Below are 1,136,059 nucleotides of genomic sequence, written 5' to 3'. Positions count from 1 at the left end.
GGGTACCAGAGAACTATGTGGCAGATGTTCCTTGGTCTTGTACACAATTGACTTTTTTATAATGCACCACAAACCCTTACAGTAGATGCAGCGGCTGCCATGATATTTTTTCTTTACGTTCATTTATATTACATACACGACCATGTTCTTAAATAAAAACCAGCATATAGTGACTGACCTAACCCGACCTAACCCTTCGCATTTTTAAATTTTAATTTTTGCTGGCAGCGAAGGATTTGTACCCGACTCCAATATATTTATGTTAGTTTTGAACGTTTAAAATATTATGTTAAATGTTAAATTCGGTTAGGTCAAGTTATGATAGGTTAGGTCAGGTTATGATAGGTTAGGTCAGGTTAGGTTGGGTTAGGTCAGTCATAATAATTATGCTTGTTTTTATTTATAAAAATTGTTGTAAATATAATATAAATGTACGTAAACAACAACCAACATGGCGACTACCGCCATCAATGGTCAGGTTTTATAATGTAAACAATAAATAGTATTTACTCCGAAACTGTAAGGAATTTGGTATGTGCACCTTTGCTTTAAAAATAGAGTAATATTTTTGCACTTAATGAAAGTTGTTTCAGATTTGTATCTTAATCTTTACGGAAAAGGTGCCAATCTTAATAAATACCGAACATATTTTAGTGAGAATCCCCTAGTACTAAGTTGGGTTTATAAACTACGCAAGAAATGCCAGATGCTAAAGTTATATAATTTTATTGGTAAACTACCCAAAAGGCAAAAACACAATGCAAGTATTGGCCAACTTTCAACTCCTTGTATTTCTGCTTGAATTTCTGTGTTTCGTATTTGAAGTAAAGTATTCCAAAATTTCTCAAAAATGCAAAAGTTGTGAGCATAGAGTGCCTAAATGGCTTTATTTGAAGGTACCTTTTTACTTTTTAAAATTTGTAGTTACAGAAAATAACACTTTCAAAAACCAATTATTGAAAATTGTTTTTTTTTCGGTAAATATAAAATATCAAAAGCATGCGGTAGATTGTTTCCAATATTATATACACCCCCTTGTGCGACTGACTGACTGACTGATCTATACAAATTCTAACCCACTGCCAGCCGTGCTAGAAACTCAAAAATTTCACAGGCGGTAGCTCTCTTCCCGCAACCGATAAGGAAAATTCCGAAAAGTTGATATTTTTCATTTCGAAACAAAAAAAAAAAAAAAAAAAAAACCTGCCAAAAAATTATGATGCCAGGCCATAATAGCGTTGTTGTACACGTGACAACATGAATCGAGCCAATGTTTATTTGCAAGCCATGGCCATAGACAAAATAACACGCAAATACTGGACAAGCTTTGCTCTCTTCATTGATCCATGTATTTTTTTTTGTTACCGAATCTAACATAAATGTTTCTATGATGTTTAAGTTGCTACTGAAATTGTGTATGTATTTAGCCCCCAACGAGCGATAGAGAGTTCATTTTATAGAATTTCATGTCGTAAAATTCATAGGCCTAACACCTTGGATTTTGACTATTATAAACAACCGTAATTTTGTTGCATTAAGGCCGCTGCACATGACAAAATGTTTTTTACAAGCTTTAGTATTGGATAGTTTACAATTTTCAAGTTTCCAAGCTGACATACTTTCTATGCTACAAGTTTTCGCTGCACATGATACTGGCTACTTTGATGGTTGTGGTCTGAGCATTTTCAAAACAATGAGTTATCAAAACGATTCTTTTCAAAGCTGCAATATGAAAATTTTTATTGTGGTAATTACTACTTTTTACCACATACAAACAAAGAACTTCCATGTAAAAATGTATTATTGTTGTTAATTGGTCTTTCGTCCACTTCTTTCCTTCCATATTTATGTTTCTCAATCTTGCGCGCCAAATTCTAATGTTGTTTTGATTCATTCTGATTGGCCGCTGCTTAAATATTGTAGTGAAACTCGTATGAAAAATAGGACACTGAGATTAGGCTAAACCAGTAGCCGATCTCTCAGGGCTGCTCGTAGCCAGCAAGTTTTTAAGTGAGAAAACTTATAGCAAGCCAGGATAACATATTTTGTACAATATTATAAGAAAAATTGTGTCATGTGCAGCGGGCTTTAGTTGGAGTTGCATCAATTACTGTGTAGTTTATAAACCTAGCCTAACTGATGTTAGGTTAGATACATTAATAGAAATACTGTTAAATTATTAGAGAACTTAAGTTAAGCATTAGCGCTATTTTAAATGAATACACCTAACATAACCTTCAACACTACTTTTGAGAATTTTTTTCCATAGCTTTCCTAACCTCGCCAACTTTTAAACAATTTAATGCTATGAATGTAACTAACAACTATTACAAGGGTAAACAACTACGTATAAACATACTTAATATATGGCAATGAACTTTCACAAAATTATCATTAAACATGTAAGATGTAAGAAAATGCAAGTTACTTTTTTTACATAGTATCATTTAAGTAGGCCTTCATGCTTAAATAAATTTAAAAAAAACTGCAATAACCCACTCTCATTAACCACATACATGTCTATATAAAAATTTTATTAATAAAATCATTTCATTTGATTCCCTAACAAAAAGTTTTAATGATTTCAGTATTTAATTCTCTTAATTTAATGTTACTACTAATGTACAAAAAATTATGTTAAAACAGTAAACTAATTGTTAACGAATTGAAGCAGGCCTATTGTAATAGGTACCCTTTCATGGGGGTTAAGTTTGTAACACCTTTGGCCAGGCCGATGTGTTAGTGCCGTGATAAGTAACGGTTTATCGTTATAACTATCATAAGGAAGGATAAATCTAAATCATATTAATTTAACTATCATGTGTAGAATTAAGATGCCCATAGCCGGGCCATTCAACACAAAAAAGCCGTAACCTGCATTATTTTTAAACATAACTTCTATAACCGTACCCAAAATTATTTTTAACAAAACTTCTATTGCCTTAACCTGCATTATTTTTAAACACACTATCAATAATTAGTTTCACGAAATAAATTAATTCGTAAAGGTTTCTAAAAGAGAAAAAAAATGAAGGCCTAAAACGTATGGTTTACTCATTTTTAGTGTAAACCAGTGATGCCAGGTCGTAATGTTACAAATTCCCGCATCTGATGACAAAAATTCCCTTATTTCCCTCATTGGAGTGTGAAAATTCCCTCTAAAATCCCTCTCACAAGCGTTTTATGTTTTAGTGCTAAAATTATGTACCGGTATCGCCGGACACTGGTATAACACAAATAATTGTTATTAAATAACTGTTAATATTATTTACAAGCTATAAATTCACCTTTTTCGTACATAAAAATAAACATTCACGTAATTTACATGAATAAGCTGAAGAAATAAACATGAAGATTAAATATTCAGTTAATTAACATGAGGATCACAAGAAATAAAACATGAAAGTCACAATTAACAGTATGTTTCCTGTTTCCGAAATATTTATATGTCAGAAGTTCCTGGAGGAGACTCCTCGTCATTGTCATACAATTGTTTTGTGTTGTGAAGTTTGAGGTGTTCGTGCTTCACTTGAAAAGAATTGCAGTTGATGCCTTTACTTTGAAAACACGAACGCACGATTGCCACGGCATTCAAAGTGCTGTCACTAAGTCTGTTCCTTTTCTTAGTTTTAGTGTCGTTCACAATGCTGAATATTCTTTCAGCTTCAGCATTTGAGTGTGGAAATGTTAATGCCAATTTCGCAACATAACCAAGGTTAGGAAATATTTTCCGATTATTGAAGTCTGTTGTTTCAGCAATTTTGCACCACATTGTATCTACCGGCATTGTTAGCAATTCTGTTTTTTTCTTTGTCACTAAAAGAATGAGGTAGTTGTTGCCATTCTACGTTTAAAGCAGTCAAATCAACTGAAGTTTTGTATAATTCTGCAAGATTTACGATATTTGGTACAAGATCCCTCCCACTATAATGTAAAGCTACATTGGGATCAATAAATGCCAGTTCCTTAAAAATTGGTTTATCCAAAGGTAGGCACTTTTGCATTTCTTGAGCAGCTTCGGAGTAGAAATCAAGGCACCTTTTCCTAAAATCTTCAACTAAATTTGGTGGAAATGTTTTTAGTAAATTTTCACATTCAGGACCCAAATAAACTGAATTTAATTGCACAAAATTTGATGGATTTTTGCAGTTAGTTTTGACAACATCTTTAATTGCCTCCTTCTTCATAAAATTTTGACAAATTTGCTTTAGAATTTTTTATGATTCTTCTGACAGTTTGTGTACAATAATATTTCTGGACTGAAAGATGGCATTGAAAGTAGGGATGGGAAAGTCGATCCGTCGATTCTTCGATACCCCGATTTTTTGATACATAATCGATAATCGAGGATCGGCGAAAATCACCGATTATTAAAATTCTGCAGGATGTAGACGTAAAGTGCTGCCTAGCAGCGGTTCATCGCTGTCGTTGCAGTAATTTTAGTCAGTTTTACAACTAAATAAATAACCATAAACGATATAATAAATAATAAATGAAATATAACATAGCTTACCACAGCTCAGTTGCCACAATCCCGTAAGCGGGAACGGAGGTTGGCGATTTCGTACTGTGCATTTAGGGTTATTTATTTATTAACGCAGTGTTATCGTATAAAGAAATTGTAGCCCAACTTTTACTTGCTGAATACACCCACATTGGTAGCCATGTGCACAAAATTTCAAGATTCTACTGAGAAGTGTGCCACGTTTTCTACGTTTCTAGTATATTTATTCACTTGCGTTGTTGCATATTTATTTTCGTCAATGATTTTTTTTGTTAACCAGCATTTGTCTATACATGAACTTTCACAGGTTTGCCAACTTCCGGTACAGATCTTATTCTCAATTACTTAACGATAAAATGCAAGAATAATGTGGCCATAGCCCGTAACATTTTACGAGTTACGTATTTTCCGTAATTTATTTAATAACAGTAAACATTAAATCACCAGTTAATTACGCAACTTAAACATAAAATTTCAATGGACGTTTTTGAAACACGTTTTCATTCCAGTAAGTTACCAGTACGGCAACTGTAGAAATTTTCTTACATGCTTTTGTTTCCAGTGATGCTTCTTTGTTTGAATGTTGGGTAATGTTAGCGCAATACGAATAGTAAAATAACATTTTTATTTACGTGATGTCTAGTGAAGTGTGGAAATACTTTGTCATCGACCGACAAAATTCTGGCTACGCAATATGTCAAATCTGTAAATGTACAATCTCACGTGGCGGTAAATCTAAAACTACAACAAACATGAAAAAACATCTCGAAAACAAGCATGGGAGTTACGTTCATGAGACGAAGAAACAAAGGCTACATTCATCGGAATTGAGCGAGATTGAAGAAAATGAAATAGATGATAGTTCAGCACAAAATTGTTCTTCAGAGACAACCTTGCCATTGTCATCAAATTCAGATGTTAGGCCTACTGCTACTGATTCATCGAGAGGCAGCGGTTCAGTGTCCCCGAGGCATGCTGAGAAAGTTGGCCAAACGAATATTTCATCAAGAACACCAAACCAGTATAGGCTAACTCCTAAAAGTCAATACCAGCCTACATTACAATCATTTATTGATAAAACTGCACAATTCAAGTCCACTGATCCTCGTGCAAAATCAATAACTCAGCACAAAGGTAGAATGATGTGCTTAGACAATCGTCCTTTTAGCATGGTTGAAGACAGAGGATTCACAGAATTTGTCAAATTCCTTGAGCCTAGGTATGTTTTGCCCAGCAGAAAACATTTTTCAAATACTGTTGTACCACACATGTACCAAGAATGTAGGGAAAATGTGAACAAAAAGTTGGACGAAGCTGAACATGTGAGTCTTACAACAGATATGTGGACTTCAACAGCCAATGACGATTATCTTGGTCTAACTGTGCATTTTGTTGATTCCAATTTTGTCTTGCAACACCTCAACATTGGGGTTATTCCCTTTCCTGAATTATCTCACACAGGGAACAATTTGTGCAATTTTATCACAGAAACACTTGAAGAATGGAAGCTGCAATCTAAAGTTGTTGCCATTGTAAGAGACAATGCCAGGAACATAACTGCTGGCCTAGAATCATCCGAATATGAACATCTGCCATGCCTAGCACATACCCTGCAGCTTGTTGTAAAGGAAGGGCTACTGAACAACAAGAATGTAAATAATCTGATTGCCAACGGTCGTCGCATAGTTGGCCATTTCAAACATTCTTGTAAGGCGACAAAAGAGTTAAAGAAGGCTCAAGCCACGCTGAAAATGAAAAAACATAAACTTATCCAGGATGAACCAACGCGTTGGAATTCATCTCTCCATATGCTACAGCGCTTACTTGAGCAAAAACAGTCTGTTTCTTTAGCATCAGCAACTCTGCAGTTACCTGTGACTTTTTCATCAGCAGAATGGAACCTGATGACAAATGTAGTAAACCTTTTAAGTATTTTCAACCATGCAACATTGGCTGTAAGTACTCAGTGTGTGACAGCCTCAGAAGTCATACCTATAATCAACAGTTCTACTGAAGAGCTAAGGAAACCAGCACCTACTGGATCAGGTGTACAGGGCATCAAAAATGATATGCTTGCTGCCATAACTTTGAAGTATTCTGATGTTGAAGAGAATATGTTGTACGCAGTTGCAACATTACTGGACCCACGATTTAAACACCATGTTTTTGTGCAGGACGGTAATGTCACAAAAGCGAAAGTTTTTTTGATTGAAGAAGCAAGAAAAACTATCTGTTTGAAACAACCTGAAACTGAGGTAAGTTAGGTGCTAATTTCCTTGTAATTCATTAAGTGTATTCTTATTTGTCTACTTCTGCTGTTTTATGTTGACACATTTGTTTGTTCATTTTTAATTTTTAATTTTGAAAATTTTGTTGCTTTTCTCTCAGTCTGTGCCGCAAACATCCAGCCAAGCAATGGAAAGCCATGGTATGTGGACATTTTACTCAAACATAATGAAGACTGCCCCAAGTGTAAGCCACATCGCATCAGTTGAAGATGAGATTAATGTTTACTTGGAAGAACCTATTCAAAATTCAAGTACCAACGTTTTCCAGTATTGGAAAGAAAATACCAAGTACCCATGTTTAAAAAAACTGTCAAAGAAATTTCTTTGCATTCCACCTTCAACTGTACATTCCGAGCGATTATTCAGCACTGCAGGACTGATTGTTGATCAGAAACGGAACCGTTTAGATCCTGAACGAGTCAAAATGTTGGTTTTTTTAAATAAGAATTTGTGATCTAATAAGAATTTAGGATCTAATAAGACTTTGTGATCTAATAAGATGCTTTGCCAGTTTTCATTTATTATTTTAAGAACTTTCAATTTTATTTTGTCAAAAGTGTTGTTTTTATGATATTTCACTATGTTGTCATTTATTTCAAAGGTATAAAGATTGAATTTGGTAGTTTCTGGTTTTTTACAATATTTTTAATAATCACAACTTTTTGTGGCTATTTAAAGTTTGATTGATAAATGTTAATGATTGTACATTTAGTAATTAATATACTATTTATTAAATTGTATTCCAATGAAATTGTTAGTATTTTGATGACTTTACGACAATTCACTTTTTATTAGTACTACTGACCTATTACTAAATTACGTATTCTCTTTTCAAAATTACATATTCAACTGGATTAAACATAATCCACATAAAAAATAATGCTTGCCCTACACATTACACATTACAGAATAGTAATTTCAATTTCTTTATTTCAAGTAATGTAAAGTTTTGTTTTATGTGTTAAATTTAATAGTATTTATTTATTATTTTGAAAAATGCTTTTTTAGTGTATTCAATAAGTATGTTTACTGATTCCATTGTAACTTATACTTCAATCCCGAAAATGAGAATCTATAACTTAACCTAATTGATTGGAATCGATAATCGATAAGAATCGATGATCGCAACAAGACTCGATAATCGGTATCGAATCGAAAATTTTGAAAATTTCCCATCCCTAATTGAAAGTATTAAAGAAGTTCAATGAATACTTGAGGAACAATAAATTAGCCTTGGTCATGCCATTCTGCAAGTGGGTAAGAATGAATTCAGCACTCTTGAGTTTGTCTTCAACTACTGCCAGCAAGAAGAAATGCTCGAGTGCTGGCCATATTTCCAGAACTCTACATATACACTGATGCATCGCTAGCCACCGAGTGTTTGAGGGCTTCAGTACTTTCAACCGTTCAGCATGAAAGAATTCTTGGATATCAATCAACTGTTTACATCTTTTGGCACTGCCCGAGATGTAGTTGTATATTGCCCGAAGTAACTCTTCTGCAGATCCAGACAACTTCTCACAAGCTTTGCTTGCAACCAAAGCTGCTGAGTGGCAAATGCATGGAAGCAAAACAACATTTGGGGCATCGTCACGCAAGTGTGAGAAAAATGAGTTTCTCGCTCCCACCATTACTGAGGCACCATCAGATGCTACACCAACAATGTTCTCAACTGGGATTTCTTTGTCTTGTAAAGATTTTTTAAAAGCTCCGTAAAGTGAAGCGGCAGAGCAACTTGATGCATCAAGAGGTATTAATTCAAGAAGTTCAGTTCTTACAGTGTTTTGTACAGGGCAAACGTAACGCACTAATACGCACATAAATTTGGTGACTGAAATGTCAGTACTTTCATCTACAAGTACAGAAAAAGGAACATTTTTTATATAGTTTATGGTCTCTGCATTTTCCACAGTTGCAAGTACATTCTTAACAATTGATGTACATTTTGTTCGTTTCATTGTTACCTGTTGAGCTATTTTAGAATCTTCAAAAATTTCAGTACACAATGGCACTAAGTGATCAGCTATACTCAGTCCTACGTTGTTTTCTGCAAAAAATGCAGCAAGTTTAATTTCAGCAGCCTTTACCTTGTTTTCAAGTGTTGGTTCTTTTTTCTGTACCAGTGAAACAATTGATGGTACTAATTTTATAGCTCTCATGTTACTTATGTGTTTGTTGGTTTTAGCATGTTTTTGAAGTTCGCTTTTGCCACACACCAAAGTAGAATTACAAACTTTACACTTACACTTCTTTGAATTGTTAGGTACTGGAATCAACCAAGACTTGAACTCTGGATCTTCTAACCAAGCATTGAAGAACACCTTTTGTTCCCTTTTGGATTTCTTGTTATTGCTTGTTTCACCATCGGCACTTCGTTTTTCTGTAGTAGTTGCAACCGAACTCGCCATTTTAAAACAAACTTAATCCGTAAATTAAAAAATACACTATATATCCACGATCCACCATGATCATAGATATTCACCATTAGGGATGCAAACGATACATCGATGTTTTCAAAACATCGATGTATCGTTCATGAAACATCGATGTTAGCATCGATGTTTTGAAGAGCGATATATCGCCGATGCATCGACGAAAAAGTCCAAAAACATCGACATCGTTCATCATTAAAATTACCCTAGTTATTTTATAATATTTTGGCTATCATTTCATGAATATTTATTGAATATATAAAAAAAAATTATGATACGACATTTAGTTTTTAAGATACAATTTTTTTAACTGTCTATACTTACTATAAAAACCCACATTTTAAGTAGGTATCAAAAATGTTGTAAATACTGAACTATTTGGTTGATTTCAGTATCAATTTTTTCCCAGTATTTTAAGATGTGTAAAATCATTTGGAAAAAAATAAATACTGTTAAAAAAATTTGTTTACTTAAGTATTTTCTTTTAAATTTTGAAAAAATATAGGGGAAAAGCAGCGAGACTGGACAATTTCATAGCTTGTTGTACATACAAGCTATTGATTGATACCGATACGATCTCGCTAGCTCTATCGAGAAAATTAATGTTACATTTTAAACCTGCTATTCCCTATTTTTTTTTAATTAAAAATAAATTGTGTAAAAAAAAGCATATTTATTTTAAAGAAGTATTTTTTTTACTACAGTTATAATAACTAAACATTGGCAACTTTTGACCTTTCTTTTTTTATTTTTTATTTATTTATTTATAAGCCTCCATTTCTCCAGGCAGCCTGAAGGGGAGTTGTCAATACAAAACACATAGGACACTCACATACAGAACTCAAATTCAGTACAGCGGATATTTTGTCATGGTGCTACCAGCAAATCATATACAGTAGCAATTATTATACAGTTTTGATACATTAAATTATATAACATATATTTGGTCAGTAAACATGGTCAGTAAATTACAATAGCTACAATTAGGAAATTCGCTTCCAATGTATACTAAAATTTATAACATTTCATAAAAAAATTGGTTGTCTGTAAAGTCGGTTTACGAACGATAGTTTAACGTGAAGTCATAACAAAAAACATTGATGAAATTATTGCATACTTTTATGAATAAAATTGAATAATTTTTATTGAATTATCACTAAAGAAGGAGTGAAATGAAATGTACAATTTAATTGATGAATTTGCTTTTATTTGCACTCATTAATTCAAATATGTTTATTACTTTAACGAAGAGATTATTTAACTATAACTTTTATACAAGTTTGCTATTTAACTTCTTCCAATCTGTGTTATTCTGTTAAGGATAGGAAGATGATAGGAAAAGTAGGAAACGAATGGGAGTGTTTCAAGATTAATGTGCCTCGAAAAAGTCAAATCGATGGTTTTTCCAATCGAGTGGAAGAGAGATAGATGCGGCGCAAGCGTACAATTAGCGTAACGGGGCACAGCGTAACGGGACACAGCGTAACGGGACACAGCGTAACAGGACAATGTGCGTAACGGAAGACTTTTTCGTGCGTGCAGCCGGCGTTCATCGATTTATTAGACGTCACGTCAAAAAATAGTTATTTTTAAAATGATTTTAGACTTCTTAAAATACTGGAAAAAAATGATAAGGATACCAACCAAAATGGTTTAGCATATGCAACATTTATTTATACTTAAAAATATAAGTTTTATAAGTATCGAAGATTAAAAAAAAAGTTTCTTGAAAACTAAATGTATCGCAATGGTTTTTGGATAGTAGATCTCTCATGATCTGTACTATTTACAATATATTCATGAAATGATAAATAAAAACAAAAAAACAAGGGTAATTTTATTTTAAGTAAGCCTGTGTCTTAAGGCTGCAGTCTGCCCGGGCACACACACGGTGCGCAGAGCTTCAGGAAAAACGTGATTTGAAAACTACTCAAGATATCCGAGTGGGGTCTGTTTACGAAAAGCATTTAAGTGTTCGCTGAATGCCGAAATGTACTTTTGAATTCGGATTAAGTTTTTAAACTGTGTTTTTAGTAGAGTGAAAATGGCTTGTTTTCGGAGTAATTTTTAGGCATAAAACAACCGATACAGAATCTTGAAACCATTTAAGGGCAGTGCAGTACACCTTTATCTTCATTTCTCGGCCATATAATGTCACGGTCACCGCTCATATGCACTGGGAGAAGACTGCGCGCCAGTCCAGAGGAGACACCGCGCTAGAAGCACCAGCGAGCGTCGCGCTTATCATCCCGCCTCACTAACACACATAAACCCCGAACATACGGCCAGCTTTACATACATTTAAATTACGGACATGCCCTTTTCCACGAAAAAAAAAAAACTATACATTTACATTTAAAATTTTGATTAAAATTTTAATCAACACTGAAGTAATTTTCTAGATAAATATCTACATACGAAATGTTAAAAATGTGTGTTGTGAATCATTGTGTTTGCTATTGTTTCTGCTTTTGAAAGTAAAATTCTTGTATAGTTTGGACCAATGCATACATCGCTTGTGGCATTACTTCCACATAACCAGCTGTCCCCCCGGTGACGTCACACACTACCAACCAATGGCGCGCGAGCAACCGGTGCGCCCCTTTCATTCATTTCATTTCGTTCGTGGATACTCGGCCGACGATACGTGGAGTCGCGTTCGCGCGTATTTCGGGTTGTGCAGTGCTACTGGATATTGCTCTCTTCATGATTTGTGTACTTTTGGATAAGTAGGTAAGTAAAGTATTATGTTTATAAATTATAATACAATCATTAGTCTTAATTAAATTTATTTGAAACGCACACAGTCATCGAGTATTTTGATGATATGCATACTATAGTTTATTATACATGTTATTTAAATGATTCATGCAAAACCAGGAAATTTAATATAATACAATTATTTAGACTATGTCATTTCAGTTTAGCGCTGTTTGTTATGGAAAAAAACGGAAGATTGCAAAATAAGAAAAAAAAAACTTTAAAAACACACAATTGCACAGATAACAAGCCTAGATCAGCCGATGTCGAACAATTTGACCTAACAATGAACCTTAATAGGTATTTTAAACATAATACCTGTTTATTTTCATTGTTGTGTTAGTATGTTTGCTGCGTTGCCAATGCTGTTGACTGTCTGCTTTTCCTGATATTGTTGAAACTGTCCCATCATTATTAGGCCACTGTTCGTCTGTGTTTTTTTTGTGACTAAATTTCTTCCATGGAATTCTTGTGTTGTCTGATATTTTAATTTTGAATGTGTTCGTCGATTCTGTCGTCGTTGTGTTGACACATTCCTCACATCCTTGGCGGATGTTCGCCTGTAAACACAGTTCAAAAATGTTATAAGTAACGCAGTTAATAGGCATGACGACTTGAGCTGTTTTTTCAACTAAACAAGAGCTTGTTACCCTTTATTCTGGTAATCAATGTGCGTTCATTAACATTTTTAACGCGTTAGCTGTTAAAGATTAACTTATACAGCTGATAAGAGGAAGGGTGTAGAAATGCAAGGTAGGAAATTCTTATAGCTTATCCACCAGTATTACTTGTCGACACCAGTAATACTTCGGTTGCTTTTTTCATTCTGCCTTTATCTCTCCCATAAAAATTAGATACTGGCGCAAGTGAGACTTGGAATGTTAAAAAGTATGGGATGGGAATACAGGGGTGGACAGAAGGCATCATGTTTGGGGAAAAAGTGGCGTAATTATTTTTTTACTCTGTGAAGTGACTTTGTTTGTCATCTCATGGGAAAAGATAATTGCTTGAGCTGTCAAAATAAACATCGCCGGCGGCAGTAAAAACAAAAAGTGGTGTACATCTGGTCGATCGCTGTGTATATCTACTCGAAAAAACATGTCATAGCATTTCAGGATAACTAGAGTCCTAATGTCTTACGTTTACAGCCATATGTTTTCTACCTGATACATACAATTTTGCTTTTATCAGTTTGCTGACAGTTGTAAAATGTTTTTACTCTCTTCTCGGTAAAATTAAGTAAGCCGGTATTAATGTGGTTGTTAACAAGTCCAAACATCCACGATAGGCCACAGCGCAGAGGGCAGGCAGGGATTGGCGAGGAGAGGAGGGCCAGCAAACATTCCATGTTGACATGCTGCGGCCGGAGGTTATTTTGGTCGTTGCATTAAAAATATTTATTATTTAATGGCACTTAATTTATTAAGTTCAAATATACAAAAATCATACCAGATAGATATATAGGGTTCAAAAAGTAAAATAATAGTTTTCTTCGCCTGGAAGAAAAAAAAAAGGGGGGGGGGGGGGGGGTTATAAATGCCACCTCCGAGTTTTCGAAAGTAGCGATTTTACGAACGCAATACGTGGAAACTTGTGCATACTAGTATAATTAAGGAAAAAAAGTTTTAATGTTTTGAATTTCACTAATAAAAAGTTTAGCTTTATTAAATTTAATATGAATATATTGTATTTATAGGTTACAGGTTAATGTTGGAGGGAATGTAATCTTTATTTTTATTTATTTATTATATTGTTGTCTTTAAATCATCTTAAAACATGATTTTTTAATTTTTAAATATTAAATTTTATAAAAATATTCATTTATTAAGTACATATATGTATGCCCCGATTTATCTTACCTACTTGAATTGAAAACAAAAACCAATATTATATAAAATTTTAGTCACTACTTGTTAAAAAATGCTTTTTAAATAACTTAGTATTTTTAATGCTTTTTCCGTGTAAAATATGTGCCAACACTGTTTACACTTTAAGAAATATAAAAAAAGTATTATCTCGTTTTTTTACAACTTATTACCATTATGTACATTACTTATATTTAGAGACATCTGTATTTCGCGAATACATTTCCTGTCAACATATTTCACAAAACACTGTATCTCTTTCTCAGAGTTGTGACAAATTGTGGGCGCGCAGTAGAACGGTACCCACATTCTCAGTGACCCCGTCAAGTGGAGGAGAACATCCCTCACCGACCACAGCCAATAACTATACTAAAAAGCTACAGTATGTTGTGAAATACCTTGACGCGAAATGTATTCGCGAAATACAAGTGTCCCTACGTATATTATATAACCAAAATTTTACAATTGCTTGTTTGTTTCATTACAGATTACAATGCCTCCAAACAAATTAAAAAGTAAGATTTGGCTCTATTTTACCAAAACTGGTGACAAAGAAGCTGTGTGCAAAATATGTAATAAGAAACTAAAAACTTCAGGCAATACGACAAATCTTCGTGGTCATTTAGAAAAAGTACATTCGGAACTGCAATTGCAAGATACAGAACCACCTAACAAGAAGTCAAGAGGTAATACCATTACTGGTTATTTAGAAGTAGCTGCCTCAACATCTGGTACCAGTGACTTACGGAATGATAATCCTACAGCAACATCAAACAACGATGTAAATGTCTGCTCTTTGACAAAATCGTGCAGCACAGATGATGATATTCCAGTACCAGTGTCACTTTCACAAGAAAAAACAGTTGCCAGTACATCGTCAAGCATTCTGGTTCGTGGTTCTAATAAAACTACGCAGCCAACTGTTGATGATTTCATAAACAACATAAAAAGCATAACAGCACAGGATGGGGAAAAATCAAAGAAAATCACTGAAGCCATCGTGAATTTTGTAATCATGGATAACAAACCATTTTCTACTGTAGAAGGTAAAGGTTTTTTACAATTAATGAAAGAGGTGTGTCCATTGTACAAGGTACCATGTCGAGAAACAATAAAAAACCGGATTGACGAAAAGTATGAAGCGATGAGTGATCTTTTTAAAACATACATAAAGAATGCTGATAACTATTGCATTACTTATGACATTTGGACTGAAACAATGCAAACTAAATCATTTGTGGGTATCACTATTCACTTTCTGGACAAGTCTCAACTACTCAGTGGGACATTAGGTGTTTTTGAGTTGACAGAACACCATACATCGCTGTACATCACTGAAAAACTGACAGATATTTTTTCTGAGTGGAATATTTCAATTGAAAAAGTTTCAGCTGTCATTACAGATAATGACAGCACTGTTATGAAGGTCAATCGTGACATGTTTGGTGAAAAAAAAATTATTCCTTGCTTTGCCCATACAATTAACTTGGTCGTAACTAAATCCATTGATGATGCTAATAACTGTACTGAATTGATAAGTAAGGTTCGAGATATAGTCAAATACATTAAAAAGAGTGTCAATGCAAGTGACGAATTACGGAAAAGACAGATGGAAACGGGATCAAAAGGTCAAGTTAAAAAAATGATACTTGATGTTCGCACTAGATGGAATTCATGTTTGTATATGCTAGAAAGATTCTTGGAGTTAGTGTCAATTGTAGGAGCGATACTTTTAACTAGACCTGAGGCTCCCCCAATGGTTTCTAGCAGCGAGTTAGAGTGTGTCAAAGAAATGGTCGGATTGCTACGACCATTTGAAAAAGTAACAAAAGAAATTTCAGGAGACAGTTACGTTACTGTAAGCAAAGTAATCCCGTTAATCAGCTGTGTCCGGGATGCAGTCGAAAATATGAAACCTAGGAATGAAATCATTGTACAATTTAAAAACGAAATAAAAAAACAGCTGGCTAGAAGGTTTGATAACATAGAACATTCCGCCATTCTGGCAATTTCAACAACTCTTGACCCAAGATTTAAGTTCATGCACTTCAAAGATCCCGTCGCTAAATCAAAAGTAATTAGTTACTTAAATAAATATGTAAGGGAATCGAACGTACCTACCACCCAGAAAGACACATCTGATGAGTCGGAACAAGATGATTCGGAAGAATTTGACATCTGGAAATACCATAAGCAGTTGACACATAAAAACATGAAAAATAAGGCATCAACATCTGCTGGAACTATCAACGAAACAGAGGTTCAGACGTACCTGTCGTCTCCTGTTACACATATGAAAAGAGACGCTATTGAAATCTGGCAGGACATTAAGTCTATTTTCCCAAAACTTTCAAATATTGCAATGTTATACCTCCCCATCGTCGCCACATCTGTGCCAAGCGAGCGCTTGTTCTCGGAGGCTGGTGCAACCATCACCCAGGAAAGAAATAGACTTCTAGGGCCTAATTTATCTAAACTACTGTTCCTAAATTCTATTTCAAAATTTTTGATTTTAAGAAATAAATAGTTCGGTAATAAAAATAATTTTCATTTAAAGATTTGTTGTATTTAGTTTCTTAATCTGATGATGTAAGATAGCTAGATACATTGTGTTTAAAAATATCTCTGATCACACTACTTACATTACTGCATTAGCTATCATAAAGTTATAGGTATGTACTACCTACTTATTGTAATCCTGTGGTGCCATAGACTCTGGACTTAAAATGAATATATATATTTTTATAGTTAAATGGCTATCTTTATTTAATGAGTTGTAATAATTTACATATTTTTTAATGAGTTTCGTATCAGACATTGGTATGTGTAGGAAGTTTTTGTTAAGGTTAGTAAGTAGCCTTGTATCTAGATGTTTACAGAAGTTTCATGTATTTTCTATGTTATATTTTAGTTTAAGTTTTACCATTTGTTATTGTATATTTATTCTTATAATATTTTATTTAATATAATATGTGTGAGAATTGTAAAATTTAATTATTTATGCGTAATGCGCAAGGAACTCCTGAACTATTTTTTTTTGTGTGTACACGGGAAGTGCATATTTTTTAAAGACTTTAAAATTTAATTACCTAACGGCCATGGTTGTTGAGGTACATTTTGTTTTAGATTGGTATTTGTTTTAATATAAAAAGGTTTTTATTGAAACTATTTTCTGAAAACTCATTTTATGATATTAATGCTTTTCTTTTGCTTTTTTTTAAAGAAAGATGGGCACATTTATATTTTATATTAATGTTGCTAGATAATTTTCACAGCTATTTTTACATAACTTAACCCTGACCTTGACTGTAACCCTTATATATTTTTGTGATGCTTCTGTAAAATTTTTATCAGAGAATTGTCACTTCCATTATTTTAGTAAATGTAAATATTATATTTCTTTGTATGATTTTTTTTTTGTCATTTTTACCGTGTTGTTTTTTTCATTAGGGATTAAAAATGAAGTGAAAATACTTAAGTATTTAAATTATGCCATGTTATGCGTATTGCCTCCTTCCTTAATGTTTACCTTTATTTCTACTAATGTTGCGAAGTTGTAGTCATTTAAATTTGTCCACAACTCTTTGAAGTTTACTGAGAGCTGGTCCAGTAGTTCATGCGGATTTTTAAGTTTTTGGTAGCAGACTTTGCTTTTAATACATGTTTTCGTTCTGCATGAGACACGACTATAAATGGGCTGTGGATATTGTGGTCAGGAACTATAATTTAAATCATTTTGGCATCTTTTTCCCGATATTTAAAAACATCGGTTAAAACATCGATGTATCGGCTGGTCAGAACGATGTTTTTTGACATCGATGCTTTTTCGTTTGAACATCGATGTTCGTGATATCGATGTTTTTAAGAGCGATGTTGCATCCCTATTCACCATTCACATATAACAAGTATAATATTAATAAATATAAATAAAACTCTCTTACCGAAAATTCCCTCCAAACACATTAAAAAGCGCGAAAATTCCCTTTTCCCTCCAGCTTAAATTTTTTGTTGAAAATTCCCGCAAAACGGGAAAATTCCCGCGACCTGGCAACACTGCTGTAAACGAGTTAAAAGATTATTTCATTATTAAATTTGTTTTTTTTCTTCTTCCAAATAAAATGAAAGTATTCAAACGAAACGAGCATCCAATCTAAAAAAAACAATATTTATAAAACAGACCTATATTCGAATAAACACATGTTAAGTACAACAAGAATTGTATAAAATTAAATTAACGAATGGTAGATCATAATAAGCATTAACACAGCACATCTATAAAAAAAATTTACTTATTAAAAGATAACAATATATTTGCCTAAGAAAGTAATAAATTTACACAGTAACTTACCTTGATAGTCTCAACTTCGCCAATATGGAGTATTTAAGCTCTGGCCAGAAAAAAATAAAGGAACATGGAAACGGAAACAAAAAAGTTCATTAATTTTAAGCTCACCATTCATGTACAAGCGACAATCGCAAGGGACCTCAATGTCCACAGCGCCAGGTCGATCGGCAGCAGCTAAAAACAAGGTTTGGTTATTAAGTACAACAATAAAGCTGGTCTCCGGTTAGCTACCTGAAAAGTCTTAAAGAAAATTATTAAACATACCCACAGGCACAAACCTCAATACCAAAACTAAATAACTTCACCAATAATCTCATCAATCAAATTTAAATTATTCTGACGGTATGACCACTGACGCCTGGTTCAAGAATGACTCCGACCTGAAATCGATGACTTACACACCCTTGAGCAACATGCTGCCAACATTTTCGAAACAACAAAAGCCAATAGATGCCCAACATCCACCTCCTGTGGACACACCTTGTGGGACTCTAACCCAACAACAACAAAAAAAAAATTCTCAGCGGCAGGATTGGTTCGACCAATCATCCCCGTGGTGCCAATTCCTGGCCCACCACTTCTACCCCTCCGTGCCTCTGACATTGGTAGCCACTGCTACTTCAAAAGGACACAACATTCCCCAGGCTCATTCCTCATTTGCTAAGGGTCGCCTACCCTGCGAACCCAGTCACAACCAGGGCCTCATGCCCTCACGCTACAGCCCATTCCTCCAGGGTCTGTATTACATAACTCCATAACTTCCTACAATGGCATCATCATCAAATAAATTTTGTTAACAAATAACCACTTAATCGAACCAGGGCCATAGCCAAAATCAACAAAAATTATGTCTATTACTTTTAACCATTATTTACTATTTAGCTTGCTCTCTTAGAAAAAAACAAACTCCTGAATAACAATCATAAAATTAGACTCCCAAAAAAAAAATACTTTTCTTTATTCGCTTAAAATCTGCCTGTTATTAATAACCCATGGAAGCTGAAATAAAAATTGTATTAAACATCCTAAACCAAAATAAAAAAAAAACATAACGAACATGAAAAAAAAAATAAAAATACTTTCACCTTAACATCGGCTATGCTGTAGGCAGCAATCAGCTGGTTGTTCTCGTCTGGTGGAAACAGCAACACCTCGAAACAACAGCTACTGGTGGTGCCATCAGGTTCACTCTGATGTGCCGCCAGCAACACCATGCTCAGTCTTCTTAGTCACGAAGTCAGTCACAGGTCACCACTGAACTGAGTACTGTAACACTACTTTCACAAAACCGATAAGAATCAAGCACAAACAAAACAACTCAATAAAAAAAAGTTTTCTCTGTATCACAAAGCTAAATACAAATTTTTGTGTAATTAAAATAAAATTGTAAATAAATAAAAAATACTTTATTACTTGTGTCAACAAATGTATAAGGGACACTGTACAAAAAAAAATAATTAAATTTTAATTATTATGAGAGAACAAATTAGAACATTGCATTCCAAGTAGGATAAACAAAATAAAATTCAAAAATGCTCTATCATAACTGTCACAACTCATTCTATTATTTTACTTTATTACTTAAAATACTTTACTCAAAAAAAAATTTAAAAAAATTAACTCACTTCCATTATCATTAACACAATAAACTTTCTCATAAATTAATTCAATAAAATTCAATTAAATACTTAGGCAGGTACACTAACTCACTTATGTTTCTCATTTCCGTCCTTCCTAAATTTAACACAATTCCTTAACTTAACCCAGGGAATTTACCTCCAGGACAACCAAAAATTTCAATGTAGTGCCTATCTACTATAGGCCCACTACACAGGGGACTCTAACCCCACCAAAAAAATTCCTTGAAGTGGTATCCATATCCCATACGGGATAGCCACTTCGGTACTACACTGGGGAACTCCTGCCCCAAACTACTAACAACTCAGGGTTCTCCCGATCCTTAATCCAGTAGCCAGCCCATCTCCTATGGGTCTGCGCTACAGTCCCTACTCTCCCAGGGACACCTCAAATTGTCCCAGCTCAGCTCCACTAGCTGGACAATAACAACAACTTCACCTCAAAGACAACATAAATTATACCTTACTATTTCCCCTGGAGTTCATTCCCTTAACATACACAAATAAACAAACCTCACACTTTTCTTATAGCTAATCCATTCTACTGTGTACCTCCTACAATTCAAAACGCAAAGTTAAAAATAAAATTTATTATTATCAAAACAAAAATAATTATAATGAAAAATAAATAAATTCTATTAAAATTATTACTCTCAACATCACTAAATTAACTTATAAAAAAATAGACGGTGTAGTCAATAACTAGAGCTGGGCCGATGCTGATCCCCGATCGTAATAATCGGCCGATTTTGTTAATTTTGCCGATCATAATGATCGGCAAAACGTAGCCGATTATTTGAGCCGATCGTTGGTCTCCTAATGCAAACTTATAACATTGAATAATTACCTATACCTAACAACTTTCCATGTTTGTTTACAGTACTTTTCGGGAAGAAAATTTGATTACTCATCGAGAAATGATAGGATTTAATAATTTAAAACTAACCACACACGAAAAAAAAATATACCAATAAAGTAAACAAATACCGTAAGTTTTATAAACATTGAACAGTTACATACCTAAGTATCAATTTCCACGTATATTTACGGTACTTTCGGTAAAATAATTTTCCATTATACTATTTGTAAAGTTATTTATCATTTACGAACCGAAAACTATGTATTTGTTTACCATTTACGGTTAATATTACCGGAATGGCGAGTGGCGACTGTTGTTTAGGTTGGTTATATGACGCCAGAGATTAGAGTGACGCGCGTCGCGCGACGGAATTCGTAGGATTAATGGCGCTAGTAGTCTCGTGGTTAGTAAACAACTACTCTTCGGGAATTCATCTATTTAGTTTTTGTGACGCGCTAATACGGGAATCGGATAATCCGGGACGATTTAAAAGTGCAGAAAAAAAAGAGAAGCTAAAATTGTCAGCGCTTAAAATTAACGTCACGCTGGCCGGCGGCCGGCAAACACTGCAAGCCATCGCGTGGGCCGCTAAACTCTGCAACGCTGTTTGTACCGACCCTTTGTGTCGCCCCCCCCCCCCCCCCCCCCCCCCTTTTCAGCTGTCACATTTGTCACTCTTTAAACTTGAGGGGGATGTCCTGACTTCTGCTTCCCGTCTCCCGTTTGTTTGAATGTTGTTTGACGGGCTGGTAAATTACTTTCTGCCCGCCAACGCACGGCAGGCGCCTGGCGAGTGACGTGTCTGGCTGGCATTCGGCTGGTCGAAGGGGAGGAGGGGGGTGGGGAGCTACCCAAAATTTATGTGTACAAGGTCAGCACGATCTTATCTTTCTCTCTTCGGCTGTTGTAAATGACCGTGAACTAATGGCTAGGCAATGCCGTAATTTTTTAAGCCGAGACAACAATTCGAAGGCGGCCCTTACCGTTAACCGATTATCCGGGTTTATTTATTTATTTATTTTTACAGAATTTCAATTATCCGGGCATCGGCGGGTCCCAATGAACACGAATAATGGGGAGTACTATTTTTATCCATCTGCTGCCAAGGCGCTGTAAGCCTCAGGAGATGTTACGTCACATGACCTTGGCCTTAACCCAGCTGCACGCTGGTGTCTGAGAAGCTTGACAAGACCTTCCGGGCTTACCTGTATAATCGCTAGTCCGTGAAATTTATTATGTCGTGATTTTTAAGTAATCATGTCAATGAAAAGTAGTTTTGTCTGGGAATATTTCACCGTTTATAGTGATCCGTCAAAAGCAACGTGTAATCAGAGGTACTTGAAAGGCTCTAATCGGCTCAGAAGATCGGCAAGATCGGCAGCAGATGATCGGCATCGGCATGATCGGCAAAATAGGTGATCGGCCCAGCTCTATCAATAACGCACATAAACCAAATCATTAAAAAAAAAATGACTGTGAAACTCTTATCTGTGTCCTTGGAAGACCAGCCGGCCGGTAAACACCGGGCCGGAATGAGTCGTGCCGCGCCGTGCCGAGCCGTGTCGCGCCAGGCCGTCCGCCGCTCAAGGTCAGCGCACAGCTGAGCGTCGCGCCCGTCACACATAGCACGCAATGTCTGCTTGACTACGCAACGCTCCCATCGTTGGTAGCAAGCCAGATCCACGACACATGACTTTCCTCGCCCGCAACAAGCACTGTCTACAAAATTACTTAACACAAGTATAAACATCGTTCCTAAACCAAAACTCCACACAAACTCTTAGTTTCTTAACCAAAATTTAATTATGATAATAAACAAAATTAATTAAATAACCATTAAACCGGAATTAAAATTTATGTAACTAAAACTTAATAAAACTTGATAGGTGACCTGATAAAAAAAAAACTCATGACTGACTGACTGACTTAACTATACTAAACCAAAAACTTTTTATTCATTAAATTTAAACAAAACAATCATAACGTTAAAACTAAAAATACGTGGACCAGCAAAACGCAACACATTTGCTGCTTGCTTCCACACGACCCTGCTCTGGAATAAAACATGATTAAATTTGAAAGAAAAAGAGAAGAAGAAAAAAATAAAGCACAAACAACCCTACAAGAGACTACCTGAAGCCTCACACCACTTGTGACGGGACTCCGCCAGACATCCCACGTACTCCTATACATAAAACAATAAATAAGCTATAACATTGGGGGTTGATTAAGATGGTAGAGATACTGTACCCGAGACCAAGTCGTCTCCCTATACAGGGAGTGTAGGGTAAGATTTATGCACTGAAAAGAAACATTTTTAATCATTCAAGCACAGATTTTATTTACTAAGCCACATACTAGGAACACAATAAACAAACTCTGGATAATGTTTAACCAATAAATTAATAACAAATAAATTAACAATTAGATTTATTAATAAAAAAACAATACGTTAAATTACTCCAGTGTACTCACTAAGCACGCTTTACTACATAACATGGCTGCCCTCTAGCCATTAGCACCCACTCAGATTAGTTGTGCTACAACCCGGCCCATAACTACTCGCAACAAACAGGTACCGCCTGTTTACCTTTAACTACATTACCAAAAACAAAGAATAAAAGATAAGACTAAAAGCTAAGTTACTTTAAACTACAACATTGAATTTAGAAGCGGGACGGAGACCGCCCGGGAAAAGATTGTGGCGGACGAGCCATGGCTAACCACTTACCCTCTGCCTTGAGACGGAGAAAAGTTGTTTCAAACCGACGTGGACCCGGCTTCCAGAGAGGTCCCCAGGCAAAAAGCCTAGGTCCCTCCCTGGAAGGAGGTTTTAACCACAAAACTAGGCCACTCCGAAAAACAGCAGCAGCGCAAACAAAACGCCGGGAGAGGTGCCCGACCCCCTCCACAAGAAAAAAACAAAAGAGCCACGTTCTAGTCCCTGGCTGTGCAAGCCTACCTCCCCACTTCCCCTCTCCACTCGCGCTGCTCGATTGTTTCTGCCCACGTTTCCAAACTCGGACGCAATATGGCAACATTAATCAGGACACAGTCCTCGAAACGAGTACACAAAAGCCTCGCGTGGCAGAACTAACAAAACTGCAAACAAGAAACTAGCGCAGCGCAGCAGGTTTTTTGAAACAACGTGGTGCAATCTCTCGGCGAGCCCTGGCCAGCGGCCCGCGAGAATCAGCAAACCACGCAGCCTCGAAAAAGCCCGCGGTGCCTGCAAACTACCATCGCAGCAACTTATATTCCGCTACCCGTGTGTCTAAATCAACCGGTCGAGCCTGGAAACGTGTACGTACACTAACACGTTAACCAGACGAGATACAAAAGTAAAGTAAATTTAAGAAAAAAAAGGAAAGAAATTTTCAGACCGTGACATTACCCCGACTACAAGGGCTTGTGCGCCACAAGCCATAAAAATTCCTAACAATGAATAAAACCAAGGGGCAAAGAATAATAAGTTATCTGCCTACTTGAGCAAGAGAGCGCACGAAGGTTGGGTTTTATCACAACAATTAAATTCAAACTATAAACTGAAAAAGTTAAACCAATACAGGATACAATTTTAGTAAAAAGCCCAGGAAACAATTCTTTCCTGTTAGAATCGATGGTGGCTTGCACATCGTAAGACTACTCGTATGACATACAACTAGGAGAGGCGTGAACCGTGGACAGATCAGCCCTAGATGAAGCTGGGAAGAAGAGTCCTTGAAGTGTGATCTGCAGCTCACACCCAGGATCCATCATTCAGAGCAGTTCTGCCCTCAGCTCGCCTTCCTCGCAGCATGTCATCGGGGATGTCTCCCCAGCGAAACTGAGCAAACATTTCAACACCATTATCAGATTCTCACCAAAGAACATACACTACACTTTCAAGCCTATTTCAACAACAAGTTAATTAGGAGGGGGGGGGGGGGGGGGGCGGGGGTTCATTTTTAACGTCATATCAAAATATTATGTTAATACAAGGTCGATAACAATTAACCAAAAAAAAAAATTAAATTATTCCATTAAGTAAAACTGTGAAGTGACCCTATTAAATAATTATCAAACAATGTCAAATATTTTAACTTTACATGAAAAACTATTGAGTAATACAGGTAATTTTTATCTCACATCTCCTCTTTATCACACCAATGAGCAGTAAGACAAACCAAGGATGAGTCCAGGGTTATGTTATTCTCCAACAACATCAACAACAACAACAACAACAAAGATGATCATAAATACGTCAAGAAAATGAAAACAAATACAGCTAAATTAAAATGGGAGCTTGGCCTCCAAGAGAAAAGGAATGGATTATGCAGGTAAGGAATACAAAGGATAAACATCAGGAAAGGAACCTGAAATGTCCATAGGGTTAGGTGAAGTCCAAGATCTTCAAAACACGCCTCTGCAGCTACTAGCTACAGAACAGAAAAAAAAATAGCATTGTCACTGGTTGGCCGAGAGTAACTAATTTCTTCGTTCGGCACAAGTCGATGAAAGCGAGCCCCATGCTGATCAGTTTCTTCATTCTTTTAAGACAGAGAGTTCACATACACACAGAAATTGATTTGGGGGGGGGGGGGGGGGGGCGGCTCTTCCACAGTATAACTCCTCATGAGTTATAAGCCGCCCACCACACAACAGGGGAGGAAACAGTAGTCCATCTCCCACACATGTTCAATGACTGCACAACACATGGTCCTCAGTCAGGAGGACATACATGACAAAGGAAAGTTCTTCACGTAGCTTACGTAATCGTTGAAGTCTCTGGATGTGGTACATCGAAGCACTATCTCTTCTTCATGAAAGAATAAGAAAACGCAAACATTTGTTGCTAACAACTCTGCCTCACTTGAGTCTGTGGAAAATAAATTACACTGTCTTTAGAGGCACAAGGGCACACAGGTTTGGACAGGGGAGGGAATAGACCAGGAACATGGTATCCCTACCCAGGTTAAGTCAATGTCGAGCGTAAACAAATAATAAAAAAAATTAACCTTAGGTTAATAATTGCTTGGACCCCTAGATTAATCCTCGATTGTTGTTTTTATTCTTTAAACAAAAAGGAAAACCTCTGAACTGAACGGTTAATTACAAAAAAATTATAAATCCTAACCACAAAAGTGTTTAACAACAATGTGCCCTTAATGGGGTGAACAAATCAAACATAAACAACAGTTCTGTTAATTAATCACACAGGGTGAGGTAAACATGAAATTCCTCACCTGACTCACTAACCAACTTAGATTTTAATTGACAATTCCAGAAAATTTCTCACGTAAATTAAAGGCTTCACTGGTAGACGCAACAACAGTCTGTACAGGAGGTGAAATTTCCTCAGTTTTTCGTAATTTCCACTTGAGTGACAACCATTTCCATAGCAGACACTTTGCAAATGCTTTAACAAACAGCTTACAACTTCCACCGGGTCTCGCAACTGTAATTCTTCGGGCCTCGCAAAGAAACGTGAAACGACCAAATTCAAGTGAGGAATAACAGAAGGCCAATCCTCGTCTAAACAATCTTCTAATGAAGGAAAAACTGTGTGTGAAGAAGCTGTTAAAGGTAAAATCTTTAATTTTTTTAATTTAGTCCAGGCAGCTGGAATCACATGAATCACTTGAAATTTAGCTTTAGAAAGAAAATCACATGGATAAAGTTCATTAATTTTAAGCTCATCATTCATGTACAAGCGACAATCGCAAGGGACCTCAATGTCCACAGCGCCAGGTCGATCGGCAGCAGCTAAAAACAAGGTTTGGTTATTAAGTACAACAATAAAGCTGGTCTCAGGTTAGCTACCTGAAAAGTCTTAAAGAAAATTACTAAACATACCCACAGGCACAAACCTCAATACCAAAACTAAATAACTTCACCAATAATCTCATCAATCAAATTTAAATTATTCTGACGGTCTGACCTCTGACGCCTGGTTCAAGAATGACTCCGACCTGAAATCGATGACTTACACACGCTTGAGCAACATGCTGCCAACATTTTCGAAACAACAAAAGCCAATAGATGCCCAACATCCACCTCCTGTGGACACACCTTGTGGGACTCTAACCCAACAACAACAAAAAAAAAATTCTCAGCGGCAGGATTGGTTCGACCAATCATCCCCGTGGTGCCAATTCCTGGCCCACCACTTCTACCCCTCCGTGCCTCTGACATTGGTAGCCACTGCTACTTCAAATGGCCACAACATTCCCCAGGCTCATTCCTCATTTGCTAAGGGTCGCCTACCCTGCGAACCCAGTCACAACCAGGGCCTCATGCCCTCACGCTACAGCCTATTCCTCCAGGGTCTGTATTACATTACTCCATAACTTCCTACAATGGCATCATCATCAAATAAATTTTGTTAACAAATAACCACTTAATCGAACCAGGGCCATAGCCAAAATCAACAAAAATTATGTCTATTACTTTTAACCATTATTTACTATTTAGCTTGCTCTCTTAGAAAAAAATAAACTACTGAATCAACAATCATAAAATTAGATTGCCCAAAAAAAATACTTTTCTTTATTCGCTTAAAATCTGCCTGTTATTAATAACCCATGGAAGCTGAAATAAAAATTGTATTAAACATCCTAAACCAAAATAAAAAAAAACATAACGAACATGAAAAAAAAAATAAAAATACTTTCACCTTAACATCGGCTATGCTGTAGGCAGCAATCAGCTGGTTGTTCTCGTCTGGTGGAAACAGCAACACCTCGAAACAACAGCTACTGGTGGTGCCATCAGGTTCACTCTGATGTGCCGCCAGCAACACCATGCTCAGTCTTCTTAGTCACGAAGTCAGTCACAGGTCACCACTGAACTGAGTACTGTAACACTACTTTCACAAAACCGATAAGAATCAAGCACAAACAAAACAACTCAATAAAAAAAAGTTTTCTCTGTATCACAAAGCTAAAATACAAATTTTTGTGTAATTAAAATAAAATTGTAAATAAATAAAAAATACTTTATTACTTGTGTCAATAAATGTATAAGGGACACTGTACAAAAAAAAATAATTAAATTTTATTTATGTTGAGAGAACAAATTAGAACATTGCATTCCAAGTAGGATAAACAAAATAAAATTCAAAAATGCTCTATCATAACTGTCACAACTCATTCTATTATTTAACTTTATTACTTAAAATACTTTACTCAAAAAAAAATTTAAAAAAATTAACTCACTTCCATTATCATTAACACAATAAACTTTCTCATAAATTAATTCAATAAAATTCAATTAAATACTTAGGCAGGTACACTAACTCACTTATGTTTCTCATTTCCGTCCTTCCTAAATTTAACACAATTCCTTAACTTAACCCAGGGAATTTACCACCAGGACAACCAAAAATTTCAATGTAGTGCCTATCTACTATAGGCCCACTACACAGGGGACTCTAACCCCACCATAAAATTCCTTGAAGTGGTATCCATATCCCATACGGGATAGCCACTTCGGTACTACACTGGGGAACTCCTGCCCCAAACTACTAACAACTCAGGGTTCTCCCGACCCTTAATCCAGTAGCCAGCCCATCTCCTATGGGTCTGCGCTACAGTCCCTACTCTCCCAGGGACACCTCAAATTGTCCCAGCTCAGCTCCACTGGCTGGACAATAACAACAACTTCACCTCAAAGACAACATAAATTATACCTTACTGTTCCCCTGGAGTTCATTCCCTTAACATACACAAATAAACAAACCTCACACTTTTCTTATAGCTAATCCATTCTACTGTGTACCTCCTACAATTCAAAACGCAAAGTTAAAAATAAAATTTATTATTATCAAAACAAAAATAATTATAATGAAAAATAAATAAATTCTATTAAAATTATTACTCTCAACATCACTAAATTAACTTATAAAAAAATAGACGGTGTAGTCAATAACGCACATAAACCAAATCATTAAAAAAAAATGACTGTGAAACTCTTATCTGTGTCCTTGGAAGACCAGCCGGCCGGTAAACACCGGGCCGGAATGAGTCGTGCCGCGCCGTGCCGAGCCGTGTCGCGCCAGGCCGTCCGCCGCTCAAGGTCAGCGCACAGCTGAGCGTCGCGCCCGTCACACATAGCACGCAATGTCTGCTTGACTACGCAACGCTCCCGTCGTTGGTAGCAAGCCAGATCCACGACACATGACTTTCCTCGCCCGCAACAAGCACTGTCTACAACATTACTTAACACAAGTTCGACATCGTTCCTAAACCAAAACTCCACACAAACTCTTAGTTTCTTAACCAAAATTTAATTATGATAATAAACAAAAACAATTAAATAACCATTAAACCAGAATTAAAATTTATGTAACTAAAACTTAATAAAACTCGATAGGTGACCTGATAAAAAAAAACTCATGACTGACTGACTGACTGATTGACTTAACTATACTAAACCAAAAACTTTTTATTCATTAAATTTAAACAAAACAATCGTAACGTTAAAACTAAAAATACGTGGACCAGCAAAACGCAACACATTTGCTGCTTGCTTCCACACGACCCTGCTCTGGAATAAAACATGATTAAATTTGAAAGAAAAAGAGAAGAAAAAAAATAAAGCACAAACAACCCTACTCGACTACCTGAAGCCTCACACCACTTGTGACGGCACTCCGCCAGACATCCCACGTACTCCTATACATAAAACAATAAATAAGCTATAACATTGGGGGTTGATTAAGATGGTAGAGATACTGTACCCGAGACCAAGTCGTCTCCCTATACAGGGAGTGTAGGGTAAGATTTATGCACTGAAAAGAAACATTTTTAATCATTCAAGCACAGATTTTATTTACTAAGCCACATACTAGGAACACAATAAACAAACTCTGGATAATGTTTAACCAATAAATTAATAACAAATAAATTAACAATTAGATTTATTAATAAAAAAAACAATACGTTAAATTACTCCAGTGTACTCACTAAGCACGCTTTACTTCATAACATGGCTGCCCTCTAGCCATTAGCACCCACTCAGATTAGTTGTGCTACAACCCGGCCCATAACTACTCGCAACAACCAGGTACCGCGTCTGTTTACCTTTAACTACATTACCAAAAACAAAGAATAAAAGATAAGACTAAAAGCTAAGTTACTTTAAACTACAACATTGAATTTAGAAGCGGGACGGAGACCGCCCGGGAAAAGATTGTGGCGGACGAGCCATGGCTACCCACTTACCCTCTGCCTTGAGACGGAGAAAAGTTGCTTCAAACCGACGTGGACCCGGCTTCCAGAGAGGTCCCCAGGCAAAAAGCCTAGGTCCCTCCCTGGAAGGAGGTTTTAACTACAAAACTAGGCCACTCCGAAAAACAGCAGCAGCGCAAACAAAACGCCGGGAGAGGTGCCCGACCCCCTCCACAAGAAAAAAACAAAAGAGCCACGTTCTAGTCCCTGGCTGTGCAAGCCTACCTCCCCACTTCCCCTCTCCACACGCGCTGCTCGATTGTTTCTGCCCACGTTTCCAAACTCGGACGCAATATGGCAACACTAATCAGGACAGAGTCCTCGAAACGAGTACACAAAAGCCTCGCGTGGCAGAACTAACAAAACTGCAAACAAGAAACTAGCGCAGCGCAGCAGGTTTTTTGAAACAACGTGGTGCAATCTCTCGGCGAGCCCTGGCCAGCGGCCCGCGAGAATCAGCAAACCACGCAGCCTCGAAAAAGCCCGCGGTGCCTGCAAACTACCATCGCAGCAACCTATATTCCGCTACCCTTGTGTAAATCAACCGGCCGAGCCTGGAAACGTGCACGTACACCAACACGTTAACCAGAAAAGATACAAAAGAAAAATAAATTTTAGAAAAAAAAGTAAAGAAATTTTCAGACTGTGACAATATATACATAGGCATAGATACAACTGACAAATATCAAATATTATAAGAGTGTAGAAATTAAAATTGCGGAATTTAACACAATGGCTGGATCACAGATACATGTTACAAAACTGCACATTGGCCTTAAGCAAAAAAAAATAAAAAATACGAAGTATAATGTGGCTCTGCCATTAATGTAAAAGGACCAAAACAAAAACACAATAGTTCACAAATCTGTCACTCACAACGTGTGACCTACCCAAGTAATTCATAAATATTATAAATAAAAGACATAACATCTAATTGCAAAAAAACTGCCATCACTGCGAAGATGAGAAGAAGACAAAGATTATACCTAAATCAGTATCATTAATTATACCAAACTTGGCACAATGTGGATATAAACACCCAGGTCGTACATCTCGAGTAGCATAACTCAAGAAAGTGTTCTCGGTGTCTTATTCAACAAACAATAATTTTGTTAAAACATAATTCAATCGAAATAAAACACATACATGTTTGTTTTGTTTACATTTTCGGCTCCCTTATTTTGAAATTTCTTGTATGTCTTGGGTCAAGTAGTTCATACACGAAACAGTCATTGTAGTACTTGGACATTTTGGGCTCTATTTTGTGCTGCCAGAATACATGATCGACAACAATTTTTTCAGTTAGCATACCTTTTGGAGTCTAAAACACAAAAATACAGAATTTGCGCCCTGTCACGTGAAGTTGTGTTTGTACCTGGTACATATAATTGTGGTCGGACTTCAGGATCATTTTCCCATTAAGCACAGTGCAGAAAGATACTTTCTTTTCCTGCACTGCTTGTTCCGGAGTTAAATTACGAGCACCGAAAGGTCATTTGATCTCTACTATACCATCTTCACCAAGCAAACCATCTGGTGAAGCACCAATGAACAGTAGCGTTTCATCAACCCAGAATCCAGTTTGCTGTACACGATCACCTAGAAGTAGTTCCAGTTCTTGTATTGCGATTCTCTCCTTTTCTATTCCATCATAGTTGCATGAGTCCCTGAGATGTCTGAATACAGTAACGAATGAACGGTCTTACTTCTTGCAGTACTGTCTCTCATCTTACAGATTTTTCCAGCGGAAGAAGCTGTGATCCTTTTTTGGCGTTCTTTCTGCCACAAATACGACTGTGATTGTAGTACAGTGTATTCACACAGTTTCATACGCTCTCCTTCGGACAATTTTAGAGACTGCAAAAATGAAATATTTTTGTCTTCCAGTTCTTTGTCGGACATATCTGGTGCTGTGGCAGCTAGTGAGCCATAATCTTCATCTCGGCCACTCGTTCAAAAATTTGAGCTTTCTTTTCCTTTCTGGCTTCTTGAGGGCATGCTTCTTCTTTATTGCTAAAAATTTTTTTGTGTATTCTCCAGGACTTCTCTGGGTGAGACTTTTATGAGTATACCGGTGTAATTCTTTCGTGTTCAGCAAAGTAACAGCACCATAACAGGGCGATGTGTATGAACCTCGCTTTGAAAAATGTATCCTCTTGCCTCCAGTAAACTTTGCGAGCACAGAATTAAAAACTTCTGCAGGATTATTTGAAACATTTTGTATAAGTGAACTGGCATGGTGACACAGGATATTTACAGCAAACATAAGCTCATTAAACATTCCACATTCTACTAAAAGAGGGATTAGGTTACTTTCACCTTCCTTAGCAACACCATCACAAAAGAAACCACGGCTCGCACAATGTTCGTGACTACCAAATATATGGTATGGTCCATTCAAGATGTCCTTCAATTCTTCAATTTTCAGAACCTCTGGACCTGGTTGTTTGTGCCGATATTCAATGGCTTTTTGGACAGCTGTGCGCAATCTTAATAATTTTTTCTGACTTCATTCCTCAAAGCTACAGTTCCACATTTTGAATTTGTTACTATCCCTTGTAAACGACTGCTGTAATTTCGTAACAAGTGGTTTTTGCATTCAATTTTCTGAATTGGTGTAAGTGGGCCATATGGCATGGCATCCATCAGCTTTCTATGGACACTGCTGTCCCCATGCCTATAAGTCGTTCATAGCTGCAACAAAAATAATTTCCAACATCATTACCTTCAGCATCACAAACGTCACACATACGCATTGTGTTTAAATGTATATATATATGAATGTATGTAAATACACACACACATACACTTAATAACACGCACTGAAATATTAAGATATTCAACCCATTAGAATATATCCCACGAACGAGTGCACTTATTTGACAGTTCTAAAGTTGTGTTTTTACATATGTTTCCATGGCTACACAGGTATTCAGTTCCAAGAAATATCTAGAAGCGGCAGTGAGTCCGTGAACTGATGAAGAGGAGACTGTATGAGTAGGTACATCCACAATGTTCTCTACTGTTTCACAATCATTAGTTATGGCAGTCAAGTCCACTATGCTGATATCCAGGAATTGATGGTTTTGGGTCCACGCATATGTTACCAGACTTCTGTTACTGTTTTATTAGAAACCGGTTTGAGAAGGGCAAAGTGCAGCGAGAATTAGGAGACTCGTAATGGTAATGCCCCTCGTCTTCCAGGAACTGAATACCCGTGTTGTCATGGAAATATGTGTAAACAAACAACTTTCTGGGTTGTATGAAGAATGCACTCATTCGTGGGATAGACTCTACCATGTTTTCACTGGAAAAACTGTTGTTTTCCTAATAATGACAGAAAAAAGTACAAAACAACACTCCCTGTTACAGGTTGAGCTATTACTGAAATTTTGCTGTATCATCAGTTCTATTACTGTATCTGTCCTAAAAAAAATATGCTTGGGATGTGTACAAATAACATTTATTAAATAGCAAACACTTCACATTATCATAGTCTTTCGTTTTGGTGTTGTATAAGCTACCACTATTTATCTCTACTGGCAACAATATAATAAATTTCGTCGAATATTACGAAACTTCTCTTTCTAACAAATATCTTCTCATAAGACACTGTGTGTGATAGAGGAAAGCCGACGTCCACTGTTCAGCTGGTTGTAATGAGAGCTGTTATAGATTTGAATGTTGGCCAAGGCAAGCATGTAAATTTGTGATGTCTGATGTGACAACCAACACCTTAACTTAACAACATTACAAACGACAACTTACAAGGTGGCATAATACTTTAAAAATGGTTTTGGGGGGGGGGGGGGTTATGTTAAATTTATTGTCGTAAAGCATCTTTACCATATACATATATTTGTGGACGAATTTTACCATTTTGTAATATTCCCTAAGCATTTAGTACCATGAGTAGGGAGTAAACTGTAGGAGTTTCTCTTACAATTGCAAAAATTTATTGTAACGTAAGTTGGTCGCAACTAGTAAATCAGATGGCCCTTCCGTACACTATTTGAACGTACACAAGAGTAAGAACTTTTTTTATAATGATTGCACCTGCGATGTAATATTTACCACCTTTCAATTAGTTATTTAACTCAACTGATGCAATTGGTAGTTTTCCACCATTTCCCGAAGAAACAGTACCAACAAAATAAATAAGAGAAATAAGGAGCAATCAGTGAATACTAGCCGAATACGAATTATACTGTGCATATGATGCAAACACGTACGTTTACGCTTACCCATAACAACGAGACAACCATTTATACTTACGTGAGATTATGCATTTCTATGCTGGCACGAAACCCCTCTAGTATGATGTCGGACTCCATGCTGGTGAAAGACTTTGTCCAGTTTTTATAACAGGTATGGTGTGGAACTTGACGTCCCTCGGCTTCAGGTCCCCGTTTTCCCGTTGAAATAAATGTCCTGTTATGCCCGTACTGCCCTCGTCGGAGAGGTGTGGGTCCAGGCCAACGTGGCCGGGACCGGGAAAGGCGGGACCTGGAGGGAGAGTGAAGTGATTGCGAGGAATGTTGGTAGGTTGTCGCAAGCAGAACACGGCATTAACGAATTTCACGAGCCGTCTTTTATTAACGCTTATATAGTCCTGCCGCAGCCTGGCGGAACCGTCGCGGAACAAGTGCCCTACCACGGCGACACGGACTCCCTGATGACGGGGCGGTTCTCAAATACGTTTCGGCGCGAATCGTAAAGTTTATTAATGCTAGGCTGACCCAGTGAGAAAGGGCCCGAAGACGGAACGCTGTACATACGCGGCCCGTTACGTAATGTTCCGTGGACGGCGAAAAGTTCAGAGACTCGTAGCACCACGTTCGCGTTGTAGAAACTGCCCGCTAGACACGTCTCCCGATGACTCGTAAGTTAACAATGCTAAGCTGATTCGCGGTGGCAGCTCAGCTGCCGTGACCGACTGCGGACTGAGCGAACGTTCAATCCCGAGCGCAACGTGCGCGGCTCGCGGAGCAACGAACACGTCTGTCTCCGCTCGAGACCAGGACGCGACTGCCTCTCCCCGCTCGCCCGCGGGCCGGCGCCCGCGGGTGGCGGGGAGGGAGGGGAAAATCGGCCGGCGTGGGAGAGAGCTCCGTCCCGCGGCGCGCCAGGCTGCAATTACATACTACGGCGAAACACTTCAGAAAAAGTTATTGAATTATTTACAAAGACATACACGAGACATTAATTACACAGCGAACTTGCACAATGAATAATAAATAAAATAAGTTAATTACACACATTCAAATCCCTTAATCGTTTACAAATATATACACACTGAAATAAAAGATAAAGTCACATAGAAAAAACACTCGTTGGCATGCTAGGGCGCACGCGGGTGCGTCCCTGGCCGTCGCACACACTGGGGTTCACTGGGGGGGAAAATAGGCCCCCTCAGGCCCGCGTCGGTGGCCAGGTACGGCCTCTGTATCTGGGAGGGTACGACGACTGTCGTCAAACTGTTTATCCTTTCTCATAGTAATAACTACAGAAATAACAATATTTATTTCGTACACCAAGGTACAGTATTTTCTTCGTGTGAACCCCAACAATACAAGCCTGGAAAAAATGGACAAATACAGCAGTTATTTAAGACATATTTAATATCCGACATTTTTCATATAAATGATAGATGCGAAATTATTATGTAGACCTATAACACGAGTTGAATAATACACATTTTTCTATATAGTAATGTGTTTAATTTGTACTGTTAGCACAGTAACAACCGAGTTAAAATGTATAGTGATGAGTTCATGATAGTATTTTCTCTAAAAACTTACCACGCCAGACGGGGCATTATAGTTGGTATGGTAAGACCGCTTGCTCCAAGCACCATCAACAATAACTGTGATGGTTGGTATTCCTTCTTGATTTACTTTGCCAGCTGCTATAGCTGCAGCTACTTCTTCTTCACCTGCCTTCTTCATTGCTTGCATGGCAGTATTTTCGTACGCTTGGCCAACTGTTTCGTGTTTATTGGTGAATGTTTGTCGTGACATTGATGGCATATTTAACACTGAAGCTATTTCTTGAAGCTGCATCAAACCACCTCCAGTGCTGACTACAGCAGACACAGAATAAATGTTTACATCTATTTCATTAGGGTCACATGTCGATATTTTCATTTTCTTCCAACACATCTCACATTGGAATGTGAAAACAGACTTGAACCCTTTCCTTTTCTCGTAAATTGGGACCATATTTACAAACGAGCAATCAAATGGTGCATGTAAACCACTTTCCTTGATACACCGGAAAATGTAACCCACGTCTGCAATGCGTCTGCCTTGAATTTCAATGGGAGTGAACTTGGACTTAATATTCTCACTTTCTCCCTTTTTTCCACAAGACTTTTCAGTAATATGTGAATCTTCAAGATCGTTGCACCTGAAACAAAAGTAAACAGACTACTTATTCCCTATTATATTTTAAAACTCAATGCGTCAAACAACAGTTCATCCTAATGCTCTAAAAAATATTGGTTGTCTGTAAAGTCGGTTTACGGACGATAGTTTAACGTGACAATGTCATAACAAAACATTGATGAAATGATTGCATACTTTATGAATAAAATTGAATCATTTTTATTTTAATAAATTAAGAATAGGTACCTAAATAATTCAAACTATACTAGTAATCAGATTTTAAAAATGCAAGAATAATTAACCTTTATTGCCGAAATTGTTGTTGTTGTAATAAGCAATGAAAACCACATTAACTTTTCACTTCACTTTATAAACAGTCGAGTGGAAGAGAGATAGATGCGGCGCAAGCGTACAATGAGCGTAATGGGACACAGCGTAACGGAAAAATGTGCGGAACGGGACAATTTTTCGTGCGTGCAGCCGAAGTTCATCGATTTATTAAAAATTTTCACGTAAATAAAATGTAGATATAATAACTACACCGTAATAAAAGAGTGTAAGAGAGTATATTCAATTTCCCCTGCAAGGAATTTCTTCTTACGTCATTGCATATAGCAGCCACCCCTTTCCTCACGCCATAAAAGGCATTAATCTTTCATAGATGAGTACAAAATCTTAATATGTAAAATTTAGAGCTACAGTGTTTGATAATTATTACGATGAAGTGGAACAATAAATTAAAATATAGAGTTAAAACTCAGTAACATAGATCAAGACTACATCAATCTGTGGCCTATTTAACAGTTTGCTACAGATTTCATTTGGATAACAATTCAGTTTGTTAGTGACTTAGAAGAACCATTAATGCATCAACATATATATTACATGTGGTTAGCAGAGTTTATTATAAACTTTTTAGGCCATTAGAACATTATATATTACAGTAAAATTTAAATTATTATTAATAAGTTACATTTTGTAACCTTCAAAATATTTTAATTATTTACGATACCCTTTCATTTAACATACAAGTTTATAATTCCTATGAATGTAGTAGCCAATAATTTAAAAAAAAGTGTTTCAAAAATGACAAGAAAGTGTTAATATTTGCTTGTGGTGGAATGGTACAAATACCTAAAAACAGAAATACAGGATGGCTTTCTAAAGTGTTCGCTTTCTGAACGGACCATACTCCCACCACATTTCAGTAAAGAAGCCAGAACCGAGTTCATTAGGAAATTGCAGTAACATTTACATAGTGCCCTTGATAAAATGACACTGTTTGAAATTTAGTTATTAGTAAAATTTCACTAACTAACCTAGTTTCGAATTTTCATGAAGTGTCTGTCATTTTATCAGTAGAGTTAATTGCTTAATAATGACACATGACAATTAAAAGTTACCCATTGTTTATTTTATGTACTAACTAATTTTTATTCCACATAGAATGATGTAACTAAATAATAATTTCGGGGAAATTGAAAGAGTTATATCATTAATTATCCTCTCATAATGATCGCCACACATGTTCTTTATGCTGGAAAAATAAAGATCCTAAACCAACAATAAAAATGCAAATACAGTCAACTCTCGATAACTCAGTTTAAAGATGTTGATTGGGAAGGGGGTTGGGGAGGGGGGGGGGGGGTGTTTCCGAGTTACGGTTTGTCTGGTTACCTAGGCGATAATTATAGGCATTTAAAACAACTGCACATTTGTATTTCCAAACGCTGCAATGACATAACAACACTGCGTGGAAACTGTGTATATACGTTTAAAAATATGTGTGTTGAATGTCAATTATCTTTTCGGAATCCTAACTCGTATCCATGGATGTTTGTGAATGTGTCACCTTGCCTTCCCGTTCCACTACGCTGGTACTGTGTGAGCTTGTGTGCGGGAAAGACGGCAAGATGACGCCGCTGATAGTTGCTATGAAAAAACTTCATACCCCCCGCCATAACCCTTAAAATTGCTTTTGGCTGACACGTATCTGCTGCCTACCTTTCCCACACAGCTGGCCGCCCGCCGCAGAATGAAGAACATAGAATAAAGAGTATTTGATGAAGAACAATCAAACAGCTTTATGTGTTCCATGTTGCAAGGCATGTTAGAAAGCATGGGCGCAAATCTGTAGGATTTCCAGGGGGGGCCCGTGAATTCTGAAGTTTAAGAATTTTGCGCTCGAGGTCAACCGAAACAAGTCTTCTCTGGATGATAAGCTCGTATGTTATACACTTTATTTTTACGTAAGTGATATTAACAATAAAGCAGAGCAACATATGTTTTAGTAATTATTAATTAATGACTATAAGAAATGATCTCTCAAACATGTTTGAATAATTTGCTAACCTAAATACATAAAATATCCATGAAAAAATCTATTAAAATAATATACGTGAATATAACGCTGTCCGTCCGTCTGTCTGTCCGTCTGCCACCAGGCTGTATCTCATGAACTGTGATAGTTAGACACAAATACTAAAAACATAGTAAAATAAATATTTAAGGAGGCTCCCATGCAACCAACGTGATTTTTTTGTTCGTTTTTGCTCGATATTGAAAACGGCAACAGGTAGACGCTTGAAATATTCACAGAATATTTAGTTATATATTCACTTTAAAATAAAGGATTAAATTAAAATAAAACAAACATTTAAGGGGGCTCCCATACAACAAACGTGAAAACAGAATAAAATTTCACAAATGATGTATTTCTGTTGCCGCTATAACAAAAAATTCTAAAACAGAATAAAATAAATATTCAAGTGGGCCTCCCAATCCCATACAACAGACATGATTTTTTTTTGCAGTTTTTATAGATAATGGTACGGAACCCTTCGTGCGCGATTTCGACTCGCACTTTGTCGGGTTTTTTATGCCACTTCACATAATTACTGCGATTCAAATGCTGTTCGTGAAATTCTTTGTTCACAGTTTTTGATGCGCCCTAAAAACCCAAAGCTCCAAAGCTAATAAACGGATAAACATCAAATGAACGAACGAATCATATTAAAACCCTTGAAGACTATTTTATTTAGTAAAGGCATCAACCAGGTAAAAAAGAAAAAAAAACTTAATGACAAATGAAAAATCTCGGAGATATAACTATGAAATTTATCCTACAGCTAATTGAACCACATACATTTCTCGGCTTATTTTTAGTATAATCAGTATTTTGGCAGTGAATATTATTTAGTTAAAATATACCACTTGATTAGTTATTAAAGAGACGCGTTTGCTTCCTTATTAACTTAAATACGGATGTGTAACGTTTAAATACTTCTTTCTCAATCTTACTTCTGTTTACTCGTGAAGTGTTACAGTTATCAAATAACAAATGTTATAAAGTGATTATCGGCCATGAATTGTGAAAATTATCGTTTGATAATAAAAGGGGAGTGATTTTAAATTCCATATTGACGAGGAAAAAAATTATTCCCTGTATATTCACATGTAACGTACAGAGCAGCTAGCCTTACAGAATGGAGATGAGCTAAAAAAATTCCAGAAAATGGTATATAAGTTTCAGTTCGTAAATAAACTAAATTCTGCTTTAATTACTTTTAAAGTATTAAGTTGTTTATTTACTGGAAAAAATAACGTTACATAATCACTTAAATAAAATATATTACCTAAATAATAGTCACTACTTATAAAACAATCAAGCTTACCAGGTGAGAATCAGATTCTGCTTTCCGTTTCTTCCGCATCACTATGTTGATGTTTGCCAAGAAAGCAGAAGACTGGCGCACACGAGAGCAAAACCACTTTAAAAACAGACTACCTGAAACCTTTAATACTGTCGTTTCAGAGGACAAGGTAGTGTGGGTAACAATGGGGAGGAAATGCTAACGGAACCCTACCCTAGCTTCGTCCTTTGGAATGAACGGTTTCTAGGAATTAAGGGTTTCAAAGTTCTCACTGGAAAACTCCATACCATGGCTTTCGCAGAAGGGGTAGGGGAAAATAACTACGGAACTCGAAGGTAGGAATGTAAAGCATGTCAAAGTGTCTGTCGTCGTTGTAAATAATAATCTGATATATATGTTGTGTACACCATTAACTTTAAAATCACGAAGTGGGCCCCCCCAAGGAGGGGCCCATTAATTCCAGGGGGGGCCCGGGCCCCCCTGGCCCCCCCGGGATCTACGCCCATGTTAGAAAGGGAAGGAAATAACAAAGCATGTTGCGCATGACCGAACGTGACGATGTGATGCCGGATCAACAAACATACTACAAATTTTATTTTTTCCAGTCAAATTCACTGAGGAATTGTCTTCCTAGATGCGCATATGACATGATGAACAAATCAAACTGGACGAGTGTGCTGCGTAGCATGGTCGTAACACTTTGCGGGTACTTTTTAAATTACAGTGAATGTGTTAGTTTTCCGTTCATGTAAAAATAAACACGTGTGCACTACATCTGATCACGACCATCTTCAAAATGTGTTAGTTTTATCAATCAGTGTTTTTTTTTTTTTATTGAAATCTAGGCACAAATCCTGCATTGCAGTGCGGGTATCGCAGCTGCATGTTGCCACTGGCTTGTCTTATTCGTTTTATGTCAGACATTGGTATTTTGAGGTACTGTACTCGGATGACAGCTTTGCCACAAAAGTTTTTAAATTAAAATTTTAAACTTTAATTTATCAGCAGCAGTCATAATAACGCCTCATTACGAAACCTGAATGTTCCTAACATGTAAATTTTTCGGTACGTAGCAGGAAGTTCAACAAGTGTTTACAATAAGTCACGCCCAAACACATGCGTGCGCTTGGCGAGAGAGAAACATCCTAGCTTGCGGCAGGCTGTTATCATCGCTGATAATCTCTCCGCCAGAGGGCCTACGATGTAAAATTTCAGCCGGCCTGAATCATCTTTGTCTTCAAAGGCTTGTGCTGTTCCAATTTAAACATACTGTATTTCGTTTGTACAAATTGTTAAAACGAACTTTGCAATTCTGGTGCCTTGTAACTTCAAGAAATTATATAAAATCTTGCAATATTATGTGGTTCGTTGAACCATTTTTTTTCTTTGGTTGTAAAAGAATGTCCGAATCATGTCCGAATTATCAGATGTTCGGTACATCGAAGTCGAGTTACCCAAAGTTATATATATATGTGTGTGTGTGTAATAAATTAATAAAAAAATATAATTACTAACTCTTCAGGTTGAACATACCATCTGCTACAGCCTGGTGTCTCTTGAGAAAATGCAGTACTGAATTCCTTGTTTGATGATGGTTTCCTTCGTATGTTTTCAGCACTCCTGTAAGAGACGACACACTCATTTTACATTGTTGTTGTTCCTGTATATGACATAATCTCATAACACAAGTAAGACGTGAATACTGAATCTCATTTCAGTTTCTTGCATACAGAGTTCGAAGTAAAAATAAAAGGATAGTCTAATAAATTACAATTTGGAAAACTAAAATGATACAAAAAAAACTAGCAACTGATACGAACCTTTGCCCTTTCATAAAGCAGACCGAAGCTTTAATTATTAGCTAAATTCACTGAACACATAAATATTATTAGGAGAAAAATATAAATAACTTACTGAATGTGGGGAGGAATTTATATACAGATAATTTTTATACCACAATCAATGCAATTTATAATGCTTTCACAAAACCACTTACTGCTACACAACACTTTGTTGCACAAAACGTTTCGTTTACCGCATTTTCCTACACAAATATTGTTTTCGTTCCTATTAGGCCTTACTCTGGTTAAAAACACGAGATTTTCTATCTACATTAACGTACCCTCCCAGATGCAGAGGCCATACCTGGCCACCGACGTGGGCCTGAGGGAGTCTGTTTCCCGAGTGAACCATCAGTGTAGTGCGTCGGCCAGGGACGCACTCGCGTGCGCCCTAGCATGCCAGTGGCTTCTTTTGTGCAATAGATGATTCTGTGTTTGTATATTTTTCCCAAATGGTCACGGGCATCAACAAGTATGTAAACAATGTAATCGTAATTTATTAATTCTGTAAATTTGGTTTTGATTAATGTTTTGTTTAGTTGTGTAAATATTCTGTGATTTTCTCAAGTGTTCGCCGTGCTAGTATGAAATTGCAGCCTGGCGCGCCGCGGGGCGGGACCTCTCCCACGCCGGCCGATTTCTCCTCCCCTCCCCCGCTGCCCGCGGGCTACGGCCCGCTGGCGGGCGGGGATGGGCAGTCGTGTTGAGGGCTCGAGCAGAGACAGATGTGTACGCCTCTCCGCGCTGCTCGCGAGGCACGTACCCCGAGCTCGTGGCCAGTCGTACGTTAAGTTCACAGATTGTCGCGGCAGCCGAGCTGCCTCCGCGAGTCGTTCATCTGAGTTTACGAGTTTTTCGAGTTACTTTACCAGTCGAGAAATCCAGAACGCGAACGCGCACTTACGGGTCACTGAACCTTCGTCATCTTTACGAAACATTACGTAAAGGGCCGCGCACATGTTGCGCTTCTTCGTGGAGTAACCTTAATCGGGATCAGTATTACGTAGGACAATTCCCAAGCTGTGTTGGGACGTGTTAACGGACAGTACGGTCTTGCGGGAGTCCTGGTCGCCGCGGGAAGGGCGCTTGTTTCGCGACGGTTCCCCCAGGCTGTGGCAGGTTCTAAAACATCAATAAACGAGGCTCGTGAAATCGTCAACGCCGAGTTATCCTTGGAACAGCCTACCACTATCCCTCCTCACCTAACTCTCCCTCCAGGTCCCGTATTACCCGGTCCCGGCCACGTTGGCCTGGACCCACACCTCACCGACGAGAGCAGTACGGGCTTAACAGGACAGTCACATAAACGGGGAATCAGGGACCTAAAGCCGAGGGATGTCATTTGGCACCCAACTAGTGTGGCCTTAAGCACACGCAAATGCATGCAAGCACACGCAAGCGCACAGGTGCAGGACAGGACGGTAGCAGGTGCAGCCGCGCGGCGTGGGAGCGGCGCGAACTCGAGCCGTCGCGCCAGTGGGAGATAACGTGGCGCGGGAACGGCGCGAACACGAGATGTTTCGGCGAGAGATAGCTAGATGTGGGAGCGACAGAAATTCAATATGGCGGCGCAGCGGGATCTCCGACTGAAGATAACACGCCGGGAAGGATCGGATTGTATTACTGGGGGAGATTGCGATTACATCCCGGATCAGTAGCACCAGAGGACAGGATGGCGTGGAAGCAGGCAGGACAAGAGAGGGAAGATCTAATCAGCTTCGAAACAGACATGCATGAGGAAGGAGACTCCGCGAAAATGGACGTAAAACGCGTAGTATGCGGGCCCGGCGGCGCGGCCGGGGGCGCGAACGGCGCGGAGAGCACAAGTGCCGAATGTAAACGGGAACAGAGCGAAAGGCCCGCGGACGTGGAGGGGCCGGTAGTGCGGTACGTGAATACGCAGTTCGAGTTGCCAGTGTTTGCAGGGAGAGACAACGAGGACCCGCGGGAGTTTTTGCAGAAGTGCGAGCACCTCCTAAAACTTTACGAAGTGCGATGGGTGGAGTGGGCGTCACGAGTGGCGGGACAGCTCCGCGGCGAGGCAAGAAACTGGTGGTCAATGGCTGGGAGTTTTGATACCGAGTGGGGACATTTTGTACACCAAGTCGAGACTAGGTTCGATAACGATCAGGCGTGTGCGATGTGTCTGCGGATATTTTATTGCCGCAACCAGGAGGAGGACGAGAGTGCGGAACAGTTCATTTACGAGAAGATGCGCATGTTCCGCCGATTGGGGACGAGTGGTGACGTGAGTGCGGCATTACCAACCATCGTTGAACAATTACTACCAGAGTTCCGCCCCTTCATGAGTACAGCCGCCGGACGGGACACAGATTATTTCGTGGCCCTCGCTCGCGTGATTGAGCGCGACATGTCGCAGTGGAGGACGGCACTTAGGGGCGCGAGGGTTCCCCGGGCCCGCTCCGGACCGCGGGGGGTAACCGTCACAGAGGTCACGGACAATGACATGGCCATGGTGAGCTACGCCGACGGCGCAGGACCGCGGAAGACAACAGACTGTGGTGGCACCAGGGGACGCCCAGAGATAGCTGTAACAGGAGGAGGACGTCACGAGCAGACAGGAACGCAGGAGAGGGACGAGCGTCCGCCGCGATGCCGGTTTTGCCCGGAGGTGTACCATTGGCTTCGCCTGTGCCCCACCAGAGCCGCGTGGGAGGAGGCGCGCGAAGGCAACACGTCGCAGGCGGTAAATGCGGGATCGGGGGCGGAGGGACAACTGGGTGCCGCTCCCCGACCCGCCAGCCACCGGCAGACCCAGTAACCAGCAGGACCCGTCGACCACCGCCAGTGCCTATCACACCAACATTGTGTCCGTCGCCGGGAAGCAAAGGGCAACAGAACAGCTCCCCGTCAGCTGTTCCCATGCCGGGACAACCTCAGGGACAGCTGGATGCCGTCTCAACCACCACGGCCCTGAAGCCGATTTTACCAGGGCCGGGCCAGCCGCCTCGTCGACATGCCATTGGCGAGGTGGGCAACCGGAGGGTCAGCATAGGCATCCCGCCAGTAGTTCCCGTGCTGGGACAACCCCAGGGACAACTGGATGCCGCCATGACCACAGCGGCCCCACCGGAGGTTTTTCCGGGGCCGGACCAGCCGCCTCGTCGACCTGCCGTCGACAAGGTGGACTACCGTCACATCAACAAGTCAACGCCAGGATGAGCCGTGGACCTCGCCGCGAGTTCCCCATGCCCGGATGGCCAGGAGGCCGGGGGCGGTGGGGGACAGACGGCGGCACAGCTGGGGCAGGTCAGACCCGAGGAGCAGGTGCTGCTGCGAATTCCCGTTCACGCTAACGGACGGGAGATGCTAGCCCTGGTGGACACCGCCGCCAGCCGATCCTACATCGCGGCCCACCTGGTGAGAGCGGAGGCGGTGACCCCGCGGAGGGAGCTGGTGCAGCTCGCCACCAGGGACGCCCATCGTCGCAGCAGGGGGCAACACTCAGGTAACATTGAGCATCGTTGGTCACGTTAGCCACATCGAGGCCTGGGTGGTCCCCGAGCCCCGCGGGGAGCTGATCCTGGGAGTCCCGTGGCTGTACGAGGTCGATGCCACCGTGGAAGTATGAGCTGGGCGGATGCACTTCGGTGCCCAGGGGTGCTGGACGGTGTACGGTGTGCACCAGGTTCCCCCCAGTTCCCCTTAGTCAGTCATCCGCCTGGAGGATCTTCAGCACGGTGTCCCCGAGGAGTACGTCGACGTCATCAACAATGTCCTCGCCTCCCAGGCATAGGTATTTGCCGCCGCGGACTGGCTACGACAGGCGAACGTGACTGAGCACCGGATACCGATGGTACCGTACCGCCCCCCCCCCCCCCCTTTGAGAAGGTATACGGATTTGGCATCCGAGAACGAGGGGCCATACAGACTCAAATTGATGAGATGTTACATAACGGGGTGGTTGAACACAGCACCTCCCCGTACAACTCGCGGGTGGTGCTGGCCACCAAGAAAGACAGAAGTTTACGCTTTTGCGTGAACTTCAAGTCGGTAATCAAACCGACCATTCCCGCCCCGCCCCCGCAGATGTACATCACGGACGCTCTAGCCGGACTGGGGGACGCGACTATCTTCACGACACTCGACTTGAAATCGGGCTACTGGCAGGTGCCGGTATGCCTGGAAGACCGCCCTAAGACGGCATTTACAGCACCAGACGGCCAGCGATACCAGTTCTGCGCCATGCTGTTTGATCTCATGGACGCCCCTGTCACGTTCCAGGCCCTGATGGTACGTGTTCTGGATGGGTACATTGGCGAATTCGCCAGTGCCTATCTGGACGACGTTATCATCTGGTCCAGGACGTGGGAGGAGCACGCGCACCATCTGGCACTGGTGCTAGAACGTATGGCCAGACACGGACTGACATGTGCCCCAAAGAAATGTCATATTGGGGCTACTGAGATCGAGTTCCTGGGACCCATTGTGACGGCGGAGGGGGGCCGCCCCCGACCTGAGCAGTTGGAGCTGATCGAGGGAAAGGGGGCACCGAAGACCAGGAAGCAGCTCCAGAAGCTGCTGGGGCTGCTCATCTGGCTGCGGTCCTTTGTCCCTGACTTCGCCACGGTGACGGCCCCGATGACGGACCTACTGTTGCTAAAGACTAAGTTCCGGTGGACTCCCGCCGCAGACGAGGCCTTGCGACAGGTGAAGCACCGGTTCAGGAACTGTCACACGATCTCACGCCTGGTGCCCAGCTGCCCCATCTTCATTCAGATGAACGCGAGTCAGGAGGGGATGGGTGCGGTACTGTACCAGATGGATGACCGGGGCGTGAGGCGCGTGATCGAGTACGCCAGCGCCAAGTTTGGGCCGGCTGAGCGGAGGTATCATGTGAATGAGCAGGAGTGCCTTGCGGTGGTCTGGGCCCTGCAGAGGTAACGTCACCACGTCGAGGGACGCTCATTCACGCTGAGAACTGACAGCCAATGCCTCCGCTGGTTAGAATCCGCTCAGGGCCGGAAGTCTAAGTTCACTCGGTGGGCCATGCTGATCCAGGAATTCTCGTTCATGGTCGAACACATTCCTGGACGTGAAAATCAGCTGGCCGACGAGTTGTCCCGGAATCCGGATCCTGAGAATGAGTTCCGCGACGACCAGGGCTGGGAGGAAGTGCTCCTTTCTGAGCGTGAACGCGGGGTAGAGGACTCGGTGCCGCGACCATGTGCGTTGTACGCGCTGACAAGCTCCACTGCCCCTGCGCCTGACGCGCGACCAGAAACGATGACTGAACTGCTCACGTGGGTCCACGCTGCGCAGCTCCGGGACCCCGACACCCAAACTCGACTGACAGAGTGCGGGGAAGGGGTGGTACCGGGCGGCCGAAGTCTGAACGGGGTGCTCCAGACCAGGGGGGCTCACAGGACGAGCAGGTGGCAGACCCACGTGCCGCCCGAGGCTAGGCGCTGGGTCATGGGCTACCTGCATGACCACCCCCTGGCGGGACACCCGGGTGCGGAGCAGACGCTGCATGAGGTCAGACGGACGTTCCACTGGCCTGGCGACGCGGCAGAAGTGAGACGCTACGCGCGGGCCTGCCTGCGTTGCCAGGAGTGGAAGTCCAGGTGACCCGATGGCAGGGAGCAACAGATCCCACGTCGGCCCCGGGATCCCTTCCACACTGTGGTGGTGGATATTATGGGGCCGTATCCTCGCACGTCCCATGGTCGGTGTTTCATTGTCGTGGTCACGGACATCTTCACAACCGCTGGGCGGAGGCGTTCACAGTACCAAACGTGAAGGCCGGCACCGTGATTGCCTTGCTCGAGCGCGAGTTCTTCCCGCGATATGGGTACCCCGCGGTCCTGCTGACGGACAATGGGGTGCAGTTAACGGGGAGAAGCTGGCGAATGTTCTGCGCGGGATGGAGGGTGGAGCATCACACGACCCCCACCTACCATCTTCGCGCGAATCCGACTGAGAGGCGGAATCAGGACATTAAAACTCAGCTGCACATCCGGTTGGACGAAGACCAAACCAAGTGGGAACTGCACCTGCCGACGCTGCTGTTTTGCCTCCGCCGTCGGACGAATGTGGTCACGGGCCATTCCCCCGCTGAACTGGTGCAGGGCCGAAACCTCGCTCTGCCCGGGGAAGAGCGCACACACCCCGACTCGCACGACATGACCGCGGACGATCGGCGCGAAGACGCCCGACGTCGCCAAGCTGACTACCTGGCCCTGCGCATGCCGCAGACCACCAGCCCCTAGGACGATTGGAGCCTGGCCAGCAGGTGTTTGTCAAGTGTCACCACCTGACGTCTGGCGAGAGGGGCTTTTGCACCAGTCTGGCTCCTAAGTGGTCAGGACCGCAGGAGGTGGTGGACAGACTAGGTACCACCTTGTACCTCGTGCGTCGCGCCGACGGACGGACGACTAAAGTACACAGAGACGACATCCGACTGATCGACGATCCGCACGACGAGGACGACCACAACGACAGCGGACCAGTGGTTGGTGATGGAGCCGATGATGACGTCACCGAAGGAGTACTGGCCGACCTCGGTGACCCCGTGGTGATGCCACCGGAGTTGAATCAGGGACGTCGATGGGGACACGCTCACCCCAGGTCATAGTGGGTGGTAAGCAGGGACGTTGACGAGGACGACGACACACGGGACGGAACGCACGGGGGCGACCACGACGGTAGTGGACCAATGACCCAGGATAGGGCCAATGACAACGTCGCCGTAGGAGTACTGGTAGACCTCGGTGACCCCGTGGTGATGCCACCGGAGTTGAATCAGGGACATCGAAAGGGACACGCCCACCCCAGGTCACAGCGGGTGGTAAGCAGGGACGTTGACGAGGACGACGACACACGGGACGGGACGCACGGGGGCGGCCACGACGGTAGTGGACCAATGACCCAGGATAGGGCCAATGACAACGTCGCCGTAGGAGTACTGGTCGACCTCGGTGGCCCCGTGGTGATGCCACCAGAGTTGAAGCAGGGACGTCGAAGGGGCCACGCCCACCCCAGGTCACAGCAGGTGGTAAGCAGGGATGTTGACAAGGAGGACGACACACGGGACAGGACGCACGGGGGCGGCCACGACGGTAGTGGACCAATGACCCAGGATAGGGCCAATGACAACGTCGCCGTAGGAGTACTGGTCGACCTCGGTGACCCCGTGGTGATGCCACCGGAGTTGAATCAGGGACATCGACTGGGACACGCCTACCCCAGGCCACAGACGGTGGTAGGCAGGAACATTGACGGAGAAAATGACACCTGGGGCACGACGCACGAAGAAGCCCGCACGACGACACCGACGCAGTCCCCTACGAGGGTACATCAAGGGGGAGACTGCGGTTTTCGGCTGGCAAGAGGGGGTGGGGCAAGGACGCCCGTCAGGAGGGGCGGAAGGGGCCCGAGTGTCGCGAGCGTGGCAGAGCTGGAGCGCTTTGTGGACCGGGTGCTTCCACCCGATGACGTCAGCGCCTACGCCAACGATAATGACAGACCGCTCATCGAGGACGTGACGCATGACGACACTGCTCAGGGCGACTTGGTCGACCTGAGTGAACCAGTGGTGACGTTGCCGGAGCCTGTCCAGAGATGTGGACGGAGATGCGGCCACTCCTGGGAACGGCGGGTGACGAGGACGGACGTGAGCAAGGACGTGACAGATGGGGTTACGGTCCGGCTCCTCAGTGGGGAGGGTGATGTCGACAGGGCCCAGCAGGTGGTCCTGGACTTGCCTTCCGGGGAGCCGATGACAACCGCTCAAGCAGGGTGGGTACCGGCGTTGCGCCGGTCCACGAGTGAGAAAACGGCCCCTCACTACCTCCGTGACTACGAGTGGGGGGGGGGGGGTCAGTACAAGCCCCGAGACGTACGACAGATGGCCGTGGGGGAGCTATGCTGCAGCGTGATGCAGCTCCTGCCCCAGTTTGCACGACCCATACGAAATGACGTGATGGACTCCGACGACCAGACACGTGGCCGGACGCGGATTCAGCTGCTGGTCTAGGTCGGCGTCGGGGGCCAGGACAGCCTCGGGAGAGGGGGGGCATATGAGGACAGTCGTCATACCCTTCCAGATGCAGAGGCCGTACCTGGCCACCGACGTGGGCCTGAGGGAGTCTGTTTCCCCAGTGAACCATCAGTGTAGTGCGTCGGCCAGGGACGCACCCGCGTGCGCCCTAACATGCCAGTGGCTTCTTTTGTGCAATAGATAATTCTGTTTTTGTATATTTTTCCCAAATGGTCACGGGCCTCAACAAGTATGTAAACAATGTAATCGAAATTTATTTATTCTGTAAATTTGCTTTTGATTAATGTTTCGTTTAGTTGTGTAAATATTCTGTGATTTTCTCAAGTGTTCGCCGTGCTAGTATGTAATTGCAGCCTGGTGCGCCGCGGGGCAGGACCTCTCCCACTCCGGCAAATTTCTCCTCCCCTCCCCCGCAGCCCGCGGGCTCTGTCCCGCTGGCGGGCGGGGAAGGGCAGTCGTGTTGAGGGCTCGAGCAGAGACAGACGTGTACGCCGCTCCGCACTGCTCGCGAGGCGTGTACCCCGAGCTCGTGGCCAGTCGTACGTTAAGTTCACGGATTGTCGCGACAGCCGAGCTGCCTCCGCGAGTCGTTCATCTAACTGAGTTTACGAGTTTTTCGAGTTACATTACCAGTCGAGAGTTCCAGAACGCAAACGCGCACTTACGGGTCACTGAACCTTCGTCCTCTTTATGAAACGTTACATAATGGGCCGCGCACATGTTGCGCTTTTTCATGGAATAACCTTAATCGGGATCAGTATTACGTGGGACAATCCCCAAGCTGTGTCGGGATGTGTTAATGGACAGTACGGTCTTGCGGGAGACCGGGTCGCCGCGGGAAGGGCGCTTGTTCCGCGACGGTTCAGCCAGGTTGCGGCAGTTCTAAAACGTCAATAAACGAGGCTCGTGAAATCGTCAACGCCGAGTTATCCTTGGAACAGCCTACCACTATCCCTCCTCACCTAACTCTCCCTCCAGGTCCCGCATTACCCGGTCCCGGCCACGTTGGCCTGGACCCACACCTCACCGACGAGAGCAGTACGGGCTTAACAGGACAATTACGTAAACGGGGAATCAGGGACCTAAAGCCGAGGGACGCCAGTACATTATGAAGTGACATTTTAAAAATCTGTGAATAAACAACAAACAAATAGTCCGAAATATAATATTTTGTTACGTTCTTCGTGTTTTTATTTCTAAATACAGAAGAAACTGTAATTTCGGCATACAAATAAACGATATTAACCAAAACATACAAAACAATTAAACGGTCACAACATTTTTTGTAAATAAAAATGCTTTATTGGTTAACATGAATTTTTTAATTTGTGTTAATACATACTTTAAAAATGTTCTCACCGTCGTCTGTAATGTTGCGCAAACTGTGGGCACTCCCTTTTCTTTCTATGGGCACTTAAGCGAAGCTTACTTTTATTACCCATTTCTTCCGTACAACTTTATCTCAATGTTTAGAACTTGTGGATTTTGTAGAAGCAGAATAAGTTGGCAACAGTGAACAGCGCGACCATCGCCGAGAGCGGACGTAACAGTTCCAGCGGTTGCTGCTGTGAGGCGCCACCAGATGGAGGGAACAAGACTCGTAAAAAATACTTTTCGAAAATAAAGAATTACGGACGTAAAATTGCATTGAATTAAAAAAATTTTTTGGTTTAAAATTAATAAAAATTAATAATTTAGAACAATATATTGCTGAATTGTACGTAATTTCTCAACGAGCGTGTATTTTCTTACATACCTACCTAAATGTTGTATTGCAGGTTTTAATTGGATAAAATTCGTTTAAAATTCAGCGATCAGGCTTTTTTTACTTTGATTAATATAGAGCTCTAGATAATATTTTATTAGACAATTTAAAAATGACATTTTTGTATAATTTTTATTTTGTGTTTTATATCCTTTATTTATTCATAATGTTATTTTAATTTTTTTTTCCTAAAACTATGCATTGTTTTAACTACTGCTGTACACACAAACCTCTGTAATTACATTATAAAGTTGGAAAAACAATCCGCAAAGGATTATGATGAGTAGTTCAGATTTTATTCTTGATTTTCGATTCCAGTCATTCCCATGTTATTTTGCCTTTCCATTCCCCTTAAGCAGCCGGGCTAAGCCCTGCACCGTAAAAGGACGCGGGGGTAGTTAAGAAAAAGGGATTAGGACGAAGAGTTAATAGTTACCAGAATGATCAGTTCAGTGAAGACAAAAATGTAGCTCCGCGTGGAACACTAGGTCCACCCCGGTTCGTGAGCCGCGCGGTATTAGCGTTTGGCCCTGCCGCGAGGGAGGGGGTGAACGCTCTCTCGCGCCAAGGTTCCTAAAGTGCCGTTATTCGAAAAATATGAAACATGTGTAAGTTATGATTGTACACAAATTCTATTAATAATTAGTTATAGGCAAATTAGGCGACAGAAGGCCTATAATAATTATGCTGATAAATTTATGTAAAATCATGTTTGAAAATCCAAAGTCACGCTAGAGACTGTTCGTCACTTGTTGACTACTCTAGTGATTGCTTATCAGTGGCGAGGCGTGAGGTTTACATGAGGGAAAGCAACAACTCCGTTCACCCAAAAACACTTTGTGGGGGGGGGGGGGAGGGGGTCCGGGGTACCTCCCCCGGGAAAATATGGATTTAAAGGTACAAAAGGGTGATATTTAAGTAGTTTTCTTAACTGAACATTGACTATTCCACAGGTAGAAAAATTGACATTTTTTTTAAATTATAAACTATTTTTGAAAAATAATGTTTGGCATACATTATTCTGATAATAAAATATCTACTCTACATTATTTATATACTAAGTGGGAGTGTAGTATGATCGATATATGGTACAAAATATATAAACAGACAACACATGGCAAAGTAAGTAGGTACTTAAAATAAAGAGCAGAAGCTCATAAATATGTACTAGAATAGTAAAAATTAAATGTTGGTATTTTTTGTACCAACACAAAATAAACTATCTTCATACGTGATCATAAACTCTGTTAACTGGTACGTGGTTATTCACAGTCACTCCAGCGAGATTGCAACTCTCGAGCTAGGATCCCGTATCCGCCACCCGCGGGATGCGGTCGGTAGCAGTTGGCACTGCTAGGCCGCCTCCCGTACGCCCACAAATCCCCCACGCACTGACATCCTTTGGTTACCCAATAGGGCGCAGGGAACTGCCAGCCAACAGCCCGCGAGATAGATGCGCGCGCCCTGAGAGACGACCGCCGACTGAAACGCCACCTCTCCACCTGCCCTGCCGAACTTTAGCGGACATAGCCGAAGCATCGGCGGAAGAATTACACCGTCTGCTTCGGCCATGTTCGCTTGAGTTCGGCAAGAAAGCGCTACCTTCGTAGCTTCTACCACGTGTTTTTACAGCCAATCCCCTCCTCGAATCTTTGTACCATGTGTAATACCCCAAGTGTCTTAAAGAATAATTAAATAATAAGGTTAAAAGATTTGGAAGCTTTGATTACTGGGGCCCTCAATTAATAACCATAAAAGTCAACAACAGAGGCGACACTAGGAGTAAACAAAGAAAATTTAGAGACTCCCTACGAATACTTGGGAGTAAAAGGATCGTTATTATATATTAAATAAATAAAAACAACTGTTACGTCTATAGACTTCCTTATTTTATTAATCATTGTTCTTTTTTTTTTATAGATTGACTTTTCCTTAGTTACATCGGTTTTTTATTGATAAGTGATCTTATTTAAATCCCTCACAATTACACTGACTATATTATATATATATTTTTTGAACTTATTGATTATTGGGCCGGCCCTGAATGCTTAACAAAAATTACAATATTTAAAAACAGGAATGAAATCAACATTGGTAACTTTCAGAGTTGTACATATAGTCCTTCCAAAACATAATATAAATTTCTTCACCTCGAACTGCTTTTTACTGTCCGCTGTCTTAACTGGGTTACACTATTTCTGAGTTCGTGAATAAAAAGATAGAATTATGCGGGTATCACCCGGGGCTGTAGGTAGACGGTGATCGAGGTAGTAGGCCTAATGATGTTGGATTCTGCGCAGGAACCGACTCCAGAGGTTCTGGCAGAGGATTTTGGTTGCCCCAAACTTGGAACCCTGTCTGAAACAGAAGTTCAATTTCCAAAGAATTAGACCTGTTTCCAGACAGTATACATAAATGGCGCAAAAGGCCAATAGCGGGAAATTAAAGGGGGGGAATGACGTCAAGACTTACCAAAACAGGGTGTTGGTCCTGGCGCTCAGGAGAGGGCGTCTCGTCTCCGCAAACTCGTACTACGATTCGCGGTAGCCACGGAAGTCATCATGATTAATTAGAAAATAATTTATATAAAAATACTAAGTTTCTCTACTTTCAAATAAACTACTGACTGGTTAATAATTTTAGCTAGGGACTCCATCCCTCTAGTCTGAGAAGACTACATAATATACGATGTCGATGATTCGCCGAAGATCGCAGATACAAACGGTACCAGTCAGTCAGGAGGCGCGCACCGAAGTAAGTCCAGAGCGGGATATCACCAGAATATCATAAGCGCGGGGTCTCTAGAGAATGGGAGGGGGGGTTAGGCTCTGAGCCGAAAATTACCGAGTCCACCCGAAGGTGTCCGGCATAAAAAAATTAGATCTTACTGGAGTGACTGCGCGACTGAGGCGCTATCTTTTGGTGGCGAGCAGAAGTACTAATAAATCGACTTGTGGCCGACGAGTGTGTCAAGCTAGGGGGTTAATGGAGTAACCAGTGGTGCCACCTAGCGGCCTGAGACATAAGGAGGGGAAAGGTTGTCGTTACCTCCGCGCGAGCGCGGTAGTGTCGGCGCTGCCGACGCCTCACAAGTGGCATTAGTTACCACAGCCGTCGCTAGGTGTCGCTAAAGTCCAGAATCGTAACTGCGGCTGTCAAGCCTGAGATGGCCTTGACTTCGGTTAACGTACCCGTGCGGTCGTTGCTCCTAGCCACACTTCTGAGAAGAAAGTGGTGGGTGAGCAGGAGGAGGAGGGTGGCTTCAAAAAATGCATGGTCTGTGGGACACAAGGCCCACGGGATCCTCCTGTCGTGTCTTGCTGCTAGTGAACCTTATACCGATTCGTGACAGAGTTAGCAGGGCTCAGCACTGCTTCACAAGCTGCTGTAGGCAAAAGGTAGTCACGCGAAAAAATAAAGTTACCGGCCCCGACGTGCCTGGAGGCGGGAGAAATATTAGCCAGAATGCTAGCCTAGCATGAGGCTGGGAAAGAGAATCAGCTCGCCTCTGAGAACAGAGGCTGAGGGCCTGGCCGTAAAGAAAATAAGATAAGAGGAAAAAAAATTATTTCCAAAAATATTTAATATTACAAAATTTTAAATAAAACGTGCCTATATCCCTAATACACGGCACACATGCCACCCCCCTTCCGAAAGGAAACTACTGCGGAGCCTTCCTGCTGAAAGTGGTCCTACCAGCGCTTCTAAACCTAGCAACGCTTCTAAAACAGCATGTTTTGTGTGTCGACGAGTTCTTTTCTTATAGCGCACAGCGCACAGTATTAGGTCCCAAGAAATATAATGTAAAAAATACGTACACCTAACTGCACGAGCCAAAGTAAAATACTATTCTGAATAAAATATTTATTTAAAAAATACATTGTCTGCATTCTGCCTGGGCAAGCACTGCTTGCCTTGCTTGCCCTGACGAGACGCCACTGTTGCTTATGCGTAAAAACGTGGAGGCCTAATTTGGTAGACATAACTCTACACTTGATTGATGCAATCATTTCATCAATGTTTTGTTACGACGTTGTCACGTTAAACTATCGTCCGTAAACCGACTTTACAGACAACTAATTTTTAAAATGTATTTTTGTTTTATTTGTTTAAAGATATGTAGGCTAATTATAGTTATAACATATATTTATATGAAGCTTAAAAGAGGTGAACTGCAAAATACATTAACGAACTTGTGCTCCAATGAATTAAAACGGTTCGCCGTCACCGCCGCCAGGCGCGGTAACAGGGAGAGTCAAGTGTGACATAATGGGGAGGACCTACTACAAATGGGCATTGGACAGTCGCGGAGAACTAGCGACTGTGTGTTTCCGCGAGCCTCGTAAGTGGTCGGGCAGTATATAAGTGATAACAACATGCAATAAATGTTAGCGAAAGTTGTGAATTTCAAATGCACAATTCGAAAGTGCTTGGTGGTGAGCCAGTAAGACGAACTCGATGCGAACGAGAGCGCGCGCGCCCAACAAGTGAGTTTACGAGCCTGGCCAGCCTTGAAGTTATTGGTGGGTGGATCGCAAAAAATTCCGTTTTGTAGAACCGGTGTTTGCAGCTACATCTTCAATATGCAAGTAAGTCATAGTATGGGGTACGAGGTGCTTCTGGGAAAACTATGGAGCGGTGAGTGTGGGTGGAGAGAGGGAAATGGTAAACAGTGATCCACTTAGTGTGGGGAGGGGGGTTGGGATCAGTGTTATTGATATGGCATGTGAGTAGTATAGAAAAGGGGCTACTGGGACAGGGTTCAGGGTGAGGAGCCGAGAAACAGACCGCCATCTTGGATTGTGATGTTACGGCGTCCATATTGGATGACCTTGACCTTCAACATTTCTAAAAATTCGTAAAAATTCGCCAAAAATTCCAGTTATTTGGAAAAAAATTCCCTCAAAATTTTTTTAATAATTTGAAATTAAAATAATAATAATATTTTTGAGACAAAATTCCCGTTTCGAAGGAAAAATTTCCCGTTTGTAGTCCATTAAAATACCAGCAGCTAGAAATGTCCATATATAGGCTTAATCATTCATTTCTAGTCTCCGATAAGCCTCTGACGTCATCATGGATTATGACGTCACCGGTGAAGTTTCCGTTACGGCCGCCATCTTGTAAATCTATATTTATTAACAGATTTCAATGAAAAAATTTCTAAAAAAAAAAAAATCAATTAATACAATTTTAATAAACTTTTTAAAAAACAAATATTGGAATTTCTGTTAGGTTGCCATCTTGAAAATCCGTAATTTTTAAGTTAGAAAAATGGGAAAAATTTTTAAATGTATAAAAATTTAAATAAATCAAATTTAATAATAAAAATTTAATAAAAAATTATTTAAAAATTATTATTGTACACTTATGCCATGGAGCTCGGAGTCCTCGGTTCAAACCCGACAAGGTCAAAAATAAAAAAAATGGTGACAGGTTCTTCCTCCACAGAAGCTATTGACAGACTGACCTCCCACCACTTATGTCAATGTATATATATCGTCAGCGAGTATGACATGTCCGCCATCTTGGAAATATTTATTTATCATCCGATTTTGAAGAAAAAAATTTAAAAAAATAATTTTTAATAAAAATCTAAAAAAAAAAAAACATTGCACATATCGTTACGACCACCATATCAAATTCTAGAAATTTAGCTTTTTTCGTAATGCCCAGCATCTCGGATGACTATGACATCGATACACTTTGTTTCATATGCCATATTGGATTATAGAATGTTGGACTTTTTGTTACGGCCAACATCTTGAAAAACTGCAATTTTTATGCTATATAATTGGAAAAAAATAATAAAAATTATAATAAAAATTTATTAATAAAATTTTAATAAAGTCATATTTAAAAAATACACTTATGCCTTGCAGTCCTCGGTTGAAAACTGGTAAGACCAAAAATAAAAAAATTGTCGACAGATACTTCCTCCATGGTAGCTGCAGGCAGACTAACCTCCCACCACCAATACAAAGGTATCCATCGTCAGCTGGTATGACGTCATGTCCGCCATCTTGTCTACGTTCGCTGGAAGCCACAATTTGGTTTTCATCTGCTAGAGTGATCTGACGCCTTGTTAATGTGGAGCCAGCTAGTTCCTAAAATCAAATTATCTAATTTATTTAGTAATTTCCTCAATTATAGCCGAACTCTCCCAGTATCAAGTATGGGGTTACGATACTTGAGTGTAAAAGTCAAGGTACGGTGTTTCGAAGGTACGTTAAATAATAATATCGTAACTTTAGACCTAGGAATAAAGTGTAATCAAAATCCAAATGTACTGTCTATATTCATGTGTAGTGCGTGTTGTGACGGTGACAATACACTTTGACAAAGAAAAAACAACACTTAACATGAATATTAACTTAAAATAACTTATTCTAAGCTACGGATGGAATTTGATATGACTATCGACTTGACACCGCCGTCGGTGCTCCCTCTGAGAGCACAGGCCGTTATGTGTCCTCAACACCTGATCAGTGCTGTGCCACGAACACGCCCGTGCGTGCAACATAGTGCAGTGTCCCGAAAGGCGTGACGTCAGTCACGGCCTCCTACGTGTGCAAAGCGCCCGGCCGGGTGTGGCACTGCGCAACTAGGTAGTCTGTGTACATACTTTTTATAAAACAAGAAAAAACTAAAACTTTTAAAACAGCTAATAATTATTGTTAATTAACTAATCATTTTGTAAACCAATATCGTTCACAGAACTGGCCGGAATCATCTTCCTGCGCTCCGCAGTTTCCCGCGGAATTTTCCCCCTCCCTGGCCCGATGGCCAGGGAGGTTAGTCAGTAGCGATCTAGCTCTCACCTGGGCCGGCAGCCCCGCGCACGGGGAGCCTTCATCTTTCGCGCCATCTCCACGTTCACAGCATCTTTAAATCTTTTCAACAGCCCCCCGGTCGGCCCAAACCGGCCGTACGACGTTTCGTGCGGTCTTTCGTTAAAATGTGTGACTCGCCATCGAGTCTTTTCCAGTGCTACGTAAGTGTAATTGTTTAGGCAGCCCGTCGTGGCGCCTGCGCCTCACGCCATTAAAAAAAACCCTCTGGGACTTAGATCATAGCCCACGCGGGGCGGCACTGTGCCGAATGCGAAACAGAACTTAATAATGATTCATCACCTGGGACGTGCAACGGTCGCAGACGAGATATCCCGCCGGATTCCGCCGCGCCCGTCCCCAGCATAATGTGGCCCTCGCCACCACGCGGAGTAGCCGCCTTTGTGTGACCACCTGAGTGGGACACTTGAATTTCACCCCGAACTCGGGACTAGCCCTTAGTGACTCTAGTGTAATATTTCTTTGTTAAGTGTACTTGTATACCCAGCCGTTAGTGTACCCCGTGTTACGTCCCGCACAAACAACCACTTGTGCAGAAACGGGCTTGCCGCTCACCCGAGCCTTCGTCTCCGTAACTCGCCGGGTTACCTACCTCTCTTAAAGTACTAGCCGCCGGGCTACCGAGCGACCGTAAAGAGTACCGCCAGTTAGGGTGGTGTAGGCTGAGTGGATGTCGACGATGATGCGGCCAGTCGCGTGAGAGTGCAATATGTGACGTAGAGAAGTGTAACGTGTGCGACGTAATAAATCTGGTAAACGTACGTGTGTGTTTTCTCTAATACGGCGTCCTGGGAGGCCATAACAGCGCAGGGAGCCCTTTGCCGACGCGTCCCTGCCTGCAGCCACGAGGCCAGGAACCCCGCCCTTGAGATCAAAATTCCTTAAAACCTTTTTAATTAACGTAACTTCAAAACGGGCAGCGGGGACGGCGTCAAACTTTAAGCATCAAGCAATTCTATTAACACTTGAGTGAGTGTTTTCATTATCAAATGTTAAATATTTAAGTGTAGGTAATTTAAAGTATTTCGTACAATTAAAGTCACACATAAAAATGAAAGGTAAAATTAGTAAGTTATCAATTTTTAACTAAAATCAGTCCTGTAGAGCGTGGACCACTAGGTACGTTCAAGCAGTACTTGTCAGCAAAAGATTATAACACATTATTACACTACCAAATTCCATCTATACTGAGTTATACTATCATGATCGGGATCGCGATTCCGATATTTGATTCTAAATCTAAAGATGAACAAGTTAAGAATGTTTTCTTTACAGAGGATATTCGTTAGAATACTAAAGAGTCTAGATCGGTCAAACAATGTTCGTTTCGCTTAAACATAAATTAGTTCAGGGACTTCTATACAGTGAGTCTTCGGTTGATGGGGTAAGGAACCAAACCTTGACGCAGGATACCCACGAGACGTGTAGGCTCTCGGAGACTCCTTGGTTCTACACGTTGTGGCCGGCAGGGCCACATTTTTACTTGTAATTTATTTTTGTTGCTGGTCTCTAGTTTTATATGGTTTTTTATTTCACGTATTTTTACGCCTTTTTTAATTAATGTTAATTTATCTGTAAATTTTTTTAATTATATTTGTTTCTGTTAATTAGTTATATGCCGTTTGGTAGCTATCGATTATGAGTTTAAGAACATCGATTTGTGTTTCACGTAAATACCACTTGGCGAGCGCCCGGCGGTTGGCGGATGACGTCAGACATTCGGCTTGCCGGGAAGAAAAAATCAGCTGGGCCGGAGAGAGTGTGGCGAGCGACCGTCGAAGAGAGAGCCATGTGACGGCGCGGACTGGTGTGCCGGACGGCAACGGGCGACGAAGAGTATTGGGGTGGAGGCTCCATGCTGGGTGACAGGGCAATGGTTTGCCCTGTGATACTGGACTTATCAAGGTAAAGAGAGGCCGCAATTTTGATTTTTACCCTCGTGGTGCTGCACTGGTTTTTGGCAAACCTAGTGAACTGTGTATTTTCCCATACTAAATTTTATTTGGACGGAACTTTTATTGGCCAGTTTGGTGAAGAGGCCCATTTGTTTCACACGTTGTTCCAGTGTGGGATTTTTTAAAAAAGGTCGCCCGTTTGCCTGTAGTTGCAATAAAAGTATAAGTTTGGAAGAAACGAACATTTTGCAATTTGTTTTTGAGACTTTGTCATCGGAATTTGCATACGTAAAGTTGGCATTTAGCTAATATATCAGCTTGTGCAGTATTATTAAATGTATGCGATCGGTATTGGACTACATGCGCAGCCTGATGTTGGTTGGTGCGGCCATTCTACGTTTTTATAAAATCATTGGCAAGTTAATAAAGAAGTAAGACTTTGTTTGAAGTATATGATAAATACTTCTGTGGTAACATAGTTATGTTACGTGAAGAGTTTTTGCTACATTTCCCTTAAAAAAAAAAATAAGATAATTTTTTTTTGGTCATCGTTCACGCCTTTGTGAATTCGTACCTATGGCCCGGCGTGGCATTAGACTCTGGAGTTGGTGAGGAAGGTCAGGAAGCCAGCGCACGCCTAGGATATTAACTTTGTTTTTTTGGCAAGTCTTTAGCAACGAACATCTGAAGAAAGACTAAACCGTTGATTGAGAGTTTAAGAACTTTATTTAAATAAATTTTTTGTACTTCAGTTTTATTATTGTAGAATTTTTTATATATTTATATTGATTGTCTTGTTTGATTTTTGGTATTAGGGCAGTCAGTATATTTTGATATTTTATAGTGGCCACGCCTCACGCCCTTATATATTTTTATACTTGTTGTTATCAGTATTTATATTTTTACGATTTTTTAAAGGTTATTGTTAGTATCGCAAATGGGGATAAGATGCTGCCATTATTAACGTCAGCTTTTGTAACTAAGCTTGTATGGTTATGTATAGTAAAAATTATTTTTGCAAATTTCTATTTTTTAATAACATACGTCCAAAGTCTTGCCTCTTGTTTGTTTAATGGTTACTCTGCTATTATATCCTTTGAATTTTTTGGCCTGACCCCTGGGCAGTGGTGTGGGGAATTTATATTGTTTAGCTTTTTATGCCTGGTTTTAATATTTATTTTTTCCCTTCGCGCCCAGAGTGAGTCGGGGACGCAACCCCTCTTCCAATTAAGTAGGAAGAAGGGTTACAACCTGCGCCACTCTGCTAGGCAGAGACTTTGGATTTTTGCGATTTTGCTGACTTTTTTGATTTTTTTAATAATGGCAGTTTCTTGGATTTATAAACTTCCCAAAGAACAGGTTTACGCTAATTTGCAAGCTGCGGGAGCAGGATCAGCACCAGGAATTTTAGTGGTCTTTTAGATTTCCAGTGATGGTTTTGATTTTTTTCCTGTGAGGTTATAGTTTTTATAGTTCTTTGCTTTAGTTTGCAACCTTTAGTTATTGATAATTTTGAGAGAGAAGGTTTTGTCTAATACGTTTCGGTCTTGACTTTGGAGCTTGTTTGTTTTGTTTTGGCATACTTAGATCCCGTTTGTTCGGTTTGTTGAGTTTAGTTTGTCTTTTCCGTTACTTGTTGGAAAATCCTTCTCTTGTTTTTTTTTTTTTTTTTGAGCGTTGAAATTTTGACTGAGGCTTTGGAGGCAAGTTTTCCTTGTTGCAGGTTTGTTTGTTTGAGTTTGGGCTGGTTTGTTGGATTAGAAGTTTTTGAGAATACTTTGTCTCCAAGTCCAAGGTTTTTTTTTGACGTTTTAGTTTTTTAAGGTTGCTGTTTAAATTTTTTTTTGTTCAAGGCGGAGGTTGTGGCCGGCAGGGCCACATTTTTACTTGTAATTTATTTTTGTTGCTGGTCTCTAGTTTTATATGGTTTTTTATTTCACGTATTTTTACGCCTTTTTTAATTAATGTTAATTTATCTGTAAATTTTTTTAATTATATTTGTTTCTGTTAATTAGTTATATGCCGTTTGGTAGCTATCGATTATGAGTTTAAGAACATCGATTTGTGTTTCACGTAAATACCACTTGGCGAGCGCCCGGCGGTTGGCGGATGACGTCAGACATTCGGCTTGCCGGGAAGAAAAAATCAGCTGGGCCGGAGAGAGTGTGGCGAGCGACCGTCGAAGAGAGAGCCATGTGACGGCGCGGACTGGTGTGCCGGACGGCAACGGGCGACGAAGAGTATTGGGGTGGAGGCTCCACGCTGGGTGACAGGGCAATGGTTTGCCCTGTGATACTGGACTTATCAAGGTAAAGAGAGGCCGCAATTTTGATTTTTACCCTCGTGGTGCTGCACTGGTTTTTGGCAAACCTAGTGAACTGTGTATTTTCCCATACTAAATTTTATTTGGACGGAACTTTTATTGGCCAGTTTGGTGAAGAGGCCCATTTGTTTCACACGTTGTTCCAGTGTGGGATTTTTTAAAAAAGGTCGCCCGTTTGCCTGTAGTTGCAATAAAAGTATAAGTTTGGAAGAAACGAACATTTTGCAATTTGTTTTTGAGACTTTGTCATCGGAATTTGCATACGTAAAGTTGGCATTTAGCTAATATATCAGCTTGTGCAGTATTATTAAATGTATGAGATCGGTATTGGACTACATGCGCAGCCTGATGTTGGTTGGTGCGGCCATTCTACGTTTTTATAAAATCATTGGCAAGTTAATAAAGAAGTAAGACTTTGTTTGAAGTATATGATAAATACTTCTGTGGTAACATAGTTATGTTACGTGAAGAGTTTTTGCTACATTTCCCTTAAAAAAAAAATAAGATAATTTTTTTTTGGTCATCGTTCACGCCTTTGTGAATTCGTACCTATGGCCCGGCGTGGCATTAGACTCTGGAGTTGGTGAGGAAGGTCAGGAAGCCAGCGCACGCCTAGGATATTAACTTTGTTTTTTTGGCAAGTCTTTAGCAACGAACATCTGAAGAAAGACTAAACCGTTGATTGAGAGTTTAAGAACTTTATTTAAATAAATTTTTTGTACTTCAGTTTTATTATTGTAGAATTTTTTATATATTTATATTGATTGTCTTGTTTGATTTTTGGTATTAGGGCAGTCAGTATATTTTGATATTTTATAGTGGCCACGCCTCACGCCCTTATATATTTTTATACTTGTTGTTATCAGTATTTATATTTTTACGATTTTTTAAAGGTTATTGTTAGTATCGCAAATGGGGATAAGATGCTGCCATTATTAACGTCAGCTTTTGTAACTAAGCTTGTATGGTTATGTATAGTAAAAATTATTTTTGCAAATTTCTATTTTTTAATAACATACGTCCAAAGTCTTGCCTCTTGTTTGTTTAATGGTTACTCTGCTATTATATCCTTTGAATTTTTTGGCCTGACCCCTGGGCAGTGGTGTGGGGAATTTATATTGTTTAGCTTTTTATGCCTGGTTTTAATATTTATTTTTTCCCTTCGCGCCCAGAGTGAGTCGGGGACGCAACCCCTCTTCCAATTAAGTAGGAAGAAGGGTTACAACGTCAATGATTGCGGTAGTTGTGTTGCTCCTCCGTCCACTAGCGTGCGGCAGAAATACGAGCCGTTAACACCTCCGTCCTTCCGGATATGGGCTGCGACAGGACTGGACTGCGCGACGTTCATCCTTCCCGGGCTCAAAGTGTGACTTCTCATTTCTACAGGATTCTTCTTTCTTCGTATTACAAACGGTATTCAATCTTCGTAGTAGTCATAGCATAGCAAATGCATTAGGCGTTCTCTTGAATACTGATTTAGGACGATTTCTCTTCTTAGAAAGAATTATTTAAAATCTTTACCTCTGAGTATAATCTTCCGTAGCTTAAAATCGTTATATTCACCCAAACTCAGCTAATTTTTGCAGTAGTGGTTATTTCCAATCCTCCAATAAATGTATTAAATAATAAATCAATTACAAATGCGTTGCGTTTTGCTGCTGTCACGATCAAGACTCCATTCGTTCTAGAAGAATATTTTTCCGTCACTAATAAACGATTTTCTTTAGTTTATTTTTAAAACAACAGATAGTAAAATTACTAACATTTCTGACGTGTTCATCATTAAATTAATAATTAATTCAAAATACTACTGCTATGCTAACATTGACAAAATTTTAAAATAAAATATACATAGAGTAATACATAGACAAACGATAACAAAAGAAATCTACAGTCTAGCTGGTTAATAGAGTCCAAATAAACATAAGAAATGAAATATAAATAAACTAAATAAATATCATAGAAAATAAAATATTTACTTTCTAAAAAGCGTAAATATTGCCTTTATATTAGTTTAATTTTTACCCACTAGAGTGCAGTAATCATTTATTATTACTGTGACACCCGTCATCTTGTCATTTGGGCACCATCTTGGACATTCGTAATTATGTAGCTAGAAAATCGGGAAAAATTCCAAAAATCATTAAATAAATTTACAAACAATATACTGATTGATCCTGTCAGTTCATGACCTTGGTTCGATACTTGATCGAATAAATATATTTTTATTTATGTAAAAATAAACATTTCAATAAAACATGTTTAAAATTCTTAAAGAGGCTTAAAATCATCTACTACCTTCAACCTATAAGCCATCAAGACCACCATCATGGAAATTCCTAATGATTAACGTAGAATTACATGCAAATGTTCAAAATTCATTTAAAAAATTTGCAAACAATATACTGATTAATAAGATCATTTAGATCCTAAGTATGATCTGGATGATGCAAAAAAATTAACATAACAAAAATTTAACATAATAGTGACAGTTTCGAGAAATATAACATTACAAGTACTTTCAAGAATAAATTTTATTACTTAATTTCTATTCTACTACAGGATCACCAGCAAAGGTTAGCAAACTTACAAACATTTAGGTCCGAATAGGCGTGAAATGACTAATTCTTAGCTCCGATCGGTTTGTACTAGACAGAGACCAGCCAGAACCTTTACTGACATAGTCCTTCTCTTCTTGACAGAGTTTCTGGACACCGTGTTTAACAGTTTGCTTCAAATCGTTAGAACTGTAAAATACTGCAGCACATGTCTTGAATGCACACTTCTTCACTTTGTCATCGAACGGATACGGCTTTCCATATACTATATACAGTCCAACAACAAGTTATATTTTAATGGACCTTTTGTTGCTACATCATCAGTAAGCTGATTGATTATGTCCTGTCTGATATCATCAAGAAAAGTACAAACGTCCTTCGACTCACCTAACATATTTAGATAATAGTAGTCTTTCAATGTTCCACGAAATGCAGACTGTGCCAAATAGAAGCCATTATTATTCACCTGTATTGCACCGAACACAGTCTTTGGTTTAGTTTCATGTCCAGGCGTCATAGCAATCCGTTGCTGCACATTTATTTTTGCTTGTATGCTCACGAGTCTCCAATCTAAACCGAGGAGTCTAACATTCTACAGGTAGTTCAACAGTTAGCACACGGACTTCACCTTTACAGTTTTTCGCATGTCGGCGTAAATTATCAATTCGAGTAAACCATTTATAACACTCATCACAGCGAAACTTCATGCGGAAAGGATTCTTCGTACATTTACTCCTCTCATGTCTCCGTACATCATGTGCAAATGCAAACGTCATATCGCAGTAGACACAAGGATGCCTAGTTGAAGACGAACCCGAACCAGATATCGATGTAACTGTTGTTGTACCATTTCCAGGCGTACTCTTATGCACATCAATCATTCGCTGTTGCACCGAAACCTTTACTTTCTGCCGCACTGCAGGGCGTTTGCATGTCTCCAAGTGATGCTTCAGATTAGCATTTCTTATAAATTGCTTGCGACACTTAATACAGCCAAACATTTTACTATAAAGGTTATTTGTACATTCTCTCTTCTCGTGTCGACGAGCATTGCTGATGTTTGAGAAAATCTTGTCGCAGTAACGACATCGATGTTCGTTAGTTGTTGACGATTCGCCATCCATTGAAGTCTCCATCGAGGGCGAAACTGCATTAGTCGTGTTTTCCTCTACAGCAAGCACTACCAACATTAAAGTCTCTCCTGCTGGTGGTACCACGACTGTTGAAGTCTCTTCCAGTGTTGACGCGTTGTCGTTGCCAACGGGATCTGCTCCATCATCGTCGTCGTTACAGACGTCAGGGTTCCCGTAGACGATGGTAGAACCACCATCGAGTTATACGTTAAAGACGGTAAATATGCCATGGAGTTCTCAAGAGCAGGTAATTACACGACTTATGCACCAGATGAAACAATCTAGGTGATCCTTACACCGTCGACGACAGTAACAAACTGAGCGACCTGCTCTCTAGGACTCGCTTATATACATGTACCCGATGGAATAATATGCTAGGCAAATCAAGATCAATTTACTATAATACACGAGTCAAAACAACATTAAAAATAAAAGCCCATATGATCGAAAAAATTCGATGCAGTGTGATACGTTCTAGTCTCATTAATTTGATCTCACCCATGTACGCTAGGCTCCAAAAGCTACAATTCGCGCCATCAGGTCCATCATGTGCTCCATCAGGTCCAAAACTTCCATTCTCTCCAACACATAATGTTATCGCAATTGACACGCCTTGTACGCACAATACACGCAATGTACACCCAGGAAACGGAATAAATACACAGTACACACATGAAACGGAACGAACACGCAATGTTCACGCAATTGACACTTAATGTACGCGCAATACACGGAATGAACACACAGTACAAACAGGAAACGGAATGAACACACAGTACACACAATAAATGGAACGAACACTCAATGTTCACGCAATTGACGCGCAATTCACGTAACGCACACGCAAAGTTACGCAGTGTACACGCAATGACTACGCAATGGGCACGTAGGTCAAGCATTTAATGAAATGGAAGCAAATTTGGACGAAAATTCTACATTACGGAAGCGCATTTAAGGAAAAGTAGGTGCATTCTCACTTACATTCAACTCGGTAGGATGCGATCGTCAATGTTAATTTAGGATATAATGTCTCCAACAGTCTATGAATCCAACAGTTTTTTGTTCCAAAAGTCATTGGCTCCAATAGTCATTGGCTCCATTACCCTTTGAATCCAACAGTCTTTTGGCTCCAACAGACATTTGCTTCAACAGTATTGGGCTTCATCAATCAATGACGTCAAAAGTATTTGACTCCTAATATAGTCTTTGACCTAGTGCTATTTGACTACAAGACAAGGAGTCTACGAAGATACGAGACTATAGGACTGCACGTCTACATGAGTACTTGACTACGCAGCTACAAGTCTAAAAGGCTCCAATTGCTGCATCTGTCTTCGGCGGAATTTTCTCTTTTGCTCCAACTGCTCCAGCAGCTTTATGTTATAAGTTTACAAGGCTACTTTGTTTCGTAACTACAAGTTTACTCGGCTCCAAGGCTTCCAGACTACGCGACTACGACTCATAAGGTTACGAGACTACGAGTCTACAAGGTAACGCGATTACGAGCCAAGAAGTTACGAACCTCCGCGAATACACGTCTACAAGGTTACGAGACTGCGAGGCTACAGAACTACGATGCTTCCAGAAAATAAGGTTATGTGAGTGCGTGGCTACAGGACTACGAGTCATCTAGGACATAAAGTTACAAGGCTACGAGACTACTTGGCTCTAACTGACTACAATAGCACCATTCAGTGGTGAGAGTTAGTTTATCTCTTGCAAAATAATCTGTTGTAATTAGTCCCGATTCTTGTGAACAGATGATGCCACGTGCTGCTTGTGGGTAAATAATAATTATTTTTTTATGTGGGATGTGGGATGCTCACTAACGATCACAAAAGAAGGAAGGCTTCGATAAGCACCAAGGAGAATGAAGTTTGTCCATCCTGTAATTTGGTTTCTATTCCATCTGATAAAAATATTGCAAGTACTGATTAAGTAGCAGAAATTGACTAATTAAATGTAACCTTGAATAAAATTACATGACTCATTAGGTAAACAAGCCTTCATGGAGAGATCAGTATCTCAGAAATAATCAGGAGCACACGGAGAAAAGCATCATAATATTGCTGCGATTTACCGCGGGTTCATAAAGGATAGCCCAATTAAAGATTTTATTACACAACACAGTTTTATTGATGGTCACTACTTATGTCACTTACAATCTATCTTATAAAATGGCAAATAATTAATTACACGTAAAAAAAGGTCTATTTCCCAGTCACTCGTTCCACACACCTCGCTGGGCCGCACCTCTGGTGCAACTCTCACCGCAGCACACCTCGTGGGTCTCCACCGCGGGACTCCGTCGCCACACTACGCCGCAGCCGACGCACTTCCCCTTAGCCGAGGATCCGCTCGACTCCTCGCTCGCAACTTCGCTCTGGACTCCGCCGTGCCCGCGACTCTATCGCCCGGAAAATCCGCCGCGGGAAAACTCCCGACTCCACTGAACTCACTCACTCCCTGCCCTGGAACCTTCATCCAAGGACTTCGCCACTCTGCAGCACCCGCGGCACTATCGCCCGGAAACTCTGCCGTGGGAGAGCTCCCAACTGAACACTCCGAACTCCACTGACTCCACTCCCTGACGTCCTCGGGCATATATATAGGCCCCGGCGCAATTCCAGAACTCACGAGAGCAGCCGGGGCCAGTGGCGTCATCGCGAGCCTACCCGATGGCAGAAATCACTCGAAAACACGTGTCGGCGGCTCGTGTAACTCCGCAGCTGGCAGGTTTCTGATGTCAAACTAACGGTTCCGCACGGGGGAAATGGAGGGCTGGAGGGAGATAAAGTGGCGACCCAAGTGCGCACAGCACATCTCATGTTACGGCGGCATGTGATGCAGCCCAGCTAGCTCTGCACCTACGTGTGACGTGGCCTTGCTAACATTCGTAACAATATTGACAAGAATAATAAGGAGCATACAGAGAAAACCGTCACACATTTTCTTTGATGTCAAAAAAATTACAGGAAAAAGATCATTAAAAATTATAAAATAAAATAATAATAATAAAAACTGATTAAAAATTTAAAAAAATTATGGTTTGTGCTAGAACTCGATCGTTGTTCAACAATGAGAAGTTCACAAGCTGACAGAAGCTGACCACTGAATGGTGCTATTGTAGTCAGTGCCAAGTATTCTCGTAGCCACGAAAATTTGTGTCCTAGATGCCTCGGATTCCTGTAGCTACGCAATCACGTAACCTTGTTTTATGGAATCTTCTTAGTCCTGCAGCCTCGCAGTCACGTACCTTGTAGACGTGTAATCGCGAAGATTCGTAACCTCATGGCTCGTAATCGCCTTACCTTGTAGACTCGTTGGAGCAAAAGAGAAAATTCCACCGAAGACAGATGCAGCAATTGGAGCCTTTTAGACTTGTAGCTGCGTAGTCAAGTACTCATGTAGACGTGCAGTCCTGTAGTCTCGTATCTTCGTAGACTTCTTGTCTTGTAGTCAAATAGCACTAGGTCAAAGACTATATTAGGAGTCAAATACTTTTGACATTATTTATTGTTGAAGTCAAAGACTGTTGAAGCAAATGACTGTTGGAGCCAATGACTTTTGGAACAAGAAACTGTTGGATTCATAGACTGTTGGAGACATTATATCCTAAATTAACATTGATGATCGCTTCCTACCGAGTTGAACGTATGTGAGAATGCACCTACTTTTCCTTAAATGCGCTTCTGTAATGTAGAATTTTCGTCCAAATGTGCTTCCATTTCATTAAATACTTGACCTACGTGCCCATTGCGTAGTCATTGCGTGTACACTGCGTAACTTTGCGTGTGCGTTACGTGAATTGCGCGTCAATTGCGTGAACATTGAGTGTTCGTTCCGTTTACTGTGTGTACTGTGTGTTCATTCCGTTTCATGTTTGTACTGTGTGTTCATTCAGTGTATTGCGCGTACATTGCGTGTCAATCACATAAACATTGCGTGTTCGTTCCGTTTCCTGTGTGTACTGTGTATTTATTCCGTTTCCTGTGTGTACATTAGGTGTATTGTGCGTACAAGGCGTGTCAATTGCGACAACATTACGTGTTGGAGAGATAGGTGTTTTGGACCTGATGGAGCACATGATGCTGATGGGTAATTGGAGCATTGGAGCCAAATGTATATTGACCTGATGGCTCGAATTGTAGCTATTGGAGCCAAGCGTACATGGGTGAGATCAAATTAATGAGACTAGAACGTATCACACCGCATCGAATTTTTTCGATCATATGGGCTTTTTTTTTAATGTTGTTTTGACTCGTGTATTATAGTAAATTGATCTTGATTTTCCTAGCATATTATTCCATCGGGTACATGTATATAAGCGAGTCCTAGACAGCAGGTCGCTCAGTTTGTTACTGTCGTCGACGGTGTAAGGATCACCTAGATTGTTTCATCAGGTGCATAAGTCATGTAATTACCTGCTCTTGAGAACTCGATGGCATCTTAACCGTCTTTAATGTATAACTCGATGATGGTTGTACCATCGTCTACGGGAACCCTGACGTCTGTAACGACGACGATGATGGAGCAGATCCCGTTGGCAACGACAACGCGTCAACACTGGAGGAGACTTCAACAGTCGTGGTACCACCAGCAGGAGAGACTTTAATGTTGGTAGTGCTTTCTGTAGAGTAAACCACGACTAATGCTGTTTCGCCCTCGATGGAGACTTCAATGGATGGCGAATCGTCAACAACTAACGAACATCGATGTCGTTACTGCGACAAGATTTTCTCAAACATCAGCAATGCTCGTCGATACGAGAAGAGAGAATGTACAAATAACCTTTATAGTAAAATGTTTGGTTGTATTAAGCGTCGCAAGCAATTTATAAGAAATGCTAATTTGAAGCATCACTTGGAGACATGCAAATGTCCTGCAGTGCGCCAGAAAGTAAAGGTTTCGGTGCAACAGCGAATGATTGATGTGCATAAGAGTACGCCTGGAAATGGTACAACCACAGTTACATCGACATCTGGTTCTGGTTCGTCTTCAACTAGGCATCCTTGTGTCTACTGCGATATGACGTTTGCATTTGCTCATGATGTACGGAGACATGAGAGGAGTAAATGTACGAAGAATCCTTCTCGCATGAAGTTTCGCTGTGATGAGTGTTATAAATGGTTTACTCGAATTGATAATTTACGCCGACATGCGAAAAACTGTAAATTTGAATTCCGTGTGCTAACTATTGAACTACCTGTAGAAAGTTGGACTCCTCGGTTTAGATTGGAGACTCGTGAGCGTACAAGCAAAAATAAAGTGCAGCAATGGATTGCTATGATGCCTGGACATGAAACTAAACCCAAGACTGTGTTCGTTGCATTACAGGTGAATAATAATGGCTTCTATTTGGTACAGTCTGCATTTCGTAGAACATTGAAAGACTACTATTATCTAAATACGTTAAGTGAGTCGAAGGACGTTTGTACTTTTCTTGATGATATCAGACAGGACATAATCAATCAGCTTACTGATGATGTAGCAACAAACGGTCCATTAAAATATAACTTGTTGTTGGACTGTATATAGTATATGGAAAGCCGTATCCGTTCGATGACAAAGTGAAGAAGTGTGCATTCAAGACATGTGCTGCAGTATTTTTCAGTTCTAACGATGTGAAGCAAACTGTTAAACATAGTGTCTAGAAACTCTGTCAAGAAGAGGACTATATCAGTAAAGGTTCTGGCTGGTCTCTGTCTAGTACAAACCGATCGGAGCTAAGAATTAGTCATTTCACGCCTATTCGGACCTAAATGTTTGTAAGTTTGCTTACCTTAGCTGGTGATGCTGTAATATAATAGAAATTAAGTAAAAAAAATTTTTTTTGAAAGAACTTGTAATGTTTTATTTCTTGAAACTGTCACTATTATGTTAAATTTTTTTGCATCAGCCAGATTATACTAAGGACCTAATTTGATCTTATTAATCAGTATATTGTTTGCAAATTTATTAAATGAATTTTGAACATTTTCATGTAATTGTACGTTAATTATTACGAATTTCCATGATGGTGGTCTTGATGGCTCATAGGATTATGGTAGTAGATGATTTTAATCCTCTTTAAGAATTTTAAACATGATTTATTGAAATATATTTTTTTACATAAATAAAAATTTATTTAGTCGTTTAAGTGTCGAACCAAGGACATGAACTGACAGTATCAATCAGTATATTGTTTTTAAATTTATTTAATGATATTTTGAATTTTTCATGAATTTCTAGCTAATTAATTACGAATGTCCAACATGGTGCCCAAATGACAAGATGGCGGATGTCACAGTAAAAATAAATTTTTACTGCACTCTAGCGGGTAAGAATTAAACTAACATGGCTTCAGAGCACTCTATCAGATGAAAACAAGATGGTGGCCTCCAGCGAATGTAGACAAGATGGCGGACATGGAGTCCTACCAGCTGATGATTTATACCTTGGTATTGGTGGTGGGAGCTTAGTCTGCCTGCGGCTACCATGGAGGAAGTATCTGTCAACGATTTTTAAAATTTTTGGTCTTAACAGGTTTGAACGGTGGACTGCAAGGAATAAGTGTATTTTTTAAATATTACTTTATTAAAATTTGACAGTAAATTTTTATAATTTTTAATTTTTTTTTCAAACTTATAGCTTAAAATCTGCAATTTTTCAAGATGGTGGCCATATCACAAAGTGCTACATTCTAGAATCCAATATGGCGGATGTAACATTAAGTGTAACGATGATGTCATAGTCATTTAAGATGCCGGGCATTACGAAAAATGCCAAATTTCTAGAATTTAATTTGGTGGTCGTAACGATATTTGCAACGGATTTTAAAGACTTTTTGTATAAAATTAATTTTTTTATAAATTTTAATTTTTTTCGTGAAATCGGATAATAAATTAATATTTCCAACAATGCGGACATTATGTCATACTCGCTGACGATATATATATATATATATATATATATATATATTCCTTGACATAAGTGGTGGGATGTCAGTCTGTCAGGAAAGACCTGTCGCTATTTTTTTTTTACCTCGTCGGGTTTGAACCGAGGACTCCATGCTCCTATGCGTAAGTGTACATTAAAATTTTTTTAAATATTTTTTAATTAAATTTTTATTATTAAATTCATTTATTAAATTATTTTATAAATTTATAATTTTCTCCCGATTTTCTAACATAAAAATTACGGATTTTCAAGATGGCAGCCGTAACGGTAATTGCTTAATTTGTTTTTCAAATATTTTTTATTAAAATTTTATTAATTGATTTTTTTTAACAATTTTAGAATTTTTTTGATAAAATCCGATAATAGATAAAGATTTTAAGATGGCGGCCGTTACGGAAATTGCAACGGTGACGTCATAATCCATGATGACATCAGAGGCTTATCGGAGGCTGTAGACATGGATGCGTAAGCCTACATATGGACATTTCTAGCCACTTGCATTTTTGTGGATTAAAAACAGGAAATTTTCTCTCGAAACGGGAATTTTTCTCTCAGAAAGAAATTTTTTTTATTTTTCAAATTTTTTGTGATTTTTGACGTGACGTCTAAGAAATCGATGACCGCCGGCTGCACGCACGAAAAAGTCTCCCGTAACGCACATTGTCCAGTTTTCTGTGTCCCGTTACGCTCATTTTATACTGCTCTTTGCTAACCTGAACCTCCTAGGATTGCGACCGAGCCGTGGCGTAGTTCTGTTTTCGTACATTTCAATGTAACATTTTCATTGCTCTTTGCTAACACGTTCCTCCTAGCATTGCTGCAGAGCCCGTGGCGCAAATGTATTATTTTTGACTGAATTTTGGTGTTGGGTAAGCTATTTTCCTTCACATCATCCTTGAAACAATCCCATTCGTTTCCTACTTTTCCTATCATCGTCCTATTCTTAACAGAATAACACAGATTGGAAGAAGTTAAGTAGCAAACATGTAAAAAAGTTATAGTTCTAATAATCTCTTCGTTAAAGTAATAAACATATTTGAATTAATGAGTGGAAATAAAAGTAAATTTATCAATTAAACTGTAGATCTCATTTCACTCTTTCTTTTTATCCATACAAAAAAGTGATAATTCAATAAAAATGATTTTATTTTATTCATAAAATTATGCAATCATTTCATCAATGTTTTGTTATGACATTGTCACGTTAAACTATCGTCCGTAAACGGACTTTACAGACAACCAATTTTTTTTGGTGGAATGTTTTTCTAAAAAACTGGAATTTTGCCGAATATTGAGGAATTTTGGGCAATTTTTGGCTAATTTGAAGGTCAAGGTAAAAGTTCAAGGTCAGGGTCATCCTAGATGGCCGCCGTGACGTCACAATCCAAGATGGCGGTCGGCTCCTCGGCTCCTCACCCTGAACCTTGTCCCAGTAGCTCCTTTCTTATACCAGTGGCGTAGCCAGGATTTGTGTATGGGGGTGTTAAGAAGCATGCGCCCCCCCCCCCCCCCTGCAAAAAAGCCGGGTGGTCCGGGGGTCCTCCCCCGGGAAAATTTGGATTTTAAGGTGTAAAATAGTGCTGTTTTAGCAGTTTTCGGTACTTAAATTTAAATATTGTAATGAGAATTTTTTAAATTTTAATATGAAATTTGTTTGAGTAATGAATAAGAAATTAATTAAAGATTTGGTGCTAAGGGGGGGTTTGAACCCCTAAAACCCTCCTCTGGCTAAGCCCCTGTTTTATACTACTCATGTGGTTATTAAAACGAGACGCCAGCAGGTAGCCACCATCTTGATGTTGACTGCTGAAGGTTGCCATCTAGTTGCGTCCATACCTTTTTATTTCCGAAGGCAGGTTTAGTGTATAAAAAGCCAAGTGGCAGCTGGGATTTGAACTGGGGGACGTGAGTACGTCAAGGTTGGAAATCAGAGACCTTAGCCACTATTCTACTTTTTTATTTTTATTTTTATAAAAGATGGGTGGCACACAGGCAAGTCTTGACATTCACCAGTGTGCCAATCATTTCCCCCCCCCCCCTCCCCTCCCCCCCCCCCCCCTCCCCCCCCCCCCCCTTAACGTTGCATTGGTATGTCACCCCGAGTGATTGGGTAATTGTAGTTGTGATTGTTTGTGTATTAAGACAACACAAATGACATCCATGTCTTACCCGGGATTCGAACCCAGAGCCCCCGCACATTAGCCAGGTGCGTTATCAACTGCGCCACGGAGGCCGACCACTACGAGGTCAGTTGAAGAGTAAAAAAAGAAATAAGGAATATGATTACAGTACTTAAAAAAAGCTGGCTATGTTTAAATTCAAATAAATAAATAAATGCTGCCATACTGTTCCCAGGAAGCGCCACATACTGTCGTCGCCATATTTAATTCCACCTCTTGTGTACAGGGAGCGCCACATACACTCGGCGCCATCATTGATACCAACTCTCGCACACAGAGTGCCACAGTCAAAAACAGAGTGTGCCATCTAGTGTTCGTCTGCTGGGACACCATGCACAGTGCGCACAAGCTATCACCTTATAGTACTAATTAAGAGAGATTTAAATAATAAATCATTGCTATATCCACGTAAAATAGCAAAGTTACGCTTAAAATGTATATTAGACCATCTCCAAAGGCTGTCATGTTATAGTTCTATTTCAGAGAGAATTAAAAAATAATTCATAGTTATGCTTTAGTGGTAGTCATTAATGTGTGATGTATGTATTAAGTAATAAAAAAAGAAATAAGTGTAGCTCATCTTCTGTTATACGATAATAAAAATATATACGTAACCATGAATGCATATAGACATAGTGAAAAAAAAGCTCCATATGTAGGACTTCTATATTAATAGTTCGAACACCTCTTGTACGCCATGTAGGAAAGACTCTCCGGAGTGTAAGCCGCCCACTCGGCGGTGTGTTATGTAATAAAATAAAATGTAGAATAAAGACATATTAAAACAGGACCGCTATAGTAATAGTCCCAACGCCTCTGTACGCCGTCTGGAGTGTACGCTACACACATCTCCCTTGCCGCGTGTTGACAGTGCAGCTAGAAGGGAAAAGTGACTGCAGCCGGTGCCTGTGAAATCTGCTTACAACGCCGAGCCGTGTGTTATTTTACGTACGCTTCCAGTAGTGTCACAGAACTCGCCTAAGCGTGGAACACATTTTTAAAAAATTTAAAGCTCAGTGATAGGGGCCTACATGAAGTTAATCAATCGCCGAATGCATGAGCTCAGTATGTACACTACGGCTGTGACAAAATAATACTATGCTTTAATACGTACCATAAATCACGTTTAAAAATCTTACAGTTATAAATAGGCATTAATAAATTAATAAAAACTTAACATGTAAAACATAATAACATAATCAAAATGCTATAGCGGTGTATGCGACAGATACCATACATACCCATCACGAACACAATACAGTGGAATGCAGAGAACAAAATTACATTTTACTCGCCAATCACAGATAATAAAACCCCAGCAGTGAAAACTCTCATGAAATAATAGAACACGAATCCTCTCGATAAAAGACTAGCTTATTGATACAGCATGATGCACAGAGTAAAATTCAAAACAACAATAAGAGAAGTAGAGAAAAATCCTTCACAATATAGGCTTACATCCCTACATTTAAATAGAAATAAATAACCCAACATTACAAAAAACAAAGGTGGAAACAAAAGACCGTCACCACCGTGATAAATCAACCATAATGCGTTTTAATATACAGTTAATGAAAAAGAATGCAAACCTAAAAATAAACAAGCAAAACCATTGAGATCAGGTGTCACTGTAAATAATAACACTAAAAACATCCAAGCATAATCGCAAGAGAGTAATAAAATGGCAAATACAGTATCACTTTGAGGAAATAAATAATGCAGACATGTAAGAATGAAAGCTCAATTCCCTTAAAAAAAAAAAAAAAAAAAAAAAAAAAAAAAAAAAAAAAAAAAAAAAAATCATATAAAATTACAACGCTTAACACCTATAACTGAATCGCAATAGAGCTCTGTCACCGAAACTACAGCAAGACAATAAACAAAAACTTATATACATACACATTCAAACCAGTCCTTTAAAAAAATTTATCTACGAGAATAATATCATAAAATTGAAGCATCTCTTAAACATATAAATCTATTACACTCTCATGTCAGCATATACACTGCACCAAATGGCATGGCTCCAGAGATGACAAAAAAACAAATAAATATCGAAACCAAAAAAAAATATTTTTAGCCTCAAAATTAAAATTGTTCTGTAGTGCATAGCGTACACACAACAGGAAGGAACAAACATATTATCAATTCCATGAATATCACATGGAAGACTTGAACCCAACACCTCTCGACAGAGAGGCCAGCACCCCTCCCACCTGCAGTACTCCACTGGAGAAACAAGTTACGTCTCTCTACAAGACTGTTTAATTTAACGAAACCTTTATGCGACACGAAATTACAGGGCTGTTTCAACCTGAAAACAGGATGTACAATATAGTGTAAATGATGTCAAAAAAAGTGCAGAATCTCTCCCGCTAGTAAAGCACACATAAGGTTCTTCTAAATACACCATCAATGAACGTTAATTCATCTCAAATAAAGTGTCGCGAATGCCCACACGAAAACAATAACAGAATCTCCTCATACGAGGAAAATTTCCTCGGTTTTTTGCAACATGATAATTCAACATACATACTAAAAAGTAAAAACAAAACATGTTTCTATTAATTGTTATGCTTCTTCTTTCCACAACAATTAAATGTTTTATATAATCAAAAGTATTGATAAATACATACACCCCTTGACTTACGAATTTATATTTACAAAACGATAATCAAAACAGTAGGCTACATAAAGTAAGTAAAAAAACCACCAATAATGTTATGAAAATTTAAACATTGATTTACACCTTCTAAAAAATGAATAATTGTCATACCAAAAAATTAAAAAAACTAATATATAAACTGTATATAATATGACATATGTAACGAAATATCTGACCATTAGTTAGTTGTGTACCATAAAATTAGGTAAAATATTATAAAATCCTTTTTTTTTTGTTTAAACTAAGTTACTGTCTTCGCCATAATCTTAAACCTAGTCCTTAAAAATCATAAGAGTGATAAACAAGTAATTGTGAGAAAAAAACACGAAGGTGACTCAATTATCACAAAAATATATGATTAATTGATATTCATCGTATTCTACCACACAAGACTTGACAGCATTTTATATTTTAACTGGATATATATTCAAGAAGTGTAACGAACATAAAATCACGTATGACTTTTATGCAAATACTTTACTGTGAAACTTCCTATTTACGTTTACCTGCCAACAACGTAGTTTTACTAAAGTATGGTGTATTTTACATACCTTACAATACCTGAAAAACATGTAAAGTAGTATGTAAATGGGTCTCCTGGCACTGGCACTGGCACGTGAAGCCGGAAGCCGACCGCCATCTTGGATTGTGACGTCACGGCGGCCATCTTGAATGACGTCCTTTGACCTTCAAAATTCGCCAAAATTTCCAGTTTTTTTAAATCCTGTCAAAAAATCTCAAAAAATTTGACAATTCGAAAATTAGGATTTCAAAAAACCTCTAACGTCATTTGGTCTTAGAAAGAACACAAGTTCCTTAAAATGGCTTAAGAGCGCGTGGGAGATAATATTTTCTCGCGCGCGGTCAGTTGAAGTGGTTCATTTTTTCCTCGTAGGATAGCGTTGCGTTCGGCCACTGGCGTATGGAGCGAATCCAAGTGGAGACACCGCGAACTAGTAGGAAAACGGAATGTCACCAAGGGAGGGGGGGGAAGTGAGTTACAAAGAAGAATGAAGGACGGCTGATAGGGGTGGGATGAGTCAACTGTAGCAGCCAACGCAATGGCTTTGTGATGTGCTGAGAAGCACAAGACGACACTGGACTAACACGCCCGTTTCATACATAACCAGGCAGAGCGGATAGAACCTTTTGTTTTTCGTTTAAAGGAACGCCGTTTTTATGCTTAACTGTTTCGGCGTCTGTGGATGTTACTGTGTGATACAATACCACTTCGTTTAAATAAAAACCGTACAACAGTTCTGGTACATAAAATATTACAAAGTAAATTTATCACTCATGTTTATTTTAGATTTTACTGCAAGCGAAACAAAAAAAAAATAGAACTTTCGATACAAGGTTACATTACATACCTAATAGTTTAGTATTGTCATCTGCCTGACAACTTCAGAACGAAACTTCTTATTTATACCTTTTTAATACACTTGACGTTTCTGACTCGTGTTTTGTAACAAATGTACCGTTGATTTGTAGAGAATAAAACACAACATAATTTGTTAATAGTTTGAGAAGATAACAGCATATTAAACTCTGAAAAATCACCGATCTCGGCACTTTACGCATTACAAAATATCAGCTTGACATCAACTTTTTCTGCTCTTATCGCGCGAGGTTGCGTTAATACCAATGGCACGTCCTGATAGGCTGGAACAGTTTTCCGCTCTGTCTGGTCAGCGTTGTCTGGCTGACCCGAATTACTAGGCACTGGCTCAGGCAACTGAAGCTGAACTACTCCAGGAAATATTATTCTAATCAGTTTGCTAGTGTACTATTTTCTACATGAACATTTGCTAATTGTTTCTCCAAATTTCGTTTCGAAGTTTAAAAAAAACATGAAGTCCGTGTAGTCTATGTTTTTGATTGAAAAGTCAAACAAGAATTTGTCCTTTCCCCCCCCCCCCCCCCCCCGCAATGGACCTAGATACTAGTTTCTATATTTTCTCTAAATCCAAATGTCCATTCTTTAATTTGAACTTTAATTTAACTTTGATAAATGTATGTTGTGTATAATTAAGAATACCATTTTTTATCGATCAACATAATATTTGCTCCGTAACCAATTAAGTGAACTTAAAAGTGAATGTTACTGGCATTACAGTATATTACACATAAATTATTATTATTGCAATCACAACTGGTAATCATAATTTAAACAGAACTACTATATCTATTTCACTGTCCGAATTTTGACGTTTAGCTTGTGAGAAAGGTCTCTGTAAACAGGATTGCAAAGATCATATTTTACCAGAAAACTATTGGCCTGCCAGAAACTTTCTAAAAAAGTGAACGTCAAAATTCGTATAAAATGGACTTCATCTCAATGGAAGTTATATCGGTTTTTCGAAATTGAATGACAGTTCACTATATAATTATTGTGTTATGTTGAAATTGAGCCATCATCTCGCTACAGAAAGAAAACTTCTGTCTCTTCACATATAACGTAGTAACGTAGAACATGGTCGTGGTAACTACCCACCTATGTATATACTACCTCTGAAGGTTCAATTACTGAACTCGCATTCGCGTTGGCCTTAGTTTAAATCATTTTCCAGCGAGTCTTGTTATATTTTAAATAGTGTATCTATATTGCGGCAAATTTAAGACTAAATTATATATGTCGTTAAGAGCATCTATGGTGGAAGGCCGCGGCCTAAGGTGTGGGAGGGCTTGCTGCCTGTCGCTCAGTGGCTATTCTGTAATTGAAGCTACGGTATATCTAAATATGAAACAGAGACTATAACAGCTAATGAGCGACAGCCATTAACCCTAGCACACCGCGGCCTTCCAATAAAGATGCCCACGAAAGAGCCCATCAAAATTAATATTGAAACATGTAATAAATTTGGGTCAAAAATTATGTATTACTTTAGAATTTTTTTTCGTTCATGTTACGTAGCGTTTTCTTTCAATTGGCTAGTCATAGGTTCAGCAACTTAACCAAAGTAAGTTTACTCTTGGTTATTGAGCACTATATATTTATATATATACATGTATATATATAATACACACACACATATATATAGAATAGGGCCTACATATAAAGTTGACATATATACACGACTAGTTAAAACATAAGTACAAACTTCGGCAGGCTGTTTCTGGAAAGAATACAAGACGAAAGCCTAATAACCACTTTACTCATAAATCGAGTTACGAACCTCCATAAATGGAATTTTCCATATCTTGAAATTGACATCATCAGTAAGTAAACAGTGGCATATGATTTATTTTTTAGGAAGGAAACTGTACACCTTGCAAACATGCTTTGTAATGCCTGCCCTGGTTTATTTTTTAATTTTTATTAGCTTTTCAGGTGATAATATTTGCTAAAACAGAAATGCCGTTATATTTATTGAAGGATGTTCATTACCAGGGGCGAAGCCAGAAGGGGAGGGGTTAAGGTTTCAACCCCCCCCCCCCTTTAGCACCAAATATTTAATTAAATTTCTTATTCATCACTCAAACAAATTTCATATTGAAAATGAATAAAATTTTACCATTACAATATTTAAATTTAAGTACCGAAAACTGCTAAAATAGCACTACTTTACTCCTTAAAATCCAAATTTTTCCGGGGGAGGACCCACGGGCCCCACCCCTTTAATACAGGGGGGTGGGCATGCTTCATAACACTTCCCATACACAAATCCTGGCTACGCCACTGTTCATTACAACCCACATATCTCGTGGTGAACAATTTGTGTTCTACAAAATCATCAGACGCAGTGCAAAATTATTTAAGAATAGGAAAATTTTATTTTTGGGGGTTCAAATCTCCGAATCCATTTACGAGAAAAAAGTATGGTACACAGGTTTTCGTCTTGTATTTTCGCCAGGAATATTCTGCCAGAATTTGTCAGTATGTTTTAGATACACGTTGTATATAGAATGCATTAGAAAGTTTACACACACACACACACACACACACACACACACACACACATATATATATATATATATATATATATATATATATATATATATATATATAATGGAATACAGGAAAGAAATTGGTTGTCTGTAAAGTCGGTTTACGGACGATAGTTTAATGTGATAACGTCATACAAAACATTGATGAAATGATTGCATAATTTTATGAATAAAATTGAATCATTTTTATTGAATTATCACTATTTTGTATGGATACAAAGGAGTGAAATGTAATCTACAATATAATTGATAAATTTACTTTTATTTGCAGTCATTAATTCAATTATGTTTATTACTTCAACGAAGAGATTATTTTAACTATAACTTTTATACATGTTTGATATTTAACTACTTCCAATCTGTGTTATTCTGTTAAGGATATGACGATGATAGGAAAAGTAGGAAGCGAATGGGAGTGTTTCAAGGATGATGTGAAGGAAAATGGCTTACCCAACACCAAGATGCAGTCAAAAATAATATATTTGCGCCACGGACTCTGCAGCAATGCTAGGAGGAACGGGTTAGCAAAGAGCAATGAAAATGTTACATTGAAATGCATGAAAACAGAATAATTACGCCACGGACTCGGTCGCAATGCTAGGAGGTTCAGGTTAGCAAAGAGCAATATAAAATGAGCGTAACGGGACACAGAGAAACGGGACAATGTGCGTAACGGGACACTTTTTAGTGCGTGCAGCCGGCGTTCATTGTATTATTAGACGTGGTCACGTCAAAAATTTTACACATATAATATATAGAATACATTACTAAATTAAAAAATGTATATAGAATACTTTAGAAAGTTGACATTCCGTGTTCGGCCCTTGCAAGAATCGAAGTTTTACAATTCGCATCCACAAAATAATAAGTAATGTGTGCAGAAAATATAAAAGCTTATGGAGTATATATTAAGTTAACGATATGAAATTAATTTACAGTAGGATAGGTCTTACAGTAAAGCACACAAAAACACGTTTACTATGTACTTCTTGCATCAGAAAATAACTTTGGCGAAACCTGTATTTATTCAAACCTTCTTTTGAAAGTTAGCCTATCTTGTGTACATGCATCGTAGTTAAAACAAATTTTTGTTTGAATTTATACAGTTAAAAATAGTAAAGAACTTATTCACATATCATTATAATTTAGGTAACTATTCTATATGTAAATAAATCATGAACATACCTTACAAATGGCTGGTTTTAAAGCAAGCTTTCTTATAATAGGCCTACTTACACATTTTTATATTGAACCCTACAATACCGCACATAACATATATTTTGGGTTAAAGTTACAAGAACAATGAGATACTTAATTACTAACAATATGTAGGCTACACTGATGCAATTATGATTGCTACAATGAATATTTCAAACAACATAAAAGAAAACATCTGTTGTTTGAGTTAATATGTACACAACTGGCACTTGTCAAAGCTCAACTAACCAAAAAAAATTTCATATATCGTACGCATCTAGGTACATAAATACATAAAGAAGTAGCCGTTTTATTACATTATTCTACTATAACTGGGAAGTTACTCCACCTGGCTCCACTTGCATTCAAACATGCTAAATGTTACTAAGATTACTTTTTTGTGTAACTAGAGAATTTGACTTGAAATAAATTAATGTTGTAGATAAATTCAAACCTATAATGTCGGTTTTTAAATAAATACTATTATCTTCATTTTGAATACAAATAGTGAACGAACGGTGCGCGATTGTTAAAGTCGCTAGTAGCTAAAGTATTGGCGCATACGGAGCTGTATTTGATGTTCTGAAACTTTGTTAGATAGTGTTATAAAGATAAGAATTATTAACGGTTGTACTTAAATTTCATTAAGATCTTCGGTGTATCGAATTGCTTCGAAGCTGTAGGTTCCAACAAGTCTTTGAGCGATAAAATACATAAACTTACAAGTTATTATCCACCAATAAATATTTTAAATTTACTATATAAAGTACGTCAAAATTTATTTTGAAATGAAGCATAATCTTAGTATAAAACCACATATGAAACCACAAATTAACGATTAATTGTTAAAAAAGCTGGAATAGTACTTTAATAGTCATTGCAATTTGTTTTCTATTCATCTGTTCATGCGTATTTATGAAATTTTTAGACACGTGAGATTTTTTACAATGTTCTCCAGTATCAGTCGCGGTGAAAATTACGATTATTGTAATGTACTCGCACAAAACAGAACAAGGGTACAAAAAGTCTTCACCACCAAAAGTAGTACACATTAAATAATTGAAGCTATAGCATCTCGTAAGATTCGTTTACCGTGCCCAAAAGTTTGAAATAGTCCTCACTTACAAATAAGTGTAACTATGTTACACTGCGTACTGATACAAACATTTCGGGACCAATAACATTTTATGATGTAATTATAATATTCTATTAAACTGTACTCCTCCCCCGTGTATCCGGCCTCCAGTTATCCGGAACTACAGTTATGAGGAAAAAATCTGCTGGCCCGTACAACCTCACAACACGATGCCCTCCTCCCTTTTCTTTCTCCCCTCTCCAGATGTAGCAATCCCAAATATGTAATGACCTAAAAGAGTCCTGGATAAATGTTTTAAATTCTTTAAACTAATGATTTTAATAGACGCGATATATAATTGCTTTGCTACGCTTATTTGATAAGTTTCCATTTACGTGTGACATTTTAAGAGTAGTATTGCATAAGGCTGTACGAACGTTCGAAATTTCGAACTCGAACCGAACTTTAAAATAGTTCGGTTCAAGTTCGTGTCAACAAATTTGGGTTCAAATTCGTTTTTTGTGACAACACCAGAACTTGTTAGTTTCCACATTTTAATAATACTAGAACCACGATTTTATGTATGCTCACGGCAAGGGCGCCCATATGGCAGTTTGTAAGGGGTGCCAGACAATAAAATAGTTTGTAAGGGGAGGGGGCAGACCTTCAAAAATTGACAAAAAGTGTCAAAAATTACAATTTGCCAAAAATCCTCAAAAACCCATACATTTTTTCCTCTTCCTGAAAGCTGGGGGAGGGGGCCACGGCCCTACCCTGCCCATGGGTATGGGCGCCCTTGGCTCACGGTTCCAAGGATGGCATTCGTAAAATCGCTGCCTCTGTAAAATCGAAGCTGGCCCATTTCCCCCCCCCCCTCCTCTTTTTCTACCATTTTATTTCTTTAATTTTTCGAACTAAATATATTTGGTATTTTGTCGTTATAAACAACATATCATTAAATATTAACGACTATTACTGCAACGAGGGGGGAAAAAAACCTCCGGCCGCAGCACATAGAGTAAGTAAAGGGAGAGGTGCCACTCTCATAGTAATTATCGTTTGCTTAAATTAGTAAACAAAAACCATTGCGATCATACCATTTCTTTGCAACTTGACAACAAAAAAATTACAGCCAGATACAACCTGAGAAAGGTTTAGTGTGTGATAGGTGGCACCTTTGTAGTCGTCATATTTTATATTGTTTCGATAAAGGCTACTGATATTGTAAAATTGCTTTATGTTAGTCCTTATAATGGGACGTTAAACTATTTCCGAAATAGAAATTTTTTTTTTGATTCAAAGTGGATTCGAACCTTCAATCGTTAGTTTAGAACTATGACGCCTTTACCCACTTTTTTATTATTAATATTTATTTATTATTTATTATTATTATATTTAGTTACATATAATGCACACAAAACCAATGTAAAAATAAAGTCAATAACATGTTTGACAACATACTACATGTTTTTCCTTTTCCTGTGTTCAAAAAAAAAAGATTGTTTAAACAAATTTAAAAACAAATACAACAAAACTTAAATACTTTCAGTCGAAATAAACAATACAAAAATTAAAAAAAAAGTGAATGGCAATTCATCTGAGGTCCGTAGTAATAAGTATAAATATAAAAAGTGAATTAGATCTACAGACACATACAAATACACTTTTAGTTTTCAGATCATTACGTGGCCAAGACAGATTAACTTTGTCCTTTCAAAACGAAAATAAGAATGTTCCAAACCATGTTCCACCGCTCCTGTCGCAGGACTTGCAGGAAGTCTCGCAGAGTCACCGGCCCCGTGACGACCCTCAGGAAACGTACAGCTTGCAGGATGAACCACGCCGACGCTCTTCTCTTCACTGACGGGAACACAAAACACGCACAAGTCGCAGTGTATGAGATGCTCGTCACTGACGTCACCTTGACCATCGTTGATAAGTCGTTGCACTCTTATGCGACACCAGTGCCATATCGGCACCGCATACGTGTAGTTACTTATCCTGTGCAAGGCTGTATCGATACTACCACAGAGCGCGCATGTAGGGTCGTCTGTTAGATGTATCCTGTATTTCCGCATTGCAGTGGCTGTTAGATTATTGTAGAAACTGTATGCTGCCGATCGTAAATCTGAAGAAATATTATTGTCCACAATAATTCTCCAAGTTCGCATCCAATGGATACTTTGCGTGCGAATTACTATGGCTGGTACTGTCTCCCGGGATTGTATGGTTCTGTGAAACAGAATTTTGACTGAGGCAGTTGAGTATTCAGGCATGGCTCGTACGACAGTAGCAAGCGCTTCTTGTGCTCTACGATATATGAACGGCAGTCGCCCTGATTCCGCCCAGACTTTTTTCTGGAGATCCGCGTACATGTCCGTCTGTCGTAATACAGTGGCGATAGCTGTTGCGTGATAAATTGCTTCGCATTTTGCGCCATGATCGATAAGTCCCAGCCCCCCTTGGTTCGTAGGTAGGTAGAGTTGTGGCCGGGCTAATTTAAAGATATGCGATTTCCACAGAAGATGACCGACGTACGATAGAACACGAGCATTATATTCTCTTCGTATAGGAAAAAAATGTGACACATACCTCATCTTTGCCAGTAAAAAAGTATTTACTAGAGATACCCGTTGCAAGATGTTCGTACGTCGATAGCACATGCTGATTTTTCTAGTGCGCAAATTATTTGTGACTACGTCCCAGTTATTTTGCACAGTACGAGCTATATCTGCCTTAAAATACACACCTAGTATTTATATCTTATCCATGGATCTAAAAGGGCGTACATCTTCAAAAATGTCGTCTGTGCCACCCAGCTGCAACACCGCCGTTTTTGTAGCATTTACTCTCAAATTTGATACACGACGGCAAAGTTCTAGATAATTTACAATTGTTTTGATTTCATCTTCTGATCAAATGATACATGTTATATCATCTGCATATGCATTATGTTTAAACGACAAGTGGTTTACAGGAAAGGCTTGCAATTTGTTTTCTAGCATTCGACATAAAGGTTCGATGGCAAATGTAAATAAAACCATTGACAATGGACAACCTTGTCTGACAGAGCTCTCAATCGGTATAGGATGCGTAAGAAAACCATTTACCATCAGCCGAGAGGATATTCCGTTGCATACCATTTTTACCCAAGTTATTGTAGTGTCTGGGAATCCAAAGTGTGTCATTATTTGAAATAAATAATTGTTATCAACCCGGTCGAAAGCCTTCTCCATGCCGATGCTTAACAAGGCAGTTTTATTATGTTCTAAGGAAGAAAGTAGATGCACATCACGCAATGCAAGTACTCCATGTATAATGGATCTTCCTGGAACCGTACACGTCTGTTCAGGCCAATTACATCCCTCAGTCCTAAATTTAAACTTTTGCGCATATCCGGGCTATTATTTTATAGTCCGTACAAAGAATCGTTATTGTCCTATAGTCTGTGGGTTTCACTGCATGTTGCTTTTTCGGAATTAGAACAATGATGCCTTCTTTATGGGACCTGCAGAGCTCTCCTCGTGTAAGAATGTCACGTACAACCTCACAGAAGTCAGGGCCAATATTCTCCCACAGGACCTTGTAGAACTCATAGGGTATCCCATCAATGCCAGGCGACCTTTTTGTTGGCAATTGCTGTATTATTTTATTTATTTCTGCGTCCAATAATGTCGCCTCCATTACTTCCTTAACATCGTCACTGACTTGATTTACACACTCCCGCATCACTTCCGGAATCAAATCTGGTTCTGTCTTCTGTTTCTTGTACAGCTGTGAAAAGTATTGTCTTAGTTCACTCACTATCTCGAATTGATCGTGCAGTGTTATACCATCGTCGTTCATGATCCTGGTAATGGCTTTACGACGTACTTGCTGTAGCTCTTTAATAATGGAAAATAAGCTGATTTTTCATCTTCAAAAAGGCTCTTATTATGTAATAGTATGTGACATTTTTTGAGTGTATAAATCTAACAGTTTTTGTTTGATGGCGCGTATATTGTGCATTACATTTTCCCCTCTGTTTGCGTGTTGCTGTAATTCGTGTAGCATAATTTCGTAAAAGTTGTAAGTCCCCCGTCGTTCCTCTGCCAGTCGATATGCATGTCGTTTGAAAAGCCTCATGATGTTCGGTTTTACACACTTCTCCCACAAAATAGCGACCGAAGGAAACTGTTGTTTACGTCCTCGCCATCGTTGCCATTGTTCTGTGAAGTCAGCTGTCACTTCTGTATCTTGTAGCAGTTCCGTGTTGAGACGCCACGTGCCTCGCCCATAACGTGTAATCTCGGCAAATTTTTTCATATGTGAAAATCACAGCACAATGGTCGCTGATAGCTACCGGTAGTACCTCGTAACGATGCACTTTATTTAAATGTCGTGTTTTGATGTAAAATCGGTCAATCCGTGATCGGGCATGAGTCGTAAAAAACGTAAATTGTCTGTTTATCCTGCCGGCAGTTACATCGCTCATTTCCAGGTGAGTTATCAATGTAGAGAGGGCTGCGTTTGTGGGATACAAGCCACCCTGGTGGTCATCTGCTTGAGTGATGCAATTGAAATCGCCACCAAAAACTACCTGGTTGCAAGCAGTGTTAAAGAAAGGTACCAAATCTACTTCGAAAAAGGTTGTTCGTTCCCGTCTCGACTGAGTTCTGGAGGGCGCATAAATGTTCAGAAGCAGTAAGTCGTGGATACGTCCTGCCATCACGCGGCCTGACGGATGGCAACGGAGGTCTTGAATTTACAGTCCAGCGCGAGTTATTATCGCTGTTCCTCGTCCCCGATCGCCAACATTGGTATACACATTGAAAGATTGGAAGCCGCAAAAATCTTGTGTCACAACTTCTTGTAAAAACGCAATATCGACTGCCTGGGTGCGAAGAAATGCTTCGAGAGCCGATATTCGTGCAGGAACCGAGACCGCACAAATATTTAACGTCACTATGGTGAGAACTGTAATCATTAATAAAGGAAAGATACACTAAACCGCAACCACACGCAAACAATAGCTAGCCTCACAGACTTGAGGAAAGAGTTGTATCGTTTTGTTTACATTAGCAATGCCTGTCAGTTGTGTCAGTCCGCTGGACAATTTACCGTACAATCTTGTCATTGTGAACTACGAATATTTTCAATAACTGATTTGGCAAGTTCTAAGGATTCTCGTCGGTCAGTTTACTCGGGTTGTTCTGATTTGGAGAGCGCCATTGATTTCCTTGCTGGGCTTTTACTTCCGGTACGTCTGTCTCGTTCGTGCGGTCTTTTATCCCGCGCGCTATTATTTGTCACTTTGTGTGTGTCCATGTCTACATTTTCACCTGCCTCCATGTCATCCGCCCACAAACCAGGTTGCGATACGTGTTCCATTTGTGAACCACCCTGTGTGTATTCTAAGTTGTCGTTATGTGTAGAGTGTTGGCCACTTGTTTCTCCCGCCTTCGCCTGACGCGCATCGGTCAAATGCGACTTTAGGTTGACAGCTCGCTCCTCAACTGTTTCCGCAGCCGGCGTCTGCACGGGTGGTTCCCGGTCACGCGAGTGTAACGGAGGAAAATCCTCGTCTCCAGAAGACATGACAGTCACAGTTGCCAGATTATGTGAGCTGTCTTCAGCCGTGTTCGGAGCACCCCACCGGCGCGTGGCACGCGCGTCTCCTTCCTGGAGGCTCGGACAAGCAATGTGCTCGTGCGCAGTGGACTGGCAGTAGCTACATGTGCGCGCCTGTCCCGGGTATATAACTACACCCCGATACCCGTAAACAGTTACATAGGACCGAATGTCTTTTTTAATTTCCATTTTCGTAAGACGAACTCCCATTTTTACTTGATACTTGTATTTTGTGCCCCAAACCTCTTCTTGTAAAGTTACGACACGGCCGTATCCTACTAGTTCTGTGCGAATTTTGTGATTTTCTATTTCTAGAGGCAGGTTGAGGTAGAGGTGGGATGTTACAGCAATGTTCGGTATCTGTTCCAACCTGTTACTGATACAGTAATGTACCTAGTTTCAAGTATCTGATACTTTTGTATCAGAGCATTAGCGGTCCCAGGAAGCGACAAGGTATCAGCATTCTCTTTACAGGATACACATCCTTCGTGCCATCATCACCAGCGTAAAAAGGTATCGGAGTCTCTGATACATTATTTATCATGCCCAGTAATTCTCTACCTCTGTTACTCTCATGCCCGCCTGATACAACCAGTATCAATCAGTTCAACATTCACTGCAGTTCGTCCTTGCCGTGTATTAATTACCACCATGTACATTGTTGCGGGCTATCATGCTTTGTAGTTAGTATCTTTATAGTGAAATAAGGAATGGATAAGTGCAGGAAAAAGACTTCATTTGTGTGGAATTTTTTTACGGAAAATAATGAGTTTGCTAATTATAATTTGTGTAAACAAAAACTGAGTTATAAATCATCATCGACTAATCTGAAGAAACATTTGAAACGTAAACATTCATATAGTATGCTCACTAATGTACGTATCTGATTTTTTTATTTTTAATTTTTGATAAAATTGTAATCTTTTAATGTATGAAAACACTAGTTACTAATTGTTTTCGGAAAAAAAGTCCATATGTTGATTACATCTGTTATTAGTGTCAACTGAGAATTTATTTGCATTTTCATAGCTGTTAGGTGCACAAATATAAATATTATATCTTGTATTAATGTACTTTTTAATATTAAAATTTCATTAGTTTTATTATTGAACGAGACTGTGCACGCACTGCGCACTGAACGTACTTTGATGTGGGACAGTAACCATACGACTCGTAACAATTTCGCTTTGCGCCTCTCCTTCAACGCCTTCCCCTGCGCTTCCTCCCCTAAATTATTTCCCTTCTTTATCCCTTATTTGTCGTTCCTGCTCCCTCCCCTTTCACAAGCTCCGCCCAAGTGACCATCATCTGCGATCGGGTTCTGTGCACATTGGCCCTGGTGTTGTTCCAGGCGAATTCTGAACTGATACTAAAGTACTTGATACTTTTCAAGTGTACTCGTTTGCCGTTCCTGATTCAGGCGCGTATCAGTGCCAAAGTATCAGTTTGATACTTTTCGACCCACCTCTAGGTTGAGGATTCTTGCCATTTTTAAGTTGTCAATGGCGTGTTCAATGGTGACGCTGATCCGTTCTTGATCTGCAATGACGAATGAGGACAGTCCTTTGGTGCGACGCAAAATGGCTTCACATGGTCCAGACGAAACGAATTTCAAAAATATACAGTTTTGGTGACCATCAAGCTGTAACGCCTCGATTTGGTCTTCCGTTACATTCAAAACTGTATCTAACCACTCGTGTATTTCCAGGGCAGATGGCCGTTTAGCAAAAACTATACGCAATGTATTGACTCGAACGTTGGACATATTTAACTTACACTATATGCGACACAATCAAAAACTGGCATCTCACTTCAGAGACGTTACCCCCGTTTGTCACGTGAGTGACCCGCGTCGCGCTCAAAACACGATGTGCCAATTTATCTATAGTAAATTCAAGTGTATGTACTTATATACTATTTATCTGCACTAGTAAAGTCCTAATTAATTATACAGCCAGATTGCAACTGATGATCGTTTAGTAATGAATTTTATTTCTGTTTATTATATTTATTTTCCATTCCATTATTAATTTTTTTTTAATTTTGAACTTCAAAAACTACAGTAGCAGCCCTAGTAGGTAATATGGAGAACGACAGGCCAAAGTGCTCTAATTTTCGTTTTCGGCAAAATGCCACGCAGCATCTATTTTTCAGTGACATTTTAAATTATATACTTTTACTTTCAAATCCCATTATTACCACGAGACAATACAAAGATGGCCGTATGTAATTATAATAACTGGATATGTAATAAACTAAAGAAATCAAAACTTGTGATTTTTTTTTCCGATGTTGGTGAAACATGGTATGATCTCATTTTTAAGGATTCAGTTTGTCCTATCTACTGTCACCAGCGTGTGAACGTGGAATGCGCACTGGCTTCGCCAGCCCGGCACCGCCCGCCCTTTCCCGCGCTATCTTCCCACGCTGCGGCCGGTCTCGGATGCCACAGTCTCTGCGCTGCTGTTATTTGAAATATTCAGATACATGGAAAGTGTTATACACTCGTTTTAAAGATTTTGGAATCAAAAACAAACTAATATCATCAATTTAAAAATAAGTTACATAACTTTTATTTTTCCGCTTTGCAGAAAGAAGCAGGTTTCCTTTGTCACTATTCTTTTTAAAACTCGTCTTATTGCCACCAATTGCAGCGTTTCCCACCTATTTAAATTTAAAAATGTGGCTTCGTGGTAGCGCGATACAACAAAACAAGTAGTGACGATCTCCGACATGTGCGACATCTGTTATGTGTTACTGCAATGAACCTCTGCGTTCGGAGTGCCCGACATCTGTGTGTGGACGCGTGAACTACGATGTGTAAAATTCGTTCTTCGTCTACCGATTACAAAGGTTACGGCGGAACAGATTTTTCAGCTGGTATTGCTTCTAAATGCATCCTGCTGTTTCTAACTCATGCACACATATGTGTTGTATAATATTATTATTTTGTTTCCCATTTCCAATCAAATTATACTAGCATTCGTCTACAAAACTTCGCAGTTTTTAGGAATAATTAGTTAATAAAATAAGACGCATACCGAAATTTCGAGTAATAACATTTTAAGATCCATCCTTACTCTGTAAATAATATTTTACCAAAATCCAATTTATGTCATGGTATTTACAGAATCTGCTCCACCGCAAACGTCGATTTTGCTGCTCGGAACCACATGTATCGCGCACTCTTAAGCATTTATGTTTACAGCATCCGATAAGCCGTTTCTAGGAATTAGGATGCCATGACCGCCATTTTGAATTATGATGTCACCGTTGCAATTTCCGTTACGGTCATCATCTTGAAAATCTTTATTTATTTTTGGATTTTAATGAAAACAATTAAAAAAATACAATTTCAATTTCCGTCATGGCCGCCATCTTAAAAATTCGTAATTTTAATGTAGAAAATCGGGAAAATTTATAAAATTAATAAAAAACAATCGAATTTAATAATAATTTTTTTAAATTAAAAAATTAATAAAAAATGTACACTTATGTCACTAAGCTCTGAGTCGTCGGTTCGAACCCAGAAATTAAAAAAAAAAAAAAAATAGATAGCGACAGGTCTTTCCTCCATGGAAGCTATCGGCAGACTGACCTCCCACCACTGATTGCAAGGTGTATATATATATATCGTCAGCTAGTATGACGTCATGTCCACCATCTTGGAAATCTGTTTATATTTTCTGTTTTTACTGGAAACAATTTTAAACAGAAAATCTTTCAAAAACACCTTTGTACAAATCGTTTCGCCCACCATCTTAATTCTAGAAATTTTGCATGTTTCGTTATGTCCGCCATCTTGAATAACGATGATGTCATCGTTACACTTTACATTACATCTGCAATATTGGATTCTAGAATGTTGCACTTTTCGTTACAGCCACCATATAGAAAAACCGTAATTTTTATGCTAGAAATTTAGAAAAAAATCCAAAAATTATAAGGAAAAAATATTTAAAAAAATATTAAAAATATTTTAAAAACGCACTTACGCCTTGCAGTCCTCGGTTCGAACATGATAAGATCTAAAATAAAAAAAATCGACGGCAAATACTTCCTCCACAGTAGCCGCCGGCAGACTAACCTTCCACCACTAATAAAAAGGTATATATATCACCAGCTAGTATGACGTCACATCCGCCATCATGTTTTCGTCTGTTGGAAGCCACCATCTTGTTTTCGTCTGCTAGAGTGTGCTGACACCATGTAGGTTTAATTCTTACCCGTTAGAGTGCAGTAATCATTTATTATTACTGTGTCACCCACATTCTTGTCATTTGGGCGACATCTTGGAATTGTGTAATTATTTATCTAGAAATTCGGGAAAAATTCCGAAATTCATCAAAATAATTTACAATAATTTAAAAATAGATTCGATTTAGTTCCTGTCTTTGTTCGATACTTGATAGATGCAATAATGTTTAATTTCCTATAAGCCAGTATGACCGCCATCTTGAAAATTTGTCATAATTAACCTAGAAATTTGGGGAAAAGTTCAAAATTCATCAGAAAACAACTCATGAATTTACATATTGACTCGTTACTTGGTTCGATCCCTGGATGATATAAAATTAATTTAATTTAATATATCATCAATTTAGCATAATAATGACCGGTTCGATAAATAAAACACAAATTCTTTTATAAAATAAATTTTATTACATAATTTATATTCTACTACAGGAAGGTTAGCAATCTTATAAACATTTAGGTCTACATAGGTGACAAATTATTAGCTCCAATTGGTTTATACTAGACAGACACCAACCAGAAACTTTACAGACATAGTCTTCCTCTACTTAACAGAGTTTCTGGACACCATATTTAACAGTTTTCTTCACGTCGTCAGAACTGTAAATTACAGCAGCCGATGTCTTGAATGCTTAATTCTTCACTTTGTCATCGAACGGATATGGCTTTCCATGTATGTATACAATCAAGCCATAGGTTATATTTTAAAGGACCATTTGTTACTACATCATCAATAAGCTGATTTATAATATTCCGCATGATATCGCCAAGGAAAGCACAAATGTCTTTGGCTCCAAATGATCCAACAGCTCAAAAACTCCAACAGCTCCAAAGGCTCCAACAGCTCCCAAGCTTTAACAGCTCTAAAGCTCCAACAGTTCCAAATGTTCCAAAGGCTCCAACAGCTCCAATGCTCCAAAGGCTCCAACAGCTCCCAAGCTTTAACAGCTCCAAAGCTCCAACATCTCTAAAGCTCCAACAGCTCCAAAGCTCCAATTTATCCAAGAGCTCCAATGTTCCAAGTGCTCTAATTACTCGAAGTGCTCCATCTGCTGCATTTATATTTGGCTCCATCTGATTTCAATTACTTTTTTTTTATCTTTTAATGGTAATGATATTTACATTGTTAAGTTTAAATTTTTTTAGAATTCAGTTTTCGAGAATTGATAGAATCCAATTTGAAAAAAAAAATGTTCTTCAATTTTATACACATGCATTTAATTTAAGCCATTATTGTATTTAGCCAGCTTCTCTAAGTTATTTAAGTACGAAGAATATTTCTTTGATGCTCGAATAGTCTCCTGCACAAAGCGAAGCATGTAGAAGTCTTACCCTGTAAACCAATATGTTCCCACGAGGTATAATCAATCTCTTCTGCTACATTCATCTTCCTTGCATGTTTATAATAATAGATGCAGTACCCGGCGTTGCCCGGGCTGAACACAGGGTGAAGGGGAACTTTTTCGAAATCAGATGTAGTTAGTAATTGTCTTCATATTTGAATGCCAAGTGTGCAAAATAATTTATATCATTTCAGATCCCGACAGACGTTGTTCTGCCAGTGTATAATTATTTACCTGTATGTATATATATGTATATGTATAAATTGGTGGTCTGTATGTAATCTAGACTCAATAAAGCACTATAGAAAAAGCTGAAAAATAAGAGATTACTAATATTGAAAAGTTACCATTATCTAGCTAATGCTCGAAATGCATTGCAATGCCTCAATCAGTTTTGTTTTGTAATATGTTTGAAGTAGTTACACATACACAAATCATCTATCCATCTCTCTAAACATATATTTATCTCTATCTAAATCTTTATATATCTATGTATCTCTCTATTGCTATTTATCTCTTTATATCTACATATATGCAGATATACATCACACTATCTCAATCTCTTCTATATATAAATCTTTATATAGCTCTATACATCTGTGTATCTCTTTATTTAACCAATATCATTCTCTATACCTCGCTCTATCTCAACTTATTTCTGTCTCTCTCTATCTTACTCTATATATATCACTCTATCTCTGTCTATCTTTATATATAAATAAATTGAGTCATACGTGCGCACTTATACAACAAAAACAGACGAAGTGTTGAACAGGAACTAGCCTGTACATTGTGCCGGAAATTAGGCATTTCGTCACCTTTTTTTAATTTTTTCTATAATTTTAAAAATTTTTGGGGTTTCTTATTTTTTAAATTTATCTGGTTGTTAATGGGGGTGATTTACTTTTGTTAGGCCGGTGTATGCCACGGATTTAAACTTTGTGCCAGTGGACCGAAGCCCCTTCCCAGGGGGCCAATCTGATATTTTGCTGTCTAATGTGGACATGGTCAGCCCGGTTGAAATTTCTCTCGCCTGCAGTCACGTCCCGAGTTTGTAATTTTAATTCCCTGCATGACCAAAACTGCATAGAGCAGCTTTTGGGCTGCAAGCTGCTACTTCTCAGAGAGCTGCTAAGAGTAGTAAGTCTTGTTACGAACGCGTATCCCATGGACGGTTGTTCCCAGCTTCGTTGCGCCTTTTGTTTCCCCCATCCTTCCCCCTTAGCTCTGAGAAATCCAGGAGCAGTGACCTGACATGAACTTAGCCAAGAGACCTAAAGAGACCTACGCGAAACCTAGCGGCAGAAAAAAGCAACTTCACCCATGGTGGCCAGCGAGCTGAGACTACGCTCGTGACACCTGGCGGCGAGTCAGTTCACCGCCTCCGTTAGTTCCCTTTTACGCCGCCAGAGTGCAGCGCCGCTATGGCTTATGGCCCTATGCTTCTTCCTCCCGACCTGTAGAAGTCGATTGTTGTTGCTTCCGGTCCTGCCGGTAGAGACCGCAGCAGTCGCCCTTTGGCGCGAACTACTGAAGTCGTGCGTACAACCACTCGGGCACCTTCGGAAATTTTTGGCCTAGAACCGAACCTCCCCACTCCTTTGACCCGGGGCCTTACTGCCCGATTTAATTAGGAGCTCTATCCGCCATCGTGGCACTCAGTCCTTTGATCGCGGCTACTGACCACGTCTTCTCGACGTCCTCTGCGCTAGGAGGTCTATCGCGGGAATTGCGAATTCGGGTGCAGAAGAGATGTAGTCAGTTGCTCTAAGGGATGTGATCCCATTTGTTCAGTAGTTTGTCAGTAGTAGTAATTAGTTCAAGTCATGTCTCTAATTTTTAAGTTTAAGTATTTTTTTATTTTTTATTTTTTTTAAATTTTTGGCTTCGTTCGCGCATCCGCGTTTTCTCGGTCCGTGACATCCTGATGTCGGCGCGAGATACCTAGTGAGCTCCGAACTCTACACCCTGTTTGGCAGGGTCGAAGTGCTGGAGAGACAAATTGCTCTCAGCTCGTGGTCCTGCACCTCCACTGCGGGTCACTTTAGAAGAGATGTTTCCGCGACCCGACGTTATCTTTTGAAGACCCGGGTGGTAATGTAAAATCAACATCCCCCCCCCCCCACTTTCTAGCTACGAACTACATTAATCGAATGAATAGCCTACCAGCGAACAGTGCTTTCCTCAAGAATTATGTAGAATGAATAAAACTAATCATCGATGTAATAATTGGATGAATCAAATATTGGTGTGATACTTATAAATTTTTGTTTTTGTAATTGTTTGTTGTTAAAGTTGAGTATGTGTTATTATACTAATATCGGGCCGGCCCGTTCTCGAAAAACTTAAGTATATAATTAATATCATTAATTGGGAAACTTATAAATGCCAAATCAAATGGAAAACAGAATTCATTATTTACATTTTTAAATAAAACAGGGAACCTATAGACCAAGCTACTTGTGTAGTGTTAATTTATTTATGATTTACCTTCTTCCCTTAAACGATCCAACAGCACCCAAGTTGCTTGTGTCAGGGAGTTCCAAATTGTCTTGTTCTCCACCTCGTGCCACCTCTTGTTATTAACTTTATTATTCTTATTAAACTTACCCAGCAAGTTTCCAAGGCTCTTTTTAATTGATTTAAAATAATTTTATTTTGAGGCACGAGGGGCGTTACAATTGGTAGCAGAGCGTGGTTTGGTTATAGGCATACCTAAATAAAGTAGGCATACCTAAAATAAAATATAAAAAACAAATTAAAAAAATTAATTAATCTTTTGTGAAACCAATTTTGTATTTTTAACATTGTAAACTGATCGCTGGTACACCCGGTAGTTATATTGCTTTTCTATTTTTAAATTTATTTTGAGTTTTACGTCCCACTGTGATTGTGTTTGCGCGCGGTGAGACACCGGGCGGCCCCGTCGCGTCGGTCCGACGTCCCTCAGGCAGCGTGCCTTATCAGGCGCGCGTGTCATTCTCCCTGTCACCACTTCACCCCTCCCCTTCACGCCTCACCGGCTGGAGGAGACAAGGTCATGTCGTTGCCCCTGTGTCCAGCAGCGAAACAATGCGTTGCAATCTAGTTTGTTCGTCACGGCCGACAGTGCCCTGAGTTTGTCTAAATTCCTCCTTTTATCTGTGTTTTTTTTATAACACATCCGCCTGCAAACCAGGCAATCTTTGTGAAAAACAGATAATAGAATTCCTTTCGGACATCGTGGTATTTTTTGTTTTGTCTTTCGGCGCCTTCCGCGCGCCGACATGTTATCTCTCCACATGACAGGGCCGCCAACCGCGCGGAACTCTTCTCTACTCCACCCACGTACCACGTGTTTTGTAAACAAACTACTCATGCTTTGTATGTCCTAATAATATAATTTTTATGTCACAAAACAAGCACTATAAATAATATATACTACCTTAAATCTAGCAGCCAAGTATTTTCTTAATCTAGGGTTACTAAAATATAACATAATAATTTTATATATACCTTATAATAATATTAACAATACAAATAATATGATAATATAAACCTTTTGTTTTAGCTAATGTTAAGAAACTTCCATTGTTTACTATTTCTACGTATCTTAAAATTAACGATTAAGTATTTTAAGAATACATAAAATAAATCTAAAAAAAGGTCCATTAATTAAGTAACATAAAATAAGAATATGCTCATAAGTAATTTTAACAAGTACTCTAGCCCTATTGCATCATTCACAAGCAACATGAATATACTTCGACGTACCATTTCATTGTGTTAGTACACACATTTATGTGCCTAGCTTTTGTTTAGATTTATTTCGTGATCACCCAACGAGAGGTGCAATCACTCATACCTTTAAGAAAAGGCCTGAATTAAATTGTTAATATACACGGGTTGAATCCCCAATACTTTTTACACTAGTCATGAGGTGAGGAATTTATTGTAAGATAGAGTACTATACCTTTTTTTTAACGTCGAGTTTTCTATGAGCAATTTACCAATTAATCTAAGAAGGCAAGGTAAAGGATAAATAATATTTTTGTAATTATAAATTTTGAGTAAACAATTTATTAACTTTTATAAGTTTTTGGATCGGTGTTAATTTCCTTTATAAGGTGGTGTACAGCTATGTATTTAAAAGATCTAAATTTTTTCATTATATCCATTTTTCATCCAAATTTGTTGATCTTTCGGGTTTCAAACCCGAACTAACTCAGGGGTGAAATTCCCTCGTAGGTCTCTCTGCTTCAGCCTGATGGTCTGATCAACCGTCAGAGCTTGAACATATTGAGCCTATGTGAGTTAATAAATGTAGGTATCCGGGACCGAAGTGTGCTTCGCTTTTTAAGCAAGTATTAAATTCATATATTTCGTCTGATCCATCGTCAGATTGTGCAGAGCTATGACTCAATGCCTTAGACTTCTTATGGACAGCGAAAAAATTATGTACAGGCGTTATATTCCCAAATTTAGTTTGTAAGTTACGGGTTACCATACCCATTTACAGGGGTTACAGTCCCCATTAGGCACTGAGTGCTCAAGGACGCATTTCCCTTGTTTCGGCCTCAGTGCTTTTCGGCCTCCCTCACAGCGCCCATTTTGTGTTCCTACACGATATCCAAAATCTGAGATCAACGGGATGAATTTCATTTCATTAATATAACAACGGCATAAATAGTTGTAAGCTTACATGTACTTTAAGGTTAAACTTTAAATTTAATTTTTTATTTATTAAATGATTTTAAGGATTTATTTTAAATAATTAAAACCAAGTTTAAATGGACTCTATTTAATTATTAATCTTGTCTTGGACTTATAAAGTGTTACAGTCAAAGGTCATGGAATTAATTCTGCTTTATTACAAGTAGTAGGGCAACAGACATATTTTTTTATCTTTTCTTTTAGCTCATTAATAATAATAAAATCAATCATATTAAAATACGTATTCCCCAGAAATTAAGCAGCTACGAGGTGACTAGTCTCATTTTAATATTTAAGGTAATCACCGAGAAGGGTGAAATACTTTCAACCCCCAATGAGAGGTCCACTTAATTAATTTGGGTATGTTTGAGCATCCCGTTTCTAGGCTAGCACAAGCTAGATAGTTTAAGATATTTTAATTTTTAATTTTTACATACATAAGTTCAGTCTTTAACAAGCTACTTGACGTAAATAGTTTTAATGTTTTTTTACTCAGAAATACCTTTCTGATATTTTTTGAATCTTCATGAATCTTGTTCCACGATTTCATATATTTAATTTCTGATTAGGTTCCTTTTTTTTAATAACCATAATTCGTAAAGTAAGCAAGAATAATGTTTGTAGTGTTTTTTGTACTGATTTAGCGTTAATACTTGTACATGTTTATTTCTTTATTTTACCTTGCACGTAAATGTGATGTACAGTGACGTACATAGAGTCTGAGCACTGAAGCTGTCACATCTAGCCATTTTTCTTATTTCTTTTGCATTCTACCCCAAAGTTGTATTTCTTTTACATCGTTATCGATGAGATTGTTTATTTAAGTAAGAGCTACGTGACTTCCAGACGGCAAACTGGTTTCTTTTATGTGTTTTTCTAAAATAGGAGCTAGGTCAAGCTAGCCAACGAGCGGCGCAAAAGTTAGGGTCCTCTGAGCCAAAGAGCCATGACCAGGTCCTCTGAGTGAAAAATCTCATGACCATTTTCGAGTGTTCTTTGGGTTACATTCCCACCACTCATCTTTGGACGGCCTATGTTCAAACACCCTCTCAGGCAGTGCGAAGCCTATCAGCAGTCATGGAAGATCTGACCGCTCCATTATAATTTATCCCTTTTTGATTTATAATTGTTGGTTTATTGCATTTTACATTTCTTTAAATAATTGAAATTTGAGCGCGAAGAGTCGTTAATTTATCGTTTTGTTTGCAGAATACTTTTAAATAATAAATATTAGTTAATAATAATAAACATCAGAGTGGTATGCGCTGAAATTTCTTAATTTATCGAATATTTAATATTTTTAAATTCATTCATTCCTACAGATCGTTGATCTTTTGGGGTTTTCATCCCCAATAATTTAAAATTACGCCAAGGGAAATCCACCCATAGGTCCTGTGTCACTCTGGGACTGAGGATCTGTTTTACCTTCGGGCAAGCAGCAAATTTGACTGTCTTCTCCATCGCCTGACTGTGCAGGGCTGAGTCCCAATGCCTTCGGCTTCTTATGGAAAGACTATTTTCAGGGGTACACAAATACCCACCTTTCATAACTGGCACCCGACGGACCAAGTTCCGGTTCCGGCCCAGTGTTTTCGGGCCGCCTCACAGCGCCCATGTTTAGAGTTTTGTCACGTGACATCATTCCCAACATCTGAGATCAACTTTCCAAATTACATAATTCACCGTTAAGGGTGATTTAGACAATTATAATACACCTTCGATTTGATCAACATAATTTTTTGTAAGTACTAGGATTCAGGCGAACCTGGTTACTCGCCCAACCAAAGAATATCATTGTTGCAGTTATTTTATCCTATCTGCACCGCATCAGAGCGGGGGAGTATGTGCCGGAAATTAGGCATTTCGTCACCTTTTATAATTTTTTCTATAATTTTAAAATTTTTGGGGTTTCTTATTTTTTTAATTTATCTGGTTGTTAATGGGGGTGATTTACTTTTGTTAGGCCGGTGTACGCCACGGATTTAAACTTTGTGCCAGTAGACCGAAGCCCCTTCCCAGGGGGCCAATCTGATATTTTGCTGTCTAATGTGGACATGGTCAGCCCGGTTGAAATTTCTCTCGCCTGCAGTCACGTCCCGAGTTTGTAATTTTAATTCCCTGCATGACCAAAACTGCATAGAGCAGCTTTTGGGCTGCAAGCTGCTACTTCTCAGAGAGCTGCTGAGAGTAGTAAGTCTTGTCACGAACGCGTATCCCTAGGACGGTTGTTCCCAGCTTCGTTGCGCCTTTTGTTTCCCCCACCCTTCCCCCTTAGTTCTGAGAAATCCAGGAGCAGTGACCTGACATGAACTTAGCCAAGAGACCTAAAGAGACCTCCGCGAAACCTAGCGGCAGAAAAAAGCAACTTCACCCATGGTGGCCAGCGAGCTGAGACTACGCTCGTGACACCTGGCGGCGAGTCAGTTCACCGCCTCCGTTAGTTCCCCTTTACGCCGCCAGAGCGCAGCGCCGCTACGCCTTATGGCCCTATGCTTCTTCCTCCCGACCTGTAGAAGTCGATTGTTGTTGCTTCCGGTCCTGCCAGTAGAGACTGCAGCAGTCACCCTTTGGCGCGAACTACTGAAGTCGTGCGTACAACCACTCGGGCACCTTCGGAAATTTTCGGCCTAGAACCGAACCTCCCCACTCCTTTGACCCGGGGCCTCACCGCCCGATTTAATTAGGAGCTCTATCCGCCATCGTGGCACTCAGTCCTTTGATCGCGGCTACTGACCACGTCTTCTCGACGTCCTCTGCGCTAGGAGGTCTATCGCGGGAATTGCGAATTCGGGTGCAGAAGAGATGTAGTCAGTTGCTCTAAGGGATGTGATCCCATTTGTTCAGTAGTTTGTCAGTAGTAGTAATTAGTTCAAGTCATGTCTCTAATTTTTAAGTTTAAGTATTTTTTTATTTTTTATTTTTTTTAAATTTTTGGCTTCGTTCGCGCATCCGCGTTTTCTCGGTCCGTGACATCCTGATGTCGGCGCGAGATACCTACTGAGCTCCGAACTCTACACCCTGTTTGAAAGGGTCGAAGTGCTGGAGAGACAAATTGCTCCCAGCTCGTGGTCCTGCACCTCCACTGCGGGTCACTTTAGAAGAGATGTTTCCGCGACCCGACGTTATCTTTTGAAGACCCGGGTGGTAATGTAAAATCAACATCCCCCCCCCCCCCCCCCACTTTCTAGCTACGAACTACATTAATCGAATGAATAGCCTACCAGCGAACAGTGCTTTCCTCAAGAATTATGTAGAATGAATAAAACTAATCATCGATGTAATAATTGGATGAATCAAATTTTGGTGTGATACTTATAAATTTTTGTTTTTGTAATTGTTTGTTGTTAAAGTTGAGTATGTGTTATTATACTAATATCGGGCCGGCCCGTTCTCGAAAAACTTAAGTATATAATTAATATCATTAATTGGGAAACTTATAAATGCCAAATCAAATGGAAAACAGAATTCATTATTTACATTTTTAAATAAAACAGGGAACCTATAGACCAAGCTACTTGTGTAGTGTTAATTTATTTATGATTTACCTTCTTCCCTTAAACGATCCAACAGCACCCAAGTTGCTTGTGTCAGGGAGTTCCAAATCGTCTTGTTCTCCATCTCGTGCCACCTCTGGTAAATAACTTTATTTTTCTTATTAAACTTACCCAGCAAGTTTCCAAGGCTCTTTTTAATTGATTTAAAATAATTTAATTTTGAGGCACGAGGGGCGTTACAACATGTAGGGGTGATTGAAAAATTATAAAAAATTCAAAATATTTTCAAGGAAAAAAATACGAAATCGCACTCAACCTCTGCGTAGGGAGCCAACCGAGTGAGCCGCGCGGCACTTTATTTTGTGACATTGACTCCCCTCCCGCACCGCAGTGAAGCTTAGGCCAAATGCTGCTGCCTAGCTAGCCGAGCGGGGTGTGGGCGGGGCGCGGGAGCAGAAGCAGGCGGTGGTGGGAACTCGAGCGTTCGACGACGGACAGTTGCTAGTTACTGAATTACAGAGATAGAAAAATTAAAATATGTTGCTCAAATAATGTGGTTAATAAAAAACGCGGTAAAAAGTAGCCTATGATCATCAGGGATAGAAAAATTAAAATATGTTGCTTAAATAATGTGGTTAATAAATAACGCGGTAAAAATTAGCCTATGTTCATCAGGGATAATGTCGGCTTCTAACGAAAAAAGAAGTTTTCAAATAGGTCCAGTAGTTTCGGAGCCTGTTCAATACAAACAAACAAATCTTTTTCCTATTTATAATATTAGTATAGATATTATCATTTCTGATGTCTTTCATTTTAACACCAATCACAAGGTCAGTTTCGTCATCGAGCCAGTGATCATCACAAGCTTGATCAGGATAATTAATTTTATTACAATGTTTTCATCGTTTTGGTCTCAAGACATCACAGTCTTCGATCTTGCATGATTTAGGTGCTTCAGCACAGTCCTCAATCATGTAAGCCTCAGATGTGTCATCACAGTCTTCAATCATGTTAGCTTCAGATTATTCATCACAGTCTTCATCCTTGTCAGCTTTAGCTGTTTCTTCGTCGTTCACATTTTCATGGAGACGACTAGATATTGGCGTAATTATCTTTACATTTCTAATTAGGTTGCTAATTTCTTCGTTAGTTTTAAATTTTAAATTATTATCGTGACAGTAGTACCTGTATGTAAATGGGCATCCTGAAATAGGCGCCAGGTGGTGGAGTGTGATTGTTGACATTGTTCCTCCGACCGCAGATTATTGTGAGGTGTCGGCGTCCATCATCTTTTAATGTGACGTCACGGCGGCCATCTTGGATAACCTTGACCTTGACCATCAAAATTTACCAAATTTTTTCTAAATTTACCCAAAATTCCTAATAATTCGCCAAAATGTCCATTTTATTAGGAAAAAAAATTCCGCCAAAAAAACTCTAAAAATTTGATAATTAAAAAGTTAGGATTTCGAAAAACCTCAAAAGTCTTTTGCCTTAGAAAGAACTGAAAATCCTAAAGGTGGTTTAAAAGTCCTAAGAGCTAGCTGCTCTAAGTCGCCGAGGTCATGACCTTGAAAATCAGGATGCCATGGCAGCCATTTTGAATCATGATGCCACCGTTGCAATTTCCGTTAAGGCTGCCATCTTGAAAATCTTTATTTATTATCCGATTTTAATGAGAAAAAAAATTTAAAAAAAATTAATTAATAAAAATTTTCAAAAATAATTAAAAACAATACATTAACGACATGGAGCTCCGAGTCCTCGGGTCAAACCCGGTGAGGGCAAAAAAAAATGGTGACTGATTCCTCCCTGCTGGTGGCTGCTGGCAGAATGACCACCTCCAATTTTTTCATGGCATATATCATCAGATAATATGATGTCATGTCCACCATATTGAAAATCCGTAATTTTAATGCTCTAGATTCGGGAAAAATTCCAAAATTCATTAAATCAATTTTTAATCAATATTATGATTGATTCAATCGATTCCTGTCCTTCGTTCGATCCCTGGATGATGCAAAACATTTAATTATTTATAAAAAATAATTATTTCATTAAAACACATTCAAAATCGTAAAAGAGGCTTAAAATCATCTATTACCAGCCGCCAGTAAGCCGTTATGTCCACCATCTAGGATATTTTTATTTATTGACTCAAATTAACCCACAAAACCTTGTGTCCTAGATGCCTCGGATTCTTGTAGCTACGCAATCACGTAACCTTGTTTTATGGAATCTTCTTAGTCCTGCAGCCTTGCAGTCACGTAGCCTTGTAGACGTGTAATCGCGAAGATTCGTAACCTCATGGCTCGTAATCGCCTTACCTTGTAGACTCGTAGTCTCGTAACCTTATAAGCCGTTGTCGCGTAGTCTTAATGCCTTGGAGCCGAGTAAACTTGTAGTTACGAAACAAAGTAGCCTTGTAAACTTATAAAATAATGCTGCTGGAGCAGTTGGAGCAAAAGAGAAAATTCCGCCGATGACAGATGCAGCAATTGGAGCCTTTTAGACTTGAAGCTGCGTAGTCAAGTACTCATGTAGACGTGCAGTCCTGTAGTCTCGTATCTTCGTAGACTCCTTGTCTTGTAGTCAAATAGCACTAGGTCAAAGACTATATTAGGAGTCAAATACTTTTGACATCATTGATTGATGAAGTCAAAGACTATTGAAGCAAATGACTGTTGGAGCCAAAAGACTGTTGGATTCAAATGCTAATGGAGCCAATGACTATTGGAGCCAATGACTTTTGGAACAAAGAACTGTTGGATTCATAGACTGTTGGAGACAATATATACTAAATTAACATTGACGATCGCTTCCTACCGAGTTGAATGTATGTGAGAATGCACCTACTTTTCCTTAAATGCTCTTCCGTTATGTAGAATTTTCGTCCAAATGTGCTTCCATTTCATTAAATGCTTGACCTACGTGAACATTGCGTAGTCATTGCGTGTACACTGCGTAACTTTGCGTGTGCGTTACGTGCATTGCGCGTCAATTGCGTGAACATTGCGTGTTCGTTCCGTTTACTGTGTGTACTGTGTGTTCATTCCGTTTCATGTTTGTACTGTGTGTTCATTCCGTGTATTGCGCGTACATTGCGTGTCAATCGTATGAACATTGCGTGTTCGTTCCGTTTCATGTGTGTACTGTGTGTACTGTGTATTCATTCCATTTCCTGTGTGTACTGTGTATTTATTCCGTTTCCTGTGTGTATATTTCGTGTATTGTGCGTACAAGGCGTGTTAATTGCGAGAACATTACGTGTTGGAGAGATAGGAGTTTTGGACCTGATGGAGCACATGATGCTGATGGGTAATTAGAACATTGGAGCCAAATGTATATTGACCTGATGGCGCGAATTGTAGCTTTTGGAGCCTAGCGTACATGGGTGATATCAAATTAATGAGACTAGAACGTATCACACCGCATCGAATTTTTTCGATCATATGGGCTTCTATTTTTAATGTTGTTTTGACTCGTGTATTATAGAAAATTTTTCTTGATTTGCCTAGCATATTATTTCATCGGGTGCATGTATATAAGCGAGTCCAAGACAGCAGGTCACTCAGTTTGTTACTGTCGTCGACGGTGTAAGGATCACCTAGATTGTTTCATCAGGTGAATAAGTCATGTAATTACCTGCTCTTGAGAACTCGATGGCATCTTTACCGCCTTTAACGTATAACTCGATGATGGTTGTACCATCGTCTACGGGAACCCTGACGTCTGTAACGACGACGATGATGGAGCAGATCCCGTTGGCAACGATAACGTGTCAACACTGGAGGAGACTTCAACAGTCGTGGTACCACCAGCAGGAGAGACTTTAATATTGGTAGTGCTTGCTGTAGAGGAAACCACGACTAACGCTGTTTCGCCCTCGATGGAGACTTCAATGGATGGCGAATCGTCAACAACTAACGAACATCGATGTCGTTACTGCGACAAGATTTTCTCAAACATCAGCAATGCTCGTCGACACGAGAAGAGAGAATGTACAAATAACCTTTATCGTAAAATGTTTGGCTGTATTAAGTGTCGCAAGCAATTTATAAAAAATGCTAATTTGAAGCATCACTTGGAGACATGCAAACGTCCTGCAGTGCGGCAGAAAGTAAAGGTTTCGGTGCAACAGCGAATGATTGATGTGCATAAGAGTACGCCTGGAAATGGTACAACCACAGTTACATCGACATCTGGTTCTGGTTCGTTTTCAACTAGGCATCCTTGTGTCTACTGCGATATGACGTTTGCATTTGCTCATGATGTACGGAGACATGAGAGGAGTAAATGTACGAAGAATCCTTCTCGCATGAAGTTTCGCTGTGATGAGTGTTATAAATGGTTTACTCGAATTGATAATTTACGCCGACATGCGAAAAACTGTAAAGGTGAAGTCCGTGTGCTAACTGTTGAACTACCTGTAGAAAGTTAGACTGCTCGGTTTAGATTGGAGACTCGTGAGCGTACAAGCAAAAAAAAAGTGCAGCAATGGATTGCTATGATGCCTGGACATGAAACTAAACCTAAGACTGTGTTCGGTGCATTACAGGTGAATAATAATGGCTTCTATTTGGTACAGTCTGCATTTCGTGGAACATTGAAAGACTTCTATTATCTAAATACGTTAAGTGAGTCGAAGGACGTTTGTACTTTTCTTGATGATATCAGACAGGACATAATCAATCAGCTTACTGATGATGTAGCAACAAACGGTCCATTAAAATATAACTTGTTGTTGGACTGTATATAGTATATGGAAAGCCGTATCCGTTCGATGACAAAGTGAAGAAGTGTGCATTCATGACATCGGCTGCAGTAGTTTACAGTTCTAACCATGTGAAGCAAACTGTTAAACACAGTGTCCAGAAACTCTGTCAAGAAGAGGACTATATCAGTAAAGATTCTGGCTGGTCTCTGTCTAGTACAAACCGATCGGATCTAAGAATTAGTCATTTCACGCCTATTCGGACCTTAATGTTTGTAAGTTTGATAACCTTAGCTGGTGATGCTGTAATATAAAAGAAATTAAGTAATAAATGTTTTTTTAAAGAACTTGTAATGTTTTATTTCTTGAAACTGTCACTATTATGTTAAATTTTTTTGCATCAGCCAGATCATACTAAGGACCTAATTTGATCTTATTAATCAGTATATTGTTTGCAAATTTATTAAATGAATTTTGAACATTTTCATGTAATTGTACGTTAATTATTACGAATTTCCATGATGGTGGTCTTGATGGCTCATAGGATTATGGTAGTAGATGATTTTAATCCTCTTTAAGAATTTTAAACATGATTTATTGAAATATTTATTTTTACATTAATAAAAATTTATTTAGTCGTTTAAGTGTCGAACCAAGAACATGAACTGACTGTATCAATCAGTATATTGTTTGTAAATTTATTTAATGATATTTTGAATTTTTCCCGAATTTCTAGCTAAATAATTACGAATGTCCAACATGGTGCCCAAATGACAAGATGGCGGATGTCACAGTAAAAATAAATTTTTACTGCACTCTAGTGGGTAAGAATTAAACTAACATGGCTTCAGAGCACTCTATCAGATGAAAACAAGATGGTGGCCTCCAGCGAATGTAGACAAGATGGCAGACATGTATTCCTACCAGCTGATGATTTATACCTTGGTATTGGTGGTGGGAGCTTAGTCTGCCTGCGGCTACCATGGAGGAAGTATCTGTCAACGATTTTTTTAATTTTTGGTCTTAACAGGTTTGAACGGTGGACTGCAAGGAATAAGTGTATTTTTTAAATATTACTTTATTAAAATTTGACAGTAAATTTTTATAATGTTTGAATTTTTTTTCAAACTTATAGCTTAAAATCTGCAATTTTTCAAGATGGTGGCCATATCACAAAGTGCTACATTCTAGAATCCAATATGGCGGATGTAACATTAAGTGTAACGATGATGTCATAGTCATTTAAGATGCCGGGCATTATGAAAAATGCCAAATGTCTAGAATTTAATTTTGGTGGTCGTAACGATTTTTGAAACGGATTTTAAAGATTTTTTATAAAAAATTAATTTTTTTATAAATTTTAATTTTTTTCGTAAAATCGGATAATAAATTAATATTTCCAACATGGCGGACATTATGTCATACTCGCTGACGATATATATAAGGTCCCTGATGGTAATATGGCCATGTTGGTAATATGGCCATTTGGCTGCCATTGACGTAGTTCGTGCGGATACCGATAGAATGTGCTGGCATGTTCTTCGGAACACCATTGTCGAGAGCTCACAGATTTGCCGGGTCCGGGCAGCACGCACACCACCAGGGAGGCGCCATTTTCATGGGTTTTTGCTGCGAGCAGAGAACTCTTCTTATTTTACTCCGGTAAGTTTATATTTTGTTTTAATAGTGTACTACTAGATATTGTCAGAAATTTGATGTCTCAGTGCGTAGATTTCTATGCTTATTTAAATGTATTTTAAAAAGATTTATTACCTTCAACCATTTAAAAACTATAATCGACTTTTTGAAATGTCACCCAGGTTGTTGATATGGCCAACCATGTGGCCATATTAGCTGCAGTTGGCCATATTAGCAACCTTTTGTGAATGAAATGGTTTATACATACTGTATGTCCCCTCGTAGGTAAATTGTTATTAGTGTATGTGATTTTATTATTTATTACGAGTTTATTTATTACTGTAATTAATATATACCTTTACAGAGACAAGTAATAAAAATTACAGAAAAATGTGTACCTCACACAGGATACCTACCTAAAATGACAACTTAAAAAAAACTCCTCAGATGCCATCACTGGGTATATTTAAATTGTTTTTGTCTGGTGCATTTTTGCCGGAAAATATTTATTAAAGTGCACAATGGAAAATATATTTTTAAGAATAATATGTAAAAATGTAATGAAGTGAAAATATCATGAAACTTGTTTTGCAGGAAAATATTTATTGAAAGAGCACACTGGATATTATATTTTCAATAATTCTATATAAAAATTAATTAAATTACATAAAAAATATCACGATACATTAATTATAGCGCCAAAAATAATAACTTATAATTAAATTGTAACTAATGTTAATTATTTGTTTTTTGTTTCAGAAATGAATCCCTTCAATCCACAAAAGAAGCGGGGTAGTTGGACACAAGATGGACTCAGCAAGGCAGTAGATGCTGTAAGACTTGGCAACCTATCTGTTAATGCAGCAAGTAAAAGGTATGTCGTGCCTAGGCGAACCCTTCGCCGTTATCTTTCCAATAACCAAGATGTTAAATAAAAATTGGGTTGTAAGGCAACACTCAAAACTGAGGAAGAGAGGGAACTTAGCAGGAGAATAATTCGTCTAGCAGATGTTGGTTATCCACTCACATCAAAGATGCTCAAGTTAAATGTTTTTAAATACTGCCGTGAAAATGGGATAACTCACCGGTTCACTAAAGAAACTGCAGGTCGCTACTGGTTGAATGGCTTTTTGGCCAGAAATCCTGAAATTAGCAAACGAAAAGCTCAAAGGCTAAATCCTGCCCGAGCTCAAAAGCTTAACAAATTCATAGTTGGAGACCATTTTGAAAAATTGCAGAATGTCCTTGCTGAGAACAAGTTTTTAAACTTCCCTGAAAAAATATTCAACATGGATGAGAAGGGTTGTAGGTTACAACTGCACAAAGATCCAGAGGTTTTGGCGAAAAAGGGGTCAAAGCGCGTCCATATTGTTGCAAAGGAACGTGGCGAGAGTGTTACTGTTGTAGCCTGTGGAAATGCTACTGGAAATGTCATTCCCCCAATGATCCTATTCCCTGGATTAAGAAAAAATCCAGCTTGGGAAAAAAATTTACCTACAGGTTCAACAACAATAATGACTCGAAAAGGTAGCATGACAACCGAATCTTTTGTGTCCTTCCTGAATCACTTCTCTAGGTTCAAGCCAAGTGGGCCTTGTCTTCTGATTTTTGATGGGGCTAAGTCACATTTAGACTACAGCATATGTGAAGTTGCAGAACAGAATGAAATTATTTTGTACTGTCTTCCGTCAAACACGACTCATGAGTTACAGCCTTTAGACAAAGGTTGTTTCCAAAGTTTTGAGATTTTTTGGGATCAGCACACACTCCTTTATTTTAATATGCACAAAGAACAGCAAGACATTTCCAAATTGAACTTTGCTGATGTTTTTACACCAACATGGGAAAAGTTAATGACACAAGCAAACATGAAAAGTGGATTTAAGGCTACTGGCATTTTCCCCTTCAATCCGTTCGTGATTCCAGAAGAGGCCTTTGCACCCAGCATAGCTACTGAGCTTCCGCCACCTAACACAAAAATGGCAGACGAAACTGTAACCGCTTATGCGTTGCAGGAACAACATAATGCCAATGACGACCATTCATTGGCAGGTCCGTCTGGTCTACAGACAAATGTTAGCCAGCTTGGTTCTAGACACAGCACCAGTTCATCATCTGATTCAGATATCACAGGAGACTTGGCACAACCTTTAAGTTCTTCAGATTACTCTGATAGTTTGCATATTCCCGAAAGTACTGCAAATCTGTCCAGGCGTGGTTCCATTGGAGAAATGCTACCTACACCAAAGAAAAAACGGAAAACCACACGGGTTATGAAACCTGCTATAAACAACAGGGGTGTTGTACTGAATAAATCTTTATTTGAAGATAACAAGGATGTAAAGTTAGATAGCAGCAAGAACAGTGGAAACAGCAAAAAATATAATACAAAGTCTGTTCGCCAGATGACTGCTTCAAAGAAGTCTGAGAGTTGGTACTGTGCAATTTGTTGCAATGATGAAGTGAAGGATATGAGACTGTGCGGAGTTTGTGAAATATATGTCCATGAAGAATGTGTTGGCCTCACCAAAGATCACAAAGAGTTTTTTATTTGCCCGAAATGTTTATTATAGTGTGAATATTTTGAAAGAGACCAATATGTTCCTTGTTAATTTAATATTTTATCTACAATCTGACTTTCATTATCAAAAAATAATAAAACTGTATTTTATATGTTTTAAAAAATATATTTGCTGTTTATTCTTATGTATGTATAAGTAAATATTATTTAATATTCATCAGAAATACAATTCATTTATGATTTGTGCTAATAAACCTTATTTTTAGCTTCCTATAAATCATTGGCCATATTAACATCACATGCTTTTAATATGGCCCAAATACATGTATTTATTATTTTTCAGTTATTTTATAATGACATGTATTAAAAAATGTTTTGTTAATGGTTTTTGACAAGAAAAACTGTAGATATTATGTCCATCAAACACTTATGGGGATTTCCCGAAAACTAGATAAAATAAAATTAAACAAAGCTTAACATGGCCATATTACCATCAGTGACCTTATATATACCTTGACATAAGTGGTGGGATGTCAGTCTGTCAATATCTTCCATAGAGGAAAGACCTGTCGCTATTTTTTTTACCTCGTCGGGTTTGAACCGAGGACTCCGTGCTCCTATGCGTAAGTGTACATTAAATTTTTTTTTATTTTTATTTTTATAGAAGATGGGTGGCACACAGGCAAGTCTTGACATTCACCAGTGTGCCAATCATCTCCCCCCCCCCCCCCCCCTTAACGTTGCATAGGTATGTCACCCCGAGTGATTGGGTAATTGTAGTTGTGATTGTTTGTGTATTAAGACAACACAAATGACATCCATGTCTTACCCGGGATTCGAACCCAGAGCCCCCGCACCGTAGCCAGGTGCCATATCAACTGCGCCACGGAGGCCGACCACTACGAGGTCAGTTGAAGAGTAAAAAAAGAAAAAGGAATATGATAACAGTACTTAAAAAAAGCTGGCTATGTTTAAATTTAAATAAATAAATAAATGCTGCCATACTGTTCCCAGGAAGCGCCACATACTCTCGTCGCCATATTTAATTCCACCTCTTGTGTACAGGGAGCGCCACATACACTCGGCGCCATCATTGATACCAACTCTCGCACACAGAGCGCCACAGTCAAAAACAGAGTGTGCCATCTAGTGTTCGTCTGCTGGGACACCATGCACAGTGCGCACAAGCTATCACCTTATAGTACTAATTAAGAGAGATTTAAATAATAAATCATTGCTATATCCACGTAAAATAGCAAAGTTATGCTTAAAATGTATAGTAGACTATCTCCAAAGGCTGTCATGTTATAGTTTTATTTCAGAGAGAATTAAAAAGTAATTCATAGTTATGCTTTAGTGGTAGTCTTTAATGTGTGATGTACACCTATCTCTCACTTATCACAGCTTCAGATTATGCGAATTCATTTAGCGCGATTTTAATTTTACTGCCCCAGTCTCAAATAGCACGTCTGTAAACTTCAGTTAGCACGAAATCTCGGCAGGCCAAAAAAAAAAAAGTCGAGCATGACGCCACGAAGTCTGTTTCTACTTCTGTAAACATTTGCTGTGGGATACATTTAGCCAAACAAGGAGGGGGAGGGAATCGCGCGCATGTCTGTCTACTCTATCGGCTGTTGTACAAACATCAGCTGTGGAAAGTTAAATTGCGGCTATGGAGTGTAAAGGACCAAATGTTTTTTACGTCCGCGCGGGGGTGCCGCCATGCCGTACCGTTCGCCTGGCCACAGACCGGGCCGTGAACTCAGTCCAGCCAGTATCAGGGAATTCACTCAAAAATATGCAACGTCTGTCCATTTAGCTGCCAGTAACTGTACGTGCTTGATCACTCATATTGCATCGTGTTCAATTATTTGAGACAAAACTAGAAGTATTACGGCGCGCAGATTGTCATGAAGGCCACGCTTATGTTGGTCGCACTTTAGTTTTAAGCAAGTCAACTGTGCGCACAATCGTACGAAATAAGGACTCTTACCAAAAGTTTATATAAGTCTGATACTGTTGTTTGTACTAGCGGGAATATATTTGACATTAGATACCGGAACAGAAATGAACAGATGATTCACATGGAAAACGTTGTTAAATGAATATTGCAATGAAAAAAATAATCATTGGCCTGACAGGATTGGTGTGAACCAGATGGTGATACGCGAATAAGCACTTTAATTTTTGAAAAATTGAAATGTCATCATCCGGACAGTAATATCGGTTTCACTGTCAGTAAAGGATGGTTTGGAAAGGTACGCGACGTGAGTTGAAGGTCACGCCCAGGTGGGCAAGTCAGCCAGCCGTCTGACGATAAAGTACATAACCACATATCTCCCATTACGCAGTGTCGTATTTGTCATACAAAGTGCGATAAGTGGCATATAAAGATAAATGGTGTGACATATTTATAGTTGAGTGTTATTCAACGAATTTAAATTACGTAAAGTATATTCCCGCACAATTTTGGAACACATTAAATAAATTAGCCTTGCTATTTATGGAAACTAATGCTATAGAATACGCGATTTCGAATAACACGAGCATTTTTAGGAACGAATTAGTCGTGCTAAGTAAGGGATATGTGTATTAAGTAATAAAAAAAGAAATAAGTGTAGCTCATCTTCTGTTATACGATAATAAAAATATATACGTAACCATGAATGCATATAGGCATAGTGAAAAAAAAAGCTCCATATGTAGGACTTCTATATTAATAGTTCGAACACCTCTTGTACGCCATGTAGGAAAGACTCTCCGGAGTGTAAGCCGCTCACTCGGCGGTGTGTTATGTAATAAAATAAAATGTAGAATAAAGAAATATGACATAGCCTATAGTGTTGTATATTACAAGAGGACCGCTATAGTACCTACTACTCCCAACACCTTAGTGTAGGCTCTGTAGTGCAAGCCGCCCACTCATCAGTGTGTTACATTAAGTAATAAAATAAAATGTAGAATAAAGACATATTAAAACAGGACCGCTATAGTAATAGTCCCAACGCCTCTGTACGCCGTCTGGAGTGTACGCTACACACATCTCCCTTGCCGCGTGTTGACAGTGCAGCTAGAAGGGAAAAGTGACTGCAGCCGGTGCCTGTGAAATCTGCTTACAACGCCGAGCCGTGTGTTATTTTACGTACGCTTCCAGTAGTGTCACAGAACTCGCCTAAGCGTGGAACACATTTTTAAAAAATGTACAGCTCAGTGATAGGGGCCTACATGAAGTTAATCAATCGCCGAATGCATGAGCTCAGTATGTACACTACGGCTGTGACAAAATAATACTATGCTTTAATACGTACCATAAATCACGTTTAAAAATCTTACAGTTATAAATAGGCATTAATAAATTAATAAAAACTTAACATGTAAAACATAATAACATAATCAAAATGCTATAGCGGTGTATGCGACAGATACCATACATACCCATCACGAACACAATACAGTGGAATGCAGAGAACAAAATTACATTTTACTCGCCAATCACCGATAATAAAACCCCAGCAGTGAAAACTCTCATGAAATAATAGAACACGAATCCTCTCGAGCAAAGACTAGCTTATTGATACAGCATGATGCAGAGAGTAAAATTCAAAACAACAATAAGAGAAGTAGAGAAAAATCCTTCACAATATAGGCTTACATCCCTACATTTAAATAGAAACAAATAACCCAACATTACAAAAAACAAAGTTGGAAACAAAAGACCATCACAACCGTGAGAAATCAACCATAATGCGTTTTAATATACAGCTAAACGCTAAACACCTTCTATAACTGAATCGCAATAGAGCTCTGTTACCGAAACTACAGCAAGACAATAAACAAAAACTTATATACAGACACATTCAACCCAGTCTTTAAAAAAAAATATCTGCGAGAATAATATCATAAAATTGAAGCATCTCTTAAACATATAAATCTATTACACTCTCATGTCAGCATATACACTGCACCAAATGGCATGGCTCGAGAGATGACAACAAAACAAATAAATATCGAAACCAAAAAAAAATATTTTTAGCCTCAAAATTAAAATTGTTCTGTAGTGCATAGCGTACACACAACAGGAAGGAACAAACATATTATCAATTCCATGAATATCACATGGAAGACTTGAACCCAACACCTCTCGACAGAGAGGCCAGCACCCCTCCCACCTGCAGTACTCCACTGGAGAAACAAGTTACGTCTCTCTACAAGACTGTTTAATTTAACGAAACCTTTATGCGACACGAAATTACAGGGCTGTTTCAACCTGAAAACAGGATGTACAATATAGTGTTAATGATGTCAAAAAAAGTGCAGAATCTCTCCCGCTAGTAAAGCACACATAAGGTTCTTCTAAATACACCATCAATGAACGTTAATTCATCTCAAATAAAGTGTCGCGAATGCCCACACGAAAACAATAACAGAATCTCCTCATACGAGGAAAATTTCCTCGGTTTTTTGCAACATGATAATTCAACATACATACTAAATAGTAAAAACAAAACATGTTTCTATTAATTGTTATGCTTCTTCTTTCCACAACAATTAAATGTTTTATATAATCAAAAGTATTGATAAATATTTACACCCCTTGACTTACGAATTTATATTTACAAAACGATAATCAAAACAGTAGGCTACATAAAGTAAGTAAAAAAACCACCAATAATGTTATGAAAATTTAAACATTGATTTACACCTTCTAAAAAATGAATAATTGTCATACCAAAAAATTAAAAAAACTAATATATAAACTGTATATAATATGACATATGTAACGAAATATCTGACCATTAGTTAGTTGTGTACCATAAAATTAGGTAAAATATTATAAAATCCTTTTTTTTTGTTTAAACTAAGTTACTGTCTTCGCCATAATCTTAAACCTAGTTCTTAAAAATCATAAGAGTGATAAACAAGTAATTGTGAGAAAAAAACACGAAGGTGACTCAATTATCACAAAAATATATGATTAATTGATATTCATCGTATTCTACCACACGAGACTTGACAGCATTTTATATTTTAACTGGATATATATTCAAGAAGTGTAACGAACATAAAATCACGTATGACTTTTATGCAAATACTTTACTGTGAAACTTCCTATTTACGTTTACCTGCCAACAACGTAGTTTTACTAAAGTATGGTGTATTTTACATACCTTACAATACCTGAAAAACATGTAAAGTAGTATGTAAATGGGTCTCCTGGCACTGGCACTGGCACGTGAAGCCGGAAGCCGACCGCCATCTTGGATTGTGACGTCACGGCGGCCATCTTGAATGACGTCCTTTGACCTTCAAAATTCGCCAAAATTTCCAGTTTTTTTTAAATCCTGTCAAAAAATCTCAAAAAATTTGACAATTCGAAAATTAGGATTTCAAAAAACCTCTAACGTCATTTTGTCTTAGAAAGAACACAAGTTCCTTGAAATGGCTTAAGAGCGCGTGGGAGATAATATTTTCTCGCGCGCGGTCAGTTGAAGTGGTTCATTTTTTCCTCGTAGGATAGTGTTGCGTTCGGTCACGGGAGTATGGAGCGAATCCAAGTGGAGAAAGAAGAATGAAGGACGGCTGATAGGGGTGGGATGAGTCAACTGTAGCAGCCAACGCAACGGCTTTGTGATGTGCTGAGAAGCACAAGACTACACTGGACTAACACGCCCGTTTCATACATAACCAGGCAGAGCGGATAGAACCTTTTTTGTTTTTTTTCGTTTAAAGGAACGCCGTTTTTATGCTTAACTGTTTCGGCGTCCGTGGATGTTACTGTGTGATACAACACCACTTCGTTTAAATAAAAACCGTACAACAGTTCTGGTACATAAAATATTACAAAGTAATTTTATCACTCATGTTTATTTTACATTTTACTGCAAGCGAAACAAAAAAAATAGAACTTTCGATACAAGGTTACATTACATACCTAATAGTTTAGTATTGTCATCTGCCTGACAACTTCAGAACGAAACTTCTTATTTATACCTTTTTAATACACTTGACGTTTCTGACTCGTGTTTTGTAACAAATGTACCGTTGATTTGTAGAGAATAAAACACAACATAATTTGTTAATAGTTTGAGAAGATAACAGCATATTAAACTCTGAAAAATCACCTATCTCGGCACTTTACGCATTACAAAATATCAGCTTGACCTCAACTTTTTCTGCTCTTATCGTTCGAGGTTGCGTTAATACCAATGGCACGTCCTGATAGGCTGGAACAGTTTTCCGCTCTGTCTGGTCAGCGTTGTCTGGCTGACCCGAACTACTAGGCACTGGCTCAGGCAACTGAAGCTGAACTACTCCAGGAAATATTATTCTAATCAGTTTGCTAGTGTACTATTTTCTACATGAACATTTGCTAATTGTTTCTCCAAATTTCGTTTCGAAGTTTAAAAAAAACATGAAGTCCGTGTAGTCTACGTTTTTGATTGAAAAGTCAAACAAGAATTTGTCCTTTTTTTCCCCCCGCAATGGACCTAGATACTAGTTTCTATATTTTCTCTAAATCCAAATGTCCATTCTTTAATTTTAACTTTAATTTTACTTTTATAAATGTATGTTGTGTATAATTAAGAATACCTTTTTTTATCGATCAACATAATATTTGCTCCGTAACCAATTAAGTGAACTTAAAAGTGAATGTTACTGGCATTACAGTATATTACACATAAATTATTATTATTGCAATCACAACTGGTAATCATAATTTAAACAGAACTACTATATCTATTTCACTGTCCGAATTTTGACGTTTAGCTTGTGAGAAAGGTCTCTGTAAACAGGATTGCAAAGATCATATTTTACCAGAAAACTATTGGCCTGCCAGAAACTTTCTAAAAAAGTGAACGTCAAAATTCGTATAAAATGGACTTCATCTCAATGGAAGTTATATCGGTTTTTCGAAATTGAATGACAGTTCACTATATAATTATTGTGTTATGTTGAAATTGAGCCAACTTCTCGCTACAGAAAGAAAACGTCTATGTCTTCACATATAACGTAGTAATGTAGAACATGGTCGTGGTAACTACCCACCTATGTATATATACCTCTGAAGGTTCAATTACTGAACTCGCATTCGCGTTGGCCTCATTTTCCAGTGAGTCTTGTTATATTTTAAGTAGTGTTTTCTATATTGCGGAAAATTTAAACTAAATTATATGTGTCGTTAAGAGCGTCTATTGTGGAAGGCCGCGGCCTAAGGTGTGGGAGGGCTTGCTGCCTGTCGCTCAGTGGCTATTCTGTAATTGAAGCTACGGTATATCTAAATATGATACAGAGACTATAACAGCTAATGAGCGACAGCCATTAACCCTAGCACACCGCGGCCTTCCAATAAAGATGCCCACGAAAGAGCCCATCGAAAATTAATATTGAAACATGTAATAAATTTGGGTCAAAAATTATGTATTACTTTAGAATTTTTTTTCGTTCATGTTACGTAGCGTTTTCTTTCAATTGGCTAGTCATAGGTTCAGCAACTTAACCAAAGTAAGTTTACTCTTGGTATTGAGCACTATATATATATATATATACACACATATATATATAGAATACATGTAAAGTTGACATATATACACAACGACTATTTAAAACATACGTAGGGCAAGTGTACCGAATATGAGACCCTTTTTTTAAAATATTTATATTTTGTTATTAAAACCACTATTGGTAGATTTATTTATCTTAAATGATATATTATGTAATGCACTTTTACTTCAAAACAGGATTGAGCACTTGTATTAATACAGAAAATAATTTAACTAAGAAATAAAAAAAAATGCGAAATTTTGTGAAAACAAAAATGTGTTCCTAATATGAGACACCCCCTACATTATGTTACAAATTCCATATTTGATATCATTTAGTCACTTTTTGCACTTTTGTTTGTTACACATAGGACACACAAAACATGGATCAGCTCCGCAATATTCATGAGCGCACCCATAGCACTTGAGGCACTGCCGCCATTTCTCGCCATGTTTGTCCTCTGAGAAAAGGCACCCGCATAACAAACACTCTGCATCCATCACTTTCAGATCCATCACTTTCATTTGAACTGTCATGCAGCGAAATATTTTCGTCACTGGAGTCCTCAGAATCTACTGCGATGAATGATTTGGTAGTAATCCTTAATTTGTCCGTGTTGCGAGATCTGGTTTGTGTAGGTCTAGCTTCGTTTCCTTTCTATTTCCCAAGAACCAATTTCTTACGAGCTTCAGCCTTTTTCTTTCTTGCGACATTTTCATCCAAGCTTGTTTTGTATGGCGATGATGTGATAACATTAGCACTGCCACATCTACTGGATGTTTCTTTTGAAGGAAAATTTGGTAGTGGTGAAATATCCACAGGTCTAATAAAGGGCCTAACTATACTGCTGCAACATGGCTGATCTGTCTGCATCGAAGTTTCTCTTGGGTGGCTCTGGTCTTCTCCACAAATGGCTGTATCTGAATTCTCTTGAGCTCCATTTTCTTCTCTAGTTTCTTGGCCATTTAATTATTTAGAGAAAGCACCAAATTCATAATCACGAAATATGTTTCGGTTAAATGGAAACAGGCCTGTTTTATTAAAAGAATTACCAGATATTTCCATTGTTGCTCTTTGGTATGCAGCACTGAAAAGTTTAGCCACTGAAAAGTTTAGCCACTGTAAAGTTTGTAACCACATGATTTGGGTTTCGGCACAGCCAGTCTTCTACTTCTTGAGCATAATATGTATTGAGAGGGAACATAAAACCTACGTCCAACGGCTGCATCTTATGAGATGAGTGTGGAGGTAAGCAGATGATCGAAACGTGGCTTTCCCTGGCCTTCTCAGCAGGGCCTACATGTCTAACTATGTTCTATCACAAAATTTTAAGATATTTTATATATAATTAAACTTATTAGTTACTGTTCTTACAGCGACAGTATTATTTTAAATCTAAATCACCTAATATGAGACCCTTACTCCTAATATGAGACCCTATCTCAAATTAGGACACGTAAGTGGTCTCATATTAGGCACCTTGTCATGGCCGCTACAAAACACATCAACAAGGCTGAAATTTTAAACTGCCATAGTTCCTTATTTATACACATGGAAGCTTACTTCACTGCTCATAAGAAAGTATGAATGGATAATTAATATAAACGTACCTCTATGTTGATAATAAAGCTGCAAGATGCAACTCACGAAAACTCAAAATGAAGAAAATCGTATAAACTGTTATTCTGGATCTCGCGCGCATCAGATAAATGTCTCACTCTATCCGTGGTCGGGAAATGGAGGCTGCTAGTAGTTCCAAGAGCGATTGATAGGTAGCAGCTCTTACTTGTCAAGATAACCAAGGGTCTCATATTTGGGTCACCTACCCTACAAACTTCGGCAGGCTGTTTCTGGAAAGAATACAAGACGAAAGCCTAATAACCACTTTACTCATAAATCGAGTTACGAAGCTCCAAAAATGGAATTTTCCATATCTTGAAATTAACATCGTCAGTAAGTAAACTGTGGCATATGATTTTTTAGGAAGGAAACTTTACACCTTGCAAACGTGCTTTGTAATGCCTGCCCTGGTTTATTTTTTATTTTTTATTAGCTTTTAAGGTGATAAAATTTGCTAAAACAGAAATGCCGTTATATTCATTGAAGGATGTTCATTACCAGTGGCGTAGCCAGGAGGGGGGGGGGGAAGGTTAAAGGGTTCAACCCCCCCCCCCCCCCCCCCTTTAGCACCAAATATTTAATTAAATTTCTTATTCATCACTCAAACAAATTTCATATTGAAAATTAATAAAAATTTTACCATTACAATATTTAAATTTTAGTACCGAAAACTGCTAAAATAGCACTATTTTACACCTTAAAATCCAAATTTTTCCGGGGAGGACCCCCGTGCCCCACCCATTTAATACAGGGGGGGGGGTGGCGTGCTTCATAACACCCCCCATACACAAATCCTGGCTACGCCACTGTTCATTACAACCCACATATCTCGTGGTGAACAATTTGCGTTCTACAAAATCATCAGACGCAGTGCAAAGTTATTCAAGAATAGGAAAATTTTATTTTTGGGGGTTCAAAACTCTGTATCCATTTACTAGAAAAAAGTATGGTACACAGGTTTTTGTCTTGTATTTTCGCCAGGAATATTCTGCCAGAATTTGTCAGTATGTTTTAGATACACGTTGTATATAGAATGCATTAGAAAGTTTACACACACACACACACGCATATATAAATACTTATATAAATGGAATACAGGAAAAAAATTGGTTGTCTGTAAAGTCGGTTTACGGACGATAGTTTAACGTGATAACGTCATACAAAACATTGATGAAATGATTGCATACTTTACGAATAAAATTGAATAATTTTTATTGAATTATCACTATTTTGTATGGATACAAAGGAGTGAAATGTAATCTACAATATAATTGATAAATTTACTTTTATTTGCAGTCATTAATTCAATTATGTTTATTACTTCAACGAAGAGATTATTTTAACTATAACTTTTATACAAGTTTGATATTTAACTTCTTCCAATCTGTGTTATTCTGTTAAGGATATGACGATGATAGGAAAAGTAGGAAACGAATGGGAGTGTTTCAAGGATGATGTGAAGGAAAATGGCTTACCCAACACCAAGATGCAGTCAAAAATAATATATTTGCGCCACGGACTCTGCTGCAGCAATTCTAGGAGGAACGGGTTAGCAAAGAGCAATGAAAATGTTACATTGAAATGCATGAAAACAGAATAATTACGCCACGGACTCGGTCGCAATGCTAGGAGGTTCAGGTTAGCAAAGAGCAATATAAAATGAGCGTAACGGGACACAGAGAAACGGGACAATGTGCGTAACGGGACACTTTTTAGTGCGTGCAGCCGGCGTTCATTGTATTATTAGACGTGGTCACGTCAAAAATTTTACACATATAATATATAGAATACATTACTAAATTAAAAAATGTATATAGAATACTTTAGAAAGTTGACATTCCGTGTTCGGCCCTTGCAAGAATCGAAGTTTTACAATTCGCATCCACAAAATAATAAGTAATGTGTGCAGAAAATATAAAAGCTTATGGAGTATATATTAAGTTAACGATATGAAATTAATTTACAGTAGGATAGGTCTTACAGTAAAGCACACAAAAACACGTTTACTATGTACTTCTTGCATCAGAAAATAACTTTGGCGAAACCTGTATTTATTCAAACCTTCTTTTGAAAGTTAGCCTATCTTGTGTACATGCATCGTAGTTAAAACAAATTTTTGTTTGAATTTATACAGTTAAAAATAGTAAAGAACTTATTCACATATCATTATAATTTAGGTAACTATTCTATATGTAAATTAATCATGAACATACCTTACAAATGGCTGGTTTTAAAGCAAGCTTTCTTATAATAGGCCTACTTACACATTTTTATATTGAACCCTACAATACCGCACATAACATATATTTTGGGTTAAAGTTACAAGAACAATGAGATACTTAATTACTAACAATATGTAGGCTACACTGATGCAATTATGATTGCTACAATGAATATTTCAAACAACATAAAAGAAAACATCTGTTGTTTGAGTTAATATGTACACAACTGGCACTTGTCAAAGCTCAACTAACCAAAAAAAATTTCATATATCGTACGCATCTAGGTACATAAATACATAAAGAAGTAGCCGTTTTATTACATTATTCTACTATAACTGGGAAGTTACTCCACCTGGCTCCACTTGCATTCAAACATGCTAAATGTTACTAAGATTACTTTTTTGTGTAACTAGAGAATTTGACTTGAAATAAATTAATGTTGTAGATAAATTCAAACCTATAATGTCGGTTTTTAAATAAATACTATTATCTTCATTTTGAATACAAATAGTGAACGAACGGTGCGCGATTGTTAAAGTCACTAGTAGCTAAAGTATTGGCGCATACGGAGCTGTATTTGATGTTCTGAAACTTTGTTAGATAGTGTTATAAAGATAAGTATTAGTAACGGTTGTTCTTAAATTTCATTAAGTTCTTCGGTGTATCGAATTGTTTCGAAGCTGTAGGTTCCAACAAGTCTTTGAGCGATAAAATACATAAACTTAAAAGTTATTTTCCACCAATAAGTATTTTAAATTTACTATATATAATACGTCAAAATTTATTTTGAAATGAAGCATAATCTTAGTATAAAACCACTTATGATACCACAAATTAACGATTAATTGTTAAAAAAAGCTGGAATAGTACTTTAGTAGTCATTGCAATTTGTTTTCTATTCATCTGTTCATGCGTATTTATGAAATTTTTAGACACGTGAGATTTTTTACAATGTTCTCCAGTATCAGTCGCGGTGAAAATTACGATTATTGTAATGTACTCGCACAAAACAGAACAAGGGTACAAAAAGTCTTCACCACAAAAAATAGTACACATTAAATAATTGAAGCTATAGCATCTCGTAAGATTCGTTTACCGTGCCCAAAAAATTTGAAATAGTCCTCACTTACAAATAAGTGTAACTATGTTACACTGCGTACTGATACAAACATTTCGGGACCAATAACATTTTACGATGTAATTATAATATTCTATTAAACTGTACTCCTCCCCCGTGTATCCGGCATCCAGTTATCCGGAACTACAGTTATGAGGAAAAAATCTGCTGGCCCGTACAACCTCACAACACGATGCCCTCCTCCCTTTTCTTTTTCCCCTCTCCAGATGTAGCAATCCCAAATATGTAATGACCTAAAAGAGTCCTGGATAAATGTTTTAAATTCTTTAAACTAATGTTTTTAATAGACGCGATATATAATTGCTATGCTACGCTTGTTTGATAAGTTTCCATTTACGTGTGACATTTGAAGAGTAGTATTGCATAAGGCTGTACGAACGTTCGACATTTCGAACTCGAACCGAACTTTAAAATAGTTCGGTTCAAGTTCGTGTCAACAAATTTGGGTTCAAGTTCGTTTCTGTGACAACACTAGAACTTGTTAGTTTCCACATTTTAATAATACTAGAACCACGATTTTATGTATGCTCACAGCAAGGGCGCCCATATGGCAGTTTGTAAGGGGGGCCAGACTATAAAATAGTTTGTAAGGGGAGGGGGCAGACCTTCAAAAATTGACAAAATGTGTCAAAAATTACAATTTGCCAAAAATCCTCAAAAACCCATACATTTTTTCCTCTTCCTGAAAGCTGGGGGAGGAGGCCACGGCCCTACCCTGCCCATGGGTATGAGCGCCCTTGGCTCACGGTTCCAAGGATAGCATTCGTAAAATCGCTGCCTTTGTAAAATCGAGGCTGGCCCATTTGCCACCCCCCTCTCCTTTTTCTACCATTTTATTTCTTTAACTTTTCGAACTAAATATATTTGGTATTACTTGTGTGTATTTTGTCGTTATAAACAACATATCATTAAATATTAACGACTATTACTGCAACGAGGGGGGAAAAAACCTCCGGCCGCAGCACATAGAGTAAGTAAAGGGAGAGGCGCCACTCCCATAGTAATGATCGTTTGCTTAAATTTGTAAACAAAACCCTTGCGATCATACCATTTCTTTGCAACTTGACAACAAAAAAATTACAGCCAGATACAACCTGAGAAAGGTTTAGTGTGTGATATTTGGCACCTTTGTAGTCGCCATATTTTATATTGTTTCGATAAAGGCTACTGATATTGTAAAATTGCTTTATGTTAGTCCTTATAATGAGACGTTAAACTATTTCCGCAATAGGAATTTTTTTTTGATTCAAAGTGGATTCGAACCCTCAATCGTTAGTTTAGAACTATGACGCCTTTACTCACTTTTTTTATTATTGTTATTTATTTATTATTTATTATTATTACATTTAGTTACATATAATGCACACAAAACCAATGTTAAAAATAAAGTCAATAACATGTTTGACAACATACTACATGCTTTTCCTTTTCCTGTGTTCAAAAAAAAGATTGTTTAAACAAATTTAAAAACAAATACAACAAAACTTAAATACTTTCAGTCAAAATAAACAATACAAATATTAAAAAAATGAATGGCAATTCATCTGTGGTCCGTAGTAAAAAGTATAAATATAAAAAGTGAATTAGATCTACAGACACATACAAATACACTTTTAGTTTTCAGATCATTACGTGGCCAAGACAGATTAACTTTGTCCTTTCAAAACGAAAATAAGAATGTTCCAAACCATGTTTCACCGCTCCTGTCGCAGGACTTGCAGGAAGTCTCGCAGAGTCACCGGCCCCGTGACGACCCTCAGGAAACGTACAGCTTGCAGGATGAACCACGCCGACGCTCTTCTCTTCACTGACGGGAACACAAAACACGCACAAGTCGCAGTGTATGAGACGCTCGTCACTGACGTCACCTTGACCATCGTTGATAAGTCGTCGCACTGTTGTGCGACACCAGTGCCATATCGGCACCGCATACGTGCAGTTACTTATCCTGTGCAAGGCTGTATCAATACTACCACAGAGCGCGCATGTAGGGTCGTCTGTTAGATGTATCCTGTATTTCCGCATTGCAGTGGCTGTTAGATTATTGTAGAAACTGTATGCTGCCGATCGTAAATCTGAAGAAATATTATTGTCCGCAATAATTCTCCAAGTTCGCATCCAATGGATACTTTGCGTGCGAATTACTATGGCTGGTACTGTCTCCCGGGATTGTATGGTTCTGTGATACAGAATTTTGACTGAGGCAATTGAGTCTTCAGGCATGGCTCGTACGACAGTAGCAAGCGCTTCTTGTGCTCTACGATATATGAGCGGCAGTCGCCCTGCTTCCGCCCAGACTTTTTTCTGGAGATCCGCGTACATGTCCGTCTGTCATAATACAGTGGCGATAGCTGTTGCATGATAAATTGCTTCGCATTTTGCGCCATGATCGATAAGTCCCAGCCCCCCTTGGTTCGTAGGTAGGTAGAGTTGTGGCCGGGCTAATTTAAAGATATGCGATTTCCACAGAAGATGACCGACGTACGATAGAACACGAGCATTATATTCTCTTCGTATAGGAAAAAAATGTGACACATACCACATCTTTGCCAGTAAAAAAGTATTTACTAGAGATACCCGTTGCAAGATGTTCGTACGTCGATAGCTCATGCTGATTTTACTAGTGCGCAAATTATTTGTGACTACGTCCCAGTTATGTTGCACAGTACGAGCTATATCTGCCTGAAAATACACACCTAGTATTTTAATCTTATCCATGGATCGAAAAGGGCGTATATCTTCAAAAATGTCGTCTGTGCCACCCAGCTGCAACACCGCCGTTTTTGTAGCATTTACTCTCAAATTTGATACACGACGGCAAAGTTCTAGATAATTTGCAACTGTTTTGATTTCATCTTCTGATCGAATGATGCATGTTATATCGTCTGCATAAACATTAAGTTTAAAGGAAAAATGGTTTACAGGAAAGGCTTGCAATTTGTTTTCTAGCATTCGACATAAAGGTTCGATGGCAACTTTAAATAAAACCATTGACAATGGACAACCTTGTCTGACAGAGCTCTCAATCGATAAAGGATGCGTAAGAAAACCATTTACCATCAGCCGAGAGGATATTCCGGTGCATACCATTTTTACCCAAGTTATTGTAGTGTCTGGGAATCCAAAGTGTGTCATTATTTGAAATAAATAATTGTTATCAACCCGGTCGAAAGCCTTCTCCATGCCGATGCTTAACAAGGCAGTTTTATTATGTTCTAAGGAAGAAAGTAGATGCACATCACGCAATGCAAGTACTCCATGTATAATGGATCTTCCTGGAACCGTACACGTCTGTCCAGGCCAATTACATCCCTCAGTCCTAAATTTAAACGTTTTGCGCATATCCGGGCTATTATTTTATAGTCCGTACAAAGAATCGTTATTGGCCTATAGTCTCTGGGGTTTCACTGCATGTTGCTTTTTCGGAATTAGAACAATGATGCCTTCTTTATGGGACCTGCAGAGCTCTCCTCGTGTAAGAATGTCACGTACAACCTCACAGAAGTCGGGGCCAATAATCTCCCACAGGACCTTGTAGAACTCATAGGGTATCCCATCAATGCCAGGCGACCTTTTTGTTGGCAATTGCTGTATTATTTTATTTATTTCTGCGTCCAATAATGTCGCCTCCATTACTTCCTTAACATCGTCACTGACTTGATTTACACACTCCCGCATCACTTCCGGAATCAAATCTGGTTCTGTCTCCTGTTTCTTGTACAGCTGTGAAAAGTATTGTCTTAGTACACTCACTATCTCGAGCTGGTCGTGCAGTGTTATACCATCGTCGTTCATGATCCTGGTAATGGCTTTACGACGTACTTGCTGTAGCTATTTAATAATGGAAAATAAGCTGATTTTTTCATCGTCAAAAAGGCTCTTATTATGTAATAGTATGTGACATTTTTTGAGTGTATAAATCTAACAGTTTTTGTTTGATGGCGCGTATATTGTGCATTACATTGAAACCCACCTTCTGGTCAAATTGGAAGGGAGGTCCCGTCCCCGACTCACCCTGGGTAACTATCAATACCAAAAACAAAAAAAAGGTAATTCACACAAAGTCGCACCTGGGCGGTCGAGCTAAGAAAAAAGGCGTAAATACTACAAAAATATATAGCAAGAATTTGGCTCATTTCAACAATCAACATTTTATTATTATTTCCATCTTCAAAACATCCAAAATACCTATATAACCTGAAAATACAAATACTATAAAAATACTATAAAAATAAATAAAATTAATTATAAAAGTTCCAAAAAGAGTGCTACTGGGAGCCGGGTTTATTTACGTGCACGATCATTAATATCTGCAGGTCTTGCTTCCAAGAATCAAACAGCTGATGCGCGTGACCTTCAGAAAATACGTAGCATTAGTTCAGTCAAGTGCGCCAGGCAAAAAAAAGTCACTCAATCGCAAAGAGACGGTTGCAGTAAAAATGTTTTTTACTTCAGAAGGCATATCCCGCAGGTAGACGTAATTTAAAAAAAAAATCTCTTCAGGGCATAACATCAAATTCTACACTCCACCTTATCATAGTCCAGCCAAGGAGCATTGATCCATTTTATACAACGGCAAAAGTCTAATCCATATGCTTGCACCGTTATACGCAGTTCATAAAAAAGTTCGCCTCACAAAACTATGCTTCTTTTTAATAATAAATCTTGATCCACAACCCGCTACTGCCAAAGCTAAGTGTCGCCTCTTTACCTTAGCATAGCTTGCGAATATCTTGCCGCTGAATACGCCTCTCGGTAAGGCAAGGCACCATCTCAGCAGGCCCCGGTGAGGACTGGCCGGTGCAGAGTCGAAAAGCCGTGTCTCCTGCCTCGCGACACACGTCCAGTCGCGGCGACTCCCCAAAACCAACAGACCGCGGCGCACAATTCCGTCCGCCTCCGTCGGCACACGACCGCTCATGACGTCATCGATGCATCGCATCCGCGCTCCCAGTAGCCGGCCATGAAAACACAATCGATATGTATATATAGAATAACAATAACACTAGAAAGACACCAAATCAGAATAAAACTATAAAAGAAAAAAGTTACAATAATTAAATAATTATCCAGAATAACACTATAAAAATTTAAGAAACAGAAATCATTTAAAAAAGGAAATAATTCATAAAATCAATAATGAGTAAAATAAATAAATTACATAAATGTGGCCTGGGGGCCACAACATTTGTCCCTCTGTTTGCGTGTTGCTGTAATTCGTGTAGCATGGTTTCGTAAAAGTTGTAAGTCCCACGTCGTTCCTCTGCCAGTCGATATGCATGTCGTATGAAAAGCCTCATGACGTTCGGTTTTACACACTTCTCCCACCAAATAGCGACCGAAGGAAACTGTTGTTTACGTCCTCGCCATCGTTGCCATTGTTCTGTGAAGTCAGCTGTCACTTCTGTATCTTGCAGCAGTTCCGTGTTGAGACGCCACGTGCCTCGCCCATAACGTGTAATCTCGGCAAATTATTTCATATGTGAAAATCACCGCACAATGGTCGCTGATCGCTACCGGTAGTACCTCGTAACGATGCACTTTATTTAAATGTCGTGTTTTGATGTAAAATCGGTCAATCCGTGATCGGGCATGAGTCGTAAAAAACGTAAATTGTCTGTTTATCCTGCCGGCAGTTACATCGCTCATTTCCAGGTGAGTTATCAATGTAGAGAGGGCTGCGTTTGTGGGATACAAGCCACCCTGGTGGTCATCTGCTTGAGTGATGCAATTGAAATCGCCACCAAAAACTACCTGGTTGCAAGCAGTGTTAAAGAAAGGTACCAAATCTACTTCGAAAAAGGTTGTTCGTTCCCGTCTCGACTGAGTTCTGGAGGGCGCATAAATGTTCAGAAGCAGTAAGTCGTGGATACGTCCTGCCATCACGCGGCCTGACGGATGGCAACGGAGGTCTTGAATTTACAGTCCAGCGCGAGTTATTATCGCTGTTCCTCGTCCCCGATCGCCAACATTGGTATACACATTGAAAGATTGGAAGCCGCAAAAATCTTGTGTCACAACTTCTTGTAAAAACGCAATATCGACTGCCTGGGTGCGAAGAAATGCTTCGAGAGCCGATATTCGTGCAGGAACCGAGACCGCACAAATATTTAACGTCACTATGGTGAGGACTGTAATCATTAATAAAGGAAAGATACACTAAACCGCAACCACAGGCAAACAATAGCTAGCCTGACAGACTTGAGTAAAGAGTTGTATCATTTTGTTTACATTCGCAATGCCTGTCAGTTGTGTCAGTCTGCTGGACAATTTACCGTACAATCTTGTCATTGTGAACTACGAATATTTTCAATAACTGATTTGGCAAGTTCTAAGGATTTTCGTCGGTCAGTTTGCTCGGGTTGTTCTGATTTGGAGAGCGCCATTGATTTCCTTACTGGGCTTTTACTTCCGGTACATCTGTCTCGTTCGTGCGGTCTTTTATCCTGCGCGCTATTATTTGTCACTTTGTGTGTGTCCATGTCTACATTTTCACCTGCCACCATGTCATCCGCCCACAAACCAGGTTGCGATATGTGTACCATTTGTGAACCACCCTGTGTGTGTTCTAAGTTGACGTTACGCGTAGAGTGTTGGCCACTTGTTTCTCCCGCCTTCGCCTGATGCGCATCGGTCAAATGCGACTTTAGGTTGACAGCTCGCTCCTCAACTGTTTCCGCAGCCGGCGTCTGCACGGGTGGTTCCCGGTCACGCGAGTGTAACGGAGGAAAATCCTCGTCTCCAGAAGACATGACAGTCGCAGTTGCCCGATTACGTGAACTGTCTTCAGCCGTGTTCGCAGCGCCCCACCGGCGCGTGGCACGCGCGTCTCCTTCCTGGAGGCTCGGACAAGCAATGCGCTCGTGCGCAGTGGACTGGCAGTAGCTACATGTGCGCGGCTGTCCCGGGTATATAACTACACCCCGATACCCGTCAACAGTTACATAGGACCGAATGTCTTTTTTAATTTCCATTTTCGTAAGATGAACTCCCATTTTTACTTGATACTTGTATTTTGTGCCCCAAACCTCGTCTTGTAAAGTTACGACACGGCCGTATCCTACTAGTTCTGTGCGAATTTTGTGATTTTCTATTTCTAGAGGCAGGTTGAGGTAGAGGTGGGTTGTTACAGCAATTTTCGGTATCTGTTCCAACCTGTTACTGATACAGTAATGTACCTAGTTTCAAGTATCTGAGACTTTTGTATCAGAGCATTAGCGGTCCCAGGAAGCGACAAGGTATCAGCATTCTCTTTACAGGATACACATCCTTCATGCCATCATCACCAGCGTAAAAAGGTATCAGTGTCTCTGATATATTATTTATCACGCCCGGTAATTCTCTACCTCTGTTACTCTCATGCCCGCCTGATACAGCCAGTATCAATCAGTTCAACATTCACTGCAGTTCGTCCTTGCCGTGTATTAATTACCACCATGTACATTGTTGCGGGCTGTCATGCTTTGTAGTTAGTATCTTTATAGTGAAATAAGGAATGGATAAGTGCAGGAAAAAGACTTCATTTGTGTGGAATTTTTTACGGAAAATAATGAGTTTGCTAATTATAATTTGTGTAAACAAAAACTGAGTTATAAATCATCATCGACTAATCTGAAGAAACATTTGAAACGTTAACATTGATATAGTATGCTCACTAATGTACGTATCTGATTTTTATTTATTTTTAATTTTTAGTAAAATTGTAATTTTTTAATGTATGAAAACGCTAGTTACTAATTGTTTTCGGAAAAAAAGTCCATATGTTGATTACATCTGTTATTAGTGTCAACTGAGAATTTATTTGCATTTTCATAGCTGTTAGGTGCACAAATATAAATATTATATCTTGTATTAATGTACTTTTTAATATTAAAATTTCATTAGTTTTATTATTGAACGAGACTGTGCACGCACTGCGCACTGAACGTACTTTGATGTGGGACAGTAACCATACGACACGTAACAATTTCGCTTTGCGCCTCTCCTTCAACGCCTTCCCCTGCGCTTCCTCCCCTAAATTATTTCCCTTCTTTATCCCTTATTCGTCGTTCCTGCTCCCTCCCCTTTCACAAGCTCCGCCCAAGTGACCGTCATCTGCGATCGGGTTCTGTGCACATTGGCCCTGGTGTTGTTCCAGGCGAATTCTGAACTGATACTAAAGTACTTGATACTTTTCAAGTGTACTCGTTTGCCGTTCCTGATTCAGGCGCGTATCAGTGCCAAAGTATCAGTTTGATACTTTTCGACCCACCTCTAGGTTGAGGATTCTTGCCATTTTTAAGTTGTCAATGGCGTGTTCAATGGTGACGCTGATCCGTTCTTGATCTGCAATGACGAATGAGGACAGTCCTTTGGTGCGACGCAAAATGGCTTCACATGGTCCAGACGAAACGAATTTCAAAAATATAAAGTTTTGGTGACCATCAAGCTGTAACGCCTCGATTTGGTCTTCCGTTAAATTCAAAACTGTATCTAACCACTCGTGGATTTCAAGGGCAGATGACTGTTTAGCAAAAACTATATGCAACGTATTGACTCGAACGTTGGACATATTTAACTTACACTATATGCGACACAATCAAAAACTGGCGTCTCACTTCAGAGACGTTACCCCGTTTGTCACGTGAGTGACCCGCGCTGCGTTCAAAACACGATGTGCATTCGGCGGCGACCCACATGGAACTTTCATTGACCACCAATTTATCTATAGTAAATTCAAGTGTATGTACTTATATACTATTTTTCTGCACTAGTAAAGTCCAAATTAATTATACAGCCAGATTGCAACTGATGATCGTTTAGTAATGAATTTTATTTCTGTTTATTATATTTATTTTCCATTCCATTATTATTTTTTTTTTAATTTTCAACTTCAAAAACTACAGTAGCAGCCCTAGTAGGCAATATGGAGAACGACAGGCCAAAGTGCTCTAATTTTCGTTTTCGGCAAAATGCCACGCAGCATCTATTTTTCAGTGACATTTTAAATTATATACTTTTACTTTCAAATCCCATTATTACCACGAGACAATACAAAGATGGCCGTATGTAATTATAATAACTGGATATGTAATAAACTAAAGAGATCAAAACTTGTAATTTTTTTTTCCGATGTTGGTGAAACATGGTATGATCTCATTTTTAAGGATTCAGTTTGTCCTATCTACTGTCACCAGCGTGTGAACGTGGAATGCGCACTGGCTTCGCCAGCCCGGCACCGCCCGCCCTTTCCGGCGCTATGTTCCCACGCTGCGGCAGGTCTCGGATGCCACAGTCTCTGCGCTGCTGTTATTTGAAATATTCAGATACATGGAAAGTGTTATACACTCGTTTTAAAGATTTTGGAATCAAAAACAAACTAATATCATCAATTTAAAAATAAGTTACATAACTTTTATTTTTCCGCTTTGCAGAAAGAAGCAGGTTTCCTTTGTCACTATTCTTTTTAAAACTCGTCTTATTGCCACCAATTGCAGCGTTTCCCACCTATTTAAATTTAAAAATGTGGCTTCGTGGTAGCGCGATACAACAAAACAAGTAGTGACGATCTCCGACATGTGCGACATCTGTTATGTGTTACTGCAATGAACCTCTGCGTGCGGAGTGCCCGACATCTGTGTGTGGACGCGTGAACTACAATGTGTAAAATTCGTTCTTCGTCTACCGATTACAAAGGTTACGGCGGAACAGATTTTTCAGCTGGTATTGCTTCTAAATGCATCCTGCTGTTTCTAACTCATGCACACATATGTGTTGTATAATATTATTATATTGTTTCCCATTTCCAATCAAATTATACTAGCATTCGTCTACAAAACTTCGCCGTTTTTAGGAATAATTAGTTAATAAAATAAGACGCATACCGAAATTTCGAGTAATAACATTTTAAGATCCATCCTTACTCTGTAAATAATATTTTACCAAAATCCAATTTATGTCATGGTATTTACAGAATCTGCTCCATCGCAAACGTCGATTTTGCTGCTCGGAACCACATGTATCGCGCACTCTTAAGCATTTATGTTTACAGCATCCGATAAGCCGTTTCTAGGAATTAGGATGCCATGACCGCCATTTTGAATTATGATGTCACCGTTGCAATTTCCGTTACGGTCATCATCTTGAATATCTTTATTTATTTTCGGATTTTAATGAAAACAATTAAAATAATACAATTTCAATTTCCGTCATGGCCGCCATCTTGAAAATTCGTAATTTTAATGTTAGAAAATCGGGAAAATTTATAAAATTAATAAAAAAACAATCGAATTTAATAATAATTTTTTTAAATTAAAAAATTAATAAAAAATATACACTTATGTCACTAAGCTCTGAGTCGTCGGTTCGAACCCAGAAATTAAAAAAAAAAAAAAAATAGATAGCGACAGGTCTTTCCTCCATGGAAGCTATCGGCAGACTGACCTCCCACCACTGATTGCAAGGTATATATATATATATATATATATATATATATATATATATATATATATATCGTCAGCTAGTATGATGTCATGTCCACCATCTTGGAAATCTGTTTATATTTTCTGTTTTTACTGGAAAAAATTTTAAACAGAAAATCTTTCAAAAACACCTTTGTACAAATCGTTTCGCCCACCATCTTAATTCTAGAAATTTTGCATGTTTCGTTATGTCCGCCATCTTGGATAACGATGAAGTCATCGTTACACTTTACATTACATCCGCAATATTGGATTCTAGAATGTTGCACTTTTCGTTACAGCCACCATATAGAAAAACCGTAATTTTTATGCTAGAAATTTAGAAAAAAATTCAAAAATTATAAGGAAAAAATATTTAAAAAAATATTAAAAAAAAAATTTTAAAAACGCACTTACGCCTTGCAGTCCTCGGTTCGAACATGATAAGATCTAAAATAAAAAAAATCGTCGGCAAATACTTCCTCCACGGTAGCCGCCGGCAGACTAACCTTCCACCACTAATACCAAGGTATATATACCACCAGCTAGTATGACGTCACATCCGCCATCATGTTTTCGTCTGTTGGAAGCCACCATCTTGTTTTCGTCTACTAGAGTGTGCTGACACCATGTTAGTTTAATCCTTACCCGTTAGAGTGCAGTAATCATTTATTATTACTGTGTCACCCACCATATTGTCATTTTAAAAATAGATTCGATTTATTTCCTGTCTTTGTTCGATACTTGATCGATGCAATAATGTTTAATTTCCTATAAGCCAGTATGACCGCCATCTTGAAAATTTGTCATAATTAACCTAGAAATTTGGGGAAAAGTTCAAAATTCATCAGAAAACAACTCATGAATTTACATATTGACTCGTTACTTGGTTCGATCCCTGGATGATATAAAATTAATTTAATTTAATATATCATCAATTTAGCATAATAATGACCGGTTCGATAAATAAAACACAAATTCTTTTATAAAATAAATTTTATTACATAATTTATATTCTACTACAGGAAGGTTAGCAATCTTATAAACATTTAGGTCTACATAGGTGACAAATTATTAGCTCCAATTGGTTTATACTAGACAGACACCAACCAGAAACTTTACAGACATAGTCTTCCTCTACTTAACAGAGTTTCTGGACACCATATTTAACAGTTTTCTTCACGTCGTCAGAACTGTAAATTACAGCAGCCGATGTCTTGAATGCTTAATTCTTCACTTTGTCATCGAACGGATATGGCTTTCCATGTATGTATACAATCAAGCCATAGGTTATATTTTAAAGGACCATTTGTTACTAGATCATCAATAAGCTGATTTATAATATTCCGCATGATATCGCCAAGGAAAGCACAAATGTCTTTGGCTCCAAATGATCCAACAGCTCAAAAACTCCAACAGCTCCAAAGGCTCCAACAGCTCCCAAGCTTTAACAGCTCTAAAGCTCCAACAGTTCCAAATGTTCCAAAGGCTCCAACAGCTCCAATGCTCCAAAGGCTCCAACAGCTCCCAAGCTTTAACAGCTCCAAAGCTCCAACATCTCTAAAGCTCCAACAGCTCCAAAGCTCCAATTTATCCAAGAGCTCCAATGTTCCAAGTGCTCTAATTACTCGAAGTGCTCCATCTGCTGCATTTATATTTGGCTCCATCTGATTTCAATTACTTTTTTTTTATCTTTTAATGGTAATGAAATTTACATTTTTAAGTTTAAATTTTTTTAGAATTCAGTTTTCGAGAATTGATAGAATCCAATTTGAAAAAAAAAATGTTCTTCAATTTTATACACATGCATTTAATTTAAGCCATTATTGTATTTAGCCAGCTTCTCTCAGTTATTTAAGTACGAAGAATATTTCTTTGATGCTCGAATAGTCTCCTGCACAAAGCGAAGCATGTATAAGTCTTACCCTGTAAACCAATATGTTAAGATCTTCCCACGAGGTATAATCAATCTCTTCTGCTACATTCATCTTCCTTGCATGTTTATAATAATAGCTGCAGTACCCGGCGTTGCCCGGGTTGAACACAGGGTGAAGGGGACCTTTTTCGAAATCAGATGTAGTTAGTAATTGTCTTCTTATTTGAATGCCAAGTGTGCAAAATAATTTATATCATTTCAGATCCCGACAGACGTTGTTCTGCCAGTGTAGAATTATTTACCTGTAGGTATATATATATGTATATGTATAAATTGGTGGTCTGTATGCAGTGTTGTTAAGTAACGAATTACAAGTAATCGGATTACTTGTAACGATTACTTTTTAAGTAATTTATACTTGTAACGAATTACATTTAAAAAATGTAATTCGTACTTGTAATCGGAATACATATCATAAATTGTGATCGATACATTAAGGTAATCGATACTTTATATTTACTTGCCGTTACTTTTATTCTCGGAACGTATATTGAATACAATTAAGAACAAGATCATACACTTTTGTATTAGTAAAGTTTATAATTTTACACTTGTAGTGCTACGATCGTATGCACAACATCTATGATCAAAAATTTTAAGCCATAGTGACTTGCAGTGTCTCCAACATTACCCTATCCTAAAATCTGCATTTTAAAAATTTTACACATCGCTGACGCCAAGTCTTTTTAGTGTTGGTAAAGATGTTTTTGCCATCAAGAGAGGGAATCTTTTTTTGATGATAACTTTAAAATGCAATTGTTTTGAAAGGTTAATTCCACTACTTGTATGAAGTCTTTTTATGTTATTTAACCAAGTTCGTCCTCAAATATTATTCATTTAATTAAAGATAATAAATTTAATAATTACATGAATTCATTTTTTTTAACAAAACATACATGTATGTACCTATGTTTATTAATGTAACAAAGTGTAAAAAAATTCAATCGCATGTCAGTTTTAAAATGGTAGCGGAAAGTAATTACAATTGTAATTGTAATTTTTCTGATTACTTCTATGAAAAGTAATTTTTACTTGTAATTAGTTACATTATCACCACAGTAATTGTAATTGAGCACAATTACTTTTTCCGAGTACTTTTAACAACACTGTCTGTATGTAATCTAGACTCTATAAAGCACTATAGAAAAGCTGAAAAATAAGAGATTACTAATATTGAAAAGATTCCATTATCTAGCAAATGCTCGGAATGCATTGCAATGCCTCAATCAGTTTTGTTTTGTAATATGTTTGAAGTAGTTACACATACACAAATCATCTATCCATCTCTCTAAACATATATTTATCTCTATCTACATCTTTATATATCTATGTATCTCTCTATCGCTATTTATCTCTTTATATCTACATATATGCAGATATACATCACACTATATCTATCTCTTCTATATATAAATCTCTATATAGCTCTATACATCTATGTATCTCTTTATTTAACCAATTTCATTCTCTATACCTCGCTCTATCTCAACTTATCTCTGTCTCTCTCTATCTTACTCTATATATATATATAGACTATATATATCACTCTATCTCTGTCTATCTTTAATATTTAAATAAATTGAGTCATACGTGCGCACTTATACAACAAAAACAGACGAAGTGTTGAACAGGAATTAGCCTGTACATGTAGGGGTGATTGAAAAATTGTAAAAAAATTCAAAATATTTTCAAGGAAAAAATACGAAATCGCACACAACCGCTGCGTAGGGAGCCGACCGAGTGAGCCGCGCAGCACTTTATTTTGTGACATTGACTCCCCTCCCGCACCGCAGTAAAGCTTAGGCCAAATGCTGCTGCCTAGCTAGCCGAGCGGGGTGTGGGCGGGGCGCGGGAGCAGAAGCAGGCGGTGGTGGGAACGCGAGAGTTCGACGACAGACAGTTGCTAGTTACTGAATTACAAAGATAGAAAAATTAAAATATGTTGCTCAAATAATGTGGTTAATAAATAACGCGGTAAAAAGTAGCCTATGTTCATCAGGGATAATGTCGGCTTCTAACGGAAAAAGAAGTTTTCAAATAGGTCCAGTAGTTTCGGAGCCTGTTCAATACAAACAAACAAATCTTTTTCCTATTTATAATATTAATATAGATATTATCATTTCTGATGTCTTTCATTTTAACACCAATCACAAGGTCAGTTTCGTCATCGAGCCAGTGATCATCACAAGCTTGATCAGGATAATTAATTTTATTACAATTTTTCCATCGTTTTGGTCTCAAGACATCACAGTCTTCGATCTTGCATGATTTAGGTGCTTCAGCACAGTCCTCAATCATGTAAGCCTCAGATGTGTCATCACAGTCTTCAATCATGTTAGCTTCAGATTATTCATCACAGTCTTCATCCTTGTCAGCTTCAGCTGTTTCTTCGTCGTTCACATTTTAATGGAGACGACTAGATATTGGCGTAATTATCTTTACATTTCTAATCAGGTTGCTACTTTCTTCGTTAGTTTTAAATTTTAAATTATTATCGTGACAGTTATCGTACCTGTATGTAAATGGGCATCCTGAAACAGGCGCCAGGCGGTGGAGTGTGATTGTTGACATTGTTCCTCCGAGCGCAGATTATCGTGAGGCAGTGGCGTAGCGTGCCATCTCGGCGCCTGGGGCGGGAGACCTATTTTGCCGCCCCCATTCTATAGGTGCTTGGTTAAAATTAAATTTCACATGCAATGAGGTACCTTATATTGAAGTTAAAATAGGATGAGTGGTTTTACAAGCGGATTCTACGGGCCTTATGAGCAGCGAAGTCAGAAATAACTTTGTCAAAATCAATATTAACAGCCAATTCTTGTTCAATTGACAATATAGCCAAGTTTGATAGTCTAGCGGAGCTCATAGTAGATCTGAAGTAATTTTTTATTAGTTTCAACTTCGATAAACTTCTTTCACAACTTGCAACACTAATCGCCAAAGTCAAATATATACGAATCAAGATGACTATATTTGGAACCGAAATTCCGAGATTCAGTTTTTGAATGAACTGGAGGAGCTCCAGTGGTCCTTTACCACTTATATCTTCCTCTGATTCAGAACAGGCAACAACAACAAACTGCTGAAGACGCTTCCGCTCCATCCGAAACTCGTCCTTGTCGATGTCTTCTAATACATGGGAAAGATCCCCGAACTTGCTGTCCAAAGTTTCGCTGGCATCAAAAATCCGAACTTGTCCGATATTTCTTGAATTTGCTGGAATAGAGTCGTTATTTCTTGAATGATCTTGTCGAATGATGCGATAATCTCTCGACGGATTTCCTGTTTGTGAGACAAAGCTGCATCTTCAGAAGATTCATCGCCATTCATGCGTTTTTTCCTGCGAATTCTTCTCGTTTTGAGTTCGATTCCGAGTTTTTCGCAGAGAGTCTTAGCAAAGTCAATTGCTTCTTGCACGAAACGGTCTCTACTTTCCACTAAGAGGGTTTTCAAAGCGCAGAGTTTCTGAGCACACTTATCCACACTTAGTCCTCGTTGCTGCAGGTAAATCTGTGCGTCATCTACTTCAGATAGCACTGCAGCCCAAAAGCCAAGAAAAGTTAGGAAGTTAAATGACTGCATGGCTGTCAGGAGAAGATTGGCTCCCGATCTTGTTTCGGAAGTTTGAGATGAATCTGTTAATTGTTCTAGTACCTCAAGAACTACCTCAAACTTATTTTTAAGCATCTTGACAGCTACATGTCTAGCGCTCCAGCGCGTTTCAGTGACTCTTTTTACTGCTTGACCTGTGACGGCACCAAAGCGTTCCATCGAACAGTTGATGCGGAAAAGAAGGCAAACAGCTTCTCCAGAGTTCCAAAAAACGTCACGGAATCCACTGATTCAGAAGCAGCGTGTACCCCAGCCAAGTTTAGTGAGTGGTTTGTGTATGCAACGAATATAGCTTTCGGATTCAGTGCTTTAATCCGGGCTTGAACTCCATTGTGGATCCCTGACATTGTGGCAGCATTGTCATAAGACTGTCCTCTCAGATTCTGTATGTCCAGTCCGTCTGATGTTATCTTCACGATTATATCGTTGCTGAGATCTTCTGCATTTTTTCCTTTTGGTTCGAAGAAGTCAATGAAAGATTCTACCACGGCGACTTTTTCTCCTTCGATATGTACGTATCGCAGAACTTGGCTCATTTGGTCATTGTGGGAGATGTCTGGTGTACTGTCGAAGATTACGCAATAATATTTAGCTTCTTGAATACGACGGATGATGGTGGATCGAACTTGCTGTCCCAGTAAGTTTATAAATTCATTCTGGGTTTCTGGAGATAGATACGAAACTGAGACTCTTGCTCCCAGCTTTATCTTTGTCAGGTGTTCCATTAGAAGAGGGTCGTATTTAGCTAGGGGGTGCACTAACTCCAGAAAGTTCCCGCGATTGCCACTATCATCTCCTCGAATGTCTTCTCGATGTCCTCTGAAGGCCAGATTCTGTTTGGCTAAGAACTGGATAATATTCAGCAACCTGTACAGTACATCCCTCCACTTCTTCTCCTCACTTTCGAAAACTTCTTGTTGTTTCTGATCGATGGTTGCTTTACAGTTCAGGCGAACTTCCAACTCCTTCCATTTCAAGAAGCTCTGTTCATGGCCCAGGCTATTTTCATGGTCTCCTATTCTTGTATTTAGCTTCCACCATTTGTTGAATCCTTCATCAGATGTGAAGTTAGAGCCGGAATTGCCAAACAGCTTGCAAGAAAAACAATACAAGGATTGCCCCTTTGACCCCTGGTGCGAAACTATAATTTGTGGATTTTTGGGATTTAAATTAACGGACTAATAAAACTGAAACTGGGATTTTATGTTCAGCGTGTTTCACCCAATCCCTGCCAGACCTAGAAGAAAAAAGGCGTCGACCGTTAGAAAATGACTTAACTGAGAAGGGCTTGTAAACCCATAATTTGTAATTAACTAATTTTTTGGTATATTTATTTGCATGTTAAGGTGTGTCAATTTTTTGCTAGATTTCGCCTATGTTAATTGGTATTTACAGCGGTGATACGCCCGGTGTGTATCTATATTTGTATTTGTATTTGTATTAATATGTTCTTATATATTTTTAATGCCTTTTTGGTAATTATATTTAATTTTCGGAGCTTCGAAGTATATGATCAAATTATAATTTTTTGGGGGAATTGTTAAAGTATTTTTTTAGTATTATTATATAGCTATTTTTTTATAAGTAGTAATAGGGCATGTATTTTATGATGGATGCGCCTATTTGTGATGAAACGATTTTATGATATATATATATTTATTAAATATTGTCATATAAATTTTGCATCTTTTTAACTTGCTGCCTCCTCTCACTGTTCGCAACCTTATTAGTATTTTTTAAGCCTGCTATTAGTTTGGGTTTTAATATTTTTTTGGGTTTACCTGCGCTCGCGGTACGGGGCAATATAGGAGTTTTACTGTGTCCCGGTTTACGGAAGTTGTTTGGTTTGCCCTGGGTTAAGGTCAAACTTTACAGTACAATGCGTAGTACTAAATTCAATGAGTGCGAAAGAGAGGCATCGACACGGGCCGACGCGTGAAACAAAAGATTTTGTATGAGTAATTAACATAATAAGGAGTGCCGCTCAACTCGGCTCGCGCGCGCCGGGCGGCGCGGCGTGATGCGATGTTGCCGTTCGTATGTAAATAAACAAACGTTATAAAGAGCTCTCTCTGTCAGTGATTTCGCAGTTTTTCTTTTAAATAAATATTAAAAAATAGTTGGTGCGCAAAATTTTAGATAAAAATGGAACATAATAGTGTGTCTGACACATGTAATGAATGAATCATAGATCAGATCTCAACCAGCTTCACCGGCGACCCGCCCCCGCGGGCTGCCGCCCGGGGCGGGCCGCCCCCTCCGCCCCACCCACGCTACGCCACTGTCGTGAGGTGTCGGCGTCCATCATCTTTTAATGTGACGTCACGGCGGCCATCTTGGATGGCCTTGACCTTGACCATCAAAATTTGCCAAATTTTTTCTAAATTTACCAAAAATTCCTCATAATTCGCCAAAATCTCCATTTTATTTGGAAAAAAAAAATTCCGCCAAAAAAAACTCTAAAAATTTGATAGTTAAAAAGTTAGGATTTCGAAAAACCTCAAAAGTCTTTTGCTTAGAAATAACTGAAAATCCTAAAAGTGGTTTAAAAGTCCTAAGATCTAGCTGCTCTAAGTCGCCGAGGTCATGACCTTGAAAATCAGGATGCCATGGCAGCCATTTTGAATCATGACGCCACCGTTGCAATTTCCATTACAGCCGCCATCTTGAAAATCTTTATTTATTATCCGATTTTAATGAAAAAAATTTATAAAAAAAATAATTAATAAAAATTTTCAAAAATAATTAAAAACAATACATTAACGACATGGAGCTCCGAGTCCTCGGATCGAACCCGGTGAGGGAAAAAAAAATGGCGACTGTTTCCTCCCTACTGCTGGCTGCTGGCTGACTGACCCCCTCCAATTTTTTCATGGCATATATATCATCAGATAGTATGATGTCATGTCCACCATCTTGAAAATCCGTAATTTTAATGCTCTAGGTTCGGGAAAAATTCCAAAATTCATTAAATCAATTTTTAATCAATATTCTGATTGATTCAATCGTTTCCTGTCCTTCGTTCGATCCCTGGATGATGCAAAACATTTAATTTTATATAAAAAAATAATAATTTTAATAAATCATGTTCAAAATCGTAAAAGAGGCTTAAAATCAACTACTACCAGCCTCCAGTAAGCCGTTATGTCCACCATCTTGGATATTTGTATTTATTGACCCAAAAATTTATAAAAAAATTCAATCATTAATTTACATATTTAATCGATACTTGGTTCGATCCCTGGGCGATACAGAACAACTTTAAATTAAAAAAATACCAGAAAAATGAAATGTTTGAGGAATTAAACACCACATGTTCTTTTAATAAACAAAAAAAAAATATTACATAAATTCTACACTACTACAAGTAAAAAAACACAGACAAAATTACTAAAGTCTTGTTTAACTTAAACAAACTCTGTACAAGATAATTTTCTGTATAGCGGTTAGACCTGTTTTACGAGGTCGATTAGCAAAACACTTAAAGCACATCTTACACACATAAATCTTATGTTGATGTTTTGTAACCTGAGGTCTCACAAGTCGGGAGAAGCTTTTGATGTAGCAATAGTGTGCAGCACCGCTTTCATTTGTCACGGGCAACAAATCGAAATGATTTTTTCTTTTTTGTTTGGTTACCCGAATCGGATACACCTTATTATACTCATTTAGCGCATACACATTAACTGAAACTTCAGGGTTATTTTTCTCAAAAATCTTTATCTGATTTAATGGTGGCGGATGGGTCATGTCAGTTCATCCAACAAAAATTGAAAATGAAACCATTGTTTTTTTTTAAATTTAGATAGAAATTGGTTCATTTGTTTGGTGACATAAGGCCACTTAAAAAACAAAATTTCAGATTTTTATCTCAAATACTTCCTGAGAAATCGAAGGTTTCGTTGTGACCATTTTTGGCCTAAAACAGGTTGTAATGACAGCATAAATTGGTCAGTATCTGTGTTTCCTTGCTTTGTATTTCACTGTAATACCAATATTTCAGAATAAGAACACTTTTCCTTATGTAAAATTCTCTAGAGAATTCAAATTTTGCCACCAAATCGCTATATCTAGAATGGTTTGTAAGTTATAACAGAATTATTAACATGACTGATGTTTCATGTGTCATCTGCATCCTTTATTACAAAATAGACTGTATCTCAAACGTCAGACCTCACAAAAAAAAACTTGGTACTATGTGAAAGAGAAGGAAATTTCCTATAAGATACATTAAAAAAATAGTGGCTTTCTGCTGGCAACATGTAATGTACTCGATAATCGCTTACTAATGTTATATGTACACATAAAAAAATTCCCTACTTACACAAATCTATTGCCAATGAATTAGAATCTACAGACACAATCCTCCAATTTTTGCAATTAGCAAACTGCTTTGCTTTTCTGATAAAGCTGCCATTCTATATCACACTTGCACAAGTCTTCTTTCAAAAAAACTGTAAGTTCTGCCAGAGCTGCTTGTTGATGGTGCCTGCAAGATGCTGAGTATGTGTGCAAAAGGAACCCAGCACACATCGTCTCGAGGTGAAGGCCAGTAAAGGAAGCACTTGGACCGGCAGGGTGCATGAAGGTTACTTGAGCATCTTCTTCTGACCTATCAATGTTGTTTACAACACCAAGGAACTATTTTTTGTCATACACACAAGACACATAGCAACCAGTATACAGTTTTGATATCGTACCACCAGGGTCTTTGCTAGCTGCTGTAGCGAAATTGAAAACTAAGGAATATGCATTATCCTGACTTGTTTTCTTCATTCCTATTTCATACTGGGATAATGGTGAAGCATTGTGAAACCCTCTTGTGCCTGGGATTGTCTTTGCCATAGTATACCGTTGTTGTAGAGTCAAACGAACTTCTTCCACATCATTCTTGTCAATGTAATAAAAGATAATACCTGTTATGTGTTCATTGCAGTAGGTAAACATCTTAGACACTGATGTAATTTGGTCTTGGAATGGTCGTTGAAGACTAGCGTTTGATGTCAGTCGCTTAACAGTTCCCCCAATTCCATCGCAAGATGATTTGCCATGGCTTGTGGCAAAGAATGACCAAGAAGCTGTGAGCTGAAAATCTTGTGTGTGGTGGCACAAATTGAGGATATTCTTGCAGTTCTTGTACTGAGCAGCACAACCATCACTGAAATAATGTATGTGATAATATATATTATATATTTTATAATATTATACATTATATTATATAATATATAATAACATATGTGACTATTTCTGACTGTGTTTTATACACCATGGAAACATCATGATCCAAATCATTTGACAAAAAACAATGACTGCTTGTTTTCAAATTAGCGTTGTCTGAATTTTTGTAGTAAATGACTACTGGATGAACTGTACATTGACTATTGGTCCAATGGTATCCTTAAGCTTCATTTTCGATAATGAAGGACAAATTTTCATTGAAATCTAATAAAGCTATAACTTCTCTTGCACTTATTTTCTCTTTCAGCTGCTTGAGGTAGTCCGATTGTTTCTTTGGGGTATAGGAATGGGGTATGAATGAGTTCCATTTTTTGTACTAAAATTTCCATAAAGTCTTCTACACTAGAGGTAAGGGTTTGTAAAGGACGACTAGAGGTACCCGCCCTCTGACGTCACAGCATCACGTGATACACTTGGAGAGGGGATGAACTGTGGGAAACAAAACAGTTGCTATCTATTGTTGTATATGTGCAACCTACAACGGCGCACCAAATGATGGTTATTCGTTAAATTGTTTAATAATGGTGCAGTATTGTTCTGTTCCTCATTGTAGAAGCTCAAGTTTAACGCCTGGAATAGCATTCCACGCCTTTCCAAAAAATCCAGAACGTATAATATAATAGAAAATAAAAGTTCGCAGGGACGATCGAAAATGTCCAGTCTCAGTGCACATGCGTGTGTGCTCAAAACATTTCGTCGCTGCAGATTATAGAAAAGTAGAATGCGGCGGTAAATTTTTAAAGAAGACTGCAGTGCCTACCGTTTTTACTTTCACGTTTCTTAGGAAATTGAAACCCCCACGCAGAAAGCTTCATTACACATCTAATGTAAGTAGGCCGTAAACATGATTGTGCTCGAATGCCCGAAAACTATTCAATAATGAAAAATATTACCTATTTAAATATTTTTGTACGGGAGATTAAGGAAAGTTAAGCACTATAAATCACGAATTTGAACGGGTAGCATAAACCTAACGGCCGGTACATACTGCTTATTCGTTAATTTAAACAGTTATGTACTAAGACATAAAAAGTTTTAAGAAGTTTACAAATTATTTACATGTTTAATATTTTTTTCAAACATACTATCCATAATCAGCACAAAAACACCATAAATTATTACGATTTACATATCACACACAATTGTACATCAGAAACTATAAATTGATTTTAATTTTTTTCTATTTATAATACAATTATAATATATTATATTGAAACTTGTACCAGTGATTAATTAAACTAACTTTTTCACAATGACATATTTAAAAAATTAAATAATTTAATAGGCTACGTTTTTTAATTAATGTTTGTAAAGTTAGTAAAATTAACATGTTAAAATAATTATTATAAATACATTTACCACAGATCAATAGATAAATACAGCAAACTCATTTTCTTTTAGCATAGGCTAAATGCTAATCAGGTTAGTAGGTCACAACTGAGATCTAACATGAACTCTTATTTTGCCATGTAAACATAACTTGTAATCCAGAGAAACTGGTTTTGAATCCCATTCCAGACATCCCGATTTCAGTCCTCCACGGTGTTCTCAAAACAATACAGCAAGTATTGGATTGGTTCATTTTTATAAGCGATGGCAAATCCCTTTCTCAGTATCCTAGTTCTGTTACTTCCTCGAATAAGCTCACTATCGATAGAGACCGGAAAAATTCGCGAAATCATTTCGCGATAGGCTAAAATACAAATTGTTATACTTCAGTGCTGCCTCTGCTATTGGCTCACAACTCACCTGGATGACGCTGAGTCAATGAAAAACACCCAACCAAAGCTTTATCGAATCACAGGCTGCTACAGGCTCACAAGACAGCAGCCAATGAGTGGGTGACATTTGATCGAGTGTACGCAAAACTATGGAGTTCATCCTGGAGGTCATTGAACCCGCGAATTTTTCCGGTCCCTAAATATTGAAAACATTTTAAGGTAAAGAAAGATTGCATGTCTATGTGTAGGAAGATATCAATAAATCAATGATGAAGTTTTATCAGTTACATTTAGTGCATGCAAATCCTACCACAAATTCTTTAACAAAAAACAGATTTATTGTTTATGGCTCCTTTTTTCCATGTACACTGTTTTTTTGTTCTGGTGACTATATATACAAACACAATATGAACCATTAGTAAAATCAAACACAAATTACTTTTTTAAAACTAAAATTTTTGTAATTTAACAAATTATCACCATTTTTGTTTCACAAAAAATATTAACTTTTTTTGTTACCTGCTTGATCAGTTATCGCTTAAACAACAAGACTAAAAAAATCTGTATGCAGAGCTCATTAAAATATTTTCTACCTAAGAATTTCCTAAGCATTGAAAACAATAAATAGTAGGATTTGCAGTCTAAGGCCTATTCCTTACCTTTGGACCTATCTTTATGCGTTATTATGTAATTGTACTACTGCTTATAAAACATCTGTGTATACTTATACTAGGAGCATGTCCAGCTCATAATATATTTGGACACAGTAGAGGGCAATTTTACGGAATTAACTTCATGGGGCCATAAAATAATATAAATGGCAACAAGAGAAAATAATTACTAAAACATTTTTTTCAAACAATAGTTTGAAAGGATTAGTTACGAATTTTCTTTAACTACAGGCCTTTGTTCCTTGTTTTATTATTTATTCCACTTTGAAAGAAAAAAAAGGGGAGGGGAGCTGACCCTCCCCACTGGATACTCTCATGCACTACACTAAACATTTTGTGTGTCCAGTTATATTGGAAAATATTAAATCATAATAGACTTACCAGCCTTGTTTTGCATTTCACGCTTTCATAAAGAATTTTCTATAACACACACAACTTTTGTCCCTTTCTTTAAATTATTGTGTAGTGATTTTATTATACACTAGCTGCCCGACCCGGCTTCGCACGGCTATACTAATGGAAAAAAATTAAGCCACATCTCCCATTTACAGTAATGGTAAATATAAAAAAAAATTCAGAGAAAATTTATTACAATACTGTATAATGTACCGGAGAGAAAATGAATAGTACCGATGGTTTCCCGACTCATGCACGCATCGTACAACTGATGTACCCGTACTTCGCTAATGCAGTCTACAGGCAGATCACTCTTGCGCCGCTCATTATACATGCCCCTCCTTGTGGGTACGCCACTGCCACGCGATGCCCGTTGCCATGGAGACGCAGAAGGCATGAACAATGCAAAATCCTGTTCTCATGCAGACAAAGTACCCACTGTTGCCTGGTTTTAACCACCCGTGGGATATAATTTTCGGAAAATGTCATCCTGCGTAACATAAGGAACATTACTGTGAAGTTTCAAGTCTGTAAAATATATATACTTGAAAAAAAGGGCAATAAAATACAAATTAAACACAGAGAGAGGGAAAAAACAATAGTTTAGGTTTGCGATTTAAAGTGGTAAAAAGTATTTAAATACTAATTGAACTCTTATGAGGGTACTGATTGCTTCGTTGTTAATATCACACGGGTGGTTTTACTTGTATGGGAAAATTAAGAATGATAAGGCATCTAGTGCGTGGCAACAATGTTAATAGGCAATAGCGCCTGCGGCATTAACACACACTTCGTACGTGTACTGCATGTTGTATCTAACCCCCTCCAACGCATTTGATTCTAAATTGGACTTTTAGTAAGGATCCCTAGTGTTATTGATAATATAATATAGCCTATAGCCTTCCTCGATAAATTACTATCCAACACTGAAAGAATTTTTCAAATCGGACCAGTGGTTCCTGAGATTAGCGCGTTCAAACAAACAAAGTCTTCAGCTTTATAATATTAGTATAGATGTGAGTTTATCTTTAAGGCTACTTTTGTACCTGTAATTTTTTGTTTTATCTTTTTATCTTTACATGCCTGTCTACTTTTGCTTATTTAACCCATTTTTTTTATATGTTCTATACCATTATGTGAAAACATCTATATGGTCAAATGGACTTTAATAAAACAAATCTTTTAAAATAAATGCTTGCAAATATGAGTAGATATTAGAAAATAATTTGCCTGCTCATATATATTAAATAAACTACAATAGCCTGTCAAAGAAATGGCTACACCTATACAATAAAACATTTCACTTTATTTAATATTCACCTTATTTCCCAACTATTCCATATTATGTAATACATTAGACATTTGCACTGAAAAGCGAATGGTTTATTTTAACTTGAAGTTATAGTTGTTAAATCTATGAATACTATTTATTTATTCTATGCAATGTTTTATTTAGTTTAAATTTAGCCTATTTGATAAATAATGCCTTTAAAGTGTGACAAAGTGTTATATTTACAGCATAAACATTCGCCTGTTCAATATAAATGTGTTCTACGAAATTTACAGTATGTATGTATATTGATAATTACCTGTAAAAAATATCAAATATTTAGAAACGAAATTTCTTACTTTCTGGCATGCTAAGAGGATGTTGTAATATTACAAGTAGTACCTATGCTGTTTTATTTGTTCATTAGGTTAGGTATTATAAAATCTGCATACAACTATGAGAATGTTTAGTTAGGTGAAATCATGTGAACGGTTAGGTCAAGTTCGTATAACATTTTAATATGAGGCCGGGAGTTGTCACGCCACTATTAAACCGATTTTGGACGTCGTACTATATACTTTAGAAACACAAAATATATTTAGATCCACATTAGAATAAGTTATATGCAAACGGATTTTCTGGGTTATGCAATGAAGATTAATCTTGTGATAAATACTTTTTAGTTTTGAATCACGTGCTGTCAATCAACACGTAAAAACTGCAACTTTTCTATACAAACCGTAAATAATAATTACGTACCCTGCTTAACACGCACAGTATGCGTGAGTAACTTCAAAACCATTATGTTTCTCCTCTCTACGAAAATAGAGAAACCGGGCATTTTCATTATTTCTTTCACGTGGATAGCAGTCTGCTTTCACAAACACATCTTTCCCACATGTCGCAGTCCACACATCTTTGTAGTATGAAGAAACAAATAAACTAAACCCTTCTTTAGAAAGCCTTAAATCCCCGACAAACCTAAAACCAGAGCTAATATACCAAAGGAATTCAAATTATATAAAGATTTTGTCCACGACAGCTCTCTCAACGTAGCTTCTTCCATGATCAACTGATGTTTGTTTACCAACTGTTTCCCACAGTTGACAGTGGCGCTTCCGCTGGCGGTTACTTGAACTACTTAGCTCCGCCCCATTTCAAGTCGTCCATTGTGTTCGGTCTGTACTGACCCACTGTTGATATTCAATCACATCATCTGGATCAGTCTAAAGTATGATATAGATGCTGCTTTAGAGTACCTATCTGGAGAAGGACATAGCTCACATTGTCTTAGCATACAGGCAGGATTTATAATGTCACATACAAGATACAAAATAAGTGAACTATACTTTTCACCTACACCAAGACAGTGAAGAAGTAATTCAACATCATGGTGTATAGTGCACACACAGACGGAATGGGTTCCAGAACTTCCAGCTAAAACGCACCATTTAGGACGCAACATATAAAACTTTGAAAACCCTACCTTAAAAGAACAATACAGCTCATGCAAGTTGCATAGCAAAAGTATTTTCTGTTTGTAAACATTTTTGGAAATACTAACTTTATCTTTCATTCCTGGCATTTCCCTGGAAAACTCATCATCTTGATAGAAATCTTGAATGACCTGCACAGTTTCTTCAGGTAACTTCTTCCCACCTGTGGGATGAACTAATGCGCAGATTCCTTTTTCCAGTGTAAGTTGTCTTGCTTGTCTTACCATGTACTCAGAAACACCCAATTCTTGTGCTGCCTTCTGTCTGGACCATGATTGAGGGATAAGGATAAGAATTTGTAATTTTCTTTGTCTATTCATTGTGGGCATCTGTTGCTTGATTAAAGTTACCAAACGATACAAATCGGCAGCCTTTTGTTCCACTTCATGCCTCTGTAATTCTGTAATTTCACTAGTTGATGTGGCTGGAAGCTGTACATCTAATACTTTAGATATCTTGTCTGCTACAGCTGATGATATCACTTGTACTTTATGTTTCCCATATTTTTTCTTTTGCATGTTGTGGTACAACATGCAGTTTTATTGGTGAATGTTGCAAATATTCCAAACTTTTGTCAAGTAAGCTACGGGTTTCTTCTTTTGATACTTGAATCTCTAAACCCTCTGCAACGTCACTTTCAGATGATTCTAAAGATACCTGTGCACCTACTTCTTGAATATTATACAACCTATTCCAACATGAGGAGCATAATTTTTTACCAGGAATTAAATTAAGTCCCTTGTCTGCTGCTTTTCTGTAGCACTGTAAAGAGATTGTGCGCAAAGAACGCTGAACTGGAACACTATGCACTTTCATACGATCACAACATGATGTCTGTAACATTTCATACTTCTTAAGGCTCGGTCTCAGTCATGAGACATTGTCCTTGCGGCACTCTGGCCGTTGAGGGGTGGAAAGATGAGCAGAATTCACAACACAATGCCTTACCCCCTCTCTAGACCAGCGAGGGAGGTAGGTTTTCCTTCGCCCCTTGGTTACCCTTCACCCATCGCCTACGCATGGAACCTGTATTTACGGACTGCACCCCTCCCCCTCTCCCTAACTGTAAGTTGTTATCTCACAGGCTACCGGGAGGGAAAATCCTTCCGTCTGGCCTAGGCTCAGTAGCCTCGCATTTCAGACATGTGATTTGTCACGGCCACTATCGGTAACACACCGCGCCAGTCAGAAGGTGTCGTCTGCGTGTCATCTGCTTTGATATTTGTTTGTATCGACCTAGTAACACAGGATTTTGCCCTGGTTTTATAGCTGGTTTGTTTTTACATCTTCGCGCTATGGATAAGTGTATCAGTATAAATAGTCTTCCAATAACATATTGGGAAAAAATAATAAAAAATTAAAAAAGATAGAAATTCATCTTTATTTCAGTAATTATGGTGTTTATAAGATCTTGTTTGGCTAGCCTTGCGCTGCATTCCTACTCCAGACATTACAATCTGTAAGTACCAGGTTTACTTTTACCAATGCCAAACAGCAAATCGACACATAAACACACTGCATTTCTTGAAAACACTGTACCGTTGTCATGTAATTTTCATAACACGTCAAATTCGGCCATTAAAAATACTTAAAGGAAACTACGCAGGCAAGATTTAAATATGCGCTTTTTGATAATTTTCACAATTTTGTTTTCTTTTCATATACTAAATAGGATAAAAACTAAAGGATCATCCATAGATAATAAATGTTTAAATTTTATTTAAAAAAAAAAAACATAATCCCACACCGTTTACTTCCTGAGATATGCGCATACGCATACAAGCTGAGTCTCACAAAAAAAAAAAAAAAAAAAAAAAACTTCCCCAGTCCTCTTGATTAGATGTATGGGAACGTTTTCAGTTTTCTGTATAATTATTTTTAAGACTCAGTAATTTACAATAAAAGAATGTAAACATCAACGCAAGTTAGTCTCCAAATGAAAAAAAGTTGTCCGATTACATGTAAAATGTCAAAGAACCATATTATAAACTCATCCGCTTAAATGTCATGCTGTAAACAAGGGAGCATGAAGATGTTCTGCATTTCATGGAGTAAAGCGGGAGTACAAATTCGATACTTATATATATATATATATATATATATATATATATATATATATATATAAAAGAAATAAAATCGTACAGATTTGGTACTTACTACACCAGAAAGTGAACTATAGTTGTTTCTGTAAGATCTCTTCCCCCGGCAGTAACAGCTACAACTGTGAGTAATGGAATGACATCATGTTCTATGTGACCACGTTTCCTGGCCTCTTCAATTTATTCCTTCACAGCTGTTTTCATTTCAGCTTGCGCAGCCTTCGCCCAATGTTCCTCCAAATTGACATGATATTTTTTAAATGTGTTAGGTGACATTCATGGGATATCCATTTTAGTCATCATTTCTTCTAGCTGAGACTGTCCTCCGCCAGTACTTATTGAGGCTGACACAGCAACAGTGTTTACATCCATGGATGTAGAGCTCCGTTTTATATTCGTCCAAACGGTGGATTTCAAATCGCACAATTGACATTTCAGTACACTTCCCAAATTCAGGCCTTCTCTTTTCTCAGAAATGGGAATCATATTTTTCAATGAACAATGAAAGGGAATGCGATCATCTAAGGTTTTTAACAGTTGGAAAAGGAAGCCGATATGAACAATACGTCTACCTTTAAAGGAATATGCACATTTCTGTGTACTCGTATCAACATCATTGATGTTTCTGGAAAAAACAAATGTCACCATATTCGGACAATGATTAATGCGTACTGTGAAGTGCAATAGAAAACAGTTTATTTATATGGTTGCTATTAAATACCTAAAATAAATATATTAACAATACGCTGGTACAATTTGTAAATCTTCATATAATTCACAAGTTTATGGACAGTTTAACATAACTGAAACCGGAATAGTTTTTTTCCTATGCGTAAAACGGCTAAGTTCCAGTAAAATAATATTTATTTCCTAAGGCAAGTGGACAATGGAAAATAAATTGGTAAGGACTATGAGAGGCTGTTCAAATAGACAACTTTTGTAAGGCATTGCTTAAATTCTAAATTGTGTGTGTCTACCAAAGTATGCACAACACAGTGCAACTAGTTTCCCCTCGTCAATACTAACACAACACAGTTTATAACAGTCGGCGAGTACGTTTAATTTCAGGGACATACAGTCAGGTAGGGACAATTTTCAAATATTGAATTCAAAAGACCTAAACTTATCGTGAACAGCCTACACTGTAAAACAATACATACAGTAAAAAACGTTTTATACTTTTAAAAAAAATTCGAAACTAGCTGGCAAGAACTTTATGGTGACAATACACATTATTTACAATAAATTTTACAAGTAATTTGTGTGTGGTCTACCAGCATAATATATCTTGTCGAATTGTCGAGTGAAAATAATTTTTTTAAATATTTGCCTATAATTTATTTGTAAAATCTCAAAATTCTGTATGTGTAATTTTATACATTTTTTGAAGTAGCTAGTACCGCCATAGATAAGTGTAAATCATCTAATTTATGTAATTACCTTAGTTTGTATTATGGTACTTCTGTTAAAATAAATAGTTTAAGAAATTAAAAAACACGCTTTGATAGAGAAACAGACTAAAAAGTAAAAATAAATACCTAGTTCAAAAAACTACAAATACACGCTTTAATAGAAAATCAAACTAAAATAAAGAGTATAACATTATTTTTAATAAATTTAAATTATGAATAGTGTGACTATCAAAAAACGTTATTTAATTTTAAAAATGCGTGGGGTGCTTTTTAAGATATTTACATAATGACTCTACTTTTACCAATATATGTCAATAAATTATTACAACAATTGACATCAAGCACCTCACGTTTTTTACAATATTTTTTTTTTGTTTATCACACTATTCATAATTTAAATTTATTGAAAATTAATTTCTACTTTTTAGTTTGGTTTTCTATTAGAGCGTGTTTTTTTAGTTTTTTTTTTAATTTTTAGTTTGGTTTTCTATCAAAGCGTGTTTTTTTAGTTTTTAAACTATTATTTATTTTTTACTTTTTAGTTTGGTTTTCTATTAAAGCGTGTTTTTTTAGTTTTTTAACTATTATTTATTTTTACATTTTAGATCAATTTATCATTAATGTGTGGTTTTTAATTTTAAACGATAATTTATTAAGCTCCCTCTGGGAACTTTATTTCATACGAGTATATGGTGCAAGACACTACAGTGTATCCGGGTATAAAAAAATCGCTAATCCTGAAGATCCTGATCAGGATAATGGGTCAAACTGGTACTTTGTATTGAATGAAACTCGGTGTTGCTTTGTCGTCTCGAGCTAAACAGGGCCCGCTCCCGCGCCGACGAAGCTAAAACAATAAAACAAATACCTGGAACGCGGGAAAGACATCATCCACCCGACCGACCACTTCGTGCATCAACATGTATTGTCGGAAGAAAAAAAAAAAAAAAAAAAAGAGTGTCGCAGGTAAGTTGTGGCCACAGCGGGTGGTACCCCACCCCCTAATCACCCCTTGCGAAAGTCCAAGCTCTCGCTCTGCCGGAGCGCGGAGGGGAAGGATATTGCCGGTGATGGGGGAACAGATCTCGGGGTCGCGCATTCTTGAGACAAACGCCGGAACTAAATATAAATATTTGAAATACTGTTTATAAGCAAACTATCAATCGAATGTACACAAATGTATATATATTCAATATCGTCGTAATATTTCCTATAGCTGTATTGTAAAATAAAACCATTTTTTGATAATTAAAAAATGAACAAATATAATATTTTTTAAAACTTATTAAAAACAGTCAAGACACTAACTTTTACTATGCAGCCAATGTCAACAATGTCTACTTTCTGTAGATAATTAATTTGATGATTTAAGATGTTTCTAATCTGTGCTAAGAGTGCAGCAAAATGAACACTTTTTCCCATTGTATATCTGCTATGAGACCGAGCCTTAATATAAAAAAATTCGTGATGAAAACATATGTAGTGAAGATTATGTTTAGAAATGTATGTTCTCAGCACAAGAAGAGTTTGAATATCTTTGGAAAGTGATTCCAATATTTTTTCCCTTTGTTTTAATTGTAGCAGCAAACCACGGTCTGATTACCATTTTTGTGCTGGGTGGATCTTTTAGGTTTCACAAGGTTATTCGAAATGAAAAGAAACAAGGTGTGATTTGTCTGAATATAATTACGTCAAATATATTAAAAGAAAATTTATAACAGATATTAAAAAAATATAAACATACAATCCCATACAGCACAAAATGTTACAGATATGTTTCAGAAATATAACTTTTGAAACATTGTAACATGTTTGAAACATTTCGCAACCTACCTGAAACATCTCGGATATATTTCAGAAACGTCAAATGTCCGCCCTGTGAAATATTTCAATGAAACCTCCCTGCAACATCAAATGGTAATGTTTCTGAAATGTTTCAATGAAACCTCCCTGCAACATCAAATGGTAATGTTTCTGAAATGTTTCCACTAATGTCCCATCAATATTTCTGAAACATTTAACCGAAATATTTCCATAAATGTTCTGAAATACATATAAAATGTATCATGTGACCCAAAATACCTCTGGAAATTAGGATGACTGAGGGTATATTTATAATTTAAAAGAGTATTGCACTTTAACAGATACCATAATGTTACAGCTGCATTGGTCAGCTAGTTGCAGTGAAGTGCAGTGACTGTGTTCCAATTCATCACAGCATTCCCTCGTACACTTCCTCTTGATCACTTTTTGCATAATGCCCCTTGACCACACCCTTAGAAAGTGTTAATCGGTGGATTGATATGATCTTGTTCGTATCTTCTTGTTTTCGTCAAGTTTTGCTTGTCCATAGTAATGTGTCATTTTTTGATTATATAAAAAAATAGATATTGTAATATTATTTTGTTTGAAATTATTTTAAAGATGTGCTCTGGTAGGGCATAGAATGTAAATTTTTGTCGTTTTTAATGTAATGATAATTGATTATATTACTTAATAATTTGGCTTGTACAATAATTAAAAATTTACTTATAATTTCTAATGTAAGATTAAAAAGGCCTGCCGACAAAATCCAACAATTCAGGTAAATTAATGAAACCATATTCTCCACCCTACTGAGCTTAATTTATATATATATATATATATATATATATATATATATATATATATGAACCAAGTTAAAGAAATAATTTAATTAATAAAGACATCAGATGTTTTCCCAGGTCAGCGTACCAGACTTGCCTAACATTAATTTTACAAACTATTTTATTATTCTAAAAACAAATTATGGTTATAAAAGTAAAATTTAAATAAGTCTTCAGTATGCTTGCAAAGTAAATGAAACTTACATGAATGTAATAGGTAGCCCAGCATTGGTGTCCATGGTTCCTGTCCATTGCATTTTATTTTAATGGGGAATTTGAATGTGATATAGTGGCAGGCAGGCATGCATCTACATCAGTACATGGGGAAAAAGGGACAAGCTAATGCACAAAGGTTCCATTATTAAATACAATGACAATGTCATCTTGTAATGAATAAATTAAATTGAGGCTCCCCAAGCTATCTGGATGTGATCTCCTTATGCTCAGCACAGAAAGTATGCTAATATTTACTTAATCCATAACAACCAAACCCCACTTGCATAGGAGACATGATTACTGAGCATTTTAAAATATAATTTTCACAACCCAATGTGTTATGGCCACTTCAAGTTTGTTTTTGAGTATCATAAATGAGCACTTGTCCATCGATGTCTTTATCTGTATTTGAACAATGTCTTGAGAATTTGGGTATGGTTTTCTATTGCATTCCAGATGTTGACATTCTCAAAAATCACGACACTGTAATTGTGTACGGTATCAGTGGTCTAGATAATCATGTGGTATTACATTAACTTAAAATACTTGATACACACAAGAAAAAAAATCACATTCAACCTCAAACAAATGTTATAGAAATAAAATAATAATATACCTATATACAATACACTAACATATTATAATAGAAAATTCCTACTTGTATGTTGCACAGGAAACCGGTATTAACATAATGAACAGCCATGAGACTTGACCTGTGCTCGTATTGTGATGTACTTTTCTCCTTATTTAATGCTATAGTAAGTATATATGGCTGGTGCTTGTTTTTTGGACATTTGCAAGAAAAAAATGTGCGCTTGAAAACCCTCAAAAGACATGTAACAATTTTATGTTATAATTAATGTCTTTTTCTTCTTAAACACACATATACTAATTTACAGAGGGTCTAAATATGAAACAATGCAGTCTTAATACAATTTCATCATATAGCTTTATAATCGACATATTGTTTTCCATTTCACACAAGCTCAACATAAATGAGACTGGACTAGAATCGGCTCTCCTCACTAAACAAAAAACTTGTCTGACCAGCCTAAATGAAGTGAGATGGTGGTGTAGTAGTGGAATATAAATGGGAATGAAAGAAATGTGCAATGAGAAATACTCTTTAACATTGCAATGTCACTTTCCCTAATTGAAAGACTTATTGTATCAGACAAGAGCTCAAATTGATCCAGCTTCCCTAACATTGAGTGGCCAGTGACTTGCTGAAGATACAATAGTGGCAGTCCATAAAAAATCTGGTTTCCTTAATTTTTTCTATAGATAGCATGTTAATCTACCTAAAGTTCGTGTATTAAGCTAGGTTTTATATTTGTATTTTAATACTACCAAATTGACTAAATAGCCTAAGGATAAAAAAACAAATACAATATGGCAATAGTATATAGGGTCTCTAAAATCCAAATTTTCAAAGTAAATACACAAAATAATATTAACACAACAGTACTTCCACACAAACTATATTCAAATGAGATCACAAATTTATTGTAAACAAATAATATAAATAATTTTGTAATATGCAGTACAAAATTTAAAAATAATATGAATGGCGAGTTATACTTTGTACAAAATAGAAGGTAGCTAGTTTGGCCTAACTCGTCAACAATGAAGTCATTAGAGATAGAGAAACTTATTCAAACAGACAATAGGGTTTTGGATTGTAACTTCTATGATCTATGTTATGAAACCAGCCAAGAATGCACCTGAAGTAAGTTAAGAACCATGTATAACCATAATCAGAAAGCCACACCAGGTCAAACCAGGTTCTTTCCATTTGAATACTTAACAATAGAGGCAAAGATGCAAACGGGTATTTTCAATAACAAATAACAACATAGTCTGAGAAGTAGACTTTAATAAAAAAAACTATATATATATAAATAATATATACAATACATGAAACTTTTAACTGACTCTCTATGCAGCGATGTTTTTGGAGATTTTTGCTGGAAAAAAAAGAAGAAAAAACAATTATTTTTAACTTGTTTCAGGTCAATTATGACATGTATGTGAGATTTTTAAACATGTAGACACTAAGTTGTTACATTATTTATTTTTAAATTACCATGCAAACAGAAGAAAAAAGTTTCTGATGCCAATGATAAATTTCAAAACTAAAAGCATCTTAAAATGGACAAATTGGTATTGCAACCTATGCATTTTTTTTTTTTCAAAATTATTAAGCAGGAATACTTCTTCACTGGGAATTTCTTAACATGCTATTTACATTCCTAATAATCAATTTAATGGTGTCTGGTTAATGCAAAGAGGCCCATGACATTGTATAATAACACATTTTAAGCAAAGTTTTAAAAGAAAACTTAAATTTAAATCCTAATGATTTCCTAATAAGTGTCTGTGTGAACAGTGCCTGTGATGTTATATCATTACAATTCAGCCTATGTTTTTGTGCAATAATACTCTAAAATTTCTAGTAATTTTTTGAGCAGATTCTCAATATTATCCTTTGTAGTGCACATTTAATGTTTATTTTCATTATTTAAATTGCTACCACTACATAACTATACACATGTAATCTAATAAATCATCATTTAATGTGTTTCCTTTATTGTCATATAATGGATGGAATTAGGTTTTGTCAAACTCTCCAAATCAAACATACTTGGTTACTACCATAATTTAGCATAAGAAAAACTAATTTAAATAGAAAAACCAATGATGCTTATGCTTAGTACAACACAACTCGAAGACTTGTGCCTTCTCTGCGGTAAAGGACAAGATTTATTTAAATTATTTTGCGCTGCAATTCCAGCCCACCAATAAAATGAAGGCCAGATTGCAGAAATAACTTTGTTAAGCGAAATGGCAATTAATGAAACCGCTGTCTAATTATATGTGTAGGCCTAGTGCATTCACTTACAATAAATTACATTTATGACAAGCCAGATATAATAGCAGGCTTTATTAAATTTCCGTTAATAGTAATACTTAGGCCTACAACATACGATGTAAGTACTACAGAGTGCAGAACATAACATAATAAAAATAATTACTTAACCAGTAGAATTGTAAATTATTTCAAATAAAACACTTCAATATTTATATTAAAATAAACACAACATAATTAATTTATGTGTTGTGCACAGTAAATAAACATTAATTACCCTTAACTACATATTATAGGTTATGAAATATATTTACTTAAGTATATTATAAAAGCCCGAAGGTGATAACTGAATAAAATAAATTGGTTTAATCAAATGCTATTAAAACCAAAATATTTAGGAACCTATAAACCTATATTTGTGTGATTTTTAACTAAAGATAATAAATAACCCATACATTAGCATTCGTGTTCTACAGTCAACGACCATATATAGCTACAGTAAGTAGAAAACTCATTAGATGCTTTCGCAATTTTATTAAATCGCGAATATCCTGTTAATGCATCACATAAATTAAAAAATCAGACTGAAAACAGCGCACATATAAATATGGCACGGGAATGTTAAGCATACCGACAAAAAAAGACATTCCTTAACCTACAGCTTTACACATTTCGAAGACGCATAAAAGAATGTTTCTATACCGGTACTTGCTTAAGTGCAAAAGTAAAAACAAAAAAAAAAGTAAACTAACATGAAATAAATAATGTTAAAACTTACAATTTATTCACCACATATAAAAATCCAAGTACCAAAATACTGCGCCAAAATAAGAAATAATACACAAAGACAAAGATTTCTAAACTTCAGTGCCAACAAGCATGATGGGAAGTTTCAATATAATGTCTCAGATACATTTCAGAATCAACCACAATGTAATATTGCCAAACGAATCTTGCTGAAATGTATCTGAAACTTCACTTATAGACATGAGTACTATGTGTCCAATGAAATGTTTATGAAATATTCCAGAAACATGACAGATGAAATGTAATCTATTCGAAACATAGTAATGTTACTGCAATATCACAGACATGTTACTGAAACATTGTGTGCTGTATGGGATATAAATTAAGTAATAAAAAAGATGTCAGGTATATTCAGAAAAAAATATATATATATCAACCCTACATTCAATTATAAAAAGTTTCATTTACTACAAATACATAAACCAGTAAAAAAAAATACAAATATATCTAAACTATCCCAGTTGAGGTATGTACTTAAGGGGAATGGAAAGGCAAAATAGCATGGGAATGACTGGAATCGAAAATCAAGAATAAAATCTGAACTACTCATCATAATCCTTTGCGGATTGTTTTGCCAACTTTATAATGTAATTACAGAGGTTTGTGTGTACAGCAGTAGTTAAAACAATGCATAGTTTTAGGAAAAAAAATTAAAATAACGTTATGAATAAATAAAGGATATAAAACACAAAATAAAAATTATACAAAAATGTCATTTTTAAATTGTGTAATAAAATATTATCTAGAGCTCTATATTAATCAAAGTAAAAAAAAGCCTGATCGCTGAATTTTAAACGAATTTTATCCAATTAAAACCTGCAATACAACATTTAGGTAGGTATGTAAGAAAATACACGCTCGTTGAGAAATTACGTACAATTCAGCATTATATTGTTCTATATTATTAATTTTTATTAATTTTAAACCAATTTTTTTTTAATTCAATGCAATTTTACGTCCGTAATTCTTTATTTTCGAAAAGTATTTTTACGAGTCTTGTTCCCTCCGTCTGGTGGCGCCTCACAGCAGCAACCGCTGGAACTGTTACGCCCGCGCTCGGCGATGGTCGCGCTGATCCCTGTTGCCAACTTATTCTGCTTCTATAAAATCCACAAGTTCTAAACATTGAGATAAAGTTGTACGGAAGAAATGGGTAAAGGTGGGTTTACGATTGAAAATTAAGAATTAAGACTTAAGACTTAGTCGTGTACTTACCATATGACTCTATGTAAACTAGTGGAATGGTTTATGATTGTCGTGTGTGAATTTTGACGGGTCGTGTGCGAACCATATGATGACTTAAGACTTGACAGAAATGGTTATATTTTATATTTTTCGTTAAGACTTAAGGGAAGCGACCAATCACAACAAACGGAAACCTTTCAACCGGAAGTTTATGTCTTATTATTGGACCGAGCGAGGCAGTATTTTGGGTTAGAATTCGTATATTTGTAATTTTTAAACATCATACATTTCGAAAAATAGATATCCCATTTGTCAATAACCTATTTCAAACCTGCTTCTCCGTTTCGAACAATGGCCGACCATGTGTTTTGTGCTGTGATTGGTTAGAATTAACGACTTCTATGTCAATCATAAACTGGAAAATGTAGTTTTGACTTAATTGTGTGCTCGATGTTAAGTTATAATTCTTAAGGAAATCAATCGTAAACCCAGCTTAATAAAAGTAAGCTTCGCTTGAGTGCCCATAGAAAGAAAAGGAAGTGCCCGCAGTTTGCGCAACATTACAAACGAGGGTGAGTACATTTTTAAAGTATGTATTTACACAAATTAAAAAATTCATTTTAACCAATAAAGCATTTTTACTTACAAAAAATGTTGTGACCCTTTAATTGTTTTGTATGTTTTGGTTACTATCGTTTATTTGTATGCCGCAATTACGTTTCTTCTGTATTTAGAAATAAAAACACGAAGAACGTAACGAAAGATTATAATTCGGCATATTTGTTTGTTGTTTATTCACAGATTTTTTAAAATGTCACTTAAGAATGTACGTTAATGTAGATAGAAAATCTCGTGTTTTTAACCAGAGTAAGGCCTAATACGAACGAAGTCAATATTTGTGTAGGAAAATGCGGAAAACGAAACGTTTTGTGCAACAAAGTGTTGTGTAGCAGTAAGTGGTTTTGTGAAAGCGTTATAAATTGCATTGATTGTGGTATAAAAATTATCTGTATATAAATTCCTCCCCACATTCAGTAAGTTATTTATATTTTTCTCCTAATAATATGTATGTGTTCAGTGAATTAGCTGATAATTAAAGCTTGGTTCTGCTTTATGAAAGGGCAAAGGTTCGTATCACGTTGCTAGTTTTTTTTTTTGTAACATTTTAGTTTTCCAAATTGTAATTTATTAGACTATCCTTTTATTTTTACTTTGAACTCTGTATGCAAGAAACTGAAATGAGAATCAAGTAGTATATAATAGGGGCTCCGGGGACTGGGTTCTGGGTGTGGAGCCGAGAGCCGAGCTACATCTCTGACGTCACGTCCATCTCTGACGTCACGGCGGCCATCTTGGAGGAGTTTAACGGGACACCGCGTAACGGGACACATTGTAACGGGACAAGTATATCACGGCGGCCATTTTGAATACGCCAATTTGGGTGACGTCATTTTATGTTCTCGAACATTCCGACGTTGTGTGTTCCGCCATATTGGATGATAACGTCACCGTTGCAATTTCCGTTACGGTCGCCATATTTAAAATCTTTATTTATTATCCGATTTTAACGAAAAAAAATTTAAAAATTATAAAAAAATTCAAATAATTAAATTTAATAAAGTTTTTATAAAACACAAACATTTACGACACGGAGCTCGGAGTCCGCGGTTCGAACCCGGTGAGGGCAAAAAAATAAAAATGACGACTGATCCTTCCCCCGCGGTGGCTGCTGGCATACTGACTCCCACCACTTTATTTTCAAAGCATATATATCGTCACCTAGTATGACATCATGTCCGCCATCTTGTCTTCGAAGCTGGAAGCCATCATCATTGTATCGTCGGCGAGAGTGCGCTGATGACATGTTAGTTTTATTCTTATCCACTAGAGCGCAGTAATCAATTATTGCTGTGACACCCGCCATCTTGAAATTTGGACGCCATCTTGGAATCGTGTCATTATTTAGCTAGAAATTCGGGAAAAATTCCAAAATTAATTAAATAAATCACTCATTAATTTACATATTGATTCGATCCACTCCTGTCCTCGGTTCGATACCCGATCGATGCAATAATGTTTAATTTTATGTAAAAATAATAATAATTTCAATAAACCATGTTCAAAATTCGTAAAGAGACTTTAAATCCTCTACGACCATCATCCTATCAGACATCAAGACCACCATATTGGAAATGCGTAATTTTAATGCTAGAGATTCGGGAAAAAGTCCAAAATTCATTAAATTAATTTTTAATCTATATACTGATTGATCAGATCGACTTAGGTCCTTGGTTCGATCCATGGCCGATACAAAACAACCTTAATATTTTAAAAAGTACCACTTAAGTGCCAGGTTTGAGAAAATAAAAACACCGCAAGTTCTTTTAAAAAATACTTTTATTACATAAATTCTACAAAACTACAAGTACAAAAAATACACAGACAAATTAACAAAGTTTCGTGGATCTCTCGATTCAAAAAGTTTTCTTACTATACGGACTAAGTCCTTTACATGACTTTAAATGTCTATTCAGTTTATCAGGTCGACATATTGGTACACCACAATTTTCACATAAAGACCAATTATAGACCTCATTAAAAGGACAGTGATACATTTCGTGTCATTGTGCACTTTGAATATTTGCTAATGTTTTGTTACAAAATATACAGCTTGATTCCGATGAATGTACAGCCAGTCTATCACAATTCCTGAGGTGCCGTTTTAATCTTCCATAGAGTATAAACTTGCTTAAACACCTGTTGCACTGAAATTTAATGCGTTCAGAGTTATTACTACAATTGTGTATTACATAATCCTGTAATTTCAAGTTTTTGATCTTCTCACAGTACGTGCAGTCGGGTGATGGAACACCGCTGGATGCTCCTTCCTTCATCAATGCCACTGGAACTGTTGACAACCATTGTAACACTGCTGACATGTTAACTTCTGAAGCCTTTGAGGTCTGATCTGTGGAAGATATTGCACGTGTCGAAATCTCCTGCTGTGCTGAGAGAGCAGGTGTAGCTGTAGACGTCGTTGTCATCGTGCTTTTCACTGATGATGGTAGACCTTCGATCCAGGTTGGTGTATATAGTGGTAATGATGCCATCGAGTTCTCAAGAATAGCTAGATACAGGTCTATTATGTTATACAAGTCTAACTATCCGATCCGTCCATCACCGCAGCCAGAGACGGACTGAAGTCCATATCACCAGGGTCTCACTTATATAGACTCATCAGCCGGTACAACACAAGAGTCATAACAATAACCATGTACATTATACTCGCACTTAACTTTCTCGGAGCATTTTTTATAATGAAGATGTAAGCTATCAAGACGTGAAATTAGTTTTTTGCACTTATTGCACTGAAATTGTATTCTTTTAACATTATTAGAACAACTGCTTCTTTCATGTCTGCGAGCATTTGAGGTGATAGTAAATGATGCGTTATAGTATTTGCACTGACGCAATGTACACTCTTCATTAGTTGAAAAATCCATTGCTGATGATGAAACTTCGGATGATGGTGGTATCACACCTGTTGAAATCTCCTCCAATGTTGACGTCGTCGTTGTTAACGGGATCTGCACCTTCTCCATCGTAGCTGTCGTCAAGGTTCCCGTAGTCGACGGATCAAACTCCATCGAGTTCGACGTTAAAGGCGGTAAAGATGCCATCGAGGTCTCAAGAACAGATAATTGACACGACTTATGCACTAGAAGAAACAAACTAGGCAATCCTTACACCGCCGACGTCAGTAACAAACTGAGCTACCTGCTGTCTAGGACTCGCTTATATACATACACCGTATGAAATAATAATACGCTAGTCAAATCAAGAACCATTTACAATAATACTAGAGTCAAATCTACAAATTAAAAAAGAGGAACATTTGATCGAAAAAAAAAATTCGATATCTCCAATATACGCCCGCTCCAAGAGCTACAATTCGCGTCATCAGATCCATCTACATTTTGCTCCTATGCTTCAATTGACCATTAGCTTCAAGTGCTCCAACAGCTCCATCAGCTCCAACACGTAATGTACGCAATATACGTGCAATACATGCAATTTACGTGCAATAAATGTAATGATCACACAGTACACACAGGAAACGGAACGTACACATAGTACACACAGGAAACGGAACGTACACACAGTACACACAGGAAACGGAACGTACACACAGTACACACAGGAAACGGAACGTACACACAGTACACACAGGAAACGGAATGTATACACACAATACACACAGGAAACGGAACATACACACAGTACACACAGGAAACGAAACGTATACACACAGTACACACAGGAAACGGAACGTACACACAGTACACACAGGAAACAGAACGTACACACAGTTCACACAGCAAACGAAACATACACACAGTACACACAGGAAACGAAACGTATACACACAGTACACACAGGAAACGGAATGATCACACATACAGTAGCAGAAACACATTGGCTTAGTTGGTAATCAGAATACAAGAAATAAAACATTAAATTTTTACTTTCAATATTTAATTACTTCTCAACATTACACAAATACAAGTAAAAGATGCCATTATTGTATGTAGCCAGCTTTCCTTAGTTCTTTGAGTATGAAGGATATTTCTTTGATGCAAGAATAGTTTCCTGCACAAAGCGAGCCATGTAGAATTCTTAGCCGGTCAACCAATATGTTTGGTTCTTTCCATGATGTGTAATCAATCTCTTGTACCACCATCTTACTTGCTTGTTTATTATTAATACTGTTAATATCACAATCGTCCCAGTGATCATAATAAGCATTATCAGATTTATTTATTATAACACGACGTTTCCATCGTTTCGGTCTCAGGACATCGCCACATTCTTCGATCTTGTCAGCTCTAGGTGCTTCATCACAGTCTATGCCTTTTTCAACAGCCTCAGAGTCACTGTAACAATCACTGTAGAAGACATCCACTTCACCCAGATTACCGTATGAATTCGCTATCGATGATGTCGAAGTGTCTTCATCGTCTTCATGCTTCCTTTTAAGGTGTCCATCATTTTTACAAAGAATGGAGGATCTACTGAATATAGGCTTGAATGTATTCTCACTTTTCACGGTGTTGATACTTCCATTAGTTACAGTCTTCCCGAAGCCATTAGCATCCTTCAATTTATGTTCTTTCTCACGGTCGGGTGAGCTAATACCATCACGCTCAGGACAAGGAAAATTATTGTCATAATGCACATCACTCTTCTTTAGTCTAGTGGATCCATCGGTGTCCTCTATGCCGTAAGTAGTCTTGTCTTTACATGTTCTACCATGTCTTTTTAAGCTGTCAATTCGTGTTAACAACCTGCTACAACGATTACAGCTTAACATGTTGCGTAGTGGGTTTCTAGCACAATCATTCTTCTTATAACGTCTTGCATTCCTTCTCATGGCAAAATCCTTGCCACAGTATCACAGCGGCTTCCTTCCGATTCAGCTGCAGATAACAAACCATGATCCATGGTAGCTTCTGTGACTAATGTTAGATACAAACTGTCAGTTTTCTCCAATTGGAACCATTTCTTAAATAGAGTTGTTTAAATATTTCATCAGCGAGAGTTAAGTTATCTAATGCAAAGCAAATTGATGCAAGTAGTTCTGGCTGTCGTCAACAGATGTCGCCACGTGTTGCTTGCAGGTAAATAATATCTATTTCATTAATGTGGGAAGCGGAACGCTCACTATCGATCGCAAAGGAAGGTTGGCTTCGATAGTCTCCAAGGAGAAAAATGTTCGTCCTTCCTGCTAGTGCTTCTCAGATTTCTCACGGTCCGCCATCTTATATTGCGACGTCACGGCGGCCATCTTGGATGGGTGCGACCTTGACATTTGACCGAAACCGCAGGAATGATCGCAAGCACATGGATTAACCATCAAAATATTGATAAGAATAATCAGGAGCACACGGAGAAAACCATCATAATATTGGCAAGAATAATCAGGAGCACACGGAGAAAACCGCCACAAGTTTTCTTTGATATCATAAAAATACAAAAAAAAATTAATAAAAAATTAAAAATAAAAACGAAAAAAATTCAAACATTCTGGCTTGTACTAGAACTCTAACTTTACACATCAATGAGAAGTTCACAATCTAGCAGAATGCTTGAATTTTTTTTCGTTTTTATTTTTAATTTTTTATTAATTTTTTTTTGTATTTTTTTGATATCAAAGAAAACTTGTGGCGGTTTTCTCCGTGTGCTCCTGATTATTCTTGCCAAAATTATGATGGTTTTCTCCGTGTGCTCCTGATTATTCTTATCAATATTTTGATGGTTAATCCATGTGCTTGCGATCATTCCTGCGGTTTCGGTCAAAGGTCAAGGTCACACCCACCCAAGATGGCCGCCGTGACGTCGCAATCCAAGATGGCGGACCGTGAGAAATCTGAGAAACACTAGCAGGAAGGACGAACTTTTTTCTCTTTGGAGACTATCGAAGCCAACCTTCCTTTGCGATCGATAGTGAGCGTTCCGCTTCCCACATTAATGAAATAGATATTATTTACCTGCAAGCAACACGTGGTGACATCTGTTGACGACAGCCAGAACTACTTGCATCAATTTGCTTTGCATAAGATAACTTAACTCTCGCTGATGAAATAGTTAAACAACTCTATTTAAGAAATGGTTCCAATTGGAGAAAACTGACAGTTTGTATCTAACATTAGTCACAGAAGCTACAATGGATCGTGGTTTGTTATCTGCAGCTGAATCGGAAGGAAGCCGCTGTAGATACTGTGGCAAGGATTTTGCCATGAGAAGGAATGCTAGATGTCATGAGAATAATGACTGTGCTAGAAACCCACTACGCAACATATTAAGCTGTAATCGTTGTAGCAGGTTGTTAACACGAATTGACAGCTTAAAAAGACATGGTAGAACATGTAAAGTCAAGACTACTTACGGCATAGAGGACACCGATGGATCTACTAGACTAATGAAGGGAGATCTGCATTACGACAATAATTTTCCTTGTCCTAAGCGTGATGGTATTAGCTCACCCGATCGTGAGGAAGAACATAAATTGAAGGATGCTAATGGCTCCGGGAAGACTGTAACTAATGGAAGTATCAACACCGTGAAATGTGAAAATACATTCAAGCCTATATTCAGTAGATCCTCCATTCTTTGTAAAAATGATGGACTCCTAAAAAAGAAGCATGAAGACGATGAAGACACTTCGACTTCATCGATAGCGAATTCATACGGTAATCTGGGTGAAGTGGATGTCTTCTACAGTGATTGTTACAGTGACTCTGAGGCTGTTGAAAAAGGCATAGACTGTGATGAAGCACCTAGAGCTGACAAGATCGAAGAATGTGGTGATGTCCTGAGACCGAAACGATGGAAACATTGTGTTATAATAAATAAATCTGATAATGCTTATTATGATCACTGGGACGATTGTGATATTAACAGTATTTATAATAAACAAGCAAGTAAGATGGTGGTAGAAGAGATTGATTACACATCATGGAAAGATCCAAACATATTGGTTGACCGGCTAAGACTTCTACATGGCTCGCTTTGTGCAGGAAACTATTCTTGCATCAAAGAAATATCCTTCATACTAAAAGAACTGAGGAAAGCTGGCTACATACAATAATGGCATATTTTACTTGTATTTGTGTAATGTTGAGAAGTAATTAAATATTGAAAGTAAAAATTTAATGTTTTTATTTCTTGTATTCTGATTTCCAACTAAGCCAGTGTGTTTCCGCTACTGTATGTGTGATCATTCCGTTTCCTGTTTGTACTGTGTGTATACGTTTCGTTTCCTGTGTGTACTGTGTGTACATTTCGTTTCGTGTGTGTACTGTGTGTATACGTTTCGTTTCCTGTGTTTTTTTTTGTGTGTACGTTCCGTTTCCTGTGTGTACTGTGTGTATACGTTTCGTTTCCTGTGTGTACTGTGTGTACGTATCGTTTCCTGTGTGTACTGTGTATACATTCCATTTCCTGTGTGTACTGTGTGTATACGTTCCGTTTCCTGTGTGTACTGTGTGTACATTCCGTTTCCTGTGTGTACTATGTGTACGTTCCGTTTCCTGTGTGAACTGTGTGATCATTACATTTATTGCACGTAAATTGCATGTATTGCGCGTACATTGCGTACATTACGTGTTGGAGCTGATGGAGCTGTTGGAGCACTTGAAGCTAATGGTCAATTGAAGCATAGGAGCAAAATGTAGATGGATCTGATGACGCGAATTGTAGCTCTTGGAGCGGGCGTATATTGGAGATATCGAATTTTTTTTTCGATCAAATGATCCTCTTTTTTAATTTGTAGATTTGACTCTAGTATTATTGTAAATGGTTCTTGATTTGACTAGCGTATTATTATTTCATACGGTGTATGTATATAAGCGAGTCCTAGACAGCAGGTCGCTCAGTTTGTTACTGACGTCGGCGGTGTAAGGATCGCCTAATTTGGTTCTTCTGGTGCATAAGTCGTGTCAATTATCTGTTCTTGAGACCTCGATGGCATCTTTACTGTCTTTAACGTCGAACTCGAAAGAGGTTGATCCGTAGACTACGGGAACCTTGACGACAGCTACGATGGAGAAGGTGCAGATCTCGTTAACAACGACGACGTCAACATTGGAGGAGATTTCAACAGGTGTGATACCACCATCATCCGAAGTTTCATCATCAGCAATGGATTCTTCAACTAATGAAGAGCGTACATTGCGTCAGTGCAAATACTATGACGCATCATTTACTATCACCTCAAATGCTCGCAGACATGAAAGAAGCAGTTGTTCTAATAATGTTAAAAGAATACAATTTCAATGCAATAAGTGCAAAAAACTAATTTCACGTCTTGATAGCTTACATCTTCATTATAAAAAATGCTCCGAGAAAGTTAAGTGCGAGTATAATGTACATGGTTATTGTTTTGACTCTTGTGTTGTACCGGCTGATGAGTCTATATAAGTGAGACCCTGGTGATATGGACTTCAGTCCGTCTCTGGCTGCGGTGATGGACGGATCGGATAGTTAGACTTGTATAACATAATAGACCTGTATCTAGCTATTTTTGAGAACTCGATGGCATCATTACTACTATCTACACCAACCTGGATCGAAGGTCTACCAAAATCAGTGCAGAGCACGATTACGACGTCTACAGCTACACCTGCTCTCTCAGCACAGCAGGAGATTTCGACACGTGCAACATCTTCCGCAGAGCAGACCTCAAAGGTTTTAGAAGTTAACATGTCAGCAGTGTTACAATGGTTGTCAACAGTTCCAGTGGCATTGATGAAGGAAGGAGCATCCAGCGGTGTTCCATCACCCGACTGCACGTACTGTGAGAAGATCAAAAACTTGAAATTACAGGATTATGTAATACACAATTGTAGTAATAACTCTGAACGCATTAAATATCAGTGCAACAGGTGTTTAAGCAAGTTTATACTCTATGGAAGATTAAAACGGCACCTCAGGAATTGTGATAGACTGGCTGTACATTCATCGGAATCAAGCTGTATATTTTGTAACAAAACATTAGCAAATATTCAAAGTGCACAACGACACGTAATGTATCACTGTCGTTTTAATGAAGTCGATAATTCGTCTTTGTGTGAAAATTGCGGTGTACCAATATGTCGACCTGATAAACTGAATAGACATTCAAAGTCATGAAAAGGACATAGTCCGTATAGTAAGAAGACTGTTTGAATCGAAAGATCCACGAAACATTGGTAATTTGTCTGTGTATTTTTTTGTACTTGTAGTTTTGTAGAATTTATGTAATAAAGTATTTTTTAAAAGAACTTGCGGTGTTTTTATTTTCTCAAACCTGGCACTTATGTTGTTTCTTTTTTAAAATATTAAGTTTGTTTTGTATCGGCCAGGGATCGAACCAAGGACCTTAGTCGATCTAATCAATCAGTATATAGATTACAAATTTATTTAATGAATTTTGGACTTTTTCCCGAATCTCTAGCATTAAAATTACGCATTTCCAGTATGGTGGTCTTTATGTCTGATAGGATGATGGTCGTAGAGGATTTAGAGTCTCTTTACGAATGTTGAACATGGTTTATTGAAATTGTTATTTTTTTTACATAAAATTAAACATTATTGCATCGATCGGGTATCGAACCGAGGACAGGAGCGGATCGAATCAATATGTAAATTATGAGTGATTTATTTAATGAATTTTGGGATTTTTCCCGAATTTCTAGCTAAATAATGACACGATTCCAAGATGGCGTCTAAATTTCAAGATGGCGGGTGTCACAGCAATAATTGATTACTGCACTCTAGTGGATAAGAATAAAACTAACATGTCATCAGCGCACTCTCGCCGACGATACAATGATGATGGCTTCCAGCTTCGAAGACAAGATGGCGGACATGATGTCATACTAGGTGACGATATATATGCTTTGAAAATAAAGTGGTGGGAGTCAGTATGCCAGCAGCCACCGCGGGGGAAGGATCAGTCGTCATTTTTTTTTTTGCCCTCACCGGGTTCGAACCGCGGACTCCGAGCTCCGTGTCGTAAAAGTTTGTTTTTTAGAAAACTTTATTTAATTTAATTATTTGAATTTTTTTATAATTTTTAAATTTTTTTTCGTTAAAATCGGATAATAAATAAAGATTTTAAATATGGCGACCGTAACGGAAATTGCAACGGTGACGTCATTATCTAATATGGCGGAACACACAACGTCGGAATGTTCGAGAACACAAAATCACGTCATTTAAAATGGCCGATCTAAAATGGCCGCCGTGATATACTTGTCCCGTTACAATGTGTCCCGTTACTCGGTGTACCGTTACGCGGTGTCCCGTTACGTGGTGTCCCGTTACACGGTGTCTCATTACACTCCTCCAAGATGGCCGCCGTGACGTCAGAGATGGACTTGACGTCAGAGATGTGGCTCGGCTCTCGGCTCCACACCCAGAACCCAGTCCCCGGAGCCCCTATTATATACTACTGGTTCAGTATTCACGTCTTACTTGTGTTATGAGATTATGTCATATACAGGAACAACAACAATGTAAAATTTGTGTGTCGTCTCTTACAGGAGTGCTGAAAACGTACGAAGGAAACCATCATCAAAAAAGGAATTCAGTACTGCATTTCCTCAAGAGACACCAGGCTGTAGCAGATGGTATGTTCAACCTGAAGAGTTAGTAATTATATTTTTTTATTAATTAATTATACACACATATATATATAACTTTGGGTAACTCGACCTTCGATGTACCGAACATCTGATAAATCGGACATGATTCGGACATTACTTTTACAACCAAAGAAAAAAAAAATGGTTCAACGAACCACATAATATTGCAAGATTTTATATAATTTCTTGAAGTTACGAGGCACCAGAATTGCAAAGTTCAAGTTAACAATTTGAACAAACGTAATACAGTATGTTTAAATTGGAACAGCACAAGCCTTTGAAGACAAAGATGATTCAGGCCGGCTGAAATTTGACAACGTAGGCCCTCTGGCGGAGAGATTATCAGCGATGATAACAGCCTGCCACAAGCTAGGATATTTCTCTCTCGCCAAGCGCACGCATGAGTTTGGGCGTGACTTATTATAAACACTTGTTGAACTTCCTGCTACGTACCGAAAAATTTACATGTTAGGAACATTCAGGTTTCGTAATGAGTCGTTATTCTGACTGCTGCTGATAAATTAAAGTTTAAAATTTTAATTTAAAAACTTGTGTGGCAAAGCTGTCATCCGAGTACAGTACCTCAAAATACCAATGTCTGACATAAAACGAATAAAGACAAGCCAGTGGCAACATGCAGCTGCGATACCCGCAACGCAATGCAGGATGTGTGCCTAGATTTCAATAAAAAAAAACACACTGATTGATAAAACTAACACATTTTGAAGATGGTCGTGATCAGATGTAGTGCACACGTGTTTATTTTTACATGAATGGAAAACTAACATATTCACTGTAATTTAAAAAGTACCTACCCGCAAAGTGTTGTTGTGCTGCGTCTTTTCATTACGACCATGCTACGCAGCACAATCGTCCAGTTTGATTTGTTCGTCATGTCATATGCGCATCTAGGAAGAGATTCCTCAGTGAATTTGACTGGAAAAGAAAAAATTTGTAGTACGTTTGTTGATCCGGCATCACATCGTCACGTTCGGTCATGCGCAACATGCTTTGTTATTTCCTTCCCTTTCTAACATGCCTTGCAACATTGAACACATAAAGCTGTCTGATTGTTCTTCATCAAATACTCTTTATTCTATGTTCTTCATTCTGCGGCGGGCGGCCAGCTGTGTGGGAAAAGTAGGCAGCAGACACGTGTCAGCCAAAAGGAATTTTAAGGGTGTGTGGAGGGGTGTGTGTGTGTGTGTGGGGGGGGGGGGGTTATGAAGTTTTTTCATAGCAACTATTAGCGGCGTCATCTTGCCGTCTTTCCCGCACACAAGCTCACACAGTACCAGCGTAGTGGAACGGGAAGGCAAGGTGACACATTCACAAACATCCATGGATACGAGTTAGGATTCCGAAAAGATAATTGACATTCAACACACATATTTTTAAACGTATATACACAGTTTCCAAGCAGTGTTGTTATGTCATTGCAGCGTTTGGAAATACAAATGTGCAGTTGTTTTAAATGCCTATAATTATCGCCTAGGTAACCAGACAAACCGTAACTCGGAAACACCCCCCCTCCCCGCCCCCCCTCCCAATCAACACCTTTAAACTGAGTTATCAAGAGTTGACTGTATTTGCATTTTTATTGTTGGTTTAGGATCTTTATTTTTCCAGCATAAAGAACATGTGTGGCGATCATTATGAGAGGATAATTAATGATATAACTCTTTCAATTTCCCCGAAATTATTATTTAGTTACGTCATTCTATGTGGAATAAAAATTAGTTAGTACATAAAATAAACAATTGGTAACTTTTAATTGTCATGTGTCATTATTAAGCAATTAACTCTACTGATAAAATGACAGACACTTCATGAAAATTCGAAACTAGGTTAGTTAGTGAAATTTTACTAATAACTAAATTTCAAACAGTGTCCTTTTATCAAGGGCACTATGTAAATGTTACTGCAATTTCCTAATGAACTCGGTTCTGGCTTCTTTACTGAAATGTGGTGGGAGTATGGTCCGTTCAGAAAGCGAACACTTTAGAAAGCCATCCTGTATTTCTGTTTTTAGGTATTTGTACCATTCCACCACAAGCAAATATTAACACTTCCTTGTCATTTTTTAAACACTTTTTTTTAATTATTGGCTACTACATTCAAAGGAATTATAAACTTGTATGTTAAATGAAAGGGTATCGTAAATAATTAAAATATTTCGAAGGTCACAAAATGTAACTTATTAATAATAATTTAAATTTTACTGTAATATATAATGTTCTAATGGCCTAAAAAGTTTATAATACACTCTGCTAACCACATGTAATATATATGTTGATGCATTAATGGTTCTTCTAAGTCACTAACAAACTTAATTGTTATCCAAATGAAATCTGTAGCAAACTGTTAAATAGGCCACAGATTGATGTAGTCTTGATCTATGTTACTGAGTTTTAACTCTATATGTTAATTTATTGTTCCACTTCATCGTAATAATTATCAAACACTGTAGCTCTAAATTTTACATATTAAGATTTTGTACTCATCTATGAAAGATTAATGCCCTTTATGGCGTGAGGAAAGGGGTGGCTGCTATATGCAATGACGTAAGAAGAAATTACTTGCAGGGGAAATTGAATATACTCTCTTACACTCTTTTATTACGGTGTAGTTAAAATATCTACATTTTTTTGACGTGAAAATGTCTAAAAAAACCATGAACTTCGGCTGCACGCACGAAAAATTGTCCCGTTGCGCACATTGTTCCGTTACGCTGTGTCCCATTACGCTCATTGTACGCTTGCGCCGCATCTATCTCTCTTCCACTTGACTGTTTATAAAGTGAAGTGAAAAGTTTATGTGGTTTTCATTGCTTATTACAACAACAATTTCGGCAATTAAGGGTAATTTTTCTTGCATTTTAAAAATCTGATTACTAGTTTAATTTGAAGTATTTAGGTACCTATTCTTAAATTATTAAAATAAAAATGATTCAATTTTATTCATAAAGTATGCAATCATTTCATCAATGTTTTGTTATGACGTTGTCACGTTAAACTATCGTCCGTAAACCGACTTTACAGACAACCAATATTTTTTAGAGCATTAGGATGAACTGTTGTTGGACGCATTGAGTTTTAAAATATAATAGGGAATAAGTCGTCCGTTTACTTTTGTTTCAGGTGCAACGATCTTGAAGATTCACATATTACTGAAAAGTCTCGTGGGAAAAAAGGGAGAAAGTGGGAATATCAAGTCCAAGTTCACTCCCATTGAAATTCAAGGCAGACGCATTGCAGACGTGGGTTACATTTTCCGGTGTATCAAGGAAAGTGGTTTACATGCACCATTTGATTGCTCGTTTGTAAATATGGTCCCAATTTACGAGAAAAGGAAAGGGTTCAAGTCTGTTTTCACATTCCAATGTGAGATGTGTTGGAAGAAAATGAAAATATCGACATGTGACCCTAATGAAATAGATGTAAACATTTCTTCTGTGTCTGCTGTAGTCAGCACTGGAGGTGGTTTGACGCAGCTTCAAGAAATAGCTTCAGTGTTAAATATGCAATCAATGTCACGACCAACATTCACCAATAAACACGAAACAGTTGGCCAAGCATACGAAAATACTGCCATGCAAGCAATGAAGAAGGCAGGTGAAGAAGAAGCAGCTGCAGCTATAGCAGCTGGCAAAGTAAATCAAGAAGGAATACCAACCATCACAGTTATTGTTGATGGTGCTTGGAGCAAGCGGTCTTACCATACCAACTATAATGCCCCGTCTGGCGTGGTAAGTTTTTAGAGAAAATACTATCATGAACTCATCACTATACATTTTAACTCGGTTGTTACTGTGCTAACAGTACAAATTATACTCATTACTATATCGAATAATGTGTATTATTCAACTCGTGACATAGGTCTACATAATAATTTCGCATCTATCATTTATATGAAAAATGTCGGATATTAAATATGTCTTAAATAACTGCTGTATTTGTCCATTTTTTCCAGGCTTGTATTGTTGGGTTTCACACGAAGAAAATACTGTACCTTGGTGTACGAAATAAATATTGTTATTTCTGTAGTTATTACTATGAGAAAGGAAAAACAGTTCCACACCATACCTGTTATAAAAACTGGACAAAGTCTTCCACCAGCATGGAGTCCGACATCATACTAGAGGGGTTTCGTGCCAGCATAGAAATGCATAATCTCACGTAAGTATAAATGGTTGTCTCGTTGTTATGGGTAAGCGTAAACGTACGTGTTTGCATCATATGCACAATATAATTCGTATTCGGCTAGTATTCACTGATTGCTCCTTATTTCTCTTATTTATTTTGTTGGTACTGTTTCTTCGGGAAATGGTGGAAAAATACCAATTGCATCAGTTGAGTTAAATAACTAATTGAAAGGTGGTAAATATTACATGGCAGGTGCAATCATTATAAAAAAATTTCTTACTCTTGTGTACGTTCAAATAGTGTACGGAAGGGCCATCTGATTTACTAATTGCAACCAACTTACGTTACAAAACATTTTTGCAATTGTAAGAGAAATTCCTACAGTTTACTCTCAACTCATGGTACTAAATTCTTAGGGAATATTACAAAATGCCAAAATTCGTCCACAAATATGATATGTATATGGTAAAGATGCTTTACGACAATAAATTGAACATAAAAGTCCCCCCCCCCCCCCAACCCAAAACCATTTTTAAAGTATTATGCCACCTTGTAAGTTGTCGTTTGTAATGTTGTTAAGTTAAGGTGTTGGTTGTCACATCAGACATCACAAATTTACATGCTTGCCTTGGTCAACATTCAAATCTATAACAGCTCTCATTACAACCAGCTGAACAGTGGAGGTCGGATTTCCTCTATCACACACAGTGTCTTATGAGAAGATATTTTTTAGAAAGAGAAGTTTCGTAATATTCGACGAAATTTATTATATTGTTGCCAGTAGAGATAAATAGTGGTAGCTTATACAACACCAAAACGAAAGACTATGATAATGTGAAGTGTTTGCTATTTAATAAATGTTATTTGTACACATCCCAAGCATATTTTTTTAGGACAGATACAGTAATAGAAATGATGATACAGCAAAATTTCAGTAATAGCTCAACCTGTAACAGGGAGTGTTGTTTTGTACTTTTTTCTGTCATTATTAGGAAAACAACAGTTTTTCCAGTGAAAACATGGTAGAGTCTATCCCACGAATGAGTGCATTCTTCATAAAACTCAGAAAGTTGTTTGTTTACACATATTTCCATGACAACACGGGTATTCAGTTCCTGGAAGACGAGGGGCATTACCATTACGAGTCTCCTAATTTTCGCTGCACTTTGCCCTTCTCAATCCGGTTTCTAATAAAACAGTAACAGAAGTCTGGTAACATATGCGTGGACCCAAAACCATCAATTCCTGGATATCAGCATAGTGGACTTGACTGCCATAACTAATGATTGTGAAACAGTAGAGAACATTGTGGATGTACCTACTCATACAGTCTCCTCTTCATCAGTTCACGGCCTCACTGCCGCTTCTAGATATTTCTTGGAACTGAATACCTGTGTAGCCATGGAAACATATGTAAACACACAACTTTAGAACTGTCAAATAAGTGCACTCGTTCGTGGGATAGATTCTAATGGGTTGAATATCTTGAAATTTCAGTTCGTGTTATTAAGTGTATGTGTGTGTATTTGCATACATTCATATATATATATATACACTTAAACACAATGTGTATGTGTGACGTTTGTGATGCTGAAGGTAATGATTTTGGTATTTATTTTTGTTGCAGCTATGAACGACTTATAGGCATGGGGACAGCAGTGTCCATAGAAAGCTGATGGATGCCATGCCATATGGCCCACTTACACCAATTCAGAAAATTGAATGCAAAAACCACTTGTTACGAAATTACAGCAGTCGTTTACAAGGGATAGTAACAAATTCAAAATGTGGAACTGTAGCTTTGAGGAATGAGGTCAGAAAAAATTATTAAGATTGCGCACAGCTGTCCAAAAAGCCATTGAATATCGGCACAAACAACCAGGTCCAGAGGTTCTGAAAATTGAAGAATTGAAGAAGGACATCTTGAATGGACCATACCATATATTTGGTAGTCACGAACATTGTGCGAGCCGTGGTTACTTTTGTGATGGTGTTGCTAAGGAAGGTGAAAGTAACCTAATCCCTCTTTTAGTAGAATGTGGAATGTTTAATGAGCTTATGTCTGCTGTAAATATCCTGTGTCACTATGCCAGTTCACTTATACAAAATGTTTCAAATAATCCTGCAGAAGTTTTTAATTCTGTGCTCGCAAAGTTTACTGGAGGCAAGAGGATACATTTTTCAAAGAGAGGTTCATACACATCGCGCTGTTATGGTGCTGTTACTTCGCTATACACGAAAGAATTACACCGATATACTCATAAAAGTCTCACCCAGAGAAGTCCTGGAGAATACACAAAAAAATTTTTAGCAATAAAGAAGAAGCATGCCCTCAAGAAGCCAGAAAGGAAAAGGAAGCTCAAATTTGTAACGAGTGGCCGAGATGAAGATTATGGCTCACTAGCTGCCACAGCACCAGATATGTCCGACAAAGAACTGGAAGACAAAAATATTTCATTTTTGCAGTCTCTAAAATTGTCCGAAGGAGAGCGTATAAAACTGTGTGAATACACTGTACTACAATCACAGTCGTATTTGTGGCAGAAAGAACGCCAAAAAAGGATCACAGCTTCTTCCGCTGGAAAAATCTGTAAGATGAGAGACAGTACTGCAAGAAGTAAGACCGTTCATTCGTTACTGTATTCAGACTTCTCAGGGACTCATGAAACTAAGTATGGAATAGAAAAGGAGAGAATCGCAATACAAGAACTGGAACTACTTCTAGGTGATCGTGTACAGCAAACTGGATTCAGGATTGATGAAACGCTACTGTTCATTGGTGCTTCACCAGATGGTTTGCTTGGTGAAGATGGTATAGTAGAGATCAAATGTCCTTTCGGTGCTCGTAATTTAACTCCGGAGCAAGCAGTGCAAGAAAAGAAAGTCTCTTTCTGCACTGTGCATAATGGGCATATTATCCTGAAGTCCGACCACAATTATATGTACCAGGTACAAACACAACTTCACGTGACAGGGCGCAAGTTCTGTATTTTTCTGTTCTGGACTCCAAAAGGTATGCTAACTGAAAAAATTGTTGTCGATCATGTATTCTGGCAGAACAAAATAGAGCCCAAAATGTCCAAGTACTACAATGACTGTTTCGTGTATGAACTACTTGACCCAAGACATACAAGAAATTTCAAAATAAGGGAGCCGAAAATGTAAACAAAACAAACATGTATGTGTTTTATTTCGATTGAATTATGTTTTAACAAAATTATTGTTTGTTGAATAAGACACCGAGAACACTTTCTTGAGTTATGCTACTCGAGATGTACGACCTGGGTGTTTATATCCACATTGTGCCAAGTTTGGTATAATTAATGATACTGATTTAGGTATAATCTTTGTCTTCTTCTCATCTTCGCAGTGATGGCAGTTTTTTTGCAATTAGATGTTATGTCTTTTATTTATAATATTTATGAATTACTTGGGTAGGTCACACGTTGTGAGTGACAGATTTGTGAACTATTGTGTTTTTGTTTTGGTCCTTTTACATTAATGGCAGAGCCACATTATACTTCGTATTTTTTTTTTTTTTGCTTAAGGCCAATGTGCAGTTTTGTAACATGTATCTGTGATCCAGCCATTTTGTTAAATTCCGCAATTTTAATTTCTACACTCTTATAATATTTGATATTTGTCAGTTGTATCTATGCCTATGTATATATATATATATATATTTATTTATTCATACACACGCGTGCGTTTATCTAGTACTGTTGAAAAACACCAATACATCTTCATAACGTTTATCCCGTGCAATAAAAAGGAGCAATGGCAGATTATATTTAATTTCTGGACAGTTCATTCGTTGAACTTTTCACATCACAGATTCACAACATGAGTTAATTCGTAATATTAAATACAGTATTTGTCAGTGTGTGTGTAGATATATGTATATATATATATATATGTCTTCTTCATTTTATGTTACATTTTACCCTCATTTATAATTTGTAAACAATTCATGAATTTAAAATCAGGCAGATATGCTACTTTATACCCAAAATGTTATGTATTTCTTTCCTTGCCTCGTGATTACGAGCGTAGAGCACAGTCCACTCATGACACTTCATGGCTCGTAAACAAAGATAAGAGCAATTTGTCACGGCTTGTGACATGTCCAGACTATTTTACATTTTAACAAGGATAACCTTTGAAAATTTCCGCAGATTTACGTGTCAGTTGTTTATGCGTACGTGGAGGAATGACACTGCATCTTGGTGAATTTTGCGTGCCTGTGCTCTTGTATGTGTAACAGAACACTGCTAACTATGGGAAAATAATTCCGGGCCACCGAATTATAAAACCAGTGGAAACGTAATCCCTCGTTTGCTTATTAAATTTTCAAGCTGTTGTAATCTAAATTAATTTCTCTACAAGACAGTTCAATTTTTTAAAATATTTTATGATTGTTGATTTTGTTTGTTTGTTACCATGAAAGAAAATGTGATATACATTTAACAACCCAAGATTATATAATTTTGAATGTAACTATTGTAATTTGGGTAAATATATATTGTAAGATATTGCTCGCACAAAAATAAGATTTTTGTTTGAAGTGCTATATTCTAGGTAAACTTTTAAAGTGTTCCTACTTACGCAAGGAAGTGTAAAAGCCTTTTTTTGTAGCATGCTGTCAACTGGTCTCTATGTTTCTAATCTCCGCTTTAGCGAGGCTTAACGTAATTATTTTAATCACGATGATGCTATTTGTGTTTGAGAGTTGGTAGTTCTGTTGCCCTAATTTTACTAATGAGCTGGATTAAGACCAGTAAAGTATGTTTCAGCTATTAATTTATTATAAGTGGTAGCGACATGTGGTTCTATACATGCTTTTAAATTTCATTGGCCAAGTTTTGAAATAATCAAGCCTGAATATTCGGCAATGTCGGGCTAAACTTAAGTTGGTATTATGAGTTAAAATTAGAATTTTATTTACTTATAATTTTATATGTTTTAACCAGATGAACATATAAATTGAGACTTTCGAAATTACTTCCTTCAAGGCCAACCAAGAACCTATGAAAAATGAAGAGTCGCCTGCATGCGCCTACCACAGCTGGTTCAACATGTTAATGAATCGGAGAGAAGGTTATTTTATAGATTTTGTGATATGGTCTATCCACCGAATGCAATATAAACATTTCCACGAGTTTTTATTAGGGTTTTTTTAAGCTACAGACTAATACCACATTCACAGGAACTAGAACCGTCGTGCGGCATCGATGATGAGTTAATTGTATTTAGTCCACCTGTTAGCTAGTTTTATAATGCATCTGTCTATATGTCTATATTGACTGTATTGTTTTATATATTGTTACAATGATGCAGTTTTCAATTAAGTGTAGAAACTTTTCTACCATAATGAAACAAAGTAAAATAAAACTTACTTGCTTACGTTAGAAAATGGTTTATTAGGTAGAGGAGAAAGGCAAGTGTACTTATTTTCTCATAATGATGAAAACATGTTACTGAAAACCGTCGTGGAGGCAGTATGGATTTCATGTATATCTTCCTCACGCCATCTTTGTGAACGTGCTAACATAATGTCACAATATAATGCCGCGTTTATCAAACATACCTTTTAGAAGACCACAAAACACTATAGTTATGTTACTATAGTAAAAAGGCAAACACAAGGTTGCAGCAGAGTTTTCCTACATTTAGACAGCGTATGCCGACTTAAAAGGTGTTACGAACATTCGTAGCTGTACATACTATATCTTTACGACATATTTTTTCTAACAACAAATCTTATTTCAGTTGCAAAACTGACCAATCCTGACGTAACTATATCACAATGCTAACGACATAAGTAACAACCCGTTAAATGATGCAACTTTTAAAAACATCGTTTAAAAACTTGACAACTCTTTGTAAATTCCGGGTTATTGCCAAATGTATGTATGTATGTATGTATACATATAGATTTACCGATCCATGTAAAATAACGGCTGAACAGAAAAATATTGTCAAAACATAAATCATTTTTGTCACCTACAGAGCAAGCTATTACAAACGGACGAGATAGCTAGACCAGTGGAATAGGTCTCGGGTACCATCAAACCCTAGGTGCTAGGTGATCTCATATCACGACGTTGTTTTACATTATACTCGTTGAGTATATTTCGCTGTTTTACGTAATGTAGATGGTTCCTTTTCAGGTGATTCCTGTTTTAAAAAGGAATAAGGAACCACAGCAAACTGTTTTTACTAGGAGAAATCCATATTGCTAACTCCAACCACTAACGAACAACAGTTCCTTTGGTTTGCGCACCAGTTATAGAGCTAAAAATAAACGTAAAGTTATTTAAAAATAATAAAGGTTTTGAATCCGAGAATAATTTCGGTTTTAATTAAATTGTTAGTCGTGGAATTACTTTTTATTCAGGTTGTTACCAATTTACTGGGCATCAGCTGGCAACAGTTTACTAGTAAGTTCTAAAGTAGTTGCAAGTTGTAAATTTTATTAAAAGTTCATTTCAAAAGTGTTTACTTTAGTCTTAATGTACCATATGATTCATTGAAGGTTTTCAAAAATTTTACTAAGCATATACATGTTTTGGTTATAAACTATAGTAATTCTTGAACGAGTTTTTGCTTGGTAACGATTTAAACCACGCCTTTTATTTTAGTGAGGAAGCTTCTTGGTGTTTTGAATGTTATGCTTTTCAGGAAATGTTATCTAACGAATCAGAAATAAAATAGAAAATTATGAAAAATGCTGCTTTTGTTCTTTACGTCCCAGCTATATTAGATATAGATAAATTTTTCCTTGGTTATTTGAAGTGTTCTCTTTTACCAGGTCCTGCAACATCCTGACCATAGGAAAATATAATTCACTAGGATATTTTTTCACATGTCAGTTTTTGTAGATTTTCATTAGTTTTTCAGGTTTTTGTGTTGCTCGTGTCTTTGTATAACCTATATGGTTCATGTTTGAGGAGTGTATGCCTATATAGGCCTATTTTGTGTTTGAAAGTTGTGTTGGTATGTTATTTCTACCTCTCAAAGCACCAATATTATTTCTTTCTCCAAAAAATTTGAATTGGTATCCCCTGAAAACTAATAATTACAAGAATTTACATATACCCTACTGCAAATATTATTTTCGACAAATGAAGCACAAAACTTACTTGCTAAGCTTAATTACAACATTCTGTGTGAACATTACAATGAGCTGTATTGTGTTATTACTTGATAATTATGCATTCGAGTATGTGCTTCGGAGGAAGCAACATGGTGTTATTGCGCGATTTTCTTATTTCTGTAAATTGTAATTTTGCGTACATCTGTTAGATACACAACAGCAAATTCAAAATACCAAATACGTCACACTTTCTGTGGACAAAATCTGGTTACGTAACTTTTCTGTAAAATAATCTGCCTATTCGGACACAGCCGTAATAATTGAGCTGCATTTGGGCTAACAGTTTACTTGGTAAAAACATTTCCCTTATTTCTAGTAGGTAACATTTAATATTACGTAATGAATCACGTAACATATCTCGCCCTTTCACTTCGGTAGATACCGACCCGTGATGTACAACGGTCAGTTAGTAGTAGTGCGCGTCACTACCCACATATTCGCTCCAGGGCAAGCAGCGTACTCGTCAGCCTGCCTGCCCCCTGCCCTCATCAACCCGGTCGCGTAGCTGTCCAACCTCCCTTCCCCCACGCGCTCTTTGTTATCGTTTCTCTCTCTCTCTCTCTCTCTCTCTCTCTCTCTCTCTGTCTGCTACACACAAGCGCGTGCGAGAGGTTGCGTTGGCTACCCTGTTACAATGACGTCAGCCCCTAGAAAGCTTCGGTGGATCGTAGCAACTATTTAGTTTCCTAACTCGCCACGCGCTGCCTGCAGCACTCACCGGAGGGGGCTCCTATCGGCGCGCTTTCCATTCCCCTTAATGTCTTGCTCACCTGTGACTTAGACCCACAGTGTAGTCACTAAACGGCACGGGCCGACTCCCGAGGACACAGAACTTTATTTAATGTGTCAGGTACACGAGTGCCGATATCAACCGCGTAACAGACTTGTTCGCTAAATTTAATTCGGACCGCGGCTCACACAGGTGAGCCCGGCCTCCGCTCGGCTTGTAATTCACGGGATTGGCCGCCTCCAATCGCCAACCCAACTGAGACTGGCATTAGGGTATCACGTAGGAAGCAGTGCCTTTCAACCTACGTAGTTTTACAACGTAATGTGCCGTGTAACTTTCTTTGTAAGGTATGTGTAACTTCAATTGTAATGTGTCGTGTCACTCCGTTTGTAATTGCAAACATTCGTACAGTGCAGGCTATGCCTAATCAGTAAGCTGCGCAATTAAAAGACGTCTCAGAAAACCCGTGTACATTATTTGTAGTAAGTACCGCCGAAGATCCTAGTAGACCACGCAAGGGGCGAAACACCCACACCCACATCATGGTTAGAGCAGCTAGCCTGGCGCCCACCCGGAGAAACACCTAAAGCCACATATCTGCTAGGACACACACCCGCTCTCGAGCACGAGACCCCGGGACTCGGCATATGTTAATGTTTGTGGGATTGTTCTGAATATTGCTTGAGCACTTTGTTTCTTACTTAAATTAAGGCTCTATGCCGTGATTAGAATTAAGGGGGATTATTAAACTCTGTGCCCGGAGGGGGTGAACACTCGTGCTCTACGACGCACTTTTCTTATCACATGTTAATTTAAGGGGATGGCTTGATGAGCTTACTCCGTGAATTATGATCGGTTGTTTGCATCAGGTGCAGTTCCGTGACTAAATTTATACACTGGGAGTACTTGCATATCTACTCCGCGTTTGACCCGGGTTGAGTTTGCGAGGGGTGCGTTCCACCAGCGGGAGCCAATACTGGCGGGTCGAGGCCGGGCTTAATGGCCTCCTGTCGGTACGACGTCAGATTTCTGAATTATAATTCCGAATAGATAGAATACAGTGAAATAGGGGCATCATTGAAAGAACAGCACTATTTTAAATCTAATCTAATTATAAATTAGCAAGTCCAGTACTTTTTCTCTAAACTTTGCATAAATAGGATTTTATTGGCCCATTTTCCTTGCATTCTGTTACGTTGTTGATTCACAACTTGTGAAGCTTTCGAAAAAGGTCTTTCTGATGGTACTGTGCTAGCTACCGATATTAAATATTTATAAGCTAGCTTGTATAATTTTGTAAACTGTTGTTTATAATCGGACCATATTTCTAATGTAAGTTCATTAAGCCGGCCAACCGGGGTCCTCGAGTTAACAGACATCAGAAACACTTTCTTCGGACTTGTTTAAGAGTGAGCGACAGGTCGGAGACGGAAGGAGGAAATGACAAAATCGTGGAGGAGCCACGGAGGTCACGGAAAAGCCTAGCAAACAGTTCTAGCATATCCTCATAGAGGGCATTGTCGTAGCTGGGTAGCTGCTGTCAATCAAGCAGGATTAGGTGCCGCCACTGTGTCTAGCTAGAGCGTTTGGGTTGGCTTGGGCCTTTATGAAGAGCAAAACAGGATGGTGAGGAGGATGTTGGGGGAGGGGGGAGGGCGATCTCGTCCTGTGACGTAGCTGGGATGCGTAAGGCCAAATATTGTAATAGGATAATATGGGAAACAGACAAAAGAAATGCGAGACATGTTTTTCAGCGAACCTGGCGGCGTGGACTGAACCTACGCTTTGGAAACGGCGGTAAAAGGCATTGAAGTTTGAAGTGTGTTTGGTGTGATAAGATTATGGTTCTATTTGCGAATAAATGAACTCATTATTATGTGAACAGTAATTCAGAATGGCCGGAAATATTTGTGCGGTGTTTGGCTGCAAAAATTACAACCTATATATAGTTAAGACACTTACTATAGTTTCATGCAAATATATATATTTATTTCAGAATAATGCACTTTTACAAATAATTTAGACTTGTGTATACATTTATAATATTTTTCAACTGTGAAATTGTTTTTGTTATGTTTTCTATTGATATAGTAAATGATGTTAACAAGACATTTTGTATTTTTACATTGACTATCTTCATATGGATAATTTTAATAATAAATATATGTCTGCTTGGAGAGCGATCAATGCCGAGATAAAAAATATAAAACATAAAAATAAAGATACACCTATATCAGTTCAATGCTTTGCAATGATCATGGTGTTGATTTGGATAATGTTTTACAACTGTTAAGTCACAAACAAAAAAATGGTACATCAATTTTTAAATGTATTGAAATAACAGTAAGTGATGTAAACAATGTTTTCTTTAGTTTAAGTAATTCTCGTTCTGAGGATTATTATGGTTCTAATTAAATTATTAGGCAATTGCATGATGTATGACTAGTTCCTGTCACTTTCTAAATTAATTGGTTGTTTCAGGAAGGAGATTATCCAAGTTGTTTAAAGATATCTTTAAATTCTATAGGATGGAACATGGAATTAATGTTATTATCTTATTTAAATGGATGCAAATTTTCAAAATAAAAGATAAAACATTAGGCATATTGGGCCTTAAAAAGATAAGAGTACCACAAGGATTAGTCCTTGGACCATTGTTTTTTTAATCTTCTTTAATGACTTACCTGATTATGTACAAAATGGGAAATGTATTTTATATGTTGTTTACACTACCTTTATAAATAATGATAAATATCCAGATTTTTTTACATCTCACAATTTTACAAGCTTCTGATAAGTTTCATTACTGAGTTAAGATAAATAAGTTAGTTGTTAAACATGATAAAACAATATTTTTTTCTTTAAAAACTTAACAATTAAATACTGTAATGTTTTTTCGTATTTATCTTGAGAGTAATTTAAATTGGAATTCTTACACAAATGTCCTAACAAACGTCTTTCGAAGGTAACCTATTTACTAAGAAAATTAAAATATTGTACAAATCAACAACTAGTAATTAATTCCTACTACGATTCATTTCATACTCATCTCCTTTATGGAATTAGAGTATGGAGTAATTCAGCTGGAGCGTATGGCTTTTTCTATGGCAGTAAAAAGTAATCAAAAGTATGGTAGGAATTTCTGACAGAATGATGTAGAGAGCATTTCATAAATCTTAAGATACTCATGTCGTTACCTTGTATTTTTATTTTACATTGTTTATTGTTTATTAAAAGTAATTTAGCGACATATCTTAAGAAAAAGTGTGCATGATCACAATACTAGAAATAAGAGATTTAATTTATGTTAATTGCAGACTATTATCCAAGACTAAGATGAATTTAAATAACATAGGTGTAAAATTGTTGTAACAGGTTACAGTTAAGTATCTTTTAATAAGTTAAGATGATCTTTGGTACAGTGGTTTAAAACTTATGCATTTTGAAAGTATGTAATTATGAAAATAAAGGTTTGGTATAATTCTGTTATATTGAAATGTGTTTCATTAAAGTACAACAACTGTATTTCAATTTTTGATATTCAATTTGATGTCCTGTGTATTCATCCTGTAAAACCAATCTTAAAAAATATCTGAAAACAAGAGATTATGCCCTAATATATCTTGATGACTAGTAATCCACAATTGAAAAAAAAATTTATAGCACAAATAAATATATAAAAATTGTGTGTGGAGGTTGAATTTTTATTTCTACAATCCCAACTTGCATGCTATTAGTGTTCCTATGGATATGAAGTTCTACATAAATGCTGACCAACCTCGCCCTCTTTAACATGTTCAACTAGTTTGAATCAAGTTAATTGTTGCATGATGACACAGTATTTCTCGTATTGAAAATGTTATTTATTATAAAGAAATTAATTTTGTTCCATATTGTAACTGGAATGCACATTTCTTATATACCAGTGGAAGTAAGTAAATTAAAAAAATTTCAGTACAGCTATTACATATGAGTGTCTGCATAACTAATATTGAAGGAATTCCCAAAATATTAAATGGAAGAAACCTGATATAACATGACATACATATTTATATACTAGACAAAGTCTAGTATTTACATGTCCACCAAGAATTTATTTCCTGTATATCAACTTTACTATATTATGTAGTGTGTGTAAATAGAAATACTTCCAACGGAGATGCACTGGTTGAGTGATAACACTCGCTTCCCAAGGTGACTGGGAATTGATTCCCAGCACAGATATTTAACTAATTGGAAACATGGTGGACGTTTGCATTGCCTGGGGGTTTTACCGGGGCACTCCCATTTTATTCACCATTCTTCAGGCTGGTGGGAACAACAGGTCTATCATTTGGGTACTTACACCTTGTCTCTTGCATGGAAACTAATATCGATTTACATTTTCATTTCCTAACATGAAAAGTACTGCCGTAAAATTAATATATGCTTATAATTAGGTATAAAATTTTGTAATTATTGTAAAGTGAGCCATTTCCCTTGTATACTGGCAAGCTATGCAGAGATCACCTTCAAATTAACTGAACTCAACCTAACCTAACAATATTAAAAACAGCAGTTCCAGAATCACACTGCTTCGATGGAGAATAAAACTTATCCGCTACAGCATCCATAGTGAACAAAAATGTGGCATGCCTTAGACTACACTGGAATTAAGAAGGTTCTTGCTAAGATTGTGACGTGACTCCGTCAGACGTCCCGCGTACACCTATACGCATAACAATAAATAACCTATAACATTTGGGGGGTGGTAGCTGTTGGTAAGCATGGTACTCGAGATCAAGTCTTCTCCCTGTACAGGAAGTGTAGGGTATAATTTATGTACTGAAAATAAAGATGATTAGTTCATTCAAGCACAGATTTTATTCACTAGGATAATAAAAAAAAATAATAATCAAACAAATATTTGATTAACAAATTAATAATAAATCATTTAACAATGGGATGGATTAACGAATAATTAAATACATTAAATACACATTAAAGTGAAGTCAGCCGGCAAACAATTATCTCTACAACATGGCCGTCGTCGCGCCAGCTCCGCCGAGGAACAGAACACTTCCCAGTTACTACTACATACATGCTTATATCCAGACGTCGATTTTTCCCAAAACCAAAAAAAATAAATAATAGAGGTGGAATAATACTACATTATTACTTAAAAGATTAAGACGAAGATCGTCCAAGAAATGATCGTTGCGAACGAGCCATGGCCAACCACTTACCCTACTGACTTGAGGCGAAGCAAAGTTGTTTCAAACCGACGTGGACTCGGCTTCCAGAGAGGTCCCCAGGCAAAAAGCCTCGGCCCCTCCCTGGAAGGAGGTTTTAACTACCAAACTAGGCCATGCCGGAAAAAAAAAAAACACGAACACCGGGGGAAACTTAGCCAGGGGGAACTCGCTGTCCCCCCTCTCCCACAAGGAAAAAAAATGAAAAACAAGTGAAGTAGACTGTTCCTCCCTCCCGCAAGGAGAGAAAAAAAAAAAAAACAAATGAAGACGACAGTTTCTTCTGCGCCGGCGCGAGCGAGCTCTCCCTCCCCCTCCTGCGCTGTTCGATTATTTCTGACTACGTTTCCAAAGTCGGACGCCAGATGGCAGCACTAATCAGGGCAGAGTCCTCGAAACGAGTATACAAAAGCCTCGCGTTGCAGAACACACAGAACGACAAACAAGAGACAAGCGTAGCGCAGCGGGTTTTTCTGGAACGGCGTGTTGCAACCTCTCAGCAGGCCCTGGCCAGCGACCCGCGAGAATTAGCTAACCACGCAGCCTCGCAAAAGCCCGCGGTGCCTGTAAACTAATATCGCAGCAACCTATATTCCCATACCCGCGTGTCGAAATCAACCGGCCGAGCCTGGAAACGTGCACGTACACCAACACGTAAACCTGACGAGAAACACAAGTAAAATAAAATTTAAGAAAAAAAAAGTAATGAAATTTTCAGACCGTGACAATATACTACTGGTAGTAATTTATCTATTGCTAGACCATTTTTAATGTTAATAATAACAATGTGTTAACACTTGCAGCTAGGTTTTGTCATAATTACACTTATCCTTTACCTTTAGTCTGTTTTGTTAAATAGGGTGTCAACATTTTTTGCCAATGACTATTGATGCTCAAAAGTCACTTCATATTTAACTATACAATTATGTATACAAAACTATAATAGTTATCAAAACTAATATTCTTTATTAATGTCTAGATCTTTCTTAAACAAACATGCAATGCTACACTTATAACCCCAGCCCAAAAAACATAACCTAACTCGGTGGTGACAACATAAGAACTTTTAATGATTTTAGTTTCTATGCACTTCTATAGCCTCCCGCTGTCTTCTTTCTAATAATTCTCCCAATTTCAATATCACACTATCATCAAGTCTTCTAAACCTAATATACTATATATATATATATATATATATATATATATATATATATATATATATGTTTTCGGTTTAATTAAGGATTTTTATTTAAAATGCAGTCACATTTTCAGGTGAGAAGTTAATTTCATACATACAATTTACTTCCGTTACTAAAACTAGTTCTTGTTTCCTTAAAAATAAAACAGCTGGAAAACCAATTAGATACTGCCTACTACTTGTTCAGTTATTTTGATAGATTATATTTTGCACATAATTACATATCTATCTTTGACACATACCTTTAAATAAAGCCTGAGAACAGTTCTGTATGAATAATAGCCTTTAAATTTGTTTGAATTTCTAGTTTTGGTAAAAACAGAACTTAATTGTGTAAACATGTTGCCTTAAATATGCACGTAAAATTGAATTACGCGGGGCTTTCTTCGGTCCATGCCGCTAGAATGCGCTGCAGTCTGGTGACTCGCGCTTCGCCAATGCTAATTGGCCTGAGTTTCCCATATTATCCTATTACAATATTTGGTAAGGCGCAAGGAGTGTGCATGCGCGTCCGCTATTTTTGATCGTCAGTTGCTAGCCCGTGCAGTACATGCTCACGCGCATCAAAAAATCTGTCAACTCAACTCGCCATTGTGCCGTTAATTAGTAAATTCGACACGATATATTTTAAATTTTTATTATGATTTTAAATTTTTTTGTGTGGAAATTTTATTTGCTCTACTATAGTGTGATTTTAATTTGTTAGTCTGGTGTACTCCTCTGAGTTAAACTTTGTCTCAGTGCTCTGAAGCCCCTTTCCCATCGGCGTATCGGATATTTTGCTGGCCTAATCCCTGACTGTCAGACAGCTTACCATTTCCCCCGCCTTCAGTCACGCCTCAAGCCTGTAATATTATTTCTCTTCGTGACCCTAACTGCATAGACAAGCCTGTAGCTTGCAGGCGACCAGTTCTCAGAGACGAGCTGAGATTGGCCTTTTTCATCACGTATTAGTGTTATGTTCGCCCCTCTGCAGCCACGACGGGGCGTAGATTCCCAGCAGCGTTGCATTTTACCCTCCCCCCCCCTTCTCAGTTCCAAGTAAGACCAATGACCGGTCGTAACCCCCTGGACAACAGTGACCGTTCTCAAGGTCTCCGCGCAAAAACGAGTGCCCTAAAACTGAGCACAAGCGCTACCTAGCGACCAAGTCGCGAACTTCTCCGCTAGCCTACCCTCTAGGGCGCCAGAGAGCAGCTCCTGCTTTCCCTTGAGTTATATGGACGCCGTGCGCGAGTCTATTGTTTTCAACTCAGACCCCTCCGACAGATTTCTCTACTGTCGCCCAGTGATGCCAACTTCAAAACTACTGCCAGAGTTTTTTTTTTCCGCCCGCATTCGGGCAAGTTCGGAATCTTTCGGCGGCCCAGACCTCCCTCCACCTGCAAGAGCCGGCGGCCACTTTTAATTACGAGATGCGGTTATGCCGAGACAGATCAACTCGCGTCGCGCCTGCAGACAGATCTCCAGCGAGTATCGGCGAATCGGCAGACTTCATCCGACCGCTAACGACTATGTAGTCGCTTTGTATAAGGGATGCTATCCCTCAAGTCAATCATAGTAGATTAGTCTGTCTGCATAGTTTAATTATTTGCCTTCGAAATTTTTTTCTCTTTTAAATGTTATCATGAAGAAATCATCCGCGTCCTGCCGCGCAATTCGCGAGCTCCAGACCCTGGCTGACTCCACGACTGCAGCGTGCCGGGCAACTCCCCTGTTTTGACAGGGTCGATGACAGGGAGAGACTGATTGCTCCCATCTCGTGGCCCCCCCCCCCCCCTTCCTGTTCCATGGGTCACATTAGAAGAAACGTTTCTACTACCCGACGTGATCGTTTGAAGACCCCGGGTGGTAATGTAAATTCAACATTTCCCCCTTACCTAGCTACGAACTATCTTAAGCGGATGACCAACCCACCAGCGACCAGTGTTTTCCTCAAAAACATGTAGAACGAATAGAACTAATTATCAATGTAATCATCGGATCCATCCAATTTTGGGTGTGAAACTCATAATGCAAATGTTTATATTTCAAACTAAGAATGTAAATTGTTTTAAATAATCGCGGGCCGGCCCATTTACGTTTTTTTTTTTTTTTTTTTGTTAATCTTTGAAACTTGTTAAAACCTTTTGTATGTAAAATAATGCAAACAAGATAATTCATCAGGGCAAATAAAACAGGGAAACTATAGATCAAGTTAATCGTGTAGTTTTTATTTATTGATTTTAACGATCCATTAACTTCCTCCTTGCTTGTTACAGGAAGTTCCTAAATTTTGTTTGTTCCCCACCTCGTGTCGCCTCTGGTAAATCAATTTATTTAACTTAACTTTTTTTATCCAGCAAGTTTCCAAGGCTCCTTTTAATTTATTCAAAATAATTCAATTTTGAGGCACGAGGGGTGTTACAACTTGGTAGCAGAGCATGGTTTCCTTGGTCTATAGGCATACCTGAATAATATAAGCATATCTAAACAAAAAAGAAAAGTACAAAAAATTTTTTTTAAAATTAATTTTTGATAATAGCAATTTTGTAATAATATTGTAAACTGATCGCTGGTACACCCCGTAGTTATATTGAGGTAAAATTTTAAAATTTATCTTGAGTTAAATTCCCGTGTGGACTTAGGCTAGCGCGTAGCGCGCGAGATGTCTTTCAGCCAGCCAGCTGTCCCCCCTCCCACCGCGCATCCCCGAACGTGCTGTTGACAAGGCCGTAGACATCCCCTCCTCCCCTGCACCCCGGGCGACCGGCGGTGTTATCATATCTCGTTCGTGTCTGAGGCTCGCGCGGACACACACACACACACCCCTTGTTCCCGCAAGTCCCGGAGGTCGCTTACCTCTGAGAGAGACGCCAACAGACGTACCAACTCATTCGTCTGCCGGCAGCAATAGTTAACTTTTTGTATTCTGGGCACATACTTCCAACCCGTCGGAGCAACTACGATATTATTAAGCTAAGTTAAATTAAGAGTGTCTTGTGTAGAATTTAAGGTACTGTTTCAACCATAGTTTTAAGCCTTTGTTGGTTGACCAATCAACGTAAAGTTTTGTATATATTTTGCTGTCCTCGTAAGACTGGACCAAGGTCCACCTACGAAAGGGACACAATGCTCACGCCGGAGTATCTCCTCCGTGACGAGCTGGAGTACGAACTCCGATTTCGACATCACGTCGCCGGGCATTTACTTCGACATTCACACCATCTCATTTTCCATCTACGACTGTCATGGCGACTGGTACTCACCCGAGCACCAATGTCACCTTCGCCTATCCTACGCATTCGCTCTCAGCTCATCCTGTTTACATGCCCCAACCCATATACCTACCCTCCACCTCACCTGCCATTTTCAACCCCTATCATGAATTCCGGTCAGCCTTCTCATCCCTCCATACATCTCCGGAAGCCCTTCCCACCTCCTCGGCCAGTGGAAGGTCAGTTTCACCACTGATAGCCTTTCCTTCCACCCTGGCAGCTACGCTACCACAACCAGCCCCTGTGCACCCTGGTGGCAGGATAGAATCACAACTTCCTTACCCCAGCCCTTCCACCACATACCTGCCATTGGGCCCGCAGGTATACCAACTTCAAAACCAAACTCAACTTCCACCAGTCACACCTCACGCCTCTAATCTAGCACCGAACCCAGTACCTGTGGTTCCTACCTTCAATCAGACAACTGGAGGTAGTTTTTACGCTAAGATACCAAATCCCGTTGAAAGACTGCTGGCTAATTTTAAGGAAACCACAGGGTTGGAGCCCAGGAGCGTAATCGAGTTCCTAAAGAACTTGTTCAAAATCAAACAAAAGGCAAACCTTCCAGATAGGGAACTCCTAGAAGTTATTTTCCCCTTTACACAACCACCCTTGAGCGAGCGAGTGACGCTCGCCATTGAGCAAAATTATTCTTTTGATCAATTTCACGAAGATATACTAAATTATTTTATTCCAGCCCGTTTGATGACCAACATCAGGTTGGAATGGTACAACAGGCTACAACAAAGAAATGAAGCCTTACCTAATTACATAGCAGACATCAAACTAGCCGCTCAAATTCTTCGGTTGCGAGTGTCTGAGAGTGAGATAGTCTCTAACATACTTGATGGAATTAACCCTCAAGAAAGATCGCGGGCAGTTTTTCAGGCCCGACCACAAAATTTTGCCAAGCTTGATCGCTTGTGCATCTCCAACACAAATGTAGAATACGCAGACCACCAGCGAAATCGAGAAGCTAATGTCTACGCCCACAACAATACCCGAATAACAGAAAATAAACAGCAGTATTATAACAAAAATTCGCAACACAAAAACAGCAATGAACAAGTCGCTAAGCCTCAAAATAAAGATGAACGGATACCTGTCTGCAGGTACTGCAAAAAACCCGGGCACTACATTGAACAGTGTCGCGCAAAAAACTATCGCCCAAACTATCAAAATTCGCGTAATTCAAAAAACGTGTAAATCGCTGGCCAGAAAATTTTTTTTCTGAGCCAGCCACCCAAACAACCATTAGGAATTTTTCCCTTCACCAAGACCCTAATAAAAATTACGAACAAAAAGTTCAACAAAACACCGCTTCCCCACACAGAGGAAAAAACAAAAGAAGAAAACAGAAACAAAGGCAAGCTAAGAAAGACAAAGCCCGCCAAGATAAGCAAACGGAAAACTGTAACACGTCTAGGCCTATGTGCAGACAATGTAATTGTCCGCGAACCACGGACAAAAGAACATGTCATAATATTCTAGCTAATATACCCACAGTTTTGTCCTACGCCAACACAATAATTGGAAAACAAGAAGTTCCAGGCCTAATAGATACTGGATCCGTGCGATCATTCGTGTCAGGCCAGCTATTCAGGAAATTACAACAAGACCGTTTGACTCAGAAGGTAGAGCCAATAAAAATAAAGTGTTTTACAGCTGCTGAACAGCCTTTGAAGGTAAATCGTACTGTTTTTGTTAAAGTAAAAATCGATTTGTTTTCTTGGTCTTTCCCATTCTTAGTAGCAGATGATTTGGCCACAGATTTAATTTTTGGTTCCGATTTTATTGCAAAAACAGGCATGATAATTGATTTGAAAGCACGAAGAGTTCACTTTAAATTTAACAACCAAGTTTTCGTTTCTTTTGTGTCACCTGACGCAAAATGTCAGAGCAAAGTAAATGCCATTCACACAGAGGCTAAAGGTGATAATAACATTTCACTAACCCATATTAACTTTGAACAGAAACAAGAAATAGAGAAGTTATGCAGTAACTTTCCCGACATTTTGAGTGAAAAATTAGGGCGCACCCATCTCACCCAATATGAAATTAAGCTTTTGGACAAAACCCCAGTTAGGTGTCACCCTTACCAATTATTAGGACCTAAAATGCAGATAATGCGGGATCACATACAAAATTTATTGGACAAAGATGTTATCGAACCTTCCACTTCCAGTTTCGCCTCCCCGGCATTTTTAGCACCCAAGGACCAAGGCCAAGGTCACCGCATGGTGGTCGATTTCCGCCGCGTAAATCGGCAAATTGAAGTAGAGATGACGCCATTACCAGACCTAAATTCGGCATGTCACTGGTTTAGTAAAGCCAAATTTTTCAGTGTGTTTGACCTAAATTCGGCCTATCATCAAATACCACTAACACCAGAGTCAAAACACGTCACAAGTTTCTGCGTTCCGTGGAATCTGTATCAATACAAGGTAGTACCCTTTGGCCTAGCCACAGGCGCCCAAGTGTTAACACGCCTTCTAGACCAAATTTTCGGCGACCTGAAATTCAAATTTGTTTTTAATTATCTTGATGATGTCGTTGTTTATTCAGAATCTTTTGAAGAGCATATGGCTCATTTGCAAGAAGTCCTTAAGCGACTACGTAAATCCGGCCTCACTGTTAATACAAAGAAGGTGAAATTTGCAGTGCAGGAAATTTCTTTCCTCGGACACCTGATTTCAAGTCGAGGAGTAACCATTGACCCTAATCGCACACAAGCGATAAAGGATTTCCAACCCCCTAAAGATGCTAAGGGCATTTCCAGGTTTATTGGCATGGCAAATTTTTATGCCAAATTCATACCCAATTTTGCTGAGCATGCAGCACCACTGAATGCTCTACGTAAAAAAAATTCCGTTTTCAATTGGGGTCCAGAACAGGACAAAGCTTTTGATTTTCTAAAACATGCAATAGCTAGCCCTCCAGTACTTAGAATGGCTGATTTCAGTAAACCTTTTATTTTGCAAACCGATGCATCCAGTGTGGCCATTGGGGCCGTGTTGTCACAAGAATTCGATGGCTGCAGGCAACCTATAGCTTTCGCCTCCCGCACCCTAACACACCAGGAGAGGAAAGCCTCCTCGGTATACGAACTTGAGTGCCTTGCCGTAGTTTTCGGCATAGATAAGTTCCGGCCCTATTTGGAACACAAAGAATTCCTACTAGAAACCGACAACCAGGCCCTTGCTTGGCTTCTAGCCCATCCAAAGCAACTAGGTAAATTAGGTCGGTGGATTGTAAAAATTGCTTCTCTCAAATTCAACATCCAACATGTTCGTGGTTCACAGAACATCGTGGCAGATACTCTTTCTCGAATGTTCGAGAATCCTTCCAACTCCGAGATTCAGGAAAACAATCCTATGGCCTGCCACGCATTGCTCACAGATTTTCCGCTAGCCTTTTCGGATTTACGATCCCACCAAAATTCGGACCCGCAACTGTCTGACATAATTGCGCAAATAAACTCAGGTTCACCCCCAAAATACCACAAACTATCTAAGGGAATTCTTTATCGAAGAACTCAGCAATGTAAGAATTTTAAAATAGCCTTACCTCAAAATCTCAGGAACATGATTTTTCAATATTATCACTCATCACCTTTAGGCGCATATTTAGGCATTTTCAAAACTATTGAAAACATCCGCAAGCATTTCATCTGGGACGGAATGCATAAAGACATAACCCAGAGGGTCAAATTATGCAAGTTATGCAATTTGAGCAAACCTGCCCAGAAGACACAATTCGGATTTTTGAGTTCCGATGTGGCCGAAAGGCCCATGCAAAAACTTTTCATAGATTTTGTGGGACCCTTCCCAAGGTCAAAAGACGGAAATTCAATGCTTCTAGTATGCGTAGATGCATTCTCAAAATTTGTGTGGCTAATCCCTGTTAGAAGAGCCACGGCCGAAATCACCATTCGAGCCCTCCAAAATTATATTTTCAAAATATCCGGGGTACCTTCCATTATTGTTTCTGATAATGCCACAAACTTTAAATCGACTCAGTTCAAAAACATGTGTTTTTCGCACGGGATTCAGCATGTGACCACGACTCCCTACTACCCCCAGCCTTCGCATGCTGAGCGTTTCAACCGAAACCTCCGGTCTGCCTTAATAGCATTCCATGCGAACTCGCAGGATAGGTGGGATTCCAATCTCGTGTGGTTGCAAATGGCTTTCAATTCCGCCAGACATGAAAGTCACAAAACAACACCGTTTGAACTCATGTTTACATACCAGCCCAACACCCCACTCTCTAATCAATGGACGTTAAAAGAGTTACTGCCAGACGACCCCAGGAACATTAAGGAAGTCTGGAGTAGAGCTCGTAAAAACCTGAACTTGGCCCATGAGGCAAGCAGGCAAAAATATAACAAAAAATGCTATCCCAATCCCTACAGAGTAGGAGATTTAGTGTTGTGCAGAGCACACACACTCAGCAAGGCGATCGACAAGAGGTCAGCCAAGCTTTCATATCGTTGGAATGGCCCTGGCAGATCCAGCGATACCTCACGCCGGTCACGGTCGCGTTAGCCGACCCCAGCTCCGGCGAATATCGCGTGCGCGCACACATTTCTCAGTTGAAGAAAGTGCACCCCAACATAAATGAGGGCACTCTTCACTGTGTTTCTTTATACAAGGAACAGCGTTCCTACTACGGCATGCCATACTCAACCAACGTGTTGATATAAAAAAACCTAGGTCATAATTATAAGTAATATAAAAAATCCATGGTACTAGTTTATAAGATATTTAAGTTAAGAAGTGTTACACTAAGTTGTCTAGTTTAAAGGGGCGCCCCTAATTCAATAAGTTATCTGTAAGTTTTAGCCTTTAGTTAAACACGTAAGAATTGTTAGCCATTGTAAGTAGTTTACTACAGTAGATCCTGGTACAGGGTAAGTTTCTGGAACCCAGGTTTTTGGTGGCTCAAGTGGGCCACCCTGACTCTGTCTTTCAGGGGGGAAGTATGTGCCGTTAATTAGTAAATTCGACACGATATATTTTAAATTGTTATTATGATTTTAAATTTTTTTGTGTGGAAATTTTATTTGCTCTACTATAGTGTGATTTTAATTTGTTAGTCTGGTGTACTCCTCTGAGTTAAACTTTGTCTCAGTGCTCTGAAGCCCCTTTCCCATCGGCGTATCGGATATTTTGCTGGCCTAATCCCTGACTGTCAGACAGCTTACCATTTCCCCCGCCTTCAGTCACGCCTCAAGCCTGTAATATTATTTCTCTTCTTGACCCTAACTGCATATACAAGCCTGTAGCTTGCAGGCGACCAGTTCTCAGAGACGAGCTGAGATTGGCCTTTTTCATCACGTATTAGTGTTATGTTCGCCCCTCTGCAGCCACGACGGAGCGTAGATTCCCAGCAACGTTGCATTTTACCCTCCCCCCCCCCTTCTCAGTTCCAAGTAAGACCAATGACCAGTCGTAACCCCCTGGACAACAGTGACCGTTCACAAGGTCTCCGCGCAAAAACGAGTGCCCTAAAACTGAGCACAAGCGCTACCTAGCGACCAAGTCGCGAACTTCTCCGCTAGCCTACCCTCTAGGGCGCCAGAGAGCAGCTCCTGCTTTCCCTTGAGTTATATGGACGCCTTGCGCGAGTCGATTGTTTTCAACTCAGACCCCTCCAACAGATTTCTCTACTGTCGCCCAGTGATGCCAACTTCAAAACTACTGCCAGAGTTTTTTTTTTCCGCCCGCATTCGGGCAAGTTCGGAATCTTTCGGCGGCCCAGACCTCCCTCCACCTGTAAGAGCCGGCGGCCACTTTTAATTACGAGACACGGTTTTGCCGAGACAGATCAACTCGCGTCGCGCCTGCAGACAGATCTCCAGCGAGTATCGGCGAATCGGCAGACTTCATCCGACCGCTTACGACTATGTAGTCGCTTTGTATAAGGGATGCTATCCCTCAAGTCAATCATAGTAGATTAGTCTGTCTGCATAGTTTAATTATTTGCCTTCGAAATTTTTTTCTCTTTTAAATGTTATCATGAAGAAATCATCCGCGTCCTGCCGCGCAATTCGCGAGCTCCAGACCCTGGCTGACTCCACGACTGCAGCGTGCCGGGCAACTCCCCTGTTTTGACAGGGTCGATGACAGGGAGAGACTGATTGCTCCCATCTCGTGCCCCCCCCCCCCCTTCCTGTTCCGTGGGTCACATTAGAAGAAACGTTTCTACTACCCGACGTGATCGTTTGAAGACCCCGGGTGGTAATGTAAATTCAACATTTCCCCCTTACCTAGCTACGAACTATCTTAAGCGGATGACCAACCCACCAGCGACCAGTGTTTTCCTCAAAAACATGTAGAACGAATAGAACTAATTATCAATGTAATCATCGGATCCATCCAATTTTGGGTGTGAAACTCATAATGCAAATGTTTATATTTCAAACTAAGAATGTAAATTGTTTTAAATAATCGCGGGCCGGCCCATTTTCGTTTTTTTTTTTTTATTAATCTTTGAAACTTGTTAAAACCTTTTGTATGTAAAATAATGGAAACAAGATAATTCATCAGGGCAAATAAAACAGGGAAACTATAGATCAAGTTAATCGTGTAGTTTTTATTTATTGATTTTAACGATCCATTAACTTCCTCCTTGCTTGTTACAGGAAGTTCCTAAATTTTGTTTGTTCCCCACCTCGTGTCGCCTCTGGTAAATCAATTTATTTAACTTAACTTTTTTTATCCAGCAAGTTTCCAAGGCTCCTTTTAATTAATTCAAAATAATTCAATTTTGTGGTACGAGGGGTGTTACACCATAAATCAAAAACCATTTTGTCAAACGACGTCAAAATTTGTCAGTATAATTGTGAACTGTTTTGCCAACAATAATATCCATTAATCTTCTTAATGCAAATAATTTCATTTAAATATATATAATAAACCTAGGAGGCCTTAAAAAACCTAACCGTGACTTGATGTATTTGATTTTTCATTGCGAAGTATTTTAAATAAAGAAAAGATAATTTTTTCTGCATGCATAGATAATATTGCTAAATTAATAGAAATAAAAATTGTATAAGTTTCAATAACTGTTCCAAAATGCTGCAATTTAAAACAACAATATTGTTGAACACTTCTACAATGATATATGGCAATTCTTCTTGTAAGGGTGCCAATTCATGTTTTTTAACACCATATGTCTTGCTGACTCCTGCAATATGTGATGTCGATGAATCAAGAAAACCAATCCCTGACAAAGAGAACTCTTCTTTTCAGCTTCGTCTTCAGCAAATGGTGCGATATGGTAAATACTGCATCAAAACACAATCATAATAACACGAAATGGTTAATCGGGACATGACTAAGCTTCGAGGCGCGGCTAATTGTACAATATCGACCAACTTAGCAACTTGGTACGCTGTTGATCATATGTAACATTGATAATATTTACTCAGTCACTGAACTGTTCATTAGTGCTAGTACATTCGTTTAGTCACGAACTATTTATTGGTTGCCGCAAAAAAAAATCTGTTCCCACAAAATGTATTTTCCTCAATACAATAACTGTAATGCAAAGGGGCCGATTTATAATTATGCTGCTTTTCAAAAATGTTCTGTGGTTATATCATTTCTTGAAAACTCATGCCAGTTTTGCGCATCTGGCGAGACAGCTACAGGAATACGGAATTGTATGATCGGTGCTATAGGACTTATTATAACAAAGCGTGGGTGAACCGAGCATTCAGACTAAGATTTATAATGCTTTAAACAAATCGGTTGTTCCCGGGTGTAATTATGCCATCAAAAGCTGGCTTCAAGTAAAATCTACTTTACAAAAATTACGGACGCGAGCGTGATAGCAGCGTTTATTAAACATCAGTACGATATTCACCCATATACACTGTCTAAAACTTGGTTCCGATTGAAACAATATTTTTCAGAGCGAAAATTTGTACGAACACAAGTCATAGCCTCGATTGTATACACATGGTTGTTATACGTTCTTTGAATGTTTAATGCAATGGGGAATTTTGATTTAGTGAAGTAATTTGTACATTAGTCATTGCAGTTTTGTACTGTTAGTCGTGTAAAACTCTCCGAAAATCAAATAAATAAGTAAAATATTAAAAACAGAAATATAATTTCCAAATAACAACAAGACCGAGTCAGATGTATTCGAACACAGTCTGAACCAGCAAGGAAAATAAAAATAAATATGGACAATACAACGAAAACATCACAGACAATATATTTAACCTCAAAAAAAAACTAGACAGCACAAGAATTCCGTGAAAGGAACTTAGTCAAAAAATAATGTATTGAACACAGACGAACACAGTGGACATACAGTGAGACAGATTGGATGCAGGCAGACAGAAAAACTGGACAAAACAGCAAACACATAAACACAACGATGAAAAAAAAAATACTATGGACAACACAACGACGACAGTACTAACAAACACATAAGTTTTTCAATGACAGTAGTTGCGACGTTTCGGGAACTGACATCTGTTCCCGCCATCAGGCACAAACAGACTGTTTGTGCCTGATGTCATTGAAACACTTCTGTGTTCGTTAGTGCTGTCGTCATTATGTTGTTCACAGAATATTTTATTTTCATCGTTGTGTTTATGTGTTTGCTGCGTTGTCTAGTTTTTCTGTCTGCTTGCATCCAATCTGTCTCACTGTATGTCCACTGTGTTCGTCTGTGTTTAATACATTTTTTTGACTAAGTTCCTTTCACGGAATTCTTGTGCTGTCTAGTTTTTTTTTGAGGTTAAATATACTGTCTGTGATGTTTTCGTTGTATTGTCCATATTTATTTTTATTTCCCTTGCTGGTTCAGACTGTGTTCGAAAACATCTGACTCGGTGTTGTTTTTCTTTGAAAATTATTTTTTCTGTTTTAAATATTTTATTTATTTGGTTTTCGGAGGTTTTTACATGACTAACAGTTCAAAACATAAATGGCGTATGTCCAAAATAATTCACTTATTCATGGTTGTTAAAGTAGATAGTATTACAACCAGGCACTATAAAACACTCTCATTTGCGCTTATTGTACATTGTAATTTTTATGCTATCGCAATTTTTTTTATTTTGTACATTTTATGCTAATTCTGTTAAATATTTTCGTTTTGGTGCTTACTGTTTATTTGTTATGGGTTATGTTTAGTTAGCAGTGTATAGATTAATATAGAGAAAGTGTTTTGTGGTTCGAATCTTCATAGAGACGCGGTTTCTTTAAAATTAAATAGTGCCTATTTTCTTTAAAATTCCATTAACGTATTTTTAGTAAATAACCAGATATATAAAAAGTTTTAATTGTAATTTTTTGTAATTTAAATTGTTGTAGTGTTATTTGAAAGCAGTGTACTTCACCAGTGTTCAGGCCATATGCACTTATTTCAGATGAAAATCAAGATTTTTTTTTTCCCCCAAATAAATGACAAACTGTCATTGAAATTAATAGTGTAGTTAGGATGATTATACAAAACAATAGAGACTTCATTAACACGTGCATTACAACTATTCCATAATAACAACTTCCGTGACATCACGTGTGTGGTATTAATTTTACGAAAATACAGTAGTACGCATTCAGAAATGTTAATAAATTTAACTAAAATACACGTTGTATACTAAAATAGTTGCAACAAAGTCTTAGCACCGTTGACGAAGTGCCTATTTAGTTACGAGCCGTTTTCTGGGCACAGGAGTTGTACATTTAATTTTAAGTATGTACCTAAGTACTTATTTATGAAACGGCTATGCAAGTAATGATTAGGCCCGTTTGACCGTGACACACAAACATATACGTATCACGAAAAGGGAAACGTAAAACACTCTAAGTTGGTTCTACATTCACACGTAAGTGTACACATATTCGCATCCGCAAGCGTAAGAGAGAGATGGAGAAATGGGCAATGCCGAACTCTTGTGCATGCGTTCTTCCATGCAGCTAATAGCAATGCACTATTTTATCACTACATATGCCATGTACATGTCCATTTTATTATTTTTTTTTTGAATAGTCATGTAAGGGTCCGCGGCGGTCGAGGGGTCAGACCCCTCGCCACCCACCAAAGCGATCTGGGTTCGATCCCAGCGGTCCAGAAGCCCGGAATTTCGCATGTAGGAATCGTTCCGATTTCGTGGTTGGCGGGGTTTCTCGGGGATCTCTCGTTTCCACCGCCCCGCTCATTCAAGCGCTTCGCCATTGCAGGGCTTCATTGCTTTCATCCCTTAGGGCACGCAGATGTTTACAGGCGCCCAATAACAAGTCTGCACTCGGAGTACGATACCCTACCCTTAGGTACCTTCCCCATACGATATTTATGTGTTTGCTAGTTGTTTCCACTTTATTATTTAAGACGTCATTTCTTCTGTCTGGAATACTATCAAAAAAGTCTAGTTTGGTGTACACCTCTCTTTCGGGAATACCAGTTTTGAACGGCCAAAAAAGGCGGGGAAACAACTATGGCTCAAGTGGGGAAAAAAAAAAAAAAAAACAATGTCAATAACCAAACAGAAGTATATATTTGCGGCACACTTTTAACGAATGGAAATATTTAGATTTAGAGCTAGATTAAGCGCGAAATTCCAACAAGTAATGCCTTCGGCATGTCGGTTAATATACATACATCGTGACTTTAAAACTTGTGGATGTAGCAATGATTTAATGAAATGTAGGTTGTTTACCTTGTTTGTTGTGTGCTAATTCACACAATTTTATGTTTTTATACAGTGTGATATATAAAACTTATTTCTTTAAAACCAAAAGTGACATTTCAGTACAGTGATGAATTTACCGTGAAACACAGACAAGCTAATTGTTTAAGTTTTATCAAAACGAAGCCGAATGTGTTGTGTATAAATGCATTGCGAAATGTAAAAATTACAGTAAGTGATTAATCATACAATAGCGTACGTGTGGTACGATATTTGACATGTATTTTTTTAAGTGCCCAGACGTGCGAGAGTAACAAGCACCCAATCAGTTACGTGAATATGAGATGCAGTGATATGCAATACAACCAGTCACGAAATCTATTCGCGAAATTCAGGCGTCTCTAACTATAAGCCGTTAACTAGTTAAATGTATCAAACATAAGTCATCATGCACAATTCAACATAAACTAAACATAAAAACCGATTCATGTTTAAAATTTCACGTTTGAGCTTGGTTACAATGATGTTGCGTGACGTCAGTATTTTTTACGCTTATTGGCGCAAGTTTTGTTATGCTTCCGTGAAATCTGTACACTGTAGAACGAGCTGACGGAGTACCGTGAATGGTCGTCTTGCGTTTACGAGATGCGTTTCCGTTTGATTACGTTTCCGTGTCATTACATAACGGGCTTTAATGATAACAAGGTTTACTGTCACTGGCCATGAAGGCGTACTGAGATAGGGAGGCAGATGTGTGAGATAAACCAAATTGTAAGTGAACAGGGAAAAATACGGTAACGTTAATAAAAATTAATGTTAAAGAATTCAATATGATTACTAATTATCTCTTTGAATATAGAAGCTGTTGATGCAAGTTTCTTCGGCTGGCACAAGGAACTTGAACGACAGCACTGACACACTCTGCACTTCCATGGTTCAGTGGTTAGAAAGAGGCAGGTAACAATACACTGCCCCCTTTCCTGATCTTGAAGAGAGATAAGCGGCTTACCGCAGTCTCGCCAGTCCCCACCACGAGCAGGTAGTACCTGGTTCAGGGAAGTTCCCGCTGCTCAATCCTTAGCAGCACTGTTCAGCGCTCTTCAGCGCGTATTATTTTTAAACGGCTGCGTGTAAAATTCCAAAAACAACGCGAAATTGGACTTTCAACTGACCTTCGATTAGAGTTTCCAGGCAGTGCACAGACATATGTTAGGTATCAAACGATGCAGTATTCTTTCTACTGTATAATAGTTTAACTTCCATTTTTATTCGTCGAATACGAACTTAGGTGGAAATAGTTTCACAGATGTCTGCACTCGCTAGGTGTGAAAAATTGGTAATGTTAGCTGATCATCGTTTGGCTTTCCCAGATATAGCTCTGACATATTTTAGCCTTAACAAATATCCATGGTGCTTTGTCACTATAAGGGCTTCATCCCATCTCTCTACAATATGTTAGTAACTTGTAAGAGGCGATTTCATAAAAGACTGCACTTCTACATTATGCAGAGATTTATAATTTAATAATTTTATGATAGAATTATTGCACCTATTAAAACGAAATTTTATTTTAGTAAACAAGAAGGTTACATGCATACATAGTTAATGCGTCAGACACGAGACTTTTTAAAATTCTGTATAAAACGGCTTTAAATTATTAAAACGTATGGTTTAATATCTCAATTAATATGTTATTAACCATTTAGAAACTACGTACAGACAACAACGGTAGCTAAATAAAACTTTTGACAAAATTTCATTCCAATCTGCAGCAAAAAATTTAACTAACGCTCACTCTTAATTTACAGTTTTGGTGAACTAATTTCTGATGATGATCGCTTCAAATACTGAAATCTTCCGATGTTTTGTCCGAATTATCCCAATCAAATTCAGTTTGATTTTCTTTCACGAGGTCTCTCTTCATTATAACTTTGATTTTTTGAACTGCATTTGCAAAAGCCATCACATCTTCAAAATTTAATTTTTTGAACCAGGGGACCAATAAGGTCGTGATAGCCAAAGATGAAAAGTTACATGTTCGATAATACCCATCTGTTTGCTAATTTCTTTCAATATGAGTTTATGTACTTCCATCACTAATGGTGCTTCAATCACAGGGGATTGCGATTTGAGTTTTGAAATCATGCAGTGCACTTAAGGGATTGCTTTACCACTGATTAACTATTCATCTCCCGATATTTCTTTAGTTGCAGCTTCAAGTGGAAGTAGTATGTTAAGTAGAGATGATGCTATATTTAATTCTACAACAATTAACATTGTAGGTGCTGCTTTATGGCACATCAATATATCACTCACAGCATTTTCAAGCTCCAAAAATCTTTGGATGAAATAATGCTTACTGATCCAACATGTGGGCATGTCTCATATAAAATTTGTTTAAGCGTTTACTGACTTTCTTAAATCATCGTTTGCCACACAGCTTTGTTTAAAGAAAGTAACAATCATCTTTATTTTTGACAATAGGGGAACCTGGGGCAAAATGGGGAAGCGGGGCATAACGGGGTACCACGATTTTATCGTCAATAACGTGCTACCACCTGTTATGTGTAGACAGAACTTAAACTCCAAAGTAAAACACAGCGCCACAGCGTATCCGGAGCCATCTTGTTGTTTGCAGTTCGTTAGAAGTGGCAGTATGCTGTTTCAGACTGTGTGTTTTGCAATGTTTACGTGATATTCCAGCGAAGGTAACTAAATATAGTTAATAATTTAAAATTTATACTTATATTAATTAAAAAGTGCATGTCTTTAGCGAGAATTTATGAATGCCATCTAATGTTTTAGATAAGTACATTTTTAGCTAGAAGGTTGTAACCAAAAATGTTTCTCAAGGGGCAAAACGGGGTACCTACTACCCCATCTTGCCCCATGTTTGTTTAACTAAATACTGAAATGACAATTTGTGATATTCTGCATAGATTATTTATTCTAAAAAATCTACTTATATAAAATTTACAAATCAGTGTCTCTGAAATTCTAAGACATCCTGAAATTTCTCTTCGAAAACCTGAAGCTACATTGGCGGAATGGGCTTCAATAAAGTAGCAGTATCGAAGTTTTTTGATCTCTTAACAGGTTTTTGACTAATATGGCCTCACTGCCGATAAAATTTATAATGTTGATGAGACGGGAATCACTGTTAATCCCAAAGGTCATTCTCGAATTATTTCTCAGAGGGGTAGATGGCAGGTTGGTACTGTGACCAGCTGAAAGAGGGGAAACTGTAACAGCAGAAATTTGTTTTTCGGCTGCTGGTGTTTATATACAACCTAAGCTAATCTTTCCAAGGAAAAGGATGCAACAGGAGTTTCAAACAGGACTACCTCCTGGATCATGGGCTGAGGTTGAAGATAAAGGATGGATCACAAAGGAATCATTTATTTCATGGTTTAATAAAATTTTTATATTTTCTAGAGCATCCAAACAATCACCAGTGCTTCTCTTGCTTGATGGGCATGCATCTCATACTAAAAACCTTCAACTAATTGATACAGCCCGGGAAAATTGTGTTATTTTATTGTGCTTTCCTCCTCACTGTTCCCATAGTCTACAACCACTAGATGTATCATTCATGAAGCCCCTCAGCAAGTATTACGAAGATGAAGTGAGGAAATGGTTGCGTTCTCATCCTGGACGCGTAGTGACGTTATTTCAGCTTGCATCTCTGTTTGGATCAGCTTACTTGCAGGCTGCAAATATGTTGACTGCCATCAATGGTTTTCGGAAGACTGAGATCAGGCCTGTTGATAGGAATGTGTTCACTGAAGTAGATTTTCTTCCTGCAGATCCCACTGACATAGGTTTACTAGCTGATAGTCCTAGCACTGTACCACCTGTGCAAATTCCTCCCACAGATGACCCTCAAGAAGGGTGCTCTAACTCGGCAGATGCAGAACTCCAAACAGCAACTTCAAAGCTCTTGACTGAAACATCCTTTCAAATTAGAGCTACTCTCTTCACTTTCCCAAATTGTTCTCCTGAAAATGTTCTACCTGTCCCCAAAGTAGCACAAGGCGAAAAGAGGAAAACACGTAAAAGGGAAACAACAGCAATTCTTACTGCATCTCCCTAAAAGGCAGAATTACTAGTCATCCATAATAAAAAGACCAAAAAATTGACTCGAACATCACAGAAACAGCTCAATTTAGATGAGCGAAAAAAGAAAAGAAAGAAAAACATAAAGTCTCCTCTCCTCAAGTGCTCAATAAGTGAGAGTGAAGAAAGTCAAGATGACGATGCAGAGTGCCTGTACTGCAATGACTTTTATTCTAAGTCAAATGAAGGATGGATAAGTTGTTCAAGATATTTAAAGTGGGCTCACAATTCGTGTGCTGGTAATGACAGTGATGATGACGAAGTGGTTCACATCTGTGAACCCTGTGCACACGAACTGCCATAAATTTGTCTTTTCATTCAACATAATTGTATGCTCTTATTTAATGCTTAATGTTAACTATATATTAAACTTATTTAACTTATTTAGAAAATTCAAATTATTGGTTTCCAAATTTATTATAACTATACCCCATTTTGCCCCATACAAGGGGCAAAATGGGGCAAAATGCACTTTCTTATTTAAATGATGATTATTAAAACCAATAGTAATTTTTAATTTTCAATTTATGATTTAGTTATTCTTCATAGACTAAAGTATCATTTTTACATCAAATTTATCAATTTGTAACATTTCTAACTCCTTTTATTACCTTCCAACCATTAGGTACCCCATTTTGCCCCAGGTTCCCCTATATTTTCTAATTCAGAAATTTCGATAATCATTTGTGCAACTATCAACAAAGAATGTGCGTTTTTTTCTTCTTTTCAAATTGGATAAACTTCCAATGTCATTGATTCGAACACTGTGCCTAGACAAAATGTGCCGTGATACCCAAAAAGATGCACATCTGCACTTCGGATCATATATCACTAGTTAATGTGAGATATTCAACATTGGAGAGTTTTGATTTCATTAATGTTGACAGGACATCATGCTTGTCGTCAAGCCACCATATAGTAGTATATCTGCTAGGTATGTTATAATGAGGAGCAATAACTTTAAGCAAATTTCTGAAGCCTTTGTTCTCTATCACAAAAAAAATGTCTGGTTGCCCTTACGAAAAATGTACAATAGAGCATTGTTAATTTTTCTTGTCTTCTGACCAGTAACCGAAGTATATATTTAATTTTTTTGAAACTATTCTTTATTGACTGGTGAGCCTTTATAGGCTTTAAAGATAACTTTGCACCGCAATCAATGTCCGTAGTCTGGTCTGCTGGAGGTGTTGGTGCGCCATTTGATGGCTTTGGATTTAGGGTGCTGGTGCAATCAATAATTGCTTCCATCTCTTTTGTTGAAGTACTTGGGCTTGATATATCTGAATCTAACTTTATTTGCACATTATTACTTTTTTTCATTCTATGTCAATATTTTTCTGTACATTCTTTATATTGCAGTCTTTCCAGCCATTCTAATAATGTTTTGGCATCATTTACATTTAGCAGTTTTACTATCAATTTTCTTACAATAATTCCAGACTTTACTTTTTTATTAGGTGGCTGAAACAAAAAAAAAATTACAGTTGGTAATTAATATATTATTTTTTCAAAAGCGAGTCGAGATTTCGATATCAATTTAAAGTCAAAGATATTTGTTCCATCACTACCAATGGATATCACAATGATATATAACAAAATAAGTTAAACATTTTAAAATACATCTCTTGCATTAACTGAATTGTTCCAATAATGATCAAAATAACATACCTAATTAAAGCTATTCTTGTCAAATTTAGACGAAATTAATACAAAAGTATTACCTAACCTGCGAAAAAAAGAATTTCCAATATTATTTATCACAGAACACAATACCCTTACTGTTAAGTCTGTATGTATCACACAATCATGGGCGTATATAAGGGCGGGGGGGGGGGGGGGTCAGGGAGTCCGGACCCCTCCCCACTTTAGCATACGACATAATTCAAATTAGCAGAATATTGATGACGGATAATATAATCTGTGCCACAAAATATGAGCACGCGTCACAACAACGAACAACCTATATATGCTACGTGGACACTGCACCTTGCACATCCCCCCTCCCGACTTCTGCAGACCATTCATACTGCGCATGCGCCGCACCCGCCTCCCGAGCGACGCGCTTACTGCGCATGCGCACAACAGTCGAGTCTCGCGACCTTGATAGAACCACGTGGTTAGAAACGGTCATCAAACCAAGTATCACTTTTGTATTTTTTTTTTTTTGTAAAAAAGGAGAGTGAAATCCCACCTTGAAGAAATAGATGGAGCGGACGCGGGCCCGTCCACAAACATTAACGATGAAGCGAAGAAAGGTAAGTATTACCGTTGTAGCTATGTACTATTTATCTGTAATAAATAACAGTTAACATGTAAGTATATACAGTGCAACATAATTTTTATGTTCCTGGGATTAACGAAATAAGGTAATTAACTTTTTTTTACTTGCGTCTTATTTTTCCCTATAATATTAATACATTATTTTCTCGTTTTATGCGAAAGCATTTCTCGCAAATTACGTCGCAACAGCGCTGCATTTAATACCAAACCACCAGAAAAGTTTATACCAAACATAAACAATAAAAGTTCAAAGTGAATAGTGTTGTGCCGGAAATTAGGCATTTCGTCACCTTTTTTTAATTTTTCTATAATTTTAAAATTTTTTGGGATTTTTTATTTTTTAATTTATCTGGTTGTTAATGGGTGTGATTTACTTTTTGTTAGGCCGGTGTACGCCACGTATTTAAACTTTGTGCCGGTGGACCGAAGCCCCTTCCCAGGGGGCCAATCTGATATTTTGCTGTCTAACGTGGACATGGTCAGCCCGGTTGAAATTTCTCTCGCCTGCAGTCACGTCCCGAGTTTGTAATATTAATTCCCTGCATGACCAAAATCGCATAGAGCAGCTTCTGGCCTGCGAGCTGCTTCTTCTTAGAGGGCTGCTGAGAATAGCAAGTCTCGTCACGAAGCAGTCTCCAGTGGACCGACGTTCTCAAGATAGTGGCATTTTCTGTCCCCCCTTCCTCTCTCTTCACCTCACTTTAGTTCTGAGAAATCAAGCTAGGAGCAGTGACCTGACGGGACGATAGCCTAATTCAAGGACCTTCTCACTGGTCCGACAGAGACATCCCCGACATATAGCGGAGGAAAAAGTAACCGCGGGCCTGGTCGCCAGCGTGCAGAGCTCACACCGCGGGCCTGGTCGCCAGCATGCAGAGCTCACCCTCGTGACACCTGGTGGCAAGTCAGCTCACCGCCTCAGTTAGTTCCCCTTTACGCCGCTAGAGAGCAGCGCCGCGGTGCCATATGGCACTATGCTTTCTTCTCGCGGCCTGTAGAAGTCGATTGTTTGTTGCCTTCTGTTCTGGGCGGTAGAGAGCGCGCATGTCGTGTTCTTGTCACGCCCGCCTCGGACACCTCCGCATGTTTTCGGCCATGAGCCGAACCTTCCCCCTCCTCCCTAGGGCTTTAGCGCCCGATTTAATTAGGAGCTGTGTCCGCCATAGCGGTCACTCAGTCCTCTGACCTCGACTACTGACCACGTCTTCTCGGCGTCCTCTGCGCTAAGAGACTTTTCGCGGGAACGGCGATTTTAGGTTGCATAAAAGATGTAGTCAAGTGGTTAAGGGATGTGATCCCATTTGTACAGTAGCCAGGCAGAGGTAGTTTTTAGAAAAAGTCATGCGTAGTTAATTTTTTTTATTTATATTTAATTCTTTAAATCTGGTTTCCTTAGCGCATCCGCGAATTCTCGGTCTGCGCCATGCTGATGTCGGCGCGAGACACCTCGCGAGCCCTGTTTCCACACCCTGTTTGGTGAGTAATCTTTTTTTCTTATCCCCAAATTCCCATTGTTGGCTTTTCGTACCAACTGTGTATGACTGTCCGGACGCAGGTCTAATTCGTTTTGAATTTGACATGTGTTTCAGACAGGGTCAAAGTTTCCGGGGAGAGAAATTGCTCCCCGCATGATCTTCAGGACCTGCTGCTGATTTCCCCCTTTAGAAGAGTTTTCCTCTCGGTCCGACGTCACCCTGGGAAGACCCGGGTGATATAAGCTATATATATATATATATATATATATATATATATATCGCTTGCATCGAATCAACTAAATTCACTAACAAGATACCAGCGAACAGTGCTTTAAGAAAGTAATCTTCAGGGACATGTAAAATCAAGGAAACTCATGTATATGTAATCGTTGGGAGAATCAAATTTTGGTGCAATTATTTAAATTTTTGTTTATGTAATCATTTATTTGTTAAGTTGTAATATGTATGGTTTTAAATAATCCCGGGGCGCCCCCTTAAATTTGTTACTTACTAAGATCTTTATTGTCATATTGAAATAATGCGAAAACAAAATCTCTTAATAATAAACCAGGAAAACCTATAGACCAAGCTACCGATGTAGTGTATTTATTTATCAAATACCTTCTTCATTTTATCGATCAACGAACTCCCTAAGTTACTAGTGTGCAGGGAGTGTAAATTTTGTCTTGTGCACCACCTCGTGCCCCTTTAATTTTCTTTGTATTTTGCCCAGTAGTTTCCAAGGACTTTTTATTGAAATAAAATTATTTTATTTTGAGGCACGATGGGCGTTACAGTGTGAAGTTAATGTATCAACGTTTCTGTGTTTGGTAAAATGCTACTTTATTCGCTGTTTGTAAAGGCCCTGTCACACTGTCAAATTTTAGCTTCCAACACCTTCCAATATGTTGGTTCCAATATCATTGAGGGTTGTGACGTCACGTAAAAAGTCACTATCGCAGCCATGTTTATTTGAGAGATTGAGTTTCCTTCAAATATTTTACGTATAGGACTGGTTCTAAAATATGTTGGATGTTGGATGGGATCAGCCAATCAGAGTTATCTAAAATAAAGCGGCCGCTTTTGTTTCCGTTTCCGAAGTGTAATAGTTTAAATATCAGCAATGGCGAATATTACATGGGAAAGAAATGCAGTAATTTAACTAATACTATTTTATTTCCTGCTGGAATAATTGATATTGTATATTTTCCTCAAATTGAATCTGAATGTACGGAAGTGCAGGTTAATATATTTGACTTAAATAAGTTACTGTAGTGTTGGAATATTATGGTCCTTAAAACAGAAAACATATTGTATTAAACTTACGATCATTATTTGATTGCTATACCAGTTTTGCTTATGTTCAGGTATTTTTGGTACATTAAATTAAAACAGCAAGCAATGCGTACAAAATGTACCATCAGGAATGAGGTATCAACTAGGATATGCATTTCGGAACTTTTACCTACAAATCAAAATTAATAACATCTGAAATAAATTTTTTAATATTTCAATTCAGAAACTTAATGTAACTAAAATTATTTTGGCTTACCCAATCAATCTTTCTTATAAGTCATTGTTCACCTTATTTCACAATAGCTGCTACTCTGTTAGTATTGTCTGGAATTTTCTGGAATTTAGACTCATAATTTCCTAACAATAGATGGTACTGACCTATGTTAAAGCAGCATCTCTGAGTAAGCAAGTAGCTCTGGTGATTTGCAAGAAAGGCCTAGAAATATTAAAATTCTGCCTATGTATTCAATTATTATTATTTAAGTTTTGAAAGTAATACCATTTTTCGTGAATGTAAATATTTGTGTAGCAGATCCTTGTCAGTAGGCCTATACTTCCAAGGCTGTACGAAACAAGCATACCTGGTCTAATATCTCATTTAAAAAATTATTTTAAAGAGATAATGTGACTGAGGTGACATTAGCTTAAAGGCTCAGGTTGAGGTTTGTAACAGTAAATACACTTAATTCAAAATAAAACAAAATTGTCAATTTCTAAACACAGCAAAAATCAACACGTTCGCTTTAAAGTATAGGAACAATTTTGATGAAATACAAGTGAAAGTGTCCATACAACAGCAGCTAGTTGGGTGAGAAAATAAGCGGGAATGAGAAGGGATATTCCTACTTGCAGATTTACATTTAATTATATGTTTTATTCTTACTAAACATACCTTTAAATATTGTTTTTGAAGAGCACTATAAATTGCACCACAAATTTCAGGTACAAATTTTGAGATGGTGTTGTGTGGAATACTTGTAGAGAACATAAGGGACTTAAATGATTCCCCTGTCGCCAAAAATCTTAATGTAACTGCCACCCACTGCTTTGCTGGCATAGACTGGCGCAAATGAGTATCCATATTTGCAATGCGAGACTCCACAATTGAAAGAAGAAGATCAAAACTTTCAGAATCCATTCTTAAATAGTTCTGAAATGAATCGGCATCTTCGTATCGAAGTTCATGACAAAAAGGGGTAAAACACTTTTGTTTGCCGGGAAAGTAACCACTGTCTCGTCCACCATCTCGTTTCCTTTTCTTAGATTTATCTTCTAGTTTACTGACACTTGCTACAATTGCAATTACAGCTACAGCTTTTCAAACACTTTGATGCTCTTAATGCAGGCATTGCAAACACCTGGAAAACGTAAATTTTAAACTGTGTATGATCACAATATACCTAAATTTGAATTTAACCTACTTAAAAAAGCCCGCGTTCCTAAAGAATGTTTGGTAAAACGAGCTCACTCAAAGTAAATTGATAGTGTGAAATGACTTCAAATATATTTTACAGTGCTCATCAAATAATATTGAATACAATATATTTGAAGACGTATTTTATCCAAAATCATCCTTCAAATTATGTTGTCCAATATATTGGAGAAAATATATTTGACAGTGTGACAGGGCCTTTTAACAACCAACTTTTCTTTTTGTGCCACGGTAAACCATACAGCCATGAACCAAAACTTTGGTGCCGTGATTACAAAATTAAGTTCAGTTTTATACCTCTTTTTTTATTAACTTCAATGTATTATGCATGAAATAAATGGTAAATACGTCTTTAACAAAACAGTGGATTACTGGGCCATTTTTAAAATAATTTTATGCAATTTACCATATTCCTGAAAATAAGCATCTACGTGCATTTTCGGCAATTATTTACATTTGAAATATTATTGAAACGGCAGTTCGCAGCACTGAATTTCCAAACATTTCAATGGAACCACTAACATTTTTACTTCTAGACGTAAACAATCTTTTGAAAGACTTTTTTTTTGTTAAATAGAATTGTTTCCAATAAACATCTGAAATAATAAATTAAGTGTTCAATATGTGATTATACACACACACAAAGTCCCGAAAAAAAAAGAGGGAGAAAATATCAAAATAATAAGTGGACATTTTGGGTAGCTTCAAAATGCAGATCCCTTACTCAAGAACTGGAAATTTCATGCTCAGCTTTTAATAGGCCCAATCATGAAGAATTGGAAGATTGGATGGATTAGTTTTTTTACTGTGTGAATAATTTTTTTTAAATATAAATAACATAAGCATTCCTGACATTTTATTTAGTGTGATATATTTTCTTCTTATTTTTTCTATCATAGTGAGATAATAAAAAAAGGTTTTTTAAAAATTCCCTTTTTTTTTAATTTTTCTGGTTTAACATACTTTTTTCCCGGTCCCTTTAAATATGTAAAAACGAGGTTCTACTGTATCAGTAATGCAGGTAAGAAAACATTGTCTCTGGCTTGCCGGTGCCAAATTTCCAAGTTTGGTAAGATCGGGTTTTGGAGCCTCACAGCCTAGAATTTGTTAATTAATTTTATTTTCAGTAAAGTATTTATTTAATCATTCAAATTAATTTCATAAAAATGACATTAGTTCTATTTATGATTAACATAAACAACAGCCGCTCTCCATCCCACGAACTTCACATGAATGACACTTGTTCAACACGCAAACGTGAAGTGTTCAGGGGCGTAGCCAGGGGGGGGGGGGGGTTAGGGGTTCAACCCCCCCCCCCCTCCCTAGCACCAAATATTTAATTAATTATTATTCATCACTCAAACAAATTTCATATTAAAATTAATAAAATTTTTACCATTACAATATTTAAATTAAGGAACCGAAAACTACTAAAATAGCACTATTTTACACCTTAAAATCCAAATTTTCCCGGAGGAGGACCCCCCCAACCCCCCGCTTTAATACGGGGGGTATGCTTCTTAACACCCCCCATACACAAATCCTGGCTACGCCACTGGAAGTGTTAATCTTTTAGTCAATTTATTTCACTATATATGTACTTACTCAAATATTGAAAATTGATGCATGTCTAATATTTATGTAAACTGCCGTCAGCCGCGGTCTCGTGTTCGAGATAGGGCGCAGGTCCTAGCGGGGTGGCTGGCTTTTTTAGCGTTTTCTGCTCCGGGAGGGCGCCAGGTTAGCTCGGTGTCTAACCGTGTGGTGGTCGTGGGTTCGTTGCCCCAGCGTGGTCCGCTAGAACCGTCGGCGGTGGTGAATTTTGTTTCCTGATTGGGTTGTTTAAGTTAATTGACATACACTGTTTGGTTTTTCTACGGGTCGCACGTCGCGCACGGGGGGTGCGGGGTGGACTTTTTATTGTTCACGATTGACACTGGTTCATTACATTGGGCGCGAGGTTTACTCGGCGGTACATGACTGCCAATGGGGCGTCGGAACACGTAGAAGTTTTGATTACACTATGATTACAATTACACTTGATAAAATGGCACTCTGTGGTGCTTTTAAGTACACGATTATACTGCACACGTTTTTTTTGAGAGGGGCACCTCCGTGCCTCTACGTGTGTTTACTTAAGTCCTCACGCCAGTTGCAGTCGAGGGAGAGCGTTCAATTAGCATCGGCTAATTTCGTAATCTGTAAGTGGCGACGCGCGGGCCCACCTGTGCGGACCGCGGCTCGCTATTAAATTAAAACACGTTTACTCTTGAAGGTAGCCTGTGCCTGTGCACTAGGCGATTAAATAAAGTTCTGGGGTGGCGGGAGACGGCCCGTACCGAATACTGCACGGCCCCACGTAATGCTTTGTGTGGGGCGTGTTAAATTGATGCGGCTGGGTTAGGTCCTACACCGGAAAAAGGACCGGGCGCACACGGGGAGTATTAAAAAGAGGTTTTGGTGGTGACTATAATTACCAGATGGACGTTCGGTGAAACAAAGAGATGCTGGCTCCCCGTGGGACGTGCGTCCGTCCCGGTCCGCGAGTCGCGCTGTACTGACGTGCAGCCCTATCGCGAGGGGAGGGATAAGCTCCCTGTCGCGCCAGAGTCTCTAAAGTTCCGTTATTCGTAAAAATCTATATAATTAACTAATTTTAAGTGGCTCTAAATTCACATAATAAAACATAATGATTAATCTAATATCTATATATGTTATAGAAATGACATTTAATAATTTTGTCTAAAATAAGTTTGAATATTAGAGTCAAGCTGGAGACTGTCTGTTTCTTGAAAACTACTCCAGTGGCGAACGATAATGCTAATTTGGGGGTGGTTTGAATTACGTCACACGTTTCCCCACTGAAATTAGGCTGAAGGCCGCAAGGGTTGCACTCACAGCTGTTTTAGCGGAAAACCACACGTGAGTGAGCCGGGCACTCCTACGTCGCACTTTATTAATTAGGGACTTTTGTTTGTTTTTGATTACGTTATTATTGCGTGGGGAATTTTGTAGGCACGGTGAGTGCATTGCATGCGTAATTAGAAATGGCTCGTTATTCTCTACCTTGGGGCTGCGGTCCGCTCACTTGACTCGGGTGGGCCATGGCTAGGAGCGCTTTCCGTTAGCGGAGCCGAGTACTGGCGGGTGCAGGTCGGGCTTTGGGGTGGCCTTCGGCCGTACGATGTCAAAACAGAGTTGTGTTTTGTGTAATTTAGTTTTTTTTCTTTTTACAGCCAAGGTAGATTTGTCTCCGGATATATCCATGAATTATGATGTTGGGAGATATGTATGTCATCCTCCAAAAAATGATGAGGAAAAACTAAGATCATTAAAAGAACCTTGGATTCCACTGGATACATTCAAGTTTCCAGTCACTGGTAAAAAGAATATGTCCTTTAAACGTCATTGGATTGCCAAATATTCGTGGCTTGTTTATTCAAATGTCATGCAAAATATGTGTTTTACTTGGAAAAATGCAAGGCGGTCGTGGTCACCAAGAACTTGGAGCCTTTGTAAGTAAGCCATTTACTAACTGGAAAAAAGCTTTAGAGAGCTTTGATCACCATGCAGATAAGAAGTATCATAAGTTCGCTATCGAACAAGCAGCAAATTTCATGAAGATTACGGAAGGCAAGGCGCTTGATGTTAGCGAGTGTATTAATGTAGAAAATAACAAGATTGCTGCAGAAAATAGAAAAATATTGAAAGCTATTATAAAACCAATTCTTCTTTGTGGGCGGCAGGAAATGGCGTTAAGAGGGAGTCGAGATTCTGGAGAAATTGGAATAAACGAACCCATGCATAATGACGGAAATTTCCGCGCGCTTCTTCGTTTTCGTGCACTATCTGGCGATGAAGCACTTAAAAATCATTTAATTACGCAAAACCAACACAATAGAGCCATGTATACCTCATCAGTTATACAAAATGAACTGGGGCCTGTTTCATAAAACTCTACTGTGGTAATTACTATTAAAGTATAGTAAATTACCACTGTTTATTACGGCAGTATGTTCCATAAACAAACCATAGTAAAAAGTAACCTACCGCAGTAAATGCTTTATTTCTTCTGTATCTTACAGCAGTAGTATCCCTTGTGTTTCATGAAAAGTACTACATTAATTTTAAGGTAGTAAATTACTGCAATATTTTACCCAACTATGGTTCAGGGTAAATGTGAACATAACAGAAATAAACCATTACAATCAATGTAACTTAATACAATTGTGTGTTCGGCTAATCAATAATGTTTTTTTCAAGTGATTCTGAAAACGATGACGATGTAATTTACAGAAACCGAAGATCTTTTAGGCCAAGAATATATTATGGGATGTTTGAAGGTAGCTATCAATTTAATGAACGATTTAGATTAACTAGCCAACAGTTTCAGTGTTTACTGGATGAAATTGTACCATTTTTGAAGCATGAAATAAAAAGAAACAAAGCTATGACACCTCAACAACAATTACAGTTAAGTTTACACTGGTTAGGAACATGTGCCCAGTACCATGCAATAGAAGATATGCATGGTACATCAAAGGCATCAGTTTGTAGGTCAGTTAAGAAGGTAGTTAATGTAATCAACACTCTACTTCTACGAAGGATGGTGTGTTGGCCTGAAAATTGTGTTAACATAGTACATCAGTGTCATAAATTATCATCAATGCCTCTAGTCTGTGGCGCAGTTGACAGAACACTGATAAAAATTGACGCCCCTACACAGCATGTACCAGCTTTTGTAGACAGGCATGGGGAACATTCAATTAATGTCATGCTTGTCTGTGGTCCTGACCTTAAATTCTACTATTGTAATGCTAATTGGCCTGGCAGTGTCAATGATGCCAGGGTTCTTCGAAATAGTAATTTACATCACAAGATGGAGACAGGTTGGAGACCATACCCAGAGGGTGTATTACTGGGAGATAGTATCTATCCCCTAGAATATTGGCTGATTCCTCCCATTCTAAGGGACCCAGAAAATGAAGCACAACGGCAATTTCTGAGGGCACACAGGAAAACACGACGTGTAATTGAAAATGCCATAGGCATTCTTAAGAAAAAATTTCCATGCCTGAACTATCTTCGAGTAGATCCAATGTTTGTGTGCCAAATTGTTCAGTGCTGTGTAGTTTTGTGTAACATAAGCAAAACAGATGGAGTGCCTTTATTTCAAGAAGATAGTGACAATGAAGTGGAGGACGAAAGGGAAAATGAAATTGAAGATGCTCAAAGACATGAAAAACTGAACTTTTATTATAATAACTTTAACAACATTTAGTGAGATATGCAGAGATTATTATTAACATACGACACCAAATAAATGCCATGTTCATGACTTTTTCAGTCTTTGGAAACTAGCACGATCTCTCCTTCTTCATTTATCGTGAAATTGTCACTAATTACAAACATAGCATGTTATTCTTTTGCACCGCTTGTAGAAGCAAGGGCTTGTGTGAAAACAGATGGAGGCAAACCTAGTTTTTTCTTCTTTTTATAGTAAATCTAACTGCAGCATGTAGTTGCTCATTTGTAAATGCTGAATCTGAAGCCTCATTTTTTCTTCCTTTAAGTGTTAAAGTTCATTGAATTTGCCATCTTTAACCTTCATATGTGAAAGTGGGAATAGGTTAATAGGATCTTATTTTAGTTGGATATCACAATGTTACAGTGTGCAAAATATTAATAGTCAAGTTGGTAAATTGTCATAAACATTAATATAAACGACCCGAATTGATTGTTATTGTTATTATTAATACTTTGCTATATTACTTATTATTTATAACTATTAATATTGGCCTAGGTACCTTTTTAGATTTGGGGCAGTCATAACCATTAAGTGTCCTTTTGGGTGTTTGTGATTCAATTATAGTAGGAGAGATGGTTTTATCAGTCCCAAGGACAATCAATTCCTGCGGATCTTCTTCATTACCAGTGACATGACTTGGATTATGTTCTTGTAAAGAATCAATAACTCCTAAACCATTTATGATACGGGAATCTCTGCCAACAATGTCTTGTACAAGACGATCACATTCGTCAAATTTGCATTCAGTTCCTCCCCCGCTTCCAGTTTGAGACCTATTTTCATCTGAAAAAAGAATGTAGATACAAACGCAGTAATTTCATATTTCTATGACCATTTAAATTTTTTAGTGTAGATAGGTTACACATCACAGTGTACCACAATCTGCCTCGTAGGCCTAAGTGAACACTGATCACAAATAAAAATGCACCTATTAATAATGTTAACGTATACAGTACTTACAATTGTTTTCTTCCTCAGATTTCCCCACACATTATTTCGTACAAACACATAATCATTATCATTTTTGATGAGTCCAATTGACACTGCATAATCTAGTAGTTCTTCCCATTCCAAACAAAATGTCTTTGTTACTTAACACATGTTGTAAAAAGCTAACATGGTTAAGATTTCTTGCATTTCGCGCCATATTTATCAATAGTTTTACTGCAGTAACTTACTGTAGTAGAATAAGTGTGGTAAGTATTTACTGCAGTACGAATATTTTTATGAAACAAAATAACTTACTAACGTATGTTAGCCGAGTTACTACAGTAAAATACTATGGTAGATTACTACTCTTTTATGGAACAGGCCCCTGATTGCAATATGTGGTAATACTATTCAAACGCAAGTGCTTAAAAGGGATCGACAAGCAGGTTTCTTTACTGTATTAGCAGATGAAACTCAGGACATATCACGAAGAGAGCAATTAGCATTGTTTATACGATATGTTGACTGCTCGACTGGAAAATCTGTCATCCGAGAAGATTTTCTAGAATTTATCAATGTAGAATATGTTTCAGCTCAAGCGTTAGCGAAGACTATTATAACGCATCTCTTCAGCTATAATTTGGACATGGATAAATTTATTGGGCAAGGGTTTGATGGTGCTGCAGTGTTAAGTGGTTGCTTACGAGTCGTGAGAACAATTATGGCAGAACAATACCCAAAAGCGCAATTCGTACACTGTGTGGCTCACGTTCTGAATTTGGTTCTAGCGCATTCAAGTAAAGTACCTATGATAAGAAACTGTATCGAACCATAAAAAGTATAGTAAACTTTTTTCGTCAATCGACAGAAAAATATGTGGCTGTTGAGAGATTCGCAGAAATGCTTCCATTAGTACGCACAGCACTTGAAACACTTCAGGATTCTGCTAATAGAAATGTCAGCACTGAAGCATACCAATTGCAAACAGCTATGGAAAACAGCCAATATGTTGTGTCATTAGTTGTACTGAGAAAAGTGTTTTCATATACAGTTAATCTAAATAAGGCAATGCAAAAGATCAATGTCGATTTGACCAATATTTGCAGTTATGTAAAAACAATACAAAATACTTTACAAAATATCCGGAATAAAAACGAGTTCGCGATCCTTTTCGAGCAAGCAAAGAATATCAGTTTAAACGACATAACTGTTCCAAGAACGACTGAAAGGCAAACTCAGCGCAGTAATGTTCCAGGAGAAACTGCTGAGATACTATATTATTGTCGAAATGTAGTTTACCCTTGCATTGACCATGTGATTACAGAACTTGATGCACGCTTTAAACCACATAAAGAAACAATAGAAGGGATTCAATTGCTTCTGCCTGAGAAGATCAATAAGGACTCCAGGATAAGCGAAAGGCTTAAAAAATAGCACTATTATTTTTGGGAGGAACTAAGGCAAATAATTTTTCAAGTGAGTATGAAATATGGCTGAATCATTGGGAACATATGGCCAAAAAACCATCCACCGCACTAGAAAGTCTAAATCAGTGCGAGAATCAATTTTTTCCTACTATAAAAAAGCTGCTCACTTCCAGTGTCCATAGCAACCCCAGAAAGATGTTTTTCAACCCTAAAGAGATTAAAAAAATTACTTGAGAAACAGCATGGGAGATGAACGACTAACTGGGCTTGCGTTGATGAGCGTTCATCGTGACATAGTTTCTGAACTGGATTCAGATGAAATCATAAATATGTTGGCCATAAGATGTACAAGGCTAAATTTAATACTTTGAAGTTTTCAATTTTTTAACCTTTTACCTCTAATTTACTATTTTATTTTGAAAGCTTTTTTTATGCCAAATGTTTTAATGATTGTAATCTTTTTTATGTCAATTATGTTTTATTTTGATCGTGCAATATGGAAATAAATAAAAGCCTAAACATCACAAACAATGATAGAATAAAAATACCTATGTAGTTTAAAAAAAATATTGATATACAATATTATGTTTATGTTATCTTTCTTCTACTTTGTTACTTTTATTATAGTTAAATAAATTCTTTACGGAAATTACAAATTTTATTTTAATGTACTTAAAGTATAACTATTGTTTGTATGTAGCTTAATTGTATGTAGCTGAACTAGTGTTGTGTACCCATTTCATGTTTAAGTAATTATTGCTAAATGACTATGATTTGAGCGTTTAGATTTTTAGCTTTTACCCGCGGAACCGCCCCCCCCCCCCCCCCAAACCATATGAAAGCTATTGCTATGGCTGTGCACACGATGGAAGTTTTCATCCAGGCTCCGGTAAAAGCTTCCAGAAAAACTGCTAGCCAAGCCTCCATTGGAGCTGGTACGGATGTTTCAATGGAAGAAACTATCACACACACCATTACAGCATCTTCAAGAAACAAGTGAACCTTTATAGTGTAAAAAAAAATTTTTGTTCTTACAAAAACCAATATTAACAAGAAAGTATAGAGTCACTCCATCGTTTAAAAGACTTTTACTAGCCCACAGTTTCTGCTTGTTAAGCTTAATCTCTATTTACATTTTCGTATCCTATATTAAAAATTATTTTTGTTTCGATAGTGTTTATTCGTTCAAAAAAACGTTATGAACTTGAACATTGTTTTTGTAATCAGTATAACTAATGACAAATTGATACATCGTAATAGAACAAATCCTTATTAAATATTGGAGAAAAATGAATAATTTCTAGTATAGTGGCTTCTGGTAAATAATTTATATGTTTAACAATACAATATTGATTATTTTGTTTTACAAATGTTTTTTTCAAAATAACAGGTCCAACATTAGTTAGACTTCTTTCCCATTATGATACTGTTTAAAATATGTATGTAGGAAATTTTTGTACCACTTCAATTGAGGTGGTAGCACTGTTACAAAAGAATCAGCTGTTTCATGAAGAATTATTTAGGGCCGGTTTTTATGACCTCCAGCTAAATCATCAGGTTAGCTAGCCTTCAGGTTAGGCTAGCCTCCGGTTAACGAACGAGGGGTGTATTATGACCCATACTTAGCCTGCGGTTGGCTAACCGGAACCTGAAGAAGCGTGTGGTGTAATAATGGGTGTGTTGGTAATGAAATAAACCAGGATTTGGTAACTTTTGTTGCAAGACAGTTTTTTTTCTGGTAGAATGTTAGTCAGCTGTTTGTTTGTGTTGTGATTTGGAATGTTTACAGCTGCAGTAAAGAAATATGCCGCGAACTTTATCTTGCAACAGATATAATTAAATTAACCTAAAACTACTTCGATGTCAAACCTGCTTTGTATTAAACCATAAAATTACAATTTAAGATTCAAAACAGTGTGTTTTCAACTTTACTCTTGTATTGAAACTCATGATTTTGTTAGGTTATATATTAAGCAAAACTAACGAAGTAATTCTATACAAACAAATAAATAGGGATGACATTTTTGCTAGAGAACACTTATTTCTTTCATAAATTTATTTCATAATCAAATAATATAGACGCTGTTTCGAGAAAATACTTGTCGATTTTCATTTCACTGGTGTAGGTTTCATTTTTGTAATAATAGTTTCGTATCACGTATCCAAATTAATCAGATCTTGATGGAATTAGTTTGTGGTATAGGGTGCTTGCTGTTTTAATTTAGTAGATCGAGAGATCCTAGATATATTCACTGGTGAAATAATTATGATTGTAAAATGTATACAAAAGAAATACATTTTTACAAGACCTGACATAATTTTTGGAATCGTGATATGTTAGGTATTTTGAGTTATGTACAGGATTTTTCAACATTCTAAATTAAAACAGCAAGTATAATGTAAAAAACGACCAACATATAACGGGTCATGTCGATAGGATCAAGGGATAAACTTGGATACGGGAAACAGAATAATTCCAGTGCTGTTTTTGTTTTGCACTTGCGTGGCAGGTAGATAATAAGTACCTAAAAGTTTGTAAGATAGGGAAGGGATAATTGGGTAACATTTATTTTCACATTCGATTGTATTCATTGAATTAGAACCACGTCTGAAGTCGTATGAAGGGCATTTCATTCCTGGCATATGTCCACTGTATTACGAATAAAAATTCACAGATACAAATTCCACGAAATACGCATTTTATAGGTAATAATAACCCTCGTTTTGCAATTTTAAAATTCACTTATTTACACATATTCTTAAGCAGGAACATTTTAGTTTATATACATTGCATACGTTTATGTACTTCGTGATCAATTAAAGTCAAATATAATACACGACTTGACGAGAATAGAAAAGCATGACTACACTTTCATGTCATGTAATTTTTAATAAAACTTTGACGAATACGGCGAAGCATTTTATATTTAGTAATAAATTATTCCATCGTATGCTGCAAATATTCAATAGAATTCCTCAAATAGTCATCATCACTATCAACAACTAACCTCGCCTGATTCATCGCCATTTTATTTTCTGTCGCTTAGCCTCCGGTTAAGCAGCTAGCGGCCGGTTCATCCACCCGCTAGGTTAGCCGGGACTTTAACTGGAAGGTTGACGTTAACAGGGAGTCATAAAACCGAAATAAGAGCTAGCCTGCGGTTAAATTTTAGCCGGAACTTTAGCCGGGGGTCATAAAACCGGCCCTTAGTGCACAACTTTGTGGTGTGCGTATTTTGATTTTAGTCTGAAAATTCTGGTAACTGTAAGATAATTTTCATTATACATATGTCCTTACAGGAACATTTCAATATCAGCTTAATTGTACAAATTTTTTTCTACTTTGCTCATAGTAATAGCAAATGTCAATTTAGATGTTAGTTTGGACAACTTTGTCCCGGGTTAAAGTTGCACCATTGAAAAAAAAATTACCTCATCTGTCACTCTTCCTGTTTTAATGTTTCAGAAAACTTTATATTACATTGTAGCCAAACTATGCTAAATATATTTTGCTTGTTTATATGTTTCAGGGATTCATACAGGCAGCACTATGAGAACAGCGAGAAAAGGAAGTAGAAGAAAGATAGGGAGTCGTAGATATCAGGACTACACAGAAGATACTTAACAGAAGAGTTTGGAAGATATTAGGGAAGGTAGACATTCTCAGAGGGCAGCATAGAAGTTTTGGAACATCTCCTGCAGCACAATTAAAAACAAACTGAAAGGTCTGCACACTAAAAAACCAGGTAGGCAGCGAATACTAACCGAAAAAGAGGAAGAAATACTCGTTGAACATACTGCGATTTTAAGTGATTTTGGGTTTCCCATTGCAAAATATGCTCTAAGATGTGTTGTCAAACTTTATTTAGACAAAATGGGTCGAAATGTTTGTGAGTTCCATGACAACCTACCAGGTTATGAATGGGGAAGGCACTTTCTGGAACGTCACCCCGAGTTAACGTGCCGCATATCCTCAAATATTAAGCAAGACCGGTCTGGTATAGATAAGGAGACATTACTTATTTTTTTTTTAAATCTAGAGAAAAGTTCTGAAGGCATTCCACCTGAAAATATGTGGAATTACGACGAAACCAACCTGACTGATGACCCTGGAAGCTGAAAAGTTTTGTCAAGGCATGGAATAAAACATGTTGAGCAAGTAATGAATTCTTCCAAAACATCCACCTCATTTATGTTTTGTGGAAATGCTAAAGGGGAACTTCTGCCCGTCTATGTTGTATACAAGGCAGAAAAGTTATGGGACTAATGGATGGAAGGGAGTCTGAAAGGTGCACGATTTAATAGGTCGAAGAGTGTATGGTTTGACTCGGGATCATTTGAAGACTGGTTTTTCCATCTTGTGCTCCCTAGACTCAAAAGACAAGAAGGAAAAAAGTTACTGATAAGAGTCCACTTAGCATCTCACAGTAACAAGAAAGTCATTTCAGCTTGCCAAGGAAATGACATTGTATTTGTTTGCCTGCCCTCACACTCCACCCATCTGACACAGCCACTTGATGTGGCGTTCTTTCATCCACTGAAGACAGAATGGAGGAAAATTCAACATGAATGGCGTAAAACTCCCAGTGGAGAGTGTTTCAAAACTATACCGAAGGATGTATTCCCTAGATTGCTGAATAAACCTTTGGGAGTCTCTGTTCAAGACAAGGGGAAAAATTTAGTCTCAGGTTTCAAAAGTTGTGGCATTCATCCTCTTGATGCCACCAATGTTTTGAAACGATTGCCAGGTGCTGAAAGTTCTGTGAATGTTGAGATTGTCAGTGAAGCATTCCTTGAAACAGTAATCAGTAAGAGATCAGAGGCCACACTTTGGATTCGAAAGAAGAGAAAACTTGTAAACGTTGAACCTGGTAAAGGAATCACTCCAACAGTCATGGATAACAGTACAAAAGTCGCCTCAGAACCTATACAAAGGAGAAAGAGGGGAAGGCAATTCTACCTCATTTGACGAGGGATCCAGTTTTGACATTTCCGATTCCACAAGTGACGATCTGGAATCTGAGAACCCTAATTCCGATTCTGAGTGCCTCTGTCCACACAAAAATTAATCATGGAAGGAAAAACTAAGTGAGTGTGCCTATGTTGCAGTCACATACAATGGAGAACTCTATCCTGGCAGGATTGTTGGTTTTCCCATAGAAAATGACAGTATAATCAAGATATTTAAGGTGAAATGTATGGAAAAAAATATGAAATTTTGGAAATGGCCAGTCAATGGTAAAGAGGTCATAATGATTTATAATTTGCATGACTTAATAATGAAAATACGTGAGCCTGTGCCAATAAGGAGGGGATATTTTTCTGTCCCTCAACTAAACACTTTTACTTCATTAAGAGTTCTGTCCTCATATTGACTCTGACTACCTATGTAAAAATGTTTATCATATTGACGTCGTCCAGCCGAAGGCCACCCCAAAGCCCGACCTGCACCCGCCAGTATCCGACCCCGCTAATGGAATGCACCCCTAGCCATGGCCCACCCGAGTCAGGCAAGCCTTCGATGCCAAGGTAGAATCAAGGGCCATGTCTAATTAATTAAATACCTCGACCCCAGTTCACTAACAATCAAACATAAATTAATAATAACTCCACTATTAATTAAAATCCCTGCCTAAGAAAAGTGCGACATAGGAGTGCCCGAGTCACTCACGTGTAAACTTACTACTTAACAAGTTTGTGAGTGCCTCCTTTGCGGCCTTCAGCCTTAATAAATTATATTGTTGTGTTAACGTAAATATTACCTACCTGTTTTTTTATGTGTGACTAGCCACTGGAGCATTCAGCAAGTGACGAACAGTCTCTGGTGTGACTCTTAATATTTAAACTTAATTTATGTCAATTTGTTAAACATAATTATTAAATAGTATCTGCCAATCAGAATAAGTATTAATAATTAATGTGTGAATTTAGAGCTCCTCTCAGCTTCTTATTATTGAAATAATTTCCGAATAACGGAACTTTAGCAACTTTGGCACGAGAGAACGCTGAGACCTTCCCTCGCGCCAAGGGCAAACGCCAGTACCGAGAGACTCGCAGACCAGGGCGGACGTGCGTTCAACGGAGAGCCTTTATCCTTTGTCCATACCGAACAGTACTTCTGGTAAATATAGTCATACAACAAAACCTCTTTTCTTCGTTACGTTAACTCCCCTTGCGTCCCCGGTCTTTTTACGTTGTAGGGCCTAACCCAGCCACTTAAATTCTTAACTCCCCGCAAGAGACATTATGCGGGATAGTCCACTTTACGGCACAGGCTGACTCCCGCTAACAGTGAACTTTCATTAACATCGAGTGCATAGACACCGATGACAACCACGAGTGAACTTTGTATCTAATTTAACTGCGGACTGCGATTCCTACAAGTGAATCCGGACACTGCCCAATTAACAATTTTCGGGATTGGCCACCTCCAATCAACCTCGACTGGCATGAGGGTTTAACTAGTGACAGTGCATCAGAGCACTCATATTGAACTGATTGTAACTTTGTAGGGTAATTCTGTGTGCGACGTGCAAATGTAGTGTAAGTGTAATTTGCGACTGTAATAATTCATCTAATAAAATAGCAACACCGCATCCCCCGTGCGCGACGTGCCAACAACCATCTAAATCTCGAGTCCGTGTCTATTATTGAATTCAGCATCCCTACACCAGCTAGGGCCCCCTCCAACCACGAACTCCGCCGACAATCCTAGCGGGCCTTGCAGGGGCAACGCACCCACAAGACCCACATTTGGTTAGCCGCTGAGCGTCCTCCCAGGACATAATTTCAATAAGAGCCAATTTCCCGCTCGTGTTCTACCAAACTGCAAATCTGGCGGATGAACACCAGTTAACCAAAGGATATTAATTAAATAAATATATGCATCAATATTACGGAGACAAGAGAGTTAAACGTAGATTCAAATTTAAATTCTTTAAATTTCTTTTATTTATGTAGAGTTCATGAATAAAGAGACTATAAAGGTTTATAACGCGTGGCGTAAGAGCCTCTTACATCAAACATTTAGATCAGAACTTATAATAATTACATTGAGAGCACGTCGCTCGTAAAAATGAAACTCTTAACAAATTCGTATTAAATAAATGCAGTGATTTAAATAGTTAACCAGATATGTAAAAAATATAAATCATATTTATATTAAGCGAGTACATGTTTCATAATCATGGTGAAGCACCCTAACAGGAACTCATGACAATGAGAAGTACAAAACGATCAAGAGATAGGAACAATAGTTGCACGAACATTGTCTACAATGCTTATAATGTTGACTGATACAATAATTCGTTCTTTGACGTAAATAGTACAAATAGATGTAATAAATAAATATACATTTGTGCAAAGCGCACAAAATAGAGACATGAAAACAGCCACAGGCGAATCAATAGCGCTAGATGGGTTTACAATAAATTTGCAGCATGTTCACAATATTCAAATAATTATGGGACACATGTAAAAAGTTTATAAAACCTAAAAGGTTTATAAAACGTAAAAATACAGACATGACACATCACATGTAAGCAAGGCGAGGCCTTCTTGTGTGATGTGAGGGGAGCACACAGAGAAGCAGAAAGCAAAGTTATAGGCCTAGCAAAGTTACGGGGCGAACAGCTGTATTAAAGCTAACCAGGAGCAAACAAAGATCAAAAGCCCGATACACTAGCACTACAATCAGGAGGCAAAATGCAGTTAGGCTGCTTATGTTAATCCTGTGAAATAAATTACGGCAGGGAAGAGGCTGATAGCAGGTTACGTAGGTGTTGCCAAATAGCGACATGAAGTTAAGGGCAACATCGCCGATACTGACCTAGTGTAATGTAGACGTACAGACCACAGCTGGACGACCAAGCATGACTACAGGTATAGGTGCCCCGCTAGTACCTGAAGAGTAGAGTAGAGTGACCCCCGAGACCCGAGAAACAGGAGCTTAAATAGCCAACACAGATGGTGTTGATGCAGTGGCGGAGGGGAGAAACTAAGGGGAAGGAGAGGAAAGGGGGAAAGCTACTACGACCGGACAGGAGGAGGGGAAGGAAGGGAAGAGGGAGGGATTGCTGGCCCATGCCGACGGCGAAGTGAAGCACATGCTTCAAGCGTGTGTTTGTGTAATTGTGCAACAACGGCTCAGATGTCACCTAGTGCATTCTCATAGCTTTTGTTGCGGTTCTGCCACCACATAGTGTATGTGTAGGGAGTCCAGCATACCCATGCGTACCACCCGAGAAGTCCATGGATGAAAAACCAATTTAATATAAACTGTGTCGTCTACGATTATTCTGCACCATTACGTCCTCCACACGGCCGAGCGGCCTCACAGTTAACTAGGCAGTCTCAGGGTGGATTCCCAGCCACGTACCTGGCGGGGCGCACGAGGGCAGAGAACCCGTGATCCATTACCAACGGCCTAGTGTCCCACTAGCCTGGCACCCCCTGGACAACGGGAGCCCCGCGACGCCCGTAGCTCCCGTCAGGTACTTCCCGGGCCTTCTACAGAGGCCGGGTGACGGCAAATGATGCCCAACATAGGGCATAATAGCAGAGCCAGAAACAATAAAAATTGGATTTAGATCAGACAAAGAGGACGGAAGACGGCTATTTTGGATGCGCGCAGTGGAATTTGGCGCGTAGAGGTGCGGGTGACAAAGGTACTACTCGGAAGAGCGTGGCATCCCCATGCCTCCCCTCCGCTAACTTTAACTTTCACCTCCACTCCCCCCCTCCTGGCCTTCAGCAAGCATCATTGTCCGCGCACCACCCTCACCACCACATCCACCGCTCCCCTCCCATTCACGCACATCTGGCCGCTCGCTAACTCCCGCCCCGCCTCACATCCTCACCCGGGAGCAGGTTGTAAACAGAGCCACGTGCGCACGCAGAGTAAATACCAACACCGAAGCCCCACGCGATGCGATGGTGGACAAGCTCAAGCCAAAGACCTGTAGAGTCTGCTACTGGCCACAGGGCAGAGAACTGCTGATGGGAAAGGCCAATCTGCTGCAGACATGCAAATGTGTGCCAGATAGCAACTCACCAATGATCAAGACCGAAGCACTCCTGGAACAATGGCACAACAGCACGGAGACGCATACACAGGCTAGAACACCATCGGTAAACAATACCCCCTTGCTGGTCCACACCACACCGGCGATCACCACCCATGCCAGCGACTGGAGCTCGCACGCCGACCACGCGGCGCACGCGCCGGAGATGACCAAGGCTAAATGCGTGTAGCCCACCCTGGAAGACCTGGCCCGAGCCCTGTCTCCCAGCAGGTTGACTGCCTGAGTTCGCCGGAGCCCCACATGTGGACCCAAGGGAATTCATGGGGCTGTGTGAAGCACGCCTAGTCGGGTGCTGGACGCACCAGTCCGAATGGACAGAGCGGGTCAGCCAACAGCTGCGAGGGACCACCCGGAGTCAGTGGAGCATGTGGGGCAGGTTCGCAATACCATAGAGCGAATTCGCTAACACGTTCAACCAACGATTTGACACAGGATCACCCCTTGTTGAGTGTTCCGCTCACTTCTATGGGACCCGGCATAAGGACCTCAAGGCAGTCGAGGCGTTCATAACCACAAAATTCAACTGTTCCGCCACATCTCACCCGGCACCGACCTGTCTGGGGCGCTGCCCGTCATCACAGGCTTGGTGAGAGATTAGCTGCAGCCCTTCCTGCGCTGCTGCCACATCGGTTGTGTAGCAGAGTACGTGCAGGAAGCACACGAAACAGAGTGTAACTTTTAGCGGGCCTGCAAGCGCGTCCCGGCCTCCAATGCCCGAGGGAGTGACAGCTTACCGGAAGCCCGGCGGAACACATCACCATGGGACACGTCCTCATACCAACCCAGAGGACCACAAGCCATTGAGGCGCCGCCATCTCGGCGAGCGGAGAGACCGCCGTGGGATGCTGGAGCACGGGAACAAGTCCCCCTGTGTTGATTGGGGTGCCTGTGTGGCGAACGCCACTGGCACAGCGAGTGCCCTTGGGGATTCTGGGCAGAGCAACCAACCACACCTCCGCGTCAAGAGGTGCATGCGAGAACACCTCTGCCGCAATGCCCCAGCCCACCGGTTCCGGGAAAGGGCTCCCGGGGAGACCGGGATTAGGGCACCCTCCCCCACACAGGCCCAAGCCACGCCCTCCCGACCTTGGTAAAGCTGGGCCGCCCGGTAGACAACTTGTTCCGCATTCCTGTGGAGATCGTGGTGAGTACCCAATAGTTAAACAGTTGTGTATCCACAGTGGTAGTACAGGATTTGTGTGAGGAGGTGGTGCTGGGACTCCCCTGGCTAGCCCAGCAAGACACGGTCTTGGAGCTGGGACCTCCCCGCCTCAACCTGTGATGTGCAGAGAGATATGTAGTGTATGCCATAGGACAGATGCCCCTCCACAAGGACACAGTACTGACCCTAGCAGACGTGCACCACGAAATCCCCCCCACCTTCCAGGCTGAGGTAAATAAGGTCCTCGCCACCCGACCCGAGGTGTTTGCTGTAAATGGACCCTTAAGGTGGACCACCGTCGCCGAACACCACATCTCCACTCTGACCAATGACCCAGTGTTTGACCTACCTCGCGGCTACAGTTTCCACGAGCTGCGGACCATCCAGGAGCAGGTGGACGAGATGCTGCACAGTAGGGTCATCAAGCTGTCACACAGCCGGTACAATGCGTGCATTGTACTGGCTACCAAGAAAGATGGGGTTCTGTGTGGACTTCCGTCCATTAAACGCCGTGACTGTCAGCGCCCCATCCCCAGATTAGCTTTGAGGCAGCCATAGCCGGCTTAGAAATGGCCCAGGTCTTCAATACCCTAGACCAAGTTAGGCTACTGGCAGGTGCCCATACGACGCGGGGACCGGGAGAAGACGGCATTCACGGTGCCAGACAGGCGGCGGTTCCAGTTCCGAGCCATGCTATTCGGCCTTAAGTGCGCCCCTTCCACCTTCCAGTGTATGATGACTCGAGTGCTAGAGGGCAACATCGGGCAGTTCGCCCTAGTGTACCTAGACGACATCATAATGTATTCGGAGAACTGAGAGGACAACTGCCGCCATCTGGCCTTGGTTATGGAGCGGTTGGCCACAAACCACCTGAAAGCCAACCCAGCCAAATGCCATCTCGGAGCCACCGAGGTCGACTTCCTGGGCCATGTGTTCAACGGAGGGGAACCGACCCCAACTAGGTCACCTCCAACAGATCGCAATGGCAGAATACCCGCGCACCCGGAAGCAACTTCATCGCTTCATCGGGTTGCTAAACTGACTCATAAATTACATTACAAACTTTTCCCAAGTCATCGCACCCCTGACAGACCTGTTGTCACCCCAAGTACGCTACCACTGGGACATGCCCGCTCAGGCGGTGTTTGAGGCAGTCCAATGCGCATTCCCGCGGTGCCAAACTCTGGTCCGCACTGACCACGAGGGCACACTTATCCTCCAGACGGACGCGAGCGCCTTGGGCACCGGAGATGTGCTGTACCAGGTGGACAACCACAGGGAGCGGCAGGTGGTGGACTACGCCAGTGCAAAGTTCGGCTCAGCAGAGAAGCAGTACCACAGCAACGAGCAGGAGTGCTAGCGGTAGTGTGGGCCGTGAAAAAAAACCGCCCACACTCGGAGGACAGGCATTTCACCCACCACACTTACAACCGCTGCCTCACCTGGCACTACACCATTCAGGGGAGGAAAGGAAGATGATATGTTGGTCGCTGCTCTTGCAGTCATTCGATTTCATGGTAGAGAAATTGCCAGGCGCGGAAAACCAGCTCCTTGACCTGCTCTCGCGCGAGCCAGACAGGAGTCGGGAGGTAATGGACGAAGAGGAGTGAGACGAGATCCTGCCCCCCACCCATGCCAGCAAAACTGCCGACAGGCTCCCTACCTGTACCTGCCTCACGATCGACGTGGATGGGGCCGAAAGCCCGTCCAGCATCGAGGCCGACCTAGAGCGGCATGTTCTCGCGGCCCAGCGCCGATCGCTGGAAGCCGACCATTGCCTCGAGCATGCGCGCGGAGACCATCCCTCCTGGCAGCTCCGAGACGACCGGGTCCTGAATGAGTCACCAGGGGAGACAGATGAGTGGAAGACGTACATCCGGCCCGAGACGCGCGAAACAGTGCTGCGATTTTACCACGACCATGACCTCACTGGACATCCGGGCTCGGACCAAACCCGGAGATCTATCTGTCAGTACTACCATTGGTCAGGGGTTATCCGGGATGTCTGGGTCTAGATCCGGGAGTGTGAGACCTGCCAGCACTGCAAGGCTCGTCGAGGCGACGGCACCCAACAGCAGCAGCCTCGCCTACCATCAGCGCCGTTCCATTCGCTCATGCTGAATATGATTGGGCCGTTCCCCCGCTCGCCGCGGGGTAAGCGCTTCCTGGTGGTAGTGACTGGCATGTTCACACACTAGACTGAAGCCTACTCCAGCAGCAATGCACTGGTGGTCACCATCATCAATGTCCTTGCGTGCGAGTTCCTAACTCGGTTTGGCTACCCGGAGTCCGTCCTGATGGAAAACGGCAGCCGATTCCTAGGGGGCCCAGTGGAGAGAGTGGTGCCAAAAGGCACACATCATCCAACACACTACACCCTCCTACCACCCCAGGGCCAACTCGACCGAGCGCAGGAACCAAGACCTGAAGGTCCAACTGCGGTTGCGCCTAGGGGAGGACCACACACAGTGGGACCGCCACATCGCCGATGCACTGTTCTGCTTCCGACGGCGCATGAATGCGGCCACTGGGATGACTCCTGCTGAAATGACCCAGGGGTGTAACCTGCTGCTACCCATTGAATTGGCAACCCACGGTGTTCCGCACCTGAGAAAACACCAGGTAAAGCGCAACCAATGACGCAACCACGAACACGACGTGGCCTGAGCATGACAAGCATACTAACAAGCACACTACAGCCAGGAGATAACGCCACAGACTGCACGACCACCGGCACAACTGTGGGATGGCGACCAGATAAACGCCCGGATGTACCCCCTGTCGGCAGCGCCGCGCAACTACTGCGCCGGACTCGCCCCCCCTGGGAGGGCCCCTACACCGTGACACGGCGCCTAGGGAGGACGTCATACATGTTGGACCTAGGCAACCTAGGCGTACAGAAAATCCACCGAGACCACCTGCAAGTGGCGGCGATCCCCGGGGAACCATTCCCGACTGAACCCAACCAAATGGGGCCCGGCCGACGGGCCAGAAACTCCTCCCGATGCATGCCTTTACGGATGACTTGAGGACCGCGAGAGACAGCTGAGGACGCCACTCCGGAAGGTCAGGAACACCTCGCTGACTGAGGACTGAAAGCGGACACCCCACATGACCCCTGCGAGGAACCCTGTCCCATAGCAACCCCGCCACAAGAGGAGGCCCCCGAAAGCGAGCCCCCACCCCCGAGGCAAGAGGAGCCTGCGGGGACATACACCACGCCGCACCAGCGGAGAAGAATCCAGCCCCGCCATGCCTGGTGCCAGGTAATGGAGGTCGCGGGGGAAGACTCCGAGGACCCTGCCAGTGCGCAACCTAGTCTGGAGCAAAATCATCACGGACCTGGATGAGGCAGAGGCGGGATCGCCCTTGAGCACGACGAGGGGTGGTTGGGGACATGCAGCCTCCCTCGCCGAGGCCACTTTCCACTTCACTGTCACGTACCCGCAAGAGGAAGGGACCGGCCATCCGCGACGGACATGGCGCAGACCAGCGATGTTGCGGGAGTTCGTCCAACACACCACCCAGGTGCTGGACTCACCCAGCCCGACGCTGATACCCAAGTGGGAATGCCAGCCCTACGGGCGACAATGTTCGACGAGCCCCGAGAGGAATAGCCAGCGAGAGCACCCCCGATGAGCGCGTCAGACTCTGGCCCGCCTGGCCGAGTACATCCTGGGCAGTATCGACGTGCCACCTCCCACTTCATATGCTGCGGCGCCGCCTCCCAACTGCCTCCACAGCATCCGAGGCTATGTCTGCCAGCACCAATGCTTCACACGCCACAGCGCCGCCTCCCGGTCCAGATGCCGCCACAGCGTCCGTGATGGCATCCGCAAGCGCCAGCGCTTCATGCGCCGTGGCGCCGCCTCCCGGCCCAGCTGCCTCCGCAGCGTCCGAGGTGGCATCCGCCAGGGCTAACACTTCAAGCGCCACGGCGCTGGCCCCAGACCAGCTGCCTCCGCAGCGTCCAAGGCGGAATCCGCCCGCATTAAGACACTGCGAGCCATGGGATCGCGCCACGGAGGGTTTCGGCTGTTATAGGGGGTCATCGTGCCATGGGATCGGGCACACGTGGTGGAGATTTGCTTCCACTGGGGGGGGGGTGTTTGATGTCGTCTCTACCATGGCCACTAAGTCTGTGCTCCACACCGCTAGTACCAGATCCCGTTTTCGGAGCACACCCCTAGCCCAGCGAGAATGAGTCAGGCGAGCACATCGGGCGTGACCCTACTAGACTCAAATTTACTTCAGGGCACAACACACTGGGGGCTCGACCCCATAAAACAATTAAGGAACAAGACATTAGGACACAATTATTTATTCACAGGCATTAAACAAGTGCGTCATAGATACTCCGTGCGAGCACCGCACGCACGGAGTAGATAACGAACCTCATTGCCAGTCACCGTGGCCACTGGCCTTAATAAAAGTGCCCGCGACAATGATCGAGACAGATTAGGAGAAATCTAACTAAAACAGTTCACAGTGAGACAATATGTTAATAAATTTACAATCGCCAACTTGATGCCACATTCAAATAATTAAATACTATAAAACAGTTGGCTTAAGCACAGAATTACCAGGTGCTACCTTTTAATTGAGCACCTGGAATGTGTTTTTAGCTTATAATAGAGAAAATTAAGTTGACATAAATTTTTGGCGTCGACTCACGAAGGAGGTGAAAGTTTCCCTCCCTTGTGAGGCGGCCATGCCCGGCAGTCTCCAACCATTCCGCACTGGGTCAAGACGTGTGTCTGTGAGCAGCCTTCAATTTTGTTCCACCGATCGTTCACTCTGCACTTGATTTAATAACCAAACCTTTTTAATTAATTGCTGCTCACACAGACTCGGCGTGTATTTCGCGGACCTGGGCTTATCTCGACCGTTTCCTTGGTGATTGCGAACCGCGTCGCGGACCACGCAATTTACGGCACTGGCCGACTCCAGCCAACTCGTTTTCGTTAAGATCGCCATGCATACGCCTGCCGGCTACAACCTCATGTAAATGTAGACTAGAATTAAGGGTTATGCTCATTGAGCCCTCCTAAGACATTTAACTTTCGGTGCTGGTCGACTCCGGCGAACTAGTTATCATGTCTCCGCGAGACTGCCGCAGCAAATTCACAGTGTTATGTTATTGTCGTGTTTTGTTTTGTAATCAGTGTGTGTTAGTGTAATTGTACAATGGCTCAGATGCTGCCTAGCGCATTATCATAGATTTTGTAGCGGTTCTGCCACCACCTAATGTATGTGTAAGGAGTACAATGTACCCATGCGTACCACCGGAGAAGTCCGTGGATTAAAAGCCAATTTAATATAAACTGTGTCGTCTACGATTATTCCGCACTATTCCGTCCTCCACACGACCGAGCGGCCTCAATGCCAAGTAGGGAGTCTCAGGGTAGATTCCCAGCCGCGAACCTGGTGGGGCGCACGGGGGCAGAGTACCCACGACCCATTACCAACGGCCTAGTGTCCCACTAGCCTGGCCCCCCCCTGAAAACGGCAGCACCGCCTTCTACAGAGGCTGGGTGATGGCAAAACTGACATAACTACTTATCCCCAATACTTTCACCTTTACACCAAAAATGTTTTGGAAAATTTTACTTTAACAATGCAAAAGATCAGAAGCATCAAATTTGAAAAATCGAAAAAAGTGGGTCAAAGTTGGCCCTGTTTACGGTAAAAGTTCTTTTAGTAAATATATTATTCTGTTTTATTTTTTATTTATTAAAACAAGGGTTGGTTTTATTGGTAAGTTATTTTTAGGATAAAGACTGCCAAGTGTATACCTTCATGGCAGGAACACAGAAATGAACTTGCTGAGAAAAAGGTTAAGATTTTCAAATTCAATATTTTGAAATGGGCCAAAATGGGCATGCATCTGTATTTATTTGAAATGCATTTCAATCCCAGAATAGGTACTTTATTACTAATAAATTTGCATATATAACATGTCACTATTTATAATATGATGAAAATCATAAAACTTGTTTGCATTACTTTGTATGAAAATGTATGACGCCACTCCCGCTGCCTGTCTAAGTTTTTTAAGTACCTACTTATTAATTTGAAAAGTGATCTCAGGTATATTAACGGGGGTTCGGCCTCATAGCTGCAGGCAGGAGCGCTTCGCGGTCTGGAAACTACCCGGGCTGTTCAGGCCACCCAGGACGCCTTATAAATAAATGGTAAACTGGTTGACACGACACACACTTTATTAAGAACCGTTACATGTACTGGTCCAAGTACTGGCCGCGTCTGTTGTCTGACCGTCATGGCACGCGAGTCTCTATGCGTAGACGATGCGCGCGACCTGGATAGTTGGCAAAATGGTATGTGCGGACTTATACTGTGGCCATTATCAACGAGAAAGATGCGGCGGATAGTCGCGGAGTTGCAATGCTTCAACAGCTTATGCAGAGATTGACGTTATTATGTATAACAGCATGTACGAATGAATGTTCTAAAGTTACTTGCAATCTAACCTGTTGCAAAGCATAGAAGTCCCGAAAAGTATGTAAGTCCGGTTAGATAAAAACATACACGTTACGGTCACTAATTAAAAAGTTATGACGTGGTTAGATTACATGTAGAAGTTACACATTTAAATTAGATGAAAGTTAGATACGTAGATTAACGAGTAAGAACTCGACACACGTGGCTGGCTAGGAGCCTTCGACGATAACGATTACTTGGCTTTGAAGCCGGAAAACTGTGTAACTTATTTACGCTGTCCTTAAACTCTGGACAGGAAAATTACGTAAAGAGTTGAAAATCTCCCTGTTGGGATTAAATGATTAAGTAACGAGTCGCACGAAATGACGTACAAATTAGTGGGCTCGGCGTAGAGCTGGGAAAAGGATTTGAAGAACTTACACTATTGCTGAGACTTGATGTGGCGCGAAAGTTGAAGGCTCTGCGATTTCGCGAAGCGACCGACCCCTGCGAGCTCCCGACGGTAACTGAGCGCGAGGGTGACCTGCGACCTCGCGCCGAGACACGTGAAGGGCGGAAAAACAGCTCCGATCAGTTTTGGACTTAAATGACATATTTCACAATATATGATTATTAAAACAATTGGACATAATTTCCCTTGAATTAATTATCTTTAAATTTTTATTAACCCATTTGCATCTACAAGCGTACTAGTACGCAGCTGTTTTTCTGGCCGATAACACCATAGGCGTACTGGTACGCAAAATGGCTAATCTGCCCGAAAAACTTGAAAAAATCCCTTTAGAATGAAAATAACCCCACAGAGTAGCTAGTATTGTTATAACAAAGGTATATTATCGTGAAACTTAAACTATTTTTAAAATTTTATTTAAAGAATAAAAATATAATGAAAATAGAAAATAACTTTAATAATAGTAATATATAAAAAAAATTATGGATTCAATGGTATGTCTAACATTAAAGTGAGTGGATGCAAATGGGTTAATTTGGTTGTTTTTGATATAAAAGAATAATTACTGCTTTAGTTTAGCGCATTGCCACACCCGGCCGGGCGCTGTCGTCGCGTTGGTGTTCGTCGCGGTGCTCTTTCACCCACTCGGCGGACATCACGCTCGGGTGTGTTCGATGCACTTAAGAGTAAGTGTTGTGACATAACTGCCTGTGCGAACCAGAGGGAGCACCGGCGGTTGGCGTCCTGTATTTGGATTATGCAGAAACGATATATTTTATACTTGGAAAATTACATAAAACACGATATACAAATAAGTTACAAAATCGATATTTTTCGCACTTTTCATTATTAAGTAAAGTTATGAGAAACCAAAAATTTTCAATTCTTATAGACACACAAAAATATTATAGCATGCATATTAATTTTAATGCTGTTTTCTTAATTATTAAAATCATTCATGTTTAAACCATATAGACATATTTTTATATTATGTGGACTATTACCTTACCTACAACACATCGTGTAATTTTAATTTTATTATAGGCCTACGTCACATTATTTCTCTATATGCACAATGGTCCAGCCACTTGTAAAATTAAAACTCACTTCAAATAATCTTATTTTCATCCAAACAACGAAAGAAAATAGTCGAGCACATGAACAATAAATTACAGATTTTACACTAGGTGACACTACCACTTAATTCTGATTGGATGAAATTTCCATCTTGTACGAAACCTTCCTCAGAAATTCGAACATGGACGATTACAAAAACTTACATGAAAACGGCCAGCGCTCTGCTATTTCTTTTACAGAATCATTCATACCAGTTACTAGCTACCACGGAAGACCTTCCAAGGAAATTCTATCGTTTGATAGGGCCTTTAATCAATATTGAATAACACGATCTTTCGATGTATTGAAAGAAAACTATCGATGCATCGTTTACCATCGAAATTAATCGATGAAACGGATTGATCTGATTCGTTGCCTACGAGATTGGGAAGGCCTTCGCACTTAGACCATACATATTATAGACTGCTGATTCTCCTATCTTTGCCATATACTACGGGCCGAGGCTAACATCTCGATCAGCTGACTGTTGGTATCTAAGCAGAGTTCTCCCATATAACGCAATGTTATCGCGGCATATATTTCATAATATTTTCAGTTTTATTGTTACCAAGAAAGAATACACGACTTATTTACTCATTGTAGTAATTAAATGTCGAATCCGTACACATAATTTCCATGAAATACATCAGATGTGCGCCGTTTATTGAATATTATCGGTCGTGAGACAAATGTTATTGTCGGTAGGTATGTAGTGAAAGAAATGAGTTTGAGAAGCCAATTCAGCTGTTTAAAAACAATTTGCGTGGTTTATTGCATACTATAATTTTCTTTTTGTTTATAGAACAATGTTTATGAGCGAGAATTCATTCTTCATTCAACCATTTTGTTAAAAAAAAAAATTTGAACTCTTGAAGATTGCAGGGTTGTTATAATATCGTTATGATATGTACACAGCCTAATGTTTTAATTTACACGTTTGTAGACCAAATAATATTGACAATGATAACTTTGTTTATTTATTTATTTTATTTGTATTACATTGAGCCTTCTTTTGGTAGAAACCATAAGGCTATGGACCATGTCATTTACATATTTACAGTTTTACATGTACACAGTTTTACATACACATAACTTTGAAGTAAAACAAATAGTAATACAATTTTTCAGATAATCTGAATTACAAATATAACATAATTTATTTTATACATAGGTAGTACTTACCCATAAACATGACATGTCAAGCAATTCCTATATTTTTCTTATAAACAAAATTAAGCAGGATTTAGGGTATTAGGATATTGTTGTTAGTCATTGTAGCTATACAAGGGAGTGTACTGTAACCAGAATGCTTCCCCTCTTTCAGCAGTATACTCCATAAATTCTTTTAAACTGTAAAATGGATTGCATACAAGTATATTTTTTTTATGGAAGCTTTGTATTTGTGTATGTTGCTGATTTCCATTATTTTGTATTGTAAGGTATTAAATATTATTCTACCAATGTGCTCTATTCCGATCTCAAATTGAGTAGTGGTGTGTTGTATGGGTCTCAATTTATTGCAGCCTCGAGTATTATGATGATGGACATCTTTATTTCTTTTAAATTTGGTTTGGTGTCTATAGCAGAAAATTAATGTTCTGTATATGAATTCATTTGTAAATGTTAGTATTCCTAATTTCTTCAATTTTTTTCTGCAACTAGATACATTTTTATCTTTAGTTATTATTCAAATGGCTTTTTTTTGGAGTTTTTGTATATTTCCATTTAGTTTGGCATTTCCCCAGATTTCAATATTGTATTTTTATTTTTTATTTCCAAAATTCGTTAAACAGATTCTTAAAAGAATATAGAACACGTCAATAAAGTCAACAAAAATGAACAATACAAACAATCAAATTAATTAAATCATAATATCACATTAAATTAGTACTAATTAAAACAAAAATATAAATACATCAATATACAAACAAATTATCATAAGTTATTCTAAACATTATTATAATATTCATTTAATGTATAAAATGAATTTTCTAATAAATAGTTTTTGAGTAGAACTTTAAATAGTCTTGGGTTGCAATGGGAGATTGCTTTTAGTTTATGAGGGAGTGCATTGAAAAGTTTTATGCCAGAGTACAGTGCACCTTTTTGATACCTTGATGTATTATTACTTGGCACATGCAAGTCGGATGATTGTATGGAAATATGCATGATACTCAGTTTTAATTGTTTTTAAATCAACTAATTCTACAAGGTACCTCAAGACATAGCAGGCTGAATTTAATTTTTTCGCAATATTAGTTACCTATGTGTTCCGTAAATTTTAATTGCTTATCAATATATACCCCTAAGAATTTTACTGAGTTAACCTGTAAGATATTGTTTCCATTGAATTTTATGTTAAACTTGTTTTCATTTACTTTGGTCCTATTTCTGAATTTAATATAATTAGTTTTAGAGACATTCAATGCAAGTTTGTTGTATGAGAACCAATTTTTCATACGTTCAATGTCTCTGTTGGTCTCCTATACTGATTTTGAAGTTTCCCCAGTGATTATAACTGATGTATCATCTGCAAAAATGATAAGCCGACCTTGGTGCCCTGTGGCACCCCATTTCTGACAATTGACCAATTTGAATATTTCTTACCAATTACATTTTTAATTTCTACCCTCTGTTTCCTTTCCTTCAGATATGATTCCATTAATTTGTGTGTTCTGCCCCTTATGCCATAGTGATATAGTTTATCTAGGAGAATTGCATGATTGACTAAGTCAAAAGCTTTGGATAAATCACAAAAAATTCCTAATGAAAGGTATTATTATCCAGTGCATTTAAGACTTTATTTATGAATTCATTAATAGCTGCTGATGTTGTTTTATTTTTTTGGAAACCATATTGACTTCTATTTAATACTAGCTGACCCGGCGAACTTCGTACCGCCTTAGCGTAGCAATGATGCACTACTTTATTTTGTATAGCTGACCTATCTTAGGTATGAGTACCTATTCAATTTGAATCACTATAACTGAAAAGGACCTTACTAATTTATTTAAATAAAAAACAAAATATATATTGTCAAAATAGTGTTTATTCCATAGGATTCAATAATTCCACTAATGTTTTTACAAATTGCTATTGAACAACTTGGCATTTTTAAGTAAACAATGAGCTCAATACCACGCGCGCTCTATAAATAAACTAATAGTCTCTGTACCCCTCACTGCTTCTCTCTACTCTAATGCTTTTTGATAAACTATAGGTATTTTTAGTTTTATGTTCTGGCGCGTAAATAAATAATGTTGATGGTTTTCCGACACGGGAACAGGCGACATATAATTGGCCATGTGAAAAACATGGATTTTCTAGGTTGATGCCACATACACTTAGCGACTGCCCTTGCGATTTATTTATTGACATTGCAAATGCAAGCCGCACTGGAAACTGTAAACGCTTAAAGCTGAATGTCATAAGGTTACTTTAAAAATATTTATATTGTACAAAGTGTTGGGTTAGTTTGGAAATAATTTTATATTGGTGGTTCAGTATTCTTAAATTTTCTAATTTTCCGTTAAATTTTTTCTTTCATAAGAACCTTCTCGTGACAATAACAAACACAACAAAAAAAGAATTAGTGAAATCGGTTCAGTCATTTACGCGTGATGGCGTGACCAAGGGAAATAGGAATTCATTATTCTTAAATTTTCTAATTTTCCGCACAATTTTCTTAATTTTTTCTTTCATAAGAACCTTCTCCTGACCATAGCAAACACAACAAAAAAAAATTAGTGAAATCGGTCCAGCCGTTCACGCGTGATGCCGTGACCAAGGAAAACAGGTTTCATTTATATATATATATATATATATATATATATATATATATATATATATATATATATATAGGATGTTATGGGTAAAAAAAATGAAATAAGTATTTTATATACAACCCATTCAAATATTTTTGCCATTGTAGGTAGGATACTAATAGGCCTATAGTTTTCTGGATTTGTTGGGTTACCTTTTTTATACAGAGGCAGGACCCTAGTTAATTTTAAACAATCAGGTACCACTCATTCTACCAGTGCTTCCTTAAAGATACCTGTAATTGGTTTCACAATTAGGTGTTTGGACATTTTTATTATTTTGTTTGATAATAAGTTAGGAGGAGTTTTCGAGGGCATAACCTAAGAGCCAAGCCATTGAATGCTAGCTTCTGAGATAATTGTACATTGTATTGGATAAAAAACATACATGTTTATTTGAACTATAATCGTAATAACATCATGGTGTACAAGGTTGTTAATCTAAGAAAAGTTGTGAAGTGACAAACTCCCAATAAGTGAACTTCAACCTGAAATAGCTTTTTACTGAATTATTAAAGTTTGACCTAATTCTTTTACATAAGTAACATGAAATTGCAATATTCTTTGGAATAACAAAATATACAATGACCTATGTACTATTTATTTAGGATTCATCATAACAAAACTTCATTTTGAGTGATAGTAATTACAAATTTTTTATAAATAGTTGACAAGAGTTTTCTCCCTGCATTTTCAGCACAGGTATGTCTTCTACTGTGGCACAACAGAGCCAGCAAATAAACTTTTATAGCAAATATATTTGTGGTCAGTATACCCTGCCAAATGTAAATGTTTGTTATATGGTACAATACTACTTTAGTGCAAAATACATTATTTACTTAGATTATCCATATTTGTTCACCTAATATTTAATGTGACATGCATCCATTTTTGCACTTTACCTAATAAACTCCTATTTACAATTTGGTCTTGTCGTAATTACACAAAATTGTGCACCACTGAAAAAGTAATGTCAATCTTATGCTGTATGACATAATGTATATAAACATGTGGGGAGACATGTTAACACCTTTTATACACCTAAAGAAAAACTAAGTTAGTAAGCAACTGAATGAAAAGCAGAAAAACCCACAACTCAATATACCAAGTTTACTGTTAAATATACAACTATTCAAAATAAAACAGTAAACATTCAGAACAAATTTTTGGCGTGACATTTTCAACTTTTTTCTCGTTGCACTAAGTTTCTGCTTCACAACTTGCATAAAAGCCTGTGCTTTTCTTGGTGATTTTACTATTTCATCACTGTTAGTAAAATCACCAATGTATGCTTTCCTTAACGAACGTGGTTTTTTCTTTGGTGGTTCAGCACTGTCAGTGGATGAACTGCTGTAAACAAATAGTTTCAAAATTAAAATGGATATGTTACATCACCACACTTTTTATTATTAACAACAAAATAGTAAACAGTACTTCTAAATCTTTTAATGCATCAAATCATATGATTGAAAATTATCAATTTTTACACAAACCCTTTTCAACAGTTAACAAAACAAGTAGACATGAAATAAGTGTCCAGTGTAATGCAATAGTTTGTATAAATGATAAAAGGCCTAGTCTTGCATCACCATAACCTGAGTATTAGCATAGCTCATAAAATTATAAAACGATCTTCACATTGACAGGCTCGAAGTGTGCTAGAAGGTGTAGTCATATACAACAGATTTTAGTAAGATTTGGGAGAGAAAAAATTACGCTGGAAATAGTCAAATAGGCCTATATAGTGAAATTTATTTAATACAAACCCCAAAGGACCTCAATGTTCACAGTTTGTAATAATAAGATTTGTATTAACACATATTATAAAAAAAATCTCAGAATTACCTAATTCTGATTATTTGATGTAGGCCAAAAAAACACCACTTACCTTTCTAGGCTATATGACAATAATCATTGTGTCATTATTTCTCTTGTATATATTAAATTTACGCCAAATTTTATTTGGTCATTCCTGCTTTTAATTTATTAAAAACCAACTGTCTCTTAACCGTTTACGACAACATTCACAACTACACTGTGCCATTGTATTATTTCAATACAAATAAACACGACCTTCGTCTTCTCTCATGACTACTACACTCATTACTATCAACGTCTATTCGTTTTTTAACCAATTAGGAACCTGGTATCGTAAAACTGACTAGACCCGATGAAAGTTGTAAACAATAAACAATGCATCCTTGGGATTACTAGATAGTAATAGACGTGGTCGTGTTTAATGTAACTATTAGCGAGTGAAACTATATAACGTTATTACGATTACATAGTAGTAATACTGTCTGCTAATAATTCACATTCGATTTATTAAACATTTAGTAATATAAATATACACAATGCCGAGTGCTGACGTAACTATTAAATACTTAATGGTTTCTTACTAATATAACGTGTCTTAACTCACCTGTGAAATGAAATATTGCTTCCTTTTTTAAATGTCTGCGTACAACCATACGCGACACAAGAAATAACCATTTTAATGGTAAAATAACCACGTTGATACACAATAACCCCATATACCCTGTGTACTCGTCACCAACAGTCAGCTGTTGCTCATCTTGCCCTCACAACAAAACGTTCAATAAGCAGTCTATAACTATCTATGGTCTAAGCCTTCGCATCAATGATTTCAATGTGGAACATTGAATGTAGTTCGCACAATGCCGCTAGAGCGCAGGTGTTTACACTGTAAATTAACACATGGCTTATGACATGAAATGTCGAATTGTTGATGAAAGAACATTTTCCTGGAGTTTATTTGTTAGCAGTGTGTAAGTAAGTTTACTTTACCGATTATAAGCTGCCAGAAAATAATGATTTCGACTATTTTGCATGTACTTTGGTAATATAATATTCTAAAGAGTTCTTTGATATAATGGTGCAAAATGATGAAAACATTGCATTTATAAATGCTGTGCTAGTTCGTTAGGCTATGATTTAATGATTTAATATCCCTGCACACTGTAAAAAGACATACATTTACTTAGGTATTTGTTAATATTTTAAGATGGTGTATTGTTGTGTAGGTACCATTTTGCAAAAGTGATTCCTCACAGGTGACTGGCATTTCATTTCATCAGTTTCCAACAAATTGTGATTTGCGTGACAAATGGCTTAAAGTCATTTCACGACAGGAAAGTCCTGATAGGAGTGATAAATGGCAGCCTTCAGCTAGATCAGTTTTTTTGCAGCAAACATTTTAGTAATGAATGCTTTAGTATTTCTACTAAAAACAAGAGACTACTTCCGAATTCTATCCCTACTATTTTCCCTGGGTATCCATTATACATGGTTTAAAATTAAAAAAACAGGCTCGTAAACTTCCAAAAAAGAGGACACACGATTGTGCATTCCCTCAACAAAGAAGTACTATTACAGAACAGTGCTGTAACTCAGACATTGCAGATAGAGATGCGAATTTAAATGCAAATTCTGTTTCAGTTCAAGTTGATCTAGACAAAATCAAATGTCGATGTTCACATAAAATGGTTGCAAAGAAATATTCGTCACACATCATTGTAAAAAATAATAAAATAATCACCAAATTACAAGCAAAAAATAAGAACTAGGAAGACAGTTAAAAGAAAAAAGAAAGTTTCCCATGCTGAAAATATGTATTCCATTTTAATCGCAGCTAAAAATGCTAATAGTTTGAAGGCGAAATTTATATTGGAGCAACTGCGGATGTTTGGTAAAGGAAAATTGCCATATTCAGAAGAGACATTAAAAATTTCCTCTCTTTGGGAAATGTGTTCACCGAAAGGTTACAACTTCGCAAGGGAAATGAACATATTACACTTGCCATACAAATCCACCATTAAAAAATATGTAGGGAATTGTTCTGGTCAAACAGGAATCACTGATGAAATCATACAGAGACTGATAACAGAATTTGAGGCACTAAGCACAGATCAAGAATGGTTCACTCATTATTGATGAGTATGTCAATTCAGCCCAAGTTGTTATACGATAGGCAGCTTGATCAGTTTCATGGTTGGAACGAATTATCAGACGAGAAAATGGACAATGGTGATAAATTGGCAAATGGACTTCTATGATTCATTTTTAGAGGAATTTCTGCCAAGATACGAATTCCTGTTGCATTTTTCTTTTGCAAGAATTTAGATGGCTCGCAACTGTACACAAAAACTCTGCAAGTAATAAAAGCCATTGAAAAAGTGGGATTTTGCGTGCTGAGAATTGTTACCGTCAGAAGGGGTGACTTCGGTCACAGGGGTGACTATGGTCACATAACCTGAAAAAACCAATAATATGAATTTTTCGCATTACAAAATTTATTTTATGAATTTTTTTTCAATAATCATGTGTGACTATGATACATTAAGGTAAAAAATAATAGTTCTGCAAATACTGAATAATATTTTCCATAAAAAAATTTAAACAATTGTACAATTTTTTATGGTTTTTGCTATGTTGGCTAAACTGCTCTCGTATCATTTATGAAACAACAAGGACGCTGGTTGATGGTATTTTAGCTTTGTTAGCAACAGCATCCTGCACATGTTGGTAAGTTTTCGTTAAAAAGTATTACATTTTAGAGAAACTAAAATTCATTTTATAAAATTTGGTTATTGTCAAGTAATTTTTGGGGTGACATCGGTCACAAACCCACATAACACATCAACGTTGCAGAAAAGTTTCCACAATGTTGCCTTAAAATTTGTCAACGTTGCTACAATGTTGAAGTAATGTTTATGCAACGTTGCATCAACTTTGATGCAACGGCCAGATGTCCGCCCTGTGAAACGTTGTTCATGAAACGTTGTAACAACGTTGAATTGTAAACCACCAAACAACGTCGACATTGCTTAGCAACCCAAGAAAAGTGTTGCAGCAACATTGTGCAGCCAACTTTGCAGCAACGTTGCCCCAGACAACCTTGCAGCAACGTTGCCCAGACAACTTTGCAGCAATGTTGCCCCAGACAACTTTGCAGCAACGTTGCCACAGACAACTTTGCAGCAGTGCTACTCTGACAACTTTGCAGCAAAATTGCCCTAGACAACCTTGCAGCAAAATTGTCCCAGACAACTTTGAAGCAACGTTTCTCTGCCAACTAATCAGCAGCATTGCCAAGTTAGGTAGTCTATCACATAATAAGTTCACTTTTCTGACAGCTCTGAAAACAGTGCCAAACATGTTTTATGTTTGGAATTTAAAACCCTGGTTATTGTTGCCCATATCACATTAATACTGTATTTACTCGCATAATGTCTGCAGTAATTTGGCAACATTTTTTATGAAGAAAATGGGGTGCGGACATTATGAGGTGAAGTCCGAAAATTATTTTTTCTCAAAATTTTACATCATGTTTTTATGTAGAATAAAAATTTTTCTTCTATCATAATTAGTTTATTTGGATTTACCTTGCTGTGATGAGAAAACATTGCGTAAAAACGTTACAATATTATTTTTGATCACCCACACCGGTAACCAACCAGAGTTGGACCAAGCTTACACTGCAGTCGTTGACACCAATGACTGTCTCGTCCGTCAGATATCACACACTTTACTGTCTGGACAGAAAAAAGTGTAATTGGTGCAATGATTGTGACGGCCAAGGCGGCCACTGATGACACGCGGCAGATGTCTGTCTGCATTAGCCAGCGCTGGCGAGCCTCCCTCCCTATGTTTATGGCGACACAATGTTTGGTAGAGCCAGCGGTAAATAAGATGATGGCAAAGATTGCGGAATACAAGCATTGCTATACCTTACAGATATATTTCTTGTACAAAGTAGCAAGAACTCTGGTACGAGCAACAAAAATCTTGTGTCTTCTTACCGTAATTAACAAATGCGTGAATCTCGCTTAATACTATTGCGTTGTACGATAACTCGCCATAGATTTGGCAACAGTGATCAATAAACAAAACAACCAGGATGGTGACGTTCTCAGCACGGAACTAATTTCTTGTTACTTTAATCTGGATTGGACTTTATGTAAATTCAAAAAAAAAAATCCATTTCAAGTATTTAAAAATAAATGTGTGGACTTTATGCAATTAAATACAGTAACTTCACTTTTCTGACAGATCTGAAAGTAGGGTGATATAAGTTTTACATTCGCAATTTAAAAACTTGGTATAGAAAAACATGAATCATGTCGTACCAAAGGACATTTGGAGGTCAATGGTGAAGTTGGATTTAATGAAACACTGATTTAGCGGAAAGATTTTAGAAAACCATGGCATCTCATCAAATCGGGATGCTACTGTACGATGAATTAATTCTCTTTATCTAAGTAAGTAATAGATAATGTAGATAATACACACAAGTTATTAAAAAATAAACTCTGTTGGTAGAAATAAAATATATACTGAAAAATTAAATAGTAGTACATGACAGAATGATCTATTAATAGCTTCACTATTATTACAGTAAAAATATTTTACATGAGTCACACAGAAAACATTAAAATAAACAAACTTTTTTTACTTCCACAAAATTAAGTTTTTTTATTTGTAGTAAGAGGTCAACGTTTGACCCTCGATATATTGAGGCATAATCGACAGACAAGGTTTGCACCATGTTCGCAACATTATCCTCGAAGTTAACAATGTGTCTGTGTTGACTCCGGAGGACCTACAAGTCGAGATCACAAAAGCCAGAGTCGGTCACGCTGAAGATTGGACCGAGTTTTGAGGAGACTCGTTCGCAGCTGGAGACTGGTCTGGTAAGTATTTTGGTTAGGCGTAGTAGCTTTGAATCAAGACATTAGTGTTGCATGAAAGTAGTATAGGATAGTATTTTCTGGGACTGGCTTCTGGCTGTGGATTGTGTGGATTGTGATTGTCTGTCCGCCATCTTGGATTGTGACGTCACGGCGGCCATCTTGGATGACCTTGACCTTGACCTTTGACCTTGTCCTTGACCCCGGCGGCCATTTTGGATCCGCCATCTTGGATCCGCCATTTTGGATGACGTCATTTTGTTTTCTAGAAAATTCCGCCATTTTGTTTTCAGCCATTTTGAATTATGACGTCACCGTTGCAATTTCCGTTACGGCCGCCATCTTTAACTTTTTTATTTATTATCCGATTTTAATGAAAAAATTTTTAAAAATTATAAAAAAATTAAATAATAAAATTTTAATAAAATATTTATAAAAAATCATACTTTTACGACACGGAGTTCGGAGTCCTCGGTTCGAACCCGACGAGTGCAAAAAAATTTAAAAATGGCGACCGTTCCTTCTCTCACAGTGGACGCAGGTAGACTGACCCCCACCACTTTCACCAATGCACATATACCATCAGGTAGTATGACGTCATGTCCGCCATCTTGAAATTTGGACGCCATCTTGAAAATATTTATTTAATTTCCGATTTTAATGAAAAAAATTCCAAAATTCATTAAATAAATTGACAATAAATATAATGTTTGAATATATCGATGTATGTCCTCGGTTCGATTCCCGGCGAGAGTAAACAGTCGATCCTTCCTCCATGAAAGCTACCTAGACTGATCTACCACCAACAATACCAAGGTATATATCATCAACTGGTATGACATCATGCCCGCCATCTTGTCTTCATCCGCTGGAGACCACCATCTTGTTTTCGTCTGCTAGAGTGTACCGATACCATGTAGTATAATTATCTGGTCCCCATACTTTTGTCCTCAACTGTTGACATTAAACATTGACCTTGAAATTTGACCTTGAACTTTGACCTTGACCTTGAAATTTGACCTTAACCTTGAAATTTGACCTTGACCTTGAAATTTGACCTTGACCTTGACCTTGAAATTTGACCTTGACCTTGAAATTTGACCGTGACCTTGAAATTTGACCTTGACCTTGAAATTTGACCGTGACCTTGAAATTTGAACTTGACCTTGAAATTTGACCTTTACCTTGAAATTTGACTTTGACCTTGAAATTTTACTTTGTCCTTGAAATTTGACTTTGTCCCAGTCGACCATCATGGATCCGACATTTTATGTCCAGTACATGCTACCAGGAGCGACCACCTGCTGGAGTACATCATCTTGTGCATGGACTCGTATTATAGAGTACATTTCCATCTGGTTAATTTTATTCTAACCTGCTACATTGCAGTAATCATTTATTACCGAGGTGCCCCCCGCCATCTTGAAATTCGGACGCCATCTTGAAATCATGTAATAATGTAGCTAGAAAAGTGGAAAAAAATCCAAAATTCATCAAAAAAATCACTCATTAACTTACATATCGATTTGATCCGCTCCAGTCCTTGGTTCGACCCTCGATCGTTACAATAATGTTTAATTTTATGAAAAAAATAATAACTTCAATAAACCATGTTCAACATTCTTAAAGAGACTTTAAATCCTCTACTACCATCATCCTATAAGCCATCAAGACCACCATATTGGAAATTCGTAATTGTAATGCTAAAGATTCGGGAAGAAGTTCAATATTCATTAAATAAATTCGTAATCTATATACTGATTGATTAGATCGACTAAGGTCCTTGGTTCGATCCCTGGCCGATACAAAACAACTTTAATTTCAAAAAAGTACCAGAAAAGTGTAAGGTTCGAGAAATAAAACACCGCAAAGTCTTTTACAAACATAATATTTACTACACAATTTCTATCCTACTACAGGATCACTTGCGAAAGACAGCAATCTTATAAACATTTAGCTTTGCATAGACGTGCAACGACTACTTCTTAGCTCCAACAGCTCCAAATGCTCCAACAGCTCCAAATGCCCCAACAGCCTCCAAATGCTCCAACAGCCTCCAAATGGCTCCAACAGCTCCAAATGCTTCAACTACCTTTTCTTTCAACAGCTCCAATGATATTAGGCTACAATGCTACGAGTCTAAGAGACAACGAGGCTACAAGGCTACGAGTCTAAAAGGATCTAGCTGGTTCCGAGTTATACATGGCTGAGAGACTGCATGACTAAAAGACCGCATGGCTACGAAACTACATGTCTATGAAGCTACATGGATACAAGTCTACTCGGCTCCAACACGCAATGTACACACAGTACACACAGGAAAACGAAAAGTACACACAGTAAAACGAAACGTACACACAGGAAAGCGGAACGTACACACAGTACACACAGGAAACGGAACATACACACAGGAAAACGGAATGTACACACAGGAAAACGAAATGTACAAACAGGAAAACGAAAGTACACACAGGAAAACGAAAAGTACACACAGGAAAACGAAATGTACACACGGGAAATCGGAACGTACACACAGTACACACAGGAAACGGAATGTACACACAGGAAAACGGAACATACACACAGTACACACAGGAAAACATAATGTACACACAGGAAAACGTAATGTACACACAGGAAAACGAAAAGTACACACAGGAAAAGAAAAGTACAAACAGGAAAACGAAATGTACAAACAGGAAAACGAAATGTACAAACAGGAAAACGAAATGTACACACAGGAAAACTAAATGTACAAACAGGAAAACGAAATGTACAAACAGGAAAACGAAATGTACAAACAGGAAAACGAAATGTACAAACAGGAAAACGAAATGTACAAACAGGAAAACGAAATGTACACACAGGAAAACGAAATGTACAAACAGGAAAACGAAATGTACAAACATGAAAACTAAATGTACACACAGGAAAACGAAATGTACACACAGGAAATAGGAACGTACGCACAGTACACACAGGAAACGGAATGATCACACATACAGTAGCGGAAACACAGACTTATTTGGAAATCTGGATACAAGAAATAAATCATACTTTTTTAAAATATAAATAATTCATTTTATTTTTCATTATTACACACATGACAGTTAATCAAATGATTATTGTATGTAGCCAGCGTTCCGAAGTTCTTACAGTATGGACGATACATCCTCGATATGCGAGTAGTTCCCTCTACGAACAGATGCCACCATCAGTCTTAGCCGGTCAACCAATATGTTTGGATCTTTCCATGATGTGGAATCAACCTCTTCTGCCACCATCTTCCTTGCTGGTATATTATAAATACTTTTATTATCACAATCATCCCAGTGATCATAATAAGCTTGATCAGATGTATTATAACACGACGTTTCCATCGCTTCGGTCTCAGGACACCAACACATTCTTCGATCTTGTCAGCTTTAGGTTCTGCATCACAGTCTATGTCTTTGTAAACAGCCTCAGAGTCACTGTAGCAATCACCGTAGAAGACATCGTCTTCACCCAGATTACCGTATAAGAACTCGTTATCGTCGATGTCGAAGTGTCTTCATCGCCTGTATGCTTCCTTTTCAGGAGTCCACCATTTATACAAAGTATGGACGATCTACTGAATATAGGCTTGAATGTATTCTCACAGTGTTGATACCTTCATTAGTTTAAGTCTTCCCGATACCATCAGCATCCTTCAATATTTGTTTCTCGTCACGATCGGCGTGCTAAGGCTTCCATCTTTTCTATATTAATAATATTATTTGTCTTAAAATCTCCGCGTCCGTGTCACTATCACATATGTAAATCATCTCCATAGCTACCAGTTATAATACCAGGAGCTACATCAATATCACTCATTTTATGATATCGTCTACACATTTCAGTTGTCAGTGATTAACCACAATCTATGATCTTGTGAGCTCCATTCTCATTTTCTTTAAAAGCCTAAGTGTCCAGTTTTATTATTTAATCTGTCAACCCATCATCACAAACTCAATTAAATCATCTTAGTATATAAAAAAAAACATCAAAGTTCCTTTCATTTAATCTTAGGAACCGCATCATCCTTTCCACCTATAGTGAAGTTTCTTGAGCCCAAGAGTCTTTCATTATATATACCATGCAGTGTTCTTCAAGAGATGTGGTATACTAACAGTTCTACATACAAAACCATCCGATCAATAATTTGTTTACACATAAAAAAAAACCTTCACGCTATTTTTTCGTGTTTTACTAAATTATCTCTTCGTCTAAAATAATTACCACACATAGTAATTTCTACAAAGGACACTTTTTCCAAGTCATTTTAACCATCATCTGTCTGAAAACAACCATGTCCCATCTATATCACAAAGTAAACGAGGGTTAGTGGAGATAGGTCAAACAAGTGCTAGTCACTCATAGGGTAAGAACCATGTGTTCGATACATATCTCAGTCAATGTAGCATCTATGTATTTTTCTTACCTCATGTAGAAAAATATCTTACAATGCATACGAATTTAAACTTATTCACGTGCGACTAGTCAAAAGTACATAAATTCAAGCACGTCAACCTCAAAAAAAAAAATTCTCAAGGATAGAGACAGAGACTACACGATCGAGACACGCCTACCGTCACCCGCAAATGAACATTGACCCCTCGCGCGGGAGTTGCAAGCTAGCAGAATACTGCGACAGTCATATGTTTGCTCAAGACATGCATACATCACGTCGCTAGCCTTCCAACCCATTTCACGTAAAACTCCAGTGAAATCGTAATCCAGCATACGTAAAGTACTTGCTGGAACCACTTCAAAGTATACATCACTGAACCAGAGCAGAAAATTAGCTTACACATGTATAACTCGCTACCAACAAAAAATAAAAATTTGTAGCACATATACGAGAGGAGTCGAACCCTTCATACCATACTCAATACTCCGTTAATTATAAGCGGCAAACTATTTTAAATCAAGACCCCGGCCAGTATATATTATTTTTTCATGTTTTAAAAATTCATGTTAGTAATCAGCAACGAAGGAGTGAGTAACTTGGACGAAGAATCGTTTACCAAGTATCCGGAATCTTACTGATACAACCCATCCAGTGCACCAGCTTACTCCGAAGTGTGCGCAATTGATTAACATTATTCAATTTTTTAATATCACGTCCGCAGTGTACAACAATATATGACAGGTTACGATTTAAGACCATAAATTTCCCACAAGTCTGTTAGTTTTATTTCGGGGAGTAATAAATTATTTCTCAGAAATAATAAATCAAGTTCCTATCAGATTTGCTCTAATGTTACGGTATTACCTGTACCTGCACATTACCAAATCATCTCCCATAAAAAATCTTAAGAATGCAGATGTCATACTCAGACAAAAATAATTTTAACAAAAAAAAAAAACAATCTTCAGCATTATTGATAAAAAATAATACACACAAACAAGACAAAACGGACATTTCAAATCCGACCTAAATTACGTGACACATATAGATTATTGCATTAAGATAAACGATGTAGGTTAGGGAAAAATATGTAAAAAATTCTTTAATTCTATAATTTATTTAAAATTTTACATTTATACACATTAAAATCTGACACTGTATATATTTTTTAAATTTCTCAGTCCATGCGACATTCAATATTATTAAAATAAATTATAATAGTTCGTATTAAGAGTGAAAAAATACAAATAATTCATACAGATCACGATACATCAGATCAGGAGTGTAACACCTTAGAGGGCCAGAAATTATGCTAGAAACCCGTCTTTACAAAATTGATATTTTTTTTTTTTTTTTTTTCAAGTAAAATTTTCGTGTAACCTGTACACCGCACTTCTCACACAGAAATTTTACACGGTCAAGATTTCTTCTGCAGCCATGCCGTTCATGGATGCGTGTACTTCGTACTCGTTCAAAACGTTTACCACAGTAGCGGCACTGATAGAGATACTTATCGCAATTACCATCGCTTCCCCGATGTACTACTTGCAAATGAACTTAGCTTTTACAATACCTAATCAAATTACCTTTGTTTGTGAAATGTACACCACATGGCTCACACGGAAATGTCAAACGATTAACGTTTCTTCTACAGACATGATTTTAATGTCTTCTTGCATGTTGTCGGTATTTAAAACTTTTGCTACAGTACGTACACAGATGTCTCGTCGTTAGACCGTTAGTCACCGACGGCTCGGAAAGTATATTACTTTCAATGTGCACTGCTGTTGTAGGCGACGAAGTCCCGTATGTTGCATGAGCTGGAGATTTCCCAGTCGACATTGACAGATCATCTGTACTGGATGCCAAAGAATCTGAAGTATACACGACTGATGCAGAAGCTGGGAATTGCTCACAAAATGTTTTATTTACGAAATGCGGTGTATTTGCAGGTATCGGAGTCTCCTCTGCGTTCGATAATGAACACATTGAAGTCTCTTGGAGTGAAGAGACAGTAGATACAGCCATACATCGGGATCTCTGGAGATGGTAGCTTCGTTACCATCGGAATCTCTGGAGCTTCCCTCATCGTTGTCATAGGGATCTGCTTCGTCATCATCGCCTCCGTCGTCAGGGACCCCGGTGAAGACGTGAGACCCTCCGTCAAGATCTCTGCAGTCGTTGACCCCGCTACCATTAGGATTTGTACCGATTTCAACGTTGCTACCATTGAGTTCGGATACACATAAATATTCATATACCAGACTTATATACAGCTAAAGACTCGCTTAAATAACAGTGTCCGCTTGTTTAATACACAAGGCAATACATCATCCATTGTTATTACTTTAAAAAAATTAGGAATTTCAAGGAATAAGAATTTAAATTATATATTCAATCAACTAATCACACATCATACATACAAGGTTCATTTAGACCTACAAGAGGAGCAAGAGTCTGTAATCAATGGGACTTTCAGAATCCAAACAAAATTTAAAATACTCAAATGTAAATTTTATTATGTAGGGGAGAGTAGGGTATAACGGGGTACTTAGTATAAATCGCTTAAATTTATTGTTTTAATATTGCGGTATATGTATGAAACCATTAGCATGCGTAGATTATAATGTGAGTTTAATTCTGCAACTAGTACCGTGTCTTCTGAAATATTATTATTGCAGAGATTTTTCATTATTTGAATGTATGCACACTACCCTGTTTTACCCAACTGGTTGGGTAAAACGGGGTACAGAAAGCAGATTTTTAAATGATTAAATATGTGCATTATAAAAAATTCTGAACAACATGTAGTGTGACAAATAAATACAATTGTCAGTAAAAATATGAGAATTAAGAAAAAAAAATTCATTTATAAGCCTTCACCTTACATGTTCCTCTATATTTGCAGTAAAACTTCACAAAAACATTGGATTGCGGAAAATCATAAACATTGTTTGAACAACAATAACACATCACTGTTAGTTTTGAGGAAGTGGTTAGTCTAATAGCATAATCTAATTATGTATAATACAACCTTGCATATGCGGTTAACCCAAATATCTGACAAAACATATGATTGTTTAATTAGCCTAATATGGCTTAGTAGGCCCGTCAGAACACAAAATAAGGCCAGAGTCTATATTCCAAACTGGCAGAAATCACATTCACATGGCCTACAGTCATCTGTGTCTACACCAGCACATCCTTCATGGCTCCAAGAATGACACTTTAAGCATTGCACCCAACTTTCGGCTGATTTTGAAGTGGAGAACTGTTCAGCGCAATACATGCAAGGAACGTCATCATCATCAGACACACGCAAAGTTACTGTTGGTATGGATTTGTTGCTGTCTTCTTTATTCATATGTTTTTTAGAACTGTTTTGAGATTTAGACACACCAGCATTTTTCCTTTTTAAAGATTTTGGTGAAGCTGACTGAATAATAATTAGTTCGTTCTTATATGGCGAGTCGGTCAGCACAGCTGCCTTGCCACGTCGTCGTCCTCTTCCTTCTGCAGGAATTCTTTTGGCATGGGGAATCGGCATCACTGTAGTCGGTGGATTGTGAAGCTACTGTTTGATGAAGCACTTCGATTGTTTTTATAAGATAGGCCTAAACGAGATTCAGTTGGTGAAGATACCAAACCAGATGTCCCAGGAATATTACCAACACTGTCATTTCCACTCGGTTCTGAAGGCCTGGAGTTAGCTCGGTCAGTTGTTGCAGCAGTCAGTGGAATATCACCGACAGTGTCATTTCCACTCGGTTCTGAAGGCCTGGAGTTAGCTCGGTCAGTTGTTGCAGCAGTCAATGGAATATCACCGACAGTGTCATTTACACTCGTTTCTGAAGGCCTGGAGTTAGCTCGGTCAGTAGTTGTCTTTTGGGTGACTGTATAAATGTACTGTAGGTAACTCTGTATAACATTTAGTGTGCATAAAAATACTATTTTTAATTTTAAAAGTCATTTGCACAATTGATCGAAAAGATGGTTAAAACAGGAAACTGATTGGGCAGACGGGGTACTACCCCGTTTTACCCATTACCTGTGTACCCTGTTTTACCCTACATGCAGGTTCTCAAGCAAAAACGAAAACAGAAAATCTTAACACCCGTCAATTTCATCGGTTACTATGGCACAACATAGCAAATATAATACTTTACTTGAATACAACTTACCATAAAATATATCTGCAACCACTGATTAAATATTGTATAGCCAATACACGCTAAACATTTTAGTGAAACATCATAAATTTGTAATTTCCATTATTACGCACGAAAGAATACTGTGCGACACTTCATACTACCTCACTCTAGTGACGACGTGTAGAGGAGTAACTTACCAAACGTACACACAGATAGCAGCACGTGTACGGAAAATAACAGTGGTACCCCGTTCTACCCAACTACCCTGTTTTACCCAACTCTCCCCTACAGCTACACATAACCTCCAACTGACTACAAATTTCTACAACGCATGACTAATTTATTTTATCCGATACCAGGCTAGGTCCAAAGTCAATTATTTTTTGTACCTCTCATCTTCAGTGCAGGGGAGCTTCAGTGCTGATATAGCTACAGCCAAGACATGCTCAGTACCACACATCTTCAAAATCCTAACCCTTCAAAGTCGATCCTTGTTAAGCCTTACGACAAAAGTCTCCGAAACAAGAGACCTACTCTATAATTTTACTAGACATTTTTAAGCTTTTCATAGCACACATCGATAAATATCTTCGTAAATAACCCAAAATATTATTAGACCACTAGCATTTGATTTATGCACATACTGTGGGTCACCAGCGTATTCATCATCACATGACCATTCTACATTAAGCTCCCCACTTACTTACATCAGTCTACTAGGCTCCACGCAGCACACATAAACTAAAAGAAGTCAATTAACAACCTATTATTTATTTACATTCGAATATTTAATAGCATACCGTCGACTAGTAAAATAATCCTGTCAGTGAACATATCAACAAAGTCTACATTTATATAGAACCAGGAATCCATTGAACATTCAGAACCTAGCTACACATACACAGTGCTGGATGCAAGTTAATTCTACACTTATTTATCATCACTGACACTCATATTACATCATAGGCACTTGAGTCAACACTCATTTTCCATCATTAACATACACACAAATGCAAATTAACCACCATCGACACTCAATGCAACCAACCACTTTCCATAATCTAATCTCAATTCGGCACTCATTTTCCAACATCGACACTCAATTCAACACTCACTTTCCATCATCGACACTCAATTCAACACTCACTTTCCATCATCAGCACTCAGTTTCCTTCATCGACACTCAAATTCAACACTCATTTTCCATAGTCGACCACAAATCATCACTCATTTTCCATAGTCGACACTCAATTCGACACTCATTTTCCATAATCGACACTCAATTCAACACTCATTTTCCATAATCGACACTGAATTCAACACTCATTTTCCATAGTCGACACTCAATTCGTCACTCATTTTCCATAATCAACACTCAATTCGACACTCAATTTCCATCATCGTCACCCAATTCGACACTCATTTTCCATCATCGACACTCAATTCAACACTCATTTTCCATCATAGACACTCAATTTGTCACTCAATTTCCATCATCGACACTCAATTCGACACTCATTTTCCATCGATGACACTCAATTCAACACTCATTTTCCGTCATCGATACTTAATTCTACATACTCCTTCCTTCTTCGACACTCATTTTCCATCATCTACATACAGTAAAATGGAAACTTTCCACACACACACACACACACACACACACACACAGATATATATAAATATATTCATACTCAACTCAATTCTTTAAAGTAGCATACACATGAACTTTATTAGGGCATGAATAACGACACATTTTAATAACAATTTTTAAAATTACATTTATATCAAAAATACAAAAGTATATAAATTCATCAGTCAATAAACATTACTAACTTATTATATATATATATCCTGAAATTCTAAGTTCATCAAGAATAGTCCACGTTTCTTTGATAACTGATACAATTTCGTCATCTTGCGAAACAAGTAAAAGTCGCAACCTGTTCACCAACACGTTCGGGTCTTTCAACGATATATAATCAATTTCACTTGATGACACCATCTTCTTCGAATGTTTGCTGAACATATTCTGAAAATCGTTGTAATAATGATTATGATAATTTGTATCATCATCATCATCGATGCTGTACACATCTTTATCAAACACACTGACATCTTCATCTTGCATATCCCAGTATTTCGAATTTTTTGACATTGGAGTGCCATCATTGGCAACAAGCTTGCTTGCTAATTTTCCAAAAAAATATTCCAAAGGCCGTGGAAGTCTACTATAAGACGCCTTGTCACTTTTTCTGGAGATGTTACTTTCATTAACTTCTACCTTACTTATATCTCCAACACCATTTAAGCTATATCCTTTCTCAAGACCTGGAGAGATTTTAACACAATCGCTTTTAAGACTAAGTCGATCAATTTCATTGTAAGACATACTGTCCCCGAGCATATCGTCTCCATCTTCGTACTTTATCTCCTGAACGAGCTTGGCTTTACAAGTTTTATAGTGTCTTTTTAAATTCTCTCTTCGTGTCATCCGCCTACCACACTTGCCACAACTTAGTATTTGACGGAATGGACTTTTAACTCAATCGGTCTTTTCATGTCTACGAGCATTAGGGCCTATAGCTTTTATCAAAGTATTTGCTACAGTATGTACAATGTCCTTCAGATCGAGATCGATATTTGAGTATCGTACCTTCACCAGACTGTATGTACTCCATAATGTTTGAATAGACACTAAAAGTATTATTTAGGTACTTCGTATTTTTATGTATGAACATTCATCAATTATTTACGAAAAAAGATTATTTTTTTTCCTCATTTTGACTAAAAAAACTCATGTTCCACGTAGTTTTACTACCCACCTTCATATTTCCTCATATGTTATGTTGTAAAAGCAACCAGAGTTGGTTGTAGGTTACGGAATGCTCACTCACGATCTCTTGAAAAAGGTGTGCCTCCCTAGATCTCAAGAGGAAGAACATTGACCTTATTTAAAAATTAGTGAATAATATCATGACCTAGCAAGAATCACAAGATAATCTATTCACATATTAGCAACCATCATGTATCACTTGTCTGTATAATCAGTCTCTGTTGTCTGTATAAGTAGACAATGTTTTGTGTGGGATGCGGGATGCTCCCTAACGATCGCAACAGAAGGAGGGCTTCGCTAGAACTCAAGGGGAAGGGAAATCTTCGTGTGTGATAGCTTTTCCCATTTGTTTCAAGGCATAGTAATCGTCTGATTAATGAACTTTGGTTTTTGTGTGATTTCCACCTGTTAAAATTATTTTTTAAGTGTTGATTTGATAATATGACTTCGGAAATTTATACGAAACTCTGAATAAAATTATCCTGTCTTAGACACCAAGGACAATACAGTTTGTCTTTCATGTTAATGCTTCTCAGCTGTCTCAAAGCATATTATTTGTCTGAGTAAAGTTATTATTTTTTTTAATCCACCTGATAACAATATTGTAAGTGCTGATTTATTGACAGAATTTCACTGATTAAATGTAACTCTGAATAGAAATGACATGACTCAGTAAGTAAAAAAATTCTTCATGCAGAGATAGATCTCTCACAAATAATCAGGAGCACTCGGCGAAAAACATCAGATGTCTAGCCAGGAATAATCAGAAACACTTGGAGAAAGCCATCAATATAATATTAAGATTAATCAGAAGCACACGGAGAAAACCACCATAATATTGTCAAAAATAATCGGAAGCTCACGGAGAAAGCCACCATAATATTGTCAAGAATAATCGGAAGCACACGGAGAAAACCATCAGGGAGGATGTCGTTTATAAACATCATAAATTACCAATTTTTTTAAAAAGTCAAAATTTTATCCTGCTTAAGCAAAGAGTTCACAAGCAGACTTGTGCTAGAACTCTCATGTTGCTTAAGCAAAGAGTTCACAAGCGGGCTTGTGCTAGAACTCTCATGTTGCTTAAGCAAAGAGTTCACAAGCGGACTTGTGCTAGAACTCTCATGTTGCTTAAGCAAAGAGTTCACAAGCGGACTTGTGCTAGAACTCTCATGTTGCTTAAGCAAAGAGTTCACAAGCGGACTTGTGCTAGAACTCTCATGTTGCTTAAGCAAAGAGTTCACAAGCGGACTTGTGCTAGAACTCTCATGTTGCTTAAGCAAAGAGTTCACAAGCGGACTTGTGCTAGAACTCTTTGCTTAAGCAGGATAAAATTTTGACTTTTTAAAAAAATTGGTAATTTATGATGGTTATAAACGACATCCTCCCTGATGGTTTTCTCCGTGTGCTTCCGATTATTCTTGACAATATTATGGTGGTTTTCTCCGTGAGCTTCCGATTATTTTTGACAATATTATGGTGGTTTTCTCCGTGTGCTTCTGATTAATCTTGATATTATATTGATGGCTTTCTCCAAGTGTTTCTGATTATTCCTGGCTAGACATCTGATGTTTTTCGCCGAGTGCTCCTGATTATTTGTGAGAGATCTATCTCTGCATGAAGAATTTTTTTACTTACTGAGTCATGTCATTTCTATTCAGAGTTACATTTAATCAGTGAAATTCTGTCAATAAATCAGCACTTACAATATTGTTATCAGGTGGATTAAAAAAAATAATAACTTTACTCAGACAAATAATATGCTTTGAGACAGCTGAGAAGCATTAACATGAAAGACAAACTGTATTGTCCTTGGTGTCTAAGACAGGACAATTTTATTCAGAGTTTCGTATAAATTTCCGAAGTCATATTATCAAATCAACACTTAAAAAATAATTTTAACAGGTGGAAATCACACAAAAACCAAAGTTCATTAATCAGACGATTACTATGCCTTGAAACAAATGGGAAAAGCTATCACACACGAAGATTTCCCTTCCCCTTGAGTTCTAGCGAAGCCCTCCTTCTGTTGCGATCGTTAGGGAGCATCCCGCATCCCACACAAAACATTGTCTACTTATACAGACAACAGAGACTGATTATACAGACAAGTGATACATGATGGTTGCTAATATGTGAATAGATTATCTTGTGATTCTTGCTAGGTCATGATATTATTCACTAATTTTTAAATAAGGTCAATGTTCTTCCTCTTGAGATCTAGGGAGGCACACCTTTTTCAAGAGATCGTGAGTGAGCATTCCGTAACCTACAACCAACTCTGGTTGCTTTTACAACATAACATATGAGGAAATATGAAGGTGGGTAGTAAAACTACGTGGAACATGAGTTTTTTTAGTCAAAATGAGGAAAAAAAATAATCTTTTTTCGTAAATAATTGATGAATGTTCATACATAAAAATACGAAGTACCTAAATAATACTTTTAGTGTCTATTCAAACATTATGGAGTACATACAGTCTGGTGAAGGTACGATACTCAAATATCGATCTCGATCTGAAGGACATTGTACATACTGTAGCAAATACTTTGATAAAAGCTATAGGCCCTAATGCTCGTAGACATGAAAAGACCGATTGAGTTAAAAGTCCATTCCGTCAAATACTAAGTTGTGGCAAGTGTGGTAGGCGGATGACACGAAGAGAGAATTTAAAAAGACACTATAAAACTTGTAAAGCCAAGCTCGTTCAGGAGATAAAGTACGAAGATGGAGACGATATGCTCGGGGACAGTATGTCTTACAATGAAATTGATCGACTTAGTCTTAAAAGCGATTGTGTTAAAATCTCTCCAGGTCTTGAGAAAGGATATAGCTTAAATGGTGTTGGAGATATAAGTAAGGTAGAAGTTAATGAAAGTAACATCTCCAGAAAAAGTGACAAGGCGTCTTATAGTAGACTTCCACAGCCTTTGGAATATTTTTTTGGAAAATTAGCAAGTAAGCTTGTTGCCAATGATGGCACTCCAATGTCAAAAAATTCGAAATACTGGGATATGCAAGATGAAGATGTCAGTGTGTTTGATAAAGATGTGTACAGCATCGATGATGATGATGATACAAATTATCATAATCATTATTACAACGATTTTCAGAATATGTTCAGCAAACATTCGAAGAAGATGGTGTCATCAAGTGAAATTGATTATATATCGTTGAAAGACCCGAACGTGTTGGTGAACAGGTTGCGACTTTTACTTGTTTCGCAAGATGACGAAATTGTACCAGTTATCAAAGAAACGTGGACTATTCTTGATGAACTTAGAATTTCAGGATATATATATATAATAAGTTAGTAATGTTTATTGACTGATGAATTTATATACTTTTGTATTTTTGATATAAATGTAATTTTAAAAATTGTTATTAAAATGTGTCGTTATTCATGCCCTAATAAAGTTCATGTGTATGCTACTTTAAAGAATTGAGTTGAGTATGAATATATTTATATATATCTGTGTGTGTGTGTGTGTGTGTGTGTGTGGAAAGTTTCCATTTTACTGTATGTAGATGATGGAAAATGAGTGTCGAAGAAGGAAGGAGTATGTAGAATTAAGTATCGATGACGGAAAATGAGTGTTGAATTGAGTGTCATCGATGGAAAATGAGTGTCGAATTGAGTGTCGATGATGGAAATTGAGTGACAAATTGAGTGTCTATGATGGAAAATGAGTGTTGAATTGAGTGTCGATGATGGAAAATGAGTGTCGAATTGGGTGACGATGATGGAAATTGAGTGTCGAATTGAGTGTTGATTATGGAAAATGAGTGACGAATTGAGTGTCGACTATGGAAAATGAGTGTTGAATTCAGTGTCGATTATGGAAAATGAGTGTTGAATTGAGTGTCGATTATGGAAAATGAGTGTCGAATTGAGTGTCGACTATGGAAAATGAGTGATGATTTGTGGTCGACTATGGAAAATGAGTGTTGAATTTGAGTGTCGATGAAGGAAACTGAGTGCTGATGATGGAAAGTGAGTGTTGAATTGAGTGTCGATGATGGAAAGTGAGTGTTGAATTGAGTGTCGATGTTGGAAAATGAGTGCCGAATTGAGATTAGATTATGGAAAGTGGTTGGTTGCATTGAGTGTCGATGGTGGTTAATTTGCATTTGTGTGTATGTTAATGATGGAAAATGAGTGTTGACTCAAGTGCCTATGATGTAATATGAGTGTCAGTGATGATAAATAAGTGTAGAATTAACTTGCATCCAGCACTGTGTATGTGTAGCTAGGTTCTGAATGTTCAATGGATTCCTGGTTCTATATAAATGTAGACTTTGTTGATATGTTCACTGACAGGATTATTTTACTAGTCGACGGTATGCTATTAAATATTCGAATGTAAATAAATAATAGGTTGTTAATTGACTTCTTTTAGTTTATGTGTGCTGCGTGGAGCCTAGTAGACTGATGTAAGTAAGTGGGGAGCTTAATGTAGAATGGTCATGTGATGATGAATACGCTGGTGACCCACAGTATGTGCATAAATCAAATGCTAGTGGTCTAATAATATTTTGGGTTATTTACGAAGATATTTATCGATGTGTGCTATGAAAAGCTTAAAAATGTCTAGTAAAATTATAGAGTAGGTCTCTTGTTTCGGAGACTTTTGTCGTAAGGCTTAACAAGGATCGACTTTGAAGGGTTAGGATTTTGAAGATGTGTGGTACTGAGCATGTCTTGGCTGTAGCTATATCAGCACTGAAGCTCCCCTGCACTGAAGATGAGAGGTACAAAAAATAATTGACTTTGGACCTAGCCTGGTATCGGATAAAATAAATTAGTCATGCGTTGTAGAAATTTGTAGTCAGTTGGAGGTTATGTGTAGCTGTACATAATAAAATTTACATTTGAGTATTTTAAATTTTGTTTGGATTCTGAAAGTCCCATTGATTACAGACTCTTGCTCCTCTTGTAGGTCTAAATGAACCTTGTATGTATGATGTGTGATTAGTTGATTGAATATATAATTTAAATTCTTATTCCTTGAAATTCCTAATTTTTTTAAAGTAATAACAATGGATGATGTATTGCCTTGTGTATTAAACAAGCGGACACTGTTATTTAAGCGAGTCTTTAGCTGTATATAAGTCTGGTATATGAATATTTATGTGTATCCGAACTCAATGGTAGCAACGTTGAAATCGGTACAAATCCTAATGGTAGCGGGGTCAACGACTGCAGAGATCTTGACGGAGGGTCTCACGTCTTCACCGGGGTCCCTGACGACGGAGGCGATGATGACGAAGCAGATCCCTATGACAACGATGAGGGAAGCTCCAGAGATTCCGATGGTAACGAAGCTACCATCTCCAGAGATCCCGATGTATGGCTGTATCTACTGTCTCTTCACTCCAAGAGACTTCAATGTGTTCATTATCGAACGCAGAGGAGACTCCGATACCTGCAAATACACCGCATTTCGTAAATAAAACACTTTGTGAGCAATTCCCAGCTTCTGCATCAGTCGTGTATACTTCAGATTCTTTGGCATCCAGTACAGATGATCTGTCAATGTCGACTGGGAAATCTCCAGCTCATGCAACATACGGGACTTCGTCGCCTACAACAGCAGTGCACATTGAAAGTAATATACTTTCCGAGCCGTCGGTGACTAACGGTCTAACGACGAGACATCTGTGTACGTACTGTAGCAAAAGTTTTAAATACCGACAACATGCAAGAAGACATTAAAATCATGTCTGTAGAAGAAACGTTAATCGTTTGACATTTCCGTGTGAGCCATGTGGTGTACATTTCACAAACAAAGGTAATTTGATTAGGTATTGTAAAAGCTAAGTTCATTTGCAAGTAGTACATCGGGGAAGCGATGGTAATTGCGATAAGTATCTCTATCAGTGCCGCTACTGTGGTAAACGTTTTGAACGAGTACGAAGTACACGCATCCATGAACGGCATGGCTGCAGAAGAAATCTTGACCGTGTAAAATTTCTGTGTGAGAAGTGCGGTGTACAGGTTACACGAAAATTTTACTTGAAAAAAAAAAAAAAAAAAAATATCAATTTTGTAAAGACGGGTTTCTAGCATAATTTCTGGCCCTCTAAGGTGTTACACTCCTGATCTGATGTATCGTGATCTGTATGAATTATTTGTATTTTTTCACTCTTAATACGAACTATTATAATTTATTTTAATAATATTGAATGTCGCATGGACTGAGAAATTTAAAAAATATATACAGTGTCAGATTTTAATGTGTATAAATGTAAAATTTTAAATAAATTATAGAATTAAAGAATTTTTTACATATTTTTCCCTAACCTACATCGTTTATCTTAATGCAATAATCTATATGTGTCACGTAATTTAGGTCGGATTTGAAATGTCCGTTTTGTCTTGTTTGTGTGTATTATTTTTTATCAATAATGCTGAAGATTGTTTTTTTTTTGTTAAAATTATTTTTGTCTGAGTATGACATCTGCATTCTTAAGATTTTTTATGGGAGATGATTTGGTAATGTGCAGGTACAGGTAATACCGTAACATTAGAGCAAATCTGATAGGAACTTGATTTATTATTTCTGAGAAATAATTTATTACTCCCCGAAATAAAACTAACAGACTTGTGGGAAATTTATGGTCTTAAATCGTAACCTGTCATATATTGTTGTACACTGCGGACGTGATATTAAAAAATTGAATAATGTTAATCAATTGCGCACACTTCGGAGTAAGCTGGTGCACTGGATGGGTTGTATCAGTAAGATTCCGGATACTTGGTAAACGATTCTTCGTCCAAGTTACTCACTCCTTCGTTGCTGATTACTAACATGAATTTTTAAAACATGAAAAAATAATATATACTGGCCGGGGTCTTGATTTAAAATAGTTTGCCGCTTATAATTAACGGAGTATTGAGTATGGTATGAAGGGTTCGACTCCTGTCGTATATGTGCTACAAATTTTTATTTTTTGTTGGTAGCGAGTTATACATGTGTAAGCTAATTTTCTGCTCTGGTTCAGTGATGTATACTTTGAAGTGGTTCCAGCAAGTACTTTACGTATGCTGGATTACGATTTCACTGGAGTTTTACGTGAAATGGGTTGGAAGGCTAGCGACGTGATGTATGCATGTCTTGAGCAAACATATGACTGTCGCAGTATTCTGCTAGCTTGCAACTCCCGCGCGAGGGGTCAATGTTCATTTGCGGGTGACGGTAGGCGTGTCTCGATCGTGTAGTCTCTGTCTCTATCCTTGAGAATTTTTTTTTTTGAGGTTGACGTGCTTGAATTTATGTACTTTTGACTAGTCGCACGTGAATAAGTTTAAATTCGTATGCATTGTAAGATATTTTTCTACATGAGGTAAGAAAAATACATAGATGCTACATTGACTGAGATATGTATCGAACACATGGTTCTTACCCTATGAGTGACTAGCACTTGTTTGACCTATCTCCACTAACCCTCGTTTACTTTGTGATATAGATGGGACATGGTTGTTTTCAGACAGATGATGGTTAAAATGACTTGGAAAAAGTGTCCTTTGTAGAAATTACTATGTGTGGTAATTATTTTAGACGAAGAGATAATTTAGTAAAACACGAAAAAATAGCGTGAAGGTTTTTTTTTATGTGTAAACAAATTATTGATCGGATGGTTTTGTATGTAGAACTGTTAGTATACCACATCTCTTGAAGAACACTGCATGGTATATATAATGAAAGACTCTTGGGCTCAAGAAACTTCACTATAGGTGGAAAGGATGATGAGGTTCCTAAGATTAAATGAAAGGAACTTTGATGGTTTTTTTTTATAAACTAAGATGATTTAATTGAGTTTGTGATGATGGGTTGACAGATTAAATAATAAAACTGGACACTTAGGCTTTTAAAGAAAATGAGAATGGAGCTCACAAGATCATAGATTGTGGTTAATCACTGACAACTGAAATGTGTAGACGATATCATAAAATGAGTGATATTGATGTAGCTCCTGGTATTATAACTGGTAGCTATGGAGATGATTTACATCTGTGATAGTGACACGGACGCGGAGATTTTAAGACAAATAATATTATTAATATAGAAAAGATGGAAGCCTTAGCACGCCGATCGTGACGAGAAACAAATATTGAAGGATGCTAATGGTATCGGGAAGACTTAAACTAATGAAGGTATCAACACTGTGAGAATACATTCAAGCCTATATTCAGTAGATCGTCCATACTTTGTATAAATGGTGGACTCCTGAAAAGGAAGCATACAGGCGATGAAGACACTTCGACATCGACGATAACGAGTTCTTATACGGTAATCTGGGTGAAGACGATGTCTTCTACGGTGATTGCTACAGTGACTCTGAGGCTGTTTACAAAGACATAGACTGTGATGCAGAACCTAAAGCTGACAAGATCGAAGAATGTGTTGGTGTCCTGAGACCGAAGCGATGGAAACGTCGTGTTATAATACATCTGATCAAGCTTATTATGATCACTGGGATGATTGTGATAATAAAAGTATTTATAATATACCAGCAAGGAAGATGGTGGCAGAAGAGGTTGATTCCACATCATGGAAAGATCCAAACATATTGGTTGACCGGCTAAGACTGATGGTGGCATCTGTTCGTAGAGGGAACTACTCGCATATCGAGGATGTATCGTCCATACTGTAAGAACCTCGGAACGCTGGCTACATACAATAATCATTTGATTAACTGTCATGTGTGTAATAATGAAAAATAAAATGAATTATTTATATTTTAAAAAAGTATGATTTATTTCTTGTATCCAGATTTCCAAATAAGTCTGTGTTTCCGCTACTGTATGTGTGATCATTCCGTTTCCTGTGTGTACTGTGCGTACGTTCCTATTTCCTGTGTGTACATTTCGTTTTCCTGTGTGTACATTTAGTTTTCATGTTTGTACATTTCGTTTTCCTGTTTGTACATTTCGTTTTCCTGTGTGTACATTTCGTTTTCCTGTTTGTACATTTCGTTTTCCTGTTTGTACATTTCGTTTTCCTGTTTGTACATTTCGTTTTCCTGTTTGTACATTTCGTTTTCCTGTTTGTACATTTAGTTTTCCTGTGTGTACATTTCGTTTTCCTGTTTGTACATTTCGTTTTCCTGTTTGTACATTTCGTTTTCCTGTTTGTACTTTTCGTTTTCCTGTGTGTACTTTTCGTTTTCCTGTGTGTACATTACGTTTTCCTGTGTGTACATTATGTTTTCCTGTGTGTACTGTGTGTATGTTCCGTTTTCCTGTGTGTACATTCCGTTTCCTGTGTGTACTGTGTGTACGTTCCGATTTCCCGTGTGTACATTTCGTTTTCCTGTGTGTACTTTTCGTTTTCCTGTGTGTACTTTCGTTTTCCTGTTTGTACATTTCGTTTTCCTGTGTGTACATTCCGTTTTCCTGTGTGTATGTTCCGTTTCCTGTGTGTACTGTGTGTACGTTCCGCTTTCCTGTGTGTACGTTTCGTTTTACTGTGTGTACTTTTCGTTTTCCTGTGTGTACTGTGTGTACATTGCGTGTTGGAGCCGAGTAGACTTGTATCCATGTAGCTTCATAGACATGTAGTTTCGTAGCCATGCGGTCTTTTAGTCATGCAGTCTCTCAGCCATGTATAACTCGGAACCAGCTAGATCCTTTTAGACTCGTAGCCTTGTAGCCTCGTTGTCTCTTAGACTCGTAGCATTGTAGCCTAATATCATTGGAGCTGTTGAAAGAAAAGGTAGTTGAAGCATTTGGAGCTGTTGGAGCCATTTGGAGGCTGTTGGAGCATTTGGAGGCTGTTGGGGCATTTGGAGCTGTTGGAGCATTTGGAGCTGTTGGAGCTAAGAAGTAGTCGTTGCACGTCTATGCAAAGCTAAATGTTTATAAGATTGCTGTCTTTCGCAAGTGATCCTGTAGTAGGATAGAAATTGTGTAGTAAATATTATGTTTGTAAAAGACTTTGTGGTGTTTTATTTCTCGAACCTTACACTTTTCTGGTACTTTTTTGAAATTAAAGTTGTTTTGTATCGGCCAGGGATCGAACCAAGGACCTTAGTTGATCTAATCAATCAGTATATAGATTACGAATTTATTTAATGAATATTGAACTTTTTCCCGAATCTTTAGCATTACAATTACGAATTTCCAATATGGTGGTCTTGATGGCTTATAGGATGATGGTAGTAGAGGATTTAAAGTCTCTTTAAGAATGTTGAACATGGTTTATTGAAGTTATTATTTTTTTCATAAAATTAAACATTATTGTAACGATCGAGGGTCGAACCAAGGACTGGAGCGGATCAAATCGATATGTAAGTTAATGAGTGATTTTTTTGATGAATGTTGGATTTTTTTCCGCTTTTCTAGCTACATTATTACATGATTTCAAGATGGCGTCCGAATTTCAAGATGGCGGGGGGCACCTCGGTAATAAATGATTACTGCAATGTAGCAGGTTAGAATAAAATTAACCAGATGGAAATGTACTCTATAATACGAGTCCATGCACAAGATGATGTACTCCAGCAGGTGGTCGCTCCTGGTAGCATGTACTGAACATAAAATGTCGGATCCATGATGGTCGACTGGGACAAAGTCAAATTTCAAGGACAAAGTAAAATTTCAAGGTCAAAGTCAAATTTCAAGGTAAAGGTCAAATTTCAAGGTCAAGTTCAAATTTCAAGGTCACGGTCAAATTTCAAGGTCAAGGTCAAGGTCAAATTTCAAGGTCAAGGTCAAATTTCAAGGTTAAGGTCAAATTTCAAGGTTAAGGTCAAATTTCAAGGTCAAGGTCAAAGTTCAAGGTCAAATTTCAAGGTCAAAGTCAAATTTCAAGGTAAAGGTCAAAATTCAAGGTCAAGTTCAAATTTCAAGGTCACGGTCAAATTTCAAGGTCAAGGTCAAATTTCAAGGTCACGGTCAAATTTCAAGGTCAAGGTCAAATTTCAAGGTCAAGGTCAAGGTCAAATTTCAAGGTCAAGGTCAAATTTCAAGGTTAAGGTCAAATTTCAAGGTCAAGGTCAAAGTTCAAGGTCAAATTTCAAGGTCAATGTTTAATGTCAACAGTTGAGGACAAAAGTATGGGGACCAGATAATTATACTACATGGTATCGGTACACTCTAGCAGACGAAAACAAGATGGTGGTCTCCAGCGGATGAAGACAAGATGGCGGGCATGATGTCATACCAGTTGATGATATATACCTTGGTATTGTTGGTGGTAGATCAGTCTAGGTAGCTTTCATGGAGGAAGGATCGACTGTTTACTCTCGCCGGGAATCGAACCGAGGACATACATCGATATATTCAAACATTATATTTATTGTCAATTTATTTAATGAATTTTGGAATTTTTTTCATTAAAATCGGAAAATAAATAAATATTTTCAAGATGGCGTCCAAATTTCAAGATGGCGGACATGACGTCATACTACCTGATGGTATATGTGCATTGGTGAAAGTGGTGGGGGTCAGTCTACCTGCGTCCACTGTGAGAGAAGGATCGGTCGCCATTTTTAAATTTTTTTGCACTTGTCGGGTTCGAACCGAGGACTCCGAACTCCGTGTCGTAAAAGTATGATTTTTTATAAATATTTTATTAAAATTTTATTATTTAATTTTTTTATAATTTTTAAAAATTTTTTCATTAAAATCGGATAATAAATAAAAAAGTTAAAGATGGCGGCCGTAACGGAAATTGCAACGGTGACGTCATAATTCAAAATGGCTGAAAACAAAATGGCGGAATTTTCTAGAAAACAAAATGACGTCATCCAAAATGGCGGATCCAAGATGGCGGATCCAAAATGGCCGCCGGGGTCAAGGACAAGGTCAAAGGTCAAGGTCAAGGCTATCCAAGATGGCCGCCGTGACGTCACAATCCAAGATGGCGGACAGACAATCACAATCCACACAATCCACAGCCAGAAGCCAGTCCCAGAAAATACTATCCTATACTACTCATGAAGGCAGTTAAAAAACAAAACCTTTTAATAAGTGTAAGTAAAAGTTTAATTCTGCAATATTTCTACAAAGTATTTTATAGTTTTCAAAGTAGAGTATCAAAATATTATATGCAAGGTATGTTTAAACATTCATTTGGCACAATAATTCATGTCCTGGTAAAATTCATTACAAAGTAGTTCACTTAAGTTCTTATGCTTCTTTTTTCAACACTGGTCAGAAACTGGCAACTTCCTGAAAAAAGAAAATACCTTTCTTAGTAATGCAAAGGCTATATATATATAAAAAATGTAGTGTTTAAACAACACCCATGTTATGCCTACATAAATATGCCGTCGTCCGGGGTCTCGGGCTCGAGTCCCGGTGTGGCTCCTAGTGGGAAAAGGCGGTTCTTGGTCTGTGTTGTCCGGGTGGGCGCCAGACTAGCTCGTTTCTAGTCGTGAATTTGGGGTCGTGGATGTATGTGCCCCTGCGTGGCCCACTAGGGCCGGCGGCGGTGTTGCGTGAGATGATTTTAAATAAGAGACGTGGAGTTGAGGTGGTGGTGTCGTACCTTTTATTCAGAAGAGCGAGTCGTACACAATACAACACTCTACAGAGGTCCCCGGGGGGGTTTTACTTGTTATTCCGTGGCGCCGTATTGTTTGTGTTCCGCGTTACGTGGCCTCGGATGCTGTTATGTCTCAGACGTCTCACTGGGTACGCAGGTAACGTAATTTCGTAACACAAAGGCGGGACACAAAATACACTGAATTAAGGGGGCGCGTACAGGTTACGTGGCACTCGTTACTCGGGTAACGTAAGTTAGCAATACAAAATACGGGATACAAAAATACACTGAATTAAGGGGGTGCGCACAATTTACGTGGCACTCGTTACTCGGGTAACGTAAGTTAGCAATACAAAACACGGGATACAAAAATACACTGGATTAAGGGGGCGCGCACAAGTTACGTGGCACTCGTTACTCGGGTAACGTAAGTTGGACGTACAAAATACGGGATACAAAAATACACTGAATTAAGGGGGCGGGCGATTGGAGACGGCCAATCCCGTATGCAAATGTCTCGGCGCGGGTGTTGTGCCCACTGTGGTGAAACACGCACCGCAATTAAGTTTGTCCAAGTTCCCTTGCGGGTTTGTGGTCAGCGCCGTGCGCGTGACCTTAAATAAAGTTCTGTACGTTGCGGGAGACGGCCCGTGCCGTATGCTGAAGAGCAGCCCCGCTGACCAAGTGTGGTGCGGGGTGTCCTTAAGTTGATGCGGCCGGATTAGGTCCTGGACCGCAAAAAGGGACCGGGTACTCACGGAGAGGTTAAGTAATAAAAGGGGTTTGGTTAATTAGTGACTATATTTACCGGACGTTACTTTCAATGTAGACAAAGGATGTTGCCTCTCCGTGGGACGTAGGTCCGCCCCGGTCCATGAGCTGCGCTGAACTGCCGAACTGGCATGGCGTCCGAGGGAGGCTCGGCCTCTCTCGCGCCAGGCGTGACCTCATTACGCTAGACTTCAAACGGGTGTGTCTGGAAGAGATTTTATTGTCGCTAAAATCCTAATTTAATGTTTCAGGAGGAATGGGTACGGTTCTTCTCTTGTCTACTCAGGTTTCCGCGGCTTTGCCTTTAATTGCTGTTCGGCTCGCCTGACTCGGGTGGGCCATGGCCAGGGTTGTGTTCCGTTAGCGGGAGCGTATACTGGCGGGTGCAGGTCGGGCTCTGGGGTGGTCGTCGGCCAGACGACGTCAAATAAACAAATTAAAGGGAAATCCATCACGGTTTGTGTTGGGTCAACATTTGTAGTGAACATTTCAAAACCCTAATGAGTGCATTTCATAACACCAAAATGTATATATGAAATGCTGGAAGATTGGAAATAAAAACATGTTTAGTCTCTGAATTACCATGATTACATCTGTTAATTACCAAACATTTTAAATAATTATTTTATGACATTTAAAATAAATAAGACAGTGGTAGGAAAAGCCAACCACTCTTTTGTAGTGAGCAAATGATACACACTTATTCACAGTTAAAAAGTTATTTATTCCTTATTGTTGCAAAACACTGCAGTGTTAAACATAATATGTACTTGCTTACAGTGGATTTTTTGCTTTATTAACCCTCTGATGCATTGTGTCATCATTTGGGGACAGATAAAAAAAAGTCCTTGTATGCTTTGCATGAAAGTGCTTTTTCAAATTTAAATGCATGAAAGTCTTGCTTGAGGACGGATATTAGTTCAACAGTTGCAGCATAGATGGCAGCACTAGTTACATCCGCTACAGCATTCACCAATAACCCTGGTTTTTGTTCTCTATGACGCCATGTTGTGCATTATCTTTGTATGTTTGCTACATATGATTGAACAACAAATGTGAAGGTGAGTTAATTCCTATATCAAGTTATGTTTAAAAGAAGTTAGTTAAACTGTGTAAACATAGTTTTTATTAAATAATATACTTTATATAAAGAGGTAAACATGCATCCTCAATTGAGGACAACATGCATAAAATCATTATTACATCTTGTAGTTATTTGTGTTTATTCAACTCACATTGCCCCATTTGTGTTACAGAAAATCATTGTATTTTACATTATTATAAAAATATATTAAAATTAACTTTAATTTATTTCTTATGTAAACCCGTAAACTATTGAAATAACAGAAACGATATTAGTACCAGAAATATTTTCTTTTATAATTATTATTACTGATTTGTATCAGTATTATTGTTTTGGTTACCTATACACTTTTGAAGCAAGTTCAGTTATAACATAATATTTAGTTATATGATTAGCCCTAGCAATTTTTCTTTGCTTTGTTTGCAATATTTGCCTTGAAAACTCACATATAACCTACATTGTTTCTTTTTAGATGGAACCTACTCCTAGCACATCACACAATGTGATATCACGAGCGAGAAGTCAACGTAATTACCGGCTGCTACCATTAAAAGACTGGGAAATTGCTCAGATTTTGGCTGAAGAGTCTGAAGATGATCTTGTTGATGATGATTCCGACAAAGATACTTTATATGTACCTGAAAAACTGTACAACACTATTTCTTCTTCGTCAGAAGATGGCAGTGCTGTGGAAGAAATAGAAGAGAAAATTTGTACAACCAGTTGTGTTACAAGTCAAGAAAGAAAGGTGATATGGTTCAGTGAACGTGATAATGATAAGGCAGATTGTGCAGCAGTATTTACTGGTAATCACAAAGTACTAGTTCATGGCAACACACCACTCGATTTTTTTTACCACTTGTTTCCTCTTGAACTACTTACAGAAATTACATATCAGGCAAATTTGTATGCGTGTCAACAGGGAAAGAATAACCTTTCACTTTCCATTTCAGAACTAAAAGCATTTCTTGGCATTGTTCTTGTTATGACTTACATAAAGTATCCACGGATAAGACAGTATTGGTCTGAGCAAAGTGGACTACAAATGGACTTGATTGCTGACACAATGTCAGTAAATCGTTTCGAGGAAATATGTAGGTATTTGCATTTTACTGATGCAAGTTCCATTCTGCCAGATAATACGGGCAAAGCTATCAGAATTCGTCCCATTTTGAATAAGCTTCATGATACTTTTCATAATGCTGTTGATCCTGAAGAATTCCATGGTGTCGATGAAATTATGATACAATTCAAAGGTCGCTCTTCGCTCAAGCAGTATCTTCCCAAAAACCCAAAAAAATGGGGTTATAAAATGTGGGTTAGAGCTGGGATATCTGGTTATGTTTACTGCTTTGAACTGTATCAAGGAACAAGTTGCATAAATTCTGAGAAATTAGGTTGTGGTGCAGCAGGCGATGTTGTACTAAGGCTCACACATGATCTTCATGGGAAAAACCACAATGTTTATGCTGATAACTAATTCACCAGTTTACACCTTGTACTGAAATTGAAAGAACAAGATATATGGTATGTTGGCACTGTCCGAGCTAACAGGCTGCAAGGAGCTGAAAAGAAACTGAAACCAGTGAAATTATTGCAGAAAGAAGGAAGAGGAAGTGTTTCTATTTGCACATCCAATGAAGGTATCACAGTTACTCGTTGGATTGATAATTCTGCTGTACATGTTGTTTCTTCATTTGCTGGAAAGGAACCAGAAAGCACTGCCCAGTGTTTCAATAGGAAAGAAAAAAGATTTTTTGAAGTTCAGCGTCCATACAGTGTTGAGTGTTACAACAAGCATATGGGTGGTGTCGACCTTATGGACTCTCTTGTAGCATTGTACCGAAATGATGTCAGAAACAGGAGATGGTACATGCGTATATTTTATCACATGTTGAATGTAACTGTGGTAAATGCGTGGATTTTGTGGAAATGGGACCAAAATGAAAGTATAGACCTTCTTGAATTCAAAAGTCGAATAGCTACTGAACTCATTTATAATGGGAAAGCAGAAATGGGGAAAAAGAAGCGGGGGCGTCCATCTGATGAAAGTCAAGAACCGAAGAAAAAGAGATCTAGTCATTCTGTACCAAAATAACTGCGACTTGATGATGGACAGCACTACCCAGAAAAGTCAACTGAAACACATGCAAATCGATGTCGTGACAGCCAGTGCAAGAGCCAGACAAGATTTGTGTGTGGTACTTGCAAGGTTCCAGTTTGTCCCCAATGTATGCAAAGATTTCATAGCAAATAAACAAAAAAAAAATAGACAAAATAATACAGTTTTACCTAGGGTTTCACAGTTGTAAACTTTATAAGCATTGTAATATTATAAATTGTATTTATGTGTTTAAGTGACATTTTGCAAGGTTTAATAATAATACAGGGATAAAAATACTGGTATATATTTGTATAGATAGTGTTTTTTTACGTGGACTTAATGTAAAACCTTATAATAATGTTATTTGTATTTTTTGTCAGTAAAGCATAATGTCCTCAAGTGAGGACACTATAATTTTGGAGGTTTATGTCAGTAATGCACAATGTCCTCAAATGAGGACAGCATAAAATAAGATAAAAAAAAAACGGTAGTTTTAGTTCGGTGCCAGTTTTTTGGAACAAAAAAACTCTTTTAAGATTAGTTTTCAGTAAATTGATTTTTTTACAAGTTGTAAAATTGTATGCATGAGAGGGTTAAAAGTATAGTTCGTTCACCACTGGAAAGACTTTTTGAAATCCAACTTTTGAAAAGAAAACCCTAGCTGTTAGCAGCTTGCATTGTTATGATCATTACTAGAGACAGAGCGGCCAATCACATTTCCTTCAGTACACAAAGTGAAACAGTTCTAAAAACTTTTCAAAAAATATGCTCTCTTATTTGATATGCTGGGTGTACCTATCCCTGTGGCTAGCCTGAACAATTGATAAAGTACAATAGAACCTCATTTGTACGAACCCGGGATCAACGAATTCCCGATTAACGTATTTTTTCTCTTGCACCGTCATTTTCCCTACAGTATTAATGCATTATTTTCCCGTGTTAAACGAAAGTGTTTCCTTCAATTTACGTTGTAACAGTGCTGTATTTAATAGAAAATCGTTAGAAAAGTTGTGATGGAACAATAAAAGTTGAAAGCGAATAGAGTAAACTTTACTTATTATACGTGATTGCATGTTTTGAGGTCATGGCAGGTTCTTTACCCATTGTAAACAAATCTTTGGTGACGTGAACGTGAAAATTAAGTTGATATTTTATCTCTCCCTTTTGAACTTTAATGAATAATGCTTAAAAATTAAGTTGTATAGTGGAGTTTTTAATTAAATAAATATTGTACTACGGTGGTACCACTAAAATAACTTTAAAAGCAACATATAAAATTCTTGTAAATATGGCGACTTCATGCATGTTCGGCAATTTTCGGTTTACCACATAAGAAATATTGCAGAAAGGCGATTGGCAGCACTGAATTTCCAAACATCACATCTGAAAAGTTTTTTTTAACCTTTTATGTTCTGTAGCCGTGTTATTTTAGAACAAATGTTTACTATAAAATTTCTGAAATTAAATCAATATTAACAAGCGATTATACACAAAGTCAGAAATAAGAATTGTGTGATAAAATCTCACCATTAATAGTGGACGTTTTAAAATGCTCAACATTCACATCCTTTCTTCAATAACCAAAATTTTAATCTTCAACTTTAAATAAACATTAATTGTGAATTACTGCAAGTTTGGGTGGATTTATTGTTTTCACCATGTGAGATAATTGTTATAGTAAAAACGTAATCTTCTCTTTTTTATTTGGTGTTGTGTGTATTTGCTTGTTTTCACCATAGTAAGAATAAATAAAATTTCAAACACTTCCCTCCTTTTACATTTCTCCCGATTTTTACTTATTTTTTTCTTGGTCCCTTGAATTAAGTAAAAACGAGGTTCTACTGTAACAAAACAGTAGGGCTGGACTGATACAACTTTTTATCAATTCCATTACTACAGATTCTTATGGGTCAATTCTGGCGATACTATGTGCCGATACCATGAAGGATTAGACACAAGATAATATTTTACTTTAAATTAGGGATCTGCAAATACAGGTTTTTTAACTGAAGCTGAGTTCGAGCAAGTTTTCCAGAAAGCTCACGAGTTTTGAATGGAGCTTATTTTTATACAAAATTTACAATAAATAAAATACAGCATTACTAAACAGTTGTGCTTATTATGGTACAAATAAAAACTCATAAGTTCATTTTTTTTAGCCTTGGATATTTCAAGCTGCAGTTTTTAATTCAAGCTTGACTCGGCTCAAAAATTTGAGTTCTCGCAGATGCCTACTTTAAATTATTTTTTCTGTCATCTATGTCAATATTATTTCTCCTCAGTAAAAAACAGTTCCATGCTTCCTACAGTAACAACGCCAGTCCTATTTTGAGTATAACTCTAATCTAGATACTTCCTTTCAATCATTCACTAGATATTACAGACGGACAGAAACGTTTCACAAAAGCTTTATTTTGTACACTATGCAAGGGATTCTGATTGTCCCCTGGATTGCAATTATTTTCTATTTCAAAATGGCCACCTAAATAACTAACTGTAAAGTTTTAATTATCTACGGAATTCATCGTGGAGCATTTGGTGGCCCTGGAACTCCCTACTGTGACAAGAATATTTTGTGATAGCTTGTGCTGTTGCAGAGTAAAATGGCCATTTCTAGTACAAGCGCAGCTGAAAAGTAAGTTATTCATTCCATATGCTTTGTAAGCTACATTCAGGGTGTCCAGCAAAGGTGTCCTTTAAATTTCCTGTACATTCCCCACATTCCCTGCGTAATCCCAGTACACTGCTTTAATGTGGAACCAATGTTATACTATCCAAGCAGAAGCACTATAATCATAAAATGTCAATTTATCGTCGGGGTAAGTAAATAATAGAACTTGAAAACACATACAGTAAAAGTCTGTCGTAGCGAGTATGGTCTATAACATGAAATCCGCTATAACGATAATTAACATCGGCACCACCATTTTCCCATCGATTGTGTAGGAAAAAGTTCGTAAATAATGAATGCACCGTGGGCTCATCTTCGCTATAGCGATAGCTTATTCAGCTTTTACACCGATTTTTTGCAATTTTTTTGCTTATTTTCACACCCACATTGGCAAGTTTTACCATTTTCAGGTGGTGCTGATGATGATGATAATATATGGGATATAAATACAGTATAATATTACTGTGATGTTCTGACAAGTCTTGTTTTGGCATGCTTCAACCAAGCTTGTATCTGCTCTGACACTTCAGTTTTAGTAGCCCCTGGTACATGTAACCGTACAACATCTGGAAAAAAATAATAAAACCACAATTATTGTTGCATTCAGTAAATTTTGCATAGCAAAAGAAGTGGTACCATCAAATGTCATTGGAACAGACACAGATACATACGATGCCACCACCTCCACAAAAAAAAAAAAAAAGGAAAATATTTTGCATTGCAGTGTTGCAAAAAATGTAATAATTGTTATTATACCATTTTTAAATTATAGTGCTGTAATTTTATTTTTCATGTTGGCAAACGTTTTTATGCGTATCAACTTCTTGTTGCCATCTACCCACTATACTGCAGAAATGTTTAAATACCGTATTTACTCCAACATAAGGCCTTGGCTCACAGTCAACAATATTGTAAAACATAAAAAACATGGGAAAAATTATTTTATAACAATTTTATAAGAAGCTGTTAAGTTACTGATAACTTTCAAAAATTAATAATTTAGTTTAAGTACAATATTTTTAAGAATACCTTGTAAAATTTACTATTGAATTGTTGCACACAAAGATGGTGCAATACTTTTTCAAAAAACATTAATGTAAATAGTCTTATCTTTAACCAAACACTTACGTAGCACAACTTGCGACAGCCTTGAACCCACTCAAGCTGTATTGGGATGCGGCAGAATTTGTCATCAATCTCCTGAGCACTGCGTTGACACATGAAAAAATGCCCTGTCCACCAATACCACTAAGAAACTGTACCTGAAAAAGTTGACAAAGGCATTTAACTCCAAGAATGCTAGTTATTGTGGATACATGCCATTGCAACAAATTGTCTTCCACAGAAAAACAAAAGATAACACACATCATTCTGCAAAAAAAAATTATTTAGAAAGTTACAATAAATCATGACTGACATAAAAATAATTTACACGCAAACCCAAGCACACAGAACCCAAACAAGAGACGTTGTTGTCCTAGAAAAAAAAACATATCATGGAAACCACCCAGGATCCGGACGTACCCAAGGATTTGGATATTCAACTGAAATTCCGCAACATCATTTTCGCGAAAATCGTCACTATCATTGATGGATTACTACACACAAGTACCTAAGTTCAGTACATAGTATCTGTATAGCGCAGTATCTGTTTATAATGAGTCGGAAATTGAAAAAATAAATAAATAAAAAATTATGGTAGTACAATATTATATGTTTTATGTAAAAAGTGTTTTTCATAATCATATTGGTGAGATTACCCACATTTGCAGAAGGTTTGAATCGACAGATACCAATGTCTGAACCAAAAATTTTCAGATGAGACGTCTCAATCTCGAGCTATCTGCATGGCATATTTAATATATATATATATATATATATATATATATATATAGGCTATATATTTTTAATACACATTTGTGCTATTTAATTTGAACATGTTTATGCACAACAAAGCTTTCGCAGGTCCATCACATATAAGTGCATGCAAAGTAACACTAACATGCTTATTAAAATCAATACCATTCTTGAATACAGAAAAAGCTTCATTGACAAACTGCTGCAGAAAAACAGTTGATGATTGTTTTTCATACCCATGTATACACCGACAATAAACACATCGCTGATTGCAGACAATGAACACAGAATAGGCCATAAGCAACTGGTAGAAGATTTTGCTAATGGCAATCCATCAGTATTTACCAATAACTCTAAACTGTCCTTTAAAACATCTAGCCACACATCATGTTCTTGTAGAATTCTTTTGCAAGCTTTTTCTAAGCCAAAATGAAGATAATTCACCTGGAAGCATTTGATTTCTGATAATGATATAGTTCTAGGAGTAAGTAACAGTGTACGAGCATCTTTAGGAATTTCACAACCTGATGTGTGTTTGATAATTATTTTTAATAAAGAAGACAATGCTTTGTGTAGTGTGATCGACAGCCCAAAAAGGTAAATCCTTCCTTAAATCTGAACCAGAAGACTGTTCCTTTGAATTGTTTTCAGCAATACTTTCACAGATACTTTCTATGTCAGAATCTGAATCAAAGTTTGACTGCACATCACTACTGACATTTCCACTTACTCCAGATGGAATAGGCAACCTCACATTATTCAATGAACTGCAAATTTTATTATTTCCTCTGACTTCCACTTTATTATGAACTTGAATTTCAGGTGCTGTTCTCAAAAACGGTACATTATTTTCTGAGTCTAATGCAGTACTTGTATTACTCAGATCATGAAATTCTGAATACAAACTTTAATTGTTTGTTGTGTGATTTACTATTCTTCACAAATGTCTCTTAGATATGGATGAAATGACTTTGCACCTTTTCCTGGGATTCTCATCCATTCTAGAGGGAAAAAAGTAAATAAATACAAGCAACAGAATGGAATTGAATACAAGCTATTAATGTTTTGTGAAAAAACAAGTATTGTATTCTTAGGAAAATCTATTCTTAAATCCTACAGAAGAGTATGCAAATTTTGAATACTGCCCTTTTTACCAAATTTTCAACTTTACATTCACACACATATCCAGTGAAAATCGCCATATGTTAATGAAATACAGTTAAGCACATATATTCAGTAATTACTATCTGTGCAATGCAATATCATGTTAATTTGCATGTGGGTTGGTTTGATTGCCTAAATATGTGTTCCTGAACATCCTGAATAAGATTTTCCTAAGAAATATTTTTTGAAGCATAACAAAAAAAACCATTTGCAGCAGGTACATGGACATGGCCATATGCATAAATATGCATGAAATCTGCTCCAGCTTCAAAAACGGCTTAAAAATATATTCAGGAGGTAGAAAGCTGTAAAAATTTCAAGTTGCAAACTCATCTGGCAGTATAATTTTTTAAGTTTGAAAATCACTAAAAATAAGCAGTATTTACATTTCCACACATATTAGCCTACACGCAGTAATTGTAAGTTCCGACATAGATAAAGGGGTTAAATCATTAAGTAGCACTATTAATTATAAGTAAAAAATTGCAGGGTGGAAACTTACGACCGAACAATTGTAATAATACTCCAACCCTAAACGGGAAATTACAAAATTAGAAATTACTTTTATTTCACCACTATTACAAACCACCCACCTTAGGTTATTTTAATATATACATCATACCTGCTAGTATTGTTTGGTTAAGTATGACTGCATTTAAAATAAGTTGTAGATACCTAACCTAACCAATCCAGCATGCAAGATGCATATTAAAACAACCTAGGGAGGTGTTGATAATACAGGTAAAAAAATTTTGGATATTGAATGTCACACGTCACACCCATGAGCACACATGTTTCTACAGCTCCATCCATCGTACAAAACTTCATACGTTAATTGTTTACATTTGGAAACACAAGTTTTACTGCTTATTCCTTGAAAGTTTCAACCTTTCTTTAAAAATACTTCCAGGTGAGTTCGGAACTTGAAATTTTACAGCTTACTAAGCTGATGCGGATCTATTTCCTGAATATATATTTTAAGCCTTTTGAAGCTGGAGCCGATTTCAAGCATATTTACTGTCATTTGTACAGACTCTCTATATAGACACACTACAGTAACTCAAATCAAATGTTTTCAAAAACGTGGATGAAAAGAAGAGGCCTAATGTCCATTTTTGAGAAAGTAAGAAAATTTTAAAAAAAAAGTTTTTATTATATTAAAGTATATTTATATGGTTAAAATTATATTTGGTGGAATTACTCTGTACAGAACTAGCAAAGCAGCCAGTATCATGTGCCGCGAAATCTTGTAACATTCCCAGTAGCCAGTAGGTACCTATATCGGCTAGTAACCTAACCAAACCAATTAAAATCTAATAAATCTATAGATTGTTTATTAGATTTTAATTGGTTTGGTTAGTTTACGAGCCGATATAGGTACCTAAAGTACATAAACATGTACAAAATATTGTTCCGTGTGCACCGGGTTTTAGTTTACGTTAGGTTAAATAGGGTTTGGTTCCTATATTGGGTTAGCTTAGGTTATCTCAAAAATGCTCGTCCCTACTACCGTAATTCATTAATTAGTTTAACAGTAAGCCAAGCTTTAATTCTATATTACATGAGGGAGAATCGGCGGGCGGAGAGAACAAAAGCATGAACATTCACATTACGAGATAATATCCTCAAAATATTCTTACCTCCATATTTTCAAGAAAATCCGACAATAAAACCACGCGAAATTCCAAAATTTTGAACGAGCATAAAACAACGACAAAAGAAATAAGAGAAATAAACAATCAAACACGGAATTTTGAAGTCAGTTTGCAACTAAAATTACATTTTAGTGTAAAGTTTAATAGTATCAAACTAACATAAAACTTAAATTAAATATTAAAAGTAATTTAAATGATTTAAAAATACTCTTTAAAGAAATAATATATTTATTTCAAACTTTGAAAGACAAACAATGTTATGACATTTTAGTAGATACGCAAAGATGACCACTATCAACGTTGTGACAACGTTATAAATTTGTGTATGTAGATTCGTTACGCGTGGAAACGTTGCAACAACGTTGTGGATTCTTATGTTGCCAACTTCAACAATTCAACATTGGATCAACGTTTCTGCAACCAAGTGTGTTATGTGGGAAGTTGAAATGACCGATGGCACCCCATGTTGCTTTTTCTTGCTTTCTTAATGCAATCCATTCATTATCTTGTATGCTAGTAGACAATTACTTGTTAAATTAATTTATTAATATATGTCATATTAAAAAAAATGTTATGATGAAAATGTTAAAATGAAGCCATGAGTGAAACAGTTCTCTCTTTCTTAAAGGAAACACGTTTCAACTCGTCCAAACCTACAATGCAAAGGAAGAAGAAAATAAATGTTCAAGCTGGAAGAAGCATCACAGCTGATGATTTAACCTCAACTCCAGGCCCATCAATGAGTGCAACAGCAAATAATATGACATCAAATTCAGGTGTCTCTAAGAATGGCATCACAAGAAAAAGAAAAAGACAAAAGGGGCATGGCTCCACTTCAGACAGTGAGGATAGTGGACAAGAAATGTCGCTTCATGATTCAGAACCTGACATGGATTTCGAAGATTTGTTACCGGTAAGTAACAATGATGGTGGAATGGATGAAGTTGTGGCACCCCGAGGAAAGAGTGAGAAGCCTGGTATTGGTAAATATGTCATTGTGCTCTGCATAGGAAAGCGTTCCGAAAAAAACATTTTATTGGGGAAATAGTTGAAGATACTGGATTTGAAACAATGGCTGGTGAGCACAACGTCCAGTTTTTCAAGGGAATACATGAAGTGTTTGTGGTGGATGGCAAGGAACCATCCTTAGTTGAAACAACAGACATTATGAGGGTGCTGTCATCACGAAAACAGCTCAGTTTGTGGAGGATGAAATTGCTAACTTTTCGTTGTAACTAATGTTTCTGTTTTGTGATGTTTGAATTTACTTTTCTATGATGTTATCTGGGTAACTTATCCAACTTACATGAATCATTTGTAATAAGTGAAAAGTTACAATGCATTTAAATGAGATAAAACACTACTATCATGTAATATAATGACAAATAAATGAAAATGGAAACACAAAAAAATTACCAGACTTATTGTAATAGATAAGAGTTAATGACTGAATACTCCCCTGACCGAAAAAAACTGATATTCGAAGGATAAATGCAGGTGTCCGGAGTCACCCCAGTACTGGGGTGACATCGGTCACTTAGTTAACAAAATTTTTTTTTTAAAAAAAATATTCATGCTAAATTTTTTTTTCTTTATTCAGTATGTAGACAAAAGTTACGGGAACACATCGACGAAATGTAACATTATTCTGATCGATAACAAATTGTAGGTAATAGAGAAAGGTACTTTTTTGAGCTAAGTCACCCCATCCGACGGTACTGATAATTCCAAGGTAAATGTGGCAATGTATGAGAAATTATGTGAAGGTCCTGTCACATCAGTGATACATCATCCTACAGACAAGACAAGAAAAATATTCCTAAGCTTTGACCAGAGACACATAATAAAAAATATCAGGACACAGTTTCTGGAGAAGACATTCAGGCTAAATGGGACTCAGATAACAGGAAAGCATGTGCAAACTTTATATAAGTTACAGAAAAACTCTGTGTTTACCCCTGTACGGAATTTGTCTCGGAAGATGGTATATCCTTCAAATTGGGAAAAAAATGAAAGTAAAACGAGCAAAACTGTTATTTTCTGAACCAGTGACTGCTGCACTTGAGACATGCAGCACACTTTCAAGTGAACACTTTCCCGACAAAGACAGTCTACAGGCAACATGTCTTCATGAAAATAGTGAGAAAGTGGTTTGACATTCATGATGTTTGCAACAGAACAAAAGCCTGTAGATCAAGGAATATGGACAAACTGCACTTCTTTTCCATGAGTGATGAACGTCTTCAGTGGCTTACACAAACATTCCTACCTTATGTAGCTGATATTCAACAACTTGGTCGAAACCGAAACGAAACCTTCAGCTCAGAGACCTATGAAGCACTTGTAATCACTACAAAATCAACAGTTGCCTGCATAACATATTTGCTGGACAATGGTTTTCACTATGTCTTAACTAGAAACTTTTCGAGTGACGACATTGAATTGTTCTTCAGTCACCTAGGGCAACTTGGAGGTTTTATTGATGCTATGGATGCTCTGTCATGTCTGCATGCAATACAAACAACCCTACGCACTGCTATTATACGAGCATAAATGTATGCAAATGTGGAGAGTGATTCAAGCTTTTCATCTTCAAAACAATGCCATACAAAGTCCAGCTCTTCCCAGTCGACTGATGTTCTACCAAATTCTGTGCTGGAAATCCTGAATCGTCCATTGAACAGTAAGTATTGATACCCAATTTTAATTATTAGCGAGTAAAGTTGTTTTTCATTTTTACATTTGGCGAAATTTTCTTTGCAGCCTGTCCAGCAACTATGAAAACTGCATCAGTTGCCTTTGTTTTTTGCTATCTCGTAAGAGTTGCCGAGGAGAACACCAACTGCATTCACTGCACGGACTTGCTAGCCACAGTATCCAGTAATTCACCGTTAAATATGCTAATCCATAATCAAGACAGAGGTGGCTTGAGATATGTTAGGCTTCGTTTGTTTCTCTTGTGATGATCATTGTGGAATTTTGTGTAAGTGCATTAAAATTTTTGCCGAGCAAAGGTGTACGAGAATCGCTCACACAATATTGTAAGACAAGATTTATTGAGACTCTTAAGTGTTCGAAATGTGACAATAAGAAACTGTGCTTGTTGTTGTTGACGAAGCTGCTAAATCCATTGTTGAGCAACATTGCGATGAAATGTACAGACAAATACTAACGCGCGAAACAGTTCAACAGTAAACCTTTATGCAGAAAGTTACTGAAACTGTGAATAGTATAGGTAACTATATTTCTCGGGTCTGTGAATATTTTTTGTCGGGTAATTGTAATGTTTTACACTGCAAGAAGGAATTTTCATGGTATTCGTCACATCAACAACAAAAAATTGGTGACTAGAATTTGTAATTTATTATTATGATGCTTATTTTATTATATATTTTATATGTAAATGTAAAAGTACATACACATTTTTTTAATGTAAACATCCAAATAATTTCCGCGCTAGTTTGTTATGTTAAAATTTACAAATTTTGAAGATAACTCCCATATACGACATCATAAATCTACAGCGTAAAACCCTGCCATCTTGCGGCGTTTTTGAAACTACAGTTGTATCGACACTTTTACATGCGAGAACCGCAGCGATGTGTAGGCCTTCCCAATCTCGTAGGCGATGTCTGAAGTAGAGGTGGGTTGTTACAGCAATTTTCGGTATCAGTTAAAACCTGATACTTATACAGTAATGTACTAGTTATAAGTATCTGATACTTTTGTATCAGATAGAGCAGTAGCGGTCCCAGGAAGCAACAAGGTATCAGCATTCTCGTTACCGGTTACACATCCTCCGTGCCGTCATCACCAGCTTAAAAAGGTATCGGTGTCTCTGATACATTATTTATCACGCCCGGTAATTCTCTACCTCTGTTACGCTCATGCCCGCCTAAATACAGCCAGTATCAATCAGTTCAACATTCACTGCAGTTCGTCCTGGCCCTCTATTACCACGTACATTGTTGCGGGCTGTCATGCTCTGTAGTTAGTATCTTTATAGTGAAATAAGGAATGGATAAGTGCAGGAAAAAGACTTCATTTGTGTGGAATTTTTTCACGAAAAATAATAAGTTTGCTAAGTGTTATTTGTGTAAACAAAAACTGAGTTATAATGCAATACTATTTGTGAAATAGTGACTGAACTTGCAAAGTGTTTTTTTTATCGATATTGGCACTGCTATCTGCCTGATGTAACTCAAATGTCTATTGATATAGTATGCTCACTAATTGTGGTGATATTGGTTTTAACCTCTTAGCAACCTCTTTGCATGAACATTGTTTAACCTTCAATATTACCTCTTATTCAAATCTATGTATTAATTCATGTAAATATCTAAGTCATGTTTTGTGCTTAATAAAGCCTTAGTTTCTGAAGATAAGGTTTATTATGTCAATTTATTAAGCACATTCTATCAAGAAACATTTAATACAAACAATGGACAAGTATTTCAAGCCCGAGAGATTTGAAGCAGATCACACAACTGGGAAAAGCTCCTCACAATGGAATCACTGGAAGAAAACATTCGAAGTCTTCACAGCATCAATCAAGGCTTCTGAAGCTGATAAGCTGTTACTACTCTACAATCACGTGAGTCACAGTATATACGAACTTATTAGCTAATGTACTTCTTATGCATCTGCAATCGAAAAGCTAGATTCACTCTTTATTAAACCTAAGAATGAAATATTTTCAAGGCATAAACTAATGAGCCGACACCAGCAACCTGATGAAAGTGTAAATCAATTCTTACAATCTTTGTGTCTCCTTAGCTCTGACTGCGAGTTCAAAGATGTTAAAGCAGCGGCTTATAGGGACGAATACATTAGAGATGCATTTATAAAAGGTCTCTCATCGAACAGTATCCGACAACGTTTGTTAGAAAACGCAACTCTTAGCCTGGATGAAGCATTTGCAAAAGCATGATCATTAGAATCAGCTCATATAATTTCTGAATCCTATATTCCTAGCCAGACACCTTTAGCCTCAACTGAGCCGGTTCAGCAACCAAATTCTCCTGTAACCGTAGCCAGCAGTAGTCAGAAATGTTTCTTCTGTGGGTTCCCTCGTCATCCTCGTTCTTCCTGTCCAGCGCGAGAAGCTACGTGCAAACTCTGAGGTAAGAAAGGCCATTATGCAAAAGTCTGTAGGTAGATTAAGCCCAAAGATCGTACTGCTGCCTTACCTGACTCTCCTCAAGACACAGATGACTTCTCAACTGTTGCTTGCCTTCCTGCTAAGTCTCTGGTTTTCCCTAGTAACCAATCTAATCGTAATCGTAAGACCAAACCAACATCTTCCAAAACATCAGCTGCTTCTCCAACTAGCCTTTCCAAAACCATTGTCAAACTGAAAGTAAATGGTTTTCCAGCTGAAGGGCTAATAGACACGGGGAGTTCTGAGAGTTACATAAATGATGGTTTTGTCTCCAAACATAAATTAAAACAATATCCTACGTCATCTGAAGTAGCTATGGCATCGTCCTCTTTGGCCATGCCTAAAAAAACTTATTGTTCCGTAGATTTACAATTCTCGGACAATATATACAGAAAAACAAAGCTTAACGTTCTAAAAAACTGTTGCGCAGATGTTATATTAGGGCACGATATATTTAAGCAGCATTCCACTCTGTCGATAGTTTTTGGTGGTAATAAACCTGAACTGCAAATCAGTAGCTTAGCATGTGCCAAAGTCGGTCCGGCCACCCTCTTCGAACACTTAACACCAAATTGTAGACCTATCTCGATCAAGTCCAGACGACACTCAAACTAAGACGAAAAATACATTCAATCCCACATAGAAAAACTTCTCTCTGATGGTGTCATTGAAGAAAGCAACTCACCCTGGAGGGCGCAGGTACTAGTCGTGAGTGGAACACATCGAAAACGTATGGTCGTCGACTATTCTCAGACTATAAACCGATACACGGTGTTAGACGCTTACCCAATCCCTTCCATAGAGAAAATAGTTTCCGATGTAGCTAAATATAATATCCACAGCACAATAGATCTCAAGAGCGCATATTATCAAATACCAATAAGGGTTGAAGACAGGCCGTACACCGCCTTCGAAGCAGCAGGAAAACTCTGGCAATTCAAACGTATACCAATGGGCGTCACCAATGGAGTGTCTGCGTTCCAGAGGAAGATGGACGAGATCAAGACCAAAGAAAGACTACAAGGAGTTGACATCTACTTGGACGATGTGACGGTGAGCGGAAAAGACCAATCTGAACACGACTCCAATCTACGAAAATTTTTAGACGTCTGCAAGAAATATAATTTAACCATTAATCAAGAAAAATCCCATTTCAATTTGAAGTCTCTTAAGCTCCTCGGTTATCTCATCGAAAACGATATACTCAAACCAGATCCCGACAGACTTAATCCACTGATTGATTTCCCTATCCCTAGAAACAAAGCATCCTTGCAACGAGCACTAGGGATGTTCGCTTATTATTCTAAATGGATTCCAAAATTTTCAGATAAAATACGTAGATTAGTGAACTGTAAAGTATTTCCTATGGCCCCTGAACTAATCCAAGACTTCAACAATTAACGGAACTGCATAGTTAAATCCTTCGTCGTTAACGTAGAGGAAGACATCCCATTCTGCGTCGAAACAGATGCCTCTGACGTCGCCATCGCCGCCACTCTGACTCAAAACAAGAGACCAGTAGCCTTCTTCTCGAGAACCCTCACTAAGAGCGAACAACACCATTCAGCTGTCGAGAAGGAAGCTTATGCGATCATTGAAGCCCTTCGGAAGTGGAGGCATTACTTGATAGGAAGAAAGTTTCAACTTATAACCGACCAGAAGTCTATTTCTTACATGTTTAACATTCGGCATCCTGGTAAAATCAAGAACGAAAAATTTACAAGATGGCGGTTAGAACTTGCTCCTTACAACTATGACATCATCTACAGACCGGGGAAGGAGAACGTGGCGGCTGACGCTCTCTCTAGGACTTGCGGCTCGCTCCATACCTTCGACAGACTTGTCCACTACCACAAGGCTTTGTGTCACCCAGGGATCACCCGGATGGCTCACTGGGTGAAGAATCAGAACCTTCCCTACTCCATCGACGAGATACGCCGAGTCACATCTTCCTGCAGAACATGCTCCGAAATCAAACCTCGCTTTCACGACAAGCGGAGCACCCTCATCAAGGCCACCACACCCTTCGAACGGCTCAGCGTTGATTTTAAGGGACCATTACCATCCATAACTCCTCGGAAATATCTGTTAACGGTAGTCGACGAGTACTCCAGGTTCTCTTTTGCCATCCCTTGCAACGACCTATCCTCCACAACCGTCATTCAAGCACTAAATCAGATCTTTACACTCTTCGGATATCCTTCATACATTCACACAGACAGAGGCACATCCTTTATATCCAGAGAACTTCAATCATTCCTACATTCCAATGGAGTTGCTACTAGTCGTACTACACCATACAATCCGTGTGGAAATGGCCAAGTAGAACGTTACAATGGGATAATATGGAGAACTGTATCGCTGGCACTGAAAACGAAGGGACTCGTGATAACGCAGTGGGAGAAGGTGTTACCTGAAGCGTTGCACTCCATCCGCACACTGCTCTGTACTGCTACTAACGCTACACCCCACGAATGTATGTTCTACCATAAGAGAAGGGCCAGTTCTGGAGTTACTCTTCCTTCGCGGCTTACTACACCAGGGAAAATTCTAATGAAGAATCACGTCCGTCAGAGTAAACATTACCCCCTGGTGCAAGAAGTAACTCTGCTTGAGGCGAACCCTGACTATGCTCTGGTTCAACTTCCAGATGGTAAGGAGACAACAGTCAACCTCAGGCATCTTGCTCCTGCAGGGGATATTGTCAAAAATGAACCTAACTTAGAAGACGTGAATTTTCCAAACCTCGCTGATGATCCTAATCAACACACTGAAGCATCTGAAGACACCCAGCTGAACCTCACTCCAGAAGATTCACCTGAGAAGAACATGAATGATCAAGACCTACCTCAAGTGAACCCAATTCCGACTCCACCTAGATCTCCTCCCAGACCTCAACCTCCACTCCGGAGATCTTCCCGCACCACTAGACCTTCTGAATATCTCAAGGACTATGTCCTTAAATGAAGAGGGGGCGAATGTGGTGATATTGGTTTTAACCTCTTAGCAACCTCTTTGCATGAACATTGTTTAACCTTCAATATTACCTCTTATTCAAATCTATGTATTAATTCATGTAAATATCTAAGTCATGTTTTGTGCTTAATAAAGCCTTAGTTTCTGAAGATAAGGTTTATTATGTCATTAATGTACCTATCTGTTTTTTATTTTTGATAAAATCGTAAATTTTTAATGTATCAAAATACTAGTTACTAATTGTTTTCAAAAAAAAGAAAGTCCATATGTTGATTACATCTGTTATTAGGGTCAACTGAGAATTTATTTGGATTTTCATAGTTGTTAAGTGCACAAATATAAATATTATATCTTTTATTAATGTACTTTTTAATATTAAAATTTCGTTAGTTTTATTATTGAACGAGACGGTGTTTTAGCTTTGCTCCCTAGATCGTGGAACCACATATCTATCACCTAAGGATGATGGATCTAGAACCAGTGTCCTTGGTCTTGTATCGCTATTAGCGTACTATCTAGAGTCTTCAGTCTTCGCAAGAAGCACGCACTGCGCACTGAGCGTACTTTGAATTAGGACAATAAACAAAACGACTTGTAACAATTTCGCTCTGCGCCTCTCCTTCAATGCCTTCCCCTGCACTTCCTCCCCTACATTCTTTCCCTTATTTATCCCTTATTCGTCGTGCCGCTCCCTCCCCTTTTTACAAGCTCCGCCCAAGTGACCGTCATCTGCGATCGGGTTCTGCGCACATTGGCCGTGGTTAGAGGTGGGTTGTTACAGCAATTTTCGGTATCAGTTCCAACCTGATACTGATACAGTAGTGTACTAGTTATAAGAATCTGATACTTTTGTATCAGATAGAGCAGTAGCGGTCCCAGGAAGCAACAAGGTATCTGCATTCTTGTTACAGGTTACACATCCTCCGTGCCGTCATCACCAGCGTAAAAAGGTATCGGTGTCTCTGATACATTATTTATCACGCCCGGTAATTCTCTACCTCTGTTACGCTCATGCCCGCCTAAATACAGCCAGTATCAATTTGTTCAACATTCACTGCAGTTCGTCCTGGCCCTCTATTACCACGTACATTGTTGCGGGCTTTAATGCTCTGTAGTTAGTATCTTTATAGTGAAATAAGGAATGGATAAGTCAGTGGCGAGGCGTGAGGTTTACATGAGGGAAAGCAACAACTCCGTTCACCCCAAAATACGGTGGTGGGGAGGGGGGGGGTCCGTGGTCCCTCCCCCGGGAAAATATGGATTTAAAGGTACAAAAGGGTGCTATTTAAGTAGTTTTCTTAACTGAACATTGACTATTCCACAGGTAGAAAAATTGACATTTTTTTAAAATTATAAACTATTTTTGAAAAATAATAATGTTTGGCATACATTATTCTGATAATAAAATATCTACTCTACATTATTTATATACTAAGTGGGAGTGTAGTATCATCGATATCTGGTACAAAATATATAAACAGACAACACATGGCAAAGTAAGTAGGTACTTAAAATAAAGAGAAGAAGCTCATAAAAATGTACTAGAAGAGTAAAAATTTAATTTTGGTATTTTTTGTACCAACACAATTTAAACTATCTTCATACGTGATCATAAACTCTGTTAACTGGTACGTGGTTATTCACAGTCACTCCAGCGAGATTGCAACTCTCGAGCTAGGATCCCGTATCCACCACCCGCGGGACGCGGTTGGTAGCAGTTGGCACTGCTAGGCCGCCTCCCGTACGCCCACAAATCCCCCACGCACTGCCAGCCTTTGGTTACCCAATAGGGCGCAGGGAACTCCCAGCCAACAGCCCGCGAGAGAGATGCGCGCGCCCCGAGAGACGACCGCCGACTGAAACGCCACCTCGCCACCTGCCCTGCCGAACTGTAGCGGACATAGCCGAAGCAGTCGGCGGAAGAATTCCACCGTCTGTTTCGGCCATGTTCGCTTGAGTTCGGCAAGAAAGCGCTGCCTTCGTAGCTTCTACCACGTGTTTTTACAGCCAATCCCCTCCTCGAACCTTTGTACCATGCCACCCCCCTTCCGAAAGGAAACTACTGCGGCAGCCTTCCTGCTGAAAGCGGTCCTACCAGCGCTTCTAAACCTAGCAACGCTTCTAAAACAGCATGTTTTGTGTGTCGACGAGTTCTTTTCTTATAGCGCACAGCGCACAGTATTGGGTCCCAAGAAGATTATGTAAAAAAATACATACACATAACTGCACGAGCCAAAGTAAAATACTATTCTGAATAAAATATTTATTTTAAAAAATACATTGTCAGAAACTGCCTGGGCAAGCACTGCTTGCCTTGCTTGCCCTGACGAGACGCCACTGGGATAAGTACAGGAAAAAGACTTCATTTGTGTGGAATTTTTTCACGGAAAATAATGAGTTTGCTAAATGTAATTTGTGTAAACAAAAACTGAGTTATAATGCAATACTATTTGTTAAATAGTGACTGAAGTTGCAAAGTGTTTTTTTTTATCGATATTGGCACTGCTATCTGCCTGATGTAACTCAAATATAAAGATATGATATAGAATGCTCACTATAATGTACCTATCTGTTTTTTTTATTTTTAATTTTTGATAAAATCGTAAATTTTTTATGTATGAAAACACGAGTTACTTATTGTTATCAAAAAAAGAAAGTCCATATGTTGATTACATCTGTTATTAGGGTCAACTGAGAATTTATTTGCATTTTCATAGTTGTTAAGTGCACAAATATAAATATTATATATTTTATTAATGTACTTTTTAATATTAAAATTTCATTATTTTTATTATTGAACGAGACGGTGTTTTAGCTTTGCTCCCTAGATCGTGGATCCACATATCTATCACCTAAGCAGTAGCGGCCGGTATTAAAGAGCACAGGTGCACGTGCACACCCAGTTTTGTACAGAACATTTATTTATTTTGTAGAGTTAAATGTTCCTTTTTATCTACTTTTATCAGTGGCAGCTACAGCTACCAGAGTTACACTCGTCGATTTGTTTGCATCTGACACGGACGTCTGTTTTTATTTTTTCGATTGCGGTGATACGGCAACGCTGTAGTGTTCACAATGGATCTGTGCACGAAACGCGCTGCCTGCATGCCCGCCTCGGTCCTTTTGCGCATGCGCACAAAGGAATTATGTCACCTCCTACGGGACATTTAACACTGGACGAGTGCACGACTCTGGTGTGCTCGTGATTGTCCTGGCGTTTTGTTGCTCATAGATGGAGTTCCAAATATCGGCACGCACAGCAGCACTGATCAGAGAAGTAAGTCATAACTTATGAATCAGCCCGGTAGATGCCAGTATTGTCAACTTCAATACTATCACCCCTAACCAAACAAACTTTTCGTTTTCAGTTTTTTACGCCCAGTAGAAACAAGTAGTTGCGTGTGGTTCAATGCGAGCGTAAATATCTTTAAATAATTAGTGTGCGTGTGCATTTGTAAAATATTTTTATGTGACTTATGCAGGACAACATTTTTCTGAGGTATTTATAAAGTTTCCCTTTGTTGTAAGACTATAACTGTGATAATGTGACTGCGTTATTTGGCACGTACAGCAAACATGTACGATTTTTAAAAATCGCCATAATGAATTCCGTACAAACAATTTTAGCGAACAGAAAACTTACATACGAGGAAAAGTTAACAATTTAAAAGATAGGTCCTGATCAGCCTCATTTAGAAATAACTACGGAAACAAAGTCACAAAAACGTATTTTTAGACGTCAATTTAACAAAAACATTTACACAAAACTTAAGTGGCTATGCGGCTGTGTAAAAACAAATGCTCTGTTTTGTTTTCCGTGCTTGATTTTTAGTGCAGAAGTTAACGTGTGGACAAAGTCAGGTTATAAGGACCCCGTACATTTGGGCGATAAAATTAATAAACATGAAAACTCTCTTGCTCACAAAAATGCCAATATTGAACTTACATTGTTATAGATAGAATAAACATCAGAACACAACTAGACAGTGCTTACAGAGTTACTGCTTTTAGGTGCAACACTTTGATAAGCTTAAGCCCAGCCACAAATTTGAAAAATCAAGAACATCAAACATAATTTTTTTATTATCATGTGAGGCTTGATCAGCAATCTACCATTTTGAATTACAATTTAAAATCTCTTAAAAACAACTAATTAGTCTGCTCAATAAGCTTCGTTGTGTTAATTCGGGCTTCAAATACAGACATGAGTTTGTGTAATAAACGAAATATATCTTTCACGACTCCAAGATAAGCTGTAACTGCTACGGTGCCGCACCAACACAGATAATCTGACACCAAAACAGGATCTAAGAACGCAGTAAGGTAGGACGTCTTTTTTTCTTTTCTTTTCTTTATGAGTGCCTATGTGTTCGCATGTGTGTATGTATGAGTGTGTGAACACCCATAATTTAACATCACCGGCCGCTACTGTACCTAAGGATGATGGATCTAGAACCAGTGTCCTTGGTCTTGTATCGCTATTAGCGTACTAACTAGAGTCTTCAGTCTTCGCAAGAAGCACGCACTGCGCACTGAGCGTACTTTGAAGTAGGACAATAAACAAAACGACTTGTAACAATTTCGCTCTGCGCCTATCCTTCAACGCCTTCCCCTGCACTTCCTCCCCTACATTCTTTCCCTTCTTTATCCCTTATTCGTCGTGCCGCTCCCTCCCCTTTTTACAAGCTCTGCCCAAGTGACCGTCATCTGCGATCGGGTTCTGCACACATTGGCCGTGGTGGTGTTCAAGGCGAATTCTATACTGATACTAAAGTACTTGATACTTGAATAGTGTACTCGTTTGCCATTCCTGATACAGGCGCGTATCAGTGACAAAGTATCAGGTATATACTCTGCGACCCACCTCTAGCCGTGGTGTTGTTCAAGGCGAATTCTACAGTGATACTAAAGTACTTGATATTTGAATAGTGTACTCGTTTGCCGTTCCTGATACAGGCGCGTATCAGTGACAAAGTATCAGGTTGTTACTCTGCGACCCACCTCTAGTCTGAAGTTGGGTTTACGATTGAAAAATAAGAATTAAGACTTAAGACTTAAATGTGTACTTACCATATGACTCTATGTAAACTAGTGGAATGGTTTATGATTGTCGTGTGTGAATTTTGACGGGTCGTGTGCGAACCATATGATGACTTAAGTCTTAAGTCTTTCTGTTAATTAACAGAAATGGTTATATTTTATATTTTTCGTTAAAACTTGGGAAGCGACCAATCACAACAAACCGGAACCTTTCAACCGGAAGTTTATGTCTTATTATTGGACCGAGCGAGGCAGTATTTTGGGTTAGAATTCGTATATTTGTCATTTGTTATCATCATCCATTTCGAAATATATATATCCCATTTGTCAATAACCTATTTCAAACCCGCTTCTCCATTTCGAACAATGGCCGACCATGTGTTTTGTGCTGTGATTGGTTAGAATTAACGACTTCTATGTCAATCATAAACTGGAAAATGTAGTTTAGACTTAAGGCGATTGGTGCACAGTAAAAAACAGTCACAGGCCCGAAAGCAATGAATTTTGTATCATATGATCATTAAAGAGTCTAGATGCCTATGTGGGTGACCGTTACTATGTAGGGAGGTCAGGAGCTTAGTTCCAGCTCGTCAGTGGCGAGATGGCCTTCAAACGGGAAGGGTGTTGCTGGTGGTCGCTCTGCGGCCTGCCATCTAGGAGGAATTAACAGAACCTCGAAGGTTTTATCTCCCTCTCCCTCTAACACACAGCCGATACGGTTCTATCGTGCCCGGAGGAGGGGAAGGTTTAGCAGGTTTTCTCTTGCACTCATCCTTCGCCATGGGGAGGCGGAATGGATTATTTATTTGTTCGCAACTGCGCACGTCATGTGGCTGAGAGCGCACATCTTCTCACTCAACTCACTCATTCTCTCACACTATTTCAATAAATATTTTCAAATCTTCAACATCAATACTTTAAACAATTGCGCTTCCTACGGATTAATTATATTTCATGCACGTGCCCGAATTCAGCTGCAAAAAAATAAAACGGGTAGTCAATTTTTTTTCTTCAAAAACCTTCCGAAACACTGTGTGTTAAAAAACATTCTGAAAGCCCATTTTTCTAGATAAATGGAAATTCTAAATCACCTACGCCACAAGGAAACATTGTGCTTTAATATTATGTAAAGAAAACACCTCATAGTTTTATAGTTATGTAAAGGTGGTGTGATATGTTTTAGATGTCGCACCATCTTATCATCCATGTAGAAGAGTTACCCGAAAAGCTAACAAGACTATTGCCATGAAAATGGAAATATGGTTAAGGAAAAATTTTTCAAATGTTTTTAAACAGTAAACAACATATAAAAAAACTTATAAATGTAAAATTAAAATACAAACAACCCTATAGCAAATTTAATTTCAATATGAAAAAGTCTACTGAAACTAAAACGTTGTGCTGTTGGCCCCGAATTGTGGTAGCCACTGTAATAAACCTCCTTGCTCTATAATATATGGTGTTCACTCTCTAATTATTGATATGTGTTCTCACGGGGTTCTTGGCGCCTACCCTCTTTGCAGTAAATACCAGGAACACTGCTACTGGATGGTCTGCCCAGACTGATAGTCCAGCTCGCACGTCACTGCCCTGTGTTACTGTCCAGAGAGTAATTATAAAAAGGAAATTTAGTAGTGTTGTGTGAATAGTGGACATTTGCATTACTTATTTATAAATGAAATAATAATAACCGAAAAACATATGATTTTAATGGGTTATTGAATATGGGTGTGAAGTTACTATTAACATGTGATTAAGCGAGAACAACCAAGATGTCAAACCTAGGTGTCGTTAATTAGATGCAAATGACTTCACTGGAAACACATTGAATATCATGCCGGGTCTAGCTATACATTGTCGGAGGCTTGAGGCTCTCTTCACAGGACCTCCAGGTGGTCTGCTGCTACACTGGAACACTGGATGCTGTAAGCTGTAATTGGCGAACTACAGAAGCTCTGAGGTAGCCGGGTATCCGCTGAAGACTCGACTTCTCTCTCGTCCTAGAAAGTCTGGTTTAATCTGGATCGGTCTCACCAATCGTCGTGGCCGATCGCAGCTGGCGCTGCCCTCAGATGTCTGGAATCACTACGGGACGAAAATGGGACCGACGCGGAAGTTGGCACTCGACGTCGCCGATACTCCCTGTCTAGGACTTCTTTAGTCCAGATACAATTCTCTCAACTCGTAGAGCGGAGAATTCTAAGTAGTACCCGATCGCGGATGACGCGAATCTTCTATTTCTCGGGCGGCAACCAAGGCTTTGGTTCTCCCCAGCCCGAGAAACGTCTTCCCCGCTGCAAGATGGCGATGGCGTCTCCCTTCTTCCTCCTTATAACTATTTACTTTCAGTCCCTAGCAACCAAGGAGCTATAGCTATCAGCAAACAGAATAAGCTGCATAGTGAAATAAAAACTTGGATGTTAGAGTGTAAGAGTATCGAACTAAGACCAAATGAATAAAGTTTCCAAAGAATAATTCTTAGAAGACCCTGAAGTTAAAAGTGTGTTGTCTATGGCAATAAGATGTGTTATATCTGTTATACCTTGGTTGTCCTCTTTACAATAAAATAGTTAAATACATAATTTTCGCTCATGAAACATACAATTAATGTTACAAGAATAATAAAAATAATAATATATAACTGTAAACAGTTGTACTGGTTACACTACAATAATGTTTACAAGAAACGAAATTGCAATAGCAATACAAACATATCGCAATTTTGTTACATTGTTAACATATATATTATTTTTAATAAAGGCAATAAAAATGGCATACTCAATATTTGGAATACAATAAATACCTTAAGCCCTAGATAATTGCTGCGATATTCAAAATAAATGCTTTTCTTAAATATAGTAATTAAAAAACATCGTAAATAAATTATGAACATACATATTATGGTGAAGGAAAGTGGACACTATCACACTGAAAAATCTTAGAGGGTAGTTTTCCTCATCTTATTTCTTTCTTTGCGTTTTTGGTCTTGTTCGTTAAAATATTTCATGTTCAAATACTTGATACGCATATACGTTCTTGTCCTGACAAAACAGTAAATAACCTCTTCTGGAAATTTATTTTCAGTAGTTCCGCAAATAATTTTAGTCAGTGATTCAAAAATCCGCTCTTTTTTGCACAAATTGTTGCCATGAACATTATCAAAACACATTTCAGCGATTTTTATTAATTCCAAAAATTCATTAGTGGGACATTTTAAGTTACCCTTTGATTGTACATGTATCCAGCTATCATCCTCCGAATTGAAATCCGTAGTGCCAAGGTCAGGATATTTATTTCTGAAACGATGAGCTATGTAGCCAGAAACATATTTCAGCCCTTCAAGAGAAATTTCGTCACTTGAAAGGGACCTGCTTGGCGAGCATGGTTCTCTTTTTCGCCCGTCATAGGGATGACGCGTCATCGGTATGACGCTTCGCTACTAAAAGCGAGCATGGATCTTTTTTTGTCTTCTGGAAGACGCCTTAGCTACGACATGCCCGTCATACGTAAGGCGCAATGGCTTGTCAGTCATAACCCCGTCATACAGCCGACTACGTGTGTAACTTTCATTTAATACTGGGAAATAATTCTTTCAAATGAGTTAAATAATATATTTTCGTGAAATTTAAGGTTTTGCCTTAATTATATTTACTCAGAAATTACGTATGTGAGTTATACGATGTATCTAAAAAAGAGTTATGTTTTTCTCTGTCTGAACAAACATCGAAATAACTTGTTTCACGCCGCATAAATAAATAGTTTCTATGTTTCGTGTGAATAAGACACATTGATTCTTTTTTCTCGTTATTTTTAACTGCACAATACTCAGTTAACCAAAATATATCATACTAAGAATACTGCCAATCTGCCTACTTTTGTCATATCACTTAATAAAAAAATAAAGGTCAGGACAAAATAACGTAATATTTCAACTAGATAGAAGATAATATCACATTAGTTAATTATTCTGTAAAAAAGTTAAGTGTAAAACACCTATAAGCGTGTGGCTTATTAAACTTCTAAAAACAACTCATTTCCCCTTCAGCTTCCATACGTGTAATAAAAAAAAATCACTTGTAAAAATAAAATACATGCATTGATAAGGTTGAAAATACACAAGAATGCCGCTGATAAATACATAGTAGTCTGATGGTTATTTTAAACCATTGTTTTATCGCATTTTAAACACAAAGCATTTCCTCAAAACATTTAGTGACTTTTAGGTTAGGCCTACTCCCCACCCCCGTTGGTGGCTAGGTTTGCTCCTGCTGTATCGCATATTGAAACGTATTTTATTCACCTAAGATTCGCTCAAATACTTTCAGTATGATAAAATGGTAACAATGTAGGAATGTACGAATAATAGTGTTTCACGTAGAGTTGAAAGGTTTCGTGTTTATAGTTCATACAAAAATTGTAATTTGTGAGAGGAGCGGCTTATGTGAAAAGAAAGTAATTAATTCCGTTAAAGGGTATTTTTAGTTCCTATACTCTTCTGGTAGTTATAAAATGCAGACACAATATTGTAAACTACAGTTAACGTAATCAATTATATTCAGGCATTATTAACAACACCGACTTCGTGTTATATTGTTTCAAGCTTGCAATATGCTAAATAAATATTATCAGCGTATTCACCCAATACATATGCTACGGTACAAAATAGTGTGAATAAAAGTTGTAGTGCACTAGAAAATATGCTATAAACAAGTCTAAGGATAATGTAATTAAATATAACAGTAGTAATTTTTGAACAGTGAGACGTATAGCACACCGAGTGGTTTCGGTACCTTCAAATCGGCAAATTAACTTTAACGGTGACGAAAATTACCAAATAATGATTAAATCAGGTCTAGTATTGTCACGTCGCGTCACAAAAGTTGACGCCAACCGCCGGTGCTCCCTCTGGTCCGCAAAGGTCGTTATGCCACAACAACACTTGCTCCTAAGTGCATCGAACACGTCCGAGCGTGATGTCCGCCGAGTGTGTGAAAGTGCGCCGCGACGAACACCAAAGCAACGTCAGCGCCCGGCTGGGTGTGGCAATGCGCCTAATTAATTATATAATTATTTTCTCAAATTAAAACAAATAAATTAATAACAATTTAAAAGAGGGTTCATGTAAGGGAAATTATGTCTAATTGTTTTATAAGCATATATTTTGTAACTTGTCTTTAAGTCCAAAACTGGCCGGGTCGGTTTTCCCGCGTTTCACGTGGTTAGGCGCGAGGCCGTAGGGTGGTCTCGCGCGCAGTTACCGTCTGGAGCTCGAAGGGGTCGGGCGCTCCGCGAATGTCGGGTCATCAACTTTAGCATCTCTTCAACATTTCAGCAATAGTGTAAGTTTTGTAAATCTTTTAATCAGCTCGGCGCCGACCCCAAACCAGTCTCACGATATTTCGTGCGACTCTTAACTTATTAAATTCTTCCCATCAGGGAACTTAATTTCCATACGTAATTCCATGTCCAGTTTAAGGACCGCGTAGTAGTGGTACGCAATTTTCGGCTCATTCGCCAATTAATCGTTATCGTCGTAGATCCTCCGTAATAAGTGTTGAGAATAACACTGACTAACTTTCGTCTCTTAACTATCTCCATTTTGATAGTGCAAAGTGTAATGTGTATTTTAAGTGACTAACTTTCATTTGCAAGGGACTTTTACGTGTACATCTCCAGCTGGCGTGTCCACGTAATTTCTGAGACGTTAATATTTCGTAGCAGGCTATACTGCAAACAACCCTGAACATAGGAACTTTTCTACGTATTTACCAGCCAGCCTAAGTTGTGGCAAAACCAGTTTCGTGTTTATCTGCCAAACCTTTCATAGGGACGAGAATCCACTGTTTCAGCTTGTCGATATAACTTTGCAATCTATCTTGGTCGCGCGAACCGTCACGTATAGAGATACGCGTGTCATAGCGGTCCGACAACGGACGCGGCCAGTATCGGGACGAATGAGTGTATCGATACTGAATAAAGTGCAGTATCCTGTAACTCGTTTACCATTCATTTACAAGGCGTCCTGGGGGGCTTGAACAGCCCAGGTAATTTCCGAACCGAGACGCGCTCCTGCCTGCAGCCACGAGGCCGAACCCCCGTAAAACCCCTGAGATATTTTACAACGTTAATATTTAATTAAAAAACTAAAACAGGCAGCGGGAGAGGCGTCATTTGGCGCGCAACTAGTGTGGCTTTCGAAAAACGAACTTTTAAACATTTTTCAAACTTTATAAAGTTCATCAAAATTAATTCAGCACGAGTGAGTTTAAGGCCGGCAAGTGGCATTCAGTTTTTGTGACATTTTATCATTTCGAGACCATTCAATAAGGAACATTTGTATTTTAAAAATTTTAATTTTATTTTCATTACTCCGACGCGGCAGTCTTACGCCAAGGCGGCAGCGGAAGCCGGCACGCCAGGAATCGGGATACAGCGCCGTGAGATAGCGACGGGAGACGGCGCGGCGAGATAGCGACGGGAGACGGCGCGGCGAGATAGTAATGGGAGACAAGAAGATCGGTTTCGCTGCGACGCGATAACATCGGCACCGCGGGATACGGCCGGGATCGGTTACACGGCGTCTCACCGCGATCGGTTACGACTCGGAACCGCGGGATCGGCGCGCCGCAACCGCGGGACAGCTGCGCGGCGCAGAGTGACGTCACCGAGAGACAGCCGCGCTCAACCGCGCACAGCCGCGCACGCATCACCGGGCTTCCGCGGGACAGGAGGCGTGCAAGCATGGGACACTGACTCGGTGGTGAGGGGAGGCGGTCCTCCCTACCTGCTCGCGCCCTGTCATCGACGTCCTGATCCGTCGACCGGACAGTCTGCCGCGAACGCGTGACAGGTCACACGTCAACATGAACGGAGACGACCTATGGGAGACATGCTTGCGGGCGGTAAAGCACACCGCGGAGACAGACGCCGCGGGACGTCCCGGGGACGAGAGTGACCAACCCGCAAAACAGGCGTCGCATAAACCGAACGTACGAGGGGGCGAGTGCGGGGCCGCGCAGTGCTGCGGACAGTCAGACGAGTTAGCCACTTGCTACCAGTGCGGCACGCTGCGCCACCGAACATGTACAGTCGCGCGAGAATTCCTAGTTTTTCGGGACGGGCTATTCATGTGCCAGGCGTGTGACAGTAAGGCGACCGCGCCGACGCAAGTAGCGGTCATGGCCGGTCCAGCCCGCGCAGGTGCCGAAATTAGGCTTCCCAAGTTCGCCGGGCAGGAACACGAAGACCCACGAACATTCGGCCGTCACTGCCGCGACCTTTTGGCCCGTCACGACGTTCCACTCAACGAGTGAACGAAGCAAGTGAGTGACCAGCTTAGAGGAGCCGCCCGTGACTGGTGGGACATGGTCAGGGAAGGCGAAATGGCATTGGACGACTTCATCTTTCGGCTGGAAAGCCGGTTCGACGACGCGCGGGCAAGGGCGCAGTACCAGTGCTCCCTCTGATGTACCCCGCAAGGTGACGACGAGGACGTCGAGTCATTCATACGAGCCAAAGTTCGACTTCATTGCCGTCTTACCACTGGAAACCTAATCGAGGCTCTTGGACTGGTGGTCGAATTGATGAGGTGGGAGCTACGCCCACATCTGAGGGGCGCCACTGGACGTGACCTGGAGGACTTCGTGCAACTGGCCAAGGAAATTGAGCGGGACGTGCAGCCGCTACCGCAGCCGCTCATCACAAGAGCTCGGCAACAGGGGACCGCGCGACAACAGCACATAGCACCAGAAGACAGGCAGGTGGTGGTGCCTTATAGATGTCCGGCACTTCGGAGCGCTACACTGGCGGGCGAGGTTCGGGGACGCACTCCCCTGACAGCAACAGCACGCCGGCCTGAACGTGTGATTTCACAGAACCGGCATGTAGGACACCGAGCACCACCGCCACCTGTCATGTCAGGCGGTGGTGCCACGCACCACGTGTCGCTGCCCCGCCCTGGGTCGCCGCCACGCCACGCTGACTCGTCAGTGCACTCGGCGACTCCGGCACCACATGCGGGGCGCGACCAAGCACCACCGCCACCTGTCACGTCAGGCGGTGGTGCCACGCACCATGTGTCGCCGCCGTGCCACGCTGACTCGTCAGCACACTTGGCGACTCCGGCACCACCTGCGGGGCGCGACCACGCACCACCGCCACCTGTCACGTCAGGCGGTGGTGCCACGCACCACGTGTCGCTGCCCCGCCCTGGGTCGCCGCCGCGCCACGCTGACTCGTCAGTGCACTCGGCGACTCCGGCACCACCTGCGGGGCGTGACCAAGCACCACCGCCACCTGTCACGTCAGGCGGTGGTGCCACGCACCATGTGTCGCCGCCGTGCTACGCTGACTCGTCAGCACACTTGGCGACTCCGGCACCACCTGCGGGGCGCGACCACGCACCACCGCCACCTGTCACGTCAGGCGGTGGTGCCACGCACCACGTGTCGCCGCCCCACCCCGGGTCGCCGCCGCACCACACTGACACGTCAACGCACTCGGCGACTCCGGCACCACCTGCGGGGCGTGACCAAGCACCACCGCCACCTGTCACGTCAGGCGGTGGTGCCACGCACCATGTGTCGCCGCCGTGCTACGCTGACTCGTCAGCACACTTGGCGACTCCGGCACCACCTGCGGGGCGCGACCACGCACCACCGCCACCTGTCACGTCAGGCGGTGGTGCCACGCACCACGTGTCGCCGCCCCACCCCGGGTCGCCGCCGCACCACACTGACACGTCAACGCACTCGGTGACTTCGCCACCACCTGCGGGGCGCGGCCACGCACCACCGCCACCTGTCACATCAGGCGGTGGTGCCACGCACCACGTGTCGCCGCCCCGCCCCGGGTCGCCGCCGCACCACACTGACTCGTCGGCGCACCCGGCAGCGCGGACGGAAACACCAAACCGGCTGGGACGAGCAGGTGGCAACGCGAGGGGCCTGATCCGTGTGCCGGTCCTGGTCAACGGGCGACCTGTCCACGCCCTGGTGGACACTGTGGCGAGCCACTCCTACATCGCCGCCCACCTGGTACCTGAGGCAGAGCTGGAGCTGGGGGAGGAGGACGTCCTCCTGGCCACTCGTGGGACCCGCACGCTCACGTCTGGGCGCGCTCAGGTAACGATCACCATAAGAGATATGAGCAGTCAGACCACCACTCTGGTGCTACGGGAGTTGAGGGACGACCTCATCCTGGGGCTCCCGTGGCTCGTCCAGGAGGACGCGTCCATCGACGTAAGGGACGGTAAGGTGCACGTGGGACGTGCGAGTCGCAGGACGGTGTACAGCATCAGCGGGGACAGGCCACTCGTGACCGCGCCAGCCATCACCGTGGGGGAATTGCGCAATGAGGTACCTGCAGAACACGTGGACTGGTTCAACGAGGTTCTAGCACAGCATCCCCAGGTGTTCGCGGCCACGGACATGTTACGCCGCACCACGGTGACGCAGCACACGATTCCTACACGTCCTCATGAACCTAAATTTGTAAAACCTTTCAGTTTCGGACCCAAAGAACGTGAGGCCATTCAGGTACAAATAGCAGAAATGCTACGTAACGGGGTAATTGAGCTGAGCGAGTCGCCCTACAACTGTCTAGTGGTGATGGCGAAAAAAAGGGATGGCTCGCTCAGGTTTTGTGTCAACTTCAAACCCATCAATTCCGTCACCATACCAGCACCCCCACCTCTCATTAACATTACGGATGCTCTGGCAGGGCTGGGAGACGCCCGCGTTTTCACCTCACTAGACCTCAAGTCGGGATATTGGCAGGTCCCAGTATGCCCGGAGGACAGACCCAAAACAGCATTCACCGCTCCCGATGGCCGCAGATTTCAGTTCTGCGCCATGCCGTTCGGGCTGATGGACGCCCCCGCGACCTTCCAGACCATGATGGTCCGCGTCGTGGATGGGTTCGTGGGCAAGTTTGCCGCGGCCTACCTGGACGACGTGATTGTCTGGTCGCGGACGTGGGAGGAGCATGCGCAGCACCTTGCCATGGTCCTCAAACGGCTGGCCAGACATGGGCTGACCTGCGCGCCCCACAAATGTCACGTCGGCGCTACGGAACTAGAGTACCTGGGCCACATTGTGAGCGCGGACGGATGCCGACCCCTATCAGCGCAACTCGACCTAATTGAGTCTAAGACCGCACTACGTACTCGCAAACAATTGCAGCAACTCATAGGCCTACTCAATTGGCTGAGGGGCTTCATCCCCCACTTCGCCACTGTCACGGCACCGATGACAGCCCTTCTCTCCCCTAAGAACAGGTTCAGGTGGACAGACGAGGCGGACTGCGCGCTGGCTGACGTGAAGCGCTTGTTCCGGGAGTGCCACACCCTCGCCCGCCTCCGCCCCGAGGAACACGTGTTCCTGCAAACGGACGCTAGTCAGGAGGGGATGGGGGCGGTGCTGTACCAAGTAGGTCCGGAGGGGGAACGGCGCGTAGTGGAATACGCGAGCGCCAAGTTCAGCCCAGCTGCGCGCCGCTATCACGTCAATGAGCAGGAGTGCCTCGCGGTCATGTGGGCGGTATGGCACTACCGACACCACCTGGAGGGTAGGCCATTTACCCTGCGAACTGATAGCCAGTGTCTCAAGTGGCTCGACTCGGCACAGGGCCGGAAGTCGAATTCACGCGGTGGGCCCTGACACTCCAAAACTTTGACTTCCACGTCGAACACGTTCCAGGGTGCGCAAACCAATTGGCTGACGAGCTATCACGACATCCCGATCCTAACACCGAGTATCACGACGAGGGCAGCTGGGAGGAGCTGCTACCGCCCGTAGGACACCCCGTGCACACCCCGGGGACAGGCGAACCCGCAGTTCTGTACGCCACCGCTTCCAACACAGATCCCAACACGTCTCTCCCGGACACGCTCACGGCCCTACATCGTGTCGTGCTGGAGGCGCAACACGACGACGAGTCAGCAAGGGGGTGGGTGGCCAGGTGCGGGGAACAGGTGCAGCCGTACCACAGATGTGTGGACGGGAAGCTGCTGACACGGGTATCAGGGAACATGGAGGCCTGGAGAACGTACGTACCCGCGGCGGCCCGTTCAGCTGTCCTAAACTTCTACCACGATCACGACCTGGCCGGCCACCCGGGCGCGGAGCAAACGCGAGGGGCACTAAGTCGGGAATTCCACTGGTCCGGTGTTGCCAGGGACATCCGCGACTACGTGCGGAGGTGCCAGCTGTGTCAACAGCGCAAGTCGCGGTGAGCCGACGGGGTAGAGCAGCAGCAGCCCCGCAGACCAAATGAACCCTTTCACACACTAGCCTTAGACATCATGGGACCATACCCCCGCACGTCACGCGGGAAAAGATTTTTAGTCGTCATTACCGATCTTTTCACCCGCTGGGTAGAAGCCTTCCCAGTCTCCAACGTCAGGTCGGGCACCATCTTGTCCCTCCTAGAAACGGAGGTTTACCCACGATTCGGCTTCCCGAAGGTACTTCTAACAGACAATGGATGCCAGTTCACCGGGGGGCGCTGGCGAGCCGGATGCCGCCGGTGGGGGATTTTCCACCATACTACTCCTACATACCATCCTCAGGCGAATCCCACCGAGCGGAGGAACCAGGATATAAAGGTTCAGCTCCGCCTCCGCCTCGGGGAGGACCATTCAAAGTGGGACATACACCTGCCCAAATTGCTGTATTGTCTGCGCCGACATACCAATGTGGTCACGGGCCACTCTCCAGCCGAACTACTCCTGGGGCAGAATCTCGCCCTCCCTGGAGAGTGTTGGGTGGCCGCGGCGGCTACCGAGGATCTATGGGGGGAGGAGATCGCAGCCATGAGGGAGCAGGCACACGTAAAACAGACACAGTTCCTGGCTCAAAAGAAACCACAGTCCACCCGCCCTCCGGCTCAGCTTGAACCCGGTCAGTGGGTGTATGTGCGGCAACACCATTTGTCTTCCGGAAAGAATAACTTCTGCACGGGGCTGGCCCCCAAGTGGTCGGAACCCCGCCAAATTCTGTGGCGAACCGGGCCATCGACATACACTGTGCGCACCCCCAGCGGGCGACCAGCCAAAGTGCACCGAGACGACCTGCGTCTCGCAGTAAACCACCCGGCCCCAACAGGGGTGGTACCCCCGAATGATAGGCCACCAGACACACCTCCGAGCCCGACTCCGGGCTCGCCCGAACCAGACGTAGCTAGCCCGCACAGACGCCGCAACGGCTACACAACGTCCACTTTTCCTAACCCGGCCTCCGCAGGGGTGGGACCCCCGAATGATAGGCCACCAGACACACCTCCGAGCCCGACTCCGGGCTCGCCCGAACCGGACGTGGCTAGCCCGCACGGACACCACGATGGCCACGCAACCTCCACTGCACCTACACAAGTGTCAGATGCGGGGAGTTCCGCACCAGGCACTCCAGCCGAGTCCACAAACATCATGGACGCTCCGGTCCCCAACTGCCCCCCACCCAACCTCCTTCCTCTTGCGGCGGACAATATCGTGCCAAGGACCAACCTAGACCCGACCTCTGTGGATGAGGAGGAGACGACTCACCTTGTCTGGCAACCGGACGATGGGGACGCGAACGATGTGGAGGACGAAGTCGACGAGCCCTGGTGGCCGCTGGACGTCAGCTTGAGCGAGTCCACGTTTACCATGTCCATTGAGGAGCCTACGTCAGAGGGGGAGGGAGAGACAGTGCAGAGGCGGTATCCGCAGAGACGGCGGCGGTTAATGACCCGCACGTGCTGCTCACAACCGCAACCGACAGTTGGAGGCTCGACAAGCTCTGGGAAAGGGCGCACAGCTGCTAACAGGATCAGTGATGAGGGGGAGAGCCAGACCATTTTAGATATTAATGTTAGTGAAAACGCCGTCCCTTCCATGCGGGCACGACGCTCTCCGGTCCATCTGCAGGATTACATCACCAGAAACATCCAGAAACAGTGAAATGCAAGTGTCCAGGAGGTGACTAGCGCACACCAGGGAGGGCGACAGGAACAGGCAACACCAATATTACTTCCTATCAGAGTCTCACATCGTGTTCCACAGGTACCCACACACTTAGGGGACTACTTCCTGGGTCAGATCATGGCTGCGAAATCCCGAGGGATGACAGGGCCATCTTTAACTCCGGCAAGGGAGGTCCCACACCCATTTTTCGGCCCGTTAATAGGCTCGCAATCCCATACAAACAAAAGTCCCCAGGGCTCACGATTCACACCCCCCAGATGGGTCATGCCAGAACCACCATTAATTCAATTATAAACGGATTCACTAGGTATGCCACGCCCAGGTTCCCACCTTTCCTGTCCTCCTGAGTGCGTCGAACCGGTGCACCACTTCCATGCGTGTGAGGAGCAGTGTTGTTGAGCATAACGGCCTCTTTGGGGGGGGGGGGGGGGGCTATTGACGCCAACCGCCGGTGCTCCCTCTGGTCCGCAAAGGTCGTTATGCCACAACAACACTTGCTCCTAAGTACATCGAACACGCCCGAGCGTGATGTCCGCCGAGTGTGTGAAAGTGCGCCGCGACGAACACCAAAGCGACGTCAGCGCCCGGCCGGGTGTGGCAATGGGCCTAATTAATTATATAATTATTTTGTCAAATTAAAACAAATAAATTAATAACAATTTAAAAGAGGGTTCATGTAAGGGAAATTATGTCTAATTGTTTTATAAGCATATATTTTGTAACTTGTCTTTAAGTCCAAAACTGGCCGGGTCGGTTTTCCCGCGTTTCGCGTGGTTAGGCGCGAGGCCGTAGGGCGGTCTCGTGCGCAGTTACCGTCTGGAGCTCGAAGGGGTCGGGCGCTCCGCGAACGTCGGGTCATCAACTTTAGCATCTCTTCAACATTTCAGCAATAGTGTAAGTTTTGTAAATCTTTTAATCAGCTCGGCGCCGACCCAAACCCAGTCTCACGATATTTCGTGCGACTCTTAACATATTAAATTCTTCCCATCAGGGAACTTAATTTTCATACATAATTCCATGTCCAGTTTAAGGACCGCGTAGTAGTGGTACGCAATTTTCGGCTCATTCGCCAATTAATCGTTATCGTCGTAGATCCTCTGTAATAAGTGTTGAGAATAACACTGACTAACTTTCGTCTCTTAACTTTCTCCATTTTGATAGTGCAAAGTGTAATGTGTATTTTAAGTGACTAACTTTCATTTGCAAGGGACTTTTACGTGTACGTCTCCAGCTGGCGTGTCCACGTAATTTCTGAGACACCTCGCATCCTCTGCTGGCCTTCCCTTGTCCTCTCCAGATGTATTACTGTATATTAGCTCCATGAGCGCGACCTTGACAGAGCCTCCTCTCTCGTCATCCCTCTACACCCCATTCTTCCCCCTCCCCACCCGCAGGCTGCGGCCAGCCGGCCCGAGCTCCGCCGGACTACCTGGTTCCGACAAGCGCCGCCCTCAGCACCACGTCGCGGGGACATTCTTCCCGGCGGCGAGAGTTTTATACGCAGCACTAGAACTGTCACTCCAGAGGGCGTGTTTTGAGTCGGATCGTATCAAAAACAAAAGGATATGAAAATATATACATAACTCAATAGTGTTCTGCCAATTATGTTTTCATTTTCATTTAAAGTTATTCTTTAAATCGCTCCTGAAGTAGTCCAGCAGTGATCAATGGAAATTGTCAATATTAAACTGTAATTTTGACTATGAAATTTTTTTTTCTTACTTTTATAGGTGGAGAAACCTATTCGTACACTCGTTTCTTGAACTATACTTAAGTTTAACATAATTATGTGTTTTCTAAATAATTCTGGCTTGGAATAAAAATAAATGCATTTAAAATGACATAACTCAGTAAAAAAAAGTTTATTAAAAATATCCTAGGTATATTATGTCTTAAAAAGAAGCATCAAAAATAAATATGTACAGTTAAATTAGTTTTGTCGTAATATTTTCCATGCACCAATCGCCTTAATCGTGTGCTCGATGTTAAGTTATAATTCTTAAGGAAATCAATTGTAAACCCAGCTTGATTCTTCAAATAGAAAACATCAATGTTTTCTATACATCGATGTGTATCGAACATCGTTAGTGTGATACTGCCGTAATTTGAAGGTAAGCCTACGATTCACTCATCTTTCTGGACATACCCGAATACTCACGTTGGCAAGCCTTTCAACAGACGAGAGAGGCATCCGCCCGATCGTGCATTTTCATTTTTTTTTGTTTATAAAACTAATGGTCAATTAGGTTGTGGACGGTTGATTTGGTTAGGATAGCTACATTAAAAATACTGTGAAATCATGTAAACGGTTTCCTAGCGCTGGATAGCTACATATTAAAAAGTTATTTGCTAAGCAACCATAAAATGATTTTACAGTATTTTTAATGTAGCTATATTTACCTAATATAACCAACCATCCACAATGTTTTAAAGTATTTATAATTACTTCTTGCTAATTTTAAGAATGACATAAGTTAAACCCGTCATTTGGAGAAAAATGCACGCGAATTTTTTTCCCCCCCAAATAAATACATCTGTCGTGGTACAGAAAAAAAAGCGAGCATGAACTTCGGAAACATCGGATTTGGCTCTCTCGTCTGTGAAAAGAAGGCTTGCCAACGAGAGTATTAGGGTATGTCCAGAAAGATGAGTGAATCGTAGGCTTCTCTAATTTGAACACGAATGAAACAGCGTAAGGCATTTGAATCTTCAATTGGAGAATTGACTTTGGGGAACATTTTCGCAGACGTAGTTGTTGCTGTATGAGAATGGTATACTGTTGACGTAAAAATGTGAACAATAAAGTGTGGAGTGTCGAAGAAGAAATAATTAATTGTAAAAAAAATTGTTTTCATTCCACAGAGATGCATTTAAGGATATTTGCTCTCAGTTTTTTTACCGTGCTCTGTATTTCGCGTAAGTAAATTAGAGTTTTAATGCTGTCACTTCGCTTGTGAGTTACTCCCGTTTTAGTGCATTTTGTTTAAAACCCATCGTGCAAGTAGGATTATATATGCAATTTAGTACGAAGGTCGGTCTAGTCATCCTTTGAATCATGCCCCACATTGGCACTGTCATCCAATGGCACCTGTTCGGTGGAAACCAGCCTTGAGAACCGGCACGTGTTATTGACAGTTTACTGATCCCATTTCTCGAGTGGAGTAGGTGGAAGTTTGTTCGTTTTCTCTTTGATAAGGCTGATTTACACTCATTATACTAGGCTAGTAGTTTAGTCGATTGGCGAGTGTTTGTTTACACATGGCAAGGAGCGAGTTTAGTAGGTGTTAGTGTTTATAAATAAAAAATACTGTTATCTTATGTTAATTTTAATGAATCTCCTATTAGCAGCCCTGGTAGGCCTAATCCCATGGTCGATTCAATTTTTGCAATTGCAGTGCCCTTGCAAATATGTTTTTATAAAGAACAGAATACACATTTCATAAGCTCTCATTTCAATATAATGGGTGACTAATGTGAGCATGGTTTTGTTACTCAAACGAGCCGTGATGCTGAAGAGAGATGTCTTGAAGAATGATGTAATCCACTAATGAACTCTACTGTAATGTCGTTAATATCTTTCCAGTAAAGGGTGAGTGGCGAGTGACTTAGGGTGGTGAAAGCACTCAACCATCCACTCTTCATTTTACTAGATTAAGCTCATTCACTGTTTTAAACAATAACTCTAATAAACAATCAGTATGTCCACATTCTGGAAGGTGGAAAAATTTGGGCAATATCAGGAAGGTGGAAATGGTCAGAGAAAGTCAGGAAATTTACTTTAAATTCTGGAAGAGTCACGGAAATTCCTAAAATGCTGTCACCCAAACTATGAAATAATTTTTTTTTCCTAGATGGTGTTTTAGTTGTTATTCACATACACTAAAATGGTGTAACAAGGTTCGGTTTGAAAAAAGAAAGTGGAGAGGTAACTACGGTAGCTATGTGGATGGAGGAGGATGGATTATTTTTATTTTTTCCTCCAGATTATTTAAAAATATGTAGGCCTAATGTATTAAAAAAATAGTCAAGATAATTTGAAATTTTGGTAACTGAAAAGTCTGAGATTTTATAGCAAATTTATGTGAACAGTCTTGAGTTTTGTTCACGTTTGACTAGTTTAATAAATAACTCTACCTGATTAAGTTATTGGCCTAGTGTAAACCAGCCTATAGCTCTTACTAATAGACTGAAGGTATGTACTGCTTAAATCATTTAAAAGGAAATATATCCATCTTTGAAAATTAGATGATACAATTGTAAGTTGGATTTTCAAAATTGATAATGTCTATAAGTTTTTTAATATTAATATGGATTATAAACAACCTTTGTAGTTAGAGAAATGGGAATTTTATATAGTAGCTACTTTCCACTAAACTAACCCAAACAATCTTTTAAACAGATTTACAATTATTTTGAATGTCCTGTAGAAAATTACCGGAGATATTTTTATCTTTGATATAAATTCCATTTCTCTCCTTTTCACTCCATTAAGTAGTAAATAAATTTTGAAAAGGGTCTAAAACTTGTCTATTTCTTCTTAATATTTATTATGCCAAATTAATATATTTTTTTAAATGTCTGTTTTGCTTGTAATTGGGCCTCCTGTAGTGATGGTTTCTCTGGCCAGAGCCGCTCAAAGGTATCTTTACTAATAATCGAAAACCCAGAACCTGTGTCAACCTCCATGTCTAGCTTTATTCATCCACATGTACTGTCATTCTTATTGGCGGCTGGCTTTTAGGTGACTGTGACTGGAAATTGAATAGACTATACTCTGACGCTTCTTCAGATGAGTCTCCCTCAACCACAACATTGTAATTGCCACTACTCTGGTTCCTCTTTGGATTCCTACCCATATACCTGCCATGGGTTCTGTGCTTTTTGTTGATACATGCTCTTTCCAGATGGCCCAATTTACCACAGAAATTACACATTGTTTTGCAGTGTTTACAGCTCTCTGGGTTGTGTAAACCATTACAATGCCAACAGGGTTTCTGCTCTTGAGGTGGATTTGACCTGTTCAACGGAAACGCCCTTTCGTGGACGGCCCGACTTTTCGAGATGTTTACTTGATTTACAGTCTCAGCTAACTCACGTACTTCACCTTGTAAATCACTCACATTCCGACTAGCAGTTTCTGCCGCAGTAGCCATGTCAATAGCCGCCTGTAATGTTAACTTGTCTCTGGCTAACATTGCATGTTGCACTGTTTTATCACGTACACCACATACTACACAATCACACAGCATTCTGTTCAAATCTACAAAATTGCAGTGAGCTGATAGCCGTCGCAATTCAGCCATGTAATCAGCTATCGGTTCTCCCTCATGCTGATCGCGTTTGTAAAATTTGTATGTCTCAACAATCTCACTGGGCTTCGGTTCGAAGTGATTATATAATGCCACTAAGATATCCGCTATATCGACCTCGTTTGTTGCCTTCGGAAGTAGTAGTGACGACACCAAGTTGTACAATTCGGCGCCACAAACAGTGAAAAATATTGCCTTCTTTTCTTCCTTATCTGTCACCTTGTTCGCCACAAAGTAATATTGCAGACGTTCAGAGTATGTTTTCCAAGTGTCTCGTCCTGGAACAAACTCCAAATGAAGTGAACATAGCCATTGTAGGTTATGATGCGCCACACCGCATGGCCGTGATGCTAACAACGATATTGCTTGACTTATAAAATCCGTATCCCATCCTCGTCGCCAATGTTAGATAGGTACCACAATGAACACTGGTAACAACATCCTGTTTCATTGAGTTGCCGGCAGCACTTTATTTAACAGCTCTACAACAGCATGTTACACGAGTTCCCGCCATTTCGTAACTAACTGAACATAACAATAACAAAGCATACCAACCTATACTCAGTACATAACAATTAGACTTTTTGTCAATACATCTGCCACCTGTTCATCTGATTTTACATTCATTAACTTCACGTTACCATTCTGAACTTCCTCACGTATAAAATGGTACCTGATGTCTATGTGACTACTTCTTCTGGTCTCACATGTACTTGCCATTTTTATGGCAGATTGACTGTCATCAAATACGACAACAGGAGTACACCTTTGTCACTATTTCCTGGAGTAACTTAAAAAATGTACTTGCACTCCTTAATGCACTGAGATATTGCTACATACTTGGCCTCACTACTGCTTGTACTTACAATACCTTGCTTCTTTGACCTCCACACTATGCACTTGTTGTGGAAGAAAATGGTATAGGCCTACCCAGTAACACTTTTACGATCAGAGATGTCATTACCATAATCTGAATCAACATATGCACTGATCTGACCATTACCCTCATCTGACTTCAAGAATACCAGCCCAAAATGTTGTGTACCAAACTAGTATCTCAGTATGTTTTTCAAGTGCTTCCAAATAATATAATCAAATGTGTTTTGAAACCTTGAAAAGTTCACAACAGCATATCTAATATCTGGTCTAGTGCCCATCATAATATACATCAAGCAACCTAACAGTTAGTTCTTTATATAGAGCCTCACACACCTGACACACTTAATGGACTAAGATTCAACTTAGGCTCCATGGGCACTGAACATGGCTTACAATCCTTCATATTGAACCTGTCAAGCACTTTCTCAATCAGACTGCGCTGGCTTAAGACAAAACCCCCTTTAATCCTGTCAATCTGGATACCCAAGAAAACAATGTGATTATTTTCATGAAATTCCTTAAACCTACTCTTCAATTTTGAGACAATGTTAAACACAACCTCTTCATCCTTATACACAATATATCATCAACATAGATCAGTAAGTATGCTCTCTCATTCAAATAGAGACATGAATCAACACTTGAATGTTTGAACCCAATAGATGAGAGTGCATTATTTAATGATGCATTCCAGAATTTGGGTGCTTCCCTCAAACCATACAAAGCCTTAGATAATTTACATACAACTACATGCTCTTCCTTTTACTCTGAAACACCGAAACTACTAACACCTTTGGGAACATCCATATACACTGGTTCTTTCAATCTCCCATTGAGGAATACTGACTTCACATCCAATTGTTTAATACTCAGGTCCTTTTCCACAGCAACTGCCAATAGAACTTGTATGGTGAACATTCGAGCAACTGGAGCATAAAGATCTTCAGTATCCTCTTGAAAACATCCTCTGGCAACTAATCGCGCTTTCTTCTCCAATTTTCCATTTACAGTTTTCTCAGTGAAGACCCACTTGCTGTCTATAATAATTATCCCCTCTGGCACAGAAACAAGTTCCCAAGTTTTATTTTCATTTAGGACTTCAATTTCTTCCTTTATTGCCTTCACTCACCCATTTTACATCGCTTCTTCAAAGGTCTTGGGATTTGAAGATGAGGGGTACTGCCCAACAGTTAGTGCTTCTATCTGATGGAGTTCATAAGTTTCTTAGCTACTTGAGTTTGTCGTTTAGATCTTATGTCCATCACCAGTTCACTATCTATGGTCTCTTGTTTTTTTCTATCCTTGTTTCCCTCAGGTATTTCAAAGCCAATAAATCTTCAGATCGTAGTTCATCAATTTCTGGAGACATATTTTGTTTAGCGGTCATGTCCTCCCTCTCAACTGTAATCTTACCAGCACTGCTTCTTGTATCTGTAGGTTGGGTGATTTTTTCTTAACATATGAAATTTCTTGACACCGTTATCTTTCTTGTCACAGGATCATATAGTTTGTAATTGATTGATTCTCCATCATGTCCAACAAATATAATTTCCTTGCTTTTTGCTGCCAATTTATCCCTACGTTGTGCTGGTACCAATACTAATGCCTCACTTTCAAAAATTCGAGCATGTTTTAGTGAGGGCCTTTTCCCTGTCTATTTCTCATATGGTGTTTCAGAGGAGCCAGAGGTTGGTGTTCGATTCAGGAGATAAACAGCTGTGTTTACTGCCTCGGTCCATAGGCACTGAGCCACATCCCTGGAGTGCAACATAGATCTTGCACTTTCCATTACAGTTCTGTTCTCTCTTTCGATCCTGCCGTTTTGTTCAGGAGTATACGGGGCAGTTCTTTCAAGCACAATTCCATTTTCTGAGAGATACTCTTGAAACTCTGTGTTGATGAACTCTGTACAGTTATACACTCTCAATCGCTGCACACTATGTCCAAATATGGTGTCACATATTGTAATCACTAGCTTTAATTGGAATAGCACATCATTTTTATGCCTTAAGAATCTTACAAACTCAAAGCTGGAATGGTCATCCTTAAATATTACAAAGTACTTGAAACCACGAATTGAGGGTACAGGCATTGGTCCACATAAATCACAGTGAATCACTTCCCCTGGCTGTGAGGACCTAACCATGTTTCGAGAGAAGGGCAGTTTGTGCTGCTTGCCATATACATCCTTCCCAAACAAAATATTGCTTGCCCTTAAAGCTCACATCATCAACAATCTTAGGAACTTCACTCAAGTACTTAACGTTAATGTGTCCGAGCTGTTCATGCCAAAGTTGAAACTCATTTTTAGTGACATTAATTTCCCTGTGACCTGGCTTCAAGGTCTTAAATTTCATGTTATAAAGGCTATTCTCTCCTCGTACACCAACACCTACAAGTTCACTGTGATTATAAACTTGAACATGCATGCCTGATTTTTCTATTCTCATACCTTTACTTGTGATGACCCCTTCTGACAGTAGGTTTCTTCGTAATTTTGGAACATACAGTATGTACATTGGTAATAGTACCCTTGATCCAAGCATCGTTCACCCATTTTTCAATCCTGACATCTCCCATCCCTTTCACTTCAAGCGTTGCACTATTTCCCAGGCTGACACTATTATTTACATCTACAAAATTTTCCAAAATGTCTCTAATAGCCTAAATGTCATGTGACACAAAGGCCCACTGTCCTTGGTTCAATAAATTTTCTCATCCACTATGCAGGCCTCTTCTTCATTCTCCACTGTAAAGAAGGCACTTTTGTCATTGTATCTATTGGCATTATGAAACTTGTTCTTGTATTGAAAAGGTTCTCTACAGCTGCGGGCCATATGCCCCTCCTTTCCGCAGTTGTAACAGGTGATGCTTCTCCTATTCTTGAATCTTGCCACTGCTAGAGCCGATTCCGAACTCCTCCTGTCTGATACAGTCAGGCTAGCTTCTTCATCAAGAAGCGTGGTGGTAAGGTTATGTATGTGTTGTTTGCTTTTATCTATAGACAGCCAGGCTTGACAAAAATTCCTATATTTTTCCGGGAGTGTACTTAATATTTTCGTCACAATGGCAGTCTCTGACATACTCTCACCAGCCTCTCTGATTTGCTTCGCTAACGTTTCCACCTTAGAAATATAAGTAATTATGGAATCATCTGGTTCGAACCTGAGACAGTGAAATTTCTCCAGTAATGACATTTTACTAAACTTGGACTTTTTTTGGTAAACGGAATTAAGTTTTTCCATAATTTCAAATGATGTAGAGCAATTTTCAATGATGGCTATTTGCTTGAACTCCATTGCAGAAGTCAATACAAACATGGCATTTGCATCTCTTCTTAACCAAGTTTCCTGCTTTTCATCTGCCGGCCTTTTAGACGCCCTATTCACAACGTCAAACAATTCTTTTGCCTTAAGAGCACACACGATTTAGAATTTCCACTGTGAAAAATTATTCCATTCAAACTTCTGAATGTTGCTCGTCTCGACCTTATCTGTCATATTGATAAATTTGAGCGTGCGCTAGGTTCCTCAGCACAACTGTATTCACCTAATACATTTACGTATCTGGGCCCATAACCTGTTAATATTACTAATAATGGTATCCCAGTTAACATAAAAACTCTTTATTCACTATGTTTACAATTCAAACATCTTCTGTTCTCCACTCAACTCTCTCACTCACTTGTCCTCAGGATTGCCAACTCTCACAATAAAATCAAAACCAAAACTTCTCATTTTTATATTTTAATTTTGATTTTAGATTACAGATATCAAATTTTGAGAGTATTCTGGGTTCTGATACCATAACAGTATTGATGATGTCACCAATGTGGTGGCATTCACATCATTACCACTTACATTTGTATAGGACAAGCATGGGAATATGGTTGTTTTGCACAAAATAAGTTTCTTAATGAAACTAACTTTTGGTAATCTTATTTATATAGGCCTTCCTACTACAACCCTGCCAAGTTTAGTGTATTTCGCAATAACACTTTCTGAAATTTAATTGTTAATTTTCAACTATAATTTTATCATTCCGGATATTGTAAGTATACTATAGCTCTACCTATTCTAACATGAAACACGACACAGAAAATATTTAGCGTCCCTTAATGTGTTTTCCTTAGGAAAAAAATTGTGCAAAACAAGCATGTATGTATATATTCGTTGTCTAAAAGGCCCAAGTACAGCACTTGTACCACAGGAACGTACAGGTTGTAATTAACTTCAGCACTGCCTTGTTGACAACTTTATCAATATAGCTACCATATTGAGAGGCAAAGTTGTAATATATTTTTAAGGTAACTGAACTAACCTCACCAAACCTTTCAGTTTCTTGCTTTTTCTTGAATAGCACAGAAATAACCTCAAGTATATAAATTTATAAATTCATATAATGTAAGAAAACTATCTGACCTGAAATAGCAAACTAAATACACCCAACACCCCTCTCATCTAGCACAGCAAACAAAATGCACACAAACCCTTCTAGAAATCATCAAACCTTTAAACAAAGGTTGAAAATAACCACATACCATTATGGCAATAATTCATCTACTATCAATATTACTCTGTCTACATTATATTTACACTGTACTCTTTCTTAAATTAATTAAACATAATGAAACAGAAACTTTCATTTGCGTCAGGACAGGACTACTACACTCATTGCCACACACACTTTGTAAGGGTCAAGTTCATTTAATGCAGTGGTTCCCAACCAGTGGTCCGCGAGAGCTAAAATATGGTCCGTGAAAGATTTTAAACTTTGAATGAACGCGCGTCGGTGAACAAAAGCGAGCGCGGCGCGCAGGCGACCGGGGGAAGGGCAAGCAACTGACTAAACATTATGGCGCAAGCCGGTCAGTCAATCGTACGTTTTCTTTTGTTTTGCTCAGCAGTGTTGTGTTAGTGATTCTGTTTAGCTGTTTAGTGGGTCAACATCTGTAACTCCTCAATATTCTTATGGATATTTTGATAAAATATGAACAGGGTAAGTAGGCTACGCATTTTTCTCTGTTAAAATTTTTTAATAAAAACATGCAATTACAAAACAATGTGGACGTTTGTTTGCGTATGATTCTTGTGTTTGTGTATTACAAATGTTCACAACAGTTGGGTACAGTTAGTTGAAAACCTAATTATATATAAAATAAATCTATATGAAATTAAAAATTAAGATAGTAAAATAACACTGGCCTCCCAAATTAAAAAGTGGAGCCAGTCACAAAAATCCTTAAAAATATGCTATCATAATATTGTTGAATTGTTATTATGCTGTTTTAGGTTTTTCATAATGAAATAAAAACACCGTTAACTCTTTTAATGCCAAAGTCGGATAAATCGCCTTTTCTGTGTCGTGCGAAAAATTGGAGGATCGAAAAATCGGCCTGAATATTTTTTTCTGTCAACGACGCACGCCAATTCATTAAAAAATATATATAACTTTTTCTCGATAACTTTAAAAAAAAAATTCATTATATGTTTTTATTTAATCTTAAAAAATGACAAAGAATAATTTATTTATAAGATGTAAAAAATTTATACTTTCATACTTAAAGGTAAAAAAGTTATTAAAGGTAAAAAGTTACTAAAGGTAAAAAAGTTATTAATATTTAACTCCAGATATGTAATTCATTTAAAAATGACTTGGCACTTTTAGTATAACCGTAATAGAATTAGACAATTTGAGGCTGGCACCAAGAGGGTTAAGGGGAATTTAAGGTACCTACCAAGACCCTTGTTTTTAACGGTTAGACATTATTTTTTAAATTGTGTAGTAAAGATTTAAGTTTGTAAAAAAAATTATAGCGAGGTTAGAATTTTTTGTAAGCCAGTTTATATTTATTTATTTAATGATTTATGTTATAACATAAATCATTAAATAAATAAATATATGAATTATGAAAAAATTTAGCTATATTATTTTTTATTCTTTTACTTGGCATAAAACATAATATAAGCATATCAGTGTAGGTACATTCTATTGCATTTTGGTTTTGTTTTCAGAAAATGTTGCCTAAGAGAAAATATGATAATAGTTACATTAAATTTGGATTTACATCGATAGAAAGTAATGGAGAAATAAAACCACAATATGTTATATGCGCAACTGTTCTCGCAAACGAAGCCTTGAAGCCAGCGAAATTAAAACGTCACCTAGAAACGATTCATCCAAATTTTTCTGACCAACTACCAGAGTTCTTTCAAGGAAAATTGGAGAATTTTAAAAGAATGAAACTCGGGCCTAGTGGTACAAGATATGCATCATCTGAAAAAAATTAGTAGTATCGTTTGAGATATCGAAATTAATAGCACAATCAAAAAAGCCTCACACAATAGGAGAAACTCTTGTGAAACCTTGTTTGATCAAAGCCGTCGAAGAAGTTTTAGGGTTAGAAGCAAAAAAAAAAAATACAAGATATAAATTTGTTGAACAACACGGTGAAATCTAGAATTGAACTCGTGTCAAATGATATCGAGGAGCAACTTGTTTCGAGAATTAAAATGTCGCCATTCTTCGCTTTGCAGTGCGATGAATCCACTGACATTTCTAATTGTGCTCATTTACTTGTTTTTTCCCGCTTTTTAGACGACGACAACATAATCAAAGAAGAACTGTTGTTTTTTCAGGAACTGGAAAGGACATCAAGAGGTATCGACGTTGTGAATATAACTGTATATTTCCCGAAATATGGCATTATGTGGGAAAAGCTAGTCGGTTTCTGTAGGGATGGTGCTCCTGCGATGTTAGGATCACATTCCGGTCTAGCAACATTAATCAAACAGAGGAATCCGTCAACATTAACATCGCATTGTATCCTTCATCGCCAGGCGTTAGCTTTCCAAGACTCTTCCTAAATGCCTTAATGATACAATGAAATTGGCCATAAAAGTAGAAAATGTCATTAAAAGCAGTGCCTTAAATTCATGCCTTTTTAAAAAACTGTGCACTAAAATGGACTTCAACCATGAGAACCTCCTCTTTCACACAGAGGTTCGTTGGTTGTCGGAAGGCAATATGCTGGAAAGATTATACGAGCTGAGAGGAGAGATTGAGTTGTTTCTAGGTGAGAATAAAATGGAAGACTTACTAGTACAGTTTTCTGATTTGACATCCCAGATGCATTTGGCATATCTTGTGGATATTTTTACACACTTAAATAAGTTTAACTTGCCAATGCAAGGTTCAGGAAACAGACAATTAGAAGGCGTTGCAAATATTTTTAATTTTGAAGATAAACTTCGTGCTTTTATTTGCAAACTTAAGTTATGGATTATTCAAGTTGGCGAGGGCAATTATAGTGCGTTTTCAACATTGAAGGCACTCCTTGACGTCAAAAAGTATGTCATGTTTAGAGAAAGCATACAAAAAAACAGCAAATGTCATTTGCAAATGTTGGTTGATGAATTCAACCGTTACTTCCCAGAATATAACAATACAGAAGCTAATGTGGACCAAAAACTGATACGCAACCCTTTGGCACTAACGCTAGAGAAGTTGCAGAAGAAATCCAAGAAGAACTTGTTGAATTACAAAATGACAGGAACTGTAAGAACGCTTTTGAATCTGATTCTTTGGAAACGTTTTGGTATAAGAAAGAAATTTCATATATTAAAATTCGAGAAATTTTTTTGCACTCTCTTATGCTTTACTCAACAACTTATTTATGCGAACAAGGATTTTCTGCATTACTGCTCATTAAAAACAAATCCAGGAATCGACTGAAAGTAAGTGATGATTTGCGTGTAGCTTTGAGTAAAAATATTACCCCAAAAATTCAAGATCTTGTACAGAAGATGCAAGCTCAAAATTCTCATTGATACAAACTGAATTGTGTACTAAAAATATATGTTTTCAATCATAACACTGTTAATAATGTTTATTTTGGTTTTTTAGATTGCTTATGTTAAACCTTTGGATTAACATTGAACGATTAGACTTAAAATTTATTTTTAGATTGATACAGATTATTTATTGACCTTGTGGTCCCTGCTAATAATAATGAAATTAAAGTTGTCCCTGATCAAAAAAAGGTTGGGAACCACTGATTTAATGACACCGGATTCCTATTGGTTGGAAATAAAATGTTGGGGGAATGTATGATGTCATGGAAGTTGCAATGCCAATGATAAAAAACACGATTGCGGGACAGAGGAAAATATAGTAGGTATATAAAATTGGCAACAGTGAAAGAGAAAATAGCACAGTGAAATAAAAAAAAGAATGATCGTTGGGTTTTGGAGTGACTATGGTACGAGGAGTGCATTAATAAGGAAATAAATGTTTTTTTTTTTTAAAAAGTGAATAAATAAGTAGATATTAAGAAATTTATTGGATATGTGTAGGAATTAGTGAAGTAGTCATGTGAGAAGAGCAAGGTCATGTTTATCTAATTTAAATTAATATAATGGTACAGTGTAGAGAGAGAGTGTGTGTGGTTGTGTGATTTTAGTAGTGAACAGGAAAATGACTTCGTATTTGCAATATAGAATTAATTATATGGAGGTATGGCAATTTTTTTGGCGTAAATTTAATATCTACAAGAGAAATATTAATAGTAGAAGATTATTGCCATAAAGCCAAGAAAGGCAATTGGGTTTTTATGGCTTTTAAAAATTTTTGATTTGTAGTTTTTCATGTATTTATTTTGATGTTTTAGGTGATAGGTGAGTTAGGTGTTAGGTTAGTTTGTCAACCGTTCAAGAGAAAATCAAAGCGAACGTTTTGGTGATGATAGGTTATATAATAAAAAAGATGTATACATACGTTTACATCGCGATATGGTAGGGATATTGAGGGAGTCATCAACAAGGCTGTGCTAAAAAATTATGGTTCATATGTTCTCACGGTATAAGTGAGGAAATTTATAGGTTTGTAGCAGGAGAGAGAGTTTAGAAACAGTAATTTTCACGTATTTCATTTAGGTAAATTATAGGTTTAGGTTATTGTATAGTAGACTTAAATCCTACCAGGTCTAGGTTGTTTAGCAATACCGGTATTTCATTTGGTGAAAGTAATACATTTTGCCATAATATTGTTGCTGTATCGTGAAGTAGACTACAGTCCCACCTTGTCTAGTTATTTTGTGATACAGGGATTTATTATTTGAGAGACTGTTGAAAATAATATTTCTGCATCATGTTTTAAGAAAATCTTTTCTTGGTATCGTGATGTAGAATATAGTCCCACCAGGTTGAGTCTATTTTACGATACTAGTATTTTATTCCACATACTTGACCACTTCACCCACAACTTTTATTTTTTAGTATCAAAATAATATTGCTGTATCATGTTTTAAGAAAAATTTTTCTTAGTATCGTTAAGTAGAATATAGTCCCACCTGCAAATTTTATTTTTCAGTATTATGTATTCTAATAAATAGGGAACGCTGTTATATTTCACGATACCGCCATAAGTAATGTAATATTGGTATATTATAGTATACTTTACGATACCGAAAAAGTATAATATTCAAAAAATTAAATGCGTGAAAAATAGTGTTATTATAGTTACCCTGCCCCTGTCCAAAACCCCCTTATTCCCACTCTTGTCCCATAAGAACATAGGAAAGGTAATTAGTTAAGTGACGCCATCTTGGTTATATCATCAGTATTATGGAATCACAAAGCAGACAGCAGACTACTCCCCTTTGTAACATTATCGATTCTCTGTACTCTATACTTCAACAACATAGGACTGTCTTCTCTCAATTAACAACCAATGCAAAACTTAGTGCTGGGTCATTCCATGTCAGTTCAACTACACCATGACACCCACCGTCTCAGATTTTGACGAAACTTGGCATGGTTGTTCTATTCATTGATGTAAGTAACCATACCAATTTGTTTTGCGCTATCTCGAATGGTTTAGATTTTACAGCCCCTTAAAGTTTATGGATTATTGGCATTTTAATCATCTGGCCGCCGTTAACTAGATGTGTTGTCCGATGGAAAAAAATTCATATTTTTTTTATTTACTAACCATTTTGTCTGAAAAAATTTTATGTTTGGATCAATGTAGCAGGAATAATATAAAAAAAGAACAAAACTACTAAGTGTTTATTTGGAACCATAAAAATATCTCAAAGTGTAGTTTTTATGATTATCGAATCAAAATGTAGAGTTTTACGGAAAATGGTAAATCTCATAAAAGGAAAAGGATAATCATGAAATCTCTGTTTTGTTTTTGTTCTAAAAGATATGTTCTACCACATTAAACAGTAAGATCCGTGGTTTTTTTACTCCTTTGATAATTTTCTTCACTTCAAAACACAAAAATGAGTTAATTATTTAATTTTGGTTAAAAAGCTGCTTTGGCCGCTATTTGCCTGCCTGCCTGTGTTTCTGAATTATATACAGATGATTAAAATACCATATTTTCCTTTTGGTATCCCACACACCTTTTTATAAAATTAATTACCTTACTTGCTGCTTCCTGTTTCCCATGCTGTCAAATCCTGCATTCCTGCCATGACATCAACCTGTTCCCTTTACACTCACAAATATGAACAGAACTGACCTCAGTAATGAGATTGCAGTTCAATTTAAATATAATTATTAATTTACACTACATAAAACATTAGTGTGTTTACTTACACATGCAATACTCCTATGTTATTAAGGCTTACAGTTCTTGCAGTTGTAACATTGTTAGGTCATTGTACTTCAAAATTCTTCTAGATTGTCAAATTTTGATTTGATATTTGTCATACATTCTTGTGAAAACTGATAGGTTCTTCCAGTCATTGTTTTTGGCGGTTCCACCATAGCAATAATATGAGGAATGGGCACAGCACATGTATCTTCTTTCTTGGGCCAAAAAAAGGATGGTGATGGTCCGCGGGGATGAAGAAACTGTACCGGGACATCTTTTTGTTCAGCATTTATTTCATTCACCATGCCAAAGTACCAGAAGCTGTTATAAACACAAGCAATAAAACATCCAGGGTACAAATCTTCTAATTTCACGAGATAGTTTTGCTGAATGCTATATAAATTAAAAATAATAGCTGCTTTTTCATCCTTGCTAATTCTTCGAGCCTCAATTGTTTGTGAATCATTTTGTTGCTGAAAGTTGTGAAATGATCTTGTCCCTGGAAGAGTTTGAACATCTTTGAAGCGACTTTCCATAGCAAGACGAGTCAATTTAACTGCTTCTTTAGTAATAAAATGGAAACTGATATTTTCAATTCTGGTCTTGCAGAAGTCAAACAGTTCAGCCACTGTTATAATTTTTTTTTATCAGAGGTCGTTTAAGACTTTCCCTCCGAGCTATGCATTTTACAGTACCCCCTATTTCGTCGCATTCCGTTTTGCCATGGCTGGTCGCAAGAAATGACCACTGAGCTCTCAGTAAAAAATCTCTCTCATGTAGACACAGGTTTACGAAGTTGTATTTATTTTTATATTGTGCTGCACACCCATCACTAAAGTAATGAATCTCTTTAATGTGTGGGTGGTTCTCTTTCAAAAAGGCAGTCCTACTAGTTTTTTGGATTTCGTACACCATACTTACATCATGTTTGAGGTCATCAGATATGATGCAAAAAGGTAGAACAAGCTTTTTGCCAGTTGCATCCTTGCAGTGAATGATTACAGGACGAATAGTGCATGAATCTGTGGTCCAGTGGTAACCTTGGGCTTCCTCTTGTATCGTGAAAGCATAATTTTCACTGAAGTCCATTGAAATTACAGCTACATTGGAATGACTGTTTCCTTTAAAATTTTAAAAGTAGATGCTTGTGATTTGGCAATGTAAGAATGAGGTATTAATTTGTTGAGTTTTTCAACTAATGTTTCTATAAATTCAACAACAGAGCTGGAACATCTTATCATTTCAGTTCGATCTGTGGAAACCCACTGACTGAACTCAATAAATTCTTCATTGTCATATTCTTCAAACTTTGTCTTTAAAAAATGGACAAGGTTATCTTTTGATGAACATTTGTCACAATGCCTTAACATACCTTCTCTTGTTGCTCCTTCACAAACCATGAGCAATATCAGTTCTTTGTAATCTTCCTCTATACCGGCTCCATGAATCAATAAAATAACATTCTGGTGTATTGTGCACACGCATACTAAGTTTGTGCCACTAGAGGCAGCTAAAACGCACCATTTAGGTCTGAAGAAACAGAATTTTGAAAAACCTATTTTCAAATGAGAATGCTCCCATTTAAATCTTGTGTATAGCTCAGAAAGATTACACAAAATCAAACGCTTTCTCTCATAAACCTTTTTTCCTATACTCACGACATTCTTCATCCCTGGCAGAATTCTACAATGTTCATCACTCTGATAAAATTGTTTCACTAAATCAATAGTTTCAAGGCTTAGCTGTTTCCCTTGCTTAGGGTCTGGTTCGCCTAAAAAACCCTTGTCTTTAAACACATGTTGAGCCTTACGAACAGAATAATCAGATGTGTAAAAAGTTTCTTTTATTTTTTTTCTTGACCACAACAGAGAAGCTGGTATTGTCAACATTTGAATGTGTTTTTTTCTTGATGCACCTATAATTTCCTTTTTAATAATGTTCACTAGTTTATCCATGTTTTCACTGTTCTGCAACATACTTTTTTCCAACAAGTTTTTTTCTTCTGGTAGATCAACTTCAAGAACAGTTTCAATTTTTGATTTTACTTTTTCATGAACTTTTTGTAGCTTTTCTTTAGCATAACTTGATTTGCTATGATGACCAAGTGCATGTAATTTCATTGGTGAACATCCAATTTCATGAAAGGAAGAATTTAGCTCGTCAATTACAGTATTTTTTTGAAGTTGGTTTAGTTCATCTCTAAATGTTAGTCCTATATCCTTTGTTTGTCCATTCTCGTGCTCATCATTACTTTCAACCTTGTCAGCTTCTTTATCTTTTAAAAGTTTATTCCTGCAAAACGCACAAAGTTTCTGACCAGGTTTAACCTTGTGCCCTTTTGATAAGATGATTCTACTCTGTTGTACAGTTAAAACACGAAGTGCTTTTTTAATAACAGTTTTATGTCTTTTGAAAGGATTACATCACACCTTTTGTAAAAATTCATACTTCTTTAAAAACACACTTTCATGGTGAAGGCAAACAGTTGTTAACTTGTTGGATTCACATCTTAATGTCAAAAGATTCAAATCTTCTTCAAAAAGTTTTTCAATACCTTGTATAGACTTGACCTTGACATAGTGTAACAGATGGCAATCACTTTCAGTAGTTTCTCCAACACTGCACTTTTCCTCCATTGTTCAACAAAACATAATAAGAATGCACTTTGGTACTCACTTAGTTTAATAAAAACACATAAATACTATCAATAACACTCATTTACTGAAATGCTTAATTGACTGTTATATATAACCACCAATCTTACTTCTTTCATGGCAACTGCCTGTGACGGACTGACATTGAAGCTATATTAAATAATGCTGCTGTGAGGGGAAGGCAGGTTCGAACATGCACAAGGTGACACACAGCCCGCCTTGTTCTCTCTCTATGCACGGATTGTATCAGTTGCTGGCCTTCATGCTTATCTCCTGGGAAGATCTTGCATCTGGATCTGGAAGAGGGCGAGCAGAGAAGACGGGGGAAGGGGTGTGTGAAGTCTGCAGCCAGGCACAAACACAAAAAAATAGGTAAACTACACTGGCAGTTGTTTATGTATTTGCGAGTGGAAAAGGAACAGGATGGTGTCATGGCACGAATGCAGGGCTTTGACAGCGTGGGAAACAGGAAGCAGCAAGTAAAGTAATTTATTTTATAAAAAAGTGTGTGGGATACCAAAAGAAAAATGTGGTATTTTAATCATCTGTATATAATTCAGAAACACAGTCAGGCAAATAGCGGCCAAAGCAGCTTTTTAATCAAAATTAAAGAATTAACTAATTTTTGTGTTTTGAAGTGAAAAAAATTATCAAAGGAGTAAAAAAACCATGAATCTTACCTTTTAATGTGGTAGAACATATCTTTTAGAACAAAAACAAAAGAGAGATTTCATGATTATTCTTTTCCCTTTATGAGATTTACCATTTTCCGTAAAACTCTACATTTTGTTTCGGTAATCATAACAATTACACTTTGAGATTTTTTTATGGTTCCAAATAAACACTTAGTAGTTTTGTTCTTTTTTTATATTATTCCTGCTACATTGATCCAAACATAAACATTTTTTCAGACAAAATGGTTAGTAAATAAAAAAAAATATGAATTTTTTTCCATCGGACAACACATCTAGTTAACGGCGGCCAGATGATTAAAATGCCAATAATCCATAAACTTTAAGGGGCTGTAAAATCTAAACCATTCGAGATAGAGCAAAACAAATTGGTATGGTTTCTTACATCAATGAATAGAACAACCATGCCAAGTTTCGTCAAAATCTGAGACGGTGGATGTCAAAAATAGTTTGTTTTTTTTTGGTTGATTTGGTATGGAATGACCCTGCTATAACTACTTTCTTCATTTACACACAAGACATGTTATAAGAAAACTAAAACTTTAAAAACCATTTGTTTTACTGGTTCAGAAGATGTTTTTACTTCCATATACTCATTATTATCCTCACCTATCAAATGCCATGATTAACATTGCTAATACCCAAACATATTTTTTTCCATTATTTTCCTTTTCTAATACTATTTTTTATTTCACTACAACTTTTCACATAGCCGTTCTTTACCTTCCAAAAATAAACTAATACTAACTGGTATTGCAAGCAAACATTATTTTCTCATCCATTGGAACCAGTATAAATAAATTTTAATTTGATCATCTGACTTTCATTGGCCTACTTCTATGATGTCATACATTTCCCCTACTTCTTTTCCACTGAAGAAGAAACCTCTGTAATCCATGGTGTTGTGTTCTCAACTTGACCCCACATTTCTTATCTTACAAAATTGTGAATTCATACGTCAGGGTTAGTAGAGAGATTTTGGCTTGATTGCTTGCACATCGTCGTACGCATCATGTCACTTGCAGCCTCAGCTCAGCTTACCACAACGTCTGCTCCTATCCGTGACCGAAGTTTAGAAGCGTATCTGCTCGTAATGTGTTAAAACGCAGTGTTATGTTGGTATGGTTATTGTTGTGAGGAGTTTAATTATACAAAGTGCAGCTGTTATAAAATGTTGTTATTGTGTGTATTGTATGTGTGCAAATGCATTGTTTAAAAATAACAGGCAACATTTTTAGTGCACAAATTTGAAGTAAATTAGTTTTGTTTGTTTGAAATGTTTAAAATTATATTTACACATTATGTAATTTCATTCCAGATTCAAATGAAAATGTAAGAATAAAGATTCGTGCCCTTGTAGAAGTTAAGTGTTGTTCCAAAAATGAATGGTTGAAATGCTTAGGAAAGAAATCCAGGTCCTTAAAGAATTTGTTTTTTGCTATAGAAATAACATTTTAGTTTTGGAAATCATGGGAAAAAAAAAAAAAAAAAAAAAAAAAAAAAAAAAAAAAAAAACCCTTGAATCTTAAAGAAAAATAAAATGTAAAATTTATTCATTATCTACAGATACGCATGCACAATATTATTTCAGATAGTTTCTCAAAAAATTCAAATTCAAATAGACATATTAATTGCATTGAAGAGGTGAGCGTGAATTAAATCAATGACCCAATTGAAAGTTGCATGTTTGTCATAATAATTATTAATTTCAAAAAAAATATTTTGCTTCTTCATTAAAACTTTGCATTTTTTTTTCTAGACAGTGAAAAACTAAATATTCAATTATCAAGATACCGTAGATTTCAGTCACAGTCTATTAAGTAATTTGAGAAGAATACCAAAGTGATTTTAATGAAAATTACATACACATCATATAGGATACGTGAATTTTTTAATGAAAGGTGAAATTTATTTCTTAATGCATAAATATGTAGCTACTTAAGTGTTACAAATAAGACGTCTTAATTGTTATAAGTATGATGCGCCAACTTGGTATTTGGTGCCAAAAACATTTTATTAAAAAGTAAAAAAAAAAATTAAAGCATGTCATAAAAAGAAACATAGTTTTTCAATGCATATGTGTCACAGTGACAAACCTAGACTGCACCGTAGCACGTGTAATTGTTTTGCAAAAGATTGTTTAATAACGTAAATCCTTAAGTAGAATATTGTTCATTGTAGCTATATCATAGTGTACAAAGCTTAAATTAAAAACTTTACTTATTGTTTGTCAGACATCTGAAGGTATTTATAAACGTAAACAGAATCAATCTGATTGAGAAAAGTGGTCGGTAAACAGGTGTTCAGCGGCCAGGAGTGGCTGGTCTGCAGAAACCATCACAGCGGATTGTTGAGCTGTCTACATTTTTTTTGTGGGTTCAAGGCATCCTCACAGGTAGCTTAGGTGTCAAGACTTTATAAAACCAAACTCCGAAATTTTACAGACTACTGCCTATTTGCTCGTGGGGTGGAATAAATATGAAGCAGGCTCATGGATTTTAGTTTCAATGTCAAATATGTGTATCTAACTTTTGTGGATTCAGTGATGTGTATTGTAAGTAGGTTTGGGTGTATGAATTATTATTATTATTCAAAACCAACCCTTTAAAAATATTTAAAGGTGGAATTTTGGAAAATGGTATATAGAAGTTTGTATGTTTTTTATGTTTAATTGTTCATATACAAAATTTAAATTTAAACTTCCACATTATTATTTTGGGAGGTGATAATTAACCTTCCCCCCCCCCCCCCCCCTTCCTTCACTGTTAATCAAGGGCTTCCTAAAGTGTGCTCCGTTACGCATCGTAAAGGTTGTTGCTGCTTTTTTGCAGTTTTTAATTTAGAATTAACTGTACATTTCTCTAACAATAAATTCTTTGCTTTCACGTTACACTTACTGTTCTGTATGTTCATTTATTTACCTCTTCCTTTCTAACACCTTGTGTTATTTATTTATAAAATAGCTATTTTTTTAAAAAAAAGATTGCCAAAGTTTATTTTGAATTGCAAATGTTATATTTATAAAACAATAATTATAATTAAATCAAGATGTAATTGTTTGTGGGTTTGAGCTATAAATATATTTTAACAATTTTTTGGGATAAACCTCATATTTGTTTGTATTAGGGCACCACCAAAAAAGACCTTTAGATTAAGGGAGCAACATTTCTAAAAGGTTTGGGAACCTCTGCGACATAGGGTGGAATTTTAAGAAATAATGAAGAGAAAGTTGGTACCTAATTATTGAACAGAAGGGTTTTTAAGTTGAAAAAACTTCTAAAAATGGATTTTTTTTTAACTAGGTACTTATGTACTACCTAGCTTATTATCTCACAAAAGGGCATTCAGCAATTCCCTTTAGGTTGTTACATATTGGTAATGGGTAAGGCAGTGATTTACAGGGAATTGTTGAGTAATCAACATTGTTGATGAGAAAATATTTAAGTGAGACTTATTAAAATCACTATACCATTCAAATGTCAATAATTTTTCTTTAACATACAATTTTCATTGAATTCAGTGACCTTCACAAATATGTTTTTTTCCTCCAAAATTCAATTGGAATAAGACACCATTTTGCGAGAATATGTAAATATTAACAATTAGAGTAATGATATCACAGGCTTACATAACCTCTCTCTCACCTAGATGTTGATAAACCTTCCGTCCTGGTAAAGGGGGGGTGGGGGGGACATCTAATTTGTTCAAGAATTTTTAAACTTTAACAGTGAATACATAGGTATTATTAATGTAACTCAACTAACATAACCAACCTTACACTTTTGGTAGGATCACCTAGAAATGCATATATGTAGCTGATTGGAATGTAAAATACCATAAAAATACACGATACACAAAAAACCCATCTTTTCCATTGTCATTATGAATGGTTAGCATGCCTTACACAGACATTTATATTCGTCCAGAAAATATGTTATGCATCATGATTTTGTAAAAATGTTCTAATAAATATGATATATCACTTAAATTTACACAAACTACTTTGAAAATCATTATAATTTGTAAGATTAACCGCCACGACTACTTTCAAAAGCATAAAATACAAAATTAATTTTCATTTTTCTATGATAATAGGGGCAATGGCGTACACTTAAAGGGAAAAATAATACCACCTACTCACTTTTTGTTTGTTTTTCTTGAAACTGTTACCAATTAATTGATTGATATTATTGTTACGGCCATCGACTTACTCTTATCGGTGTCGACCGTAAAGATGGAAATTAAGGGAATATGTATATGAAAAGGTGATAATGAAATGAATCTTGAAGGATGATGGGGAAAGGGAATGGAAGTGAATCTACCGGGATCGTCTGTGTTCCTGATATCGTGACGGCCCTGTCATTAGTATCAGGTTCTGGGGGCGGTTCCACCACTCGTGTTTTTCCTTAAACAGTCCTTAAGGTAGGGTAACGAGTCCCTATTTGCAAAAAATTTTAAATAAAGAGGTTAAGGGTGAACGTTTCCACAAGAACATGTTTATTTCCGCAGTTTCAACTAACAGTTTATTCAACACATATATCAAGTCTCTACTTTCAGGGTCTTTATAATTACATTTTATAACATTCTATTACTAACACATAATTACTGAACCATAGTCGTGCCTATCAGGGATACTGTCATTAATAAATAAACCGTGCTGTCTGCCATTTCCTAGAGCTTATTCTTAACCTCTTTCGTTATTCATTTGTTACCAACTGTTGCAGACTGATTTCTCCCAAGTTATGTGATGGTTTTAAATTAATTTATTATTCATAATTTCTACCGAGTTATTGTTGAAATGCGTATTCTTAGTTTTTGAAATGAGAGAGAGAGATTTCGAATATTACCAGCTACATGGGCATAAGGCCGTTGTGCTGCTGTCTAGTGTTGAACCATCGTCGCATCGTGGCTGATCACTCACCAATCGTCGTCTCGGCGGCGGAGTAGCGTGGCTTCCAACTGACTCTGTGACTCTCCCTTCTCGAATAAAATCTCCCCGTTTAAGAAGCCCGTCCTGACCCTGTTTGCGTCTGTTGTTAATAACAAAAACAGTTCCGCTTCGGCGCCGCTTCTGACGTCATTACACACTCCCCCTCCTTCCCTGTGCCTATGACCGAGTTTCGCTGCGCTGTGACCAAGGTCGCGCCAGCTGAGCGCGAGTGGCAACCCCCCTGTTTGTTTCCGCGGCCGTGTTATGCTATCTTTAGCAAACATTCCCCCCAACTCCCGCTTCACCTGTTCTTCAATGTTTCCTGCTGCGTTTGTCATTTCCTCATCGTGTCCCGCTGTTCCTGATCGTCTGGCTAGCTATTAAAAAACAAAAAACCTTTCCCTGGTATCCTACAGTATTTTCGGCCATTACATTATTTTCAAATTGTTTTCTTAATAATTTAAGGTATTGGTAAAGGTTACGTGGAACCATGTAAAGTATAGAATTGCTCTGATGTTTGGGGGAATTCCATACACATTTCGGGGTAATGACGTATATGTATGTAGTGAACTAAACTATATTTGACATTGACATCAATGAACTAAAACTAAAAAATGTCACTATCTTTGGCAAAAGTCACAAACAAAGTTCTCAGCTGTATTTGAGGCACTGCAAGCTGCGTGGATCCAACCAAAACAAAAAACACATCTGAACCATAGCTCTCTTGTCATGTCCAAACTCGCCACATATGAGGCAGATGTCATTAGCTGATCCAACAGTCTTCTCTTTTGATACTGTTGTAGAGGTAGCGAAGCTGAAGGATTCGACATCATCAATTTAGTTGTCATCACAAAAGTTCAAATTATCATTTCCATTATATTCATAAGACAAACTGAAAGGAATATTTCTACGGCATCCTTTTTTATTAATCTTCCCAGGATCAACTTTTGGTACAGAAAGGCATTTGGAATTTGTTTTTCTAAATCTGCTTTGTCCTTATGGTTTCATGTCGACACATTTTCCTATCTTTTTAAGACTCTTTTTTTTTCTTGTTTCTTTTTTTTCTCGAGAGCAGCTAACTCTGTAAGGCAATTTTGTTAGGTGTAAGTTAAAAAACTGTAGTGTTGCTTTCTTGGATGTGGTTTAGTTTTTTTAGGTTGTGGAACAGGGTAAAATTTTGAAAAGGTGCATGGTTTAATTTCTCTGTTGCTTGATTTTTACTGGTACTATGCAGAGAAGAACTGGTTTTAGATACATTCTGGTGGGAAGAAGACGGCTGGGGTTCAACATTTGGGTGGTTTTGTTGTACAGACTTTAGTCACCTCTTGAGTGTTTGGTTCCTGTGCAGCTTCTTCATCGATGACCTGTACTAGTTCAGACTCTTTAGGTAACGGTGCAAATTCATCTACTGTTAAATTTTCTGTATCTAGAGAGAAAATTCCTGTATTTTTAAAACCAGAAATAGCCTTTTCCATGCTGGCAGTCCTAATGTAGGCTTTGTTGAACAGAGAAGCAATGTCATAAGGTGGTATTTTTTCAAAGGGGTTGGCTTTCATGTAGGAATCACACTCATGACCAAATACTGCCTTTAAACTACTATAAAAAGTTAGGTCAAGTGGTTGTAAGCTGTGTGAAGTATGCGGAGGTATTGTGACAACCACAACGTGATTTTCTTTGTATTTGTTATAAGCAGCAAGAGTAGTGTGGGTAGTGTGATTGTCCAGTATGAGCAATACAGGAGACTCTTTTGCAGGTTTTGAATAGGAAATAAGATTATCCAACCACACCAGACACAATTCTTCATTGATCCATCCAGTTTTACTACACTGGTATATAGCATCTACGGGTCCATCTGTTTTCAACAGTGGACTCAATCTTTGCATGGGGAAAATAAACATATACTGTATGAAGAACCCAGCAGCACTCATAGCACAGCAGACGGTTATATTTTTTCCTCGCTCCCAACTAGTGGCTGAACTTGTTTTGCCCCCTTAGGAGCAAGGATTTTCCCCAGTTTCTGGACCGTTGAGATACCAGTTTCATCATAGTTGTAGATATGTGATGGTAGAAATATGTGTTATTTCTATAACACATTCAAGAATCTCATAAAAGTTTTACTTCAATCTCATTAAAACCAGAAATTCTGCTTAGGCTGGTAGCCTCTGGTTTCCAAATGCTAACTGTAGGATTTCTTTTAAGGAATCCCTGTAGCCAATCCCATCCAGCCATTTTAGTCTCCATATTAAACTTGTGTTTAATATTGTTCGACTCAACATACATATTCAAATACAAGCCTTCTTAGCTCAATTGCAGAAAGTCCATCAAAAACCTTGGCTAAACACAGTACCTGTTTTATTTCTTCCTCCTGCTCTGAGCTGAAAGTAGGTTTATTCCCTAACTGTGCTGCGCTTGAATTTTTAGTTTTTATTCTGTCCAAGAGAGTCATCACAGGTATACTATACTGCCGAGCGGTTTCTCGAAGCTTCTTCCCATCGTTGGTAACAGCCTTATTTTCTTCCTCCATTGCTGTAGAGGTCCATTGGCCTTTTGCATCAACCGTGGTCTATTTCGCACCATCTGAAAATAACACATATTATAAGCCTTTGGGTTGGATTGCACCTTGGGGTAATGCCGTACACTTTGTACGGCATTGGCCAGAGTCTACTTAAATTCAATATGTCATCATAATAGTCAAACATAAGAAAACAAGTGTTACAATACCTAATTTTAATGTTAAAAATACAAACAAATATTATGATCCAAGTGTTAAAAGGATTGTATATGTTATAGAATCTCACTTACCTCTTAAGTAATCTACAGCAAAAACTAGAAGGAAACCATCAAGAAACAAAAAAATATTGATGGAAACAACAGACTCTATCCATCCCTCAGCTTCCACTGCAGAAGAGTTTAGCACATCTTCCACTAGGTAGCAGCACGAACTGGAGCGCTCTAGTGTCTTTATATACAACTAAAATTGCCTGTACGGCATTACCTCAATGTACGGCAATATACCACTCTCCCCTATAAATTTGACAGTCTAAACTCTAATGGGTCAGGCTCGAACTGTTCATGCGTTCATATTTGAAATGTATCAGTTGTAACTACCCTAGTGAACTAATATATATATATATATATATATATATATATATATATATATATATATATATATGTGTGTGTGTATGTATATATATGTGTGTGTGTGTGTGTGTGTACGTATATACATACTTACATACAAACAAAATTTTAAGCATTTTAAGTCTAATAAACATATAAACTAATTATAATGACAATTAGGGATGGGAAATTTTCAAAATTTTCGATTCGATACCGATTATCGAGTCTTGTTGCGATCATCGATTCTTATCGATTATCGATTCCAATCAATTAGGTTAAGTTATAGATTCTCATTTTCGGGATTGAAGTATAAGTTACAATGGAATCAGTAAACATACTTATTGAATACACTAAAAAAGCATTTTTCAAAATAATAAATAAATACTATTAAATTTAACACATAAAACAAAACTTTACATTACTTGAAATAAAGAAATTGAAATTACTATTCTGTAATGTGTAATGTGTAGGGCAAGCATTATTTTTTATGTGGATTATGTTTAATCCAGTTGAATATGTAATTTTGAAAAGAGAATACGTAATTTAGTAATAGGTCAGTAGTACTAATAAAAAGTGAATTGTCGTAAAGTCATCAAAATACTAACAATTTCATTGGAATACAATTTAATAAATAGTATATTAATTACTAAATGTACAATCATTAACATTTATCAATCAAACTTTAAATAGCCACAAAAAGTTGTGATTATTAAAAATATTGTAAAAAACCAGAAACTACCAAATTCAATCTTTATACCTTTGAAATAAATGACAACATAGTGAAATATCATAAAAACAACACTTTTGACAAAATAAAATTGAAAGTTCTTAAAATAATAAATGAAAACTGGCAAAGCATCTTATTAGATCACAAAGTCTTATTAGATCCTAAATTCTTATTAGATCACAAATTCTTATTTAAAAAAACCAACATTTTGACTCGTTCAGGATCTAAACGGTTCCGTTTCTGATCAACAATCAGTCCTGCAGTGCTGAATAATCGCTCGGAATGTACAGTTGAAGGTGGAATGCAAAGAAATTTCTTTGACAGTTTTTTTAAACATGGGTACTTGGTATTTTCTTTCCAATACTGGAAAACGTTGGTACTTGAATTTTGAATAGGTTCTTCCAAGTAAACATTAATCTCATCTTCAACTGATGCGATGTGGCTTACACTTGGGGCAGTCTTCATTATGTTTGAGTAAAATGTCCACATACCATGGCTTTCCATTGCTTGGCTGGATGTTTGCGGCACAGACTGAGAGAAAAGCAACAAAATTTTCAAAATTAAAAATTAAAAATGAACAAACAAATGTGTCAACATAAAACAGCAGAAGTAGACAAATAAGAATACACTTAATGAATTACAAGGAAATTAGCACCTAACTTACCTCAGTTTCAGGTTGTTTCAAACAGATAGTTTTTCTTGCTTCTTCAATCAAAAAAACTTTCGCTTTTGTGACATTACCGTCCTGCACAAAAACATGGTGTTTAAATCGTGGGTCCAGTAATGTTGCAACTGCGTACAACATATTCTCTTCAACATCAGAATACTTCAAAGTTATGGCAGCAAGCATATCATTTTTGATGCCCTGTACACCTGATCCAGTAGGTGCTGGTTTCCTTAGCTCTTCAGTAGAACTGTTGATTATAGGTATGACTTCTGAGGCTGTCACACACTGAGTACTTACAGCCAATGTTGCATGGTTGAAAATACTTAAAAGGTTTACTATATTTGTCATCAGGTTCCATTCTGCTGATGAAAAAGTCACAGGTAACTGCAGAGTTGCTGATGCTAAAGAAACAGACTGTTTTTGCTCAAGTAAGCGCTGTAGCATATGGAGAGATGAATTCCAACGCGTTGGTTCATCCTGGATAAGTTTATGTTTTTTCATTTTCAGCGTGGCTTGAGCCTTCTTTAACTCTTTTGTCGCCTTACAAGAATGTTTGAAATGGCCAACTATGCGACGACCGTTGGCAATCAGATTATTTACATTCTTGTTGTTCAGTAGCCCTTCCTTTACAACAAGCTGCAGGGTATGTGCTAGGCATGGCAGATGTTCATATTCGGATGATTCTAGGCCAGCAGTTATGTTCCTGGCATTGTCTCTTACAATGGCAACAACTTTAGATTGCAGCTTCCATTCTTCAAGTGTTTCTGTGATAAAATTGCACAAATTGTTCCCTGTGTGAGATAATTCAGGAAAGGGAATAACCCCAATGTTGAGGTGTTGCAAGACAAAATTGGAATCAACAAAATTCACAGTTAGACCAAGATAATCGTCATTGGCTGTTGAAGTCCACATATCTGTTGTAAGACTCACATGTTCAGCTTCGTCCAACTTTTTGTTCACATTTTCCCTACATTCTTGGTACATGTGTGGTACAACAGTATTTGAAAAATGTTTTCTGCTGGGCAAAACATACCTAGGCTCAAGGAATTTGACAAATTCTGTGAATCCTCTGTCTTCAACCATGCTAAAAGGACGATTGTCTAAGCACATCATTCTACCTTTGTGCTGAGTTATTGATTTTGCACGAGGATCAGTGGACTTGAATTGTGCAGTTTTATCAATAAATGATTGTAATGTAGGCTGGTATTGACTTTTAGGAGTTAGCCTATACTGGTTTGGTGTTCTTGATGAAATATTCGTTTGGCCAACTTTCTCAGCATGCCTCGGGGACACTGAACCGCTGCCTCTCGATGAATCAGTAGCAGTAGGCCTAACATCTGAATTTGATGACAATGGCAAGGTTGTCTCTGAAGAACAATTTTGTGCTGAACTATCATCTATTTCATTTTCTTCAATCTCGCTCAATTCCGATGAATGTAGCCTTTGTTTCTTCGTCTCATGAACGTAACTCCCATGCTTGTTTTCGAGATGTTTTTTCATGTTTGTTGTAGTTTTAGATTTACCGCCACGTGAGATTGTACATTTACAGATTTGACATATTGCGTAGCCAGAATTTTGTCGGTCGATGACAAAGTATTTCCACACTTCACTAGACATCACGTAAATAAAAATGTTATTTTACTATTCGTATTGCGCTAACATTACCCAACATTCAAACAAAGAAGCATCACTGGAAACAAAAGCATGTAAGAAAATTTCTACAGTTGCCGTACTGGTAACTTACTGGAATGAAAACGTGTTTCAAAAACGTCCATTGAAATTTTATGTTTAAGTTGCGTAATTAACTGGTGATTTAATGTTTACTGTTATTAAATAAATTACGGAAAATACGTAACTCGTAAAATGTTACGGGCTATGGCCACATTATTCTTGCATTTTATCGTTAAGTAATTGAGAATAAGATCTGTACCGGAAGTTGGCAAACCTGTGAAAGTTCATGTATAGACAAATGCTGGTTAACAAAAAAAATCATTGACGAAAATAAATATGCAACAACGCAAGTGAATAAATATACTAGAAACGTAGAAAACGTGGCACACTTCTCAGTAGAATCTTGAAATTTTGTGCACATGGCTACCAATGTGGGTGTATTCAGCAAGTAAAAGTTGGGCTACAATTTCTTTATACGATAACACTGCGTTAATAAATAAATAACCCTAAATGCACAGTACGAAATCGCCAACCTCCGTTCCCGCTTACGGGATTGTGGCAACTGAGCTGTGGTAAGCTATGTTATATTTCATTTATTATTTATTATATCGTTTATGGTTATTTATTTAGTTGTAAAACTGACTAAAATTACTGCAACGACAGCGATGAACCGCTGCTAGGCAGCACTTTACGTCTACATCCTGCAGAATTTTAATAATCGGTGATTTTCGCCGATCCTCGATTATCGATTATGTATCAAAAAATCGGGGTATCGAAGAATCGACGGATCGACTTTCCCATCCCTAATGACAATGTATAATAAACACACAGAAACGAATAATATTGTGTTAATTTCATTTTTGTTATTTTTACAACCAGTAGGAACATCTTGCAATGTTCATTCAAAATGGTATGACATATCACTTTATTAAATTTAACCAAAACTACCTCATAGACTCGTTTACAGATAAAGAACCATTTGAATATTTCAGTGCTCTTTGGGCAAATAATATAGCATTAATTCTAGATGCAGATAATATTTATGCAGTTTATTTTTACCACTTCCTTTCAATAAGCCATTATGTTCAACAGTTATGTTTTTTTTTTTTCATATGGAAACAAAATACCCAAATGTCACCAACTTCAGCAATTGAAACTAAAAAAAAAATTAAAATAATTTCTCTGTTTCTCTTTATGTATGTTATTTTCCTCAGTTTCTTACTGACCATTTAATTTTTGAGTTAAAATATATCATAAGACTAAACTAGCCTAATTTTTATCCCTGCAACCATTTATTTTTGAAAAAAAAAAATCTTAAGGTTTTTTATTCATGCTCTGATTCTTACCTATATATAGCTCAAGTAGATTCAATGATGCAGTATTTCTCCATAATACCAAACTTAGTATTAGAATGTCAGAAAATGGTTAAAATGACTTAGTAGTTTTTTGTTTGCTAATTATTTATGCCCATCATCTTACTTCTTCTCCTTGATTAACTTAGGAGGTATAATTTCTTATCATGAAATCATTTTATGCCATTTTCATTTTTTTAGGCTTGTTTTACAATGGCACGTAAACGGAGACTGATCATGTAAAATGAGACAACCTGAAACATTTTACGATTGCGCCTGCTGCTTCCACAATGTACAGAAACTAACCAATGGCATCCATCGAGATTGCATTTCAAGATAACAAAATATTAATTTAATAAAAAAAAACATTATGCTTTGAGATTATAGCATGGGCAGAATTTTCATATATAATAAAAATAAACTACAAAGTAATAATAGAACACCAATCTTGTACTTGAAACTATTTTTAATGTGTTTAGAACACTAACAAACATGGCTACCACTGCAGCCAAATACTTGGCTTCTATTGGTTGCACGGAGAAACGTAAACGGGAGAGCTCAGAATTGCAGAGCTAATCCATTCAGGTCCATCTTTGCGTGTTATTGTAGAAATTTTGTTCTGTGAGATCCATCTCCATTTAGGTGATCCGTCTTTATTTCCTTGTAATTATAGAATGGGCCTTACGTGTGATATTTCATAGTTATATAAAGCCTAGTGTTAAGACAGTTAAAAACCTTATTAAAAAAGTATAATCTAAATGCATGAAGTAGTTTTTGCATTATGCTGGTACAAACAGATGGACAGACAGACAAACAGACAAGAATAAAAAAATGATTATGTTGCAATTAATTTAAATATTTCTGATGTCCAGATTTTATATACTTACATAGCACTACAGAAATGTATATTTTTTGTAAGCAGTTACACTTGTAGCTCTGACAATTTTTTTTATATTAGTACAATACATTTTGACACTATTTTGTAGTCTATTTGTTGCCTTTGGTTTTAAGATTTCATTTCGCATTGTGTTTTTAAAGAATATTGTGGATTAAAGTATTTAATGTTGCATACCCTCTGCCTCCTTACATGGTTTAGGCATAATGTTTATGTTTAATGTGAGTTATAGTCATATAAGTTTGTGTTGATAATTAATAGCAGCATTATTATTTATTATGTTAATTTTCCTCATTGTCTTAGAATGCCAGTTTTAACGGTTTGGTTGTATTCATTCATGTGTTTTATTGAGGTGTTTTAGGATTGACGGTTTTGTTAATTTTATGAAAGCAGCTTATGTTTTTTATTTTTTGTTTATTCAGCAGGTGGCCATCTGAATGATATTATTTTGTAGCATTGTATTTTATTTAAATATCACCTTGTTTCTTGTCAATATTATGTTGTAATTTTTTTAGGTTCTGACTTTTTTGGTTATTGTAGCATTATTAGGGTTTATTGTTGTTACCGAATCATAATGAAGTACACAATTATGTCCACTTGCAGCGAAAATCATAGAACTGTTTATGTATTTTACCAAGTTGTAATTGACGGTGAAAACCATGTTTGGAAAGAATTGTGTTATGATTGGTTAGTTTCTTGGGCTCCCAGATTGCTTTCTGCCCGTAGGTTGAAAACTGCCATTTTGTCTGTCAGTCATCACTCTGCCATTGATCCACCAGTTGTGTTGCTCTGTTGCTCACAAATGTAGCAAGTTTGAATGTATTTTGGCCAATACTTTATTGAAATATAAATTCCAAAAACCTTCAGAGTTATTTTTCTTTAGTCAGAAATTCATGCTGCAGTTAAAAATTCCTGACATGCCACTAAGTGTAAACAGATACATTAATTTCTGTTCCACTAGTTGCGCCCGGGGCCCGTACATTGCCTGTACAGTTCCCAGCGCTGACCTGGTCTAGAAATGTTATGGCGTTGAAGCTAATTTTTGCAGTTGATTTTTAGTATTAGATGTACATTACAAACTAGCTGCCCGACCCGGCTTCGCATGGCTATACTAATGAAAAAAAATTAAACCACATCTCCCATTTACAGTAATGGTAAATAAAAACAATTCAGTGAAAATTTATTACAATGCTGTATAATGTACCGGAGAGAAAATGAATAGCACCGATGGTTTCCCGACTCGTGCACGCAACGTACAACTGATGTACTCGTACTTCGCTACGGCAGTCTACAGGCAGATCATTCTTGCGCCGCTCATTATACATGCCCCTCCTTGTGGGTACGCCACTGCCGCGCGATGCCCGTTGCCATGGAGACGCAGAAGGCATGAACAATGCAAAATCCTGTTCTCATGCAGACAAAGTACCCACTGTTGCCTGGTTTTAACCACCCATGGGTTCTAATTTTCAGAAAATGTCATCCTGCGTAACATAAGGTACATTACAGTGAAGTTTCAAGTCTGTAAAATATATATACTTGAAAGAAAGGGCAATTTTTGATATTTAAAGTACCCGCCAAAATTTCAACGGTGATGAGGACTGCACTACCAATGAAATAGTCGTTGCCATAGAGACGAATGAAGCATCAACAAAGCAACAGCCGTTGCCATGGTGATTTCCTACCGAAAACTGGAAATTTTATATATTACGCCCCCGAAACTCTCCTTGGGATCTGATTTCCGCAGAATTCTTTCTTAGCGGATGCCTACGTCATAACATCTACCTGCATGCCAAATTTCATCCCGATCCGTCCAGTGGTTTGGGCTGTGCGTTGATAGATCACTATGTCAGTCAGTCAGTCACCTTTGAGTTATATATATTTAGATTTAGCAAACCCTGTTTTTCCTCTGGTTTAGTTAAGTTTAGTTTAGTTTAGTTTAGTTTAGTTTAGTTTAGTTTAGTTTAGTTTAGTTTAGTATAGTTTAGTTTAGTTTAGTTTAGTTTAGTTTAGTTGATTGACTCTGTTATTTATTTTTGCAAGTGTAGATTTTCTCAAGAAGTGGGCCATGTAGTGTTAAAAAAAATACAGAGCTAATTAAATATGAAATAAAGAAATGTATGTTGTGATGTATCACTGCTGAGAATGTAAGCCAGGTTCCCGGGCGGAGACGTGGATCGCTGAAGGAGCAGCTGTGTTGTGTTGTAGATGGCCTGGAGGAGGATTGCGTAGACTTCCAGGGCCAGTTGGTGGGGCACGGCCTGCTGTACGTGCCGGGCCCCAACGTCTGTTCGTTATGCGTGTGCTACCATAGCGAGCCCATGTGGTGCCAGGCCATCTACTGCGACCCTCCCTACGTGAGAGTCTTGCATCTTGCATCATTCCCTTCTCTCTGCCGACTTGCTTCTCTGCTCATGCTGCCGTGCTCGCTGGCTTCCCACACCCTCTCTCTTGCCACACATCCCGTAGGGCGTGGGACGTGACCGGCACTTTGCATTCGGCATGCCTACAGCCGTACTGAATGCTCACTTGTTGAGGGAGACTGTGTTACACCTGGCGGGCGGCATCAGTTCAGCACATTTATTATTTACAACTCTTGGTGTCGTGCACTGTCACGAGTGTTGTACTTGAAGGAGGTAAAGCATAGGGTTCCCACGGTCACTAACAGTCAGGAATTTTATTAAATGTTTGACTCACTAACTTGACCAAGATTTCAATGATACTTTCAATATTTTAGTGCTTTTACATTATGATAGACTTTTGAGTTTTAAAATCTACTTTATACACATCATACAGATAATACATAGTCAAATATTTAACAAGCAAAAAATAAACAAGCTTTAACAATAAACATAAGAACTCATTTAAGACCTAACACGTATGTTTTTCCTTGGTTAGGGGCTTCGTCAAAATGTCTGGTTATCATTTCATCTGTTGATAAATAATTTACATCAATAGTTTTATTTTAGGCATTTGTTTGGATCTTTGGCTGGTTACATTGTTTTTAGCTAGATGTATTGTCCCTTTCTGGTCACAATACACACTGGATAGCTTTCGTTTTTGTTTGGGTTGGAGTTCACCGCAAAGCTGAGTACAGTGTATTAAGCTTCAACTGTGTTCAAGGCAATCGTTCTTTGATTCTTGCTAGACCAAGAAACCAGACTGCCCATGAACTTAATTCTGCAGCCAGTAATTGAGTGTCTGCTTATTATTGTCACTCCCCTAATCTGTAACTCATGGTTCCCATTGTTTTCAAATACTTATCTCAAATGTCTGGTCTTTTTCAGATATCCTAAGACCCTCTTGACAGCAAGCCAATGGTATTTTTGTGGGTTGTTGGTAAACTGACTCAAGTAATTAACAGTACAAGATGCCTGGGAGAAAAACTTGGGACAGCTACGTGAGGCTGCCAATAGTATGCTGATATGGTACGGTCTCAACATAATTCACACTTTCACTATAATACTCCAATCCATTTTGCGAAGGGTTTATAAGAGGTCCCGGCCTCTATTGTGGTTGAGACAGGGTTGCAGTCCAACATGCCAAACTTATGAAGTATGCTGTGTAAATAGTTCCTGCGTCAAATAGAGTTGTTCTTTTTTTTGTCGTTGTTGATTTTCATGCTTAGGCAATTTTCTATTTGGCTGAGGTCTTTCTTGTGGAAATTCAATTTCCTCTGCACTTTCTTTGAATTTTTATTTGTGAAGAATATAAAATCATAACATAATGGCACACTTTATTAGTGTGTTAAAAGTAGACACAAGGGTCGACTTTGGACTGTCTTAATCCCATCCCTGTGAGGACTTGGTTTAAAAGACTACGTATTCCAGCAATTGCCGCTTTGTTCAAGTCCAAACATGGCTTTTTTTGAGCTGCCAAACCTTGCCAGGAGACATTTTCTCGAGCTCTTCTGGAGGTTGCATGCATATGACTTTATCAAAGTGGCCATGTAAATAAGACATTTTCACATTCATATGTTCTATCTCAAGGTTTTCCTTTACTGCCAGTGCAAAGAGGTATTTTAGTGAAGTGTGTTTAATTAGTGCTGAGAAGGTTTCTTCATAGTTTGTACCAGGCTTCGGGCCACAACATTTGATTACTAGTCTAGCGTTTATGTTCTTTGCAGTCTGGATTTTTAATTTTGAACACCCATTTTGATTTGAGAGACTTTGCACCATTTGGTTAGTCTACCCATTCATAAGTTTCATTTCTAACGAATGAAGATATTCTTAGTCAATTGTTTTCCTCTACTTTGCAGCTTGTGGACTCGTCAAAGCTTCCCCTGGAGTAAGGGGCTCGTTATTTTCTGCAATGAAGAAGTCAATAAAACTGGATCAGCAGCTTTAGGCCTTGGAGTACGATGAGATTGTGTTAACCATTGAGGACTGGAGGTTTCTTCTAGATCATCATTTTCCATGAACCCTGTGAAGGGCTCTTGTCTGAATCTGCAGTGGGATCAATGATTTCTTTTATCGCTTAGGTTCTGGTTCTTGAAAGATAAGGTGTTCATTGTTATTAAGTTTGTGGCAAGGAAAAATCTTGACTAATTGACTCTTGAGGGATACATCTGGAACTATACCAACGGTTTGTGATGTGAGTACAACTTCTCTCACCATTGCTGGCATTTCGTTAAGCCTTTTTTAGAGCTTTTTTTTTCTAAGACCACGCCTCTGCTAATAGTTGTTTGTTTGGTCATGGGATTTATAAGGCGATAACCTTTAGTGTTATAACAGTAACCAACAAATATAGATTTCTAGGATCTGGGGTCACATGTCATCCTCTTCTCTCTTAGAATTTGGGCCATGACTCGACAACCGAAGATCCTGGAGTAACAGAGTTTTAGCGTCCTTGAATACCAAGCTTTAAACGGTGTCTTTCCTTCAGTGGCCTTTGTCGAGCTCCTGTTATTGAGATGGACAGATGTCACTACTGCTTCGGCCCAATACATTTTTAGCAGTCCTGCATCTTGTGCCTTTTCGACTATTTTTCGATTAGCACGCTCTGCGACCCAGTTCTGCTGCGGTGAAGTTCTGAAGATGCGTTGGTGTCCGAGATCCCCTTCATTTTCAGGAAATTGGAGAATTCACCGTTTAAAAAATCTGTTCCATTATCTGAGCACAACATTTTTATTTTGTAGCCCATATTGTTTTCTATGAGTGCACAGTATTCTTTAAACACATCACAAACCTGATACGTTGACCTCAGGAAGTACACATTAGTGTACCAAAAATAATTGTCTATCTGGACAAAAAAATACTTGCTGCCTCCAACAGACAATGTCTCCATGGGTTCATACATTTCCGTATGCACCCTTTCCAAGGGTTCCTTTGCTCTAATCATCTAAACATGCTTTGTGTAAATGGAAAAAGAGATTGTATGTCTTAGACACAAATTTCACATGGGGGCTAGCATTTCTGCAAGTTCTGCACTTCATCTGCCATTGTTTTTAACAAGTTCATGTATTTTCTGTTTAAATGATTGTACCTGCTGTTCCATAGATAATCACCACAAGTGACAGTGTACACACTATCAACACCTGCAGGCTGATAAATGCCATTTTTAATGATGCTGTGCATCAGTTCATCATTTGAGTTTAGTATTTTACCACCATTTTTGTGAAAAATCACAGCATTCCCTTTGTTTGTGATTTTACTCACTGAGAGAAGGTTGGCTGTAATGTCTGGGGCATGATGCACCTCGTAGACTATGATAAGCTGGTTGTGTTGTTGACTGACAACTCAATATCAACATTACCCTCAGATTCTGTCTGAGAGGATTTTGCAGTTATTATTTTGAGGTTAGATTCGAACACACCATTTCCTAACTTGTTTTTCATCAAATGCACTGATGCACACAAATCTAAAAACTAAATCGGTTTCACTGTTTTCCATGTTGTTAGCATACATGCTACAAATGCATTGTTGGTTTTATTGTCAGAACTACTTCCCTCATTCTTTCGTTCGCCTTAATATTCAATTGATAATCTGCAGCAAAATGTTGCAGTTGTAGCATTAGCGAGGTCCTGCCGGTAGATTTATTTGTTTGTTGTTCCACACCAATCTTTACTGTAGTGCCGTCTCGATGTTGTTCCATGGCGATCAATTACTGTAGAGTGCTGTTTCGATATTGGGTGATTGAGCTTGGCTTGAACTAGATTTTACATCTTTTAGCAATTGATTTTAATTGCGTCTTTTGTAATTGGAATTCCTGACCACTCCAAAGCCTTGATCATCTCCTGGGAAACCTGCTAGCAATTAAGTCCGAACCCATTCATCAGATATCTCAAACTTAATATCATGTGGGAATGGTCTAATGAAGTTATTTCATCCACATGCTCGTCAATGGATTTTCATTTATCCAAGCGAGTCAAGATTGGCCGCTGCAACAACCCGACTTTCCAGGTGTAGCCAGAATCTTCAAATAGTGCTTGGATCTTGTTTCACACATACTTTGATGTTTAACATTTTTCAACCAATAATAAAATCTTAGCTACTGCCTTGTGATCTTTCACTTTCACTTATCTGCATTGATGTTTCCTTGAACTACATCACTCAGGTCTTCTAAATTAACAATGAAATATGAAATTTCCACATTGCGTAGTTTTTGTGGTCATTCAGTTTTTCTTTGAAGGCTAATGATTTTGAGGCCATGATGGTTTCCTGGTGTAGATATTACAATGCGAAATGTTATTAACTGCAGTCTCCTTTAGACCAAATCCATTTATTCACACTGATTGACACACGTGGGCCCATAACATCTGTTGGTTGTACACAGTTTAAATAATCATGTGTTGCTCAATAGTTCTGGGTATATTGTACTACTCATGATAACATATCAGTAACATGGCAATGGCTGCAACATACAGTCAGACTGTGTAACTGGATTCCAGAATCACAGGAGTGGGGATACACTACTCAAGGTAAAGTCTAAACAATCAACCAACCAACAGTCTATACAATAAAATTTCTGTACATATAATTCAAACAGTATGATTGGCAACTCTGGATTGGAAATGAGTTACACTCCTGTAAAACATCAATCACACAAGTATATATAGTACTTGCTTTCTGTGCAGTGCCAGACAGCTGTGTTTACTCAGTATTACATGCCAGCCCTTATTTGCCTTTAGATTTAGTCAATATTATTTATTCATCATCTTTATTGGTGATAACACCTTTTCTTAATAGGCTCTAATATAATATTTTTACCCCAAAGACTGTATTTTTATTTTTTATTTTTTGAAAGTTTAAGATAGCAAAATAGCCCTAACTGGTATTTAAAGCTTTACCATAGGTTTTTGCTGTAAGTAACTTGTGATCACATATAGATTTCACTCTAAAAGTTTCAAATGTTTCGAAAAACATATTGTTAAAAACAAAAATTTGTATAAAAATATTATTTTATATGAAACAAATTCTCACCAAACAAGTAGCATATAATGATAAAATTTGTTAAATCCTCATTAATGTGAAGGGCATAGCAACTCTCTAGGCTTTATAGAACTCTGTAGGCTTTAGAGAAATTCAAAATTATAAAAGTTCACACAAGCCAAAACTTTTTTTTATATTAACAAAATGAGTTACATAAAAATTAAAATATATGAAAAATTAAAAATGTGTGGTCTCATGAATATCATAAGGTAGAACTACTATTTTTTTTTTTTAAATTTTGCTAAGTGGCTTACAGGTAGTCACCAAAAGCCAAAGGGTCAATTTGTCCTCGTTCAAACTTCACTAACAAATCGTAATCAAATATCAATATGTATATTTTACACCCATGCCTTACCTGGGACTCAACCCAGATCCCCTTGCATCTGAAAGTTACATTGAAATCTAAAATAGGTTTACTAACTGGTTATATGGCATAAAATGACCATTTTAAAACTTGGTTTTGTCAGGAAAAATACTATCATTTGATCGATCATCTGTATAAAAAAAAATTGTATGTAAAAGAAATAAATTAGAAAAATACTCTGAATTTGGAGTGTTATTGTAACCTAATTATTATGTAAATTTGTTCAGCTCATACTGTTTGATAGAAAAGATGAAACTCTCTTGATTCATCAAACTAACCATGTTTGGAGAGTTTTTCACACTTATTTTATATTTTTTTTGTAAGCTTTATGATATGAAAAATCAGTGCTGCTTAAATGAGTAAGGAATTTTTATTTTAGTTCAGGAATAATCAGGAATTTACATAATCAGATTTCAGTTGGAACCTTCAATGAAATAAGTTGATATTAAAATAAGCATTTTCTGCTAAGGATTGTTTTAAATTTTTTTCTTGCTTGTTAATGTACAGCACAGATTTCAGAGTGAAAATACAAATTATGCATTTTCTCTCATATTTTATGTGAGTTCTTTGCTTGTTGGCCTAAAATATTTATTAATGCTTTTGATGCTTTCTTGGACATGAAATATGCATAGAAGTTGTTTTTCACTTCATGCCTAAATGAAAGAAATACAAAATAAGCATAGAGAGAGTATACATTATTGTGGTGATTGCTGAAGTCTGGTCAGGCTTGAATGTTGTGGGTTTGTATTTCATCTGGTGTGCTGGCTGCTGGTAATTATTTTGCACTAGCTTTAATTCTGTTTTTTTTTTTTTTTTCATAAGCCATCTATTGCCTGATGCTTTCACATTGTTACATTACTGTTGAATATTTTTAATACATATTACAAGTGCCCAACATAGTATGAATTCATAATAATGGAGAGACACATTTTGACAGCATCTCTCATTTGACTAGATGTGTTACTTTTGGGTGAATCATACTATTTTTGGGTGGTGCAGCTCACATCCTTTACACTATCCTTTGGATGTATGACGATGTAGGTTTGTAGATAGTACAAATGGAGAGTCGTTGCTTGGTGATGTAATGGTAAACAGGTCGGTGGGGCGGCCATCAGCTAGCGAGCTGTAGTGCAAATTTTTCTAACATCAGGCTAGTTCTCTGCCTTGTGAGATTGTACACAAGCCTTTTTGAGTATGGTTCGTGATTTATGTATATTCTCTGTGTTATAGCTGTCTCAGTTTTAATTTTTAAGTTTAGTCTTAGAGATAAAAGTAAATTTGCCTTTGTTCAACTATTATGTTTCTTTAATAAATGTATATTAATTTTGAACTTCATGCATTTTATGTACATGTTCATGAGTCCTGTCACCTCCCTCCCTTGTACAGTGTTCTGCTCAGTTATGTTTGGCATAGACCGTTTTCCCTACTGATTGCAGTTGTATTTAAAATAAAGTAAATATGCTGCTAAAGCACTTGTCTAGTGCATGACTGCTGACTGACATAATAAAACACTGCACTTGTATCACATACGAGTATCGTTCTGAATGTGTTAATCATACACATGTATACAAAGGTAGATTAGCCTTGTAAGTAGTTGTTCATTACTATATACAAATGTGCGAATAGCACTGATCTTAATAGTCATACCAGTAGCAGCTTCATCTTAACTACGTACATGTGGCAGGAGATGTTTTAAGGGGCCCGCCTCGTCAGGGGTGTATGTGTGTTAGTGAGGCGGGATGATAAGCGCGACGCTCGCTGGTGCTTCCAGCGCGGTATAGCCTCTAAGCGTAAGTCTCTGAACTGGCGCGCATTCGTCTTGTCGTCACAGGATAACTGTGAAGTTTGAGCGGTGACCGTAACATTATATGGCGGAGAAATGAAGATAAAGGTGTTATGCAAGCCCCTTAAGTGCTTTCAAGAATCTGTACTGATTGTTTTATGCCTAAAAATTACTCTGAAAACACGTGTTTTAGGCATTTTAACGCTTCTAAAAATACAGTTTAAAAACATAATCCGAAATTAAAAGTACTTTTCGGTCCTCAGCGAACTCTTAAATGCTATTCGTAAATAGGCCCCACTCGGATATCTTGAGTAGTTTTGAAATCGCGTTGTTTTTCCTGAAGCTCTGCACACCGTATGTGTGCCCAGGTAGGCGGGCCCCTTAAGAGTCAAGATGTGCCAAACTATATTTGATCTTATTTTTCTGATAGCAGCAATTATTGTAATAGTGTAATGTATTTTAAGGTGAGAAATCGCTCGTCTTGGGACTTAGTTTCTTTTATACAATCATACTGTTATTATGTTTACAGATCTGTTATTAATGTAATAATCAGTTATAAACTAGTTTAAAAACAGGAGGGAAAAAATGATCCAATGTTAGGAAACATATAATATAAAATGGCACATGTGGCCTGAAACATTTTTGTGACTTTTCTTGAAAATATTTTTAACTGTTTCTTATGTTACATTGTGTACAGAATTTCCTCACATAACTTGTTGCACCAACCAATAACACATCAAAGTGTTCGCTAAGCCCATGCTTGTTCAAAATGTGGTATGGCCCTGCCTCCCTGCTTGGGTTGTCAGCATGTTGGCATCTCAGTAATCCATACAGTTGCTACTTCAATCATGTTGAAAACAATTAGTATTTACATAGTTACAAGTTTTAGACCTTTTGCCCTTCTCAAAAGAATTAAATGTTGAAGTATGTGTGTTTACTACATCATCTTTCACTGGACTACATAGCTTGTTATGGGCCTTCTCAGGCTCTAAATACAAGAATAAAACTAAAGAAACTCAATTATGAATGTGTTTATATATATTATTAAAGAGTGTGTCGAGGGAAGGGAAGGGGTAAATTACTTAAATGGAAATCTAGGCTTAGCAATTTTAAAAGTTTTATTGTAAATAAAATAGGTAAATTTTGGGAGAAAAGGGCACATAGTGCAGGAAATAGTAAATGAATACATTTTTATTTTGTATATTTTACATCAGTTTGAATAATCTTGTTTGGCAACATGTTATTAATGAGTTTATTTTTCTGGGCTGAACTTTCTACGTCTTTTATAACCAAACAATACCTAGGCATTTTTGATATAAGAAGTAAGTACTCAAGTTGTTTCAGAAAAATCATTGTACTTGTGAGTGTAACTATATCTTATACAACTGCTTCCTTTTATTTGCACCTGCTTGTTAGGGTGAGAGTGTTTACACTTCTGTGTACTATCCACACCAATAGTTTTATTCCCTCTACTTTCACTGAACCTTTGGGTTATAGGAGTTAAAAAGGTAAAGCCCATGTGAACAAAAAATTAAAAAGGAAAGTTCCTTGTGTTTCAGCTGTGCGTGTTTTTGCATAGTTCAGCTACAAAGCTGATTTGTTCCAAAAATGCTGCACGCAGTATACTGAAGTTTTAGTGGTCTAAACTGTGCCGTAATGACAGGATGCCACTACATGAGCTGTATCAACTAGACTGAGAAGGTTATTTGTGATATAGACCAATAACATTGCAAGAAAACACTAAGCACATTTGGACAGCATTTCAGCATAGTCTGAAAAACTATGAGATAGTGTTGGTCCAACAATCGTGAAAGTAGGTAATATGTCTGCTTGCAGGGAAAATCTGTAAATGTGAAGAAATGTAATCAATTGAATAAAAGTCTGCAAACTAAGACATTCCAGGAAGGTTAACAAAACTACAAATAATTATTTTGGCATACTGAAACAATTTATTCCTATGTAGATGAGATAGCTAAACACCATAAATTTATGCACAAGCTGGAGAAAACTCTTTGGACAGTGCAGTCCGCAGCATCTCGAATTTAGCATGCTTATGCCTGATTGGTCAGTGAGAAGTTCTTATTCAGTATTGGTTAAAAGCACTGTTCTATTCACTGATATGTTCTAATCAGTTTTTTCATAGATCATTATCAGGAAAAATAAGAAAAGGGAATTGCTGAACATTGTAGACGTGAATGCTACAAGTCATGAGTCATGACTTGCATGTGACAATGTGGAATACGACAGTCACATTGCTAGTGACCAAGTCATGTATCCTGTGCCCAAGTGAGAAAACATTTAGTCTCATGATTTACAATAATTTAGGAGAGAGTAACGGATACAGATGCTGATCAGCACTACTAGGCAGTGTTTCTGTACTTATTGTACTGCGGTTCATGTTTCTTTCTGCCCACAGATGCTATGTCTCAGAGTGGGCATCTAGCTTAAATCTGTCTATTGGAACTGTTCATAGTGCAAATACATCATTTAAAATTTGAGCTTTTTTTTTCATTCTATGCTTCTTATCAAGAATAACTGTTTTAGATGTCCAGTTAAAGCATTAGGTAGCACACACTATATTTATTACAGATACAGAAAAACGTGAACACCGGAAAAAGTTATTGTGTTGGCATTTTGTTCAATAAATCATGCTCATGCAGTTATGTAGCATACGTGTATATAATAAGAAATTAAATTTTTTGTAAAATACTAAATATCAACCTGAAAATCTTTAAATACAAAGTGATTGGCAAACCTGTATAATTTTTTCGATTATTTATTGTATGGATTTGCTCGATACTGTTTTAATAAGACTGACAAGGGAAAGGCACAACTTGGGTAATTCACTTAGGGATGAGACTCTGTGTTTTAGAAGGATACGTTTAAAGTATTCACTCCTTAAACTAATAAAGTGTGCTGACCAGCCAATTAAAAAAAAAAGCCAATGTCCGGTTATGGGTGGTTCTCGGATGTGACAGGTTGTACTGTGTTATTATACCCATTATTATTTTATATTTGAAAGAAAGAATTATTACTGTTATTTGAATGTGAAATAACATCTAATCTTTTTGTAAAATAAATCTTAATATCTTTTTATGTTTAAATTTACAATATTTTTTAAACGGTAGCTTTACTGAATGTACATTTTTTAATATTATAAAAAACACATTTTCAACAAGAATTGAAACCAGAGCACCTGGGTGGCAATCTTCTATGCTACCACCTAGAGCACTGCGCGGTTGGCAATCTTCTATGCTACCACCTAGAGCACTGCGCGGTTGGCCAGAAACTATACTATTATATAAACTTGACCTCGACGAGGGCTACGCCCTGCCTAAGCCCGATGTGCCTCATGCCACTGCCGACCCCCTCTCCTCCCACTGACACCCTCTGTTTCAAACCTCCCGCCAACAAGTGCGTGTGTGCGTGTGTCCGGTCGCACTGCGCAAACCCTTTCGGCACCCACCCTAACTGGAGCAGTGGAGACTGTATGTTTTTTAAATAATGTAATTCTTAAATATCTGTAATATGTAATCCTTAAATATCTGTAATATGTAATCCCTAAATCTTAATTAACTTGCAATTTTTGAAAGGTTTTAATAGTTATGTTTAACTGTCTTTAATATTAATGTACTAACGGTAAGTTCAGCACCCGGGCCCGGGGCAGTCTCTTCCATTCGCCGTGCGGGGTAGGACGCACTTCAGCACCTCGTCGACTTCAACTTTTGCTTGTAACCGATCCGTTAACATTCGCCATTGTAACTATTTTTAAACATTTTTTTAATAAACCTTCGAGGCCTACCCCGGCGGCAGACTGTTTAACTTAATTAATTAAAGCTCTCCAGAGCATTTTTATATTAATTGGTGGACTTATACTTTCGGAGCCGGGCCACGCTGTGTCCTGGTCAGCAAGAAACCTGGACTATGTGCTGTTTTCTGTGTGCGTCTTGAGTGTTCGTGTCGGCGCCAATAAAGCTCAATATTCACTAGACTCATTGCACTTAATTCTCAACTACAAGTTTCCCAGCACAGAGACGGAGGTGTGTGGGGGCGCCTCTAGACTCCACGAGCAGTAACATAGCGTGCCCGCCGCTGAGAGCGGGCCGGTGAGTGCTAGCGGGGGGAGTCGAGCCTAGCTCCACATGGGTCACGTCACGGCCCTGGGACAGAGTCGGTAACTGGGTCCACGTGCCCATCCACGTGGTGGCGCCCAAGGTATAAACGTACGCCGATTCGAAAACCCCCCTCACGACAAACGGTGCTTAAATTTTCAAAGGCTTTTATCTCGGAATTGGCTGGCCAGTGCGCTTTATTACTTTAAGAGGTGAACACACTAATGGTATACTACTGAACCACAGTCTCAACTCGAAGTGAATTTCTCATGTCGTGCCCTCCCCTTGCAAGTGTTATTAATTTTTTAGTCTGATATTTGGCATACATTTTATTGTTAGACATGTTTTATTGTATGCATAAATGTGATGGGGTGTGCCTGGGTTGCTTCTACCAGTGAATCAACTCTAGAGTACATGGTGGAATTGATAATTTTCACATGCTTGTGTTGCATGCTTATTTTCCAAAGTTAAACCTAATACTAAATGATCATAGATCTTATTTACATTTTATAACACACAAAATATTTCTTATTTAAGAGTAAAATATACGCCATAAATTTCTTAGCTATTAATATTACAAATGTGGTGATTTTCATGAAATAAAGTATACCTACTAAATATGGTAATGAAACAAAATTTGTGTGTTTTTTTCTTCTTTTATTTGGTGTGCACTAAAATTTTGGTAAGGAATGTTATGCTGGCTTGCTTCTTTAATACCTAAATGTCTGTCTTTTTCATGATTTTAAATTAGTGGTGTTTTTAAATTAATGTGGATACTATTTGCTTATTTTGCATGCCAAGTATACAAGTACATATATACATTTTATAAAGACTTTGTACTAGATTAAATTTTAAGATTGAAATACTGCATGAAAATAGTTTTTGTTTAATTTGAGTTACAATTGTGCATGCAAAACTTCTTTTAAAAGACTTGTAGTTTAATTTATCATTCAATACTGATTTAGCATACCAAGAATATTATTATAGGTTTCGAATTGTGTGAGTTGGTGAATTATAAAAGAAGAAACTTCTGGCTGGCTTCAATGTGCAACTTAAAGAAGGTTTAAAGCTTTAGAGAGCTTATGTCTGGATGGGATCAACTCAAGGGTGAATTCAGGAAGGAGCAGGGAGGGGCCTTCTAAAACCACTCATTAACCATCTTAAAATAACTGATGTCTGGCTTAATTTATCACCACTGAATGTGCAGTATTGGTAGTAGCCTTCTCTGAATCACATATTAAGATATCTTATGCAGTGGCTGTACCTTTCATAAGTGTCACTTTTTAGGTTTTGAAAAAGACTTAAAATTTTCTGGGGGAAGACCTCTGACCCTCTCCTCTCACCACAGTTAACCCTCAGAAACAGGACTATCATAAATCTATTCTTATAGCTTCCTTCAGTCCACCTCTTTAAGTACTGGCTACACCCATGGATCAACTGTAGAATCAGTAGCCTACAGCATTATGATTTTAAAGCTTGGCTCAAATCTCCAGCACGGCACGCCTTAACGATGTGCTAAATACTCTTCATTGCACGTGTTACCTCGGCTCTGCCTGTGCTCTCACGCCTGTTATTTGCTGTCCCACTGGAGCCGGTGGATCGAGGTGGCTCAGTGCTATAATACTGGAGCTCCAGAGGGCCTGGGTTTGAATCCTGATTCCAGTTGTCCATAGTTTACTGTAATCCCTCCAGGCTAGAGCTAAGATTGTTCTTTACTATGGGCAGTGGCTGATTCCTTCTACAACATCCTCGAGTTGTGGCATTTAATGTTACCATCTCTAATGACCTCAATAAAATGCAAAGTCCAAAACAAAAAAATAAATAAATAAAATAAAAACATGGGAGCCTAGTCATGGTTGACTGTGATACTGAGGTGTCTAGATTGTGCGCTGAAGACCGTGGTTCAATTCCAGTTCACAAGGTAACTCAGTGAGTACAGGCAGTAACCAAGTGGTTCTGAATGCCATTTAGTCTAGGAGGCACTATCCACTTACGCTTGCTCACATTCTGTTTAGTTTTAATGTTCATTTGAAACACTTCAATAGGTAGGTTTTTTAAGTGATACCATTATCATGAAAGAAATTTTTTTTTATACTTTTGTGCCTTTTTAGGCAACAATAGCCATTGCCACAGTAGTTCATTACAAGATTTTTATTTCATAATAAAATTTAAAAAAACTAATTTGGTGTTATAAATGTAAAAAAGTTAAGAGTAATTTGGCATCTGAACAAAGTAAAGCAAAAGTTAATTTATCTGAGAGAAATTATAACTGTCAGGTAGTAGCCAGTTTTATCATATACTTTAATAATCCAAAGTTCTAGTTCTGTTAGTCATTCTTAAAGTTTTGTGACCTTGACAGCTAGTTAATAATATAAAAAAAAAGATGCTAATTATTTCTTAATTTCATGAAAAATAAGTGACTTTAAATTTTATAAATATAAATATTAAATAATGAGCCATAGGTATCAAACTGTTTAGGAAAATGTTCTGTTCAAATCAGTTATCATTTTGATGTTAAAATTAGTTATGAAATTAGAATCTAAATTAATCGAAGTTAAGTTATTTAAATAACATAAGTTCTGTGATATTTGATACCAATATATCAAATTAAAATGATCAATTATTTTTATGTTAGTAATTTATTTACTTGTTATATAAAATTGTCTAACATTTTGTAACTATAAATTCCTCAAAATGTCAAGAAAGTGCTCAGTAGTGATACTTATGTTTCAAGTCCTATGTGGTTGTTGGCATGTACTTCGTACTTCCATGAACGTGCTGGCTCTTTTCTTTAAAATTGTATTTCCGTCCCATAAGTTTTCTTATAATTTTTAAATGAAGTATGAATGATTTAATGTCCAAAATAGGAAAAACTCAATGCAGTAAGAGCAAAATTAAGATTCTATATAAATTTATTTCATTACAAAAAAATCATGATAATACTACTTGTCAAAATTTTAATAGTGGTGTTTTCTGCCCTAAGTAATATTGATGTTAGTGTACTGATAAAGCAGCTCATTGAGAAAGGTTATTCTTCTGTGTTTTTCGCTGTTAGGCACCACTCTTGTCATTACTGGCCTTAGAGATGTTGCGTAACGATGCCCACGTGGTTTGGTGAGATGGTTCTCTCTGCCCTGCTCAAAGCGATACGAACAGTGTAGTACTCACTCACACATGGTCAGTACACAAATGGTCTTGGAACGCTTCACTCTAAACATCTCTAAATTTTGCCAACTCTTCTACTGTGATGAGGTGGAAACACGTAGAGTAAGTTTCCATAATAATTAATGTAACACCCACCATACTAATAGGCCTATAGCTGTTAAAATTGCCTGAAGGCACGTCACCAGTTGTCGAGAGACTGGACCACACCACAGAGTTGGCTAATCTGGAGCGATGCATAGAGAGCAGCAGCTACATGTCTTCTCTATGGGTAGAAGCCATTGGGGCGAGAGTGGTGATCACTGGCATCAAGGTGCTCACTAGTGCTGAAGTGTGCTGCTCAAGAGACACATTAAATAAATACGCTCGCATGTTATAAAGTATATAAATTATTAATGCAAAATGTTGAATAAATAAAGAAAAACCTTTGCCAATACATCACATAGGTACATTAAATGCCCTGAGGCCCAGAAATATAACATAAAAACTGGAGTTGAATTGGCAGTCCTGAAAAAGTTAAGGTTTTTTGGTCAGCTTTAACTTAAAGAGAACTTGCAAATACCCTTAATTATTTAATAACATTAAATGAACTGTGAGGATGATGTACATTGTTGTAACAGCCCTCCACTCACATAGGCGTGCGTGCGTGCACACGCATACACATGCATATAAGTACATGCATATCAGTGGCGAAGGGTGAATATCAAAGTGGGGGAACCAAGTATGTTCACTGTCACCCCTTATTAAGGTGGGTGGTCCGGGAGTCCTCCCCCGGAAAAATTTGATTTTAAGGTGCAAATTGGTGCTATTTAAGCGGTTTAACGTATCTCTTTTGTAGTAAATTTTATGTTCTTTAATTTTGTATCAAAAAAAAATTCTTTTTTGCTAAAACTCATAGTTTGGAAAATACTTTAACAAAAGTGATGAATTGTACCTTTAAACAGCCCTTCCACCTCCCGTTCACCACCAATGGGTCTATTAGTATGTTTTTCATCTATTTTTCTTTTGTTGTCTCGACTAATAAGGCGGCTTCCGCAGCAAAACAATTTTAAGTGTCGATGAAAGCCAGGCCTAAGAGTTTCTCTACAAAATGTTAAGTCAACATTTCCTATATTATAAGAAAATTAAAAAGCTGGTATCACTAAACCTTGTGCAATCGTCGTTACACGAAGTAAGATTTTTTAATCAGTGAAACAGTGAAAGATACGCTCGGAAACATCGCCAGCATATATCAAAATTCACGAAATTATGATTTTGGTAGTAAATGCAATACATGTTAAAGTCACACAGGATTTAATAATCTTAACTCTCACTTTCAAGCATGAGCATGTGTGGTCGTTTTGTTAGGCTATTTCGCTTAAGTAATGAATACATACAAGTCAGTCTTAAAAAATCTCAATATATATACTGCCAAAATGTTAACCAATCTGTGCATACATAACAATTTTGAAACTAAAATATTGAAGAAAGCTCTGTAATTTAGGAAATTTCCTACTCACCATCCTGTCAGCTTATAGAAATTATTGGTGGAGTGGAGAAATTTGGGCAGCGCTTAACATTTGTGGTCTTGAGAACTGATGCAGGTGAATGAGGTGGGGTGGAGCAGCACTGGAATGCAAGAGCAGGGAATACAGGAGATCTTGAGTAAACTTGCTGACCAGCAACATTGTCCTTTAATATCCACATCCGGGGAATTGCTGAGGTGGGCTGCTACTTAGTTATTTGTAAACCAAGTCTAGTCGTCGTGTCTTGCGAACAAAATTGTCAATTACATCACTGTAGAAAGTTTTACTTTGTTTCAGGGAAAGCAATAATTTATGTTCAATTGAAAGGAGTCCAAGATTTGACAGTCTTTCTTGTTTCTGGGTGTTTCTGATGTAGGTCTTAATTCGTTTCAGTTAGGAAAACGAGCGCTCGACATATGCACTTGTTGCTGGAATTGTAGCTACTAACGAACACAATTTATACAGCTCAGGAAAACCGTCAACACTTAAACCCGACTCTCTCAATACCTGCAGTATCTCATAAATTGATTTTGATTTAAACTCTGCTAAACTGAATTTTGCAATTAATTCACTCCTTAAACGAGGTAAATCGAAGTAGTTGCCATAATAAGATTTTAAAGAGGCGAATGCTTCCTCGGGGAATATTTTTGTATTTTCCTCGTTTTTATTTGGATCCATTAGACCCAGGAACTTCAAATTTTCGAGTGAGCTGAATCGTGTAACAAGCTGTACTAGAATATTATCAATAATTTCAAAATACAGTTTTCTGTAGCTAGCTTCTGGATCATTTTCCTCAGATGTACGCCGTTTCTTAGTGGGAGGGTCATCTTTGAAGGCTAACCAAATTGTTGAACCGAATGTGTTTCTCTTCTCAGAAATTTATTTTTCTGTTTCTTTCAGTTTTTGAAAGCAATAGCTAATGTCGAAAGTTTTTGTTTGAATAATCTGAAACAATGCATCTGTGATGGAAAATAAATCAGAAAACACATGTAACATAAAATTAAAATTGAATTCTTTTAATGCAGCTAGGAAGCCACGCGCAGCAATGTAGGTTTCGGTTATGTTTTCGAAAATGCTTATCAGATCTGATTTGTTTTCAAAAATCGTATGAACTAAGCGGGAATTATAATTCCACCTTGTAGGACATACGTTGGGAAATCGTTTGCTCACATATTTGTCTAATGCCTGTTTTCGTTTGGTAGAATGAGAGAAGAATGAGGCAAACCCACTTAATTTTTTGAAAAATATCTTACAATCAGTAATGTTGTTGAGTGATTGCGAAAGCACAAGATTGAGTCTATGCGCACAACAATGTATGAATATAGCATTATCATATTTTTCTCTCACTAATTTTTGTAGCCCATTCAGATAACCAGCCATAACAGCAGCTCCATCGTATGTTTGAGATACCAATTTCTTGCCACAGTTATACTCATCTACTAACTTAAAAACGTGCTCTGCCAGTGCTTTCGCTGATCTGTTAGAACTAACGTTTGTAAATCCAAGGAATCTCTCTTCGATGTTACCCTCGTTCGTTACATACCGCAGTACAGATGCAAGCTGCGACATGTTGGCAACATCAGACGTTTCGTCAAGGATTAGTGCTACAAAAGGAGTCTGACTAACTTGTGTTTTAATTTCCGTTACAATCGCTTCGGCAATACTTTATATTATATCATTTTGTATGTTACTAGACAAACCTGTGAAAACCTTAGAAGTTTCCAAATGTGAGGCTAATACTGAATCGTAACTGCTTAACAATTACACTAATTCTATGCAATTACCGCGGTTTGAGGAACATTCTTTTTCATCGTGACCTCGGAACGCAAGCTCTTGTCGCCCGAGAAACATAAGTGACATCAATCAAACGTTTCAAAACTTCTCTGTTTCGGTCCACAACCTTATTGTGTTTTTTGACATCAGCGCGGAGTTGTTCGTTTAGATCCAGATCAACACGACTGAATCCAAACATCTTTAGCTTACAGACGGCCGATAAATGTGTCTGCGAGAGCTCATGTCTCTGAGCTGCTTTATGAAAATTGTTCATGTCACTAAAACCGTTCTTATTACAAACTCCTTTCTCATTAGTAAACATTAAACAAGGCCAACAGTACAGTTTTAAAGTTTGTTTACAAGCAGTAAGCCATTTGTGCGAACTGTAAAAATTAGATTTGAAGTGTCTTTTGCACTGCACACCGCTTGATTTAGCATTTGTTACCATACACGACATATCTGGCGTGGGTCTACCTTGCAAAATTAAAACTCGTTTTTGTTCAAAACTTTTAGCACAAAAAGATGAAACAAGTAAATTTTCTACCACGCAGTCACAAGCGCGTCTGTTTCCTGCCGCTCCCTCCCCTCCTGCGAAAGCTTCGTCCCTCCGCACACCCCTTAAAATCCCCTCCATGGCCAGGGCCCGCAGAATAGACTGTGGTTCCCTTGGCCAAGCCTACCGTAATGTTGTAGCTATGTGGCCACTTTTGAATTTGACGAAACTCTTCACCAAAAACTTGGGACGTAATGAAGTATTATAAAGTACGTATTTTTACCGCAGTAAATCTGCTTTCAGGCTGTCAGGCGAGTTATTTTACGCAACGCGAAGCACACAATTTTTTTACAGAATACGCCACACGGCACGCAATGGAACCAGCCGTCTGGCTTGGTTCCCCAGGTCGGCGGCCGAAGCCGAGTGCTCACGTAAACACCCGAAGTCGAAGGGGGAGAGATCCGATAAGGAGTCGGCCACCAATGAAGGCGCAGAAGGCAATGAAATCTACTAGAGGGGGGGGGGGGATGTGGGAGCGGGGAAGGCAGAGTGAGAAAGAGAGGCGTGAGAGAGATAAAGCTATAGCTGTAGAGGTTCTACGCGCGAACGCGCCTACACAAAGTGTTACGGCGACCTGTTCAAAAAATGCAAGTTGAATTATTTACGATAGTAGACAAGTAGTAATATATTAATTTTCTTTATGTGTCAGCAGTAGGGAACCAATGGTTCCCTTGGTTCCATGGAATATTCGCCCCTGATGCATATGTGGGCATATGCACATATACATGCATATCATCAGGGTGTCAACAAATCTGGAAAACTGGGAATTTTTTTTTCTGTATAAGTCAGGGAATTCTAACCGAGCCTCATAAAAGTCTGGGAAAATCTCAAGGCACCTAATAATTATTTTACTATATTGTACAATTGCTGCATGCTTGCGCAATAGTATTTTCTGTTGACATTTTTCTAGGATCTTTAACAAAATTAGTTGCGTAGTACCGTACTTTCTGGCAGGGTGTGCTAGTAATTGTTTCTTTTGTTTTGTGCCAGAGGCAGTTTCTTGTTATGTTTTGGTAATGGATGCTGGCCGGATTCGTGTTTGTGTGTTAACCGTGTTCCACCCATGTGTTATTATTTTTAAGTATATTGAAGCACAGTGCATTACAGGAAAGTGAATAGCATTAGGCCTATTTACAAAGCAAATTTATTTAGCAAAAAACGTGACAGTGAAAGAGGACAAACTTTTTTTAGGCCATACTGGTACATTATGGCATGATGGATGTTTACGTGCATCGTTTGGTTTCTTTGTTTGTGCATTGGAGGTTCTTCAATTATAGGTAAGTTCTTAAGTTAAAATTACCTGTAGTGTTTTATATATATCAGATTGGGCATGATATGACAGCTGGGAATAAATATAAAAATAGTTGTGTACGCACAATGCTTTTTTATTACATCTTTGACCAAAGTATAAACGGCCATCTACTTATTTTAGTTTGCTGTAAATGTTTGGGCGTTACTAAGATTTTTTTTGTGAACCCGAGTTCCTTAGTTTCTTACAGTTTCAATATAGAATAAATACTTTCCAAGCTCCGTACAAATGTTTCAAAGGTTTTGTTTTCGAACATAATGTTACAATGATAAATGTATACAATAAAATACATGCTTATGATTGGTTTATGCACACTTCCCGGTGACAATTCTTTTCAACTAATGCATAAACATATTTTTATTGCAGAAACATTGAATTCACAATGGAGTATAAAGAAGAAAAAATTACTACCAGTAGTAAAAATACAGTTTTCAATTAAGACTGGCTGCGCCAGTTCACGTGGATTCGACAAATACCGATTCCTCATTCTGTGTTATGCATCATATGCAATAAAAGCTTTAGTTTGAGCAACATGGGAACGAAAGCCGTCACAAGCCATCTGAACAATGTTAAGCACAAACTTTTCTCCAGCAGTCAAACTTCAATGTCCCTAGAAGCATTTTTACAGTTAAAGGTGAAAGAAGATCCTGTAGTCTATCAGAGTGAATGTTTTTCCCAGTCTACATCTTCAATGACAGCAACAGTAGTGCAACCACATCAGCTGCATCATTTTACTCACCCCCCCTGGCTGGACCAATGCAGCCAGCATCTATTGCACAGGAAAGTCTTGCCTCTACATCCAGAGGACTAAAGTTATACTTGTTGAATGATGGAAGTTACAAAAGCTGAAATTATCTGGACATTAGAGAGCATTGCTACACATTCATCAATGAGGGCTGCTGCTAAAAAATGTTGTAATTTTTAGCTACATGTTCACTGAGAGCCAGATTACGGCAAAGATGCAGTTACAGCGTGACAAGCTTGGATATTTGTTTACATATGGCTTAGCACCTTATTTTAAAGACCCTTTACAAGGCACTGTTGATAGTTGTAAACACTTTGTTCTGGGCTTTGATGAATCGCTGAACAAAGTGTCACAGAGGCAGCAACTGGACATCAATGTTTGTTTCTGAAATTCTGCTATAGAAGAGGTGAGCACACAGTACCTCATGTCTGCTTTCTTTGGCCGTTCTACTGCCAGTGATTTACTAAAAGGGTGTAGGAAGCTATATATCCCCTCAGTGAAAAAAATAATTTAGTTGTCTATGGATGGCCCAGATGTGAATAACAAGTTTTTAACTGATTTTAGGTTGGAACTTAACAAGGATGATCCTACTGCTTCTGTCATCTTACAACTGGACAGCTGTGGTCTTCAAAAAGTTCACTGAGCTTTTAAAAGTGACATTGATGAGAGACAGTGGTATATTGACAAGTTCCTTAGTTGTGCATACTATGTGTTCAACATGTCTCGTGCCCGATGAGCCATCTAATACTTAGCATTCAGGGTCTGCAGATTTTCCATTGAAATTATGTTTGGTGCATTGGCTTGCTAATGCGATTGTAGCACAGAAAGCAGTATTTTGCCACATTTGACTGTTTTTGTGAAAGGTGTAGATGGTGAAGGGAAAGCTCCAAAAATTGATAGTTTCAAAACCCTTTCTGCTGCTATTAAAGTACCCCTAGTAGAAGCAAAGCTTGCGTTCTTCATAACCCTGGCCAATCATGTTGAACCCTTTCTCAGTGAATTCCAATCGATCTACCGTTGGACCCTTTTTTGCACAGTGCTCTCACATCTGTTTTGAACAACCTAATGACAAGGTTTGTAAAAGAAGAGGTAATTAAAAAAGCAAGTAGTCATACATCTGTAGATGTTAAACATACTAAGAATTTAACATCATTTGCAAAAATAATGATATAGGGTTTGCATGTCGTTCTTCACTAAAGAAGTTGCTGAAATCTGTAAAAGACCCTCAGATTTTAGATTTCAGTCGTGATTGTTGCAATGCATTGGCGAAAATGGTGTCAAAGTTGTTGGAACGTAGTCCTTTAGTTTATCCATTGACAAGAGCAATTACATGCTTTGATCCTTCTGTCGCAGCTGATCCCAAACTTCAAGTACGGCGAATGACTTCTCTGCTTGACATTCTGACGGAAAATCGTTGGCTTCCTGACGATGTTCTTACAGAATTTCAGTGTGTGTGTTCTCTTCCTTCTGTAACAGTATCTCTTAAGAAGTACGCAAGTAGTACAGTGCGATTGGATTCATTTTGGAAGAGTGTTTTTCAAGAGAGTGGTGGTAATTCATCTGTTCGGAGAGTAATGAAGATAATACCTATTCTGTCACATTGAAACTCCAACGTTGAACGAGTTTTCTGTAAATTCTGAGTGTTTAATGACGAATCAGAAGGAGACCTCATTGATTGCACGGTATATCGCCTATGATGCTGTCCTATCCTATGGTGAAGTGAAAGATGTCCCTATCACCAAATCACTTATTCATGTGGCCAGAAATTATTGAGTGAGGTATGCAGAGGTGAAAGCTAAAGAGTCCAGCCATGATTGTTCCAAGGAAAAAGAAAGGTGGCAGAAAAGGTATGCTGAAATTGCTGTGAAAGACTTGGAGAAAATTAAAGCAAAATTGCTGGAAGATGCTGCAAAGTAAGCAAGTTGTTTAGAAGCTGAAATAAGCACACTGAGGAATCAGTAATTTTTCTGTGTAGTGCTACGTTATTTTAATGTGGTCATATGTTTGTGTGGATTAGTACAGATGTAGGTATTGCATTTAGGTATATGCATAGTATTTTATGGCTTGAAATGCTGAAACTTATTGTGAAAGTTAAATCATTTGTATTGCATGGTAAGTACACTATTGTTTACTTTGCCTTTAACTCAAGTTTTTCATTTTTTACAAACATGATACACTGCACCATAAGGTACTGTTCAGTTTAAAATATGAAGTTTTTTGTTTCCGTATAGGCACTATTATGCAATTGCACACACACACTCCCACACCAAAACTAGGGAAACAAAATTAAATAATCATTTTCCCATTTACAAGAAAGGTCAAAGAAAATCACAAATTTTGGTCTGGAAAACGGAAAAGTCAGGGAATTTTGTAGACACCCTGATCAATCACTTGCATGTACATACACACACAAATGTGCATGCAAGTACAAACACATACACCATATGCACATGCATACACCATGCTATCCTCAACAACTGTAACTAGATTTCTCCATCGAACAGTATGACATCCAGATAAGCCCACCAGTGTCTGTGGAACAACTACATACTGAAAGTCTGTGGCATATTCGGAGATTTCAAGACCCCAGGTCTGGGCAGGATTCCCATAATCGCCCTGTGAGTAGCCATCAAAGCAGCGCCAGTATTATTCCTGGAAGTATGTAACATGCCTTCAGAAGGGAACTTTCTTACCAAGTGGAAGCAGCAGAGATTGGTCCTTCTTCCCAAAGGGAAGATTCACTGGGTAACCCTCATCCTACCTGCCATTCTGAATGCTGTACATAGTTAGAAAGATTTTGAAGCGCATCCTCCTAAAAGTAATGAAGATGTAGAAGTGCTACAGTTAGCTTACAAACAGTACGAATCTCGTAGAGGCTGCTCTACACTCGATGCGATCAATCTAGTCCATCGCTCTGGGAGTAGCTGCCAGCACACAATGGAAAAGAGGTAAGAAGTACTGCCTGGTGGCAACTTTGGACATCAAGAATGCGCTTAACTCCATCAGGTGGGACTGCATCATAGAGGCACTCACAAGGATGAATGAACCAGGGTACCTGCGTAGAATGATGGGAAGCTGCTTCACCGACAGGATCCTTATATATGATATTTAATATTGTCCCAGAGAGTATAAAGTCACTGGTGAAGTACCCTACTCGGTACTCTACTGTGGAACATTATGTATGATGGTTTACTAAAGATGGTGCTATCAAGGGCAACAAAACCTGTTCTATTTGCGGATAACGAGCCCTCGTCATAGTTGCCAAACACCTGGAGGAAATCAATTTAATTTTTTACATGATCTCTCAGAGGATTCGTAGATGAATGGTCTCAGTAGGTCAAGATAGAAGATTACTAGATGGATGCTGCCCTCATCTCAAGCAAAAAGAGGGTAGAAACCATCACGCTGTGTGTGGTTGATAATCCTGACTGTCTCTTCAGTACCTGGGAGTGATGATTGATCACTAAATTTAAAGCAGCAAGTGGTGCATGTTGGTACAAAGGTGTCAGCCGTCAGGATTGTCCTGTCTTGTTGGAGGCCTGAATCAGAAGATAATACTGGTGTCATTGGTCATGTCACTCCTTACGTATGGCAGCATAACTATCTGGGCAGAGGTACTCCAGATGTAGGAAGCATGACTGAAAGTGGAAACAGTCTATCGGCAGAGTGCCCTCAATGTGGCCAGCGCATTCCTCAATGTGCGAGATGATGCCGTGTGTGCCTGTAGGAGTACTTGCTGAGGAATGAGGATACCTTAATCACTGAAAGGGATCCACCATGCTAAGTGCAGAAGAAGTGAGACTGCATACAGTCTGCATAGATGGCAGCTACTGTGGAATGCCTCGACCAATGGGAGCTGGACTCGTCGCCTGTTTCCTTAAGTGGATGCATGGGTCACTGACCACATGTAGAGGTTAACTACTATCTTACACAGATGCTATCAGTAAATGGGTGCTTCGGGGCCGATCTTTACAAATTCAAGCATGTGGATTCACCAGAGTGCCTGTCTTGCAAAGGAGTCTCCGAAGATGCCAAACATGTGTTCTTCATGTGCATATGCATCACCACACCACGCAGCTCACTTAGACTACACTCGGAGGAAAGATTCACCCTGAAAACCTGGTGGAGGCTATGGTTTTGTCAGTCAGTCTTGGAAGCAACCAGTACCTATGCACGAAAAGTCTGAAGGACCTAGACCAAGCTGAACAGGAAAGAAACAAGTATAAGAGTAAGAACAATAACTGAGAGGAAGGAAATCATGACTTCAAATGTATGAAGAAAGAGCCAAGGTTGATACCACCCCCTGCGCATTATTGCCTAACGGTGATCCCACGGGGAACAGGAGGCAGGTGATAAGGGGATATTTTGTTGGTACGGGTTAGAGGTGGGTTGTTACAGCAATTTTCGGTATCTGTTCCACCTGATACTGATACAGCATTGTACCATGTTACAAGTCTCTGATACTTCTGTATCAGACGGTCCCAGGAGGCAACAAAGCTCCGCGTACGCAGACCGTGCGACCGGAAGGAGAATCTGATACATTATTTATCACGCCTGGTAATTCTCTACCTCTGATACTCTCATGCCCGCCTGATACAACCAGTATCAATCAGTTCAACATTCACTGCAGTTCGTCCTGGCCGTGTATCACCATGTTGCGGGCTGTCATGCTTTGTAGTTAGTATCTTTATAGTGAAATAAGGAATGGATAAGTGCACGAAAAAGACTTCATTTGTGTGGAATTTTTTCACGGAAAATAATGAGTTTGCTAATTGTAATTTGTGTAAACAAAAACTGAGTTATAAATCATCGACTAATCTGAAGAAACATTTGAAAAAACATTGATATAGTATGCTCACTAATGTACCTATCTGTTTTTTTATTTTTTATTTTTGATAAAATCGTGAATTTTTAATGTATAAAAACACTAGTTACTAATTGTTTTCGAAAAAAGAAAGTCCATATGTTGATTACATCTGTTATTAGTGTCAACTGAGAATTTATTTGCATTTTCATAGCTGTTAGGTGCACAAATATATATATATATATATATATATATATATATATATATATATAATATCTTGTATTAATGTACTTTTTAATATTAAAATTTCATTAGTTTTATTATTTAACGAGATGGTGCACGCACTGCGCACTGAGCGTACTTTGAAGTAGGACAATAAACAAAATGACTTATAACCAGGGCTGCCACTCTGATATTCATGAAAAACCTAGATAACCTACAAAAAAACCCAGACACATGGGTAAAAAACCCAGATGCGTCTAAAATGCTATCGTTGAAAATGTTTGCCTACTAATTCAAAAATATAAACATAACTGGTTTTAATATAAAACAATTAATTACCTTACAAGACTGAAAATGGTTAAACACAACCAATACAAGAAAATTACACTGCAGCAAAATGGCTGTATAATTATTTCTTGGACCAGCACATATCATAAAAAAACCTACAAATATATACATGACAAAACAAACACCATCACTGCATTCTTTAAACCGGTAATTGTTTTTATAAAACTGCATCATGTACGTTAGTCTTTATTCAGAGTCTGATTCTACAAGATTGGTTTGAAGGTTAATTGTTGAATTGGTTTTGTGTTCTGCAAGCCTCTTTGAAGAATGTGTCTAATTTAATATTCGACTTAGCTTCTTGAAAACTAGTTTTGTGTTTATATGTATTTTTGTGTGTGAAACACATAGACTTGTTTGCATTTATCAAACAGATATTGCAACAGATACAGTAGCTACTACCTTTATTATTGTTTAAGGTATAAAAATAATTAAAATTATAAAAAACCTAGAATTGTTGGAATTCATTATTTAAAAACCCAGAAACCCAAACACCATTGGAAAAACCCAGATCTGGGTGGAAAAACCCTAGAGTGGCAGCCCTGCTTGTAACAATATCGCTTTGCGCCTCTCCTTCAAGGCTTCAACGCCTTCCCCTGCGCTTCCTCCCCTACATTCTGTCCCTTCTTTATCCCTTATTCGTCAATCCTGCTCCCACCCCTTTCACAAGCTCCGCCCAAGTGACCGTCATCAGCTATCGGGTACTGCGCTCATTGGCCGTGGTGTTGTTCCAGGTGAATTCTGAACTGATACTAAAGTCTCTGATACTTTTCAAGTGTACTCGTTTGCCGTTCCTGATACAGGCGCGTATCAGTGACAAAGTATCAGGTTGATACTTTTCGACCCACCTCTAGTACGGGTCAAATATTTGCTGAGCCAAATAATCCAGGTCTTACCAACCATGGTGGCTCATGGTCAATACCATCTTAATACCTGACCAAATTGACACTGCACTCCAGAAATTTTCATATTGGGCCCAAGTGTGTGCGTAAACAGAAGTGCACACATGTACATGCATACACGTGTGATTGCACATGTGCATGTATACACACATGCATGCACACACAGTGATCAAGACACTCGCAAAATGGTGCAGCAAGCTTGAGGGAGGTCATTTAAATAGAGTTTATTAATTTAAATATTGGTTTTCCCTACGATCAGTATTCATTGCCCATCACTTGTGAGCTTATCATGCATATAAGTTACTATTGTCCACAGTATTTCGTGTCTGGAGATAGAAGAAAAGAAGTGAAGTTACTCTTGATTGGTGGTTATTTTATCTATTTCAAGTAGTTGTGACATAACCGCTGCTGTAGTTTCTTACCACAGTTGACTTTGGATTCTATTTCCTTTCAATTTCTATCAATATTTACTTTTTGTAAAATAATAAACACGGTAGATAGTTTTCATCCAAAAAGTTTACATTACTATCATTTTACAAATAACTAATAAACACTATTATATCTTAAGAAAACTATTCAGTTCTCAATTCGAATTCGACAAACACTTGTGATTTAATCACAATGTGTTTCTTTGTGGAGTTTTGTCATTTTTAACTATTATTATACAGCTGTCGTGTCTATCCTTGTCCCTAGGCCCGTTGTTGCCCATAGCCGTCTGGTCCGGGCATGAGTGTAAAAAAGTGTTTGAGTGGTGCTTTTGAGCGCACCCCAGCATGGCGGCTGTTGTGATAAATAACAGTGTAATCGGACCCGGAACACATACTGTCTCTCACGCATCTCGTGCGTCCCCCTTCTCTGCTTTCCGCACGCCGCACGCCATACGCCGGTGCGTGGGAGGCAGTCGTAGCTTGCCTGTTTATCTGCGACGGACACGTCTGAGCGTAGCTCCACGCTTCGCCACTAGCAATTCGTGAGTGGTTCGCCATTTAGCAGCCAGTGCCTCAACGACATAGACAGAACCAAGTACACACATAGACCGAACTAAATTGTGTCTCGAGCGGCCGACAGCTCGAGGGGTCGCTGTGGTCCTGGCCCCCTGTTGTAAGCCACAAGGTGAGAACCCTTCACTCCCTGAGTTTTAGGCTGACCGGCACTCTCGTCATGACAGGGAATCACTCGCAACAGGGGTCAGAGAGTCAGGTGTCGTCATATGGCGCCCAACTTGTGTGGCTTAGAAAACGCGAAATTTGCAGTCATGAAATCAGCTATTTTAGCCGCAACAGTGACTCGCGTAGGGACAGATACCGGGGGTAAACTCAGCTGAGATAAGCTTCATGCCGCCGACACGTAGACACGCAGCCACGCCGGTAGTATCGCGTGACTGCTTCTTCAGGCCGCGGTTGATAACAAATCGGACGAGTGGTGCGCAGAGGACCTGAAAACGACAACCGGAAGCAGAAGTGTCAGTGCCAGTGACAGCACCAAGGTGACGTGCACGGCACTGTACTGTCAGGGACAACATGGGGAGATAGCGTACTGTCACAGCTGTGCCGCGGCGAAACACCGCAAGTGCACAACGACCAGTGAATTCGCAAATTTTTGCGACTGACTTTTTCTGTACCTAAACTGCGAGGCAAAAATAAAGGGCAAATAGATGGGGCAAACGATGCAGACAGTCCGGTATGCGAGTGCGTCTGTCGCACTACCGGATTTCAGTGGACTGGAATACGAAGATCTGCGGGTGTTTCTAGGGACATGCCAGGACAGACTTGTATGCTATTCCGTGTCCCCCGACGAATGGGCACCACGGACGAGCGCTCAACTGCGGGGTCGCCCCGAAGCATGGTGGACTATGGCAGGGGACTATCGATATACTTGGGACGAGTTCGCGGTGCAGTTGTTTGCTGCGTTTCGACGACGCGCGCGCACACATTGCCAAAGACTTTATTTTGCCAACCACAGGGTGAAGGGGAAGGAGTGAAGCAGTTCATATATAACAAATTGCTACTGCACCGACGTCTAGCACCAGGTGACGACTTGAGTGGAGTGCTGCCCGTTATCGTAGAGCGCCTGGTCCCCGAAATTCGCCTCTTCTTCAGGTCCGCGGTGAGAGGAAGTCTCGAAGACTTACTGTCGGTAGCATGGGAAGTGGAGCAGGACTTGCAAACCTGCGGGACATACCCATGCTGCCACTGCGGCAACACGCACGACAGATGTTAAACCCTGGACTTTTTTTCCCTGCCAGAGGACGCCATGGCGATAGTGCTGTACTCATGGCCGCTGTCACAGCGCGGGACACCTGTCATTGCGAGCGGACCACAGCAACGCGTCGCCGCACCACAATACCCGTCGCGGCGGAGTTGGCGGCAACCACGCAGGGACGAGCAGGATGGACAAGGGGTCTGCAACGCGCAACCCACCCCCCCCCCCCCCTCCGCTGCCGATATTGCCCCCCGAGACCTATCATTGGCACTGGGAGTGCCCAGTCAAGGCCGTCCAAGAAAATACAAGTGGAACTGGAACAACGTCGGCAGGAAACGCCTAAGCTGGGGCGGGCAAGCATCTGGGCTCCGACCCCCGATTTTCCTACAAGCCGAGCCGCCCCGCCCACCTGATGCCGGTGGGGCTGGCCGACAACAGCACGACGGGCTACACCCTGGCCGACAACAGCGCAATGGGCCACGCCCTGGGTCGCCGACGAGCTCCCCTGCTGGCGTCGCGGCCCTGGCAACCCTGACAGCAGTGGTTGACGTGGAAGGAGAGCTGCCCCGACTCGGCCACTTGGACCAGAAGGACCCGGGCTGCTTTGGATCCCCGTCCGTGCGAAAGAGTGGGACCTGCTGGTGCTGGTGGACACTGCTGCAAGCCACTTCTACATCGCAGCACACCTCGTCCCCAGTACCAAGGTAACATACTTCCCAGGAGTGGTGCAGCTGGCCACCAGGAGCGCAAGCACAACACCAGTGGGCACCACTAAGGTAAGACTCGACATCAGGGACCATGTCAGTCACACCGAGGCCCTAGTGGTGCCCGACCTGCGGGAAGAACTCATCCTGGGGGCTCCATGGCTCGAGCAAGTGGACACAACCATAGAGGTCCGTGCTGGGCGACTCCATCTCGGTACGTGCTGATGATGAACAGTCTACGGTGTGCACCGCCTCCAGCCTCCTCCCCCCGACTCAGTCACCCGCCTGAACGATCTTCGGCACAACGTGCCCAGTGAGTATGCTGATCTCATCAACCGTGTGCTGGAGGGCCAGCCCCAGGTCTTCGCCGCAGCAGACCGTTTGCGGCACACCACCATTACTGAACACAGGATTCCTATGGTTCCTATTCCTTATGAGGTGTTTGGGTTCGGGCCCCACGAGCAGGACACTATTCAGAGACAGATAAGTGAGATGATGCGCGACGGGGTCATTGAACCCAGCACCTCTCCCTACAAATCACGAATAGTAATGGCATCAAAGAAGGACGGAACACTGCGCTTTTGCGTGAATTTCAAGCCTGTGAACCACGTTACGATCCCATCCCCGCCTCCACTCATAAACATTACTGATGCTTTGGCCAGGCTGAGAGATGCGAAGATGTTTACCACCATTGATCTTAAATCTGGATACTGGCAGGTGCCAGTGAGCCCCGCTGACCGCCCCAAGATTGCGTTTACACGGCCTGATGGTCGACGGTTCCAATTTTGTGCAATGCCGTTCGGACTCATGGATGCCCCCCCTACATTTCAGACCATGATGGTGCGCATCTTAGAAGGCTATATTGGCAAGTTCACCACTACTTACCTCGACGATATCATCAGGTCCCATACGTGGGAGGACCATGCCCACCACTTGGCTTTGGTCTTTGGGCGGCTGGCCAGGACTCACATGTGCACCCCAGAAATGTCACATTGGGGCAGAGGAGATAGAGTATCTGGGAACGTCGTGATAGCTGAGGAATGCCAACTGAGACCTGTGCAACTGGAGCTTATTGAGAAGAAGCCAGTGCCACGCATCAGAAAGCAGCCCCAGAAACTGAGACTACTGAACTGGCTGCGGGCTTTTATCCCACATTTCTCAACGATCACAGCTCCGATGACTCGCCTTCTGTCACCCAAGACCAAGTTCCGGTGGACAGCCGCCGCGGATGATGCCTTCCGCCAAATTAAGTCCTTTTTTCGTCACTGTCACACCTTGCCACGCCTTCAACCAGAATGCCCCCTCTTCATCCAAACTGACGCCTGTCAGGACGGGATGGGTGCAGTCCTCTACCAGGTCGACGACGAGGGGCCGAAGCTGGTTGTCGTGTATGCCAGCGCCAAGTTTGGCCCGGCTGAAATACGGTACAACGTGAACGAGCAAGATTGCCTTTCAGTGGTCTGGGCCATCCAGAGATACCGCCACCACCTCGAGGGCCGCACGTTCACGCTACGTACCGAATGCCAGTGTTTGCGCTGGCTCGACTCAGCACAGGGCCGGAAGTAAAAGTTTGCTTGTTGGGCCATGATGCTCATGGATTCTCCTTTTCCGTCGAGCATGTGCCAGGAAGAGAGAACCAGCTGGCTGACAAGCTGTCAAGGCATCCAGATCCAAACGAGTTCCACGACGACCAGGGCTGGGAGGATCTCCTCTCCCCAATGCCAGAGCCCACCGGCGACTGTCCCAAGCCTCCACCGTACACATTGTACGCGCAGCGGGAGCCACCAGCTGCCATTCACAACCCTGAACCAGCCACAGTAGTGGAACTGCTTACTCGGGTGCGCGAGGAGCAGCATCGGGACCCAAATGCGCGCGCGCGCCTAGCGGACTGTCGGACCAGTTTGGTCCCAAATCACCGGAGTTTGGAGGGGCTGCTCCAGACTAAGGGGCCTCACAGGAACAGTAGATGGCAGGTGTACACGCCTCCAGCTGTCAGACCCACCATCCAGCACTACTACCATGACAACATGTTAGCTGGTCATCCCGGTGCAGAACAGACACTTCGGGAGGTCAAGCGGGCTTTCCACTGGCCAGGTATTGCCTCGGACATTAGGCATTACGTTCGGGCCTGACAGATCTGCCAGCAGCGAATGTCCCACTGTCTTGATGGCGAGGAACAGCAGGTTCTACGACGGCCTCAGGTCCCTTTCCACACGGTCGCCATGGACATTATGGGGCTGTATCCTCGCACGTCCCGAGGCCAGCGCTTCATCGTTGTGGTCACTGATGTCTTCACCCGCTGGGCCGAGGCGTTCGCGGTGGCCAATGTGAAGGCCGGTACACTGATTGCACTTCTGGAGAGTGAAGTCTTCCCGCGATACAGGTACCCAGGTGTCGTGCTGACAGACAATGGGGTGCAGTTCGCAGTTAGGCAGTGGAAGGTGTCCTGCAGTAGGTGGGGGAATGAACACCACACCACTCCCACCTACCATCCACGCGCGAACCCTACCGAACGTAGGAATCAGGACATCAAGACTCAGTTGCGCATCAGGTTAGATGAAGTCCATACAAATTGGAACCTGCATCTCCCCACCCTCCTGTATTGTCTATGTCGTAGAACCAACGTGGTGACAGGATACTCCTCAGCTGAACTGATGCAGGGCCGGAACCTTGCCCTGCCTGGGGAGGTCCAGGCAGGAATAGTCATGGAGCAGGCTCCAGTATAAGAGCTGAGGTAGAAGGCGCAGCAGTGCCAGGCACATTTCTTGGTGCAGCGCAACCCCTAGTCAACGTGAACCCCTGCCCCGCTGACTCCGGGTCAGCAGGTCTACGTACGGTGCCACCACCTGTCTGCTGGTGACCGAAAGTTCTGCGCCGGTTTGGTGCCGAAGTGGGCAGGGCCGCAGAGGGTCGAGGCCCGGCTTGGGCCCACCTCCTACCTGGTTCGCCGTCCCAATGGGCGAGAGGTGAAGGTTCACCGGGACGACCTCCGGCTGGCCAACCCACCCGATGTACAGCCAGCTGCCGCTCCAGCCGACCCGCACCGTCGACTTGACCTGGGATCCGCCTGTCCAAACACCCCTGTCCGAGAGCAAACAGCAGCCCCAGATAAGCTCACACTAGGGAACAGTGCCCCGGAAACCCGTACATCTGACCACCACAGTCAGCTCCCGAGAGACCAAAATGGGATGCAAGCAGTCGCAAACACCGCAGGTGTACCGAGCAGCTCGAACATGGGCGAGCTTGAACTGCTCATGGACCACCTTTTCCCGGAGGACAACAACCCAGTCGATGGCCATGGCCCAGGTGACTCGAACACCGAGGGGCCAAGGGTGGTAGATGTCTCTGGGGATGACAGTGTCCCTGACGAACCGGCCACCCCAGAGCTGGTAGTCAAGGCCTCCGACGACCCTGTCATGCACAGACACTGCAGTGAGAGTCCATGGTGCCGCCAAGCCCGGTGCCTGTCAGCGCATCAAATTAACACAGAAGGGCTGACAATCCAGCTCCTCAGCAGGGAGGGAGTGGTTGATAGGGCACAGCCCCTGGTCATCGACATGTTGCCAGAAGAGCTGTTCTGTGGGTTCCCCAAGCCCCACTTCACCCAACCTCATCTTGCCACAGACGACCTCATTCCTGTACACATGAACACACTAGGGCCACAGGAGTGTTAGGTAGCCTAGTCTGGCATCGATGGGTAAAGCGGCCTCGGTGAAGGGGGGGGGGGGGGCATATGATGACAGCTGTCGTGTCTATCCTTGTCCCTAGGCTCGCTGTTGCCCATAGCCGTCTGGTCCGGGCATGAGTGTAAAAAAGTGTTTGAGTGGTGCTTTTGAGCGGTGAGCCCACCCGAGCACGGCGGCTGGTGTGATAAATAACAGTGTAATCGGACCCGGACCGCATTCTGCCTCTCACGCATCTCGTGCGTCCCCCTCCTCTGCTTCCCGCTCCCCGTGCGCTGGTGCGTGGGAGGCAGTCTTAGCTCGCCTTTTATCCGTGATGGACGCATCTGAGCGCTGCTCCGCGCCAGGGAATCACTCGCAACAGGGGTCAGAGAGCCAGGTGTCATCATACATATTTGACAAACCTTTTTCTGTGTGTTTGTATAACTATATGGGAAAAAATACATTATTATATTGACCAGGGCTATGCCCTTCCTTAAGCCAAATGTGACTTGTCCCATGCACACCACAACCCTTTCTCCCACCAACACCCTCTATGGTCACAATGTAATTCAAACCTCAGTCCAATGTGCATGTGCTAGTACTTCACCACAAGAGGTGTAAGGGGAGTCTGTGCCATATACCCTATAATATTTTACTATTTTGTTAATGTGATGTATGTTTCCATTTAGCCTCAAGTATTTATGTTTCCAGGAATTATTATACATAACTCCAGGGCGGCACCATGCGCAATCCTTTCGAAAGTCACCCTCTTTCGAGCATTTTTTGACTTGAACCTAAATAAACTGTTATAAATTAATATAAATACTTGGTAAATACTTCTGATATAGTGGAATGAGTTTGAACGGTTTTGCTATGTTTCCTCAAGTAATTGTTCATGACCTAACAGTAATCCAGAAGCTTCCTGCGGCCATGACACCTTGGCCCCTACCCCTGTCTCTTTGTACTGCTGCCCAGAGTAGGAAGCAAATATCACACCTGGAGGACATCAGCATTTGTATTACTGATCCAGTAACATCCTCTGTTTACTATGTTTCTTAAACCTTTTCTTTAGCTTCGAAGCATACTCCAGGTGGTAAACTGTTTTACCTAACGATTTAAGTATAGTAATGGACATTTGAAGCAAAGTCACAAAACCTAACTTCCAGATCAGGTCACATGGTGCCCTGGTTTGCATTTAAGCACATTGAATTGTATAAGACACTTTTACAGTTTCATTGTATGTAGTTATTGTTAATTTAATTTCTCCTGTGTAATACTGTGTAAATAAAAACTCTGTTACTGGAAACTGCAAGTACTTGGTAGCTTGACCATGTATTGATGTTTTATTATCTCTTTCATTAACATAGACTGTACAACTGATGTTACAATCTTACACACGTGTTGTCTCTCTAGTCGCCATTCTCCACACACTGCGTACCAACTTTTCCACATCTACTTTACCATATCTCCCTCTTAATTGCTACTTCGACACACACTAGATTTAATAATGAATTTATCTTGATACATATTCATTAAGGTAGACAGGTTTTTGTGGGATTCTTTGTGACCTGGACCTTGTGGGCATGTGTGGATAAGCTCTGCAGTCCCCTGGTTGATTATTGTTAAGATCTGTGTCTGTGAAACCTTTGAATCCTCCGTCCAACACTCTTTCAGACTGCGTGGGCTGCTCAGAAGCTAATTTTACCACTTTGTGTTCACCTGACCAGTACCCTTGTTTGCCGACCTTAATGTCTTGTCCTGCTACTGCAAATTCTCTTCTTGCAAAGGATCGCTTCAAATGATTAGTGTTCCTTCTCTTTACCCTACCCTTTTCATCCTGGATAAGTACTGAGCGTGGGACACCTAAGACATCAATCACACAAGCAGGCTTCCACACACCCTCATCTAGATAAACAACATTGTCACCCTTTTGGAACTCAACGTGTCACAGCTTGGCAGTCTTGTCATAATGCTGCTTGTTTTGGAAACTTTTCCGTGCCTGTAACGAATCAAAGTTTTCAACAATTTTAGGTTTCAACAAGTGATTGTGAATTTGCAGAGTAGTTTTGGTCCTCCTACTGAACAAGAGTTGAGCTGGACTGAAATGTGAACCTAGAATGGGAGTATTGCGATATTCAAGTAGCATTGTATGAACATCAAGATTTTGCTCTGCACACTTTTTTAACATTTTTTTTTTACAAATCCCTACTGCCCGCTCTGCCACACCATTACTTTTGGGATAATATGGGCTTACAATTTGAATGGTGAAGCTATAACTTCTGCTAAACTCTCGCATTTCAAAGGAATTGAAAGGCATGTTGTCTGCAACCAAGATATTGGGTACACCATGTGTTGAGAAAATTTCTTTTAAGACCCTTACAACAGCAGATGAACTCTTGGAGGTGAGGGGAAATAATTCTACCCACTTGGAATAGTATCTAATCACAGAGTACTAGATAGGCTCCCGAGCCAAATTCGAGGATGTCACAAGCCACTTTCTGAAATGGTAAAGTTTGTATTTTCTTGTAATATCATGGGCTCTTTCGGGTTTTTGGAGCTAAATTTCTCACAGAGACCACACTTTGCCACAGTGTTTTCAATGTCCGTGTTCATGTTAGCCCAATAGAACAAAGTTTTAGCTCTGGCTTTGGTTTTTGAGATGCCAAAATGTGACCGATGCAAGTGCTCTAATACAAAGTCTTTGAGGGATGCAGGAACCATGATTATATGTCTCAAGAATACTAGATCTTCTTCGACTACAACATCATTTCTGAATTTATAATAGAATTTTACAATGTCTGGTACTTAGGTTTTTGATGTTGGCCATCCATTTGAGTGAAGTTTGTTCAATTCGGCTAACAGGGCATCCTTTGCTGTCTCCTGTTGGAAAATCACTTTGTTGTCATTGGAAATGTTTACTGTGTGTACCACCTCAGTTAAGGAAACATCAACATCACTGACATCAGCTTTTGAACACGCCCTGCTTAGCGCATCAGCTACAAACATTTTTGAACCGGTATATAAACAAGATGCACTTTATACAAGCTCAGTTTAAGTCTTATGCTTTGTAGTCTTCTGGATGAGATCTTGTGAATTTCTTTTTTTTCATTATGGACAGTAAAGGTTGATGGTCAGTTTGAATGGTTACATCTCTACCATAAATGTACTGGTGGAAACACTTGCATGCAAACAAGACTGCCAAAAATTCTTTGTCTATCTGACCATAATTTATTGATTTCTGTAGGTGAAAGACACTTGGATGCATAGCACACAGGTTTGCCATGCTGCAACAGAACACAACCTATACCCTCCTTACTGCTATCAGTCTGAATTACAATGTCTGCTGACTCATCAAACGTTTGTAGGAATGGTTCTGAAATTAATATAGCCTTCAGCTTCTGAAGGCTTACTCCATGAAAATTGGGGTCCCAAACAAATTCAGAGTCTTTTTTCAAAAGGTTGCGCAATGGGGTGGTGACTTCAGTGTAGTGAGGAATTAAGTCTCTTAGATAGTTAACCAAACCAAGAAAACATTGAGGGTCTTGCTTACATCCAGGTACATCATAATTTACAATGGCTGAGATCTTGTTTGCATTTGGAAGTACACGACCATCTGTGAAAGTGTGACCAACATCTTCACCCCTTTTACTTTGTACTGAAATTTGTGGACATTAAACTTTACTTTGCACTTTCGTGCCCTATTGAGCACTTCTCTCAGAATATTGTCATGAGCTTGCTCATCCTCAGTATAGATTAACAAATCATCCACATATATTATGACACCATCAATGTCACCAAATTTTTGAGTGTTGTATTTTTGAAATACCTCAGTGGAGATATTTAAACCAAAGGGTAGTCGTTTGAACTGATAGGAGCCAAATACAGTGGAGAAAGTACAGTATGATGAGCTGCGTTCATCAAGATTGACATGCCAAAACGAGTCCTTCAGATCAAGCACACTGAAGTATTTTGTTTTGCCAAGCTTTGCAACAACATCTTTGACTGTGGGTAATTCTACATACTCCTTGATGATGGCATCATTCAGATCCTGAGGATCAAGGCAGAGCCTTATTGATCCATTCGGTGTTTCAACAATTACTAATCTGTTTACCCATTCAGTTGGGTTGTCACATTTGATTATTATGCCTAATTGACAAAGTCTGTCTAATTCAACTTTTAACTGTGTTTTGATTTGGATGGGAAGTCTATGAGTTGGATTAGATGATGGCACACAGTTCTCTTTCAGCTTAATAGTGTAGTCACCCTCAAACTTACCGATGCCAGTGAAAACATCTTTGAAGACAGTCACTACGTTTTCTTTGGATAGCTGACACACTTCATCGACTATGTTCTTCTGTAGAATACCTAACCTCTCACAAGTCGGAAGTCCCAAGATTGGCACAGAATCTTCATTCACTATCACAAATGTTTCCAAGGAATTCAAGTTGTTAAGAGACAATGTTAAGTCACAAAGGCCCACAACATCAATGTGAGTGTTATTGTAAGCAGCAAGTGACATGTTTTCTTGTCGCAACTTGATGCTTGGTTTGACACACTGCAGTTTGGAGAGGGTTGTAAGGGGTAAGATGTTGACACAAGCACCAGAGTCAAGTTTGAATGTGACATTCACGAGATTTTCTACAAGAAAAGTTTCTGTCCAGCTTTTTGACAATGCAATGGTGTTCACTTCACATCTTGTATTTGCACCGCAGTTATGATCTTCACCGGTAGGTCTGGCTGAGATCTCATCGCAGTAGTAATCTTCATACTCAGCAGCATGTTGTGTATTGTTTTCACTACATTTTACTTCTGTTACTTGTTGCTTATCACCAATTGCACGTGAGTTGCATACCTTGGCAAAATGGTTCATGCACCCGCAGTGGGAACACAGTTTTCCACGCGCAGGACATTTCAATCGGTCTCTTGCATGTTGATAGCCACACCATTTACAATCAATTTCAACAGTTGTTCGTTGGACATTTGTGGCTTACGTGGTACGGTATTGGCTGTTTTTTCTGTACTTCATTTCACCCACTGTGATTTTGCAGTGGCTTTCTTCACCGGAATTAATAACCTGACTTGCTTGTGTGACAGTGATTTCTGCTGTTCTGAATCTTCGAATTGATTCGTCCAGAGTTACATCTCCAATTTTCAGCACCTTTTCTTGTGTCGCCCGATCTCATGTTCCAAAGACAATTATATCACGTAGAAATTAATCTGTATTTTGAAATTCGCAATCCCGCAACAGTGTTTTCAGCTCCGTTACAAAAGCATCGAATTGCTCACCTTCCTTCTGTTTGCGGTTATAAAACAAGAATCTTGCATGAATAATGTTTTTCCTTGGATTACAGTACGCCTCAAATTTTTTCAGAATTGTGGCAACAGTTTTGTTCTTTTCTTCGTCTGCAGTGAAGGTGAAGGTGTTGTATACATCCAACGCATCTTCCCCAATTACATTTAGGAGAATAGCAATGTTGCGTGATTCACTCTGTGATTGTAGATTCGAAGCGTCAAAATATATCTGAAATGCTTGACAATTTTTTTTCCAGTTTTCTGCTAAGTTGCCCGTGAGCGATAAATTGGCAGGAACATTAAAAGCAGTAACCATGATGAATTTACTAAACATGTACAAGCACTCCCGAATTCTAGGTGATCAACATTACCGTTAACGTCATTACATTTGATGTAAATCCTAGATAGTTGGACATACCGACTGCGCCATGTATTGATGTTTTATTATCTCTTTCATTAACATACACTGTACAACTGATGTTACAATCTTACACAAATGTTGTCTCTCTAGTCGCCATTCTCCACACACCGCGTACCAACTTTTCCACATCTACATTACCACAGACCACAAGTGCACCTGTCCAGGCATCGGGTACATATGGAGAGCCAACTAACGACCACTGCTCAGTATCGTTACAGCGTGCTCACCTCAGAGCGAGCTGTTAGCATATAAATAAGATCATAAGGGAAGATGAGTCCATGACTAGTAATCCGTCCAACTAAATACACATATTTCCCCAGACATCAACTATCTCTTGCATCTAACAAATGATTGGTTCAGTTTGAGTTAAAATATAGCATCTTTGGAATTTAAATTAAGAATATGAAGTACCTACTAGCTAGGTGAATGATAACGGTGTGCATTATGTGTTAAGGAACCATGAAGCTTTTGAAATAAGTTTTTCAAGTGCAGAATCAAGGTTTCTCAAAACAGGAAATAAGTTAGAATTTAATTGTAGCTATTATTTTCAGTTAAGAATCTATGATACATTTCACTTTTGGCATTTTTAGTATACATTTTTTCATATAAATTTTGAAACTCAGTTTACGGAGGTATCTTACGCTAGTTACTCATTAATTTGGATTTAAATTAGTTAAAAAGAACTATATGTTACCTACAGTAAAAATAAATTTTAGCTTTTCTCCCTGATATCATTAGATCATTAGACTGCCCACGATAATGCATGTTTTTTTTTTGAAGGATAAATTTTGTGTGTCTGCAATATTTTTAATGGCACCCACAATTAAAATTGGTTTTTGATGGTATTTTTTCTTTTCTTTAAAACGTGTATTTTAGCATTTTAAATAATTATAAGTTTTGTGGGTGCCTTTTGCTGCTTGTTCAAGTTGTGTTTGTGAATTAGCATTAGCGAACAGTTAAGGTAAAACTGTTTGCTGTTAACAGTACTGCAAGCGGTTCCGTGCCGGTACTCGCTGCTGTGAGTTTGAGTGTCTGGACGAACCAACGAGCCAGTCAAATGACTTTATCATGGACAGTTCTGCATCCAAAGCTCAAAGATTCTGGAGCATTCTTGTGTTTGGAGTGATTCTGACACTGATGCTGGTAATTAGAAGGATGCACTGATGGGTGAATGAGGTTGGAGCATCGCTTACTAATGTTAATATTTAACAAGCTTTAAAAATATTACGTACTATGCTGTTGCATTTTTTAACACACAAGACAATATACAAGGTTCTAGAACAGATCATAACACTTAATTTGTATTTAAATATGCAGATAATTGTTAATGATGCATTTGAAAAGGAATTATGGAGCTACATTTATGTACAATTTAATTGATCAGTTGCACAAGCTGAAATTCCAACTTTAGTACATGTTAATAGTTAACCTTTATAGCATTAGAGTTATAATAATAATGTCTGCTGCTGCTAGCTCTATTTTTCTGTGTAGTACATTACTGAAACACAAATTTTTGAGAATATTACACAGCTTATACAGTGTTAAATCTTTTGCACTTTGCAATGGAAAATCCGTCCTCACTCCTATGGTTGTACCAGAAGACATGAATATGTCATCACTTTCTTCCAGTTTAGTATTTGTAATCTGTTTTTATAATATAAGTAGCAATGATTTTCAAATAAAAGTAATTTAACAAAGTCTAAGAAAATACAATATTGTCTCTGTCCTTGAGCTTTATTAAGTACTTTGTGTATTTACACAATCAAAAAAATGTAAGTCTATTCAAGTATAACTTTTTTACATCTGATTTTGAATACACTTATAATTTTTCCATATTACATAATACAGTTTCTAGAAAACAATTTAATTTAAGTTGGGTGACTTTTGTTATCTCTAGCTCTTTAAATGAACTGAAAAAAAAAACATGTTTTCATTGAAATAGTTTATAGAAAATAAATTAGACATCCGCACATTCCACCACTTACAATGTAGCATGTCAGTTGTTTCGTACCTACAAATGTCCATAAACTCACCAGTCATGATACATAAAAATATAGTGATGGGCCAGTAATCCTCGGTATTTGAATTATTTGATGGTCAAAAAAGATTTGAAGAAAAAACTTCATAAAGAGAAATTCAGAAATTAAATATAAGTATTATGTAGTTAAAAAATATGGCATTATTAATCCCTAAATTAGTTATCAAATAAATGTTTATATTAGCCGCAGAAACTAGTGCTCTGAGGTTGTTTGTCTAGCACTTCAGGGCACAGTTTCGACACAAAAGAACCTGTTTATACCCTGACTATGTAAATATTTGGAATGGATTCAGTCTAATCCTCAAACCCTTAAATCTCTAATGTTTAAAATATTTGAGATTTGAGGAAAACGAATCTAAGGAAAATACTGGAGGAAATGTAGTAAATAAAAAAATTTAACATTAACAATTCTGAAAATTACTGTAATTTTTTTTCTTTATACCTTAATCCATTAAATTACCTTTTTCCAAGATGATGTGCATTTTTTTGTAATCATATGAATAAAACTATTAAAGTAAATTATTTATTTATTGTAGATATTTTTTAATGTTTAACTTTTAAATGGTAAAATGTTTCTTCACTGTAGTTAATAACTTTTATTTCATGTACATTATTTTATTTTTGAATATTGACACATATAATTAGATTTGAGAGGTAGATTTTAAGTACTCTTGTTAAATAGTGCGTTTTCATGTCAGCTCTCCATGTCGTTTGGTGACTCAGCCGGTGACTACCTCAACCGGGGACGGTTGAGAGGGCTCATTGTCAGGACATAAATTGGAACAATCAAATTGTAATGCCTATAGGAATAAGGGCGGGGTGGGACGCCATAGCATGGCAAGGATTGAGAACGGGTATTTGTAACACAACAACAAATTTTAACAATAATTAAGTTTTAATAAAACCAAACAAAAATAAATAAAGAGGTGATCATTTACGTAACAAACAAACCAATATGGTTTTTTAAAGTGCTTAACACACACAGCAAAAGTGAACGAGCCATTATCAAGGCCACAAAAAAGGTGAGAGTTTACGCCAGCGCAACGTGGTACAAAACATGCGCGGTCCCATTAAGGGGCCTCAAAAGGGGGCGTCACAAGGTAGACGCATTGAAACTGCTAAATTACGAGATTGTCAAAATGCAGGGAAAACCCACTGCCTTATGCGCATTACGTGCGTTACAAAAGTAAGTTACATTTTCTTAAAATGAATTATTTACGTTACGTTTTACGTACGTCGACGACTCAGGGGAGAACAGTTACCAACAAAGTGAAGTTAAATTAAGTTAAGTTACATGAAATCCAAACGTAATATTCCAGGTGGCGATCGAAAGGGAATTTAGACAAAATACACCAAATTTAACAAACGTTTACATTATGGCAAGGGCCACCGCCTCACTCCAACTTACATTTTCTTTCCCCCGAGGTCGCGCACGTCGTACAAAGTTAAAGTCTACTGACTGACTACATGCTGGCTAACAACTACTCGAGCTCTCAAAACAGACTAAAACGAGGTCTGACGAGCTAGTAGATATAAGACGAACAAGACCGAACAATTCGAAATCTCCAGGTTTTATAACATATGTGCTGCGCAGCGCGCATGCGCCGAACGGAGGAGGGGAGCGAGAAGCAAGCAGGCATACACTAGGAGGGGGAAGGAAGGAGGGGACGACGTGCCGCCGCCCGCGCAGACGCGCGGTTTTTGAACGAAGTGGCGATCCGAACGCTTCAAAATGAATTAAATAATTTGATGGAACCATGTAAAGTATTCTTAATTCTAGAATTGCTGTCATGTATTTTCTTCATAGTTAATTGTAACAGTGTCTCCAGATTGCAGTGTCCAAAACTGTGTCAGTATATGGTACCCAAATCTTGTATGCATAGTTGATTTCAAGTTAGTTATCTCTTTTTAATAATTAAATATAAAATAATAAATAAGTTTTGTACACCACATAAACCAACCTGCACATGTTAGTAAAGAAATTTTTTCTTTTCGCTAGACATAAGCTTCATACATAAATTTCTGTGAAGCACATTTAAATTGCATTTCTGTAGCAACCTACACCAATAATGCAGAAAAAGTTTTTAAAATAAGTTGACTACATTTTTATAAAATATTATGGCATTGAGTGTGCAATATTATGACAGTATCATTATTGAACATGTCTGTGTGCCTCCCAGATGTTATTAGTGAGGCTCGGAGAGCACCATTGTGATATGCCACAGCAATGAAGTGGGCCGATATGAAAAACATACACTTATTTCAGAATGCACTTGATAGCTTTAATGATTACGTATACTACTTTACATGCAAACTAATTTCAAATGTTGTTCATGTTTCTCGCAGAAATTTTAAGCAATGAGTTCAAAATTTCTGTATTTTGTGTGAATATTTCAGTCTTATATGAGGCAGTCAAAATAAAATGCAACTAAATTGAATATTTTTTAAAATAGTAATGAAATGCTATAAAATAGCAGAATAAAATTAATAAATAATTTGTATTGTTACAAAAGTACCAGGCTATATGAGGGGTTCTGTATCATGGTGGTGTAAGTCAAAAAGTTAGCAGATTTGAGTTGACCATACCAAATAAATCTTTGAATGTTTCATAGGTGAAATATATAGGTAACTCAAAGCTAAACAAATTTTTTTACTTATGCCACTATTTTTGGAACTCCTCACATACAAAAAAATCATTCCCATTGTTTTATGTGTTTAAACTAGTTTATCCTTGACAAGAGTTTTTGTCAACTAACAACAAATGTTCTCTTAAACATCATGAAAAAATCTCTGCTGTTATTACCCTTTTAAAAACCATAAATATAGATTGCAGAATAAAGTAAATTATTTTCAATACAAAAAACTACCTAAAATGTAGGTAAGTACATTGTAAACTTGCCACTATTTATCAAATGTGAGGTATTGTATGCTTACATGCAGTGACAGCAACGAAGCAACATGGGTAATGGGGAGGGTGGAGGCAATCATATTTCTCTCTAGCTCTCTCTTCTCCAAATCCTCCAATCCTCCAATCCTCCAATCCTCCAATCCTCCAAGCTGTCTGGCTCTGAATCAAAGTCTGAAGTGCAAACAAATATACACATAAGTACCTAATTTTTCATACGTGCATTTTTTAGATAAATGAAACATAATAATTAGCAATATTCAAAATGGTAAAGAAGTGGTTTTTCCCCCCCTATTTTTAGAATCACCAATATAAATGACCACAATCAACAGTTGTGTAATGGTCAGCAGACGCGTAAGACCAGAAGTAGCCAAATGAATCAGGCGTGCGCATGGTCGGTTTTTATCCTGCCTGCAGGAGAATGATTAATGGTACATCTGATTTTTGTAGGAAGTAAACACTATTATTGATGTACAGTAAATATGTAATTTGCTGTGGCAAAGCATCTTATATTTATATAATACACAATAGTTTTCACTCATATATTGTTTCCATTCACAATTGATTAGTAATTTTTATAATACTTCCTTGTCTCGAATCCTTTTTGTTTCAGGCTATAAAATTTATTTAAACTTATTTAAAAATTATAAACAATCTTCAAAGCCTTCTTAAAAATGAGAGTTAATTGGCAATAACATCCGAGTATTTTAAGATGATTACGTCAACTGTCCGTCAAAAGAAGAATACAATCAACTACATAAACATTGAAGCCTAAAACAAAATATGCATTTGGGGATGGACGAATTATTCTGCAATTAAACGTAGTAGGAAAGTAAGACGCTACAGATGGATGGTGTGTGTACTTGCTAGGGTTTCCTAATCTCCACCCTCTCGTCAGCAACTTGTTGGTCAAATGTGTAAAAAAAAAAATTCGAGTTAGTATTACTTACAATGCATTAGTGTCTGGTTTACAGCCAGGTTGACAACTCTGTATTTGCAGAAAATGTGTTCACTCTTATCTGGCACGTAACTTAGATTATCGGACATTTATAACTGATAATTTTCGACAGAATCTTAAAGAACACTTGCCATTGGTGACCAGTGTGCATTGCCACCGTGCCCTTTTTTTCACTGCATTATAGCGTGAATGATCAATCATGTAAGGAAAGAAAATCTGAAGTATAATGATAGATAAAATGAAGCAGCATTTAATTTTATATGTTCTTTGAATGATTATTGCAGTGGGGAAGATGTATTTAAAAAAAAAAAATTATGGACACATGCCATTGCTGTACTGAGTAAATCTAAAAACTTAGCAAAGATTTTTATTTAAATTCATTAAGACTTTTTTTGCTGACTTTTTTCCCTCTTCCCAGTTAGTAAATTGTTTTTGGAAAATGTAAAGTACAGTTGATTATTAATTTTAGGTAATATTTATTTGGATGTGTGTTTAATGAACACAAAGAAGTTAGGTAGTCCACGCAGGCACAAACATAGCAGTGACTTGTACTTCCATGCCGTACTTCCAAGTTGGGCTGTGGTTTGTGGTCAGCACCTCTTCCTCTTTCCTCCTCTCTTTTTAAATAAAAATCTTATTGCATTTTCTAATGGTAACAGGAACTTAGCAAATTGCACTGTTCTTTGAATAATAAATTGTAAGTAAGAAGTGTGAAATGTGTAAATAACTGTACGGTACCTAATATCACTGTTAATTAATGATTCATAGAAATTAAGGTACCTAGGCATGTACACAAAAATATGTATATTATATACATGGAAATTTATTGTCTAGGTGGTTATGATTCTGTTTAACTCACTTTTCTCTTAGATATTGTTTTAAAGGTTCTAATTTTTGAGAAGTGCAAAGTATCTGTGATGATCTGACTATGGTAAGTTTTAATTTGCCATGTGAGTGCTAATTTAATACAGCCAATGGTGCCTGCAATGTTGGTAGTATGGAGAAATAACATTAGGTACCTATATGGCTTGTTTACCATGTGTGTTATGACTGTATTGTCCAGGTTAGTAGAAATTATTAAAAATATTCATTGGCCAAAATAAAGGTTTTAATGCATGTTGTACCTCCTTATTATGTTAGCTTAGTATGTGTAAGAAAGATTAATGTGAAAGTATTAATATAGATAATCACTTGGTAAGAATTAGCAAACTCACTTTTTATATCATTAATAAACTATGAAATCTTATGTTTTAACTATTGATCACTTGCTGAAATTTTACGCATATGTCTAATGTATGTTGAGTCACTGGCTTTATATATCTGGCATATCCATAGTGACCTTATTAATGTTTCCTGCAAGAAGGTTCTATGGGCAATCAGCAAGCCTGACATCCTCTTTTGGTTCTGTGTGGCTTGTTAACCGAGCAATGGGCAGAATTCATTATGTCTTTGATTGAGTTTGCCGTTACATTTTTCCTAATTACAGGGAGGTATCTTTATTAAAATGGTACCTGACAGCATATATTGCTTGCATAGCGCATAGTTCAAAGTACTTACATTCTAGGTCAGAATATGGAATTTTGTGAAATCTTGCCATGAGAGTCCATTCAGAAGTATTTCATGTTATAAATTTTCCTTGTATTCAGTGTTCAACTTGTTTTGACACGTCGCTGAGCTCTAGCGGTGGATCTTCCAACAACTAAAGTTATATACCCTTCAAAGACATTGTTTTGAGAAAAATTCAATTTTAAGTAAAACACCAACTATTCTATTCCACATTAAAACTAAAGTGTAAAGTCTCAATCTTCAATGAAACTGCCACATACACTTCAAACTTTTTTTATGGCCACAAATTTTGCAGTTATTTTTGTGTTCTCTGTGAAATGTTTTTTTTTTGTATTAAGGTTTCTTTTTTTGGGTTTGTAGATTCAAAGTTTCTAATATGTTTGTGGAGTAACATAGCATTAGCCACCACACTAGGTGGTACTGAAGCATTATCTCGCAAGTGTGTGATTGTTAGTAGACTTTCACCTAGTGAAGGGTCTGTTTTTGTTCTCTGACAATATAATTCACTTTTTATTGCAGGTGCAACAGATTGTACTAAAGCCACTTCAGTTTGAGCCTGTTAAGCAGAATATAAAAGCATGAATCCTATAAGATAACTTTTTGTCTGCTTGTCTTCAGTGAAGCTTTTTGTGGATATTCATTACAGTTATTAAAAATGAATTCAATATGTTTAACCAAACATCTATTTCAGTATGTATAGTTAATTATTACAGTATATAGTTAAATTACTTATATGCATGACAAGTACCTATGGAAGTTTTTCTGGAGAATTAAAAAAAAGTATCTTAATTTTTTTTTGCTAGTACCACATATATTTATGTATTGTATTTCCATTAAAAAAATCTTACAATTTGTATCTTTAAAAATAATGATTGGTACAAGAATTTTTTTTATAATTTAAATTTATTTATTGATGTGGACTATATTGTGACAACGCTTTGAAACTTTTTGCTTGAATATTTCTCATAAGCTTTATATTTAGAATAATTATATTGTATTTCACATTGTTAAAAATATTAAAACCAGAGCTCTTTTTTTTTACAAAGAATTTAGATTATTTTTTATGTTCTTGTGATATCTCAAAAGTATTTTGAGAAAACTTTCATTTTAATGGTTTTTATTTGGAAGTTAGTAGAAAATTAAATTTATATTCTTTCCAAATATATTACTGCATAATTTAGATGTTTGATTAGATTTTGATATAAATCACATTTTTTTATATAATTGTCAATACTTTCATATAAAACATGTTAAAATGTTATCTTGGTTAGAAGTCTATGTGCCTAAACATTCATTGAAGAAGTGGGAGATTTTTATTCTATAAAGCTTTGGCATGTTCAGCTAATAATATTTTTCGAGAGGGTGGTGGTAATTGTAATAAAGAGGTTCAATTACACAGTCTAAAGAACTAACACATTAGTAAACTTTCATTTTGTTGTATAGGTATAGATAGCTTCTTTTTTGTTCTAATAAGTGTTGAAAAATATCAGGCGATAGTATGGTAAAGGTTATAAGGATTTAGAAAACTATACAAATGCCATTTGCAGCCCATTAATTTAATTTTTTTTGTAATCTCCTTCTTATATATATGTTGTATATTGTGCTAATGTTGAATGCTTTTAATATAGTTTTTATAATACTATGTTAAACTTTTGTTTTGTTTTTGTTTTGAAGTTGTAGTTGTATGCACATATAAATGTAAATGACCCAAGTTGCGATTAACAGCATTTTACTGTCGGACATCTGACATTTTTAATAAGTATTCAGTTTATGTTACTGTTATCTACAAGTTGTTTTGTTAGTTTGGTGTATAGGTGATGGTCTGTCTGGTATCCTACTTACAGTTTAATTTTTTGATGGAAATGATTGTAAAAAATATGTTAGTTTGTATAAATAGCAGCTGTATTAATCTTATATTTATAACTTTAAAGGAATGTGCCAATGACTTTGTGATTGCCAGCAGTGGCGTAGCCAGGATTTGTGTATGGGGGGTGTTAAGAAGCATGGCCTCACCCCCCTCCCCCCCGTATTAAAGCGGGGGGTCCGGGGGTCCTCCCCCGGGAAAATTTGGAATTTAAGGTGTAAAATGGAATTTAAGGTGTAAAATAGTTCTATTTTAGCAGTTTTCGGTACTTAAATTTAAATATTGTAACGGTAAATTTGTTTTTATTAATTTAATATGAAATTTGTTTGAGTGATGAATAAGAAATTAATTAAAGATTTGGTGCTAAGGGGGGGGTTTGAACCCCTAAAACCCCCCCCTGGCTACGCCCCTGATTGCCAGGTATTGATAAGTTGAATGAACAAACATGTGTAAATATAAATATAATTATGTGTGAACTGAAAATTATAACAATATTTTTCATACAAACATTGAAGGGCATTCTTAAAGATAAATTGTTACATTTCATTTACATCTATCAATCAGCCAGTTTTACCATTTTATTTTGTAGGCCTGAGGTTCTGTAAGTATTTCTTATTGATACTTTGGAAGTAGGGGAGGGTGGGGTTAGCTGAGCCAGGTCAACTAAAATATTTTTTATGTTTTTTTATTCAAGACATTAGCGATTACTGTAAATATCATGTTTTACAGAATTTATTCTGCTAAACATTCCTCCATAGTAAATAATGAATAAAAAGTAAGTTGTACTTATTAAAGTTAAATATTTGGATAAACTTAATGTGGCTCACATAACCCCATTGTGCGGGTTAGATGAGCCAGGCAGTGAGGTTAGGTGAACTACACAAATAAAACATAAAAAAAACCAACAAGTTAAATCACACAACTAATTCAAATACCATCAAGGAAAACAATAAAATGTTTTGCATATAACAATGAATTTCTGAAATTAATTTCAACTTAAAAAAAACTATCATCTCATTTAAAAATGAGCACTAAACACACAACGGAAGTGTTGGACTGTTTGAATAACTTTAAAATACATTCAAATATCCCAAGCTCTTGAATGTCAATGGAAAAGTTTACAGTATTTTGAAATCTCATTGTGCTGCTTCTGCTTGGCTTTGGCAAACGTTTCACCACATCGTCCTTCACAAAAAAACCTCTTCTTCGGTTTTGCAAAATCTCTTGGTCTGTGGGACCCTTTTGTAGAAGTTGCCCATGTAAACAATGCCATTTTGATCATTTACTTCAATAATAAAGTTTCTGAATGTGTTTTTTGTCTTCCCGAAAACCTTGATTATAGCGAAGTCACCTGCAGCTAACTCACTTATTTCCATATTAAAGTCCTCCTCATCCTCTTCTGACGAAAATTCCCCATCAGTGTCTGAAATAAATGACGTGTCGTCAGAAGACGAAGAAGAGTCTTTTTTGAAGAGTTCTCTGCGAGCTTTCTTTGCCACTGGAGATTTCTTCTTTTTCTTTTTCTCTTTCTCTTCCTCTTCCTCTCTTTTCTTCAGTTCTTCTCTATGGGGGTAGAAGTTAGAATTGCTGATTTAATTTTTCTACGCCCTTTCCGGTTCTCCTGTCTCGGTCCTGCTTTCGGATAAGGCCTGATCTCTTCTGGGGATAGGCCTAAGCCTGTAACAGCCACATTGCTAGGTCCAGGAATTGGCGCTAGCATTTCTGGTCATGCGGAGGGTCGCTCAGTCGCTGGTGAAGTTGCAATTTCTGGCCTGTCTTTGACATATGAAGTTAAAAAATCGTCTGCTACAAAGATATTTTCATTGACTGGACTGATGCCTGTGGCTCGAAATCCACTTGTTATATTCTTTGGTGTGAATGCCAAAGGAAAAGATTCTCCCAGTAGACCAGCAATGTCATATATGGTAATGGGTTTGCCAGGGTTGGTTGTCATCCAGTTATCACAGGCCGCATTGAAATATGTTTTCAATGGCACAAACACGCTGATGTCTAAAGGTTGAAGCTTGTGGCTGCAATGTGGTGGCAATGTTAGTAGTACAATACCATTCTCTTTAGCATACTGACTTGCTTGGTAACTGAGGTGACACTTATGATTATCCAGAACAATCATTTTTGGTTTGTTAGGGGTGGGCCTCTCATGCTCCACAAAATGTTTGAGAACTGAAACAAACAACTCACTTATCATCCATCCTGACTTGGAGGCTGCATCACTGGTCCCCGGTGGTGCATTCACAATCATATGCTGTTTGAAGTTAACTCTGGGGAAAATCATGAATGGAAGTACAGTTTTACCTGTTGCACAGACAATACCAACCAATGCAACCAGAACCCCTCTCTCACCAGAAGTCATTTGCCCTACATTTTTCTTGCCTTTTGGTGCCAGCACTTTTGGGGACTTGTGAACTGTGGTGATAGCTGTTTCGTCTAGGTTGTACAGGTCTTGAGCCATGAATTTGTGTTTGTTGAGAATTTCTTTTAAATTTTCAAAGAATGTTTTAATGTTACGCTCATTAAAAGCTGTTGAACGGCCTTGACTTGTTTGCTCAAGAGATCTCAGTGCCAACGAGTGACGTTTCATAAAAGCATAGAGCCATTCCTTCCCAGCCCTTTTTTCTGTATGCCAACTGTCTGGTATTTTTTTACTAGGCCTATTTGACACAGAAAACTCATATGCCAGCTGGCGGGCAGATTTTTATGTCAAACTGTAATGTATTTCCCCCGATGTTTTTAAGTATGATGACAGAAGAATTTCCTCATCCCCATTTAATATTTGTAAATGAGAAGAGCCAGGATTAAAATTTAACTTTTCAAGTCCTTCCTATTTTGCTTTCAAAATGTATCTCTGAAGTGTAGCTCGAGGTATGCCACATTCCTTGCTGACGTGCCGTACACTGGGTGCATCACTGGCCAACAATTGAGAAACAGCTGCTTTCAAAACTGCTTCTGGGTAAGCTCTATGATCTGTCGTTCTCTTTCTTGTTCGAGCCATCCTTAAACAAACAACCAAGCACTTTATTTTACTTCAGAGAATTACTAAATTATGTCAATACAATTTCTTAAACACGAAACAATTAATAATACTTTAGGAAACTTAATGGCAGTTTGGGTGGGCCATGTCCATCTAACCCCACAAGCCCTGGCTCATCTAACCCCACAATGGCACTTGGAAAATAAATGGATGAATCAATATGAATTTGAAGGTTAGGGAAATCAATACTCTAGGACTTTTAAAGCCCTGTGTTTAAGTACACCCCATATAAGTTGTTAAAAATTATACTGTGGAAACAGTGTTATAATACATAATACGAAATATGACACAAAGTAATGATTAAAATAAAAAGACTCACCTTGTGAAATCACAAAATGGGCCTTAGGGGCTCTAACAAACAACATGCGACAACCATTACAAAATGGTGGAAACAAAGGAGTGCACTCACCACAGCCTTGTATAATTAACCCAGTCAAGCGCCAAATTCAAATTTTAAACTCACTGACTCAACTAACCTGCCGGCCGATCTAACCCCATTCTATCCTACCTACTTCTAGCATAAATCTATATTAAGGATTGCCACAAACTATTTTATTCACATTTTAATTGTAGAGAAAGGTGCGTTAGCAATGCCAACAGTAATTTGTCCAAAACATGATGTTCTCTGGATTTTTGTGATATTTCATTGGCTTATAATACATATACTGGCAGGAATTATGAAAAACTAGAAACTGTATGCTAGACATACTATGTAACATAATATATTGTTTAGAGATTTTAATGTTCTATTTATATATCTGGTTGTAATTAAATATCAGGGTTTAACTTTACAAACGTTTGTATAATGTTAAATTTTCAAATGAAAATTTTTGTGATTATAAAGATACTAAGTATGCTTTATAGAATATATAAAATTAGGGACCATGAAGGTAACTTTGTTACATAAACATGTAATTATTAAGTGGCCACATTTCCAACTGATTGTAGCCTACAATGGGCTGTGATCCACCACCTTTCAAATAAACACTTGTCCATTATACTTGTGTTTTATTCTTTATTTTTATTATTTTTTTGTAAATATAATGTCCCATGTGTAAAAATTTTGCTGAAGTTTAAATTTTAATTACAGATTGTTCCAGTCACCATTTTACATCATGTCAATTTTAAAATATAGAAAACTAAATTATAAAATGATATCTAATGCTGCTATGAAGGATCTTCAAAGTCCTAATTGATAAAGGATAAGTTGTGGACTAATGATATGTTACAGTATTAATTAGGTACACACTTTTGTTTTTAAAATGTAGGAAAACATTAAAGTTGATATAAACTGCTAAATGGTACTTATTAATTGGGCAAAGTGTTGTGGCAGTGTTATGCAGCAATGTTATGCTGCTGAATATACACCTTATTCTGGTTGATGTTCATATTTTTTTTTAAATTAGATGTTATTTTTTTGTAAAATAATTGTTATTTTAAAAATGCAAAATGTGGCTAAAACTCAGATAATTTACAAAAGTTTATAATTGAAAAATTTTTAAAAACTTATTTAAAATCTAAAGCTGTGCAAATATGTAAGAATCTCATAACCCTGACAGCAATTGAATCAACTAAAATGGAAAAAAATATATAAGGCTGGCTTTTTTTAAACTACCTACGTAAGAAATGCAAAAGAGACAAAGTTAAATAATTATGTTTTTAAATAACTTTTATATGCTACCAAATACTGCAAAACTACCTACCTCCTTAAATTTGCTGCATTTTGATTTTTGTTACCGCCATCTATATTTAAAGTGGTGTGTCAGAATACTTGTAAAGATGAAGATGCTATGTTTAGAAAGCAATGATTTTATCATCTTCGCCACAATTTCATTTAAACTATTGCTCAGTAAAAACAAATTGTGTTTTTTAAAATCAAAATAATAAGAATTCCAAACAGTTTTGTAGATCATTATTATAAAACGAAAATGAAGAAATTGTTTCTACAGTTTTACGGTTTTGAGATGTAGGGTTGATGTCTGTAATAGGTTGTTGCAGGTTAGTATAGTGTCATTGCGCTCTTGCATGTCATATAAAGTTTATTGCGCTGAATATTGTTAGCATAAAAAAATATTTAAAAGCTATAAAAAATTAACTAGTGACTAGAGTTGCGCCCGTGGCTTCGTTGTGTTGTTGCTTAAGTCCAGCGCCGGTTCGTACTTCCATTCGCAAGCTTTTTTTTATAATATAAATGTAAGATATTTCAAATGTCAAACCCGGCCATCGCTGGGCTGAAGACACGCCATGCACAAATCTTCGCGTTCTCAGAGTTCAGGCAGCTGCAGCGAGGAGTAACTGACAGCTGAGGTAAAGAGTTACTGTGGTGCTGTGACGAGGAGTAACTGAGTCAGTGCAGAAGGGAGTAAATGAGATGCTGCAGCGATTAGTAACAGAAATGCTGCGGCAAGGAATAACTTGAGGCGCTGCGGCGAGGAATAACTGATGCGCTGCGGGGAGGAATCACAAACGCGCAGTCGCGAGGAATAATTGAGGCGCTGCGGCGAGGGGTAACTAAAGCGCTGCGACGAGGATTAACTTAGGCGATGCTGAGAGGAGTAACTGGTGCAGTGGTGCTGCGGTGAGAGGTAACTGAGGCTCTGCGGCGAGGAGTAACGGAGGATCTGCGGCGAGGAGTAACTGAGCCGCTGCGGCGAGGAGTAACTGAGGCGCTGCGGCGAGGAGTAACCGAGGCGCTGCGGCGAGGAGTAACTGAGGCTTATGTGAGGAGTAACTGAGGCGCCGTGGCAAGCAGGAACTGTGCCGTTGCAGCAAGGAGTTGCCGGGGAAGTGCAACGAGGAGGCACTGATGTGCTGCAGCGAGGAGGTTTTAATGTGTTGCAATGAGGAGTAACTGAAGTGCAGCAGCGAGGATTATGTGAGGTGCTTAGGCAAGGTTTAACTGAGGTGCTGCGGCGAGGAGTAAATTAGGTGTTGTGGTGAAGAGTAACTATTTTGGCTGCGGCAAGCAGGAACTGTGGCGTTATGGCGAGGAGTAACTGAGGGAGACCATCGAGGTGGCTCTGATGCGCTGCAGCAAAGAGTAACTTAGGCACTGAGGCGAAGAGTAACTGTTGCTGTGGTTTTCCAGCTAAGTGTAACTGAGGCTCTGCATGGGGTAGCAACTGAGGCAATGCAAAGAGTAGTATCCGAGGCGCTGCGACGAGGAGTAACTGAGAGTCTGTGGCAAGGAGTAACTGAAGTGCTGCGGCGAGGAGTATCTAAGGCTTTGCAGCGAGGAGTAACTGAAGTGCTGTGGAGAGTACTTACTTAAGCGATGCACTCAAGAGTATCTGAGGCTGTGCAACGAGGATAAACTGTGGTGCTGCTGTGAGGTGTAACTGAGGCGCTGCAGCGAGGAGTAACTGAGGCATAGCAGCGAAGAGTGCTGAGGCCTTTGGGGTGAGGGGTACCTGAGGTGCTGTGGTGAGGAGAAACTGAGCTGCGACGAGGATCTTTCGCGTTATCGATAGTAAGTACTGATGCTCTGTAGCGAGGAGTAACTGGTGCTTTGTCGCTACAGCGAGGATGAATTGGCACCATGGTGCTGTGGTGCTGAGTAACTGGCTCTTAGGTGATGCGCCAAGTAGTAACTGAGGTGCTGCATCGAGGAAAATCTGAGGCACTGCAGCGAGGATTAACATGGGTGCTGCAGCGAAGGGTAACTAAGGCAGTGCTGCGAGGAGTAATGAGGAGCTGCCACGAGTATTAACTGAGGTGCTGCGGTGAGGAGTAACTCAAGCGCTGCTGCGAGGAGTAACTTCCGCTGTGGTGCTGCGGCGAGGAGTAACTGGCTCTGTGGCGCTGTTTCAAGGAGTAACTGAGGTCGCTTCAAAGAGGAAAAACTGAGGCACTGCATCGAGGAGCAACTGAAGCCCTGCGTTGAGGTGTAACTGAGGTGCTGTGGTGAGGAGGAACTGAGGTGCTGCGGTGAGGATTATTTGAGGCCCTGCGGACAGGAGTATATGAGACAGTGCTGCGATGAGTAACTGAACTGCTGCAAAGAGGAGCAATCGGGGCAGTGCAGCGAGGCGCAGCCGTGAGGAGTGCTGATGGGGCTTTGCAGTGAGGGATAACTGAGGCGCTGCATTGAGAAGGAACTTTGGAGCTGCGGCAAGGAGTATCTGTGGAATTGTGGCAAGGAGTAACTGAGGCAGTGCGGCGAATATTAACTGAGGAGTAACTGGTGCTGTGGTGCTGCAGCGAAGAGTAACCGAAATGCTGCAGCGAAGCGTAACCGAAGCACTGCAACGAGGAGAACATAGGCGCTCCACCGAGGAGTATCTGACTGAACTGTTGCAAAGACGAGCAACGGAGGCAGTGCAGCGAGGAGAACTTAGGTTCTGCAGTGAAGAGTAACTGAGGTGTTGTGTCGAGGAGGCACAGATGTGCTGCAGAAAGGAGGTACTGATGTGCTGTAGTGAAGAGGTACTAATGCACTACAGCGATGAACAACTGTGGCGTTCGGCGATGAGTAATTAAGTCAGTGCGGAGAGGAGTAATGTGGAGATGCGGCGAAGATTAACTAGGGCACTGTTGCGAGGACTATCTGTTGCTCTGCGGCGAGGATAACTATGGCTATGGTGCTGCGGGGAGTAGTAAGCAGTACTGTCACAGTGCGGCAAGCAGTAACTGAGATGCTGCATTGAGGAGCAACTGAGTAAGTTGAACGAGGAGTTACTGAAATACTGCGGCGATGAGTAACTTAGGTGCTGCGGCGAAGTGTAATTCAGGTTTTTGACGATGAGTATCTGAGGTAGTGCAGCTAGGATTAACTGATGTGCTTCGGCGAGTGGTAACTCAGGGACTACAGCGTCTAGAAACTGTGGTGCTGCTACCAGGAGTATCTGCGGAAGTGCAAAGAGGAGTAACTGGTGCTGCAGTGAGGTGTAACTGAGTTGTTGCAGCGAGGTATAACTGAGGCGCTGCGGCGAGGAGTAACTGAGGCACTATGGTGATGAGATATTGTACACTGCGGCGAGGAGAAATGAGGTGCTGTGGTGTATATTTAACTGAGGTGCTGCAGCCTGAGTACCGAGAAGCTGCGAGGAGGAATAACTGGCGCTGCGGCGAGCAGGATCTGTGCTGCTTTTGGGAGGATTAAATGATTTGCTTTAGTAAACAGGTACTGATATGCTGCATCGTAATGTAACAGTCTTGGCAGCGATGAGTAACTGAGACAGTTTGGTGAGGAATGATGAGGAGCTGGGCTAGTATTAGTAAAGTGCTGCAGCCAGGATTAACTGAGGTGCTGCAACGAGGAGTATTTGAGGCACTGCGGTGAGAATTATCTTATATGCTGTGGTGAGGATTAACTGAGGCATTGCGGCGAGTACCTGTAGTGCTGCAGCGAGGTGTAACTGAACAGCTGAAACAACGAGCATCTAAGGTATTGCAGCGAGGAGCAACTGAGACGCCGCAGCGAGAAGTGACTGGCCTGTGGTCCTACGGTGAGGAGTAACATAACTGCTGCATCTTGGAGCAAATAAGGCAATGCAGCGAGGAACAACTGAGGTTCTGCAGTGAGGAGTGTTGAGGCCTTGCATTGAGGAGTAACTGAGGTGCTGCATTGAGGAGGAACTGTGCCACTGCACGGAAGAGTAATTGGTGCTGTGGTGCTGCAGCTAGAAGTAACTAAGGCGCAGGGGCGAGGAGTATCTGAGGCATTGAAGTGAGGAATGTCTGAGATGCTGCTGTGAGGTGTAATCGTGGTTCTGCGGGGAGGAGTTATTGAGGCTGTGCTGCCAACTAGTATTTTTGGCACAATTTTAAATTTGAATTTTATAAAGAAATGTCACCAGTCATTATTTTGCTGCAAGAACTTAAACTTGGACCTCCTACTGTGCAGTCCAGTTTAATATTTGTCAGACCTGCCTCCCTAATTTTTTCCCAGCCCTAGATCCGATTTTGCAGAGTATTTTGGGAGTCAGAATTTGTATCATTTTATTCCCGCCTTGGCGTACAAACGTCACTTTTAATTCGCCTCTGACCATTACAAGAACTGCTATGTCCTGCAAGCTCTCAGGACAGGCTGCTTCTAAGACCTCCCCTGATGTGAGCACTTCAGGACATGATCTTGAGTAATTTTCACGAATGTACAGTCTTGACTCCAGGCTCAGTAGAGCCTCGTTCCCACTGTCATCACAGTTTCCACACCCCACCCCCTCCAGCCTTTCCTGGGAACACTGGTCAGAGCACTGACCGGCCACTAACCCTGGCCAGGGTTGGCCTGTACTAAGGCCACGACTCTAGTCCCAAAAAGGGCATGCTCATGCCACCTAGTGGCAGTTTTGCGAATCACTTCCCCTGGGTGTTTGAATGCCCACTAAACGCCTACCCTCTGGCATCTCCCACAACAACCAGTAGCCCGTAGTTCCTTCCCAGGCCACCAGAGTGCTGGCCTAGTCCGCTACATAAGCCCCATGCCTTAGCTGTCGACCTCTACTTGGTTCAGACACACCTCAGTAGGTCGTGCTGACATCGGCCACTGCCACCAATTTCGAAATATCGAAGTCATTATTTCTCGACAAGCCCCTCGGTAATCTTCGGAACCTTTCGGTCCGGAAGCCGAAGCCTCCTCCCTTTCTTTTGTTTAACTTCACCTTTTAATTACGAGTCGCTGCCGCCCTAAATTTACTGCACGCCGTGATTCTGGACTGACCACTCCGTATCTCCATCATCAGGACGTCTCTCCGTTTTTCTTTTAAGATGTAATCAGCTAGAGAAGGGATATGATTCTCACATCTTTAGTGATTAACATTTAGTCAGTCCGTGTAGGTCTACCTCGTAGGAGTAGTCATGTTTTATTGATCATAATATATTAATTTTTTTTAATAATGGAAACGTCCGCGACAACCGCGAGTTCGCGAGCCCGGCACCCGGGCTGATCCTGGAAGCCATCTCCCTGTATGGCGTGTTTTGACAACCTGCAAGCACCTCATACACTAGCGGATATGCTCGCCGACTTGGCTCGGCGAGCATATCCGCTAGTGCATGGGCTGGTACAGCCTCTGTCCGACCGGGCATGCTCGGCTCGCTGTCGGATGAAAATTCCCTCCGAGCTGAGCCCCGGACCGAGCATATCCGCCAGTGAGTGGCAGGTCCCAAAATGCTCGCCCCGAGACCACAGTGAGTGTGCTTGCTGTCTGTTGTTGCATTATCATGTCTTCTAATTATGATAAAGTTTTTTTGGGATGAGTTCATAAATTTATATCGCACTCTTCGACCCGTGTGGGATTTAGGGAGTAACGAATATGTCAATAGGCATATCAAACGAGAGTGCCACGAACAGCTAGTGAAAAAAAACTAGGGAAATGTTTCCAGACGCCGACAAAAAGTTGAATATTTACGTGCAAGCATTCGCGTGAACTGCGAAAAATTAAAAAATCCAAACAAAATAATCCGCCAAACAGTACAATGCTCCTTTCAGCCGTTATGTAAGTACAACACCGACTGTCTTTATAGACAGATACGAAAATGCTTGTGTAGTGTGTGGTAGCGGCCATGCGCCGAGCACGCTCGTCGAGCCAAGTCGGCGAGCATATCTGCTGCTTTACTCCCCGACCATCATCGTAATAAGAAGACATTTTCTGCCTATTTTGTCGACTGTCTGTGAATCAGTCCTGAACATATACGTTTCGGATCTGTTCACAGACAGGGTCCCACACCGGACAGATTCCAAGTACCGGACAGCTTCCAAGTACCGAACAGTTTCCAAGTACCGCACAGTTTCCAAGTACCAGAGAGTTTCCAAGTACCGGACAGTTTTCAAGTACTGGATAGTTTCCGAGTACCGGACAGTTCCCAATGAATGGACAAGTTTCCAAGGAACGAACAAGTTCCCAAGGACCAAATGCTGAACTGACCACTCCACCCTCGAGTCCTTCCTCCATCAATGGAGACGACTAAGGCGCCCGGACACCTCGTTAGCAGCATAACTTTGGCCAGGCATCGTAAAACTTACAGTTCTTCAGTTTTTTACATCTTCAGAATAACATTAGGCCATGATGTTGAAAAGGAACTGAACCTGTTTAAAGTTGTGAATTTTATTTAAATTGTGTTATTGATGAATGAAATATTCCTATAAGGGCCGGCCCATTCTCTTATAATATGACTTTAAACCCATGGTATATATATTTGTTAATAAACTTATAAAATATATCATCTTACTGTGAAAGTAATCAAAAGTATAATAAAACAGAGATACTAATATCTAGACGAAATCATTATTTTGCCTTCTGAAACTAAAATATCCCCTAGTTACCCCCGTCATCAAGAGAGAGTGAAGTGTAACAAAGTAATAACATAACTTGGGTTTACTATGTTATGACTGAAGAGGTGTAACAAAGTGCTTCGATGATAAGTAACAGAGGTACTGCGGCGAGGGGAAAATCTGGTGCTGCAGTGAGGATTAACTGAGGTGCTGTGACGAGTAGTAACTGGCTTTATGGCGAGTAGGATCTGTGGTGCTGCGGCGAGTATAAAAGGAGGCTCTGCCACGATGATTAACTGAGGCGTAGCGGCGAGGAGTAACTGAGGCGCTGCATCCAGCAGGATCTAAGCAGTGCGACGATTAGTAACTGTGGTGCTGTAGTGAGGAGAAACAGAGGCACTGCAGCGAAGAGTAACTGAGGTGCTGCAGCGAGAAGTAACTGAGGCACTGGGGCTTGGAAAACTGTTATGCTGTGGCGAGGAGCAACTGAGGCGCTGCATGAGGATTAACTGAGGTGCTGCGGCCAGGAATAACTGGCGCTATGGTGCTGCAGGGAGGAATTATTGATGCTGTGGTGCTGCGGCGAGGAGTAACTGTCGCATTGGTGCTATGGCGAGGGGTAACTGAGGTGCTGCACCGAGGAGAAACTGATGCAGTGCAGCAAGGAGTAACATAAGTACTGAAGCGAGGGGTAACTGAGGTTTAGCGGTGATGGGTACCTAAGGCAGTGCGGCGATGAGTACCTAACTGATGCAGTACGACGAGGAGTTTAGAAAAGCTGCGGAGAGGATTACCTGAGGCACTGAAGCAATGAGTAACTTTGGTCTTGCACCGAGGAGTAACTGAGGTGCTGAGGAAAGCAGTATCTGTTTCGTTGCGGCGAGGAGGTACTGATACACTGCAGCTAGGAGTTACTGAAGCACTGCGGCGATAAGTAACTGAGGCAGTGCGGAACTTTAAGGAGCTGTGGCGAGGTTTAACTGAGGCACTGTGGCCGTGATTAACTTAGGCAATGCGGCAAGGAGTAACTGAGGTCTTCCGGCGGGGAGTAGCTAATTTGCTACGGCGATGAGTAACTGAGGCAGAGCGGCGCTGATTATCTGAAGTGCTGCGGCAAGGAAAAAATGAGGTTCTGCGGCTCTGAGTAACTGAGGCGCTATGGCGATGATTAACTAAGCACTGTGGCTAGGAGTAACTGAGGTTTTGCGGCGAGGAGTAACTCATGCTGCGTAAGTTTAATCTGAGGCGTTGCGGCAAGGAGTTACTGATGCGCTGCAGAGAGTAGGTACTGTTTTACTGTACAGTTTTAACTTAGGTGCTGCGCGAGGATTATCTAATGCACTGTGGCGAAAGGTAAATACCGCTGTGGTGATGTGGTAAGGAGTAACTGAGGTGCTGCATCGAGGAGCAACTGAGTCAGTGTCACAAGGAGTTACTGAGGCGGTGCGGCAAAAAGTAACAGAGGTGCTGCAGTAATGAGTAACTGAGGTGCTTCGGCGATTAGTAACAGGCGCTGCATCCAGCAGAATCTGAGCAGTGCAACGATTAGTAACTGTGGTGTGGCAGCGAGGAGAAACTGAGGCATTGTAGCGAGGAGTAACTGAGGCTCTGCAGCGAAGAGTAACTGAGTCTCTGGAGATAGAAGTAAATGAAGCACTGGGGCGAAGATTAACTGATATGCTGTGGCAATGAGTAACTGAGACAATACAGCGACAAGTAAATGTAGCGCTGCATTGAGGAGTAAGTAAGGCAGTACAGAGAGGAGTAAGTGTGGTGCTGCGTCTAGTAGGAAATGTGGCACTGCAGCATGGAGCATCTGAGGCAGTGCAGCTAGGAGTATCTGAGGTGCTACAACGAGGGCAAACCATAGCATTGCTGCTAGTAGGATCTGTTTGCTGCATCCGGTAATATCTTAGGCAGTGCATCGAGGAGTAACTGGTGCTGCAGCGAAGAATATAACTGCTGCATCTCGGAATAACTGAGGAAGTGCAGTGGGGAAAAACTGAGGCACTTCAGTGAGGTGTGCTGAGACCTTCATTGATGGGTAACTGTGGTGCTGCATTGTGGAGGAACAGTGGCACTGCGGTGAGGAGTAACTGGCGCTCTAGTGCTGCAGCGAGTAGTAGCCGAGGTAATGCGGTGAAGAGCAATGACGAGCTGTGGCAAGGATTAACTGCGGTGTTGCAGCGAGGAGTAACTGAGGCGCTGTAGCGAGGAGTAACTGTGTCGCTACAGCGATATGTATTCGAGGCTGTTCAGCGGGGAGTAATGAGGAGCTGCGCCGCGGATTACCTGAGGCGCTGCGGCGAGGAGTAACTGAGGCGCTGCGGCAAAGGAGGTACTGATGCGCTGCAGCGAGGAGGTACTGATGCCCTGCAGTGATGACTAACTGAGGCAGTGGGGTGCGGAGTATTAAGTTACTGCAACGATGTTTATCTAGGCTGAGGCACTAAGCATGGAAAAACAGGTGCTGCTTCAAGCAGGACCCCTTGGTTTTGCGGCGATGAGATACTGATTATCGGCAGTGAGGAGATAACGATATGTTGCAGCGAGGCGTAACAGAGGCCCTGCCGCGATGAGTATCTGGGCAGTAAGGCGAGGATTAATGATGAGCTGCGGCGCGGATTAACTGAGGCGCTGCGGTGACGATTAACTGAGGTGCTGCGGCGAGGAATAACTGGTGCATTGGTGGTGCGGCAAGGGGTAACTGAGGTGCTGTATCGAGGAGAAACTGAGGCAGTGCAGCAAGGAGAAACACAAGTTCTAGCAGCGAGGGGTATTTAAGGCATTGTGGTGATGAGTATCTAAGGCAGTGCAGCGATTAGTAACTGAGGCAGTGCGGCGAGGAGTTATGAGGAGCAGCGGAGAGGATTAATTGTGGTGCTGCAGCAAGGAGTAATTTCGGTCTTGCAGCGAGGAGTAACTAAGGCGCTGCAGCAAACAGTATCTGTGGCGTTGTTTTAAATAAGAAGTTCACTGCAGTTTTATCTTCGTGAGTCTTTAATTGCATGTCTGTACAAGCTTACACTTTTACATTGTTCCAGCCACACAACATGGCCGCCCGGATGTTGGCTAACATGTCGCCAACATAACATCTTACATCTCCTTTACTATATATGGATTGACAATAATGACTGTTTACATACAAAATTTACACCCAATAAACTACAACCAGTTCACATAGTTACGTGGCTCAACAACAGTATCTGTTTACATTTCAAGTTTACTTACAAAACAATACAATTAGCTCACATGCAACTGTGACTGTGAACATCTCCATATGTCTACAACTAATTTACATAATCCTCTAAATAGCGAGGCCTTCTAATAGCCCTTCCTGGCCTAAGGGTTGGCAATGAATCGAGCATTTTTTCTTCACTACCACTGACGGAATCAGAACCCAAATCAATAATAGAAGTAGCACTTTCACAGTCTCTTGGCAAGTCAGTATCACAACCTGAAGACACATTATTTACAATGCCAGGTACTGTCCTTAAGTGTTTTCTGTTTCTCCGGTAGACAGTGCCATCTAATGTCTTAAGCAAATAATAGCGAGGTGTATCATATTTACTAACAATAGTGGCTGGGTTCCACATATTACCTTGTTGAACTCTAACAAACTGATTTGGATGCAATTCAGGGAGGGCTTTCGCACCCCTATCAAAGTACAACTTCTGACTCTCCTGATGTGCCTGTAATCTATCAGGAATATCAGCTTGAATGTGTAATTTAAGAAGATCTGAGTGAGTGGGAATTTTGGACTTCAATCGACGGTGCAACAGCTTTTGAGCTGGGGACAGTTGAAAACCAGGAATAGGAGTATTTCTGTGTTCAAGTAGTGCTAGAGATAAGGGGATTTTACACCCTGATACCTTCCGTAACATACGCTTTGCAATATCCACTGCTTTTTCAGCAAGCACATTAGACTGAGGGTAGTGTGAACTAGTGGTTTGAACTTAAAAATTCCAACATTCAGCAAACTTCTTAAATTCATAGCTGTTGAAAGGCACATTATCAGAGACAATTAAATCTGGACTACCTAAACTAGCAAAAACATGTTCCAACTGTTTGATTACTTCAGTTGATGATTTATCTGTAAGAAGTTTCACTTCTAACCATTTAGAGTAGTAATCGATGACAACTAAGAAATTCTTCCCTGCAAACTGTAAGATATCCATTCCCAAATGAGCCCAAAGCCGGTCAGGTATTGGATGTGGCGACAACGGCTCCTTAGTGTTGCATCTTTGTAGGTTTGACAAACTTCACATCTACCAACAAGTATTTCAATGTCCTGGGACATATTAGGCCAGTAAAGTGCCTCTATGGTTCTGGCTTTACATTTACTGATCCCTAAGTGAGTTTCATGGATTAAAGATAGCATGGCTGGTCTCAGAGATGCAGGCAAAAATATTTTTAACCCAACAAAAATCAAGCCATCTACTAATTCCAACAAATGCTTTAACCTCTAGAACATTTTACAAGAATCAGGTAACAACAGTTTTGAAACAGGCCAGCCATCAGAAATAACCTTCATGAGGGCCGAGAGTTGGGGATCCTGTGCTGTAGCTTCTCTGAACTGCACTTTTTTTCTTCAGACATGGGTAGATTGGATACCAAAAATGAACTGAAAACTGCAAGTCATCATGGGGGTTATCATCACTTCTCAGAAATGCCAGAGACAAAGCATCTGCAACATACATTTCAGACCCTGGTTTGTGGACAACTGTTACTGAATATCGCAGCAATTTAAGCCTAATATTCTGAATACGAGGTGTCAACACATTTAAGTCCTTATTCATGATGCCTACAAGTGGTTTATGATCACTGTGAACTGTTACTGGCCTCCCATACGTAAATTCATGAAACCTTTCACAAGCAAATTTTACAGCCAAAAATTCCATTTCAAATGGTGCCCACTTCTGTTCAGAGCTAGCTAGACTCCTTGATGCAAATGCAATCGGCTTGTAATTCTGCAAGGCACAGCAGCCTATTCCCAGAGAGGATGCATCAGTTTGGATTATGAGTTCCAGGCTTGGGTCATAGACCCCTAAAACAGGTGCAGAAGAAATGAGATTTTTCAACAATTCAAATGCTGAATCCTGTTCACCTGACCACTGCCAAGGTTCATCGCTGTGAGTAAGGAGTCTCAAAGGAGCAGAGACTTTTGCTAGATTAGGAATGAATCTTCCTACATACTTTACTAAGCCAAGAAAACGTAACAACTATGTCTTATTACAGGGCACTGACATGGACACAATAGCTTCAACATTTTTTGTTTCTGGCTCAATACCTTGTGCAGCGATTACATTTCCAACAAAGCTTACATGAGATGCTTGATACTGAAACTTAGATTTATTAAGCTTGACATTACATTCTCTAGCTTTGCACAACACCTTACGAACTATTGACTCTAAATCAGACTGTGTTTGCTCTCATAATAATGTCATCAAAGTATATCTCAACTCCATCAATATCACCAAATATCTCAGTTGTTTTCCTCTGAAATATCTCAGGAGCACAGCTAATTCCAAAAGGTAGGCGATTAAATTTAAACCTCCCAAACGGTGTTACAAAACAACACAGCTCTAAGCTTGCCTCATCAAGAGTGACCTGTAAAAAACCATTAGACAAATCACATGTTGCATAGTTCTTGAACCCTGCTAGCCTTGAGGCAAGGTCTTCTGGAGAGGGAATAGGATGCATTTCCAGCTGAATGGCTTTAATAAGGCTATTGGGATCAAGACATATTCTCAGGTCCCCATTTGGTTTTTCAACTATCACCAGGTTGTTTACCCATGCCGTCGGACTGGTTACTTTGGAGATGACACCCACTTTCTCAAGTTCTGTCAAAGCTATCTTCAGTCTATCAAATAAACTACGTGGAACTCTCCGACAAGGGTTAGCAACTGGTTGCATTAGGATCAACATGAATAGTCAGTGGTTTACCAGGAAACTTTCCTAATCTTGTAAATACATCTTGGAACTCATGTAGTAAGTCCTCATTAGATGATCCAAAATGTTGATTGATAGCACTGACACGCTGGACCAAATGCAGTTTCTGGCAAGCTTCCAAACCCAGAAGAGGAACAGCTTTAGGAATGTCCACATCTTCAAACTATAGGTAATGTAGATTATTGCGCACAACACATGGCAGTGTGATAGACCCTAAGTGAGGTATTTCAAACTCCCCATACGCTAGCAAAACTGGGCCGTTCTTCTGAATGTGATTATCACCTACAGTTTACCTAGCAGAACAAGCGGCAATGTGTTGACTTGGGCAGCCGTGTCAAGCTTTAATTGTACAACTGTGGAGACAACAGTGATTGGTTCTCACCACGACTGATTATCACGAGGAGTGGGTACACCAACTTCAGATATGTATAGGTACTGATTAGGATTATAGACAGTTTCATCTTGATGTGACAGTGATTCTACATCTACAGAGACAGCATTGGCTTGACATAGGTTAGACTGCCTATTGTGTTTACTATGATCTGTAGATTGTTCACGGACCGATGGATTCTTACACACTGCTGCGAAATGATTTTTCTGGTGACATTTAGCACATGTTTTATTAAAAGCTGGGCACTGCTTCTCACGTCCATGATTGTATCCACAATAACCACAATTACGACTGGGCAGTTGCCCAACATAACCTGATTTTCCCAGACTTTGGGGTGACTGAACTGACAATACATCCTTAGATGAACTTGCATTTGGATTCCCTGTGGTGCCTTGCATGGCTTTGAGCTGAATATAACTTGCTTCAACAGACCGGCACACATCTACAGCTTTATCAAGAGTCAAGTCGTCTCCACCTTGAAGCAGCTTCTCTTGCATAACAGAGTCGTTAATTCCCACCATTAATATGTCCCGGCACAAAAAACTTTCTTGCTGGCCGATTTCACACACACATGAAAGATTTTTAAGGTCAGTAACAAACTGTTCTATTGCCATACCTTCTGGCCTCCTCGAAGTCAAGAACTGGAACCGATGATACAGTAAATTCTTCCGTGGCGAACAATACTTATCAAATCGTGCAATCACTGTTTCAAACTTCTCCCATTCGGTTTCAAGGAGGTTGAATGAGTTGTAAATTTCAATCCCTTTATCTCCGATAGCATTAAGTAAGAGTGCAACTCGTGGAATCTCGGCATCATCTTTTATCTTTAAAACTTGCAAGATACAGGTTGAATTTTGGCTTCTAAAAGGTCCAGTTTTTGTTTAGGTTACCCTCGACACAAAGGTGATCGAGTGGTCTCGCAAACTTGTCCATTTTTGTCTTGATGGCGAGCCGAACGAACTTTCTACATTCGCAACACGAACACAAATAACCCCGCGCCTGATACCATGTTATAAATAAGAAGTTCACTGCAGTTTTATCATCTTGAGTCTTTAATTGCACGTCTGTACAAGCTTACACTTTTACATTGTTCCAGCCACACAACATGGCCGCCAGGATGTTGGTTAACATGTCGCCAACATAACATATTACAGGCATTGCGGCGAGTAGGTACTGATGTGCTGCAGCGAGGATGCACTGATGCACTGCAGCGAGGAGTAACTGAGCCACTGCGCCTTGAGTAACTGAGGCAGTGCTGCGAGGAGTAACTGAGGCTCTTCGGCGTTTAGTAACTGTGGTGCTGCAGCAAAGAGAAACTGAGGCGCTGCAGCGAGAAGTAACTGAGGCACTGCACAAGGATTAACTGATATGGTGTGGCGTGGAGTACATGAGGCATTGCGGCGAGGAGTTAGTGAGGCAGTATGGTGAAGAGTAAGTAAAAGCTGCGGCATGAATAAACTGCGGTACTTTGGTGAGGATTTATATCTTGTGTGCCTTTTTGACACTGGCATGTGTCATCATCAATTTTGTCGCCAGCCGATAGTGCGCCTCTTAGTCGCACAGTCCACGATGCCTCTCCGACGCCTCTCAAAGCCAAGTGCCACGAACATGCCAGCGCGTGCAACATGGTGCAACGAGTGTGAGTGCACCGAACGACCTGCAGCTAGCACCACTACCGGCCACCTCGGCGGAAGCACTCCGCCGGGTGTGGCAATGTGCTTCCGCCGGACTATAGCATTCAAGGGCACATGTTTTCTCTCACAAACATAAACTATGTAATGTATAATTCGTCAAACATTTATACTTATTAATACAATTGTTCAACGTGCGAATATGTCCTAAACTTGGCCGTGTCTGTTCCCCGTGCGCTGCGCTTTTGGCGCGCAATTAGCAGGCCAGCTGTAGCGCCGTGCTACACGAGATCGTCAGTATCCACCGGGAGCTCGGAGAAGCTGGTCGTCTTCGCGCAACGTTGAGAGACCACCTTCGCGCCAATTCCGCAATATCATCTAGAGCGTGAGTTACAACCCCACTGGCTGTGCGTCACCGCACAGGTCTTGACAGCCGTCGCGCACCTAGCGCCATAACAGAAGCAACGTCCGCCATGTACTGTTCTCTTCAAACTCCCCCTCTCACCATTATAAGCAGGGTCATCACCGAACAGCCGTACACGTGCAGATTTCACTAACCCCGAACAGTCGCGGCCAGGGGATGGATAGCACCATGTAAAGTGTGATAAGTACCTAATAAAAAACACACTTCACATAGCGGAGTATATCATTTGTAGTGTAAGGCATCTTGGGTGGCCTACAGCCCAAGGATCACCTCTGCGAACACGTACCTGCCTCCCGCCACTTGGCCGAACCCAAACCCCAAGACCTATTCTTCAAAAAACTTGATAGCTTTGACAGGGAGGCAGCAGGACCAGTATCAAAATGGCGCCCAACTATTGTGGCGACCAAAGTTCTGAATAATTTTAATTTTCCAAAATTAACGACATCAGAAACTGGAAAAATCTAATAAAAATTAAGCTGCGGGAGACGCACAACGCAAACCGGCGAGAAAACGCGGGCGAGAACAGCATAACTCGCAAAAAAAAAGGACTTCGGGCGCGTGTCACTGGACGGGCTGGCATGGGGTAACGGGACGCGCCAACTAAACCAGGTCAAGCCACCCCCACCCCTCCAGCAACACACTTCGAGCAGCCAAGCGCGACCAATAGCAGTGACACCGCACGAGCCAAGCCGACATTAGCCGAAGCAAATTAGTCAGGCACACCGAGCAGCCACGTGAACACCAGAGAACAAGTGCGCGGGGCCATCGGGTCGTATCACCGCTTCAACCCGGCACACGGGCTGGACAGCCTCGACCCGCGATCGTGATGCAAGCCAACACGGACATATCCATTGACACAGGAGATCTGTGCGACAAGTCTTCCCGACCGCGTACACCGATCTACAACGCGGGCGCGTGCGCGATGTACACGTGTGGCACGGGCATAAAGACTGAACCAGGCGAAGGGAGGGCCACAACGGGAGCACATAAATGCAGCGCGAAAAGATGCCACAGGCAACCAGACAAAGTTGCGTATTGTCACCATTGCTGCGCAATGAAATACCGAAGATGTACAGAAGCGCGGGAATTTCTTAACTTCAGAGACGGTCTGTTCATGTGTTCTGCGTGCGAGAACATAGCAACGAGATCCCCGCAGGTACAGGCGGGGAGCATCACAAGTAATTTCGGAACCATGATATTGCCGGAGTTTGCAGGACAAGCGCACGAGGATCCCAGCAAGTTCACGCGGACTTGCCGCGATTGCTTGACCCAGTTCGCAGTGCCGCTCAACGAGTGGACTGAACGAGTCAGCGAGCGGTTGCGGGGGAGCACACTCGACTGGTGGGGGATGATTGGTGAATTCCAGATGCAGTGGGACGACTTCGTGGTCTGATTCGAAGGGCGCTTCGACGGCGCACGCGCATGCGCGCAGTGCCAGCGCACGCTATTCTGCCATCCCCAGGCCGCAGATAAGGACGTGGAGATGTTTATATGCGTTAAAGTCTGGTTGCACAGGCGTCTGGTCCCAGGGGACTACATCGGCGCAGCTTTGGGTGTAGTCGTGGAGTTAATGGTCCCCGAGCTATGGCCGTTCCTGCAGAGCGCCACCGGATGGGGTTAGAGGACTTCGTACAACTGGCAAAAGAGGTGGATCATGACCTGCATAGCCTGCGCCGACCAAGGAGATCCCCGGCGCAGCGACGAGGGATGTACACCTCGGAAATGACGACACCTGAGGACGTGCTTGCAGTAGTCTCCTATGTAGCGCCGGCACAATCACAGGGCCTGCTCAGGCAAACAGGAGGAGCGCAAGAGTGAGGCTACCCATCACCGAACAGTCAGAACTAGGGCAACCAATGGACCCAGCATGACGAGCGCAGAAGCACGAGATCAGAAGGCCAACGAGACAGGGCATTACGCTGCAAGTACTGCCGGATGGAAGATTACCACTGGCATGACGTCTGCCCTACCAGGGCTGCATTATGGCAGACTCGCCGGACCGAAGAATCCACCGTGGGAAACACCCGCACCAGGTCACCGGCGATCTACACCGGCCACCGGGTGCCCCTCGCGACCACAGCAGCACCTGCGGTGCCTCCTGATGTACCGGCATACCCCGTCAGGACGGACGGGGATGACCAGCGCCACCTGTCAGCGGCCCACACCAGGTCGCCGGCGAGCTACACCAGCCACCAGGTGCCCCTGACGACGTCGGCAGCGCCCCTGGAGCAGTCGGGTGAGTCGCCCCACCTGGGACACTTGGGACCTGAGGCTGGGTACCTACTAAGGATACCAGTGGCCATGAATTGGCAACCTGTGCATGTGTTAGTGGACACAGCTGCCAGTCATTCCTACGTGTCAGCTCAACTCATACCCGAGGGGAACTTGATCCTAGAGCATGAGAACGTACAATTAGCCACCGAGGGGGCGAATGCACTTACAGTCAGCCGCACCGAAATCACCATTGTCATTAGAGATCACACCAGTGAAATCGAACCCTCGTGATGGATGGGCTCAGGGACCAGTTGATTTTAGGGTTGCAATGGTTAGCCCAGGAGGACGCTACAGTAGAAGTGCGGGCAGGGAGGGTGCACGTCGGCAAGCAGGAGAGGCATACCGTATACGGCCCGGGTCGGCGGCTACCACCTCGGCGAGAGAACCCCATCACCCTAGATGAAATGCAAAATGGTGTCCCACCCGAGCAGATAGACATAATTAACCAGGTATTGGCTCAACAACCGCAAGAGTTTACCGCTACTGATATGCTACGACGAACCACGGTCGCTGAGCACGACATTCCGACCAGGCCACATGAACCCCGGTTCGTCAAACCGTTCGGGTTCGGGCCCAAGGAGAACAATGTCGTCCAGATGCAGATCGCTGAGATGTTGTGCGATAGCATCATTGAACCAAGTGAGTCACTTTACAATTGTTTGATTGTGATGGCTAGTAAGAAGGACTTCTCAATGCGCTTTTGTGTTAACTTCAAGTCAATTAACATAGTCACCATACCTGCACCCCTCCCCTCATCAACATCACGGATGCCTTGTCGGGGCTCGGCGACGCATGCATCTTTACCTCGCTCGACCTAAAGTCAGTATATTGGCAGGTGCCGGTACGCCTGGAGGACCGGCACAAAACAGCTTTCACTGCGCCTGATGGGAGGCGCTTCCAGTTCTGCGCCATGCCGTTCGGGCTGATGGACGCCCCTGCGATCTTCCAGGCCATGATGGTCCACGTCTTGGATGGCTACGCCGGCGAGTTTGCTGCAGCGTACCTAGACGGTGTGATTATCTGGTCGCGTCGTGGGAGAACCATGCATGCCACCTAGGTCTGGTCCTTGAGCGGCTGGCCCAACATGGACTCACGTGCGCCCCCCACAAATGCCACGTGGGTGCGCGAGAGATTGAGTACCTGGGGCACCTCGTGGATGCCGAAGGCTGTCGACCGCTGCCCAAACACCTGAACCTCATTGAATCCAAACCTGCACCCAGCACCTGTAAGCAGCTACAAAAACTTCTATGCCTCTTGAACTGGCAAAGATCCTTTGTACGCCACTTTGCCAGCATAGTTGCCCCTATGACCGACCTGTTGTCACCGAAGACTCGGTTTCGGTGGACAGAGGAGGCAGATCATGCACTGGCCACCATCAAACACGAGTTCCGGGAGTGCCATCAACTCGCCTGCTTGAGGCCCGGATCCCTGCTGTACTTGTAGACATATGCTAGCCAAGATGGGATGGGGGCCATCCTATACCAGGTAGGGGAAAACAAGGAACTCTGGGTAGTGGAGTACGCGAGCACCAAGTTCGGCCAGCCCGAGCGGCGGTACTATGTGAACGAACAGGAGTGCATGGTCGTCGTTTGGGCGATGCGGCGGTACCGAAACCACCTGAAGGGCCGGAATTTCATGTTGAGGACGGACAGTCAGTGTCTAAGCTGGCTGGATTCTGCCCAAGGCCGCAAGTCGAAGTTCACGTGGTGGGTACTCATGCTCCAGAGCTTCGACTTTGCGGTCGAGCATGTGAAGGGGCAGGACAACCAGCTTGCTGACGAGCTGTCACGTCATCCCGACCCTAGGTCCACTTTCCAGGACGACCACACCTGAGAGGGGCTGCTACCCCCACCAGGTATCCTACCTGTCGCCACCGGGGAGGAAGCACAAGCGGTGTTGTGCGCCGTGACCACGCCCCTGGACATTGCCCCAATCCAGATGTTCGAGACCCTCACCGCCCTAGTGATGGCCGTGCAGCACGCCCAGCAGACGGACGAGGCCACTCAGACCGAAGTGCATGCGGGTGAGGGAACAGTCCACCCCTACCACCGGGTAGTAGACAGAGTGCTACAGACATGGGTGCCGGGTGACATGGAGGCATGGCGTCTCTACATACCCGGAGGCGCACGAGCTGGCATGCTTCATATACACCACGACCATGACTTGGCTGGCCACCCCGGGGCAGACCAGATGCAGACGAACATCCGCAAAAAATTTCATTGGCCAGGCATCACCCGCGAAGTTAGGGGTTATGTGCGACAGTGCCAGTGCTGCCAACAGCGGAAGGCATGGCGGACGGACAGAGTGGAGCAACAGCGCCCCTGTATACCCTTTGACCCGTTCCACATGCTGGCACTCGACATCATGGGGCCATATCCCCGGACCACTCGGGGCAAAAGATTTTTAGTGGTCATCATGCACATCTTCACAAGGTGGGTTGAGGTCTTCCCAGTATCCAATGTGTGAGCTGGGACCATAGCGGATCTACTGGACCAGGAAATTTTCCCACGCTATGGCTTCGCGAGGGTACTACTGACAGACAATGGGTGCCAATTTAGTGGGAAGTGCTGGCGAGCTGACTGTCGTCGGTGGGGCCCAGATCACCACACCACTCCCGTCTATCACCCCCAGGCCAATCCGACCGAGCGTCGGAACCAAGAAGTAAAAGCACATTTAAGATTGTGCCTGGGGGACGACCATTCTAAGTGAGATGTACATATACCCAAGTTACTGTATTGTCTTAGGCGCCGTACGAATGCCGTCACAGGCCACAGCCCAGCCGAGCTGCGGTATGGACAGAACCTCACCCTACCAGGGGAGTGCCGGGTGGCGGCGGCCGTCAAGGACACTCTAATCCGTCCGGAGATCAAGGAAGGGAGAGAACAGGTCAGGCAACAGAAAAACCAATTCCTATCGGAGCACACACCACAGACCAGTAACCCCCCCCCCCCAAAGCCCCTACAACCTGGACAGTGGGTGTACATGAGGCAGCACCATCTGTCATCGGTAGCTCGCAATTTCCGTGCGGGGATGGCCCCCAAGTGGTCGGAGCCAAAGGAAGTGCTCTGGAAATCCGGACCCATGTTATACATGGTCCGTACCCCCCGGGGACGGCCTGCCAATGTCCACAGGGATGACCTGCGGTTGGTAGCACCCGGGGTAATGGAAGGTGTGTCACCAGGGCTCAACTCGAGGATGCCTCAATCAGAGGTCCAGCAGGTAACGAACCAGCAGGTTCTGCCAAAGGGCACCGCCCCACCATCAGCCCATACATATTGCCCCCCCCCCCCCCCCCGAACTGGAAATGCCAACCGCCGGTACACTGAGCCCTCCGATCGACACCATGGGCGGCGCTCATCAGGATTCCCCGATATGGCAACAGAATGACGAGGAGGAGACAGAGGAATGGGATGAGCCATCATGGATGCTGAACATGAGTTTGGCAGATGCCAACCCCAGATGTCTGTCGACGAGTCAGGTGATGAGTCAGAAGTGGGAGGAAGGAACTGACATTGGGGGAAGGTACCCATCACGTACGCGGCGGGCTCCGGTCCGGATGTGCTGTCTAGATGAACATGAGTCCATGGATATCACGCCCCTGGACGGGCACGAGAAGGACCAAGCTAGCCATGCCTACACCCTGGCCTAGCCCGGGAAATACATAATTGAGGATGTCACTCCCCTGGACGAGACGGAGGACAATACCTCAGAATAGTTCTTGCCCCTGGAGGGGTGCCTCCCGCCGGACATCACACCCGAGCAAGCGGCAGCTCCCTACCCACCACTGTGGCCACAGAGGACCCACAGGGCTCTGGAGAAAATACAGTGTTGCTGGAATATTGTCATAAAAAGGGCAAGTTCCACAAAGCCCATATTAAACAAATAAAATTGTTTCATTCTTGATTTCTATGTTTAAAGTAAACTCCTGAATGGTTTCGTTTTTAATTTTTTTATAATAATTCTAGAATACAGTTATGTACGTTTGGATGCTCTGCGTTTGTATATTATTTTTACAGTGGTATGTCTGTCTTGGCCCCTTATCCTGATGGGGCTGACACCACACCCAGAAGAGGAACCTGTCGTCACTGCTGCATCTACAAGCCTGTTGAACCCTGCCTTTCTGCATGCCCCTGTCTGACACCTATGTGTACTATGAGAACATGAATCGTCTGCAGCTGTTGTTGCTGAAACGCCTGTCTGCACACCTGTCCGCACGCCTGTCTGTCACGTGCACCAGTCAACCAGCTAGCCTGCCTGCCCACCCGTCTACGTGTTTTTCTGGCCAGCCGCTTGCTGTTTGTCGGTCAGCTGGCCGCGATGACACATGCCAGCTGTCACCTGTCTCGTGACCTTGGTGCGTGCCATGCCGCGCCGTCCACCTGCTCGCCCGGCCGTGGTGTGTTTGGCTCGTCCGAGCCCCAGTGCGTGTGTGCGTGCGTGCACGCCAGCCTTGCGTGTCATAGAGGACACATGTTCGCCTTCGCCCGTGGCCTTCGCCCTGTTCAGGGCATGCTGTCCCGACCTGACGTCAGTGAGGTGTGCTACTGGATCGTCGTGACTCCCGCCCCATGGCAGGGCCCACCATGGGGGCGGTGACAGATGATTGGCCCAGAAGCCAGTTTCGCCCCGGGTCCTACGAGCTTCTAGACTACGTGACGTCTGATGTTGGGCGCTGCTGGACAGAGTGAGACTGCCTGTCATGAGCTACGTGATCTCCGGGCCGGGCTGAGCGGGGGCGGAGTGTTGGCTGGCGTGACGAGGCGAGACGTAAGAGGCTGCTCGGCACGGCCCCATGTTGCTAACCACCCGCTCTACACGGAGGCGCTACTGGCTGGCACGACTGCAGGCGTCGACACATGAACATTTCACCGAGAATGCTGAGCCCGGGATCTACGTTCTCGACGTGGAAGTTTGTCTTGAAGATTACTCGTACAGACATTCAAATAAAATAAAAGATATAATAATTATAATAAAGAAATATTAAAGGTGTTTATGTAATTACAAGTGGAATGAGTGTTATGTGTTTCACAAAATTCTTTTCTCCAGCGCTGGGGAGAACTTGCTAATTGTGCTAAATTTGTACTGTTCGTTACTCTTGTTTTGGAACTTTCTTTGGTGGCAGAGGTACAGACAGTCAAGGGGTGGGAAGTTGTAATGACTAGGTCATCACGAGTTCATAATTTGCCGCGGCGTGGTTGTCACCCCTCCGTTACCCTTAGAGACGTCATATTCCTCCTCTCCTTACATTTTTGCTGGTCGTTACCCTCCCTTAAGCTTTGTGCGCATGCGCATTCCCTCCTGGGGCGCTGCATAAAAGACCTTGCAGAGTGTTTCTCATACTTCTTAGCGATTGAAATGTTAATCAGGTCACTTCATCAGAGCAGCTATGGGTTCTTAGCTAAAGAAATGTAATTTCTTAGGTATAGCTTTGGAGTTAGGTAGCGATGTGGATGTCCGACCGTCATGGTATGTTTTTTCTTTTGAGGTTTGTCGAGTTCAGTAGCAGTTTGTGGCACTGTTAATGTAAAGTAACGAAATAGTTTTTTTCTTAAATTGTATTTCGGCTGCCACTTATAAATTCCCTTTGGCTCTTGAGTTTTTCCATTGTTGGTATTTTTTTTAATGTTTATTACCATGTTGAATCGTGTCGTGTCGCGTGCGCGTAATGGGACCTCATGTTTTGTATATTACCTTTTAATTTAAATTCATGTTGAGGGCTTTAGCTTAATAGTTTTTTTCTGTATAATGTCTTGTTAGTTGATTGTGTCGTTGACTACGATTGCATTAGACTGTCTCGCCTTGAGAACGCGCGTGTTCATTATGAGGTCTGTGTCGCCTAAGGCGGGTTAACTTCTTTAATGGTTGTTAACATTTGCGAAACATTAATATTATGCTGTAGGTCTCTCTTTATTTATAAGGGTTTATAATCTGATAATTATAAATGTTTTGAAATATATTTACTTGATAAACTGTTCATTCAAACATAAAAAAATAAGGAAATAATAAATGGAAAAGTGTGATACTATCTTGCTTTATCGATCTTGCTTTAGAACACCTAAAAGTCCACTCTCTGTTTTAGCACAGGGTCCTTTAAGTGTCTTTTTTAGCGCCGTTTGGAGGTTGGTTGGAGGACTGACTCCAAGCCCCCCTTCACATCCATACTTACAAACTTTCGCGTTCATAATATTAGTAGGATATTTTTGAGGAAGTGTTTTGTTTGTCCGTGGCCTGTAAGAAGAGAGGTTATTTGTATGTTAAAATATATTTTACATTCATACCATGTATTAAGATTGTACCTACAACTATGGTCTTATTATTTTAATTCGTTACTCCATAATTTAATGTTAATTTAAAATATAAATTTTTAAAAACTTTTATACTTTAGTATTGATCATTATTTATAGAAATCTATATTTCATTGTCCCTTTCTATCATTTCTATCAAAAATTCTTGTTTAATATTTTTGAGTTTGTAAATTATATTTCCTTTTCTTATTTGATAATCTATTGGTATTTGCTTTGAAATGCCTATAAGCATAGGGACGTGGTGGGAGGCCATAGCATGGCAAGGATTGAGGAATTGTATTTGATTACAAAGCAACTTTAATCAGTATCGTTATTTAATTAGGCCAAAAAACAAATTGAAACAACAACAACCAATGTTGTATACAAAGTATTCAAAATCAATACAAGTGATTATACACACAGCACAAGTGAACGAGCCATTATCAAGGCCACAAAAAATAGAGAACAGTCTAGTTTTACAAGTTATGCCGGCGAAACATTGCGCGGTCCATTACGAACCATCAAAAGGGGGCGTCACAAGGTAGACCCATTGAAAACAGCAAAATTACAACAAAAGCGTTATGTAGGGAAAATCTACTACATAATGTGCATTACATGGTTAAGTTACATTTTAAAACAGATAAATTGTTACGTTTTACGTACATCGACGTCTCAAGGGAGAAGAGTTACAAACAAAGTGAAGTTAAATTATTCAATTAAATCCAAACATAATTTTCTAGGTGGCGATCGAAAGGGAATTTAAACAAAACAGACAAAAATTTACAAAAGCTTACATTATGGCAAGGGCCACCGCCTCAATCCAAAATTACATTTACTTTCCCCTGAGGTCGCTCGCGCACGTCGTACAAATTTAAGCCTAACTGACTGACTACATGCTGGATTAAAAGTTACTCGAGCTCTCGAAAGAGACTAAGACGAGACCAGACAAGCTAGACGAGACAAGACAAACAAGACCGAACTAAGGCTTTACAGCCGTTTATAAGGCATAGGTTCGGTACAGCGCGCATGCGCCGACCGGAGGAGGGGAGGCGAGGAGTAAGCAAGCACACGCTAGGAGGGGGAAGGAAGGAGGGGACGACGTGCCAACGCCCGCGCAGACGCGCGGATTTCGAACGAAGCAGCGATCCTGACGCTTCAGCTTATTTATAATTAAAACAGAAAAGTATGATGTAGTGTATATATCCCTGTTAAAGTTATTAAATTTGTCTTTGAGCGCTCCTTAAAGTCCCAATTATATGAGAATGTTGTAATCTATGATCATAAACTGGAACAGTGATGCTGCAGCATAGAGCATCTGAGGCAGTGCAGTGAGAAGTAATTGAGGTGCTACAACAAGGGGTAACTGTGGCACTTCGGCGAGTAGGAAATGTATTGCTGCACCCAGGAATATCCGAGGCAGTGCAGCAAGGAGTAAATGGCACTGCAGCAATGAGTAACATAACTGTTGCATCTCGGAGCAACTGAGGCAGTGCGGCGAGAAACAACTGAGGTGCTGCAGTGAGGAGTGCTGAGGCCTTGCATTGAGGGGTAACTGAGGCGCTGCATTGAGGAGGAACTGTGGCACTGCGGTGAGGAGTAACTGGAGCTCTAGTTCTGCAGCGAGGAGTAATTGAGATGCTGCAGCGAAGAGTGAATGAAGCCTTCCAGCGAGGAAAACTGAAACATTGCAGCGAGTAGTAACTGAGCTACTGCTGCGAGAAGTAACTGAAGCACTTCGGCAATGGGCGAGGAGTAGCTGTAGCTATGCAGTGAGGAGTAACTGAGGTAGTGGTACGAAGAGTAATGAGGAGCTGCGGTGTGGATTAACTGAGGAGCTGCGGCGAGGAGTAACTGAGGCGCTGCAGTGAGAAGTGACTAAATCACTACAGCGATGAGTAACTAAGGCAGTGCGGCGATTAGTAACTGAGGCGCTGCGGCAAGGAGTAACCTAAGCGCTGTGGCAAGCAGGAAATCTGTTGTTGTGGCGAGGAGGTGCGCTGACGCAAGGTGTAACTGAGTTGCAGCGGCGATGAGTAACTGAGGCAGTGGGGCGAGGAGTATTAAGGAGCCACAGCGAGGATTAACTAGGCGCTGTGGCGAGGATTAACCAAGGCACTGCAACAAGGTGTAACTACCGCTTTGGTGCTGCATTGAGGAGCAACTTAGGCAATGCAACAAGGAATAAGGAATAACTGAGGTGCTAACACGAATAGTAACTGAAGCATTGTGTAGAGTAGTAACTATGCCACTGCGGCGAGGAGTATCTGGGGCAGTTCAGCGAGGAATGTCTGAGGTGTTGATGTGAGGTGGAACTGTAGTGCTGCGGCGAGGAGAAATGAGGTTTTGCGGAGAGGAGTAACTGAAGTAGTGCAGTGAAGAGTAAGGAGGAGCTATGGCGAGGATTAACTGAGGTGTTGCAGTGAGGAGTAACTGAGGTGCTGCAGCAAGGAGTAACTGAGGCGCTGCGGCTAGCAGGAACTGTGGCATTGCTGCGATGAGGTATTGATTCTCGGCAGCGAAGAAGTAACGAATTACTGCAGCGAGGAGTAACTGAGGCGCTGCAGCGATGAGTATTTGAGGCAGTGCGCCGAGGAGTAATGAGGAGCTGCGACACGGATTAACTGAAATGCTGTAGCCAGGAATAACTGCCTCGATGGCGCTGTGAGGAGGAATAATTATTGGTGCTGTGGTACTGCGGAAGGAGTAACTGGCACATTGTTTTGCAGCGAGGTGTAACTTAGGCGCTGCATCGAGGACAAACTGAGGCAGTGCAGCAAGGAGTAACATAAGTACTGCAGCGAGGGGTAACTGAGGCGCTGCGGTGATGAGTACCTAAGGCAGTGCGGCGAGGAGTAATGAGGAGCTGCGGAGAGGTTTAACTGAGGCGCTGCAGAAAGGAGTAACTTCGGTCTTGCGGAGAGGAGTAATTGAGGTGCTGCGGCAAGAAGGATCTGTGGCGTTACGGCTAGGAGGAACTGATGCGCTGCAGCCAAGAGGTAATGATGCATCGAAGCGAGGAGTAACGGAGGCACCATGACCATGATTAACTTAGTTAATGTGGTGAGGAGTAACTGAGGTCTTGTGGCTTAGAGAAACTGAGGTGCTACGGCAAGTTGGATCAGTGGCGTTGCGGCGAGGATTTACCGATGCATTGCAGCGAGAAGGTAGATTCACTGCAGCAAGGAGTAACTGAGGTGCTGCGGTGAGGAGTAACTGAGGCGCTTCGGCGAGGAGTAACTGAGGAGCTGCGGAAAGAAGTATCTGAGGTAGTGCAGTGAGGTGTAACTGTGGCGCTGCATCGATAAGTAAAATAACTGCTGCATCTTGGTGCAACTGTGGCAGTGCAGCAAGGTGCAAATGAGGCACTGCAGTGAGGAGTGCTGAGGCCTTGCATTGAGGGGTAACTGAGGCGCTGCTTTGAGGAGGAACTGTGGCATTGCGGTGAGGAGTAACTGGCACTGTAGTTCTGCAGCGATGAGTAAATGAGGTGCTGCAGCGAGGATTAACAGAAGCGTTGCAGCGAGGAATAACTGAGGCACTGCGGCCAAGAATAACTCAGGCACTGCAGCGAGGAGTAACTGAGGTGCTGCAGTGAGGAGTAACTGAGGTGCTGCAGCGAGGAGTAACTGAGGTGCTGCGATGAGTAGTAACTGGCGCTGCGGTTTTCAGGAACTGTGGGGCTGCGGCGACTAATAATTGAGGTTCTGGGACGAGGATTAACCTTGTGGCATTGCGATGAAGAGTAACTGAGGCACTGCGCCGAGGAGTAACTGAGGCACAGCGACATGCAGGAACTGTAGCTTTATGGCTTGGACGTACTGATGCTTTGTAGCGATGGGGTATTAATTCTCTGCAACGAGGAGTAACTGAAGCACTGCGCTATGTGTTAATAGCCGCTGCATCAATGAGTTACTAGGTGGTGTAGCGATGAGTATCTGAGGCAGTGTAGCAAGGAGTAACTTATTTGCTTTTGCGAGTGGTATATGAGGCTTCGTGGCGAGTAGGAACTGTGGCGAGTAGGAACTGCGGCGTTGCACCTAGGAGTATCATAGGTTGTGCTGCTATGAGTAACTGAACCTCTGCAAAGAGTAACATCTGAAGCAGTGCAGCGAAGAGCATCAGAAGCATTGATGTGGGGAGTGTAGTGGCCTTGCGGTGAGGGAATACTAAAGTGCTATGGTGAGGAGGAACAGTGGCTCTTCGGCGAGGATTAACTCAAGCCCCGGCGACGAATATTGACTAAGGTGCTGCAGCGAGGAGTATTTAAACGCTGCAACGAGGAGTAACTGATGTTGCGGTGAGAAGGAATTCTGGTGCTTCTGCGAGGATTAAATGAAGTGCAGCGGCAAGGATAAACTGAGGCGCTTTGGCGAGGAGTAACTGAGGCGCTTTGGCGAGGAGTAACTGAGGCGCTGCGGCGAGGGGTAACTTTGGCACGCGGCGAGGGGGAAATTTGTTGCGGGGCTGAGTGCGGCGAAGATAAATGAGTAGCTGTGGTGTGGAATAACTGAGGTGCTGCGGCGAGGAGTAACTGAGGTGCTCCAGCGAGAGTGATTGAATCGCTACAGCGATGATTAACTGAGTCAGTTAGGCCATGAGTAATGAGGAGCTGCGGCCAGGATTAACTTAGGTGCTGTGGAAGGAGTAACTGAGGCGCTGTGGCGAGGAGTAACTGTGGCGCCGCGGCAAGCAGGAACTGTGGCGCTGCGGCGAGGAGTAAATGAGGTGCTTCGGCGATGAGCAACTGAGGTGCTGCGGTGAGGAGTAATTGAGGCACTGCAGCGAGGAGTGACTGAATCGCTACAGCGATTAGTTACTGAGTAAGTGCGACGAGGAGTATTGGGAAGCTGCGGCGAGGGTTAACTGAGCCGCTGCGGCAAGCAGGAACTGTGGCGTTGCGGCGAGGCGGTACTGATGCGCTGCATTGAGGTAGTACTGATGCGCTGCAGCGAGGTGTAACTGAGGTGCTGCGGCGATGAATAAATGAGGCATTGGGGCGCGGAGTATTAAGGCGAGATTAAATAGGAGCTGCGGCTAGGATTTACTGAGGCACTGCGACGAGGATTAACTACCTCTTTTGCGATGCGGCGAGGAGTAACTGAAGCGCTGCATCGAAGAGCAACTGAGGCAATGCAACAAGGAGTAACTGAGGTGCTGCCGCGAGGAGTAACTAAAACACTGCATAGAGGAGTAACTTTGGCACTACCGTGAAGAGTAACTGAGGCTTTGCAGCGAGGAATGTCAGAGGTGCAGGTGTGATGTGGAACTGTGGTGTTGCGGCGAGAAGAACATGGGCGCTTCTGCTAGGATTAAATGAAGCGACGAGGAGTAACTGTGGCACTGCAGCGAGGTGTAACTGATTCACTGTGGCAAGCAGGATCTGTGACATTGCGGCGAGGAGTTACTGATGACCTGCAGCGAGGAGGTACTGATGTACTGCTGCAAGGAGTAACTGAGATGCTGCGGCGATGAGTAACTGAAAAGTAGTGCGGCGTGGAGCAATAAGGATCTGTGGCGAGGTTTAACTCAGGCACTGCGGCGAGGAGTAACTGAGGTCTTGCGGCTAGGAGTAACTGAGGTGCTGCGGTAAGTGGGATCTATGGTGTTGCGGCAAGGAGGTACTGATGCGCTGCAGCGAGGATGTACTGATACACTGCAGCGAGGAGTAAGTTAGGTGCTGCGGCGATGAGTAATTGTGGCAGTGTGGCATGGTGCATTAAGGAACTGTGGCGAGGTTCAACTGAGGCGCAGCGGCGAGGATTAACTTAGGCGAGGCTTCGTGGAGCAACTGAGGCAGTGCCACGAGCAGTATCTGAGGCACTTCGGCGTGAATTGACTGATATGCTGTGGAAGGATTATCTGAGGCACTGCAGCGAGGAGGAAATGAAGTGCTGCGGCAAGGAGTAACTGAGGCGCTGCGGCTAGCAGGAACTGTGGCATTGCTGCGATGAGGTATTGATTCTCGGCAGCGAAGAAGTAACGAATTACTGCAGCGAGGAGTAACTGAGGCGCTGCAGCGATGAGTATTTGAGGCAGTGCGCCGAGGAGTAATGAGGAGCTGCGACACGGATTAACTGAAATGCTGTAGCCAGGAATAACTGCCTCGATGGCGCTGTGAGGAGGAATAATTATTGGTGCTGTGGTACTGCGGAAGGAGTAACTGGCACATTGTTTTGCAGCGAGGTGTAACTTAGGCGCTGCATCGAGGACAAACTGAGGCAGTGCAGCAAGGAGTAACATAAGTACTGCAGCGAGGGGTAACTGAGGCGCTGCGGTGATGAGTACCTAAGGCAGTGCGGCGAGGAGTAATGAGGAGCTGCGGAGAGGTTTAACTGAGGCGCTGCAGAAAAAGGAGTAACTTCGGTCTTGCGGAGAGGAGTAATTGAGGTGCTGCGGCAAGAAGGATCTGTGGCGTTACGGCTAGGAGGAACTGATGCGCTGCAGCCAAGAGGTAATGATGCATCGAAGCGAGGAGTAACGGAGGCACCATGACCATGATTAACTTAGTTAATGTGGTGAGGAGTAACTGAGGTCTTGTGGCTTAGAGAAACTGAGGTGCTACGGCAAGTTGGATCAGTGGCGTTGCGGCGAGGATTTACCGATGCATTGCAGCGAGAAGGTAGATTCACTGCAGCAAGGAGTAACTGAGGTGCTGCGGTGAGGAGTAACTGAGGCGCTTCGGCGAGGAGTAACTGAGGAGCTGCGGAAAGAAGTATCTGAGGTAGTGCAGTGAGGTGTAACTGTGGCGCTGCATCGATAAGTAAAATAACTGCTGCATCTTGGTGCAACTGTGGCAGTGCAGCAAGGTGCAAATGAGGCACTGCAGTGAGGAGTGCTGAGGCCTTGCATTGAGGGGTAACTGAGGCGCTGCTTTGAGGAGGAACTGTGGCATTGCGGTGAGGAGTAACTGGCACTGTAGTTCTGCAGCGATGAGTAAATGAGGTGCTGCAGCGAGGATTAACAGAAGCGTTGCAGCGAGGAATAACTGAGGCACTGCGGCCAAGAATAACTCAGGCACTGCAGCGAGGAGTAACTGAGGTGCTGCAGTGAGGAGTAACTGAGGTGCTGCAGCGAGGAGTAACTGAGGTGCTGCGATGAGTAGTAACTGGCGCTGCGGTTTTCAGGAACTGTGGGGCTGCGGCGACTAATAATTGAGGTTCTGGGACGAGGATTAACCTTGTGGCATTGCGATGAAGAGTAACTGAGGCACTGCGCCGAGGAGTAACTGAGGCACAGCGACATGCAGGAACTGTAGCTTTATGGCTTGGACGTACTGATGCTTTGTAGCGATGGGGTATTAATTCTCTGCAACGAGGAGTAACTGAAGCACTGCGCTATGTGTTAATAGCCGCTGCATCAATGAGTTACTAGGTGGTGTAGCGATGAGTATCTGAGGCAGTGTAGCAAGGAGTAACTTATTTGCTTTTGCGAGTGGTATATGAGGCTTCGTGGCGAGTAGGAACTGTGGCGAGTAGGAACTGCGGCGTTGCACCTAGGAGTATCATAGGTTGTGCTGCTATGAGTAACTGAACCTCTGCAAAGAGTAACATCTGAAGCAGTGCAGCGAAGAGCATCAGAAGCATTGATGTGGGGAGTGTAGTGGCCTTGCGGTGAGGGAATACTAAAGTGCTATGGTGAGGAGGAACAGTGGCTCTTCGGCGAGGATTAACTCAAGCCCCGGCGACGAATATTGACTAAGGTGCTGCAGCGAGGAGTATTTAAACGCTGCAACGAGGAGTAACTGATGTTGCGGTGAGAAGGAATTCTGGTGCTTCTGCGAGGATTAAATGAAGTGCAGCGGCAAGGATAAACTGAGGCGCTTTGGCGAGGAGTAACTGAGGCGCTTTGGCGAGGAGTAACTGAGGCGCTGCGGCGAGGGGTAACTTTGGCACGCGGCGAGGGGGAAATTTGTTGCGGGGCTGAGTGCGGCGAAGATAAATGAGTAGCTGTGGTGTGGAATAACTGAGGTGCTGCGGCGAGGAGTAACTGAGGTGCTCCAGCGAGAGTGATTGAATCGCTACAGCGATGATTAACTGAGTCAGTTAGGCCATGAGTAATGAGGAGCTGCGGCCAGGATTAACTTAGGTGCTGTGGAAGGAGTAACTGAGGCGCTGTGGCGAGGAGTAACTGTGGCGCCGCGGCAAGCAGGAACTGTGGCGCTGCGGCGAGGAGTAAATGAGGTGCTTCGGCGATGAGCAACTGAGGTGCTGCGGTGAGGAGTAATTGAGGCACTGCAGCGAGGAGTGACTGAATCGCTACAGCGATTAGTTACTGAGTAAGTGCGACGAGGAGTATTGGGAAGCTGCGGCGAGGGTTAACTGAGCCGCTGCGGCAAGCAGGAACTGTGGCGTTGCGGCGAGGCGGTACTGATGCGCTGCATTGAGGTAGTACTGATGCGCTGCAGCGAGGTGTAACTGAGGTGCTGCGGCGATGAATAACTGAGGCATTGGGGCGCGGAGTATTAAGGCGAGATTAAATAGGAGCTGCGGCTAGGATTTACTGAGGCACTGCGACGAGGATTAACTACCTCTTTCGCGATGCGGCGAGGAGTAACTGAAGCGCTGCATCGAAGAGCAACTGAGGCAATGCAACAAGGAGTAACTGAGGTGCTGCCGCGAGGAGTAACTAAAACACTGCATAGAGGAGTAACTTTGGCACTACCGTGAAGAGTAACTGAGGCTTTGCAGCGAGGAATGTCAGAGGTGCAGCTGTGATGTGGAACTGTGGTGTTGCGGCGAGAAGAACATGGGCGCTTCTGCTAGGATTAAATGAAGCGACGAGGAGTAACTGTGGCACTGCAGCGAGGTGTAACTGATTCACTGTGGCAAGCAGGATCTGTGACATTGCGGCGAGGAGTTACTGATGACCTGCAGCGAGGAGGTACTGATGTACTGCTGCAAGGAGTAACTGAGACGCTGCGGCGATGAGTAACTGAAAAGTAGTGCGGCGTGGAGCAATAAGGATCTGTGGCGAGGTTTAACTCAGGCACTGCGGCGAGGAGTAACTGAGGTCTTGCGGCTAGGAGTAACTGAGGTGCTGCGGTAAGTGGGATCTATGGTGTTGCGGCAAGGAGGTACTGATGCGCTGCAGCGAGGATGTACTGATACACTGCAGCGAGGAGTAAGTTAGGTGCTGCGGCGATGAGTAATTGTGGCAGTGTGGCATGGTGCATTAAGGAACTGTGGCGAGGTTCAACTGAGGCGCAGTGGCGAGGATTAACATAGGCGAGGCTTCGTGGAGCAACTGAGGCAGTGCCACGAGCAGTATCTGAGGCACTTCGGCGTGAATTGACTGATATGCTGTGGAAGGATTATCTGAGGCACTGCAGCGAGGAGGAAATGAAGTGCTGCGGCGAGGAGTAAATGATTCGCTGCGGCGAGGAGTAACTGTAGCAGTGGGGCGTGGAGTATTAAGAGCCGCGGTGAAGATTAACTAGGAGGTGTGGCTAGGATTTACTGAGGTACTGCGACGAGGATTAACTACCTCTTTGGCGATGCGGCAGGGGTAACTGGCACAGTGGTCCTACGTCGAGGAGTAACTGGAGCTGTAGTGCTGTGGCTAGAAGTAACTGGGGCGCTGCATTAAGGAGCAACTGAGGACGTACAGATAGTAGAAACATTGGAGCTGCGTCGAGTTGGAAATGTGGCGCTGAGTCAGTGCAGCAAGGAGTATCTGAGGTGCTACAACTTGTGGTAACTGAGGCGCCATGGCGAGTAGGAACTATGTTGCTGCACTCAGGAATATCTGAGGCAGTGCAGCAAGAAGAAACTGTGACACTGCAGCGATGAGTAACATAACTCCTGTATCTTGTGCAACTGAGGCATTGCAGCAATGTACAACCGAGGCGCTGCAGTGAGGAGTGCTAGCCCTTGCATTGAGGGGTATCTGAGGCGCTGCATTTAGGCGGAACTCAGGCACTGCGGAGAGGTGTGATTTTGGCGGTTCGGCGATGAATAACTGAGTCATTGCAGCGAGAAGTAACTGAGGTTCTGCAACGAGAAAAAAACTGTTGCATTGCGGCGAGGAGTACTGAGGCGCTGCGGCAATGAATAACTGTGGCGTTGCAGCCATGACGTAATTGAGGTGCTGCGACGAGTAGTAACTGGTGCTGCGGTGAGCAGGAACTTTAGTGCTGCGGCGAGTATTAAATGAGGATCTGTGGCGAGGATTAACTAAGGTGCTGCCTTGAGGAGTATTTAAGGCGCTGCTACGAGGAGCAACTGATGTTGCGGCGAGAAGGAATTGTGGTGCTGCGGCGAGGATTAAATGAGGTGATGCAGCGAGGATAAACTTAGGCGCTTTGGTGAGGAGTAACTGAGGCGCTGAGGCGAGGAATAATTGTGGCGTTGCTGCGAGGAGTATCGGAGGCAGTGCGGTGAACAGTAACGAGGAGCTGCGGTTAGGATTAATTAAGGTGCTGCAGCGAGGAGGAATTGAGGTGCTACAGCTTGGAGGTACTGAGTCTCTACAGTGATTAGTAACTGAAGTGCTGCGTAGAGGAGTACCTGAGGCTCTTCGGCGTGGAGTATCTGAGGCAGTGAAAAGAATGGAATGTCAGAGGTGCTGCTGTGAGGTGGAACTATGTTGCTGCGGCGAGGAGTAATGGTGGCGCTTCAGCAGTGAGTAATTGAGGTGTTGATACGAAGAGTAACTGTGACGCTGCTGCGAGGAGACTGTGGCGTTGCGGCGAGGAGATACTGAGGTAGTTCAGCAAAGAGTAAAGAGGAGCTGCGGCGAGGATTAACTGAGGTTCTGCGGCGAGAAGTAACTGTGGCGCTGCAGTGAGTAGTGACAAAATCGCTACAGAGATGAGTCACTGAGGCAGTGCGGTGAGGAGTAACGAGGAGCCGCGGCAGGTATTAACTGAGGCGCTGGGGCAAGGCGTAACCTAAGCACTGCGGCGAGGATAAACTGAGGCGCTGCGACAAGCAGGAACTATGGATTTGTGGCGAGGAGGTACTGATGCGCTTCAGCGAGGTGGTAATGTTTCGCTGCAGCTAGGTGGCATTGTGGCATGTGGCATTGAGTAACTGAAGCGCTGCGTAGAGGACTAATTGAGGCAATGCGGCGAGGAGTATGTGAGGCAGTGCAGCGAGGAATAACTGATGTGCTGCCGCGAGGAGTAACTAAAGTGATGCATAGAGAATTAACTAGGTGCTTCTCCAAGGATTAACGAGGCACTGCGATGAGGAGTAACTACCGCTGTGCGCTGCGACTAGGAGTTACCGAGTTGCTTCATCGAGGAGAAACTGAGGCAGTGCACAATGAATAACTGATGTGCTGCCGCGAGGAGTAACTGAAGTGCTGTGTAGGAGAGTAACGGAGGCGCTGCGGCGATGAGTATCTAAAGCAGTGTAGCATGGAATTTCTGAGGTGCTGCTATGAGGTGGAACTGTGGAGCTACGGCGAGGTCAATTCTGGCGCTTCGGCGAGGAGTAACAGTGGCACTGCGGCGAGGAGTAACTGTGGTGCTGCGGCGAGGAACTACTGTGGCTTTGCGGCAAGCAGTAACTGTGGTGTTGTAGTTAGTAGATACTGATGCACTGCAGCGAGATGTAACAGAGGCACTCCAGCGATGAGTAACTGAGGCAGTGTGGCGAGCAGCATTAAGGAGCTGTGGCGAGAGTAACTGAAGCGCTGCGGCGAGAAATAACTGAGGCGCTGCGGCGAGGATTATCTGAGGAAGTGGAGCGAGGAATATCTGAGGTGCTTAGGTGAAGGGTAACTGGCACTTTGGCGAGCAGGATCTAGGGCTCTGCGGTGAGGAGTAACTGTGACGATGCACCCAGCAGTTATTGAGGCAGTACAGCGAGGAGAAACTGAGGTGCTTCAGCAAGGAGAATCTGAGGATCTGCAGCGGGCATGAACTGAGGCGCTATGGAGAGGAGTAACTGAAATGATGCATATAGTAGCAACGGAGGCAGTGCAACGAGGAGCAACTTAGGCACGGCAGCAAGATGTGTTGAGGCCTTGTGGTGAGGAATATCAGAGGCGCTGCTTCGAGGAGTATCTAAAGCACTGCGTTGAGGTTGAATTGTGGCGCTGCGGCGATGAGTAACTGAGGTGCTGCGGCTTAGATTTACTGAGGCGATGCAGCGAGGAAAAACTAAGGTGCTGCGCTGAGGAGTAAGTGGCGCTGCAACGAGCAGAAACTGAAGCACTGAGGCTGGGATTAAATGAAGCGCTGCTGCGAGTAGGAACTGATGTGCTGCAGCGAGGAGAAACATATTTCTGAGGTGCTGCGGCTAGGAGTAACGGAGGCGTTTCAGCGATGAGTAACTGAGGTGCTGCAACTATGAGTAATTGGCGCTTCGGCGAGTAGGAACTATGGTGCTGCAGCGAGGAGTAACATGCGCTGCAATGTGGAGTAACTAAGGTGCTGCGACTAGGAGTAACTGGTGCTTCAGTGACCATGAGTTATGTTGTTGCAGCGAGGAGTAACAGCACTGCAGCGAGGATGTGAACAGTGACATACGCTGCAAAGTGGAGTAACTAAGGTGCTGCGGCTATGAGTTACAAAGGCGTTGTATTATGTTGTAACTGAGGCAGTGCTGCGAACAGGAACTTTGGTGCTGCAGCGACCAGGATCTGTGATTCTGCAGCGAGCAGGCAACTATGGCGCTGCAGATAGCAGGAACTATTGCGCTGCGGCGAGCAGGTACTGTGGTGCTACGGCGAGCAGGTACTGGTTCGCTGCAGCTAGCTTAAACTGGGATGCTGCAGTGGAAAGTAACTGTGTGCTCTGCAGCGAGCAGGAACTGAGGCGCTGCAACGAGCATTAACTGACGCGCTGCAGCGAGGAGTAATTGAAGCGCTGCAGTGATGATTAACTGATGCAGTCCGTCGAGGAGTTATAAGGATCGCCGGTGAAGAGTATCTGATGCTCTGCGGCGAGGAATATCTGAGGCAGTGCAACAAGGAGTAACTGAGGTTCTGCATCGAGGTGTAACTGAAGCGCTGAGGCGTGTAGGAACTGTGGTGCTGCAGCAAGGGTTAAATGAACTGCGGCATCAAGAAGCAACTGAGGTGATTCAGCGATGAATGCTGAGGCCATGTGTCGAGGAGTAACTATGCGCAACGGTGAGGAGGAATTGTGGTGCTGCTCCGAGGAGTATCCTTGGTGCTGTGGCGAAGATTAACTGAGTCGCTGCTGCGAGGTGTAACTGAGGCGCTGCGACGAGGAGTAACTGGTGCTGTGGCGAGCAGGAACTGTGGCACTGCGGCGAGGATTAAATGAGGGGATTTGGTGAGGAGTAACTGAGGCGCTGTGGCGAGGTGTAACTGAGGTATGTGGCAAGCAGGAACTGAGACTTTGCGGCGAGGAGTAACCTTGTCAGTGCGGCGAGGAAGTACTGATGCGCTGCAGCGAGGAGTAACTGTCTACTTGTCGCGATGAGTCACTGAGGCGCTGCAGCGATGAGTAACTGTGGCAGTGCGGCGAGGAGTAATGAGGAGTTGTGGCAAGGAGTATCTGAGGCTCTGCAGAAAGGTGTAACTGGTGATGTGGTTCTGGGGCGAGGAGTAACTGGCGCTATGGTGCTGCAGATGGCAGGAACTGGCGCTGAGGCGAGCAAGAACTGTGGCGCTGAGGCGAGCAGGAACTGTGGCGCTGCGCTGCAGCATGCAGGAACTTTTGGTCTGCAACTACCAGGAACTGAGGTGCTTCGACTAGGAGTAACTAAGGTGCTGCAGCGAGGAATAACTGAGGTGCTGCATTGGGGATAACTGAGGCCCTGCAGTGGGATAAACTGAGGCGTTGCATCAAGGAATAACTGAGGTGCTGCGGCTGGCAGGTACTGTGGTGTTGCAGCGAGTGAAGAACTGTGGCGCTGCAGCGAGGGAGTTACTGTGGCACTGCAGCCTTTAAGGAACTTTGGCTCTGCAGCATGGGAGGAATTGTGGTGCTGTAGTGAGGAAGTACGTGTGGTGCTGCAGCGCATAAGGAACTCCTACCAGAGCTGGCCAAAAAATTAGGTACCTGAAAGTGCAAACAATTTCAAAATGTAATAAATTGTCTAAGCATTACAATAATTTGTTTGGCCCACACCATCGTAAACATTTGATTAATTTACTGTAGCTGTCTATAGCATTTATATTAATTACATTTATGTTCTCGAGAGGATGGTACGCAAGGGCTTATCTAGACTATATTTAATTGGTTTCCCACATTATTGTCATAGTTATGGATAATATCAGACAGCCACACATTTAAACAATACTTATTCACACTATTTACTTTAAGGCCTACGTTTGCCAGCTCATTTTGTTATGCCATCTTCTACTCTTCTCTTACCTTTTAGTGCCTGTAACTGTGTGTACACAATGATGTACCACAGGCCACTTGTGGGAACATAAGATCCTCGGTGGAAACTTGCATAACACATAAGTAGTGTGTAAATGTATGTCTGAGCGCTGGCTTCTGGCTGAGGAGCCGACCACCATCTTGGATTGTAAAGTCCAAGCGGCCATCTTGGATGAACTTGACCTTTATGGCCATCTTGGATCTGCAATTTAGTTTTACAACAATTTTTAATTACGTTGCCACAATTGGAATGTCGGTTATTGCCGCCATCTTGGAAATATTATATTTTATGCTAGAAAATCGGTAAAAATTTAAGTAATAAAATTCAATAAAAAATTTCAGTAAAAAATAATTCAATTAAATTGTAACAACAAAAAAAGGAATTAATAGAGTTCTGTGTCCTTAGTTCGAACCTGGTGAGGGATAAATAAAAAAAATGCTACCAATCCTTCCTCCGGCAGACTGAACTTCCACCACTAATGCCAAGGTATATATATACATATATTATATATATACCTATATATCGTCAGCTAGTATGACATTATGTCCGCCAAATGTTTTCGTCTACTGGAGGCTGCCATTATAAAGGCAATATTTACGCTTTATAGAAAGTAAATATTTAATTTCATTTAATATTTATTTGGTTTCTTTATATTACATTTCTTATGTTTATTTGGACTCTATGATCAACCCAGACTAAATTTCTTTCGTTATCGTTTGTCTATGTGTAATAGGTGGGGGCCTATTAGGGTTGGAGGGAGACCAGAACCTGGCTAGGACTGGGGTTTACATGACTGGAGCAGTTAGGTAAGCAAGGTAAATGGTTTCAGGTACACAGACATTTTATTCAATTCAATATTAATTCAAGATTAATATTACGTTAACATAATGTTAAGTTTAAACAATGCAAGGTTGAATACATAAAGCATGAACAAATTCAATATTAATTCAAAATTAATATAACGTTAACATTTCTGATAATGTTAAGCTTAAACAATGCAAGGTTGAATACATAAAGCAAGAAAAAATTCTGACAAAGCGAGTTAGTTGACAATTATAATTAGAACGGGTAAGCCGGCTACACAGTAAGCGATTAAATCAACGATCGTCAAAAAGGAACATAATTTCCACGAATGAAGTTATATTACAAAAATTGAATTTACAAAACTACTGCAAAGTGCAGGTACAAGAAAGAAAGAAGTTACATTATTCTTTAAAAAAACTTTAACAAACAAATACGTGCGACGACGTCTCAGGGGGAGACAGTTACAAACAGAAAAACGGAAGCGAATGTTAAGTTAAATTTAAAGCAATAATCCAAACAATTTTTGATGGTGGCGGCCAAAAAGGAATTTAGACAGAACAAATTCAAACATAATGATTCTACATTAGGGTGAGGGCCACCGCCTCACTGACTACTGGAACCAACTTACATTTCTCCCCTGAGGTCGCACACGCACAATGATTAACTAGAAGCTCTCGGACTACATGCTAGTAAATTTACAACAGGTCAGCTACTGCTGACAACCAAGCCTGCCAAAGTCAACCAGTAGAAGAAGGCCATCAACATGGCCGCAGCTGAATTTATAAACTCGCGCTGCAGCGCGCGCATGCGCGCATTGAAAGGGTGGGGGAACGAGTACAAATTGAACAAACACTAGGAGGGGGGGAAAAGGAGGGAGAAGGATGAGGGGAGCGGAGTGCCGAAGGCCCGCGATGACGCGCGCAGTTCGAAAGTAGCGGACCTAACCGCTACATATGTATTACTCTATATTTATTTTATTTTAAAATGTTGCCAAAGTTAGCATAGCAGTAGTATTTTGAATTAACAATTGATTTAAAGACGAACACGTCAGAAATGGTTAGCAATTTTATTATCTTTTTTTTTTTTTTTCAAAATAAAGAAAATTGTTTATTAGAGACGGAAAAATATTCTTTTAGAACGAATAGAGACTTGATCAAGACAGCAGCTAAAACGCAACGCATTTTGAAATTGATATATAATTTAATACATTTATTCGAAGATTGGAAAAAAACCGCTTCTGCAAATATTAGTTGAATTTGTAAGAGAATAACGATTTTTAGTCTACAGAAGATTATACTCGAAAACATATATTTTAAATAATTATTTGTAAGAAGAGAAATCGCTTTAAATCCGCATTCTGTTTGCAGTTCTGTTTTCAGAGTGACAGGTTAAATATATAATGGCACAGCTCCGATAAAAGCGAAAAATACTAAACTCCGGTATAGGACCTTATTTTCGACACGAAATTCTATTAAAATACTGCCCATCTTTTTTTAAAATTCACCAAACTGTTAACACTATAAAGTCTCCCTTTGTCTCGATTAACTTTGGTTCGTGCCATCCGCCACAGATGGCAGTGCTGTGGTTATACATTTCCGTCCCACGCGACTTCCGCTCCATCTTCACGAGATCACCTCTACCAAACTCCGTATACCGAGAGCTGAGATGTTTGCACGTCTTAAAATTCCTGTGAATATTTCTTTTGAGAACCATACAATTTAAATGTGAGTCCCATGAATCAAGTCACAGGCTGAAGAAGGATTCTTTGTTCCTCGGTGAGAATCTTCGAAACGGGTCAACATACTCCAAAAGTGGCGGGTCGGTCGATGCTGGGTCTTCGATTAGCACCCGTCAAATTCATTTGAAATTCTATGACTACTACGAAGATTGAATACTATTTGTAATACAAAGAAAGAAGAATCCTGTAGAAATGAGAAGTCACAGTTCGAGCCCGGGAATGATGAACGTCGCGCAGTCCAGCCCTGTCGCTGCACATAGTCGGAAGGACGGAGGTGTTACGGCACGTAGGGTAAAGCAAGGTAATTTCGCGATAAAATTAATTTTTCGCTAATAAATATTGTTTTATTCAACCATTACTGTCGTATTTGGCCAAAATTGTTTAACTTCTGTGTAATACTAACATTATAAGTAATAAACTTGCAATTATATACATATTTTCAACACAAAATTTAATTTCAAATTTTAAATGGTTTGACAGGTAATTTCGTGATATGGGTATCTAATTTCGTGATAGGGGTTAGGCAATTTCGTGATACAATAACAATACAAATATTTTCAAACAAATACCAACTATAATAACAAATAATATAATTTTAACTTGTAACATGCGTTCTAATTGCTGTTTTCTTCATTTCTTCAAAAAAATGTTCAAATAACCTTCGAAAAATTAGGTTTAGTCTAGTTTTTTTTAGATGCTTACCTCGCTCAACTCACTTTCAGCATTAGCACAATTATCACACATGAAAACTAGTTCCCCAGAATCAGCAGGTTGGCACTCTTCATGATAAGGCATCAAGCAATAACAGCATTGTACCCATTTAGCGCCATTTCTTATTTGAACGTCTCTGAAATAACTGTTCCCGCACATACCACAGATCCAATCTTCATAAAGAATTTGGACTTCCTTTGATTTTGTCTTGCATTCGCGAAGTTCTGGACCAGATATGAACGGTTCTAATGTTGGTGTCGAAGCTTTTGAAGTTGATGGGACAATATTGGAAGTTGATGGGACAGCCATGGAAGTTGATGGGACAATCTTGGAAGTTGATGGGACAGCCTTGGAAGTTGATGGGGTAGCCTTAGTAGTTGATGGGACAGCCTTGGAAGTTGATGGGACAATCTTGGAAGTTGATGGGACAGCCTTGGAAGTTGATGGGGTAGCCTTAGTAGTTGATGGGACAGCCTTGGAAGTTGATGGGGTAGCCTTAGTAGTTGATGGGACAGACTTGGAAGTTGATGGGGTAGCCTTAGTAGTTGATGGGACAGTCTTGAAAGTTGATGGGGTAGCCTTAGTAGTTGATGGGACAGCCTTGGAAATTTATGGGACAATCTTGGAAGTTGATGGGACAGCCTTGGAAGTTGATGGGGTAGCCTTAGTAGTTGATGGGACAGCCTTGGACGTTGATGGGGTAGCCTTGGACGTTGATGGGGTAGCCTTTGTGGTTGATAAGATATCCTTCGATGATGACATTACAGGATTCGATGTTGGTAGGGCAGCATTTAAAGTTGAAGTGGCAGGTCTCAATGATGCGTATTTTATTGACCCCAAGGTGGTAATTTCTCCTACTGGAGTAAGGCATCTTGCACTTGAGTCTCGCTTTATCTTTCCTTTGTTAATGAGGGTGTCTCTTGACATTGATTGCAGGACCAAGATCTTGTCAGCTACCAATATCTGATCCTTTTCCGGCTGTTCTTGAGGTAGAGGCTTGTTTGTTAGTTTGGAGGGTTCAAAAGCTTCCTTAGGAATAGCACACTTGTTGAATGGATGAATTCCCGTTTTCTTGAAAGAATTTGTAATGTTCTTAGTGCAGAAGCTCTCAATAAAGGCAGTATTCATAATCGTATGAAAATTTGTTCTATTTGGTTTTTCCGTTGGATTTTACTTCATGTAGGAGTTAAATGTTGACCCCAATGTGATTTTAAGGATTTGTAAACTCCTACATCTAACGGTTGCAACAAATGAGTTGTATGGGCTGGGAAAGTAAATAAGAAAATCTGATTTTCTTTCGCAAACGAAATAACTTCAGGGTTAATATGCGATGCGTGTGAATCCATGAAGAGGATGACTGGTCGAGCAGGAGGAATGGAGGCTACAAAGAACTGGAACCATTCAAAGTACAGATCACTGTTAATCCACCCTTTTGGAGACAACTTCCCTATTGCATTAGGCAAACAATCTCTCTTTAGGTTATCGTTCCACCTGACACCTTTGAAAATAATCATAGGCGGAATACATGTCCCATTTGTGCACACACATCCCAAAAGTGTATGTTATTCTCCCTTGTCTGCATAAACTCTCTTATAAACATATCGCTTTCCCACTGCTGTTACAACTTTGTTTGCTTTCACGACATACGAAAGACCTGTTTCGTCACAGTTCCATAGCCTATCAGGTGCTTCTTTGATATCCAATCTGTCCAGTAATTCCTCTAATTTAATATAAAAATCCCCAATGATTTCTTCATTTGCCATAGAAGCCCTGTATGCTGCAAGTTTTTTCTGGAGATCTTAATGAGTGATTGTACCTACTCTTGAAATATGTACACCACCATTTGCTTGCACTTTCACTGTCGGAATTTAATAAATTTTCACGGCCGGCACTTTTTGCGAGTTCATGTGCTAATTTCCTTACTGTAGAAACAGTTAAACCTAATCCTAACTCTTGCATCTCTATGATGTAATTATACAGACTAATTTCTAGGTTTGAAGTGAGAGCGAATGGTCTTCCTAGTTTTGGCAGAGGTTCATTTCTGTTTTCACAGGTGCTATTTTTTAGACAGTCTCTTAGTGTACTCCATGGCACACCCATTTCCTTGGAGGCTTTATAAAGTGAACAATTTTGTTGTTTAACGAATTCAGTAGCTGCAATTAACTGTCTTGAGTCATATTTTCTGTATTTACTTCTTGTTTTATTCATCATTCAACTGAAAAATAAAATAAGAGCCAATATATTTTTGTGGTAGCCAATAAGTAATTTCGTGATATAGGTAATTTCGTGATATAGGTAATTTCGTGACACACTATAATTAGCTTTCTAAGTGAAACTAAGTTATTGTAAACTTAATTTACAACACAAACTCTCATAATAATTTTGTTCTAACAAGCTTAGAAAACTTACAAGATCAATTCATATTAAAGGCTTTGAAAATGTATCTTTAACAAGGACAAAAATGCTAAGAAACGCCATGAACAACATAAGCAATAACAACTGTATGCAGACGTGGAAAATCATAAAATTATTCACACTGTAAGAGGTTTAGATTCTCTACAAAACTGTGTATTAAATGCTAACATACCATGTACATGGATCCTTTTATGAATATTCGAAGTTATACCTGCAAAAGAGTACTCAAATTTAACGACACTTTGCTCACTTTTACGAAAACTTTTGTTTTGTGACGTTGACGCATTCCAAGACACGAACGATACATACCACATTATCTAATGGAGAACGCCGAAACTACCAGACCAAAATGCAGCTCCAAAAAACCGCTGGTATTTTCGTTACAAACGTCATAAAAAATGTCACGAAATTACCTGTGTCACGAAATTACCTTACTTTACCCTACTCCTGCCGCACGCTAGAGGACGGAGGAGCAACACAACTTTCGCAGTCCTTGATGTGTTGAACCAAGGAGTCTTCGAGAGCCTACACGTCTCGTGGGTATCCTGCATCAAGGTTTGGTTCCTTACCCCATCAACCGAAGATTCGCTGTATAGAAGTCCCTGTACTAATTTCAGTTTAAGCGAAACGAACATTATTTTGACCGATCTAGACTCTGTAATATTACTTATAATGGATTTCCTCTGTAAAGAAAACATTCTTAACTTATTCATATTTAGATTTAGAATAAAATCCCCGGAATCGCGATCCCGATCTTGATGGTATGAATCAGTACAGATGAAATCTGGTTGTATAATAATGTGTTTTAATTATGTGTTATTATCTTTTGATGACAAGTACTGTTTGAACGGACCCAGTAGTCCACGCTCAACTTACTAATTTTACCAGGGGGGGGGGGGGGGGGGCACTTCATAGGGTATAGAAAACGCATTTTTCTAGTTGCTATACAGCTTTATCCAACATCTGAGCACAAAAATTATAATCAAAATACCACGTTGATTAAATAATTATTACATTTGTTTTAACATTTTATCAAATTTATGGCATAAATTGATATTGTTGAAATGAAAATAATATATTTACGTAAAAGAAAATAAACGAGTTTTCGTTGGCACGTTGAACCACTTGTTTATCCATCAACACCATAATTAATGGCGTCGGCGTTGAATTAAGTGATATTAGGTTAATAAAACATTTCTAAGGAAATTTTGTTTCAATCATGTTGAAATAGTAATCTCGTTAAATAATATCAATGATTTCATGAACTGCTTTATAAATCACTGTTATGAAACATGCCTGATTCAGCTACATGTTGTGTTAACTACTGCTACAACAAGAGAAGAGATAATAATAGGTAATTAACTTTACTATAAGTTTCCGCTTTACGAAACTAGGTATGTGTAAATTATTAAAACGAAACAAAATAAAAGTTTTGTGTAATTAAAATAGTGATGAGCATTTTGTTTTCATGCCCTACAGAATTTTCTCTTTTTAGGTAGTGTGTAGTCGCACATTGAGGACAAGCACACAAAACATAAATACTTAGGTACTGTTCTAAATGTCACTGAGTCTCAAATTCTGCTCAAACTTGCTGCTTATGTACTTTAATTAGTCTAAATGTTTTGTATGAATTTTATTTTTAGGTCGAAAGGGAGGTGTGGGTAAAAATTTCGTAATGCGTATCCAAGTCTATCCCTTGATACTAATAAATGGCATGATCCTGAATACATTGATCCTGTGGTAATGATGCTTGCTGTTTTAACATTAATTAAAACAGCAAGCATCATGTGCCACCGGATAAATCATACATGATCATGCCAACAGGATCAAGGGATATACTTGGATACGTGATACGGAACAATTACCGAGGTGAGGGTTGCGAAAAAATTAAGTTTCTTAAATTTTTATGTTGAAATTAAGGTTTTTTTTTCTTTACACACGTGTCTTCAAGAAGTGAAGATACGATAAAGATTTGTACTTTCACCTAATCCATAAAGAATTAGATGCCATTGGTAACAGCTTCATTTCAGTTTTTGTGGAAAAATTGTACATCATAGGCAGTTAAATTTGCCAGAAATACACATTGCCTGTGTTAATGATTATATACTTCTGCACGTATTTTTATGCATTTTGTTTGCGATTTGTAATGCAATTCGGTAGGTACCTACGAAAATCCTAACCTTAACTTCAATCAACGTGATTCTACTAGAACAGAAATTATTTCTTGGACATAAAAAAAGGCAGCGATTTATTATATTCCGAAAATATGTTACATGTTATGCATTTTAACAAATGTTATGCTACGTAAAGAAAACATTTTTAACCGAAATGAGGTTAAGTCAAACACTGTCCCGAAGGTAAGAAATTTACTTATTGTTTTAAAAATATTGCTCTCCTAAATCATTATATGTTACGTTTACCGATATTTAGTTAAATGATTTGCTTATAAGGGGAAAAAAAATAAAATCAATATTTTTATAAATATTAATGCATGCACGAAACAAGTCACAAGCTTGCCAACATTCAGTTGAAGCTGCAAATTTCCCTACTATTCAAATTATTGTTTTAAGCATATTAACTGCAAATTGTACTTTCTAGGATCAATGTTGTATTTAAATTAAAATGTACTTATAATTTGAAACGTAAGTCTTACTCCAGAAGGTACTTTATCTCGGTTTTAAGCCATTGCAACTTCGTTTTATTGTTTGTCAAGTTTTCGTTTTTGTATAGCAGCTAGCGCATTTCTGAATAAAAAAAAACGTAGAACTGCAATAGCATTGAGTGTCCACTCTGTACTAGTACTTTATTTACTCTATGAATGTTACCTTTCATTTTAATGTGTGACTTTAATTGTACGAAATAAGTACTTATTTTAAATTACCTACACTTAAAAATTTAACATTGATAGTGAAAACAACTCACTCAAGTGTTAATATAATTGTTGGATGCTTGAAGTTGATATTCATATCAAATTCCATCTGTAGCTTAGAATAAAGCAGTTTAAGGGCGCGGTTCAAGTCCAAAAAATCATCACTGTTCCGAAACATTATTTTGCGGTCGTGATGTCATTAGGGGTCTCAAAGCGATGTCCCCCACTACTCCGCGCGCTTGTATTTAGGCTAGGGCCGGTCCCAGCGCGGTTCCTACCGCCTCCGCGCAGCGTTGCCAGACTGCTCCCTCCCCTTCCAGGGGCGCGCGGCTGTCTGACCCAGGCGGCCGGCTGAACGCGAGGATGAGGCAGCGAGTGGACGGGACAAACAATATATCAAAAGCATTATTATGAAAGACACATTATCTTACACTACGATTACATTCTCACTATCCTTTTATGTTGATTTGCAAGTGACGGTAGACATTATGTATTTCATAGCCAAATATTGGTTGCGTCGTTCATTATTTCCCTGCCGCTGTCTCTGCTAGTAATTCTGTTGGTAAATAACCTTTAAAAATAAACTTTACGAAGGTTTTATGTTACAATTATGTACTTTAATTATCCTACAAAAATTTTACATATATCTGGCGGCACATTATATTTAGTGTCACATCATGAAACAGTATAAAAATGAGTAGAAACTAATAAGCGAATTAAACAGCCTCATAAACATACCTTCTGATACAGTTGGCGGCTACATAAATATTCTATTAGACATGTTTTAACTTGAAATGCCTCTTGAGTCTTATGCAAGTACACATTCAATAGGTAGTATGTCACATATGAGAATTTCGCAAGAACAGTATGTCAAGATGCAATATACAGTATGTATATAATATATATATATATATACATATATATATATTTGCCGTCGTCCGCGGTCTCGTGTTTGAGTCCGGGCGCGAGTTCTAGCGGGGTGGCTGGTCTGATTAACGTTTTATGTTCCGGGAGGGCGCCAGGCTAGCTCGGTGTCTAACCAATGAGGGTTCGTGGTTCGTTGCCCCAGCGTGGTCCGCTAGAACCGTCGGCGGTCTTGCCTGGGAATTTACGTTAAAGAAGAATGCGTGGGATTGCCGTAGTAGCGACGTGCCTTTATTCAAGGGGTTGACGTCACACCATACAATTACTGAGTACAGACATGCCCCTGAGGGCTACTTGTCCGTTGCGGGGTGCAGGCCGGTACATGTTCAATGTTTCGTGGCACTGGTTTCTCGGGTAACAGTATGCAGGCCAAGTACACTTGATGCAAGAGAGGCGCGCACAGATGACGTGGTGCAAAGTTACATTAACAAAGTACACTTAATGAAAATTAGGCGCGTACAAATGACGTGGCGCAAAGTTACGTTAACAAGTACACTTAATGAAAATTAGGCGCGCACAAATGACGTGGCACACAGAGGTTGTGGGCGACTGGAGTCGGCCAGTCCCGTAAGCGATTGTTTCTACGCTGGTGCCGTGCCCACTGGGGTGGTACACGCACCGCCACTAAACTTGGCGAAGTTTTCCTTGCGGGTTTGTGGTCAGCGCGAAGGCGCGTGGCCTTAAGAAAAGTTCTGTGGTTTGCGGGAGACGGCCCGTGCCGTATGCTGAAGAGCGACCCTGCGCACCAGGTGTGGTGCGGGACGTCTTTACGTTTACGCGGTCGGATTAGGTCCTGAACCGTAAAAAACGGACCGGGCACGCACGGAGAGGTGAATATAAAAAGGTTTGGTTTATGCTAAATGACTATATTTACCGGACGTTACTTGCGATAAAGACAATGGATGTGTTCTCTCCGTGGGACGTAGGTCCGTCCCGGTCCGCGAGTCGAGTTGAACTGCGGAACTGGCATGGCGTCCGGTGGCGCGTCGGCCCCTGCCGCGCCAAGCTTGACCTCGTTACGTTAAAAACTAAATGACTGCGTCTGGAAGAGACTTTAAGGTCGCAAAATTCGTAATTAATTGTTTGAAGGGGAATGGGTGTGGTTCGTCTCTAGTCCACTCGGATTTAGTGTGCTTTATAATAATAATGTCTGGTTTGGCCGTTCGGCTCGGTGGCTCGCTCGACTCGGGTGGGCCACGGCCAGGGGTGCGTTCCGTTAGCGGGAGAGTATACTGGCGGTTGCAGGTCGGGCTTAGGGATGGTCGTCGGTCGGACGACGTCAAACGCCCCCCCCTCGAGAAGCCCGACCTTGCGCCGCTTATGGTCCCGCCACGTGGTAGCACCCCTAGCTCCGGCAGCCCTGTCCAGTTGCGGTTCGCGGCTCTGCAGCTGATAGGCCCCGCGTTCTGGAGCAGGTGTGCGCGCCCGTGGGTCGGCAGCTGGTAGGCTCGGCGTTCTGGACCTGCTGTTCGTGGCCGACTGGGCCAGCATGTGCGCCGCCCCGGTTGCCGTCGTGGCAGGCGTGCCGGGGGCGGCGTCGTGGTGCCGATGTGGGGTCAGCGGCTGGTAGGGCCAGCGCACTGGACCTGGTGATCGTGGCCGACTGGGCCAGCGTACGCGCCGCCCCGGTTGCCGTCGTGGCAGGCGTGCCGGGGGCGGCGTCGTGGCGCCTGTGTGGGGTCAGTTGCTGGTAGGGCCAGCGCACTGGACCTGGTGATCCCACGTCGATAGTCCGGGTGTTGGCCTGTTGACGTAGTCCCTCGGCACCTGGTACGGCGTGGATGGGTACAGCTTCCTCTCCCGTTCCGGTGTGCCGGGCGGGTTTGGAGTAGAGGCCTCCTCGTCCTTGTCGTCCAGTTCCGTCACCATGGGGTGGTGTCGGCGTGGTCTTCTGCGGTTGTGCCCTAAGCACCTCCCCGGACTCGTTCTCGGGGGTGACAGTGGTTCCGACTGTGGCTGCGGTCTCTCGCAGCGAGCGGGTGCGGTGGTGGCCAGGGCACCGGCCGGCAGGGGTGGCGGTGACCAAGGTCAGGCGGCTCTCGGCAGGCGGGCAGCAAGCGCGGGCGGCTCTCGGCACGGCCCGGCTCAGCCTTGCCGACATGCGGGCGTTTCGCGGCCCGTCGTGCCAGACGGATGACAGGTGTCATCGGCCGAGTGACGGTCACGTGCGGTGGTGGGGCAGTCGGGCGTCCAGGTGCCGTGGCGTCGACCTGCATTGTGTCAGGCAGATGCAGGGAGCTCAGGCGACCCGGTAGCCGCGGTGACGTCACGGTGTTGTGGCGCGGCGCCTGTGGCGACTTGAGCGCGCGTCGTCTCGGCGGCTGCTGTGGCAGGCTGACCGAGGGGCGGCGTCGTGGCGCCTGTGGCGGCTTGAGCGTGCGTCGCCTCGGCGGTTGCTGTGGCAGGCTGACCGAGGGGCGGCGTCGTGGCGCCTCTGGCGGCTTGAGCGCGCGTCGCCTCGGCTGCTGCTGTAGCAGGCTGACCGAGGGGCGGCGTCGTGGCGCCTCTGGCGGCTTGAGCGCGCGTCGCCTCGGCGGCTGCTGTGGCAGGCTGACCGAGGGGCGGCGTCGTGGCGCCTGTGGCGGCTTGAGCGCGCGTCGCCTCGGCGGCTGCTGTGGCAGGCTGACCGAGGGGCGGCGTCGTGGCGCCTCTGGCGGCTTGATCGCGCGTCGCCTCGGCGGATGCTGTGGCAGGCTGGCCGAGGGGCGGCGTCGTGGCGCCTCTGGAGAACAGAGTGCGCGCCGCTTCGGCAGCTGCTGTGGCAGACTGTCCGAGGGGCGGCGTCGTGGCGCCTGTGGCGGCTTGAGGGCGCGTCGCCTCGGCAGCTGCTGTGGCAGGCTGTCCGAGGGGCGGCGTCGTGGCGACTGGGCCTCGAAGCCAGGCGGGCACCGCGGGGCGAATCCAGGCGGCGGGGCCTCGCACAGGCGTCTCGGCGTCGTGGCCCTGGGCGTTGCCTTGTCCAGCGTCCCTTTTGAGACCGTGTACTCATGTGGCAGTGAGGACAGCTGCATGACGTTGAAGCTAGGCGGTGGCGACGGTGTGGCGCGACGTGTCGTTGTCGAGTCTGGTGGCGTCCCGGATGAGGCGGGTGTCGGAGACGATGCGGGTTGCGTCGGAATGGTCCTTCGCGGCACGGTGACGGTGGTCAGGTGCGGTGGCGAGGCCATCCCGGCGTCGTGAGTTGTCTCCGACACGAGGCGGGTTCGGGACGTCGTGACAGACTGCGGTGGGACGGTCGGCGTCGTGCGTCGTTCGGTCGGCTTCGGTGGGTCAAGCGTCGTCACAGTCATGTTGAGTGGCGTCTGGTCTGCGAGGGGTGTTGAGGCTGGTGGCTTTGGGCCCGGAGGTGGAGGGAGCAGGATTGGCGGCGAGAGGTTGACGAGCGTCGGCGTCGGGACGGAAGGCGTCCTTGGTGAGGCGTAGTGCGTCGGCGTGAGTGGCGTCAGGTCTACGAGGGACGCCGAGGTTGGTGGCTCCGGGACAGGAGGCGATGGGAGCGGGATTTTTGGCTGCAGGATGACGGTCGTCGGCGTTGGGACGGTTGTATGTGACGGTGCGGATGTCGTCGGGGCGTGCGTTTGTGATATGTCATGCGTCTGCGTGAGTGGCGTCTCGATGTCGTGAATCGTCGCGGCGTATCGTAGGGGAGGAATTATTGGCGTTGCTTCCGGATACTGCACTTGGGTGGCTCGTTCTGCGGTACATCGCGCGCACGTGAACGTGAAGGACTCGCGCCTCAAAGTCCCTTCACGCTCGTTGGTGCAGTCACGATGCCATAGGCTGGCACACTCGTCGCAGTGGTAGCCCCTGCTACTTCCTCCGGGACACGACAGGTTTCCACACATCGTCATCCCGTATGTGCGATACTCTTGACAATAGCCACACTCGTACCCCGCGGCGATCCTGCCGTTTAAGTACCATCTCGGGTAGAGTTGGTAACACCCGCTGCATTCATCTGCATACATCTCTTGTTATCGTGCGTGTTCAGCTGTGTCGATTCGTGTTTTTCACTCGTGGCTCTGTGCGCGTTGTGCAAGTCTGCGCGCGGGGTCGCGCTCGCCGGCTGGGCAGGTGCCCGGACAGCCGCACAAAACAGAGGCCGAGAATGGCCGCGACGCGGGCGGGGGTGCGGATGGGCGTGTGAGGCGATGGCCGAGAGCGCCCGGACAGCCGCACAAAGCGGACGGGTGGAGGATTGAAGCGAAGGGGGGGGGGGGGGGGTGAGGGTGTTCGGCCCTTCACGCGAAAGAGAAAGCGGGATGGTGCGGAAGTGGAGAGGGGTTGGGGGTGGCCGCTGGGCTGTGACGTCGCTCGCCTGCGTCGCACGCTCTGCTGGAATGTCAGCGCTGGGGGTGGGGGTTGATGGATCCTTTGTCCGCCGCTCTTGGTGCGTCCAAGATGGCCGTTTTCTTGCCGTTTGCTCAATTTTCACGTTTTTTGCTTAAAATTTTGCCACACGCAGGGGCGCCATTTGCCGTCGTCCGCGGTCTCGTGTTTGAGTCCGGGCGCGAGTTCTAGCGGGGTGGCTGGTCTGATTAACGTTTTATGTTCCGGGAGGGCGCCAGGCTAGCTCGGTGTCTAACCAATGAGGGTTCGTGGTTCGTTGCCCCAGCGTGGTCCGCTAGAACCGTCGGCGGTCTTGCCTGGGAATTTACGTTAAAGAAGAATGCGTGGGATTGCCGTAGTAGCGACGTGCCTTTATTCAAGGGGTTGACGTCACACCATACAATTACTGAGTACAGACATGCCCCTGAGGGCTACTTGTCCGTTGCGGGGTGCAGGCCGGTACATGTTCAATGTTTCGTGGCACTGGTTTCTCGGGTAACAGTATGCAGGCCAAGTACACTTGATGCAAGAGAGGCGCGCACAGATGACGTGGCGCAAAGTTACATTAACAAAGTACACTTAATGAAAATTAGGCGCGTACAAATGACGTGGCGCAAAGTTACGTTAACAAGTACACTTAATGAAAATTAGGCGCGCACAAATGACGTGGCACACAGAGGTTGTGGGCGACTGGAGTCGGCCAGTCCCGTAAGCGATTGTTTCTACGCTGGTGCCGTGCCCACTGGGGTGGTACACGCACCGCCACTAAACTTGGCGAAGTTTTCCTTGCGGGTTTGTGGTCAGCGCGAAGGCGCGTGGCCTTAAGAAAAGTTCTGTGGTTTGCGGGAGACGGCCCGTGCCGTATGCTGAAGAGCGACCCTGCGCACCAGGTGTGGTGCGGGACGTCTTTACGTTTACGCGGTCGGATTAGGTCCTGAACCGTAAAAAACGGACCGGGCACGCACGGAGAGGTGAATAGAAAAAGGTTTGGTTTATGCTAAATGACTATATTTACCGGACGTTACTTGCGATGAAGACAATGGATGTGTTCTCTCCGTGGGACGTAGGTCCGTCCCTGTCCGCGAGTCGAGTTGAACTGCGGAACTGGCATGGCGTCCGGTGGCGCGTCGGCCCCTGCCGCGCCAAGCTTGACCTCGTTACGTTAAAAACTAAATGACTGCGTCTGGAAGAGACTTTAAGGTCGCAAAATTCGTAATTAATTGTTTGAAGGGGAATGGGTGTGGTTCGTCTCTAGTCCACTCGGATTTAGTGTGCTTTATAATAATAATGTCTGGTTTGGCCGTTCGGCTCGGTGGCTCGCTCGACTCGGGTGGGCCACGGCCAGGGGTGCGTTCCGTTAGCGGGAGAGTATACTGGCGGTTGCAGGTCGGGCTTAGGGATGGTCGTCGGTCGGACGAAGTCATATATATATAATATTTACACTATCATACATGATTCATGAAATGATCGCTGTGAAAAGAAGGGCGATTTTGATGGGATAAAATTACTGTATAAAATTATAGAAGAATATAAATTGAAACTGTTACCATTGTTAAAAAGTCTCCTTTTATGCCAACCCAATTCAAACATATCAAAGTTGCAATTTTGCAAAGTAACATTTTGGTGGTGTGACAAAACTCTTCGCAGTACATGACATATCACTAATTAATTATACAAAAACTTGAGTGTGACTACATACTAAAATATAAAACACTAGTAATATAGCAGTTATAATTAGAATTATTAGTATAAAGAATGTAAGTTACAAGCATTTTATTACAATGTTAAGCAGTACAAAAATAATTAAAGAAATACAGTACATAGAGTTTGTTTAATAACTGTAAAATATTTAGATTTTGCTGGCTGTATAAAAGTGGGGATTTCATGTTTAAAAAGAGGTTTACATCCCCGACACTGAACGTCACGTTATGTCACATCCGAAAATTGGACGCTTAGCAAGTGGTAGTTTAAGACTAATTTTAGAAACTGAAGCCAGTATTATATTAGTGTGATTACTTTCATTTTAGTCATGAAAACATTACCTTAGTTTCAATTACAGTAACCTTCAAAACATTTTATTACTAATTTTTATATTTTAAGCACAACATTTCCTGTAGAATTGCCTCAACGAAAATCGTAAATCATTTAAAACACTAGCTACTACTATAATAGATGTGAAGGTGATACGGGTTTGATTCCGGGTCGGGTAAACAATTTTTTTTTTCAATTGTCCTAACAAAGTTGTTGGTCGGCTGGTTTTCGCAAGGAACATAATTTTTTTCTCCCTTTCGTTCAAGTATTCCATGTTTGCCCCATTCATCACACATCTTAAATATAGCTGCTGGTCCCTTCCGACTTACAATCAATAAATTACTATGTGTGTATATATATACACACACACTCAATTATAAAAAGATTGACTGTTGCTGTTATCGTGAGGGGAGAAATTGAAATGCCATGTACGTGCTACATGTGGTGAAGCACGGAAGTGTTTTATAAAATTAAAACCAAACAATATAGAATTATGTATATATCATACTTATGTATAACAAAGGGTGAGATATCACGCGAGGCAGACATAAGATAGTGCGCACCGCCAAAGTGTAGGATGTCGCAGGAGAAAATTACTTTGGCGAGGGGAAGGAACAGGCGGGCCGAAACGACACAGAAACACGCACAACTGCAGCTCGTCGCGGCCGTAACAATATAATATTGCACTAAAAATTTTTTAAAATCAGTAACTTATCGCAGTTTCTTCGTATTTTGCAACTTTTAGGTGCTCAAATAAGCAAAAAATAAGTAAAATAAGCGTTTGTAGTCAAAGGATACATCAGTTTGCAAAATCTTTACATAAATTTGTGTATGGTAGGACAGTACATATTTTTTTTTCAAAGTGTTCAGTTAGGAATTATTTGAATACTTTGAACCAGTTAAAACTAACTCCCTATTATGGCCTTGACCCCTCTCCCTTCGGTAAATGATATTACCATACTATTACTTATTGAAAGCGTGATCCGCCACGAAGGCAGGTATCGACCCGAGGGGCGTCGGGGAGAGAACCACTGCCCTCCAAGGTTCTCTACGTGACATGTTTCTGCGATGGTTTCGCTATTGCCTTCCGCAGTATGGCGTGAAGAACAAACACCACAACAGCTCTGCCCGAGCCGGGATCCGAGCCCGGGTCCTCGTGCACCGCAGGCCGGCGCCTAGCCCACACTGGCCGCTGCCATTCAAGTGTTCACATTTATACAGTTCTGCAACTATTATTAGTTTGGTGAAGTTAGAATTCTGGATTAAATAAAATTTACAAACAAGAAACAAAGGTCTCAATTATATCCTTCACTGGTGTTTTTTTTTTCTTTAAATGTGTTGATCGCGAAAACACTTTGAATATTTTGAGCAACTGCAATTAACTTACGTGAAAAACATAAAACAAACACTATGTTACCTAATTCTACGTTAGCGTAACAATACGCATAACTAACAAAACTGTTTATAACAGCGATGCAAGCGGCGATTGCTCAACATCTTGAGTGTTTTCGTCATTTGATTTTTAAATTTTCTTATTCCGAAAGTACAATTCTCTTGCGACAGCTTTCTTTGATTTCTTCAACCGGTGATATTCTCGTGAAAATGAACTAATTTTTACATTATTAATTAAATCAATCAGAGACTAAATTTGCAAAGCTTGTTTAGTCTCCCTCACAAGGTAACTCTATTCAAAATACGTTATTTAAATATATATGTTATAATAATAACTGCAGAATTAAAATTGTGCTTAATATCACATTTACTGCAAAGCAATACGGCAACAGATCTCAAAAAACCCGTTCCTCTCTGCGAAGACACAAAATTGGACTTGGCAACACTGAGCGCGGCCTTAGCGGTTTGCTAGTCGTGGCGCATTCTTTCGGCGCGTTTCGAAGTACACCCGAACGCTGCCGCGCGCGGTGCACAAGTATTTCACATGCCATTCAAAATCTATACGGGCTACGTAAACCGCAAGTACCAATTCAAAATCTACGGAATTTCCTCTTTCAACGATGTTAAGTATAATGTGTTTTTCGATCAAAAAATGTAGTTTTCAAATGTTGATTAAATGCTACTACAGAGAAATAAATTATTTTAAAACTTTAATATAATATTCCATTCAATGTTTTGGAGCTAATTCCGCACGAAAAAGTGATTATTCTTATAATATAATTTTTTTTATAGTTTCATTTGTTATTTTAAAAGTTTTCTGTGAAATTCTCATGTATTACAGCACATATCTTGCATTATAAATTATGGCAATTTTTTCACATTGAAAAAAATATTAACCATTGGAACTCCTATTATACTTTTTAAAATAACCTTTATTAATCTATATACATGAATACCTTTTCCAGTAATCATATTTTAACGCCAGAAATTACAGCTATAAATGGTGCCAAATTGAAAATTCTGTTCAATCGCGCCCTTAAGGTAATCTTCATGTTACGTGTTGTTTTATATATGTTAAAGTGTATTGTCACCACCATAACACGCACTACACATGAATATAGACAGTACATTTGGATTTTGATTACACTTTATTCCAAGGTCTAAAGTTACGATATTATTATTTAACGTTCCTTTGAAACACCTTATCTTGACTTTTACACTCAAGCATCGTAACACAATTCTTGATACTGAGAGAGTTCGGCTAGAATTGAGGAAATCTATCTATATTACTATAATAAAACAGTAGTTTTTTTTTCTGTCTGTCTGTTTGTACGCGGTGTTCTACAAAACTACTACACGAATTTTAATGGGGTTTTCAAGTTAACTTGAGCGTAGCAGAGAAAGAAATATAAGCTTTATTTCATCAAAATCGGCTCAAGGAAAAAAAAGAAATCTTAATTTTATGACATGTACAATATAATCATTATAAGAAGCCATAAAGTTTTGCTATTGTAAGGAACTAAGTAGAGAGTAAGAAAAAAATAAAGATCCTGACAGTTTGTAGTGTCACCATATTTGTTTCAATTTTCAATACCCTTTTGGTATAATATTACAATTTAAATTGCAGAAAAAAATCATGTTTCATAGTCAGATAAATAGTGAGTGTGTGTCATTTCTCTATGTCCACGAGGTCTCGCCGCGTCAATTTTCTCCTTGGGGCGAACCCGTCCGCTTAATTAAATCAAAGATTATCCACCTACGGAAAGATGGGAAACTCAATGCTATTTATAATGCTACTAGTTCTACCCTAGCGCTCCAAGTTGTCACTCGCGGAACTAACAAAAAAAACCGGCGGCGGGAAATTTGAATGTGGACATAAGTGTGATTATTTAAAATATTTTTTTTTATGGAAATATTTCAACTAACATATTTACTTTGACAGATGAATATCTTTTACAAAGGAAACTAAACAAGCAATTATACAAGTAGAACTATTTGTAAAGTTATTTATATGAATATTCAACTCTAAAAGTAAAATTGTTAGTTTTATTTCCTCTAAAAGTTTTGCTTTGTAACATAGTCTGTGTGGGATATAAAAATACGTATACACACATACATTTAATTAAATTTCTAAATTTATAATATATACTCTTTTTAATTACAGTAAATAAACCAAATGAAAAAAATATCAAATAAAAAAATTGCCACCTACTATTAGCTTACCTCATATAAAAATTTAAGATTTTGAATTAAAGCTTTACATTAATTGTTGTTGAAAAACAAATTTGTATTACTGGGTTATAACTAGGTAAAGGCAAATGGAAAACTATTTTTCAAAATGAAAGCACTGATAAAAATATACCAGTATCAAGTCTGTTGTTTCTATGCTAGGCAAACAGATGAATCACAGGAATATGTTGTCAATGTATTGCATCTTCAAAATTGGACAAATTAAAAATATAAGAACAATTATTCGTTCAATTTTTATTACAACTTAAATTGAATAAAAAACACATGTTTTGAATCTTTATTTATTTACAGCTTTATAATTTGCTAAAGGAAAGAAAATACAAAAGAAACATTTGTGCATGTTTAACACCACAATTTACTCGGACTTCATTATTCTCTCCAGTCTCCACTATTACTTTCTTGAGTATCCTATTTAAAATTTGAGAATACCTGATTCGGAATATCTTAAGGAACATTAGTTGTTAACAAAAACACCATTTTCAGAATTTTCAATATTTTTCCTTGGTTGAGCACCTACTATAGAAAATTACCCACTAAATTTACAGGGAAGTAGCATTGCTGAGTGTATATTGCTAAACACTCCCTAAACAGGTATGTTATACACTCTCATAACAGATATAGAGTTAGTTTTCCTAGGCATGACTTATTCAACAAGAATGGTATAATGATATATAGCAAGTGATATAATACATGGTTCTTACAAGTATACATTAAAAAATATATGTATATATAAATTGGTTCTGAGTTAATTCCTCAAACAAAACCAAAATAAAAAACTGAGTGCCTGCAGGTGCATCCTGAATTCTGATGGTAATAGAAAAAAAGAATGTATAGTTTTATTCAAACATTGTTTTAATTCAAATTAAAATAGTGGTATCAAGGATGATAACTAAAGTAAGAACAACTTGTAAAGACAGGCATTTGTTCTGTCCCACCACAATAAGGTTTTCAAAAATAATGACTAGATACTTTATGGCCATCTGTGTTTGTGGTTATATCGGATACTGTAAGTTTATTTATCATGTGCGCTTATTGGCTGCATTTGGAAGAATCATTTAGTGCAGACCCTGACATCAGCTAATAATATAATAATCCCATCAGTGACAGTGCTGAAATACCTTGTTACTCATCCTGGTTTACATGATATAGTAAAAATATAAATGTAGGTATTCTGAAAAAAATAAAAATACAATGTGCATAAACATAACAAAAACAGCCTAAATACAAGGGTATGCAAATTATTTGCATTCAAATAACATTTTGAATAAGTATTACTAAATCAAAATAGCTGCTTCAAAAGCACTAGTATATGGTTATTTCATTTATTGCTCTAAAGTCTAAAGTATCCACCATCCTGTTATTACTAAATTATTATAAAAAACATGTTTTTTCTCACACACACATATATCATTTGAAGCAATGGCAAATGTATGGTGTGATAGCTTCTAATCACTAATATAACCCCTGCTTTACAAATAGATTTTTAATGCTAAAACATTTAAAAACAATTTAAAACGTGAATCTTTCCTAACCTATTTCACACACAAAACATAGAATTATGATTCTCATGTTCTAAAATACTAAAAAAGCAGATACAAAAATGAGAGTTGCTTGCAACATAGGATTAATAAGTGTTTCACTCTAATATTGTGGGATGTTACATAGGTATTCAATTTGTACAATTCACATCTACTGTAAATTTTTTCAAAGTATTAAGTTTTCATACGCCTAGTAAAATTAAATTAACACTACATTGTGATTATGACTTCTGAGTTATCACGTACATATGCACTACTGAAATATTTTAATTATAATTTACAATACCTATAATTGCTGTTCAGCATCTTTAAATAATCACATAAGAGACACAAAAAATTAAATATCAATCCTTGTGAACAGTGCTTAAGTTTATGGGATAGTACTATAATGTGAAAAATATTAAATAATAATAAAGTAAAATAAGATAAGACTTGAAATGCAAAACCTCCATCAACTCTAAATTACTTTGTGAGAACCGTAACTAATAATATCATTAACGTAAACCATGTATTTTAATCAGCTGGTGGCAGCAGAAATAATTGTAAGGATTTAGTACTTGTTTTAGACAACACTAATCTTTGGTCAAAACATAATATATGTTTGGAATTGCTAAAACATTACAAATGAGGCTTTTCTAAAAATAAATAAAATTTTAAAATAGCATTTTGAAATTAAGACTGAAACCCAAAAAAGAATGCCATTTTTGGCCAATATTGTTTTCCTATCACAATGCCAAAGCATTTAAAATGTAGCTGACCTAACCTAACCAACCTTTCACTTCAATTTTGTAGCACAACTTTGCTTGTTTCTTGGCGTTGAATGTGTCCACGAGTCCGAGACGACACTATTTGCAGGGAGAAAATCATCATCCAAGTAGCCAGAATTGTCCTTTGTTACAGGTACTGCTCCAAAAATCAGAGTTGTCTGGTTCTCGTCTCGAAACTGATTTCTTGCAAAGTGGTTCCCACAAAGGTACGAAGATGTCATACTTTGTACAGCAAGTTTAGGATTCTTTGCAACGCCAGCCCATTTCTGGTACCTAAAAAAATATATTTATACATTGTTAAATGATTACAATTTTGTCATAAAACATAATTTACATGGGTAAAATTTTATGAGTGAAACTTTCAGCATAGAAGTTTTAAAAAATTCTCAGAAATGTTTAATGTGCTGGTGGAAGGACATTGCAATATTTAGGTGTACTTCATTAATTAAATAACTTTTTTTATGTAAAAGTGATGTTGATTGCTAAGTGGCATGTTTATTAATGTATTTAAAATGAAGAGTTTGATTAGGTAGTCAGTGTCGGTTACATTTGAATGCTATTGTCTTATGCTAGACATAACGGAAAAATGCTTAAGTTAGGTGAAATATAATGCTTACGCTAGAAAATAGAAGATTTCACCCAACCCGACAATTTTTAATTTCCATGCAACCCACCAATTTTTCCTTTTCATCGAACCTTAGACAACCGCATTCTTAATGTAACTGACCATACATAACCAAACCTTTCTCTCTAATGCAAATAAAAAAAACATAATTATCAAAGAATTTTTATGCCGGAAATAAAATGTACGGCAAGTAAAGAAGTACTGGAAATATTGTGTTACCCTCTGACAAAAAGCATTGACGGTAAGTACAGAAACATAACTTAGGTGAAGTTAGATTCGAATCTCATACGTTTCCGTACGTAAACAGTTTTCAGATTTTTTGGAAATATTTCACCCGAAGTTGGTTTAAAATCAACATTAATTCACTTTTAACATGCGTGAACTTATTCTCCATACCCTCTTAAAAAGAACATACAATCATGAGTTTCACGAGATATTTAGTTTTGTTACCTCTCTTTCGAATTCCTAGGAAAACGAAATAATTTCGAATTCCTGGAAGTGGATGGACATCCCAAAGCAGCACACTTCCTACCATCCAAATAATTCTTTTCCATTTCGCTTAAATAGAAAAGAAGGTTAACCCTTTTTAACTTAACCTAACCTAACATGAAAAACCGCCATTTTCAAATATCAACAGAAATAATAATTATAATAATAATAATAATAAATCGTTGACAGTAAGCGCTCCAAGTTGTCACTCAAGGAAACACAACATCGTGCACAAATTGCACATATAAGTTTCGCGGGGCTGATTAAATAAACAACTTTTATGGTTGAAAGATTTCATGATTTATTTCATGAAAATCTGCTCTCATAAAAAAGTTAGTTTTATAGACATTCAATATGTCTCTCTCTCACTCTCTCTCTCTCTGAAAATCAATCTATGAATCGTTACAAATTTATTTCCTTTATTCATATCAGGATCTTTGTTTGTTGTGGTTGTGTGTTTTTCTGGTAATTCTTACAAAATGTAAGGTTGTGTTTGGTTGCAAGTTTGTGTTTTATTATTGTATGAGTTTTCGGGTTGGTTTCTATCTCTTCAAACTGCCAGCAATGATAAGAAATAATAGCTGAAAGGAATTAGTACGTAAAGTAAGTTTCATTGTTTAATATTTACCAATAATGTTACACATTATCTATTTTCCAATTCGATACAACCAAAACATGTTTAATTGTTTTATCTTTTGTTTTAAAACTTGAAATCTGCATAGCTGCCGAGTACTTGTTGAGAATAACTTTAATAATATCTCACCAATAAACTATATACCTTCTGAATCTTGCTCTAAATGGGGATGGTTACGAATTTATCTTTGTAGTTTTGTTAATTTTTTCTGGAAATAATGTAATAGATATTTTTAAAGATAACATGGATTTACATATTTTTTGATTTGATTTGCAGGTTTGTAAAAAAAAAATGACTAGAAAAAGGTCTAATCTGTCTTCTAATACTAGAGCAGCAAAAAGATTGAAAACTATTAGATCTCAAGAAACTAATGAAGAAATAAACGAACGCGTAAGCTCTCAGCGGGAACGTCAGTCATCGTCTCGCGCCTCCGAGACTTTCACTGAAAGAGAATGCAGGTTGAGTATTGACCGTGAGCATCATAGGTTGTCTCGCGCCTCCGAGACTTTTACGGAAAGAGAATGCGGGTTGAGCACTGACCGTGAGCGCCACACATTGTCTCGCGCTTCGGAAACCTTTACAGAAAGCGAATCCCGACTGACAGTTGACCGTGAGCGCCGTAGGTTGTCTCCCGCCTCCGAGACTTTCACAGAAAAAGAATGCAGGTTGAGCACTGACTGTGAGCGCCACTTGAATGTTGATCAATTACGGTACTCGCTAAACAGAATTTCCTTTTCATCTGAAGACTCTGATGATACCCAAGAAGCAGTTACGGAGCATGAAGTCCTTCCTTGCGTTGATAAAGAAAAGAGTGCATTTACTTAGACAGAAATGATTAACTATGCTACCTTTGCTTCAATCGGGGGAATGATTGTTATCTGTCCGTTTTGTAAAGCTATGAAGTGGCAAAAAGAAACAAGTGGGATGTGTTGCTCTAATGGAAAAGTGAACATCTAAATTTTTAACAACCCCCCTGAGATCTTGAAAGCACTACTAAATTGTGACCATCCACAATCACGACACTTTTTAGAAAATAATCGATCATTCAATAGTGCCTTTCAAATGACATACTTTGGAGTAAAACAAATATCAGAGGGAAATTTCATGCCTACCTTCAAGATTCAGGGTCAGGTTTGCCATCTGATAGGTTCGCTGCTGCCTGAAAATGAGCCAAAGTTTCTTCAGATCTATTTTGTGTCAGACTATAAAGAACAGGCAAATATTAGGAACCAAAACTTTCCACAGTTAAATGGTCCCCTTATCACTATTCTTCAAAATATGCTGCATCAAATGAATCCATATGTGCAAAGTTTTAAATCCGCATTGGAATCTATTCTACCAGGAAAAAACAATGATTAAAAATTTGTCATTAACGCAGACAACCGACCCACCACTGAACATCGTGGCAGATACAATGCTCCAGTCACAAATGAGGTTGCAGCTATTTTAGTAGATCAAGAATATAAACGTCGTGATATCGTGTTGCGCACTCGAGACGATCGCCTTCAACGCATCTGCGAAACATACCAGGCTTATGAGACATTGCAGTACCCATTAATATATTGCCATGGCGTAAATGGATACAACTTTGGGATACCTCAATTTAACCCCAGCACAAGAGAGCCCAATTTGAATAAAAAAGGATCAGTCAACAGTTTTATTCTTTTCTTCTGCAAGTAAGACACGATAGCTTTGTCCACTTGCAAAGATTTCGGGGATTGTTCAGACATTTTACTGTCGATATGTATGTCAAAATCGAGACGGAGCACTTAGTGTACATATGGACCAACCAAAAACAATTGCGCGCTGAAGAATATGTGCATTTACGAGATGCTCTGCAACAAGATGCTGACTTAGAGAATCTCGGCCGTTTAGTGATCCTTCCATCCAGCTTCACAGGCGGGCCACGTTATATGCACGAGCGTACGCAAGATGCATTCTGCTATGTCCGAAAATATGGCCGCCCAGATCTATTCATCATGTTTACCACAAACCCAAAATGGCCTGAAATCACACAAGCACTTTGGACAGGTCAAGCATCTTATGATCGTCATGATGTGGTCGCGAGAGTATTCCATTTAGAATTTAAATTATTGGTGGATTTACTCACCAAAGAAAATGTTTTTGGGTCAGCATTGTGTTTCATGTACAGTGTCGAACATTCGCACTCTAGCAGTCAGCCTGGTCGGTCGAGCTCTCTCCTCACTAGCAGCAAGATGCCAAACCCGCACCGAAAGAGGAGGGGAAACCACCGCGGCCACAAGCACACCGAGCAGTGCGAACCTAGCCTAGAGGCAGACTGCGACAAGGACTTGTCGCCGATGCGCTCAGAGAGTGGTCGATTTATCGGCTTCTACGAGACGATCTACGAGGAACACATGCCCGCTGGCATCGGCTCCCCGGCTTTCTGCTGCACGATCAAGTGGGATCCAGCCATCGAGCCGGGGAAGCTGAGCGAGCTGGTCACTGGATATGTGGAGGACTACGACGATGAAGAGTACCAGCCAGAAGTAGATGTAGTGCCGATCCGCAGTGCAGCAGGCACCACAGAGGCGTTGGTAAATCTGCGTGATTCGGCCTGCCTTGACCGTCTCAAGAGAGTGCGGGACTCAAGGTACCGCATTCGTACAACACATGCGGTCGTCCGCATTGCATCAGACCCACCGGATTACCTAGGATGGGGCATCTACTGGGATGTGGTGCAATGCGAGGAGCAAGCAAGGCAAAACAAGAACAACCACAGCAACGACAGCTCATTCCAGACGCCTGAGCTCACTCCAGAGCTGCAGGACTGCAGCACACAGACTGACAAACCAGCAGGGCTCCGACACAGCTCGTGTCAGACGCCCGCCGCAGCCAAGTGGAAACACTCTGGCACTTAAACCGCCGTTTTTACGGCAGAGAAAGGTACCAGCACTGCAGCCACAGCACCAGCACCAAGTCAACAACAGCTGCGCACGCCTCGAGACCGCCCAGTGACGCCGGCCCCTCCAGCCAAGAAGAGGGAGGCGGCCGCCACTGCTGCGCGGGAACCAAGACTGCAGCCTGCTGCAGAACATCGCCAGCAGCCTCCGCAACTGAAGAGAGTGCCCTGGCACTTTGTCGTCCTGCGGGGCGGCGGAGGGGCTGGGGTACCGACCGAAGAAGTGGAGTCTGCACTGCACGAGGCCGGCCACAAACCGACCAAGTGTTGGCGCATACGCAGCAAGGCAACAGGGCGCCCCACCGGCCTTCACCGAGTGGCTTTTGCAACACCTGAAGAAGCCACTCGACTCCTGGAGGCCGGCCTAGCCACCAAGGGCGCACAGCTCGCAGCTGAACCAGCTCACACCAGACCGCAGCTCCCCAGGGCCTGGGGCCGCACCGAGCTGCAGTCTACTCCGCGCGGCGCAGTGCTGCAGTTGGCAGAAATGTTAACTGCGGTGCTGAGCCGCGCTAGGTACACACCGAGCCAGCCGTGGGCAGAGGGGACTCGTCCCCTCCGCCGGCCTAGCCCCTCTTCCCGTTAAAGGGAGGGGGTCAGCAGCCCACGGTCTAGGAACCTCGCCACACACACAACACACTAGCTAACACAGTAAATCAGTCCAGCCTCTGCCCACACGCAAATAAATAAATCAACACGCTCTTCAAGCAAGTAAATAAAAAAATCAAAACAAACTGAGCAGCTAAGGCCAACTGCTCAGCTTAAATTAATATTCACCCCCATTCCCCCCCTTTGAATTTAAATTTTAAACTTAAAGGGAGGGCTGGACAACACACGAGTTTAAAGTAGAGTCACCACATGAAATTAAAGTAGATTATACCAGGTCATTTGCAACAGAACACAGCTTCGCAGCTTATTTAGAAAGTTATTCACATAAAGTCAAAACCGAATTCACAGTAGGCAAAACAGGAGGTTATGGGTCGGCAGGAAGCCACCTGGTACTCCTAAAGGGTCGCGGAGTTCGATGCCAAGTTGCGGCATTCGGGCCCCGCGGCCCTCACGGGCGATGATGTTATCCCTTTATCAGTCAGACGAGAGTCTGCTGAGGGGGTGATTCATTAAGCACTTGATACTGAGCCTACAGTGTCGAATGGCAGAAACGCGGCCTTTCTCACGCACATGTCCTACTCTGGTTGCATGAAAAAATACGTCCCATTGATATCGACAGTTTGTTAAGTTCCGAGTTTCCTGATTCCAAAGAGGACCCAGTGCTTTACCACATCGTAAAAACACATATGGTGCATGGCCCCTGTGGTACCATAAATAGGAGCTCTCCCTGCATGAAAGGTGGCCGCTGTACGAAAATGTATCCCCTCGCACTTACAGAGCACACACTAACAGGTGAAAATGGATATCCCATGTATCGACGTCGTTCCCCAGAACAGGGCGGGTTCACTGGAGAAAGTAGAGTATGCGACAGCAAATTACAATCAATAATAGCTGGATTGTTCCTTACTCGCCCTTCTCTCTAAAACGTTTTGTGGACACATCAACGTGGAAATTTGCAACAGTGTTTCGGCAATAAAGTACATTTGTAAATATGTAAACAAAGGGAGGGACCAAGCAGCATTTGCTCTGCAAGGAACCGACCGAGACGAAGTTACCAGGTACCAAACCAGACGCTACATAAGTACCTCTGAAGCCATATGGCGAATACTAGGATTCTATATATACAAGTGACATCCCACGGTCATGCATCTGGATGTTCATCTGAAAAATGGTCAGCGGATATACTTTGACCCTGGAAATGAAAGAGACCATGTGGAACATCCTAGGCAAACCTCACTTTTGGCTTTTTTCAAGCTGTGTCAAGAAGATGACTTTGCAAAAACGCTAACCTACGAAGAAGTACCATCTTATTACACTTTTGACAAGCGAAGACGTGTTTTCAATCGTCGACGACGTGGTCAGCTGGTGGAGGGATTTCCAGGAGTGTGTAGAGATGCTGCTTTAGGGCGAGTGTACACCGTTCACCCAAACAATGGCGAATGCTATAACTTGCGCATGTTGTTGCATACTGTTCGAGGGCCCAATTCATTCACCTTTTTGAAAACAGTCAATGGCGAAGAGAATGGAAAATTTCAAGCAGCTTGCAGGGCACTCAATTTGCTTGAAGGAGACCAACATTGGGACGAAACTCTTGAAGAGGCCTGTGTCAGCGATAGTCCCAAACACTTGCGTCATTTGTTCGCTGTGATGTTGGTGTTCTGTGGTGTTTCAGATCCTTTGGCATTATGGCAAAAATACAAGACATATCTTTCTGAAGATTTCATACGCCTCCTACAACACAATTCAGACAAGTAAATTGATACGAATGACGAAAGAGCAATCAATAGTTGCCTTTGTACCATTCAAGATATTGTGTTTTCGATAGGCGGAAACTCAGTAAGTGTATATGGCCTTCCTGTTCCCCAAATTCTACCCGATCAACCACGTCTCAATCGCGAATATGTTGCTGAGACTAGCTACAATACTGCAGCATTGACCAACACAGTAAATGACCAGTGTGGTCGTTTAAATCTAGAACAAATGGATATATTTCAAACAGTCATACGAAGCATACTTCATAATGAAGGGAAGCTATTTTTGTTGGACGCCCCCGGTGGTATTGGAAAAACCTTCGTGACAACAGCAATTCTAGCTGAGATCAGGCGACAAGGTAAGATTGCCCTGGCAGTGGCTTCATCAGGAATTGCAGCTACTTTACTCCCTGGTGCAAAAACAGCTCATGCTATGTTAAAAATTCCAATCGATTTAGACACTAATGAATCACCAACATGTTCGATAACAAGAAATTGTGATACGGCAAAAGTGTTGCAAGATTGCTCTCTAATCGTTTGGGATGAATGCACGATGGCGAATTAAAAAGCAGTTTGTTGACAGGACACTATGGGACATTAGGCGTGATGAAAGGCCAATGGGGAATGTCACACTACTCTTTTCTGGAGATTTTCGGCAAACTCTACCAGTTGTAAGTCGAGGGACTAGAGCCGATGAAATCAAAGCTTCACTGAAGAATTCTTACCTCTGGCCTCAAATAAAAAACTGCAATTAACAATTAACATGAGAGCACAGCTGGGTGGTAATTCTCATGCGCAAGAATTTTCCGGTGTTCTATTAAAAGTTGGAGAAGGTTCCTGAGCAACACTGTCAGGTGACGCTTCCAGAAATACTTGGCATAGTCGTATCTTCGGAAGACGAACTTATATGTTCGGTATTCGGGGATCTGTCAAACATACATCAGGAACATACGTGGTTATGTGAACGTGCCATACTCACTCCAAGAAATGACCAAGCTGCTGCAATCAATGAAAAAATTTTAAACGAATTGAATGGGGCTGAAGTGGTTTACACATATTTTAACAGCGTCCTTAATCAGGACGACGCCACTAATTATCCAGTTGAGTTTTTGAGTTCTCTCACTGCAAGTGGTCTTCCTGTTCACAAAATTGTTCTCAAAGTCGGTGTTCCAATAATGGTTCTGAGGAACCTTACTCCCCCAAAATGGTGCAATGAAACCCGACTTAAAGTAACTGCTCTACAACAAAATATAATCGAAGCTGAGATTCTTTCTGGATGTGGCTCAGGTGAAACTGTTTTCATACAACGCAACCCGATCATCCCGAATAACTTCACGTTCGGGTTCAAGCGCACACAGTTTCCAATAGCAGTTTGTTTCGCGATGACAATAAATAAGTCTCAGGGTCAGAGCCTTAAGGCAGCTGGTGTCGACTTAAGGTCTGATTGTTTTTCCCACGGCCAGATGTATGTGGCTTGCTCGCGGGTCAGTAATGCAGATATTCTTTACATTCTATTTCAAGACGGGAAAACAGTAAATGTGGTTTACAAAGAAATTTTATGAAGTGTCTTGCCCGACATTACATTTGAAAGTAGAAACATATTTACCCAAAATTTAGGTTTTAACATATATTTATTGAAAAGACTGAAATAGAGGTATAGGGCTATGCAGTAGCGGCCGATATTAAAGAGCACAGGTGCACGTGCACATCCAGTTTTCTACAGAACATTTCTTTATATTGTAGAGTTAAAAGTTCTTTTTTATCAATTTTTACCAGTGGCAGCTTCCAGAGTTACACTCGTCGCTTTGTTTGCATCTGTCACGGACATCTGTTTTTATTTTTTCAATTGCGGCGATACGGCAACGCTGTAGTGTTCACAGTGGATCTGTGCACAAAACGTGCTGCCTGCATGCCTGCCTCGGTCATTTGCGCATGCGCACGAAGGAATTACGTCACCTCCTACGGGACATTTAACACTGGACGAGTGCACGACTCTGTTGTGCTCGTGATTGTCCTGGCGTTTCATCGCTCATTGATGGAGTTCCAAATTTGAGCACGCACAGCAGCACCGATCAGAGAAGTAAGTCATAACTTATGAATCAGCCCGGTAGATGCCAGTACTGTCCACTCCAATACTATCACCCCTAACCAAACAAACTTTTTGTTTTCAGTTTTTTACGTCCATTGGAAATAAGTAGTTGCGTGTGGTTCAATGCGAGAGTAAATATCTTTAAATAATTAGTGTGCGTTTGTAAAATATTTTTTTGCGCCTTACGCAGGACAACATTTTTCTGAGGTATGTTATAAAGTTTCGCTTGCTGTAAGACTTTAAATCTGATAATGTGACTGCGTTATTTGGCGCGTACAGCAAACATGTGCGATTTTTAAAAATCGCCATAATTAATTCCGTACAAACAATTTTAGCAAACAGAAAACTTACTTACGAGGAAAAGTTAGCAATTAAAAATTTAGGTCCTGATCAGCCTCATTTAGAAATAACTACGGAAACAAAGTCACATAAACGTATTTTCAGACGTAAATTTAACAAAAATATTTACACAAAACACAAGTGGCTATGCGGCTGTGTAAAAACAAATGCTCTGTTTTGTTTTCCGTGCCTGATTTTTAGTGCAGAAGTTAACGCGTGGACAAAGTCAGGTTATAAGGACCTCGTACATTTGGGCGAGAAAATTAATAAACATGAAAACTCTCTTGCTCACAAAAATGCCAATATTGAACTTACATTGTTAGGTAGAATAAACATCAGTACACAGCTAGACAGTGCTTACAGAGAGTCTGTTAAAAAACATAATGAACAAGTGGACAGCAACAGATATATTGTTGGTAGACTGACTGATTGTGTAAAATTTTGTGGAGCGTTTGAACTGGCGTTACGAGGGCATGATGAAAGTGAAACTTCTGAAAATCCTTGTGTCTTCAGGGGCCTCGTTAATTTTGTAAGCTCGATCGACATTGTAATGAAAGAACACTTAGAAAATGCCACTGTGTTTAAAGGTAATTCAAAGACGATCCAGAATGAATTATTAGAATGCATGTTGTGTGTTTGCAGGGAAAGAAATTCAGAAGAAATAAAACAAGCAAGTTATTTAGCTGTAATGGTAGATGAAACCACTGATGTGTCCACTTCACAACAAATAGTACTAGAATTTCGATACGAGAGAAATGGCGTAATTTTTGAGAGATTTGGGGGGTTTTTCAATCCAGAAGGTTTAGATGCTGAATCTATATACAAAGCTGTTTATTCAGAAGTAGACTCGCAACTGGGAGAGAACAAGACGAAATTAATTGCGAAGTGCTATGATGGTGCTGCTGTCATGAGTGGCCGTGTTAATGGAGTGCAAACAAAAATGAGAGAACAGTATCCTTTTGCGTATTACATTCACTGCTATGCTCATCAGTTTAATTTAGTTTTGCAGAAAGCTGCGGCCATAAACAGTTCTGTGAAAATATTTTTCTCCAATTTGTCAGGTTTCCCAGCATTCTTTACTTGGTCTTCGCAGAGGACAAAACTACTTGACAGTGTTGTGAAAAAGAGACTTCCGAGATTGGCAGCCTCAAGATGGGTTTTCAACATTCGGGCAGTTAACACTGTATTTGAGCAAATTAACGAGCTGATTGAGTGCTTAGATGATATCTGTAATTCAGAGCGAGTAGAAGACAAAACACGACGAGAAAGCAGTGGTCTGGTTTCTAATTTACATGAACCAGTATTTTTATTTTGGCTCGAGTTTTTTTTATCGTATCATGCCGCACGCTGACATTTTGTTCAAACAACTGAAAACCACTGACATTGACTCTGGAAAAATCAAAACATGTATTGAGCAGTTTGAAAGTTATGTACAGGTTGCTAGAGATAAAGTGGAGGACATGTGTACTTCAGTGGAGAAAACTGATCAAAACAAAAGGAGAATATTATAATTTACATCCATAACTGCAAATGCTAAAGAAGTCTGCGATGCAATTATTGTTGGCATTTAAGATAGATTTTAGTTTAATGGTCATTTTATAGTTTCTAAACTTATTCACGTCAATAGTTTTCCAGTGTTTTCAAATGTATTTCCATAAGAATAATTTAGAGTAGCTCTTGAAACATACCCATTTCTATCAAAGGAGCAACTGCGAACAGAGCTGCAAGTTTTGTATAGTAGGAAAGACTTTCAAGCTGATGGTGCTTTGGTTATACTGCAGTTTCTTTTGAGCAATAATCTGGACCAGGACACATTTTCTCAACTTAGTAGTCTTCTGAGGATTATTGTAACAACTCCCATGACAACAAGTGAAGCTAAACGGTACTTCTCTACTCTCAAGAGGGTCAAGACGTTTCTTCGGAACACTATGTCAGAAGAAAGACTAACTGCTTTAGCAATGTTGTCAATAGAAAAGACTCTAATAAATAGCATGCATGATTTTAATCATAGAGTCATCAACAAGTTTTCTCAGCTGAAAACCAGAAGAATGGATTTTTTTTACATATAAATAATGGTGCAATACCTTTGTAGCATTAAAGTTTGTAAAATCATATTTTTTTAGCTTCACATTACTTTCAGGTGCAACACTTTGATAAGCTTAAGCCCAGCCACAAATTTGAAAAATCAAGAACATCAAACATAATTTTTTATTATTTATTCGAGGCTTGATCAGCGATCTACCATTTTGAATTACAATTTAAAATCTCTTAAAAAACAACTAGTCTGCTAAAATAAGCTTCGTTGTGTTAAGTCGGGCTACAAATACAGACATGAGTTTGTGTAATAAACGAAATATATCTTTTACGACTTCAAGATAAGCAATAATTGCTACGGTGCCGCACCAACTGACACCAAAACAGGCTCTAAGAACGCAGTAAGGTAGGAGGTCTTTTTTTTTTTCTTTATGAGTGCATATGTGTTCGCATGTGTGTATGTATGAGTGTGTGAACACCCATAATTTAACAGCACCGGCAGCTACTGGGGCTATGCATGCTGATTTTTCATATACTGCATGGATGCGAACATGTAAGAATAATCTATCTATCTTACTATAGTAAAACAGTAGTTATTTTTCTGTCCGTCTGTCTGTTTGTACGCGGTGTTCTACACAACTACTATACGAATTTTAATGGGGTCTTGCGTATAACAGTCATTACTTAATTATTTGCCTTCAATGCAGTTACCTTATTTCACGTATAGCGAAGCGGGCGGGTTCAGCTAGTTATTAAATAAATTAGATAATTTCATTTTAGACACTAGCTGGCTCCACACCATCTTGTTTAAGTGTGCTAGAATGCGCTATCATCATGTTAGTTTGATTTTTGTTGTCCACTAGAGTGCAGTATCCATTTATTATGACTGAGGTTCCTGCCATCTTGCAATTTGGGTGCCATCTAGGAATTGTGTAATTAATTAGCTAGAAATTCGGGAAAAATTCCAAAATTCATAAATTAAAATTACAATTATAATATCGATTGATTTGATTAGATCCCGTCCTTGGTTTTATCCCTAGATGATGCAAAAAATTAATTTTATCAAAAAATAACAATATCAATAAAACGTTCAAAATTCTAAAAGTGGCTTAAGTTCCTTACAAACCAGCATCCAGTAAGCCTGTATGTCCGCCATCTGGAAAGTTCGTAATTAATTAGCTATAAATTCGGGAAAAAATACCAAATTCATTAAATTAAATTGCAATTAATATACCGATTGATTCGATTAGTTCCCATTCTTGGTTCGATTCCTTGCGATGCAGAAATATTTAATTTTATCTAAAAATACTTATTTAATAAATCATGTTTAAAATACTAAAAGTATCATAAGTTCCATATAAACTACCCTTTGGTAAGTCTAAGTCTTCCATTATGGAAATCTGTAATAATTAACCTAGAAATTCGGAAAAAATTTCCAAATTCATTCTAAAAAATCACTCATTAATTTACTGATTGAATTGATGGATTTCTGCCCTTGCTTCGATTCTTGGTCAATACAAAAAATATAAGTTCAGTTAAAAACATACTCATTTAATTAAAATTATCATAAAGGTTACAGGTTCAAGAAATAAAGCAACCCATTCTAAAAAAAATTATTACATAAATTCTACAAATACATACAAGTAAATAACTAGCATTACCTGATACCTACAGTCTTCTTAGAAGGCGAAGCGAGTTCTTCGCATGCCTTATCATGTGTTTTCGAGTCAGATATACAAACAGTTTATTAACCCGGCATGTCTATTCAGTAGCCAGGCACGTAATCGTCGTCCAGGTGCATTCAATTTGTGGCCGACAAGCCCAGTTATCAGCTAGACATGTCCAGTCAGCAACAAGGCTCGGCCAGTTGGTGGCCATGCATGAATGTATTCCTGCGATGAGATAGTATCGCTGCGATGAGATTATATCCAACTGACTTGAATTTTCGTCCATAGCTGCGTCCTTTTCATTAAATGTACTTCCTTATTGTAGAATGTGCTTCTAAATGTGCTTACTTTTCAACGAATGCGTCCTTTTTTGAATGTGCTTCCTTTTTGGAATATGCATCGATAAGTGATTACTCAGGACATGATTGGCCCTGTGGTTGGGTGACGACTGGTCTATACGCCTGACATTGATCATGACCCGATTAAAATGTTGGTCACGTATCGACGAATAATACCTCTTGGTCCTGAGTCCCTTGGCCTATAAACCTAACATTGTACATTACCTGGCCTCGTGGTTTGGAGTCGCATGACCTATGCACATGATTTTATACTGTTTAAAGTGTTCGCCGATTTTCGGCGAAAAATACCTCTTGGCTACTGACTGATTGTGTTTGGCCACCTACTGTATACATCTGGCTACCAACTGGATTTGGCTGGCCACCTACTGGATATGCATTCCTGGTCATTGAATAGACGTGCCTGACTACCAACTGGGCGTACTTTGCCACCAAATAGACATGATAGCCGTTCCAACCGACTTGTCGTACATGTCTGGCCAACTGACTGATGTACATGGCTATCGACTGGGCGTACTTTGCCACATACTTGACGTGTTATCCTAAGCAACCAGCTGGACATGTATGCCTGGCTACTGAATACATGTGCCCAGCCAACGACTAGGCGTTCCTTGCCACCGTCTTGAGGTGTTAGCCTGACCAACCGACTGGACATGTATGTCTGGCCAACCTAGTTGACATTCCTAGGTAACCAACTGAATGTGGCTGTTCACCTAGTGGACATGTTTCCTGCTAACTGAATAGACGTGTCTGGCCACCAACTTGGTGAACCTTGCCACTAACTGGACATAATAGCCGTTCCCACCGACTAGTCGTACATATCTGGCCAACCGATTGATGTGCATGGTCATAGACTGGGCGTACCTTGCCACCAATTAAATGTGTTAGCCTGACAAACCAACTGTATGTACCTGGCTATCAATTGGTCGTGCGTTCGTGGCTACCCACTGGACGTGGCTGGTTATTCGACTGTCATGTGGAGATGCCCTGAAAACAGGTGTTAAGGCATGTAAGGTTCGCCTTCTAAGTAGACTGTAGAAAACGAGAAAGACTTTTTATTTGCTTGTTTTTTGTACTAGTAGAATATCTGTTTTTTTTGTTATTTCGTTGGTTTATTTCTCAAACCTTTTAATTTTTTGTAGTTTTAATTAAATTATTTTTATTGCATCAAACAAGGATCGAACCAAGAATGGATATCGATTGAATCAATCATTATTTTAACAAGTCATTTTTAAAGTGATTTTTGGAATTTCTCCAGAATTCGAGATTAAAATTTACAGAAAATAAAGATGACGGCTAAGACGACAGACTAGATGGCATACACCACAGTACTAAATACTACTGCAATCTATCGGGCAAAAATTAAACTAAAATTGCGACAGCGCACTCTGGCAGATGGCATGTGTAATATGTGACACTAGTGCTCTTGAGGCCGGGCCCCATCAGCGTCCCAACTCCCACTGCAAACATCAACTCTTGTTACCTTCCACAAGGTAAACACTTGTCCAGATGGGGCCTAACCTGCATATCAAATTCAAACAATGGGATAAAACCTATGCTAAAAATGTAAGGTGGCAGAACATCGACCAAACACATAAAATTTATTGTTAATCTTTAACATATCTCAAAAATAACTTCCAGTACAAAAATATTTATCTCTGTGATGACTATTTAGTACAAACAATTTACACACAATAAATACTAGATCTAACTTTATAGTTTTCTTTGGTATAAGCTCTAGGCTAGAAAAGCCACCATTTATAAACTACATTTGAATGCTTAATATCTTTACCAATATTAACAAAATATATAAACCAACTCATAAGGCAAGGTCTTTGGAGCGCTAAATCTAGTTATTGAAAACAATATGGCCACCAAACAAGAAAATGCACAGGAGGGGCAGAAAAAGGGAACAAGTGCCAAATCCACATTATGAGCACCTAAACAACACTTTAAGTTTAAACAGGTGCTTCATATTCACAAAAAACACAAGTACAACAGATACTACACATCCTATCAAAGTTTTTATCATCGAAAATTCAAACTCTACTGGCCATTTCATAATTACAACCCTACCAATATTTAGCTCTCCAAAACACCTTTCCTGCTGTCGATCTCTCTCTCTCTCTCTCTCTCTCTCTCTCTCATGCCTCATGATGTTGGTGGTGATGGTCCTGCTACTCCATGCCTAACTGGTCAAAACCCCGAGCTTATATACACATTTTCTCTCCCCCCTTCCCTCCTATTGCCCCTCCAATTCTCTGGTTTAATAAATATGGTTCTCGAATGTTCTAGAAGGATCTTCATACCAGTTCACATAATCGATATATATATATAACCTATTTTCCGGGATTTATTCTTCTTCTAAATCCGGAGTTGGTAACACTGAATTCGATGTTGTGTTGTAATGAAGTCTCCACTTTTGTCTATGGTTTTTGTGTGAAAGTGCACTGTCTTTGCCGTACACAGCCGTAGCCTATCTATGAGTCGTGACGTCACAAGATGTCAGTTTATTCCTATCCGCTAAGATGAAAATAAGCTTCTTCATGACATTAAATGTTTGTGCATAGAATCTTAAATTAACGTCTCGTGACCATACACGGTCACATTCTTTGTATCAATTACTGAAACCATGAAGGCGGCATCACTCTTTAGTAGGTGATATGTACTAACTAGTGCTCCTGGTAGTATTTATTGAAAATAAAAATATGGCGCACCTGTCTCAAACAGGCGATGATATTTATTATTCCTTCATATCAAAGATATATATACACAAGTCCGGATTTTTGTGTTACCTTTATATACCTTACTTCTCAGTCTGATAAATGGCTCAATGGTCTTGACATTAAAGGTGTATGTTTTACAACCTATATGTCAGAGCTGTGATGGTTTAAAACACAGGACTTCCAATTAATTTTACATAAAAAGTTAAATTAAAAATGTCGATAATGACCATAACAGCTCTGGTAGGTAATGGAAAAACGATCTTATGTACATGAGGCAGAGAGATATTGGCTCTCTCTAGAAACAAACACCAAAGATAAGGCTAATAGAATCCAAGATGGTTGCCTCCAGCAAAACAAAAAAAAAATGGTGGCTGTGACAATTCAAGATGATGACCTCTAACAGACAAAAAACAAGAAAGTGGTTGTCATCAGATCCAAGATGGTGGACAAGTTATTATAATTCAAGATGGTGGACACGTTATTAGAATTCAAGATGGCGAACTTAACAAAAATTGCAATGTTCGGGGATTGTGATGCTCGATGACAAGACAATTGAATCCAAGATGGCGACTGAGATCGAAGGTCAAGGTCAAAGTTAAGGTCATGATAAGTTCAAGGTCAAATGCCAAGGTCTAAGGTCAATGTCAAAGCCAAAGATCAACGATTATTCCTGCCAATATTTTTTTTTTGTTTCAAGTTCTTCTTGGTCATTCATGGTGATGCTTCTGTTGGTTTTCTCCGTGTGTTCGTGGTCATTCTTGGCGAGACTTCTGCCGATGTTCCTCGAGTGCTTAAATTAATTCTTAGAAATCAATTTCTCCATGCAAATTTTTTACTTAATGAGACATGCAATTATATTCAGAGTTACATTTAGTTAGTAAATTTCTTTTACTAAATCAGCACTTACAATAAATTGTATCAGGTAGAATTAAAAAAAATCCTTTGTCGTATAATATTCCTTAAGACGACTTAGAATCACTATAATGCAAGACAAACTTCCTTCTGTTTGGTGACAAGCGAATCCCTCCTTCTCTTACCATCGTGAGTGAGCATCCTGCATCCCACATGAGCGAGCGACGGCTTGTACAGTATGTTAAATGGAGAAATTCATTACTTAGATGATTACTATGAATTGAGACAGCTAAGAAACATTGATATGCGAGACGAATTTCCTTCTCCTTGATGACTAACGAAGCCCTCCTTCTCTTGCGATCGTGAGTGTGAATCCTGCATCCTGCATGAAAGAGCGATGGCCTGTAAGACACAGCATGTGGTGCCAATTGATGCAAGAATCGGGACTACTTGCAACAAGTTATTTAACTGAGATAAATAAACTCTCACTGCTGAAAGCAGTTATTGTAGCCAATCGCATCCTTGTAGACTCGTATCCTCATAGCCTCGTAGCCTTTTAACCTTGCAGCCATGTAGACTCGTAGCCTTGTCGCCTCATAGCCTTTTATTTTGAAATCCTATAGTCTCGTAGCTTCTTAGCCTCGTAGCTATTTGGAGCATCGTAGACTAGTAGTCTCATAGTCCTGTTGCCTCGTAGTCTTGTGGCCTTGGAGATTTGTAGCCTCGTAGACTGTAGCTTCTTAGCCAAGGAGCCTGTAGCCTCTCAGTCTAGTAGCCTTTGTTGCCATGTTGCAACGTAGCCTTGCAGTCATGTAGTCTCATAGACTTGTAGCTCATAACCAAGAAGCATGTAGCCCTGTAGTCTTGTTGCCTTTGTAGTCTTATAGCTTCGTAGCCAAGTCACCTTGTAGTCTTGTAGTCCTGTAGCCTCGTAGTCTAGTAGCATTTGTTGTCATGCAGACTTTTAGTCGTGTAGCTTTGTAGCCAAGTCGCCTTGAAGCCAAATGTTGCTGGAGCTGGAGCTGGAGCCAAAGACAGGTGCAGTCAAATACAGTTGAAACAAAGACTGTTGAAGTCAAAGATATTTCGAGGCATTTGAGTCTACCGTAAATTGGCAATCGCATCCTACTGATTTGAATGTTTGTGAAAATGTACTTCCTTTGCGTTAAATGTATGTAGCCAAGCCTGTATTATCATATCCTATTGATGAGAACGTAACCATGTGGCGATATCGTAACCCTGTGACGAGATCGTATTCATGAGGCGAGATCGTATCACACCAAGTTGAATTATTGTCCAAATGGGCTTCATTTATGCCAAATGGGTGTCCAGTGTCTGTTTATTTGTGATCATTGTGTATCCTGTGTTTCTATTGCGTGTTCATTGCGTGTTTATTGCGTGTCTGGTGTGTGCATAGCATGTTCGTTGCAAATTTATTGCATGTCCAGTGTGTACTGGGTGTCCATTGTGTGTCCAGTGTGTGTATTGTGTGTTCATTGCATTTCCTGTGTGTGTATTGCGTGTTCGTTGCGTGTTCATTCCGTGTCCAGTGTGTATTTTGTGTTCTGTGTGTGTAATGTGTGTGTATTGCATGTTCGTTGCATGTTCATAGTGTGTCCTGTATTTACTGTATGTTCTTTTATTTTGTTGAACGTAATTTGTTTGGTAAAATGTGCTTAGTCAAGACATGTAAAAACAAGATTGACCTCGTATTTGGAGACGTCTGGTCTCTACACCTGATAATTAAAATGAGCTGCTTAAAATTTTGGTAGCGTATTGATGAATGTACCTCTTGGTTTGGAGATTCTTAGATATACACCTAACATTGGACATGACTTGGCCTCGTAAGTAATGCACAAATGTATGTCCTGTGCCAGGCTTCAGGCTGTGGATTGTGGATGGGTTTAGTGACCGAATGTTCTGACATCATGGGAGCCATTTTTGGTATCAAGTTTCCTCAACATTCCTCAAAATTGACTCAAATTGACTTAAAATTCCAATAAATTTCTCTATTTCGAGGGAACAATTCCCATTCTGAGGAAAAATTTCCCATTTTCTTCCTTAAAAATGCCAACACTTTTGAAATTCCTAACAATGGCTTAAATTTCCTAGCAACATGCCGCTTGACAATTAGGATGCCATGACCACCATTGGAATAATGACATAACTGTTGCAATTTTAGCTATGGCCATCATCTTAAAATCATTAATTTTTAAGCTAGAAATATTGGAAAAAATTTTGAAATAGTAAAAAATATTAATTACTTTTAAAAAACATTTAAAAGGACTGTTTCTTATTTCTTTTGTGCCACCATCTTGAAAATTTGTAATTATTATGCTAGAATAACGGGGAAATTTTAATATTTATAAAAAATTTTATTAATAAAATTTAATAAATTTTTATTTAACACACTGTTGCAAATTTCGTTACGGTCACCGTCTTGATAATCCGTAATAATTATGTAAGAAATTCAGAAAAAAAATTATTAAATGCAAATGAACACACTACACCATTTTGGATTATGACGTCATGTCCGTCATCTTGAAAATGCGCTTTTATTATCAGACTTTAATAGATAAAATATAAAAAAGTATAAAAGGTTTGACAACCCAAAAATTAATATTATTATTTAAAAAACGCACTTACGTCATAAAGTCCTTTGTTCGAACCTGGCGAGGCCTAAATCAAAAAAATGACGACTGATCCTATCTCCATGGAAGTCAGCGACAGACTAACCTCCCACCACTAATACCAAGGTGTACATATCGTCGGCTAGTGTGATATCATATCCGTCATCTTGTTTTCGTCGACTGGATGTGTTACTTAACTCTCTCTAAACTGGTGTAACGTAAATGTCTCCTTGGAAAAACTTTGGGAGATTGGTGGATCTTTTAGTTTCAAATACATAAATAACAAATGCAATTTCGTTTATAACTGTGCACCTATTTATTTTACTTATATAGTTACTGGAAACTGAGCCAACAAAACATTATAACAATAAACATGATAAATAAGTTAATTGATAGACATACATAATTTGACTAATACATTATTCGTTAGCCATTACAATGGTGGCTAATACACAAATAGGGTTAGTATTGTTTCGTAGGGTCAAACCTTTGTAAAAACACTACGAGATGACTTCCACCATAGTAAACAATAAGAATAAACATTTAAAATTAAGGATAAATAATCCCAGGATTCTAAAAATTATCGCAAGTAGTATAGGATAGCCGGTTCATACGCAGGCTTCAAGCTGTGGTGCCTGGTGCCGACAGTCATATTATATTATGACGTCAAGGCGGGCATCTTGGATGACCTTGACCTTTGACCTTAACATTGAACCCGGCGGCAATTTTGGATCCTCCATCTTGGATCCGCCATCTTGGATGATGTCATTTTGTTTTCTCGAACATTCAGGAATTTTGTTTTCCGCCATTTTGAATTAAAACGTCACGTTGCATTTTTCCCTTACGGCCGCCATCTTTAAAATCTTTATTTATCATCCGATTTAATGAAAAAAATTTAATTTTATAAAAAAATTAATTAATAAAATTGTAATAAAAAATATTTAAAAAGCATACATTTACGACATGGAGCTCGGAGTCCTCGGTTCGAACCCGGTGAGGACAAAACAAGAAAAATTGCGACCGATCCTTCCCTCATGGTAGCTGCCGGCAGACTGACCCCCACCACTTTTTTCATAGCGTATATCTTCTATCGTCCCCCTCCCCCATCAAAACCTTTTTTTCCTTCAAAATTTTTCTTTTTTTAAATTTTTATCGCAATAAACCACCCCCAACATCATTCTTGCTGTTGTTTTCGTCCCTTTCAAGAAAAAAAATGTTCCCCCCTCCCTCCCTCAATCACTTTACCGTCATTCTCAACCCTACCCTCCTCACCACTAATTTTTTAAGGTATAAATATTGGCTGCAGGTCCCGGGAAGCCTTTAGTTACCTGCAGTTACTCGCGCTCACCAGTCGTCTATCATGTGCCAACTTCAGGCTTCTGAGTTAAAATCGGAACAGCATGTGGCACCGATCGCTCCCATGTCTGAAAATCTGTACGTGACCATCGACTAAATCGTTGCAGGTTACGACGGTTACGAAATAACCACCGTTTACGAAACCGTAATGATCATTAACAAAGCGATAAATCAATTGTATCCGGACCCGATAGACGTAATGATCACCAACTACATAACAGCCAAGGTGATTGCACTCTGCGAGTAGAGTAGGGCCACAGCCGTCATCGACACCGTGCAGCACTAGTGTTCTTCTAAATCATCACTCCATCTCCTCTCCTCATTGCCAGCATCAAGGTCCTTGCAGCAGCTAACTTGTCAACGAAAAAATTAATCGAAGACCCATGGATGCTGGAGTCCACTACGCACATACCTATTGATGATATGAGCGACGAAGAGGGCAAGAAACGTACCTACACAACTGGTATACCATCGAGTGCTGCAGACGACAGGGCCGTCGCTGGACGCGAGACGAGCCATGGGGTCGATCCCCCGAACGTGACCACTCACCAGTAGAGTCTGCCCGACAAGTGTTTGGAGAGGCGGGGCTCTCGTCATTTCGAGAATAATGGACCATCACGAGAGTCGACATCGCCCACCACCACCATTGCTGGTGCTGCTCGAGAGCCGGCTACATCGCGTGACGGATCACCATCTATGCCATCATCCACCCTGACGAGACCATTGACGCCACTAACGTCAATTGCATCACGTCGCTTGTCAAATTTTACGAAGTCTACACCGTCGCCATCGCTACCGCAACATCATCCCATGTCGAAGTGTAAAGATAGCCAACGCTCCATGCAAGAGTTCTCAGAAGAATAACAGTGATCTGCTTGACATCAAGTATAGCGTGAGATATTTACAGTGTTCAAGTTTTGTCACTCCTTGTTGCGACAGTTATTGTTCCGTAGCTATATGTAAACTATTATGTGAACCATGTGTAAAAAAACTAATCATAATCATCAGTGACTTAAATTTACATTTTATATTTTTATCGCCCATAAAAATTATATACTGTGTGTGTGATTATAAAAAAATTACAAGCAGAACAATGTGTAATGAACTACACTCCAAAATTCTAATGCGTGCTCTGTATTCGTCTAGTACCGGACGGGGAATTGTAGGAAATAAAATTAATCTAACGTATGTGTGTATGTTTATATTAATCCACCATCACTATACTAAACTAAAGATAAATAAATTAAATATTCTAGTGTCACGTTAAATATTATTAGGTATAGAGAAGTAGCAGGGCAAACCTTTAATATTAAAGTTATTTACATTTATAAAAATGTTGATAATAAATTAATAATGTGTTACATTTATAAAGAAGTTGATATTAAAAATAATAATGTGTTACATTTATGAAAAAGTGATATTTAAAATATTTTTTTTTTCATTTATAAAAAAGTTGATAATTAAAAATAATCTACGTGAATACTGTTCGGCAGTGCTGGGAGATGAAACGGAAGTAATCACGCATCCGGCGGGTGATGACCACGAGGTACGAGCGTGTGCGCCTTAGGCGGAGGGAGGAGAAATTGCAAGCGCATGTCCACTCACCGACGGAAGTGCTTGCCCCGCCTCCTCCAGGACCACATGGTGGGGGAAATCTACCTTCATTTCTCCGTTGTACGCGCCAAGAAACACTGCGCGGACGACACCGTTCCGGGCATGCACACAATTTACAATAATTAAAAAATAAACTCTAATTAAATTTACACATATTTATATTTACATTATAAATTGTAGTTACAGAAAATATTTACAAACTATTACACATACATTTTATTTACAAAAAAAATTTAATGTTTCAAAATAATTTTTTTATCAATCCACGAATCAAACTCAGGTTCATGGATGAGCCAACGGTTGAAGATCTTTCCCTTCTTACGTCGTAACACTTTTTCCACGAGAAAAGTATCTGGAAACCCAGTTTTTTTATTTTGTATTTCCTCTTGGTAAAACACGCCTCAGATTTTTTTACCATTCAAGTTTACCAGAAAATACGTTCGAGGGTACGTATTGTTTATTCTATAAACACGAAATAATTCGCCAGTCCAATTACATTTGTAGGGTTGATGAAATATTCCTCAATTTTTTGATATGTGCACAACTTCGCCGACATTTACCTTCTACTTTCACGGATCCAGTCGCTTGACATTGGAGTACATGGTTTGAAGCAGGCGATTTTCCGCTACATATTTAGGCGTCATTTTAGTGGTAGAATGTACTGTAGAATTGTATTTTCACAATTTACGGCAAGATATCCATGCGTTTGTAATATCCGTTCGCTTTAAAATTACTATACAGTTTATTCTTGATTGCACGAATTTCACGTTCAGCAATCGATGCCTTTACGCCACTAAACGTAGAGTAGTGATTGATGTTAGTAGTATAGGAATGGGGCGCCGAGGACAGGCCTCAGGCGGTGGTGCTGTGGTGCCGACCGCCATCTTGGATTTGTGACGTCACGGCGGCAAAAATTCCTCAAAATTCCTCAAAAATGACTCAAAATGACTCCAAAATTCCCGTTTTAAGAAAAAATTTCCCGTTTTCGAGGGAAAAATTCCCGTTTCGAGGGAAAATTTCCCGATTTAGTCCTTAAAAATCCCAACGGCTAGAAATGTCCTGATAGAGGCTTAAGCATCCTTAACTCAAGCCTCAGTTAAGCCTCTATCAGGATGTGACCTTGACCTTTGACCTTGACCCCGACGGCCATCTTGGATCCACCATCTTGGATGACGTCATTTCGTTTTCTCGAACATTCCGGCATTGTGTTATCGGCCATTTTGAATTATGACGTCACCGTTACAATTTCCGTTACGGCCGCCATCTTTAAATTTATTATCCGATTTTAATGAAAAAAATTTAAAAATTATAAAAAAAATTAAAAAATAAAATTTTTAATAAAATATTTAAAAAACAAACATTTACAACACGGAGCTCGGAGTCCTCGGTTCAAACCCGACGAGTGCAAAAAAATAAAAATGGCGACCGATCCTTCCCCCGCGGTGGCTGCAGGCATACTGACTCCCTCCACTTTTTTTTTCAAAGCATATATATATATCGTCAGGTAGTATGACGTCATGTCCGCCATCTTGTCCTCGTCTGCTGGAAGCCATCATCAGTGTATCGTCGGCGAGAGTGCGCTGACGCCATGTTAGTTTAATTCTTATCCGCTAGAGTGCAGTAATCATTTATTATTGCTGTGACACCCGACATATTGTCATTTGGCCGCCATCTTGAAAATCCATAATTATTAAGCTAGAAATTCGGGAAAAATTCCAAAATTCATTAAATAAATTTGTAATCTATATACTGATCGATTAGGTCGACTAAGGTCCTTGGTACGATCTAGGACGATGAAAAAAAATTAAATATAACATCAATTTAACATAATAGTAACAGGTTCGAGGAATTAAACACCACAAGTTCTTTTACAAACATAATATTTATTACATAATTTCTATTCTACTACAGGATCATTTGCGAAAGCCAGCAATCTTATAATCATTTAGTTCCGCAGCGGTGTGGAATGACTAATTCTTAGCTCCAATCGGTTAATACTAGACAGAGTCCAGCCAGAACCTTTACAGACATAGTCCACCTCTTCTTGACAGAGTTTCTGGATACCGTTTTTAACAGTTTGCTTCACATCGTTAGAACTGTAAATTACTGCAGCCAATGTCTTGAATGCACACTTCTTCACTTTGTCATCGAACGGATATGGCTTTCCATATATACAGTCCAACCACAAGTTATATTTCAAAGGTCCGTTTGTTGCTACATCATCAGTAAGCTGATTGATTATGTACTCTCTGATATCATCAAGAAAATTACAAATGTCTTTCGACTCACCTAACACATTTAAATAATAGTAGTCCTTCAATGTTCCACAAAATGCAGACTGCGCCAAGTAGAAGCCATTATCGTTCACTTGTAATGCGCCGAACACAGTCTTAGGTTTATTTTCCTGTTCAGACGTCATACCAATCGGTTGCTGCACATCGGTTTTCTTGCTTGTACGCTCACGAGCCTTCAACCTAAACCGAGGAGTCGAAATTTCTGCAGGTAGTTCAGCAGTAGGCACACGGACTTCACATTTACAGTTTTTCGCATGTCGTCACAAATTATCAATTCGAGTAAACCATTCATGACACTCATCACATCGTAACTTCATGCGAGATGGATTCTTCGTGCATTTGCTCCGCTCATGTCTTCGTGCATCATGAGCAAATGCGAACGACGTATCACAGTAGCTGCAAGGATACCGTGGTAATGAACACGAACCTTTCAGACCCGATCCAGATACTGACGTTGCCGCAGTTGCACCATTTCCAGGCATTCTCTTATGAACATCAATGCATCGTTGTTGCGCCGAAACCTTTACTTTCTGCCGCACAGCAGGACCTTTGCATGCCTTCATGTGCGTTTTCATATTATCTTTTCTAGCAAACTGCTTATGACATTTCTCACAAACAAACATTTTACGATATAGGTTCTTGGCACATTCGCTCCTCTCGTGCCACCGAGCATTGCTGTTGTTTGAGAAAATCTTGTCGCAGTAACAGCAACGATGTTCGTTAGTTGTTGTCGATTCGGCATCCATTGAAGTCTTCATTGAGGTCGTATCGTCGATCGTCGTGGTTTCCTGCACATCCAGCTCAGTAGTCATTAAGCTATCATCTGCTGGCGGTACCACGTCTGTTGAAGTCTCCTCCAGTGTTGACATCGACGTTGCCAACGGGATCTGCTCCACCATCGTCGACGCTGACGTCATGGTTCCCGTAGACGATGGTACAACGTCCATCGAGTTCGGCGTTAAAGTCGGTAAAGATGCCATCGAGTTCTCAAGAACAGGTAATTACGCGACTTATGCACCAGATGAAATAATCTAGGTGATCCTTACACCGTCGACGACAGTAACAAACTAAGCATCCTGTTGTCTAGAGCTTGCTTATATATACATGCACCGTATGGAATAATACGCTAGTCAAATCAAGAACCATTTTCAATAATACTATAGTCAAAACAACATTAATAATAGAAGGACCATCAACGAAAAGGCAGCACATTTGGAAGCACCGACAACGAAAAGACAGCACATTTGGAAGCACCGACAACGAAAAGGCAGCACATTTGGAAGCACCGACTACGAAAAGGCAGCACATTTGGAAGCACCGTCATCGAAAAGGCAGCACATTTGGAAGCACCGACAACGTAAAGGCAGCACATTTGGAAGCACCGACAACGTAAAGGCAGCACATTTGGAAGCACCGACTACGAAAAGGCAGCACATTTGGAAGCACCGTCATCGAAAAGGCAGCACATTTGGAAGCACCGACAACGTAAAGGCAGCACATTTGGAAGCACCGACAACGTAAAGGCAGCACATTTGGAAGCACCGACAACGAAAAGGCAGCACATTCGGAAGCACCGACAACGAAAAGGCAGCACATTTGGAAGCACCGACTACGAAAAGGCAGCACATTTGGAAGCACCGACAACGAAAAGGCAGCACATTTGGAAGCACCGACAACGAAAAGGCAGCACATTTGGAAGCACCGACTACGAAAAGGCAGCACATTTGGAAGCACCGACTACGAAAAGGCAGCACATTTGGAAGCACCGACAACGAAAAGGCAGCACATTTGGAAGCACCGACAACAGAAAGGCAGCACATTTGGAAGCACCGACAACGAAAAGGCAGCACATTTGGAAGCACCGACAACGAAAAGGCAGCACATTTGGAAGCACCGACAACGACAAGGCAGCACATTTGGAAGCACCGACAACGAAAAGGCAGCACATTTGGAAGCACCGCCAACGAAAAGACAGCACATTTTGGATGCATCATCGAATAAGGAAGCACATTTGGAAGCTCCATCAACTAAAAAAGGCAAAAAGGAAGCACAAGTAACGAGATCTAAGTCTTAGTAAGAAATCATAATACAAGAAATAAAAACATTACATTCTTATAATTTAAATTATTTATTTTATTGCTTTACATTATACAAATGCAAGTAAAACAAGTCAATATTGTATGTAGCCAGCATTCCTCAGTTCCTTGAGTATGAAGGATATTTCTTTGATGCACGAATAGTTTCCTGCACAAAGCGAACCATGTAGAAGTCTTAGCCGGTCAACCAATATGTTTGGATCTTTCCATGTTGTGTAATCATTCTCTTCTACCACCATCTTCCTTGCACCTTTATAATAAATATTATGATCTCTGGTGTCTTCCGTTTTACCACCAACTTCAGGGTAACTTTCATGTTTGAGACGGTGATCATCACAAGCTTGATCAGATTTATTTAATATATCACGTCGTTTCCATCGTTTCGGTCTCAGGACACCGCCACATTCTTCGATCTTGGCAGCTTTAGATGCTTCATCATAGTCTATGTCTTTGTCAACAGCCTCAGAGTCACTGTAACAATCACCGTAGAAGGAATCGTCTTCACCCAATTTACCGTAATAATTCGATGTTGATGATGTTGAAGTGTCTTCATCGTCTTCATGCTTCCTTTTTAGGAGTCCATCATTTTTACAAAGTAGGAAAGATCTACTTGAATTCGGCTGGAATATATTCTCACTTTTCACGTTAAGGATTCTTCCATTGTCTTCATTCTTCCGTAAATCATCAACCTTCTTCAATTTAAGTTCTTTGTCGAGATCGGAAGAGCCAAGAAAATTATTGTCGTAATGCAGATCACTCTTCCTTAGGCTAGTAGATTCATCCTTGTCCTCTAGCTTGTACGCAGGCTTGGCGCTACAAGTTCTGCCATGTCTTTTTAGGCTCTCTCTCCGCGTAAACGACTTGCTACATCGAACACAACTTATCATATTGCGCAGTGGATTTTTAACACAGTCATTCTTCTCGTGTTGTCTTTTATTCTTTCTCAAGATAAACTCTTTACTGCAAAACTTACACCTATGTTCTTTCGATACAGCGTCAGATCCCAAATCGGAATTCATATTAGTTACTGAGACTAATGCCAGATACCAATTGAGTGTTTTAAATTAGATTCAATACTTAAATAGAAATTTTTTCATATTTCATCAGTGAGAATTAATATATCTCATGCAAAAGTACTTTATGCATGTAGTTCTGCTTTTCAACAACAGATGTCGCCACATGTTGCTTGCAGGTAAATAATATTTAGTTATTTTATGCGGGATGCGGGATGCTCACTAACGATCGCAAAAGAAGGATGGCTTCGTTAGACTCCAAGGAAAAGGAAGTTCGTCTTGCATGTTGGTGCTCCACAGATGTCTCATGGCGTAATATTAATTTGACTGAGTAATGATATTTGTTAATTCCACCTGATAAAAATATTGCAAGTTTTGATTTAGTAGCAGAAATTATCGAATTAAATGTAACTCCAAATAAAATGACATGTCTCATTTGAACAAAAAAAAATCCATGCAGAGAGCGGTTTCTCAGAATAGTCAGAAACACTTGAAGAAACCACAGGAATGATTGCAAGAACACGGGAAAAACCATCAAAATATTGTCAAGAATAATCAGGAGCACACTGAGAAAACCACTATAATATTAACAATAATAATCAGAAGCACACGGAGAAAACCATCATAATATTGACCAGATTAATCGGAAGCACACAGAGAAAACCACCACATGTTTTCTTTGATATCATAAAATTACAAGAAAAAATATTTAAAAATAAAAATAAATTAATAAAAAATTAAAAAAAAAATGCATAAATTTCTGGCTTGTACAAGAACTCTATCTTTGTACAAGCTAGCAGAAACTGTTTATGCATTTTTTTTTAATTTTTTATTAATTTATTTTTATTTTTAAATATTTTTTCTTGTAATTTTATGATATCAAAGAAAACATGTGGTGGTTTTCTCTGTGTGCTTCCGATTAATCTGGTCAATATTATGATGGTTTTCTCCGTGTGCTTCTGATTATTATTGTTAATATTATAGTGGTTTTCTCAGTGTGCTCCTGATTATTCTTGACAATATTTTGATGGTTTTTCCCGTGTTCTTGCAATCATTCCTGTGGTTTCTTCAAGTGTTTCTGACTATTCTGAGAAACCGCTCTCTGCATGGATTTTTTTTTGTTCAAATGAGACATGTCATTTTATTTGGAGTTACATTTAATTCGATAATTTCTGCTACTAAATCAAAACTTGCAATATTTTTATCAGGTGGAATTAACAAATATCATTACTCAGTCAAATTAATATTACGCCATGAGACATCTGTGGAGCACCAACATGCAAGACGAACTTCCTTTTCCTTGGAGTCTAACGAAGCCATCCTTCTTTTGCGATCGTTAGTGAGCATCCCGCATCCCGCATAAAATAACTAAATATTATTTACCTGCAAGCAACATGTGGCGACATCTGTTGTTGAAAAGCAGAACTACATGCATAAAGTACTTTTGCATGAGATATATTAATTCTCACTGATGAAATATGAAAAAATTTCTATTTAAGTATTGAATCTAATTTAAAACACTCAATTGGTATCTGGCATTAGTCTCAGTAACTAATATGAATTCCGATTTGGGATCTGACGCTGTATCGAAAGAACATAGGTGTAAGTTTTGCAGTAAAGAGTTTATCTTGAGAAAGAATAAAAGACAACACGAGAAGAATGACTGTGTTAAAAATCCACTGCGCAATATGATAAGTTGTGTTCGATGTAGCAAGTCGTTTACGCGGAGAGAGAGCCTAAAAAGACATGGCAGAACTTGTAGCGCCAAGCCTGCGTACAAGCTAGAGGACAAGGATGAATCTACTAGCCTAAGGAAGAGTGATCTGCATTACGACAATAATTTTCTTGGCTCTTCCGATCTCGACAAAGAACTTAAATTGAAGAAGGTTGATGATTTACGGAAGAATGAAGACAATGGAAGAATCCTTAACGTGAAAAGTGAGAATATATTCCAGCCGAATTCAAGTAGATCTTTCCTACTTTGTAAAAATGATGGACTCCTAAAAAGGAAGCATGAAGACGATGAAGACACTTCAACATCATCAACATCGAATTATTACGGTAAATTGGGTGAAGACGATTCCTTCTACGGTGATTGTTACAGTGACTCTGAGGCTGTTGACAAAGACATAGACTATGATGAAGCATCTAAGGCTGCCAAGATCGAAGAATGTGGCGGTGTCCTGAGACCGAAACGATGGAAACGACGTGATATATTAAATAAATCTGATCAAGCTTGTGATGATCACCGTCTCAAACATGAAAGTTACCCTGAGGTTGGTGGTAAAACGGAAGACACCAGAGATCATAATATTTATTATAAAGGTGCAAGGAAGATGGTGGTAGAAGAGAATGATTACACAACATGGAAAGATCCAAACATATTGGTTGACCGGCTAAGACTTCTACATGGTTCGCTTTGTGCAGGAAACTATTCGTGCATCAAAGAAATATCCTTCATACTCAAGGAACTGAGGAATGCTGGCTACATACAATATTGACTTGTTTTACTTGCATTTGTATAATGTAAAGCAATAAAATAAATAATTTAAATTATAAGAATGTAATGTTTTTATTTCTTGTATTATGATTTCTTACTAAGACTAAAATCTCGTTACTTGTGCTTCCTTTTTGCCTTTTTTAGTTGATGGAGCTTCCAAATGTGCTTCCTTATTCGATGATGCATCCAAAATGTGCTGCCTTTTCGTTGGCGGTGCTTCCAAATGTGCTGCCTTTTCGTTGTCGGTGCTTCCAAATGTGCTGCCTTTTCGTTGTCGGTGCTTCCAAATGTGCTGCCTTTTCGTTGTCGGTGCTTCCAAATGTGCTGCCTTTCTGTTGTCGGTGCTTCCAAATGTGCTGCCTTTTCGTTGTCGGTGCTTCCAAATGTGCTGCCTTTTCGTAGTCGGTGCTTCCAAATGTGCTGCCTTTTCGTAGTCGGTGCTTCCAAATGTGCTGCCTTTTCGTTGTCGGTGCTTCCAAATGTGCTGCCTTTTCGTTGTCGGTGCTTCCAAATGTGCTGCCTTTTCGTAGTCGGTGCTTCCAAATGTGCTGCCTTTTCGTAGTCGGTGCTTCCAAATGTGCTGCCTTTTCGTTGTCGGTGCTTCCGAATGTGCTGCCTTTTCGTTGTCGGTGCTTCCAAATGTGCTGCCTTTACGTTGTCGGTGCTTCCAAATGTGCTGCCTTTACGTTGTCGGTGCTTCCAAATGTGCTGCCTTTTCGATGACGGTGCTTCCAAATGTGCTGCCTTTTCGTAGTCGGTGCTTCCAAATGTGCTGCCTTTACGTTGTCGGTGCTTCCAAATGTGCTGCCTTTACGTTGTCGGTGCTTCCAAATGTGCTGCCTTTTCGATGACGGTGCTTCCAAATGTGCTGCCTTTTCGTAGTCGGTGCTTCCAAATGTGCTGCCTTTTCGTTGTCGGTGCTTCCAAATGTGCTGTCTTTGCGTTGTCGGTGCTTCCAAATGTGCTGCCTTTTCGTTGATGGTCCTTCTATTATTAATGTTGTTTTGACTATAGTATTATTGAAAATGGTTCTTGATTTGACTAGCGTATTATTCCATACGGTGCATGTATATATAAGCAAGCTCTAGACAACAGGATGCTTAGTTTGTTACTGTCGTCGACGGTGTAAGGATCACCTAGATTATTTCATCTGGTGCATAAGTCGCGTAATTACCTGTTCTTGAGAACTCGATGGCATCTTTATCGACTTTAACGCCGAAATCGATGGACGTTGTACCATCGTCTACGGGAACCATGACGTCAGCGTCGACGATGGTGGAGCAGATCCCGTTGGCAACGTCGATGTCAACACTGGAGGAGACTTCAACAGACGTGGTACCGCCAGCAGAAGATAGCTTAATGACTACTGAGCTGGATGTGCAGGAAACCACGACGATCGACGATACGACCTCAATGAAGACTTCAATGGATGCCGAATCGACAACAACTAACGAACATCGTTGCTGTTACTGCGACAAGATTTTCTCAAACAACAGCAATGCTCGGTGGCACGAGAGGAGCGAATGTGCCAAGAACTTATATCGTAAAATGTTTGTTTGTGAGAAATGTTATAAGCAGTTTGCTAGAAAATATAATATGAAAACGCACATGAAGGCATGCAAAGGTCCTGCTGTGCGGCAGAAAGTAAAGGTTTCGGCGCAACAACGATGCATTGATGTTCATAAGAGAATGCCTGGAAATGGTGCAACTGCGGCAACGTCAGTATCTGGATCGGGTCTGAAAGGTTCGTGTTCATTACCACGGTATCCTTGCAGCTACTGTGATACGTCGTTCGCATTTGCTCATGATGCACGAAGACATGAGCGGAGCAAATGCACGAAGAATCCATCTCGCATGAAGTTACGATGTGATGAGTGTCATGAATGGTTTACTCGAATTGATAATTTGTGACGACATGCGAAAAACTGTAAAGGTGAAGTCCGTGTGCCTACTGCTGAACTACCTGCAGAAATTTCGACTCCTCGGTTTAGGTTGAAGGCTCGTGAGCGTACAAGCAAGAAAACCGATGTGCAGCAACCGATTGGTATGACGTCTGAACAGGAAAATAAACCTAAGACTGTGTTCGGCGCATTACAAGTGAACGATAATGGCTTCTACTTGGCGCAGTCTGCATTTCGTGGAACATTGAAGGACTACTATTATTTAAATGCGTTAGGTGAGTCGAAAGACATTTGTAATTTTCTTGATGATATCAGAGAGTACATAATCAATCAGCTTACTGATGATGTAGCAACAAACGGACCTTTGAAATATAACTTGTGGTTGGACTGTATATATGGAAAGCCATATCCGTTCGATGACAAAGTGAAGAAGTGTGCATTCAAGACATTGGCTGCAGTAATTTACAGTTCTAACGATGTGAAGCAAACTGTTAAAAACGGTATCCAGAAACTCTGTCAAGAAGAGGTGGACTATGTCTGTAAAGGTTCTGGCTGGACTCTGTCTAGTTTAAACCGATTGGAGCTAAGAATTAGTCATTCCACACCGCTGCGGAACTAAATGATTATAAGATTGCTGGCTTTCGCAAATGATCCTGTAGTAGAATATAAATTATGTAAGAAATATTATGTTTGTAAAAGAACTTGTGGTGTTTAATTCCTCGAACCTGTTACTATTATGTTAAATTGATGTTATATTTAATTTTTTTTTCATCGTCCTAGATCGTACCAAGGACCTTAGTCGACCTAATCGATCAGAATATAGATTACAAATTTATTTAATGAATTTTGGAATTTTTCCCGAATTTCTAGCTAAATAATTATGGATTTTCAAGATGGCGGCCAAATGACAATATGTCGGGTGTCACAGCAATAATAAATGATTACTGCACTCTAGCGGATAAGAATTAAACTAACATGGCGTCAGCGCACTCTCGCCGACGATACACTGATGATGGCTTCCAGCAGACGAGGACAAGATGGCGGACATGACGTCATACTACCTGACGATATATATATATGCTTTGAAAAAAAAAAGTGGAGGGAGTCAGTATGCCTGCAGCCACCGCGGGGGAAGAATCGGTCGCCATTTTTATTTTTTTGCACTCGTCGGGTTTGAACCGAGGACTCCGAGCTCCGTGTTGTAAATGTTTGTTTTTTAAATATTTTATTAAAAATTTTATTATTTAATTTTTTTTATAATTTTTAAATTTTTTTCATTAAAATCGGATAATAAATTTAAAGACGGCGGCCGTAACGGAAATTGTAACGGTGACGTCATAATTCAAAATGGCCGATAACACAATGCCGGAATGTTCGAGAAAACGAAATGACGTCATCCAAGATGGTGGATCCAAGATGGCCGTCGGGGTCAAGGTCAAAGGTCAAGGTCACATCCTGATAGAGGCTTAACTGAGGCTTGAGTTAAGGATGCTTAAGCCTCTATCAGGACATTTCTAGCCGTTGGGATTTTTAAGGACTAAATCGGGAAATTTTCCCTCGAAACGGGAATTTTTCCCTCGAAAACGGGAAATTTTTTCTTAAAACGGGAAGTTTGGAGTCATTTTGAGTCATTTTTGAGGAATTTTGAGGAATTTTTGCCGCCGTGACGTCACAAATCCAAGATGGCGGTCGGCACCACAGCACCACTGCCTGAGGCCTGTCCTCGGCGCCCCATTCCTATACTACTGATGTTGTACTTTATTATCAATGCCTTTAACGATGCATTAAAATATTCTTTCCCGTCGTCCGTCTACAATACTACGGGTCTATTTTTTTTTTTTGTTTCAATATATCTGCCATTGTATTCGTAACTTTAACTGCAGTCTTACGTTTCAAGGTCCTAGTACAAATAAAAGTAGGTTTAATATTTGATGATAATCATAATTCAATCCTTGTTCTTTAACAAATTCAAATTTAAAAATGCAAAATATACATAGTAAATGAAGAACCAGGTACGTAAATATTTTATATACTTTATGAACACTGTAGGCGCCAAGAGCTTAACAGTACAATTGTAAGAATGGTATTTAATAAAACTTATATTAAATTGTATATTTATTCTCAATAATAAACATCAGATCAAAAATTAGGTTTTATTCTATAAACCCTGCATTTATTAGTTAATGTTTCGTTGAGGACATATACATTTTCAGCATTTCGCGAACCGAGTAGAAGTTTTAGCCTATTCTCCAATCATTTGGATTGTCTCTCTATGAACAATTGGTCTCACTGCTACGGCTTCCATCTTCTTTACATATATGTGATTAATAGTCTTAAAATCTCCGAATACATGTCTCTATCACAGACTCCAGGTCATCATCACCGTAGCTACCACCTATAATACCAGGAGCTGTATCAATATCAATCATATTATCATATATCTATTGACAGAGATTTTCGACATTCCATGATCTTGATTATTGTATAATTTTTTAAATTCAAATTCTTATTTTCCGTAAAAGCTAGTGTTTTCAGTATTATTATTTAACCCATCATCCAAACATCACAAACACAATTAAATCATTTAATTATATAAGGAAAAAAAAAAGTACCATTCATTTAATCTTAGGAACCACATCATTCTTTCCACCTATAGTACCTTTAGTTTAAGAGCACAATACTCTTTCATTGTATACCATATTTAGGACAAAGTAATAGCCGGTCAGTGGAGATAGTACACGCCACAAGTGCTAGTCACCCATAGGGTAATAAACTTGAGTTCGATACCTACCTCAGGCATTGAAGCAACTTTGTATTATTTCTTGCCTCATGTAGGAAACTACCTTCCAATACACACGACGTAAAAAGTATTCACGTGCGACTAGTCAGAATATTTAAATTCAAGCTCGTTAACTTCAGAGATTTTTAAAAATTCTGGAGGCTAGAGGCAGAGGTTGCCGAATTAGACATGGAGACAGGCACCTGCAAATTAACTTTGAAACCTCGCGTGCGGGGAGAGACTCGCATGCTAGCAGACTGTCACGGCAGGCAGATGATCGCACGAGACACGTAGCAGTACTCAACTAGGCATCACGTCATTACGTAAAAGAAACACATGGTTGAAATCATAATCAAGCTCATGTAAAGTAGGTTGATAGAACCAGTTCTAAGAGCAAAACACAGATCCAGAGCAGAAAATCAGCCTACGAAAGTAAAACTTGCTACCAAAAAAAATATATATATATTAGTATCTCATTAACGAGAGGAGTCGACCCCACATACCTAATTACGAAAGTCGATACTCTGAAAATGATAAGCAGCAACATATTTTACATCAAGATCCTGGCCAGTAAACATATTTTTTTTCAAGTTGCAAATCATTCTTGTTAGTAATCAGTAACGAATGAGTAAGTAACTTGGATGAAGAACCGCTTACCAAGTATACAGAATCTTACTGATACAGCCCATCCAGTGCACAAGCTTACTCCAAAGTTTGGTTAATTGTTTAACATTATTTAAATTTTTAATATGACCACCGTAGTGTACACCAATATATGACAGGTTACGATTTAAGACCACAAATTTTCCTGTTAGTTATATTTCTGGGAGTAATAAATTATTTCACAGAAATAATAAATGAAGTTCCTATCAGATATACTGTAATGTTTAGGTATTACTTGTACCAGCACTTAACCAAAACATATCCCATAAAAAATCTTAAGAATGTAGATGACATACTTGTATAAAAATAGTTTTAGCAAAAAAAACTGTCTTCAGCATTATTGGTAAAAAATAAATAATACCCACAAACAATACAAACCTGCATTACAATTCAGACCAAAATTACGTGTCAAATGTTGTTTATTACATTAAGATCAATGATGTAGGTTCAGAAAAATTAATAAAAAAATTCCTTTTATTTATAACTTATTTTAAATTGTACATTTATGCACAGTAAAATCTGACACTGTATATATATATATATATATATATATATATATATATATATATATATATCGTATACATTTCTCAGTCGATGCAACATTCATTTTTATTTTTAAAACAATTATTTTTGTTCGTTTTAAGAGTGAAAAAAAATACAACTAATTTATACAGATCACGATACAACATTTCAGGAGTGTTACACCTTAGAGGACCAGAGATATTGAGGCTAGAAACCTACCTTTACAAAATTTATAATGTTTTTTCAAGTTAAATTTTCGTGTAACCTGTAGGCTACACCGCACTTCTCACACAGAAATTTTACGCGGTTAATATTTCTTATACAGTAATAAATTTCATGGATGCGTGTACTTCGTAGTCGTTCAAAACCTTTACCACAGTAGCGAATCTGATACAGATATTCAACGCAATTACCATCGCTTCCTCGATGTTCAACTTGCAAATGAACTTTGCTTTTACAATGCCTAATCATATTACTTTTTTTTGTGAAATGTACACCACATGGGTCACACGGAAATGTTACACGATTAGCATTTCTTCTACAGACCTGATTTTCATGTCTTCTTGCATGTTGACGGTATTTAAAACTTTTGTCACAGTACGTACACAGATGTCTCGTCGTTGGACCTTGAGTCACCGACGGCTCGGAAAGTATATTACTTTCAATGTACACTGCTGTTGGAGGCGACGAAGTCCCGTATGTTGCATGAGCTGGAGTTTCCCTGTCGACATTGACAGATCATCTGTACCTACTGGATGTCAAAGAATCGGAAGTATGCACGACTGATGCAGTGGCTGGGAATTGCTCACAAAATGTTTTATTTACCAAATACCGTGTAGTTGCAGGTATCGGAGTCTCCTCTGCTGTAGATAATGCACACATTGAAGTCTCTTGGAGTGAAGAGACAGTAGATACAGCCATCATCGGGATCTTGGAGATGGTAGCCTCGATACCATCGGAATTTCTGGAGCTGCCCCTATCGTTGTCATCGGGATCTGCTTCGTCATCATCGCCTCCGTAGTCAGGGACCCCGGTGAAGACGCGAGACTCTACGCCAAGATCTCTGAAGCCGTTGACCACGCCACCATTGGGATTTGTTCCGATGTTGACGTTGCTACCATTGAGTTCGCATACACATGAATATTCATATATCAGACTTATATGCAGAAACGTCAATCCAACAGATCTGCACTGTACCACTACAAGAGGTGGACTGAGGGTCCTGATGTCATAGACTCGCTTAAATAACAATGTCTGCTTGTATGATACGCAAGTCAATACATCATCAATTGTTATTACTTAAAAACAATAGGAATTTCAGGGAATACAAGTTTAAATTATATATTCAAACAACAAATCGCACATCGTACATACACGGTTCATTTAGACTTACTAGAGGACCAAGAGTCTCTGAACAATTCAACTTTCAGTATACAAACATAATTTAAACAACTCAAATTTAAATTTTATTATGTACAGCTATACATAAGTAGTATAGGATAGTATTTTCTGGGACTGGCTTCTGGCTGTGGATTGTGTGGATTGTGATTGTCTGTCTGCCATCTTGGATTGTGACGTCACGGCGGCCATCTTGGATGACCTTGACCTTGACCTTTGACCTTGTCCTTGACCCCGGCGGCCATTTTGGATCCGCCATCTTGGATCCGCCATTTTGGATGACGTCATTTTGTTTTCTAGAAAATTCCGCCAGTTTGTTTTCAGCCATTTTGAATTATGACGTCACCGTTGCAATTTCCGTTACGGCCGCCATCTTTAACTTTTTTATTTATCATCCGATTTTAATGAAAAAATTTTTAAAAATTATAAAAAAATTAAATAATAAAATTTTAATAAAATATTTATAAAAAATCATACTTTTACGACACGGAGTTCGGAGTCCTCGGTTCGAACCCGACGAGTGCAAAAAAATTTAAAAATGGCGACCGTTCCTTCTCTCACAGTGGACGCAGGTAGACTGACCCCCACCACTTTCACCAATGCACATATACCATCAGGTAGTATGACGTCATGTCCGCCATCTTGAAATTTGGACGCCATCTTGAAAATATTTATTTATTTTCCGTTTTTAATGAAAAAAATTCCAAAATTCATTAAATAAATTGACAATAAATATAATGTTTGAATATATCGATGTATGTCCTCGGTTCGATTCCCGGCGAGAGTAAACAGTCGATCCTTCCTCCATGAAAGCTACCTAGACTGATCTACCACCAACAATACCAAGGTATATATCATCAACTGGTATGACATCATGCCCGCCATCTTGTCTTCATCCGCTGGAGACCACCATCTTGTTTTCGTCTGCTAGAGTGTACCGATACCATGTAGTATAATTATCTGGTCCCCATACTTTTGTCCTCAACTGTTGACATTAAACATTGACCTTGAAATTTGACCTTGAACTTTGACCTTGACCTTGAAATTTGACCTTTACCTTGAAATTTGACCTTGACCTTGAAATTTGACCTTGACCTTGACCTTGAAATTTGACCTTGACCTTGAAATTTGACCGTGACCTTGAAATTTGAACTTGACCTTGAAATTTGACCTTTACCTTAAAATTTGACTTTGACCTTGAAATTTTACTTTGTCCTTGAAATTTGACTTTGTCCCAGTCGACCATCATGGATCCGACATTTTATGTTCAGTACATGCTACCAGGAGCGACCACCTGCTGGAGTACATCATCTTGTGCATGGACTCGTATTATAGAGTACATTTCCATCTGGTTAATTTTATTCTAACCTGCTACATTGCAGTAATCATTTATTACCGAGGTGCCCCCCGCCATCTTGAAATTCGGACGCCATCTTGAAATCATGTAATAATGTAGCTAGAAAAGCGGAAAAAAATCCAAAATTCATCAAAAAAATCACTCATTAACTTACATATCGATTTGATCCGCTCCAGTCCTTGGTTCGACCCTCGATCGTTACAATAATGTTTAATTTTATGAAAAAAATAATAACTTCAATAAACCATGTTCAACATTCTTAAAGAGACTTTAAATCCTCTACTACCATCATCCTATAAGCCATCAAGACCACCATATTGGAAATTCGTAATTGTAATGCTAAAGATTCGGGAAAAAGTTCAATATTCATTAAATAAATTCGTAATCTATATACTGATTGATTAGATCGACTAAGGTCCTTGGTTCGATCCCTGGCCGATACAAAACAACTTTAATTTCAAAAAAGTACCAGAAAAGTGTAAGGTTCGAGAAATAAAACACCACAAAGTCTTTTACAAACATAATATTTACTACACAATTTCTATCCTACTACAGGATCACTTGCGAAAGACAGCAATCTTATAAACATTTAGCTTTGCATAGACGTGCAACGACTACTTCTTAGCTCCAACAGCTCCAAATGCTCCAACAGCTCCAAATGCCCCAACAGCCTCCAAATGCTCCAACAGCCTCCAAATGGCTCCAACAGCTCCAAATGCTTCAACTACCTTTTCTTTCAACAGCTCCAATGATATTAGGCTACAATGCTACGAGTCTAAGAGACAACGAGGCTACAAGGCTACGAGTCTAAAAGGATCTAGCTGGTTCCGAGTTATACATGGCTGAGAGACTGCATGACTAAAAGACCGCATGGCTACGAAACTACATGTCTATGAAGCTACATGGATACAAGTCTACTCGGCTCCAACACGCAATGTACACACAGTACACACAGGAAAACGAAAAGTACACACAGTAAAACGAAACGTACACACAGGAAAGCGGAACGTACACACAGTACACACAGGAAACGGAACATACACACAGGAAAACGGAATGTACACACAGGAAAACGAAATGTACAAACAGGAAAACGAAAGTACACACAGGAAAACGAAAAGTACACACAGGAAAACGAAATGTACACACGGGAAATCGGAACGTACACACAGTACACGCAGGAAACGGAATGTACACACAGGAAAACGGAACGTACACACAGTACACACAGGAAAACATAATGTACACACAGGAAAACGTAATGTACACACAGGAAAACGAAAAGTACACACAGGAAAACGAAAAGTACAAACAGGAAAACGAAATGTACAAACAGGAAAACGAAATGTACAAACAGGAAAACGAAATGTACACACAGGAAAACTAAATGTACAAACAGGAAAACGAAATGTACAAACAGGAAAACGAAATGTACAAACAGGAAAACGAAATGTACAAACAGGAAAACGAAATGTACAAACAGGAAAACTAAATGTACACACAGGAAAACGAAATGTACAAACAGGAAAACGAAATGTACAAACAGGAAAACAAAATGTACAAACAGGAAAACGAAATGTACACACAGGAAATCGGAACGTACACATAGTACACACAGGAAACGGAATGATCACACATACAGTAGCGGAAACACAGGCTTATTTGGAAATCAGGATACAAGAAATAAATCATCCTTTTTTAAAATATAAATAATTCATTTTATTTTTCATTAGTACACACATGACAGTTAATCAAATGATTATTGTATGTAGCCAGCGTTCCGAAGTTCTTACAGTATGGACGATACTTCCACGATATGCGAGTAGTTTCCTCTACGAACAGATGCCACCATCAGTCTTAGCCGGTCAACCAATATTTTTGGATCTTTCCATGATGTGGAATCAATCTCTTCTGCCACCATCTTCATTGCTTGTTTATTATAAATATTATGATCTCTGGTGTCTTCCGTTTTAACACCATCCTCAGGGTTACTTTCATCATCTAGCCAGCGATCATCACAAGCTTGATCAGATTTATTTATTATAACACGACGTTTCCATCGCTTCGGTCTCAGGACACCACCACATTCTTCGATCTTGTCAGCTTTAATCTGCATCACAGTCTATGCCTTTGTAAACAGCCTCAGAGTCACTGTAGCAATCACCGTAGAAGACAACGTCTTCACCCAGATTACTGCAAGAACTCAATATCGTTGATGTCGAAGTGTCTTCATCGCCTGTATGCTTCCTTTTCAGGAGTCCACCATTTATACAAAGTATGGAGGATCTGCTAAATATAGGCTTGAATGTATTCTCACTTTTCACAGTGTTGATACCTTCATTAGTTTCAGTCTTCCCGATACCATCAACATCCTTCAATATTTGTTTCTCGTCACGATCGGCGTGCTAAGGCTTCCATCTTTTCTATATTAATAATATTATTTGTCTCAAAATCTCCGCGTCCTTATCACTATCACAGATGTAAATCATCATCATAGCTGTCATCAATATTGTCATGAGCTGCATCAATATCACTTATGTTATGATATCGTTTCCTCATTTCAATTGTCAGTGATTTACCACAATCTATGATCTTGTGAGCTCCATTCTCATTTTCTGTAAAAGCCTATGAGTCCAGTTTTATTATTTAATCCTTCAACCCATCATCCCAAACCCAATTAAATAATTGTAGTATATAGAAAAAAAATCATCAAAGTTCCTTTCATTTAATCTTGGAAACCGTATCATCCTTTCCACCTATAGTAGGTATAGTTTCTTGAGCCCAAGAGTCTTTCATTATATATACCATGCAGTGTTCTTCAAGAGATGTAGTATACCATTATTTCTACATACAAATCCATCCTATCATTAATTTGATTAAACATTAGAAAAACCTTCACGCTAATTTTACGTGTTTTATTAAATTACCACTTCGACTAAAATAATTACCACACATAGTAATTTCTACAAAGGACACTTTGTCCAAGACATTTTAACCATAATCTGTCTGAAAACAACCACGTCCCATCTATATCACAAAGTAAACGAGGGTTAGTGGAGATAGGTCAAACAAGTGCTAGTCACTCATAGGGTAAGAACCATGTGTTCAATACCTATCTCAGTCAATGTAGCATCTAGGTATTTTTATTACCTCATGTAGAAAAATATGTTCCAATGCATACGAATTTAAACTTATTCACATACGACTAGTCAAAAGTACATAAATTCAAGCACGCCAACCGCAAAAAAAAAATTCTCAAGGATAGAGGCAGAGACTTCTCGATCGAGACACGCCTACCATCACCTGCAAATGAACATTGACCCCTCGCGCGGGAATTGCAAGCTTGCAGAATGCTGCGACACTCATATGTTTTGTTCAAGACATGCATACATCAATCACTAGCCTTCCAACTCAGTACACGTAAAACTCCAGTGAAATCATAATCCAGAATACGTAAAGTACTTGCTGGAACCACTTCAAAGTATACATCACCGAACCAGAGCAGAAAATCAGCCTACGAATGTATATCTTGCTACCTACAAAAATAAATGTGTAGCACATATACGAGAGAAGTCGAACTCCACATACCATACTCAATACTCTGATAATTATAAGCGTCAAAATATTTCTAATCAAGACCTTAGCCAGTATACAATTTTTTTTTCCATGTTGTAAAAATTCATGTTAGTAATCAGCAACGAAGGAGTGAGTAACTTGGACGAAGAACCGCTTACCAAGTATCCAGAATCTTACAGATACAGCCCATCCAGTGCACCAGCTTACTCCGAAGTGTGGTCAATTGATTAACACTCATTAATTTTTTAATATCACCACCATAGTATACACCAATATATGACAGGTTACGATTTAAGACCATAAATTTCCCACAAGTCTGTTAGTTTTATTTCGGGAAGTAATAAATTATTTCTCAAAAATAATAAATCAAGTTCCTAGTCAGATTTGCTCTAATGTTGCGGTATTACCTGTACCAGCACTTTACCAAAACATCGCCCATAAAAAAAAATCTTAAGAATGCGGATGACATACTCTGACAAAAATAATTTTAGCAAAAAAAAAAACTGACTTCATCATTATTGGTAAAACAAAATAATACACACAAACAAGACAAAACGGACATTACAAACCCGACCAAAATTACGTGTCACATGTAGTTTATTACATTATAATAAACGATGTAGGTTAGGGAAAAATAAATAAAAAATTCTTTAATTCTATAATTTATTTAAAATTGTACATTTATACACAATAAAATTTGACACTGTATATATTATTTACATTTCTCATCCATGCGACATTCAAATTATTAAAATAAATTATTATAGTTCTTATTAAGAGTGACAAAATACAAATAATTCATACAGATCATGATACATCAGTTCAGGAGTGTAACACCTTAGAGGGCCAGAAATTATGCTGGAGACCTTCCTTTACAAAATTTATAATGTTTTTTCAAGTAAAATTTTCGTGTAACCTGTATACCACACTTCTCACACAGAAATTTTACACGGTCAAGATTTCTTCTGCAGCCATGCTTTTCATGGATGCGTGTACTTCGTAGTCGTTCAAATCGTTTACCACAGTAGCAGCACTGATACAGATACTCATCGCAATTACCATCGCTTCCCCGATGTACAACCTGCAAATGAACTTTGCTTTTACAATGCCTAATCAAATTACTTTTGTTTGTGAAATGTACACCACACGGGTCACACGGAAATGTCTCACGATTAGCGTTTCTTCTACAGACATGATGTTCATGTCTTCTTGCATGTTGACGGTATTTAAAACTTTTGTCACAGTACGTACACAGATGTCTCGTCGTTAGACCTTGAGTCACCGACGGCTCGGAAAGTATCTTACTTTCAATGTGCACTGCTGTTGTAGGCGACGAAGTCCCGTATGTTGCATGAGCTGGAGATTTCCCAGTCGACATTGACAGATCATATGTACTGGATGCCAAAGAATCTGATGTATACACGACTGATGCAGAAGCTGGGAATTGCTCGCAAAATGTTTTATTTACCAAATGCGGAGTAGTTACAGGTATTGTAGTCTCCTCTTCGTTCGTTAATGCACACATTGAAGTCTCTTGGAGTGAAGAGACAGTAGATACAGCCATCATTGAGATCTCTAGAGATGGTAGGCTCGTTACCATCGGAATCTCTGGAGCTGCCCTCATCGTTGTCATAGGGATCTGCTTCGTCATCATCGCCTCCGTCGTCAGGGACCCCGGTGAAGACGCGAGACCCTCCGTCAAGATCTCTGCAGTCGGTGACCCCGTCACCATTGGGATTTGTACCGATTTCGACGTTGCTACCATTGAGTTCGGATACACATCAATATTCATGTATCGGACTTATATGCAGACAAGCAAATTCATCAGATCTGCACTGTACCACTACAAGAGGTGGACTGAGGGACCTGCTGTCTAAGACTCGCTTAAATAACAGTGTCCGCTTGTATAATACGCAAGTCAATACATCATCCATTGTTATTACTTAAAAAAATTAGGAATTTCAAGGAATGAGAATTTAAATTATATATACAATCAACTAATCACACATCCTACATACACGGTTAATTTAGACTTAATAGAGGAGCAAGAGTCTGTAATCAATGGAACTTTCACAACCCAAACAAAATTTAAAGTAGGTACCCAAATTTAAATATTATTATGTAGAGCTACACATAACATCCAACTGACTCCAAATGACTACAACGCATGACTAAAATAATTTATACGATACCAGGCTAGGTCCAAAGTCAATTTTTTTTGTACCTCTCATCTACAGTTCAGAGGACATTCATTGTTGATATAGCTACAGCCAAGACATGTCCAGTACCATACATTTTCAAAGCCTTCAAAGTCGATCCTTGTTAAGCCTTATGACAAAAGTCTCCGAAACAAGAGACCTACTCTACAAGATTACTAGACATTTTAAGCTTGTCATAGCACACATCGATAAAAATCTTCGTAAATAACCCTAAATATTATCAGACCACTAGTATTCGATTTATGCACATACAGTAGGTCACCAACATATTCGTCAACACATGACCATTCTACATTAAGCTCCTCACTTATTTATATCAGCCTACTCGACTACACCCAGCACACATAAACTAAAAGAAGTCAAATAATATCCTATTATTTATTTACATTCGAATATTTAACAGCATGCCGACTGCTAATTAAATAAGCCTGACAGTGAACATGTTAGCAAAGTTTACTTTTATATAGGACCAGGAATCCACTGAACCTTCAGAACCTAGCTACACATACACAGTGCTGGATGCAAGGAATTCTACACTCATTTGTCATCACTGACACTCACATTCCATAATCTAATCTCAATTCGGCACTCATTTTCCATCATTAACATTCACACAAATGCAAATTAACCACCATCGACACTCAATTCAACACTCACTTTCCATAATCTAAACTCAATTCGGCACTCGTCTTCCATCATCGACACTCATATTACATCATAGGCACTTGAGTCAACACTCATTTTCCATCATTAACAGTCACACAAATGCAAATTAACTACCATCGACACTCAATTCAACACTCACTTTCCATAATCTAAACTCAATTCAGCACTCATTTTCCATAGTCGACACTCAATTCAACCCTCACTTTCCATAATCTAAACTCATTTTCCATAGTCGATACTCAATTCAACACTCATTTTCCATCATCGACACTCCATTCGACACTCATTTTCCATCATCGTCACTCAATTCCTCACTCATTTTCCATCATCGACACTCAATTTCCATCATCGACACTCAATTCGGCACTCATTTTCCATCGATGACACTCAATTCAACGCTCATTTTCCGTCATCGGTACTTAATTCTACATACTCTTTCCTTCTTCGACACTCATTTTACATCATCTACATACAGTAAAATGGAAACTTTCCATCATCCACACACACACACACACACACACAGATACATATATAAATATATTCATACACAACTCAATTCTTTAAAGTAGCAAACACATGAACTTTATTAGGGCATGAATAACGACACATTTTAATAACAATTTTTAAAATTATATTTATATCAAAAATACAAAAGTATAAAATTTCATCAGTCAATACACATTACTAACTTATTATATATACCCTGAAATTCTAAGTTCATCAAATATAGCCCACGTTTCTTTGATAACTGATAAAATTTCGTCATCTTGCGAAACAAGTAAAAGTCGCAACCTGTTCACCAACACGTTCGGGTCTTTCCACGATATATAATCAATTTCACTTGATGATACCATCTTCTTCGATTGTTTGCTGAACATATTCTGAAAATCGTTGTAATAATGATTATGATAAGTTGTATCATCATCATCGCTGCTGTCCACATCTTTATCAAACACACTGACATCTTCATCTTGCATATCCCAGTATTTCAAATTTTTTGACATTGGAGTACCGTCATTGGCATCAAGCTTACTTGCTAATTTTCCAAAAAAATATTTCAAAGTCCGTAGAAGTCTACTATAAGACGTCTTGTCACTTTTTCTGGAGATGTTACTTTCATTATCTTCTACCTTACTTATATCTCCATCACCATTTAAGCTATATCCTTTCTCAAGACCTGGAGAGATTTTAACACAATCGCTTTTAAGACTAGGTCGATCAATTTCATTGTAAGACATACTGTCCCCGAGCTTGGCTTTACAAGTTTTATAGTGTCTTTTTAAATTCTCTCTTCGTGTCATCCGCCTACCACACTTGCCACAACTTAGTATTTGACGGAATGGACTTTTAACACAATCGTTCTTTTCATGTCTACGAGCATTATAGCTTTTATCAAAGTATTTGCTACAGTATGTACAATGTCCTTCAGATCGAGATCGATATTTGAGTATCGTACCTTCACTAGACTGTACGTATTCCATAATGGTTGAATAGCCACTAAAAGTATTATTTAGGTACTTCGTATTTTTATGTATGAACATTCATCAATTATTTACGGAAAAAGATTTTTTTTCTCATTTTGACTAAAAAACTCATGATCCACGTAGTTTTACTACCCACCTTCATATTTCCTCATATGTTATGGTGTAAAAGCAACCAAAGTTGGTTGTAGGTTACGGAATGCTCACTCACGATCTGTTGAAAAAGGTGTGCTTCCCTAGATCTCAAGAGGAAGAACATTGACCTTATTTAAAAATTTGCGAATAATATCATGGCCTAGCAAGAATCACAAGATAATCTATTCTCATATTAGCAACCATCATGTATCAGTTGTCTGTATATGCAGTCTCTGTTGTCTGTATAAGTAGACAATGTTTTGTGTGGGATGCTGGATGCTCCCTATCGATCGCAACAGAAGGAGGGCTTCGCTAGAACTCAAGGGGAAGGGAAATCTTCGTGTGTGATAGCTTTTCCCATTTGTTTCAAGACATAGTAATCGTCTGATTAATGAACTTTGGTTTTTGTGTGATTTCCACCTGATAAAATTCTTTTTTAAGTGTTGATTTGATAATATGACTTCGGAAATTTAAACGAAACTCTGAATAAAATTACCTGTCTTAGAAACCAAGGACAATGCAGTTTGTCCTTCATGTTAATGCTTCTCAGCTGTCTCAAAGCTTATTATTTGTCTGAGTAAAGTTATTATTTTTTTAAATCCACCTTGATAAAAATATTGTAAGTGCTGATTTATTGACAGAATTTCACTGATTAAATGTAACTCTGACTAGAAATGACATGACTCATTAAGTAAAAAATTCTTCATGCAGAGCTAGATCTCTCACAAATAATCTGTAGCACTCGGCGAAAACCATCAGATGTCTAGTTAGGTATAATCAGAAACACTTGGAGAAAGCCATCAATATAATAACAAGAATAATCTGAAGCACTCGGAGAAATCCATCAGATGTCTATTTAGGTATAATCAGAAACACTTGGAGAAAGCCATCAATATAATAACAAGAATAATCTGAAGCACTCGGAGAAATCCATCAGATGTCTAGTTAGGTATAATCAGAAACACTTGGAGAAAGCCATCAATATAATAACAAGAATAATCTGAAGCACTCGGAGAAATCCATCAGATGTCTATTTAGGTATAATCAGAAACACTTGGAGAAAGCCATCAATATAATAACAAGAATAATCTGAAGCACTCGGAGAAATCCATCAGATGTCTAGTTAGGTATAATCAGAAGCACCCGGAGAAAACCACCATAATATTGACAAGAATAATCAGGAGCACACGGAGAAAACCTCCATAATATTAACAATAATAATCGGAAGCACACGGAGAAAACCACCATAATTTTGACAAGAATAATCGGAAGCACACAGAGAAAACCACCACAAGTTTTCTTTGATATCATAAAAATACAGAAAAAAAAATATTTAAAAATAAAAATAAATTAATAAAAAATTTAAAATGACAAAAAAAAATAAAAAAAAAATAAAATTCTGGCTTGTACTAGAACTATATCTTTGCTTAACAATGAGAAGTTCACAAGCTAGCAGAATCTGTTTATTTATATTTTTTATTTTTTTTTGTCATTTTAAATTTTTTATTAATTTATTTTTATTTTTAAATATTTTTTTTTTTCTGTATTTTTATGATATCAAAGAAAACTTGTGGTGGTTTTCTCTGTGTGCTTCCGATTATTCTTGTCAAAATTATGGTGGTTTTCTCCGTGTGCTTCCGATTATTATTGTTAATATTATGGAGGTTTTCTCCATGTGCTCCTGATTATTCTTGTCAATATTATGGTGGTTTTCTCCGGGTGCTTCCGATTATTATTGTTAATATTATGGAGGTTTTCTCCGTGTGCTCCTGATTATTCTTGTCAATATTATGGTGGTTTTCTCCGGGTGCTTCTGATTATACCTAACTAGACATCTGATGGATTTCTCCGAGTGCTTCAGATTATTCTTGTTATTATATTGATGGCTTTCTCCAAGTGTTTCTGATTATACCTAAATAGACATCTGATGGATTTCTCCGAGTGCTTCAGATTATTCTTGTTATTATATTGATGGCTTTCTCCAAGTGTTTCTGATTATACCTAACTAGACATCTGATGGTTTTCGCCGAGTGCTACAGATTATTTGTGAGAGATCTAGCTCTGCATGAAGAATTTTTTACTTAATGAGTCATGTCATTTCTAGTCAGAGTTACATTTAATCAGTGAAATTCTGTCAATAAATCAGCACTTACAATATTTTTATCAAGGTGGATTTAAAAAAATAATAACTTTACTCAGACAAATAATAAGCTTTGAGACAGCTGAGAAGCATTAACATGAAGGACAAACTGCATTGTCCTTGGTTTCTAAGACAGGTAATTTTATTCAGAGTTTCGTTTAAATTTCCGAAGTCATATTATCAAATCAACACTTAAAAAAGAATTTTAACAGGTGGAAATCACACAAAAACCAAAGTTCATTAATCAGACGATTACTATGTCTTGAAACAAATGGGAAAAGCTATCACACACGAAGATTTCCCTTCCCCTTGAGTTCTAGCGAAGCCCTCCTTCTGTTGCGATCGATAGGGAGCATCCAGCATCCCACACAAAACATTGTCTACTTATACAGACAACAGAGACTGCATATACAGACAACTGATACATGATGGTTGCTAATATGAGAATAGATTATCTTGTGATTCTTGCTAGGCCATGATATTATTCGCAAATTTTTAAATAAGGTCAATGTTCTTCCTCTTGAGATCTAGGGACGCACACCTTTTTCAACAGATCGTGAGTGAGCATTCCGTAACCTACAACCAACTTTGGTTGCTTTTACACCATAACATATGAGGAAATATGAAGGTGGGTAGTAAAACTACGTGGAACATGAGTTTTTTAGTCGAAATGAGAAAAAAAATCTTTTTCCGTAAATAATTGATGAATGTTCATACATAAAAATACGAAGTACCTAAATAATACTTTTAGTGGCTATTCAACCATTATGGAGTACGTACAGTCTAGTGAAGGTACGATACTCAAATATCGATCTCGATCTGAAGGACATTGTACATACTGTAGCAAATACTTTGATAAAAGCTATAATGCTCGTAGACATGAAAAGAACGATTGTGTTAAAAGTCCATTCCGTCAAATACTAAGTTGTGGCAAGTGTGGTAGGCGGATGACACGAAGAGAGAATTTAAAAAGACACTATAAAACTTGTAAAGCCAAGCTCGGGGACAGTATGTCTTACAATGAAATTGATCGACCTAGTCTTAAAAGCGATTGTGTTAAAATCTCTCCAGGTCTTGAGAAAGGATATAGCTTAAATGGTGATGGAGATATAAGTAAGGTAGAAGATAATGAAAGTAACATCTCCAGAAAAAGTGACAAGACGTCTTATAGTAGACTTCTACGGACTTTGGAATATTTTTTTGGAAAATTAGCAAGTAAGCTTGATGCCAATGACGGTACTCCAATGTCAAAAAATTCGAAATACTGGGATATGCAAGATGAAGATGTCAGTGTGTTTGATAAAGATGTGGACAGCAGCGATGATGATGATACAACTTATCATAATCATTATTACAACGATTTTCAGAATATGTTCAGCAAACAATCGAAGAAGATGGTGTCATCAAGTGAAATTGATTATATATCGTGGAAAGACCCGAACGTGTTGGTGAACAGGTTGCGACTTTTACTTGTTTCGCAAGATGACGAAATTTTATCAGTTATCAAAGAAACGTGGGCTATATTTGATGAACTTAGAATTTCAGGGTATATATAATAAGTTAGTAATGTGTATTGACTGATGAAATTTTATACTTTTGTATTTTTGATATAAATATAATTTTAAAAATTGTTATTAAAATGTGTCGTTATTCATGCCCTAATAAAGTTCATGTGTTTGCTACTTTAAAGAATTGAGTTGTGTATGAATATATTTATATATGTATCTGTGTGTGTGTGTGTGTGTGTGGATGATGGAAAGTTTCCATTTTACTGTATGTAGATGATGTAAAATGAGTGTCGAAGAAGGAAAGAGTATGTAGAATTAAGTATCGATGACGGAAAATGAGCGTTGAATTGAGTGTCATCGATGGAAAATGAGTGCCGAATTGAGTGTCGATGATGGAAATTGAGTGTCGATGATGGAAAATGAGTGAGGAATTGAGTGACGATGATGGAAAATGAGTGTCGAATGGAGTGTCGATGATGGAAAATGAGTGTTGAATTGAGTATCGACTATGGAAAATGAGTTTAGATTATGGAAAGTGAGGGTTGAATTGAGTGTCGACTATGGAAAATGAGTGCTGAATTGAGTTTAGATTATGGAAAGTGAGTGTTGAATTGAGTGTCGATGGTAGTTAATTTGCATTTGTGTGACTGTTAATGATGGAAAATGAGTGTTGACTCAAGTGCCTATGATGTAATATGAGTGTCGATGATGGAAGACGAGTGCCGAATTGAGTTTAGATTATGGAAAGTGAGTGTTGAATTGAGTGTCGATGGTGGTTAATTTGCATTTGTGTGAATGTTAATGATGGAAAATGAGTGCCGAATTGAGATTAGATTATGGAATGTGAGTGTCAGTGATGACAAATGAGTGTAGAATTCCTTGCATCCAGCACTGTGTATGTGTAGCTAGGTTCTGAAGGTTCAGTGGATTCCTGGTCCTATATAAAAGTAAACTTTGCTAACATGTTCACTGTCAGGCTTATTTAATTAGCAGTCGGCATGCTGTTAAATATTCGAATGTAAATAAATAATAGGATATTATTTGACTTCTTTTAGTTTATGTGTGCTGGGTGTAGTCGAGTAGGCTGATATAAATAAGTGAGGAGCTTAATGTAGAATGGTCATGTGTTGACGAATATGTTGGTGACCTACTGTATGTGCATAAATCGAATGCTAGTGGTCTGATATTATTTAGGGTTATTTACGAAGATTTTTATCGATGTGTGCTATGCCAAGCTTAAAATGTCTAGTAATCTTGTAGAGTAGGTCTCTTGTTTCGGAGACTTTTGTCATAAGGCTTAACAAGGATCGACTTTGAAGGCTTTGAAAATGTATGGTACTGGACATGTCTTGGCTGTAGCTATATCAACACTGAATGTCCTCTGAACTGTAGATGAGAGGTACAAAAAAAATTGACTTTGGACCTAGCCTGGTATCGTATAAATTATTTTAGTCATGCGTTGTAGTCATTTGGAGTCAGTTGGATGTTATGTGTAGCTCTACATAATAATATTTAAATTTGGGTACCTACTTTAAATTTTGTTTGGGTTGTGAAAGTTCCATTGATTACAGACTCTTGCTCCTCTATTAAGTCTAAATTAACCGTGTATGTAGGATGTGTGATTAGTTGATTGTATATACAATTTAAATTCTCATTCCTTGAAATTCCTAATTTTTTTAAGTAATAACAATGGATGATGTATTGACTTGCGTATTATACAAGCGGACACTGTTATTTAAGCGAGTCTTAGACAGCAGGTCCCTCAGTCCACCTCTTGTAGTGGTACAGTGCAGATCTGATGAATTTGCTTGTCTGCATATAAGTCCGATACATGAATATTGATGTGTATCCGAACTCAATGGTAGCAACGTCGAAATCGGTACAAATCCCAATGGTGACGGGGTCACCGACTGCAGAGATCTTGACGGAGGGTCTCGCGTCTTCACCGGGGTCCCTGACGACGGAGGCGATGATGACGAAGCAGATCCCTATGACAACGATGAGGGCAGCTCCAGAGATTCCGATGGTAACGAGCCTACCATCTCTAGAGATCTCAATGATGGCTGTATCTACTGTCTCTTCACTCCAAGAGACTTCAATGTGTGCATTAACGAACGAAGAGGAGACTACAATACCTGTAACTACTCCGCATTTGGTAAATAAAACATTTTGCGAGCAATTCCCAGCTTCTGCATCAGTCGTGTATACATCAGATTCTTTGGCATCCAGTACATATGATCTGTCAATGTCGACTGGGAAATCTCCAGCTCATGCAACATACGGGACTTCGTCGCCTACAACAGCAGTGCACATTGAAAGTAAGATACTTTCCGAGCCGTCGGTGACTCAAGGTCTAACGACGAGACATCTGTGTACGTACTGTGACAAAAGTTTTAAATACCGTCAACATGCAAGAAGACATGAACATCATGTCTGTAGAAGAAACGCTAATCGTGAGACATTTCCGTGTGACCCGTGTGGTGTACATTTCACAAACAAAAGTAATTTGATTAGGCATTGTAAAAGCAAAGTTCATTTGCAGGTTGTACATCGGGGAAGCGATGGTAATTGCGATGAGTATCTGTATCAGTGCTGCTACTGTGGTAAACGATTTGAACGACTACGAAGTACACGCATCCATGAAAAGCATGGCTGCAGAAGAAATCTTGACCGTGTAAAATTTCTGTGTGAGAAGTGTGGTATACAGGTTACACGAAAATTTTACTTGAAAAAACATTATAAATTTTGTAAAGGAAGGTCTCCAGCATAATTTCTGGCCCTCTAAGGTGTTACACTCCTGAACTGATGTATCATGATCTGTATGAATTATTTGTATTTTGTCACTCTTAATAAGAACTATAATAATTTATTTTAATAATTTGAATGTCGCATGGATGAGAAAAGTAAATAATATATACAGTGTCAAATTTTATTGTGTATAAATGTACAATTTTAAATAAATTATAGAATTAAAGAATTTTTTATTTATTTTTCCCTAACCTACATCGTTTATCTTAATGTAATAAACTACATGTGACACGTAATTTTGGTCGGGTTTGTAATGTCCGTTTTGTCTTGTTTGTGTGTATTATTTTGTTTTACCAATAATGATGAAGTCAGTTTTTTTTTTTGCTAAAATTATTTTTGTCAGAGTATGTCATCCGCATTCTTAAGATTTTTTTTTATGGGCGATGTTTTGGTAAAGTGCTGGTACAGGTAATACCGCAACATTAGAGCAAATCTGACTAGGAACTTGATTTATTATTTTTGAGAAATAATTTATTACTTCCCGAAATAAAACTAACAGACTTGTGGGAAATTTATGGTCTTAAATCGTAACCTGTCATATATTGGTGTATACTATGGTGGTGATATTAAAAAATTAATGAGTGTTAATCAATTGACCACACTTCGGAGTAAGCTGGTGCACTGGATGGGCTGTATCTGTAAGATTCTGGATACTTGGTAAGCGGTTCTTCGTCCAAGTTACTCACTCCTTCGTTGCTGATTACTAACATGAATTTTTACAACATGGAAAAAAAAAATTGTATACTGGCTAAGGTCTTGATTAGAAATATTTTGACGCTTATAATTATCAGAGTATTGAGTATGGTATGTGGAGTTCGACTCCTCTCGTATATGTGCTACACATTTATTTTTGTAGGTAGCAAGATATACATTCGTAGGCTGATTTTCTGCTCTGGTTCGGTGATGTATACTTTGAAGTGGTTCCAGCAAGTACTTTACGTATTCTGGATTATGATTTCACTGGAGTTTTACGTGTACTGAGTTGGAAGGCTAGTGATTGATGTATGCATGTCTTGAACAAAACATATGAGTGTCGCAGCATTCTGCAAGCTTGCAATTCCCGCGCGAGGGGTCAATGTTCATTTGCAGGTGATGGTAGGCGTGTCTCGATCGAGAAGTCTCTGCCTCTATCCTTGAGAATTTTTTTTTTGCGGTTGGCGTGCTTGAATTTATGTACTTTTGACTAGTCGTATGTGAATAAGTTTAAATTCGTATGCATTGGAACATATTTTTCTACATGAGGTAATAAAAATACCTAGATGCTACATTGACTGAGATAGGTATCGAACACATGGTTCTTACCCTATGAGTGACTAGCACTTGTTTGACCTATCTCCACTAACCCTCGTTTACTTTGTGATATAGATGGGACGTGGTTGTTTTCAGACAGATTATGGTTAAAATGTCTTGGACAAAGTGTCCTTTGTAGAAATTACTATGTGTGGTAATTATTTTAGTCGAAGTGGTAATTTAATAAAACACGTAAAATTAGCGTGAAGGTTTTTCTAATGTGTAAACAAATTAATGATAGGATGGATTTGTATGTAGAAATAATGGTATACTACATCTCTTGAAGAACACTGCATGGTATATATAATGAAAGACTCTTGGGCTCAAGAAACTATACCTACTATAGGTGGAAAGGATGATACGGTTTCCAAGATTAAATGAAAGGAACTTTGATGATTTTTTTTCTATATACTACAATTATTTAATTGGGTTTGGGATGATGGGTTGAAGGATTAAATAATAAAACTGGACTCATAGGCTTTTACAGAAAATGAGAATGGAGCTCACAAGATCATAGATTGTGGTAAATCACTGACAATTGAAATGAGGAAACGATATCATAACATAAGTGATATTGATGCAGCTCATGACAATATTGATGACAGCTATGATGATGATTTACATCTGTGATAGTGATACGGACGCGGAGATTTTAAGTCAAATAATATTATTAATATAGAAAAGATGGAAGCCTTAGCACGCCGATCATGACGAGAAACAAATATTGAAGGATGTTGATGGTATCGGGAAGACTGAAACTAATGAAGGTATCAACACTGTGAAAAGTGAGAATACATTCAAGCCTATATTTAGCAGATCCTCCATACTTTGTATAAATGGTGGACTCCTGAAAAGGAAGCATACAGGCGATGAAGACACTTCGACATCAACGATATTGAGTTCTTGCAGTAATCTGGGTGAAGACGTTGTCTTCTACGGTGATTTCTACAGTGACTCTGAGGCTGTTTACAAAGGCATAGACTGTGATGCAGATTAAAGCTGACAAGATCGAAGAATGTGGTGGTGTCCTGAGACCGAAGCGATGGAAACGTCGTGTTATACTAAATAAATCTGATCAAGCTTGTGATGATCGCTGGCTAGATGATGAAAGTAACCCTGAGGATGGTGTTAAAACGGAAGACACCAGACATCATAATATTTATAATAAACAAGCAATGAAGATGGTGGCAGAAGAGATTGATTCCACATCATGGAAAGATCCAAAAATATTGGTTGACCGGCTAAGACTGATGGTGGCATCTGTTCGTAGAGGAAACTACTCGCATATCGTGGAAGTATCGTCCATACTGTAAGAACTTCGGAACGCTGGCTACATACAATAATCATTTGATTAACTGTCATGTGTGTACTAATGAAAAATAAAATGAATTATTTATATTTTAAAAAAGGATGATTTATTTCTTGTATCCTGATTTCCAAATAAGCCTGTGTTTCCGCTACTGTATGTGTGATCATTCCGTTTCCTGTGTGTACTATGTGTACGTTCCGATTTCCTGTGTGTACATTTCGTTTTCCTGTTTGTACATTTTGTTTTCCTGTTTGTACATTTCGTTTTCCTGTTTGTACATTTCGTTTTCCTGTGTGTACATTTAGTTTTCCTGTTTGTACATTTCGTTTTCCTGTTTGTACATTTCGTTTTCCTGTTTGTACATTTCGTTTTCCTGTTTGTACATTTCGTTTTCCTGTTTGTACATTTAGTTTTCCTGTGTGTACATTTCGTTTTCCTGTTTGTACATTACGTTTTCCTGTTTGTACATTTCGTTTTCCTGTTTGTACTTTTTGTTTTCCTGTGTGTACTTTTCGTTTTCCTGTGTGTACATTACGTTTTCCTGTGTGTACATTATGTTTTCCTGTGTTTACTGTGTGTACGTTCCATTTTCCTGTGTGTACATTCCGTTTCCTGTGTGTACTGTATGTACGTTCCGATTTCCCGTGTGTACATTTCGTTTTCCTGTGTGTACTTTTCGTTTTCCTGTGTGTACTTTCGTTTTCCTGTTTGTACATTTCGTTTTCCTGTGTGTACATTCCGTTTTCCTGTGTGTATGTTCCGTTTCCTGTGTGTACTGTGTGTACGTTCCGCTTTCCTGTGTGTACGTTTCGTTTTACTGTGTGTACTTTTCGTTTTCCTGTGTGTACTGTGTGTACATTGCGTGTTGGAGCCAAGTAGACTTGTATCCATGTAGCTTCATAGACATGTAGTTTCGTAGCCATGCGGTCTTTTAGTCATGCAGTCTCTCAGCCATGTATAACTCGGAACCAGCTAGATCCTTTTAGACTCGTAGCCTTGTAGCCTCGTTGTCTCTTAGACTCGTAGCATTGTAGCCTAATATCATTGGAGCTGTTGAAAGAAAAGGTAGTTGAAGCATTTGGAGCTGTTGGAGCATTTGGAGCTGTTGGAGCTAAGAAGTAGTCGTTGCACGTCTATGCAAAGCTAAATGTTTATAAGATTGCTGTCTTTCGCAAGTGATCCTGTAGTAGGATAGAAATTGTGTAGTAAATATTATGTTTGTAAAAGACTTTGTGGTGTTTTATTTCTCGAACCTTACACTTTTCTGGTACTTTTTTGAAATTAAAGTTGTTTTGTATCGGCCAGGGATCGAACCAAGGACCTTAGTCGATCTAATCAATCAGTATATAGATTACGAATTTATTTAATGAATATTGAACTTTTTCCCGAATCTTTAGCATTACAATTACGAATTTCCAATATGGTGGTCTTGATGGCTTATAGGATGATGGTAGTAGAGGATTTAAAGTCTCTTTAAGAATGTTGAACATGGTTTATTGAAGTTATTATTTTTTTCATAAAATTAAACATTATTGTAACGATCGAGGGTCGAACCAAGGACTGGAGCGGATCAAATCGATATGTAAGTTAATGAGTGATTTTTTTGATGAATTTTGGATTTTTTTCCGCTTTTCTAGCTACATTATTACATGATTTCAAGATGGCGTCCGAATTTCAAGATGGCGGGGGGCACCTCGGTAATAAATGATTACTGCAATGTAGCAGGTTAGAATAAAATTAACCAGATGGAAATGTACTCTATAATACGAGTCCATGCACAAGATGATGTACTCCAGCAGGTGGTCGCTCCTGGTAGCATGTACTGAACATAAAATGTCGGATCTATGATGGTCGACTGGGACAAAGTCAAATTTCAAGGACAAAGTAAAATTTCAAGGTCAAAGTCAAATTTCAAGGTAAAGGTCAAATTTCAAGGTCAAGTTCAAATTTCAAGGTCACAGTCAAATTTCAAGGTCAAGGTCAAATTTCAAGGTCAAGGTCAAGGTCAAATTTCAAGGTCAAGGTTAAATTTCAAGGTTAAGGTCAAATTTCAAGGTCAAGGTCAAAGTTCAAGGTCAAATTTCAAGGTCAATGTTTAATGTCAACAGTTGAGGACAAAAGTATGGGGACCAGATAATTATACTACATGGTATCGGTACACTCTAGCAGACGAAAACAAGATGGTGGTCTCCAGCGGATGAAGACAAGATGGCGGGCATGATGTCATACCAGTTGATGATATATACCTTGGTATTGTTGGTGGTAGATCAGTCTAGGTAGCTTTCATGGAGGAAGGATCGACTGTTTACTCTCGCCGGGAATCGAACCGAGGACATACATCGATATATTCAAACATTATATTTATTGTCAATTTATTTAATGAATTTTGGAATTTTTTTCATTAAAATCGGAAAATAAATAAATATTTTCAAGATGGCGTCCAAATTTCAAGATGGCGGACATGACGTCATACTACCTGATGGTATATGTGCATTGGTGAAAGTGGTGGGGGTCAGTCTACCTGCGTCCACTGTGAGAGAAGGAACGGTCGCCATTTTTAAATTTTTTTGCACTCGTCGGGTTCGAACCGAGGACTCCGAACTCCGTGTCGTAAAAGTATGATTTTTTATAAATATTTTATTAAAATTTTATTATTTAATTTTTTTATAATTTTTAAAAATTTTTTCATTAAAATCGGATGATAAATAAAAAAGTTAAAGATGGCGGCCGTAACGGAAATTGCAACGGTGACGTCATAATTCAAAATGGCTGAAAACAAAATGGCGGAATTTTCTAGAAAACAAAATGACGTCATCCAAAATGGCGGATCCAAGATGGCGGATCCAAAATGGCCGCCGGGGTCAAGGACAAGGTCAAAGGTCAAGGTCAAGGTCATCCAAGATGGCCGCCGTGACGTCACAATCCAAGATGGCGGACAGACAATCACAATCCACACAATCCACAGCCAGAAGCCAGTCCCAGAAAATACTATCCTATACTACTTACATAACCTCCAACTAACTCCAAATGACTACAACACATGACTAAAATATTTTATCCGATACCAGGCTAGGTCCAAAGTCAATTATTTTTGTACCTCTCATCTTCAGTTTAGGGGACCATCAGTTTTGATATAGCTACAGCCAAGACATGCTCAGTACCATTTATCTTCAAAATCCTAAGCCTTCAGAGTCGATCCTTGTTAAGCCTTACGACATAAGTTTACTAAACGTTTTTATGCTTGTCATAGCACACATCGATAAATATCTTCGTAAATAACCCAAAATATTATTAGACCACTAGCATTCGATTTATGCACATACCAACAAATCCAATGACCAACATGTATATCAACACAAGTCCAATTTACATTGAGCTTGTCACTTACATTCATCAATATACTCGGCTACACTCAGCACACAAAAACTAAAATAAGTCTATTAACAAACAATTTTTTATTTTCATTCGGACATTTAACAGCATACCGACGGCTAGTTAAATAAGCCTGACAGTGAACCTGTTAGCAAAGTTTACATTTATATTGGACCAGGAATTCATTGAACCTTCAAAACCTAGCTACACATACACAGTGCTGGATGCAAGTTAAATATACACTCATTTTCCATCACTGACACTCATATTACATCATAAACACTTGAGTCAACACTCATTTCCCATCATTAACATGCAATTAAATGCAAATTAAGCATCTTTGACACTCATTTCGGCACTCATTTTTCCATCATTGACACTCAATTCATCACTAATTTTCCAACTTCGACACTCAATTCGACACTATTTTCCATCATCGACACTCAGTTCTACACACTCTTTCCAACTTCGACACTCAATTCGACACTCATTTTCCATCATTGACACTCAATACATCACTCATTTTCCATCATAGACACTCAATAAGACACTCATTTTCCATCATCGACACTCAATTCGGCAATCATTTTCCATCATCGACACTCATTTCCCATCATCTAAACTCAATTCGACACTCATTTTCCATCTTTGACACTCAATTCGACACTCATTTTCCGTCATCGACACTCAATTCTACATAGTCTTTCCAACTTCGACACTCATTTTCCATCATCTACATACAATAAAATGGTAACTTTCCATCATCCACACACACACAGATATATATTAAAATATTCATACTCAACTCAATTCTTTAAAGTAGCAAACACATGAACTTTATTAGGGTATGAATAACGACACATTTTTTATATCAATTTTTAAAATTATTTTTATATCAAAAATATATAAAGTATAAAATTCGCCAGTCAATACACATTAATAACTTATTCTATATACCCTGAAATTCTAAGTTCATCAAGAATAGTCGACGTTTCTTTGATAACTGATAAAATTTCGTCATCTTGCGAAAAAAGTTAAAGTCGCAACCCGTTCACCAACACGTTCGGGTCTTTCCACGATAAATAATCAATTTCACTTGATGCTACCATCTTTTTCGAGTGTTTGCTGAACATATTCTGAAAATCGTTGTAATAATGATTATGATAATTTACATCATCATCATCGGTGCTGTACAGATCTTTATCAAACACACTGACATCTTCATCTTGCTTATCCCAGGATTTCGAATTTTTTGTCATTGTAGTACCATCATTGCCATCGAGCTTACTTGCTAATTGTCCAAAAAATATCCCAAAGTCCGTAGAAGACTACTATAATACGACTTATCACTTTTTCTGGAGATGTTACTTTCATTATCTTCTACCTTACTTATATCTTCAACACCATTCAAGCTATTTATTTTCTCAAGACCTGGTGAGATTTTAACACAATCGCTTTTAATACTAGGTAGATCAATTTCATTGTAAGACATACTGTCCCCGAACATAGCGTCTCCATCTAGGTACTTTATCTCCTGCGCGAGCTTGGCTTTACAAGTTTTATGGTGTCTTTTTTAATTCTCTCTTCGTTTCAACCACCTACCACACTTGCCACAACTTAGTATTTGGCGGAATGGGCATTTAACACAATCGTTCTTTTCATGTCTACGAGCATTATAGATTTTATCAAAGTATTTGCTACAGTATGTCCAATGTCCTTCAGATCGAGATTGATATTTGAGTATCGTATTTTCACTAGACTGTACGTACTCCATAATGGTTGAATAGCGACTAAAGTATTTTTTAGGTACTTCGTATTTTTATGTATGAGCATTCGACAATTATTTTCGACAAAAGATTTTTTTATTTTAAAAAAAATCATGCCCCAAGTAATTTTACTACCCACCTTTATATTTCCTCATGCGATGTGTTGTAAAAGCAAACGATGTTGGTCGTAGGTTGCGAAATGATGACTCACAAACTGTTGAAAAGGTGTGCTTCCCTAGATCTCAAAAGTAAGATCATTGACCTTATTGAAAAATTACTGAATAATATCATGGCCTAGCGGGAATCACAAGATAATCTATTTACATATTAGCAACTATCATTTATCAGTTGTCTGTATAAGCAGTCTCTGTTGTCTGTATAAGCAGTCAATTTTTGTGTGGTATGCGGGATGCTCCCTAACTATCGCAACAGAAGGAAGGCTTCACTAGAACTCAAGGGGAAGGGAAATCTTCGTGTGTGATAGCGTTTCTCAGTTGTTTCAAAACGTAGTAATCGTCTGATTAATGAACTTTTGTTTTTGTCTGAATTCCACCTGATAAAAAACATTTTAAGTGCTGATTTGATAATATGAATTCGGAAATTTTTACGAAACTCTGAATAAAATTTCCTGTCTTAGACACCAAGGACAATGCAGTTTGTCTAACATGTTTATGCTTCTCAGCTGTCTCAAAGCCTATTATTTGTCTGAGAAAGGTTATTATTTTTTTTTAAATCCACCTGATAAAAATATTGTGCCAATTTATTAGCAGAATTTCACTAATTAAATATAACTCTGAATAAAATGACATGACTCATTAAGTAAAAAATCCTTCATGCAGAGATCGATTTCTCACAAATAACCAGGAGCACTCAGAGAAAACCATCAGATGTCTAGCCAGGAATAATCAGAAGCACTTGGAGAAATCCATCAAAATATTAACAAGAATAATCAGAAGCACACGGAGAAAATCGCCACACGTTTTCTTTGATATCATAAACTACAGGAAAAAATATTTAAAAATAAAAATAAATTAATAAAAAATTTAAAACAAAAAAAAATACATAAACAGATTCTGCTGACTTGTGAACTTATCATTGTTGAGCCAAGATAGAGTTCTAGTACAAGCCAGAATTTTATGTATTTTATTTTGTAATTTTTTTTCATTGAAAAATTTATTAATTTATTTTTATTTTATTTATTAATTTTTTTTTAAATTTCTGTTATTTTATGATATTAAAGAAAATTGTAATGGTTTTCTCTGTGGGCTCCTGATTATTCTTGTCAATATGTCTGCTCCTGATTATTCTTGTCAATATGATAATATTTTCTCCGTGTGCTCCTGATTATTCCTGTGGTTTCTTCAAGTGCTTCTGTCTATTCTGAGAAACCGCTCTCTGCATGAAGGATTTTTTACCTAATGAGTCATGACACTTTTTTTGGAGTTACATTTTATTCGAGAATTTATACTACTAAATCAGCACTGGCAATTTTTTTACAAGGTGGAATTAAAAAAATAAACAACCATTACCCAGTCAAATAATATGCCATGAGACATCTGTGAAGCACTAACATGCAAGACGAACTTCCTTCTCCTTGGTGTCTAGCGAAGCCCTCCTTCTTTTGCGATTGTTAGTGAGCATCCTGCATCCCACATAAAATAACTAACTAATATTTACCTGTAAGCAACATGTGGTGTCATCTGATGACAATGATGGACACTACTTTAAAAATGTTATTTTGCATGAGATAAATTAACTCTCACCACTGAATGGTGCCATTGTAGTCAGTTAGAGTCATGTAGTTTCGAAGCCATTTAGCCTCGTGTCCTGGAAGCTTGGTAGTCCTGTAGCCTCGCAGTCTCGTAACCTTGTATTCTGGAAGCTTCGTAGTCATGATGCCTTGGAGCCTCGTAGACTTTTAGCGTAACCAAGTAGCCTTTAAATCACGTAACCTTGTGTTCGGGAAACTTTGTAGTCCTGTAGCCTCGTAATCACGTAACCTTGTGTTCTGGAAGCTTCGTAGACTTGTAGCCTCGCAATCACGTAACCATGTAGACTTGCAATCGCATAGTCTCGTAACCACATGACTCGTAGTCACGTAGTAATGATGCCTTGGAGCCTCGTAGACTTGTAGCTACGTAACCAAGTAGCCTTGTAATCTTATAACATTATGCTGTTGGAGCAGTTGGAGCAAAAGAGAAAATTCCGTCGAAGACAGATACGGTAATTGGAGCCTTGTAGATTTGTAGCTATGTAACCAAGTAGCCTTATAATGATATAACATAATGCTGCTGGAGCAGTTGGCACCAAAGAGAAAATTCAGCCGAAGACAGATGCCGCAATTGGAGCCATGTAGATGTATAACTTCGTAGTCAAGTACTTGTAGTCCTGTTTCCTCGCAGTCTCGTAAACTTGTGTTGTAGAAGCTTTGTAGTTCAGTAGCCTCGCAGTCTCGTAACCTCATGGCTCGTAATCGAGTAGTTATGATGTCTTGTAGCCTCGTATGATTGTAGCTACGTAGCCAAGTAGCCTCGTAGACTTGTAGCTACGTAAACAAGTAGTCTTTTAGTCTTATAACATAATGCTGCTGGAGTAGTTGGAGCTTTGTAGACTCGTTGGCAGTTGGAGGAGTCTTGTAGACTCGTAGAATTGAAGCTTTGTAGCCAAGTGGTCTTGTAGCTATGTAGCCAAGCAGTCATTTGGAGCCGAGTAGACTTGTATCCTTGTAGCTTCATAGACATGTAGTTTCGTAGCCACGCAGCCTTTAAGCCATGCAGTCTCGCAGCCATGTATAACTCGTAACCAGCTAAATCCTTGTAGACACATAGCCTTGTAGCCTCATAGTCTCTTAGACTCGTAGCATTCTAGCCAAATATCATTGGAGCTGTTGAAGCAAAAGGCAGTTGGAGCCAATGACTGTTGGAGCCAATGACTTTAGGAGCCAAAAGACTATTGGAGTCAATGGCTGATGGAGCCAATGACTATAGGAGCCAATGACTTATGGAACTAAAGACTGATGGATTCATAGACTGATGGAGACATTATATCCTAACTTAACATTGTCGATCGCATCCTAGCGAGTTGAATGTACGTGAGAATGTACCTCCTTTTCGTTAAATGAGCTTTCGTTTTGTAGAAGGTGCTTCCTTTTGATTGACGGTGCGTCCAAAATGAGCTTCCATTTTTTTGATTGTGCTTTCAAATGTACTGCCTTTTTAATTGAGCTTCCAAATAAGCTGCCTTTTTGTTGATGGTGCTTCCAAAATGTGCTGCCTTTTGGTTGCTGGTGCTTCCAAAATGTGCTGCCTTTATTGTTTATGGTGCTTCCAAAGTGTGCTGCCTTTTTGATTATGCTTCCGAAATGTGCTGCCTTTTTGAATACACTTCCAAAATGTGCTTCCTTTTTGATGATGGTGCTTCCAAAAAGTGCTGCCTTTTTTTTGATGGTACTTCCAAAATGTGCTGCCTTTTTGTTGATGGTGCTTCCAAAATGTGCTGCCTTTTTGGATGGGATTCTTGGTCCTCTTGTAAGCGTAAAAACATGTTCCATTGGTTTAGTTGAATATAATTAGCTGACATCGAAAAAGGTCGTGAGGTTCGAAAATAACTTGTCTATACGTCTGACATTGTTTATGACCCGGTCTCGCGGTCCGAAGACGCTTGGTCTATATGTATGCATGGCTTTGTACATGAACGGTTTAGAGGTTATTCTAAGTATCGAAAAACTAGACTTTCATGTTAGGCTTATCGGCAACGTATTTAATTCGTCGAACATTGTCGTGCATTGTCTTGAGTAATATTTTTGAAGAGAGAATGATTTATAAACTCCATTAAAAAGGTAATGGAAACCAAAATATAAAATTTATTTAATATTTAGTTACACTTGTCACTGTTCAAGTATCGAATCAAGGACATGAACTGATCGAATCAATTTGTAAATATATTGTAAATTTTTTTGGTGAATTCTGGAATTTTTCCCGCATTTCTAGCTAAATAATCACACGATTCCAAGAAGGCGCCCAAATTTCAAAATGGCAGGTGTCACTGTAATAATAAATTACTACTGCACTCTAGCAGGTTATAATAAAACTAGCATGATGGTAATGTACTCTATAAGACGAGTACACACACAATATGGTGTCCTCCAGCAGATGAAAACAAGATGGTGGCAATGTCCTCTAGCAAGTAGTAGCTCCTCGTAGCATGTTCTGAACATAAAAGGTCGGACCCATGATGGTCGTCAAGGTCGAAGTCAAATTTCAAGGTAAAGGTAAAATTTCAAGGCCAAGGCCAAATTTCGTGTTCAAGGTCAAGGTCAAAGTTCATTGTAAAGGTCAAAGTCAAAGTTCGAGGTCAAGGTCAAAGTTCAATGCCAATGGTCGAGGTCAAAGGTATGGTGAACAGAAAATTATACTAACATGTCGTCAGCACAATCTAGCAGACGAATACAAGGTGTCAGACATGACGTCACACCAGCTGACGATATATACCTTGTTATTGGTTGTGTTAGGTCAGTCTGTAGATGACTTCTGTGGAGGAAGGATCTGACGTTTTTTATTTTTTGCTCTTACCAGTTTCGAACCAAGAAGGGGAATCGATCTAATCAGTTATTATTCTAATAAGTTATTTTTTTTGTGAATTTTGGACTTTTTTCATTGAAATCGGATAACAAATAAAGAATTTCAAGATGGCGTCCGTAACGAAAATGGATAAAGTGGTAACATAATTCAAAATGTCGGGTGTGGTGTAAAACATTTTTATTACTTTTTATTTAGAATTTTTAAATACATTAATAAATTACTGGTTTACTCTCGCCGGAAATCGAACCGGGACAGAAAACAATTAAGTAACCAAACATTTGAAGTATGCAATTTTTAAAATATTTTTTGGAATTTTTTCGGAATTACTAACATTGAAATTACGGATTTTCAAGATGGCAGTCGTAATGAAACATGTAACATTAATAGGATCCAATATGGCGGTCGTAACGTAAAGTGTAACGATGACATTGTACTCAACCAAGATGACGGGCATATCGAAACATGCAACATTTATATAATCCAAGTTGGCGACCGTAACGATAAGTGCAACAGTGGTTTTTAAGTAATATTATATTAAATTTTTATTACTCAATTAGATTAATTAATTTTTTTTAAAGATTCTTAAAAAATTTCCCGATTTTATAGCATTAATATTATGGATTTTCAAGATGGCGTACATGAAGTCATACTAGGTGACTATATACCTATATACTTAGACATAAGTGGTGGGGGGAGTCAGTCAGCCAGCGGCTTCCTTGGAGGAAGGTTCGCCTCCATTTTTATTTTTTTTTATCCCTCACCGGGTTCGAACCGAGGACTCCGAGCTCCATGTCGTAAATGTATGTTCTTTCATTTTTTTATTAAAATTTTATTTATTGAATTTTTTTATAAATTTTAAATTTGTTTTCATTAAAATTGGATAATAAATAGATTTACAAGATGATGGCCGTAAAGGAAATTGCAACAGTGACGTCATAGTCCTAGATGATGTCAGCGGCTTAGAGCGGCTAGCTCTTAGGACTTTTAAGCCACTTTTATAAATTTGTATTCTTTCTAAGGCAAAATTATTTTGAGGTTTTTCGAAATCCTAATTTTTGAATTTTTGAGGAAGAAAACGAGAAATGTTTCCTTTAACCGGGAATTTTTGAGTCATTTTGAGTCTTTTTTTTTTAAAGAATTATGAGGAATTTTTGAGTCAAAGGTGGCCGCCCTGATGTCAGAGGAATCGGCCAGCTCCACGGCACAGGCACCACCGCCTGGCGCCTGTGCCAGTATGCCCACTTACATACTACTGAGGAGCTTAATGTAGAATGGACTTGTGTTGATGGATATGTTGGTGGATGGATATGTTGGTATGTGCATAAATCGAATGCTAGTGGTCTGATAATATTTTGGGTTATTTACGAAGATATTTATCGATATGTGCTATGACAAGCATAAAAAAGTCTAGTAAACTTATATAGTAGGTCTCTTGTTTCGGAAACTTTTGTCGTAAGGCTTAACAAGGATCGACTCTGAAGTCTTAGGATTTTGAAGATAAATGGTACTGAGCATGTCTTGGCTGTAGCTATATCAACACTGAAGGTCCCCTGAACTGAAGATGAGAGGTACAAAAAATAATTGACTTTGGACCTAGCCTGGTATCGGATAAAATATTTTAGTCATATGTTGTAGTCATTTGGAGTTAGTTGGAGGTTATTTAAATTTGAGTTGTTTAAATTATGTTTGTATTCTGAAAGTACCATTGTTCAGAGACTCTTGGTCCTCTAGTAAGTCTAAATGAGCCGTGAATGTATGATGTGCGATTAGTTGTTTGAATATATAATTTAAACTTGTATACCCTGAAATTCCTATTGTTTTTAAGTAATAACAATTGATGATGTATTGACTTGCGTATCATACAAGCAGACATTGTTATTTAAGCGAGTCTATGACAACAGGACCCTCAGTCCACCTATTGTAGTGGTACAGTGCAGATCTGTTGGATTGACTTGTCTGCATATAAGTCTGATATATGAATACTAGCTGCCCAACCCGGCTTCGCACGGCTATACTAATGGAAAAAAATTAAGCCACATCTCCCATTTACAGTAATGGTATATAAAAAAATTCAGTGAAAATTTATTACAATGCTGTATAATTTACCGGAGAGAAAATAAATAGCACTGATGGTTTCCCGACTTGTGCACGCAACGTACAACTGATGTACCCGTACTTCGCTACGGCAGTCTACAGGCAGATCACTCTTGCGCCGCTCATTATACATGCCCCTCCTTGTGGGTACGCTACTGCTTCGCGATGCCCGTTGCCATGGAGACGCAGAAGACATGAACAATGCAAAATCCTGTTCTCATGCAGACAAAGTACCCACTGTTGCCTGGTTTTATCCACCCATGTGATATAATTTTCGGAAAATGTCATCCTGCGTAACATAAGGAACATTACTGTGAAGTTTCAAGTCTGTAAAATATATATACTTGAAAAAAGGGGAAAAAAAAAACTAATTAAACTGAGAGAGAGGGGAAAAAAACAATAGTTTAGGTTTGCGATTTAAAGTGATAAAAAGTATTTAAATAATAATTGAACTCTTATGAGGGTACTGATTGCTTCGTTGTTAATATCACACGAGTGTTTTTTACTTGTATGGGAAAATTAAGAATGATAAGGAATCTACTACGTGGCAACAATGTTAATAGCTAGCGCCTGCGGCATTGTCAACACACACTTCGTACGTGTACTGCATGTTGTGTCTAACCCCCTCCAACGCATTTGATTCTAAATTGGATTTTTAGTAAGGATCCCTAATGTAATTGATAATATAATATAGCCTATAGCCTTTCCCGATAAATGTACTATGAAACACTAAAATAATTTTTTTAATCTGACCAGTGGTTCCTGAGATAGGCGCGTTCAAACAAACATACAACAAACTCTTCAACTTTATAATATTAGTATAGTTTCATGTGTATCCGAACTCAATGGTAGCAACGTCGACATCGGAACAAATCCCAATGGTGGCGTGGTCAACGGCTTCAGAGATCTTGGCGTAGAGTCTCGCGTCTTCACCGGGGTCCCTGACTACGGAGGCGATGATGACGAAGCAGATCCCGATGACAACGATGAGGGCAGCTCCAGAAATTCCTATGGTAACGAGGCTACCATCTCCAGAGATCCCAATGATGGCTGTATCTACAGTCTCTTCACTCCAAGAGACTTCAATGTGTGCATTATCGACAGCAGAGGAGACTCCGATACCTGCAACTATACCGCATTTGGTAAATAAAACATTTTGTGAGCAATTCCCAGCCACTGCATCAGTCGTGCATACTTCCGATTCTTTGACATCCAGTAGGTACAGATGATCTGTCAATGTCGACAGGGAAACTCCAGCTCATGCAACATACGGGACTTCGTCGCCTCCAACAGCAGTGTACATTGAAAGTAATATACTTTCCGAGCCGTCGGTGACTCAAGGTCCAACGACGAGACATCTGTGTACGTACTGTGACAAAAGTTTTAAATACCGTCAACATGCAAGAAGACATGAAAATCATGTCTGTAGAATAAATGCTAATCGTGTAACATTTCCGTGTGACCCATGTGGTGTACATTTCACAAACAAAAGTAATATGATTAGGCATTGTAAAAGCAAAGTTCATTTGCAAGTTGAACATTGGGGAAGCGATGGTAATTGCGTTGAATATCTGTATCAGTGTCGCTACTGTGGTTAAGGTTTTGAACGACTACGAAGTACACGCATCCATGAAATTTATTACTGTAGAAGAAATCTTAACCGTGTAAAATTTCTGTGTGAGAAGTGCGGTGTAGCCTACAGGGTACAAGAAAAATTAACTTGAAAAAACATTATAAATTTTGTAAAGGTAGGTTTCTAGCCTCAATATCTCTGGTCCTCTAAGGTGTAACACTCATGAAATGTTGTATCGTGATCTGTATAAATTAGTTGTATTTTTTTTACTCTTAAAACGAACAAAAATAATTGGTTTAAAAATAAAAATGAATTTTGCATCGACTGAGAAATGTATACGATATATATACAGTGTCAGATTTTACTGTGCATAAATGTACAATTTAAAATAAGTTATAGAATAAAATGAATTTTTTTATTCATTTTTCTGAACCTACATCATTGATCTAAATGTAATAAACTACATGTGACACGTAATATTGGTCTGAATTGTAATGCAGGTTTGTATTGTTTGTGGGTATTAATTATTTTTTACCAATAATGCTGAAAACATTTTTTTTTGCGAAAATAATTTTTATATAAATATGTCATCTGCATTCTGAAGAATTTTTATGGGATATGTTTTGGTAAAGTTCTGGTACAGGTTATACCGTGTGACGAGTTTGCCCGTCACCTGTTTGTTTCTATTCTTCGTCCGGCTATTCTTCGTCCGGGTGATGTTGCGCCCGTTTAACCGTCAGGCGTCACCGCTAGCTGTGTGCTGGCAGCGCCCCCTTCTTTTTGTGGTGAGTGCGACGTGGGAAATTTTGGTTTGTGAGGTTTCATGGTTGCGTGGTTCTTTTGTTGTCTGAAACATAGGAAGGGAGAAAAAGAATTAGGTGGAGTGGGACGAGGTGGGTCAAGCTGGAGAGAAACAGGCGAGCTGTGATTAAGTTTTTTTCGAGGAGTCTTGGAGACGAGAATATAACGGGTAGCGTCTAGGAAGAGTGTTGGGCTTGACAAGGGAAATGGGGAGTGACGAGAGTTGTACGACGCAAATCAGAGGTTGGGGATTCGCGATGCGCGAATAGTATAGCAGTGAGCTATAACTTTTTGTGTCCTTTTGGTCTACGATGGCAGAAATTCCTGAGGTGGAATTGCCCCGTTTCTCCGGTGGCAGCCATTTCCTGTGGTGGAATGCCCCGTTTCTCCGATGGCAGCCAATTTCTGTGGTGGAATTGCCCCGTTTCTCCGATGGCAGCAAATTCCTGTGGTGGAATTGTCCCGTTCCTCCGATAGCTGAAATTCCTGAGATGGGATTATACCATTTATCCGCGCCGCAAGCAGCCATTTTCCTGGATTTTGCCTGTTTTTCGAGGAAGGGCAGAAATCATCGGTGACCCAGGTTGGAATAGATTTTAGTTTATATTGTATAACGGCCTGATTACTGCACATTCAAAATAACTAAAAAAAGGAAAATTTAAGTGCGGCGTGAATTTTGAAGAATTATTGTGGTTATAGTGAAGCTATATTAATATATATATTTGTAAAGTCATAATTTTTTTATGTGAACATGATTGATGACCATATACAATTTTATAGAATTATTTAGACATTTATATGAGTGTATTAGCCACCAGCGTGTTTGTAATCTGCAAAACCGTTACTTTTAGTGGCAAATGTGGCACGAGGTGAACTTAGGAGATTTATATAAATGTATTAGCAACCAGCATGTTTGTAATCTGCAAAACTGTTACTTTTAGTGGCAAATATGGCATGAGGTGATCTTAGGAGATTTATATAAATGTATTAGCCACCAGCATGTTTGTAATGTGCAAAACCGTTACTCTTAGTGGCAAATGTCACATGAGGTGATGTTAGGAAAGTTATATGAATGTATTACCCATTTCCATGTTTGTAATCTGTAAAACTGTTAGATTTTTTGGCGAATGTGGCATAAGGTGATCTTAGGAGATTTATATAAATGTATTAGCCACCAGCATGGATGTAATCTGCAAAACTGTTAGTTTTAGTGGCAAATGTGGCGTGCAGCTATTAATAAAAATTGTTGTTATTACCTTTTGCACTTTGAAAATAATCCTAAATAATAAAAGGAAAAGTTCTAACGCCTGAACTAAGTGTTTATTTCTTAGAGACTCTCCCGCTTCCCCTTACTGTACCGGTGGGAGAAGAGAGAGAAACTCATTTCAACCGAAACATTAGAGTAAATCTGATAGTAACTTCATTTATTATTTCTGTGTAATAATTTATTACTCCCCGAAATAACAGGGAAATTTGTGGTCTTAAATCGTAACCTGTCATATATTGGTGAACACTACGGTGGTGATATTAAAAATTTAAAGAATGTTAAACAATTAACCAAACTTCGGAGTAAGCTGGTGCACTGGATGGGCTGTATCAGTAAGATTCTGGATACTTGGTAAGCGGTTCTTCATCCAAGTTACTTACTCCTTCGTTACTGATTACTAACAAGAATGATTTGCAACTTGAAAAAAATATGTTTACTGGCCGGGGTCTTGATGTAAAATATGTTGCTGCTTATCATTTTCAGAGTATCGACTTTCGCAATTAGGTATGTGGGGTCGACTCCTCTCGTTAATGAGATACTAATATATATATATTTTTTGGTAGCAAGTTTTACTTTCGTAGGCTGATTTTCTGCTCTGGATCCGTGTTTTGCTCTTAGAACTGGTTCTTTCAACCTACTTTACATGAGCTTGATTATGATTTCAACCATGTGTTTCTTTTACGTAATGACGTGATGCCTAGTTGAGTACTGCTACGTGTCTCGTGCGATCATCTGCCTGCCGTGACAGTCTGCTAGCATGCGAGTCTCTCCCCGCACGCGAGGTTTCAAAGTTAATTTGCAGGTGCCTGTCTCCATGTCTAATTCGGCAACCTCTGCCTCTAGCCTCCAGAATTTTTAAAAATCTCTGAAGTTAACGAGCTTGAATTTAAATATTCTGACTAGTCGCACGTGAATACTTTTTACGTCGTGTGTATTGGAAGGTAGTTTCCTACATGAGGCAAGAAATAATACAAAGTTGCTTCAATGCCTGAGGTAGGTATCGAACTCAAGTTTATTACCCTATGGGTGACTAGCACTTGTGGCGTGTACTATCTCCACTGACCGGCTATTACTTTGTCCTAAATATGGTATACAATGAAAGAGTATTGTGCTCTTAAACTAAAGGTACTATAGGTGGAAAGAATGATGTGGTTCCTAAGATTAAATGAATGGTACTTTTTTTTTTCCTTATATAATTAAATGATTTAATTGTGTTTGTGATGTTGGATGATGGGTTAAATAATAATACTGAAAACACTAGCTTTTACAGAAAATAAGAATTTGAATTTGAAAACATTATACAATAATCAAGAACATGGAATGTCGAAAATCTCTGTCAATAGATATATGATAATATGATTGATATTGATACAGCTCATGGTATTATAGGTGGTAGCTACGGTGATGATGACCTGGAGTCTGTGATAGAGACATGTATTCGGAGATTTTAAGACTATTAATCACATATATGTAAAGAAGATGGAAGCCGTAGCAGTGAGACCAATTGTTCATAGAGAGACAATCCAAATGATTGGAGAATAGGCTATAACTTCTACTCGGTTCGCGAAATGCTAAAAATGTATATGTCCTCAAAGAAACATGAACTAATAAATGCAGGGTTTATAGAATAAAACCTACTTTTTTTGATCTGATGTATATTATTTAGAATAAATATACAATTTAATATAAGTTTTAATTAATAATATTCTTACATATGTACTTTCAAGCTCTTGGCGCGTACAGTGTTCATAAAGTATATAAAATATTTACGTACCTGGTTCTTCATTTACTATGTATATTTTGCATTTTTAAATTTGAATTTGTTAAAAAACAATGATTGAATTATGCTTATCATCAAATATTGAACCAACTTTTATTTCAAATAGAACCTTGAAACGTAAGACTGTCGCAACAAGGAGTGACAAAACTTGAACACTGTAAATATCTCACGCTATACTTGATGTTAAGCAGATCACTGTTATTCTTCTGAGAACACTTGCATGGAGCGTTGGCTATCTGTACACTTCGACATGGGATGATGTTGCGGTAGCGATGGCGACGGTGTAGACTTCGTAAAATTTGACAAGCGACGTGATGCAATTGACGTTAGTGGCGTCAATGGTCTCGTCAGGGTGGATGATGGCATAGATGGTGATCCGTCACGCGATGTAGCCGGCTCTCGAGCAGCACCAGCAATGGTGGTGGTGGGCGATGTCGACTCTCGTGATGGTCCATTATTCTCGAAATGACGAGAGCCCCGCCTCTCCAAACACTTGTCGGGCAGACTCTACTGGTGAGTGGTCACGTTCGGGGGATCGACCCCATGGCTCGTCTCGCGTCCAGCGACGGCCCTGTCGTCTGCAGCACTCGATGGTATACCAGTTGTGTAGGTACGTTTCTTGCCCTCTTCGTCGCTCATATCATCAATAGGTATGTGCGTAGTGGACTCCAGCATCCATGGGTCTTCGATTAATTTTTTCGTTGACAAGTTAGCTGCTGCAAGAACCTTGATGCAGGCAATGAGGAGAGGAGATGGAGTGATGATTTAGAAGAACACTAGTGCTGCACGGTGTCGATGACGGCTGTGGCCCTACTCTACTCGCAGAGTGCAATCACTTTGGCTGTTATGTAGTTGGTGATCATTACGTCTATCGGGTCCAGATACAATTGATTTATTGCTTCGTTAATGATCATTACGGTTTCGTAAACGGTGGTTATTTCGTAACCGTCGTAACCTTAGACGATTTCGTCGATGGTCACGTACTGATTTTCAGACGTGGGAGCGATCGGTGCCACATGCTGTTCCGATTTTAAATTAGAAGCATGAGCTTTGCAAATGATAGACGACTGGTGAGCGCGAGTAACTGCAGATAACTTGGCTTCCCGGGACCTGCAGCCAATATTTATACCCTAAAAAATTAGGGGTGAGGAGGGTAGGGTTGAGAATGACGGTAAAGTGATTGAGGGAGGGAGGGGGGAACATTTTTTTTTCTTGAAAGGGTGGGAGAAAAACATCAAGAATTATGTTGGGGGTGGTTTATTGTGATAAAAATTTAAAAAAAAATTTTGAAGGAAAAAAAAAGGTGTTGATGGGGGAGGGGGACGATAGAAGATATACGCTATGAAAAAAGTGGTGGGGGTCAGTCTGCCGGCAGCTACCATGAGGGAAGGATCGGTCGCAATTTTTCTTGTTTTGTCCTCACCGGGTTCGAACCGAAGACTCCGAGCTCCATGTTGTAAATGTATGCTTTTTAAATATTTTTTATTAAAATTTTATGAAATATATTTTTTTTAATTTTAAATTCATTTTATTAAAATCTGATAATAAATAGATATTTTAAAGATTATGGCTGTAACAGATTTTGCAATTGTGATGTATTAATTTAAAATGGCAAAAAACAAAATTCCTGAATGTTCGAGAAAAAAATGACATTATCCAAGATGGTGGATCCAAGATGGCTGATACAAATTGTCCGCGGTGGTCAATGTCAACCTCAAAGTTCAAGGTCAATGTCATCCATGTAGTCCGTCGTAATGTCACAATCCAAGATGGCGGTCGGCACTACAGGCACCACAGCCTGAAGCCTGCGCTCGGACTGGCTATCCTATACTACTATCGCATTTTGGCACGCTGAAGGTCTAACAGAGAGTTTGGAAATATGATGTTTGGAAGTAGGTGCTTGAAGATGATGTTTCACGCTGTAGTTTGACTACTTAGGCAATATAGCAGTCCTGGGATCGAGGATGGGTAAAAGGCATGCGGTCGCCATGCTTGCTCCGGCTCTTGAACCCTGTCTGAGAACAAGCCAAATACGACATGATTAGGCCTGGTTCACAGACAGTCATTAAACGGGCAATAGTAGATAGGAAATACCGGTTCAGGGACAGGCACAGGATCCAGGATCCGGTGGTCATCTTGGATGACATCATCGGCGGCCATCTTATACTCAAAAATTCCCTAAAATTCCTTAAAAATGACTCAAAATGACTCAAAAATTCCCGTTTTGAGGAAAAATGTCCCGTTTTCGAGGGAAAAATTCCCATTTCGAGGGAAAATTTCCCGTTTTATTCCTTAAAGATCCCGAAATCCTAAAAGCGGCTTAATAAACCTTAGAGCTAGCCACTCAATTAATAAAATTTTAATAAAAATATGAGTCCTCGGTTCGAACCCGACGAGTGCAAAAATAAAAATGGCGTCCGATCCTTCCCTCTTGGTGGCTGCTGGCAGACTGACTCCCACCACTTTGTTAATAGTATATTTATCGTCAGGTAGTATGTTGTCATGTCCGCCATCTTGAAAATCAATAATTATTATGTTTGAAAAATGGGAAAAAATTAAAAATCATTTAAAAAAATAACTAATCGAATTAAATAATAAAAATTAAATAAATTATTACTTAAAACCACTGATGAACATTTCGTTATGGTCGCCATCTTGGATTATATTTAATTGTTGCATGTTTCGTTATGCCCACCATCTCGGTTGAGTACGATGTTATCGTTACACTTTACATTATGACCGCCATATTGTATCCTATTAATGTTACATGTTTCGTTATGGCAGCCATCTTGGAATCGTGTAATTATTTAGCTAGAAATTCGGGAAAAAAATTCATAATTCATTAAATAAACCACTCATTAATTTACATATTGATTCGATCAGTTCCTGTCCTTGGTTCGATACTCGATCTATGCAATAAAGTTTAATTTTATGTAAAAAAATATTAATTTCAATAAACCATGTTCAAAATTCTTAAAGAGGCTTAAAATCCTCTACTACCATCATCCTATAAGCCATCATGTCCACCATCTTAGAAATTCATAATTTCAATGCTAGAAATTCAGGAAAAAGTTCAAAATTCATTAAATAAATTTTGCAACCAATAAAATGATTAATTAGATCGACTTAGGTCCTTGGTACGATTCTGGATGCTGAAGAAAAAATAAATATAACAACAATTTAACATAATAGTGACAGGTTCGTAAATAAAACATCGCAAATTCTTTCACAAAATAAATTTTATTACAAAATCTATATTTTCCTACAGGATCACTTGCGAAAGCCCTGCATAGGCATGAAATGACTAATTCTTAGCTCCAATCGGTTTATACTAGACAAAGACCAACCAGAACCTTCACAGACATAGTCCTCCTCTTCTTGACAGAGTTTCTGGATACCGTTTTTAACAGTTTGCTTCACATCGTCAGAACTGTAAATTACTGCAGCCGATGTCTTGAATATACACTTCCTCACTTCGTTTTCGAATGGATACGGCTTTCCATATATACAGTCCAACCACAAGTTATATTTTGATGGACCGTTTGTTGCTACATCATCAGTAAGCTGATTGATTATGTCCTCTCTGATATCATCAAGAAAATTACAAATGTCTTTTGACTCACCTAACGTATTTAGGTAATAGTAATCTTTCAATTTTCCACGAAATGCAGACTGCGCCAAGTAGAACCCATTATCATTCACTTGTAATGCACCGAACACAGTATTAGGTTTATTTTCATCTCCACACGTTATAGCAATCGGTTGCTGCACATTGGTTTTCTTGCTTTTACGCTTACGAATCTCCAATCTAAAGCGAGGAGTCGAAATTTCTACAGGTAGTTCTTCAGTAGACACACGGACTTTACCGTTGAATTTTTTTCATGCCGTCGCAAACTATCAATACGTGTAAACCATTCATGACACTCATCACAGCGGAACTTCATGCGAGATGGATTCTTCTTGCATTTACTCCTCTCATGTCTTCGTGCTACATGAGAAAAAGTGAACGACATATCGCAGTATCTGAAAGGATACCTTGCTGATGAAGACGAGCCTTTCAGACCCAATCCAGATACTGACGTTGCCGCAGTTGCGACATCTCCAGGCATACTCTTATGAACATCAATGCATCGTTGTTGAATAGAAACCTTTACTTTCTGCCGAACAGCAGGACCTTTGCATGTCTTCATGTGCGTTTTCATATTATCTTTTCTGGCAAACTGCTTATGGCATTTTTCACAAACAATCATTTTACGATATAGGTTCTTGGCACATTCTCTCTTTTCGTGTCGTTGAGCATTGCTGTTGTTTGTGAAAATCTTGTCACAGTAACAGCACCGATGTTCGTTAGTTGTTGTCGATTCGGCATCCATTGAAGTATCCATTTAGGCTGAAACGAAGTTCGTCGAGTTTTCCTGCCCAGCCAACACTACCGGCATTAAAGTCTCTTCTGCTGGTGGTATCGAGCCTGATGAAGTCTCCTCCAGTGTTGTCGCCGTGGTTGTCAACGGAATCTGCTCCTTCTACGTCGTAGCTGTCGTCAAGGTTCCCGTAGACGATGGTACATCCTCCATCAAGTTCGTCGTTAAAGTCGGTAAAGATGCCATCGAGTTCGCAAGAACAGGTAATTACGTGATGAATGCACCAGAAGAAACAAACTAGGTGATCCTTACACCGATAACGTCAGTAACAAACTGAGCGACCTGCTGTATAGGACTCGCTTATATACATGCACCGTATGGAATAATACGCTAGTCAAATCAAGAACCAATTACTATAATACTCGAGTCAAAACTACATTAAAAATAGAAGCCCACTCAACGAAAAAGGCAGCACATTTGGAAGCAAATTCGACATATGAAATGGACACGCAATGCACGCACTTACAGATTTCATCACAAAGTTAACATTTAAATTTCATTCAAGCGAAGTAGCAAGCCAATGTCACATCATCATATTAACATCCTATTGGTCATACTATCCTCAAAATTTCACAGTATTATAAATCACACCAGTTATAGACGGACTTATGGTTTCTAACACACAACATTTCAGTCATATTTTTTTAATAAATTCATATTTTAAAATGCAAAATATACATGGTAAACGAAGAACCAGATACGTAAATATTTTATATACTTTATGTACACTGTAGACGTCAAGAGCTTGAAAGTACATATGTAAGAAAGATATTTAATAAAACTCATATTAAATTGTATATTTATTCCCATTAATACACATCAGATCAAAAAAGTAGGTTTTATTATATAAACCTCGAATTTCTTAGTTCATGTTTCTTTGAGGACGTATAAATTTTCAGCATTTCCCGAACCAAGTAGAAGTTTTAGTCTATTCTTCAATCATTTGGATTGTCTCTCGATGAACAATTGGTCTCATGTGCTACGGCTTCCATCTTCTTTACATATTTGTTATTATTAGTCTTAAAATCCAGGCATCCGTGTCACTATCACAGACGCAAAGTTATCATCATCATCATCATCGTAGCTGTCATCAATATTATCATGAGCTGCATCAATATCACTCATTTTATGATATCGTTTCCGCATTTTAGTTGTCAGAGATTTACTACAATCTATGATCTTGTGACCTTCACATTATTCTCTATTGTTTTGTAGACATGGTTAGTTCCATTCTCGTTTTCTTTAAAAGCCTGTGTGTCCAGTTTTATTATTTAATCCTTCAAACCATCATCCCAAACACAATTAAATCATCGTAGTATACAGAAAAAAAATCAACAAAGTTCCTTTCATTTAATCTTAGGAACCGCATCATCCTTTCCACCTATAGTATAGTTTCTTGAGCCCAAGAGTCTTTCATTATATACCATGCAGTGTTCTTCAAGAAATGTGGTATACTTCTAGTTCTACATACAAATCCATCATATCATTAATTGGTTGACACATTAGAAAAAAACCTTAAAGTTAATTTTTACGTGTTTTATTAAATTATCACTTCAGCTAAAAAAAATTACCACACTTAGTGTGTTATTACATTTCCTTCTTCATCTGCAATGCTAAGTTCCTTGATAATAAATCCATACTGACTAGAGAAGCCTTGGAGGTTTACACATTTCGTCATGGTGGTCGAGACGAGACTAAGCCGGTAATGTACTGTCAGGTCTTAGATAATAGACGACACAATCTACCTTGTTGCAGGATGTCTCGATGATGTCCGGAGCCTCCTCGTCACAATCACTGGTGCAGTGATGACCGAAGTTGCAGACCTCTAGTTGGAAGTAACCATCCTCGGTGACGTAGTGCACACGGAGGAATCCGAGCGTTACATCCGTGTACTTTGCAGTTGGAACGAACAGCATTTGCTTGAATTTGTAGCTGCAGCTCTATATACCCACACGACTATGTGTTGACTGCTGTGTCTAGGGTGTTGACCTCAATTTATTCCGCTAGGACCACCCTCCAGTCCAGTCACATGTACCGTTGCTTCCGTTGTTGTCCCCCGCCTTGCTGGCGACCTCCAACATTCAAACACGGTGATCAACCATCCAAGCCCTAAGCATGCTAGCATTGTGTCTTGAGATCGGACCTGGACATCCAAGTTACATAGAGTATAATATACTCTGAAATACATAATAAAGAGAAAATTGATATAAATAACATTATACTTTGCTTAATAGTTCCAGAAGTAATGAACGCACTGCTTGACCAGTGACAGGTGTAACTAAATATTAAATATATTTAATATTTTATTTTCCATTACCTTTCGTGGTATTTATTATTCATTCACTCTACGAAAAACAACTCAAGACAATAAACCTGACCAACGAATTAAATACAGTACCGCTATGCCTTACATGAAAATATAATTTTTCGATAATCTGAATAACCTATAAATCGTTCATGTACAAAGCCACACATACAGGCCAATTGTCTATGGACCATGAGACCGAGTCATGACAATATCAAACGCATAGGCTAGTCTTTTCAGGACCGCAGGACCTTCTTCGTCTTTAGATAATAACAGTCATTTAGACCATCATGAAATTTTTATACATACTAAAGGACCAAATGACCTTGAAAAATATTTTAGTAACATTAAGAGGTTTTGAACTAGTAAATATTCAGTCACTACATATTTTACTACGCGCAATCAACAAAAAGGAAGCACCATCAACGAAAAGGCAGCACAATCAAAAAAGGCAGCACATTTGGAAGCACCATCAACAAAAAGGAAGCACATTTTGGAAGCACCATCAAAAAGGCAGCACATTTTGGAAGCACAATCAAAAAAGGCAGCACATTTGGAAGCACCATCAACAAAAGAAGGAAGCACATTTTGGAAGCACCATCAAAAAGGCAGCACATTTGGGAAGCACAATCAAAAAATGCAGCACATTTGGAAGCACCATCAACAAAAGAAGGAAGCACATTTTGGAAGCACCGTCAAAAAGGCAGCACATTTGGTAAAAGAAGTTACGAGAACTAAGTCTTAGTTAGAAATCAGAATGCAAGAAATAAAAACATTAAATTTTTACTTTTAATATTTAATTTATTTCTTCACATTATACAAATAGAAGTAAAATAAGACATTATTGTATGTAGCCAGCTTTCCTCAGTTCTTCGAGTATGAAGGATATTTCTTTTATGCACGAATAGTTTCCTGCACAAAGCGAGCCATGTAGAAGTCTTAGCCGGTCAACCAATAAGTTTGGATCTTTCCACGATGTGTAATCAATCTATTCTACCACCATCTCACTTGCTTGTTTATTATAAATACTTTTAATATCACAATCGTCCCAGTGATCATAATAAGCGTTATCAGATTTATTTATTATAACACGTCGTTTCCATCGTTTCGGTCTCAGGACACCGTTACATTCTTCGATCTTGTCAGCTTAAGGTGCTTCATCACAGTCTATGCTTTTGTCAACAGCCTTAGAGTCACTGTAACAATCACTGTAGAAGATATCCTCTTCACCCAGATTACCATATGAATTCGATATCGATGATGTCGAAGTGCCATTATCGTCTTCATGCTTCCTTTTTAGGAGTCCATCATTTTTACAAAGTAAGAAAGATCTACTTGAATTCGGCTGGAATGTATTCTCACTTTTCACATTAAGGATTCTTCCATTGTCTTCATTCTTCTATAAATCATAATCGTCCTTCAATTTAAGCTCTTCGTCGAGATCGGAAGAGCCACGAACATAATCTCTCTCAAGACAAGGAAAATTATTGTCGTAATGCAGATCACTATTCCTTAGTCTAGTAGATCCATCGTTGTCCTCTGGCTTGTTGGCAGGCTTAACGTTACAAGTTCTGTCATGTCTTGTTAAGCTCTCTCTCTGCGTAAACGACTTGCTACATCGAACGCAACTTATCATATTGCGTAGTAGATTTTTAACACAGTCATTCTTCTGGTGTTGTCTTCCATTCTTTCTCAAGATAAATTCTTTGCTGCAAAACTTACACCTGTGTCCTTTCGATACAGTGACAGACACCGAATCAGGATTCATATTAGTTATTGTGACTAATGTTAGATGTAAACAGACAGTTTTCTAATTGGAACCATTACTTAAATATAATTATTTAAATATTTCTTAAGCGAGAGTTAAGTTATCTCATGCAAAGGTACTTGTTGTAAGTAGTTCTGCTTTTCAAGAACAGATGACACCACGTATTGCTTGCAGGTAAATATTATTTCTTTCTTTCATGCGGGATGCAGGATTCTCACTAACGATCGCAATAGAGGGATGGCTTCGCTAGACTCCAAGGAGAAGGAAGTTTGTTCTTCCAGTTAGTGTTTCTCAGATTTCTCAGGGTATATTATTATTTGACTGAATAATGACTTTTTTTAAAATTCCACCTAATAAAAATAAAATAGAAGCACTCAGAGAAAACCATCAGGGAGAATGTCGTTTATAAACATCATAAATTAACAATTTTTTTTAAAAAAGTACAAATTTAATCCTGCTTAAGCAACATGAGAGTTCTAGCACAAGCGATCGTTAGTGAGAATCCTGCATCCCGCATGAAAGAAAGAAATAATATTTACCTGCAAGCAATACGTGGTGTCATCTGTTGTTGAAAAGCAGAACTACTTACAACAAGTACCTTTGCATGAGATAACTTAACTCTCGCTTAAGAAATATTTAAAAAATTATATTTAAGTAATGGTTCCAATTGGAAAACTGTCTGTTTGCATCTAACATTAGTCACAATAACTAATATGAATCCTGATTCGGTGTCTGTCACTGTATCGAAAGGACACAGGTGTAAGTTTTGCAGCAAAGAATTTATCTTGAGAAAGAATTGAAGACAACACCAGAAGAATGACTGTGTTAAAAATCTACTACGCAATATGATAAGTTGCGTTCGATGTAGCAAGTCGTTTACGCAGAGAGAGAGCTTAACAAGACATGACAGAACTTGTAACGTTAAGCCTGCCAACAAGCCAGAGGACAACGATGGATCTACTAGACTAAGGAATAGTGATCTGCATTACGACAATAATTTTCCTTGTCTTGAGAGAGATTATGTTCGTGGCTCTTCCGATCTCGACGAAGAACTTAAATTGAAGGACGATGATGATTTATAGAAGAATGAAGACAATGGAAGAATCCTTAATGTGAAAAGTGGGAATACATTCCAGCCGAATTCAAGTAGATCTTTCTTTTTTGTAAAAATGATGGACTCCTAAAAAGGAAGCATGAAGACGATAATGGCACTTCGACATCATCGATATCGAATTCATATGGTAATCTGGGTGAAGAGGATGTCTTCTACATTGATTGTTACAGTGACTCTAAGGCTGTTGACAAAAGCATAGACTGTGATGAAGCACCTAAAGCTGACAAGATCGAAGAATGTAACGGTGTCCTGAGACCGAAACGATGGAAACGACGTGTTATAATAAATAAATCTGATAACGCTTATTATGATCACTGGGACGATTGTGATATTAAAAGTATTTATAATAAACAAGCAAGTGAGATGGTGGTAGAAGAGATTGATTACACATCGTGGAAAGATCCAAACTTATTGGTTGACCGGCTAAGACTTCTACATGGCTCGCTTTGTGCAGGAAACTATTCGTGCATAAAAGAAATATCCTTCATACTCGAAGAACTGAGGAAAGCTGGCTACATACAATAATGTCTTATTTTACTTCTATTTGTATAATGTGAAGAAATAAATTAAATATTAAAAGTAAAAATTTAATGTTTTTATTTCTTGCATTCTGATTTCTAACTAAGACTTAGTTCTCGTAACTAGTGTTACCAAATGTGCTGCCTTTTTGACGGTGCTTCCAAAATGTGCTTCCTTCTTTTGTTGATGGTGCTTCCAAATGTGCTGCCTTTTTTGATTGTGCTCCCCAAATGTGCTGCCTTTTTTGATGGTGCTTCCAAAATGTGCTTCCTTCTTTTGTTGATGGTGCTTCCAAATGTGCTGCCTTTTTTGATTGTGCTTCCAAAATGTGCTGCCTTTTGATGGTGCTTCCAAAATGTGTTTCCTTTTTGTTGATGGTGCTTCCAAATGTGCTGCCTTTATTGATTGTGCTTCCAAAATGTGCTGCCTTTATGTTGATGGTGCTTCCAAAATGTGCTTCCTTTTTGTTGATGGTGTTTCCAAATGTGCTTCCTTTTTCTTGATGCTGCTTCCAAATGTGCTGTCTTTATTGATTGTGCTTCCAAAATGTGCTGCCGTTACGTTGATGGTGCTTCCAAAATGTGTTTCCATTTTGTTGATGGTGTTTCCAAATGTGCTGCCTTTTTTGATTGTGCTGCCTTTTCGTTGATGGTGCTTCCTTTTTGTTGATTGCGCGTAGTTTAATATGTAGTGACTGAATATTTACTAGTTCAAAACCTCTTGGTGTTACTAAAATATTTTTCAAGGTCACTTGGTCTTTTAGTATGTATAAAAATTTCATGATGGTCTAAAAGACTGTTATTATCTAAAGACGAAGAAGGTCCTGCGGTCCTGAAATGACTAGCCTATGCGTCTGATATTGTCATGACTCGGTCTCATGGTCCATAGACAATTGGCCTGTATGTGTGGCTTTGTACATGAACGATTTATAGGTTATTCAGATTATCGAAAAATTATACTTTCATGTAAGGCATAGCAGTACTGTATTTGATTCGTTGGTCAGGTTTATTGTCTTGAGTTGTTTTTCGTAGAGTGAATGATTAATAAATACCACGAAAGGTAATGGAAAATAAAATATTAAATATATTTAATATTTAATTACACCTGTCACTGGTCAAGCAGTGCGTTCATTACTTCTGGAACTATTAAGCAAAGTATAATGTTATTTATATCAATTTTCTCTTTATTATGTATTTCAGAGTATATTATACTCTATGTATTTTGGATGTCCAGGTCCGATCTCAAGACACAATGCTAGCATGCTTAGGGCTTGGATGGTTGATCACCATGTTGGAATGTTGGAGGTCGCCAGCAAGGCGGGGGACAACAACGGAAGCAACGGTACATGTGACTGGACTGTAGGGTGGTCCTAGCGGAATAAATTGAGGTCAACACCCTAGACACAGCAGTCAACACATAGTCGTGTGGGTATATAGAGCTGCTGCTACAAATTCAAGCAAATGCTGTTCGTTCCAACTGCAAAGTACGCGGAAGTAACGCTCGGATTCCTCCGTGTGCACTACGTCACCGAGGATGGTTACTTCCAACTAGAGGTCTGCAACTTCGGTCATCACTGCACCAGTGATTGTGACGAGGAGGCTCCGGACATCATCGAGACATCCTGCAACAAGGTAGATTGTGTCGTCTATTATCTAAGACCTGACAGTACATTACCGGCTTAGTCTCGTCTCGACCACCATGACGAAATGTGTAAACCTCCAAGGCTTCTCTAGTCAGTATGGATTTATTATCAAGGAACTTAGCATTGCAGATGAAGAAGGAAATGTAATAACACACTATGTGTGGTAATTTTTTTAGCCGAAGTGATAATTTAATAAAACACGTAAAAATTAACTTTAAGGTTTTTTTCTAATGTGTCAACAAATCAATGATAGGATGGATTTGTATGTAGAACTAGAAGTATACCACATTTCTTGAAGAACACTGCATGGTATATAATGAAAGACTCTTGGGCTCAAGAAACTATACTATAGGTGGAAAGGATGATGTGGTTCCTAAGATTAAATGAAAGGAACTTTGTTGATTTTTTTTTCTGTATACTACGATGATTTAATTGTGTTTGGGATGATGGTTTGAAGGATTAAATAATAAAACTGGACACACAGGCTTTTAAAGAAAACGAGAATGGAACTAACTATGTCTACAAAACAATAGAGAATAATGTGAAGGTCACAAGATCATAGATTGTAGTAAATCTCTGACAACTAAAATGCGGAAACGATATCATAAAATGAGTGATATTGATGCAGCTCATGATAATATTGATGACAGCTACGATGATGATGATGATGATAACTTTGCGTCTGTGATAGTGACACCGATGCGTGGATTTTAAGACTAATAATAACAAATATGTAAAAAAGATGGAAGCCGTAGCACATGAGACCAATTGTTCATCGAGAGACAATCCAAATGATTGAAGAATAGACTAAAACTTCTACTTGGTTCGGGAAATGCTGAAAATTTATACGTCCTCAAAGAAACATGAACTAAGAAATTCGAGGTTTATATAATAAAACCTACTTTTTTGATCTGATGTGTATTAATGGGAATAAATATACAATTTAATATGAGTTTTATTAAATATCTTTCTTACATATGTACTTTAAACTCTTGACGTCTACAGTGTACATAAAGTATATAAAATATTTACGTATCTGGTTCTTCGTTTACCATGTATATTTTCCATTTTAAAATATGAATTTATAAAAGAAATATGACTGAAATGTTGTGTGTTAGAAACCATAAGTCCGTCTATAACTGGTGTGATTTATAATACTGTGAAATTTTGAGGATAGTATGACCAATAGGATGTTAATATGATGATGTGACATTGGCTTGCTACTTCGCTTGAATGAAATTTAAATGTTAACTTTGTGATGAAATTTGCAATTGCGTGCATTGCGTGTCCATTTCATATGTCGAATTTGCTTCCAAATGTGCTGCCTTTTTCGTTGAGTGGGCTTCTATTTTTAATGTAGTTTTGACTCGAGTATTATAGTAATTGGTTCTTGATTTGACTAGCGTATTATTCCATACGGTGCATGTATATAAGCGAGTCCTATACAGCAGGTCACTCAGTTTGTTACTGACGTTATCGGTGTAAGGATCACCTAGTTTGTTTCTTCTGGTGCATTCATCACGTAATTACCTGTTCTTGCGAACTCGATGGCATCTTTACCGACTTTAACGACGAACTTGATGGAGGATGTACCATCGTCTACGGGAACCTTGACGACAGCTACGACGGAGAAGGAGCAGATTCCGTTGACAACCACGGCGACAACACTGGAGGAGACTTCATCAGGCTCGATACCACCAGCAGAAGAGACTTTAATGCCGGTAGTGTTGGCTGGGCAGGAAAACTCGACGAACTTCGTTTCAGCCTAAATGGATACTTCAATGGATGCCGAATCGACAACAACTAACGAACATCGGTGCTGTTACTGTGACAAGATTTTCACAAACAACAGCAATGCTCAACGACACGAAAAGAGAGAATGTGCCAAGAACCTATATCGTAAAATGATTGTTTGTGAAAAATGCCATAAGCAGTTTGCCAGAAAAGATAATATGAAAACGCACATGAAGACATGCAAAGGTCCTGCTGTTCGGCAGAAAGTAAAGGTTTCTATTCAACAACGATGCATTGATGTTCATAAGAGTATGCCTGGAGATGTCGCAACTGCGGCAACGTCAGTATCTGGATTGGGTCTGAAAGGCTCGTCTTCATCAGCAAGGTATCCTTGCTGCTACTGCGATATGTCGTTCACTTTTTCTCATGTAGCACGAAGACATGAGAGGAGTAAATGCAAGAAGAATCCATCTCGCATGAAGTTCCGCTGTGATGAGTGTCATGAATGGTTTACACGTATTGATAGTTTGCGACGGCATGTGAAAAAATGCAACGGTAAAGTCCGTGTGTCTACTGAAGAACTACCTGTAGAAATTTCGACTCCTCGCTTTAGATTGGAGACTCGTATGCGTACAAGCAAGAAAACCAATGTGCAGCAACCGATTGCTATAACGTGTGGAGATGAAAATAAACCTAATACTGTGTTCGGTGCATTACAAGTGAATGATAATGGGTTCTACTTGGCGCAGTCTGCATTTCGTGGAAAATTGAAAGATTACTATTATCTAAATACGTTAGGTGAGTCAAAAGACATTTGTAATTTTCTTGATGATATCAGAGAGGACATAATCAATCAGCTTACTGATGATGTAGCAACAAATGGTCCATCAAAATATAACTTGTGGTTGGACTGTATATATGGAAAGCCGTATCCATTCGAAAACGAAGTGAGGAAGTGTGCATTCAAGACATCGGCTGCAGTAATTTACAGTTCTGACGATGTGAAGCAAACTGTTAAAAACGGTATCCAGAAACTCTGTCAAGAAGAGGAGGACTATGTCTGTAAAGGTTCTGGTTGGTCTTTGTCTAGTATAAACCGATTGGAGCTAAGAATTAGTCATTTCACGCCTATGCAGGGCTTTCGCAAGTGATCCTGTAGTAAAATATAGATTTTGTAATAAAATTTATTTTGTTAAAGAATTTGTGATGTTTTATTTACGAACCTGTTACTATTATGTTAAATTGTTGTTATTTTTATTTTTTCTTCAGCATCCAGAATCGTACCAAGGACCTAAGTCGATCTAATTAATCATTTTATTGGTTGCAAAATTTATTTATCGAATTTTGAACTTTTTCCTGAATTTCTAGCATTGAAATTATGAATTTCTAAGATGGTGGACATGATGGCTTATAGGATGATGGTAGTAGAGGATTTTAAGCCTCTTTAAGAATTTTGAACATGGTTTATTGAAATTATTATTTTTTTACATAAAATTAAACATTATTGCATCGATCGAGTATCGAACCAAGGACAGGAACTGATCGAATCAATATGTAAATTAATGAGTGATTTATTTAATGAATTATGGATTTTTTCCCGAATTTCTAGCTAAATAATTACACGATTCCAAGATGGCTGCCATAACGAAACATGTAACATTAATAGGATACAATATGGCGGTCATAATGTAAAGTGTAACGATAACATCGTACTCAACCGAGATGGTGGGCATAACGAAACATGCATCAATTAAATATAATCCAAGATGGCGACCATAATGATATGTTCAACAGTGGTTTTAAGTAATAATTTATAAAATTTTTATTATTTAATTCGATTAGTTATTTTTTTAAATGATTTTTAATTTTTTCCCATTTTTCTAACATAAATATTATTGATTTTCAAGATGGCGGACATGACATCGTACTACCTGACGATAAATATACTATGAACAAAGTGGTGGGAGTCAGTCTGCCAGCAGCCACCAAGAGGGAAGGATCGGATGCCATTTTTATTTTTGCACTCATCGGGTTCGAACCGAGGACTCATATTTTTATTAAAATTTTATTAATTGAGTGGCTAGCTCTAAGGTTTATTAAGCCGCTTTTAGGATTTCGGGATCTTTAAGGAATAAAACGGGAAATTTTTCCTCGAAATGGGAATTTTTCCCTCGAAAACGGGAAATTTTTCCTCAAAACGGGAATTTTTGAGTCATTTTGAGTCATTTTTAAGGAATTTTAGGGAATTTTTGAGTCCAAGATGGCCGCCGATGATGTCATCCAAGATGACCACCGGATCCTGGATCCTGCGCCTGTCCCTGAACCGGTATTTCATATCTACTGGCAATGTCCACAACAATGGTGATGGTCGGGGAAGAGAAAGGTTGTCGAAACTTACCAAAACAGGGTGTAGCTCTTAGCACTCAGAAAGTATGCCCGCCGGGAGGTGAGCGAAGACCATTCCGGACAAGCGCTTGACGTGGAAGCACTCATCATTGGTAGAAATTAGAATTTTGCAAAATATGACTATTTCTACATGAAACAGAGACTGAGAAATTAAGTTCTAAAAAAACTTAGGGCAATCATCCCGTTACAAGAGGACTACATTCTCGTATGACGGCAAAAGTGAAGTCTTGTTGTTGGCTGGCCGTGGATGTGAAGTGGTCAGTTTGATAGCGCGGAGCAAAGTCTGCGTAGTGGGAGCGACTCTTAATTAAAGCGGGCGCTTGCATTCGAAAAAAAAGGGGCGACTTCTGCTTCCGGACTAAAAGGTTCCAAAGATTTCCAAGTGGGGGCAAAGAAACACCTGCCTCGATATCTCTACGTTGACATAAGTTGCCCGAGCAGAGCGCCATCTCTAGGGTGGTGGCCGAAATAGAAAACAAATCGACTTGTGCATATCTCGCACGAGGTTATTTCTAATATGGGGCAAATGGAGAAGACTAGTAAGGCACTCTGGTGGCATGCAGAATAATAACAGTGCATTGCTTGAGGCGTGAGTCTCCAGGGGGCAGGCTAAGTTTGCCTGAGACTCACAGCAGTTGCTAACTCCAATATTAGAGGAAGAGGCGGTACTTTTGAAGTCCTATGGCTAGCCTTGACTTGGGCTGGGTTTAGTGGTCGGTCAATGCTATGGGCAGTGTTCCCAGGAACGTCCGGAGAGGGGGGGGGGGATGGAAATTGCAATGACGGTGCGAAACTAGCTTTACAGTGCCCAGAGAAGTGCCGGGACTTTTTGTAAAACGACTCGTGATCATGCTTTGTAGTGCTCGCGTCAGGAGGGCTGTTAGAACCGAGCTGTTCTGATAGATTACAGGGCATAGCAGTTCTTGTCACGGCTACAGGGAGAATTACAGGCGATGGGCGTGCATCAAAGCGGGGATAATATGAGCCCATATGCTGGCTTGCCAAGACTCGGCAAAAATCAGATGTGGCCCTGGGAATGGATTGGAGAGACTAGCCTGACAAAGATTAAGTGGGAGTGAGCAGAAAGCTGAAAAAATTAATTTTAATTTATAAAATTACTGGTATAATTATGGTTCAAAATTTAAGTTTAAAATTGTGACAAAAAATCCTAATTGGTGGCACAGAGGCTACTATCTTATTTTCGTCTGCTAGAGTGTAATACCATCATATTAGTTTAGTTTTCCCGCTAGAGTACATGAATCATTTATTATTACTGTAACATTCGCCATCTTGAAATTTGGGTGCCATATTAAAAAATCCTACTTATTGACATATAAATTAAGCAAAAAATTCTAAAGTTATAAAAAAACACTTAAAATAATGAATGATTCGATCTACCCTTTCCTTGGTTCGATCTTTGGTTACAGCAAAAAAATTAATTGATTAATAATACCACAAAAGCGAAAGTTTCGAGAAATAACACACAAAAAGTTCTTTAAAAATTTACATAAAATATAAAAATACAAAAGAAATTATTAATTGCATTTCTCGATTTCTAAAGCCTTCCTAGAAGGCGAAGAGTAACCTTTGCATGCCTTGACATGTGTTTTAGAATCAGTTATACATAACAGTTGATTAACCAGGCATGTATATTCAGTAGCCAGGCATGTAATAGTCATCCAGGTGCATTCTGGTTGTGGCCGACATGTCTAGTTATCAGCTAGGCATGTCCAGTCAGCAACAATGCACATTCAGTCCGTGGCCAGGCACGTATTTGACGGTCAGGCACATCCATTAGGTGCCAAGGTGCGTTAAGTCGGTGGCCAGGCATGTATATTCAGTGGTCAGCCATGTATTTAGCTTACAGCAATATTCAGGTTGTTGGCTAGACACGACCAGTAGGTGGTCAGGCACTTCCAGATTGTGGTCAGGCTAACACGATCAGCAAGTGTTCAGGCACATCCTGTTGTTGGCCAGACAATCCAGTAGTTGTTGGCTAGACACCACTAGACTGTGGCCAGGCATGCGTATTCAGTGGCCAGAAAAGCACATCCAGTAGGTGACAAGTTGTATCCAGTTGGTAGTTAAGCCTTTCTATTCAGTAGCCAGGCATGTAATCGGCATCCAGGTGCATTCAGTTTGTGGCCGACATGTCCAGTTATCAGCTAAGCATATCCAGTCAGAAACAAGGCATGACCAGTTGGTGGCCAGAAATTATTCGGCGGTCAGGCACATCCAGTAAGTAGCAATATGCGCCCAGTCAGTAGTCAGGAATATCTATTCAGCATTCAGGTACGTAAATCCATTAGGTGACAAGTCATATCTTGTGGGTAGCCAGGCACATCCAGTAGGTGGTCAAAAACAATCCAATCAGTAGTCAAGAAAATTTATTTCGTTGATACTCACCGAACATTTTAAACAGTTCATGTACAAAATCTTTCGCATAGGCCAAGCGTCTCCGAACCAAAAGGTCTCATTCAAGAATATGCAACCAACATTTTAAACAGGCTATGTTCATCGTCACGCCAATACACCTGTTGTCTCCGAACCATTAGGCTAATCATGTTCTGAGTACATACTTATCTGTGCTCATTCAACGACAAACAGGAAGCAGTTTCTAATAAGAAAACACATTATAAAAGGAAGCACAAATAAAGATATGGTATCACAACAACGAAATGGAAACACAATCGGAAGCACATTCGACAAAGAGGAAGCACATTCATAGTAAATGAAGCGCATTTAGAAGCATATTGGGAAGCACAGTCAAAAAAAGTAAAAAAAAAAAAAAAAACATTTAACGAAAAGGACGTACATTTGGACGAAAATTCAACTTGGTAAAATACGATCTCGTCAGAATGACTAGTCCATTAGTCGGATATGATACTGAGCCGGATCCGGGGTCGCCTAGGGAAGACATCCACGGCGCGCCGAAAATGCTTTAGAGATCCGCTTCGACTGAGATGTTTCCCCTCCTTATTTCCTTACCTCGTTTCCCCTCCTTGTTCCCCCTTCCCCTTGTGTGGTGTCTTCGTTGCGTGGCAACTTTTCCCCTCCGCGCCTGCGCTGTTAGTTCGCCGAGCAGTAAACGTGAAGCTTGAGAGGGATGGGCGGCATCTTGAGCGAGCGGGGAACGGACCGATGTGTGGAGGTAGCAGCGCGTGATCCCTTCTGGACTGTGGTCACGAGATCGGCGTGCCGAGTAAGTTGACTTAATTGATTGCGGCCTTATTCCAAATTTTCGTTTGGCACCGTCCTTCTAAATTCCATTTCGATTTAATGTTTGTCTGGGCCATGTTTTTTCAGTTATCGGATAGTCATGCAGAACCTCCACCTGCTCAGTTGTCCATTTACGGAAAGACTAGCTTTCATTTTGATTTAGTTGCTGCGAGATCTTAGAGATCTGTAACTTTTAAATGCTCAGTGGGAATCGACTTGGGTCATCTGGTCAGCTTAGCTCTCTTCTTGTAAGCGCCCGCGCTGTCTAATGGGACCTGTAAATTATCTGTGTGGGTCGTTGAAGCAATGCGCGTGCTTAGCGTGAATCATTTATGTTTGTATTATTTTTATTCTATATTTGTGATTTGTATTTCCTGTAATTAATGAAGCTTCAAGGTTTAGTGACCATTATTGTAATTTCTGCAACTCTTTATTTTGCTTATTAATCGTTTGGGATTGTAATGTTTGCAGCTTTTAATATTGTTTATTAATTACGTTCGTAATATCCAAGGCTAAGATTTGAATTGTTCGTACGATTTACTTTGTGTCTGCTGTGCAGACACAATGTAAGTGCTCTATGTGTTGTAACATGAGTATAAATAAAAAGCTATTTACATGGAACCCTCTTTGTTTCCTTACATCAACTGTGAACTAGCTTGAGTCCTTTGAGACTCAATACTATGATTGTATGTAAATCAGGAAGGGTGTTAGACAGTACTATCGTTCTTGTTTTGGCCATTAATCCCGTAGCCGGTTCAATACTACAATCTTGTCTACGCACATTTAACGAAAAAGACATACATTATCACGAATATTCATCTCAGTAGGATGCATTTGTCAATTTTACGATAGGGTATATTGCCTCCAACAGTCATTGTCTCCAATTGTCATTGGCTCCAATGATCATTGGCTCCAAATGTCATTAACTCAAACAGTCATTAGCTCCAAAAGTCATTGGCTCCAACAGTCATTGGCTCCATCAGTCTAATGAATCCAAAATTCATTGGCACCATTAGTAATTGACTCCAACAGTCATTGGCTCCATCACTCATTGACTCCAACAGTCATTGGCTTCAAAAGTCATTGGCTCCTACAGTCAACGACGTCAAAAGTATTAAGCTCCAAAATGTTTTAGGCCTAGCTGATATTTAACTACTAGACTAGGAGGCTACGAAGCTACGAGACTACAGGACTACAAGACTACAAGGCTTCAACTGCAAAGGTTCTTTTGAATTAGATAAATCAACTCTCACCGCTGAATGGAGCCAAAGACAGTTAAGAGTAATGTTGCCTCGTAGACTTGTAGTTATATAGTCTCGTAGCCTCGTAGACTTGTAGCCTCGTAGACTTGTAGCCTCGTAGACCTGTAGCTATATGGTCTCTTAGCCTCGTAGACTTGTAGCTACATAGTCTCGTAGCCTCGTAGACTTGTAGCTATATAGTCTCGTAGCCTCGTAGACTTGTAGCCTTGTAGACCTGTAGCTATATAGTCTCTTAGCCTCGTAGACTTGTAGCTACATAGTCTCGTAGCCTCGTAGACTTGTAGCTATATAGTCTCGTAGACTCGTAGACTTGTAGTCTCTTAGCCAGTTCAAGCCTTGTAGTCTTGTAGTCTCGTAGCTTCGTAGCCTCCTAGTCTAGTAGCTAAATAGCAGCTAGGCCTAAAAATTTTAGGAGATAATAATTTTGGCGCCATTGACTATTGGAGCTAAAGACTGTTAGAGCAAATGACTATTGTAGCCAATCACTGTAGGAGGAAATATATCCTATCGTAAAATTGACGTACGTTTCCTACTGAGTTAAATGTTCATGGAAATGTATGTCTTTTTTGTTAAATGTGCGTAAACACGACTGTTATACCATATCCGACTGAAAGGGCAGTTTATACTGACGAGATCGTATTTTACCAAGTTGAATTTTCGTCCAAATGTATGTACTTTTCGTTAAATGATTTTTTCCCCTTTGTTTTTGACTGTACTTCCGAATGTACTTCCTTCCTTGATATTATTTCAAATGGTCGTCCTTTTCTTTGACGAATATGCTTCCGATTGTTCTTCCTTTTCTATGATTGTGCTTCCAATTGTACTTCCTTTTCGCCAATTGTACTTCCATAAGTGCTTTCTTTAATATGCTTTTGCTTCTTTTGTTGAATGTGCTTCCGATTGTGCTTCCTTTTTATTTACTTTACTTACAAATGTGCTTTCTTTTCTATGGTTGTGCTACCTCTTTGTTGAATGTGCTTCCGATTGTTCTTCCAAATGTGATTCCTTTTTATTGTGCTGCCTTTTCGTTGATTGTGCTTCCATTTCATTCATTGTCCTTCCAATTGTGCTTTCTTTCCGTTAAATGTGCTTCAAATTGTGCTTCCTGGCCGTTAAATGTGCTTCCAATTGTGTAACCTTTTATTTGATTGTGCTTACTCATTGTCGAATGTGCTTCCGATAGTGTTTTCTTTTTGTTGATTGTGGTTTCTTTTCTTCGATTGTGTTTCCTTTTTTTACTAATGTTTTTTCTTATTATAAACTACTTCCTATTTGTCGATGAATGAGGACAGATAAGTTTGTACTCCTGATATGATTTGCCTAATTGTTTGGGGACGACTGGTATATTTACATGACAATGAACATAACCTGTTTAAAATGTTGGTCGCATATTCGTGAATGAAACCTTTTGGTTCGGAGACGCTTGACCTACGCGTATGATTTCTTACATGAACTGTTTAATATGTTCGTCGAGTATAGACATAAAAAAAATTGGTTGTCTGTAAAGTCGGGTTACAGACGATAGTTTAACGTGACAACGTCATAACAAAACATTGATGAAATGATTATCCAGAAGAAAAGGTAATATATTCGGCCTGAGACTGAGCCGTAATGGGTTTTTGCAAACAAACCATTTTGGCATTAAAAATAATATTTTCTTTGAGGAAGAATTTTTTTTTATTTGAATCATTTTTATTGAATTATCAATATTTTGTATTGATACAAAGGAGTGAAATGAAATATAAAATTTAATTGATAAATTTACTTTTATTTGCAATTATTAATTCAAATATATTTATTACTATTGAAATGTTGCGTGCGCCGTATTTATTTTTACAAGTACAAAAAAAATTTTGCACTTGCCAGGATTTGATCCGTCATCCATTGCATTGTCAGTCTGCGACGCTGATCGAACGGGCACGAAGCCATACAAGAAAATTAGAAGTTTAAAATTATATATTTATAAACTTTTTTTCAGGGTAGGGGAATAATATTATTTCGTTTTTATAACACGATTTGATAACAAATACGCTTCCAAAATACACCAAACTTATTTATAATGTGTTACAATATATTTTAAAACATTGTGCAAAAGATCTAGGGTGTAATTTGAATTATTATGTGTAACTGTAAAATACCATTGTTGGTTCAAAACGTATTTGAATATTCAACATTTCTTTTAAATATTCGTACCGAATGTGCTGAAAATCGGTGGACCATCGTTAAATTACATAATATTAATAATTCAAACGACGAAAATATGATTGAAAAGTCAAATCGATGTTTTTTCCAATCGAATGGAAGAGAGATGCCACGCATGCGTACAATGAGCAAACAGGAGACATCCGTAGTGGGACATCCGTAGTGGGACACATTTTCGTGCGTGCAGCCGGCGTTCGTCGATTTATTAGACGTTGTCACGTCAAAAATACCACTTGACTACTGATTGAATGTGTTTGACCACCAGCTGGATGCGCCTGGCACCAACTAGATACGACTTGCCACATAATAGACATACGTTCATGAACGCTGAAAATATATTCCTTGCTACCGAATGGACGCGTATTGCTACCTACTGGACGTGCCTGACCACCGAATACATGCCTGGCCACCAACTGGTCGTGCCTTGTTTGCTGACTGGAAATGTCTAGTTGATAACTGGGCATGTCGGCTACAAACTGAATGCACCTGGACGCCGATTACGTGTCTGTCTACTGAATAGAAAGGCCTAGCTAAGAACTGTATACACCTTGTCACCTACTGGATATGCTTTTTTGCCCACTGAATATACATGCCTGGCCAGAGTCTGGAGGTGTTAAGCCAAATACTACTGGGTGTGTCTGTCATCTGACTGGATATACCTTACCACTAACTGATCGTGTTAGCCTTACATCAATCAAGAAGTACCTATCCACCAACTGGACGTGTCTAGCCAACAACCTGAATATGGCTGTACGCTAAATACATGCCTGACCACTGAATATACATACCTGGCAAACGACTGCACTCGCCTTGCCACCTACTGGGCGTGCCTAAACATCAAATACGTGCCTGGTCACGGAATGAAATTGTCTAATCACTGACTGTATGTGCCTGGCCACTTCTTAAATGTCTGGCTACTGAGTAAACAGGCCTGGATAATCAACTGTTATGTATAACTGACTCGAAAACACATGACAAGACATGCAAAGGACTCGCTTTTCTTCTGAGAAGACCTTAGAAATCGAGAAACGCTATTAATTTACTTGTTTGTATTTGTGGAATTTATGTAATTAATTTTATGTTTTTAAAATAACTTATGTTTTATTTCTAGAACGAGTCACTTTTGTGCTTTTTTTTTATTACATTTTTTTTTTGCAGTGACTAATGATCGAACCAAGGACAGGAGTCGATAGAATAAATCATTATTTTAATATGTGCTTTTTTTATAAATTTGGAAATTTCTCCTGATTTTCTAGGTCAATAAGTACGAATTTCTAATTTGGCAACCAAATTTCAAGATGGTGGATGCCACACTAACAATAAATGGTTCTTGCACTCTAGTGGGTAAAACTAAACTAATATGATGTTATGACACTCTATCAGACAACATAAGATGGTGGCCTCCAGCAAATAATACAAGATGGCGGAAATGACGTCATACTAGCCGACGATATATATACCTTGGCATTAGTGGTGGGAGGTTAATCTGCCGCTGGCTTCCGTGAAGGTAGTATCAGTATAAATTTTTTTTATATTTTTGTCTTCGCCAGGTTCGAACCAAAGACTTCATGATGTAAGTGTGTTTTTTAAATGATAATTTATTAAAATTTGTTTAATCAAATCTTTTTATAATTTTTAAATCTTTTTCTGTTAAAGTCTGATCAGAAGAACCGATTTTATAGACAGCAGACGTGATGTCAAAATCCATGTTGGGGAGGTGTTTTTATTTAAATTTTATTAATTCTTTATACATTTTAATTTTTTCCTGAATTGCTAGCATTAAATCACGGATTTTGAAGATGGCGGCCGTAGCAAAAATTGCAACATTTACATCATTATTTAAAATGGCGTCCATGGCATCCTAATTGTCAAGGTGCGGCTTAGAGCGGCTTGTCGCTAAGAAATGAACACAGTTCTTAGGAATTTCGAAGACGTTAGTATTTTTAAGAACTAAAATGGGAAATTTTCCCCTCAAAACGGGAATTTTTCCCTAAATAGAGAAATTTATAGGAATTATTAGTCATTTAGAGTCATTTTTGAGAATTTTTTTTTTAATTTGACACTAAAAATGGTCCCCGTGATGTCAGAGTAATCGGTCAGTGAACTCATCGACAATTCACAGCAATCCACCCATCCACAATCCACATCCTGGCGCAGGACATATATTTGTACACTACTCTCGTAATTCGGAGACGTTTGGCCTATGCGCATGAATTTGTACATGAACTGTTTAAAATGTTCACTGATAATCGACAAAAAGTACCTCTTGGCTACTGACTGGATGTGTTTGACCACCTACTAGATGCTTCTGGCTATCAACTGGAGGTGGTCTGGCCACCTACTGATCATGTGTTCCTGGCTACTGCACAGACGTGTCTGGTCACTGACTTGGCGAGTTTTCCTGTCTAGTCGACTGGACGTGCGGTGCCTAGCCAACCGACTGGCATGCGTAACTTACATCAAGATGTCGTGGGTCACCGATTACATGTATGGCCACTGAATAGAAATGCTTGATCACCAACTGGACGTGCGTTCCTGGCCACTAAATAGGCGTCCCTAGCCACCGACTGAATTTGACTGGCCACCGACTGGGCGTACTTTGCCAACCTTCTAGGTGTGTCAGTCCAATCGACTGGACTTGCATGTCTGTCCCAAATATATCTGCCTTTTTAGACAACCAACTGGACGTGATAGCCTTTCCAACCGACTGGACGTGTGTGTGTGGCCTCTGATTAGACATGCCTAGCCACCGACTGGGCGTACCTTGCCATCAACTGGACGTGTGTGCTGGCTACTGAATAGACGTGGATAGCGACTGACTGGACATGGCTGGTTAATCGACTTACATGTGAAATTTGTTTTGAAATTTATGATCAGGCATGCAATGGACCTGCTTTGCCTTCTAAGAAGATGTATACATCGAGAAACGCTTATAATTTGGTTGTTTTTTGTACTTGTAGAATTTCTGTAATAATTTTTTTATTTGTAACTTCGTTAGTGAGCATCCCGCATCCCACATAAAATAAATAATATTTACCTGCAAGCAAAATGTGTCGTCATCTGTTGTTGACAAGCAGAACTACTTAAAACAAGTTGCTTTGCATAAGATAACTTTACTCTCGCTGATAGAATATTAAAAAAATTCTATTTAAGTAATGGTTCCAATTTGAAAACATTCAGTTTGCATCTAACATTTGTCACAGAAGCTACCATGGATCATGGTTTGTTATCTACAGCTGAATCAGAAGGAAGCCGTTGTAGATACTGTAGCAAGGATTTTGTCATTAAAAGAATGATTGGGTTAAAAACCCACTACACAAAACGTTAAGCTGTAATCGGTGTAGCAGGTTGTTAACACGAATTGACAGCTTAAAAATACATGGTAGAACATGTAAAGCCAAGCCCACTTTCTTCATAGAGGACATCGATATAGACACTACACGAAGGAAGAGTGTGCTGGTTGATGTAAATAATTTTCCTTGTCCTGAGCGTGATGGTATTAGCTCACACGATCATGACGAAGATCATAAATTGAAGGATGCTGATGGCTTCGGGAAGACTGAAACTAATGGAAGTATCAACAATGTGAAAAGTGAGAATACATTCAAGCCCATATTCAGTATATCCGCCGTACTTTGGAATAATGATGGACACTTAAAAAGTAACATTTTAGTCAACAAAGAAGCTCCAACATCAACAATTTCGAGTTCTTACAGTAATTCGGGTGAAGATGCTGACTTCTATGGTGATGACGATAGTGACTCTAATGCTGGCGACGTGATCGAGGACTGTGCTGAAGCACCTAAAGCAGGCAAGATCGAAGACTGTGATGGTGTCCTGAGACCAAAACGATGGATACAACGTAATAAAATAAATTATCCTGATCAAGCTTGTGATGATCACTGGCTCGGTAATGAAAGTGACCTTGTGGTTGCTGTTAAAACAGAAGACACCAGAGATCATAATATTGATTATAAACGTGCAAGGAAGATGAACATAGCAGAAGAGATTGATTACACATAATGGGAAGATCCAAACATATTGGTTGACCGGCTAAGACTTCTACATGCCTCTCTTTGTGAAGGAAACTATTCGTGCATCAAAGAAATATCCTTCATACTCAAAGAACTGAAAGAGGCTGGCTTCATACAATATTGACTTGTTTTACCTGCATTTGTATAATGTTGAGAAATAAAATAAATAATTCAAACTACAAAAATTTAATGTTTTATTTATTGTATTCTGATTTCCAACTAAGCCTGTGTTTCCACTACTGTGTGGTCATTCCGTTTCCGGTGTGTACTGTGTGTTCATTCCGTTTCCTGTGTGTTCTGTGTGTACTGTGTGTTCATTCCGTTTCCTGTGTGTACTGTGTGTACTTGTGTGTTTATTCTGTTTCCTGTGTGTACTGCATGTTCAGTGCGTTCTTTTGTTCATTGCACGTATTCAATTCTGTAGTATCTCTGAATTTTTACTAGTCCAAAACCTCTGTGTCTTGATAAATAATTTTTTCAGGGATTCTTGGTTTTCTTGTAAGCGTAGAACATGTTACGTTGGTTTAATTGAATAATTAGCTGACATCGAAGAAGGTCATAAAGGTACGAATAAAACTAGTCTATATGTATGGATGGCTTTGTACATAAACGGGTTAGAGGTTATTCTAAATATCGAAAAACTAGACTTTCATGTTAGGCATAGTGGCACCATATTTATTTAGTTGGTCAGGTATATTGTCTTGAGTTATGTTTTGTAGAGTGAATGATTATTAAACTCCGCGAAAGGTAATGGAAACCAGAATATAAAATTTATTAAAGTTTAGTTACACTTATCACTGGTCAAGAATTAAACCAAGGACAGGAATCCATCGATTCAATATGCAAATTAATGAATTATTTTTTTGGTGAATTTTGGAATTTTTTCCGAATTTATAGGTCTATAAATACAAATTTTCAAGATGGCAGTCATAATGGCTTACTGGAGGCTGGGTAGTCGAGGATTTTAAGCCTCTTTTAGGATTTTGGACATGATTTATTGAAGTTATTATTTTTTACATAAAATTAAATATTTTTGTAATGACCTGGGATTGAACCAAGAACAGGAATCGATCGAATCAATAAGTTTATAATTGAAAATTTATTTAATGAATTTTGTAATCTATCCCGAAACTTTAGCTAAAATTTTACAAATTTCCAAGATGGCACCCAAATGACAAAATGATGGCTGCCTCTGTAATAATAAATGATTACTGCACTCTAGTGGGTAAAAATTACACTAACATGGCATCAGAGCACTCTAGTAGCTGAAAAGAAGATTGTAGCCTCCAGCAGACAAAAACAATATGGCTGATGTAACATCATACCAGCTGATATATACTTTGGTATTGGTGGTGGAAAGCCAGTCCACAGGTGGTTTCCATGGAAGAGGATTTATCGACATCTTTATTTTTGCTCTTACCAGGTCAAACCAAGTGCGTTTTTAAATAGTATTTTATTTAAATGTAATTATTAAAATTTCTTTATAATTTTTGTATTTTTTTTCCAAATTTCTAACTTAAATATTACGGGTTTCCAAGATGGCGGTCGTAACGAAAAGTGCAACGGAGTTTTTAAAGATTTTTTATTAAAATGTTTATTAATAACTTTTTAAATAATTTTTAAAAATTTTTTTCGTTTTTCTAGCGTTAAAATTATGGATTTTTAAGATGGCGGACATAACGTCATAATAAGTGACGATATATACTTTCGACATAAGTGGTGGGAGGTCAGTCTGCTAGCGGCTTCTGTGGAGGAAGAATCAATCGCCATTTTTTTGCCGTCACCGGGTTCGAACCGACGACACCGAGTCCCATGTCTTAGGTGTATTTTTTTAAAATATTTTTATTAAAATTTTATTAATTGAATATTTTTATAAAATTTAAAATTGTTTACATTAAAATCGGATAATAAAAAAGATTTTCACGATGGCGGTCGTAACTTAAATTGCAACGGTGACGACATAATTCAAAATGGCTGCCATGGAATCCTTATTTTCAACTTCATGATCTCGGCGGCTTCAAGCGGCTAGCTCTTAGGACATTTAAGCCACTTTTTAGGAATTTGTGTTTTTTCTAAGGCAAAACGACTTTTGAGGTTTTCGAAATCCTAACTCTCGAATTGTTGAATGTTTTGAGAATTTTTGGCGGAATGTTTAAAAATTTTTTTTTAATTTTGGCTGATTTTGGGTAAATATTGGCAAATTTTTAAGTTCAAATTCTAGGTCAAGGTCATCCAAGATGGCCGCCATGACATCACAATCCAAGATGGCGGATCGGCTCCTGGCTCCAGCGCCTGGCGCCTGCGCCCAGAGGAACTAATACATACTACTAGCGCGTGTATTATGTGTCCATTCATTTTGTCGAGTTTGCTTCCAAATTTGCAAACTTTAAGTCTCATTTTTTGAATGTGTTTTTGACTCGGGTATTATAGTAATTGGTTCTTGTTTTATCTATCATATTATTCGAACGGTTGTGTGTATGTAGGCGAGTTCCCAGACAGTGGGTATTTCAGTATGTTACAGGCTGTGACTGTGTAAGGATCACCTAGTTTGTCTCATATGTCGCCTTAGTCTGTAATCACCTGTTATTTTAAACTCGATGCCATATTTACCGTCTTTAACGTTGAACTCGATGGACATTGTACCATCGTCTACGGGAACCCTGACGTCAGCGACCATGGTGGCGCAGATCCTACTGGCAACGTCGACGACAACACTAGAGGAGACTTCAACCAGTGTGGTTACACCAGAAGAAGACAGCTTAATGACTACAGTGCTGGCTGCAGAGGAAACCACGATAAATGACTTTTCGCCCAGTGGCAGTTAATGCATTAGAGCACACTCGCACGTGAACCCCCTCACCTAATTTAAATAGGTGCCTACTATATATACATAGGGGAGGGGGTTTCCCCCCCTTTTATTTGCTAACCCAGCGCTCTTAGCCTAAAGACCCTACCGCCCCGGGGCCCCCACGGGCGTGGATGCGGATCACGCCACATACGCAATCAGGAAGGGCGATAGAGCGTTGGCTATACACAGGGGCTGAGGAACCCATCCCAGCATGTGTACCACCTCGACCCCCTACCCCACTCGGCTAACCAGAAAGTTGGATGCTCCCTTAGCCCCCCGGAGTTGTCATCACTGCTGGCGCCTGCCCCGATCTCCCGCCTCACACTGGGACTCCTCAAACCACCCAGCGAACCTACGGTCCGGTGGAGGCCTATCCAACCTCTCCCGGATATCCAGGCCGGTAATCGGAGCTGTCTCCGTCGCTCACTACGTCAGCATGTCTCAGGGCTAGGGAACCCTCGAGCTTGCCCCTAAAGCACACGGGGCACCACCGCCTAGTACGAGGGCGACACCAATTGTGGTCCTGGGCCGACAAAGGAAACCTCAGCGGGGAACCTATTCCACATTAGGACCACCCCGTGCCACTACCAATTTCGGTGACGTCTGGTCCGCCATCTCGAACCGATTGGGAGACTGGAGGACCTAGAAGTTATCGCGGTCTCTCCCCCGAACTGGGGCAATAGCCCAGGTTTACAGGCCTTGGCCCCGGGTGTCCCCTCGCAGTCCATCAAGCATTCCTAGAAGCATGATAGCCTTGATGCTATCACAGCTTCTCTACCGACCTTTGAGCTAAGCTCATCAGTTTACAGCTATTTCGGGCCCGGTCGCAATCCAGGAATATCGACAGCTTACAACACACCCTTTAATGGGCATGAATTTCTTCAAGCTGAAATCCGCCTTTGGAATGCATCACCATGGCTTGGTAGTCGAATCACCCAGAAAGGTTTCAATCACTGTCTGCTGCTGCCCGCAGATACAGCCCTTCCTACATTTCTGGTACCCAGCCAGACAATTGAGGATGCCTGAGGCAGGGGTATTCCCGGCAGAGCCACCTTCAGTTAACAGGGTTTCCGCTATGACTAAAGGTAGGGGCTACCCATCCATACACAGTCACCACTTTCACCCCATCAGCGGTGCCACGAGGAGGCAGGTGGTTGCCATAAGTGCAGGAGAGGCAATATATTCGCATCCACGCATCCTTTCCGTTGGTGTGTGGGATCATGTCTCGGATACTAGAGCCGGCAACAGCTCCGACACCTAAACGACGTCACCTTCCCCCAAAGGGATCAGACCCACTCCCGCCAGGCGCCTACTGTAATACTTAAATATCATTGTGCCGGAAATTAGGCATTTTGACACGTTTTTTTTCTAATTTTATTATAATTTTAAATTATTTTTGGAAATTTTATTTGCTCTATAATTTGGTTACTAAAGGGCGATTTACACTTTGTTAGTCTGTTGTACTCCCCTAAGTTAAACTTTGTGCCCGTAGTCTGAAGCACGTTTCCCAGAGACGTATCTGATATTTTGCAGATCTAATACTTTGCTGGCAGCCAGCTTAAAATTTCCCTCGCTTACAGGCACGTCCCAGTCCTGTAACGTTACTTCACTTCATGACTAAAACCGCCTACAGCAGCTCTGGACGAGCTGTTACCATTTCTCAGAGACGAGCTGACCATAGCCTTTACTGTCACGAATACGTATTAGGTTCACTCCGCTGGAAGCACGTCATGGATGCTTGTTCCCAGCGTCGTTGCGTTTTCCCCCCTCTTGAGTTCTAAGAATTCGCCTATGACCAATGACCGGTCATACACTCCAGCAGGCAGCGACCGTCTCCAAGGACGCCTCGCATAAAAAAATGTGTGTGCCAAGATAGACCGCACACGATACCTAGCGGCATACTCGCTAACCGCCCAGCCAACTTACCCTGTAGGCCGCCAGAGTGTAGCACTAGACTGCGCCCTTTATTCCCTTGGTAAAGCAGACGCCTTGGGCGAGTCGATTCTTTTTTTTATTTCAGACACCTCTCAACAGGTAGCGCTAAAGCCGGCCAGTGCTACCAACTTCGAGACATCCCCTCTCGGGGAACTTCGGGACCTTTCGGTCCGGACTCCCAGCCCCCTCCCCCTCACTTTTGATTCAAGATTTACTTTTAATTACGAGACACTGTTCTCCGCGGGACACTTCGCGTCGCGACTGCAGACGGACCTTTTCGCGATTATCGGTGAGTCGACGAGACACTGCAAGACTTCCATCCGGCCGCAACCGACTATGTAGTCGCTTATATAAGGGATGCAATCCCTGAACTTTTTTTAAAGTAGTTTAGTCCGTCTGCATAGTACAAAGTGTAATAGTTATTGTTCTTTTAAATTTTTTTTTGAAATGAAGAAATCAACCGCGCCCAGCCGCATAATCGCGGGATCCAGTTCCTGGCGGGCGACGCATCAGTAAACAGAAGCCAACTCCCCTGTCTGGTGAGTGACGATCCGCGACTTTCTCCAACCTCCCCTTAACTTTTCCGGGCATTTTCTGCCCCGTATACTGTCTGTGTTCAAGTTCTGATCAGTTTTGATTCGGACTGTTCCAGACAGGGTCCGAGAGCCGGACGCCGAATTGGCATTTTCATCTCCCTTCCACAACAGGACACAAGCGCCCTGGCATCATGTACCCGCGTGATCTCCGATCTCCGGTGCTTCTGTATCTTTTGACCCTTTTCTGAAATTTCTTTAAATTACGTCGTAAGATGCAGTTAATTAGATAAACATAATTTCTGGACTTTAAGTATACCCACTGGGATCGTTTAAACACATTTGTATTTTTTTTATTGGTTTATGTATTTCTAGTAAATGAAACTTTTGATAATTCCATGTACGGCCGGCCAATAATTTTTTTTGAATATACCTGAGAGCTTTTTAATAATGTGATTAATATTGTACGTTAATATTTTCTTGTATCTGTTATAAGTTTGCTCAGTATGGAGTAATTATATTTCAGACGGAATCACACCTAGTTTTGTTTGTTTATTTCTAATAAACTGGTGAAACCTAAAGATCCAGCTAGCAAGGCAAAGAAGGTCATAAGACCGTGGTTTGCTGCTACAAAAATAATAGCAGTTGACATGGTTTGAACCTTTGCTACAAAAATGGTAGCAGAGCTGGGGTTCATAGTTTATAGTGTGATTTCGTCTCTAAACAAGCCCAGTAAAAATAACATACAGTAAATTAAATTTTTAGATAATTGATTTTTTTAATATTAATATTTGAGCGGGGAATCTTGTTATATTTTTTTAGCGCGAAAATAAGCAACTTTAATTTTAATTCCTTACAATCTATATTAATCTAACTTTCACGCAAGACGTCTTCCAGTGGCCCCCAGCTGTCCCGACAGAGGCGCAGTTATCAGACGTGACATACACAAGGTCACAGACACCCCTCCCCCCTCTTCCCACGCCAGTCGGCCGAGGTCCGCGGCGTCTGTTGACAGCGGTAATCTTGCCACGCGTGCGTAATAGCACGCCGCCTTCTACTCCCCCCTCTGCCCACCGCCCTACACCTGAGAGGACATTACCCTTTTCGTCGGCGGGAATGCAAAATATTATAAGTACGCGACCCACTGATTATGCAGAGTCAGGGCGCAACCAAATAGTTTAAGTGTTAATTTAAGTTTAAGTTAAGAGTGTTTTGTGCATTGCATGTCAACTTAGAAAAATTGTTATAGGTTCTAAGAGTTTTTAAAATAAGTTAAACATGATCACTCCGGAGTATCTCCTTAAGGACGAGATAATTTATGAGCTCACACTCCGGGGACAACCTACCTCAGGAGATGTCCAAGAGCTCAGGAAACGACTCAGAGCCGTTTGCCAGAAACAAGTACAGCCAATTGCCTGGAATGAAAATTTGGACCCGCTAGAGGAGTTCAATATTGTCTGTGGTAAATTCCAAGACATAAGTGCTTATGCTAATGATGTGCACAACGAAACAAACAAAACAAACATATTAAGAATCATCACACGACTTAACCACGTCGCCACTAGATTCCAAAACCTGTCCATTTTATCAGGAGGTAAATTGAATGGTATCTACACCAGAGAAATTGACAAATGCTGACAACAGATATCTGACCTCACAAATAAGTTGAGTGCTAAACTCATCACCATACAGGACCCACTCTTCGAGAGTATTACTGACGTAATTCCCATCCCTCAGGAACAGATGCCTGTTACAAGTATACAGCCTAAGCAACACCGACAGAAATACCAGGACTACAGACCAAGGTCACTCTGGTATCTCCATTACCAGTATCGCCCCCGCCTCCGCCTTCATCGCCGCCACCAGTTTCCTTTATGTCAATCCCGTTTCCTGCAATCACTACGATTGGCCACCCATCCACCCACGTGTGGTTTCCTTCCGCCTCTATCGCGAGGCCGGTACCCCAGCCAGTCACCAAGGTCACCTACACTGGGCCTATTACAGAAGTCATTGCGCACCCCTCTCACCTCACCCAACCAATGTACCTCCCACCAAACATGGCGGGAATGTTTAACCCATACCTCCAGTTCGAGTCAGCATTTTCATCCTTCCAGACCACTCCAGAACTCCACACTCAATCTGCGGCTGTTGGCACGCAAATCTCACCCCTACCTCAGGTAAGTGCGTGTAGCACCGCGACTTCACTTGCACAGTCCACCACCATGACCGCCTTTCCCCAACCTGACCTACCAATTCCCCAAGTCAGCCCTTCAATCTCGTACCTCCCTCTGGCACCTGCAGCACCCCTCCCTCCACACAACCCTAATCCTGCACCAAATAACCCCCCACCACCACCGGGCCAAGGTCAAACAACCCACTTCTACAATAAAATCGCCCACCCAGCATAAAGGCTACTCATCAATCTCCCGGAAACCACTGGATTGGATCTTAAAAAACTGATTGAGTTTTTGCGACAATTACTCAAATTACACCAAAAATGCAACCTACCAGACAAAGAATTGTTTGTGATAGTTTTTCCCCTTACCCACCCACCTCTCAGCGAACGAACCTCATTGGCAATAGAAAATAACCTAACTTTCGATCAGTACCATGCTGACATATTCGATTTTTTTATTCCGGCGCGCATGCTCACAAACCTGCGACTTGATTGGTACAACAGACTTCAACAGAACGACGAGCCATTAAGTAAATACATTGCTGACATTAAGGAAGCCGCTCGAGTCCTTCGATTAGGCGCCTCAGAGTGCGAAATCGTTTCCAATATTCTAGATGGGATTAGCCCTGCAGAGCGATCGCAAGCAGTTTTTCAGAGCAGACCACATACATTTGCGGAGCTGGACCGTTTGTGTATACATGCCACTAATGTAGAATTCGCCGACTACCAAAGGAATCGTTACCCGAGTTCCCTTGATCGACACCCCATTCTGTCAGTATCCCAACCCCAAATGAGAAAAGAGAACATGAATACAATTCACAAAACAAAACAAAATGATTACAGTCACCATCAGAATGGATATAATCATAACCAACAACAGATGCCATTTTGTAAATTTTGTAAAAGACCCAAGCATGTGATTGAGCAATGCCGCACAAAGTACAGACAGAAAACTTATTACAACAACAACAACAACAACAACAACAACAACAACCAAAAAAACGAGTAACGAGGTGGCCAGAAAGCAATTTCTCTGTGCCACCTAAACAAAAAAATCTTCAGATAATTTCTGCAATACAGTTACTACTCCACAAGCACCGAGTAGATACAATAACAGATTTAATTACCACCCAAAGAGTAATCACGACATACAACAACAAAAATACACAAAAAGTCAAATAGGCCACAAAAGTCAAACAAGTCTCGTAGAAGGAAAAAACGAAAAACGTACATAAATTAAAATAAGGTAAAAAATTCTACCGACCCTAGGACACAGTGTGAAAATTGCATAAATCCAAAAAATTCAGGCAAGCGGACATGTCATAATATCTTCGCAGCTATTACCTTATGCGAGCACTTTAATTGGCAAACACGAAATCCCAGGAATGATTGATACAGGCTCAGTCCGAAGTTTTATTTCAGCAAATCTTTTTCATGTTTTACAAAAGGAGAAATTGGCTCAGGAAATTAAACCAGTAAAAATACAATGTTTCACCGCATAGGCGTACCCAGGATTTTTTTCGGGGGGGGGGGGGGGTGGTTCTTTCAGATATTTCCCGGGGGGGGGGGGGGGTTGGGGAAGGGGGTTTCTGATTTTTTAAGAAAAACTCCATAAACACCAAAAAATAATTGTTTATAATAAACTTTTTTAAGCTTACAAACTTTTTACAGAAGAATTCTTCTATTATTATTATTATTATTATTATTATTATTATTATTGCAAATTCAGTAACCACATTCTCCGGGTCGATGTGGATGTTGTATTGGACATTCAGTAAGGTCAATACATTTAGTCTGTCCTGAGATATGGTGTTCCGCAGATAGGATTTTAATCTTTTTAAGTAAGAAAATGTCCTCTCCAGAGTTGCCATTGAGACGGGAATGGTCGCCAAGACTTTTCGGGGGGGGGGGGGGGGTTTGAACCCATCAAAAACCCCCCCCCCCCTGGGTACGCCTATGTTTCACCGCATCAGAGCAGCCATTAAAGGTTAACCAAGTAGCCCTCATTAAAGTTAAAATTGAGTTATTTACCTGGAATTTTCCATTTTTAGTTTCACAGGATTTAGCTACTGATCTAATTTTTGGATCGGATTTCACTTCTAAAACAGGCTTAGTAATTGATTTGCGAGCAAGAAATTTCAAGTTCAAATTTAATAAATCTGTTGTTATCCCATTTGTTTCACCTCAAATCCAGCATCAGAGTAATGTAAATGCAACACATACCGAAGCTGAGGATGAATGTGAGTTATTCCTGACACACCTCGACACATCGCAAAGAAAAGCAGTGGAAAATCTATGCCATAACTTTCCAGATGTCTTGACAAAGAAACTAGGTCGCACTCACTTAGTGCAATATGATATAAAACTTTTGGATAAATCCCCAGTCAGGTGTCACCCATATCAATTATTGGGTCCCAAAATGGAAATCATGCGCGAACACATACAAGACCTATTGGACAAGGATGTAATTGAACCATCGACTTCCAGTTTTTCCTCTCCAGAATTTTTGGTCCCCAAAGGTCAAGGTCACCGCTTAGTTGAGGATTTTCGAAAAATTAACAAACAAATAGACATAGAAATGGTACCATTACCTGATTTGAATTCAGCTTGCCATTGGTTTAGCAAAGCCAAATATTTCAGCGTTTTTGATCTTAATTCGGCTTACCATCAAAAACCATTAACACCAAAATCAAAACACATCACCGGCTTTTGCGTGCCCTGGAATTTGTATCAATATAAAGTAGTTCCATTTGGACTAGCCACAGGCGCACAGGTACTGACTCGGCTCCTAGACCAAGTTTTTGGCGATTTAAAATTTAAATTTGTATTTAATTACCTGGATGACGTTGTTGTGTATTCCGAATCTTTTGAAGACCACCTAGCTCATTTGTCTGATTTTCTCACCCGGCTGCGTAAAGCAGGACTGACAGTAAACACAAAGAAAGTTAAATTCGCAGTTTCTGAAATTTCTTTCCTAGGACACATAATTTCCAGTAGAGGAGTAACAATTGACCCAAGCCGCACTCAAGCCATCACAGATTTCCAACCTCCAAAAGATCCAAAAGGAATTTCTAGATTTATTGGAATGGCTAATTTCTATGCCAAATTCATCCCAAATTTTGCAGAACATGCAGCCCCATTAAATGCTCTTCGGAAGAAAAACACATCATTCAATTGGGGTCCTGAACAAGACAAAGCCTTTAGCTATTTGAAACAAGCTATAGCCAGCCCACCTGTTCTTCGAATGGCGGATTTCACTAAACCATTCATACAGATGCATCGAGTGTCGCCATTGGCGCAGTACTATCACAAGAGTTCGATGGCCACAGGCAACCAATAGCTTTCGCCTCTCGCACCCTAACTCATTAAGAGAAAAAATCGTCCTCAGTTTATGAACTCTAGTGTTTAGCAGTTGTATTCGGAATCGACAAGTTTCGGCAATACCTTGAACACAGAGAATTTTTATTAGAGACCGACAATCAGGCCCTTGCTTGGCTTTTGGCTCACCCCAAGCAACTAGGAAAACTAGGCAGGTGGATAGCAAAAATCTCCTCACTTAAATTCACTATTCAACATATCAGAGGTACTCAGAATATTGTAGCAGATGCTCTTTCTCGAATGTTCGAGAATCCCTCCAAATCTAATCTTCAGGAGGAACCCCCAGTTTCATGTAATGCTCTACTCACGGATTTCCCTTTTAGCGTTTTCAGACTTAAAGTGTCACCAAAATTCAGATCCTTATATTTCAGATATTATTCAGCAAATAAAATCAGGTACACCGCCAAAATACTGCAAAATTTCAAAAGGTCTCCTGTATCGACGAACAGCACAATGCAAAACTTACAGAATAGCTCTTCCTCAGAATTTAAGAGACATGGTATTTAAATATTATCACAGCTCACCCATTGGAGCACACCTGGGCACATACAAAACAATTGACTGCATACGCCGCCATTGTATTTAGGATGGAATGCATAAAGACATTGCTGAGACAGTAAAATTATGTAAATTATGCGCCCTGAGTAAACCAGCACAGAAAAAACAATTTGGATTTTTAACATCAGATGTGGCCGAAAGGCCTATGCAAAAATTATTTATAGATTTTGTTGGTCCCTTCCCCCATTCCAAAACTGGACACACCATGCTTCTCGTAGCTATTGATGCATTTTCTAAATTTGTATGGCTCATTCCCCTCCGGCGAGCCACCGCAGAAACCACAATACGAGCATTGCAAAATAATATTTTTAAAATATCAGGCTTACCTTCAATAATTGTGTCAGATAACGCATCTCTATTTACATCCAGACTTTTCAATAATATGTGCTTTTCCCGTGGCATTCAACATGTAACCACTTCTCCCTATTATCCACAACCTTCACATGCGGAGCGTTTTAATAGAAACCTCCGATCCGCTTTAATAGCATATCATGCGAACTCGCAGAATAAATGGGACACTAATTTGGTCTGGTTACAAATGGCTTTCAACTATGCCCGATATGAGGGACACAAAACCACACCATTTGAAATCATGTTCACGTATAAACCCAATAATCCACTTTCTAATCTCTGGTCACTACTAGAGCTTCTCCCAGATAATCCTCGCAGCATAAAAGAGGTCTGGAGAAGAGCTCAGCATAACCTGAAATTAGCCCATGCGGCAAGCAGGCAGAGATATAACAAGAAACGTTCGCCTAATCCATAAAGGGTAGGTGATATGGTGTTGTGCAGATCACACCCACAAAGTAAGGCGATTGACAAGCGATCAGCCAAACTTGCTTATCGTTGGAATGGCCCGTGGCAAATCCAGCGCTTTTTAACCCCAGTAACGGTCGCACTAGCCGACCCAAGTTCTGGTGCGTACATAACGCGCGCGCACATTTCGCATCTAAAGAAGGTGCACCCAAACTTAAATTAGGTGCAACCCTCTACTCCTATTCGTGGAGTCTTAAACAAAGCTTCGGCATGCCATATGCAACACGCAGTGTTGACAGATATAAAAATCCTAGGTTATAATTATAAGTAATAAAAATCCATGGTACTAGTTTGTAAGAATGTTTACAATTCAGATGTTTAGTATTAAGAATGTTTTAGGATAAGAAATTATTTTTAAGTGGCGCCACTTAATACATAAGAGAACTTAATACATAAGAGCACTTAGTACATAAGAGCACTTAATACATGAGAATACTGAGTCCATAAGGTACACTTAGCATGTAAAATCCACTTAACATATAAGAGAGATGTAAATAAGTACATAAGATAAATATGTAACTTAGTTCGAAAAACAATGATGATACCTAGTTCATAAAGTTATGTGTAAACAATGAATAATCATGTCACTTAGCTTTTAAAGTTGTTTTGTATGATCATGTTACCTAGTAAGTTCATCAGGTATTGTAAGTAATTTAACTAAGTCGATTCTGGTACAGGGTAAGTATGCCAGATTTCAATCATTTTATACTCAGTGTTGGTTGCTTACCATGGCTCCGCCTTTCAGTGGGGGAGTATGTGCCGGAAATTAGGCATTTCGACACGTTTTTTTTTCTAATTTTATTATAATTTTAAATTATTTTTGGAAATTTTATTTGCTCTATAATTTGGTTACTAAAGGGCGATTTACACTTTGTTAGTCTGGTGTTCTCCCTTAAGTTAAACTTTGTGCCCATAGTCTGAAGCACCTTTCCCAGAGACGTATCTGATATTTTGCAGATCTAATACTTTGTTGGCAGCCAGCTTAAAATTTCCCTCGCTTACAGGCACATCCCAGTCCTGTAACGTTACTTCACTTCATGACTAAAACCGCCTACAGCAGCTCTGGACGAGCTGTTACCATTTCTCAGAGACGAGCTGACCATAGCCTTTACTGTCACGAATACGTATTAGGTTCACTCCGCTGGAAGCACGTCATGGATGCTTGTTCCCAGCGTCGTTGCGTTTTCCCCCCTCTTGAGTTCTAAGAATTCGCCTATGACCAATGACCGGTCATACACTCTAGCAGGCAGCGACCGTCTCCAAGGACGCCTCTAATAAAAAAATGTGTGTGCCAAGATGGACCGCACACAATACCTAGCGGCATACTCGCTAACCGCCCAGCCAACTTACCCTGTAGGCTGCCAGAGTGTAGCACTAGACTGCGCCCTATATTCCCTTGGTAAAGCAGACGTCTTGGGCGAGTCGATTCTTTTTTTATTTCAGACACCTTTCAACAGGTAGCGCTAAAGTCGGCCAGTGCTACCAACTTCGAGACATCCCCTCTCGGGGAACTTCGGGACCTTTCGGTCCGGACTCCCAGCCCCCTCCCCCCCACTTTTGATTCAAGATTCACTTTTAATTACGAGACACTGTTCTCCGCGGGACACTTCGCGTCGCGACTGCAGACGGACCTTTTCGCGATTATCGGTGAGTCGACGAGACACTGCAAGACTTCCATCCAGCCGCAACCGACTATGTAGTCGCTTATATAAGGGATGAAATCCCTGAATTTTTTTTAAAGTAGTTTAGTCCGTCTGCGTAGTACAAAGTGTAATAGTTATTGTTCTTTTAAATTTTTTTTTGAAATGAAGAAATCAACCGCGCCCAGCCGCGTAATCGCGGGATCCAGTTCCTGGCGGGCGACGCATCAGTAAACAGAAGCCAACTCCCCTGTCTGGTGAGTGACGATCCGCGACTTTCTCCAACCTCCCCTTAACTTTTCCGGGCATTTTCTGCCCCGTATACTGTCTGTGTTCAAGTTCTGATCAGTTTTGATTCGGACTGTTCCAGACAGGGTCCGAGAGCCAGACGCCGAATTGGCATTTTCATCTCCCTTCCACAACAGTACACAAGCGCCCTGGCATCATGTACCCGCGTGATCTCCGATCTCCGGTGCTTCTGTATCTTTTGATTTTTTTCTGAAATTTCTTTAAATTACATCGTAAGATGCAGTTAATTAGATAAACATAATTTCTGGACTTTAAGTATACCCACTGGGATCGTTTAAACACATTTGTATTTTTTTTATTGGTTTATGTATTTCTAGTAAATGAAACTTTTGATAATTCCATGTACGGCCAGCCAATAATTTTTTTTGAATATACCTGAGAGCTTTTTAATAATGTGATTAATATTGTACGTTAATATTTTCTTGTATCTGTTATAAGTTTGCTCAGTATGGATTAATTATCTTTCAGACGGAATCACACCTTGTTTTTTTTGTTCATTTCTAATAAACTGGTGAAACCTAAAGATCCACCTAGCAAGGCAAAGATGGTCATAAGACCGTGGTTTGCTGCTACAAAAATAATAGCAGTTGACATGGTTTGAACCTTTGCTACATCATACACATCGAATAGTAAATAAATGCTTGCCGCTGCTTTGTTTGCTGGGATCGCACGTGCGATGGTGGCTAGGCGGGCATCGGTGCGCTGCTTGACTCGGAGCGACGTGGTGGGGGTAGCTCCCCATAAGCCAGCCTAGGAGCACAGTCCAGTCGTGCGCAACCCTGTGCGCGGTGCGACATTTCTTGTCCTGTTTCTCCCATTTTAGCTCGATCTTCGAGAATGATGACGGCGCTGTTTGTCACGTGTTATTGTTCTACTTTAGTGCGTTTAGTGTGATGTTTAAGAAGTTTTTTTTAACTACTAAGTTATGTTACTCGTTATGGTCTTGAGTAAGTTAAAAGTTCGGACATAAAAACACTGGTGTTCTCTAATTTGTCATTGGGAAGGAAAATCGAAATAAAACAACAGGCAGGCCAATGCCTAAACCTACTATAGTGCAAGTGACTAAGTCAAAAAATAGGGAGTTCAGGAGAGAATTTAAGCAGGACATTTACGAGAAAAACTCGTGGATCTGTGGATGAGAAGAAACCAACCGGCTCTATTGTTTTCCCTGCCTGCTCTTCGTGAAACGAAGTGGTGAATCTATTTGGGTAAGTTTTGGCGTCTCAGATTTGTCTCATTTAAGTCAAAAAATAAATAAGCATGAGAGTGCAGAAACACATTTGAATTCCGTCCTGGAGTTTCATCTTTTGGGGAAATTAGACATTCGCCAACAACTTGATTGTGCCTACCATTTAAACAAAAACATAACGAGCAAGTTACAAAAAATCGTTATGTCTTGTCTAAAATTATAGATTGTATAAACTTTTGCGGGGCGTTTGAACTCGCACTGCGAGGTCACGACGAGACACAAGAATCTGCTAATCCTGGAATTTTTAGAGGGTTAGTTAATTTTTAAGCAGAGTTAGACAAACATTTTAAATACCACCTTGCAATTGCAACTGTTTTCAAAGGGTCTTGTAAAGAAATCCAAAACGATTTGCTAGATTGTATGCTTAAAGTCAGCCAAGAATACATAAAAAAAGTGTCATAGTTTTTGAGCTACCTGCTTTTTTCCCCAAAAGTTTTTAAAACCCCACCATTCACAAAATTGTTAGGTACTATGAATTAATATTTTTTATACTCAATATAAATAACCCTAATATTAAGAACAATCCAAAATAAAATTAAACATTTTTTACTTTTAAGGGAAAAAATTATTTAATAGATTTATGCAGCAGATAATTTTAATTGGGTAAATCTGACAGTCATACTTAATAAAAAATACTTTGCTAACTTAGCGAGCTGTTTGACAATATGGCTATTTAAAGCAAATAAATACATTGTGGATAGTCATAGTTTCCTGATTAAAATTTGTTGCCACAGAAGTCGTGCAAATAATTTTCTTTCCCCAAAAGTATGTATCACTTTGTTTTGAATTTTTATCTATAGATGGGATTATTTATGAATGCGTAGGATATTTTTTTTCACAATAAACAATTATTTTGTGCAAGGTGGGTATTTAATTTTTTTAAATGCCTTTTACTCAAATAACTACAAAACGTTTTAAATTTCAAGTTTTTTTATTAATGACCGTATAAAATTAGCCAATTAACAGTTCTCGACTTCGGCATGTCTTAAGATAACGTGTGTGTGTAGGTGTGTATATATATACACACATATTCACACACACACACACACACACGAATATGCACGAACTCGGATTATACCGTTATTCTGGCAACTGACGCGGGGTCAATGAATAGTTGGTTCCCCTCTTCGGTCGTGCGTATGTTTGCATGACCTCACGCGCACGCGCAGCCTCGGTCCAATAACTGTGTGTTTGTCGACGAGTGACGCCGGAGCACACACGGAGAAGCCGAAAACAAAAAAGGAAAAAAAAAAAAACTATTTTGCATTCTTGGCCGGTGATTGGAAAGCGATAACGTCCCGATTACTTTGGGCGAGTATGCTAAAGGCCTTAACACACTATACAATTTTCGTCGACAACAGTAGTATGTAAATGGGCATACTGGCACAGGCTCCAGGCGCGAGGTGCTGGTGCCGGGTCAATGACTGATGCTCTGACGTCACCGCGGCCATCTTGGATGGGTGTGACCTTGACCTTTGAGCTCCAAAATTTGCCCAAAATTCCTCAAAAATCGCCAAAATTTCCATTTTTTTTGAAAAAAAAAATAATAATAATTTCTCCGAAAAATCTCTAACATTTTGATAAATTAAACATTTCTGTGTACGAGAGAAAAATTCCCGTTTCGAGGGAAAAGTTCCCGTTTTTAGTCCTTAAAAATCCCAGCGGCTAGAAATGTCCGATAAGCCTCTGACGTTATCATGGAATATGTCATCTTGGATTATGACGTAACCGTTGCAATTTCCGTTACGGCCGCCATCATTAAAATCTTTATTATCTGATTTTAACGAAAAAAAAATTAAAATTTATAAAAAATTCAATTAATAAAATTTTAATAAAAAATAATCAAAAAACATACTTTTTCGACATGGAGCCCGGAGTCCTCGGTTCGAACCCGGTGAGGGCAAAAAAAATAAAAATGGCGTCCAATCCTTCCCTCATGGTGGCTGCAGGCAGACTGACCCCCACCACTTATGTCAAAGTATAAATCGTCACCTAGTATGACGTCATGTCCGCCATCTTGAAAATAGGTAATTTTAATGCTAGAAATGCGGGAAAAATTTCAAAATTCATTAAATAAATTGACAATAAATATACCGATTGATTCGATCGATTCCCGTCCTTGGTTCGATCCCGAGACTATGCAAAACATTTGATTTTATGTAAAAAATAATAATTTTAATAAATAATGATCAAAGTCCTAAAGGAACCATAGTTTCCAAATCAACCATCATCCTATAAGCCAGTACGACTGTCATCTTGGATATTTGTATTTATTATCCGATTATAATGAAACAAAATTAAAATTCATTAAATAACTCACTCATTAATTAACATATTTATTCGATCGATTCCTGTCCTTGGTTCGATCTCTGAACGAAGCTAAAAATAAATTTAATTTAAGTATCAGAAAAGTGTCAGGTTCGAGAAATAAAACACCGCAAGTTCTTTTACAAACATAATATTTATTACACAATTTCTATTTTACTACACGAACACTTGTGAAAGCCAGCTATCTTATAATCATTTAGTTCCGCATCGGTGTGTAATGACTAATTCGTAGCTCCAATCGGTTTATACTAGACAGAGACCAACCAGAACCTTTACTGACATAATCCTCCTCTTCTTGACAGAGTTTCTGGATACCATGTTTAACAGTTTGCTTCACATCGTCAGAATTGTAAATTACTGCTGCCGATGTCTTGAATACACATTTCTTCACTTTTTCATTAAACGGATATGGCTTTCCATATATATATATATACAGTCCAACCACAAGTTATATTTCAAAGGTCCGTTTGTTGCTACATCATCAGTAAGCTGATTGATTTTGTTCTGTCTGATATCATCAAGAAAATTACAAATGTATTTCAACTCACATAACATATTTAGATAATAGTAGTCTTTCAATGTTCCACGAAATGCAGACTGCGCCATGTAGAAGCCATTATCATTCACCTGTAGAGCACCGATCACAGTCTTAGGTTTAGTTCAATGTCCAGATACCATAGCAATCGGTTGCTGCGCATCTGTTTTCTTGCTTGTACGCTTACGAGTCTCCAATCTAAAGCGAGGAGTCTAAATTTCTGCAGGTAGTTCAGCAGTAGACGCACGGACTTCACCTTTATAGTTTTTCGCATGTCGATGAAAATTATCAATTCGAGTAAACCATTCATAACACTCATCACAGCGAAACTTAATGCGAGAAGGATTCGTTGTACATTTACTCCTCTCATGTCTCCGTACATCATGAGCAAATGCAAACGTCATATCGCAGTAGCTGCAAGGATACCGCGGTGATGAATACGAACCTTTCATACTCGATCCAGATACTGACGTTGCCGCCATCGTACCATTTCCAGGCATACTCTTATGCACATCAATCATTCACTGTTGTATATACACATTTACTTTCTGCCGCGCAACAGGTCCTTTGCATGTCTCCAAGTGTTGCTGAAAATTAGCATTTCTTGTAAATTCCTTACGACATTTCTCACAGCCAAACATTTTTCGATATATACATGCACCGGATGGAATAATACGCTAGTCAAATCAAGAACAAATTATTATAATACTAGAGTCAAAAAAACATTAAAAATAGAAGCACCATCAACAAAAAGGAAGCATAATCTGGAAGCACAATAAAAAGGCAGCACATTTGGATGCACCGTCAACGAAAAGGAAGCACATTTTGGAAGCACCAACAACGAAAAGGCAGCACCATCAACAAAAAGGAAGCACATTTTGGAAGCACCGTCAACGAAAAGGAAGCACATTTTGGAAGCACCGACAACGAAAAGGCAGCACCGCCAATGAAATGGCAGCACATTTTGGAAGCACCGACAACGAAAAGGCAGCACCGCCAACGAAATGGCAGCACATTTGTCATTGGCTCCAATATTCATTGGCTTCAATATTCATTGTCTCCAATATTTGTTTGCTCCAATTGCTCCAAATGCTCCAATATTCATTGGTTCCATCAGTCTATTGATTCCATCAGTCTAGTGACTCCATCAGTCATTGGCTCCTACAGTCATTGGCTCTAACTGTCTTTTATCTCATCAACTCCAAATATATTTGGCTAGAATTCTACGAGTCTAAGAGACTTTGAGGCCATAAGGTACGAGTCTTAAATGATATAGCTGGTTACGAGTTATACATGGCTACGAGACTGCATGGCTAAAAGACCGCGTGGCTACGAAACTACATGTCTTTAAAGCTAACAAGAATACAAGTCTACTCGGCTCCAACTACTCCAGCAGCATTATGTTATTATATTGCATGACTTCTTGTTTACGTAGCTACAAGTCTACGAGGCTACTTCGCTACATAGCTACAATTCTGCGAGGTCCCAAGACATCATGACTACGCGACTACGAGCCATGAGGTTACGAGACTACACGACTACGAATCTTCAAGTTTACGAGACTGCAAAACTACAGAGCTACGAAGATTCTAGAACACAAGTTTACGTGACAGCGAGGATACAGGACTTCAAGTCTGCGTGAGTTCTTGACTACGAAGCTACTCGTCTACAAGGCTCCAATTACCGTATCTTTCTTCGACGGAATTTTCTCTTTTGCTCCAACTGCACCATCAGCTTTATGTTATAAGATTACAAGGCTACTTGCTTACGTAGCTTCAAGTCTACGAGGCTCCAATTCATCATGACTACGAGACTACTAGACTATGCGATTGCAAATCTTCAAGGTTACGTGATCGCAAGGCTATAGGACTATGAAGCTTACAGAACGCATGGTTACGAGACTGCTTGACTAATTGGCCGCGTGGCTACGAAACTTCATGTCTCTAACTGACTAAAATAGCACCATTCAGTGGTGAGAGTTAATTTATCTCATGCAAAGGTACTTGTTTCAAGTAGTTCCACTTTTCAACAACAGATGACGCCACTTGTTGCTTGCAGGTAAATAATATTTATTTCTTTTATGCCGGATGCGGGATGCTCTCTATCGATCGCAAAAGAAGGGTGGCTTCGCTAGTCTCCAAGGAGAAGGAAGTTCGTCCTTCCTGTTAGTGCCTCTCAGATTTCTCACGGTCCGCTATCTTGGATTGTGATGTCACGGTGGCCATATTGGATGGGTGTGACCTTGACCTTTGACCGAAACCACAGGAATGATCGCAAGCACACGGAAAAAACCATCAAAATATTGATAAGAATAATCAGGAGCACTCGGAGAAAACCATCAGAAGTCTAGCCAGGAATAATCAGAAGCATTTGGAGAAAACTATCAAAATATTAACAAGAATAATCGGGAGCACACGGAGAAAACCACCATAATATTGACCAGGTTAATCAGAAGCACTCGGAGAAAACCACCACACGTTTTCATTGATATCATAAGATTAAAAAAATAATTAAAAATATAAATAAATTAATAAAATATTTAAAACAAAATAAATTACAAATAATACATAAATAGATTTTGCTAGCTTTTACTAGAACTCTATCTTTGCCTAAGACTGTGCTTGGTGGATTACAGTTTAATTAATGATAACGGGTTCCACTTGGCGAAATATGCATTTATTATAGTGTTGAAAAATACTATTATATAAATACGACTAGTGAGTCGAAAGACATTTGTACTTTTATTGACGATATCAAACAGAACATTATAAATCAGCTTACTGATTAAGTAATTACATACGGACCTTTAAAACATGACTTGTATTTAAGACAGTGAATACTCCCATTTACAATTCCGATGATGTGAAGCAGTCTGTTAAACAAGCGGGAGTGGGCCTGACCTATCTGGAGGTGGGGTCTGCAGGCAGGTACCCGGGCCTAAAAAAGGGCTGTAAACTGCTCGACAAGGTGCCCCCTTGGCCCAGCAGTCGGTGAGGTGACTCAGGCAACCCCGAGGTCACTTCTGCCTGCCCTGCGGCTACCATGCTCCGATTAGGAAGGCGATTGTCGTTTGAGGTGTCGGAACTGTTGCCGGTTCTAGTATCCGAGACATGACCCAACAGGTCCACAGAAAGGGTGTTGGATGCGATTACATAGCCTCTCCACACCAAATGGCAACCCTCTGCCTCCACGTTGGCACCGCTGCTGGGGGAGGATCGTGGTGACTATGTTGGGACGGGTAGCCTCAACCTCTGGTCATAGCACCTCCCTAACTGAAGAGGGCAATGCCGGGTCCAACTCTGCCTCAGTGCATCCTCAATTGCATGTATGAGACCAGAAATGGTGGAAGGGCTGAATCTGCGGGCAACAGCAGATGCGATAGAAACCTTTCTGGGGGGTTCGACTGCCAAGCCTCGGTGCATCGGTCCCCAAAGGGCTTCATAGTGAATGGATCAGGCCCCATGGTAAAGGAAGGACTGGGTATAGTGGTTACGGTGTCGGGCGACCGGGCTTAAAAAAGGCCTGTAAACTGCTCGACAAGGAACCCCCTTAGCCCAGCAGTCGGTGGAGGTACTGAGGCAACCCCCATGTCCCTCCAGCCCGGGCACTGTGATTGCCATTTTCTAGCTGGGGCAGACGACGGTCGTCGCCGGACGAGTGTAGTCGCATCCGGGCCTTAATCGGCTGTAAACCCGTCGGGCCGAGGTACGGCGGGTCGGAGGGTACTCCGAGGCGACGAGGACACCACGTGGCTGCACTCTGAAGCGTGACGGTCTAGTCTAGCTACCGGCGAACAGTCTGCCGAGTAGACCAAAAGTTGGTAGTAGTACCTTCGGGGAGAATCCACCATGTTTGAATGGTGCCACGCTGAGGTTTCCTCTAAGGCCCAGGATTCTTGTTGGGTAGGACTCGTACTTCGGAGTGGTGCCCCGAGTGCTTTAGGGGCAAGCATCAGGGTTCCCTAGCCCTTTGACGTGCTGACGTAGTGAGCGACGCGGACAGCTCCGGTTACCAGCCTGGATAGCTGGGAGAGGTTGGGTAGGCCTCCACCGGACCGCGGGTTCGCTGGGTGATTGAGGAGTCCCAGCGTGAGGCGGGAGACTGGGGTAGGTGCCAGAAGTGATGACAACTCCGGAGGGCTAAGGGAGCATCCAACTTTCTGGTGAGCTGAGTGGGGTAGGGGGCCGAGGTGTTACACAAGCTGGGATGGGTAGCCTCAGCCTCTATGTATAGCCAAAGCTCTAACGCCCTTCCCGGTTGCGTATGCGGCGTATCCGCATCCATGCCCATGGGGGCCCCAGGGCGGTAGGGCCTAACGGCTAAGAGCGCTGGGTCATCAAACAAAAGGGGGGAAACCCCTTAAGTCTAGTCTGTTAAACATAGTATAGAGAAACTCTGTCGGGAAGTAAAAGACTGTGTAGGCAAATTATCTGGCTGGTCTCTGTCTTCAGTAAACTGATTGGAGCTAAGAATTCATCAGTTTAAGCCGATGCAGGACTAAATAATTATAACATTGTTAACTTTCACAAGTTGTTCTGTAGTAGAATAGAAATTATGCAATAAATTGTATTTGTATATAATTGATGTTTGTTTCGTATTTATAGGTAATTAATTACAAATTTCCAAGATGATTGTCACTGCGTCCTACTGGAGGCCTGTTGGCTAGGAAAATAAGCTTTTTTAGTACTTTCAACTATTTTTATTTAAATTATTATTTTTTCATAAAATATTTTTTTGCATCGATCAAGAATCGAACCAAGGACAGGAACTGTTAGAATCAATCTGTATATTAAGTGCAGATATTTAGATGAATATTGGAATTTTCCCAAATTTATAGGTTAATAATTACTAATTTCTAAGATGTCGTCTAATTTTAAGATGGCGAATTCCGTGAGAGATAACTTTCTCTTAATAAATAAAACTGGACTCTAGTGACTAAGAATTAAATTAATATGATGGCAATACACTCTAGCAGACGAAAACAAGAAGGTGGCTTCCAGCAGACGAAATCAATATTGTGGCTACCAGCAGACGAAAACAAGATGGCGGACGTGATGATTTATTAGATGTAGATATGTCTACCTTGGCAATAGTGGTAGGAGGTCAGTCTTTAAGTGACTTTCGTGGAGGAAGGTTCCGTCGCCGTTTTTTTATTTTTGTGCTCACCTGGTTCAACCCAAATAAACAGGTGCGTTTTATTAATAAATAATTTATAGAAATTTCATTAAAGAATTTTTTTCATGGTTTTTGTAATTTTTCCCGATTTTTTACCATAAAAATTACGGATTTGGAAGATGGTGAACATAATAATTGCAGCGGTTAGGTAAAATTATAAGATGGCGGGTGTGATGAAAGATATATCATTTTAACTTCTTAAATTTTTATTTAGAATTATTTTAATATATTATCATTAAATGACTTGAATTATCTCGCCGGGAATCGAACCAAGGACTGAAATCGATTAAGTAACTAAACAATTTAAGTAAGCAATTTTTTAAATATTTTTTTGGAATCTTTTCGGAAATTCTAGGTTAAATATTTAAGAATTTGAATTTTACTTTCAAGGTCAAGGTCGAGGTCCTGCTATCAGCGGCTTATGGCGGCTTGCTCTTAGAACTCTTAAGCCATTTTTTTTTTAATTTGGGTTTTTTCGAAGGCAATATTTTTTGGGGTTTTTCGAATTCCTAATTTTTGAATTTCTGATGAATAAAACGGGGATTATTCTCTCGAAATAGTTTGAGTCATTTTCAGTCAATTTTGAGTCATTTTGATGCCAACATGGCCGCCGTGGCGTCACAATCAGAGATGGCGATCGGCACCTCAGCACCAAGCCTTGAAGCCTGGTGCCGGACAGGCTATCCTACACTACTGATTTGTTTGATAAATTTATTTATATGATAATTCTTTTGCATAAAATCCATAATACATACTGTTATAGTCCATCTCATGTTTTTATATCATTCTTTTGTCTAAATCATCGTTCTTATTAATTAGTTTCATGTGCCGTATATAAATATGCGGTAGGTTAAAGTTTTGTTTGGACTATGTTAAAAATTATACCTCTTTCTACTGATAGCTCTTTTTTGTGGTCAAGCTTTTATTACGAAGAGTTTTTTTCTGATGAATCACCAAAAATAGCCCTAATTTTTTTTTAGATAAATAAATCTTTTCTCAAAAGTAGCACATTTAAGACAGTTTATATTGCACACTAACATCCTTAGTGTATATTAAATGTCACTTTCTTCATATCGTTCATCTTTACTTTAAAATAATATCCAAGGTAACATAATTTTATTGTGGTTATAACCTTTTCCTTTTTTCTTTAGGTATATGATTGAGTTGCCCTGCTCAGTAATTTTATATAGAAACGAGATTTTGTGAAAATTTGCCGCGAGCTCGTGAGTGAACAGGAATAAAGTAAACTTACTTGTAGGACTGCCGAACTCAATTTATCTCATTCTTCCTGTATGTTTTTTTCTTGTAACCACGATCCTTTTCGGTATAAATAACTTTTTTCACTTTCTAAAATAATTGTTGTTTAGGATTAGAAAATTGCTTTATTTTTAGTGTTGTTCATTTGAATTTCGTACTGTGATGATTTGATGGCCTATATAAAAGCTGGCTGCCCTGCGCGATGCTGTGATTCAGCTGAAATTTGCAGTGGAATCGTCAATGCGAGGCTAAGGATACCTTGTCAAAGCTGTGATCACGTGTCAACAGTTCCTGGAAACTCAGCAGTTCGTCCTCTTGGGGGGTGGGTGTGTTTGTGTGGGGAAGAGGGAAAGCATTACGGACAGTAAAATCGCTCCTAGAACATTGTAGCTGCACATAAGCAGACTTGCTGGCAGGTAATTTGGCCTAAACTATAGAGCAACATCATCTTCATAGCCTTATACCTCCATGGTCTGAGCCCCGAGACAGCTCCTCCGCAGAGCCTAGCCTCTCCCAGTTTTGCGGTTTGGGCTGGAATGTCACAGTACGCACCCAGCTGGTGTAACGAGAGTAGGAAACAAGAACTGTGATTCATTGAAGATATCCTTGGGTCAGTGCCACAACACTACAAGAACATACGGGTGCTACTACACATGCCTAGGTATCATTTAGTGGGATAGGGGTTCCAAAATGTGCTTTCTTTTAAAAGCAAGAAAAATCGTGTTCTTTATTTAAATAAAATATTTATTAGTTAAACATTTACATTTCCTGAAATATATTTCTAAATAAGTATATCCTTATAGTGAAATACGTGCATGTTGTCAAGATTAAATAAAAATTTTAAGCCTTCTTTTCACAGAATGGCACATTGTATAAATAAAACACAATATACCCAGCTTTCTATTTCAAACAAAACCTGCAACTAAAAATCCTTGACGGAGTCAACTGTAATACATGATTATAAACCCAATATAAATTTTAAAAATAGTATTTCAAAGCAGTACTTTAAATGTTAATGCATATAAATAAGTGTTTTTATAGTTCTTAGAGACCAATAACCCTTCACAATGGATCCCAATATATTATACGCAATAATTTGCGTTTATAAAAGAAATAAAAACCTTTAAAAGAATAAAACATATCTATCATTGATAAACAAGTAGGTAGAAACAGTTTTGAATATAAATGATGTGCTATGTACAATAAAAAAGGTTTATAAATATTCTTGATTGTTATGTTGAAACAATTTTTTTTACTAGGCAATACATTATTATTTATTTGTGTGTCTGGCTATTAGACACTTAAGTCAGGTTCCAAATAACAAATTTAGGTCCTCAATCCACCCGATAACCAAGTAAGAGCCCTAGGTAGTTTCAAGGTCTGAAGTCTTTATTTACATAGCTGGAAGAGCACGCGAACTCCTCAAATAGCCTAGGAGAGCATTCTGATGATGTTTATTCTAGTTTTCCGGGGTAACTAAACCTAAGTCCTCAACTTGACGGTTCGAAAATGGCTTCATGCAGACATGTTTCCGTCTGAACTATCTACATGTTAATACCACAGTCGCATTTTCCAGGCAGCAAGCAAGGCGGTGTAAGATATGTAGCTCAATGAACATATCAGTTTTCCTGGTTTGAAAGTTTTTTTTTATGATATTCGTAAACTGTGCATTTTTCTTAAAAAAAAAAGAAAAAAAAAAAAAAAAGTCAGTTGTTTTGTCAAATATTTGTGAATCTAATTTACCCCTATTTTATGTTAATTGAATATGGGAGAGCTTTCATTGCGTTGAGAGCACAGGACCCCCTAGCCTACTGGTTGCCTAATCTGTTATTAATAAAGATGCGCGTGTCACAGGTTTTGCTGTTGTTGCTTACTCACTTGGTTCAGTAACGAACATTATTTAATAGCAAATTCACATCTACGAGTGGCCTGCATAAGAGGTGGATAAACGGAGCCAGTTCATTGTTATAACGATTGAAATTATAAATATGGATAGTTTATTTATGTATGCGGTGGACTTTGTTTATAAATATCGTTGTGGATGTTTTTTAAATGTTACTATTTGTTGTAATAGTTAGTAAATATATATTTTAACTATAGCCTAAATCAACACGCATAATTTGCACCATTTATTTCCCAAAAAATAAAACATTTAAGTCTTAAAAATTGTTCAGCACTATAGACAGTTGTTGTCTTGATGTTTCTGTGTTCGTGTATCACCTAAAAAAAGCTTTTGAGTTTGTCGTAAACATAATACGTAGAAGGTTTGAGTTTCATAAGATGATGGTATGTCCAGAATTACTCTATCTTCTTTCCGGACGCATATCAACTGTTGGGACAAATTCCTCACCGCTAACGCAGCTTTACGAATGTTCACCCGGTGGCATGCGTACACACCTGGTCACTTCTCATCAGAAGCGACACTAAAGTTCACGTGACTTCTTCTATTGGCCCGGTTCTGCACTCGTGGAGTTTCTCCCGCTGTTTCCCACATTCCGCTCCGCTACTACCACCGTATCGTTTCGGCGAGGCGTTTAACAGTGGACCACGGAATGGAACCTGCAACAAACATGCACACAACTACAACTGGTTACCCGGCTTCGCAAGGGTGGATAGAGACTTTTAACAGAGCAAGTTTTATCTTTTTATGTGTTTAATTTTTCCCGTCAATACTATTATTTAAGGAAACTTTTTGAAATTTTAACGCGATACTTCTCTTGTATTTGTTGTTTGGTCACAAATATTTTCAATACATATTCATGAAGTGTCATATAATTGGTGTAAAAAATCGCGGAAGTATTAATAATTACGTACACTTGCTCAACTCTGTACATCCATTATATTACACTTAGTGAATATCTGTTAAAAAATATTTTTGACAGAACAAAAAATACAAAGTAAGTATTGTGAGGCATTTCAGAAAGAGGCCTTAAATAAAAGTAATGACAATAGCACGAAAATAAATCCACATGGCGGTTGAGAACTAGTCTTAAGATTAAATATCTGATATATAAATTATTGTCAAGTTACAAATATTTATTTTTGTTTCTACCTTCAAATTAAAATTTATTTAGTCATTACTGTGTCGAAATGATGACAAAGATATGTACAAGATGGGCTGGATTAAAATTAAAAAAATTGATTGACGAGCTATATATATATATATATATATATATATATATATATATATATATATATATATATAACGCTGTAATTAACGTACGGCAAGAAATCAGTCAAATTGCTCTTGGTTTTCATAGTTTTAGTTACAAATATTGCTGTATCTTACCAAACTATTAATTAAAAAAATAAATAAACATAGTCTATGTCTATCTGTGTTGTAGTTGAGACCAATCCCCCCCTACTATTTACCTGTATATGGACTTGTTAGTACTTAAATATATTAAGCTGGAGGTAACATGTTTCCGAAGAGTCACACTTGGTGATGTAAAACTAAAGTGCAGTTTTGGACTTAATTTATTTTGGCAGACTGTACAATTAAAGTGGAACTTAGTATCGAATTCGTAGCGACGTAATAGCAGATACGTAACGGTAGGCAGAGGCGGTAGCGTGGTAGTCGGGGCATAACTTACATCTTTGGAAAGAGACATACTTGTTTATGACTAATTGTAACTCATGACTTTTTGTTACCATCGTGTCGCCATATTAGATTGATACGTTGCGGACGTAAGTCAAGATACGTAACCACAGGCACAGACAGTAGCGTAGTAGTTTGGGAGTGAATTCCTCATTTGGTTAAGAATTATGATTATTAACGTCTCATTATAACTTATGACATTTTATGATCGTCGTGTTCCCACACGATTTGACTTACATTTACGGAAGTTGAGCTAGGAACAGAACAAAGTGATTGTGTACGGCGAGCTCCGTTATGAAGCTCGGTTCTAGAAAAGGAAGGTTATTTCCTGGTTAAATTTTGGTTACAAGAGTTGGCCTTGATGGGTGTTACAGCGAGTTGAAGACAGTGAGTGAACCCGCCGCCTTACACCTGCTACTGGTGGAGCAGTGGACGATACACGAGATATCTATGGACGAGTGAGCGAGAGGTTGGACTCCTCTCCCGCACTCGTCAACTCGGTGAACTCGTCAAGGAATGATTCACCTTAAAGCAGAGCCCTTTACGAGAGGTACGAGCGGCGAATGGGACTCGCTGCTTGAAGACTCCTCATAGAGACGAGTTACGAACATTTATTATTTACGCCGCAGGTCGGGCGATGATTTTTACTTCTACTTTATAATAGGCGATATTATCATTTCAGTATTATTTAAATAAAAAATATACGCCTTGCACTCAATTTCATTTTATATTATATTTTGCATTAATCAATTTGTGATATCGAGAGCCATTTTATAATTATTGATATAATATTTTAATAATCATCTTAGAATTTCATAATGGGCTTGTGGTATAGGTATATGTTGGAGATTCTTTATAAAAATGGCCCAATTTAAGGTCATCTATTTTAAGGAGATTTTTAATTAATTTACTATTTACATTAAGATATTTGAAGGCTCAGTAAATTGTAAAGCCTCATTGTTTGCTATAGCATGCACAACGCGGAAATGATTGTTTTAAGAGAGTCTAATCATTTGGACGTTTGCCACGCAATCAATAGTATGATTATTAATGGAAGCTATTCTTTGTTTAAAGTTATCAGCTAACTGATTTGTGAACTTCGGAAGCGAGTATTAGCAAACGAGTTCATTTTATAGCTGCCCATTTCAACTGAAAAAATGTACCAGTCTAACTGCCCATATATTAATGTATAAATTGTTTATTGATATTTGGTTGCTTGTGAATAAAAATGTTTATAGCACATTTCGTCATGCTCTATATTTTTAAAGAAATAATTGTTGACATCATTCTCTAGTACGCTTCCACATCAGCGGGATAAATGTAGCTTTATAATGGTGAAATGATTTTTCAATTGTTCCAGTAGTTTTCGTGTTGACTTCTTACACAGAAACAAACTCAAACTATCTCTGTATAATATTAGTATAAATAATGTAAAATATCTCAGAAGTTTCTTTCCCGCTTACTCCAGCTGTGATGCAATCATGCCACTATACTTGGCAATATCTCACTCTTTCTATGTCGTATTTGTACACTTTAGACTGAGATTGAGCCTGCAAATGGTTAACACGATTTCATTCATTTAATAAACCGAGTTTAAGTTATATAATAAAATAACTGTCGTAAAAATAAAGAAAAGTAATAGTTTCACTTTGCAATTGAAACTGCACCAGTAGTTATCAGCTAGTTCATGTCTGCGAAACGGAGCTCGAGTAAATGAGCTTAGTGAAACTTTGCCATGACTGCGGGAGCAGATCCTCGTCATACAAGTTGTAGTTTAGAAATGTATGTCCGGCGCCAGGCTTCAGGCTTTGGAGATTTGGGTCAATGCTTGTCCTAGAACTCTATCCTTGCTCAACAAATGAGAAGTTCAAAAGCTGGCAGAACCGGTTTTTGTAATTTTTTATCAATTTTTTTTTTGGTTTTTATTTTTATTATTTTTAAAATTTTTCTGAGGTTTTTCCGATATTAACGAAATATATTGTAAGTTTTCTCCGTGTGCTTCCGATTATTCCTGGCCAGACATCTGGTGGTTTTCTCCAATTGCTTCTGGTTATAGGTGAGAAATCGATCTCTGCATGAAGGATTTTTTACTTAATGGAGTCATACCATTTTATTCAGGGTTACATTTAATAAGTGAATTTCTGCTACTACTAAATCAACACTTACAATATTTTTATCAGGTGGAATTAAAAAAATATATCATTACTCAGTCCAATAATATGTGATAAGATGGATGAGAAACACTATCGCGAAAGATGAACTTCCTTGTCCTTGGTGTCTAGCGAAGCCTTCCTTCTTTTGCGATCGTTAGTGAGCATCCCGCAACCCACATAAAATAACTAAATATTATTTGCCTGTAAACAACATGTGGCGTCATCTGTTGAAAAGAATCAAGACTTTTTACAACCGGTTATTTTGCATGAGATAAATTAACTCTCATCACTGAATGGTGCTATTGTAGTCAGTTAGAGCCAAGTAGTCTCGTAGCCATGTAGCCTTCTGACCTGGATGCCCTGTAGTCCTGTATCCTCGAAATCTCGTAACCTTGTGTTCTGGAAGCTTCATATTCCTGTAACCTCGCAATCATGTAACGTAACCAGTTGGAGGAGCCTTGTAAACTCGTAGAATTGAAGCTTCGTAGTCAAGTACTCATGTAGACCTGTAGTCCTGTGGTCTCGTATCTTCGTAACATCTTAGTCTTGTAGTCAAATAGCGCTAAACCTAAGGCTATTTGAAGTCAAATACTCTTGACGTCATTGATTGTTGGAGCCAAAGACAGTTGAAGCAAATGACTGTTGGAGCCAATGACTAATGGAGCCAATGACTTTTGGAGCCAAAAGACTGTTGGAGTCATAGACTGATGGAGCCAATGACTATTGGAGCAAATGACTTTTGGAACTAAAAACTGTTGGATTCATAGACTGTTGGAGACATTATATGCTATCTTAACATTGACGATCGCATCCTACCGAGTTGAAAGTACGTGAGAATACCTCATTTCCGTCAAAATGAGCTTCGTTTTCATTAAATGCTTGACCTGCGTGAACGATTCGTAGCCATTGCGTGTGCATTGCCTAAATTGCGTGTACTTGGCGTCTATTGCGCATCAATTGCGTGAACATTGCGTGTTCGTTCCGTTTACTGTGTGTACAGTGTTCATTCTGTTTCCTGTGTGTTCTGTGTGTACTGTGTCATCATTTCGTTTCCTGTGTGTACTGAGTGTTCATTACGTGTATTGCGCGTAAATAGCGTGTATTGCGAGTACATTACGTGTCAATTGCTCGAACATTGCGTGTTGTAGCAAATGGAGCTTGGGAGCTCTTGGAGCACTGAAGCTGATGGGCAATTGGAGCATTGAAGCCAATAGCAGATTTATCTGATGGCGTGAATTGTAGCTCTTGGAGCCTAGCCTATATTGGTGGGATCGAATTCATGAAACGAGAATGTATCACACCGCATCGAATTTTTTCAATCATATGTTCCTCTTTTTTAAATGTTGTTTTGACTCGTGTATTATAGTAAATTGTTCTTGATTTGACTAGTGAATTATTCCATCGGGTGCATGTATATAAGCGAGTCCTAGACAGCAGACCGCTCAGTTTTTTAATGACGTCGTCAGTGTAAGGATCACCTAGTTTGTTTCATCTGGTGCATAAGTCACGTAATTACGTTTTCTTGTGAACTCCATGGTATCTATACCGTCTTTAACGGCGAACTCGATGAAGGTTGTACCAACGACTACAGGAACCCTGAAGTCAGCGGCGACGATTATGGAGCAGATCCCGTGGGCAACTACGACACCAACACTGGAGGAGATTTCAACAGTCGTGGTACCACCAGCAGAAGAGAGCTTAATGACTACAGAGCTGGCTGCGCAGGAAACCACGATAAACGATGTTTCGCCCTCAATGGAGATTTCAATGGCTGGTGATTCGACAACAACTAACGAACATCGGTGCTGTTACTGCGACAAGATTTTCTCAAACAACAGCAATGCTCGACGAAACGAGAATAGAGAATGTGCCTAGAACCTTTATCGGAAAATGTTTGTTTGTGAGAAATGTCATAAGCAGTTTGCCAGAAAAGACAATATGAAAACGCACATGAAGATAAGAAAAGGTCCTGCTGTGCGGCAGAAAGTAAAGGTTCGGTGCAACAGCGAATGATTGATGTGCATAAGAGTATGCCTGGAAATGATGCAATTGCAGTAACATCGACATCTGGTTCGGGTTAACCTTCATCAGCACGATATCCTTGCAGCTACTGCGATTTGTCGTTCGCATTTTCCCACGTAGCACGAACACATCAACGGAGTAAATGCAAGAAGAATCCTTTTCGTCTAAAGTTTCGCTGCGATGAGTGTCATGTTTGGTTTACTCGAATTCATAGTTTGCGATGGCATGTGAAAAATGCATCGGTAATGTCCGTGTGCCTACTGATGAACTACCAGCAGAAATTTCGACTCCTCGGTTTAGGTTGAAGGCTCCTGAGCATACAGGCAAAAAAACAGATCAGCAGCAACCGATTGGTATGACGTCTGGACATGAAAATAAACCTAAGACTGTGTTCGGTGCAAGTAGTATATAATAGTTCCTCCGGCGCCAGGCTTCAGGCTGTGGATTGGGATTGCCGGTCAGCCATATTGGATTTGTGACGTCACGGCGGCAAAAATTCCTCAAAATTCCTCAAAAATGACTCAAAATGACTAAAAAATTCCCATTTTAAGAAAATATTTCCCGTTTTCGAGGGAAAAATTCCCGTTTCGAGGGAAAATTTCCCGTTTTAGTCCTTAAAAATCCCAGCGGCTAGAAATGTCCTGATAGAGCCTTTAGCATCCTTAACTCAAGCCTCAGTTAAGCCTCTATCAGGACTTGACCTTGACCTCGACGGCCATTTTGGATCCGCCATCTTGGATCCGCCATTTTGGATGACGTCATTATGTTTTATCGAACATTCCGGAGTGCCGCATTCTTGAAATTTCCGCCATTTTGAATTATGACGTCACCGTTGCAATTTCCGTTATGCCCGCCATCTAGAAAATCTTTATTTATTATCCGAGTTTAATGAAAAAAAAATTTTTTAATTTATAAAATTATAATTTATTTTTTATAAAAAATCTACTTTTACGACATGGAGTTCGGAGTCCTCGGTTCAAACCCGGTGAGGGCAAAAAAATAAAAATAGCGACCGATCCTTCCCCCCGTGGTGGCTGCTGGCAGACTGGCTCCCACCACTTGTGTCAAAGCATATATATCGCCAGTGAGCATGATGTCATGTCCGCCATTTTGAAAATCGGTAATTTTAATGCTAGAGATTCGGGAAAAAATTTAAAAATCATTAAAAAAATTAATCAACCTAATTAAATAATAAAAAAAATCCTTAACCCACCGTTGCACTTTTCGTGACGGCCGCCATCTTGAAATCACCCGCTGGAGATCACCATCTTGTTTTCGTCTGCTACAGTGTGCTGATGACATGTTAGTTTAATTCCTACCCACTAGAGTGCAGTAATCATTAATTACCGAGGTGCCCCCGCTATCTTGAAATTCGGCCGCCATCTTGAAATCATGTAATAATGTAGCTAGAAAAGCGGGAAAAAACCAAATTCATTAAATGAACTGATAATAAATATACTGATTGAATCGATCCGCTCCTGTCCTTGGTTCGATACTCGATCTATGCAATAATGTTTAATTTGATGGAAAATTTTTTTTCAATAAACCATGTTCAAAATTCTTAAAGAGACTTTAAATCCTCTACTACCATCATCCTGTCAGACATCAAGACCACCATATTGGAAATTCGTAATTGTAATGCTAGAGATTCGGGAAAAAGTTCAAAATTAATTAAATAAATTTGTAATCTATATACTGATTAATTAGATCGACTAAGGTCCTTGGTTCGATCCCTGGCCGATACAAAACAACTTCAATTTTAAAAAAGTACCAGAAAAGTGTAAGGTTCGAGAAATAAAACACCACCAAGTCTTTTACAAACATAATATTTATTACACAATCTCTATCTTACTACAGATTCACTTGCGAAAGCCAGCAATCTTAAAAACATTTAGCCCTGCATAGACATGCAACGACTACTTCTTAGCTCCAACATCTCCAAATGCTCCAAATGGCTCCAACAGCTCCAAATGGCTCCAAATGCTCCAAACGGCCTCCAAATGGCTCCAACAGCTCCAACAGCCTCCAAATGCGTAACACAGCTCCAACTGGCTCCAAATGCTCCAAACGGCCTCCAAATTCTTGACAGCTCCAAATGCTTCAAATGGCTCCAAATGCTCCAAACGACCTCCAAATGGCTCCAACAGCTCCAACAGCCTCCAAATGCGTAACATAGTTCCAAATGGCTCCAAATGCTCCAAAAGGCCTCCAAATAACTCCAATAGCTCCAACAGCCTCCAAATGCGTAACACAGCTCCAAATGGCTTCAAATGCTCCAAACGGCCTCCAAATGTCTCCAGCAGCTCCAAATGCTCCAAATGACTCCAAAATGCTCCAAATGCTTCAAAAGGCTCCAAATGCTTCAAATGCTCCAAATGCTCCAACAGCCTCCAAATGCTCCAACAGCCTCTAAATGCTTAAGACACCTCCAAATGCTCCAAATGGCTCCAACAGCTCCAAATGCTCCAAAAGCCTTTAAATGCTACAACAGCCTCCAAATGCTCCAAAGGCTCCAAATGCTCCAAATGGCTCCAACAGCTCCAAAAGGCTCCTAATGCTTCAAAAGGCTCCAATTGCTCGAACAGCTCCATCTTCAATTGGTTCCAACTGATTACAATAACTTTTCTTATCGAACTTGGCATGATTACTAACATGTATTTATTAGTATATGTACATTTTGACTGGCAGTGGTAACGTATTTTGCACCTTTAAGTTATAAGTTTTATTTAGAAATCAGATTTCGATTAATTGTAGATACCATTTGGAAAGAAAATATATTAATTTATCTTCAAATTTATACACATACATTTAATTTAAGCCATTATTGTATGTAGCCAGCTTCCCTCAGTTATTTGAGTATGAAGGATATTTCTTTAATGTTCGAATAGTTTCCTGCACAAAGCGATCCATGTAGTAGTCGTAGCCTGTCAACCAATATGTTAGGATCTTCCCATGAGGTATAATCAATCTCTTCTGCTGCGTTCATCATCATCCTTGCATGTTTATAATAAATATTATTATCTCTGGTGTCTATCGTTTTAACACCAACCACAAGGTCACTTTCGTCATCGTGCCAGTGATTATCACAAGCTTGATCAGGATAATTTATTTTATTACGACGTTTCCATCGTTTTGGTCTCAAACCACCATCACAGTCTTCGCTCTTGCATGCTTTTGGTGCTTCAGCACAGTACTCAATCATGTCAGCCTTAGATGTGTCAGCATAGTCTTCGTTCATGCCAGCTTCTGATGTGTCACCACAGTCTTCAATCATGTCAGCATCACAAACTTGACCAGGATAATTTATTTTATTACGTCGTTTCCATCGTTTTGGTCTCAGACCGCCATCACAGTCTTCGATCTTGCCTGCTTTAGGTGCTTTATTACAGTACTCAATCATGTCAGCCTCAGATGTGTCACCACAATCTTCAATCATGCCAGCTTCAGATGATTCATCAAAGTCTTCGACCTTGTAAGCTTCAGGTGGTTCTCCATCTTTCACATTTTCATGGAGACGACTAGATATTGGAGTAAATATATTTTCATTTCTAATGTGGTTACAACTTCCTTCGTTTGTTTTAAATTTGAAATTATTATCTTGATCTAGATCAGTAATTTTAGCATTAGCTTTTTCGCCTTCGTTCCTCTTCCGCGATGTTGTAGCCCAGTCTTCGTTATCTTTATTCATCTTAATTGTACAGGTCTTGTAATGTCTATCCAAGTAATATCTTCTACCAAAGGATTTCTGACACTGACTGCAATGAAATCGTTTTTGACAAGGACCCAAATTACACTCGCTTCTCTCATGTCGTTTAGCATTCTTTCTCAAGGTAAAAACACTTTGCTACAGTATCTACAGTGTTGACGTTTCGATACAGCAACTAATCCCGAATCAGGATTCATATTAGTTACTGAGACTAATGCCAGACGCAAACTAAGAGTTTTAAATTAGATATATTACTTAAATAGAATATTTTAATTATTTCATCAGCGAGAATTAATTTATCTCATTCAAAGGTACTTGTAGCAAGTAGTTCTACTTTTCAACAACAGATATCGCCACATGTTACTTGCAGGTAAATAATATTTAGTTCTTTTATGCGGGATGCGGGATGCTCACTAACGAACGCATAAGAATGATGGCTTCGCTAGACTCCAAGTAGAAGGAAGTTCGTCCTTCCTGTTAGTGCTTCTTAGATTTCTCAGAGATTATTATTTGACTGAGTAATGATATTTTTAATTTCCACCTGATAAAAATATTACAAGTGTTGATTAAGTAGCAGAAATTCACTAATTACATGTAACCTTGAAAAAAAATGACATGCCTCATTAGGTAAAAAAAATACTTCATGCAGAGATCAATTTCTCATCTGTAACCAGAAGCACTCGGAGAAAACCATCAGATGTCTAGTCAGGAATAATCAGAAGTACCCAGAGAAAACCATCAAAATATTGTCAAGAATAATCAGGAGCACACGGAGAAAACCACCATAATATTGTCAAGAATAATCGGAAGGACCCGGAGAAAACTACCATAATATTGAAAAGAATAATCAGAAACACCCAGAGAAAACCATCAAAATATTGTCAAGAATAACCGGGAGCACATGGAGAAAACCACCATAATATTGACAAGAATAATCGGAAGCACATGGAGAAAACCGTCACAAGTTTTCTTTGATATCATAAAATTACAAAATAAATTAATAAAAAATTAAAAATAAAAACGAAAAAAAAACAAACATTCTGCTAGCTTGTGAACTTCTCTTTGATGTGCAAATTTGGAGTTCTAGTAGAAGCCAGAACAGTTTTTGAATTTTTTTCGTTTTTATTTTTAATTTTTATTAATTTTTTAAGTAATTTTATGATATCAAAGAAAACTTATGGCGGTTTTCTCCGTGTGCTTCCGATTATTCTTGTCAATATTATGGTGGTTTTCTCCGTGTGCTCCCGGTTGTTCTTGACATTATTTTGATGGTTTAAACTGGGTGCTTCTGATTATTCTTGTCAATATTATGGTAGTTTTCTCCGGGTGCGTCCGATTATTCTTGACAATATTATGGTGGTTTTCTCCGTGTGCTCCTGATTATTCTTGACAATATTTTGATGGTTTTCTCTAGGTTCTTCTGATTATTCCTGACTAGACATCTGATGATTTTCTCCGAGTGCTTCTGGTTACAGATGAGAAATTGATCTCTGCATGAAGGATTTTCTTTTTACTTAATGAGGCATGTCATTTTTTTTCAAGGTTACATGTAATTAGTGAATTTCTGCTACTCAATCAACAATTGTAATATTTTTATCAGGTGGAAATTAAAAATATCATTACTCAGTCAAATAATAATCTCTGAGAAATCTAAGAAGCACTAACAGGAAGGACGAACTTCCTTCTACTTGGAGTCTAGCGAAGCCATCATTCTTATGCGTTCGTTAGTGAGCATCCCGCATCCCGCATAAAAGAACTAAATATTATTTACCTGCAAGTAACATGTGGCGATATCTGTTGTTGAAAAGTAGAACTACTTGCAACAAGTACCTTTGAATGAGATAAATTAATTCTCGCTGATGAAATAATTAAAATATTCTATTTAAGTAATATATCTAATTTAAAACTCTTAGTTTGCGTCTGGCATTAGTCTCAGTAACTAATATGAATCCTGATTCGATATTAGTTGCTGTATCGAAACGTCATTACTGTAGATACTGTAGCAAAGTGTTTTTACCTTCAGAAAGAATGCTAAAGACATGAGAGAAGCAGTGTAATTTGGGTCCTTGTCAAAAACCATTTCGTTGCAGTCAGTGTCAGAAATCCTTTGGTAGAAGATATTACTTGGATAGACATTACAAGACCTGTACAATTAAGATGAATAAAGATAACGAAGACTGGGCTACAACATCGCGGAAGAGGAACGAAGGCGAAAAAGCTAATGCTAAAAAAATTACTGATCTAGATCAAGATAATAATTTCAAATTTAAAACAAACGAAGGAAGTTGTAACCACATTAGAAATGAAAATATATTTACTCCAATATCTAGTCGTCTCCATGAAAATGTGAAAGATGGAGAACCACCTGACGCTTACAAGGTCGAATACTTTGATGAATCATCTGAAGCTGGCATGATTGAAGATTGTGGTGACACATCTGAGGCTGACATGATTGAGTACTGTAATAAAGCACCTAAAGCAGGCAAGATCGAAGACTGTGATGGCGGTCTGAGACCAAAACGATGGAAACGACGTAGTAAAATAAATTATCCTAGTCACGTTTGTGATGCTGACATGATTGAAGACTGTGGTGACACATCAGAAGCTGACATGAACGAAGACTGTGCTGACACATCTAAGGCTGACATGATTAAGTACTGTGCTGAAGCACCAAAAGCATGCAAGAGCGAAGACTGTGATGGTGGTTTGAGACCAAAACGATGGAAACGTCGTAATAAAATAAATTATCCTGATCAAGCTTGTGATAATCACTGGCACGATGACGAAAGTGACCTTGTGGTTGGTGTTAAAACGATAGACACCAGAGATAATAATATTTATTATAAACATGCAAGGATGATGATGAACGCAGCAGAAGAGATTGATTATACATCATGGGAAGATCCTAACATATTGGTTGACAGGCTACGACTACTACATGGATCGCTTTGTGCAGGAAACTATTCCAACAATTTTTAAGTTGGAGCAATTGGAGCCTTTTGAAGCTTTTGGAGCCTTTTGGAGCATTTGGAGCCTTTTGAAGCATTTGGAGCCTTTTGGAGTCATTTGGAGCATTTGGAGCTGTTGGAGCCATTTGGAGCATTTGGAGCTGCTGGAGACATTTGGAGGCCGTTTGGAGCATTTGGAGCCATTTGGAGCTGTGTTACGCATTTGGAGGCTGTTGGAGCTGTTGGAGCCATTTGGAGGCCGTTTGGAGCATTTGGAGCAATTTGAAGCCTTTGGAGCTGTCAAGCATTTGGAGCATTTGGAGCTGCTGGAGACATTTGGAGCTGTCAAGCATTTGGAGGCCGTTTGGAGCATTTGGAGCCATTTGGAGCTGTGTTACGCATTTGGAGGCTTTTGGAGCGGTTGGAGCCATTTGGAGGCCGTTTGGAGCATTTGGAGCCATTTGGAGCTGTTGGAGCCATTTGGAGCATTTGGAGATGTTGGAGCTAAGAAGTAGTCGTTGCACGTCTATGCAGGGCTAAATGTTTTTAAGATTGCTGGCTTTCGCAAGTGAATCTGTAGTAAGATAGGGATTGTGTAATAAATATTATGTTTGTAAAAGACTTTGTGGTGTTTTATTTCTCGAACCTTACACTTTTCTGGTACTTTTTTAAAATTAAAGTTGTTTTGTATCGGCCAGGGATCGAACCAAGGACCATAGACGATCTAATGAATCAGTATATAGATTACAAATTAATTAATGAATTTTGACTTTTTCCCGAATCTCTAGCATTACAATCACGAATTTCCAATATGGTGGTCTTGATGTCTGATAAGATGATGGTAGTAGAGGATTTAAAGTCTCTTTAAGAATTTTGAACATGGTTTATTGAAAATTTTTTTTCCATCAAATTAAATATTATTGCATAGATCGAGTATCGAACCAAGGACAGGAGCGGATCGATTAAATCAGTATATTTATTGTCAATTCATTTAATGAATTTTGAAATTTTCCCGCTTTTCTAGCTACATTATTACATGATTTCAAGATGGCGGCCGAATTTCAAGTTGGCGGGGGCACCTCGGTAATAAATGATTACTGCACTCTAGCGGGTAGGAATTAAACTAACATGTCATAGCACACTGTAGCAGACGAAAACAAGATGGTGATCTCCAGCGGGTGATTTCAAGATGGCGGCCGTCACGAAAAGTGCAACGGTGGGTTAAGGATTTTTTTATTATTTAATTAGGTTGATTAATTTTTTTAATGATTTTTAAATTTTTTCCCGAATCTCTAGCATTAAAATTACCGATTTTCAAAATGGCGGACATGACGTCATGCTCACTGGCGATATATATGCTTTGACACAAGTGGTGGGAGCCAGTCTCCAGCAGCCACCACGGGGGGAAGGATCGGTCGCCATTTTTATTTTTTTGCCCTCACCGGGTTTGAACCGAGGACTCCGAACTCCGTGTCGTAAAAGTACATTTTTTTATAAAAATTGTATTAAAGTTTTATAAATTTTAAATTTTTTTTTCATTAAACTCGGATAATAAATAAAGATTTTCTAGATGGCGGGCATAACGGAAATTGCAACGGTGACGTCATAATTCAAAATGGCGGAAATTTCAAGAATGCGGCACTCCGGAATGTTCGATAAAACATAATGACGTCATCCAAAATGGCGGATCCAAGATGGCGGATCCAAAATGGCCGTCGAGGTCAAGGTCAAGTCCTGATAGAGGCTTAACTGAGGCTTGAGTTAAGGATGCTAAAGCCTTTATCAGGACATTTCTAGCCGCTGGGATTTTTAAGGACTAAAACGGGAAATTTTCCCTCGAAACGGGAATTTTTCCCTCGAAAACGGGAAATATTTTCTTAAAATGGGAACTTTTGAGTTATTTTGAGTCATTTTTGAGGAATTTTGAGGAATTTTTGCCGCCGTGACGTCACAAATCCTATATGGCTGACCGACAATCCCAATCCACAGCCTGAAGCCTGGCGCCGGAGGAACTATTATATACTACTGCTGCATTACAAGTGAATGATAATGGGTTCTACTTGGCGCAGTCTGCATTTCGTAGAACATTGTAAGACTAATATTATCTAAATACATTTAGTGAGTCGAAAGACATTTGTAAGACGATATCAGACAGAACGTAATCAATCAGCTTACTGATGCTGTAGCAACAAACGGACCTTTGAAGATAACTTCGGTTGGACTGTATATATGGAAAGCCATATCCGTTCAATGACAAAGTGAAGAAGTGTGCATTCAAGACATTGGCTGCAGTGATTAGAGTCCTGACAATGTGAAGCAAACTGTTAAACACGGTATCCAGAAACTCTGTCAGGAGGAGGAATACTATGTTGTACCGTTTTTCAGCATTTAGCCGAGCATTCACACTTTTTTTCTTAACTTTGTGTATGTATATGTATATTTTTTGTTTCAGCAAACTGAACGCTGGTTTATTTTTAATATTTTCTGTTATGGGGGTCATTTATTTGTAATTTTTGTCTAAGTGAAGGTATGTTTTGTTTAAACCATTTGTATTGAAATTTATTATCACTTAATTATGATCTAATTTAAGTGCATCAAGAATCAAAGAAAATAACTCTAAACAACATTTATTATTTTAAAGATTAATTAATTATTATATTTTGGTCAAGGCAGTGCGCTATTCTGTTTTCGGAACTATTCTTTAAATTGCGCATTTGTGACAATGTTTTGTTAACTGTGTAATGTCATCGATGGTGACTTCCTTCTTTTTGGCGACAATCATGTGAATAGGAAGCCTAAGATGTCCATCAAGTTCTGTCCCTGCCCGATTTCACCCGAACAATTTACCTTCGGCCAACCTCGGGTTTATTTAGATATATTTATATTTCTCTATTTATTGTAATGTAACTTTACTAACCTATATAACCGTCCATATTGTCTTAAAGTGATTTAATGGAGCTAACCTAACCGACCACTTTTAATATTTGAATTCATTTTTCCTGTGCAAAAAGAAAGAAAAAATCCTGAAGTTGGCCGAAGGTGAATTGTTCGGGTGTAATCGGGAATGGCAGAACTTGTGCATCTTAGGTCTCCCTCATGTGAATAACAGTGTTATTATTTTCTCTAATTTATCTTCCGCATCCATGCGGTAAATCAAGTTTGGTTAGCCGCCAATTGGGTGAGTTTTCGCAGATTTCTCTGGAAATCATGCTGAACATTTATTTTTAAATCTTTCCTCATGTAATTAGTCTTTGAACTGTTTTTATAGCGGCCCACGAGTCATGGATCAGGAGTGCTTTTCCTAAGCCGGCCATGCTATGAACAGGTTGTAACCCCTTGTTCGGAGTGGAGGATGTTCTCCTACACCTTTTTTGAGGGCTACGGGATGCACACACCCATGAGTTTAGGAAAGTGATTCTTGGTTTTCCATACTTCGCATGAAGCATGTTGTTTTCGGCTGAACTTGTGGACAACCTACCAAAATTTATTTTATAAAATTTTCATCGTTTGTTTTTATTTATTTTTGCTAACATATACATTTATGAATTAAAGTACCGTTTATTAATTTTAATGTTTTAGGGCTCCACCTTTTAAAATTTAAGGTAACAAATGTAACAAGTAACTCAAGAAACTCTATTTATTTAATGTATATGGAGATTTATAAATAATTAGGATGTAATACTGTAATACTCACAAATTTTGTTTTTCATATCAAATATAAATGGTGGTCTGAAAATGCGTTAGTTTCTATTTTTCCAATAATTAAATTTTACCCCCTAGTTAACCTTAAAATTATTTTCTTTCGTTTAATTTTGTGAGCTGGTTGTTCAGTCGGCCTACCTTTGTACCTAACTACTTTTCAACCTTAAGGTAGGACACAATTGAGCCTAAGGTTCAGGGCAACTTCCACTGCAGGCCTTTCTAATGGTTGAGCCTAACCAGACTGGGAAATGTGGGTAGAATGTCTGTATAGGTTCTGGTTGGTCTCTGTCTAGTATAAACCGATTGGAGCTAAGAATTAGCCATTTCACGCCTATGCTAAGCTAAATGTTTATAACATTGCTAGCTTTCGCAAGTGTTTCTGTAGTAGAATAGAAATTATGTAATAAATATTACGTTTGTAAAAGTACTTGTGGTGTTTTATTCCTTGAACCTGACACTTTTATGGTATTTTAATTAAATTTATTTTTAGCTTCATCCTAAGATCGAACCAAGTATCGATTCAATATGTAAATTTTTGTGTGATTTTGTTGATGAATTTTGGAATTTTTTCCGAATGTTAAGCTAAATAATTACACAATTTCAAGATGGCGTCCAAATTTCAGGATGATGGGTGCCACAGTAATAATAAAGGATTACTGCACTCTAGCGGGTAAGAATTACACTAACATGGCGTCAGTGCACTCTAGGAACCGAATTAAGTTGGTGGCCTACAGCAGACGAAAACAAGATGGTGGACATTACATCATACCAGCTAATTATATATATATACCTTGGTATTGGTGGGTCAGTCGACAGATGGCTTCCATGGAAGAAGGAATTATCGACATTTTTTTTTTGCTCTTACCGGGTTCGAACTGAGGTCTTCAAGGCATAAGTGTGTTTTTATATAGTATTTTATTAAATTGTGATTATTCAATTTTATTATTTCTATGAAATTTTTTCCATATTTCTAGAATATAAATTATGGTTTTCCGAGAAGGTGGCTGTAAGGAAAAGTGCATTTGTGTTTTTTAAAGTTTTTATTAAAATTTAATTAATATATATTTTTTTATAATTTTTCAAAATTTCCTGATTTTCTAGCATTAAAATTACGGATTTTCAATATGGTGGACATGACGTCATACTAACTTATTATATATATGCTATGAACAAAGTGGTGGGGGTCAGTCTACCAGCAGCCACCATGAGGGAAGTATCGGTCACCATTTTTTTTGCCCTCACCGGGTTCGAATCGTGGACTCCGAGCTCCATGTCGTTTTTGTATGTTTTTAAAAAAAATTGTTATTAAAATTTTATTAATTGATTTTTTATAATTTTTTTATTTTTTTTTTCATTAAAATCAGACAATAAAGATTTTCAAGATAGCGACCGTAATGGAAATTGCAACGGTTACGTCATACTTCTAGACGACGTCAGCGGCTTAGAGCGGCTAGCTTTAAGGACTTTTAAGCTGCTTTTAGGATTACGTGCTCTTTCTAAGGCAAAAGATATTTGAGGTTTTTAGAAATCCTAATTTTTAAGATTTGAGGAAGAAAACGAGGAATTTTTCCTCAAAACGAGAATTTTTGAGTAATTTTGAGTCATTTTTGAGGATTTTGAGGAATTTTTGAGTCCAAGACGTGACGTCAGAGCAATCGCTCATTGACCCGGCTCCAGCTCCACAGCCTGAAGCCTGGTGCCGGACATACATTTATATACTACTCATACAATTAGCTAAGTGTAGGCATAGAAATGAGTGCGGGAGCAGATCCTGGTTGTACAATTAACTAAGTAAAGATAATTTATATTTAAAATAAATCTAACAAAGATAATTTATTGCTATTTTTAATGTTTGCTCGAAGTTTTCAGATGCAACAGATTTTGTAGTTAAATTACTTCTGAACATACATGCGGTGTGCAGAACGTCAGAAGAACTCATGCGATTTAAGAACTGTTCATCATGTACTCCAGCTGTGTCTGTTTACGAAAAACATTTAAGAATGTGCTGATGTTTGAATGGTAGTTATGTTTCTGTATTTTATTTGAATATTGATGTTTTTTAAGACTGAAAAAGTAAGAAATTATAGTAGAAAGATGTTTTGAGAATAATATTCAGCACAGATTCTTGAAACACTGTAGTTACCTGCGTTACATTTTTATTTTTATTTCTAAACCATAAAATAATGATTATGTTATCTTTAAAATTTCTAGCTTAGAGACGACATAACACCAGATGCACCAGTGAGCTTAGCACTTATCATTCGGCCTCACCAACACAAAAACATACGTGGTGAGGCGGACACATTATGTTTACTAATTGTACAACTGAAATTTCTCTACTGACTCTGCACTTTTTACTCATATTTGGCCATTCGCTGTGGAATATGCATAATGACTTAGCTTTTATAGTTTTCTCCGCCTTTTTATAGCATATAATCCTGGTATTCGTATATTTATACATACAGCATTTCTTTGGGATTTCTAGAGGATGGACATTCTTTTTAGTGTGATGGTCAGAGAAACAGAAATATAATCTTGTCCTCTGCCGAGTGCAGCTCTTCGGTTAGAGTAGTATAAAAAAGGGCATACTAGGACAGACTTCATAGTTGAGGTGCCAGGTGCCGGGGTTCAGGATGTGAATGGTGACGTCACGGCGGCCATCTTGGATGACCTTGACCTTCAAAGTTGGCTAAAATTTGACAAAATCCCCAAAATTACCAATTTTTAGGAAAAGCTTCCGACAAAGAGTTTCAAAAAATTTGATAAATAAACAATTTCCCTATTTTGAGGGATGATTCCCGATTTAAGGGAACCTTATCAGTTTTAGTCCACAAAAATGACAACCACTTGGAAATTCCCCAAAGTGGCTTAAATTTCCCATGGAAAAACCGCTCTAAGCCGCTTAAGTCATGACATTGTCATTATGATGCCATGAATGCCATATTGAATTGTTGTGTAATCGCTGCAATTATCATTGCGGAAGCCATATTAAAAATTAGTAATTTTTATACCAGAAATTCTAAAAAAAATCATAACAAATAAAATTATAATAAATTTTCACTAAAATTTATTTTAAAAACACGTACATTTCGTTACGGTCGCCATCTTTGATTCTAGAGACATTGCACTTTTCATTACGCCCGACATCTTGGATGTGTATTATGCTATCATTACACATTTAGTTACGACTGCCATCTTGAATTCTAGACTGTGGAAATTTTCGTTACGGCCGCCATTTTGAATATTCGTGATTATAATCAGTTTTTCATGGGAAAGATTCAAACTTTATAAAACAAATAATTAATGAAATTATAAATTATATTTTTTAGAACACACAACACTTGCCTCATGGACTATACTTGTAAGAATCCGATGAGGGCATAAATTAAGAAAAAAAAAATGACGTAAATCCTTCCTCCGCGGAAACCACTGACAGAAGGACCTCCCACTACTAATGGCAAGGTATATATATATATATATATATATATATATATACATATCTCCAGCTAGTATGTAGTCATGTCCGCCATCTTATTTACGTCTGCTGGAGGTCACAATCTTGTTTTCGTCTACTAGAGTGCACTGCTAACATGTAAGTTTAAAACCTCTTTAAGCCTGAAATATGCAAATGTGCAAGGAAATAATATTTTTGTAGAAAAATGACGTGAAATATGTATTCAAAGACACAGGAAAATATGACATATTTTTTTTCGTTGTTGTGAAAAATTTATTAGGTTTGTTGCAAAAATGCAACAGTAGGCACTAAAGGAAAATAATAATTTTATATTTTTAGATTAATACATTTAATTATTTACTGTTTGTAGGCATACATTATAAAAGTTAAATAGCATAAAAATATTCTACAAATTAGAAGTGCACAAAAAAATCATCTATTTATAGTTCTTACAATGACATGACCTGCACAACAACTTAATTTTTTTAGAAATACACATGTACTTAGACTTTTTATACGATCAACATGTTATAATTTTCATACCTAAGGAAAACTAAATAACAACATATACAGAAATGTCAAACATGTACAAATTAATATATAATAATTCCCCTGATAAGGAAAATATCCTGGTAAGGTTATGTGATCGTATACCAACCAAATTAGAAAAAAAATAGTAAGAATATGACAGATTTTTCTGCATGTAGATTTTCTGAACATTTATATGAGGAAATTGACAAAGCATTTCTTATTATTCTTCAAACACAAATGAACACTACACTTTGAGCACTTCACTGTAGTGATACCAGTGCAGCCAGAATGTTAGCAACGTTGCCTCGAATCCACAATAGCAGGCCAATGTGCAATACCATCTCGCCGAACACTGAACTTAGGAATTGGTTTTGCAGGTCCTCGAATTTTTTTTCTCTCACGCATTTCATCAACCTATGTACTGGAGGGTCTTCCTCTTTTCTTTTCAGTGGGGTCTTTTCCCTGTGAACACAATGCTGCAGAAACATCAGTCTTGTACTGCAAGAAATCAGAAATGATTTTTTTTTGGAAAGTTTTGCAAGTTGCAGTCTCTTCGGTATAGCAACCAACTGTTCACCAATGCTACATCTACGAAAAGGAAAATCAGTTTGTTTTAATACTTCTTAGATCGTATGTTGATTCTGTAATATGACACTAAACCATCCAGCAGATCTAAACCCCCCATGAACTTATTGTAGGTCAAAACAGCCATAGGGCATGAAATTTCAACTTTGCTTTTAATTTTATTGTCATATAGCTTCACAGTGGATGTTGGTTGTGCATTATCGAACGTAGTAGCTAGTGAAACACCTCTGTTGTCAAACCACTTTATGACCCGAACTTCTACTCCATCAACATCCGTCGCTTTTTCTATCATTGAGCCTCTCCCAGTTTTCTTCATCTCCGCATCAGTTGGTAAATCTAACACAGGAAATATGTTGGTTTTTATGGTGCCTAGGGCACATATTCCCATTCCAGCTAATACAGTGAATAACTTCAATGAAGAAAACCAGTTGTCAAAAAAAAAAAAAAGCAAAAAGTTCTGGTGCTTTGGAATGCCCTCGTCTAATCTCAGTAAAATATTGGAACTGGCTTCAATATCAGGCATTCCAGGAACAGGGTCAATATTTCCACAATATATTTCAAAATCATGAACTGAGCCTTTTGTGTCACAAAGAGTAAAAATTTTGTAACCCCACTTGTGGTTTTTTTCGGATTGTATTGTTTTAGGCTTGACATTACCTTGAATGGAACAATTTGTTCATTGACACAAAGATTCTGTTCTTTGGGAATAGACTGAAATTTTACCACCATTTTTCTTTTGCCTTTTATTTCTGCTCTCCTCATTGCAAACCTGCAATCCATTGATACAATTTTACAGTTATCATAAATCAACAAAAGTGTAGAAAAAACATTCTGAAAATCATTTACATGCACTGTAGAAGAAAATTTAGTGTGTGAAAATATCATAATAAACATGCATTGTATCAATAATTATGTATGTAATAATTAGACTTAAAGAATCTTTACAAATCATTATAGAATGCTAAAGAAAAAAAATCAGAAAGACCTATTGTTGTCTCGAAAATTTCTATTAGTGCCTATTGTTGCAAATTTGCAACAAACTGCAATGTACATATAAATATTACTAGAATTATACCAAGGTTCATATCAATGCATGCATAATCAAAAATAAGCCTAACAGAGATATTCTATAATTTTTAGTAAATAGTTTAACTTTAGGATGAATGTTATAATGTATACATTCGCGCTTCACCAATGATGCACTGTAGTCACGTGATTAGTGAAAAGAATAAAGCTTTTCTTTGTTTGTTTTTTTCACTACAATAAAATTAAATCCTTAGATAAATAAACACCATAATGTAAACACACTAAAAATACCACGAATGTAGCAGCACATAGAGAAAACAATATTTTAACAAATAAAAAAGGTTATGTTGCAAAAATGCAACCTGCTAGAGTGCACTAATCATTCATTATTACTGTGGCACCCGCCATCTTGACATTTGGATGCCATATTAGAAATCTGTGTTTATTTTGCTCCAATTTCGGGAAAAATTCCCAAATTCATCCCGAAAATCTGCAATTAATATACTAATTAATGAAATCAATATCTGTCCTTAATTTTATACCTGAGCATTGCAAAAATTGTGTTAAACAAAAAAATACTTATTTAATAAAGCATGTTAAAAATCCTAAAAGCAGCTTAAGTTCCTCATATACCAACCTTTTATAAGCTGATATGATCGCCATTTTGGTAACTTTTATTTATGGCCGAATAAATTCAGACAACATTCTAGAATTCATCAAAAAATCATTTAAAATAATTATTCATGCGATTGATTTATATCTTTGGTTTGATTATAGACCAATGATAAGGATAAATAAAACTTAAAATAAATTACAATTTAGGTTTTTAATTACCTTTCAAGTAGTTTATTGTTCATGCCCTCTACGAAAAACAACAAAATACAAGATACCTGATACACAAATTAAAACTATTGTCGCACTGCCTAACAAGGAATTATATTTTCTTTCTATGCAAGAAATATATTGCAACCAGTTCATGTACAATGCTATACGTATAGGCCAAGTGTCTTCGAACCATTAGACCATGACATTAACAATGTCAGACATAAAGGAAAGACAATTCTAAACCACAATAACTTCTTTGTCAATAACTAATATAACATACTAGCTGCCCGACCCGGCTTCGCACGGCTATACTAATGGAAAAAAAAAAAGCCACATCTCCCATTTACAGTAATGGTATATAAAAAAAATTCAGTGAAAATTTATTACAATGCTGTATAATGTACCGGAGAGAAAATGAATAGCACCGATGGTTTCCCGACTCGTGCACGCAACGTACAACTGATGTACCCGTACTTCGCTACGGCAGTCTACAGGCAGATCACTCTTGCGTCGCTCATTATACATGCCCCTCCTTGTGGGTACGCCACTGCTTCGCGATGCCCATTGCCATGGAGACGCAGAAGGCATGAACAATGCAAAATCCTGTTCTCATGCAGACAAAGTACCCACTGTTGCCTGGTTTTAACCACCCATGTGATATAATTTTCGGAAAATGTCATCCTGCGTAACATAAGGAACATTACTGTGAAGTTTCAAGTCTGTAAAATATATATACTTGAAAAAAGGGGGAAAAAAAAACTAATTAAACTCAGAGAGAGGGGAAAAAAAACAATAGTTTAGGTTTGCGATTTAAAGTGATAAAAAGTATTTAAATAATAATTGAACTCTTATGAGGGTACTGATTGCTTCGTTGTTAATATCACACGAGTGTTTTTTACTTGTATGGGAAAATTAAGAATGATAAGGAATCTACTACGTGGCAACAATGTTAATAGCTAGCGCCTGCGGCATTGTCAACACACACTTCGTACGTGTACTGCATGTTGTGTCTAACCCCCTCCAACGCATTTGATTCTAAATTGGACTTTTAGTAAGGATCCCTAATGTCATTGATAATATAATAAAGCCTATAGCCTTCCTCGATAAATGTACTATCCAACACTGAAAGAACTTTTCAAATCGGATCAGTGGTTCCTGAGATTAGCGCGTTCAAACAAACAAACAAACTCTTCAGCCTTATAATATTAGTATAGATTTCAAGCAGTCAAGACAGAGTCTTCAGACTGTCAGACCTAAACTATGGATAAAATGAATTACAATCAATTATACCAACGGAACATGTTTTGTGCTTACGTAAGGACAAGGATCCCAAAAAAAAAAAAAAAAAGAACATGTTTTATCAAGACCAAGAGGCTTTGAAATAGTAAATATTCAGAGTAACTACATATTTTGACTTCCGACAATTAACGAAAAGACACACATTCCAAAAAGAAACACACAGTACACACTGTACACATAGTAAACGCAATGGATACACAATGGATACACACTGGATACACAATGGATACACACTGGATACACAATGGATACACACTGGATACACAATGGACACCCATTACTAACAGTACATTCAATGGACACACAATGTCCACACACAGGACACACAATGTACATAAAAGGACACACAATAAACACACAATACACATACTGGTCTCACATTGGACACACAGTACACACACAGGACATACATTGGACACACGGTGTACACATACAGGACTCGGAATGAACCCCCACAGTACACATACAGGACTCGGAATGAACCCCCACAGTACACATAATTAACAACCAGTACACACACTAGACACTCATCACACACTACACACACTACACACACTACACACACTGAACACACAGTACACGTTGGACACACAGCACACACACAGGACACGAATGGAACTCAGTACTCACACTGGATGCTCAGTACACACACTACACACACGGGACGTTTAGTACTCACACTACACACAATTAACACACAGTTCACACTGTACACACACAGAATACGGAATGAACACACAGTACACATGCTGGATGCTCAGTCCACACACTGGATGCTCAAAACACACACTACACACACTGTGTACACAGTAGACACTGGACACGCAGTACACACACTGTGAACTAAGTACACATACTGGAAACCGAGTACACACACTGGACACACAGTACACACACTAGACACACATTTCGCACAGGACACGAAATTAACAAACAGTACACACATGTACCCACAGTACACACTAGACACACAATGGTCACACATTACAATCACATGTCATGCAAAGAACACACAATACACACATTACATGCAATATACATGAGTACTATGTAAATGGGGCTACTGGCACACGGGTTCTGGGTGTGGTGCCAGGTGCCGAGCCACATCTTGGATTGTGACATCACGGCGGCCATCTTGGACTCAAAAATTCCTCAAAATTCCTCAAAAATTACTAAAAATTACTCAAAAAATGCCATTTTGAGGAAAAAATTCTCATTTTCTCCCACAAAAATTCAAAAATTAAGATTTCGAAAAACCTCAAAAGTCTTTTGCCTTAGAAAGAACAAAAAATCCTAAAAGATGCTTAAGCATCCATGTCTACAGCCACCGATAAGCCTCTTTTAGGATTATGATGTCACCGTTGCAATTTCCGTTACGGCCGCCATCTTGAAAATCCATAATTTTATGTTGTAAAATCGGGAAAAGTTTTAAAATTCATTAAAAAATTAAATAATTGAATTGAATAATAAAAATTTAATAAAATTTAACTTAAAACCATTGTTGCACTTATAGTTATGGTCGCCATCTTGAAAATCCGTAATTTTTATGTTAGAAAATCGGGAAAATTTAAAAATCATTAAACAAATTAATAAATCGAATTAAATAATAAAAATCTTTAAAAACACCCATGAACGTTTCGTTACGGCCAGAATCTTGAAAATCTGTAATTTCAATGCTAGAAATTCGGGAAAAATTCCAAAATTCATCAAAAAATTTACTTATTAGAATACGGATTGACTAGATCGATTCCCGTCCTTGGTTCGAAATCGGTAAGAGCAAAATTTAAAAAAAAATAACAGATCCATTCTCCACAAAAGCCACCAGACTGACCTACCACCACCAATACCAAGGTAAATATATCGTCAGCTTGTATGACGTCATGTCCGCCATATTATCTTCATCCGCTGGGGACCACCATCTTGTTTTCGTCTGCTAGAGTGTGCTGACGCCATGTTATCTGGCTTGGACTAGAACTATATCTTTGTTAAGCAATGAGAAGTTCACAAGCTTTAGAATCTGTTTTTTTTTGTAATGTTTTTATTTTAAATTTTTTATTTTTTTATTTTTAGTAATTTTATGATACCAAAGAAAATATGTGGTGGTTTTCTCTTCTTGTGCTCGCGATTATTCTTGAATGTGTGGTGGTTTTCTCCCTGTGCTCCCAATTATCCATGTCAATATTATGATGGTTTTCTCCGTGTGCTCCCAATTATTCTTGTCAATATTATGATAGTTTTCTCCGTGTGCTCCTGATTATTCTTGTCAATTTTTGATTGTTTCTTTTCCGTGTGCTTGCGATCATTCCTGTGGTTTCTTCAAGTGCTTCTGGTTATTTCTGCAAAACCAATCTCTCCATGAAAGAGTTTTACTCTTAACGAGACATGTCATTTTATTCAAGGTTACATTAAATTAGTGAATTTCTGCTACTAAATCAACACTTGCAATATTTTCATCAGGTAAAATTTAAAAACATTTTTTTTTATCATAACTCAGTCAAATAATAATATGCTCTGAGAAATCTGAGAAACACTAAATAGAAGAACAAACCTCCTTCTCCTTGGAGTCTAGCGAAGCCATCCTTCTTTTGCGATCGTCAGTGAGCATCCCGCATCCCGCATAAAAGAAATAAATATTATTTACCTGTAAGCAACATGTGTAGTCATCTGTTGTTGAAAAGCAGAACTGCTTAAAACAAGTACCTTTGCATGAGATAGTGTTCCGGAAATGAGGTATTTCGGCATGTTTTTTTTTAAACTTTTATTTCTATTTTAAATTATTTTCGGAATTTACGTTTTTCATATTTATTGGTTACTAAAGGGTGATTTACACTTTGTTAGGCTGGTGTACTCTACTAAGGTAAACTTTGCGGCAGTGGACCGAGGAACCTTTTTCACAGGGGTCAATCTGATCTTTTGCTAGTCTAAAGACGTCGTTAGCAGCCCGGATGACATTTCTCCCGCTTGCAGTCACGCCTGTGGGCCTGTAACTTCAATTTCCTGGATGACTAAATTTGCACACAACAGCTCTGGACGAGTTGTTACCACTTCTCAGAGACCAGGTTACACAACCTCTTCCCATAATGCATATGTTTTAGGTTCACTCATAGAAAGTCATGTTAGGACGCTCTTTCCCAGCCTCATTGCATTTTTTGTCCACCCTCACCCCCCAGCTCCCCACCTTGGTTCTCAGAATTTGGCCCAGGATCATTGCCCTGACGTGAACTCGCCAGGCAGTGGCCTAATTCAAGGACGATTTGCCACAGAAAAATATGTGCAGATATGGACCACCCACGACATCTAGTAGCAGAAACAGTTACTTCTGTGCTTGTCGCCAGCGAGTGGAGCTAACGCCCGCGACACCTAGTGGTGCCTTTGCCAACCTCCTTCTTTCCTTCCCCTTTAGGTCACCAGAGAGCAGCACCGGCTGTGCCATAAGGCCCTATTCTTTCTACTCGTGTCCTGTAAAAATCGATCCTATATAGCTTTCTATGCCCGCTGGTAGAGAGCGCAGTGGTCGTCCCTCGGCGCAACAACTGAAGGTGTAGTTGCGCCCACCTCGGTCACCTCCGGAAGTTTTCGGTCCTGAGCTGAACCTTCCCCCTCTTTTCCCTAGGGCCGAGCACCTATTTTAATTAGGAGCTTTGTCTGCCATTGCGGCACTTAGACTTTGGCTGCTTACCGCGTCATCTCGGCGTCTCCTCTGTCGAGAGGCTTTTTCGCGGCAACGACGAAATCTTCCTTCGAATTAGGAATGTAGTTATCGATGTTAAGGGATGTGATCCCAGTTTTAAATTTAGTAGTAGCCAAGCAGTCGTTGTAAGTAGGCAACAAATAATGTTTTAGTTTACTATTAATTAATTTTTTTATCTTCCTAAATCATGGTTTCTTCCGCGTCATCCGCGCTATTCACAGTCCGTGCCTTTCGGAGACATTTCCTGAGTCCAGGAGCTACACCCTGTTTGGTGAGTACTGCGGTCTCTTTTCCTCCCCAAATTCCCGTTTGTTGGCCTTTTCGCGCCAACGGTGTTTGACTGTCTGGAAGCAGGTCTAATTTATTTGTATTTGGCTTGTGTTTCAGACAGGGTCCAACTTTTGGGCGCCGAAATTGCACCCATCATGTTGTCCAGGACCTCGAGCTTCGAGTCCCTGTAAGAAGAGCTTTATCCCGGCCAGACGTCCAACTTTGAAGCCCCGGGTGATATTTTAAAATATAACTTCTCCCTACAACCAACGAAAGAAATTATTTAAATGAATACCAGCGAGCAGTGCCATAGAGAACTTAACAAAAAAAAATATGTTAAATTGTTACATTAATGAGTGGACAAAACTAACATGCTATAATATGTCAGGAAGGACATTTTTAAATTGTTTTTTTGGGCTTGATTTGTTGTTAAAAAGATAGTATGATGTGTGTTAATCATATCGGGCCGGCCCTTCATAAATAACTTGTTAATGCCTTTATTTGTGAAACTAAAACAAATGGTAAACAGACTTAATTTAATACTTTTTAAATAAACCATGAATCCTACTGTACTGGGTGGATCTTTAAGGTTTCACAATGATATTAGAAATGAACAGAAACAAGGTGTGATTCCGTATGAATATAATTACTCCATACTTGGTAAACTTATAACAGATATTAACACAGATATTAACATACAATATCAATTATGTACTTAAACAGCTCTCAGGTATATTCAGAAAGAAAAAAATATGGGCCGGCCCTAAATTAAATTATAAAAAGGTTTCATCAAAAACATACATAAACCAATAAAAAAATACAAATATGTTTAAACCATCTGTATTTATTCTTAAAGTCCAGAAATGATGTTTATCTGATGAACTTCGTCTGACGGCGTAGTTTAAGAAAGTTCAGAAAAAGGTTAAAACATACAGTAGCACCGTGTAATGCATTTTGGTGCTGCACTCTGGCGGCCTACAGGGGAAGGTAGCTGGGAGGTTAGCGAGTTTGCCACTAGATGTCGTGGGGGTCAGCTCCACGGGCTCGCCACAAGAGAAGAAGTTACTATGTCTGCCGCTATATGTCATGTGTGGTCCATCTTTGCACACACATTTTTAATGCCAATCATCCTTGGAGTTGGTCAACTCTTGATGGGGTTCACGACCGGTTAATGGTCCGGGGCTAAATTCTTAGAACCGAGAGGGGAGGGGGTGGACAAAAACGCAACGACGCTGGGTACGAGCATCCATGACATGACTTTCGAGGAGAGAACCTAAGACGAATTCGTGACGGGAAAGGCTACGGTAAGCTCGTCTCTGAGAAGAGGTAACGACTCGTCCAGAGCTGCTGTATGCAGTTTTGGTCATGAAGTGAAGTAATGTTACAGGCCTGGGACGTGCCTGCAAGCGAGGGAAATGTCAAACGGGCTGCCAACGAACTCTTAGAATTGAAAAATATCTGATAGGTCTCTGAGAAAGGTGCTTCAGTCTACTGGCACAAATTTAACTACGTAGAGTACACCAGCCTAACAAAGTGTAAATCGCCTTTTAGTAACCAAATTATATAGCAAATAAAATTTCCAGAAGTAATTTAAAATTATAATAAAAATTAAAAAAGGTGTCGAAAAACCTAATTTCTGGCACACTATAGGCCAATCTACTTATGTAGTTATTTATTTATTTCTTATTAACCTATATATATTTAAACGATCCACTAGCTCCTAAGTTGATTGTGTGCAGGGAGTATCAAATTGTCATGTTCACCATCTCGTGCCACTTCTGGTAATACTTGTCTTTTTCTTTATAATTTTGCTCAGCTGTTTCCTAGGATTATTTTTATTAAATTAAAATAATATTATTTTGTGGCACGAGCGGCGTTACAGTAACTGAACTCTCGCTGACGAAGTATTTAAAAAATTCTATTTAAGGAATGGTTTTAATTTAAAACTCTTAGTTTGCATCTGCCATTAGTCGCAGAAGCTAACATGTACCCTGGTCCGTTGTCTGTAGCTGTATCAAAACGACATCACTGTAGATACTGCAGGAATGTGTTTAACTTGAGAAAGAATGCTAAAAGACATGAGAGAAGCGAGTGTAGTTTGAGTCCATGTCAAAAACCATTTAACGGCAGTCAGTGTCAGAAATCCTTTGGTAGAAGATATTACTTGGATAGCCATTGCAAGAACTGTACAACTAAGATGAATAAAGATAACAAAGACTATGCTCCAACATCGCGGAAGAAGAACGAAGGCTAAATATTAGACGGCAATAATGATTACGAAGAATGTAAAAAAGCTAAGGCTAAAAATACTGATATAGAACAAGACAATAATTTAAAATTTAAAACAAACGAAGAAAGTATCAACCTCACTAGAAATGAAAAGATATTTACACCAATATCTAGTCGTCTCCATGAAAATGTGAAAAATGGAGAATCACCTGAAGCTGACAAGACCGAAGACTGTGATAAATCATCTGAAGCTGACATGGTTGAAGATTGTGGTGACACATCTGAGGCTGACATGATCGATGACTGTGCTGACACATCTAAGGCTGACATGATTGAGTACAGTACGGTGGAAACGTCGTAATAAAAAAAATTATCCTGATAAAGCTTGTGATGCTGATGTGATTGAAGACTGTGGTGACACATCTGAAGCTGACATGATCGATGACTGTGCTAACACATCTAAGCCTGACATGATTGAGTACTGTGCTGAAGCACTTAAAGCATGCAAGAGCGAAGACTGTGATGGTGGCTTGAGATCAAAATGATGGAAACGACATAATAAAATTCATTATCCTGATCAAGCTTGTGATAATCACTGGCTCGATGACGAAAGTGACCTTGTGGTTGGTGTTAAAACGGAAGATACCAGGGATAATAATATTAATTATAAACATGCAAGGAATATACTATGTAGCAGAAGAGATTTATTATACCTCATGGAAAGATCCTAATATATTGGTTGACAGGCTAAGACTTCTACATGGTTCGCTTTGTGCAGGAAACTATTCGAGCATCAAAGAAATATCCTTCATACTCAAAGAACTGAGGGAAGCTGGCTACATACAATAATGGCCTAAATTAAATGCAAGTGTATAAACTTGAAGAAAATTAATATTTGTTTCAAAATGGATTTTATAATTTATCGAAATCTTATTTCTAAATAAAACTTATAACTTAAAGGTGTAAAAAAGTCACTACTGACAGCCAAAATGAATACCAATAAAGTCATGCAAGTAATCATTTCAAGTTCGATAAAAAAAAAAGTAATTGAAATCAGTTGGAGCCAAATGAAGATGGAGCAGATGGAGTTGTTGAAGCATTTGGAGCTGTTGGATCATTGAAGCTTTTGGCGCATTTGGAGCTATTGGAGCTGTTGGAGCTGTTGGAGCATTTGGAGCAATTGGAGCTGTAATGGCTGATGGAGCTTTGGAGCTGTTGGAGCTGTTGGAGCATTTAGAGCTGTTGGAGCTTTGGAGCTGTTGGAGCATTTGGAGCTGTTGGAGTATTTGGAACTGTTGGTGCACTTGGAGCATTGAAGCTTTTGGAGAATTTAGAACTGTTGGAGCATTTGGAGCATTTGGAGCTGTTGGAGCATTTGTATCTGTTGGAGCAGTTGAAGCTTTTGGAGCTGTGGGAGCTGTTGGAGCATTGATGATTTTGGAGCATTTTGAGCTTTTGGAGCATTTGGAGCTGTTGGAGCGTTTGGAGCTGTTGGAGCTTTGGAGCTTTGGAGCTATTGGAAACAATTTGGAGCTGTTGCAGCTGTTGGAGCTTTTGGAGCTGTTGGAGCTGTTGGAGCTTTGGAGCTGTTGGAGCATTGATTGGAGCTAAGAATTAGTCGTTTCACGCCTATGCAGGGCTAAATGTTTATAAGATGCCGGCTTTCGCAAGTGATTCTGTAGTAGAATAGAAATTATGTAATAAATATTATGTTTGTAAAATAACTTGTGGTGTTTTATTTCTCGAACCTGGCACTTTTCTGGTATTTAAATTTTATTTAATTTTAAGCTTCGTCCATAGATCGAACCAAGTATCGATTCAATATTTAAAGTAAATGTGATTTTTTCTGTGAATTTTTGAATTTTTCCCGAACTAATAAGTCAATAAATACAAATATCTAAGATGGCGGTCGTAATGTTTTAAGGATGATTGTAGTAGTTGATATTAAGAATCTTTTAGGACTTTGATCATGATTTATTAAAATTATTATTATTTACATAAAATTATTTTTTTTGCATCGTCGAAGGATCGAACCAAGAACAGGATTCGATATAATCAATCCTTACCTTAATGAGTGGATTGTTTTATGAATTTTGGATTTTTTCCCGAATTCCTAGCTAAATAAATACACTATTTCAATATGGTGCCCAAATTACAAGGTGGCGGGTGTTACAGTAATAATAATAAATGATTACTGCACTCTAGCGGATCAAACTTAAACAAGTATGATGGTAATGTACTCTATAAGACGAGTAGGGTAGAGTGGGGGATTTTCGATCATCGGGGTAATTCCGACCACTATCGATCTCCGAAATATCGATTTATTTGAGTTGGTTGTACGATGATACGCTTTTGCGAAGGATAAATGAAGCACGTTCAGATAGTTGGCGCGATTATGTTTGCGTAGAGACAGCCGCAAGAGTATTTTGTTTATTTCGTCGATAATTCATGTAAGAAATTTGGATCATATTATGTAAGGTAGATAATAAAGTAGCCATAAGTAAAATCTGCAATCATTTGTACAAAAGTAAACAGGATTAATATGAATAATAATGAACTTACGAATTGTTTTAACTTACCGTAAGTTACAGAAGATGCAAGTTTGTTTATACATGGTAATTCGTGGTGATTCCGACCAGTGCTGATCGGGATTCCCCCGAAGGATCGGATTTACCCCAAATAGCATTTTAATCAATAAATTTTAATAATATAAAATATTTTAATAACAATTATTTAATGCAGTGTTCACAGATGCCTGGACATAGAGTACGAACAACACAAAAAGCATCATGGAATGCTGAATCACTGACTGTAGCTGTTACAGCCATAGAGGAAAAAAGGAAATTAATTCGGCAAGCAGCTAAATGCTATGGAATTCCATATGCAACACTTGATGACCGACAGAAATCCGATAATTTTTCAAAAGTTAATTTAGGACGACCACCAATATTTAACACTACACAGGAAAATGATATTGGAGATCATGTAATTCTTCTGACAAAATTATTTTATGGGATCACAATGACAGACCTCAGAAAGCTAGCTTTTTCTTTTGCTAAGAAACTTCAGATTCTACACAATTTCTGCATGGAAAGTAAATTGGCTGGAAGGAATTGACTGGAAGGTTTCATGAGGCGACATCCCAGCATATCACTCCGACAACCACAAGCATCCAGCATCAATAGGTTTACAGTGTTCAATAAAGTTGAAGTCAAATTGTTTTATTATAATTTGGAAGGCGTAATGTTGAAGCACAAATTCTCACATGACAGGATCTTCAACGTAGACGACACTGGCATAAGTACTGTCCAAAATTCAGGCAAGATACTCGCCAAAAAGGGGGAGAAGAGAGTTGGAACAGCAGTCAGCTGGGAAAGGGGACGAAACGTGACGGTTTTATGTGCAATGAGTGCCAGCAGTTCTTTCGCACGACCAATGTTTATCTACCCACGTCAAAGGCTGAGCAAGATTATGAAGACAGTTGGTCCCCCATGTTATTTGTATCAGTGTTCCAAGTCAGGCTGGATAAATGAGGAACTACTTTTAGCATGGCTACAACATTTCAGTGCCTTTTGTAAACCAGATACTAACAATCCAATTTTGCTTGTTCTGGACAACCATTCCAGCCACATATCTCTCGAGTCATATGAAATTTGTCGTCACAATGGAATAATCATGCTGTCTCTGCCTCCACATACATCCCATGGAATGCAGCCTTTGGATGTTGCTTTCTATGCAGTGCTGAAGAAGGCCTATCACGAAGCATGCAGAAGATGGATGGTAAATCATCCCCACGAAAAACTCAGTCCAGAAGTAACTTTCAAGACTCTTTAACATTGCGTTTATGAAGGTAGGAACAATTGAGAAGGCAGTCAATGGTTTTCGGAAAACTGGAATTTGCCCTCTTGATCCAGATATTTTTTTATAAAGAGGAATTATTTCCCAGTAACCTGCAAGAGGTGGATACGTCTATCATAGAAAAAGGAATTGAAAATTTTACCACTGTCACTTCTCCTGTTATTTCAAGTTCAACTACTGGGAACAGAATTGTCTCGCCCAAAATGGATTTTACACATTCCAGTTGTGCTGGTCCTTCGTGTTCTTTCCAGGATGTGGCTCCAGTCCCAAAAATAATTTCTCGGGTCGCAATAGAGTCAAAGACAAGGCCTAGAAGAAAAATGCATTCTCAGATCCTAACTTCAACTCCGCAAAAGAAATGTCTTGAAGATGCTAGGGTAAACAGGGCTTTTGCAAAAAAAAAATTGAAGAAGTTCGAATAAGAAAGAAGAAATGACTTCATGGAGACTTAGGCCCAGATTCCCGGCCAAAAAAGAAGATACTTTCAGTTAGTTCCTCAGAGGATGATGCAGTTGCGGATCCTTGTGATGACATAGAACCAACAATAAGCAATGCCAAAGACTTTTGAATTCTTTGTGGAGATGAAGGACATGACAATTAACTTTGGTATAGGTGCACTTAGTGTTCAGAGTGGGCTCATGCAGAGTGCACTGGTTTTGATACACCAGACAATTATATTTGTGACTATTGTCAGTCATAAATAACAATCACTTAAGGGGCCTCCCTAGTAGCTTCAGAAGTTAGCAGAACACTATGTTTTTTAAATAATGATGGGACTTTATTGATATAAGTACAAGTTTAGCCAAAAAGATAATTTTTTTCTGAAGAAATTCATGTATTTAAAACATATAGTCATCGCTTTAAATTTCGAGATTTCTTTTCCGCAATTTCTGCAAATCCTGAAAGTTTTCCACCGTCTCGTGCTGCCGCTTGGCGAAGCCAGCTCGCAGCCCACAGCTCAGGTAGCAGGATGAGGGAACCAGTGCCCGGAGGGGAGGCAGGCTACCTGTGTGTGCGTGCGTGAGAGGGAGACAACCCACAACCGCAACGGTAAGATAATCCCGTGACCGAAAGAAATTCTCAGAATTGCTTTTAGTGTGCCTCGCCACAGTACCATGTGCTCGACTTACTCTGTGTGTATATTCGTGTATCTCTAAAACATTGCTTTTTTTACATGCTTTATATTAGCTTCACCTGTATGTTTGGCTGTCCGTCTGTAACTCTTTCGACTAAGAGTGAGTGGCTCATCACTGTAAAATGTCCCACCAATTTCATTACGTTCATTAGCCGAGCGGTCTAAGGTGCGCGACTTCTGTGACGTCAGCGTTCGGATTCAGCGAACGTGGGTTCTACTCCCGGCCACGCCGAAAAACAAAGAAATGTTTTTTTTTCCGGTAAATTCTAAGATTATAACCATACATCTAACTGTAAATGATTCGGAGAGACTTTACCATTTCTTTGTGACGTTGCAACTCCAAATAGTTATCTCAGATGGTAATAGGTAGTGTCGGTAACTCATTTCCCTATGATAATTATACATAAATATAGTTTAAAAAACTAAAAAAACATGCTTTTAAAGAATATCAAACTAAAAAGTTAAAAATAAATATAGTTTAAAAAACTAAAGAAACATGCTTTTAAAGATTATCAAACTAAAAAGTAAAAAATAATTTTAAAATTTAATTTTGACAATAGTATATAAGCAATACTAGTATAAATGAGAAAAAAGCATGGGGCGCTTAATATACAAAAAATATGGCACAAGCGCCTCAAGCTTTTTTCTCATTTATACTAGTATTGCTTATATACTATTGTCATAAATTAAATTTTAAAATTATTTTTTACTTTTTAGTTTGATAATCTTTAAAAGCATGTTTCTTTAGTTTTTTAAACTATATTTATTTAAACTACTAATATCCTAAAGCTTACAAAACTAGATCATGTATTACGAAATAAAGTATTGAAAGTGATCAATCAACACATTGAAAGTTGTCGTACAAACTATTTATTGGTGACTTTACAGTCTCGCTAGCTAATTCGACAAAATTTATATTTAACTTTTAACATGAAAATACAGTTCAGTGTTTTCTTCTATTTTTAATAAATATTCAATAAACAATTATTATACTACCCAATATTTTTTTAAATTATTTTAGTTTTCCAAAATGATTTTACACATCTTACAACGTTCAAGAAAAATTTATACTGGTATTAACCAAATGGTTAACTATTTACAAAAGTTTTCATACTTAAAAATGTAGGTTTATATAAAATTTATCTTAAACTAAAAGAAAAATAATATTTTGAAAACTAAATGTCATTTTTCTATGCTTTTTGGTTAGATAGATATCTGATTGTCTTCTCTGTTTTAAAAATGTTCATGGAATGATAAATAAAAAATAAAAACGAGGGAAGTTCTATATTAAATAAGCTAGTCAGAAGTATATATATGTTCCTCCTGGCGCAGGAGTCACGAGGAGGATTGAAGATGAGGTCAGTGACGGATCGCTCACATATGTAATTATGGATGGTACGTTATTAATCACAAAATTCAAAAACCATTTTGAAGTTAAAAAGTATAAATAGTGGCAATGTTTAATGAAGATTACGTAAATTTTCAGATAAACTTATTTCTACAGCTCGATTAATTAATAAGGGCAGGAAATAAATTTTTTACAGCAATTATACAGAATTATTAAAATTTTACTAACCACAATTAATTTATCCAAAAACCAAAATTAAGTAAATATTGCCCATACATTACAACATCCACGAAAGAACCATGCACATTATTTTTGTTAGATGCATTATTTTGCATTCCAGTTCTTTTTGTTTAATACTTCAGAAGATGAATATAGCCGATTCTGGGACAGGCGCAGGATCCAGGATCCGGCGGCCATATTGGATGACGTCATCGGCGGCCATCTTGGACTCAAAAATTCCCTAAAATTCCTTAAAAATGACTCAAAATGACTCAAAAGTTCCCGTTTTGAGGAAAAATTTCCCGTTTTCGAGGGAAAAATTTCCGTTTCGAGGGAAAATTAGGATTTCGAAAAACCTCAAAAGTCGTTTTGCCTTAGAAAAAACCCAAAATCATAAAAGCGGGTTAATAAACCTTAGAGCTAGCCACTCATTTAATAAAATTTTAATAAAAATATTAAAAAAAATAAATGTACACTTACGCCTTGGAGCGCGTAGTCCTCGGTTTAAACCCGGCGAGATAAAAAAAATGGCGACAGGTCCTTCCTCCACAGAAGCTATCGGCAGACTGACCTCCCACCACTTATGTCAAGGTATATATATATCACCTACTAGTATAACATCATGTCTGACATCTTGAAAATTCATAATTTTTATGTTAGAAAAATGGGAAAAAAATTAAAATTAATTAAAAAAAATAACTAATCGAATTAAATAATAAAAATTAAACAATTTATTACTTAAAACCACTGTTGAACATATCGTTATGGTCGCCATCTTGGATTATATTTAATTGTTGCATGTTTCGTTATGCCCATCATCTCGGTTGAGTACGATGTTATCGTTACACTTTACATTATGACCGCCATATTGGATCCTATAACTGTTGCATGTTTCGTTATGGCAGCCATCTTGGAATCGTGTAATTATTTAGCTAGAAATTCGGGAAAAAATCCATAATTCATTAAATAAATCACTCATTAATTTACATATTGATTCGATCAGTTCCTGTCCTTGGTTCGATACTCGATCTATGCAATAATGTTTAATTTTATGTAAAAAAATATTAATTTCAATAAACCATGTTCAAAATTCTTAAAGAGGCTTAAAATCCTCTACTACCATCATCCTATAAGCCATCATGTCCACCATCTTAGAAATTCATAATTTCAATGCTAGAAATTCAGGAAAAAGTTCAAAATTCATTAAATAAATTTTGCAACCAATAAAATGATTAATTAGATCGACTTAGGTCCATGGTACGATTCTGGATGCTGAAGAAAAAATAAATATAACAACAATTTAACATAATAGTGACAGGTTCGTAAATAAAACATCGCAAATTCTTTCACAAAATAAATTTTATTACAAAATCTATATTTTACTACAGGATCACTTGCGAAAGCCCTGCATAGGCGTGAAATGACTAATTCTTAGCTCCAATCGGTTTATACTAGACAGAGACCAACCAGAACCTTTACAGACATAGTCCTCCTCTTCTTGACAGAGTTTCTGGATACCGTTTTTAACAGTTTTCTTCACATCGTCAGAACTGTAAATTACTGCAGCCGATGTCTTGAATGCACACTTCCTCACTTCGTTTTCGAATGGATACGGCTTTCCATATATACAGTCCAACCACAAGTTATATTTTGATGGACCGTTTGTTGCTACATCATCAGTAAGCTGATTGATTATGTCCTCTCTGATATCATCAAGAAAATTACAAATGTCTTTTGACTTACCTAACGTATTTAGATAATAGTAATTTTTCAATTTTTCACGAAATGCAGACTGCGCCAAGTAGAACCCATTATCATTCAATTTTAATGCACTGAGCACAGTATTAGGTTTATTTTCATGTCCAGACGTTGTAGCAATCGGTTGCTGCACATTGGTTTTCTTGCTTGTACGCTTACGAGTCTCCAATCTAAAGCGAGGAGTCGAAATTTCTACAGGTAGTTCTTCAGTAGACACACGGACATTACCGTTGCATTTTTTCACATGCCGTCACAAACTATCAATACGTGTAAACCATTCATGACACTCATCACAGCGGAACTTTATGCGAGATGGATTCTTCTTGCATTTACTCCTCTCATGAATTCGTGCTACATGAGAAAAAGTGAACGATATATCGCAGTAGCTGCAAGGATACCTTGCTGATGAAGACAAGCCTTTCAGACCCGATCCAGATACTGACGTTGCCGCAGTTGCGCCATCTCCAGGCATACTCTTATGAACATCATTGCATCGTTGTTGAATAGAAACCTTTACTTTCTGCCAAACAGCAGGACCTTTGCATGTCTTCATGTGCGTTTTCATATTATCTTTTCTGGCAAACTGCTTATGGCATTTCTCACAAACAATCATTTTACGATAAGGTTCTTGACACATTCTCTCTTTTCGTGTCGTCGAGCATTGCTGTTGTTTGTGAAAATCTTGTCACAGTAACAACACCGATGTCCGTTAGTTGTTGAATCACCAGCCATTGAAGTCTCCATCGAGGCTGAAACGAAGTTCGTCGTGTTTTCCTGTGAAGCCAGCACCACTGGCATTAAATTCTCTTCTGCTGGTGGTACCACGACTGTTGAAGTCTCCTCCAGTGTTGTCAGAGGCGTTGCCATTGGGATCTGCTCCAACATCGTCGGCGCTGACGTTAGAGTTCCTGTAGACGGTAAAGATGCCATCGAGTTCACAAGAACAGGTAATTACGCGACTTATGCACCAGAAGAAACAAACTAGGTGATCCTTACACAGATAACGTCAGTAACAAACTGAGCGACCTGCTGTATAGGACTCGCTTATATACATGCACAGGATGGAATAATACGCTAGTCAAATCAAGAACCAATTACTATAATACTCGAGTCAAAAGTACTTTAAAAATAGAAGCCCACTCAACGAAAAAGGCAGCACATTTGGAAGCAAATTCGACATATGAAATGGACAAGCAATGCACGCACTTGCAGATTTCATTACAAAGTTAACATTTAAATTTCATTCAAGCAAAGTAGCAAGCCAATGTCACATTATCATATTAACATCCTATTGGTCATACTATCCTCAAAATTTCACAGTATTATAAATCACACCAGTTATAGATGGACTTGTGGTTTCTAACACACAACATTTCAGTCATTTTTCTTTAATAAATTCATATTTTAAAATGCAAAATATACATGCTAAACGAAGAACCAGGTACGTAAATAATTTATATACTTTATGTACACTGTAGACGCCAAGAGCTTGAAAGTACATATGTAAGAAAGATATTTAATAAAACTCATATTAAATTGTATATTTATTCCCATTAATACACATCAGATCAAAAAAAGTAGGTTTTATTATATAAACATCGCATTTCTTAGTTCATGTTTCTTTGAGGACGTATAAATTTTCAGCATTTCGCGAACCAAGTAGAAGTTTTAGCCTATTCTTCAATCATTTGTATTGTCTCTCGATGAACAATTGGTCTCATGTGCTACGGCTTCCATCTTCTTTACATATTTGTTATTATTAGTCTTAAAATCCACGCATCCGTGTCACTATCACAGACGCAAAGTTATCATCATCATCATCGTAGCTGTCATCAATATTATCATGAGCTGCATCAATATCACTCATTTTATGATATCGTTTCCGCATTTCAGTTGTCAGATATTTACCACAATCTATGATCTTGTGAGCTTCACATTATTCTCTATTGTTTTGTAGACATGGTTAGTTCCATTCTCTTTTTCTTTAAAAGCCCGTTTGTCCAGTTTTATTATTTAATCCTTCAACCCATCATCCCAAACACAATTAAATCATCGATGTATACAGAAAAAAATATATACCTTTCATTTAATCTTAGGAACAGCATCATCCTTTCCACCTATAGTATAGTTTCTTGAGCCCAAGAGTTTTTCAATATATACCATGCAGTGTTCTTAAAGTGATGTGGTATACTTCTAGTTCTACATACAAATCCACCCTAACATTGATTTGTTGACACATTAGAAAAAAAACCTTAAAGTTAATTTTTACGTGTTTTATTAAACTATCACTTCGGCTAAAAAAATTACCACACATAGTGTGTTATTACATTTCCTTATTTATCTGCAATGCTAAGTTCCTTGATAATAAATCCATACTGACTAGAGAATCCTTGGAGGTTTACACATTTCGTCATGGTGGTCGAGACGAGACTAAGCCGGTAATGTACTGTCAGGTCTTAGATAATAGACGACACAATTTACCTTGTTGCAGGATGTCTCGATTATGTCCGGAGCCTCCTCGTCACAATCACTGGTCCAGTGATGACCGAAGTTGCAGACCTCTAGTTGGAAGTAACCATCCTCGGTGACGTAGTGCACACGGCGGAATCCGGGCGTTACTTCCGCGTATTTTGCAGTTGGAACGAACAGCATTTGCTTGAATTTGTAGCTGCAGCTCTATATACCCACACGACTATGTGTTGACTGCTGTGTCTAGGGTGTTGACCTCAATTTATTCCGCTAGGACCACCCTCCAGTCCAGTCACATGTACCGTTGCTTCCGTTGTTGTCCCCCGCCTTGCTGGCGACCTCCAACATTCAAACACGGTGATCAACCATCCAAGCCCTAAGCATGCTAGCATTGTGTCTTGAGATCGGACCTGGACATCCAAGTTACATAGAGTATTATATACTCTGAAATACATAATAAAGAGAAAATTGATATAAATAACATCATACTTTGCTTAATAGTTCCAGAAGTAATGAACGCACTGCTTGACCAGTGACAGGTGTAACTAAATATTAAATATATTTAATATTTTATTTTCCATTACCTTTCGTGGAATTTATTAATCATTCACTCTACGAAAAACAACTCAAGACAATAAACCTGACCAACGAATTAAATACAGTACTGCTATGCCTTACATGAAAGTATAATTATTCGATAATCTGAATAACCTATAAATCGTTCATGTACAAAGCCACACATACAGGACAATTGTCTATGGACCATGAGACCGAGTCATGACAATATCAGACGTATAGGCTTGTCATTTCAGGACCGCAAAACCTTCTTCGTCTTTAGATAATAACAGTCATTTATACCATCATGAAATTTTTATACATACTAAAGAATCAAGTGACCTTGGAAAATATTTTAGTAACACCAAGAGGTTTTGAACTAGTAAATATTCAGTCACTACATATTTTACTACGAGCAATCAACAAAAAGGAAGCACCATCAACGAAAAGGCAGCACAATCAAAAAAGGCAGCACATTTGGAAACACCATCAACAAAATGGAAGCACATTTTGGAAGCACCATCAATGTAAAGGCAGCACATTTTGGAAGCACAATCAATAAAGGCAGCACATTTTGGAAGCACCATCAACGTAAAGGCAGCACATTTGGAAGCACCATCAACAAAAAGGAAGCACATTTGGAAACACCATCAACAAAAAGGAAGCACATTTTGGAAGCACCATTAACGTAAAGGCAGCACATTTTGGAAGCACAATCAATAAAGGCAACACATTTGGAAGCACCATCAACAAAAAGGAAGCACTTTTTGGAAGCACCATCAAAAAGGCAGCACATTTGGAAGCACCATCAACAAAAAGGAAGCACATTTTGGAAGCACCATCAAACAGGCAGCACATTTGGAAACACAAGTTACGAGAACTAAGTCTTTGTTAGAAATCAGAATGCAAGAAATAAAAACATTAAATTTTTACTTTAAATATTTAATTTATTTCTTAACATTATACTAATAGAAGTAAAATAAGTCATTATTGTATGTAGCCAGCTTTCCTCAGTTCTTCGAGTATGTAGGATATTTCTTTTATGCACGAATAGTTTCCTGCACAAAGCGAGCCATGTAGAAGTCTTAGCCGGTCAACCAATAAGTTTGGATCTTTCCACGATGTGTAATCAATCTCTTCTACCACCATCTCACTTGCTTGTTTATTATAAATAATTTTAATATCACAATCGTCCCAGTGATCATAATAAGCGTTACCAGATTTATTTATTATAACACCTCGTTTCCATCGTTTCGGTCTCAGGACACCGTTACATTCTTCGATCTTGTCAGCTTTAGGTGCTTCATCACAGTCTATGCTTTTGTCAACAACCTCAGAGTCACTGTAACAATCACTGTAGAAGACATCCTCTTCACCCAGATTACCATATGAATTCGATATCGATGATGTCGAAGTGCCATTATCGTCTTCATGCTTCCTTTTTAGGAGTCTATCCATGATGGGTTAAAGGATTAAATAATAAAACTGGACAAACGGGCTTTTAAAGAAAAGGAGAATGGAAATAACCATGTCTACAAAACAATAGAGAATAATGTGAAGCTCACAAGATCATAGATTGTGGTAAATATCTGACAACTGAAATGCGGAAACGATATCATAAAATGAGTGATATTGATGCAGCTCATGATAATATTGATGACAGCTACGATGATGATGATGATAACTTTGCGTTTGTGATAGTGACACAGATGCGTGGATTTTAAGACTTTTAATAACAAATATGTAAATAAGATGGAAGCCGTAGCACATGAGACCAATTGTTCATCGAGAGACAATACAAATGATTGAAGAATAGGCTAAAACTTCTACTTGGTTCGCGAAATGCTGAAAATTTATACGTCCTCAAAGAAACATGAACTAAGAAATGCGATGTTTATATAATAAAACCTACTTTTTTTGATCTGATGTGTATTAATGGGAATAAATATACAATTTAATATGAGTTTTATTAAATATCTTTCTTACATGTGTATTTTCAAGCTCTTGGCGTCTACAGTGTACATAAAGTATATAAAATATTTACGTACCTTGTTCTTCGTTTACCATTTATATTTTGCATTTTAAAATATGAATTTATTAAAGAAAAATTACTGAAATGTTGTGTGTTAGAAACCATAAGGCCGTCTATAACTGGTGTGATTTATAATACTGTGAAATTTTGAGGATAGTATGACCAATAGGATGTTAATATGATGATGTGACATTGGCTTGCTACTTCGCTTGAATGAAATTTAAATGTTAACTTTGTGATGAAATCTGCAAATGCGTGCATTGCGTGTCCATTTCATATGTCGAATTTGCTTCCAAATGTGCTGCCTTTTTCGTTGAGTGGGCTTTCTATTTTTAAAGAAGTTTTGACTCGAGTATTATAGTAATTGGTTCTTGATTTGACTAGCGTATTATTCCATCCTGTGCATGTATATAAGCGAGTCCTATACAGCAGGTCGCTCAGTTTGTTACTGATGTTATCGGTGTAAGGATCACCTAGTTTATTTCTTCTGGTGCATAAGAAGCATAATTACCTGTTCTTGTGAACTCGATGGCATATTAACCGTCTAAAACGATGAACTTGATGGATGTTGTACCATCGTCTACAGGAACTCTAACGTCAGCGCCGACGATGTTGGAGCAGATCCCGATGGCAACGCCTCTGACAACACTGGAGGAGACTTCAACAGTCGTGGTACCACCAGCAGAAGAGAATTTAATGCCGGTGGTGCTGGCTTCACAGGAAAACACGACGAACTTCGTTTCAGCCTCGATGGAGACTTCAATGGCTGGTGATTCAACAACTAACGGACATCGGTGTTGTTACTGTGACAAGATTTTCACAAACAACAGCAATGCTTGACGACACGAAAAGAGAGAATGTTTCAAGAACCTTTATCGTAAAATGATTGTTTGTGAGAAATGCCATAAGCAGTTTGCCAGAAAAGAAAATATGAAAACGCACATGAAGACATGCAAAGGTCCTGCTGTTCGGCAGAAAGTAAAGGTTTCTATTGAACAACGATGCATTGATGTTCATAAGAGTATGCGTGGAGATGGCGCAACTGCGGCAACGTCAGTATCTGGATCGGGTCTGAAAGGCTTGTCTTCATCAGCAAGGTATCCTTGCAGCTACTGCGATATGTCGTTCACTTTTTCTCATGTAGCACGAAGACATGAGAGGTGTAAATGCAAGAAGAATCCATCTCGCATAAAGTTCCGCTGTGATGAGTGTCATGAACGGTTTACACGTATTGATAGTTTGCGACGGCATGTGAAAAAATGCAACGGTAAATTCCGTGTGTCTACTGAAGAACTACCTGTAGAAATTTCGACTCCTCGCTTTAGATTTGAGACTCGTAAGCGTACAAGCATGAAAACCAATGTGCAGCAACCGATTGCTACAACGTCTGGACATGAAAATAAACCTAATACTGTGCTCGGTGCATTTAAATTGAATGATAATGGGTTCTACTTGGCGCAGTCTGCATTTCGTGAAAAATTGAAAGATTACTATTATCTAAATACGTTAGGTGAGTCAAAAGACATTTGTAATTTTCTTGATGATATCAGAGAGGACATAATCAATCAGCTTACTGATGATGTAGCAACAAACGGTCCATCAAAATATAACTTGTGGTTGGACTGTATATATGGAAAGCCATATCCATTCGAAGACGAAGTGAGGAAGTGTTCATTCAAGACATCGGCTGCAGTAATTTACAGTTCTGACGATGTGAAGAAAACTGTTAAATACGGTATCCAGAAACTCTGTCAAGAAGAGGAGGACTATGTCTGTAAAGGTTCTGGTTGGTCTCTGTCTAGTATAAACCGATTGGAGCTAAGAATTAGTCATTTCACGCCTATGCAGGGCTTTCGCAAGTGATCCTGTAGTAAAATATAGATTTTGTAATAAAATTTATTTTGTGAAAGAATTTGCGATGTTTTATTTACGAACCTGTCACTATTATGTTAAATTGTTGTTATATTTATTTTTTCTTCAGCATCCAGAATCGTATCAAGGACCTTAGTCGATCTAATTAATCATTTTATTGGTTGAAAAATTTATTTAATGAATTTTGAACTTTTTCCTGAATTTCTAGAATTGAAATTATGAATTTCCAAGATGGCGGACATGATGGCTTATAGGATGATGGTAGTAGAGGATTTTAAGCCTCTTTAAGAATTTTGAACATGGTTTATTGAAATTATTTTTTTTTTTACATAAAATTAAACATTATTGCATCGATCGAGTATCGAACCAAGGACAGGAACTGATCGAATCAGTATGTAAATTAATGAGTGATTTATTTAATGAATTATGAATTTTTTCCCGAATTTCTAGCTAAATAATTACACGATTCCAAGATGGCTGCCATAACGAAACATGCAACACTAATAGTATCCAATATGGCGGTCATAATGTAAAGTGTAACGATAACATCGTACTCAACCGAGATGGCGGGCATAACGAAACAAGCAACAATTAAATATAATCCAAGATGGCGACCAAAAAGATATGTACAACAGTGGTTTTAAGTAATAATTTATTTAATTTTTATTATTTAATTCGATTAGTTATTTTTTTTAATTAATTTTAATTTTTTTCCCATTTTTCTAATTTAAAAATTATGGATTTTCAAGATGTCAGACATGATGTCATACTAGCTGGTGATATATATATATATATATATATATATATATATATATACCTTGACATAAGTGGTGGGAGGTCAGTCTGCCGATAGCTTCTGTGGAGGAAGGACCTGTCTCCATTTTTTTTTATCTCGCCGGGTTTAAACCGAGGACTAAGGGCTTCAAGGCGTAAGTGTACATTTATTTTTTTAAATTTTTTTATTAAAATTTTATTAATTGAGTGGCTTGCTCTAAGGTTTTTTAAGCCGATTTTAGGATTTTTGTTTTTTTCTAAGGCAAAACGACTTTTGATGTTTTTCGAAATCCTAATTTTCCCTCGAAACGGGAATTTTTGAGTCATTTTGAGTCATTTTTAAGGAATTTTAGGGAACCTTTGAGTCCAATATGGCCGCCGATGACGTCATCCAAGATGGCCGCCGGATCCTGGATCCTGCGCCTGACGCAGAATCGGCTATATCCATCTACTTACTTCACCTACTTATAATTGTTACATATTTGGTACATGGTCCGTCACGCCCAATTAAAGGGCCTGATTAAATAGAACGCGTTTCTGATCAAATTTCACGCCTGTTACTTTACGTGCAACCCGGAACGGTGTGAAATAAATTATTGTACACTCGTGACGTTGGCAATCAACTTAAATATTTATGAGTTAAAACAAAACATAACTGTAACGGATAATCAAAAAAATTGTAAAATTTTGAACGCTTGTTATATTTTTATATAGTACACAAAGCAGTTAAAACATAAATTATTTGTTGTTGAAAAAAAAAATGTGTAAACTTTCATGCTTTTTTCCTTGATTTTTATTTCCAGATATGTTCGTTGTAGTAATACTTATATATATATATATATATATATATATATATATATATATAACAATATAGCAATCTAGGAAAAAATTAAGGTAGCCTTATTGCAAATTTGTTATGATAGACGTTAGTTAACTAAGAATATAAATTCGCTTTACAACCACAGTTTGTACACAAGTCGTAAAAAAACATTGGTTCTACTTACAGGCCGTATTGAACTTAGTAGGTTTATGACAAATACAACAGCAATAAACATAATGGCTGAGTCTGCTTCCATGTACACTTTTATTTTAAGTTATCACTTTTAAAGCAGGTAAAGTGTACCTATCAAGTAGCTTAGCATTACCCAAAGTGAATGTCGAGCTCCAGAAAATGTTCGAACTATGTAATATTTGTATCACTGTTTCGTTACAGACCTGCAACTTTTTTCAGTGCGCGATGTCACTCTTATGTATAAATATGTCGTGTTTAGCGCAAACGTGTTCGAATGAATCCACATCGAGCTGCCAAAGAATTCCTATCGATGTCGGCAACATACATAAGTATACAAACCATCGTTTACAAGTGTATTCATACGTAAGTATATAACTGGCGGCGGGCCATGATGCAGTTGGTTCTTCGCGTACAGTCCACTGACGGTATAAGAAGCGTCAAAGATCTTATATGGCTATTCTGTAAACTTGTATGTAATTTTACTACCTGCTTTAGACAAACAACATCCATTACTTTCAGCTTTGGCTTGAAAAGAATAACTCCGGCCGGCTTTCTTAAAAGATTTATTTCAGCTCCTCGTGCGACCAGGGTGTATAATTTGTCCGCGGCCTTATCTTTGGGTGAAAGTTATTTGGAAGGGAAGTTGTGTTGGTAATGTTATTGTTCATCATGCATTACATAACAATTCGACTTAGATACGCACATGTGTTTTTAAAATATAGGCATGTTTAATAACTTGCAATACAAAGTACCTATGTGTTGAATTTTTTTTTTTACATTATGTACGAACATAATACTCACAATATTTCCTGAGAAATTTTTAACACTTTTTACAAAGCAATCTCTAATTTCTTCCACACCTCATGGTTAACCTTACTATTTTATTTCATGTTTCAGTTGATTTAAACTGTTTGGAATCATAATATGACGGACAATGAAGAATATTAGTTTCAGTAAATTTTATGAGAGGATTTACTTATTACATTAAATATACCTCAATTTTTACCTCAAAGGAAAAAGTTGCATATCATTAAATGATAAATATTTGTTTCCTATTTATATAGTTTATGAACATAACTTATTGTGATAATACCTATTAGTTAAATTGTGTTTTTTCAATGCTCTCCTATTGCAGTACAATTCTTGGGCAAATTGAATAGCATATAGTCGATCTTTAACCTAAGCTTTTAGAATACATAAACGTAATAAATTATGTTCTCGTGATTTTAACAATTAAATATTTCTTCGCATGAAAAAATTAATTAACTAAAAAAATATTTCAGTAAATTTATACCCAAGGACTAAAAATTTTTATTTTAGTTTTAAAAAATATGGTATGTATGTATACTTTTCTGAAAAAAGTATATTCAAGAAAACAAATTTTCTTCTTTTTTATTTTGATCTTGAACTTACTTGACAAGCAATATTGAACTTCAACTTTATACTTTCGGTATAGCACTTTTCGATTTATTCTTCTTCAAACGGGAATTAAAAGTAATGAATAAATAGCATTTTCCTCTATAATTATTGCAGCCGTATACTGAAAAGTTTAACTTTCCTTTATTTGCATGACGCGGAACTCCTAATTAGACAAAACGTTTGTTATTTATTTTGAACGTTATATTTATGTTTCCTTTCTAACTTAAATAAAACTCTTAACATTTAATTTCATCAAAAGTTATACAATATAAGTATCAAGTTAAAATATTTTTAAGTGAAGTTGTGGCTATTTTGTTGTTGAAAATGACACTCTGAAGTTTGAATGAATGTGAGATATGATAAAATTATATTTGTAGTTAAAAACAGATAATTCATTTCAAATTCAATCTTTTGTACATGCATATTGCCAAATAAATTCGACAATATATTAAATTCTATGCATTTGAATCTATTCGTATATTCTGCAGCATTAATTCCTATAAGCAAATACTTATTACGTACAATGTACTTTTAGTCCTGTCGTATAGTTATACAAAAATTTTTATCAAAAGTATTGTTTCGTCTATGCGGTTATGGTTGAAAAAAAAAGTAATTTATATTATTTTCAAATTCGGTTGTCAGTAAGAACACGTTTTTAGTGTAATATAACATACATTATTCTGTTTATTAAAACATTACTATCGATAACTCTATTTTAGATTTATCTGTCTATGTTATAGGTATTTCAACTTGATTCTTTTTATTCGGCTTATGACAGCAGCAAATTTTGTTTTATCGCATATGTAATGTTTTATGTTTTGCATATTATAATAAATGAGTTAGTATTTGTTAGCGGGTGTAGTTTTTTCACAAATGGACGCGTTCTTGGCGGCTAGCAGGTAGGACGCGTGTATTACGCAGGCTGGATAGGGAAGTACGACTGCGGGCGAGCTCCATGATGATAGAAGCAACGGGAGTAGTAGCACTCGGCTATTTGTATAGGTTGGGATAGCTGTGCGAATGGTAGAACAGACCACAGGTGTATGGTGAGGAAAAAGGTCCCAAGCTCGACATCCCGACGATGAGACCGTTTACGAACTGTCGATGGATCATCAGGAAAGTCATCAACTTGTTCAGAAACTTGAGTCCCTCTTTCAAAATTCAGTTTAATACCTGGAGATGACTATATTCGATGTTCTACCAAGCGAAGCAAACTCTTAATTCATTACTAGTTGATGTTTAATATTGTGACGCAAAATAAAATTGTGAATTAGCTTACTTTGCTCATGCCAGGTTTTACAAGTTTGGTCAAAGTTAATTAAATGAATAAAAATTGTGTCCCTTTGCTTTTGGCTACCCGCAAGCAATTGTCATGGTGAATAATAGATAATAATTTTAAGTCGACATGGAATATTATATGATTTTTATGGGATTGTGTTTTGGTAATGGTGTGTGTATTTTTAAGAAACTGTCTTGTGTATTTTATTACATTCACTTCACGTAACGAATTGTCTGAACGTAATGTTATTGTTTGTTTGTTTTAATATTTCGTTTTATTGAACAATAATACATAGTTTGCCACTTCGAGCGACTACAGAAATGACAATACAATTAGTTTACAGTGTTCCAAACATTTTAGTTTCCTCTACTGTACATGGGGCGAATATGTTTTATGTTATGTTTACTGAAACCACATTATACATGCTAAGTGAGTTGTTGCGATTGAGTAGAAGCGAAAATATGTTTTAAAACCCTGGTAATGTTATAAATTCCATTCATTCGTTTACTCTGAGATCCGGAGGGTCTGTTGTTATGACTGAATACATGTGCACTTCCTCTATGTAGTGTGGATTCATTGAGATGAAAGCATAGCTCACGTTGATGAAATACTTATTAATTAAAAAATAAAAATGTTATTTTATGCTTCAATTTATGTTAGTGTCGTACACAGATTTTTAATGTAATGCAGAGTTCCTTAGTTTTATGTATATTGAAATTTTCTCATGTGTAGAGTAGTTATTAAAAGCATAAAAAACATATATGACGAACTGTTGTGTATTATTTCCATTAGGCGTAACCATGAAAATAGATAAGATTTTATCATTATGTGAAACCTACATTTGAAATGTTGGCGTTTAAATATTTATAAAAGCGTGTGAACTCTAAAAAGCGCTATTTATCTATTTAGGAAGTAGGTAGTTTCTTTGATTTTGGAAGGGTTTTTTTAACAAACAACTAAATTAATTCAAAAATTTGAACTACTGCAAGAAAAAAATACTTTATTCAATTTTTATTTTAAAATTAGCCTTATATTCTACCTTGCTTACACTTTATTATCGAAAAAGATTTTTTTGACAGAGATGAATACCGTAAATTAATACACAAAACATACATGTTTTCGTATAATACAATAACAGCTAGTGACAGTGACGAAACCAAAATTATGTTGATAGTATGTATAGAAAATCCCCAACAGTAGTGGTGATATATTTAGGGATTTCGTTGTAGATAAGTACTATTTCACAATAAAAAGGAGTTATCGTCAATTATCAAAGCAGCCATATTTCGTATCTTCTTTGACAGCCTAAATACAGCACCAAATGACGTACTTGGCTAAAAATTAATTCCAGCTGCGTGCGTAGATTCCGGGAGGAGGGGAGAATCTCAGGGTGGCCCGAACCTCCCTGAAATAAAAAAAAGCCCATCGGAGGGGGCCCGCTTGCATTTGCAAAATCTTCACGTTATCGCGCGGGCCTCATGGGAATCCTACAGATTTTCGCCCGTGATTCCAGCTATACATTTCACTGACACCTTGAGCACAACAGTCAGTGCACACTGAGTTCTTACATACCACCCGCACTTGTCTTCGATAAATCTGAACTCAGGTGGATTCAGCATGACTGACTAAGCCTGTAGTCTGAATCCACCTGTAGGCCGCTGTTGCAACAGCTAAGAAATTTACACTGCTCGTAAACAGTCTGTATGTAACTCGGAACGGGATTCCAGTTAATTCGTGTATATTTATTCATCATATTATGCAACGTTAAAGTCATTAAAAAAATATTTAAAAAAATAAAATGCTAAACATGTAATAAGTGCCAGAAAATAATAATATTCTGTAATATTTAGTGTAACTAAATACGGCGTGAACCCTAGAATACAAAGTTGACGATGTGTCGTTGATGGGAACAGGAAGTAAGTTAAAAATTTGTTTGTCATTATTGCGATTTCAAAAGTTGATTTGTGTCTAAGAGTATAAATATTTAATATTATTTTCATCATTTTATTCCCAGTTTTATTACTCAATCTATTATTAGGACGTGATTTCTCGTCGCGGTGCGGAAGACTTTTATAAATGAAAGCATAATGTTTGTGCAAAACCATTCATCACACAAATGTCAGTTCTAAAGTATAATGTTGGAAATTTTTTTAATTTTAATAATTTTTACAATTTTTTTTTCCTGAAAACACAAGCTAACGCATCAATTTTTGGTGACAGAATTTTTTGTAATGTATATAAATCTCTTAATTATGTAGAACATATCTTATGTATATGTAGAACAGAGCTTATCGGAGGCTGTAGACATGGATGCTTAAGCCTCTTTTAGGATTTTGTGATCTTTCTTAGGCAAAAGACTTTTGAGGTTTTTCGAAATCCTAATTTTTGAATTTTTGTGGAAGAAAACGAGAATTTTTCCTAAAAACGGTAATTTTTGAGTCATTTTGAGTCATTTTTGAGGAATTTTGAGGAATTTTTGAGTCCAAGATGGCACCCGTGACGTCACAATCCAAGATGTGGCTCGGCACCCGCACCACACCCAGAACCCGTGTGCCATTAGCCCCATCTACATACTACTTACATGTAATGCTCACGTTGCACACGCAGTAGCGAGAACGCATGCTTAGTTAGAATCATATCACGTGAAATAATAAAAATAACTTTCAAAATCTTAAATATATAATTTATTATTCAGGTAAAACAAGTCATTATAGTATATAGTTTCCTAAAGTTCTTTGAGTATGAAGGCTACTTCTTTGATGTGCGAATAGTTTCCTGCACAAAGCGAAGCATGTAGATTTCTTAAACCTGTCAACCAATATGTTAGAATGTTCCCCTGATGCGTAATAAATGTTTTCTGCTGTCATATTCCTTGCATGATTATTACAAATATTTTAAATACTAAAGTTGCTCTTAGGATTTTAAACATGATTTATTAAATAAGTTTTTTTTGTCTTAAACAATTTTTTTTACAATGCTCAAGTATTAAATTAAGGACGGATATTTATTGAATCAATCAGTATATTAATTGCAGATTTTTGGGATGAATTATGGATTTTTTCCCGAATTTGTAGCTAAATAAACGCAGATTTCCAAGATGGTGTCCAAATGTCATGATCGTGGGTGCCACAGTAATAATGAACGATTATTGCACTCTAGCAGGTAAAAATTAAACTAACATAGTAGCAGCGCACTCTGGTAGACGAAAACCAGATTGTGACCTCCGGCAGATGAAAAGAAGATGGCAGTCATGATGACATACTAGCTGACGATATACATATACCTTGCCAATAGTGGTGGGAGGTCAGTCTGTCGGTGGCTTCTGCGGAAGAAGAATATGTCGTAATTTTTTTTTTGCCCTCACCGGGTTTAGAACCGTTATATTCCATGATGTAGTGTTAAAATATTATTCATAATTTATAATTTGAATATATATATATATATATATATATCTTTATAAATTTTTTATTTTTTACTAATTTTTCTGATAATAATTAAAGATTTTCAATATGGTGGCTGTGACATCATAATCTAAGATGTTTTAATGTTTTTATTAAAATTTTTATGAATAATTTTTCATATGTTTAAAAATTTTCCAAATTGTATAGCATAAAAACGAATTCAAATATTTCGGCTGTAACTATTAATGCTGCTATTACGTCATAATAATTTAAGTTGGCGGGTGTGATGTAAGTTTTTTAAAATATATTTCTTAAATTTTAATTCAGAATTTATTAAATATACTATTAATAAATGACATTTTACATTCGCCGAGATTCGAACCAGGGACCGAAATCGATTAAGTAACTAAAAATTTGAAGTAACAATTTTTTTTTAATATTTTTGGAATTTTTTGGTCAAGAATTAATTCATTTGTATTTTATGGTCAAGAAGGACGTCAGAGGCTTAGGGTGGCTTGTAGATATGGATTCTTAAGCTGCTTTACCGACTTTTGGTTCTATCTAAGGTAAAATTCTTTTGTGGTTTTTCGAATAAAACATTTTTGAATTTTGTGGAATAAAAAGGGATGTTTTTCCTTAAATCTGGAAAAATTTCCCTTGTAGGGAAATTTTTATTTATTAATTTTTTTAGATATTTTGGCGGATTTTTCCCCAAATAACTGGTAATTTTGTTGTATTTGTGCATATTGGGGGCAAATTTGAGAAATTTTAAAGGTCAAGGTCATCCAAGATGACCGCCGTAACGTAAAGGCAATGCCATCTTTTGACGAAGTTCTAAACTAAACTGTTATTAGCACCTTTAGCTCGCTAACAGCTGCGATGGATATCCCAAGGAGAAGGATAGGAAGATGCCAGACCTCACTTCATGACAGTGTGGCAGACATAGAGAAATGACACTGACTGTTTGTAAGTCTATGGCCTATGATTTTCTGTTATAAAAATTATTATGGCGATTAATTGAACGGTATAGAAGCTATGCGCTTCAGCACCATCTAGTGAATAGTTACAAAAAAAACTGATAGAACAGAAACCTTCTCCATGAAATAACACTTAGATGTGCCAACTTTCACCATGAGCGGTCAAACTGTGTCGGAGTTTATCAATATTATATATATATACCAACATCCATTTATATATGTATATACATAGGAATAATCAGTCCTTTTTAATATATTCAATATTTAACTCTAATATGAGCTTATGAATTAAATAAATATTTATAAAATAAAACAAAGAAATAATAACATAAAGTAAATAAAAAATTATTTTTAAACCATTTGTAAAAATACATCTTACCTAGTCATAGGGAGGAGACGTTAATGTCTTGTAAGCGCAGTCAAGGAACTGGGTTACAGCCTCAGCCTAGGCGAGACATGTAGCCTACGAGTCTACACAAAAACATGCGCTTTGGAGCTGCACTAGCTACTGGTAGTGAAATACGAGAGCTTAGCTAGCCTTATTTGGCAAGAAGCTGCACGTGTTTGGTTATTGTAAGAGAGAGGAATATATCCGCAGCAGGTAAATGTGTGGTTTTCCTTGTATGTATGCACCTAGGAACCCAAACATGCCGCTCGGCCCTACTGCTACAACTGCTAAATTAGTGACAAAGTATATGAAGGAAGTTGTTTTTAAGGGAATAAAAAAACCTTCTAACACTGGGGTATTTGTTATTAAAATCAAGTGTTAGCTATGAAAACAATATAATTTTATTGTTAGTTGTTAGTTTTAGCTTGACTATTTTCGCTTTTATCTTCGCGTAAAACCTGTTATAGTCTATGAATGGAACTTACTCGATATACTGATGGTAGCTAATGTCTGTGTGTGAAGAAAATAATATTAAACATAGAATATGATTTTATAATGGAAATGTTTAGAAAATAAAATGTATATAAGAATAATGATTAATTAATACTTGAGTACATGCCGATAACCATTATTAATTACATTACGCCGCAAATTTTATATAATTGGCACACATTTATTTTTCACCTAAAACCCCTAATATAAACTTTGTTAAACCATTGTTCATCCTCATCAAATCTTTCATACTAGAGTCCTGCTACGTTTTCCCAGAGCTGCAACCGAGAGACTGGTGTGGTTTTGCCAGCCAAGCTAAGCCATAATTTTTATTCCCGCCTCAGGCCATGAATGCGACAGGCAACAGTGTCCGGCTTCGTGACCGAGAGTGCTTTTCTCAGCTTCTTCCCAGGGCAGCCCTGGTCACAGAGCTCAGCTGAGGTTAGCAGCTCCAGACATGCTCCATTCTAATGTTCTTCACCTGTCGGGTACAATCGGTGCCAGCCCTGACACTTTTCTCACGAGCTAGCAGATCACCCCACTCCTCCTTCGCTCCATACGTCCCCTGGTGCAGTGACCCAAACTGTACTCAAGGTCTCCTCGCTAGTTGGCGAGGATAAGATGAGCCTGAGCTCACCTGAGGTGAGAACTTACTGGCATGCACTTTATCTACGGTTCCAGGGCTCCCGAGCACGTATAGGCTCTCCGGGTAAGACATTTCTCACGAGCCAGCAACCCCTGTACCCTCTTTTCCACGAATCACCACCCAGAGGATTGACCAGTGCTTAACACCGGCCAACGATGGCCTATCTCAAGGTCAGGACACAAGTGTTCGAATGTACCACCCCTGACTTCTAGTGGCAAAGTTAGCAACTACTCCGAGTCTTGGCCAAACACACTCTGCCCCCTAGCGACTCACGCAACAGACATCCTACTGTGATACTTTCCCGAGCCAGTAGAGAGCTCCACCTGTCTCCTCCATAAGCCCCATGCTTTTGAAGTAGTCTCGTACGATATGTACGAGTGGACTTCTTCTCTGTTTCGACCACTCCCCAGTAGATAGCACTGCAATCGGAGTAGGTATATATAGTATGTTCTGGGACACCGGGTCCTGGGTCGGGAGCTGGGGAGCCACAGCGGCCATCTTGGATTACTTCACTTCCGTCGGCCATCTTGGATTACATAACTTCCAGTGGCCATCTTGGATTACGTCACTTACGGTGGCTATATTGGATATGACCTTGACCTTTGACCCCGGTGGCCATTTTGTTTTTATCCGCCATTTTGTTTTCTAGATCATTCCGCCATCTTGGAAATCTTTATTTATTATCCGATTTTAATGAAAAAAATTAAAATTTATAAAAAAATAAATAATCAAAATTTTAAAATAAAATTAAAAAATATATTATTTAATAAAATTTAATTAAAAAACCTATGCATCGAACACCCCACTCCTCTACATTATGAATACACCATCTAGCCCCCCACTCCTCTGTTACAATAACATCGTCATCAAACACCCCACTCATACCTGTTACAATTTTTCGTTACACCACATTCTTTAAAATAATGTATTATTAAAATAAAATATATATACCGTTGTTGTTTGCCGGAGGCAGCCATCTTATTTAGTGGAGACCACCATCTTAATTTCATCTGATGGATATTATCATCGGGTGTAGGTTTCTAAAGTACACCAGTGTATGTAAGGCCGAGTTCCTATCCCGTACCAGCATTATTATGACCCTTATAGACAAGAATCCACAAAATCCTCAGCCATTTTGCTGTTGTAACCACCATTTTTTCTAAAAGGCTTATCATTTATAGGTTTTGACTAAAATATATGTTATCAATAATACTACCGTTGTGGATGTGATAGTTAAAGTAATGAAAATTAAAAAAAAAAACATTTATTACTCCATCTTAGTGGACCAGAAATTTTTCAGAGTCCTAACTCACAACTAATATTCTCTTCTCATGTTTGCGTACACGTGTTTAAAATCTGCATGGAAGCAGATATTTTTAATGTTTGCGTATAATATCATTTCACCATTCTGTAAGACATGTATAAGTATCAGTACCTCGTGAGATGTAGGTTCTATATTAAAAAAAATAAACCATATGTAGGTAAAATTGTATTTATTAAATTAATAACATATTTTGCACAGCAAAAATGGAGCAAAAACAGAAACTATACATGAAAATACTGAAAATTTACAACAAAATAGATATAACAGAAAAAACAGAAAACTATACTGCAAAACTGTAACTTTACAAAAAAATGGAAACTGTACAGCAAAAACATAAACCATACAACAAAAACAGAAAATAAATACAGCAGAAAAACTATGTACAAAAAAAATTATTCGTCGCTTCCAACATATCTGTGGGGGACAATGCGAATTCCATTTTCGCTTATCAGCCGTTTGTCGTCCTCCCACGTGATGGCTAGCTTATTGCTATATTCGCTGTATAGTATGTGCTGCCGGGAGCGAATAGCTCTTAAACCAGCCCTCCTTGTGCGGTGTTCTTGCAGGGCATCCAGGTAGTCACTGAATGTGATGCGGTTTTTAACCACACATCGCTGGATACCCTTAGCCTTCTTCTCGACCTTACCACCGCACCTGTAGGCGTAGAGTTTGGCATGTAAGCTTACAAACTCCTCCATCACTTCACCCCCACATTCATCTTTGAATTTGCCAACAACTTTCTTGTTGGTGGGGGAGAAGCAAGGGTGGTCAGAAGGGTAGCAGCTGGTGTCGAACTTCTCCATCAGTATAGGGTCGGCTTTGAGGTCATGGTAGAAGTTAGTTGTCTGAATCTCATGTACAAAACTGTCTGTATCCATGTACGCCAGATGAATGTTTTCAGAGTATTTAGGCTTCATGGTATTGTAGTGGAAGTCGTACATGAGAGTCTTTGATAGGTCGAGTACTGCTAGTCCGGCATAGATCGGCTTGTCAAATATTATTGTTTCATGATTAAGGTGGACAAGCGTAAAATTCGGTTCGTACATTGTGCGATCCTTGAAGGACGGACGACACACAAACTTCTTGAACCTCTTCTCAGAGCCCACCAACTCCATTTTGAGCCTCCGTCTCTTGTTCTCCATCAATTTTCCGAAGGTGGAGTTCACAGCCAACTTGAAGATTTCCTTCTCGAATTCGTTGGCTGCTGCTTTACGCTTGTTGGTGTTCAGTCGAATGTAGGGCTCCAACCATGCCGACTGCTCAAACTGGAGGACTCGGTGTATCTTAGTCACTCTCAGCCCATGCGATACTGCTTGCTGGAGGTTTTTGTAGTGGACAATGTAGTGCTCTTTATTTTCCAGCGTTGTCATCAGCTTTGATTGTTTTGAGCCGGGAGGACATTGATTCACGGGGAGAAATGGCAGGTCTTTGTGACTTTCGTGGAGCTCTGGAGGGTACTCCATGTCACACTCAATTATGTAGCCAGTAGGTGAATTTTCCGGAATAGACATAACATTAATGGACGTATCCGACCATTTTAAATGACGAATTGGAAGCAGCAGAGACATCGCCCACCCGTTCAAATTATTTGCATCAATATACTCTAGGAATATGGATGGCTTGGAAGCATCATATGTCTCAGGCACATATGAATTATTCGCAACACAATGACGTTTGGTGCTTTGTACTACACCTCCACGAATACCGGCTTCCACAAACATGTACATATCATAATCGGTAAGAAGCTCTAGCTGTACACCTGTGGTTCGAAGCATCGCGTCGAAAGTGAACCCAGGACAAGAAATGTAGTGAGACGGATCTAAACTATATGTCTCCAAACATATGGAATGGAAATTCTCTAATACATCTGCTAGGATCAGAACATCCGTCTTTAGGTACAAGTCAGCGTACTCTCCTAAGGTAGCACACTGAAACTTGTCCCAGACTTTCACTGCATGAGCATACTCCGTCTCTGAAATCCCAGAATCAGTCCGAATATTAAAGAAATCATCGATAGGTGGAAGACTCGTATCATCCAGCCGAGCAAAAGAATCCACAAAGTCGTAGGGGAAGACTCCCTTGCGAGTAACCAACTCCAACTCATCAGGAGCGAAAAACTCAGCAGTGCTGACAAACTTGTCTGCTGGCAAAAACTCAGCGAGGAAGCAAGACCCCGACTCATAAAACGGAATGTATCAACAAACTGATTGCTGAACTTATCATGCAACTTCTTGGAAAAAGTTATCAGCTTCTCTTCTGAATTAGGTATTATGAAAATATCTTTAGTATCATACCCCAACTTCCTGATAATGAAGTTCTGGTCGTACGCCAGGTTGTGGAAGAACACAATCATCTTTTTCGGTCTGCGCCTGAGAAGGTTGCAGTCATTACATGCAGGTCCAATAAATTCGCCGGTGAAGTGATTATGATCACCAACTTTCTTTGCAACCCCTCCAAACTTTCCTCCACAGCAGCAACACACACTTGCTTGCAGAAAAGCAGTGTTCTGTGCGTGAGCGGAGTCATAGGAACAGACGTAGACAAAATTTTCTGTACATCATGGCCAATCTCCACAATGCGAGAAATGAACTTATCTTCTGCGTCACAACCATGATACACTTCAGGCTGTGAAGGAAGTGAAGAAGTGATGTGTGCTGGAATGATGGTACTATCTGCTTTCACATAAATGCAGTATGCTTTATGCTTTTGGTACTGCAGCGTGTATGCTTCATCAGGATTCGGGTGACACGTATGGATTTTCTCCAGAATAGCTTCAAAGTCGCAATATACCACGATGGGCATGTTATCACTGTGATGGAAGTTTTTGAACTTCAGAACAGGTGGCTGGCCGTTTTCATCGGTTGATGGCATTTCCATCCTAACAGCAGCATGCTGTTTGCAGAGCTCACTGTGTTTTGCCAAACACTGAAGACCAGTGAGCCCGCTAACCCTATCCTGATCATCATAATGCTTGAAGCATCTTTTGCAAACATGAATAGCCTCAGTGTGTGTAGAGAGTTGGGACCGAACCAGAGCAGAAAAATTAGTGATGTAGGTGAAATGGGACGAACTGTCATTGACCAAGAGCAGCAGATCGAAATGATGTTCTTTCTCTTCTGAGGCGACTCTTGCAGGAACAACATTCAGATTTTCGTCGATAATGTAAATGTTGATGGAGACTCCGGGGTTCTGTTTTTCAAACAGCGGTATTTGCTTGATTGGAGTAGGGTAGTCAATGTTGTTGAAATTGAATTTATCTTCCAAGTCATGGTAGTGCTGGTTGACACATTCAGGATGCTCACCTTCCACGTACTTCACAAGAATCGACCACTTGAAGCACATGTGATCATCCAGGTTTTGTGGATTTATCACTGCATGTTTTGTTTCGATGGAAGTAGGCAGTTCAATGTAGGAGCTGGCACGGAGTGGATCAAGCTTGTTGATTCTCAACTGTAGTCGCTTAAAGGCCGACAAAGTCCATCCGGACCCCTTACCCATGTAATCTTCCTCCTCCTTGCAGATCTTGGAGATGGACTCGGCAACTGCTTCCTCCACCTCGTGAACTGCGTAGAGGGGGACATTCATGGTTTTGAATGCTCTCTTGTCTTCGCTGGCATCCATGGGTTTTTCGTAGTCGCACTCCAGCATTATGTTAAACTTCAGCGGCCCATTCTCTTCAATCTCCTCCATGAGCTGGCTTATTATATTTGCCTTGATGGAGTTGAGGCACGTACAAATGTCCTTGGCAGAACTTGACGTATTTACAGCAATGTACGTCTTCAAGTTACCCTTGAAACCTACTTCAGCGGTGATGGAGCCATGGGTATTGGCCAAACCAGCCCCGGTCACCACCTTTGTACGATTTGGTTTATATGTTACTGCAGGCTTAACTGCTGCCATTCTCTGCTTCTTTGTAGGAGGCGGAGCAGGCCCCTTGCATACCTTAATGTGATTGCGAAGAGTGTCAGCCCTAGCGAACTCTTTAGCACAGTTCATGCAGGAATGCACTATGCAGTTTGGGTTAAGACCGCAAGCCGACTTCTCATGTCGTCTGGCATGGCTGGAGTTTTCGAAGGCCTTATAGCAGAAGCTACACCGCATGCCTGATGTTGTGGCGACAGCTCCAGTACATGATGCAAGGTGCTGCTGCATCTTATCGCTGCGTGCGACCATCTTCCCGCACAGGTGGCACTGCTGGAAGTCACGATGCTGGTTGTCAGCACACTGACGCTCGTGCCGGTAGCAATTCTTAGCTGCCGTGAAGGAGGCAGAGCAGAAACGACATTTCTGAACGGTAGACGACATCTCGACAATCGGTAGTCTAGTCTCAATGTACGGAACACGCGAAGGAAGCTCGACGTACGGAGAACTATAACAAAAGAATAAAGAAAACAATGTAGCTAGATGTTACATGAAAACAAACATAACCTCAAAACTCTAGCCCTCAAGCTAACTAACCCAAAATGTTAGCAATGTTACTAAATAAAAAAGTTGCAAACATAAACTCAAAACTCTAGTCCTAGAGCTTACTAACCTAAACTGCTAGCAATGTTACTAAATAAAAAAGTTGCAAACATAACCTCAAAACTCTAGCCCTCAAGCTTACTAACCTAAACTGTTAGCAATGTTACTTAATAAAAAGTTACAAACATTACCTCAAAGCTGCTCCTTCATGTAAAATCCTAAAAATGGTAGAATATTTAAAGTACTGATAAAAGTTAAAGCTGAAAAAGTATTCAAAGCTAACTAAAAATGATTGATTACATAACCTCAAAACTACTCTAATGCACAACCAAAAAATGCTAGAATATTTAAAGTACTGTTAAAAGTTTAAGCTAAACAATTCCTGGTTATCCACACATAAGTTTAAGTCCAAGTCCTGCTGACATACACTAAAGTTCAAGTACAGAGAAGTAGTTAGCTGATAGCCTACAAGAAGTTTAAGCTGATTACCTACACAAAAGCTTAAGTACAGAGAAACAGCTAGCAGATAACCTACGAAAAAGCTGAGAAACATAAAAATATTATCGAAACATGTAGCATACCTCAGAAAATGGTGAAGTGGAGCTGTAGAAGGCGATGTAGCGTTGGTGGTAGGAATCGTGGTAGCAGCGAAACTCACACACGAACTAGCTCACTCAAACTCTAAAAACACACTGAAGCTCCGACAGCTAATCCCGGCCTTTTATAGCCTCGGAACTCCTTTTTTAGTGTAACCAATAGGAACAGAGTATTTCTGTTGTATCCACCAATAGGAACGTAGTACATGGAAGTACCATTGTCTTCGGAAAAACCCAGCATGACTCATACACAGGTCGTGGCAGGTCTGTGAGGGAGTAGAAATGTAACCTGACAGCCAAACATGGGAAACCACTCTCGGGTAAAACCACTAATGCCCTAGGTGATTAGAGATTAGGTCGCGAGGCACTGCCTACATCGTTACTCATCACTCAGGAATGTCGTCTCGCAGTTCTGAGGGGGCCCGAACAATATACTTGACCGTGCATGTCGTAGCAGGTTCATTAGTCCGCGACTTTGTGGCGCCATGAGGCGCTCAGGAATGTCGGAGCCTACCATAAACAGCTCGTCAACAGTCCAAGCACTCGAGCTGCAGTCATGACGCACATGCTACAACAGGTCTGCGATTTCGTGGCACCAAGCTGCGTTCGAGGAACATACAGCTAAATACTCATTATAGATATGTAAGGTAATAAATAAATCGGGAATGTTTAATACATTTATTAAAAGTAAGAACGCATTACAAAACTAAAATATTAAAAATTTATTCTACATTTATTATCTCCGCAATACTTTTTAAAATCTTTTGCATTTCATTGCGTACAATCCGTTGAACATCCACAGTATGCAAGATCGTTGTTTCGAAGAAAGTACTTGTAGTTTTCAAATTGTTTTTAGCAGGCTTGCGAGGATTTTTTTCTTTCTGGTACACTTTTCGCACGTTGGAAATTTGTTCTTTCATGGTTTGAATACCAATTTCACTCGTAGTAATACAGTTTGTTGCAGGATTGTAGAATTGTATAGTAGCACATTCAGGCGAATGCAGAGGTAGTCTTTCTTGATTCTTAGCGAACTCAATTACTTGATCGATAGAACTCGGTAGTACAGTTTTTTCCCTAATGTAAAACACAGGGCACTGTCCGTAAATTTGACAGCTAACAATATTTTTACAATGTTCGTATGAATTCAAGTCATCGTATACTATAGTATGAAATAGTCCGTCACATGTTTCCGTATAGCTTTTTAAATCACCACCACTCCAGTAAGAGTAGCTTACCTGGGATAAAGCTTGTTTCACACTGACGTACGGATTAGCAGGATGAAACGTCTGCATGCTGAGGCTTTCAAACTCGTACTGATCAGTTTTTTACATATACTACTGATCAGTTTTAACATATGACCGGTTAAAACCTGTCTGTATGACTCATCGTTTAAAAATATATGCAAACAGTCGACGAATGCATTCGCAGAAACCATGATAGTGGTGATGACAGTTACAATCACAATTAATTTCTGTAGAACTTGTTTCTGTTTTAGGTACATTACTTGAAGAATTAATATTAAAAACAGGGCATTTTGAAGAATCACACATTTTAGTTTCGAATATTTTTATTGCCGATTTCTCTCCATGTAAATAACCAACATGACAGTCATCATTACACTGTTCGGAGAAAACAACATATCCGTCTGAACTATAAGTAACAGTTTTATATCCCTTTAATATAGTAACATAGTTTGCGTCCTCGCTGTAGCGTAACATTTTACAGACTGAGACATTATTCGATAACACACATTATTTAATCATGTTTGTGAAGTTTCTTGCACCAGCCACGACTGTGTGGTGTTGATGGCATGTCTTCATTTTGTCCGAAATTCGCGTAACACTCGGTGCACGGCAGACAATCCACTATGTCCGGATAATTTTTCAAATTTGTAGGCAAGTATTCGAATACCCACTTTATTTGATTGGCTGCATACACCAGCAAAAATTCTTTAGGTAAGTAGGGTAGTTCTTCTGTCTTATCAAGTTCAGTAAGCACACCACACCTTCCAAATTCTAAAATGGCACACATTGTTTTTTCATGACTCATTTTTTGCATCAGATTAGTCCGACACATCCATGGAACTGCAGGAACTGGTGCTGTCCTCGTCGTCCTCATCACTGGAGACAGCCCAGCTCGGCTTATCGGCCAACCATTCGTCCAAAGCTTTCGAGTTACACTCTGCACACTGCAACCTCCTTTTACGTCGCTGGCATTCATGTAATTTATCCGCATACTTCACAACAAGGTATGCAAGTGGCGGGCAGCAAAACTCGCTTTGTAGGTCGACAATATTAACACTATTTACAGTACCTCTGCAAATTTTCTGCAACCACAACTTCTGCTGACAGTCGGCGACGTAGATTGTTCCAGTTAGTAGCTGTTTAATGGTACTACCGATCTTGTGGAATGGAAGTTCACCTTGATGCCATCGAAGCCCATGTTCAGTGCAGGCTAGTCGAATGTTGGTTTTCTTGCATCACTGATGTAGGTAATTCCAGTCGTATGGTGGTTTGAATGTTTTTACTATTGTTACTCTGTATTTACCAGTAAATTCAAGTTCTTTAACAACGAACCCATTTTGCGAGTTTAATCCTTGCACGTTACACGTCATTCTGATACTGACTCATCTGCGCTGAATTCGCTTCCTTATATAGCTTCGGGGACTTTTTATTATGCCCCCATTTCCACATAAGCCATGTATTCATCCGCGAGCTTGTTTCAACTAGACCATAGTATTCTTTTCGAAGTTGCGCAATCGAGGGACAGTCATACTCCTTCTGAATATCTATTACATTAATTTCCGGTTTACAGTACTTATTTAACAGATGTTTTTGTTCAATTCCCGACACATACACATCGCCAAATAATATCTCATTTACATACATTTCAATTTCTTTATGTGAAATATTACCATCATCCCACCTGAGACCATGTAAATTTTTCGTTAACCATTTGTTTGTAGACTTTGATTTTTTGTCCAAGTCATTCCATGCAAATGGAGGCTTGAATACACAAGTAATTGATTTTCCATCGTTGTAAGTTACGCTAAGTTCTTTCGCTACAGTACCAAACTGGGACCGGAAGGCTTGAATGTTACAGTACATGTTAGCTCGAAGGTTAAGACACGACTGATAAAATTACATTAATATCTTAACCATTTTGTACCTAGAATTGTAAGTTGCTAAGCGATCATGGATTATGAGAGCGTACGCTTTTGTGTCTTTTGGCGTATTTTCAGAGGCTGTAATTTCAATCCTACAGTCGATTATATTTGAGTTAATGCGATCGTCTTGTGCCGAAACATCAAAAACGAGAAGAGGTGCCAGGGACTTGTATTTTTCCGGGTCGAGTGTAGCAGAAGCTTGCCGACCAAAATAAGCTTGTTGGAATCTCAAATACATTTGATACGCCATTAGGAACAAACCACTACTAAAATTAGCATTTAAATCCAAGTACGGATATGCCTGAGAATTGAGAAAAACTTTAACATTTTTTATATTAACATGGTCGAAAATAGACTTATCGGCTGTTATCGTGTTTTGTCTTTCTTTCTGAAAACCTAATATAATAAATTGAGGCCTCTCCGATCCGAATGTAGATTTCACGTTCCAATTTATGCTATGTGACTGAGGTAAACTAGGGTAGCTTTCCAATGACCATGATCTAAAAGCAATTTCGATATATTTTCCTTTTTCTATAAACTTAAGCAGTCTTATTCGTTCTTGTGTTTTAACCTCAATGTGTGGTACCACCCACTCGATTGTTAATAAAGATAAAATCATATTTTCAGGATTTTCTTCAGATGCTAGTACGCTATTATTCCATGTGTTTGCAAGAGAAAATACTAGTTCTTGTTTCGAGTTGATTATTATATGTTTGTAGTCGTCTGCGAATCCTAGAATCGTAGCTAGCGGTACGCAAATTTCAAATTTCCCTCCTTCATATACAGATACTTTAAAATCTTCTTCGATACCCCACCCCGCCATCTTTGCTATAGGTAATTCGTTTCTCGTAAGATTTAAATAATTTTTTATTGTACATGTAATTCCTTGATCTCTAACAGAGTCCAGTTCGATTCCATTTAAGTTATAAGATATTCTAGAAAATAAGTGTAGAACACCATTTCGAATAATCCGCGTAGTTGTTGGGTGTTGACCATTATTCTTTAAAAGCACACCTCTTAGTCGTATGAAAGACTGGCTCGGAAGAGTATACACATCTTCGTTCTGAATAGTTATAATAACTTCGGAAGATTGTAAGTATGGACCTGAAATATAAGGAGAGTAGCTATGTACTTCCGACTTTGTGATTGAATCATCAAAGCTAACTCCCTCATTAAGATTGAGGATTTCCGACTCCATACTTTATTACTTTATATCCTAGACTGCGTAGAAAAGCCTGATTAGTAGTTGTTAACCCTCTGACCTTCTTTCGCAAACTAACATTTTTTTTTAGTTATGCGCCTGCTTTTATACATTCTGTTAAAATTAATTCCCATCTTTCTTCAAGTGCAGTCTCAAAGTAATTTCTTCTCCTCTAAAATTAACTAGTTTCCCGTGTTGATCTACAAGTTGAACTGTTATTTCACTAACTGATTTTACTATTACAGGAATGTAGATTACGGTTTTTGGTATTTCAATCAAACAGTAGCCTGGAGGAACATTTATTCCAAACTCATGTATTGTTGTAGATGGTTTACCATTTAAAAATGAAGATCCTACTAAATTACAATTTACACGAATTACATTTATCAATAAAATATTTATCGACTTAACAGATTCATGAACTTCCCCTGCTTCATATACTCTAGGCTCGAAACCGAATAGTGATCCTATACTACTGTCACCTTTAAAATCTATATCGCAACTGCTAACTAAAATACTTTTCATGGTATTTATATTTCCGGCAAGAATTATTGTTTCATCCGTTTGTAAAATATTTTTTAAGTAATCTTCAATATCGCTAATTTCGTAACATCCAACAGGTATTTTTACCTCTTTGAAGTAATCTTCGCTAGACTGTTTGTATCTGAAAACATTATTCGTTTCATCAACATTAGCTATATAATTAAAAGTTTGTAAATCCGTCAGCGCAACTGACCAATTTCCCTGCAGTTGTATTGGAGGAAAAAAATAGAAGTTAATTCGCTGCTAGCACCTGACAATAGTGTTGTAATACTCATGTTTACAACAAACTGGCTAATAAATTTACATGCATCTGTTTATATACTTTTTTCACGTAAAGGTTTTACCTGTAAAGTTTTCAAAGTATCACAGATCGCTAGGAAAGAAAGTATGTGCATGCAAACTGCGGTTACAGAAAGTCGTTAGTGAGATCGTTAAATGTTCCAAACCTCCTGGCGTGTCACAGCTCATCGGGGAACGGGTGCGTATTTCGTGCGGGAGCGCGTCATAAGTCAAACTGCTTCCTGAAATGTTATGACGTCGGTACTGAGGAATGTGTGTTCGAACAGACGTAATTACTCGCGCGGATGTTTCATGACAGGTTTAGTGGTGGTATACTGGTGTCTGTCTGCGACTGGTACCAGAAAATTTTTCACGAATATTTCGATAGAAATATTAAACATAGTTTTCCACAATTTTCGGAGTTTAAGTTTTGTTCTCTATTGTAATTGTATGATATTTTTGCACCGTTTTAATAAATTACGAGTTCTCTTGGAGGCTTTAAATCTCCGAAACTATCAAAGTAAATAGCTGTTTTACCGCGTTTCACATATGCTGTCCAGTGAGTACCACTATTACTGTTACTATCTAAATAAACAATTGAAGATCGTTAACATTAGGTTTTTCTGGCATTCCATCTCTCATAGAAACTCCTCTAAAGTTCTTTATTTTTAGTTTATGAGCATATTTTATTAATTCTGTGTTTGATAATGCTCGAGTCGGTATTGAGTTTATAACTTCTTGTTTTTTCGATGTTTTTTCTATATTTTTCCACCTCCTTTTGCATATGGACGAAGAAACATCCCCTTTCCGTTTTTTGAACTTATAGCTAGTGCCTCCATCTTCTCGTTGTGACGTCTGGCTTCTTCCAAGTTTTTTTTATTGGTCTTTGCCGAATTAATTGCTCTAACTACACCGCTTCCCGCACCGACCAATCCTGCTAGTGCGACAATAGCAAGTATAAGTGGTAAGAATCCACCCTTCTTGACTCGTTTCTTAATAGTTTTCTTGACTTTACGTTTTTTCTTAAGCCCCATACCTAATTTCACTTTTGAATTCATGATTTTTGAAACGGCAAATGAAGCTAGCTTTTCACCTAGTTAAGTACCCCCCGCCTTGTACAAATTCTCTGCTGCCTGCGATAGGATTTTGTCGGCCTCGTGTCAGTCTTTCAGATCTGTGCTTTTGCTATAAGCTACGTCGTTGTTTTTACAAAAATTATCAAGTTTGTTTATACCTTTATCTCCCCGCCTAAGTCTCTTAGCTAATTTCGTGCCCGGACCACAGTAGTTATAACCTGGAATGTGTAATTCGAATGTTTATTTATTTATCAAACTATTTACCAATCCGCCACCAAGCTTAGACTTACTCTCACAAGTCATTGAAGCTTACTGAGGGAAACATATAAATACAGCTCCTTATATAGCTAAGTACCTCAGTTGTAAACTGAACGTTGAAGTAGTTACATAGACTGTGTCAGAATGTTTTACTTGTGTAAATACTGTGGTAAAGGTTTCAGCTTAAAACATAATGCTTCTCAGCATGAAGAAAACGAATGTTTAAAGACTTATTCCTACCACTTGTTTCGCTGTCTTAAATGTCCTTGAGAATTCAAGAGAGTTAGTAACTTGCGAAAACATAGTATTACTTGTAGTACGGATAGGGAAAATATTTCAAACAATAGTAAACATATTTTAAACAAAAATCCACATATTTCAAACATAGATACGCATATTAAAAACAAAACTCAGCCTATTTCAAACATAAATGAACATATTTCAAACAAAACTCATCCTATTTCAAACATAGATATGCATATTTCAGACAAAACTCAGCTTATTTCAAACATAAATGAACATATTTGAAACAATAATTCATGCTTGTTGAATGATGATTCAAACACCGATCACGTAATAACTAATAGTTTAGGTTGTGGTATGAAAATTATAAAACCTGATTTAACTTTACCTGTGAAAATATCAAAAGTGGAGAAAAAATATATTTCTCTAGAATGTACACACGGAAGCTTACTACCGAATACTGTAAGATGTATCATTGCAGGGCCATCTGGGTGTGGGAAAACGTGTGTGCTCATGAGCTTGCTCGAGCATCCGAATTGTTTACGTTTTGAAAACATATACATTTACTCAAAATCCTTACAACAGCCTTAATATGTACGACTTGAATACATACTAAAATGTATTGATGGTATGGGGTACTATCCCTATAGTGATAATGATGCAATCATACCTCCAGAAGAAGCTAAACATAATTCTACAATTATTTTCGATGACGTCGCTAACGAAAAACAGGGTAATATTCAAAGATATTTTTCGATGGGTCGACACTCATACGTGGATTGCATATACTTATGTCAAACATACTCGAGAATACCGAAACATCATGTACGTGATAATGCAAATGTCATTATTTTATTCAAAATGGATGACCTAAATCTTAAACATGCGTACGAAGACAATATTTAAAACGATATGACATTTAACGAGTTTAAACAAATGTGTTCTCTGTGTTGGAACGATAGGTTCGGTTTCATCTCGATTTTTAAAGATTTTCCGCTATATAAAGGACGTTTCAGAAGGCAGTTGGATCAGTATATCGTTAGAGATGACTGACTCCATAAGTAAGTTCGGGCATAGTGCCTTGAAACGTACGCGTGAAAAATGCAATATTACAGAAATGCGTGATAGGAACTTGTCGGTAAATGGAAACATTTTACGTAATTTACAACAACCAACACATTCTACAGATGCTAGCACAAAGCAGTATGTGCAGGAAATAAACTCGCAAACATTGCAAAATATGAAACTAGTTGTGGACTCTGTAAGTGAAAAACAAAATGAAAATTTCGAACGTTTATTTACTAACATAAAAAACGTGTTTGATGAAATTCTTAACAGCAAACTAGCAATTGTGTTGGATGATGTGAATGAGAAAATTTTGGCTCTGAGTCATGATGATGAGTTATTTAGGCATTGTGAACACATACGCGAATCTTTACTAAAACAAAGTGAGGGAATTAAACTGGTAGTTGAAAAAAGTTTTACTAATTTACATAAACAGTTCCTGACCGAAACGAATGCTCGTATGGATATATTAGAAGAACATATAGTTATTAAACCTTTACAAGATCCTAAAACTTTACCCCAAAAGGGGAGAAAGCCGGTTTCATAAAGGTATATAAATACGCGATGATGGAGTTAACCGTCATTTTATTAACATGTTTGAATCAGCGAAAGAGCTGCATGACATAATCATAAGTATTCGTGATAAATACTTAGTCGCGAAGAAGGAAAAGTTAGGGTGTGATATTGTTAATGAAAGAATATTCGAACCGATTACTTCACGTCTAGATAATTTAAAACATGAAAATGTGTCACCTACACTTGTTAAAACTGAAAATGTTTCTTCTAAAGCGAAAGAAAAGAATCATGCTAAATCTTACCATAGAAAGCGACGTATCATACATGTAAGCGAAGAAGATGTACCGATTTCATATTTACTACAGCATAAAAAATTACGTTCCTCAGAAGTTGAGCCAGAAACTATTGCTTCTACTTACTTGTCTTCATACTCGTCACGCAAAGGAGATCCTATTTATGGTGTTTTTAAACGTAGCAAAAAGTGGTACATGGGTAAATTGGAAGTATATGTTTTACCTGGTGATGTCATACAAGTAGGTGGATTTACCACGGCTGGGACACCTGGACTCTATAATTTGCTGTTTCTTAGAGATTCTCAGCGATATACAAATCCAGATTTAGAACAATATAAGCTAATGTTAAAAACTACAAGTGCTCATTACAAAAAAAAACTGTTCGAAAACTAACTTGTTTAAAGATGAGCATCATATAAAGTATGAAATTATATCTAAACTCTTCCCTGAAGTATGTGTTTCAACAGGATCCGGTTTAGTTAGTAAATTATTTGATAATAAAAGACTATCGTACGTATTTTGGAATAATCCGGATGAACTTGTAGATTGGCTTCGCTTGCTGCTTGCTTCTAAATAAGCAGGGAATACTTCGCATCAAAACGAAATAATATCCATACTTGAAGAATTACAGGAAGACGGATACATCTCGAAATGAGTCGTCGAGCTATTGCAAAAGAATTACATAAGCCGGCGCGACGTACTTTTCCTAGAATAAGTGTTCTGACATTACGGCTTTTAGACTTATTTCAGGCGGATTTGGTTGAAATGATTCCTTATTCTAAAGTGAATGGCGGGTACAAGTATCTGCTTACTGTTATAGACGTCTATTCTAAACGAGCGTGGGCAGAGCCTGTTAAGAGTAAAAACTCGAATGATGTAATGTTAGCCATGGAACATGTTTTTAAATTAAGTTCAACACCTAAGAACTTACAGACTGATAACGGAAAAGAATTCTATAATAGTAAATTCCAGGCTCTTATGAAAAAAACATGCAATAAACCATTATTCCACATTCACCGAGATAAAAGCAGGGGTTGTAGAACGTTTAAATCGTACTTTAAAGGAAGCCATGTGGAGGGAGTTCACAGCAAAAGGAAGTTATAAGTGGATTGATATGTTACCGGCATTATTAAATGACTATAACAACAGAAAACATCGAACAATCGGTATGACACCAGCTGATGTAAAAGATGATTCACTCCTTAAAACCGTTTATTCTAACATAAATATACTAGAGGTAAAAAAACCTAAAGCACAAATTGGAGAATTTGTACGCATTTCAAAATATAAACATACTTTTGAAAAAGGGTATACACCTAACTGGTCTACAGAAATATTCCGTGTTGTTAAAATACGTAATTACCGTCCGAGATGTTACTACTTGGAAGATTTACGAGGTTCAGCGATACGCGGTGGATTCTACGAGGAAGAAATTCAACCTACCAAGTACCCGAATGATTATTTGGTAGAGAAAGTGTTGAGACGAAAAGATGATAGGCTGTTTGTAAAGTGGTTAGGATTTGATAAATCTGAAAACGGCTGGATAAAAAATACTGATGTTTTAATGTAATGTGATGTAAATAATTTATGTTTAATAAATGAAAGTTGTAAATAAATAACTTTGTTTTATTTATTTCCGTACTGTTTTAAACTTTTTCATTAGCGCCGGAGCACTTGTGGGTGGTACTTAGGAGGCTAGGATCGTGTGGTGACAGGTCCGGGCTATTAGGATCAGGGTGGGCAGGGGAGTATGGGTTAGGTACGTCAGAGGTTGTACGTCACGGGGGAGCGCGTTCTTGGACAGGGCTGTCAAGGAGGGTGGGGAAGGGATAGCACAAATACCATAGGCGGCTGGAAGCACGCTTCAGTTTGCTGCAGGATACTGATATGTCTTTTCACGGTAGTGATTTCGAGCACAGCTGGGGAAGTTCGGAGGAGGGCGAAATAATCGCCATTTCCAGTGACGGGGGGGATGACTACGGCACCATAAGCGAGGAGACCTATCTCCATAACTGGTCGGTGATCGAGCGGTGTCGTCGCCAAGGTCGCCGCTGGACAGGGGAGGATCCGTGGGGGCGGACTCCTGAGCGGGACCGCTCACCGTTGGACCTCTCGTCAGCGCGGACGGCTCGACTGATGGATGGGAGACTGACACCGCCGCCCGCCGCCAACATCAGCGGTGTCAACACCGCCACCGACATCGCTGCCGCCAACTCCAAGTTCTGCTGGAACCCCTACCACACTGTCGCAGTGTGGGTGGGGCACACCTTCGGAGAGTGACTGCAGGCAAGTGAGCGTGTGTGGGTTTGCCGGGCTGGGTGAGAGACTAGCCCTGATGGAAGAGGGCTTCAACACCCGGTACGACAGCCTAGAACACATACTAGGTAACCTGAGCGTAGAGGTTCGGTTGCTCAATATATTTTTGCGCGAGCGATTTGGAAGTGTCTGATGTAAATATTTTTGAGATGTGTTTTTGTGTTAAATAAATTATTTTCATTTATTTTTTTCTTTGAATTTATGTTTCAAGGTAACTGGTTATTGTTTCCAAGGTATTAACATGTGAGAGTTAGTGAAAACATGTACGCAAACATTAAAATATCTGCTTTCATGCAGCTTTTAAAACGCGAGTACGCAAACATGGACTTGGTTTGAAAAGTGAAATGATATTATATGCAAACATTAAAAAATATCTGCTTCCGTGCAGCTTTTAAACACATGTACGCAAACATAGACTTGTTTATAAAAGTAAAATTATACGCAAACATTAAAAATATCTGCTTCCATGCAGCTTTTAAACACGAGTACGCAAACATGAGAAGAGAATATTACTTGTGAGTTAGGACTCTGAAAAATTTCTGGCCCCGCTAAGATAGGTTAATAAATGTTTTTTTAATTATCATTACTTTAACTAACGCATCCACAACGATAGTATTGATAACATATATTTTAGTCAAAACCTATAAATGATAAGCCTTTTAGAAAAAATAGTGGTTACAACAGAAAAATGGCTGAGGATTTTGTGGATTTTTGTCTATAAGGGTCATCATAATGCTGGTACGGGATAGGAACTCGGCCTTACATACACTGGTGTACTTTAGAAACCTACACCCGGTGATAACATCCATCAGATGAAATCAAGATGGTGGTCTCCACTAAATAAGATGGCTGCCTCCGGCAGACAACAATGGTATATATATTTTATTTTAATAATAGATTATTTTAAAGAATGCGGTGTAACGAAAAATTGTAACAGGTATGAGTGGGGTGTTCGATGACGATGTTATTGTAACAGAGGAGTGGGGGGGCTGGATGGTGTATTCATAATGTAGAGGAGTGGGGTGTTCGATGCATAGGTTTTTTAATTAAATTTTATTAAATAATATATTTTTTAATTTTATTTAAAAATTTTGATTATTTAATTTTTTTTAAATTATAAATTTTTTCATAAAAATCGGATAATAAATAAAGATTTCCAAGATGGCGGAATGATCTAGAAAACAAAATGGCGGATAAAAACAAAATGGCCGCCAGGGTCAAAGGTCAAGGTCAAATCAATATAGCCGCCGGAAGTGACGTAATCCAAGATGGCCACCGGAAGTTATGTAATCCAAGATGGCCGCCGGAAGTGACGTAATGCAAGATGGCCGCCGGAAATGACGTAATCCAAGATGGCCACTGTGGTTCCCTGGCTCCCGACCCAGGACCCGGTGTCCCAGAACATACTATATATACCTACTAATCGGGCACTAACACCAACGTCGAGATATCGAAATAAATATTTCTCGATCCCTCCGGAAATCTTCGGAACATTTCGGCCCTGAAGCTGAAATATCCCCCCTTCTTTCTAAATCAAGTGCCTGTTTTTAATTAAACGTCACACAAACCTACCAACGGACTTCTTGGCGCGACATTAGACTGACTACTTCGTTTCTCGGCCAGAGCTCAGCAAGATTAAACTACGTGACGCCCACTAGGATGTAGTCGTCTCTTCAAAGGGTGTTTTCCCTAAGTTTTTAGATAGTAATTAGTCAGTCTGTGTTTCAATGTAGAAACTTATATGTTTTGCTAAATTTTAATACATCTAAATTATGAGTTCCTCTGTGTCCAACGCGCTTGTTTCGGTCAGGATCTCGCGTGCATCCCGGCGGGACCCCTGCTGAGCGCAAGGGCAACACCCTGTTTTGGTGAGTTTTCTACACTCTCTTTCTATTCTTCGTGGATCCCCGATTTTTTTTTGGCATTTTTGCCCGTTTGACGACTGGCTGTGAAGCAGGTCTGATTCTTTGGGATTTGGCTTGTTCACAGACAGGGTCCAAGAATTGGTATTCCATATACTGCGCCGAAATTGCGGACAAATGCTCTTCCTCATCTTCGGTAACCAGAAACTACTGAGGCACTACCTGGCAGCCCGGCTACAGCAAGTTCCAACTAAATGACCCCCAAATTCCCCGTGCTACACAATTTCTAAGTGCCAGCTAATTGTAATATATATGTGATAAATAAAGTGGAAAGTGCAGGACTTTAATTATGCTATGTGTTAATAATTATCACTCTGGGATTGTTTATTGTTATGTTTAACTATGGTGTAAGGCATCTCTTAATAATTTGGCATAGGCCGGCCCTATTATAAAATTTTAACTTAGAATGGTATTAACCTATATTATAAATGGTAACTTATAATGTATTAGTCCAATTATACATTTTAAGAAATTAACTCCTTTATCTTGTGATCATTAAGATAATGTTTTGTTTACTTTTGTTCAATTAACTATGATAGAAAAATAAATAGAGGCACAGTTAAAGACGAACCTGAATTTTTTGTTATTTATTTCTTTTGAAACTAGAGATCCACAGTCTACCAAAATAATTCCAAGGAGACATTTACGTTACACCAATGTAGAGACAGAGTGTAACATGCCAAGTCCGTTTCTCCTGCGTTCCGATAGAGCGCAGTGCGTTACCTCCCGATTCCTCTGGAGTGTAGGTTTCCACACATCCACCTAGCGATCCCTTAATCCCAGCTACCGGCCAATCAGAGGGAGACTTCCTCTTCTCCCTTGTCCCCGGGCTACTCGCGCGAGGTTTAACCTGGGGGCTCTTCGAAAAATTTGCATTTAGTCCTCCGCCATTCATTACGAACACTTTTCGTGTGGCGCACTAGCCACGCTAGCAGAGTTTTTAAATTTAAATCACGAGAACTTTTTTAAAATATGGATGTAACTCCCCCACTAGTCCGGGAGTAATCCCTCGTGCAGTTATTTTGTAGTCATCATTAGTAGCTGTCTAATAAATAGTTTATCAGTATGACTCGGCAGTGTCTTTCGCGGGTGCTGCGCATCTTTGGAGGCAGTTATCGCATCCTTACTATCCCCTGCATAATGGTGAGTGGAAAATTCGGCACTTTTGGTCCCAGTTAACTTTATATTAAATTGTTACCCCGTTTTCCCGAGCCCTTTGGCTTAACTACTCCATTTTTTCCTCTCATTGACCACTGGAACTCTTTTTCAGTTTGGTTCCAGTGGGGGTCCCAGAGTGTGTCCTACAACTAGTTCAACCCATAGGACCAAGATTAACCTCTACTCCGGCATGGAAAACAAGAAATAAAGCCAGAGGTGTCACTTCAACTCTTCACCCGCGTTTGTTAACCGCCAGTGAAGAGTCACTAAAATTCTTTTTGGGGTCTAATACAAACCGTAAACATTGTAATTTAAAAATACAAGGAACAATTCATTTGCTAACTCTAACCTTAAAATGTAAAATGGTCAGTAATGCAAAGTATCATGTAAGCATATGATGCCATTATTATTATTATTGTGTCATGATCTTTAGTTACTCAACTATTAATTGTAAGACATTCATATGTAAGCAAATAATTTATTATGTTAACCATTCAACAAAAGAAAGAAAAGGACCATTTACAATGAAAAGTAAAAGTTTTAGATAAACCTCTTCGTTTTTATTTCTTCAAATACCTACGATTAATGTTTTCTACATCCTCTTGTGAGAATTAATTTTTTTTATTATTGTTTCTCCATTGTGTATCTCTGAGTAAACTGTAGTGTCATTTGCCCACCCAAAGCAGCTTCCTGGGCTTTTATAATCAAATTAAAATAAAGTTATCCTTAATAACACTAGTGCTGTAACAACATTTTCAATAAACAAAATATAATAAGTATTTTGATTGACAAGCTAAAAAGTATTTTTATTCGTCAAACCCACAGTTAACTAAACCAGAACGAAAATAAATCATAATATTTGTGTCAAGAAAATAAATGCTGTATTTTATATCAGATACTAATCATTTTTAGCAAATAATACATACAACATATGTATAAGCGTGATTTATTGTGACTTTCCTGACAGCTGCCGTGGGAACTTTTATTCACAGGTACTATATTTATGAGAAGATTCATCTACGACGTCTAAGATGGATTCCACAGTTCAATGAGTACTTGCGAAAAATCTTTTGCTCAATGGTTTCCATCGAAACTCGATGCCTACGATTCGCTACTTCTTTGATTCAGGGTTTCTCATTGGTTTAGAGTCACCCGTTAAAAATATGACTTTTTTTTAGCGTTCCTGAACATGCAATGCCAATTTTCGACAAATTTACAATACAAATAAGGCATCTTTCAATAATTTGTTTATGAAAAAATTAAAATACATATAACATATTGTACTATTATTTATATCGCAGGGTTTTTGGGATAATATTTCAAGTCCAGTTTCTGATAATCTAGTGTTTTATCATATCTATGGTAAAGAAAATTATATATTTATCAGAAAGAAGTCAGAAAAATTGCTGAGTATATTACTTATGGCTGTTTAAGGAATAACTTATTTTATAGTAATACTTTGCGTCATTTTCGACAGAAAAATACTTGTACCTATTTCTGTTTATTACCAAATTTTTCTAATACCCCACGATATGCCCAGGAAAATTTACCAAACATTTATTTCAGGTGTCTGCTCAGAGAAGTGAGGAATTAGCAGAAGCAGCGCAAATAGTTTTCATGTAAGCCAATCTATATCGCTAAGTAAGCCCGTGGGCTAACCCTTGTTCTCTCTACTGAACCAGCTGTACTCTTCTCGCAGGGGGAGGCCTACGATTCATACATCCTTTCGCACACAACCAAATACTTTCTTTCGTGTAACTACGGGTTTTTATAAGTTGAAAAAAACGCGTGACATAAAGATATCAAAGATTCTTGCTGCAATTTTTAAATCAATGTATTATTCTACTTTTTAATTCAATAGATTTTTGAGAAACTCGCTGGTGGGGAGGACCATGAATTCGATGGAAATTGTGGGGTAACAGCCAATAAGAACGAAAAAAATATGTATACAAATTTGAAAATTACAGCGATTATCTTTGTTAAGTCACGTGATACCTATTGAGGCAGGCTGTTTTCAAGCACCGCGTATGGCGGTTGATTCAAGTGAATTCGAAAACCTGGCGAAGTGGAGGGATGTGTTTTGGATCGCAGGCACTGGCGGGGACGACGAGCAAGGACACTCACGACTGGCTCTCCGCGCCTGTACGGAGCGCCGGGTCCTTCTGGGGAGACACACCATGCCGTACACTCGTATGCCGGGCACGCTGGCGTACGTGGGCTGGTCGTGACTGATAGGTCCTTCTGCAACAACACAGGCGCGCCCGGGCCATTACGACTTACATCGCTTGCTTCCTTTAAGGCAGAGATCCCGTGTTAAAAGAGTAAGAGTTCCAAACACATCACATTATCTACTGACAGTATTAGTGCAGTTGTAGTTACTACCAAATATATAATTCGATATGTGCCAATTTTTTTTTCAAAACTTTATTTTGAGATTTTTATCCAATAAGAATGTGGTTATACATTTATTTCCATTTTTACAAATGAACAATTTACCATATTCATTTCCAAAATCTTTCAGAAGAAATAAATAATATTATACCGTGTTTTATTTATAATAAGTTAAAATGTGTTATTTTATAAAAAAAACTGCAGCTTGTGACCGTGAGGGGAAATGACACGTAGTAGCACAGCCCACGACCACCGTGGTACTAGGTGCCACGTCTTCTCGAGCACGGAAGCTGCGCTGCAGCACACGGCTAGGGACACCGCAGGGACAAGGGGAGGCAGGCTTACCCAGCACGCCCGAGGCAGGGCAGCGGCACACCACGAGGTAGTGCGACTTGCCGGTCCGCACGTTCTGCAGCGCCAGCAGCGACCAGTCGCGCGGCAAGCGACAGTCGCGCATCTCCGCCGCGGCCTCGCACGTCTTCACGAGCGTCAGCGCCTGCGCACATCACACCCGGCTTCAGCCACACGTCAGGAGCTTGCCTATGCGTTCTAGCCGCCTTCTCCGAGTACGATCGACACTGCAGTTGCCACCTTACTCATAGAACAAGGAGGCAGATATAGAAGTGTGACTCTTATGACAGTGGATGCTGAAACCATGAATTGCGTGACATGTAACGCAATCTATTGGGTGGGCCCATAACTACTATCAAAAAAAATCGGGCGAGAGTTTAAAATCGAATGTGCAGTTTAACTAATTGACGAATAATTGCTTACTCTTCATAAAAATAATAAAAAACACTCAATACTGGTTTGGAATAAAAAAAAAGAATGTTTTATATAAATTAACACAGATTACAGAATTTCGGTATGTTATAACATAATATATTTGGGTACCAAAATGAAGTGAAATAAGTTTCTTTTTTTTCCTTATGATAGCTGACGCATTACTTCTCATAATCAATGTAGCTATGATAGTAATATATTATGAAAGCTACTATCTAGCGGATGAGCCTTGGCCTTTAAATATTCTAGCCTGAGAAGCATCTGTAGGCCAATAAGTGGCATGTTTCCTTTTGGTTGGCTGAGTGGTTTGGCAAATCAGAGATGAGCTTCTATGATTGGCTGGAGCTGCTAACCATTCAGTGACCTCTTCTTTTCCAAGACTCTCAGAAGGAGACTACTGAACCATATTTCAAATGATCTACTGCAAAACCCTGAGAAACTTTAGTGACATCAAACCATTCTCAGATGTTATATATTGTTACGAACGTTAGCAAAGCCATATCACACGCAGGTGCAGAGCTAGCTGGGCTGCATCACATGCCGCCGTAACATGAGATGTGCTGTGCGCACCTGGGTCGCCGCTTTATCTCCCTCTAGCCCTCCGCTCCCCCCGCGCGGCACTGTTAGTTTGACATCCGAAACCTGCCAGCTGCGGAGTTACGCTAACACATGTTTTCGAAAGATTTCTGCCGTCGGGACGGCTCGCGATGACGCGACTGGCCCCGGCCGCTCTCGTGAGTTCTGGAATTGCGCCGGAGCCTATATAATTGCCCGAGGACGTCAGGGCAAAGAGAGTCAGTTCGGAGTGTTCAGTCGAGAGTTCTCCCACGGCGGAGTTTCCGGGCTATAGTGCCGCGGGTGCAACGGAGTGGCGAATGAATATTTTTGTAAGTGACATAAGTAGTGGCAATAAATAAAACTGTGTAGTGTAATAAAATCTTAAATTGGGTAATCCTTTACGAACCCGCGGTAAATCGTAACATTTTTGGTGTCAGAAGTGAGATAGTCCTAATAAATAGATATAGGATTAAGTTACATTATTAGAATAAAAGTTAAGGATAGAATTTAGTTTACGAGAATATAGTTAGTGTTTAGAACTTAAGTGAATTTGAAATTTTCTAGAGTTAGTTTGAGTATACTGTAGTCAGTGTTAGTTTTGAATGTAATAGAGTTATAGTTAGTTTAATTAGAAGGTTTGGCTAGGTCATTTAAAATTAATAGTGGTAATAGAAATAAATAATTATTTAGGTGGTTTAATTAGTAAATGCTTTAGAGAGAGATGGCTGTTGAAGGGTTTACTGTCAAACAATACAGGGAGATAAGGGTTGCCCTGGAAGAGATAAGAGCCATTTGGAGTAACTATAACAAAGAAATGGTAGCCAGTATAAAGAACTATAACAAAAAAATGTTAGTCAGTATGAAGAACTTTACAGAAGAAATGAAGAGTGAAAGGAATAAGAGTAAGGACCATCATGAAGAAACGAAGAGCGAGTCGAATAATAGCCTAGAGGAAATGAAGAAGGGACAGGAGGAAATGAAGGGTCAGGATGAAATGAAGAATGAAAAGAAGACCGAAGTGAAGATAAGCCTAGAAGAGAAGAACAGCCAAGAGAAGAATGGCCAAGAGAAAATCAGCGAGAAGAAGAACAGCGAACAGAAGATCGGCCAAGAGAAGAACAGCGAAGAGAAGACCAGCCAAGAGGAGACCAGCCAAGAGGAGATCAAAGAGAAAATTAGCCAAGGAGAGGAGAACAACCAGGACATGAAGATGAAAGAAGAGCTGAAGAAAGCACAGAAGTAGTGACGATGAGTTACGAAGTAAGGAATATTGAACAAGAAGAAATGAAGATAAACCAAAGAGAGAGGGAAAAATGCCAAGAAAAGCTGAATAAAAGCCGAGAAGAGATGTATATGAGTCAAGAAGATATAGAGAAGTGCAAAGAAGAAACGAAGAAAGACCAAGAAGAGATGCAGGGAGACCAAGAAGAGGTAAAGAAAGACCTATAACAGGGGAAGAAAGACCGAGAAGAGAAAATGAGAACACAAGGAGTCATGAAGAGGGTACAAGTAGAAACTAAGTGCAGTCAAGGCGAGACTCAGAAGAATCAAGAGGGCACGAGTAACCAAGAAGAGACGAAGAAGAGCCGGTAAGAAATGCTGTGCGAACAAGTAGCTGCGAGAGAAAAAATGGAGAGAAAAAGGGAAGATACAAGGAAACCGTTGGAAGGCAATAAGCAATGCACTCAAGAGTATCAGGTCCGTCCAAGGCAATGGTCGGCCCGTCTCGGGCAGCTGGCTGAACGACATGGGGCATCTGCGACGCAGAAGTGTCGCCGGGTGACAAGAGAAGCTACATCTACTGCGAGAGAGGGCTATCTGGTGAGACTGTACAGCCCGCGATGGAGGAAAGGCAGGAGGCCTAAACTTCGAGTAGCATGGGGACCTCCAGGAGGAGATGCATTACCTGTTCGGGACGAACAGGTTTAAGGGGGGGGGGGCAATGTTACGAACGTTAGCAAGGCCACGTCACGCGCAGGTGCAGAGCTAGCTGGGCTGCATCACATGCCGCCCTAACATGAGATGTGCTGTGCGCATCTGGGTCACCACTTTATCTCCCTCCAGCCCTCCGCTCCCCCCGCGTGGCACTGTTAGTTTGACATCCGAAACCTGCCAGCTGCGGAGTTACGCCGACACGTGTTTTCGAAAGATTTCTGCCGTCGGGACGGCTCGCGATGACGCGACTGGCCCCGGCCGCTCTCGTGAATTCTGGAATTGCGCCGGAGCCTATATATATATGCCCGAGTACGTCAGGGCAAAGAGAGTCAGTGGAGTGCGGAGTGTTCAGTTGGGAGTTCTCCCGCGGCGGAGTTTCCGGGCTATAGTGCCGCGGGTGCGGCAGAGTGGCGAAGTCCTTGGACAAAGGTTCCAGGGCAGGGAGTGAGTGAGTTCAGTGGAGTCGGGAGCTTGCCCGCGGTGGAGTTTCCGGGCGATAGAGTCGCGGGCGCGGCGCAGTCCCGAGCGAAGTTGCGAGCGAGGCGTCGAGCGGATCTTCGGTGAAGGGGAAGTGCGTCGGCGGCGGCGGAGTGGGGCGAGGGAGTCCCGCGGCGGAGACCCACGAGGGGTGCTGCGGCGAGAGTTGCGCCAGATGTGCGGTTCAGCGAGGCGTGTGGAACGAGTGACTGGGGAATAGACCTTTCTTTAAGTGTAATTAATTATTTGCCATTTTAGAATATTTTTGTAAGTGGCATAAGTAGTGGCAATAAATAAAACTGTGTATTGTAATAAAATCTTTAATTGGGCTATCCTTTACGAACCCGCGGTAAATCGTAACAATATGAATCCCAAACGACAGTGTTGGCAGCGTAGATAAAGATGTGTCTATCACATATATGTTTTTGTTATGCACTGATTTGTAACTTCTTTACACAATGCCATAATTGGATTACGAGTTACCAACATAACTTTCGATTTCACCCCACGTAGACTAAGCTAGTGGCTTTGTTAACTAATAGTACGATAACACAATATTTTTTTGTTAAAAAATATAATGTTAACTAAAAAAATTTTTCGAATAATTTATTAAAACGCACTAGTAATAAACATAAAACACATTCTGAACTATTACCAGCACATACAAAGCGACGCGAGATTTATAACCTCAGCGATGCACCAACTGTCACATTGTTTTAAACAGTTCTATTGATAGAGCGGAAATCTGCCAGAAGAAAATCAGAGGGCCGCATTTTTGTCACACACTTCTTACGCGGAAATATAAAACAATGCCTGTTTTTCACAGAGTGTACAGTTTTAAGTGTTTTTCTTAATTCATACTCAAAAATGTTTAAATATGTTCATAAAAGCAGTCCAAAAAGAAGAAAATTGCTAATTATTTCAAAGCAGATATTTCTATCGTAAAACATTTTCGCTGACGTAAGATAAAAATTAAATAAGATGGTAGAAATGCTAGCAAATAATTGGTTCACAATCTAATACAAAATAATAACATTTAATTATTAAAATATATGAATTTAATTTCATTACATATACCACCAACAAAACATATTTATTGCATTCAATATGATTGTATGCTTATTTATGTATCAATGTAATAAACTAAGGCAAACAGACACTACACTCGAGCACAGTGACGATCGCTGGAGTGCTGGGCACGCGCAGAGCGCAGACAGTCCGCTTGCATGAGAACACTCGTGGGTTCTGACGACGACGTCGGCTCGGGGCTCGGGACTGCATGCGTGTCAATCCACCAGACACGGTTGGCGAGAGGCGCGCAGATTTCGCGTTGGGCAGTACCTAATGAAAGCAGTAATAAAAATAAGATTCGAAAAATAGAGTACGTTTGAATTTACAAATGAAGAGAGGAATTCACGGTCGTTAATCAAAATAGGCTGATATAAATGTAAAGTACGACCGCCATATCGGCATGTGAAATTATAGAAATAGTGACCACTTCAGACAACTATTGCTCCATCTCTGGTCACATAGGATGAGATTACCGGCTACCTGAAAGCGAGAAGAAGAATGATCGAATGGTAGAATGGCCGAAATGTCGAATGGATAAAATGTCAAGAGGTCAAATTGTCGAATGAATAAATGGTCGAGTAGTCTAATGGTTAAATGGTCGAACACTCTAAGGGATAAATGATCGAATGGTCGAATTATCGAATAGATGACTGGTCGAATGTTAAATGGTCGAATTGGTAAATAAATGATCAAATTGTCGAATAGACAAATGTTCGAATTGTCGAATGTATAAATGGTCGAAAGTTGAATGGTCTAATAGTTGACTGGATAAATGGTCGAATGGTCATATTGTCAAATGGGTGAATGGTCGAAGATTGAATAGTCAAAGGTTGAATGGTAAAATAGTAAAAAATTTGAAAGAATGAGCCTGGGTCTCGTTCGCACAGACGTCACCAGGTACGGGCGAGGGGTGGAACTGTGAGATGGAGCAGCGACGGAACTCGATAGTGGGGACACAGCAGACTCTGAGGACACCCACCTGCCGGTGGAAACGCCCACCACGTCTCCCACTCATCCCGCCGCTCGTCGAACCCACATCTTCTAGGTGTAAGACAATTCACTTGAGCACTCGTGTCAGTCACGGCGGCTTCTTCGGCCAAAAGAAAAAGTAAAACGTTTTGGTGAGACCGAAGCCACTAGACACTTTAATAGGGAAGTACGCCTTAATCGGGTGAAGATGCACTCGATACTTGCCAATAGTGTTATCTAAACTGAACAAAATTCAATGCGGTGAACACGAAATGGTTTGATTGTTAAACTATGGCATAGTAATTTATAGTTTTATTTTCAAGTATTTATTTTTTAAATGAACTGAAAACTTTTCGCATAATTTGATGTTTTTATATATTAAAAATATAATAATTTTGTTGTAACAATAACAAAGGATGGCTATAAAAACTGGTTTCTTATGGTGCAAAAAATTTAGTCACTGTACTTATAATAGTAATCAAGAGATTACAAAACTAACACAGTGTTTTGTCACTCAAAATGAAATTTTAAAACCCTCTTAAAGCAAGGAATAATACCACAATCTACTTAAAGGGCTAATCATGGAAAAAAGAATTCTCTGACTGGAATTTGAGTCCGGGTCTTTCGGAATGAGAGCCTTGTACGTTACCACTGCATTGTCTGGTTTCGCATCAACAAATGCCGCAAATCCGTGTTTGCTAGCCAGGGGTTTCTCTAGAGGTCATGTTTTTTTTTATTGTCGATGAACGTTGTTTTCAAGAACCAATGAAACAATTTTGTCATAGCAAAAAAAATGAGAGTTTATTTAAGTGCTAGTTTTAAATCAATGTTACGATATTTCATTACCAAGACACTTAAAAATTATCTGCGTCAAATTACTAAAAAAAATAGTTGTAACGAAAACGTGTATTCGTTGAAAGCGCTACAAGCGAAAAAAATACTCTTTGTTTAATTGATCTGAATTTGACAGTTGTGTAGGCGAATCATAGGCCGTACAGAAAACAAAACTTGCTCAATATCTTACCAATTTTTTTTTTTTCCATGATTGTATACCCTTGTATCTCCAAGAACATTTGCCATTGCATAAGGTAGCATATCGCACACATCAGATGAATAGAAAGTGACTGCATCACGAAATGAGCCGATGTAGCGTGGCTGAGACACAGCGCCAAGTAGCGGGTACCTGCGAGGAGAGAGGAGAGAGGAGCGTGGAGAGGGGAGAGGAGAGAGGAGCGTGGAGAGGGGAGAGGAGAGAGAGGAGAGAGAAATGAGAGAGGTGCGCGCAGAGAGGAGAGAGGAGAGCGGTCCCACCCACCTTGCCGCTGGAGTCAGTGACCAGCTCCGTGGTGTGCTGGTCGTCGGAGTTGGTGCTGGCCGAGCAGGGGTCGCGGTGTCGGCTCGCGCATGCGCACAGCGGCTGCGTCATGTTCAGGCGCACGTACACCGCGTTGCAAACCTGCAGCACGACCACACCATGTACCACACTCCGCGCACACGGTCCAGCCTACCAACATGAGAGTGCAAAACAAGCTCCCACATATCCTGTATCTAGTAGGCACTTATTACCATGTCATCAGTTTCCAAGGTGCGACTTCTGGGAACTTTCTATCCATGATTCTTACATCCCTAACCATGGTCAACTCAAAAGTTTATATATATAGTTATATACCTTTTTCTATGTACAACATTTGATGGACACAATAAATACCCTAATTTTGCACCAATTACTTCCAGACTGTTATATAAAATATTGTAATGATAAATCGCGGTCAAGTTCATTAATAGGCAAAAGCGGATCCAGGAAGTAAAAAATGCGAACTGAAAAATCGTTATAACTCCGTTAATATAAAAATATTGCATCTTTTGGAAGTCACAATACATCGTTCAAATCTATTGCTAGAAATGTTAATGATGAAAAACCATTCAATCAAAATAGGAGTTGAAGAATAAAAAAAATTTCATAACTCTATTAGTAGGCACAATGCCAAACCAGTTAAACTGGTGGCTGATAAATTCGTTTTATTTTCGTTTATATGTAAAATATATTTCATTTTAGTAAAGACTGGTGCAGTATTAGAAGGCTGTCATTGCTGAATGTTAATTAATGCTGCAGTACATACATTTACTGGTCAATGTAATGTATCACTGACTGACAGTGTGTACTTCAGAGGGGAAAGAAACTGACCACCCTATACCATCCAAAAAATGGTAGAGAACAACTTCTCTACCATTTGCTTCTCAGTGCTGTGTTGGTTCTTGGTGTGTCCTGAGCTATCAAGTGTCATTGTCGTGTCACTATATGCCACTCGGGCTTGAACCAACGCAAAGTGATAGGATTAAACTGGCCTTCGGCCTGATATCCATTCATTCATACATCCTTAGTAATATTATAAATGCGAATGTGAGTTTGTTTGTATGTTTTGGATGTTTATTACTCAATCACGCAAAAACGGCTAAACGGATTGTGCCTACAGCTAGAGCATAACCTGGCTTAACACATAGACCACATATTAAATATGATATTCCATCCCTAAGGGAGTGAACAAGTGATAATTTCATTTTATAACAGAAAAAAATTATAGGTCATAGGCATATAAACAGTGAGTGTCATTTCTCTATATCTGCCACACGATCAAACACATCGTAAGATCTGGAAAATTCATATTAGTTATTAACTTCATCAATAGATAAAATTGAATTGAATTGAATTTTAAACGCACTATCGTTTGATGTGTTTGTCATGTCTTGAATTTTCGTTTGTTTGTGCCGTATGCATTCCTATACCATTCATCCGATTGCGATAAAATATTGGTGAGTTATTCGCATGCCCACGAAGGTTTCTGAGAGAGTATAACAATAGTTGGAGCACGAATAATTTCAATAAATGTGTGTATTTCATATGTTTGGCGGCAGTTCGTGTTTTTTCAGTGTATGATGGCACACGCATTACAGAATTGAAATAAATTAAATAGAAACAGCGATAATTCACAGAAATGAAATGAATAAAATACAAACAGAGACATTGCAGTTCGTGTGTGATACAAACAATAGGTAGCTCAGAGTCGTTTCAACAAATGTATTTATTTTATATTATATAGCGGCACTTAGTCTGTTTTCGTTGTATAAGTACGCACTCATTACACAATTTAATTAAATATAGAAGAGAGACAGGGATAGAGTGATAGATATAGAGTGAGATAGAGAGAGACAGAGATATATGTTGAGATAGAGCAAGGTATCCTTACAAATATTATAAATGCGAATGCGAGTTTGTTTATTTGTTTGTTACGCTTTCACGCGGAAAATACTTAACCGACCAACATTAAATTTTGTGGTCATATTTTCAAGGGTATAGTAAAGGACATAGGATACTTTTTTATAAACAAAAATATTTTTTTTTCCGAAGGGTAAAAAAATTTATATTGGTATGTTTGACCGTCCGGCTGAGAGTTTGAGTGATTTGAATGAATTGTAACGCCATTTGACATTTCAATAAGTAAATTAAATAATTCGAAGGTCTGATACCGGTGGTCAATTCACTATTAAATTTAGTATAGCATCTGCTTCCACATTTATTTTTATTTTTCTGTCACCACCAAGCAATACTTTTACTTTTTTAATTTTTGAGGTTAGGTGTCTGTTTGTTTTCTTCTCGCTCTGTTTTCAGTTTTTACTCTATTTTCTTTTTCGAAATGCCTCGCAAACATAAATCAAACCTGTCTAAGAATTAATCTCGACCCCAGGTGGCAAAAATTTCTCGAACTCAAGAATATTCCGTTCATGCAGAGTTAAGAAGACAAGAACAAGCGAGGCGGCAATCTGCTTTGAGAGCTGGTGAAACAACTTCTCAGAGACAAGAAATGTTAGAGGGCCAAGCCGACCGTCAGCTTCTTTAAGAGCAGCTGAGTTGCCTCTTCAAACGCGGATTCGTTTAGATGAGCAAGCTGAACGCCAAGCTACGTTAAGAGCTTCTGAAACGCCTCTTAAAACGCGGATGCGTTTAGATGATTAAGCTCAACGCCAAGCTTAGTTTTGCTGTTACCATCAACAAAGCGCAAGGGCAAACATTGCAGGTAGCATGCCCATACAGCAAACAATGTTTCAGTAATATATTTGGGGTATTGCAGTAAAATTACTATGTTTCGCATAGATTACATTTCATCTGTCATGTTTCTGGAATATTTCATAAACATTTCATTGAACACATAGTACTCATGCTATAAATGAAGTTTCAGTAATATTTCAGTCAGATTCGTTTTACAATATTAAATTGTGGTTGATTCTGAAATGTATCCGTGACACTACATTGAAATATCCCATCATGCTTGTTAAGAAAGTTTAGAATTCTTTGATGTTTTTGTGTATTATTTTTAGTTTTGGCGTAGTATTTTGGTGCTTGGATTTTTATATGTGGTTAATAAATTGTAAGTTTGAATATTATTTATTTAATGTTAGTGTACTATTTTTGTATTTACTTTCACACTTAAGCAAACATCTGAAAGTATAGTGTAATGCCCCCTGCTGAGTACACAATTTACTGTCACAGTAAATGAGCCCTTTCACAGTTACAGATTAATAAATTCTGCCTGCCATGCGTTTCTGAATCATTAATGGGCACCAGTACCTGAAGGTACCCAACTTAATTATTTATTAGATAGAAAAATAAATTTAATACTAATTATAATACTTTTATTGCTTAACATTAAAAAAATAAAATGACAAAGACGTTTGCTTACACTTGCGGATAAAAAGAAAACAACATATTAAGTAGCTAATAAAATTACGTTGTGCACAGTGGCGTCTCGTCAGGGCAAGCAAGGCAAGCAGTGCTTGCCCAGGCAGTTTCCAGACATTGTATTTTTTAAATAAATATTTTATTCAGAATAGTATTTTACTTTGGCTCGTGCAGTTAGGTGTATGTATTTTTTACACTATCTTCTTAGGACCCAATACTGTGCGCTGTGCGCTATAAAAAAAGAACTCGTTGACACAAAAACATGCTGTTTTAGAAGCGTTGCTAGGTTTAGAAGCGCTGGCAGTACCGCTTTCAGCAGGAAGGCTGCCGCAGTAGTTTCCTTTCGGGAGGGGGGGTGGCATGGTACAAAGGTTCAGGGAGGGGATTGGCTGGAAAAATACGCGGTAGAAGCTACGAAGGTAACGCTTTCTTGCCGAACTGGAGCGAACATGGCCGAAGCAGACTGTGGAATTTTTCCGCCGACTGCTTCGGCTATGTCCGCCACAGTTCCGCAGGGCAGGTGGCGATGTCGCGTTTCAGTCGGCGGTCGTCTCTCGGGGCGCGCGCATCTCTCCTGCGGGCTGTTGGCTGGCAGTGCGTGGGGGATTTGTGGGCGTACGATGATACTCCACTCCCACTTAGTATATAAGTAATTTAGAGTAGGTATTTTACTATCAGAATAATGTAAGTCAATCATTATTTTTCAAAAATAATGTATTTAAAAAAAATGTCAATTTTTCTACCTGTGGAATAGTCAATGTTCAGTTAAGAAAACTACTTAAATAGCACCATTTTGTACCTTGAAATCCATATTTTCCCGGCGGAGGGCCCCCAGACCCCCCCCCCCCCCAACCTCATCATGTTTTGGTGTGAACGGAGTTATTGCTTCCCCTCATGTAAACCTCACGCATCGCCACTGGTTGTGCACAACAGATACAAAAGTTCATTTGTTAGGAGATAAAAATAAATTTAGCTAGTTCAGTATTCGTCGGTTCGCATGAAATTCAATATCCTTCAAGACTTCTGAGTGAAGTCGTACAACATATTAATCGTGTCATAATTCCAAGAAAACTAGAGGCTTTAATATTATTCAAAGGAGATAGATTTAAAACAATTAGGATAATCATACAGCTTATGATCACTACCACAAATAGTGCTATGATTCGGTGGCGCGACTGTTTAGGATTTTACATAGCATATAGTCATACCTGAAGATTTGATGATATATGGTTTTAGATAATGCCCCAATAAAACCATTACTCTCAGAGCTTCGCCGAAGCTCGGGGCGTATTTTTCTCGCCAATTTGAGAGACGTAGCGATGCTATATAATATTTAAAATGTCACGTCGGCAAGGCCCGACGTGACAACACACACAAGCCACAAGATGGCACACCGAAGTTTTTTTTCTCTTCTCTTACAAAATTGATAGTGTCTATAACCAACAATGTCTTTAAAAGATCCGCCGATCTATCGGCCAATCACCGGCCTTGAATTAAGCATTTAAAAGATATAACATTTAACATTATTAACATAGAGAAAGGCTGCGAAGCTCAAAGCAATTATCCAAAACAAATATAGAAGTTAATTAACATGAAAGATATATAAATTTGTGACAAACAAAAATGTAAACAAACACTGAAAAACATAAATAAATTATTTTAAATTAAAGTTTCAGTGTTCTGTGATCTGATGTAGTATCACAATAGAAACAATCTTTTATGCGTCTTCGAGCAGGGGTCGGACACGTGCATTTTGCAAAATAAATATTTGCTTTTTAAGTACATTAAAATTAATGAAATGTGTAAAGCTGTAGGTTAAAAGAAAAGATTATTGTAAAATGTAATTTTTTGTCTTGTGTAGGCTTACTATGCTTAAACATTCCCGTGCGCTGTTTTCAGTCTGATTTTTAATTTATGTGATGCATTAGCAGGATATTCGCGATTTAATAAAATTGCTAAAGCATCTAACCAGTTTTATACTTACTGTAGCTATATGGTCATTGACTGTAAAACATGAATGCTAATGTATAGGTTAGTCCCTTTAAAGTTATCTTTAGTTAAAAATCACACAGATATAGGCCTATATGTTCGTAAATATTTTGGTTTTAACAGTATTTGCTTAAAACAATTTATTTTATTCAGTTATCAATTTCGGGCTTTTATAATATACTTAATTAAATATATTGCATAACCTATATGTAGTTAATGGTAATTTATGTTTATTTACTGTGCACAACACATACATTAATTATGTTGTTTTTATTTTCTGTTTTCATGTTAGTTTAAAAATAAATAATATAACAATTCAGTGTCTACATGTTTAAAAATCTCACATACATGTCATAATTGACCTGATAGAAGCAAGTTAAAAATAATTATCGGAAAAATCTCAAGAACACCTGCATATAGTTAATAGTTAAAAATTTCATGTTTTATATAGGCTAAATAATATAAATATAGTTTTTATTAATGTCTACTAATCAGACTATGTTGTTATTTGTTATTGAAAATACCCCTTTGTATCTTTGCCTCTATTGTTAAGTATTCAAATGGAAAGAATCTGGTTTCACTTGGTGCGGCTTTCTGATTATGGTTATACATGGTTCTTAACTTACTTCAGGTGCATTCTTGGCTGCTTTCATAACATAATTAATAGAAGTTACAATCAAAAACCCTACTGTCTGTCCGAATAAGTTCCTCTATCTCTAATGACTTCATTGTTGACGAGTTAGGCCAAACTAGCTACCTTCTATTTTGTACAAATTATAACTCGCCATGCATATTATTTTGAAATTTTGTAGTGCATATTACAAAAAATATTTACGTTATTTGTTTACAATAAATTTGTGATCTCATTTTAATCTAGTTTGTGTGGAAGTACTGTTGTGTTAATATTATTTTGTGCATTTACTTTGAAGATTTGGATTTAAACCATAACCAACCAAGCAAATAACTCACCCACCACGCCCCAATTTCCACCCACAAACACAGCAAACTTCCCCCCCCCCCTTGCGCACCCCTTCAACCACTTTTGCCAGAAAACTCAGAGACTACAAAACAACAGCGCCAAACTCCACAACAGACCGGCAGAAACAACAACCGCCCAACCAGTCCCAACGAGTCAACCATGCTCCTGTAACATCCCAACACCGCCATGCCTGGCAATCCAACCCACCAACACAAACTAACGCAAACGCTAACCCCATTAATGACCTGACAAAATAAATCAAACTTATCAAAGAGACGAACATTATTAAATGGATCCCCTTCCTTTTGGACGCAATCAAACAATCAATTCAAAGCCTCACAGACTTATGACGACAAATGCGCTGTAATATTTTCAACACTAAATTCCATGTATTTGTTGTTTTATCCATATTTAGTCAATTTGGTAGTATTTAAATACAAATATAAAACCTAGCACAATCCATGAACTTTAGATAGATTAACATGCTATCTATAGAAAAAATTAAGGAAAACAATTTCTATGGTCTGTCACTAATAAGTATATCGTCAGCAAGTCACTGGCATCTCAATGTTAGGGTAGCTGGATCAATTTGAGCTCTTGTCTGATACAATAAGTCTTTCAATTAGGGAAAGTGACATTGCAATGGTGTAGAGTATTTCTCATTCCACATTTGTTTCATTCCCATTTATATTCCACTACTACACCGCCATTTCACGATCTTCTGTAATCACCTTTCCTCTGGTAATTATTATTTGAATTTAGGCTAATTTTGGAAAAATTTGAAAGTCAAAGGTCAAGGTCAAGGTCATCCAAGATGGCCACCGTGACATCACAATCCAAGATGGCGGTTGGCTCATCGGCTCCACAGCCTTAAAGCCTGTCCCAGCTCCGCCATTTACACACTACTCATTTTAATTAAGCAATTTTTTATTTAATTTTATTTTTTTTCGGAAATGTTTTGTTAAAAATTAAAGAATTTTAATTTTAGGGACAATGTCATTTTTAGGTAAAGGTCATCAAAGATGGCCGCCAGTGGCTTATTGGAGGATAGAAGATGCGATCTTTAAGCTTCTTTGCGGAATTTTATTCTTTCAAAGGCGTAAGTCTTTTAGGTATTTCGAATTAAAAAATTTTTATTCTTGAGAAATAAAACGTGTATTTTTCCCTCACTACGGGAGTTTTTCCTTCGAAATAGAGTTTTATTTTTTAAAATTTCTTGAGAGTTTTTATCGGATAAAAAAAACTGGAAATTTTAGCGGATTTAAGATAATTTTGGTAAAATTTTAAGGAATTTTAGCAAATTTTTAATGTCAAGGTCAATTTAATCAAAGATGGCCGCCGTGACGCCACAATCAAAGACAGCTGTTGGCATATCGGCATCAAGCCTATAAGCCTGGCGTTGGTCCGGCAAATATACGGATGACTCCACGCAGCTCGCATTTCGCCGTACAGTTTATCGTTGCATCCATGTTGACATCCCCATAACCAAGCTTCAACTGATGTGTGAGTTGGCCGCTCCACATGGTTGGTGGAAGGGGGTAAACACTACGAGACGTGTCGATTCATGTACGAGCGATTAGGGTATCGATTAATGGGCATGCCATGGAAAAATGAAACTGTAATCACACTGCAGGGCACTGTTAAAACGTGGCTGAATAGGCAGGAGGCATCATTTTATGCAGAGGGTATTGGAAAGCCGGTGCATCGGTAAGACAAATGCCTCAATCTGCACTGTGATTATGTGGAAAAATAGAGTAAAGATGTACGTTTCTTATGACATTAAAATAATTTCCCAATTCATTCCCGTTTTTTTATTACAGCCGATAGGAGGTTGAAAAAAAAAACCTCGTATATTACTAACAACAATTACAAGGAAATGAATTAGTAAAATTTTCATTTTGTTTAGACCCGAACATTATTGAAGGGACTGTATGAAGTGTATAGTGATTGAATACATTTAAAATCATCCTAGTGAATACTGTGAGTTTCAATAAAGCAATCACTTTTTTAAAACACTACAGCTGTAACAGTAATATAGATTGCCACTGTATAACAATCTTATTATGCTTTACCTATGTCATTAAAGACATAAATTACTTAAATGAAAAATCTTAGATCTGATAATACGAAACTTTTAAATGATTCAAAATTATAACTGAATCCCATGTTCGTAGAAGTATAATAAACTGAAAAAAACGTAACAATGATCTTGAAAAAAATATTTTCATCAAATTATGAAATGGTCTCACTTAATACAAGTAATCTTTGTTCTTTTCACTACTAACTAGTAAAATGTCTTTGCATTGTGGCCATGCTCCAAGTGCAGCTACGCCTGACAGATAAGCCATCACTGACCAAGACAGATGGGCAGGTTGCGTTTGTGATATACATTTTTGGATTAACCGTCCGATGTAGGCTTCGTTTTCAAAGACTATTTTTTTTTATAGTTAGTAAAGTCAATAAAAATAACTTTTCCCCAGAAGAATATAAACCTGAGTTTTTAAAGGGTTTTGGAAAAACCTAATTTTTTATTTATTTATGAGCGCTATCCCAAAAATGTATTTGAAATGAAGGCTACATACGAACGATTAACACAAAACTGTATACTACGTGATTTAATGTTTTAGTACATTGTATAACTTACATGAATTTGTACATTTAAGTTCATATAAAACAATTAAATAGGGCTAGTTTAGTAAAGAAAATATTTTAATAACAATTAAACTTGTTAACGTTATAAATTTATTAAAAAACATTTGCAAACACACGAAGTATCAGAAAACAAATTATTTAGGATACAACTATCTTAAGCTTAGCCTAGAAGAAAACGCTTAGCTTTATGTATTTAAGGAAGCCCTTATTTAATTTAACATAATATCAGATCATTGTACTGCGAACTACGAACCGCTACAAGACCATCTCAATATAAAATATGGAGAAAAGCTGCAAATAAATATAGATTGAAAGGAAACAATTAAAAGTACGTTATAAAGTCACAAACAGCCCGGTTATTGTACGAATGCACTTCATGTTACAACTAGCTGACCCGGCGAACTTCGTACTGCCTAACAGTCAATAAATGAAATGTTAACTTTCAGATAAACTTATTTAGAATTTTATTAACGTAACAAAATTAATACTAATAAATCAATAAACGTAAGAAAATCAAGTATTTCAATGGCGTGTCAGCAAGACATTTGCTTTATTGAAGCTATGTATTTTGCTGCATGGGTTGCACTCAGGTTGATTCTCTTCAGTGAAGCATCTTGTGATATACGACATTTCTCGTTTTGTTATCAGGCGCAAAAACAAATAAAGCGGATGGTTTGCCGACACGTGAACATGCCACGAACAATTGACCATTATATAAACATTAACTTTCTAGATTCAGACCACAAACAATTAAGGATTGGCTCTGTGATTTGTTAACCGACATGGCGAATGCAAGACGAATCAGAAATTGAATTTCTTTAAACTCAAAGGGCATATCGGTTAGGATCATCGGAATCCTCGGAATGAGAACTTCCTCACCTTTGAATTTTCCTTTGAGTATCATCGCGTCAATCATATTTATCATCAGTTTTCTTATTACCAAATGCGTTCCATTGCATAGTTTTGGTTGGTTTAGATCTCGAAGCATGATGACTACCGAGCCAACCTTCAGTTGTAAATTGTGCGGTGGTAAGCCAAGCACATCCAAGGAGTTAAAAAAATCAGTTGGATAGTGGGTAGCTTCGTCTTCGTTTGTAACACAGTCAAAACATTTGAATGAATCCAGAGTAGCAACGATTTGATTCTGAATTACGAAGTTGAAATCATCCACATCTTTGTTCTTAGCCACCAAAATTGCTCGCTCACTCAACCATTTGTTATTTTTGTGGTTAGCAATGATGTTTGGGAACACTTTGTTGATGAGATCGTCTTTCGATGAGACGAAATTGCAAAAGTTCTGAGGAAATGAAATTAATCCGCTGGATTCGTTGACAAGAACATGCCCACTACCGATAGTCAGCAATTGCTTGGAGAAATATTCTATTGATGGCTCGTTCAGCAATGTAACTCTCGTGTTTACTGCCAGCTGAAGTTTTTCACATAGCGCCATATATTTTATGATTTGAGGCAAACATTTATTTCATCAGAAGCTGGTGATCTTGGAATGACTGGCATTGTTTAGCGGAAATCGCCAGACAGTAAAATCATTGCACCTACAAAACATATCGAGTCATTGCGCAGATCTTTCAATGTTCAGTCAAGTACTACTAAAGCGCGTTTGTGCGCCATTGTGCATTAGCCCAAAATTATGATTTTAGATGCTAATAAAACTTTGGCCATTGTGGAGTGTTTCGCAATGTTACATGTCGGTTGTTCAGTGGTTTGAAGGTTTAACGACAATTTTAACGCTGAATGAGCCGTACAGAATCCTTGTAACAATGTAGCAACTATTCCAGAAGAAGCAACTGCTACCGCAATGTCGAATCTCTCATGAACTGTGGCCAAAATCAATGTCATAAGAAACGTCTTCCCAGTTTCGTCGAGGGCATCCAGGAAAAATAAGCCACCATTTCTTTAATCAATTGCCTTCATTAATGTATCATACACTTCCTTCTGTTGGTGGTTCAATAGGAGTACATTCGTTTGAACTAATTGGTATACTTCATGTCAATCATATTAATGTTAACTTTCCAATTCTCTATTAAATGCATCAATCATTTCACGATATGTCACTGGCATTCCTAACCTGACTAACAAACTGCGTCACATGAGGTAACACATGTCTTCGATCAAAAGCAATGCCTGGTAATGCATCTCCTCATTCACCTCAAGATCGGGATTTCTTTAACTGACACGAATTCGATATAAAATGTCTTCTGACATGTTATCGTTGTATTTGTTCCACAGGTCCCGTGGATTCGATGGGAAGCATGTCAAAATGATGATAGCAAATAAATTTCGTATCTGACTTGGAGATGCAGAAATAATTGCTTCAGTGAGTGTTGTAACCCAATTAGTATCGTTTTCAAGCAAATTGAGCTCTTGATGTGCAGCACGAAATGTTGGGCACACTATACCATTAACAGTTCGTAGTGATTCAAATGATGTTGACCCACGAACATTCACCAGTAACAACCGCAAATAGAAACATTCATCATTCTTCGGATGAACTGTGTAAATACGACCAAGAGCATCAGTATAACGCACATCCCGATAACCAGGAACCGCAATGCCTTACTTCCGACATTCAAATTTCTTGATGAAACATTCCAAGTGTAATAACATGGCATCTCCGAGTAAAGCAACGATAATGCAAACGGATCGCTAATGCAAATGGCAAAGAAACTGGTTAATGTTGTCGCTGGAGGTGTTTTAGCACATTGAGTAAAATTATACGCGGTGAAATAAACTCGTTGAACATTATCCAGATGCTCCGCCATATGTTAAACAGTGGGATGACGTTCGTGAATAGGAAATGGGAATATATGCCAAATCACCTCATTGCAGTTCGCATATCGACCAACTTGATAGCGCGTAATTTTATCGTTGGTATTGGAGGTTTGAATACCAAAAACAGCCATAGCGCTGCCTTTCGTGACATATTTGCAAATTTTTTTATGGACTTAACCGAATTGCAATACTCAAAATTGAAATGTGTCTTGAATATTTTGGAGAGAAGTGGTGAATTTGGAACAATCCAACTGTTGTTAACAACGAAATCGTTTCCTTTCACTTTCGTTGTAGTAGTTCGACCGTTATCTCTGCCAATCGACGCCATTACGGTGGATAACCATCGTTGCCAGTGATGGTCTTCGCCATCAATTTTCGTAGATAACGTTTATAACACTTGTTGTTGACCATGAATGGTGATTGGTTGATGACACCACACAGTCCATGAATCATATTCGTAATTACAACATCATGCAGGTCTGTATCGGTACATATGATGTAATCTATTTGATCTGGTTGAATTCTTTCGACTAACCAAATAAGAATGTGTGCATGTTGCAAGCCTCGTTTTTGCAATTCTATTGAATACATCCAACATCGCATATTCCCAAAAATGCATTGCTCAACAATGTAGTTCATCAGCGGCCAGATTTTTTGCTTGAAGACACGTGCGGTGATGTCGTGCTGATCACTTAATTTTTTTTCCGGGAAGCAGTATTTGAACAATTTCTATCCATTTCGGATTAAAGGAAAAGTTAATGAATAGATCTGGCGAACTGTAATGACGAACATATGTCATTGCATCTTGCGCATGTTCATGCATATGACACGGGCTACCTGTGTACATCGCCGGTAGAATAGTCAATCGACCAACATTAGCTGCATCTCCTTTTATGCTACTTGCATCGCGTAAATTTATTTACTGCTCCGTACGCAGTTTGACTTGGTTCAACCGAATGAAAGCCAGGCTCTCCATTTTGATTTTGATGTACACGTCGACGCAATATTGCTGATGCAATCGATGAAATTGCAGCAAATACTTTTCAGCATTTGACGAATCATCAAACAATATGCGTAATAATCAAACGAGCTAACCTTCTTGGTAGTTTCCTCACCTGAAATAAAAATATTGCAATTAGTTTCATAGAAGTAAATCTCAGGTCCGTATTCCCTGAAGGGCTGGACAGAACCGTGTGGTTACTAAATCCCCGAAGGTCATTTTTAGCATATTTAAAAGGGTTTCAGATAAATTATTTAAATTTTGTTGCCAGCCCTTTGCCCAATATTCTCCAATAAAACAGCTCCTAATCTCTTAGTCGACTCTTATGATTTCCTGGGTAATTAGTAGTTCTACTTTTTTTGGAAACAAAACCAAATGGAGTAAAATTTATGTCATGTTGAAATGAAAACCAAGACATTGATTTACACCATTCAATAGATTCATCATCTTGATATTGAAGTGATATCCATCGTCTCCTTGCCAAAACTTCAGCGGGTATTGTAACATGTCATATGAACGGCGTGTTTCATATGTTTGTCGCAGTTGCCCAGTATCGCGACATGTAAGACAATATTGCTTGTTTCCAAGTTTTTACCAACAATCGGGATTGCACCCTAATCATTTGCTGGAGCGTTAAATGTGCGTTGGTATGTTCCAGTTGGTTGTTTATCCGCTCTGATCACGACTTTGTAGTCATGATTTTGCTTGTGCTCTAACACAGTCTTCAACAGCCTGAACAATGCATGATGTTCTTGATGTAGTTGCTTCAGATCTTGAAGAATTGCTCTTATCATTGTTGTGTTGATATCTTGTCGCCGATCAAGTTGTTCCTCCATATTGCCCATGAAGTATATTTGTAAGGGGTTGTAATGATCCAGTTCGATGGTGTATCTGACCTTAAATCTTTAAAGTCGAAAGCCATGTCAGTATTACTTATATATAGTTACATATTTTTTGAAATGTTAGCATGCCTTATTTATGTCAGAGGTAAATACAGAATAACTTAAGTACCTTGAAAGTCGGATTAAATCCCTGTTCTTCTCTAATGTCTGTTCAAATGAAGTCATTTGAAATCAGCCATTGTATTTTTTAGTGTTCGCTAGGAAATGTGATTCTGGTGTTTCGCCACGAAGCAATGAATGCAATGGCTCAGGTGGCGGAGTCAATAATGGCAATTTCACTTTGCCATTAAGGAAGCACAATCCAGGCGTTTCTCAAGCAATCTTCAATGCTCTACAATGTAAGCAAACAATGTCCTTTGGACCAATGCGAACGAAAGGATGCAAGCTGTAATCAACTGTGCAATCTTATAGAAACGCTGATCAACTCAAATTAACACTTGAAGGATTTATTCTTATGCATCGAAGATTATCTAGTTGTTGATCTGTGCGATAAGCTCGACGAATTCTCACTGTCATCCGAGCCGTTTCACGGGCTGCCTATGTTTGATCTTGTGTTTGAGAAACACTAGTCGGGCCATACTAACGCGGCGCTCTTCTCTTGCGATTTTTCGTTCTTCTTCAGTGGATTGATTTGTAATGTTCCATAGTCTAATTACATTACGGTTTGTTGGGAAATATTAGATCTTCTTTTTCGCTATTGTTAATATTAATGCTCGCACAATAAGATTTATTAATAACTCTCGCATACAACAAAGAAATCGACTGGTAACATTTATATGCTTTTTTCAAAACAAATCATAGACAAAATAAAACAATAAAAACCACACTTTCGCGATTTACAGCTTATATTCTGACAGGCAGCGGCACTGGAATGTTCCGAGAGTTTCTCATACATTCTGTGTTGTCAATCATTTTTGACGTGACAACGTCTAATAAATCGATGAACACCGGATGCACGCATGAAAAAGTGTCCCGTAACGCACATTGTCCCACTACGGATGTCCCACTACGGATGTGTCCTGTTATGCTCATTGTACGCATGCGTGGCATCTCTCTTCCACTCGATTGGAACAACCATCGATTTGACTTTTTTAATCATATTTTTGTTGTTTGAATTATTAATATTATGTAATTTAACGATCGTCCACCGATTTTCAGCACAATCGGTACGGTTATTAGTTTCCCGCTTACCACTATAAGATATAAACATGGCGGACTACATACGTTTTTAAAACTTCCACAACACAGAACAAAATTTTTATAAATATATATAACATCTGAAACAATTGTTTCCAATATGACCTCGTGACCGTGCGGTTAGCATCACTGACTACTAATCGCCTACTATCTAGTTTTTAGTGCCGCGAGTAAACTATAAATGTGAAAATCGTGTGCAGAAAGTGTCTCGACATGACTGTGAGTATTCGTGAGCCTCGGCAGCGCCGATTTTCTTTATAAACAGTGTTTTAAAAAGATTGTTTGTGTACCAAAACAATAACATTGTGAAAAGTAGGTCAGCCATAGAGGATGAACACCTTAGACCCACTTTAGCGAGTGGGTGCGTTCCGATATCGCAACACAGTACTACTTCAGTAAACAAAGCAGTTCATACCATCATGGCCTCCGCGCACAACAGCGCGGCCATGATACCTGCTCAAACAACATGGCCACCAGAGACGCCCAAGCAGCAAATATTACACGAAATATTTTGCCCTGCCAAGGACGAAGTAATTGATAATGAATCAGTGTATAAATATATAGTAGTCCATTATTATGTGTGTTATGATGAGAATGACACTCTCATAAAGCTACGAGTGCATATAAGGCCAATAAATTATGAACCAATCGACAATCATCCACTTATTATTACGAACATAGCAGAATACAAATTTAAGGCACTTAGGGATGCTTTAGATGCAATACCAGAAACAAAAATGTTAAAATCTCATAACGATTACATTGTTAAATATACAAGAGAAGCAACGAAACAACCAGTGACCCCAGATTCACCACACAGCGATAGTCAAGAAAGACATAGCTCACCACCACTGATACCATTGAGCGAGGATGAAGGATGGAATTTGGCGAGCAGGAAAAATACAATAAAAATATCAAACTACGAGCTGTTGCACAGCCCGAACTACTCGCCAATTTCAAAATCAAACAAATTCAGCATTCTGGAAACAACAGAGGACACCACAAACATGGACACACTCCCCAGCAACCCCGAAACCAATAACCAAACAGCTATAGTACCACCAATCACAAAAACAATGCCACAAAAAATGCAAAATACATCATTAAGGCTCAACATGCCCCCGATTGTCATTAAAACAGGACTAAACACGGGGTTCCTGCAATACAAACCAGTGCTTACCCAAATCCTCAAAGGATACTTTTCCATTAACGCCACCAGATACAACATAAAAGTAAAAACTGTAAACCCTCAAGACCACGACAGCTTAAAGAACTTCCTGAGGACAAAATGATTTGAATTATTCTCGCACCCACGACCAGATCAGAAGAATTCTAGGTTCATAGTTCGGGGCCTAGATACAGAGTACAACACAACCGAACTTGCAGACCAGATCCGAACTCTTGGTGTGGATGTCGCATCAATCAAAATAATGGACCATCGTACCAGCACAGGGGAAACCATCCCGGTGCCTCTCTTCTTGGTGTCCCTGAAGGGCACCACACAACTGTCGAAGGTCCTGGGCGCGCACCGTCTGGACCACATGGAGGTTCGCCTCGAAGCCTACCGTGGACGTCAGGCAATACAACGGTGTGTCAATTGCCAGCAGTGGGGCCACTCGAGCCTCTACTGCGACATGCATCCCAGGTGTGTGCGCTGCCCAGGCGACCACGCATCCACCGCCTGCCCTCAGACCAGGGAGGAACCTCCCACCTGCATCAACTGTATTCAACACAAACTCACCGACACAGAGCACATCGCCGCGTCCACGACCTGCCCAGTCAGACTGGCCGTGCTCACCAAAACCAACCAAGCAAATAACTCACCCCCCACGCCCCAATTGCCACCCAAAAACACAGCAAACTTCCCCCCCCCCTTGCGCACCCCATCTACCACTTTTGACAGACAACTCAGAGACTACAAAACAAAAGTGCCAAACTCCACAACAGACTGGCAGAAACAACAACCGCCCAACCAGTCCCAACGAGTCAACCATGCTCCTGTAACATCCCAACACCGCCATGCCTGGCAAGCCAACCCACCAACACAAACTAACGCAGACGCTAACCCCATCAATGACCTGACAGAATTAATCAAACTAATCAAAGAGACGAACATTATTAAATGGATCCCCTTCCTTTTGGACGCAATCAAACAATCAATTCAAAGCCTCGCAGACTTATGACGACAAATGCGCTTTAATATTTTCAACACTAAATTCTATGTGCAATACCTTTCCGTAAATTCTTTTTTTTCCTATTTACTTTACAAAATAGCAGGCACCTGTTCAAAAATTAAAAAAAACCAATCTGACTGGGCAGTGTCTAGGACGCCCGGGCCGAACAACAACCTACCCACCGACTACCAAATGTAAATAATGTTTGTATCAAATCAACCCTTTGTGGTTTTTTCTTTTTCTACGAATGCGTAAATATAATTGTGTAAATTGTTATTTAGGTACAGCATCATACCGAAGACATTGAGTCCAAAAATGACTCCAAAAGACAAAGCGAAATTTTTTTTTAAAAATTTTCCATTTATTTAAATCATGTTTTTTCCCAACTATTCAAATATAAACTGTAAATAAATTTAAAATTATATTAAGGCAAAAGAGCACTGAGTGCTAGTGTGTCCTGTTGTATATACCAAAACTGTACAGTGCAAAAATATGTATTAATAAAAAACTTTAAACTGAAACTGAACTGAACGAATCCAAAGGTGGACGGATCGAATCCCGGCCACTGCAATACTTTCATTTTTGTACTTGTAAAAATAAATACAGCACACACGACACTATATAAATATATTTGAATTAATGACTGAAAATAAAAGTAAATTTATCAATTGAATCAGTTGTTATGAAAAGGGCATGAGTCACGAAATTGGCGAAATTGAGTTAGTTCCATCACCATATTATTTAGCACTATATCCACATTCTGGGTGAAGAAGGCATGTGTCACATTACTCTGTGTGGAAGAAACTAATGCCTGTATAAGCACAATTGTCATGAAAAGAGCACGAGTCAAAGACTCATGCCCTTTTCATACAAACTTGTCAAGACTACAAAAACATAATTCCCACAACTTGTGTAATGTGCAGTGGCAGGGTTGGTAGCAATTATTATTTTCCACACTGTTTTATTACTTTACATTAGGTAATGTTTATGTGGAGACATATTTGGATTGTTCAATATGGTGTCAAGTGAAAGTGAAAGTGATTTTGTGAATCCGAAAAAGTGGGCAAGAAAAGAGGAGTATAGACAAAATGCGATTAAGAAAGCACAGCTACATGGAGAAGCCTATACAAGTTATTCTGGAAAGTGTGTGCCTGCTAGAGAAATAGGCCCAAATTGCAAGTTTGATATGTTACGATTAATCTGTATTGTTACATTCGTGCTGCTTAAATACTATTGTGTATATTACATATAGCACACAGATGTGTTTCTATAATCTATAAAGTTGTTAGCAAGTTCTGATCAAAAATATCCTCGGCACCCAACAAAAAAACAATCCTGTTCAAAACTCTCAAAGGTGTGTTGGGCTTTAGTACTTATACCACCATCAAATTTGTAATATACAACTAACAACATGGTTTTATAAAGGGATATTTATATATTTATCCTCTATTAACAAAACGTCGTGTTTTGTAACTGCCTCGGAGCCCTTGTTCTTTGCCATAGCTGAATTCATAGCCAAATATAGAATTTTTCATATAATGCCATCTGTACGGTGACAATAAAACTACCTCTAGATACCAGGCCAACTTTGATGGCTCGTTCAACAGGAAAGGTTTTCTGTGAGAACAAGAATGTTTTTTTAAATGAGTTTAAAAAAGAAAACACGTAAGAGTAAAAAGGAACAGCTTTTTACTTTAAAGTGTTTTCCGGGAACCACAGTCTTTGAATTTTTTAAAGATATTTCAGGCAATACTTAAAAAAGCAAATTATGTTTAATAATTTATATTTTTATGCAGAATGAAGTTAGGTTAATTTTTATGCCGCATAATAGTAAAGAGTTTGTTTCAAGCAGATTATTGAACTGTAATATTACGTGTACAGGGCAATGTTTGAACATAAATTAGCCTTTTTGAAGCATCTGTGTACAGTACTTAAGAATATGCCTTACAAGATAAGCTAAACTCACATCATTGTATTTTAGGTGCAGGAGGAAATGTTTCCAAAAGATCAAGGAGGATGATACGATAAGCATTCTTTCAAAGCTCAACTCGTACGAAAACAAGGATGCCCAAGATGGCTACATACAGGGACTTATTGAAGTGAAAGCTGTGTCTAAAAGGCGGCCTAGGAAGCAGGAGCCAAACGTTAGATGTTGTAATTATGCATACTTCGTCGAAGTGAATGGACAAGGTCATTAGTGTGCAAGAGTGCTTTCATCAGTTTGCTCGGAATATCTGCAAAACGTGTTCGTCATTTAGCAGCACTGTTGTATGAAGGACAAAGCCCACACGACAACAGAGGAAAAAGTATTGGCAGTCGTGTCAGAGCCACCACAGGAGATGTCATAGAAAAAATAAAGAAGCACATTGAATCGTTTGAGGTTAAAATGACTCACTATGCAAACAGAGAGATCAAATATCTAGAATCTGGGCTAAACGTCAAGACAATGCATTTGCTCTTTGAAAACATGTATCCAGAAGAGAAAGTTACCTATCAGTTTTATTTGAAATACTTCCAAGAAAACTACTCTTACCGGTTTGGTCGTCCCATGAAGGATGTATGTGGCAAATGTTAAGAGCTCACCGCGAAAATAAAAAGCACAGTGGTCAATGACACTGCAAAGCGAGTTGCAACCACTGAAAAGGTGGTACACATTAAACGAAGTCATAAGTTTTACAAGAAGATTCAGGAAATTGAAAAGCTGACTAAATCCCGTGATGATGTGGAAGGAATTTGCATCGACTTCATGCAGAATTTGCCACTACCTATCATCCCAGTCCAGGAAGTGTTCTATATGCGACAATTATGGGTTTTCACATTTGGAACAAAATCCTTGAAATCTGGCAAATCCTACTTTTATGTTTATCATGAGGGACAAGCCAAGAATGGTTCGAATGAAGTATGCACATTATTGAGCAAATATATCTCTGAGCATATCCCACAAACTTGCGAAGATTTGCACATTTTTTCTGACAGTTGCCCAGGGCAAAACAGGAATAACACTGTTGTACGGATTTTGATGTCTCTAGTTGCAACAAACAGGTTTCACAAAATGATGCAATATTTTCCTGTTAGAGGACATTCGTTCCTGCCATGCGACCGTGATTTTGGTGTCACCAAGAGAACAATAAGAGAATTTGATCGCATTTACAGTCCCCTTCAGTACGTACAACTGATAGCTACTTCCAGCAAGCAGGGGAAATTTACAGTGGAGTTGATGGATGAAGATTTTAGTGTGGACTTCAAAACATGGTGGCCAAGATTTTACCAAAAAATAAACAGTTATCTCAAGAGAGTCGTTGGGACGACGACTTCCAAAGGACAAGAAAGTTACATTTTCTGTGTCATAGTTCTTTGAGTTCAACTACGACAAGAGTACACCTGGGATTGTGTGCATACGAGATTTTATAGATGGATTGCTTTCGCACCACTTCAACCTCAAGAAACAATCTGTTGTCATCCTGCCATGCAGCAATGACAAGGCATATACATGAAAGTGCCTAATCAACCCCCAAGAAAATAAAAGACTTGCAAGCCTTGCTTAAGTACATACCCCAAGACATAGACTTCTATGAGAATACTGTTAACTGGCCAAGTACGTCTGCTGACAGTGAAGATGATTGCTGAATATCAGGATTAACCAAACATAAACATCAGTGATCATACTAAACTACATGGAGTGGGCGTGCAGAGGTCAGTGACAGTTCAGTGTCAAAATAACAAGAGGTATTAGTGCCTTGCGATATGTTATACCCAAACATAACAGGTTTCGATAAAATAACATAATTACCTGTGCTGAATGTGATATTGATAAGTTGATATAAAACCAATCGTACAATGCAATAAGTTGGATACACATGTTAAATTTGTTGCTTGTTATACCAAGAAAACCCATTCGTATTGAAAAGGGCACGAATCAATTATGTTAAAAAATGTTCCCACAATTTCCAAGAAGTAAATATTGTCAACATACTTACATGTGAAGAATGAAATATTGATAAATTAATAGAAAACCAATCGTACAATGCAATAACTTGGCTAAATATGTTAATATTTATGGTTTGTAATACCATGAAACGCCATTTTTTTAAAAGGGCATGAGCCAACACACTTCTTAAATTGACCCACTGTCTCCAAGAAGAACATACTACCTACTCTACACTTTATCACACTCCTTTAATGTCTACAAATGCATTGTAAATAAGTTATGACAGGAATATTAATACTTTACATTAGTGTCAGTTTTTGTTGAATTTATAAAATATTTGCCAGCATGACTCATGCCCTTTTCGTTACAATTGATTCAATTAAATTGTAGATTTCATTTCACTCCTTCTTTGTATCCATACAAAATATTGATAATTGAATAAAACTGATTCAATTTTATTCATAAAAGTATGCAGAGGTAGATTTTATCATACAAAAGATAGAAAAGTTAAAAAAAAATTTCTTCCTCAATAATATTTTTAATGCCTAAATGGTTTGGTTGCAAAAACCTATTACGGCTCAGTCTCAGGCCGAATATGATATTTTTTCATTTTATTCTGGATCAATCATTTCATAAATGTTTTTTTATGACGTCACATTAAACTATCGTCCGTAAACCGACTTTACAGACACCCAATTTTTTATATTTTTTATTTCTGTGGTAGTTCTGTAGTGTAATGTGATTGGGTTATTAATTTTAATTAATTTTAATAATAAAAGTAACAATAAACCACAAAATGGGTAATAACAATATTTCCAAACATTGTGACGACAAACGGTTTAGAGCTTTAGTTTTTCTTACTCTCTCTCTCTACTTTATTAGTTAGAATAGCTTCGCGGCATAGAGAAATAACACTCACAGTTTATACGTCTGTAACTTTGAATGTCTATGGCCAACCTGCATGACATAAGCTGTTAATTGCGGAATATGGTGGAGTTCAAAAAAAATAATAATTAAAAATTCATTTTTTGTGTAAATTTTATTATATTTTAATAGTTATTACACTATTCGGGGCGGAGATGAATCTAACAATTCAGAGTCGATTAAAATCGGTCCTGCCGTTCTTGAGCTATAAATTGTGTTACTAACCCGACTTTGTTGTTGAGTTTGTTGTTGAGAGTTGTTAGAGTGCAGCCAAGTCTGGAGGGTACGCTACCGTCCACCATCATAGCTGTACGGGTTGCGTTTGTACATGCAAAGGGCGCAACATTTTGCTGACCCCAGTGAGACTTACAGCAAGTTAAAAATATATTGTTACGAGTGTGAAAAATGGATTGGTAAGGATAGCTTAATTAATTTCATACCGTTTTATTTACTAATAATAATTATATTACTTATTAAATCGCCACACTTAATGCATCTTCATATATCAGTCAATGTCTGACAAGTTTCACAGTTCACACTCTTCACTCTTCAGTGGTTCGTACCTTACCACACACATGTTCACACAGTCTCGTGCCACTTAGTCGCACTCACACGGTCTTGCCTCTCCACGCCTATGCCACTCGCCGAACTCTCACTTCACCCGACTCGCCTATTGGAACTCAACTCCCGCGGAGGCCGGCGTCACCGCTTTTAAACCCGCTGGCCGTCTTTATGGAACTCACTAGAGTGGTTGTGACGTGTAGCGGCACCCCAGGCCGTCCCGACGCTCAAAGCATCCAGAACAGCGGCGCTTATTTACGTCACTCGACGCGTTGGCCTCAGTAAGCCCAGGGAATTCCCAGGCCGCTAAGAGATAGATAACAGCGCCGAGGAAAAAGGACGCGGGGCCGGGGGTGGCGGGGCTGCCCCCCTAATCCCCGAAGGTATGCGAGCGAGACGTTAATGGCCATGTGGGGCCACCAGGTACCTGTCGCGCGTCGCGGCCTAGCTTCCCACACCCGTAACAATATATCAACCAATGAATTTCACCAAACATTTTTTAGTATTTTGAATATCTCATAAATAGTACGGCAGCGTCGTTGGGAAAATTAAGCCGATTACCACAATATGATTTTGTAAACTTCCATTAATCCATGCTAAAATATCGATTCGCGTAAAGTCTTATAAGTATACTAATTAAAATTCCGGCAATGTGTTCAGACTCCGCAATTTATAAAATAGTTGTTTGCAATCTTTTTTCGTAGATTATTATAGGCACGGAAATTCTGTAAATGTACTTGGTTGCAAGTTAGACTGTAAAAAAGTACACTTCAACCACAGTTTTTAAAACATTATTCTGTCAGTGTGTTGATAGCTATCTACTGTCAGTCAGTTGAGTGTATCAGATGCATTTCTCCAAAATAGCAAAACTTCTCTCTCTGTGAATGTTGGTGGACTTTATTTTTAAATCAGACGCCAAAATAAAACGTGACATATCCATGTATTTGCAATGTTATAAATTACAGTAAATTTAGGGCATTTTCAACAATGATTGCACCTATAATAAACTAAGTTTTTGTCATAGTTTCATTTTTTTTTTTTTTAATGAAACTACTCTAGAATCCATATTCCTTGCGCTGTGTTCTATTATAAAAAGTAAACATGCATATTTAAGAAAGAAGAGCGAGTTTGCTGTATACTTTAATAATTTTTAAAGATTATGCAAATAAATTAATAGTACTTGATAGTTCATGTTCAAAGAAAGTCAGCTGAGCAAACCTAAATGTACATAGATATCCGAGAGTTTAAGCAGATCTGAATGATTTGTAAGCAATATTCTTCGTAGATTTAAGGATAACATTTCTACCAGGGTAGAGATCTCTACAGAACTGTTCTCAACAGTAATTTTCCGCGAGACGCTGGCCCTACAACGCGCCACGGGAAGTGGCCAATCAGGAGGCGCAGCTAGGAGGCCACGCCCCCGCGCGGCCTTTAAGGTTGGGCCGCGCGCCAAGTAGTGGTGCGGACCGCCGGTGGCCTGGCTGACAGCATCAGGCATGCACTTGTTCGTGTATATTTCTGGTACTTGCACACAAGTAAGTCCATGACTATTGTCCATTACCCACTTCCACATTTTACCTTAGAGCCGGATTGCATCATTGAAAATATTTTACTTCGTTATTGGTTTTTCGTCCTTCACGAACTTGTCAAAACTACCTACGGTTAGGGGCAGGCCTTTTTTTTAGAATATTTTGTACCCATCAAACTGCAAAATATGACTGTGTCCGCACCAGCTGTTTCTTCCTTATGATTAACGGCCGTCTGCCAGAAAAGCCATTGCCACATTTGACCGAGCCACTCAGGATACGTGTATTGCCGTAATGCATTATTGTGATTCGTTTGCTGAAAGTATAAAAATGTACCTGGAAAAACTCGACCACTCATGAAGCACGGATGATGCAACAGTGTCTTAACTCTCAGTTAGTCTTGAAATCGTTTCGTGAAAAATATATGGCCCATCCCATGGTCCAATGAAAACTCAGTTAAAGTGTTTTTAATAGTACGTATTCTAGCCTCTGTCAAAAATAATGCGAATTCTTTAGGCGTCTTCTGATAGAGACCGTTAAGTAGATATTTTTTCTTCCTTTGCTCAATAGGGGTTGGAAACACTTATGAGTCAAATCACCTCTAGGATGGATCCTAAAGTGCTTTACACGTTTGAGCTCCTGCTGATTGGTGAGATGGGATTAATTGAGTTTCCCTAGATTCTGTTTTTTACGGCAGTGTTTCCTAACTGGCTCACAGAAATGTTGGCCATTTTAAACGTAACCCAAATGTAAAATGTTTTGTTGTTTAACTATCACGAAATGAAACTGCGATAATATACAGTCTCTTTTATTCAGTAGAATCAATTTTGACAGAATGTAGCTATCTTAAGGTGAAGTACAATCTTTCCTTATTATTCATTCATAGTGGCAGGATCACGAACTAAAGAATTTTTAAAATACTCATAGGTTCATAACTAGGTCATTTAGTTTAACGGATACACGTGTTTGGTAACCTCTTATCCCTTTTTTTAGAACGCCCTTAAGAACACTGTAGCCCAATAATCAACGTGAAGCGAATGAATATGTACTTTTAAATCTTGTTTGCTACCCAATGAACCAGCGGAATAAACCAGGCAATAATTACTGACCTTTTAAAATAATAAAGAATTTATTGTAATGGGGTAAATCCAATAGAAATATATAAATGCAGGAATTAAAGAATATTCAAAATATAGAAAGCAGTGTTTCCCCCAGAAATCCAGCTGCCTTTCGTTGCTTCTGTAAGACATTTGCAGCCATAAAGTGTGACTGAACCGTACTGCGCTGCGTAAATCAAATCACAGACGGCGCTACAGTGTTTTAATTTTCGGAGTCTTATCATCTCAGGGTCATTCAGAGTGTGTCAAGAGAACATAGGGACAATAATCAATTCACAAAGAAAGCATATGCGATTCAAGCCTACTTTATTAGAGAATGAATCCGTAAAAAACTCGCGCCTTTAGAGAAAGGGCTAAAATTCTGGCTAACATTAGGGGTCTTTAGAAACGACGAAAGGGAATGAAGTGCTAACGGAGCAAAGAAGGAATGAATGCAAACCACCACGGCCAAGTCCGCCAGGTCTCCCACTTGCAATGAAACCCAGTCAGACTCCCAAAGAACTGAGCCAGTATCCACGGCGGGAAGAGAGGACGTGACCTGGAACTTCCGAGGAAAACCAGGCTCCAGCAAAGCCAGCGAGGAGAACCAGGCTCCAGCAGGGCCAGCGAGGAGAACCAGGCTCCAGCCAGGCCAGCAAGGAGAACCAAGCTCCAGCTAGGTCAACAAGGATAACCAGGCTCCAGCCAGGCCAGCGAGGAATACCAGTCTCCAGCCAGGCCCGCGAGGAGAACCAAGCTATAACCAGGCCTGCAAGGAGAACCAGGCTTCAGCCAGGTCAACAAGAATAAACAGGCCCCAGCCAGGCCAGTGAGAGAACCAGGCTCCAGACAGACCAGCGAGAAGAACCAGGCTCCAGCCAGGCCTGCAAGGAGGACCACGCTCCAGCGAGGTCAGCAAGAAGAACCAAACTCCAGCCATGTCAGCAAGGATAACAAGGCTTCAGCCAGGTCAACAAGAATAAACAGGCTCAAGCCAGGCCAGCGAGGAGAACCAGGCTCCAGCCAGGCCAGCGAGGAGAACCAGGCTCCAGCCAGGCCAGCAAGGAGAACCAGGCTCCAGCCAGGCCAGCGAGTAGAACCAGGCTCCAGCCAGTTTAGCGAGGAGAATCAGAGTTCAGCCAAGCCAGCGAGGAGAACTAGGCTCCGGCCATGCCAGCAAGGTCAACAAGGATAACCAGATTCCAGCCAGGCCAGCGAGGAGAACCAGACTCCAGCCATGTCAGCAAGTATAACCAGGCTCCAGGGAGGCCAATGTAGAGAACCAGGCTCCAGCCAGGCCAGCGAGGAGAAACAGACTCCAGCCATGTCTACAAGGAGAACCAGGCTCAGCCATGTCAGCAAGGAGAACCTGGCTCCAGCCAGGTTAATGTGGAGAAGCCGGTTCTAGCTAGGCCAGCGTGGAGAAACTGACTCCAGCCATGTCAGCAAGGAGAACCAGGCTCCAGCCATGTCAACGTGGAGAAGCAGGCTCTAGCTAGGCCAGCAAGGAGAACCTGGTTCCAGACAGGCCTGCGAGGAGAACCAGGCTCCAGCCAGGTTCGAAAGGAAAACCATACTCCAGCCATGTCAGCAAGGAGAACCAGGTTCCAGCTAGGCCAGCGAGGAGAACAAGGCTGCAGCCAAGCCAGCAAGGAGAACCAGACACCAGCCATGCCAGTAATGAGAACCAGGCTCCAGCGATGTCAGCAATGAGAACCTGGAACGTACGCTGGGCTGCAGATAAACACTCAAAACACGAATAAGTAAAAAATAAGGCCTTGGTAGCGTCAGCCCAGAATATATAGCAAACATCAGTAACACTGGCCAACAAAAAAATATATTTGTTATGTTTCCTTCACTTCATGAGTCAAATCTTACTAATTTTGGGTTGAAAAAAACGAAAATGACGATGAAATTTTTTTATTAACTCCAGTTTCTGTGATACACCATGGGTCAAAATATATAACGTTAACAATTTGTGGCAAATCTGTACATTTTAAACCATAAGTTTATCAACATTAAAAAATTATTTTGGATTTATTAAATAGTAGTTAAATTTTTTAAAGAGTTGAAAATTAATGGCAGAATACTTGGCAGGTTGGATATTATAACCATCATGTGGATTTCATTTTTCTTTTGGCCTGTCTCTTGTAGGTGAGTTCTGGAGCATCCCTACACACACATCAACAGTAATCTGCAAGCATTGATTTATTCCAATGGCCCTGATATCTTTGTTCCATTACAGAAATATCCTGATGGAATCTCTCACCGTGTTCATAGCTGACCGCACCACAACTAGGAGGGAAAAAGTCTAGATGAGAGTGGAGAAAATGAATTTTGAGAGACATGTTGCATCCAAGTTCATGATATTTCTATAGAAGTATCCTCACCAACTGAACATTGTTTTCTTCTCTTTTGTTCCACAAAAAACCTTTAATAACACCCTTGAACGCATTCCAAGCTTCCTTTTCTTTCCCCTCCAAAACTCTGTTAAACGCAGGATCCTACACAAGCTCCCGAATTTGTGGCCCAACAAAAACACCTTCCTTAACTTTTGCATAACTTAAGAAAGCAAATGTTTCTCTCACATATTTAAAGGCCTCTCCTTCTTTGTTCATGCCTTTGACAAAGTTTTTCATTAAACTGAGTTTTTTATGTAGTGGTGGAAGAAATATATCTTTCGGGTCAACGAGAGGCAGGACAACAACATTTTTTTCACTAGGGCCAAGATTTCTTGCAGGCCAGTCTGTTTGAATGTAATGTGTTTCCTATCCCTACTGTACCACATACATAAAAAACAGCAGTATTTAGTATAACCCAGTCGCATTCCTAAAAGTATAGCGATGACCTTTAGATCACCACAGATTTTTCACTTGTGTTCAGCATATTTGATTGAGGAGGGCTTTCATGTTTTCATAAGTCTCTTTCATGTGAACTGCATGTCCAAAAGGAATAGAAGGAAGACGGATACCGTTTTGAAGTAATACAGCTTTCAAACTAAGCTTCAACGAATCTATGAATAGCCACCATTCAGTAGGATCATGGTTCAAATTCAAATATTTCATCAAGCCATTAACGTTGCAGCATACTACAAGGTTGTTTTTCTTTTCAAAAAAATGAAGGAGATGCTTCGAACGCTGTCTATACTGTGATACCCTGACATCATGCTGGAGAAGATTCCACTGCTGTAGTCTTGAGCCTAGAAGTTCTGCCTTATCCTTTGACAAATCAAGGTCTCGAATGAGATCACTTAATCCCACTTGACTCAGTCTGTGCGGTTTATCGTCTGTTTCCTTAAAATCAGGGTCGTGAGATGTGCTAGGCTGGCTGAGTTCTTCTGCACTATCTTCATTTTCCACTTCAAGTTCATAACTGTGGGGTGGGGTAGGTATTGGTAAACCATCTGAATTTGGAATTGGTCGAATAGCCGAATGAATATTTGGGTATTGAACTGTTCTTTTTTCTTTGTTGACAATCCGACATTATTGGTGGAGTCAAGCAGAAATAGCAGTCATTTATATGGTTTGTAGGCTCCCGCCAAACCACGGGCACAGCAAAAGGCATAGATGTTTTTTTTATTTTTCAGACATTCTCTTAAAGTAACTGAACAAGGGTTACAACATACATGTGGAGCCCACGACATATCTTGGTCACCTACCGTAACTCCAAAATAATGCTGATAAGCAGTCTTAACAGCAAGAGAAAGATTGCGTTTCGGTGACGAAAATGTTACTTCACCACAAATATAACAAAATTTATTCACTGAATTCACACAACTTCGTGGTATTTTGGTTTAGTACACTTAAATATCACTCCAAAACATTAAATTCGAATAAGAAAACAACGGAAACCACATCAAGCACTATCTGAAGAACAGATATCACGTATATAACCTCAAAATAGCTGTAGAACGTTTGGTTTTGTCAGTTAACAGGTGTACCAACATCCAAAAACTAAATTTCTCAACAAAATGAAAGTTGAGCATGTAAAAATTGACATGTTACTGTATCTTGAAAACAAGAGCTAGTTGGTCATTTTCGAGGTGATTTTTGAACTCAGGGGGTGAAAAAACACAATAATTGGGTATTTTTAAGCCCGAAACATATTCATTGTTGGCCAGTGTAATTAACTCAGAGGTGCCCAGACGTCGTACAAAAGAATTTACTTATAACCTACTAGCACCTCTAGGAGGCTATGTGGATCAAGGATGAGTAATCAATAAATGACAAGACTGTTGGTTTGATTTATATAACTGCACTTTTACTAAAATAATTTACTTACCGTTTTCTTTTATTTTCATCTTTTAGGTACACATGTATTTTAATATATTAATTACAAACAGGAGGGAGCCTCGGGGTAACAAAATACATATGAAAGTAAAAGAACCATATCTTTTAAAATTGACCCTGGTTTTACATGAGCTCGCCGGCTCAAAAAAAAATACAATTACATTTTGTTCTTAATTTGCTTTTGAAATGAATTTAACCAAATCCTATGTCCTGAAAACTGGTGGTCCTGGCACCGGAGGTTTCTGTAGATAAAAGTCCAGAAGAATTCATTTTATGTAGAAACTTGTATGTCGACCGGAGAGGGGAGAAAACTTGTGACTGCATGAGGCCAATCACAGAGTGCTAATTTTGGCAGAGAAGTTCCATGCTAATTTGGTGTCCTCTTGTTGAATCTAATCTTGCAGGCTAATCTTGCACATTATTCTTGCACCCCGCCTGTAACCAAAGTCCCGAATTGCTTAGACTGGTTAACAGGTGGCTAAGGCTGGGCGAATCTACGCCCAGGGAAAAGCCAAAAAGAGGGGCGGGGGAGGTATTACGACCACTTACCCAAAGTAGCAGGGTGAAGTCACGTTAGCTGGCTCCAGGAGTAGAGTAGGCAACTCCCGGCGCGGAAGTTCGCGGAAGCCATGACGAGTAAGGTGAAAAAATAAATTAAATCAAAAAACTAGCACGGGCAGCCAAATTTAAAAATAAGAATATTAAGGCATCTATGCCTTCACGTTGGAGACTACATGACGTAGTGTCGAGTCTTGGAAATACAACAGAGATGGACTCTCGTGAATCGCGACGCGTGGTCCGTACTGACCAGTTGCTGCCCGCCGAATATTTAAAAATGGCCTCGGCGTGCCTAATTAAAGAAAGTAACTGTCCCCATCCAAAGAGGGGGAGGGGGTGGTGATGGTCCGAAGGTAACCGAAAATGGCCCGAAGGGGCGAAGCACACTGCAAAACGCTCGCCACGCTGTCACGCGAGTCGCAGGAGGACTAAGATCGAAATCGCTGCGTGACTGCGGCCAAAGTCGATTGTGACAAGCTCTCTCTTATGGGAGGGACGAGTAGTGCGCTCTGGCAGCCAAGATGAGAAACTAGCTGGAGGGTCGCAGAAATGTCTGCTAGAGTGCTCTGGGTGCACTCGCTACCAGCAGACAGAGCAATGTTAGGGATTTTTCCTGCCGCTAGGCTTCGCTGATGGCTCTGTTAAACAAGGGCGAATGTCCTGGGAAGGATCATGTACCCTGCGCGGGTTCACTGGAGGTCGATGCTCCAGTTTGAAAATCCCAGGAAGCCACAGGTGGGATATGAAGGAAGGGGGGTTAGAACTTGCTAAGTCACCTGGGAAAGGCGTCGTGTGGACCGTCTGGAGGCGTCACCGAGGACTGAAACATGCTCCCCGACATGCTGGCAAACAGCTTACCTATGCTTGCCTCCGAGAAATGAAAGTTGCTAGTGGTGGACTTGGGGTAGCGTTCGCTAGCACGAAAAGTGATACTGTTACAGGGAGAAAACATGATGCAAACCGTGGCCGAGATGCTGCGATAACCAAATGGTCAGCAAACTGTATCTTATTGGGCCTGCGAACAAGCGCAGGTGCACTGGGTTGCACAAAATTACGTCGGAGATAACAGTAATGGAAACAAAATAAAATCAAATTAAAAATGCAACATTATTTTTTAATTTACTTCATTAAAAATGAAAAATTTAATTAAAAATTCAAAACTTTTCCCACAATTAAGATAAATGGCACAAACCAAGCTCCAGCTAGTCAGCAAAGAGAACCAGGCTCCAGCAAGGTCTGCGAGGGGATCAAGGCTCCAGCCAGGCCAGCAAGGAGAACCAGTCTCCAGGCAGGCCTGCAAGGAGAAGCAAGCTCTAGCCATATCAGAAAAGAGAACCAGGCTCCAGCCATGCCAACATGGAGAACCAGGCTCCATCCAGGCCAGCCAGGAGAGCCAGGCTTCAGCCAGGTCAACAAGGATAACCAGGCTCCAACAGGCCAGGGAGGCAAACCACACTCCAGCCATGTCAGCAATGAGAACCAGGCTCCAGCCAGGTCAGCAAGGAGAACCAGGCTTACCCAGATCAGCGAGAAGAACCAGGCTCCAGCCAGGCCAGCGAGAAGAATCAGGCTATAGCCAGGCCAGCGAGAAGAACCAGGCTCCAACAGGCCAGGGAGGAGAACCACACTCCAGCCATGTCAGCAATGAGAACCAGGCTCCAGCCAGGTCAGCAAGGAGAACCAGGCTTACTCAAAACAGCAAGAAGAACCAGGCTCCAGCCAGGCTAGCGAGGAGAATCAGGCCCCAGCCAGGCCAGCGAAAAGAACCAGGCTTTAGCCAGGCCAGCAAGGAGAACCAGACTCCAACCATGTCAGCAAGGAGAACCAGGCTCCTGACAGGCCTGTTAGGAGAAGCAGGCTCCAGCTATGTCATAAAAGAGACCAAGGCTCCAGCTAGGCCAATTTGGAGATCCAGGCTCTAGCCAGGCCAGCAAGGAGAACCAGGCTCCAGCCAGGCCAACGTGTAGAACCAGGCTCTAGCCAGGCAAGCAAGGAAAACCAGGCTCCAGCCAGGCTAGCAAGGAGAACCAGATTCCAGCCAAGCCAGCGAGGAGAACCAAGCTCCAGCCAGGCCCACGAGGAGAACCAGACTCCAACCATGTCAGCAAGGAGAACCAGGCTCCAGCCAGGCCAGAAAGGAGAACCAGGCTTAAGCCAGGTCAACAAGGATAACCAGGCCCCAGCCAGGTCAGCGAGGATAAATACAATCCACCCATGTCAGCAATGAGAACCAGGCTCCAGCCAGGTCAGCAAGGAGAACCAGGATTACCCAGGTGAGCGAGGAGATCCAGGCTCCAGCCCGGACAGTGAGAAGAACCACACTCCAGCCATGTCAGCAATGAATACAAGACTCCAGCCAGGCCAGCGAGAAGAACCAGGCTCAGCCAGGCCAGCAAGGAGAACCAGGCTCCAGCCATGCCAACATGGAGAACCAGGCTCCAACAGGCCAGGGAGGAGAACTACACTCCAGCCATGTCAGCAATGAGAACCAGGCTCCAGCCAGGTCAGCAAGGAGAACCAGGCTTACCCAGGTCAGCGAGAAGAACCAGGCTCCAGCCAGGCCAGCGAGAAGAAACAGGCTCCAGCCAGGCCAGCGAGAAGAACCAGGCTCCAGCCAGGCCAGCGAGGAGAACCAGACTCCAACCATGTCAGCAAGGAGAATCAGGCTCCTGACAGGCCTGCTAGGAGAAGCAGGCTCCAGCCATGTCATAAAAGAGACCAAGGTTCCAGCTAGGCCAATTTGGAGATCCAGGCTCTAGCCAGGCCAGCAAGGAGAAACAGGCTCCAGTCAGGCCAGCAAAGGAGAACAAGGCTTCAGCCAGGTCAAAAAGGATAACCAGGCTCCAGCCAGGCCAGCCAGGAGAATCAGACTCCAACCATGTCAGCAAGGATAACAGGGCTCCAGGCAGGCCTGCAGGGAGAACCAGGCTCCCACCATGTCAAAAGACAAGCAGGCTCCAGCCAGGCCAATTTGGAGAACTTGGCTCTAGCCAGGCCAGCAGGGATAACCAGGCTCCAGCCAGACCAGCGAGGAGAACCTTACTACAGCCATGTCAGCAATGAGAACCAGGCTCCAGCCAGTTCAGCAAGGAGAACCAGGCTTACTCAGGACAGCGAGAAGAATCAGTCTCCTGCCAGGCCAGCGAGCAGGACCAGGCTCCAGACAGGCCAGTGAGAAGAACCAGGCTTTAGCAAGGACAGCAAGGCGAACCAGACCTTAACCATGTCAGCAAGGAGAACCAGGCTTCAGACAGGCATGCAAGGAGAAGCAGGCTCCAGCCATGTCATAAAAGAGAACAAGGTTCCAGCAAGGCCAACAAGGAGAACCAGGCTTCAGCCAGGTCAACAAGGATAACCAGGTTCCAGCTAGGTCAACGAGGAGAACCACACTCCAGCCATGTCGGCAATGAGAACAATCTCCATCCAGGTCAGCAAGGAGAACCAGGCTACCCAGGTCAGCGAGAAGAACCAGTCTCCAGCCAGGCCAGCGAGGAGAATCACGCTCCAGCCAGGTCAGCAAGGAGAACAAGGCTTTCCCAGGTCAGCGAGAAGAACCAGGCTCCAGCCAGGCCAACGAGAAGAACCTGACTCCAGCCAGGCCAGCGAGAAGAATCAGGCTCCAGCCAGGCCAGCGAGGAGAACCACACTCCAGCCATGTCAGCAATGAGAACCAGACTCCAACCATGTCAGCAAGGAGAATCAGGCTCCTGACAGGCCTGCTAGGAGAAGCAGGCTCCAGCCATGTCATAAAAGAGACCAAGGTTCCAGCTAGGCCAATTTGGAGATCCAGGCTCTAGCCAGGTCAGCAAGGAGAAACAGGCTCCAGTCAGGCCAGCAAAGGAGAACAAGGCTTCAGCCAGGTCAAAAAGGATAACCAGGCTCCAGCCAGGCCAGCCAGGAGAATCAGACTCCAACCATGTCAGCAAGGATAACAGGGCTCCAGGCAGGCCTGCAGGGAGAACCAGGCTCCCACCATGTCAAAAGACAAGCAGGCTCCAGCCAGGCCAATTTGGAGAACTTGTCTCTAGCCAGGCCAGCAGGGATAACCAGGCTCCAGCCAGGCCAGCGAGGAGAACCACACTACAGCCATGTCAGCAATGAGAACCAGGCTCCAGCCAGTTCAGCAAGGAGAACCAGGCTTACTCAGGACAGCGAGAAGAATCAGGCTCCTGCCAGGCCAGCGAGCAGGACCAGGCTCCAGTCAGGCCAGTGAGAAGAACCAGGCTTTAGCAAGGACAGCAAGGCGAACCAGACCTTAACCATGTCAGCAAGGAGAACCAGGCTTCAGACAGGCATGCAAGGAGAAGCAGGCTCCAGCCATGTCATAAAAGAGAACAAGGTTCCAGCAAGGCCAACAAGGAGAACCAGGCTTCAGCCAGGTCAACAAGGATAACCAGGTTCCAGATAGGTCAACGAGGAGAACCACACTCCAGCCATGTCGGCAATGAGAACAAATCTCCATACAGGTCAGCAAGGAGAACCAGGCTACCCAGGTCAGCGAGAAGAACCAGGCTCCAGCCAGGCCAGCGAGGAGAATCACGCTCCAGCCAGGTCAGCAAGGAGAACAAGGCTTTCCCAGGTCAGCGAGAAGAACCAGGCTCCAGCCAGGCCAACGAGAAGAACCTGACTCCAGCCAGGCCAGCGAGAAGAATCAGGCTCCAGCCAGGCCAGCGAGGAGAACCACACTCCAGCCATGTCAGCAATGAGAACCAGGCTCCAGACAGGCCTGCAAGGTGAAGCAGGCTCCAGCCATGTCATAAAAGAGACCAAGGTTCCAGCTAGGTCAATTTGGTGATCCAGGCTCTAGCCAGGCCAGCAAGGAGAAACAGGTTCCAGTCAGGCCAGCGAGGAGAACCACACTCCAGCCATGTCAGCAATGAGAACCAGGCTCTAGACAGGCCTGCAAGGTGAAGCAGGCTCCAGCCATGTCATAAAAGCGACCAAGGCTCCAGCTGGGCCAATTTGGTGATCCAGGCTCTAGCCAGGCCAGCAAGGAGAAACAGGTTCCAGTCAGGACAGCAAGGAGAACCAGGATCCAGCCAGGCCAGCGAGGAGAACCAGGCTCCAGCCAGGCCAGCCAGGAGAACAAGGCTTCAGCCAGGTCAACAAGGATAACCAGGCTCCAGCCAGGTGAGCGAGGAGAACCACACTCCAGCCATGTCTGCAATGAGAACCAGGCTCCAGCCAGGTCAGCAAGGAGAACCAGGCTTACTCAGGACAGCGAGAAGAATCAGGCTCCAGCCAGGCCAGCGAGGAGAACCACACTCCAGCCTTGTCAGCATTGAGAACCAGGCTCCAGCCAGGTCAGCAAGGAGAACCAGGCTTACTTATAACAGCGAGAAGAACCAGGCTCCAGCCAGGCTAGCGAGGAGAACCAGGGTCCAGCCAGGCCAGCAAGGAGAATCAGACTCCAACCATGTCAGCAAGGAGAACAGGGCTCCAGGCAGGCCTGAAGGGAGAACCAGGCTCCCGCCATGTCAAAAAAGACAACCAGGCTCCAACCAGGCCAATTTGGAGAACCAGGCTCTAGCCAGGCCAGCAAGAATAACCAGACTCATGCCAGGCCAGCGAGGAGAACACATTCCAGCCATGTCAGCAATGAGAACCAGGCTTCAGCCAGGTCAGCAAGGAGAACCAGGCTTACTCAGGACAGCGAGAATATCAAGTTTCCAGCCAGGCCAGCGAGGAGAACCAGGCCCCAGCCAGGCCAGCGAGAATAACCAGGCTTTAGCCAGGCCAGCAAGGAGAACCAGACCTTAACCATGTCAGCAAGGAGAACCAGGCTCCAGACAGGCCTGCAAGGAGAAGCAGGCTCCAGCCATGTCATAAAAGAGAACAAGGCTTCAGCTTGGCCAACAAGGAGAACCAGGCTTCAGCCAGGTCAACAAGGCTAACCTGGTTCCAACTAGGCCAACTAGGAGAACCACACTCCAGGCTTGTCAGCAATGAGAACAATCTCCAGCCAGGTCAGCAAGGAGAACCAGGCTCCAGGCAGGCCTGCAAGGAGAAGCAGGCTGCAGCCAGGCCAGCAAGGAGAACCAGGCTTCAGCCAGGTCAATTAGGATGACCAGTCTTCAGCCAGGTCAATTAGGATAACCAGTTTTCAGCCAGGCCAGCGTGGAGAACTAGGCTTTAGCCAGGCCAGATAGGAGAACCAGACTACAACCATGTCGGCAATTAGAACCAGGCTCCAGGCAGGCCTGCAAGGAGAATCAGGCTCCAGCCATGTCAGAAAAGAGAACCAGGCTCCAGCCAGGCCAGTGAGGAGAAGTATTCTCCAGCCTGGCCAGCGAGAAGTATCAGGCTCTAGTAAGGCCAGCGAGGATAACAGGCTTCATCTAGGCTAGCGAGGCACTCTGTAGCACGGGATCTAGTGTAGTTGTGCGCCACGACACGCAAAACATCTGCATCTCGGGGGCAGGGGAAACTGAATCACGTGTTCAATTTTTTTCATGAGAGCAGTTTAAAGAATTTTTAAAAATACATTGTTAATCAATCCAATTATGTTCTACCCAACGTATGTGATTTTTTTTTAATATTGTAGATTTTTGTATTGTATGCCAATATAAAGAAACTTCAAACCGTGGTCGAGTTTATGGATAAAAAGGGGTTATCTTTATAGTCGTTTTATGGACTATAATATTACGTGATAACGTATTAAGAAAACATTGATGAAAAATTGCATACTTTTATGAATTGAATTGATTTTTTATCATCGTATTATCATTATTTTGTATAATACACAAGAGTTATTTGAAAATTATTATTTTTTTTCATTGAATACTAAATAAGAGCAGTTGACTTTTGATACGATCATTTATATGAGATAACTAGCTGCAGTACCCGGCTTTGCCCGGGCTGAACACCGGGTGATATTTTGTCCGCGAGTTTCAGCAAAATGGATAGCGATATGTCTAGTGTGGTGGACATTAAGAAATGACACATAATTACTGTTTGTGTATCTGTGACCTATGGTTTTCTGTTTACCCATGGCGATCGGTTGAAAGGTTTAGAAGTTGATGCGCTACAGCGCCATCTAGCGGCGAGTTTAAAAAAAAAATGGTTAGCATAAAAACCTTCTCCACGATAAAAACACTTCGATGTGCAACTTTCATGGCGATTGGTCAAACGGTGTAAGAGTTTATCGACGTCATACATGCCAACATCCAATTATATATATTCTTAAATTTCGAAATTTTGGGGCTTTCACTTTTGCGGAAAGTGGATGTTCAGGACCTCGAATGGTTTGGAACACTCCATCGCGAAAGAATATATATTTTAAATTCCTGAAATTGTCGAAATTTTGGGGCTTTGTTCTCAGAGGGGGGTGGGGGGTTCGAGGACCCTGAATGACTCGAAAACACTTAAATCAAAAGAGATAAATTTTTAAAAATTTTTAAACTTTCGAAATTTTGGGGCTTAACCACCTGAGGGGGGGGGGGGGGGGGTGGTAATGTTGAGGACCCCGAATGGCTCGGAAACACTCCAAATCGAAAGAAATATAAAGGAATATAAGAATGTAGGCATTTACTGTACTCCTATCTACCATAATAAGAATATTGACAAATATAAAGCTTATTACCTACCTATGAATAATTATCTAAATAAATTAATAAATAACTGTATGTTTAAGAATTTACGTACATACATAATATCAAACTTCAAACTATACACACCAAAAAAAAACTAAGGATGTTTTTGAAACTATTTTTATTTGTCATAGTGTTTAAAACATTTGTAGGATTTGTTTATATGTAAAACTGTGGTGGTAATATTCCGCTTATCCAAAGGAGTATAGAAATTAATAGAGATATCACTCCCTGTACACACCACAAAACTTTGAATTAAGTAAAAAAAAAAAAAAAAACATAGTCCAAAATGAAACAAAAAGTATAAATAACAACTAATTTGACAAAAATTTTATACAACTGGAATGACAATGTTAACATCCGCCTGAAATTTAATAGAAGTAGGTAGGTAAGAATATATATAAGAAATTAAATGAAATTAAAACATTCATAAATAAAATTATCTCACACTCAACCAAACATAATGCTTAATATGAAATAAAGGAAGATGGCAATTACACGCACCTATTCTATTTAATATAAAAAATCAACTTTCCTGAAATAGTAAAATTCAAATTTTTCAACAATATATTACTTAATTGATAAATATTTCTGGTCTTCGGTCTCGGCAGCCCTAAGACTCTTGACGCTCAGCAGATAAATTATAAACACTAAACCAAACTCCTTGCAAATAATTAGGTACTGTAAAAAAATTACAATATTGACAAATAGAAAATATTAGTAGACCCTACCAACCTATGAATAAATTTCGAAGAAATTTATAAGTTTAAGAATTTATGTACCTACATAATATTAAACTTGAAACTATCCACACAATAAAAACCTAAGAATGTTAGTGAAACTAATTTTTTTTATTTGTCATGATACTTAAAATATGTATGTTTCCAAAATGAAACAAAGTATAAATAATGACCAATTTGACAAAAAAAATTGTACAACTCGAATGACATTGAAAACATACACTTGAAATTTAAAAGAATTATGAGTGCCCTACGTAGGGAGAAAATATATAGGAAGAAATTAAATTTAAAAAATGGGTGCGTGTACTGAGGTACGCGCATGAGAAGTTATACTTCTTTGGCATCATTAAAAAATAGTTTTTAATTGCATGCAAAAATATTGCGTGGAGTCCCTCCACGTGGAAGAAGTGAAACTTCGTAATGTGGAAATGAAAATAGGAAGGGGTAGAAATTGATTTTTAGTGAAATCATATTGTATCAAATCAAACTAAAAAAATTAAGGAAATAAATTTGTAACGATTCATAGATTGATCTTCAGAGAGAGAGAGAGAGAGAGAGAGAGAGAGAGAGAGAGAGAGAGAGAGAGAGAGAGAGAGAGAGAGAGAGAGAGAGAGAGACCTATTGAATGTCTATAAAACTAACGTTTTTATGAGAGCAGATTTTCATGAAATAAATCATGAAATAATTCAACGATAAAAGCTGTTTATTTAACTAAGCGGACGGGTTCGCCCCAAGGAGAAAATTGACGCGGTGAGACCTCGTGGACATAGAGAAATGACACACACTCACTATTTATGTGTCTATTTAACAAGATTTTTTTCTGCAATTTAAATTGTAATATACAAAAACGGTATTGAAAATTGAAACAAATATGGTGACACTACAAACTGTCAAGATCTTTATTTTTTTCTTACTCTCTAATTAGTTCCTTACAATAGCAAAACGTAACGTAATGGCTTGAAAGCTATTGCTCGGCAGACATCGAGAAATGACACTAACAGTTTGTATATCTATGACACACATTACATAAAATTAAGAAATATTTTTTAACCCGTTTAAAATTAATTTTTTTTAGACAAAAGATAGCCTATGTCCATCCCCAGGATATAATCTATCTCCTTGCCAAATTTCATTACGATCCGTCTAGCCGTTCAGCCAGGAAAAGGTAACAAACAAACAAACAGACAGACAAACAGACAAACAGACAGACAGACAAAGTTACTTTCGCATTTATAATATTAGTAAGGATAATGTTTTTGTTAAAATAGTAACATAACATATTATTACTGCTTTCGCCGACCGATACTACTTTTTTTTTAATAATAAAAGAACAAATATATGAGTTTATATCAGTAATCAAATTCTTAAAATGTAAGAATTAGTTACCTTTTTTGCCGCAATTGTTTTTGTAATAGACAATGGAAACCACATTAAATTTTCACATCACTTTATAAACAGTTGACAAAACCGTTCACGTGTAGGTTGTTTGCTGCCGCTGTCTCTCTTCTCCTCGGACGCATCAGCCGATGGAGTGGTAGAGAGATAGATGCGTCACAAGCCGATCGTGCCTCTCTTTCGCTTGTTCCGCGATCTCGCTTGCACGCTCGGCTCAGGCGGAACGTGACAATGAGTCTTGCTTTTTCATGCGTGCAGCCGGCGTGCATCGATTTATAAGACGTAATCACGTCAAAAATTCATTTTGGCGGAAAGTGGACATAGGGTCATATGCATCCGAGGTACAGAAATATATATATAGGGCAAACATACGAGATATAGCTATTAAATAACCGGACTGAAGTCATAACACTTTTTATTCGTCACCAATTGCAGCAGAAGTTAATCGCCTTCAATGTACTCCCCTTGGCGATCCCTACACCGCTCCATACGACGTTTCCATTGTTGAAAGCAGTGCTGGAAGTCCTCTTCTGTCAGCTGGTTGATAACCTCCAACGCTATTGCTTCAACCGCTTCCACACTTTCAAATCTTGTCCCCTTCAGCGCCGACTTGACCTTGGGAAATAGAAAAAAGTCACAGGGGCAAAGTCGGGCGAGTACGGTGGGTGTTCCAACACGGTAATGCCATATTTTGCGAGGAACCCTTTCACAGACAGAGCAGAATGGAATGGTGCATTGTCTTGGTGAAGGATCCAGTACTTGGTCTTCCACAAATCGGGTGTTCGTCTTCTCACATGCTCTTGTAGGGCCGTCAGAACCTCGATGTAGAAATGTTGATTGATCATCTGACCCTCACATACCAAGTGAAAGTAGGCAATGCCACGAATGTCGAAAAAGACAATCGTCATTGCTTTGAATTTGGATTTGCTCATCCTCACTTTTTTATGCCTTGACGAGTTTGGGCTCTTCCAATCCATGGATTGCGTCTTTGTTTCGGGATCGTAAGAAAAAAACCACGATTCATCACAAGTAATCACCTTGTCTAACAAATCTGGATTAGTGGCGATGTTGTTATGGATGTCAGTAAAAATATTCTGTCTTTATTCCTTTTGGTCAGGAGTGAGGAGTTTCGGCACCATTTTTGCGCAAACCTTCCGCATGTTAAAAGTGACCACATGACTGTTCGCGCGTGTTACCACCTCTTTCTTCGTCACCGCTGAAGTAGGAGTAACTCGGATCATCTGGGCGATTCGAGGGTCAAGAAGGTAAGCGCGCCCGAGGAGTATATGTACCCCGATCTAAGCACAGAGCACTGATGGTGCGGGAGAAAGGAGCACGAAGCACACCTCCACGATCGTCGTCCTGCCGGACCACCAGGAACGCCACTATGCCCGAGCACGCATCGAACATCGAAAGTGGTCTTAGTCTCTCGGACTGGTAAGCTCAACTGACATTTTACTTTGGAAATCGGACTTAGCCCAGTAGTCGAGGAGGGGTGACTGAATTGCGCCCCAATGGAAAGGGTGCCTTTCAGGTTTTTTCAAGCACACACACAATTCTTTAAATCCTGATAGGCTGCCTTTCCAGAACGAGTTATTAAATGAATTTTTAACCGAAAAGAATCCTGAAATGTGCCCCATTGGAAAGGGTGCCTTTCAGGTTTTTCTACATAAGCAAAAGAATTTGTAAAATCCTGATGAACTGCCTTTCCAGAACGTGTTATAGACTTCCTTTTGAGACAAAACTTATCCTGAAATATGCCCCATTGGAAAGGGCGCCTTTCATGTTTTTCTTCATATGCAAAACAATTTACATAATTCTGATAGGCTGCCTTTCCAGGGCTTGATTTTTGCTTTGTTGTTTGCGGGAAATTATCCTGAATTGTGCCCCATTGGAAAGGGTGCCTTTCAGAAATTTTTAGTTTTCGTTAGATCGTTGTGGGCAATGAATTGTGCCCCATCGGAAAGGCCGCCTTTCAGGTTTTTTCCTTGTGCGCATACAGTTCGTAAAATCCTGATAGGCTGTCTTCCCAGAGTTGGCTATTCGCTTTGTTTTAAGCGAAAGAAAACCCTGAATTGTGCCCCATCGGAAAGGCCGCCTTTCAGGTTGTTTCCTTGTGCGCATACAGTTCGTAAAATCCTGATGGGCTGCCTTTCCAGAGTTGGCTATTTGCTTTGTTTTAAGCGAAAGAAAACCCTGAATTGTGCCCCATCGGAAAGGCCGCCTTTCAGTTTTTTCCTTGTATGCATACAGTTCGTAAAATCCTGATGGGCTGCCTTTCCAGAGTTGGCTGTTCGCTTTGTTTTAAGCGAAAGAAAACCCTGAATTGTGCCCCATCGGAAAGGCCGCCTTTCAGGTATTTTCCTTGTGCGCATACAGTTCGTAAAATCCTGATGGCCTGCCTTTCCAGAGTTTTCTGTTCGCTTTGTTTAAAGCGAAAGAAAACCCAGAATTGATCCCCATCGGAAAGGCCGCCTTTCAGGTTGTTTCCTTGTACGCATACAGTTCGTAAAATCCTGATGGGCTGCCTTCCCAGATATTTTGGTAATTTTGTGTTAAGCCAAATAAGTCCTGAACAAAATTATACAAATACAATTAAACATTAGATATTACCAGTGGGTGAAATTAATTTTCGGAATAGTATAGACCTCCATTCCTTACATAAATTTAATACGCCTGTGCGTAATTGTTACTTTAAGAATTGAGTGCTTCTCTAGTTATGAAGACCAGTAACATATTACATACTCATTGTTCCGGAAACAACTACTGATGGCTCTAAAAGCAATGCAAAGGTTTTCCAGCAATGTAAGTTCATCGTGTGGGATGAATGCATGATGTCACATAAAAAGTCTTTGAAGGCGTTAGACAGAACTATGAAAGATCTACGAAACAATAAAAACATATTTGGTGGAGCGATGATTTTGTTAGCAGGAGATTTTCGTCAAACATTACCAGTGATTCCCACGGTCAACGCCAGCGGATGAACTCAGTGCATGTTAAAAGTCCTCCATTTTGTGGAAATACGTTAAGATACTAAATTTAAGCAATAATGTGCATGTGGAATTACAAAATGATCGATCTGGAGAAATATTTTCTAAGCAACTAATTGACATTGGTAATGGCAAAATCCCTGTAGATATTTTGACTGGCTGCATTTCATTTCCTGTCAATTTTTGTCAGTTGACTGAAACAAAAACCGAGCTCATACAAAAGGTGTTCCCAAACGTCGCTTAAAATTACAAAGATAATTTTTTGTTGAGCGAACTTGCTATATATATCAGCTGCCAAAAACACGGATGTAAATGAAATAAACTTCAAAATTCAAAATGAAATTGCCTGTAAATTAAGGACATACTACAAATCAGTTGATTGCGCAACTAATCAATATTATGTCAACTATCCCCCAGAATTTTTGAACTCATTGGATTTGTCAAGATTGCCACCTTATAATCTTCAATTGAAAGTAGGATCAGTAGTAATAATGTTAAGAAATATTAACCCTCCGCGTCTTTGTAACGGTACACGTCTAGAAGTGAAAAATTTACTTAACAATGTGATCCAAGCAACAATTCTAAAAGGAAAATGTAAGGGAGAAGAAGTGTTGATACCTCGCATCCCAATGGTAACAACTGACATATCATTTGAAATTAAACGACTAAAATTTCCATGGTGGCGTGCTTTTGCTATGACTGTAAATAAATCCCAGGGTCAGGCGTTGAGTGTTTGCGGCGTTAATCTTGAAAACCCATGTTTCTCTCGTGGACAGTTTTATGTCGCCCGCTCCCGCGTTGGGAAACCGTCTGCTTTATTTGTTTACGCGCCAGGCAACCAAACAAAAAATATCGTATACCATTAAGCATTAGAATGAATTTCAACACATTTATAAAGTACTAGCTGTACCCTGCCACGCTTCGCTGTGGCACATTGTGATTGAATAGTTGAAAAATGAGAAACAAAACAAAGAATACATTTCATATAAGTTTAATTTTACAATACTTGTGGATATACAATATTTTTTGTTTTTCCACTGTATGCGTAGATATAAAGACTATCTGGTTTTCCGACTCGGGAACACGCAACATACAGTTGTCCATGAGAAAAGCAATCCGCATCTAAATCTAAAACACACAATTCTAAAGATTGACTTTGAGCTTTATTGATTGTGATTGCAAATGCCAATCGAATTGGGAATTGTAATCTTTTAAATTGAAATGGTGTATCGGTCGGGATCATGGGTATTCGAGGAATGAGGACATCTTCACCTTTGAAAGGCCCCGTTAAAATCGTTGCATCCACTACGTTATTCGTTAATTTATTAACTGAAAGTCGCATGCCGTTGCACAGTTTTGGCTGATTAATATTCCGCAAGAGGATAATTGGCACACCTATTTTCAATTTAAGTATGTGTGGTGGTATCCTTGGCAGATCAAGTGAGTTTAAAAATTCCGTAGAACATATTAATTAAATTAAAAATTAAAAATAATATATATAGGGTCTAAGGAGTTCAAAAAATGAATAGCCTAGAACCATCTACATGCAATCCCACATAAAGTGGTGATAGACCCATACAAAACATAACCTCTACTTACGATTGATGCAATTGTTATTGGCGATAGAACATATTAATTAAATTTTAAAAAAAGGTATAGGGTCTAAGGAGTTCAAAAAATGAATAGCCTAGAACCATCTACATGCAATCCCACATCAAGTGGTGATAGACCCATACAAAACATAACCTCTACTTACGATTTGGATAACGGCGCAGCACAATCGAGACACGATCACACTAATGTACCTCATTCATATTGTATAATTAGTCCCATACCGGTACGCTTGGTCATTTTTTAATTATTGCACCTCACAATAAAAGCATTCTCATTGTATATATCCATTTCCCGCTCGCTTCACTTGTAGTTTTTTTCACGGCTAAGAGAAATCCTTTGGCATGGAGAAACGTTTCCATAACAGAAAATGTGTGTTTTTTGTTTTTATTGGTGAAAAAACACATGAATAAAATGGCCCGGTTACTTTTTCACGGTCGCGGGTATGTTGCTGACGTGAAAAGTAGATAAAAACAATCCTTGATGCGGGTTGTATGTAATGGTAAAATTTCAGCACGATCGGTGCAGAACTTTTTGAGTTTTTGAAGCGTACACAAACCAACATAACATTTTTATATATATAGATTGTAGTGTACGAAATAAAAAATTATTTTTGTAAGTAATTGTCGTTTATTGTTGAGAAAATAATTAATGTGATCACTCAGAAATACATTTTATTTATTTAATTTTTTTTTTGCCATCTTTTGCCAGAACGAGAATCCCTATTTCCCTTCGTCACGGCATCACGAGTGAACGTCTGGACCAATTTCGGTACTTCCTTTTTTGTTGTTGTTTGTTATTGTCAGGAGAAGGTTCTTATGAAGTTGCGTGGAAAATTAGAAAATTTAACAAAATAAAACTTCGCGCGATTGATCGAGCTGCCTCACATGCTAACGTACTAGGTGCGCTGTTACCACTACCAGATATGCGAATAATCAGTCAGTCTTTCAAGGTAGGGAGGTAGGTGGTGGGTAGCTATGTCAGAGTAGGTTCGTAGATAAGTAATATTGGAAAAATTCTAAGGACAGGACAACGTCATTCGGGTCAGCTAGTATACGAATAGAATTTGAATAAGCATTGCTCACATTGCCACAACATTTAAAAATGATTGCAATTTATTATGATCGATTTAGAATGATCGAGAAAGTTCTAGAAATTGTCCGAATGATCTGGAAAGTTCCAAAATGAGTGCAATTGATTATGATCGACAGAGAATGTTCGAGAAAGTTCTAGAAATGTCTTGAATGATCTAGAAAATTCTAAAATGAGTGCAATTTATTATAAGCGATTTAAAATGCTCGAGAAAGTTCTAAAATGTTTTGGATTGGTCTGTAAAGTTCCAAAATGTGTACGGGTGTTATTATTTATCTAAAAGAACGAAATCTAAGTGATGCACATCTAAATATTCTAGAGTGATCTGGTACTGGAAATGTCGGTGTCTGATGGTATATAAACCGAAATTCAGTGACTTTTTGTCAATTCCATCGTGTTTGCAGTCGAGTGAAGATCAATTGGAATCAAGAGTAAACAGTTACAGAAAAAAATCAAGTGATTTTCACAAGTGAAAAAGAAGAAAGTATTTGAATGTTCTGGACTGTTCTAATACTAGAAATTTCGGTCGCTAATGGTATATAAACCGAAATGCAGTGACTTTTCGTCAGTGTTATCATTGTAACAATCAAGAGATTTATTTTGTGTAACTTTTTTACATCGTTGTTACATATACACAAAATGCCAAAGCGGAAAAAAGTATTTACCAAATCTAAAGTGGATTCACAAAGAACAAAAGTAACACGTCAAAATGAAACAGAAGAACAAAGGGAAAAACAGCTTTCAAATATTCGTCAAGGCGTGAAAAGACTTGTAGAAAATCAAACCGAAGAAGAAAGAGCACGCACTAACGAAGAAACCCGATCCCGAGTCCAATCGATTCGAAATCATCAGTCTGCTGACCAACGTGAATTGGAAAAGAGAAAAAGTAAAGCAACAATGGGCACTCTACGCCAACAACAAACTGCTACACATGAGAGTTTAGAACTTCAGGCATTCCATTATGATTGCCAAAAAAAATATTTTGACCATCCAAATATTGTCATAGGAAAAATGGATACGATATGCGAGTATTGCCATGCACGGAAATTCAAGGGAGAAACTGCTGGTATGTGCTGCTAGTATTACTCGCATATATGAATGGAGAATCACCAGATTCCAATCATTTTCTACAAATTATACGTCGGTACAACTGTTGTTTTCAAATGACTTCATTTGGAGCTACTTTAATATGCCAGGAAGAAATTTCAGTCCAGTGTTCAAGGTTCAAGGTAAAATTTATCACCGAGTAGGGTCACTCATGCCGATTTCTAATGAGACTCCAAAGTTTCTTCAAGTATACTTTATTGGTAACGAAGACCTTGAAATAGATCAACATTGCTCTCACATTAAGGGACTACAACGAGACATTATTCAAAAATTATGTCTACTTCATAATCATAATCACCTAATCAATGTGTTTAAATCTTATTTAGACCAAATGGTTGCAGACAATCATAAGACTGTCATTCGCGCAGATAAACGACCAGCCGGTCAACACGAACGAAGGTTCAATGCACCTCAAACGAACGAAGTTGCTGTAGTACTTGTTGATAACGAATATAGTCGTCGTGATATTATTATCCAACGCCGAAGTAATCAATTGCAACGTATTGCTGAAACACATCGTAGTTATGATGCACTACAGTATCCGCTAATTTTTTGGCAAGGTGAGGATGGTTATAACTTTAATATTCAACAAATCGATCCAGCTACAAATGTCGAAACTAACAAAAAAGTATCAGGTATACAATTTTATGCTTATGGAATTATGACGAGAAATGGTGAATATAACCATATTTTACATTGTCATCAATTATTTCAGCAGTTTATTGTGGATATGTATGCTAAAATTGAGATGGAAAGATTAGAATTTATTCGCCATAATCAACGAAAGTTGCGTTCGGATGAATAGGCTACATTCATTTGAACGATGCTATGATGAATGATGGAAACGTCGATAACATGGGAAAATTGGTCATCTTACCATCTACGTTTACTGGAAGTCCACGTCATATGCATGAATATGCTCAAGATGCGATAACTTTGTCAGAAAACACGGCCGACCAGATTTATTTATAACATTTACATGTAATTCTTCATGGGTGGAAATAAAAGACGAATTACAATATGGACAGGCGGCCAGTGATCGACATGATATTGTTGCCCGAGTTTTTTGTCAAAAATAAATTAAATTTACTGACGCCATCGTAAAAAATCAAATATTTGGTGCTGTTACCTGCTGGATGTTTTCAATTGAATGGCAGAAACGAGGATTGCCACATTCTCACAACTTAATTTGATTCAAAATAGAATTCAACCGAATCAAATAGATTATATCATCGAGGCTGAGTTTCCAAACCCGGAAGAAGATCCTGATCTTTATAATATAATAGTAATAAACAAGTTTCATGGCCCATGTGGTGAACTAAATTGAAGATCTCCGTGCATGAAAGATGAAAAATGTACGAAACGTTATCCGAAGCCACATTTGAACGAAACAATCACCGGTGAAGACGGATATCCGAAATACAGACGTCGACCACCAGAATAAGGCGGATTTACAGCTCAAATTAAAGTACGAGGCAATGAAGAAATTCAAATTAACAATCAATGGGTAGTTCCATACAATCAATTTTTATCCGAAATGTTTAATGCCCATATCAATGCTGAATACTGTAGTTCTGTCAAAAAGATTAAATATGTGTGCAAATATATTAATAAAGGCAGTTTTTACGGTAACCAAGAAAACCAACATGATGAGATAGTACAATCAAATGGGTCGTTACATCAATACCAACGAAGCGATTTGGCGAATTTTAAGTTTTCCCATTCACGATCGAGATCCGCTGGTTCTCCATTTATCCGTCCACTTAGAAAATGGACGTGTGTTTTTCAGTACAGAAACGGCACAAAAAGTTGCGACAGAACCACCAACACGAACAACTTTAACAGCATTTTTCGAATTATGCCAGAAAGATCCATTTGCTAAGACTTTACTTTATTCAGAAGTACCAAGTTATTATACATGGAATACAACAAGTAAACAATATAATTCTCGAAAACGTGGAATGCCAGTAAAAGGACATGATGGAGTATTCAAGAGTAACACAATAGGACGAGTCTACTCAGTGCATCCAAGAAACGCTGAATGATTCTATCTACCTTTATTACTACACACTATTCGTGGCCCAACGTGATTAGAAGACCTAAAAACTATCAATGGTTACATTTGTAAAACATATCGAGAGGAATGTCAAAGATTAGGCCTACTAGAAAACGATAATCATTGGGAGTTAGCTATGAACGAAGCAGTCCAAATGGCAACAGCGAAACAAATTCGTGAGCTATTTGCAATTATATTAACTACATGTAATCCTTCTAATCCAAATCGACTATGGCTTAAATATCGAGAATATATGAGCGATGACATCTTGGCTGAACTACGACGACAAAACCCGGACTTAGAAATTGATTTCAATGAAGAAATTTTTAACAAAGCTTTGATTTTGATAGAAGATAAATGTTTAACAATATATAACCAAACGTTAGTACAACTAGGTGTTCAATCTCCTAATCGAAGTCATTTGGATGCTATGAACAGTGAATTTTTAAAAGAAACAAATTATAAAATCGACGAATTGGGGCTTTACATCCAACACAACAAACCCTTATTAATTTAGAGTCAAAAATAGGCATATGATATAATAATTTATTATTATAGAAAACAGCAAGGTGGCATATTATTTTTAGAGGAACCTGGTGGCACCGGGAAAACATTTTTGATCAATTTAATTCTAGCTGAAATTCGTGCAAATAAAGAAATTGTTCTCGCCCTAGCATCATCGGGGATAGCGGCTACACTCATGGATGGTGGACAAACAGCGCATTCTGGTTTGATATTACCATTAAATGTAGCTGACTATGAATTTCCGGTATGTGACATCACAAAATCATCAGCACGTGGACAAATATTGAAACAGTCCAGGAAAGATATGAAAAAAACACGGACAAATTGCAAGAAATGGTTTTTTACATCAAAATTCGCAGAAAAATTCGTAGAAAAACATATACAAAATCCGCCGAAATCCACTATCTTTTGGTACCTTTTTTCCGGGATTTTGTCCCGGAAAAACGCAGAAAAAAACCCTCAAAAACGGTGCATCTGACAACAAAACCTGTAAAGACAAAAATTAAAGAACATTAACATTTTCCATAGCATATCCAAAGTTCAAGCAAATCCGCTTATAAATTCTGCTTAGTTTTCCGGGATTATTAAATATTATTAAAATATTAAAAATGAAATAAATCGAAAATTGTACACTTTACAGCATAATGGTTTAGGAAAAAGATAAAGTAAACAATGTTTTTCATAATATATTAGAATTTCACACAGATTAACATTTAATTAGTTTTTTTTGTTTTCCAGGAAATGTCCCGGAAAAAAGTTATCAAAAGAGAGAAAAAAACGGAAACCGTGCACCGAACTTCAAAATGAATCGTGAATTAAATTAAGGACAAAAAAAATTGCATTATATAATTGACCTTTATCACAATTATGGATTAGCAACTACTGTATTTGATGGATATGGGAAAACTCACAGTACTAAAGACACAGCACATATGAGAAGAACAAGAGGTAATGCATCACCTGTAGTTGAATTCACAGGAGAAATGCAACTCCGTAAAGATATGTTTCTTTTGAAGGAGCGAAATAAAGGACAATTTTTAAGGTTATTTGCAATACATGTACGCGAAGAAGAATGTCCTGTTGTCGAAGCACCAGGTGATGCAGATATTTACATTGTCCAAGAAGATCTAAAATGTGCAAAAGAACAGTTGACAACAGTTATAGGAACATACACAAATTTACTTGTCCTTTTACTCTACTACTTTGACCCACAATCACATAACTGCTTGTGTTTAAAAAGTGAACAATGGCAGAAGAAAACATATCACATTAAGGAGCTAAAGCTGAAGCTCGGTGATGAAATTTGTAGTAATATTCTTTTCTGCCATGCATTCATGGGATGTGACACAACATCACACATAGCCTATATGGTATAGGAAAAGGGAAAATAATGGATCTGATCCAGAGTGACAGTGCCTTCAGGCAACTTGCGAAAGTATTTTCAGATTGTATTCCGAGTGTGTCAAAAGAAGACATTGTAAAATCGGGAGAACAGCTGCTACTACGCCTGTACAATGGGTCGAGAAGTGACACACTCGACACTTTGCGTTTTAAAGTGTTTAGTGAGAAAGCAGCTACTAGTTACAAATGTGTACAACCAGAACCGTTACCTCCAACTAGTGCTTCAGCTCGTTTCCATTTCCTAAGGGTTTTCTATCAGATACAAGAATGGAATGGAATTAAGATGAATCCAGAAGAATGGGGTTGGAGAAAATGTGGCCACCTTCTCTTGCCAATTTCGACAGACAAGCCAACAGCTCCGGAATGCCTTTTGAAGGTAATCAGGTGCACTTGCAAGGAAGATGGTTGCGGTGCATCCAACTGCAGTTGTAGGAAACACGGCATCTCATGTTCTTCGGTTTATGGAAACTGTCATGGATCAACCTGTAAAAACCGGCGTGAATTACCTCCCGAGGAATGCAATTACTGTGACGGCTTTTAAGGTAGGGTGTTCCTACATATCCATGCATGTTTATTTAGTATTGTGTGTTGCAGAGTGCATCCCAATGTGTGTAATTTTTCTATTTCTTCTCGAAACAGGTCACTGGAAATCTTGTGTAAATTTAATGGTATGTTATGTTTTGTGAGAATGGACGTGTCGAACTTTTCTTTCAAACGATAAGCAGTTGAAATGAGTGTGTTTTTTTTTATGGAAAATAATTTTGGTAGATTTCAAAAACGTTTTAACACGTCACTAACTGAAAAAGGAATATAATTTAAGTGACTTTAAAATATATATTGGAAAATGAATATAGTTCGGATCTGACATAATTTGACATGGGATACAATGCTTTCTGTTATTTAGCCTACATATTCAATACTTTTTCCGTGGCCGATCACAAAATAAAATCTATTTACCAGATTTCAGTGAATTAAGGATCTAGTAGGTATAGGAAATCTCGTGTGCTTCTGTTTGTCCTACCAAAACTTTTTCAATACGATGTTCCGTTTTCGTTTTATTGAATTTTTAAAGATTTTTCAGGACGAGTCACAAAAAAACTATATACATATGTAAATATATATATTTATATATATGAGCAGATTTTGGTGAATTTAAGCTATATTTAATACAAAAAATATGTCTTTAATTTTAGTCACAACTTTCTTTGACGTAAGATACAACATTTTAGTTTTGTCTTTTTTTTTCAGGAAATTTTCTGGAAAACCAAAAACTTATTTTGTGTTGATTTTTGTGAATTTGTAATATATTATGAAAATCGTTGTGTACTTTAACTTTGTCCTGAAACATTTTGCTGTAAAATGCGGCATTTTCAATTTATTTCAATATTTTAGGTTTTTCCGGGACGAATTCCAGAAAACAAAATAGTAGTTATTAGTGGATTTCTGTACATTTTTGATATTTTATGATAAATTTTTCTCTCTTTAATTTTAGTGTCTATACCTTTTGTAGAATGCACTGTTTTCCAGTTATTAATTTATTACGCATTTTTCCGGGACAAATCCCGGAAAAAACTTTACCAAAATAAAGTGGATTTTGGTGGATTTTGGATATTTTATTCTACGAATTTTTCTGCAAATTTTGATGTAATAAACCTTTTTCTTGCAATTTGTCCATAAATCGACCCCTTTTTCTCATAAAACAAAGCCATTATATGAGACGAAAGCACAATGGCCCATAGAAAATCACTAGAAGCACTCAATAGAACACTTCAAGATTTACGCGACAACACGAATATAATGGGAGGTGTGTTGTTAATACTATCAGGTTGACGCCAACCGTTAGTGCTCCTCGAATACGCACAGACCGCTATGGCGCGTCGCCGCCTCGCCCCGAGCGTGTGCGACGTGAACGCACCTGGGTGCAGGGTGGTGCAACGCCTCGAACATAAGCTGCCCCGCCTAATCGACTGTCGCCCGCGCGATAGTCGACCACGGGGGTACTGTGAGGTGACCTGATTATCTGGACTTTGTAATTAACTTTCAGCGCTCTTGAAAACGATCTTAATTGAGTAACAGCTATGGTTAAATGTTATTTGTAATTCTGGACTGTAGCGCCATCAGGCGGCGTGCATGGCCCGGGATTACTTTTGAACACAACAGGTTTTCGCGGGAGCGAGGCTGGGGAGTCGTGCGGACGCCACAGCCATCGCCAGTTGATCACCGCCCTCCAAGGAGACTAGTCGCGGGTCGCCCGCGGAGCCTCTCGACCTCCGCCCTTGCCGCCGTCCCTACCGGAATTGCGTGAGTTTTTAAACCCGCCAGCTCCGAGCCTCACGGACAGCCCGGCTAGTCGACCTGAGTTCACCGATAGCCTTACTTAATTTGAGCTCATCACCGGAACTCCCCGTGTTACGTGGATCCTTGAACTGTGTGTATAAATTCCGGAACTGTTTAAGATTAGTGTAGTGTGAAGTGTGCACGGAACATTAGGGTAGCGTGGCACAAGCCCATCAGAAATGTGGCCGGTAGAGCCCGGCTCCCAGTAAGCGGGCCATGCACGACGCAGTGCATGTATAGCATGCCTTGTAATAAAACACTCTAAATTGAGCCTCCACGTATATGTTACAACGCCCGTAGCATAGCGTCCCTGGTGGCTAAAACAGCCGGGGGTAACTCTGATTGAACGACCCTTACTGCCTGCCGGCCACGTGGCGACGTCACGCCCTGAGCCAAGAGTCTCGGCTACGCACTAGCACGTAGTTAATATTGCTAGTTGGCGCCCAAAAGCAACACCACACCCTTAATATCACCTCGGCAGAAGGCAGAAGGCAGAAGGCGTCAAGGTGATTTTCATCAAACGCTTCCTGTCATTCTTAAATCGACGCTGGCAGATGAAATTAATGCTTGCTTAAAGAAGTTGTCCATATGGGAACACGCAAAAATAATCAAATTAACAACGAACATGAGGGCGCACATTTCAGGCGATGAAAAGGCACAAGAATTTTCTGAAAAACTTTTACAAATAGGAGAAGACACCTATCCAATAGACGAAAATACTGGCCAAATAACATTAACTAATGAGTTATGTAATGTTGTTGAAACACCTGAACAACTTATTAATGAAGTATATCCAAATATTGTTGGAAATTATACCAATTCAGAATGGTTACGCGACCGAATTATTCTAGCCACGAAGAACGACATTGTCAACGACATCAACAACATCATCCAGGAAATGATTCCGGCGGAAGAGAAAATTTACATGTCAATTGATACAATAAATGATGAGCTAGAAAGCATCAATTTCCTACTGAATTTTTTAATTCATTAGATGTTTACGGAATGCCATTACACTGTCTTAAATTAAAAATTGGTTCACCAGTTATTTTATTACGAAATCTGAACTCGCCGAAACTGTGTAATGGTACGAGACTCTGCATCAAACAGCTACAAAATAACGTCATCGAAGCCAGTATAATGACTGGTAAAGAAGAAGGAAATATAGTATTTATACCACGGATACCTTCAATATCAAATGGATTGCCCTTTACTTTTAAACGCTTAGAGTTCCCGGTGAAGTTGGCTTACAGCATGACCATTAGCAAAGCACATGGCCAAACATTCCAGTACTGTGGAGTTGACTTAAGGAAACCATGCTTTGCACACGGCCAACTATACGTCGCATGCTCACGAGTAGGATCACCTCGAGATTTGTTTATTTATAGTCCGAACAACAAAACTATACATGTAGTGTATAAGCAAGTGCTGTAAAAATAAAAAATAAAAAAAATAATACTAAAATAAAAAATGTAAATGTATAATATATGTCAATATATAATGTAACACGTAAAATGTATGCTATATGAATAATATAATATGTAAATATGTAAATAAAACATGAATTTTTCACTTTCTTAACTTTTTCTTAAAATTATTTTAATTCGTTAATTAGTTTACTCTATTATATATACTCTATATACACCGCCTTTTTAATGGCCGAATAAGTCTCTCAATATCGAAAATATAAATCAATAATATCTATGTTAAAAAACGTATTCTTATATATTTTTTATACCATTAAACATGCGATGTATCTTAACCCGAGCAACGCCGGGTATCGCTGCTAGTGCTTAAATATAATATTAATAGGAAACTAAAATTGTTCGTTTTGTCGCATACCATAAGTTGAATAATAATTTGTACAGACATACATTGATTGCATTTTGTGTGCATTTTGTGTGCGCCGATCATTCAACAATAAGGGACAATTCAAAATTTTCTTGGAATAAAATAAAGAGTATAAACTGTCTGAGTAGCCCATCAGGATTTTACGAACTGTATGCGTACAAGGAAACAACCTGAAAGGCGGCCTTTCCGATGGGGCACAATTCAGGGTTTTCTTTCGCTTAAAACAAAGCGAATAGCCAACTCTGGAAAGGCAGCTCATCAGGATTTTACGACCTGTATGCGCACAAGAAAAAAACCTGAAAGGCAGCCTTTCCAATGGGCACATTTCAGGATTCTTTTCGGTTAAAAATTCATTTAATAACTCGTTCTGGAAAGGCAGCCTATCAGGATTTAAAGAATTGTGTGTGTGCTTGAAAAAACCTGAAAGGCGCCCTTTCCAATGGGGCGCAATTCAGCGTCCCCGTCGAGGAGGGATCCGGAGTGCAGTGATGTGGAAAACTACTTACCGAAGAAGGTAATCGTTGGCGATATGATGCGTCATCTCGTGGACCGAGTTGGGGACTCGTCGGACGAGTTTTTTGTGATAAGTCGCTCTATTGTTTGTGACCTGTGGAAGGTGGACAGTAGCACCCAACGTCTGAAAATGCTCACAGTTGATGTGTCAATTTTGGCTCGCTGAGCGAGTACAACATAGTGAGCAGAAACTCGGAAGGAAATACTTGTGGCTTATATGTGTGACTGCGGTGATTGGTTTGTTCCTGGCATGTCATGGTAGTATAATGGTATACCCGACTTGGACTTTCTTCCCGACAGGGACTTCTAACCCCGAGGCAACTATTATTTTCTTTGTGTACGAGTGCAACGGAAAGGTTTTTTCAAGCCCCCTAGTTTGAATGTGACAGGGGCGGACCTGTTGGACGTGGACGAATATGGCCGTGGCCTGTTCTTTGCGTCGCTGTGTCGCAGTCGTCGGGGCAACTCGTTGTTCCTGTTTGGAAGCGCGCTATCGAAGTCCGGCTTGAGAGCTGTTGGGGCAGCAGAGCGCTAGTCGGCAGGCGTGCTGGTGGAAGAGACGACTTGACGAGCGAGTGTCCGGCCAGTTTTCACTCACAGACTCGAGGGTTTTCAATTAAAGTTGCTAGAGGTTTGGCGGTTAAAATAATGAAGTTGGAGGCGTTGTACACGCAATCTAAATATTGGAGGACAATAAAAATATTATAAATATTTGGTTCATTTAAATGTCTTTTTTGTCTAGAAGTCATTTTAGTATATTTATGCCTCAGATATTGTATACTTGAAATATTACTCGCTTGGCTTAGGTTCCTTTAATGTATTCGATTTTTCTATTTATTTTAGTTTTGCTACTGTAAATATTGGAGGCAATAAGTATTGAAAACATAATTATTCACTTTATTTATTTTTTTCAGAATAATAAGAATTCACTGTATGTTAAAGTTCATGTACGAATTGTTAGTAATAATCACAATGTTTTTGTCGATAGGCACATGCTTTGCGTGTCCTAGAGCAAGTGAAGAAACAAAGAACATGTACACAAGACTAACTAAGTCCTCGAGAGGTATCTTTTTATCTTTGTTAACCATATATTCGCAGATAATAAAATGTCCAACTCTCACAAGCCATTTATTTGGTTTCGCTCGAACACAACCCTTTCTTGTTTCCTCTCCCGGACGGCAACAGATTTAGGTTTTTTAAACGTTAATTTTATCTTCCTAACGAACGTGTAAGACGAAATAATCATTTAAGTAGTTCAGAGTACCTAGAGGTTTGGTTTTGTTACTATGGTTAAGTTAGCACAAAGTGTACATTGTCCGCTGATTCCTCTCTGCGGCGTCTGGCCGTAAGTTCGGCTGAAAAAGCGCATGACACTTGTTCGCGGCTCACTCCTGGGTTGGGGCGTGCACGCCAAGATGGCCGACGCGACGGGACCAACTGGCAAGTCAGCGGCCGGCGCGAGCTAGGCTACTGTCCTGTGGCGGCGCTTCGCCCGGGTACAAGCCCCCGCTGCCACAAACCAGTGATACGTGATCCAAAATCAAACCAAGTGACCTCAAAAGTCTTCTGTTTGAATGTTACTAAGTTATATCCGTGCCTAGTCCGCTGTCTGCTGCAAATATTGTAATTTATTGTATTTTATATAAATACAGAAATATACTTTTTGTACTTACAAAATATTCCTTTGGAAAACATTTGCCAAGAAATAATTTATATTACTACAGTAAATATATTGTAACTTTCAAAACACATGGTTATGGGTATTTTTACAAATATTAAAGAAATTTTCTTAGATAATACTAAGTATAAGTTACAAAAATTGGACATAATTTTATATTTTAGTTGATGTTTCATTTAAGGATATTCTTTTTGAACCATGAAAAATAAAATAGAATATTCAATAACTTTGATTCATTTTGTTTTATTATTTTTATTAATGTGCACAGTTAATAGTGGAAAAAAATTCAGTAAAGGTTTACAAAATAAGTTCACTATTATAGGTTCTGGGACAACACGAATAATAAATGTCCGGGTAAGACTCTAATCAATATTTTGCAGTGATAGAGATTTTTTGATGTAAATGCACAATTTAAAAAAATCTGTAATTTTACACGAATACTTTTGCTCCATTTACAAATAAATTACCGTGTAGGAGAGAAGCTCCCATCAGTTGTATCGGATAACTAGCGTAATTTCAGTGTCGTGATGTGAGATTTTAAACTTGTGAGTGGCTGTATTGCAGTGGTAGGTTATATTCGAAGTGAAGTGTAAGTGTAAAGCTACAAGGCCAATCACTCAAAGCTTACGCTCTGTGGAATTTACTGCACACGCTCCCTAACCCTTGCTGACCGACATATACTTCTTATGCAGGGCAGAGTCCGATGGGAAAATATGTGGCCCCATATGGTGAGGGAAACGGATACACTGTTTCATCGCGGCCCAGAAGCAACGGAGAAGAGCCGAGTCGAGAGGACGAGGCTACCCATTCCAACATCGACACCTACCAACCCCTAGCTCATTCAGCAACCTATAGCTTTCCTTTCGGCTGAGCCCCTCCATCAGGCCGTAGAGTGTGCCGGAAATTAGGTATTTCGGCACGTTTTTTTTATTTTTATTATAATTTTAAATTATTTTTGGAAATCTTGTTTTTCATATTTATTGGTTACACAAGGGTGTTTTACACTTTGTTAGGCTGGTGTACTCTACTTAGTTCAACTTTGCGGTAGTGGCCCGAGGCACATTTTCTCAGGGGACCAATCTGATCTTTTGCAAGTCTAATGACGGCGTTAGCAGCCAGGATGACATTTCTCCCGCTTGCCGTCACGTCCGGGATCTGTAATATTATTTCCCTACATTACTAAATTTGCATAGAGCATATTCTGGCTTGCAAGCTCTATTTCTTAGGGTAGAAACACACATACAGCGGCGCGGCGCGGCGCGACGCGGAGCGACTGCCGCTTTGAAAACAAACTGTCGTATTAGCATGAGTATTATCATACAGGCAGCGGAGCGTGGCGGCGCGGAGCGGAGCGGTGCGTAGCGGCAGTTGAAGAAACAAATCATTTTGTTTCTTGCGAGCGGCAGGAGCGGCAGAGCGATGGATGTAGAGCAGCTAATTGTTGAAGTGTTCGCCAGAAAGCCTTTGTGGCAAGTGAAAAATTGCCAGCATCACAATCGAGGTGTGATAGATAAATTGTGGGGAGAAGTTGCATCAGCTTTGGAGTCTGATAGTAAGTACACTGCAATCATATTTTGTGTAAGCTTGAAAGTCGTAATATTTGAATAATTTTTTATGTATACCTATCTGCACTAAACATTACATAATAAATAAACGGTTTCTTTGTAATTAGTTAATATTAGGCATATGTAAGTACGTTCACATTATAAATGCACTGCTTAGATAAAAATTATGTCAAAAAGATTTTACTCTTCCGCAACAATTCATTATTGTGCAGTGAGTGAAACGCATACGTTTGTGTGCAAACCATTGCCATTTTCCACGAGTAAATTAAAAGTATTATTGCCTTTTTTGACTGAATATATTCTAAATGTTTGCCTTTAAGCATTACACTGAGTTAACATATAAGATACATGGTTGCATACATTTAGTTGTAGGCAAGACAGCAATTCCTTCTTATTTATGTACTAATGGCTGCGGAAACGTACATGAAAAGTTTTCCAAGTGGAAAAAAAATATGTTAATAAAAAAACATTAAATGTTATTCAATGAGTTATTAGTTAGCCTACCCCTATGTAGATTGTTTACAACACTTTTTAACATTGTTTGTTAACAGCATATTTTTTGTAATTGCCTAGCATATTTCGACACAAATATTAATCTAGGTGTATGTAGGCTACCTATAGTCAACCTACGTATTATATATTGTATATAGATACCTCGAGTATACAGGGCATTTTATGACATTCCAGATAAATATAACGAATGATTCGTGCACTGTACATTGTACTTTGTTGAATTATTTTATAAGAGCCTATGTGACATGATGTAATCTTTAAACACTTCGCGAATGTAAAGTGAACGTCGGGTTGCTCTGTTATTTCTTCTGTTTCTTCTCTCTCTTCCGTTATCTTCTTCCTGGATTGAAAATTGACTAACTTCCTTGAAAGTAGGATCATTTTCGCCGTCTCTTTCTCTCACAACATTGTGAAGTACACAAATACACTTAATAATGTCAATAGCTGTTTCTACGTTCGTTTCGATTGCCTTACTTAACACTCTCCATTTGGCATACAATAAGCCAAACGCACACTCAACACATCTTCTCGCTCGAGACAGACGATAATTAAACATATTTTCAGCAGGGCCAAGATGAGTTCGGGGAAATGGGCGTAAAAGGTAGGGTTTTAGAGGGTACGCTTCATCTCCAATCAAAACCACAGGCAGTTTCACATTTGAGTTTGGAAGTTCTTCATCGGGAGGCAGGTTGAATGTATTGCTTTCCAGGCGCTGGTACAATGCTGATCCTGAAAATGTACCCCCGTCGCTTTGATTTCCTCTTCCTCCTACTTCAATAGATATGAATCTGTAGTCTGCATCAGCTAATCCTTGCAGTACAATTGAAAAAAAATGTTTGTAGTTGTAATAAAGTGAACCACTATGTGGTGGACATTTCACCATACAATGCTTACCGTCAATTGCAGCTACACAATTAGGAAAATTCCAGCGGTTCCAAAAGCTCTTTTGCTGGCATTCAATCGTTCTTGTGTGGGTACAGGCATGTGAATCGGAAACAACTGAAGCCAGATAGCTTTGCATGTGTCTATAACTATACATCTTACTGTTGAGGCTCCCATTCGAAATGAAAATCCGAGTGATCTGAAAGAAGCGCCGGTTGCTAAGAACCTGTAAGAAATCAACCATTTTAGACAATTTTGACATTTTACATTGTTACAGATTATGCTTATCATATGCACTGCCATTGAAAAATAAATTATCTCAACTATATGTTTTGGCTGCATGTAATGTAAATGTGAAAATTATTGCAACAGAAATATATTTATTCGTCTCATACTTTCTTTTTTTTTGGTTACAGCAGAAGAATTGCGTAAGAAATGGAAGAATTTGAAAGACCGATTCAGGAAGGAGCTGAGAAAAATAAGAGATAAGAAGTCAGGTGCTGATGGGGCTACCCAACAGGAAAGTGACTGGCCATTTTTTCCATTGTTGCACTTCTTACGGGATCAGATGACTCCAGCACAGATGAGCGGTAATTTGCAAGAAATGACAGCTTCTGAAATCCATGATACAGCAGGAAACAGTGATGATGAGGGAGGACAGGAGACACAAGTACGGTTTGCAAGTGAAAGAACAGTAGATCGACCGCAAACACCTCCAAACACGTTAGTTCGGACACCAGATACTCATGAGCTTGTTCGAAAAAGGAAAAGAGACAATTCACAGGACGTGGCCACGCAGAAGCTCTTACAAATAGAGGAGAAAAAACTGGAATTCCTACGAAAGGAAAACGAGCAAGAGAAAAATGATGACTACCATTTTTGTATGAGCATTATTCCACATATGAATAACTTCACCTCGCGACAAAAATTGCGTGTGCGTAACAGAATTCAAAGTGTGATTATTGAAGAGTTAGATAAAATAGAAGGCACACAGACTAATCAAGGTGGGCTAACAGGATACGTGTACGGGGAGGACGGTCACTATACACAATTACCAATTCACAACAACCAGTCATACCTCCCAGGACCTTCTCATATTTAAGTTGTTGAAGTTTTTAGCATGGTTGCAGTGTACAACAATTTTTTATTTGTTTTAAATATCAAGCAGTGTTTTTATATTTATAACTAATGACTATATTTAATATTTCTTTGTGAATTCCTGGTTATAATATGACAACGCAATTGTGGTATGTAGGTATCTATGTAATGGTATTTCACGTTTGATTTTCTTTTAAACGTAAGTAGTAAAACTTGATTTACTTTGTTAAGGCATATAATTTTTTTTTTGTCGTTCTGTCCCTACATAATGATTCATTTCTTGTCACTCCACATGAGTAACAACGTTAATTGTTTCAAATAACATTTATTTAACAAAGAAAAGCAAGAACTGTGCCATACGAATAATTTGAACCTATTGAAAATTTGTGAGATAACACTTAATAGTTAAAGTAAAAATAACGTCTTAATCACCTTATAGTTACCACCAATCTTTCTTCAGCACATATAGGTCTCCTCCAGTTTGTTTCTTGTTTCGTAATAGTGGAACCGACTTGATCAAGTATGTACATAAAAGTTTCCAGCGACATTCTCATGTACTGGAAAAATCTGTCCGGATGTCTTTTCACTACCGCGAAAAGGTGATGATATTCACCATTATAACATCTACTTTCACATATTTCATGTATCCACAATCGTCTCCTTTTTTGTGTTAATACATTGTACTTCAAAACAGTATTTTCAACGAGAAACATACGGCGACGCACCTTCGACAGCGACATTATGATACCAATGAATAGGTGTGTGATTGCACTCCGCTGTGGTCTGTTCTGTCTGGAACACTAGCGCTGCTTGCCGCTTCGCTGCGGAACGCTGTCTGTGTGTAGCGCCGTCGCTGCGCCCCGCCCCGCCCCGCGTCGCGCCGCGTCTTGCCGCGTCGCGCCGCGCCGCGCCGCTGTATGTGTGTTTCTACCCTTAGAGGCCCACTGACCTCAACGAGTCTCGGCATGACCGAGTATCCCGTGGACTTTCGTTCCCAGCCTCGTTGCATTTTTTGTCCACACTCACCCCCCCAACTTGCCCCCTAGGTTCTCAGAATTTGGCCCAGGATCATTGCCCTAACGTGAACTCGCCAGGCAGTGGCCTACTTCAAGGACGATTATCCACAAAAAAAATATGTACAGATATGGACCACCCACGACATCTAGTGGCAGAAATAGTTACTTCTGCACTTGTCGCCAGCGAGTGGAGCTAACGCCCGCGACACCTAGTGGCGATTTTGCTAACCTCCGTCGTTCCTTCCCCTTTAGGGCTCCAGAGAGCAGCACCGGCTGCGCCATAAGGCCCTATGCTTTCCACTCGGGTCCTTAAAAGTCGATTGTATGTTGCTTTCTGTGCCCGCCGGTAGAGAGCATGGTGGTCGTCCTTCGGCGCATCAACTGATGTGTTGTTGTTACTCCCACCTCGGTCACCTCCGGAAGTTCTCGGCCCAGAGCCGAACCTCCCCCCTCTTTTCCCTAGGGCCGAGCGCCCGGTTTAATTAGGAGCATTGTCCGCCATTGCGGTACTTAGACTTCGGCTACTTACCGCGTCATCTCGGCGTCCCCTCTGTTGAGGGGATTTTTCGCGGCAACGACGAACTCTTTCGAATAAGGAATGTGGTCAGCAGTGTTAAGGGATGTGATCCCAGTTTCAAAATGTAGCAGTAGCCTGTCAGTGTTGTCATTAGGCAACAAGTTATGTCTTAGTTTAAACTGTATTTTTTTTTTAATTTTCCTAAATCATGGTTTCTACCGCGTCCTCCATGCTGTTCTCGGTCCGCACCTTTTGGAGTTCTGCGCTAGGCATTTCCTGAGTCCAGGAGCTACATCCTGTTTGGTGAGTACTTTGGTCTCTTTTCCTCCCCAAATTCCCATTTGTTGGCCTTTTCGCGCCAACTGTGTTTGACTGTCTGGAAGCAGGTCTAATTCGTCTGAATTTGACTTGTGTTTCAGACAGGGTCCAACATTTGGACGTCGAAATTGCACCCATCATGTTGTCCAGGAACTCGAGCTTCGAGTACCTGTAAGAAGAGCTTTATCCCGGCCAGACATCCAACTTTGAAACCCCGGGTGATATTTAAAAATATAACTTCTCCCTAACAACCAACGAACGAACTTGTCTTAATGAATAACAGCGAGCAGTGGCATAAGGAACTAAAAAAACAAGAATATGTGAAAATGTTTATATGAAACGATAATCACTGTAATAAGTGGACGAATCTAGCAAGCTATAATATGTCAGGAAGGATACTTCAATTTTTTTTTGTTTCTGTGATTGATATGTTGTTAAAAGTATAGTATGACTTGTTTTAATAATATCGGGCCGGCCCACTTTTAATAACTTTAATATATTGTTAATTCCTTTCATTGTGAAACTTAAAGAATCCAAAGCAAATGGCAAACACATTTAATTTAATTATTTTTAAATAAACCAGGTAACCTATAGACCAATCTACTTTTGTAGTGATTTATTTATTCCTTATTTACCTATATATATTTAAACGATCCACTAGCTCCCAAGTTGCTTGTGTTCAGGGAGTATCAAACTGTCTTGTTCACTAACTCGTGCCACCTCTGGTAATACTTGTATTTTTCTTTAAGAGCCTCTCACATTTTGCACTTGGGAACCTTGTCTGTCGGAGCTGCTAGCTTGTCGCTGGGCTCACTCTCAAGGAGAGTTTGTTTTGGCTGGAGAAGGGTTTGGAAGTGTAAAAGGGGGAGGGGTAGAATTGGCAACAATGAAATAAACTAGAGTTGCAATCGAAACAATTTGGTAAGAAGTGAAACAAGTAAAACTTCACATCACAGTAATCCAATTGAATGATAAAAATTAAAGATTCACACATTAACTTCTACGATAAAACTATAAAATAAAGTAAATAACACTTTAAAATTTGTTTGGAAATATATTTGCAATTAATATCACTTCTAAAAATGCAAGGCTTAGCTTTGCAAATTAGCAAATGGTACAAAGTTCTGCCTTGCAGTTGTGCTAGTGAATCGTTGGCAAATGAGTTTCCAAGGACTATCCTAGTGAAAGAACCAATGCAAACGCACTGTAGGTTCACAATTATCTTAACAAAAACGTCGACACAAACACTGCACAGAATCCCTCAATTGTGAGACATTCTGCTTAGTTCCTTATTTCGCTATTTAGTTATATCCTCCTTTCCCGTTTACCACCGACTACCCTGCTCCTGAGCGTTGCACTTTTCGTTACGCTCTGATGAATCATGGTCTCGTCTTGCCGCACCGGTAAGTGGCAGAGGAAAAGACAAAGTAATGTATTGGAAAAGCAAAGCAGAGAGGAAGATCCACGTGAGGAGGGCGAGACTCACCTGCTGAACCGCGCACTCGGGCAGCAGATAGATGTGCTCGTTGTGCGGGTAGTAGTGGTACTTGGTGGGCTTGGCCAGTCCCGTCGCCGCCTGCGGACACAAGCACACACACACGCCTGGTTACTCACGCCTCCGTCCAGCGCGTGCTGCCTGCCCGCAGTTACCTGGCCCAGGGCCGGCGAGCAGGCACCTGTCCTCCGCGTCTGTCGGGGTACACACATTACTTACAAACACTATACTTAGAACAGTCATAACTACCCATTATGAAACAAACACACAACACTTAGAATTGTCTTTACATAGAAACATAAAACTTAGAAACGCTGTAACTTAGAAAATCATAACTTATAACTATTTTAAATTAGAAACAACCAAACTAGAACTGTCATAACTTATAAACGTAACATAGAAAAACACAATTCCGAAACATAACTTGGAATCAAGCAACTTAGAAAATATTATCTTGTGTTTCTAAGTTATGTGTTTCTAATATATGGCAGAAAACGTGTGTGTCTCGCATGTGTCTTGCCTCTCTTTTCGTCAACTGTGTGCGTTGAACTAGCTACACCTATGTATACCCACGTTTTGCTCTGCAGAGCATGGATTCTCAATCATGAAGGTTAGATAACGGGTCATTAGGTCACAAAGTAAAATGCAAAAATCATGCCAATGTATTTCTTTGATGATTGTCCCGCAATTGTGTCGACACTTCCCCTTGCGACTCCAGGCCAGTTAACAACCAGCTAGCATTAAAGAGTACGAATCAGTTCAGCCAACTCAAAAGAAGGAAATGTTTTGCAGTAGTAAATTAACCAACAGAAAAGCAAGTGTGTGTTGAGGTAATACAGGAAAGTTATTTTTAGCCTAAAACCTGATGAATTCAAGAAATTTCCCAGTCTCTACTGAAGATGCTCACTTCAATGAAGAGCGTAATGTCGGGAAACTTTACCTCGAAACCTCGAAACCTCTAAACCTCGAAAGCCGAGAAAATGTATTACAACTTGGCCTCGTGAGCCTAATTTAAATATGTAAAAGAGTTTAAGATAAGTTGTTATTCTTTATTTAACAACCCATTTTCTTTCAAAATAGAATTATTCGATCGATTATTTTAAAAGTTTTGAATTATCCTTGTTACCGTATTATATTGGCAAAACATTCTACTCAGAAAATAAGGAACGAAGGAGTGCAGTAGTTTCGGACCCGGCCACCCTGCATGGCTCCAGGCAGTACTGGAGCACCTAAAACGTGCGCGAGGTTAATCATTTCCCCGAAAAGAACAAGACACCCCTCGTCAAAGTGCCTTATGGCTCCAAACAGTGCTGGAACACCTACCAGGTGCGCGCGGTTACTCCTCCCTCATCAGCGGAACAGCACCCCTGGTAACTGTCCCTAATGGCTCCAGGCAGTGCTGGAGCACCAACCAGGTACGCGCGGTTACTACTTACCCTGTCAACGGGCAAGGCACCACTCGTCATTGTACGAATTGGCTCTAGGCAGTGCTGGAGCACCTAAGAGGTGCGCGCGATTACTCCTCCCCCGTCAATGGTCAAGGCAGCACTCGTCACAGTCCAGCATTACTCCAGGCAGTGCTGGACCACCAACCAGGTACGCGCGTTAATTCCTCCCCCGTCAATGGGCACAGCACTACTGGTACTGTCCCACATAGCTCCAGGCAGTGCTGGAGCAACCACCAGGTACGCACGGTTACTCCTCCCCTGTCAGCGGACAAGGCACCCCTCATAATGTCCCGCATGGCTCCAGGCAGTGCTGGTGCACCTACCAGGAGCCCGTGGCTAGTCCTCCCCCATCCGGTGGGGACAGCACCCCTGGTCACTGTCCCGCATGGCTCCAGGCAGTGCTGTTGCACCTACCAGGAGCCCGCAGTTAGTCCTCCCCCATCCGGAACACAGCACCCCTGGTCAGGTTCCCGCATGTCTCGAGGCAGTGCTGGTGCAACTACCAGGTGCGCGTCGCTATTCATCCACCGTCCGCGGGCTCAGCACCCCTGGTCACTTTCCTGCATGGCTCTAGGTAGTGATGGTAATTCTACCAGGTGCGCGCGGCTATTCCTCTCTCGTCCGCGGGCACAGCATCCCTGGTCACTGTCCCTCATGGCTCCAACAATATGATCGATCAGCTGGCAACATGGTAAATGAGGCAGGCAACATTTGGAATCTTGATGTTTACTACAAGTGTCCTTGTATTACACTTGCTAGACGGTAGACCCAACCCTTGCCATATATTAAGCACATTGTAGTATTTTTTTGTAAATGGAACAGAAATATATATTTAAAATTATATATATTTCTACATTTTTACATTTACATAAATAAAACTGTACACTATAAAAAAATTTCAGAGATACTCGATTCATATTCTTACACGGGTATTTATGCTTTGTGTTGTCCCAGTAAGTCCAATATTTAAAGTTATTCATAACAAGTTCCCTGAATAGCTTGCAATATTGTCTCGCACATTAATATGCAAAAGAAACCAAAAAAGTTTTAAAATAATAGATATTGAACGGATCATCAATTGAAATATATATATTTTCAGCCTATTTTTGTAAGAACTTCTCATTTTTAAATCGAAAAACTTTTAAATATATGCAAAAATAACTATAGCTATTTTTTGTACAAAAGTTATTTTATCTTTCTTGTAGTATTATGAACTATTTCATAATAACGGGTTTCCAAAGGAAACTTTTGTAAAAGTACAGATTTGTTATTCCCGTGCAGCGCGGTTTTTCCCGCAGTCCCACGGTGTCAATAAACGAGTGATAAAGGCCAAAGGGTTTATTGAACTCATTTGGTAACAAAGTAGACTCTTGAAGTACTTTTACATATATTTTGCTTTGATGACTGTACTCCAGTTCTCATGGAAGACCCTGAGTCGGTTACAAAGAGAGAGCAAAGTGTTGACACAATCTTGTGGCTGTTCATTGACTTTTCAATATGGACTCCACAATCCTCTGCCTACTCACGTAGATATCACACGGCCATTGCCTGCTCACACGTGAGAACGTGTCAACAGGGTATCCTGCAATTCTTTAGTGTTTTGGTTGAGAGTTTCTGATTGGCCCTGAAATCTCCAGATAAACTGTGAGCCAATTGCAGAACCAGCACAAAGTTATATGTGTTTGAATTGTAGCTTATCACGAAATGACTACGCGAATTTTTCCAGTCTCTAATTATTTATAATCATGAAATTAGAGAAAAAACTATATTTGTGTCATCAATCTTCCGCATGTAAAAACTCGTATGTACTGCTAACATAGGAACAGTTAATTAATGGGTGGTTTGTACATAAAACTGTAATAAACTATGGTTTGGAATGTCCTTGTGTATAGAACGTTATGTTTCTGGCGCTGAAATAAAGATCTTGAAAATTCGTTTTACTTTTTGGTATCAGGAGGAACTCCACACAATTGTATACACATAAGTCGGGATCCAGCGCCTGTCTGCTGCATTTTACCATCTGGCTGAATTAAACTGATTGGGACATTTGAATTTTTTAACGTTGTTATTTGGTTTCACGTTCTTCCAGGACTTGCCAAACTACTATGTTTCAATGAGAACGTAACGTGTGTAAGGGTATTCTTCCCAGCCTCTATACTGATAAAAATGCCAATTTTGCGGGGTCTCTACACCTTGTAAACCTGTTACTACAGCAACGGTTATTTCGCGGATTCATTGGGTAGCAATGTAGACTTGGAGAACATAATATTAAAGATCTGCTTCACGTTAATGGTTGGACTGCAGCGCTCTTGACACGAACTTGGTGGCCCTGAAACAGTTATAAACAAGGAGATGAAGTGATTGCTCAAACACTTGTAACCCCCCAAAGGACGTGACCTTATCGTCGATTAATGAGCACACTAAGGGCCGGTTTCACCAAGCGAGATTATCTCGATAAAGTAATGGATTATCTCGATAAAGTAATGAATTATCCAGATTAACTGAATATCCCGTTTCACCAGAACGAATATCTCGATATTTTAGTGTTATCGAGATAAAATATTTTAACCACCGATTTTCGTGGTTAAAGTCTTATTATCAAGATAATATTGTAAAACGAAGTGACGAGAGGAGATTTTAAAAATTGTAATGGCTCGAGGCATGTACAATTTGATTTTTGAAGATGAAAGTGATGAAGAAGATGCCATTGTTCGTCGGCCACGATGGATGCGAGATAGAAGCGATTATTTTGAAATGTATGATGAAGAAGACTTTAAAATACATTTTCGCTTTTCAAAACAGTCGACTATGTTTGTTTTGGAACTTATAGAAAATCAACTACAGTTTCCCGAAAAGTAAGTTTATATTAATATTATTTCCTAATGTTAATTGTTTCTGTAGAACAGGGGCGTATCCTGACAAATTTGGTAACGCATGCAATATAGAATACATCAAACCCCCCCCCCCCCCTCGGAAGAAGGGGAGATCCGGGGGCCCTCTCCCGGAAAATTTTGGTTTTCAGGGAGCAAAATGGTGCTGTTTAGGCAGTTTTTATTAAAAAAAATAATTAAACATAAAACTGGTAACAACATTAAATTTTTTGTGATAAACTTAGAGAGAAGAATTAACAAAGATATCAAATTGTCACTCACCATGTATTTACTTATAATGGAACTCGGCTCTGCGGTCATGGCCAACAGAAGAGTTTTATTAATGTTTCACTGCCACATAACCACAAAATTTTGTTATAAAGCTCAGGATTAAATGTCCGTACAAAATTTTTAGTTTTGTTATCTGTTTTTAGATTGCTAAGCGCTGGCGTCGGGCGCCCGTTTTTAACGATTTCTAACTTTTCATCAAATGAACATGATTGAAAAGGTTTATTAAAAATAGTCTCTACGACGTCATTTTTACAGTTAATCATCTTGCAAAACTACAATTTTACAACAAACTTAATTGTAAACTTATTACTAAATCACTAACCATCACACAATCTCTTCCTGTTCATGCTGAATAAAATGTCACCTTCAAGCACCTGCAACCTCCCACGTGACACATAAGCTTAACACAAGCTGCGACAAGCACCCACGCCGCACGCGTTAAGATTGCAGTGAAAAGGAAAAATAGTAAAATTAAGAGTTGAATTACAACTAAATGTGTCTACGAATGTTATATAATTCTAACCCAAACATTTAATTTAAAAAAAAAAACCGACTGAACAGACACTAAATGGACTCGTTCGCGGCCGCGCTGTGTTACTGATCAGTGAATGCAGAAGCAACTAGTGCATGCATGCGACCCCGTCTTCGCGAGAGTTGGTAGTGACGTCACATCTGGAGAGTGGCTGTTGAGAACACCACAGCGCCGTACCGCGACAATCTGAGGAACTATTACAAGTATCATTCACGCTGTAGTCAATAGGTAGCGCTAATGCATTTGTTTGCCACACGTCGCACAAATCGTGAACGGAACGAGATTAGCTATAAAGAAAAGGGAATAACTTAAGCAGAAAACAATTACAGAACTAAACAGCGAGATAGTGATCAATGCCACAATGCCCATAAAATATTAGTTTCATTTAGAGCATGCACTGCATGCATTGCATTCATGGAGAATACGCCCCTGCTGTAGAATAATAAATATGTATATGAAATCATAGACAAGTAAAATAAAACTCATTTATACGAACATTATATTACAACCTTCAAAATACTTTTTTCGTCTTTCACAGGAATATGTCAGTGTCGCCAATGAACCAACTGCTGGCTACACTTCGATTTTATGCTACAGGCTGTAACCAGCTAACCATTGGGGATTATGCTGGCTTTAGTAAACCCACAGCTCAACGAATAATACATAGGGTTAGCTCCGCAATTGCATCTCTTCGACCGCAGTTCATTAAATTTCCAGAGACGATGGAAGAACTGAATTCAGCACAAAGGGATTTCTATGCAATTGCTCAATTTCCCAGGGCTATTGGTGCTATGGATTGCACTCATGTAAAAATCCAGTCACCAGGTTGGTTTAAACACTGATTTTATGCTACCTTTTTATTAAACATTGCAATCCACATACAAGCTTGCTTTATGTTTGTTGCAGGTGGACACAATGCAGAATTCTACCGTAACGGAAAAGGTTACTTCTCTGTGAATGTGCAAGTAATTTGTAATACAAAATTGGAAATTACAGATATTGTTGCACGATGGCCTGGTTCCTCACATGATAGTACCATATTCAACAATAGCAACAGAAGGGCATGTTTTGAGAGAGGGGAGTATGGTGATTCTGTACTACTTGTTGATGCGGGCTATGCTTGTAGGTCATATCTAATGCCTCCATTAGATAATCCCAGAAGTCCACAGGAACACCTATTTAATGAGTCGCAAATTAGGTCAAGAAATCCTGTAGAGCGAACATTCGGTTGCTGGAAGCGACGTTTCCCAGTCTTATCTTTAGGATTGAGAGTGTCATTAGAACATTCGTTTGCCATCATTGTAGCGACTGGGGTGCTGCATAATATCCTGCGACAAACTGGGGAAGAATTCCCTCCAGACGACCCTAACCTCAATCTCCACCTCCCTTGGCAACAGTTGCTTGAGGAAGGAAATGTACAGCAGAACAACGAAAATGCAAACAGAAGGCCCAGATATGACAGTGTCAGGCATTTACTGATTGAAAACTATTTCAGGAGGTAAATGAAATTTACATATACCTATAATAAAATACCTATATATATGTGTGTGTGTTTTAATACTTATTTAAGATACGATTATTTATCACTCTGTGTATTTTCAGTTTGTTGTAGGTCATACTGATCTATATGTAACACAGAGATGCCATCAACTTGAAGATTTGCTGGTGAACATAACTACATATAGCAAGATGTATGGAATATTTTAATACATTTGCATTGTACAACTGCTGAGATCAAAAAAAAGAATGTGACATAAGCGAACATGTAATATCTTTTATATAATTCTTAACATTTGTACTTGAAACTGTTTGTTAATAGACACAATGAATATCACTTTGTAAATATACATGTAATATATAACAATTATGTCATGATAGTTGAGCAAATGTTTAATACATAAGAACAATTAAATTACTGCAAATGTTCCAGTTCTTTCTTTATTTTCAAGATTTGTAAAGTTAAAAGTTTAGTTTGCAGCTTTTCCTGCTTTACTTTTTCTCGTTCTTGTTGTAACCGCAGTTCCCAGATTTCTTTCATAACCTCTTTTTCATCGATTGCATGTTTTTTTGCAAGTTCAATTAGTTCGATTTTTGCTGCATTGACACCACTTACTTCGTTCACTTTGGTAGCCGGGGTTGGTCGCCGCTTGCTAGTAAAGGGAGATTGCACTGAAGCATTTCCCCTACTGCTAGGAGGCATTGCCTTTCTACTACTTGCACTGCATGAATCAGTAGTATTGGTCTGCACTGTGTTTGTGATAGCCGAGTTGTTATTGGAGTGTCGAAGGGCAGAACACACAGGACTGCTGAGCATGGCTGGAGTATAATGCGCCCAGTCGCCATTTGGAAGAGTTACCTCTGGAAAAATTAAATTTTAACATTATGTGAGAGAAATAAAGTTAACACAGTGCATAGGCTATAACTATACATGATTAATAAGCATAACAATGCACAGTGACACATCCATTAGGTTTTCTCAAAATAAAGTGTAGGCCTACTAACTATCTCTGCCGTCTCCACGAAAGAAACATCCACTTCTGCTCCGACATCCAGTTGAATGCTGTCATCCTCATCAGTAGGCCTATTTGATGCATCAAATGGTAATGTTATTGCATCTGAATCTGAATCGAAGGGATTCTTGGCACCATCGATAGTTGGTTTGATTAGGCTCTGCACTCTCTCACAAATGGGATCCTTACTAACTGTTTTTGAAGGACCTCCACCTGAAAAAATACAGAATTAATTTAGTTATGTGGTGTATATTTCATATCCACTGGTGGTACAGTGCGAAGTGTCTTCTTTACAGTGCAAATGCTATAGTTCTGATTCCAACTCCACCCAAGATACCTCTTTAATATATTACAATTAATTCAAGTAACTAAAAAAATTGATATTGCACATGTTTACAATTCGTAAAATTGAATTATGGATAAAAATGCATACAATATTGATTGCTGTACCGAAATATAATGTACCAGGATATACAGACAAAAATATATTACCTGTTCCAGTTAATACTTGAACTCGTTGATCAGCAGAAGTCTTTCGCGTGTGCTTTTTGAGATTCTCCCACACCGCTTTCAAATTTTCTGCAGTCCTGTGATGTTCTCCAGACATACAGTTGAAAGTATCTGCAAGTATTTGCCACTGCTTCATTTTTTGTTGCTGTGAAACACCATCTGTTTTTTTATTTTCAATGATATTGAAATGTTCAGTTACTAAATCTAAAAGAATGTATTTCTCCTGCTGCGATGTATTTTTATTTCTCTGCTTCTTTGACAAATTACAGCCTTGGCTCGCCATAGTAGCCTACGAAATTTCTAGCCAAACTTTGATAACGAACGGTGTTTACAAACAGAAAATCGCGATAATTTCAGAAGATCGAGTTAAACTTATCTCGATTTTCTCAGAGAAAGATAATATGTGGTGAAACACATATAACTTTATCGAGATAGAAATGGAAGATTAACTTTTTATCTCGATAACATTATCGGGATTTTCAACTCGACTGGTAAAACCGGCCCTAAAATGCTGGAGTATATATAGGCATATTGGGTCTAATCTGGTTTGAAACGAATACTCGACACAATCATGGCTGTACTGGTGGGTTGTTGGTACCATACAACTGTTCCTGAAACTCTCGGATGGTTTGTTAAGGGGGATTATGCCTCTCTATTTTCTAATTTCAAATATTTTGATACCGCTTGCTTTGACGTGGTATAGTTAGGGTTGGTAATTTTTTGCGATAATATCCGAACGCCTATTAGACTGCAACAAGGTATACCCGCACCAGCGGTTTATATCTCGTAATTGGCGGTCGTCTGCGAAAGAAGTTGTTGACATATATGACCTGGCAATTCAGGACGCATTTGCTTCCGCACTGAATTACTGAAATTGGTGTAGTAACAACCGACATCTACCCAATCACGAAACACTGACGATGCTACAAAGGGTTAACTTTTAATCTAATCTGGGAATTTTTTCGCGAAATACGCACGCCCCTACACCGCTTAGCTTTGGCTGCTTGTTGAAGTCAACACTTGTGAGCTGATACGATTAGCATTGCAGCTGTGGTCGCCCGCGTGAAGTAATGAGTTATTTTCTCGAGGCGCTTGCAGACTAGGTCCTGTTATAAAATATGCGGTTGCAACAAGTTATAGGTCAGGGGGATATATTAATGCCTTGACATGTCATAAATTAAGATAAAAAATTCAAAGTTAGAATTATAGGAAAACAATGGAAAAATACAATAAGCGAGGCTTTAAGTTCTTCTGTACGGATCCTCCTGCAGCTGTAACTGAAAGACTAGAAACTGCTAGCTTGCAGAACTACTACAGAAGTGTTGTGTTGTGTTTTCCTCAGCGCAGTTCCGCTTCTGCTCGCCCGTGTACTCTGCGACGCGCGGCCTTATGGGCTCGGTGGGTCTAGCGGGACAGCCAGGCCTGACCCAGTCACCGCCTGCCCTCTCTTCCTCCTTGCTGACACCCCGGACTCCCTCGCTGGCCGCGATGCCCGGAGAGTGACGTCAGGGCTCGGACCCCACAGACGCGCAGAGCTTGACAAGGATACAGACCTGCTGGAATGCGCAGAATAAAGTCGGTGTCATTGGCTACTGCCACTTCTAGCCTTCTCGCCGGGACACAAGTGATTTGATCAGCTGTTTTCTTAGTTGATGTTCATTGGTTTACAGTCCTTAAGGGAATGTCAAATAATTCGTTATTTACTGACAAGGGTCATTTAACTGTGCAAAACTTTCGTCAAGTAATGAGGCGAAAAATGTCATAGAACAGATTCTGAACTTTTGATGCCGTGCCTTGTATGTATGCCAATTTCTCTAACGCCCACTACATCGTATTTATGATCGTGTTAAATTGTTAAAAAGGCCATTATGAAATTTTTCATACAATGAACATCAGATTTTTATTGGTACGTTAAACCAACGAACCTTTGTTTTGTGTCGCTTGAAATAAAACGATACTGTCACCACTGGCCACTTTCAGCATGAAGGGAACCCGCGTGCTAGTTCAGTGCCTTTCTTGTAGAGGCGGTGCGAAATCTGATAAGCGTACCTGCGTCACCCTTATTGCTTTGCTTACTCATTCCTGAGCTTATAAAACGTGTGAAATATCTCACGCTTTTGAACCTCAAACATATTCGTGATTTTTCCTAAGGTACTCCAAGCCAGATTCATTTAAACGGTCAAATTATACTTTCAAACAAACATATATCAAAATCGCCTCTAGCGAGAACGCCAACAAGCACACACTTAACACGCTTCTATAAAATCTAGCCTAAACATCATTTTCGTTGTGAATCAAATGCATATTCCATACATTATTTCAAGGCTATTAGACACATTTTTAATGACTAAAAATCACTAATCGAACTTACAAAGAAAAACAACAAATAGTTGTAAACGTGTTCTATGATACATTCGTTTGTATTTGGAGATGAACAACTGGTTTGTTGCAATAATAGAGTAATATTTTTAGCTGGAACACTAAGGTTTGGATAATATTGAACTGAACGAATTTCTACACCACCGCAAAACTGGTCGCTGTAGTAAAACGATTTCATTGAAATAACTGAGGAGAACTACTACCTTATTTCCATTAATTTTTGTGTCTTGTTATCACACAATTTTTTCAATTTGAAATCATTTTAGATAAGCGTCGATTTATCCGGTGATTATAGAACTTGTTCAATTAAACGTTATCCAGACGCTTAACATTTTACATTAAATAGTTAGTAGATGGAAATAGCCGATTCTGGGACAGGCGCAGGATCCAGGATCCGGCGGCCATCTTGGATGACGTCATCTAATCCGTATGCTAATCCATGCTAATCCGTATGCTAATATATGCTAATATATGCCAATCTATGCTAATCCATGCCAATCTATGCCAATCTATGCTAATCCATATGCCAATCTATGCTAATCTGTATGCCAATCTATGCTAATTCGTATGCCAATCTATGCTATCCATATGCCAATGTATGCTAATCCATATGTTAATCCATGCTAATCCATGCTAATCCATCCACCATTTTGTATTTCTAGAAATTTCCACCAACTTCGAATCGTGACATCACCGTTGCACGTTTCGTCACGGCCGCCATCTTGGATTCGAATTTTTTTTTTTAATTTCAACTTTTCGAAATTCGATGTAATCATCAGCCGCCATCTTGTTTCGTCTGCTGGTGGCCGCCATCTTGTTTTCGTCTGCTGGAGGCAGCCATCATGTGACGTCATATAGTTCTGTTGGTCGCCACCAGATAGCAGCAGGGATATATATATATTTTTTAACTAAAATATTTTCGGTGCCGAGGCTGGGATTCGATCCATGGGACGTGAAAACATCCAGGATGTCGTGGTTACGAGGCGGACGCCTTGACCACTAGACCACGAGACCAGTTGGGATATAGTGGAATAAATAATCTATATATGCTACGTACTAACAGCAAGTTTATGATAAATGGGGGGAGGGTGTTTTTGCCTTCCTTAATACATACCTAAAGCGCCACATTTGAAATTTAAATTATCATACAGCCGCCATCTTTAATTCCAGCACAGACTACCAGATTACGCTAAATTCAAAAATTAGTTGTCAGAGACGCCGCCATCTTGGTTCTCAAGTTGGCTGGTAGATGTCGCTAGTATCGCGCGCCAAATTCAAAAATTATTTGTCAGAGGCGCCGCCATCTTGGTTCTCAAGTTGGCTGGTAGATGTCGCTAGTATCGTGCGCAAAAATTCAAAATTAGTTGCCAGAGGCGCCGCCATCTTGGTTCTCAAGTTGGCTGGTAGATGTCGCTAGTATCGCGTGCCAAATTCAAAAATTAGTTGTCAGAGGCGCCGCCATCTTGGTTCTCAAGTTGGCTGGTAGATGGCACCACCGTCGCCATATTTTAGTTCATATAATCGATACCAGATGACGCCACCATCGCCATCTTTAGTTCCTAGTGTTGCTACCAGAGTGTGCCACCATAGCCATCTTTAATTCTTAAAGTTACCGCTGGGTCGCGCCACCGTCGCCATCTTTAATTCTTAAATTTACTGCCGGATGGCGCCAAGTGTTATGTAGTCAGTCGAGACAGGTCGGGAACGAGTCGAGACAAGTCTAGACAGTCGAGACAAGTCGGGGGACAAGACGAGACAAGTCGGTAGCCTGTATTCACCAAGTTCTCCGTTGCCGTCACAGCCACCCGGGTATCTGACGAGTCCTAATTAATATACTCGTACACATCCTACCTCTATGACTTCTACAAACAGACTGACCATACCTACTCCAAAATGACATGTATATATATTACACCCACATACAAAAATAAATTAAGCCATCGCTGAAACAAATTTCCCAACATTAATTACAAGAAAAAAAAGTCCGGTAAGATACTGTATTTCGTCTTTAATTTTATAAATTATGATAGAGTATTAATAAAATATTGGTGTTGTGTAGAGTCTCTCTCTTCTTCTCGTAGTGGCGGAAGACATCTCGAAGGTAGTGTTAGAATTTATGTATTAAAGCAATCACTCTAGCTGAGGAGGTTAATAACTTATAGTTACAACTTTTTAAAAATACTCTGAATTTAAAACAATTTTTAGTAAGAGGGACCATTAAACGGTTTGAAATTAAAGCAAACAACTTAAATGTTAAACACATATTTATTTAAATCTTATTACAAACAGCAAGGGATAAGAAAAATCAAAAATTTAAAAGAATTAAATAATGAGAAATAAAAGTACATAATATTCATACACTGCACATCATAGTGACAAAGTTAACATAACCTATTTACATAATCCAGAGACCCAATACCTACATATTAAGCATAACTACAAGTTACATAGACTATAATATACTCTGAAATACATATTAAAGAGAAAATTGATATAAATAATATTATACTTTGCTCAATAGTTCCAGAAGTAATGAACGTACAGCTACACGAGCAATCTCAACAGTTCTTTCATCACTAGTGTTTTCTGTGGAACATACTTGAGTGGTGTCTTCACTGATCGGACCTAGATGACTGAGATCTCGTGTTCGACTCTTGCGAGATGTAGGAAGGCGAAGCTGACGCCTGCGTTTATGCTGGACTGCTACTGATGTAGTAGGTGCTGGCGATGTGGGACTCATCTGGGTACAGCTAGATGATGTCTGGACTGACGAAGTCTGACCACATGCAGATGCTGGCGGTGACTGAATAGCTGGTTGGTTGAATGCATGTACGAAAACCTCTTCAGGCGTTGCAGGGAGAACTGTATCGTCTCTCATCATATTCACACTACAATTTCCATAGCCCAGACAGTTGATAACTTCTAGAGGTGTATCTTGAAGTCCTGGGTTTAAAACCTGTTTCACGTGAAACACAGCATCACAACTCTCCGAAAAATGTTTTAAAACACCGTCGATCCACTCACTATAATCAACAGTGCATAGCCCAGGTGTTACACTGGAGTATATCCTGTTCGGTTGAAAGTTAGACATCTTGGTTAACTACTTCTGCTGTAGGTCCTTACACCACCACAGTTTCAGCTCGACTGCCATCGCACGAGTCGAGGGTCGTATCTAAAAATGTACGGTGATCAACCATCCAAGCCCTAAGCATGCTCGCATTGTGTCTTGAGATCGAACCTGGACATGTATTATTGCACGTGTACAATTTATTTAATTCTTTCAATGATGGACACTCATATTCTTCTTGTACATCTAATATAAGCACATGTTGCTTACAATAGTTATATAGCCACCGTTTCTGCTCTATTCCTACAACCAATACAGGTCCGCTCAGATGACTTGCCAATATGTTGGGTATTGAAGCATAAGGAAAGAGTCCGTGTTCCCACTGTAAACCATGAAAATTTCTAGTGAGCCAGACATTTGTTTTTTGATGCTTCCTGGTGAGATATCGCCATTCAAATGGAGGTTGAAAGTTACATGTTATTACATTTCCTTCTTCATCTGCAATGCTAAGTTCCTTGATAATAAATCCATACTGACTAGAGAAGCCTTGGAGGTTTACACATTTCGTCAAGGAGGTCGAGACGAGACTAACACGGTAATGTACTGCCAGGTCTTAGATAATGGACGACTTAATCTACTTTGTTGCAGGATATCTCGATTATGTCCGGAGCCTCCTCGTCACAATCACTGGTCCAGTGATGACCGAATTTGCAGACCTCTAGTTGAAGTAACCATCCTCGGTGACGTAGTGCACACGGCGGAATCCTGGCGTTACTTCCGCGTACTTTGCAGTTGGATCAAACAGCATTTGCTTGAATTTGTAGCAACAGCTCTATACCCACACGACTATGTGTTGACTGCTGTGTCTAGGGTGTTGACCTCAATTTATACCGCTAGTACCCCCCTCCAGTCCAATCACGTGTACCGTTGCTTCCGTTGTTGTCCCCCCGCCTTGCTGGCAGCCTCCAACATTTGAACGAGGTGATAAACCATCCAAGCACTTAGCATGCTCGCATTGTGTCTTGAGACGGACCTGGACATCCAAGTTACATAGAGTATAATATACTCTGAAATACATAATAAAGAGAAAATTGATATAAATAACATTATAATTTGCTTAATAGTTCCAGAAGCAATGAACGCACTGCTTGACCAGTGACAAGTGTAACTAACTGGAAGAACAAACTACCTTCTCCTTGGAGTCTAGCGATGCCATCCCTCCATTGCGATCGTTAGTGAGAATCCTGCATCCCGCATGAAAGAAAGAAATATTATTTACCTGCAAGCAATACGTGGTGTCATCTGTTGTTGAAAAGCAGAACTACTTACAACAAATACCTTTGCATGAGATAACTTAACCTTCACTTAAGAAATATTTAAAAAAAATATATTTAAGTAATGGTTCCAATTGGAAAACTGTCTGTTTGTATCTAACATTAGTCACAGTAACTAATATGAATCCTGATTCGGTGTCTGTCGCTGTATCGAAAGGACACAAGTGTAAGTTTTGCACCAAAGAATTTATCTTGAGAAAGAATGGAAGACAACACCAGAAGAATGACTGTGTAAAAAATCCACTACACAATATGATAAGTTGCGTTCGATGTAACAAGTCGTTTACGCGGAGAGAGAGCTTAAAAAGACCTGACAGAAATTGTAACGTTAAGCCTGCGTACAAGCCAGAGTACAACGATGGATCTACTAGACTAAGGAATAGTGATCTGCATTACGATAATAATTTTCCTTGTCTTGAGAGAGATTATGTTCTTGGCTCTTCCGATCTCGACGAAGAACTTAAATTGAAGGATGATGATGATTTATGGAAGAATGAAGACAATGGAAGAATCCTTAACGTGAAAAGTGAGAATACATTCTAGCCGAATTCAAGTAGATCTTTCTTACTTCGTAAAAATGATGGACTCCTAAAAAGGAAGCATGAAGTCGATAATGGCACTTCGACATCATCGATATCGAATTCATATGGTAATCTGGGTGAAGAGGATGTCTTCTACAGTGATTGTAACAGTGACTCTGAGGCTGTTGACAAAAGCATAGACTGTGATGAAGCACCTAAAGCTGACAAGATCGAAGAATGTAACGGTGTCCTGAGACCGAAACGATGGAAACGCCGTGTTATAATGAATAAATCTGATAACGCTTATTATGATCACTGGGACGATTGTGATATTAAAAGTATTTATAATAAACAAGCAAGTGAGATGGTGGTAGAAGAGATTGATTACACATCGTGGAAAGATCCAAACTTATTGGTTGACCGGCTAAGACTTCTACATGGCTCGCTTTGTGCAGGAAACTATTCGTGCATAAAGAAATATCCTTCATACTCGAAGAACTGAGGAAAGCTGGCTACATACAATAATGTCTTATTTTACTTCTATTTGTATAATCTTAAGAAATAAAATAAATATTAAAAGTAAAAATTTAATGTTTTTATTTCTTCCATTCTGATTTCTAACTAAGACTTAGTTCTCGTAACTTGTGTTTCCAAATGTGCTGCCTTTTTGATGGTGTTTCCAAAATGTGCTTCCTTCTTTTGTTGATGGTGCTTCCAAATGTGCTGCCTTTTTTGATTGTGCTTCCAAAATGTGCTGCCTTTTTGATGGTGCTTCCAAAATATGCTTCCTTCTTTTGTTGATGGTGCTTCCAAATGTGCTGCCTTTTATGATTGTGCTTCCAAAATGTGCTGCCTTTTTGATTGTGCTTCCAAAATGTGCAGCTTTTTTGATGGTGCTTCCAAAATGTGCTTCCTCTTTGTTGATGGTGCTTCCAAATGTGTTGCCTTTATTGATTGTGCTTCCAATATGTGCTGCCTTTATGTTGATGGTGCTTCCAAAATGTGCTTCCATTTTGTTGATGGTGTTTCCAAAAGTGCTTCCTTTTTATTGATGGTGCTTCCAAATCTGCTCTCTTTATTGATTGTGCTTCCAAAATGTGCTGCCTTTACGTTTATGGTGCTTCCAAAATGTGCTTCCTTTTTGTTGATGGTGTTTACAAATGTGCTGCGTTTTTTGATTGTGCTGCCTTTTCGTTGATTTTTTTCTACCTTTTTGTTGATTGCGCGTAGTAAAATATGTAGTGACTGAATATTTACTAGTTCAAAACCTCTTGGTGTTACTAAAATATTTTTCAAGGTCGCTTGGTACTTTAGTATGTAATAAAATTTCATGATGGTCTAAATGACTGTAATTATCTAAAGACGAAGAAGGTCCTGCGGTTCTGAAAATTCTAGCCTATACGTCTGATATTGTCATGGCATGGTCCATAGACAATTGGCCTGTATGTGTGGCTTTGTACATGAACGATTTATAGGTTATTCAGATTATCGAATAATGAGACTTTCATGTAAGGCATAGAGGTACTGTATTTAATTCGATGGTCAGGTATATTGTCTTGAGTTGTTTTTCGTAGAGTGAATGATTAATTAATTTCCACGAAAGGTAATATAAATTAAATATAAAATATATTTAATATTTAGTTACACTTGTCACTGGTCAAGCAGTGCGTTCATTACTTTTGGAACTATTAAGCAAAGTATAATGTTATTTATATCAATTTTCTCTTTATTATGTATTTCAGAGTATATTATACTCTATGTAACTTGGTGTCCGGGTCCGATCTCAAGACACAATGCGAGCATGCTTAGGGCTTGGATGGTTTATCACCTCGTTCGAATGTTGGAGGCCGCCAGCAAGGCGGGGGGACAACAACGGAAGCAACGGTACACGTGACTGGATTGGAGGGGGGTCCTAGCGGTATAAATTGATGTCATGGTTTACAGTGGGAACACGGACTCTTTCCTTATGCTTCAATACCCAAAATATTGGCAAGTCATCTGAGCGGACCTGTATTGGTTGTAGGAAAAGAGCAGAAACGGTGGCTAACTAACTATTGTAAGCAACATGTGCTAATATTAGATGTACAAGAAGAATATGAGTGTCCATCATTGAAAGAATTAAATAAATTGTACACGTGCAATAATACATGTCCAGGTTCGATCTCAAGACACAATGCGAGCATGCTTAGGGCTTGGATGGTTGATCACCGTATATTTTTAGATACGACCCTCGACTCGTGCGATGGCAGTCGAGCTGAAACTGTGGTGGTGTAAGGACCTAAAGCAGAAGTAGTTAACCAAGATGTCTAACTTTCAACCGAACAGGATATACTCCGGTGTAACACCTGGGCTATGCACTGTTGTTTATAGTGAGTGGATCGACGGTGTTTTAAAACATTTTTCGGAGAGTTGTGACGCTGTGTTTCACGTGAAACAGGTTTTAAACCCAGGACCTCAAGATACACCTCTAGAAGTTATCAACTGTCTGGGCTATGGAAATTGTAGTGTGAATATGATGAGAGACGATACAGTTCTCCCTGCAACGCCTGAAGAGGTTTTCGCACATGCATTCAACCAACCAGCTATTCAGTCACCGCCAGCATCTGCATGTGGTCAGACTTCGTCAGTCCAGACATCATCTAGCTGTACCCAGATGAGTCCCACATCGCCAGCACCTACTACATCAGTAGCAGTCCAGCATAAACGCAGGCGTCAGCTTCGCCTTCCTACATCTCGCAAGAGTCGAACACGAGATCTCAGTCATCTAGGTCCGATCAGTGAAGACACCACTCAAGTATGTTCCACAGAAAACACTAGTGATGAAAGAACTGTTGAGATTGCTCGTGTAGCTGTACGTTCATTACTTCTAGAACTATTGAGCAAAGTATAATATTATTTATATCAATTTTCTCTTTAATATGTATTTCAGAGTATATTATACTCTATGTAACTTGTAGTTATGCTTAATATGTAGGTATTGGGTCTCTGGTTTATGTAAATAGGCTATGTTGACTTTGTTACTATGATGTGCAGTGTGTGAATATTATGTACTTTTATTACTCATTAATTAATTCTTTTAAATCAGTGATTTTTCTTATCCCTTGCTGTTTGTAATAAGATTTAAATAAATATGTGTTTAACATTTAAGTTGTGTGCTTTAATTTCAAACCGTTTAATGGTCCCTCTTACTAAAAATTGTTTTAAATTCAGAGTATTTTTAAAAAGTTGTAACTATAAGTTATTAACCTCCTCAGCTAGAGTGATTTCTTTAATACATAAATTCTAACACTACCTTCGAGATGTCTTCCGCCACTACGAGAAGAAGAGAGAGACTCTACACAACACCAATATTTTATTAATACTCTATCATAATTTATAAAATTATAGACGAAATACAGTAACTTACCGGACTTTTTTTTTGTAATTAATGTTGGGAAATTTGTTTCAGCGATGGTTAATTTATTTTTGTATGTGGGTGTAATATATATACATGTCCTTTTGGATTAGGTATGGTCAGTCTGTTTGTAGAAGTCATAGAGGTAGGATGTGTACGAGTATATTAATTAGGACTCGTCAGATACCCGGGTGGCTGTGACGGCAACGGAGAACTTGGTGAATACAGGCTACCGACTTGTCTCGTCTTGTCCCCCGACTTGTCTCGACTGTCTAGACTTGTCTCGACTCGTTCCCGACCTGTCTCGACTGACTACATAACACTTGGCGCCATCGGGCAGTAAATTTAAGAATTAAAGATGGCGACGGTGGCGCGACCCAGTGGTAACTTTAAGAATTAAAGATGGCTATGGTGGCACACTCTGGTAGCAACACTAGGAACTAAAGATGGCGACGGTGGCATCATATGGTATCGATTTATTGAACTAAAATATGGCGACGGTGGCGCCATCTACCAGCCAACTTGAGAACCAAGATGGCGGCGCCTCTGACAACTAATTTTTGAATTTTGCGCCTAATACTAGCGACATCTACCAGCCAACTTGAGAACCAAGATGGCGGCGCATCTGGCAACTAATTTTTGTATTTAGCGCCATCTGGTAGTCTGTGCTGGAATTAAAGATGGCGGCTGTTTAATAATTTTAATTTCAAATGTGGCGCCTTAGGTATGCATTAAGGAAGGCAAAAACACCCTCCCCCCACATTTACCATAAACTTGCCGTCAGTACGTAGCATATATAGATTATTTATTCCACTATATCCCAACTGGTCTCGTGGTCTAGTGGTCAAGGCGTCCGCCTCGTAACCACGACATCCTGGATGTTTTCACGTCCCATGGATCGAATCCCAGCCTCGGCACTGAAAATATTTTAGTTAAAGAAAAAAATAAAATAATCCCTGCTGCTATCTGGTGGCGACCTACAGAACTATATGATGTCACAAGATGGCTGCCTCCAGCAGATGAAAACAAGATGGCGGCCACCAGCAGACGAAACAAGATGGCGGCTGATGATTACATCGAATTTCGAAAAGTTTAAGTTCGAAAAAAAAATATTCGAATCCAAGATGGCGGCCGTGACGAAACGTGCAACGGTGACGTCACGATTCGAAGTTGTGGAAATATCTAGAAATACAAAATGGCGGATGGATTAGCATGGATTAGCATGGATTAACATATGGATTAGCATAGATTGGCATATGGATTAGCATAGATTGGCATAAGAATTAGCATAGATTGGCATACGAATTAGCATAGATTGGCATACAGATAAGCATAGATTGGCATACGGATTAGCATAGATTGGCATAGATTGGCATGGATTAGCATAGATTGGCATAGATTAGCATACGGATTAGCATGGATTAGCATACGGATTAGATGACATCATCCAAGATGGCCGCCGGATCCTGGATCCTGCGCCTGTCCCAGAATCGGCTATTTCCATCTACTATAGTTACTTTCTCAGTCATCTATAAAAAGCCAGTTGTTCAAATTAAACTTAAAATACGTAAAGCAGCCTTAAAAAACTCTTCAAGCCATATATATGTGTGTGCTTGCAGCTTATTACTTGGTGATGAACCTAACGCCGAAGTATGTTTGTCTAACTCAGACACGCCCTCATCAATTGACGCGGGAATTACCTGGTAACATCGTTGAGGGAACACGAAAAGTGGGTTCACAATCAGAAAAGCATGAACGAGTGCATAGCAGGCGCAGAACATGACCTCTACGAAATCGGTTTACAATTTAAATCTTACCGTTAATTTCAGCCAATTAAATATCGTCATATATCCGACAACTGTCGGTTGTGTTAGTAAATAACTATATTAACTACCATATTATTATTCCACGACATGAGACCAGCAATTAGTGAACACAGTTATTTAACAAGTAAATTAAATTGGTTAAGTAAAAATTTTCGTTTACCATTATACCCACGAAACAATTTTAACATTTTTATTTACATTCTTTGCTAGAGAATTGTTATAGCCTAAGTAATAACAATACCTTATTGTTAAAGCATGAGCATTGTAATTTCTCAAAACTTTTTGGCCACAGTATTATTGATAGTTATAAACACTTCCCTAGTCCCGCCAAAATTGCATCCTAGTTTGTTTTTACTTTCGTGGAACCGAATTGACGCAAATATTATAGGAGCAACGTTATTTAACACATAAGATGGCTAACTACCCCAAAAAATGAGTAATTTAGTGTATGCTGTCAGTAAAAGTGTAGTTTTAAGCAGAGACATTTCTAAATTTACTGGAAGGCTTAGTACGAGTTGTGTAGACAATCAGTTTGTTGGTAAGAAGGCTACAGACCCTACAATTTGTGGTGTATTTAACTAACAGTTAGCATACACAATCGTGCACATACTCGAGAACGGGCGAGTAGTTAATTTTATTTGTCTGCATACATCCCTGATGCTGACTGACCGAGCTAACGAATTACGTGATATTAGGCTCGGAAGATGATCGCCACTAAATTCCTCCTCTGCGCGTCACCGTCTGCGCTCTGATCTATTAACACCTCCATCCGCGCTCTGCTCTATGTACACCTCCGTCAGCGCTCTGCTCGATGTACACCTCCGTCAGCGCTCTACTCTATGTAAACCTCCGTCCGCGCTCTGCTCTATGTACACCTCTGTCAGCGCTCTGCTATATGTACACCAGTAGTATAGGAATGGGGCGCCGAGGACAGGCCTCAGGCGGTGGTGCTGTGGTGCCGACCGCCATGTTGGATTTGTGACGTCACGGCGGCAAAAATTCCTCAAAATTCCTCAAAAATGACTCAAAATGACTCCAAAATTCCCGTTTTAAGAAAAAAATTTCCCGTTTTCGAGGGAAAAATTCCCGTTTCGAGGGAAAATTTCCCGATTTAGTCCTTAAAAATCCCAACGGCTAGAAATGTCCTGATAGAGGCTTAAGCATCCTTAACTCAAGCCTCAGTTAAGCCTCTATCAGGATGTGAACTTGACCTTTGACCTTGACCCCGACGGCCATCTTGGATCCACCATCTTGGATGACGTCATTTCGTTTTCTCGAACATTCCGGCATTGTGTTATCGGCCATTTTGAATTATGACGTCACCGTTACAATTTCCGTTACGGCCGCCATCTTTAAATTTATTATCCGATTTTAATGAAAAAAATTTAAAAATTATAAAAAAAATTAAATAATAAAATTTTTAATAAAATATTTAAAAAACAAACATTTACAACACGGAGCTCGGAGTCCTCGGTTCAAACCCGACGAGTGCAAAAAAATAAAAATGGCGACCGATCCTTCCCCCGCGGTGGCTGCAGGCATACTGACTCCCTCCACTTTTTTTTTCAAAGCATATATATATATATCGTCAGGTAGTATGACGTCATGTCCGCCATCTTGTCCTCGTCTGCTGGAAGCCATCATCAGTGTATCGTCGGCGAGAGTGCGCTGACGCCATGTTAGTTTAATTCTTATCCGCTAGAGTGCAGTAATCATTTATTATTGCTGTGACACCCGACATATTGTCATTTGGCCGCCATCTTGAAAATCCATAATTATTTAGCTAGAAATTCGGGAAAAATTCCAAAATTCATTAAATAAATTTGTAATCTATATACTGATCGATTAGGTCGACTAAGGTCCTTGGTACGATCTAGGACGATGAAAAAAAAATTAAATATAACATCAATTTAACATAATAGTAACAGGTTCGAGGAATTAAACACCACAAGTTCTTTTACAAACATAATATTTATTACATAATTTCTATTCTACTACAGGATCATTTGCGAAAGCCAGCAATCTTATAATCATTTAGTTCCGCAGCGGTGTGGAATGACTAATTCTTAGCTCCAATCGGTTTATACTAGACAGAGTCCAGCCAGAACCTTTACAGACATAGTCCACCTCTTCTTGACAGAGTTTCTGGATACCGTTTTTAACAGTTTGCTTCACATCGTTAGAACTGTAAATTACTGCAGCCGATGTCTTGAATGCACACTTATTCACTTTGTCATCGAACGGATATGGCTTTCCATATATACAGTCCAACCACAAGTTATATTTCAAAGGTCCGTTTGTTGCTACATCATCAGTAAGCTGATTGATTATGTACTCTCTGATATCATCAAGAAAATTACAAATGTCTTTCGACTCACCAAACGCATTTAAATAATAGTGTTCCTTCAATGTTCCACGAAATGCAGACTGCGCCAAGTAGAAGCCATTATCGTTCACTTGTAATGCGCCGAACACAGTCTTAGGTTTATTTTCCTGTTCAGACGTCATACCAATTGGTTGCTGCACATCGGTTTTCTTGCTTGTACGCTCACGAGCCTTCAACCTAAACCGAGGAGTCGAAATTTCTGCAGGTAGTTCAGCAGTAGGCACACGGACTTCACCTTTACAGTTTTTCGCATGTCGTCACAAATTATCAATTCGAGTAAACCATTCATGACACTCATCACATCAAAACTTCATGCGAGATGGATTCTTCGTGCATTTGCTCCGCTCATGTCTTCGTGCATCATGAGCAAATGCGAACGACGTATCACAGTAGCTGCATGGATACCGTGGTAATGAACACGAACCTTTCAGACCCGATCCAGATACTGACGTTGCCGCAGTTGCACCATTTCCAGGCATTCTCTTATGAACATCAATGCATCGTTGTTGCGCCGAAACCTTTACTTTCTGCCGCACAGCAGGACCTTTGCATGCCTTCATTTGCGTTTTCATATTATCTTTTCTAGCAAACTGCTTATGACATTTCTCACAAACAAACATTTTACGATATAGGTTCTTGGCACATTCGCTCCTCTCGTGCCACCGAGCATTGCTGTTGTTTGAGAAAATCTTGTCGCAGTAAAAGCACCGATGTTCGTTAGTTGTTGTCGATTCGGCATCCATTGAAGTCTTCATTGAGGTCGTATCGTCGATCGTCGTGGTTTCCTGCACATCCAGCTCAGTAGTCATTAAGCTATCTTCTGCTGGCGGTACCACGTCTGTTGAAGTCTCCTCCAGTGTTGACATCGACGTTGCCAACGGGATCTGCTCCACCATCGTCGACGCTGACGTCATGGTTCCCGTAGACGATGGTACAACGTCCATCGAGTTCGGCGTTAAAGTCGGTAAAGATGCCATCGAGTTCTCAAGAACAGGTAATTACGCGACTTATGCACCAGATGAAATAATCTAGGTGATCCTTACACCGTCGACGACAGTAACAAACTAAGCATCCTGTTGTCTAGAGCTTACTTATATATACATGCACCGTATGGAATAATACGCTAGTCAAATCAAGAACCATTTTCAATAATACTATAGTCAAAACAACATTAATAATAGAAGGACCATCAACGAAAAGGCAGCACATTTGGAAGCACCGACAACGAAAAGACAGAACATTTGGAAGCACCGACAACGAAAAGGCAGCACATTTGGAAGCACCGACTACGAAAAGGCAGCACATTTGGAAGCACCGTCATCGAAAAGGCAGCACATTTGGAAAAACCGACAACGTAAAGGCAGCACATTTGGAAGCACGGACAACGTAAAGGCAGCACATTTGGAAGCACCGACTACGAAAAAGCAGCACATTTGGAAGCACCGTCATCGAAAAGGCAGCACATTTGGAAGCACCGACAACGTAAAGGCAGCACATTTGGAAGCACCGACAACGTAAAGGCAGCACATTTGGAAGCACCGACAACGAAAAGGCAGCACATTCGGAAGCACCGACAACGAAAAGGCAGCACATTTGGAAGCACCGACTACGAAAAGGCAGCACATTTGGAAGCACCGACTACGAAAAGGCAGCACATTTGGAAGCACCGACAACGAAAAGGCAGCACATTTGGAAGCACCGACAACGAAAAGGCAGCACATTTGGAAGCACCGACTACGAAAAGGCAGCACATTTAGAAGCACCGTTTACGAAAAGGCAGCACATTTGGAAGCACCGACAACGAAAAGGCAGCACATTTGGAAGCACCGACAACAGAAAGGCAGCACATTTGGAAGCACCGACAACGAAAAGGCAGCACATTTGGAAGCACCGACAACGAAAAGGCAGCACATTTGGAAGCACCGACAACGAAAAGGCAGCACATTTGGAAGCACCGACAACGAAAAGGCAGCACATTTGGAAGCACCGCCAACGAAAAGGCAGCACATTTTGGATGCATCATCGAATAAGGAAGCACATTTGGAAGCTCCATCAACTAAAAAAGGGAAAAAAGGAAGAACAAGTAACGAGATCTTAGTCTTAGTAAGAAATCATAATACAAGAAATAAAAACATTACATTCTTATAATTTAAATTATTTATTTTATTGCTTTACATTATACAAATGCAAGTAAAACAAGTCAATATTGTATGTAGCCAGCATTCCTCAGTTCCTTGAGTATGAAGGATATTTCTTTGATGCACGAATAGTTTCCTGCACAAAGCGAACCATGTAGAAGTCTTAGCCGGTCAACCAATATGTTTTTGGATCTTTCCATGTTGTGTAATCATTCTCTTCTACCACCATCTTCCTTGCACCTTTATAATAAATATTATGATCTCTGGTGTCTTCCGTTTTACCACCAACCTCAGGGTAACTTTCATGTTTGAGACGGTGATCATCACAAGCTTGATCAGATTTATTTAATATATCACGTCGTTTCCATCGTTTCGGTCTCAGGACACCGCCACATTCTTCGATCTTGGCAGCTTTAGATGCTTCATCATAGTCTATGTCTTTGTCAACAGCCTCAGAGTCACTGTAACAATCACCGTAGAAGGAATCGTCTTCACCCAATTTACCGTAATATTTCGATGTTGATGATGTTGAAGTGTCTTCATCGTCTTCATGCTTCCTTTTTAGGAGTCCATCATTTTTACAAAGTAGGAAAGATCTACTTGAATTCGGCTGGAATATATTCTCACTTTTCACGTTAAGGATTCTTCCATTGTCCTTATTCTTCCGTAAATCATCAACCTTCTTCAATTTAAGTTCGTTGTCGAGATCGGAAGAGCCAAGAAAATTATTGTCGTAATGCAGATCACTCTTCCTTAGGCTAGTAGATTCATCGTTGTCCTCTAGCTTGTACGCAGGCTTGGCGCTACAAGTTCTGCCATGTCTTTTTAGGCTCTCTCTCCACGTAAACGACTTGCTACATCGAACACAACTTATCATATTGCGCAGTGGATTTTTTACACAGTCATTCTTCTCGTGTTGTCTTTTATTCTTTCTCAAGATAAACTCTTTACTGCAAAACTTACACCTATGTTCTTTCGATACAGCGTCAGATCCCAAATCGGAATTCATATTAGTTACTGAGACTAATGCCAGATACCAATTGAGTGTTTTAAATTAGATTCAATACTTAAATAGAAATTTTTTCATATTTCATCAGCGAGAATTAATATATCTCATGCAAAAGTACTTTATGCATGTAGTTCTGCTTTTCAACAACAGATGTCGCCACATGTTGCTTGCAGGTAAATAATATTTAGTTATTTTATGCGGGATGCGGGATGCTCACTAACGATCGCAAAAGAAGGATGGCTTCGTTAGACTCCAAGGAAAAGGAAGTTCGTCTTGCATGTTGGTGCTCCACAGATGTCTCATGGCGTAATATTAATTTGACTGAGTAATGATATTTGTTAATTCCACCTGATAAAAATATTGCAAGTTTTGATTTAGTAGCAGAAATTATCGAATTAAATGTAACTCCAAATAAAATGACATGTCTCATTAGAACAAAAAAAATCCATGCAGAGAGCGGTTTCTCAGAATAGTCAGAAACACTTGAAGAAACCACAGGAATGATTGCAAGAACACGGGAAAAACCATCAAAATATTGTCAAGAATAATCAGGAGCACACTGAGAAAACCACTATAATATTAACAATAATAATCAGAAGCACACGGAGAAAACCATCATAATATTGACCAGATTAATCGGAAGCACACAGAGAAAACCACCACATGTTTTCTTTGATATCATAAAATTACAAGAAAAAATATTTAAAAATAAAAATAAATTAATAAAAAATTTAAAAAAAATGCATAAACAGTTTCTGCTAGCTTGTACAAAGATAGAGTTCACACTCAGAATCGACAGAGCCCCTAACAGTCTGTGGATGCCACCCGCGCATCACAAGAGCGCTGGGGCTTTGAACGCTGCGGCGGGTGGTCGGGCTTCTTCGGAAGCGGTCGGGCGTCATTGATTGCGCGCCACTTCACCGGAAAAGGAAGTCCACCATAGTTCCCCCAAACGTACGAGACCATTCTTTTCTGGCCTGGGAAGAAGACCAGCGAGTATAAAAGGGCATGCTTCGAGTCAAAGAAGCAGAACAACTGGGACTTCGCCGAGGCAGGCCGCCGCGCTGCTCGGACACCGCTCGCCGCCCTACGCTGTCAACAACGTGGAATTGCTGCCGCCTAGAGACCCGACGGACTTCATCTTGGTGAGGCCTCTACATGGCATAAACATTGATAGAGACAAGAAAAGGAAGATAGTGTCGCTTTAGAAGCATAAAACTCTGAATTCAAGTCTCAAGTTAGAAGTCGTAATAGGCGAGTGCAAAGGCAACTTCCAGGAGGGCGAGCGAGTGGGGGCTACAGAAACATTGACAGAACACAACACGTAAATGCAAATACTGACGTCGACAGAGATCTATCTATGTAACGAACACCGGCAAACGTACCACCGTGGTAACAAGTCAAGTTGCTGTATGAACACAGGTCACGACGGGGATAAGAATAACCACGGGGAATACGTGTTATTTGGGTGACGGCGGGACATTTTGAGGACATAATTAAAACGGTAAGCCAACTTCTAGGGATATCAATCAGTTGTGTACATAGTCAGCCATATTTTTATTTGTTCTATTTGTTTCAATGTTTATAATATTTATGTAAAGCTCACCCAGTAAATCTAAGGCAAACCACTTTTGTGATTGACGATGTATGAGCAGTAGGTTCAGCCAAGATAGGCGACTTGATTAAGGGTGTTCCCTTGATAAATTATCAGATTGTTAATTTTTGTGTGTTTTGTGTTATAGCCGTCTACGACGAGTATTCAAGCCCACCACTCAGGAGTGCCGGTTTACCACGATCAATGTCAGTTCGAGAAGGAGATGAGCCATTTGTTTGTTACAACCTTGCTGTTAATAAAATGTTTTTACGAAATCCACTGGGCACCTAATTCGGATACACTCGCATCCGTTCTTTCCTGCCTTGTTAGAGTTTCCTATTCCTCTAGTGATACCCGCGACAAGTGATACTGTGATAGACCGACCTTGATTCGCTTTGAAATAACCAAGCCATGCTAAAACCTAAGGTCCGGCTACGATCAACATAAGATTTTCCCAGTACAATACGGTACTATGCATAACAGTTAAACTCCATTGAATTCAATCCGACACAATCGTACATTGTGATAAGTATTTACACAAGCCGGTATTAGTATTAAGCAGTGTTCGCTCTAGATTGAATTATTGCTTAACATTATTTTATTGCTAAGACTGTGGTTATTTTTTGGCCAATCAGATGCTCTGAACATTCTACTACGTAATTTGAGAAATTTATTTTAATAATTAAGTAAATGCATGTGTTGAATATATTGTGCCTAATATTATTTAATTTTGTTTATTAAGTTCGCGTGAAACAGAGAAAATATAAACATTACGGTCCAATTTAAGGACACATATTTTTTATGCATTTTGTTTTGTAATTCCTGTGTTTTTATAAATGTTATTCTGGTAATACTAATGTTTCCTTATAAATGCACACTACCAACTACATTATTATTGATTTTAAGAAGGCGAAAATAACACAAATAATCAAAGTAAAGGGGTTAAGTTTATGTTCGTTGTAGCTAGGCCGTTGCGCTAATTTTGTGGTTAGCCCTATTACTATCAATATAGTAATACATTCAGCTGTGATAAAAAAGTATGGTTAATGAATTTTTGTAGCAGCAATTGCTGACGCTACATCTATTTGAAGTAATAAGCCAGATAGTCTGATCCTTTGAGATAGTGTTAAGTTTGAACAAGCTGTGACTTGTCAGTCAGCTTCCAGAGCTGAAAGAGTGAGGTCGTGTTTACCGTCCTGGAAATTTCGCGGATTCGTCTGGCATCAGGGTAGAATTCAAAGTCATAGATGTGCTCAACCCATGTTTTCTTTCCCATTTGTTGATTTCTTACCGAGAACATTTGTGTCCTTATTAAATTGAACTACCTGATAAGCTTGGTTCTCTCCTGGGTAGCCAAAGATTTACGGGCCTTGATCGACCCGCCCGAACAGTTCTGAAAATCGCCGTTCGCTGGTGTAACAACGGTAGCATGAAAAGCGTGGGTGGATTTAATTTAAACTATTTCCGAATATGTTGACACAGAAATAAGTTATGATATTTTTTTCTGATACAGGTAAGTTAATATTTCTGTATGAAATGTGTGATTATGATTATAAATATTTCGATGTTCTTTGTTTAGGTGATATAAGCTGGGAAAAAATTGTTCATATTTATTCTTAGATTTTTAGTACTGCATGTAAAGTAAAGTAATGACTACAGGGTTTTATTTTTCAGGCCGGACGGAGAGAAGGGAAAAAATTATTTAAAAAATAAAATTTGAACACATGCATGACATACGAGCCTAAAGTTGTATCTGTAGGCGAGGTGGCATCTCACACAGTAACATATACTGCCTTCACTGATATTTCGCAATTTTTTTCATAACTTGGAGGTAAGGGTCGTGGTTACAAGTCGGGAGAGGGAAGGGGTTCTGGGACAGATGTAAACATAGAAATGTAAACATTGCCCCAGTACCCCCATGGGCGCCGCCATCTTGTTTCATGGGGGCCGCCATCTTGTCACGTGGGGGCCGCCATCTTGTCACGTGGGGGCCGCCATTGTTGTTGACATTGGTTACCAGGGCGCGCCACCGTCTGCTGGAGGCCGCCATGTTAGTTCAGCCTTTAGTTACCGGAGCGCGCCACCGTTGCTCCGAAGGCGGGAATTGTATACAAAAAAACCTGGGCGCTAGGTGGATTCGATCCCGGGGACGCACCAACGTCGTGGTTAGGAGACGGACGCCTTGACCACTAGACCACAGGACCAGATGAAGTATAGGGAATTAAATAACGAACATATGCTTAAAAGAAGCTATGCCTAAAAGAAGCTATGTCTTTAAAATTTCGAAAAGCAATACTACAAACACCACCATAATAGCTATGACTAAAGAAACATAACCTCAAAAAAGCGCCATAATAGCTATGTCCACCCCACCCCCACCACCAGTATGCCTAAAACAAACACCGCCATACTAGCTATGACTAAAGAAACATAACCTCAAAAATCCCGCGCAGAGAGAGCGAGATGTTGTCCGCTGGAGCGTCACTCATAAACTACGCAATTATAACCCCCCACATCATATTATAAGCATAATAAAGGCGCCACGTTAGTAGTATAGGATAGTATTTTCTGGGACTGGCTTCTGGCTGTGGATTGTGTGGATTGTGATTGTCTGTCCACCATCTTGGATTGTGACGTCACGGCGGCCATCTTGGATGACCTTGACCTTGACCTTTGACCTTGTCCTTGACCCCGGCGGCCATTTTGGATCCGCCATCTTGGATCCGCCATTTTGGATGACGTCATTTTGTTTTCTAGAAAATTCCGCCATTTTGTTTTCAGCCATTTTGAATTATGACGTCACCGTTGCAATTTCCGTTACGGCCACCATCTTTAACTTTTTTATTTATTATCCGATTTTAATGAAAATTTTTTTAAAAATTATAAAAAAATTAAATAATAAAATTTTAATAAAATATTTATAAAAAATCATACTTTTACGACACGGAGTTCGGAGTCCTCGGTTCGAACCCGACGAGTGCAAAAAAATTTAAAAATGGCGACCGATCCTTCTCTCACAGTGGACGCAGGTAGACTGACCCCCACCACTTTCACCAATGCACATATACCATCAGGTAGTATGACGTCATGTCCGCCATCTTGAAATTTGGACGCTATCTTGAAAATATTTATTTATTTTCCGATTTTAATGAAAAAAATTCCAAAATTCATTAAATAAATTGACAATAAATATAATGTTTGAATATATCGATGTATGTCCTCGGTTAGATTCCCGGCGAGAGTAAACAGTCGATCCTTCCTCCATGAAAGCTACCTAGACTGATCTACCACCAACAATACCAAGGTATATATCATCAACTGGTATGACATCATGCCCGCCATCTTGTCTTCATCCGCTGGAGACCACCATCTTGTTTTCGTCTGCTAGAGTGTACCGATACCATGTAGTATAATTATCTGGTCCCCATACTTTTGTCCTCAACTGTTGACATTAAACATTGACCTTGAAATTTGACCTTGAACTTTGACCTTGACCTTGAAATTTGACCTTAACCTTGAAATTTGACCTAGACCTTGAAATTTGACCTTGACCTTGAAATTTGACCTTGACCTTGAAATTTGACTTTGTCCCAGTCGACCATCATGGATCCGACATTTTATGTTCAGTACATGCTACCAGGAGCGACCACCTGCTGGAGTACATCATCTTGTGCATGGACTCGTATTATAGAGTACATTTCCATCTGGTTAATTTTATTCTAACCTGCTACATTGCAGTAATCATTTATTACCGAGGTGCCCCCTGCCATCTTGAAATTCGGACGCCATCTTGAAATCATGTAATAATGTAGCTAGAAAAGCGGAAAAAAATCCAAAATTCATCAAAAAAATCACTCATTAACTAACATATCGATTTGATCCGCTCCAGTCCTTGGTTCGACCCTCGATCGTTACAATAATGTTTAATTTTATGAAAAAAATAATAACTTCAATAAACCATGTTCAACATTCTTAAAGAGACTTTAAATCCTCTACTACCATCATCCTATAAGCCATCAATACCACCATATTGGAAATTCGTAATTGTAATGCTAAAGATTCGGGAAAAAGTTCAATATTCATTAAATAAATTCGTAATCTATATACTGATTGATTAGATCGACTAAGGTCCTTGGTTCGATCCCTGGCCGATACAAAACAACTTTAATTTCAAAAAAGTACCAGAAAAGTGTAAGGTTCGAGAAATAAAACACCACAAAGTCTTTTACAAACATAATATTTACTACACAATTTCTATCCTACTACAGGATCACTTGCGAAAGACAGCAATCTTATAAACATTTAGCTTTGCATAGACGTGCAACGACTACTTCTTAGCTCCAACAGCTCCAAATGCTCCAACAGCTCCAAATGCCCCAACAGCCTCCAAATGCTCCAACAGCCTCCAAATGGCTCCAACAGCTCCAAATGCTTCAACTACCTTTTCTTTCAACAGCTCCAATGATATTAGGCTACAATGCTACGAGTCTAAGAGACAACGAGGCTACAAGGCTACGAGTCTAAAAGGATCTAGCTGGTTCCGAGTTATACATGGCTGAGAGACTGCATGACTAAAAGACCGCATGGCTACGAAACTACATGTCTATGAAGCTACATGGATACAAGTCTACTCGGCTCCAACACGCAATGTACACACAGTACACACAGGAAAACGAAAAGTACACACAGTAAAACGAAACGTACACACAGGAAAGCGGAACGTACACACAGTACACACAGGAAACGGAACATACACACAGGAAAACGGAATGTACACACAGGAAAACGAAATGTACAAACAGGAAAACGAAATTACACACAGTAAAACGAAAAGTCCACACAGGAAAACGAAATGTACACACGGGAAATCGGAACGTACACACAGTACACACAGGAAACGGAATGTACACACAGGAAAACGGAACGTACACACAGTACACACAGGAAAACATAATGTACACACAGGAAAACGTAATGTACACACAGGAAAACGAAAAGTACACACAGGAAAACGAAAAGTACAAACAGGAAAACGAAATGTACAAACAGGAAAACGAAATGTACAAACAGGAAAACGAAATGTACACACAGGAAAACTAAATGTACAAACAGGAAAACGAAATGTACAAACAGGAAAACGAAATGTACAAACAGGAAAACGAAATGTACAAACAGGAAAACGAAATGTACAAACAGGAAAACGAAATGTACACACAGGAAAACGAAATGTACAAAAAGGAAAACGAAATGTACAAACATGAAAACTAAATGTACACACAGGAAAACGAAATGTACACACAGGAAATAGGAACGTACGCACAGTACACACAGGAAACGGAATGATCACACATACAGTAGCGGAAACACAGACTTATTTGGAAATCTGGATACAAGAAATAAATCATACTTTTTTAAAATATAAATAATTCATTTTATTTTTCATTATTACACACATGACAGTTAATCAAATGATTATTGTATGTAGCCAGCGTTCCGAAGTTCTTACAGTATGGACGATACATCCTCGATATGCGAGTAGTTCCCTCTACGAACAGATGCCACCATCAGTCTTAGCCGGTCAACCAATATGTTTGGATCTTTCCATGATGTGGAATCAACCTCTTCTGCCACCATCTTCCTTGCTGGTATATTATAAATACTTTTATTATCACAATCATCCCAGTGATCATAATAAGCTTGATCAGATGTATTATAACACGACGTTTCCATCGCTTCGGTCTCAGGACACCAACACATTCTTCGATCTTGTCAGCTTTAGGTTCTGCATCACAGTCTATGTCTTTGTAAACAGCCTCAGAGTCACTGTAGCAATCACCGTAGAAGACATCGTCTTCACCCAGATTACCGTATAAGAACTCGTTATCGTCGATGTCGAAGTGTCTTCATCGCCTGTATGCTTCCTTTTCAGGAGTCCACCATTTATACAAAGTATGGACGATCTACTGAATATAGGCTTGAATGTATTCTCACAGTGTTGATACCTTCATTAGTTTAAGTCTTCCCGATACCATCAGCATCCTTCAATATTTGTTTCTCGTCACGATCGGCGTGCTAAGGCTTCCATCTTTTCTATATTAATAATATTATTTGTCTTAAAATCTCCGCGTCCGTGTCACTATCACAGATGTAAATCATCTCCATAGCTACCAGTTATAATACCAGGAGCTACATCAATATCACTCATTTTATGATATCGTCTACACATTTCAGTTGTCAGTGATTAACCACAATCTATGATCTTGTGAGCTCCATTCTCATTTTCTTTAAAAGCCTAAGTGTCCAGTTTTATTATTTAATCTGTCAACCCATCATCACAAACTCAATTAAATCATCTTAGTATATAAAAAAAAACATCAAAGTTCCTTTCATTTAATCTTAGGAACCGCATCATCCTTTCCACCTATAGTGAAGTTTCTTGAGCCCAAGAGTCTTTCATTATATATACCATGCAGTGTTCTTCAAGAGATGTGGTATACTAACAGTTCTACATACAAAACCATCCGATCAATAATTTGTTTACACATAAAAAAAAAACCATCACGCTTTTTTTTCGTGTTTTACTAAATTATCTCTTCGTCTAAAATAATTACCACACATAGTAATTTCTACAAAGGACACTTTGTCCAAGTCATTTTAACCATCATCTGTCTGAAAACAACCATGTCCCATCTATATCACAAAGTAAACGAGGGTTAGTGGAGATAGGTCAAACAAGTGCTAGTCACTCATAGGGTAAGAACCATGTGTTCGATACATATCTCAGTCAATGTAGCATCTATGTATTTTTCTTACCTCATGTAGAAAAATATCTTACAATGCATACGAATTTAAACTTATTCACGTGCGACTAGTCAAAAGTACATAAATTCAAGCACGTCAACCTCAAAAAAAAAAATTCTCAAGGATAGAGACAGAGACTACACGATCGAGACACGCCTACCGTCACCCGCAAATGAACATTGACCCCTCGCGCGGGAGTTGCAAGCTAGCAGAATACTGCGACAGTCATGTTTGCTCAAGACATGCATACATCACGTCGCTAGCCTTCCAACCCATTTCACGTAAAACTCCAGTGAAATCGTAATCCAGCATACGTAAAGTACTTGCTGGAACCACTTCAAAGTATACATCACTGAACCAGAGCAGAAAATTAGCTTACACATGTATAACTCGCTACCAACAAAAAATAAAAATTTGTAGCACATATACGAGAGGAGTCGAACCCTTCATACCATACTCAATACTCCGTTAATTATAAGCGGCAAACTATTTTAAATCAAGACCCCGGCCAGTATATATTATTTTTTCATGTTTTAAAAATTCATGTTAGTAATCAGCAACGAAGGAGTGAGTAACTTGGACGAAGAATCGTTTACCAAGTATCCGGAATCTTACTGATACAACCCATCCAGTGCACCAGCTTACTCCGAAGTGTGCGCAATTGATTAACATTATTCAATTTTTTAATATCACGTCCGCAGTGTACAACAATATATGACAGGTTACGATTTAAGACCATAAATTTCCCACAAGTCTGTTAGTTTTATTTCGGAGAGTAATAAATTATTTCTCAGAAATAATAAATCAAGTTCCTATCAGATTTGCTCTAATGTTACGGTATTACCTGTACCTGCACATTACCAAATCATCTCCCATAAAAAATCTTAAGAATGCAGATGTCATACTCAGACAAAAATAATTTTAACAAACAAAAAACAATCTTCAGCATTTTTGATAAAAAATAATACACACAAACAAGACAAAACGGACATTTCAAATCCGACCTAAATTACGTGACACATATAGATTATTGCATTAAGATAAACGATGTAGGTTAGGGAAAAATATGTAAAAAATTCTTTAATTCTATAATTTATTTAAAATTTTACATTTATACACATTAAAATCTGACACTGTATATATTTTTTAAATTTCTCAGTCCATGCGACATTCAATAATATTAAAATAAATTATAATAGTTCGTATTAAGAGTGAAAAAATACAAATAATTCATACAGATCACGATACATCAGATCAGGAGTGTAACACCTTAGAGGGCCAGAAATTATGCTAGAAACCCGTCTTTACAAAATTGATAATGTTTTTTTTTTTTCAAGTAAAATTTTCGTGTAACCTGTACACCGCACTTCTCACACAGAAATTTTACACGGTCAAGATTTCTTCTGCAGCCATGCCGTTCATGGATGCGTGTACTTCGTACTCGTTCAAAACGTTTACCACAGTAGCGGCACTGATAGAGATACTTATCGCAATTACCATCGCTTCCCCGATGTACTACTTGCAAATGAACTTAGCTTTTACAATACCTAATCAAATTACCTTTGTTTGTGAAATGTACACCACATGGCTCACACGGAAATGTCAAACGATTAACGTTTCTTCTACAGACATGATTTTAATGTCTTCTTGCATGTTGTCGGTATTTAAAACTTTTGCTACAGTACGTACACAGATGTCTCGTCGTTAGACCGTTAGTCACCGACGGCTCGGAAAGTATATTACTTTCAATGTGCACTGCTGTTGTAGGCGACGAAGTCCCGTATGTTGCATGAGCTGGAGATTTCCCAGTCGACATTGACAGATCATCTGTACTGGATGCCAAAGAATCTGAAGTATACACGACTGATGCAGAAGCTGGGAATTGCTCACAAAATGTTTTATTTACGAAATGCGGTGTATTTGCAGGTATCGGAGTCTCCTCTGCGTTCGATAATGAACACATTGAAGTCTCTTGGAGTGAAGAGACAGTAGATACAGCCATACATCGGGATCTCTGGAGATGGTAGCTTCGTTACCATCGGAATCTCTGGAGCTTCCCTCATCGTTGTCATAGGGATCTGCTTCGTCATCATCGCCTCCGTCGTCAGGGACCCCGGTGAAGACGTGTGACCCTCCGTCAAGATCTCTGCAGTCGTTGACCCCGCTACCATTAGGATTTGTACCGATTTCAACGTTGCTACCATTGAGTTCGGATACACATAAATATTCATATACCAGACTTATATACAGCTAAAGACTCGCTTAAATAACAGTGTCCGCTTGTTTAATACACAAGGCAATACATCATCCATTGTTATTACTTTAAAAAAATTAGGAATTTCAAGGAATAAGAATTTAAATTATATATTCAATCAACTAATCACACATCATACATACAAGGTTCATTTAGACCTACAAGAGGAGCAAGAGTCTGTAATCAATGGGACTTTCAGAATCCAAACAAAATTTAAAATACTCAAATGTAAATTTTATTATGTACAGCTACACATAACCTCCAACTGACTACAAATTTCTACAACGCATGACTAATTTATTTTATCCGATACCAGGCTAGGTCCAAAGTCAATTATTTTTTGTACCTCTCATCTTCAGTGCAGGGGAGCTTCAGTGCTGATATAGCTACAGCCAAGACATGCTCAGTACCACACATCTTCAAAATCCTAACCCTTCAAAGTCGATCCTTGTTAAGCCTTACGACAAAAGTCTCCGAAACAAGAGACCTACTCTATAATTTTACTAGACATTTTTAAGCTTTTCATAGCACACATCGATAAATATCTTCGTAAATAACCCAAAATATTATTAGACCACTAGCATTTGATTTATGCACATACTGTGGGTCACCAGCGTATTCATCATCACATGACCATTCTACATTAAGCTCCCCACTTACTTACATCAGTCTACTAGGCTCCACGCAGCACACATAAACTAAAAGAAGTCAATTAACAACCTATTATTTATTTACATTCGAATATTTAATAGCATACCGTCGACTAGTAAAATAATCCTGTCAGTGAACATATCAACAAAGTCTACATTTATATAGAACCAGGAATCCATTGAACATTCAGAACCTAGCTACACATACACAGTGCTGGATGCAAGTTAATTCTACACTTATTTATCATCACTGACACTCATATTACATCATAGGCACTTGAGTCAACACTCATTTTCCATCATTAACATACACTCAAATGCAAATTAACCACCATCGACACTCAATGCAACCAACCACTTTCCATAATCTAATCTCAATTCGGCACTCATTTTCCAACATCGACACTCAATTCAACACTCACTTTCCATCATCGACACTCAATTCAACACTCACTTTCCATCATCAGCACTCAGTTTCCTTCATCGACACTCAAATTCAACACTCATTTTCCATAGTCGACCACAAATCATCACTCATTTTCCATAGTCGACACTCAATTCGACACTCATTTTCCATAATCGACACTCAATTCAACACTCATTTTCCATAATTGACACTGAATTCAACACTCATTTTCAATAGTCGACACTCAATTCGTCACTCATTTTCCATAATCAACACTCAATTCGACACTCAATTTCCATCATCGTCACCCAATTCGACACTCATTTTCCATCATCGACACTCAATTCAACACTCATTTTCCATCATAGACACTCAATTTGTCACTCAATTTCCATCATCGACACTCAATTCGACACTCATTTTCCATCGATGACACTCAATTCAACACTCATTTTCCGTCATCGATACTTAATTCTACATACTCCTTCCTTCTTCGACACTCATTTTCCATCATCTACATACAGTAAAATGGAAACTTTCCACACACACACACACACACACACACAGATATATATAAATATATTCATACTCAACTCAATTCTTTAAAGTAGCATACACATGAACTTTATTAGGGCATGAATAACGACACATTTTAATAACAATTTTTAAAATTACATTTATATCAAAAATACAAAAGTATATAAATTCATCAGTCAATAAACATTACTAACTTATTATATATATATATCCTGAAATTCTAAGTTCATCAAGAATAGTCCACGTTTCTTTGATAACTGATACAACTTCGTCATCTTGCGAAACAAGTAAAAGTCGCAACCTGTTCACCAACACGTTCGGGTCTTTCAACGATATATAATCAATTTCACTTGATGACACCATCTTCTTCGAATGTTTGCTGAACATATTCTGAAAATCGTTGTAATAATGATTATGATAATTTGTATCATCATCATCATCGATGCTGTACACATCTTTATCAAACACACTGACATCTTCATCTTGCATATCCCAGTATTTCGAATTTTTTGACATTGGAGTGCCATCATTGGCAACAAGCTTGCTTGCTAATTTTCCAAAAAAATATTCCAAAGGCCGTGGAAGTCTACTATAAGACGCCTTGTCACTTTTTCTGGAGATGTTACTTTCATTAACTTCTACCTTACTTATATCTCCAACACCATTTAAGCTATATCCTTTCTCAAGACCTGGAGAGATTTTAACACAATCGCTTTTAAGACTAAGTCGATCAATTTCATTGTAAGACATACTGTCCCCGAGCATATCGTCTCCATCTTCGTACTTTATCTCCTGAACGAGCTTGGCTTTACAAGTTTTATAGTGTCTTTTTAAATTCTCTCTTCGTGTCATCCGCCTACCACACTTGCCACAACTTAGTATTTGACGGAATGGAATTTTAACTCAATCGGTCTTTTCATGTCTACGAGCATTAGGGCCTATAGCTTTTATCAAAGTATTTGCTACAGTATGTACAATGTCCTTCAGATCGAGATCGATATTTGAGTATCGTACCTTCACCAGACTGTATGTACTCCATAATGTTTGAATAGACACTAAAAGTATTATTTAGGTACTTCGTATTTTTATGTATGAACATTCATCAATTATTTACGAAAAAAGATTATTTTTTTTCCTCATTTTGACTAAAAAAACTCATGTTCCACGTAGTTTTACTACCCACCTTCATATTTCCTCATATGTTATGTTGTAAAAGCAACCAGAGTTGGTTGTAGGTTACGGAATGCTCACTCACGATCTCTTGAAAAAGGTGTGCCTCCCTAGATCTCAAGAGGAAGAACATTGACCTTATTTAAAAATTAGTGAATAATATCATGACCTAGCAAGAATCACAAGATAATCTATTCACATATTAGCAACCATCATGTATCACTTGTCTGTATAATCAGTCTCTGTTGTCTGTATAAGTAGACAATGTTTTGTGTGGGATGCGGGATGCTCCCTAACGATCGCAACAGAAGGAGGGCTTCGCTAGAACTCAAGGGGAAGGGAAATCTTCGTGTGTGATAGCTTTTCCCATTTGTTACAAGGCATAGTAATCGTCTGATTAATGAACTTTGGTTTTTGTGTGATTTCCACCTGTTAAAATTATTTTTTAAGTGTTGATTTGATAATATGACTTCGGAAATTTATACGAAACTCTGAATAAAATTATCCTGTCTTAGACACCAAGGACAATACAGTTTGTCTTTCATGTTAATGCTTCTCAGCTGTCTCAAAGCATATTATTTGTCTGAGTAAAGTTATTATTTTTTTTAATCCACCTGATAACAATATTGTAAGTGCTGATTTATTGACAGAATTTCACTGATTAAATGTAACTCTGAATAGAAATGACATGACTCAGTAAGTAAAAAAATTCTTCATGCAGAGATAGATCTCTCACAAATAATCAGGAGCACTCGGCGAAAAACATCAGATGTCTAGCCAGGAATAATCAGAAACACTTGGAGAAAGCCATCAATATAATATCAAGATTAATCAGAAGCACACGGAGAAAACCACCATAATATTGTCAAAAATAATCGGAAGCTCACGGAGAAAACCACCATAATATTGTCAAGAATAATCGGAAGCACACGGAGAAAACCATCAGGGAGGATGTCGTTTATAAACATCATAAATTACCAATTTTTTTAAAAAGTCAAAATTTTATCCTGCTTAAGCAAAGAGTTCTAGCACAAGTCCGCTTGTGAACTCTTTGCTTAAGCAACATGAGAGTTCTAGCACAAGTCCGCTTGTGAACTCTTTGCTTAAGCAACATGAGAGTTCTAGCACAAGTCCGCTTGTGAACTCTTTGCTTAAGCAACATGAGAGTTCTAGCACAAGTCCGCTTGTGAACTCTTTGCTTAAGCAACATGAGAGTTCTAGCACAAGTCCGCTTGTGAACTCTTTGCTTAAACAACAAGAGAGTTCTAGCACAAGCCCGCTTGTGAACTCTTTGCTTAAGCAACATGAGAGTTCTAGCACAAGTCTGCTTGTGAACTCTTTGCTTAAGCAGGATAAAATTTTGACTTTTTAAAAAAATTGGTAATTTATGATGTTTATAAACGACATCCTCCCTGATGGTTTTCTCCGTGTGCTTCCGATTATTCTTGACAATATTATGGTGGTTTTCTCCGTGAGCTTCCGATTATTTTTGACAATATTATGGTGGTTTTCTCCGTGTGCTTCTGATTAATCTTGATATTATATTGATGGCTTTCTCCAAGTGTTTCTGATTATTCCTGGCTAGACATCTGATGTTTTTCGCCGAGTGCTCCTGATTATTTGTGAGAGATCTATCTCTGCATGAAGAATTTTTTTACTTACTGAGTCATGTCATTTCTATTCAGAGTTACATTTAATCAGTGAAATTCTGTCAATAAATCAGCACTTACAATATTGTTATCAGGTGGATTAAAAAAAATAATAACTTTACTCAGACAAATAATATGCTTTGAGACAGCTGAGAAGCATTAACATGAAAGACAAACTGTATTGTCCTTGGTGTCTAAGACAGGATAATTTTATTCAGAGTTTCGTATAAATTTCCGAAGTCATATTATCAAATCAACACTTAAAAAATAATTTTAACAGGTGGAAATCACACAAAAACCAAAGTTCATTAATCAGACGATTACTATGCCTTGTAACAAATGGGAAAAGCTATCACACACGAAGATTTCCCTTCCCCTTGAGTTCTAGCGAAGCCCTCCTTCTGTTGCGATCGTTAGGGAGCATCCCGCATCCCACACAAAACATTGTCTACTTATACAGACAACAGAGACTGATTATACAGACAAGTGATACATGATGGTTGCTAATATGTGAATAGATTATCTTGTGATTCTTGCTAGGTCATGATATTATTCACTAATTTTTAAATAAGGTCAATGTTCTTCCTCTTGAGATCTACGGAGGCACACCTTTTTCAAGAGATCGTGAGTGAGCATTCCGTAACCTACAACCAACTCTGGTTGCTTTTACAACATAAAATATGAGGAAATATGAAGGTGGGTAGTAAAACTACGTGGAACATGAGTTTTTTTAGTCAAAATGAGGGAAAAAAAATAATCTTTTTTCGTAAATAATTGATGAATGTTCATACATAAAAATACGAAGTACCTAAATAATACTTTTAGTGTCTATTCAAACATTATGGAGAACATACAGTCTGGTGAAGGTACGATACTCAAATATCGATCTCGATCTGAAGGACATTGTACATACTGTAGCAAATACTTTGATAAAAGCTATAGGCCCTAATGCTCGTAGACATGAAAAGACCGATTGAGTTAAAAGTCCATTCCGTCAAATACTAAGTTGTGGCAAGTGTGGTAGGCGGATGACACGAAGAGAGAATTTAAAAAGACACTATAAAACTTGTAAAGCCAAGCTCGTTCAGGAGATAAAGTACGAAGATGGAGACGATATGCTCGGGGACAGTATGTCTTACAATGAAATTGATCGACTTAGTCTTAAAAGCGATTGTGTTAAAATCTCTCCAGGTCTTGAGAAAGGATATAGCTTAAATGGTGTTGGAGATATAAGTAAGGTAGATGTTAATGAAAGTAACATCTCCAGAAAAAGTGACAAGGCGTCTTATAGTAGACTTCCACGGCCTTTGGAATATTTTTTTGGAAAATTAGCAAGCAAGCTTGTTGCCAATGATGGCACTCCAATGTCAAAAAATTCGAAATACTGGGATATGCAAGATGAAGATGTCAGTGTGTTTGATAAAGATGTGTACAGCATCGATGATGATGATGATACAAATTATCATAATCATTATTACAACGATTTTCAGAATATGTTCAGCAAACATTCGAAGAAGATGGTGTCATCAAGTGAAATTGATTATATATCGTTGAAAGACCCGAACGTGTTGGTGAACAGGTTGCGACTTTTACTTGTTTCGCAAGATGACGAAGTTGTATCAGTTATCAAAGAAACGTGGACTATTCTTGATGAACTTAGAATTTCAGGATATATATATATATAATAAGTTAGTAATGTTTATTGACTGATGAATTTATATACTTTTGTATTTTTGATATAAATGTAATTTTAAAAATTGTTATTAAAATGAGTCGTTATTCATGCCCTAATAAAGTTCATGTGTATGCTACTTTAAAGAATTGAGTTGAGTATGAATATATATATATATATATGTGTGTGTGTGGAAAGTTTCCATTTTACTGTATGTAGATGATGGAAAATGAGTGTCGAAGAAGGAAGGAGTATGTAGAATTAAGTATCGATGACGGAAAATGAGTGTTGAATTGAGTGTCATCGATGGAAAATGAGTGTCGAATTGAGTGTCGATGATGGAAATTGAGTGACAAATTGAGTGTCTATGATGGAAAATGAGTGTTGAATTGAGTGTCGATGATGGAAAATGAGTGTCGAATTGGGTGACGATGATGGAAATTGAGTGTCGAATTGAGTGTTGATTATGGAAAATGAGTGACGAATTGAGTGTCGACTATTGAAAATGAGTGTTGAATTCAGTGTCGATTATGGAAAATGAGTGTTGAATTGAGTGTCGATTATGGAAAATGAGTGTCGAATTGAGTGTCGACTATGGAAAATGAGTGATGATTTGTGGTCGACTATGGAAAATGAGTGTTGAATTTGAGTGTCGATGAAGGAAACTGAGTGCTGATGATGGAAAGTGAGTGTTGAATTGAGTGTCGATGATGGAAAGTGAGTGTTGAATTGAGTGTCGATGTTGGAAAATGAGTGCCGAATTGAGATTAGATTATGGAAAGTGGTTGGTTGCATTGAGTGTCGATGGTGGTTAATTTGCATTTGAGTGTATGTTAATGATGGAAAATGAGTGTTGACTCAAGTGCCTATGATGTAATATGAGTGTCAGTGATGATAAATAAGTGTAGAATTAACTTGCATCCAGCACTGTGTATGTGTAGCTAGGTTCTGAATGTTCAATGGATTCCTGGTTCTATATAAATGTAGACTTTGTTGATATGTTCACTGACAGGATTATTTTACTAGTCGACGGTATGCTATTAAATATTCGAATGTAAATAAATAATAGGTTGTTAATTGACTTCTTTTAGTTTATGTGTGCTGCGTGGAGCCTAGTAGACTGATGTAAGTAAGTGGGGAGCTTAATGTAGAATGGTCATGTGATGATGAATACGCTGGTGACCCACAGTATGTGCATAAATCAAATGCTAGTGGTCTAATAATATTTTGGGTTATTTACGAAGATATTTATCGATGTGTGCTATGAAAAGCTTAAAAATGTCTAGTAAAATTATAGAGTAGGTCTCTTGTTTCGGAGACTTTTGTCGTAAGGCTTAACAAGGATCGACTTTGAAGGGTTAGGATTTTGAAGATGTGTGGTACTGAGCATGTCTTGGCTGTAGCTATATCAGCACTGAAGCTCCCCTGCACTGAAGATGAGAGGTACAAAAAATAATTGACTTTGGACCTAGCCTGGTATCGGATAAAATAAATTAGTCATGCGTTGTAGAAATTTGTAGTCAGTTGGAGGTTATGTGTAGCTGTACATAATAAAATTTACATTTGAGTATTTTAAATTTTGTTTGGATTCTGAAAGTCCCATTGATTACAGACTCTTGCTCCTCTTGTAGGTCTAAATGAACCTTGTATGTATGATGTGTGATTAGTTGATTGAATATATAATTTAAATTCTTATTCCTTGAAATTCCTAATTTTTTTAAAGTAATAACAATGGATGATGTATTGCCTTGTGTATTAAACAAGCGGACACTGTTATTTAAGCGAGTCTTTAGCTGTATATAAGTCTGGTATATGAATATTTATGTGTATCCGAACTCAATGGTAGCAACGTTGAAATCGGTACAAATCCTAATGGTAGCGGGGTCAACGACTGCAGAGATCTTGACGGAGGGTCACACGTCTTCACCGGGGTCCCTGACGACGGAGGCGATGATGACGAAGCAGATCCCTATGACAACGATGAGGGAAGCTCCAGAGATTCCGATGGTAACGAAGCTACCATCTCCAGAGATCCCGATGTATGGCTGTATCTACTGTCTCTTCACTCCAAGAGACTTCAATGTGTTCATTATCGAACGCAGAGGAGACTCCGATACCTGCAAATACACCGCATTTCGTAAATAAAACATTTTGTGAGCAATTCCCAGCTTCTGCATCAGTCGTGTATACTTCAGATTCTTTGGCATCCAGTACAGATGATCTGTCAATGTCGACTGGGAAATCTCCAGCTCATGCAACATACGGGACTTCGTCGCCTACAACAGCAGTGCACATTGAAAGTAATATACTTTCCGAGCCGTCGGTGACTAACGGTCTAACGACGAGACATCTGTGTACGTACTGTAGCAAAAGTTTTAAATACCGACAACATGCAAGAAGACATTAAAATCATGTCTGTAGAAGAAACGTTAATCGTTTGACATTTCCGTGTGAGCCATGTGGTGTACATTTCACAAACAAAGGTAATTTGATTAGGTATTGTAAAAGCTAAGTTCATTTGCAAGTAGTACATCGGGGAAGCGATGGTAATTGCGATAAGTATCTCTATCAGTGCCGCTACTGTGGTAAACGTTTTGAACGAGTACGAAGTACACGCATCCATGAACGGCATGGCTGCAGAAGAAATCTTGACCGTGTAAAATTTCTGTGTGAGAAGTGCGGTGTACAGGTTACACGAAAATTTTACTTGAAAAAAAAAAAACATTATCAATTTTGTAAAGACGGGTTTCTAGCATAATTTCTGGCCCTCTAAGGTGTTACACTCCTGATCTGATGTATCGTGATCTGTATGAATTATTTGTATTTTTTCACTCTTAATACGAATTATTATAATTTATTTTAATAATATTGAATGTCGCATGGACTGAGAAATTTAAAAAATATATACAGTGTCAGATTTTAATGTGTATAAATGTAAAATTTTAAATAAATTATAGAATTAAAGAATTTTTTACATATTTTTCCCTAACCTACATCGTTTATCTTAATGCAATAATCTAAGTAGTATACGAATGACGGTCCGAGATCAGGCGCCAGGCGGTGGTGCCGGTGCCGGTGTCCGCCATATTGGATTGTGACGTCACGGCGGCCATCTTGGATGGTTGTGACCTTGACCTTTGACCTTGACCTTGAATTTGATCCTCAAAAATCGCCAAAATCCGCCAAAATTGGGCAAAATTTGCCCAAAATTCCTCAAAAATCGCCCAAATTTCCATTTCTGTGGAAAAAAGTTCCGCCAAAAAATCTCAAAAAATTCCACAAATTAAAAATTTCTCATTTCGAGGGAAAAATTTCTCATTTCGAGGGAAAAATTTCCCGTTTCGAGGGAAAAATTCCCGTTTTTAGTCCTTAAAAATCCCAGCGGCTGAAAATTCCTAAAACTGGCTTAAGCATCCTTAACTCAAGCCTCAATTAAGCCATTTCTAGGAATAAGGATACCATGACCGCCATCTTGAATTATGACGTCATCGTTGCAATTTCCGTTACGGCCGCCATCTTTAAATTTATCATCCGATTTTAATGAAAAAAAATTTAAAATTCATAAAACAAATTAAATAATAAAATTTTTAATAAAATATTTAAAAAACAAACATTTACGACACGGAGCTTGGAGTCCTCGGTTCGAACCCGACGAGTGCAAAAAAAATAAAAATGGCGACCGATCCTTCCCCCGTGGTGGCTGAAGGCATACTGACTCCTACCACTTTTTATCATCATCTAGTATGACGTCATGGCCGCCATCTTGTCTTCGATGCTGGAAGCCATCATCATTGTATCGTTGGCTAGAGTGCGCCGATGACATGTTAGTTTAATTCGTATCCGCTAGAGTGCAGTAATCATTTATTACTGTGACATCCGCCATCTTGTCATTTGGCCGCCATCTTGAAAATCCGTAATTATTTAGCTAGAAATTCGGGAAAAGTTCCAAAACTCATTAAATAAATCACTCATTAATTAACATATTGATTCGATCGATTCCCGTCCTCGGTTCGATACCCGATCGTTGCAATAATGTTTAATCCTATGTAAAAAAAATAATTTAAATAAACCATGTTCAACATTCGTAAAGAGACTCTAAATTCTCTCTACGACCACCATCCTATCAGACATCAAGACCACCATATTGGAAATGTGTAATTTTAATGCTAGAGATCCGGGAAAAAGTTCAGAAATCATTAAATAAATTTCCGATCAATATACTGATTAATTAGATCGACTAAGGTCCTTGGTACGATCTAGGATAATGCAAAAAAAATTAAATATATCATCAATTTAACATAATAGTAACAGGTTCGAGGAATTAAACACCGCAAGTTCTTTTACAAACATAATATTTATTACATAATTTCTATTCTACTACAGGATCACTTACGAAAGCCAACAATCTTATAATCATTTAGTTCCGCAGCGGTGTGAAATGACTAATTCTTAGCTCCAATCGGTTTATACTAGACAGAGTCCAGCCAGAACCTTTACAGACATAGTCCACCTCTTCTTGACAGAGTTTCTGGATACCATTTTTAACAGTTTGCTTCACATCGTTAGAACTGTAAATTACTGCAGCCGATGTCTTGAATGCACACTTCTTCACTTCGTCATCGAACGGATATGGCTTTCCATATATACAGTCCAACCACAAGTTATATTTCAAAGGTCCGTTTGTTGCTACATCATCAGTAAGCTGATTGATTATCTTCTGTCTGATATCGTCAAGAAAATTACAAATGTCCTTCGACTCACCGAACGTATTTAGATAATAGTAGTCTTTCAACGTTCCACGAAATGCAGACTGCGCCAAGTAGAAGCCATTATCGTTCACTTGTAATGCTACGAACACAGTCTTAGGTTTAGTTCCATGTTCAGACGTCATAACAATCGGTTGCTGGGCATCTGTTTTTTTTGGTTGTACGCTTTCGAGTCTCCAATCTAAAGCGAGGAGTCGAAATGTCGGCAGGTAGTTCAGCAGTAGGAGCACAGACTCCACCGTCGCATTTTTTCACATGTCGTCGCAAACTGTCAATACGTGTAAACCATTTAAGGCACTCATCACATAGAAACTTCATGCGAGAAGGATTCTTCGCGCATTTGCTCCGCTCATGTCTTCGTGCATCATGGGAAAATGCGAACGACGTATCACAGTAGCTGCAAGGATACCGTGGTGATGAAGACGATCCTTTCAGACCCGATCCAGATACAGGCGTTGCAACAGTAGTACCATTTCCAGGCATTCTCTTATGCACATCGATGCATCGTTGTTGCGCCGAAACCTTTACTTTCTGCCGCACAGCAGGACCTTTGCATGCCTTCATGTGCGTTTTCATATTATCTTTTCTGGCAAACTGCTTATGGCATTTCTCACAAACAAACATTTTACGATATAGGTTCTTGGCACATTCGCTCCTCTCGTGTCGTCGAGTATTGCTGTTGTTTGAGAAAATCTTGTCACAGTAACAGCACCGATGTTCGCTAGTTGTCAAATCAGCATCCATTAAAGTCTCCATCGAGGTCGTATCGTCGATCGTCGTGGTTTCCTGCACATCCAGCTCAGTAGTCATTAAGCTATCTTCTGCTGGTGGTATCACATCTGTTGAAATCTCCTCTTTTGATGACGTCGTCGTCGTTGCCAACGGGATCTGCTCCACCATTGTCGTCGCTGTCGTCAAGGTTCCCGTAGACGATGATACAACGTCCATCGAGTTCGGCGTTAAAGTCGGTAAATATGCCATCGAGTTCTCAAGAACAGGTAATTACGCGACTTATTCACCAGATGAAATAATCTAGGTGATCCTTACACCGTCGACGACAGTAACAAACTGAGCGACCTGCTGTCTAGGACTCGCTTATATACATGCACCGGATGGAATAATACGCAAGTCAAATCAAGAACCACTTACTATAATACCAGAGTCAAAACAACATTAAAAATAGAAGGACCATCAACGAAAAGGCAGCACATTTGGAAGCACCGACAACGAAAAGGCAGCACCGACAACGAAAAGGCAGCACATTTGGAAGCACCGACAACGAAAAGGCAGCACCGACAACGAAAAGGCAGCACATTTGGAAGCACCGACAACGAAAAGGCAGCAGCGACAACGAAAAGGCAGCACATTTGGAAGCACCGACAACGAAAAGGCAGCACCGACAACGAAAAGGCAGCACATTTGGAAGCACCGACAACGAAAAGGCAGCACATTTGGAAGCACCGACAAAGAAAAGGCAGCACCGCCAACGAAAAGGAAGCACATTTGGAAGCACCGACAACGAAAAGGCAGCACTGCCAAAGAAAAGACAGCACATTTGGAAGCACCGACAACGAAAAGGAAGCACCATCAACGAAAAGGCCGCACCGCCAACGAAAAGGAAGCACATTTGGAAGCACCGGCAAAGAAAAGGCAGCACCGCCCACGAAAAGGAAGCACATTTGGAAGCACCGACAAAGAAAAGGCAGCACCACCAACGAAAAGGAAGCACATTTGGAAGCACCGACAACGAAAAGGCAGCACCATCGACGAAAAGGAAGCACATTAATTTGTCATTGACTGCAATATTCATTGGTTCCAATATTCATTGGCTCCAATATTCATTGGCTCCAATATTCAATGGCTCCAATATTCATTGACTCCAATATTCATTGACTCCATCAGTCTTTTGGTTCCAAAAGTCTTTTGGCCCCAAATATATTAGGCTAGAATTCTTCGAGTCTAAGAGACTATGAAACCACATGGCTACGAGTCTAAAATGATCTAGCTGGTTACGAGTTATACATGGCTTGCGAGGCTACAGAGCTACGAAGTTTCTAGTACACAGGTTTACATGACTGCGAGGATACAGGACTACAAGTCTGCAAGAGTACTTGACTACGAAGGTACTCGTCTACATGACTCCAGTTACCGCATCTGTCTTCGACAGAATTTTCTCTTTTGCTCCAACTGCTCCATCAGCATTATGTTATAAGATTACAAGGCCTCTTGCTTACGTAGCTTCAAGTCTACGAGCCTCCAATGCATCATGACTACGAGACTACGAGCCATGAGGTTACGAGTCTATGCGATTGCGAGTCTTCTAGGTTACGTGATCGCGAGGCTATAGGACTACGAAGCTTCCAGAACGCATGGTTACGAGACTGTGAGGCTACAATTCTACGAGGTCCCAAGACATCCTGGCTACGCGACTACGAGCCATGAGGTTACGAGACTACGTGACTACGAATCTTCAAGTTTACGAGACTGCGAGGCTACAGAGCTACGAAGCCTCTAGTACACAGGTTTACGTGACTGTGAGGATACAGGACTACCAGTCTGCATGAGTACTTGACTACGAAGCTACTCGTCTACAAGGCTACAATTACGGCATCTGTTTTCGTCAGAATTTTCTCTTTTGCTCCAACTGCACCACCAGCATTATGTTATAAGATTACAAGGTCGCTTGCTTACGTAGCTTCAAGTCTACGAGGATACTTGGATACGTAGCTTCAATTCTACGAGGTCCTAAGACTTCATGACTACGCAACTTCGAGCCATGAGGTTACGAGATTACGTGACTACGAATCTTCATGTTTACGAGACTGTGAGGCTACAGAGCTACGAAGCCTCTAGAAAACGAGTTTACGTGACTGCGTGGATACAGGAATACAAGTTTGCATGAGTTCTTGACTACGAAGCTACTCGTCCACAAGGCTCCAATTGACACATCTGTCTTCGATGGAATTTTCTCTTTTGCTACATCTACGCCATCAGCATTATGTTATAAGATTACAAAGCTACTTGCTTGCGTAGCTTCAAGTCTACGAGGCTCCAATACATCATGACTAAGAGACTACGAGCCATGAGGTTACGAGACTATGCGATTGCAAGTCTTCAAGGATACGTCATCGCGAGGCTATAGGACTACGAAGCTTCCAGAACGCATGGTTACGAGAATGCATGACTAATTGGCCGCATGGCTACGAAACTTTATGTCTCTAACTGACTACAATAGCACTATTCAGTGGTGAGAGTTAATTTATTTCATGCAAAGGTACTTGCTGCAAGCAGTTCCGCTTTTCAACATCAGATGACGTCACGTTTTGCTTGCAGGTAAAATAATATTTATTTATTTTATGCGGGATGCGGGTTGTTCACTATCGATCGCATAAGAAGAATGGCATCGATAGTCTTCAAGGAGAAGGAAGTTCGTCCTTCCTGCTAGTGCTTCTCAGATTTCTCACGGTCCGCCATATTGGATTGCGACGTCACGGCTGCCATCTTGGATGGGTGTGACTTTGACCTTTGACCGAAACCGCAGGAATGATCGCAAGCACTCGAATTAATCATCAAAATATTGATAAGAATAATCAGGAGCACACGGAGAAAACCATCATAATATTGGCAAGAATAATCAGGAGCACACAGAGAAAAACGACACACGTTTTCTTTGATATCATAAAATTACAGAAAAAAATATTTAAAAATAAAAATAAATTAATAAAAAATTTAAAATAAAAACAAAAAATACATAAACAGATTCTGCTAGCTTGTAAACTTATCATTGTTGAGCAAAGATAGAGTTCTAGTACAAGCCAGAATTTTATGTATTTTTTGTTTTTATTTTAAATTTTTTATTAATTTATTTTTATTTTAAAATATTTTTTTCTGTAATTTTATGATATCAAAGAAAACGTGTGTCGTTTTTCTCTGTGTGCTCCTGATCATTCTTGCCAATATTATGATGGTTTTCTCCGTGTGCTCCTGATTATTCTTATCAATATTTTGATGATTAATCCGAGTGCTTGCGATCATTCCTGCGGTTTCGGTCAAAGGTCAAAGTCACACCCATCCAAGATGGCAGCCGTGACGTCGCAATCCAATATGGCGGACCGTGAGAAATCTGAGAAGCACTAGCAGGAAGGACGAACTTCCTTCTCCTTGAAGACTATCGATGCCATTCTTCTTATGCGATCGATAGTGAACAACCCGCATCCCGCATAAAATAAATAAATATTATTTTACCTGCAAGCAAAACGTGACGTCATCTGATGTTGAAAAGCGGAACTGCTTGCAGCAAGTACCTTTGCATGAAATAAATTAACTCTCACCACTGAATAGTGCTATTGTAGTCAGTTAGAGACATAAAGTTTCGTAGCCATGCGGCCAATTAGTCATGCATTCTCGTAACCATGCGTTCTGGAAGCTTCGTAGTCCTATAGCCTCGCGATGACGTAACCTTGAAGACTTGCATCCGCATAGTCTCGTAACCTCATGGCTCGTAGTCTCTCAGTCATGATGTATTGGAGCCTCGTAGACTTGAAGCTACGTAAGCAAGTAGCTTTGTAATCTTATAACATAATGCTGATGGCGTAGATGTAGCAAAAGAGAAAATTCCATCGAAGACAGATGTGTCAATTGGAGCCTTGTGGACGAGTAGCTTCGTAGTCAAGAACTCATGCAAACTTGTATTCCTGTATCCACGCAGTCACGTAAACTCGTTTTCTAGAGGCTTCGTAGCTCTGTAGCCTCACAGTCTCGTAAACATGAAGATTCGTAGTCACGTAATCTCGTAACCTCATGGCTCGAAGTCGCGTAGTCATGAAGTCTTAGGACCTCGTAGAATTGAAGCTACGTATCCAAGTATCCTCGTAGACTTGAAGCTACGTAAGCAAGCGACCTTGTAATCTTATAACATAATGCTGGTGGTGCAGTTGGAGCAAAAGAGAAAATTCTGACGAAAACAGATGCCGTAATTGTAGCCTTGTAGACGAGTAGCTTCGTAGTCAAGTACTCATGCAGACTGGTAGTCCTGTATCCTCACAGTCACGTAAACCTGTGTACTAGAGGCTTCGTAGCTCTGTAGCCTCGCAGTCTCGTAAACTTGAAGATTCGTAGTCACGTAGTCTCGTAACCTCATGGCTCGTAGTCGCGTAGCCAGGATGTCTTGGGACCTCGTAGAATTGTAGCCTCACAGTCTCGTAACCATGCGTTCTGGAAGCTTCGTAGTCCTATAGCCTCGCGATCACGTAACCTAGAGGACTCGCAATCGCATAGACTCGTAACCTCATGGCTCGTAGTCTCGTAGTCATGATGCATTGGAGGCTCGTAGACTTGAAGCTACGTAAGCAAGAGGCCTTGTAATCTTATAACATAATGCTGATGGAGCAGTTGGAGCAAAAGAGAAAATTCTGTCGAAGACAGATGCGGTAACTGGAGTCATGTAGACGAGTACCTTCGTAGTCAAGTACTCTTGCAGACTTGTAGTCCTGTATCCTCGCAGTCATGTAAACCTGTGTACTAGAAACTTCGTAGCTCTGTAGCCTCGCAAGCCATGTATAACTCGTAACCAGCTAGATCATTTTAGACTCGTAGCCATGTGGTTTCATAGTCTCTTAGACTCGAAGAATTCTAGCCTAATATATTTGGGGCCAAAAGACTTTTGGAACCAAAAGACTGATGGAGTCAATGAATATTGGAGTCAATGAATATTGGAGCCATTGAATATTGGAGCCAATGAATATTGGAGCCAATGAATATTGGAACCAATGAATATTGCAGTCAATGACAAATTAATGTGCTTCCTTTTCGTCGATGGTGCTGCCTTTTCGTTGTCGGTGCTTCCAAATGTGCTTCCTTTTCGTTGGTGGTGCTGCCTTTTCTTTGTCGGTGCTTCCAAATGTGCTTCCTTTTCGTGGGCGGTGCTGCCTTCTCTTTGCCGGTGCTTCCAAATGTGCTTCCTTTTCGTTGGCGGTGCGGCCTTTTCGTTGATGGTGCTTCCTTTTCGTTGTCGGTGCTTCCAAATGTGCTGTCTTTTCTTTGGCGGTGCTGCCTTTTCGTTGTCGGTGCTTCCAAATGTGCTTCCTTTTCGTTGGCGGTGCTGCCTTTTCTTTGTCGGTGCTTCCAAATGTGCAGCTTTTTCGTTGTCGGTGCTGCCTTTTCGTTGTCGGTGCTTCCAAATGTGCTGCCTTTTCGTTGTCGCTGCTGCCTTTTCGTTGTCGGTGCTTTCAAATGTGCTGCCTTTTCGTTGTCGGTGCTGCCTTTTCGTTGTCGGTGCTTCCAAATGTGCTGCCTTTTCGTTGTCGGTGCTGCCTTTTCGTTGTCGGTGCTTCCAAATGTGCTGTCTTTTCGTTGTCGGTGCTGCCTTTTCGTTGTCGGTGCTTCCAAATGTGCTGCCTTTTCGTTGTCGCTGCTGCCTTTTCGTTGTCGGTGCTTTCAAATGTGCTGCCTTTTCGTTGTCGGTGCTGCCTTTTCGTTGTCGGTGCTTCCAAATGTGCTGCCTTTTCGTTGTCGGTGCTGCCTTTTCGTTGTCGGTGCTTCCAAATGTGCTGCCTTTTCGTTGATGGTCCTTCTATTTTTAATGTTGTTTTGACTCTGGTATTATAGTAAGTGGTTCTTGATTTGACTTGCGTATTATTCCATCCGGTGCATGTATATAAGCGAGTCCTAGACAGCAGGTCGCTCAGTTTGTTACTGTCGTCGACGGTGTAAGGATCACCTAGATTATTTCATCTGGTGAATAAGTCGCGTAATCAACTGTTCTTTAGAACTCGATGGCATATTTACCGACTTTAACGCCGAACTCGATGGACGTTGTATCATCGTCTACGGGAACCTTGACGACAGCGACGACAATGGTGGAGCAGATCCCGTTGGCAACGACGACGACGTCATCAAAAGAGAAGATTTCAACAGATGTGATACCACCAGCAGAAGATTGCTTAATGACTACTGAGCTGGATGTGCAGGAAACCACGACGATCGACGATACGACCTCGATGGAGACTTTAATGGATGCTGATTTGACAACTAGACAACATCGGTGCTGTTACTGTGACAAGATTTTCTCATACAACAGCAATACTCGACGACACGAGAGGAGCGAATGTGCCAAGAACCTATATCGTAAAATGTTTGTTTGTGAGAAATGCCATAAGCAGTTTGCCAGAAAAGATAATATGAAAACGCACATGAAGGCATGCAAAGGTCCTGCTGTGCGGCAGAAAGTAAAGGTTTCGGCGCAACAACGATGCATCGATGTGCATAAGAGAATGCCTGGAAATGGTACTACTGTTGCAACGCCTGTATCTGGATCGGGTCTGAAAGGATCGTCTTCATCACCACGGTATCCTTGCAGCTACTGTGATACGTCGTTCGCATTTTCCCATGATGCACGAAGACATGAGCGGAGCAAATGCGCGAAGAATCCTTCTCGCATGAAGTTTCGATGTGATGAGTGCCTTAAATGGTTTACACGTATTGACAGTTTGCGACGACATGTGAAAAAATGCGACGGTGGAGTCTGTGCTCCTACTGCTGAACTACCTGCCGACATTTCGACTCCTCGCTTTAGATTGGAGACTCGAAAGCGTACAACCAAAAAAAACAGATGCCCAGCAACCGATTGTTATGACGTCTGAACATGGAACTAAACCTAAGACTGTGTTCGTAGCATTACAAGTGAACGATAATGGCTTCTACTTGGCGCAGTCTGCATTTCGTGGAACGTTGAAAGACTACTATTATCTAAATACGTTCGGTGAGTCGAAGGACATTTGTAATTTTCTTGACGATATCAGACAGAAGATAATCAATCAGCTTACTGATGATGTAGCAACAAACGGACCTTTGAAATATAACTTGTGGTTGGACTGTATATATGGAAAGCCATATCCGTTCGATGACGAAGTGAAGAAGTGTGCATTCAAGACATCGGCTGCAGTAATTTACAGTTCTAACGATGTGAAGCAAACTGTTAAAAATGGTATCCAGAAACTCTGTCAAGAAGAGGTGGACTATGTCTGTAAAGGTTCTGGCTGGACTCTGTCTAGTATAAACCGATTGGAGCTAAGAATTAGTCATTTCACACCGCTGCGGAACTAAATGATTATAAGATTGTTGGCTTTCGTAAGTGATCCTGTAGTAGAATAGAAATTATGTAATAAATATTATGTTTGTAAAAGAACTTGCGGTGTTTAATTCCTCGAACCTGTTACTATTATGTTAAATTGATGATATATTTAATTTTTTTTGCATCATCCTAGATCGTACCAAGGACCTTAGTCGATCTAATTAATCAGTATATTGATCGGAAATTTATTTAATGATTTCTGAACTTTTTCCCGGATCTCTAGCATTAAAATTACACATTTCCAATATGGTGGTCTTGATGTCTGATAGGATGGTGGTCGCAGAGAGAATTTAGAGTCTCTTTACGAATGTTGAACATGGTTTTTTTAAATTATTTTTTTTGCATAGGATTAAACATTATTGCAACGATCGGGTATCGAACCGAGGACGGGAATCGATCGAATCAATATGTAAATTAATGAGTGATTTATTTAATGAATTTTGGAACTTTTCCCGAATTTCTAGCTAAATAATTACGGATTTTCAAGATGGCGGCCAAATGACAAGATGGCGGATGTCACAGTAATAAATGATTACTGCACTCTAGCAGATACGAATTAAACTAACATGTCATCGGCGCACTCTAGCCAACGATACAATGATGATGGCTTCCAGCATCGAAGACAAGATGGCGGCCATGACGTCATACTAGATGATGATAAAAAGTGGTGGGAGTCAGTATGCCTGCAGCCACCACGGGGGAAGGATCGGTCGCCATTTTTATTTTTTTTGCACTCGTCGGGTTCGAACCGAGGACTCCGAGCTCCGTGTCGTAAATGTTTGTTTTTTAAATATTTTATTAAAAATTTTATTATTTAATTTGTTTTATGAATTTTAAATTTTTTTTCATTAAAATCGGATAATAAATTTAAAGATGGCGGCCGTAACGGAAATTGCAACGATGACGTCATAATTCAAGATGGCGGTCATGGTATCTTTATTCCTAGAAATGGCTTAACTGAGGCTTGAGTTAAGGATGCTTAAGCCAGTTTTAGGATCTTTCATCCGCTGGGATTTTTAAGGACTAAAAACGGGAATTTTTCCCTCGAAACGGGAAATTTTTCCCTCGAAATGAGAAATTTTTAATTTGTGGAATTTTTTGAGATTTTTTGGCGGAACTTTTTTCCACAGAAATGGAAATTTTGGCGATTTTTGAGGAATTTTGGGCAAATTTTGCCCAATTTTGGCGGATTTTGGCGATTTTTGAGGATCAAATTCAAGGTCAAGGTCAAAGGTCAAGGTCACAACCATCCAAGATGGCCGCCGTGACGCACACAGTTCTCGTAGCCATTTCTTCTGTTCAGGTCCGGCAACGTAGATTATTTCGTTTTGCAGTAGTAAATCTTCAATAGTGTTTTTCACTTGGTGGTACGGAATTTTTCCTTCGTCCCACTCTAGTCCATGATAATATTTACATAGCTATTCATTCGACCGTTTACTTTTTTCGTCTAGTAGTTTCCACGGATACGGGGGTCGGAAGCTGCGGGTTCGAGTCTTGTCTCCGGAGGTGACGGCAATTTCCTTGAGCACGAATCCATTTTGGCTCTGGAAACCTTGCAGGTTGCAGTACATCTTGTCGCTAGCAATGCTCGGTCGTAACTAAATTATCATAGAAAACGAAACGGTATTTATGTCAGAATTTTCACAAGTTTGTCTCGACAATTGTACGAAGCAAGCCGATCGTGAAGTATCAGACAAAAAGCATAGGTGTTTGGCGGAATATTTCCGCTAGTCGTTATTTCGATCCTACAGTCGATGATGTTTGAATTTATTCGATCATCCTGTTTGGAAACATCAAACACCATTAACGGTGCCTTGTTCTTGAAACTGTCGGGACTCAGTGTCGGTGACTGTATCCGCAAATAGTAAACTTGCTGAAACTTGGCGTACATTTGATATGCTAGAAGAAATCTTCCACTTTCAAAATCCATGTTCATGTCAACGTACGGATAACTTTCGCTGTTTAAAAATATTTTTACATTACGTATTTGACAGTTATCGAATACGGAGCGACTTACTTCTGCATTGAGCTGTCTTCCGGACTGAAGCCCGACGATGATGTATCTTGGTTTTTCCGTAGCGAAGCTGGACTTTACTATCCAATTGATACGCTGACTATGAGGCAAGCCAGGATAAGTTTCCAGGCTCCAGGATCGGAATGGCACATCGAAGTTCTTGCCATTTTCTATGTTCTTCAACATCTTGACTCGCTCAACAGTGCTCACTTGGATGTGGGGCAGCATCCACTCGATAGACTGTAGTGTTAGCGAGACATCTTGAGGGTTTTCTGCAGCGGCGACAATTGCATTAATGTGCGTGTTGGCTAGAAGCAGTACGAGCTCTTGTTTCGAATTAATGATTATATGCTTGTAGTCCTCAGTGAATCCAAGAAGCATGGGCAGAGGAACACAAACTTCGAACTTCCCTTCGGCATAAACCGGAAGCTTATATTCATCCTCGAGAGCCCAACCGGCCATCTTTGCAGCAGACAGTTCATTTGGCGTGAGCGAAAGGTAATTTTTCATAGCAGATGTTATGCCTACATCTCTCGTCTGGTCTACCTCGACACCATTGAGTACATAAGTAATGCGCTCGATTAGGTGAAGAATACCATTGCAGGATATTGATGTCGTTGTCGGGTGCGTACCATCCGCTTTTGTAAGCGTGCCTCTTATACGTAGAAATGACTGCGAAGGTAAAGTACAAATATCTTGGTGCTGTACAGCAGTGCGTACTTCCGATGGTAGTGCGTACGGTCCGAGCAGGAAAGGCTGGTACTCGTGCAATTCCATTTTCGTAATGCTGTCATCAAAAATGACCGGATCTTCCACGTTGAGGATTTCGTCTTCCATATTTATTCGGCACTTGTCCAATACTAAGGAGATACTTTATGTTGTCAGGTGTTAACGCACCGATGTCTGGTAGAGAACTGTTCTTATTCACGACAATACGATTTCTTTTATAATTGTTCGGTGTTACGAACTTTATGCCCATCGCTTCAAGTGCAGACGTAATGTAATTTCCTCGTCTTGAAAATTCACAAATCGTCCTCGCTGGTCAACGATTCGGACGACGACTTCGTGTGCGCACTTCACGACGACTGGAACGTAAATGATACTTTGCGGTACTTCTACCAGTTTATATCCTGGCGGGACCATCGGCGAAAACTCGTGCAGCATGTTGCTTAGTCTTCCGTTGAGATACGTTCCACTTGCCAAATTACAGTTTATTCTTATGACATTCACAGGCAAAATGTTTACTGCGCGCGTAGATTCGTACGTTCTTCCTGTACCATACACCTTTGATTCGAATCCGAGCATCGTACCTATGGTCCCAGGTTTCGTAAAGTCAACATTTTCACTGCATGTTAGAATGCTTTTTTGAGTGTTTGGATTTCCACGCAGTTGAAAGTCTGCATCCTGTGGTAACATATCCCTGATGTAATTTGCAATGTCATCTATTTCGTAAGAGCCAACAGGTAACCGTATTTCATGAGCGGTCCCATCGCTTTTCAGGAAGCAGATCTTGCAGTTTTCCTCGTCGATATTAGGTATGGCATTATACGTTTGAAAATCTACGAGTCCGATACACCATTCTCCGTCTAAATCCAGAGGCGGGAAATGAACCGCCCGCAGCTCAAATGCGTGACCTGTCAAGGTAAGTGTTATCGACATGACTAATAAATTATCGTCACTGCACAACCTTTAAGTAGCAATTTTTATTGGTCAGCTAATTTTTGTTTGTTAAAAAGCGAAGACACAAGTGTCCGCAGTTTGTTTGATTAGGCCTCTGTTCCGTTTCGTAATTGTAAAACAACGTAGTGGTCCGACCCAGGTACTGTCGCAGTTCGGGCGGAGGCCGTAAATTTCCAAAACTATCGTAGTACTCGGCCATGTTTCCAGTCTTTACATAGGCCACCCAGTGCGTGCCGCGACCCGCCGACGTGTCTAAATTAATGATGGCACGTTCGTGCGTTTTTGGCTTGCTGGGCAAAGTGTCTCGCATAAACACGCCTCGGAAATTTGGTATTTTAAGTTTGCGTGCGTACTTTATTAAATCTACGTTGGTGAGCGGTCGTTTCGGTAGGGAACTAAGGATTTTTTCATTTGTTTCTTTTTCATGCCACGACATGTCTTGTGAGGTTGCAAGTACAGTGCTGCGCCGTTTTTTTTTTTACCGATGGCAATGGCTTCCATGCTGGCATTGTGTCGCTGTGCTTCTTTTAACTGCTTGCGTTCATTCTTCGAAGTGTTGACTGCCCGCACTATACCGCTCGTTGCACCGATGAGGCCGCCGAGAACACCCAATGCAGGCAAAAGCAAAGGAAGAAATCCTCCTATAATCTTCTTGTCGAGAGTCTGTAATTTTTGCTTGGCTTTTTGCACGCCTGCACCAGTCTTGCGTTTGGTCTTGCGCAAGTTAGTCTTTGACTTGATGGAGCCGGCTCGACGAGCGCCCAGTCCTAATTTCGTCTTTGCCTTCATGATTTTGGAAACGCCCCACGCTGCGATTTTCTCTCCAAGTCCCGCGTTCGACGATTTACTTATAACCTCGGCTTCCTGTGCCAATATCTTGTCGGCACGGTGCCTAGATTCCAGATCCTTGCTGAATGAATATGCGATATCGTGCTGCTTGCACTTTTCGTCCAGAGAATTAATTCCCACGTCACCGCGAGCTAACCTTTTCGCTAGTTTCGTGCCGGGGCCGCAGAATCTGTAGCCGGGAATGTGTAGCTCGAATGGTAGATTGTTTATCAGCGAGTTTACGAGTCCCGCACCGATGTGTTTTTTGTTCTTACCTCTTCGAGTCATTACGCACAACTGACCAGAAAGTATAAATGTGTTTGATTTTATACAATTACTTTAGTACAATGCAGGTCGTCAAGCAAGACGTGTGTTTGCCCGTGCGCATTACGCAAGACGATGTATTTAGTGCTCGTGAATCACGACATGGCTTACTGTTGCCTTCTGCCGTACGATGCATAATGGCGGGTCCGTCCAACTGTGGCAAGACGTGTGTTTTACTGAGTTTACTGGAGGAGCCAAACGGTCTTCGGTTCGAGAACGTTTACTTGTATTCCAAGTCGTTGCAACAGCCAAAGTACCAGCGCCTAGCAACTGTTCTACAATCTGTGGATGGTCTGGAGTATTTTCCGTTTAGCGATAATACCGATGTTGTACCTCCAAACGAAGCAAAGCCTAATTCCGTGTTTGTGTTCGACGATGTAATGTGCGAGAAACAAGGCATAATACAAGAGTATATTTCCATGGGCAGACACGCCAAGGTAGACTGCGTTTACCTGTGTCAGACGTACGGTCGTATTCCAAAACATCTCCTACGAGACAACGCGAATGTCATAGTTTTGTTTCGCATGGACGAACTTAATTTACGCCACGCTTATGACGATCACGTAAACACCGACATGACATTCCAGGAATTCAAAGACATGTGCTCCTTGTGTTGGAAAAAAGAACACGGATTCCTAGTTATAGTCAAAGACTGGCCTCTATATAAGGGCAGGTACAGACGAGGTTTCGATCAGTTTATTGCCAAACATGAGTCATAGCATTTCGAAATTCGGCCGTAGCAGTCGAGACTTACGTACTGCTCTCAAGTCTCATGACGGCGATATCCGCAAATACATTTCGCTACTGGCTCAAAAAGTAGACAGTGTGAAAAAGGAATTACTTGAGTACCTCGTAGCCATAGACCAGCGCGTGGAAGCTTCGGATTCTCGCATTCGCGACATGATCGAAGTATCGAATGCACAAAGACGTGACGATCTGAGGACTTTTCAAAGTAGTCTGAAAGCATCACTATCTCACTTGTCGACAAATTCAGATTCAGCCAAACACAAGAAAGAAGTTTCTGCGAACGAATAAAAAAGTATATAAGGAGGTCTTGCAATAAGTTTTCAGCCAGTACAATGTCGGACCTGGCCAGTGACCTTCATCGAGCTATACAGTCTGTTCGCGAAAAATATCTATTTGCTAGACGAACCAGACTTGCACGTGAGATGGAAAATGAGGAGATATTTAAACCAATCACTAGTCGCCTCGACGAACTTAAAAACAAGGAAGAACCAGCCTTCATTGTGAAGACAGAAGTTGAAGATGAAATGCCAACTGTAAAGAAGAGAAAGTATGAACCGGATCGAGAAGAGGACTTAACAAGTACAGAGTCCATGCACAAGAAAAAAATACCGAAAAAGGGACATCAAGTTAATGCAATGGTCCGACCATACCTGATATCGTTTACGAGCCGGAATAATGACACGACCTACGGAGTGTACAGAAAACATAATAAGTGGTTCCTCGGTGCTAAAGAAATAGACTTTCTACCAGGAAACATCGTGCGCGTAGCAGAGTTCAAAACGCGTGGGACTCCGGGTCTGTACGAATTGCTGTTTCGCAGGGAGCCTAAAGGATATTCTCACAAAGACTTACAAGAGTACAAAAAACTGCTAGAGCTAACCAATGCACATTTTCGCGATAACGATCCAGTTAGTGGTGTATATAAAGACGTAGATCATGAAAAAATGGACATTCTCGCTAATCTCTTCAGTGAACTAACAATACATGGCGAAGGTTTAAAAAAGCTAGAAAGTGGTCAGATATTTGACTATGTATATTGGGACGACCCTAATGAATTAGTTGATCGCCTTAGAATTCTACATGCTTCGCTTAGTGTAGGAAACTATTCGCACATCAACGAAATAGTCTCCATACTTGAAGAACTGAGGGAAGCCGGCTACATACAATGAGTCGAACCGGAATCGCTCGCGAACTTCATGCTCCTGCTAGACGGAAATACCTTCGTCGCAAAGTCATAGTTCGTGGAATTGACGATTTATTCCAGGCAGACCTTGTTGAGATGATACCGTATTCCCGATTGAATAAAGGTTTCAAGTACATGTTGACAGTCATCGATGTTTATAGCAAGTTCGCTTGGGCGAGACCTGTAAAATCAAAGACTGCAACTGAAGTAGCCAAGGCCATGAACAATATTTTGCGTGATGGACGTGTACCATCGCACCTGCAAACGGACCTCGGGAAAGAATTCTACAATGCAACCTTCAAGGCTTTGATGAAGAAGTATGGCATCAAACACTACTCTACATTTAGTAACGTAAAAGCCTCCGTTGTCGAAATGTTTAACAGAACTTTGCGTTCCAAGATGTGGCGGCAGTTCACGGCTAACGGAAATTACAAGTGGCTTGACATCTTGCCGAAACTAATAAGCGAGTATAATTCCACGGTGCATTCTACCACGAAAATGAAGCCAAAGGACGTAACGGACAATCGCCTGCTTCAAACAGTGTTTTCCAACACGAAGAAGAAAGATCCACGAAAGTGTAAAGCTAACGTCGGTGACATTGTGCGAATCTCCCAGCAGAAAGGTATCTTCGAGAAAGGTTTCACTGCGAACTGGAGTCCCGAACTTTTCCGTGTGACACATGTTCGTGAATCAGAGCCTAGGACCTACTACCTCGAAGATTTGGACCACAAACCTATCCATGGCGGCTTCTATGCCGAAGAGATTCAGCCAACGTTGTATCCCGATACGTACTTGGTGGAGAAGATTATAAAACGAAGAAATGGACTGTCCTACGTCAAGTGGTGGGGCTTTCCACCTCACTTTAATACGTGGGTGGCAGATGCAGACGTCGAGAAATCCACAAAACTTTAGTAATTTGTCTGTGTATTTTTTTTGTACTTGTAGTAGCGTAGTATGTAATAAAAGTTTTTTTAAAGGAACTTGCTGTGTTTTTATTTTCTCAAACCTGTCACTTTAGTGGTACTTTTTTAAAGTATTAAAGTTGTTTGGTATCGGTCAGGGATCGAACCAAGGACCTTAGTCGATCTATTCAATCAGTATATAGATTACAAATTTATTTAATGAATTTTGAACTTTTTCCCGAATCTCTAGCATTAAAATTACGGATTTCAAAGATGGCGACCATAACGGTAATTGCAACGGTGACCTCATAATCCATGATGGTGCTTCTGTCTCGAACAGGTGGTGCTATTATTACTTTAAATTAAAAAAAATTACAAGTCCAAATATGCATGTAATTTTTATATATACCTTATTTAATTTTCAATCTGGTAAATGTCTCGATGGCCGAGCGGTTAAAGGCGTATGTTTTCCAACCTAGATATCAGAGCTGCGATGGTTCGAATCACAGCGTTTCCAATATATTTTTCATAAAAAATTAAATTTAAAATGTCGATAAGGTTCATAATAGCTATGGTAGGTAATGGAACATCGACCTTATGTGATGAGACAGGGCGAAGCTGGCGCTCTCTAGGAACAAACGACAGAAACAAAGTCGACGGTATCCAAGATGGCGGCCTGCGGCGGAACAGAAAAAAACATGAGCGCCGTTGGCGCTATCTAGGAACATACAGCAGAAACAAAGTCGACGATATCCAAGATGGCGGATCCAAAATGGCCGCCGTGATCTACTTGTCCCGTTACGTTATGTCCCGTTACGATGTGTCCCGTTACGCCGGCTGCATGCATGAAAAAGTGTCACGTTACGCTGTGTCCCGTTATGCCGGCTGCATGCACGAAAAAGTGCCACGTTACGCTGTGTCCCGTTACGCTTATCCAAGATGGCCGCCGTGACGTCACAATCCAAGATGGCCGCCGTGACGTCACAATCCAAGATGGCGGACCGACAATCTCAATCCACCGCCTGAGGCCTGTTTCCGGAGCCCCTATTATATACTACTTCTCCACCATCATGTTTGGAACCTTTATACTTATTTTAAATCTAAATTTACATTGATTAACAACGAGAACTGTAATATATAAACAACAGCACCGATAGTAGCTAAACACAACACACTTAATAGAATATTCTCCTTCACTTTCACAAACCCATATAAAGACCTTAAACTCTGCCGGCCACCGCAGCCCAGCACGAGTTGCCAGACGTGTCCTTCACAGACAGAAGGGGTTGCCATTGCGCAACCAATATGTAATTATTGTAAAAGACGCATCTAAAAAAATCAAACATGTACGTTAAACCAGGCTAGCAATCTCATAGTTTAAGTGAAAACAGGCCGGAAGACAACATGGTAACATAATATTAGCTATTCCTAAACCTTAAATACATACAATGTAAGAAATCGCACTAGCCAACTTAACACTCATATTCCACAAAACATAAGTTCACCGAGATACAATGACACACGAATATATGCATGAATGATAGATAAATACTATACAAGACACAAAATTCAAAACATATTTATCAAAGTACCCTTTCAATACTAACCCAAATAAAGCAGAAAATTCCATTACACCCCAAGCATTGTATATGAAAGTAAGCACATATCACAATTGAACTAGAAAAAATAAATATAAAAAAAAAAGCTAGCGAACACACAGACAAATATTCATCATAGCACCATTGGGTGGAATGAAGATAGTACCATCAATTTCATCTCTACAGCCACATGCATTAAGAAATATATATATATACTTTTATTAACCTCACAGGAATCTTTTAGTGTATAATCGTTGTGAAGCAAAATTAGGAGGATAAAATTACAATGTATTTAAAAAATATATCTAATTACAACTATTAAAAAGTATGTGCGCTAACTCACAATTGTAAAACCATTAATGAAAAACCTACAAAACCTCTCTCTTCATATCTCTCTCTCTTTCTCTCTCTCTCTTTATCTCTCTTATTCGCTCTATATACTGGTTGCGAAATTCCACGATTGATACAATTAACTTAGAGATAACCCCCACACCGATGCATTGTAACGTCAACTACATTCCGCTTTTGAGAGGGAAACTAGAGCAACTCGAGAACACTCGCAGGCTCACAGCAACGTCCGCCACATTTACACACAGAACTAACCACTCGTACCCCCGGATGGGATACGAACCCCGAGCAAAAGGCAAATACCTCCGCTTAAACACAATAACAAGTGATCTAAATATAGAACGATAGTGCTAACGCGAGCAAACACATTGGTTGAAAACTTTTTAGAGTAATGGAAACAATACGCTCTTCAATTCTGTGTGTGTCAACTCTGGAAAATCATTACGTAGCGGCGGCAATATTTTACAACATCTTTTATAAAGAACCCTGAAGGAAAAATATCTCAAAGTAAACGATGAAAACAAAAAAACGTAGTATTTGTCGGTCGATGGTAGTGAAATAATGTGAGATAAAACATTAAAATAATATTAAATAAATATATTAATTTTTACTATAAAATGAATCCACGTATAACCATAAGTTTTTTTATAATAAATCAACAAATCAACATAGATTTAAATTAATTAAAAAGTTGTAATAATAAATTCTTAAATAAATTTATTTCCTTTAACAAATTAACATATAGGTTTCAATTAATTAAAAAAATAGTTTAATGCGAAATTCACCGACGTTTTAACTAATGGTTAAAAGCAGAGTCCTTTTTTAATAAAAAAATGAATAGATTTTAAAATTTATTATTAAACTATTTTTTAATTAATTGAAACCTATATGTTAATTTGTTAAAGGAAATAAATTTATTTTAAGAATTTATTATTACAACTACTTTGTAGATAATTTCTTCCTGATGATGGCGACTGCAATGTCGACCGAAACGTGTGATGGTGGCGGAGTGATGGTGGCGCGCTCCGGTAACTAAAGGCTGAACTAACATGGCACCCTCCAGCAGACGGCGGCGCGCCCTGGTAACCAATGTCAACAACAATGGCGGCCCCCACGTGACAAGATGGCGGCCCCCATGAAACAAGATGGCGGCGCCCATGGGGGTACTGGGGCAATGTTTACATTTCTATGTTTACATCTGTCCCAGAACCCCTTCCCTCTCCCTACTGTTACATCCCCCATATCCCCACAATTATGCATCCCCCATTGTGTATGTAGATATAAAAACTAAGATAAAAATAAGGCAATAAATATGCCATGTTAACCTAAATCAAGAGCATTAAAAATACATATTTACTTTACGTTAAACTAGCATTTAGGAGGACCTGGGTTTGACTCCTGAACCCAGTTTCCTGACTTGAAGTGTATGTGTTTGTCTCTAAAGCCCACCACACACTTTCGAACATGTTGGTCAAGCATGTTGGGTTCCCACGGCTCGTCGAACATATTGGAGAGTGTGTGGGCGGCAAACCAACATGCTCGACGGATTTGTTGGGTCGTACGCTCCGCTCACAGTGCCTTCCAGCTCGGACCGAGTGCCTGACGTGTTGGGACGTGCACGGAGAACTGTCGAGCGACGCATCTGACCACGCCACAGTTTCCCTCTTGCAGTGGCTGTGCGAACCAGCAGCGCGAGTTCAGCAGTACCGTGATTGAGGCTAGTGTTGTGATGTCTTTTGATGATAACAAGGCTACATGAAAAGAAGGGTATGCCGTCCTCGAAGAAAGCCGTAATAAACTGTCTCCGGATTACAATGAGAAGTTTGTATTATCTAAAATTGAAACATTGAATGCATCTCATAAGTTCTCACGCGTTCCGCCTACATTCACCCTTAATTAGCTGACCTGCTGAAGTGTCCTCCCAATCCATGTAACTTTGAGTTAGATAAGTTGGACTTTTCTAAGGTACAAAATTATGTACAGCACAACATGTGAGAAAAATCATTTCTGCCCTCCCTATACTAACATTTATTGTCGTCAGAAGGACACTAAATCGGGTCGCTAATATACCAAACGCATTCGCCACTACTTATATAGCATGGCATGTTCGATAATTGAAAATATTTTCGTCGTGAATGATTCCTATGCTTGGGTAGGAATTTATCAGATTTTTCTTCAAAGGAAATGATTTATCTCCAAGTACACCACCATCGGATGTTCTCCCATTAGTACCACAGTTAACTTAGATGAACTCGTAGTTAGCATTGACAACAGCAAAAAAAAATACACTGCTGTGAAACACTTTGTGGTTGAAGTAGTATGACCCACTTTTAAGAAGTTGACGAATTGCAATGTGCTTCCGTCTATAGCGCCTACACAGTTTTCAACTTGTGTGTCATTATATGGAAATTGTAAAAAGCAAACATAAAGTTAATGGATTATAAAAATAATAATGTTTTACTAACACAATTCCAGTTTAAGTGCTTTTACATTAGACTGTAGCATAGAAATTTTTTTACAGGCTCAAGATAATGCACCTACAGGGATACACGGCAATATACCTTTCGTATCAACAGGCCGTAGTTCCAGTTTAAGTCGTTCATCAGCACCAAGTACACCAGGATCGAACACTCAAATGAACCAGAAGAAAATATCTGATTTCGAAAAGAAGCAAGAACGATTTTTGTATGCAGCTAAGTCTGTCCTGGGCAATCAGAATAAGTTCCGGGCTTTTGGAAATTATATGGCCTTCCAATTGGAAGATATGGACCGGCAGCAACAAGTAATAACAGAGAAACTTATATCTGAGGTTTTGTTCCACGGTAAGTTAAGCAGTTTGAAACCTTCTGCATCAATATTTACAGAACAGCCAACACGATATCACATAACCATTTCATGGGTACCAACAAATAAACCAATCCATGTCCGTATAGGTGGGTTGAATCTGTATCTTCCTTTTAAGATATTTATTCAAATTATCAACAGCCATTCAGTCTTGACCCATACCATTTACAGAACCAAAATAACACTAATATATTTACTCAAAAACAGGTAAACCAGAAACAGGTACAACAAGTGAAACATCTACAGGTACAACAACTACATATACACCAACAACAGGTGCACCAATAACAATTAAGTACTTCACCTCAAACCCCAACTGTAGGTCATCGTTGTTCCAAGTACCTTTCCTCAACTGAGTCTGCTCAAACACAAGCGGCAAATGCAGCAACTAGCCCTACTACAAGTAAACCACTAGTGAGTCAAGAACGCTTCTATTACATTAGACCGCACACAATCCTTCCGGTTAGCATCGCTGAGGTAGTCTGCACGTGCAACACCAAACATGGGAGTGTTGCAACCTGTTGCGACCTACGATGCTTCTACGCAGACGCCCAAACGACGTGCGTCTCGTCATCGAAGTTCAGGGAGTAAATCATTTCCAACTAGCATGGAGGCAAAGCCCAGGCGCAGACATGGTTACGAACGTCATCGACCATGTCTCACAGGAGTTGTCGTCGGCGCAGAAGATGACCAGCTGGAAACCTGTGTTCCTGATCCCGAGACCTGCGAAACAGTTGGAACCGGAGTCGACGAGGAAGTTCGTGCAGCATTAAAGACTTTGCTTGCGAAAATGCATAATTCCTTAACCTAATATGCATTTGTGTAATTTTTCTAAATAAATGTGTAAAACTTGAACTTGTATTTTTTTATGTCTATAATTTTATGGTACTTAAATAATATTTTTAATACAGTCAATATTTTGACTCATGTAGTATACCAGTAGATCGCGGGTATATAAGCGAGGTTCAGACGACTGGATCCTTAGTTCACCTCTGGCCGCGGTGCAGTACGGACAGGCTCTCTTCAGTTAGCTTCTCGAGTTTAGTTACTGTTCCAATGTCGACATGGATGGATGATCTACCATTAACATCGTTGACCTCGAGGGCAGCAACGTTGATGGAGTCGAAGATCCCGATACCGGCTACAGAGGAGACAGCGACAGTGGAGAGCTCAATGCCAGCGGCATCGACAGTCACAGAGATCCTAACGTCATCGGTACTATCGACTACAGAGGAGACAACGGTATGTGCTGTTCCATCATCAGCTGAAGTTCCGCCAGCAACATTGAATACTTCAACGAATGACGAACGTTCATCGTGACAGTGTAAATACTGTGGTGCATCATTTACTAAACCTACAAATTCGCGCAGACATGAAAGAAGTGGTTGTCCGAATAATGCTCAAAGAATACTATTTCACTGCGACAAGTGCAATAAACTAATTTCACATCTCGATAGCTTACATGATCATTATAAAAAAATGATCCATAAAAGTTAAGTGCAAGCATAATTAACATAGTTGTTTTGTCACATGTATATTGAACCAGCCGATGGGAGTCTATAAGTGAGACCCTGACGATGAGAACTTCAGTCTGTCTCTGGCTGTGGTAATGACCGGATCGGATAGTTAGACTTGACTAACATAATAGAGCAGTATCTAGCTATTCTTGAGAACTCGATGGCATCATTACCACTATTAACACCGACCTGGATGGAAGGTCTACCATCAACAGTACAAAGACCGATGACAACGTCGTCAACAGATACACCTACTCTCTCAGCACAGCAGGAGATTTCGACGCTTGCAACATCTTCCGCAGAGCAGACCTCGAAGGCTTCAGAAGTTAACAGTTCAGCGGTGTTACAATGGTTGTCAATAGTACCAGTGACGTTGATAAAAGAAGCAGCATCCAACGGTGTTCCATCACCCAACTGTATGTACTGTGGCAAAAACAAAAACTTGAAATTACGTGATTATGTAATACACAATTGTAATAATAACTCTGAACGTATTAAATATCAATACAACAGGTGTTGTAGCCAGTTTATACACAATGGAAGATTAAAACGATACATGTGGTTTTGCAAAGAACGGGTTGAACATTCATCAGAATCAAGCTGTATCTTCTGTGGCAAAACATTAGCAAATATTTCAAGTGCAAAACGGCATGAAAAATACCACTGTCCTTTTTATGAAATCGATAATTCTTCTCTATGTAAAAAATGTGGTGTACCAATGAGTTGACCTGATAAACTGAAAAGTCATTTAATGATATGTCAAGGACTTACTTCGTACTATAAGAAGACTGTTTAAATCGAGATTGCTCAAGACTTTAGTAAATTGCCTGTGTTTTTTTGTTTTTGTAGTAGTGTAGAAATTATGCAATACAATTTATGTTTGTAAAAGAACTTGGTGTGTTTTATTTCTCATACCTGTCACTTTTGTGGTATTTTTAATTAAATTACTTCATTTTTTGCATTGCCCAAGCAACGATTCAACCAGTAATTAATCAGTGATTATTTCGATGAATATCAAAATTTTTTTCCAAATTTATGGGTCAAAAAATACAAATTTCCAAGATGGCGGTCATAACAGCTTACTGATGGCTGGTAGTAGAGGATTTTAAGCCTCTTTAAGAATTTTGAACATGATTTATTGAAATTGATATTTTTTACATAAAATTAAACATTATTACATCAATAAAGTATCGAACCAAGGGCAGGAACTGATCGAATAAATTTTAAAATTGATTGTACATTTTTTGGGGGGAATTTTTGAATTTTTCCCGAATTTCTAGCAAAGTAAATACACAATTCCAAGATGGCGCCCAAATTTTAAGATGGCGGGCACCTCAGTAATAATAAATGATTACTGCACTCTAGCAGGTAAGAATTAAACTAACATGGCGTCAGCACATTCTAGCAGACGAAAATAAAATGGTGGCCTCCAGCAGACGAAAACATGATGGCGGACATGACATCATACTAGCTGGCGGTCGCCTATTGCAGGGGAAAAATTGATAGCACGGGCATAACTTATTGCAGTCTAATGAATGAACAGATATTTTAATGTGAAAAATACACGCCACTAGTTATTGGTTCGTTGTACTGCAGGGATCGGGTCAAAACTGTAAGTAGTGTGTAAATGACAGTCTGAGCGCAGGGTTTAAGGTGTGGTGCTTGGTGCTGGGGTTCCGGCTGTGGACCGTGACGTTACGTCGGCCATCTTGGCCTACCTTGACTTTTGACCTTGATTTTGACCTTCATTTCCCAAAAATAACTCAAAATTTGCCAAAAAACGGTGAAAAATTAGAAATACAGATTCTGCCAGTTTGTGAACTTCTCCGTTGTTTAGAAAAGCTAGAGTTCTAGAACAAGCCAGAATATTTTTTAATTTTTCATTCTGTTTATTTATTTACTTTTTTCTGATATTAAGGAAACCATGCGTTAGTTTTCTATGTGTGCTCCTGGATATATATACAATATTATGATGGTTTCTCCTTGTGCACCTTATAATTCCTGTCTATTTTCAAAGTGCTTGTGGTCAAACCTGTGTTTTCTACGTGCGCTTCTATTTATTTCTGAAACTAGATCTCTGCATTAAAAAATGTTTACTTAAAGAGTCACGCAAATTTATTTTGAGTTACGTTTAAATTATGAATTTCTGCTATTAAATCAGCACTTACAATATTTTTTATCAGGTGGAATTCAAACAAAATTTTCATTACTCAGTACAATAATGTTTTTTAAGACCGCTGAGAAACACTGAAATGAAGGATGAACTTCCTTCCCCTTGGTGTCTAGCGAAGCCTTCTTTCTTTTGCGATCGTTAGTGAGCATCCCGCATAAAATAAATAATATTTACCTGTATGCAACATGTGACGACATATGTTGGCAAGAATTGGAACTACTTACAACAATTTACTTTTGCATGATATAAATTAACTCTCGCAGCTGAATGGAGTCCAAGACAGAGCCAAGTAGTCTCGTAGCCACGTAGACTTGTGTACTTGTAGCTTTGTAGACTTGTAGCCTAGTAGTCTTGTAGACTAGTAGTCTTTTAGTCCTGCAGTTTCGTAGCTTCGTAATCTCGTAGCCAAATAGCCGCTAGGTCTAAGACGTTTTGGAGCCAATAACTGCTGGAGCCAAAAGACTGATGGAACCAAAGACTGTAGAAGCCTAAAGACTGATGGAGCCAATGACTGTTGAAGCCAATGACTGTTGAAGCCATTGACTGTTAGACCCAAAAGACTGTTGAAGCCAATGACTAATGGAACCAATAACTGTTGGAGACAATGACCATTGGAATCAATGTATGTTAGAGGCATTATATCCTATCGTCAATTGATGATCGCATCCTACTAATTTGAATTTTTGCACAATGTAAGTCCTTTTCTTTAAATGTGCGTCGACAAGACTGTATTATCGTATCTTACTGCTGAGAACGTTGCCTTTTTTGTTGAATATGCGTTAAAAATGTGCGTCATTTTTGTTGATCATGATTTCCTTTTGTCGAATGTTCTTCCGGATGTGCCTACTTTTCTTCAATATTCTTATTTTTCGTTTATTGTGCTTCCAATTTTGGTTACTTTTTTTCGAATATGCTTCCAAATGTGCTTCCTTCATATTGTTTTGCTACTAATTGTGCTTCCATTTGTGCTTCCTTTTCGTTGATTGTGCTTCCTCTTTGTCACATGTGCTTCCGATTGTGCTACCTTTTCGTTGATTGTGCTTCCAATTGTGCTTCCTTTTTGATGAATGAACTTAAAATTTGTTTCCTTTTTGTTGATTGTGCTTCCGATTGTGCTTCCTTTTCGTTGATTGAGCTTCCGATTGTGCTAACTTTTCGTTGATTGTGCTTCCAAATATGCTTCCTTTAGTTGATTGAGTTTCCAAATGTGCTTCCGATTTTGCTTCCTTTCGTTAAGTGCTTCCGATTTTGCTTTCTTTCGATGATTGACCTTCCGATTGTGCTTTTTTTCTTTGATTGTGCTTTCGATTGTGCTTTCTTTTCGTTGGTTGTGCTTCCAATTGTGCTTCTTTTTCTTTGATTATACATACAATTGTGCTTCCTTTTTTTGATTGTTGATCGTTAAGCCTGTACTCAGGACACGATTGGTCTCATGGATCAGGAATTTCGGTATATACAACTGACATTGTTCATGACCTGGTTTCATGGTCCGAAGACACTTAGCCTATACGTATAGCGTTTTACATGAACTGGTCGGAATGTATTCTAAGTATCGAAAATTATATTTCCATATTAGTCATAGTGACACTGTATTTAATTCTTAGAGTGAAAGATTAATAAACTCCAAAAAGGTAATGGGAAACAGAATATAAAATTTATTTTAAGCTTTATTTATCCTTATCACTGACTGAGAATCAAACCAATGACGGAAATCTATCGCGCCAATCATTTTTTTAATAAGTGAATTTTTTGATGAATGTTTTATAATTTTTCCCGAATTTCTAGGTCAATAATAACGAATTTCGATGATTGCTTACATAACGACTTACTGAATGCTGGTAGACTAGGAACTTAAGCCGCTTTTAGGAGTTTGAACATGGTTTATTAAATAATTACTTTTACATCAAATTAAAATATTTGAATCAATCAAGGATCGAAGCACGTATTGATTCAATCAGTAAATTAATGAGTGTTATTTTTGATGAATTTTAAACATTTTCCTGAATTTCTAGGATAATTATTACGAATTTTCAATATGGCGGACATAATGACTTTCTGAAGGCTGGTAGACAATGCTGCTTCTTAGGATTATGAACATGATTTATTGATATTATTTTTTACATAAAATAAAAAATTTGTTTCACCCAGGGATCGATGCAACAACAGGAATACACCAATTCATAAGTAAATTAATGAGTGATTTTTTTGATATTTTTTGGGATTTTTCTTGAATTTATAGCTAAATAATTATAAATTTCCATGATGGTGGGTGCCAATGTAAAAATTAATGATTACTGTACTCTAGCAGGTAAAATTTAAACTAATATGATGTTAACGCACTCTAGCAGATGGCAACAAGAAGGTAGCCTCCAGCAAACGAAAACAAGATGGCGGATATGATTTCATGCTAGCTGGCTATATATATATACCTTGGCAATAGTGGTGAGAGGTCAGTCGGTCAGTGGCTTCCGTGGAAGAAGGATCTATCGTCATTTTTTTACCTCACTGGGTTCTAACTGAGGATTAAGTGCGTGTTTAAATAATATATTAAAATTTAATTAATTAATTTTTTTATAAGTTCTAAACTTCTTTCCGACAATCCAAAAAAGTTACGGATTTTTAAGATGGCGGCCATAACGAAAAATGTAACAATTTAGAATCCAAGATAGTGCCCATAACGGAACGTGCCGCCATTATGTCATATACATCCAAGTTGGCGGACGTAACGAAATGTGCAACGGTGTTTTTAAATTAATTTTGATTTTTGTGTGAATATTATAATTTTTTCATTAAAATCGGATAATAATTACAGATTTTAAAGATGGCAGCCGTAACGTAAATTGCAACGGTGACGTCATAATCCGTGATGTCGCCAGAGGCTTATTGAAGGGTGTAGATATGGATTCTTAAACCTAAATATGGACATTTCAAGCCGTTTACATTTTTAAGGACAAAAATGGGATGTTTTCCCTCAAAACCGGAATTTTTCCCGCAAAATCGAGAAATTTGTAATTTTTTGAGTTTTTTAAGTTTTTTTTTTGCTGAATTTTTTTCTCAAAAACTGTATATTTTAGTGAGTTTTAGGCAACATTTTCCAAATTTTGAATGTCAAGCTCTCAGACTCCTTTTACACACTACTACAGTGCCTATAATCCATTGAGACAGGGACGTCGAAACGTGAGTTGGGGGGCGAAAAGATGTATCACACTTACCTTAAGTCCTAGAGCGGGGAGTCCGGGGGCCCTCCCCCGGAAAAATTTGGAATTTTAGATGCAAAATTGTGCTATTTAATGAGTTTCCGAACCAAAATATTAAATATACCATTCTAAGAATTTGATGACGTAGTATGTATTAAATATGGATTAAAAAATCGTTGGTAGTGGGTGACAAATAACCTAACCCATGTGATCTACCCCTTAGCTTCGGTCTTGGAATTTAATGTCAATAGATATGATTTTCTAATCAATGTGATCACTAACGCAACGTTTGTAACTACTGGTTGACAAAAATACTACTATGAACAAAAATTTATTCTGGGAAAAGGAGGGGGGCGAAATGCTACTCTCGCCCCCCCCCCCCCCCATGCATAACAGCACGGGGGTGACTCGCCCCTGCTGCCCCCCCCCCCCCCCTCCTTGTTCCGACGTCCCTGCAGTGAGAACACAGTTTCGCCGTATAATGGTTTACATTCAGGCTCTATCTTAATAATCTGGTCACAAGAGATACGCCCCTCTTAAACCATGAGCCAACGATGCTCAGATATGAGAAAAGTAAGAGAATCAGGTAGTGTCAATTAACAGGAGCAACAAAGTTCTAGCTAAGAAACCAGCCAATGGAAAAGCAAATACAAGGCCTTGAATTTTAGCGTAATACCAAAATAATTCACGACTGGTCTGTACTAATAAAAACGGTATTTTTGCAGATACGTAATGACTGGCCCTCGGGTGCGAGCCAAGAGTGCGAGGATGTCCTCGGCGCGCGACAGCAGCGCGGATCACGTGGCAGGAAGCTTTCAATAAGTTCTCGTGGCTGCGCAAGTGGCGGCGCGCGTGGCCCGCGGGCGACCAATCAGCAGTGCGCTGCCTCTGGCGTCACAGCGTCGCGAGCGTGGGGGACCTCGCATGACCTGTATCTGCTCAGTAGGCTGCAGGGAAGTCGCCCACGCTAAGACATGTTCGCACTGCAGGACCTCTGTTATTTAATATAAATATAAACAAACTATACAGTATTATAAGTTCTTGTGGCTAACGTCAAACACATGACTCTAGTTCTCCACGGCGATATGTGTCACGTAACTTGTTTCAAATTTTACATTAATAAAACGTAGTGTCACATTTCCCAACAGAGCAACACATGATGTTTGTTTATAAAAACTGACAACTGCGTGAATTTGGTCGCACTCCTTCGTAACAGAACAACAGTGTCGGAAGGATACGTAAACCTTTGGTACCACTTTGAGAGTTGTAATATTTGAAACAAGTTAAATGACGTGGGCTATATCTAGGGCCAGATATTTTTCGGGAAATGATTTAGAGACAAGCTGTATTATGTTAAACAGTGTATCATCGCATGTGTTTCGTAATTGGTTGAGTTTCTTTCAGGTGCATGCCCGCTGTTGGCACGCGAATGAAGCAATTTTTCCACTAATGATTTTTCTCGTAAACTTAACAGATCTTTGTGTATTTGTACATTTACATGAAAAGAACTGTATCACTACAAAATAGTGTTCGTGGTAGTACTGGGTTCGTATAATTATCCGGTTATTTATGCTTTGTGTTGTCCCAGTACAAGTTATCTATAAATCGTTCCCTGAATAGCTTTCCAGTATTAACTGCGCACATAAATAAGCATAATAAAACAAAATAAAGTCCAGTTATTTCATATTCGATTATCTTTTCCATTATTTAAAAAAAAAATGCTTGAATGAAACATCAAATAATATATAAAATATGCGTCACTTTTCGTCAGAAATTCAGTATTTCCTCGAAAAACGTATTCAATATATGCAAAAATAACCATATAGTCACGTGTTGTACAAAGTTATAATATCTGTCTTGTAGTATTACAAACTATTTCTTGGCAACTGGTTTCCAAAGGAATCTTTTTTAACATTTAAGAATATAAAACTGTGCGGAAGCACAGCCTGACAAAAAAAAAATAAAATTAAATTAAAAAAAGCTATGGCTTCTCCTGCAAATGGGCGCCAATCACGAATCAGAAATTAATGATGCAGAAGTACCGCACTGCAGTCTAAGCGAACACTGCCTCCAACTGTTCTCAAGTGCGGCCTGGGTGGCGACAGGCAGGCGAGATCTAGCGGTCCGCGCAGCAACCACAAGCCATTATCTAGATCACAGCTCGAGCAGGACAGGCGCTCCACGCCGCATGACCGCTGCCTTTTTTGCGTTGCGAGAGTTTCCAACACTGCGGTCGCTTCCCGCCGGAGAGCCGCTGCGCCAGGGTTGCCAACCCCGAGCGAATCTTCAGGTTTTGAACTGATCGTTTCCTCTTTATGCAATGTCTATAATTTACCAACGAAACTCTATGCAGCACGACGCAAAATGTTAAGGACGCTCGAAGAATTCTTCTATGAACTAAACATGATTTTTTATCGGAACAAAAAATACGGAAATAAAGGACGGGGAGGGTTTTTTTCAAGAATTCAACCTCTTTCATGGAGAAGGAGGGTGAATGGGAACATAAAATAATAAACGTAACAAAACAATAAAAAAATATTACTTATTAGTTTTTTAATAACAGTTTGTGAGTATTTTCGCTTACTGCAGAGTCTAGCTCCTTTTTTTTAAAATTATGAGGCATCCAGATAGTTTGAAAAAAAAAGTAACTTCTTTTCATTCATTTGATTGGAAGAAATATTTTCAATGTGAGGTAGTTATTTTCGTGCAAAATAACGGAATTATTTTTTTAACTCGATCAATTATTTCTCTCTGGTCCAATCCAGTGCGGGAAGAACCTTTTTTCGCCGATCACGCTAGTACGAAAATACATCCTGCAGACATTACTCGAAGCGAATTGACGCTTAAAATATTTAAAATTTTCCAGTGATAATTCACTGTTTCTAGTAATGGCCCACTACATTTGCCCCGAGTAAATTCAGTAAACCACGAAACGCAGCAATATGGCTGGCTGGTCCGAAATGCGAACTCATTCCTACACAGAAAAAATATATTATGTACTTTAAAAAAGATTCCTTTGAAAACAGTTGAACATAGGCTACATGTATAGGTATGTGATATTAGAGATATTTGTAAATTTGTACGTTTTCATGGAAACCAGTGCCTCAATTCAAAATTATGTTCACAATAATACTGGGTTCGGTTTCTTACCCGGGCATTTATGCTTTGTGTTGTCCCAGTACCTCCAATTGTTAATAGCTCTATAAGATTAAATGCGCACATTAATAAGAATAATAATGCAAAATAAAGTTAGATTATTGAATTTTCTTTTATCTTTACGATGGTTAAAAAAGTTATGTTAAATGAAACATCAATTAAGATTTAATATTATACGCCAATTTTAGTAAGAAATACTCAGTATTATCATCTTAAAGAACGTATTTAATATATTCAAAAATAACCATAGCCATGTATTCCACAAAATTACAGTATCTTTCATGTAGTAAGACAAACTATTTGTTGGAAATGGTTTCCCAAGGATTTTTGTCTGCATATACAGAATATGCAGACCAATTCCATGTGCTGCCGGTGCAGTTAAATGATACCTGCATCTAGCTTGTTGTCTTCCCTATATTAAATTGTTTTTCAGAGGTTTCAAGTTCAAATTGGTTTGAGCGTAAAATGTACAAAATAGCCCCTTTATTGGATAGGGACGCTTGCGAAACTTTCAATTACGTTTTCTATAAACTGGACAAAATAAAACGCTTTGACCACATCCACTTTTGACGTGGATTGGTTGAAAAAACTATATTTTAATCTGATATGGTTGTATTTTAAAAGTTATTTTCTATTTAGTTATAAACCATGTGCAAAGTTCGTTTTGTCATTGTTTTATATATATATATATATATATATATATATATATATATACACATAATACACGTTATATAATTGCACACCATGTGCTGCTATATCTCTTATGAATATATTTTTATATGGTACTGAGATACCTATACAGACAATATGTAGCAATCTTAGCTCAACAACATATACATTACAAAATTCGCTATGCATCAGTATCTGATACTTGAACTGAGTAAACTTATTAATTATTGAGGGGTTTCAAAATAAATGATAAACATAGTGCGTTGAAATAAATAGTTAAAATAACTATATATATATATATATATAGAAGGTAAAAGCAAAGACAAGTTAGGTATTTCTCATCATTGATCTCCAGCGTGAGATAAAATATACAATAACGAATATTACATAGACAGTTACATATAAAGTATTTCTTACAACATTCGTTAGCATTTTCAAAAATATACATAATATTTAACCTAGACTGTACTAGATAATTTGCTGGATTTAAGATGGAGACAATTAATGAGAAAATATTTTTAAAATTACATAAAAACATGAATGTTATTGTTTCACTCAGTTTCCAACAGTTACTGGATCTTATGTAACGAATAAAAATTTATTCGATTAATCGGGTTCGTTACGTCCAGCAAGTTATTTCGGTTCAGATCTTAACTAGGATCACTGAGGTCAAGAACGATTTGACTTGCTATATGTTCAGACTTTAATGAATTAATTAACTCTGAGTTAATTGCTGAATGAGTGCAAAAAGTAAGCAGTTTTGCTTTACAGAAGTTTGCAAACCCCAATTAAGTATCTGTAATATAGATTTTAAGACTTTGAAGTCAGTTCTACTCTGATTAGCTATAGATGAAACTTTTACATTACTTCTTGATGGCGTCTAGTTACAGAAGAAGGATTATTGAATTAAAACATTCAAAATTGCCATTCTTTCAAAAGGTTCTCTCTGATTGTCTGGCTGCTACGCTGACTAACATTTACCAGACGTAGCAGACCAGAAACAAAACATAAGCAATAAATTATAAATACTATAAAAACAATTAATTTTAAAATATAAATATTTGCCAAAACTATAGCCTGTATTAAATATATTGTTGGGATCGTAACAAATCTCACTGACTCCTAGAGCGGTTTGGAAAATTGGCTTGCTACGGAATATTTTTTGTAGTTATAGAGTCTATAGGGTCATGTACATGAACACAATCTTTAAGCAAAACAATGCTGTAAGAAAATATAAATAATCAATAATTGTCAATATTTCAATTAATAAAAACAGTTTGGACGAGACAACAAAACTGTGTTGTTTCGGCACTATATATGTGTGTGTATTTATACATATATACCTATACACACACAATAACTGAGAAATTATTTTAGATGTAACTCTGAGCGTTTGGATTATTTTTTTAATTGAAATAAGTTCTACTGCCGCTGCAAATGTTGTAACTGTAGCTTTGCTTCCGCACACAATCACGACACACAAGCTCAGGCTACTATGTTTAGATTCACAGCTGGCCTCGACAAAAATACCTGCCCTTACATAATGTTCCCGCCGCTCGAGATGGAACTGTGGAAGATTGTTAGTCAATGAAGCATGAGTTTACAGAGTGGCTGTCTGTTCTTAGGTTTGTTGTAGCCAAGTTATAAGCAAGTGGATAGAAAACAAATCGTATATGTGCAAAGGAAAATATGATAGGATGAATTGTAAGAATGACATTTGGGGGAAGGGGGGGGACCGTAAACAATACATCTGCAGGGATTCGGCAAGAAACTTCATTAAACACTAAGAAGGTTTGGTTTACAGATAGCAAACTCGGGGTGGTGTTGGTTTTCACGTCAATCATTAAGTGTCCTTACTAGTCTGGGGGTATTTATTTTAGTGAGATGGGATAATAAGTGCGACACTTGCTGGTCATTCTAACGCGGTGTCGTCTGTAAGCACAAGGCTGTTGTCTGACTTGCAGTCTTTTCGTCGTTCATGGGGCAACTTTAATTTTTGAGCGGTAATCGCAACATTTTATGGCACATAAATGATGAAACATAAGGTGTGCTGCAAGTCCCGTGAGAGCTTACAAGAATCGGAATCGAATGTTTTAGCCATTACCACACTTCTAAAAGTACAGTTTAGAAATGAAATATGGGATAAATATAACTACTCATGTACCTTCAGGGTAAACAGACACCACTCAGGCAGCGGGAGCAATGGTTTTGTTTTCCCTGGAGCAGAGCACAGCTACAGAGCGACCCACCGTGTGTGCGCGTCTACACACACTGCCTGCCGTCGCGGAAGACGGGCGGCGCCCGAGGCCACGCAGGCTTCTGGACGCCCTTGTCAAGGCCACGCCGCGCCAGCGCCTCGCGCGCCCTGCGGGAAGTGGGCCGTAACTGACCGGTTCCTCCCCTTCTCCATCCACGGGCCGCTTGGCCCGCCCCAGTTAGGCAGGTCGAGACCTGCCCGCTCCCCACCCTCCCCACCAACTGTGTAGCGGTACTGTCCGCGACACCGGCAACCAGGGCGGATTCCTCACAGTCATGCTGTCCACGCTCGGTCCTGCGCGCCATCTTGGTTACCTACTGTCAATACAGTCTGCAAACATTCGCGCTTTCAATGACCTCGATAGACTCTTCAATCCCCTACTCACTCAGGAAAATACCACCTGTTCCTGAGACCTGACAACTGTGATGCTTGCGGTTTGATGTTTTTTTGGTTGAAGGTTTTTCACTGGTTCAAAGTCCTTCAGATTAACTGTGAGCCAATCACAGAGGCAAAATAATTTTTTTTTTATTCCATAATATTGTGAATTTTTCCTGTCTCTATTTATCAGCACTAACATAGCTAGTAGTAGCTAGTAGTAGCACAGCCATAAGATGTGACCTTGTTAGCGTCCTACGATCACTCTAAAAAGTCTTGATTACATGTAAGCTATTTGAGACTAGGATTTACAGTCAAAGTACGGACTTTTCCACGAAGAACGCGCTTCAGATATATGAATGGTTCTCCATAGCCCCAGATAACTGGCTCTTAGTGACTGGATCTTTACTGTAACTTTACCTAGTTTGTAAGTTAATTGTATTTACATCTTTAAATTTTTTTTTGTTCGTTATGAGTTCAACTTACTGTTTTCTCATTCATTAATTTTGATTCAGATTATTCAGTAGTAGTGTAGAATAGTTCCTCCAGCGCCAGGCTTCAGGCTGTAGAGCAATGGAGTTGACAGCCATCTTGTATTATGATGTCACGGCAGCCACATTGCATGACCTTGACCTTGACCTTCAAAATTTGCCACAATTGGTCCAAAATTCACCTAAATCGGCCAAAATTTCCGTTTTTTTTTATTTCACCAAAACATCTTTAAAAATTTGAATATTAAAAACCTTCTCTATTTCAAGGTAAAATTTCCCATTTTGAGGAAAAATTTCTCGTTTTAGTCTTCCAAATGTCAATGGCTAGATAATTCCTAAAAGTGGATTAAATCCCTCAGTGACACGCCGCTCTAAGCCGCCGAGGTCATGTACTTCACAATAAGGGTGACAAGACCACCATTTTTAATTATGACATAACTGTAGCAATTAAAATGACGCCCGCAATCTTGAAAATCCATATTTTTTATGCTAGAAAATAGGGAAAAACTTTAAAATTTAAAAAAGATAATCAACAAAATTAAGATAAAAATATTTAAAAGAAACGTTCCTCATATCGTAACAGTCGCCATCGTTGATGTCGATATGTCGCATGTGTCGTTACGCCTGCCATCTTGGATGTGGATGATGTCATCGTTGTGCGATTTGTTATGGTCGACACCTTGGATTCTAGATCGTTGAACTTTTAGTTATGCCCACCGTCTTGAAAAACTGTATTTTTTATGCTAGAAAATTGGGAAAATAATTGAAATTTAAATGAAAAAACACTACGCCATCTTGGATTAGGACGTCACGTCCGCCATTTTGAAAATCCGTAAAATTCATACCAGATATTCGGAAAAATAAAAAGTTTGTAAAAATGAATTAATTTAACTATAATAATAAATTATTTAAAACCACACTTACGTCATGGAGTACTCGGTTCAAAACCAGTGATTACAAAAAAAAATGGCCCCTGCCGCTGGCAGACTGACCTCCTACAACTAATGAAAAGGTATATATATATATCGGCCGCTAGTGTGATGTCATGTCTGCCATATTATTTTCGTCTGCTGGAAGCATCAATCTGGTTTTCATCAGCTAAAGTGCGCTAGCACCATGTTAGTTTAATTTTTTTCAACTAGTGTGCAATATTAATTTATTACTGCGGCGTCCACCATCTTGGAAATTCGAAATTATTTAGCAAGAAATTCGTGACAAATTCCCAAATTAATTTTAAAAAATTGAATTAAAATATTAAACGTAATTCTGGTTTGTACTAGAATTCTATCCTTTCTCAAAAAATGAGAAGTTCACAAGCTGGCAGAAGCAGTTTTTACAAATTTTTTGAAGTTATACTTCTTAAGGAGCGTTATAAAAAATTTATGAGAGTGAAATTTTAAGATGCGCGCGCATCACTGTTACACAAAATTTACAGGTTGAAGCTGCGCGCGCACCATGTGGCGACATTTTCACAGGAAGATGGCGGACCCACGTGTATGAACATAAACCCACATTAGGGGACAAACCAAACGTATTGGTGTGCCAATTGAAACTTTATGATAGGGAAATTACCATGGAATTTATTTTGGTAAACTAAAATATTCATAGTAAAGAGTAAATTCCAAGGTTAAAAAAAAACTCATTTTTTTTTGGTATTACATCAAATATAATACACATTTTCCTCATAACATTCTGTCAGAGCAGTGGTTTTACTGCGCGGTCAATATGCTGAAGTGCCGTGGTTTATGACTCGGTGGTATGTATTTTATTTTTTTTATTTTTTAGAAGTTATACTTCTTTAGGCGCGTTATGAAAATATGAAGAGAGTGAAATTTTAAGATGCGCGTGCATCACTGTAAAACAAAATTAACAGGTTGAAGATGCCCGCTAAACCGCTCATTAAGTCTCGAAAAAAAGCTACCAACAAAATAGAAATAGAACCTGTATTAGTCGCGCATGTTGGCACGCTCGTCGCCTCTGATCACTGTTTTCATATTTATAACATTTATCCACATGTTTCTTGTTCCTACATTAACAACACTTGTTTTAGTTTAATACAAGTGAGAATTATATATGTGCTAATAAATTATATTCAGTAGTGATTTAAATTGAGTATTTGGATTAATATTATTTACTACTCGTAAATATTAGTAAAAAAATTGTGCTTATATATAGCTACTTTTTCAAGTGCTCCAATATAATTGATATTAACTATTCGTATGTATTATTTATTCATATTAATTGAAATATTATTATTTAATATAACTAATACTAAATATTATTGTATTATTAATGTTCAAATATGTATTATTGGTTATTTAATATTTACAAAATAAAAAAAATAATAATTAAATAAAACATTTAATAATAAATTTGTGATAAAAATTAAAATCAAACATCGAAATAAATTATTAATTATTAATATTTATTATTAAATTGAATAAATAATATATATTCATAAAAATAAATAAAGAAATTTAATGAAAACTTTTTGATAAAAATTAAACGTGAATATTTAATTAAGAAAATAATAAATATTTAAAAAATAAAAAATAAATCAAATTTTTTTTATTATTATTAAATTTAATTATTTTCTTTAAAAATAATATATTATTAATACTAAATATATAAATTAAGAATCTTATAATATTAAGTACAAATTATGTCATATAAATTTATTATTCTCTAAATTGTATTTATTTAATTTTTCAAATTTTAAACTTAACTTATTGACTGAGTTGACTTTCTTTTTCCAGCCCTTTAATTATTTTTTGTAATTAATTATTTGCATGCAATTAAAAACTATTTTTTAATGATGCCAAAGAAGTATAACTTCTCACGCGCGTACATAAGTACACGCACCCATTTTTTTTTTTTTTAAGTTTTTGTTTCATAAATTTTTATTTTGAATTTATTTTTATTATTATTCTGTAGTTTTTATTTTATTTATTATTTTTTAAAATTATTTTCTATGATTTCCTGATATGGATTAAGGAAAACCTTGTGTTGGTTTTCTCCGTGTGCTTCTGATTATTTCTGCCAATATATTATTGATTTTCTCCGAGTGCTCCTGAATATTCCTAGATAGACAACTGTTGATGTTCTCCTAATGCTTCTGGTTATTTGTGAGAAATCGATCTCTGCATGAAATATGTTTTATTTAATGAGACATGTAATTTTATTCAGAGTTACATTTAATTATTGAATTTTTGCTACTAAATCAGCACTTAAATATTTTTTATCAGGAGTAATTAAAACAAAATTATCATTACTCAGTAAAATAATGTGTGATAAGATGGCTGAGAAACACTATAATGCAAGACGAACTTCCTTCTCCTTGATGTCTAGCAAACCCTCCTTTTGCGATCGCGAGATAGCATCCCGCATCCCACATAAAAATAATATTCGCAACTATGCAACATGTGGCATTATATGTTGTTGAAAAAATAGAACTATTTCCTACAAGTTTCTTGTATGAGATAAATAACTCTCGGTAATGAAAAATTAAAACAAAAAATCTATTTAAGTAATTGTTCCAATTGAAAACTCTCAATTTTTATCTGGCATTAGTCCCAGAAGCTAACATGTATCCTGGTTCGTTGTCTGTAGCTGTATCAAAAAGACATCGCTGTAGATACTGCAGCAAGGAGTTTATTTTGAAAAAATTTGCTAAACGACATGAGAGAAACGAGTGTATTTTGGGTCCTTAACAAAAACCGTTTAGTTGCAGTCAGTATCGAAATCCTTTGGTAGAAGATATTTATTGAATAGGCATTGCAAGACCTGTAAACTAAGCTGAATAAAAATAACGAGGACTGAGCTACAACACCGAGGAAGAAGAACGAAGTCAAAATATTAGACGACTATAATGATTATGAAGAATTGAAAAATGCTATTGCTAAAAATAATATCCTAGATCACGATAATGATTAAAAATTTAAAAAAAAATAACGAAGAAAGTAGCAACTCATGACAAATTAAATTATATTTACACCAAATTCTAGTCGTCTCCATGAAAATGCGAACAACGTAGAACGACCTGATGCTGACAATATCGATGAATGTGATTAAACATCTGAAGCTGACATGATTGAAGACTATGATGACACATCTAAGGCTGACATGATCGAAGACGGTGATGATGTACCTGAAACTCACAAGTTTAAAGACTCTGATGCGATTAGACAAAAACGTTGGAAACGAGGTGTTAAAATAAATTACTCTGACCAATTTTGCAATGATCACTGGGTTGTTGACAAAAGTGACCTAGTGGCTGGTTTTAAAACGGAAGACTCCAGAGATCTTAATAATATTTATTATAAATATGCAAGGAAAATTATAGCAGCAGAAGAGATTGATTACGTATCATGTGAAGATCCTAACATATTGATCGACAGGTTAAGACTTCTACATGCTTCGCTTTGTGCAGGAAAATATTCGCATATCAAAGAAGTATCCTTCATACTCAATGAACTAATGGAAGCTGGCTACATACAATAATTACTTGTATTACTTGCATGTGTATTAAATTGAAATATATATATATATTGGATTTCAAAAAATTTAATTCATCTCTTGAAATCTGATTCCTATCTAATGCCGAGTTTTCGTAATACAACTTCTAACTTAAAGATGTAAAAATCATCAGCATTGACAGACAAAATGAAGAGCAATAATAGCCATACCAGCAATCAGATGCTCCAAAAAATGTAATAGAAATCATTTGGAGCCCAATGTAGATGGAGCAGTTGGATCACTTAGAGCAATTGGAGCACTTGGAGCCTTGGAGCTATTGGAGGAGTTGGAGATATGTAGCTTTGGTACGATTAGAGCTTTGGAGCTCTTTAGGCCAGTCATCTAAGACAAATAAAAGCCTAAGTTCGCAACAAAAAAAACGCGTAACTCTGGTTTTTCGGGGTGTTGTTCGAGACCACCCCAGTAGAGTGTACCCAAGTTTTCAGCATCGAAAGACCTGTGCTAACTGCGTACCAGTCGAAAAATCTTGAAATTTTCGGAGTTTTTTTGTTGTTGCTTATAACTCCTAAACCGTGTATCCTACGGAACATGTCACTCATTACTTGTTTGAAGAAGATTAAATTTGAAAACTTTAAGCGCCAGCACGAACTCTGTTGGTTAAATAAAACCCGAGATACAGATATTCAAAGTTTGACTTTATTTTTCGAAAAGTGCAAAATTTAACTATCAGGCGTGTTTTGAGGGAAATACAGGCCCAAATACTCATCCTAAAAATACTCATGGGAATGAAAGTTGTAGTAAATTCAGTAAGCTTTAATTGAAGCGCAACCGGAGGTCTGTAGGCCCAGTTGGAGTCTAGCTATCTTAAAAAACCAAACAATGGCAAAACCCTTTTTTGGACTGGCTGAGCCTTGCGAATACGCAGCACGAACCATTACAGCACGTTTCAAACCTTTTTTCCAAGTCTTAAAACTTTTTGAGTGGACTAGGTGGAGGTGGAAGGGAAAGAAGGGGGGGGGGGGGGGGTTATTTGGTATTGGTGAAATTGTTGTTGAAGGCGGGAGGGGTGGGGGGAGGTTAAAATATGTCGAGCACTGGTATTATTAATTGCACTCAATAAGATTGCGGTGCCAGTGCCGATTTAACTACTGCAATATTATAAATTTATTTTTATCAACTCTTTATATAACAGAGGGTTGGGTCTGGCCTCTTGATTTGTGGCAGTAATAAAATAAGAACATTGAACTTCTGTGAGCCTCTGAAAGACGCAGAGGGAGGAGACGAATAATGAACTAGTTCTTTTTTTTCACTTTCGTTCGAAGGGTTTCTTTTGTGTTTCTGTGTGACCCTCCTTCCCTGCTGAGTCATATAACGGGATCGGCAGGTGTACTTTCCCTTCCCCCCTATTCTCTCGCCTTCCCTTCACTTCAGTTTTATGTTCAGCCGAATTCGGATGTTCTTTTACAACCTTTTTAACCGTTCTTATCTTGAAAGTGTTTTTGAAGTGGTTTTTGTGAAATGTCGTCCATTCCGACCGGTGTGTGTTTCATATGTCGAACTACTCTTGAGGTTGGGCCAGTGACAATAGTGAAGAAACGCGGTATTCGGACACTCGTTGAGGTAAGTGAGAAACGTGGGCTTCACCAAAATGAACAGTTTTTAAGGAAGTTGAGTGAAGTGACCATTCACATAGCATGTCAAAAAAGGTACACTGTTGCAAGTAATGTGGCTGCATCCGTGCGCCATGGGGGAGATGAGGTTTCATCAACTTCATGCAGAAGTAGTAGGGGTAGTTCAGAAATGAGCTCCAGACCTAACCTCACGTGGTATATTTGCTTCCTTTGTAGCGATCAAATCACTGAGGAATTTTTGAAGGCCCAGCAACAATTGCCAGTTGCACGACGGAATCCTGTGCATCAAGTAGGATCTCTGATTTGAAATACAGCATCCTTGAAGTTGCTGGGCGTTCAGGTGAATGGGGGCAGCATATCATTCAACGACATTCCTGTGTAAGTGACCTTGTTGCAGTTGAATGTAGGCACCACCACCTATGCCACAAGAAGTTGTACGCCTCACCACGAATAACTCAGGTTAAAAAGGGCGTCCAGAGCCAGCTCACCTCCTCGAGGGAATGAATCTTATTTATGAATACCTAGCGGAAAACAAAGAAGAGTGCCAGTTTTCGGTTACTGAACTTATCACAACCCAGTTCACGGGCGCTTACAAACCTAATGTACGAAGTGTAGAAAGCTACCTGAAAAGGCGATATGGTGACAAGGTGATGTTTACAACGGTTGGTCGTGGCCACACCTCAATTATGAATTTCAGAGACACTGGACTAAAGATCCTGTATAACAACTGGTACAATGAGGTACACATAGTTTGCCCTACAGGCGTTTGCCCTAAACGTAGGGCAAATGCTTGTAGGGCAAACGACTTTAGGGCAAATGTCGTTTAGTGCAAACGACTGTAGGGCAAACACCGGCAAGAACTTATGTTTTGGATTAACGAAACCACACCAACTTTTAGGGCAGACACCTGTAGGGCAAATGCCTGTAGGGTAAACGACTGTCGAAAAACTTATTTTAGGGCAAACGCCTTTAGGGCAAATGTCAGAGCTTGGTCTGAATGGGATTATCAAACATTTTGTGCAAATGCCTTTAGGGCAAATGCCTGTATGGCAAACGCCTGTAGGGCAAATGCCTTTAGCGCAAACGCCTGTAGGGCGAATGCCTTTAGGTCAAACACCTGTAGGGCAAATGACTTTAGGGTAAACGAAGTTTTGGTTATTTTGGGTAATGTAGGTTTTTTCAATTATGTATCGATTCAAACAGTGTTCTTGTAGTTTATGTTTCCTCCGCAGGTGTCAGTACCTCAATAAATGTTTTCCCTCTAAATGCAAAGTTTACAAAACCGTCGCTAGATGGCACTTATGTAAGCCTATATCGAGGTTTGGTGGGAAATCATGTGGTATGAACTTCCTAGATTCACCAACAGGTGGTTCCCTGCGCTACGTTCAATGTTATCAAATATTATTTATGTAAAATATATCGTAACATTAGGTGATGTAAGGTCTTCGAACAAAAAAAAATCGTTTAATAAAAAAACCGTATTGGCGATTTAACAAAAATATCGCTGGAAAAAGTTTCAACTTTTTTTCCGGGGTTTTGCTTATTTCAATTTCAGCTGTCAGACGCGCATTACGCTATGATTACTTAAAATATTACGAGCATATAGGTAAATAATGCGAATACTAGCTGTTAAACATTTTATTAATTAGCATAATAGTACTAATGCGGTTAAACTCCTACTTACTTTTCACACTATTTTATTCTGGAATGTATACACAACATACAGCAAAGTATACAATGAAGAAGTATTCCAGTTCGTTTTATTCTGGGTTTTCCATTATTTGCATTTAGTTTTGTTATGTTTGTGTTAGATCACTTTGACGTTCAGTTACTAGAGTTGGCCGATAATAGTCATTGGTTTTGCATGATTCTTAAAATAGGCTATATCCGTAATATAATATATATTTAAATATATCCATATTATTTCCCATATTTCCATAGTGGATTCCACTTATATTCCCAAAGTAAAATAATGAAGATACGTAATGGTATTTCTCAATAATAATAATGTGAATTTAGCTCACCGCAAACAGAACGACTTTCCTTGCGGGATTGAATGCATATTAGTTTGTTCCACAATATGCCTTCCATCTTCCAGAGTGACTTGCAGTGACGCGATGTAATTTTCACACTTACTTAATAGTTCATTTTCAGGAAGATCACACCCTTGTACATCAGTAACTTGCCCTGATGAGGATCCATAGTCAACATTTGGTTTAGTCGATTGGAGTTCACGCCGTGTTAGTTTCGACGGACTATCTTCTTGGTAAACCAGTTTACGCCAAGTTGTGCCGTGTCAAATCTTTTTACGAATGACTTTCTTGTATATTGAACCAGGGCTCCTACCTGACATTTTTTTGAAAGGACTCTTCTTTCAAGCTAAAACTTTCTTGAATCTTGTCCTGTCATGTAACATTTATGCTGAAAAGAGCCTCGCTGTGTCTGTGTGTATGTAATTTATTATTTTGCGTCCATTAAATTTGGCAACAAGGCTCGTATATAATTCAGCTGAATTACTTTTTTTTTTTTTTTTTTTTTTAGATATCTGTCAAAAAAAAAGTCTCATCAAAAAATTAAAAACCTTTTGTTTGAACAAGATTGTTTTAGATATGAAGCGTATGTGTGCATAATAGTGTGAAATCATATCTCCCACAATTATAAATGAAAAATCCCCGATGGCAGCCAGTCGGAAAGGTAGATTTCGCCATACGGTCTACCAATATATATAAGCAGTATATAATAGGGGCTCCGAGATCTGGGTTCTGGGTGTGGATTGTGATTGTCGGTCCGCCATATTGGATTGTGACGTCACGGTGGGCATCTTGGATGAGTGTAACGGGACACAGCGTAATGGGACACAGTGTAACGGGACACATTGTAACGGGACAAGTAGATCATGGCGGCCATCTTGGATCTGCCTTTTTGGATGACGTCATTGTGTTCTCGAACTTTCCGGCGTTGTGTTTTCCGCCATATTGGATGATGACGTCACCGTTGAAATTTCCGTTATGGTTGCCATTTTTAACTGTTGTATTTATTATCCGATTTTAATGAAAAAAATTTAAAATTTATAAATAATTCACTTAAAAAAAATTTCATAAAAAATATTTTTAAAAACATACATTTACAACACGGAGCTCAGAGTCCTCGGTTCGAACCCGACGAGTGCAAAAAAATAAAAATGATGACCGATCCTTCCCCCACGGTGGCTGCTGGCATACTGACCCCCACCACTTTTTCAAAGCATATATATCGTCACCTAGTATGATGTCATGTCCGCCATCTTGTCTTCGTTGCTGGAAGCCATCATCATCATTGTATCGTCGGCGAGAGTGCGCTGATGACATATTAGTTTAATTCTTATCCGCTAGAGTGCAGTAATCATTTATTGCTGTGACACCCGCCATCTTGAAATTTGGATGCCATCTTGGAAATCCGTATTTATTTAGCTAGAAATTCGGGAAAAGTTCCAAAATTCATTAAATAAATTGGCAATAAATATACTGATTGATTCGATCCGCTCCAGTCCTCGGTTCGATTCCCGATCGATGCAATAACGTTTAATTTTATGTAAAAAATTATAGTTTCAATAAACCATGTTCAACATTCGTAAAGAGACTTTAAATCCTCTACTACCGTCATCCTATCAGACATCAAGACCACTATGTTGGAAATTCGTAATTTTAATGCTAGAGATTCGGGAAAAAGTTCAAAATTCATTAAATAAATATGTAATCTATATACTGATTGATTGGATCGACTTAGGTCCTTGGTTCGATCCCTGGACGATACAAAACAACTTTAATATTTTAAAAAAGTACCACAAAAGTGACAGGTCTGAGATAATAAAAACACCACAAGTTCTATTAAAAAAACTTTTATTACATACATACTACACTACTACAAGTACAAAAAAATACACAGACAAATTACTAAAGTCTTGGTTAAGATTTATTTCCGCATTTAATCTTGTGCTGTTCAACATACTGTATAGCTGTGATTCCTGATTTTCGAGGTCGATTAGCGAAATACTTAAAGCACATCTTACACATATATATCTTATGTTGATGTTTTGTAACCTGGGGTCTCACAAGTCGGGAGAAGTTTTTGATGTAGCAGTAGTGTGCAGAACCGCTTTCATTTGTCACAAGCAACAAATCGAAATGATTTTTTCTTTCTTGTTTGGTTACACGAATCGGACACACATTATCCTCATTTAGCACATACACATTAACTGAGACTTAAGGGTTATTTTTCTCAAAAACTTTTATCTGATTTAATGGTGGTGGATAGCACAGTCCATCGAAGTTTACTTATTCTCCAAAGCATAATACCTCTTATCAACACGGTTTTGATGACTTCCCTTGACAAATCTTGCCAAAATACTCCATTTAAAACAAAACTGGTCCTTCAAGTTTTGGTAATTGACTACTGCTCTTTTGTTGACTATCGCCTCAGGTAAGGCAATAAATGATGATGTCTGATGGTATGGAAGCATACTATCACTTGATTCGTTTCCTATGCACATAATCTTGTGACTGTCCAGACTGTTACAATGCGAAAAAAACCTTATCGTTTTTGTCGCACTTATATGTCTCTCGAGAGATTGTCAGAGACCTACTGCAGGTTATTGATGCACCACAATATTTGCATTGATGCGATGTACGCTCTTCATTAATTGATGTCTGGAATGCAGATGATGAAACGTCAGCTGATGGTGGAACAGCACGTATCGTTGTCTCCTCTGCAGCAGGTATCGGGATCTCCACAGCTGTCGACACCTCAGCCATTGAGCTCTCCGCTGCTGTGGTCTCCTTTGCAAATGGTATCGGGATCTCCAACTCTATCATCGTTGCTGCCATCGAGGTCCCCGCTGCTGTCGGTAAAAATTCTATTCCGGTCGACATAACTAAATCTCACGAAACTTAATGGAGAGAGCACGTCCGTACTGCACCGCGGCCAGAGGTGAACTGCGGGTCCAGTCGTCTGAACGTCGCTTATATACCCGTGGTCTACTGGTATACTACATGAGTCAAAATATTGTCTGTATTTAAAAATTTTTTATTAGGTACCTAAAAATTGTAGAAATAAAAAACACACGAGTTCAAGTTTTACACATTTATTTATAAAGAGTACACAAATACATATTAGGTTAAGGAATGAAGCATTTTCACAAGCAAAGTCTTTAATGCCGCACAAACTGACTCATCGAATCTGGTTCCAACTGGTTCGTTGACTCCGGTTCCAACTGGTTCGCCGGTCACGTGATCAGGAACACAGGTTTCCAGCTGGTCATCTTCTGCGACGTCGACAACTCCGACAAGACATGGTCGGTGACGTCTGTGACCACGTCTACACCTGGGCTTAGGCTCAGTGCTAGTTGGGACAGATTCACTGCCTGAACTGCGACGACGAGACGCACGCCGTTTGGAAGTCTGCGTAGAAGCATCACAGGTCGCAACATGTTGCAACACGTCCATGTTTGGTGTTGCACTTGCAGACGAGGCGACTACCTCAGCGATGCTAGCAGGAAGGATTGTGTGTGGTCTCATGTGATAGATGGCACAGTTTCCAGGTTCGCAACAATCTACCAGCTGCTGAGTCGGTTCGTAGGATACAGGAAAGTGCGCAAACCGCCAATGCTGAGCGCCTCCATCACAGGTTTCTGTATATGTACGTAGATACCCGGAATCCCAGTAGCTGTACTCGACAGCAAAAAGCTAGGTCTTGCACTCACGTACACGTTAGCAGGAACGAACGTCAACTGAAGGCACGTACGTATGTACGCCATTTATATGTGCATGCTCCTACTAACATTGTGTGTGCCATTTCTGCATTAACTGCGAGTTTGTACAGGCACAGACACGTTCAAACTTGTCACGTGGCTGCACGTCGTATATTGCACTAAGCTTGCGCAGGGAAGGACAGCCGTAGTCGGTCTGTATGTCTACGATTACAACTGACGCATCACATAACTTGCTCAGCCATTTCTTCTGTTCAGGTCCGGCAACGTAGATTATTTCGTTTTGAACTAGTAAATCTTCAATAGTGTTTTTCACTTGGTGGTACGGAATTTTTCCTTCGTCCCACTCTAGTCCGTGATAATATTTACATAGCCATTCATTCGACCGTTTACTTTTTTCGTCTAGTAGTTTCCACGGATACGGAGGTTGGAACGTGCGTGTTCGAGTCTTGTCTCCGGAGGTGACGCTTATTTCCTTGAGCACGAATCCATTTTGACTCTGGAAACCTTGCAGGTTGCAGTACATCTTGTCGCTAGCAATGCTCGGTCGTAACTAAATTATTATCGAAAACGAAACAGTATTTATGTCAGAAGTTTCACAAGTTTGTCTCGACAATTGTACGATGCAAGCCGATCGTGAAGTATCAGACAAAAAGCATAGGTGTTTGGTGGAATATTTCCGCTAGTCGTTATCTCGATCCTACAGTCGATGATTTTTGAATTAATTCGATTATCCTGTTTAGAAACGTCAAACACCATTAACGGAGCCTTGTTCTTGAAACTGTCGGGACTCAGTATCGGTGACTGTCTCCGCCCGTAGTAAGCTTGCTGAAACTTGGCATACATTTGATATGCTAGAAGAAATCTTCCACTTTCAAAATCCATGTTCATGTCAACGTACTGATAACTTTCGCTGTTTAAAAATATTTTTACATTGCGTAGTTGACAGTTATCGAATATGGAGCGACTTACTCCTGCATTGAGCTGTCTTCCGGTCTGAAGCCCGACGATGATGTATCTTGGTTTTTCCGTTGTAGAGTCAGCTAGTGTAATTATGTAAATTATTAAATGTACTTAATAATTCCAGTTTCTCTAGCCTTCCTCTATCAGTTTTAAGAATTGTTTCTAGAAGTTTGTGTCTGAAAGGTCAATATTACAGTGTGTTAAAAGTATGTTAAATACTAATTTCGTGACTAGACCGGGTAATGAGGTGTAAACAAATTCAAATGTAATATTTATATTTGCGTGTAAGGATTTGTGCAGACGGTGACAATATACTTCGACAAGCACAATATCACACTTTATGTGAATAACTTAACTAAAATAAGTTATGTTAAAATACAGATGGAATTTGTTAAAATTCTCGACTTCAAAGCTTCTACCAATTCTTTCATTAGAGTAAGTTATCTTTAGGTTAAAATGTTAATCAATTGTGTGTTATTTATTTTAAACTAGCTTCAGTCCGCAGAGCGTGGACTACTGGGTACGTAACTTGCAGTACCCGTCAAACAAAATAGCAACATGTTCTTTCAATATCAAGTTCCATCTATACTATCATATTATTATTAGGTTCGGGATCGCGATTCCGTAATTTAAATGATAAATCTAAAGATTAACAAGTACACGGTCTTTCTATACAAAGAATACGTTTGATAACATTAAAAAAAATTCTAGTTCGGTGAAAAATGTTCGTCTGGTTTAAATCGTCATTCGTGAGGATACTTGTTTAATCAGCGAGTCTTCGGGTGATGAGGTAAGGGACCAAACCTTGCTGCAGAATACCCACGAGACGTGTAGGCTCTCGGAGGATCCTTGGTTCGCCTCAGTCAGGACTGCGAACTTGGTGTTGCTCCTCCGGTCTCTAGCGGGCGGCAGGAATACATACACGCCATCACGACTCCATCCTTCGGGCTGTGGGCGGGAACTGAGCTGGACTGCACAACGGTCATCCTTCCCGGGCTCGAACTGCGACTTTTCATTCTTCAACTGAATTCTTCTTTCTTCAGATTGTTCAACAGCATCTATTCTTCGTAGTTTCAAAGCAATTTATATTCATTAGACGCTCTCTTGAAATATGGATATTCGTCGTCCTCTCTTCTTAAATAATTGTTTGAATTCTTGACGTTTGAGTTTTATCTTCGTTGATTCAAATTAGTAATTCCTTCGAAATCTGATTCCATATTAGCATTAATAAACATTTTCAATTCTTCTAGGAATAGTCAATTATCAATTAAGGTCGAAATCGTTGCGTTTTTAGATGTTGCCTTCATCGAGTCTCAATTTGTTCTAAAGAATATTTTCACCGTTACTAATAAACGACTCTCTTAAAGTTGTTGATAAAACAAAACTATTAAAATTACTGCCTATTACTGTCGTTGTTCATCTTTAAATTAATATTAGTTTCAAAAAATACTGCTATACTAGCTTTGACGATTATTTAAAATAAAAATTAACATAGAGTAATACATAGACAAACGATAACCAAAGAAATTTAAATCTGAATTAATCATAGATTACAAATGTAAACATGCGGAATAAAGTGTAATTAAACAAAATAAATACTAAAGAAATTAAATATTAACTTTCTATAAAGGGTAAATATTGCCTTTATACCGTAGCGAAGCTGGACTTTACTATCCAATTGATACGCTGACTATGAGGCAAGCCAGGATAAGTTTCCAGGCTCCAGGATCGGAATGGCACATCGAAGTTCTTTCCATTTTCTATGTTCTTCAACATCTTGACTCGTTCAACGGTGCTCACTTGGATGTGGGGCAGCATCCACTCGATAGACTGTAGTGTTAGCGAGACATAATGAGGGTTTTCTGCAGCGGCGACAATTGCATTAATGTGCGTGTTGGCTAGAAGCAGTACGAGCTCTTGTTTCGAATTAATGATTATATGCTTGTAGTCCTCAGCGAATCCAAGAAGCATGGACAGAGGAACACAAACTTCGAACTTCCCTTCGGCATAAACCGGAAGCTTATATTCATCCCCGAGAGCCCAACCGACCATCTTTGCAGCAGACAGTTCATTTGGCATTAGCGAAAGGTAATTTTTCATAGCCTACATCTCTCGTCTGGTCTACCTCGACGCCATTGAGTACATATGTAATGTGCTCGATTAGGTGAAGAAACCATTGCAGGATATTGACGTTGTTGTCGGGTGCATACCATCCGCTTTTGTCAGCGTTCCTCTTATACGTAGAAATGACTGCGAAGGTAAAGTACAAATATCTTGGTGCTGTACAGCAATGCGTACTTCCGATGGTAGTGCGTACGGTCCGAGCAGGAAAGGCTGGTACTCGTGCAATTCCATTTTCGTAATGCTGTCATCAAAAATGACCGAATCTTCCACGTTGAGGATTTCGTCTTCCATATTTACACGGCACTTGTCCAATACTGAGAAGATACTTTATGCTGTCAGGTGTTAATGCACCGATGTCTGGTAGAGAACTGTTCTTATTCACTGCAATACGATTTCTTTTATAACTGTTCGGTGTTACGAACTTTATGCCCATCGCTTCAAGTGCAGACGTAATGTAAATTCTTCGTCTTGAAAATTCACCAATCGTCCTCGCTGGTCAACGATTCTGACGACGACTTCGTGTGCGCACTTCACGACTGGAACGTAAATGATACTTTGCGTCACTTCGACCAGTTTATATCCTGGCGGGACCATCGGCGAAAACTCGTGCAGCATGTTGCTTAGTCTTCCGTTGAGATACGTTCCACTTGCCAAATTGCAGTTTATTCTTATGACATTCACAGGTAAAATGTTTACTGCGCGCGTAGATTCGTACGTTCTTCCTGTATCATACACCTTTGATTAGAATCCGAGCATCGTACCTATGGTGCCAGGTTTCGTAAAGTCGACATTTTCAGTGCATGCTAGAATGCTTTTTTGAGTGTTTGGATTTCCACGCAGTTGAAAGTCTACATCCTGTGGTAACATATCCCTGATGTAATTTGCAATGTCATCAATTTCGTAAGAGCCAACAGGTAACTGTATTTCATGAGCGGTCCCATCGCTTTTCAGGAAGCAGATCTTGCAGTTTTCCTCGTCAATGTTCGTTATGGCATTATACGTTTGAAAATCTACGAGTCCGATACACCATTCTCCGTGTAAATCCAGAGGCGGGAAATGAACCGCCCGCAGCTCAGATGCGTGACCCATCAAGGTAAGTGTTATCGACATGACTAATAAATCATCATCACTGCACAACCTTTAAGTACCAATTTTTATTTGTCAGCTAATTTTTGTTTGTTAAAAAGCGAAGACACAAGTGTCCGCAGTTTGTTTGATTAGGCCTCTGTTCCGTTTCGTAATTGTAAAACAACGTAGTGGACCGGCCCAGGTACTGTCGCAGTTCTGGCGGAGGCCATAAATTTCCAAAACTATCGTAGTACTCGGCCATTTTTCCAGACTTTACATAGGCCACCCAGTGCGTGCCGCGACCCACCGACGTGTCTAAATTAATGATGGCACGTTCCTGCATTTTTGGCTTGCTGGGCAAAGTGTCTCGCATAAACACGCCTCGGAAATTTGGTATTTTAAGTTTGCGTGCGTACTTTATTAAATCTACGTTGGTGAGCGGTCGTTTCGGTAGGGAACTAAGGATTTTTTCATTTGTTTCTTTTTCATGCCACGACATGTCTTGTGAGGTTGCAAGTACAGTGCTGCGCCGTTTTTTTTTTTACCGATGGCAATGGCTTCCATGCTGGCATTGTGTCGCTGTGCTTCTTTTAACTGCTTGCGTTCATTCTTCGAAGTGTTGACTGCCCGCACTATACCGCTCGTTGCACCGATGAGGCCGCCGAGAGCACCCAATGCAGGCAAAAGCAAAGAAAGAAATCCTCCTATAATCTTGTTGTCGAGAGTCTGTAATTTTTGCTTGGCTTTTTGCACGCCTGCACCAGTCTTGCGTTTGGTCTTGCGTGAGTTAGTTTTTGACTTGATGGAGCTGGCTCGACGAGTACCCAGTCCTAATTTTGTCTTTGCCTTCATGACTTTGGAAACGCCCCACGCTGCGATTTTCTCTCCTAGTCCCGCGTTCGACGATTTACTTATATCTTCGGCTTCCTGTGCCAATATCTCATCGGCCTGGTGTCTGGATTCCAGATCCTTGCTTAATGAATATGCAATATCGTGCTGCTTGCACTTTTCGTCGAGAGAATTAATGCCCACATCACCACGAGCTAACATTTTCGCTAGTTTAGTGCCGGAGCCGCAGAATCTGTAGCCGGGAATGTATAGCTCGAATGGTAGATTGTTTATCAGCGAGTTCACGAGTCCTGCACCGATGTGTTTTTTGTTCTTACCTCTTCGAGTCATTACGCACAACTGACCAGAAAGTATAAATGTGTTTGATTTTATACAATTTCTTTAGTACAATGCAGGTCGTCAAGCAAGACGTGTGTTTGCCCGTGCGCATTACGCAAGACGATGTATTTAGTGCGCGTGAATCAGGACATGGCTTAATGGTTGCCTTCTGCCGTACGTTGTATAATGGCAGGTCCGTCCAACTGCGGCAAAACGTGCGTTCTGCTGAGTTTACTGGAGGAGCCAAACGGTCTTCGGTTCGAGAACGTTTACTTGTATTCCAAGTCGTTGCAACCACCAAAGTACCAGCGCTTGGTCGCTGTTCTATGCTCGGTGGATGGTCTGAGTATTTTCCATTTAGCGATAATACCGATGTGGTGTCTACCAACGAAGCAAAGCATAATTCCGTGTTTGTTTTCGACGATGTAATGTGCGAGAAACAAGGCATAATTCAAGAGTACTTTTCCATGGGCAGACACGCCAAGGTAGAATGCGTTTACCTGTGTCAGACGTACGGTCGTATTCCAAAACATCTCCTACGAGACAACGCGAATGTCATAGTTTTGTTTCGCATGGACGAACTTAATTTACGCCACGCTTATGATGATCACGTCAACACCGACATGACATTCCAGGAATTCAAAGACATGTGCTCCTTGTGTTGGAAAGAAGAACACGGATTTATAGTCATCGTAAAGGACTGGCCGCTATATAAGGGCAGGTACAGACGAGGTTTCGATCAGTTTATCGCCAAACATGAGTCATAGCATTTCGAAATTCGGTCATAGCAGTCGAGACTTACGTACTTCTCTCAAGTCTCATGACGACGTTATCCACAAATACATTTCGCTACTGGCTCAAAAAGTAGACAGTGTGAAAGAGGAATTACTGGAGTATCTCTTTGCCATCGACCAGCGTGTGGAAGCCTCGGATTCTCGCATTCGCGACATGATCGAAGTATCGAATGCACAAAGACGGGACGATCTGAGGACTTTTCAAAGTAGTCTGAAAGCATCACTATCTCACTTGTCAACAAATTCAGATTTAGCCAAACACAAGAAAGAAGTTTCTGTGAACGAATAAAAAAAGTATAAAAGGAGGTCTTGCAATAAGTTTTCAGCCAGTACAATGTCGGACCTGGCCAGTGACCTTCATCGAGCTATTCAGTCTGTTCGTGAAAAATATTTACTTGCTAGACGAACCAGACTTGCACGTGAGATGGCAAATGAGGAGATATTTAAACCAATCACTAGTCGCCTCGACGAACTTAAAAGCAAGGAAGAACCGGCCATCATTGTGAAGACAGAAGTTAAAGATGAAAAGCCGACTGTAAAGAAGAGAAAGTATGAACCGGATCGAGAAGAAAGAGGACTTAACAAGTACAGAGTCCATGCACAAGAAAAAAATACCGAAAAAGGGACATCAAGTTAATGCAATGGTCCAACCATACCTGATATCGTTTACAAGCCGGAATAATGACACGACCTACGGAGTGTACAGAAAACATAATAAGTGGTTCCTCGGTGCTAAAGAAATAGACTTTCTACCAGGAAATATCGTGCGCGTAGAAGCGTTCAAAACACGCGGGACTCCGGGTCTGTACGAATTGCTGTTTCGCAGTGAGCCTAAAGGATATTCTCACAAAGACTTACAAGAGAACAAAAAACTGCTAGAGCTAACCAATGAACATTTTCGCGATAACGATCCAGATAGTGTGTATATCAAGACATAGATCATGAAAAAATCGACATTCTCGCTAATCTCTTCAGAGAACTAGCAATACATGGCGAAGGTTTAAAAAAGCTAGAAAGTGGTCAGATATTTGACTATGTATATTGGGACGACCCCAATGAATTAGTTGATCGTCTTAGAATTCTACATGCTTCGCCTAATGTAGGAAACTATTCGCACATCAAGGAAATAGTCTCCATACTTGAAGAACTGAGGGAAGCTGGCTACATACAATGATTCGAACCGGAATCGCTCGCGAACTTCATGCTCCTGCTAGACGAAAATACCTCGTCATAAAGTCGTAGTTCGTGGAATTGACGATTTATTCCAGGCGGACCTTGTTGAGATGATACCGTATTCCCGATTGAATAAAGGTTTCAAGTACATGTTGACAGTCATCGATGTTTATATCAAGTTCGCTTGGGCGAGACCTGTAAAATCAAAGACTGCAACTGACGTAGCCAAGGCCATGAACAATATTTTGCGTGATGGACCTGTACCATCACACCTGCAAACGGACCTCGGGAAAGAATTCTACAATGCAACCTTCAAGGCTTTGATGATTAAGTATGGCATCATAAACTACTCTATATTTAGTAACGTCAAAGCCTCCGTTGTCGAAAGTTTTAACAGAACTTTGCATTCCAAGATGTGGCGGCAGTCACGGCTAACGGAAATTACAAGTGGCTCGACATCTTGCCGAAACTAATAAGCGAGTATAATTCCGCGTTGGCATTCTACCACGAAAATGAAGCCAAAGGACGTAACCGACAATCGCCTGCTTCAAACAGTGTTTTCCAACACGAAGAAGAAAAATCCACGAAAGCGTAAAGGTAACGTCGGTGACATTGTGCGAATCTCCAAGCAGAAAGGTATCATCGAGAAAGGTTTCACTGCAAACTGGAGTCCCGAACTTTTCCGTGTGACACATGTTCGTGAATCAGAGCCTAGGACCTACTACCTCGAAGATTTGGACCACAAACCTATCCGTGGCGGCTTCAATTGCGAAGAGATTCAGCCTACGTTGTATCCTGATACGTACTTGGTGGAGAAGATTATAAAACGAAGAAATGGACTGTCCTACGTCAACTGGTGGGGCTTTCGATTTAATTCGTGGGTGGCAGATGCAGACGTCGAGAAATCCACAAGACTTAAGTAATGTGTCTGTGTATTTTTTTTGTACTTGTAGTAGTGTAGTAGGTATGTAATAAAAGTTTTTTTAATAGAAATTATGGTGTTTTATTATCTCAGACCTGTCACTTTTGTGGTACCATTTTTAAAATATTAAATTTGTTTTGTATCGTCCAGGGATCGAACCAAGGACCTAAGTCGATCCAATCAATCAGTATATAGATTACATATTTATTTAATGAATTTTGAACTTTTTCCCGAATCTCTAGCATTAAAATTACGAATTTCCAACATGGTAGTCTTTATGTCTGATAGGATGACGGTAGTAGAGGATTTAAAGTCTCTTTACGAATGTTGAACATGGTTTATTGAAATTATTATTTTTTACATAAAATTAAACGTAATTGCATCGATCGGGTATCGAACCGAGGACTGGAGCGAATCGAATCAATCGGTATATTGATTGCCAATTTATTTAATGAATTTTGGAACTTTTCCCGAATTTCTAGCTAAATAAATACGGATTTCCAAGATGGCATCCAAATTTCAAGATGGCGGGTGTCACAGCAATAAATGATTACTGCACTCTAGCGGATAAGAATTAAACTAATATGTCATCAGCGCACTCTCGCCGACGATACAATGATGATGATGGCTTCCAGCAACGAAGACAAGATGGCGGACATGACATCATACTAGGTGACGATATATATGCTTTGAAAAAGTGGTGGGGGTCAGTATGCCAGCAGCCACCATGGGGGAAGGATCGGTCATCATTTTTATTTTTTTGCACTCGTCGGGTTCGAATCGAGGACTCTGAGCTCTATGTTGTAAATGTATGTTTTTAAAAATATTTTTTATGTAAATTTTATTAAGTGAATTATTTATAAATTTTAAATTGTTTTCATTAAAATCGGATAATAAATACAACAGTTAAAGATGGCAACCATAACGGAAATTTCAACGGTGACGTCATCATCCAATATGGCGGAAAACACAACGCCGGAAAGTTCGAGAGCACAATGACGTCATCCAAAATGGCGGATCCAAGATGGCCGCCGTGATCTACTTATCGCATTACAATGTGTCCCGTTACATTGTGTCCCGTTACACGATGTCCCGTTATGCTGTGTACCGTTACACTCATCTAAGATGGCCGCTTGACGTCACAATCCAATATGGCGGACCGACATTAACAATCCACACCCAGAACCCAGATCTCGGAGCCCCTATTATATACTACTTATATATAAAAAAACTTTTTGAAAAATTCCAGAAGTTTCAATAACTATGTAAAATCTTATGAATATTTCTAGAATATCCAATGTAACATTATATTGCAAATTAATTGTTGGCTCATCAATATGTATGGGATATAAATCCAATCCAACAATACATTAGACATTCATATTTACCTCAATTAGAAATTCTGAAATTCGTAGGACCTAGATCGGAGAAAATATCGTGAAATTTTCTGTAAGTCACTCTGCGAAATCTACCTAAAAAAATCTCAGGAGGAAAAATTATAGTCACGTACAAACTTAATTTGTGGAGATGAACTGCGCGTGCACAAATAATACTATTTTTGATACATGATTGTTATGCTAACAGTTTTTGTTATGGTTTGCTGTCCTGTAAGCCCGCCCCACACGACGCCCAATTTCTGCTTTATATTCTATTATACCCATGGGTATAAACGTAGGTATATAAATTTCATTAGCAGAAGTGAAGAAAGAATTCGTTAGCTACTCCATACACACGATACCCAGAGTTCTAACAGAGAAAACAGCCAACATAGTTGCCGACCAAGGCAAGCAGGTCGGGTTGGATAAACCTATTGCGTACATTTAACCAAATACTGAATATATATAGCAGTGGCGATGCGTGAGGTTTACATGAGGGGAAGCAATAACTCCGTTCACACCAAAACATGATGAGGTTGGGGGGGGGGGGGGGTCTGGGGGCCCTCCGCCGGGAAAATATGGATTTCAAGGTACAAAATGGTGCTATTTAAGTAGTTTTCTTAACTGAACATTGACTATTCCACAGGTAGAAAAATTGACATTTTTTTTAAATACATTATTTTTGAAAAATAATGATTGACTTACATTATTCTGATAGTAAAATACCTACTCTACATTACTTATATACTAAGTGGGAGTGGAGTATCATCGTACGCCCACAAATCCCCCACACACTGCCAGCCAACAGCCCGCGGGAGAGATGCGCGCGCCCCGAGAGACGACCGCCGACTGAAACGCGACATCGCCACCTGCCCTGCCGAACTGTGGCGGACATAGCCGAAGCAGTCGGCGGAAAAATTCCACAGTCTGCTTCGGCCATGTTCGCTCCAGTTCGGCAAGAAAGCGTTACCTTCGTAGCTTCTACCGCGTATTTTTCCAGCCAATCCCCTCCCTGAACCTTTGTACCATGCCACCCCCCCTCCCGAAAGGAAACTACTGCGGCAGCCTTCCTGCTGAAAGCGGTCCTGCCAGCGCTTCTAAACCTAGCAACGCTTCTAAAACAGCATGTTTTTGTGTCAACGAGTTCTTTTTTTATAGCGCACAGCGCACAGTATTGGGTCCTAAGAAGATAGTGTAAAAAATACATACACCTAACTGCACGAGCCAAAGTAAAATACTATTCTGAATAAAATATTTATTTAAAAAATACAATGTCTGGAAACTGCCTGGGCAAGCACTGCTTGCCTTGCTTGCCCTGACGAGACGCCACTGATATATAGCTATCGTGCCCACTGTTAAAGTCGTAAGACTGTTTGTGGGCATGTGACAAATATGTAATCAACTAAAAAAAATTTCAACTGTTTATTTTGAAAATTATGTAAATAATATTGAACACATGATAGTAATCAATCTCTTGCATATATATAAATATAAACAAATAATATTATGTTATATGTATGACATTTTCCAAACAATCACAGAAATTTCCAAATGTCGTCCCTACCACACTTAATTAAGAAAATCTCTGCCTAGTATGCCTACTAAGGAATACCCTAAAAACTCTTAATTTGAAACATTTGTGTAACTTTAAATATACTTATAAAAAATGTACAAATCGCGGTAAAAAAAAACATTTTTAGTAATAGTGTCTATGAAAAAGAACGTAACGAAAACAGGTGAAGCACTGCTTTCTGCGAGTTAGATTTGATGACAATAGTTTCAAGCTCAATGCTAAACCGCCCTAGCTCTCGATACTAGGCTGCCGGGTAGGGCCTACATAAGTATCGCAATAGGGCATTCATCACATAGCACATAAATAAAATTTTAAGGAATGAATTCTTTCAGCAGCATACACGAAAACACTTTTTCCATTACGACATCGCATATCACTATAAATACGGCTGAGAAATCATACAATTACCACGTTATGTGTACTAAGGTTGTATACAAATTGATGTTTGGTTTCGATTCATAAACCATGTCAAAATATGAAACTAAACTAATAAAAACTACAAGTCATTTGTACGATTTCAAAGACGACACGTAGACAACATGGTACACACCGCGAGCTCAAAAAAAAAATTTCATTGCAATCTAGAAGTAATTGTCTTTCCAGCACAGCATGTACATAGCAATGAGACAAAACAAAAATAAAAAATAACGTATTTTTGTAATTATTTATTAAACATAGGTGATGGTGAATAGATGTCACTTCCTCCTAGTAAGTTATGAATAACATATTTTCCAGTAAATTCTGTTTGTTTAATTGTTTTGAAAATATATGAACTAAAATTGCACATTTGTGCGAATATGCTGATTCATTAGCATCTGAAACAGAGTTATATTTAATGATCTTTCTTTATGTATTATAATTTTACGTAATTCATTATTGTACATTCCACGAAATATCAAAATAGTTCCTAGTTTACACTCATACCTATGACATTCATTCAAATATTGTGGCAATATGTATGATATGATTAAATGCATTTTGAAAAGTTGTACATTTCATTGGCTGTCACACATAAAATCACTCTTTTATTATACTTCACTTGTTCCCATAAAACTTATTAGGGGTTAAGCTATAGATGGTCTGGGCGAATTAGCAAAATATGCACACTCTCGATGGAAGTACTTTCACCGCATTCTACAAACATATTAATAAAACGACAGATTTAGTTGAGCACAAGTTATACAAAAATTTAAAATAGGCATGAAGGTCTCGGAGGCTATTTTAACAGTAACTCATAAACACTGAAAATGTTTTTATAAATGCATATTTATAATCCTCTGCCTTAAATTATTTTAGGGTCATCGTTTTTAGGACGACTTTAAGTGAAAATTCCAGCAGGCAAGGATAATAAAATTTTGTAGGCTCCTTTTGTTAACGCTTGTTTTTATATATAGCAGCAATAATAGGTAAATTAAGTTAATTAGTTAGCTAGTTAACCCCCCCTCCCCTTGGAAAATATTACATCTTCAACCTCTCTGTTAAAAAATGATTTTAAAAATACAATCCAATCACTGAGATTGGCGCACCATCTATTGTAAGGTTCAATTACCAGCTGCATTCTTAGACTTCAACATTGGGAAAGCAAACCGTATGTGCTGCCATCTAATTTGTGAATTTTGTACTTTATACTCATGTGCAGAATGGTTCCAACATTTGTCAACAGGGGCGACACACGTAAGGACATCTATCTTCGAAAAGGTTCGTGGGGCAAACGCCTGTAGGACAAACGACTTTAGGGCAAATGCCTTTAGGGCAAACGACTGTAGGGCAAATGCCGGAAAGCATTCATTTTCGGATTATTGAAAATTAGCAAACTTTTAAGGCCAACGCCTGTAGGGCAAACGCCTGTAGGGCAAACAACTGTCGAAAAACTACTTTTAGGGCAAACGCCTTTAGGGCAAATGCCGGAGCTTAGTCCGAATGTGATTATCAACCATTTTGTGCAAATGCCTTTAGGGCAAATGCCTGTAGTGCAAACGCCTGTAGGGCAAACGCCTGTAGGGCAAACTACTTTAGGACAAACGCCTTTAGGGCAAACGCTTTTAGGGCAAATGCCTGTTTGGAATTAGGAATGCGATAATATCCTACGAAAATGCGGTTAGGGCAAACGCCTGTAGGGAAAACGACGCACTCCCGTACAATGAACAGAAGAGCGATCCTGTTGAAGAGCGTCTGAGAGTTGTTAAGGCAGTAGCTGAAATTATTTTAGAAGATATTCGATCACCTGTGTTTTACACTACTGAGTACCCACCATCAGACGATTTTTTCAAAGACGCTAATGACTGTGTTCCTGAGTCACTAAAATTGTTCCTTGAAACAATTGTACTGAAACACAAAAATAAGTCTCTCGAGCTCTGGGAAAAAAATTTGTAGCTATCGCTCACTCAATAATAGCAGCAGTGAGGCCCAAATCATTCCTTTCTTCAATCCTTATTGGCTTCGGTACGTTCTTGTATAGAAAATTTGGGTCAAAACACCTCGTAAACTTGTGTTACACTATGGGATTTTCAGGTTCTTACACAGAGGCTACGCGTGTGGAGAGCTCTGCTATCCTCCAGGGCGAAGTATCACAACTAATTAAAAAAGGAGCGTTCATGCAATTTATGTGGGACAACGCAGATGTGAACATGAACATATTGGATGGAGACAATACTTTCCATGAAATGGGTGGTATAATGATCATCACCCCTCAATCCACAGTCCTCCCAGATAAAACTATTACACGATTAAAAAGTGTTTTTGCCGACTCAATCAGTACAAAAATTTACTCACAACTCAAAAAGTCAACTGTACCGAAAAATGCTGGATTATCCTCAATTTCTGTTTGTGATGTTACAATTGCTGAAGAGGTCTTGCCAAGTGCTCCAGATCTGCTGTGGCTTTATGGGAAATCCTCCAACACACCAAATATTTCTGGCTGGAATGGTTTTATGCAGCAGATGACCAAAGATCTTCCGTACAAGCAGTCAAAAATAGTGTTCCTTCCATTCATTCATGCTCCACCAAATGAATATGACACTGTGCTGACGTAACTCCTTGAAGCAAGTGATAAAACTTTGGCTCACAGTCAGAAAACGGGTTTTGTCACATACGACCAGCCATTGTACACAAAAGCCAGGGACATTGTGGAGAGCTGCCAGCATCCACAACTGAGTAATGTGGTTGTAAGGCTAGGAGGTTACCACCTTCTAATGTCGTCTATGGGTTCAATTGGAGCCATAATGGCAGGGAGTGGAATAAAGGAACTTTTCTCAACAATTTATGTATCCAACAGTGTCGATAAATTCCTAAATAGACATGCTTACTCCAGGGCCATTAGAGCCCACATGCTGACAAACCTTGCATTGGCTACACTGTTTTGAGAGAAAAAGTGGAGTTGATGGAGGAGGAATAATTCGAAATTGGAAACCTGCTGAGCGAAAATGAGAGAAACTTGATTCTGCATGCCACAGAGAATGAAAGAGTTCAAACGCTTGGTGCTGAGGTAAGAAGTGTGTTGGAGGAAGTGGAAAGACGAAGCCCAACAGCAAAGCTGTGGGTGCTGTACTTCAGAATGACAACTCTAATGAAAAAGTTCATACAAGTTGAAATAATGGGAGACTGGGGCCTTCACCCAGAAACAATAACTAACATGCTGCCATTCCTCCACTCTGCAGGCCACTTCAACTATGCAAAAAGTGTTCGTTTGTCATGAGTGTGCTGCAGCAGAAAATTGCCCAAGAGAATTTAGGTTGTCCACAGAAAACGGGGAGTTTATAAAACGCCGTTCGGACAAATTTTGGTCAGGCCTCTGGGCAGATTTAACAGTTGAACAAGTATTGATGAGATCAATGAAGAGCCAAGGGGGCTTGACACATAGTCCAGGAATGTCCAGCAGTGTTCTCGGTCATTGGACTGGAGACATGGTATATATGCTTAACATATGTGAAGGACTCGAGTACTTTCGGGATGTATCCGCCAGTTCCAGTGAACAACACATCGACAGGAGGCCTGCACGAATTGAACGAGATACAATGGATGTGGAAAAACTAACATCATGGTTCGAAGTACACACTCCATTCCCATACATTGACAAAATACTGTCTATCAGTAGTGGCATCGTTGGGGGGGCCGAGGTCAGTTGCCACATGGCACAAGAACTGGGCATCCAAGCTGTCAAGCTCATTAATGGAAAATCGTTCGGCCATATTGCCTTGAAACGAAAAGAAAATGTGCATACATTGTCAGCAGTCACCATCAATGTTAACAACAAGACTGTAACATTTGATCCTCTCACCATTTTTCAAAGGCTGTGCATCATCAAGCAGTCAGACAACGATTTAAAGCAACACTTCAAGTATGAGCTAGCTCCATATCCAATGTCTCTATTCAACGAAGAGGGGATGAGGAAAGGTACGAAATCAACATTTTATGCGGCATTTACCCCATCTCTAGAAAATATCGACATAGGATCAACTACGTTTGTGGTTGTGGACAAAGGCTTCCTGCTTTACAAGGTAATATGGCACAGGAATGCATCCATCAGGACCATAGTAGCATCCTAAGTAAGCTACACCATCAACCACTTCGGGAAGCAATCAGCCGTTGTTTTCGATGGGTATCCTGAGGATAGTAATACCAGGAGAAAAAAATCTACCGAACGTCTAAGACGATACTCTGTCATGTCATGTGCTGACATCATTTTCGAAGAAGACACACTTATCAACGTGCCACAAGAGAAGCTGCTGGGGAATGACAACAACAAGAAAATGCTAATCCAATTTCTCCGCTCAGGGCTTGAGAACAAGGGGATCGACTTCGTTCAATGTGATGAGGATGCTGACAACACAATCATAAGAACAGCCTTGTCCAAGAGCAGATCCTATGAACGAGTAGTGATTGTTGGAGAGGATGTCGATCTCCTGCTTCTTCTCAATGGACTGTGATCACATGTTCATAATGTCTTTTTCCAGAAAAGTGGCAGAGGTAATTCAGGACCCATGCAGTACGCTTCCAACTCCTTCAGCCGAGGAGATCTTCCCATCCTTCCAGGATTCGAGTTGTTCCTGCATGCGTTCACATGCTGCGACACCACCTCTTCCCTCTTCTGGCAAGGCAAAAAGAAGATGCTAAGTGCCTTCGAAAATGATGTCAGCCTGATTAAAGTGGCAGCAGCTTTCCTCCAGCCGAATAGAACCCACGAGAGTAGTAGTATGTAAATGGGCATCCGGAAACAGGCGCCAGGTGGTGGAATGAAGATTGTCGGTCCGCCATCTTGGATTGTGACGTCACGGGCGGAAAAAATTCCTCAAAATTCCTCAAAAATGACTCAAAATGACTCAAAAATTCCCGTTTTAAGAAAAAATTTCCCGTTTTCGAGGGAAAAATTCCCGTTTCGAGGGAAAATCCTTAACTCAAGCCTCAGTTAAGCCATTTCTAGGAATAAGGATACCATGACCTTTGACCTTGAAACCGAACACCATATTGGATCCGCCATCATGGATCCGCCATCTTGGATGACGTCATTGTGTTCTCGAACATTCCGGCGATGTGTTATCCGCCATATTGGATGATGACATCACCGTTGCAATTTCCGTTACGGCCGCCATATTTAAATATATTATCCGAGTTTAATGATATTTTTTATAAAATTTATAAAAAAATTAAATTAATAAAATTATAATAAATTATTTATAAAAAAACAAACTTTTATGGCACGAAGTTCAGAGTCCTCCGTTCGAACCTGGTGAGGGCATAAAAAAATTAAAAAATAGAGACCGATCCTTCCCCCGTGGTGGCTGCTGAAAGACTGACTCCCACCACTTTTTTTCAAAGCATATATAACGTCATCTAGTATGACGCCATGTCCGCCATCTTGTCTTCGATGCTGGAAGCCATCATCATTGTATCGTCGGCGAGAGTGCGCTGACGCCATGTTAGTTTAATTCTTATCCGCTAGAGTGCAGTAATCATTTATTACTGTGACACCCGCCATCTTGAAATTTGGCCGCCATCTTGAAAATCCGTAATTACTTAGCTAGAAATTAGGGAAAAGTTCCAAAATTAATTAAATAAATCACTCATTAATTTACATATTTATTCGATCGATTCCTGTCCTCGGTTCGATACCCGATCAATGCAATAATGTTTAATTTTATGAAAAAATAATAATTTCAATAAACCACGTTCAACATTCGTAAAGAGACTTTAAATACTCTACTACCATCATCCTATCAGACATCAAGACCACCATAATAAAAAATTTGTATTTAACGAACCATAAATTTATAAAAGTATTAAATTCATTTAAATCAAACAATAATTAACCTATTGAATAGATACTTGGTTCGATCCCTGGCCGATACAAAAAAATTAAATATAACATCAATTTAACATAATAGTAACAGGTTCGAGGAATTAAACACCACAAGTTCATTTACAAACATAATATTTCTTACATAATTTATATTCTACTACAGGATCATTTGCGAAAGCCAGCAATCTTATAATCATTTAGTTCCGCAGCGGTGTGAAATGACTAATTCTTAGCTCCAATCGGTTTATAATAGACAGAGTCCAGCCAGAACCTTTACAGACATAGTCCACCTCTTCTTGACAGATTTTCCGGATACCGTGTTTAACAGTTTGCTTCACATCATTAGAACTGTAAATTACTGCAGCCGATGTCTTGAATGCACACTTCTTCACTTTGTCATCGAACGGATATGGCTTTCCATATATACAGTCCAACCACAAGTTATATTTCAAAGGTCCGTTTGTTGCTACATCATCAGTAAGCTGATTGATTATCTTCTGTCTGATATCGTCAAGAAAATTACAAATGTCTTTCGACTCACCGAACGTATTTAGATAATAGTAGTCTTTCAACATTCCACGAAATGCAGACTGCGCCAAGTAGAAGCCATTATCGTTCACTTGTAATGCTCCGAACACAGTCTTAGGTTTAGTTCCATGTTCAGATGTCATAACAATCGGTTGCTGGGAATCTGTTTTATTGGTTGTACGCTTTCGTGTCTTCAGTCTAAAGCGAGGAGTCGAAATGTCGGCAGGTAGTTCAGCAGTAGGAGCACAGACTCCACCTTTACATTTTTACGCATGATGTCGCAAACTGTCAATTCGAGTAAACCATTTAAGGCACTCATCACAGCGAAACTTCATGCGAGAAGGATTTTTCGTGCATTTTCTCCGCTCATGTCTTCGTGCCTCATGGGAAAATGCGAACGACGTATCACAGTAGCTGCAAGGATACCGTGGTGATGAAGACGAGCCTTTCAGACCTGATCCAGATACAGGCGTTGCAACAGTAGTACCATTTCCAGGCATACTCTTATGCACATCGATGCATCGTTGTTGCGCCGAAACATTTACTTTCTGCCGCACAGCAGGACCTTTGCATGCCTTCATGTGCGTTTTCATATTATCTTTTCTGGCAAACTGCTTATGACATTACTCACAAACAAACATTTTACGATATAGGTTCTTGGCACATTTGCTCCTCTCGTGTCGCCGAGCATTGCTGTTGTTTGAGAAAATCTTGTAGCAGTAACAGCACCGATGTTCGCTAGTTGTCAAATCAGCATCCATTGAAGTCTCCATCGAGGTCGTATTGTCGATCGTCGTGGTTTCCTGCACATCCAGCTCTGTAGTCATTAAGCTATCTTCTGCTGGTGGTATAACATCTGTTGAAATCTCCTCCAATGTTGACGTCGTCGTCGTTGCCAACGGGATCTGCTCCACCATTGTTGTCGCTGACGTCAAGGTTCCCGTAGACGATGGTACAACGTCCATCGAGTTCGACGTTAAAGTCGGTAAAGATGCCATTGAGTTCTCAAGAACAGGTAATTACGCGACTTATGCACCAGATGAAATAATCAAGGTGATCCTTACACCGTCGACGACAGTAACAAACTGAGCGACCTGCTATCTAGGACTCGCTTATATACATGCACTGGATGGAATAATACGCAAGTCAAATCAAGAACAATTTACTATAATACTAGAGTCAAAACAACATTAAAAATAGAAGCACCATCAACAAAAAGGAAGCACATTTGGAAGCACCGACAACGAAAAGGCAGCACATTTGGAAGCACCGACAACGAAAAGGCAGCACATTTGGAAGCACCGACAACGAAAAGGCAGCACAATTGGAAACACCGACAACGAAAAGGCAGCACATTTGGAAGCACCGACAACGAAAAGACAGCACATTTGGAAGCACCGACAACGAAAAGACAGCACATTTGGAAGCACCGACAACGAAAAGGCAGCACATTTGGAAGCACCGACAACGAAAAGGCAGCACATTTGGAAGCACCGACAACGAAAAGGCAGCACATTTGGAAGCACCGACAACGAAAAGGCAGCACTTTTGGAAGCACCGCCAACGAAAAAGGCAGCACATTTTGAATGCACCATTATAAAGGCAGCACATTTTGGAAGCACCATCGAATAAGGAAGCACATTTTGGAAGCACCATCGAATAAGAAAGCACATTTGGAAGCTCCATCAAAAAAAAAGGCAAAAAGGAAGCTCAAGTTGCGAGATCTAAGTCTTAATTAGAAATCAGAATACAAGAAATAAAAACTTTAAATTTTTATAATTTAAATTATTTATTTTATTTCTTTACATTATACAAAAGCAAGTAAAACAAGCCATTATTGTATGTAGCCAGCTTTCCTCAGTTCCTTGAGTATAAAGGATATTTCTTTGATGCACGAATAGTTTCCTGCACAAAGCGAACCATGTAGAAGTATTAGCCGGTCAACCAATATGTTTAGATCTTTCCATGAGGTGTAATCATTCTCTTCTACCACAATCTTCCTTGCACGTTTATAATAAATATTATGATCTCTGATATCTTCCGTTTTACCACCAACCTCAGGGTAACTTTCATTTTTGAGACGGTGATCATCACAATCTTGATCAGATTTATTTAATATATCACGTCGTTTCCATCGTTTCGGTCTCAGGACACCTCCACATTCTTCGATCTTGTCAGCTTTAGGTGCTTCATCATAGTCTATGTCTTTGTCAACAGCCTCAGAGTCACTGTAACAATCACCGTAGAAGGTATCGTCTTCACCCAATTTACCGTAAGAATTCGATGTTGATGATGTTGAAGTGTCTTCATCGTCTTCATGCTTCCTTTTTAGGAGTCCATCATTTCTACAAAGTAGGAAAGATCTACATGAATTCGGCTGGAATATATTCTCACTTTTCACGTTAAGGATTCTTCCACTGTCTTCATTCTTCCATAAATCATCATCCTCCTTCAATTTAAGTTCTTTGTCGAGATCGGAAGAGCCAGGAAAATTATTGTCGTAATGTAGATCACTCTTCCTTAGTCTAGTAGATTCATCGTTGTCCTCTAGCTTGTACGCAGGCTTGGCGTTACAAGTTATGCCATGTCTTTTTAAGCTCTCTCTCCGCGTAAACGACTTGCTACATCGAACACAACTTCTCATATTGCGTAGTGGATTTTTAACACAGTCATTCTTCTCGTGTTGTCTTTTATTCTTTCTCAAGGTAAACTCTTTGCTGCAAAACTCACACCTATGTTCTTTCGATACAGCGTCAGATCCTAAATCGGAATTCATATTAGTTACCGAGACTAATGCCAGATGCAAACTAAGAGTTTTAAATTAATAACCATTACTTAAATACAATTTTTTTATATTTTGTCAGCGAGAGTTAATTTATCTTATGCAAAGGAACTTGCTGCAACTAGTTCCGCTTTTAAACATCAGATTACGTCACGTATTGCTTTCAGATAAATAATATTTATTTCTTTTATGCAGGATGCAAGATGCTCACTATCGATCGCATAAGAAGGATAGCTACGATAGTCTCCAAGGAGCTTCCTGCTAGTGCTTCTCAGATTAATCACGGTCCGCCATCTTGGATTGCGACGTCACGGTGGCCATAATGGATGAGTGCGACCTTGAACTTTGATAAAAATAAATTAATAAAAAATAAAAAATAAAATAAAAAAAATACATAAATATATTCTGCTAGCTTGTGAACTTCTCATTGTTGAACAAAGATAGAGTTCTAGTACAAGCCAGAATTTTATGAATTTTTGTATTTTATTTTTTTTTATTAATTTATTTTTATTTTTAAATATTTTTTTCCCCTGAAATTTTATGATATCAAAGAAAACTTGTGCCTTTTTTCTCCGTGTGCTTCTGATTATTTTTGTCAATATTATGGTGGTTTTCTCCATGTGCTCCCGATTATTCTTGTTAATATTTTGATGGTTAATCCGTGTGCTTGCGATCATTCCTGCGGTTTCGGTCAAAGTTCAAGGTCGCACTCATCCATTATGGCCACCATGACGTCGCAATCCAAGATGGCGGACCGTGAGAAATCTGAGAAGCACTAGCAGGAAGCTCCTTGGAGACTATCGTAGCTATCCTTCTTATGCGATCGATGGTGAGCATCTTGCACTTGCATTAAAGAAATAAATATTATTTATCTGAAAGCAATACGTGACGTAATCTGATGTTGAAAAGCGGAACTAGTTGCAGCAAGTTCCTTTGCATAAGATAAATTAACTCTCGCTGACGAAATATTTAAAAAATTGTTTTAAGGAATGGTTATTAATTTAAAACTCTTAGTTTCCATCTGGCATTAGTCTCGGTAACTAATATGAATTCCGATTTAGGATCTGACGCTGTATCGAAAGAACATAGGTGTGAGTTTTACAGCAAAGAGTTTATCTTGAGAAAGAATAAAAGACAACACGAGAAGAATGACTGTGTTAAAAATCCACTACGCAATATGAGAAGTTGTGTTCGATGTAGCAAGTCGTTTACGCGGAGAGAGAGCTTAAAAAGACATGGCATAACTTGTAACGCCAAGCCTGCGTACAAGCTAGAGGACAACGATGAATCTACTAGACTAAGGAAGAGTGATCTACATTACGACAATAATTTTCCTGGCTCTTCCGATCTCGACAAAGAACTTAAATTGAAGGAGGATGATGATTTATGAAAGAATGAAGACAGTGGAAGAATCCTTAACGTGAAAAGTGAGAATATATTCCAGCCGAATTCAAGTAGATCTTTCCTACTTTGTAGAAATGATGGACTCCTAAAAAGGAAGCATGAAGACGATGAAGACACTTCAACATCATCAACATCGAATTCTTACGGTAAATTGGGTGAAGACGATACCTTCTACGGTGATTGTTACAGTGACTCTGAGGCTGTTGACAAAGACATAGACTATGATGAAGCACCTAAAGCTGACAAGATCGAAGAATGTGGTGGTGTCCTGAGACCGAAACGATGGAAACGATGTGATATATTAAATAAATCTGATCAAGCTTGTGATGATCACCGTCTCAAAAATGAAAGTTACCCTGAGGTTGGTGGTAAAACGGAAGACACCAGAGATCATAATATTTATTATAAACGTGCAAGGAAGATTGTGGTAGAAGAGAATGATTACACATCATGGAAAGATCCAAACATATTGGTTGACCGGCTAAGACTTCTACATGGTTCGCTTTGTGCAGGAAACTATTCGTGCATCAAAGAAATATCCTTCATACTCAAGGAACTGAGGAAAGCTGGCTACATACAATAATGGCTTGTTTTACTTGCTTTTGTATAATGTAAAGAAATAAAATAAATAATTTAAATTATAAAAATTTAAAGTTTTTATTTCTTGTATTCTGATTTCTAATTAAGAATTAGATCTCGCAACTTGAGCTTCCTTTTTGCCTTTTTTGTTGATGGAGCTTCCAAATGTGCTTCCTTATTCGATGGTGCTTCCAAAATGTGCTTCCTTATTCGATGGTGCTTCCAAAATGTGCTGCCTTTATGATGGTGCATCCAAAATGTGCTGCCTTTTTCGTTGGCGGTGCTTCCAAAAGTGCTGCCTTTTCGTTGTCAGTGCTTCCAAATGTGCTGCCTTTTCGTTGTCGGTGCTTCCAAATGTGCTGCCTTTGCGTTGACGGTGCTTCCAAATGTGCTGCCTTTTCGTTGTCGGTGCTTCCAAATATGCTGTCTTTTCGTTGTCGGTGTTTCCAAATGTGCTGTCTTTTCGTTGTCGGTGCTTCCAAATGTTCTGCCTTTTCGTTGTTGGTGCTTCCAAATGTGCTGACTTTTCGTTGTCGGTGCTTCTAAATATGCTGCCTTTTCGTTGTCGGTGCTTCCAAATGTGCTGTCTTTTCGTTGTCGGTGCTTTCAAATGTGCTGCCTTTTCGTTGACGGTGCTTCCAAATGTGCTGTCTTTTCGTTGTCGGTGCTTCCAAATGTGCTGCCTTTTCGTTGTCGGTGTTTCCAATTGTGCTGCCTTTTCGTTGTCGGTGCTTCCAAATGTGCTGCCTTTTCGTTGTCTGTGCTTCCAAATGTGCTGCCTTTTCGTTGTCGGTGCTTCCAAATGTGCTTTCTTTTTGTTGATAGTGCTTCTATTTTTAATGTTGTTTTGACTCTGGTATTATAGTAAATTGTTCTTGATTTGACTTGCGTATTATTCCATCCGGTGCATGTATATAAGCGAGTCCTAGACAGCAGGTCGCTCAGTTTGTTACTGTCGTCGACGGTGTAAGGATTACCTTGATTATTTAATCTGGTGCATAAGTCGCGTAATTACCTGTTCTTGAGAACTCGATGGCATCTTTACCAACTTTAACGTCGAACTCGATGGACGTTGTACCATCGTCTACGGGAACCTTGACGTCAGCGACGACAATGGTGGAGCAGATCCCGTTGGCAACGACGACGACGTCAACATTGGAGGAGATTTCAACAGATGTTATACCACCAGCAGAAGATAGCTTAATGACTACAGAGCTGGATGTGCAGGAAACCACGACGATCGACAATACGACCTCGATGGAGACTTCAATGGATGCTGATTTGACAACTAGCGAACATCGGTGCTGTTACTGCGACAAGATTTTCTCAAACAACAGCAATGCTCGGCGACACGAGAGGAGCGAATGTGCCAAGAACCTATATCGTAAAATGTTTGTTTGTGAGAAATGTCATAAGCAGTTTGCCAGAAAAGATAATATGAAAACGCACATGAAGGCATGCAAAGGTCCTGCTGTGCGGCAGAAAGTAAATGTTTCGGCGCAACAACGATGCATCGATGTGCATAAGAGTATGCCTGGAAATGGTACTACTGTTGCAACGCCTGTATCTGGATCAGGTCTGAAAGGATCGTCTTCATCACCACGGTATCCTTGCAGCTACTGTGATACGTCGTTCGCATTTTCCCATGATGCACGAAGACATGAGCGGAGCAAATGCACGAAGAATCCTTCTCGAATGAAGTTTTGCTGTGATGAGTGCCTTAAATGGTTTACTCGAATTGACAGTTTGCGACATCTTGCGAAAAAATGTAAAGGTGGAGTCTGTGCTCCTACTGCTGAACTACCTGCCGACATTTCGACTCCTCGCTTTAGATTGAATACACGAAAGCGTACAACCAATAAAACAGATTCACAGCAACCGATTGATGACGTCTGAACATGGAAATAAACCTAAGACTGTGTTCGGAGCATTACAAGTGAACGATAATGGCTTCTACTTGGTGCAGTCTGCATTTCGTGGAACGTTGAAAGACTACTATTATCTAAATACGTTCGGTGAGTCGAAAGACATTTGTAATTTTCTTGACGATATCAGAGAGTACATAATCAATCAGCTTACTGATGATGTAGCAACAAACGGACCTTTGAAATATAACTTGTGGTTGGACTGTATATATGGAAAGCCATATCCGTTCGATGACAAAGTGAAGAAGTGTGCATTCAAGACATCGCCTGCAGTAATTTACAGTTCTAACGATGTGAAGCAAACTGTTAAACACGGTATCCAGAAACTCTGTCAAGAAGAGGTGGACTATGTCTGTAAAGGTTCTGGCTGGACTCTGTCTAGTATAAACCGATTGGAGCTAAGAATTAGTCATTTCACACCGCTGCGGAACTAAATGATTATAAGATAGCTGGCTTTCGCAAATGATCCTGTAGTAGAATATAAATTATGTAAGAAATATTATGTTTGTAAAATAACTTGTGGTGTTTAATTCCTCGAACCTGTTACTATTATGTTAAATTGATGTTATATTTAATTTTTTTGTATCGGTCAGGGTCGAACCAAGTAACTATTCAATAGGTAAATTATTGTTTGATTTTATATGAATTTAATACTTTTATAAATTTATGGTTCGTTAAATACAAATTTCCATTATGGTGGTCTTGATGTCTGATAGGATGATGGTAGTAGAGTATTTAAAGTCTCTTTACGAATGTTGAACGTGGTTTATTGAAATTATTATTTTTTCATAAAATTAAACATTATTGCATTGATCGGGTATCGAACCGAGGACAGGAATCGATCGAATAAATATGTAAATTAATGAGTGATTTATTTAATTAATTTTGGAACTTTTCCCTTATTTCTAGCTAAGTTATTACGGATTTTCAAGATGGCGGCCAAATTTCAAGATGGCGGGTGTCACAGTAATAAATGATTACTGCACTCTAGCGGATAAGAATTAAACTAACATGGTGTAAGCGCACTCTCGCCGACGATACAATGATGATGGCTTCCAGCATCGAAGACAAGATGGCGGACATGGCGTCATACTAGATGACGTTATATATGCTTTGAAAAAAAGTGGTGGGAGTCAGTCTTCCAGCAGCCACCACGGGGGAAGGATCGGTCTCTATTTTTTAATTTTTTTGCCCTCACCAGGTTCGAACCGAGGACTCTGAACTTCGTGTCGTAAAAGTTAGTTTTTTTATACATAATTTATTAAAATATTATTAGTTTAATTTTTTTATAAATTTTAAAAATTTTTTCATTAAACTCGGATAGTATATTTAAAGATGGCGGCCGTAACGGAAATTGCAATGGTGACGTCATCATCCAATATGGCGGATAACACATCGCCGGAATGTTCGAGAACACAATTACGTCATCCAAGATGGCGGATCCAATATGGCGGTCGGTTTCAAGGTCAAAGGTCATGGTATCCTTTTTCCTAGAAATGGCTTAACTGAGGCTTGTGTTAAGGATGCTTAAGCAAGTTTTAGGAATTTTCAGCCGCTGGGATTTTTTATGGAATAAAACGGGAAATTTTCCCTCGAAAACGGGAAATTTTTTCTTAAAACGGGATTTTTTGAGTCATTTTGAGTCATTTTTGAAGAATTTTGAGGAATTTTTGCCGCCCGTGACGTCACAATCCAAGATGGCGGACCGACAATCTTCAATCCACCGCCTGGCGCCTGTTTCCGGATGCCCATTTACATACTACTCACGAGGTAGTAGCCTCCTCCGGTTCTAAGTGCATAGTGGCTCTCTACGGAGGAGAAGCACATGAAGATTTGCATGAGCTAAGGTACAAGCTGTTCGTATGCACGGCAGCCAATGCCAAAGTGCAGCTGGAACGTCTACCCCCAACAGAAGAAGCTGCCACCCAAAATTCATACAGAACATACCACCAAGTTCAGAAATGGTTGGAGGTAGATAAAGAGCCTACTGATTGGGGCTGGACAAGAACCGGGCAGAGGCTACTTCCCGTCCAATCGACCAAGCCTACAGCACCCGACACCCTCCTCAAATTCATTTCTTGTGGATGTCGGAAGAGGTGCACTGGAGGGTGCTCCTGTCAGAGAGCAGGACTTAAATGTTCCGCTCTCTGTAAGATCTACAAGGGGAGGTCCTGCAACAATGTTCCAATAACAGAAATTGACGCATCTGATGATGAAACGACGACGACTTCGACGTCCCACCTGACTTTGTTTCTTCGACGATGCCATTCATTGAGACAGAGGAACCTGCAGATTATTCAAGTGAACCAGGCCCCTCCAAAAAAGCAAAATTATAATTTAGTACCGCCCCTTATGAATTTGTTGACATGTACAATAATTATTGTAGGCACGAAGTTTGTAAATACCTATAACATTTTGTAAATTAATACATTGTGTTGTGCTGTATCTTTTTGTTTGTCATGCCATCTTTGTACTTGTGCTGTATCTTTTTGTTGGTCATGTTATCTTTGTGATGTCTCTATAACTGGTAATTAGGAATGTTTTGTTAATCACACTCATATATACAAGTTGTTTCTCGGTGTAATGATTTTCCACTCCTCTACAATGTCGTTGAATTGCTATTGTTAATCGTTTGGCTAAATTGCCATTAAAGGGGTTTCGTCGATGTTTTGTTTTTGTTAGAAAAATAGACAACAAATAGGCCTACAGACCTCCGTTTGCACTTAAATTGAAGCTAATTAAATTTACTACAAGATTTATCCTAATAAGGGTTTTTAGAATAAATATTTCGGCCTGTATCTCCATCCAAAGACGACTAGTTGTTATATTTGGCACTTTTTGGGAATAATAGCCAAACTTTGAAGAGATGGATTTTATTCAACCTACAGAGTTCGTTCTGGCGCCAAATGTTTTCCAAATTCATTTACTTCAAAAAAGCATTGATTAAACGATTTTGTAGGATGATTGGTTTATGAGTTAATAGCAAAAAAAACAAAACCAAAAAAAACCAATTCGAAAAATTTAAGGTTTTTCGACTGGTACGCAGTTACCACAGGTCTTTCAAAGCTGAAAACTTGGGTACACACTACTGGGGTGGTTTCGAATAACACCCCAAAAAATCCGAGTTGCGCGTTTTTTTGCGAACTCGATGTCTAAAATGACTGGCCTACTTGGAGCATTGGAGCTCTTGGGAAATTGTAGCACTTTGTGCTGTTTGAGAAATTTGAGCTTTAGAGCTATTGAAGAAATTGAAGCAAATTGGAGCACTTGGAGCTTAGGAGCAATTGGAGCATTGTAGCTCTTGTAGCATTGGAACACTTGGAGTACTTGGAGCTGTAGGAACTTTGGAGCAGTTGGGGCACATTAGAGCCATCGATGCACTTGGAGCAATTGGAGTAATGGAGCTCTTAAATAAATTGGAGCCTTGGAGCTGTTGAAGCATTTGGAACAATTGAGCACTTGGAGCTTTAGAGCACTTAGAGCTGTTGGTGCAACTGAACCATTGGAACATTGACCTTCGGAACCAATGACTGTGGAGCCAAAGACAGTTGGAGCTTAAGACTGTTGGAGCCATAGACAGTTGGAGGCAAAGACATTAGTACTTTTCTTTATGATATCAAGCAGAATATTATTTATCAGCTTACTGATGAAGTATCAACATAGGGCCTTTAAAATATAACTTGTGGCTGGACTGGTTGTATGGTAAATAGTGTTCTTTCGAGGACCACGTGAAGAAGTGCGCCTTAAAGACAGTGAATACGCCAATTTACAATTCCGACGATGTGAGACAGTCTGTTAAACATAGTATAGAAAAACTCTGTCGGGAAAAAAAGGACTATGTAGGAAAAGGATCTGGCTAGTCTCTGTCTTCGGCAAATCATTTGGAGCCGAGAATTAGTCAGTTCAAGCCAAGAACTAAAGTGAAGAACCAAGTGCAGAACTAAATGTTTATTAGATTTTTACTTTAGCAAGTGTTCCTGCAGAAGATTAGGATTTATGTGATAAATTATACATGTGAAAAGTGTTGTTTTATTACTTAAACCTGTCACTTTTATGTAATTTTAAATTACAATTGTATTTTTTTTGTATTGAGCTGGTATCGAAGCAAAGACAGGAATCTGTTTATTCTATCAGTATATTAATTAGTGATTTGTTTGATGATGTTCAGAATTTCTCCAGAATTTTTAGGTCAATAATAAATAACAAATTTTCAAGAAGGCGGCTATATCGTGATATAGCAGGCTAGTATGTGAGGAACTTAAACTTCTTTTAGGATTTTGAACAAAATTTATTAAATAAGGATTTTTTTGTCTAAAATATATTTTTTTCCCCATTTATAAAGTATCAAACCAAGGATGGATATCGATCGAATCAGTGTTTATATTAATAAGTGATTTTTTTAATGATTTGTAGAATATTTACCGAATTTATAGGTTAATTTATACGAATTTTCAAGACAGCAGTCAATACGTCTTCAATGGCATACTAGAGGCTGGTAGTAAAGTAATTTAAACTTATTTTAGGACTCTCCACCATATTTATTTAAATAATAATTTTTTTATAAAATTATTTTTTTTTTGCGTCGCCCAGGGATCTAACCAAGGAGAAAGTCGATCGAATCATTCAGTATATTAATGTATATTTATTTAATTAATTTTGGAATTTTTCTCGAATTTCCAGCTAAATAATTACGATTTTCCAAGATGGTGCTCATATTTCAAGATGGTGGACGCTGAAGTAATAAATTAATACTGCACACTAGTGGACAAAACTTAAACTTACATGGTGGTAGAGCACTCTATCAGACAAAAAAAAAGATGGAGGCCTCCAGAAGACAAAAATAAGATGGCGGGAATGACATCATACTAGCTGGTGATATATATACCTTGGCATTAGTGGTGGGATGTCTGCCTACCGGTGGCTTCTGAAGAGAAAGGATTTGTTGCTTTTTTTATTTTTTTCCCTCACTGCGTTCGAACCGAGGACTCATTGACGTAAGTGTGTTTTTTAAAAATATATTATTATAATTTTATTAATTATTTTTTTCCGAATTTCCAGCATAAAAATTACAGATTCTCAAGATTGCAGACGTAACGATAATTGCCACAGTTATGTCATAATTCAAAATGGCAGACCTGTCATCCTAATTGTCAAAGGCATGACCTCGGCGGCTTAGAATGGCTTGTCACAGGAGAATTTAAGCCACTTTTAGGAATTTTTTAGGCATTGTCATTTTTGAGGACTTAAGTGGGAAATTATTCCACAAAACGGGAAATGTTTCCTTTAAGTAGAGAATATTTTATTTTTTAAATTTTTTAAGATTTTGACTGAATTTTTTTCCAAAAACTGGAAATTTTGGCGGATTTTGGTAAGCTTTGAAAAAGATTTGGGTCTTTTTTGGCACATTTTAAAGGTCAAAGGTTCAAGTTCAAGGTCATCCATAATGGCTGTCGGACATAACAATCCAAGATGGCCGTCAGCTCCATGGTTTCACAGCCTATAGCCTGGCGCCTGAGGAGTTATTCTACACTTCTTTCAGTAATTTTGTTAACCAATTAGGTAAAACAATTTTAAATTCATTATCTAAGATACAATAAACTCTTCTACTAAATTAAGCATTTTAATTTTGGAATTAGATACCCATCTAGATCTAAAATTTTAATTTAATTAAGGTTTTTAAACTAACAGGTTAACAGGTAACTAAAAACAACTTTATTCGTATACCAACACGTTTATAACATAAAATATATCAAATTTTATATAAAAAAAGAATAGTGACAATGACTAAAGTTTAAAATTTGACTACGTAGATCTGCGTTCCGTTGTGAACAAGGTAAAAATGCAAGTGGATATGAAGAAGAGTGTTTTGATGTATATTAAACATTTTGTAAAAGGATTTGTTTATAATCCAAACTGAATAAACTCAGTATCCGTAAATTAAAGAGATCTCAATTCAATTATAACCAATGTCCTTCGTATATTTAAAGGGAATACATTTAGTATTTTAACTTTATCTTCGTATCAAGTTTGACAACAAAATATTCTTCCACAATTTCTGTGAAAAACACTGGAAAATTATATTTTACCTTGTCATTTAAGTAAAACAAAATATACTTTCGTGTATTCAAAGTACTAATAAGTGTGACAGTACAGCTAATTCCTATCACGAATCCCTAAGCATAGTTCTCTCATCTATGGGGTAGAATATAACTTCACTATTTTTTTCCATTTGCAGAAAACTGCTGTTTTGTTGCAAAGCTCCAAAAGAAGTAGGTATGAAAATTAATCGGCATATAAAAGATTGGTACAATTATAAATCTGAAAATTTGGTGGGAATATTCACAAATTATAAGAATAAAAAATTAAATAATTAGGGTCTTCAAAAGTCTTAAATTAACCACTGAACTAGGCCCACAATGATCAAACTGTAAATTTTTTTTTTTGTAAATGGAGCAGAAATATTCATGTAAAATTGCAAATAAATTTGTACATTTACATGAAAAAACAAATGTATAACTTCATAATAGTCTTCGCAGTAATGCTGGGTTTGGATTCCTACCCGTGTTGCGTTGTGCCAATATCTCCAATAGTTAAGAGTTATTTGTAAACCGTTCCCTGTGTAACTCTCGAGTATTAACTGTGCACATAAATAAGCATAATACAAAATAAAATAAAATTATTGAATGTTTGATTTTCTTTTTCATGGTTTTATAAATATGCTTAAATGAAACATCAAATAAAATATAAAATTATGCGCCAATTTTAGTAAGAATTACTCAGTATTATCTGAAAAAAAAGTATTTCTTATATCCAAAAATAACCTCAGTCATTTGTTGTAGAAAGTTACAATATCTTTATTGTAGTAAAACAAACTATTTCTTGGCCACTGGTTACCAAAGGAATGTTTTGTAAAAGTTCAGAAAAGGTTTTCCTGTGCAGAGACCGGAGCCTGGGACATACTCAGGAAATTGACTCGGTCGACGATGTGCCTCCAATTGTGATGTTCAACATTTTTAAATTTGATATTTAAATTATCATCTTAACAGTAATTTTATAACTTGAATTTAAACTTGTTCAGCTCACTGTATCCATCCCTTAAGTTTTGTTCGGCTAGTTCCTAGAGTCGTCCCCAGAACCAGGGCCGCGTCTAGGGGGGGGGGGGCAAAAGGGGCATTTGCCCCGGGCCTCACATTCAAGGGGGCCTCAAATTTTACCAAAAAAAATATATCATTATTTAAAGTGAATTCCCATTTTATATCTGGCGTAATAATAACTTGTCTTTAAATTTAGTTACCTATTTATTTAGTTTTGTAAAGCATGATTCCACAATAAAACCACACCGTGCTGTAATTTGTATGGTTTTATTTATAACAACTGAGTCAGTCACCGACATCGATGCCGGTCCATGAACCTCCTCCAACACTAGAACCATGTGATTGTGATGGTAAGTTGCCTTTGACTTTACCACTTTCAAGCTCTGATAAAGTTAAAGAAAACACAAAAGTAACTAAAATAGATAATTGTAATCTCATTAACACAACTCCAGAAATTACCATAACTTCTAGAAACTGTGCTAGGACTGAAAGAAGTGTAGTTTGATAGTGCAGTGTTAATAGAAGAAAACCAGCAAGATCCTGCTGCATGGCCTGGAAATATCACTGACGAAATTATTAGTTATTGTGTTGATAAGGGGCCGGACTTTTTTTTAGTAATAATGATGGAGACTACACAGCTTCTGCTAGGCAACATCCAAAATGTACTCGTAAACTAACATCATCTGCATTTGTGAGAGTTCTTGAAAATGGAGAGCGACAGGAGAGAAAATGGTTATTGTACTCTAAATGTACGGGAAATGTGTTTTGCTTTGCGTGCAAACTTTTCAGTACCTAATTGTAAACTATCAAAATTTGTAAATGGTTTTTCTAATTGGAAGAAAACAGAAGAAAAGTTGAGGGAGCATGAAAACAGTATTGAACACAAAGCATGTTCTTTAAAATGGGTTTCAAGAAAAAAAATAAGAAAATGTCAAATTCATCACATTTAGATGCACAAGTGACTGAGACAAATTACTGGAAGAATGTTATTGTTAGAGTAGTGGCAGTTGTAAAATGTTTGTGCAGTCGTGATCTTCCTTTTCGTGGTGATAATCAGATGCTTGGATCACATCGTAATGTTAATTACCTAGGAATTTCGGAACTCCTTGCTCAGTTTGATCCTTTTTTACAGGAACATTTAAGGATACATGGGAACAAAGGAAAAGGTCATGTATCGTATCTTTCTTCTGATATATGTAAAGAATTCATTGAGCTAATGGGCAACGATGTTTGGAAACACATGCTAAATGAGATTAGACAGGCCAAATATTATTCACTGATAGTTGATTCTACACCTGATGTTACCCATACAGATAAATTATATTTTGTATTTAGATACTGCCTTAACTGTAACATTTTGGAAAAGTTTTTGTGTTTCATTCCATTTTACAGCCACACAGGAAGAAATTTAAGTGAAGTTGTAACCTGTACTCTAAAAGACAACACCATTGATATCCAGGATTGCCGAGGTGAGAGCTATGATAATGCAGCCAACATGTCAGGAAAATACGAGCCTACAAGCGCACATTAAATCAATAAACAGCTCTATGCTGTATGTTCCATGTGCAGCACATTCAGTAAACTTAGTAGGAAAAAAAACAGCGTTGGTGAATATATTCATGCAACAAAACTGTTTCTGTGTTTAGAAAAGCTGTACTCATTTTTCGCTGCTTCCACTCACAGGTGATCAGTTCTTGAAAGAGTTATTTCGGAAAGCACAGGAAATAGCGGAAAGCCAAAAATCACTGTCAAGAGCTTGTCGGAAACAAGGTGGTCATGCAGAGAAGATGCATTGAAAACTCTCGTCATTCATTATGATGAGATTTTCTGTGCATTTAATGATATGTTCAGCGACAAAAATGAAACGCAAGTCACAAGGATGGAAGCGAACTCCCTCATGCAGAAAATGCAATATTTAGAATTTGCTTTTATGGCCGTATTTTGGTACGACATTATGGAAATATTCGGTGCAGTAACCAAGCATCTACAGAAACCTGGACTCGATGTCATAACTGGTCATCAACTGATGAATTCTTTGAAAGATTTTGTTTCCGATTTGCGAAATAATTTTGATGAAATTGAAGTTAAAGCAACACAACTAAGCAACCATCTGTTACAAACTTTTGTAGATACTAGATCTTCCAAAAATAAAAAGTTTTTGGATGGAAAAGACAAACTTTCAACTGTTGTAACATCCCGCGAGAATGTCAGAATTTCCACATTTCTATGCATTGCTGATAAGCTCCGCATGGATCTGGAGAAGAGAGCTGCTTCCTACAAAGATATTGCCTCAACATTTGGGTTTCTTTGTAACTTAACTACAGCAAGTGAAGATGAACTCAAATCTAGTGCTACCGAGTTGGTCAGAAAATACAGAAAGGATCTGCAGCCTGTTATTACAAATGAATTATTACACTTATCATTTCTCAGAGAGCAACAAGTTGAAGACAGTGTTACATCATTCGCTCCACAAAAGGTTTTGCAGCACTTATATAACAGTGATATAATTGATGTATTTCCAAATGTAGCAATAGCACTGCGCTTGTATTTGACACTACCAATCACAAACTGTGAAAGTGAAAGAACATTTTCAAAACTGTCAGTTCTAAAGAATCATTTCCGATCTACCATGTCACAAGAGAGATGAAACACGTTAGCGGTGATTTCTACAGAACATGATATTGTGAACAACCTTTCATTTGATGGACTCATTAACTTGTTTGCTGCTGAAAAGGCAAGGAAGAAGTTTATTGCAAAGTGAGTTAATAAATATGTAATTTTGATTGGTCGGGATCTGCAACTCATAAAATTGTGTAAATATTTGAGAACGATTTAAGACTTTCGTAAATGAAGCAGAGAAATATTGAGGATGGGGGTTGGCTATGAAATATTACTCCATTTCAACTAGAAAATTTGTTGTTATACATTATTTTGTTTTCCCTGCATAAATATGTTTCATATTTCTGCGTATAGAGGCTGCATTTCATTATGGTACTTCTTGTCCTTTTTTATGTTAGTTATTACATACATACACGTCAATGCAAATATGAGTTTTTCATATCTGAAAATTATCACTACAATAAAAAAAAGGGGGGGGGGCCTCCGAATATTGTTGCCCCAGGCCTCGCATTCTCATAAAACGGCCCTGCCCAGCACAGTATCTGAAATTTGCCGACCCTTTGCGAGGCTAGCATCCTGCCTCAGTGCACGACCGGCAATTGAAATTCCCCCTTGCTTTCGTGACCATCACCGCTTGACCCTGCAGCTTAACCGGGTAACTCGTTTCTCAGAGCTCGCCTGAGGTGAGCACTTACAGTCATGCCCCATTCTAATGTTCCAGGGCTGTCGAGCAAGTATAGACACACCGGATAAGTCATTTCTCACGAGCCAGCAGCTCCCCTTCCAATATTCCACGAATCACCGCCCAGAGCATTGACTGGTGCTTAACCCTGGCTAGCGATGGCCTGTCTCAAGGACTGGCCACTGGTGTTCTAATGTACTGTGGCCGGCAGTTATCTTGGCGTTTCTCAGCGCGGAGGTGCGGGGACAGCGGGACCGGAGAAAGAAGAGGGGGTAAGCAGGCGACACGTAGCCGAGAGCCGTGTAGTGGCTGTTAGGAAAATATCGTCCTTCAGTGTATACTCGAAAATGGAAGGCGAAGGTGGCAGCTTGCAGAGGCGCGGTAAAATGATACATAGCGGAGAGCGGGAAATAATAAAAACCGTGATGCAGTTTTGTGATGAAGAAGCGTAAAATAATGTCTGCTCGAGTCTTTACAGAGACAGACGGCAAGAACAGCGAAGTACACGGGTGTGAGTGAACGGTCCATAGTCAGGATTCGTAAAGTCAGCAAAGAACGACCACATGACCCACAGAATACGCCAGAAAAAAACAGGTATTTTAAGCATTTAATAAACAATGGAAATATATATTTACTACGTAACTGTTACGTAGTGTATAGTGGAGTAAAATATTTGGGCAGTTAGGGTGTGTGTGAGTTGGGCGGCTATTAACAAGTAAGGTCTTGATAGCCTATTGTGGAGAAATGATGAGTATGAAGCGTTGACGAAATGACAGAACGGGGAAAACGGGAGTACCTAGAGAAAGTAATAATAATAGTAATAATAGCAAAGAATTTTAACTTAATTTTGTTTTTCGTCACCTAATACAATCAATTATCATGGAAAGAGAACTTCACACTTACATTAAACCAATAATATAATATATATATATATATTTTTTTTGAATGTTATAATATGCATTTTAAAGTGGAAGTACAATGCAAATTGAATTTACATTTATAATAAATAATCGATTATAGGTGCATTAAAATATAAAGCCACACATACACAAGCATTTTTTAAATGCCATTAACGTTGGTAGTCAGGTGTTTCCTAAACGACTGATATGAAGTTAAAGCAGCAAATATAACGTAACAAGCTCCATGTTTACTTAAATGTACATCCAGCGCTAAATGGAACGTTTTAGGTACGGAAACCGGAGAACGATAAGGGCTAGACTGGCTCCTGCGTCATCAACTGTGAGATAGCTTCCGCGCGGAGAGCTACAATTGCGTAATGTTTTGGTCGTTTGCTTTTTCTTGTAAGACTTTCATTTTAATTAACTTCGAGAACACAATGAATTGAGAAGCATAGTTTTAAATTTATTTTACATACTAAGTGACCTAGTTTTCCAAAATAAATCGTGTCTGTTTTTCGCTAGTTACTTAGTTAACATTTCAATTAATTTTGGTTAGCATAATAATTAGCAGACACCGTAAGTATATTTAATGGGACAAAGTAAAACAACGTTGCAGGTTTAGATAATAGTTTGTTACTTTTCCTGACAGATGAGTACAAATATTCGAGCACAACCACTGCAATTTACACAATGTTACACTTATGTAATACAAGTACAATTCATATGATTTCTCACTTTTTGTTTGGTAACCCAGCGCTCTTAGCCAAAAGGCCTTACCGCTCTGGGGCCCCCACGGACGTGGATACAGACTTACGTAGTGTAGGAAGTCACGCGCCGAATGTTTTCTGTTCTGCTAGTACAAATCTGGCCGCTGACCTTGACAATAGGGTATCGCTTTCTCTTTGCCCTCCCCTACAGACAGGACTAGGGAGCTCAGACGCCAAGATATCTGCCGGGCATAGTACCGCCTATGACCTCTAATGGCAGAGTTCTGGGTGTTCTAGTTTTTGCTCAACACACCTGCCCTCTAGCGACCCAAGCAACAAATGTTCACCTGTAATTCTCTTCCGATCCACCAGAGCGCTCCACCAGTCTCCTCCATAAGCTCCTTTCTTTTGAAGTAGTCTCGTCTCGTCCCCAGTAGATAGTGCTGTGATAAGGTGCCAACAGTGGCGAAGTCTGTCTTCCTCGACCCCTCCTTCGGACATCTTCGGAACTTTACGGCCCGGAAGCCGAAGTATCCCCTCTTCCTTTCAAGGCGAAGCGCCGAATTTAATTAAGTGACACAGGTGTTATACCAGAGACTTCTTGAAGCGACTTCCGACTGACTGCATCGTTTTTGGCCAGCCCTCAGCTAGATTCGACTTCACTACTTCAACTACGATGTAATCACTTCAAAAAGGGATGTTTTCCCAAACCTCGTTTTTAGTTACCTTTTTGTAAACAGTCAGTCAGTAGTTAATAGTTTGTTTATTTTTTTTAATTATGTGTGCTTCTGCTTCCACCACGCTAGTTTTGCGTCAAGTTTCGTCGGCGAGACATCTCCTTATTCCAGAATCAACACCATGTTTTGGTGTGTTGTCGATACCCATTCTCTTCCCAGATAATTACTTTTTTGCCAGAATTTGTGACTATTTATAACTGTCTTTGAACTATGTCTAATTCCTTTGGATTTGGCTTGTTCGCAGTCAGTGTCCAAGAACCGAAGCCTAGATTGTAGCCAAATGGTCTTCATGGTATAAGAATTAACCACTCCAAAATACCAGCTACAATCTTTCAACTTACAAATTATCCACGACGACTCAGAACCCCTTTTATTCAGTGACACCAACAGCGGCCTATTTCCGCGATAATTAGGATGTCAGCCAGTCAAACGAAAATGCGAAATTTAAATACCTCCACATTTTTATAATTAATTACATATATACCAAGCAATAGTGTGTGTGGATTCTATATATATATATATGATAACATATTGTATTACTTTCTATTTTTAATTATGTCTTAATGAATTTGTGTAATTATTTTCGGGCCGGCCCTATTATAAATTTATTCTATCATAAACTTAACACAAGTTAACTTCTTTTTTTAACAATTCAGACTTTAGAAGTAAAATAAATCGAAGCACACCTATAGACGATACCGCAATTTTTAAATTTATTAATATAAAGTTACCAATCTACAATCTCCACAGTGTCGGCTGGGAGACATTACCTTTTCTTTATTTTTCCTTTTGTGTCTCTTCTGATGTTCTAAGTTTGTTATTCTGTTTCCTTTTCTTAATCCCAGCCACTTCCAATGTTTTATAATTATCTTTTTATAATAATGTTTTATTATTTTACTATATAAATACTATAACAACTGTGTAGACTGAGCGATGCAGTCCGCGCACCGCGACGCCACTTGTCCTTTCACCTCGTCCGTCACTCTCTCTTTCTACACGTCTCTCCCGCCCAGTGCTTTCTCATCTTACCCCCTCCCTCATGACTCGTCTAGGGCTTCTAGTCGAACGCTGCACCTCACCGGCTATGGCTGCTGTGTATTTTACGCTAGTTTCACATTCTGCGGGATAGATGGTAAGTATGAGGGATATTCGTAAAGTTAGCTCCGTTTGGTCATTTAAAAAAAAAGAGTGAAAAAGGTTCTTATTGACATGTTTAATTTACTACATATCTTCTTCACATTTTCACAAAATCATTATCCAGTTGCAAGCCGTTTTCGCAAACCTGTACCGGTTTCTTTAACCCCTCGGCATAGATTTCGGTACCTAGAAATTAAACAAATGACAATTTTAATTTTGTAATTTTCGCTGTAATTGTTGACATATGGTTCATTAAATCAACCAAAATGACGTCACTTTCATCTAAAAAAAAAAACTGTAGCCTTTATTTTTAAACTCAAGTACGGATTTGGCTTAATTAAACCTTTTCAGAATAAGTTTACTAAGCGCCTGTACTAAGGCTATACGTATTGCATGTGCGAAGTCTGAATGCCCATGACAAAGGCGTCCGTTCCATTCCCATGCGGTGAAATTCTATAAATGGAGGTTGAAGAATCTGGTACAGCGCTACGAACTATACCATGATGGTATAGTTACTTACTACAGACCAAGGGTGATCCATTCTTTAAGTAATTTTACTAGTGTTGTTTTAAGTGCTAGTCTCCAAATAACATAACTGTCCACAAGACCAGGAAATAAACTTATTTTAATAATGAGAGCAGAGATCCTCTCGTAGCAGCACTCGTCGAAGACCCGCATCCACAACAGCACATAAACCCGCAACCCACACTATCTCCGACCCCACTAACCATGGAATCAAGCATGTGTAGTTTATATACATAAAATATAGGGTTTAACAAGCAAGGCTATCTTGAGGTGAAGGCACCAGTTGAAGAGATTCGTTTAGGTACTTACCTAATGATCCAAAACTTCTAGTTACTATTATAAGGTGTCGATATAGTCTTTCATTCAAGTTAACGAAATTAATTTTTTTTACACCATTTTTATTTCTAGGATAACCCGCCATTTTGGTTTTTAATTTTTTCCGCCATTTTGTATTCTAGAACTTTCTGCCAACATGGAATCGAATGCCCACTTCCTATTGCTGGAATTTTCGTTACGGGCATCATATTGAAAATTTATCATTTTCACCAGAAAAAAAGGAGAAAAAATATTAAAATTTCTAAAAAATTTAATAATTTAAATTTTAATAAAAATAACTTCCACCATTTTGAAAACTGTCCGCCACATATAACATCCGTAATATGTATCACATTTTAGCATAAACAATTTTTAGATTCATAAATATTTATATAATTATCTTTGATAATAAAATTTATAAAAATTCACTGGGTTGAAATCTGGCGAGGGAAATCGATTAAAAATGGCGATGGATCCTTCTTCCATGGAAGCCACCGGCAAACTGAACTCCCACCACTAATGCCGAGGCAAATATTACGTCAGTCAGTATTATGTCATGGCGGCCATCTTGTTTTCGTTGGATTCTACATACTGTTTTTGCCTGCTAGAGGGCGCTGCTACATTATTAGTTTAAACTGTACCCGCTAGATTTCAGTATTAATTTATTACTGTGGCTTACCTACAACTTGACATTCGTATGACATTGAAAATATGTAATTTTTAAGCTATAAATTCATAAAATATATTCCAAAAGTCATCAATAAAACACACATTAATGTATAGAATGATTCGATATATTTTCGTCGGTTGTTTTATCCTTGACGGATACAGAATAAAATAAGTTTAATTATAATTACCATTAAAGTGACAATTTCAAAAATAAAATAAATTATAAATAAAATAAATTAATATATAATATCTACAAGTTCTAAAATACGATCAATTTATAAGCATTTCTCCATTCCTACAATCTTCTTAGAAGGTGAAGTGAAACCTTTACGTGTCTTAAAATGTGTTTCAGAGCATTTCCAAATGACAGTCGATTAACCAGGTACATTCAGATGTTGGCTAGACACCTAGAGTCAGTGGCCAGGCATAAAATCGATGGCCAAGATAATTCAGTTTGTGGTCTAGTAGGCTAGACACGACCAGTTGGTGGTTAGGAACTTCTTGATTGTGGTCAAGCACATCCAGTCAGTGGCCAGATACATCCAGTCTGTGACCAGCCATGTTTTGATGTAAGCTATAAACGTATATTCAGTGGTCAGGAACGCATGTCCAGTAGGTAGCCAGCCACATTCAGTTGGTAGTCATGTGTCCAGTAGGTGGCCAGCCACATTCAGTTGATAGCCAGGCACATCCAGTAGGTGGTCAAACACATGAGGACAGTAGCCAAGAGGTATTTTTCGGCGATACTTGGCGAACATTTTTTTACTAATCATGTAAAAAAATCATGCGCATAGGCCAAGCGTCTCCGAACCAAAAGGTATTTATTATTCGCCGATATGCGACCAACATTTTAAACAGCTCATGTTCAATGTCAGGCGTATATATCAATCGCCAACGAACCACAAGGTCAATCATGTCCTGAGTACAGACCTAACGATGCTTATTCGTCGTCAAAATGGAAGCACGTTCTAAAAAGAAAAGAAAAAATCTTTGAAGAGGAAGCTAATTTAAAAAAGGAAGCACTTAAAAAAAGTAAGCACATTTAACGAAACGAAAAGGACACACATTTTTACGAAAATTCAACTTCTATGATACGATCTCATTAATACCATACGATCGGTCGCAAGCCGTCAAAGGATACAATGCCTCCAATAGTATTTACTCCAAACTTCATGGGCTCCAACAGTCATTGTATCCAAACGTCATTGGCTCTGACATCCTTTAACTTCAAATTTCATTGACCCCCAAAAGTATTTGGTGCCAACTGTATTTGGCCCAAAAAACTCCAACTGCTCACACAGCTCCAAGTGTTCCCAAGCTTAAACTGTTTTAAAACTACAACTACTCCAAAACCCCAACTGCTATAAAACTCCAACTGCTCCAAAGATCCAACAGCTCCAAGTGCTACAAAGTTCCAAAAGCTCCAACAGATTCAACTGAATTCCAATACATTTTTATCGAACTTGGCCCGATTGCTAAAATGACATAATTATTACTCTCCATTTTGTTAGTCATTGGTGATGATTTTTACTTCTATAAGTTGGAATTTTATATTTCGAGAAATAATTCTTAGTTAGAAATAAAATCTTCTGAAATAATACAATCACTTTTAAAATACAAAATAAAATTATTTTTTTTCAATTTTATTCGCAGGCAAGAAAAACAAGTCATTATTGTATGTAGCCAGCTTCCCACAAGTCAGCATCAGAAGTGTCATCACAGTATTAGATTATGTCAACTTTGGATGTTTCATCGCAGTCTTCGATCTTGTTGGCTTCAGCTCGTTCTCTATAGTCCAAAATTTCATGGAGTATACTAGAATTTGGTGAAATATCTTTTTAATTGCTATCTTCGTTAGTTTTCAATTTTAAATCATTAGCAAGATCTGGGAGTGTATTTTCAGCACTAATATTTTACATTCGTCATAATTATTATAGTCATTTAATATTTTGCCTTTATTCCACTACCTTGGTGTTGTAGTCCCGTCCTCGTTATCTTTAGTCAGCTTAGTTGTACACATCTTGCGATGTTTATTCATGAAATATCTTCGATCAAAGGATATATGACACTGACTGCAATTAAATTATTTTTCTCAAGGTAAAGTCTTTGTTGCAGTATCCTTTTTATACAGCTACAGGCAGCGAACCAAGATCGATTTTAGCTTCTGCGACTAATAGGTACTGGATGCAAACTGTGAGTTTTGAATTGAAACATTTCTTTAATATAATTTTTAATATTTAATCAGTGGGAGTTATTTGACATTTGGAAAGACTAGTGGCTAAGCAATTCTGCTTTTAAACAACAGATGGTGCCACGTGTTGCGTTGTGATAAATATTATTATTTTTAATGGGGAAAATAGGATGCTTTATCACGATCGCAAGAGAAGGGGGGCTTCGCTAGACATCAAGAAGATTAAAGATCAATTTGCATGATAGTGTTTCTCAGTCATCTCAAGACATAGTAATCGGCTCAGTAATGAATCTCTTTTGTTTGAATTCCACAAAATAAATTATATATTGTAAGTGCTGATTTGGTAACATGAATTCACCACGTAAGTGAAACTCTGAATAAAATTGCTTGTCTCATTACTAAAAAATATTGCATGCGGGGATTGTTTTCTCAGGAATAACCAGAAGTAGCTACTCGGATAAGATCAGCAGGAATAATTTGGAGCACCCGGAGAAAACAATTAAAATATTAGCAAGAACAATTAGGAACACACGGAGAAAACAAACAGAAATTTTTCTTAATCAATATCAGTGAATCACAAAAATAAAAAAATAACCATAAAAATTGCAAAAATATCTTCTGCCAGCTTATGAACTTCTCCTTTGTTCTGCAAGGATAGATTTCTAACACAAGCCAGAATGTTTCTAATTTTGAAATATTTTTTTAATGTTAATATTTAATTTAAAGTTTATCAACGTCATACGTACCAACATCATATTATATATATATATATATATATATATATATATATATATATATATAAGTTAAACATTTACAATTCTGTAAATACTCTGTGAATTAATTATAATTGTAGGCATCAAATTTCTACACCCAAAACCATATTGACTGTTAATATAGGGAGGATTATTGCGCGGATATTTTTAGGGCCTTTGATTGGGATGGGGAAGATGGGCTGGAGGAGGGGGGCGAAATCCCAGCAGCGGCGCGAATTTCCGGGGGGATCCGTTTAACTTTCTATTATTTTTTATGGTTTGGTTTGACCATGATATGACGAAAATTGCGAGAATAGTGTTAATATAATCGAGTAATGCGATACGCAAAGATCATCACGTTTGCATTTATAGTTACATTCTTTAGGTTTTGGAATTGAAAATTCTTTGCTGAGGGGTCAACAATTTTCGACCGTTACGAAAATTCCAGTCGCATGAGGGGAACATACTAGGTATGTGGCAAGGGACCTGGGAGAGAAGGGGAATACGTGCTGTAGTACAGCGGATAGGACAAACAATTATGCACATCTGGAGAAAAGCATGACACTTTCAGAGGTTTATCAATACATATCAGAGTATATTTTTTAGGTAGGGCCCAAAGATTATGTCAACCATTTTCAAAATGGCGGCTGAAATAGCAGTGAATTTGTATTATTACTAAATAAAATCTTAGACAAATGTAAACACACTGAAATTCTTAAATGAATGACAGTACCATACTTTGCTATAATCATGGTCACAAATCATAAAATGACAGCCATTAATTAATTGTAGTGATAAAAAAGTTGCAACAAAAAGCTAACAATTAATTTTAAAGTCTCAGTTTTTTGTGTTTCAGATGATCAAGTAGACAACTTACAGTGCAGAAGAAATATTGTTTTGTAGATTATAGTGCTACTGCAGTGAAGAATAAGAAAAACTTAAGCTGGGAGCTGTACATTTTATGTCAGCTAAGTACAAGTGAACCACTTACCTGTCCTGCAAATAAAACACGAAGTGGAGAAGGTTACAAAACATTATCATCAGACCTAGAAAACTTTAATAGTGCTGAACTACTGTCAAAAGACATAGATTTTCATTACCTGAGTAATAATTCATTGTGTGAAAACCTTAAAATCAACAGTGCCAAGTTTCATAAGAATTGTCGGGCGAAATATACAAGTTACAAACTAAAGATACTATTGACAAGTAAAAATCGCGCGTCAAAAAATAACACAGAAGGAAATACATCCGATCATCCATTTACAAGATCGCGTGGTGAAACATATAATTTTACCAATCGGTGTTTCTTTTGTGATGTAGAAGAAACAGGTCTTCCCTTCTTCATAAAGTGGAAACGAAAATAGTGTGTGACAAGATAAGTTCATTTGCGATTGCCCTTCAAGACCATACAGCTCTAGCCAAATTAAGTGAGGGGGATCACATTGTGACAGAGGCTCGGTACCATAGTTTATGCCTGAAAAAGTTCTATAACAGGAAACGCTCACTTGATAGGGCACAACAAAATATTTCTAACTCTCAAAGAGATGTCTTCGACATAGCATTGGCAGAATTAGTGTCGTATATTGAAGATGAAATTGTAGACAGTGAACTGATACCAGTTTTTAAATTAAGACAACTTGTAGAGCTTTTTGAAACACGCTTAGAAAAATTGACAGGAGAAACACAAACTGTTCATTCTACGCGTATAAAAGACCTAATACTTGAACGTATACCGGAATTGACTGCCATCAGTAAAGGCCGTGATGTGCTTATAACACTGAAAGATGATGTAGGTGTTGCAATACATAAGGCATGTGAGATGAGTAGTGAAATTGATTCAGTTAGTTTAGCCAGAATTTCAAAAAAGATACGTTCAGTGACTTTGAACATGCAAATTGAAAATAATGGTTAACTTGATGAAATATCTCAGGAACAAATTGTTCCCCCAATATTGTTGGCATTGATCAAAATGCTTCTATATGGTCCAAACAGTCAACAACAGGTCGATAATAATGCTAGGCAAGAGGCATTAACATTAGCACAACTAGTCAGCTACAATATGTTGAAGAAAGTTCCTAATGGCGATACAGTATGCCATGAACGGTCACGAGAAACACCTTTCCCTATTTACATGTCGATGATGTTGCACTCAAAAACACGAAAATGGAACTGGTGGACAAGGTTAATAGTTTGGGACTAGGTATATCATACTATCGAGTACTACAAATTTCCTCTGAGCTGACAAAGTCAGCATGTGACTATTATGAAGAAATAGGCATTGTTTGCCCACAGAGTCTTGATGGAGGTATATTTACTACAGGGGCTATTGACAACATCGAACATAATACTTCCTCCATAACAGCAACTGGGTCTTTCCATGGAACAGCCATATCCCTTCAGCAGCATTCAGTTTCAGGTAAAATGGGAACTGATAGGAAAACAATTATTTGTAACAGAAAATCAACTCAGAAGAAAGTAGCCAATCTACCTGATAAATACATGCAAATCACACCGGTGTTCCGGAATCAATCTTGGAGTACTTCAATTCCAAAATATGACCAACCAGTGACAATAAGCCATGCTCAATACAGTTTTTCACAGGAGTGGAGTGATATCTGGTATCAACATGTTGAGTGTCAGATCAAGAAAGATGCCTTAGAAAAAGGAGTTTATATTTCTTGGGGAGCTTTCCATGGTAATAGCAGTGTCAGAGAAAATGTAGCAAATCACACAACAAAGTGTTCTCTTCTTCCAATGTTTCCTGATGTTGCACACTCACCTTCTATGGTGAGATATGCAATGGGAGTATTATTAGAAGCAACCAACCATCTGAATCCAGGGCAAAGTCCAATAGTTACATGTGATGCTCCTTTGTATGCGATTGCTATACATATACAGTGGAAATACCCAGACATGTTTGGAGAAGACAAATATGTTGTTATGATGGGAGGCCTACATCTAGAGAAGGCTATAATGAGCGTGCTTGGAGACATATTCGACGGTAGTGAATGGGTTGAAGCTCTCATTGAAGCTGATATCACATCATCCGGTAGAGCAGATTCATACGTTCATGTGTCTCACATAACAAGAACAAGGTATGCACATCAAGTGACAGTGTGCACATTGTATTCTTTGAAGAAGCAAGCATACGAACAGTATTTGAAAGATGACGATGAATGCGATTGGTGTACAACACAACTATCTTTTGAGGAGTGGTGCATGAATAGATGTGAAACTGTTTCAATGTTTGCTTTTTGGAGCACAGTAATGGAGCTTGAAGGTTATCTTCTAAAATTCCTGACAGCTACACATAGTGGAAATTTTGAATTGTACTTACAAACCCTGACACAAATTTCACCATGGTTGTTTTCCTGAAATCACACCAACTATGCCAGATGGCTTCCCGTACATCTCCGAGATATGGGAAACTTGGGTTTCTTACATCCTCATGTAAAATCCGAATTTGATGAGGGGAAATTCACTGCCAATATTACTGGAAGAATATTCTCAGGAATGGCATTAGACCAAGCTCGCGAACAGTGCAATGCACATGTCAAAGGGGATGGGGGTGCTATTGGCCTAACAGAGAACCCAGATGCACTAAGAAGATGGATGGTACCAGGACCTCAAGTTGCGCGGCTAATTCATAGCTTCGAAACACAATTTCAAAAAAGAAATCAATCTTAATTAGAGCACCACGAATGTAAAGACAATCTTCTAGCTGCATTCTTCAGGCATGTTAAAGCATTGATAAAACATTTAACAATTTGGGCAATCATTTTGAGGAAAATAGTCAAGATCTTGTAAATATACATGACAAAGTTGTTGCTTCCCAAACTGCACTTCAGGACCTAATCAATATGAAAGCTCAAGATATGCATCAGTTTATGGATTATATACATCAACGGCTTGAGAAACAAACTGTGCCAATCGAATCAACACTTAAGAGAAATAAAATTTATTTATTTAAAACTAAAAAGCCAGCTCAAAACAAAAGCAGCACACAAATGAGGTTGATGAAAGATGATGTCAACTTTTTTTCAAAACTATACATGGTTGTCAACATCGAGGGTCTGATTTAGACGAATTTTTCCACATGAGAATCACCCATTTCCTCCCTCATTATCAGAAAATGGTCATCTACGAAAAAGTCTGACCTGCTTCAATGCATCAGTGGTTTGGCAGAATATCCCAATGAAAAGCCTAATGCAACATGTGTTATACTTGATGGGCCGGCTGTAGTTGATATGATTTCTCCTGGAGATGTTAAGACATTTGATGATTATCAGAAGAAATTCGTTAGTGCAGTTCTTCAAGAATGGGATGATGTCGAACGAATTTATGTAATCTGGGATGACTACCGTGAGGACAGTTTAAAGACAGAAGCTCGAAAGTCAAGAGGTTTTGGAATTAGACAGCGTGTTCGTAGTAACACACCCATTCCAAAAACCTGTAAAAACTTTTTGTCAAACAATGACAACAAAAGTGAGCTTTTTCTTCTACTGGCAGACAATCTTACAACTCCACTTGGGAAGGAAATCATAACTACGAAGGGAAAAGAAGTGAGATGCAGTAGACCTATGTGTAAGCACGTGGAGCTGCAACCATGCAGTCACGAAGAAGCAGACACCAGAATTATGTTACATGCGAAAGATGCAAGTCAACACGGACACAAGTCAATTATAATTCGAACAGTGGATACTGATATTGTAGTTTTATCGTTGTGATTTATCAATTGTCTCAACGTAGATTTTTTGTGGATTGCATTCTGTGCAGGGAAGAATTTCTATTACACTCCAGTTCATTTACTTTTCAGTTCCCTTGGTGCAGAAAATGCAATGGCTCTGCCATTCTTCCATGCATTTACTGGGAGTGACACTACATCTTCCTTGGCAGATTATGGGAAAAAGTCTACATGGGAAGTATTTAACAGCATTTTTGAAAGTGCCCAAACCTTTCGGTCATTGTCCCTGCAGCCCACAAATGTTGAAGATTTTATGCCAGATTTGGAAATGTTTGTTTTACTGCTTTATGGCAAATTCTATTCAGTTCTGGTGTGAATGAGTGTAGGAAGGAACTGTTTACCAAGAAAGGACGATACATGGAGAGATTACCACCTACAAAAGCAGCTCTGTTTCAACATGTTTTGCGGTGTGTGTATCAAGCTGGATACTGTTGGGGACAGTGTTTGGTAAAACAACCTAACCTGCCAGATCCAGAAGCTTGGGGTTGGCACAAAAACGAACAGGCGATATGGGAACCTACCTGAACATCTCTTCCAGAGGCATCAGCATCCTGCAAAGAGCTACTTAACTGTTCCTGTAAGAACTGTAACACAAGCCGCTGCAAGTGTAAAAAAGCATTGCTTAGCTGTTCAATATTCTGCATGTGCAGTAACTGTGAAAATGATGTTGATGCAAGTTTGCAGAACATATTATTTTAATCATTGCTGTAGCAATAACTGTTAGCATTGTTAACTTTTGTTTTAGTGTTATTTTTTCAACCACAGAACTTCTTTGCACAGATTAAACAAACATTCAACTGACTTGTGTACTCCTAATGATGTAATGGTAAGATAATTCAATAATATATAATGCCAAGTTTACGAGCTGCTGCAAAAGTTGCTTTGCAAGGGTATAACTGCAAAATGAGTTCTATGGAGATTACTTATAAATATTAACAGGTGGTTATGTAGATTGATTAACTTAAAAACATAAACTTCACCTATTTATACAGGAATGTATAATGTGTAAAACTGAAAGATAGCAATGATAAATATTTAATTGATTTGTACAATTCAGTTGGACACTTTTGTTGGGCTTTGTGATACATTATACATTTTCGTATTAAACACTAATTATTTTATTTTATTAATATTTGTTAGTAATTAAAATTTAGTTTTTAGCTACTTCAACTGCAGAAATTCATCATATTCATAATTTTAAACTTTTTTTTACTTTTATAATTTATAGCAATTAGTTTTAAAATGGCGGCCATAATTTTTGGGCCCTACCTCAAAAATTATTCAGACATGTGTATATATAAACCTAAGAAAGTTTCATGCTTTTCTCCAGAAATGCACAATTCTTATGAAAAACTCACTTTATCCGCCGTACTACTGGGAGATCCGGTAAAAGACACGGTAGGGCACAAACCTTTGCGCACACTTTTGCACAAATTTGCTCACACTTTCGCACACACTTTTGCACACAATTTGCACACACACTTTCACACACACACTTGCACACACTTGTGCAGACTTTTGCGCAATTTTGTACAATTTTTCACACTTGCACAATTTTGCACCCTTGCACAATTTTGTACATTTTGCACACTTCTACACATTTGTTCACTTACATACATTTACACACTTCTACACAATTGCACACTTGAAACTTTTGCACATTTTTGCACACTTGCACACTATTGCACACCTGCAGATTTTCCATGCTTTTGTACCCTTTAGGCCTATACAAATTTGCACACTTTTACATACACTTGCACACTTGCAAACTTGTACACTTGTGCTCTGGCCATCTTGCACACTGCGCATTAGAGCATTTGCGCCCTCGCGCTCTTGTGCAATTGTATATAAGCGGTTGTTTCTTAGGGGTGGCACGTCGAGCTATCCCCACTCCAGGGCCGTTGGCGCGGTCGGTGATCTCTGGAGCAACACTGAACTCAGGTTTAACCATACAATGCTGTAGACATAGACTGGTCGCGGCGGTAGAGACCCACCTGCGCCTGACTTCTCCCCGACTTAACGGCGCGGGGTTCACTGGACTGTTGGCGAATTCCGCATGTCTGCGCTAGTGGTACTATTCAGGTAGCAAGGAGCGCTCGTATCTCCGTCTCTCTCGCCCGTTGGACGTCTCTTTCTATTAGGTTTGGGCATTCCCGGGTAAGATAATCTCCCAAGTCCCGTGACAGAAAGGGTGCGGGCTGCCATGTTGCCAAACTAAAATGAAAGCAGATAGAGACATTCTTGGAAACGCGGTCATTCATTCCTGCCTTTCTGTTGTTCGAAAACATTAGCTACCTAACTTACTCGACTCTGGCTTTCAGTGTGAACCGCAACACTTGTGGAAGAGTGTTAAAACGTAAATAAGAAAATGGTGTTACTCTCTAATATATTTTTTTCCTGAAAGGCACAACATTTCAAAGAATGCAAACTAGGGACAAATCGCTCAGAAATAAAATATAGTAGCAAAGACGCATTAATTTACTAAATTGCTTTTGGTAGGATATTTAAAGATAATGATTTGATTTTACTTAACAGAATACTATTCAAGAAATTAGTCTGTATTTCGATTAAACTAAATTTTAAAATGTTTTATTAAGATACCATAGTTCTTGGAAAGGACTATAGTAAGAATACAGACCAACAACAGAAATTTTAAAATAATATTTATTTCAGTAATAATGTTTCTGTACATAACTGAATATCCGAAAGTTATTATATGTTTTGATAAATATTTATAGATAAATCATATGCTTGTGATAAAAATATTAGTTTAAAATAAATTGTAAGAAAATAGTTACAAGGAAGTAATTTTTTTTTGTGATGGCATACTGTCTATTTACGCTTAACTGAACACTTTATAAAATCAACCGTTGAAAACATATCTGCCCAAAACTGTGTATAATGTAATATTGTATAGTAAACATCCAATTTAGTTGGCAATGAAAGCGCAAAATTATAGTTCAGTGCATTAACGTCTGGTAAGAGGTGTAATGTTTTAGTTGCCGGCTTCTATAATTCGTGAACTAGAGTAGTACCTAATTAGTATAATGGCAGCATTTTGAAGTTTGTTATATTTTCACATTTCTCTGTAATGTATGAACATAAGTCACTATGTCAAGTACAACTATCTCCAGGTGTTTATCTGATACACACTTAACTATGACCCATTTAGCCTTTTTATCACGCACATCAAACTGTTGTCATTCTTCCGCTGACAATTCCCCTTTGGTGATGTCCGAGATATTTATTACGTCGTCTACTCCCTCTTTGGTCAAAAAGTCTCTACTCTCCATAGCCAATTGGAGAAGTTAGTATTCGTAAGTTGTGGAAATCCTACAACTGTTGCAGGAAACATGGCCACCTGCCCACTCCACACACGATCACAAAAAACAGCAGCAATTGCAAATATACCGACCACTGAAATGGCAAATATACTCCTGACATGCATTACGACTTTCAAGCAGTCACAGCCACATGAAACTAAGCTTGTCTGGGCCCATAACCACTGTTATGGGAAAGTCAGAGCACAAAAAAGACATGCAGACGACGTGTAACTTTCGCAAAGACTGTGAGTAGTATATATTGGGGGCTACTGAAACAGGTGCCGGCGCGTGGAGCCTGAACCAAGCCACATCTCTGATTGTGGCGTCACCGCAGCCATCTTGGATAAGCGTAACGGGTCACAGTGTAACGGGACACCGCGTAACGGGACACAGCGTAACGGGACATGTAGTACCATGACCTTGACCTTGACCCCGGCGGTAATCTTGGATCCGCCATCTTGGATACCGTCGACTTTGTTTCTGTTGTTTGTTCCTAGATAGCGCCAGCATATCTCTTCATTTTTTTTCTGTTACACTGGAGGCCGCCATTTTGGATACCGTCCACTTTGTTTATGTTGTTTGTTCCTAGATAGCGCCAGCGTCGCTCTGTCTCATCACATAAGGTCGATGTTCCATTACCTACCAGAAATATTATGGTCCTTATCGACATGTTAGATTTATTTTTTTATTCAAAATACATTCGAAGCGCTGTGATTCGAACCAGCGCAGCTCTGATCTCTAGGTTGGAAAACATACGCCTTTAACCGCTCGGCTATCGAGTAATTTACCAGACTGAGAATTAAATAAGGTATATAAAAAATAACATGCATATTCGGACTTGAATATTTTTTTTAAATTTTAAGTAATAATACACTTCCTGTTCGAGACAGAACCGCCATATTGGTTTATGACGTCAAAGTTGCAATTATCGTTACGCCCGCAATCATTAAAATCCGTAATTTCTGTTAGAAAATCGGGAAAAAATTTAAAAATCATTAAAAAAATTAAATAATCGAATGAAATAATAAAAATAAAAAACACTGTTGCAGTTATCGTTACGGTCGCCATCTTGGATTATATAAATGTTGCATATTTCGTTACACCTGCCATCTTGGTTGAGTAATATGTCATCGTTACACTTTTTTTTATGACCGTCATATTGGATCCTATTAATGTTGAAATTATCGTTGTGGTCGCAATCTTGAAAATTAGACGCCATCTTGGAAATCCGTAATTTTTATGTTAGAAAATCGGGAAGAATTCCAAAATTATCAAAAAATTAACTTAATAGAATTCCGATTGATTATATCGGTTCCCGTCCTTGGTTCGAAACCGGTGAGGGCAAAAACTTAAAATAAAACCATCAGATCCTTCCACCACAGATGCCACCTACAGACTGACCTGCCACCAATGTCAAGGTATATATCGTCAGCTGGTATGACGTCATGTCCACCATCTTGTTTTCGTCTGCTAGAGTGTGCAGGCGACATGTTAGTATATTTTTTTGTTCACCATACCTTTAACCTCCTCTGTTGGCATTAAACTTTGACCTTGACCTTGAACTTTAACCTTGACCTTGACCTTGAACTTTGACCTTGAAATTTAACCTTGACCTTGAAATTTGACCTCGATCTTTGACTTTGACCTTGATGTCCATCACAGATCCGTCATTTTATGTTCAGTACATGCTACCAGGAGCTACCACCTGCTAGTGGTCATTGCCACCATCATGTTTTCGTATGCTGGAGGACACCATATTGTGTGTACTTGTCTTACCATCATGCTAGTTTTATTCTATCATGCTACAGTGCAGTAATCATTTATTATTACTAAGGTGCCCACCATCTTGAAATTTGGCCGCCATCTTGAAATCATGTAATTATTTAGCTAGAAATGGGGGAAAAATTCCAAAAGTCTCCGAAAAAATCAATTATTAATTTTCAATTTGAATCGATGGATTCCTGTCCACGGTTTGATTCTTGACCAGTGACAGTTGTAACTAATTATTTAATAAATGTTAGATTCTGTTTTCTATTACCTTTCGCGGAGTTTATTAATCATTCACTCTACTAAAAACAACTCAAATCAATATACCTGACCAACGAATTAATACAGTGCCGATTACCCTATTATGAAAGTCTAATTTTTCAATAATCTGAATAATCTATAAGCCGTTCATGTACAAAGCCAATCATATAAATCAATTGTCTACTGTCCGTGAGACCGAGCCATGTCATTATCAGACGTATAGGCTAGTCATTTCTGAACCGAATGACCTTCGTCGTTAGCTATTTATATTCATTTAATCTATCGTGACATTTTTATACATGCTAAAGGACCAAGTGACCTTGAAAAATATTTTAGTAACCCAAGATGTTTAAACTAGTAAATATTCAGTCACTACATTTTGTACTACGCGCAATCAACAAAAAGGAAGCACCGACATCGAAAAGGCGGCACATTTGGAAGCACCGACAACGAAAAGGCAGTACCATCAACGAAAAGGCAACATATTTGTCATTGACTCCAATAAACATTGGCTCTAATATTCATTGGCTCCATTAAATCGCTCGCTCGAATATTCATTGGCTCCAATATTCATCGGCTCCAATATTCGTGGGCTCCAATATCAATTGGCTCCAATTGCTCCAAAAGGCTCCTTTAGGCTTTTGGCTCCTATAGTCATTGGCTCCAATAGTCATTGGCTCCAATAGTCATTGGCTCCAATATTCATTAGCGACAATATTCATTAACTCCATTAATTCGCTCGCTCGCTCCAATATTCATTCGCTCCAAGTGTCCCAAAAGGTTCCAAAGGCTACAAAAAGCCTCCAAATGCTCCAAATGGCTCCAATTGCTCCAAAATGCTCCAAATGCTCTTAAAGGCTTCAAATGATCCAAAAGGCTCCAAATGCTCCAAAAGGCTACAAAAGGCTCTAAATGCTCAAATGGCTTCAATGCTCCAAATGCTCCAAAGGCTCAAATTTCTCCAAAATTCTCCAAATGCTCCAAATGTCTCCAAATGCTCCAAAAGGCTCCAAAAGGCTCCATCAGTCTTTTGGCTCCAACAGGCTTTTGGCTCCTATAGTCATTGGCTCCAATAGTCATTGGTTACAATATTCATTGGCTCCAATATGCATTGGCTACAATATTCATTGGCTCCAATATTCATTGACTCCAATATTCATTGGCTCCAATATGCATTGGCTCCATCAGTCATTGACACCATCAGTCTTTTGGTTTCAAAAGTCTTTTGGCTCCAAATAAATTTGGCTAGAATTCTTCGAGTCTAAGAGACTATGAGACCACATGACTACGAATCTAAAATGATCTAGCTGGTTACGAGTTATACATGGCTTGCGAGGCTACAGAGCTACGAAGCTTCTAGTACACGAGTTTACGTGACTGCGTGGGAACATGAATACAAGTATGCATGAATTCTTGACTACGAAGCTACTCGTATACAAGGCTTATTTTCACATCTGTCTTCGACGGAATTTTCTCTTTTGCTACATCTGTACTATCAGCATTATGTTATAAGATTACAAGGCTACTTGCTTACGTAGCTTCAAGTCTACGAGGCTCCAATGCATCATGACTACGAGACTACGAACCATGAGGTTACGAGACTATTCGATTGCTAGGCTTCAAGGTTACGTGATCGCGAGGCTATAGGACTACTAAGCTTCCAGAACGCATGCTTACGAGACTACATGGCTAAAAGGCCGCATGGCTACGAAACTACATGACTCTAACTGACTACAATAGCACCATTGAGTGGTGATAGTTAATTTAGCTCATGCAAAATTTACTGTTTAAAGTAGTGTCGATTATTGTCATCAGATGACACCACGTGTTGCTTACAGGTAAATATTATTTATTTATTTTATGCAGGATGCGGGATGCTCACTAACGATCGCAATAGAACAATGGCTTCGGTAGACTCCAAGGAAAAATATGTTTCTTCTTCCAGTCAGTGTTTCACAGATTTCTCATAGCATATTATTAATTTGACTGAGTAATGATATTTTTTTTTTAGTTCCACCTGATAAAAATATTGCGAGTTTTGATTTAGTAGCAGAAATTATCGAATTAAATGTAACTTCAAATAAAATGTCATGACTCATTAGACAAAAAAAATCCATGCAGAGAGCGGTTTCTCAGAATAGTCAGAAGCACTTGAAGAAACCAGGGAATGATTGCAAGAACACGGGAAAGACCATCAAAATATTGACAAGAATAATCAGGAGCTCACGGAGAAAACCATCATAATATTGGCAAAAATAACCAGGAGCTCACGGAGAAAACCACCATAATATTGACCAGATTAATCAGAAGCACTCGGAGAAATCCGCCACACGTTTTCTTTGATATAAAATTTAAAAAAAAAAAATAATTAAAATTTTAAAACCAAATAAAATTACAAAAAATACATAAAATTCTGGCTTGTACTAGAACTCTATCTTTGCTCAACAATGATAAGTTCACAAGCTAGCAGAATCTATAGTATTTATTGTAATTTTTTTGGTTTTAAATTTTTTATTAATTTATTTTTATTTTTATTTTTATGATATCAAAGTAAACGTGTGGCGGATTCCTCCAAGTGCTTCTGATTAATCTGGTCAATATTATGGTGGTTTTCTCCGTGAGCTCCTGGTTATTTTTGCCAATATTATGATGGTTTTCTCCGTGAGCTCCTGATTATTCTTGTCAATATTTTGATGGTTTTTCCCATGTTCTTGCAATCATTCCCTGGTTTCTTCAAGTGCTTCTGACTATTCTGAGAAACCGCTCTCTGCATGGATTTTTTTTGTCTAATGAGTCATGACATTTTATTTGAAGTTACATTTAATTCGATAATTTCTGCTACTAAATCAAAACTTGCAATATTTTTATCAGGTGGAATTAAAAAAAATATCATTACTCAGTCAAATTTATAATATGCTTTGAGAAATCTGTGAAACACTGACTGGAAGAACAAACATAATTTTCCTTGTAGTCTACCGAAGCCATCGTTCTATTGCGATCGTTAGTGAGCATCCCGCATCCTGCATAAAAGAAATATATAATATTTACCTGTAAGCAACACGTGGTGTCATCTGATGACAATAATCGACACTACTTTAAACAGTAAATTTTGCATGAGCTAAATTAACTCTCACCACTGAATGGTGCTGTTGTAGTCAGTTAGAGTCATGTAGTTTCTTAGCCATGCAGCCTTTTAGCCATGTAGTCTCGTAAGCATGCGTTCTGGAAGCTTCGTAGTCCTATAGCCTCGCGATCACGTAACCTTGAAGACTAGCAATGGCAAAAATCTCGTAATCTCATGGTTCGTAGTCTCGTAGTCATGATGTATTGGAGCCTTGTAGACTTGAAGTTACGTAAGCAAGTAGCCTTGTAATCTTATAACATAATGCTGATGGTACAGATGTAGCAAAAGAGAAAATTCCGTCAAAGACAGATGTGACAATTAGCCTTGTAGACGAGTAGCTTCGTAGTCAAGAACTCATGCATACTTATATTCCTGTTTCCACGCAGTCACGTAAACTTGTGTTCTCGAAGCTTCGTAGCTCTATAGCCTCGCAGTCTCGTAATCTTGAAGATTTGTAATCACGTAATCTCGTAACCTCATGGCTCGAAGTCGCGTAGTAATGAAGTCTTGGGACCTCGTAGAAATGTAGCTATGTATCAAAGTAGCCTCGTAGACTTGAAGCTACGTAAGAAAGTATCCATGTAATCTTATAACATAAGGCTGGTGGTGCATTTGGTGCAAAAGAGAACATTTCGACGAAGACAGATGCGGCAATTGAAGCCTTGTAGACGAGTAGCTTCGTAGTCAAGAACTCATGCATACTTATATTCCTGTTTCCATGCAGTCACGTAAACTTGTGTTCTCGAAGCTTCGTAGCTCTATAGCATCGCAGTCTCGTAAAATTGAAGATACGTAGTCACGTAGTCTCGTAACCTCATAGCTCGTAGTCGCGTGGACAGGATGTCTTGGGACCTCGTTGAATTGTAGCCTCGCAGTCTCGTAACCATGCGTTTTGGAAGCTTCGTAGTCATGATGCATTGGAGCCTCGTAGACTTGAAGCTACGTAAGCAAGTAGCCTTGTAATCTTATAACATAATGCTGATGGTACAGATGTAGCAAAAGAGAAAATTCCGTCCAAGACAGATCTGACAATTAGCCTTGTAGACGAGTAGCTTCGTAGTCAAGAACTCATGCATACTTGTATTCCTGTTTCCACGCATTCACGTAAACTCGTGTACTTAAAGCTTCGTAGATCTGTATCCTCGCAAGCCATGTATAACTCGGAACCAGCTAGATCATTTTAGACTCGTAGCCATGTGGTCACATAGTCTCTTAGACTCGAAGAATTCTAGCCAAATATATTTGGAGCCAAAAGACTTTTGGAACCAAAAGACTGATGGTGTTAATGACTGATGGAGACAATGAATATTGGAGCCAATTAATATTGGAGTCAATGACTATAGGAGCAAAAATATTTATGGAGCCTTTTGGAGCAATTGGAGCCAATAGATATTGGAGCCCATGAATATTGGAGCCGATGAATATTGGAGCCAATGAATATTGGAGCGAGCGAATTAATGGAGCCAATGATTATTGGAATCAATGACAAATATGTTGCCTTTTCGTTGATGGTGCTGCCTTTTCGATGTCGGTGCTTCCAAATGTGCCGCCATTTCGATGTCGGTGCTTCCTTTTTGTTGATTTCGCGTAGTACGAAATGTAGTGACTGAATATTTACTAGTTTAAACGTCTTGGTGTTACTAAAATATTTTTCAAGGTCACTTGGTCATTTAGTATGTATAAAAAATGAAACGATGGATTAATTGAATATAATAAGCTACCGACGAAGGTCATGCGGTCCTGAAATGACTAGCCTATACGTGTGATAATGACATGACTCGGTCTCATGGACAGAATACAATTGATTTATATGTGTGGCTTTGTACATGAACGGCTTATAGATTATTCAGATTATTGAAAAATTAGACTTTCATAATAGGCTAATCGGCACTGTATTAATTCGTTGGACAGGTTTATTGACTTGAGTTGTTTTTAGTAGAGTGAATGATTAATAAACTCCGCGAAAGGTAATGGAAAACAGAATCTAAAATTTATTTTATAAATAGTTACAACTGTCACTGGTCAAGAATCGAACCGTGGACAGGAATCAATCGATTCAATTAGCAAATTAATAATTGATTTTTTCGGATACTTTTGGAATTTTTCCCGCATTTCTAGCTAAATAATTACATGATTTCAAGATGGCGGCCAAATTTCAAGATGGTGGGCACCTTAGTAATAATAAATGATTACTGCACTGTAGCATGTTAGAATAAAACTAGCATGATGGTAAGACAAGAACACACAATATGGTGTCCTCCAGCATACGAAAACATGATGGTGGCAATGACCACTAGCAGGTGGTAGCTCCTGGTAGCATGTACTGAACATAAAATTACGGATCTGTGATGGACATCAAGGTCAAAGTCAAAGATCGAGGTCAAATTTCCAGGTCAAGGTTAAATTTCAAGGTCAAGGTCAAAGTTCAAGGTCAAGGTCAAAGTTTAATGCCAACAGAGGAGGTTAGAGGTATGGTGACCAGAAAATTATACTAACATGTCGCCTGCACACTCTAGCAGACGAATGGTGGACATGACGTCATACCAGCTGACGATATATACCTTGATATTGGTGGTAGGTCAGTCTTTAGGTGGCTTCTGTGGAGGAAGGATGATGGTTTTATTTTAATTTTTTGCCCTCACCGGTTTCGAATTAAGGACGGGAACCGATATAATCAATCGGAATTATATTAAGTTAATTTTTTGATGAATTTTGGAATTTTTCCCGATTTTCTAACATAAAAATTACGTATTTCCAAGATGGCGTCTAAATTTTAAGAATACGACCACAATGATAATTGCAACATTAATAGGATCCAATATGACGGTCATAACATAAAGTGTAACGATGACATATTACTCAACCAAGATGGCGGGTGTAACGAAATATGCAACATTTATATAATCCAAGATGGCGACTGTAACGATAACTGCAACAGTGTTTTTTTAAGTTTTTTATTATTTAATTAGATTATTTAATTTTTTTAATGATTTTTAAAAAAATTCCTGATTTTCTAACATAGAAATTACGGATTTTAATGATTGCGGGCGTAACGATAATTGCAACTTTGACGTCATAAACCAATATGGCGGTTCTGTCTCGAACAGGAAGTGTATTATTACTTAAAATTTAAAAAAAATATTCAAGTCCGAATATGCATGTTATTTTTTATATACCTTATTTAATTCTCAGTCTGGTAAATTACTCGATAGCCGAGCGGTTAAAGGCGTATGTTTTCCAACCTAGAGATCAGAGCTGCGCTGGTTCGAATCACAGCGCTTCCAATGTATTTTGAATAAAAAAATAAATCTAACATGTCGATAAGGACCATAATATCTCTGGTAGGTAATGGAACATCGACCTTATGTGATGAGACAGAGCGACGCTGGCGCTAACTAGGAACAAACAACATAAACAAAGTCGACGGTATCCAAAATGGCGGCCTCCAGTGGAACAGAAAAAAAAATTAAGAGCGACGCTGGCGCTATCTATGAACAAACAACAGAAACGAAGTCGACGGTATCCAAGATGGCGGATCCAAGATTACCGCCACGGTCACGGTCAAGGTCATGGTACTACTTGTCCCGTTACGCTGTGTCCCGTTACGCTCATCCAAGATGGCTGCCGTGACGTCACAATCAGAGATGTGGCTTGGCTCAGGCTCCACGCGCCGGCGCCTGTTTCAGTAGCCCCCAATATATACTACTACTGTGTTTATTGCAAAATCACGTCTTCCAGGTAATACACAAATCAGTATCACCAACTGAGCATTAAACATAATGACAAATTCTCATACACGTCAAAATTGTCTAATACATACAGTTTCGCCGTTTAGCATAATGATGGAAAACAAGATAAAGACGATAGTACTTAAGAAAGGTTTTTGAAAAGTGTTTAGCTAAGCCATAACACACAATTTTAAACTTATTACTAAGTAGCCACCACAAAATACACAGAATGATACACTAAGAAAATATTTTGTTGTGACAAAACAACTCTTGTTACATTGTGTTTTTTTAGTCCAAATAAGTTATGGATATTCTATGTATATTTGTACATATTTGTAGGAAAGAAACATGTTACAAAGATTTTTAGTTATCAAAATATTTTCCAGTTTACGCATTTATTTTACCAATTCCGAGGGCCATAATCTATAGCCAAAACACCTAAAACTAATAGCAAAACCAAAAATTATGATGACTCCCTACACTCGTAATGCGTAGTTGCTGTAAATACAAGCGATGCTTATTCTTTGAGGTAACTAAAAAAAAGTACGTTTATTTTCGTATTTGACTACCAATGTTAATTTTATACTTATTATTATTATTATTATTGGAAAAAAGAAGATTTAATGGCATATAAGTCACTATAAGCGCCAACATGGAAATATAATATGCTGAAAAAACATCTTGTATTTGTTGTAAAATTCTGAGGCAAAGAATAGCCTCCGAGACTTATTTGAATACCTTGTAATCTTATAAATAGCGTAGAGGATAGAATGAACTTTCACTATCGCTAGAAGTAATCTGTAACAAAATTATGTGTGATATCCCAAACATATATGGGTTTAATGTGGTTCACCATCAATTGCATGTTGTGTGTCATTAAAACCTCTAGGCTTTGTTGGGTGACCAAAAATGAATGTAATTGTTCTGCGTGTAATAGTCACTCCGAAAATCTTTTTGTACTATGTATTGTTATGTTATGGTTATGTAAAGAATCGCCAGTTTCGTAAAAAATAAACGAAATTCCAGAAATGAAAATTGTAAGGTTTTCATCGTTGACTTATAGATTAAAATGGCGTGAATTTTTTTCCCTATTTGTTTCCATGAAGGATTTAAATTGTTTCGGGAAATAAGTTTTGGAATAACATTTACCCTAAGCAATTTTCTCGTATCGTATCTAAAAATAAAAAACTTCACATCAAACACTGCTTGCACATGAATTATTTATTTAGTAAGTCTCCAGCATTGAGTTTAGAGGTTTTGAAATAAATCTTTATGAATATGATAATTCATTTCACATTACTCCACAACAAAACCAGAAATGCACAGGTTCTCCTTCACACAATTTTCAAAATTTCTATTGGGCAATTGCAGGGGTCACGTCTGGTCGATATTAAAACCACACGAATGTCAAATTAAAAATCTAAAATATTATTTACTCAGGGCATAAAACCAGCTTTTAAACTCATTATTAGGGCAAGCATTTTACGCAGAAAGTTTGGAACGTCGATTAGACAGCTACAAGGTATACCTGCTCCAGCGACTTCTTCCTCGTGATTGGCGGCCGTCTGCAAGAGAAGACCGAGCTACTGAGGACAAGTTTGCTTCCGCAATAGATTACTGTGATTGGTATTGCAACAGACATGTACCATATGTACCACATGTACCATATGCATGCCCCTACTAATTTTTAACAAACGATTAACAACAAAACACAGGTCAGCTTTCTTAATTATGTCAAGATAGAGGTTATTTTGTACGAGATTCCATTTGGCAACATTCGGCAACGTGAGGTGCACAATGGACATAGAAATATATCGCCCCAACAAAAATATTTAAACATAACTGAAGTTTTTATTTAGTGAGAAAAAGTCATGCCAACATTAATTATAAGACACATAAAACAAATCCTTTCAGATTTTCAGAGTAACAGTTCGAGTTAATTAATTCTCTGGAGCTTCAGAAGTAATCCGACAAATTATTTTGTGGAAGAAAGCTTAATATTTTAGGTCCCCCTTATGTCCACGACAGTATAAAGCAGAAAGATCATCAAATACAGCACCCCAAACCTATCTGGTAATTGGTAATGTAATTGGTACTGCTTAGTTCTATTTTATGATAAATCAATTACATTCAAAATATCAAAACTGGCTAGTAAAGAACAGCACAACACAAAAACTAATATGCTACGAACTAACTTTTTGTTCTCTGAAATGTTCGTGAGCACTCAATATACATAATATCCAGCCCGTAAGCCGTAAAGAATAAACCGCGCTCTTTTGAGCTAACTTCCAAGATAAAGGAAACGAGAAAATTCCTTTCAGGTTTTCCTTGCAAGTATAAGTCTATGAGCAGAATTAAATTCTATAAACTTAATCTACTAATGTTTTGAAACACATTTTGGTAAAATATTTATTTTAATCGCTTCCACTTAAACTAATTTAAGAAAATATTTTACTCTAGCCCTTTATGAAAAAGATAATATTTGGTAAATACAGGTTGGCAAACTATCATTTAACTTGAGACCTAGATAACATTATATGTTTCTTTGGTTATGCATTACATCAAGCTAATATTACAACATAATTAAGTTTTTGCTCTATTTGTTTGAAGGATTTATTAACAGATTAAACTATATATTAATTTAAAAAAACCTCATATCTTTTCCATTTGATATTGATAAATATCAAGTATAGAATGCTACATTTGAAAATACTCATAGGTTAGTTACACATATTAGTTAACATCACTCGAGTAGCAAATACTTAGAATACTGGTCCAGGGTTTTGCATGTGTTAGTTGTGACAACAGAGTTATAAGCATGTGCTATATAAACTGATTAGCTAAGATTTTCAATTTTCTTTAGAAATCATCTACTAAACTACTGTATTTCCTTTCTTTTAGTGAATGCTGGTTTAGCACGTATTGGTTGGTTTACTTTGAATGGAATTGTTTAAAAATTGGCCCCTTAGCAAATTTTTATTAGCCAGTTAAAATCTATGCATGTTTTTAGAATAACAATGTCACTTAAAGTAGCTGACATAGTAAACAAAAATATTGACGTTGGTTCGCTGAAACCCTATAATTCACTGTGCGTCACAGCCCCATATGAGTGGTTGTTTCTTGTCTTTCTCATTGTACCACTACTAATTATTACTAATAGAAATCTACATGTTTTAATGTGAATATTTTAAACTTAGTCATCATTATTGCTGCTAATGGTCTTAAAAACATTTATGTAAACCAATGTATTATTATCATCATATACAAAATTTCATGTTCTTATAACAAAATTATTTTTGCCAAATTATGTAATTAAAAAATTTGCATCTATTAAAAAATAGTTTTAAAAATAATTTTTGATTGGTTGTATTATAGAACACCCGCGGTTTTTAAAACGGCGGGAAGAACCAAGTACCACGTTTAAATTTATAATTTTAAGTTAGGTGTTCCTTGTGTTGGAAGTATGACTTAATTCTTTAAAATTTTAAAAGGTTTGCATTTGTTTGAAGTTTTTGTGTTAACGTCACTTAAACTTTGTCTTCGGTGTTTGAACCGGATAAGTACATTATGCTATATCCCGAGGATACAACACCAATAAGTGTTTCCGACATGTTATCGTTCATTAGCACCAAGCAGTTGCAAATTTTTCCTAGGCCCTTTATAATCATGGAGGTCTCGTCGTCCCAAATATTTCTTTGAGAAACTCTGCTTATTGATAAACTTACTTTATCTCCCATGTTTTTGTTGCAACCCTTCGTTTCAACATACAAAATAAAATATTTGTTTCGTATCATGTATACATTTACCAGATGACCAATTTAGCCTAATTCATTACTTTCCAAACACAATTGGAAGTAATACATCAATAATTCATGCCCGACACATACACAAACATCCATATGTACATGCGTACACATAAACAAACATTTATACCCCTATGTGTACAAAATTCCACTCTTCAACATATTTGAATGAACGCCTACTTGTAACCTATTCATATGTTTATAAATATTAACGTACTACAGATATATAAATAACATACTTTAAATATTAACGTACACTCATATCCTATATGAATACAAACACGAGTTCATGAGAACGTTTTACTTTCAGATGGCTATTAAAATAATGATTATGAATATCATGATGAAGAAGAAGATGATGATGATATCCTTAGCTGAATTGTGAGCTTGATAACATCAGTTAGGGGCGTGGTTGGAAACCGCAAAAACACCTAAGGTTTTCTTGATAAGGTGATCCTGCGATTGCCTTAGGTGACACGTTAATGAAAGGATATAACACCAAATCTCATTCGAAAACATTTTCAACTCAGGCAGTAAGCAAGCTGGGATGTTCTAACCACAGACCAAACGACTGGACAAACAAATATACACATACGTACTCACGCCTACGTTACACACACAATATATGCATGAGAACATAATATGTTATATTTTTAATATTATTTTTAAACAAATATACACATTAAAATATACCTATATATATGTATTTCATTAATATGTTGTAAAATTGTACTAAAATGCAAGCAAACATTTATTTCACCCATACTGTAAATAAAATACACTTTCTGAAATTATTCCCGGACTTGATGGCCAGATTCTGCCGAACTAATTGATGAATCTGGCTGGATTTCTAACAGACCACCTGCATTTTCACGCAACAATCGCTGAGCAGCTTGGTATAGTTTTATTGCTTATGACATGTTTCTTTTAGTTTTTAAATATCGTTTGCATTCCTTAATTTCTGGGGAGCCATTGTTGCAAGAAAAATCAGTGAATGGAAAACGGTAAGATTAATTTCCGAAGACTGACAAAGCCTGCATCTAAAACCAGCACTTGTTTGTATTAAACTAGCGACCCACCTATTGGCATTTGTACACTACGCGAACGCGACAGTCAGGTAGGGGAAGCCAGCTCGAGGTGAAGGGCAGCTGAGGTCCGGCAACCCTGCGGCTGGCAGCCTGTCTGTTTACCTGCTCGCTCGGGGGGCGGGAACCGAAAACGTGGTCAAAATGCAAATCGCGAACTTAAAATCCCGACCAAACGGGCGATGTGGTATTAATGTTAGATCATCCCTGCATGGGAAATCGGATATGGCAATGAGAAATTCCCACATCCTGAGGTTTCACGGCAGTTGACAAGTAAGGGTCCAGTGCGTTGGGCGGACCTAACTATGTTGAAGATAATTCCATGCTGTACTAAAGTGAATGTCGCGGCCGTAAAAATTGATATTTTTGAGTTCTAAAAAACTGACGAAATTGCTGCCTTATGTTGTTATATATAAAGCTGTAATGTTTTTTGTTTTATTTTCGAAAGCGACTTTGTGAACATAATGAAAATTTAGTTTTATTATAATACATCGAGGCTTTTAGTTAGGTATGCCACATTATGCACCTTTCTTTCGAAATAGGGCGTTTAGTTTATTGTTTTAGTAAAACTAATTTACAATAACTAGCTGCTAATAGGTGCTACCCTTTGTGTACGATATTTTTTCCTTCATTGCTGCACTGGTGGCGACTTCCCAAGGCTATGGCGGGTCTTAGCCTACCCATCATTGTCTACCTTGTGCATAGCCCATCCAATACCAGATGTATTTTTTCTTATTCCTTCATAAGCTTCACTAATTGTCAGTTCATTCTCTACATCGTCACCGATGTCTATTAAACTCTGGAGAAGTTTACTAGTGGTGGTCTAGACTTTCAGAAATCTTTGATGAAAACCACATGTAGTGTTGGTATAGTGAGATGTTTTATTGATACAGAATTTTTTTACTACTGGTAAGAAACAAATCTAAAGTCCTTTAAAGTTGTTCACTAAGAAGGACAATATTGTTTTAGATTTTCCAGCTGTAAAATAACCATTAAAAGTATATGATGGGTGGGTACATACAAACCCATAAGGAATTTATTAAGTTTATGTCTTGTGTTGTTTTACAATTCAATGATTATTATCTAATGAGATGAAGAAACTTCCTAAATTAGTTCACGAGACTGTATGCAATGATGGGATGAAAGAAATGGCAACAATTGAGAAATTTGAGCGAAGTTTAACAGCTTAGGTCTGCGGTGTCAGTGACTGTGATTTGGGGTAGAATCGAAGCATGAATTGAATACAGCAGTGAAATGGGAAGCACTCCGAGAAAACTAGCTCTTCTAGGGCCAAGTCAGTTACATTTCCCCCCTTAATAAATTCCGGATCGACCATAACCAAGAATCAATCCCGCGAATAAGACATTATTCCTAGGGGTCTACTGTTGCGAATGCAAATGAGCACTGAACAAAGAACGTGTAAACGAATTCACCAAAAACCACCTAATGTAATGAACAATTTTTGACATCTGAATTATGGTAGAATTTTTTGACTATTTCTTTGGTATTTTCTTTTTTCACTATAACATAATGGCATACAAATATTAATGCATGTTATTACACTATTGTAATTATATTTAACAAAATGGTATTAAAAATTTGTGAATATTATGTTTTTTATATTCTAAATTGTTTTTAATCAATGTTACTCTATTCATACAGAAAATAATCCAAGAAAGAACTCCATTACTGCAAACCAATTTCCCTCTTCCCCGACCTAAACTTTTTTACCCGCCCAATGATTTTAATAAGTGCCATTGCATTGCAGCCATGCAAAATTTTCATTTTAGGATCAGGAGAAGAAGAACTGGCATATACTAGGAGGGAGCTATTCTTGATGCTGAAGGGCTTCTTAACTACAGTTACAAGAACTAGTCCGGAACACTTGCAGAAAGTGTTGTCCAAGAAACGGGGTTGCATTATAACAATACCTGCGAGTGCAAGGCCTGCTTTGTCCACGTTTTTTTCTAAGTAAACACTAAATGGAAAGAATCTTCAAGAAACATTGACTATTTTCTGAATAAAAATCAAGCATGGCTCAGCAAGAGCATTTGTATTCTGGTAAGTAATCCCAGTTCTGGAGAGTCGGCAAAGAAACGGGGACGCCCTTCCGTGGAATTTTGTTCAATTAGTGAACGAACGAAACGAAGGAGAACAGAGCAACTACGTACAAATGTACATGTCGATGTTGTCTTATGCCACTCATATGAGCCTTCGTTCGTCTGGTAATTTAGATGCTGCCAACATAGTAAAAGACATAACCACAACTACCCCAACAAGAGCTTCGAAATATCGGAAGCGTTTTAGTAGGTATCTACGAAAGTCGAGAAGACAATATCTGCAGATGAGGCTTTGTCTACAATGGTTGAATCTCAATTGAGTAGGCATCAATACAATTTAATTAGATCAGCAGCGCGAAAACACAACTGCAAATAGTATCCCAGTTATGAAGCAGTAAGGGAAGCGAAATCAAGGTGTTGTCCACCGCGTACGAGTATCACAGTTACTGAGAAATGTGCAGAAGTAAAGTTACAAAGTCTGTTAGATCACACCTGTCAACGTATTTTACTAGTCCAAGAATAAGTGATACAAAGTTTACATCCCGAAGATGTGCGTGCATTAAGTTTAATTTGTAAATGGGGATTTGATGGGAGCTCGGGACACAGTGAGTACAAGCAAAGATTCAACAACGATTCTGATTCGGATGCAAATGTGTTCTTGACATCTTTTGTACCACTGCAACTTGTTTCTTCTGAACCGAAATTGTTATATGGATGAATCCGAGGCCTTCATCTCTCAGGTTTAGTAGGCCAATCAGACTGCAGTTTTTCCATAAAAACACTGAATGCATTGTAAGAGAAAAAAACTATATCGAGCAGCAAATTGAATCACTTGTTCCACTGACTGTAAGAATAAATAGGAATGAGATACATGTTACATACAAAATGTTATTTACCATGATAGTTGGTAAAGTGTGTAACGCAGTGTCATCAACGACATCTCCGTTGTGTTGCTATTTATGTGGAGCAACGTCCAAGAATTTTAATGACATTAAACAGGTTGTTAAAAGGGAGATAAACGAAATCCACCTTTCATTTGGTATTTCAATATTGCATATGTGGATTCGTTTATTGAATGTACAGGGTGTATCAATAAGAATCATCCGATTTGGCACGTCTATATTTCTGAAAATAATAAACATATACAATTAATTTTTTTTTCTGAAAGAGAAACTCAAAAAGTTATTTTTCAAAAGTGTTCCATATGCCCCCCTTTAGATGCACGGCATATGTCAAGGTGGTATTCAAATTGGTCCCACACTGCAGCAAACATGTCTTGGGTTACTGCTTCCACGGCTGCTGTTATGCGATGTCTCAGTTCATTCATTGTAGTTGGTAACGGAGGCACATAAACAGAGTCTTTTATAAATCCCCACAAGAAAAAATCACATACAGTCAGGTCTGGTGACATTGGAGGCCAGTAATGTAAGGCTGCATCATTTGGTCCAGTTCGACCCATCCATCTTCCAGAAATCCTTTGATTTAAAAATTCCCGCACTTCCAGATGCCAGTGTGGCGGTGCCCCATCCTGTTGGTAAATGAAGTCGTTCGAATCAGTCTCCAACTGCGGGAAAAGATAGTTCTCAAGCATATCGAGATATGTTATTCCTGTGACAGTGTTCTCAGAAAAAAAAATGGACTGTACACCTTTTACCGTGAAACCGCACAAAGCACATTAAATTTTGGAGAGTCCCTCTCATGATGTACAACTTCATGTGGTTGTTCTGTACCCCATATTCTCACGTTATGGCGGTTCACCTTTCCATTTAAATGGAATGTTGCCTCGTCACTGAACACTAAACGTGGAACAAAACTGTCATCATCCTCCATCTTGTCAAGAACGAACTTAAAAACTCCACACGTCGTTCTTTGTCACCTCCACGAAGAGTTTACAGTAGCTGAATTTTGTACGGTTTCATGTGTAAACGTCGACGCAACACACGCCACACGGACATCGAGGGCATGTTAAGTTGTCGAGCTGCACGGCGAACGGATTTCTTCGGACTGCGTGTGAAACAATGGCGGATGCGCTCCACGTCTGCGTCGGGAACTCTGGGATGGCCCGACGACTTGCCTTTACACAAACAACCTGTTTCTCGGAATTTCTCATGCCATCGTCTAATGCTCTAAGCTGTAGGAGGATCAACACCATACCTAGTACGAAAGTCACGTTGAACTGTTATTATTGACTTGCAATGCGCAAAACGTAGAACACAAAACGCTTTCTGTTGTCCAGACGCCATGTTTACTAGAACTGAAGTGAGCGCTGCTACCTAGCGGGAACCATGTAAAACTTGAGAGTTTTCTCTTTCCAACAGTATGTTGTTCACGCACACATATAAAAAACCTTTTTGAGTTTCTCTTTCAGCAAAAGAAAAATTTATTGTTTATGTTTATTGGTTTCAGAAATATAGACGTGCCAAATCGGATGATTCTTATTGATACATCCTGTATATTGCACATGTCATACAAACTAACTATTGGGATGTGGCAAGCACGTTCTGAAACAGAAAAAAAAATTGTGAATGACCGAAAAAAATTGATTCAAGTTAAATTGAAGTCGGTGTTAGGTCTGGTTGTTGATCGTCCGAAACCTGGCTACGGAAGCACAAATGATGGCAATACTGCTCGACGTTTTTTTGAAAACTCGGATGTGATGAGTGCATCAGTTACGGGTGTAGATGTAACTTTAATAAAATGATTCTACGTAATCTTGCAAGCAATTTAAAGTGGTCACGACATTAATGTTAATAGTTTTTAAGATTATTGTCTAAAAACTGCAACAACATACGTTGAAAAATATTCATGATATCCCATGCCGAAAGCTGTACATAAACTACTAATTCACGGACCCAAAATAATATTGTCCGATTGGCTAGGCATAAGGATATGAAGAGATATCGTGAAGGATTTTCTAGGAAATGTTCCAGAATAAAGTCAATGGAAAATGTTTTCAGTTGGTTAATCGTGTCTTCAGATCCGATTATTTCTAGTGTACAAAAGCTCCCTCAGAAAAAAATGAAGCAACTCTTGCCAGATGCCATACAACTACTGGACTACCCCCACTCCCTTGAAGCATCAGGAACGCACGATGATTCTGACAGTAGCTACAGATTCTGATTGAAAATTTTGTTAAACCGAAATGTTGCCACAATGTAATTTATATTATTGTTATTCACTGGGCAAAATATTTATTGAGGGGATGCTTAAGTGCTTATTTGTCTGCACAAAATTTTGCATTAATAACAAAATAATTTGACAAGTGTAGACTTCGTACAAACTTTGTTTTTCAGTTTGTGTTAGCTTTTTAATTGTGTATTTGTGTATTTTTCAATTGTGGTTTTCATTTTCTATTCACTTACTAGTTTCTGCATTCCTTATCGTTTCTTGCTTCTTAACTATTTAAATACTGTAAATAGATACTCCAGTGATTATGTCAAATATACTCAAATAATGCAATGTGTACAGTATTGATAATAAAAATATGCATGTAAAAGTAATTTTTTCTGTTATCTTTTATTGAGTAACTTCTAAATGAGCAATTTTCAATAAAATTACAAACATTTAATTTGCATATTATAGACTACAAATTATATGTATTTTTTTGTTCTTATTTTAGCCTCTATAAGATGAAAGCCATTAATTAATTGATTTTAAAATTAAATTCGTAATCAGCGACCTCGAAAACCCCTATAATGAAGTTTGTATGTCATAACATTGGTTTTTGTATTTTTGACCACGTTTTCGGGAAAATCTCCCACTGTGCCGCGCACTGTAAGTAGCGGGTTGAATCTGATATATTTTGGAATTCCAGACGCCAAAAAAACATGCATTCACCTCTTGATTAGGATCTGTATTACTATTAAGAATATCACACTTTTTATTGTTTTTTTATAAAAGTATTTATGGTTGTATGTATTTCAAGTTTATATGGATTTTTACTTTATGTGACTTTTTGCAGTTTTTATATTAAAGTATAATTAGCTGATTTTATGACCTTACACAAATACTACTAATCAATTTTTAAAATTTTTAAATTATGTCATTAAACAGTTCACGTATATGACTTGCACTATATCCAAAATTTAACAAATTTCATCAAGTATCTTTTGAGATCCATATTGCAAGAAATGCTACAAAACTAAACTTTGAGCTCGTGTAGCTCACAAACTACCAGTTTTAGAGACAATTCTTCACTTATAGAAATTATTTTATATGCAAACATTATTTAAACACTAAAATCAGGAATACAAATTTTTGGGTCATACAGCCTTAAAGGAGTATTCGGGCAGAGGGCAACACAGTGGGGTTTGATCTTATGTGTGCACCGCATCACAGGCCATATTCGGAAGAAAATATTGTTCTTTCAGGCATGTATTATTAATTTAATTACTTGTGTAAATCAGTATTGTTTAACTGTTTTATGTGTGTTTTACTTTTTTTATTATTTGATACCATACCCGCAGCCTTACTATTATCAATTATTATAATTTGATCAATATAAAGAATCTAATCATTTATCCCTATCTATACCTAATAAGCAAGAAGCTTCACTTCTGTCGCGCGTAGACTCTATGCACCCCTTTTTTGTGAGGTTTGTAAAGTTGTACATTAAGTAATAGGGAGGGGGCCAACAAAATTACTTGCTTTCGGTTCTTTGGTTTCCCTCGATGGCCCTGGCTGTTGGTGTACCACCAAACTGTTCCTGCAACGTATGGAACTCTTTCTAACATTTGCTTGAAATGTAAATAACACAGATTTTTTTGTTTATAGCACTGAAGTTGGTGTTACTTTTTAAACTTGTTACAGAACTCTGTGCTCTTTTTTTCAGTTGAATGTTAATTAACTAATTTTATTATTTCCCCCTTTTTTACACTTTGTTAACAATATTTACTTAATTAACCAGGAAATTTAGCACTCACGAAAGCAAGCTTGTATGTAAGTGCATCTAGTCACTTCAAATTACATGCGGTATTTTGACAAATGTAAACATTTATAAATGTATTATAACTGAGAAACAAATATATAAAATATAACATAAGAAACTGTGACGGTGTATGGTCACGAGACGTTAAATTCTATTTCCACCACCCAACATTTAAGGACATGAAGAAGCTTACTTCTCATGTTGACGTGTAGGAATAAACCACGGGATGTGCACTCATTAGAGAGATGCTTGAACAACGTTTTGTTTGTGTGCACGGCTGTAAGAGCTTTAGTTTGCTCACTGCACGAGTCTAGCGGCAGCACCGCTACTTCCTGCAACTGGCTGCAAATGCCACACCGCTCACGCTAGTTCCGGGGCCGGCGGCGGCGGCGCGATCCGGCAACGGAAGCCTTCTTTTCACTGACGAGAGAGCGAAACGCCCGATCGTGCATCTTCGTTTTTTTTTGTTCATTGTAAATAAATATGGAGGTGTTGTTAAAAGGAAAGACCTTAAACAAGGCGACGGTATTTATTTATAATTGTTTTTAGAAGAAAATACCTAATTGAAGAAACGTACTTCTTGGATTTGTATATTTTTCATACCGCATAAAATCTAGGAAGTCTTTGTCTTCCACAAACTTGTAATTTTCAGGTAAGGAGGTCAGTTAGGTTAGGTTAGCTACATTATAAATACTTTAAAACATTGTGGACGGTTGATTTGGTTAGGATAGCTACATTAAAGATACTGTGAAATCATGTAAACTGTTTCCTATCGCTGGATAGCTACATATTAAAAAGTTATTTGCTAAGCAACCATAAAATTATTTTTACAGTATTTTTAATGTAGCTATACTTACCTAATATAACCAACCACCCACTAAACAGTCTGTGTGGCTTTTTTATACTGGAGATAATAAATGCGTGCGTAAAAATAAAATAAAAACATCCAGGGGGTAGGCGCTCCCGTTCGGCCAACTTCGGAAAGGCTCGGCATTTGCAGCCAGTTGCAGGAAGTAGCGGTGCTGCCGCTAGACTCTTGTCTCAAAGTTTGTTTACGATTCGTTGCCAAGGCTCATTTGTAATGGCGGCAATTTTTCTTTAGTATTTTTGTTTAGGACTTTAGGTTATTTGCGTGCTACTTGCTTATTGCTTCGTAGGTGGAAACTGGAAAATATCTGGCGTTTATTTATTCAATTATTAGTGGTCATATTTTCATTGAGGTAAGATTGTTAAATTGAGTATAAAATTACGTATTAAGTAAAATACAATGCTGCCACGTGTACGAAAACGCTGTGTGCCTGGTTGCGATGATACATTTGCTGTTAGACACCGCTTCCCAGTTTATGACGAAACGGTATACAATGAATGGATACATAGAATAAACGTCGAGAAGCTGAAAACTCTCCACCCTCTTAATGCTGTAGATGTGATTGAAAATGTTCAATAGTAATGTTAGCTTGTGACATAGGTGGTTATAGCATAAATAGCTACTTAGGTCATTCTTCCACCAATGTTTATACGGTTAGTACTGTGCACGGCCACAACAGCGCTGCAAATAGCGTTCTAGCTGGTATTCAGAGAGTGGCCTTTCTATCCCTCCCTCTTTTATCTATGGAATAAACTGACCTCTTGTGACGTCACGACTCATAGATAGGCTACGGCTGTGTGCGGCAGAAGACAGTGCACTTTCAAACAAAATACCATAGACAAAGTGGAGACTTCATTCCTACACAACATCGAATTCAGTGTTACCAGCTTCGGATTTAGCAAGAAGAAGAATAAATCCCGGAAATTGGTTGTTTATCGATTATGTGAACTGGCATGAAGATTCTTCTAGAGCATTCGAAAATCATCTCTATTAATCCCGAGATTTAAAGGGTCAATATGTGGGAAAGGGGGGGGGGGTTTAGAAATGGGTATATAAGCCCGGGATTTTGACCAGTTAAGCATGGAGCAGCAGGACCATCACCAACATCATTATGAGGCATTAGAGAGAGAGAGAGAGAGAGAGAGAGATTGACAGAAGGCAAGGTGTTTTGGAGAGCTAAGTATGAGTGTTGTAATTATTTGTTATGATATGGCCAGTAGAGTTTAAAGTTTTGATAATGATGAAAATAACTTTGAGTAGTAACCATTGGACTTGTGTTTTGTGCGAATATGATGCACCTGTTTAAACTTAGTGTTGCCTTAGGTGTTCATAACGTGGATTGGCACTTGGTAAAATTTGCTGCACCTCGTGTGCATTTTTCTTGTTGTTGGCGGCCATATTGCTTTCAATAATTAATTGATTTTAGCTCTCCAAAGACCTTTTCCTTGCGAGTTGATTAATAGTTTGTTTATTTTTGGTTTAAAGTCATTAGGCATTTAAATGTACCTTGTAATAAATGTTGGCTCTTCTAGCCTACAGTTTTGAACCCAAAGAAAGTATTAAAGTCAGGAATATTTATTGTGTGTAAATTATAAAATATGTTATTTATGAGGTCTCTAGTCAATTATAAAATATTTGTGATATATTTATGAGATCTAACTATTTTTGTACTATTTATGATATATAAAGATTAACAATAAACTTGGAAAATATATTTGTGTTCGGTCAATGTTTCTGCCACCTTACATTTTTCAGCATAGGTTTTGATTTTGGTTTTGATTTTGAATTTAATATGCAGGTTAGGCCCCATCTGGGCAAGTGTTATCTTGTGGAAGGAAACAAGAGTATGTGCTTGCAGTGGGAGTTGGGACTCTGATGGGGCCCGGCCTCAAAACCTTACATTAGTTTTACAATATTAAAGTTAAAAAAATTATTATAATTCAATATAATGTATAAACAAAAAAAACGTATAAATTATTACATTGTCACATGAAAAATGAAAATAATAATTCAATAGAAATTAGTATTTAAAGTAAAGTATAAGTACAAAGTTATAACAATATATAAAACTTACTTAAATACTAAAGCCATCTTTTCATTAGTTAAATCTTCTCGATAAATATTAACTTTTTTTTTTATTTGAAAATAATTTTGAGTTTTTAGTTTTCCAGGAAGAATAACAACAATTTTTGGAAGCAAAAGTTCTAAAGGTCTCTGAGATATTGTTTCATGAAATAGAGGGATTGGTAAATAAATGTTCCGTCTATGCCGTGTAGGATTGTTTTGATCTACATAATTTAACTGATTTTCCTTTTGATACATATTAATAATTGCAGCTCTAAAAAAGAATCTTTTTATATCAAAAACATTTAATAGTTATAAAAGTTCCTTGGATGGGTGGATGTGTTTTTATTTAAATACCTCGTAAAATAAGTTTTTTAATTGTTATAACTGGCTTAATTGACTTTTTCTCATCCCTCCCCAAGCCAGAATTCCATACTGCATAAAATACTGAAAAATAGCAAAGTAAAACATTCCAATGCCTTCGACAGATAATATTGATCTTAGTTCAACGAATTTATACAAAAATGTTGGCAGAGAAAGTAATATATTTGGTTTTATTTATGTTTAGAGAAAGAAAACTATAATTCAATATTTCTTTAATTTTTTTAAGTTCGTTATTTACCTTGTCAAAAACCGAAGGCCAATTGGACGTAGTTATTGAGACCACCGTTATCTCCACTAACCACAGCGTTAAGCGGAAAGGGAGGTAGTAGGGCAGTCTGATGGAAAGAAAGAATCCTAGGTCGAAGTAAAGTGAATTTATTACCTGTACTGGTCCACAAAATTAATACTGTACTCATCAACAATTACATTGACCGCTTCCACAGCAAATTTACACTGATCACTAAATATTAGTTGGAACATTTATAATAGTAATCAATTATTAACTTTAATACTTCCATTACTTTTACCAAAAATAATAATGCACAAAAATATTAAGTGAAAGTATGGAGGGGTTGGAGATGGTAGTCGCAGGCCACACCACATGCCTCAGACTGAGTCAATGCCAACTCTCAGTTATTAATAACCAGACTCCAAATAAAGTACAGGTTATGCCAGCATAACTTTGCACTCCCCCCAAGAATACAAATATAATAAGATGCATACATAAACAGTACAGGCTGTATAAAATACTTGCAATAATAAATACTTCACAATATTAGTAAAACATCAAATAAAAATCACTATTACCACAAATAAGATCATGTACCAGCATGTATCTTAACAGAACTAATTTTAACATTACTTCCTTCAGATAAGCAAATCTTTAGCGTGTATACATAATAGAATATTAATTAACTTTTTTTTAAAAAAAATTGCTTCAGGTACATGTTATAACGAACGGTTAAATGTTAATAATACAAGGTAAGGCACTTTAAAATACACGCATACCTGCCTCATGATATAACTTCCTTTTCTCTACCAAAAAAAAAAAAATAGGAACACATCCAAATGCCTACCATATGCACCATCGAAAAACCCATCAACAATATTTCACTCTGATTATTTACTTTTCCTCAATAAAAAAAAATTAACTTTCTCTCTAGTAGCACTCTCAAATTAAAGTATATATCTGTATCTTGCACCATATAGTCAAAGCTCACTTACAGCCAAACTTGAAAATGATAATAAATTGTACTAAAAATATAAATGGCTGACTGTGACACTTTTCATTTAACTTGTGGGTAGTCTTAGTAAGTTCACTCACATATTGTACTCCAAAATCGGGGAGGTGCTAAAACTAAGTGCCAAAAACTTACTTTGCTGCCCAACATCGCTCATCATGAGCAAAGGAAAACAGCTCAAATCCTCGTCGACAGTAAACGAAAACGCTTACATAAAGCAGGTCTCCAAAACATGCTTCAAAAAGGGCAACCTGGCCGAAAAACGCAGCAGTGTCAGACCAAGTGGAACTTCCTGGTTAAATGCGGTAACCGTCCACCACGATGAATTACATTAAACTCGTCACGTTTGCTGTAATCGTAAATGAAGTACAACCAGGTACCAACCCGTTTCACTGCAATAGCTAGCAGCACGAACTCGTCGCAAACACTATTCGTAAACTGTCATGCTTAATATTGCCATAGTATTCTCAGCAATATCTATTAGCATGCACTCGTCGCAAAAACCACTCGTAAATCGTATTGCTTAATACTGCCATAGTATACAGTGGCTCAACTGCGCTGGTTGAAGTTACATCCTCGACAGACCGCCCCAAAAACCGCAACAATTTCAATTACAACTCGCCATACCGACACAAACCTCACAAAAAAAAATACTTCCCTAGCCCTACCAACAGCTGGCTACGGCAAACAAACATTTCTCCATCGTGGCGCTATCAGCGCGCCACATACAGAGACCTCCTACGACAAATCGGAGAACTACGAGGCAAGGCTAGTTCAAAACCACCTCACCAGAATGCGTAAGCATTCACATAACCAGCGCGGCCACAAAGAAAATAAATATGTGACGAGCGAAGTTAACGTCACAGCCTCCCCGCCTAAAACCCACTCCCCCTCGGACAACGCAAGGGATAACAGCTCAAACAAAAGGGAGACCAAAGCTAAGCATACTCACCAATCACATAAACGAATACAAGCTACAAAAACCCCTAACTCATTACACCCACACGAAATAAGAAACTCCAAGGACACCAGAACGCATGCAACTAGGGTCAAACCACCAACTGGCTGTTCTAAGGTGGAAAGAACTTTTTTACTGCTGATATGTGAGCCTTCTTTATGACAAACCCTTTATCAGGATCTCCCAAATTAACTGTGACAGGGGTCAGGAAAGATAAAACGCGATAAGGACCATCAAAGGCAGGGCACAGCTTGCTCGAAAAGAAATCCACCTTCTTACTAAGATTTACTTTTCGACACACCACCAAGTCACCAGGAATAATATCCGACACCGACCTCCCTTGATTGTACTTCTTTCCCATGATGGCATGCGCTTTGTCCAACGCTTGTTGAGTCTTACTCCAAACTTCTTCCAGCTTTACACCAGATTCTTCAAAACAACCAGGAGAAATACCCCATAGACTTAGCAGGGGATGGGGGAGCTCCCTACCAAACATAATCATACTGGGCGTCCTTCCAGTTACCCCATGAGCCACGGAGTTCAGCGCGACATTCAGAGATGACAGCTCAGTGTCCCAACCCCTTTGCTTCTCATGGTGAAAGATGGTAAGAGCTGCCTTGATCGACTTGTTCACACGCTCCACCAAATTTGGGCATGGGTAGTACGGGCTGGTATGGACTTGTTTTGTTCCCCACCGAAAACACAAATTCTTAAGATTTACTGAAGTGAAATATGTCGCGTTATCGGAAATTAGCAACTCAGGGCTACCAAATATTCTCCACACTTCATTTTCAAGCTTCCCACAAATGGAGCTGGCTTTCATATCTCTGAGAGGTATTAAAATCACAAATCTAGAAAAACCATCCACAAGAATTAACAAACAGTTGTGTCCCTTACTAGATCGTGGCAGAGGACCAAACACATCGATGTATACCCTTTCCCAAACTCTTTTGGGTGTCTGTACGGAATACATTCCCACCTTGGAATTATGAGGTTGTTTTACAAATTGACAATCGGAACACCTCCTTACATACTCCTGGACCTCCTTTCCTAACCCTTCCCAGAAAAATTCCTGGCGGATCTTCATCTCAGTTTTCCTAGCTCCCATGTGGGCACCAACAGCCGAATCATGAAAATATCTAAGAATCATCCTACGTACACGTTGAGGTACCCAAACTCGTTTGTTCCCCTTCTTATCGACGTGATAGATGATCCCCTTAGAAATGACGAAGTTCTTGCACATCCCAGACTGGATCTTCTCACGGATCTCGTCACCTTCCTCATCTTCACTCTGCCATTTACCAATGTCAACAAAGGACTCAGGAATGTGTTGGATAATAGCCAATGGTTCATCGCCCACCTCTGTTTCTTCTCTTTCCTCTTTTCCTTCTAAATGAAATTCAGTTGGGTCGAACATACGTGAAAGTGTGTCCGCGATATAGTTTTCCTTCCCTTTCACATGTATAATCTTGAAACGGAACCGTGTAAGACGCATGATCCATCGCCCTAATTTACCAAGTTGGCGAGGATGAGAGAATAACCAAGTCAACGCCTGGTTATCTGTCATTAAGTCGAACTCTGCGTGCTCCAGATAACTAGCAAAACGTTCTACACCAAAAATACACCCCAGGGCCTCCTTCTCGTACGTACTGTACATCTGCTCCTGATGATTTAGAGCGCGACTCGCATATGCAATCGGCCTCATCTGCCCTTCCTGACCCTGCAACAACACAGCTCCCACTGCTAGACTACTGGCATCTACCTGCAATACAAATCGTTCATTGAAGTTGGGCAACTGGAGAACCGGTGGGTGTGAAATAGCATATTTCAAGTCCTGAAAGGCCCGTTCCTGCTCACTACCCCATTTGAAAGTAACATTCTTTCTTTTCAACATATTCAACGGGGCGCATCTTTCTGCATAGTTAGGAATAAATTTGGCAAAATAACCCAACATGCCTATGAACCTCATAACCCCTTTTAAGTTTTTGGGTTGGGGAAAATTAACTATGGGCCCAATTTTTTCCGGATCCATGATTAAATTCCCATTGGAAACCAGGAATCCAAGAAATTTGACCTGTTCACTAGCCCACACAATTTTTTTAGGATTAACAGTAAATCCTGCGCTGCGCAATTTCTCCAAAACTTTGCGCACGTGTACCAAATGCTCCTCAAAAGAATTTGAAAATATCAAAATATCATCAAGAAAAGAAACTACGAACTCGAACTGGTACTCCTCTAACAATACATGCAAAATCCTTGACAGGCATTGTCCCCCAAAATTGACCCCAAAGGGTACGCGTTCCCACTGAAAATGGCCCCATGGCGTTACAAATCCTGTGTACTTCTTGCTACTCTCCTCTAGAACACACTGATGGAAGGCCGAATTAAGATCAAATACAGTAAAGTATTTTCCACCACTCAGATATTGGAATAACACCTCTATATTTGGCATAGGAAAAGGGTCCACTTTTATCTTACGATTCAGCAGGCGATAATCGAGAACTAAGCGGTACTAACCAGGTTCCTTCTTTTTTACGAGGAAGGCAGGCGACGCATAAGGAGAAAGCGTACGCTGAATAATCCCTTGCTTTTCTAACTCCTTCACTATTTCCCTAAATGCTTGAAGCTTCGGGGGTGAACACTGATATGGGACGCATCTCACTGGTTCTTCATCACTCACTTTAATCTGATACGGCATCATCTCACATCTTCCTAACTTATCATTCAAAACGTCCCCAAATTCCTTCATCACTGCTTTCAACTTCTCCTGTTGCTCACCCGATAAATGATTCGTCTCCCCCTGTATGCCAGAACAAACCTCCATTTCCCTTTTTGACTTCCGCTCCAAAGGCACCACATACTCTTTTTGAAAACCAAACGTTAACTCTCGGTCACCACAATTCACAACCGCTCGGGTCTCCTCTAAAAAATCTAACCCTAACACCATATCGCAGATTAAATCAGGCAGGACCCAAAACTGTCTGGTCCACGCAAACTTACAAATTTTTAAATGTAACCTCATAGAAACCTTAACCTGAATACTGATGCCATTAGCCACCTGCAACCTAAAACCCTCCTTTACCTTCAACCGGTTCTTGAGTTCAGGATCCTCAGACACCAACTGATTTGCAAACTTCTGACTGATGAAGCTAGAATTGGCACCTGTGTCCACCAAAGCTTGTCTGATTTTCCCCGCTACCAGGGTATCAACCCAAAAACTGCTATTATTTTTTCCGGGACCCCTGTATTTGATAGTCGCTATTTGCCCTCCTTGATTGACATTGGTTTCGTCTGATCCCTTATTCATGATCTCAGTCCCCCCCGAACCCACCTTCTTACACTGACTGGAAATATGACCAACATTTCCACACTTGAAACACCGACTACCCTCGGAGAACTGGCTCCAACAATTTGAGGCAAAATGCCCCTGCTTGTGACACTTGAAACAAGTTACTGTCTTTTTCTTTTCTTTTAAAAGGTTGCTCGCACCCAGATGTTTATCACCTCTAACTTCTTTATGGGTATTTTTATGCTGCCCCCCCCCCCCCCTTCAATATTCACCTGATCTGCTAACTGTGCATGATAAACCCGGCAGGTATACACAAGGTTATCTACCTCTATGGCCCATGTGTTCAACTCCTCCAGGCACTTGGGACACTGCAGGAAAGAACATTGCTGCCTAATCTCAGGTGCCATGTTGTCCAGCACCAACTTAATAAACTGACCATCGGAATATTTTTTTCCCAATGCGGAAGCACATTCCTGTAAATTTTGAATAAACTCAACCATGCACTCCCCACGGCGCTGAAAACGTTTTAGTCAAGCTGCTTCAAAATCCTCCTTTTCTCTAGCAGGGCACAACAACACCCATAACTTCTCTTTGATAATTTCCTAATTATCACCCCGGGCTAAACCATCCAGTAACGCTTCAAGAACTACCCCAGTGCATTTGGGCAACAACCCCTGAATTAATTCTACTTCAGAGCGCAACAGATAACTACGTTTTATCTTATCGACTGCAACGATGAACTTAAGCAATGCCCTAGGCTCATACGAATTCAACTGCGGAACACTCTGTAATGATGACATAATCAGGGGAATCTTGTATTCAGCAACAGCTACCTGTCTAGCCTGACTTGCTTCAATATCCCCAGCCATCCTCTTATTTCCCTTTATGAAACCTACAAATTTTTTTCTCAAAACATCTAGAGTGTCACTGTCGTCAAATTCAATGGCCGCGGCTGTTAGGTTAACTTTCAGCTGTTCCTTAGACAATTCGTTAACCCACGCTGTAGGCATTTTAGATGGTTATCCTATCCCACCAAGTACACTCTAACATTCACCAAACTTAACCTAGGAAGCAGAGTGGCGCAGCCTGAGACCACCGTTATCTCCACTAACCACAGCGTTAAGCGGAAAGGGAGGTAGTAGGGCAGTCTGATGGAAAGAAAGAATCCTAGGTCGAAGTAAAGTGAATTTATTACCTGTACTGGTCCACAAAATTAATACTGTACTCATCAACAATTACATTGACCGCTTCCACAGCAAATTTACACTGATCACTAAATATTAGTTGGAACATTTATAATAGTAATCAATTATTAACTTTAATACTTCCATTACTTTTACCAAAAATAATAATGCACAAAAATATTAAGTGAAAGTATGGAGGGGTTGGAGATGGTAGTCGCAGGCCACACCACATGCCTCAGACTGAGTCAATGCCAACTCTCAGTTATTAATAACCAGACTCCAAATAAAGTACAGGTTATGCCAGCATAACTTTGCACTCCCCCCAAGAATACAAATATAATAAGATGCATACATAAACAGTACAGGCTGTATAAAATACTTGCAATAATAAATACTTCACAATATTAGTAAAACATCAAATAAAAATCACTATTACCACAAATAAGATCATGTACCAGCATGTATCTTAACAGAACTAATTTTAACATTACTTCCTTCAGATAAGCAAATCTTTAGCGTGTATACATAATAGAATATTAATTAACTTTTTTTTAAAAAAAATTGCTTCAGGTACATGTTATAACGAACGGTTAAATGTTAATAATACAAGGTAAGGCACTTTAAAATACACGCATACCTGCCTCATGATATAACTTCCTTTTCTCTACAAAAAAAAAAAAAAATAGGAACACATCCAAATGCCTACCATATGCACCATAGAAAAACCCATCAACAATATTTCACTCTGATTATTTACTTTTCCTCAATAAAAAAAAATTAACTTTCTCTCTAGTAGCACTCTCAAATTAAAGTATATATCTGTATCTTGCACCATATAGTCAAAGCTCACTTACAGCCAAACTTGAAAATGATAATAAATTGTACTAAAAATATAAATGGCTGACTGTGACACTTTTCATTTAACTTGTGGGTAGTCTTAGTAAGTTCACTCACATATTGTACTCCAAAATCGGGGAGGTGCTAAAACTAAGTGCCAAAAACTTACTTTGCTGCCCAACATCGCTCATCATGAGCAAAGGAAAACAGCTCAAATCCTCGTCGACAGTAAACGAAAACGCTTACATAAAGCAGGTCTCCAAAACATGCTTCAAAAAGGGCAACCTGGCCGAAAAACGCAGCAGTGTCAGACCAAGTGGAACTTCCTGGTTAAATGCGGTAACCGTCCACCACGATGAATTACATTAAACTCGTCACGTTTGCTGTAATCGTAAATGAAGTACAACCAGGCACCAACCCGTTTCACTGCAATAGCTAGCAGCACGAACTCGTCGCAAACACTATTCGTAAACTGTCATGCTTAATATTGCCATAGTATTCTCAGCAATATCTATTAGCATGCACTCGTCGCAAAAACCACTCGTAAATCGTATTGCTTAATACTGCCATAGTATACAGTGGCTCAACTGCGCTGGTTGAAGTTACATCCTCGACAGACCGCCCCAAAAACCGCAACAATTTCAATTACAACTCGCCATACCGACACAAACCTCACAAAAAAAAAATACTTCCCTAGCCCTACCAACAGCTGGCTACGGCAAACAAACATTTCTCCATCGTGGCGCTATCAGCGCGCCACATACAGAGACCTCCTACGACAAATCGGAGAACTACGAGGCAAGGCTAGTTCAAAACCACCTCACCAGAATGCGTAAGCATTCACATAACCAGCGCGGCCACAAAGAAAATAAATATGTGACGAGCGAAGCTAACGTCACAGCATGCAAAAAGGAACCAACCCACAATTTTGTTATATTTTATTTGAAAATAAAATAAAATAGTACAAGGTTGATTGTACTGTCGTTGCTTTTATTATATCAGTATTTATACTAGACCATTAAAATTATACCCACATTATGTTATCAATACGAGAATTACAATTTATAATTAACTTTAACTTCAAAATACTCAGAATAGGTTTCATGTGGGTTTGTTCCTTTTTGCATAACTACGTCCAATTGTCCAATAAATATAAAATTGCAGTATCATCTGCAAAAAAAAACTATCTGCCCCGTTATGTCTAAGTTACATAAATCATTTATATACATATCAGAAACAAAATTGGCCCAAGAACACTGCCTTGTGGGACTCCTATATTTATATATAGGGTGTCTCCTAATTTATTATTTACTTTGACTATATCTTGAAGGTAGAACAAATGTACTCCACTTCAGTTGATAGCAATTGCTTCATATATGAATAGTGCCTACCAAATAAGAAAAGATAAACATAATTTCTGAATGCCGTTGTTTTTTCCCAATTAGAATATACTCTAAGTGAGGGATGGTCAAGTAACGACAAGGTTTGTGCAGTGACCAGCTACGCAGACAGAACTCGCTATTGGACTGAACAAATAATTGATATCAAACAAGACAACACTTTCCTGCACACTTTCCATTGATATAGATGAGTTTAGGGTGTTTACTTGTATAGCTCTTGATTGTGTTTATGTCTTAGGCCGGGTCCATAACTATACCAATTTTCGCCGAACAGGATCGGCAAAAGTATTTTTGGAACAAATCAAAGATTTTTCCAGATAAATTTTACGTCGTTTGACGTATGTTGATGCTCCAGTAATACGGCTAAAAATGTGGAGGTTATAATTCTCAAACAACAGTTTGGTTTGCCAGTATCAGTTGTGTATTAGGCTTAAACAGTTGTGCTTAGAAATAACAATGGAATTAGACAAAATCTCCCACCTTTATGTCTTCTCTCTCTGTACATATCCTTGATCTAAGAGGTATGTCACACAAAAACATATAAGTGCCAATCTTTGTCCTTAATTCAGACTTCTAAACTCACTGGTAGGTTGGTAAGGACTAAGGGAATAAATATGGAATAAATTTTTGCTTGCGTTGGTACATCTATATTCTCGAAAATTTCCGCGCAAGCCCAACATTTTACACCGTGCGTCGTATTCGAAAATACCATGTAAGTAATCGATATTTGTAAATTTTTACATTTAAATCTAAACAAATATAAGACTTCAAAAATTGTTCGCAGTAATACTGAGTTTGGATTCTTATCCATGCATTTGTGCTTTGTGTGGTTCCAGTACCTCCAACAGTTAAAGTTATTTGCAAACCGTTCCTGAATATCGTTTCAATATTAACTAGGCACATAATAAGCATGAACAAACCAGATTAATTAAAAATTTGGGTTATTCGATTACCTTTTACCTGGTTTAAAAAATTTGCTTCTATAACATCAATTAAAAATAAAATTAATGCTAATTTTCGATATAAAATCACAGTATTTTATCGAAAAAGAAATTTAATGTAAACAAAAATAACTATAGCCATGAATAAACAAAGTTACAATATATTTATTGTAGTATTACAAACTATTATTTGGCAACTGGTGACCAAAAGAATAAGCTGTAAAAAAAAACATAACTATTTTTTATCGTGTAAGAAATACAGGTGGTTCCATCACCACACCCCCCCCCCCCCCCCCCCGGGGGAAGAACACTACAGGAGGTGCCGAGGAGTTGGCCACCAGGCGACTTCCTTTCGAGCAGCGAAAACGCGCGAGTCGTGCCTCGACTCAGAGGGAAAGCCGAGGCTGGCGTGACTCGGGCCAGCGTCACGCCAGCCCGCAGCGCCAAAACACCACTCGCAATCGCCAGGCCGCAGAGCCATCTCTCCCCTCGCACTCACCAAATCCACAGTGCCATCTTTACGCTCGCACTCGCCAGGCCCGCAAGCCAACTCTCCGCTCGGACTCGCCAGGCCCGCAGCGCCATTTCTTCCCTCGCACTCACCAAATCCACAGCATCATCTATCCGCTCGGACTCGACAAGCCCGCAGCGCCATTATTTCCCTCGCACTCATTAAATCCACAACGCTATCTCTTCACTTGAACTCGCCAGACCCGCAGTGCCATCTCTCCGCTCGGACTCGCCAGGCCCGCAGCGCCATTTCTTCCCTCGCACTCACCAAATACACAGCGTCATCTATCCGCTCGGACTCACCAGGCCCACAGCGCCATTATTTCCCTCGCACTCAACAAATCCACAGCGCTATCTCTTCACTTGAACTCGCCATACCCACAGTGCCATCTCTCCGCTCGGACTCGCCAGGCCCGCAGCGCCATTTCTTCCCTCGCACTCACCAAATCCACAGCATCATCTATCCGCTCGGACTCGCCAGGCCCACAGCGCCATTATTTCCGTCGCACTCAACAAATCCAAAGCGCTATCTCTTCACTTGAACTCGCCAGACCCGCAGTGCCATCTCTCCGCTCGCACTCACCAAATCCACAGCTCCATCTCTCCGCTCGGACTCGCCAGGCCCGCAGTGCCATTATTTTCCTCGCACTCACCAAATCCACAGCGCTATCTCTTCACTTGAACTCGCCAGGCCCGCAGTGCCATCTATCCGCTCGCACTCACCAAATCCACAGTGCTATCTCTCCGCTTGCACTCGCCAGGTCCGCAGCACCGTCTCTCTGCTCGCACTCGAAAGGCACGCAGCGCAACCTATACACTCGCAATCTCCAGGCCCGCAGCACCATTTCTCCCCTCGCACTCACGAAATACAAAGCGCTATCTCTCTGCATGGCACTCGACAGGCCCGCAGCACGATCTCTCGTCTCGCTCTCACCAAATCCACAGTGCTATCTCTCCGCATCGCACTCACCATGCCCACAGTGCCATCTCTCCGCTCGCACTCGATAGGACCGCAGCGCCATCTCTCCGCTCGCACTCGCCAGGCCCGCAGCACCATCTCGACCCCCGCACTCACCACATCCACAGTTCTATCTTCTTGCACGCACTCGCCAGGGCCGAAGCGCCATTTCTCCCCCCGCACTCACGAAATCCACAGTGCTATCTCTCCGCTCGCACTCGCCAGGCGCGCAGTGCCATCTCTCCGCTCGCAATCGCCAGGCCCGCAACGCCATCTCTCCGCTCGGACTCGCCAGGCCCGCAGCGCTATTTCTTCCCTCGCACTCACCAAATCCACAGCGCCATCTCTTCGCTCGGACTCGCCAGGCCCGCAGCGCCATTTCTTCCCTTGCACTCACCAAATCCACAGCGCTATCTCTCTGCTTGAACTCGCCAGGCCTGCAGTGCCATCTCTCCGCTCGCACTCACCAAATCCACAGCGCTATCTCTCCACTTGCACTCGTCAGGCCCGCAGCGCCATCTCACCACTCGCACTCACCAGGCCCGCAAGCCATCTCTGCGCTCGTACTATCCAGGCCCGCAGCACCATCTCTCCGCTCGCACTCGCCAGGCCCGCAGCTCCATCTCTCCACTAGCACTCGCTTTGCCTAAATGCCATCTCTCCCCCTCACTCGAAAGGCACGCAAGCTATCTCTCCGCTCGCACTCGCCAGGTTCGCAGCACCATCTCCCCGCTCGCAATCGCCAGGCCCGCAGCACCATTTCTCCCCTCGCATTCACGAAATACAAAGCACTATCTATCCGCATCGCACTCGCCAAGACCGCAGCGTCAACTCTCCTCTCGCACTCACCAAATCCACAGCACTATCTCTCCAAATCGCACTCACCTGGCCCACTGAGCCATCTCTCCGCTCACACTCGCTATGCCTCCATGCCATCTCTCCCTCTCACTCACCATATCCACAGCGCTATCTCTCCGCTCGCAATCGCCAGGCCCGCAGCGCAACCTATCAGCATGCACTCGCCAGGCCCGCAGCGCCATCTATCCCCTCGCACTCGCCAGGCCCGCAGCACCATCTCTCCTCTCGCACTCACCAAATCAACAGCGCTATCTCTCCGCATCACAATCACCAGGCCCGCAGCGCCATATCTCCGCTCGCACTCGCTAGACCTGCAGCGCCATCTCTCCGCTCGCACTCGCCATGCCCGCAGCACCATCTCTCCACTCGCATTCGTCAGGCCCGCAGCGCCATCTCTCCACTCGCACTCGCCAAATCCACAGCACTATCTCTCTTCTCGCACTCGCTAAGCCCGCAGTGCCATCACACCGCATGAACTCGCCAGGCACGCAGCACAATCTCTCCGCTCTCACTTGCCAGACCCGCAGCACCATCTCTCCGCTCTCACTCGCCAGGCCCGCAGTGCCATCTCTCCACTCGCACACGCCAGAACGCTGCGCCATTTCTCCCCTCCTTCTCGGCAGGCTCGCAGCGTCATTTCTCCCCTCGCACTCACAAAATCCACAGAGCTATCTCTCCGCATCGCACTCGCCAGGCCCGCAGCGCCATCTCTCATCTCGCACTAACCAAATCCACCACACTATCTCTCTGCTCGCACTCGCCAGGCCCGTAGCGTCATATTTCCCTCGCACTTACATAATCCACAGCGCTATCTCTCCGCTCACACTCGCCAGGCCCCCAATCCCATCTCTTCGCTCGCACTCACCAGGCCCGCAGCGCCTTCTCTCCGCTCGCACTTGCCAGGCACGCAGCGCCATCTCTCCGCTCGCACTCGCCAGGCACGCAACGTCATTTCTCCCCTCGCACTCACGAAATCCGCAGCGCTATCTCTCCGCATCGCACTCGCCAGGCCCGCAGCGCCATCTCTCTTCTCTCACTCACCAAATTCACCGCACTATCTCTCCGCATCGCACAAACCCGGCTCGCAGCTCCATCACTCCGCTCGCACTCGCTAGGCCTGCAGCGCCATCTCTCCGCTCGCATTCGCCAGGCCCGCAGCACCATTTCTCCCCTCGCACTCGCCAAATCCACAGCGCTATCTCTCCGCTTGCACTGGACAGGCCCGCAGCGCCATATCACCGCACGCACTCGCCAGGCCCGTAGCGCCATCACTCCGCTCGCACTCGCCAGGCCTGCAGCGACATCTCTCCGTTCACACTCACCAAATCCACCGCGCTATCTCTCCGCATCGCATTCGCTAGGCCCTCAGCACCATCCCTTTGCACGCACACGCCAGGCCCGCAGCGCCATCACTCCACTCGCACTCGCCAGGCCTGCAGCGACATCTCTCTGCTCACACTCGCCAGGTCCGCAACGCCATTTCTCCGCTCACACTCGCCAGGCCCGCAATGCCATCTTGTAACCCCCTCTTTTGCTTGACCGGGCCAGAAAACACTAATAGGGACCAAGCAGAAGGCTGGATCACAATAATTATAAACCCAGGCTGATGGTATTAGTTTATAATATTCAGTTCCAAAAGAAAATATATACACAGTAATTATTCCACATCAGAAGAAGGCCTTACTGCAGTTACAGACTCCAACAATCTTAAAATCATATAAAAAAGAATAATCAATGGGGTCAAGGTCTCTACAGGCTGTTCCCCTCCAATAAAACCTCCAGCCTCACAAATTATGGAATCACCTGCCCCCGTCGTCCAGTGCACCGGTTACACCAGACCACTTAACCCCACTTAAAATCTTATTATATATATATATATATATATATATATATATATATATATATATAGCAAAATAGAATAAGTAAACCATCAATTTTAAAATATTTAAATATTTAAATTACTTGTTCAGGTACTATTACACACATCAATATCATACACATTAGATCACTGGCCTATTCACAATCATAAATACATTTTTAGCACCGAGATAGAGTTACTGAGTATTTAAGAATGTACCTGCACTTCTGCTAAAACAAATTATAATAAAACACCTATTTTTATAAAATGCTTCAAGCTGGACTGGCAATAAAATCTATAACTACTATGTACCTTGTAATCTCAATATAATACCACAAAACATTTCTAAAATTAATAATCACCTAACAAATATTATAGTTATACCTTACCAAAAACAAAAGTTTCTTCAGTTCACTAATTCCGTTTCGAATTTACTTTATGAAGATAAACCAGGTGAGCACCAATATATATAATAAAAATAATTTAAATTCCAACGGCACAAAATCAACTTTACTTTAGCAGAAAAGGAAGAATTTTTAACAAACTACTCATCCTATTTGTGTGGCAAACCTGACTAAGCCTCAGCATTTCCTAGTCGCCGGAATTTACAGCCGAATAGTTAGTCGGCACCAAAAAAAAAAAGCACAACGAAAGAAAAGCGACACAACATAGCGATCAATCAGAGCATAACTCCACGAGACAAAAAAAAATATTAAATCTGAGGAAAACCTACACATGCCTGGACTCCTAATTAAGAGAGAAATAAATCTTCGATAGATCCACAAAATTTTCCCCTAGCAATTTACAGAAGTGTCGGAGGAGCGGCCCTATTCTCTCCAGCCGCTGACGTGCCTTGAAGTCACCGCGCTGACATCACTGCTGCACTGACTTCAGAAAAACTTCTTTTCGTAGACTCCAGCTTCTACTTCATTATCCAAGCAGGTAGAACACGACATCCTCGTAGCAGCACTCTTCATATCTTCATGCGCCATGAAAAACTCTCTCTGCAGTAAACTTCCTTGTTGTCCTCGGCAAAAAATATTATTACAACTTGTGGCACCCCGACGTGTAGATTTATGAGAACAAAACGTTTTATTCTCGTGATCAGTCCAATACTCCGACGCAGTTCGGCTTCATTTCTTTCTCCACTTGCTTACTCATCGTCACAATCTCTCGTGAAACTAATGCTGATTCAATTCATAACTCTCGTTAGCTAATCGATGAAAGGTGAGCCTCTATTCCATTGTACTCTTGTCTCGGGCGCGCAGCTAAATTTTTATTTTTGTTAACGTTTCATTATTTGTTGCGGAAGCTTCCTCACAGTTAACCGCATTTTACTCCTCCTCCAACCCTTCTCTTCAGTAGGTACGAAATTCCTCGTATTGCGACTCGTATCAACTCACTACACCAGCTGTCTCCTACCAACTCCTCACACACGCCCACTCCTGCCAATACCTTCACCCAAGCGCTAAATTCCCTCGCGTACCAACAGCACAAAAAAAACACACCAGTTCGCAACGCCGCGCGACAAAAACCAGCAACTAACTCAGATCGCCACGCGCGCTTTCACACAGATAGCGTGCAGGATTTGCGCCCGCGCCTCGATCACACACACAGCCTGAGCAAACACAACGTGGCACTCGAAAGAGTGTCGTAGCCACCCCTCCTAAACACTCCCCCCGGCAGACAACATACAGACCAAAACCGAAGAGAATGACGATAGCAGAACCGCCAAACTCCTGGGGGAAAACTAAATCACCAAGACAATACCAACGATTACAACAAGAAACAACATCCCCAACAAACGAAAAGGATCTTACCCAACTAAGGAAAAACCCAAGAATAAAATTCAAACACTTTCAAGCCCACCAAGAAACTGACAAGACACCATAAGGCACGATTCCTCTAAAACCCACCAGACAGAACCTCTAAGATGGTATAAACTTCTTAACAGCTGAAATATGAGCCTTCTTCACTGAATGCCCTTTCTCCGGATCGCCAAGGTTGACCGTGACAGGAGTCAGAAAAGATAGCACACGAAAAGGACCCTCATATGCTGGACTCAATTTGATAGAAATGAAATCTACTTTCTTACTCAAGACGACTTTCCGACACACCACCAGATCACCTTTCTTGATGTCCGAGTCAATCCTTTGCTTGTTGTATCTTCTCGCCATCACAGTGTGTGCTTTCTCTAACGCCTTTTCTGTTTCCAACCAAACCTCCTCCAACTTTTTCCCAGTGCTCTCGAAACAACCTGGTGGTATTCCCCACATACTCAGTAAGGGATGCGGCAACTCACGCCCAAACATGATCATGCTAGGATATTTACCAGTAACTCCATGTACTACAGAATTCAAGGCAACATTGAGTGAAGGATGTTCAGTATCCCAACCTCTTTGATTTTGATGATGGAAAATCGTCAATGCAACCTTTACCGATTTGTTTACCCGTTCGACCAAATTGGGGCATGGATAATATGGACTCGTATGCACTTGCTTGATGCCCCACTGGAAGCACATGTTTTTCATGGTGATGGACGTGAAGTAGGTGGCATTATCAGAAATTTATAACTCAGGACTCCCAAAAATCTTCTAAACTTCATTCTCTAGCTTCGAGCTTACTGAAGTCGCCTTCATGTCTCGGAGCGGGAGTAGAAAAACAAACCGTGAAAAGGCATCCACCAATATTAATATGCAATTCATCCCCCGGCTCGATCTAGGCAAAGGTCCAAATATATCAATAAACACCCGCACCCATATCCTTTGTGGTGTCTGGACAGAGTACGCTCCCACTTTGGTATTCTTAGGTTGCTTTGCGAGTTGGCACTCCTTACATTTCCTGACGTAATTTCTCACATCTTCATGTAGGTTGTCCCAAAAAAATTCTTGTCTAATTTTACTTTCCGTTTTTTCTATTCCCATGTGAGCTCCCACAGTACAATCATGGAAATACCGCAACCACATTTCTCGTACCGCTTTTGGTACCCAAACACTTTTTTTCCCTTTACGATTGACTTTATGAATGATATTCTTAAGCAATACGAAGTCCTTACAACTTCCTCCCACGACCTTGTCTCTGAGTTCTTGACCCTCCTCATCATCTTGCTGCCATCTTTCAATGTTGATGAAGGATTCAGGAATGGTGTTGATGGCCAAAACAAATTCTTCTTCTTTTTCTCCTTCCTCTTTCTTCTCTACCTCGAATTCCCCAGGTTCATACATTCTTGATATGGCATCTGCCACCCCATTATTACAGCCTTTAATATGAGAGATATTAAACCTGAACCTTGACAATCGCATTATCCAACGGCCGACTTTACCTAACTGTCTCGGGTGAGAGAAAAGCCAGGTGAGTGCCTGATTATCCGTAAGCAGATTAAACTCGGCATGTTCCAGGTAGTTAGCAAACCGCTCCATACCAAAAATACAAGCTAAAGCCTCTTTCTCATAGGTGCTATACATTTGTTCACACTGTGTAAGCGCCCTTCCCGCATAAGCTACAGGCCTCATGTTCCCTTCATCTCCCTGTAACAGCACTGCCCCTAAGGCTAAACTGCTAGCATCAACTTGAAGGGTGAAAGGCTTCTGAAAATCTGGTAAACGAAGAATAGGGGGATGAGAGATGGCATACTTCAGATCTTCAAAGGCATTCTTCTGCTCATTTCCCCAAACAAATTCTACATCTTTCTTCTTGAGCTTATTCAACGGCGCACAACGCTCAGCATAGTTAGGAATGAACATCGAGAAATATCCCAACATGCAAAGAAACCGCATGACTCCTTTAACATTCTTGGGAGCTGGGAAATTCACGATTGGGGCAATTTTCTCTGGATCCATAACCAAATTTCCATCCGCTACCAAAAATCCCAAAAACTTGACCTGTTGTTTAGCCCACACCACCTTGTCTGGATTGACGGTGAACCCAGCGAAACGCCCACTCCTGCCAATACCTTCACCCAAGCGCTAAATTCCCTCGCGTACGAACAGCACAAAAAAAACACACCAGATCGCAACCCCGCTCGACAAAACCAGCAACTAACTCAGATCGCCGCGTGCGCTTTCACACAGATAGCATGCACGATTTGCGCCCGCGCCTCGATCACACACACAGCCTGAGCAAACACAACGTGGCACTCGAAAGAGTGTTACAATCTCTTCGCTCGCTCTATACAGGCCCACAGCGCCATCTCTCCGCTCGCACCCGCCGAGCCCGCAGCATCCTCTCTCTGCTCGCACTCACCAGGCCCGCAGCGCCATCACTCCGCTCGTACTCGTCAGGCCCACAGCGCAAACTTTCCGCTCGAACTCGCCAGGCCCGCAGGGCCATATCTCCCCTTGCACTCACGTAATGCACAGCTCTCTCTCTCCGCATCGCACTCGCCAGGCCCGCAGCGCTATCTCTCTGCTCACACTCGCCAGGCCCGCTTCGCCATCTCTCCGCTCGCACCCGCCAGGCCCGCAGCATCCTCTCTCTGCTCGCACTCACCAGGCCCGCAGCGCCATCTCTCCGCTCGCACCTGCCAGGCCCGCAGCATCCTCTCTCTGCTCGCACTCACCAGGCCCGCAGCGTCATTTCGCCCCTCGCACTCACGAAATCCACAGCACCATCTCTCCGCTCGCACTCGCCGGGCTCGCAATTCCAAAACATCGCTCGCACTTGCCAGGCCCGCAGCGTTATTTCTCCCCTCGCACTCACGAAATCCACAGCGCTATCTCTCCGCATCGCACTCGCCAGGCGCGTGGCACAATCTCTCCCCTCGCACTCGCTAGGCCTGCAGCGCCATCTCTCCGCTCGCACTCGTCAGGCCCGCAGCGCAATCTCTCCGCTCGCACTCGCCAGGCCCGCAGCGCCATCTCTCCGCACGCACTCACCAGGCCCGCAGCGCCATCTCTCCGCTCGCACTAGCCAGGCCCGCAGTGCCAACTCTCCGCTCGCACTCGCCCTGCCCGCGGCGCCATCTCTCCGCTTGCACTTGCCAGGCCCGCAGTGCTATCTCTCCGCTCACACTCGCCATGCCCGCGGCGCCATCTCTCCGCTTGCACTTGCCAGGCCCGCAGTGCTAACTCTCCGCTCGCACTTGCCAGGCCCGCAGTGCTATCTCTCCGCTTGCACTCGCAAGGCCCGCAGCGCAATCTCTACGCTCGCACTCTTCAGGCCCGCAGCGCCATTTCTCCCCTTGCACTCACGAAATTCACAGTGCTATTTCTCCGCTCGCACTCGCCAGGCAGCAGCGTCATCTCTCCGCTCGTACTTGCCAGGCCCGCAGCGCTATCTCTCCGCTCGCACTTGCCAGGCCCGCAGTGCTATCTCTCCGCTTGCACTCGCAAGGCCCGCAGCGCAATCTCTACGCTCGCACTCGTCAGGCCCGCAGCGCCATTTCTCCCCTTGCACTCACGAAATTCACAGTGCTATTTCTCCGCTCGCACTCGCCAGGCTGCAGCGTCATCTCTCCACTCGTACTTGCCAGGTCCGCAGCGCTATCTCTCCGCTCGCACTTACCAGGCCTGCAGCACCATCTCACCGCTCGCACTCGCAAGGCCCGCAGCGCCATCTCTCCGCTCGCACTCGCCAGGCCTGCAGCGCCATCTCACCGCTCGCACTCGCCAGGCCCGCAGCGCCATCTCTCCACTGGCACTCGCCAGGCCCGCAGCGTAATTTCTCCCCTCGCACTCACGAAATCCACAGCGCTATATCTCCGCATCGCACTCGTCAGGCCCGCATCGTCATCTCTTCTCTCGCACTCACCAAATCCACAGTGCTATCTCTCCGCTCGCACTCACCAGGCCCGCAGCTCCATCTCTCATCTCTCCGCTCGCACTCGCCAGGCCCGCAGCACCATCTCTCCCCCCGCTCTCACCAAATCCACAGCTCTATCTCTCCTCTCGCACTCGCTAGGCCCGCAGCGCCATCTCTCCGCTCGTACTCGCCATGCCCGCAGCACCATATCTCCGCTCTCACTCGCCAGGCCCGCAGTGCCATCTCTCCGCTCGCACACGCCAGGCCGCTGCGCCATTTCTCTACTGGCATACGCCCGGCCACTGCGCCATCTTTATGCTCAGACTCACCCGGCACACAGCGCCATCCTTCAGCACGCACTCGGCAGTCCTCAGCGCCTTCTCTCCGCTCGCACACGCCAGGCTGCTGCGCCATCTCTCCCCTCGTATTCACTACATCCACAACGCCATCTCTCCGCTAGCACTCGCCAGGGCGTAATCTTAATTTTTATTTTTATTTTATATTGAAATCCTAACCACGCTATGTCTTTTTTTAAAGTTTAATTAAATTAATTATTTGTAACCCTTTTTAGCACGATGCTTTATCGGAGTGTCCCTTGTACTAGGCGGTTTTGCTTACGAATGCTCTTGGGTCTACCAAGCCACCCATAATCCGTGCTCCAGAACGGCCTGTACAACACCTCCTCGCAATACGAGCATTGCGCCCTCGAAGATATGGCTGTCCATCTGTGGCGCCTGCTGCAAGCATTCCGACAACCATTGCCACCGCGATCCATTAGTAGGTCATAGGCGTACTTGTAGGTTTTACTGGGTCAGTCACCACGTTTCTGTGAGAGTGTAAGTGGAGGTCGGATATCGGCTGGAAGGCGGTGGGACCACACAGCGGCGATTGATGGCCGGACATTGGACCTCTGCTGACATCCACAGCGCCCGGGCGTCCCTAAAAGTGTCTGTAGCTCGTCACTCGCTCGTGCAGCTTTGCGGCTGGATTTAAAGTGTTTTTTTTTATATCTTCTACACCTTCACCATTTTAAAGTATTTTGAATGTTACTGACCTTACATAATCAAGTCACAGTTTGCCTAAGTATACTGCTAAAACTTACCCTCCCGAAAAAAAGTGAATAACTAACTTTTGCTGAATTTATAATTATGTAACACTTTAAACTAGCCAATCTTGTTCTTTTACGTCAACAATAAAAATAATTCAAAGAACCAATAATACAGATTTTTCGGGCATCTTGTTACTTCACCATTGCCACAATATGTCATCAAAAATTGTACTTGACCTAATTTTTCTTTATCTACAGAATTCTGAGGGTTTCGAGTGTACTTAAGATGATATAATTATTGTTAATAAATTAAAACTTTATCATAAAACAGGCATCATCAGTGCTTTTGAAACATAATAGTTTTAGTAAAATATAACATTTTATTATTTTTGCCAGTACACCACAAAAATATAACTTCAACAGCTAATAGAGCATATAAATGGTGAGTCTGAATTCAATTGAAAAACTTCTGCTGTAGTTTCATCACGACAAAACCAGTTGAAAATATCTATACGGCTGTTACGTATGCACGGCATACGTACATTGATGACGCCAGCGCGGCGCCTAATTGTCTTAAGTGTTACCCAATGCTGGTGTACGTCTTTGAAGCTGGGGCAGAATATAACTTTTGTTTATATAATAAATAAATAATTTAAGATAGATCACTGATCGTGTGGATTATGTTTAGTTGAATGAAGTTTTCAGACCACCACGAATTTTGTGGCTGTGTAAATATTAATTTATTGAAAAAGTTGGGGTAACACATTTGTTTTCCACTTATTTTTGTGGCGTGTTTCGATCCCGAATTATTAAAATAATATAATTCTGACAGTGTCACAAAATTCGTGGTGGTTGTAGAACTATATTTAGTTTATAATTATGGCACTCAGCATTCAATATTATAAACCTATCTATAATATAAAAATGAATCGCAAAATGTGTTGGTAAGCGAATAACTCAACAACGCCTAGACCAAATTGGCCAATTTTTTTTTTTTAATGTTCGTTGAAGTTCAAAGATGGTTTTTACCGCGGGAAAAATTCAAATAATTGCCGGAAAACCCTAAAACCAGCCCTTTTCTTTTTCCCATACAAACGTTTTCTAACTAAAACGAGCTTTATTGATATTGTATAAAGTTCATATTGAATTACAAGCACTCACTGTTGTTTAAACAATGTAGGTATGTTCCTAACGTCAAAGAGTCAATTTGCACTATATTACCTCTGTACAAAGTTCAATCATATCTATCAAAACAGTGTGCGTTAGAGCACAGATAAAAAAAAATAAAATAAACCGAAATCGAATAGTTCAATTTGGTCGGCTTCGCGATAATATTTCATTTGTTTTACTTTAAAATGCATCAGTTTTCAAGTCATTACATCAGTCCAACAAAACCAGCGTTACCAAAAGTGTTTCATAAGTTTAAGTTTTTATTATTTCATTTCCCTATTTTAAATACGGCTTTTAGGATTTGACTCCAAGTCATATCAAATTTAAAAAAAATTGAAACAACAACAAACTGTCAATGTCAGTGTTTTTTTTTTTTTTTTTTTTGGATTTTAGGTTACCTACCCTAATGAGTTTGCTTTTATCGACTGATACACGAAACAAATTCTTAACCTATATAGTATTTTGTGCAGTGTTTATTTACCTATGATCGCTAATTATTGCATGTGACAAAATAATCTATAATATAGATATGCCTCCTATAAGACGAAGCAATTTAGTAAGAAGAACCCGAAATGCTACAAACCAAGCCAATTACCGATCTAATCATGCTGCACAATAACATAACGGCCGAAATGAACGTGAAAGAATTCGGATATCACAAACGCGTGAAGCGCAAGCGCGAAATTCAACTAATAATCGCGCAAGTTTGAATCGAGCTGCTTTCAGGTACGATGTGTCAATTGACTACAGTAACTATCAATGTGTTGCTATTGGTTCCATGAACTCGGTTTGCTCACATTGTAAGGCATTGAAATATAAAAACTAAGCTAATGGATTGTTTTGCGCAAATGGTAAAGTGGAATTGATACCATTGGAACCACCACCAGAGCCATTGTACTCATTGGTTTCAGGAATAGGAACAGATGCCATACACTTTTTGACAAATATTCAACAATATAACAATTGCTTTCAAATGACTTCATTTGGTTCAACAAATGTAGTTCAGGAAAATTTTATGCCAACTTTCAAGGTATGTATTATATCAATTAATCATAATTATTTTAGCGAACAATATGTTCTGTCACCTATGTTAAGATGTGTCACTAATCATAATCATCACTTAGTCATCATATTATTTGTTGATTCATTTTTAGCAACACATTTATTATTTTGAAACACAATATAATTATTTGATGATATATATTAGTTACAACTAATTAGGAGACAGATATAATTTTTAAGAAAAAAAAAATTTAAGTTTCATCACTGATAATCCTTAAATTTATACCCCACATTGATTATTTATTTTATTTTATAGTGTTTGGTGCAAAAATAATATTTTTTTTTTTAATTTACAGATACAAGGCCAAATATATCACAGAGCCGGTTCACTGTTACCAGTGTCAGATAGCAACTACAAATTCCTGCAAATTTATTTCATGGGAAATTCAGCACAATAAATTAATATGCGTTGTGCACATAACAATTTAGTAAAGAGGTATATTGTAGAACAATTACAAACTTTATTTCATGAACACAATCAATTGATTATATTGTTTAAAACTGCCCTGGATCTGATGCCATCAGATAATCACAAAATTGTAATCAGAGCTGATAAAACACCTGCGGGTCAACATGCAAGACGTTTTAATGCACCAACTATTGATGAAGTTGCTATCGTTGTAGTTGGAGAAAACTTGGAATCCCGTGATATTGTTTTACATCGTCGGAATGATCAATTACAACGTATAAAAGAAACACACCGCTCATATGATGCACTGCAATATCCCATTATATTTTGGCAAGGTGAAGATGGCTATGATTTCTCAATAAATATGATAAATCCCATTACAGGTAATTAAAATATTAGTTTAGCTATGTCGATAATATCTTAGTAACTATATTATGTATTTTAATTTTATATTTCAACAATGTTAATTAAACAAAATCTATTTACAGGTTCCGAAACGAACAAAAAAGTCAGATCAATGAACTATTATTCATACCGCCTAATGATTCGGGAAAACGAAGACAATCACATATTAAAATGTCGGCGATTATATCACAAATATATTGTTGACATGTATGTTAAAATTGAAACGGAGAGATTAACATTCATTAGGTTGAATCAGACCAAACTCCGATCTGAAGAGTATATTCACCTTCGAGATGCGATTAAAACTGATGGAAATGCACAGAATGTTGGTCGGATGACTATTCTTCCAGCGGAAGCCCTCGACATATTCATGAATATGCTCAAGATGCCATGTCGTATGTTCGTCATTATGGTACAGCAGATTTGTTCATCACATTTACATGCAATCCACAATGGATAGAAATCAAGCAGGAGTTATTCCCTGGGCAATCACCCATTGATCGTCATGATATTACAGCAAGAGTCTTTAGACAAAAATTGAAATCTTTAATGGATTTCATCGTAAAACATTATGTGTTTGGTGAGACACGCTGATGGATGTATTCTGTGGAGTGGCAGAAACGAGGATTGCCACATGCACACATTCTGATTTGGTTGGTTGAAAAGATAAGGCCAAATGAAGTTGATGCAGTGATATCAGCAGAAATCCCTAATGTACAAGTAGATCCTGGATTGCATGAGGTAGTTATCAAATATATTATACATGGTCCCTGTGAAACTCTTAATCAAAATTCACCATGTATGATGGATGGTAAATGTTCAAAACGATATCCACGGACATTAATATCAGAAACAATTACTGGTAATGACGGTTATCCACTGTATCGTCGACGATCGACAGCAGACAATGGAAGATCAACAATTGTCAAATTAAATCAACAAGATATTGAAATAGATAATCGTTGGATTGTCCCATATTCACCCATTTTATCAAAAACCTTCAAAGCACACATCAACGTTGAATCTTGCCATTCAGTGAAATCTATTTAATACATTTGCAAATATGTAACCAAAGGAAGTGATATGGCTGTGATTGGAATTGGTGGAGAGAATTCCAATGATGAAGTTACACAATACCAAATGGGCCGCTATGTTAGTAGTAATGAAGCAGTATGGCGCATATTTTCTTTTCCTATTCATGAGAGGCACCCTTCTGTTGTTCACTTAGCTGTGCATTTAGAAAATGGACAAAGAGTGTATTTTACAGCACATAACGCAGTACAAAGAGCTGCTCAGCCACCATCTACTACATTAACCAGTTTTTTTGAGACATGCCAAAACGATTATTTTGCACAAACATTGCTATATTCTGAAATGCCAAAATATAATACTTGGAATAATTCCTCAAGGAGATTTATAAGACGGAAACTAAGGAAACAAGTTCAAGGATACCCAGATGTGTATTCCACCGATGCCATTGGTCGAATTTATTCAGTACATCCAAGCAATGATGAATGTTTTTTTTACGACTACTATTAGTCAATGTACGTGGCCCAACATCATTCCAACATTTACGAACTGTTCATGGTGAATTGTGTGGATCTTACAGGGAAGCCTGTCAACATTTGCAATTGCTAGAAATTGACGCTCATTGAGATAAAACTCTCAATGATGCTGTAATATCATCACACGCTCATCAAATAAGAACATTGTTTTCTATAATCTTATCTACATGCTTTCCATCAAACCCAATTGATTTGTGGATCAAGTGCAAAGATAATATGTGTGATGATATTTTGTATCAAATGCGAAATAGAATGGGAAATCCAAATATACAAATCAGTGAAGAAATTTACAACGAAGCATTGATTTCAATTGAGGACATGTGCTTGATGATGTCAAACAAACTATTAATTCAATTAGGCCTGGCCGCGCCCAATCGTACAATGCATGATGCTTTTAACCAAGAGTTGAATCGAGAAAAAATGTATGATCTCAACACTTTAAAATAATTAATTCAAACGAACCTTCCACTGTTGAATGAACAACAGAAGTATGTATTTGATAATCTTATGAAAGTAATAAATGATGAAACTGGAGGGATATACTTCTTAGATGCACCTGCTGGTACAGGAGAAACTTTTTTGATTTCATTAATATTAGCAACGATTCGCTCACAAAATAAAATTGCACTTGCACTCGCTTCGTCGGGAATCGCAGCAACTTTGCTTGAAGGTGGTCGAACAGCCCATTCAGCATTAAAATTGCCATTAAATATGCAAAACAATGAAACTCCTACCTGCAACATTTCTAAGAACTCTGCAATGGCAAAGGTCTTGCAGCAATGTAAATTAATTTTTTGGGATGAATGCACGATGGCACATAAAAAATCTTTGGAGGCTTTAGACAGAACATTAAAAGATATACTGAGCAATTATAACCAATTTGGTGGTGCTATGATTTTATTAGCAGGAGATTTTCGTCAAACTGACGCCCCCGTAAGCCCCAAGGGAGCGCCGCAAACCGCGAACAACTGCCGGGAATTACCTGGTATAGTGTATCGCCATCCGACATATCAGAAAAATAGTTTACGGCACACAGTTCACCAAACCTCTCGGCATTCAACAAGGGTATAAAAAAATTCAGGGCTTAATTTAAACAGCGAAAGAAAGGGATTTGCTTGAGAAAGCACAACTTTTGTGGCAAGTACGACAAAACATTATTTATTAATCTGAACCTCTGAAATCAAACTATTACAAGCATTAAAAGAATATAAGCATTCGCCGGTACATATTAACTAAATCGGGCCCGATGCTATAAACTATATATATATATTCATACCCAGCACATGATAAGGAAATATAAAAATACCCTAAACTTAACATCAGTTACAATAGACACCTTATAGTGATTTAAAATCTCTGATAAACCAAGTTCAAGCTAGTTAACACCTTCCTTGTTACGTGACATGCTCAAGTGTTCGGGGGACGGGTACCCTTAAAACGTTCAACGCGAGTCTCTACCATTTGAATTTCATCATAAGTTTCAATTATTTACTTCACGTGTCCATATCATAAAGTTGTTAAATGTAGCTGGGGAAAAACAGACCTCCGACGTAAAATAACACTCTCAGGCTTGACGTAATTATTTCTGCCACCAATCTCTTGCAGCATAACCCCGTTGCACAAGGGGAATCACAAGGGAAGTCACTCACGTATCGGCTCGTCGTCTCCGTTGGATTAGCGAATCCTCGCTAAACCCCACTGGTCCTCAGGCCAGTCGGTGCTGACGGCTATACTAGCCGGAAGGAGCCTCGTTCCGCCGCGATAGTACCGCGACTCTCCTCTTGACGAGCTTTTCAGTTACTCTTGCACACAGATACTAACGAGTTATTTTGCTGCCCAAGCCGGCCCCACACTCGCAAAAGTCATTTTTTTGCGAGGCCGCTTACGCGGACCACCTCACACACCGGCCCGTCGTCCAGAACAGCTGATCGCCTGCCTCCCCTCCCCTCCTTCAAAAAAAGGGAGGGGAAAAAGTCTGTCTCCCTCGCGCGCATGCGCGCTGTGCTCGTGATTTGTTTCACTTTACCCCGATCACCACTTGTCCAACTTTGCTATGTCGCATTAATAATTAAAATAGTTTTATACAAATGCAAATATATAACTACATTATAAATATAACTAATAAACACAATTATTTAATGATATTCTCACTAACTGTTTCCAGGTGCTCTCGGGCGACACTAGCGCTGAAAAACGTTACCCATATTTCAAAAATACCGCCGTACGGATAACACCAATACTCAAATAAACTATACTAAAGGAAAACTATAATATAAACTTCCTTTTAATTTCCTTGTAAAACGGTACCCTGAGAAAAGGGGTACAAAACATTGCCCGTGATTCCACGATCAACACCAGCTGATGAACTCAATGCATGTCTAAAGTCCTCCAATTTGTGGAAACATGTCAAAGTACTTCATTTAAGCAAGAATATGCGTGTCGAGTTGCAAAATGACCAATCTGGAAACATATTCTCTAAACAACTCATTGACATTGGTAATGGCAAATTTCCTATAGACATGTTGACTGGCTGCATTAACATTCCTCCAAGTTTTTGTCAGTTAACTCGATCAAAAGATGTACTTATTCAGAAGGTGTTTCCAGATGTTTCTCAAAATTACAGAAACCATGATTGGTTGAGCGAACGAGCTATATTGGCTGCAAAAAACATAGATGTAAATGAATTAAATTTAGAAGTACAAGAACAAATTACAGGCGAATCGAGGATATATAAATCAGTTTATTCCGCTACTAACCAAGATGATGTAGTGAAATATCCACCAGAATTTTTAAACTCGCTGGATTTGCCAGGATTGCCACCTCACAATCTTCAATTAAAGGTTGGATCGGTTGTTATAATGTTGCGAAATATCAACCAACCGCGTCTTTGCAACGGCACACGGTTAGCAATAAAAAAAATTACTAAACAACGTGATAGAAGCAACTATACTGAAAGGAAAATATAAAGGAGAGGACTTTATCATACCTCGCATCCCAATGATTCCGAATGATGTGCCGTTTGACTTTAAACGACTACAGTTTCCAGTTCGGCTTGCTTTTTCTATGACCATAAACAAGTCCCAGGGGCAATCATTAAGTGTTTGTGGTATTAATCTGGAAAACCCATGTTTCTCACATGGTCAATTGTATGTTGCCTGTTCCCGTGTTGGAAAACCATCAGATGTGTTTGTCTATGCGCCAGATAATCAAACAAACAACATCGTATATCACAAAACACTACAATGAAAATAAAACTTATTATGTTTCACATGATTAACAATACAGTGATTACTTATTTTTAAATGCTTATATATGTTTTATTTGATTATATATCTTATTCACAACGCCCTTTCACCAGGGTGACGGTTCTGTTCAGGAGAATTTTTTGCCCCGACTATAATATATGTAGGAACAAAAAAATGTCACATTACAAATCATTTTGACAGGACTTTATTGCAATTTAATTAGGCAGTACGAAGTCTGCCGGGTCAGCTAGTTTCTAATAAAAATGTTTTTCAGACCTAACTACCAAAACGTATACCAGCCTTTGGAATCACTTTAGACCTATATCGAATTTGATGTGATCAATTTATTTTGTCGTTATAACCTGCTGCCAAAGTTTTTCGGTCGAATTTAGACTCCTACTGTATATATGTTCATTTTGTGAACGCCGAGCCATTCAAACGTCATCAGTTTCATCGGTGTTTGTCCGGTGGCAGCGGCGCTAGCGGCTGACCTGCCATCCCGGCGACACAGGAGAGCTTACGTTTCGCACGCCCTCGAGTAGACCCCGAACAGATAGTTGCCGCTCGCTCGTGTGTCTTCGCCTCTATTTCGTAAACCTTCGCAGTCAGAAAAAAAAAAATTATCTTGCAATGTTTCGTACTTTTTTGTTTACAATTTTAGGGAATTTTATTTTTCGAATACACAGCGTAGCCATTTTTTTTAGTTACGATAAACTAGTGCGGAAACCTACCTTACCAAAAAATAATAATTTTTGAGAGTTTAACTTTTTTACACATATAACCTAATCAAACCTACATAACTTCTCATTTCACAACAGAAAAAAAATCGCAGCGTGGCCACCACGCGCTTTAGAAGTTAAACTTCAGACTTTAATAATACAATTTAATAATACAAATAAACAATTATGGTACACAATAGGGGTTCGCACTGGAGTTTAACAATTCTAACAAACATGGCGACGAAAATCTGCAATTATTATACTTGTGTATATAATTTATTCATTATTCTCCCTCCCCTCCTTCCCGATGCCATCGAAGGCCCCACTCCTTGGCGTCGCTCCTGCGTCACGCTCCGGGCTGCCGGCTGCTAAGCTGCAGGAAGCGGGAATATCCGGGCGTTTGACTCGGGGTGTGTGAACGCTGCCGGCGGGAGTGGCCGGGGTGGGGGCATTGGCACGAGCTGGCTACCTCGGTCGACCGAAGGCCGCGCCGCACGTGCGCGCCCGGGGCCTTCCTGCCGCACATCCACGTCTCCCACTCGCTGCTTGCGTGCGTCAGCTCTTCGAGACTTTGTTTCATACACTGCAGGTGGTAATAAATTAAATAAAAATAAAAATGGGTGCGTGTACTTATGATAGCCCGTTAGAAGTTATACTTGCTTGGCGTAAAAAGAAACTAACTTCAGTTTTTCGTGCAAATATATACTAATATTATAAAGCTGAAGAGTTTGTTTGTTTGTTTGTTTGAACGCGCTAATCTCAAGAACCACTGGTCCGATTTGAAAAATTCTTTCAGTGTTGGATAGTACATTTATCGAGGAAGGCTATAGGCTATATTATATTATCAATAACTTAAGGTATCCTTACTAAAAGTCCAATTTAGAATCAAATGCGTTGGAGGGGGTTAGATACAACAAGCAGTACACGTATGAAGTGTGTGTTGACAATGCCGCAGGCGCTAGAAGTTTATTTCCTATTGCCTATTAACATTGTTGCCATGCACTAGATGCCTTATCATTCTTAATTTTCCCATACAAGTAAAAAACACCCGTGTGATATTAACAACGAAGCAATCAGTACCCTCTAAAGAATTTAATTAGTATTTAAATACTTTTTATCACTATAAATCGCAAACCTTATCTATTGTTTTTTCCCTCTCTCTGTGTTTAATTTGTTTTTTTTGTTGCCCTTTTTTTTTCAAGTATATATATTTTACAGACTTAAAACTTCACAGTAATGTTCCTTATGTTACGCAGGATGACATTTTCCGAAAATTAGATCCCATGGGTGGTTAAAACCAGGCAACAGTGGGTACTTTGTCTGCATGAGAACAGGATTTTTCATTGTTCATGCCTTCTGCGTCTCCATGGCAACGGGCATTGCGCGGCAGTGGCGTACCCACAAGGAGGGGCATGTATAATGAGCGTCGCAAGAGTGATCTGCCTGTAGACTGCCATAGCGAAGTACAAGTACATCAGTTGTACGTTGCGTGCACGAGTCTAGAAACCATCGGCGCTATTCATTTTCTCTCTGGTACATTATACAGCATTGTAATAAATTTTCACTGAATTGGTTTTATTTACCATTACTGCAAATGGGATATGTGGCTTAATTTTTTTCCATTAGTATAGTCGTGCGAAGCCGGGTCGGGCAGCTAGTAATTAATAGAAAATAAATAATAAAAGGACTGCATTTATATTATAAATACGGTACGTAAAGTATAAATTAAATAAAAAATGGGTACGTGTACTTATGTACGCGCGTGATAAGTTATACTTATTTGGCAACATTAAGGCTGTTGGATGGTCAGGCGCTGGCATCTTGCCAGTATAGGAAAACTAATGTTAACTAAAATACGTTTTATGTAGGCACTAAATAAGATAAAAAGGTGAAATGAAAACAAAATGCAGATAATGCAGGTATACACTTGAGTTAATAGCCACTTTTTTAATAACATTTTTTCATAGTTTTTAAATGACTTGTTCATTTTTCAATACTCGTTTGTAAACAGGCTGCCCGTTTTATGTTGAAAATGAATATTAAGGAATATTCTGCAAATTATATAGATCAAAAAAGTTTTAGACCGCATGTCTCTATCTGTAATAGGAAAGCTATAATGTTATATTTGTTGTATTGAAATAATTTGTGCAGGGGAAAATATCTCAGATGAGCGATGGCTTGCTGTGTAAGGGGGGCAGGAAGGGAGGGAAGCTGTCAGGTAGCTGCCTTGGTGCCTGGAGGGGGGCGGGGTGGTACATACTAATGCCTTCCTGGAGCTGTTTACAGTTTGTAGGTCGTGACTCACCATGGCATCGAAACTCTGGTATATTTTCCCCCTTTCGTTCCTGATAAATACTCAGTTTGAATCCTAGACCCTAAAACAGATTTGGCGAACTGGTATACCATATCACATCAGCGTGGGCCACCACATTATAAGTGTATATTACGATGTTACTGACGATGAAAAATAAAATAATGTACCTTAAATAAAATTATGACCTATAGTATATTATGCAAATAAAATTATGACAAATAGACTTTGTGTGAAATTTGTGTGCCACTGATTATAAACCAGTTATAATGAAAAGCCAAAGTTATTACAACTTCAGTAAAACATTCGTTAACTGCTTTATCTACACGTCGCGGACTTAAATATGATTGAAAACATGTATCATTAATATTATATGGTAAATAAAATGTTAAATATCTGAAAACATATTATATAGTCATAGCTTTTAACTAAGGACCTGTAAAGTAGGATTTTTTTTTCCAAACTTAAACATATTAAGTAGTATTCATTAAAATACCTCTAATGAATTCGTATACTTATTTAGAAATGAAATATTTATTATATTTAGCAGATTAAGTGTGATTACGCACGCAATCTCGGCGAGTGAGCGTACATACAAATAAAAAAATTGCTTACTAACCGTTAATACATTGGGCCTGCGTGTTATCTGACAACATATACATAAATGTTATTGTAGGGTTAGTGAGAAAACTATTTTGCAATGTTTGAATGATTTCACCTTAACTGCGCAAAGTAAGGATTGTAGGTAAATCAGCCAGAAAACTACGTAATTAATTATTACGCTCAGATTATGTCTGTGGTAAGAGAAAGGGTTTATGTTTCTTGCAGGAATGAAAGTAATTTTTTAACAGAAAAATTAATTTAAAAAAAATTAAAAATTATTTTAACACCCTTTGTAATACGTTGGCGTATTTAATTTTGTTTCGAAGGCATAAGAATTTCACCGAAAGGGAAATTTACTAGCGAATAAATTTCTTGCTCATTATGGTGACCTTCGAAACCATTTTGAAGTATGCTCGTATAATAAATGTGTGTACAATATCAGTATGAATGCAAATTTATTAGAATTACATAATTATATATATTTATATATATTTGTGTAATTATAATCATGATAAAAGGTAAAAATATTATTGCAAAGATTATATGTATGCTGCATACTGTACATTTTATTCAGCTTGCATTTTTTTTTTTTACTCTCCTGAACCATACAATGATAACACAGTTGCCCATATTTCTTATATGAGGTTTTAAAATGCACCGTGCTATTGCATAATCGCAATTCCGTCCGTATAAAATTTCAGGGCAGCTCATTTCTGAACAAATTATTGTATTAAATATTTAAAACTGTTTTTCACGAGACAAAAAAAAATCCTCACTTAATTTGTGTATTTTCAATAATTTAATACACTCATTGGATTAACAGAAGTCTCATTTGTTACGTAAAGTTAGAAAACAATGTTTTTCCAAATTCAAATAGCAAATTATAACATGAACAATGCCGTTTTAATAGTGGGATATTGATATGTAGCTCGCTCGTCGTAAGTCTTCAAGAAAGTTAGTGCGTCCCTGCCCATTTGTATCCTTCCCCATGTTCATGTACACATATACAACAACAAGATGTAACCAAACCAACTACGTTGTCATTAACTTGACTGTCGATTAAAGGAAGGCTTCATTTTTCAAATTCTTCACTTTAAATTCAAATCGAACTCTCGGAAGTTAATTGCCTATAATGTGCAATAAAACGTAAACGACTTCAACTATTCAAGTATTATATATATATATATATATACATATATATATATGCATACATATATATACATACATATATATATACACATACATATATATATACATATATATATATATATATATATATATATATATATATATTGGGGCCTAGTTAATTACTGATCTTTACTTTTATTCTTAAACGATACTTACACACGCTTATTATTTACAGATAGGCTTACAAAAAATATCTGGATGACCAGTTATGAAATATATAGTAAATAATATGACATTTATAGCACAGTACGTACGTGCTCATCGAAATTGACATTTGGTGGGAGTTTGTACAAAGTAGAGTTTGGTTCAGGTACAGAAAATTACGGATCTTTTAGTCATTTCTGCTAGTGTCAGAAGGATCATTACAGTGATGAAACAAGTTTCGCTGTAGAAGACTCACCAGCTTGCGGAGGGTGGGGTCATGGGTTCGAGTTTCTCGTGAGACATGCATGAGCGTGGTGGGAGTGTTTAATGTCAGGGTGATGATGTTTGATTACTAAGCCATCCTCATTCCCTTTACAAAGTCAGCCTACGGACTAAACAAAAAGGGAAGTGTTTGAATATTTATTTACACACACGATTATTACACCAGTTATAACTTATATAAATCCAGTGGTGGAATTTTCACTCACGTTTACATACCACATGGCAATTTAAGCCTTTATGGTATATCTGCTTCTGGTTTAGATATTTTTTCAGGCCAATGATGTATAATTCCGCCAAACGTTAACAATAGTATTGCCATGCAGGAAATGCCATGTGACTATCACAAGAAAATGTTTTCAATCGGAATATGCAAAATACGCATCAAAGTTGATCTAAGCCAGAAGTAGATCTTACAAAAAAGTTGAGATTACATTGCGGCACCTATAAACAACTGTAATACCACAGTCGTGCGACATATTTACAATTAAAGTCAAATAAAATTCAAAATTATTTTCAATAATTTTTTGTTGTGTATTATAACAAATATTACATAATTATGTGTGGTAATTTAGTATTGACATACCTTAATGCCACATTAATTACTTTCAATCTCACAGACGCTGGAAATGTGACATGTATTGCATTTTGTTAAAAGTACGAGTACAGTATTATAGTGATCATGGAAGCGCCTTAGAGAACTGCAGTATGATTGGTCAAATGCGAAAGATGCTAAGAAACTAGACAGGAAACTAGGTGATAAATCCATGCCACCTGCGTGGCATAAAAACTGATATGTGGATATCACATGCAAAGTTAATTATGCCACAAAGCAAAAAAAAAAGTATATCTTACTTAAGGCAACTACATGATTCATATAAATCGAATGGCGACCGAAAGAAAAACCCCACTAATTGAATAAACTTTTCATGTAGGCAATTTTCTTTAGGTTTTGCATAAACGAAAAAACTGCTAATTAAAAAGTTCAATTAGCGTGGCCTTAAAAACGACGCTTTTATTATAAGCATCTGTGATGCATTTATAAATTAGAAATCCCAACCCCATTAATATTTTTTTTTTGTGGTACAAATGTGTACTCCACGTGACTTTGAAAGCTTCCCGACTATGCACAGGGATCAAGCCTTGATACTGCGTTCAAACAATAACTTGTTTTTGTTGGAGATATACACGGAGATATACTCAGTAATGCTAGAAATACCGAAGGTGAACTGAAGATACGCGTAGATATAGGCCCTACATAAATAAATACACGTATGCGTTGCCTTCCATTACTATTTATGATTTCTTTTACTGCAGCATCGGCAGGCAGACTATGTAGGACCTAAATGTCGCTGCGCGAACTTTCGGTGTTATTTTTAAAACACCTTCTAGTTTAAAATGATGTCGCACATAGAATGTGTACGACACCTTTTACAGGCATGTTCAACGGTGAAGTTTATCAAACAAGCAAGAGAAAATCAACACATATGGCACTGTGAAAACTTAATTATATGTACCACTTTGCAGAGTTCGCAATATAAAAGTATTTACTTTTCAATTCTGGTTAGCATTTTGATATCTATAACTTATTGAATTAAATTATTGAATTCATAAATTCCACCATTTGTTTTTCCTGAGCTCCCCATAAAACCTCGACTCGCCCCAGGACAAGCAGCATGAGATACTTCCTTTCCTTTTTTCAAACAAGGGATTACAATAATACCCATTAGTGAAGCACCCAGCTGTGTTGACGAGGGTCAGCAAGGTGTGTCATTAGCCTGGAGGGACAAAGGTGGATTATACGGCCAAATTCGCCTGAAAATTCAGAAGATGCTACTTCTCATACATCCGTGCATTTAGTTAGGCAATTTTTCATATTTTACTGAAGTTCTTGGCAACCAGTCAACGCCTTTAAAATAATAGTTTTTAATTGCATGCAAATAATTAATTACAATTAAATAATAAAAGGGTTGGAAAAAGATAGTCAACACAGTCAATAAAGGTCAGTTTAAATTTGAAAAATTAAATAAATGAAATTTAGAGAATAATAAATATATATCATTATTTTCACTAAATATTATAAGATTCCTAATTTTAAATATTATTTATTGATTATTTAATATTATTAAAGAAAATAAATAAATTTAATTATTAAATTATAATTTTATTTAAATTTATTTATTTTTTAAATATTTATTATTTTCTTAATTTAATATTCTCTTGTCATTTTTATCAAAAATTTTCATTAAATTTGTTAATTTATTTTACATAAATATTTATTATTTATTCCATTCAATAATAAATATTAAAAATTTATATTTTAATTTGATTTTCGATTTTAATTCTTAAAACAAATATTTGTGTGATGTTTTATTTAATTTAATTCTTTATTTTGTAAATATTTAATAACCAATAATTAATATTTAACATTAATAATTGAATAATATTTATTATTAATTATTTTAAATAATAATATTTTATTTATATCAATAAATAATACATACGGATAGTTAACTTTAATTATATTGAAACACTAGAAAAAGTATAAAGGCACAATTTTTTTTTACTTATATTTAGGGCCTACGGATAGTCAATAATATTAATCAAATTACTCAATTTAAATCACTACTGAATATAATTTATTAGCACATATATATTTCGTACTTGTATGAAACTAAAACACGTGTTGTTAATATAGAAACTAGAAACATGTGGATAAATATTATAAATATGAAAACAGTGATGAAAGGCGACGAGCGTGCCAACATGCGCGACTAATAAAGGTTCTATTTCTATTTTGTTGGTAGCTTTTTTTCGAGACTTAATGAGCGGTTTAGCGGGCATCTTCAACCTGTTAATTTTGGGTTACTGTGATGCGCGCGCATCTAAAATTTCAATCTCATAATTTTTTCATAACACGCCTAAAGAAGTATAACTTCAATACTCACTATTCAATATATATAAACACGTGAATGAAATTTATTATTTAATTTAATAAAATATTCGAGGCAAGTTTTCATTATTTTAAAAATTATTAAATTTGTTGAATGTTTAATTTAAATCTTTAATTTTTTTTAAACTAACGTTGTAATAAATAATTATTTAACGCAAATAAAATATATAAACGGGAACATAACCTCACCTATATAAATACATTTGAAAATGTTTTTAAACACAATTTCTATCACTAATATTCACAATAAATAAACTTTTTATTTGAACCAATTTTCAATATCTGTCACTAAAATATTTTATTTAAAAACACATATTTAATTTTTATTTGTATTTAACCTTGTTTCATTCTGTCGATTTTTGTTGCATGTTAAAAGCGAATCGTAAAATTTCATTCTCATCATTGTGTTATAACGTGTCTAAAGGAGCATAACCGAACCTCACTTTTATAAATACACTTGAATGCGTACTTTATAAAATTGTAAACATGATTTATATCACTAATATATAATAATAAATAAATGTTTTTAACAATATTAACTAGTATTCAATACCAATCCCTAAAGTGTAAGATTTAAAATCTCATTAATATTTTTCGTATGTCGACTTATTATTTAGACTTTATTCATCCTGTGAAAATTTATTTGCATCACACTCTTCATTAAGTGGCATAACTTCAAAAACAACTGAAACATCCACATGTTTTATTCTGAAACAAAAGTCCAAAGAAACGTATTTGCTATCCCGAATTGGCTTCACAAAACATAATTGCATTAGCTTGCAATTGCCTATACTCGGATATGCTGGATAAGATACACTACCTATAGTCTATACAATCTCCAAGTTGTCAAAAATTTTGTCGGAATGTCTTACAATGTTTAAATAAGGTACATCAGACAAATAACATTACCACCTAGTTGTGGTTCGACAGTGTTTCCACTAGTCACCCTGGGAGCATCTTCATCGGCTGGCTGCCAGAATTATGTTCAACTGAATGACGTTCTATTAAAAACCGCAAATATTGTCACAGTATCCATAAAAATTATTTCCATGAAATAATTCTTACAAAGCCACGTAATTCGTAACAGTAGTAGAATTTAATTCAATTAAACATAATCCAGACGATCAGTTTTCTATCTTAAATACTTTATATACGGTATTATTTGCACTCTAGACAATAAGTAAGTAGTATAGTAAAGTATGTCCGGAAACAGGATGCAGGTAGTGGAGCCGAGAGCCGAGCCACATCTCTGCGTCACGTCCATCTCTGATGTCACGGCGGCCATCTTGGATGAGCGTAACGGGATACAGCGTAACGGGACAGTGTAACAGGACATAACGTAACGGGACAAGTAGATCACGGCGGCCATCTTGGATCCGTCATTTTGGGTGAAGTCATTTTGTTTTCTCGAAAATTCCGGCGTTGTGTTTTCCGCCATATTGGATGATGACGTCACCGTTGCAAATTTAGTTACGGTCGCCATCTTTAAATTTTATTATCCGATTTTAACGAAAAAAATATTAAAATTTATAAAAAAATTCATTTAATAAAATTTTAATAAAAATTAAAAAAAAAACATTTACGACACGGAGGTCGGAGTCCTCGGTTCGAACCCGAGTGCAAAAAAAAATTAAAAATGGCGACAGGCTCCTTCCTCAATGGTGGTTGCAGGCATACTGACTCCCACCACTTTTTTCAAAGCATATATATCGCCAGTAAGTATGACGTCACGTCCGCCATCTTGAAATTTGGACGCCATCTTGAAAATCTTTATTTATTATCCAATTTTAATGAAAAAAATTCCAAAATTCATCAAAAAATTAACTTATTTGAATTCCGTTCGATTAGATCGATTTACGTCCTTGGTTCGATTCCCGGCGAGAGTAAACGGCCGATCCTTCCTCCATGAAAGCTACCTAGACTGATCTACCACCAACAATACCAAGGTACATATATCATCAGCTGGTAACACGACATGTCCACCATCTTGTCTTCATCCGCTGGAGACCACCATATTGTTTTCGTCTGCTAGAGTGTACCGATACCATGTAAGTATAATTATCTGGTCACCATACCTTTGTCCTCAACTGTTGACACTAAACTTTGACCCCGACCATGAACTTTGACCATGACATTGAAATTTGACCTTAACCTTGAACTTTGACCTTGACCTTGAACTTTGGCCTTGACCTTGAAATTTGACCTTGACCTTGAAATTGGACCTTGACCTTGAAATTTGACTTTGTCCTTGAAATTTGACTTTGTCCTTGTCGACCATCATGGATCCGACATTTTATGTTCAGTACATGCTACCAGGAGCTACCACCTGCTGGAGTACACCATCTTGTGTGTGTACTCGTATTATAGAGTACATTTCCATCTGGATGATTTTATTCTAACCCGCTACAGTGCAGTAATCATTTATTACCGAATTTACCCCCGCCAACTTGAAATTCGTCCGCCATCTTGAAATCATGTAATAATGTAGATATAAAAGCGGGAAAAAATCCAAAATTCATCAAAAAAAAAAACACTCTTTAACTTACATATCGATTCGATCGATTCCCGTCCTCGGTTAGATCCCTGGTTGATGCCAAACATTAATTTTATGTAAAAAATAATAATTTCAATAAACCATGTTCAACATTCGTAAAGAGACTCTAAATCCTCTACTACCATCATTCTATCAGACATCAAGACCACCATATTGGAAATTCGTAATTGTAATGCTAGAGATTCGGGAAAAAGTTCAAAATTCATTAAATAAATTTGTAATCTATATATACTGATTGATTAGATCGACTAAGGTCCTTGGTTAGATCGCTTGCCGATACAAAACAACTTTAATTTTAAAAAATTACCAGAAAAGGGTAAGGTTCGAGAAATAAAACACCACAAAGTCTTTTACAAACATAATATTTATAACACAATTTATATCCTACTACAGAATCACTTGAGAAAGACAGCAACCTTATAAACATTTAACCCTGAATAGACGTGAAACGACTAATTCTTATCTCTAACAGCTCCATATGCTCCAAATGGCTCCAATGGCTCCAACATCTCCAAATGGCTCCAAAGGCTCCAAACGGCCTCCAAATGGCTCCAACAGCTCCAAATGGCTCCAAATGCTCCAAATGGCTCCAACAGCTACAAAAGGCTCCAAATGCTTCAAAAGGCTCCAATTGCTCCAACAGCTCCATCTTCAAATGGTTCCTACTGATTCGAATTACTTTTCTTATCGAACTTGGCATGATTACTAACATGTGTATACATTTTGACTGGCAGTGGTAACGTATTTTGCACCTTTAAGTTATAAGTTTTATTTATAAATCAGATTTCGATAAATGGTAGATACCATTTGGAAAGAAAATATATTAATTTATCTTCAAGTTTATACACAAACATTTAATATAAGCCATTATTGTATGTAGCCAGCTTCCCTTAGTTCTTTGAGTATGAAGGATATTTCTTTAATGAACGAATAGTTTCCTGCACAAAGCGATCCATGTAATAGTCGTAGCCTGTAAACCAATATGTTAGGATCTTTCCATGAGGTGTAATCAATCTCTTCTACTGCGTTCATCATCCTTGCATGTTTATAATAAATATTATTATCTCTGGTGTCTATCGTTTTAACACCAACCACAAGGTCACTTTCGTCATCATGCCAGTGATTATCAAAAGCTTGATCAGGATAATTTATTTTATTACGACGTTTCCATCGTTTTGGTCTCAGTCCGCCATCACAGTCTTCGATCTTGCCTGCTTGAGGTGCTTCAGTACAGTACTCAATCATGTCAGCCTCAGATGTGTCACCACAATCTTCAATCATGCCCGCTTCAGATGATTCATCAAAGTCTTCGACCTTGTAAGCTTCAGGTGGTTCTCCATCATTCACATTTTCATGGAGACGACTAGATATTGGAGTAAATATATTTGCATTTCTAATGTGGTTACAACTTCCTTCGTTTGTTTTAAATTTTAAATTATTATCTTGCTCTAGATCAGTAATTTTAGCATTAGCTTTTTCGCCTTCGTTCCTCTTCCGCAATGTTGTAGCCCAGTCTTTGTTATCTTTATTCATCTTAATTGTACAGGTCTTGTAATGTCTATCCAAGTAATATCTTCTACCAAAGGATTTCTGACACTGACTGCAATGAAATGGTTTTTGACAAGGACCCAAATTACACTCGCTTCTCTCATGTCGTTTAGCATTCTTTATCAAGGTAAACACCTTGCTACAGTATCTACAGTGATCACGTTTTGATACAGCAACTAATCTCGAATCAGGATTCATATTAGTTACTGAGACTAATGCCAGACGCAAACTAAGAGTTTTAAATTAGATGTATTACTTAAATAGTATTTTTTAATTATTTCATCAGCGAGAATTAATTTATCTCATTCAAAGGTACTTGTTGCAAGTAGTTCTGCTTTTCAACAACAGATGTCGCCACATGTTACTTGCAGGTAAATAATATTTAGTTATTTTATGCGGGATGCGGGATGCTCACTATTGATCGCAAAAGAAGGATGGCTTCGCTAGACTCCAAGGAGAAGGAAGTTCGTCCTTCCTGTTAGTGCTTCTTAGATTTCTTAGAGATTATTATTTGACTGAGTAATGATATTTTTTTTAATTTCCACCTGATAAAAATATTACAAGTGTTGATTAAGTAGCAGATATTCACTAATTACATGTAACCTTGAAAAAAAAATTACATGCCTCTTTAAGTAAATAAATCCTTCATGCAGAGATCAATTTCTCATCTGTAACCAGAAGCACTCGGAGAAAACCATCAAAATATTGACAATAATAATCAGGAGCAGCCAGAGAAAACCATCAAAATATCGTCAAGAATAATCAGGAGCACACGGAGTAAACCACAACACGTTTTCTTTGATATCATAAAATTAGAGGAAAAAAAATTTTTACAAATAAAAATCAATTAATAACAAATTTAAAATAAAAACAAAAAATACATAAAATTCTGGCTTGTACTAGAACTCTATATTTGCTCATCAATGAGAAGTTCACAAGCTAGCAGAATCTATTTATGTATTTTTTGTTTTTATTTTAAATTTTTTATTAATTTATTTTTATTTTTGAATATTTTTTTCCCTCTGTTGGAGCATTTGGAGCCTTTTGAAGCATTTGGAGCCTTTTGGAGCATTTTGAGGCTGTTGTTACAGTTGGAGCTGTCAAGCATTTGGAGGCCGTTTGGAGCATTTGGAGCCATTTGGAGCTGTTGGAGCCATTTGGAGCATATGGAGCTGTTAGAGATAAGAATTAGTCGTTTCACGTCTATTCAGGGTTAAATGTTTATAAGGTTGCTGGCTTTCGCAAGTGATTCTGTAGTAGGATATAAATTGTGTTATAAATATTATGTTTGTAAAAGACTTTGTGGTGTTTTATTTCTCGAACCTTACCCTTTTATGGTACTTTTTTAAAATTTAAGTTGTTTTGTATCGGCCAGCGATCGAACCAAGGACCTTAGTCGATCTAATCAATCAGTATATATAGATTACAAATTTATTTAATGAATTTTGAACTTTTTCCCGAATCTCTAGCATTACAATTACGAATTTCCAATATGGTGGTCTTGATGTCTGATAGAATGATGGTAGTAGAGGATTTAGAGTATCTTTACGAATGTTGAACATGGTTTATTGAAATTATTATTTTTTACATAAAATTAAATGTTTGGCATCATCCAGGGATCTAACCGAGGACGGGAATCGATCGAATCGATATGTAAGTTAATGAGTGGTTTTTTTTTTGATGAATTTTGGATTTTTTCCCGCTTTTATAGCTACATTATTACATGATTTCAAGATGGCGGACGAATTTCAAGATGTCGGGGGGCACCTCGGTAATAAATGATTACTGCACTGTAGCGGGTTAGAATAAAATATCCAGATGGAAATGTACTCTATAATACGAGTACACACACAAGATGGTGTACTCCAGCAGGTGGTAGCTCCTGGTAGCATGTACTGAACATAAAATGTCGGATCCATGATGGTCGACAAGGACAAAGTCAAATTTCAAAGACAAAGTCAAATTTCAAGGTCAAGGTCAAATTTCAAGGTCAAGGTCAAATTTCAAGGTCAAGGTTCAATTTCAAGGTCAAGGTCTAATTTTAAGGTCAAGGCCAAAGTTCAAGGTCAAGGTCCAAGTTCAAGGTTAAGGTCAAATTTCAATGTCATGGTCAAAGTTCATGGTCAGGGTCAAAGTTCAGTGTCAACAGTTGAGGACAAAGGTATGGAGACCAGATAATTATACTTACATGGTATCGGTACACTCTAGCAGACGAAAACAATATGGTGGTCTCCAGCGGATGAAGACAAGATGGTGGACATGTCGTGTTACCAGCTGATGATATATGTACCTTGGTATTGTTGGTGGTAGATCAGTCTAGGTAGCTTTCATGGAGGAAGGATCGGCCGTTTACTATCGCCGGGAATCGAACCAAGGACGTAAATCGATCTAATCAAACGGAATTCAAATAAGTTAATTTTTTGATGAAGTTTGGAATTTTTTTCATTAAAATCGGATAATAAATAAAGATTTTCAAGATGGTGTCCAAATTTCAAGATGGCGGACGTGACGTCATATTTACTGGCGATATATATGCTTTGAAAAAAGTGGTGGGAGTCAGTATGCCTGCAACCACCATTGAGGAAGGAGCCTGTCGCCATTTTTAATTTTTTTTGCACTCGTCGGGTTCGAACCGAGGACTCCGACCTCCGTGTCGTAAATGTTTTTTTTTTTAATTTTTATTAAAATTTTATTAAATGAATTTCTTTAAAAATTTTAAATTTTTTTTTTTAAAATTGGATAATAAATATTTTAAAGATGGCGACCGTAACTAAATTTGCAATGGTGACGTCATCATCCAATATGGCGGAAAACACAACGCCGGAATTTTCGAGAAAACAAAATGACGTCATCCAAAATGGCGGATCCAAGATGGCCGCCGTGATCTACTTGTCCCGTTACCGTATATCCCGTTACACTGTGTCCCGTTACGCTGTATCCCGTGGTTCTCATCCAAGATGGCCGCCGTGGCGTCAGAGATGGACGTGACGTCAGAGATGTGGCTCGGCTCTCGGCTCCACTACCTGCATCCTGTTTCCGGACATACTTCACAATACTACTTAAGTAGTATAGATTTTTCAACTTATTTTGTCGTGATGAAACTGCAATAGAAGTTTTTCGGTCAAATTAAGACTACCATACAAATGTATAGCGTACTTTTTGCTCTGTTAGCTTTTGAAGTTATACTTTTGTGGTGTACTGGTAAAAAGCAATGATGATAGCTGAATTATGATAAAGTTTTACTTTTTTTTTTAAATAATTATATTATCTTAACTACACGTCAAAATCCTCAGAATTGTGAACATGTAGCCAGTAGGTTAAGCATAATGTTTGCAATGTTTTTTGGGACACAAGGTGGCGATGGCGAGGTAACAAGAAACTAACTACACCACAACTCCTGACAGTTCCTAACTGCGTGGGCTTTATGACTGAAGGCCCACACACGAGGATGGAAAAGGCGTTGAGATTATCTGGGACGCACTGTACACCAGCGAGCAAGATCACCTTCAGCGACCTTGCCGCATCGTGCTGGTGTTCCCGGGCTCCCGCGAGGAGGGACCTCCTGGCCTACTTCGCGCCCGTCGTAAAGTACCGGCCGTGCTCCTTCCCGCGGCGTGCTACCAGGCTGCTTTGTGCCCTAGTTCGTGGCGGGAACCCACACTCCCGGGGCTCATTACGTACATCATTCAGATGAAAATGTGTCATATAAACGAGGGATCCATTCCCAATATTAACAGATAACAGAATTCGAATCATTATTATAAAAACAAATACAATAATAACCAATTAAGAGGTAAATACACCACGATTGCATGTAACAAATTATCAAATGTTTATTTATTTTTAGTCAATTTCATATTAGCAAAAATTTATGTACCACACGGGTTGCTCTACATCGCATGACTGTCTTTGATATCTGTAGCGAAATGTTGGTCCCGCAAGTGGTTCCTCGCGTGTTTTATATCTTTCATACGTCTCCATACACGATAAGCTGTTCACTGTAAATCATTTCAAATTGACCTAATCAACCCGTAAATATTGGGAATAGGAGCTATATTTAAATGGCACATTTACCTCCAAATAATGTGAGTGGCGGTAACTCCTCATTTATCATACATTCATTGGAAATGTACATGAGCTTTTAAGATGTTACAAACTTCTTAAAAGCTCATGTACATTTTCAATGAATACTCACAGATGCTGGAAGCATTTGTATTGCGCAAATTAGGTAAACAATATTTGGTTAAATTTTTTTTTTGCACGAAGTCAAACTAGAGCCCAAGGTTATCTCGTTCCTCAACAGAGGGCTCGTGCGAGTATGGAGCTATGAAACAAGATTTTGCGGGTTTTGACGATATTCTGTTCTTGTAGGGAATACCGTAAGCACAGCTCCGTCCTCACAGTCACGTGCGCTAATGGCCGACAGTGTTTCTGGGTAGACCAGCCTGCCGAGTGCCTACCATTTTTTGTTTGACTTGCAGGTAAAGAAATGGTTGAATTGATCCGCTAAACCACTGAAACGATATCGCCATGGAAAGTTGTGATGAAAACAAATTTTCGTAGTGGTACTTTGCAGTGCTATTTTGAAGGTGCCGTACAACAGTGACGACTGTTGTAGGAGACCCACGTGTGCCACTCTCACTCCCTCACGATGCGCAGGCTCTCCTCATCAGTTACGAGCTACGAGTCGATGTGGCGCGTGTTTCCGAGGTCTATGGAACCAGAAGTCGCACCCTAGTTATAATATTAAATGGTGCGATCCATTTATAATTCCTTATTAAATAAGGATTAATGATTTAGTACAGTAACATAATTTGCTTATTGATAGTAAAAAATATTGTAATTTACTTTTAGCAATATAAATAATTATTTTCCATAGATATCTTAGAGTAGGCCTATATGTATCTTAAAAGTGGATTTTTTTTTTTTTTAGAAATTTTTTTGTGCTAATTTTTTTAGTAGTAGTATTTTTATTTGTTATTTTATTTTGACTTTATTCATTTTTCAATGTGTTTCGTATGTTTACTTTGATATCCGCGACTACACCTTACAATTGATTTTTTTTTTCCTTTTTATATTGACTTTGTATTTTTATTTGTTTTATAGTTGTAAAATGGCAGCCTATTTTAAACTATGTTTTTTGGCCGGCGCTTAATAAATGTATAAATCAATAAATAAGTAAAATTAGTTTGGCTAAAAAATCAATATGTAAGGGTTAGTTGGAGTCCCATGTGTCCTTCCATCGGTGATATTGACTGTAAGGTCGACTTTACACGCTTTTACTAATCATTTCTTCACCTTTTGTCACTGGTGAACGCAGACCTTCAACTCTTACGCCATTACCTCCAAAAAGCAATATGTATCATGGGGGTTTCATAACAGCATTTTTATTGGAACGGAGTAAAGATAGGTTGGTAGCGTTAGATTCCGTAGCTGATAAACTTTCTTGGCTTTAGAAGTTAGGAAGCGTCCCAATGATAGCGTGCACTGACGTTTCGCTCAACCCTGAAGATGCCTGCTGCATCTCATAGCGAATCGTTGGTATAAAATAACCACTGAGATGCTGCTTAGTAGCAAGAATAAAGATAGTTTAACACACTATGGCAGCGAGAGGCTACAATATACTTCATCTTTAAAACAGGATTTTAAAAACCTAATGACACTTTGTGTTATTTTATTAAATTTTTGTAACATTAGCCTTTAAAAATAAATTAATAAAACTGTAGTGGCACATTTTCCTTACTGTCCGAGAAAATGTGAATGGCATGACTCAAATTTTATCTTATTTTCAGAAATTCTAATGTAATGCACTGAGTGAATTTGTTGACGTTTACTACGCTTTATTTTTACTAACACGATGAGTTTGAATAAACTTTAAAACCTCCGTTGCATGTTCAACACGAAAAAAATAGTTTGAAAACATTTTACGACTTACGGTCCACAGTTGACACATAATTTATGTTAAAAAATATAAAATATTTAAAATGAAACACTAAGCATTTTTATTATGTTTATTTGATTGAATGTGAAAATATAGCTCCGCTGTATTACCTTTAACCTCACTATTTTTAAAAATACTACTGTCAAATTTATAAAGAACGGCAACACCTAGCAGGTGAGCAAAATCCACAACACCCAATGTGCTGGAGCTACTACATATCAGATTTACTGATTGGTATGTGACGCATCCGTTTATAATATCATTTTTAAGAATGTTTTTCACTAAAAATTAAAGTTGATTTGGAAATGCGTATAAGTAATCCATCACGCTTCCATGCCACAAAAAAAAAAGTTATGGAAAATAAGGGTGCTGCCCTTAAATAGTCCAATGAAATTATTTTTGACAGCTGACATTTTTGCGTTAGTTAAATAACTTTGTTCAACTGAAGAAAACTCACAATTTTATCTTAAAAACTTAGTTTATTAAGTGCTATAAACTGGTTGCGTTCTTTAAATGATCCATGCAATGGGGAATATTGATTTATTACTAATTTTTAGGCATACGCCATTGCAGTTTTGCACTGTTTGTCATGGCCAAAACTCAATAATGAAAAATAAGAAATAAAAATAAAAACACAATACCTTAAAACAGCTGATGTCAAACAGATTGACCCAACAATAAACCTAAACAGGTATTGTGGACAACACAACAACGACAGAACAGACGAACACATTCAAACTTAAAATATTAGACAGCGCAAGGATTACTTGGAAGGAATTGTCATGAAAAAATAACAGCACAGAAGAACACAGTGGGCTAACAACGACGAGACAGTTTTATCAAGAACAGGAAATGCAGGCAAACATAATCCTAGACAACGCAGCAAACATATGAAAACAACGATGAAAATAAACAGGTGTTATGAACAACACAATGATGACTGGACCAACAAACACAGTAGGTTTCCTATGATAAAACAATGTCGTCATTTCGGGAATTGGCACCTGTTCCCGTCATCAGACACAAACAGAAACGTACTGTGTTCGTCTGTGCTGTCGTCGTTGTGTAATCCATAATACCCGTTTAGGTACAGTATTGGGTCCATCTGTTTGACAATATCTGATTTAGGCTTTTTCTCTGTGGGTTTATATTTTCATTTCTATTTAATTATTTTCATTATTGAGTTTTTTCCATGACAAACAGTGCAACACTGCAATGGCGTTTGTCCAATAATTTGTAATAAATCATAAAAAAAGTTGCTCTGGTCCCACTTCACATGCATTTAGCTGCCGGCCTCAGGAAGTACTTCAGACCATACGTTAAATTACATATAATTCCAACGTATATTATCTTGATAAATCTGTAGCCAGAGACAAGAGCGTACGCAGAACTTAAAATGGGGGGGGGGGGGGATAATAATCACTTCGCCTACTGTTTGCTCTTAAATTCTTTCCTTTACATGGTGAATATAACAGAAATTTATAAAAAAAAATTTTTTAGGTTTTGTTGTGGGGGGGGGGATGTTTGTAGATAAATCTTCCCCCCCCCCCCCTTCCTTGTTGAGCCATGACCAGAGATTGCCGGATTGCCGGTGGAACTCAGACTCAGGCACTGCTGAGGCGAGCCCCAAGTCACGAGTCTCCCTCGCGAACAGGAACCTGCCACCCTCTGGAACCGCCAGCAGAACATCCGCCTCGTGACAGGAGAAAGTGTCTGCCCCCACCCGGCGGAGTCGTGAGCGGGTAACCGCTATTGCGAGAAGCTTCGCTCGCCGCGAGCGCACCGCAGGCAAGATTAACTCACGTTTAATTGAGTTACATGAATGGTTTCCCCAGCGCCTGGCATCTCCTTCGTACCCACCGCCTGCAAGCGTGGAGAGAAGAAGAAGCAAGTGAATTACACAACTCAAGCAACGTTTATCACCGCTTGGGTTTCTGCGCAGGCGTGAGACCAACAGTTTCCTACGTCCAGTATACTCGACACATGGACGGCAACCATTTTATTCTCTCTTTCGTGACTGAATTAATGACCAAGAGCGTGTGCAGAATTTCATTTCGAAGGGGGAAGGGGATATAACCACTTTGCCCGCTGTTTTCTTACAAATTAATTGCTTTTGTTGGTGGGAAGAATAATAGATGTTTTAGGATTTTGGGGGATGATGGAATTTATTCCCCCACAATTTTAATTCCCCCCCCCCCCCCCATGGGCTGTTTTGCAAGATAACTGGATATAGCAAAGTCTTTTTTTTCTAGTAGTGTAATAAATTGCGTGAATAACTGCCAGTGAAACCTGGATCAGTGTTTTATAAAGATAAGTCTGTTATACTGATACACGTGGATGCAGTTACCACTATGTTCTGTTAGGACTGGAGCAGGGTAATCAGCCTAGCGGCCCGTCTTGAACGAGAGAAAACCGGAGGTAACAACAACTTGGTAGTGTTCATTTTAAGTTAATTTTATCATCCTCATTATCACAGGGAGAAAAAAAACAGGAGAAGGTGACATGAAATTGTGATAACTAACAATTCCTCACTTTTCCTACTTCCCTTGTAGTGCCAACCAAATACTTCTCTTCCCAACAACTTGGGCAAAGTGTCACTCACATATACTCACTTCCTTGTGTCCCAATCATGGCATCTATTGGTCTTCCGGTTCCCCGGCTCACAGTGTCAACAAGGCAGGCCTAAGAGTGCTTGCGCTCGGTTCATGTCAAGAATGGGTAGTCAGGAAATATCCATTCGTCTCAGGAAGTAGGGGTTTAAGGGTAATTAATGGAATTATAATGAAAAGTGGTAAAAATGTGAGACTATTCCTATAGTGAAGTTTTTCACGTTTGATTTGAACAATGTCTGTCTAACCTATCGGGTACACTATCCCTAACAGCAGAATTTACGTTTCATAAAAAACCAAAACTGTAAATAAATAAATATATTTGCTTAATGTATATCATAGTGTCTATCGCGTGGATACGTTTTGGTACTATAAGGCGCAATTTTTTATCCGCTTGAATATATTTCAGAAACTGCAGCAATGCTCGTGTCTTCTGTCAATAATGCATCTTCATAAGTGTTAGCAACCACCAGCTCTCGCCGCAAGCACAATGATATTAATACGCTCTAAAACCATAACTGACATTTGGGAAAATTATTTATTGGAAGGCAACCAAGTCAAGAGAGGTCTTGCGGTATACTGAGGTAAATTTATTGTGGAATACAACGCTAGTTGTGACTACAACTAATAATCGTTCAAAACATGCTCTGAATAAGCTATGATTTTAACATTAGAAAGAGAAAAAATATATTAAATTTACTAACTCCGTTCTGTTTTAATTTGAACAGTAGTTTTGTTACAAATAAATACTATTTCTTTCCCCTTTGTGTTCCCCTTTGTCCGGAAATCATAAAGAAATAATTTGAAAACAAAAACAATAAAGTTGTTTCTAATATGTTTGTAGGTGAGTGTAGAATTGCCGTGTGTGTTATAGAGAAGTTATGAAGCAGTAGTATATAATAGGCGATCCGAGGCTCAGGAGCCGGAGCAGCCAAGCACTATCTTAAGATTGTGACGTCCTGGCGACCATCTTTTATGACTTTGACCTTTGATATTTACTTTGACCCTTAACATTGACTTTTGACTTTTGACCTTGATACTGGTGGTCATCTATGAGTCTGCCATCTTGGATTCCACCATCTTGACATCGAGCACAGTAATATTGCACGTTTCGTTACGGTCTGCATCTCGAATCTTACAAATGTTGCACTTTTTGTTACAGTTACCATCTTTGATTCTAGAATGTTGCACTTTTCGCCATCTTGAAAATCTGTAATTTTGAAGCTAGAAAATGGTAGAAAATTACTTCAATGCGATATTAATATAATTTTATTTTAAAATGCACTTACATTTTAGTGCCCTCAGTTCGAACCTCTTCAGGGAAAAAAATGGCGATGGATGCTTCCTCCACGAAAGCCACCAGCAGACTGACCTTTCACCAATAATGTCAAGGTCGATATTACATTAGCCAGAGTGTCAACATGGTGGCCATCTTGGATCAGTTCTTTCTTTTAGTTTGCTGGAGGGCACAGCCACCATGTGAGTTTAATTTTTACCTTCTCAATTGCAGTATCATTTATTACGGCGACATCTGCCATCTTGTCAGCCATCTTTGCCACCATCCTAAAATTATGTAACCTATAAATTTGGAAAAAATTCCATAAATCAACAAAAAAATCTGCCTCTTAATATACTGATTGACTTGACTGATTACAGTTCCATCCTTGATTAGTAAGACAAAGGCAATTAATTACAATTGCCATAAAAGTGATGGGTACAAGAAATAATACAACATAATTACAAAATTAAAAAATATATATATTTTTACTCTACTACAAAAACAAAAACAAATAATTCACTAGCATTTCTAAATTTCTGCATCTGCTATCCAAGAATTAAAAAGAGTTGGAAAGCCCCACCACTTGACGTAGGATCGACAACTTCTTCTGTTGATAATCTTCTCCGCCAAGAACATATCGGGATACATCGTAGGCTGAATCTCTTCGGCATAGAAGCCACTGCGAATAGGCTTGTGGTCAAAATCTTTGAGGTATTAGTTCCTAGGCTACGACTCGCAAACGTGGGTCACACGGAAAAGTTCGGGACTCCAGTTCGCCGTGAAACCTTTCTCGAAGACACCTTTCTGCTTGCAGATTTGCACAATGTCATCAATGTTAGTTTTATGCTTTCGTGAATCTTTCTTTTTCGTGTTGGAAAACAAAGTTCGAAGGAGGTGATCATCCTTTACGTCTTTGGGATTCTTTTTTGTAATAGAGTGCGCCATGGAATTTTATTCGTTTACAATTTTTGGCAAGATATTCAGTCACTTGTAATTTCCATTAGCCGTGAATTGTTGCCACATATTGGTGCGCGAAGTTCTGTTAAACCTTTCGGCAACGGAAGCTTTGACACTACTAAATGTAGAGTAGTGTTTGATCCCAAACTTCTTTATCTAAGCCCTGAAGGTTGCATTGTAGAACTCTTTGCCAAGATCCGTTTGCAGGTGAGATGGTACACGTCCATCATGCATAATGTCTCTCATGGCCTTAGATATATTGGTTGCATTATTTCACAAGTCTGGCCCAAGAGAACTTGCTACACACATTGATGACCATTAATATGTACTTGAGAACTTTATTCATTCGGGAATATGGTATCATCTTAACAAGGTCCGCATAGAATAAATCATCAAGTCCACGAACTACGACTTTGTATCGAAGGTATTTCTGTCTTGCAAGAGCATGAAGTTCATATGCGATTCGGGTTTCGACTCATTGTATGTAGCCAGCTTACCGTAATTCTTTGTTGTGCTAATAGTTTCTTGCATTAAGCGAAGCTAGCAGCAATTTGAGACGATCGACCAGTTCGTTGTTTGTTTGAACGCGCTAATCTCAGGAACCACTGATCCAATTTGAAAAATTCTTTCAGTGTTGGATAGTACATTTATCGAAGAGGCTATATTATATTATCAATAACATAAGGTATCCTTACTAAAAGTCCAATTTAGAATCAAATGCGTTGGAGGGGGTTAGATACAACATGCAGTACACGTATGAAGTGTGTGTTGACAATGCAGCAGGTGCTAGAAGTTTATTTCCTATTGCCTATTAACATTGTTGCCACGCACTAGATGCCTTATCATTCTTAATTTTCCCATACAAATAAAAAAAACACCTGTGTTATATTACAAACGAAGCAATCAGTACCCTCTTAAGAATTCAATTAGTATTTAAATACTTTTTATCACTTTAAATCTCAAACCTAAACTATTGTTTTTTTCCTCTCCCTGTGTTTAATTTGTTTTTTATTGCCTTTTTTTTTCAAATATATATATTTTACAGACTTGAAACTTCACAGTTATGTTCCTTATGTTACGCAGGATGACATTTTCCGAAAATTAGATACCATGGGTGGTTAAAACCAGGCAACAGTGGGTACTTTGTCTGCATGAGAACAGGATTTTGCATTGTTCATGCCTTCTGCGTCTCCATGGCAACGGGCATCGCGCGGCAGTGGCGTACGCACAAGGAGGGGCATGTATAATGAGCGGCGCAAGAGTGATCTGCCTGTAGACTGCCGTAGCGAAGTACGGGTACATCAGTTGTACGTTGCGTGCACGAGTCGGGAAACTATCGTAGCCCAGGAATTTAAGGTTTTTACCTCGAAAAAAATAAGGTAAATCTGAAAATTTGGTCATTGATACAAAACACCTTGCTGAACAACATACTGAAAGTCCCCTATTTTCCCATGTCCCTGCTAAATGCTATGGGTGAAACTCAGTACCTTGTGGGTACGCCACTGCCGCGCGATGCCCGTTGCCATGGAGACGCAGAAGGCATGAACAATGCAAAATCCTGTTCTCATGCGGACAAAGAACCCACTGTTGCCTGGTTTTAACCACCCATGGGATCTAATTTTCGGAAAATGTCATCCTGCGTAACAGTTGATAAGGATTGCCAATAAAAATTGCTGTACACACAGATCCTTATAACGTGAGTTGTCGTACCTGCAAGTAAGTCCAGCGCGAGTGTTGTAAGGCTGCGGACCTTGTTGGAGGAAGGCTCGCCAGCTCAAAGGTAGCAGTCACAGCTTTTCGAGCCACAGTTCGAGCATACAGCTGTCCACGAAGTTCATTCAGGGTGGAGAATTTCTCTGTATGTACATGTGGATAATGAATTCCTCGCCAGCAGCAGTGATTTCTTCTGCAGTAGCAGACTTGTTGCATAATATAGAAGCAATGTTATGGAGATGTGGATTTTGTTTCAAAAGCTTCCAAGCATTCTTCTTACCTTTACGGAAAATGTCGGAAGGGGTGTCGCAGCCAGTGACTGCATGAGCAAACAATAAACAATTCTTGCAGTCTCCGAGTTGTTTTTGAATTTCACAAATGTTGAACAATTTTGCTGTTCTAGTATTATTTTCAGGGCTGTGAACACTGATGCAAGTGTTTTCTTTAGCTCTTACAATCAGCATAACGATATCAGTATCATTTGCTATGACGACAACTGGTGTTTCACAGACGTCGTTTCCCATGGTAGTTTCCACAATCAGTGTGTCTGCGTCTGCCGGTGCCTGAAGAACAGTGAGTCCTGCTTGTTCAAAGCTCTTCGAGAGCAATTTGATGAGTTGTGATTAATTGTGTGTGTTATTGAGGGAATCCTTTTGTGAAGTAGTGATAGCTGTATTCTTATCGAATTCAAAGTTTCTTGAGCATCTACGTGATGCACGGCGCTTTCTTTCTTCTCCTTTGGTTGTAAGACTTTCTCCATACCCATCGAACACAAAAATGGCTCTAGACGAATAATGTTTTTTTCAACATACTGCAGGTAAGAATGAACGACTTCACCATATGTTAGTGGGTGGTCCCAGACAAATTCATGTAGAAGAAAACCACCATCAACGATTATTGTGGCTACTTCATTTATTCTGTCTATGCACTGGTGGGAAGTTAAGATCTGCAGCAGCGAAGACTTGGGTGTCTTTCGCATTGATACATCATCAAACAAAGAGGGTGGCCTTGGTGCAAGTTCATACTTCAGGTACTGCATCAAATCACCACATTGGTGGTGGATGGCCCATCCAATGCGCATAAACAACTGTTGGGGACAGACTGGAACAATTTCATCCCGTATGGTAATACTTCGGCTCATAGCTGCTAACGGATTCACCCTACTCTTTCTTGACAACTTGACATTGCCGAAGTTCTTACCTAACATACTCTTCATAGCTGCAGCACCAACAGACACAGAAGAGTCACAGTTGATTTTGTCATCCCCAACAACACCAGAGTCAATGGAACAGAGACAGCCAATTTCGCACCAAGGAGAATGTGTGTCCAGCCATAAGCGAAATGCTAATGCTTGGAAGCTTTTGAAACAAAATCCACATCTCCAGAACATTGCTTCCATATTTAGCAACACATCTGCTACTGCAGAAAAAATCACTGCTGCTGGCGAGGAATTCATTATCCACATGTACACTACAGAGAAATTCTCCAACCTGGATGAACTTCGTGGACATCTGTATGCTTGAACTGTAGCGTGAAAAGCTGTGACTGCTACCTTCGAGCTGGCGAACCTTCCTCCAACAAGGTCCGCAGCCTTACAACACTCGCGCAGGACTTACTTGCAGGTACGACAACTCACGTTATAAGGATCTGTGTGTACAGCAAATTTTATTGGCAATCCTTATCAACTGATCATATTTTGACCCTGCTTTATAGGTCCAGGATTGGCTGGGTAATACTTTAATACCAATCAACTGGGGCTGGCGTGAGGTTCAACAAACACTTCTTCCGATTACCAGTGACTTGCCACCAGCTCCCGATGAACTTCTACATATCATCTCACGTGCATGTAGATCTGAGTGTGGATCAGAGTGCTCCTGCCGCATTGCTGGCTTCCGTGCTCTATGATTTGCACACGCTGTAGAGGTAGAATTTATAGGAATGTAGCTGAAGACATCAATGGCGACCCAGATCATATGTAGTTAGTTGAGGTATGTGAACAAAAACTATATTTCTGTGTTATTGTTTCTCGTTATTTGAGATTTCTTATGATGTCAATAAAGAATTTGTTATAGTGCATGACATTACAAAGTAAAACCTGAATTAAAAATGACTACACAGGATATAACATCGTACGAGATGTTTTTTTGAGAAGCAGGAGCATAATTTTAATATCATAAATGTAGTAAATAATTAAATCATATGTAAAATAACCTACACAGTATAACAAAGCTGCTTATATCTTACTAGAGCAATGGCTCGTTAGAAGCACCATAAGCAGAATATTGACGGGTAAAAATTTCATCTCGCCTTCCGTCCGAGTCATATCTGATGGCTCACGCTGGTACTTGAGCCACCGTATCTCGGTAACCGTTTGTCACAGAGCAGTGTGGCATACACCGTTGAAAAGCTCAAATCCTAAGGAATTGTTTTTTTTTCAACTTATTTTTTGTTATTTGCGGTACTTTGTAACCTATGGATAGTTTTTCTCATTAATTCCATGATTTTCGGAAAATTGTCAATGTTCGATCTATAATATTTTTACTTCAAGTAGATTTTTTTTACTGTGTCTGCTTATATAAACATTGGTGTGGTCCAGTGGTTAGTTTGAATCGATCCCCGTGGATTTCAGTTTGATGCAAATAGTTTACGGATGTACATTTGCGTCCTTGTGTCATTTAGGGGGACTTACGACATTATTGCAAGAAAAAAAAATGACGCTGGCATGGGAAAATAGGGGAATTTCAGTATGTTGTTCAGCAAGGTGTTTTGTATCAATGACCAAATTTTCAGATTTACCTTATTTTTTTCGAACTTTCTTTAAATATTAACCTAAAACTCCTGGGCTATCGGTGCTATTCATTCTCTCCGGTACATTATACAGCATTGTAATAAATTTTCACTGAATTTTTTTATTTATTATTGTAAATACTGTGAATGGGAGATGTGGCTTAATTTTTTTCCATTAGTATAGCCGTGCGATGCCGGGTCGGGCAGCTAGTAAGATAATAAAATGTGTATTCTTTCTTACCTGTTATTTATTTTAATCGTTTATTTCCACTATGGTTATTAAAATCTATGGTTTTCACTTACATTTATAATAAAGCTGATTACTCGCACTCCCAATAAACCACAAAAACAAATAGCGAGATCGCTTAACGTTCAACAGTTCGGGTTTATTCGCGGGAAATATTTTTTTTCTAGATGCGATTGAGATTACCCTGGCAGAGACATCACTCAGAAATTAACTTAGGATGTGTTCAACAACCAACTGGGATGCATTTGAAAATCAAGTGGACCTACAGTTGTACTGGATGCTAGGCGCTTTGTGAAAAGTGTTTTTTTTTTTTTTTTTTTTTAATCTTTCAAACATATGAATTTGGTGCCACCTGAAATTGCGCCCGTGGCAGAAACCCTGGATGGAAAAAATTGGCAAAATCAGAAGTTGATAACAATGAATATTCACTTTTCATTTTTATCAAAAAGTTTTCATTAAATTTGTTCATTAATTTTTTTAAATATTTATTATTTATACAATTTAAAAATAAATATTAAAAATAAATCTTTTTTTACGTTCGATTTGTTTTTATCACAAATATTTTATTAAATGTTTTATTACATTTATTTATTTATTTTGTAAATATTAAATAACCAATAATAAATATTTGACAATATTTTAATAATATTTAGTATTAATTATATTAGATCATAATAATTAAATTTATATCAATAAATACTACATACGGATAGTTAACCTCAATTATATTGGAGCACTTGAAAAAGTATATAAGCATAATTTTATTTACTAATATTTACCAATAGTAAATTATATTAATCAAAATACTCAATTTAAATCACTACTGAATATAATTTATTAGCACATATATAATTCGCACTTGTATTAAACTAAAACACGTGTTGTTAATGTAGAAACTATAAACATGTGGATAGATATTATAAATATGAAAACAGTGATGAGAGGCGACGAGCGTGCCTACATGCGCGACTAATAAAGGTTCTATTTCTATTTTTTTGGTAGCTTTTTTTTCGAGACTTAATGAGCGGTTTAGCGGGCATCTTCAACCTGTTAATTTTGTGTTACAGTGATGCGCGCGCATTTTAAAATTTCACTCTTATAATTATTTGATAACGCGCCTAAAGAAGTATAACTTCAAAAATCTAACACAAAATAAATTTTTTTTGTAAATACTTATTTTTAATTTACATAGCCTAACCATTAGCGCTTTTAATTTATTATTAAATTTTATTTTTATTTAGTTACAAACAATAAACAAAAGGATAAATAATGACCAAAAATATATTTAATAATACATTTAAAACATATTATTAAACCAAATAGCTCTACAATATTCAGTAAAAAACAGCTTGCAGGCATTACGCTGAGAATATACTGAGCGATGGTCACTGCAAACTTTATTTTTAAGTATTTAAAACGGCATTTTTTAAACGCGTTAAATGCTATTTAAGTCATAAAACACAAACTCATAAACAAAATTGTACCATTATCTAAACGCTTGAATGGAAAAAATTGGAAAATCAGAAGTTGAAAACAATGAATTCATTTACGTTAATTTTCATTATTGTGTGTAAACTAACAAAATAACACAACACAAGCAGATTGTAATGCAAAAATCTTAAAATACCTTTGGGTAAATAACATATTATTAAAATCAGTATGATCACATGTAACTAGAGAAGTAGATTAATTTACTTTCACGCACCGCATTTTAAGCGGTATTTTGCATTAACATTATTATGTTAAATACCTACCTATGAATAGTAATGAAATAAAAAATAACTTCTTCCAAAGCCTATACGAATTCATTTAAAACAAACATATTAGACCTCGAATTTAAAAAGTGGTTGTATGTAAGCCTGTTTCGTTTCTGTATATTAGTAGTATGTAAATGGGGCTACTGCGCCTGGCGCTGGTGAGTGGATTGTGATTGTCGGTCCGCCATCTCTGATTGTGACGTCACGGCGGCCATCTTGGATGAGCGTAACGGGACACAGTGTAACGGGACACAGTGTAACGGGACACAGTGTAACGGGACACAGTGTAACGGGACACAGTGTAACGGGACACAGTGTAACGGGACACAGTGTAACGGGACACCGCGTAATGGGACACAGCGTAACGGGACAATTAGTACCGTGACCTTGACCTTGACCCCGGCGGCCATATTGGATCCGGTATATTGGATACTGTCGACTTTGTTTTTGTTGTTTGTTCCTAGATAGCGCCAGCATCGCTCTTGATTTTTTTCTGTTCCACTGGAGGCCGACATCTTGGATACCATCGACTTTGTTTCTGTTTGTTTGTTCCTGATAGCGACAGCGTCGCTCTTGATTTTTTTATGTTCCACTGGAGGCCGCCATCTTGGATACCGTCGAATTTGTTTCTACCGTTTGTTCCTAGAGAGCGCCAATGTTGCTCTGTATCATCACATATGGTCGATGTTACATTACCAACCAGAACTATTATGGTCCTAATCGACATATTAAATTTATTTTTTTTTTGCAAAATACATTGGAAGCGCTGTGATTCGAACCAGCTCAGCTTTGATCTCTAGGTTGGAAAACATATGCCTTTAACCGCTCGGCCATCGTGACATTTACCCGACTGATAATTAAATAAGATATATATAAAAATTACATGCATATTCGGACTTGAATTTTTTTTAATTTTAAGTAATAATAGCACTACCTGTTCGAGACAGAACCACCATCTTGAATTAAGACGTAACTGTAGCAATTATCGTTACGGTCGCCATCTTTAAAATCCGCAATTTTTATGTTAGAAAATCGGGAAAAATTCCAAAATTCATCAAAAAATTAACTTAATAGAATTATGATTGATTATATCGATTCCTGTCCTTGGTTTGAAACCGGTGAGGGCAAAAAATAAAAAACAATCAGATCCTTCCTCCACAGAAGCCACCTACAGACTGACCTACCGCCAATATCAACCTATATATCGTCAGCCGGTATGACGTCATGTCCGCCATCTTGTCTTCGTCCACTGGAGACCGTCATTTTGTTTTCGTTTGCTAGAGTGTGCTGGTGTCATGTTAATATAATTTTCTGTTCACCATACCTTTAACCTCGTCTAATGGCATTGAACTTTGGCCTTGACCTTGAACTTTAACCTTGACCTTGAACTTTTACCTTGAAATTTGACCTTGAACTTGATCTTTGACTTTGACCTTAAGGCCCATCATGGATCCGTCATTTTATGTTCAGTACATGCTACCAGGAGCTACCACCTGCTAGTGGTCATTGCCACCATCATGTTTTCGTCTGTGGAGGACACCATATTGTGTGTACTCGTCTTACCATCATGCTTGTTTTATTCTAACCTGCTACGGTGCAGTAATAATTTATTATTACTGAGGTGCCCGCCATCTTGAAATTTGGATGCTATCTTGAAATCATGTAATTATTTAACTAGAAATGCGGGAAAAATTCCAAAAGCCTCCGAAAAAATCAATTATTAATTAACAAATTGAATCGATGGATTCCTGTCCATGGTTCGATTCTTGACCAGCGACAGTTGTAACTAATTATTAAATAAATTATAGATTCTGTTTTCCATTACCTTTCGCGGAGTTTATTAATCATTCACTCTACGAAAAACAACTCAAGTCAATATACCTGACCAAAGAATTAATACAGTGCCGATTAGCCTATTATGAGTGTCTAATTTTTTAATAATCTGAATAACCTATAAGCCGTTCATGTACACAGCCACATATATAGAACAATTGTCTTCAGTCCATGAGACCGAGTCTGTCAATAGCAGACGTATATGCTAGTCATTTCAGGACCGCATGACCTTCGTCGTTAGCTAAATATATTAAGTTAGTCCATTGTGACATTTTTTAGACTACTAAAAGAACACGTGATCTTAAAAAAATTTTAGTAACACCAAGAGGTTTTGAACTAGTAAATATTCAGTCACTATATTTTCTACTACGCGCAATCAACAAAAAATAAGCACTAGCAACGAAAAGACAGCATATTTGGAAGCACCGTCAACGAAAAGGCAGCACCGTCATCGAAAGGGCAGCACATTTAAAAGCACCTAACGAAAAGGCAGCACATTTCGAAGCACCGACAGCAAAAAGGCAGCACCGTCATCTAAAAGGCAGCATATTTGGAAGCACCGACAACGAAAAGGCAGCAACGTCATCGGAAAGACCGCACATTTGGAAACACCGACAACGAAAAGGCAGCAGCGTCATCGAAAAGGCAGCACATTTGGAAGCAATGCCAACGAAAAGGCAGCACATTTGAAAGAACCGTTAACACAAAGGCAGCACCGTCATCTAAAAGGCACCACATTTGGAAGCACCGACAACGAAAAGGCAGCACCGTCATCGGAAAGGCAGCACATTTGGAATCACCGACAACGAAAAGGCAGCACCGCCAACGAAAAGGCAGCACATTTGGAAGCACCGGTAACGAAAAGGCAGTAATATCATCGAAAAGGCAGCACATTTAAAAGCACCGCCAACGAAAAGGCAGCACATTTGGAAACACCGACAACGAAAAGGCAGCACCGTCATCGAAAAGGCAGCATAATTAGAATCACCGCCAACGAAAAGGCAGCACATTTGGAAGCACCGACAACGAAAAGACATCACCGTCATCGGAAAGGCAGCACATTTGGAAGCACCGACAACGAAAAGGCAGCACCGTCATCGAAAAGGCAGCACCGCCAACGAAAAGGCAGCTTATTTGGAAGCACCGACAACGAAAAGACAGCACCGCAAACGATAATACAGCTCATTTGGAAGCACCGACAACAAAAATGCAGCACCGCCAACGAAAAGGCAGCACATTTTTCATTGGCTCCAATATTAATTTGCTCCATTATTAATTGACTCCAATATTCATTGGCTCCAATATTCATTGGCTCCAATATTCATGGGCTCCAATATCAATTGGCTCCAATTGATCCAAATGCTCCAACAGGCTCCAAAAGGCTCCATCAGTACTTTGGCTCCATCAGTCTTTTGGTTCCAAATGTATTTTGGCTCCAACATTTTTTTTTCTCCTATAGTCATTGACTCCAATAGTCATGGGCTACAATATTCATTGGCTACAATATTCATTGGCTCCATCAGTCTAGTGACTTCATCAGTCATTGTCTATAGGACTACGAAGCTTCCAGAATGCATGGTTACGAAACTGTATGGCCGCGTGGCTAAGAAACTTCATGTCTCTAACTGACTACAATAGCACTATTCAGTGGACTACGTGACTACGAATATTAGAGTTTACGATATTACAAAGCTACAGAGCTACAAAGCCTCTAGAAAACGAGTTTACGTGACTGCGAGGATACAGAACTACAAGTCTGCATGAGTACTTGACTACGAAGCTACTCGACTACAAAGCTCCAATTGCCGCATCTGTCTTCGTCGAAATTTTCTCTTTTGCTCCAACTGCACCAGCAGCATTATGTTAAAAGATTACAAGGCTACTTACTTACGTAGCATCAAGTCTACGAGGCTACTTGGATACGTAGCTACAATTCTACGAGGTCCCAACACTTCATGACTACGCGACTTCGAGCCATGAGGTTACGAGATTACGTGACTACGAATATTCAAGTTTACGAGACTGCGATGCTACAGAGCTACGAAGCTTCTAGAACACAAGTCTACGTGACTGCGTGGATTCAGGAATATAAGTCTGCATGAGTTCTTGACTACGAAGCTTCTCGTCTACAAGGCTCCAATTGCCACATTTGTCTTCGACAGAATTTTCTCTTTTGCTACATCTGCACCATCAGCATTATGTTATAAGATTACAAGGCAGTAGTGTAGGTTAGCCGGTCCTAGATCAGGATGCAGGTAGTGGATTGTGATTGTCGGTCCACCATCTTGGATTGTGACATCACGGTGGCCATCTTGGATGAGCGTAAACGGACTCAGCATAACAGGACACAGCGTAATGGGACAGGTATGACATTGACCTTTGATCTTGACATTTGACCTTGACCTTGACCCTGACGGACATTTTGGATCCGCCATCTTGGATGACGTAATTTTGTTTTCTAGAACTTCCCGGCATTATGTTTTCCGCCATTTTGAATTATGACGTCACCGTTGCAATTATCGTTACGGCCGCCATCTTTAAATTTTGTATTAATTATCCGATTTTAATGGAAAAAAAATTAAATTTTAAGAAAAAAATTTAACAATAAAATTTTAATAAAAATATTAAAAAATAAGCATTTACGACACGGAGCTCGGAGTCCTGGGTTCTAACCCGGTGAGCACAAAAAAATAAAAATTAAAAATGGCAACCGATCCATCCTTCGTGGTGGCTGCTGGCAGACTGACCCCACCACTTGTTTCATAGCATATATCAGGTAGTATGACGTCATTTCCGCCATCTTGAAATCTGGACACCATCTTGAAAATCTTTATTTATTATACGATTTTAATGAAAAAAATTCCAAAATTTATCAAAAAATTAACTTATTTGAATTCTGTTTGATTAGATCGATATACGTCCTTGGTTCGATTCCCAGCGAGAGTAAACGGTCGAAATTTCTCCATGAAAGCTACCTAGACTGACCTACCACCAACAATAACAAGGTATATATCGTCAACTGGTATGACGTCATGTCTGCCACCTTGTCATCATCCGCTGGAGACCACCATCTTGTTTACGTCAGGTAGAGTGTGCTGATACCATGTTAGTATAATTTTCTGTTCACCATACCTTTGTCCTCAACATTTGGCATTGAACTTTGACCTTGACCTTGAACTTTGAACTTGACCTTGAACTTTGACCTTATCCTTGAAATTTGACCTTGTCCTTGAACTTTGACCTTGACCTTGAAATTTAACACCCACCTTGAAATTTGACCTTGACTTTGAAATTTGACCTTGACCTTGAAATTTGATCTTGACCTTGAAATTTGACTTTTTCCTTGTTGACCATCATAAATCCAACATTTTAAGTTCAGTACATGCTACCAGGAGCTACCACCTGCTGGAGTACACCATCTTGTGTGTGTACTCGTCTTATAGAGTACATTTCCATCTGAATAATTTAATTCCAACCCGCTACAGTGCAGTAAACATTTATTACCGAGGTGCCCCGTCATCTTGAAATTTGGACGCCATCTGGAAATCGTGTAATTATTTAGCTAGAAATTCGGGAAAAAATCAAAAATTCATCAAAAAATCACTCATTAATTTACATATTGAATCGCTAGATTCCTGCCCTAGTTTCGATACTTGAACAGTGACAAGTGTAACTAAATATTAAAGAAATTCAATATTCTGTTTTTCCATTACCTGTCGCGGAGTTAATAAATAATTCTCTCTTCAAAATTAAAACACAACTCAATGTACGACAATGTTCGACGAATTAAATTCGTTGTCGATACGCCTAACATGAAAGTCTAGTTTTTCGATAATGTGAATAACCTCTAAACCATTCATGTACAAAGCCATACATATAGACCAAGCGTCTTCGGACTGAGAGACAGAGTCATAATCAATGTCAGACGTATATACCAGTTATTTCCGAACCTCACGACCTTCCTCATCGTCAGCTAATTATATTCAATTAAACCAACAGATAAGGTATTTTATGCTTATAAGAGGACCAAGAATCCAACAAAAAAAGGCGGATCATGTTTTTTACGCTTATAGGATGACCAAGAGTCCAACAAAAAAAAGGCAGCACATTTGGAAGTACCATCAAAAAAGGAAGCACAATTGGAAGCACCATCAACAAAAAGGCAGCACATTTGGAAGCACCGACAAAGAAAAGGCAGCACCATCATCGAAAAGACAGCACATTTGAAATTGGCTCCAATATTCATTGGCTCCAACATTCATTGGCTCCAATATCCATTGGTTCCAATATTCATTGGCTCCAATATGCATTGGTTCCATCAGTCTATTGATTCCATCAGTCTAGTGACTCCATCGGTCATTGGCTCCTACAGTAATAGACTCCAACTGTCTTTGTCTCATTAACTCCAAATATATTCGGCTAGAATTCTACGAGTCTAAGAGACTATGAGGCCACAAGGCTAAAGTCTTAAAAAATCTAGCTGGTTACGAGTTATTCATGGCTACGAGACTGCATAGCTAAAAGACCGCGTGGCTACAAAACTACATGTCTTTGAAGCTACAAGAATACAAGTCTTCTCGGCTCCAAAAGCTCCATCAGCTCCAACACACAATGTACGTGCAATAAACGTAATTACCACACAGTACACACAGGAAACGAAATGAAGAAATAGTACACACAGGAAAAAAACTAAATGAACATACAGTACACACAGGAAACGGAACGTACACACAGTACACACAGGAAACGGAATGAACACACAGTACACACAGGAAACGGAACGTACACACAGTACACACAGGAAACGGAATGTACACACAGTACACACAGAAATCGGAACTCACACACAGGAAACGGAATGTACACACAGTACACACAGAAATCGGAACGTACACACAGGAAACGGAACGTACACACAGTACACAAACAGGAAACGGAACGAACACACAGTACACACAGGAAACAGAACGAACACACAGGAAACGGAATGATCACACATACAGTAGCGGAAACTCACAGGCTTAGTTGGAAAATCAGAATACAAGAAATAAAACATACTTTTTTTAATATAAATAATTCATTTATTTTTCAATAGTTCACACATGACAGTTAATCAAATGATTATTGTATGTAGACAGCATTCTGCAGTGCTTTAATTATCAACGATACTTCCTCGATATGTGAGTAGTTTCCTCTACACACAGATGCCACCAACAGTCTTAGCCAGTCAACCAATATGTTTGGATCTTTCCATGATGTGTATCCAATCTCTTCTACCACCATCTTCCTTGCATGTTTATAATAAATATTATGATCTCTGGTGTCTCCCGTTTTAACACCAACCTCAGGGTAACTTTCATCATCATGCCAGCTATCACAACAAGCTTGATCAGATTTATTTATTATAACACGACGTTTCCATCGTTTCGGTCTCAGTACACAATCACAGTCTTCGATCTTGCCTGCTTTAGATGCTTCAGCACAGTCTTCGATCACGTCACCAGTTTCAGAGTCACTGTAGCAATCACCGTAGAAGGCATCGTCTTCACCCAGATTTCCATAAGAACTCGATATCGTTGATGTCGAAGTGTCTTCATTGTCTTCATGCTTCCTTTTTTTTAGGAGTCCATCATTTTTACAAAGTATGGAGGATATACTGAATATAGGCTTGAATGTATTCTCACTTTTCACGGTGTTGATATTTCCATTAGTTTCAGTCTTCCCGAAGCCATCATCATCCTTCAATTTATGTTCTTCGTCACGATCGGGTGAGCTAATACCATCACGCTCAGGACAAGGAAAATTATTGTCGTAATGCAGATCACTCTTCTTTATTCTAGTGGATCCATCGATGTCCTCTATGCCGTAAGTAGTCTTGGCTTTACATGTTCTACTTTTAATCTGTCAATTCGTGTTAACAACCTGCTACAACGATTACAGCTTAACATGTTGCGTAGTGGGTTTTTAGCACAAGCATTCCTTCTCATGACAAAATCCTTGCCACAGTATCTACAGCGGCTTCCTTCCGATTCAGCTGCAGATAACAAACCATGATCCATGGTAGCTTCTGTGACTAATGTTAGATACAAACTGTCAGTTTTCTCCAATTGGATCCATTTCTTAAATAGAATTTTTTAAATATTTCATCAGCGAGAGTTAAGTTATCTAATGCAAAGCAAATTGATGCAAGTAGTTCTGGCTGTCATCAACAGATGTCGCCACGTGTTGCTTGCAGGTAAAAAAATATCTATTTTATTAATGCGGGATGCGGAATGCTCACTATCGATCGCAAAGGAAGGTTGGCTTCGCTAGACTCCAAGGAGAAGGAAGTTCGTCCTTCCTGTTAGTGCTTCTTAGATTTCTCAGAGATTATTATTATTCGACTGAGTAATGATATTTTTTTTTAATTTCCTCCTGATAATAATATTACAATTGTTGATTAAGTAGCAGAAGTTCACAAATTAAATGCAACCTTGAATAAAAATGACATGCCTCATTAAGTAAAAAAATCCTTCATGCAGAGATCAATTTCTCATCAGTAACCAGAAGCACTCGGAGAAAACCATCAGATGTCTAGTCAGGAATAATCAGAAGCACCCAGAGAAAACCATCAAAATATTGTCAAGAATAATCAGGAGAACTCGGAGAAAACCACCATAATATTGTCAAGAATAATCGGAAGCACTCGGAGAAAACCATCAAAATATTGACAAGAATAATCAGGAGCACACGAAGAAAACCACCATAATATTGACAAGAATGATCAGGAGCACCCGGAGAGAACAACCATAATATTGACAAGAATAATCAGGAGCACACGGAGAAATCCACCATAATATTGATAAGAATAATTGGGAGCACACAGAGAAAAACCACCACAAGTTTTCTTTGATATCATAAAATTACAAAAAAAAAATTAATAAAAAAATTTTAAAATAAAAAGGAAAAAAATACAAACATTCTGCTAGCTTGTGAACTTCTTTTTGATGTGCAAAGTTAGAGTTCTAGTACAAGCAAGTACTGATGGAACCAATGCATATTGGAGCCAATGAATATTGGAACCAATGAATATTGGAGCCAATGAATATTGGAGCCATTGAATATTGGAGCCAATAAATATTGCAGCCAATGAATATTGGAGCCAATGAATATTGGAGCCAATGACAAATGTGCTGTCTTTTCGATTATGGTGCTGCCTTTTCGCTGTCGGTGCTTCCAAATGTGCTGCCTTTTTGTTGAAGGTGCTTCCAATTGTGCTTCCTTTTTTGAAGGTGCTTACAAATGTGCTGTTTTATTGTTGGATTCTTGGTCCTCTTATAAGCGTAAAAAACATGATCCGCCTTTTTTTGTTGGATTCTTGGTCCTCTTATAAGCATAAAATACCTTATCCGTTGGTTTAATTGAATATAATTAGCTGACGATGAGGAAGGTCGTGAGGTTCGGAAATAACTGGTATATACGTCTGACATTGATTATGACTCTGTCTCTCAGTCCGAAGACGCTTGGTCTATATGTATGGCTTTGTACATGAATGGTTTAGAGGTTATTCACATTATCGAAAAACTAGACTTTCATGTTAGGCGTATCGACAACGAATTTAATTCGTCGAACCTTGTCGTACATTGACTTGTGTTTTATTTTTGAAGAGAGAATGATTTATAAACTCCGCGAAAGGTAATGGAAAAACAGAATATTGAATTTATTTAATATTTAGTTACACTTGTCACTGTTCAAGAATCAAATCGAGGGCAGGAATCCAGCGATTCAATATGTAAATTAATGAGTGATTTTTTTTGATAAATTTTGGATTTTTTCCCGAATTTCTAGCTAAATAAGTACACAATTTCAAGATGGCGTCCAAATTTCAAGATGGCGGGGGCACCTCGGTTATAAATGTTTACTGCACTGTAGCGGGTTGGAATTAAATTATTCAGATGGAAATGTACTCTATAAGACGAGTACACACACAAGATGGTGTACTCCAGCAGGTGGTAGCTCCTGGTAGCATGTACTGAACTTAAAATGTTGGATTTATGATGGTCAACAAGGAAAAAGTCAAATTTCAAGTTCAAGGTCAAATTTTCAGGTCAAGGTCAAATTTCAAGGTCAAGGTCAAAGTTCAATATCAACAGTTGAGGACAAAGGTATGGTGAACAGAAAATTATACTAACATGGTATCAGCACACTCTACCGGACGTAAACAAGATGGTGGTTTCCAGCGGATGATGAAAAGGTGGCAGACATGACGTCATACCAGTTGACGATATATACCTTGTTATTGTTGGTGGTAGGTCAGTCTAGGTAGCTTTCATGGAATAAGTTCGACCATTTACTCTCATCGGGAATCGAACCAAGGACGTACATCGATCTTATCAAACAGAATTCAAATAAGTTAATTTTTTGATGAATTTTGGAATTTTTTTCATTAAAATCGTATAATAAATAAAGATTTTCCGGATGGTGTCCAAATTTCAAGATGGCGGAAATGACGTCATACTACCTGATATATGCTATGAAACAAGTGGTGGAGTCAGTCTGCCAGCAGCCACCACGGGGGAAGGATCGGTTGTCATTTTTAAATATTATTTTTTTGTGCTCACCGGGTTCGAACCGAGGACTCCAAGCTCCGTGTCGTAAATGTTTATTTTTTAATATTTTTATTAAAATTTTATTATTAAATTTTTTTTAAAAATTTGAATTTTTTTTCCATTAAAATCGGGTAATAAATACAAAAGTTAAAGATGGCGGCCGTAACGATAATTAAAACGATGACGTCATAATTAAAAATGGCGGAAAAAACAATGCCGGAAAGTTCGAGAAAATAAAATTACGTGATCCAAGATGGCAGATCCAAAATGGCCGTCAGGGTAAGGTCAAGGTCAAAGGTAATTGTCCTACTTGTCACGTTACGCTGTGTCCCGTTACACTCATCCAAGATAGCGGCCGTGATGTCACAATCCAAGATAGCGGACAGACAATCACAATCCACTATCTGCATCCTGATCTCGGACCGTCTAACCTACACTACTCAAGGCAACTTGCTTACGTAGCTTCAAGTCTACGAGGCTCCAATACATCATGACCACGAGACTACAAGCCATGAGGTTACGAGACTATGCGATTGCAAGTCTTCAAGGTTACGTGATCGTGAGGCTATAGGACTGCGAAGCTTCCAGAATGCATGGTTACGAGACTGCATGACTAATTGGCCGCGTGGGTACGAAACTTCATGTCTCTAAATGACTACAATAGCACTATTCAGTGGTGAGAGTTAATTTATCTCAGGGAAAGGTACTAGTTGCAAGTAGTTCCGCTTTTCAACATCAGATGTCGTCACGTGTTGCTTGCAGGTAAATAATATTAATTTCTTTTATGCAGGATGCGGGATACTCACTATCGATCGCATAAGAAGGATGGCTTCGATAGTCTCCAAGGAGAAGGAAGTTCGTCCTTCCTGCTAGTGCTTCTCAGATTTCTCACGGTTCGCCATCTTGGATTGCGACGTCACGGCGGCCATCTTGGATGGGTGTGACCTTAACCTTTGACCGAAACCGCAGGAATGATCGCAAGCACACGGATTAACCATCAAAATATTGATAAGAATAATCAGGAGCACATGGAGAAAACCATCATAATATTGGCAAGATTAATCAGGAGCACACGGAGAAAACAACCATAATATTGACAAGAAAGTAGTATGTGAATGTATGTCCGAGATCAGGCCTCAGGCGGTGGTGCTGTGGTGCCGACCGCCATCTTGGATTTGTGACGTCACGGCGGCAAAAATTCCTCAAAATTCCTCAAAAATGACTCAAAATGACTCAAAATTTCCCGTTTTAAGAAAAAATTTCCCGTTTTCGAGGGAAAAATTCCCGTTTCGAGGGAAAATTTCCCGATTTAGTCCTTAAAAATCCCAACGGCTAGAAATGTCCTGATAGAGGCTTAAGCATCCTTAACTCAAGCCTCAGTTAAGCCTCTATCAGGATGTGACCTTGACCTTTGACCTTGACCCCGACGGCCATCTTGGATCCACCATCTTGGATGACGTCATTTCGTTTTCTCGAACATTCCGGCATTGTGTTATCGGCCATTTTGAATTATGACGTCACCGTTGCAATTTCCGTTACGGTCGCCATCTTTAAATTTATTATCCGATTTTAATGAAAAAAAATTTAAAAATTATAAAAAAAATTAAATAATACAAATGTTAATAAAATATTTAAAAAACAAACATTTACAACACGGAGCTCGGAGTCCTCGGTTCAAACCCGACGAGTGCAAAAAAATAAAAATGGCGACCGATCCTTCCCCCGCGGTGGCTGCAGGCATACTGACTCCCTCCACTTTTTTTTTCAAAGCATATATATATCGTCAGGTAGTATGACATCATGTCCGCCATCTTTTCTTCATCCACTGGAGACCACCATCTTGTTTTCGTCTGCTAGAGTGTACCGATATCATGTAGTATAATTATCTGGTCACCACACCTTTGACCTTAATGTTGAACTTTGACCTTGACCTTGAAATTTGACCTTGACCTTGAACTTTGACCTTGACCTTGAAATTTGACCTTGACCTTGAAATTTGACCTTGACCTTGAACTTTGACTTTGACCTTGAACTTTGACCTTGACCTTGAAATTTGACATTGACCTTGAAATTTGACCTTGACCTTGCTATTTGACCTTGACCTTGAAATTTGACTTTCTTCTTTGAAATTTGACTTTGTCCTTGTCGACCATCACGGATCTGACATTTTATGTTCAGTACATGCTACCAGGAGCTACCACCTGCTGGAGTAGGCCATATTGTGTGTGTACTTGTATTATAGAGTACATTTCCATCTGGATAATTTTATTCTAACCTGCTACAGTGCAGTAATCAATTATTATGGAAGTGCCCCCCCGCCATCTTGAAATTCGGCCGCCATCTTGAAATCATGTAATAATGTAGCTAGAAAAGCGGGAAAAAATCCAAAATTCATTAAATAAATCACTCATTAACTTACATATCGATTCGATCCACTCCAGTCCTTGGTTCGATCCCTGGCCGATACAAAACAACAATAATTAAAAAAAAATACTAAAAAAGTGTTTGGTTTGAGAAAATAAAAACACCACAAGTTCTTTTAAAAAAAATTTTATTACATAAATTCAATACACTACTACAAATACAAAAAACACTGACATTACCAAAGCCTTTTGGATTCCTCGATTCAAACAGTCTTCTTATTATACGGACTAAGCCTTTTACATGACTTTAAATGTCTATCCGATCCGGTCACCACCGCAGCCAGAGACGGACTGAAGTTCATATCACTTATATAGTCTCATTAGCCGGTACAACTCATGAGTCAAATCAATAACCATGTTCATTGTACGTCTCGGAGCATTTTTTATAATGACGATGTAAGCTATCGAGACGTGAAATTAGTTTATTGCACATATTGCACTGAAATTGTATTCTTTGAACATTATTAGAACAACCGCTTCTTTCATGTCTGCGAGCATTTGAGGTGATAGTAAATGATGCACCACAGTATTTGCACTGATGCGAAGTACGCTCTTCATTAATGGAAGTATTCAATGCTGATGAAACTTCAGCTGATGGTGGAACAGCACATATCGAAGTCTCCTCCAGTGTTGTCAGAGGCGTTGCCGACGGGATCTGCTCCAACATCGTCGGCGCCGATGTCATGGTTCCCGTAGTCGATGGTACATCCTCCATCGAGTACGTCGTTAAAGTCGGTAAAGATGCCATCGAAGTCTCAAGAACAGGCAATTACACGACTAATGCACCAGAAGAAACAAACTAGGTGATCCGTACACCGTCGACGGCAGTAACAAACAGAGCGTCCTGCTGTCTAGGACTCGTTTATATACATTAACCGGTTTGAATAATACGCTAGTCAAATCAAGAACAATTTACTAAAAAACTTGAGTCAAAACAACATTAAAAAAATAGAAGCACCATCAACAAAAAAGGAAGCACATTTGGAAGCACCGACAACGTAAGGGCAGCACATTTGGAAGCACCGACTACGAAAAGACAGCACATTTGGAAGCACCGACTACGAAAAGGCAGCACATTTGGAAGCACCGACAACGAAAAGGCAGCACATTTGGAAGCACCGTCATCGAAAAGGCAGCACATTTGGAAGCACCGACAACGAAAAGGCAGCACATTTGGAAGCACCGACAACGAAAAGGCAGCACATTTGGAAGCACCGACAACGAAAAGGCAGCACATTTGGAAGCACCGACAACAAAAAGGCAGCACATTTGGAAGCACCGACAACGAAAAGGCAGCACATTTGGAAGCACCGACAACGAAAAGGCAGCACATTTGGAAGCACCGACAACGAAAAGGCAGCACATTTGGAAGCACCGACAACGTAAAGGCAGCACATTTGGAAGCACCGACAACGAAAAGGCAGCACATTTGGAAGCACCGACTACGAAAAGGCAGCACATTTGGAAGCACCGTCATCGAAAAGGCAGCACATTTGGAAGCACCGACAACGAAAAGGCAGCACATTTGGAAGCACCGACAACGAAAAGGCAGCACATTTGGAAGCACCGACAACGAAAAGGCAGCACATTTGGAAGCACCGACTACGAAAAGGCAGCACATTGGAAGCACCGACAACGAAAAGGCAGCACATTTGGAAGCACCGCCAACGAAAAGGCAGCACATTTTGGATGCATCATCGAATAAGGAAGCACATTTGGAAGCTCCATCAACTAAAAAAGGCAAAAAGGAAGCACAAGTTACGACATCTAAGTCTTAGTAAGAAATCATAATACAAGAAATAAAAACATTACATTCTTATAATTTAAATTATTTATTTTATTGCTTTATATTATACAAATGCAAGTAAAACAAGTCAATATTGTATGTAGCCAGCATTCCTCAGTTCCTTGAGTATGAAGGATATTTCTTTGATGCACGAATAGTTTCCTGCACAAAGCGAACCATGTAGTAGTCTTAGCCGGTCAACCAATATGTTTGGATCTTTCCATGATGTGTAATCATTCTCTTCTACCACCATCTTCCTTGCACCTTTATAATAAATATTATGATCTCTGGTGTCTTCCGTTTTACCACCAACCTCAGGGTAACTTTCATGTTTGAGACGGTGATCATCACAAGCTTGATCAGATTTATTTAATATATCACGTCGTTTCCATCGTTTCGGTCTCAGGACACCACCACATTCTTCGATCTTGTCAGCTTTAGGTGCTTCATCATAGTCTATGTCTTTGTCAACAGCCTCCGAGTCACTGTAACAATCACCGTAGAAGGAATCGTCTTTACCCAATTTACCGTAATAATTCGATGTTGATGATGTTGAAGTGTCTTCATCGTCTTCGTGCTTCCTTTTTAGGAGTCCATCATTTTTACAAAGTAGGAAAGATCTACTTGAATTCGGCTGGAATATATTCTCACTTTTCACGTTAAGGATTCTTCCATTGTCTTCATTCTTCCGTAAATCATCAACCTTCTTCAATTTAAGTTCTTTGTCGAGATCGGAAGAGCCAAGAAAATTATTGTCGTAATGCAGATCACTCTTCCTTAGGCTAGTAGATTCATCGTTGTCCTCTAGCTTGTACGCAGGCTTGGCGCTACAAGTTCTGCCATGTCTTTTTAGGCTCTCTCTCCGTGTAAACGACTTGCTACATCGAACACAACTTATCATATTGCACAGTGGATTTTTAACACAGTCATTCTTCTCGTGTTGTCTTTTATTCTTTCTCAAGATAAACTCTTTACTGCAAAACTTACACCTATGTTCTTTCGAAACAGCGTCAGATCCCAAATCGGAATTCATATTAGTTACTGAGACTAATGCCAGATACCAATTGAGTGTTTTAAATTAGATTCAATACTTAAATAGAAATTTTTTCATATTTCATCAGCGAGAATTAATATATCTCATGCAAAAGTACTTTATGCATGTAGTTCTGCTTTTCAACAACAGATATCGCCACATGTTGCTTGCAGGTAAATAATATTTAGTTATTTTATGCGGGATGCGGGATGCTCACTAACGATCGCAAAAGAAGGATGGCTTCGTTAGACTCCAAGGAAAAGGAAGTTCGTCTTGCATGTTGGTGCTCCACAGATGTCTCATGGCGTAATATTAATTTGGCTGAGTAATGATATTTGTTAATTCCACCTGATAAAAATATTGCAAGTTTTGTTTTAGTAGCAGAAATTATCGAATTAAATGTAACTCCAAATAAAATGACATGTCTCATTAGAACAAAAAAAAATCCATGCAGAGAGCGGTTTTTCAGAATAGTCAGAAACACTTGAAGAAACCACAGGAATGATTGCAAGAACACGGGAAAAACCATCCAAATATTGTCAAGAATAATCAGGAGCACACTGAGAAAACCACTATAATATTAACAATAATAATCGGAAGCACACGGAGAAAACCATCATAATATCGGCAAGAATAATCAGGAGCACACGAAGAAAACCGCCACAAGTTTTCTTTGATATCATTAAAATACAAAAAAAAATTAATAAAAAAAAAAACGAAAAAAAATTCTAACATTCTGCTAGCTTGTGAACTTCTCATTGTTGAGCAAAGATAGAGTTCTAGTACAAGCCAGAATGTTTGAATTTTTTCGTTTTTATTTTTTATTAATTTTTTTTGTATTTTAATGATATCAAAGTAAACTTGTGGCGGTTTTCTTCGTGTGCTCCTGATTATTCTTGCCGATATTATGATGGTTTTCTCCGTGTGCTTCCGATTATTATTGTTAATATTATAGTGGTTTTCTCAGTGTGCTCCTGATTATTCTTGACAATATTATGATGGTTTTTCCCGTGTTCTTGCAATCATTCCTGTGGTTTCTTCAAGTGTTTCTGACTATTCTGAGAAAACGCTCTCTGCATGGATTTTTTTTTTGTTCTAATGAGACATGTCATTTTATTTGGAGTTACATTTAATTCGATAATTTCTGCTACTAAATCAAAACTTGCAATATTTTTATCAGGTGGAATTAACAAATATCATTACTCAGCCAAATTAATATTACGCCATGAGACATCTGTGGAGCACCAACATGCAAGACGAACATCCTTTTCCTTGGAGTCTAACGAAGCCATCCTTCTTTTGCGATCGTTAGTGAGCATCCCGCATCCCGCATAAAATAACTAAATATTATTTACCTGCAAGCAACATGTGGCGATATCTGTTGTTGAAAAGCAGAACTACATGCATAAAGTACTTTTGCATGAGATATATTAATTCTCGCTGATGAAATATGAAAAAATTTCTATTTAAGTATTGAATCTAATTTAAAACACTCAATTGGTATCTGGCATTAGTCTCAGTAACTAATATGAATTCCGATTTGGGATCTGACGCTGTTTCGAAAGAACATAGGTGTAAGTTTTGCAGTAAAGAGTTTATCTTGAGAAAGAATAAAAGACAACACGAGAAGAATGACTGTGTTAAAAATCCACTGTGCAATATGATAAGTTGTGTTCGATGTAGCAAGTCGTTTACACGGAGAGAGAGCCTAAAAAGACATGGCAGAACTTGTAGCGCCAAGCCTGCGTACAAGCTAGAGGACAACGATGATTCTACTAGCCTAAGAAAGAGTGATCTGCATTACGACAATAATTTTCTTGGCTCTTCCGATCTCGACAAAGAACTTAAATTGAAGAAGGTTGATGATTTACGGAAGAATGAAGACAATGGAAGAATCCTTAACGTGAAAAGTGAGAATATATTCCAGCCGAATTCAAGTAGATCTTTCCTACTTTGTAAAAACGATGGACTCCTAAAAAGGAAGCACGAAGACGATGAAGACACTTCAACATCATCAACATCGAATTATTACGGTAAATTGGGTGAAGACGATTCCTTCTACGGTGATAGTTACAGTGACTCGGAGGCTGTTGACAAAGACATAGACTATGATGAAGCACCTAAAGCTGCCAAGATCGAAGAATGTGGCGGTGTCCTGAGACCGAAACGATGGAAACGACGTGATATATTAAATAAATCTGATTAAGCTTGTGATGATCACCGTCTCAAACATGAAAGTTACCCTGAGGTTGGTGGTAAAACAGAAGACACCAGAGATCATAATATTTATTATAAAGGTGCAAGGAAGATGGTGGTAGAAGAGAATGATTACATATCATGGAAAGATCCAAACATATTGGTTGACCGGCTAAGACTACTACATGGTTCGCTTTGTGCAGGAAACTATTCGTGCATCAAAGAAATATCCTTCATACTCAAGGAACTGAGGAATGCTGGCTACATACAATATTGACTTGTTTTACTTGCATTTGTATAATATAAAGCAATAAAATAAATAATTTAAATTATAAGAATGTAATGTTTTTAGTTCTTGTATTATGATTTCTTACTAAGACTTAGATCTCGTAACTTGTGCTTCCTTTTTGCCTTTTTTAGTTGATGGAGCTTCCAAATGTGCTTCCTTATTCGATGATGCATCCAAAATGTGCTGCCTTTTCGTTGGCGGTGCTTCCAAATGTGCTGCCTTTTCGTTGTCGGTGCTTCCAATGTGCTGCCTTTTCGTTGTCGGTGCTTCCAAATGTGCTGCCTTTTCGTTGTCGGTGCTTCCAAATGTGCTGCCTTTTCGTTGTCGGTGCTTCCAAATGTGCTGCCTTTTCGTTGTCGGTGCTTCCAAATGTGCTGCCTTTTCGTTGTCGGTGCTTCCAAATGTGCTGCCTTTTCGTAGTCGGTGCTTCCAAATGTGCTGCCTTTTCGTAGTAGGTGCTTCAAAATGTGCTGCCTTTTCGTTGTCGGTGCTTCCAAATGTGCTGCCTTTTCGTTGTCGGTGCTTCCAAATGTGCTGCCTTTTCGTTGTCGGTGCTTCAAAATGTGCTGCCTTTTCGTTGTCGGTGCTTCCAAATGTGCTGCCTTTTTGTTGTCGGTGCTTCCAAATGTGCTGCCTTTACGTTGTCGGTGCTTCCAAATGTGCTGCCTTTTCGTTGTCGGTGCTTCCAAATGTGCTGCCTTTTCGAAGATGGTGCTCCAAATGTGCTGCCTTTTCGTAGTCGGTGCTTCCAAATGTGCTGCCTATTCGTTGTCGGTGCTTCCAAATGTGCTGCCTTTTCGTTGTCGGTGCTTCCAAATGTGCTGCCTTTTCGTTGTCGGTGCTTCCAAATGTGCTGCCTTTTCGATGACGGTGCTTCCAAATGTGCTGCCTTTTCGTTGTCGGTGCTTCCAAATGTGCTGCCTTTTCGTAGTCGGTGCTTCCAAATGTGCTGCCTTTTCGTTGTCGGTGCTTCCAAATGTGCTGCCTTTTCGTTGTCGGTGCTTCCAAATGTGCTGCCTTTTCGTTGTCGGTGCTTCCAAATGTGCTGCCTTTTCGATGACGGTGCTTCCAAATGTGCTGCCTTTTCGTAGTCGGTGCTTCCAAATGTGCTGCCTTTTCGTTGTCGGTGCTTCCAAATGTGCTGCCTTTTCGTTGTCGGTGCTTCCAAATGTGCTGCCTTTTCGTTGTCGGTGCTTCCTAATGTGCTGCCTTTTCGTTGTCGGTGCTTCCAAATGTGCTGCCTTTTCGTTGTCGGTGCTTCCAAATGTGCTGCCTTTTTGTTGTCGGTGCTTCCAAATGTGCTGCCTTTTCGTTGTCGGTGCTTCCAAATGTGCTGCCTTTTCGTTGTCGGTGCTTCCAAATGTGCTGCCTTTTCGTTGTCGGTGCTTCCAAATGTGCTGCCTTTTCGATGACGGTGCTTCCAAATGTGCTGCCTTTTCGTTGTCGGTGCTTCCAAATGTGCTGCCTTTTCGTAGTCGGTGCTTCCAAATGTGCTGTCTTTTCGTAGTCGGTGCTTCCAAATGTGCTGCCCTTACGTTGTCGGTGCTTCCAAATGTGCTTCCTTTTTTGTTGATGGTGCTTCTATTTTTTTAATGTTGTTTTGACTCTAGTATTTTAGTAAATTGTTCTTGATTTGACTAGCGTATTATTCAAACCGGTTAATGTATATAAACGAGTCCTAGACAGCAGGACGCTCAATTTGTTACTGCCGTCGACGGTGTACGGATAACCTAGTTTGTTTCTTCTGGTGCATTAGTCGTGTAATTGCCTGTTCTTGAGACTTCGATGGCATCTTTACCGACTTTAACGACATACTCGATGGAGGATGTACCATCGACTACGGGAACCATGACATCGGCGCCGACGATGTTGGAGCAGATCCCGTCGGCAACGCCTCTGACAACACTGGAGGAGACTTCGATATGTGCTGTTCCACCATCAGCTGAAGTTTTATCAGCATTGAATACTTCCATTAATGAAGAGCGTACTTCGCATCAGTGCAAATACTGTGGTGCATCATTTACTATCACCTCAAATGCTCGCAGACATGAAAGAAGCGGTTGTTCTAATAATGTTCAAAGAATACAATTTCAGTGCAATAAGTGCAATAAACTAATTTCACGTCTCGATAGCTTACATCGTCATTATAAAAAATGCTCCGAGACGTACAATGAACATGGTTATTGATTTGACTCATGAGTTGTACCGGCTAATGAGACTATATAAGTGATATGAACTTCAGTCCGTCTCTGGCTGCGGTGGTGACCGGATCGGATAGACATTTAAAGTCATGTAAAAGGCTTAGTCCGTATAATAAGAAGACTGTTTGAATCGAGGAATCCAAAAGGCTTTGGTAATGTCAGTGTTTTTTGTACTTGTAGTAGTGTATTGAATTTATGTAATAAAATTTTTTTTAAAAGAACTTGTGGTGTTTTTATTTTCGCAAACCAAACACTTTTTTAGTATTTTTTTTTAATTATTGTTGTTTTGTATCGGCCAGGGATCGAACCAAGGACTGGAGCGGATCGAATCGATATGTAAGTTAATGAGTGATTTATTTAATGAATTTTGGATTTTTTCCCGCTTTTCTAGCTACATTATTACATGATTTCAAGATGGCGGCCGAATTTCAAGATGGCGGGGGGGCACTTCCATAATAATTGATTACTGCACTGTAGCAGGTTAGAATAAAATTATCCAGATGGAAATGTACTCTATAATACAAGTACACACACAATATGGCCTACTCCAGCAGGTGGTAGCTCCTGGTAGCATGTACTGAACATAAAATGTCGGATCCGTGATGGTCGACAAGGACAAAGTCAAATTTCAAAGAACAAAGTCAAATTTCAAGGTCAAGGTCAAATTTCAAGGTCAAGGTCAAATTTCAAGGTCAAGGTCAAATTTCAAGGTCAAGGTCAAATTTCAAGGTCAGGGTCAAATTTCAAGGTCAGGGTCAAATTTCAAGGTCAAGGTCAGAGTTCAAGGTCAAGGTCAAATTTCAAGGTCAAGGTCAAATTTCAAAGGTCAAGGTCAAAGTTCAAGGTCAAGGTCAAAGTTCATGGTCAAAGTTCAAGGTCAAGGTCAAATTTCAAGGTCAAGGTCAAAGTTCAAGGTCAAGGTCAAATTTCAAGGTCAAGGTCATAGTTCAAGGTCAAGGTCAAAGGTGTGGTGACCAGATAATTATACTACATGATATCGGTACACTCTAGCAGACGAAAACAAGATGGTGGTCTCCAGTGGATGAAGACAAGATGGCGGACATGATGTCATACTACCTGACGATATATATGCTTTGAAAAAAAAAGTGGAGGGAGTCAGTATGCCTGCAGCCACCGCGGGGGAAGGATCGGTCGCCATTTTTATTTTTTTGCACTCGTCGGGTTTGAACCGAGGACTCCGAGCTCCGTGTTGTAAATGTTTGTTTTTTAAATATTTTATTAAAAATTGTATTATTTAATTTTTTTTATAATTTTTAAATTTTTTTTCATTAAAATCGGATAATAAATTATAGATGGCGACCGTAACGGAAATTGCAACGGTGACGTCATAATTCAAAATGGCCGATAACACAATGCCGGAATGTTCGAGAAAACGAAATGACGTCATCCAAGATGGTGGATCCAAGATGGCCGTCGGGGTCAAGGTCAAAGGTCAAGGTCACATCCTGATAGAGGCTTAACTGAGGCTTGAGTTAAGGATGGTTAAGCCTCTATCAGGACATTTCTAGCCGTTGGGATTTTTAAGGACTAAATCGGGAAATTTTCCCTCGAAACGGGAATTTTTCCCTCGAAAACGGGAAATTTTTTCTTAAAACGGGAAATTTTGAGTCATTTTGAGTCATTTTTGAGGAATTTTGAGGAATTTTTGCCGCCGTGACGTCACAAACACAAGATGGCGGTCGGCACCACAGCACCACCGCCTGAGGCCTGATCTCGGACATACATTCACATACTACTCAAGAATAATCAGAAGTACACGGAGAAAAACGCCAAACGTTTTCTTTGATATCATAAAATTACAGGGGAAAAATATCTAAAAAAAATAAAAATATTAACAATTAAAAATATTTTTAAAAAAATACATAAAATATTCTGCTAGCTTGTATACTTATCATTGTTGAGAAAAGATAGAGTTTTAGTACAAGCCAGAATTTTATGTATTTTTTCTATTTTTTTTTATTTTTTTATTTTTATTTTTAATATTTTTTCCTATAATTTTATGATATTAAAGAAAACATGCGTCGTTTTTCTCCGTGTGCTTCTGGTTGTTCTTGTCAATATAATGGTGGTTTTCTCCGTGTGCTCCTGATTATTCTTATCAATATTTTGATGGTTAATCCGTGTGCTTGCGATCATTCCTTCGGTTTAGGTCAAATGATAAGGTCACACCCATCCAAGATGGCCCTGGTGATGTCACAATACAAGATGGAGGACTGTGAGAAATCTGAGAAGCACTTGCAGGAAGGACGAACTTCCTTCTCCTTGGAGACTATCGAAGCCATCCTTCTTATGCGATCGATAGTGAGCATCCCGCATCTTGCATAAAAGAAATTAATATTATTTACCTGCAAGCAACACGTGACGACATCAGATGTTGAAAAGCGGAACTACTTGCAACAAGTACCTTTGCATGATATAATTTAACTCTCACCACTAAATAGTACTATTGTAGTCAGTTAGAGACATGCAGTTTCGTAGCCACGCGGCCAATTAGTCATGTAGTCTTGTAACCATGCGTTCTGGAAGCTTCGCAGTCCTATAGCCTCGCGATCACGTAACCTTGAAGTCTTGCAATCGCATAGTCTCGTAACCTCATGGCTTGTAGTCTCGTGATCATGATGTATTGGAGCCTCGTAGACTTGAAGCTACGTAAGCAAGTTGCCTTGTAATCTTATAACATAATGCTGATGGTGCAGATGTAGCAAAAGAGAAAATTCCGTCGAAGACAAATTTGGCAATTGGAGCCTTGTAGACGAGTAGCTTCGTAATCAAGAACTCATGCAGACTTCTATTCCTGAATTCACGCAGTCACGTAGACTTGTGTTCTAGAAGCTTCGTAGCTCTGTAGCATCGCAGTCTCGTAAACTTGAATATTCGTAGTCACGTAATCTCGTAACCTCATGGCTCGAAGTCGCGTAGTCATGAAGTGTTGGGACCTCGTAGAATTGTAGCTACGTATCCAAGTAGCCTCATAGACTTGAAGCTACGTAAGCAAGTAGCCTTGTAATCTTTTAACATAATGCTGCTGGTGCAGTTGGAGCAAAAGAGAAAATTTCGACGAAGACAGATGCGGCAATTGGAGCTTTGTAGTCGAGTAGCTTCGTAGTCAAGTACTCATGCATATCTTTAAAAGATTTGTGCAATGGGAGTGCATGACTTGATGTAAGTTTTTGGACATACGCCATTGCTAAGAACTTTTTCTGTTGAAGAAAAACTAATAAATAAAATAAATAAATAAAAATAAAAATACTCAAAAAAAGATACAAAAAACACACAAAATTAAGCAAACAATTGCTGTTGTCAACAAGGATATGAACACCACAAAATATTCCGAAACAGGAATATGGTCGGCAAACAAAGAAAAAACAAAGAAAAATGTACTAAGTAAAGAAAAAATCCCCACAAATGATGACAACACAAAAATATTGAAACCCAAAATAATTCAGCACAACAGTTGAAGCGAGACAAAAAAAAAACATGACAAAACGAAAAAACAAACAAATACAATAGTTTTACCTAAACAGAAACAAGCGACGTTTCGGGAACTGCTATCTGCTCCCGTCCACAGGTGCGACTGTGTTTCCGTACCATGTGCGTCTCTGCCTGAGGACGGGAGCAGATAGCAGTTTCCGAAACGTCGCTTGTTTCTGTTTTGGTAAAACTATTGTATTTGTTTGTCTTTTCGTTTTGTCATGTTTTTTTGTCTCGCTTCAACTGTTAAGCTGAATTATTTTGGGTTTCAATATTTTTGTGTTGTCATCATTTGTGGGGATTTTTTCGTTCTCTTAGTACATTTTTCTTTGTTTTTTCTTTGTTTGCTGACCATATTCCTGTTTCGGAATATTTTGTGGTGTTCATATCCTTGTTGACAACAGCAATTCTTTGCTTAATTTTGTGTGTTTTTTGTCTTTTTTTGGGTATTTTTATTTATTTATTAGTTTTTCTTCAACAGAAAAAGTTCTTAGCAATGGCGTATGTCCTAAAACTTACATCAAGTTACTCATGCAGACTTGTAGTTCTGTATCCTCGCAGTCACGTAAACTCGTTTTCTAGAGGCTTTGTAGCTCTGTAGCTTTGTAATATCGTAAACTCTAATATTCGTAGTCACGTAGTCCACTGAATAGTGCTATTGTAGTCAGTTAGAGACATGAAGTTTCTTAGCCACGCGGCCATACAGTTTCGTAACCATGCATTCTGGAAGCTTCGTAGTCCTATAGACAATGACTGATGAAGTCACTAGACTGATGGAGCCAATGAATATTGTAGCCAATGAATATTGTAGCCAATGAATATTGTAGCCCATGACTATTGGAGCCAATGACTATAGGAGCCAAAAGACTGTTGGAACCAAAAGACTGATGGAGACAAAAGACTGATGGAGCTTTTGGAGTTTGTTGGAGAATTTGGAGCAATTGGAGTCAATTGATATTGGAGTCCATGAATATTATAGCCAATGAATATTAGAGCCAATGAATATTGGAGCCAATGAATGATGTGTTACCTTTTCGTTGTCGGTGCTTCCAAATGAGACGACTTTTCGTTTTCGGTGCTTCCAAATGTGCTGCCTTTTCGATGATGGTGCTACCTTTTCGTTATCGGTGCTTCCAAATGTGCTGCCTTTTCGTTGGCGGTTCTTCCAAATGTGCTGCCTTTTCGATGACGGTGCTGCCTTTTCGATGACGGTGCTGCCTTTTCGATGACGGTGCTGCCTTTTCGTTGTCGGTGCTTCCAAAAGTGCTGCCTTTTCGTTGGCGGTGCTTCCAAATGTGCTGCCTTTTCGATGACGGTGCTGCCTTTTCGTTGACGGTGCTTCCAAATATGCTGTCTTTTCGTTGCTAGTGCTTCCTTTGTGTTAATTGCGCGTAGTAGAAAATTTAGTGACTGAATATTTACTAGTTCAAAACCTCTTGGTGTTACTAACATATTTTTCAAGGTCACTTGTTCTTTATAATGTCTAAAAAATGTCACGATGGACTAATTGAATTTAATTAGCTAACGACGAAGAAGTTCATGTGGTCCTGAAATGACTAGCCTATACGTCTGATATTGACAGACCCGGTCTCATGGACAGAAGACAATTGTTCTATATGTGTGGCTTTGTACATGAACGGCTTATAAGTTATTCAGATTATAAAAAAATTTGACACTCATAATAGGCTAATCGTCACTGTATTAATTCTTTGGTCAGGTATATTGACTTGAGTTGTTTTTCGTAGAGTGAATGATTAATAAACTCCGCGAAAGGTAATGGAAAACAGAATCTAAATTTGTTTTAATAATTAGTTACAACTGTCACTGGTCAAGAATCGAACCATGGACAGGAATCAATCGATTCAATTTGTTAATTAATAATTAATTTTTTCGGAGGCTTTTGGAATTTTTCCCGCATTTCTAGCTAAATAATTACATGATTTCAAGATAGCATCCAAATTTCATGATGGCGGGCACCTCAGTAATAATAAATTATTACTGCACTGTAGCAGGTTAGAATAAAACTAGCATGATGGTAAGACGAGTACACACAATATGGTGTCCTCCACAGACGAAAACATGATGGTGGCAATGACCACTAGCAGGTGGTAGCTCCTGGTAGCATGTACTGAACATAAAATGACGGATCCATGATGGGCCTTAAGGTCAAAGTCAAAGATCAAGGTCAAGGTCAAAATTCAAGGTAAAAGTTCAAGGTCAAGGTTAAAGTTCAAGGTTAAGGCCAAAGTTCAAGGTCAAGGTCAAAGATCAAAGTCAAGGTTAAAGTTCAAGGTCAATGACAAATTTCATTGCCAATAGACGAGGTTAAAGGTATGGTGAACATAAAATTATATTAACATGACACCAGCACACTATAGCAAACGAAAACAAGATGACGGTCTCCAGCGGACGAAGACAAGATGGCGGACATGACGTCATACCGGCTGACGATATATACCTTGATATTGGCGGTAGGTCAGTCTGTAGGTGGCTTCTGTGGAGGAAGGATTTGATGGTTTTTTATTTCTTGCCCTCACCCGTTTCGAACCAAGTACAGGAATCGATATAATCAATCAGATTTCTATTAAGTTAATTTTTTGATGAATTTTGGAATTTTTTCCGATTTTCTAACATAAAAATTGCGGATTTTAATGATGGCGACCGTAACGATAATTGCTACAGTTACATCTTAATACTAGATGGTGGTTCTGTCTCGAACAGGTAGTGCTATTATTACTTAAAATTTTAAAAAAATTCAAGTCTGAATATGCATGTTATTTTTATATATACCTTATTTAATTCTCAGTCGGGTAAATGTCTGGATGGCCGAGCGGTTAAAGGCGTATGTTTTCCAACCTAGAGATCAGAGCTGCGCTGGTTGGAATCGTAGCGCTTCCAATGTATTTTGCATAAAAAAAGAAATTTAATATGTCGATAAGAACAATAATAGCTCTGGTAGGTAATGTAACATCGACCATATGTGATGAGACAGAGCGACGTTGGCGCTCTCTAGGAACAAACAACAGAAACAAAGACGACGGTATCCAAGATGGCGGCCTCCAGTGAAACAGAAAAAAATCATGAGTGACGCTGTCGCTATCTACGAACAAACAAACAAACAGAAACAAAGTCGAAGGTATCCAAGATGTCGGCCTCCAGCGGAAAAGAAAAAAATCGAGAGCGACGCTGACGCTATCTAGGAACAAACAACAGAAACAAAGTCGACGGTATCTAAGATGGCGGCCTCCAGCGGAAACAAAAAAAATCAAGAGCGACGCTGGCGCTATCTAGGAACAAACAACAGAAACAAAGTCGACTGTATCCAATATGGCGGATCCAATATGGCCGCCGGGGTCAAGGTCAAGGTCACGGTACTACTTGTCCCGTTACGCTGTGTCCCTTTTCGCTGTGTTCAATTACGCTGTGTCCCGTTACGCTCATCCAAGATGGCTGCCGTTTCTTCACAATCAGAGATGGCGGACCGACAATCACAATCCACGCGCCAGAGCTAGGCGCAGTAGCCTCATTTACATACTACTTATATTTTATAATTAATATCTCACAATTTTGCGTCTATATTTAATTATATTTAAACGTAATGTTATTTTACGTCCTCCCCACTCCATTAAAGAGAACATTTTGAACAATATAAAAAATGAGATTGTTTCTTTTTGATGTAGCTATAGGCGGTTCACATTCCTACTTTTATTCGATTTGTTTACATGCATTGATGAAATATTTTTCTCCCTTTATTAATGCTACACAACCTAGTGTTTAGGTTATTTCTATAACAAACAACATAAAGTTAAATTGAAATAATTTCTGTAGTTCTCGCTGATGCCCGAACACACAAACATTTTAAAAACCATACATTTGAGTTTTATTAATGTATATATATATATATACGTTTAAATATCATTTAATAAATTCATTCAATAAAGAACCTTTTTACCGTGAAAGTTATTACTATTATAGTTAATAACTCAGTATTTAGCACGAAATAGATTCCTTGACCTTATATTAACCTACAGTTAATCATACAAAAAAATTAAAACTAATTACGCATATTAAGTATTAAACAAGTGAAATTTCTACTTAATATCACGTTTGTTTCAACTTAAATCTGCTAGCACAGAAATTGTCCTTCCTTTTGCATACGTTCACCCACTTATTGCAAAGATGTTCATTTTTTTTGGAAAAGAAAAATATTTTATACCAGAATCTCGAGTCTTTTTGAAATGATTGTGAAATCCAAACACTGCACAGCTACATAAAATCACTCAGGATTATATAAGCACCAACAACAACAAAAATTCGCACGAGACGCAGATGAAATGGATGGATAGCGCCTGGAAAAATAGCGCTGGCTACAACCAAGGTGACCTAGCGAGGGAGCTCGTGGTGGGGGGAAACCTACGCACGGTTTCACCTCTCCTTCCTTACACCATGGTCCAGACAGCCGATCGCGTGTAGCGGTATTATCCTGTACAGCATACATTCACTTTCATGAACATCAATGGACAAAAAAAGGATGTAAGTTTGCCAAATAAATATTTTTGATAGCGAAACTAGCCTGAAATACATTTTAAAAAATTAATATTTATAAAAAAAGAAATAATTGCAACTTAAAAAAAACATTATCCTGGTATTCAAACACTGATAACTCAAACTTATCTACTATTAATTGTTATCATGTTTCCTTAGTCAAGTGGGTAAATGCGCTGAGTTGAATGATAAAATTCTATATTTAAATCCCATCACTGGACAAAGTTTAAAAAACTTTTTTGTACAACTTATTATTGCTTTTTAGACACTCAAATTTATGAAAATTATATTTTAAGTTAATTTTTAAGTAATCTTATAACGACATTTAATACATAGCTCAGTACGTTGATTTGGTTATTTTACACTAGTTAGACATGTTGAAGAGGCCCGGAGAACCTCTTCGGTTATTAGACCTAAACATCACGCCTCGCGCCTACCCCCTCCCCTCTTTCCACTCCTGGCTCTGTGACGTAGCGCTTCTTTTCCCCTTCTCCCCGCGCTGCGATGGTGGCGCCTCCAGTGACAAGTCGAGATGCGACCGAGGCTCATCGCCTCTGGGCCTTTTTCACCTCTAGCTCTCGTTGGGGTCGGTTGTGCGTTCGATGGCGGCTGTCCACTCTCTCGTCTGGTCGATAATGTATTTGGGTGCTTTGATTGTCCACGAGGTGACTGTGGAACTTGCGTAAAGTTAAGCGTGTGTTTCCATACTTTAACTGTTACTTTTTTTTTTTTTTTTTGCTGTCACCTTTTGAAATTGACCTTCACTCCTTGCATGGAAACACACGTCGCTTGCCGACCCGGGTGTTAAGGCCCCCACACACGATCAGTCGGAACTGACAGTTCGGACTGATCAGTCGGAACTGAACAGTCGGAACTGCCGTGTGTACGCAAGGACGGTGGACTGATCAGTCGGAACTGATGGACTGACGAACTGATGACTTTCCATCAAATCGGACTGTGGGCTCAAGAGTTCTCAGTCCAAACTGCCGTGTGTGGGAACAACTGGTCGCAGTCCGAACTGTCAGTCCGAACTGTCAGTCCAAACAATCAGTCCATCAATCCATGGAATTTAGGATATAGTAAACAAAGTTAAAAATAAAAAATTATTGAAAAGTGCGTGAATAAGATTTGTGAAACCGGGTGATAGACTTTAATTGTCGATCCCATTCTAAGGTTTGATTTTTTAATATGACCGGGGCCATGGCCATAGTGGTTGATGTAAGAATATTACTCCAAAAAGTTGTGAGAAGAGAGTTAAATATACACATGGCTAATTGCATGCATAATAAATTTCACAACACATGGCTAGAGAAATGCAATGTAGGTAGTATGTACCTCAATTTTGCAAGCTGTTTTCATATATATAATAAAAGTGAGGTTATGGGTTACAAACTGTATTTTTATTAATTGAAATTGTACATGCCTTTGAAAATGTCGGTACAATGCACGCATTTGTATTACAAATAAATAATTAAAAAAATGCCAGTTTTTTTTTTTTTTTTTTTTTTTTTTTTTTAGTAATGAAGTGGTAATCAGTTGTTATATCATCATGGTGTTGCCACTTTTTACATTCCTTGCTTTGTATTTGTGCTGGTGTGAAATAGTGTGCACTGTGTTGACATGGCTTCCTGGTCGAAAGATTTCCTAGTGAATTTTATAGAATTATGGCGGGAGCATGAATGTTTGTAGAACGTTAACAGTAATTCTTACCACAACAACACAAAAAAGAACTCTGCCTATGAAATCTTAGTTGAGCAGGTAAAAACCATTGAGCCCGATGCAAACAAAGACACAGTAAAGAAAAAAATAAACTGTTTGAGGAGCGCATTTCGCAAAACACATAAAAAAGTAGTACAATCCAAAAGAAGTGGTTCAGGAAGTGACGATGTTTTTGTACCAAAGTTATGGTACTATGATCATTTGATCTTTTTGACCGACCAAGAAATCCCATTGGACGCATCCTCAAACTTAAACGACAGTGACTGTGAGGTAAGCAAACTTGTGTATTTTGTAATTTACTTTTACCGCATAGTTTGTAAATTATGGTTGCGGAATCATGGGCGAAAATCTGTATGAATCCCAGGGGGCTCCACGGGATTAACTTTTATCATTCCCATTTCACAGTTACCATTTTGCAAGTGCAAGCGAGCCCCCTCAGAGAGGGTCTATTTGATTCCTTGATGAGGGAGGGGGGGGGGGGCCTCGGGATCTACGCCCATGTCCGGAAGTATCATTTTACATTTTCCTAGTGTAGGTTTGCAAAATAATCAATGAAAGCCCTGTACTTTTCACGAGCGATGTAGTCCTTAATGAACGTTATATCAAAGTCTGTTAGTGCAAGATGGAGATAGCTATTTAATTTCATAAACAGTCTACCTACAATCATGTTATTGCTATCCTAGTCAACAGTGGTGTTACGTGGGTGGCACATAAATATCATATATCTGTATTAAGTTTATTTACAAAAAACAATCTGCTGTCAATAATTTTGCTCTTGAACCCTTGGTTAGTATATTTTACAAATCATTCATGAAATGAATCAGAAAATAATAAACTATTGATAATGTCATCAGAAAATGTAAGTACATAGCACACACAATTACAATTACAATAAATCCCTATTAAAATACATCACAAATTTAAAAATCATATTATAACCTTATTTGCTGGGCCAGTCCCATGCACATAGAAATTTCAAGACGCAAATCTTTCCTGCCATGAGACTCGACCACTACCATTAAAGTAGTCAAGAAATAAATTTCTTATTTGTGTAGCAGCAGTACTTGCAGCTCCAGTCTTGTTGACATGAAGTTTTTCACATTGGTTTCGTTGTAATCCAAGGATGATGGTGCCAGTTTCTTCAGACTCGGTATCAAAACATTCAGGAGGGGTGTAGGTAGATGATGATTTGGTACGTAAATAATTGTGCAGTGCACAACATGCAAAAACAACAGCCTTAATCCTATGCAAGCCTAAGTGAATAGGCTTCTGGAAAACACCAAACCTTGCAGTCATAATGCCAAAAACATTTTCTATTATTCTTCGCCCCCGTGAAAATCTGTAGTTGCATTTTCTCCTTTCTTGAGTGAGTTGCTTTGCTGAAAATGGTTTCATCAATTCCTCCCTAAGAGGGAAAGCTTCATCTCCTATGAGAACATAGGGTAGATTGTAACTGTCTACTAAGGAAGGCTCTGGCAGATGTAAATTCCCACTTGTCAGTTTCTCGTAAAAGTCACTATAGGAGAGAACACCCCCATCAGAAACTCTGCCATTCGTTCCAAAGGCAAAGTATATCAACTTGTAATCCGAGTCAGCAATCCCCAGAAGAACTTGGCTGTTAAACCCCTTGTAGTTATAGAAATATGATCCAGAACTAGGTGGCGGGACAATGGCAACATGCTTGCCATCTATTGCCCCAATGCAATGGGGGAAGTTCCATCTGTTTTGGAAGCCCTTTGCGATATCTTTCCAATCTTCTTCACACGAAGGAAACTGGAAACATAAAACAGGCACAATTCACGTACATATATTTCAGAGTATGCCTTCTTTAGAAAACTAGGTTTTATATAGTGAAATATACATTGAAAATACTTTATATTTTGTTTTTATAGGATGAAGTTTTGGACGATCCTTCAAAAAATGCATGTTCGTTCGAATCAACTCCTACTGCCTCAGGTGTGCGACAACATATTACACCTCCAGAATGCACATCTGCCAGTAGTGACGAGCAAGTGAGACCAACCCCTCGATTAAAACGCCCGAAAAAGCAGATCGAATCCGACAGGATCCTAACATTGGTGGGGGAACGTCTTGAAAATGCCAAACGTGAGGATCAACATGATATTTTTGGCAAACATATTGCTGCGAAACTTTGTGAGCTGCAACCTTCCCATAGAATTTTCGCAGAGAAGATAATGAATGATGCCATTTTCGAAGCTCAGATGGGAAATTTGAACAGAGGCAGCCAAATTGTTTCGTTGCAGAATCCTAACACCACCTTCCAGATGTTTCACTCGCAGTTTACGCCACCTGATCTTGTTCTTGAAGGTCCCCAGATTGAAATTGTGGAATCACAAGAAAGCTCTGAAACATTTCCATCATGAGCATTTCATAAAAATTGAAGATGTATTGGAATTGAAGTATGTTTTTTATCACATTTATTACATTTTGTTTTGGTGAAATATTTGTTAGTGTGTTTCCATGTCATTGTAGCGTAACAAACAAATAAATGTGATAATGCAACACTCGTTTAGTTATTTAATGTTTGCATGTTTATTCTTTAAGCTATTTTATAACTAATTACAACACACTATACAAATATAGATACACATTGACTAATTACTTACTTACATTTTAATCTGTACAAGGATGAAAGTATAGTGGTATTTAAATAACTAATCTACAGTACATTACTACACTAAAATTTTTATTATGAACTAGAGTGTGCATTTGCTTTCGTGCATGTTGCTGTCGAGTCTGGGTAAAAATAAAAATAAATAACAAAACAGCATATCCTAGTGTTTCTGAAAATAATTGGTCAAAACGAAGTCACATAAATTATAAAAAGGCATTTACAATGGTAACGAATGTGTTAGTTAGTTGTTGGCTTCCTTATATGGACTCTAGCATAACGAATCACTGTGCAAAAATAATTATAAATACTGGTATACAGCCACAAAGGCTGTGGTCACATCAGAAATCAAATCCTAATTACGGGATCATGAATAAATTAAAGTCTATCGCGCGGTTTTACGCAGTCTAAAATGCTTCGATCGAGGCCAGTTCTCGTTCCACCTGTAAACAAGCGTGCGAAGCGGCATTTCGGCTGTTACCTTCGCAAAAACTAAAATTTTCAACATGTAAATATTTAATTGTTTTATAATTAATGGTGACTGCTATTAGATAACAGATGTACACTTGCTCAGTAAAATACTATCCACAACTCATTAGTTTGATGACAGTCGACACACTCTAAACAACTGCTGTGTAATCACGCACTTTAGCATTTTTCATTGGTTTTCTAAACGTGTTTAGTTTATCCACGATCCTGTGCGGAGGTTTGATTTCTGATGTTACCATGGTCAATGTATAATTTACCTTGCAATATTCCTTCTTCAGAACTTTGAAGATAGCAATGCAGGTCTCCTCAATAATTCCTCCCAAGGCTTGAGGGGATATTACAGTAGAGAACTTCAAGTCTTCAAGAGATCTGCCTGTTGCTAGGAATCTTAACGTAGCAGTTAGTCGTTCATGAGGCGATATGGCATCTCTCATATTCATATTTGTCTTTTGAATGAATGGAGACACCATATGTAAAAGTTCAAGATATATTTCTTCATTCATACGCAAATAGTTTTGCCAGTCCTTTGGATGAAATTTCAACTCTTGCAGTATATTTACATGGGAATACTGACCTCGCTTTGATAACCAATCCTTCACCCAACACTTCCTTTTCGTTTTGCTATTTTTTCTTTTTTTTCTAGCTTTAAGTGCAACTACAACTGCAACATCCAAAGTTTCTTCCATATTCTATGTCTAAACGATACAATAACAACCACAGGACTGATCGTGTGTAGGTTACCTTCACATCAGTCCAAACTGTCAGTTCAGACTGACAGTCCGAACTGAAGGCCTGGACTGATCGTGTGTGGGGAAGGCTTCAGTTCAGTCCGAACTGACAGTTCAGACTGTTCAGTCCGAACTGCGAGCTGGACTGATCGTGTGTGGGGCCCTTTACAGGATGGTTTTGCATTGCCATTCTTTCTGGTTTTTTTTTGTTCTGTGCCCTTGTAAAGTGTGGTTTTCATTTGCCTCCTGGCTGGCCACCCCTTCCCCCTATTTGATTACCCGGTATGGGGTCGCGGGCTCTACTGTTTCTTGCCCTTGTGCAGGGGGCTTAATACGTTACGTTACGTTGGGCCATGCCATGCCGATCCGAATATTCTAGAGGAGGAATTGGTCCGAGCGTAGGTGCTCACTTTAATTTAACGTTTAACTTTAATTTAACTTTTAACTCGCTCAGTAATACCGCTTGTGGCGCACTTTTGTAACAAAGAATATATGCATTTGTGTGTAAATGGATCAACGTATTAATATACGAGTCTCATGTTCCTTATGATCCCTTCAATTTGTACTTTTGTAACAAAGAATATATACATTGTGTGTAAATGGATCATCGTATCAATATACGAGTCTCATGTTCCTTATGATCCCTTCAATTTTTAAGTACACCTCTAAACTAGCTGCAACAGGTTCTACTAGAAGAACCACCCCCCCCCCCCCCTTTTATATTGATTAGCAGGTTGAAGCGTTCTTCAATATAATCTTTACATGTTACCCCCGCCACGCCCTCCCCCTTCCTATAAAAGGGAATCCTGTTACTTCTTGATGAAACTTTGTACACTTGATATTCAAACTAAGAAACAAATTACTGTCTACATCTGTTTTAGAAAGAAAACTACTCCATTCATCCGTAATCCAGAATTTTAAATTTCTGAATTAAAATATTTTATTTTTCTATTCGAATTTATCTAAAATAAAAAATAAAAGAAGAAGCCTCTTTACACTGCTTAAAGCCCAGGCAATGCCAGGTACTTCAGCTTATGAATGTATATCGGTATAATATCTCTTTCTATATCTATATACATTGTGCTGCACAATACTTTTCTGCACCAAGAGTTTACTAATAAATTTTAATAACTATTGTAACCATTAATTTATAATAGTTTAGTGCATTTATTTTAAAATAAATATAGCTTATAACGTGCTTACATAAGAACTACGTCTTCTTTTCCCTGGGAGGGTAGGTTTTCGCTTGCCTAGGATCGTATCTAAAATGAGGGGGAGCTGAATTGTTGCCCGTTGGATGGGCAGCCCTTCAGGATTTTTCTGGCAATGGTTTGTTTGTACAGCGACTGGAAGGGCAGCCCATCCAATTTCTGAAAACATGTTTCTTTAAGTGTTTAAATAACCTGAAAACTTGCCCCTTGAAGGGCAGCCCATCAGGATTTTTCTTACAGTAGTGTTTTTGAAAGGATGTCTGAATTGTTGCCCCTTGGATGGGCAGCCCATCAGGATTTTTCTTACAGTGGTGTTTTTGAAAGGTTTTCTGAATTGTTGCCCCTTGGATGGGCAGCCCATCAGGATTTTTCTGACAGTGGTGTTTTTGAAAGATTGTCTGAATTGTTGCCCCTTGGATGGGCAGCCCTTCATGATTTTTCTGACAGTGGTTATGTTATGTTAGGTTAGGTTAGGTTAGGTTAGGTTATGTTAGGTCACTTTACAAACTAACCACTGTCAGAAAAATCCTGAAGGGCTGCCCATCCAAGGGGCAACAATTCAGACAAGCATTCAAAAACACCACTGTCAGAAAAATCCTGATGGGCTGCCCTTCCAAGGGGCAACAATTCAGACAACCTTTCAAAAAACCACTGTCAGAAAAATCCTGATGGGCTGCCCTTCCAAGGGGCAACAATTCAGACAACCTTTCAAAAACACTACTGTTAGACAAATCCTGATAGGCTGCCCATCCAAGGGGCAAGTTTTCAGGATTATTTAAACTCTTAAAGGAGCGTGTTTTCAGAAATTGGATGGGCTGCCCTTCCAGTCTCTGTACAAATAAACCACTGTTCGAAAAATCCTGAAGGGCTGTCCTTCCAATGGGCAACAATTTAGTCGCCCCTAAAATTAAAGGTTGGCTAGGGCAAGGTTAGTTACATAAATGTTTTGAAAAATCGTTGTTTAAGTGTTAAAACACTCGCATTATTTGTTCTTTTCCGGATGGGTAAGTTTTCGCAGATATAGGTGTTTGTTACGGAAATTGAAGTTTTTTGGTAATGTCAGCATGTAAAATAATCTAAAATCATAAATCGCAAAATGGTTTTCGTAATCCAACCACGAAATTTCACGAACGAGCGGTGAAGTATCCGATATATCCAGGTAACTGATCAAAAGGATGTGAATCAGGCTTCACCACAAAATCGCGGAAGAGACACGAGCAGTGGCGCTCCTGGCAGTGGAGTACTGAAGCTGTGTGTGACACGTGGTGCGCGACGACATTCCTGCCACCACGTTACCGCCCCCCCCCCCCCTTCACCATCACGGCCAGTAAAAGACACGGACACTGCCGGAGCAGTCCAGTCATCTTCCTCCGACTTTCGTCTAGAAAAATCAATGCTTCCGAAGAATTTTTTCTCCCCCTCTTTACAAGAATGGTTTTGGAAACATCGGATAATGCCTGGTACATAATTTTCGCTGCTTTGTTTTCACGCCTGCTGATTCCTTCGCCTTTTGTGTTCAATATTTGTGTGTAGTGTTGCGTAGCTGCATCTAAAACGTACGATGCGAACTAAAAAGCTAACATTTGGCAAAATAAATCAATAATTTATATTAATGCAAAATTAAAATAACTTTAGTAAATAAATTTTGAAAACTATTACATGGTGTTTTAAACTGCACAAAAAATAATTATTTTTACTCTATATAATAAGTAAATGAACTCGTCCTTTGTTTGTCCATAAGAGCAGTGGGATTTCTTACAAGTTAGATTAGGTACACACAATGTCAGAATGTCACAATGTCTCAGAACTCAACTTCAAGACGAAAACAGTTGAAAGGCCAGTAAATGAGCGTTGTGATTAAAAAAAAAAAACTCCACAGAAAGGTTTGCAGTTTACAAGTTTCAAAAGTTTTAAATTCTCCATCCTTCATTAAATTTCTATATTATACAATTCCAATCTTGGCCAAGCAATATTTAATAACCGTACTATTGAAAACAAAACCATAATATAATAAAAACGCCATACTATTGAAATTCAAAATTAATTTACTATTCGTATTGTATAAATCATGTCCTGTGTAAACGTGGCAAGTTATGATAAGAGTTGGCTCATTTAAGCAAAATTAAAAAATGGTGCAACACAGAACACTATGCTTTTGTTGAAGCGACCACGTTTCAAAATAGTGTTGCGTGCTGCGCGCGCGATAAGAGCAGCAACTGACTGGACAAACCACGCCTCCCCTCGTGAGCGCCTCTGTCGAGTGATGAGACACGGGACTCGCAGTCGCAGCGAGCTCCCGGGACCCAGCATCGCTCCAGCCTGCCTGATCCCGACCTCTCCAGATGTGTTCTGGATTATTACACTCCACCGGTGACAAAAAAGTCCTTCCTAAAGGTCCTCGCCTAACGCCCGTCTCTTACGACACTGCTGTCGGCTCGGGTTCACGCACCATGTTGATGTATTGTTTTCGCTTTATCATCACTACTTTTGTTCAAGTGCTGGTATATACGAAAATTTTAACAATTTTTTTTACATTTGTTGTTCTCCCCAAATGTTGAAACATATTGTTGCGAAACTTGTTTTAAGCTTTTGGACATACGCCATTGCTAAGCACATGTATGTCTGTGGAAAAAAACTAAAAAAACCCAAAAGACAAAAACACAAATTAAGCAAAAAATTGCTGTTGTCAACAGGATATAAACACCACATAATATTACATAACCGGAATATGGTCAACAAACAAAGAAAAACAAAGAAAAATGGACTAAGAGAACGAAAAAACTCCCCACAAATGATGACAGCACAAAAATATTGAACAAAATAAATTCAGCACAACAGTTGAAACAAGACAAAAACACAACAAATTGAAAAGACGAAACAAACATAATACTCAAAAAAAAAACGCAAAGGGATCCACATATTTTTTAATTCAATGCTCTGCTAGCTGAAAATATTTTTATTGCTAATAATAAAGGCTGATTATTTGATTTTACTTTTTATGTTATCGGGTTCCTGTATGAGTGGTATGGAGTCTTCCCAGAGAATTGTGTGGCTATTTTCCCATGTATGTTCAGCAAGTCTGGATTTTAGGGTTTCACCCTTCTTGCATTTCACCCCCTCGTACATGTTCTTAGCAATGGCGTATGTCCAAAAGCTTACAAGTCATGCACTCCCATTGTACAAATCTTTCAAAGATAATATATTTTTGCGAAGGCGAGAGACCAGATCGCGATGCCAGGTTCGTAGCTGGCTGGCGGCCCCGCATTTTCACTGGTATCGTGCGTAATCCATTGACGTAAGACATGCCACGCGTGCCTGGCCAAATTACAAGGGTCGTCGCTACTCCCTTCCTCCTCTCCGCTCCCCGCGCGGCACCCTGCCCCGGTGCCGGACAGTCTGTGGGAATTCCACGGGCATCGTGAGAGCTTCCGATGCCCTTCTCGACGCTTCGAGCGTCGGGTCGGCGCGAGATGACATGACTGACCCCAGCCACGCTCGTCACTTCTAGAAGGGCGCCAGGGTCTATATAAGCCTGGACGCCGGCCTCCGCGACAGTTGCTCGGTGAAGGGAAGTGCGACGGTGGCGACGAGTGCGACGAGAGTTCGGCGACGGAGGTCCACGAGGAGTGCTGCGGTGAGAGTTGCGTGAGGGGTGCGGCCCAGCGTGGTGTGCCGTGTGTAAGGACTTTAGATACTGAGTGCGAGTAATTGATTAGTAAGCATTTTAAGTAAGATTATTTATTTGTGTTGTAAATATTAGCAGTCAATGAAACTGTGCAATAAAACAATAATTGGGCTATCCCTATACGAACCCAGTTCTTCCCACTCAACGATTATTAAAATCGTTACCATATATTCACATAGTGTAACATCCTGGGTGTCAAAAGGCACAGAAGTAATAATAATTATGCGTGTTGATGTGTGGAGGTAATACTTGAAAGCTATTCAGGGAACAGTTTACAAATAAATTTAACTAATATAGGTAGTGGGACAACACGAAGCATATATTCCCGGGCAAGAATCGGAACACATTACTGTGAACATATTTTGTAGCGAAACTGATTTTCATGTAAATGTAAAACTGCACAAATATATGTAATTTTCCATGTTTATTTCAGTTAAATATTTACAATGCATGGTGACCCGAGATCAAAACAGCGCGTCTTGTGATGTCGGCTGTCCGAGCCACACACCGCTGTTGGGTGACTGTTTTGTGACTGTGGTGATTATTTTGGGATGGGTAGCCTCAGCCTCTAGTCATAGCCTCGCCTTAGCTAAAGAGGACAATGCCGGACGTAAACCTGCCGCAGTGCATCCAAAATTGCATGTATGGGACCAGAAATGGTGAATAGGCTGAATCTGCGGACAACAGCAGATACAATTGAAACCTTTCGGGGGGCTTCGACTGCCAAGCCTCGGTGTCTTGGTCCCAAGGGCCCCATAGTGAATGGATCAGGCCTATGGTAATGCAAACGACCGAGAATGGCACCGGCGTGTTCGGGGGCACCCGGGCTTAAAAAAGAGCTGTAAACTGCTCGACTAGGTGTGATACATTCCCCTTGTCCAGTGGTTGGGGGAGGTACCGAGATAATCCCGAGGCCCTCCAGCCCACGCACTACCGGATTGTCATGTCTAGCCAGGGCTCTCTGCGGTCGCCACCGGTTGAGTCCAGGCACATCCGGGCTTTAAACGGCTGTAAACCTGTCGGGCCGAGGTACGGCAGGTCCGATGGTACAAGAAAGATATAGTAACTTTGTACAATACATGGCTATATTTCTGCATATATGACATACGTTTTTCGAGATAATACAAAATAACATTAACTTTTTATTATGCTAATTAATATGCGCAGGTAATACCGGAAAGCTATTCAGAGAACAGTTTACAAATAGCTTTCATTATTGGAGGTACTTATACCACACAAAGCATTAATGCCTGGGTGAGAATCTGAACCCAGTATTACTGCGAACACTATTTTGCAGTGATACAGTTGTTTTCATGTAAATGTATAAAATTACGAATATCTGTAATTTTACATGAATATTCTGTTCCATTAAAAAATATTGTGCACGTGCTATCTGCATCGGTTCCCGAAGGGCACAACCTGGTTATCGCCAGGACACTGCATGAGGCAGTGATGATAGTCCGCGTCATGTTTGCGGACACCCAGGACATTGGCTGAAGTGTAGTGCTTGCATTATGGGAACAGGTTCAAGGGACTGTATTTTGTGGCAAGGCTCAGACTGTTTTTAGCGATGGATATTATAATTTATTTATATAAACCATCATCTGGCATAACACCGTTTCCACAATGTTTCGAGGTTGTTGCGACATGTCAATAGTGAGTTAGAAAGCCACTTCAAACCATGACACAGCATGCCAATTTCTGACGATCCTTAGCTCCATCGTGCTAGTTGTAAATACCGATCACTTTGCTCCCTCATAACGCGTTGTGTTGAGCTGTGTCAGTCAACTCGGCAGGGCAGATACTTATCCCACCTCTAAAGACGCGCTCCGAAATGAGGTATTCCCGTAGAACACAGCACCGAATTGAGCTCCCCCCACTATGAGCAGTCCATTTGCTAACCGTAGTTGGCTGCCAGGCTGGCCATAGAAGAGCTCGAGACCAGACTAGTCTTCCAGACCTACTTCAAGTTCGAGTCTTCAACCACCTGCCTGCTCCAACCCGACCCAGTGTTACCTGCTCAGACCTGCTCAGACACGCGAGGCGCTGCACTCCGCAGGACACCAGACAGCCTCCATCACCACAGTTTTGCCTGTCAAACACCAGCCGACCGCAGATCGAGTCCGAGAGAGAGCTTGCAGGCAAAAACTCCAGCGAGGGACATCGTCATTGTCTGCAATGACCTCTAATGTAACTACGTATTCGGTATCCACGCCAGAGGCCCTTGTCCGTTAATTACTCAACTACGTGTTTCCAGCACGTGACTCGCAGAGGTGAGACGCTCGATGCTCCCAACAACCCCTTTTAATGAGATGCGTGAATTATGGCATTCCGATAGTTACTGATGATCTCACCAGGTCCTTCCAAGTGGGCATGAGTAGACTAGAGTGGAAGAACTTGGCTCCCTGCTCCAACGACGTCTCAGCCCGTACACGCATCACAGGCTGCTGGGTGCATTGTGCGTGTGTCCGGGTAACAGAAGCTGAATCCCTACATCTTAAACGGTTTCACATAAAACACAATGTATATCAATTGACCAAGGGAAAAATAAAAATACGCTTTAAAAAACGTTATGTTGCACAAATTTTATTTCTAGCTTTTTGCCATCCCAACTTCAGTTTTTGGAAAGCTCGACTTCCACGTGAAAAAAATTAACTAACTATTTATTCGTTTTGTTATTTGATGGTCTATGTGATGTATAACTTGTCTCAAATTCAACAGTTCTGAAAATTAGAACCAGTGGTGGCCATTTCCTAAATTTGCAGAGCATCATATGATGTTTGTTTACAAAAAAGGCAACAAAAAAATTGTTTCAAACAATGTTGACAGAATGACAGTGAAAATAAGATCAGTAGACCATCTGTACTAAAATTATGAACTATCAAATTTGAGACTGGAGTCATGACACAAAATTTAAATAACACTGTATTTTTATTGTAAATGGAACGTAAATATTTATGTATAATTACAGATATTTATAACTTTTTACATTCACATGAAAAAAAACTGTATCACTACAAAGCAGTATTCGCAGGGATATCTACTGGATTTTGATTCTTACCCGGGCATTTATGCTTTGTGTGGTCCTAGTACCTCAAATAATTTAGGTTATTTGTAAATCATTCTCTGAATAACTTTCCAGTATTTACTGTGCACATTAATAATCATAGTAAAATATTAAAGAACATTTAATTGAATTTTCGATTATGCTTAACATGATTTAAAAATTAATACTTGAATGAAACATCAATGAAAATATAAAATTATGTGCCAATTTGCGTAATAAATACTCAGTAATATATGGAAAAAAAGTATATCATAAGTGCAAAAATTACCATAGCCATGTGTTTTTCCATAGTTACAATATATTTTTTGTAGTGTTACAAACTATTATTTGGCAAATGGTTTCCAAAATAATATATTGTAAAGGTAGAGATATTTTCTTCCGTGTAAGGCACTTGCAATAAACGTTCCATATAGCTGTCGGCCGTGTTTTCCCTGCGAGGCCCGACTGTCGTCCGTGCGCCGGGAGACCTCGAAGCACCGAGCATTCCGCCTGTGCGGTCAGCTGTCTCGCCGACCAGCTTCCTGCTTCTTGTGTTCTGTCCGGCGTCGACCCGTTCATTGCTCACTTCGAGACAATAGCAACGTTTCAAAATCAATTACAGTTGTTTTCAACCGCATTGGTTTTCGAGGTCGAGCCGCGCCGATGTGGTGGAGCGTGCAGACGTTTCGCTCTGCTTTGCAGCAAGAATCTTCAGGGTTAAGAGAGACAGATGGTTCATAAGACAATGGCTGTGAAAACCTGAAACTTTCTTCTAAGTTATTTCTGCAATCCTTTCACGTTTGTGTGTTCACGCGAACAGTAACTGTTAATGATCCAGAAGAAAGCTGCTTACATTTGAGAGTCAGTAGTCTTGCCACTCAATTCAAAGAAATTCAGGAAAGTTTAATTGCAATGTATAATAAATGAGCGAGAGAAATAAATTTCTTGACTTAAATTCTACGTGTGTGCTGATGTGGTTTCATGAAGTTATTTCAATTCATTTTTGGTTCTCAAATTGAGATATTTTTATAAGGTATTATCCGTCGCAACCAGGGTACATAAATACATTTTAGTGTGCAATTTTTACGGTCAATTCACTGGCAATTCTTTTTTTTTAAATAGTTTCCAAAGGAAAAATCTAGTAATCGTTAGTTTTATTATTCATAATTTCTGTCCATTAATTTATTAGCTAAATACTGGGAGGTAAGCCGCAAATTATTGATTTTCTTGGCACAATCTCCTGTTTTTATTTATTCGTACTTTTGGTCAGTGTTCAGTGGATCACATCTAATTTTATTTATTTCCTTAAATCAAATGGCGCCCTTATTACTTAACATTAGGCAATCGGTCCGCCCGCTGCTAGTGCTACAGTGCTACATGGCCGGTACCGCCACGTTAGCAGCATGTCGGTTTTCCCATCTGCCGTCATGCACGGCTTTTGGCGCCTGGCGCAGGTGCTGCATCTTTCGCTACATCTGGATCTCCGTTCCCATCATCGCATCATGCCACACATGCACGGCACCATGCATCCAGCCTGCGTAAGCACGGTTCCCAGCATCGCCGGCATCTTCTCCCCCTCCCTGCCAACTAATCTTTTCTCACCACGACGACGGCATGATACCCCTCCCCTCACCCCGCCAAAAGTGTCGCACACCATTTTGTCGCCAGCACTCCCTCCCCCCTTCCTTTCCTCGTGCCACCGCATGTCGTGCTGCCCTGCGCGCCACCTGCTCCGATGCAATGGGAAAAAAGTCTCGTCTTCAGTCATACATACATACAGGTCAACCTAATAAAATCGTAATAAAAATGAATACACTATCTTCTGTAAAATTGCGCCGTAAGAATTTGAATCACACATATAAATGCATGAGCATTAAAATTTGTAGAATTTACGGGCTCGAATTACCAAATGAGTTACATCAAGTGGAAAGGAGAGATATATTAGTATTTTAATGCAAACTTTACTTGAAACACGCCCAACGAGTGACGAGTTAGTTATATTTATACGGCGTTTTGTTATTAATGTAAGCTTCTGTGGCTCAGTTCACGCTGTAAAATACTACACCAGTTATTATCAAAGGTAACTAAGTATTCTATTTTATATTTAATTGAGAATTCAATAATTTCAAAAATATGATTGGCCTTTAACAATAAAATAAATATTTTTCCTGAAAATTCTTGTTTTTTTACTACTGTTTTCTAACAGGTAATTAAGTAATACGAATTCTTGATCATTATTATTTTGCGTGTGTGTATATATATGTGGTCTTCAGCTTGAAGGCCGATTTTATACTGACCAACTCATGTCTCTAGGCGCACTGTGACATGAATAAACTCTCTTCATGTCGGCAGACCTAACAGTACTGGTAACTGATACAACACAGATAAGCTTCAATAAGCGAGGAGTTTTTATGGTACAGGTAGCCAATTAATTTTTCCCTGCCGTAGCCCACTATACCAGCATAAACAACGACACAGTTACAAACGACTTGGATCAGCAGCAAGCCGTTGCCAGGAATTAAGGATATTTGTGATTAACCTGCATGAAGAAAAATGGATTAAAAATCAAACGAAACGTCAATATTCTCGTAATAGTGATTCAAAATGTGTTTTAAGTTGTAGTTTCTTTGTTTCTGTCTATACCATTATTCTCTGTTGTCAGCCTTATTTTTTCAAGACGTCACTCGACATTAAATATGCCGCTCATCCGTTTTATTTCAACTATAATTTTCATAGCTATCTTTTACAGTTATACTTGACAAAAAATGTTAAAAAAAATGTAAATATTATTCATATACCAACAAACCTTTTTTATTTATGGTTTATATGAACAATCATTGAAATACATGTTATACATCCACATTTAATTCATTAATGACTATTCCAATAAAAATAGATATTTCGATGTAGACTTTCAGTTTCATGAGATTCAGTCTAATCTGAGAATGATTTGGCAATTTTTTAAGTTCTCTTACAATACCAAAAAAAAAAAAATGTTATGATGGGAAGGAGACATGGCAATTTTTCTGCAAGTGAACACGATATAATGATTACGATGACTGTACTAGAAAGAGGTTTTCTACAAAGATGCAAAGGGAAAAAAGTATCGTCTTCAGTAAAAAAAATAATAATAACAGAAGTTCGATTAACGTGAAGTAAGTCCGGTTTATTTTGCCCAAAACTTTTAAAGAAGATAAGACCTTCGGTGGCAATGATCGCTAACGCGTTGGGCTGTTGTGATGAAGCGAAGGTCGATTATTCGGTGATGACTTCGCTAATATTGTATATAGCACCAAGTCCCCAGCCAAGCTTTATTGCAGCTCATTTATAACTTTGGAGCAACCTTCATCCTGAGAAACGTTATGTTTGAAACTGTGAAGCAAAGCACACATATCAAAAACACTTCTTCAAGGAGATTGTTTGGAGGTACGTCAAGGTAACTGCAAATGCCAGGAAAGTGGTTTCAACTAGTAAAACTCCCCTATATGACTTTACCGTTTCAATTGAATAAACGTGTGCCCGAGAGTTGGGAAATAACCGGTTAGCAGGAGGGAATAAATCGGCGTGTTGGGCCGCCACGTTCTGTGACGGGTAGTTGGTCTGCTTGTACCGCCTTGGTCAAGATAACATCTGGGAATCCAGAGATACGTGAGATTCGGAGGTCGTTAACTGCAGGAGCACTTGCTCGCACTGGTCATATCTTCTTCGCGCTGGACTCTCTATTCATGGCACTCACGTCTGCAGTGCCTTGTCACGGCCCAGCGCACTGCCAACAAACTTGCGGGAAAACGTACATACTTTTAAAAGCTAGTTGTAAAAACTTTAGACAAAATTTAGGAGTACTGGGGAAAATGTGACTGTAGTGCTATTGGCCCATTAACCTAAGACTGTTTTAAGTTAAGCGTTTAAAACTGTTATAATTTTGCAAAAAAATTAATACTCAGGAATTGCAACAGCAGAGAGAAAGATCTTCGACATTCTGTCTTAATGTGTTTATATATAAATTTATGATGAAATATTTAAAACATTCTTGGAGAAAAAGGATCCAAAGTTCTATAGACATATCTTACCACGAACTCTTCAATAAAAAAAACCCATGTAATTTATAGACACATTCATATATTTATGAATATTACAATAGGAGAGTCTAAACGTATATGTCCAAAAAATTCAGTGGTTAGGACAATTTTGTCATTGAGATTGTCTGCTGCAAAAGCCCTTAAAGATTAGGTGGAATAAAGCGATAAGTGGGTAAAAATGCTTGAGGAAAATGAGATGGAAGAAGGTGAAAACGGACAATTAAATTGTAGGAGATGTAACCTAGGCAAACAGTGTCAAAAGATTCCTATCGTTGGAAAAAATCAGTAGTCGGTTTTATTATCATTTCCTATGTTTTTTGTGGTGCTGAAACCGAATCTACAGTTATCCGACAGTAATTTCCTTGTACTTTTTGAGATATTCGCAAGAAACAGCAAAATTTTGGAACTGTATTTGGTTTTTCGCTTATAATTTGAACTGTTTATGTAGCGAAAACCTTAGTTGGCCTTTTTTAAAGAAGACAAAATGTGCCACAATTTGAGCTCAATTGCAGCCCTATACGTACTTTGGTCCTCGAGATAGCACTTCAAAAAGTGGTTATTTTTTCCAAAAAGTAATATCTTAAGTTTGGGGTTTTAATATATGTATAGCCAAATATCGGAGAACAATCCTACGAGAAAAATTGCCAGAAATGAAGTTGTATCAAATATGTTACTTAAATTCTAGCACAAAACGACGCCTGTAGACCCAATGATTGGCTCTCAATTAAAAAAAAAGAAAAAAAATTGGATTTTGGTATGATCTGATTGAAACCATTTCCATAATATAAAAAATTATTTAAAGTGTAGACCTTCATTTTGTACAGTTTCCTAGGGTTAATTTTTCATATTATTTGAAATTACATGATGATTTATTTCATTTTATATTACAGAAAAATAAAATAAGCATTAAGTTATTAATAATAATGTATTATAATAGCCCTATAAATAAAGGAAAAATGTGTGTGGGTCGAACCCCTGAAGTGTCTTTCAAGGCAGTCTCTTGTGTTCACGCCAGGTGGTCGTCCTTGGGGAAGTGGAGCCTATTGAGCTTATTGCACACACACGATTCGTCTGTACAAACAACCAAATGTTAGTCACATTCAGAGCTATATCATAAATATTTTTAATAATGTAATTTGTGAACAAACAGTGATTTTACTTTCTCATATTGATTTTTTTTACTTGTAAAATATTTTAGTGTAGAGAAAACCATTTCACAAATGTTTATATACAAAGGTGGGAATCCACAAAAAATGTTACACCATTATATTGGTGTCCTTGATTTATTAAATCACACTCGTCTAATGATTGTTGTATTTTGCACATTGCCTGTCTAATGTATTTAAAATTATTAAATAGAAATTATAAGTATTAAATAATGAGTAGCGCCTCAAATGTTCAGGTATCGGGAGACCTCGGTAAACCTTCATGTTTAAATATTAACATTTACGTTTAATAATTTTTGTATCTTTGAATGTAACAGATATGTCTTTAAATGTACTATTTAATTGTACATTCATATTTTCGTATTTGCGGTTTAAAAATAATGCAGTTTGTATGCATTGCATTAGATGGGCATTTATGTGACCTAATATCGCGATTTTAGAAGCCAAATGTTGTTTTGTAGTGGGAAACAACTAGGTTAACCTAGCATTTAACAAAGGAATGGCAAAAACCCCAACCTCAGCCTTCTGTTGCTGTCCTTCAAAAACATTACAAACACATTGATGTCGAGACCATCTTCACTGCTGGCAATAAATTTATAGCTGCCTTGTACAGTGCAAGTGCCTCTAGATGAGCTGCGGTACAAATGCTATAAGTCTGCGGCTTATAATTCCACTTCAATTTGTCTACTCTCCCCCAAACCAGAGCTGCAGCACACCAACATTTTCTGCCCTCTTATGTGCAAGTGCAGCTTTGGATGGGCCAGCCAGTCTCACGGGAAGAGCCGGAAATGTTTGGGTGGAGGCGTACAAGTAACGGCCTACAGTCCTTCACTTCTAACCAGCCCTCTTCACTTGACAAACTCCTTCAAGTGCAAAAATGGTGCACAATGGCAATGCGCAGGTGCAAGACGGCTGGGCGGTACTGCTCTAGCATGTGTGAGCCGTGTGAAGTATCCTGCAGCAATGTGCATTGCTATGATCTCGAAGAGGAAGAAACTCTAGATAACAAACATCTTCCACCTCTGTTCAAAGTAAACTTAACAAACTGTGTACCAGTTGCACCTGCAAACAAACCTTCAAATTCGATCATCTTACACTTTTCTTACAGATGTTCCAGAGGTAGAGCCGCAGACAGGGCCTTCTGGAATGCAGGGACCTTCTGTGTCCAAGCGCGGCCGAACAAGACCTTGTTGACCAAAGTTTTTGATGTGTAACATCTTAGTTCTCAGTGTACGGCAAACGGTAGGAGTAAGTTTAGGAACGGAAGTCACATGGAACTGAAATGTGTAACCACGGAGCTGCCATATGTGGTGGATGGGGCGAACCAGAGTTCCCAAAGACAAAATATAAACTTTGTATTATTAACAGTTTAGTGAATTTTATCAATATGAACAGTATTCTTGTAAAATTCTTTGTCGAAAATCAGATCCCAAGTAGGAGTTTAGTATTTTTCAAGTCTTTTTCGCTTTTGTCGGAGCCATTCCCTTATACCTATAGTTTAACATTTCGGTCTGCTAAACTAATCATTCAATAGACAACGTAGCTGCTCCGGCAGTGAATCGTAGCGGCGGATGTGGAAACTATGTGTGATTCACGTCAGAAATGATGAAAACAGAATTTGCAAATGTTTATCACACGTGGCTCTATTTTAAAGAATGGTACATTAAACTTCTGGTCCGAATTTCCTATTATTAGTGTGTTTTCTCGTTAACGAGGTTAGATGTTACACACATCTGGCCTCTATTTCATTATACATAATTATGTAAATAATAATTAAATTTTTTCACTATAATAATAATCTTACATATGAAACACAAATATAATTATTTAGTAAAAAAGTCTTCGCGAAGATCAAATCATCTAAAAATTTATTTTCTCATTATTTTATAGATTTTAAATTATAAGTCAACTATTGGATCTAGAGGCAACGTTTTGTACTACAGTTAAAGTTAAATAGGTTTGCAACTTCATTCCTGACAATTTTCTTCGTAGGATAAGTTATGTTCCCAAATCCCAAATATTTGGCTAAAGATTTGACCCAAAACTTAAAATTGCACTTTTTTTTTTGTTTGAAAACCAAATATTTTTAAAGTGCTATATCTTGATAACTATGTGACGTACAGAGCTGTAGTAACGCTCAAATTGTGGAAAATTTAGTCTTTAAAAAAGGTAGTAGCAAGGTTATCGCTAACACATACTGTTGAAATTTTAAGCAAAAAACAAACAAAAAGTCCGTAAATTTCGTTGTTCCTTGCAAATATTTAAAAACGTACCAGGAAATCTTGCTGGATAACTCCAGATTCAGATTCAGCACCCCAAAAGACATAAGGAGTGTTAATAAAACCGACTACTAGATTTTTTGCAAAGTAAAGCTACCATTTGCCTGTATTGCTGGAGGACATTGAAGGTGTCCAGTTGTACCTAACTGTACGTAAGACCGTTAAACCGAATTTGTGTTTAAGATTTTTTAACTGCGGAAAAGATTTAAATAATTAGTATGTTCGTTAAAAAGTACCATTTTACGGTACACAAATGACCTTCGATGAAGGTGTAACCAACTCCGAGCAGTAACCACCCAACTGCCATCAGTGCGAAAATCACCTGAAAAACTCAGATACTGTTTCGTAGTATTCCTTTGACAGCTTTTCTATGGCGGAAGAGTCATTTTTTGTGGAGATACTCGTCTGACATGATTAAAAGAAAAAAAGGAGAAGAATTATTTCAGTACTTGCCAGTGATGAGTAAACATCTAACCTCGGTAACGAACAAACTCATGGGTTCTCATGTTGCTCATGCTGCAAATAAACTTAAAATACAAAACTTGGACACGAATTTTAAGGTAGAATTCCTTAAAATAATGGTGAGCATGAAAATTAAACTGATAAATAAAATAGTCGCTTTTCAAATATCATAATGTTTTGATACTTTCTGCCCCATCGCTAGAATTCCTGCCTTAATCATAAACGTTGCTTGCCACCATTAAACCCAGATAAAATTAGCAATATGAAACAACGTTAAATTTGAAACTATTAGAAACGGTTCCGATAAAACCAATACTCTGGACCCGATTTTCGACAAGGAATTGTATTAAAAATAAAAAAAATTAATTCAATAAGTAGTTAATACTTTAAAGTTAACGCACTTATAAGAACGTATAATTATATGGCATTTTAAAAGTATTAATATGAAATATAAAAAAAACATAGGTATTTATAACTTTTGCCTATCCCTACAACTGGGTGAATTTGGGGAGAATGCATGAACACAAATATAAAGTGCGTTGAGCCACAAACACAATTTTATTCTATAATGTAACCACCATGAAACCCTAATAACAAACATAAATTAAAGTAATGTTCTTGCTTGACAATAATTAATGCTGGTCAATACTCGTTACGATCACACCATATGATGGTTACTGTAACACATACAAATATTTCGATCATACCATTATTATTTATACACACAAATAATAAGGCATATGCGGAATTTCAACTATAGATTCTAAAAATAGTTTTAGTCATTAAATTCAAAATAACTGGTACTTTTCAAAAAATAACAGCATACATTTAAAACATTAACAAAAATAATTACATTTGTGTCAATCGCTAACAACCTGGAGTTATTTAATAAATATTACATTTATTACGATTGATCAAACCAGAAATAAATTATTTACAAATTATTATATACAACTTTAAATTATTGTTAGAGTCACCGAGTACACACACACACACACACACACACAACAATGGCTAACTTAATTTAGCCGATAATACAAAATCACAAAACGTTTATTAACTAAATGTGTTACTCGTAAAATATTAACTTAAGGGATGTGTCTGAGAGTCTCGAAGTTACCATATGGTACAAATCCACGCCGGCACTGGCCTGCTTCACAGTGCCTCGAGCAGCGAGACCCCGCCCGCTGTGTCTCGCAGAAGCAGTGGTGTGCCGTGCCTGGCTGTCCGCGGGCGAGTTCTGCAACGAGTAGATCTGCAGTCTTCGTGCTTAACGCATCCCACATTCTCCCGTTGCTACGTTGCGCTAGGGCGATCTTCTACCCAAACGTAAACGTAAGCACATGTATGTCTCACACCAGTTACTTTCAACACATTTATCACACATACCCATGGTCATGTACAGAACCGTAAGAGAAATTCAGAGAGTGTAGCTTCTGTGTACTCATATTCTTCCAGGGACGGGTGCCTCGTAAGACCGTAACCAATTGTAAACACAGTATTTGCGACTTGGAAATTCACATAAATAACCATATTTTTATTAATGCCCTCGTATGCCGAGTCGATTACAGCATAGTGACTTTCATCATACGTAAACGTAACACCTGTTACGTAACATATGTATATTTACGTATGGCTAGTGGTTCCCCTAAAATATCAATGACCAATCCAGGGTGATAGCCGCCCAACGCCTCCAATCACCGACAAGCTCTACGACATCAATCAATATCAGAAGTAAATACGTCGTCAAAGACCATACGTAATAGCGTATACATTAAGTCCAAAGTCGTGCTGCCTGACCACAAAAGTTAAATTTCTAACCGGACTTTGAATAAATTCCAACTATTCCTGCAGCGATCCCTTGTGAATACTTTCTATCACTTTCAGAACTCGGCGAAATATTCTGTCACCAACTTAACTTAGTTCGTGGCAGTCATGCCAATCCTGAAGTTGCAGCGCCGACGGGCAACGTGACGTGTGACGAGTCGGAGCGTCGGGGCGGCAGCGGCGCGATCTTCTTCCGGCGGGCGACTGCGACTGCTCCTCGAGATCATGCCCTGATATACTCGTCTCTAGCAGATATTGAGACAGCCTAGAACATTCTCCTTTAAAAACTTCTGGTTTCTGGCGTCAATGGTGGACTTCCGATGATGTCATATCCGCTGCTGATATTGGAGGCTTTTTTTTTTTTTTTTTAAACTTTGACACATTTTTTTTAGGTGCGCGCCGAGTTGCGTATACCACAGGCTTTGGCATCGCTAAAGCTGGCACTACTGACACAGTCCAGGACACATAAAAGAATTTTAAGAGGGGAGGGGGGTTCACTTCACACCATAACCACACTAAGTATATGTTTGTATATTTGTATTTTTGTTTTTGTTTTTCCTTAAAAGATTGAAATAAGTCTTTAAATACTTCCTACAATCAAAACCTTATTAGGATCATTCATTTTTATTATAATATAATGTTATTAAAAAAGGTAAAACAAATTACAGTGACGTGATTTCAAGTTACCAAGCGCACGCTCTACAGCTGTGTTACTAAGCCTCTTTGTAATTTAGAATAATAATATGTATTATAATTATTCTAATGCTAGATTTCTTTAGTATTTCAAAACTTGTGATTACCTTTTGTATGACTATTTTATTTTACTAAATATATGCCATGGAGTTTAACTATAAAGTTTTTGGCACACCAATACATTTGGTATGTCTCCTAATGTTTATGAAAATTACTGTATATAGGTTTATGTTGCTACACGTGGGTCCGCTATCTTTGTGACACATTTCCGGTTATCGACTTACGTTCCATCTTCACTAAATTACTTACTTCTACCATATGCGAGAATTAATATGTTTGAAAAAAATTGTGGGAATGTAGAAACATTTATGTGGTCGCAGTACACTATTCCAGTCAAGTTGTTAGAAAATGGGACTAGTATTTATATCTCTTAAAAATTTTAGTATGTAAGCAAGTGACATATTAATACGAAAGCCTTGTTATGGTTTCATCCCAGTGTTTGCAGGAAAAATCTATGGCGCGGACCCGAACATCTGTAAAAGTAATGCACATTGTATTTGTCGCTTGCCTTGTTCTTAGAGTGACGATAGCTTTTCCGAACTGGCGTGAAGCCTACAGAGAGACAAAAAGGTGCTTGTTAAAAAATCACGTACAGATGGGGCAGCACGTTGTGTACATTTATACCAGCTGGTCTTGTAATCTGTGAGCACAGTGATAACAATTAGTCTTATATGATACATGTTGAGAATCAGTTAACTTAGGAAGAAAGTTGGTCAAAACGGGGGCAGCTGAGTGCCGTATTGGTATGTGAAATCAAAACAATAAAACGCAAATATTCAATCAGCCATGGCCGATACCTTCATCAGTTTTCATGGACTTTATACTTTAGGCCTGTCACCGATGGCAACCTTCGCGCGGTGGTTTTGGCAGTTTCCAACAGACAACGGTTAAGGCACTAGTGTTTGCCTTAAATATGTTAATATTTTTAAAATTGTTGTAGTAGGTGTGTTCGAATCCTACCTCGGGTGTCAGTGCTTATAGAATTAGTAAGTTCGTAATCCATCCTATTTCTCTTATCCTGCTTCCCCCCACCCCCCTTCAACACGGCAATTAAGTCAACCCAGCGTAAGTAAAGACGTTTGTACAGACTTTTAAGTAATAGTTAGAATCATACATTTTACGCGCGATATGACTATTTGTATACTAAAACACTATAGAATCGTATTTTTTAATGATTGGTTGAGATACGTTCAGATACATTTCTACTGCAGGCATACGAATCACAGTCATTCAGTGCGAAAGCAAACGCATCCTGAATGGCCCGGTCACATAGGGCAATGGCTTTACTTACAGACAGCCGCCAATCACAAAGAAGACACTTCTGGCGCGGACATACTTTTCTTTTGCAGTTGTATTTAGTGTTCTGTTTTTTTCGTAAAATAGTTAGTTTTAGGATTCACAATTAAAAATCATTTTCGTAGCTGCTACAAATATTTTGCCAATATAGGTCCTGCTAAATACTTATTGCTTTGACAACAAAATGATTTCGTAGAATCAACAAAGCCATTTAATATAAGAAAAGAAAAGAGAAGTGAAAAATTCGCGTTATTCACAGTTACCAGGAGCACCACTCACACACACTCGTGTACACAAATAAGTCCGTCTGTGTCGTCTTTTGGTAGCTTCCGCATTTTTACTTTCCGGCCGGAAAGTGACATTATAGGTTAGATGTTCGGGGCAAGTCCGGGAGCGGCAATCGCACAAAAGAGGTTGGTTCTTGAAATGCATGGACATTAATATTTTCTAAGATTTATATTTTATGATCTCAAATAATGAACTGTAATTGTTTCACCCAACTTTTAATGAAAGGAATTTTAACACATAAATTTAAGCAATAAAGTAAATATAAAATATACACTGAAAAATTAAAAAAAAAAACTAATATTTTGAGTTTGAGAGGAGTGGCAGCCCCATCGACTTTATACTTAGTACCCGACTGATGGCAGGATGTTTTGGTGTTGACAGAGCTCTGAGAAGGGAGGCCAATACTGCAATCTGCACCATTCAGCTGGGATATTTAGTTGGTTAAGATTTGTCACTGCTTGGATTATAGTAATTAGTATAGCAACGTGGTTGTATAACTGAGCATGGAGGAGTTGCCAACGAACATTGCAGGCAGCGGGAGTAGAATAAGATGAACAAGACACCCTGGATGTGATAAGAAAGAAATTTTCGACTCATATTAAAAGTCAGGATGAGTTAGACACGGATCCTTGTGTGACCATGTGTATTAGTCACGAGACGTTTCGTGTTAATTTTCTCATTAAAAACATTTAAAGATACAGAGAAACATAAACTTATCTGTTTACCATGTAGAATCATCATCTTGTGACATCACAAGTCATAGATAGGCTACTACTGTGTGTTGTTTAAGACTGTACCCTTCAAGCAAAATTATGAGGGTTCCTTCCAAAACAGCTTCAAACTCAGGGATACAAACTGATATTTTATCAAGAACAAGAATACAAACGGAAGACTCACCTGTGTATCGATTGTTTGGACTACAGTGAAAAACCTTCTAGAACTTTCTGTAAGTATCCCAGATTTTTTGTTTTATCCCAGAGAAGTTCTGAGGCACTAGAGGGAGAGAGAGATATATAAATTTAGGGCATAAATGTTCGGGGTTTTAGGCAGTTCAGTATGGTGCAGCAAGGACCATCAAGATGACGCGACCATGAATCAATGATATCATATTGGGAGAGGGGCACAAGTGCATGGAGAGCTAAGAATAATTATTGTGTTTGTTATTTTCTTTAATGGCCAGTAGTTTTTGTAAGTTTGATATGTTTGCTGTTGTACAAGATTACTTGTAAATTTCACTAACGTTTTCTGACACCTTTTTCATTGGTCTTTTGTGTTTGATGCACCTGGTCAAGTAAAGTAAATGTTCTTTTTTTTTGGTGCTCATAATACTGTGCACTTGTTTTCACTTTCTGCGCATTCTGTGCTGTTTACTTGGTGGCCATTGTTGCTTCAGAGAATTAAAAGGTAGTTAACTATCCAAAATCTTTAAATTATTTATAATTGTATATTGTATTACTTTTTCAGAGATTTATGAAATTATCGCTCAAAAACATATGTTATAAAGTAACTTAATTTTATAACAGTTGAGAACATAGGTATTTGAGATAATTTCGTGTGATTAAAAGCAAAATATTTAATAACTTCATTTGTATCTGAAAAAAAAAGTAATGATATCCGATTGATTATTTTTTATTGTTAATGGAAAGTGTGTTTTTCATATATTTGTTTAATATTTTCACCTCAATAAATTAAAAAAATATATATTCGTTTTGTCTTGTTAATGTTCTGTCATAGTCTAAACTTTTCAGTATTTATGTTATTTCCTCTGATTTTCGTTTAATATGCAGTTTAGGCCCCATCTGGGCAAGCAAGGGTTTACCTCATGATTTGGTAAAAGAGTTGGTATTTGGAGTGAGTGTTTGGAACCAGAAAAAAACAGGCCACACTGCAAAGTTATAAGTGATAACAGTAGCGTGAAAATTAGAATTCGGCAGCCTTCAGGGGACCGCTCCACTGGCTGAGAGGACGCATGAGCCGGGCACGGACTTACTACGGAGTTAGCCATGAGCAGTCTGGTGTACAGCACAGAGGGACGTTCACACGTTTGGCTTTGGGTATGACTGTTAGGCCGGTTCTACAATGACATGGAAAAGGAGACGGATTACGGAAACGCGAATGGATCTCCAGAAACATTTCACTGTCGAGTCTGCTACTTCCAACAATCGCAACCGTTAAGGTTACGAAATATTATTTTTATTACATATATATACATATATATAATTTAAAATCATAGTATGAGTACAATTTACAAATATAAAAAAAGAGACCACAAAGTAACAAAGGAACACTAAGTATTATTGCACTTGAAACAATTGTTAACGTATTTAGAAAATAAATAAATCTTATTACCACCACAGCCAAGTACTCGGCTTCTACTGGTCGCACGGATCAACGTAAACGAAAGAACTCAGCTTTGCCGAGCTAATCCGTACGGGTCCGTGCCCGTATGCCCCTGTAGAAACTCTGTTCCATGAGATCCGTCTCCGTTTAAGTGATCCACCTCCGTTTCCGTGTCATTGTAGAACGGGCCTTAGTGTGTACGGTGCTGCGATCATAGATACGAGGGACAGCGACACTACTGCAGTCTTAGTATTCGCATGTTTGGCCAGTTTTTCAATGGTGAACGGGCAGGCGCAAAAAAAAAAAAACATTGCAACAGGCACAGTGCTTGTTTAAAAAGGATGATTTAACAGCAGACGTGTGCCGAATATGAATTGGCACTTGAACGCAATGATTGTTGCTATTCCTAGCTGTCGGAGGTCGAAGTCGCGAGTCGAGGGGCAGGCACAGCCGAGTTTTTCCCCCCGCGGTCCGCCTCGTGCCACCGAGCCGAACTGGTGCGAAGTTAGCACCCCCACTTTTGAAAAACAAAGTTTTTTTACGTCAATCGTTAGATCATCGTTAGATCAGTTTTGATCAACAAAAAGTTTCGTTTGATCAAGTCCGGGTTTTTCACAATTAATAATGTTTTAAAAATTGCGTAGTTAGCACCCCCACTTTTTAAAATCGGCGAAAGAACACAAAAAAATGGAACTTTCTTTATGTCAATCGTTAGATCATCGTTTGATCAGTTTTGATCAACCAAAAGTTTTGTTTGATCAAACGTATTTTTCCAAATAATCGTGTTTAAAAATGTGCGTACTGTAGTCGCCAGAACTCGTGATGGTTATCAGCGCGGGGGTGAGGAAACCCTTTTGCGAGGGGAGGTCGGGGTTGGCCCCGCCTACAAGCTGCGCTAGGAGCCATTTAAAACACATTGACCTTCGTCTGCGCTGCAGTAGTGAAGGGACTGTGAACAATGGCAAGTAACGCGCGGCCGAAGAGATTTAAGGCTAAGATCCTGAGTTTCTCGCGAGAGGGCAAAGACACGCGTAGTTATCTTTGTCCTCAACAGAGCGCATTAGCAGTACTGTTGAACGATGTAGCGACGCGCGGAAAAAGGAGGGGGGTGGGCAAGAGGACGCTGTTCTCAGAATTCTTATCGCCCAGCGGGGTGTCATGTTTACAACCTGTCTGGAAGAGGGAGGTGGGGGAAGGGTGTACTCTTCCTCGGCTAGCATTAGATTTCCAATCCCTTTGCCTATCTGTCCCTTTCCCATACACCCATCCAAGACTACTCGATCCTCAACAAAGCGCAAGAGAATAAATATTACTATTTTTGGTACATTTCAGTTAGAAACCCGTACGTAACCGAGTGCAACCCAAGGTAATTATAATAAATATTAATTTGGTGTACTACACATATACGATATACAAATTGTATGTTTTACTGCGGTGATTATGTGGCCAAAACTATCAAGATTTGGTCTCTTTTCCAAGAACGCTCGTTCACAGCTAACCGCTACATTTAAATAAGTTGGCCAGTAATGTAGTTTTCCTGCCCCCGTAAAAAATATAATAATAATAATTTTTACTGTGTACTACAAAGGTTTTGCGCTCCTAAAATTTTATTTCTTTACACATTTTGTCACAGGTGTGTGCGTATGTGTATTACACAAACAGTTGAACGTTGACCATCTAATAGCATGACGTTATGTTGCAAAGCGGTATTATTTGCTATATTTGATATCTCATTAGGACTGTATTCTGTATTTTTCTTTGCAACTATATATACAGGTGAACTTTTTATACTATCGGAGAATATTTTGTAGCTGAATATCTGTCTTCAAAATATTGCAGGTTATTGCATTAATTTTAGTGTTTTAAATGTATTATGTTTTTAAGCATGTATACATGAGGCTAGAGCTAGAAAAATGTTTGGTTTCCGATTTTAGCTGACCTGCAGCTTATGGCTTTTGATTACACTTCCTTTTTTTATATGTGATGTTTAAAAACGATGTTATTTGTAAATGTCCAGGCATTCGTACTTCTTGTAAAAAAACATAATCATATTTTCGAAAAATAAGCTATCATTTAGTAATTTATTATTGCAATATAAATACGTGTGTATGCCAGTCGCGTCTGGCGAAATGAGGAGCTCCTTCACGCTATCCCTACTGGTGACGTCAAGCATCACTGGTAGTTCGTCTTTTATGTATGAACTGGAAGTCAAAGAGGCTCGAAATAAACATCAGTTGTAACTAATAATAATAATTTAATTCTGAAAGGGCTACATACTCGAAGAATCGCCTTCTCTACGCAATAAAACGTGTTGGAAGTAAAATATCTAAGGAGTAGGCTACACGTCATAGGTTGTATAAGAATATTTCGGAGGGAGCTAACCAAAGGATATTTTATCAAGCATACAGATAAAGTGATATTTTAAGAGTAGTAATTTCCCCCCCCCCCCCCCAACACCACCCACAAACTGACGGATTTATTGACACATCCGTACATAAAAAAACACTGCTCCAGAATCTGCACCTGAATCGTCTTAGTGGGGAAAAGGTGTACATAAATTACGATCACTGACTGAGGTTATACAGAAGGTAATCAACCAGAGTAAGTGATTAGGAGCAAGGAATACTTATCCAATAAATATGCCATTGATATAATTTAATGATAATTTTTACTCACGTTTTAGAATTTGATATTGCTGAATAGCAAATTTACATTTTAAAATATTGTAACGATGAAAAATTGCGAACCAATAAATATTTTTTGCTGAGTGTATAATTTGATTATATCTTAAGACAAATAGAAACTAGATATTATGAGTACAAAATATTTGTAAGTAATAAAAATTTACATAATAAAATACTTACATTAATACAAAATACTAATATTTTTCTTAGATATACAAGTATAACTTCAATTCATTTTCGGCCAACGAACATAAAGTTATGCTTTGGGCCCTGATAATAAATAATACCTACATAATTACATTTTCACTTTTCACCAAAAGTACATGAGGTACAAAAGTCAACAAACCTTAAAACACAATAAAAATATACCCGGTATACATTATATTTTAATACAAACACCAATACAATACTAATTTTAACTGAACATTTTTTGGAGGTATGCATAATTTTATTAAAATTAATCAGAAAGTAATGCAGTTACATGTTTATAACCTTGCGTACTTCACTTGCCTTTGACGAATCCGGATATGTTCAATGTTTAGCCAGCCGAAAAGGATGTTTGGATTTTATTTTTAAACACATGTGAAATTAGTCCTTTCTTTTAACACTTCATCGCTGTCACGTGAATTTAAGGCATCTTACATTATTATTGTACTTTTGTTTTGTAGTAACGATCGGTAGGCTAAATATATACATGTGTTTGTTGAAACTTCTTTTTAAACATCCATAAATTAATTTTGTCAATTTATTTATTGATACCAGTAAAATACAAAATAAATGATATTTATTTTACGACCTCTTAAATTATTTAAATGATATATAAAATATGACTAAATTCTTTTCAAATGAAGACGTATTTTCAACTGGAAGTACGCGAGAATTACACAGATTCATTTACTTGCGTATTGCATAGCATACTTCACGTCCATTTCTGACAGCCTTGCGAAGTCACTTCCAAAGTATCTACAAGTATATTCTTCAGGCGAATTCTGACACGGCATTATAATCTTCCATTATATCTAGAAGACGTGTTCTTACTTTTGCTTGGAGTTTTCAATTATTTTTTTGAATTAATAAAGGCAATTTTAAAGTTTAACTCCATTTCAGAAACACTTACGCAATATATTTGGTGGTTCTCTGTAGTGGGTTGGAATTTTTATAGGCCAGTGTGTGAGCGAGTGAATTACTTTTTGCATATTCGAGCAATTCAAAACTTAGGCAATAAAGTTTAATTATAACAATTTCACGTAAGCTAGAAAGCTCAAAGGCTGGTAAAACAATAGAATTTTATTTCATATAATTCTAGATCAATTTCATCTAAGTATAACACACCCATTTAAACACATTTTATATACATAATAAGTTTACTTCAGCAAGATCTTCGGTTTCTTGTAACACAAATAAAATTACCTAAAAAAATTACTGGACATACTTACAAAAGTTTTTAGATTGTAATATTTGCCAGATAATTTAAATAAATCTAACTGAAAATGTAAGAACACAATATAAAGGTATTTAAAATTGTATTTTGGAAAATTACCTGAATGTTTATTTGCTAAAACTCCTCATTTCACTTGTTCAAAAGTATTTACATGTATACATATGCCTGCGTGTATGCGCGCACTTGGAACTTATGTTTCTTTAATCATTTATAGTTGCACATAATGTAGCGGAAGTTAAATTGAAAAATATATAATTCTTTCTAGCCAATATTTGTTTACAAACATAATTTTACATGACCCCAGAAGAAAAATTAAAAAAAAAAAGAATCGCCACTGCTTTGTAATTGTGTTTCTAACGAACTTGTGTAACTAACGAAAATGTTTAACTGCTCAAGGTTAGTGATACAATAAATGCTTGGGTAGTGAAAAATCTATTGTTAAAAACCAAAGGTAATTTTAAACGACTTTAAGTTAACCATTGTTCAACGACAGCATCGAGAGATTGGCCCTTATTTTTTTATCGTTATATACATAACTAAATCATTACGGGAGGAAGTTGCCATAGGCGGCTGGTCCTTCAGTTACTATTTTTTTTTAAACATCTCTATAGAGTTGCAATTGTAACTATTAGGCCTAATATTTTTATCATAACTCATTTATGTAAAATTACACCCAGAGGTATAGCCCATTCTACCAGAGCTTAAGTCGAGGTACAAATATAATTAAAGAAACACAATTAAATAAATATAACTAAAGAAATATAATTAAATAAATTTATAGAAAATAATTGTCATTTTGCAAATAATTTTTTTTACAATAATTGAAATATTCTAATAAAATCTTAAACATTATTTATTTGTCTTGAATGTACGATTCTTGAATAGAAGTATAAATAATAATTAAATAATTTAAATTGATTTTGGAAGTTATATTATTATATGAAACCATTTTGCTATTATTGTAATACACCGTGATTGCAGGATTCATTCATATGTTAAGGTAAAGAGTCATATAAAAATACATAATGAAGTCACTAAGATAATATGTGAAATAATGTTGTAATAAAATGTAATGTGCGACGTTCACGTAGATGCCCGTAAACGAAACAGGTTAGAAATTATAATCATATTTAGCACTTTAGTATTTCCAAAATAAGTTTTTTTTTAAGACGCCCAACTATTGTAATAAATCTCTATCTACTAAAACAATTCAGTAATTGTAGTTAGATGATTTTAAATAAAAAATATTCTATGAATAAATTTGTCACGACAAGTGAAGCATATTAATAATAATTTACATCACTGAAAAGCTGACAAATATATCTATAGAAATTGTCGACAACGTGAAACGGTTTCCAATTCATTGATTACTATTGCTGATACTAGTGTTGTGTTTTGACTGTTTCGAAGCGATAATATTCCCGCCTGAACTCCTGCGATATTAGAGCCATCTAGTGAGTAAACTCGGAACCAATCGGAGCTCTAGCGGCAAACTGTTGAACTCGTTCCTTTCATCAGCGGCAAGTGACAGTTAAATCACAGTATTTAATACTCAGATTATTTAAATTCTGTACGTTGTATTAAAAAAATTACTAGACAGAATTGTTCATTGTACCTTCTTTAAGTTGTGTGCAAAGTAACAGCCGTGTACCGTTTAAATATATACCTAATATTTAGTTTTGAAAATTTCAAAATTAAAATTAAATAAGAATGCAGTTTTTGAAAAAAAATTTATCGTCATATTTACAAAATTCAAAGTTTTATTTACAATTCTGTCTAGTATGTATTTTTTATCTACTACGATATTCATGGGAGAAATAATTTTCTTGGAGGCTGCAAAACTAAGGATCTTAGCCTTAAGAAAGTTATTCATAGCAAGGAAAGAGAAATAAAAATGAGTGTTGTTGAAGCTTGTGATGAATAATCACGAAATAAATGTTTGTAATCATAGTAAAATGAAACATATATAAATGGTCATGACATGTCGAATTTTAAACGATGTTAAAGCAAGAGACTGTAAATAAGTGTGCTCTCAATAATTTAAATGGATAAATTTATATATATTTAATTTTGTCTTCAAAATTATGATACGGATTTAAATTAAATAGATCAGTTTTTTTGAAATATAATAAAGAAAACATTGTCAATGTATTAGAAAGTCTTAACCTACTTACCAGACATACCATTAAAAAAAACAGTATTTTTTTTTGCTTTTATCTCATAAATACATATTTTAACGCGTGTGTAAAAAAAATTGTTTGCATTAATTTCTATATAAAACTAACGACATGTCAATTTTTTTGTACATAGTATGTTATTTTATATTACCAAACCTGCACGAGATGAGCCTTGGCGAAAAACACACACACACACACACACACACACACACACACACACACACACATATATATATATATATATATATATATATAAAGTTTCCAGTTTGTGATAGATGTTATAGTCTAGTTTTAAGATGATTTATGACAGCTGTATGTACATATCGGTTATATAGTCTACATTTACTCAGCTTAACGAAGTGGAGAGGTTTTGATCAAAGCTAAAAAGCGTGGCTTGAGAGCTTAAGAAGATGATATGAGGTATGAAACAGTGGATTTTATCCGGATCGCCAAACTGGAAAACTAATGGTCAGACCATTACATTACCGCTTGAACTTATTAAACTAAATGTATCACTACAGTTTCTCATGCAGAGCTTCATTGTGTTTATTTATTTATTCGAAAAATCAAAAAAATATTGGAATGACAAATAAGTTATAGCTTGACTTCGTGTCGACAGAAGGATTACTTGCAAGAGAACGCATTTTTTTTATCGGGTTTTACAAACCAAGAACACACGAAGTGCACTTTGAACCGATGGTCTAATGCTTTCAGGACTCATGGTAAGCTGAACTTATGGAGGGAGGGGAGCAGCGGCAAGCCTGACCTGGGGGGTTAGAGCGCGGAGTGGGGGGATACGAGCACTAGGAAGGCCAGCCCTCACGTCGTTTGGTAACAAAAGTAGTTAGCACCCCCACTTTTGAAAAACAAAGTTTTCTTTATGTCAATAGTAACATCATCGTTAGATCAGATTTGATCAACCAAAAGTTTCGTTTGATCAAACGTATTTTGCCAAATAATCGTGTTTAAAAAAATGTGAATTAGCACCTTAACTTTACAAAATCGTCGAATAAATAAAAACTTGGGAACTTTCTTTATGTAAAACGTTAGATCATCGTTAGATCAGTTTTGATACACCAAAAGTTTTGTTTGATCAAACCTATTTGTCCAAATAATCGTGTATAAAAACGTGCGTAGTTAGCACCCCCACTTTTGGTAAACAAAGTTTTCTTAATTTCATTCGTTACATCATCGTTAGATCAGATTTTATCAACCAAAGCTTTCGTTTGATCAAACTTTTTTTTTTCCAAATAATCGTGTTAAAAAATGTGTGTCTATTGCAGGCCTGTGCCATTAGATTAATTTACTCGATTTTTTTAATTATCATGTTAAAAAATGTGTGAATTTTTCAGGCCAAATTTTGAAAGTTGTTGAAGGTAATGGAAATCTGGTTTTTTTATTTACGTTAAAAATTAGTCAATTTTTGGTAATAAAAGAAGTGTATAAGTTCAAGTGTCGTTCTGTTCCAAGTATTAATGTATTAAAAAGGTTTGTATTTACCACCCTTATTTGAGAATCATTTAAATACTATTTTTTTCATTTTTTTAAACGTTATTTCATTGTTAATCCAATTTTTTTCAACCAATAATTTCGTTTGTGAAACTGCATATTTCGCTAAACAAGCTTGCTTAATATTGCCTTTTTAGCACACTTACTTTTTATAATCAGCGAAAAATTCCAAACTGACATTTTATTTGCCATTCGTTATAAAATAATTTGATTAAATGTGACCAACAAAAAATTTCGTATGCTCAAATTCTTCTTTTAAAATTTATATTTTTGGATTAACATAAGGAACCACTTCCACTTAAAAAATTTGTAAAGAAATTTTATAACATTAATATTGTTAACATTGTTCGTTTTATCATCTTTATGTCAGATTTAATAAAAATAAAAATAATACATTCTATCGCCTTAACATAATAAATCAATAAATATAGGCACTGCAGAACAAAACTAATTGTGGTCTCAAATGTAACTAATTTTTTTAATTTGATTTATTTATTGTTTAAATTGTTAATTAAAGGTTTTTATGTAATAATAATTGTGATTAGCTTCCTTTGTTTGATTCTATTTTTCTTTGTTCATTATGTGTATTAGTACAAAAAACTTTACTTGGACACATAAAATGCATTAAAATTATTTATAAAAAATAGTTGCACTACAAATTGTTTACATTCAACGAATATATATCATCTTCTTACTTTTTACAAATGGAAGTTCGATATTAAATATTTAATGTATTTTCCAGAATATGATAAATATATTACCTAGAAATTTTAATATGAAATCACTTATTTATATATGTTCCTAGTGAAAACTCATTTCATTGGTTAAAACACTGTTGTCTACTACCGTCAGTTTCTCAGACATCCAGTGCATACCCAGCAATACCTCCAAACATTATCATAGATTTTAACTAGTAATAATTGGTTTATTATTTGTAATAATAAATTAAAATATTTATGTATGAAAAAAATTGAAGAACATTCTTCAGATAAACTTATGTTTGATACGAACAAAATTAGCCTATATTAATTAAAATGTACTATTTAAATATGTCCACAAAAAAGTTATTTGTGACTTTTGGTTCACAAATATTATTGGTAGATTTTTTTTGTATATTTTCATATGACCAATTTACACGGAGACACAAAATCACAATGATAGCATTGTTTAAGAAAACATTCCCGCTCACACAAATTTTTACAAAATAAATTCAATCTTCATAAATAGGGCAAAATAATGGATTTTAATTACTGATAATAATAATACCTTGGCAAAAAATAGCTTACTAGTTTAAGCACTAAATTCATGTTTATTTATGTTTGAGTATTAAACTATTTAAATTTAAGTATTGTAGTCACCATCATATAAAAACGATAGGGCCTATATCATTAACATGGTATGGCTAATCATTATGGTGTGGTTAAATAACGTGCCAAATTAGTTTCCTACCGATACATTTCTGTATCAGATATGATCATACATTATGTTTTCAATCAGTAATCTAATTATTTCCCTTATTTAAACATGGTAAATTTTATCAATGTAAAGTGAGCAAAGCTACTTTTCAAAATAAAAATTAATGTATTTACGTGTCGGCATTCATATTTCTGATTCGTTGAAGCTTATTCCAACGGCCAAAAAATGGGTAGTTATTTAAATTAATAAATCAATAATAAGAATTGTTTTCTATTTTTTTTGTCACTGCAATTAAAGATACCGCCTTGTGTAAGTGTGAAATGTATATCCTTGCCCAGCAATTCACTTAGAGAGAGCTATTCTTTGTTACCACATAAATGCCGCTTCATGCAGAGAATAAAGAACTCTTGCATGGAATTTCTCCGAAATATTTGTGTCCTGTTCCTTCGAACATGCAAAAATACTTCAAAATATTCAAACTGTGTTGGGACTTTCACTCTTCCGTGACGAAAGAACATTCTTTTATGGTTCCAGAGCGGGACACAATGCAACAGCGGAAGCAATAAATGCTTTTGTACGCCTGCAGGTGGCCTCAAAAGCGAAGAGGGAAAAATACCATGGGCCATAAACATTCCAAGGATCAAAGACTGAGCAGCCAGCGGCCCTTTTAGGAACAAAAGAACCTAAATTTTGTAGGCGGAGTTAGAGTATAAATAATCGTATCGTCTTCTTATTGGTACCTTTTTTGAGTGACACACTACACAACCAATCCGACGACAGCATTTAGTCTAAATCATCCAACGCATTGTCGTTTACAATACTCCAAAAAATCCCAGTCATCATTTGTCAGAAGGAAGAAGAACTTCGAAGAATTTACATGTCATGTTGTTTCGTGCGCAACTTCTTTATCGCCACCACAGTAACATAAGTATATAAACGCTTAACAGTTTTCCTTAAGAAGTAAGTATGTTTTGTTAAACTTATTTCGTCTGACTTAGTGTGCGATGCCTCGGTTCTTTCGTCGAATTCTATGGCAGGATATGCTGTTAGCTATTTCTTATTAAATTCCACCAAATTTTTTAAAACTCTCTCTCTCTCTCTCTCCATCCACACACCTACACACACACACACACACACACACACATATATATATATATATATATATATATAAACACTCATAAAACATTTATTGTACCCAGATGGAATAGACTTTATTTTCTTATGTGAAACTGACATTATTAAATGTTTTGTTTGTATTTGTAAGTCATACGTTGACCCAATTTTCACACTAAATAACGTTCCTTGAAATAGGGACTAGGAAGTGTGAACGCATGCGGGTGTGTGTGTGTGTTAATATGTTACACTATCAAACATTTCTCTCGCAGAACCGATTAAAAATAATGTCCTTTCACAAAATATTCGTAAAATAAATTAAATTACTAGCCATAATATTTAATAATCTTACAAATGTTCCTGCTTCATATCCAATTATCTAAGTATAAATTACGTGGAGAAATGTATGCTTGAATATAATTTCTTTACAATAATAATTTTGGAAATTTACAGACATTCCAATGAATTGTTGCATGCTTTCCAAGCGTTCTCATAATACTTTTATTTGCACTTACTCACTGCAACAAACAGTGTCATATTCTCACTATCTTAAATGTAACAACTCACTCAAACACTGAGTAAACAAAAAAATAATGATACAAGCAAGTTGGAAGAAATAAATTTGTAGTAAATTATACGTTATATAACTAAACAGCCGTTTCATATTATGGATGGGTGCTATGAGTGCGTATCTTGCGAAAAATTTCTATTTCGAATGTTTTAAGTGAAAAAAAAATTACTATGCATAAAATTACTATAGTATTTATTACTTGCGAAAATTTTCCTGTATAATAGTATAACTTAACAGGGTCTTGTTCTTAAAAAAAACATTGTTAATTAAAGACACAACCAATACAATTTCTTACATTTATATGTGTTCTTAAAGTACAGTCGCAGTCACCAATCTGCGCAGAAGTTATGTGAGACACCTACACCTAATAGTTAAGATACTTATGATTTTGTTTATTTGTACTGCCCTTGTACATATGTTTAGAAAAGTGCGTATTCTACTGGTTAATTAGTGATTTGGTGTTTTGTGAGTTTTTAGGCTCCAATTTGTTTAAATTCATCATCCACGAAGTAAATATTATGTGTAATATTTTACCTATCAATTTTATTTCATTTTAAATTACGTGTTACTTTAATAAACATTTACAACTAGCATGCTCCAGACTTATCTGAGTAAACTTAATATATGTCTGTTTATGACAAATTGCTCTCATTCATAAGTGTAAGCAGAATTTAATACAATTGGAAGGGGGGGGGGGGAAATGAGCACTTTTCCCGCTTTTGTTTTAGTATTTTTAGCCATCTTGAAATTGTTTTAAATTGATTTAACGATATGATGTGCTGGAAAATTCTGAATGTTTATATATTACATTTAATTTAAGTAACGCTTTAGAACAAAGTATGATTTTCGTGCAAACATTTCAGTAGTCTACTGTCAATAAGTTATTTTTTGGTTTTCTTGTGGTGCTGTATTATTGTAACATTTTTTAATGCATGGTATGGTAAATGTAAGGTTTCTTATTTACAGTTTAAAAGTGTAATTTTGCACGTAACATTTCGTGAATTGTTGTGTACCTGCATGTCTCGAGACTCATCGGTTGTGTTAGAAACTAATCAGTACTAATAATAAAATAGTTCGAGTTGAAAAGTACTTTGGATGAAATGATGACAAAAGTGTTTGGAATGGCTATTTATATATAATGAATAAAGCTAAAAATATTCGATGTTTAAATTTTTGTTTGTTTGTGTGTTATTTTTAGCATTAAAGGAAAACTACTTTACGATTTTGATGAATCTTTGTATTTGTTAACCAAAAGTCACAATTAACTTTTTTGAGGACATATTTAAATAGTACATTTTAATTAATATAGGCTAATTATGTTCGTATCAAACATAAATTTATCAGAAGAAGGTTCTTCAATTTTTTCATACATAAATATTTTAATTTATTATTACAAATAATAAACCAATTCTTACTAGTTAAAGTCTATGATATTGTTTGGAGGTATTGCTGGGTAACACTGGATGTCTGAGAAACTGACGGTAGTAGACAACAGTGTTTTAACCAATGAAATGAGTTTTCACTAGGAACATAAATAAGTGATTTCATACTAAAATTTCTAGGTTAAATTTTTCTCCTACTCTGGCAAATACATTAAATATTTAATATCGAACTTCTATTTGTAAAAAGTAAGAAGATGATATATATTCGTTGAATGTAAGTAGTATATAATAGGGGCTCCGGAAACTGGGTCCTGGGTGTGGATTGAAGATTGTTTACATTGTGAGGTCACGGCGGCCATCTTCTATGAGTGTAACGGGACACCGCGTAACGGGACAAGTTTGACCTTGACATTTGACCCACAATATTTGCCAAAATTGGGCAAAATTTGCCCAAAATTCCTCAAAAACCGCCAAAATTTCAATTTTTTTGAAAAAAAATTCCGCCAAAAAATTTCGAAAAATTCCACAAATTAAAAATTTCTCTTTCCGAGGGAAAAATTACCGTTTCGAGGGAAAATTTCCCGTTTTTAGTCCTTGAAAATCCCGGCGGCTAGAAATGTCCATAGTAGGCTTAAGCATCCCTGTCGACAGCATCCGATAAGCCTCTGACGTAATCATGGAAAATGTCATCTTGGATAATGACGTCACCGTTGCAATTTTCATTACGGTCGCCATCTTTAACTTTCTTATTTACTATCCGATTTTAATGAAAAAAAAATAATAAAATTTATAAAAAAAATCACTTAATAAACATTTAATGAAAAATATTTAAAAAAACATACATTTACGACACAGAGCTCGGAGACCTCGGTTCGAACCCGTAGAGGGCAAAAAAAAAAAAATGGCAACCAATCCCTCCCCCGTGGTGACTGCTGGCAGACTGACTCCCACCACCTTTTTTTCAAAGCATATATATATATCGTCACCTAGTATAAAGTCATGACCACCATCTTGTCTTCGATGCTGGAAGCCATCATTATTATTGTATCGTAGGCTAGAGTGCGCTGACGCCATGTTAGTTTAATTCGTATCTGCTAGAGTGCAGTAATCATTTATTGTTGCTGTGACACCCGGCATCGTGTCATTTGGCCGCCATCTTGGAAATCCTTAATTATTTAGCTAGGAATTCGGGAAAAGTTCCAAAATTCATTAAATAAATCACTCATTAATTTACATATTGATTCGATCCGCTCCTGTCCTCGGTTCGATACCCGATCGATGTAATAATGTTCAATTTTACGTAAAAAATTATTATTTCAATAAACCATGTTCAACATTCGTAAAGAGAATCTAAATCCTCTACGACCATCATCCTATCAGACATCAAGACCCCCATATTGGAAATGCGTAATTTTAATGCTAGAGATTCGGGAAAAGTTCAAAATTCATTAAATAAATTTGTAATCTATATACTGATTGATTAGATCGACTTAGGTTCTTGGTTCGATCCCTTGCCGATACAAAACAACTTTAATATTTTAAAAAAGTACCACTAAAGTGTCAGGTTTGAGAAAATAAAAAACACCGCAAGTTCTTTTAAAAAAACTTTTATTACATAAATTATGCACTACCACAAGTACAAAAAACACACAGACAAGTGACCAAAGGTTCGTGGATCTCTCGATTCAAACGGTCTTCTTACTATACGGACTATGTCGTTTACATGACTTTAATTTTCTATTCAGTTTATCAGCTCGACATATTGGTACACCACAATTTGCACACAAAGTCGAATTATCGACTTCATTGAAAGGACAGTGATATATCTCGTGTCGTTGTGCACTTTGAATGTTTGCCAATGTTTTGTTACAAAATATACAGCTAGTTTCTAATGAATGTACAGCCAGTCTATCACAATTCCTGAGGTGTCGTTTTAATCTTCCATATTGTACAAACTTGCTTTAACACCTGTTGCACTGATATTTAATGCGTTCAGAGATATTAACACAATTGTGTATTACATAATCCCGTAATTTCAAGTTTTTTATTTTCTCACAGTACGTGCAGTCGGGTGATGTAACACCGCCGGATGCTCCTTCCTTCATCAATGCCACTGGAACTGTTGACAACCATTGTAACACTGCTGACATGTTAACTTCTGAAGCCGTTGAGGTCTGCTCCGCGGAAGATGTTGCACGCGTCGAAATCTCCTGCTGTGCTGAGAGAGCAGGAAAAGCTGTAGACGTCGTTGTCATCGTGCTCTGCACTGATGATGGTAGACCTTCGATCCAGGTTGGTGTAGATAGAGGTAATGATGCCATCGAGTTCTCAAGAATAGCTAGATACAGGTCTATTATGTTATACAAGTCTAACTATCCGATCCGTTCATCACGGCAGCCAGAGACGGACTGAAGTCCATATCACCAGGGTCTCACTTATATAGTCTCATCATCTGGTACAACACATGAGTCAAAACAATAACCACGTTTATTATACTCGCACTTTACTTTCTCGGAGCATTTTTTATAATGAAGATTTAAGCTATCAAGACGTGAAATTAGTTTTTTGCATTTATTGCACTGAAATTGAATTCTTTTAAAATTATTAGAACAACTGCTTCTTTCATGTCTGCGAGCATTTGAGGTGATAGTAAATGATGCGTCACAGTATTTGCACTGACGCAATGTACGCTCTTCATTAGTTGAAGAATCCATTGCTGATGATAAAACTTCAACTGATAGTGGAACAGCACATATCGAAGTCTCCTCCAGTGTTGTCAGAGGCGTTGCCAACGGGATCTGCTCCAACATCGTCGGCGCTCTCGTCATGGTTCCCGTAGTCGATGGTACATCCTCCATCGAGTTCGACGTTAAAGTCGGTAAAGATACCATCGAAGTGTCAAGAACAGGCCATTACACGACTTATGCACCAGAAGAAACAAACTAGACGATCCTTACACCGCCGACGTCAGTAACAAACTGAGCATCGTGCTGTCTAGGACTCGTTTATATACATGCACCGGTTGGATTAATACGCTAGTCAAATCAAGAACAATTTACTAAAATACTAGAGTCAAAACAACATTAAAAAAATAGAAAGACCATCAACGAAAAGGCAGCACGTTTGGAAGCACCGTCAACAAAAAGGCAGCACATTTGGATGCACCGACAACAAAAAGGCAGCACATTTGGAAGCACCGACAACGAAAAGGCAGCACATTCGGAAGCACCAACAACGAAAAGGCAGGACATTTGGAAGCACCGACAACGAAAAGGCAGCACTTTCGGAAGCACCGACAACGAAAAGGCAGCACATTTCGAAGCACCGACAACGAAAATGCAGCACATTTGGAAGCACGGACAACGAAAAGGCAGCACATTTAGAAGTACCGACAACGAAAAGGCAGCACATTTGGAAGCACCGACAACGAAAAGGCAGCACATTTGGAAGCCCCGACAACGTAAAGGCAGCACATATGGAAGCTCCATCAACAACAAAAAAACGGCAAAAAGGAAGCACAAGTTACGAGATCTAAGTCTTAGTTAGAAATCAGAATACAAGAAATAATAACATTAAATTCTTATAAATTAAATTATTTATTTTATTTCTTTACATTATGCAAATGCAAGTAAAACAAACCATTATTGTATGTAGCCAGCTTTCCTCAGTTACGTGGATCTACGAAGCTTCTAGAACATAAGTTTACGAGACTGCGAGAATACAGGACTACAAGTCTACACAAGTACTTGACTACTTCTTAGCTCCAACAGCTCCAAATGGCTCCAACAGCTCCCAATGGCTCCAAATGCTCCAAACGGCCTCCAAATGGCTCCAACAGCTCCAACAGCCTCCAAATGCTTAACACAGCTCCAAATGGCTCAAAATGCTCCAAACGGCCTCCAAATGCTTGACAGCTCCAAATGCTCCAAATGGCTCCAACAGCTCCAAAAGGCTCCAAATGCTTCAAAAGCCTCCAAATGCTCCAACTGCTCCAAATGGCTCCAAAAGCTCCAAAAAAAAAGTCTCCAAATGCTCCAACAGCCTCCAAATGCTTAACACAGCTCCAAATTCTTCAAAAGGCTCCAATTATCGCATCTGTCTTCGTCGGCATTTTCTATTTTGCTCCCACTGCTCCAACAGCATTATGTTATATGGTTCCATGGATACTTTGTTACGTAGCTACAGGTCTACGAGGTTCCAATGCATCATGTTTACGAAGCTTATAGAACACAAGGTTACGAGTCTGCGAGGCTACAGGACTACGAAGCTTCCAGGACACGAGGCTACATGGCTACGAGACTACATGACTCTAACTGATTACAATAGCACCACTCAGTGGTGAGAGTTAGGTTATCTAATGCAAAGCAAATTGATGCAAGTAGTTCTGGCTGTCATCAACAGATGTAGCCACGTGTTTCTTGCAGCTAAATATTAATTAGTTATTTTATGTGGGATGCGGGATGCTCACTAACGATCGCAAAAGAAATAGGGCTTCGCTAGACACCAAGGAGAAGGAAGTTCGTCTTACATGTTAATGCTTCGCTGATGTCTCATGGCATATTATTTGACTGAGGAATGGTTGTTTATTTCTTTAATTCCAACTGGTAAAATTATTGCAAGTGTCAATTTATTAGCAGAAATTCATTAATTAAATGTACCTCTGAATAAAATGACATGACTCATTAAGTAAATATCCTTCATGTAGAGATCGATTTCACACAAATAATCAGCAGCACTCGGAGAAAATCATTAGATGTCTAGCCAGGAATAACCAGAAGCACTTGGAGAAAACCATCAAATTATTAACAAGAATAATCAGGAGCACACGGAGAAAACGTAATGACAAGAATAATTGGGAGCACACGGAGAAAACCATACACATATTGAAAAGAATATTCATGAGCAAACATAATAACAAGAATAATCGGGAGCACACAGAGAAAACCACCACACGTTTTCTTTGATATCATAAAATTACACGGAAAAAAAAATTATTAATAATAAAAAATTTTAAATGTAAAAAATACAAAAATACATAAAATTCTGGCTTGTACTAAAACTCTAACTTTGCTCAACAATGAGAAGTTCACAAGCTAGCAGAAACTGTTTATGTTTTTTTGTATTTTTTACATTAAAATTTTTTATTATTTATTAAATATTTTTTCCGTGTAATTTTATGATATCAAAGAAAACGTGTGGTGGTTTTCTCTGTGTGCTCCCGATTATTCTTGTTATTATGTTTGCCCATGAATATTCTTTTCAATATGTGTATGGTTTTCTCCGTGTGCTCCCAATTATTCTTGTCATTACGTTTTCTCCGTGTGCTCCTGATTATTCTTGTTAATAATTTGATGGTTTTCTCCAAGTGCTTCTGGTTATTCCTGGCTAGACATCTCATGATTTTCTCCGAGTGCTGCTGATTATTTGTGTGAAATCGATCTCTGCATGAAGGATATTTACTTAATGAGTCATGTCATTTTATTCAGAGTTACATTTAATTAGTGAATTTCTGCTAATAAATTGACACTTGCAACAATTTTACCAGGTGGAATTAAAGAAATAAACAACCATTACTCAGTCAAATAATATGCCATGAGACATCAGCGAAGCATTAACATGTAAGACGAACTTCCTTCTCCTTGGTGTCTAGCGAAGCCCTCCTTCTTTTGCGATCGTTAGTGAGCATCCCGCATCCCACATAAAATAACTAATTAATATTTAGCTGCAAGCAACACGTGGCTACATCTGTTGATGACAGCCAGAACTACTTGCATCAATTTGCTTTGCATTAGATAACCTAACTCTCACCACTGAGTGGTGCTATTGTAATCAGTTAGAGTCATGTAGTCTAGTAGCCATGTAGCCTCGTGTCCTGGAAGCTTCGTAGTCCTGTAGCCTCGCAGACTCGTAACCTTGTGTTCTATAAGCTTCGTAAACATGATGCATTGGAACCTCGTAGACCTGTAGCTACGTAACAAAGTATCCATGGAACCATATAACATAATGCTGTTGGAGCAGTGGGAGCAAAATATAAATTGCCGACGAAGACAGATGCGATAATTGGAGCAAATTTGAAGAATTTGGAGCTGTGTTAAGCATTTGGAGGCTGTTGGAGCATTTGGCGCCTTTTTTTTTTTGGAGCTGTTGGAGCTGTTGGAGCCATTTGGAGCTGTTAAAGCATTTGGAGCCTTTTGAAGCATTTGGAGCCTTTTGGAGCTGTTGGAGCCATTTTGAGCATTTGGAGCTGTCAAGCATTTGGAGGCCGTTTGGAGCATTTGAAGCCATTTGGAGCTGTGTTAAGCATTTGGAGCCATTTGGAGCTGTTGGAGCCATTTGGAGCTGTGTTAAGCATTTGGAGGCTGTTGGAGCTTTTGGAGCCATTTGGACGCCGTTTGGAGCATTTTGAGCCATTTGGAGCTGTTGGAGCCATTTGGAGCCATTTGAAGCATTTGGAGCTGCTGGAGACATTTGGAGCTGTCAAGCATTTGGAGGCCGTTTGGAGCATTTGGAGCCATTTGGAGCTGTATTAAGCATTTGGAGGCTGTTGGAGCTGTTGGAGTCATTTGGAGGCCGTTTGGAGCATTTGGAGCCATTTGGAGCTGTTGAAGCCATTTGGAGCTGTTGGAGCTAAGAAGTAGTCAAGTACTCGTGTAGACTTGTAGTCCTGTATTTTCGCAGTCTTGTGAACTTATGTTCTAGAAGCTCCGTAGATCCATGGAACTGAGGAAAGCTGGCTATATACAATAATGGTTATTTTACTTGCATTTGTATAGTGTCAACTAATAAAATAAATTATTTAAATTATAAGAATTTAATGTTATTATTTCTTGTATTATGATTTCTAACTAAGACTTAGATATCGTAACTTGTGCTTCCTTTTTGCCTTTTTTTTTGTTGATGGAGCTTCCAAATGTGATTTTATTTCGTTGTCGGTGCTTCCAAATGTGCTGCCTTTTCGTTGTCGGTGCTTCCAAATGTGCTGTCTTTTCGTTGTCGGTGCTTCCGAATGTGTTGCCTTTTCGTTGTCGGTGCTTCCAAATGAGCTGCCTTTTCGTTGTCGGTGCTTCCAAATGTGCTGCCTTTTCGTTGTCGGTGCTTCCGAATGTGCTGCCTTTTCGTTGTCGGTGCTTCCATATGTTCTGCCTTTTCGTTGTCGGTGCTTCCGAATGTGCTGCCTTATCGTTGTCTTTGCTTCCAAATGTGCTGCCTTTTCGTTGTCGGTGCTTCTATTTTTTTAATGTTGTTTTGACACTAGTATTTTAGTTAATTGTTCTTGATTTGACTAGCGTATTATTCCAACCGGTGCATGTATATAAACGAGTCCTAGACAGCACGATGCTCAGTTTGTTACAGACGTCGGCGGTGTAAGGATCGCCTAATTTGTTTCTTCCGGTGCATGAGTCGTGTAATTGCCTGTTCTTTAGACTTCGATGGCATCTTTACCGAATTTAACGTCGAACTCGATGGAGGATGTACCATCGACTACGGGAACCATGACGTCAGCGCTGACGATGTTGGAGCAGATCCCGTTGGCAACGCCTCTGACAACACTGGAGGAGACTTCAATATGTGCTGTTCCACCATCAGCTGAAGTTTCATCATCAGCAATGTATTCTTCAACTAATGAAGAGCGTACATTGCGTCAGTGCAAATACTGTGACGCATCATTTACTATCACCTCAAATGCTCTCAGACATGAAAGAAGCAGTTGTTCTAATAATGTTAAAAGAATACAATTTTAGTGCAATGAGTGCAAAAAACTAATTTCACGTGTTGAAAGCTTACATCTTAATTATAAAAAATGCTCCGAGAAAGTAAAGTGCGAGTATAATGAACTTGGTTATTGTTTTGACTCATGTGTTGTACCAGCTGATGAGACTATATAAGTGAGACCCTGGTGATATGGTCTCCAGTCCGTCTCTGGCTGCGGTGATGAACGGATCGGATAGTTAGACTTGTATAACATAATAGACCTGTATCTAGCTATTCATGAGAACTCGATGGCATCATTACCACTATCTACACCAACCTGGATCGAAGGTCTACCATCATCAGTGCAGAGCACGATGACAACGACGTCTACAGCTACTCTTGCTCTCTCAGCACAGCAGGAGATTTCGATATGTGCAACATCTTCCGCGGAGCAGACCTCAACAGCTTCAGAAGTTAACATGTCAGCAGTGTTACAATGGTTGTCAACGGTTCCAGTGGCATTGATGAAGGAAGGAGCATCCAGCGGTGTTACATCACACGACTGCACGTACTGTGAGAAAATAAAAAACTTGAAATTACGGGATTATGTAATACACAATTGTGTTAATATCTCTGAACGCATTAAATATCAGTGCAACAGGTGTTAAAGCAAGTTTGTACAATATGGAAGATTAAAACGGCACCTCAGGAATTGTGATAGACTGGCTGTACATTCATCAGAAACTAGCTGTATATTTTGTAACAAAACATTGGCAAATATTCAAATGTGCACAACGACACGAAATATATCACTGTCCTTTTAATGAAGTCGATAATTCGACTTTGTGTGCAAATTGTGGTGTACCAGTATGTCGAGCTGATAAACTGAATAGACATTTAAAGTCATGTAAAGGACATAGTCCGTATAGTAGAAGACTGTTTGAATCGAGAGACCCACGAAACTTTGGTAATTTGTCTGTGTGTTTTTTGTACTTGTGGTAGTGTATAATTTATGTAATAAAAGTTTTTTTTAAAAGAACTTGCGGTTTTTTTTTAATTTTCTCAAACCTGACACTTTAGTGGTACTTTTTTAAAATATTAAAGTTGTTTTGTATCGGCCAGGGATCGAACCAAGAACCTAAGTCGATCTAATCAATCAGTATATAGATTACAAAGTTATTTAATGAATTTTGAACTTTTTCCCGAATCTCTAGCATTAAAATTACGCATTTCCAATATGGTGGTCTTGATGTCTGATAGGATGATGGTCGTAGAGGATTTAGAATCTCTTTATGAATGTTGAACATGGTTTATTGAAATAATAATTTTTTACGTAAAATTGAACATTATTACATCGATCGGGTATCGAACCGAGGACAGGAGCGGATCGAATCAATATGTAAATTAATGAGTGATTTATTTAATGAATTTTGGAACTTTTCCCGAATTCCTAGCTAAATAATTGCGGATTTTCAAGATGGCGGCCAAATGACACGATGGCGGGTGTCACATCAATAATAAATGATTACTGCGCTCTAGCGGATACGAATTAAACTAACATGTCGTCAGCGCACTCTAGCCGACGATACAATGATAATGATGATGGCTTCCAGCATCGAAGACAAGATGGCGGTCATGACGTTATACTAGGTGACGATATATATATGCTTTGAAAAAAAGGTGGTGGGAGTCAGTCTGCCAGCAGTCACCACGGGGGAAGGATCGGTCGCCATTTTTATTTTTTTGCTCTCACTGTGTTCGAACCGAGGACTCCAAGCTCCGTGTCGTAAATGTATGTTTTTTAAATTTTTTTCATTAAATTTTTATTAAGTGAATTTTTTATAAATTTTAAATTTTTTTCATTAAAATCGGATAGTAAATAAAAAAGTTAAATATGGCGACCGTAACGAAATTTGCAACGGTGACGTCATTATCCAAGATGACATATTCCATGATGACGTCAGAGGCATATCATAGGCTGTCGACATGGATGCTAAAGTCTACATATGAACATTTCTAGCCGCCGGGATTTCTAAGGACTAAAAACGGGAAATTTTCCCTCGAAATGGGAATTTTTCCCTCGAAAAGAAAAATTTTTAATTTGTGGAATTTTTTTCAAAAAAATTGAAATTTTGGCGGTTTTTGAGGAAGTTTGGGAAAATTTTGCCCAATTTTGCCATTTTTTGAGGGTCAAAGGTCAAATACAAACTTGTCTCGTTACGCGGTGTCCCGTTTCACTCATCCAAGATGGCCGCCGTGACGTCACAATGTAAACAATCTTCAATCCACACCCAGGACCCAGTTTCCGGAGCCCCTATTATATACTACTAATGTAAACATTTTGTAGTGCAACTATTTTTTATAAATAATTTTATTGCGTTTTATGTGTCCAAGTAAAGTTTTTTGAAATACACATAATGAACAAAGAAAAATAGAATCAGACAAAGGAAGCAAATCGAAATTATTATTACATAAAAACCTTTAATTAACAATTTAAACAATAAATAAATCAAATAAAAAAAATAGTTACATGTAAGACCACAATTATTTTCGTTCGGCAGTGCCTATATTTATTGATTTATTGTGTTAAGGCGATAGAATGTATTATTTTTATTTTTATTAAATTTGACATAAAGATGATAAAACGAACAATGTTAAGAATATAAATGTTTTAAAATTTCTTTACAAATTTTTTAAGTGGAAGTGGTTCCTTACGTTAATCCAAAAATATAAATTTTAAAAGAAGAATTTGAGCATACAAAATTTTTTGTTGGTCACATTTAATCAAATTATTTTATAACGAATGGCAAATAAAATGTCAGTTTGGAATTTTTCGCTGATTATAAAAAGTAAGTGTGCTAAAAAGGCAATATTAAGCAAGCTTGTTTAGCGAAATATGCAGTTTCACAAACGAAATTATTGGTTGAAAAAAATTGGATTAACAATGAAATAACGTTTAAAAAAATGAAAAAAATAGTATTTAAATGATTCTCAAATAAGGGTGGTAAATACAAACCTTTTTAATACATTAATACTTGGAACAGAACGACACTTGAACTTATACATTCTTTTATTACCAAAAATTGACTAATTTTAACGTAAATAAAAAACCAGATTTCCATTACCTTCAACAACTTTCAAAATTTGGCCTGAAAAATTCACACATTTTTTATCATGATAATTTAAAATCACGTGTAAATTAATCTAATGGCACAAGCCTGCAATAGACACACAATTTTTAACACGATTATTTGGAAAAAAAAGTTTGATCAAACGAAAGTTTTGGTTGATCAAATCTGATCTAACGATGATGTAACGATTGACATTAACAAAACTTTGTTTTTCAAAAGTGGGGGTGCTAACTACGCACGTTTTTAAACACGATTATTTGGAAAAATACGTTTGATCAAACAAAACTTTTGGTTGATCAAAACTGATCTAACGATGATCTAAAGATTGACATAAAGAAAGTTCCATTTTTTTATTCTTTCGCCGATTTGGTAAAGGGTGGGTGCTAACTACGCACTTTTTAAACATTAATAATTCGGAAAAAACCGGACTTGATCAAACGAAACTTTTTGTTGATCAAAATTGATCTAACGATGATCTAACGATTGACGTAAAAAAACTTTGTTTTTCAAAAGTGGGGGTGCTAACTTCGCACCGGTCCGAGCCGAGCGGACCTAAATGTGCGCTCGTGATGGCCGTTTATTCGCGATGCAGGGTCAACGACCCTCTTTGCCGCCCAGGCCCTGCGCCAGGGCTGCCAACGTTAGCAGTCCCGATACTCACTACTCGAACAGTCCGCATCTTCGGCTTGCATCTTCAAACTTTTTTTATTTTCTAAAAGTAGAAGGCAGATAAGGATGGACGTGTTAGATAAATAATGTTAACCAAACATTTGTTTGTTCTTTTTTTTTAATAAAAAAAAGGTTTTCGCACCTCTAGATATTCGCAACAAAAATTAATGTTTCGTTACAGTTATATAAAGTTAGTTCAATTGCATAAATAATATGTAGAATAGTTGGAAAAATATTGTAGTTCTAGCAACATTTTGCTGTTAATTTTATTTCGGCAGAGTGAGATTTCATACGTCTAGGTGATGGTAACTAAAATTCCAGTTTTGTTACTTTAGTTCAGTTACATTAATTAATAATATGCAGAATTGTTGTAAAACTACCTATTGTAGGTTTAGGAATAATTTTCTGTTAATTTTATTCGGGAATGGAAGGTTTTCTCACGTCTAGGGGATTGTAATTAAAATGGAAGGTTAGTAAGGATGAGCTAGCAACCTTTTAAATAATCTGAAATGGTAAAATTTTATGAATTCTCTATTTAGCGAGCGGCGAAATTCAGATGTGTTCGAAACTGTTCGGGTTCCTGACTCCAGGCAAGTCAGTTGAATCTTAAGCTGTTTTTCCAGCCACCCAACAAACGACGATGCACAACCAACTATACCTATGATGAGTCGTCTACCGATATTGAATTCCATATAACAGAGCTCCTGTGCATTTTCCTTGAAACACAGAAATGACTCTAGCGGTAAATAGGAGCTATACCACATCTGCCTCCTCTACATGTATTTCATATGTAACAAAAATGACTAATGTATTTTAGATAAAACATGTATACTCATACCTGCCAACTTTTTTAGTTTGGTCATCAAGAAAACTTTTAAATTGGGAAAAATGTATCGTAAATCAAATGCGGCAATTTTTTACATGCTTTATGTGCAATTATTTTCTGTTTTTCTATTCCATTTGGTTTCTGCTAATTTACTAATGACATGAAGGGCATATCGATGACCTAGAATGAAAACCTCATACAGTCAATATTGTAAATGTACTGGGAAACTAAACCTATCCAGAATGTGCCAATTTACACAGCACGCATATGAAAAGCAAAATGATCAAGTACAAAACAAAAGCAATAGTATTCACTAAACAAGATTACTTAAAGACATAACTTGCTATATCACATTTTTGTTACATATTTCAGTCATCTCCTGATTATCATCCTTGGTGCAATTTTAAGACTTTAAATGTGCTGCAGTTGCCTTATTTGCTTTACCTAACAAATATGAGGTAAACCTTTGTTCATTACAAACACAATTTTTGATTTCAACACAGAAATAGACTACAAAGTTTCAGATGACATGGAGGACCTAAATTGGGTTCTGTTTTTTTTTTTTTTTTTTACCATACTGAAAATGCGCTGACATTCTGAATTACTGTGGGGGATTAACAGAATTGATAGCATTATCTTTGACAGTCTGTTATACTTCAGGAAGCCATCTACTCCACGAACTCTTGATAATTCAGCCCACTTGACATCAACAGTGCCTTATTTTTCTAGAAGAGATGAAATGTCATCAACTTGAAGTGCCACAAATTGTTGCCGGACTTCATCCATGGCTGAATCTATTGTTTCATTGTCCTTCAAAGGAAAGATAAATGGATACTTTTCCACAAAAAACTTAACAGAGGAGAAATTGCAATTTCAAACTCATTTAGTCGAGCCACTTGTGCATGTTTCAGAACTTCACTCTTGAGGGGAAACTTGTTTACTATATAGTCGCATGGATTAACAAAATATTTCCGCACTGATGCAAAAAACAATAATTTTTCTTTTTTTTCTAGTTGAGACACTAAAGCTGAAGTTTCACTCCCAACAACTACTTCATCATCTTCTCTTTGATTTTTAATCAAATGGTACTTAAGCAGAAGAATATTACCACTTTTCACAACTTTTGGCTTTACAAATTTTGATAATAGATCTCTCAGTAACGTGGTGAGAATTTCTTAAAGAATTAGTATTTGTGGTGAAGCAGACTGAATTAAAACATTAAATTTGTCAAACATAGGTATCGTGTTTAGAAGGAACGTACAAAATGTACAATTTAGTTAAGAGGAAAGAAACAGAAATAATTTTTCCTCACGGCTCAAAGACAGATTCTGATTTTCCAAAACTGGAGCACTGCTACATCTATCATCCAATGCAATTCGTTTACTAGTAGATGGAAAAGGCCGATTCAAGGACAGGCGCAGGATCCAGGATCCGGCGGCCATCTTGGATGACGTCATCTAATCTGTATGCTAATCCATGCTAATCCATATGCTAATCTATGTTAATCTATGCTAATCCATGCCAATCTATGCTAATCCATGCCAATCTATGCTAATTCATGCCAATCTATGCCAATCCGTGTGCCAATCTATGCCAATCTATGCTAATTCGTATGCCAATATATGCTCATCTGTATGCCAATCTATGCTAATCCATATGGCAATCTATGCTAAAACATATGTTAATCCATGCTAATCCATCCGCCATTTTGTATTTCTAGAAATTTCAACCAACTTCGAATAGTGACGTCACCGTTGCACTTTTCGTCACGGCCGCCATCTTGGATTCGATTTTTTTTTAGAACTTCAACTTTTCGAAATTCGATGTTATCATCAGCCGCCATCTTGTTTCGTCTGCTGGTGGCCGCCATCTTGTTTCGTCTGCTGGTGGCCGCCATATTGTTTTCGTCTGCTGGTGGCCGCCATCTTGTTTTCGTCTGCTGGAGGCAGCCATCTTGTAACGTCATATAGTTCTGTTGGTCGCCACCAGGTAGCAGCAGGGATTATTTTATTTTTTTCTTTAACTAAAAGATTTTCAGTGCCGAGGCTGGGATTCGATCCATGGGATGTGAAAACGTCCAGGATGTAGAGGTTAGAAAGCAGGCACCTTACCAACCAGACCACGAGACCAGTTGGGATATAGTGGAATAAATAATCTATAGGTATATGCTACATACTGACGGCAAGTTTATGATAAATGGGAGGGGAGGGTGTTTTTGCCTTCCTTAATGCATACCTAAGGCGCCACATTTGAAATTAAAATTATTATACAGCCGCCATCTTTAATTCCAGCACAGACTACCAGATGGTGCCAAATTCAAAAATTAGTTGCCATAGGCGCCGCCATCTTGGTTCTCAAGTTAGCTGGTGGATGTCACTAGTATCGCGCGCCAAATTCAAAAATTAGTTGCCAGAGGCGCCGCCATCTTGGTTCTCAAGTTGGATTGTAGATGTCGCTAGTATCGCGCACTAAATTCAAAAATTATTTGCCAGAGGCGCCGCCATCTTGGTTCTCAAGTTGGCTGGCAGATGTCGCTAGTATCGCGCGCCAAATTCAATAATTAGTTGCCAGAGGCGCCGCCATCTTGGTTCTCAAGTTTGCTGGTAGATGTCGCTAGTATCGCGTGCCAAATTCAAAATTTAGTTGCCAGAGGCGCCGCCATCTTGGTTCTCAAGTTGGCTGGTAGATGGTGCCACCGTCACCATATTTCAGTTCATATAATCAATACCAGATGATGCCACCATAACCATCTTTAGTTCCTATTGTTGCTACCAGAGTGTGCTACCGTAGCCATCTTTAATTCTTAAAGTTACCGCCGGAGCGCACCACTGTCGCCATCTTTAATTCTTAAATTTACTGCCGGATGGCGCCAAATGTTATGTAGTCAGTCGAACAGGTCGGGAATGAGTCGAGACAAGTCTAGACAGTCGAGACAAGTCGGGGGACAAGACGAGACAAGTCGGTAGCCTGTATTCACCAAGTTCTCTGTTGCCTTCACAGCCTCCTGTGTATCTGACGAGTCCTAATTAATATACTTGTACACATCCTACCACTATGACTTCTACAAACTGACTGACCATACCTACTCCAAAAGGACATGTATATATATATATTACACCCACATACAAAAATTAATTTACCATCGCTGAAACAAATTTCCCAACATTAATTACAAGAAAAAAAAAGTCCGGTAAGATACTGTATTTCGTCTATAATTTAATAAATGATGATAGATTATTTATAAAATATTGGTGTTGTGTAGAGTCTCTCTCTCTTCTTCTCGTAGTGGCGGAAGACATCACGAAGGTAGTGTTAGAATTTATGTATTAAAGCAATCACTCTAGCTGAGGAGGTTAATAACTTATAGTCACAATTTTTTTAAAATACTCTGAATTTAAAACAATTCTTAATAAGAGGGACCATTAAATGGTTTGAAATTAAAGCAAACAACTTAAATGTTAAACACATATTTATTTAAATCTTATTACAAACAGCAAGGGATAAGAAAAATCACTGATTTAAAAGAATTAAATAATGAGTAATAAAAGTACATAATATTCACACACTACACATCATAGTGACAAAGTCAACATAACCTATTTACATAAACCAGAGACCCAATACCTACATATTAAGCATAACTACAAGTTACATAGAGTATAATATACTCTGAAATACATATTAAAGAGAAAATTGATATAAATAATATCATACTTTGCTCAATAGTTCCAGAAGTAATGAACGTACAGCTACACGAGCAATCTCAACAGTTCTTTCATCACTAGTGGTTTCTGTGGAACATACTTGAGTGGTGTCTTCACTGATCGGACCTAGATGACTGATATATCGGGTTCGACTCTTGCGAGATGTAGGAAGGCAAAGCTGACGCCGGAGTTTAGGCTGAACTGCTACTGATGTAGTAGGTGCTGGCGATGTGGGACTCATCTGGGTACAGCTAGATGATGTCTGAACTGACGAAGTCTGACCACATGCAGATGCTGGCGGTGACTGAATAGCTGGTTGGTTGAATGCATGTGCGAAAACCTCTTCAGCCGTTGCAGGGAGAACTGTATCGTCTCTCATCATATTCACACTACAATGTCCATAGCCCAGACAGTTGATAACTTCTAGAGGCGTATCTTGAGGTCCTGGGTTTAAAACCTGTTTCAAGTGAAACACAGCGTCACAACTCTCCGAAAAATGTTTTAAAACCCCGTCGATAGACTCACTATAATCAACAGTGCCTAGCCCAGGCGTTACACTGGAGTACCTATATCCTGTTCGGTTGAAAGTTATACATCTTGGTTAACTACTTCTGCTGTAGGTCCTTACACCACCACAGTTTCAGCTCGACTGCCATCGCACGAGTCGAGTGTCGTATTTAAAAATATATGTATCACTTTGATAAATATGTCTGTTATGCAATTCCATAGAGTAGAGCATTTATTAGAACAGTCCATTGTTAAAATTATTTTCAGTTGTATGTTATACTCTATGAGATGTTAATTGACAATTCACCCTCGTTCATACAGTTAGATGTTATATTCGCTCCTAGCATGAGATGCGATGTCCGTGCTGGTCTCCCCACAATTGATGGAGGTGAAAGTCTATCTGTAATTGATGTAGGAGGTGATTGACGAGATGCAATTGGCAGTAGTTCGACAGCATCGTTACTAACGATGGTTGGTGGTAACATTAGTTCACGAGCAGGATGATTTGAGGTTACGTCTCCAAAAACTTGACGTGATGACTCTATTGGTGAACGATCAAGCTCAGGGAATCGTCCCCACGGCTCTTCGCGTGACCACCGTCGCCCACGTAGTCTGCAGTACTCGATTTCAAACCAATTGTGTAGAAATGTTTCCTCATCCTCTGCTTCACTTGGTATGTCCTCTAAGGGTATGGTCCTTATACATTCACACGTATTCCACCACAAGCTGTTGAAATCAATGTCATGGCGCGAAGACATAATAACAACCGCACAAAGCTTCAAATTTCTTCTTAGCTTACAAATTTAACTGTGGGGAAAGAAGTGGTAGAGCCTACACAGTAGAAAGCTGCAGGATGTGTACCAATGATGGTTAACGTAGGTGGTGCTGTGAATAAACCCGTCACACTGTTCCTTCCAACTAATAACTGCCTCCGGATCGGTGTTGCGCCGCAACTCGCACCTTACTGAGGAATAGTCTGGTTCCAAGCTTATAGTTTCAGTCGCTGATGCAGCCTTAAGCGCTTCTAATGTTGTAGGGAATGTACTGTCAGGTCTTAGATAATGGACGACACAATCTACCTTGTTGCAGGATGTCTCGATGATGTCCAGAGCCTCCTCGTCACAATCACTGGTCCAGTGATGACCGAAGTTGCAGACCTCTAGTTGGAAGTATCCATCCTCGGTGATGTAGTTCACACGGCGGAATCCCGGCGTTACTTCCGCATACTTTGCAAACAGATCGAACGGCATTTGCTTGAATTTGTATCAGCAGCACTATACCCACTCGACTATGTGTTGACTGCTGTGTCTAGGGTGTTGACCTCAATTTATACCGTTAGGACCCCCCCCTCCAGTCTAGTCACATGTACCGTTGCTTCCGTTGTTGTCCCCACCGCCTTGCTGGCGGCCTCCAACATTCCAACGCGGTGATCAACCATCCAAGCCCTAAGCATGCTCGCATTGTGTCTTGAGATCGGACCTGGACATCTATTATTACTACACGCGTACAATTTATTTAATTCTTTCAATGATGGACAGTCATATTCTGCTTGTACATCTAATATTAGCACATGATGCTTACAATAGTTAGTTAGCCACCATTTCTGCTCTATTCCTACAACCAATACAGGTCTGGTCAGATGACTTGCCAATATGTTGGGTATGTAAGCATAAGGAAAGAGTCCGTGTTCCCACTGTAAACCATGAAAATTTCTAGTGAGCCAAGCACTTGTTTTTTGATGCTTCCTGGTGAGATATAGCCATTCAAATGGAGGTTGAAAGTTACGTGTTATTACATTTCCTTCTTCATCTGCAATGCTAAGTTCCTTGATAACAAACCCATACTGACTAGAGAAGCCTTGGAGGTTTACACATTTCGTCATGGTGGTCGAGACGAGACTAAGCCAATATCCTTTCTAGGACAGTATTTTAACAGTTTTGTCTCTTAGGTTATACGATACAAGTCTATCATGTAGTACAATCGCAAAGGCTTGAGTTAAAGAAGGGATGTTCCTTGAAGTTGTAACTTCAATTTTGCAATCTATTACATTTGAAGCAATCCTTTCATCCTGACGAGATACATCAAACATAAACAGATTGGCTCTGTCTTTGAAACTTTGAGAAGTCAAAAGCGGTGCACACTGCCATCCATAGAAACTCGACTGGAAGTTTGCATACATGTTATATGCAAGTAAGTAATATTCATTAGTGAAATTGTTTTCTAAATCAATGTAGGGGTAGCTTTCTGAGTTGAGGTATTCTTTACATCGCAGTGGTAAAATCTCGATTTATCAGCATTAATGGTGTTATGTCTAGCGGTTTGAAATGCTACGATTATATACCGTGGCTTCTCTGTGGAAAAACTCGATTTCCCATTCCAAGAAATTGTTTGAGCATGTGGTAAACTAGGATATGATTCTATGCTCCACGATCTAAAAGCTAGGTCGATATTTATTCCCTTCTCCACCAGTCGAAGAAGCCGTGTTCTTTGGGATGGTGAAACAGTGATCTGTGGAACAAGCCATTCGACGAAGCTATTTAGAGTTAGTGACACTTGTTGTGGTTGGACACTTACATCTACAATGGCATTAGTAAATGTATTTGCCAATACTATCACTAGCTCTTGCTTTGCATTTATGATAATATGCTTATAGTCTTCTGCGAATCCGAGCAGATGGTTTAGTGGCACACAAATCTCAAACTGTCCAGCTGCAGTAACAGGAAGGCTGTAGTTGTCTTCGAGACTCCACCCTGACATTTTACTAAGTCCATTTTTATCACTTGTGCGTGACAAGTAGTTTTTCACGGTAGATACAGTCCCCACATCTCGACACTCATCAATCTGAACACCATTCAGCTCATATGCTATCCGACTCATCATGTGCATTATTCCATTGTTTATAATTTTTGCATTATCCGGTGCTGTACCATCTGCCTTGGTGAAAGTGCTAGGTATGCGTAGAATGCTCTTGGAGATTAGTGTGTAGATATAAGCTTTTTTATTGAAATTCTTACCTCAGAGCTTGCTTCATAGGGACCATGTAGGAATGGCATATAAGAATGGTATTCACTTTTGGTAATGTCATCATCGTATTGTATCGGCTGTTCAATTTCTAAAATACTATCGGCCATTTTGATTAACTTTATACCCCAAATTCTTAAGTAAGCGTACGTTTACACGTGTTAGTCGCTTGAGGTCTCGTGATCTACTGACTCTAGGTTTCGTCACTCCCCTACCTTTATACAGATTAAAGTATTTCACACCCATATTTCCTCAGATGTAGACGTAAAGTGATTTGTTCGTTTCGAAAGTTAATTAGGTAACCGTCCTGGTCAACAACCCGCACAATCAGTTCCTGTATTCTCTTGACGGTGACTGGAGTATAAATGAGACTTTTTGGTAGTTCCGTTATTTTATATCCGGGTGGTACAAGTGGAGCAAACTCATGTAGCGTGCTGTTTATCTTTCCGTTGAGAAAACTGTTGCCGACGATATTGGTTGTAATACGTATGACATTCACTGGAGGATATTCACAGCCAGTGTTGATTCATGTACTATTCCTTCCTTGTAGATTCCAGCTTCAAAGCCAAGCATGCTTCGTAGAGTATCGTTAGCACGGAAATCTATTGCTACATCACTATACATTGCACACTGTAGTGTGTTGGGGTTGCCTCTTAATGTGAAGGAGATATCAGTAGGTAGCATTTGTTTCACATACATCTCAATGTCTGCAATTTCATAACTGCCTGTTGGTAGAACCAGTTCACATGGCTGCTCGTCGCCCTTTAGGAAATATCTAAATATATTGTTTGTTTCATGAACATTAGGAATGCTATTATAGCTGTGGAAGTCAACAAGAGCCATTTCCCACTCCCCTCCACTAAGTTCTAGGGGAGGAAAGTGTGTGGAACATAGTTCCGAACTGTTTCCTGTTAGTATTAACGTGATCGACATTTCAGGTTATACGATTAAGTCTCTCTACGTGGTGCAACTTTCCCTCGTTTTTGAACTGTGAGCCTAAACTCTTACTTGTGTTTCTTATATACAGAGAGCAGAAACTTTATGCATAAATGACCACAGTTCCATGAGTTTATTTTCTGCTGTCTAGTATATTTGTAGGTTATTTTAGATTGTTTCAAATATCGTAGCAGTTCTAATGGGGGAGGCAAATCTCCGAAACTATCGTAATATGTAACATTCAGTCCCCTATTGCTAAAGGAAACCCAATGACTTCCAGGCCCTTCCAAGGAATCTAAATTAATTATAGCACGTTCATTATGCCATGGTTTTCTTGGCAAGTTGTTCCTCATAAACACATTTCTAAAGTATGGAATTTTTAATTTTTTTATTGCTATCTTTAAGTCTACGTTGGTAAGAGGACGTTTAGGTAAGTTATTTATTATTATTGTTTCTTGTATCCCTTCTTCTTGCTTCTGGGTTCTCGCCTTCCCCCTCCTCCCATAACTGGGTAAGGCTCAAGAAGAGTCCGGACCCGTTTTTTGAATTGCGTGCTAGTGCCTGCATTGTAGCATTATGCTGAGCATTTTGACTTAGCAATTTCACCTGGTTCTTAGCGGTGTTAACAGACTTGGCTATACCTGCAGCTCCACCAATCAAACTACCTAGCGCAGCCAGCACTGGTAAAATAAAGGGCAACAGTTTACCCTTCTTTGTGTGGGCTTTCCTATTCTGTTTTTTCTTCATGGGTTTGTGCCTTATACCCGATCCGAGTTTACGTTTAACACGCATGGATTTATTTACACCCCAAGCCGCAACTTTCTCCCCAAATTTTGTCCCTGAATTCTTTGCAATTTGCGCAGCTGTTTCTGCTAATATACCATCGGATAGGTGCCTATCACTTGGATTATTGCTTTGTGAATAGCTAATATCATGCTGCTTGCAAGCTTTGTCGAGAGAATTTATGCCTGGGTCACCACGTGCTAGTCGTTTCGATAATTTCGTCCCTGGTCCACAGTATTGATATCCTGGCAGGTGTAGTTCAATTGGTAGCTTGTTAATAACAGAATTTATTAACCCTCCGCCTTTCTGTACCTTCCTTCTTGCTCGAGCCATAACAACGAACTGATAGTATTACTTATAAGTATGTCTGTTTTATAGGTTTCCACTTAGTGTCATGGAGCTCGTAGCACAGAGCGAGTCGTTACCAGTGCGCATCACTAATGATGATGAAGTCGATGCTTGTGACTCGCGACATGGGTCTTTATTACCCTCAACTGTTCGATGCATAATCGCAGGCCCATCCAACTGTGGAAAAACGTGTGTACTACTGAGTTTACTAGAGGAACCAAACGGTCTTCGGTTCGAAAACGTGTACCTATACTCGAAATCACTACAACAACCAAAGTACCAGCGACTGGCTACGATTCTACAATCGGTGGATGGACTGGAGTATTTTCCATTTAACGATAATACATATGTCGTGTCTCCTGACAATGCAAGGGCCAATTCGGTGATTATTTTCGACGATGTTGCGTGCGAGAAGCAAGGCATAATTAAAGCGTACTTTTCCATGGGCAGACATGCCAAGGTAGAGTGCATATACCTGTCAGACATATAGCCGTATACCCAAACATTTGCTCCGCGATAACGCGAATGTTATAGTACTTTTCCGCATGGACGAACTTAATTTACGTCACGCTTATGATGATCATGTAAACACAGACATGCTATTTCAGAAATTTAAAGAAATGTGCTCCTTATGCTGGAGCATTAAGCACGGATTTCTCGTCATTGCAAAGGATTTTCCTTTACAAAAAGGCAGGTATCGCCGCGGTTTCGACCACTTCATAGTTGTGCATCATTGAAGAATGAACTATAGTGTCTCCAAGTATGGTGGTGGGAGTCTTAAACATCAGTATGAGTCGTGTTTGATTCCTACATATGATGGACACTGTAGTGCGGGTAGTAAACGTTTGAAACGCGTGGCCACACCTAGAGATCCTGATGATGCTGTTAATAAAAACTATGTTGACTGTATTTCCGGATTGATTACTCATGCCTTAAGAACCATTTCGGATGAGTTGCAACGGTTTACTGGACTCAAATAGCTCACTCACTGACATGAGAAGTGTACAATTAGAGCTTACCAACTACTTGCATACTATGGAAATGAATAAGCAGCACTGGGTGGATCAACTGAATAAAAATCTTTCTGAAATGCTAAAAAAATTAAGTGACATGTTTACTTCGTTGTTTGAAAATAAGCTCTTTTCATTTGAAGGAAAGTTGAGTGAATCAATTTTGACTGGGGTTAAAGATATTCTAACATCAAACTTTGCAGTCAATAAGTGTAAGTAACACAGGCAACACTCAGAGGTTTACACAAATGGTTCGCACTATCGATAGTATGAAGAATGGTATCCATAAATTACTTTCTCTCATCAATACAGGTTCGAAGCCTGCTGCTCCTTAACCAATTGCTCTACCGAAACCTGCGACTCCTAAACCAATAGTTCCCCGTACTAGGCCTTAGACATCGTAGGATGTAAATCTGGGTACACAAGTGCGATCGATCTAACATTTATCGGTTCAGGTTAAGAGCTATATAAAACTTCAGTTATCTTGTTTGTCTTCAGGTATGTCGCTCGAGGCAGATAAGCTAGACCACGTTATTAAGAATGTACGTGCTAAATATTTATTAGCAAAACGGGCTCGCTTAGAGCGTAATGAAATCAATGAAGCTATTTTTCAACCAATTACTTCCCGACTTGAAAAGGTAGCACCTGCGCCCATTGTGAAACAAGAACCCTTACAATCTACTTTTAAAAACCCTCAACCTAAGGCTACATCTAGTAGCAGCAGCGATGATGATTTACCACTGAATCTATGGTATAGGAAACATCAGAATTCAGAACCTACTACATCAGATGAATCCAATACCGACGAAGCACAAACATATCTAAGTAATTTTAACCCTAGAGTAAATGATGTCATATATGGAGTATATCGTCGCAAAAACAGATGGTTTATAAGAAATTCAGAAATATTCTTTCTCCCCAAAAGTGAGGTGCGTGTGAATGATGAATTTGTTCGGGCTGCACCTGGCTTATACGAACTACTATTCACACGAGATCCATCTGTATACTCCGACATGGCCTTAAAACAGTATAGACATTTACTTGAAATCACGAATGGATATTTTAAAAATAATAATGCTTTTACTGGACAGTATAAGACATTGGAACATCCAAAATTCGGCATTATATATCACATGTTTGGAGGTATCGGACCGCAGCAGAAAGGGAGTGGACTAGTGCAAAAAACATTTGATTTGAAGCGCAAAAAGGATTATATTTACTGGAATGATCCAAATGAATTAGTTTCTCGACTTCGCTTGTTACTGGCTTCGCAATCAGCCAGACATACTGGTCACAATAACGAAATACTGACTATTCTGGAAGAACTGCGTGAAGCAGGTTACATATCATGAGTAAAGCCGGGATTGCCCGAGAGCTTCATGCTCCTGCAAGACGGAACTACAAACGTCGTAAGGTTATAGTGTATGGTCTTAATGATTTATTTCAGGCAGACCTTGTTGAGATGATTTCATATTCACGAATAAACAAGGGCTTCAAGTACATACTTACAGTCATCGATGTGTATAGCAAGTTTGCCTGGGATAGACCTGTACAATCAAAGAATGCATCTGATGTAACCAAGGCTATGGCAGACATTCTACGTGATGGGTGCATACCGTCACACCTACAGACAGATCTTGGCAAGGAATTTTACAATGCAGCCTTCAAGGCTTTGATGAAAAAGAATGCTATCAATCACTACTCCACATTTAGTAATGTTAAAGCTTCTGTAGTAGAAAGGTTTAACAGAACATTGCGCACTAGGATGTGGCGTCAGTTCACAGTTAATGGTAATTACAAATGGTTGGATCTTTTGTCGAAACTTATAAGTGAATATAATTCCACAGTGCATTCTACCACGAAAATGAAGCCTTAAGATGTAAAGGATGATCGTCTACTTGGGACTGTATTCACCAACACGAAGAAGAAAGATACACGCAAGCATAAAGCTAATGTTGGTGACATTGTGAGAATCTCCAAGCAGAAAGGTGTCTTTGAGAAAGGTTTCACGGCGAATTGGAGTTCTGAACTGTTCCGTGTGACACACGTTCGTGAATCGGAACCCAGGACCTACTACCTCGAAGACTTGGACCACAAGCCTATTCGTGGTGGCTTCTATGCTGAAGAGATCCAGCCTACGATATATCCGGACACATATTTGGTGGAAAAAGTTCTCAAATGAAGAAATGACCGGTCTTTTGTGAAATGGTGGGGTTTCCCGTCTGAACTTAATTCGTGGGTAGCAGATACAGAAATCGAGAAGCGCTAAAGGTGAATAACACCTCACTTACATTTTTTTTTCAAGTACTTAGGAATGATTATTGTTTATACATACATTGCATTATTTAAAGTATGATTATCGCACAGGAATTATCTCATGTCATTTATGAAGTTGGGCAGTCTAAATATATATTTGGCTATTCAGTTGTTCTAGCTCCTGTGGCGTACGTCTGTTTTGTCTGCTTCGAGAGAGAGGGGTGGGGGTGGTTTGGAATGTGTAACGGTTCGTTGAGGCTGTTGTTAACTTTCGGGAATGCATTGAAGGTTGAGTTCTAGGGCCTCACAGCATCGCTCCGCTAACGTGGTAGTCTGCTTCTAACCGCGCTCCTATCATCATCATGGCTTCCACCAGTGTTTGCGCGGAGAGTGTTTGCGATTGTAATTTAAACAGTGTTACGATGGACGATGTTCGGGAATTTGTAATGGAGGTAGTACGTCGCTACATAGGTATGGACTTTAATGATATACATTACCACCTTACATCCTCCGCCCTCAAAATTCTCGCTGAGTTCCCTGAGGAAGAGGAATTTATTACCTATTTATATCAGGCTGTTATGACCTGCATCGAGGCCGCAAAGGAAGCACAAGAGGCGAACGAATATGTGGATGAAGGAACGGACAGTGGTTTGGGGGATAGTGATGATAACAAATAATAATAAATTTGTGTGTACTACGACACCAAGGGTTGTTACAACCAGTCTGACATTCAGCATCCTAGAGACAACATCAGCACTACAGCCTTGCAGTCATACCTGTAGAACTAGCATCAGCCTTGCAGAGCTAGCACTCGGCAGCTCTCCATATCAACTATGCACAGCTTCACACATCAGTTATAGTGGTTACTGGCAAAAATGTCATTATTTCTCTGCAACATTCAGTGCCCCACATCACAAAAGGGGTATGTGGTTAAGCAACTTGCAGCAATGTTCATCGAGGACGGTGATGTATTGAGGACCTACAAATACATATTCAAACCGCCATGTGACTGGTCCGAACTAGACTGACATTCGCAAAGCGAGAATCGTAAACTGACTTATGAAGTGCATGGACTCTCGTGGAACGAAGGTGAAGTGAGCTTTGACCAAATCTCATCAGTGTTATGTGACATCGTCAACCCTGAAGAAGGAGATGTAGTGTACGTCCTAGGAGACAAACAAAAAAGTATCTTTAATGAACTGTGCAGTGCCAACATTGTTGATTTACAAAATGAAAGAAAATGTACTAGCTTCAACAAACTTTTAAAGACTTATGGAAACAGACTGGATAAATGTATAAAAATGTATGACAAATTCCATTGCGCCCATTGTAATGTTCAGCTACTTAAATTCTGGCTATTCGACCATCCATACTACTATGTATAATTGGGTCTCTGGTTTATGTAAAAAGGTTATGTTGACTTTGTCACTATGATGTGTAGTGTGCGAATATTATGTACTTTTATTACTCATTATTTAATTCTTTTAAATCAGTGATTTTTCTTATCCCTTGCTGTTTGTAATAAGATTTAAATAAATATGTGTTTAACATTTAAGTTGTTTGCTTTAATTTCAAACCATTTAATGGTCCCTCTTATTAAGAATTGTATTAAATTCAGAGTATTTAAAAAAATTGTGACTATAAGTTATTAACCTCCTCAGCTAGAGTGATTGCTTTAATACATAAATTCTAATACTACCTTCGAGATGTCTTCCGCCACTACGAAAAGAAGAGAGAGACTCTACACAAAACCAATATTTTATAAATACTCTTTCATCATTTATTAAATTATAGACGAAATACAGTATCTTACCGGACTTTTTTTTCTTGTAATTAATGTTGGGAAATTTGTTTCAGTGATGGTAAATTAATTTTTGTATGTGGGTGTAATATATATATACATGTCCTTTTGGAGTAGGTATGGTCAGTCTGTAGAAGTCATAGAGGTAGGATGTGTACGAGTATATTAATTAGGACTCGTCAGATACCCGGGTGGCTGTGAAGGCAACAGAGAACTTAGTGAATACAGGCTACCGACTTGTCTCGTCTTGTCCCCCGACTTGTCTCGACTGTCTAGACTTGTCTCGACTCGTTCCCGACCTGTCTCGAATGACTACATAACACTTGGCGCCATCCGGCTTAAAATTTAAGAATTAAAGATGGCGACGTGGTGCGCTCTGGCGGTAACTTTAAGAATTAAAGATGGCGACATTGGCACACTCTGGTAGCAACACTAGGAACTAAAGAGGGCGACAGTGGCATCATCTGGTATCGATTATATGAACTAAAATATGGCGACGGTGCCGCCATCTACCAGCCAACTTGAGAACCAAGATGACGGGGCCTCTGACAACTAATTTTTGAATTTGGCGCGCGATACTAGCGACATCTACCAGCCAACTTGAGAACCAAGATGGCGGCGACTCTGGCAACTAATTTTTGAATTTGGCGCACGATACTAGCGACATCTACCAGCCAACTTGAGAACCAAGATGGCGGCGCCTCTGGCAACTAATTTTTGAATTTGGCGCACGATATAAGCGACATCTACCAGCCAACTTGAGAACCAAGATGGCGGCGCCTATGGCAACTAATTTTTGAATTTGGCGCCATCTGGTATTCTGTGCTGGAATTAAATATGGCGGCTGTATAATAATTTTAATTTCAAATGTGGTGCCTTAGGTATGCATTAAGGAAGGCAAAAACACCCTCCTCCCCATTTATCATAAACTTGCCGTCAGTATGTAGCATATATAGATTACTTATTCCACTATATCCCAACTGGTCTCGTGGTCTGGTTGGTAAGGTGCCTGCTTTCTAACCTCGACATCCTGGACGTTTTCACGTCCCATGGATCGAATCCCAGCCTCGGCACTGAAAATCTTTAAGTTAAAGAAAAAAATAAAATAATCCCTGCTGCTACCTGGTGGCGACCAACAGAACTATATGACGTCACAAGATGTATGCCTCCAGCAGACGAAAACAAGATGGCGGCCACCAGCAGACGAAAACAATATGGCGGCCACCAGCAGACGAAACAAGATGGCGGCTGATGATTACATCGAATTTCGAAAAGTTGAAGTTCGAAAAAAAAATCGAATCCAAGATGGCGGCCGTGACCAAAAGTGCAATGGTGACGTCACGATTCGAAGTTGGTGGAAATTTCTAGGAATACAAAATGGCGGATGGATTAGCATGGATTAACATATGGATTAGCATTGATTGGCATATGGATTAGCATAGATTGACATACAGATTAGCATAGATTGGCATACGAATTAGCATAGATTGGCATACGGATTGGTTAGATTGCATGGATTAGCATGGATTAGCATATGGATTAGATGACGTCATCCAAGATGGCCGCCGGATCCTGGATCCTGCGCCTGTCCTTGAATCAGCCTTTTCCATCTACTTTTACTGCTACTTGACTCAGTGTCTGCAACCACGTCAGATACTCTCTTCCTATGTTATTCATTTCTCTTTGATGGAACAGGATCATCTGCAGGTTTCTGAATTTTAGGGATCTTGTATGACGACAGAGAAATGGCATTACTTGATTTCTTTGCTGCAGACACCGCTTGTTTAAAAAAACTAAGCAATGGTTCCCACTGATCCATCAATCTTTTCAAACTTCTGCCATCTCGTACAGCCATTCTTCAAAAAAATTTTTGTTTCTTTATTGTGCAACTGTTGAAATTTCTGCAGGCTCTCTTTTCGTTTAGCACTTTTCTCTAAAAAGTAAAAAATATCTATCAGAATGTCCTCTACTTTTAGTGGCAAACTTGCTACAGCCTTCTCTGCTGCCAAGTTTATTAGGTGACATGAACACCCAATAACTATTACTTTTTCATGATTTTCCTTCAGCAAAGCTGCAACACCATTCTTAGAACCGACCATATTCGGTGCATTGTCAGAACGAGACACAATTTCTTAGAGGTACATTTTTCATTTTCAGCTGTGAAAGCAACATATTGCCTATGTTCTTGCCAGTCGAATCACCGATTAACTTAGGCACTGAGAGAACCTTACTAACTATTCTACTCTCATCATTATCAAAAAACGTAACTACAATCGGGTACAGTTTTTCATCTGTATCATTACTTCCATCTGTGGCAATGGAAAATGCACTAACCTGCAAACATTTCACAACTTCAGAAGTTACATCACACGCCATTTCATTTAAGATACACGTTGCTTTGGTGCGACCACAAGCAAATTTCTTTGCTATTTCAGAGTTCGGGAGCATCTTTCGAAATAATGCACCAGCGTGGTCTGCTGCATTTAATGCAATATTATGTTAATTCAAAAACGAAACAAAGAGACATTCTACTTTCGTCACTTCCAACCCCGTGTGTGCAGTACTAGTGAAAAAGCTATCAATCTTCTTATTTTCTTCCTCAGAAAGCACGTTTTTCCTATGCTTAGGACACTTAACGTGTGTAGTTATGTCGGACCTACCTCCATGAGCAATACTAAAATCACACCGGCACACTGTGCAAAACACAAAAGTTTCTCCTTTTTGCGATTTAGAATACACGGGAATTCGTTGTTATACGCAGCACGGTAAGTCTGAACATATTTCTTGTTGGTTAGCTTACTCATGGTTCCCACCACGTAAATACACACGAAAAACGGTTGCGCAGCACTACATTGGAACTACGAACAATAGTCAGCCATTTTGGAATAATATAAGGAACAAGGAACAGACCAAGGAGGTAGGGCTGACGTCACAATTATTTTGGTCCGTTCCTCCGTTTAACGAAGCACTTTTTCGTTGCGGTAAGTGGAAAACAACCGCAGACCGTTCAGTCCAAACCATATACAAATAACTATCTCTTGTTTTGTTTTCATTCCGCCTTCCGTCGGTGCGTCGGTAACATGGCCGGTACAGTAAAAGTTGGAAGGTATACATGGCCGGTACAGTAAAAGTTGGAAGGTATACATGGCCGGTACAGTGAACGGTAATAAACCACCACGCAAAAATTAATCCGTAAGATATTATAGACGTCCGTAAAACCGTAAAATAGTATTAAAATCCGTAAAACTTATGGACAATCCTGTACGGTAAGATCAGCACTGTCACGTCTAGAAGAGAGGTGGAGTGGTAGTTTGTGCGTATGTTATAAAAGTCGTAATAAAAAATCCCTTTTTCACTTTTTATATTTGATTGGTTTCCATCGTATTATAAAAACTAAAAAAAAGTTTTAACATTTTATATGCCTCTTTGTAGAAGGACGGACGATACTTCTGTCACCCTTCTTATAAATGTATTACCAATATAGCTATGAAAACTTCTTATAACGAATAATCTAAAAGTGTAAACAAAATTTATGTATATTAATATATAATAATCAATAAATGGTGTTATAAATTTTCGGAAACTACACATACATATATTACACATGTTAAATTGAAGAAATGAAAGAAACTTTTGTAATGTTATCTTTAAAAGATTTGTGCAATGGGTGTGCATGACTTGATGTAAGTTTTTGGACATACGCCATTGCTAAGAACTTTTTCTGTTGAAGAAAAACTAATAAATAAAATAAATAAAAATAAAAATACTCAAAAAAAGATACAAAAAACACACAAAATTAAGCAAACAATTGCTGTTGTCAACAAGGATATGAACACCACAAAATATTCCGAAACAGGAATATGGTCGGCAAACAAAGAAAAAACAAAGAAAAATGTACTAAGAGAACGAAAAAATCCCCACAAATGATGACAACACAAAAATATTGAAACCCAAAATAATTCAGCACAACAGTTGAAGCGAGACAAAAAAAAAACATGACAAAACGAAAAAACAAACAAATACAATAGTTTTACCTAAACAGAAACGAGCGACGTTTCGGGAACTGCTATCTGCTCCCGTCCTCAGGCAGAGACGCACATGGTACGGAAACACAGGTGCACCTGTGTTTCCGTACCATGTGCGTCTCTGCCTGAGGACGGGAGCAGATAGCAGTTCCCGAAACGTCGCTTGTTTCTGTTTAGGTAAAACTATTGTATTTGTTTGTTTTTTCGTTTTGTCATGTTTTTTGTCTCGCTTCAACTGTTGTGCTGAATTATTTTGGGTTTCAATATTTTTGTGTTGTCATCATTTGTGGGGATTTTTTCGTTCTCTTAGTACATTTTTCTTTGTTTTTTCTTTGTTTGCCGACCATATTCCTGTTTCGGAATATTTTGTGGTGTTCATATCCTTGTTGACAACAGCAATTGTTTGCTTAATTTTGTGTGTTTTTTGTATCTTTTTTTGAGTATTTTTATTTTTATTTATTTATTTTATTTATTAGTTTTTCTTCAACAGAAAAAGTTCTTAGCAATGGCGTATGTCCAAAAACTTACATCAAGTCAACTTTTGTAATGTTTTAAATTATCCTTTTTATACTAATCGCTTTTATCAAATAAAGTGCATAACATATAACACAATTAGGTGTAAAATGTTTTATATTTTTAAAATAATTATTTAAAGGGATCTATAATCATTCTTGATCCCATATTGTAATGGTTCTAGGTACTGACAGCACCAGAGTAAACTCTGGAAGGATGGTGCTGGGGAAAGAGAAGGAGATAAGGGCAAGGTAGAGAAAAGTTCAATATCGTATTGAGCGGGATTCTAAATATCTGGTTTCACACACTTATCGGATAGGTATTGCTGTAGTATAGAGATACATAAGATGTAAGCAGACACTAGTCTCATTACTGTACCATTCATTAAACACTCATTTACGGTCTTTGACTCGGAACTGCACTTTACAGCTTCGTTCACTGGATGCTATTACTCTCTCTAGCTGCGAACAGGAGATCCCAGCGTACGCGACCCAAGTTCAGTACATCTTACTAATCGAGTATGCAACATACTGCACTCATTTTATCTGACACACTACTGATAACGGATGTCTAAAACGCGTCTCTGCAATTGTCAAACCTCTTCTCTTGCTCTCGATACTACCATAAATCTGCTCTCATCAGTAGAATAGGAAATGCGTGATGCCGACTGCCATCTTGGTTTGTGACGTCACGGTGGCCATTTTTGGTGTCAAATTTCCTTAAAATTCCTCAAAAATGACTCAAAATGTCTCTAAATTTCTAAACTGTCACTATTTCGAGAGAAAATTTCTAGTTTTGAGGAAAAATTTCCAATTTTATTTCTCAAAAATTCAAAAATTCGAAATTCGAAAACCTTTAAAAGACTTTTGCCTTAGAAAGAACCAAAATCACTAATAATGGCTTAAGAGTCCTATGAGCAATGCACTCAAAGCAACCGAGGTCACAACCTTGACCTTGAGGTTGACCATAAAATTTTATTCTTTAATTTTTGAACAAAAAATTCCGAAAAAATAAAAAAAAAAATAAAAAATAGTTTACTTCAAATGTTTAATTACTTAATCGATTTCGGTCCTCTGTTCGATTCACGTCAAGAGTAAAAATGTAATTTATCAATACAAATCTAAAAAAATAACTTATAAACATTTTTAAAAATATCTTACATAATACTCTCATCTTGAATTGTTACGTAACCGTTGCAATATTCGTTCCGGCCGCTATCTTGATAATCCGTAATTTTATGCTATAAAATAAGGAAAAATTTTAAAATTTATAAAAAATTAAATTAATAAAATGTTAATAAAAAATACTTTACCTTTAATTAATAAATAAACGTTGAACATATTGTTATGTTAACCATCTAAGATTCTAAAAACATTGCACTTTTCATTACGCCCACCATCTTGGTTCTGTATGACGTCATCGTTGCGCGTTTCATTACGGGCACCATCTTGGATTCTAGATCGTTGCAATTTTATTTACAGCTGCCATCTTGAAAATCCTTAACTTTTATGCTAGCATATCGGGAAAAAATTAAAAAAATTACAAAATAATAATAAAAATTTTAATACAAACACTCCGTCATTTTTGATTATGACATCACGGCCACCATTTTTAAAATCTGTAATTGTTATCAAAAAATTTTGAAAAAGAATAATATTAAAATAATCAATGAAATTTTAATACAATTTTAATTAAATACACACTCACATCATGAAGTCCTCAGCTCGAAGCCGGTGAAGGAAAATAAAAAAAAATGACGACAGATCCTTCCTCCACGAAAGCCACCGACAGATTAACCTCCCGGCCACTAATGCCGGGGTATATCTATCGTCATCTAGAATGACGAAACGTCCGCCATCTTGTTTTCATCTGCTGGAGACAACCATCTTGTTTTCGTATGCTAGAGTGCGCTACTGCCATATAAGTTTAATTTTTACCTGCTAGAGTGTAGTAATAATTTATTATTGCAGCGCCCACCATCTTGAAATTTGGATGCCATCTTGGAAATTCGTAATTATTTAGCAATAAATTCGGGAAAAATTCCAAAAAATCGTTTAAAATTTTTTTAATCTAATGATTGATTCGATCGGTTCCTGGACTTGGTTCGATACTATGCCGGGAATTAGTCATTTCGGCACATTTTTTTAATTTTTAATATAATTTTAAATTATTTTTGGAAATTTGAATTGCTTTACAATTTAGTTACAAAAGGGCGATTTACTCTTTGTTAGGCTGGTGTACTCTACGTAGTTAAACTTTGTGCCAGTAGACTGAAGCACCTTTCTCAGAGACCTATCTGATCTTTTGCAAATCTAAGACTTCGTTGGCAGCCCGTTTGACATTTCTCTCGCCTGCAGTCACGTCCCAGGCCTGTAACATTACTTCCCTTCATGACTAAAACTGCATACAACAGCTCTGGACGAGTTGTTACCATTTCTCAGAGACGAGCTGACCGTAGTCTTTCCCATTACGAATACGTCTTAGGTTCACTCCTCGAAAGTCACGGCTAGGAGGCCCGTTACCAGCCCGGTTGGGTTTACTGCCCCCCCCCCTTTTACACAACCTACAACCCCCCCCCCCCCTTACTCTACCTACAACCCCCCCCCCTTGATTCTAAGAATTTATCACAAGATCATTGCCCTGGCGTGAACCTCGCAAAGACAGTGGCCTACTCCGAGGACATTCTCCCTTGTCCTACAGAGCCCTCCACGACATCTAGCGGCAGAAACAGTAACTTCTTCTCTTGTGACCAGCGTGTGGAGCTGACCCCCGCGACACCTGTGGGCGATCTTGCTAACTCACCCCTTTATGACCCCTTTAGGCCACCAGAGCGCACCACCAGCTACGCCATAAGGTCCTATGCTTCCTCCTCGCGGCCTGTAATAGTCGATTGTATGTTGCTTTCTGTGCCTTCCGGTAGAGACCGCAGCAGTCGCCCTTTGGCGCAAACAACTGAAGTCGTGGCTACGACCACTTTGGGCAACTCCGGATATGTTCGGTCCAGATCCGAACCTTCCCCCTCTTTTTCCCTAGGGCCTACCGCGCGTTTTAATTAGGAGCTTTGTCCGCCACTGCGGCACTCAGTACTCTGACTTCGGCTGCTTACCGCGTCATCTTGGCATCCTTTGTGTTAAGAGGCTATTCGCGGCAACTGCGAAATCGTGTGAATAAGATATGTAGTCAGCTGCCTTAAGGGATGTGATCCCAGCTAAATTTCAATAGTAGCCAGTCAGTAGAAACAATTAGAACAAGACATGTCATAGTTTATATTTTATTAATTTTTTTTATTTTAAATGACGATTTCGGTCGCGTCATCCGCGCTATTCTCGGTGCGCGCCATTTGGATGTCGGCGCGAGACATCTCCTGAGCCCAGGAGCTACACCCTATTTGGTGAGTTACTTCGATCTTTTTCCTCCCCGAATTCCCGTTTGTTGGCCTTTTCGCGCCGACTGTGTTTGACTGTCTGGAAGCAGGTCTAATTCGTTTGGAATTTGGCTTGTGTTTCAGACAGGGTCCAACATTTGGGCGGCGAAATTGCACCCATCATGTTGTCCTGGACCTCCAGCTTCAAATTTCTTTAAGAAGAGCTTCCTCCCGGCCAGATGTTCAACTTGAAGCCCCGGGTGATATTTAACATATAACTTTCCCCTAGCGGCAACGAAACAAATTATTCTATGCAAACCAGAGAACAGTGACTTGATAACTTAATCCACGAGAATATGTAAACTAATCAGTGAAAGAATCTAATATGGTGGAATATTTCAATTTTTTGTTCTGTGATGATGTTTAATTAATATAATATAAATTGTTTTAAATAATTTTGGGCCGCCCTCCTTTTTGTTACTTACTAATATCTTTTATTGCGAAAACAATGCCAAAACAAAACCTATTTAAATAAACCAGGGAAACCTATAGACCAAGCTACTTATGTAGTGTTAATTTATTTATCATTTTCCTAAATCTATTTAACGATCCACTAGCTCCCAAGTTGCTTGTGTGCAGGGAGTCAAAATTTGTCTTGTTCACCACCTCGTGTCCCCTCTGGTAATAATTGTATTTTTCTCTATAATTTTGCCCAGCTGTTTCCTAGGATTTTTTATTTATTAAATCTAAGTAATAGGTATAATTTTAGGGCACGAGGTGCGTATCAATACTTACCGATAGGTACAAAATATGTTAATTGGAGTAAAATATTATCTATAATTTCAATAAATATGAGGGAAAGTCCTAAAAGCAGCTTTTGTTACTAGTCAACTAGACTCTAGTAGGTTGAAGATGACATATATTGAGTGACATCTTGGAAATTTTAAATTACCAAGATAGAAATTAGGGAATAATTCCAAAAATCATAAAAAAATCTCATTAGTATTCTAATTTATTCGATCGATATCCTTCCTCGGTTAGATACTTGGTCAATGCAAAACATTTTAATTTTAGGTAAAAAGTTTTATTTAATAAAATATAGTGGAATGCCTTAAAATAGGATTAAATTCATCAACTTCCAGCCTCCAGTAAGCAGATAATGACATATTGACCACCATCTTGGAAATAATAATATTTGACCTATAAATACGGAAAATATTCTAAAAATAGAAACAAATCGTCATTTAATGTAAGATTGACTCGCTTGAATTCCGACCTTGGTTTGATTCTCGACCAGTGATAAGAGTAACTAAAGATTAAAATAATTTTTTAAATTCTGTTTCCCAATATCTTTCGTGGAGTTTACTAATCATTCACTCTACGAAAAACGACTGTATACAAGATACCTGTCCAACGAAATAAATACGTTGTCGCTGTGCCTACCATGTAAGTCCAATTTTTTGATACTTGGAATACATTCCAACCAGGATTTGTTTAATTTTAGCCGTATAGAGCAAACATCTCCGAAAAAAAGTTATTTTTCAATGATACTTGTAAAACCTTTTTAAAAAGGCTATGTCCAATGTCAGGCGTTTAGACAAATAATATCCAAACAATGAGACCAATCATGTCCTGAGTACAGACTTAACTATCCACAGTCAATGAAAAGGAAACACATACTGAAGAACAACAAAAAAAAAGAATCACAATCGGAAGCACAATCAATCAGAAGGAAGCACAATTGGAAGCACTATCAAAAAAGGAAGCAAAATCGGATGTACTTTTGACAAAGAGGAAGCACAATCAACGAAAAGGAAGTACAATCGGAAGCACAATAACTAAAGGGAAGCACAATTGGGAGCAAAATCAATGAAAAGTATGCACAATCAACGAAAAGGAAGCACATTTAGAAGCACAATTAAAAAAAGGCAGCTGTATTACGAAAACTCAGTCTTAGTTAGAAATCAGATTACAAGAAATAAAACATAAAATTTTTGAGTTTTAAATTATTTATTTATTTTTTAATATTTTACACATGCAAGTTAACAAGTGATTATTGCATGTAGCCAGCTTACTTCGGTTATTTAAGTATGGAGGCTACTTCGTCAATGTGCAAGTAGTTTCCTCTACGAACCGATGATGCCACCAACAATCTCAGGCGATCAATCAATGTGTTAAGAACTTCCCATGAAAAAATAATCAATCTCTTCTGCTATCGTCATTTTTCTGGAATGTCTGTTATTAATATTTTTAAGATCACTATCGTCTCAGAGTTCATCATAAGCGTGATCAGAATTCTTTATTTTATCATGCTGTTTACATAGTTTCGGTCTCAAGGCTTCATCACAGCTTTCGATATTGCCAGCTTTAGGTGCTTCATCACAGTCTTCGGTTTTGTCACCAGCCTCAGAGTCACTATCACCATCATTATAGAAGTCAGTGTCTTCACCCAGATTACTGTAAGAATTCGAAATCGTTGACGATGAAGCTTCTTCATCGTCTTCAAGCTTCCTTTTTAAGAGTCCATAATTTTTACGAAGTACCTAAACCGGTTTGAATGTATTCTCACTTATCATGTTAAAGATACTTCCATTGAATTTTGTATTTTGTCCTTCAATTTAAGTTCTTTGTTCAGATCGGAAGAGTTATGAACATAATCTCGATCAATACACGGAAAACTATTTACGTAATGCCGAACACTCTTCTTTAGAAAATTAGCTCCATCGATCTCTTCTAGCTTTTAAGCAGGCTTGGCGTTACAAGTTCTGTCGTGTCTTTTTAAGCTCTCTCTTGCTTAAACTACTTGCTTAAACGAATGCAACTTATTATTTTGCGTAGTGTATTTTTAACACAGTCATTCTTCTCGTTTTGTTACTATTCTATCGCAAGATAAATTCCTTGCTGCAAAACTTACACCGGTGTCCTTTCGATACAGCGGCAGACATCGAACAGGGATCCGTATGTTACTGCATCTAATAGCAGATGATTACTAAGAGTTTTAAATTGGAACCATTACTCAATTAAATATTTTTTAAGTATTTAATCAGTGAGAGTTAATTTATCTCAAACAAGAAACAAGTTCCAAGTAGTTCCTATTCCCGCCAACAGATACGATTATGTGTTGGGTTGAGGTAAATATTTTTTAAGTGGGATGCGAGATGCTCACTTAGGGTCGCAAGAGAAGGAAGGCTTCGCTAGATACAAAGGAGAAGGAAGTTTGTCTTGCATGATAGTGCTTCTCATCTGTCTGAAAGCATATTGTTATTTGACTCAGTAATTGCTCTTTTTTTTAAAATCCACCTGATTTAAATATCGTAATATTGATTTAGTAAAAAAGCATTTCAGCAATTTATACAAAACACTGAATATTGCGTGGCTATTTTTTTTTCATGCAGAGATAGATTCCTCATAAATAATTAGAAGCACTAGGAGAATATTAGCAGAAGTCTAGACAGGAATAATAAAGAGCACACGAAAAATACCTTTAAAATATTGGCAGGAATAATCAGTAGCACATGGAGAAAACTAACGCGCGTTATTCCTTAATATCAGAGAATCACAGACAAAATAAAAATAAAAAAATAAAAAAAAAAGTTTTTGTACATTAAAAATTGGTTGTCTGTAAAGTCGGTTTACGGACGATAGTTTAACGTGACAACGTCATAACAAAACATTGATGAAATGATTGATCCAGAAGAAAAGGAAATATCATATTCGGTCTGAGACTGAGCCGTAATAGGTTTTTGCAACCAAACCATTTAGGCATTAAAAATATTATAATCTTTGAGGAAGAAATTTTTTTTGACGTGAAAACGTCTAATAAATCGATGAACGCCGGCTGCACGCACGAAAAAGTGTCCCATAGCGCACATTGTCCCGTTACGCTGTGTCCCGTTACGCTAATTGTACGCTTTCGCCGCATCTATCTGTCTTCCACTCGATTGGAACCATCGATTTGACTTTTTCGAGGCACATTAAACTTTAAACACTCCCATTCGTTTCCTACTTTTCCTATCATCGTCCTATCCTTAACAGAATAACACAGATTGGAAGAAGATAAATAGCTTACATGTATAAAAGTTATAGTTAAAATAATCTGTTCGTTTAAGTAATTAATAAACATATTTGAATTAATGAGTGCAAATAAAATTAAAAATATTATCAATTAAATTGTAGATTTCATTTCACTCCTTTGTATCCATACAAAATAGTGATAATTCAATTAAAGTGATTCAATTTTATTCATAAAAGTATGGAATCATTTCATGAATGTTTTGTTATGAAGTTGTCACGTTAAAATATCGTCCGTAAACCAACTTTAAAACCAACCAATTTTTTTTTTAAATTTTTCCATCTTTTGTATGATAAAATCTACCACTGCATACTTTTATGAATAAAATTGAATCATTTTTATTGAATTATCACTATTTTGTATTGATACAAAGAAGGAGTGAAATAAAATCTACAATTTAATAATTAATTCACTTTTATATGCATTCATTAAATCAAATATATTTATTACTTTTGAAGTGTCATGCGCGGCGTATTTATTTTTACATGTACAAAAAAAATTCCAGGCACAAGGATTTGATCCGTCAAACAATCGATTGGTAGTCAGCGTTGCTAACCGCACAGCCACGAGGCCATATTGGAGACACTTGTTTCAAATGTTATAAATTAATAATATTCCACGCACGATATTTCTTTGAATTTCTTTTAACTGGCGTATTCTCTGTTAAACTCGAAAAATTACTCGCTCGTAGGCTCATAACTATAATACGGTGTGTGATTTAGTTAATCAAATAATAATTCATGACAAATAATTACCAATGTCAAACAAAAGAGTGAAAAGTATCATACCAGCAATACATTTTTAGTTACACAGCTAAAACAATACTCATACAAAACTGTTTAAATATACTGATTTACACTTGTAATTAAAATAATACGTACTTGTAAGAACGCCATTTCCTTGCGAATATACTCCCGTGGCGCGGTGGACAACAATAACCTCGGTTTGCCACCACGTGCCGGCCGAGTTCTCTGTACCGTCCGCAACATACCAGAGAGATACCACGCATGCGTATAAGCACATCCGTAGTGGGACAACCATAGTGGGACATCCGTAGTGGGACAATTTTTCGTGCGTGCAGCCAGAGTTCATCGATTTATTAGACGTTGTCACGTCAAAAATGGGTGCGTGTACTTAGGTACGCACGTGAGAAGTTATACTTATTTGGCATCATTAAAAAATAGTTTTTAATTGCATGCAAAAATAGTGCGTGGAGTCCCTCCGCGCGGAAGAAGTGAAACTTCTTAATGTGGAAATGAAAATAGGAAGGGGTAGAAATTGATTTTTAGTGAAACCATATTGTATCAAATCAAACTAAAAAAAATTGGTTGTCTGTAAAGTCGGTTTACGGACGATAGTTTAACGTGACAACGTCATAACAAAACATTAATGAAATGATTGATCCAGAAGAAAAGGAAATATCATATTCGGCCTGAGACTGAGCCGTAATAGGTTTTTGCAACCAAACCATTTAGGCATTAAAAATATTATATTCTTTGATGAAGAATTTTTTTTTAAATTGTTCTATCTTTTGTATGATAAAATCTACCTCTGCATACTTTTATGAATAAAATTGAATCATTTTTATTGAATTATCACTATTTTGTATGGATACAAAGGAGTGAAATGAAATGTACAATTTAATTAATAAATGTACTTTTTTTTGCATTCATTATTCAAATATATTTATTACTTTTGAAATGTTACGTCCGCCGTATTTATTTTTAAAAGTACAAAAAAAACTGCGCACCTGCCGGGACTCGAACCGATAACCTTTTAATTAGTATATAGCGCCTCTGATCGCTCACCCACGAGGCCATATTCGGTAATCATTAGTTTCAGATGTTATATATACCTTTATAAAAATTTTGTTCACGATAGGGGAATAATATTATTTCGTTTTTATAACTCGATTTTATAACAAATACGCGTCCCAAATACACCAAACTTATTTATAATGTGTTACAATATTTTTTAAAACATTGTGCAAAAGATCCCGGTTGTAATTTGAATTATTATGTGTAACTGTAAAACACCATTGTTGGTTCAAAACGTATTTGAATATTCAACATTACTTTTAAATAACTGTACCGATTGTGCTGAAAATCGGTGGACAATCGTTAAATTACATAACATAAATAATTCAAACGACGAAAATATGATTGAAAAGTCAAATCGATGGTCGTCGTTCCAATCGAGTGGAAGAGAGATGCCACGCATGCGTAGGCCCTACAATGAGCATGAAGAGAGATGCCACGCATGCGTACAATGAGCAAATAGGACACATCCGTAGTGGGACATCCGTAGTGGGACACTTTTTCGTGCGTGCAGCCGGCGTTCATCGATTTATTATACGTTGTCACGTCAAAAAATAAAGGAAATAAATTTGTAACGATTCATAGATTGATTTTCAGAGAGAGAGAGAGAGAGAGAGAGAGAGAGAGAGAGAGAGAGAGAGACATATATTGATTGTCTATAAAACTGACTTTTTATGAGAGCAGATTTTCATGAAATAAATCATGAAATCATTCAACGATAAAAGCTGTTTATTTAAATAAGCAGACGGGTTCGCCCCAAGGAGAAAATTGACGCGGCGAGATCTCGTGAAAATAGAGAAATGACACACACTCACTATTTATGTGTCAATGAAACATGATTTTTTTTCTGCAATTTAAATTGTAATATACAAAAAGGGTATTGAAAATTGAAACAAATATGGCGACACTACAAACTGTCTTTTATTTTTTTCTTATGCTCTACTTAGTTCCTTACAATGGCAAAACTTTATGGCTTCTTATAATGATTATCTTGTATGTCATAAAATGAAGATTTATTTTCTTTCCTTGAGCCGATTTTGATGAAATAAAGCTTATATTTATTTTTCTGCTACGCTCAAGTTAACTTGAAAACCCCATTAAAATTCGTATAGTAGTTTTGTAGAACACCGTGTACAAACAGACAGTGCTTTCATATCCCCTCCATGGCAGCGTTAAACGTTTAACGCAACCTTGTTGGAAGTCACATTAGAAGTATAAATTCTAAATAAAAAACCGCTTCTGTCAGCTTGTGAACTTCTTTGTTGAGCAAGAACAGAGTCATACTACAAACCGAATAGTTTTTAATGTTTTTATTTTTTATGTTATTGTAATTATTTATCATTGTTTTTATTATTTTATTTTTATATTTTAATTTTTTGATAATAAGGAATACGTGAATTGGTTTTCTCCGTGTGCTACTGATTATTCCTGCCAATATTTTGATTGTATTCTTCGTGTGCTATTTATTCCTTCCAAAATTTTTGCTGATATTCTCCAAGAGCTTCTAGTTGTTTCTGAGGAATCGATCCCTGCAAAAAAAAAAATAATAATTAACGAGTCACGAAATTTTATTTAGTTTCGTATAAATTACTGAATTTTTTTTTTTTTTACTAAATCAAAACTTTAAATCAGGGGGAATTCAAAATAAATTACTCAGTCAAATAATAATATACTTTGAGACAAATGAGAATCACTATCATGAAAGACAAAATTCCTTCTCCTTGATATCTAGCGAAGCCTTCTTTCTCTTGTGAACGTCAGTGAGCATCGCGCATCCCGCATAAAAAATGATATTTACCTCAACACAACTGATGCTCTATCTGTTGGCAGCAATAAGAACTACATGAAACAAATTTCTTCTATGAGATAAATTAATTCTCATTGATGAAATATTAAAAAAATTATATTCATGTAATGGTTCCAATTTAAAACTCTCAGTAAACATCTGCATCTAAGTCCCGACAGTTTCAAGAACAAGGCTCCGTTAATAATATTTGACTTTTCCCAACAGGACGATCTAATAAATTTAAACATCACTGACTGTAGGATTGAGATATCGACGAGTGGAAGTGTTACACCAAACACCTATGCTTTTTGTCTGATACTTCACGGTTGTCTTGCATCGTACAATTGCCTAGACAAGATTGTGAGAATTCTTACATAAATACTGTTTCATTAGCGATATTAATTATGTTACGACTGAGCATTGCTAGCGACAAGATGTACTGCAATCTGCAAGTTTTCCAGAGCCAAAATGTATTCGTGCTCAAGGAGATTGGTTTTACCTACGACTACGAGGATGACAGCAGAACTCGAACCCGCACCTTCTGACCTCCGTATCCCTGTAAATTATTAGACGAAAAAAGTAAAAGCTCAAACGAATGGCTGTGCAAAAACTACCATGGCCTGGAGCAGGACGAAGGTAAAATGCAATACCACAAAACTCTCTAGACTATTTTCAACTGCAGAATCCACGTAGCATCATTTATGTTGTCGGACCTGAGCAGAAGAAATAGCTGAGAAAGTTGTGTGAAGCACCAGTTGAAATTGTAGACCTGCAGACCGACTACGGATGTCTCCTTTGCAAGCTTAGTGTGATTTATAGCGTGCAGCTACACGACAAGTTTGAACGAGTTTGTGCCTGTATAAACTCGCAGCTAATGCGGAAATGGCACTCGCAGTGTGTATATATATAAACCGTGCAAGCGTATGTGCCTTAAATTGTCGTTTTACCTGCAAGAAGAGGTTTTCGTTCCATCTTGCTAACGTGTACGTGAGTGTAAGACCTAGCTTCAGCAGTGTCGAGTTTAGCTATTGGGATGCCGGGTATCTGCGCACATATATGGAAACCTGTGATTGAGGCGCTCAGTACTGGCGTTTTTCACACTTTCCTGTGTCCTACGAATCGACTCAACAGCTACTAGATTGCTGCGAACCTGAAAAATGTGTCGTCTATCACACGAGACCGAACACGATCCTTCCAGCCAGCATCTACGAGGTATTCGCCTCGTATACACGTGCAACAACAATCATGAGCGTGGTGCAACATGTTGTGACCTGCGATGCATCTACGCAGACGTCCAAACGACTTGCGTCTCGTCGTAGTTCAGTCAGTGAACCTGTCCCAACTAGCACCTAGGCAAAGCCAATTCGCAGCCGTGATCACAGCCATAGTTGTCAAGGTCTCACCTAAGCCGAAGAAGATGTCCTTTCAAAAAAACTGTATTCCTGAGCCCGAGACCTGCGAACCAGTTGGAACCAGAATCAATGAACCAGTTGGAACCGGAGTCGACGAAACAGTACTCGGAGTCGACGACACAGTTCGTGCAACGTTAAAGAATTTGCTTATAAAAATGCTTAATGTTTTAACTTAATATGCATTTGTGTAAAAATTACACTTGTGTGTTTTTATTTCGAGAATTTTAAGGTACCTCAATATTAACCTAATATATAATTAATTTTTAAGTGAAGTCAATATTTTGACTGAGGTAGCATACCAGTAGGCCGTGGGTATATAAGTGAGATCCAGACAACAGAACCCTCAGTCCACCTCTGGCCGCGGTGCAGTGCGGATCGTCTTGTTTGACTAGTCTGGTGTAAAAGTCCGCTGTTCTTGAGAACTCCATAGCATCTTTAACATCGACCTGGATGGACTATCTACCATAGATACCAGGGACCGAGATGGCACCGGCGATGACAGCAGCGGTGCCAACGGCAGTGGAGAGATCAATGACAGTGGTGGCGGCAACCGCGGAGATCCCAACGTAACGGTACCATCAACTGCAGATATTTCGATACAATCTGTGATACCGGCATCGATTTTTTATGTTTCATGGGATGAAGTTTCGCCAGAAACTTCAGAGACTTCAATGGACGGTGGAATTTCATCGCGTCAGTGCAAATACAGCGGTACGTTATTCACTGCCACTTCAACTGCGCGCAGACATGAAAGGAGCAGATGCCCAAATAATGAACAAAGAATATTGTTTCAGTGAAACAATCGTAATAAACAATTTAGATCACATGATAACTTTAATAGGCATCTTTTTAAAATGCAGTAGGTCTCTGACATTCTCTCGGAAGACATATAAGTGCGGCAAATGCGACAAGGTTTTTTTCACTTTTTACAGTCTCGGTAGTCACATAAGATGTGCATAGGAATACATACAAGTGTTAGTATGCTTCCATACCATCAGGCATCATCATTTATTGGTTTGCCTGAGTCGAAAGTCAACATAAGAGCAGTTGTAAATTGCCTAAACTTGAAAGATCATTTTTTTTTAATGGAGTATTTTCGAAAGATTTTTCGAAGGAAATCATCAAAATCGTGTTGATAAGAGGTTTTATGCTTTGGAGAATAAGTACGACTTTGATAGCCTGTACTTTCCACCACCATTAATTCAGATAGATCTATTTGAGAAAAATAACCCTGAAGTTTCAGTTAATGTGTATGTGCTAAATAAGAATAATAAGGTGTGTCCGATTCGGGTAACTAAACGAGAAAGAAAATATCATTTCGATTTGTTGCTTGTGACAAATGAAAGCAATGCTGCAAACTAATATTTCATCAAAAGGTTTTCCCAACTTGTGAGACCACAGGTTACAAAACATCAGCATAATATTTGTGTGTGTAAGATGTGCTTTAAGTGTTTCACTAATCATCCTCGAAAATCGGGGCTAACAGCTATACAGTGTCTTGAACGACACAAAATTAAATGTAAAAATAAATCTTAATCAGAATTTGTTTGGGTAATATATATTTTTTTGAAAAAATCGTGTACTTATTTGTTTTTATGTTTTTAAAATAACTTGTGTATAATTTCTTGAACCTCTTACTTTTGTGGTAATTTTAATTAAAATATATTTTTTAGCATTGAGCAAGTATCGAAAACAATATGGCGGCCACTAGCAGACAAAAACAAGATGGCGGACATGATATCATACTTGCTTGCACTAAAGATACATTGGCATTAGAGTGGGAGATCAGTTGGACAGCAGCTTCAGTGGAGGAAAGGAAAAGTCGCCATTTTTATTTTTGCCCTCACTGGGTACGAACCAAGTATTCCATGATGTAAGTGCGTTTTTTAAATAATATATTATTACAATTTGGATTAATTAAATTTTTTTAAATTCAAAATTTTTTCCAATTTTTTTTATAATAATTATGGATTTTCAATATGGTGACCGTATAAAAAATTGCAATGGTGTTTTTTTATATGTTATTAAAATTTGATTAAATAATTTTTTTCCAAAATTTTCTGTTCTCATAATAAATACTTTCTTTAAGAGGCGACCGTAAAGAATACTGCATAGGTGAAATCATAATTCAAAATGTCAGAAAGTTCTAAAAACAAATTGGCGGAATTCAAAATGACGGAAAGTTCTAGAAAACAAACTGGCGGAATCAAAGATGGCAGAATTGAATATGGTGGATCCAAGAAAGCCACCAGGGTAAATTTCAAGGCCAAAGGTCAATGTCAGGGTCATACAGGATGGCCGCCGTGACGTTACAATCCAAGAAAGCGGTCAGCACCACGCCTGGGCCAACGGGAACTATTATATACAACTCATTACAAAATAGACGAACTCAGTGGGCTGACAATGACAAGACATTTGAAAAAAAATAACAGAAACACAGAGACAAACAGACGAATCCAACGATGTTACTAAACAGATAATCTTTGCAACAAACGATGACATTACAGTCAAACGCAGTAGGCATCCTAAGACAAAACAGTTGCGATGTTTCGTTAAATGAAATGTGCTCCCGTCATCAGGCACAAACAGTTTGTTTATCATTGTCATCCATTCTTCATGATTTTTCTGTGATATACAGTGTAAACTAACAATGGCGCATGTACGTGAATTTTTTCCAGTTAATTTCATGTACATTCAAAGAACGTTATACCCTATAATTTGTATGAGTAATTTACCTTACACATATGGTACTATGCCAAAGCATTTTAGTAGGTATTTTACAAACACATGTAGAATATATAACATGGTTTCATGGGAAATATATTGAAGCAATGTAGCAACACGTGTTCGGTAGCAAATACAAGAGTGTCAGGGCGCGTGGAATGACGCTAGCCTATAGCGTGTAGAGTTGTGTGAGCCGCGCGGCGTGCTAGGGCGACCTCGTTGCCCGCCGACCACGTCTGCCGCCTGCCGGAGGGACAGTCCCCGGAGAGTCTAGTCAGCGACCGCACCATGGAGGAACGAAGAGACACATCTCACGTCCCAAGTGTTCAAGCTCAAAGTGATGCAAGTGATAAAAAAAATATTAATCAGATATTTCCCTTCAAAAATATGACTTAGAAACTATCACAAGTGCAACGCACATTGATTTAGTTCTGCCCGAATTTTCCTTGTAGCTGAAAAGCGAGACGGTAAATCATTCTGGTGTTACTGTTCAGTTTTTTCTTTATTTTCCCGTGAATATTTTTTTTTACACTAAATAGCTTTGCCCCGTTACGTTTTATGTATTTATCACTCCAACAGCGAAAGGCTATTTGCCAACGGGACTGTCAAAATATGCTACTTGAGCCAAAACAAAACTTTACATTAAATACTTAAAGTTGTACGAAAAGCGTGTGACTGTTGGTGTACCACTTGTTGAGGGAGTAGTATGCTAAGATATTTGTGTTCCATAATTTTATGATTTTTTTCATTATTTTAAATAAACTCGTATTATAATATTAGTGTCATGTTTTAATTTTTTAAATTTTAATAAGAGTTTATTTAATGGTTTTTATCAATTTAAAGAACAACCACTATGTCAACCCTAGCATGAAGTAAGAGCATGCAATCTTGCTGTATACCGTTTTAAATTAATCGTTTTAGTGAAGCCATTAGTATGTTTTACTTTTTTTTCAATCACTAATAAATCAATATAAGATAGATTTCCAACACTCTTGCAGACCTTTTTTCAGGAATTTGAGAAATCCAAATCAGTAGTATGTAAATTAATGTCCTGCTGTTGTAGTCGGAGTGTGGATTGTAGATTGTCAGCCATCTTGTATTGTGACGTCACGGCGGGCATCTTAGATGACCTTGACCTACATAGATGACCTTGACCTACACCTTCAAAATTTGTCAAAAATTCCGAAAAGACTCCAAATTTGCCCAAGTATGCCAAAAATTCGCCGAAATCCGCAAAAAATATAGTTTTTTTGGGGGGGTGGGGGAAATCAAAAATTTTTTTTTAAAAATTTTAAATCATTACCTATTTCAAAGGAAAATATTCTCATTTTTTTAATGACAATTTCCCGATTTAGTTCTCAAAAATTCCAGAGGCTTGAAAATTCCCCTTGAGGCTATAAATCCTCATGGGCGAGCGGTCCTAAGCGCTGCCAAGGATATAACCTAGGTTTTAGACCATAATGATTTCATGGCTGCCATTATGAATTATGATGTAACCGTTGCAATTTATCGTTACGGTTACCATCTTGAAAATCCTTAATTTTTTATGCTAGAAAATCGGGAGGGGGGGGGGGGGAATAAAAAATATTATTACTAAATTTTAATAAAAACGTTTGCCATTTTTAAATATTACCATCAAATCCGCACACTTGGAATTTAATAATTATTTAGCTATGAATTCGGGAAATTTTTTAACTTAATAAAAACTATTTAAACACAATTATATTCATTTGAATTTAAAACACACATCATGGAGCTTGACATCCTCGTTCTAACTCGGTAAAAGCGAAAAAAATGGTGACAGATCTATCCTCCACGGAAGCCACCGACAGACTGACAACCCACCACGAATGCCAAGGTATATAATTATTATATCGTCAGTTTGTACGACGTCACGCCCGCCATCTTATTTTTATCTGCCGGAGGCCTCTATCTAGGATCCGACATATTTTTTCGTGTGAAAGTGGGCGTTATCGTCATGTTAGTTTCATTTTCACCCGCGAGAGTGCAGTAATTATTTATTTTCAGGGTGCTCAGCAACGTTTTGGCCATCTTGGCCACTCTCCAGGAAAACTGTACTTATTAAGCTACAAATTTGGGAAACAGTCCAAATTTCGTTTTTTAAAAAATCAGCAATTCATTCATTTATTGTTCGGTCGATTACATTGACTAGTTTGATCCTTGCTCGATCCAAAAATAAGAGTAATTTTAAGTATATAAGTCTTTTTTAATCAAATATGGTGGAAAGTCCTAAAATTAACTCAGGTTCTTAGTATACCAGCCTCTAGGTAGCTGATGATGACATATTAGCTGCCATCTTGAAAATACATATTATTTAACCTATAAATTAGGAAAACATTCCAAAAAATCATCTAACAAATAACTAATGTAGTAATTTATTCGATCTATTTATTACCTCGCTTTGATCCTTGATTAATGCAAAAAAATTGTAATTTAATATCACATCAATTTAACATAATAGTGACAGGTTAGAAAAAAACACATTTTTTACAAACAAATTTTTTACATACCTAATTTATACTCTACTACAGGAACACTACAAAAAGTTAGCTATAAATAATTACAATATTTAAAAAACTAATAAACTAAAAATATTAATAAAATTATAAAAATAAATATTTTTTTTTTAGCTTGGGCAAGAATTCCATTTTTTGCTGAACAGAACAGAAGTTCACAAACTAATAGAAACTTTTTTTTAATTTTTTAATTTTTTTCTTTTTTTTCTTTTTGTGTGATACAATTTTTACTTAATAAAACCTGCTTTAGTTTTCAAAGTTACGTTTATTTTGTCAATTACTGCTACTAAATTATTACTAACAATAGATTTAATCAGGTGGATCATAGAAAAAAATTATTATGGCTCAGTCTATTACTGTGCCTTGAGACAGCTGAGAAACACTACCATGCTAGACGAACGTCCTTCTCCTTGATGACTAGAGAAGCTCTTCTTCTCTTGCAATCATGAGTGAGCATCCAACATCCTACATAAAAAAAAAATAATATATACCTCAACACTATACGTGGCCATTATGTCACACTATTGGCTTACTGGAATCTGGTAGACTAGAAACCTAAGCTGCTTTTAGGAATTTCCTCCATATTTTTTTAAATAAGATATTTATTCGCTGCGATAAGTGTCATATTTGGTTTACGCGCATTGACAGTTTGAGACGGCATGAGTAAAACTGTATCTATAGCTGAAGTCCGTTTGTTTACTGCGGAACTACCTGCAGACCTTTCGACTTCTTAGTTTAGGTTGGAAACTCGCATGCGTACAAGCACAAAAAACAGATCTTCAACAATCGATTGCAATGACGCCTGGACATGAATCTAAACCTAAGACTGTGCTTGGTGCATTACAGGTAAATGATAACATATTCTATTTGGCTGAATCTGCATTTTGTAGGACGTGGAAAGACTACTATTATCTAAATACATTTAGTGAGTCAAAATACATTTGTACTTTTCTTGATGATATCAAGCATAATATAATAAATTAGCTTACAGATGAAGTAGCAAAGTACAGATATTTAAAATATATTTTGTGGTTGGACTGTGTATATGGCAAACTATTACCTTTCAAGGACAAATTGAAGAAGTGCGCATTCAATATAGTGAATACTCCCATTTACGATTCCGACGATGTGAAGCAGTCAGTTAAACATAGTATCAAGTAACTCTTTCGGGAAGAAAAAGACTATGTAGGAAAATGATTTGGCTGGTCTCTGTCTTAAGTAAATGGATTGGACCTAAGAATTAGTCAGTTCAAACCGATGCAGAACTAAATGCTTATAAGATTTATAATGTTTACAAGTGGTTCTGTAGTAGAGTATAAACTATGTGATTAATTGAATTTGTTAAAAAAGAGTTGTTTTTTGTCGTACCTATCCCTTGTATGTTAAATTGATGTTATATTTGGTTAAATTTCTTTATTTTTGTATTGACCAAGTGTTGAACCTAGGAAGGATATCGATCGAATAAATAACTACATTAATGAGTAATTTTTTGATGATTTTTGGAATGTTTTCTGAATTTATAGGTGAAATATTATTGACTTCTAGTATGGTGACCATTATGTCACACTATTGGCTTACTGGAATCTGGTAAACTAGAATCCTCAGCTGCTTTTAGGAATTTCCCCTATATTTTTTTTTAGATAAGATATTTTTTTACCTAAATTTACCATTTTGGAATGAGCATGGATCGAACCAAGCACTGTAATTGATTGAATCAGTTAATTAATTAATTGATGATTTTTTGATGAAATTTGAACTTTTTCCCGAATTTCTAGGTAAATAAAAACATATTCCCTAGATGGCGGAAGCCCAGGCAAAAAATAATGACTGCACTCTAGCGGTTGAAAATTAAAATAACATGACGGTAGTGCCCTCTATCAGACGAAAAAAAATGTCGGTTCCAAGATGGAGGCCTCCGGCAGACGATAATAAGATGGTGGGCGTGACGTCATACTAGCTGACGATATACTATATATACATTGGCATTCGTGGTGGGTTGTCACTAAATATTGTAGAAGAACAATATAGGAAAGTCGCCAAAAAAAAAAACGGGCGACACGTTGTGCAGCGCATTCTATTCGCATGTCCTGCTCCTACAGCGTAAGCGCATTTGGGACAATGTTATTTTAGCGATTTTTATTTCACGTTTTTTAAAAGTGTTCTTCAGTAGTTGTAATTTATTATGGCTGGAAAAATTTGTTCGATGTTTGGTTGCAACAATTACGATGTTGCTAACAGTTCGAAGTCGTGTTTTTATTTTTCCGAAGGACGAAACACTGTAAGTAACCCACTCCACTACTTCATAACCATGATAACCTTTACAATATGGTTTAAAAATTTTCACTTATTGATAGGTATACCAAATATTTTTATACTGTTCGGATTAGTTACTGAATAATCTTCTTAATATTTCTCAAGGTGCAAACAGTGGGTGTTGAAATGCAAGCGAAGTGACTTGGATGTTGTGCTCAGAAAAAAAGGACCTGGTCATTTTAAATCCAGACGCATTTGCTCTGGCCATTTCAAGAAAGAGGATTTCCGTAACCCTAACCTGCCATCACAAGAGTAAGAAAAAATATATTGTTACGAACGTTAGTGGGGCCGCGCCACGCGCAGGTGCAGAGCTAGCTGAGCTGGCAGCTGCTGTAACATGAGATGTGCCGTGCGCACCTGGGTCACCGCTTTATCTCCCTCCAGCCCTCCGCTCCCCCCGCGCGGCGCTGTTAGTTTGACATCTGAAACCTGCCAGGTGCGGAGTTACGCGAGCCGCCGACACGTGTTTTCGAGAAATTTCTGCCGTCGGGATGGCTCGCGATGATGCGACTGGCCCCGGCCGCTCTCGAGAGTTCTGGAATTGCGCCGGGGCCTATATATAGGCCCGAGGACGTCAGTGGAGAGTCAGTTGAGTGCGGAGTGTTTAGTCGGGAGTTCTCCCGCGGCGGAGTTTCCGGGCGATAGTGCCGCGGGTGCGGTAGAGTGGCGAAGTCCTTGGACGAAGGTTCCAGGGCAGGGAGTGAGTGAGTTCAGTGGAGTCGGGAGTTTTCCCGCGGTGGAGCTTCCGAGCGATAGAGTCGCGGGCGCGGCGGTGTCCCGAGCGAAGTTGCGAGCGAGTAGTCGAGCGGATCCTCGGCGAAGGGGAACTGTGTCGGCGGCGGTGGAGTGTGGCGACGGAGTCCCACGGTGGAGACCCACGAGGGGTGCTGCGGCGAGAGTTGCCCCAGAGGTGCGGCCCAGCGAGGTGCGTCGAACGAGTGACTGGGGAATAGAACTTTCTTTAAGTGTAATTAATTATTTGCCATTTTAGAAGATTTTTTGAAGTGACATAAATTGTGGCAATAAATAAAACTGTGTAGTGTAATAAAATATTTAATTGGGCTATCATTTACGAACCTGCGGTAAATCGTAACAATATATTAATTTTTAAATATTTGAACATTTGGTTAGGTTTGTTACATTTACAGTATATACTGTAGTTTATCTGAATGGTTGGTTAGGTTAGGCTGGGTACAACACAAATCCTATAAATTGGGTTACTTTTGGAAAGGGAGGCTCCTGACGAAATAAAAAAAAGGAAAGGAAACTACGTTCCTTGCATTCTAGACACGTACCTGAGTTTACCCTTAAAAGGGCGTTTTCAAATATCTAATAGTTTGGGATAAATCACACTTCATATCTTCCAGTTTAAAATACCTGTGCTTTCATGCAGCAGTCACCATTGTTATAGATATTACAGATGCTGCATCAACAAGCATAGGCGGATTTAGGGAGGGGTGTTACGTGCCTCCCCACCCCCCAGAACCTTAAAAATTTGCAAGGAATTTAATACAGTCCCGCTAAAATTACGTTCATTTCGACCCATGTGCACCCGCCGCCCCCCCCCCCCTCCTGAAACCCTCCCAGAAAAATACCCTGGATCTGCCACTGTCAACAAGGCTCATTAAGTCTTTAATTTTCTCTGTTATATCTGGGGGAAGGGCGGTGAAAAGTACATAGAGGTAGACACAGCTGTTGCACAGTTTCGCTGCCCTAGACGGTTGCCCGGTCCCCTGTATAAAATCTTACATTATGGAGCTGCAAACTAAATAAATAAAAGTATATGCTTTCATAAATGATCCTAATTGTTTTAGACTACAAAAAATAGCATCTCTCTGTGCTAATTCTGAAATTTAAAATTTTCTTAACTTTTTACTTCCTTGCATTCTTACCTTGGCTAAATCTGCAAACTCCAAAGGTAATTTATGTTCCCATAAGGGGTGCTGCCAAGATAGCTACTTTTTAAACTACCCTGTGGTCTACGATAATTTATTTATACAATATTAGGTTTTACACTTGAGACATTCAGTCCAAACTCAGCTCTTATGACTAGGCTACTAGCAGACACAGGTACCTAACTCAAATCCTGTAGGTCAAACAGAGTTACAAGTGGAACATGAGAGTAAACAATGTTCAATTTTTTAATGTTAAAAATGGTAAGAGATAAGGGTTTGTCAGATTGTTTTAAGCAATTCCCTTCCCATTGTTTTAACTATATAGAAACTCTATGGAAATTAAAACAAACGAGATAACCAAAACGTTTAAAGAAAGATATTATGATTACATTTCTACAACATTGTGCTCTTATAATTTTTTTGTTGCAATGTAAACCAATTTTAAAAAACATTTTAAAGATATTTTATGTTTTTTTAAGTAGATACTTGTTTGAAAAAAAATTCAAAAACTTTTAAAAATGGTATTTTTTTAGTTCCTCTCATTCTATTTAATGACTTATCTGTACGTAACTGCTATATTTCAAGAGTTCATCAGTATTTACTTATTTCAACAGTTGTGAAAACTTTGTTTGCTTCATAAAAAAAAACTACATTTATTATACTGTAAATTTTTTTGAACAGTTTCTTTCATTGTATTAGCTACATTTAAAATACTTTTATTTTTGTAGATGGTTAGGTAAAACTAGCGATATTGAGAATTCTCACTTTTGTTTTTGGAACAAATATCTCTTAATTTTTTTTGTATATTTTTAATTTTTTTTCCTTCCTTAGGAAATTACCTGTTTTTAATATTTTCGCGGAATATTTACGAAGTAAACCATATAGTGTATAGGTATTTAATTGTAAAATGCTGTCTCATCTGTGTCCTTTTGTTTGTTTGTTTTGTTTGAAATGACATCATTTTTCAGATCTTATAGTCAATAAATCTTTGTAGATTGTAAAAAACGTGTTCTGGTTATGAAACACTGTTTTAATACAAATACAAGGATGGTAAATTCATTTCGCGATGACAACAAGTTTTCAAAAGACGAAAGAAAAAATTTGCCGAAATCGCCCATTATAATACACGGAAATTTGAATTTCGCGGGCGTTCTGCAGGACAAGCCGCTAGGATCGCTGCAGTCATGTGTCGCCAGCGCTCGCCATGTTAAATGGCCTGAGTTTCCTATATTGTTCTTCTACAATATTTGTTGTCAGTCTGTTGGAGGCTACCGTGGAGGTTGGATCAGTCACAATTTTTTTCGCTCTTGCCGAGTTAGAACCGAGGATTTCGAGCTCCATGACGTGTGTTTTAAATTAAAATATATATAATTGTGTTTAAATAATTTTTATTAAATTAAAAATTTTCCCGAATTCATAGCAAAATAATTATTAATTTCTAAGTTGGCGGATTTTATGTTAATATTTTTTAAAAATGGCAACCATTTTTTTATTAAAATTAAGTAATTTATTTTTATTTTTTTATTTGGTTCCTATTCTCCAGCATAAAAATTTAAGTATTTTCAAGATGAACACCGTAACGATAATTGCAACGGTTACGTCATAATTCATCATGTCAGCCATGAAATCCTTACGATCTAGGTTATATCCTCGGCAGCGGTTAGGGCGGCTTGCCCATGAGGAATTTTAGCCTCATTGCGGAATTTTCAAGCCTCTGAAATTTTTGAGGACTAAAACGAGAATATTTCCCTAAAAATGGAAAATTTTCCATTTAAATAGGGAATTTTTTCGGAATTTAAACAAAAAGCAGAATTTTTTTTCCAAAAAAAAAAAACTGGAATTTTGGCGGTTTTTGGCGAATTTTTGGCAAACTTTGGCCAATTTGGAGTCTTTTAGTAATTTTTGGTAAATTTTGAAAGTTTAAGTAACACAACTAGGCCGCCGTGACGTCATAATCCAAGAGGGCGTACGACCATTCACAATCAAAACTCATACTTTTGCCACAGGAAATACATTTACATTCTACTCAAAACTTCATTGATTTATGAATAAAATACAAAAAAAATGTCAACACATGCAAAGGCTACATAAAAATGATACATTGAAAACCGTATAGGCTACCTCACGATTAAATGCTCTTAGTTCTTGCTGGGGTTGACATAAAAATTGGCCAGTAAATTTGGAAAAATTATTATATAAATGTGTATTAAATTTATATAACATTTTATAAAAATATAAAAAGAGTTTTTATAATTAATTTATTTAAATTTTAACCTTAAAGCAATATTATGGAAATAAATTAAAAAGATGTATCGTAGTTTCGTAAAACCACAGTTTTTCGACACTTCCGTGGGTAGTTCTTAAGCCTATGATGGTGACGTTCCCATATAAAAGCGAGTGAAAAAGGAAAACAATAGTATCGAAATAGGATTGCAAGGCAACAACCACTACACTTGAATACCAGATACACCTTGATATAATTTTTTCTACTTGTATCTGCAAATGTTGGCCTCTACTATGGCTAATAATACCTGTAGTTAAGTGGAACTGTTTAACAGTATTCCGGCAGACAGATTTGCAAGTGTGTGCTATAGTTATTACTGGTATGATCATGTAGAAATAAGTTAAATATTCAGCAAATATAATTGTTTGGAAAAAGGATATAGTGGAATTTATATACTGATAAAATATATGTTTACAGCCGTCTACCAATTTGTGCGGACTACAACACACATAGGTACATATAACGACACATAAAATAAATATTTTTTTATTTATTTGGTTAATCAATAAAATAAATTTTGTGCAATGTCATTAATAATAAATAAATAAATTCAAACCAGGGCCTTTTACGATAATGCAAATATATATTTATATATATATATATATATATATATATATATATATATATATATATATCGTGAGCACAAGAATTTAACAACAGTCTGTACAGATATTTTAGTTTCAGGGGAGAAACATTTATAACACAACACTTTATAATATCCACTGATTCAAATAAATTCAGCTACTTAATGTCAGTGGCAGAAACTCTGTTACCTAGTGGTACCACTAGGTAAGAGAGTCAGTTCGTTCAATATATGAATTTACCGTTATATAATTCCCTTGTATAAATTACTTAGTTTTTAACTTGGCTTTAAATTCCGATTGTAATGCAGTTGAATTCAGTTCAGTTAATAAAACTTTTTTTTATTTGCGTTCTTGACGTTTATTAGCGGTCCATATGTTAAGCTGAACTGAGTGTATGTGGGTAATGGAGACTAACGAGGTAAACTATCCTCGCACATATCACCTCTAATTACAACGCTTCCTATGACAGTTTCCCTACCCCACTAAATTAATACACTTAAATCTTTATAATAAGCGTCAATAAATGACTGGATGCTGCTAAAACCAGATTAATATCAGTGCTTCACGTTAGCATTTTCTTGCTACGGACCCCAAGCGTAGAAGAAGGATTTTCAGTTTTACTGTTGCTGATTGGCTGGCTCCTGCGCTGACCATTTTCGCCAGATGCACAGACCGCAAATAAGACGTCAACAATACCGTTAAAGGTGTGAAATGTCAATATTTTAAAATAAAGTAAATATAGATATTGTTTCTATAAAAAATAATTGTTATTAAGTTTGTTGGCATTGTCAGTCAATGGTCCATACACAGATCTGACAACTGGGATTAAGATGGACCACTCTGAGACATAGAGAAGACGAGATGCAGAAAGACTTAAGTTCATAGACACACTGTTACTCTGCAAAGCGAATGTTAGTAAGGCAGTAAAATTAAAAAATAAAAGTTAAATAAGCACATCTGTGCAAGACGTTTCGGCACAGTAAACAAAAACTTCTATACGAATTTTACTGCTGCTCACTGCTACTCTTGTTGGTGTAGGTATGCTTACTGCTGGCGCCAGTACTATTAATAGTACTTGTTGATTTATACATAGACCCTTCTGTTGTGTGTGTGTGTTGTAATGAAGATATACACAGGTTTTTACTATTTTTCAATATATATATATATATATATATATATATATACACACACACGAGGGTTATTTTTTTTTCAACCTCCGATCGGCTGTAATAAAAAAACGGGAATGAATTGGGAAATTATTTTAATCTCAAAAGAAACGTACATCTTTACTCTATTTTTCCACATAATCACCGTGAAGATTGAGGCATTTGTCGTACCGATGCACCAGCTTTCCAATACCCTCTGCATAAAATTATGCCTCCTGCCTATTCAGCCACGTTTTAACAGTGCCCTGCAGTGTGATTACAGTTTCATTTCTCCATGGCATTCCCATTAATTGATACCCTAATCGCTCGTACACGAATCGACACGTCTCGTAGTGTTTACCCCATGTCACCAACCATGTGGAGCGGCCAACTCACACCTCAGCTGAAGCTTGGTTATGGGAATGTCAACATGGCTGCAACGATAAACTGTACGGCAAAATGCGAGCTGCGTGGAGTCATCCGTTTCTTACAGGCAGAAGGGCACACTGTAGCAGAAATCCATCGCCGAATGAGTGTTGTGTACGGTGAAAACTTTATGAGCGATGGCGTTGTGCGAGAGTGGTGTCGGAAATTCCGCGAAGGCCGTATTGATGTTCATGAAGGTGGCCAAGGAAGGAAGTCGGTAGCAACAGATGAAACAGTTCAGAGAGTTGATGCAGTTGTTCGTGAGAGACGTCGATTCACGATTTCAGAACTGTCCGAACAATTTCCGCTCATTTCAAGGTCAGCCCTATACGCCATTGTTACAGACAATCTGGGATACAGGAAAATCTGTGCCCGATGGGTACCCAAGATGTTGACTGACATCAACAAGGAGTGGCGAATGGCATCAGCCTTGTCGTTTTTGCTGCGTTACACAGACGATGGTGAACACTTTTTGACTCAAATTGTGACAGGTGATTAAACATGGATTCATGTCGATAATGAAGAAACAAAACTTCAATCACAACAGTGGATGCACACCTATTCTCCAAACAAGCCGAAAAAGTTCAAATGGACATTCAGCACCAAGAAAAAGATGGCTACAGTGTTCTGGGATCACCAAGGTGTGCTACTGGTTGTTTTCATGGAGCCAGGGACAACAATCAATGCTGCTGCATACTGCGCGACACTACGACGGCTAAGACAGTCGATACGCAATGCGCGGAGAGGAATGCTGACGTCTGGTTTTGTCTTGCTTCATGACAACGCCCGACCGCATAGTGCCGCAGTAACACAACAACTCCTTGCAAGATTTCGATGGGAAGTGTTTGATCACCCTCCTTACAGTCCGGATTTGGCACCGAGTGACTATCACCTTTTCCCCACGTTGAAAAAGTGGCTTGGAGGACGACGCTTCAACACCAATGATGAATTGCAGAGCACTGTTAAAATGTGGCTGAATAGGCATGAGGCATCATTTTATGCAGAGGGTATTGGAAAGCTGGTGCAACGGTACGACAAATGCCTCAATCTGCACGGTGAATATGTGGGAAAATAGAGCAAAGATGTGCGTTTCTTTTGACATTAAAATAATTTCCCAATTCATTCCCGTTTTTTTTTATTACAGCCGATCGGAGGTTGAAAGAAAATAACCCTCGTATGTATATATATATATATATATATATATATATATATGTCAATTCACTGTTATGCTTATGTAGAGTGACCCATAGAAACATGTATAAATGTTATTTACCATAAAACACACACTCTTGGACACAGGTAGCTAGATAATATTTATCAACACATAGGGATATAATCCAGGTTTTTTTATTAAGAATAAAATGGCTATTCATCAGGGACAACTAACATAAGTGTAGAGATAGAATCAATATTAATATAATTAAATAAAAATCACAGAAAAACAATCCTAACGATACTGAACATGACTCGTGGATATGCGCTTATGTAAATTAAACATCAGGATTATACGTAGCACACATGAATCGTTCACAAAAGTTCGTTAGAATAAGTTCAGAAAATCAATCAAATAATGTTTTTACGGACGCTTTCTTACATAAAAGAAAGATGTTTGAAATCTTAGCACAATTAATTAGTATGATTACTTTTAACGTTTATATTTGGGTCGTATTTGCCTTGGCTTAACTCAGTTTATATGGTAGAGACACGAAACTAGTACTCCCATTTCAACTCTGGGTATCACAAAATAAAATAATAATTTAAATCTTGGAAATAACAATTCATGACGTAGTTCAGGATAATAGACAACTTTTACACGAAAACTAGTCAGTTTGTAGTCAAATCGGAGTGATTTACGACGAAATTACATACAGCTGGGTACCTATGTCTATGGGTGAAACAAAATGCAATATCTTTACTTACAGATATTTCACTCCTAATAACATATCCGTCAGAATATGCCCTTATAATCTTACACATTATTTATTTACACGTGTTTAAGCTCATCCTGAGTGTCGGATGGCATAATATAGCTAGCTATCTTTCAAATTTAAAATAGGCCTCGCGCCTTTGCGTCGGCATCAGACGTCTTCATACAACCAATTTTCTAATTAATTAAGACGTTCTAGACACCTCACCTTTAAAACACGGCCTCTCATTGGCCGAACTCAAAATCGGTTAACGTAATTTACAATAAGAATACCGTAAATGACACTTATCAATACAATTGAAAACACAGAAATGCGGTAAATTTAAAACGAAAATTTCCAACTATGAAAATTTCTTAAAGTAATACCTCGAATAAAATCATCGTTTATTCGTTAAGTTCATTATTCCTTAGAGGGGTATTACTCAATTGACTGTCCATATAAGTCCATTTCAGGTCATAGAGCATAGCTCTCGTAGATATACATAATTAATAAATATATATTTAAATAACTTTTGCGGGCAAACAATATACAAAAAAATATAAATATAAAATTTCATAATAATAATAACAATCAAAATAATAAGTTTTTATAAATAATAATATCATTTAAATAAATCATTACTTTCTGTGCATTCTGAAACTAGTAACAGCACAGAATGTTTACAACAATTGCGTGTGTTGCATGAAGTCAATCGATATTAGTGAGACTGTACGACGGAGAGGGATGACCCAGTGCTTAGACGCTGAACTTGCTTTCTAAAAAACACAGGTTCGATTTCATAATCCAACCATTCTGAATTCGATTTTCCATGGTTCCCCGAAAAAAACTTCAGTCGAGTAGAATTCAGAGATGGTTTCTTACTATAGGTCGAGGCCCTTGTAGCCTCACGTGTTAAACACTCGAGGGGAACAAGGAGTAGGAATGGAACAGAGTGTGGCGAAATGTCATCTAAAGGTGTTACAAATCTATGGTAACAACACATTTATTATCGCTTATACATGAATTTATTCATTACAACTTCATTAATGACAAAAATGTAAACAGTTGATATTTGCGGCGTGGCTCTGATCCAAAAGTCTGCGAACAGAAACGTTTAAGAATTATTGCCACGTGAGACACGTGAATGCAGCTTAACAAATTCACTTCACAATTGCCCGTGGTCTCATACTTGCCACCGCGCTTGGCGCTGGGTACATCGTCAAAACAAAAGCTAATTTACAAGCAATTAACGTACATAAATTTCCAGAGTGCAAATGAAAATATATAACAAGACCCCTCGACTTATGGAATATTATGCGACACACCTCTGTCAATGCGCAAGTTAGCATACATCAGCATAATCATTATTATCATTTAGCTAAAATGCTATTTATACACAACATGACTAATACAAAAAGGAACACTATACATGTTTTCACGAGGGTACGCAGACCTCTAATTATTAATATAACAGGTCGTCGAATTAGATTACTCTTGTCGACACGTATTTCTGCGGGCAAGTACTTATTCATCGATGCAGGGGTTACCATTGACTATCTCCCCAAACTATCGTAGCGGGAGAAATGCTCGTCGGTGTGGGGACTGGCATTATTCTTCACGTGTCGCTGCCGGGCTTCGCACCTAAGTGTTGTGTGTCCAGTCAGATGAAAAGTCTTTCATCGGGACTCACAAGCTCACACCACCGTCTCCAAGCCTTGCCTCCGTCACCACTGCCCCTCTTTTCACTCTAAGTTTTCTACCCACTCGGTCTATAGGTGTCTACGACGAAACAGTACTTTACCAAGTGGTAGCTTCTTCCGACGGGCAGCGTGACGGCAGGCTGGCGAGACGTGTTGACAGTGTAGCTTGCTTCGGCAGCAAAGGCCAGCAGGGCCTCCGGCTGGTGTCGCTGGTGGTCGCGACGAGTCTCCTCCCTCAGCGGAAAATGGGACCCCTTTTATACTCTGTGAACTGCTAGTAACGAACATGTCAGATTGTTCTCGGTCGGGGCAACCGGAACAGGCGCCTTCGGCGATGTCCGGTTGGCAGCCCGCCAAAACGAGCCTCCCCGAGGGCTCCCGAGCGGCTCCGAGCATCATGTGCGCAGCGCGCGAATACTTAGCTTGTGCTGGTTGCATCGGCGCGCGGTTAGGCGCCGCGCGACACATCTTGATGTGCGTATGCGGAGCACACGCAACACCCTTACAGTCCTGAACAGCCCTGATTGTTTGTAGTTTCCTCTGTAATGACTTTGCTGTCGACAAAACGTCCAGTCCAGTGGCTTGTCTTGGCTGGACTTAGCTTTTCTTCAGACTGCTCGAGGCAAAAGGGGGAGAAAGAGGCCCGGCGTCTTGTGCCTGCACTTGATAAAATGTCTTCTATGGTTAATATTTCAGGGTTTTTTTCTTTCTGATATGTAACATCTTAGCTCGGTAAACGGCATTTAATAGAAGTAATTTTGTATGGAACAGAAATGTGTATCCACGGTGCTGCCATATGTGGTGGATGACGGGAATAAAAGATTATAAAGCCAAAGGGACACTTTACAGTATTAACTGTTTAGTGAATATTAATAATATGGGCAGAATTTAATAAAAATTCCTTGTTGATAATCAGGTCAAAAACCATGGTATATTATTTTCTAAAGTCTTTTTCGCTTTTATTGAAGCCGTTTCATTATAGAGTTTAACATTTCACTCTGCAAATCAAATTTTTTGATAGTCGACGTAGCTGCTCCGGCAGCGAATTCTAACGGCGGTTGCGGAAACTAAAGTTGATTCGCTTTAAGACATGTATTTGAAAACACAATTTTCGTATATTTGTCACGCTCTGGCTTAATTAAAAGAACTGTACGTTAAAATTAGTGTTTGAATTTAATATCATAAGTTTATTTGTAATGTGAGAACACACAAATTTGTTCGTTGCCGAGGTTAGATGTTTACATATCACTGGCGAATAATGAAAGACTCACTCGCATTTTTAAAATACTTGTCATAGAAAGAAGTATAATATACGGTACTAGTACTCTTACTGGTAATGATGTGTCTGGTGTGTACTTGATTAAGAAAACACGTTGAGGTAGAACAGTTTCTCTCTGTACTAATACTTGTTGAATTTAGATCTATTACTGTTATAATTATAGTTGGGCGCCTTATATATCCTATACTTTTTTCACACCATTCACATATTTTATTATATTCTCAACCTATCTCAGTTTTATTTGTATTTATTAGCAATTTATGTCAGTTGTATCAATATTCTGGATTTTATCCCCTGGTTATCTTGATACGATCACCTTACAACACCATAAGTAAATCTGTACCAATAGAACAGAAGGTAAAGGTAAAGGTATATATATATGTATATATACTGTAGTAAAAAGGTCTTGATAGTTTGGGGCACAGGACACAAAACACATTTAATATGATAACACTACACTTACACATGCATATACGCTTACAATGACTTAAGAACTAAAGTATATACAATAACACAGACGTTGATGTAGTTTGCTTTGGATTGACAAAAACTTAAAATAAAAATATATGGTTGTTGTTTAGTGTGATTAGGGCAGACCAGGTGATGTTTAACTGGATCAAACTGACAGGATATACGGTGCGATAAATCATTTCAAAATATCTTTACTTGCGTTCGAAATTAATATAGGTCCAGAAAATGATTAACACAGCTTTAAATATTTCTTAATTTAGCTTTATGCAGTTGTATCACAATTAATTATTATAATGTACCACGGCTAGTTAGTTCAGGGAGAACGACGATTACTTGACAAACAGCCCTCTGGTATATTATTCCAACTTACGATGTCCTCGAAATGTTAATTAAAAATGCTATAACTGAATTAATTACAATTATCTTCGATATGTAGCACAGCTAGTAATGCAAAACAAAGTTACCACGATGTTACTTAATTGTTAGTGGTGTGGCCCCGGACCACATTTATACTATTTTTATATTTTTGCCTTTATTGGTTTTAGGGATTTATTTCCATTTTAAAGTACTGTTTTAATTTTGTAAAACTCAGTTGCTGTTTTTTTGTTTAATTATTTAATTATTGTGATTATTTCTTTTTTTTGTTATTCTTTGTTTGGTTTCGTTATAGTTTTGTTACTATTCAATATATCGATTGTGTTTCAATGGCCGGCTACTGGGAGCGATACTTCGCTTCGCCTATGACGTCATCAGTGCCTGAGTGCCGGCGGTGGCAATGTGAACTGTGGGCCGCGGGACTGTTGGACTGGGAGTCGCCGCGACTGGACGTGTGGAGGGACCACGCTGTGAGAAAAGAATAACTGCTTCAGTAGTATAGAAAAGGGGCCCCTGAAACAGGGTCCAGGGTGTGGTGTCGGTGGTGTTGTCGGCCATATTGGATAGACACGTCACGGCGGCCATCTTGGATGAATGTAACGTGACACAGAACAACGGGACAAGTTTGACCTTGACATTTCACCCTCAAAATTTGCCAAAATTGGGCAAAATTTGCCCAAAATTCCTCAAAAACCGCCAAAATTTCAATTTTTTTGAAAAAAATTCCGCCAAAAAATTTCAAAAAATTCCACAAATTAAAAATTTATCTTTTCGAGGTAAAAATTCCCGTTTCGAGGGAAAATTTCCCGTTTTTAGTCCTTAAAAATCCCGGCGGCTAGAAATGTCCATATGTAGACTTAAGCATCCATGTCGACAGCCTCCGATAAGCCTCTGACGTCATCATGGAATATGTCATCTTGGATAATGACGTCACCGTTGCAATTTTCGTTACGGTCGCCATCTTTAACTTTTTTATTTACTATCCGATTTTAATGGAAAAAAAATTAAAATTTATAAAAAAATTCACTTAATAAAAATTTAATAAAAAATATTTAAAAAAACAAACATTTACGACATGGAGCTCGGAGTCGTCGGTTCGAACCAGACGAGTGCAAAAAAATTAAAATGACGACCGATCCTTCCTCTGTGGTGGGTGCTGGCATACTGACTCCAACCACTTATTTCAAAGCATATATATCATCACCTAGTATGACGCCATGTCCGCCATCTTGTCTTCGATGCTGGAAGCCATCATCATTATATCGTCGGCTAGAGTGCGCTGATGACATGTTAGTTTAATTCGTATCCGCTAGAGTGCAATAATCAATTATTGCTGTGACACCCGCCATCTTGAAATTCGGCTGCCATCTTGAAAATCCGTAATTATTTAGCAAGAAATTCGGGAAAAGTTCCAAAATACATTAAATAAATCACTCATTAATTTACATATTGATTCGAGACATAATTCGATACCTGAACGATACAAATAATCTTAATTTTTATGTAAAAATACCTAAAAAATGACAGGTTTGAGAAAATAAAAACACCGCAAGATCTTTCACTCACATAATATTTATTACATAATTTCTATTCTACTACAGAATCACTTGCGAAAGCCAGCAATCTTATAAACATTTAACCCTGCATAGGCGTGAAATGACTAATTCTTAGCTCCAATCGGTTTATACAAAACAGAGTCCAACCAGATCCTTTAGAGACATAGTCCTCCTCATCTTGACAGAGTTTCTGGATACCTTGTTCAACAGTTTGCTTGACATCGTTATAACTGTAAATTACTGCAGCCGATGTCTTGAATGCACACTTCTTCACTTTGTCATCGAATGGATAATGCTTTCCATATATACAGTCCAGCCACAAGTTATATTTCAAAGGTCCGTTTGTTGCTACGTCATCAGTAAGCTGATTTATTATGTCCTGTCTGATATCATCAAGAAAATTACAAATGTCCTTCGACTCACTTAACGTACTTGGATAAAAGTAGTCTTTCAATGTTCCACGAAATGCAGACTGCGCCAAGTAGAAGCCATTATCGTTCACTTGTAATGCTCCAATCACAGTCTTAGGTTTATTTTCATGTTCAGATGCCACAGTAATCGGTTGCTGCACATCGGTTTTTTTACTTGTACGCTCACGAGTCACCAATCTAAACTCAGGAGTCGTAATTGCTGCAGGTAGTTCTGCAGTAGGCGCACGGACTTCACCTTAACAGTTTGTCGCATGTCGGGGCAAATTATCAATTCGAGTAAACCATTTATGACACTCGTCACAGCGAAACTTCATGCGAGAAGGATTCTTCGTACATTTACTCCTCTCATGTCTCCGTACATCATGTGGAAATGCAAACGTCATGTCGCAGTAGCCACAAGGATGCCTAGTTGAAGACAAACCCGAACCAGATGTCGCTGTTACTGCAACTGTACCATTTCCAGACATACTCTTATGCACATCAATGCACCGTTGTTGTATAGAAAAATTTACTTTCTGCCGCACTGCAGGACCTTTACATGTCTCCAAGTGATGCTTCAAATTAACATTTCCTGTAAATTGCTTGCGACACTTAATACAACCAAGCATTTTACGATAAGGGTTCTTGGCATTTTCTCTCTTCTCCTGTCGACGAGCATTACTGACGTTTGAGAAAATCTTGTCACAGTAACGACATCGATGTTCGTTAGTTGTTGACGATTCGCCATCCATTGAAGTCTCCATCGAGGGCGAAACAGCGTTCGTCGAGGGTTCCGGTACAGCCAGCACTACCGGCATTAAAGTCTCTTCTTTTGGTGGTATCACGTCTGTTAAAATCTCCACCAATGTTGACGTCGTCGTTGCCAACGGGATCTGCACCTTCTCCATCGTAGCTGTCGTCAAGGTTCCCGTAGTCGACGGTACAACCTTCATCGAGTTCGACGTTAAAGGCGGTAAAGATACCATCGAGGTCTCAAGAACAGCTAATTGACACGACTCATGCACCAGAAGAAACAAACTAAGCGATCCTTAAACCGCCGACGACAGTAACAAACTGAGCATCCTGCTGTCTAGGACTCGCTCATATACATGCACCGTATGGAATAATACGCTAGTCAAATCAAGAAACATCTACAATAATACTATAGTCAAAACAACATTAAAAATAGAAGGACCATCAACAAAAGTCAGCACATTTGAAAGCACCGTCAACGAAAAGGCAACACATTTGGAAGCACCGACAACGAAAAGGCAGCACATTAGGAAGCACCGACAACGAAAAGGCAGCACATTCGGAAGCACCGACAACGAAAAGGCAGCACATTCGGAAGCACCGACAACGAAAAGGCAGCACATTTGGAAGCACCCTCAACGAAAAGGCAGCACATTTGGAAGCACCGACAATGAAAAGGCAGCACATTCGGAAGAACCGACAACGAAAGGGCAGCACATTTGGAAGCACCCTCAACGAAAAGGCAGCACATTTGGAAGCACCGACAACGAAAATGCAGCACATTTGAAAGCACCGACAACGAAAAGGCAGCACATTTGGAAGCTCCATCAACAAAAAAAAAAGGCAAATAGGAAGCACAAGTTACGAAATCTAAGTCTTAGTTAGAAATCAGAATACAAGTAATAAAAACATTAAATTTTTATAATTTAAATTATTTCTTTTATTTCTTTACATTATACAAATGCAAGTAAAACAAACCATTATTGTATGTAGCCAGCTTTCCTCAGTTCCATGGATCTACGAAGCTTCTAGAACATAAGTTTACGAGACTGCGAGTTAACAGGACTACAAGTCTACACGAGTACTTGACTACTTCTTAGCTCCAAAAGCTCCAAATGGCTCCAACAGCTCCAAATGGCTCAAAATGCTTCAAACGACCTCCAAATGGCTCAAACAGCTCCAACAGCCTCCAAATGCTTAACACAGCTCCAAATGGCTCCAAATGCTCCAAACGGCCTCCAAATGCTTGACAGCTTCAAAAGGCTCCAAATGCTCCAACAGCTCCAAATGGTTCCAACAGCTCCAACAGCTCCAAAAAAAGGCTCCAAATGCTCCAACAGCCTCCAAATGCTTGACAGCTCCAAATGCTCCAAATGGCTCCAACAGCTTAAAAAGGCTCCAAATTCTTCAAAGGGCTCCAAATGCTCCATTAGCTCCAAATGGCTCCAACAGCTCCAACATCTCCAAAAAAAAGGCTACAAATGCTTCAACAGCCTCCAAATGCTTAACACAGCTCCAAATGCTTCAAAAGGCTCCAATTATCGCACATGTCTTCGTCGGCATTTTCTCTTTTGCTCCCACTGCTCCAACAGCATTATGTTATATGATTCCATGGATACTTTGTTACGTAGCTACAGGTCTAAGAGGTTCCAATGCATCATGTTTACGAAGCTTCCAGAACACAAGGTTACGAGACTGCGAGGCTACAGGACTACGAAGCTTCCAGTACACGAGGCTACATGGCTACGAGACTACATGATTCTGACTTATTAAATGTAACTCTGAATAAAATGACAAGACTCATTAAGTAAATATCCTTCATGCAGAGATCGATTTCACACAAATAATCAGAAGCACTCGGAGAAAATCATTAGATGTCTAGCCAGGAATAACCAGAAGCACTTGCAGAAAACCATCAAATTATTAACAAGAATAATCAGGAGCACACGGAGAAAAACGTAATGACAAGAATAATTGGGAGCACACGGAGAAAACCATACACATATTGAAAAGAATATTCATAAGCAAACATAATAACAAGAATAATCGGGAGCACACAGAGAAAACCACCACACGTTTTCTTTGATATCATAAAATTACAGGGAGAAAAATATTTAATAAATAATAAAAAATTTAAAATATAAAAAATACAAAAATACATAAACAGATTCTGCTAGCTTGTAAACTTCTCATTGTTGAGCAAAGTTAGAGTTCTAGTACAAGCCAGAATTTTATGTATTTTTGTATTTTTACATTTTAAATTTTTTATTATTTATTAAAAAAAAATTTCCGTGTAATTTTATGATATCAAAGAAAACGTGTGGTGGTTTTCTCCGTATGCTCCAGATTATTCTTTTTATTATGTTTTCTCATGAATATTCTTTTCAATATGTGTGGTTTTCTCCGTGTGCTCCCAATTATTCTTGTCATTACGTTTTCTCCGTGTGCTCCTGATTATTCTTGTTAATAATTTGATGGTTTTCTCCAAGTGCTTCTGGTTATTCCTGGCTAGACATCTCATGATTTTCTCCGAGTGCTGCTGATTATTTGTGTGAAATCGATCTCTGCATGAAGGATATTTACTTAATGAGTCATGTCATTTTATTCAGAGTTACATTTAATTAGTGAATTTCTGCTAATAAATTGACACTTGCAATAATTTTACCAGGTGGAATTAAAGAAATGAACAACCATTACTCAGTCAAATAATATGCCATGAGACATCAGCGAAGCATTAACATGTAAGACGAACTTCCTTCTCCTTGGTGTCTAGCGAAGCCCTCCTTCTTTTGCGATCGTTAGTGAGCATCCCGCATCCCACATAAAATAACTAATTAATATTTAGCTGCAAGCAACACGTGGCTACATCTGTTGATGACAGCCAGAACTACTTGCATCAATTTGCTTTGCATTAGATAACCTAACTCTCACCACTGAATGGTGCTATTGTAATCAGTTAGAGTCATGTAGTCTCGTAGCCATGTAGCCTCGTGTCCTGGAAGCTTCGTAGTCCTGTAGCCTCGCAGTCTCGTAATCTTGTGTTCTGGAAGCTTCGCAAACATGATGCATTGGAACCTCGTAGACCTGTAGCTACGTAACAAAGTATCCATGGAATCATATAACATAATGCTGTTGGAGCAAAGGGAGCAAAAGAGAAAATGCCGACGAAAACAGATGCGATGATTGGAGCCTTTTGAAGCATTTGGAGATGTGTTAAGCATTTGGAGGCTGTTGAACCATTTGGAGCCTTTTTTTGGAGCTGTTGGAGCCATTTGGAGCTGTTGGAAGATTTGGAGCCTTTTGAAGAATTTGGAGCCTTTTGGAGCTGTTGGAGCCATTTGAAGCATTTGGAGCTGTCAAGCATTTGGAGGCTGTTGGAGCATTTGGAGCCTTTTGGAGCTGTTGGAGCCATTTGGAGCATTTGGAGCCATTTGGAGCTGTTGGAGCCATTTGGAGCTATTGAAGCTGTTGGAGCCATTTGGAGCATTTGGAGCTGTTGGAGACATTTGGAGCTGTCAAGCATTTGGAGGCCGTTTGGAGCATTTGGAGAAATTTGAGCTGTGTTAAGCATTGGAGGCTGTTGGAGCTGTTGGAGCCATTTGGAGCTGTTGGAGCTGTTGGAATCATTTGGAGCATTTGGAGCTGCTGAAGACATTTGGAGCTGTCAAGCATTTGGAGGCAGTTTCGAGCATTTGGAGCCATTTGGAGCTGTGTAAAGCATTTGGAGGCTGTTGGAGCTGTTGGAGCCATTTAGAGGTCGTTTGGAGCATTTGGAGCCGTTTGGAGCTGTTGGAGCCATTTGGAGCTTTTGGAGCTAAAAAGTAGTCAAGTACTCGTGTAGACTTGTAGTCCTGTTAACTCGCAGTCTCGTAAACTTATGTTCTAGAAGCTTCGTAGATCTATGGAACTGAGGAAAGCTGGCTACATACAATAATGGTTTGTTTTACTTGCATTTGTATAATGTAAAGAAATAAAATAAATAATTTAAATTATAAGAATTAAATGATTTTATTTCTTGTATTCTTATTTCTAACTAAGACTGAGATCTCGTAACTTGTGTTTCCTTTTTGCCTTTTTTTTTGTTGATGGAGCTTCCAAATGTGCTGCCTTTTCGTTCTCGGTGCTTCCAAATGTGCTGCCTGTTCGTTGTCGGTGCTTCCAAATGTGCTGCATAATTGTTGTCGGTGCTTCCGAATCTGCTGCCTTTTCGTTGTCGGTGCTTCCAAATGTGCTGCCTTTTCGTTGTCGGTGCTTCCGAATGTGCTGCCTTTTCGTTGTCGGTGCTTCCAAATGTGCTGCCTTTTCGTTGTCGGTGCTTCCAAATGTGCTGCCTTTTCGTTGACGGTGCTTCCAAATGTGCTGCCTTTTCGTTAATGGTCCTTCTATTTTTAATGTTGTTTTGACTATAGTATTATTGTAGAGGTTTCTTGATTTGACTAGCGTATTATTCCATACGGTGCATGTATATAAGCGTGTCCTAGACAGCAGGATGCTCAGTTTGTTACTGTCGTCGGCGGTGTAAGAATCGCCTAGTTTGTTTCTTCTGGTGCATGAGTCGTGTCAATTAGCTGTTCTTGAGACCTCGATGGCATCTTTACCGTCTTTAACGTCGAACTCGATGAAGGTTGTACCGTCGACTACGGGAAACTTGACGACAGCTACGATGGAGAAGGTGCAGATCCCGTTGGCAACGACGACGTCAACATTGGAGGTGATTTCAACAGACGTGATACCACCAAAAGAAGAGACTTTAATGCCGGTAGTGCTGGCTGTACCGGAACCCTCGACGAATGCTGTTTCGCCCTCGATGGAGACTTCAATGGATGGCGAATCGTCAACAACTAACGAACATCGATGTCGTTACTGTGACAAGATTTTCTCAAACGTCAGTAATTCTCGTCGACAGGAGAAGAGAGAATGTGCCAAGAACCCTTATCGTAAAATGTTTGGTTGTATTAAGTGTCGCAAGCAATTTACAAGAAATGTTAATTTGAAGCATCACTTGGAGACATGTAAAGGTCCTGCAGTGCGGCAGAAAGTAAAGGTTTCTATACAACAATGATGCATTGATGTGCATAAGAGTATGCCTGGAAATGGTATAGTTGCAGTAACAGCGACATCTGGTTCGGGTTTGTCTTCAACTAGGCATCCTTTTTGCTACTGCGTCATGACGTTTGCATTTCCACATGATGTACGGAGACATGAGAGGAGTAAATGTACGAAGAATCCTTCTCGCATGAAGTTTCGCTGTGACGAGTGTCATAAATGGTTTACTCGAATTGATAATTTGCGCCGACATGCGATAAACTGTAAAGGTGAAGTCCGTGCGCCTACTGCAGAACTACCTGCAGCAATTACGACTCCTGAGTTTAGATTGGTGACTCGTGAGCGTACAAGTAAAAAAACCGATGTGTAGCAACCGATTACTGTGGCATCTGAACATGAAAATAAACTTAAGACTGTGATTGGAGCATTACAAGTGAACGATAATGGCTTCTACTTGGCGCAGTCTGCATTTCGTGGAACATTGAAAGACTACTATTATCCAAGTACGTTAAGTGAGTCGAAGGACATTTGTAATTTTCTTGATGATATCAGACAGGACATAATAAATCAGCTTACTGATGACGTAGCAACAAACGGACCTTTGAAATATAACTTGTGGCTGGACTGTATATATGGAAAGCATTATCCATTCGATGACAAAGTGAAGAAGTGTGCATTCAAGACATCGGCTGCAGTAATTTACAGTTATAACGATGTCAAGCAAACTGTTAAACAAGTTATCCAGAAACTCTGTCAAGAAGAGGAGGACTATGTCTGTAAAGGATCTGGTTGGACTCTGTCTTGTATAAACCGATTGGAGCTAAGAATTAGTCATTTCAGGCCTATGAAGCGTTAAATGTTTATAAGATTGCTGTCTTTCGCAAGTGATCCTGTAGTAGAATAGAAATGATGTAATAAATATAATGTGAGTGAAAGATCTTGCGGTGTTTTTATTTTCTCAAACCTGTAATTTTTTAGGTATTATTACATACAAATTAAGACTATTTGTATCGTCTAGGTATCTAATTTAGTCTCGAATCAATATGTAAATTAATGAGTGATTTATTTAATGAATTTTGGAACTTTTCCCGAATTTCTAGCCAAATAATTACGGATTTTCAAGATGGCAGCCAAATTTCAAGATGGCGGGTGTCACAGCAATAATTGATTATTGCACTCTAGCGGATACGAATTAAACTAACATGTCATCAGCGCACTCTAGCCGACGATACAATGATGATGGCTTCCAGCATCGAAGACAAGATGGCGGACATGGCGTCATACTAGGTGACGATAATTATGCTTTGAAATAAGTGGTGGGAGTCAGTATGCCAGCACCCACCACAGAGGAAGGATCGGTCGTCATTTTTATTTTTTTGCACTCGTCTGTTTCGAACCGACGACTCCGAGCTCCATGTCGTAAATGTATGTTTTTTAAATATTTTTATTAAATTTTTATTAAGTGATTTTTTTTTTAAAATTTTAATTTTTTTTTCATTAAAATCGGATAGTAAATAAAAAAGTTAAAGATGGCGACCGTAACGAAAATTGCAACGGTGACGTCATTATCCAAGATGACATATTCCATGATGACGTCAGAGGCTTATCGGAGGCTGTCGACATGGATGCTTAAGTCTACATATGGACATTTCTAGCCGCCGGGATTTTTAAGGCCTAAAAACGGGAAATTTTCCCTCAAAACGGGAATTTTTACCTCAAAAAGAGACATTTTTAATTTGTGGAATTTTTTGAAATTTTTTGCCGGAATTTTTTTCAAATTAATTGAAATTTTGGCGGTTTTTGAGGAATTTTGGGCAAATTTTGCCCAATTTTGGCAAATTTTGAGGGTGAAATGTCAAGGTCAAACTTGTCTTTTACGCTGTGTCCCTTTACACTCATCTAAGATGGCCGCCGTGACGTCACAATCCAATATGGCGGTCAACACCACCGACACCACACCCTGGACCCTGATTCAGGGGCCCCTTTTCTATACTACTCGCTTCGACTCTGCACCGGCCAGCCTATGCCGGGACCACCAGTGATGGGGCCTTGCCTTGCCCGGAGGCGTATTGAGCTGCGATACCTTCAAGAATGACGCTAAGGTAAATAGGTGACACGTAGCATTTGATGTAGCGGTTGTGGATCAAGAATATAATATTCATAAGAAGCATAGTTTTACAATGGGCTATCATCTACGAAGCACGTTTTACAGTGGGCTGTTACTGATTAGACTTACCCATTAGATATGCTGAAAATATAACGAGTGAAAACAACTTAGCATGACTTTGATTAATTTTCAGTGCGCACAACTTTGTATGAATTTACATCATTACGTCAAGATATTTGCAATTTAAATTTGGATTCCTTTTTTTTTTTTTTGCCCACGGAACTAAACATTTTCAGTGAGGGCCCCCCGCCCCGGCGTAAAGAGTGACAATACACGCCACCTTTGACTGAACTGTATATATTTTGTGAAGGTCACGACTAACAGCTGATCGTCTTTAAGCAGCAAGACGTGAAAGTATTAATCGACGTGGGCAAATATAAATCCGGCTCCCAGTAGGACATTTGAACTTTCATAACAATACAGTTTTTTAAACTGCATTTTGTTATATTTATTCCTATGGTATCAGTATTTTCTGATTATTTTTTTAGCGTTATATTCTCGTTATATTAATTTTAAAGAAGAATTAGGTAAATGCCATGTATGATTCTTTAATTTTTTTTATGAGGCCTGCAAATGATGTTGCCGATATTAAAACTTTGCTTCGTATTACTCTGCTTTTTCATTTTAATAAGCCAAAGTCTTGCCGTGTACTTTTGTGAATATAATCCATTTGATTGCTCGACCACTCGGGTGGACTTTCTAGAGCTTTATGCATATTTCAGCTTTTCTTTTTTTTTTAGTTTTGATAATTACCCAGGGTGAGTCGAGGACGGTACCCCCCTTCCTATTTGATCGGAAGGCGGGTTTCAGTGGCATTACTAAGAGAAGCGTGGCTTTAACGGTTGATGGCTTAGGCTTCCATCGAAATATTGAAATAATTATGTACAACATAGTTACTTCATGCTACATTTACTCACGGCACGCCTTGGTATAGTGTAGATTCTGATGCACAATATATTATCACAACACGTAATAAATCTATATTTCTATACTTATATTATACAGCTGAAAAGTTTGTTTGTTTGTTTGTTTGTTTGAACGCGCTAATCTCAGGAACCACTGGTCCGATTTGAAAAATTCTTTCAGTGTTGGATAGTACATTTATCGAGGGGGACTATAGGCTATATTATATTATCAATAACATTAGGGATCCTTACTAAAAGTCCAATTTAGAATCAAATGCGTTGGAGGGGGTTAGATACAACATGCAGTACACGTACGAAGTGTGTGTTGACAATGCCGCAGGTGCTAGAAGTTTATTTCCTATTGCCTATTTTACATTGTTGCCACGCACTAGATGCCTTATCATTCTTAATTTTCCCATACAAGTAAAAAACACCCGTGTGATATTAACAACGAAGCAATCAGTACCCTCTTAAAAATTCAATTAGTATTTAAATACTTATCACTTTAAATCGCAAACCTAAACTATTGTTTTTCCTCTCTCTGTGGTTAGTTTGTTTATTATTGCCCTTTTTTTCAAGTTTATATATTTCACAGACTTGAAACTTCACAGTAATGTTCCCTATGTTATGCAGGATGACATTTTCCTAAAATTAGATCCCATGGGTGGTTAAAAGCAGGCAACAGTGGGTACTTTGTCTGCATGAGAAAAGGATTTTGCATTGTTCATGCCTTCTGCGTCTCCATGGTAACGGGCATTGCGTGGCAGTGGCGTACCCACAAGGAGGGGCATGTATAATGAGCGGCGCAAGAGTGATCTGCCTGTAGACTGCCGTAGCGAAGTACGGGTACATCAGTTGTACGTTGCCTGCACGAGTCGGGAAACCATCGGTGCTATTCATTTTCTCTCCGGTACATTATGCAGCATTGTAATAAATTTTCACTGAATTTTTTTTTACCATTACTGTAAAAGGGAGGTGTGGCTTAATTTTTTTCCATTAGTATAGCCGTGCGAAGCCGGGTCGGGCAGCTAGTATTTTATATAATATCAAAATTTCTACACGGTGGCGTCGGGCTAAGCCTTACGATGTACGCCTCAGACATTTCTTTCTCTCTTCTAATACTTCCTCCCTGTTGAACAAAAGTCTTATTGTTAACTTAAAATCTGGTTGCTGATTGGCTGCTGTAAGAACATAACAGGAGGCCTTCGTACACATGTACGCAGCAAGATACAGCTAAGTGATAATAATTAATAAACTTACAATAAATGACAGTTAAATAACAAAATAACATAAAGTAATTTAAAATAAATCCAGTTCAGGATAGATAGCAAACTTATGTGATGTAAATGCCGGAATGTCTATTGTTGATGCAATATAAATAAGAGTTCAGATTGTTCGTGGCTGGATCTCGTAGAAACATATTTAACAATATAAAATTAACTCTTACGTTACAATACTAATATCTTTACATCTAACAATTAATTTCACAATAATAAATAAACAAAATCTGAACGAAAACCATGTTATCGTACAATAATTAATTATTAAGTTATTTTTAATGTTAAGGGATTGAATAACACTAAAAAAATTTTAAGGGAGCTTTACCGGTTTATTGAGGAAGGTTAGTCCAAACCCGCGGTTCTGCCCCCACCCCAGAAGGCCATCATGTATTTGCCCCTGCCGGAAGATATAAGCTATAACCCCTCCGTGTGCGCAGAAAACAATAGTATGTCTATATTAGGGTTGCGGCACACAAATGGGGTGTGAGGTCTCTATGAGTGCTCCTAGAGACTGTTGTATGTAAAAAAAGGCCTTTATATGATAAAAAACGAGCATAATTTAAAACATTTAAAAATATTAAGTACAGGCTGTAAAGAGTAAGTAGAAGTTCCTCAAGAAGATTAAGAAAACACTATCACAGTAGAGATATTTAATCTATCATATTCTCCAAGTACAATTAATATAACTGTTGAGCTATTTGCCTTGAAGAATGGAAATTGTTTAATTACTTAAGCCACTTTATATTTGGTGCTTGAACTGGAAACCTTTACTTGCCAATATCATTGAGTGAAGTAAACTGTGATTTTGATAAAAGTTTTAATATAATAACATTTCAGTAAATGAGAATAGTCACTCTTACTTAAACAGACTAAAATAATTAATTAAGGAAACTGGGAAACCGAAAACCAGTGGTATCCCTGAGAGTGTAAAGGTTTTTATGTGACATCCGATTGAGCATGCAAAGGACATTAAACGTTTTTCTTTTACCTCAAACCCTTGTGACTCATTTGTGCATCAACATACATTTATGTAGAAATTTTGATTGTTAAGCTCTTAACTGCATTGATTGTTTAATGTCCGATAGAAAATTATATTAAAAGTTATTGATAGTAAATACTGCTATACAGACCAGCATATTGTTTCCAATAAAGTTTAGTTTATGTAATTCTGACTATAACAAATATTGTGGTATATGAATGTTTACCGAATTATTATTGATACAATAAAACAGTCATTTTAATCAATAAACTATATTCTTGCTATAGATATAAAACTAATATAGGCTTGTAGAAGTGGAAAGTCTACAACGTAGTACTACACCCTCACTCTGTATAACTACTTGTATAATAAATATAATCACAGACATACCTTTAAGACCATAATGTTACGAACGTGAGCAAGGGCGGGATACGTGCAGGTGCAGAGCTGGCTGGCGACTGCCGCAACATGATATGCGCTGCGGGCGCCTGGAAGATAACAAGGATCGTCCTTTCCCCCCTCCTTCCCAACACTCCCCGCGTGGCACCATTCCTTTGACACGTAACTGAAACCTGACAGCTGGGAGTTGCGCGAGCCGCCGACACGTGTTTTCGAGAGATTTCTGCCGTCGGGACGGCTCGGAGTGACGCGACAGGCCCCGGCCGATCTCGCGAGTTCTGGAAATTGCGGCTGATAGATAAAACGAGGACGGCGGCCTCGAGAGAGTCAGTGGAGTTCAGAGAGAGAGAGTTCAGGCGGGAGCTTTCCCGCGGCGGAGTTTCCGGGGCGATAGTGCCGCGGGTGCGGCAGAGTGGCGAAGTCCTTGGACGAAGGTTCCAGGGCAGGGAGTCAGTTCGGAGTGTTCAGTTGGGAGTTCTCCCGCGGCGAAGTTTCTGGGCGATAATGCCGCGAGTGCGGCGGAGTCCCGAGCGAAGTTCCGAGCGAGGCGTCGAGTGAGATTTCGGTGAAGGGGAAGTGCTACGGCGAGAGTTGCGCCAGAGGTGCGGCCCAGCGAGGCGTGTGGATTGTGAGAGACGAATGACTGGAGGAAGCAACATTTTTAAAAGTACAATTGATTAATTGGCATTTTTAGATTATTAACTAATAATGTAAATAGTGGCAATAAATAAAACTGTGTGATAAAAATCTTTAATTGGGCTATCCTTTACGAACCCGCAGTAAATCGTAACAATATATTAGGTGGTACTTACTTGTCGCACGGCTGATATTTATGAGGAGAAGGCCACACGAGGTAAGAGTAAAAGAAAAATTAAATGAAGAGGTTACTTTTCATGAGCTGCTTCAAACAAAATTAATGATAAAGTCCACCAACAGTTAAGTAAGAATCTCATAAAAATCATTTGAAGTAATAATTGTTTAGAATGCAAGCTTTCGTGATCAGAGTTACTGCTTCTTGACTGAGTCTAAGTCTTTGTAACTGATGGTTTACCCGACGTTTGGGCGTGCTTAGTTGCAGCCATCTTGACGGGTGCTCGTAGATCGTAAGGGATGCCGAAACGTCGGGAAAAGCATCAATTATACACACGTGGCCTCAACACAGATGCCAAGCAGTATTTAATGACCATGTTTAAATTTTACTATTGAATAAATTTGTTCATATTTTATAACAGTTTTAAAGTTTTAAAACCGAGAAGGAAATGAAACGACGAGTTTAGCGGCTCATCTAACCAGAGGAGCAGACAGACGGGGCGGGATTATAACGACGAAGCTTGGTGGTGCTTCTAGCACGGTGTAGTCTCTGAGCTGGCGCGCAGTCTTCTCGTCGTGCATAGGAAAAGCAAGAGACTTGAGAGGTAACCGTAATGTTAAATGGTAGAGGAATGAAGATAAAGGTGCAAAGCAACTACATTGAGTGGTTTCAAGAATCTTAGCCAGGTTTCCCAATCTAAATATTATTCTGGAATCATGCGATTTAGCCATTTTTCACTCTCCTAAAAATACATGTTGAACACGGAAACAGAACCATTCATCCGCCCTCAGCTTATTCTTGAATACTTTTCATAAAAAGACACAACTTCAATATCTTGAGCAGTTTTCAAATAGCGTATATTTTAAAGCTCTGCGCACCAAATGGATTCCCGGGTAGACGGGCCTCGTAAAAGAAATGGCGTAAAAATATACCTATGTAGTGCGCTGCTGATGTGAGCTTCGTGATCCAAGAGAAGCTGTGGAATAATGGTCCACGGTGTCTCCACGGGGAACTGGCGAGAGGAGAGCTCCAGCATCCAACAGGACCTCACCGTGACCTCGCGCAGAGAGAGCGTGTGCGAGATGCAACTGCGCGGATAGCAACTGCCGGCTTCTCCGTATCCTTATCTCTCTTCCTCCTCGACGGTCCTCGAGATCTCTGCGGAAGGCACGTGACCCGCTGGGTCTGTGTACTTGCGACACACCGCCGTCACTCCATCCGTCTCCGTGCTTGTCCGCGAACTGGGCAGCTAAAACAACAACTAGCCTTTCTCCGGCGGACTAGCAGCATCACGATACCTCGCGTCAGATAGATTAACTACACTGGTAAAACTGCTTCATATAGATCAAAAATAGAATCGTTTCATCAGTTCTTAAGGCTCGATTTCACACGCCATATTGATTTTTGATTCGTAAACATCTTAGCTCTCGGTATACGACATTTGGTTGGAGTAACATCGTGAAAATGGAACGGAAATCTATGGACGGAAATGTAACACAAAGCTGGTGGACCCACGTGTAGAAACATAAACCCGTACATAGTCACTTGCGTAAACAATAGGTTACATAACAAACGTATTGTGTACCAAATGAAAATTTAATTTAGTGGAACTACACTGGAATATATTTTCTAAACTAAAATATTAACAGTAAAAAGTAATATTCGTCGATATAAACTAATACAAGTAACACGAAAAAAGAATTATTAGTTATTATCAACATACAGCTTTTTAGACATATTTATGATAATAATGCGAAATCTTTCTCACCCAAATGGTACTTCTTTAGCATTACTTGAATATCTAATGATACCAACTAATATCCTGAAACCTTTGCACTCACTTGGCGAGGATCTTGGATGTCATCCCAGCCCCCAACATGAATAACGGCTTAACCTTTCAGTTTCGAGTAACTTATCATGTGGTCCCAGAGGCCGCTGCATTCTTGATGGCTCAGCCGGCGCTACCGAGAAACCTGTCCCACGAACCATTTGGGAACTATTACTTTAAAGATTCCATTATGATAAACTACGGGCCACCATGCATGATACAAGCGAAACTTCACAAATCAAAGGATAGGAAATTTATGTTACGCAAATATTTAAAACACGTGTACAAGTTTGAAAGTGTACAGCCAAGTGTAAAAGTATGTGAGTATTACAATGTGTGCAAGTATGCGCGTGATCAAGTATGTGAGTGCGCAAGTTCATAGGTGCAAATATGCTTGTATGCAAGCACGCTATCATGTAAACATGTCATCGACCGCTGCCGTTGCCAAAATTGTTTTCGGCAAGTTTTTGATAGGTAAAATGTCATATAACATGCCATTTCAATACAGTACACAAACACAGTTTACTCTGTAAGTTCACAATTGTAACAAATATTGCAACGAGAACCTGCAAAGAGTCTTACAGTTGTCCGTCTCACTATTGTCTTCGTTATTACCCATTCCCCTTCCCTTCTAGTCTTACGGCACCTCACTCCTAAGCGTTGCCTTTCTAGTTATACGTTACGCTCCGATAAGTCATCATTTAGACCTATCATATCAATAATAAAGAGTTTATACTAAAAAAAATTACTCGTGAGTGAGTCTTTTAGTACTCGGTAACGAGCTATTACATGTGTTCTCATGTTGCTAATACACTTATAAAACGAAACTTGGACACGAAATTTAACGTAAAAATGTTTAAAATAATGCCAAGCGTAATTAACATACGAAAATTGTAGTTTCAACTAAATTTGTGAACGCGAATCACACGTAGATAATACTATAAAGTTTCATTTTGGCATAATGAACTTTGGCTCGCACCATCCGCCATAGATAGCAGAAGTTTCTGTTACAGATTTCCATTTCTTGACTTTCGTCTCATTCACTAAATTAATCCATACCACGGCCATATAGTCGCTTATAGCTCATAATTAAAATCAAACGAGAACAAGACATTAACTTTTATTGGAGATAAATGGCGTGTTAACTTAAACTTCGCGACCAGTGTTTAAAATGATTAGTTTGATAAAGAGCTGCACGTTGGTAAATACATCCTGAATATTTTATTTAAAACTGAGACAGTGCTGTCAGTATTATAACTATAACTTATGTTTAATGAGAATACTTTGGAACCCAGTGGAGTTTTTAAAAATAAATGTTTTTAAATGTTTTGTTTTCATTTTATGAGCGCTAGCTCTTACATATGTTTATTAGCCTTTCTTTTGGATTTTGTTGTAAAATAGTGTGTAAAATTATCAATTTGTTTTGTTTAATGCCAAGAAGAGAGTGACGCTTAGAAGTAATCTATAAAGCATTTGATTTGAAAAGGTATTAAAATTTTGTAATGTACCTTTGTTGGAAAATAATAATGATAATTTTTAAATAAAAAAGTACTTACGTTTGTGACTGGTACATTGCCCCTAATTTCCTTTAAGCCTTAACATTGTGGCAACACAATAAAAACGCCGTTTCAGATATATTTTTTTTTTCATTAAATATAAAGTTGTGTCTCAAATGTTTGCGCTCTGTAGCTTACATATAGCAACAGAGCACACCGAAACAAGAACAGTGCTAATGAAAGAAATCGTGTACTGGAAAGAGAGAGTACATTCCCATTAGAATGCACGCTGCAAACTAAGGATGAAACACGGTATAGCCGCCGCTCATGGAGGCCAGGCAGGCGCACGTGACAGCGCGCGGCGCGAGTTCGTAACCCACAAACTGCAGGGACACGCGCTGGTGGCCGCCCGCCCCTCTCCCCCTTCCATAGAGTACGTGAGCAGAAAAGACATACACTGAAAAACCCCTCTGCCCTTCTTCTCATAACGTTGCAATTGTGTATCTCCTAAATGTAAACGGTTAACTAGCCTTAAGCACTCATGCCTGCTAACGTTTGTGGGGCAATTGGACGATGCGCCAGGAGTGACTGGAATTTAGCTGGCATTGTAATCTTTCTTTTCATTTAATCGAGAAGCGTGCACCTCCTTACTACCTCCAGTTACACGCATGGGAAGTCGTCTCAAACACGGTGAATGTCCATTTCACGGTCTGCACAAACGCCACTGGCTATCAGCGCGACTTCACCACGACTAGAAGCAGCCCGGAACAGGATGTGTGCATTGCCTGAACGGCATAGAGTAGTACTTGTTATGCGGTATGTCCATGAGAGTATCCCAAATGTTAATTTTAATATTATCAACTGTAAGGGTTGTAGAGTGTTGGTTCAAGGTCACAACTAAAAAATAACTAAAACAGTTTTAGCTAAGCGCATGCGCGACACTGCCTTGTTTTTTTCTCGCTTGCAACGCCACCTACGCAAAATGGCGACTCCTGAGCGTCATTTTTTCTGCAATTTTCTAAAAGTAAATCTGAGTAGTATGTATGGCCATATATATAGGGCATTAGTGGTAGGAGGTCAGTCTGCCGGTGGCTTCCGTGAAAGATGGATCCATCGCCAATTTTTGTTTTGCTCTTCTACTCGATTCGAACTGAGGACAGTATGATGTAAGTGCGTTTATTAATTAATATTTTATAAAAATTTGGTAAATAATTTTTTTTATAATTTTAAATTTTTCCCATTAAAATCAGATAATAATTATGGATTTTAATGTGGTGGCCGTAGCAAAAATGTTAACTGTAACGTCATAATTTAAAATTTGCTGTCATTGCATCTTAATTGTCAAGGTCATGGCCTCCATACCATGTGCACTATTAAATATATTCTAATTGATTGTAGAACCATAAATCATTATCTACTACTTTCGTCCGAAATAATTTTTATACGACCGACTATTACTGCAAAGGGTAGAAAATAACAGGGGTTGAAGAACAAACAAAAATTAATTACTACCTTAGTAATTAAAATATTAAATCCGTTCAAATTGTTTGTAAAACTTATAAATGTTATATAAAATTTTGTCTAAAACAATTTTTGATACAACTAACCATTGTTGCAAAGGGTTGATAAAAAGGGTTAAAATATAAAAATAAATCTATATCTACCTTAGTAATAACACATAAAATCCATTCAAAATGTTTTTAAATCCTATAGGTTTATCTAGAACTTTTATCTGAAACATTTTTTTTTGTTGATAAAAGATCCATTTCTGCAGGGGGTTGAAAAAAAAAACAGGGGCAGAATTAATAATTAAAATCTTAATTTCCGTACCATCATGAATCATGAATTATTATTATCCACTACTTTCGTCTCAAATAACTTGTTATACGACCTACCATTACTGCAAAGGATGGAATAAACAGGGTTCGAAGGACAAAAAAGCATAACTCCGTTAGTAGGCACACTATTAAATCCGTTCAAATTGTTTACAAATATTACCTAACATATTTGTCTGAAACAATTTCTGATACAACAAACCACTGCAAAGGGTGGATAAAAATACGAATATAAATTCATAACTCCCTTAGTAATAACACCATCAAATCCGTTCAAACTGTTTGTAGATCTTATAATTTTTATCTGTTACTTTTCTCTGAAACAATTTTTCTATAATACAAACAATTACTGCAAGGGGTAAGGAAAACCTGGAGTTGGAATAAAGAGGGAAAAAAAACATCACTACCATGTGAATCCATTCTTATTTTTCTTTAACTTTCTAAATAATGTATAAAACTTTTGTTAAAATAAAACGTTATCCAACAAACCATTACTACAAGAGGTGGAAATTATACGGTTGGAAAGTACACTATTAATTCTGTTATAATATAATGTATGGATCCGAAACTTTATCTAAAACTTTGGTTAAAACAATTATTGATGAAACGAATTATTTCCGTAAAAACAAGGGTAGAAATTTAAAAGAAAAATTTCTTAGTATGAAATCCGTTCGAACTTATTTTAAAATATCTTACACGTTGGTGCAAATCAAATTTTATACGACAACGTTATTAGTGCAAAAGATAAAAAATTGGCTGTCTGTAAAGTCGGTTTACAGACGATAGTTTAACGTGTCAACGTCATAACAAAACATTGATGAAATGATTGCATACTTTAATGAATAAAATTTCATCATTTTTATTTTAATAATAAAAGAATAAATACTTGAAAATATACTAGTAATCAGATTTTTAAAATTCTAAGAATAATTAACCTTTATTGCCGAAATTCTTGTTGTAATAAGCAATGGAAACCACATTAACTTTTCAATTCACTTTATAAACAGTCGACGAAACAGTTCACGTGTAGATGACTTGTAATTAATTTTAAAAACTGGTGTTTAACCATAAAATTTAAATATAATTATGAACAAGTTTTCATATAAATAAACTGTGATCAAATATATATCATAAATTATATGAATCACCATAATTCTTAAGTCTTTTGTAACATAACCTATTATTACTGCACTCGCCGTGCCTGGTTCCCGCGATAGCGGATAGATATCGCGTTTCATGAAGTTCGCGTCCGTCACCATAGATAACAGCACAGTAGGGGAATCATATTATTTCGTTTTTATAACACGATTTTGTAACAAAGACGCATCCCTCATACACCAAACATATTTATAATGTGTTACAATATTTTTTAAAACAATGTGCAAAAGATCCCGGGTGTAATTTGAGTTATTATGTGTAACTGTAAAACACCATGGTTCGTTAAAAATATGTTATTCTTTAAGAAAGTAATTTTTTTAATTTTTTATCTTTTGCATGATAAAATCTACCTCTGCATACTTTTATGAATAAAATTGAATCATTTTGATTGAATTATCACTATTTCGTGTGGATACTGTGCGGAAATTAGGCATTCGTCAAACTTTTTTTAAATTTTTCTATAATTTTAAAATTGTTTGGGAATTCTTATTTTATATTTTATCTCGTTGTTAAGGGGGTGATTTACTTTTTGTTAGGCCGGTGTACGCCACGTATTTAAAATTTGTGCCAGTGGACCGAAACCCCTTTCCAGGGGGCCAATCTGATATTTTGCTGTCTAATATGGACATGGTCAGCCTGGTTGAAATTTATCTCGCCTGCAGTCACGTCCCGAGTTTGTAATATTATTTCTCTTCATGACGAAAATTGCATAGAGCAGCTCCTGGGCTGCAAGATGCTACTTCGTAGAGGCCTGCTGAGAATAGCAAGTCTCGTCACGAATGGGGCTCCAGTGGAGCTGTGTTCCCAGCGGAGTGGCATTTTCTGACCCCCCTTCCTCTCCCCCCCCCCCCCCCCCCAATTAGTTCTGAGAAATAAAGCTAGGAGCAGTGACCTGACGGGAACTTAGCGAAGACGATGGCCTAATTCAAGGACTTTCCCCCTGGTCCGACAGAGACGTCCCCGACATCAAGCGGCAGAAAAAGTAACCGCGGGACTGGTCGCCAGCGTGCAGAGCTCACCATCGTGACACCTGGTGGCAAGTCAGCTCACTACCGCTGTAAGTTCCCCTTTACGCCGCTAGAGAGCAGCACCGCATTGCCATCTTGCATTATGCTTTCTTCTCGCGGCCTGTAGAAGTCGATTGTTTGTTGCCTTCTGTTCTGGGCGGTAGAGAGCGCGCATGTCGTGTTCTTGTCACGACCGCCTCGGACACCTCCGCATGTTTTCGGCATGAGCAGAAACTTCCGCCTCTTTTTTCCTAGGGCCGACCGCCCGATTTAATTAGGAGCTGTGTCCGCTATAGCGGGACTCAGTACTCTGACCTCGGCTGCTGACCACATGTTCTCGGCGTCCTCTACGCTAAGAGGCTTTTCGCGGGAACAGCGATTTTCGGTTGCATAAAAGATGTAGTCAGTTGCTTAAGAGGCCACTCCAGTGTTTCAGGGGCACTAAGCAACCCGCGTTAACATCATAAGATTCAATGCTATTTTCATTTTTCTTATAACTAAATAACTAATATAGATTTCGAAATGATGCTTGCTTGATATGTAAGACAACGATGCTCTTATCAAAGCTCCTTTCTTAAAAAACGTGCATAAATTATGGTTCAAACGAAGACAATACACTTCTGCATATTAGTAAAGATTAGAATAAAACCATAATTATGCACATTTTTGAAGTAAGGGGCTTTGATAAGAGCATCATTGTCTTACATATCAAGCAAGCATCATTTCGAAATCTATATTAGTTAATAAGTTATAAGCAAAATGAAAATAGCATTGAATTTTATGATGTTAATGCGGGTTGCGTAGTGCCCCTGAAACACTGGAGTGGCCTCTTAAGGGATGTGATTCCATTTGTACAGTAGCCAGGCAGAGGTAGTTTTTAGAAAAAGTCATGCGTAGTTAATTTTTTTTATTTATATTTAATTCTTTAAATCTGGTTTCCTTCACGCATCCGCAAATTCTCGGTACGCGCCATGCTGATGTCCGCGCGAGACACCTCGCGAGCCCTGTTTTCCACACCCCGTTTGGTGAGTAATCCGTTTTTTTTTTCCCAAATTCCCGTTGTTGGCTTTTCGCGCCAACTGTGTATGACTGTCTGGACGCAGGTCTAATTCGTTTTGAATTTGGGCTGTGTTTCAGACAGGGTCAAAGTTTCCGGGGAGAGAAATTGCTCCCCGCATGTCCTTCGGGACCTGCAGCTGATTTCCCCCTTTAGAAGAGTTTTCCTCTCGGTCCGACGTCATCCTGGGAAGACCCGGATGATATGAGCTATAGATAAATTCCACTTGCATAGAAGCAACTTAATTCATTAACAAGATACCAGCGAGCAGTGCTTTAAGAATGTATTCCTCAGGAACATGTAAAATCAACTCAAACTCATAGGTATATATAATATAATCGGTGGGAGAATCAAATTTTGGTGCTAAACTTGAAATTTTGTTAATGTAATCATTTGTTCGTTAAGGTGTAATGTGTATTGTTTTAAATTATGTTGGGGCGCCCCCTTAACTTTGTTAATTACTAAGATTTTTATTATCATGTCGAATAATGCTAAAACAAAACCTCTTAAAAATAAACCAGGAAAACCTATAGACCAAACTATTTATATAGCGTTTTTTATTTATCATATACCTTCTTCTACATAACGATCCACGAACTTCCAAGTTTCAAGTGTGCAGAGAGTGTAAATTTTGTCTTGTTCACCGCCTCATGTCCCCTCTGATAATTAACTTTAAATTTTCTTAATATTTTGCCCAGCTGTTTCCAAGGTGTTTTTAATTAATTTAAAATAATATAATTTTTGGGCACGAGGGGCATTACAATTGGTAGCAGAGTGTGGTTTCATCTATAGGCATACCTAAATATAGTAGGCGTACCTAAAATAAAATTAAAAAATATATATATTAAAAAAATTAATTAATTTTTGTGATAGCAATTTTGTAATAATAACATTGTGAACTGATCGCCGGTACACCCTGTAGCTATGTTGCTCTTTCTATTTTAATAATTTATATTGAAGTTTTACGTCCTGCTGTGACTGTTTGCGCGCAGTGACGTTCGGCGCTACATCCGTGGAGGCAGCGTGCCTTATCAGGGGCGCGTGTCATTCTCCCTGTCACCACTTCACCCCTCCACTTCAAGCCTCACCGGCTGGAGGTGACAAGGTCATGCCGTTGACCCCGTGTCCGGCAGCGTAAACAATGCGTTGCAATCTAGTTTGTTTCTCACGGCCGACAGTGCCCTGAGTTTGTCTAAATTCCTCCTTTTATCTGTGTTTTTTATAACACATCCGCCTGCAAAACAGGCCATCTTTGCGAAAATAGATCATAGAAGTCCTTTTGGACATTGTGGTGTTTTTTTTGTCTCTTGGTGCCTGAGCGCGCAGCCATGTTATCTCTCCACATGACAGGGCCGCCAACCACGCGGAACTCTTCTTCACTCCTCCCACGTGCCACATATTTTGTAAACAAACAATCCATGCTTTGTATGTCCTAATAATATAATTTTTATGTCACAAAACAGGCACTATAAATGATTTATACTGCTTTGAATTTAGCAGCAAACTATTTTCTTAATCTAGGGGAGCTTATAAAATATAACATCATAATTTTATATATAACTTATAATAATATTAACTTTACAAATAATATGATAATATAAAATATTTTGTTTTAGCTAATGTTAAGAAACTGCCATTGTTTACATTTTCTAAGTATCTTAAAATTAACGATTAAGTATTTTAATAGTAAATAAAATTAATTTATAAGGGGTCCATTCATTACGTAATATAAAATGAGAATATGGTATTAAGTAATATTAACTAGTACTCTAAATCAATTGTATCGTTCACAAGCAACGTGAATATACTTCGACGTACCATTTCATTGTGTCACCATACACATCCATGTGCCTAGCTTTTGTTTAGATTATTTGCGTGATCACCCAACGAGAGGTGCAATCACTCGTACCTTTAAGGAAAGGTTACTAAATTAAATTGTTTATATACACAGGTTGAATCCCCAATACTTTTTACGCTAGCCATATGGTGAGGAATTTATTGTAAGATAGAGTACTATACTTTTTTAAAGTCGAGTTTTCTATAAACAATTTACCAATTAAACTAAGAATGTTAAGTAAAGGATAAATAATATTTTTGTGATTATGATTTTTGAGTAAACCATTTAATAAATTTTATATTGATTTTGGATCGGTTTCAATTTCTTTTATCAGGTGGTGTAAAACTACGTATTTAAAACTGAGCACAGTAGCTCGTGCATCACGGTACACTAAATTTAATTGTTTTCTTGGTCTCTACCTAAAATTTGTAGTTTGATGCTCATTAATTTTTTACAGTGTTTTGCAACTGTGACTTCCAAGGTGGCATTAAGGTTTAATTTTGTGTTTTTCTAAAGTCGAGCTAGGTCAAGCTAGTCATAGTGCAGCACTAAATTCAGGCGTTAAATCGCGAGAGGTCATTTGAGCCAATGAGCCAAGGCCTGGTCCTCTAGGTGAAATATCCTATGACCACCGAGTGTCCCTGGGTTAGATCCCCAGCACTCACCCTTTAGACGACCTATGTTCAAACACCCTCTTAGGCAGTGTAAACTTTTGTGCCCGCCATGGAAGATCCGACAGCGAAATTATAATTAATTTAAAATTAGCTTTTCTTTTATGATATAGTATATCATTTTACGATTTTACTTATAGTTTTATTTTTTTCAATTTGAGTGCAAGAATTATGATTAATTAAAATTATATAATAACTACAATATTATATCAGTCAATTTCTTATAATCTAAATTTTCTTTACATTATCAACTTTTCATCCAAATTCGTTGATCTTTCGGGTTTCGAACCCGAAGTAACTCAGGGGTGAAATTCCCTCGTAGGTCTCTCTGCTTCAGCCTGATGGTCTGATCAACCGTCAGAGCTTGAACATACTGAGCCTATGGGAGTTAATAAATGTAGGTATCCGGGACCGAGGTGTACTTTGCTTTTTAAGCAAGTCATAAATTCATATCTTTCGTCTGATCCATCGTCAGATTGTGCAGAGCTATGACTCAATGCCTTCGGCTTCTTATGGACAGAGAAAACCATATACAGGGGTTATATTCCCAATTAAGTGTGTAAGTTATGGGTTACCATACCCATTTACAGGGGTTACAGTCCCCATTAGTCACTGAGTGTTCAAGGACGCATTTCCCTTGTTTCGGCCTCAGTACTTTTCGGCCTCCCTCATAGCACCCATTTTGTGTTCCTACACGATATCCAGTATCTGAGATCAACGGGATGAATTTCATTTCATTAACATAGCAACGGCATAAATAGTTGTAAGCATACAGGTACTTTAAATTTAAGCTTTGAATTTAATTATTTTATTTATTAAATGATTTAAGAATTTATTTTAAATAATTCAAACCAAGTTTAAATGGACCCTATTTAATTATAAACCTAGTGCTTGACTTATAAAGTGTTACAGTCAAAGTTCATGGAATTAAATCTGTTTTTAATACAAGTAGTAGGGCAACAGGCTTTTTTTATCTCTTCTTTGCGCTCATTAATAATAATAAAATCAAGCATATCAAAATATGTATTCCCCCCGAAATTAAGCAGCTACGAGGTGACTAGTCTCATTTTAAAATTTATAGCAATCACCGAGAGTGGTGAAATACTTTCAACCCCCAATGAGAGGTCCACTAAATAAAGTTGGGTATGTTAAGCATCCCGTTTCTAGGCTAGCACACCCTTTAGGTAATTTAAGATTTTTAGTTTTTAATTTTTACATATATGTAAGTTCACTCTTTAACAAGCTACTTGACGCAAATAGTTTTAATGTTTTTTTACTCAGAAATACCTCTCTGATATTTTTTGAATCTTCATGAATTTCTTCCACGATTTTACCTGTTTAATTTCTGATTACGTACTGTTTTTTTAATAACCATAATTTGTAAAGTAAGCAAGAATAATGTTTGTAGTTTTTTTGTATTGATTTTGCGTTAGTATTTTTCATGTTTATTTCTTTATTTTCCATGTATGTAAATGTGATGTACAGCGACGTACATAGATTCTGAGCACAGAAGCTGTCACATCTAGCCATTTTTCTTTTTTCTTTTGCATTCAACCCCAAAGTTGTATTTCTTTTACATCGTTATCGATGAGATGCTTTATTTCAGTAAGAGCTACGTGACTTCCAGACAGCAAACTGGTTTCTTTTATGTGTTTTTTTAAAATAGGAGCTAGGTCAAGCTAGCCAACGAGCGGCGCAAAAGTAAGGGTCCTCTGAGCCAACGAGCCATGACCAGGTCCTCTGAGTGAAATATCTCATGACCATTTTCGAGTGTTCTTTGGGTTACATTCCCACCACTCATCTATGGACGACCTATATTCAAACCCCCTCTCAGGCAGTGCGAAGCCTACCATTAGTCATGGAATATCTAACCGCTTTATTATAATTTATCCCCTTCTTGATTTATAATGGTTGGTTTATTGCATTTTACATTTTCTTTAAATAATTTAAATTTGAGTGTGAAGAGTCGTTAATTTATCTTTTTGTTAGCAGAAATATTTTAAATAATAAATATTAGTTGATTATATTAAACATCAGAGTGGTATGCGCTGAAATTTCTTTATTTATCGAATATTTAATATTTTTGAATTCATTCTTTCCTACGGATTGTTGATCTTTTGGGGTTTTCATACCCAATCATCTAAAATTCCGCCAAGGGAATTCCACCCTTGGGTCCTGTGTCACTCTGGGACTGAGGTTCTGTTTTGCCTTCGGGCAAGCAGCAAATTCGACCGTATTCTCCATCGCCTGACTGTGCAGGGCTGAGTCCCAATGCCTTCGGCTTCTTATGGAAAGACTTTTGTACAGGGGTTTACATTCCCACTTTCATTATTTTCAGTGGTACACAAATCCCCACCTTTCTTTACTAGCACCCGGCGGACCAAGTTCCGGTTTCCGGCCCAGTGTTTTCGGCTCGCCTCACAGCGCCCATGTTTAGAGTTTTTGTCACGTGACACCATTCCCAACATCTGAGATCAACTTTCCTTATTACATCATTCACCGTTAATGGTAATTAAAATAATTATAATACACCTTCGATTTGTTCAATATATTTAATTTGTAAGTAGTAAGATACAGGCGAACATGGTTACTCGCCCAACCAAAGATTATCATTGTTGCAGTTTTTTTCCCCTTATGCTCCACATTCAAGCAGGGGAGTATGTGCCGGAAATTAAGCATTTTGTCAAACTATTTTTTAATTTTTTCTATAATTTTAAAATTGCTTGGAAATTCTTATTTTTTAATTTATCTCGTTGTTAAGGGGGTGATTAAATTTTGTTAGGCCGGTGTACGCCACGTATTTTGACTTTGTGCCAGTGGACCGAAGCCCCTTCCCAGGGGGCCAATCTGATATTTTGCTGTCTAATGTGGACATGGTCAGCCCGGTTGAAATTTCTCTCGCCTGCAGTCACGTCCCGAGTTTGTAATATTATTTCTCTTCATGACCAAAATTGCATAGAGCAGCTCCTGGGCTGCAAAATGCTACTTCGTAGAGGCCTGCTGAGAATAGCAAGTCTCGTCACGAATGGGGCACCAGTGGAGCTGTGTTCCCAGCGGAGTGGCATTTTCTGACCCCCTTCCTCTCCTTCCCCCCCTCCCCGTTAGTTCTGAGAAATCAAGCTAGGAGCAGTGACCTGACGGGAACTTAGCGAAGACGATGTCCTAATTCAAGGACCTTCCCCCTGGTCCGACAGAGACGTCCCCGACATCAAGCGGCAGAAAAAGTAACCGCGGGACTGGTCGCCAGCGTGCAGAGCTCACCCTCGTTACACCTGGTGACAAGTCATCTCACCGCCTCAGTTAGTTCCCCTTTATGCTGCTAGAGAGCAGCGCCTCGATGCCATATGGCACTATGCTTTCTTCTCGCGGCCTGTAGAAGTCGATTGTTTGTTGCCTTCTGTTCTGGGCGGTAGTGAGCGCGCATGTCGTGTTCTTGTCACGACCGCCTCGGACACCTCCGCATGTTTTCGGCCATGAGCCAAAACTTCCCCCTTTTTTTTTTCCTAGGGCCAACCGCCCGATTTAATTAGGAGTGGTGTCCGCCATAGCGGGACTCAGTACTCTCACCTCGGCTGCTGACCACATGTTTTCGGCATCCTCTGCGCTAAGAGAATTTTAGCGGGAATGGCGATTTTTGGTTGCATAAAAGATGTAGTCAGTTGCTTAAGGGATGTGATCCCATTTGTACAGTAGCCAGGCAGAGGTAGTTTTTAGAAAAAGTCATGCTTAGTTAAATTTTTTTATTTATAATTAATTCTTTAAATCTGGTTTCCTTCGCGCATCCGCGAATTCTCGGTACGCGCCATGCTGATGTCCGTGCGAGACACCTCGCGAGCCCTGTTTTCCACACCGTTTGGTGAGTAATCCGTTTTTTTTTTCCCAAATTCCCGTTGTTGGCTTTTCGCGCCAACTGTGTATGACTGTCTGGACACAGGTCTAATTCGTTTTGAATTTGGGCTGTGTTTCAGACAGGGTCAAAGTTTCCGGGGAGAGAAATTGCTCCCCGCATGTCCTTCGGGACCTGCAGCTGATTTCCCCCTTTAGAAGAGTTTTCCTCTCGGTCCGACGTCATCCTGGGAAGACCCGGGTGATATGAGCTATAGATATATTCCACTTGCATAGAAGCAACTAAATTCATTAACAAGATACCAGCGAGCAGTGCTTTATGAACGTAATCCTCAGGAACATGTAAAATCAACGCAAACTCATATATATATATAATCGGTGGGAGAATAAATTTTGGTGCTATACTTGAAATTTTGTTAATGCAATCATTGTTTGTTAAGGTGTAATGTGTATTGTTTTAAATAACGTTGGGGCGCCCCCTTAACTTTGTTAATTACTAAGATTTTTATTATCATGTCGAAATAATGCTAAAACAAAACCTCTTAAAAATAAACCAGGAAAACCTATAGACCAAACTATTTATATAGCATTTTTATTTATCATATACCTTCTTCTACATAACGATCCACGAACTCCCAAGTTACTAGTGTGCAGGGAGTGTAAATTTTGTCTTGTTCACCGCCTCGTGTCCCCTCTGGTAATTAACTTTAAATTTTCTTAATATTTTGCCCAGCTGTTTCCAATGTGTTTTTAATTAATTAAAAATAATATAATTTTTGGGCACGAGGGGCGTTACAATACAAAGGAGTGAAATGAAATATATAATTTCATTTATAAATTTACTTTTATTTGCACTCATTAATTATAATATGTTTATTACTTTTGTAGTGTTGTGTGCGCCGTATTTATTTTTACAAGTACAAAAAGAAAGTATAGCAGCAGCGGGGATTCGATCCGTCAACCATTGGATTGGTAATCAGCGATGGTCACCGCATGGCCACGAGGCCATATTAGAAATAATTGTTTCAAATATTATATATATTTATAAAAATTTTGTTCACGGTAGGGGAATAATAGTATTTTTTTTTAACACGATTTTATAACAAATCGCATCCCAAATACACCAAACTTATTTATAATGTTTTACAATATTTTTTAAAACATTGTGCAAAATATCCTGGGTGTTATTTGAATTATTATATGAAACTGTAAAACACCATTGTTCGTTAAAAACGTATTTGAATATTTAACATTACTTCTAATAACCTTACCGATTGTGCTGAAAATCGGTGGACGATCGTTAAATTACATAATATTAATAATTCAAACGACGAAAATATGATGGAAAAGTCAAAACGATGGATGTTCCAATCGAGTGGAAGAGAGATGCCACGCATGCGTACAATGAGCATAACAGGACACATCCGTAGTGGGACAACAGTAGTGGGCAATGTGCGTTTTGGGACACTTTTTCGTGCGTGCAGCCGGCGTTCATCGATTTATTAGACGTTGTAACGTCAAAAATATTTTCTGAAGGTCCAAAAATTGATAAATTACCTTGGCATAATATGTAATTCGTTATAAGCTATTCAATGCTGGATTCATTGAGTTAAAAATATTCATAATATTTTCGCTTCATGGAAAATGAGAAAATGTTTAATTAATCAATTTGTAATATTGGGGAGAATAAATTTGTTATGTGCATTAAGTTCTTTAAATGTTCCATAATTTTATAGAAGTTTCCAAAATATTTTGAGAAAAAATAAGTACTTTGAAATCTACCTACGCCTGCAGGCTTTACCGAAAGGGTTTTTTTAATTATTTCGTTTACAGATCATTTTGAATATATATTTTAAACATGAGTCTATAGATGTGAGCATTACCCGGTGTAAAGAAAGAAAATGAATTGCTAGTGAATAGCAGTGATGCAAGCCGACAGGTAAAAATTTTGAATATGAATATTTGCTTTACCGTTTACAAACACAGAAAATGTGTGGAATATATTAGCTGCCTAAACTAATAAGAAACCATTACACGGGGTTTACGTCACAAGGTCATGCACAGAGGCTCAAAGGGACACAGTAGTGGGCTCTGAACCACCAGGGTGCCGACTCGGTGCTCATAAATATGATACCAGCCGGGGTGTTGGGCTGAAACCCATGACCCTCTGGCGAGCGATCACGATCACCGAGAATACTTTTAAATAGGGAAACATGTGACCTCCGGGACTGTGGTCATTGCCGTGACTCAAGCCAACCAGGAGAGATGATGTCGTGATGGAGTATCGTGGCCTGTAGCAGTGAGGTGGCGAGGGTGCAGCGGGCTGGTACCGTAGGTTCTTCGTGACGTCAGCCGCCCTCCTTCCCGGCCCGGCCAATTAGACCGCTCGCGCCGGCGCATTATGGCTTTAACTCGCCTTCTCAAGCCCGATCGACCCTTGTATCTGATTTGTTCCTGTCGTAAGGCGCCTCTGGATATGTCTTTAGTCAGTCAGTGTAAGTCATAGTTGGAGTAGCTTATTCGGTGCACACGAGGTGGCCGTGTTTTAACGTAACGTAGCTTGTTTAATCCTTTCAGACAATTTCCTGTTCGTTGGTTTACAGCAATAAGTTTCTGTTTCTTTGCGCCAGTTCGTATATGGTTGGATAATGTTTGCTAACTGGCTTGCATTGTCAATTTTTCACTGATCCTTGTACTTGGTAGTAATGTGTTTTATATATATATATATATATATATATATATATATATATATATATAGGCCTTGCCATGAGTTTGAGACATCAGATACTTTCTTGTAGGGTTACCTTGCCCCGTTTTACTGAGTTTTTCTGGGGCGATCTCTCGCTACTTAGTCATGCCTAATTCTTAATTTTTGCCCGCCGTGCTGTAAGTTGCCTTCCCTTGTGTCTTTTGGCCCCCCTGGCTGGATTGGTCGTTTCCTGCATTTCGTGGTTTTCTTGTTGGTTAACTGTGTATCCTTCTATGTGCGTTATAATCGCTTACAGCATCATAGGGCATAACCTCACGACGAGAAAGTAATCTACCAGAGTAGTGAATAAATGGTGGTCCTGCGCCAGGCTTCAGGCTGTAAAACTTGGTGCTGACCCCCATCTTGAATTGAGACGTCACGGCGGAAATCTTGAATGGCCTTGACTTTGACCTTTGACCTTGACCTTTTAAAATTAGCCAAGAATAACTCAAATTCTCCCAAAATTCGCCAAAATTCGCCGAAATTTACAGATTTGGAAAAACATCCTGCCGAAAAAAACTAAAATAATTTTTAAAATAAAAGTTTCCCATCATCGCGGGAAAAATTCCCGTTTTGAGAGAAAATTTCCCGTTTTTGTCCTTAAAAATGCCAGCGGCTGGAAATGTCCATATTGAGGTTTATTCATCCATACCGACAGCCCCCAATATGCCTCTGACATCTTGGATAAAGACGTCACCGTTGCAATTTCCGTTTTGGCCGCCATCTTGAAAATTAGTAATTATTATCCTCTTTTAATGAGAAAACAATTAAAATTTATAAAAAAATATTAAGTAATCATATTTTAATAAGATATTATTCAAAACACGGACTTACATATTTGGTTCGAACCTGGTGAGGTCAATAATAATAAATTACGATATATCCTTCCTCCACAGAAGCCACTGACCAACTGACCTTCCACCACTAATGTCAAGGTACCTATATATATCGTTAGCTAGTATGACGTCATTTCCGACATCTTGTTTTCGTCTGCTGGAGGCCACCATCTTGTTTTCGTCTGCTAGAGCGCGCTACCACCATGTTTGTTAAATTTTTGTCCGCTAGAGTGCAATCTTCATTTATTATTACTAAGGCATCCACCATCTTGAAATTTAGGCGCCATCTTGGAAATGTGTAATAATTCAGCTAGAATATTCGGAAGGATTCCAAAATTCATTTTAAAAAATATGCTTTTAATATACTGATTGGTTCGATCAGTTCCTGTTTGGTTCGATCTCGAGGAGATGAAAAAAAAAATTAATTTTGACTAAAAAAATAATCATTTCATTAAATATAATGGAAAGCCAAAAAAGCAGCGTAGGCTAATTGCCAACCAGCCTCCAGTAAGTCGAATGTCAGCCATCTTAAAAATTCGTAATAATACACCTAGAAATTCAGGAAAAAACCAAAATTCAACAAATAAATCACTCATGTCATTAATTAAAAGATTGAATTGTTGGATTCCTATCCTTTCTTCGTTCCTTGACCGATGCAAATATTTTAATTTTGTGTAATTAAATACATATTTAATAAATCATATTCAAAATCCTAAAAGAGGCTTAAGTTCCTCATATACCAGCCTCCCATCAGCCGTTATGTCCACCATCTGGGAAGATTGTATTTAATGACCTTAAAATTCGGAAAAATTCCAAAGTTAATCAATAAATTCACTTATTAATTTAATGATTGATGCGATAGATTTTTGTCCTTAGTTTTATTCTCGGCCAGTGATAAGGATAACTAAAGCTTATAATAAATTTTATATACTGTTTACCATTTACCTTTCGTGCAGTTTATTAACCATTCACTCTACGAAAATCATCACTATACAAAATACCTGTCCAACGAATTACAAACATTGTCGCTATGCCTAACATGGAAACATAATTTTTCGATACTTAGAATACATTCCGAACAGTTCATGTAAAATGCTCATGTAAAATGCTATACGTTTAGGTGAAGTGTCTTCGGACCACGAGACCCAGTCATTATCAGTGTCAGTTGTATAGACCAAACATTTCCAAAACATTAGACCAATCATGACCTGAGTATAGACTTAAGGATTGACAATCAAAAAATGAAGCACTATTGGAAGCACAATCAACGAAATGGAAGCACAATCGGAAGAACGACAAACGAAAAGGAAACACAATCTGAATCACAATAAACGAAAAGGTAGCACAATTGGAAGCACAATCAACGAAAAGGATGCACCATCGGAAGCACAATCAACAAAAAGAAGCACATTTGGAAGCACAACCAACGAAAATGTAGCACAATTGGAAGCACATTTGACAACAAGGAAGCACAATCGGAAGCTCAATCAACACGTCTTGATTGGTTCGGTAAAATAAGGCAACGACTTCTCTCGCAGACGGCTGCCAATCACAAGGAAGAAAACGCTGGAGCGGAAGTACCTTGTTGCAGTCTAATAAGTGTTCAGATCTTTTCGTGAAGAATGCCTGCCCCTAGTAATGAGCATTAATATGAATCTAAGAAATATGGCAATCGTAAGTCACTTTTATTGTTTATTTTAATTGGGCTATATTTAGAACGTATTTTTTATGATGTATATCTAATCGAGTAACACGTGTTTTCCTGTTTATTGCATGTCAGTTTGTTAAACCCTATTTACCACTTGTAAGTAAGAAGTAAATAATAGTGGAACTTAACTCCCCTCTTTGCAAAGCTCACTTTACTATTTTTCTTTTATAGCAAGGATTTTTGCTCCGCTTAAGCATTGTGCTGTGTGTTTTGAAGCGCAGTTTGGAGATTGATTGGCACCGTGTGCAAGGCCCTCAAGGGGATGGAGCTGGAGGCGCAAGGCCACGACGAGCACGGCAAGACAGAACCTGACACATCTCCCTACAGCTCCAAGCGTAGGGGGTCAGTTCAACGACAATTTCTGATTTGGCTGTCGGAAAATCATTCCAAGATAAATACTTCCATAAAATGCAGTATAGAATGCACTAATAACAGTGCAGAAGAGAAAAATAACATGCTATCTCAGCTCGTGCCTTTTCTTTCTTTCTTTTTCTTGCTGATTTAAATGATCCTTCAACCCAGTGGCATACAGAATACCATGAGCCTGAACTTTATTCATTTAAAGTCTTCACTGAATTCGTCATTAAAAAATTTAATATTCACCAATTTACAATAACTACGTTGACCATAAAAGCGATGATATTTATTTATATAAACACATGAAGGCAAGCTACAAACATTAAAGTGTTCCCACACGTAAAACAAAATTTCATTTGTCACCATAAAAATTTACCAAGTAGGTAAATATTTTTTAGCTTTAGTTCTCTAAGTTTTCCGTTTCCGTTTTGTTTTATATCGGGTATCACGACATGAGAAAATTAAAAATATTATCTATTCATTGCGGGTGTCGGATTGACGTCACGGCGACCTTGTGTTTCATAAGCTACTCTGCGTGTTTGGCCCGTCGTGGCAGTGTGACTCCAGCTTAACACAGCACCCAGTACTGGAACGGAAAGGAACTGTACCACTAGTGAGAAATCCCCGACCCGGCAGGGAATCTAAAATGGGACCCTTATCTCACCAGACAGAAGATCTAATCGCTGAGCAAACACCATTGGACCCACATCCGTAAGAATCGCCATAATACAAACATAATATCGTGGTAATAAATTGTACCAACATTTGGACAACCACGTGGACACGCAAAATCGTATCACACGACTACTGCAGAGGACCCAGAAGCGACTGGACAGAATGGCTCGCAGGTGTTGTGAACATGCATGCAAGTGTGCTATATGAGAAGAATGATCTAATAACTTAGTAACAGGCAGAGCCTCGAACTGACGCGAACTGCGACCCGCGCTGTGGTAACGGTACCTAGTCGTCGCGACGACAGCGCCACTGGGTCACGGGCGTCGACGCGCTTCCTCCAGACTCCCCCTCTCCCCCTTTACAAACTCCTCCTCCCCCCCTTCACACACGCACACACTTGCCCACGGGGCATTCCACATCAACTTACCAAATTTAGATATTGGCGCCAGCTTGACTTTTTTTCGATTTCGTTTAAACAGAGATTACGAGTTTTATACATTTTAGTATTAATGAATATGCCTACATAATCTTCAAAGTGCCTCTGCAGGCCTCTGAAAACAGGTTCTAAGATGAGATGAGAAGATCCATAGAGTATAAATTAGATGTTTCCAGTGAGACAAAACCGAAATAAATTGGAGTGTACCCATTTAAAAATTTTGATTCCAAATATTAAAAAAAAAAAAAAAAAAAAAACGTATTTCCCAGTTTTTGTCAAAATTTGATCTCAATGTTGAAAAATATATATTAAAATTAAATGCCTTACTACTAAAGCATGGTTTAACCAGGTAGGCGATGTATAAAATCCCAAAAGTCAATATTTCAAAATTAATATTTCATTAAAAAATTTGTAGTTATTTATAAATAAAAATAGTTTAAAAGTTAATTTTTGCTTACTTAATAGCCAACTGTAAAAATTATACCAGAGATAATTTAAAATTCCAAAATTCAACACGTTGTCTTGCGTAAGTGCACAGCTG

The 1,136,059-nt window shown here is 38.8% G+C and overlaps 5 protein-coding genes across 6 annotated transcripts; 3 read left to right on the top strand and 2 right to left on the bottom strand.

Moving 5' to 3' along the window:
- Positions 1-4,267: 4,267 nt before the first annotated feature.
- Positions 4,268-13,507, top strand: LOC134527196 (zinc finger BED domain-containing protein 4-like). The gene is made up of 2 exons (XM_063359645.1): positions 4,268-6,759; positions 6,893-13,507. Exons 1-2 carry the CDS (start codon positions 5,140-5,142, stop codon positions 7,244-7,246), a joined length of 1,974 nt encoding a protein of 657 aa, XP_063215715.1. The 5' UTR covers positions 4,268-5,139; the 3' UTR covers positions 7,247-13,507.
- A 96,385-nt stretch (positions 13,508-109,892) lies between these two features.
- On the top strand, positions 109,893-113,087 carry LOC134527191 (tigger transposable element-derived protein 6-like). Its single transcript, XM_063359638.1, has 2 exons — positions 109,893-110,100; positions 110,836-113,087. The coding sequence occupies exon 2, from the start codon at positions 111,111-111,113 to the stop codon at positions 112,647-112,649; it is 1,539 nt and encodes a 512-aa protein (XP_063215708.1). The 5' UTR covers positions 109,893-110,100; positions 110,836-111,110; the 3' UTR covers positions 112,650-113,087.
- A 204,654-nt stretch (positions 113,088-317,741) lies between these two features.
- On the top strand, positions 317,742-398,192 carry LOC134527193 (uncharacterized). Of its 2 annotated transcripts, XM_063359640.1 has the most exons (4): positions 317,742-318,028; positions 350,813-350,961; positions 390,882-391,040; positions 397,884-398,192. In XM_063359640.1, the coding sequence occupies exons 1-4, from the start codon at positions 317,977-317,979 to the stop codon at positions 397,944-397,946; spliced, it is 423 nt and encodes a 140-aa protein (XP_063215710.1). In that variant the 5' UTR covers positions 317,742-317,976; the 3' UTR covers positions 397,947-398,192. The 2 variants fall into 2 exon arrangements, with proteins under 2 accessions (XP_063215710.1, XP_063215712.1); XM_063359642.1 differs by lacking the exon at positions 390,882-391,040 and having other exon boundaries at positions 317,754-318,028; positions 397,884-398,191.
- LOC134527192 (zinc finger BED domain-containing protein 4-like) lies at positions 343,474-347,160 on the bottom strand. Its single transcript, XM_063359639.1, has 2 exons — positions 344,687-347,160; positions 343,474-344,553 (listed from the first exon to the last, which is right to left on the bottom strand). Exons 1-2 carry the CDS (start codon positions 346,304-346,306, stop codon positions 344,200-344,202), a joined length of 1,974 nt encoding a protein of 657 aa, XP_063215709.1. The 5' UTR covers positions 346,307-347,160; the 3' UTR covers positions 343,474-344,199.
- A 190,989-nt stretch (positions 398,193-589,181) lies between the features above and the next one.
- Positions 589,182-1,113,935, bottom strand: LOC134527189 (uncharacterized). The gene is made up of 6 exons (XM_063359637.1): positions 1,113,203-1,113,935; positions 740,314-740,403; positions 676,048-676,188; positions 669,285-669,435; positions 668,673-668,789; positions 589,182-591,014 (listed from the first exon to the last, which is right to left on the bottom strand). The coding sequence occupies exons 1-6, from the start codon at positions 1,113,212-1,113,214 to the stop codon at positions 590,962-590,964; spliced, it is 564 nt and encodes a 187-aa protein (XP_063215707.1). The 5' UTR covers positions 1,113,215-1,113,935; the 3' UTR covers positions 589,182-590,961.
- Positions 1,113,936-1,136,059: the final 22,124 nt, after the last annotated feature.

The sequence above is a fragment of the Bacillus rossius genome, chromosome 1, assembly GCF_032445375.1.
Source record: "Bacillus rossius redtenbacheri isolate Brsri chromosome 1, Brsri_v3, whole genome shotgun sequence".
Taxonomy (NCBI): domain Eukaryota; kingdom Metazoa; phylum Arthropoda; class Insecta; order Phasmatodea; family Bacillidae; genus Bacillus; species Bacillus rossius.
The sequence above is the reverse complement of the archived record's forward strand: the minus strand, read 5'-3'. Positions and strand labels throughout refer to the sequence as shown.

Coding starts and splice junctions, on each gene's coding strand:
- LOC134527196 (XM_063359645.1), top strand. CDS start 5,140: ATGTCTAGTGAAGTGTGGAAATACTTTGTCATCGACCGACAAAATTCT. Junction 6,760..6,892: donor TGAAACAACCTGAAACTGAG/GTAAGTTAGGTG, acceptor CTTTTCTCTCAG/TCTGTGCCGCAAACATCCAG.
- LOC134527191 (XM_063359638.1), top strand. CDS start 111,111: ATGCTCAAGTTAAATGTTTTTAAATACTGCCGTGAAAATGGGATAACT.
- LOC134527193 (XM_063359640.1), top strand. CDS start 317,977: ATGCATTTAAGGATATTTGCTCTCAGTTTTTTTACCGTGCTCTGTATT. Junction 318,029..350,812: donor TACCGTGCTCTGTATTTCGC/GTAAGTAAATTA, acceptor GTTGTGTTGTAG/ATGGCCTGGAGGAGGATTGC. Junction 391,041..397,883: donor TGATTCTGACACTGATGCTG/GTAATTAGAAGG, acceptor TTTTTATTGCAG/GTGCAACAGATTGTACTAAA.
- LOC134527192 (XM_063359639.1), bottom strand. CDS start 346,306: ATGTCTAGTGAAGTGTGGAAATACTTTGTCATCGACCGACAAAATTCT. Junction 344,554..344,686: donor TGAAACAACCTGAAACTGAG/GTAAGTTAGGTG, acceptor CTTTTCTCTCAG/TCTGTGCCGCAAACATCCAG.
- LOC134527189 (XM_063359637.1), bottom strand. Junction 669,436..676,047: donor TCACTGACTCCAGCGGCAAG/GTGGGTGGGACC, acceptor TGATGTGCGCAG/GCGCTGACGCTCGTGAAGAC. Junction 668,790..669,284: donor CCCTGCCTCGGGCGTGCTGG/GTAAGCCTGCCT, acceptor GTGTTGTTGCAG/AAGGACCTATCAGTCACGAC.